This window comes from Bufo gargarizans, chromosome 1 (assembly GCF_014858855.1).
Source record: "Bufo gargarizans isolate SCDJY-AF-19 chromosome 1, ASM1485885v1, whole genome shotgun sequence".
In the NCBI taxonomy this organism is placed as follows: domain Eukaryota; kingdom Metazoa; phylum Chordata; class Amphibia; order Anura; family Bufonidae; genus Bufo; species Bufo gargarizans.
The window spans coordinates 304,603,964-305,757,396 of NC_058080.1; the positions used below are offsets into that span (position 1 = coordinate 304,603,964).

A 1,153,433-nucleotide genomic window follows, 5' to 3' on the forward strand; every position below is an offset into this window, starting at 1 on the left:
ACCCCACATAGAATATTGGGACACATTTACAAAACTGTATGAACGGAAAAAACTGTCATTGTTGCCCATTGTTGCACTGCTTGACCAATGATAGTGCAGCTTACATTTTTCAAATGCAGAACATGAAATAAAAGTTGAGACAGATTTTCTTCAATGGGAATCTGTCACCAATTTTATGGTGTCTTAACTAAGGACAGCAAAAACTAGTCACCCCCTTAACAAAAAAAAAAAAAATAGTCACTTTCTAAAATCTTGTATTGAACATCTCTAGCAAATGCCAATGAGTCCTGAATATTGATGAGCTTCCGACTCTGCCCACCCTCTGCTGCTGATTTCAGCAGCAGTGGAGACGGGACAGCCGGGAGCTCATGAATATAAGGACTCATTGATGTGCTGCAGCTGTTAGGATTTAAGTATTAGGGCAACATAAAACTGGTGACAGATTCCCTTTAACTCTCTTGTAGCTGATCATTGTTGGTTCTTGCTATTGGCTGTATAGATACTTGATTTGTAACCTTTTGCTGTGAACTATAGTCATTTGAGGCTAGCGTTGGATTACTGGAGCAGTATAGTTACTTATGAAACTAACTGCTTGCTACTGTTTGTCTGGCCCTTATTGCTGTGGCCGTGTGTTACAACACTCACTTCCTTATGACTTAATAGTGTCACAGATAATATGGGGGATTCAGCCCGCACAATCCCTAGCAGGTGCAGATTGCTATGGCGAAATACAGACACAAACGCAGAAACAAAAAATGCAATCGCACACTGCAACCAGTCTGCAGACTGCCCGATCCCCTGAAGATGCCATGGATATGGCGAAACATGTCGGGGGGCAGTAATTTGTTTTTAGACTCTAGGGCACCTAGCTATTAGTGTGAAAGTTCCTGGCAAGCTAATAGGCAGTCTAGAAAGCAACTCTGCTGTCACGATATATATCACAAACCAGTAGAAGAAGCTGTAAGCAGCTTGATCATAGACAGATAGTGTAGGTGATTTGCCGCAATTACTAGTCAGGAACAATGGTAACAATTCTATAGCAACAGTAATATTCAAGAAATCATTAGCAGGCAGCAGCAGAACAAGTAGCAGTATTACAAGACAAGTAACGGAATATATATTATCTTGGAAACTACTAAGTCATAAGGAAGTGAGTGTTGTAACACACGGCCACAGCAATAAGGGCCAGACAAACAGTAGCAAGCAGTTAGTTTCATAAGTAACTATACTGCTCCAGTAATCCAACGCTAGCCTCAAATGACTATAGTTCACAGCAAAAGGTTACAAATCAAGTATCTATACAGCCAATAGCAAGAACCAACAATAATCAGCTACAAGAGCGTGACTGCAACCCATATACTACTGCTGCATTAACAGTGCTAAAAGGGAACAAACCTATAATAGAAGCACACACATGGGTGTCCAGGAGATAGTTTTAATATAGTAGGTTAGATAACAAAACGTCCATCATTTATTATTAAGAAAGTAAAATAAAGTTACATTTTAAATAAATAAAAACACAAATGCACCTGTCAAGAGCAGGCAACCAGTAGTCTATGACTAAATGTAAATATAATAAAAGTGCCTCTACACGTGCAGGGTATATATGAATGTAATAGATTCCCTTTAAGGCACTTTCATAAATCTTCTCCATTGGCCCACATTTTAAATACTAAAAATAATGCTACATGGCGAATGGTGAACCTGTTGTGCGACATGAAGATCATGATGTTGCACTGCAACATCACATCTAATGATTATTAATGGGTTTACGATACAACATGCGACAATTGCAAAAGATTCAGCATTGTTGGATTTTTGGTCACAAGTTACATGTGCATCCACAATGCAAGTTGTGTATGATTGCTACTTGCCTGGGACTTTTCTGCGATTTGACTCTTTTCACAATCAAATCATAGATCTAGTATAGTTGTGCGACAGCGAGTTGCAGACAAGTTGCAGAAATGTTTTTGGTTGCGTGACTTTTCTGAGATTTGCTGCCATGAAACACATCACTGTGTAGCCCCAGCCTTAAACTGCACCAGATTTATCACAGTGGCTGATGGATGATAAATCTGGGACGGCTTATAACTGTCTAATCTAATATTACACACCTATTTGTTGGATTTTTTTGTACATGGCAGCACATTGAATCCACTTCCCATTACCCATGAAGTCACTCCCCTTATTATGAGATGAGAAAAAGGATTGAGAAGTGTCTAAAACTATTTCAGGCTACTTTCACATCTGCGTTTTTGCTGGATCCGTCATGGATCAGCAAAATTGCTTCCGTCATGATAATTAACCCTTTCACACATTTGGACGTTACTGTAAGTGACTTTCTGCATTTGGACGTGCAGTCACGTCCAATTTGCTTTCCGGGGCTGTGACACTACAAGGTGTCACAGCCCCGGAGTCCCCCCTCTCCCGGAGAGCAGCACACCGGAGAAGTCGGCAATGGACCAATAAGAGTGGTCCCTTGCCGGCCAGCGCTTCATTGAGAAAAGTACCGATTTCAGACTGTGATCTCCACGCTGGAGATCGCAGCCTAAAATCAGACATGACTGCCACCGTGCCCCTGATAAATTTAAGTGCCCCCCACTTGTGGCCATTATCCCCCATCACCCCCCAGATGCCCCCTGCTGCAATGTCCTCCCTGCCAACTGTGCTGGCAGCGGCTCAGGAACGTAGCCGCTGCCATCAACAGAGACTGTCTGCTGTAACTTACAGCTGAGGCTCCGCTGCTACGGAAGAAATCGGTGCTGACTGACAAATTACGGTCCCCAATGCACGGAACGTCCGCACAACGGCTGTGTGCATGAGGCCTTAGTGTAAGTGTAGCACTGACTATACAGTGCATTGCAATAGATGACTATTATAATAGATGAGTATTAATGTCCCCTAGTGTCTCCTTCACAGTAGTTATGTCCATTTCATCCCTAAAATGGTAGTTATGTCCCCAGTAACCCCATTCACAGTAGTTATGCCCTCTTAGCGTCCCCACCTAGTACAAAGCCCGCTTTGTGCCTTTTTCAAAGTAGCACTGTGACTTGCTGCTCAGAAAATATGTGATGTAGAGTTGCCATCCACAAGATGGCGCTGCACACATTAAAATATATATCAATATATAGTTTGTTATTAACCGTGATATTGACTATTGTAGAAAGCACTATCTAAATATTACAGATATATACTTTAGGAACTATTCTTACATTATATATTATATTGTATTTGGTGGGATATTTATTATATTGGGTAATAGGGTCTCTTTACGTTTTCCAGGTTTTCATTTTTCATTTTAAAGTAGTGTAAATCAAAGGCAGTACAGGGATCTGTCAAGTGATCTAGACTGTAACTACAAAGGTAAGTTATGTTCCCACAGGGTAGTTTTGTTCCAGACATTTCTGAGAATGAAAATCAATTATTTTCAATTGAATAGAGTTATTTTGTTGGCAAATCACATAGATGTAAAAAAAAGACCTATTTACGTAAATCAGATGCTTGCAGAACATTTTGTAAGAAATCTACTGTGTTTGAATTCACCCCAACAAAAGAGTATCCGCTACATCCAACCTGTCGCTCTCAAGCTGCGAAACTACAACCTACTGCCCAGGCCACTGGGAGTGATAGTTTCTAGATCTTCATAGAAAGGGATTCTTTACTGTAAGAGCAGTAGGGCTCTGTGCATGTAAAAGAGGTCTTCTGCAGTGGAGGTAAGTCATTAATCCGGGGACTTATTCTGACTGAAATACTTGAAGGTATGATAATTGATCATGTGTACCACTCAAAATTGGTCCTTTCTCTAGCATTACGAGCCATGTCCCTAGAGCAGGGGAAGCTAAAGGGGTTGTCCGGGCTTTTTCTATTGATGACCTATCCTCAGGATAGGTCATCAATATCAGATCGGCGGGGGTCAGACACCAGTGACCCGGCACCCCTGCTGATCAGCTGTTTGAGGAGACGGCGCGCGCAGTGTGCACATGTCGTCTCCATTCTCTCTTTCTATTTAGCACTGAGAACCTCTTTGATCAATATTAAAAGCCCGGAGAAACTTTGATATTTGAAAATAGTCAAATATTGGGATTAGATCATCTCCAAAAGCAACATTAGGATGTTGTTGCATGTGTTGGATCAGGGTTTCCATTGTAATTGCAAAGTACAAGTAAAAGCAATTTTACAATCTAGGGGATGCTCAACTATTACTCTGGAGCCTAGCCCACTGCCCACCCTTCAGTGTAAACACAGACCCAAATATTAATGAAAATAGCTGGCTCACAGTAATTTGCATTTACATAAAAATACCTATAAGACAAAGTAAATTTTATATAGACGGTTCCTTTAAATGCGGAGCTCACGCATGTAAAAAAAATATATATAAAAATACAAAATAGCAGCTTCCTTACAATTTCTTTGTTCTGGGCGTGTGGTTAATAGTATCAATTGATGTTATATTTTGTTAGCTATGTTTTCAGTGTTCTTAATCGATAGTAAGCTTATGATGCACTCTCCTAGTTTGCTAGAATGGGTCCGTGTTCTTAGACAGATTGCTATGCCAATTTGCGGTTAGTTGATGTTAGGTGCATTTTGTTAGTCAGACATTCGGTCAGTCCGCAACTGATTTCACCAACATTCAATGTCCCATAATACTCACGGTTGCGACCGGTCTGCCCTCTCCCTCTTCCTCTACGGCTTGTCTCCTGTGATGTTACTTCAATTATTCTGTTCATTGCTGTGCGTCTCCCAGGGCATGTGTGCTCGATCCGCTGGGATGCCAAGAGCTGGTCAAAGTCTTTCTTTGCCATGATACCAATGTGTCTCTGTCCACACCGCCTGTTCAGTAGCTGCCAACCAGACGCGTTTCAGAACTGTACAGTTCCTTCCTCAGTGGTATAGAAAAAATAATGCAAAACTGCATTTTTTTAAACATTTTCTCCATAGAGTGTGTCATAAGCTTACTATCGATTAAGAACACTGAAAACATAGCTAACAGAGTATAACATCAATTGTTACTATTAACCACACGCCCAGAACAAAGAAATTATAAGGAAGCTGCTGTTTTGTATTTTTATGCATTTTTTTTACATGCATGAGCTCCGCATTTAAAAGGACTGTGTATATAAAATTAACTTTGTCTTATAGGTATCTTTATGTGAATGCGGTCTATGTATTTGATTTTATATTATGTATCAGTAATAGGTTGAAGGACCTTTCAGCATCTGTAGAGCGTAAAGTCAGCGGTAAACCTCTAAACCAAGTATACTGGATTAGGTGCAAGATAGACTGCAGCAACTAAGGGATAAATCTTCCGGCGTTGGAGTTTTCACTGTTGGAGTTGCCATTACAGCAGGGGTTTCACTGTATAAAACAGCCAGACCTATGTACTGATCGAGTGAGCACAGCTCCTGTGCCTGATCAATGCGCCGTACATGTATGGTAAAATGTGGGAACTCACTTCCCACTGCTCCATACATGAATGTTGTAGGTGCGTAAGCTAGTAACATAGTAACATAGTACATAAGGCCGAAAAAAGACATCTGTCCATCCAGTTCGGCCTGTCATCCTGCAAGTTGATCCAGAGGAAGGCAAAAAACCCCTGTGAGGTCGAAGCCAATTTTCCTCACTTTAGGGGAATAAAAATTCCTTCCTGACTCCAATCAGGCAATCAGAATAACTCCCTGGATCAACGACCCCTCTCTAGAAGCTATAGCCTGTAATATTATTACGCTCCAGAAATACATCCAGGCCCCTCTTGAATTCCTTTATTGTACTCACCATCACCACCTCCTCCGGCAGAGAATCCCTTAGTCTCACTGCTCTTACCGTAAAGAATCCTCTGCTATGTTTGTGTACAGACCTTCTTTCCTCCAGACGCAGAGGATGTCCCCTTGTCACAGTCACAGTCCTGGGGATAAATAGATGATGGGATAGATCTCTGTACTGACCCCTGATATATTTATACATAGTTACTAGATCTCCCCTCAGTCGTCTTTTTTCTAAAGTGAATTACCCTAATTTTGATAATCTTTCAGGGTACTGTAGTTGCCCCATTCCAGTTATTACTTTAGTTGCCCTCCTCTGGACCTTCTCCAGCTCTGCTATGTCTGCCTTGTTTACAGGAGCAAAGCTGTTAATAATATTTCCTTCTCTTATCCAAAATGGTTTTATTAGATCTCTTTCCCACCATATATTGGTCTATCAGCCTATTACATCTCCAACACTGTGAAATTTCATCTGTGTAGAGAATTCAACAGAGAACTCCAAGGCCACAGGGACTCTGTTGACGGTTAAGGAGATCAAAAGCATATCGATTTTGGAGATAATTTGAAAGGAAACCTGTTACCATGAAAATGTAGTGCACTCTACCAGCTGCATATTAGAGCAGGAGAAGCTGAGCAGATTGTTATATATATCATTTCATGGACATTATTCAGTAAAAAAACTGCAGTTTATTCATTACAATCTCAGGTTTTCTGAGCTCTCTAGCTGTGTCTTATCAGTGACTTACAACGTTCCATGTATGTGTGTTTTCAGAAGTATTTGTCAATCCCTGATAGTACCACCCACTTGGCTCAGAAAGGCAGAGATTCAAATAGATAAATTACAAGTTTAGCTGAATCATTTTTTGCATAAAACTATATATCAATCTGCAATCAGCATCCCCTGTTCTATAACATGCTGCCTACAGAGTGCACTGCATTTCATAGTGACCGGTTCCCTTTGAAGAGAACCTGTTACCCAAAAAAGTGCAGTGCAATCTGCAGGCAACATGTTATAGAGCAGGGGTAGGCAACCTCCGGCACTTCAGCTGTTGTGAAACTACAACTCTCAGCATGCATACTTGCTCTGCTCTTCAAAGAACTCACATAGAAATGAATGGATCATGCTGGGAATTGTAGTTTCACAACAGCTGGAGTCCCGGAGGTTTCTGATCCTTGTTATAGAGCATGAGGAACTGAGCAGATTGATAGATAGTTCTGTAAGAAAATATTCAACAAAACATGTAATTTATACATTTAAATCTCTGCTTTTTCTGACTTCAGCTGTACACAGGGGCCGTCTTATTTGTGATTGATTGCATTGTGCATGTAAGTTTGTATACAAAGATAGCTGTCATCATCAGTATCAGGTCTGCAGGGGTGCGGGCTGCGCTCTCCTGCACTTTGCAGGCTCCATTCTAGGGATAGGTGCAGGTCCCAGAGGTGGGACCTGCACCTATCAGCCATTGGGGGCATATCCTAGAAGCTGCTATGTCCAAAATGGGCAAACCCCTTTAATTAAGAGGGTATAGGTAAGGAAAAATCCAAGCAATAATTCTTCAATATTTAGATACAATTACTGAGTAGCTTGTCTGAACCAGTCAACATTTCTAGCTCATTAAATGGCTTAATAGTAGTTTTCAATATCTGTGAGGCCTATGCCCCCTGGATTTTTAAGCCTGATTAATATAGAGTATGCAATTCTATAGCTAGTGTTGTTCCAAATATATTTTAGAGGTCTCCGTTGAAGATTAGATCCATAGGCATAGTTTGTAGCACATAAGTAATTTTGTGAATAGTCAGGATTTTAAGCAAGTTGGATCTTCCTATCCAAGATATAAAGGGAATTTTGTTTCAGATACCAATGTCAGAATAGTGTGAGTTTCTTCTCCTCTGGTGTATCTTCCTTCCTTCTTTGGAACATATACCTACCACTTGCATGATTGGCTTTAACAGCTTTCTCTGTATGTACTTCTGGACTGTGTTGTTGTTTCATAATCTTATCCCCGAATGGACTAGGGTGCCTAGGGCCGACCAGTAAAATTCATTCTGGGAGCCCGCTCTAAGGCTATATGCAAATATCTGCTCACACATGGTTAATTATGGGGGTCCCGACAAGTCATCACAGCCACTTGATACATTTATATTAATAAACTAGGTAGTTTGCTAAATAATTTACCCAGTTACAGAGGGACAGAAAATACCTGGGAAATGGTACAATACAGGGATCCAACCTTCAGTCAGCTGTGAGCACATCCCGACGCACGCTTCGCTCCGCTTCTTCAAGGGGCGTATCTGATTTGAACACTGGTACCTTGTGTGGATTTGGGATTATGAGATAGTTTCCAGGTGATTATTGGTATATAATTTGTTATTGCTCATTTGCCCTTGTGTTGAGCAAGTTTAGATATTGGGATCTTATACCTTGTCAGTCAGCAGGTGAGCTAGTTCTTGCAACACTACCTGTATTGCTGCTTTACTTGTTTTAGATATTTGTCTCGAATCATGTGTTGTTGTAATTATTTGTTATTAATTACCTAATAAAGTTTCATATTTTTTGTATGTGTGTCCCTACGTTTTTTTTTTGTGTTTTATGAGATGTCATGCATCTTACCAACATCTTGTTGGTTTAATAGGTTGTACCAGTTTCTTATATGCACGTAGGTTGGCTGAGATGCTATATGTTGCCCATCTCTATGTAGTGCAGTCAGTCTACTTTGCCATGTGCCACTAACTCCAATAGTATTTTTTGAAAAATAATAAAAAGACATTTGAATGAAAAATACTTAAGTGGCAAGATGAGGTTTAACACTGACAAATGTAAAGTTATGCACATGGGAAGGAATAATGCAAGTCAACCATACATACTAAATGGTAAAACACTCGGTAACGCTGACATGGGAAAGGATCTAAGAATTTTAATAAACAGCGAACTAAGCTGCAAAAACCAGTGTCAGGCAGCTGCTGCCAAGGCCAATAAGATAATGGGTTGCATCAGAAGGGGCATAGATGCCCGTGATAAGAACATAGTCCTACCACTTTACAAATCACTAGTCAGACCACACATGGAGTACTGTGTACAGTTCTGGGCTCCTGTAAACAAGGCAGACATAGCAGAGCTGGAGAGGGTCCAGAGGAGGGCAACTAAAGTAATAACTGGAATGGGGCAACTACAGTACCCTGAAAGATTATCAAAATTAGGGTTATTCACGTTAGAAAACAGACTACTGAGGGGAGATCTAATTACTATGTATAAATATATCAGGGGTCAGTACAAAGATCTATCCCATCATTTATTTATCCCCAGGACGGTGACTGTGACGAGGGGACATCCTCTGCGTCTGGAGGAAAGAAGGTTTGTACACAAACATAGAAGAGGATTCTTTACGGTAAGAGCAGTGTGACTATGGAACTCTCTGCCTGAGGAGGTGGTGATGGTGAGTACAATAAAGGAATTCAAGAGGGCCCTGGACGTATTTCTGGAGCGTAATAATATTACAGGCTATAGCTTCTAGAGAGGGGTCTTTGGTCCAGGGAGTTATCTGATTGCCTGATTGGAGTCGGGAAGGAATTTTTATTCCCCTAAAGTGGGGACAATTGGCTTCTACCTCACAGTTTTTTTTTGCCTTCCTCTGGATCAACTTGCAGGATAACAGGCCGAACTGGATGGACAAATGTCTTTTTTTGGCCTTATGTTACTTTATTGCAGGATGGAATTTGAGTTGGTTTCCTTGCATGATAACGGGTTGAACTGGATTTGGTTGTCAAATTTGTTAACCTTACTATACAGTACTTCTGTCTTACATTGTGCAAGACCTTAAAAACCTTTATTAAATAATGATGGTCCACAGGGAAACAAAGTTTTTTTCTTGATATTGATGTACAGTTTTCAAAGTATGTTACACTATGATGTGGGTAATTTACAGTGCTAGAAGTCAAGTTTAGACACACCTTTTCTTTCCAGGTGTTTTATTTTTATTTTCTACATTATAGATTCATATTGAAGACATAAATATTATGTGGGAACACACATGGAATTAAGCAGTAAACAAAAAAGTGTAAAATATACCAGAATATGTTTTATATTTAAAGTTCTTAAAAAAAAAAAAGGGGGCTACTTTGAAGAATCTATTAACATATGTTCCTTCATTGTTTATATCTGTACTGTGAATCTCCAATGTACAACATAAAAAACAAGAAAAAATATGGCTTGAGAAGGTGTGTCCAAGCTTTTGACTAGCGTTGAGTAAATTGAAGTTCAAGAAGTGGACTTCGACACGAATTTCAGGGAAAATGCAATTTGCCGCAAAGCCAAATTTTCTTGGGTTTCGTGGTAATGAATAAATGTACCCTAAAATGGTGGTAATGAGAAAAATTCATACTCCCCTCATTCAATTGCTCGTGAAGAGTCTGCCGTGGACATCTTGATTGAAGATTCCACACGAAAATCTCGTCAGCGGTGACATGATGTCACTACAACGGCCAGCAATCAAGATGGCCGCGACATACTCTTTGTAATCTAATGGATAAGGTGGGTATTTCTATATTTATTTTTTAACAGATTAACGCCTCACAGCGCTCAATGGTCACCTCAGATGCTGTGATCAGCGATGAACGTGGCATCTGAAGGGTTAAATGACTGGGGTGGCACAGTCACCGTTTCCCATCATTGCCCCGCTACTCACAAAGAAAAGTACTTTGTGACAAAGTAATTGGTCACAAAGCGAATTTCTTTATGAAATTCGACAAAGTAACCAAATTGAATTTTTGAGAACTTTGCTCATCTCTACTTTTGACTATTACAGTGTATTGTATGTTCATTATATGACAGTATTATGCAAGAATGTCAGGAAGTGTACTGGGTAGGCTATGGTAATACTGATGCTTGAAGGTGTATTACTGTTTCAGAAATATTATGCAGTATTGTGTAATGAAAAGACGTCTGCAGACATTCAACGGAAATTTTCACTGTATAGTCCAATGGCATATAAAAAAAATAATCTGTCCTATTCATGTGATGGACACATAGGTGCATGGCTTTAAGATACTGCTCGGATGCACATACTGTAATAGTCCATCTGCTTGTATGTCCATCATGCCTATCATACATTTTTATCCCCTGGAAGTACACAATGAGGGTTCTTATGAAATGACAACCAAATTACAGAAAGAAGACTTGAAGAATTGTAGAACAGTTCATTATACAGTAGATAAGATTTATTCTTACTTCTTTAGACATAAAAACAAAGTCGACATACTGGTGATATTTTATAAAATGTTCAAAAACTCATTATGGTTTAGATTAGAGATGAGCGAAACTCATTCCCGCTTAGTTTGGTGGTAAAAGCAGAATTGCGTTATGGATTTTGTTACCACGGACCATAACGCAATTCTATGACGGAATGCATAACGGATTGCCTTTAGAGGCATTATTACATTAAATATGAAATTTGCTCATCTCCAGTTTAGATATAAACTTGTGGCTAACGTACACAATATACGACTCTGTAACTTTTAGTGTTAACTTTACCAAGCCTCAAGGACCTGTTGTAATAACGTCTTCAAATTTTATGTACATATTTTTCAACCTCACTACAAATTGATTTTTCACATATTTCCCAGATGAGCTTCGGATTCCTTTTACAGGCACCATAATTTGGTGACCTGTTTCTGTACAAAGTTGTAGAGATGACAAGGTGCATAAATGAATGAATTTGTTCTCCTAGGCAGTGAATCATTAGCGTAAAAGTCCAGCTCTTCACTCAATGAGGTCACTGTAATCACAACTGTTCTTCAGCTGGCCACAAGGGTACAGTAGAAGCTCCTTTCCCAGTGATGTTATAGGTTCTGTCTGTAGAAAAAGTAAGTGAAGATAAAGATGTTGGTCATCTTTAAAGTGACACTGTACTTTCAGTTAACTTATGTCACATGTTATATTAAAAGTTTCAACCATTGGGGTCTGGGGTGCTGATACCATCAGCGATCTCTAGAATGAGGGGAGAGAAACACTCGCTTAGAGTTTTCTCTCTCCTCGCTGCAGGACAGGAAACCATACAGACTCAATAGAAAATCTATGGGCCTGTCTCGTTCCTGTTTCATGCAATGAGGAGAGAGTAAGTGCTAAGTGAGCGCTTCTCTCCCCTCGTTCTATAGATCAGTAGGGGCCTCAGCGCACAGACTCCACCCGAACTAAGCTTTTGATATGTCCTTATGGCATATCAAAAGTTTACTAAAGGTGTAATTACTGATATAATGGACCAAGAGTATTAATGCTCTTTTAACATCTCACATCATACATATTATATTGCGAGCATTGGAAAAGATGTGACAATGCTTTAAAAATGTAAAACCTACATACTGTCAGTATATTATTATACAACAAGGTCTACGGCTAGTATGATCTAACGTGACCGGAATACTCAATTATTCAGTATAACAACAACCGAGAGAGTATATATAATTCCTTAAATATGAAATATATGTTTATTGTTTTTTTTTTTTTAAGTGTACAAAACACTATTATGAACAAAATATAATAAGAGTTTCCAAAGTTATAATGCCACATCTATAACGCCCAATTACTTGTGCAATAAAACCACATGTATCATGGATCAGTATGGAAAGGACACACAATATGCGTGACTGGACAAACTGCAGGATATAATGATCCTTGCTGAATTAGACCGCGCCTGTGTCCATATATCTATCTGATTGAAAGTAAAGTGACTAATGCATATAAATAGACAACATGTGAAGTTTGTCTATACCTGTGTGGTGACAATATAGATGAGGGTGCCGCTCCTCAGGAGGAAATCACAGACGACGAAATGCGCGTCGAGGAGCGGCACCCTCATCTATATTGTCACCACACAGGTATAGACAAACTTCACATGTTGTCTATTTATATGCATTAGTCACTTTACTTTCAATCAGATAGATATATGGACACAGGCGCGGTCTAATTCAGCAAGGATCATTATATCCTGCAGTTTGTCCAGTCACGCATATTGTTGTGTCCTTTCCATACTGATCCATGATACATGTGGTTTTATTGCACAAGTAATTGGGCGTTATAGATGTGTCATTATAACTTTAGAAACTCTTATTATATGTTGTCGATGATAGTGTTTTGTACACTTAAAAAATAAAATAAAAATACCAATAAACATATATTTTATATTTAAGGAATCATATATACTCTCTCGGTTGTTGTTATACTGTCAGTATAGCAGATGTGTGTATGGGCACAGTAAATGCACTGTATGTTTAGGCTCCTTCCCTCCTGCATATTTTAAGCATTTATTTATTTTAATGTATATGATTATGGCTTACAGCTAATAAAACCCCAAAAGTTAGTACCTCAAAAAATTTGAGTATTCTAAACAGTTCAATGTTGTACACTTATGGCGTCACACTCTAATCAGCTGATCAACACAAAACACCTACGCATGTTTCCTAAGCCTTTAAATGGTCCCTTAGTCTAGGTTATTAGGCCACACAATCATGGGGAAGACTGCTGACTTGACAGTTGTCCAGAAGAAGTCATTGACACCATTCACAAGAAGCTGGTCTAAACATATTAATGGAAAGTTGAGTGGAACGAAAAAAGTGTGGTAGAAAAAGGTGCACAAGCAACATGGATAACCGCAGCCTTGAAAGGATTGTCAAGAAAAGGTCACTCAAGAATTTGGGGGAAAGTCACAAGAAGTGGACTGTGGCTGGTGCTTCAAGAGCCACCACACACAGACGTATTCAGAACATGGGCTACAACTGTTGCTTTCCTTGTGTCAACCCACTTATAACCCAGAGGCAACGTCAGAAGCATTTTACCTGGGCTATGGAGAAAAAGAACTGTACTGTTGCTCAGTGGTCCAAAGTCCTGTTTTCAGTTGAAAGTAAATTTTGTTTTTCATTTGAAAATCAAGGTCCCAGAGTCTGGTGGAAGAGTGGAGAGGCACACAGTCCAAGTTTCTTGAGGTCCAGTGTGAAGATTCAACAGTAAGTGATGGTATGGAAAGCCATGTCATCTGCTGGTGTTGGTCCACTGTCTTATATCAAGTCCAAAGTCAGCAAATGGTATCACTGTGCTTTATTGGCCAGCAAACTCTCTTGACCTAAACCCCATAAAGAATCTATGGGATATTGTCAAGAAGATAAGAGACACTAGAACCAGCAATGTAGATGAGTTGAAGGCTGCTATCAAAGCAACCCGGGCTTCCATAACACCTCAGCAGTGCCACAGGCTGATCGCCTCCACGCCACGCTGCACTGATGAAGTAATTAATGCAAAAGGAGCCCCAGCCAAGTATTGAGTGCATATACGGCACATACTTTCAGTAGGACAGCATTTCTGACTTAAAATTATTTTAATATAATATTCTAATTTTCTGATATATAGACTTAGGTTTTCATTAGCTGTAAACCATAATCATCAACAGTAAAATAAGTAAACTCTTGAAATAGATCACTCCATGTGTAATGTATCTATATAATATATGAGTTTCACTTTCTGAATTGAATGACTGAAATAAATGGACTTTTCGATGATATTCTAATTTATTGAGATGCACCTGTATTTTCATTTAAGAAAATATGATATTATAGCAGGAATTAAACTAGTTGCTATAGAAAGTACTTTGACTATGGGAAGGCAAAATTTATTTTCATAATTATGACCCAATTTTATTATTCTATGGCTTAAAAAATAAATAAAGTACCATAGTTGTTAACATCCATGGGCCTTTCCGGCACAACAAATTATAGATTTTTTTTCATTAAGATGAATATGTGTTTTTTCATTTGAAAAATATCATCCAATAAGTGTGCAATAAATAGTGTACATTTCCAGTGACAAGCTGAGAGGGCGCAGGGGTGCTGTGTATTAATAAAAAAGGAATTGTTCACCGCTGGGGCTCCTTCTGGTAGACCGCCTCAGCATGGCCAGACCAGCAGAGGGAATCATACTTAGCTGATCCCCATGGCTGGGTTTCAGTCTCTTTACTTCCCCACTGCATCTGCAGATTGCTGGTCTCCCCATGTCAGCATCCAGTTTGACGCAGGTCATGTGGAAGCTGCAGCTAATGACTGCCCAGCTAGTGACGTGTCCCCCATGCATCAGTGACATGATGCATGGGAGACACGTCAACACTGTGACCAGTCATTGGTGCAGCGACCATGTGACCCATGCAAACTGTGACTGAGACAAGGAGACATCATCTACGTCTAGAGGAAAGAAGATTTCTCCATTAACATAGATGGGGATTCTTTGCTGTAAGAACAATGAGACTATGGAACTCTCTGTCTGATGAGGTGGTGATGGTGAGTACAATAAAGGAATTCAAGAGGGGCCTGGATGTATTTCTGGAGTGTAATAATATTACAGGCTATAGTTATTAGATTTCTGGAGATGGGTCATTGATCCAGGGAGTTATTCTGATTGCACAACATCATGATATTTCATTAATAGGGTCATGATTAAGACTGCTTGTGGGTCAAACCACATCAGAGGACACTGAGGATGTGCGTTTTTTTTAATGCTGTTTATGCAAGAAAGGATTGAATTTAATTCTACATGCTGGATTCTTCCCCCTTTTTCAAGTTGTCCATTACTAAGGACATGAACAAGCTGTTAATCCATGCAGTGATCTCATTGATGATTTTTTTAAAATTTGGTGCTGGATTGCTTCTTCTGCATACTAAGTTATTCTGATTACCTGATTGGATTTGTGAAGGAATGTTTCTCCTAAAATGGGGAAAATTGGCTTCCAACTCATGGAGTTTTTTTTTTGCCTTCCTCTGAATAAAATTTGCATGATAACAGGTTGAACTGGATACACGTATGTATTTTTTCAGCCTCAAATTATGCTACTATGTAAACTGGATGTTGGTGTAGGGAGACCAGCAATCTGCAGAAGTAGTGGAGATGTGAAGGAGCCGAAACCCACCGGCGGGTATTAGGTAAGTATGATTCCCTCCACAGGTCTGGCCATGCTGAGGGTGGAGAAGGGTCTCCTAGAAAGGCCCCTAGAGGTGAACAACTTCTTTAAATCTCTCTGGTGAAATGCAAGTCTTTCATCATGACCCATCTGCACCCTTGTCACCGGAAACATACTCTATCTGTTGAACACTTATTGGATGATATTTTTTAAATGTGAAAAAACTGTTCATCTTAATGAAAAAAAAGAATAATTAATAGTCTGGAAACATTTTATATTAAAGCTAATTAACCTGATCTTCCCGCTTTTAAAAGGAAAATTTAAAAGATTGTGTCACAAAACAGGACTTTTGGGGGTTTCTTGACCAAAGATTTTGTGACATTTGCATTTTTACTTTGCTCACTCCATTTTTGCAAAGCGTGTGGGAAAGTAGACGTGGTTAGAAGATGTAAGATTCATCAACTGTGACTTTACATAGTTTATAAGGCTGAAAAAAAGACATCTACTTCAGACTTTAAAAAAATCTTTAGTCAACATAAAGAAGAAATTGGAGTAACATCTCCAATCATAAGTATTAGGGTACTTTTAACCTTGCGTTTTTCTTTTCCGGCATAGAGTTCCATCCTAGGTGCTCTATACCGGAGAAGAACTGATCGGGCATATCCCTATGCATTCTGAATGGAGAGTAATCCGTTCAGGATGCATCAGGATATCTTCAGTTCAGTCTTTTTGACTGATCAGGACATTCAACGGTTTATTGCCGGCAAAAAACTGAACACTTGCCTGAATACCATAGGAATGTATTCGTGCCAGATCCGGCATTCAAAATACCGGAATGCAGGATCCGTCCTTCCGGTTTGCGCATGCGCAGACCAAAAAAAATTTGGAAAATAAATAAATGCCGGATACGTTTTTTCCAGATGACACCGGAAAGACGGATCCTGCATTTCAATGCATTTGTAAGACGGATCAGTCTTACTAATGCCATCAGTTGGCATACGTTTTGACGGATCCGGCAGGCAGTTCCAGTGACGGAACTGCTTTCCGGATCACTCTGCCGCAAGTGTGAAAGTGCCATTAGGGGGTCATTTACTAAAAACTGGTGTTTTGCATGCAACCAGTTTATTAGGAAGCGCATGCCTCTAAATAAATTTGTCGTATCTGTGAGGTCTGTGTGCCAGAAACTGAAACCTACTCCAGCCAAGAGCTGGCATAGCTTTGAGTTGTAATTTACACTAGCTTCCTGGCAGAAATTATATAAAAGGGTTCTGCACTTTTTTTTCTGGATAGATCATCAGCATTTGATCGGTGGGGGTCCCGCCAATCAGCTGTTTGAGAAGGAAGCGGCGCTCAAGCAGCGCCGTGGCCTACTCACTGTTTACCGCAGGCCCAGTGACGTCACGACTAGTATCACTGGCCTGGGCACGGCTAAGCTCCGTTCCCTTGAATGGAGCTTAGCCCCGTCCAGGCCAGTTGATACAAGTCGTGACGTCACTCGGCCAGCGGTAAATGGTGAGAAGGCCGCGGCGCTGCTGGAGCGCCGCTGCCTTCTCAAACAGCTGATCGGCGGGGGTCCCGGGTGTCGGACCCCTGCCGATTAGAAGCTGATCTATCCAGAGGATAGATCATCAGTTTAAACAAAGTGCAGAACCCCTTTAAATGGGTCAGGATGAGGTGGCCCACATCTTTCCACTAAGCTCTTCCCACAAGAGCAGCGTAAAACATTAAAAGTTTCCAACATTTTTGTAGAAAATTCAATCTTTGCCAAATGTTGCCCATTTTTTATGCCAAAAACACCTTTGTATATAAACCTCAGACTTAAAAATGCTTAACATTTTTTCAAACATCCTGTGATATTTGATAAATTTGGTGCAAATGATTGTAACGCAGAGTCGCAAAAATGACTTTAGAAATTTCCCTCATAATAAATCTCTATCTATGTCTGTAATACAATTGTCTTACCTTGTGGTACTCAACAAGGTCAGCCAGAGTGCCATACTGAATCTGATCGACTCCCAATAAAAAATATGATGTGCCAGAAGCATCTATGAGAAAGTGCATGTATCCGTCTTTAGAGCGGTAGGAGAGAACGTAGCCATGGATCTTTTCACTTACGCGGAGCAGAAAGCTTCCTGGTACTTGGTTCTTTAATAAGTCCTCTGACTCAGCTCTAGATATAATACCTGTTATCAGTAAAGAAGAGCATTTTTGATTTTACAATGAAAAATAGATATATACATAGATAGATTCAGATATAATATACAGGGTGGGCCATTTATATGGATACACCTTAATACAATGGGAATGGTTGGTGATATTAGCTTCCTGTTTGTGGCACATTAGTATATGTGAGGGGGGAAACTTTTCAAGATGGGTGGTGACCATGGCGGCCATTTTGAAGTCGGCCATTTTGAATCAAACGTTTGTTTTTTCAATAGGAAAAGGGGTCATGTGACACATCAAACTTATTGGGAATTTCACAAGAAAAACAATGGTGTGCTTGGTTTTATGTAACTTTATTCTTTCGTGAGTTATTTACAAGTTTCTGACCACTTATAGAATGTGTTCAATGTGCTGCCCATTGTGTTGGATTGTCAATGCAACCCTCTTCTCCCACTCTTCAAACACTGATAGCAACACCGCAGGAGAAATGCTAGCACAGGCTTCCAGTATCCGTAGTTTCAGGTGCTGCACAGCATATGCTGTGAAGATACGAGATGTGCAGCACCTGAAACTACAGATACTGGAAGCCTGTGCTAGCATTTTTAGAGGGTTGCATTGACAATCCAACACAATGGGCAGCACAACCATTCCCATTTTATTAAGGTGTATCCATATAAATGGCCCACCCTGTAGATTCCAGCATCTGTTTACATTTGATAGAAATCCACTAGGTGTCACCATATTGTAACTGTATTGTGTGCCTACCGCTAAGACTACAACTCATCCCGCAAAAATCACAATCTTCATTGATGGAAAAATTCAAATTGGTCTTTCTTTGCCCCTTGCCTAATTTCTTCTATTTTTGCTAATTTACCACATTTAAAAATGTTTCAGATCACCCAACTAATTTTATTATAAGACAACACAAGAACAATAAGATTTCAGGTTTTAAATGATCATTCCATTTATTAAAGATAAAGTTAAAAACCTAAAGTAACCGCCCATTTAAAACTTATAACTTGTTGCCCCAGCCTTGACAGTAACAATTGCAATTAAACATTTGCGATAACATGTAAAGTCTTTTACGTTGCTGTGGGGGGATTGTGGCCCACTCTTTGCAGAATTGTTTTAACTTGGCGATATTGCAGAGTTTTTGATCATGAACTGCCTGTTTAAGGTCTTACCACAGCATCTCAATGGGATTCACTTCAGGACTTTGACTTAGCCACAGCTGTGGTTTCTGACAGATTTGTATTGCAGTTTTTTAATCAATGGCTTTTTACTTCAATACAAAACTGCATTCTCAGCTCCTGGTTTTTGGTGTGGATGCACGCCAAAAAGCATGCAAACAATGCATGAACACGTACAGAGTTGTTTTTTTTAAATGCTTTCCATTAATTTCATTGGGAGATTCAGCGTGGATTCCATCCAAAGATAGGGCATGTTGGTTCTTTTTTTCACACAAGTGCGTTTTTCCTTTTGAAATGAACGGGAAGCTGTTTTGAGGTGTTTTTTGGAGTTACTTTTGAGGCAAAAGCACCCCAAAACCAGCACCAAAACCTCAATGTGAACTGGCCTTTAAAGGGAGTCTCACCTAATCTGAGCGTTTTAGACAGCTCAGATCAGGTTATAGACTCTTTGACCCTCATTACAATCGTACCTTTCTCTTCTGTGTCCCTCGTCCACATAATGAAAATAACACTTTTTAAACTTATTTATGCAAATGATCTTCTGAAGGTGCCCAGGGGCGGCGTTACTGGGCGATGTGCCCAGAAAAACACACCTCCAGCCGGCAGACGTCACGAGCGGCACCAGAGGACAGCGGTCTGGGAACTGGCCCGCATCTGCGCAGTGCTCTGCCCATTATAAGCAGAGGAACATCCTTTCATATTGCGCATGCGCCGGCCAACTAAAGACAGCCGGCCGGCGCATGCGCAATATGAAAGGATGTTCCTCTGTCCATAACTATGCTTCAGCTTTAGGTAATGGACAGCCTCCCTAGGGATTTTCTGATAGAGAGCAGAATTCACAGTTCCATCAATTAGGACAAGACGTCCAGGTCCTGCAGAAGCAAAGCAGACCCAGACTATCACACAGCCACCGTCATGTTTGATGGTATGATATTCCTACAATACAGAGAGATTAAAGTAGTCCAACTAAACAAAGAAAACTGAAGAAAAGTCTTTTCAAGATCTTCTGTAAATGTCATTCTACAAAAATGCCTATTCTAACTGAGGAAAAAGATAGGACACCCTCACATGTATTCCCTCTTAAATTGGCTCAGATCTCACACAGGTATATCACACCAGGTGCACATAATTAGTAGATCGTTACTCTGCATGTTGAATGAGGCTTGCCCTATTTAAACCTCAGACATTTAGTTTGGTGTGCTCCTGACTGTTGAAGTGAGAGTGAGCACCATGGTGAGAGCAAAAGAGCTGTCAGAGGACTTCAGAAAAAAGATTGTAGCAGCCTATGAGTCTGGGAAGGGATTTAAAAAGATCTCAAAAGATTTTGAAATCGGCCATTCCACTGTCCGGAAGATAGTCTACAAGTGGAGGGCTTTCAAAACAACTGCCAACATGCCCAGGACTGGTCGCCCCAGCAAGTTCACCCCAAGAGCAGACCGCAAGATGCTAAAAGCGGTCTCCAAAAACCCTAAAGTGTCATCTCGAGAACTACAGCAGGCTCTGGCTACTGTTGATGTAGAAGTACATGCCTCTACAATCAGAAAGAGACTGTACAAGTTTAACTTGCATGGGAGGTGTGCAAGGAGGAAACCTTTGCTTTCCAAGAGAAACATCGAGGCCAGACTGACATTTGCCAGAGATAAAGTTGACAAAGACCAGGACTTCTGGAATAATGTTCTTTGGACAGATGAGTCCAAAATTGAATTATTTGGACACAACAGCAGAGGACATGTTTGGCGTAAACCAAACACAGCATTCCAAGAAAAGAACCTCATACCAACTGTGAAGCATGGAGGTGGAAGTGTCATGGTTTGGGGCTGCTTTGCTGCAGCAGGACCTGGTCAGCTCACCATCATAGAATCCACGATGAATTCTACTGTGTATCAGAAGGTGCTTGAAGAACATGTGAGACCATCAGTTAGAAAATTAAAGCTGAAGCGGAACTGGACCATGCAACATGACAATGACCCAAAACATACTAGTAAATCAACCAAAGATTGGCTGAAAAAGAAGAAATGGAGAGTCCTGGAATGGCCAAGTCAAAGTCCAGATTTGAATCCCATTGAGATGCTGTGGGGTGACTTGAAAAGGGCTGTACGTGCAAGAAACCCCTCAAACATCTCACAGCTGAAAAAGTTCTGCATTGAGGAGTGGGGTAAAATTTCCTCAGACCGATGTCGAAGACTGGTAGATGGCTACAAGAACCGTCTCACTGCAGTTATTTCAGCCAAAGGAGGTAACACTCGCTATTAGGGGCAAGGGTGTCCTATCTTTTTCCTCAGTTAGAATAGGCATTTTTGTAGAATGACATTTACAGAAGATCTTGAAAAGACTTTTCTTCAGTTTTCTTTGTTTAGTTGGATTACTTTAATCTCTCTGTATTGTTGAAACGGAGATGAAATAACCTTTTATTAAAAATGTTACAAAAAACCACATGCTTTCAAAGGGTGTCCTAATTTTTTCACATGACTGTAGATGATTCTTGGCAAATGTGAAGCAAGCCTTTGGGTTCTTTTTGGTTAGCAGTAGTTCCTTGCAACTGTCCTATGCGTGTCATTTTTGCTGAGTGTCTTTCTTAGGCCTCTTTCACATGACCATTTTTTTTTCTGTTTACAGCAGTTTTTTGCGTTCCGTATACGGAACAATTCATTTCAATGGTTCTGCAAAAAAAAAAAAAATGGAATGTACTCCGTATTTACGTTTTTCCGTTCTGTTGAAATGATAACACAACGGAAACAAAAAATGGAACAGCGGATCCGTGAAAAAATTACCGCAAAACACTGAAAAAGCCAAACGGTCGTGTGAAAGAGGCCTCATTGTGAAGTCATGCACATTGTCCTTAACTGAGGCATTTGAGGACTTTAGATGTTCGTTTGGGTTCTTTGTGATGTCCTGGATGAATCATTCATGTGCTCTTGGATAAATCTTGGTAGGCCAGCCTCTCTTGGGAAGGTTCACCACTGTTTTAAGTTTTGTACTTTTCTGGATAATGGCTCTCACTGTGGTTCAATGTAGTCTGAGAGCCTTAGGAATAACTAACCGCTTTCAGACTGGTAAATTCCAATTACTTTGTTTTGCTTTTGTGTTTGAATCTCTTTAGATTATGGAATTATGTGCTGCTTTTTTAGACCTTTTAGGGCCGCTTCACACGAGCGGATGCCGTGCGTGGCATCCGCTCCGTGAAAGAGTGCCAAGACCCGCTGCAGACTGCAGAGGCACGGAGCGGTAACATGACTGTTAATGCTCCGTGCCTCTCTGTGATCTCTTTACTACGAAATCACAGTTGTCACTGTGATTTCGTAGTAAAGAGATCACAGAGAGGCACGGAGCATTAACAGTCATGTTACCGCTCCGTGCCTCTGCAGTCTGCAGCGGGTCTTGGCACTCTTTCACGGAGCGGATGCCACGCACGGCATCCGCTCGTGTGAAGCGGCCCTTAGCCTGCTTCACGTTGCCAGACAAGTTCTATTTAAATGTCTTTTAGCAAGCCTGGAGGTAATTATGCCTGGGTGTGGCTAGTGAAACTGGTTCATTTAGCAGCTGAAGGACAAGTTTTTGTTCACATAGGGCCAGGTAAGTCCAAACATCATTTTTCCTTCAGCAAATTAAGTCATTATTTAGAAACAAATGTGGGGGGTTCAGCCCGCACAACCCTGTATGCAGGTGCACATTGCTATGGCGAAATACAGATACAAACGCAAAAACTCAAATGCAATCGCACTATGCAACCAGCACTCTGCCCTGCCTTTATGCTGGATGTTGAATAAAGCATTGGTGTACATTTTGGCCAAAGCGTAATAAGCCACTCACCACGTCAAGGTCGCCTCCATGAGTGGTCCCTAACACTAGTTTCTACCTGTTATGGGCCATGACAGCCACACAAAGTCCAGGGAGCACAGGTACAGCATGCACGCCAAGCACACTCTGCTTTTAACCCCGTCCGGTGCCATTACAGCTTTCATCGGATCCAGGGATGCAAGTACCAACATGCATGCTGAGCCCACTATATACTTCTCCTGGAGACAAATGTCTACTGGTAGGTGCTATATAAGCAGACTCAGTTTTATACTGACTTTAAAACCAGCCTCCAGGGCAGACTAACTGGTTAGGTGTGCATGACTGCTTGGAGATCGCCACGCCTCCAATATATACTACAAAGAGAAAAAGGTGGGGGTTCAGCCCGCACAACCCTGTATGCAGGTGCACATTGCTATGGCGAAATACAGATACAAATGCAAAAACACAAATGCAATCGCACTCTGCAACCAGCACTCTGCCCTGCCTCTATGCTGGATGTTGAATGAGGCATTGGTGTACATTTTGGCCAAAGCGTAATAAGCCACTCACCACGTCAAGGTCGCCTCCAGGAGTGGTCCCTAACACTAGTTCCTACCTGTTATGGGCCATGACAGCCACACAAAGTCCAGGGAGCGCAGGCTCAGCATGCATGTTGGTACTTGCATCCCTGGATCCGATGAAAGCTGTAATGGCACCGGACGGGGTTAAAAGCAGAGTGTGCTTGGCGTGCATGCTGTACCTGCGCTCCCTGGACTTTGTGTGGCTGTCATGGCCCTTAACAGGTATGAACTAGTCTAGGGTAGGATAAGTAGGGTAACATGATTACTAGAATTATTGATTAGAATGTAAATGAACCTAAATGTTCTTAAAGGAAAATGGAAATTGTTATAAAACTATAAAAAAGAAACCTGCAGTGACCACAAAAAAAGATCACACAAAAAGTACATTGATAGCCCAATAACTATAAAAGTTATATCCATTAAGCTAATGTGTATTATAGATGGCTGCAGCAGACAAGTGGCTTTAAAGGGGTTGTCCAAGTTTGTACAAGTGATGGCCTATAGGAGGCTGACACCTGCAGTAGCTCCAGTGCAGGAACTTGATGCTGGAACTACACAGCTTCGTCAATTGTGTGGTGGACAGAGCTGTTCACTGCAGAACTACTTCCATTCACAAAGGACATAGCTGGTTAGTCCTGTGACTGAGTTCCACCACTGGAGCTACTGCAGAACCGCTGATCGGCAGGGTGCAAGGTGCCCGCTGATCAGACAGTCACGGTGTCATGGCCTATCCTGAGGATAAGCCATCAGTTGTAAAGGGTTAGACAACCCTTCAAAGACAGTATCTGTAACCACTGCTTACCATGAAACCAAGGTGCCATGCAGGTTCCACTTCTGTCCCATCCTGCCTGCAGAGGAAGCTGCTCTTCTTTAAACCATTTGATTATATTCTCACGAGTACTGCTGGAGTTTACTCTTCTTATGCCCAGCCTCCTCTCTGATCTAAATGATATAAAAGTAGACATTATTAATATTTTACTGGATGACAGTCTACCCAAAGAGTTATTGTTTAATTGACAAAGTGGCCCATAGAATTACTATTGTCATTTCACCACTACTGTATTTTTTTGTCATACAGTCCAATGACTACAAATAACACAATACTAGTAATGTTCTTTTGTAATGACCCAGAGTAGGCATTACTACCTCCTTTGTACCCCCACTATCTTGGTTTGTGCATCCTGGGTCATTTCTGATATTTAACCCCTTAAGGACACGGCCCTTTCACCTTAAGGACCAGGCTATTTTTTGCAAATCTGACCAGTGTCACTTTAAGTTCTGATAACTTTAAAACACTTTGACTTATCCAGGCCATTCTGAGATTGTTTTTTCGTCACAAATTGTACTTCATGACACTGGTAAAATAAAGTCAAAAAAATTAATTTTTTTGCATAATAAAATACCTAATTTACCCAAAATTTGGAAAAATTTTCACATTTCAAAGTTTCAGTTTCTCTACTTCTGTAATACATAGTAATACCCCCAAAAATTTTGATGACTTAACATTCCCCATATGTCTACTTCATGTTTGAATTATTTTGGGAATGATATTTTATTTTTTGGGGATGTTACAAGGCTTAGAAGTTTAGAAGCAAATCTTGAAATTTTTCAGAAATTTACAAAAACCCACTTTTTAGGGACCACTACAGCTCTGAAGTCACTTTGCGAGGCTTACATAATAGAAACCGCCCAAAAATGACCCCATTCTATAAACTACACCCCTCGAGGTATTCAAAACTGATTTTACAAACTTCGTTAACCCTTTAGGTGTTGCACAAGAGTTATTGGCAAATGGGGATGAAATTTGAGAATTTCATTTTTTTGCCTAATTTTCCATTTTAACCAATTTTTTCCACTAACAAAGCAAGGGTTAACAGCCAAACAAGACTGTATCTTTATTGCCCTGACTCTGCTGTTTACAGAAACAATCCATATGTGGCCGTAAACTACTGTACGGCCACACAGCGGGGCGTAGAGTGAAAGGTGCGCCGTATGGTTTTTGGAAGGCAGATTTTGCTGGACAGTTTTTTTGACACCATGTCCCATTTGAAGCCCCCCTGATGCACCCCTAGAGTAGAAACTCCATAAAAGTGACCCCATCTAAGAAACTACACCCCTCAAGGTATTCAAAACTCATTTTACAATCTTTGTTAACCCTTTAGGTGTTGCACAAGATTTAATGGAAAATAGAGATACAATTTCACAATTTCACTTTTTTGGCAGATTTTCCATTTTAATATTTTTTTGCCAGTTACAAAGCAAGGGTTAACAGCCAAACAAAACTCATTATTTATGGCCCTGATTCTGTAGTTTACATAAACAACCCATATGTGGTCGTAAACTGCTGTACGGGCACACGGCAAGGTACAGAAGGAAAGGAATGCCATACGGTTTTTGGAAGGCAGATTTTGCTGGACTGTTTTTTTGACACCATGTCCCATTTGAAGCCCCCCTGATGCACCCCTAGAGTAGAAACTCCAAAAAAGTGACCCCATTTTATAAAGTACGGAATAGGGTGGCAGTATTGTTGGTACTAGTTTAGGGTACATATGATTTTTGGTTGCTCTATATTACACTTTTTGTGCGGCAAGGTAACAAGAAATAGCTTTTTTGGCACGTTTTTTTGTTATTAACAACATTCATCTGACAGGTTAGATCATGTGGTAATTTTATAGAGCAGGTTGTCACGGACGCAGCGATACCTAATATGTATAATTTTTTTTTTATTTATGTAAGTTTTATACAATAAAATTGTTTAGTGTCTCCATAGTCTAAGAGCCATAGTTTTTTCAGTTTTTGGGCGATTATCTTGAGTAGGGTCTAATTTTTTGCGGGATGAGATGACGGTTTGATTGGCACTATTTTGGGGTGCATATGACTTTTTGATCGCTTGCTATTACACTTTTTGTGACGTAAGATGGCAAAAAATTGCTTTTTTTACACCATTTTTTTTTTTTTTTCACGGTGGTCACCTGAGGGGTTAAGTCATGTGATATTTTTATAGAGCCGGTCGATACGGACGCGGCGATACCTAATATGTATACTTTATTTTTATTTATGTAAGTTTTACACAATGATTTTATTTTTGAAATAAAAAAAAATCATGTTTTAGTGTTTTCATAGTCTAAGAGCCATAGTTTTTTCAGTTTTTGTGCGATTATCTTGAGTAGGGTCTCATTTTTTGCGGGATGAGATGACGGTTTGATTGGTACAATCTTGGCGTACATGCGACTTTTTTTATCACTTTTATTACCTTTTTTGAGAAGTATGGTGGGCAAAATTTAAATTTTCTCATACTTTTTATTTTTTTTATTTTTATGGCGTTCACCGTGTGGGGAAAGTAACATGACCGTTTTATAGATCAGATCGTTACGGACGCGGCGATACCTAATATGTGTAGTGTATTTTATTTTTAAATTTTTATTCAGTGATAAATGTTTGGTTTTTTTTATCTTAACTTTTTTCACTTTTTTTTGACCCAGACCCACTTGGTTCTTGAAGATCCAGTGGGTCTGATGTCTGTAAAATACAGTCCATGTACTATATTTTACATTTACTGTATTTTACTTACACTGAACAGATCTATGCTTTTAGATCCCCCTGGCGTTGTGACAGGATGCCGGCTGAATGATTTCAGCTGGCATCTTGTTCAGATTAACCCCTGGGGCGCCGGAATCCCGATTTAAAGTTAGGACGTACCGGTACGTCCTGTGTCCTTAAGGACTCGGGAAACAGGGTATACCGGTACGTCCTATGTCCTTAAGGGGTTAATGTAATTTCCTGCAATGTTTGTATATGAATTTCCTTGCCAATGTAATGTTAATATGTAATGTGCCTTGTTCACCAGCAGGTGGCAGCAACATCAGCAGTATTAGTTTCCCTGGAGAGTAACCTTCGAGTTCCCTTCCAGCCCTCTTTAGAGAGGGAGGAGTTAGTTAGTAAGTGTGCAGTCTAGCCTACCCCCTCCTGGGGAAAGGTTGTGTGTTGGCTAGCAAAACCCTGTCTGCTCTGCTAGGCCCATAGGCCCAGCCTCTGAAGTCTACATGGTTGCTTGACCCTCTTGGGCTTGCATTGCTCTCATCCAAGCTGAAGCTAGAGCTTGAGGTACTCAAAGCCGGGACAAGAAGTTCCTAGGATTAAAGTAAGAGACAGACTACAGACAGCTAAACTAAGTTGCAGCAGAAGAGGAAAAGTTCCTATTTACTCCAGCTAGCATAGCAGGGCTGAGATTGTTGCAGATAAGCTTTTGCCTGCCATTTAAGCCAATACCTGCTGATGATCAAGATAAAGTTTGGAAACTGTTTGAATTACCGTTTATGCCAAGTAAAGCTGTGTTCAACGTTACTACAAGTCTGGACTCCATTTATTCTACTACCCTTTTTGCACTGCTTTGGATTACATCACATCTAGGATCCAAGGATATCCAGGTAGGAACACTGTGACACATGTATACAACATCTACAGAGACATTGTAGGCTACTCTACACCACTCTGGCAATCCTACCCTGGGAACCAACATTACCATCTACAAAGGGGACTCCATGTCCTCGTTGCTTAATTGCAACTGGCATCACATTTACTTGCTCTATAAGAGGGACATATTTCGTAGAAACCTCCTAAGGGGCAAGGGATACCCCAGATGCCCTTCACCGTAGGCCCGTTGCACTTTCAAAGAACGATCTTTTATCCCCGGACAATCTTTCTTTTAAAGGAAGCTTTTTTTGTCCAACTATCTCCCAATACCCAATACACTAGCACTGGTCCCTTTAGTCCAACGCCCTGGACACATTGTCAAGAGGCAGTTTTAACAATATCTATATCCATGGTACTTTTTGATTGCCTGTTATTACATTTTTCAGTGGCAATTAAGAATAAATTAGCAATTCTGACTTTTTATTAAATGTTTTTTTTTTATGCCATTCACCGTAGGGGATAATTTACGTGATATTTATGTAGTCTGGGTCATTACGAATGCAGCAAAACCAAACATATGATGGGATTTTTTTTTTATTGAAAAATGTATTATCAATAGAAAAAAAGCTTAATTTTTTTAAATGGGATTAGATATATATATATATATATATATATATATATTTTGTAACTTTTTTTTACCACTTAGTAGTCCCACAAGTGGACTATAACATACAGCTTTTTTGATTGATTTTGAAATGCAATGCATTATTCCTGTAGTGCATTGCATTTTAATGTCAGTGCTATTCTGACATTGACCAGCAGGCTGCGCCAGAGAGGCACAGCCTGCTGGAAATTACTCAAGGCTGGTCTGGGGCCTACACGAGACCCCAGACAGCCTTCACACGCATCGGCACCCGCAATCGCATTTATGGGTGCCAATGGGAGACAGAGGGAGTCCGCTCCTTCTGTCAGAACTTTACCTGCGGCGGGCGCCATGTAAAGTGTTAATCAGCCCGGATCGGAACTCCTGCCGGTCCGGGCTGTTAGAGAAGAGCTGCGTCTCTCATAGGAGAGATGGGCCCCTGCTCCCTGCTGCACGGGGGACCAGTGCAGCGCTTAGACTGGGCCGCCATAAAAAAGCAGAGGCCCAGCCTTAGTGACCGGCGTAAAAAGGCGTATGGTTGGTCACTAAGGGGTTAAAATTCCAGACATCAATGCTGATAGTTTAAAGGGGTATTCTGGTTACCATAAATATAACTTGTGTTTTAGACTAATTCATCATCAATAATTACTTAATATAATGAAAATGTCACATATTTACTATTCAGTAGTTATAAAAGTAGTTTTCTTCCTTTGCTACCCACTGTGTTTACTCTTATATTACCATGACATCGACCTGTAGTTCTCAGCCTTTGTCAGGTTGAGCATGCTCATTGTGTTGCCACCAGTTCTTTAGCTAAATGTCTTGTGAAACAAAGGGAGTGTTAGGCCCCTTTCACACGGGCGAGCTTTCCACGCGGGTGCAATGTGTGAGTTGAACGCATTGCACCCGCACTGAATCCTGACCCATTCATTTCTATGGGGCTGTGCACATGAGCGGTGATTTTCATGCATCACTTGTGCGTTGCGTGAAAATCGCAGCATGCTCTATATTCTGCGTTTTTCACGCAACGCAGGCCCCATAGAAGTGAATGGGGCCGCGTGAAAATCGCAAGCATCCTCAAGCAAGTGCGGATGCGGTGCGATTTTCACGTATGGTTGCTAGGTGACGATCGGCCTGGGGACCCGATCTGTATTATTTTCCCTTATAATATGGTTATAAGGGAAAATAATAGCATTCTGAATACAGAATGCAAAGTAAAATAGTGATGGAGGGGTTAAAATGTTTTTTTAAAAATTACTCACCGAGTCCACTTGATCGCGTAGTTGCGGATCTCTGTCTTCTTCTGTAATGTTGAGCTGCCGGCTAAGGACCTGTGGTGACGGCATGTTTGGTACCCAAACCCAAACTTCTTCACAGAAGTTCGGGTTTGGGTTAGGTGTTCTGTAGATTGTATTATTTTCTCTTATAACCATGTTATAAGGGAAAATAATACAATCTACAGAACACCTAACCCAAACCCGAACTTCTGTGAAGAAGTTTGGGTTTGGGTACCAAACATGCCGATTTTTCTAACGTGCATGCAAAACGCATTACAATGTTTTGCACTAGCGCGGAAAAATCGTGCATTTTCCCGCAACGCACCCGCATCTTATCCGGGCAAAAAACAAGATGCCCGTGTGAAAGAGGCCTCAGTGTGCTGGTGATTACTGAGTAGAGGGGGCGTGGCCGGACTGTATATCAAGCAGCCAATCAATGAACATCAACACTCACAGCAGGAAAGCTAGGGATTGTGGGGATTGTAGTTTTGTGAGGGAAGATCAGGCGCCATGATACCCTCAGTGTGTTGCAGGCTCACACAGGAGCTAGACAAATGGATTGCAAAGTAAATTAAAACTCTGGTTATATGTATAGGGATAGGTTTTGGTTGGGTCACAGCTTGCAGCCATAATGCAGTTTTTCAAAAACTAAGTTACTTTACCGGAATACCCCTTTAATAATGAATAGCACTAGCTGCATGTATGTGCTGTTCCCAGCACTGGCCAACCTCATTAAAGAGGTTGTCCAGAATTCTACAAATATGGCTGATTTTCTCAATAACCAAACCACACTTGTCTGGGGTTGTGTCTGATATTTCAGCCCAGCTCCAGCCGAGTGACCAGGGCTGACCTTCAATACCATACACAACCTGTATACAGGTGTGGTGCTGTTTTCGAAAGAAAGCAGCCATGTTTTTGTAATCCTGAACAACCTTTTAATAGGACAGACAAACTATTATCAGAGGTGGGAAAAAATAATTAGCGCCCTTAGGGTGCACCTTGTCATCTTTTTGTTGCACTGTAATGAAGATACATGAATAGTTATGATTATGAAGTGAATCCTGTCTATGTTTCTTAATTTCCTCTGGAAAATAAAAACAAGTCTGGTTGGTCTTTATGAGCCACAATGCCTGGTTTTGTTTCCATTTTCGATAAATCTAGTCTATCCTCATTTTATTCCATTCTCTGATTTTCTTCATCACCACTTAATAAATGATCAACAATATGTCACTCATTACACAACATTGCAGATTAGTTATGAAAATGAGCACATACAATTAAACGTGGACCATATAAACCAATAAGCAAGCGGCTGCGAAATCTGCATGACATTTGTGTCCCATTGTTTTCAACGGGAATCTGCCTTGCTGTTCATATGACAGATGATGTCCCTTCATGATGCTGATTCCACATGGGGACTGCGGCAGGTTAAACAAATGACATAAGACCTGTTAAATGGGGCTAATCTGCGCTAGAACCTGTGGCAGTAAACATTTTTACCTTTTTTTAAACAAATGTTACCACCCTTAGGGAGCAGGGACCTGGGATCTTTTAATCCCTTGTCCCATTCATTGCATAGATCTATTAGGGTGAATGAGATTCTGATGCGCTCCCTGCTGAGCTGTGCATTGTGCACAGTTTAGCAGGAAGCTTACCATGACAGACCTGGGAAGCTTCAGCAGCGCCCAGGCTGTCATAGTAACTGATTGGAGCCCCACACTTTCACTGCAGGGACTGCGGGAGCCGCTTCCCTCTGCCTTACCTCACAGATGCCGCGATCGCTGTTGAATGTGGCATCTTTGGGGTTAAATGAATGGTTTTGGCATCATCGCTGATCCTGTTCATTGCAGCCTGATGCCTGCTGTATTATACAACCGGCACCCACTATTTATGGAGTGGGCTTACATCAGCAGCCCGCTTCATACAAGCACTCAGCCACTGTGACCTACGGGCAGGTCACGGTGGCTGAAGGAGTTACTAGTCGCCTCAATATATTAATTGGAATAAAGATGTTCTTCACAACATAAGACTTTTTATGCAATACCTACTTAAGACTTTAAGATGAATGTTACAATCGAATAAGTATTTATTTGGTATATATTACCTGTTTATTCCGGAGTTGCTATCTATTGTTTTAGCTGGTCTTGGCTTTGGTGGTAAAGGGGGGCGTTTTATTTCACCCCCAAAATTTCTGGCTTTTTCTGCAACATTGCCTCTTTCAATGGCCTGCATTGACAATCTCTTGTAATCATCTCGAGCCTGCTTAGCCATAGATCGCCTCCTCTCGTCAGCTGCCTTTGACTTTCTCACTAAAAAGAAAAAAAGAAAACAGCATTGGTCGCGTTGTCACCACCAGTGATGCTATATGTGAAAAATCATGAAACATAATTGTGTAGATTTTCTTGTATTGCAAGAATGAAACCAAAGCAAACATTGTACATTATTTTCCAGTGAAGAATGGATCTAATAAACTACAGTATGTAGGTAGAGAATAACATCATATAACATGTCCCATGATTCCCTAAGAGGATAACGTGGTTTGGACACTAACTAAAGACATGTGCTTCCACATTTCATATATCACATTACCATACTAGTTATGGCTGCAGACATCTTTTGATCCTAGTCCTAGCTTTTTTTGGTTCAAGATGTTATCTGAAGGAGAACAAAGAAGCAAATTGACCTACTGGGTGGATTCCGTGAACCCATGCTTCACACAGCACAAACACATGGCTGGCAGCACCCAAGAATATGGTAACTATAATAGTTGTCCTTCAGTCACCCTTGGCAGATAGAGGAACTATGAGAGAACATTGGCAACACTACAATGAATATTTGCAGATTGTTCTAAGTAGATATTTGAGGAAATAATTGTAGAAAGTATTGACTAGTCAGAAGTAGGAAGGACACACATCATCCTTATAGCATGTCGGTCATCATACTGTCATATGTCTCTCCTGTTCAATTAGGGTTTCTCAGTTTTGCTTATACATTTTGGACCCCTAGTTTTATGACTGTGTTATCTCTATTAGTGCCCATAACACAGCACTGCTATTGATTTATTGGTTTATTTTTTTTACTGATAGAAAACCAAAACGGTTTAAACATTTACCATTCCATTCCAGTTATATGTCCAGTCTATGTGCCAAGAGGGAAATATGATTATGGCTATATATGTGATTCCACATTGTGGTGCACAATCCATAACTGCATTGCTGTTCCAACCTGGATGAGATACATGGCATACAATAGAGCATGCCACTTTTTGTTTATGAGATCTCCAAATAAAAAAAAAAACACTGCCATATACTGCCATAGGAAAATATGGAAGTATGCATGTCCGCACTGAAATGCATGTTGGCTGTATATTGTACAGGAATTGCATGAGGCCTAAGACTTACAGCATCACACACAAATATGGGCCTTATTTATTTTATAATTTCACCAGTATTCTGGTGTGAAAAATTCACAATCTGAGCGTTTGCAAATTTTTCAACACCACGTGTGCAAAAATGTTTACACCAGATGTGCTTCTCTGCCGCCTTCTCCGCTTTCCCTAAAATGTATCTTCTTTTACATGATCACATGGCCTATCCTGATGATAGGTGATCAAAAGTTAAATCCAGAACAATCACTTTAAAGTGTAACTGTCATTCTTATTTTTGTAATGTGTAGGGGCAGTGATACTGACCATTTTTGCAATATACTTTATTTACTGAAATTGTACATTTCTATTAGAAAAATAGCTCTAAAGTGACCCATTTTGAGCCTTAGCAACGCTCCTCTGTCTTCTGTTTACATAACACATTCAGTGTTAGCAGGTCTCCACTGTTATGTAAACAGAAGACAGAGGAGCGTTGCTAAGGCTCAAAATGAGCCACTTTAGAGTTATTTTTCTAATGCAAAATGTATGATTTCAGCAATTAAAGTACAATACAAAAATAAAAAAAATGAATGGCAGTTACACTTTAAGGACAATGCAATATCACAATATCCATGTAGATTGTAATCCCTCACGGGCAGGGCCCTCTCTCCTTCTGTACCAGTTTGTAACTCATCTTGTTTATGATTAGTACAATTGTCTGTTATGTATGTGCACCGCTTATCATATGTACAGCGCTATGGAATGAATGGCGCTTAAATAATAATAAATAATAATAATAATAATAATATGATAGGCTGCAATCCACATCACAACCACTGGGTGGCCACACAGTGAACTATAGCAGACACATCTCTGACATAGTATGGCAAAATATTTTTCAAAGCTGATCATCTTCTGCCATTGTCCATTTATGTCCACAGTATACACCCTACATTCAGTCTTTATATTTAACTTTTTATATGCATTTGTTTTCTATCCAGTAATTTTGCAAATATCATCGATGGACATTTATTTCAATTACAAACAATTAAAAAAATATATAATATTAACAAATCATACAAGTTTCTTGCCATTCAGAATCCTCCTTTTCCAGTTTTTGCTTGACTTCTTGAGCTTCTTTCCAATTCATGTAAATTTCCTGAGTCCTTTCTTCTAATTTTTCTTTTTCTTGAGGCCCCATTATAACAGTTTTTGTCTGAAATAAGGAATAATTAGAGGAACTATTAGACAGTGTAGAAGTAAAAGGAACATACATTTTAGCCTGATCCTATAGTGATGTTCTAAAAATTCTAACAGGTCCTTTTCCTTCAGTAAATAGTACACATAAAATATAATGAATGGTAATGGGTGTCATATAGGCAAGAATTAGAGGTGAGCAAATTTCTTGCAATTTGTTTTGGGTTTGACCTGAATTAATTAGTTGTCTGATTTGACCCAGGTACTGTATGAATAAATTTGACTCAAAATAAAAGTGTGGATATGCCCCATAAAGTCGTGTATGAAGCTACATGCACACGACCGCATGTGTTTTGCTGTCCGCAAATTGCGTATCCGCAAGAAAAAAATGGATTACATCCATTTTTTTGTGGATCCATTGTAACAATGCCTAAGGCATCGTGCACACGAACGCTTTGTGTTTTGAGGTCCGCAAATTGCGGATCCGCAAAACACGGATGGCGTCCGTGTGTGTTCCGCAATTTGCAGAACAGCGCGGACAGCCATTAATATAACTGCCTATTCTTCTCCGCAAAACAGACAAGAATAGGAAAGGTTATATTTTTGGGGGCGGACCACGGAACGGAGCAACGGATCCGGAAAGCACACAGGGTGCTGTTCACATCTTTTGAGGCAAATACTGCGGCTCGGATGCGGACCAAAACAACGGTCGTGTGCATGAGACCTAAAATGGACAAGAATAGGATATGTTCTATTTTTTTTAAGGGGCTACGGAACGGACATACTGATGCATTTTTTGCGCACCCATTGAAATTAATGGGTCCGCATCCTAACCGTACAAAAAAGGAATGGACACGGAAACAAAATACGTTTGTGTGCATGTAGCCTGACACTGAGGTCTCATAGGACTGTAGCCAACCTCTTTTAAGTTAACATGAAGACAACATTAGTAATGACAAAGTGACAGTGATACATATGACTACAGGCAAATAGATGGTATCAGGTGGCAACAAATAACCAGTTTAAACACACTGCACTTTGAGATTTGTTATACTGTAAAAAATAAAAAATAGTCCAAAAATAAATCCTTTTGGAGGCAAATGACTTGTGTCTATACAAGCAGTGACATTGGAAGAACAAAACTTTAGTTCTAAGTAAAGTTTTGAATAAAAGGTCCAAAAATGATCCCCTTTTGGGGAGTAACAACATCTTTGCCATCACCTTACATAATACACATCAGCAGGAGCAGCATTGCAGTATAGAACCTGAAGAACAAGACAGTTGATGTGCTGCTATGTAGGGGTAGTAGTAATGGCAGCAGGGACAGTAGTAGCTGCAGCACCAGTAGTATATTATGGATCCTAATAAACAAGGCAGGAGAGGTGCTGCTATGTAGGGGTAGTAGTAATGGCAGCAGGGACAGTAGTAGCTGCAGCAGCAGTAGTATATTATGGATCCTCATGAACAAGGCAGGAGAGGTGCTGCTATGTAGGGGTAGTAGTAGTGGCAGAAGGGGCAGCAGCAGTAGTATATTATGGATCCTAATGAACAAGGCAGGAGAGGTGCTGCTATGTAGGGGTAGTAGTAATGGCAGCAGGGACAGTAGTAGCTGCAGCAGCAGTAGTATATCATGGACCCTAATGAACAAGGCAGGAGAGGTGCTGCTATGTAGGGGTAGTAGTAATGGCAGCAGGGACAGTAGTAGCTGCAGCAGCAGTAGTATATCATGGATCCTAATGAACAAGGCAGGAGAGGTGCTGCTATGTAGGGGTAGTAGTAATGGCAGCAGGGACAGTAGTAGCTGCAGCAGCAGTAGTATATTATGGATCCTAATGAACAAGGCAGGAGAGGTGCTGCTATGTAGGGGTAGTAGTAATGGCAGCAGGGACAGTAGTAGCTGCAGCAGCAGTAGTATATCATGGATCCTAATGAACAAGGCAGGAGAGGTGCTGCTATGTAGGGATAGTAGTAGTGGCAGCAGGGACAGTAGTAGCTGCAGCAGCAGTAGTATATTATGGATCCTAATGAACAAGGCAGGAGAGGTGCTGCTATGTAGGGGTAGTAGTAATGGCAGCAGGGACAGTAGTAGGTGCAGCAGCAGTAGTATATTATGGATCCTAATGAACAAGGCAGGAGAGGTGCTGCTATGTAGGGGTAGTAGTAATGACAACAGGGACAGTAGTAGCTGCAGCAGAAGTAGTATATCATGGATCCTAATGAACAAGGCAGGAGAGGTGCTGCTATGTAGGGGTAGTAGTAATGGCAGCAGGGACAGTAGTAGCTGCAGCAGCAGTAGTATATCATGGATCCTAATGAACAAGGCAGGAGAGGTGCTGCTATGTAGGGGTAGTAGTAATGGCAGCAGGGACAGTAGTAGCTGCAGCAGCAGTAGTATATTATGGATCCTAATGAACAAGGCAGGAGAGGTGCTGCTATGTAGGGATAGTAGTAGTGGCAGCAGGGACAGTAGTAGCTGCAGCAGCAGTAGTATATTATGGATCCTAATGAACAAGGCAGGAGAGGTGCTGCTATGTAGGGGTAGTAGTAATGGCAGCAGGGACAGTAGTAGGTGCAGCAGCAGTAGTATATTATGGATCCTAATGAACAAGGCAGGAGAGGTGCTGCTATGTAGGGGTAGTAGTAATGACAACAGGGACAGTAGTAGCTGCAGCAGAAGTAGTATATCATGGATCCTAATGAACAAGGCAGGAGAGGTGCTGCTATGTAGGGGTAGTAGTAATGGCAGCAGGGACAGTAGTAGCTGCAGCAGCAGTAGTATATTATGGATCCTAATGAACAAGGCAGGAGAGGTGCTGCTATGTAGGGGTAGTAGTAATGGCAGCAGGGACAGTAGTAGCTGCAGCAGCAGTAGTATATTATGGATCCTAATAAACAAGGCAGGAGAGGTGCTGCTATGTAGGGGTAGTAGTAATGGCAGCAGGGACAGTAGTAGCTGCAGCAGCAGTAGTATATTATGGATCCTAATAAACAAGGCAGGAGAGGTGCTGCTGTGTAGGGGTAGTAGTAATGGCAGCAGGGACAGTAGTAGCTGCAGCAGCAGTAGTATATTATGGATCCTAATGAACAAGGCAGGAGAGGTGCTGCTATGTAGGGGTAGTAGTAATGGCAGCAGGGACAGTAGTAGCTGCAGCAGCAGTAGTATATTATGGATCCTCATGAACAAGGCAGGAGAGGTGCTGCTATGTAGGGGTAGTAGTAGTGGCAGAAGGGGCAGTAGTATATTATAGATCCTAATGAACAAGGCAGGAGAGGTGCTGCTATGTAGGGGTAGTAGTAATGGCAGCAGGGACAGTAGTAGCTGCAGCAGCAGTAGTATATCATGGATCCTAATGAACAAGGCAGGAGAGGTGCTGCTATGTAGGGGTAGTAGTAATGGCAGCAGGGACAGTAGTAGCTGCAGCAGCAGTAGTATATCATGGACCCTAATGAACAAGGCAGGAGAGGTGCTGCTATGTAGGGGTAGTAGTAATGGCAGCAGGGACAGTAGTAGCTGCAGCAGCAGTAGTATATCATGGATCCTAATGAACAAGGCAGGAGAGGTGCTGCTATGTAGGGGTAGTAGTAATGGCAGCAGGGACAGTAGTAGCTGCAGCAGCAGTAGTATATTATGGATCCTAATGAACAAGGCAGGAGAGGTGCTGCTATGTAGGGGTAGTAGTAGTGGCAGCAGGGACAGTAGTAGCTGCAGCAGCAGTAGTATATTATGGATCCTAATGAACAAGGCAGGAGAGGTGCTGCTATGTAGGGGTAGTAGTAATGGCAGCAGGGACAGTAGTAGCTGCAGCAGCAGTAGTATATTATGGATCCTAATGAACAAGGCAGCAGAGGTGCTGCTATGTAGGGGTAGTAGTAATGACAACAGGGACAGTAGTAGCTGCAGCAGCAGTAGTATATCATGGATCCTAATGAACAAGGCAGGAGAGGTGCTGCTATGTAGGGGTAGTAGTAATGGCAGCAGGGACAGTAGTAGCTGCAGCAGCAGTAGTATATTATGGATCCTAATGAACAAGACAGGAGAGGTGCTGCTATGTAGGGGTAGTAGTAATGGCAGCAGGGACAGTAGTAGCTGCAGCAGCAGTAGTATATTATGGATCCTAATGAACAAGGCAGGAGAGGTGCTGCTATGTAGGGGTAGTAGTAATGGCAGCAGGGACAGTAGTAGCTGCAGCAGCAGTAGTATATTATGGATCCTAATGAACAAGGCAGGAGAGGTGCTGCTATGTAGGGGTAGTAGTAATGGCAGCAGGGACAGTAGTAGCTGCAGCAGCAGTAGTATATTATGGATCCTAATGAACAAGGCAGGAGAGGTGCTGCTATGTAGGGGTAGTAGTAGTGGCAGCAGGGACAGTAGTAGCTGCAGCAGCAGTAGTATATTATGGATCCTAATGAACAAGGCAGGAGAGGTGCTGCTATGTAGGGATAGTAGTAGTGTCAGCAGGGACAGTAGTAGCTGCAGCAGCAGTTGTATATTATGGATCCTAATGAACAAGGCAGGAGAGGTGCTGCTATGTAGGGGTAGTAGTATTGGCAGCAGGGACAGTAGTAGCTGCAGCAGCAGTAGTATATTATGGATCCTAATGAACAAGGCAGGAGAGGTGCTGCTATGTAGGGGTAGTATTAGTGGCAGAAGGGGCAGCAGCAGTAGTATATTATGGATCCTAATGAACAAGGCAGGAGAGTTGACCTATAGCTGCGCATCTCTTTCATTCACAATCACATACAGAATAGAGACATGATCAAGGGGCCAGCATGGCATGGTCCTGTAACATGTTGGTAATTCTTGCATCTAATAAAGGTATTGGAACTTGGCCATCAGACATATTTATAAGTACCAGTGGAAATGTGGATATCAGACATAACTGTATATATTTTTAAGCCAGAGCAAGGAATGGAGAATAAATAGAGAAGATATGTTGAAGAAAAATTAGCACATTTTACATATTATGGAACTATTCCTGGCACATACAGATACAAACAGGGTTGGAGTGGCCCACCAGTGTACCAGATGATTCTCTGGTGGGCCTAAGCTCTGACAGTGATGGACCTGTAGTAAAACAGGGCCCTTATAGTCCTCCTATATACACAGAGGGTGGGCTCTCAGAATCAGATGACTATGAGGAACTTAGAGACAGGCTTCTCAGCCTGCCTCTTAGCTCACTATCCCAGCCCCTAACTCCCTATGTACCATCTCTGCCTATGTCCTTGTTTATCTTACTGACAAATGTCAGCTCTGTATATTTCTCTCTTCCCTCGGTTTTCTGGCAGTCCTGTTCTATGTTCTATCTACTCTGTTCCTGTAAACCTATTGTCAGCCCCAAATGCTGTCAGTCTGGTTCTCCCTCTCTCTTCTCTGATATTGAGCATAGGGAAGAGAGAGAAGAGCAGGACTGCCAGTACTTAGCACTGACAGTAGGTATACAGAAACAAGGTAGACTTACTGTCAGCGCTAAGTGCTGGCAGTTCCATACTTCTCTCTACTATGCACTCAGTAACTAACAAAGAAGGGCATTGAAAAAAGAAATGTACAGAAGGGACACAAGCAGAGTGGGTACATATAAGGAGCCAGGTGCTAGGGTAGTGAGATAAGAGGCAAGCTGAGAAGCCAGCCTCTGTATGTTCCACATAGTTATCTTCAGCATTCAGTAGAAAACCAAAGATGGACTGTTGACAACATGTCGTCTAGCAAAAACAAGCACCTTTTCCTAATAAAGTATATTACAAAAATGCTTCATGTCCCTGTCCCTACACAATATTAAAACTAAACTGAAATCCTGTTTACCTATAAACTATATTGGATGAGCTGAAGTTCTGGCCATGGGAACAACAAGAACAAAAAATAAATCCAATATAAAGTCATACAATCCAAAGGCTTTATTTCAAAATATTATTAAAATCCATCTTTACAACTGTTTTATTGGATGCAGGATACATCGTTCATAAAGAGCCCTTATAGTCCTCCTATATACGGCAGTTTTATGCTGCCCTAACTCCTAATGGTTCCAGTGTATGCCAGGGAGTCCTCATATTCATGAGCTGCCTGCTATCCCCACCCCCTACCACTTCCGTTCCTCAACATATTCTTGTCCGCAATTGCATCTTCTATGAGAGTGCCGGCGATGTGCAGTCCGCAAATTGAGAAACGCACATTGCCGGTGTCCGTGTTTTGTGGAATCTTCAATTTGCGGATCCGCAAAAACGCATACAGATGTGTGAATGGACCCTTACTGGTAGTTTTTCCCTACTGCACTTAGCATCAGGTGTGTGTGGAGTGGAGGGTGCTCATGAATATGATGACTCATTGGCATGCACTAGAGCTGCTAGAATTTAGGAATTAGGGCAGCATAAAACTTGGGATCAATTCCCTTTAAAACAATGTTATTTATAAGCTTATTTATTATGTTTCATAAGATTTTTATCTATTTTTTTCCTACACATTTCTGAATATCTCCTAAGAGTGAGGAGCATATTATATAAATGAATAAAAGTAAAATTAAATTCGAATATACATTGTATAAGACCCATAACAGAAACTAGGGGTCCTTAACTGAGACATTTTCTAAAAACATAGGGGGAAGGAGGAAATGTATACAAATTCTGTCTAATAGACATTGTAAGCTTAGGCAGGCAGTCTTAAAGGGGTTGTCCGGGATCAAATATATATATATTTTTTTAAGTGTACTCAGAGTTAAAAGGTGATTCTAGGTCCCCCCCATATGTTTTAAGGTATTTTCGCCATTTCTACACGGCTCCGACGGTCCCTCAGGCACTGTTTACATCTCTGTCTATTTTTATCTAACTTCCTGCCGCTCTGCACTGTGGGTCCCAGCGCAGCGCGGCATCACGTGCTTTCAGACAACCCTCCTCTCCGGCGTGACTTCACCCCCTCATTGTTATTCCGCCTCCTGCCACACATCGCCATGTCCTCCATGCATCCGCCCCCCTTAAATCATATTCAGCCTCCTGCCGTACAATTCCCCCCCCTTAGTAACGTCCCTAAACTCCTCCTGGCTCAGTCCTCAGAGTATTGCTTCTATCTCCAGCCTGCCGCCCCATTTGCCTGCATTGGAGGCGTTTAGCATAGTTCCCTTGCCTCCTTCATTGTGAACAACACACCCTGCCCGGTGACGTCACCGGACCGGAGGGGCGTGGCTTAGCGCAATCTGTTGCCGAGCTCTCTGCATAATGCCTGCGGCTGATAGTGACGTGACCAGGCTCCCTGCGAAGCAGAAGAAGCAGCTTCGCTCTGCAGAAGGGACCCGGTACGTCATTGAATGTGAGAAAAGACTCACCTCCAGCTGAGAATTTGTGTAATGAATACGGGGCATCAGAAAATTATGGGAAAGGTAGGACAGTCATGTAGGAGATATTTATGTCCTTGTTAAACAATTAAACCAAAGTCCCCAATCCCGGACAACCCCTTTAAAGAGCATCTGTCAATAAGATGAAGTTTATTAAACCAGGCATATAGCCTTGTAGGGTTGATCATGCCGAGTAAAATGATTTCTTTTCTTTCTAGGTTGACTAATTAGGGAGATATTTTAATTTTTAGACATATTTCTGCAAATTAACTAGTCTCTGCAAACTAATCTCTGCAACTCTAGAAAGAAAGTAAATCTATCATTTTACTCGGGATGATCAACCCTACCTTGTTGCTCCAACTAGATAATTTGCATAAAATTAAAAATTTATATATGTTTGTGACTATTCAGCCTAGAGACTAAATAAATATAGAGTTTTATTCAGTATGATCAACCCTACCAGGCAATATGTCTGGTTTAATAGGATTGATAAGGCTGACAGATGCTCTCAGATTTATCACAGTGGTTGATATTGGCTGATATATCTACTGTCTAGTCTAAATCTATACCACCTACGGTATTTGTTGGATTAGTGTACGCAAGAAAAATGCAACTAATTATTAGTTTATTGTTGTGGTGAATTTAATACAATATATTGTGTATTAAATATGGCATATTTAATGCAGAATCAGGAAATGTGAGTTTCCTACTGATTGAAAAACACTGATTTTATGTTTTTAGCTGATATACTGCAATCTGAAACCCTGTATAAACTAGAAAATACACAAATCTGTGCAACATATCTACTGGGTCAGATCTGCAATTTAACTCTTTCAGGACACAGCTGTTAAGTCCTTCCAACAGGCAGGACTTAACAGGTGTTTTGCTATGGCCCAGGCCCCTGGAACTCACACCTGTAACTCCAGAATGTGGCCCCTCTGTCCCTTTTGCTGAAGCAGCTGTCTAAGTTAGGAATAGCCATTTAAAAAGAATCATATACTCTTTAAAAAAATCTTGTAGAACAAATATTTATTGTATTGCTATGCTATTTTATGTCCTGTAAGGAAAACCAAAAATCTAAGTGGGTCATTTATTAAACAGAAGTATGCCTATATTAGGCGGATTTCTGGTGCAGATTGCGGCGCAAAGGTCCTTTGCGCCTCAATGTGCAACTTTTCCCTGCTCACGCAAGGTCTAAAAAAGTGGGTGTGGCATGGGCTGGGAAGGTGACGGCCAGCAGGCCCACCTCATTTACCATTCTCTATTCCTATTTTAGGCGTAGAAAATTGTCTAAATGTAAGACAGCATGGAAGCTGTCTTACATTTAGAAGGGGTGGTGGATCTGCGGCACCTTTACATAACTGTGGGGGATCCACTGCCAGTGTTTAAAAACCCCGGTCTTAATAAATGTACCCCTAAGTGTATGGCACAGAGGCAGCCCATGAGAATCAGGGCCTAGCTCAGGATAGCCCTATCTCTTTCCCTGTGAACTCGCATAGGGCTCCCTCAGTATACAATCATTAGAAATAAAGGTAGGGCAGAAACAGCCAGTGGGCATTGCTGCACTTATCTCCCAATTTGGAAGGCATAGGGAATGACAACAATGCTGCTCCATGTCCCGGGAGGGTTTGATGGCACGAACTAGTAACACCTCTGCCACAACTCATCCTGAAGTTTCCCACTTCCGCATGTGAGATCTTTGGCCTAAGTGTAAAACTAAATGACATGGCTTTGAATTTCATATTTGTGCACTTTTCTTAATAACATTCAGTGTTTTCCTGCAGTTGTGTGTCAGATTCCCGAAATCAGTCCTGAATACATATTTTTAGCAGCAATTAAATAGAAATTAAGGCTTTCTCTTGCCAAAAAAAAACACTTGTTTCCTTGATGGAAATATGATTAAAACACAATTAGTAACACAATCATAAGTACAATGCTATATGAATTTTAGGAGGACGGTTGGAAATACAGGTACACGTACATGTCCAATGTATTCTCTCATTTTTGTAAATTTTAGATATTTACAGTGGGTATGATGCCATAATGGAGACACCATTCTATGTCTTCATACAATGATCCCTATTGTTTTGACACACGTTACTACTATATATAGTATATGGTTGAATAATGAACAGTAGGTGAACTTGAACATGTCTAACTAAGAGATACGGTAAGTAGAAAGGAAATAATATAATGGCGGAAAAGATGGACCATGTGGTTCTTTTTCTGCTAACCTTATTCTATGTTTCCAGTGTGAAAGCAAGAATAAATTGCACTTCGCATAACAAGGCCGCTGCCAGGAGTCCCCGCGCGTGCGCACTAGGTATAACCTGATGCGCCTGTGCGATGAGGAGGCGGCTCTAATGAAAGGGAGGGCGGCGATTTCAATTCAGAGGGCGGCGCTGGACACCGAAAGGAGATGGCTGCAGCCGGGCACCCTGCACGGTGAGACGTCCCCATGGACACATTTGTGACGTGAGTGACAGGTTATATAAACCTGTTTTATATGATTATAGAGCCATTTGATACGGTCACTTTAGGATTCTGTGTATTAGTAGGGACCTCGCAATATGTTTAGCTTATAGGCCTAAATTCTGATGACAGAATCCCTTTAAGAAGATTAGTATTTCTTAAAAAGTAGTAAGAGGAAATCCTTATCCTCCACTTATTTATTTCCTAGAATCTGCATGGCTGGATAATAATGCTGCAATATTGGGGAGATTATACATTTTAGAAGTCTTAAAGGGGGAGTGAGGTAGGACAGGCCCCATGGGATTAGAATTACATAACCATTTTTATTTAGGATTATAATATGGTTTTCCCCACTATTAAAAGAGATAACTTATCCACAGGATATGGGCTAAATGTCGAGTTGGCAACCTCAGTCATATGCACAGACATCACTCCATATAACTCCTTCACAATGAAGTTGTCTATGTTAAGAGGAATGGGTTCACTTCTTCCAGTGATTGGTGGCGGTCCAAGCAGTTTGGCGCTACCACTTGAAAATGTACAATTTATCCTAGAAGATAAATATTAATAGTTGAACATCCATTTAGGCAGAATGTACAGTATATGAGCCAATATGAATTAGATTTTCCATAGCATTTGGAAAATGGTATATTTATTGCTACTGCATTATGACCACTTGTTAAATACAAATCTTTTACATGGCTACATTTTATGTTGACATGAATTTGATGAGGCTTGACAGTGAAAATGGTCTTACCTGCTGCACCTCACACTTTTTTGAGTGTCTTGTAGTAGATTCTAGCAGTATATCTTGAATAGTTCTTTTTTTTGGTGTTTCTGTGATGGACTAGAAATGTAATCAAAATCCATATATTACTTACCTTAGTATTCATTACCACACCAAACAACACATGCAAAGTAACCCGCAACCATTGAGAGAGACCAGAAAAAGCAACCCAAGAGTCCCAGATGCCACACTCCAAGTTATTAAAGTAATACTAGTTAAATGAATAATGTAATCAGACTGCGTAATGAAATTCATAATTATTTCAGTCCATACTTTTCTAAGTAAACTTTATTCTCTACTACCTTATGAAAAGCACAATTCTAGGATGTTAAAAAAGGTTAAAAGGATTTTTAAGAAACTGTTTGCAATAATATATTATTATGTAATTTGAAATAGCTGTTTATTGAAGTATTTGATATTTTTGTTTAGGTTCAACCTTTCTGAAATGAAGGACAAAGCTGGAAGAAGGGGTGTAGCTATAGGGGTGGAGAGGTTGCTATAAAGGGAGACAGTCTTATGTGATATAATAGCAATAGAACACTGTTTACATAGACATGGACTATTGTACACTGTTCCAATAAAACACAGCCCATTACTGAATATATTGTCTATTGGAACATCTTCAAAATAGAATATAGCTTAAAATGAAGACACAGGCCATTGTGACATCCTCTTAATACAACATAGCTTATAAATGAGGATATAGAACATTGTAACCTCATCACAGTAAAACATGGCTATAAATGAAGATCCAGACTTTTGCAACACAATCACACTACAACATGTATATACATAGAGGAAGATTGTCTTATGGTTCATTTATACCAACAGATTACCTGACCAATTTCTGACCAATTAGACCAATAGCTGGTGTCTATAACAAAAGGACTGTATGTGTAATTGGCCATCTGATTGGTCAGAAAATCTGTCAGATAGTCTGTTGGTAAATGCACCCTAAAAGACAAGCTGTCTTTGTTACCCATGGAAACCAACTTAGACAATTTCATAAATCTTCTGTGACATCATCAAAATTATAACTATAGTATAACTCTAGGTCATGCCTATTGTGACATCATCAACTTAGAACAGCATAATAACAAACACAACCACCTTTATGGATGGCACCATCAACATACAATACAGCTCTGTATGAAGACACAAGCCATTAGGGCATATTAGGGTAAAAATATGACTACCTCATAGGAATAAACATATACACTAATGGTATATCTCTGCAATAGAATAAAACATCAGGACAAAGACCATTGTAACTAGATCACCGTAGAACACAACCTAAAAATGAATAGACCGTCTGCTAGTAAACCATCACTAAAAACATTGAACATTAGTTATAAATGAAGCCACAGGTATCAACACACTTTTACAATATGCTAATGAGCCTCTAGGTGCTATGTGGGCGTTGATTCAGCACCTAGAGGCTCGGTCCACTGACCCTTTATTCCGCCCAGGTCCTCCGTCTAGCCCGCCCCACTCCTCTTGAGTGACGTCCGAGTTCGCCGCATCGCTGGCGAAATCCCACGCCTGCGCCATCCACTTCTGTATTCGGCGCAGGTGCAGTGAGTGAAGGACGCGTTCCTGGTGCCGGCTTTCTCACTGTGCCTGCGCAGACTACGTCACAGTGAGAAAGCCAGCACCAGGAGCGTGTCATTCAATCACTGCGCCGGCGCCTAATACAGAAGGGGACGGCGCAGGTGCAGGATTTCAGCAGCGATGCTGTGAACTCGGACGTCACTCAAGAGGAGCGCGGCGGGCTAGACGGAGGACCTAGGCGGGATAAAGGGTGATTTGACCGAGCCTCTAGGTCCTGAATCAACACCCACATAGCACCTAGAGGCTCATTAGCATATTGTAAAAGTGTGTTTTTTAGGAGAACGGCCGCAGGGACAAATGTAAAAAGAACACTGTTATGTAGTGCTGACATTAGCACATCGCTAATGTCAGTCAGCTACGTTACAGAAATTCTGATGGTAGAAAACCTTTAAAGAGCTTAAAAGTACATATTTTACACTCGTGTATATTTTTACATATTTTACATACGCAATTATATTATTGCTAAAACTAATAAACATATATAAATAAATATAATATTTTTTATTTATTTTTTTATGAATGAAAAAGGGGCGGGATGTTTATAGCCTGCTATATTATTGCTAAGGCTACTTTCACACTTGCGTTCGGGGTTCCGCTTGTGAGTTCCGTTTGAAGGCTCTCACAAGCCGCCCCGAACGGATCCGTACAGCCCCAATGCATTCTGAGTGGATGCGGATCTGCTCAGAATGCATCAGTAGGGCACCGTTTGGCCTCCGTTCCGCTCAGCAGGCGGACACCCGAATGCAGCTTGCAGCGTTTTGGTGTCCGCCTGGCCGTGCAGAGCCAAACGGATCCGTCCTGACTTACATTGCAAGTCAATGGGGACGGATCCGTTTGACGTTGACACAATATGGTGCAATTGCAAACGGATCCATCCCCCATTGACTTTCAATGTAAAGTCTGGAGTTCCTATTAATATACCATCGGATCTGAGTTTTCTCCAATCCGATGGTATATTTTAACTTGAAGCGTCCCCATCACCATGGGAATGCCTCTATGTTAGAATATAACATCGGATTTGAGTTAGATCATGAAAACTCAGATCCGACAGTATATTCTAACACAGAGGCGTTCCCATGGTGATGGAGACACTTCAAGTTAGAATACACTAAGAACTGTGTACATGACTGCCCCCTGCTGCCTGGCAACATCCGATCTCTTACAGGGGGCTGTGATCAGCACAATTAACCCCTCAGTATTAAATTCATTGGTGGCCAGTGCGGCCCCCCCCCCCCCTCCCCTGTATTAAATTCATTGGTGGCCAGTGCGGTCCCTCCTCCCTCCCTCCCCTGTGATAAATTCATAAAAATAAGATTTTTTTTCTCTTTCTCTCTCTCTCTTCTTCTATTTGGGGGTAAAATATCAGTACATATGGATGATTATTGTAATATGGACCTTTTGGACGGTCCGATATTGTATATTGTATATGTTTTTGTATAACAGATAACAAAAGATTTAAATAAAAAAAATAATAAAGAATATCCCCTTGGTGCGACCAAAATATACACTGCTGTTGACAAAGTGAAATACGCTTATTTAAGTTCTTTGTACAATTCTATATGGTAGAAAAATTGCAATAGGACGTCTCATGGTTGTGACTCACACCTATCTCCAGAACAGATGCCCCCCATCCCATCTCATGGCTGCCATAAGCAGAGAGGAGGCCATGCATGCATAGCTCTCTCTATTTATTTGTATGGGAGATGCAACGATCTCTCCATCCACAATAAATGGCGATGAATGGTGTAATTAACAAATTTCTAAATCTACCTGCATCCACCTGAAAAAAAAAGTAAAGTCATGGCAACCAAGGGTCTCACGTCCACCTAAAATGCAATCCACTGCCTGGTACAATAGATCTGTCTCTAGTAACACAGACACAGAAGATGGTTCACAAGGAATGGAGGCATCTCAGAGCTACCTGAGCTCCTTCCTGATAGAGCAACTGCTTCTACACTACTCCTGTAAAAGACATGCCCTGCTTGTGAGAGAAATGCATCTATCTGTGCAGCTTGAACGGGGAATAATATGGCTAAAGAAGACATTAGGTAAGCCCAAACAAACCTGCCCCTTCATAGTTATGATTCGACAATGAAGCAAAGCCATTATGCAAACTTTTTTTTAAAAACTCAGATGTGCTTTAAAGTTCTCCCATTTATCATCTGTAGCATTATCTATGACATTAGTTGTTCCTAGCCTATGTCCTGAGTTGCAGCCTGCAATCTGGTGAACTCAGACTTTTAAATACTAAGGGGGAGATTTATAAAAGACCATCATTTTACATCGCTATATGATATCCCCTGCTTTGCTGGAGGATGTGCCTAATTTATGACAAGGTGCATAAAGTAGCAGTAGATTTCTGTCTTCATTTGCGCCAAAATACTAGTGCGAATGTAGATAAATATGTCAGGCCCCCTTTTTGGGAAAGTGGTGAGGGTAAAAGCACCACTAAAAAGGATTCAAAAAGTGTACAGTATACCAATTAAACCAATGAAAACTACAAGTTGTCTAACAAATATCAAGCCATCACACAGCTCCATAGAAAGAAAATAAAATAAATAAAAATTATGGGTCTTGGGATGTGCAATGCAACATTTTCTTCTTTTTTTTTTTATAAAGGGGTTTTATTGTGCAAAAGCATTATTTCACATTAGCGTTTTTTGCGGATCCGTCATGGATCTGGAAAAACGCTTCCGTTACAATAATACAACCGTCATGAACGATTCCGGTTGTATTATGTCTTCTATAACCATGACGGATCCGTCATGAACACCATTGAAAGTCAATGGGGGACGGATCAGTTTTCTATTGTGTCAGCGAAAACAGATCTGTCCCCATTGACTTACATTGTGTGCCAGGATAGATCCGTTTTGCTCCTCATCACATCGCGGACAAAAAAACGCTGCTTGCAGAGTTATTTTGTCCGCAATGGGAGCGCAACCAAACAGAACAGAATGCCTTCCGGTGCACTCCGTTTCGTTCAGTTCAATTTTGTCCCCATTGACAATGAATGGGGACAAAACGGAAGCGTTTTCTTCCGCTATTGAGATCCTATGACGGATCTCAATGGTGGAATTGAAACCGCTAATGTAAAAATAGCCTTAAACATAAAAAAACTCAGTGTATCTGGTATCACTGTAATCATACTGACTAAATGAATAAAGTTATCATGTTATTTATGCTGCAAAGTGAACGTAAAAACTCAATGGTGGTATTGTTTTTTCCCATCCCCCCAAAGAAAGAGTTGTGACAAATCAGTGACTTATATGTACCTCAAAATGGTGCCATTAAAAACTACAACTTGCAAAAAACAAGCTGCAGCGATGGAAAAACAAAAAAGATAGCTCTTGGAATGCGACGATAAAAAAAGCGAAAAAGAAAAATTGGGGGTTAAGTCCCAAAACAGGCTGGTCATTGAAGGGTTAAATCAGTTCTCCAGTCTCATGATCAAATTTTTATCTGTTTAAAATACTCCAAACGCTGCATACGTTTCCCCCATATACCTGTTTTTCATGTCAGCACTTTCCTTCCCCTGTTCTCTGCATCATCTGGCCAGGATGCTTCCATGCAGACCTTCCAGTTCTCTTCAGTTTCCTGTTGGGTTTTCTGAGCAAACCCAGCATGCCTGGTTCTGTAATGTTTCACAGGACCCCGCAGTAGTCACAACCCCTACACCTCCCTTCTCATGTTAGCTAGACAGAGCAAGCCTCGGGAAACATTACAAAGTGAAAGGGAAAGAAAATTGGTGATGGGAAAAACAGGTATATGGGGAAAAATAACCATTGTTTGGGGTACTCTGGGCAGATAAAAAAGAAATTATCAATCTTGAGAAATCACTAAATATGTTAGGGGTTTGTATAAGATTACGTTTGAAGTTTTCCAAAAGAGGGTGAACAATGGGTAGAATGTATTCTCTTAAAAGTCACCTCTAAATCATGGTAAGCCACTTATTTTCTGCTGCACAATGTGCGTTTGTGTATGTAGGCTCCCCTGTAGACTGCAAGTTCCTAGTGGCCTTCTGAACTTGGCCCCACAGAATGTTACCTAAGCTGGTGAATCACTGAAAATAAATGTTTACCCAGCAGACCTGTAAGCATTTCCTCATGCGTCCCTGGGAATTTCCAGTGATGTGAGGACAATATACAGTTTCTACATGAGTTCATTAGTGTTTCTCTGCGTGGTTACGAATTTTCAACGTGGCAACATAGAACGGCAGAATAACTACAGAACAGGACAATGGATGGGCAGTGAAAATACAGGTCTAAGCAATTCGGCCTGTGGTTAAATGCTCACCCCTTAATAGCAGGCCTGAAAGAACCCTATAGACCTGCTAATTATTTTCATTTTCACCTCTCTGCAATTCAGCAGCCATGTATATATTTTTTTCCCACTGGCCTCTATAACACTTGTTTTATGCGGAAGAAATTGCATTGTTTCTCTTCGCTATTTTTCTATTTTGGGTACATTTAAAATAGAACAATTATTTTGCCATTTTGTGATATATTTGTGTGAAATAAAATGAATTTTGTGCTAAATAATTGCTTGTTTTGAAATTGTTACACTACATTTTGAATTTTTATTTTATTTAACCCATTAAGGGATTACTATTTCAAAGTTTTTTTTACTACTCATAATTTTTCATACTTATAATGTATTTGCATACTCCTGTGCCTCTATGACACTGACTGCTGTTAGGACAACTCCAGTGTTCTGCAAAAGTAGGATTGCTGAACAAACAGCCCTTGGGAAATTTTATAGCTTCACATGACAGACTGCAGAGGAGTACCCCATGAAGAGGAAGCAGAGCTCGCATGGAGTGCCGCCCCCTCTACGAACAGCTGATTATCGGGGATGCTGGGTGTCGGACCCCTGCCTATCATATTTGATGACCTATCATAAGGATAGATCATTACTATAAACAGGCTGCACAACCCCTTTAAATTGTGCAGTAATGACTTTGCTGGACTTTAAAATGGATTGTATACATCTGTTATATACTATTATAGTGAAGTGGTTTATAGAAAGATATCCCACAATTAGATTTAATGGTAAATAAAATAGTTTAATTCATAGTTCGTTCAGATAGAAGACACAGACACCTTTGTATAGATGTTATTACTGGCAGTGGCCTATGTCAAATACTGTATTTCTTCTCCTCACCTTTAAAGTATTGTACTTTCCCATAACTGCACATGGGGGTGATAGCATTGCATGACACGTTAGTGTCTCCTTTCACCATGAAACACATAGGCAAAGGAAAAGAAGATGGGTAGATACATCACTGAAATCTTTTCTTGTACAATGATTTTATTTTGCAGCTGCTTTTATGGTCTTCTACATAACTAACAGATGGTGGTCAATCACTGCTGGCCTCCATTCAGGGCTGTTTTAACACATTGAAGTCCAGTGCAAACATTTGATAAGTAGCTCTTATTTTAAGAAGATGGGTTTCTCTCTGTTCTAGATTAAAGAATCTCATTTCCTGGACAGCCTTTTGTGCATCACTTATCTTAGAAACTGCTACTGCCTGGCTCTTGACTGTAACCCTGGCCTCCAAAGGTGAGATATTCTTCTCACCCTCACTACCTGGCCAGTTCACAATGCCCAACACTTATGCTACTTTCACACTGGCGTTTTGGTTTCCGTTTGTGAGATCCATTCAGGGCTCTCACACGTGGTCCAAAACTGATCAGTTTTGCCCTAATGCATTCTGAATGGAAAAGCATCCGCTCAGAATGCATCAGTTTGCCACCGTTCTGTCTCCATTCTACTTTGGAGGCGGACACCAAAACGCTGCTTGCAGCGTTTTGCTGTCCGCTTGATGAAACTGAGCCAAATGGATCCGTCCTGGCACACAATGTAAGTCAATGGGGATGTGCTCAGCGGTAATTGCGGTAATTGTATAGTGGAAATGACCACGACACTCGTTTTATAGTTGAAATAATAACAGCCTTAGTATTGAGGGCATCTTGTTTGCCCTATGGCTTTCATCCAGCAAACAAGATGCCCTCAATACTAAGGCCGTGAACAAGGTCTTGTGATAAGACCGAAACGTTGGCCAGTATTTATTATTACTTCCTGGATGGATAATAAAGAAGCATTATTAATTCAACTATAAAACGAGTGCGGTGGTCATTTCCACTACACAATAGTTCCATGCTAACCTGAGCTGTCATTGTGGAACCACTGATTGGCTTCAGTATACGTAGTGATCCCACACAGATGGCTAAATACAAGAGTAATAGATAGTAAACATTAGTTGCACCAGTTTTCTAGGGATTAACACAATATCCTGTGTAAAAAAAAAGCCACACAAGATGACATTTCAGGGATTTACCAGTATATCTCAATTACAGGTATTGTTTTTCTTTACGAGGAATGTGCTTTACCCATAAGAAGTGAAACTTGACATGAGTTCAAAACCCACCATCAATTTTCTTATACAAAACTTTTTAGAGCCTAGTTCTTGCTTGTGATAAAGTGTTCCATTAAAGAGAAAACTTTAATTGACTGCCCCTATTTATGTTGAAATGCCCTATTAGTTAAAAAATATAAAACACTATATTTCTTTCTTAGGAGTCACCTTGTATGTGCGACTGTTTACCATATCATCATCACAATTGGCTTTAGTGTGTTATTTTATTATTTTTCATGCTACATACAAAATCCCAACTACATCATCTTTAGTACTAAAGCAGGATTTAAAGATAAACATGAATTTGATTTTAAGAGCACATTTTGATACAGTTATACATAAACATCTGTGATCTCCATGGAAAATGATATGATTAGATGATAGATGACCATATGGGCAGGAGAAGCAGCTATAGAAATGTACTTGAAGACGATATGCACATACCGCCTGGTGTCAAGTGATCATCCCTCATCTTTTATATTTTCTGATCTGAAAAATGGCTGGTGCCATGTGACAAATTCACCTGACTCACCTGACCTGAATTGTCACAAATTCGTATTTGACACAAATCTTTGGAAAATTTGTGTTGAATTTGATTTGTATCACGATCGGCGTAACTGTCACATACGTGACACGGAGGGAGGAAAAGAGGGAGGCCCTGCCCTAGTGAGAGGGAAGGTGGTGACCCCTGACTCACCTTGCGACTGGCGCCTGGCTGCCCTGTCGTCCCTAGACGGGTTCCTCACCCGTACGCCGATCACGTGCCTAAAACCCTGGCTTTCCCTAGGATGAGCCCTAGATAGTGAACAGGGCGGTGGGAACACTAGTCCGCACCACTAGCTCTAAAGGAAAACACCAAGGGGAGGACAGACAATACAAACTAAACATATAATCCCAGGAGGGCAACAACAGGGGACAACAAAAGCCCAACAGGGATCCGGAGGGTAGCACTCTGGAACAACAACCAGATTCTCAGCTCCAGTGGGTCAGCATAGATGTCCAGGCAGGAAGCTCTATAACTGGCAACAAGAGAAGTGTGAGAGGAGAATATAAGGAGTTTGGGAGTGGCAGACAAGAAACAGCTGAGGAGGAGAAGCTACGGATCCCTGAGTGAGACAAAAAGGATAGCAATGCAAACACAGAAAACAAACACTAAGAAACACCGTGATCTTTAGACATAGAGCGCGCAGCCACCCGCTGCGACTTCCTGACCCCGGGTATAACGGAGTCAGACGTGGCTCTTGACACCCTCGTGACAGTACCCCCCCTTTCACGAGGGGCCTCCGGACACTCAGGACCAGGTCTCTCCGGATGAGAGACATGGAAAGCCTGAATCAACCTGTTGGCGTTTACCTCTGACGCTGGAACCCACATTCTTTCCTCGGGACCGTAACCCCTCCAATGCACCAGATACTGAAGAGAGCGGCGGACCCGACGAGAATCAACAATTCTGGATATTTGAAACTCCAGATTACCATCCACAACAACAGGAGGAGGTGGCAGCGGTGATGGTTCTAGAGGTGGAACATACTTCTTGAGCAGCGACTTATGGAAGACGTTATGGATCTTAAAAGTCTGAGGTAGCTCCAGGCGAAAAGCCACAGGGTTAATGACGGCTACAATTTTATAAGGACCAATGAACCTAGGACCCAGTTTCCAAGAGGGAACCTTCAACTTAATATTCCTAGTAGACAACCACACATAGTCATTCACTCCTAGGTCCGGACCTGGCGACCGTTTCTTATCGGCCATGCATTTGTATTTACCACTCATATTTTTCAAGTTAGCTTGCACCTTCTGCCATACCGATGAAAGAGATGAAGAAAACCGTTCCTCTTCGGGAACCCCAGAAGACCCCCCCTCTTTGAAAGTACAAAATTGGGGATGAAAACCGTATGCACCAAGAAATGGTGACTTGCCAGTGGATTCCTGACGGCGATTATTTATGGCAAACTCGGCTAACGGTAAATATGATGACCACACCTCTTGGTTTTCAGACGCAAAACACCTTAAATATGTTTCTAGGTTTTGGTTGGTACGCTCAGTCTGTCCATTCGACTGAGGATGGAAAGCTGAGGAAAAGGATAAGTGTACCCCTAAACGGGTACAAAAAGCTTTCCAAAACTTAGAAATAAACTGGGTTCCCCGATCCGAAACCACATCGGAAGGGACCCCGTGAAGCTTCACGATTTCACTGATAAACACCTGAGCAAGAGTCTTAGCATTAGGAAGTGCGGGTAGAGCAATAAAGTGTACCATTTTGCTAAACCTGTCTACTACTACCAAGATAACTGTTTTACCCGCAGACAAAGGTAAGTCAGTGATGAAATCCATTGATAGATGTGTCCATGGTCTATTGGGGATGAAAAGTGGCAATAAAGACCCTGCTGGACGTGTATGAGAGACTTTCGCGCGTGCACAAGTAGAACAAGTAGACACGAAATCTATTACATCCTGACGCAACCTTGGCCACCAAAAACGACGAGACAATAGCTCCAAGGTTGCTTTACTACCCGGGTGCCCAGCAAGTGCCGAATTATGATGTTCCTTCAATAACTCAAGACGCAGGTTTAACGGTACAAACAATTTCTCTGAGGGGCAAGAGGCCGGGGCGTCCCCCTGGGCCTCTAACACCTTTCCCTCTAGAACAGAGTGTACAGCAGAGACAACCACTCCTCTTTGTAAAATAGGTACCGGATCACTAACATTACCCCCTCCAGGGAAACTACGAGACAATGCGTCTGCCTTGGTATTTTTTGCCCCAGGACGATAGGTGATTACAAAGTTAAATCTGGTAAAGAATAGCGACCACCTAGCTTGTCTAGGGGTGAGACGCTTAGCCGATTCTAGGTACAGAAGGTTTTTGTGATCCGTAATTACCGTGACGGGGTGGATTGCTCCCTCTAAGAAGTGACGCCACTCTTCAAACGCCAGTTTAATCGCCAACAGTTCCCTATTTCCAATATCATAGTTCTTTTCTGCTGCAGATAATTTTTTGGAAAAGAAAGCGCAAGGACGCCATTTGCCAGGAGACGGACCCTGAGACAATACAGCCCCCACTCCCACCTCCGACGCATCAACTTCAACAATAAAAGGCTGGGAGACATCAGGTTGAATTAGGACAGGTGCCGAGGTAAATCTCTCTTTTAGAGAGGAAAATGCAATTTTAGCGGCGTCAGACCATTTAGAAAAATCAGTCCCCTTCCTAGTCATGTCAGTAAGGGGTTTAACGATCACTGAATAATTTTTAATAAACTTTCTGTAGAAATTTGCGAAACCCAAAAACCGTTGTAGAGCTTTAAGGTTCTCAGGAAGATCCCAATCTAAAATTGCCTGGACCTTCCCAGGATCCATACGGAAACCTGAAGCAGATAATAGATATCCCAGGAATTGTATTTCCTGAACGGCGAAGACACATTTTTCAATTTTCGCATATAATTTATTCGTCCGTAGGACCTGCAGTACTTGCCTGACATGTACTTCATGTGTTTTCAGATCAGCCGAATAAATTAAGATATCATCTAGGTATATGACTACAAACCTGCCGATGAGATGACTAAAAATATCATTAACGAAATGTTGGAAGACAGCAGGGGCATTGGTCAGACCGAAAGGCATGACTAAATTTTCGTAATGCCCCTCAGGGGTGTTAAAAGCTGTCTTCCACTCATCCCCTTCCTTGATACGAATCAGATTGTAGGCCCCCCTAAGATCAAGTTTGGAGAACCACCTAGCACCCGCAATCTGATTAAAAAGGTCAGGAATGAGAGGAAGAGGGTATGGGTCTCGGACGGTTATCCGGTTTAGCTCACGGAAATCTAGGCAAGGACGCAGGCCCCCATCTTTCTTTTTAACAAAGAAAAACCCTGCAGCCACGGGTGAAGAAGAGGGTCTGATGTGTCCCTTGGCCAGACTCTCGGAGATATAATCTTTCATGGCTTGTCTCTCGGGACCCGAAAGATTATACAACCTGGACTTGGGTAATTTTGCACCGGGAATCAGGTTAACCGGGCAATCATAAGGACGATGAGGTGGTAGCTTCTGACAACCCTTTTCAGAAAAAACGTCCTCAAAGTCTGAAATAAATGTAGGTAGGGAAGCTATGGAGGCGATTAAGCAATTGTTATTTAAGCAATTCTCTCTGCAATGCTCACTCCACTCCAATATCTCCCTGGCCTGCCAATCCACCACTGGATTGTGCGCTACCAACCAGGGAAGACCCAATACCACAGGAGAGGGAAGGCCCTCCAGAACGTAACATGAAAGACGCTCCTTATGGTGGTCCCCTACCCGAAGATGTAAGTTATGGACAACGTGAGTGAGGTTTCTCTGAGACAGAGGAGCAGAGTCAATAGCGAATATGGGAATGGGTCTCTGCAGCGTACAGAGAGACAAACCCATAGTGCGGGCAAAATGGGCATCTATCAAATTTACCCCTGCACCACTGTCTAGAAAAAAAGAAATAGACTCCGTCTTAACACCAAAAACAATAACCGCTGGCAACACAAATTGAGATGTTCGTATGGAGGAAACGTATACCCCCCGGCTGACATCCTCCGCACAGCCTGGGGTTAGTAGTTTTCCGGCGGTCTTTTGTTTTTGGGAAAAGGAGGGACAGACATTAATGAAATGACCCTTCCCCCCACAGAAAAAACAAGCCCCCCACCTACGGCGAACCTCAGGAGGACGGACCTGACGAGAAGTTCCTCCTAGCTGCATAGGCTCATCCAAGTCAGTACAGACTAACTGCTGCTTGGGAGAGGTTACCGATTGCTCAGGAATTTTCGATCTCTCCCTAAGACGTCTATCTATCCTGATAGAGAGGGACATAACAACATCAAGGGAAAGGGGGGTCTCATACAGCGCCAGCGCATCCTTAACCCTTTCAGATAACCCAGAGCAGAACTGACTCCTGAGAGCCGGGTCGTTCCACTGAGTATCCGTAGCCCACCTGCGGAACTCTGAGCAATATTCCTCTGCTGGCCGATCTCCCTGTAGGAGTCTCCGTAACTTCGACTCAGCCAGGGCGACACGGTCAGGGTCATCATATATGAGACCCAAAGCCCCAAAAAATCCCTCCACTGACTGGAGAGCCTGGGAACCAGGGGGTAACGAGAACGCCCAGGATTGCGGGTCCCCCTGAAGCAGGGAAATAACAATCCCCACCCGCTGTTCTTCATTACCTGAGGAGTAAGGGCGCAGCTTAAAATATAATTTGCAGGCCTCACGGAACAACACAAATTTGTCCCTTCCCCCAGAGAATCTGTCAGGAAGAACAACCTTGGGTTCTGTAACAACCTGGTTACCCATAGCAACCGCTGGGCTTACGGTCTGCTGCATTTGCTGCTGCTGTTGGAGGACAGACGCCTTCAATCCCGCCACCTCCAAAGACAGGCCTTGAAGCTGTTTTGCCAAAGCAGCAATAGGATCCATATTGGATTCTAAGTAGAGAGAAAAAAAAAAAACGTATATATTTTTTTTAAAAAAAATTTTTTTTTTCTCAAAAAAAAAATAAGGGCCAGTTATAATATCACGATCGGCGTAACTGTCACATACGTGACACGGAGGGAGGAAAAGAGGGAGGCCCTGCCCTAGTGAGAGGGAAGGTGGTGACCCCTGACTCACCTTGCGACTGGCGCCTGGCTGCCCTGTCGTCCCTAGACGGGTTCCTCACCCGTACGCCGATCACGTGCCTAAAACCCTGGCTTTCCCTAGGATGAGCCCTAGATAGTGAACAGGGCGGTGGGAACACTAGTCCGCACCACTAGCTCTAAAGGAAAACACCAAGGGGAGGACAGACAATACAAACTAAACATATAATCCCAGGAGGGCAACAACAGGGGACAACAAAAGCCCAACAGGGATCCGGAGGGTAGCACTCTGGAACAACAACCAGATTCTCAGCTCCAGTGGGTCAGCATAGATGTCCAGGCAGGAAGCTCTATAACTGGCAACAAGAGAAGTGTGAGAGGAGAATATAAGGAGTTTGGGAGTGGCAGACAAGAAACAGCTGAGGAGGAGAAGCTACGGATCCCTGAGTGAGACAAAAAGGATAGCAATGCAAACACAGAAAACAAACACTAAGAAACACCGTGATCTTTAGACATAGAGCGCGCAGCCACCCGCTGCGACTTCCTGACCCCGGGTATAACGGAGTCAGACGTGGCTCTTGACACCCTCGTGACAATTTGTTTGGAATCAATTCGCTCATCTATAAGATTTTGTATATATCTATCAATATTCTTTAATAATAAATTGTAGGCTTTGGTTTTTAAAACCATAAAACCTTCAACAGAAGATTGTACTGTGTGTCACATCAGGTTCACCGCAGCCTGGCTGATACATGTTTACTCTTTACCTGATGTGCCTCATCATTTATTACCTTTTGCTCTGTGGTTGTGGTTTCTTCTTTGGCAGTTTTCTTGTTTTCAACATTTTGTTTCCATGTCTCCACTGTTTCCCTCTGTGCGAGCTTCAGGGCCTCAGACAGTTTGGATAACTCTTCCTCTTGTACTTTCCTGGGGGAGCAAAAGTTATTTATAAGCATTAATTCACAACAGAAGAGAACATATAAAAAGAACATATCAAAATATGCAAGTCATGTGTAAGGTTCACACAGATATGCCAATCTGTAGAAGAATAGGGTACTTGTTATGTAATGTTATATGGTGTTATTTAATGTACCCAGTATAGTTTTGTATGGATCTGTCAGAGTTAATAATCCTAACTCAGCCCCTGCAGGAAGCTGGTGTTGGCTCAGGTCTGCACCTAGCTCATTCTAGTGTTTTCTACAGCTTGGCATGTTCACACAGATACGTTTGGGATTCCTCTATGAACTGTTTACATTCTACAATTCATGGTAAAGCTTTAGTTGTGTTTAGAAAGCTATTAAGAAATAAGCTAGGCAAAGTCCAGCAATTTTATTCCCCACCCTATAATCATTGGTAGTGACACAGAAGCAATTTTTTTCTCTAGTATAAGCTATTTACTGTCTAATGGTAGAATACACCCATAATTTCCTATCCAGTAAATAGCCCTCATTCACTTTGACAAATATGTAAAATGTATATTTTCATAGTATGTACAAAAGTCCTGTAGTTCTTTCTATATGGTCCTCATCAGTTTGCTATAACTCAGCATAATATTCCAAGACAAAATAAATATAAACTTTAACAATACCCCATCCAAATAATAGATGCATTTCAAATAGTAATAGTCAGATTTTTTTTAATTCTAAGAACTTTGCACATTTACATGGCATACAGTATCGTACAGTGCCATTTGCTTTGTAAATATTATGCAGTGTTTACTTTGATGTAATAACTTCTGCAAACTTAAGAAGGCTATTGGTGCCTCTGGACCTTTGGCCAGGTAATGATAAAGCACAAAAATCACTGTTGAGTCACATAACTACAAGGTTTTGTAGGCAGACCTCAGCCAATAATTGAGTGAAGATAAAGGGCCTATCCTTTTTAACCCTTTAAAACTATACAGTTTTCCAGACATAGACAGGTACACCTGCACTTTTCAAAAGCTCACCCTGTGTAATTAACAATGGCAAGCAAAATACAGTTTGTTCAAAGGTCAATTAATTGAGCCTTAAGGGCGTATGAGACTGGACAATTTTCAGGGTAGTTATCGGGAACTAGGGCTCATAGGAATGTTCGCTCCTGATAACTGCTTGTTTTTGGATGACTTGCATCTTTCATCAAAGAAACACAATTATTGGTAGCACATCTCCCAGTAAAAACAGTGATGTGCTGCTAAAAATCAATACAACTTAGTTTGGGAAGAACGGTGGCTCAGTGGTTAGCACTGGTGCCTTGCAGAGCTGGGGTCCTAGGTTTGAATCAGACCAAGGACAACATGTAGTAGAATACAGTCACTGCACGGGCCCCGCTGTCATTATAAAAGCAGATGCCGGCCCCCTGCCCCTCCTCCCTCACAAAATCTATAAACTGCAGGAGAAAAAACAGTGTAGCGAACTAGGTATTCCCTTGGATATCCTTTCAGACGTGCATCTGCTTTATGATCTTGAAAGGGAATCTGAGCAACAGGAAGGTGTGGGTCCGTTTACCAATTTAAAACTTAAAAGCAATAAAATGCCACCGATTTTTGCTGAATTATCCTGTGTGGATGTTTTTCTCAATACTGTCTCACAACAGATCAAGGACCTACGTCCCCCTCATTTCTCTAATCTTGAGCAGGTCCATGCCACTGTTATCTCAGATCTTGAGAGCGATCGTTCCATAGTAATCAAACCCTCAGACAAGGGGGGGAATACAGTGGTTATGGACCATGGTCAATACAGAGAAATGTGTGAATCTCTGTTACATGATTCCTCTACATACGAAGTGCTAGCCCGGGACCCCTCTGATGATTTCAGAGTGGAACTCAAAGCTATTCTAGATAAGGCCAAATTATCACAAATCAATACCGATGATGAGTACAGATTTTTGTTACCTGTTTGACCCCGCATGTCTACATTTTACTGCCTCCCCAAATTACACAAGGGGATGCCCCCCACTCAAAGGGTGACCCAATCTAGGGATTTATGTCGATCAGATTCTTGTCCCCTTTGTGCACTTCCCTCCTACACCTGTGACACCACGGATTTGTTAAAACAGCAAGAGGGGATTCACATTGAGGAAGGTAGTTTACTAGCCAGCATTGATGGCGAGGCGCTGTACTCTAGCATTCCTCACTCCCTGGGCATCAAGACGGTCGAGTATTTTCTGAGCACGCGAGGTTGTCAGTACCGCGCCCACAGTCTCTTCGTCCTCTGTTTATTGGAATTCACCTTGACCCGAAACGTGTTCGCCTTTAGTGGTAGGGTCTACCACCAGCTCAGGGGCACAGCGATGGGGAGTCCCTGTACCCTATCGTACGCCAACTTGTTCCTGGGCTGGTGGGAGGAGACCCTGGTCTTTACGGAGGAACGATCTGTCCTAATGGACCCTGTGGGACTGTGGGTGCTGTACATCGACGACATTTTCATCATCTGGAATGGTAGTGACACTTCATTTCGGTTCTCAATGATAACACAATTGGGGTAAGATTCACGTGTGAGTCTGACAGCGAACGTATGCCTTTCCTCGATGTCCTTATCTCAAAAACTCAAGGAGATGAGCTTATTATGTCTGTATACAGAAAACCACATCCACTAACACCTTGCTTAGGTGAGACAGCAGTCATCCTCTCCCACTCAAGAGGGGTATTCCCAAGGGGCAATACCTCCGGTTAAGGAGGACTTGCTCGACTAAACGTGAATTTATAAGGCAGGCTGATGACCTACGTATTAGGTTTCGGCAGCGAGGATACCCAGACAGGGTCCTGCAGAGAGCTTTTAGGTCAGCGTTACAAGAAAACAGAACTAATCTCCATACTCCAAGATTCCATCGTGCACAGACCCAGAAGCTAATCACCACATACGATAGGGCAGCGCCTGAGATCCGTGAGGTCATTTGTAGGAACTGGGGTACTCTTCTTATGGACCCTGATCTGAGGGAGGTTGTGGGTGAATACCTACACCTCACCTATCGCCATGGACGTAGTCTCCATGACAGACTAGTTTCCAGCAAATACATCCCCCCTTCCCATTCTGGCTGCTCTTGGCTAAAAACAAATGTCAAGGGTTGTTACAGGTGCAGTGGTTGCATTGCTTGTACCCACTTGCAAACTGGTAAAATGTTCTGAAGCAACATCACTGGTAAAGAATATGCCATTCATTACTATATCAACTTCCATACGCGTGGCATGATCTATCTCTTGACTTGTGAATGTGGCAAGGAATATGTGGGTAAGACCATCCGCGAGTTCCGCAGAAGAATTGGTGAACATTTAAATGATATTTCCAAGGCCAAAGATACACCAGTGGCCAACCATATTCATAGTCACCATAATGGCAGAGCTCGCGTTTCTTGCTTGAGGGGTGTAGTTTCTAAAATGGTGATTTATGGGTGGTTTCTAATATGTAAGCCCCAGAAAGTAACTTCATAACTGAACTGGTCCTGAAAAAATTGGGGTTTGGAAAGGTTCTTAAAAAATTTAAGATTTGCTTCTAAACTTCTAAGCCTTCTAACGTCCCAAAAAAATAAAATGTCATTTTCAAAATGATCCAGACATGAAGTAGACATATGGGGAATGTAAAGTAATAACTATATTTGGAGTTATTACTATCTATTATAAAAGAAGAGAAATTGAAATTTGGAAGTCATGAAGTACAATATGTGATGAGAAAACAATCTCTGAGTGGTAAAATAATTTTAAAGTTATTACCACATAAAGTGACACATGTCAGATTTGCAAAAATCGGCCTGGGATTTAAGGTGAAAAGTGGCTCGGCAGTGAAGGGGTTAAGGCTGGGAGCATCAGCTGGTTATGTGAACGCAGGGAGAAGAGAAACACGGCGGCACTGCCTCCACTTAAGTAACTTTAAGGTATCCAAATCAGCGTGCTTGCGGTATAAAATATCCGATCGGTGGTGCTCTGCAGAAGTAGCCAACAAGTGGAAATGCACAAGAGAGAGAGAAGAAAGCAACAAAGTTGCGGCACTCACCAGGATACAAAAAATCTTCTTTATTGAAACTTCCTTGGAAGTAGATACATCAGGGGTCCAGGGGCGGACACAGTGTTTGCAGCGGCGACGGCCGTTTCGCGCGTAAGAATGCGCTTCCTCAGGCCGCTCAATACGTCACGACGCAAAGGCGTCCTTTTATGGGGGCGGGCAGAGGACGGCCGGCGCCGCTACCCACAGCTGCGCGCTCCTGAATTCAAGTGACATATTAAAAACATACGTGCAGCAAAGGTAAAGTGCAAATATAATCGACTAAAGATGCGAAAATTAAAACATACAATAGTTCATACTGTGCATGATCATAAGTAGGCGGCATAAACGTTGTTAGAGGGTAGTATATATAATATTCTATAAATGGCAATTTAATACAAAATATGGGACTACAACTGGTTCTTGAGTAAATGAGGGCACGTTCCGTTGGATCAAAAAACAATTAATCTGCCTGAATCGTGATGAGACATAGAAAGATAGATAAATAAGCCGCGACTCACGGACACGTGTCATCATACGTGCAGCGCTTCAAGTTGCACTCATCAATCACAGGAAGACAGACATGTCATTCCTGTCATTCATGCCAGGCCGGGCCCATGGCGCCTGTCTGCATGATCCACCTTGCCTCCCTCTGCAGGAGTAGGCGGTGCCGGTCACCACCGCGAGCGATGGGACCGACATGCTCCACCCCGGCAAAGGAGAGGCACCGAGGATGTGCACCGTGGGCATTACAGACATGGTCCATGAGACGCGGACTACCTCTGCCTGAGCGTATGGAGCCTACATGCTCACGAATACGCTCAAACAGAGGACGTATTGTCTTACCTATATAAAAGCGCCCACAAGGGCAGAAGACCACATACACCACATATGATGTTCGGCAGTTAATAAACTCCCGTACTGTGTGTGTCACCCCCCCCCAGGAGTAAATACTTGCTACAAGTATTGAGTGAACAAAAAGAGCAATGACCGCATCTAAAGTTGCCTTTGGGCTTCCCTAGCCAGGTCCCGCCCTTCGGTGTCGAATAGACACTCCTTACAAGTTTATTCTTAAGTGTGGGGCATCTCCTAAATGCGATCAGAGGTCTTTCGTCCGTAATACTGTTAAGAGAGGGATCTCCTCTCAGGAGGTCCCAATTTTGGTTTATCACCTGTTTAACGGTGTCTGCGGCAGTGCTGTGAAGAAAAGAGAATGCAAACCGTGATTGCACGGTGTTTGTGTCTCTCTCCCTTAATAGGGAGGTGCGGTTAAGTTTGGCGGCTTTGCGGAGAGCCGCTGAAACACCTTTCGACGGATAACCCCTATCCAAGAGCCTATTACGAAGTTCTCCAGCTTGCCTGAAGAAACCTTCATCAGTGTCATTAATTCTGCGGAGCCGGACAAACTGTCCATACGGGACCGCACGCTTCACTGAGGGTGGATGAAAACTGGTCTGGTGGAGGAGGGAGTTAGTGGCAGTAGGTTTACGGTAACCACTGGTGTGTATTCTGCCTTCTTTTACGTCGACCCGCACATCCAAGAAGTCCAGGGACCCACCACCAAAATTGATGGTGAACCTCATGTTCATCTGGTTGTGTGTATTAAGATGGTCGACGAATGCACGGCACAACTCCTCACTCCCCCGCCAGACCAGAAAAATATCATCCACATACCTCATAAATGAATGAATGTGGCATAGATAGGGGTTATCCGTCGAAAAAATGTAGGTCTCCTCAAATACCGCCAGGTACAGGTTCGCGAATGTGCACGAAACAGGAGTGCCCATTGCGGTACCTAGTACCTGGCGGTACCAGAGACCATCGAATTGGAAGACATTGTTGCTGAGTACCAAATCCAAGGCCTCAACAACAAAATCAATGTATTCAACACTTTTGTTCGTTTTGCGCAGCACCGTCTTGACAGCGTGAAGACCCAAATCATGGGGGATGCGAGTGTATAAACTCTCGACATCCAGGGATACCAGGTGTATAGCTCAGCTCCCTAGGAGGCGTGACACTAAGTAAAACTGTTAAGCCCCTCCTCCATCAGCTATACCCTCAGCCTGGAGATAGAGGCTACCAGTTGCGTGTCCAAGTAGTGAAAGGATAACAACCAATAACGGAAACAACCAGCCAGCAACCCAACGGGGCGCCAGACCATAACCCTGTAACCAAACACAGAAGGGTGGGTGCTGTGTCCCCCAAGGAAGAGTGAGAAAGAGATTTAACTGGTAAGTTATACAAAAATCTCCTTTTCTCGCCCATTTTCCTTGGGGGACACAGACCTTGGGACGTTCAAGAGCAGTCCAAGAAGGGAGGGACCACAAACCCAAGGCGGACCACCACCGGAGCATCAGGAAACCGCTGCCTGCAAAACCAGGCGGCCCAAAGCAGCATCCGCTGATGCATGCGTATGCACTCTATAGAACCTTGTGAAAGTGTGCAGAGAGGACCAAGTGGCTGCTTTGCACAACTGTTCAGCCGAGGCCCGATGCCTCTGCGCCCAGGAAGCTCCGACTGCTCTGGTGGAATGAGCAGTGACGCTGAAAGGCGGAGCTCTACCCTTGGCTCGATAAGCCTCAGACACCGCCAGTTTAATGAAACGGGCAATAGCCACCTTGGAGACCGCCAAACCCTTGCGCGAACCCTCCGGAACCACAAACAGGGAGTCCGTGCGCCGAAAGGATCCGGTGACCTCCAGATAAATCTTCAACGCCCTGACCACATCCAGACGGTGCAGTTCCCGTTTGTCGTCCAAGTAAGGGAGAAGAAAAACACTTCTTGAACGCAGAAGGGCCAAGACAGGGGCCAGGACCTTGGTGAATACTCGAGGAGCCGTCGCCAGACCAAAGGGAAGGGCGACGAATTGGAAGTGATCGTCCCCCACCGCGAAGCGCAGGAAGCGGTGATGACATGGAGCAACCGGAACGTGGAGATATGCATCCTGAACGTCGATTGCGGCCATGAAATCCCCTCTTTCCAGGGAGGCCACTGCGGACCTGAGAGACTCCATCCGGAATCTCTGCAGTCGGAGAAAACGGTTCAGGCGCTTTAGGTCCAAGATCGGTCGCACTGAGCCTTCCTTCTTGGGAACCACAAAGAGGTTCGAGTAGAACCCCCTGAACCTTTCCGTCGGAGGCACGGGGGCGACGACACCCTTGTCCATTAGAGAGCGAATGGCCGTGAAGAAGGCGGCCGCTCGTACGGGATCCCGCGGAGGACGGGACCGGAAGAAACGGTCTGGCGGAATGGACGCAAATTCGATCTTGTATCCGCAAGATACAATCTCGAGCGCCCATGCGTCTGAGATGTGGGCCCGCCATACGTTCCTGAACAGTAGAAGGCGGCCCCCCACCCGGGTGGGTGGGGGCGCACCTTCAGGCAGAGGGCTGCTGGCCTGTGGGAGCCCGTGTGGGCTGGGGCTTGCGCCAGGTAGATTGCGTCCGAAAAAACGGCTTCTTGCGTCTATCCTGGGCTGGGCCAGAGGAAGAAGAACCGGCCGCGGGTCTAGACCCGGTGGGCTTGCGAAAGGACCGAAAACGGGACGAACCAGCGCGACCACGGGGGGCGCCCCTCGGCCTGGACTGGGGGAGGTGAGTACTCTTCCCACCCGTGGCCTCAGATATAAGTTCGTCCAGACGGGTTCCGAATAAGCGGGAACCCGTGAATGGTAGGCCAGCCAAAGAGCGTTTGGAAACGGCGTCCGCCGCCCAAACCTTCAGCCAGAGTTCCCTCCTGACAGAAACTGCCAGGGCAGAGGAACGGGCAATGAGGGCACCCGCATCAAGAGAGGCCTCACAGACAAATTTTCCGGCCTGGACAATTAGTTGGGCTAAGGAACGGAGGTCCTGTAGAGGGACGTCCGACCCTAACTCCCGTTCCAGTTGCAAACCCCATTCAGAGACCGCTTTACCAGCCCAGGCGGAGGCAAAGACCGGTCTAAGGGCCGAACCAGAGGCAGTAAATATGGCCTTGGAGAGGGATTCCGTACGACGGTCCTCAGCAGACTGGAGGGAAGATCCGTCTTGTACAGGAATAGTAGTGCTTTTGGACAGGCGAGCCACGGGAGGATCAACCTTAGGCGGGGACGTCCACGTGGTCACAGAATCCGCTGGAAAGGGATAACAAATGTCCAGCTTTTTGTGGAAGTCTGGACTCCGATAGAGACCAAACGCCCTGGACGGACCGGGGAGGGAAAACCCCCCCCCACCCCCGTAAGCTGGCATCGGTGGTAATCACCAGCCAGTTCAGTGGGAGGAAGGACCTCCCCCGTAGAGGGATATGCAACCACCAGCTGAGGGAAGCCCGAGCCAGGGGAGGCAGAAGAAAGGTCCTGTCCAGACTCCTCGGTGATTTGTCCCAGGCCGACAGAATTGCCCTCTGAAAGGTGCGGGATCGGAATTGTGCGAACGGCACCGCTTCGAAACAGGCAACCATCTTCCCCAACAACCGCATGCTGGATCTGAGGGAAGGGCGGTGATGACGGAGGAGACTGCGAACAGACCCGCAAAGGGCCAGACGCTTGTCCGACGGGAGGCGGACCTCCGCCAACTCCGTATCCAGGAGCATCCCCAGGAAGATCAGCCGTCTGGAGGGGGTAAGAGAAGACTTGGGGTGGTTGATGATCCAACCGAACCGCGTCAGGGTCTCCAGAGTGAGTCCCACACTGCCGGATGCCTGAGAGAAGGAGGGTGCCTTGACCAAGAACAAAGCGGACGTTAGGCCGGGTCCAAGCCTTGGACACCACAGAAGAAAAATCTGCGTGGATGGGAAAGACCTTGGAGGCCTGTCTGGGGCGAAGAAAGGACACGCCGGCCTGTTCAGAGCTGGGGGGGTCATCGTGTATGTGAAAGGTATCACGGATGCTAGTGATAAGATGCCCCACCGCGGACGCCAATGTGGACGGAAGCTCTGAGTCCATGTCCACGTCCGAATCCGCCAGTTCTCCCTCAGAAAGCGTATCCCTTTGAGAGGATAGACTTGACTGAGCTCGCACGCATGGCGGAGAGAGCGAAGCATCTGGAGAAGATGTGCGCTCAACCCTTGAACGTTTCTGAATATGCCGGGCCCTGGAAGATTCGCTGGGAGGCAGGGAATCAGTGGGGGCGGCAGAAACGGTAGTCCCAGCGGGTGCGACAGGGATTGTGGCAGCCTGCGGGAGAGGCGGTCTATCCACGAGACGGCCCACTACGTGTGTAAGGCTTTCCACCGCCTGAGACAGAGACCTAGCCCAGTCAGGGGGTTCAGAGGCACCGGGGGGCGCAGCGGAAAGCGGGCCCTGCACCGGGGCCTGACATGCAAGGCAATGCGGCTCAGATTGCCCACACGAAAAAAGTTCCTTACAGGCGGTACAGGCATGGTACCAGGGTTCGCGCCAGGTGAAACCCCTCCTGCCACTCAAGGTCATTGAGCGCACGAAGGAAATCACCCGTATCCTTAAGATAGGTTGGAGTGCTGCGCAACAGAGGTCTGAGGAGCCAGTCTATATAGCCGGATAAAGGCTCTGTCACTGACCCGATACCTGCAATGATGGGGCGTCCTGGGGGACGGGTCAGTGATTTATGAACCTTTGGTACGAAGTACCACGTGGGAATTTTGGGAAAAGAGGGAATGAGTCGTTCTCTCATATTGTTTGGTAAGAAGCCGCTGCAAATGTAGCGGTTAATTAACACAAACAATTTGGATGCTATACCCGGTATGGGATCCCCTCTAAGCTTAGAATATACAGTGTTATCTCCCAATTGTCGATGCGCCTCTTCCACGTAGTACTCCCTGGGCATCAGGACCACGTTCCCTCCCTTGTCGGCCGGCTTAATGACCATACTGGTCTGCTTACTCAACCATGAAAGAGCTCGAGATTCTTCCAACGTTAGGTTGGAAGGTGCTGCAGGATATACCAGCGCACGAATTTCTCTTAGCACTCGTTTATGGAAGAGATCTATAGCAGATCCGGCCGGCATGGGAGGAAGGAAGGTGGACCTGATGCCCCCCGTATACCTCTTTACAGGATCAACTTCGGCCACGGGCTCCTCTGGTTCTGTATTGGATAAAAAGTGTATACATGCAATTTCTTCTTCAGTAAACCTGCCCGACAGGTGGAAATCAGCAAAGGACAGTGTGGCTGGGACCTCCCCCGGTGAAACATCATGACACCGGGTCGGAGTCTCAGCAAATGCTTTCTTCAAATTCAGCTGGTTATGTACCTGGCCAACATCCAAAAGGAGGGCTTGGGCGGCCCACTGGGAAGTTTATATGGCCCCTGTAGCAATCATTCCTCTCCATTCACTTTGGATCATTATAGGCTGGCCGATGCCATCAAGCGCCGATCAATGTACTCATCATCTATTGGCACTTGTCCTTCTTGAACATTGGGCAGTGTATTAGGGCCCTAAAATATTGTAAATGTTGTAATTGTTACAACTGTTAAAAATGCAATTAGGGCCCAACAGAGCTCCTATGTACATTCATTCCTGATAATTACCCATTCATCAGCACCTATCTGGGATGTATGGGGATGAATGATTACTATGATCATTCATTTCCATGTGGTTTCTATTTTTGTGAGCAGCAGTTCCTTGATTATTTAGATGTGGAAGATATGCTGCCAATGAATGAGGATTTTATGTGCCGCATCAAAGATGAGATCACCCAGTGAACAAGCATTTACTTGTTCAGCAGGTGTTCACGGTACCTTTACATGGGGCAATTATTGGGAATGTGCATTTGTATGAATGCTTATCCACAATAATTTTCCCTAACCTCAAAACAGGTAAAAGACTCTTAAAAGTTTGTTGACTCTTGTATAAATTGGATTGATAAGGCAGTAATATATTGAAAAAAGGTAAGCTGACTGGAGCCCAGACACCATACTGCTTTTCTGCCATCATTATTAGGTCACCCTACAGCTATAGATCTGATTACTGTGATATAGCTGTCGGCCAAGCTGACCCCCACATATGGATGGCCAAGTGTGTCTGTGCTCTCAATAAGGAGGGGGAATAGGTGGCTGAGCTAAGGAACTACGGATTGTGCAAGCTGAAATTGAATGCCCCTACCCCTAGATACAACAAAGGAGATGTGCCGTTCACCACCCCGGAGTGTAATCACGTTTCTTGAGCTGTAGAACTTCTGAGAACATTGATATAAATGGTAGCAATGTGCAATGAAACGTTAAATAAATATATGGAAGCATTACATTGGATCTCAGAACAAACACTGAGTGAGCTTTCACACAGCAGGGTTTTGGTCAGTTTCTGAATTAGTAAGACTTGGTTCACATCTGCATCATGGTATCTATTATAACAACCTTGGAAACCTCAATGCAGTGCTGAATCCTTCTCACGAAGGGGTTCGGTGAGGATTTGATGGGAAGAATAATTCTACAACCAGCATAGTTCTTAATGTGAAATAGTTTGCCAGAGCCTCTGATGTTACTATATTTTAAAGTTTAAACCAGGTTTGGAATCTATTTTACATAGAGAAATACTATAAGGAAGAAAAAAAATATACTGACTAAAGTACTGCTGTTTGAAAATGGCCATTGAAGGCAACTTCCACATAGATAAGGATTTTGTGTCCATGTTTTTAAGCCAAAATCCGTGTGAAAAAAAACAAACATCAGTCTTTCCATTGCATACTTCATACTTTGAATAATAATTAGACACAGAGCAATGACGCAATAGACATTTCTTTTACAGCTCTATTACTTTGTACAGTATGTCACATGAGTAGTGGAGATGTGGAACCTCGCGACAGTATAACACCTGAATCATGTATACTGTCCATTACATCACAGCATTCTGAATCATAAGAGTGAGCTCACCCAGAGTTTTTTCTGTGCTGAAAAGAAAAACAATATTGGCATGTTCTTTGTGGTTTTATATGGTTTTGAGCTTACCCATTTTAATGGAAAATTTGGACACAGATTTTTAAAACTATGAAAGTAAAAATGCATGCTGTGTAAACTACCGCACAGCTTTCTTATTGAAACCAATGGAACCTGTGATCTCACTTTTACACATATGTGCTTGTTGATCATAATGGCTTATTACACTGTAACAGGTCAGTTTTTGTAATTATGCTGTAGAAGACATTTATGTGCATTTTTTTTTATTTCATTTAAGGGACCATACTTTAATTGTTTCTTTGTTTCATTGTCTAAATCTAATTCAGAAGAATCACAGACTGTGAGGGATGATCAGTTTAAATTAATTAGGTTTTTGAGGAGGAAAATAAGAAAAAAAAGCAGTTTTCATCAGACCTCAGATTAGATCCCCAATGTTAATCAGACCTCAGATCAGACCCCCAGTATTAATCAGAACTCAGCTCAGACCCCCAATGTTAAATAAACCTCAGCTCAGACCCCCAATAAGACCCCCAATGTTAATCAGACCTCAGCTCAAAACCCCAATGTTAAATAGACCTCAGCTCAGACTCCCAATCAGTCCCCCACTGTTAACCGAACCTCAGCTCAGACCCCTAGTGTTAATGAGCTCTCAGCTCAGAATCCCAATATTAACTAGACCACCAAACAGACCTCCGATCAGACCCCTAATCAGACCGCAGATCAGACAAAAACAATAAATCAATTCACCCCTCCTGTTCTGGACGAATCTCCTCCTGAGATCCAGCGCTCTTCCTGCTGTGCTGTGACCCGACATCGCACAGTATGAGGTCACAGAGCGTGCCTAGGTCCTCACACTGTGTGTAGGTCACAGCATAGGATGGAGGAGCCGGCAGACAAAGACCAGGGAGCATTGAATACAGAGCCAAGCTAAGGATTCACAGCTCTCCAGTCCTACTGTACTAATGAGTGCTTCCATAATGGAAGGTTCTATTTAACGGGATAAGAAATAAAAATGAGCTGTGTTTGGCTACTTCTAGACCCAAAGGGAGATGGCCTACTTTATTTTATCTTTTTGAGTAGCACTTCGACTTTTACACCTTACTTTCCTAGCAGCAGAACTATACAACCATCCTATTTCCATTCATCTACAGATTGGCTTTTTCCGACTGAATGTTTTATGGAGATAAGCTACTAGAGTTTACCACTGAAGACATTTACTTTATCTACATGTATATAATGCATTTAGCAGCTCTCATACTATTACTTACTAGATTATTCTTATCTGCATCCAGATAATTTGTTGGTTCCTGAACATTTTTAATGATAAGATTACATGTAGTGCAAAGTCGTAATACGTGTTGTGTCAAATATTGTGTACTTTATTGGTCGTACTATTTCTAGCATTTTTTGTTGGCTATGACAAAAAAGAATAAACCCAAAAAATATTTTTTAAGAAAATCAACTAAAAACAATTCTTGCCAATAAAAAATAAATAAAATAAAATACTTGTACCTTCTTTCCTCAGCTTCTCTCTCTGCTTGCTTTCGTGCGCGTTCTTCGATAATTTCATCACAGATGACATCATACGGTTTGTCTTTTGAATGTTCGCCCATTACCCAGACCCAGACTTCCTGGTCTGAGCCAAATTTCCAATGTACAGTTTTCTGAGAATCTGGAAATTATAGAAAAACAAGTAATGGAACCAATGACACAAAACAAATGAAAATATTAATATACACTATAGAATAAATCCGGAAATATCTGATCCTGCTACAGAGATTATCCAACACAAAATATTTGTCCATCTTGCAGTGATGTGCCATTCTTGCACAAGTGACCACTAAGACCATTTATTGACTGAAACAGTCACATGACCAAGCACAGACCTCTGTCACTTATAGTACACCGGGAACCCAGAGAGCACTGGCACTAGAAAAGAGAGCATGCCACCAGTGTTTTGATTGAAATGGATCAACCCTTTAAATACAATGTTGCAGCGACCTTTCAAATGGCACAGCACAACTAAAATCATTGAAAAGCTTATCTTTCTTAAGGTTTGCTAAATCTGTGTCATTATGTTTTAAAAGGGTTGTGCTGTGTCATAATATTGATGATCTACCATCAGAATTGGTTATCAATATCAGATCGGACGGGGTCCAACTCCCGACACCCTGTCAATCAGCTGTTTAAAGAGGCTGCGGCGCTCACTCATTCAAACAGCTGATCATTGTGGATGCCAGGAGTTAAACCCCCACTGATCTAATATTGATGACTTATCCCAATTTTTTTTATAATAATGCATTAGGTTGGTCATACACATTAGATAGTTGGTCAGACTACAGCTACTCTTCCGCACTTCTCCATACACATGCATGATGAGCTCAGCATGTGCTGTATGTGTTCTGAATGGTAAGATGGAAGTAACCCACTAGAAGACACCTCTGGTAGTGGCTTATTTCTATTTGATAACAAAAGGATGGAGCAGGTTATAATCTATACATGGTGTATTGCTGGCCGAACCCAGGTAGAACGGCGGGTTCCACCAACAGTGTAAAGATTCTTTCACATTTGCATCCTGCTCTCCGGCAGAGAACAGCCTGCTGGAGCTCTCTCTGGCTGTTATCCCAAGGTCTTCCAGGTCTATTGACTATATTTGGCCGGACAAAAACCACTGCACGCAACGGTTTTTGGATGGCTGAATCCAGGAATATTTACCATGTGGTGGCCAGATCTCTGCTGGATCCCATGAAAGTGAATGGGGCCAGTGGGCATTGCGGTAACATCCGGCTATGGCTGAACCAAAGACCTCTGGCAGGCTGTTGTCTGCCGGTGCAGCCTTCCATTGACCATAGCGCTGGTTTGAAACTTGAATAAGCTGCTTCTTGTCCCCTGACAGCAGCTATCTCCTCGCTCATAACTGACAATATATAATCACTTGACAGAACCAAAAATATTTGTATGGGGGTGTTGGAAGCGATAGCTTTTCGACTTACCTACTAAAATTTTATCTTTATCTCCCTCAACATCTGCCATAGGGGAATAGACAGGGAATTCACATACAGATTAGATATTTGACCCACTGAAATCAGGTTAAACCAACATTAACATATATAGAGGCATAAAAGTGAATTTATATGGGCCTAGTTAAAGCCGATTGTCAGAATGAAGCATTTCTTCCCAACAGTCTGCTGCTTATTCAGTGGGGGTGAAGCTCGGCATTTACTTGCAGTGATCACCTCCACAGTATGAGGACGAGGGATTGCTATTATTATCGCTTGTCCTCATACAGCTGCATTATTTCCGGGCAGCAGATCGCAGTTTAGACAGGGTCTTCTTCCCAGAAATGATAATTTAGGTGCCTGCACAAACTACAGTATCACCCGATGAATGAACGACTGCACTTTTAGATGGGTAGATTGTCGGGACCAAATGTTTGCAGGAACGTTCGTTCCCGATAATCTGCTTGATTATCTGGCCGTCTAAATCCAACTTTAGTTTCAGTCAAGTAAAGTAGACAAACACTTTTTTATATTTATGTTTTATATTTATGTTTTATGTTTTATATATAAACATATTGTAAATTCTTCAAGGTTGCACACAGACTCAATAAAGTGCCTCCTAGTTAGGGACTGAGAAGAGAGAAACTAAACATTTACCAGTATAGTTTGCTTGTTTACTTTACTTATCAGTAAGTATGCAGTAACACACCAAGCGATTACACCGTGTAAGGTCATAATTTCCTGTTGTAAAACAGGAAATTTTTTACTCCTGAACTAAAAAATGGATTTAAACACAAGAAATAATCGGATTTTTTTTTAGCATATTTTAAGTTATATTGTGAATATTCTGTATAATTTGTTTTTTTTTTAATGTAAAAACAGGTGGATGGTTTTCTAGATATCCTTTTTTAAAGTCACTCCATCTGTTCTACTTCTTGTCCTGGCTCCTTAAAGTCTTCCTTTGTTTGGTTTTTTAACACAACAGTCTCCGTTGACTCTCTCAGTCAGACCATTCACTATGGCCATAGAGGGGAGCAGATAAGTGAATCAATTAGAGCAGGCATGGCCTACCTGAGGCTCTCCAGCTGTTGTAAAACTACAACTCCCACCATGCCCTGCTGTAGGCTGATAGCTGTAGGTAGCCTGGGCATGCTGGGAGTTGTAGTTTTGCAACAGCTGGAGAGCCTCAGGTTGGCCCGTCCTGAATTAGAGCATCATGTATTACACTAAAGGTGGATTAACATGGCCCGAATATCGGGCAGATTATTGGAAACGAACATTCCTGCGAATGCTTGTTCCCGACAATCTGCCCATCTAAATGTGCTGCAGCAAAATGCTCGTCGGGTGATCCTGTCTTCGTTCAGGCACACCAATTATCGTTTCTGGGCAGCAGGTCGTGCTGTCTAAACAGTGATCTGCTGCCCAGAAACAGTGCAGCTGTATGCACTGCAGTAGCGATCCCTCGTTCTCATACTGTGAAGGAGATCATTGCATGTAAATGCAGCGATCTCCTACACTGGACAAGCAGCAGTAAACCCACCTTATAGTACACTGCAGCTTGTAAACCCACCTTAAGTGTAATGCAATCTTCTGTGGGCATCTTTATCTTGGGCTATTAAGAGTAAAATGGAGCTGCCATACTGTTATCCAAATTGGTCTACAATTGTATCGGCAGATAAAATCTTTCTCTCACAGCAGCAGTAAACCAACAATTGGCTCCCTATTCGAATATAAGTTTTATTTGTCTATGCTGCCACAGACTAATACTACTTTGTATTTAATTTTTAGTAGTATATTACTGCAGACATAAAAAAGAAAAGCAAGCAAGAATAGTCTTCTATGAATATTGAAGTAAAAAAATACCCTTTTTAGATGGATGTGTCCCTTTAAAAAGTCCAGCTCCATAAAATGGAATGAGTACATATCATATAATACGTTACGTGGTAGAAGATTAATTCAAACTTTTTTTTATTGTTACAAAAACTGCACATGATACCCTAGCTAAATACCCCTCCAAATACCAAAGAAGTCTTAAAACCCCTTTACACAGGCTGGCAATCAGAGCAATCATCTGGAAGGAGTTGTTGGGAGCCCAACATTTTATTGACTCCTGAATTCAGGCCTTTACAGTAGGGTGGAATTGGTGCATAAATACCTAAGCATCTCTCCCACAAAGCAATAGCTGTCTTATCTGCTCAATAGACAATAGACACTGCTGTTTTATCTGGGAAATCAAGAATCACCATGCCTGAGAAACAATACATGACCTTGCCCCCTGAGGAGCGCACCTGTGATAATGTGATTTATGATGCTTCCAGACACCTGCTGTGACCTGTTCTGCTAGTCTGTTTGACCTTTAGAGGAAGGATAACTCTGGACTCAAGGATGCCACCTACAAGAAGGTGTTAATCTCTACAAGCATGTATACAAACTATGTCTACAAACGGGCTTTGCTGATTGGCTAACACAGTATCTGGGAGGTGGTTCAGATATGGGCAATGTATGGGCTATGTGTATGAGTAGGTATGGCTAGTATATAAGACTGCACAGAGATAGCGTTAGGCTGTTCCATTACTTCCTGACACTCTAGGCATGTGCCCTCATGTGCCGTGTTGTAAATATGGCCCTAGCAGTACAGTGTACTATACTGTCAATTGTAAACTGACAGGCACTTCCTGGCTGCGCCTCTGGCACAGCCTGATATCCATACAATGACGACAGCCCTGTGATCTCATTTGTGGTGGTTCCTGTGCCTGACAGAGGGAACCTCCTGTCTCATAAACCGCTTAGATGCTGCAGTCACTATTGACTGTGGCGTCTAAGAAGTTCATTGGCCAGGATCAGCACTTCTGGCGATTCAGGCCATTAGAGAGGAGTCCAGCTATCATGAGAGAGCCTGCCCTCCTGTGCAGCGCCCAGACTAGGCTGCCATAAAAACTGGCACAATAGCTTAAGGCCCCTTAGTGATTACTGTAAAAATATAGTAAAGTTATAAAGCAAGTTATATAGCAGTTCTTAAAGGTGATGTGGTAAAAGAAGAAACAATGGACAAGTGTAAGGATCTGAGTGACTTTGATAAGGACCAAATAGTGATGGCTACATGACTGGGTCAGAACCAAATGACTATATGGGGTGTTCCCAGTATGTAGTGGTTAGTATCTACTACACGTGCTCCACGAAAGGACCACTGGTAAACTAGCATAGGCCTTCTGGGCTTAAGATGTCGGTTGTCTCTTCCAATCCTCCTATAAACATGCATGTTCGGCTCAACCGAGTATACATATTGTGACACAGTAAGGGATTGTGTCTGGCAAGGCAGGTATTTTCCTCCCAGCATGTGCGGCTGGACTGGTTTCCAGCCAGATGAGGTCAAATACCGGACCGGAGTTTAAGTGCCAGTCTGGGTTTTGGCAGCACCTGACTGTCCTTAAATAGGCAGCTGGGCTCAGCAGAGATGTCTCTGTTTTTGGGATCTGAGGCTTTGTACCATGCTGGAGGACTGAGAGCTGCATGCTGGGAAAAAAGGCCCCCTAATGCCTACTGTGGACTACTTGTGTTATATGAACTTTACATTGTGTGTGACTCAACACCAAGACTGCAAAGTTACGTACTGTTTTGTGCAATTGCCTCAAGTTTAAATAAACACTGACGTTTTGAGTTAAGAACTAGTATTTTGCCTCTCTACTGTGCCCACTTACCCTATCTACCAGAGCGAAACCCCACAATAAGTAGTGAATATGGAGAGGGGAGAAAGCCATCGCCAGACTCCTCTGTCAGATCCAATCTGCCAGAAGAGTGACTGCAGTGCAAATTCTGGAACAAGTTAATGCTGGTTTTGATAGATGTCCAAAAACAAAGTTCATTACAGCATGCTGTGTGTGTCGAGTTGCATAGCCACAAACAGGGGAGAGTGTAAATGCCCTCCACCAAGAGTGCCTACAGTGGGTACCTGAGCCTCAAAACTAGACCATGGAGTAATTGAAAAAGGTGGCCTGATCAGATGAATAACATTTTCTTTTACATCAAGTGGTCTGTCCTCTGAGTTTGTGGGTGTCTTTTATTATGGCAATAGATGGCACCACAGTGCATTATTGGAAAGAGGCAAGCCTGCAGGGGTAGTGGGATAATGTGGGCAATGTACTGCTGAGAAACACAGTCCTGATATTCCTGTAGATGCTACTCTGTATCACTTACATAAATGTGGTTGCAGAATAAGTACACCCCTGGCAGTCTATAATGGCAGATAATGTGCCCTGTCACAATACAAAATATTGTGCAGGAATGGTTTCAGGAACATGGCAAAAGAGTTCAATGTGGTGACTTGGTCTCCAAATTCACCAGTTATTAATAAACAAAATTTATTTTATGCATTTATATAGCGCTACTATATTCTGCAGCACTTTACAGACACTAGCATCAAACTGTCCCCAATGGGGCTCACAATCTAAGTTTCCTATCAGTATGTCTTTGGAGTGTGGGAGGAAAGCGGAGTACCCTGAGGAAACCCATGCAAACACGGGGAGAACATGCAAACTCCATGCAGAGTTGGTCAGATTCAAACCTAGGACCTGTGGGGATTTGCTCTAGACAGGCTAGCAGACACAGTACAGAGGCAAGCACAAAGATTTTAACAAACAGTTCAGTTTTTTATTCACACATAGGGAAAAACAAAAAGTAACAGTTTGCAGTCTTGGTGTTTGTTCACACTATAAAAAGTCCACAGAACAAAAGCCTTCACCTGGTCAGCAGTTTTTCCACTCGCAGTCCACAGTAGGCTTTAGTGCCTGTTTCCCAGCATGAGCCTCTCAGCCCTTTAGCACGGCACAAGATCTCAGTTCCAAAACCCACAGAGACTGACAGCGCTCCACTGTCAGATGGAGGATAATCCTCACCCAGCTAAGACTGCTGGCTGGGTTTTATATAGGCCAATAAAGACCCGGCCTGGAGCGTGGGGAGAAGCCAGCCAGCCAGCACTTTGGCTACTCCCAGTAAGAGCCGGCCCCGATCGGCTTTACAACCACACTAACAACAAACAGTGTCAACCAGCACTAGCTGCCGCTAACACTTAAAACTACCGGCTCTTACCTCACCGAGGCCAGGAATCTTGGTGACACATACCTTCCATCAATGACAACCCCTTGTGACTTCTTACAGACCCCAGCGCTGCAAGGCACCAGTGCTAACCACTGAGCCACCGTGCTGCCCACGGTGTTAACTGATCAAGCATCAGTGCTCGTAAAACAAGTCCGCTCCACCTTGCAATTTATAGAAGCATGTCTTTTTCAGAAAAATAACTTTTTAGTCACCTCCTGATTTTGGGGCAAGTTTGCTGCTGTATGGTCATCTTCCCTGCATGACCAAATTTGTTCATGTACTGATCATATTTTGTCACAACAAATCATCTTTCTGTGCAATGGCAGTAAATCCTTTAGTTAAGAGATAACTGATAAAAAGACTGATAAAACAGTTCAGTAATTAAAGAAGATTTGTGTTTCATTCCAGCAATACTAGGAGTTATTTTTCTGATATGTCCTTTAATACTGTATAGCAGCAGCACCTTTTTTATTTGAACTTCTGACCAGCTGTTTTAGCTCTGTAAGATGGTTGCTTACTGGAAACTACGAGTTAGTCATTCCCATTGACTTGTATTGAAGCACAGCACAAGCCAAAGGCAGACATATGGTTTCTGTTAGGCTGTGCTTCTCTAGCTTCACCCCCTCCCACTATAAGGTTCTGGATTAGTTATAAACTGTATATAAGTAGAACAAGCAGTCTGAGCCCCTAGAGGTCTACAGATAGGGGACAATCTTTAGTAGAAGGGACTGCAAGAGTAACTAAAAAAAGACTCTGAGACGGGGTTACTCTGCCCAATGACTGGGCCGCAGACTCTAGGTCTTCCAGCCATTTGGCCAGAGTTTCAGCCTTCTGAGAAAGAGATGGACAACTAGAGAAGGCCTTTCCTGAGCACAGAACGATCTTCTGTAAGGAAGGAGACCGGTGAAGCCAGCTGAGTGCCTTGTCTGTTTTGTTTTGGACTTGAATTCCTCCAGTAAAGAAGCACACTTGTTTACTGCAAACCCTGACTCTCTGGACGTATTTCCCATTGGGGTGCACCATGCCCTATTATCCCCTTTTAGAGAGCAGCAACACAAGGGTGTCTGGGGGATCCAGCATAGTGTTGGGGCCACCTCAAATCCAGTCTCAAAAATGTCTTGGCTTCTTAATTTTTTAAAGTTTTTTCATTATTTTGATGACAGTGTGTACCATATTGTCATCTGATGAGGGTAGAGGAACATACCTAGTCTGGCAGGAAATTCCAATATTGTTATTCACAGTCCGCCACCATTAAGACTTAGGGCCAGATTTATCATTACTCTGACAGCTCACTCCACTTTCACATATGGCTAAAGTCAGTTTTAGCCAAGTCTGATTTATGATTAAGACTGTGATAAATGTGGTTTGACGGTAGCAGTTTATCCGTCAGTAAGCAGCTTTACAAAAGTCGCACATCTTTACGAAAAAGTCGCACCTTTTTTACGAAAAAGTCGCATGTTCTATTAAAAAGTCTCATAAGATAAGCATGGTCCTCACTGGAGTGAAATTGCGCATTTTTTGCAACTTTTTTGCAACTTTTTAAATAGTCCCAATAGTAAATCTGTCTAGAGATTCATTTACATAAGAAAACACGCCCACTTTCAGAAAACTGGCGAGCATAGTGCAGAGCAGAAAAAAGTTGCAAATTTGTGCGCAGTTTTAGCGTTTGTGCATTTTTTTGTGACTTTTCACTCCATTATTCTGACTTGAGCTAATTATAAATCTGGCACTCAGCCTTTATTATATACCTTAAACCATACCATAAAATGCCTTCTAAAATAGGGGTTAGAAGGAAAGAAATCTGACCCTGATGTTTCCCTAATATTTATACCCTACCTACAAAAGGAATGGCGGCCCTGATAGGGGCGATCCCTTATCAGGAACCTCCTATATACCCTAAGAAGGCCCTGACATCATGATAGAACCCATCACCGCTTATACAGGTCAATATGTGATTACAAAAAATAATAAACACGGAGACAAAGTCCCACAATTTGCCAATACCCAAAAACAATCAATATGTCTGATAGAGTAAGGATATACAGAATGACAATATATCCACTTAGTCAAGCCTTTAGACTATCCCAAGTAGTTACCCAAGGTATCAACAATTAACCTCATATAATGTAGTCGTCCTAATGCGCTTCGCCTTAAAAATCTCTAATGGCTCATCAGGGGACTATTATAATCTTACATGGATCAATGCTAAAACAGGTGTACCAATGTATCAACCTTATCCTACTCACACCATACCTCTTCAATACATATCATAAACAGTGACACCTATAGATGCTTAATACAGGCCATAATCAAATCACCAGTATTGGTAATAGCCCTCCAATAACTGTAGATAGTTGTAAATGATCCCCAATAGATATTCAGTAATGAGGGGTAAATCCTAAATAACATGGTACATGGTGCACCACTCATGTTACTCCGCTCGGTCGGCACCATTGTGCCGTAACAGAGTGGAGAGAAAAGGAGTAGAGGAGCCTCCGGTACCGGTGGAGCGAATGCCTCCTAGATAATTCGTGTCCGGTATCCAGGTATAGCTCTCGCTCTTTTTAAATGCATACCGGCGCAGTCTAGTGACATCAATAGGTCACGTGATCGGCCAGTCCCTTCCCAGACACAGTTTTTCCTGTAGAAGATTCATGAGGGCTTAGGGAGATAGTAATGCACGGCACGTGATTCGTGACACAAACAGGAACATGTGTCTTGATCTACCCAAAAGATATGGAGGGGTGGTGCCAGGATCGTTTGGCTATTGCCATGGTGTTGGTATATTCAAATATCTATGGCAGAGGTATGGATATAGATATGCTGGTACACAAACCATATAAGGATAATATTAATCAATAATTATCAATTATTAACAAAAAATGGCATATGGTGTTACTCGGGGGTGCTAATTAGAGGCAACTAAGTTCCTCATTTGCCACAGTCGATTCATTAAGTGATATATAGATATAAAAGTGTTGTGGAAATTTTATTATATGGAATTATGCGAAGTCACCCCCAGATAGCTTGCTGGCCCATTTAAATAAAGCAAGCAAATGTAATACATTCATTTAGACCTAAAGGGGTCACGGTTTTCAGTACATAAATCCACTGTGACTCCTTTTGTATAAGAAGTCTGTCCAAATCACCCCCTCTAATGGAAACTAAGATGACTTCAATCATAGAAAAGCCAATCATTTTGGTATCTCCTGAATGATGTGCCCACACATGTCTGGCCAACGGTTTATCACGTCTATTGCGGATATCCCCAATGTGTTCTCGGATCCTTTTCTTAAATTCCCTGCAGGTTTTACCCACATATTTAAGTCTGCAATGACATTGGGCAAGATTCACTACTCCCCTAGTGTTGCAATTGCCAAAATTATGGCAGGTATAGATTCTATTCCCTAAACTATTTGAAAAGGTGTTCCCAATGCTTTACTATCTTCCACATTTATAGGTGCCTGTTTTCCAATTTTGCAGCCACGTTTCCCTAGTTGGGGTATCAAAGTGGCTGTGAACAAGGGCATCCCCTATGCTTCTTCCACATCTGTAGATTATACTTGGAGTCTCAGACAGTACCCCCTCCAGATCTGGGCCCCCTTTCAATAGGGACCAATAGCATTCAAGTATGTCTCGGACCTGATGGGATCCTGAGTCCCTAGATCCCTATTACTCTAAAAATGTCCTGTGGGTCACACTTTTTCAGGCAGAATAATGAGGATCGATAATGAGATCTTGCATAACTCCATGCCTCCCGTAGATGTGAAGCAGGATATCCTCTCTGTTTGAAACGGTTATAGAGTTTATATGCTTCTACTTGAAACTCACTCTGGTCCGAGCAATTCCTACGAACCCAAAGGAATTGGCCCTTGGGTATACCCCTCTTGAGGGGTTTAGGGTGAAAGCTATCCCATCTTAGAAGACTATTTGTAGATGTTTCTTTATGGTACAGGGTTGTATTAATGGAATGGTCTTCACCCCTTTTAATATAAATATCCAAGAAGGCAATCAAGTCCCTTTTTAGCTCGTAGGTAAAATGCAGGCCAATGTGATTAGAGTTTAATTCCCCCATAATTTGTATGAAGTCGGTTTCAGTACCTGACCAGAATAGTAGAATGTCATCTATATAGCGTGCCCACAGAGAAATGTATCGAGTCCAGGAGGAGAAATATTCAGAGAAAACCACAGTATCCTCCCACCAGCTCAGGAGCAGATTAGCGTAGGTCAGTGCACAAGGGCTACCCATTGCTGTGCACCTGAGCTTGGGGAAGAATCAGGATTCAAAAACTAAATAATTGTGTGTAAGTATATAAATTTAGGAGTTGGATAATAAAGCAATTGTGTTATCTCAATTAGTTTAATCTAGTATTTATATAATATTTGGTTGCTGCCAACCCTGAGGTATCGAGGTGTATAACACCTCAACATCAATGGAGGCTAGCCATGTGTCAGGTTCAATCCAATCTCTTCAATAAATCAGTGGTGTCTTGCAATTATGATGGTAAACCCTATACAAACAGGCACAAAATGTGGTCCATATATGTTCCCACATGTTGGGTTAGACCCTATGGGTCAACATTTTAAAGGGTTTTATCCTTTAAGGACCTTAGGAAGCACATAGAATGTCGCAATTTTCGGATGTGGAGGTAGAAGGTATTCAAACTCCTTCTGATCAATAAGTCAATTATCCAGGGCTTCCCGTAACAATTGAGAAAGTTCATGTGAGAACTCAGGGTCAGATTTCTTTCCCTCTTCCCTATACTCTGACCTCTATTTTAGAAGGCACTTTATGGTATGTTTTAAGGTATCTAATAAAGGATAAGTCTTAATGGTGGCGGTCTGTGAATAATTAGATTGCTCTTCACCACTTTTATTATTTGGACCCCCTGATGGGAATTTGTCAGAACTGTGAATTCCAATATTGGAAAGACGATGATGACAATAAGCCCAAGGACAAAGAAGGTCACATACTGTCTCTCTTTATTCTCTTAGTCGTTCTAATAGACTTTTTTTATGTTTCCATTGCTAATCACCAATTTACGCAGCTAACCATTTTTGAGTTTTACCTCAACTGTGGATGAATCAATTAAAAAAGCATTGCATTATTTTATGTGGCTATATGTAACATTAGTGTGTTGCTACAACTGTTTTTTGGCAGTCCTTTATTTGGATGCCACTTTTTGGAAACATTCTGTTATGTAGCACCAATATTCATCCATGGCTAAGTGGTCTCAGATGGTAAAGTGGTATGCTTCATGTCAATGTTGTAATGGAGTCCAAAACTGTTTATCTAAATGAATGAAATGTTGGCCTACAATAGTACAAAAACAGCAACACAGCACATATTATACTATAGTATATTCCAGAGGTAACGTCACTAAGGTGCACTATAAAATGGCATTCATAGATACTATGTACTTGTAGAGGTTCTGTAAAGGCACATAGTAAACCTTTAATAGGAGGATTATATAATATGTCACATTTAATGAGACAGGTTCAAAACATACCTGATGCAATTCATGTACATTCATAATAAAGCTTACTTGCTACTAATGTCTAGCAAATGTTTTAAAGGTATACAGTATATAATTGTGGAATGTGCAGTAATCGTTTTATGTGATATCATTAACATGCTTTCCAAAGAACGCACGTTTTTATGGCTGTGTGTTTAATTGGTGTCCTTATGGGGTTGTCCAGCTTTTGGAGTTTTTTTTGGCAGACCTCCCCTCCTTTTGGCCAAAACTGCAAAGGGATGCATACTTACCTGCTCCCTGCTGCTGGGTCCTAGCTCCTTCTATTACCAAGGTGGTGGTTCTGCCCAAAAAACACTTTAATAGACACTTTGGAAAAAGTTTGGGAAATATTTGCACTAATTTCATTCATTGTTTTCAAATTCATTACCTTGTGATATCAGAGCTACTGCCTCCTGGCCTCTGCAGAGGCCACAGGGCATGTCTACAAACATCTCTGGAAAAGTCAATGGGGGTCTCCTCCTATCTATTTTAAATATGGACCATGTGGCTGTTTTAAAAGATTTTAGAATTGTAAAAAAAATCACCCCAAAAAAATGTTTAACATAAAAACTTTATTAGAGGACCTTTCATGAGTCCAGACATTATGAAATAACTAGCAGGTTATGTAGGGCATAGTGCAGGGATGTAATATCGCTTACTAGTTTGTCTGGGCGCCCCCTTGTTCACTTTTCCCGCCTGGTATGCTAATTAATAGCATCGGTACAGGGAGGAGGAGACTGCCCTGTTTCTCAATGGCTGTAGCGCGGTCCAATCACAGTGGAGAGCATCACAGCCAGGGAGAAAAAAAATACTCACCTTCTCCCTCGCTGTGACACTCTCCGCTGTGATTGGACCGCGGAGGAAAAGTGAACGGGGGGCAGAGCGGGTGAATGGAGAGGCGCCGAGACAAACTAGTAAGCGATATTACATCACTGCACTATGCACTACATAACCTGCTAGTTATTTCATAATGTCTGGACCCATGAAAGGTCCTCTGATCATTTTCTGATTACACACTCCCTTTAACAGTAGATATTAGGGTCAGCATTAAAAGAAATGTCCTATTATACATCAGTGATGATTTCCACACACATTAAATTGGTTATTGCTTTTTTACCTATAAAAATACCAGAGTTAGAGAGAGGTGGAATCTAATTGGTTGCTTTTAGCAATTAAAGGGGTTATCCCATGATTCATGTAAAAAAATGAAAATCAGACATCATACAGTACATGACAATATCTCTCTAACAAAGCTAGAACCAGCCCTGTACCTCACATGGATCCAGAGATCTCTACATTTACTGCTCCAATTATCTTCAGCTTGGTAGCTCAGGGGACATGTCCTTTCTGATGCAGCTCTCTCCCCACCCTGTAACTACCACAGCTTCTAACAGAACATATGGCTGGTGCAGTTGAAGATTTAAACTGAGCACATTCAACTCACAGATGGCCAAAAACGTAAGAAAAAGAACAAACAGCAGGTGGCGCTATACAGATACATTTTATTGAATAACTCAGTGGCTATGCTACATTTTCTATCACATGCAATTACATTAGTATTCAGATTCACATTCTGGTTTGAAAAAAATAGAATATGTTTCATGACACAACCTCTTTAAGCCAGTTTTCCTTTAAAACTGTTTTAGTAAACCTTCTCCATTGTGTCTTACCCCACAGAATCAAAATAATGCTTGTGTATCCTGTGCTTCAATAATCAGCACAGGATACAGTCACAGTCACTTATAATGTTTGACATAATCAATTCTTTGGTAAATTGTCTTTTTTGTAAATAATCTTTGATTTTCTTTGATTCTTCTTTAAAGGGGTTTTCCCATCTTAGACAATGGGAGCATATCGCTAGGATATGCCCCCATTGTCTGATAGGTGAAGGTCCCATGGAGCGGAGAAATGAACGGAGGGCGCACTGCGCATGCGCAACCGCCCTCCATTCATTTCTATGGGGCCGCCAAAAATAGCTGAGCGCTGGCTCGGCTATTGCCATCTGCCCCATAGAAATAAATGGGAGCATGGGCCGCACATGCGCGGTGCGCTCCCATTCTCTTCTATGGGAGCAGCGCTTGTATCACCATCCTGAAGACAGTGATTCAATTTAATTCAGGAGGGCATCTGGGAGCGCACCGCGCATGTGCGGCCCATGCTCCCATTCATTTCTATGGGGCCGCCAAAAATAGCTGAGCGCTGGCTTGGCTATTGCCATCTGCCCCATAGAAATAAATGGGAGCATAGGCCGCACATGCGCGGTGCGCTCCCATTCACTTCTATGGGAGCAGCGCTTGGTGGTGAATGGACCCCGGGAAAAGCTCCCCGCTTCGTTCTCGTTGTAGGTGCGGGTCCCAGCAGTGCCCCCATTGTCTAAGATGGGAATACCCCTTTAAGGTATACATAATTTATATTTTGTAGTGGATGTCTGAACAGCACATTGCAGTAGGTTCCTTGGCAATAACACCTAAGCATTTTTGGTGTCATTTATCAAACTGGTGTAAAGTAGAACTGGCATAGCTGCCCATAGCAACCAATCAGATTTCACCTTTCATTTTTGACAGCTCCTGTGGAAAATGAAAGCTGAAATCTGATTGAATGACCCCATTTATCTACAGCCTTTGTAACTACCATACTTTTGGAACGGGTTTTCTTTTAAACCCCTTAGGGACCACTAATACACCTTTTTACTGACCAGCTGGCTTCAATCAATCATTATATGTACCCAAAACTATAACTTGTCCTGCAAAAAATAAGACCTCATACAAGTACATTGATAAAGAAAAACTAAAAAGTTATAGCTCTTGGAATGCGATTTTTTTAAAAAAGTGCATGGTCACTAATCTAAAACGTCTTGTTTGTAACGTGTACCTATCTTTTTGCTTTGTCTGTGTACAAAAATATATTACCCAACCACATTGAGAGCCACTATTCCAGGAATTGCATATGGGCTAGCATGGAAGCTGCACTCATGTGGCCATCAGGCCCCCCGCTAAATGGCATGTAATCATATTTTTTAAAACACATCAGCAATGCAAGCCTATACTCAAGCGTCCTACTTTTTATTTCCTCAATTTTCATATGTAGATGAGACTGAGACGTACTGCTATTGTGTTTGAGATTTTATCAGTATAAACAATGAGAAGTGTAAAATCCACAAGGAAGTTAAAGCCAAAAACGAATGTGCGCAATAAAGCAGGAGAGCTGACATATGAAAACAAGTTGGATATACAGCGACAGTATGACAAGAAGAACGAGCAAGTGGATTGTTGAAAGTGGTCCCCGTTCACGTCTATACTTTGGGCACGTCGGATTATGTCGGCTGATACTACTTGTGATGCTGCGGATAGAGTTTGTGATGTTTTCCTTCAGTTCATCCAGGGATATGGATTGTTAGCGGACATTTTCTGTTTAGAATTTCCCAACAGATAAAAAATGGCATATGGACCAGTCTGGGGAACGTGGTGGCCATAACCCCTTGTTCACAGTTCATGAACCCATGCCAGTGAGTTCTGTGGCCCACTATTTGTGTTCCTCACACTGCACACCAAACGCTAATTTTCTGGTGAAGTGGTGTTTCGTGAGTCAAATGATGATTTTCAGCGGACCAGTACCTCGTATTCTGGGAATTGAAACCAAGCTTCACCCCTCATGAAGTACAGCAATGGGTCCAAATGTCTTTTAGCAATCATAGTCAGCAACCAAGTCCAGTGATTTTCGGTTCCTGCACACACGTTATACAGTACGGTTTTAGGTTCAGTACTCGCTGACCACTCGTTCGTAATTCACCAATTTGCTGAGACAGTCTTCGAGTTGATTTTCGGGGGCTACTAGCAATCCACTGCTGAATTTCAGCCATCCTGATCGCTGGAGGCCTCGGTTTCTTCATGTTTGCAGCAGAGCCAGTTTGATGCCATTTCTGAACCAGACTCTGAATACAACATTTAGCTGGTGGTTTTTTTCCTGGGTACTTGTCACCAAAGGTCCCTTGCGTTTCCTTAATCGATCTGCTTCGCACATAGCCTTCCACAATCAATATTCGCTGTTCCAGGGAGAACACCATCTTTCTGACACAATGGGCCACTTTTATCAAACTGAATAATAAATCAGTCTTAGTTGCCCATAGCAACCAATCAGAGCTCAGCTTTCAGTTCCTACAGGGCTCTGAAAAAATGAAAGCTGAGCTCTGATTGGTTGTTATAGACAACTTTACAGACAGATTTACTATTAGGCATTTTGATTTGGAGATATTGGAGGCGGGCTACTTTTTCATGAGTCACCGTGTATAACCTTTGTTTCCTAAACAGTAAGTTTTTATTTTGTAGCACAGGTCTTTGCTCCAATGATATATACAATATTCAGGGGTGGATTGACTATAGACCCTACGGCAGTGGCGACTCTAGGATCAATATATAGGGGGGGCACAGAAGATACACAGTCAAAAATGGGGGGGCACTAATAATTTTCGCCAGCTAATCATACTACTGAAAAATACTAAAGCAGCCGCTTCCCCTGCAGCTACGCCCCTGATGCCGGGGTAATATAATTAAGGGGTATCAGGGTACATTGGGTATAATATAACTGAGGAGGGCTATCAGACATTATAAAGAGGTAATACAGCTTACATTACCCCTGTATTACGTCCCTGATAGGATAGCACTCCTCAGTTAGGTTACCCCTGTATAATGCACCCTGCTACCCCTTAGTTATATTATATAACTAAGGGATATCAGGGTACATTACACAGGGGTAATATAACTGAGGAGGGCTATCATGGGACATTATACAGAGGTAATGTAAGCTATATTTCCACCGTATAATGCCCGATAGGCCTCCTGAGTTATATTACCCATGTATAATAACGTACCCTGATACCCCTTAGTTATATAACCCCGCTGAGATCATATAACTAAGGCCTCATGCACACGACCGTTGTGTGCATCCGTGGCCGTTGTGCCGTTTTCCGTTTTTTTTCACGGACCCATTGACTTTCAATGGGTCCGTTGAAAAATCTGAAAATGCACCGTTTGGCATCCGCATCCGTGTTTCCTGGCCGTGAAAAAAATATGACCTGTCCTATTTTTTTCACGGCCAACGGTTCACGGACCCATTCAAGTCAATGGGTCCGTGAAAAATCACGGATGCACACAAGATTGCCATCCGTGTCCGTAAACCGTGTCCGTTTTTTCCTATCATTTCTATGGCAAACTTGACTTAGATTTTTTTTTTTTTCATTTTTTCATGTCTGTGGATCCTCCAAAAAACAAGGAAGACCCACGGACGAAAAAATGGTCACGGATCACGGACCTACGGACCCCGTTTTTGCGGACCCTAAAAAAAAAACGGTCGTGTGCATGAGGCCTAAGAGGTATCCTGGTACATAATTTTACAAGGGTAATATAAGTTACTCAGGAGCCCTGTCAGGCATTATACGGTGGTAATATAAGTTATATTACCCCCCTGTATAATGTACCCTGATTACCCTCAGTTATATAACTGAGGGGTATCAGTCAGGGGACATTATGGGTTATATTATAACTAAGGGGTATCAGGGTACATTATACAGGGGTAATATAACTAAGTTATAGGGGTAACCATATCATCAAGGACAGGTTGAGGAGGGGCTGGGCACAAACCAAGCAGGAGGGAGGGCAGGCCATGAGGCGAGGTAGTGGGGGTATAGGGGTACATTTTTTTTTTTAACTTTTTAGCAGGAGCAGAGAGAACTCAGAGTCAGAACATGAAGGCAAGGCAAGGCACTCACTGGCAGCCTGGCAGGCGGCATATTACCCTTGTATAATGTACTACCAATTATACCCTAAGTTATAGGGGTAACCATATCATCAGGGATAGGTTGAGGAGGGTCTGGGCGCAAACCAAGTAGATGGGAGGGCAGGCCATGAGGCGAGGTAGTGGGGGTATAGGGGTACATTTTTTAAAAACTTTTTAGCAGGAGCAGAGAGAACGCAGAACATGAAGGGAAGGCAAGGTACTCACTGGCAGGCGGCAGCAATTTACAAAGTCCGTTTGCGCGGGTGGGCAGGCACGCAGCAGCGCAGCTTTACGTGTTGACGACCGTGACGTCAAGTCGTCAACTCGTCTCTGCGGCTGTCACACTCCCAGCCTGCGCCTTGCACGCTCTGCCTCCGCGAGTCCGCTGGGTCCAAACGCCGCCCCCACCACGGCACCACCCCATCTGTCATGTGACTCCACTCCATAGCCGACGGACTGGCACTGACTGTATGTTACGTATCTGTGTGTGTTCTCTTCTCTGTCAGTGCGGGCGGCCGGCGCAGCAAGCAGCGATTAGCGCTAGAGTCAGCGATATTCAGCGAATCAGCGGGGGGGGCACCCGGGGGGGCAAGGAATGACCTGGGGGGGGCAATTGCCCCCCCTCGCCCCCCTGTAGCGACGCCACTGCCCTACGGGGAAATAACCCAGTGGGTAAACGCCCAGGGGGCCACCTGAGCTTTCATCACTGATGCTGTCCAGGTACATAATGGTCTGATCCTCTCGTTAGTAATTAACGCTGGGTGCACTGGGTACTTATGTACCTGGCCGGCGTCCCCAGATGCCCTCCTGAATTCAATTGAATCACTGTCCTCAGGATGGTGATACAGTTGAATACTACAGAATGGCAAGGCACTCTATGAGACAGTGTACAAATTGTGCAAGGACAAGGACTCTCGGGGCATGGCTGGAAATGGACGTGGCCTGTGGCCTAGACGGCAACTTGGAACGACACTTAGGTATTTTATTATTTTTTTCTTCTTTCTTTGGCCATTTGGGGAGCAAATTGAGGCACTATATGAGCCATTACTACGGGAAGTCCAGTCAGCATACTGAAGGAAGAGCTGGCTTGGTGCTGTGGCCCACATCTTTTCTCCTAAGCCCCCTGCCCCATATCTTATGTGGAAGTTTATTGTGCTAAACTGTGGTATTTGATTTTGCTGAGATGATTTTGCTGACCCTGTCTACTTGTGTTGCCCTGCCTCTTGTCAGTTGGACCAGCCTACAACATGGGGCCACTTTAAATTCCCAGTCTGCCCGTGACAATGTTCAGGGTTATATATTATGTCCAGACCTTGATAAGGAGTGTTACATATAGTGCCTAACCCATTTATAGAAAATACTAGAAAGTCCTGTCACTGGTGTATTGATCCTATCCTATGAACAGCTTTAAAGTGTCTCATGGCCAATACCTAAATATATGAGACTGCCGAGTCTGAAATATTCTGCCTATTTGTAAGTGGCATAACTTGATTCCTTGAGAGTAAGCTGGGTGAGTGATAACACCCATGATGAGTCTTTGCAGTACAGTGTGGCTATAGAATCCACAAAACACAATATGGTAGCACAATAAAGTCTCTTTTGGGCTTCCAACCCAGTAGTAAGGCCACAGAGGATATGTATCATGTTCATGATACCAGAATATTAGGCAAGCCCTTGAGTGGAATGGAGGATGGGAGTGGTAGTGGCACTGGCTGCAATAATTATTAACAGTAGCAATCCTCACACTCATTCTGCCTAGGGCCAGGGCATTGATAGGAGAGTGCACTCTATTGTCCCTTGGGACATACCTTGATGTTGGGGCACCAACCTATTGAGGTGCCCTTGGTGTTATAAGGCAGCCAGGCAGGGGATGTAGTTTGCTGTGGCCGATGTATGTTGCTGGAATCATTAACTAGGCCAGTTGTAGAAGATAAACGTCTCTACTTAACTGCAGAATGGGAGTTGTAGTATATAAAAAAATATCAAAACAGAGACATATCCAAACAATTGACAGTGCAAATCTTCCCAGATTGCGATGTATGGGTATAGGCCAGGATGGGAATTGTAGTAATCCTCCCCTCTGTATCTTTCCAAAGTCTCTCTCTGCAGAATCTAAGGCTGGCAATACAGGGAGTGCAGAATTATTACACAACCATGTTCTCAATGAACCCCAAAAACTCATTAATATCAAAGCTGAATATTTTTGGAAGTAGTTTTTAGTTTGTTTTTAGCTTTAGCTATTTTAGGGGGATAGCTGTGTGTGCAGGTGACTATTACTGTACATAATTATTAGGCAACTTAACAAAAAACAAATATATACCCATTTCAATTATTTATTTTTACCAGTGAAACCAATATAACATCTCAACATTCACAAATATACATTTCTGACATTCAAAAACAAAACAAAAACAAATCAGTGACCAATATAGCCACCTTTCTTTGCAAGGACACTCAAAAGCCTGCCATCCATGGATTCTGTCAGTGTTTTGATCTGTTCACCATCAACATTGCGTGCAGCAGCAACCACAGCCTCCCAGACACTGTTCAGAGAGGTGTACTGTTTTCCCTCCTTGTAAATCTCACATTTGATGATGGACCACAGGTTCTCAATGGGGTTCAGATCAGGTGAACAAGGAGGCCATGTCATTAGATTTTCTTCTTTTATATTCTTTCTTGCCAGCCACGCTGTGGAGTACTTGGACGCGTGTGATGGAGCATTGTCCTGCATGAAAATCATGTTTTTCTTGAAGGATGCAGATTTCTTCCTGTACCACTGCTTGAAGAAGGTGTCTTCCAGAAACTGGCAGTAGGACTGGGAGTTGAGCTTGACTCCATCCTCAACCCGAAAAGGCCCCACAAGCTCATCTTTGATGATACCAGCCCAAACCAGTACTCCACCTCCACCTTGCTGGCGTCTGAGTCGGACTGGAGCTCTCTGCCCTTTACCAATCCAGCCACGGGCCCATCCATCTGGCCCATCAAGACTCACTCTCATTTCATCAGTCCATGAAACCTTAGAAAAATCAGTCTTGAGATATTTCTTGGCCCAGTCTTGACGTTTCAGCTTGTGTGTCTTGTTCAGTGGTGGTCGTCTTTCAGCCTTTCTTACCTTGGCCATGTCTCTGAGTATTGCACACCTTGTGCTTTTGGGCACTCCAGTGATGTTGCAGCTCTGAAATATGGCCAAACTGGTGGCAAGTGGCATCTTGGCAGCTGCACGCTTGACTTTTCTCAGTTCATGGGCAGTTATTTTGCGCCTTAGTTTTTCCACACGCTTCTTGCGACCCTGTTGACTATTTTGAATGAAACGCTTGATTGTTCGATGATCACGCTTCAGAAGCTTTGCAATTTTAAGAATGCTGCATCCCTCTGCAAGATATCTCACTATTTTTGACTTTTCTGAGCCTGTCAAGTCCTTCTTTTGACCCATTTTGCCAAAGGAAAGGAAGTTGCCTAATAATTATGCACACCTGATATAGGGTGTTGATGTCATTAGACCACACCCCTTCTCATTACAGAGATGCACATCACCTAATATGCTTAATTGGTAGTAGGCTTTCGAGCCTATACAGCTTGGAGTAAGACAACATGCATAAAGAGGATGATGTGGTCAAAATACTAATTTGCCTAATAATTCTGCACTCCCTGCATTACTCTTGCAATGGTGGCTGTAATTCCCAGCTGAGGGGTACAGGATTAAGATACAGTGGGACCAACCGTGCCCAAGAGTCAATGGTGTTTTAGCAATGTCCCACTCACTGCAGTAAAGTATCTATCAGCCATGAACAGCAAATACCGTACTGACTGACTCCAGTGCTCTGCCTTGCAGATTCTGAACCTTCTTAGTTCTTTCCCTTCTCTCTCTTTCTGAGAAGCAGAGATGGTTTACTTTATGTAGATCGCTCAGAGATAGTTTTTCTCTAAAAATGTAGACCTAGTGTAGACCTAGTGCTCTGAGGAGTGAGCACATGTAGCTCCCTCTCACTTCTTCAGCTGGAAAAACTGACTGAGCTAGGGGAGGATATAAGTCCATCTTCTAGATTCCTACAGGGGTAGAGTCAGGGTAAGTAACCCTGACTAAGGCCCCATTCCCACGTATTTTTGGTCCACATCCGATCTGCATTTTTTGCTGATCACACACAGATCCATTAGTTTTTATGGGTCCACGTGCCCATTCGTATGTATGTTCCGCAGCTCCACAAAGAAGATAGAACATATCCTATTCTTATCTGTTTTGCAGATAAGAATAGGCATTGCTACAATGGGTCCACAAAAAAATGCATGTCACACAGATGGACCACAAAATACATACCGTCACGTGAATGCACCCTAATCCATACAGAGATATACTGGTACGTTACAAGACATTAACATATTAAATAACAAGAACAATTTGCAGGTACCCTATTGTCAGGCATGGTGAGGGGGCCATCTGCAGTAATAGGAAACATATACACACAGACTCAGGACTGAGTTGGCTAATTTCTCTTGACTTGGTTGCAAAAGAATGGTTAAGGCATATGCAAAATACAATACTATTTAATCTCGGCACAAACTACCTACAGTAGACGGATAATGTGCACAACTAGTACACAATAGTCCATAGGCAGGGATATCTAACAAATTAAAAGCTATGGAGGAGCATTATAGAATGTAAGTCCTTTCCTGAGCATAGCGATATAGAAGAGGGGGCTTACTTGCATTAAAGTCCATGCCCTGGCATAAATTTAAAAAAAAACAAAATGGTAGCTTTGTGGCTAATTGTTTGAGAAATCTGGGAGATTTCCAGAATCAAAAAGATGCAGCGTATGAAGCCAACAGTGACCAGCAAGCCACAGTGTATTAGACCCTGCTGTAGATGAAGGACTATGGATCAGACACCCATCACCTAGATCACATCCAGGCCAGACTAACTCCAACCCTTTAGTACACAGTGGACAGCTATAGCCACAAGTGCCTACAAGTGCTATTTAATTGCCACATAACAAGACATCATACCTCATCATCTGGTGACAAAGACTGCACCTTGTACCGACTACAGTTGGATGTGCCACAGGTTATATTTTGCACTAGGTAAAGATCGAATTTTATACTTTTACTTCTGGCCTGCTTCTTCAAAGCACCTTTCTACTGTACTGAACCCCAGGGAGCAATGGTCTGAGGGAGTACACCAAGGCCATTTACACTCCCATCCTTAGCACTGGCTACTCAGGGGCTCGCTTCACATACCATAAAACTATTTCTTGTGCATTCCATATGAACACGTGGGAAAAATCCTTCATATTCAGACCCATACAATAATGAACCATAATATGGCAGCATGCACTGGGGATACAGCAGTAAACAGCCCAGTAATGATTGGTATTTATTCACTAGTACCCAGACAGGTTTAGTAGTGAGGAATTTGGAAGTTCCTTCAAGTTATTTTTAGAATGCTTCTTATGTGTAAAAGCTATTTATGCAGTTCCTTGTTGTCACCTTTAAGCTGCAGCTTTAGTGTAAGGAAAATACTTGACAGCATTCAGGTATGCCACTAACAATATGGGAACTTTTCGCCCTTTAGTTGTCCTTTAAAAACTGTTTTTCTCAAAATCAACAAGTTAAAGAGGTTTTTATGTCACTCACTCATATGGCATATCAATTACAGATCCTGGCTGCTTTTGCATTACACATTTATTTCAATGGAGGGTGCAAAAATAAAGAAAAAAAATCAAAACAAAATGTAAGTTAAATCAAAGAAACCAAGTGCAGAAGACAGATGATGGATTGGAATGTAACCAAAAGGAGAACTATAGGAAGGAAGCAGTAAATATCTCCACAAACACAGATTTAAAGAGGATATTGGATATCCTGTATAAACGGAATGGGAACAATTACACGGGCTTGTCCAATGACCTTCATAAGCCTTTGTACTTATGGCTACCTCTACCTGTTCTAATAACAGTAAGGCTACTTTCACACTAGCGTTTTTACTGGATCCGGCAGGGTTCCGTTACTGATAATACAAACATCTGCATCCGTTATGAACAGATCCGGTTGTATTATCTTTAACATTGCCAAGACGGATCCGTCAGAAACTCCATTGAAAGTCAATGGAGGAGCATTATAGCATGTAAGTCCTTTCCTGAGCATAGCGATATAGAAGAAGGGGCTTACTTGCATTAAGGTCCATGCTCTGGCATAAAGTTTAAATAAACAAAATGGTAGCTTTGTGGCTCAGCTTCATTAGAATCCTTGACAATGGGTTCTCTGTGCAGCAGTACAAGGTAGCTCCTTGGTCTGGTTATCCAGGAAAATATATTTATAACTTATCTTCAGGATAGGTTATCAGTATCAGATCTGTGGGGGTGCGAAACCCGGGACCCCTGCCGATCAGCTGTTAATAGGCCAGTGACATCACTGTTCATTGGTCACATGACCTACAATACCAAGTACTGCTACCATACGATGTACAGGGCTGTCTTTGGAAAGTTGCTGGTAGCCTGCATTACTCACCAGAGCTCTGGTTAACGCAGCAGCTCTTGGAAACAGGTGATTGGTGGGGATGCTAGGACTTGCCCCCCGCTTGTGTGATACTAATGACCTATCCTGGCTTTTCCAGGATAACCTCTTTAATGAAGAGGAGCTCCATATTTGGCTGTGGTACCCTGCTGTCTGACTCCAGTGCACGGCCATGCAGATTCTGAGCCTTCTTGATTCTTTCCTTTCTCTCTCTTCCTGGAGTACTGGGTAGAGATGGTTTTCTTTCTGTGGATCTCTCAGATACAGAGATGGTTTTCTTTCTGTGGATCTCTCAGATACAGAAATGGTTTTCTTTCTGTGGATCTCTCAGATACAGAGATGGTTTTCTTTCTGTGGATCTCTCAGATACAGAGATGGTTTTCTTTCTGTGGATCTCTCAGATACAGAGATGGTTTTCTTTCTGTGGACCTCTCAGATACAGAGATGGTTTTCTTTCTGTGGACCTCTCAGATACAGAGATGGTTTTCTTTCTGTGGATCTCTCAGATACAGAGATGGTTTTCTTTCTGTGGACCTCTCAGATACAGAGATGGTTTTCTTTCTGTGGACCTCTCAGATACAGAGATGGTTTTCTTTCTGTGGATCTCTCAGATACAGAGATGGTTTTCTTTCTGTGGATCTCTCAGGATACAGAGATGGTTTTCTCTCAGATACAGTGATTCTCTTGGATGCAGACCTAGTTCTCTGAGGAATGGGCACATATAGCTTCCTCTCACTTCCTCAGCTAACTATAGACAGCTAGGCTTGGGGTCAGATCTAAGTCCATCTCCTAGCTTCCTGCAGGGGCAGAGTGGGGGTAATTAACCCTAACTAATCCATACAGAGATATACTGGTACATATGGTACATAACAAGGCATTGACATATTAAAGAACATTAAATACCAAGAGAAATTTGCAAGTACCCTATTCTGGAATACTGCAAATGTTTTGTGAATCATGAGATAGATATAGTAGAAGAGAGAAGTATGTGTGGCACTTGCTCTTCTGTTAGAAGGGTTAACTAGGCCCACATTCCACTGCAAGAGAATGAAGCATAACAGGAATCAGATTTCTCAAACAATTAGTCACAAAGCTTTTTTCAGTGACTCATGGCTAACAATTAACTTCTGTGATAAGAGTAGAGACAAGGACACCACAATTTTCTTAGTACATGGCACAATGATATGTAAAGCACTGCCATCTAAAACTCTGTTATGTCCCTACTGATATAAAACTTTGTTAAACTTTAGTTGGCAGTGCAGCAAACTTTAAGATCCGGGTTATTTGTTCTAGTTTTTGGCACATTGTATACTGCAGTGTTTTATTATAACTTTGAAGCATATTAGCTGACTCCTTAATGGCCTGAGTTGCATTTGCAGTGGCCTAGAATAGGGTACTTGCAAACTGGATTAATAGAGGTTAATGATCCTACTCTTCCCCAGTAGAGGTCATTGTACACAGAAAGAATAGATAAGATTTGACAATCACCCATTGTGAATGGTGGATCCTTGTCTTGTCTATACACATAGGTGACATAATTACATAATTACTCATATGGCATATCAATTACAGAGCCTGGCTGCTTTTGCATTACACATTCATTTCAATGGAGGGTGCAAAAATAAAGAAAAAAAATCAAAACACAACATAAGTTAACTCAAAGAAACCAAGTGATGATGGATTGGAATGTAACCAAAAGGAGAACTATAGGAAGGAAGCAGTAAATATCTGCACAAACACAGACTTAAAGAGGATATTGGATATCCTGTATAAACGGAATGGGAACAATTACACGGGCTTGTCCAATGACCTTCATAAGCCTCTGTACTTATGGCTACCTCTACCTGTTCTAATAATAATAAGGCTACTTTCACACTAGTTTTTACTTGATCCGGCAGGGTTCAGCAAAACGCTTCCGTTACTGATAATACAACAATCTGCATCCTTTATGAGCGGATCCGGTTGTATTATCTTTAACATTGTCAAGACGGATCTGTCATGAACTCCATTGAAAGACAATGGAGGACGGATCCATTTTCTATTGTGGCAGATTGTGGCAGAGAAAACTGATCCGTCCCCATTGACTTGCATTGGGGGTCATGCCGGATCCATCTTGCTCCGCATCCTAGGATGGAACGCAAAGTACAACATGTTGCGGTTTGCTCTCCGGTATGAGAACGCAACTAATCAGAACAGAATGCATTTTGGAGCATTCTGTTCAGTTCAGTTCAATTTTGTCCCCATCGACAATGAATGGGGACAAAACGGAAGCGTTTTTTTTTTCCAGTATTGAGCCCCTATGATGGATCTCAATACCGTAAAACTAAAACGCTGGTGTGAAACTAGCCTTACTATGTCCATCTGATTAATGGACAGCATACATCGACGACAGGTTCCTTTCCTTATGCCCCGCTCGTTTTATGACAATGTGAGATGTAGCAGCGTTGTAAAATAGAGGGAACCTGTGCTCATGATGTAATGGTTAGAGCAGCAATAAACTGACGACAGGGTTTTTGTAAGTGCCTTGTGAGACAGAAGGGTGAGATATTTTTTTTTTTTTTTTGCAGGCTAGACATGTCTCCTTTTTACATCAGACACAGCCCTGGACACACCATTCCAGCTCCACACACAGTTAGGGCTGGTTTTCAGGAGGTGATGGGAGGTTTCCACAGCACTCAGGAGATTTGCCAACTCTCTGGAAGGTCCAGGAGCTCCTTGGGTGTTCCAGGAGAGTAGGCACGTATTGGATACATCAGTTTAAATCGTATTGCTCAAATAAAAAGTTATGTATTATGTCCATATCCTAATCAACAGTGTAAAAAATCCTTGAAATTCTGTAAATGACAATTATTAAAATACTTTCTGAGCAATTTTAGATAACTGTATCTTTCCGAACACCATTACATACCAACGGCTTCTCTACCTCACCTTACACCTCTAGTAAAACCAGTTACTCTAAAATAACTTTCGTACCTTCCTTCCAGCAATGTACTTTCACCAACAATTCAACACAGGATTATCCTTCCTTGTTCAGATGCCAAAAGTGTCTCAATATCATCCTGATAAAGTTAGGGCATGTCAGAAAAGTCTGCCAAGGGATCTGCAATTGAAATCTGAGGCTGATTTGAAGTTTGACATGCCGTGGATCTGCATGCAGTTTTAACGTTATCCAAGGTGGGTAATCTGCACGCAACCACCATTCCGCAGAAAGAATTGACATGACAATCCTTTTATATCTGTGTGATGAATTTAAAATCTGCAACTCAAGAAATCAATGGGATGTGGTTTGTCAGGGGGTTGGATCTAATCTATCTATCTACATATCCATTCATCCCCTCACTGGATTTTACGGCATTGTGCATATAGGTAAAACAGAACTTACAGCAGGAGTCCTATTGGTAAGTATATATGTAACAATTTGCAATTTCTTCAGTATAAAATCAGGATTTTAAAAGTTCCTTTAAATTAACTCATAATGCCACTTTAAAGGGGTTTTCCAGGAATATATATATATTTTTATTTAACTTCAACTGGTGATTGGCTGAGATGCCATTCCAAGCCACTTCCTGTGTGTTGAGGTGGGAACAGGAAGTGGAGAGCACTGTCAGAAAGGCAGCCATGAGTGACTGGTGAAGCGCGCAAAGCTTATTTTTATTTTTACCCCTTTCTGGCAAATATCGTATTCTATCTGTGGAAGTGGAGGGCAAGTGCTGGTGACATGTATTAAAGGGCATCTCTGGCCATTTTAGGTAATAAGTCTTATGTACTGTCCTTGGAAGGAAGATTGTTTAGTACTTACCTGTCCCTCACTCCATCGAAACCACCGCCACGCACACTAAGGCTGTGGGCTCTTCTGTCCAGGTCCCAACTTTATGTATTCACTTCATTTCTTCTATTGCATTTACTACTATGCAGGTGTCTGTGAAGGTTCTCATGATATAGTAGACGTTTCAAATAGTACTAAAAATCTCAGACTGAATAGAACATTAAAATAAAAATAAAAATTCTTTATTGATAAATACTAATCTAAAATCAGGGCCTCCAGGGCCTACTATGCAGGTGATCAGGAAAAGAAACACAGACATCTGGTCGGGACCCAAGTGAAGGAGCCTGTGTGAATGCAGAGGAGATGGCAGCATTGGTGGAGTGAGGGACAGGAAAAATGCCCAGAAAACCTCTTTAATACATACCACCTGCTCTTACTCTGAATGTGAGTGATGAAACAAAAATTCTATAGAAGGATAGATTATTGTGTCATCCCATGACATCAGACATAATAGCCACTTTTACATGGTCAATATATTGTCAGTAGTTGGAAGCCAAAACCAGAAGCGGGTCCAAAATACAAAAGAGGCTCAAATCTTTCCATTATAATTTTTCTCTGTAGGTTCCACTCCCGGCTTTGGCTTACAAATATACTGAAGTAGACTAACACCAATATCGATGATATAGTAGACGTTCCAAATACTACTAGAAATCTCAGCCTGAACAGAACGTTAAAATAAAACTAAAAATGCTTTATTGATAAATACTAATCTAAAATCAGGGCCTCCAGACCCACATATATAGTACAGGAACAGGCTCTCAGGGTGGTAATGGTGGTCAGAGGTGTTGAGATACACAATTCCCCGACACACCTTGCACCCAGAAATTGCACCTCCAAAAAGTGGTCAGTAATTAAAACTGACACACCAGCTTTGCCTAATCTCACTCACCAAGTTGTAGGACTGCTGCTGCTCAGACCGGCTATAACTAGATATATAGTAGTACAGGCTGCTGAGTGAGTAGGCTATGCTAAATAGCCGCCTGGTGCTCGTAAATCTAATGTTGCTAATAAGCCCCCACCCGATCTATGTAAAACCCAGCAGATGTATTATGTATGGTCACCTGCTCTAGTGTATGCATTTAGTTATTTCCCCATGCTATCAATTATGGACACAACTGTCAGCTCTGGTGTCCACTAATGTCTATGCCCATTCTCTCTGCTTTGTTATTTTAGGTGGCTTTACTTAGCCCCCTTTATGATATGTGGGTTTATTTTCTTCTTTATCTGCCCTCTTTAATTCTGAGCCGATATAGACACAATGGATACTATGTGGTTTTACTGCCGATAAATGATTCCCCATTACCTGCAGCTCTGCAGTGCTTCCCTGGGGCAGTCGATCCTATCTCCCGGCCGGCCATCAGTAGGGGGCGGGGTTAGATGACATGCCCAGTTACCTAATTGGTGCATTGGCCGGAGGTGCAAGGTGCACGCCATTGGGGTGCGGGTGTTTATGTATTTAGGCCCGCATCTGGAGCGGCCGTTCACAGCCATTATAGTGCCAGGCACGTGTGGTCCACACGTAATCAGTTGTGGACTGCAACCTCTGATTAAGGCATCATGCACACGACCGTATGTATTTTGGAGTCCGCAAAAAATGCATCCGCAGAAAATACAGATGGTGTCCACGTGCATTCCGTATTTTGCGGAACTGCTGGCCCCTGATAGAACAGTACCATCCTTGTCCGTAATGTGGACATTAATAGGACATGTTCTATTTTTTTGCGGAATGGAAATACGGACACAAGGAAACGGAATGCACACGGAGTACCTTCGTTTTTTTGCGGACCCATTAAAAATGAATAGTCCCGTATATGGTCTGCAAAAAAAACGGAACGGACAAGGAAAGAAAATGCGTTTGTGTGCATGAGCCCTAACTGTTCCATTGAGCTCCTGACTTCTGATGACATGTGGGGATATACCCCCTACGCAGAAACGCATTGAGTTTTGGTAGTTTTCACAGCTAGAGGAGTAGATAGATCTACTGGGGGCTTAATAGCAACATTAGATTTACGAGCACCAGGCGGCTATTACGCATAGCCTACTCACTCAGCAGCCTGTACTGCTATATATTTAGTTATAGCCGGTCTGAGCAGCAGCAGTCCTACAACTTGGTGAGTGAGATTAGGCACAGCTGGTGTGTCAGTTTTAATTACTGTCCACTTTTTGGAGGTGATGCAACAACTCCAGCGTAAATTGTAGTTAGATGGTTATTTTATTGTTTCCAGGTTACTGCGGATATGCAGTATGTACACTATGTAACGTTTCGGCCTAATGGCCTTCTTCAGACTAATGCCGCTTTAGGAGAGAAAAATAAAGTAGGCGCAGTGAGCGCTTATTACCACAGCGGCATTGCCGCAAACTACACTGCGCCTACTTTATTTTTTTCTCCTAAAGCGGCATTAGTCTGAAGAAGGCCATTAGGCTGAAACGTTACATACTGTACATACTGTATAGCCGCAGTAACCTGGAAACAATAAAATAACCATCTAACTACAATTTACACTGGAGGTTGTTGCATCACTTATAATTGGGGTGGAAACCCTACTTCACAGAGTGTGTCAAGGTTCCAAATACACTTTTTGGAGGTGCAATTTCTGGGTGCAAGGTGTGTGGGGGAATTGTGTATCTCAACACCTCTGACCACTATTAGCACCCTGAGAGCCTGTTCCTGTACTATATATGTGGGTCTGGAGACCCTGCTTTTAGTTTGGTATTTAAAATATACTGACTAAATACTGACCACATGAAAGTGGCCATTGATGGATATCCTAATGAATATATAAAACTGGATTTTTGGATTAATGAACATGTACCAGTAATGACACTGACTGTCATTCTAGCTAATTATTTCTTAAAGGGAATCTGTCACCACAATTTGGGATTATTATCGGCTGTAATAAATGAACAGTACTGCAGATAAGGAGTCCAGAGGACTATGTTTTATTTAACTTCTGCCATTTATTCTCCCACTTTCAGAGTTTAAAGCTGCATTGAAATACACAATCCGGACTGCTGTGCAATGCTAACATAATGGAGAGGACTCGTGGGTGAAATGTATTTTAGCAGAGCTTTAAATGCTGACAATGGGGGAATAGGGGGAAGAGGTTAAATAAAAAATAATGATCTGGACTCCTCATCTGCTGTACTAGTCAGTTATTGCAGCAGATAATAGTCCAAAATCGTGGTGACAGATTCCTTTAAATACCTTTGAACAACCCGTTCCTAAATACATTTACTTTTATCTGTCTTCCTGTTTTTAGAGAGTCATAATAGGTCCTTTATGAGTCACTTCCACAAATAGGACACTTTTGTTTGTAGTTATTGTTTTTTCCAGACAATATCTGTTTAGGGTTACATTTGGATTACATTTTATATCTAAAGAGTAGACAGGTGATAAAAATCACCAGGACATAAAATGGGAGGGCCATGTATTACTGGGATCAAATATTTGAGGGTTATACTTTAAGAACAGCTATACAGACAAGGGGACCGGGTGCTCAGTCTCCCTGTTAGTTCATCCCAAAGGTATTGGATTCGTGGTCATGTGTGGGCCAGTCAAGTTTTTCCACACCAAACTCATCCAACCATACCTTTACGGACCTTGCGTTGTGCACTGGGGCACAGTCATGCTGAAATAAAAAAGTGCCTTCACTAAACTGTTCCCACCAAGTTCGAAGGCATACAATTGTCCAAAATATCTTGGTATGCTGACGCATTAAGAATTCCCATCACTGGAACTTAGGGGTCTAGGCAGGGCTGGTGCAAGGATTTTTGCCAACACAAGCGAAGCTACATTTTGGCGCCCCCCCCCCCCCCCCCAGAACTCCCCCTAACACCAGCATCCCATGGATATATATACAGGGGCAAAATGGAATATATACAGAGGGGGCAAAATGGATATATATACAGGGCAAAATGGAATGTATACAGATTGGACAAATGGATATATATACAGGGGCAAAATGGAATATATACATAGGGGGCAAAATGGAAAAAACACAGAGGGGGCAAATGGATATATATACAGGGGGCAAATGGAATATATACAGAGGGGGCAAATGGAATATATACAGAGGGGGCAAATGGATATATATAAACAGGGGCAAAATTGAATATATACAGAGGGGGGGGGAATGGAGATATATACAGGGCCCCTGTATATATCCATTTTGCCCCCTTTGTATATATTCCATAATAATTTGCCCCCCCCTGTATATATTCCATGTTTTTCATTTTTTGCTTAGCTTACTTATTGCCAGTGACATATATTTTTGCCCCAGGAGCCGGGGTCCCTGTGAAGGATTTTCTCTTGCATGCCATATAGTGCCATGCCAGGTGCGGTGCCCCTCTGTGTGAGTTATGAAGCCAGGCAGCAGTGTGCACATTTAAAAAAAAAAATACTTACCTCGCTCTGAGAGTGAGACTGCTCTGCTCCCGCCGTATTGCTTTCGCTCGCAGCCTCCCACAATCCCATCTTCCAGTGTGCGTTGTGTGATCCGAGACCCGGCACGAGATCACAGCAAGAAAGCAGCGCCGGGCCCAGATGGGTGCAGGCAGGGCCGGTGGTGGTGGGACGGCATAACTGCTCACAGAGACTGGGCGGCCGGCGGCGCAAGTGATTTATTTAAAAAAAAGTTTCATTTTTCCTACCCCCTGTCTCTGCGCCCTAAGGCAGCTGCTTGCTCTGCCTTATTATGGTGCCATGTTTTAGTGACTGTGGTTTAGAAATGCTTCCACTTTGCAAGAATACCACTTTAATGTGGAAGACATGTCATCCTATTACAGGACCACACTCGAATTCCGTGAGCTGTTTAGAAAAACCTTTTCTTTCACAAATGTTTACAAAGGCAGACTGCAGGACTAGGTAATGGAATTTATACACCTGTGGCAATGAGACTGAATGAAACACCTGAATTCAATGATTAAGGGCTGTTTCACACGAGCGGATGCTGTGCGTGACATCCGCTCCGTGAATGACAGCCAAGACCCGATGCGGACAGCAGAGACACGGAGCAGTAACATGACTGATAATGCACCGTGCCTCTCTGTGACCTCTTTATTACAAAATCACGGTGACAACTTTATCTCACTGTGATTTCGTAGTAAAGAGATCAGAGAGGCACAGAACATTATCAGTCATGTTACTGCTCGATGCTTCTTCTGTCCGCAGCGGGTCTTGGCTGTCATTCATGCAGCGGATGTCACGCACGGCATCCACTCGTGTGAAACAGCCCTAAGAGGTGTGTCCAAATTTGTCTATATAGTGTATAACTGAAGGCTATATATGTGGTATACATCAGAGGTCATCTCTGTACTGAAGAGGAGGAATAAATGGTTCAACCCTGCCACTTACATAGATAAGCCTCCTAGTGTTTGTGGAACACACCTGGATTCCCCTCTGTTTCGGGATATGATGACTGAAGATGAAGCTTGATTTCCACTCACATATAACTTACTTTTAGAGATAAATAGCTTCAGGGGGTGAAGAAGCAAGCAGCTGGTGCCCTATGGGGGCGCTGAGACAGGCTATAGTGTCACTTAGGCAGTCAGTGCAGGCAGTGTGGCAGTGGAGGCACTAATGCAGACAAAGGGGCACTGCAGTTTGCAATAACATGTCTGGAGCTGGCACTGAGACCGCCATAGCTGTAACTGCACAGAAAATCTGTTCCTTTCACTATAAGGACTTGCACTGATAAGGGGTATTGACTAGCACTGCTATTAGAATACTGGAAAAGCAATATTAGGGCTCATGCACACGAATGTATTTTGTTTCCGTGTCCATTCCGTTTTTTTGCAACCTGTATGCACTTCAAAGGGCCGCAAAAAAACTGAAATTATTCTGTGTGCATTCCATTTCCGTATGTCCGTTCCGCAAAAAAATAGAACATTTCCTATTATTGTCTGCATTACGGGCAAGGATAGGACTGTTCTATTAGGGGCCAGCTATTCCGTTCTCCAAAATATGGAATGCACACGGACGTCATCCGTATTTTTTGAGGATCTGTGTTTTGCGAACGGTTGTGTGCATGAGGCCTTATATGGACACCTACGTCCTGTGTAAAAACCAAACAGAAGTTTTGCAAATGTCGTTGGCCAAAGGAGAAGAGAAAGGAATTTGACGTCACCACAGGTCCTTTATCCTATAATAAATATGTATTTCACCATATTTTACCAATCGTGAATTCAATTCAAAACCTAAAATATATACAATCAGACTTTACATATAATCCACGGCAGGTTGGACAACTAAAGCAACTACTAAATTGGTTAACTCAACAATAGTATTGCTCTGCTGTACTTTAAAAGTTAGACAAAATTATCTAATATCAAAAATACACTTATCCAACCTAATGTAAAAAGAACTGTGGGCTACGTATTGTTAACAGCCCACTATGTACGTCTAGCATTGTAATTGTTTTATAACTTACTTTTTTTAGACTTGTGACTTTGATATAATTTGTCATTCTGTTCGCATGTTGCTTCTTTTTCTTTCCATCTTCTTACTTGTTCTTCCCTCATCTTAAAGAACAAGATCTGTTTCTGTTCTTCACTGAGTTCTGCCAGGAGGTCTGGATCAATGTACATATCAGCTAATATTTGTTTGAGCATGGCTGCTGTCAAGTGTAATCACTTCTTAAATAAGAAATTGGCCTCCAAGTTTTGCTTCAAATAGTCCAGTGGATTCGATTATCAATGGAAAAGCATCGTTGCACATCAAAATATCAAAATATAAGTGGATAATATAGAATCCATGTCGTCACAGTATCAATATAATATATGCATCCCTAAAAGAACAAAAAAATGCAATCATTACATGATACAATATTTCCAATTAAAAAAAAGCTGTAACAAGCAAATTATAGGGCATATTTATATTTTTCAATCTTCAGGTATGCAGTTCAGACCCAGGTTCCAGCAACTCCACTTGCTGCGTGTGGTACTGTGTTTTCTGCATTGGCACCTGACCCCTGCTGTGAGTGAAGGGGGCTGACTGGCTGATTTTAATAGCAATGTCAGCCCCTTTGTATGCCTGTGCATCATCTGTGAGAGAGAAGGGAAGTGCCAATGTAGGAAACACTGTCCAGTGTGGAGCACAAGCAAGAAGTGGAGGTGCTGGGACTGGGATTGGATACCATGCCTGAAGCACAGTGGAGAGTTTTCTAACTTTTTTGTTACATTTAGGCTGGGTTCACACGGGCGTCACGTTTTGGCTCAGGTGGCGTCCGGGCGCATTGTGGCAAATCCGCGTGAGTAGGTACGCAATTGCAGTCAGTTTTGACTGCGATTGCACTCCGTTGTTCAATTTTTATCGCGTGGGTGCAATGCGTTTTGCACACGCGTGAAAAAAGACTGAATGTGATACCTAGACCCGAACTTCTTCACTGAAGTTCAGGTTTGGGTTCGGTGTTGTGTAGATGTAATTATTTTCCCTTATAACATGGCTATAAAGGAAAATAATAGCACTCTTTAATACAGAATGCTTAGTACAAGGTCAATTGAGGGTTAAAAAAATATATATAATTAACTCACCTCCTCCAATTGATCGCGTAGCTGACAGTCTCCTGTTCTTTCTTCAGGAACTGTGGTGACGTCATTGAGCTCATCACATGGTCCAATCACATGGTCAATCACCACGGTGATGGACCATGTGATTGGACCATGTGATGTGACATAACCACAGGTCCTTTAGCCGGCAGCTCATGATTAAAGAAGTAAGAAGAGATCAGCAACTGCGCGATCATAAGGAGGAGGTGAGTTTTAACCCTCAATTGACCTTCTACTAAGCATTCTGTATTAAAGAATGCTATTATTTTCCCTTATAACCATGCTATAAGGGAAAATAATACAGTGAATAGACTGTCATCTTAGCAACCATGCGTGAAAATCGCACCGCATCCTCACTTGCTTGCAGATGCTTGCGATTTTCATGCAGCCCCATTCACTTCTATGGGGCCTGCGTTGCGTGATAAACGCACAATATAGAGCATGCTGCAATTTTCATGCAACGCACAAGTGATGCGTGAAAATCACTGCTCATGTGCACAGCCCCATAGAAGTGAATGGGTCCGGATTCAGTGCGGGTGCAATGCATTCACCTCACGCATTGCACCCGCGTGGAAATCTCGCCCGTGTGAACCCAGCTTTAGGGTCCATTCACACGTCCGTGTGTGTTTTACGTGGATCCGCAAAACACGGACATCGGCGATGTGGGTTCCGCATTTTGCACATCGCCGGCACTTATTAGAAAATGCCTATTTTTGTCTGCAATTGCTATTTTTTCGGGAACGGAATTGCTAACCGGGAAGTGCGGATCCGCAATTCCGGATCCGGGCAGCACATTGAATGGGTCCGCAATATGCGGAACAAAATTATGGACGTGTGAATGGGGCCTAAAATAGTTTTGTTTTGTTTTTTAACTGGAAAACATAAGGCATCATCTACAGTGATATCATGTTTAGGTACATGTGTTTTTATTTGACTTTTAGACATAAATATATCATGTGCCAGATCATGTTAGAAGACAATTTCTGGAAAGCCGGCCCAACCGAGCCACTCTTTTCTAGTGTACAGTATCTGTAAGTAGTGGGAATGAAAGGTTAAAATTGAAGGCAGCATTCACGAACATATCATCTTTAAACCTGCTATTTGCAAGTGCTTTTACTCTGGATTATGGGTTGTTCATATATAATTAGTGACCATTACAGATAAATATATCACAAGATAGTTCAAAAAGTACTGCATTTTTACCCATGAATAAACCCTGACTTTTGCTAGTTATTGCTCCACCAGAGCAAAATAACTTTAATTATTGGGCAAAGAAAATCGGATATCCCAACTCATATAACGTCACCATGCTAAGTTTAGACTGTGATTTTCACTTCATTCATTCTATAATTGTTTATAGGAAGAACACAAATCTAAGTATGACTCATATGAGTGATTAATATGATTTATAATATACTGTACAACCAAGAGCGATTTTTGACAGCCTATACATGTAGTTTGTGACACCTGGCATACAAGCATGCAACCTTATTAATGGGATATATTTTCCTACCCAAGCCTGTAACCATAAGAAGTTAAAGGGGTTCTATGTGCCCATACCTAAAAAGACAGTTTCTGCTAGCCTGTGGACATTTGAGCAGTACTTACCCTTCCATCGCTTTATTGTTTCTGCAGTCCACACATGACCATATGACTGGCTTCCGACTCTTACTCTGATGATGTGACCGAATGTTCTCCTCTTACTTTTTGTTCAGCTGCATTATGTGGAGGTAGCAGAACAGGGAGAAAGTGGAGCATATCCAGTTGGAACATCAGAGGAAGTTTGCAGCCAGTTGGGCACTCATGTGAACCCAGTAGAAAGAAATGGAAGGGTAGGGTAATTACTGCTCAAAGTGTCTTATGTTCGCAGACATTTAAGGTACAGACCCAGAGAAGCCCTTTAATCCCAACAGAGATATGAAGACTTGAGCACTGTGATAAATGTTATTTGTTTTTGGACAACTCTGTCTATTGTAGGCCATACATTTCAGCTGTTAGCTGAACAAGCCCCTCTGTACACATGCACACCGGACTTCTCTAAACATGCATGTGCCTTTTATGGGGGAATGGGGAGTAAGCCACTGCCTAGTACCCCTGATGGAGGCTAATTTCCCCCAAAACAACTAAAGGAATGGAAGAGTGGAATTCAAACTGCCCGATTCATCTCTCCTGCAACATTTGTCATCAGGGAAGAATTGGGGCATCCTATACATGTTAGATGGTTAGCTGGTCCCACTGAAATCGCCAGATTCTGCTACCATTATTCTAAAGTACATGGCTAGCATAAGAACAGACTTATGTCTGTTTTTTTCTTCTAAATTAATTCACCAAATATCTTAATGTAACCATTCTTGACAGGTATTTTTGGATGATATAGAAACATTTTAGATGGTCTGGTATAAAGAGATTTTCTGAAAAGATAGCCCCTTTAAACTATCATAGCATGGAGCATGTGGTAACGTAATGAAAAAAACCATACTCACCTACTTCCAGACACTGATGAGGTCATTTATCAAACTGGTGTAAAGTAGAACTGGCGTAGTAACCAAGCAGATTCCACCTTTCATTTTCCAAAGGAGCTGATAAAAATGAAAGGTGGAATCTGATTGGTTGCTATGGGCAACTAAGTAGTTCTACCTTACACCCGTTTAATAAATGACCCCATAACTTTGTCAAACTTCCATATCCTGGCTTATTTAATTCCAGTCTGGTCACAGGTGCTGCTGCAGCCAATGACTGGCCTCAGTTGTACCATGTCCCAAGGCAATATGTCACTGCTGGGTCACATGAAGGACGTCATTGCTGAGGCCAGTCATTGGCTGCAGTGGCAAACATGATTACATCTGGAAGCAAACAGTTCAAGGATGGGAAAATTGCCAAACAGAGCCAGGGCACCAGAAAGGAGTGTCAAGGTGAATATGATTTTTTTCAACAGGCATAACACGCTCTGGGGGCTACTTAAAAATGGGCCCTTGGAAAACGTCTTTACACTAATTTAACACAACTGTAAAATATCCAACCTTTGGTTAGTCTTACAATTAGATGTTTTCCCCAAAAGTAGGTTACAATCACATAATATGGTTACACTATATGAAAGAGACAAGAATCATAGACTAAACACCACAATCTTACACTGTAAACCCAGCCAAACATTTAGTGTGTGCAAAAGACAGTATGACATTGGTGCATGATTATGGGGATCATTTATTAAGACCGGCGTTTTATACGGCGGTCTTAATAAAGCTCTATAGCTGGCGGTGGATTGGCCTCTTCGTAACTCTGGTGGAACCCCCTGCCACTTCTAAATGTGAGACAGCTCCCTAGCTGTCTTACATTTAGACCTTTTTCTATGCCTCAAAAGTCTTAGAAAATGGTAAATGAGATGGGCCTGCCAGCCCGTCCCCTTCCTCGCCCACTCCATGCCCACTAATTTATATCTGGCGTGAGAAAAGTCAGATTGCGGTGCAACTAACCTCTGCGCTGCAATCTGCGCCTGAACTACGCCTAATTTAGGCATATTTCAGCTTAATAAATGACCACCTATGTGCTCAAATACTGTATAACCCAGACATAAAAGAGATTAAAGAATTTGCTTAAAAATCTATGAGAAGGACAACAGATTCTGGAGAAATACTAAATACAACACATGGAATGCAACAAGATCCAAATGAACAAAAGAAGCTTGTTCTCATTGATTGCATCAAGTTCTGTGACCTTTCTGAGACGTATTTACTCCAATTTAGACCCATGTTCTAGCCCTAGATTAAAGGCCTCATAAGACATAACTTAATGATAGCATCTGAACATTGTAATATCATGCACTACTGAAAAGCCATGACTAAATTTGAATGCACTGTACTTATCAAATTTGTCACGTAGGATATGCAAAAAAGAGCACTGGAAATGTTGTCATGTTTTTGATGTACTTACGTTTCCAATATTTTTTTTTTCTTTAAGAAGGTCTGTATTTCCCTCTAAGTCGGGGGTGGGGAACCTCCTAGCCAGGGGCTGCTTACGGCCCCCGGGACAAATTCATGTGGCCCCCGGGCAGAACATATAGTGAAAATTCGAATGACCGCTTCCATTATGGAAGCGGTCATTAGCATGCAGGAGGCAAAGGAGGTGAGAACAGCGCTGCACAGGGTGTCCTAACCTTTCCTGGTCCTCTTTCGGCCCCGCTCTGTGTCCTGACACCTACAGCGTCCAGACATACTGCACATAAATGCGCACTATGACCTGACGCTGTCACGGTACAGCGCGGTGGGAAGAAGACCAGGGTGGGTAAGTGACGCCGTCTGCAGATGGAGAGGTAAGTTTATTTTATTTTTTTATCGTTTGATTTGAGGTCTGATTGGATGCTGGGGGGCTGATAGGGGCTGATCTGAGGCTAATTGAGGGTGGGGAAGGTCTGATCTGAGGCTGGGGGTCTGATCTGAGGTTGGGTGGTCTGATGCGCGCTGATCTGAGGCTGGAAGTTGTGATGGGGGTGTGATCTGAGGCTGGGGGGTCTGATCTAAGGCTGGGGAGGGTCTGATCTGAGGCTGGGGGGTCTGATCTGAGGCTGGGGGGTATGATCTAAGGCTGGGGAAGGTCTGATCTGAGGCTAGTTGTCTGATCTGAGGCTGGGGGGTCTCATCTGAGGCTGATCATAGGCTAGGGAGGGTCTGATGGGGGTCTGATCTGAGGCTGAGAGGTCTGATGGGAGTCTGATCTGAAGCTGATGTAGGCTGAGAATTTTGTATGGCCTCCGAACGATGTTACAAACGATGTTACAAAAATCTAAATGGCCCTCAGCAGAAAAAAAGGTTCCCCACCCCTGCTCTAAGTGCTACGCGTGAATGAAGATCCACATCTCTACTGAGTAAGGTATACTTACCCAAATTCCTGAGATTCCAAGACAAATATGTTTTATGTTAGTGTCCCAATAGAATACAGCCAAACCTTCAAGCAGAAGAAAGAATGAGCTGCATTATGGACTTTATACCTAAATTGTAACAAATACTATTACTGCTGTCTGAATGCTATATTCAGTATAATATTAATAGACTTTAGTATATTTCTATTATAACCGGCAAAATTTTATGTGTACAGTGATAAAAAATTATCTATTATCTTCCAGGTTTATATTAGATATCTTCTAAATGATAGTTTTAGGGACTTGCATAATTCTATAATATAATGTTTTATATGTTTAATGTTCTGTAGGTTGCTATACACTGCAGACTGAAAGCCAGTTTCCCATGGTACACTATGCAACTAGTTTGTTAGGCTTTTAAAAAAAAAAAAAAATACCACATGGCAGGTGCCACTGTATGCCAGCCATCTGATACCTAAGCACCAGTAAGGCTGCTTTCACTTCACCACTATGTATTTCTGTTCTTCTGCTTCTATAATGGAAGTGCCGTCACATAACTGATAGGAATAAAGCCTAATAGATCCCTGGGAGAATTTTTTTTAACGGGGGAAGTGTTAAGCGAGCACCAAAGTGCTCATGTGCAACACTTCGTAATGCTCGGGTGTTCTACCGAGCACCCAAGCACAATGGAAGAACCCCAGGCACCCCCTGCTCTGAAGAGGGGAGGGTGTCAGGACTCTAGTTCAGCTTAGGAGTCCCTGCTCTGTCTCCATATATAGCTATATCCATGTATGGAGTCAGTGCTTGGGGACACCCAGTGTATTTAAATCTAATTTCTGGATAGCTTCTGCCAGGATTTTAAGTCCCAACATTGCACATTAGAGGCAAGGACCTTATCCACTTAGCTATAAAGCTGAATGCTAAAACTGTGTCAGAAAAACCTCATAGTAGTTTCTGATTTAGTGAGTATTCCTATTAAGCAGAAGATTTATCTTATATTTCTGTACAGGTTAACATATATTCTAAATATATAATAATATATGTAACTATATTGTGGCTAAAAACGTATATATGTATAAAAAAATAATTGAAATGTTTCTGCCGGGTTTCGAATTCCCTCGCTTGTACATTAGAGCCAAGGACATTAACCACTACACTATATAGCTACATGTTAACCTGCACAGAAATATAAAATAAGTCTTCTGCTGAATAGGAATACTCACTAAATCAGAAACTACTATGAGCTTTTTCTGACACAGTTTAGCATTCAGATTTATAGCTAAGTGGATAAAGTTATGGAAGATGTGAATGTAGCCTGTGATACACTCAGACTTGCCAAAACTTTTCTTTCTGTACTGATTTTAAAGGGAGTCTGTCACCACCATATGGCCATAGCCCATATACAGTGCTTACATGGCTCTGTAGCACACCTATACAGGATTGTAACGGTACCTTTGTTCTTTTCTTTAGACTTGCACCAGCAGGAAAAATGAAGTTTAATTCATATGCAAATGAGCACTCGCAAGTGCCCAGGGGCGGCGTTCAGTGTGTAGGTGCCCAGGCTGCTCTGCCTGCTTTTCACTTTACTCCCCAGTCTCTGACTTTGCCCACCCTCCAAGTCTCTTGCCTCATCGATAGGTCCGGACTTGGAGGGCGGGCAAAGGAAGAGGCTGGGGAGGAGTAAAGTGAAAAGAAGGAAGAGCAGCCTGGGCACCTACACACTGAACGCTGCCCCTGGGCACTTGCGAGTGCTCATTTGCATATGAATTAAACTTCGTTTTTCATGCTGGTGCAAGTCTAAAGAAAAGAACAAAGGTACCATTACAATCCTGTATAGGTGTGCTACAGAGCCATGTAAGCACTGTATATGGCCATACGGAGGTGACAGACTCCCTATAATATATCTCAACAATATAGAAAACTCTCCTTTAATTCTTAAGCCCCGATACCTTAATGTACCTCTAAAAGAAAGGTGTTCACATATAGATCACATACACAATTCAGTCGGTGCTGTATTTACTTTTGTCCATATCGGAAAGACATTTGCAATAAAAAAAATAAAAAAATCAGGATCTGGAAAACTTTCAAGCCAATAATTATCTTGGTGCCTAATGCCTCACTAAACTTTGGTCCACATTTACTATGTTAAGTGCTCCAATTTCAAGGCATTGTTTGCACCAAAATTGTGTCTCGTTTTAGACACATTTACTATTATTAAAATGATAACTTTTTCTGACATCCTCAATATTTTCTGGTTTTAAACAAGAATATGGATGTCGCAAGCTCTAGTCTACCTTCAAGATACATGTATGAAGCTGCAATTTATGATTCTGATGTATAAAAGAGGTGCTAATTGGTCTAACGTCTATGGTAGGAGGAATTTTGGTCCAGAGACAAAGGGAAGATCTAATTACCGTACTATGTATAAATATATCAGGGGTCAGTACAAAGATTTCTCCCATCATCTATTTATCCCCAGATCTGTGACGAGGAGACATCCTCTGCGTCTGGAGGAAAGAAGGTTTGTACACAAACATAGAAAAGGATTCTTTACGGTAAGAGCAGTGAGACTATGGGACTCTCTGCTGGAGGAGGTGGTGATGGTGAGTTCACTAAAAGAGTTCAAGAAGGGCCTGGATGTATTTCTGGAGCGTAATAATATTACAGGCTATAGTCACTAGAGAGGGGTCGTTGATCCAGGGAGTTATTCTAATTGGAGTCGGGAAGGATTTTTTTTTACCCTAAAATGAGGAAAGTTGGCTTGCAGGATAACAGGCTGAACTGGATGGAGAGATGTCTTTTTTTCAGCCTTACAAAGTATGTTACTATACTATTATAAATGGAAAAGTTCTACATTAAGCATATCTATTACAGATATTCCTTACACTATGAGCACACATAGGGTTGATTGTAAAATCTGTATCTTGCAAAGATATACATTGACGTTATAACTAATAGTTTGGCTAAAATGAATTTAAAAGGCTGAATTTGGCTCAAGAATCCAGGACTGGTCTACGCACTGTAAATTAGTTTAACACTTTGTGCCCATTGACTAGAACGGGGCTATCAAGCTTCTTCTCACAGTTTACAGAGGAAGATCTTTGTTGACAATTTGTTTGAGGTTCCTTCAGTGCTACAATTGAAAAAAACATGGCCATCTGACATACACAGGTCCTTGATAACACATTAGGACAATACTGGGGTGCATGTTTTGGCGCACAGAGGTGCATTTAGGCCACATTCCTTTCCAGTGAAGCCATGCTGCTAAACCATGTTGGGTGAGGCTTAAAAAAAAGTGTCCATAACAGTTGATAAATGTAGTGCAAACAATTTGCACCAGTTTTGTTTGGCAGAAACTGCACCAAAACATTGGGACATTTTCAGTAGTAAATCAGCACCATTATGTCTTAGTTATTTTCCTGGAGAGCTACTGTATATAATGCTTTCTATGTACTGTAAGTGGCTACCACTAGACATCCCCTCTATTATGTACTTTGTATAAAAAATGGACTCAGTTATAGATCTTACACCTGCTGAAGATCAAAACCTATACAGGGCTGTATAGGGTCACAGTACTGAGAGAGGGCCCATCATCACCTAATGTTGTTCTCCTCAATGCCAATTTAACTCTTGCCAGCATATACATTTTTCTAATTGATCTATGAATTGTCTTGTGGCTCTTGTGTCTTACAGCCAACATTTTATAAGTACTGCTGCACAACAACATTGTGCCTATGTATGTTTCTAAGGAGACTTTTGATGTCATATAGTATTTGCACAATGGAGAGAATTTAGAGAACTTGAATCCCTTGTTGAAGTCACCTACTTTTCTGTTTGTTACGCCTCTCATTAACCTGAATCTCTAACACAAACAGAAGAATTCCAGTATTACACTGGCAAAAGTTCAGAACCTTATTTGTCAAAAGAAAGGGCGAGGTGATTAGGTTTGCCTTTCACAGAATCGCACAGACTTACCATAGAAGTCAAGATAACAAAATGCTCAAATAAAAGTAAAAAGGAACAGAGCTAAACATTATCCATACAAGGCATTTACTGAGCGGACACATGTTATGTAGAAGATACTTACAGACATGCGTTGATAGATGAAATACATCAGGTAGTAGATAACTTATCTGTGCAGTTTTAAGTAAAGAATAAAACTTCATGGACAATGCAGGAAGAGTTGCTGCATATGTCTTAGATTTAGGCATAAGTTCTTAGGTAAACCGAGAAGATAAAGATAATTGACATGTTGTACGTACCAGACCTTTCTTTGTTGTTTGAGGAAATGGTGTAACTGACAATCCAATCTCTGTACTGAAGGAAGTACACATGAATCTTGTCATTAGACTTGCTGGGCTGGGCATGAATACCTTGAATTTACATATCTCCACCCTAATACCAGGCTAGAACTGGCTAACAATACAATAGAATTCGTATGCTTTACTTTTAGTAATATGCACCACCTAGTGTATGGCCATGGTAATACAATGCTTTCTAAAGCATGGCGTCTACTCTAAATTACATGCAAATTATATAATGCAGACGCAGTAATACATTACATAAAAGAAAATTCACACTTCTAGTGCATTAACTTTGTACACCTCTAGTAGCATCAAAATTATAAACAGCACATACAAATTTGAATTAGAGAACATAAAAATCGTATAAACCACAGATTCTGTTGTAAGAGCAGAACTCTCAAACCCATTAAATATATATATATATATATATATATATATGGTGGAGTCACATTATTATGACTCATTCCTACTTTCGATGTCGACAGCGCGTAGCTCATGAAGGAAGTCACGTGTCGTGAGCTGGCTTGGTGGGTATATAATGTGTGCGATAGGCTCTCTGCACACATATCCCTTGTTGCCATCATGAGTAAAAGGGGCAATTTATCAGAGTTGCTAAAAGGGATGATAATTGGCTTGCAGGACAAGGGTGACAGTATGTCTGAAACTATGCAGTTTGTGAACTGTTCGCATGCTGCCGTGATGAAAGTGTATAGTGAGTAGACAAATGGCACCACTGCAAATAAGCGACATGGGAACTGCAGAGCACCACATGTCGATGTGAGAGGTGAACGCTGGCTACAAAGGTGCACAAGGGCAGACAGACACTATACTATTGGGCAGGTCACCACTAAAATGAACCAGGGGGCTATGAGACGTGTGTCTATGTGTAAAACAACAGTTCCATGAACTCTACTGTGTATAGGGTCTGCAGCAGACGGATGGTTACATTGGCAGACAAGGCTTTGATTTTTGTAGCAGTATAGGAATTGGACCTCAACTGATTGACAAAGAGTGGCCTTCTCTGATGAGTCACATTTTCTGCTTTATCGAACGGATGGACGTTGGTGTGTCAGGTGAGAAATATCAGAGAACAAATTCCCTGCAACCATTGCTAGAAGAACACAAGCTGGTGGTGGCAGCATTATAGTTTGGAGAATGTTTTCGTGGCATTGCCCTGTGCCCACTCATCCATGTGGAAGACACTCTCAACCTATTTTGGTATGAGTCCATCCTTGCATATCACATACATCCATACATACTGATTGTCTTCCATGGGGCGGATAGGATCTTCCAGCAAGACAATGCGGCATGTCTCACGGCTAGAAATGTCCAATATTAGTTGGAAAGGCATGACCAAGACTTCCAAGTGCTACCCTGGGCCCTCAATTCCCCAGACGTGAACCCAATTAATCTGTGGACCACCTCAATTGTCGTGTTCGATCCTACCTACGCACGCTTCAGCAGCTGTGGGATGCGTTGCAGCCAGCAGCCTACCAGAACCTTATTTAACCTACCAGTACCTACCTCACCCAGCCCAGCTCAGTACACAATCACCTCAGGAAGGGGTTAACTGGTCAACAGATTTATTTGCAGAACGGTGAACAATTGGGAAGAACATAAAGATAATGCAATAAAAGGAACAAAGCATAGATTGCAATTATGTATAAAGGTTGTATTAGATTTCCAGATTTTCTGGCAGATGATCCCTCATAAGCTTTCCTGTGAATGATCGTTAGCAATCATCTGGCAGTTTAAAACTGGTTCCAAATGCCTGATGAACGAGCAAATGTTTGTTCATCAGGCAATTGTGATTTTTAAGCATGCTTAAAAATCACAATGGTATCGCTATTGCTATTACAAAGCACAATCTGCCACCGGCACACTGCTGCCCTGCATGGGAGAGCCATGGCATAGCGATCGCTCCTCCCCATGCCACGGAGGACATTACTGCATGTAATAGCAGCGGTGTCCTCTGCTAACTATCTGATGACTGCTAGGAGGGAGCGCTTCCCTCCCGACAATCGTCTGTGGCATCAGAGTGTCTAATACACCCTTAAGGAATGCCTGGGGTGAAGGGGGTGGCTATCAATAATGGTAAACAGTGATGGTGGTCACACACACTCTCCTTTGGAAGAAAAATACAGTATGCACTTCCCAGCTATCTACTCCTAGCACCCAGCTTACTATACCCCACTGTCTAGCAATTAACCCAGTGCAAATGTTGGGGCCCGGTGGCAGAAAATGTTGTCGCGCTAATGTTGGTGCATTTACGATTGTCTTGCCAAGAAACCAGCTGGGGGCTGCAGCATTCAGAAGTTTGGATGGCAGTGGAGTTGAGGGCAAGAGCCTCTGGGAGGCTTGGCTGTAGGGGTAATGCAGCAGCTGAGCTTTCCCTTCTTACACTGGAAACAGAGGAGCTGTCTGGACTCTACAGTTCATCCATCTCCTGCCCATGCTGTTGTCTCTAAGATGGCTGCTGTTCCTTTCTTAGCCTTTCCCCCTGGTCCCCCTGCTATTGGCTGCAGGGAGGAACAAGTGGGATTTATAGTCCACTTCACCCAGGGCTGTCTTTAATATTGATTGGACCCTGGGCAAAAATTTACTTGGGCCCCCTGGATCCCGCCTTCCCACACCCTAGCAAGCAATCACGCCCTCCACCACAACACACACACAAAAAATCCACACACCTGGTAGAGTACAGTGAATGACTGTAAATACTTCCAGTTCTGAAGACTCCAGCGGCTCAGGATCAGTGCTCTGGGCTCAGGCTGGAAGTGGGCACCGCTCTGCAGGAAGGAGACCAGGGCTCGGCTCACCCTAGTGTTACAGTGCACCTCAGCACCTCACAGTATGCAGTATAGCACCCTATAGTATACAGCACCACACAGTATGCAGTATAGCACACTATACAGTACCCCACAGTATATAGTAGAGCAGTATAGCAGCCCACAGTATACAGCACCCCACAGTATACAGCACCCCACAGTATACAACACCTCACAGTATACAGTAGAGCAGTATAGCACCTCACCATATACAGTACAGACCAAAAGTTTGGACACACCTTCTCATTCAAAGAGTTTTCTTTATTTTCATGACTATGAAAATTGTAGATTCACACTGAAGGCATCAAAACTATAAATTAACCACTTCAGCCCCGCTAGGTGAAACCCCCTTCATGACCAGAGCACTTTTTACACTTCGGCACTACACTCCTTTCACCGTTTATCGCTCGGTCATGCAACTTACCACCCAAATGAATTTTACCTCCTTTTCTTCTCACTAATGGAGCTTTCATTTGGTGGTATTTTATTGCTGACATTTTTACTTTTTTTGTTATTAATCAAAATGTAACGATTTTTTTGCAAAAAAATGACATTTTTCACTTTCAGCTGTAAAATTTTGCAAAAAAAACGACATCCATATATAAATTTTTCACCAAATTTATTGTTCTACATGTCTTTGATAAAAAAAAATGTTTGGGCAAAAAAAAATGGTTTGGGTAAAAGTTATAGCATTTACAAACTATGGTACAAAAATGTGAATTTCCGCTTTTTGAAACAGCTCTGACTTTCTGAGCACCTGTCATGATTCCTGAGGTTCTACAATGCCCAAACAGTAGAAACACCCCACAAATGACCCCATTTCGGAAAGTAGACACCCTAAGGTATTCGCTGATGGGCATAGTGAGTTCATAGAACTTTTTATTTTTTGTCACAAGTTAGCGGAAAATGATGATGATTTTATTTATTTTTTCTTACAAAGTCTCATATTCCACTAACTTGCGACAAAAAATAAAAAATTCTAGGAACTCGCCATGCCCCTCACGGAATACCTTGGGGTGTCTTCTTTCCAAAATGGGGTCACTTGTGGCGTAGTTATACTGCCCTGGCAATTTAGGGGCCCAAATGTGTGAGAAGAACTTTGCAATCAAAATGTGTAAAAAATGACCGGTGAAATCCAAAAGGTGCACTTTGGAATATGTGCCCCTTTGCCCACCTAGGCTGCAAAAAAGTGTGACACATCTGGTATCGCCGTACTCAGGAGAAGTTGGGGAATGTGTTTTGGGGTGTCATTTTACATATACCCATGCTGGGTGAGAAAAATATCTTGGTCAAATGCCAACTTTGTATAAAAAAATGGGAAAAGTTGTCTTTTGCCAAGATATTTCTCTCATCCAGCATGGGTATATGTAAAATGACACCCCAAAACACATTCCCCAACTTCTCCTGAGTACGGCGATACCAGATGTGTCACACTTTTTTGCTGCCAAGGTGGGCAAAGGGGCACATATTCCAAAGTGCACCTTTTGGATTTCACCGGTCATTTTTTACACATTTTGATTGCAAAGTTCTTCTCACACATTTGGGCCCCTAAATTGCCAGGGCAGTATAACTACCCCACAAGTGACCCCATTTTGGAAAGAAGACACCCCAAGGTATTCAATGAGGGGCCTGGCGAGTTCCTAGGAATTTTTTATTTTTTGCATAAGTTAGCGGAAATTGATTTTTTTGTTTTTTTTCTCACAAAGTCTCACTTTCCGCTAACTTAGGACAAAAATTTCAATCTTTCATGGACTCAATATGCCCCTCAGCGAATACCTTGGGGTGTCTTCTTTCCGAAATGGGGTCACAAGTGGGGTATTTATACTGCCCTGGCTTTTTAGGGGCCCTAAAGCGTGAGAAGAAGTCTGGAATATAAATGTCTAAAAATGTTTACGCATTTGGATTCCGTGAGGGGTATGGTGAGTTCATGGGAGATTTTATTTTTTTACACAAGTTAGTAGAATATGAGACTTAGTAAGAAAAAACAAAAACAAAAACAAACAAAAAATTTCCGCTAACTGGGGGGTGATCAATGACAGGGGGGTGATCAATGACAGGGGGGTGATCAATGACAGGGGGGTAATCACCCATATAGACTCCCGGATCACCCCCCTGTCATTGATCACCCCCCTGGTAAGGCTCCATTCAGACGTCCGTATAATTTTTACGGATCCATGGATCGGATCCGCAAAACACATGCGGACGTCTGAATGGAGCCTTACAGGGGGGTTATCAATGACAGGGGGTGATCAGGGTGATCACCCCCCTGTCACTGATCACCCCCCCTGTAAGGCTCCATTCAGACATCCGCATGATTTTTTACGGATCCATGGATACATGGATCGGATCCACAAAACACATGCGGACGTCTGAATGGAGCCTTACAGGGGGGTTATCAATGACAGGGGGTGATCAGGGTGATCAGGGTGATCACCCCCCTGTCACTGATCACCCCCCCTGTAAGGCTCCATTCAGACATCCGCATGATTTTTTACGGATTTATGGATACATGGATCGGATCCACAAAACACATGCGGACGTCTGAATGGAGCCTTACAGGGGGGTTATCAATGACAGGGGGTGATCAGGGTGATCACCCCCCTGTCACTGATCACCCCCCCTGTAAGGCTCCATTCAGACATCCGCATGATTTTTTACGGATCCATGGATACATGGATCGGATCCACAAAACACATGCGGACGTCTGAATGGAGCCTTACAGGGGGGTTATCAATGACAGGGGGTGATCAGGGTGATCAGGGTGATCACCCCCCTGTCACTGATCACCCCCCCTGTAAGGCTCCATTCAGACATCCGCATGATTTTTTACGGATCCATGGATACATGGATCGGATCCACAAAACACATGCGGACGTCTGAATGGAGCCTTACAGGGGGGTTATCAATGACAGGGGGTGATCAGGGTGATCAGGGTGATCACCCCCCTGTCACTGATCACCCCCCCTGTAAGGCTCCATTCAGACATCCGCATGATTTTTTACGGATCCATGGATACATGGATCGGATCCACAAAACACATGCGGACGTCTGAATGGAGCCTTACACGGGGGTTATCAATGACAGGGGGTGATCAGGGTGATCACCCCCCTGTCACTGATCACCCCCCCTGTAAGGCTCCATTCAGACATCCGCATGATTTTTTACGGATCCATGGATACATGGATCGGATCCACAAAACACATGCGGACGTCTGAATGGAGCCTTACAGGGGGGTTATCAATGACAGGGGGTGATCAGGGTGATCAGGGTGATCACCCCCCTGTCACTGATCACCCCCCCTGTAAGGCTCCATTCAGACATCCGCATGATTTTTTACGGATCCATGGATACATGGATCGGATCCACAAAACACATGCGGACGTCTGAATGGAGCCTTACAGGGGGGTTATCAATGACAGGGGGTGATCAGGGTGATCAGGGTGATCACCCCCCTGTCACTGATCACCCCCCCTGTAAGGCTCCATTCAGACATCCGCATGATTTTTTACGGATCCATGGATACATGGATCGGATCCACAAAACACATGCGGACGTCTGAATGGAGCCTTACAGGGGGGTGATCAATGACAGGGGGGTGATCAGGGAGTGTATATGGGTGATCACCCGCCTGTCATTGATCACCCCCTGTAAGGCTCCATTCAGACGTCCGCATGTGTTTTGCGGATCCGATCCATGTATCCATGGATCCGTAAAAATCATGCGGACGTCTGAATGGAGCCTTACAGGGGGGTGATCAATGACAGGGGGGTGATCAATGACAGGGGGTGATCAGGGAGTGTATATGGGTGATCACCCGCCTGTCATTGATCACCCCCCTGTAAGGCTCCATTTAGACGTCCGTATGCGTTTTGCGGATCCGATCCATGTATCCGGGGATCCGTAAAAATCATACGGACGTCTGAACGGAGCCTGACAGGGGGGTGATCAATGACAGGGCGGTGATCAATGACAGGGGGGTGATCAGGGAGTTTATATGGGGTGATCATGGGTGATCAGGGGTTTATAAGGGGTTAATAAGTGACGGGGGGGTGTAGTGTAGTGTGGTGTTTGGTGCGACTGTACTGACCTACCTGAGTCCTCTGGTGGTCGATCCTAACAAAAGGGACCACCAGAGGACCAGGTAGGAGGTATATTAGACGCTGTTATGAAAACAGCGTCTAATATACCTGTTAGGGGTTAAAAAATTCGGATCTCCAGCCTGCCAGCGAGCGATCGCCGCTGGCAGGCTGGAGATCCACTCGCTTACCTTCCATTCCTGTGAGCGCGCGCCTGTGTGCGCGCGTTCACTGGAAATCCCGGCCCTCGCGAGATGACGCATATATGCGTGACTCTGCGCAGGGCCGCCACCTCCGGACCGCACATCTGCGTTAGGCGGTCCGGAGGTGGTTAACACATGTGGAATTATATACATAACAAAAAAGTGTGAAACAACTGAAAATATGTCATATTCTAGGTTCTTCAAAGTAGCCACCTTTTGCTTTGATTACTGCTTTGCACAATCTTGGCATTCTCTTGATGAGCTTCAAGAGGTAGTCACCTGAAATGGTTTTCACTTCACAGGTGTGCCCTGTCAGGTTTAATAAGTGGGATTTCTTGCCTTATAAATGGGGTTGGGACCATCAGTTGCGTTGTGGAGAAGTCAGGTGGATACACAGCTGATAGACCTACTGAATAGACTGTTAGAATTTGTATTATGGCAAGAAAAAAGCAGCTAAGTAAAGAAAAACGAGTGGCCATCATTACTTTAAGAAATTAAAGTGTCCCCAAGTGCAGTCACAAAAACCATCAAGCATTACAAAGAAACTGGCTCACCTGCGGACCGCCCCAGGAAAGGAAGACCAAGAGTCACTTCTGCTGCGGAGGATAAGTTCATCCGAGTCACCAGCCTCAGAAATCGCAGGTTAACAGCAGCTCAGATTAGAGACCAGGTCAATACCACACAGAGTTCTAGCAGCAGACACATCTCTAGAACAACTGTTAAGAGGAGACTGTGTGAATCAGGCCTTCATGGTAGAATATCTGCTAGGAAACCACTGCTAAGGACAGCCAACAAGCAGAAGAGACTTGTTTGGGCTAAAGAACACAAGGAATGGACATTAGACCAGTGGAAATCTGTGCTTTGGTCTGATGAGTCCAAATTTGAGATCTTTGGTTCCAACCACCGTGTCTTTGTGCGACGTAGAAAAGGTGAACGGATGGACTCTAAATGCCTGATTCCCACTGTGAAGCATGGAGGAGGAGGTGTGATGGTGTGGGGGTGCTTTTCTGGTGACACTGTTGGGGATTTATTCAAAATTGAAGGCATACTGAACCAGCATGAGTACCACAGCATCTTGCAGCGGCATGCTATTCCACCCGGTTTGCGTTTAGTTGGACCATCATTTATTTTTCAACAGGACAATGACCCCAAACACACCTCCAGGCTGTGTAAGGGCTATTTGACCATGAAGGCGAGTGATGGGGTGCTGCGCCAGATGACCTGGCCTCCACAGTCACCGGACCTGAACCCAATTGAGATGGTTTGGGGTGAGCTGGACCGCAGAGTGAAGGCAAAAGGGCCAACAAGTGCTAAACATCTCTGGGAACTCCTTCAAGACTGTTCGAAGACCATTTCAGGTGACTACCTCTTGAAGCTCATCAAGAGAATGCCAAGACTGTGCAAAGCAGTAATCAAAGCAAAAGGTGACTACTTTGAAGAACCTAAAATATTTTCAGTTGTTTCACATTGTTTGGTATGTATATAATTCCACATGTGTTAATTCATAGTTTTGATGCCTTTAGTGTGAATCTACAAATGTCATAGTCATGAAAATAAAGAAAACTCTTTGAATGAGAAGGTGTGTCCAAACTTTTGGTCTGTACTGTACATTAACCCAAACTATACACGATACAGACCCCCCCCCCCCCCCCACACTATACAGTACAGCAGTATAGCACTCCACACTATACAGCACCCACAGTATACAGTATACAGACCCCCACACTATACAGGCCCCCCCATACTATACAGGCCCCCACAATATACAGCCCCCCACACTGCATACAGCCCCCCACAGTATACAGGCCCCCACAGTATACAGGCCCCCCACAGTATACAGCCCCACACAGTATACAGCCCCCCACACAGTATACAGCCCCCCACAGTATACAGTCCCCCACACAGTATACAGCACCCCACTATACAGTAGTTTACAGTATATTAGCATAACAGTCCCTGTCACCTTTTTCTGATGTAATCTTCACACAAAAATACTCCACAGATAAGGCAAACTTCTCCTGCAGCAACACTTCTGCTAGGACCTGTGATGACCTCATAGCCATGTGACCAGTAATATTGCTAGGTTACTGGTCACATGGTGATGATGTCATTAAGGTCCTAGATCACAGCTCTCACAGACACAGTACGCTGGCTGGAGTGCCGGCAGGCATGGCATGGCAGCACCCCTGTGAAGCTGACAACCTTACACCCAGGGCAGTGGCTAGCAGGGCTCAAGAGGCAGCTGCCTTGGGCCCCCCAGGAGCAACTGGGCCCTTGACTTCACCTCAGAATCAGCACTAATGCCTGCTGTTGTAAGTCCCTGCTTGTAATTGACAGCCACAACATCCACTAGACCCACTGCTTTCTCTGCAGGAGTTACAATTGCATAAAAGTGTCTAACCAAAGGATGACCTAAGCAGACCATACTTTAACTTTATTCCAAAACTCTAATATTTGCAGAACACACAAACCTACTGACCATAATAGTAAAGTTGTTCATGGCAATTACAAACTGTATGATTGTTTGTAACTACAGGCTGCAACAAAATAGCATACAATTCTCATATATATATTTTTTAGACATTTAATAACAGTATTAACCATATTTATTTTTATATAAAGGTCCTATGCGGACCTATGTATTGCCATGGGTACAAACTAGAGTGAAGTTCTTGAAATTCATTTATGGTCCAATTCTAAAGAATCTCTCAAAAAATTAGTTTCAAGTCTGAATCGATTCTACCTGAATGAGATGTTTTCTGATTGGCCTGAAAATTTATGTATGACACTCTGAGGCAGGAATGTCAAACTCGTAGCCCTCCAGCTGTTGCAAAACTACAACTCCCATCATGCCTGGGCATACTACAGCTATCAGGGAATGATGGGAGTTGTAGTTTTGCAACATCTGGAGGGCCATGAGTTCGACATCCATGCTCTGAGGTCTCGTAGGTCTCCAATTGTTTTTCTCTTGTCTTTCTCTCTTCCCATTCAAGCTCTTTAATGCAAAGACAGCAATAGAAAATAATGTTAGAGTGCAGGCCGTCAGTAACTGAGCGGCATGACAGCGACGTAGCCACGTAGGCGTGCCACGTGCCCGCGCCCGGCCCCTTACCCTCGGCGCTCTGCATTCGACCGGCTCGAGACATGCAGAGTATGGAGCGCTGGAGGGACAGTCAGCCGTGAAGACATTAAGGCGCTTTAGGAGCGTGCTTGGCGGAGACTGGGTAGCGTGACACAGCAGCAGCAAGAGCTCTGCGAGGACCGAGTGAGCCAGGGAACTGAAGCACATGCACTCCATCGCAGAAGGCAGTACGCTATCGGGGAAGTGGGACCGCACAAGCCATCATACCCGGACATCCTAGGTGGCCGCTGTGCTGCTGTATCTGCACACCAGGTGAAGGCGGCTGCAGAGCAGGACCGTATAGGGACCATATCGCCCGCTGATCGACTCCGTTCACTCCTGGCCGGCTGGCCGAAGATTGGTGAGAGTGTGCCTGCCTATGGGTGATACTAATATGTTACTAATGTGAATAACTTACTAACTTCCCGCTATAAGAAACTTTACCCCATGACATGAGGGTCAGCACATTGGAATAGGAGTAGTTGGCGTATTGCGGGAGACAGAGAGTATATTAGCCAACCCGAAATTTGGTGTATGGCGCAGATATGGTGACACAATTGCACCTAATACTGCTGGACAGATTTCTAGCTGAAGCTGCAGACGCCTGGCTCCCGGTTTGGCTGGGGGAGAGGTGCCACGTGTTGCAGGGGTCTCCCCTACTCCACCTCCCGCCCCCCCAAATACATATTGATCCCCTGGATCGCACGCAGAAATGAACCCACTACCCGACTGAAATCTGCTGGGCCACATACTAGCCGCATCGTCACTATAGGTGACGTGGTGGAGACTAATATAACTAATTCAATGTACCAACTGTTCACACTGGACATTTGGGTGAACATCCACCTATATACACTACTGCAAAGTATCCACAAGAATATCGGTCTATATTGGACTATCGACTGTATGCTTTAACGTTTGGGTTTCCGGTTCAACTGGGGGAGAGGTGTTGTGTGTTGTGGGGGCTTTCTCCTATTCCAATATCAGTTTTTTCACACACATACTTACCCCCCAGATTGATTGCAGAAACGAATAGGAAATTAATATATAAACCAATTAACCCACTAACCGACTGAAATTTGTTGGATTATATACAAGCTGCATGGTCACGGTCGGTGATGTGGTGGGGACTGTTATAACCATTGTTACTGCAGCAATCATCTGTATTGGATACTTTTGTGAAAACTGCCTCTATATATTGTTGTAACTTATCTGTGGGTGGTGGTATGTTGGTCCCTTATGTCGTTATGTGTCTGCAGAACCTTGGGCTGAGTTATTGAGTGGCAGTATATTTTGGGGATGTTCCGCGGTCCCTATTAACTTTGGGACTCTGAGATACCACCTGCCACTAGGATAAAGTAGCCAACAATATGCCGCCAAAATATAACAGGAAATCAGAGGGCACTGGAACACCCAAAGTTGAGGGAGCTGCCAACCCATAAGTTGAGGGAACTCGACGCAGACAGATTAGATACTATAGACAGCAAGTTGGTGGATATATTGGGGGTAGTTCAGACTACGAACCAATCGGTGATAGATATTTCCACCACTGTGAAGACAGTACAGATGGACATCACTTTAATCAGAGAGGACATGAACAAAATCAGGGCGAGCATTAAACACGTAAAATCAGGACTGGTGGAGGTTCAAACAGAACAGAGACAAATGGCTAAGACAATAGACGACTTAGGGAAAACAAGCGGGTTAATATGAAGCTGACAGACCTGGAGGACAGAGTGCGTAGGAATAACTTGAGAATAGTGGGTTTCCCTGAAGGCGTAGAGGGGGAAAACCCCGCTGAATTTATCCAAAAATGGTTAATACAGGCATTGGGAAGTGGAGAGGACTCAACCACGGTCTGCGTAGAGCGAGCCCACAGAATTCCCTTTAAAAAGCCTCCAGCCGGTGGCCTCTCTCGCCCCTTCTTGATTAAAATACTACGCTCAAGTGATAGAGACTGGGCGCTCCGGCAAAAGAGGGAATTGCAGGAGATTGAATACAATGGGAACATGATACAGATATATCCCGATTTCTCTAGGGACACTCAAAACAAGTGCAGGGAGTACTACGATATAAAGAAAAGACTGCGAGAGGTTAACATCAAATACTCTATGATGTACCCTGCAAAATTAAGAGTGATCTACAGGGATACTGTTATGTTCTTTGACAAAGCCAGAGATGCCCTCGAGTGGTTGGATTCCGTGGAGAAATAGAAATACGATGCTGAAACAGGTTGGCGGGATGGTGGTTGGGCGGTGGGGATGTAGGTGGGGGGTGTGTGCCCATCGGCGGGTGGAGGTAATGTAAGAGGTTGACAGGATGTTTATCATTAGTGAACCAGTTAGGGGTAACAGGGTGTAGGGAGTGGGCATGGGAGGGGGTGGGAGGAGTTGTGTTCGGGCACGGTTGCCATTTAGGGGTGGCGGACGACTCAACTATAGCCTCAAAACGTAATGAATGATAAAGTCTTAACATGGAATGAACGCGGGCTCGGGGATAGAACAAAACGGGTTATAGTTTTGTATTTGATTTCTCGACATCTCCCCGCAATAGTAGCATTATTGGAAACACAAGCAGCACCATAGACCCTCGCTTACCTAACTAAAAAATGGACGGGTCATCAGTTCCACTCCAGCTTCTCGTCATATTCCCGCGGGATTAGCGTATGCGTCCACAAAAATGTTGATTATGTTCCTTTGGAACATCGGATTGACGCAGACGGGAGATACAGCTTTCTTTATGGTCGATGGAATGGACAAAATTGTATATTGGCCTTTGTGTATATCCCCCCCCCCCTCGTTCTCAATGACAGTCTTGAATCATTTGGCCACGTTTCTTTATGGTAGAGAGCGGTGTCCGGGGTGTTAGTATTCGGGGACTTTAACTGTGTGCTAGACCCAGAATTGGACAGAATATCTAATGCTGCAAAATATAATCAGGGAAAACAATTATTACTCTGCGGGTTTTGTGAGGAAACAGGGCTAACGGACATCTGGCGGGCGTTGTACGGTAACAAACAGGTGTTTACATGCTTCAGCAAGACTTACAGCGCTATGTCCAGAATTGACATTGCCCTGGCCAATAGCGAGATGTTCGCTCTAATTTCGAAAATGAAATATGAGATCCATGGAATTTCAGACCACTCACCCATATTATTAGCCATTAAGATAGGGGGACAACCTGCCATTGTTAGACCTTTCAGATTGAACGCCCACTGGTTAACCATTATAAAAGATCAAGAGAGGATAAATAAAGAGTTAGCCCAATTTTGGCGAGAAAATATTGGAACAACGCATATCCACTTTGTGTGGGATGTGATGAAGGCATACCTCCGCGGGCTATACTATGACATAATAAATCTAAAAGAACAGAGTTTTTTAAAGAGAAAAAAAGATTGGAAGAAAATGTAAAATGTTTAGAAGGTATGATCAGAACAAATAATGATGCAAATATGCGGGCTAAATGACCACTACATAAACTATATGATGAAAAAGGCACAGAATAAATTGTTCTATAGTATCTAACCAAAAGGCCCGTCCAAAGATCAGACAAATTCAAACTCGTGATGGTCGTAAATTAGATAAAGTAAGAGTAGAGTCAAATGATACAGAGATCCACATAGAATTTGCATCAAATTAGGACCCCAGCACTGTCTGAACCGGATTCAGCTCTCCTGAACTCCCCTATTCTCTTAGGGGAGTTGCAAGAGGTCATATCGGGAATTCAGGGGTCTCCGGTCCCTGGGTCAGATGGGCTTCCGTTTGGCATATATAAATGCCACTCGGAGATCCTACTACCTGGGCTACTGGAGGTACTGAATGAATCTTGTACCATTGGGAAATTGCCCTCGTCCTTAATGGAGGCAATTATTACACTTATTTTGAAGAAAGGGAGGGACGGAAATAAAGTAGAGGCCTATCAACCTATATCATTACTCAACTCAGATTATAAGATAGTCGCCAAAGTTCTCGCAAACATATTAAAAAAGGTAATAACGGTAATACACATAGATCAGACGGGATTCATCCCCGGGAGACAAATTCAGACAAATATACGGCGGACCTTCTTGAACGTGCAGACGGGAGGGGGAGAGGACCGCTCCATCCTGTCTTTGGACCCCGCCAAGGCCTTCGACAGGGTGGAGTGGTCCTTTCTCTGGCAGACCATGTACAAAATGAACTTGGGGGAAAATGTTATTGGATGGGTCAAAATGTTATTCCAAATATACGCAGAGCGAGAAAACGCCCGGTACGTGCGCTGTTCTCGAGCAATTACGTGTTTTAAACCAAAACTAGACTCAGAACAGCTTAGTTTAAATGGGTCAAAATGTTATACAATGGTCCAGTGGCTAGAATTAACATAAACGGAATGACCTCCTGCGATCTGCTTGCAGCGGGGTACTCGGCAGGGCTGCCCACTCTCCCCGTTACTCTTTGCAATCTTCATGGAACCCCTGGCTTGCAGGATTAGGGCCGATGAGGGAATTGTCAGATTCGGAGGAAGGGGGGTGGGGGACAAGATCAGTTTATACGCGGATGATGTATTGCTTTATTTAAATGACGGGTGGAGACTTGTTCCACGTGTTATGCAAATTATAGACGAGTTCAGCCGGGTGGCCGGGTATGAGATAAACTTGTCGAATTTCCTCTGAATCACCTTCCGCACACAAAATTAGCTAAAAGTAAAAGTAATATCCCCACTGGACCATTTGGAATATTTAGGGATAAAGATTGGCAGTTCAGTAAGGGACTACAATAAATTAAATATTATTCCTCTGGTAAATAAAGTAAAAGAGAGGGTTCGGGTCTGGCAGAAACTCCCTCTCTCTCAGATTAATAGAATTGCACTGATTAAAATGATTCTGTTGCCCTGGATATTGTATGTGATCGGCCCCTGCCCCATATGGATCGAGGATGGCCTCTTCAACTGGATTGATAGGCTGATCAACAATCTGATATGGGGCCGAAAAAGGGTCCGCATCAAGCTACGATATCTGGCCGAAATTGAGGGCGGTCTTGGTCTTCCATATTTTCAAGGCTACTATCTATCTTCCCAATTGCAATGGTGTATTAATGTGGGGGATGGTATGTTGATATCCTACCTCACTAAACAACAGAAGTGCCCTATACTGAATATATTTAGTATATTAGAGACTGGACTTTTAGGTCGCAGTGAATATACCTGCCCTATAAGTTCAATGCTACAGAAAGTATGGAATAAGACTAAATCTATTTTGCAGGTCACGTATGCCCAGGAGTTTACCCCGCTATGGGATAACCCTTTTCTAAACGAATTTCTAGCTTTAAATGACAATAATTTTTGGACCCGGAGAGGGATCACAATGCTGTCACATATTTGCACCTTTGGTAAACTAAAACTATAGGGGAAATTATTCATGAGACACCTATTACAGCATTAAGCCACTATAGATATGCTCAACTTAAGCATGCACTTGCATATATGCGAAATAAAATTTCTCAAACACCTGTCACACAGGCACTGTTCGGCTTTTGCTACACTTTCTATGGGAAAAAAGTTAGGGTTTCACAAATTTACTCTAGATTTAGAAAATAATTAAGCACTGTTCTTAAATTTAAGAGTAATGTTGGTAAATGGGAAGCGGATTTAGGGGTAGGTAATCCACTCCCGCCACGGGAGGTATATCAAAATATTAAAAAGGAGTCTCTCGCGCGCCAGCACCGGATGACACAATTTAAAATAGTACACCGGGCTTCCTCTCCAAAATGTACGAAAAATAAAATAAAATGTGTTGTCTGAAATGCATGTGTCCTGCAGCCGGATATGTTCATATGCTATGGAGCTCTTTGGATATAAAATTTTTCTGGCAAAGCATACTCCAGGGCATGGAATCAATAACTGAGAATAGCCCCCCTCTAACTATTGAATTCGCTATACTCGGGATAATCCCCCCGGAGTTTAAATCAAAAGCATCAAAAAATGCTGGTTGAAGGGACTCTTGGTGGCCAAGGTATTAATTCTGAGGAATTGGGTGATAGATAGGGCCCCCACTCTAGCAGAGTGGGAAAGACTAATGCACAGAGTAAAGTAATTCGAGCATATTAAATGTAAAGGGGAGAAACACAGGGCATGAGTGGAGGACGTGTGACTGGAGTGGAACTGACAACCAATAACAACCGGGGAAGCCCAGGTGGAAGCATTTCCGTACATATGGTGCGAATGATACATTTTACAGTGCACTATGTGACAGTAGGAAATAACCAGGAACGGTGGTGGGGGTCGCCCGCCGCGGTGGGAACGGGGGGGGGGGGGGGGGGGAGGTTGGGTAGGGTTTGTTTGCTATGGAAGGAGGGAGATGAGCATCCACCCCGTTTTTTTTTCTATATGCTGGTTTGACTGGCAGGCCAATGTGCCATGCCAGAACTCTATCAGTATGTATATTATCAAGATTACACACTTGAAGATGTAATATATATACGCATTATGCTCCTCCCTTTTTATATATATTTGCATATTATTTTGATTCCGAGAAAATTTATAAAGAAATTAAAAAAATATAACAATGTTAGAGTGACAACACTGACATACATAACTATGGGAAAACACATGGTTGATGGTGTTAACAAACACCCTTTTTAAAAAAACAATCCTGCCATATGCTTTTTAAAATGTGTTCCATGCCTGCGGTGTTTAAACATACACAAATGGTATCAGAAAAAAAACTGTAACTTGTGAGCAAGCCTAAAACTTATGATGGGGCAGATGCCTACCAATTTTTATTTACACACAACCGGCAGTATCAGAAGAAGCAGTGGCTTTTTATGAACAAGCAGTCAAAAAATTATGCCTTAACAGGGGAGACTCCTGCCACGTGGTAGGATTGGAAGAGGCAATGGATTGTTCTAAACAAGCATCTAAAAATTCTCTCCTTTTTTGGAAGCAGCAGCAGTATAGTGTGGATGTAAAAAATCACAGACAAAGCAGGAGATAATAGCTTTGTAGGGATAATAGTAGTGGCAGCAGCATGGAAACTGACAGACAAGGTGTAGAGGGTAGGGGGAGATTTAGATATATGTTGTAAGAGAATGTCTGGAGTCGTATTGGATGGAAGATACGTACCACCGGGGGTCGTGGCCCTGGTGGAGTAAGAGCAGGGTGGGTGTCTGTGACCCACGGACCACCACGGGTGGACGGGTTTCAGTTGTTGGTGTCAGTCTACACTGATCCTGGCAGGTTGGTTATCTCTGGCCTTAGTTGGGTAGGGAAGGAGTTAATCCTTCACTATGCTTGCTGGGTGTGGTCTGCCTGCTACACCCAGGGTTGTGAATATAGGTTTGATGCTCACTGACTGTGGGGCTGCTGATGAAGCGTGGTCTCCTGTCTCACTGCAGGAAGCTGTATGGGAGGCTGATTGCTCGGTCGGGCTGAGCGCTGTAGTCCGCTCGTCTAACAAGGACTGCCCAATTGCTGCAGGCTCAGGGAAGGACCAAAAGAAGGGATCCTGTGGCCGGAGCCAATCCCTTGTCCAGGCCGACACGTGGCCTGTCTAACTTGCATGAACTTGGACAAACCCACCCCATGACAAGGTGTAGTACTGACCACGGATGTGAGAGACTGTGTGAACAGGCACCAAGACGCCTGCAGTGTTTGGGGATCCTTTGTGGGAGGTGGGGTTTATGGACATTGCTGTTGTGTGAATTGCACCGTTTTGATGTGATGCACTGGAGTGAATAAAAGAGCACGGTTTGGACACAAAGCCTGTCTCCTGAGCCTCTATACTGCCAACGCTACCATCTGCCTACCAGAGCAAACCCCCACAATTGGTGGAGGATGCGGGCAAACGGCAGTGAGGCTGGAAATTGTGCTGTTTGGACTGTATGTCATATATTAAGCCAGCAAGTTTTGTGGCTCCAGATAAAATGGAGGCTATTAGACACTTGGTGCAAAGTAATGAGGAGGCTACTCGGAGGAAGCCCTGAGAGACCAGCGGCAGTTGAATAGTCTACTGGCCCAGCAACTGGCGACTATGCAGGACTCCATGCGGGTGTTACAACAACAAGCCGTCCCGGGGGGGACCGCAATCCTACCTTCTGCCCGGGATAAGGTGCGCTCAGCGTTAAGAAAAATGGGCCCCGAGGATGATATCGAGGCATTCCTGATGGTCTTCGAACGCACTGCGGAACAGGAAAGGTTACCGGCAGAACAGTGGGCCGAAGTAGTGGCGCCATTTTTAGTGGGTGACGCACAAAAAGCCTACTTCGACCTCAGTCAGGAGGAAGCCAAGAGCTATGAGAGGCTGAAGGGGGAGGTGTTGGCTCGTCTTGGGGTTAATACCTATATGCGTGCACATCGAGTCTACCAGTGGGCTTTCTCAGAGTCCCGGCCTGCTCGGTCCCAGGCCTATGACCTGTTACACCTCGTAAAAAAATGGCTGCAGCCTGAGACATTGAGCCCCTCGCAGATGGTGGAACGTGTGGTGGTGGATCGTTTGGTGCGTACCCTCCCAAGAGCAATACAGCGCTGGGTGGGACAAGGTGATCCAGGCACCCTGGATCAAGTTGTTGGCCTAGTCGAGAGATACATGGCAACCCAGGACTTGGTCCGAGAGTCTGCCTTCCTGCAAAAGCCACGTTCACTCTCCCTGCCACAAAGGGGACCTGCGAAGGGGGCTCAACCGCTTAAGGGGGGGAGGTGATTTCCACTCCTGGGAGGCCAAACCTGGGGAGACGAGAGGCCCCGGGGATTAGATGTTGGCACTGTCAGGGCCTGGGACACATTGCTGCCAACTGCCCGAGGGCGGCAGAGGCCATGGACTGCGGGTTCGCACGCCGGTCCTCCTTTTTCGGCCAGCCGGTGTATGTTGCTGCTTCGCTGCTATCCACTGATACACCTCCGTTGTGTGCCATCTCTATTAATGGACACCCAGTTAAGGCATTGCTAGACTCGGGGAGCTTAGTGACCCTCGTGCACGAGTCCCTGGTGGCCAGTCGCGCCCCAGGCAAGCAAACCATCAGGATTGTGTGCATTCATGGGGACCAGCTAGAATATCCTACAACCTGTGTGACCTTGTCTACCCTCAGAAGGGAGATACAGCAGGTGGTTGGGGTGGGGCGACAAATCCCTTACGCTGCCATCCTAGGTAGGGATTATCCCCTGTTTTGGGAGAGACGGGGTGCAGAGCCGGTGCCCGTTGATCCTGAAGAGGGGCTACCAGCTGTAGGGGTCACCGGGGTCACCAATAAGGAGGAAGAGTGTCAACCCGTTAGCTTGTACCTAGAAGGGTTGGTTGGTGAGCCGGTGGCATCCCCATCTGTTCCAGAACTAGAAGTATCCCGAGACACATTCGGGACCGCCCAGCTCCAGGATCCTACATTGTCACGGGCCAGAGAAGGGGTGACTGTCATCAATGGAGTTGCTCAGCACCCGGGAGCCGACTCGGAATTTCCCCACCTGGCCTGTAACCAGGATCTACTGTACCGAGTCGACAAAGTCCGGCAAGAGGTAATAGAACAGTTGGTGGTACCCCAGCCATACCGCCGCATGGTATTAGACCTAGCGCATACTCATGTGTTAGGAGGACATCTGGGGGTCCAGAAAACTCAGGAACGTATACTGCAGCGTTTCTATTGGCCGGGGATATATGAGGAAGTCAGGAGGTTTTGCCAGTCCTGTCCAGAGTGTCAGAGGACCAGCCCCCAGCCTCATTATCGTAGTCCCCTGGTGCCCATGCCCATTATTGAAGTACCTTTCGAAAGGGTCGCAATGGACCTGGTAGGCCCCATTAACAAGTCAGCCAGAGGCCACCAACATATCCTGGTCATAGTAGACTACGCTACTCGCTACCCTGAGGCGATACCCCTGCGCCACACGTCAGCCAAGCTGATAGCCAAGGAGCTGATGGGGATGTTCTCCCGGGTGGGGATCCCAAAGGAGATATTGACGGACCAAGGGACCCCTTTCATGTCCAAAGTGATGAGGGAGCTCTGCAAAATATTAAATATTAAGCACTTGCGTACTTCCGTCTATCACCCCCAAACTGACGGGCTGGTGGAACGCTTTAATAACACCCTAAAGTCCATGCTCAAGAGAGCGGTGGCAAAAGATGGAAAGGACTGGGACCTCTTGCTGCCCTATGTGTTATTTGCGGTGCGAGAAGTGCCCCAGGCGTCCACAGGGTTCTCACCGTTTGAGCTGTTATACAGGGAGTGCAGAATTATTAGGCAAGTTGTATTTTTGAGGATTAATTTTATTATTGAACAACAACCATGTTCTCAATGAACCCAAAAAACTCATTAATATCCAAGCTGAATATTTTTGGAAGTAGTTTTTAGTTTGTTTTTAGTTTTAGCTATTTTAGGGGGATATCTGTGTGTGCAGGTGACTATTACTGTGCATAATTATTAGGCAACTTAACAAAAAACAAATATATACCCATTTCAATTATTTATTTTTACCAGTGAAACCAATATAACATCTCAACATTCACAAATATACATTTCTGACATTCAAAAACAAAACTAAAACAAATCAGTGGCCAATATAGCCACCTTTCTTTGCAAGGACACTCAAAAGCCTGCCATCCATGGATTCTATCAGTGTGTCAGGGATCAAACCGGGAGACTCCAGCATCCTAGGCTGTAGCCTTGCTCACTAGACCACAGAGCTTCCTGGACAGTTTCTGTTACTTTTTTGAACCACCTCCTTGACCTGAATGTTCCTGCTTTTGGTTTGACCAATCAGATCTGTGTACGCCCTATTTAAGGAAGACCATGTCACTTCCTCCCTTGCCAGATTATTGAGCTATCTCAGCCGTAGTCTTGCTTCAGCCTCTCAGTATTTTGTCTGCTAACCTGCTCGTGTACCGAACTCTGCCTCCATCGACTACTCTCCTGCCTCATCCTGAATCCTTGCACCTGCCATCTCGTGTACCGAACTCTGCCTCCATTGACTACTCTCCTGCCTCATCCTGAATCCTTGTACCTGCCATCCCGTGTACCGACCCAGGACTGCCTGACTACACTCTTGCCTTCCTCGTTCTTCGGCACTCATCTACCACGTGCACCTTATCGGGTCCATTGAGCCACGGCCATTCCTGCATATCGGGATCATTCATCCATTCCGTTTCCACGCTCCTCTGTTCCTGTGTCGCTGCCATTGGACTCCTTCCCCTCTTCGAGTAACCTCTACAAGCAATTGTGCAGGTAACCTTAACAGAATAATCTGGCCTCAAAAATGGAGTCCGCAGTGACGCTCCTGAAAAAACAAGTTATAGAGCTACAAGAATTCGGAACCACTTATCAGGAAAAGTTTTCCTAGTTACAAAGTGTGGTACGAGATCAACAAGGGGAAATAATCGCCCTACAGAGACAACTCCTGGAGGGGCAGGCCCCAGCTGGAGATACTCGCATGCCGCTCCCAGCAAGGTTTAATGGAGATCGACGCCAATTCCGAGGTTTTTTGAACCAATGTCGAATCTATTTTTAAATGAATCCAGCCCGGTTCACTACTGGAAAGATGAAGGTATTGTTCATCATCAATATTTTGTCTGATGAGGCTCTCGCATGGGCATCTCCTTACGTGGAGACCGACAGCAGCCTTCTGCGAGATCTGGAGACCTTCATCTCTGCCATAAGTCAGATGTTTGATGATCCTAATCGTTGTGCTACTGCGGAACTAAAACTACATAATCTACGCAAGGAAACCATTCAGTGGCCGTTTACACAGCCGAATTCCGCCGCTGGGTGACCGACACCACCTGGAATCATGCCGCCCAAAAGAGTCAGTTCCGGCGGGGGTTGTCTGAGCAAATGAAAGATGAACTTGCTAGGACAGATATTCCAGAAGACTTTGAAGACTTCATTAAACTTTGTATCAGAGTCGATCAGAGACTTACTGAAAGGAGAAGGGAGAAAGAATGGGCGCAGGAAAACCGACCCACCTATTTTTTCAGACCATCAGCTCCCCGTAATCCTGAACCTGCACCGGAACCTATGCAAATCGATGCATTACGGAGATCCATAACTGTAGCGGAAAAGGAAAGACGCATCTCAGAAGATCTTTGTCTCTACTGCGGAAAACCGGGATATTATGCTATCGACTGCCCTAGAAGGGTCCGTAGAATAAACGCGGTCAGAGAGATAGAAGAACAATTGGAATCAGAAATTCCATACTCCATACACTCTGAAATAAACTCTATTTCCCCTATTGCTTGGAAGAAAGACCAAACTACTATCCCCGAGTCTCATTTCATGGTACCCATTTAGATCTTCACCTCTGAACTCAAAATCTCCTGCTCTGCTATGCTGGACTCTGGGGCCGGGGGCAATTTTATGGACTTAACATTTGCACAAAAAAACCATATCCCACTATTAAAGAGAACAACACCATTGGATATGGAGACTGTGGACGGCTCACCTCTTTCCTCAGGTCCAGTTACGCAAGAAACGGTAAAGCTCCAAATGCGCATCAACACTGATCACCTTGTTCCTGTGTCGCTGCCATTGGACTCCTTCCCCTCTTCGAGTAACCTCTACAAGCAATTGTGCAGGTAACCTTAACACAGTGTTTTGATCTGTTCACCATCAACATTGCGTGCAGCAGCAACCACAGCCTCCGAGACACTGTTCAAAGAGGTGTACTGTTTTCCCTCCTTGTAAATCTCACATTTGATGATGGACCACAGGTTCTCAATGGGGTTCAGATCAGGTGAACAAGGAGGCCATGTCATTAGATTTTCTTCTTTTTTACCCTTTCTTGCCAGCCACGCTGTGGAGTACTTGGACGCGTGTGATGGAGCATTGTCCTGCATGAAAATCATGTTTTTCTTGAAGGATGCAGACTTCTTCCTGTACCACTGCTTGAAGAAGGTGTCTTCCAGAAACTGGCAGTAGGACTGGGAGTTGAGCTTGACTCCATCCTCAACCCGAAAAGGCCCCACAAGCTCATCTTTGATACCAGCCCAAACCAGTACTCCACCTCCACCTTGCTGGCGTCTGAGTCGGACTGGAGCTCTCTGCCCTTTACCAATCCAGCCACGGGCCCATCCATCTGGCCCATCAAGACTCCCTCTCATTTCATCAGTCCATAAAACCTTAGAAAAATCAGTCTTGAGATATTTCTTGGCCCAGTCTTGACGTTTCAGCTTGTGTGTCTTGTTCAGTGGTGGTCGTCTTTCAGCCTTTCTTACCTTGGCCATGTCTCTGAGTATTGCACACCTTGTGCTTTTGGGCACTCCCGTGATGTTGCAGCTCTGAAATATGGCCAAACTGGTGGCAAGTGGCATCTTGGCAGCTGCACGCTTGACTTTTCTCAGTTCATGGGCAGTTATTTTGCGCCTTGGTTTTTCCACACGCTTCTTGCGACCCTGTTGACTATTTTGAATGAAACGCTTGATTGTTCGATGATCACGCTTCAGAAGCTTTGCAATTTTAAGAGTGCTGCATCCCTCTGCAAGATATCTCACTATTTTTGACTTTTCTGAGCCTGTCAAGTCCTTCTTTTGACCCATTTTGCCAAAGGAAAGGAAATTGCCTAATAATTATGCACACCTGATATAGGGTGTTGATGTCATTAGACCACACCCCTTCTCATTACAGAGATGCACATCACCTAATTGTCATGGAACCATGAACCAGACGTACAACAGAGATGAGTGGAAATAAGAAGGCTTTATTGGAAATCAAGCCGTAGCAAAAGTCCAAACGGATGGCTAAACCGAAGCAGGGTCTTGCGTAGACAGAGGTCAGGAACCAGGAGGGTGGTCAGACGAAGCCAGGATCAGGAACCAACGGGGTAGTCAGACGAAGCCAGGATCAGGAACCAACGGGGTAGTCAGACGAAGCCAGGATCAGGAACCAACGGGGTAGTCAGACGAGGCCAGGATCAGGAACCAGAAGCAACAGCAGTCTTAGAAGCATGTGAACACAGGAGGACCAAGCAAGGAACTGAAGCCACAGACCTTCTATATATATGAGCTAGGCATCCAGCTCCTCCCAGTGGGAAGGAGAAGCCGCAGGGTGGGAGGCTACAAGAAACCCAGAAACCAAGATGGCCGCCAGCACATGTCAAACGAAGGTAAGACCATGACAGTACCTCCCCCTCAAGGGCCCCTCCTCCGCGGAGTAAGGAACGGTTTCTGAGGGAAGCGTGCGTGGAAGGCTCGGAGCAAAGCAGGAGCATGGACATCTGCGGAGGGAACCCAGGAACGCTCCTCTGGACCATAACCACGCCAATGGACCAAAAACTGCAACCGACCGCGGACCAGGCGTGAGTCCAGGATATTGCTCACCTCATATTCCTCATGATTGCCCACTTGGACCGGACGGGGCCGAGGAACCGAGGAAGTGAAACGATTACACACCAACGGCTTCAACAGGGAGACATGAAACACGTTGGAGATCCGCATGCCAGGAGGAAGCGCAAGGGCATAGGCTACCGGGTTTACCCTGCGAAGCACTCGGAAGGGACCAACAAAGCAAGGCGCCAGCTTGGGAGTAGGCACTCGAAGGTTGAGGTTGCGGGTGGACAACCATACACGGTCTCCGACCTGGTAGGAAGGAGCGGGCGCTCGTCTGCGATCAGCCTGGAGTCTCTGGCGCTGCGCAGAGACCTCAAGGGACCTCTGGATCTGTACCCAAGAAGCACGTAGGACGGAAAGGTGATCCTCCACAGCCGGAGTATCCTGGGGAGAGAATACCTCCGGTAACACGGCAGGTTGGAACCCATAATTGGCCATGAAGGGAGACGTCCCAGAGGAAGAGTTCACCGCCGTGTTCCTGGCAAACTCAGCCCAAGGCAGGAGGTCAACCCAATTGTCTTGGTGATCGGAGACATAGCAACGAAGGAATTGCTCCAAGGCCTGATTAGATCGTTCTGCGGCCCCATTGGACTGAGGGTGGTAGGCCGAGGAGAAAGAGAGATGAATCCCCAACTGGGAGCAAAAGGCGCGCCAGAACCTGGACACAAACTGACTCCCCCGATCCGACACAATCTCCTTGGGCAAACCGTGCAACCGGAAGACCTCCCTGGCGAAAATCGTGGCCAACTCTTGTGCAGAGGGTAACTTCTTGAGAGGAACACAGTGGCACATTTTGGAAAACCGGTCCACAATCATGAGAATGACCGTATGGCCTCGGGATGCAGGGAGGTCCACAATGAAATCTATCCCCAGGTGTGACCATGGGCGCTCCCCGGTGGCTATGGGTTGCAAAAGGCCCAACGGAAGGTGCCGAGGGGACTTACTCTGGGCACAAACGGAGCATGCCGCTACATATGCGGCGATGTCGGAACGTAGAGAAGGCCACCAGAACAGACGTGAAACAGCCCAGGACAGCTGGTTCTTTCCAGGATGCCCCGCGGCCTTGGAGTTATGGTAGGTCCGCAACAACCGAGTGCGCAACTCCTCAGGCACAAAACACCTGCCGTTGGGTCTCCCAGAGGGAGCACCAGATTGAGCCGCCAAAATCTGCTCACCCAGGGGAGAGGTCAGGCTGGTGCGAATGGCGGGCAGGATCTGATTCGGAGGTATGACCGAAGTCGGAATCGACTCCTCCCCGGACAGCTCGGAGTACTGCCGTGATAAGGCATCCGCTCTGATGTTCTTGGAACCGGGTAGGTAGGAGACCACGTAATTAAAACGTGACAAGAACAGAGCCCATCTGGCCTGACGTGGTGTCAATCTCTTGGCCTCAGAAAGGTAGGTCAGATTCTTGTGGTCCGTCAGGATGAGAACCGGAACCACCGAGCCCTCGAGCAAGTGCCTCCATTCTTTAAGGGCCTGCACGATGGCCAATAACTCCCTGTCACCAATCTGATAGTTGCACTCCGCGGAAGACAGTTTCCGGGAGTAAAACCCACAGGGAAGCAGAGGACCCTCTGGTGTTCTACGCTGAGACAGAAGGGCGCCTACTCCCGTCTCAGACGCGTCCACCTCGAGGACAAAGGGAAACCCAGGGTTGGGATGCGACAGAATCGGAGCCGACACAAAGGCGGACTTTAGAGCCTCAAAAGCTCGGATGGCCTCGAGCGGCCAGACCTGGAAATTACTGCCCTTCCTGGTCAGATCCGTGAGAGGCTTGGCTAGCATGGAAAAGTCCCTGATGAACTTCCGATAATAATTGGCGAAGCCCAAAAAGCGCTGCAGGGCACGGAGACCACTGGGCTGGGGCCACTGTAAGACAGCCGAAACCTTCTCAGGATCCATGGAGAACCCCTCAGCGGAAATGATGTAACCTAAGAAGGTTACCTGGGATCGGTGAAATTCGCATTTCTCAAGCTTACCGAACAGCCTGTTCTCTCGTAACCGTTGCAACACTCGTCTGACATCCATAATGTGGGCCTCCATGGATTCAGAATATACCAAGATGTCATCCAAATAGACCACCACACACTGCTGCAACAGGTCACGGAAAACATCGTTGATGAATTCCTGGAAGACTGCGGGCGCATTGCACAACCCAAAGGGCATAACCAAGGATTCATAATGACCGGTCCTGGTGTTAAACGCGGTCTTCCACTCATCGCCCGCCTTGATCCATACCAGGTTATATGCCGCCCTCAGGTCGAGTTTGGTAAAGACCGTGGCCCCTTTGAGGCGATCGAACAGCTCGGAAATCAAGGGTATCGGGTAAGCGTTCTTAATCGTGATGCGATTGAGACCCCTGTAATCGATGCAAGGCCTCAACTCACCGCCCTTCTTTTTCACAAAGAAAAATCCAGCCCCTGCCGGGGACGAGGATTTGCGAATGTGTCCGCGTGAAAGCGCCTCCCTCACGTACTCCTCCTTGGCCTCATTCTCCGCTACCGACAGTGGATAGACTTTGCCACGAGGAGGAACGGCACCGGATTGTAACTCTATGGCACAATCGTATGGGCGGTGCGGAGGTAGGGCAACCGCGCGCACCTTATCGAATACATCCCGGTACTCTTCGTATTCAGGAGGCAACAGAGAGTCCGAGGAAGTACACAGCAACTTGACAGGCCCATGGATGCAACTAACCCCACACTGCGGTGACCACGAGAGGATCTCGACCGATCTCCAATCGAAAGTCAGATTATGCTCCTGGAGCCAGGGGTACCCCAAGACCACCGAGTAGTGTGGAGACGAAATAACCTGGAGACAGACCGACTCTCTGTGAACGGCACCAATGGCCATCCCCACTGGAAGGGTCTCATGAGTCACGTGTGGCGGCAGAAGGGGTCTGCCGTCTATCGCCTCAAGAGCCAGTGGGGAACCTCGAGGCTGCAGAGGAATGGAATTGGCGGCAACGAACACTCTATCAATGAAAAAACCACCAGCACCAGAGTCCACCAACGCCTGGGTCGTCACCGAGCCCCCGACCCAGGAGAGGACAACAGCAATCAGTGGTTTGTCAACACGGGAAACCGGGGACGAGGAGACTCCACCCAAGATCTGCCCCCGACAGGACCTCAGGTGCGAGCGTTCTCCCGGACGGTTCGGACATGCCAACCGAAAATGCCCACCGAGACCACAGTACATGCATCGGCCCTCGCGTCTCCGGAGTGCCCTCTCCCCCTCGGACAGGCGAGCAAACCCCCGCTGCATGGGTTCACCCCCAGACAAGTCATCCCCAGGAGGCGTGGGAGGAGAGGGAGGCACGGGTGGGACAGCAAACGTAGGCGCCAATCTGTTAGGAGACCTCCGCAGGCTCTCCTTAAAGGAAGGTCTCTCCCTGAGTCTGGTGTCAATCAAAATCAGGAAAGAAATAAGGGACTCGAGCTCCACTGGTAGGTCCTTAGCTGCAACCTCATCCTTCAAGGCATCCGAGAGACCATGAGAGAAAGCAGCGACCAGAGCCTCATTATTCCAGCCCACCTCTGCTGCCAGGGTACGAAACTCAATGGCGTATTCAGCTACGGATCGTGAACCCTGTCTGATGGACATAAGGAGCTTCGCAGCAGAGGCAGCACGAGCCGGCACATCGAATACCTTCCGAAGAGAAGCAACAAAACCGGAAAACTCGGCAACCACCGGATTGTTGTTCTCCCATAAAGGGCTGGCCCAGGCCAAGGCCTTGTCCGAGAGGAGCGAGATCAAGAAGCCCACCTTTGATCTCTCAGTAGGAAAGGCATGTGGCAGCAACTCGAAATAAATGCCCACCTGGTTAAGGAAACCTCGGCACTGAGTTGGCTCTCCCCCAAAGCGCTGTGGAAGGGGGGCAGAACCGGTCATACCCCGAGACACCGCAGGCGCAGCAACAGGTGTCGGGGTAGACTCTGGCGCAACAACCGGGGCGGCAGTAGGAGCGGGCCCAGGAGCGACAACCGACCCATCGGCAACGGAAGCGAAATGAGCCGTGCGTTCAAGCAGGGTTTGCAACGCCACAGCGAACCGACCCAACAGGTGATCCTGCTGATCAAGTCTGGCAACCAGCGTAGTTAGCGAGGATGGCCCTGTACCGTCAGAATTCATGGCTTGGTCCTAATGTCATGGAACCATGAACCAGACGTACAACAGAGATGAGTGGAAATAAGAAGGCTTTATTGGAAATCAAGCCGTAGCAAAAGTCCAAATGGATGGCTAAATCGAAGCAGGGTCTTGCGTAGACAGAGGTCAGGAACCAGGAGGGTGGTCAGACGAAGCCAGGATCAGGAACCAACGGGGTAGTCAGACGAAGCCAGGATCAGGAACCAACGGGGTAGTCAGACGAAGCCAGGATCAGGAACCAACGGGGTAGTCAGACGAGGCCAGGATCAGGAACCAGAAGCAACAGCAGTCTTAGAAGCATGTGAACACAGGAGGACCAAGCAAGGAACTGAAGCCACAGACCTTCTATATATATGAGCTAGGCATCCAGCTCCTCCCAGTGGGAAGGAGAAGCCGCAGGGTGGGAGGCTACAAGAAACCCAGAAACCAAGATGGCCGCCAGCACATGTCAAACGAAGGTAAGACCATGACACTAATATGCTGAATTGGTAGTAGGCTTTCGAGCCTATACAGCTTGGAGTAAGACAACATGCATAAAGAGGATGATGTGGTCAAAATACTAATTTGCCTAATAATTCTGCACTCCCTGTATGGTAGGCATCCCCGAGGCCTGTTGGATATCGCTAAAGAGGCATGGGAGCAACAGCCTACCCCTCACAAAAGCATAGTCGAGCACATCGAGAAGATGCAGGACCGGATAGGAACAGTTCTGCCCATAGTCCGTGAACATATGGAAGCGGCACAGCTGGCCCAGAGCCGCGTGTACAACCGGGCCGCCCAGGTAAGGACGTTTAACCCGGGCGACCGAGTGTTAGTACTAGTGCCCACCGTAGACAGCAAATTCCTGGCCAGGTGGCAAGGACCATATGAGATAAGAGAGAAGTTAGGCCCCGTGAATTACAGGGTATACCAGCCAGGAAGGCGGAAGCCCGAGCAGGTGTACCACGTTAATTTACTTAAAGCCTGGAAAGATAGAGAAAGTCTCCTTGGGGATGACCCGCGCTTTGTCTTGGCTGCAGAGAACGTCCCCGGCCCTACAGTGGTACCAGAGGACACCCCTGCAGTAAAGATAGGTAGCGGTTTGTCGACTAAGCAGACTCAAGAAGTGAAGGCGTTCATTAGCAGGAATAAAGACGTGTTCTCTGACCTTCCGGGACGTACCAATCTCGTCCAACATGACATTGTCACCGAGCCCCAGGAAAAGGTCCGTTTACGACCGTACCGGGTACCGGAGGCTCGGCGACAAGCCATTTCAGAGGAAGTAAAGTTTATGCTGAAGTTAGGGGTCATTGAGGAGTCTAGAAGCGAGTGGGCTAGCCCGATCGTTCTTATCCCAAAGCCCGACGGATCATTACGTTTTTGTAATGATTTCCGGAAACTGAACGAGATTTCAAAGTTTGACGCCTATCCCATGCCGCGAGTAGATGAGTTAATAGAGTGAATGGGTAAAGCCAGGTATTTCTCGGTGATAGATCTCACAAAAGGGTACTGGCAGGTACCTTCAACAGAGACAGCAAAAGAGAAGACCGCCTTTGTCACGCCGGAGGGGCTGTTCCATTATAGAGTGTTGCCCTTTGGGTTGCACGGTGCTCCAGCCACGTTTCAACGGCTGATGGATATCGTCCTCAGACCACATCTCCGGTATGCCTCAGCATATTTAGATGATATAATCATATTCAGCCAGGACTGGGAAAGTCACTTGTCGAAGGTTCAAGCAGTGATAGACTCGCTCAGGAAGGCAGGATTGACCGCCAACCCAAAAAAGTGCTCAGTGGGCCTGGAAGAAGCGTGGTATTTGGGTTATGTCATTGGACACGGAGTCATTAAGCCCCAAATAAATAAGATCGACGCAATCCGAAATTGGCCTACACCCCTTACGACCAGGCAACTGCGGTCATTTTTAGGGATGGTAGGGTATTATATGCGGTTCATTCCACATTTCGCCACTATAGCTGCCCCGTTGACAGGACTCCTGAAAGGTAGGAAGTCGGTAATGGTTCGCTGGGATGAGCAGGCGGAAGAGGCGTTCTCCCGTTTGAAGTCGGCCCTATGTGGGTTCCCAGTTCTGGTGACGCCCGACTTCGGAAGGGAGTTTATAGTCCAGACGGACGCCTCTGGAGTAGGCCTCGGGGCGGTACTCTCCCAGGAAATCAATGGTGAAGAACACCCCGTTGGTTTCCTGAGCCGCAAGCTCACCCCAGCGGAAACCCGGTACAGCGTGGTAGAAAGAGAATGCCTCGCCATCAAGTGGGCACTTGAATCTCTCAGGTACTACCTGTTGGGGAGAAGGTTCCGTATGGTGACTGACCACTCCCCTCTCCGGTGGATGAGCCAGGCTAAGGAGGGGAGCGCTCGGGTTACCAGATGGTTCTTATCCCTCCAGAATTTTAAATTCAGGGTTGAGCACAGGGCAGGTCGTCTGCAAGGGAACGCTGATGCCCTCTCCCGGGTACACTGCTATATGTGTGTTCACCCTGATAGGATTGAACAGGGTCGTCAAGCCTTCAGGGGTGAACAAAGAGGGGGGGATATGTAAGAGAATGTCTGGAGTCGTAGTGGATGGAAGATACGTACCACCGGGGGTCGTGGCCCCGGTGGAGTAAGAGCAGGGTGGGTGTCTGTTCCCCACGGACCACCACGGGTGGACGGGTTTCAGTTGTTGGTGTCAGTCTACACTGATCCTGGCAGGTTGGTTATCTCTGGCCTTAGTTGGGTAGGGAAGGAGTTAATCCTTCACTATGCTTGCTGGGTGTGGTCTGCCTGCTACACCCAGGATTGTGAATATAGGTTTGATGCTCACTGACTGTGGGGCTGCTGATGAAGCATGGTCTCCTGTCTCACTGCAGGAAGCTGTATGGGAGGCTGATCGCTCGGTCGGGCAGAGCGCTGTAGTCCGCTCGTCTAACAAGGACTGCCCAATTGCTGCAGGCTCAGGGAAGGACCAAAAGAAGGGATCCTGTGGCCGGAGCCAATCCCTTGTCCAGGCCGACACGTGGCCTGTCTAACTTGCATGAACTTGGACAAACCCACCCCATGACAAGGTGTAGTACTGACCACGGATGTGAGAGACTGTGTGAACAGGCACCAAGACGCCTGCAGTGTTTGGGGATCCTTTGTGGGAGGTGGGGTTTATGGACATTGCTGTTGTGTGAATTGCACACAACGAGGATGGCCCTGTACCGTCAGAATTCATGGCTTGGTCCTAATGTCATGGAACCATGAACCAGACGTACAACAGAGATGAGTGGAAATAAGAAGGCTTTATTGGAAATCAAGCCGTAGCAAAAGTCCAAATGGATGGCTAAACCGAAGCAGGGTCTTGCGTAGACAGAGGTCAGGAACCAGGAGGGTGGTCAGACGAAGCCAGGATCAGGAACCAACGGGGTAGTCAGACGAAGCCAGGATCAGGAACCAACGGGGTAGTCAGACGAAGCCAGGATCAGGAACCAACGGGGTAGTCAGACGAGGCCAGGATCAGGAACCAGAAGCAACAGCAGTCTTAGAAGCATGTGAACACAGGAGGACCAAGCAAGGAACTGAAGCCACAGACCTTCTATATATATGAGCTAGGCATCCAGCTCCTCCCAGTGGGAAGGAGAAGCCGCAGGGTGGGAGGCTACAAGAAACCCAGAAACCAAGATGGCCGCCAGCACATGTCAAACGAAGGTAAGACCATGACACTAATATGCTGAATTGGTAGTAGGCTTTCGAGCCTATACAGCTTGGAGTAAGACAACATGCATAAAGAGGATGATGTGGTCAAAATACTAATTTGCCTAATAATTCTGCACTCCCTGTATGGTAGGCATCCCCGAGGCCTGTTGGATATCGCTAAAGAGGCATGGGAGCAACAGCCTACCCCTCACAAAAGCATAGTCGAGCACATCGAGAAGATGCAGGACCGGATAGGAACAGTTCTGCCCATAGTCCGTGAACATATGGAAGCGGCACAGCTGGCCCAGAGCCGCGTGTACAACCGGGCCGCCCAGGTAAGGACGTTTAACCCGGGCGACCGAGTGTTAGTACTAGTGCCCACCGTAGACAGCAAATTCCTGGCCAGGTGGCAAGGACCATATGAGATAAGAGAGAAGTTAGGCCCCGTGAATTACAGGGTATACCAGCCAGGAAGGCGGAAGCCCGAGCAGGTGTACCACGTTAATTTACTTAAAGCCTGGAAAGATAGAGAAAGTCTCCTTGGGGATGACCCGCGCTTTGTCTTGGCTGCAGAGAACGTCCCCGGCCCTACAGTGGTACCAGAGGACACCCCTGCAGTAAAGATAGGTAGCGGTTTGTCGACTAAGCAGACTCAAGAAGTGAAGACGTGTTCTCTGACCTTCCGGGACGTACCAATCTCGTCCAACATGACATTGTCACCGAGCCCCAGGAAAAGGTCCGTTTACGACCGTACCGGGTACCGGAGGCTCGGCGACAAGCCATTTCAGAGGAAGTAAAGTTTATGCTGAAGTTAGGGGTCATTGAGGAGTCTAGAAGCGAGTGGGCTAGCCCGATCGTTCTTATCCCAAAGCCCGACGGATCATTACGTTTTTGTAATGATTTCCGGAAACTAAACGAGATTTCAAAGTTTGACGCCTATCCCATGCCGCGAGTAGATGAGTTAATAGAGTGAATGGGTAAAGCCAGGTATTTCTCGGTGATAGATCTCACAAAAGGGTACTGGCAGGTACCTTCAACAGAGACAGCAAAAGAGAAGACCGCCTTTGTCACGCCGGAGGGGCTGTTCCATTATAGAGTGTTGCCCTTTGGGTTGCACGGTGCTCCAGCCATGTTTCAACGGCTGATGGATATCGTCCTCAGACCACATCTCCGGTATGCCTCAGCATATTTAGATGATATAATCATATTCAGCCAGGACTGGGAAAGTCACTTGTCGAAGGTTCAAGCAGTGATAGACTCGCTCAGGAAGGCAGGATTGACCGCCAACCCAAAAAAGTGCTCAGTGGGCCTGGAAGAAGCGTGGTATTTGGGTTATGTCATTGGACACGGAGTCATTAAGCCCCAAATAAATAAGATCGACGCAATCCGAAATTGGCCTACACCCCTTACGACCAGGCAACTGCGGTCATTTTTAGGGATGGTAGGGTATTATATGCGGTTCATTCCACATTTCGCCACTATAGCTGCCCCGTTGACAGGACTCCTGAAAGGTAGGAAGTCGGTAATGGTTCGCTGGGATGAGCAGGCGGAAGAGGCGTTCTCCCGTTTGAAGTCGGCCCTATGTGGGTTCCCAGTTCTGGTGACGCCCGACTTCGGAAGGGAGTTTATAGTCCAGACGGACGCCTCTGGAGTAGGCCTCGGGGCGGTACTCTCCCAGGAAATCAATGGTGAAGAACACCCCGTTGGTTTCCTGAGCCGCAAGCTCACCCCAGCGGAAACCCGGTACAGCGTGGTAGAAAGAGAATGCCTCGCCATCAAGTGGGCACTTGAATCTCTCAGGTACTACCTGTTGGGGAGAAGGTTCCGTATGGTGACTGACCACTCCCCTCTCCGGTGGATGAGCCAGGCTAAGGAGGGGAGCGCTCGGGTTACCAGATGGTTCTTATCCCTCCAGAATTTTAAATTCAGGGTTGAGCACAGGGCAGGTCGTCTGCAAGGGAACGCTGATGCCCTCTCCCGGGTACACTGCTATATGTGTGTTCACCCTGATAGGATTGAACAGGGTCGTCAAGCCTTCAGGGGTGAACAAAGAGGGGGGGATATGTAAGAGAATGTCTGGAGTCGTAGTGGATGGAAGATACGTACCACCGGGGGTCGTGGCCCCGGTGGAGTAAGAGCAGGGTGGGTGTCTGTTCCCCACGGACCACCACGGGTGGACGGGTTTCAGTTGTTGGTGTCAGTCTACACTGATCCTGGCAGGTTGGTTATCTCTGGCCTTAGTTGGGTAGGGAAGGAGTTAATCCTTCACTATGCTTGCTGGGTGTGGTCTGCCTGCTACACCCAGGATTGTGAATATAGGTTTGATGCTCACTGACTGTGGGGCTGCTGATGAAGCATGGTCTCCTGTCTCACTGCAGGAAGCTGTATGGGAGGCTGATCGCTCGGTCGGGCAGAGCGCTGTAGTCCGCTCGTCTAACAAGGACTGCCCAATTGCTGCAGGCTCAGGGAAGGACCAAAAGAAGGGATCCTGTGGCCGGAGCCAATCCCTTGTCCAGGCCGACACGTGGCCTGTCTAACTTGCATGAACTTGGACAAACCCACCCCATGACAAGGTGTAGTACTGACCACGGATGTGAGAGACTGTGTGAACAGGCACCAAGACGCCTGCAGTGTTTGGGGATCCTTTGTGGGAGGTGGGGTTTATGGACATTGCTGTTGTGTGAATTGCACCGTTTTGATGTGATGCACTGGAGTGAATAAAAGAGCACGTTTTGTACACAAAGCCTGTCTCCTGAGCCTCTATACTGCCACCGCTACCATCTGCCTACCAGAGCAAACCCCCACAATGTATATATGTCTCCATTAAAATATGGATATATACATATATATTAGCCCTGAATGGCCAGTAGGGATATATGTTACATTATATATACATATATCCCCTGTGTATATATTTGTATGGGCCCAGATGTTTAGCATTACAAAGATAGGGAACAAAGGGCTCCCTTGCCTTTGTATGCCACGGACCTCCGGCGCTGTAAATACAGCGCCAGAGATTCTAATTTACTTCACAGGCAGGAGGATCAAAGCATTCCCCTGCCTGGAAGCATGCTTGCAGCACGGGCCACTCGTGAGCGAGCGCCGCCGGATTTAAATAGTCCGGCGGCTCTGCGCTCTGCACTTCAGGCAAGCAGCCCCGATTGAGAATTAACCCCTGCAAGACGAGCATCTACAAGCGAGGATCATCCCCTATAACGAGCAATTAACCCCTGAAGAACCCCTGGACTGGCTGAGTAACCCTTTACCCCTAGACCAAAGAGGATTAAACCCTACATTTCACTGGTAACCCCTGAACCAACAATCCCTGCATTAACCCCTGAAACACCAATCCATACCCTATACCACAACCCCTTCATTGCTTCCATACCCAGCCCACTACCACACATTAACCCCTACAATTCCCAGCATTGCATTAACCCCTGCAATATTAATGCATTGCCCTGATCATTAACCACCAACGCATTTGCCACCAACCCTGGGTTAACCTTTTTCACCAACCATGCATTAACCCTTGCAGGACCACTCCTGCAACCCCTTGTTTTCCATAGGGACACTGTGTAGCCAGGTGGGTGGGAGCTGCTAAATAATAGTGTGTGTGTAAGTGTTATGCCTCATTCACACATCAGTGTTTGGTCAGTGATTTCCATCAGTGATTTTGAGCCAAAACCAGGTGCGGCTCTAAACACAGAACAGGTGCAGATCTTTCTCTTATACCTTATGTCTGTGGAGGCTCTAATTCTGGTTTTGGCTCACAGTCACTGATGGAAATCACTGAACAAAACACTGACGTGTGAATGAGGCTTATTTAGATAGTTTGTGGGGTGGAATTGTAGTTGGGTGTGTGTTGTGTTAGCGTAGTTTAGGTGTATTGTAGTGTTGTTACTGTATAGCGGTATATGTATATATATTTATAACAATTTATATAAATATATACAGATATAGTAGAATTTAAAGACTGTAGATGTGTATTTATTAAACAAATTCCTGTATTGATTAAAATACAGTTTTTTAGTCTTTTGTAGTCGCCGCCATAACATAGCCTACGTAGTTTAGAAAGGTAGAGCAACAAGGAAGATAGTTATTAGTATTTATTGTATAAATAGGCGGAGTTATCAATAGTTACATAGTTAATACGGTTGAAAATAGACATACGTCCATCAAGTTTAACCAAGGGATAGGTGGGGACGCGAATCCCAGAAGGAAGTGAGAGTCCGTTTTCTACACGTTTTCATAAGCATTAATGTTTTTTACTTTTAAGAATTCATCTAAACCCTTTTTGAAACTGTACACTGTTCCTGCTGTGACTTAGTCATGAGGAAGTCTATTCCAAAGAATCACAGTTCTTACAGTAAAGAAGCTTTGACGCTTCTTGAGACTGAACTTTTTTTTCTTCAGTCGGAGGCAGTGCCCCCTGGCATTCACAAAATGATCCAAACATGAAGTAGACGTATGGGGAATGTAAAATAATAACTATTTTTGGAGTTATTACTATCTGTTATAAAAGTAGAGAGATTTAAATTTGCTAATTTTTCCACATTATTGGTAAATTTTTTAATTTTTTTTTTTATAAATAAAAATGAAATTTTTTTACTCAATTTTACCACTGTCATGACGTACAATATGTGATGGGAAAGCAATCTTAGAATGGCCTGGATAAGTAAAAGCATTTTAAAGTTATTACCACATAAAGTGACACATGTCAGATTTGCTCTTATTTATGAATATACAGACGTGGACAAAATTGTTGGTACCCTTTGGTCAATGAAAGAAAAAGTCACAATGGTCACAGAAATAACTTTAATCTGACAAAAGTAATAATAAATTAAAATTCTATAAATGTTAACCAATGAAAGTCAGACATTGTTTTTCAACCATGCTTCAACAGAATTATGTAAAAAAATAAACTCATGAAACAGGCATGGACAAAAATGATGGTACCCCTAGAAAACACAGAACATAATGTGACCAAAGGGACATGTTAATTCAAGGTGTGTCCACTAATTAGCATCACAGGTGTCTACAACCTTGTAATCAGCCATTGGGCCTATATATATGGCTCCAGGTAATCACTGTGTTGTTTGGTGATATGGTGTGTACCACACTCGACATGGACCAGAGGAAGCAAAGGAAAGAGCTGTCTCAAGAGATCAGAAAGAAAATTATAGACAAGCATGTTAAAGGTAAAGGCTATAAGACCATCTCCAAGCAACTAGATGTTCCTGTGAGTACAGTTGCACATATTATTCATAAGTTTAAGATCCATGGGACTGTAGCCAACCTCCCTGGACGTGGCCGCAGGAGGAAAATTGATGACAAATCTAAGAGACGGATAATCCGAATGGTAACAAAAGAGCCTAGAAAGACTTCTAAAGAGATTCAAGGTGAACTTCATGCTCAAGGAACATCAGTGTCAGATCGCACCATCCGTCGTTGTTTGAGCCAAAGTGGACTACATGGGAGACGACCAAGGAGGACACCATTGTTGAAAACGAATCATAAAAAAGCAAGACTGGAATATGCCAAACTACATGTTGACAAGCCACAAAGCTTCTGGGAGAATGTCCTGTGGACAGATGAGACAAAAATCGAAGTTTTTGCCAAGGCACATCAGCTGTATGTTCACAGACGAAAAAATGAAGCATATCAAGAAAAGAACACTGTCCCTACTGTGAAACATGGAGGAGGCTCTGTTATGTTCTGGGGCTGCTTTGCTGCGTCTGGCACAGGGTGTCTTGAATCTGTGCAGGGTACAATGAAATCTCAAGACTATCAAGGAATTCTAGAGAGAAATGTACTAGCCAGTGTCAGAAAGCTTGGTCTCAGTCGCAGGTCATGGGTCTTGCAACAGGACAATGACCCAAAACACACCGCTAAAAACACCCAAGAATGGCTAAGAGGAAAAAATTGGACTATTCTAAAGTGGCCTTCTATGAGCCCTGACCTCAATCCTATTGAGCATCTTTGGAAGGAGCTGAAACATGCAGTCTGGAAAAGGCACCCTTCAAACCGGACACAACTGGAGCAGTTTGCTCATGAGGAGTGGGCCAAAATACCTGCTGAGAGGTGCAGATGTCTCATTGACAGTTACAGGAAGCGTTTGATTGCAGTGATTGCCTCAAAAGGTTGCGCAACAAAATATTAAGTTAGGGGTACCATCATTTTTGTCCATGCCTGTTTCATGAGTTTATTTTTTTACATAATTCTGTTGAAGCATGGTTGAAAAACAATGTCTGACTTTCATTGGTTAACATTTATAGAATTTTAATTTATTATTACTTTTGTCAGATTAAAGTTATTTCTGTGACCATTGTGACTTTTTCTTTCATTGACCAAAGGGTACCAACAATTTTGTCCACGTCTGTAAATGATTAATATTAACACAAAATATTAATTATTAATATTTCCTTTTACATTGGCGAGCCAGGCCCACTGCTAGAAATTTGTGTTTGGCTTTGGTGAAGAAAATCGCTTACTCTGTGAACTAGTCAGGCAAGAGTGATGCTTTCAGTAGCGTCTGAGCATCCAGGGCCTGATAGTTCGGACAGATAACTTTTTTTTTTCAATCAGAGCAAAACACAAGGCAAGATCTACAGCAGAGGACCTAAATCTTTAGATTTTTTTTGTGTATAATATAAAAAAATTTTGTTGCCTTTCACGAACCGTTAACATGTGCAGAAGATGTCTCATACAGTCCCTTGGAAAGAACCATCGCCGTTGGAGCTGTTCAGAAGAAGTCCGGTTGGGCGGGAGAAGGCGTTCTGGGTACTAGAGGACCTCCTCCAAATAGTGAACAAAGGACAGGAAAGAACAGCTCCAAAGAAGATGGCATCTCAGCAAAAAGTAAGTATGGACTTCTCCACACTGAAACACCTAGCAAAAAACAGCACATTCAACCCCATCCTCCCCACCACTTGTAAATCTACAGAGCTGCTATCGTCCTCTTTGTTGGACCAGGCATACTGTCATGGAACCATGAACCAGACGTACAACAAGAGATGAGTGGAAATAAGAAGGCTTTATTGAAAATAAAGCTGTAAGGCAAAAGTCCAAACGGATGGCTAAACCGAAGCAGGGTCTAGTGAAACCAGAGATCAGGAACCAGAAGGGTAGTCAGATGAAGCCAGGATCAGGAACCAACAGGGTAGTCAGACGAAGCCAGGATCAGGAACCAGAAGCAGCAGCAGTCTTAGAAGCATGTGAGCACAGGAGGACCAAGCAGGGAACTGAAGCCACAGACCTCCTATATATATGAGCTAGGCATCCAGCTCCTCCCAGTGGGAAGGAGGAGCCGCAGGGTGGGAGGCTACAAGAAACCCAGAAACCAAGATGGCCGCCAGCACATGTCAAACGAAGGAGACCAGCAATGAGGTAAGACCATGACAGTACCTCCCCCTCAAGGGCCCCTCCTCCGCGGAGTAAGGAACGGTTTCTGAGGGAAGCGTGCGTGGAAGGCTCGGAGCAAGGCAGGAGCATGGACATCTGCGGAGGGAACCCAGGAACGCTCCTCTGGACCATAACCACGCCAATGGACCAAAAACTGCACCCGGCCGCGGACCAGGCGTGAGTCCAGGATATTGCTCACCTCATACTCCTCACGATTGCCCACTTGGACCGGACGAGGCCGAGGAATCGAGGAAGTGAAACGATTACACACCAGTGGCTTCAAGAGGGAGACATGAAACACGTTGGAGATCCGCATGCCAGGAGGAAGCGCAAGGGCATAGGCTACCGGGTTTACCCTGCGAAGCACTCGGAAGGGACCAACAAAGCGAGGTGCCAGCTTGGGAGTGGGCACTCGAAGGTTGAGGTTGCGGGTGGACAACCATACGCGGTCTCCGACCTGGTAGGAAGGAGCGGGCGCTCGTCTGCGATCAGCCTGGAGTCTCTGGCGCTGCGCAGAGACCTCAAGGGACCTCTGGATCTGTACCCAAGAAGCACGTAGGACGGAAAGGTGATCCTCCACAGCCGGAATATCCTGGGGAGAGAATACCTCCGGTAACACGGCAGGTTGGAACCCATAATTGGCCATGAAGGGAGACGTCCCAGAGGAAGAGTTCACCGCCGTTTTCCTGGCAAACTCAGCCCAAGGCAGGAGGTCCACCCAATTGTCTTGGTGATCGGAGACATAGCAACGAAGGAATTGCTCCAAGGCCTGATTGGATCGTTCTGCGGCCCCATTGGACTGAGGGTGGTAGGCCGATGAGAAAGAGAGATGAATCCCCAACTGGGAGCAAAAGGCGCGCCAGAACCTGGACACAAACTGACTCCCCCGATCCGACACAATCTCCTTGGGCAAACCGTGCAACCGGAAGACCTCCCTGGCAAAAATCGAGGCCAACTCTTGTGCAGAGGGTAACTTCTTGAGAGGTACACAGTGGCACATTTTGGAAAACCGATCCACTATCATGAGAATGACCGTATGGCCTCGGGATGCAGGGAGGTCCACAATGAAATCCATCCCCAGGTGTGACCATGGACGCTCCCCGGTGGCTATGGGTTGCAAAAGGCCCAACGGAAGGTGCCGAGGGGACTTACTCTGGGCACAAACGGAGCATGCCGCTACATATGCGGCGATGTCGGAACGTAGAGAAGGCCACCAGAACAGACGTGAAACAGCCCAGGACAGCTGATTCTTTCCAGGATGCCCCGCGGCCTTGGAGTTATGGTAGGTTCGCAACAACCGAGTGCGCAACTCCTCAGGCACAAAACACCTGCCGTTGGGTCTCCCAGAGGGAGCACTAGATTGAGCCGCCAAAATCTGCTCACCCAGGGGAGAGGTCAGGCTGGTGCGAATGGCGGCCAGGATCTGATTCGGAGGTATGACCGAAGTCGGAATCGACTCCTCCCCGGACAGCTCGGAGTACTGCCGTGATAAGGCATCCGCTCTGATGTTCTTGGAACCGGGTAGGTAGGAGACCACGTAATTAAAACGTGACAAGAACAGAGCCCATCTGGCCTGACGTGGTGTCAATCTCTTGGCCTCAGAGAGGTAGGTCAGATTCTTGTGGTCCGTCAGGATGAGAACCGGAACCACCGAGCCCTCGAGCAAGTGCCTCCATTCTTTAAGGGCCTGCACGATGGCCAATAACTCCCTGTCACCAATCTGATAGTTGCACTCCGCGGAACACAGTTTCCGGGAGTAAAACCCACAAGGAAGCAGAGGACCCTCTGGTGTTCTACGCTGAGACAGGAGGGCGCCTACTCCCGTCTCAGACGCGTCCACCTCGAGGACAAACGGCAACCCAGGGTTGGGATGCGGCAGAATCGGAGCCGACACAAAGGCGGACTTTAGAGCCTCAAAAGCTCGGATGGCCTCGGGCGGCCAGACCTGGGGATTACTGCCCTTCCTGGTCAGATCCGTGAGAGGCTTGGCTAGCATGGAAAAGTCTCGGATGAACTTCCGATAATAATTGGCGAAGCCCAAAAAGCGCTGCAGGGCACGAAGACCACTGGGCTGGGGCCACTGTAAGACAGCCGAAACCTTCTCAGGATCCATGGAGAACCCCTCAGCGGAAATGATGTAACCTAAGAAGGTTACCTGGGATCGGTGAAATTCGCATTTCTCAAGCTTACCGAACAGCTTGTTCTCTCGTAACCGTTGCAACACTCGTCTGACATCCTGAATGTGGGCCTCCATGGATTCAGAATATACCAAGATGTCATCCAAATAGACCACCACACACTGCTGCAACAGGTCACGGAAAACATCGTTGATGAATTCCTGGAAGACTGCGGGCGCATTGCACAACCCAAAGGGCATAACCAAGGATTCATAATGACCGGTCCTGGTGTTAAACGCGGTCTTCCACTCATCGCCCGCATTGATCCTTACCAGGTTATATGCCGCCCTCAGGTCGAGTTTGGTAAAGACCGTGGCCCCTTTGAGGCGATCGAACAGCTCGGAAATCAAGGGTATCGGGTAAGCGTTCTTGATCGTGATGCGATTGAGACCCCTGTAATCGATGCAAGGCCTCAACTCACCGCCCTTCTTTTTCACAAAGAAAAATCCAGCCCCTGCCGGGGACGAGGATTTGCGAATGTGTCCGCGTGAAAGCGCCTCCCTCACGTACTCCTCCATGGCCTCATTCTCCGCTACCGACAGTGGATAGACTTTGCCACGAGGAGGAACGGCACCAGATTGTAACTCTATGGCACAATCGTATGGGCGGTGCGGAGGTAGGGCAACCGCACGCACCTTATCGAATACATCCCGGTACTCCTCGTATTCAGGAGGCAACAGAGAGTCCGAGGAAGTACACAGCAACTTGACAGGCCCATGGATGCAACTAGCCCCACACTGCGGTGACCACGAGAGGATCTCGGCCGATTTCCAATCGAAAGTCGGATTATGCTTCTGGAGCCAGGGGTACCCCAAGACCACCAAGTAGTGTGGAGACGAAATAACCTGGAGACAGACCGACTCTCTGTGAACGGCACCAATGGCCATCCCCACTGGAAGGGTCTCATGAGTCACGTGTGGCGGCAGAAGGGGTCTGCCGTCTATCGCCTCAAGAGCCAGTGGGGAACCTCGAGGCTGCAGAGGAATGGAATTGGCGGCAGCGAACACACTATCAATGAACAAACCACCAGCACCAGAGTCCACCAATGCCTGGGTCGTCACCGAGCCCCCGACCCAGGAGAGGACAACAGTAATCAGTGGTTTGTCAACACGGGAAACCGGGGACGAGGAGACTCCACCCAAGATCTGCCCCCGACAGGATCTCAGGTGCGAGCGTTTCCCGGACGGTTCGGGCATGCCAACCGAAAATGCCCACCAAGACCACAGTACATGCATCGGCCCTTGCGTCTCCGGAGTACCCTCTCCCCCTCGGACAGGCGAGCAAACCCCAGCTGCATGGGTTCACCCCCAGACAAGTCATCCCCAGGAGGCGTGGGAGGAGAGGGAGGCACGGGTGGGACAGCAAACGTAGGCGCCAATCTGTTAGAAGGCCTCCGCAGGCTCTCCTGAAAGGAAGGTCTCTCCCTGAGTCTGGTGTCAATCAAAATAAGGAAAGAAATAAGAGACTCGAGCTCCACAGGTAGGTCCTTAGCTGCAACCTCATCCTTCAAGGCATCCGAGAGACCATGAGAGAAAGCAGCGACCAGAGCCTCATTATTCCAGCCCACCTCTGCTGCCAGGGTACGAAACTCAATGGCGTATTCAGCTACGGATCGTGAACCCTGTCTGATGGACATAAGGAGCTTCGCAGCAGAGGCAGCACGAGCCGGCACATCGAATACCTTCCGAAGAGAAGCAACAAAACCGGAAAACTCGGCAACCACCGGATTGTTGTTCTCCCATAAAGGGCTGGCCCAGGCCAAGGCCTTGTCCGAGAGCAGCGAGATCAAGAAGCCCACCTTTGATCTCTCAGTAGGAAATGCATGTGGCAGCAACTCGAAGTAAATGCCCACCTGGTTAAGGAAACCTCGGCACTGAGTTGGCTCTCCCCCAAAGCGCTGTGGAAGGGGGGCAGAACCGGTCATACCCCGAAACACCGCAGGCGCAGCAACAGGTGTCGGGGTAGACTCTGGCGCAACAACCGGAGCGGCAGTAGGAGCGGGCCCAGGAGCGACAACCGACCCATCGGCAACGGAAGCTAAATGAGCCGTGCGTTCAAGCAGGGTTTGCAACGCCACAGCGAACCGACCCAACAGGTGATCCTGCTGATCAAGTCTGGCAACCAGCGTAGGTAGCGAGGATGGCCCTGTACCGTCAGAATTCATGGCTTGGTCCTAATGTCATGGAACCATGAACCAGACGTACAACAAGAGATGAGTGGAAATAAGAAGGCTTTATTGAAAATAAAGCTGTAAGGCAAAAGTCCAAACGGATGGCTAAACCGAAGCAGGGTCTAGTGAAACCAGAGATCAGGAACCAGAAGGGTAGTCAGATGAAGCCAGGATCAGGAACCAACAGGGTAGTCAGACGAAGCCAGGATCAGGAATCAGCAGGGTAGTCAGACGAAGCCAGGATCAGGAACCAGAAGCAGCAGCAGTCTTAGAAGCATGTGAGCACAGGAGGACCAAGCAGGGAACTGAAGCCACAGACCTCCTATATATATGAGCTAGGCATCCAGCTCCTCCCAGTGGGAAGGAGGAGCCGCAGGGTGGGAGGCTACAAGAAACCCAGAAACCAAGATGGCCGCCAGCACATGTCAAACGAAGGAGACCAGCAAGGAGGTAAGACCATGACACATACGCTCACGATAAAGTATGTATCCACAAAAAGTGTCTTCAATAAAACTAACAAATGGCTCTAAATGTTAGCTAAATTGGTGCACACCTTTCAGGATACCATTTGGAAGCCAGAACATACAGAGATACTCACCAACACAAGAAAGGCAGAGGAAGTTTCCAACACAGCAAACTTTCACTGCAATTGTGTTAAAAACATCAAACAAGTACACACGTTAGAATCTCGACTTCAATAAAAGGCCCAGTGTACAGTCGAGAGGGGCAGAGAAATGTGTGTGTTAGAGTCTAGACTCTCAGAAAAGGAGAGTTTCTACTCTGACATGGACAAAGAGCTGCTCAGACTATACACTGAGATAAATCAGTACAAGAACAGTGCGGCGTCAACTGATGCACTGAACTTTGAGAGGACCTGGCTGCAAAAACACAGACCATTGCGGATTTGCAACAGGTAATCTCAAATCTGTCACGGCCTGGTGCTAACGGCATGTTGGCCACAAAACAGGTTTGCGTTTCCAGAACGGCACAGGGGGAGACAGCGGCAACGGCGCCGATGTCTCCCACGGATCAAACATCCGGTGCTCTAGACACTAGGGGACAGCAGGAACGGACACTACAGTTTACCCCAGCACCTGGGGATGTGGAAGTGGTTGGCAATATACCACTTCCAATGCGCCAACGCGTCCGGAAAGACAGGAGGGCATTTATCCTAACCACACCAGTATGGAAAGGATACATTTCCTGTTACGAATCTGCAAAGAGATCCAAAAATACGATCCCAATGTAGATCCGTTCACTTCATGCGATAACTTTGAGGGGTCATTGTAACAAATATTCAGTGGCTCCTGAATATCATATGGAGTTATTCAAACTATGGTTACCCACACACCTGAATCAAAGCTATGAGGTAACAGGGAGGACGCAACCCAAAAATGGACAGTTTCATGATAAGGAGAAACGTCTCTCCATACTCATGAGACTGGCAACGGGCCATTGGGACGTTACTCTGGTTATTCTAACTACATTCAAACCCACTATACATGATGAGACCTTGTCTCTGTGTAGTCGGTTTGAAGCTATGTACAGGAAGGTTATGAAGGATCAAGGTATCGGTATTCCACAGGGTATGATCCGTATGTTTGTGGAAAAGTTCCCATACCTTGATACTGCAATCCGGCTGAGTGCAGCTAGGGAGCCATTCCTCACGGTTGCACCATGATTATTGAGCATTGTAGACAGAATACACTGCACAATAAAAAATCTGTCAAAGTGAGGGAGCGTGTGCTTGTACACGTTAGATCTCAAGATGAACCTTGAAAAATGGCAATAATAATAATGGTTTCAAGATAAAACCCAATTATGCCAAATCAGTGGGGGAATAGGTTGAGAAAAATCTGGGACATTCACAAGGGCAGGCACCAAAGCGTGTGGCCATTGTAAATACCCCAGCCAAGACAGTAGAGGGTGTGGAATCTGTTAATTTCACACCAAGTATTCAGGGTAAAAACCCACAAGTGGCAGTATGTACCTCACAGGTACCTACTGGGAGTCTGATACAAAATGCTTACGAACCAGTGTAATGATATTAAAGTTAAACTGCAGTAACTCTGGTCAGGCCCTATAGAATGACCAGAGTGGTCCGGTAAAACTGAAAGGCTTGTATCGAGCAACAGTTTAAAAGGTACGGACTGATGCCAAGGATCTTAGGTATACTCAGTTAGAGGGATCTCCATCCATACGGTCTTTAATGATCACTATCATGAGAGACAACTGGAGGTGATGGGGTACCATTTCGTCACCTATGCCCACTGGGAGCAGGATATCCAGATGGTAATGTTGGACACTAATCCCTGGAGATGGGATTTAGTGTGCAATGGGGTGGATACCCCTACAGTGGATGTATGGATGGACGGTACCCCTATGACCGAGGAATAACAGGATAGGTATGTGTCTACTGATTTGAAAGACCCCAGAGGCAGGGATATTAACTTTGACATCAATATAGATGGGTCGTTTAAGTGGCCTTTTTGCGAGGCAGTAGACAAAGGGTTCTGGACATTTACACAGTGGGTCTATCTGTCCAAAAACTAGTGTTACAAGCTGGAGAGAGTGATCAGTGGTATCAGTTCAGAGGTAGAGGGCAAGTATGTGTAACGGTGGTGAGGATCCCCTATGAAACGGAAGGTCTCCAACCTGTGAAACCAACCATGGAAGTATACACCTGGGGAATTTCCGTGGATGACTTCAGAGTTGACCATTGGGATCACAGATGTGAGGAGTTTGTGAGGAACCAAATTGACATGAGACAAGAGGTTGGATAGAGGCAGGGCAAGAGCTATGAAAAGATGACCCCCGACACAGGAAGTACAGGGGAAGAAGAGATCTGCTAGCCATGGGACAAGGCAGAGGTGCATTGGGAGTGGGTGCCTGAACACTATGGAAATGGAAGTCCTGAGAAGTAAACTTGGGGATGTTGTGCGACACCCCGGGGAAGGATTCAAGACCCAGCTTGATGTAAACCACGTCCTTGAGGGTTTGCAGCATTCGCACATAGATGCCACTACCTCTCTATCTCCTGCTCTATGAGAAAAGTTTAAAAGATTAGTTGTGGGTCTCTTGGAGGAGCAGGACAGAGCTCAGCTTGCCCTGGCGTGTACTCAAGTTCAGAGTGAACTCTCGGACAACCTTAAACATATTGTATCATCCTTGTACAGCGGCCACTACCCATTCATCCTTTTGCAGCCAATCACCTGTATCTGTCGATCTTAGACAGGGATACAGTGCCATTAACCTGGGAATTGTGAATAACCGGACGGAACTTCATCCACATCGCCCCTCGGACGTTCTAACCTATGAGGGAGGCCCATCCTTATCTGTTTGACACAGAGAAGAAAGAGGATGCCATCCTCTGTCAAGGTAGTCAGGATCGGGTGCTTAGACCCCGGTGTTGGAACACCGAGCGGTCCTGTGAGATGAAGGCCAGGCCAATACCCTCCTCCCAACTAAAATACTTCAGACAGGGGTATTGGTGTTGGTACCAAGGGCAAAATATGTCATATAAAATTTTTGGAACTAACTGCACTGAAAGAGGAAAACTTCTCCCAGGAGCATATTGCACCCTTAGTCCTGTCCTAGGTTTAGACGTCGCAGAACAACAGGGAAGGATACCGATCACCCCAGAGAAGAGACTCGATATCCGCCCTGACACTCCCTTGAGACTTCAAAAGATTACTCTTGGCTTTGGTAAAGAACTCAAGCATCTCCTGCTAGACTTCAGCCAAGAAGACAAGAAACTTCTGAATCTTCGAAAGGCTGAGAAAGAAAGGCTGAGAATCGGGCCACCATCCAACTAACTCATGACAAGACCAAGATAACCGTGATTGCAACCGCATTAGAAAAGGACTCAAATGTGTCATGGTGGGAGAGTCTATTCGGCTACAGTCCAAAGGCTACTTCATTTTTCAATCTGTTGATACACCCAGTGATAGTTCTTCTGGTTCTGGTTATCATCATGGTACATGGGACTGTGCCTAATTTACCAGAGTGTCAAGGGACTTGTGGACCAACTAAACCAGAAACAGACAGAACTTCATAAAGTTAATCGGAGGAGGCTCAGGACATAACTCCAACAAAGTCCTGAAGCCAGGGATCTCATGGACATGCATTGTTACCTATGAGGGTTCAGGATGTAAATCCAATGCAATCCTAAAACCCCATAATATATATAATTTGTAGGTTTTTCTATGGATTATAATTGTTGGGTGGGGGTGTAAAAACATGGGATTTGTGTGAATGGGGACAAGAATAGGGCACTATAGGGACAGGACCCCTCCTTTACTGCGATTTTTGCCACTTTAACCCCAAGAACGGTGACGTTCGTAAGGGAGGGACTGAATGTTAGTAAGTGCGGTGTTCTTTCCCACAGATAGAATTTAGGTACTATGACATCACCTCTTACTCAAGAAATTCTGACCTGCCCTGTAAAGTTGAACAAACAACAAGAGAATGCCCAGTATATTAAAAAAATATGTACTTTTATTTAATTATAATAAACATATCATGATTACTAAAATAATAAAGATAGCAAGAAAAGAGTCAGCAGAAAAACCGGATGCCACAATCCACTGGCCGGTGTCGCTGCTACCCACCAGAAGACCTTGCCTTGTAAAGACCTACGTATCTGTCCATAGGAGAACCTCAACTCTTCAATTAAGATAAAAGGAGAAGTGTCGGATTGAAAGTCATGCCGTTGCTGACAGGAGGCCATTCCATAGATGACCATCCCCTAGAAAGAAGGAGGTGCTACGTGGATCGACTTGGAGACTGCGAGGGTGAAGCCATCCCAGAGTCTGACCAACAAAAGACGACAGTGGGAGCGGCTGATACCTGAAGATCGACACTGACAGCAAAAATGAAAGAGCTTCATTCTGGAGTCAAGAAAGTTCCAGAGCAAGATCCAAAGAGAAGACCAGTGGGGATATATGTTATATTATATATACATACAGTATATCCCCTGTGTATATATTTGTATGGGCCCAGTATTTGCCCATGTGTCCCTTGTTGGTGTATGTGGGCCCAGTGATATATGTATATATATATAGATATATATATAGATATGCATATGTGCCCCAGTATTATATATATTTATATAGTAGAAAAAACCACCGGCAGCACCATCCAAAAAGAAAAAAGAAAAGAAGGAGGGTGCAGAGTCCAAGTATGGCAATAGGTATTTACCAGCTTGTATAAAACAAAATTCGGACTGCACTCCAAAAGACTCTTCAATGTGTTTTATTCACCCATAGTGGCAAAGAGCGACATTTCGGCTCATACATGAGCCTTTCTCAAGCATTGGTACAAAATGAACAGCACACATATAATAGTGTATCAATCAAGGTAATCAGTGAGAAGACATAATTGGTAATTAAAAAAATACAGGTACAAAATATATGTCAAAATAACATTAAAAATCAATGATCATCCCCAAAGGATAAAGTGACATGTGCATATAATAAATCAAATACATGATATAATAGATTACATACAGTACCATCAAATGTGCATAATTGAATCCAACTGTATCGCATCAATTTGTAATCAGTGAATACAATTTAATTAATCTGATCATAAGAAGGAGGAGGAGACTAGTTACTACCTGGAAGATCGATTAAGCCTACGCATAATACCGTTGCGTCTACAGGTTACCTCTGCGCATGTTCCGGCTGCATTACGTCATCAGTATCGGGCCGAAAGGAAACACACTCTCGCCACAGGGTCGCCTGCCGATGATCCAAGCGGCGCACGTATGAATCACATGCACTGCCCATAAGCTGACAGCTGGAGAAGGCGGCGCATGCGCAACACCGTCACCTTTTTAACCACCGCCATATTCAAGAAGGGAACATTACCAGATCACTTTTTTGTAATTCATCACCGCAGCCAAAAACTTACACAATCATATAAGACAAGTCACTGTGGATAAATTCCACTGACAGGCAGGTTAGGCGAGTGACCATCTTTTCCAATGTTTTGTTTAGTTCAAGTGCTTATGTTGCCAGTCTGGTATTTATTTAGAGCTTTATATATCCAATGACCAATCGTGTCACAGCTGATAGAGGAGAACCCTCTTAGTCACGAGTTGGGGCAGGACGGGGACCCGTAATGTGGCTAACACTGACGTGCTGGCAACATTGGGGCGCCAACTGGGTTTGGGTTATCCATCTTGGAAAAGATGGTCACTCACCTAACCTGCCTATCAGTGGAATTTATCCACAGTGACTTGTCTTATATGATTGTGACAGTTTTTGGCTGCAGTGATAAATTACAAAAAAGTGATCTGGCAATGTTCCCTTCTTGAATATGGCGGTGGTTACAAAGGTGACGGTGTTGCGCATGCGCCGCCTTCTCCAGCCGTCAGCTTATGGGCAGTGCATGTGATTCATATGTGCGTCGCTTGGGTCATCGGCAGGCGACCCTGCGGCGAGCGTGTGTCTCCTTTCGGCCCGATACTGATGACGTAATGCAGCCGGAACATGCGCAGAGGTAACCTGTAGACACGCGGATCGGCGCAATGGTATGCATGGGCTTCATCGATCTTCCAGGTAGTAACCAGTCTCCTCCTCCTTCTTATGATCACATTAACTAAATTGTATTCACTGATTACAAATTGATGCGATACAGTTGGATTCAATTATGCACATTTGATGGTACTGTATGTAATCTATGATATCATGCATTTGATTTATTATATGCACATGTCACTTTATACTTTGGGGATGATCATAGATTTTTTATGGATTTTGACATATTTTGTACCTGTATTTTTTAAATTACCAATTATGTCTTTTCACTGATTACCTTGATTGATACACTTTTATATGTGTGCTGTTCATTTTGTACCAATGCCTGAGAAAGGCTCATGTATGAGCCGAAACTTCGCTCTTTGCCACTATGGGTGAATAAAACACATTGACTTATTGAAGAGTCTTTTAGAGTGCAGTCCGATTTTTGTTTTATATATATATTTATATATATATATATATATATATATATACTGTATATACACTACAGACAAAGTTTGGACACACCTTCTCATTCAAAGAGTTTTCTTTATTTTCATGACTATGAAAATTGTAGATTCACACTGAAGGCATCAAAACTATGAATTAACACATGTGGAATTATATACATAAGAAAAAAGTGTGAAACAACAGAAAATGTCATATTCTAGGTTCTTCAAAGTAGCCACCTTTTGCTTTGATTAATGCTTTGTACACTCTTGGCATTCTCTTGATGAGCTTCAAGAGGTAGTCACCTGAAATGGTCTTCCAACAGTCTTGAAGGAGTTCCCAGAGACGCTTAGCACTTGTTGGCCCTTTTGCCTTCACTCTGCGGTCCAGCTCACCCCAAACCATCTCGATTGGGTTCAGATCCGGTGACTGTGGAGGCCAGGTCATCTGGCGCAGCACCCCATCACTCTCCTTAATGGTCAAATAGCCCTTACAAAGACAAAGACACAGTGGCTAGAACCAAAGATCTCAAATTTGGACTCATCAGATCAAAGCACAGATTTTCACTGGTCTAATGTCCATTCCTTGTGTTCTTTAGCCAAAACAAGTCTCTTCTGCTTGTTGCCTGTCCTTAGCAGTGGTTTCCTAGCAGATATTCTACCATGAAGGCCTGATTCACACAGTCTCCTCTTAACAGTTGTTCGAGAGATGTGTCTGCTGCTAGAACTCTGTGTGGCATTGACCTGGTCTCTAATCTGAGCTGCTGTTAACCTGCGATTTCTGAGGCTGGTGACTCGGATGAACTTATCCTCCGCAGCAGAGGTGACTCTTGGTCTTCCTTTCCTGGGGCGGTCCGCATGTGAGCCAGTTTCTTTGTAGCGCTTGATGGTTTTTGTGACTGCACTTGGGGACACTTTCAAAGTTTTCCCAATTTTTCGGACTGACTGACCTTCATTTCTTAAAGTAATGATGGCCACTCGTTTTTCTTCTTTTTTCTTTTTTCTTGCCATAATACAAATTCTAACAGTCTATTCAGTAGGACTATCAGCTGTGTATCCACCTGACTTCTCCACAACGCAACTGATGGTCCCAACCCCATTTATAAGGCAAGAAATACCACTTATTAAACCTGACAGGGCACAATCTGTGAAGTGAAAACCATTTCAGGTGACTACCTCTTAACGCTCATCAAGAGAATGGCAAGAGTGTGCAAAGCAGTAATCAAAGCAAAGGGTGGCTACTTTGAAGAACCTAGAATATGACATATTTTCAGTTGTTTCACACTTTTTTGTTATGTATATAATTCCACATGTGTTAATTCATAGTTTTGATGCCTTCAGTGTGAATCTACAATTTTCATAGTCATGAAAATATAGAAAACTCTTTGAATAAGAAGGTGTGTCCAAACTTTTGGTCTGTACTGTATATATATAGTGCTGTCCCTGTATGCCCCATATATATATTCACTGCTTCCATACCCAGTCCACTACATTAACCCCTACTATTCCCGGCATTGCATTAACCCCTGCAATATTAATGCATTGCCCTGATCATTAACCACCAATGCATTTGCCACCAACCCTGGGTTAACCCTTTTCACCAACCCTGCATTAACCCTTGCAGGACCACGCCTGCAACCCCTAATTGCATTTAACCCCTTGTTTTCCATAGGGACACTGTGTAGCCAGGTGTGTGGGAGCTGCTAAATAATCGTGTGTGTGTGTGTAAGTGTTATTTAGTTTGTGGGGTGGAATTGTAGTTGGGTGTGTATTGTGTTAGCGTAGTTTAGGTGTATTGTAGTGTTGTTATTGTATAGCGGTGTATGTCTATATGTATATATATTTATAACCATTGATATAAATATATATAGTAGAATTTATAGACTGTAGACGTGTATTTGTTAAACAAATTCCTGTATTGATTAAAATACAGTTTTTTTGTCTTTTGTAGTCGCCGCCATAACATAGCGCATGTAGTTTAGAAAGGTAGAGCAAGAAGGAAGATAGTAATTAGTATTTATTGTATTAATAGGTGGAGTTATCAATAGACAACTTACTACTTATTTATGAATATTAATTATTAATATTGACACAAAATAATAATAATTAATATTACCCTTTTACACAAGGCAGGAGATGTGTGGCTGTGTATGGGTAACAGTATTGGCATTAGGGGTAATAGCAGCAATACAGTATGGAACATGATGGACAGGCAGTGTCATGGTTTGGCCAGTGATAATATCCACTGTCAGCAATGTTGGATCTATTTATTGGCCTCGGTCAGAGGTATGTAAAAATCCTCAGGGATCCATGCCGCATTAATTTTCACAAATATGATGATTTGCAAGACACGTGCAAGAGACAATTTTGTCTACCAGTGTGTGATGACACCACCAGCCACAGTGAATACCCTTTCTGATGGTACTGGGGGCTGGACAAATCAGTACACCGATAGCAAACTGGGCCAGTTCCAGCCACTGTTCCATGGGCTGAGGGGACAGTCTATGTGCCCGGGAAATGGCACAGTCTAGGTAGGAATAAACCTGGTTGTTTACGCGGTGCGTATATATTTGTTAATGTGTATTAACTTGTCACAGGTCTTGAAAAAAATTCTAGATCATGTTTATCAAACTGAATTGGCTGCTGGTGCGGTTTCAGCTTCTGTTACTTGCCAGTGACACAGTGGGTTGCAGAGAGGGGCTTCCTGGTTAGACATGCAAACATCTGTTCAGTAAAAGCTGTGTACAGGGCTTATCCTGATAATACTCCAATTTTGCCTCTCTTTTGGTATAAGTAAAACATTCCCCATTTTGCTTTCATAGCGAGGGTCTAAAGCATGGCTACCCAGTAGTCATCATTTTGCTTGATACCTATGATATGCTTGTCAGCACATAAGTTTGCCACCATTCCCCAGGACTTAGTTCTTTCAGGCTCCAACCCCCACTATGATGATGGTTCATGGCCAATATTGTCGTTATTATCATCAGCCTTGTCCTCCTCCACCACCACCAATTCTTCCACCTGCTCCTTCATCTTCTTCAGTGGTAGCTCATGCTCCTCCACTTCCTCCTCCATGGGACTTCGTCCATACGGATCCCCAACAGCTACAAGGTGACCAGCAAGATGTGAAAGCTACTCTTCTTCCTCCATCCCTTGCTGAATCAGCATAAGCGTTTGCTATAATATAAATATCAGGGGAATTACATAGTTGATTCCACTTTTGTACCTGGTGGCCTCTTCGAAGGGCCTGATTATGCCACACTCATCTCTGATGAACTGCCACTGCCTCACCTCAAAACAATACATGTTCCCTGTAGAGGTGGTCTGGTGCATGATGAAATCATTCACTGCTTTACGCAGCTCGTACAGACACTCATAGCATATGCAAGGTGGAATTCCAGCAAGTTGGAATGTCACGGATCAAGTGGTGCAAAGGAAGGCCGTTCTATTGCTGCAAGTTCAGGGGGACCTTTTTAGTCACATTGGAATGGTTGAAATGCACAAATATTCTTCTGGACATTGCCAGCACCTTCAGCAAGCCACAATACTTTTTAAAAAGCATTGCATCACTAAATTGATCACGTTTGCCTTGAAGTGAACATGTTATCCACTTATCTCTCCAAAATGCAGCACAGCTACAATGTTCCTGCCATTGTCAATGACCACCTTGCCCAATTGCAGTTAGCAGGAAGACATCCAGTGGGAAATATGAGGCTTGTTGCAAATTAGCAATGGATCTGCTGTGTGGTTCCTCTTGCTCAGGCTCATGTGTTCTAAGATGGCATGGCAACACTTCAGTTTATACATATGGAAGGAGGGAGGGGAAGTAAAAGCAACAATCCACCCTGTTTCTGATGGGGACAGGAGGATGTCAATTAAGGAGGATGTGGAGGAGACGGATAAGTGGTTGGTGTTGAGGTGTCAATAGGACCTGGCCTCATTGCTGTGGTGCTGCACCACTACTGCCACACAAAACATTGACCTAGTGGGCTGTAGAAAATATGTACTGTCCCTGGCTATAATTGTTGCTCCAAGTTTCGAATGTGGTGTGCACCTTGGCATACAGGAACAAATTCACTTGGCAATTCCAAGGAGCGCGATGTTCTCTGCTACATGAGAGTGGCTTTTTTGGCCACTACAGCCACCCACGTTCTCACTCACGAATGACAAGGCATGTTTTTTTTTATTTTCCACTCTCTCTTTTTTTTTTATAAAGCCTATTTAAACACTGATTATAAAAGAGGAAAAATAGTTTTGGGAAAAAATGACACAGGTGCAATAGTACACCCTCTGAATGTAACAAAAACATACAGTACACTTGATGCACTAAAATATACCTACTTAAAGGTTTTTTTTTAAAGATTTTTCTGAGGGTAGGTTATCAGTATCTGATCAGTGGGGTCCAATGCCCGGGACCCCCTCCGATCACCTGTTTTGAGAAGGCAGCGGTGCTCCTGTGAACTTGAATGGGGCTGAGCTGCTCCTATCCCTGTGAACAATAAACGTGACATCACTAGCCAAGGAAAAATCTGCGCGAAGGCTGAGGCCTTTTCAAACAGCTGATCAGAGGGAGTCATGGCTGTCAGACCCCCAGCAATCAGAAACTGATGACCTACTGTATCCTGAGGATAGGTCATCAGTAAAAAATAAACCTCGGAAAACCCCTTTAAGTTCTTTGTATGCTTATAAACTGTAGAAAAACAGTTTTTTGGTAAAAAAAATACATGTACAGTAGGACATCCTCTGGGTGTGACCAAAATATACTCTGCTGTTGACACAGTAAAATACGCTTATTTAAAGGGAACCTGTCATGTGGATATTTGATTATAATCTAATTATATACAATCATTAACTACAAAAAAATGGTAGTGACAGATGGTTACCTCATAATATACACACAAAGATGCCACATGCCGCATGCTAATGAGCTGATTTGAGTCCAGTGTGATGTCAGTGAGTCCAGCGTATATTTAATTCTGAGCTATAGCCACTCCCCTGCCCACCTGCTGCTGATTCATATGGAAAATAACTGTCAATCAGCAGCAGGTGGGCGGGGAGAGTCAGGAGCTCATGAATATTCAGGATTCATCATTATGAGCTGGAGCTTTTCAATACGAGATGTTGGCAGATTGACTGGGTCAATTAAAGAAAGTGACCCAGCATTTTGCTAAGAGAATCAGTCACTTATTTATGTTGCCCTTAGTTAGGACACCATAAAATTGGTGACAGGTTCCCTTTAAGTTCTTTGTACAGTTATGAACAGTAGAAAAATTGCAACAGGTTTTTGGGGAAAAACACAAGTGCAATCAGACACCTCCTAGGTGCAACCAAAATATAGAGTATACTGTTGTTGATGCAGTAAAATACGATTACTATAATGCTCACTTATGAATGGTAGGAAATTGTAAAATGTTTTTGGGGGGAAAAAACACGCAAGAGGGCATCCACTGGGTGCAATCAAAATATGCACTGCTGTATATATACAGCATACCAACATAAAGCCACTCCATAAAGGCAGTTGGTAGGACTTCATTGTAATACAATTGTACAAATGTATGCAGTTTTCAGTTTAGTGTAACAAATAATCAAATCAGTTAACATCTTCCCTGATTGAAGTGGCCCACTTTTCCTGTTTTCTGCATCTGGTATTGAAGGCTTCTTCCAGATACAGTTTGCAAAGTTTGCTGCATGGACATCTATGACTTCTTACTTTTCTATAACCAGTTACAGCATATCCCTTTGTCCATAACCACCCCACACTGCTAACGTGAGCAGCGCCGGCCGATCCAAGAGCAGGGCTGAACAAGCAGGAAGTGTCTCGGACTACCAAATGCATAGTCTGTAAAAGGTAGTCTGAGAAACAGTGCTGTCATCTTGGATGACAGAAGTCTGGGAATCAGTGGATCTGCAGCTGAAAAGCTAAAAAGAGGTCATCATGTAAGCATTCTGCTCATTCCTCAGCTTATGTGATTTATTTTTTCCTGAACCAAAGGGTCACTTTAAAGGGGTTTTCCTAGACATAGGCTAGGCTAGGTTATGTGATGTAACGTCCATCAGTCATATGGCCTAGTCACATGCAAGCACAGCTGCTGTACAATTTATGGAGCTGTGCACTACTAAGAGCTCTGATTTGTGAGGATCCTGGGTGTCGGACCTCCACAATCAGATGCTGATGACTTATCCGGAGGACAGGTCTTTGAAAACCTTTTTAAGAATATAATATGTACAGGGGGTTATAGCATTCTGTCTTGATGTACTTTGAAAAGGACACGTGGGTCTTGAGGAAGAGAACCCTATTAATCACAACTCTTTTGTCATTTGTGGAATGCAGTGAGCCCACCATATTTACTGTTTGTGGGCTTAATAAAGATGCCTATACTTAAATGGGTTTTCAGGGCTACTATAAGCATAGGTCAATCATTTTAATATATATATTTATATATATATATATATATATATATATATAGTGCATATATCAACGCAGGATATATGTCTTTACTATGTGTATATATATATATATATATATATATATATATATACAGTAACTGTCAGTTTGTAATGTACTGTACTTTACTTATCTGTTTGGTCTGTATTTTGAAATGGGAACTCCAATCACATGAATCCACCCACAAAACAAAATTGTCCTTCCGCCAAGATCATGTCTTCTTCTCTGTCTCTCGCTCCAGAGTATATCAATAGTTGTTGGAATCCTTCCCCCAGTCATGGCTATGTACCTTTTGTAAAAAGTGCATATGCTATAACTGGGAGCAGGATTCTGGTACCACCTACTGATTGCTTATGGTTGTAACGCATTCTGGATCTGAAAGAAAAGAAGTGAATGTGATCTTGGTGAATTTACCATTTAGTGGATGGGGTCATGGACCTGAAGTTCCAATCTTGAGATACAGAGAACACAGATAAGTAAACTATATTACAAACTGACCGTTTTATTGTTTTACACTGCACCATAATCTTGATGATTAGAAATTACTGTACAAGATAAAGCCTGAATGGTCCCTCACTCTGTTAGCGGAATATTACAGTGTTTTATAAGCAGATGAAGTAATAGCAACTTGTCGCCTCATCCATTTCATTCACGTGTAGCCCTATGAAAGCAGACTAAAATAAATTACCAGACCATGCATAATCATCCTGACAGCTTCCTCCCCACTAAAGCCCTGCATTATTATATTTGTAGCTACCAGCCACCAAACTTCCTGCACTGTGTTTTATTGGCTTTTCATCGTACTATCTGACCAATTGATCTGTGACTATTTTCATTATTTAATTTTCCTTTAAGAAGTGACAGCCCAAACAAATATAGGTTTAAAACCTAATAGGCATACAGTATAGCAGAAGCCTGGTATAGTCTCAGTTCTGTTAGGAAGGACAAGGAATAATGTCTGCCATCTAGTGGGAAAGAAGTGGGATAACCGACAGGCTCAAGGTGAGCACATTTCCTATAAATGTACTGTTCTGAATGATGGGTAATTGAAGGTGTTAAATTACATAATATTAGGTGATGATTTGAACAAAAACTACAAAAACTTTAAAATGCTATATTTATGATGAAGATGATTTCTTGAATATACAAGACAGCTGAGGTTCGAAAACTATTTTCCAATTATTTTTTTTTTTCTTGTTTCATTAGTACAATGTGAACTTATGTCAAAAGAAGCTGGTAAAAGGGAGAAAAGGGCAAAAGTTTTCTTTGCTAATTTTCTACCATATCACAATCCCTGCAATCTTCTACAGTTAGTTGCAAATCATTATTTTAGACGGAAGAAAATGTACTTTTTCTTTTGTCTACAATAACGGATCTCAGGTGGAAATGGTTAAAACGGATGCAAAATGAACCTAACAGATGCTCAAAATAAAGGATCCTTTTTTTTTGTTTGTTTTCTGTTCCTCGGATGTATCAGAAGAATGGAAAATGAAATGGTGATTAAAATTTACTCTTAGGACTCACGCACATGAACATATTTTTTTTCTGTGTCTGTTCCATTTTGGTATATGCGGAACCATTCACTTCAATGTGGCTGAAAATGTCCGTATGTCCGCATGTCCATTCCACAAAAAGATAGAATATGTCCTATTATTGTCTGCATTACAGACAAGGATAGGACTGTTCTATTAGGGGCTGGGAGTTCCCTTCTGCAAAATGCGGAATGCACACGGCCGGTATCCGTATTTTGCGGATACGCAATTTACGGACTGCAAAACATCCAACGGTCATGTGCATTAGCCCTTAGAGGGTGTGACAAGCATGCAGCTGATTAACCCAGGTGAGGCAGAGCTGCAGTCAAACAGACAAAGTATATTTTTGTTCCTGTGAAATAACTTGGCCCTTTCATGAGATACATGTGAAATAGATAGTACACTCATCTTTAATGAAATAGTTATTATGGTTTAATTGTAATATTTATGTTTTATAGTGTGTGTCCCCCTTTATGACTACGTGATCCTAAGTCTCGTGTACTCAAAGGGGTTTTCAGCTAATTGCTACCAAATACTCCAGTTACCTGTGAACATTGTTTATTTTTATTTTTTCAATTTTTTTTTGTTGCTCAAAATAAGTAAGTTTTGTTTTGCCTAAAACGGAGTAAAGCCTTTTTATACTGACACATGCACCCACATCTCAACATGTTATGGCTATGAATATTAGATTGGCCAGCGAGGGGGAAAGCGACATGGTTTGTCCTGGTATGGCGCTCTTAAATTCCTGATGCCAGCCCTGCATGCAAGTACGGAGTGGCCCACGAAAAAGTAGCCCGCCTCCAGCGATAGTATGACAAAATTAACGAGCAAGTGGATTTATTTATTTATTTTTTAATTACCCTTGAGTCACAAAAGATGCTGAAAGTAGTCCCCGTTCACCTCTATGGATCTTTGGGCCTGTCGGATTAGGTTTGCTGATACTGCCTGCAGATCTTCAACAGTGATACTGTGGATAGTGTTTGTGATGTTCATCCACGGTATATGGATTGTTAGCGGACACTTTCAGTTTTACTTTCCTCACAGATAAAACTGCATGTGGACAAGTCTGGGGAACGTGGTGCCCATAACCCCTTGCTTCATAAACAGTCTATTTTTTCTTCTGGTTTTAGTTGGTTGTAAAACTTTTCAAAGATGTCCAGCAATGGATCCAAACATCTAGCAGCAATCATAGTCAGCAACCAGTAATTTACGCCTTTAGCTTTGTTAGACTCTTTCAGTTCCTGCACACATGTTATACTGTACAGTTTCAGGTTCAGAGATGTCAAGACTCGCTGACACGTCGTTCCTGATACACCAACTTGTTGAGACAATCTATGAGTTGATTTTTGGGGGCTACTTGAAATCCGCTCCTGAAATTCATGCACAACTTTAGCTGTCCTGATAGATGGAGGCCTCGGTTTCTTCATCTTTGCAACAGAGTCAGTTTGATGCCATTTCTGAACCAGACCGAATACAACGTTTAGCTGGTGTTTTTTTACTTGGGTACTTGTCGGCAAAGGTCCCTTGCATTTTCTTAATCAATCTGCTTCGCACATAGCCTTCGACAATCACTATTTGCTAAACACCATCTTTCTGACACAATAGGGCACCTTCATCAAACAGAATAATAAATCAGTCTTAGTCGCCCATAGCAACCAATCAGAGCTCAGCTTTAAGTTCCTACAGGGCTCTGAAAAAATGAAAGCTGAGCTCTAATTGGTTGCTATGGATAACTAAGAAAGATTTACTATTATGCAGTTTGATTTGGAGATATTGGAGGTGGGCTACTTTTTCGTGGGCAACCCTGTATAACGCACATATAATGTCACAGTACAGGAATAATATAGTGATGATAGAGCTAAAAAAATTTTTTAAAAGCAATGGTTAATACAAGAGAAAATGAAAACAGCAGAAATAACCATGAAAGCAGTCAGGAGATCAGAGATAAGTGCTACAGAGTCAGCAGTCAGAGAACTGGTCTGACAAGAGTTTACTCCCAATAGGACTGAGCTGCCTGAAATGTATGTGCAAACATGCAGGCTACAGAAGACAAATGGCTGATGATTTTTAATCAAAAGCTAATTATAATAATTATGTTTATTGTGCAATAGATGGAATTCAGTGAACAAAAGTTTATGCAATGAAGCCCATAACCTTTAACTAATAGATCACATTTACATATTAAAAACTCCCAATATTTACTATCAATTCCCTTTTATGTAATCAGACTAAACATAGTGAGGCCACTGTGTACTATGAAATACTTTGCTTTTAGGTTCCAGCTGGATACTGTCTAAAATAAATCATAGCTCTGAGCTTATCTGCCTTGTGGGGTCCTTGAATCTTGGAAAGTACCCAAGAACTGCAGAAAGTCATATGAATGAAACCCTTGTAAATGTTCGAGGTGATGAAGAAGCTGAGATTCAGTCTTCTTTTCCTGTGCACACTTACAAATTTTAATGCAGCACATATTAGTGATAACACAATGTGAAAATGTTAGCTGAAGAGTGGACCTGTTACCACTAGAGATGAGCAAATCGATTTTAAACTAATGTAAAGAAAAATTGTAAGAGATGAGAGAGAATAAAATATCAGTCCACGGAGTCTTCAGAGAAATTTTCAGGCCAATTGGAACACATTCAATTCAGGTAGAATTGAATCAGAATCAAATTTTGAGTGATTCACTCATCTCTAGTTACCACCATTTCTCCCTATGCAATAAATAGGAGTGTATACAGTGCTAGTTATTGGCAGATAGCCAGTCCTCTTGAGCCCTAAAATCTTACTTGCTGCCAATATTTAGCCACTGTCTCATGCAGAGGGTCCCACTATGTTTAACATGCACAGATTTGTCGGCAATCACTTTATCATACTTCCTATAGGAGTTATTCAAAAACTAAAAGCTAGGAATTGTGTTTAAATAAAATAAAACATTCCTGGTGAGGGCCATACAGAGTTCAGCCAAGGAGGCTGGTAAGTGTCCCAAACTTTATTTGCCATTCTTTGATGTAATAGTGAGTAATATCAAGCTGCTATAGACCTTTAAGCTGAACACTCTTCAGTAGAGTAAGGCCTCTTTCACACGGGCATCATGGATTTGTGCCGGATAAGATGCGGGTGCATTGCGGGAAAATGCACGATTTTTCTGCGTGAGTGCAAAACATTTAAATGCGTTTTTCACGCGTGTGATAAAAATCGGCATGTTTGGTACCCAAACCCGTTTGGGTTAGGTATTGTGTAGATCGTATTATTTTCCCTTATAACATGGCTATAAGAGAAAATAATTGCATTCTTAATACAGAATGCTTAGTAAAATAGGGCTGGAGGGGTTAAAAAAATATATTTTTTTAACTGACCTCATCCACTTGTTCGCGCAGCCCGGCTTCTCTTCTTTCTTCTTTCTTCAGGACCTGAGTAAAGGACCTTTGATGACATCAGTGTGCTCATCACATGTGACAGACCATGTGATGAGCGCAGTGATGTTACCACAGGTCCTTTTCCTACTGCACAGTAAAGATGAAGACAGAAGAGAAGCCGGGCTGCGCAGACAAGTGGATGAGGTAAGTTAAATTATGTTTTATTTTTTTTAACCCCTCCAGCCCTATTTTACTATGCATTCTGTATTAAGAATGCTATTATTTTCCCTTATAACCATGTTATAAGGGAAAATAATAATGATCAGGTCCCCATCCCGATAGTCTCCTAGCAACCGTGCGTGAAAATCGCATCGCATCCGCACTTGCTTGCGGATGCTTGCGATTTTCACGCAGCCCCATTCACTTCTATGGGGCCTGCGTTGTGTGAAAAACGCACAAAGTAGAGCATGCTGCGATTTTCACGCAACGCACAAGTGATGCGTGAAAATCACCGCTCATGTGCACAGCCCCATAGAAATGAATGGGTCCGGATTCAGTGTGGGTGCAATGCGTTCACCTCACGCATTGCACCCGCGCGGAAATCTTGCCCGTGTGAAAGAGGCCTAACCGTGCCCATACACATCCAATGTGCATGAGGATGTCTCAACTGTCACCCAACAGCACATGTTAGGGGAAAGGTGTTGCTGGACTTTGTAAGGAACATGCTCAGTCATTTCTTACTGTGGGACATATGCTGCTGCCAGAGGAGTGACTTATTTCCCTCTCCCCACTGAAAACACATGCTGGTTTGGCTAAATCAAATGTGCATGTATATAGGGAAATAGGAAGAGTATGTCACAAAGAATGCTTAAAGTCATTAACCGACACTGTCAAATTTGCAGGCTTTATAAAACAACAAAAGAAGTTGAACTCACTACGGTGCGATTTTCACGCATGGTTGCTAAGATGAAAGTCTATTCACTGTATTATTTCCCTTATAACATGGTTATAAGGTAAAATAATAGCATTCTTTAATACAGAATGCATAGTAGAAGAAAATTCACTCCATATTGTACCTAAATAATTAGGCATACTGTGCCAAGATATTAACCCGTTATGGACATGGACCTTAAAGGGGTTCTCGGGGTATGATTAAAAATAGCTGCAAGTAAGGCTACTTTCACGCTTGCGGCAGTGTGATCCGCCGTGCAGTTCCGTCGTCAGAACTGCCTGCCGGATCCGCAGATTTTGATGTGACTGAAAGCATTTGTGAGACAGATCTGGATGCGGATCCATCTCACAAATGCATTGCAAGAACGGATCCGTCTCTCCGCTTGTCATGCGGACAGACGGATCCGTCTTGTATTTTTTTTCACCTTTTTACCAGTCTGCGCATGCAGGACAGACCCATTCAAGTCAATGGGTTCGTCAAAAAAAACGGATGCACAACTGGTATGTCATCCGTGTCCGCGTCCGTGTCCATTTTTGTACAAGACCTTGGTGCAATAAAATTACACTTTTCATTAACCTTCCTTTTTTTTCCCTTGTCAGACAAAAGGAAACACAACTGAAGCATAATCGGACACGGACCACTGAAGCCAAATCACTGACAGTGAAAAAACACTGTCGTGTGCATGAGGCCTTAGGGTCCATTCACACGTTCGCAATTCTGTTCCTTATTTTGCGGAATGGATTTGTGGACCCATTCATTTCTATGGGGCTGCACGATGTGCTGCCCGGATCCGGAAATGCGAACCCGCACAAAATTAGGCATATTCTATTATAGTGCCGGCGATGTGCAGTCCGCAAAATGCAGAACGCACATTGCCGGTGTCCGTATTTTGCGGATCCGCAAAACCCATATGGATGTGTGAATGGACTCTAACAGGTCAATGTTAGAAGCGCAGTCCTTTTACACGTCAGCTGATTCCACATAGATGTCTACAGAACCTGTTCTATTAAACGCTTATACAAGTAAAGCCCCACCGACAGAGTGGAGAGGGTGTCAGCAGTAAGTTTGTGTTGACGTCACTGATTAATTTGCCCTTCCTCTGATCTGTCAGAACAATAACCCACAAAAAACGGATCCTGTCTGTGGAGCATACGCCTTCACTCTGTCAGCATTTGCTCAATAATCCATCAGTATTGCTAATGCAAAAATAAAAACAGAGTGGATCTAAAACAGAGATGACACGTGAATGGAATATTTGCATGTCTTCTGTGTTTTGTACCCACTCCTGCTTTTGGCTACCAAATCATAGGCCAATTCTGATGGGACCATACAGGCCTTACAGCTGCTACACAGACAGGATCTGTTGTGCGTCTTATTTTATCTTCCTTCTGACAGATCAGAAGAAAGGTCAAATAAATGATGGTGTCAGCCCGGCCGAAAGCCAAAATAGTGGACCAGTCATGAAATGGGGAGGGTGGTAACAGCATGAAAAGTCCACAGAGTGGACCTATGACATAGTGGTGAGGTGGAAGCAGCATGAGGAGACCACAGAGTGGCTGAATGACAGGGTCTGGAGTTGGCAACAGTATGAGGAGGCCACCGAGTGGCACAATGACAGAGTCTTGAGGTGGCAGCAGTATGAGGAGGCCACCGAGTGGCACAATGACAGAGTCTTGAGGTGGCAGCAGTATGAGGAGGCCACCGAGTGGCACAATGACAGAGTCTGGAGGTGGCGGCAGCAGCATCAGTAGAAGGCCACAGAGTGGCACAATGACAGAGTCTGGAGTGGGCAGCATCAGGAGAAGGCCATAGAGTGGCACAATAATAGAGGCTGGAGATGGCAGCGGTATGAGGAGGCCACCGAGTGGCACAATGATAGAGCCCGGAGGCAGCAGCAGCATCAGGAGAAGGCCACCAAGTGGCACAATGACAGAATCTGGAGACCACATAGTGACCCGGTGACATAGTGGGGTGGTGGGTGGCAATACCAGGTAGGTGAAAGAAGAAGCACTTGGCATCAGATGTGTGGCATCAGGTGGGTGGCAGCATCAGAGTAGTAGCTGAGGCAGGTAGCCAGAAGAAACCGGTCTCTTTTTTCAAGATTTGGGTGAAGTGGCATGGATGATCTAAAGAGATGCATCATGCATTGGTGGGTGGAAATCACGGCTGATCCACGCCCGATTCATCTTGACAAAGGTCAAGTTCTTCTTGGGGTAACTATGGCCCCCACTGCACTAAACACCCGCTCTGATGCCACACTACTGGCTGGGCAGGACAGCTTTTCCAGGGAAAACTCTGCTAGTTGCGGCCACAAATCCAGTTTGGCTGCCCAGTAGTCCATCGGATCTTCAATGTGGGTTGGTAGGGTGCTGTCCAAGTATGCCACCACCTGCTAGTTCAGGACCTGCTGCAGGGTTACCTGCTGCTGCTGGTTAGTAGTTTCTTCATTATGCGGGTGAAGAAAGCTACTCATCAGTGACTGTAGACTCAGGCTGCTGCTGATGGAGCTGGTACTGCTCCTGCAACCCCACCCCTCCCCAGCAGCCATGGTAGTGAAACATGAGCGCAGAGGGCCCCCACGGTCAGACCTGCAAGAGGATGGACGATGGCGCAGATAGGCAGCGGCCAATTGACTACATAGGATGTCTCTGTAGTAGTTCAGTTTGTCCTCCCTCTGTGTGTGTAAAAAAGGCCCTTTATTTTGGACCGGTAACGACGGTCCAACAAGGTGGAGAGCCAGAAGTCATACCTCTGCTGAATGGTGACAATTCGGCTGTCACTACGCAAGCAAGTGAGCATGCATCGGGCCATTTGTGCAAGTGACTCGGATGGACTCCCTGCCTCCATCTCCACTGCATTACTGCCACAGTGTGTCTGGGTCCTCTGTCTCGTATTCCTCATGTAGCTCCTCTGGCTGCTCCTGCTCCTCCTCTCCTGTCAGCTGAGTAGAAAAACCACCCATTTCGCTACAAATTGCCTGTGCTCCAATGTCCTCCTCCCCCCCTTCAGTTCAGCCCCCACAGGGCTCATGTAGCCGTGACATCGAAGTCAGACAGGGGAGTACTGCTATCCGCTTGGATCATCAAGAAATCGTTGATGGCCCTTCTCTGTTCGTATAGTCGGCCCAACATATGGAGGGTGGAATTCCAAAGGGTGGAAACGTTGCATATCAGCCTATGTTGGGGATGCCGTTCTGCCGCTGCAGCTCAAGGAGGGTGTGCTTTGTGGTGTACGAGTGGCTGAAGTGCATGCAAAGTTTCCTGGCCATTTTTAGGATGTCTTGCAGATGGGTGGAAGACTTCAGTAACCGCTTGACAACCAGACTGAACACGTGTGCCATGCAGGGCGCATGGCTCAGCCCTTCTTGACACAGCGCCGACATAATGTTCTTCCCATTGTCGGTTACCATGGTTATGATTTTAAGTTGTAGTGGAGAAAGCCAGGATTCAATTCCTTGATGAAGGACACAGAGCAGTTCCTCCCCTTTGTGACTCCGTTCGCCCAGGCAAACGAGATGCAGAATAGTGTGACACCGCCGTGCCCTGCACATGTGGTATGCTGGATGTGCACTGTGACTTGTCCCTGCAGTGGATGCTGAGGACACGGTGAAGGATGAGGAGGCAGAGGCGGACATTGTCGCAGGACCAACGGCGTGACAACGTCGAGCCGGAAGCGGTGTCACCTGGCCAAGTTGCTGGTGTGGCTGTGCAGGAACCACATTCAACCAGTGGGCCGTAAAGTACATGTTTTGTCCCTGACCGTAGTTACAGCACCACAGGAGCATCTGGACTAACAGAAGATGGGAATGACAGACAGCTCCCTTCGGCTGAGGTGGTGAAGCCTTGACTGGCTGAAACCAGGTGCGTGCCACTGGGTGATGCAGCGGTTTCTGCGGCAGGCTGGATCACCACATCGGAGCCACGGTTCTCCCAGGCCACTGTATGGTGACACTGCATATGTTGACGCAGGGCCATGGTGCCAACATTTGCACCCTGGCCACACTTCACCTTCTGCCCGCATATTCTACATATGGCCGTGTTAACCTTAAACTGTCACACCGCCGAGTAGGTGATTTTCCCCCCAACAGTCCGCACTGACTGACTGCTACCACTGCTGCCTCCGTGAACACCTGCACCACTACTTCCTGGGCAGGTAGGCTGCTGCGAAGCAGGTGGTCTACCCCAGGCACGTTTGGCTCCCGACCTCCCACTGCTGCCACCCTGCTGACTCCCAGCAATGCTACCACCTTGCTGGCTCAGCCACTGCCTCACGGGCAAGCTGCCACCCTCTTCTCCTGATGATGATGAAGCTCCTTCTGCACCCGGCTCCCAAATGTGATCGGCTTCATCATCATTGAGTAGTGTCTGCACGTCACTGATGTCCTCCTCAACTGTCTCTGGGTCAGGAGCCTGACCGCTTGCAACACCACCTCCCATGCCACTCTCCTCATCATTACTTGCCCGCCTAGCGGAGGAAGTGACGGATGTCTCCCAGATCTTGGCTGGGCAGTAACTGCTGACCGCCCTCTAGTAGCTCTTCCTGTTTTTGCGGCTATAATTAGGGGGTGAGTGAATCAAGATTTGGATCCAAGATCTGAAGTCGATTCGTTCCCGGTACAGCATTAAAATGTATGTGCTTTAGCAAGGCAAAATTTGTCCGAAGTTGCGCAAGACTTCGGTGAATAACATCGGGCTTCAATTGTACGACTTTAAAAACATGAATCCGAAGTCAGCTTTGGTACCGTCTCGATTCACTCACCCATAGCTATAATACTTACTGCTGTGTTATGCTGTAGTAGGGGACACTTTATCTCTATCTGGGTGTAACCACCACTTTCCAGCTTCTAACCTGTTCCTGAACAATCGCTGGCATTAGAATTGGTACCTGATATGCTAAGAAGATTATGTACTGTTCCATCATTATGTGAGTATAGTACAATTGATCTACCATCAGACAACTGACTGCATCATAAAACACTAATATACAGTCAGTTAGGGTCAGGGGAGACGCAGTCAGCCCAGGAGATGTGGCTGACACACAGAACATATTTCCCAGGCTGATCGTGGTTGTGTGAATCAGCCCTAACATGGTCCAGTTAGAAAATGCACCTGGGGCAATGGTTGGGGGGAATTATGAGTTTTTCATAGTTTATTTGTTTTATTACAATTATTTATTGGGGTCCATTCACACATCCATAAGTGTTTTACGGATCCACAAAACACAGACACCGGCAACGTGTGATTCGCAATTTGCAGACCGCACATCGCTGACACTATAATAGAAAATGCCTTTTCTTGTCCGCAATTGTGGACAAGAATAGGACATGTTCTATTTTTTGGGGGAACGGAATTGCGGATCCCGAAAATACGGATCCTGGAAATGCAGATGCAGATTCCGGAAATGCGGATCCGCCTCCGTTCCAGCCCCATGAAAGTGACTGGGTCCGCACCCGTTCCGCAAATTGAGATGCGAACCCAAATTACGGACGTGTGAATGGACCCTTAATCTTATTTTTTTGTTTTCTCATATTTTTTAGAACTTGTCTCCCCAAAGCTTAAAACCTTAGGAAGGCATTATAATTATTATTCTTATTTTTTTCTTTACACTAGTTATTTACTTTGTAAAGGTATATTAAGAAGCAACAGATTTTTTGCACACACGTATGAGGCTGAAAATCTGTTTAACTTATTTGTATAGCATCATTGTTTTGGTGGCAAGCACATGGATTTCTTCAAGCACCATTCAGATGGATAGTACACAAAATGTTCTTCAATAAATCAGCAGCCATAGTAACAGCTGCCTCACTCTGATCTATGTTAGGACTAGTTAGACCCAGTGCAACGTCCTACTAAGGATCACGCCTGGGGTATCCCTTGCCCCTTAGGAGGTTTCTACGAAATATGTCCCTCTTATAGAGCAAGTAAACGTGATGCGAGCTGCAAATAAGAAGCGGAAGCACAAGGCTCCCTTTGTAGATGGCAATGTTGGTACCCAGAGGTAGGATTGCCAGAATGGTGCATGGTGGCCTACAGTCTCTGTAGGTGTCATGTACACGTGTCACCAGTGGCGTACCTACCATATAGGCAGACCACGCAGCTGCTATGGGGCCCGTGAGGAAGAGGGGCCCGCAGTGGAGGAGAATCCCCGCCCCCGTCTATCTTCCTAACTGTCTCCCGTCTGCTAGCCCCGCCTCCTAGCCCCACCTCCCGCCATCTAGCTCCGCCTCCCGCCTGTTAGCTCCATTATGCCTGATTCCTCTCTGGATTGCCACTGCCCCACCAGTAATGAAGTAAGTGACCACTTGTAGGTGAGGACAGTGCAGGGGGGGGGGGGGGGGACACTTAGCTTTCCCAGCCTATTCCTCTGCACATATGCCATTCAGAACAGGAGGAAAGCTGGGTGCTATTATGTAATGTGACTCGGCTTTCCTGATGTCCTGCATGGCACAAGTGCAGAGGCAGGAGAAGATATGAGGGGAGGTGGGAGCTGTGTCACTCAGCTTTCCCAGGCTATTCCTCTGCACATATGTCATTCAGAACAGGAGGAAAGCTGGGTGCTATTATGTAATGTGACTCGGCTTTCCTGATGTCCTGCATGGCACAAGTGCAGAGGCATGAGAAGATATGAGGGGAGGTGGGAGCTGTGTCACTCAGCTTTCCTAGGCTATTCCTCTGCATATATGTCATTCAGAACAGGAGGAAAGCTGGGTGCTATTATGTAATGTGACTCGGCTTTCCTGATGTCCTGCATGGCACAAGTGCAGAGGCCTGAGGAGATATGAGGGTAGGTGGGAGTTGTGTCAGCTTTCCTAGGCTATTCCTCTGCACATATGTCATTCAGAACAGGAGGAAAGCTGGGTGCTATTATGTAATGTGACTCGGCTTTCCTGATGTCCTGCATGGCACAAGTGCAGAGGCCTGAGGAGATATGAGGGTAGGTGGGAGTTGTGTCACTCAGCTTTCCCAGGCTATTCCTCTGCACATATGTCATTCAGAACAGGAGGAAAGCTGGGTGCTATTATGTAATGTGACTCGGCTTTCCTGATGTCCTGCATGGCACAAGTGCAGAGGCAGGAGAAGATATGGGGGGAGGTGGGAGCTGTGTCACTCAGCTTTCTCAGACTATTCTCATGTCTCTCCACATGTGCCATGCAGGACAGCAGAAAAGCTGGGTGCTATTACATCATGCAATGTCCCTCAGATTTCCTGCTATCCTGCAAGGCATAAATGCGGATAATAAGAACATGGAATGGCAGGGAGAGGGGTTCACCCAGCTTTCCCAGAGACTCCTGTCTCTGCACATGTGTCATGCAGGATAGCGAGTAATGTCAGTGTCTCCCAGCTGTCCTGCATGACACAGAGGATATGGGAAGGGGGGCACTCGCTTCCTCAAACTTTTCTCATGTCTATGCGCATGTGTATGTGCCATGCTGGACAGCAGGAAAGTTGGGTGGTATTACATCATGTAACGCCCCAGATTCTTGTCAATATATGCTGAACACTGCCGGGACCTATCAGATCCCATTCTCTAAGGCTACTTTCACACTTGCGGCAGGACGGATCCGACAGGCTGTTCACCATGTCGGATCCGTCCTGCGGCTATTTCGTGCGACCGCCGCTCCGTCCCCATTGACTATAACGGGGGCGGAGCTCTGGCGCAGCATGGCGGTGCACGGCGAAAGCCGCCGGACTAAAAGGTACTGCATGTCTGACTTTTTAGTCCGGCGACTTTCGCCGTGCACCATATAGTCAATAGGGACGGAGCGGCGCTCCGGCGGCGCGGCGAAATAGCCACAGGATGGATCCGACATGGTGAACAGCCTGTCGGATCCGTCCTGCCGCAAGTGTGAAAGTAGCCTAATGGGTCTGTTGGGATCCGGCATGAGTACTGCCATTTTGTAGAACAAAATACTTCTGCATGAGGTGGGGCAGGGGAGAAGTTAGGGAGGGTAGTGAGAGGAGCCAGGGCGCATAGTAGGAGGGACTAGGAACGGGCATGGGGGCCCAATCTAAATTCTTGCTATGGGGCCCAATGATTTCTGTGTACGCCCCTGCGTGTCACGGTGTTCCTACCTGGATATCCGCAAATCCCAGACGTGATGTGGTCCGAAGCAGTGCAAAAGGGGTAGGTGAACTTGGATGGTGGATGAGTAGAATAAATGGAGTCCAGACTTTGTAGTAATGTTGAACAGTTGCTTTTACTTGGCATAAATTGGTAATCCAAACAGCTTCCAAACAATATCTTGGTCATCAGCAGGTATTGGCTTAACTTTGTCAGGCAAATACTTCTCTGCAACAATCTCAGCTCTGCTATACGGTAGCTCTCTCCACTCTGCTATGCTTGGCTGGATAGATATAAAACTCTTCCTCTTCTGCTGGAGCTCAAGTTAGCTGTAGTTTGTAGTCTGTCTCTTACTTATAGTCCTAGGAACTTCCTGTCCTGGATTTAGAGTACCTCAAGCTTCGGCCCAGCTTGGAAGGAGGCAATGGAAGCCCAACTCCTCACTAACTTACTAACTAAACTTTTTCCTCTAGCTACAGAGGGCTGGAAGGAAACAGAAGGTTCCTCCCCAGGGAAGCCAATGCTGCCAATCTTGCTGCCGCCATAACAGTTTCAGGAATAAATATGCACGTTATTAGGCGATGACAAAATACATTAGATACTTTAGCACAAAGGAAATAGTAGCAAGGTGTCAAAAGATGTAGTAATGGCACTCCGGGTCATTACACCAGCTTCTCAGTAAGTTGTCCCTGCAGCAGCGCCTCTACTGTATATACAGCACTCACTGATTACTGTGAATACGGCCACTGAGAAGGCAGAAATAGTACAAAAATAGAACAAAACTTCATAGGGCATTTATACTAAGGCTTGTGTTACATATGCCAGGCTTAGTATAAAGTCCAGTAGCATACATTTTTTAAAGTGAAAGACCTTTTGGTGCATTTTTTGGCAGTTCATGCAAATTCAAATCTACGCCAGCGATGAGCTGGCAAAGATTTAAGCTATCATTTTTTTGGAGTGCATTATAGTTTTCTTGCCACTTTTATGATAAGTGGTGAGTAAGAGGAAAAAGTTCCAAACTATAAAACAATTATGGCATGTGCCACAAAGTGCATAAAACATAATATAAATCTTACACCCTGTGTCTTATTTACCGAGTTTCAGACATTCAGGCAACCTGCAGCTGCACAGTTCTCCATGTAACTGCTATTCTGTGCAATCTTGTTCTTATGGAGCTGCACAGAGGACCTACCTGCTCTCCTGACTTGTCTCTTTTCATTAATACTTGCATTTAGAATAAAATAGCAGTTTGGGGACATATGTTTTGATAACTCTGCATTGTGTAATTCCTATGTTATTCCTCTTAGACCTTTATGCATAAATTTACAACTGGATAATCCCTAGTTCTATTGTTTGCATGTATAACTGTGCTCTGCCATACGTATTCTCAGGATAGGTCATCAATATCATATCGGCGGGAGTCTGACTCCTGACACCCCTGCACTCACACAGTTGTAATTGCAGTGCACTCAGGCTACAAGATAGATGACAAGGAGTTAAACTTTGATGAAGACGCAGTGCTTGCCGGGGTCAGATCCCTGCTGATCATATATATATATATATATATATCCCCTTAACCGCCTCCGGACCGCCTAACGCAGGATCGCGTTCCGGAGGCGGCAGTGCAGCGCAGAGTCACGCATATACGCGTCATCTCGTGAGATGACGCGCTTAGCCAGCCCGCGCATCGCGGGCCAGCAAAAGTTAGAGGGGGGTCACGTCACCAGCCTGCCAGCCAATGATCGTGGCTGGCAGGCTGGCGATAAAAAATAAAAATAAAATCACAAGCCATCTAACACATCATATTAGTAAATATGATGTGTTAAATGGTTTCCCTGCTCCTCTGCTGGTCCTTTTCGTCGGTTGGTCTCAGCAGAGGAGCAGGCTTCACAGTGAGTAGCACCAAACACTACACATAGCCCCAGATCACCCCCCTGCACCCCAATTAACCCCTTGATCACCCCTTCTTGCCCCTGTCAATCACTAGTGAAAGTGAAAAAAGTGATCAGTGTAAACTGTCACTTTTTTTTTTCACTGGTATTGACTGTTAGGTTTTAGGTATAGTTTAGGCCCCTTGGTTAGGTAGTTTAGCGATCGGTTAGCGCCCAGCCCACCGCACCGCAGTCACTTATTCGCTGATTATCGTATCGCTAATCAGCTTTTGTACTTTTATAGTATCTGTAAGTGATCAAAACTGATCACAGTCAGATCTATAATTATATTAGTGTCACCTTACCTCGCCCTCCATCCAAAACGCAGTGTTTGCCCGATCGGTCGCCCACACGTGCGTTCACCCACGCCCGCCCCGCCGCAGTGACAAAAAGTATTTAAAAAATATTTAAAAAATATTTTAAAAAAATCTGTTTTGATATTTTTTATCGACCGCAGCGGCCTCCGGTACTTTGCTAGCCTCCCATTTGTAAGACATGCTTACTTTTTTTCTTGGGTAGTCTCAGGGAATACCCCTAAATTTAGTTGCCCAAATGTCAAACAGGGGGTATTCTTCTGAAGAGGCCTACAGGCTTCTGACCCAGTCGGATGAGGAATGGGAACCCTCATCTGATGAATCCAGCGGGTCAGAATATGAACCTGTAGAAAGCAGTGGCACTCTGACCCAAAGTTCGGACGAGGAGGTTGAGGTCCCTGATAGCACCAGGCGTACCCGGCCCCGTGTCGCTAGACCACAGGTTGTGCAGGATCCGCTTCAAGGGCAGCAGAGTGGGGCTGGCGCTGTCGGATTACGTGGTGAGGCATACACCAGCAGCGCAGCCCTCCCTGGACCTAGTACCAGCACTGCCGTAGAACATGGTGAAGTGGCGAGCACCAGAAGGGCAGTTGAAGCTGGTACGGTGGCACGTGCATTAGTTACCCCGTCGCAGCCACCGCACAGACGGGCCCGTAGAGCCCCTAGAATCCCAGAGGTGCTGGCAAACCCTGATTGGCAGTCCCCAACTTCAGCCGCACCAGTAGTTCCCCCTTTCACCGCCCAGTCTGGAGTTCGGGTTGAGACAGCTCAGATCGGTTCAGCCCTGGGATTGTTTGAGCTGTTCTTGACTGCGGAGCTCTTGGACTTAGTTGTGGCAGAAACAAACCGGTATGCCACACAATTTATAACCGCCAACCCGGGAAGCTATTACGCCCAGCCTTTCCGGTGGAAACCAGTCCAAGTTTCCGAAATTAAAATTTTCTGGGCCTTCTCCTCAACATGGGTCTAACCAAAAAGCATGAATTGCGGTCATATTGGTCCACGAACCCAATTCATCACATGCCCATGTTCTCTGCTGCTATGTCCAGGGCACGTTTCCTGCACTTTAACGACAACACCACCTCCCGTCCTAGAGGACACCCAGCTTTTGACCGACTCCACAAAATTCGACCCCTCATAGACCACTTCAACCAGAAATTTGCAGATTTGTATACCCCTGAGCAAAACATCTGCGTAGACGAGTCCCTAATACATTTTACCGGGCGCCTTGGCTTCAAACAATACATCCCAAGCAAGCGCGCCCGGTATGGGGTCAAATTGTTTAAGCTCTCTGAAAGGGCCACAGGCTATACCCACAAATTTCGGATCTATGAGGGAAAAGATCAGATCCTGGAGCCGGTCGGTTGCCCTGACTACCTGGGGAGCAGTGGGAAGACAGTCTGGGACTTGGTGTCACCCTTATTTGGCAAGGGGTACCATCTTTATGTGGACAATTTCTACACAAGTGTGGCCCTCTTCAGGCATTTGTTTCTAGAACAGATTGGCTGCGGGCTTCCCCCAACGGCTCGTTACCACCCGTCTTGCAAGGGGGGAGAGGGATGCCTTGTGTAACGAAGAACTGCTCGCGGTGAAATGGAGAGACAAGCATGACGTTTACATGCTCTCCTCCATTCACGCAGACACGACAATACAAATTGAGCGAGCAACCCGTGTCATTGAAAAGCCCCTCTCAGTCCACGACTATAACCTTCACATGGGAGGGGTGGACTTCAATGACCAGATGTTGTCTCCGTATTTAGTTTCCCGACGCACCAGACGCTGGTATAAGAAGGTGTCTGTATATTTAATTCAATTGGCTCTGTATAATAGTTTTGTTCTCTACAGTAAGGCTGGGAGAACAGGATCCTTCCTCAAATTTCAGGAAGAGATCATCGAGAACCTCCTCTACCCAGGAGGTTCCGTGGCCCCATCCACCAGTGTAGTTAGCCGTCTACACGAGCGACATTTCCCCAATGTCGTTCCTGGTACCTCAACCCAACCGTCACCCCGAAAAAGATGTTGTGTCTGTAGCAGGAGTGGAATAAGGCGTGACACCCGCTATGTCTGTCCTGACTGCCCTGACCACCCTGCCCTATGCTTTGGAGAGTGTTTCCGGAAGTGCCACACACAGGTACACCTAGCATAGGGATTGCATCTCAGAGGACAGGCACACAGGGCTATTAGGGCCTATTCACACACAGCTGCTGCAAACCTCTCCTTTCACCTGGCATAAAGTGCTTTGCCACATCTTTGGGCGATTTGCGCTTTGCACATTGTCCCATGGGGAAGGAGAGGTTTGTCCTATAAAGGTAAAAAAACAAAAAAAAACACCAGTAAGCAAAAAAGTTAACGTTCAGTTTCAAAAGTTAAAAAGTTTATATGTTCTGTTCTAAAGTTACTATAAAGTTAATAAAAATGTTTGCGTTGCGGCCTGGTTTTTTCTTTTTTGTTTAGTTTTTTTTACCTTCCAGGTGGACCAACCGATCGACTAACTGCAGCACTTATGTGCATTCTGACAGAAGCATTGCGCTGCTGTCAGATTACACACAAGTCGGTGTATGCGGCGCTGCAAGATGAGATTTCTCCTCTGCAGTAAAAGATACGTTTGCCGAGGCATATGAGCTGAGGAGGTGGCGGTGTTTGCTTTGGCAAACAATTTGTATATAAAAAAAAAATAAAAAAAATCCCGGCAATGATTTATTCATCCACATCGATTGATGTGAATGGAGAAATCGGGCTAAGTGGGTATGGATGTTGGGCGGAGCTCCTATGTCCTGGCAGACGCCTTTCCCCTCCTTTTTTTTTTTTGGGCAGAGATTTTTTCATCCACATTGATCGATGCGAATGAAGAAATCTGTGCTGTTCATTTTTTTCTTTCAGCCCAGAGGCTGAACGGAAAAAGAAATCTCATTACCTGTATGCTCAATATAAGGAGAATAGCAGAAACTCCTAATGCTGGCCATACATGTAATGATTGCGGAGACCCTCAAATGCCAGGGCAGTACAAACACCCCACAAATGACCCCATTTTGGAAAGAAGACACCCCAAGGTATTCGCTGAGGGGCATATTGAGTCCATGAAAGATTGAAATTTTTGTCCCAAGTTAGTGGAAAGTGAGACTTTGTGAGAAAAAAAACAAAAAAAATCAATTTCCGCTAACTTATGCCCTTATGCCCAAAAAAAAAATTTCTATGAACTCGCCAGGCCCCTCATTGAATACCTTGGGGTGTCTTTTTTCCAAAATGGGGTCACATGTGGGGTATTTATACTGCCCTGGCTTTTTTGGGGCCCTAAAGCGTGAGAAGAAGTCTGGGATCCAAATGTCTAAAAATGCCCTCCTAAAAGGAATTTGGGCACCTTTGCGCATCTAGGCTGCAAAAAAGTGTCACACATCTGGTATCGCCGTACTCAGGAGAAGTTGGGGAATGTGTTTTGGGGTGTCATTTTACATATACCCATGCTGGGTGAGAGAAATATCTGGCAAAAGACAACTTTTCAATTCTTTTTATACAAAGTTGGCATTTGACCAAGATATTTATCTCACCCAGCATGGGTATATGTAAAATGACACCCCAAAACACATTCCCCAACTTCTCCTGAGTACGGCGATACCAGATTTGTGACACTTTTTTGCAGCCTAGGTGGGCAAAGGGGCACACATTCCAAAGAGCACCTTTCGGATTTCACCGGTCATTTTTTACAGATTTTGATTTCAAACTTCTTCTCACGCATCTGGGCCCCTAAAATGCCAGGGCAGTATAACTACACCACAAGTGACCCCATTTTGGAAAGAAGACACCCCAAGGTTTTCCGTGAGGGGCATGGCGAGTTCCTAGAATTTTTTATTTTTTGTCACAAGTTAGTGGAATATGAGACTTTGTAAGAAAAAAAAAAATCATCATTTTCCGCTAACTTGTGACAAAAAATAAAAATTTCTATGAACTCACTATGCCCATCAGCGAATACCTTAGGGTGTCTACTTTCCGAAATGGGGTCATTTGTGGGGTGTTTGTACTGTCTGGGTTTGTAGAACCTCAGGAAACATGACAGGTGCTCAGAAAGTCAGAGCTGCTTCAAAAGTAAAAATACAAAGTTTATATATGGATGTCGTTTTTTTTTTTTTGCTGAACTGAAAGTGAAAAATTTAATTTTTTTGCAAAAAAATTGTTACATTTCGATTAATAACAAAAAAAGTAAAAATTTTAGCAGCAATGAAATGCCACCAAATGAAAGCTCTATTAGTGAGAAGAAAAGGAGGTAAAATTCATTTGGGTGGTAAGTTGCATGACCGAGCAATAAACGGTGAAAGTAGTGTAGTGCAGAAGTGTAAAAAGTGGCCTGGTCATTAAGGGTGTTTCAGCTAGGGGGGTTGAAGTGGTTAACTAGGCAAAAATTTAAAGTCCAGCCTTTGGAAGTGAATTTGTCCGCATCCTGTTTGCGGGCCTCAATACGGGCACGGCCGGGCAACGACCATGTGCATGAGCCCTAACAGTGTGTCAGAGAATACTCTCAATCCTCACTGTCTACTCCATATACAGGGCACAACAACAACTTCATTTAAAGTGTGTTTACTTCTTCAGATAACGTGCATAATCACTGTTTCACAGCACAAATTCATATGCATTATCTATGGCAATTGAAAAAATGCAGCATCTGAAAACAGTTCAAGACACAGGAAGGGGTGCATGACTCCCGAAACATTGCATGATTGCGTGTGTGAACACACTGCCTCTCCACCTGAAGTGAACTGGCACCTTGAATGGATAAGTACCAATCTTGGACTGTATTCTGATTCTGCAGTTTTTTTTTTCTCATGTGAGAGTAGCGCTCCTACATTAACAGTCCAGACCGGCAGGAGTGTTGATCCAGGCTGGCTAACCCCTTACATGCTTTGGGCAATTGTGAAGAGAAAGTGGACTCCCTCCCTCTCCCATCGGCACCCCACAAATGAGATTACAGGGTGCCAATGTGTGTATAGCCAGGCTGGGACCTGGTAAAGGACCCAAGCCTGCCTTGAGTGATCTCCACCAGGCTCTCTGACATTAAAATGCAATGCACTGTAGGGATAGTGCGTTATATTTTAGAAGCAATCAAAATATTTCCTGTTATAGTCCCCTTATCCAATAAAAAATATGTTTTTTTCATTGAAAAAATGCTTTTCAATGAAAAAAAATTGCAAAAATAAAATCTCCGCCAAATGTTTGGTATTGCCGCATCCATAACAACCTGCACTACATAAATATCACCTATGGTGAATGCCACAAAAAAAAGAATACCAGAATTGCCAATTTTTACTTAGTGTCCACAAAAAAAAACAAGCGATCAAAAAGTGTTATTCACCCCCAAATTATACCAATGAAAACCACAAGTAGTCTCGTAAAAATCAAGCACTCACACAGCTTCATAGAAAGAAAAATAAAAAAGTTTTGTGCAATAAAACCTCTTTTTATAAAAAAAAAAAAAGTAGTAAAATGTAAAAAAAAAAACTGACATGTATTTGGTATTGCTGTAATCCTACTGACCCGATAGAATAAAGATATCATTTTATTTATGTAAAAAAATGAACGCCACAAAATTTATAACGTAAAAACTCAGTGTCGGTATTACTGTTTTTTTTCAAATCTCCCTCCCAGGAAGAGTTAATAAAAGTTAATCAGAAAGTTATGTGTACCCCAAAATGGCACCATTAAAAACTACAACTTGTCCCACAAAAAAATCAAGCCTTGATGCAGATACATAAATGGAAAAATAGAAAAGTTATAGCTCTTGGAAGGGGACAATTAAAAAATAAAGAAAAACTGTCGGTATGGTCCAAAACAGGCTGGTAACTAAGGGGTTAAGCCTAATAAAATTCCGAAACTTTCTGTTTTGACTGTTTCAGTAGTCATCTCATTATCATCACAGGCAGGATTGCAATGAAAGGTAACAGCTACATGGCTGCTGTTAAACATATCTTTAAAGGCTGTTAACAAAAGTACAGACAAGATATTCAAATAATAGAATTAAACAAATCTACAATCAGATACTAAAAAACTATAAAAATAAAAATAAAGAAATCAACTGTTGTAGTAAGCCAAAAATCTTTTACACATAAGGCAAGTTTCATATGATCATATCATGTCTGTGGATTTCAAATGATTCACTAAATGCCTTCACCAATGAATACATCTGCTATAGTTGTACTGAAAAAGGCAGATTATTGAGACTATCAGTTCATGTGAATACCTGTCCCTGATAATCGCCCTGTGCCACTGATCACCTGATGAATGAGCAAATGTTTCTGGGCAACAGATTGTGCTGTGTGAACAGAGATCTGCTGCCCAGAAACATTGAATCTGTATGAGGCAGAGCAACTGCATGTCCCCGTACAGAGTACATGACTGCTACATGGAAATGCAGCTCTAATCGCCACTGCCAAGCAGGCAATTATCAGGAACAAAGCATTCTTGATAATTGCTTTGTCAGTTGTCTTGTGTAAAGGGGATTTATAGATTATACACATTTTATTATGTTCACGTTAGCTCACCTACACAAGGAAGAAATCTCATATTAGACATTCAACTGTTACAGATGAGTATCTAGTTTGTCTAAAATTAGATCGTTTTCTTCCTTCTGGAGGAGAGCTAATTTCCATCCTTTTTTTTCCATTAAGCATTGCCATTAGGTACGTTTCTATACACCAGCAGGATTACTTCAATGAAACTTAGTACACCCCCAGATTCCAATGTCATTAACTCCTTGAACCACCGTCCATGATGTACCATATGTCACAGTGGTTGAGGGCTTGTATGGAAAGGGCTGCTGCTGTGATGGGGAATAGCGATCACGCTGAACCCTGTCATTTAACCCCTCAGATGCCACGATCAACAGCAATCGTGACATCTGTGAGGTATAGCAAAGGGATGCGGCTGTGCTCTCACAGTGAAATGGCTTCTGAAGCTTTCCAGGCTTGCCATGGTAAGCTCCCTGTTTCTTTAGTAGTAAAGTTATAAAAATGAAGGAAAGATACCAGAAGAAAGAGAAACAGGAGCCAAGAGACTTCTTATGTTATAGAGTCAAATGAGGAGCGAGAACAAGAGAAGGTGTGGGAGGCTGATCGATGCAGGTTGGGAGCTGGAAGATTATTTCCCGCTGAATATCATCTTTAACATAAGTGGCACTGGCAAGATCTTCAGTACAAAGGTGAGTGATGGGTGTGTGAACTTTAGGGTTAAGGAGGGATTGAAAAGTACTATATCAAAGAGTCATTTGGGCTTTTGGATAGTGAGTATATGAGAGAAGTAAAGCAGGCTTGTTTGGCATGGTGAAGGGAAGAGTTATAGGTTTTAAACATGTTTCAGGCGTATGCCAAGGTTGCCATGGTTTGTATCAGAGTTTAATGGGACCTGCTTCATCCAGAGTGTCAATAAGTTGCTACGAGTTAATAACGTCTAGGTTTCTGTATGTGTGAAAGGTAGGAGTGTCATAAAGAGAATGGGAATTCTTGATAGTAACAGAAAGAAGGTTATGGTCAGAAAGCTGGAAGGAAGAGTTGATAAAGTAAGAGACTCAGCAGAGGTGGAAAAAGACCATATCAAGGGTGCTGCCACTTTTGTGTGTTACAGAGGAATTAAGCTGTGAGAGACAGAGAGAGAAGGTAATAGATAGAATTTGAGAGGCAGAAGAGGAGACTGGATTGTCAATGGGGATGTCAAAATCATTAAATAATATAAGTCTGTATTTCGCAAGATAGCAAAAGAAGAAGACAGGTAGCAAAGTGATCCAGGAACTGGTGGAGTGAACCTGGGGGATGATGGACAACAGCCATCTACAGGGAGAAAAAGTGGAAAACTTTTATGCTGTGGACAAAACAGTGGGAATAACCTAAAATGTGCTTTGTGAAAAAAGAAGTATGTCTACTCCTCCACTATGCATCAGGTCTGAGGGTATGGGAAAAGTGAACCATATAAGCTATAAAATAGACCTATAGGGAAAGCAGTGTCAGATTGTTGAAGCCGTTTCTATGAGGACCAACAAGTTAAGAGATTTAGAAAGGAAGAAGTCATGGATAGTGGGGAGTTTGTTGCACACTAACCAAGAGTTCCAGAGACCACAATTAAAACAGACGGGAAAAGACATACAGTGAATGTTAATCAGTTTCTCAGGGTTTCTTTGCATGGCAGGTAAGAAGCTGAGGTTAGCAGAGAAGAAGTTGTACCAGGGTTTGCTGAGATGTTGCCAGGAGCTTATAGGAGGAGAATTGAGAGAGACAGCAGATGGTTTAGTAATATATTAGAGTGTTATTTGTTCTGCTCTATGGAGTAAGATTGGTCAAGGTGATGTGAGAATGTAAGTGTGTGTAGACTATACATGGTTGAGGGAAGGGGAGAGGAACTGATGTGGAAAAGAGGCACAGAATGTGGAAATACAGGTTACATTTGAAGGTAAATAGCAGCAATAATGAAGACAGAATTTTGTTTGTATTGCTTACATAGCACATCTGCCTCCTGCCCTATCTAACTGCCATGAATGTAATCTTAAAGGGTAATTGAGTTTTCAACACTATCTAAAAAAAAATCATGTTTTGGCTGGAGACATGGTTTGGATTATGTTGTAGCCTCCCCAGGGACACAGTTGTGCTTTTGGCTGCTAATTATTCTTCTGTTGTGAAGCAGCATTCTGCTGTCCTCTTAGAGATGGTGAGCATGTCCATATGCAGGCAGTTTGCCAGTACTATACTGGTCTAGACAGCCCTTCACAAACTTGTAAACAGTCTGAGGAAAGCAGAGATAGACTCCAAGGCACACATGGTTCATAAATAAAGAGCATTTATTCCCTCTAGTTTATGTTCTAAGTTAACATCAGCCCAATTACTTTTCTTCTGGAATGTGTGTGTGATGCTGGGGACACAATAAAATACAGAGGGAGGCATTCAAAAAGTCATGGATCAGTTTATTTCTTCTCCTGAGTGTCTGAGATGATTAGGAATTGGCAGCCTGGATGCTCTGGATGGGCATGGTAGTATGGGGATTCCTTGGGCCCACCAGAGGAAATTATTCTCAGGACCCAAACCCCATATCATCAACATAGTAACATAGTACATAAGGCCGAAAAAAAGACATTTGTCCATCCAGTTCGGCCTGTTAACCTGCAAGTTGATCCAGAGGAAGGCAAAAAAAAAATATGAGGTAGAAGCTAATTTTCCCCACTTTAGGGGAATAAAAAATTCCTTCCCGACTCCAATCAGGCAATCAGAATAACTCCCTGGATCAACGACCCCTCTCTAGTAGCTATATCCTGTAATTTTATTTCTCTCCAGAAATACATCCAGGCCCCTCTTGAATTCCTTTATTGTACTCACCATCACCACCTCCTCAGGCAGAGAGTTCCATAGTCTCACTGCTCTTACTGTAAAGAATCCTTTTCTGTTTGTGTACAAACCTTCTTTCCTCCAGACGCAGAGGATGTCCCCTCATCACAGTCACAGTCCTGGGAATGAATAGATGATGGGATAGATCTCTGTACTGACCCCTGATATATTTATACATATTAATTAGATCTCCCCTCAGTCGTCTTTTTTCTAAAGTGAATAACCCTAATTTTGATAATCTTTCAGGGTACTGTAGTTGCCTCATTCCAGTTATTACTTTAGTTGCCCTCCTCTGGACCTTCTCCAGCTCTGCTATGTCTGCCTTGTTTACAGGATCCCAGTGTACACAGTACTCCATGTGTGGTCTGACTAGCAATTTGTAAAGTCTAATAGATTTTGATTCAGGGCCCTAGTGGCAAGTTATTGGCTCAAAAATTTTTGGGGACCTTTGGGGTCCACTGTGGTATCAGAGCCTGGACCCTCTGGACGATCCTCTGGAATTCTGTTGGCCAGTCCGATGCTGTGGATGGGGGAGGGGCCACTGCACATAAGCAGTCATTAAGTGAGCTCATGTGCAATCCAGTGAAGTAAGACACAACCACTTCAGCCCTCTAGCTCTCTCTCTCTGCTGCTAAGGATTGGATTAATTTAGTAACAGTGAGTGGACAGCAACATTGCTAGTAGGGAGACCCCTAGTGGCAGTGATTTCCAAAAAGTTTTTAGGGTGAATAACACGAACATTTTTAATTTAAAGTAATTTACAGGTTTGTTCAGTTCACCTAAAAGTGGCCACTGAGAATAGGTTGTTTAAAGAGTTAGTGACCATTTACAGCTTGACGACATCTGACGTACATGTTTGGTGGGGGTCATATCTAATGAAAAAACCCGCTATGGAGTGGAGCAAGCGCCATAGCTGCTGGGTGCATGCTGTTTCACACAGCAGACACGCTGCGCAAATGTCTGCAATTGACATCTTAGACATTTAACCATTCAGTTGCCATGGTCAAATGTGACCAAGGCATCTAAGATAGGAAAAACCAGAAGCGAGAGGAAGACATACCAGCCCTATTACAGGTATATTCCAATGCAGGCCTGCAGGTGGCAGCACTGCATTTGGAATATACAGAATTTTTAAATAATCCATTGAATCACATTACTGAATAGAGATAGCAATTTGATGATTGCATGTTGAGGTCCTCTTGGGGGCCTAAAAAAAGTAAACAAAAAAGTGTAAGAATGTTAAAAAATATAAATAAAATTCAAATCACTCCCCCTATCCCAAAATTAAAATAAACAATAGAAAATAAATATCATAGGCATCGCCATAAACAAAAAATGTTTGTATTATTAAAATATAAAAAAATATTGATCCCATACGGCAAACGATGTAACAGAAAAAAATATAAAAATGGCCAATTTGCCCTTTTACCAAGAAAATTGAATAAAAAGTTATCAAAAAATCATACACACCAAAATGGTATTAATAAAACCTAAAGATTGTCCAGCAATAAATGAGACCTCACAAAGCTCTGTCGACATGATTATAAAAAAAAGTTATGGTGAGAGAATTTTTTCCCCCCAGTATTATAACAAAGAAAAACTATATAAATGTGGTATTGTAATTGTACCAGGTTGGAGAATTAAGGTAACTAGTCAGTTTTACTGCATAGGGAACACAGTAAAAACAAAACTCATAAACTGTGGCAAAATTCTGTTTTCACCCCATTTTGAAATGTTCCCCCAATACACTGTAGGCAATATTAAATGGTGCCATTGGAAAGTGCAACTTGCCCCACAAAAACAAGACCTCATACATCTATGTGTGCAGAAAAATAAAAAAGGTTATGGCTCTGGGATGGCAGGAAGAGAAAAAATTAAATGAAAAATCGCCCGGTCCTATAAGGGTTAATTATAACTTTACCGTATGCAGTGATCTATACCATTCCAGATGGATACCAAAAGGGCACTTTTTTTTTTACAGCCGTCAGGTGTATAGGAGTATACGGACATGTTTAGCATATGCATTGGGAGTATCTCCTTGCACATACGCTGGACATGCACACTGAATATAGTGTGAAAATATCAAAAGAACAAATGAAAAGGAACCTCTTAAAAATTCCATGTCACTTTATTCATTCTTCATGTTAAAAAGATACAGTAGTAGTCCATCAGACTGATAACTGCTGTACCTTTTTAATATGAAAAATGAATAAAGTGACATGGAATTTTTAGGAATCTCCGGTTCCTTATGATTTGTTTTTGGATATGTTTGCCATTGGGCCCTGGTTTCTGGAGGCTTCAGGAGGCAATGGATTATTAGGATTTAGCAAGGGTGGTGAGCGTTGGGAGTTTCTTCTGATGAACACACCATGTATTAATCACGGAAGGGATGTGAATCTAGCCTGCAGTGCTTGGTCCAGCTGGATTTATTATGCATTGAGGATAACCTGTTGTACTGATTCCCCATGATTCCACTGCAAACAATTTTGTTTAAAGGGTCACTAACTTTTCACAAAACTTGTCATAGAGACATCTAAAAATTTTAGATGGTTGGGGGTCTGAGTGCTGAGACCCCCACTGATCCCTAGAATGAGGGGAAAGAAGCACGCGCATATCTTTCTACTTACTGACGAGGACAGAATCGAGACAGATCCATAAACTTTTATGGAGCCCATCTCACGCAACGAGGAGAGAGAGTACAATATGCGCACACTTCTCTACTGCTGTTGTAGGGATCTCTGGGGGTCAGACCCACGCCGATCGAAACTTTTGACATATCAAAAGTTTTGTGAAAAGTTAGTGACGCTTTAAATTATTGCTTAAAACTTTCAATTTCCAGAACATTATTTTTAAAATAGCTTTAAGTTTTACAACTGAATGTCATTTTTAATGCCTAAGAGTCATGTGGTAATATTGCTTCCCTAATATGAAGGAAGCCTTATAGCTGTCACATGAATGCTTTCATAATCATAAGTACTAATATAATATTGAGGCATGGTAACATGATCATATACAAGAACAGATTCATTTAAAACTGTAACATTTCATATATCATAACTGACATTGTATCAGTGTGGGGCATCAATAGAACGTGTATTAATGTCAGCATATCCCTGAAAACAGGACAGGAAGAAAGCTTGGGAGAAGGGATTCCAGACATATTCGTGCTTGTCACGCTTGTGCCTATGAAAGGATAGATTTTTTTAAACTACAAATGCTGGCCAGGTATTTTAGACCTGCTTGAACATGCCCATATGCCATATGAGTAAGTCTGCTGGCATGTCACGTGCATGTTAGATGTACAAAGCTTGATTCGTGAATTCATGATTTATATACAAATATAGCCATTACGACTACTTACCTACTGTAAGGGATCGCTCTCTCAAGCAGGGCGGTGATGACAGATTCCTTCTCAGACAATGGATTTAATGTCCAAACTGTGCTTTATTTTTCAGGCACCACAGCAAATATAGGCTATTCCTTCCCAGTTATAACTCACTGGGTGAGGTGAGGTTCCAGCACCGCCAAAACATAAACAAAACAAAATAAACCCTTGCCCGTCTGGGCTCTAACTAACAGAAAGTTCTGAGCTAGCTCACCTATTGTGTGCAGGTCACACTCAGGGAATCAGACTTCAATAGCCAGCTTACTAGGCTTTTCCAGGCATAACTCCTTCCCAGACTGACAGAATGGGATGTGCTTTTATTTCCCCCTAACGATCCCAGCTAGACTACACCTGGGGATTCCTCAGGCTAGGGGAAAACATGCCCTGGAATGGGGGTATACTGGGGTGGTCCCACTACCAAACCTACCTTCCAAATAAGATCTAGCCCTTGAACTTTAACAAAAAATAGCTCCAGCAACTATGTTTGCTGAAGCCAGTGCCATCTTCCTGGATTCTACTTATCTCACGAAGTTGAGGACCCTGGGTGGGATATACACCCCTTCCAGGACTTTACCGTACACTTTACCACACTACATACAGCAAACACAGGAAGTCATCAGTAGTCAGCTGTAGGAATACTTAGCATATGTCTCAGTGACACCAATAGGAACTTTCTCTTTCACCGATGAACAAAACAGTGACCCTCATGAGATTGGCCTATACATATAATGCAAGCCCAGGAGGAGTGGAGAGGAGAATGAGAGTGGCTCTGACAAAAAATCACACAAATGCTCCTTAGGGCCAGGCAGTGACAGAAGGATGCAGTCTTTCTTCCTTCGGTAAACACTTTGATGTTAGGGCCCCTGCCTGATATAGTTGGGGTGCCCTGGCTGTTAAGCATTTTATAAGAGTGCAAGGCAGGAGATGTAGATGCTGTGGCTGGCATCAGTAACTAGGCCATTTGTAGAAAATAAATAAGTCTCTCTTCACTAAAGTGCAGAATGGGAGTTGTAGTACATCCAGTTGCATTAAAGCACAGTTCCAAATAAATTCTAGTGCACATCTTCCCAGATAACAATGTATCTATGTATTCTGTCTTTCCAAAGTGTCTCTCTCCCTCTTCAAAATCTAAGGCTAGCTAAAAATGTTCTTGCAAACCTTTCTGTAATTCCCAGCTGAGGGGTTCAGGATTAAGATACGGCTAGCCAAAACCATGTTAAAACGTGGAAGGGTGTATTGGCAATGTTCTCCTTCACAGCGGAAAAGTCTTTATCAGTATTAAATGAGCACAATACCTTGTTGACTGATTCCAGTGCACGATCTTGTAGATTCTGGACCTTCCAGTTCTTCCTTTCCTCTCTCTGGAGTGGCTTTCTTGTTGTAAATGTCTCAGATATGATGAGGCCTAGTTTGCTGAGGAGTGAGCACACCTCCCCTCTCTTCCTCAGGCAGAAAATAATGCACACACTGACTAGGGGCAGACCTAGGTCCATCTTCAATGCAGTGAATCAGAACATTACATTATACCAAGTAACACAACAACAAACCCTTTTGCAGTTACCCTGTTCTGGGGTACTGTACATGTCGCTGGAATTCAATTCTTGGCAACCTTTTATTATTCTGGGGGAAGGGGGCGTTTAACTTATAGAAAGTTTATCATAATCAATATGTTATCAGTTATCACATGTTATCTAGCAGGTGCTTTATAAAGACCTTTGCCACTTATAAAACAACCGGGCTGCAGGAGCATGCGTAAGTGCAGGTGACAGGATGAGTGTGGTAGTTGTACTCATGGTTCTGAAGCTCCCTGAAATAGCGTGCAGTGATGGGAAGGATGCACTTGTTATTCCCTTTAGGGCATGCGCCAGTTCTGGGGTCCTCCTGTCTGAGGGTAGGTGAGGTGCCCTTGATGGTGATGGTTTGGCAGGGTCCCAGTTGTCATGATGCCAGTACTTTCCAGTGCAATAGTAGTGCAGGAAGCAATGATGAGACAGGTTTGCAGCAGAACAGTTGTTTTACTGAAGAATTCAAATGCAAACAGGACAGTTCTTATCAAGTAAGGACTGGCAATATGGTACACAAGATGCACTTTCACAGATGTTACAGGCTTCACAGGTAGTAACAGGCCAAAAGTTGTCCCTTTAAGGTGGTCTTTCTAAATCTCCACTTCACTAATTGACTCTGATATAAGCATACAGATGTGAGGTGTATATCTCAGACAATACAATGCAACCACAGTGTAGTCTCCTCAATGGCAGGAAAACTTTTCAGCACATTTTTTGAACAGGGTGCTGCACTTACAGTACACTTGTCACAGTGGGGAGTAGGGGAAACTCCCCACCATACAATGGAGAACAGAAGGGGTAGCAACTAAGCCAGCTGATAATCCCTCAAATAAAGAAAGGGCAGAGATGACCTGTTCATCCCAGACACGGATGAACAGGATTCTCTACTGGCCTAGCTGCAAGTAAAAAGAGGAGACTGTATACAGTAACTGGATAGGCAGGTAAGCACACAATCCAACACACTTACCTGCTGCAGCAACACCGACTGGAACCAGAGTATAAGTACTGGTGCCCACACACCATACGGGACACAGTACAAACAACCACACGCAGGTATCCAGCACACCAGTTACTGCCTGGAAACCCCCATGCAAACAGGACGCATGGCGGCCCCAGGCAGAGCAGCATACAGACTTGTAGTTCCCCCTCCAGGGAACCCTGACACCCCCTTCCGGAGGCACACCACACATGGAACATGTCTAGCAAACATGCTGGACTATAGACACCAACAGACCAGACATGTAACAACCACTAGACAAGACAACAACCACCCAAACATAAACAACACCAAACATATGCAAGGGTAGTGAAGGGAAGGTGAACAACGGGAACATAGGGGAGACATCATGGAGACCTTGATGTTCCACAAGGTGGCCCTCAAGCACTGGGCAGATGGAAGAGGCCAGGCAGGAGCACAGCTCCAGCACACAGCAAGGCTGGAGGACAACTGACTCCAGCCAACAGGCCACAGGCAATATAAACCTTGTGGCCAAACCCAGGACACACCAAAATCCCCACCAGTTAGATAACTAACCCCTCCGGCACCCCACAGGGAAGGCCCCAGGAGAAAGGAGGAGGCACCTACATGCTGCAACCATAACACGATGCCGCTGGCAACAGCATGCACGGCAACCGTGTCGCGGCGCACACCAAAGGCCGTGACACTTCCACCCCTCAAAGCCCTCCCAAACCAAAATGGGGAAGCTAGTCGGGCACCCCCAACAGCGGGGGGGAGGGGGAACAGAATCAGCGTCAATGCAAGCAAGTCTCCCCAAGACTGCTGCCAGCACGCCGGAACCATCAACAAGGAACTGGCCAGCCAGCCAACAAACAGCTCGGAGAGACCGCACTCATGAACAGTTCAGACTCAAGGTCGCTGCCAGCAGACATCCCCGAACCAGCATGCACCACAGCCAGCACAACAGAGATGCAACCACAAAACGGCCCAAAAGTATGGAACCACAGAGAGTGGACGAGGAGAGATTCCAACACAGGTAACGGTTCACACAACAACAGTGACACCAGTCACCGTGAACCGCACCGTAAACAGGATCTCTGCTTTCACCCTCCGTCCGGAGGATAAGCATGTGCACCAGAAAACAGCAGGCGACACATGCTGAGCCCTATTCCGAAGGCCACAAACAGAGTGGAACATACTGTCATGGTGGAAAGTAGGGGAAACTCCCCACCCTACAATGGAGAACAGAAGGGGTAGCAACTAGGCCAGCGACTGGGATAAGAGAGCAGGTCACCTCCTAAACCATCCCTAATTCTCCTCCTTACTCCTCACCGTATGACCGGCCCTGGATGGTAGGACAGCTAATACCCAGGAAACCTAGGACCCTAAGTCGCCCTGATAATCCCTCAAATAAAGAAAGGGCAGTGATGACCTGTTCATCCCAGACACGGATGAACAGGAGTCTCCACCAGCCTAGCTGCAAGTCAAAAGAGGAGACTGTATACAGTAACTGGTTCGGCAGTACTGGTGCCCACACACCATCCAGGTCCGCTCATACGGTGAGGAGTTAGGGTGAGGATTAGGGATGCTTTAGGAGATGAATTGCTCCCTTATCCCAGTCGCTGGCCTAGTTGCTACCCCTCCTGTTCTCCTTTGTACGGTGGGGAGTTTCTCCTACTCCCCACCGTGACAGCACTTCCACAATATCCACCTTTGGATGTAGAGATTCTCATAGGTGATCAAGCTGCTTAAATGTGTATCCAGACACTGGAGGCTTCTCCTGGACATACAGTGGAGGAAATAATTATTTGACCCCTCACTGATTTTGTAAGTTTGTCCAATGACAAAGAAATGAAAAGTCTCAGAACAGTATCATTTCAATGGTAGGTTTATTGTAACAGTGGCAGATAGCACATCAAAAGGAAAATCGAAAAAATAACTTTAAATAAAAGATAGCAACTGATTTGCATTTCATTGAGTGAAATAAGTATTTGAACCCCTACCAACCATTAAGAGTTCTGGCTCCCACAGAGTGGTTAGACACTTCTACTCAATTAGTCACCCTCATTAAGGACACCTGTCTTAACTAGTCACCTGTATAAAAGACACCTGTCCACAGAATCAATCAATCAAGCAGACTCCAAACTCTCCAACATGGGAAAGACCAAAGAGCTGTCCAAGGATGTCAGAGACAAAATTGTAGACCTGCACAAGGCTGGAATGGGCTACAAAACCATTAGCAAGAAGCTGGGAGAGAAGGTGACAACTGTTGGTGCGATTGTTCGAAAATGGAAGGAGCACAAAATGACCATCAATCGACCTCGCTCTGGGGCTCCACGCAAGATCTCACCTCGTGGGGTGTCAATGGTTCTGAGAAAGGTGAAAAAGCATCCTAGAACTACACGGGAGGAGTTAGTTAATGACCTCAAATTAGCAGGGACCACAGTCACCAAGAAAACCATTGGAAACACATTACACCGCAATGGATTAAAATCCTGCAGGGCTCGCAAGGTCCCCCTGCTCAGGAAGGCACATGTGCAGGCCCGTCTGAAGTTTGCCAATGAACACCTGAATGATTCAGAGAGTGACTGGGAGAAGGTGCTGTGGTCTGATGAGACCAAAATAGAGCTCTTTGGCATTAACTCAACTCGCTGTGTTTGGAGGAAGAAAAATGCTGCCTATGACCCCCAAAACACCGTCCCCACCGTCAAGCATGGGGGTGGAAACATTTTGCTTTGGGGGTGTTTTTCTGCTAAGGGCACAGGACAACTTATTCGCATAAACGGGAAAATGGACGGAGCCATGTATCGTGAAATCCTGAGCGACAACCTCCTTCCCTCTGCCAGGAAACTGAAAATGGGTCGTGGATGGGTGTTCCAGCACGACAATGACCCAAAACATACAGCAAAGGCAACAAAGGAGTGGCTCAAGAAGAAGCACATTAAGGTCATGGAGTGGCCTAGTCAGTCTCCGGACCTTAATCCAATCGAAAACCTATGGAGGGAGCTCAAGCTCAGAGTTGCACAGAGACAGCCTCGAAACCTTAGGGATTTAGAGATGATCTGCAAAGAGGAGTGGACCAACATTCCTCCTAAAATGTGCGCAAACTTGGTCATCAATTACAAGAAACGTTTGACCTCTGTGCTTGCAAACAAGGGTTTTTCCACCAAGTATTAAGTCTTTTTTTGTTAGAGGGTTCAAATACTTATTTCACTCAATGAAATGCAAATCAGTTGCTATCTTTTATTTAAAGTTATTTTTTCGATTTTCCTTTTGATGTGCTATCTGCCACTGTTACAATAAACCTACCATTGAAATGATACTGTTCTGAGACTTTTCATTTCTTTGTCATTGGACAAACTTACAAAATCAGTGAGGGGTCAAATAATTATTTCCTCCACTGTATGTGCTGCAGAGCCTATAAGTCCCTTTTAGACAGTTATCTCTACTGGACTACCTCTACTTTTATCTGCTCTGTTGTTTGTAGTTGTTCTGGCACTGTCCTGGTCAGCACACGCTTGAGTGTCAGCATTACAAATGTGCTTTCTTCTCCTAGCCCTAGCTAGGCTAGACTGCTAACTAGAATGTTCTATCTCCTCTATTTATATAGAGGGTGACACCAGCCTCATCTAATGGTGGCTATGAATACAATTACAGATGCAGGTACAGTATTACATGTTAAAGCTTATACCTTTTGTTAATCTTGGAGCAGGGTGCTGCATATGATGTCTAGTGAGTTATATAGTAGGTAGGCTTAATTTACACTGTGTTTAATGTTATTATCCTGACGGACCTTTTCTGCCTAGACATATGCAATTGTATGCATTTTCATCAACATATGTCTGCCATAGAATGCCATTTAAATTGCACTATATCCTTTTTTTTAAAAATAAAGTTGCAAGAACAGTTAACCAGCACAGTTTCATTGTAGTTTTGGCTGCAGGATTCAGTTGAATACCAACCAAGTATATCCCAAAAGAAAATCATTTGGGCATGTGTTTGACTATTAAAGACTTTGTCCACACTGGCATATATCTGGATTTTTTTCTGGCATACACTCCAACAGAAAACTACTAATGTAGCGTTTACTGAGCTTTCACATGACGTTATCATGCATACAGTACATTCCTTACAGTTGCCTTTTGATCACCTCTATTTTGCAGCTCTTTTGGTTTCTGCACATTGTGCAACCCATTTAAAACCGATGCTCTGTGGTGTGATCATATCCTCTGCAGGAATTATTTTACCATTGGATTACTATCAGATACATGTATCTCCAGCTTTCAGCAGCTAAATCTTTCTATAAAAATATAAAGAAACCACCACTTCAAATAAATCAGTTGTGCCTTGCCTGTTGTTTTATGCTGGAGCCAGACATAAGTGATATATGTGTAGTGCACAGATTTGGCGTCTATACACTGGCTGTGGCAGACAGAAACACTGAGCATGCAGTGTTTGTCTGGAGCAACTTGACATTCAGCATCACAACTGATGTATGAGAATCAGTTCTGGCTTCAGTTCCCCTCCGGCGTTTTCTGCCTCATGCCGGAGGGGAGCTGAACCGGATCGCCTGATATATCTGAAGGGGGCATTCTCAACTATAATCTTTAAAGGGCATCTGTAAGCAGATTTGTGCCTATGAAACTGGCTGACCTGTTACATGTGCGCTTGGCAGCTGTAGGCATCTGTGTTGGGCCCATGTTCATATGTACTTGCATAGCTGAGAAAAAGTTTTATATATATGCAAATGAGCCTCTAGAAGCAACGGGGGGAGGGGGGCTGTTACACCTAGAGGCTCTGCTCTCTCTGCAACTGTTGTGTAATCCGCATTTTAATTGAGCATGCGGCCCAGGCACTGTACAGAAAAGAGACTTGCAATACAGAAGATAACTGCTGACGAGCTTCTTTCCGGTACTGATACTAAAGTACACGGCACAGTGCGAGAATTTAGGAGAAGTCAGAGCCAGGCGTGATCAGGTTTTCGCTGCCTGGACCTATCAATCAAAGTACGGAGGGCGCAGCAGTGGCAGAGAGATCTGAGCCTCTAAAAGTAATGGTAATGCCCCCGTTGCTCCTAGAAGCTCATTTGCATATATTAAAACTTTATTTTTCTCAGCAATGCGGATGGGACCAACACAGATGCCTTCAGCTGCCAAGCACACATGTAACAGGTCAGCCAGTGTCATAGGTACAAATCTGCTGACAGATGCCCTTTAAGAGTTTTCTTATTACACTGCTCTTTACACAAGCGTTTGTAGTAGTCATTTCTATTTCTACTGCTATAACTTTGTTTCTGACATCATAAAGCATGTCTATGTTTTTTATTCTGTCTATAATCTTTATTTTACATACAGTTCAGTATAGGCAAACATTTACAGGGAAGCTGCTTCCAATTCCACTTTCCTTAAAATAGCATTACAGACATACTAAATCAGATCAGTCCGCTCGCCTGAAAACAGAGCTGCTATTAATATCGGGCACATAACTGATATGCTGCTTGTAGAGGTACAGAAATTTTGAGGCAGAGAAATAAACCCTCCCACTCCTCATTGAATTTCCTGGCTCGTTCCAAAGCCTAAGCTTCATTTAGTCCCCTTTCTGCTTAGTCGGTCCCTGTTGAGTTGTTTCATTCATTGTAAGGACGTGTGAAAGGAATCCTCTCTAACGAAGACCTAGCAAGTCATCTACAGTCTAGCCACGAAGAAGGGACTGTGTCAAAAGCTTCTCAATAAGTAAGTTTTTCCTTCCCTTAATTTTTAATTCCTTTGTTGCCTCTGTATGAATGTTTAAACCATTTCCATGCCTCAGGAAGTGGACCGAAGATTTTTTAACTTGTGGGGGTTTCTTTGTATTTCACTTCAATTCCAGATGTTTCCCATTATGAAAAAAGTACCTAATAACGTATAGCTGGCTCACAGCACTGAGAGCTCATTCACACAGCATGTTTATGTCAAGGAGCCAGCACGAGAATTATGGAGTATGATAATAAATGTTCAGACTGTGCCTTCATAGCGTATGGACATGTTACGAGGGATTCCAGGGGACCCCTAGCCTTGCTTGCAGTTCTTGTTTTCAAGGGATTTGAAATGTAGTTGTAGTGCTGTTTTTGTAAGAGTGCAAAAATTTTGAAATGTTGCCGCTTGTGTTGTTATGTTACTAGAAAGTACAGTATCATATGGTATTTATTGTAGTTGTTTTAACTCCTGAATTTGTAATTATTTCATTTTCATAGACCAGGTTTTATATTTAAGAAAAATGGGGCAGATTTACTAATCCTATAGGTGGTGTAAATTTAGGTGTGCCAGAAAAGTGGAGTCTTTTTTTCTTGTTTGGTTAGTGAAGTTAGCATTTGCAATACATTTATGGAGTATTTGCAACATTTTTTGTGTGGTTTATGTGCCATGCCAGGCAGTTTGCAGGGGCAGCCAGATTTTATGTGGGCAGAGGTACATTTTTAGCTAGAATTTTCAAGTGTCCTCCAGTCCCCTGGTGATGTACAAACTGATGGAAACTTTGTATGAATAAGATTAGACTTTATGACAGAGAAACTATCATGTAATTTCTGTAAATCCATTGCTAAAAAAAAGTCCCATCTTGGTACATTACTCCCTTGGACAGGCTGTCTATACAAGCACCAGATTTATCATGGCGGGTCAGGCTGGATGATAAATCTGGTGCATGGATGTTTACTTTCCTCTAACTTTATACCAATTATTGGTCGGCTTACTTTAAGACAGAATATTATGCCAGAATTGTGGTGTAATTTTGGTGTATATTAGTCACATCACTTTCGCACAAAGCCACACCCCTTTCTATTACACCAAACATATTTATCAGCTAGGCGCAGATAATTCCTCTACACCTATAGTAGGTGTGCCAACACCTTATGGTGCAATTTATCTCATTACCTACCCTAGGTGCACTCACACTGGTAAATGTGGCCCACTGTTCTTGACTACATTCATAATGAACCCTTCATATATACTTCGTAGACTATAAATCAATAAGAAACATTTAGGCATAGTCTATCTTTGTCCTCCAGGTGCTAAGAAGTGTTTGAAGTTCCACTTTAGGTATAAAATTTGAATGCTTATGATTCTACAAGAGGAATCTCCCAAGGAAGAGAACCATCTCTTGGAACTAGCTCCCTATGTGGTGCTGATGAGATGGTTCTCTTTCTTGGAAAATACCTATTTTCTTATTCGATTCCCATGGAGCAATATTTTCCATACCATGGAGTACTTCCAGTAAGTCTCCATATAGGACTGGTCTCTTTAAGGAGATTCAGCACCCTGGCTAATGCTCATGATTCAAGAGTGAAAATTTATTTAGTTACTATTGAAGATTTAGTACAAAGAATAATCGGAGGAGGCTTTTTTCAGAACTTCCAAAGAACTGAATGGAGAGAGCCGTGCATGGGCGGGCACCCCTCCATTCTCAGCAATAGAGAGATGGAGGTCAGGGTACCTACATTCTTCAGATAGGTGCATATCTCAGCTCTGGGACCCGCACCAAATCCTATAGATATGCTATATATTTCCCAGATGGGAATAACTCTAAAAATCTAATTATGATAATGATATTAATAATTCATTAAATTCTCAAGTTATCTTTAGAATATGTCCAATAGCTTGTAGGCCACACAACAGTTTCTTAATTCATAAAGCATAAATCAAACTTCTAATCATATTTCTTAATCATACATTTTAATAGGGTAGAAATTACAGAAACAGTAAAATCGTGTTCTGACACCAGCCAGATGTGCAGTATTAGGGCTCATGCACACTACCATATGTATTTTGCACTCTGCAAAACAGGGATCTGCAAAAAATATGGATGACGTCCGTGTGACATCCGTATTGCATCCGCTTTTTTGTGGATCCATTGTAACAATGCCTATCCTAGGACATGTTCTATCTTGCTTACACAACGGCCATGTGGACATACGGAAATGGAATGCACACGCAGTAATTTCTGTTTTTTTTGTGGACCCATTGAAGTGAATGGTGCAAAAAAAAAAAAAGGAACAGACACGGGATGAAAATACGGTCGTGTGCATGAGCCCTTAGTGTGTATGACTGGACTCAGTTTACTGGTAGGTTTTGAACATGCCCTGGGGGTGTCTGATCTTTTTGCCTTTTTTATTTTTGCACAGACAAGGCATGCTCAAGTCACAAGATTGTGCTATTAAAGCAGTCGCATGCTGTGTGTCAGTTGATCCATAGCTAGATTCTGAACCCAAATACCACCACACTGTCACCCTGAATGAACTCTGGTTTAGAAGGCATTCACACAACTGTTAATATTTTGTCGTCCACAGAACGCAGATCCGTAAAATATGGATGACGTTCATATTGAATCCTTTTTTTTGCGGACCCATTGGCTTCAATGGGTTTGTGGTTTGCATTTGAGGCCAGGAATAGGACTTCTATCTTTCTATCTTTTGCGGAACAGACATGATGGATGCAAAAAACACATGGTCATGTGAATGTACCCTTAAGGGTATAACAATGAGTGATTCCCTGCTTAGCTTAATGGTTATTACTATAGTCATGACAGCAAAATCCTTGATAAAAAGGATCAGAAAAAAATATATAGTTTTTTGTATTATTGAAAGAGAACCACACCTGTGCAAGGGTTGTGTCTGGTATTGCAGCTCAGCTCCAATAAAGTGAATGAGGCGGAGCTGCAATACAAGGCACAACCTGTGGACAGTTCTGGTGCTGTTTCTTGAAGAAAGCAGCAATGCTTTTCTAGTACTGGAAACTTGTTTAATGCTTCCGTTGCTATTGATAATCTAGAAGTGATTTTAAAAGGATATACACAAAATTATTCAAGTCAATGGGTCCGCACCGCAATATGGGATTCACGCGGTCGGTGTCGAGTCACATTATTATGGCCACTAACTACATGCAACATCGACAGTGCGGTAGCTCATGAAGGAAGTCATGTGTTGAGAGCTGGCTTGGTGGGTATATATGGTGTGTGATAGGCTGTCGGCACACATATCCCTCATTGCTGTCATGGGTAAAAGGAGAGGTTTATCAGAGATGATTTTTGGATTACGGGTCACGGGTGGAAGTATTTCTGAAGCTGCGCAGTATGTGAACTGTTCTCGTTCTGCTGTGGTACAAGAGTATTGTTTGTTAGTGGACAAATGGCACCATTGTGAATAAGCAACATGCAGAGCACCACATGCCATTGATTTGAGAGTTGAACATCAGTTACAAAGGTAAAAGTGGACCAACATGTTGCAGTGTAGCAGCTCACCATCAAAGTGAACCAGGGGCCTACCAGACATGTGTCTAAAAAAAATGTTAAGTGAAACCTTCTGTGTATGGGGCTCCAAAGCAGACAGATGATCACTATACCTCTGCTAACAAAGTTCCAACTGCAGAAAAGGCTTACAATTTTGCAGCAATATCAGAATTGGACCTCCGCTGATTGGTAAAGGGTTGCCTTCTCAGATGAGTCATGTTTTCTGTTTGATCAAACAAACGGACATTGGCGTGTCAGGTGAGAAACATCAAAGAAAAAATTCACTGCAACCATTGCTAGAAGAGCACAAGCTGGTGGTGGTAGCGTTATAGCCTGGAAAATGTTTCCATGGCATTCTCTTGGCCCACTCACCCATGTGGAAAGCCCTGTCAACCTATTTGGGTATGAGTTCATCCTTGCAGAGCACGTACACCCATACATGCTTACTGTCTTACCTGGGATGGATGGGATCTTCCAACAAGACAATGTGACATTTTTACATGGCTAGAAATGTCCAACAGGGAAGGGCATAACCAAGATGTCCAAGTATTACCCTGGCCCCCTAATTCCCCAGACTTGAACCCAACTGAGCATCTGTGCAACCACCTTTAGTCATGTTTGCTCTATGGATCTTCGTCCCCTACACATTCTCTAGCAGCTGTGGGATGCACTGCAGTCAGCATGGCTCCAGATAGCTTTGACATCCTACCAGGATCTTACTCTCATCCCGTCTAGCTGCTGTCCTTGCTGCACACAGCGATTACTGGTGGTCATTTTCTTTTTTTTTTTTATGTGAAATGGGCAATGATATTACACTTTTTGATACAGGAATATTTATATATATCAATTTGAACTCTTCTGACCCGTATTCACCATGTAAATAAATCACTTTGGTTTGTTTACATCCTGAATGAACGACTTCCTGTTGCTGTATCCAACCAAATCTATGATACGCTTCTTTTTCTGCCATAGCTCCAGCACTACCCGTAAAATGGGTTGGTCACTTTCTGGCTACTGTTGACCAATGTGTTTGTGAGATGATTATATGGCACTTACTAATATAAGCTTTGTTGAAATTCTGCACCATATTCTATATTTTATATATTCTCCCTTGTTTACAGAGTCTTTTGTGCTGTCCATACAGAGGTTCTGTCCGTGAGATGGAAGCTGATGGACGGTCATGTGACCAGGCAAATCACCTCCATGTGATGTCTCCTCCATTCAAATACAATGCACCTGACATCTTTACTTGTTCTGTTGGGTATTTAGTGCAGGTGCAGTGTGTTTGAATGGAGTAGTTATCACATGTAGGTGATTTGCCTGGTCACATGACCTTCCATCAGTAGCCATCTTATGGACAAGACTTCTGTGTGGACATCAAAAAGATTTTGTAAACAATGGAGAATACCTTATGAAATATAGAAAATGGTGCAGAATTTAAACAAAGGCTATATTAGTAAGGCCTCATGCACACGACCGTTGTTTAGGTCCGCATCCGAGCCGCCGTTTTGGCGGCTCGTATGCGGACCCATTCATTTCAATGGAGCCGCAAAAGATGCGGACAGCACTCCGTGTACTGTCCACATCCGTGGCTCCATTCCGCGGCCCCGCAAAAAAAATATAACATGTCCTATTCTTGTCCGCGATTTGCGGACAAGAATAGGCATTTATATTGCCGGCGCCCGTTCCGTTCCGCAAATTGCGGAAGGCAACACGAGTGTCTTCTGTTTATTGCGGATCCGTGGTTTGCGGACCGCAAAAAACGGCACGGTCATGTGCATGAGGCCTAAGTGTCATATAATCATCTCTCAAACACATTGCTAATTACCCAAACTTGACCCTGATATAAATTTTATATAAAATGTTACTTTTATTCGTGGCAAAACACTGAATGTAAAATGGCGGCCAGATCAGGTTTATTTATAAGGTAGGGGGTATGTCCATGTGCTGAAATGTCTCAATTGGCTGTCCTGTACCGCCTGATGGATGTGTCATGCGCCAAAGTTCTTCATAATGTAAAAGAATATGGTGGGCGCGAATTTCTCCATATGTTTGCATGTTCGGCGAATGGGTGGCCGTCTTTTGGCAGGTTTGCTGTTGTGCCATATTCTTTCCATTTGGTTATAATAGATTTGATGATACCCCTGGGGATCATCAAAGATTTGGATATTTTTTTATAACCTAACCCTGACTTGTACTTCTCAACAACATTGTCCCTTACTTGTTTGGAGAGTTCCTTGGTCTTCATGGCAGTGATTGGTTAGTGATGCCTCTTGCTTAGGTGTTGCAGCCTTTGGGGCCTTTCAAAAAAGGTGTGTATATGCAATGACAGATCATGTGACACTTAGATTGCACACAGGTGGACATTATTTCACTAATTATGTGACTTCTGAAGGTAATTGGTTGCACCAGAGCTTTTTATGGGCTTCCTAACAAAGGGGTGAATACATACGCACATGCCAATTTTCTGTTTTCTATTTCTAAACAATTATTTTATTTATATATTTTTCTCATTTCACTTCACCAACTTAGACTATTGTGTTCTGATCCATCACATAAAATTCAGATTAACAAAACCTTGAACTTAAGGCTGTAATGTAACAAAATACCAAAAAAGTCAAGGGGGTGAATACTTTTGCAAGGCACTGTATATATATGTTTAAATTAAGTTTAGCCTCTATTTCTGAAAAAGTTTGTGACAGGATTTTAACTCACAGCTTCTGCATCACAGTCCAGAACTTTAACTACTACACTATATAGCTGCATACAAAACAATAAAATAAAAATGAGACTTCTTCTGTATAGGTCTCAGTAGAAGTACAGTACAGTTGAAGTCTCTTTTATTTTTTTAAGTAAGTGGCTATGCAGCTATTATAGCTGAGTGGTTAACTGCATTGCATCTTAATACAGAAGGTCGTAAGTTTGAATCCTAGCAGAAACATTTATGAAATACAGGCTAAATTAGATTTAAATACACTGGGGTGTCCCCAAGCACTGACTCCATATATGGACATACGGATGTAGTAGAGTTAACACTCATGATTTATGAGACGTGTTATCTAAACTAAATGCGTTAAGCAAACACCTTCAATTGCTTTTCAATGGCTTTTGTCTCAAGATAAGCTTGAGTGCTAACCCTGCTACATCTGTAGCTATATATGGAGTCAGAGCAGAGACTCCTAAGCCAAACTAGAGTCCTGACACCCTCCCCTCTTCAGAGCAGGGGGTGCCTGGGGTTCCCCCATTAACTTCCAACTTCCAAAACCTGAGCATCGCAAAGTGTTCTACTCGAGCACCCTAGCACTTTGGTGCTCGCTCAACACTAATCCTGAGGTACACCTTCAGTGGAAACCTCAAAAAGTGACCAAATTTTGGAAACTACACTCAAATAATTTTTCAAGTGGTGTAGTGAGCACGTTGAACAGGCGTTTCATAGAATTCAGAAACACTTGGCTGTGAAAATGAAAAATTACATTTTTTCTAATAAAATGTTGCTTTAACTGCAAATTTTTCATTTTCACAAGGGGTAACAGGAGAAAAAGCACCCCAAAGTCTGTTAACATGATAATACCCTACATCTGATTATAAACAGCTATATTGACTCAATGTATGACACAGAATGGAAGGAATGCTATATGGCTTTTGGAGGGCATATTTTGCTGAAATGGTTTTCAGATGCGTGTCACATTTGGGGAGACCCTGATTTAGCCCTACAGTGGAAATCTTCAGAAACCTTTTGGAAACTTTGCGTAAAGGATGGTGAAAAATTAAAATTGCAATTTTTCCACAGATATGCCATTTCAGTGCCCAATATGTTGTGCCCAATTTATGCCATTGTGAAAAATCATCTCTTTAATCATTATGCTATGTTACCTGATTATAGAAAGGCCCTACATGTGGCCCTAAATTGTTGTCTGGATATGTTACAGGACTCAGAGTAAAAGAGCATCATGCACATTTGAGGCCTAATTTGGTGATTTACGAAGTATTGATGACAATTGCAGAAGCTGTAATGTGAAAAAAAGAAATGAACCCATTTTGGAAACCACATCCATCAAGGAATTTATTGAGAGATGTGAGCATTGTGACCCACCAGGTGATTTTCAGAAAGTGCATAGTGGATGGTGAAAAACAAATATGGTAGCTGTGCAGAGTATATCAGAGTGTAATAAGGTGGTAAAATTACAGGATACATAAAGGATAAAATGAATAGTCCATGGACGAGTGGTACACTTTGAAGCAATCCTTTATGCACAGGCCAGGCTTTTCAGGGCAGGTTTCAAAGTGATAAATGGTGTTCTTTTGTATCTTGCTTTTGGAACGTACATAGTAACATAGTTTATAAGGCTGAAAAAAGACATTTGTCCAGTTCGGCCTGTTATCCTGCAAGTTGATCCAGAGGAAGGCAAAAAAAAAAAAAACTGAGATAGAAGCCAATTTTCCACATTTTAGGGGAGGGGGAAATTTCCTTCCTAACTCCAATCAGAATAACTCCCTGAATCAACGACCCCTCTCTAGTAGCTATAACCTGTAATATTATTACACTCCAGAAATACATTCAGGCCCCTGTTGAACTCTTTTAGTAAACTCACCATCAACACCTCCTCAGGCAAAGAGTTCCATAGTCTCTCTGCTCTTACCGTAAATAATCCTCTTCTATGTTTGTGTACAAACCTTCTTTCCTCCAGACGCAGAGGATGTCCCCTCGTCACAGTCACAGTCCTGGGGATAAAAAGATGATGGGAGAGATTCTGTACTGCAAGAAAACGTATGAGAACCCTTTGGAATGATATGGATTTCTGCAGAAATGTGTCATAAAATGTGATCTGATCTTTAACTAAGACAACAATAGACAATCACAGTCTGCTGAAACTAATAACACACAAAGAATTAAATGTTACCATGTTTTTATTGAACACACCATGTAAACAGTCACAGTGCAGGTGGAAAAGGAATGTGAACCCCTAGACTAATGACATCTCCAAGAGATAATTGGAGTGAGGTGTCAGCCAACTGGAGTCCAATCAATGAGATGAGAGTGGAGGAGTTGGTTACAGCTGCCCTGCCCTATAAAAAACACACACCAGTTATGGGTTTGCTTTTCACAACAAGCATTGCCTGATTTGAATGATGCCTCACACAAAAGAGCTCTCAGAAGACCTACGATTAAGAATTGTTGACTTGCATAAAGCTGGAAAGAGTTATAAAAGTATCTCCAAAAGCCTTGCTATTCATCAGTCTACGGTAAGACAAATTGTCTATAAATTGAGAAAGTTCAGCACTGCTGCTACTATCCCTAGGAGTGGCAGTCCTGTAAAGATGACTGCAAGAGCACAGCGCAGACTGCTCAATGAGGTGAAGAAGAATCCTAGAGTGTCAGCTAAAGAATTACAAAAGTCTCTGGCATATGCTAACATCCCTGTTAGTGAATTTACAATATGTAAAACACTAAACAAGAATGGATTTCATGGGAGGATACCACAAAGGAAGCCACTGCTGTCCAAAAAAAAAAAATTGCTGCACGTTTACAGTTTGCACAAGAGCACCTGGATGTTCCACAGTAGTACTGGCAAAATATTCTGTGGACAGATGAAACCAAAGTTGAGTTGTTTGGAAGAAACACACAACACTATGTGTGGAGAAAAACAGGCACAGCACACCAACATCAAAACCTCATCCCAACTGTGAAGTATAGTGGTGGGGGCATCATGGTTTGGGGCTGCTTTGCTGCGTCAGGGCCTGGACAGATTGCTATCATTGAAGGAAGAAGGAATTCCCAAGTTTAGACATTTTGCAGGAGAACTTAAGGCCATCTGTCCACCAGCTGAAGCTCAACAGAAGATGGGTGTTGCAACAGGAAAACAACCTAAAACATAGATGTAAATCAACAACATAATAGCTTAAACAGAAGAAAATACGCTTTCTGGAGTGGCCCAGTCAGAGTCCTGACCTCAACCCGATTGAGATGCTGTGGCATGACCTCAAGAAAGCGATTCACACCAGACATCCCAAGAATATTGCTGAACTGAAACAGTTCTGTAAAGAGGAATGGTCAAGAATTACTCCTGACTGTTCTTCACGTCTGATCTGAAGTTAATGCTGCCAAAGGAGGTTCAACCAGTTATTAAATCCAAGGGTTCACATACTTTTTCCACCTGCACTGTGAATGTTTACGTGGTGTGTTCAATAAAAACATGGTAACATTTAATTATTTGCGTGTTATTAGTTTAAGCAGACTGTGATTGTCTATTGTTAGGACAGATGAAGATCAGATCACATTTTATGACCAATTTGTGCAGAAATCTATATCATTCCAAAGGGTTCCCATACTTTTTCTTGCAACTGTAGTTATTAGATCACCCATTAGTCGTCTTGTTTCTAAAGTGAATAACCCCAATTTTGATAATCTTTCTGGGTACTGTAGTCCCCCTATTCTATTTATTACTTTTAGTTGCCCTCCTTTGTACCCTCTCCAGCTCTGCAATGTCTGCCTTTTTCACAGTAGCCCAGAACTGTACACAGTACTCCATGTGTGGTCTGACTTCTAGAGTGGCAGGACTATGTTCTCATCATGGGCATCTATGCCCCTTTTGATGCAACCCATTATCTTATTGGCCTTGGCAACAGCTGCCTGACACTGGTTTCTACAGCTCTGGCCTCCTGCAGGTGTGCGTCCCGTGGCCGCCACCATGGGCCACTTGAACCACAATGTTGACGTCAGCAAACCGCTCACCCACATGACGCCACACACGATGTCTGCCACCTGCCCTGAACAGTAATAACCGGGACTCATCCGTGAATAGCACGCCATCGAATGTGAGCATTTGCCCACTCAAGTCGGTTACGCTGATGAACTGCAGTCAGGTCCAGACCCCAATGAGGAAAACGAGCATGCAGATGCAGAGACGGTTTCTGACAGTTTGTGCAGAAATTCTCTGGTTATGCAAACCTATTGTTGCTGCAGCTGTCTGGGTGGCTGGTCTCAGACGATCATGGAGGTGAACATGCTGGATATGGAGGGCCTGGGCTGGTGTGGTTACACGTGGTCTGCGGTTGTGAGGCTGGTTGGATGTACTGCCAAATTCTCTGAAACGCCTTTGGAGATGGCTTATGGTAGAAAAATTAACATTCATTGCATGAGCAACAACTCTGGAAGACATTCCTGCAGTCAGCATGCCAATTACACGCTCCCTCAAACGTTGCCACATCCTTGGCATTGTGCTGTGTGATCAAACTGCACATTTCAGAGTGGTCTTTTATTGTGGGCAATCTAAGGCACACCTGTGCAATATTCATGCTGTCTAATCAGCACCTTGATATGCAACACCTGTTTGGTAGGATGGATTATCTCAGCAAAGGAGAAGTGCTCGCTAACACAGAGTTAGACAAATTTGTGAACAATATTTGAGAGTAATGGGTCTTTTGTGTATGTAGAAAATTGTTTCAGATCTTTGAGTTCAGCTCATGCAAAATGGGAGCAAAACCAAAAGTGTTGCGTTTATATTTTTGCTCAGTGTTAGTGTCATCTGCAAAAATTAATATTTTACTGTGCAAGCCTTCTACAAGATCATTTATAAATATATTGAAGAGAATAGGGCCCAATACTGACCCCTGTGGTACCCCACTTGTGACAGTGACCCAATCAGAGTGTGTACCATTAATAACCACCCTCTGTTTTTTATCACTGAGCCAGTTACTTACCCACATACAGACATTTTATATACTAACTATTTATGTGGTACAGTGTCAAATGCTTTGGAGAAGTTCAGATATACGACATCCATTGATTCGCCGTGGTCAAGTCTAGAACTTGCCTCTTCATAGAAACTGATTAAATTAGTTTGACATGACCAATCCCTCATGAAGCCATGCTGATATGGCATTATTTGCCTATTTTCATTGAGATACTCCAAGATAGCATCTCTTTTGGGTCTTTCCCTTCCTTGCTGTTTGGGGGACTTCACCAGAGAAATGTTGCCCTGGTACAACATGGGCAACATCACTTCCAGAAGTCCTGGGACCCTGACTCTAGAACTTGATCTGAAAGATCAACCCCTCCAATGTTTGTATGGTAGTGTAGGATGAAGTCTGGCTTGGGGGGTAGTGATACATCGTACAGGACAGGGAAGCTGCTGTTACTGTGAAGTGTGGTCAATACATGTGCATCCCTTTTTTTCCCTTTGCACTTAACCACCAACATATTCCCGTTGCAGAGAGACCTACTTTTGCCTTTTCTGAGTGGTTCCCTAAGCAGGGACCTAAGGAGGTCTCTCCGATTTTTGCATACTGTGCAGCAACCCAGTAAAATTACTGCAAAGGGTTAATTATTACCAAAGAGTTAATGCAATGTTCTTAAATGTTGTGACTTATATTGTTTATGTACTCAATAGCAATGTTTAAGGCAAGCAAACGGTTAACAAATTGGCAGACTGTGTAGGTTACCAGGGTGATGAACGGCCCACTGGCTAGCTAGGAGTGTGAGTATAGAAGAGCAAGGGAGACCTACATGTGCAAGCTCTTGAGAGCTAGGCCCAAGTCCAGAGAACCTCTGTCTCTGAGAGTACAGCTGCCATAGAAGTTGCTCCATTACCAGAGGAACCCTGAGATAAAGATACCAGCCATCTTAGAAGGTCCAGAACTATCCAGGCCGTGCAAGCTTCAGACAGTATGGCTCATTGATGGCAGAAAGGCTTTACTGCCGTGGAAGGGATTTTTGCCTCCGGCACCTACCACACTTTGTGACAGACCGGTCATTCATATGTAAAGTTACTGTACTCCTCAGCCTGAGTACTGCAGAAGGAGTTTATAAGGACAGTATAGAATGTCTCAGGTTATCTTGAGAAGATAGCAAAGTGTTTGGAGTCAGTCTCAGGGAGTACTACAACTACCGTCATTTTATTGCCTCAATACTATTATTGAGAGAAAATTGGCATCCATCCACTGCATGGCCCCAAGAAACCCCAGAGGGAGGATTGCCCTGTGAACTGTGAGTACTACTACCCTCTTAGAGCCACAACCACCAATGCCATCATCTTTGCCCTGCCCTGTGCCTCCCCTTCAGGTCGCTGCACCACAAGCTGGAACTTAGGGACTTAAATAGTGGGACGTTGGTGTAATAGTTATCCACATTGAGTCCCACACTATTTTACCACTATAGGTTCATTTCCTACGGCCGTTGCTTGGCCCTGCCCGTATTGCGGCCTGCAAATAGCAGGTCCCCAATATGCGGGCACCAGCCGTGTGCTTAACGGGTCCACAATCCAGAAGGTGCGGTGTGGAACGGAGGCAAGGAAGCACTACAGAGTGATTCCACGAGGTTTCTCTCTGTGCCTAGGCACCGCCCAAAAAATAGAACATGTTCTATTTTTTTGGGGTGCGGACGGATCACAGACTCATTCAACTTGAATGGGTCTGGATCTGTCTGATGAATCCTCACGGATGTTGCCCATGCATTGCAGTCCTCAATGCACTAAACGGCTGAGCAATGGCTGTGTGCATGAGACCTAACTCGTAGAATGGGGTTGGGGGGCATTCTGGGGGTTCAATTGAGGTCTCTTTCCCTTCATAAATCCGGAACCTTTGGTTGTATATAGAAGTCCTCTCGCACAGCTTATACATTTTAATGCCATACCTTGCCCTCTTGCTGGGCAAGTATTGGCAGAATTTTACACCCTCTTTAAAATGTATAAGGGACTCATCTACAAAGGTTATTTTTTGGGCGGCGTACTTCTCAGCAAACGTGGTGCTAAAGTGGTTGAGGAATGGCCTCATTTTAAATGGTCAAATCTCAGGTCATTTTGGGGGAGCATTGTGCATTATCATTGTAAAAAAACTTTCTATATGCTTTGAATAATTTCTGGGTCATGGCCATACGGTAAATTGGTACATGTATGGCAGATGTCCAGTCTTTAAATATATCTCCCGCTCACATGCGCAGCGGACGCCAAAGCTGCAGGGTTTCTGCTGTTTTACCCAGCAGAGGCCTGAGGCTAATGTCTGTGAATGACAATAATACTGATCACAGATATTTAACCCCCCAGATTCCATGGTCAAAAAAGACCATGGCATCTGAGCAGTGAAAATGCAGGAGCTGCGTGCCCCCACACCAGTAACAGCCTCCCTGGCTGAGATCGGAGAAGCTGTTACCTTACATTAAAAGAATCAGTTACAGGTATCCACAATGTAAATCCAGTGACTTACAGGCGACAACGGATTTCAGTTGTTGACTTTACTTTTCGTTTCAATTTGGTCCAGAAGCTCATGTGCAGACTTCTTTGGCCAGGGGTGTGCAACCCCCTCTGCCACATAAAAAGAAACCAGTATTAATAAATGGCACAGGGTACTGTAGATGGAGTCTGTTGCATTAGGGACTAGGAGATTCAGGTTACACCTTTGACTTTGGCTTACTGCTTCTGCAGTCCATCCCAACCCTCTATAGCAAATAATCCCCCTATACAGCTGCCCCCTTTAAACTGCCATCCTGTAGCTTCCACCAATACTGTGCCTGCTTCTGCCCCATGTTCCCCCATTAGTTTTCTAATGAGAATATGATAAAATATAAAAAGTACTGACAATTTTATGATCCCAACACTTACTTCCCAATCAAAGGAAGTAGTTCAGCTGGATCAGAAACGTACCACTACTTTTATGATTTTATCACATTCTAATCAGTTTTCAAAAATGTGGATAAACCCTTCTTAACACAGAGCACACATCAGACCCCAAAATATATACACTTTCGCACCAGATCCCCAAATGAATACAGACCTCCAGAAAAAAAAAAAAATTAATACAGATCTCCACACCAGACCCCAAAATTAATACAGATCTCCACGCATCAAAATTAATGCAGACCTCCAGACCAGATCTTAAAATTAATCCAGATTCCAGATCAGCCCCCAAATTCATACTAACCCCAGATTAGCTCCAAATTCATTCAGACCCTTGTCGCCACATATAACCCCCACCTCACTCTTCTGTCCACTAAATGCCGACCTCAGACCAGAAAAAATTTAAACTCTCCTCTCTGCTCCTCCTCTGGGCGCCATCGCTCTTGGTTTAGCACCGTGTCCTGGCGCCAGTTACACAGCGCCAGGTCACAGTGAGTGCATACATATAACACATCCTGGAGCTGTGTGCTGCCAGGACATAGTCCAGCACTGGCACCGCCACAGTATTTCCTCTTATACACTGAACACTTCCACATTATCAGCCCCTCATAGACTGAGCACCCCATTCCCTACAGTATCTCCCTTCATACACTGAACACCCCTCCCCCCACAGTATCTCCCCTCATACACTGAGCACCCCATCCCCCACAGTATCTCCCTTCATACACTGAGCACCCACCACAGTATCTCCCCTCATACACTGAGCACCCACCACAGTATCTCCCCTCATACACTGAGCACCCACCACAGTATCTCCCCTCATACACTGAGCACCCACCACAGTATCTCCCCTCATACACTGAGCACCCACCACAATATCTCCCCTCATACACTGAGCTCCCGCATCCTCCACAGTATCTCCCCTTATACACCGAACCCCCTCCACCCCCCACAGTATCTCTCCTTATACACTGAGCACCCACCACAATATCTCCCCTCATACACTGAGCACCTTCACCCTCTACAGTATTTCCCCTCATACACTGAACACCTCCACCCCCCACAGTATCTCTCCTCATACACTGAGAACCCACCACAATATCTTCCCTCATACACTGAACACCTCCACCCCCACAGTATCTCTGTCACGGTCATATTGGTGTTTGACAGTGACGCGGTTGCCGTGCAGACTGGTTGCCAGGGGCAACGTGTAGTTTGTGGTTTGCACGTGCACTTCCCCTTTAAGGTGTGCCTCCCTGCTGTTTGGTTAGCAAGGGGTTAATCTTCTCACTAGTGAGGATAAAGGTGTTTCCTGGGTGTGGCCGTGTAACAGATCTCCTAGCACCCCGACCGGGTACCTCCGTTGATGAATGCTCCCAGTGCTTCCCGAGGACTCCAAGCACTCCGCTCGACACCAAAACCACCACAGGAGCCAGGAACAGCTCTTACAAGAGCTAGTAGTTATAGCCAGGGGAGTATAGCAAATCTTCAGCGTATAGCAATCCCCACACACATGAGACGAGGCTCTATGTTGAATGTAAAACAGTAACTCTTTAATGGGTTATTTTTCAGCCTTTTATGCAGGTCTCCTAGCTAGGGACACTCCCCCTGGGGCCCTTGTAGAAGACTGTGACAGTTTATGTTTTAGCCAATCACATGCATTTACAGTATTGAAACCTTCCCAGCAATTGTACACAAAACCCCCTTCCCTCTGCCTGTAACGCAAGGACTTTTTTTCTGGCGGAACGCCCCGGAACGGCGTTCCGCCACCTATTTTCTGCCGTCTCGCCCCGCCCCCCTTTAGTTACTGGGCCCAGCCGGCCCGCTGCTTAGGCTGCTTACTTACAGACAGTTTACATGATTGCTCTCAGTCCCTGCAGCCTCCGGCACCTCCGGCTCTCCACTGGCTCAGGCCCGCCCAGCTCCCGCCCACCACTGACAGCGGCGGAGAGAGTGAGAGAGGAGACGCCGATTCTGTGGCCCCAAACCCCGCCCCCAGGCCGACTCCATTGCTGTCTGCCGCCCCAGACTCGGGACCCCCCGCCTCCGGCTCCACTGACAGGCCCGTCCAGCAGGCAGGGCGGCTGCTGGAGGCACGGGTGGCAGTTTAGTGTCGTGGGTGTCAGCACGAGCAGGAGTCAGGAGGCAGAGCAGCACCAGGCAGGAAAAGGAAACAAAAGAAAAAAAGGTAATTTTTCATTTATTTCATTTTTTTATTAAAAAATATTGAATTGGCCAATTAGGGGAACAGGAACAGGGAAGAAAGGGGCCAGGCCAGGCTGCGCTGCCCATGTGCTGGCACTGGCAGCCTGGCTGTCACGACCGTCACTGGCAATGGCATGGTGGCACTAGGCAAGGCAGGCAGTGGCACTGGCACACTACTTGGGGCAGCGGGCCCCCCTTGTGCCACTGCCTGCCTTGCCTGCCAGTGCCGTAGTCCACATACTTACCTCATTCCCCATCCTTCCCCAAGTAGTGTGCCACTGCCTGCCAGTGCCTTAGTCCACACATGGCAGGCAGTCCACACATGGCAGGCAGGCCCCTTTGCATCCCTGTTCTCTAAAGGGGCGGTTTTAGGGGGTGGTCCTAGGGGTGGGTAGGCGCATGGCCAGGGGAGGGAGGGTGAGTTCCACCACCTTTTCTCTGAGAACGTGTAACGCAATCAACAAAATACAATAAGCATTGTCTGAGACACAATTAACTAACATACTGGCATGGTCTGAGACGCAATTAACTAACACACTGGCCTTGTCTGAGACGCAATCAACAAAATACAATTGCCAATAACACAAAGGCTACAACCCACATAGAATCCTCCCCTCTGCCTGTGATATAATCATGGTACACCATGGTTAACATAATCATCACAGGCAGGAAAATGCACAATGTCCTCTGTCCTGCAGACAACCGAGTTGTAATTCAATTATCTCTCAGGACAGAGGGCAATCGCCAATACACACAGAGAGACAATGGAACAGACCTCACTACTCAACGTATACAATGTCCCACCCTTTACAATACACATAGACATTTAACATCCCAACATAGCACGAATTAGTTGTAAAAGTCTCTTGGGCCTGGCTGTACTCATGGCTTTTCTGTCCAAAACAGTTCCACAGATTTAAGCTGTGCGGCTGGTCTGTCTTCTCCTTCAAAGTTAGTATGGGCCATAATCCTGGGGCAAGAGGCTGGCAACCAGACCCCTCCAAAACCTAGTGGCGAGGTTGGTTTCGCCACAGGCCGCAAGCTTAATATAAACCTGTGGCTTGCTGGCTGGGGGCAGTGGTTATATTGCCTTTGTTGGACTAGGGCCTTGCTCCTAGCTCTTTGTCATCTGAGGACCATCCTAGTTGTCAAACTGTCACAGTGGGGAGTGGGGGAAACTCCCCACCGTACAATGAGGAGGCAACTTGGAAGCAACAAGGCCAGGAGGAGGAATAAGGGAGCAGGTCACCTCCTACAGCGTCCCTAATTCTGGCCCTGACTCCTAAACGTATGAGCCAACCCAGATGGTAGGAGGTCTCATACTGTTAGGAGTCAGGGCCAGAATTAGGGATGCTGTAGGAGGTGACCTGATCCCTTATTCCTCCTCCTGGCCTTGTTGCTTCCAAGTTGCCTACTCATTCTACGGTGGGGAGTTTCCCCCACTCTCCACCGTGACAATCTCTCCTAATACACTGAGCACCCACCACAATATCTCCCCTCATACACTGAACACCTCCACCCCCACAGTATTTCCACTAATACTCTGAGCACCCCCCACAGTATCTCCCCTCATACTGAACACCTCCACCCCCCACAGTATCTCTCCTCATAAACTGAGCACCACCACAATATCTCCCCTCATACACTGAGCACCCTCACCCTCCATAGTATCTCCCCTCATACACTGAACACCTCCACCTCCCACAGTATCTCCCCTCATACTCTGAACACCTCCATTCCCCACAGTATCTCCCCTCATACTTTGAGCACCCACCACAATATCTCCCCTCATACACTGAGCTCCCCCATCCTCCACAGTATCTCCCCTCATACACTGAACACCTCCACCCCCCACAGTATCTCCCATCGTACTCTGAACACCTCCACCCCCACAGTATTTCTCCTCATACACACAGCACCCACCACAATATCTTCCCTCATACACTGAGCACCCCCACCCTACACAGTATCTCCCTGCAGGCACTGAACACCTCCACCCACCACAGTATCTCTCCTCATACACTGAGCACCCACCACAATATCTCCCCTCATACACTGAGCACCCCCATCCTCCACAGTATCTCCCCTCATACACTGAACACCTCTACCCCCCACAGTATCTCTCCTCATACACACAGCACCCACCAAAATATCTCCCCTCATACACTAAACACCTCCACCCCCCACAGTATCTTCCCTCACACACTGAACACCTCCACCCCCACAGTATCTCCCCTCATACACTGAGCAACACCATCCTCCACACAGCATACCTCCCAATTTTAGAAAAGAAGGAAGAGGGACACTATGTGTGGCCCGCATTAGGCCTTGCCTCTACCCCTGCCCAAAACATAAACACCTAATCCTACCCAGTCCCCTAAATGCCCCCACATAGTAATTACTCCCTCTTTATGCCACCACACAGTAGTTATGTCATCTTTGTGCCCCCTCACAGATTATGCCCAGATATCTGCCTCCTTCACAGTAGTTATGCCCAGATATGTGCCCCCTCACAGTAGTTATGCCCAGATATGTGCCCCCTCACAGTAGTTATGCCCAGATATGTGCCCCCTCAGAGTTGCAATGCCCAGATATATGCCTCCTCACAGTAATTATGCCCAGATATGTGCCCCCTCACCGTAACCATGCCAGATAGATGCCCCCTCATAGTAGTTATGCACAGATATATGCCCCCCTCACAGTAATATGCCCAGTCATTGGCCCCCTAAAAGTAATATGCCCAGCTGTGCCCCCTTACAGTAATATGCTCAGCTGTGCCCATTCACAGTAATATGCCCAGCTGTGCCCCCTCACAGTAATATGCCCAGCTGTGCCCCCTCACAGTAATATGCCCAGCTGTGCCCCCTCACAGTAATATGCCCAGCTGTGCCCCCTCACAGTAATATGCCCAGCTGTGCCCCCTCACAGTAATATGTCCAGCTGTGCCCCCTCCATCATGTAATATGCCCAGCTGTGCCCCTTACTGTAATATGCCCAGTAAAGTGCTCCCTTCACAGGTAATACAAAAAAATAAAAATAAAACGCCACATACTTACCTCATTCCCCAGCAGCAGCAACACCAACAGCAGGACACATGGAGCTCCCACCCGGCCCCGCCCTTCCCAGACCCACAGTGTGGAGCGCCAGCAGGGAGGGTGGACGGCTCTTGCTTCATCATTACAGGCAGCGGTCTCTGCGTCCTATGGAAGCAGGGACAGTTCTCAGAAAGCGGGACATACCTCTCCCGTACCAGGAACTACTGTAGAAGAGGATGCGTACATGCTGTTAATGACCATTACCACCCCCAGGTTGTCAGAATGTATCCTAACTTTCCTATTTCCGCAACCACAATAGGCAAAAGCTGCAGCAAAGCCATGGTCTGGACAAATTCTGACTCTACCCAGGAAAAAGGCCCCCCCAACGCAACACTGCCCTCTACAATAGACCTCAAAAGTCACCCCCTGCAGCATACAGGTCACAATCAAAATTATCCACCACTTCAGCCATCAGCAAAGAATAGCCATTCTAATGTTCTCCTGTTCTAAGAATGTCCCTCACACCCCCATATCCTTCTTGTGTTCCCAGTTTAAAAGAACAAAGTGGTGAGGTGGCACCACTGTAATGCCAGCTAGAATTCTACCAAAAACCTTCCTCATTGGCATTATTTTTCATGCGAAATTAAAGGAAATGTGACATTATAAAATAATCAATTGTGTAAATCATGTTTTTTTTGTTTAACATCATTTTAAAGAATTTTTGGTTTTGTTATTTTTACTTTTCCATGTCAATATTGACATTTAAAGAAAAATCATAAAATCGTGCAGTTTTGCACTAGCCACTAAGCCTAATAGGCACCACTTCTTGGTCTGTACAGACCACATTACTGCAGTTACCTGCTTATCTATACACAGAGGGAATATCATTACAGGCAGGATTAGAATGACAGATAAGACAGGATCCACCATTCACAAAAGGCGATTGTCAAAGCTTATCTATGCTTTACTTGTACAATGTCTTCTGCACAGGTCACAGAGCCGAGAAAACTTTCCCATAGAAGTCAATAGGGTCAATAGGGTCAGCTCCAAACAATTGTGTCTATGGCCTATGTGGCTGCTGTAAAGCAATTTTCCTGATGCTTTTTAAATGCTGTTAAGAATAGCTCAGACAAGATGGCTGCCCCCATAATCATGTTCAGGAAATATAATTGAAAAAAATCAGGATACGTGTTGCTATCTAGTTTTAACTGGCAGATAAACTTTTGGTGACATTTCCTTTAAAATTCTCCAAAGACTATAAATCTTGCAATAGGATTTTTTGAATATGTTTTGTATGACCAAACTTCCCAGCAACCTTGATCTATTGGTGGAATCTGAGACCAGAGAACTGGCAACATCTGCCACCACATGTCTGGATCCTGCTTCACCCAACCTCCCAGTAGGATTCCTCCCAAATTGGGACCTGTAACCAGAGGCAAAAGTCAAAAAACCCAGCCTAAAGGGTCCCCAAATGGGGTCCCTAGACCCACACCTGGTATGGGGAATCACCACAGGGCTCAGGCAGATCTGAGGCCTTGCCCTGCGAGTATGGCTCTTCAGTAGAGAAGTGAGGGAGTGTGGGAGCTAAGTTCGGCAACAGAGCAGAAACCTGATCCTTCAGCCATTTACTGCCATGGAAGTTGGCAGCAGAGCTGTTCCAGCATGGAGTCAACGGAGACCATCAATGAGGGGGATAATTGGGTCCTTGCTACCAACAGGCTGCCAGTGAGGAGCGAGATGCACAGACGTCTGCATGCACTGGTTGTCTCGTACTTAATTTCCACTTTCTTTAAAAGTCCACTGTTCCATGACCCTCCAGAAATCACTCCTACCCCTTTCCCTATACTATCCATGACCTTGCCCAACAAACCACGTTATGCATGTCCTTCCCCCACAACTTCCGACATCCTCCTTACTTGTACTAAAATTATAGATTTTGGCTGTTTAGTTCTATATGCCTTACGTACATGTGTGCGTAGAATAATTTCAGACAAAGTAAATATACTAATGAAATTACTTAAAGATCATGGCCAGTAGCCCACCAGACACAACCAGAAAACCACTGGAACCATAATGGATAATTTTTATTTCCAAGGAATCTGTTTATTATTGCTGTGCAACAAGTCATTATCATAGCCATAGTTAAAAAAAGGAAGTGTTTGTGTAACATCCCAGAGTTGTGTTACGACACTCTTATACCCCGCTACAATCTCCTAAGAGCCTTAACCTTGTCATCTCATATGATTTTACATTATGTCTTCACAACTGTGCATTATAAACCATGTTAAATATATATTGTTGCAATTTCCATGTTCACCAGCAGGTGGCAGCAATGGCGTGGTAAGAACTTAGGTTCAGTTTAGTATTCCTAAGCTGGAATAGTTCATTCCAGTTTAGCTCCCCTCTGTGAGCAGAGTGGGCTGTGCCCACATCCTGCAGCTTAGGTAGAGAAGGAAGTTAGAGGCAGTGTGCCAGCCACCCCTGTTGGGGAAGGCTGTGCATGTTAGGAGCTCCTAGATATAGGTAGGAAAGTCAGGATCTTGTCTCGGCTGAGACATTGATCAAATCCCCAGCCTGAGCCCTGCAGTCTCAGCTGGATGAAACAGCAGACAACCTCCAGTTCCAGGCAGAAAGCATACCCTGAGAATATAACTGTCACGGACGGTGTACAGGAAACAAGACAATGCAACATGCATATATGACTCACTGGATCCAAAGCTAAGGAACCAAAAGGGAGACCCCTGCACAAGACCTGGCACTTTTCCTGGCTGCTCAGCCTATGCAAAAATCCCAAAGGTGGATGGTTGCATATCCACGTACCTCGACTATGTAACACCTGAACACCCTACAATAGTGAGGGGACACGACCACCGGCTCCCTACACCAGACACGGAGGGAGTCAGGGTCACCTGGGATCCAGCAGACAGAAAATAACAGATAAATGTACAGCATTTAACTTAGTAGCAGACTGGGAAATAGGATCAGCATGCACAAACACTCCAGGAAGAAGTATAAGCCGCCCAGTAATGCATTATGGGGAGGAATTTAAAGGGATGTAATCAGTCCAACTACATGACAGCTGAGAGAGGCTAACGAGATGAGGAACTGAACACCACAACAAAGAAAACTCAAGGAGGAGGTTCTGAAAGGCCTCTGTCAGAGCTTCTCAGCTGTCTGGTTGTGACAGTACCCCTCCCTCTACGAGTGGACTCCGGACACTCAGAGCCCACCTTCTCAGGATGGGACCTATGGAAAGCCCTGATGAGACGAGAGGCCTTAATGTCAGTCACTGGGACCCTCTTCTCAGGACCATAACCCTCCCAATGAACTAGGTACTGGAGAGAACCGCGGACAAGACGAGAATCCACAATCCTAGAGACCTGAAATTCAAGATTCCCATCAACCATAATCGGAGGAGGAGGCAAAGGCGAGGGTACAATGGGATGAACATAAGGTTTCAATAAGGACTTATGAAAAACATTATGGATCTTCCAAGTCTGAGGAAGATCAAGACGGTAGGCAACAGGATTGATGACAGACAGGATTTTGTAAGGCCCAATAAACCTAGGACCCAACTTCCAGGAGGGAACCTTCAATTTGATATTCTTGGTAGACAACCACACCAGATCACCAACATTCAGGTCCGGACCAAGCACATGTCTCTTATCTGCCACACGCTTATATCTCTCACTCATGCTCTTTAGATTATCCTGAATCTTTTGCCAAATAGATGACAAAGACGAGGAAAATCTGTCCTCATCAGGTAAACCAGAAGACCCCTCTCCCGAGAAAGTCCCAAACTGCGGATGAAACCCATATGCATCAAAAAATGGTGACTTATCAGAGGACTCCTGACGACGGTTATTTAAAGCAAACTCAGCAAGGGACAAAAAAGAACACCAATCCTCTTGATTCTCCGCCACAAAACAACGCAGATATGTCTCCAGATTCTGATTGACGCGCTCTGTCTGGCCATTCGACTGCAGGTGGAAAGCAGAAGAGAATGACAACCGAACCCCCAAGCGAGAACAGAAAGCCTTCCAGAATCTGGAAACAAACTGCGTGCCCCTATCAGAGACTATGTCTGAAGGAATACCGTGCAATTTGACAATGTGATCAATAAATGCCTGCGCCAGCGTCTTAGCATTGGGAAAACCAGGAAAAGGGATGAAATGCACCATTTTGCTAAAACGGTCCACCACCACCAGAATCACAGTCTTCCCCGAGGAACGAGGCAGGTCCGTTATGAAGTCCATGGACAGATGTGTCCAAGGACGGGAAGGAATGGGTAAGGGAAGGAGAGGACCTGATGGCCGTGAATAAGGGACTTTGGCACGAGCGCAAGTCTCGCAGGCTGCCACAAAACCCTCAACCGACTTACGAAGCGCAGGCCACCAGAATCTCCGAGCGATGAGATCCAGTGTGGCTCTTGCCCCCGGGTGCCCAGCAAGGACCGTATCGTGGTGTTCCTTAAAAATCTTGTGTCTTAAAGCGAGAGGCACAAACAACCTCCCAGGAGGACAAAGATCAGGAGCCTCTGACTGGGCTGCCTGCACCTCTGCCTCCAATTCAGAAAAAAGAGCAGAGACCACCACACCTTCAGCCAAAATGGGACCCGGGTCTTCAAAATTCCCGCCTCCCGGAAAACAACGTGACAGGGCATCTGCCTTCACATTCTTAACCCCAGGGCGGAACATGACAACAAAATTAAATCTTGAAAAGAACAAAGACCATCTGGCCTGTCTCGGGTTCGGACGCTTGGCTGACTCCAAGTAGGCCAGATTTTTATGGTCAGTAAACACGGTAATAGGGTGTCTGGCTCCCTCTAGCCAATGGCGCCATTCCTCAAAAGCCAACTTGATGGCCAACAATTCCCTACCTCCCACATCGTAATTTCTCTCTGCGGAGGAGAGTTTTTTCGAGAAAAAGGCACACGGTCGCCATTTGGCAGGAGAGGAACCCTGAGACAAGACCGCACCCACACCCACCTCAGAAGCATCAACCTCAACTATGAAGGGTAAAGAAATATCAGGTTGCACCAAGATGGGAGCGGAAGCAAAACTCTCCTTGATATTAGAAAAAGCCTTACGTGCCTCTACCGACCAAGAAGAAAAATCTACCCCCTTTCTGGTCATATCAGTGAGTGGTTTAACAATAGAGGAATAATTCAAAATAAACTTCCTGTAATAATTGGCAAAGCCCAAAAACTGCATCAGCGCCTTCTGATTCTCAGGAAGCTCCCACACAAGCACAGCGCGGACCTTCTCGGGGTCCATGCGAAAACCAGAAGCGGAGAGAAGAAACCCCAGAAATTGAATTTCTGAAACCGCGAACACGCATTTTTCCAGTTTCGCATATAATTTATTCTCCCGCAGGATGAGCAAGACCTGACGTAAATGTTCCTTATGAGTTTTGAAATCAGGAGAAAAAATCAAAATGTCATCCAAATACACTAATACAAATGTTCCCATCAAATGATAAAAAATGCTGTTCACAAAATGCTGAAAAACGGCTGGGGCATTCATCAAACCAAAAGGCATAACCAAATTTTCAAAATGGCCCTCAGGGGTATTGAAGGCTGTCTTCCATTCGTCTCCTTCTCTGAGCCTCACCAGGTTGTATGCCCCTCTTAGATCTAATTTGGAAAAGACTTTAGCCCCAACAACCTGGTTAAACAGGTCTGGGATCAGAGGAAGCGGATAAGGGTCACGAATAGTGATACTGTTCAGCTCCCTGAAATCCAGACAAGGTCTTAAAGAACCATCTTTTTTCTTAACAAAGAAAAAACCAGCGGCAACAGGTGACTTCGAGGGTCGTATGTGTCCTTTTCTCAGACTCTCAGAGATATAAGCACGCATAGCGATCCTCTCAGGTTGGGAAAGATTGTATAAACGAGATTTAGGCAGTTTGGCGCCTGGGATGAGATTAATAGGGCAATCGTACTCCCTGTGCGGGGGCAAATCCTGAACTCCACTCTCAGAGAAGACATCCGAAAATTCAGAGAGAAAAGATGGTACAGTCTTAGTAGCAACCTCAGAAACAGATGTCGTGAGGCAATTCTCTCTGCAAAAGTCACTCCAACCATTTATTTGCCTCGCTTGCCAATCAATGGTGGGGTTATGTTTAGTGAGCCAGGGTAGCCCCAACACTAGAGGAGTAGGCAAACCGCTAAGGACGAAACATGACACATCCTCAACATGAGCATCACTCACAATTAAACGGATATTGTGAACTATGCCCTTTAATGATTTCTGAGAAAGTGGAGCGGAATCAATAGCAAAAACAGGAATATCCTTTCCCAAAGTGTGCACCTGGAAACCATGAGTTATTGCAAATTGATTATCAATGAGATTGACAGCTGCTCCACTATCCACAAAAATCTCACAAAAAATGTTCTTGCTCTCTAGCGCCACCCTAGCCGGCAGGACAAAACGGGAACTACAAGCAAACGGAAAACCTTCAATCTCCGCCTCAACCCCGCCAATAGTAACAGACGGAACATTTTTTAAAGATTTTTTCCTGTTTGTTTCTTTATTACTCCCAGAAAACTGCCTGAATCTCCTAGAAGGACAAACATTTGCCAAATGATTTATACCTCCACAACAAAAACAAACCCTCCCATGTGAGCTGAATCTTCTATTGTCAGAAGCAATCAACCCCACCTGCATGGGCTCCTGCTCAGCAGGGGCTGACAGCGACCGAGACCCCTGCACACAGAATAAGACCGCTGCACTGTCCTGGGACTGAGTATGACAGGAAGGAGAGATCTCTCCTCTCTCTCTAAAATGCCTGTCAATACGAACGGCCTGAGACATAGCAGAGTCCAAGGAAATAGGCCTCTCATGAAAGGCAAATGCATCTTTCAATCCCTCTGAAAGACCATGGCAAAATTGACTTCGGAGTGCAACATCATTCCAACCAGTATCAACTGCCCATCTCCGAAATTCTGAGCAGTATATCTCTGCGGATTGTTTACCCTGGCATAATAGACGTAGTCTAGACTCAGCCAGAGCAATACGATCCGGATCATCATATATCTGACCCAGGGCTAAAAAGAATTCATCCACTGAACGGAGGGGCCGTGCCCCCTCCGGCAGCGAAAAGGCCAGGACTGAGCGTTACCCCTGAGCAGCGATATAATGATCCCCACCCTCCGTTCCTCATCGCCAGAGGAATGGGGAAGAAGGCGAAAATGGAGTTTGCAAGCCTCTCTAAAACGCACAAAATTCTCATTACCCCCGGAGAACGTATCCGGGAGCGAGATCTTAGGCTCAGAACAAACTCCATGAACGCAAGCTGAACCGGTCACTTGAAGCTGAGAAAAAGTCTTACGGAGATCAGCTACCTCCAATGAAAGACCCTGGAAGCGTTCAGCCAAAAGTGAAACCGGATCCATGCTTGAGACGGTTTTGGCGGCTTATAATGTCACGGACGGTGTACAGGAAACAAGACAATGCAACATGCATATATGACTCACTGGGTCCAAAGCTAAGGAACCAAAAGGGAGACCCCTGCACAAGACCTGGCACTTTTCCTGGCTGCTCAGCCTATGCAAAAATCCCAAAGGTGGATGGTTGCATATCCACGTACCTCGACTATGTAACACCTGAACACCCTACAATAGTGAGGGGACACAACCACCGGCTCCCTACACCAGACATGGAGGGAGTCAGGGTCACCTGGGATCCAGCAGACAGAAAATAACAGATAAATGTACAGCACTTACAGACGTGGACAAAATTGTTGGTACCCTTTGGTCAATGAAAGAAAAAGTCACAATGGTCACAGAAATAACTTTAATCTGACAAAAGTAATAATAAATTAAAATTCTATAAATGTTAACCAATGAAAGTCAGACATTGTTTTTCAACCATGCTTCAACAGAATTATGTAAAAAAATAAACTCATGAAACAGGCATGGACAAAAATGATGGTACCCCTAGAAAACACAGAACATAATGTGACCAAAGGGACATGTTAATTCAAGGTGTGTCCACTAATTAGCATCACAGGTGTCTACAACCTTGTAATCAGCCATTGGGCCTATATATATGGCTCCAGGTAATCACTGTGTTGTTTGGTGATATGGTGTGTACCACACTCGACATGGACCAGAGGAAGCAAAGGAAAGAGCTGTCTCAAGAGATCAGAAAGAAAATTATAGACAAGCATGTTAAAGGTAAAGGCTATAAGACCATCTCCAAGCAACTAGATGTTCCTGTGAGTACAGTTGCACATATTATTCATAAGTTTAAGATCCATGGGACTGTAGCCAACCTCCCTGGACGTGGCCGCAGGAGGAAAATTGATGACAAATCTAAGAGACGGATAATCCGAATGGTAACAAAAGAGCCTAGAAAGACTTCTAAAGAGATTCAAGGTGAACTTCATGCTCAAGGAACATCAGTGTCAGATCGCACCATCCGTCATTGTTTGAGCCAAAGTGGACTACATGGGAGACGACCAAGGAGGACACCATTGTTGAAAACGAATCATAAAAAAGCAAGACTGGAATATGCCAAACTACATGTTGACAAGCCACAAAGCTTCTGGGAGAATGTCCTGTGGACAGATGAGACAAAAATCGAAGTTTTTGCCAAGGCACATCAGCTGTATGTTCACAGACGAAAAAATGAAGCATATCAAGAAAAGAACACTGTCCCTACTGTGAAACATGGAGGAGGCTCTGTTATGTTCTGGGGCTGCTTTGCTGCGTCTGGCACAGGGTGTCTTGAATCTGTGCAGGGTACAATGAAATCTCAAGACTATCAAGGAATTCTAGAGAGAAATGTACTAGCCAGTGTCAGAAAGCTTGGTCTCAGTCGCAGGTCATGGGTCTTGCAACAGGACAATGACCCAAAACACACCGCTAAAAACACCCAAGAATGGCTAAGAGGAAAAAATTGGACTATTCTAAAGTGGCCTTCTATGAGCCCTGACCTCAATCCTATTGAGCATCTTTGGAAGGAGCTGAAACATGCAGTCTGGAAAAGGCACCCTTCAAACCGGACACAACTGGAGCAGTTTGCTCATGAGGAGTGGGCCAAAATACCTGCTGAGAGGTGCAGATGTCTCATTGACAGTTACAGGAAGCGTTTGATTGCAGTGATTGCCTCAAAAGGTTGCGCAACAAAATATTAAGTTAGGGGTACCATCATTTTTGTCCATGCCTGTTTCATGAGTTTATTTTTTTACATAATTCTGTTGAAGCATGGTTGAAAAACAATGTCTGACTTTCATTGGTTAACATTTATAGAATTTTAATTTATTATTACTTTTGTCAGATTAAAGTTATTTCTGTGACCATTGTGACTTTTTCTTTCATTGACCAAAGGGTACCAACAATTTTGTCCACGTCTGTAACTTAGTAGCAGACTGGGAAATAGGATCAGCATGCACACACACTCCAGGAAGAAGTATAAGCCGCCCAGTAATGCATTATGGGGAGGAATTTAAAGGGATGTAATCAGTCCAACTACATGACAGCTGAGAGAGGCTAACGAGATGAGGAACTGAACACCACAACAAAGAAAACTCAAGGAGGAGGTTCTGAAAGGCCTCTGTCAGAGCTTCTCAGCTGTCTGGTTGTGACAATAACTGTGAGTAAAATCCAGAGACCCAGGAGAAGTCATATTCCTCCTCAGCTAGTCAGTCCCCATACAGCAGAAGATAGAAAGTGCAGAAGCCAAATTCCTGCCACAGTTTAGAGTTACAAAGCAGACGTCCTTTCCTGCAAGCTCCAGGTAGATAGAGCAGAAGATAAATTCCTGCCAACTATTGCTGAAAACCTGCTGGGACCTAAGACCAAAGCTGTACCTTGCTTAGATGAAAGTTACCCTCAGTAAAGACGGGTTTGAACTTTACCCAAGGTCTGGATCTCAATTTCTGCTGCAAAATCCCTCTATTACTCCTCCTATCACTACACTCATTTTATTGCAATTGAGCCAGGAGTCCAGCCGTACCCCGGTAGGAGGCACTGTTGACACAATTACCACTACTATACAGAGCCATTACACCACTCTGTCATTCCTAAACTGGGGCGTGAGTTATAACACCTCGGAGGTACCTGTGATAGTACCCTGCACACGCTGCAGTTGGCGTCACAAACAAACATAGACTATCATCAACACCTGACCCAGACATTGCATAATTTTGCGTCAGTGTGTATACCTCGCATCCTGCTCATTGCATTTGGTATTAGCAAATGTTATTTATTGAAGTATTGAAAGATACTTACATGTCACGCAGAAAGTGTTTTTTAGGTTAGTGTTTATGTTATGTTGATGTGCTGTAATGTGGTTAGATGGGGTGCCTGTCATGGTTATAAATCTGGTGTTATCCTTGGATGTGTTTCAAAAATTCAGTTCTCAACAGAGATCCTTATTCTCCTGAGGTTCTTGCAAACAGAATAGACAGGGTAGGATTATATACTGTTGATCTGTGAACACATTCAGAAAAGCTCATATGAACACTTATGAAAAGCTCATATAAAGTCTATATGAATACAGGGTTCTACAAACAGAACTTTGTGAGGCTTTTATATCACAGTTATAAAATAGTAATAAAAATATACTCTTTTACTTGAAGAACTGCAGTATACTTCAATGCATTTAAAGGGGTTTTCCGGAATTTTTTAACTGCTGTGTTTGTCCCCCTCCATTATTAAATATTTGTCTTAAGGAATGGTTTCTGGTCAATAAGCTTATTTTACGAGACTTTAATACTGATGACCTGTCCTCAGGATATGTCGTCATTATCTGATTGGTGGGGTCCAACACCCGGGAACCCCACTGATCAGCAGTTAGAAAAGGCACTTGCAGCAGTACCGTGGCCTTCTCTCAGTTTACCAAGCACAGTGCTGTACATTGTACAGCATTGTGTGCACAGTTATGTATACTGTACAGCACTGTGTGCACAGTTCTGTACATTGTACAGCACTGTGCTTGGTTTTACAACTTAGTCCTATTCACTTTAAAGGGATTCTGTCACCAGTTTTTGACCCCCACATTCAAAAATATGGTTATGTGCATGGAGCTCTTGTGATTCCTAATGTGGTCTTATAAGCTAAATCTGTAGGCTCATTTAGTGTAAAAAACGTTTTATCTAACCTGTCATTCATCTCACTAAGGTGCCCAGGGGGATGCTCATGTCTTCCAGATGCCGCCCGCACCCGCCGCCGTTCGTGCCCAGCTCCTCCTTTGCTGTCATCAGCGCCGCCTCAGAATCCTTTGCTACTCCTCCGGCTCTCCCTCACTCCCCCCTCCTTCTTCTCTAACATCCCGCGCGTGCGCACAGGCCTGTGCCTGATGCGCCCGTGCGGACTTCTCTGTTCGGCTTCAGGAGCTGGGCACGTGGAGAACATTAGTACTTCTGAGGCACATTGAGGGACATTATTACTATTGGGTGCACTGTAGGGACACTATTATTACTGGGCACTCTTGGAGTTATTACTATTGGGACCTTTGGGAGCACAATTACTGTGAAGGTACCCTAGCACACTATCAACTTAGCACAATTATTTTGAGAGGGCACTATGCGGGGAGTTTAACAGTATTAGTATTCTAGTTTAAAAAAGTTGCTAAATAGAGGCTTTGTGACTTTTTAAGGTCACTTGTGCAAATCTTTTGTGACTTTTTACATTTTGAAACTCCGGTTTTGTGAAGTAGGTGTGGTTAACTATGTTAATTAATTTCACTACAGATTTATCACTGAGACATTTTAGAAAAGGCACAAAAAGTCTCAGACTCACACCAGTGCAAAGGTTGAGTAGGAAAACTTGAGTAACATTTCTAGTCAATAGTGTTAGGTTTAAAGATGCACCAAATTTAATACACATCATGTGACATTTGATAAATTTGGTGGAAAGCACACCAACGCGGACTCAAGAAAAACTGACTTAAAATATTTCCCTAATGAAAAATTTTCCCCTAGGGTTATGGTTGTCAGGGACACTATTTGCTGGGCACAAACTATTGACACACAAGGGAACCATCTGTGTGGTACAATTTTTTTCAAGGGGACTATCTGTTTCAGCATAGTATTGAGGAGCCTATAGGGCACAGTATTAGAGATGGCAAAATGGTGAATTGATGTAGGAAAAGTAGGAACCTAAGATGTCTGTGTGACAAACGCTGTAGAGATCAGACATGGCTGAAAGAAATCATCATGGCGGTGTACTCTAAATCAGTGGCGTACATAGAGAAGTAAGAGCCCCATAGCAAGTATCAAAGCACGCCCCCACATAGGAAAGAAGGGTTTCCGCCTAAACACCTTTCATTGACCCATGGGCCATTTCTTCCACTGCCTCCTTTGCTAAAAGTTATTCCTTTAGAGGGCAGAGTCCTGACCTAACCCACCCCCCAGTGCATATGTACTGGAGCCCACACACCAAGCAGGACACAGTACAAACACAAAACATAGGAACCAGCACACCAGTAACTGCCTGGACTCCTATGCGGACAGGATGCATGAAGGCACCAGGCAGAGCTGCTCACTGATTTGTAGTCCCCCCTCCGGGGAACCCTGGGGCCCTTTCACCAAAGGCACAGATACTCAGGGAGATGTCTAGCATCCATGCAGGACTGAGCATACACCATAGACAGACCAGACATGGAAAACCAAACAAGACATCAGAACACCCAACCATACAAAAACAACACTATACCACAAAGCGGATAGTGAAGGGAGGGAGAAAACGGGAAGAGATCGGAGAGACATCGATGTCCCAATAGGTAGCCCTCAAGGACTGGTCAGATGGAACACCCAGGAAAGGAGGAAAGCTCCAGCACAAACAAAGGCTGGAGTACAACTGACTCCATCCTGAAAGCCACAGGCAATATAAACCCCTAGTGTCCACACCAAGCCAGGTAGTTAACCCCACCAGTACCAGACAGGGAAAGAACCAGGAGAAAGGAGGAAGGTAAATGCCCCTGGCAAGCAGCATGCATGGTGCACGTGTCCCGGCGAACAATACCGTGACACAGCCATGACAATACAACAACAAACCTCCCCACCAGAGGATGAAAGATGTCATTGACAAAGTGTTGAAAAACCGCTGGAGCATTGGTTGATTCCAAAAGGCATTAAAAGCCGTCTTCCATTCATCCCCCTCCTTGATCCTTACCAAATTATATGTCCCCCTCAGATCTAATTTAGATTTCACCTTGGCACCGACAATCTGATTAAGCAAATCTGGAATTAAAGGAAGGGGGTAAGGATCACCGTCGGTAATACGGCCTAAGAGTACCATCCTTTTTTTTTTTTTTTTTTTACAGAGAAAAACCCAGCAGCAACTGGGGATTTGGATGGTCTGATATGTCCCTTCGCCAAACTCTCGGTAATATACTCTCGTATGACCTTTCTTTCGGGTTCCGAAAGAAAGAGATTTGGGCAGTTTAGCTCCGGGAATAAGATTGACGGGACAATCATACCCCCAATGAGGATGTAACTCCTGGTTACTACTCTCAGAAAATACATCAGAAAATTCGGAAATGAACTAGGGTACAGTTTTAGTGGCAACAAAGTGTAACGACACCGTTTCAGCAGACAAGGGGTTAAAATCCGTTTAGGTGATATGCCCCTTTCTGAGCGACAGGCACAGCTACTGCAGAACACCAACCTCCCGAACTGGATACAACATAGCACTCCAAACTGGAACCTCGCGGATAGCTGCCAGCAGACGAACAGGAAAAGCATCCAATCAGCTTACACTCCTGGCAATCAGTCTCTAACAGCATATAGGGAATCCCCCCAATAACGAGACAAGGCTCCGTCTTGAGGGTCTAGCAGTGGTCTGACTGTACTTCAAGTACAGCCTCTTTTATTGATAAAAACCAAACATAGTACTGCCCACAGGGTTTTGAAATCCAACCAATCAGTAATTCACAACACACACAATGTAAATACAGCAACCAATCGTTCCCGCCCCCTAGAGGACCAGAAGGGAGACTGCGACACAGAACAGATACAACATATCCCCACAATGCATCATGGTTTCCTCCTCTCTGCCTGGGAGACGACCGAAGACAATCCAATTATCTCTCAGGACAAAGGGGAGATCACCAATACACATGGGGAGACAACAGGACAGACATCACCATTTAAACACACAATGGGGCAATGGGACAATAGAACCACACCCAGCATTTTCCTCTCAAGCTGACAAGTTACACTTATTATAAGTTGTTACAACTTTGTGAGGTTACATTGTCCATACATATAACTTACATCAATTTAAACAGTATAACTTGGGGGACAAACCTATCCAAAATTCCCTGGAATAGGTTCAGGGGTTTAAAAGTTACTATGGGCCATAATCCTGAGGCAAGAGGCTTTTAAACAGCCCCCTCCAAAACCCAGTGGCGAGGTTGGTTTCGCCACACAAAGGATGTATTAAGACAGTTGTCTATGCAAAAATCCACTCCAATCAAGAATCTGTCTCGCTTGTCAGTCGATGGTCGGGTTATACTTGCTTAACCATGGTAAGTCCAAAACCAACGGAGCAGGCAGACCCTCCAAAACAAAACATAAAATGGCTTCCTTATGAAAATCATCCACTCTTAAATGGATGTCATTCACCACCTGCGACAAGCATTTCTGGTTAAGAGGTGCTGAATCAATTGCAAAGACAGAAATACTTTTCTCTAATACACTAGTAGTCAACCCATGAATACGAACAAACTGTCCATCAATCAGGTTAACCCCTGCCCCACTGTCGATAAATACCTTGATTTCCACTGTTTTGGACTCTAGCGCCACCTTGACAGGCAGGAGAAATTGGATACTTCCAGTAAATGACAAAAGTAAATTTTCTTCCTCCCCACCCACACCACCAATAGTAATTTGCGGATTCAATTTATTTTTTTTTTTTGCACCTTGAAGCTGAATGTACGGACAAATATTCACAAAATGTCCCTTCTTTCCACAACAAAAACAGACTCCCTTCCAATGACCAAAGCTCTTGCCAGTAGTCCCAGGAGTAGCTCCACCCAACTGCATAGGCTCCTCACAAGGCATAACCACAGGTGTCTCTTTATCATAAGTGTCAAAGGAAGCCACCACCTTATTTGACAGTACGTCCTGAGGATGAGGACCCTTAGATCTCTCCCTCAGGCATCTATCAAGACGTACAGTAAGGGACATGGCTGCTTCCAATGACTCAGGTTTTTCATGAAAGGCTAACGCGTCCTGCAGCCTCTCAGATAGACCCTGACAGAACTGGCTACGGAGAGCAGGATCATTCCACTCCGTATCTGTAGTCCATCTCCTAAATTCAGAGCAATAGATCTACACGGAGCGCTCTCCCTGCTGTAAACCACGTAACTTGGTCTCGGCCTGAGAGATCCGATCCGGGTCATTGTAAATAAGACCCAAGGCTCAAAAAAATTAATCTACCGACTGGAGGGTCGGTGATCCGTATGCCCTCCTACATAAATATCTGTCATATATCCTCTGTAAGTGCCAGCTATTTGCCCTCATAATATACATTGGCAGATATATTCACCATAATTGTCTACCACATGCTTATATAAGTGCCAAAAACATGTCTGCATAGATGCAGGGCCCTCAATCTGGCACAGCTCAGCAGGGAGCGCATCAAAATCCCATTCACCCGAATAGATCTCCATTAGGCCTCTTGCACACAAACATATTTTCATTCCGTTTCCGTTCTGTTCCGCTACACCATGTGCATTCTGTTTCCGTATTTCCGTTCCGCAAAAAAATTGAACATGTCTTATTATTTTCCGCATTAGGGACAAGGATAATACTGTTCTATTAGGGGACAGCTGTTCCGTTCCGCAATATACAAAATGCACACAGATGTCATCCGTATTTTTTGCGGATCCGTTTTTTTTGCAGACTGCAAAATACATACGGTCATGTGCAAGAGGCCTTAGGGTGAATGGGATAACGGATTAAAAGATTCCAGGTTCTAGCCCCCTCTGGGGGCTAATAGTTATTAAGTAAAAAGAAAAAAATATATACTAAAATATTAAAAGTTTAACTCATTCCCCTTTCCCAATTTTACGTATAAAAATATATAAACAATAAAAAAATAAAAAAAAATAGGTATCACCACGTGTGAAAATGTCTGAACTGTTAAAATATTTAAAAAAAAATTCTGTGTGGTCAACGCCGTAACCGAAAAAAATAAAAAAAACATACAATTTGACATTTTTTGCCCCCCCCAAAATTTTTTTTTACAACATTGATCAATAAATTGAACATACCACATACATCAAATGACAAGACAAAGAATGTTGATTTTTTACATTTTTTAATTTTTTTTTTAAAGGGAACCTGTCACCGGGATTTTGGGTATAGAGCTGAGGACATGGGTTGCTAGAAGGCCGCTAGCACATCTGCAATACCCAGTCCCCATAGCTCTCTGTGCTTTTATTGTGTAAAAAAAACAATTTGATACATATGCAAATTAACATAAAAGAGTAATATCTCACTTTTGTGACCAGAGAAGAGTCATATTTTCAAGCTCTGACTCCTCTCAGGTTAATTTGCATATGTATCAAATTGTTTTTTTTTTACACAATAAAAGCACACAGAGCTATGGGGACTGGATATTGAGGATGTGCTAGCAGCCATCTAGCAACCCATGTCCTCAGCTCTATACCCAAAATCCTGGTGACGGATGAGGGAGCCTCATGAGGGAGAAGGCCTACAAGCCGGCACCTACGTGCCTTACGCGGCTTTGAATGGCACGCGGCATACTCCCGGGAGGGGTACATCGCAGACCCATTCTCCTGCGGCTAGCCCTACAAGGGGGTTTACTGAGGAGCCACCGACCCTGCGGAGCCCTGCTCCTTCTCAGCCACGGCCTGCCCTGGACACTCACTCTCTCAGCCAAGGCATCCCTGCCATTTTCTCCTCGCTGTCGCAGCATCCTGAGGACTCACAGGGGCTCCCCCCACCCCCATCTACCATTGATCGCACGTTAGCAGAGCTATGGGAAATGGTGAGGGCATTGCCCACAAAGTCTGATTTGGAGGCACAAGTGGCTCGCATAGAAACCAAACAGGCCCAGGCTCTCCAAGTGGTTCGTGAAGATGTCCGTCAGCTAGACGCCCGTCTGTCATCGCTAGAACACCGCTACTCGGCCACTGCATCCACGGTCGATTCTCATTCCGTGACCTTGTCTGTGCATACTTCTCAACTGCAGGACTTTTCTTTACATCTTGACGACGTGGAAAATAGAGGCCGCCGGAATAACCTTAAGCTCCGTAACATCCCGGAGTCTGTCCCCAACGATCAGTTCCATTGTGGTTGACATATTCAACTTGGTCCTTGATAATCCACCTTCGACCAAGATTGAGCTGGACAGAGTCCACAGGACCGCTGGTCCCAGAAATCGTGACCTGGAGAGGCCACGGGATGTCATTTGCCGGGTCCATTTTTACACGGTGAAAGAGCGAATTCTACGCAAAGCCTGGGAGAAGAAGGAGCTTTTCTTTGAGGATGCTCCGATTACTATCTTGCCAGATGTGTCCCGCCTAACCCTATCTATGCGAAGAATGGTTAGGCCTCTGCTTGAGGCTATTAAAGAAGCTGGAGCATCTTACTGCTGGGGGCATCCGTTCCATCTCATCGTTCGTTACTCTACCGGGCAGTCAATGCTGGTCCGCTCTCCTGACGACCTCTCGGATCTTTTCAAGTTCCTGGATATCCACCCATTCGCTGTTCCGGATTGGACATTGCCTCCACTCCTGCAGGGGCCATCACAAAGGCCAGATTTCCCTCGTCGATCAGCATCTCCGTCATCGAGACGCACATCTCCTGGCCGTTCCAGCTCCTTCCGCGGCCGATCTTCTGGACCGCAGTACCAGCTTGCAAGGCGTCTACCGCAATCTCCCCGTTGATTCACCAGTTTTGTCTTGATGGGATGATTCTTCACCTACATTCCTGAACGGGACTTTGCTGTGTAACTCTCCATGTTTCTTCAACCTCAGGGGATGATATTGGTCTTATGACTTTGTTCTTTTTCTATCCTCTGTTTTCTTTCTGTTATTTCCTGTGCTACCTCCATTTTATCTGTCCTGTAGGTATAAACCTATATATCTATCCTCACCTCTCCCTGCTGTCCATGTTGTTACTCATCCTGGGTAGGGGTCTCCCGGAAGTAAAATTGCTCTGACTCTTTTTCAGGTCACTAGGAGTTTTCTCTGAGATTAGGTTTCACTCCCTCGTCTAGTCGCTTGCCGTTCTACCTCCCCTACTAGGGTACTGTGAGTCCTTTCCTTTATACCCTTTTTGACGGTTTACTCACAGTTATTTCTGCTTTTGCAGCTCTTTCCAGCTCATAGCTAGGATCCCTCCCCCTCCCCATTTTCCTCTCTTTTCCACCTTCTCCTTCCCTACTCCCTTCCCCTCCCTTCTCCTATTGACAACACACTTCTCTCTCAAAAAGGGGTTTTATAAGCACTTGCTTCTTATCCTCTACTGTTCAATATGTCTGATATTTTGTTGGTCTCCCTTAATGTACAGGGTTTGAATTTGCCAGAAAAGAGATCTTCTCTCCTGCGTCTCCTCTGGAAAAAGAGAGCTCATGTGGCTTTTATACAGGAAACCCATTTCTGCTCCTCCTCTACTCCGAAGCTCTCCGATAGACGTTTTCCGCATGTCTACCACAGTTCTGATCCTGATTCTAAGACAAAAGGTGTCTCAATCCTTGTCTCTAACGCAATTTCCTGGGACCTGACTGATTCTCGCACTGATGGAGCCGGGAGGTACCTGTTTGTTAAAGGGAAGTTAGCAGGTACTTTAGTTACATTGGCGTCTATTTATGCCCCTAACACGGGACAGATTAGTTTCCTATCCCAGACCCTTAGAGCCTTGGAGGACTTCACAGAGGGCCTCCTGATTCTGGGAGGCGACTTTAACATTGTTCTAGACCCTCGTCTGGACTCCTCCAAGGGTCATGTTTCTTATCCTCAACTATTTCCAAGCTTAAAGAGCTCCTTTTCTCTCAGCAACTTGTGGACACTTGGCGTGTCTTAAATCCGACATCCCGAGATTACACTTTCTTCTCACAGCCACACAATTCCTACTCCAGACTGGATCTTTTCCTCCTGAACCATGCTAGACTAGACCTTCTTACAAGGGCGGAGATCGATCCAATAGCTTTCTCTGACCATTCCCTAATCTCCATATCGCTCTCGTTTTCGACCCACCAAAACAGGGCCTGGCATTGGCAGCTAAATGAATCAATCCTACACGACCTGCAGGTCTCCTCTGACATCCGGAAGGACCTGACTGAATATTTTGCGACTAACGTGACACCAGAGAGTGACCCTCTTACTATTTGGGAAGCCCATAAATGCTTTATCCGAGGCTCCTTTATAAAGCATGGGTCCCAGTTGAAAAAAGAGAGAGCCGCAAAGATAACCTCCCTTTTGTCGCGCATCCACATGTTAGATCAGCAACACAAACAGACCCTGGACTCGCAGCTGGGTGCAGAACTCGCCCAGCTCCGTGATCAGGTTCGTTCACTTTGCCTCTCAAAAGCAAAGGCAACCTTAATAAAATGCCGTAGACACTACTATGAACATGGGAATAAACCAGGCAGAACCCTGGCTCGGGCTTTACGGAAATCTAGGCTGTGCTCTTATGTTCCACACGTATCTATACTCTCCGGTTCTAAGGTCTCCCTCCCGCGGGATGTAACAGAGGCGTTCAGATCCTACTATCACACACTATATAACTTAGGGGACTCCCATCAGTCCGATGCCCACGGATCAATGCCCTCAATGAGGTCTTATCTCGAGTCTGCTGGCCTTCCGTCTCTCCCTCCTGAGGCGGTTTCATTATTGGAGTCGCCTATATCGCTATCTGAGTTACAGGCTGCTATTAAAGATTCTCAAAATGGGAAAGCTCCTGGTCCAGATGGACTCACGCTACCCTACTATAAACAATTTGGGGACATTTTATTTACCCATTTTTTAGCTGCCTTTAACTCATTTGATATGTCCCGTAATCTTCCCAATGATACCCTTAGAGCACACATTACGGTCGTCCCCGAGGAAGGGAAAGACCTTTCACAATGCCAAAGTTACCGTCCTATCTCACTGATTAACGTGGACCTAAAATTGTTCTCTAAAATTCTTGCTACTCGCCTCCTCCATCATCTCCAAAACTTAATCCATTTGGACCAAACTGGGTTCTTACCCCTGAGAGAAGCTCGAGATAATATGACAAGGGCGATAAATATGATTTACCAAGCTGTTTCCTCTAAGATCCCGACATTACTTCTGTCCACTGACGCCGAAAAGCCATTTGACAGGGTCAACTGGAAATTCATGTTTGAGACCCTTCGTTATATAGGACTGGGGGAGAAGATGATGGCTAGGATTACCAATCTCTACTCTAATCCCACTGCGGTTGTCAAAGTAAATGGCCAATTTTCCTCACCCCTATCCATCCGCAATGGAACGAGACAGGGATGCCCCTTATCCCCCCTTATATTCGTGCTCTGTCTGGAACCGCTATTATGTCACGTAAGGGGGAACCCCGATATCACTGGGTTACAGATACAGGGGACCTCACACAAAGTCGCAGCCTATGCTGATGACCTCCTATTTTTCCTTACCAACCCAAGGGTTACTCTACCTAACCTGTTGAGGGAGCTTAAAGTATATGCCCATCTTTCAAACTTTAAAATTAACTATCAGAAATCTGAAGCCTTAAACGTTACTCTCCCATCTACCACGGTCACATCCATTTCAGAGAACTTTCCCTTTAAATGGTCTCGCTCGTCTTTAAAGTACCTCGGTATATTCCTGACCCCTACACTCTCCGATCTGTATCAGGTTAACTACCCGCCTCTTCTACGGGCCATAAAAGCAGACTTAGACAGGTGGCATAAGAGCACGTTCTCATGGTTTGGGAGGATTTAGATTTTTAAAATGAATGTATTACCAAAAATCCTTTTCTTCTTTCAAGCCCTTCCGGTTCACATTCCTAGGCTCTTTTTTCACAACCTTTTAAAAATGCTGACTCACTTTAATTGGGCCGGCAAACCGTCCAGAATAGCCAGGTCGACACTTTTTCGCCCCAAACTAGAAGGGGGTCTAGGGTTGCCGGATTTCCTGTCCTACCACAGGGCTTCACATCTCCTTAGAATTGTGGATTGGTGCCGTCACAAAGCCTACAAGCAATGGATCTCAGTCGAACAATCTTTCCTGTCTACTCCTCTGCCTGCTACTCCGTGGTTGGCTGGTCACATACCGTTGGAGGCTCTCTTGCATCCGACTATAGGCCCTTCCCTGAAGGTCTTTTCTACTATTCAAAATCTCCCCAATATCTCACCATCCCCCTCTCCTATGTTCCCTCTCCTGGGTAATCCACAATTTCCCCCTGGGATGGAACACGGACCTTTTCGGGTTCTGGTGAATAGCAATAAATTCAAAGCCCATCATCTGATCGCCTCGAATTTATGGCTCACCCCTCAACAAATCTCGGAGATGGATGCTTCCCCTAACATTAATCCCTGGCAGTCGCTCCAACTTAAACATTACATGGCCACTCTTCCTCCAGCAGAATCCTTTATCCGTGACAAGACGGATTTTGAGTTTCTTTGCGATCAATCAGGGGTGTCGAGACGTACCCTTTCTCGAATGTACAACTTACTACTCACCCCTCCCGACCAACCTCCTCCCAACTATATCCCTCAGTGGAAAGCAGACCTAGATATCGCACTCTCATCAGATCAAAGATTAAGATTATATACGTGCATTCACAAAACATCTATTGCTAGTAATGTCCAAGAGGCTGGATTCAAACTTATGTCCCGTTGGTATAGGGTCCCTACTAGACTTAATTTCATTTTTCCTCAAGTCTCTCCTTTGTGTTGGCGTTGTGGCTCCGAGAGAGGCACTATCCTACACACATTCTGGAGCTGTCCACACCTGTCGGATTTCTGGGATTTGGTGTGGTTGATTACATCTAAATTCACCTCATATACCCTCCCTAAGACGCCTGCTTTGTTCCTGCTCCATCAGTGCGAGATTCCTCTCTCCGCCTATAAAAAATCTGTGGTAAGACATCTGGTGAACGCCGCAAGAGCTTGTATCCCGTGCCTCTGGAGGCAATCGACTGTTCCCTCTGTAGCCATGTGGATCAACAAAATCCAGGAGACCATGAGAATGGAAGACCTCACCTCGTCAATAAGACATACTGAGAAGGTGTTTACTAAAACTTGGAGTCATTGGTTGGAATTCTATGACTCCGCTGAATGTAGGTCTCTTTTATCCCGGTCGTGAGAGCGAGGTTTGTTGTTGATTATTCCCTTTCCTCCTTTCCCTTCCTCCCTTCCCTTCCCTCTTCCCTTCTTCCTTAATATGCCCCTTCCCTCTCTTTCTCTCCTTTTCTTTATACGGCTGGCGTCGCTCCAGTTGTTTTATGCTATCCTACATATGTCTATGTGTTATCTCATTGGATATTGAGCTTATTTGACTTAACAAATTGCCATGGCGAGGTTGTTCGCTTTACTTAATGTATCCTGTTCAATATCTGATTCAAGTCTAGTATTCTAAATTCTAAATAAAGAATTTGCAAACAAAACAGGAACTCACTTTATTTAGACATAGCACACCAACTTTAACCCCCCCCCCAACAGCCTCATTTACATACAATAGGGCACATAGAGGACTATGGTACAAGGAAGGGTGGGGCCAGACAATAGCAAGGGCTGATGGGAGACTTGAGGAGGGACAGAGCAGCTGGTTTAAACTGGTCTCCCAGTGTCCCTGAGACAACACCTTGCTGGGGAAACAATGGGACAGGAAAAAGGGGGAGGAGAAGAGGCGCAGAACAGCAATGCCTTTAACATAGTAAACATTACAGTTTACAATACATAGCAATACAATTTAACCAAACCCATAATAACATACATAATATTTAAGACAGCCTGAATGCAATCTGCTATACAGTCTTAAAGGGCATTGTTCCTAAAAGTCATAATATGTCCACGGATGGTCCTTAAAGGGCCAGTAGCAGCAATATAAAATACCACATGCCCAAATTGCATTCAAACGTACAAATTTACCAGGGGCTATAGTCAGCAGGTAGGAGGCGGGTAGCCAGTCCTCTCCAATGCCCAGTGGCGAGGCGGGTTCCACCACATTTCTCCCCTTTCCCATTGAGACTATCCAGACTCCAGACCTCCAGTCGGTCTGGGGCTCTGATAGTCAGCCGGCTTTTCTTAAAGGGTGTAGATGTCCCTATGGCCCCCTGACACTTGTGCCCAGTTGTAGATCCATGGCTTGGGGGATAGGTAACCAGGGTGCCCTCTCCCCTGGTGGAACAAAGCTGTTGCTGGGGGGAAGGGGTAACAGGCTCCTATCTCTGCGACAACCTCCCTTGTTGTAGGGGAAAACAGACTGCCTCTCCGTGCAATTCATTGTCCTGTTGTTGTGGACCAGGACAGACTGTCCATGTCTCCAGTGGTGCAGGTACAGAGACTACGGTCCCATCTGCACTGTTGTGGGGCTTACTGTCTCCCCTTGGTGTGCTAGGCTGCCGCTGGGGAGAGGGGGTAGCAAACTCCTCTCCCTTACACACTTTCAGCCACTGGGGAGAGGGGGTAACAGGCTCCTCGCCCTGAACCGTAGACTGCCAGTGGGGAGAGGAGGTAACAGGCTCCTCTCCCTGCGACACCCTCTCTTGTTGTAGGGGAAAAGCGACTGTCTCCCCTTCCAATACTTTGTTTTGCTATTGGGGACCAGGACAGACTGTCCCTATCCCCAGTGGTGTAGGTGCAGAGACTACGGTCCCATCTGCACTGTTGTGGGGCTTACTGTCTCCCCTTGGTGGGCTAGGCTGCCGCTGGGGAGGGGGAACGAGACTCTCCCCTGCCGGTGGAATATTCTGCCGCTGGGGATCTGGGCCAACTGCCCAGCATCCCTGTAGGGCCGGTAGAGAGACCGCAGTCCAATCTCCACCTGTCATCTGTGGATCTTCCCAGGACCAGTCGATAAGGTCCCTCATTTCTGGAGCTGCGGTTGGGGGCTAGGAGGTACCGAATGCAAGTCTCTTGATGACGGGCTTAGTTGTTGGGGAGGGGGAACGAAACTCACAACTCCCAATGGTGTACAGTCCATAAGCCCCATCAGGTTAGAAACAGGCGGTGTCACTTGATTATATAAGTCCGCAAAATTCTGTTCGATCTCCTACTGCTCTGGTGGTACTTGCAGGGTATAAGGTGGCTGACTGGAGCTGAACAGGTGCTGGTAATCCTGCTCCAGTTCCCATTCCTGGACAGCTAGTTCAATCAGGTCTGGCCTTAGGTCTTTGGTCATAGGGAGATCCAGCACGGCCTCTCTGTAGTCAAATAAGTCCCAAAGCCGTGACTCTGCCGCACTCCCAAATTCCGGTTCTGCAAAGGTCCCCCATAATAAGCCAGGGTCATTATAATCCTTGTCCTCGGGTTTGTCAAATTTGGCCATTCCGGGAACCCGCTGAACCGCGTACCAACGTAGCGCTTGGTATGCATCATCGAGACCCAGTTCCCTCCATGCCAGTGAATTAAGTTGCATCACCAATTCCTCCTGGGCCTGTTCTCCCAGCATAGGTATCCGTAGGGCCACTCTGGCCTGTAACCACTGCTCCTTGCTGGAAAGACGCTCACCTTGCCAACGCTGGACACCTTCTAGGGTTTCTTCCCACATCTCTTTTCGGGCGCTCTCTCTGCAGTCCAACCTGGTTGCCTCTCCTATTGGCTTGACCAGTGGTGCCAAGAGATTCTGTAACCTCCGGTTAAATTCATTTCCTACCTCGAGCGTTGTCCAGGGACTCGCTGGTTCTATGCCGCTCCATAATAATTCCTGTGTCTCCAGGGTGTTGTTCCTCTCACACCAGGACGCCATCCCACTGCTTGCCAACAATGTAAGAGAATACCTGGCACCCCGACTGAGTACCTCCGTTGCTGAATGCTCCTAACGTTTCCTGAGGTCTCCAAGCACTCTGGCAGACACCACCATCACCGAACCGAAGAAGCATATAAATCTTCTCAAGCATATGAATGCTGTAGACAGTGGAATAGGAAACCATACGAATAGGTTTACGCTCCTAGCAGTCAAACTGGAACAGCATACCATAAATCCTCCCCCAAGAATGAGACGACACTTCACTTTGAGGGTTAAAACAAGAACTCACTTTATTTAGACATAGCACACCTACTTTGAACCCCCCCAACAGCCTCATTTACATACAATAGGGCACATAGAGGACTACAGGGAGTGCAGAATTATTAGGCAAATGAGTATTTTGACCACATCATCCTCTTTATGCATGTTGTCTTACTCCAAGCTGTATAGGCTCGGAAGCCTACTACCAATTAAGCATATTAGGTGATGTGCATCTCTGTAGTGAGAAGGGGTGTGGTCTAATGACATCAACACCCTATAACAGGTGTGCATAATTATTAGGCAACTTCCTTTCCTTTGGCAAAATGGGTCAAAAGAAGGACTTGACAGGCTCAGAAAAGTCAAAAATAGTGAGATATCTTGCAGAGGGATGCAGCACTCTTAAAATTGCAAAGCTTCTTAAGCGTGATCATCGAACAATCAAGCGTTTCATTCAAAATAGTCAACAGGGTCGCAAGAAGCGTGTGGAAAAACCAAGGCGCAAAATAACTGCCCATGAACTGAGAAAAGTCAAGCGTGCAGCTGCCAAGATGCCACTTGCCACCAGTTTGGCCATATTTCAGAGCTGCAACATCACTGGAGTGCCCAAAAGCACAAGGTGTGCAATACTCAGAGACATGGCCAAGGTAAGAAAGGCTGAAAGACGACCACCACTGAACAAGACACACAAGCTAAAACGTCAAGACTGGGCCAAGAAATATCTCAAGACTGATTTTTCTAAGGTTTTATGGACTGATGAAATGAGAGTGAGTCTTGATGGGCCAGATGGATGGGCCCGTGGCTGGATTGGTAAAGGGCAGAGAGCTTCAGTCCGACTCAGACGCCAGCAAGGTGGAGGTGGAGTACTGGTTTGGGCTGGTATCATCAAAGATGAGCTTGTGGGGCCTTTTCGGGTTGAGGATGGAGTCAAGCTCAACTCCCAGTCCTACTGCCAGTTTCTGGAAGACACCTTCTTCAAGCAGTGGTACAGGAAGAAGTCTGCATCCTTCAAGAAAAACATGATTTTCATGCAGGACAATGCTCCATCACACGCGTCCAAGTACTCCACAGCGTGGCTGGCAAGAAAGGGTATAAAAGAAGAAAATCTAATGACATGGCCTCCATGTTCACCTGATCTGAACCCCATAGAGAACCTCTGGTCCATCATCAAATGTGAGATTTACAAGGAGGGAAAACAGTACACCTCTCTGAACAGTGTCTGGGAGGCTGTGGTTGCTGCTGCACGCAATGTTGATGGTGAACAGATCAAAACACTGACAGAATCCATGGATGGCAGGCTTTTGAGTGTCCTTGCAAAGAAAGGTGGCTATATTGGTCACCGATTTGTTTTTGTTCTGTTTTTGAATGTCAGTAATGTATATTTGTGAATGTTGAGATGTTATATTGGTTTCACTGGTAAAAATAAATAATTGAAATGGGTATATATTTGTTTTTTGTTAAGTTGCCTAATAATTATGCACAGTAATAGTCACCTGCACACACAGATATCCCCCTAAAATAGCTAAAACTAAAAACAAACTAAAAACTACTTCCAAAAATATTCAGCTTTGATATTAATGAGTTTTTTGGGTTCATTGAGAACATGGTTGTTGTTCAATAATAAAATTAATCCTCAAAAATACAACTTGCCTAATAATTCGGCACTCCCTGTATGGTACAAGGAAGGGTGGGGCCAGACAATAGCAATGGCTGATGGGAGATTTGAGGAGGGACAGAGCAGCTGGTTTAAACTGGTCTCCCAGTGTCCCTGAGACAACACCTTGATGGGACAGGAAAAAGGGGGAGGAGAAGAGGCACAGAACAGCAATGCCTTTAACATAGTAAACATTACAGTTTACAATACATAGCAATACAATTTAACCGAACCCATAATAACATACATAATATTTAAGACAGCCTGAATGCAATCTGCTATACATTCTTAAAGGGCATTGTTCCTAAAAGTCATAATATGTCCACCGATGGTCCTTAAAGGGCCAGTAGCAGCAATATAAAATACCACATGCCCAAATTGCATTCAAACGTGCAAATTTACCAGGGGCCATAGTCAGCATGTAGGAGGCGGGTAGCCAGTCCTCTCCAATGCCCAGTGGCGAGGCGGGTTCCGCCACATATGTCATTTAGCACAATCAGGATTCTGTGCTATCAGGGGTTAAAGTGTCCAAAACAGTTATATGACAAGTCAGGTCATCCTACATGTCTGTTCTATATGTCTGTTTCCTAAATTAGGCATCCAAGAGAATATCTACGGTATCTATTGCACCTAGGTTTGGTCTGTTCATCTGTGCAATATGCTGGTGAAGGTCAAGGGCTGTATAAGTGATCTGACCTGTACTGCCATTTTTTAACTCCAGAATAGTTTTTTCTCCAGGTTTGTCTATTTTGTAGTGTCTATAAACCCGTCATTTAGGATAGTGGAGAAGGCAAGGAAGATGATCTTTAAACCCAATTGAATGTGTTTTCTACGTATAAGGTTTTAGTGTAGGAATTCTAATAGTTGTTTGGAATGAAGCATAATAAGCAAGGTTTACATAGTTCAGCATCAACTTCATAAACACATTGCTTATGTTTACAGTTGCCTTAGGAAGGGTTTTTAATACATTTTAGGCATTTTTCCTCTTGTGAGCAGATGTTGACCTGTGACTGGCCATTGTAACCAGCAGGATCTGGATTTCGCCGCCTCCACAGAAATGAACATGTATAAAGTAAATTATGTCATAGTAGTACATTACAGAGTCTAATAATGTGACATGTTTATAAACCATCGTACAGTACCGGATAAAAAATGCAACATTTCAAGCTTTATGAGATTTTGGAAAGGTTAAAGGAGTTTTCCGGTAAAATTGATCTTTAAAGAAGCACTCTGGATTTTTTATCTTTGCCTATATAGTGCAGGATGGGCCATTATTAAAGAATAAGAAGGAGGCTCTTGTGTACAGTATGTCTGGTGTATACCTGTTTTATTTGATTTTGACATAAAAACGTAGACAAAAATACATAAATGTAGAGACCATGCAGAGTGCCTGCAGAGAGCAGTCCACAATAAACAATTGTGCAATTTGTGGGTAGTCAGCAATCTTGATTCCTTCTCCCCTCCGATATGGTTTTACTAATGAATTCCACATTTCCTATTATGCCTGGCTTTGCAGAGACAGAGGGGGGGAGTCTTGCCACACTGCTCTAATGGCAGCCATGATAGACACAGCTGCTGTCCCTCACACTGCAGGGTCTACATGTTCTTCTATGTGATGCATCTTGAGGCTGTCTGCCCTCTCAGCCCTGTCACAATCTCCCCTGTCAGTTCCCACATGCAAGAGGTCAGGAGACCAGTGTGAAGCCACATCACTTAGAACTACACTGGAGAGTCAGCACACACAGATAGTACAGACAGGCACTATGAGTCAGGGAGTTTATATAACTGCAGCTAATCACTGTATACAATTACTTACTATATATTACTTACTATATATCTGCACTCCTGGTCCTTTACATAGGGGAGACATTATATCTTCAACAGAATACAGGGATATACACTACGTGCAGAATTATTAGGCAAATGAGTATTTTGACCACATCATCCTCTTTATGCATGTTGTCTTACTCCAAGCTGTATAGGCTTGAAAGCCTACTACCAATTAAGCATATTAGGTGATGTGCATCTCTGTAATGAGAAGGGGTGTGGTCTAATGACATCAACACCCTATATCAGGTGTGTATAATTATTAGGCAACTTCCTTTCCTTTGGCAAAATGGGTCAAAAGAAGGACTTGACAGGCTCAGAAAAGTCAGAAATAGTGAGATATCTTGCAGAGGGATGCAGCACTCTTAAAATTGCAAAGCTTCTGAAGCGTGATCATCGAACAATCAAGCGTTTCATTCAAAATAGTCAACAGGGTCGCAAGAAGCGTGTGGAAAAACCAAGGCGCAAAATAACTGCCCATGAACTGAGAAAAGTCAAGCGTGCAGCTGCCAGGATGCCACTTGCCACCAGTTTGGCCATATTTCAGAGCTGCAACATCACTGGAGTGCCCAAAAGCACAAGGTGTGCAATACTCAGAGACATGGCCAAGGTAAGAAAGGCTGAAAGACGACCACCACTGAACAAGACACACAAGCTGAAACGTCAAGACTGGGCCAAGAAATATCTCAAGACTGATTTTTCTAAGGTTTTATGGACTGATGAAATGAGAGTGAGTCTTGATGGGCCAGATGGCTGGATTGGTAAAGGGCAGAGAGCTCCAGTCCGACTCAGACGCCAGCAAGGTGGAGGTGGAGTACTGGTTTGGGCTGGTATCATCAAAGATGAGCTTGTGGGGCCTTTTTGGGTTGAGGATGGAGTCAAGCTCAACTCCCAGTCCTACTGCCAGTTTCTGGAAGACACCTTCTTCAAGCAGTGGTACAGGAAGAAGTCTGCAAGGTAAGAAAAACATGATTTTCATGCAGGACAATGCTCCATCACACGCGTCCAAGTACTCCACAACGTGGCTGGCAAGAAAGGGTATAAAAGAAGAAAATCTAATGACATGGCCTCCTTGTTCACCTGATCTGAACCCCATTGAGAACCTGTGGTCCATCATCAAATGTGAGATTTACAAGGAGGGAAAACAGTGCACCTCTCTGAACAGTGTCTGGGAGGCTGTGGTTGCTGCTGCACGCAATGTTGGTGGTGAACAGATCAAAACACTGACAGAATCCATGGATGGCAGACTTCTGAGTGTCCTTGCAAAGAAAGGTGGCTATATTGGTCACTGATTTGTTTTTGTTTTGTTTTTAAATGTCAGAAATGTATATTTGTGAATGTTGAGATGTTATATTGGTTTCACTGGTAAAAATAAATAATTGAAATGGGTATATATTTGTTTTTTGTTAAGTTGCCTAATAATTATGCACAGTAATAGTCACCTGCACACACAGATATCCCCCTAAAATAGCTAAAACTAAAAACAAACTAAAAACTACTTCCAAAAATATTCAGCTTTGATATTAATGAGTTTTTTGGGTTCATTGAGAACATGGTTGTTGTTCAATAATAAAATTATTCCTCAAAAATACAACTTGCCTAATAATTCTGCACTCCCTGTACAAAGAGAGGTGGGGGGGGGGGGGGGGGGGGGGCTCAGAGCTGCCAGGAGGGATTGATTGGTGATGATGTCATCCTGTGGTTCACAGGAAGTCAGACACAGGGAGAGACTGAGTTCCTGTTTACACATTAGAGCAAGCAGTCAGACTTAAAGGGAACCTGTCACCTAAAAAACGCATATAAAACCGCCAGCAGTACCTTATAGTAGCCCCCAGTCTGTTAATAATCATATGCTTGATCGGTTAGTCTGATGCTCCGCAGGTTCAAAAAACGATGTTTTAAGCGCCATCAGCGCTATCTTGCCGGTCAGCTTGAAGTCAAGGAGGCAGTGGCTTCCTTGCTTCAAGTCAAGGTAAGCCCGCCCCCTAACCGTCCCCTCTCTTGTTGGATTGACAGCCTGCAGCGCAGCCAGGATCGCATAAATCTCGCCCATGTGCGGTGCGCTCCTTGGTAAGGTGCAATCCAGTCTACGGCTGGATTAACACTCAGCCTGCAGCGCGGCTGGGATCGCATACGTCTCGCGCATGCGCAGTGCTCCGCTGGAACTCGGCTAACAGCGACAGCCATAGACTAGATCGCACCTTACCAAGGAGCGCACCGCACATGCGCGAGATTTATGCGATCCTGGCTGCGCTGCAGGCTGTCAATCCAACAAGAGAGGGGACGGTTAGGGGGCGGGCTTACCTTGACTTGAAGCAAGGAAGCCACTGCCTCCTTGACTTCAAGCTGACCGGCAAGATAGCGCTGATGGCGCTTAAAACATTGTTTTTTGAACCTACGGAGCATCAGACTAACCGATCAAGCATATGATTATTAACAGACTGGGGGCTACTATAAGGTACTGCTGGCGGTTTTATATGCGTTTTTTAGGTGACAGGTTCCCTTTAAGATCACATGAACAGATTTACATTATGGAAAGATTCATTTTGCAGTCCACAAACTGCGGATCCACAAAACACGGAAACCGGGCTTGTGTGTTCCACTTTTTTGCTGACAAGCCCTATGATAGAGATACCTATTCTTGCCCACAAAAATGGACAAGAATAGGACATCTTCTAACTTTTTTGCAGGGCCATTGAACGTAAGTACGGATGCAGAGTAAAAACTGCTGCTTAAATGTTCAAAAAAGAAATGACAAAAAATGCTAACATATATTTATATATAAGCATAGTTGACATAAAAAGGCTGCAAATTATTGTGCATGTGCAATACCCCAGATCTGCAGTTATATATTGTAATGTCATATTACATTTTATGTATCTGCCATATGCTTCAGGAATAATAAAGGTATGGTTGGCATTAGGAATGGAACTTACTATTCCATTCCAAGGGCCTTTGGGGCTAAAGATACAGCATGTCTGTGAGGACCATTACTCTAGGGAGGCTGCCGAGACCCATGCCACCAGAAGATCGGCAAGCTACAGTGTACAAAGACAGCAAAGTAATCAGCACTACAGCTATACAGACTCTGCTGCAGGTGAGGGGATAACAAGTTAAGACAGTCATCACCACACTACCACTCCCATCCTCTGCATGGTTCCTTTGGAGCTCACTGCCCACATAATATATTTTCACCATCATTTGCAACTTTTCACCTCTCTCGCCACTTTTCAAAGGTAGTGTTAAGTGGGAGTGTCTTAGTAGTAGGGCATGTGGCCTCTCATGGCCCATCAGATTCACTATAATTTACGCCAGAAACTCGTGTCAATTATAGTTCAAATGTACAGTAGCTCATAGCTGGTATATATTTAAGTTTATGGTGCACAGACTGGCAAAAGATCCACTGACTAGCAGCAGCAAGTTCGTGAAAGTGCAAATCTGAACATGTTCCATATGGCATGTTCCATAAACCTGATTTTGAGGCATGGATGGAGGTTTTATAGATAACTTTGAGAGATTTCATGCTGTACAAAATCATCTGAAGTCTGTCTCTTTTTTGGGAGGGGACGCATTTGACTTGCCGCCTCAGGCATCATAAAGGCTGAGTGCTTATCTATCTATCTATCTATCCATATCTCTGTCTGTCTATCTATCTACAGCATATTAATGTTTTTTCATGTCTCCAGTTTTGGGAAAAGCAGGGTACAATACTGACTAAATCCTGTAAAATCCTATACACAGAAATGCATACAAGGTTAAATATATTGCAGCACAACTAGATGGCGCTGTACACCACTGACTTACTAGAGTTCTGGATTTAAAATTGGTCCTTGTCTTTTATATTTCCTATAACGGAATATTTTAATCCATAAATGATTGTACAAGTTTAGCCTAGGTGCTTGCAGCAACTTTCCAGTTTATCATCCAGTGACTTTCCTATTTTCATTTGGTTGTTAGGATAAATATGCTTACTTGGACATTCTGTGAAATGAAAAAAAAAAAAACAGGACATTCGTTTTTACCATTAGTATGAATCATATAAAAAGTGGCTGCACCTTGGTCCTTGAGCAATATAACTGAGGGCCCATTCACAAGACCTTATCCCATTTACTGTCCGTATTTTACGTATCCTTTAGGCCGGACCTAATCCTTCACGCTTATGTGAAATGCCTTTTTCCACAAAATTGTCAAATTGATTTCCGTATTGCATCCGCATCCCTTCCGGATGTGCCAAAAATACGGACATTGAATTTTTTTTTTTTAGTTTCCTTGGTTACATTTATAAAAAGGTCACATGATCTTATAGGCACCATTTTCTCTGGCTTTGATGGCATCAAGTAAGTCAGTAGGACTTTGACGCTACAATTAGGGACTCAGACAGAGGCACAGGGTGCAAACAAAATGTAACTTTACTTGGTAATGTAATGGCGGTTACTCACATTTGTGCAGTCTAATACTTACTGCTGCTCTGGACGCTCTTTTAACTCCTTCCTGACGTAATAGTACTTCACATGTCGGGTCTTTAAAGATGGCGCCTACTCTGCTCTGTTTCTTACAGCAGACAACTGCTGCTAATGTCCGTGACCAGCGGTAATGCCTATCGCAGCCATTTAACCCCTCAGATGCTGTGGTCCAATCTGACCATGGCATCTGAGCTTGCTAGAAACCTAAAGCGCGCTTCTGGTTGTGCTCAGGCTCCCCCGTGCGGCAATCGATGGAGCCGGAGCTTGTGTGCAGCAGCTCCTCTCATAGTCTATGACACGAGGCTGCTGCACAGTCTTTCTTATGGAGCCCTTGCCTGTAATAGGAAATAGGAAAGTAGTAAAATCATCATAGACTCCAATGCTAGTGCAGTCTATGATAATATCTAATGACTGATTGTTATGGCTCCCTATTAGTTTTTACAAATATTTTTTTTTTTTAAATATAAAGGTTCAAATCACCTTTCCCCAAAATGAGAATAAAAATTGTGTAAAAAGAAAGTATTAATTCCATACGGAAAAAAGCGAGAAAAAAAAAGGACAATTTGTCATTTTTTGGTCGCTTCTCCTCCCACAATAAAAAAAAAAATAAGTGATTAAGAAGTTATATACGCCCCAGAATTGTATCAATAAAAAGTACAGATCGCCCTGCAAAAAATGAGCCCTCGTACACATAACTACAAAAAAGTTATAAGGGTCAGAAAATGACAGCAAAAAAAAAAACAACATTTTTCTTTTCAGCATTAAAACACAAGGAAAAGTACAAATCCTGCAATAACACAAATGTATACAAGTACAAGTCAGTTTTACCGCATAATGAATTATGTAAAAAAAAGAAAAACCCGAAAAACGGTGGAAAAATTCCACCAGTTTTGGATTTTTCTCCCCACTTCCCAGTTGTGTTGAGTGCGAATATTCAAAAAAAAAAATCACAAAAATATTGTGCCAAATATGGGGGAGCTGCTCAAACCCCAAACACTGTAGCGTGTTTTTCATTGGGGGGAGCAGTCCCACCGCATGTGGACCGCAGCAAACGACCATCCCCAGCAAAAAAATGCATACAGTGGAGGATGTCGGCGCGGTCCACATGCACCACTAAGGCATCCTATGCACAACGAAGCATTGTGCGGATGAAAATATAATCATATAAATCACAGACAAAAATGCACCAAACGGATATGCCACTGACTATACTAGCTGGTCATACAAGCAGATATTAAAAGCTGAGACTTTGGCCAATATATTCCTGTCAGGAAGATATCGGAGCCCACATGCACCATATCACGGTCTCTCAGCATGGCAAGGGTCCTACCACTACGCTAACTATGGTGTGAACACGGTCTGAAGGTGATGAAATCCAGCTCACAGCCAAGCTTCCACACAACCGCCTAGCAGGACAACTAATGCAATGTGAATAAAGCAAGACTGTAAGCCACATCCATATCAGACCGTGTGATGGAGGTTACGAATATTCAAAAAGCTAATTTTTATCATGAATATCAGCACTTTGAGAATTTGCAAATATTTAGAATATAGTGCTATATATTCGTAATGATGAATATTCTTTTTTTTTTTTTTTTTAACACAGTACACATCAGGTGATCATCCCTCTCTTCTTCTAGCTTGTGGGCCAATAAGAAGGCTTTGTCACAGCTTAGCACCATCCCTAGCAACCAATAGGAACGTTGCCTACCCCTTACTATATAAGAACTTCCCCAGCAGCCATTTTCTACAGTTTTTTTGCAGTTCTGAGAGACAGCAGTGTTATTGCTGTGCTCTGTGCTTTCCTGTGTCATTACATTAGATCGTTAACTTATATACATAATACAGATAGTTAGGGGGAGATAGTCAGTGTAGGTTATATCCTGATATAGTGTAGGTCATAGGTTCCAGTGCAGGGTGTTAGGTAGTGTGATAGGTTCTGCTGTCCATACATACATGCTACAGACATAGTGCTGTACTGTCACAACAATACATAGTGCACCAATCAGTAATATCTACTCAGACCTGCTAAAATGTGAAGTTGCACGTATTACGCCAAAATATGCGCATCATCAATTGGCAATTAGCGTAATCGCAAATATATTGGAGCACTCTATCTGCATATAAGGCTATTGTAATGTTCTGCTGTGCCAACCATTTTCTCCAGCAGCTTGGAAAATGTAGCAACAGTGACCCACTCCTGTATTGCACGCGCTTTACGTGAATATTACATTGACGATTTTCGCAATCAAGAATATAATCTCAAATTCTCAATTACATGACAAATATTCTACAAAATATCCGCAAAATATCGCAAATTCAAATATTGCCCCTGCCGCTTATCATTACTTTCCAGTACATTCTATGCAATATTAAATGGTGGCGTTGGAAAATCAAACTTGTCCCGCAAAAAGTAAGCTCTCATACAACTATGTGAGTGGAAAAATAAAAAAGTTATGTCTCTGGGAAGGCGGGAAGCGAAAAATAAAAACGCAAAGTTGTAAAAAAAACTCCGGGGTAGAAAGGGTTAAGTCCGTTGTGGGGAGAACCTCTTTCCACCTGCAGGCATCTTCTGGGGTTCCCTAACTATTGCTCAACAGCACTACACAGAAGCTCAGCTTCTTTCTCAGTTTGGGGATAATGTAGAAGACCAGGGCCAATGAGGTTATGGTGTGCGTTCTGCTCTGAAGGTTATGTATTAGAGCTGATAGCAGAACATCTGTCTGTGTGCTGTGTCATTGGTTGCTTTTTCCCTTGGTGCATGGAGCTTGTATAATTTAGTAAAATAAAAAAATAAAATAAAAAGTGTTGATGGGTCACCCAGAAAGCCTTGTGAAATTGTAATTTTGCATGAACAAGACTATACTTTTGATGACATTAACAGAAAAATCGGAGGAAACCTAACCAAAGGAGGTACTTCACAACTTTTGAGGAGATATAAGAAGAGTCAGTCCCTATAAAACCAGACTAGTAAAGACAGTAAAAGGTGCACAGTGGCAGGTAGTGATAGAATGTGGTGGGGTAGCAGAAGAAAATCATCTCAGTCTATACAAAGTGAACTGTCTCAATGTGGTTTGAAGCTGAGTGCGAGCACTGTTCAGTGCAGATTGAAAGAATTTGATCGAAAGGCCATAAAGACTAGAATTCCAGGAAAAAAAGTCATTTATATCGCTCAAAGATTGAAAAGATTATGGAGGGCTAAACCTTGTTAGGGCTGTTTCACACGAGAGGATGTCGTGCGTGACATCCGCTGCGTGAAAGAGAGTCAAGACCCGATGCGGACTGCAGAAGCACGGAGCAGTAACATGACTGATAATGCTCCGTGCCTCTCTGTGATCTCTTTACTATGAAATCACGGTGACAACTTTATCTCACTGTGATTTTGTAGTAAAGAGATCACAGAGAGGCACGGAGCATTATCAGTCATGTTACTGCTCCGTGCTTCTGCTGTCCGCGCCGGGTCTTGGCACTCTTTCACGGAGCGGATGTCACTCACTGCATCCGCTCGTGTGAAACAGCCCTTAGGCAACTTTTACATTAGCGTTTTCAATTCCGCTATTGAGATCCGTCATAGGGTCTCAATAGCAGAAGAAAACGCTTCAGTTTCGTCCCCATTTATTGCCAATGGGACAAAACTGAACTGAACGAAACAGAGTGCTCCAAAAGGCATTCCATTCTGTTTGGTTCTGCCCCAATCACGGACAGAATAGCGCTGTAAGCATCGTTTTTATGTCCGCGATGTGATGTGGAGCAAGACTGGTCCGTCCTGACACACAATGTAAGTCAATGGAGAAGGATCCGTTTTCTCTGAAACAATAGAAAACGGATCCGCCCCCCAATGACTTTAATGGTGTTCATGACGGATCCGTCTTGGCCATATATTACATAATACAACCAGATCCATTCATGACGGATGCATGTATTATTGTAATGAAAGCATTTTTGCAGATCCATGACGGATCCGCAAAAAACTTTTATGTGAAAGTAGCCTTAACTATACAGAGGAACAATGGCGCAGAACGATCTGGAGTGATGAGACCAGAAATTGTCTATTGGGTAGCGATGGCACTAAGTACGTTAGGAGAAGAACTGGAGATTTGCATCTGCATTGCATTACAACTACCACGGAGCAGCCAGTTGGTGTTATGATCTGAGCAGGTATGACAGCATAAAGTGTGGGCAGAATGTATGATTAACGGGACTTAGAGGTAAGAGAATCGATTCTAAAAGGATCAGATTTGTTATGAATTTCACAAAAGTCCTGCTGCCAAACGAATCAGAAGTTTTGGCGATTCGCTTTGGATGAATCGTGCAAAGCGGCGCAGAGCATTTTACTGTGACAACTGGAGGGAATCAAGCAGTAAGCATGAAGATGACGAATCACATGAGCCTGGGAGGGAGAGGGCTTGCCCTGATTGGCTTGCAGCCTGGCATTCTATGAGCCAATCAGGGGGCAGGATTTTGGCAGGTCGTTCAGTCTCTGGGCTAGCTCAGAAGCACAGACGCCATTCTGCGCTTCGCTTGCCATGTGAAAGGATGTGTCTGACAGACAGCAATTGCAGACATAAGCCAGAGATCTTAGAGTGTTGTAGGGACAGTTTAGAAACATATTTAGTTAGATAGGGTAAGAAAATAGAAAAGTCAGGGTTTTATCAGAGATGGAAAGCATAGGGTCAGTCAGTTCTGTGTGGGTTGTTTTATACTGGGGGCAGCTGCTGGCAAGTAGACAACTTCATGTAATGCACTGCAATAACAAAAATCCTACAGAAGTATCGTCAGCAGGTAGCATTAACTTAAAAAAAAAAAAAAGTTTCTACAGTTAAAGAGTGCTTTAGGCCTCTTTCACACAGGCGAGATTTCCGCACGGGTGCAATGTGTGAGGTGAACCATTCATTTCTATGGGGCTGTGCACATGAGCGGTGATTTTCACACATCACTTGTGCGTTGCGTGGAAATCGCAGCATGCTCTATTTTGTGCATTTTTCACGTAACGCAGGCCCCATAGAAGTGAATGGGGCTGCATGAAAATCGCAAACATCCGCAAGCAAGTGCGGATGCAGTGTGATTTTTACACACGGTTGCTAGGAGACGATCAGGATGGGGACCCGATCTTTATTATTTTCCCTTATAACATGGTTATAAGGGAAAATAATAGTATTCTTAATACAGAATGCTTAGTACAATAGGGCTGGAGGGGTTAAAAAAATGTAAAAAAAATTTAACTCACCTTAATGCACTTGTTCGCACAGCCCGGCTTCTCTTCTGTCTTCATCTTTGCTGTGCAGTAGGTGATGGATCATGTGATGGACCATGTGATGAGCGCAGTGATGTCATCAAAGGTCCTTTACCCAGGTCCTGATGAAAGAAGAGAAGCCGGAAGTGGATTAAGGCGAGTTAATTTATTATTATTTTTTAACCCCTCGAGCCCTATAGTACTATGCATTCTGTATTAAGAATGCTATTATTTTCCCTTATAACCATGTTATAAGCAAAAATAATACAATCTACACAACACCTAACCCAAACCCGAACTTCTGTGAAGAAGTTCGGGTTTGGGTACCAAACATGCCGATTTTTCTCACGTGCATGCAAAACACATTACAATGTTTTGCACTTGCGCAGAAAAATCACGCATGTTCCTGCAACGCACCCACATCTTTACCCACAACGCCCGTGTGAAACCAGCCTTATAGGCATATTTCGAGGCAATCCAAGATCTGTGGCATATATTTCACTGGCTACACTGCGCTATTGCACTTTTGCACTTATTGCAATTTTACTACTATTTAAAATTGTGCAGTTCAACGCATTGTATTACTGTGCTAATTTACCAGTTCAATGGAAAGCTTTGTACTACTGGGTTTAAATACCAGTGATATTGAATGTATTATACTGCTGGTTTAATATAGCAGTTAGTTGTATTATACTCTTGCATTAAAATACCAGTGAAGAGGGCGCATGCGCGCGGCTCGCTGGGAGGACATGCCTGTGTGAGCTCCGCACCGACCACCGTCTTAATCCCATCATAATCGCCGTCATCGCGGCTCCACTACAAAAGTCTTCTTATGCAGGGGTCACAGAAGACATCCAGGGGCAAAGGGAAGACTAAATTGCCAGCTACACCGGCTCCGTCCCAGACAATACCGGAGATTTTTAGGTCTACGCGCCAATACATCATGGCGGACCAGGCCGCGCTCCCGGCAAGCCCTGCTTCCTCCACTGATAGTGGACAACGGCCAGCTCCTGAAGAGGTACAGCCAGATCCGACTGACCTCTATAACAACATCGCAGCGCTATTCCGCACCGAGTTGTCACAAGCGGTGGCTGAATTTACTCGGCAAATACATGACCTGGGCAACCGGGTATCGGACATGGAGACTAGAGCCGATGAATTAGCAGACGCCATTGGAGCGGACAGAGCGGACATTGATTCGCATTCGGCTCAGCTGCAGGAACTTGAGCTTAAAATCGAGGACCTAGAAAACAGGTCAAGGAGAGGTAACCTCCGGGTCCGAGGACTACCGGAACTTTTCCAAGACTTGCCTGCATCAATGGGATCCCTGTTCGTGGCATTACTGCCGGACACTGAACCTGACCAACTTAAGATGGACAGAGTCCACAGGTCCTTGGGGAAACCAAGAGTACCAGACATGCCGAGGGACGTGGTACTCCGTATGCACCACCCTGAAATGAGGGATAGAATCCTACATGCTGCACGGAACCTGCCCAACTTACCTGGATTTCCCTTCCTCGGTCCATCTCTACGCAGACTTGGCTCCGTCCACACTGAGGAAACGAAGGGAGATGAGACCTGTGACACAGGTCCTCCAAGAAGCGCAGGTGAAGTACAGATGGGGATTCCCCTTTGCCCTCTCCTTTCAGCTGAACGCACGCAGCCATACCATTCACACACCGGCTGAAGGGATGGAGGTCCTGCAGAAGGCCGGCATTGATTTCGATCGTCCGGAGGGCTCCTCAGCGCGCCCTAGGCCCCAACGTCCGGCGAGGGAATGGACAAAAGTTGTCTCAGCGTCGTCCGCAGGAGCCAGATCACCGATGGTCTGATAACCACATCTTAGATGTGCGCGGTAGCGCCGGATTAACAGAGACTCATCGAATTCAGGTAATCCGCGACCTTTCCCTTTATTCATGCCCATGCTTGGTGCTTTATTACTCCCCTTCATGACCCACTTGTTTATACGAAGGGACACTGTGGATCGGACGCACTTGTTGCCCGCCATTATGGGACATTTGTTTATTGTGGAATCAGGACTGTTTTTTCTCCTCCTGATGGCCACAATTCCCCCATCTAGACTGTGTTATGACGCACTCCTCTATAGTGCATTGGTTCATTCAACCGTTATCCTTTTTATTATTTTTGTTGGAGATCTTACTTTGTGCCATGTGAGATATACGATAATGCATACTGTGTCCTATGCTAACCATACTATGTTGTGTACTTAGACATGTGCAGGGTACTGACGCATAATGTTCGGGGGTTTAACTCCCCGAGAAAACGTAAAACGGCATTTTCTTCCTATCATAGAAACAAACCTGATGTTATATGCCTTCAGGAGACCCATTTCACCGCAACTTCCCACCCTAAATATTTCCATCCTCAATATAACAGATATTACTCATCCACTTATCAATCCAAATGCAGAGGGACCATGATTCTGCTTAGGAATAATTTTCCATTTCAGGTTACTCGTTCCATAGTAGACCAGGATGGACGTTATGTTATACTATTGGGTGATTTTTGCGGTGAGGTGTGGTGCCTTGTCAATGTGTATGCCCCTAATGTTGATTCCATTACCTTTTTCTCCCATATGCGAAATACGCTTGAGCCCCTTACTTATGACAAGTTAATTTGGTGCGGGGATTTTAACTTCACGATGGATCCTGTGCTGGACCGTTCTGCTCCTCCCACTATTGCACGTACGGCCTCGTGCAAGGTCACTATCAAGAAAGTTCTGGAGTCTCTTTCAATAGCGGATTCGTGGAGGGAGCATAACGGCGGACAGCGGGGATACACTTATTACTCCCCAGCCCACAGTGTATACTCCCGTATTGACCTTATCTTACTGTCGGTCACTATGCTTCCCTCTCTAGCGTATAGTAGGCATGTCATGTCCTCCTGGTCTGATCACGACATGGTGATGATTGAGTTGTCTCCGAATATACCCACAAGTCGCCTATTTGCTTGGAGGCTTAACGAGTCACTGTTGACGAGACCTGCTGTTCGTGATAGACTTCAGGAGGACATGAGAGGCTTTTTTGCGGAGAATGTACACCCGGATTACGTGGCTTGCCCATAAGGCTTACATGCGGGGTAAGCTAATTAAAGAAGCCTCTCAATTAAAGAGGGGGAGACAGGCGGCCCTCCTGGAGCTCGAATCAAAGCTAAGTAGATTGGTGCAAGCCACCAGAGGTCGCCTTCCCTATATTTACTTAAAGCAGTCAAAGAAACCAAAATGCAGATAAACTTGATATTGTCCAATGACACTGAAAAAGCTTTGCGTTGGACTGCTTCGTATTTTTATAGATACGCTAACAAACCCGATAAAATGCTAGCTCGCCAACTGAAGGCTAAACAGAAGATCAACCAGGTTTTCCAAATCCGGTCACGCTCAGGTCATATAACCTCCAACCCCAAAACCATTTATGATACAGACGTGGACAAAATTGTTGGTACCCTTTGGTCAATGAAAGAAAAAGTCACAATGGTCACAGAAATAACTTTAATCTGACAAAAGTAATAATAAATTAAAATTCTATAAATGTTAACCAATGAAAGTCAGACATTGTTTTTCAACCATGCTTCAACAGAATTATGTAAAAAAATAAACTCATGAAACAGGCATGGACAAAAATGATGGTACCCCTAACTTAATATTTTGTTGCGCAACCTTTTGAGGCAATCACTGCAATCAAACGCTTCCTGTAACTGTCAATGAGACATCTGCACCTCTCAGCAGGTATTTTGGCCCACTCCTCATGAGCAAACTGCTCCAGTTGTGTCCGGTTTGAAGGGTGCCTTTTCCAGACTGCATGTTTCAGCTCCTTCCAAAGATGCTCAATAGGATTGAGGTCAGGGCTCATAGAAGGCCACTTTAGAATAGTCCAATTTTTTCCTCTTAGCCATTCTTGGGTGTTTTTAGCGGTGTGTTTTGGGTCATTGTCCTGTTGCAAGACCCATGACCTGCGACTGAGACCAAGCTTTCTGACACTGGCTAGTACATTTCTCTCTAGAATTCCTTGATAGTCTTGAGATTTCATTGTACCCTGCACAGATTCAAGACACCCTGTGCCAGACGCAGCAAAGCAGCCCCAGAACATAACAGAGCCTCCTCCATGTTTCACAGTAGGGACAGTGTTCTTTTCTTGATATGCTTCATTTTTTCGTCTGTGAACATACAGCTGATGTGCCTTGGCAAAAACTTCGATTTTTGTCTCATCTGTCCACAGGACATTCTCCCAGAAGCTTTGTGGCTTGTCAACATGTAGTTTGGCATATTCCAGTCTTGCTTTTTTATGATTCGTTTTCAACAATGGTGTCCTCCTTGGTCGTCTCCCATGTAGTCCACTTTGGCTCAAACAACGACGGATGGTGCGATCTGACACTGATGTTCCTTGAGCATGAAGTTCACCTTGAATCTCTTTAGAAGTCTTTCTAGGCTCTTTTGTTACCATTCGGATTATCCGTCTCTTAGATTTGTCATCAATTTTCCTCCTGCGGCCACGTCCAGGGAGGTTGGCTACAGTCCCATGGATCTTAAACTTATGAATAATATGTGCAACTGTACTCACAGGAACATCTAGTTGCTTGGAGATGGTCTTATAGCCTTTACCTTTAACATGCTTGTCTATAATTTTCTTTCTGATCTCTTGAGACAGCTCTTTCCTTTGCTTCCTCTGGTCCATGTCGAGTGTGGTACACACCATATCACCAAACAACACAGTGATTACCTGGAGCCATATATATAGGCCCAATGGCTGATTACAAGGTTGTAGACACCTGTGATGCTAATTAGTGGACACACCTTGAATTAACATGTCCCTTTGGTCACATTATGTTCTGTGTTTTCTAGGGGTACCATCATTTTTGTCCATGCCTGTTTCATGAGTTTATTTTTTTACATAATTCTGTTGAAGCATGGTTGAAAAACAATGTCTGACTTTCATTGGTTAACATTTATAGAATTTTAATTTATTATTACTTTTGTCAGATTAAAGTTATTTCTGTGACCATTGTGACTTTTTCTTTCATTGACCAAAGGGTACCAACAATTTTGTCCACGTCTGTACGTTTCACGCTTTTTACCAACAGCTATATAAAGGCTCGGATGATGGACACGTCCCTGCTAGAGAGGATTTCTTGTCGTCACTACCACTCCCCCAGGTAACCCCCGAAGCACTACATGATCTGGGTAGAGCTATTAGTTCTGAGGAGGTAACCTATGCAATTAATTCCTTGAAATTTGGGAAGGCCCCAGGTCCGGATGGACTGTCGGCTCTGTACTATAAAAAATATGCCTCAGTCCTATCCCCACACATTGTACAATACTGCAACCATTTATTGTCGGGCCGTACTCCCCCATCCCGACTTCCTCCATGCCAACATCACCGTATTGCCCAAACCTAAAAAAGACCCCTTATCTCCCACTACTTACAGGCCGATATCCCTGTTAAATTTGGACACGAAACTATTCACATCGATTTTAGCTAGACGTCTCAATATTCTTCTCCCTGGTCTTATTCATAAAGACCAGGTAGGTTTCATTCCTGACAGAGAAGCTCCAGACAACGTTAGAAAGGTACTCAATGTCATTCAATTAGCCAACACTAGGAAAACCCCCCTGGCCATTTTGGCGTTGGATATTGAAAAGGCCTTTGATTCTGTTAGCTGGGAATACTTGTACAAAGTGTTACTCAATATGGGCATCAAAGGCCCTTTCCTACAAGCAGTACGGGCCATATACTCAGATCCTGTTGCATACCTTAAACTCCCGACAACCCACCCCTCTCCAATCCAAATTCTTAGAGGCACTAGACAAGGTTGCCCCCTCTCTCCCGCCTTATTTGCCCTCGCCATGGAACCCCTCGATATCTCCATTAGGAACGACTCCAACGTGTCGGGTGTTCAGATTGGGAACACCGACTATAAGTTGAGTTTGTTTGCTGACGACCTCTTGCTCTCCCTGACTAACCCTCTCATCTCGCTCCCAAACCTCCTACATCTGTTAAATACCTTCTCCTTAGCTTCAGGGCTTAAAATTAATCACAAGAAGTCTGAACTTCTACTATGTAATTCTCCACCATCCCTTCAAGCTTCACTTTCCCAAGATTTTCCCTTCCCCCAACTACCTACTCATATTCAATACCTAGGAACCTCAATACCAGCGAAGTTGTCCTCAGTCTACAAACTCAACTATATCCCACTGTATCGTAGGATTAGAGAGGATTACAAGACTTGGAGCTCACTACCAGTTTCATGGATAGGGAGAATACATATTGTCAGGATGGTGGTCCTACCTCGCATCCTTTATTTATTCCGAACTCTTCCGATTTGGGTTCCCCTTAATGACCTTCGAAATTTACAGGCAAACACCATGAAATTTATATGGGCTGGCAAACGGGCCAGGATCTCCAGGTCCACGATGTGTAGGCATAAATCGCAGGGAGGTCTCTCTGTTCCGGATTTCATTAAGTATTACAAGGCGGCAGACTTGGCTCAGTTGTTCTTGACCCATTTAAAGCTGGAGGCCCTCCCCCTGTGGGTATCGCTGGAACCGTCCCTTTGTGCTCCCTGGACCTGGAGATCCTTTCTCTGGAACACCACCCCCCTACCCCCGACCATACGTACAGCCTCTCCATTGTCGCACCACTCATTGATCTTATGGCGGTCTGTTAGATTTAAAGCAAGCTTTCAGTCCAAAATTACACCGCTTTTTCACTTATTTGGTAACCCACTGTTCCCCCCAGGCCTCCGGGCGGAGACGTTCCGGTGGTGGATCTTGAACAACTTCACCTCCCTTTCTAAGTTCTTGGTTAGGGGAAAACTTGTGTCCATAACTGACTTTAAAAGCAAATACAATCTACCTGACAGTGAGTCATTTAATGCCTTACAAATCTTTTCATGTCTTCAATCCCTGAAGATCAATGATGCAAGGTTGGAGTTTACAACCTTTGAGAGATTTGTCAATTATTCGCTATACAAACAGGGGTTACTGTCTAGGATTTATGGATTATTAAACGCTTTACCAGAGGGGCTTAAGTTGCCATATACAGGTCCTTCTAAAAAAATTAGCATATTGTGATAAAGTTCATTATTTTCTGTAATGTACTGATAAACATTAGACTTTCATATATTTTAGATTCATTACACACCAACTGAAGTAGTTCAAGCCTTTTATTGTTTTAATATTGATGATTTTGGCATACAGCTCATGAAAACCCAAATTTCCTATCTAAAAAAATTAGCATATTTCATCCGACCAATAAAAGCAAAGTGTTTTTAATACAAAAAAGTCAACCTTCAAATAATTATGTTCAGTTATGCACTCAATACTTGGTCGGGAATCCTTTTGCAGAAATGACTGCTTCAATGCGGCGTGGCATGGAGGCAATCAGCCTGTGGCACTGCTGAGGTGTTATGGAGGCCCAGGATGCTCCGATAGCGGCCTTAAGCTCATCCAGAGTGTTGGGTCTTGCGTCTCTCAACTTTCTCTTCCCAATATCACACAGATTCTCTATGGGGTTCAGGTCAGGAGAGTTGGCAGGCCAATTGAGCACAGTAATACCATGGTCAGTAAACCATTTACAAGTGGTTTTGGCACTGTGAGTAGGTGCCAGGTCGTGCTGAAAAATGAAATCTTCATCTCCATAAAGCTTTTCAGCAGATGGAAGCATGAAGTGCTCCAAAATCTCCTGATAGCTAGCTGCATTGACCCTGCCCTTGATAAAACACAGTGGACCAACACCAGCAGCTGACATGGCACCCCAGACCATCACTGACTGTGGGTACTTGACACTGGACTTCAGGCATTTTGGCATTTCCCTCTCCCCAGTCTTCCTCCAGACTCTGGCACCTTGATTTCCGAATGACATGCAACAGTCCAGTGCTGCTTCTCTGTAGCCCAGGTCAGGCGCTTCTGCCGCTGTTTCTGGTTCAGAAGTGGCTTGACCTGGAGAATGCGGCACCTGTAGCCCATTTCCTGCACACGCCTGTACACGGTAGCTCTGGATGTTTCTACTCCAGACTCAGTCCACTGCTTCCGCAGGTCCCCCAAGGTCTGGAATCGGTCCTTCTCCACAATCTTCCTCAGGGTCCGGTCACCTCTTCTCGTTGTGCAGCGTTTTCTGCCACACTTTTTCCTTCCCACAGACTTCCCACTGAGGTGCCTTGATACAGCACTCTGGGAACAGCCTATTCGTTCAGAAATGTATTTCTGTGTCTTACCCTCTTGCTTGAGGGTGTCAATGATGGCCTTCTGGACAGCAGTCAGGTCGGCAGTCTTACCCATGATTGCGATTTTGAGTAATGAACCAGGCTGGCAGTTTTTAAAAGCCTCAGGAATCTTTTGCAGGTGTTCATGATATGCTAATTTTTTTTAGAATTTTGGGTTTTCATGAGCTGTATGCCAAAATCATCAATATTAAAACAATAAAAGGCTTGAACTACTTCAGTTGGTGTGTAATGAATCTAAAATATATGAAAGTCTAATGTTTATCAGTACATTACAGAAAATAATGAACTTTATCACAATATGCAAATTTTTTTAGAAGGACCTGTATGTTGGAGTGGGAGGGGGACATCCAGGAGGAACTTACTGTTTCAAAATGGCATCAATGTTCACAGACCTTGACTAAGACCTCGTGGCAAATTACTCTGGCGGAAACTTCAATCAAGGTTCTTCATAGGACATATTTAGTTCCTTATAGGCTACACCGCATCTACCCAGAGGTCTCTCCTTTGTGTTTCAGGGGGTGTGGAGTGGATGGCACAGTCTACCACATTTGGTGGTCATGCCCAATGGTACAGAGTTTTTGGAGTAAGATACGCGACCTGATCTCCTCTGTGCTGGACTGTGCCTTCCCTTTGAAGCCCACTTTGTGTCTCCTTGGAGACAAACTCTCACGGATGCCATACTCCAAATTTAAGCTGTCTCAGCATATGTTATTGGCAGCCAGGATCCATATTGCGTATAAATGGCGGTCTGCAGATCTTAGCTTTCAAGCGGTAGTTGATAGAATGATAGAATTAACAAAATTTTGCTTTATGAGAGACTAAACGCCATTCGCCAAGATACATATGAGGCCTTTGAGAAGCTGTGGGAACCCTGGATGTCCTCCTCGTATTCAGTAACACCACAGCACAGTCTGGCCCGTTATTGATTGCATGTCTCAAGGCATATGTCTTGATTGTACCTGTCTGCAAGACAGTGTGTATGTCGCTATATGTTTCGGCACTAAATTGGTCTATTTTGACCCCCAGGTATGATCTCCGTCTGTTCATGTTATATTATTATTATTTTTTTTTATTATTTTTTCTATTTTTTGTTTTTCATATAATATGTACTTTATCATATTCTGTATGGATGTACTGGTACCTATTCATCTCATTTAACTCATGGTACATTTTATTTCAGTGCCATTTCATGTGTGCTATATGGTATCCGTGATGATAGTATTAATAAAATACTTTGAAACTAAAATACCAGTGAAATTGAACACATTATACAGATTTGTTAACCACTTCACATCCGGGCCATTTGCCCCCTTCCTGACCAGGCCTAATTTTGCAAATCTGACATTCAGTATGTCACTTTATGTGGTATAGCTTTGGAACGCTTTTACTTATCCAAGTCATTCAGAGATTGTTTTCTCGTGACATATTGTACTTCATGATAGTCATAAATTTGAGTCAATATATTTTATTTTATTTATGAAAAGTCCCAAAATTACGAAAAATTAGCAATTTTCAAAATGTCAATTTGAAAACTGTGAAAGGGCTGTGTACTAGCTTGTACACACTGTGATACCTTTTGGCGCAAAACCACAATAGCGAATGACGTCTTTTTAGAAATATTTATTTGTTCAGGTGACAACGCGTTTCGGAGTAAAAATACTCCTTTATCAAGTCTAAAAGAAGCAGTAATATGTGAAGTAGTAGTGCCAGGGGATAAACCATAAAAAGAAAGATAAAACATAAAGAAAAACTATATATATATATATATATATATATATATATATATGTAGATCATAATAATAGATCAATAGATATAGGATTAAAATTCGAGGTAAAAAAATATAATCCTATATAATCCTATATCTATACTGGCAGCATACCTCATCTGGATTGAACCTTTATTCCCCCCCGCCTTTGCAAGTGTTGTGCTGACACAAGCACAACACCAGAAGGTGAGTGCAACTACTGACACCGTACTCTCTCTAAAACTATTTACTAAAAATTACTACCCTATGAGCGCCTTGTTTCCCGTTTATCTCGCCAAATTTGCTTTAAAACAGAAAGTGATTCCTCATGAAATATTTATTACTTAACATCCCTCATATGTCTTGTTTATGTTGGCATTATTTTGTAAATGTAATTTTTTTTTTTTAGGACGTTAGAAGGCTTAGAACTTTAGAATCATTTCTTACATTTTTTAAGAAAATTGCCAAAACTCATTTTTTAAGGACCAGTTCAGGTCTGAAGTCACTTTGTGAGGCTTACATAGTTGATGCCCCCCATAAATGACCCCATTGTAAAAATGACACCCCTTAAGTTACTTAAAACTGATTTTACAAACTTTGTTAATCCTTTAGGTGTTGAACAAGATTTAAAGAAAAATGGAGATCACATTTTTACATTTCACTTTTTGGGCAGATTTTCCATTTTAATCCATTTTTTTTCTTTAACACATCGAGGGTTAACAGCCAAACAAAACTCAATATTACCCTGATTCTGCATTTTACAGAAATATCCCACATGTGGTAGTAAACTGATGTAAAGGCACATGGCAGGACACAGAAGAAAAGGAGCGCCATATGGTTTTTGGAAGGTAGATTTTGCTGAACTGGTTTTAAGATACCATATCCCATTTGAAGCCCCCCTTATGCACCCTTAGTGACCCCATTTTGGAAACTAGGGGATAAGGTGCCAGTTTTTTTGGTACTATTTTGGGGTACATATGATTTTTAATTGCTCTATATTACATTGTTTTCGGCACTGTTTTTAGTTTTTACAACATTCATCTGACAGGGTAAATCATGTGCTATTTTTATAGAGTAGGTTTTCACAGACGCAATGATATATAATATGTCAACTTTCTTTGTTTGTTTCAGTTTTACATAATAAAGCATTTTTGAACAAAAATTATGTTTTTGTGACTACATATTCTGAACGACATTTTTATTTATTTTATGCCGATCGTCTTGTGCAGGAGCTCGTTTTTTTTGGAGAAAGAGTTGACGTTTCTATTGGTACTATTTTTGGGTACATATGATTTTTTTATGTTTTAGTGTCTCCATAGTCTGAGAGCAATAGTTTTTGACTGATTGTCTTAGTTAGGATCTAATTTTTTGCGGGATGAGGTGACAGTTTGATTGGTACTATTTTGGGGGGTGCAGTTTATGGCTTTTTTGGCAGTTTTTATTTAATTTTTTTCACGGTGTTTATCTGAGGGGTTAGGTCATGTGATATTTTTAACTAGAAAGAAGCTATATGTTAGTTGATGACTTAATCACCTATAATTGAGAGCACACAGACAGAGTGGGGATGGTGATTCTTATTAAAACTTAACTTTTAATTCATTTGATCGAAAAGGGTCCCTAGATATTCTTATTTGATAAAAAAAAGTGTACAATAACACAAAAGATAGTGAATAACGCGGTGCACGGCGGCACCTAAGATAACCAGTATATATGTAATAGTTTTATAGAGCTGCTTGTTACGGACACGGCGATAGCTATTATGTATACTTTTTTTATTTATTTTACTTTAACACAATAATAGCACTTTTGAAAAAAAAAATATGTTTTAATGTGTCCATGTTCTGAGAGCTATAGTTTTTTTTTATTTTTTGAGTGCTTTTATTATGTAGGGGACTTATTTTTTGCGGGATGAGGTGACAGTTTTATTTTTACCATTTTGTGGGACATACGCCTTTTTGATCACTTGGAGTTGCACTTTTTGTGATGTAAGGTGACAAAAATGGCTTTTTTGACACAGTTGTTATTTTATTTTTTATGGTGTTTATCGAACGGGGTGGATCATGTGATAAATGTATAGAGCTGGTCGTTACAGACGCAGCAGTACCAAATGTGTCTATTTTATTCATTTAATTCTATTTTTAACATTTTTTTATTAATTAATTGGGGAATTTCTTTTTACATGTGAAACCTTTTTTTTTAAACCCTTTTTTTTTTTTTACACTTTGCGTCCCCCATAAGGTCTGTAGAAGACCCGACAGGTCCTGCACTCTCCCGGCATAGTGCCTCCTGATCTGTATACACAGCACTCGGTGAGCGCTGTGTATACAGCGATCTAGAAGGCAGGGACACCTGGGAACCCTTCTCTCTGGGTTGCCCTGCTGTCACTGACAGCGAGCAACCCGCTCTGCAGCTGCTAGATTAGCGTGCAGCTACCATCTCTGAATGGACATTCAGAAATGTCCATTCAGAGATAGAGATCCACCTCCCGGACGTTTATAGTCAACGGGCAGACAGGAGGTGGTTAATATATCAGTTAGTTGCATTATCTTGCTGCATTAAACTACTAGTGAAATTTAATCCTCCGTTAATATAGCAATTTAATTCAATGCATTGGACTATACCACTGTACATTGTCAATACCATTGTGCAGTGTGTTTGTAGAAGGGAAGGGATGTTTAATTGTACCACAGTCTGTTAATTACAGGAAAAAAACACTACCTCTTAATAATTAATTTATTGTCATTGGCATTGTTGAAATAGGCCTCATAATAAAATGTCTGGTAAATGACAGAGTGGAAAACAAAAGATCCATACCTCGTCATCCACAAGTGAGAATATAGGTGGACGTAGTTGTGCAAAAAGCTGTAGTAGCACCAGCTGCATGGTCAGTAGTAGTAGAAATAGCAGCATACCACAGTTCTCCATTGCTTCTGACAGGTGCCAGAATGCTATTAAAGACAAAGAGGATAACATTGTGGACTGGATGGCTCACTCTTCCTCTCAGTCACAGCATGATGATGTCGATATCACCTGTGAGACTGACACCATGCCCTTGAGCCAAGGGTAAGAGCATCCCTCCTGTTCATCCTCCTTGTGGCCCCAGAGAAGCCTTTCAGTTGAATCATGTCTGTCTTTACTGCCCCCTCCTAATGGGATGCCTTTTTTTTTCCTAAGAAGAGGAAACAAAAACCTATGGGTTGTGGAAGGTACTCAATATAGTCTTCCTGTTGATGACTTATGTGAGAAGTGTCAGCATCACCTCTGGTTGAAGCCGATGAATAGATCTGCCATTGCTAATTTGGTTTCTTCTGACATTAACATTTGTGTGTGTGTATAAACTGGGGCAGGCATCGGCCTCCATTAAGGCATAATTTTTGGATGCTTATTCAGAACAAGCAACTGCTTCTTCTCACACTACCGTGTGTGTACAAACATTAACAAGCATCTGCTGCCGTTAAAGGAGTAATTTCTGGACTGCACGTTTAGAACAAGCCACTTTTTTTTCCTAATAACACTATGTGCATTTAAAGACCATCTTCCGCCAATAAGGGATACTTTTTGGAATGTTTTTAATTTTAAAAAGCATAACAAATGCAGTGCAAGTCATGAAGTGTTAATAGGTGTCAGATAAGGAAATGTGATAGACCACCCTAAAAATGTGTTTTAGCACCCTTAAATCTGTGGATGTTGGGAATTACTGTAATGTGATTGTCCATGGTAGAACATTTCATAAAACTAATGGAGCATCAGAAACATCCTGAAAATGGGAGAAGGAGATTCGAATGATGGGGAATGTTATTTGTAGATTATTGGCAGTAGGGTAGTAGAAAGACTGTGAATAGTTTTGTGGATGAGAGTTAGAATTTAATTTTGAGTCAAATTCTAAACTGAATGGGTGGGCAACTAATGTCGTGACTGGCACAGGATAGATACATTTTAATGCTTTAGAACTGGAAGATGGGAATAGCTGCAGCATTCAGGACACTTTAGAGAAGAGATGATGATTAGTAACGGTAATCAAGACATGAAAGACTCATGACAGCATTTAGGAAAGGGCAGATTCTGGAGAAGCGTAGTTATTTTTTATTTGATACAGGATATTTTTTCTCCGAAAATGTAAGAAGTAGCCTACAATACTATTATATATAGCATGTCAACACTTACACTTGTTTCCCTATGTACATTTTCTATTTATCATGTAGTCTCAGTTTCTCTTATAGCCCACCAATTAAATTGACTAGTGTAAAACAGTGTTTGGGGGACTATTATATTTATGAGGATAAGAAGTAGTAATGAGTAATGTGATGTCCTGTTTGCTTCAGTGTTTAGTGTCCATGTTTGCAGCTTTAACCCTTTCAAGAATGCGCAATTTTCAATTTTTTCATTTTACGTTTTTCAGTCCCTGCCTACCCAGAGCCATAACTTTTATATTTTTCTATTCACATAGCTGTTTTATAGCTTGTTTTTGTTTTGTTTTTCAGGACAATTTTACTTTCCAATGGCACCATTTATGGTTGTGTACATTGTAGGGTGAAATGATTGAAAAAAAACACAAATCCACCACAGTTTTATGGGTTTTGTTACAGCATTTCCTATGTGGTAAAACTGACTTGTTACTTCTCCGGGTCAGTACGATTACAATGATATCATAATATATATTAAAAAAAACAAAAAAAACAGCAGGCACCTGGCGGCTTTGGCGCCCACTGTGCTCGCAAGCGGGTGCCATCTTTAAACCTTCTCCAACGTAAATTTCCATTAGGGCGGCAGGAAGGGGTTAAAGTAAATTTTCTATCTTTGTCTTTTGTAGCAGTGTGGTTATAAAACAGTTACAGCTGTATGAGTCATGAAGGAAATTTTCATCCAAGGATTCTGTACAGTTTAGATATGTGTTGAATGTTAATAATTACTACAGGGATTATCACTACTTCAGGTGCTTGGTGACTCCCGAGACATCATTAACAATAATTGCTGTGAAAGCCATGTAATATTGCAATTTCTAGATAATACTGTATATGTATATTTTTAGCAGTAATTTTTTTTCCCATTTTATCTGGTGTATGTAATCTAAAACTTTTGTGCAACTAATTACCGTTTACATATTAGGTTTTAGCTTGCCGTTTTTACCTTTCTACACATGCATGTCAGTCAGTGGCGTAACTAGAGTGTTATGGGCACCGGAGCAAACTTTGGATTGCCCCCCCCCCCCCCCCCCCCCAATTTATACAAAGAGGCAGCAATTTTTTTTTTACACTAAGCCCATTGCATGGTTACACTCACCCAGTCCTAACTAATAAAATCTAGTCCTACCTCATCCAGGGTGTCGCTGGCGTGTCGTCCACTGGATCCAGAACAAGGTCCCTGTGGTGAAAGAGAAAAAAAGAATAATCACATAAGGAAGGGATAGTGACTGCCCCTGTGAAATCACCAGTGGGGGCTGCTGTGCTGGCCTGTAAGACTAAGCCATGCCAATGTATAGCAGGGTAATGTAGGACATTTCGCCTAAGCTCTACCACACAGTACTAATGCCCACCTTGTGGCCCCCCACAGTAATGAAGCCCACCTTGTGGCCCCTTCACAATAGTTATGTCCTCCTTGTGGCCTCTCATAGAAGTTATGCCCACCTTTGTTCCTGTCACAGTAATTATGCCCACTTTTGTGCCCCCTCACAGTAGTTATACAAGATACCGTATGTCCCCCCCCCCCTCACAGTAGTTATGCCCAGGTATATGCCCCTCTCATGGTAGATATGCCCAGATATGTGCCCCCTCACAGTAGTAATCCCCAGATATGTGCTACCTCACAGTAGTAATGCCCAGATATGTGCTACCTCACAGTAGTAATGCTCAGATATGTGCCCCCTCACAGTAGTAATCCCCAGATATGTGCCCCCTCACAGTAGTTATGGCCAGATATGTGCCCCCTCATCAGCGGTTATGGCCATATATGTGCCCCCTCAAAGTGGTTATGGCCAGATATGTGCCCCCTCACAGTAGTAATGCCCAGATATGTGCTCCCTCTCAGTAGATATGCCAGATATGTGCCCCCTTACAGTGGTTATGGGCAGATATGTGTCCCCTCACAGTGGTTATGGACAGATATGTGCCCCCTCACAGTAGTAATGCCCATATATGTGCCCCTCACAGTAGTAATGCCCAGATATGTGCCCCCTCAAAGTAGTAATGCCCAGATATGTGCCCCCTCGCAGTTGCTATGGCCATATATGTGCCCCCTCACAGTGGTTATGGCCAGGTATGTGCCCCCTCACAATGGTTATGCCCAGTTATGTGCTTTATTATACTGTAGTAGTTATGCCAGATTAGGTGCCCCCCTCAAAGTAGTTATGGCAGATTACAGTAGCTGCCCCCTCAGAAAAAATGCCCACTTTTGTGCCCCCTCACTCTTGTTGTGGCTCCCCTTTTGCCTCCAGTCTGCAGCTTTATGGGAAAGAAAACAAAAAACACATACTTACCTTCTTCCCTGATGATGCGCTCCAACACTCATATCACGCTGCTAGCTGTGCTGGAGGCCGATTCCCGGGCTTTCAGAGCTCCTCCCACAGACAGCAGGTCATGTAGAAAAACTGTGCTACAGGCCATCAGATATGTTCCATTTAGGTTGATGTGTATGTCACATAGACTATATGGTGTAAATGATGTCTTGTGTGTACAATGATAACCAAAGATTACCATGAAATAACAAGTGTGTGTGCACAAGTACTATACGATAAAATAGTCTTAATTTTGCTAGCTATTGTATAGTACCTCCTATATATGGAATATGTAGCCCTTACAACAGTGGTGCAGGTAACACGACAATGGACCTATAATTGTGCTACCTCTGTAATTTCCAAATTACATTTATTTTTATGAAAATATATTTAAACTTACTTTTACTAGAGTAGGTATGTAGGACAGAGACATCTTGTTCTAAATGTCCAAGAGAAATAGGGCTCGCAAATGAATTCTGTTAATTGGTGTTCTAATTAGTCCATGACCTATTTGCAGAACTGGGGTAATTTTACAGAATATAATTGCTAATTCTTGTGCTGTGACCCATGCATTTCCATGGCTGTACTATTATAATCTCAAACACAAAGGAAAATGAGTATAAATTCAGCAGCTAACCAAGCATGTTCACTCCTCAAGTGTATTTGCTTGCAGTGTTTCAAAGGAAGGTGTATTGTGTCAGCTTGACCAGTTGCAGTTTGGAGAGGATTTGGCTCCCAGCACTCGCAATATTAAAATTATAATATTATTTAATTAATTTAAAAATATCTAGAACATAGCAGCATTATAACCTACACATTTCAGATGAATCCAATAGTGAATTATAATCTTTCACAATCTACAATAGGTATAAACATTGCTAAGCAATATATGACATTTCTACAATATTTTGTCAGTTACAAGAATAATAGCAAAATACAAGTTAAATCATCTACTTAAAGGAGTTGACCCACAAACATTTATCACCTGTTCTTTAAAGTGATTGGCCAGTTTCATATATATCGATGACCTCAGGATAGGTCATCAATATCAGATAAGCAGGGGTCGGACTTCCGATACCCCCTTAGATCAGCTGTTTGATGAGAAAGCAGCGTTCATGAGAATGCTGCATTCTCTTCAGTGTTTTCTTGCCATCGCAGAGGCGAGCAGGTGTAATTGCAGCTCCTCCGGCCTAATTCATCCCAATGGGAAGGAGCAGTGCCACTCTGCCTGCCCCTTCAAATTGAAATTAATGTGATAGAGTAGACTACAAAAGTGAGCAGGTAAACAGTGAACAGAATGCAATGCTCGGCGGGGGTTCTGGGAGTCGCCGATCTAATATTGATGACCTATCATCATATAGGAAACTGGTCAACCCCTTTAATGTTTATGGGTGTGACAGAGATACGGTAGTTGGAAACCTACAGTAATTTCCATTGCAATTTGTAAAGCAGACCATTCACAACCAAATTGTACATGTTCAGCCGACACATCTATCTCTGACTGCTTAATAGATGTCTGTCGAGAGACTGAATTACAAATCCGTATCTCAATAAAACTTAACATTTAATTCATAATAATTAAAAGGCCCAAATAATATATGAGTCATAATCGCAAAAAGCCACCACAGATGCTTGCTAAATACACATACAAATTGTGGTTTGTATGCATATTGAATAACATCATCAAAATTTGGGTATTTTCTCCTAATTCACATCAAGTTTGTTAAGTAAACTTTTTTCATTTTTCAGCAGTCTCTTGAGACACCTCTCATTTTTATTGGTAATCATATTTTATATACTTTTTACCATCTGATATCATGTTAGGATCTGGTCCATTATTTTGTGCATTAGAAAAGATATCCACTAATGTTTCCACATTGCTCTGGAACTCAAATTTAGCCTGTACATGCTTAAAACCCTAGCGCCTATAGCAGACAGTTACTTTCCTGTTATGCTAGGCTTTTAACTAATACACCTAATTTGGAGATGCATGAGGTAGTATAAGTTGCCCATCCAGTCCTCATGCACTCTGGTACTTTAGGTCCGCCCAACTCTGACCTCAGGGAAGGGGGCATGTCTTTATCTGTTAAACACGCTCCCTTCGTAGCGCCCGGCGATCACGTGGTGCGTCCAGGCATATGATGTATCACGTGACTGGCCATGTGACACCTTGGGGCGCACATTGGGTGTCTCAGCGCGGCTTTAAAATGTTTCATCGGTAGACGCTCGCTGCTGCTGCCACACGCAGGACTTAATGCGCCACGAGTGCGCCATGAGACCTAACTGTCAAAGTACTTCAACTACGGATAGATAAGTATTCACTGCTGGCAACTGATCGCTGCCATATATTTACTTTATGATTGTTGATTTTGGCCCTAATATTGAGGCCATATAAGCATTTGAATACTATCTTACCAAATGGTCCCCTGATGACTTGGCCTACACCATAGAAACACGTTGGGACGGTATATATTCTTTTCAAGTGGACAATAGTGTACCCAATTTTCCCTTTCTATTCTTTTAGACGAAGCTGGGCAGTCATCGCCAGCCATTGATAGGGTTAACTAGGGACACATAGATATGAGGAGGTAGACATGGGGTTAGGTAGGGTCAGAGACCCAGCACTTGTTTCCCTCCTACACTTTTTATCCTCCTCTATTCTTTCCTATCATTAACTTTGTGTGCCTGGGACATAGGCATATAAACCACAATTTGTAAGTGTATTTAGCAACATCTGTGTTTTTCTGCGATTTTGACTCATATATTATTTGGGCCTTTTAATTATTATGAATTAAATGTTAAGTTTTATTGAGATACTGATTTGTAAATCAGCCTGTGATCCCCTTGGTATCAGACTTGTATAATTAGTATTGACCATAGACACCTGGTCGTGTGGTTTATATATTTTATGTCTGTCGGGAGATGAACATCCTGAATGACCACTTGTACAAAATTTCCATACAACCATTTCATCCAATTTTTAGGTAATGCCTGGGCAGATTTAGTCCTGCTTGGTAAATACACTACACCTAGATGACCTTGAATGAAAACTACATGGCTTGTGAAAAAACAAATAGTAGCTCTTAATGGCATTTTATGCCTTGAGATTTCTTTTAAAGGCATCTTATATTTTTCTATCTCCGCTTTTAATTAGCAGAAATTAAAGATGTAGATATATCTGGACTAGTTTGTAATCTTTTCTCATATCGGTCTTGATAATAATAATACAGGAGCCAACACTGGTGAATATTTCTATATATGTAGATCCAAAAGGGTTCTCCCCAAATTTGCTTATAAAATGTTAATCAGATTTGTTCTAACTGACAAATCAATGCAGATTTGGGAGTCAAACACCATTAATATTGAGAATAACTCTAGCCACACACTAGATGTTTTTAGACAGCTGAAAATACACATTTTTGTGACATGGACTAGTATAAAAAACATTGAGTAAAGACAGATATCCATGGAAAAGTTTATCCTAAATCCTGTATTACACTGCCCGATCTTCCATAACACATCCACAGTGCCTGATAACTCATCCATAGGTAGTAGTTTGCACCGGCCTGATTATACAGACTCAAACTGAATGCCATACATTAGTGTATGGTCAACTTAACAGGGGTCTTTCAGTTTTGACAGGTGATGTGTAACCAATTAAAATATACTAAAAGGGTATTGGCATCCTGGATGAGTGAGGAACAGTAGTTTTACTCCATCTATCAATGTGATACTAAGGGTCCTCTTTCAGTTCCTTAACTGTGAAGTGTCCTGGACTCTCTGCAATAAAACCCTAACCCTCTGCTTTTGAGTGACTGCCTACCAGTCTCCTGGATGGATGCTAGAGAATCACTCAAGAGCAAAGGGTAGGGGTCAGGGAGCATTTACTGCATAGAGCCTAGGATTCTTCAGAGTTAATGAATGCCCAGTGGACACTTGGCATCGTAATGACTGACATTAAATCTTATTTTATCACTTACAGTATGCAACTATAGACCATCCTCTTACCATAGGTATTTTTGAACTGGTTTATATGTGACATCACAGCTCTAATACTAAGTGCAGGGGTCAAAACTGCTGACAGACTCTCTTCAAAGGTTTCAGTTCATAGGCCACATATTCATTAAAAACTACAAATCACAAATCTTTGTTCTTAATCTGATTTTCACACTAATGTTAAAAATATCTGGCAGGCATAGCTGGATGCTGCCTTTCCCCACCGGAGCCCATATAATGGGACCCACCGGGGATCCGACCAGTTTCCAGCATGAGTGTCGGGATTCGGCCAGACAAAAACCGGAGCAAGGCTGGATCTCCTCTGGGTCCCATTATAGTCAGTGGGGTCTGACAGTGCTCAGGCCCTATCTGACTATGCTGTCTTCTGCTGGGACAGCCTGATGGATAATTTTAACACTAGCCTTAGTCATTGCTATGCAAAATGTTTTACTTATCTCATATATTTCTTGTGAAAAAAACACTCCTAACAACTCTGCGATTTGTATGTTTAATAGCAGAATAAGGGAAAGTTCACCCGGATGGACAGAGCTTTCATGTAGTAAACAATGAAGTAAGGAGGACACTTCCTTTATGTTTCTAGTTGCCAAAAACAAGATACATTAAGTACATTGTAAAATGAACTGTTGTATGATGGCTTCCAGTCCTGTGTGATAGAGTTGTGCACATTTCCATGTATCCTGTCCTGCAAGACTATAAATTATTTAGGCAATAAAACATGGTAGCAAGCTAAAAACCAACCAATCTCAACCAGTTATGAAGTAATTATATAATTTACTTCTCTAGGTGCATTTGATTATTTGAATGAGTTTGCAATTGACTTGATGTATAGTTTCCAATTTGTATGAGTGTCTCTCTGCTTCTTGAGTGGCCTGAGTCTTGGTAGATCACACAAATTCAACCATCTGCAGATAATATATTAATTTGTTTATGGAAAATGTGGTTGACAAATTATGCTTCATGTTTTTCATATTACCACTTATCTTCATTTACACATTTACATTTTTTGCTTGGAAAATGTTTGTCCTAGGAGAGATACAGAAATTGTGTTTGGAATTAATAGGAAACATACCAAGGCAATGTCATTGGTCTGAAGCAAACGTCAGTTAATTACATCATCAGTGTCCTTAGATGCTCTTTCTGCTAATATTCTATTATTGTCACTTGCCGCTGGTAAAACGGAGAGCATTTGTATTTAAAAGGATAGTAAATGTAATTAGGAAAAAAAAAAAAAAAAAACATCAATTTCAGTGAGTGATCAGGCAACCTAAGCTTCATCCTTTGGCTACTCTTAGTCCACAGTTTATAGAGCTGTCTCGTCTGGGTATACGGGCACTGCTTCACGCTCTAATGGACCATTTCTTTTTTCCATATGCTATCCGTTTTCAACAAAGGGCAGCACACAGTCCCCTACAATTCAATGGGGTTATTGACACATTAATTTTTTAATATATCCATGTGTCTTATCTGGGAAACTCACTGTATGTCCTACTTTGGTCCATTTTATATGGATCAGAATAGCCATTTCCATTGATGAGTGAGTGAGAAAAAAATGGAATACACACAAAAGTTATGTATTTTTCACAAATCTGTTTTTTGCAGACAGAAAATCAGATATGGTCATATGAACAAGCTCGAAGCTAGAGCAGAGAGCAATTAGAAAGCTAAAGATCTCACTCTGGTGGACGGTCATTGATTTGAATACATGTTATAATTCATGATCAATGACGACAGCTTCTCCCTGCAAAATTAATATTGTTGTGATGATGCAACCCCTTTAAAACTGAGGGGATTAGAAGGGAATATATTCTTGCAAGACATATTTTACGCACTAGAACTACCTGTTAAGCCAAATCTACTCATTAATGGCTTAAAGGCGTTGTGCACGGGGTAAATATTGCTGACCTATCCTCAGGGTGGGTCATCAATATCACGTTACCTGGGGTCCGATTCTTGGAACCCCCACCAATCAGCAGTTTGAAGTGATAGGTGGTTACCTGCACTTCTTCTGGTTGTAGAGGCAGCACAGTATAATTACAACTGCCCACCCTTTTCCTAATTACCTGCACATTGTCTTGCTTGCAGAGCTAGGGCAGTGTAATTACAACCGCCTGTCCCATTCAATATCACATTGGCTGGGGTTCGACTCATGGAAACCCCACCAATCAAATGTTTGAAGAGGTAGGTGGTTACCTGCACTTCTTCTGGTTGTAGAGGCAGCACAGTGTAATTATAACTGCCCACCCTTTTCCTAATTACCTGCACATTGTCTCGCTTGCAGAGCTGGTGCAGTGTATTTACAACCGCCTGTCCCATTCAATATCACATTGGATGGGGTTCAACTCATGGAAACCCCACCAATCAAATGTTTGAAGAGGTAGGTGGTTACCTGCACTTCTTCTGGTTGTAGAGGCAGCACAGTGTAATTATAACTGCCCACCCTTTTCCTAATTACCTGCACATTGTCTCGCTTGCAGAGCTGGTGCAGTGTATTTACAACCGCCTGTCCCATTCAATATCACATTGGATGGGGTTCAACTCATGGAAACCCCACCAATTAAATGTTTGAAGAGGTAGGTGGTTAAGTAGTAGTTTTTACTCACGGTTAGCCGAGCCTCCCTGGGCCCTGCATGCAGAGATGGGGAAGATAGCAGTAAATCCTCCGAGGCACTCTCTAATACAGGGACCACCAGACAGATGGTAGTCGAAGTGTCCTTGATGGTATACAGTGGAGGAAATAATTATTTGACCCCTCACTGATTTTGTAAGTTTGTCCAATGACAAAGAAATGAAAAGTCTCAGAACAGTATCATTTCAATGGTAGGTTTATTGTAACAGTGGCAGATAGCACATCAAAAGGAAAATCGAAAAAATAACTTTAAATAAAAGATAGCAACTGATTTGCATTTCATTGAGTGAAATAAGTATTTGAACCCTCTAACAAAAAAAGACTTAATACTTGGTGGAAAAACCCTTGTTTGCAAGCACAGAGGTCAAACGTTTCTTGTAATTGATGACCAAGTTTGCGCACATTTTAGGAGGAATGTTGGTCCACTCCTCTTTGCAGATCATCTCTAAATCCCTAAGGTTTCGAGGCTGTCTCTGTGCAACTCTGAGCTTGAGCTCCCTCCATAGGTTTTCGATTGGATTAAGGTCCGGAGACTGACTAGGCCACTCCATGACCTTAATGTGCTTCTTCTTGAGCCACTCCTTTGTTGCCTTTGCTGTATGTTTTGGGTCATTGTCGTGCTGGAACACCCATCCACGACCCATTTTCAGTTTCCTGGCAGAGGGAAGGAGGTTGTCGCTCAGGATTTCACGATACATGGCTCCGTCCATTTTCCCGTTTATGCGAATAAGTTGTCCTGTGCCCTTAGCAGAAAAACACCCCCAAAGCAAAATGTTTCCACCCCCATGCTTGACGGTGGGGACGGTGTTTTGGGGGTCATAGGCAGCATTTTTCTTCCTCCAAACACAGCGAGTTGAGTTAATGCCAAAGAGCTCTATTTTGGTCTCATCAGACCACAGCACCTTCTCCCAGTCACTCTCTGAATCATTCAGGTGTTCATTGACAAACTTCAGACGGGCCTGCACATGTGCCTTCCTGAGCAGGGGGACCTTGCGAGCCCTGCAGGATTTTAATCCATTGCGGTGTAATGTGTTTCCAATGGTTTTCTTGGTGACTGTGGTCCCTGCTAATTTGAGGTCATTAACTAACTCCTCCCGTGTAGTTCTAGGATGCTTTTTCACCTTTCTCAGAACCATTGACACCCCACGAGGTGAGATCTTGCGTGGAGCCCCAGAGCGAGGTCGATTGATGGTCATTTTGTGCTCCTTCCATTTTCGAACAATCGCACCAACAGTTGTCACCTTCTCTCCCAGCTTCTTGCTAATGGTTTTGTAGCCCATTCCAGCCTTGTGCAGGTCTACAATTTTGTCTCTGACATCCTTGGACAGCTCTTTGGTCTTTCCCATGTTGGAGAGTTTGGAGTCTGCTTGATTGATTGATTCTGTGGACAGGTGTCTTTTATACAGGTGACTAGTTAAGACAGGTGTCCTTAATGAGGGTGACTAATTGAGTAGAAGTGTCTAACCACTCTGTGGGAGCCAGAACTCTTAATGGTTGGTAGGGGTTCAAATACTTATTTCACTCAATGAAATGCAAATCAGTTGCTATCTTTTATTTAAAGTTATTTTTTCGATTTTCCTTTTGATGTGCTATCTGCCACTGTTACAATAAACCTACCATTGAAATGATACTGTTCTGAGACTTTTCATTTCTTTGTCATTGGACAAACTTACAAAATCAGTGAGGGGTCAAATAATTATTTCCGCCACTGTAGGTCAGGCATCCTCAAACTGCGGCCCTCCAGCTGTTGTAAAACTACAACTCCCACAATGCCCTGCTGTAGGCTGTTCGGGCATGCTGGGAGTTGTAGTTTTGCAACAGCTGGAGGGCCGCAGTTTGAGGATGCCTGGTATAGGTGTTTAGGGTGCTTTGGTGGCAGGGTATCTGGTGTTCGTGATGCCAGCACCGTTAGGTGTAAAGGTTGGTGGTGGAAAAGATGAGGAGTCGGTTGTAGTAAAGCAGTTGAACTTTTACTTAAATCACTTGTCTCCAGGTAGTCAGTACAGTTCATTTATATAGCAGAATTTAATAATCCAAATATTAGTTCATCTGTAATCCTTGTAACAGGCTTGGCAATTGTAACTGGAGGAGTTTTTCTTCTTTCTATATCTGTCTATACTATATCCACACTCTAGAACTCAGGTACTGAATATAATAAACTCTTACTGGTCAGTAGCAATCCACAGGGTGGCTCCCTAATGGCAGGCATCTGTCTTCTGCTCTATTCTTTGGAAAGGATGCTCACTGAAATAATACGGTCCACTATGTCCATAGAGGCATGTGGTAAAGGATACTTTTGCACATTACTCATCCGGCTGTGTCCAGGTACTTTTATGCTTCTCCCGGTCGCTGGTGCTAGTGAAGTCCATTGGCTAATTTAGCTCTAAACTCCACTAGACTTTCTTTATATCCAGTGTGGGGACTCGCTCGGGTAGACAGGATTAGCGGACGCAGTATAGAGGCAACAACAAGTTCTTTTGATCAAACAGTTCAGTGTTTTATTCACACTTTAGGCAAGTGACAGAACAAGCAGTCATATTCAAACCAAAAAGTTGGTGGTAATTCACACCATGTGGCAATTCTGCCTCAAAGACTCCTTGCTGATAGCAGTACCAACCTGTTTATACGCCAAACAGGTAGCAAGCCTTCATCCAGACACTGAGCCCAGCTGCCTATTTAAGAACAGCCAGGTGCTGCCAAAACCCGGACTGGCATTTAAAATGCTATGCTATGCTGCTGTAATACTGTTCGCTATGCTCCCTTAGTTTGATCAGGGCCAAGGGGCTAAAATAGCAGCTACATTGTTCTGCTCCTCCATTAACTTCATTTCTTCTACTCTCCTGTTCTCTCTTGTTCAACCTTGTTCTACCTTGTTCTCCCTTGTTCTCCCTTGTTCTAAACTGATCAGACACACCCTCAGATATATATGTGGTGCCAGCACCACCTAGGGGCGAATAGATGTAATAACACTCTAACAGCCTGTTAATAAGAATTACAGGTATATGCAGAAACACATTTGATAAGCATATACAAAAGTTTAAAGTGTCCACAACCATCACTAAGTGGGACACTGCACAGTGCCCTCCCCTTTCACAGTGATCTCCACAGCGGCCGCCCCCTTATTAGTGACCTCCACAGTACCCCTTCACCTTAACAGTGATTTCCACAATATCCCACCCCCTTAACAGTCACCTCCACAGAGCTTCGTTCTCTTAAAATGTGACCTCCACAACACCCCGCCCCCTTAACAGTGACATCTCCAGCACCCCGCCCCTTAACACTGACCTCTATAGCGAATCGTCCCCTTAACTGTAACCTCCACCGTTCCCTGCCCCCTTAACAGAGACCCCCACAGCACCCGGCCCTTTAACAGTGACCTCCACAGCATCCTGCCCCCTTAACAGTGACCTCCACAGCTGCCATCCTCTTTAACAGTGACCTCCACAGCAGCCGCACCTTTATTAGTGACCTCCACAGCATCCCATCTCCTTAACCCTTTGGATACCGGAGGTTTTTTCGTTTTTGCGTTTTCATTTTTCTTCCCTATTATCCATGAGCCATAACTTTTTAAATTTTTTGGTCACATAGCTGTATGAGGGCTTATTTTTTGCAGGACAAGTTGTACTTTCTAATGCCACCATTAACTATGGCATAAAATGTTGTGGGAAGCGGTAGAAAAATTCCAAATGGATATTTTTTTTATATCACCATATTCTGACCCCCATAACCTTTTATACTTATGTCTACTGAGCTGTTTAAGGGCTCATTTTTTGCGGAACAATCTGTACTTTTAATTGATACCATTTTGGTGGTACCCATGATGTTTATATTTATTGTTATTTAGGAATTTATTTTTTAATTATATGGAAAGGGGGGGTGATTTAAACTTTTATATTTAACTGAGCAAGATCAGGTGTTCACAAACGGAGTGAAGTCGACCTACACTCCACCCTTGCCGGCTGGCACAGCCTTGACCTCTTTCAGAGGCAGGTTATTAAAGAAATTAACGCTTTGAGATATCCTAAAGAGGGATCCAACCTGGGGGGAAGGTGAACTCTGTGCCCTAGATTGAATTTCTAATAGGAAAGATATAATAATCAAGCCGGCCGACGAGGGTGGAAAGATAGTAGTAATGCATAAGACACAATACATGAAGGAGGCAGCACACCAGCTTAGTGATAGAAATACATACATGCCCCTTAGAACTAGTCCTATAGGTAAACATCAACAGAAATTGAGAGCCCTATTATGGAAATATGTAGATTTAGGAGTCTTATCTAAATGTACTGCAGAGAAGCTTTATCCCCTTTTTCCTATTAAGCCGGTGTGGTACTATATGCCAAAAATCCACAAGTCACTGGTAGATCCTCCAGGACGTCCCATCGTTTCGGACATCGGGTCACTGACCGAGTTCTTTCCCAGTATTTGGACTGGATGTTATGATCGCTTTTACAAGCGATTCCGTCCTATTTGGAGGACACCAGTGACTTTTTGGGAGCTCTTAAAGACATCGAGTGGCAAGAAGACTTTTTGTTAGCATCAATAGATGTGGAAAGTCTATATACAAGAATACCCCAGGGGCAAGGAGTACAAACTGTTTGTGAATCACTGACTAGGATGGGCAAGAGTCCTTCTTACACTGAGTTTACAAATGAAGCATTATCTTTTGTATTGTCTCATAACTCCTTCATGTATGATCAACAATGGCATAGTCAAATATCAGGTACAGCAATGGGGACACCTGTCTCTTGTACCTTTGCTAATTTGTTTTTGGCATCTTTTGAGGAGAGATATATTCTTACTGTCAATAATCCGTTTGTGCAACACATTAGGGTATTTTTAAGATACATCGATGATGTCTTTATTATATGGGCTAGTGATAAGAATCTGTTTCACTCCTTTGTAGAACATCTCAATAATGCGAATGATATGAATATGCGGTTCACAAGTAGAATAGAAGAAAAAGAACTAGAGTTTCTGGATGTCCAAGTGAGTGGGAAACATGGTAGTCTGGACACCACAGTACATAGGAAGCCCACCTCCACGAATGCTTTATTGCATTATAAAAGTTTACATCCTCCACATGTTCTAACAGCGGTTCCTTATGGCCAGTTTCTACGCTTAGCAAGAATAGTCAGAAGTGGAGAGAATTTTGTGGAACAATGTAGAGACCTAAAAATGTGATTATTACAAAGAGGATATCCAGCGTATATCATAGATAGGGCATATAAAAAAAGCGCATAAACAGAAACAAAATGGCCTGGTATTTCAGAAGAAAAAGAAAACAAGAGGATAGCTTCTAAAAGACATTACAGCCGTGTTCACATTCGAGTATCCCCCTATGGCTCAAGTAATTAAAAAAGCTATTCTTAATAATTGGCATATGCTACAAAGGGATGATCTCTTGAGAGATAAAACACAGCATATGCCCATTGTTAGTTTCAGTCATAGTAAAAGTAAGTAGCAACTTTGTAAGTTCCAAAACAAACTGGGTAGAGAGATCGGGAACAAGGGGAAGTTTTGGATGTGGACACTGCTCTATGTGTAACTTTGTGCATAGAGACACACTGATTCTCATGGGCGGCATGGAACATACAGTAAGACAATTTATTATTTGTAAAACAACGTATGTCGTGTATATTGTTTTCTGCCCATGCGGCTGATTTTACAAAACTTACAGACCCCTATATGTGCGTTTTAGGGAGCACAGGAGATAAATTAAAACTGGCATCGAAGCTACACGTCTCATTGAACACATACACACTATGCATCAGGGAAATCAAAAGGTTCTTAAATGTGCAGGCATAGAGGTAGGTAAATTACCTATGCGAGGAGGAGATAAAAAGCGTAAATTGTTACAAAGGGAAGCTGAGTGGATTATAAAAACCAATGCCATGGGACCACTATGTCATGGTCTTACCTCCTTGCTGTTCCCTTCGTTTGACATGTGCTGGCGGCCATCTTGGTTTCTGGGTTTTCTTGTAGCCTCCCACCCTGCGGCTCCTCCTTCCCACTGGGAGGAGCTGGATGCCTAGCTCACATATATAGGAGGTCTGTGGCTTCAGTTCCTTGCTTGGTCCTCCTGTGTTCACATGCTTCCAAGACTGCTGCTGCTTCTGGTTCCTGATCCTGGCCTCGTCTGACTACCCCGTTGGTTCCTGATTCCGGCTTCGTCTGACTACCCCGTTGGTTCCTGATTCCGGCTTCGTCTGACTACCCCGTTGGTTCCTGTTCCTGGCTTCGTCTGACTACCCTTCTGGTTCCTGACCTCTGTCTCCGCAAGACCCTGCTTCGGTTTAGCCATCCGTTTGGACTCTGCTTACGGCTCTTCAATAAAACCTTCTTATTTTCCACTTATCTCTTGTTGTACGTCTGGTTCATGGTTCCATGACACACTAGGTCTGAACGATAAGAACGACCTGGCTGTCTTTATATGATTTTTAGCATTGAATTAAGTTGAATTAGATATATGGAGATGTGATTGTCTCACCTGTCTGTCTGTGATGTGGGGGAGCGAGTGAGGTATTTACTACGCCCCTCAACCGCGTCACGGGAGGCTTGAGAAAGCACTGTTTAGTGCAAAATGGCTGTTTGCTTGTGCTTCTCTGCAGTGTTTTTACCTGGAATAAATCTACGATTAGAAAAGGACTTGAGTGCCGCTTTTCTTTTGCTCTCTATTCTGAAATTATTAAACTTTTATATATTTTTTTTATTTTTTTGTTATTATTATGTGCCTAATATATGAGCTTATTACATTTTTTATTTTTTTGGTATTTCAGAAAATTTATTATCAGCTTATTTTGCTCACTTTTGCTCATTTATTATCCTGGCCTGCCATCTGGTGGCCAAAATAAGAATTGCAGTTTGAATACTGTTAGCTTACTCAGAAAAGCTACTAGTATTCAGCGCAACTACCTATGCCCGGATTGGACACACTGGGCATAGGTAGGAAGCCCAGAAGCGCGAGCTTCCGGGTTTTTGCACATTTAGGTGCTGTGATCTCACTTGATCACGGCATCTAAAGCATTTAATTACCGCAATATTAGCCGCAGGTCCCTGCTGTATGAAACAGTAGAGATCTAACGGCCATGACGCCCGCTGTACGTGCGAGCGGGCGTCATGTTTACACATTGCATCAGCAATGTAGATGTACGGCGCTGGTAGCCTAAGGGTTAACAGTGATTTCCACAACACTCCGACCCTTAACAGTGGCCTCTACAGCAATATACCCCTTAACACTGACCTCCATAGCGGACCGTCCCCTTAACTGTGACCTCCACAGCGGCCTGCACCTGGGGTTGCCAGAGGTCCGGTTTTAGGGCGGACAGTCTGGCTTTCAGGCTCCCTGTCCTCCGTCCAGCGCAGGGCGTGGTTGTACATAGGGATGTCCTTTTGAACAGCTCACTCTCAGACAGCAGCACTGTGCTGTCTGAGCATGAGCTGCAGAGAGAAAGTCACTCTCCCTCCCACCCCTTCATTTTTTCAATCCCCGTCGGCTGCGGAGTGGGAGGGAACATGGCCTAACCGGGTCGGGGGGTGGCTTAGCGAGATCGGGAGCAGGGTTTTTAAGTCCATCTTTTGTGGGTGGCCTGAATGGCCGCCCTACCTGCCCCTGAACTGTGACCTTCACAGCACTCCACTCCCTTAACAGTGTCATCCACAGCACCATGCCCCTTTAAAGCTGACTTAAATCAGTGACGAAAAATGGCTCGGTTGTTATGGAAACCTGGTTTAAAACTGTGTTTATGTGGAGACTAAGGGCCTGCGAGCTTCTATTGGCTGATAAGGGTCATGTGACATTTTGGGAATATCTCAGGAACTGTATGTGCTAGAGAGCTGAGACACTGTCTAAAACCTTTCCGGACACCTGATGTACCTGTGTGCCAAATTTTGTGATTGTAAATGCGACGGTGCGGATTCCTTTAGCGAACATACATACACACACACATACATACACTCAGCTGTATATATTAGATGTTAATCACATATAAACTTTTGTTCTCACTTCGACATTATAGTCTTTTTCTGTGTTAAAAATGTCTAATTAAATGCTCTTTGATTCAATGTTTCCAAGTGCGAAGCAAAATAGCACACTAAAGTCCAAGAGAGTGAATATTTTTGGCACCCTATTATTATTGCTAATAAATTTATAGATAAAAACATCCACAAAATAAAGTTTGTCAAGTTGTTCCTTCAATAACTTGTATTCAATAGATGTTACTGCCCAAACTCTAAACTGACTCATCCGTCCACAGTTGGAGATTCTGGTTCAGCACAATTTATGTATATGCAATGATGTCAGCTGGCATTAAGACTCTAGAGAACAAATTAGGACAAATTGTTCTTCCTGCAGTGATTTTTTTTTTCATTAGACTATTTCCTTCCTGAGCTGGATAGCTTACTATGGAGCATTTCCTATGGAATTAAATGTGATCAATTATCAAAAAGAGAAGCAAGAAAAAAATATCTATATCAATCCATGAAAATCCCAGCATGTGCAAGCTAAGGATTTGTAAACTTTTACAGGTTTCAGACTGCTATAACGTGGGCACTTACTAACTTCCATATTATGGCCAGGGGTACAACCCAAAAATACTGGGCTTCATAGAAAACTTTTAAAAGGCCACACTTTAGATCAATTATCGAATAACAGTTGTTCTTAATAACGCTCAAATCATACAGCAGTACAAAAGAACTACATATACATGTTTGCCACATAAAAGCACACACAAATACACAGTCACTACATACAGTACTACACTAATTACCGTAAAGTAGTCATTATTTAACTTTGCACACTCAATGATTACATGTGTGCATAGTTATTACATACTACATTCCTTACTGTACAATAGTCACAACTTCCGTATGCAGACTCAATACCTACTTTCTCAAATATGTATAGTTACTAAATACTCACATAACTATCCTGCAGTGAGCACAGTTACATACACAAAACCACACATACATGCCAATACATACATTTAAAGGCCTGCTCACTGCATATAGCATATAGTTACATGAAAGATTATGTGTGCACTCAATACATTATATGTCTGCTTGTACACATTTCTATGTAGAGGCTGAAACTGTATGCAGTAAATGTTATGATCAGTAGGAATTTGCTGATGTATGTGTGGGTCAGCTCTCTGCTGCAGCCAGGTTCCTTTGAAAGAGGAGTTCCTGATTAGTTAGCCTCCCTTTAAATATTTCTGGCTTTTGCAGTGGGTTGTTGATTATAGCATACGCTCTGTGCATTTGAATTTAGCATATATTTTAGCATCTTCTTCCTTGCCTGGTTTACCTCTTGTCAATGTGGTTTCGTTTTTACGGTTATTCTGGTCGAGTCCTTGTTCCTGAGTCTTGTATCTTCTGTTTAGTTTTCTCTTTTGTATCAGTCTTGATTCCAGTTTGTTTTACTTGTCTCTATAATAACTCCTAGCGCTACTGTTGTTCATGCTAGAGGCATTACTACAGATTAGGGTTTTCCATACTGATATCTTTAGGGTATGTTAGGATCAGTGTTTTTTAGTATGAGGCTCAGTGTTGAGGGATATATCTAGGGAAAGATTCAGGGAAAGCTAGAGTCAGTGTCAGTTATTGTCTGCTTGTTCAATTATCTGATACCATATCATTCCTATCATCTTTTCATAATCTCCTAGGAGACCTCAGAGTGTCATACATGACTTTTCAGGGCAATCAGGGCACTTGTGGATCAGGTTGAATTTATCCAGACTTGTACAATTCAAACCCAAAATACATTTCAATAAATTAGCTCAACTCTACTTCTATGATATTGTACTTTGCTGAAGATTATCTGTGCAATCTGCAGAAAAACTATTTATTTTACGTTCTAGTGCGTATTTTTTTCCCCCTTTCATTTTCTCTCACAGGGTTATTTTTTGTTGTTGCAGTTTTATTTCTCTGTAAAATATTTTTATAGTAAATTATTCTCAGGAAAAACTTTCACATGTTGGCACACATATTACACAAACATTAGCCAAACCTACTAATCTCAGTAGAAACAAATTGACTATTTAAATGTGTTTTGTCCTCTCAATATTTGTGGCATATTGCTAGGAGATCTGACAAATGTCAGGTAGGTGTGGGTCCCACCTCTGGAACCACTCCTATGTTCAGGGGCCCCTGAAGTGAGGGAAAGCTGAGGGAGAACAAGCTGCAGCCACCTCTCTATTCGCCGCTATGGCTGCGCTGGAAAGAGCTGAGCGGTTAATAGAGGAACAAAACTGATCCCATAGTTTCCTATAATAGTTTTACGTCACCCAACATCAACCTGTGCCAGACAGAAATGTGCTTCATGCACAGTTTTTCTGTCTAACTATTTAGGGCTGTAGACGCTGGATCAGTGCACAGAAATGTCATCAGCTGTGACCGAATCTGGCATAGAAAACACAGGCCAGACAGTACTGAAATATGTAAACCTTCAATGCTCTTGACCCAATCTCAGGCTGATTTCAAATGTTCCACATCACTTCCAGTCTTCCCGGTATTCTTATCTTAATATACAGAAGTAACACATATTGCTATATATCGAGTCACCAGAATAAGCCACTGTCACAACCGAGCCTATTCAATAATGCCAATGTAGCACCAAACGGTCTAGTCAGTATGTTGTTTCTTTCAAATGTAAGTGCTCATACAATGAGATTGCTAGTACATAGCTGGTGTGCATGTTTCACCAGTGTGGAATTTGCTCTCTAGGGGCCCATGTTTCTACAACAATGCATTACAGTGTTATAAAATAACATGAGTGAAGAACAGTTTATGACTGATGTCATTAGGGAACCATTATCTCTGCTCCCCGAACATCTGCTAAAAGTCAGTAATTATATTAATTATGGGTTTATGCATTTCAGAATGTGATATGATTTCAACAATAAACATTTATACATTTTATTATACTACAACCAACTTTTCTAATACCCTTTTCCAGGGGTGCAGCTAGCCTTTCTGCTGCCTAAGGCAAAACCTTAAACAGCGCCCCCCCCCCCCCCCCCCCATGCCAATTTCTTAACCTAGCCCCTTTGCCACAATAAAAGCACTCATTGCCCATGGTCCTTCCGCTGCCCCCTCTTGCCTCTACCTGGTGCTGCCTGAGAAGATCACCTCACCTGGCCTTATTGGTGGTGCACCCCTGCCCTTTTCTCTTCCCTATTCATTTCACCTTCAGTATATTACACTACATTGCATTTGCACACTGAGGATTACGGTGCAGCTATCGAACTTCCCTTTACCCCCCTTTTGATGGTGAGGTACTTGATAAACATATTGATGGTGCTAAACTCACTAAGCCAGAAAACTGGTGTAATTCTGATCTACAGCTTGTCTTTCTGTTGGTGGTCTCTCTTGGTGTCCTACTACAAGTAATAATAGATAAATGTATGATGCATAGAGGAGATTTCATATGTAAATTCCTCAGCACAGTGTTTTCTTTACTGTGTTGTGTCTATGGGTAAGCCCAGTCCTGCAAAAAGCGCATTAAGTATTTTTTTTATATTTTGATGTCTAGGAAATAATGATTTTTAATAGGAAAATATGCAATCTAGCAGTGCAGTGACCTGGTGGTTCACTGCTGAAGTTGTCAAAATATCAATGGTTAATATTTGCTGAGTTTGCACTTCTGCAGTACCCCATAGGGCTACTGCTAATGGTTAATTTGCTTCTTAATGGGTTAATGTCCATTATTAATGATAATGCACTTTTTTCTGCGTGAGGTTTGTAATCCAAGACATGAAATGAGAACATCGTTTTGCTGTTTTGCCCTGTTCAGTGGGAGAAGGCAAGTCAGGAGCTTTGTAGTTGAGTTCAACAATCTAGGAGAGAAGAAGCATCTGCATGTGCAGCATCCCACTGCTGAAGCAGTGGTGCACTGGAAACGGGTTTTAAAATGTGGTTTATTGTAGGTGCATAGATTCATGCTGCAAAATATTTTATAGACCATGGCAACCAGATGCTAAATGGGTGTCCGCTACCCTCCCCGTAGACTAAGATTAAGAATAGAGCATTGAGTGTAGAAACAGTTGATGTCTAGACAGTGAAGTGGAAGTGGTGAACACATCCCTGTATAGTGAACCAGCTAGAGAAAGCTTAAAATCAACTGCAGTCGAGAAAAGAGCAAAATATATATTTGAGGAGCATTCCAGCATTGAGAGGAGGTGTGTGTAGAAGCCCTGTGGAGATAAACTGAAGCTTAAAGGCTCTTTAGCAAACCTGCTTAGGAGAGTTAAGTATTTTGGTACCTGAACAGACTTAACAAAGGTGGAACCTGAATATGTCCACTAGACCACATCCCGCCATGGAAACCTATAGCACCATTAACTGTAAGAAAAAGTAGCAGAACTTAGTCTGATGTTGGGCACCACCAAGTTTGCATAGGGAAAGAGAAATGTTGCACCCCTATTTTTGATGATTAATCCCTTAGTGACCAGTCTGTTTTGGGCATTACTGACCAAGCGTTTTTTTTTTCCTTTTTTCATCGTCACGTTCCAAGAGCTATAACTTTTTCCGTTTATATAGCTTTATGATGGCTTGTTTTTTAGCGGGACATGTCGTTTTTAATGGCGCCATTTTGGGGTACACATAACTTTCTAACAGGGGCGTCACTAGGGCTTTTTATCCGGGGCCAGGGCCCCGAATCAAACTACCACTGCCCTGAACCTCGGGACTCGGGAGACTGGTGGTGGGTGGCTGCAGTGCTGCACACTGCGATATTACATCTATTAAGGCAGCTACTCGACTTACATCAGCTGCGGCATGACATCTAATTCCTTGGCTGGCTCAGCTCAGCTGACTCACTCACATAGTCGGGTGCCGGCGGCGCCAGTGCAATACCTCTCCACTAAGTACGGCAGCGACGACTGCAGTGGATCTTCTATCCTGATTGGCTGCTGGCTCCTCCTCACTTCTTCTCTTACTAGTTATCCTGTGGGCGCACAGGAAGTCAGGCTGGCTCGAATGCTTCTCGCTCGTCTTATCAGCACTGGGCTGGCAGGAAGCGAGGCTCAACTCAGCAATAGCCTAAAACAGAGTGCAAGCTGTGCAACCTTGGCTTTTACTAAAAAGTTTTTAGGGACCCAGAAGAACAACAGCAGCAGTTGCAGTGCAGCAGGAATATAGAGGTGTGTTGTGTTGGCAAGACTCAGTAACACAGCAGAGCAGGCTCCTGGACAGGCAGTGTGACAAAAGCTCCCAGTCATAAAGAGGCAGTGTTGCCTGGGCTAGAGGGAGTGATGTTATTTACATGAGACTGTATGTTGGAGGGAGCTCTAGATAGAGAGGGATGTTATTTCCATGGGACTGTATATTGGAGGGGGATGGAGAGCCGATGTGATGTTATTTACATGGGACCGTATGGAGGAGGGAGGAATATAACTACAGGGGGCACTGCAAATCCAGGGGACATTAAAGGCATTCAAATTACTACTGGGGGCTCTATAGGTGGGACTTATAGATCCGCCCTATTTTTACTAAGCATGAAGAGAAAACTCAAGAAAAAAATCACAATGAACTGTGGTTCCATAGAAATATGCTTTGCGTTTATTGAATCTGCGGCAAATGTTGATGTTACGTTTCGGCCAATTACGGTCTTTATCAAACTAAAACAGAATATAGAAAAACAGCAGGCTTTTAGAACTTCAAAAAGTACTTCAGCACAAAAGTGCATATAGTCCCACAAGGGGACTATAAGGCCTCTTTCACACGGGCGTTACGGAATGGGGCTGGATAGGATGCGGGTGTGTGGTGGGGAAATCGTGCGAGTGAGCACACAATTTCAGTCAGTTTTGACTGCGATTGCGTTGCGTGGTTCAGTTTTTTCCGCGCCAGTGCAATGCGTTTTGCACGCGTGTGAGAAAAAACTGAATGTAGTACCCAGACCAGAACTTCTTCAATGAAGTTCGGGTTTGGGTTAGTTGTAGTGTAGATTTTATTATTTTCCCTTATCACATGGTTATAAGGGAAAATAATAGCATTCTTTAATACAGAATTCTTAGTAGAAGGTCAATTGAGGTTTACAAAATAAATTGACTCACCTCCTCCATAGCTGCCGGTCTCTGCTCTTTCTTCAGGACCTGTGGTGACGTCACTTAGCTCATCACATGGTCCAATTACATGGTCCATCACCACGGTGATGCAGCTCATGATTAAAGAAGTAAGAAGAGATCGGCAACTACGCGATCAAGAGGAGGAGGTGAGTTAATTTTTTATTTTATTTTTTAATCCCTCAATCCACATTTTACTAAGCATTCTGTATTAAGAATGCTATTATTTTCCCTTAAAACATAGTTATAAGGGAAAATATAAAGATCGGGTACCCATCCCGATCGTCACCTAGCGACCATGCATGAAAATCGCATCGCATCCGCACTTGCTTGCGGATGCTTGTGATTTTCACGCAGCCCCATTCACTTCTATAGGGCCTGCGTTGCGTGAAAAATGCACAAAATAGAGCATGCTGCGATTTTCACGCAACGCACAAGTGATGCGTGAAAATCACTGCTCATGTGCACAGCCCCATAGAAATGAATGGTAACACGTGTAAATCAAGGGACATCTATGGTCCTAGTGGCCAATTGTAAATAATGTGTGAATAAAGACCTGTGTAAATTTATTCATAATGTACTCAAACTTGACTCTTTTGTGAAGAACCATTCTGCTGTTAAGTCTTTGCATATAAAATACCCTCAATAGTGTCACCCTGTATATAAAATGCCCTCCAATAGTGCCCCCAGTATAAATAAGGCTCCCCAATAGCGGCACCAAATTAGCTGCATACGAAAAAAAAAATACATCCCTCACCCACTTGAACACGCTGACACTTTCACTGCACTAGAAGGAACTGAAAATACCTGATGTTCCCAGCATCATGAGAGTGTCAAGTCCTTCCAGTTCCCTCCAGTGCAGAGCGAGTGTCAGCGCATTCAATGGGATTTTATTTTAACCTCTGAAAGACACTTTAACACATTTTTATTGCATGTACCATCACATTGCACCACCATGCAATCATCAGCTGACAAAGGCACCCCGAACCACCATCGGACAGGAGAAACCCCAGGACCAGGGTGTGCCCCAAAGGGAAGGAAAGTACAAATCTCTTATCCATACACTTGCAGTACGCAGCCCTGCAGGGTGAGGCGAATGGTGAGGTCACAGGGGTAGTTACTAACCAAGGGTGGTTATAGTACTCAGTCTTTTATATACCCTGGGCAGACGTACAGCAGTGATGGAGAGGCTGGCACAGGGGACCTCTGGGGCACTCTGTGTATAGGGACCAGGCCTGATGGTAGATGAGGTGCCCTGGATGTTGCAGGTGTTTTTAATGTGCCGGTGGCAAGATACCTTTAAATTTGTGACGGCAGTGCCGGTAACGGTGGCACGCCGATTTATTGGAGTAATAATTGAGGAACACGATGTAGTGGTGAACCAAAACTTCTGTTTACTGAAACAGTTAACTATATACAGGGCCGGTGCAAGGATTTTTGCCAACACAAGCGAAGCTACATTTTGGCGCCCCCCTCGCAGCTCACCTGGTCTGACCCACCTCAGGTCAGACCAGCAATCAGACCCCCAATGTTAATCAGACCTCAGATCAGACCCCCATGTAAGCCATCATGCTGCCATTTCAGCCATCAGCCCCCCATGTAAGCCATCATACCCCCATGTCAGCCATCATGCCCCCATGTCACATTTCTCCCCCTCCATGTCAAAAAATCACCCCCCTATGTCACATCAGCCCTCCATGTCACATTTCTCCCCCTCCATGTGACATCAGCCCTCCATGTCACATTTCTCCCCCTTCATGTCACATCAGCCCCCCATGTCACATTTCTCCCCCTCCATGTCACATTTTTCCGCCCTCCCCCAGGGTGCGCCCTAAGGCAGCCGCTTGGTCTGCCTTATGGTAGCACCGGCCCTGACTATATACAGTCTTTGGTAAAAGTTCTATAGGTCAGAGATAGTAACATGCAGGCTTTACATCAATTGGCAGGCACAATGTTTTTGCAAGATACTCAGAGGGTTAAATACTTACAGACCAGGCTGCACTTTTCCTCAGAATCCTGTCTGTCTTTATCCCAAGGCCCGTATGCCCTATTGCTGGCTTTATCCTTGGTTAGGGAAAACTTCCTCAGGTATATGTCTCCTTACTTTAAATAGGCCCTTCTGCCCTTCAGCTCTCTGGTTCAGCTGGAAACACTTTTGCTCTGCACTGTACTTTGTAGGAACTTAGTTTCTCTCAGTAGGCAACTCTTCCCCTGGTGGCAAACTAGAAGCCTGGGCTATCTAGCTGCATGGCAGTAGTTGGCCTTCAACTCCACTCAGGCTAAAGTACACACTCTCAACTCCCAACTCTGCTGACTCTTGACTCCCTCTCCCTAAGCTGGGTCTGACTATAAATACTAGGGGTTCCCTAGCTCCCTCTACTGTCTAGGAGGAGTAACTACATCCTAACAGGCCTGATACACAGATATTACAGGGAAAATACACAATAACACATTATATAAAATACAATGACCCTGTCCCGCAGGAGGTGGAAACAACGTGACCCAATTGACCCTTGTGTAGTGCCCACATTTACCTAGTGGGACACTACACACTGCCTAGGGAAGCGTCAGAGTGAGTAAAAACTAGAACCACCATTCTTGCTACTATCACTCCTCTCTCCTGGGCTCTCTGCACATTGGCCTATGTGTGTGGAGACCTACTTTAAGGACTCCTCGTCATTGCATCTCAACAACTACCACCATCCTCTGAGAAAGAAAGAAGTACAGCATTTATAGACTGTGTGGGACCAAAGTGAAGGATTAGTGCAAAGGTCAGACAGTAAGTGCAATCACTTTTATACAGCATCAGCCTTACTGACAGTGGAAATGCTACATAACCTCACATGTCCACCATGCTTATACCATGGATTAGCTACCCACTGGAGGATCTTCCCCTCACTGTGGGAACTGTGGTAAATATTTGGATTGTGTATCCCTTCATTTGACTTGGAAAGCAGTTTGAATCTGATAGAGCAGGGGTACTCAACTGGCGGACCGCGGTCCGAATCCGGACCGTGGTTGCCAGCTGTCCGGACCCCTGCATGCACCCGGGTTCCAGCTCTCAGGGGGTGCCACAGTCCAGAAGCAATGAGCGCTTCCATCAATACAGATGGAAGGGCTCATTGCTGGAACGCTGGGAGCTGCGGTCCTGTCACTTACCACTCTGCTCCCCGCGCTCCTCCCCTCCTTCAGGCCAGCGGCTCTCTGAATGGTGAAGCAGGAAGACTTCTTCCTGCTTCCTCATTCAGCCTGCAAGCACAGATCTGGCGGCTGTGTGTGGGCGGAGCCTGCAATCCGGAAATCTGCATAAGCCCCGCCCACACCTTGCTGCAGAGTGATCTGTGTCTGCAGGGAGAGAGGACTGTGAGCTTCAGGAGTAGGTACTGTGTTTTTTTTTTTGTTTTTTGTTTTTTCAACACAGAGGGGGCAAAATAGGCATTTCTACTCTGAAGGGGGTTACAATGGGCATTGTAAATGTGAAGGGGGCACAATGGGCATTTCTACTCTGGGGGGCACAATGGGTATTTCTACTCTGGAGGGGGCACAATGGGCATTTCTACTCTGGAGGGGGCACAATGGGCATTGCTAATGTGAAGAGGGCACAATGGGCATTTTTTACTCTGGAGGGGGCACACTGGGCATTGCTAATGTGAAGGGGGCACAATGGGCATTTCTACTATGGAGGGGGCACAGTGCACAGAGGGCATTGCTACTCTAAAGGGGGCACAGTGCACAGAGGGCATTACTACTATGAAGGGGGCACAGAGGGAATTATTACTGTGAAGGGGGCACAATGGGCATTACTAGCACAGAGGGCATTACTACTATTAAGGGGCACAATGGGCATTATTACTTTGAAGGGTGTACAATGGGCGTTACTAGCACTAAGGGCATTACTACTATTAAGGGGGCACAATGGGGATTTCTACTATGGAGGGGGCACAGAGGGCATTATTACTGTGAAGGGGGCACAATGGGCTTTATTACTGTAAAGGGGGCACAGTGGGCATTACTAATATTAAGGGGCACAGTGGGCATTACTACTATTAAGGGAGCACAGTGGGCATTACTACTATTAAGGGGACACAGTGGGCATTACTACTATTAAGGGGGCACAATGGGCATTATTAATTCGAAGGGGCTACAATGGGTATTACTACTATTAAGGGGCATTATTACTGTGAAGGAGGCACAATGGGAATTATTACTATGAAGGTGGCACAAAGAGGGCATTACAACTGTGAAGGGGCATAGATAGGGCATTACTACTGTGAAAGGGGCAAAGAGAGGGCATTACTACTATGAGGGGGTACTTAGGGTATTCATACTCTGTGGGGAGGAACTAAGGAGGCATCGCAAAGTGTCAGAGGCACTAAGGAGCATCGTAATGTGTGGGGGCACCAAGGGATCACCCTGCTGTGAAGGTGCACTTAGAGGTATCACACTCTGTGGAGCACTAAAGAGATATCATACTGTCTAAGGGGCATTCAAGGGGCATAATTATTGTTAGGGGGCACTGAAAGGACATTCTTACTGTTTGGTCGGCAGAAAGAAGATTAGGTGGGCTTGGAGGTGTGGATTATTGTAAAGAAAAATTATACTAATGCAGCGCTACACGCCAATGGTGTTTTGCCTCCTTGTATTTTTTTTTTTGTTTTGCAGCTCGGACCTTCATCCTACGGCAGACTCGGCTATGTGGACCTTTACAAAAAGTACTTGAGTACCCCTGTGATAGAGAGACGTATTTTCTTACCATGTCCGTTTTTTTTATGCGGAACCATTCACTTCAATGGGTCCGCAAAAACAACGGAATGTGCATTCTGTTTCCGTATGCCCGTAGTTCCGTTCCGCAAAAAAAATGGAATATGTCCGATTATTGTCTGCATTACGGACAAGGTCAGTACTGTTCTATTAGAGCCCAGTCGTGCCTGTTCCGCAAAATATGGAATGCACATGGACATCATCCGTATTTTCTGCGGGTCCCTTTTTCGCATGTGCATGAGGCATTAGCCTACTTACTGCCAGTTGTTCCATGTTAAGCTTTAGAAGTATTGTGTATGTACTCTGGAGAGTGTAAACCGAATGCTACCATTGTCTTAAATTATGAACTACCCAAAGTACCTCAGTTACGGGATTTGTTACCCCTACACTGGTACCACCATTGCACAGCTGCCATTATAAAGCCCTTCACTTGCCCTCCTGCAATACATGCTGCCAACCCAACTACCACCAGGTAGGAGTCTGTTATCATTTCCATCCCCTACACATCCTTTGGGAAAAGCCTACCTGGGATGTGATTTTTTTTAACCTGGACACTGGTTCCAACCACTGGGGTTGTTGGTTCCTAGGCCGGACAACTCCTTTAAGAATATCATAGAAAAAAGTGATATTTATATCTCGCATTGTGGTTTTATTTACAAGGAAGTTTAGAGATGATCATATTTGTTCTGTTCCTCAAATTGTGTAGAATTCCCCTTAACTAGTACACACAGTGTATCCTTTTTGGAGCAAGTGAGTTTGCTATAAGTGCAGGCTACAGGCTATTGTCTGTGAGCTAAAATAAAAGGATCAAATGGATGAGGTAAGTACAATTAATTTTTTTTTTATTACAAAAACTAAAATGCTTTAATATGGATCTCAGATTCAGCGATGAGTGATAAATGCGGCATCTGAGACGTTCAATGATGGGGGGCGGCACAATCGCCGTGCCCTGTAATTGCACCTGCTATTTACAAAGAAATGTGCTTTGTGATGAAGTAATTATTATTATTTATTATTAAAGCGCCATTCATTCCATGGCGCTGTACATGTGATAAGGGGTGCACATACATAATACAGACAATTGTACTAATCATAAACAAGATGAGTTACAAACTGGTACAGAAGGAGAGAGGGCCCTGCCCGTGAGGGCTTACAATCTACATGGTATGGGAGAAGGACACAGTAGGTGCGGGTTAAGTTGGTCATGGCGGTATAGAGGCAGCAGGGTCACTGGTTGTAGGCTTGTCTGAAGTGGTGGGTTTTCAGGTTTCTTTTGAAGGATTCCACTGTAGGTGAGAGTCTGATATGTTGGGGTAGCGAGTTCCAGAGTATGGGGGATGCATGGGAGAAATCTTGGAGTCGATTGTGGGAAGAGGCGATAAGAGGAGAGGAGAGAAGAAGTCTTGTGAGGATCGGAGATTGCATGTGGGGATGTATCGGGAAAGTAGCTCAGAGATGTAGGGAGGGGACAGGTTATGGACGGCCTTGTATGTATTTGTTAGTACTTTGAAGTGAATTTGCTGGGCAATGGGGAGCCAGTGAAAGGATTAGCAGAGGGGAGAGGCAGAGGAGTAATAGGGTGAGAGGTGAATTAGTCAGGCAGCAGAGTTGAGGATAGATTGGAGGGGTGCTAGATGGAAGGCCACAGAGGAGAGTGTTGCAGTAGTCTAGGAGGGAGATGATGAGGGCATGTACAAGATGTTTTTGAGTTGGAGGCAGCAGGTGGTGGAAAGGGCTTGGATGTGTGGTCAGAAGGAAAGGGCAGAATCCAAGGTCACTCCAAGGCAGCGGACTTGGTTGACTGGGGAGGGTGTGCAGCCATTGATCGTGATAGATAGGTTTGTTGGGGGGGTTGAGCAAGATGGGGGAAAGATGATGAATTCTGTTTTATCCAAGTTCGTTTTAGAAATTCTAAGTTCTAAGAAATTCTAATTCTAAGAAATGTTAAGTTTTAGAAATTCATCATGAAGCAAATTTTTTTGTAAAACTCTGCGAACCTGCCAAATCGAATTTTAGAGAACTTTGCTCATTTCTAATGCAGATCCTTTCTCAGAAATCCAATGCTACACTACTTAGCGCCTTCATCAGAAGAGGCAAGTTCAGCCTTCCTCCTTTGAGTATGACACAAAGACTAAACGATGTTCCCATTTCAGCTCTTGGATAACAGACATCACATAAAGTGTTTTAGGGTGCCTTCACATGCAGCAAAATTTGTTGCAGAAAATTTCAGCGATTAAAAATCATTTCCATTGATCTGAATGGGGGTGTTTTGGTGTTAAGCACGAGGATTCCATTCAGATGAATGGAACTGATTTTCAGTTGCAGAAATTTTTTGCAGCAAATTCTACTGCGTGTAAAGGCACCCTTAATATTAACAATGGGTATTAAAATGGTTTTCCAGTATTTCTTTACAGATGACCTACTCTATAGATAAGTCATCAGTATCTGATCGATGGTGGTCCGACACCTAGGGCCCCTGCCGATCAGCTGTTTAGAGAAGGCAGCAGCGCTCCTTTGAGCGCTGCTTCCTTCTCGCAGGTTATCAAGCTCCGTACATTGTATAGCAACCATACTGAGCTGCTCCTAGGCCACTTGAACAATGAATGTGACGCAACCGGCCTAGGAAAATCTGAAAGAAAGCTGCGGCGCTACTGTAAAGGAGTTCTCCTGACTTTTTAATATTGATGACCTATTCTCAGGATAGGTCATTAGCGAGATTGGTGAGGGTCCGATATCCGGCACCCCAGCTGATCAGCTCTACGGGGAGAAGGCACATGCAGTGTGCACGTGCCATCTCCCTTCTCTCTTCCTGTTTGTTGCTGTATGTCTATGGGACAGCAGCAGCGGGAAGGAAGAGAGAGGGGAGACGGCACGTGCGCACTGCATGTGCCATCTCCCCATACAGCGGTGGGGATGCTGAGTGCTGGACACCCGCCGATCTGAAATTGATGATACTGAGGATAAGTCATCAATAATAAAAAGCCCAGACAACCTCTTTAACCTTAAAGGGTTTGTGCAAGAATAAGGGGGGCAACCTCCACCCTCCCTCCTCCACTTGCCAGGACCCGTAAAGGGAAGATTACTTAGGCTGAATTCATACTTCAGTTATTTGGTCAGTTTCTATCTGTTATTACGAGCCAAAACCAGTAGTAAGCCTACTCAGAGATACGGTATAATGTAAAGTTATCCACCTGCTCTGTGTTTTTGTCCCGCACCTAGTTTTGGCTAACAATAACTGATGGAAATAACTGACCAAATAATTGTAATGTGAACTCAACCTTTCCTGCTTCCCTGTGCTCCTTCTCCTCCAGGCCTGCGATGCTCTGCAAGAAATAGACATACATACAGTCAGATCCATAAATATTGGAACATCGACACAATTTTTACATTTTTGGCTCTATACACCACCACAATGGATTTGAAATGAAACAAACAATATGCGCTTTAACTACAGACTGTCAGCTTTAATTTGAGGGTATTTACATACAAATCAGGTGAACGGTGTAGGAATTACAACAGTTTGCATATGTGCCTCCCACTTGTTAAGGGACCAAAAGTAATGGGACAGAATAATAATCATAAATCAAACTTTCACTTTTTAATACTTAGTTGCAAATCCTTTGCCTGAAGTCTGGAACGCATAGACATCACCAGACGCTGGGTTTCATCCCTGCTGATGCTCTGCCAGGCCTCTACTAGTGTTGAGCGCGAATATTCGAATATCGAATTTTTTTCGCGAATATCGGCACTTCGCTAATTAGCGAATATTTTGAATATAGTGATATAAATTCGATATTTCGAATATTCGTTTTTTTTTGTTTTTTTTAATATTTTTTTCTTTCCCACTTCCCTAAAGTTGTTCTTACCTGTCCTTTGGATTCCTGGCTTCCTGGCTGCTCCAGTCAGTGCCCGTTGCCGCTTCTGCCGACTTCCGTGCTCATGGAGCGTCCCCATCACCAATGGGAACGTCTCCATATACTAGAATGTACTGTCGGATTTGAGAATTACGTTAAAATCGCAATTTGATTATTTCAAGTTATAATAATCGAATTTCGATTTTAACTTAAAGGCTACTCTCCTATTGAAATAGCAATGCGATTATTTCAAGTTATAATAATCGAATTTCGATTTTAACTTAGCACTGCTATATTCCATATTCGTTAATTCTAGCCTAATATGGAATATAGCAGTGCTAAGTTAAAATCGAAATTCGATTATTATAACTTGAATTAATCGAATTGCGATTTCAACTTGGTTTACTATGGTTGGCTTGGTAGAATTAGCGAATATGACGAATATATTCGTTATATTCCACAAAACGAATATGGCGAATGTATTCGTCATATTCCACAAAACGAAGATAACGAAATATTCTCCATCTTCGTTTTAGCTACCTATTCATCAACTTCGCTAATTCTAGCAATCATATAGGAAAGTTTACTATAGAGACAGCTAAGTTTAATTCGCTATGCGATTATATGACTGCTTTTAAAAAAAAAAAAATAGAATAATTATAATACCTGATAATTATTATAATTATTCTATTTATAAAAAAAAGCAAAGTAATATAATCGCATAGCGAATTAAACTTAGCTGTCTCTATAGTAAACTTTCCTATATGATTGCTAGAATTAGCGAAGTTGATGAATAGGTAGCTAAAACGAAGATGGAGAATATTTCGTTATCTTCGTTTTGTGGAATATGACGAATACATTCGCCATATTCGTTTTGTGGAATATAACGAATATATTCGTCATATTCGCTAATTCTACCAAGCCAACCATAGTAAACCAAGTTGAAATCGCAATTCGATTAATTCAAGTTATAATAATCGAATTTCGATTTTAACTTAGCACTGCTATATTCCATATTAGGCTAGAATTAACGAATATGGAATATAGCAGTGCTAAGTTAAAATCGAAATTCGATTATTATAACTTGAAATAATCGCGTTGCTATTTCAATAGGAGAGTAGCCTTCAAGTTAAAATCGAAATTCGATTATTATAACTTGAAATAATCGAATTGCGATTTCAATAGGAGAGTAGCCTTTAAGTTAAAAATCGCAATACGCAATTATTTAAATCGCATATTAATCGCGATAACAAGAATAATGACGAATATTCGATTTCGACGAATATGAAACGAATATTCTATCGAATATTCGCGAATTTCGTCGAAATCGAATATGGCACCTGCCGCTCATCACTAGCCTCTACTGCAACTGTCTTCAGTTCGGGCTTGTTCCTGGGGCATTTTCCCTTCAGTTTTGTCTTCAGCAAGTGAAATGCATGCTTAATCAGATTCAGGTCACGTGATTGACTTGGCCATTGCATAACATTCCACTTCTTTCTCTTAAAAAACTCTTTGGTTGATTTTGCAGTATGCTTTGGGTCATTGTCCCTCTGCACTGTGAAGTGCCATCCAATGATTTCTGAAGCATTTGGCTGAATATGAGCAGATAATATTGCCCGAAACACTTCAGAATTCATCCTGCTGCTTTTGTCAGCAGTCACATCATCAATAAATAGAAGCGAACCAGTTCCATTGGCAGCCATACATGCCCACGCCATGACACTACCACCACCATGCTTCACTATTGAGGTGGTATGCTTAGGATCATGAGCATTCCTTTCCTTCTCCATACTCTTCTCTTCCCATCACTCTAGTACAAGTTGATCTTGGTCTCATCTGTCCATAGGATGTTGTTCCAGAACTGTGAAGGCTTTTTTAGATGTCATTTGGAAAACTCTAATCTGGCCTTCCTGTTTTTGAGGCTCACCAATGGTTTACATCTTGTGGTGAACCCTCTGTATTCACTCTGGTGAAGTCTTCTCTTGATTGTTGACTTTGACAAACATACCCCTACCTCCTGGAGAGTGTTCTGGATCTGGCCAACTGTTGTGAAGGGTGTTTTCTTCACCAGGGAAATAATTCTTCGGTCATCCACCACAGTTGTTTTCCGTGGTCTTTTGGTGTTGCTGAGCTCACCGGTGCGTTTCTTCTTTTTAAGGATGTTCCAATAAGTTGTTTTGGCCACGCCTAATGTATTTGCTATCTCTCTGATGGGTTTGTTGTGTTTTTTTAGCCTAATGATGGCTTGCCTCATTAATAGTGACAGCTCTTTGGATCTCATCTTGAGAGTTGACAGCAACAGATTCCAAATGCAAATAGCACACTTGAAATGAACTCTGGACCTTTTATCTGCTCATTGTAATTGGGATAATGAGGGAATAACACACACCTGGCCATAGAACAGCTGAGAAGCCAATTGTCCCATTACTTTTGGTCCCTTAACAAGTGGGAGGCACATATGAAAACTGTTGTAATTCCTATACCGATCACCTGATTTGGATGTAAATACCCTCAAATTAAAGCTGACAGGTCCTGACAGGTTACCTGTCTGCAGGTAAAGCACATCTTGTTTGTTTCATTTCAAATCCATTGTGGTGGTGTATAAAGCCAAAAATGTTAGAATTGTGTCATGTCCCAATATTTATGGACCTGACTGTACATGTGCAGAAATAGTTCTGAAAATGAAAAGGTAAAAAACAGAAAGTCTAATATTTAGTGTTGTGTGGTAAGTGACTGAAGATAGAGAAGAAAGATGTACACAGTCCAATCAGATTGGATACCCAACATGTGTCAACTAAAATGACCACGTCACGTATTTATATGTCCCCTCAGTAGAAGAGGTGCGGTTGGAGGACAGCCTCCTCTGTCTTGGTTTAGCCCTGGGTGAGGCAATTCTTCATTCTGTTCACTCACGCCTCCTCATCTAACCAGCAAATATGAAATATGAACAAAGTATGTCTTCAAGCCTGCACCTACAGAGATACAGGTGCATATATGGTTCCATAATTCATGTTTCACCATACCAATCATATAGACGCCACATATGAAATATGTAGGCTTTACAGAAGAGAAGATCCTTGCTACATGGGAATGCATGCAGTAAGGTATGGGGTGTTCCTGCTAGGCCCACCATGTACCAAACGCAATTATTAAATCATTAACACATAGGTCTTAACAGGAATGATTTACAACTTTTGATATATTTACTCATATTCCTATATAGATCTACAGCCGCTAGACCACCCCCTGTGGGTAGAGACTCAATGTCTAGGCCTTCATGCATTTCCATGGGATTAAGATATTTGTGTATGAGGTTCTGTGCTTACCTAATTAAAACATACAAAAAAAGGGCCCAGTTGACTCACCACCTGGTATTAGCATCTTACTGAAACATGCTAATTGGATTACAAAGAAGATGTTCCTACCACCACAGCCTCCCAGACTCAGCAGGGCTGAAGGGCCTTCATTATTATATACACAATGCTCAGTACAATATGGGATATAACTCATACAATCACATATATAATATATGCTACAAGATAGGTCGTCTTTTTATCACAAGGTTGTCTACAATTTATGACTTTATTAACATAGCATTGTATTTCTTTGCTATCACACTAACTTGCAATAGATTAACTAATCATTCCATAAAGCATCATTCTGTCCAGTAGATCTGAAACATACATTCTACATAATTATGAGATTTATGATCCTTTTTGACAACACCTGCAGAGACTGTAGTATTTTCCATATTGAGGCAGAAGTAACAGAGAAATAACCAAATAGATTTTTATTGACTTGACAAATGAGTAAGGCCACTTTCACATGGTCAGTATTTGGTCAGTATTGTACATCAAAAGCAGTAGTGGGTCCAAAACAGAAGAAGCACAAACCTTTCCATTATAATTTTTCTCTGTAAGTACTGACCAAAATCCGGAGGGTGAAGGTGGACTTACATTTACTCAAGGACTTACATTTGAAAGTGTTTTTGATTTTATTTGCCTCTTTCACATCTGCATTAAGTGGTCTCCGGCAGAGAACAGCCAGCTGGAACTCTCTGGATCTGGCATAGCCGGATGTCACCTCATGGCCGCCGACCCCACTGACTATAATGGGATCTGGGAGAGAGCTGGCACTACCTGGCAAATAAGCCAGCATTAGGCCAGACAAAAATAGTTTCATGCCAGAGAACTCTTAACGCTAGTGTGAAACTAGCTATAGGAAATGCTCTTCAATGAGAGAATCAATAGCTGTTACTCATATCATTGTGAATATTGGACATAACAAGAGATGTTCTTTATTGCTTCAGGTATGAGATGTTTAGAAGATGAGGATTTTGGGGTGCTCTCGGGAAAGGTTCCATACTTTTCCAAGGTTGAATACACAACTATCTCTTGACAAGTTCATGCTGAGGAAATGGCAGAGCAGCAACAGATGAAAACTTCCTTCCTCTATATCCAGCTGAAGTCACCAAGCAAATGTGCTGAGCGATCACAGAAGGCGTGCTGCTTGGCAGAGAAAACTTTCTTAGCTGCAAGCAGAAAGGCATGTGACACTAGGAGGCCAAATTCTCCTGTGAGAGAAGACACACAGCCTGCCTGTAGCAAGCTGAAGACAGAGGCAGGCAGTTCTGCCCAGAACACAGTGTCATGCTTAAACATCTGCTTAGCAATGAGCAATGGCACCAAGGAAAGCACAAATACTGCCCAAGGAAGCACACTGCCACATGCCAAAGCAAGCCACACAACGTATCTCCACGATCAAGGTGCTGGATTAAGCAATAAGCAGCAAGAAAATGGAATCTTCAGATCTGATGTCCCAGTGACAAGCCATCATGTCCCCCACAGTCACAGCTATGTCTCAAGCAGCTGGAATGTGATGGATCAACGCTACAATGCAGGGGAGGAAAAGATGTGGTGGAAAGTTGAAGTATGCAACACCACGGTGACAAATACTCCAATTCTTTGTAGAAGTCCTGAGTTTAAAAGTTTCCGCGAGGCATCGGTCAAAAAATCTACCACATTAATTGGATTACATGACAGATATATTGGGCAACGATTAGAGGGAAAGAGGCTATCCACCAGGTATCCTATGTCAGTGACTACTGCCAGTCCTGTCAAACTGGAAAAGGTAAGTCATGTCACATAAATATGTGTATGTCACAAAGCTCATCAAAAATAAAAATAAAAACATATTAAATAATTTTTAGACGATCAGAGTCTTAGTGTGGTCTTATATTAGCAATAGTGCCCTGCTATAATAAAATAATGTAAATTATAATACAGTATATAAATGTAATGTCATGATTCTCTGTATGTGCCAGTAAGTAAAGGGAAACTCTTGTTCACAGCACTTAAACTATTGCATGAGAAAGTTTATTGTTATGTTATTGCTATAATTATTATCATATGTCCATGATCACACTGACACAGCCCCTAAGAAGATTCATAGATTCACAGCCTGTAGCCGGCAGGCTGGTGGGGTATTTGATTTCCTTTTTTGGTACAAGAGTTTATAATATGTCTCATATAGAAGGAGTTAATGGGGGAGATTTATCAAACTGATGTAAAGTAGGACTGGTTTAGTTGCCTGAATATAGCAATCAATTAGATTCCACCTTTCATTTTTGACAGCTCCTTTGCAAAATGAAAGGCGGAATCTGATTGGTTGCTTTGGACAACTAAGCCAGTTCTACTTCACACCAGTTTGATAAATGACCCCAATGTCTTTTTTGTAGGTTAAAACATTTCCATGATAATATCTGAATTAAAGGTCCCCATACCAGCTATTCCTGCTGACTCCCTCATACACATGAACGGCAAAAGATGAGAAAGTCACTACCAGACCCCTCTAGTGGCAGCCTATCTACTGCCAGAACAAACTAATGTGCAAGGATGGCTAAAAACTGTAGAAATGAGTGTATAAGGCTCCTTTCACACTAGCGTTCGGCTGTCTGCTCGTGAGCTCCGTTTGAAGGAGCTCACGAGCGGACCCAAACGCCTCCGTCCAGCCCTGATGCAGTCTGAATGGATGCGGATCCGCTCAGACTGCATCAGTCTGGCGGCGTTCAGCCTCCGCTCCGCTCGCCTCCGCACGGACAGGCGGACAGCTGAACGCTGCTTGCAGCGTTCAGCTGTCCGCCTGGCCGTGCGGAGGCGAGCGGATCCGTTCAGACTTACAATGTAAGTCAATGGGAACGGATCCGCTTGAAGATGTCACCCTATGGCTCAATCTTCAAGCGGATCCGTCCCCCATTGACTTTACATTGAAAGTCTGAACGGATCCGCTCAGGCTGCTTTCACACTTAGAATTTTTTCTAAGTTATTAATGCAGACGGATCCGTACTGAACGGAGCCTCCGTCTGCATTAATATGATCGGATCCGTTCAGAACGGATCCGATCAAGCGCAAGTGTGAAAGTAGCCTAAATTACATCAGGATTGCGTTATTTACTTCTATACAAGTATAATGTCAAAGAGGTAGCAATTCTGGATGTATTGACCCAATGCACAGTTACTACATATTGCTGCCTTGAATCCAGATTATACCAATGCCTGTTTCAAAATGTTGCATTAGAGATGGCAATATCATAGTACCAGCATGTAGGTTGGATATAATGTCTTTTGTTTTCTGTGGGACCTGTCACCTGATTTGCATATTAAACCCCCAGCATGTCTTTATTCTGCTAGGGAATAGTGTTCTAACTATGGCGCTATCAATATAGTCTTTATTGTAGCATTAGGTACAAAAAGAAGTTATAATGCAGTGTATGTCAATTACTGGAGTAGAGTAAGGCTACATTCACACGACAGTAAATAAAAAATAAAAAAAAATGTCAGGCCTTTTGTCCATTTTTAATGACCGTTTTAAAAACAGCCATAAAATACAGAATAATTTATTATGATTTTTTTAGCATCCCAACCCCTACAGTGCCCTCGGTATACCCCCACAGTGTCTATAATGCACCCCATAGTAGCCCGAAACAAGGCCCTCTACAGTGCCCCTGAATATAATATGCCCCTCACAATGCTGCCCATATATAAAATGGCCCCCCACAGTGCCCCCTGTATATAAAATGGCCCCCACAGTGCTCCCTGTATATAAAATACCCCCAATAGTGCCACCCTGTATAAAAATGCCCTCCGATAGTTCCCCCAGTATAAATAAGGCTCCCCAATAGCGGCACCAAATTTGCTGCATATACGAAAAAAGATACATCCCTCATCCACTTGGGCCCCTTTCACACGGGCGAGTTTTCCGCGTGGGTGCAATGCGTGAGTTGAACGCATTGCACCCGCACTGAATCCGGACCCATTCATTTCTATGGGGCTGATCACATGAGCAGTGATTTTCACATGAAAATCGCAGCAAGCTCTATTTTGTGCGTTTTTCACGCAATGCAGGCCCCATAGAAGTGAATTGGGCTGCGTGAAAATCACAAGCATCCGCAGGCAAGTGCGGATGCGGTGCGATTTTCACGCACAGTTGCTAGGAGACGATCGGGATGGGGACCCGATCTTTATTATTTAACATAGTTATAAGGGAAAATAATAGCATTCTGAATACAGAATGCATAGTACAATAGCGCTGAAGGGATTTAAAAAATAAAATAAAAATTTAACTCACCTTAATCCACTTGCTCGCGCAGCCCGGCTTCTCTTCTGTGCTGTGTACAGGAAAAGGACCTGTGGTGACGTCACTCCGGTCATCACATGGTCCATCACACGATCTTTTTTACCATGGTGATGGATCATGTGACGGACCATGTGATGACCAGAGTGACATCACCACAGGTCCTTTTCCTGTACACAGCACATAAGAGAAGCCGGGCTGCGCGAACAAGTGGATTAAGGTGAGTTAAAAAAAAAAAAAATCTAACCCCTCCAGCGCTATCTTACTATGCATTCTGTATTCAGAATGTATTATTTTCCCTTATAACATGGTTATAAGGGAAAATAATAGCAGTCTACAGAACACCGATCCCAAGCCCGAACTTCTGTGAAGAAGTTCGGGTTTGAGTACCAAACATGCCGATTTTTCTCACGCACGTGCAAAACGCATTACAATGTTTTGCACTCGCGCGGAAAAAACGTGCATGTTCCCGCAACGCACCTGCACCTTTTCCCGTGTGAAAGGGGCCTTGAACACGCTGACACTCGCGCTGCACTAGAGGGAACTGAAAATACCTGATGTTCCCAGCATAATGTCACATGAGAGCGTCAAGTCCTTCTAGTTCCCTCCAGTGCAGAGCGAGTATCAGCGCATTTAATGGGATTTTTATTTTAACCCCTGAAAGGCACTTTAACCCATTTTTATGGCCATTAGATGGATGCACTCCTGTCTATACAGCTGTGAAAACGGTTATTCACTACTAGCCGGTAAATAAAAAAAAACATGAAGTTTAATTGGTTCTAAAAAACGCTGTTACTGAAACAGCCATCACATAGCCGTTATTCACTGTCCAGCACATGTAATGGCCTGGGCTTTTATCTGAACTTTTCTCCAGTAATTCACATACAGCACACACTGTATTATATCTGCTTTTCATACATAATGCTATAGCTGACAGTTCTGACAGAGAAATGTTCAGTATCCTAAACCCAAGTAGTATATGTAGAAAAAAAAAGGCATGTGACAGGATCACTTTAAGAGTGTGTTCTACTCACAACAATGCTTTTGTTTTGCTTACATGTTGTAAATGATGTGTTCCTAATATAATCCCCATGATGGGAGTGGGAGTTAACAACTAAATATTAGCTCAGATGAACAGATGACTACATGCTATGTCCTGCATACTTAAAGGAAACCTGTCACCTCCAAAATCAGTTTCAAAGTAAGCACATCGCCATGTAGGGTAGGTGTCTTGAAAAATACTCATACCTTACTTATGAAAATCTGGACCTCTAATGATGAGAAATGCTTCTTTTCATTTTTATACAAATATAATAAAGTATTCAGTGCACCATGGACGAGGCTGCTCCATTCGGTGCACCTGTCTTCCTCTGCGTCATCTCCACTGGCTCTGAAACCCCAGGAACTGTCAACCACCCAAGAGGAGGGTGCTGGACGGTGTTATGGTGGAGCAATGGCACACAAATGTAAGCAGCTTCACCCACAGTGCAGCGAAAACCCTAGAAACATTTCACAGAATTGTGACTCACACAGCCGTAGTTTTGGTCTACGTCCGATCCACATTTTTTTGGGATCAGACACGGACTCATTCATCTCAATGGGGCCGGGCCGCAAAAGATGCGGACAGAACAGCCATGTGCTGTCCGCATGCGTAAGTCCTTGAGGACAAAGATAGAACATTTCTGTAGGAGAAAAAAATGGCTGCATGCTCGCGGTCGTGCCTCTTTCAACAACTTTACGTATTGGTGGAATTTCAGCTTCCAGTGCGTTTTCCTTGTTTTTGCTGCATTTAATTTGTGCTTTATTTATGAGATGCTACATTGTCTACAATAAGCCACAATAGGCCTGACAGTTTTCTGGATATGTTGTAATGCATTTAGCTAGTGTCTTGTACAGTGTCATGTAAAGGACATGTACAGTGTCTTCTCAAATTTAAATGTATTAGCTGACTTCAATAGATAAATCCAATAAATATATATTTTTAGTAAAAACTTACCTATTATAGTGCACGATTTCGGGCCAATTATTTGGAATATAAATATTTGTTTCCAATAATCGGCTCTTCTATTCGAGCAGTATATCACAAATGGATGCAGTAGTTAAATTATATGGGGTCATTTATTAAGACCAGCAATTTAGACGCTAGCGGATGCACCAAACTTCTGTAGAGGCGCAGGCCTCTACATAACTTTGGCACTTGGTACCGCTGGCTGTACAACACACTTTAAACTATGCCAGCTCCCTTACTGGTGTAGTTTAAGACCAATTTTCCACGCCATAAAAAAATACGCCAATAATGATAAATGACCCCTATGTGCCTATAAGTTTAAAGACCCTTTTCACTGGCAGCCACCAGTGTTGATTGAGCACCAAAGTGCTTGTGTGCTCGAGTAGACCACTTCACAATGCACGAGTGCTCCACCGAGCACAATGGAAGTCAATGGGAGAAACCGAGCATTTAACCAGGCACCCCCTGCTCTGAAGAGGGGAGGGTGTCAGGACTCTAGTTCTGCTTAGGAGTCCCTGCTCTGACTCCATATATAGCTATGGAGTCAGTGCTTGGGGACATCCCAGTGAATTTTGAAAAGTTTTTGCCGGGATTTAAACTCATGACCTTCTGTATTAGAAGCAAGACACTTAACCACTCAGCTATAATAGCTGCATAGCCAGAATAATAAATAAATAAAATAATGAGACTTCTACTGTACTGTACGTCTACTGAGACCTATACAGTAGAGATCTCAATTTTTTTTTTTTAAGTGACTGGATATGCAGCTATATAGTGTAGTGGTTGAAGTTCTGGGCTGTGATGCAGAAATCCTGTCACAATTTTTTCAGAAATAGAGGCTAAACTTAATTTAAACAATTACCCAAGGCAATAAGCAATTACCCAAAGTATAAAAGGCAAAAAAGGGCAGCACTTCAAGGTAATAAATGAAAAGCTTGGGTGAATAAAAGTTTTTTTATTTTTACCTTGGAGTGCTGCCAATACATAATGTATACATACATACTGTATATATGACAAAAAGCGGGCAGCACTCAAATTCGAAAAAAGCGAGCAGGACTCCAATTCGCAAAATAGTGAACTCAACCTTTATTCACCCATGTGGTAAGGCAACGTTTCAGCTCAATACCTGAGCCTTTCTCAAGACTTGAGAAAGGCTCAGGTATTGAGCCGAAACGTAGCCTTACCATATGGGTGAATAAAGTTTGACTTTACTATTTTACGAATTAGAGTGCTGCTCGCTTTTTGTCTTCTGTATATTGGGTAAGCTTATGGGCTTTGCACCCTCTTTTTTCATTTTTTCAGTCAGTGCTGCCCTTTTTTCTTGATAGATTATATATATATATATATATATATATATTGTGAACTGTTACACCTTCCAACGGGGTTGTTTTGGGCAGAAACAGGAACAATCGACACCTTTGTAGCTTGTGCGTCACACTGTTGCTAATTTATTTTGCAAGTTGCTCAAAACAACAAACAAAAACCAAAATAACAATAGCCGTCTGGCTCCTGCCTATCTCACTCGGCAGCCCTAGCTAAACTTATAACACAAAACACAAAGAGCATTTTCAAGGGGAAAACAGAGCAACTTATAGTTCAGTAGTTAGGTGGAGAAGCCAATCGCTCTCAGAGCTCCTAGGCTTGCAGCTTCTCAAACAGACTGCCCAGACTCCCAGAGAGAGAGCTCCTGGGTCAGGGCTGCTGACTTAATTAGTACATCTGTGTGAGCAGTCCCCCAGGCAGGTAAAACCGGGACTGGCTCCGGGTGGTCAGGGAACCCACCCAACTCTTCCCTGACCGGCTCCAGGACCCTAAACTGGCTTTCTTTTTCCCAGGAAGCTTCTGGATACAAAGAAAACCAAACCTTCCTGGAGCCTTTTAAAACATGAAGTGCCGGAAACTTGGTGCAATGTACACATCATCCAGCACTTTCTCTGCAAAACATTGTGACACCCTGTCACAATATATATATATACACACACACACACACACAAAAAGAAAAAAATAGCAGCACCAATTCACAAAAATATATACAGCGGGTGCTATGTCCAAGGGTGTAACTCCTTACCCCAGAGTAATAGTAGAAAAATGGACAGCACATCCAGTAGAAAATCGTGGTTTAATAGCCCATGTGGGACAGTGAAGCAACGTTTCAGCTCGGAGAAAGGCTCTGTGTCCAAGCCGAAACGTTGCTTCACTGTCCCACATGGGCTATTAAACCACGATTTTCTACTGGATGTGCTGTCCGTTTTTCTACTATATATATATATATATATATATATATACACACACACACACACACACATATACACACACATACAGTATATATCATTTTTTCTTCTCGTAATTATACATTTATTTTGTGCCATACATTTTTTACAATTACTAAACAAAATATAAAATATATAAATATAATTTAACCTCTATTTCTGAAAAAGTTTGCAACAGGATTTGAACTCACAGCTTTTGCATCATAGCCCAGAACTTTAACCACTACACTATATAGCTGCATAGACAGTTACGTTAAAAAATAAATAAAGAGACTTTTACTGTATAGTAGAAGTACAGTACATTACAAGTCTAAATAAGAGGCGGTCTTTCCCTCACCGCACCTGCATCGAATGCTGAACGGCGCGATATTTCACCAGAGCACAGGGCTGGCAGACAGATGCGAGTGCTGCCTGGCCCTGTCAATCAGGACTTGGAGGGAGGCGACAAAGGTGGAAGAATGAAGCCTCTAGGAGCAGGAACAACGCCCCCCCCCCCCCCTTCCTAGAGGAGGCTAATTAGCATATTATAAAAGCTTGATTTCTGGCATAACGGGGCATAGATAAAAGTAGCAATAGGCTTGTTAGGTTTAGCTGACATTAGCACATCGCTAATGTCAGTTAGCCTAATAGGGTTAAATCTAGTAACAGAAACCCTTTAATGCTTGCTACAATGCATTGAAAAAGTATTCATACCCCTTGAACTTTTCCACATTTTTCACATTAAACCCATAAACGTAAATGTATTTTGTTGGGATTGTATGTGATAGACCAAGACAAAGTAGAAAGTATGTGTGACGGGAAAAGAAAAGGTTACACAGTTTTCAAAATTTGTAATAAATAAAAATCTGGAAAGCGTGGGGTGCATTTGTATTCAGCCCCCCGAGTCAATACTTTGTAGGAAGACCTAACGCTTCAATTACAGCTGCAAGTCTTTTGGGGTATGTTTCTACCAGCTTTGCATATCTAGAGGCTGACATTTTTGCCCATTCTTCTTTGCAAAATAGCTCAAGCTTAGTCAGATTTGATGGATAGCATATGTGAACAGCAATTTTCAAGTCTTGCGACAGATTCTCAATGGGATTTAGGTCTGTACTTTGACTGGACCATTCTAACACATGAATATGCTTTGATCTAAACCATTCCATTGTCGCTCTGGCTATATGTTAAGGGTCCTTCTTCTTGCCACTCTTCCATAAAGATTTGCCAGAATTGTGGAGTACACGACTAATAGTTCTCCTGTTGACAGATTCTCCCACCTGAGCTGTGGATGTCTGCAGCTCCTCCAGAGTGACAGTGGGCCTCTTGGCTGCTTCTCTAATTAGTGTTCTCTTTGCCTGGGCTATAAATTTAGGTGGATGACCATGTCTTGGTAGGTGCCACACTTCTTCCATTTTCAGATAGTGGATTGAACAGTGCACAGTGAGAAGTTCAGAGCTTGGGATATTTTTTTATACTCTAACCCTGCTTTACACTTCTCCACAACTTTATTCCTGACCTGTCTGGTGTGTTCCTTGGTTTTCAAGATGCTGTTTGATCACTAATATTCACTAACAATCCTCTGAAGCCTACTCAGAACAGCTGTAGTTATACTGAGAATAATTACGCACAGGTCGACGCTATTTACTGATTAGGTCAGTGGTCCTCAACTCCAGTCCTCAGGGCTCAGCTGCCGGTCATGTTTTCAGGATTTCCTTAGTATTGGGCAGCTGATATAATTAGTGTCCATGCATCAGGATTTACCACAGGTATTCATTCTGTGGGATACTCCTAAATCCTGACCGGCAAGTGGGCCCTGAGGACTGGAGTTGGGGAACCCTGGATTAGGTGACTTCTGAAGGCAATTGGTCACACTGGATTTTATTTATGAGATGTATCAGAGTACAGGGGGCTGAATACAGATACACGCTACACTTTCCAGATTTCTATTTAAAAAATATTTTTCATGCATAATTTTCTTTTCACTTTACACATACTTTCTACTTTGTGTTAGTCTATCACATGAAATCCCAATAAAATACATTTTAGGCTGTGGGTCTAATGTGACAAAATTTTGAAAAGTTCAAGAGATATGAATACTTTTTTGAAGCACTGTATTAATCTTACATAGCAGAAACAGTAATTATGTACTCTGACTATCCCACCTACCTGAAGCTGCCCTGAATAACTGCATGTGGCCCCTGAGCGGCACATTCTGCACGTATTCTCTATAAGTGTATGTCTTTATTATATAAAAGATGGGTTCTACAAGGACCTTATGTTTATGAATGGTGTGAGGATTTCACTATGAGGCTTTTTAGTATTTCATTTAGCAGTTTACATTAAGTTTTATTGTAAATGTAATTACGGTACTCAGCTGTTCTGGGTAAACATATCACATATGTAGCAGCAAAACGATTTCTATATTTCTGTACTGAATAGATATATAGTGCTAATTTGCAACTGAATTAAGTCTTTTACATTGCATCAAGGAAGTCTATGTATAAAGGTAATGAAGTCCTTAGATGTGTACATGAAAGCTTTTAGGAAATGCTGCAAATTTAACATAAAACATTCAGGTTTAATGGCTGAGAAAGAAGAAATGGAGAGAACAGAAGCAGCACAATTTCATTGTATTCTGTCAAGGACAAACACTATTAAAGGATATTATGGAGGCAAGAAGGAACATCATTTCATGAAATGACATGTTTGACGTCAAAAGCTTTCCTTACCAATATGCTAACTGGATAAACCGTGCCCGTTGGTTTGACATGTGGCTGGAATAGGGCATAATTATTTTCATATTTATTTATTTATTTCACTGAATTCTTTTTGTCAACATGTTGTGAAACATTTTCTAAGTGAAGTGTAACTACACAAACTACCCCATCCCCACAGGTATCACAACATAAAGGCTGGATTCACACACATCATTGTGCAGCCTTTATATATGAAGTTTTCATTGGAGTTCATAGCTTATTTAGTTAATAACCCTGCATCTAGATGTTACCTTAAAGGGTTAATTCTGATCCAAGTCATTGTAGTCAGGTGCTAGCTGTACAACACAGACAGTACCTGCTATGTATGGAGCGAGCTTGGCTTATGAGTAGGGATGAGCGAACTCGAACTGTATAGTTCGGGTTCGTACCGAATTTTGGGGTGTCCGTGACACGGACCCGAACCCGGACATTTTCGTAAAAGTCCGGGTTCGGGTTCGGTGTTCGTCGCTTTCTTGGCGCTTTTGTGACGCTTTCTTGGCGCTTTTTGAAAGGCTGCAAAGCAGCCAATCAACAAGCGTCATACTACTTGCCCCAAGAGGCCGTCACAGCCATGCCTACTATTGGCATGGCTGTGATTGGCCAGAGCACCATGTGACCCAGCCTCTATTTAAGCTGGAGTCACATAGCGCCGCCCGTCACTCTGCTCTGATTAGCGTAGGGAGAGGTTGCGGCTGCGACAGTAGGGCGAGATTAGGCTGATTAACTCCTCCAAAGGACTTGATTAATTGATCGATCTGCAGCTGTGGATCATTGAGCTGCTGATACTCAATTGCTCACTGTTTTTAGGCTGCCCAGACCGTTTGTCAGTCACTTTTTTCTGGGGTGATCGGTGGCCATTTTGTGTCTTGTGCGGTGCTGCGACCAAGTGCATCCAAGCTGCGACCAAGTGCATTTAACCCTCAATGGTGTGGTTGTTTTTTGGCTAAAGCCTACATCAGGGTGAAGCTGTCACACCAAGTGCATTTAACCAGCAATAGTCTGTTTATTTTTTGGCCATATACTACATCAGGGGCAAGCTGCGCCCGTCACCAAGTGCATTTAACCCTCAGTAGTGTGGTTGGTCAAGCTATCACACCAAGTGCATTTAACCAGCAATAGTCTGTTCATTTTTTGGCCATATACTAAATCAGGGGCAAGCTGCGCCCGTCACCAAGTGCATTTAACCAGCAATAGTCTGTTCATTTTTTGGCCATATACTACATCAGGGGCAAGCTGCGCCCGTCACCAAGTGCATTTAACCCTCAGTAGTGTGGTTGGTCAAGCTGTCACACCAAATGCATTTAACCAGCAATAGTCTGTTCATTTTTTGGCCATATACTACATCAGGGGCAAGCTGCGCCTGTCACCAAGTGCATTTAACCCTCAATGGTGTGGTTGTTTTTTGGCTAAAGCCTACATCAGGGTGAAGCTGTCACACCAAGTGCATTTAACCAGCAATAGTCTGTTCATTTTTTGGCCATATACTAAATCAAGGGCAAGCTGCGCCCGTCACCAAGTGCATTTAACCAGCAATAGTCTGTTCATTTTTTGGCCATATACTACATCAGGGGCAAGCTGCGCCTGTCACCAAGTGCATTTAACCCTCAATGGTGTGGTTGTTTTTTGGCTAAAGCCTACATCAGGGTGAAGCTGTCACACCAAGTGCATTTAACCAGCAATTGTCTGTTCATTTTTTGGCCATATATATACTACATCAGGGGCAAGCTGCGCCCGTCACCAAGTGCATTTAACCCTCAGTAGTGTGGTTGGTCAAGCTGTCACACCAAGTGCATTTATCCCAGTCTAATTCTGTCACTAAATCCATACCGGTCACCCAGCGCCTAAATACTAGGCCTCAAATTTATATCCCGCTAAATCTCTTGTTACCGCTGTCCTGTTGTGGATGGGAAAGTTATTTAGTGTCCGTCAAAGCACATTTTTTGTTCTGGGTTGAAATACAATTCCCAATTTAGCAATTTCATAATTTAGTGGTTTCTGCTATATCAGAGCTATTTGAAATCTATCCCTAAAAGGGTATATAATATTCAAGGTGCACATAGGGTCATTCAGAATAACTTCACACACACGCTACTGTGCATTTCCAAGTCTAATTCTGTTAGTAAATCCATACCGGTCACCCAGCGCCTAAATACTAGGCCTCAAATTTATATCCCGCTAAATCTCTCGTTACCGCTGTACTGTTGTGGCTGGGAAAGTTATTTAGTGTCCGTCAAAGCACATTTTTTGTTCTGGGTTGAAATACAATTCCCAATTTAGCAATTTCATAATTTAGTGGTTTCTGCTATATCAGAGCTATTTGAAATCTATCCCTAAAAGGGTATATAATATTCAAGGTGCACATAGGGTCATTCAGAATAACTTCACACACACGCTACTGTGCATTTCCAAGTCTAATTCTGTTAGTAAATCCATACCGGTCACCCAGCGCCTAAATACTAGGCCTCAAATTTATATCCCGCTAAATCTCTCGTTACCGCTGTCCTGTTGTGGATGGGAAAGTTATTTAGTGTCCGTCAAAGCACATTTTTTGTTCTGGGTTGAAATACAATTCCCAATTTAGCAATTTCATAATTTAGTGGTTTCTGCTATATCAGAGCTATTTGAAATCCAACCCTAAAAGAGTATATAATATTCAAGGTGCACATAGGGTCATTCAGAATAACTTCACACACACGCTACTGTGCATTTCCAAGTCTAATTCTGTTAGTAAATCCATACCGGTCACCCAGCGCCTAAATACTAGACCTCAAATTTATATCCCGCTAAATCTCTCGTTACCGCTGTACTGTTGTGGCTGGGAAAGTTATTTAGTGTCCGTCAAAGCACATTTTTTGTTCTGTGTTGAAATACAATTCCCAATTTAGCAATTTCATAATTTAGTGGTTTCTGCTATATCAGAGCTATTTGAAATCTATCCCTAAAAGGGTATATAATATTCAAGGTGCACATAGGGTCATTCAGAATAACTTCACACACACGCTACTGTGCATTTCCAAGTCTAATTCTGTCACTAAATCCATACCGGTCACCCAGCGCCTAACTACTAGGCCTCAAATTTATATCCCGCTAAATCTCTCGTTACCGCTGTCCTGTTGTGGATGGGAAAGTTATTTAGTGTCCGTCAAAGCACATTTTTTGTTCTGGGTTGAAATACAATTCCCAATTTAGCAATTTCATAATTTAGTGGTTTCTGCTATATCAGAGCTATTTGAAATCTATCCCTAAAAGGGTATATAATATTCAAGGTGCACATAGGGTCATTCAGAATAACTTCACACACACGCTACTGTGCATTTCCAAGTCTAATTCTGTTAGTAAATCCATACCGGTCACCCAGCGCCTAAATACTAGGCCTCAAATTTATATCCCGCTAAATCTCTCGTTACCGCTGTACTGTTGTGGCTGGTAAAGTTATTTAGTGTCCGTCAAAGCACATTTTTTGTTCTGGGTTGAAATACAATTCCCAATTTAGCAATTTCATAATTTAGTGGTTTCTGCTATATCAGAGCTATTTGAAATCTATCCCTAAAAGGGTATATAATATTCAAGGTGCACATAGGGTCATTCAGAATAACTTCACACACACGCTACTGTGCATTTCCAAGTCTAATTCTGTTAGTAAATCCATACCGGTCACCCAGCGCCTAAATACTAGGCCTCAAATTTATATCCCGCTAAATCTCTCGTTACCGCTGTACTGTTGTGGCTGGGAAAGTTATTTAGTGTCCGTCAAAGCACATTTTTTGTTCTGGGTTGAAATACAATTCCCAATTTAGCAATTTCATAATTTAGTGGTTTCTGCTATATCAGAGCTATTTGAAATCTATCCCTAAAAGGGTATATAATATTCAAGGTGCACATAGGGTCATTCAGAATAACTTCACACACACGCTACTGTGCATTTCCAAGTCTAATTCTGTCACTAAATCCATACCGGTCACCCAGCACCTAAATACTAGGCCTCAAATTTATATCCCGCTGAATTTGAATACAATATATTGGGCCAAATAATATTTTTGTTGTTGTGGTGAACCATAACAATGAGGAAAACATCTAGTAAGGGACGCGGACGTGGACATGGTCATGGTGGTGTTAGTGGACCCTCTGGTGCTGGGAGAGGACGTGGCCGTTCTGCCACATCCACACGTCCTAGTGTACCAACTACCTCAGGTCCCAGTAGCCGCCAGAATTTACAGCGATATATGGTGGGGCCCAATGCCGTTCTAAGGATGGTAAGGCCTGAGCAGGTACAGGCATTAGTCAATTGGGTGGCCGACAGTGGATCCAGCACGTTCACATTATCTCCCACCCAGTCTTCTGCAGAAAGCGCACAGATGGCGCCTGAAAACCAACCCCATCAGTCTGTCACATCACCCCCATGCATACCAGGGAAACTGTCTCAGCCTCAAGTTATGCAGCAGTCTCTTATGCTGTTTGAAGACTCCGCTGGCAGGGTTTCCCAAGGGCATCCACCTAGCCCTTCCCCAGCGGTGAAAGACATAGAATGCACTGACGCACAACCACTTATGTTTCCTGATGATGAGGACATGGGAATACCACCTCAGCATGTCTCTGATGATGACGAAACACAGGTGCCAACTGCTGCGTCTTTCTGCAGTGTGCAGACTGAACAGGAGGTCAGGGATCAAGACTGGGTGGAAGACGATGCAGGGGACGATGAGGTCCTAGACCCCACATGGAATGAAGGTCGTGCCACTGACTTTCACAGTTCGGAGGAAGAGGCAGTGGTGAGACCGAGCCAACAGCATAGCAAAAGAGGGAGCAGTGGGCAAAAGCAGAACACCCGCCGCCAAGAGACTCCGCCTGCTACTGACCGCCGCCATCTGGGACCGAGCACCCCAAAGGCAGCTTCAAGGAGTTCCCTGGCATGGCACTTCTTCAAACAATGTGCTGACGACAAGACCCGAGTGGTTTGCACGCTGTGCCATCAGAGCCTGAAGCGAGGCATTAACGTTCTGAACCTGAGCACAACCTGCATGACCAGGCACCTGCATGCAAAGCATGAACTGCAGTGGAGTAAACACCTTAAAACCAAGGAAGTCACTCAGGCTCCCCCTGCTACCTCTTCTGCTGCTGCCGCCTCGGCCTCTTCTGCTGCTGCCGCCTCGGCCTCTTCCTCCGCCTCTGGAGGAACGTTGGCACCTGCCGCCCAGCAAACAGGGGATGTACCACCAACACCACCACCACCTCCGTCACCAAGCGTCTCAACCAAGTCACACGCCAGCGTTCAGCTCTCCATCTCACAAACATTTGAGAGAAAGCGTAAATTCCCACCTAGCCACCCTCGATCCCTGGCCCTGAATGCCAGCATTTCTAAACTACTGGCCTATGAAATGCTGTCATTTAGGCTGGTGGACACAGACAGCTTCAAACAGCTCATGTCGCTTGCTGTCCCACAGTATGTTGTTCCCAGCCGCCACTACTTCTCCAAGAGAGCCGTGCCTTCCCTGCACAACCAAGTATCCGATAAAATCAAGTGTGCACTGCGCAACGCCATCTGTAGCAAGGTCCACCTAACCACAGATACGTGGACCAGTTAGCACGGCCAGGGACGCTATATCTCCCTAACTGCACACTGGGTAAATGTAGTGGCAGCTGGGCCCCAGGCGGAGAGCTGTTTGGCGCACGTCCTTCCGCCGCCAAGGATCGCAGGGCAACATTCTTTGCCTCCTGTTGCCACCTCCTCCTTCTCGGCTTCCTCCTCCTCTTCTTCCACCTGCTCATCCAGTCAGCCACACACCTTCACTACCAACTTCAGCACAGCCCGGGGTAAACGTCAGCAGGCCATTCTGAAACTCATATGTTTGGGGTACAGGCCCCACACCGCACAGGAGTTGTGGCGGGGTATAGAACAACAGACCGACGAGTGGTTGCTGCCGGTGAGCCTTAAGCCCGGCCTGGTGGTGTGTGATAATGGGCGAAATCTCGTTGCAGCTCTGGGATTGGCCAATTTGACGCACATCCCTTGCTTGGCGCATGTGCTGAATTTGGTGGTGCAGAAGTTCATTCACAACTACCCCGACATGTCAGAGCTGCTGCATAAAGTGCGGGCCGTCTGTTCGCGCTTCCGGCGTTCACATCCTGCTGCTGCTCGCCTGTCTGCGCTACAGCGTAACTTCGGCCTTCCCGCTCACCGCCTCATATGCGACGTGCCCACCAGGTGGAACTCCACCTTGCACATGCTGGACAGACTGTGCGAGCAGCAGCAGGCCATAGTGGAGTTTCAGCTGCAGCACGCACAGGTCAGTCGCACTACAGAACAGCACCACTTCACCACCAATGACTGGGCCTCCATGCGAGACCTGTGTGCCCTGTTGCGCAGTTTCGAGTACTCCACCAACATGGCTAGTGGCGATGACGCCGTTATCAGCGTTACAATACCACTTCTATGTCTCCTTGAGAAAACACTTAGGGCGATGATGGAAGAGGAGGTGGCCCAGGAGGAGGAGGAGGAAGAGGGGTCATTTTTAGCACTTTCAGGCCAGTCTCTTCGAAGTGACTCAGAGGGCGGTTTTTGGCAACAGCAGAGGCCAGGTACAAATGTGGCCAGCCAGGGCCCACTACTGGAGGACGAGGAGGACGAGGATGAGGAGGAGGTGGAGGAGGATGAGGATGAAGCATGGTCACAGCGGGGTGGCACCCAACGCAGCTCGGGTCCATCACTGGTGCGTGGCTGGGGGGAAAGGCAGGACAATGACGATACGCCTCCCACAGAGGACAGCTTGTCCTTACCCCTGGGCAGCCTGGCACACATGAGCGACTACATGCTGCAGTGCCTGCGCAACGACAGCAGAGTTGCCCACATTTTAACCTGTGCGGACTACTGGGTTGCCACCCTGCTGGATCCACGCTACAAAGACAATGTGCCCAACTTACTTCCTGCACTGGAGCGTGATAGGAAGATGCGCGAGTACAAGCGCACGTTGGTAGACGCGCTACTGAGAGCATTCCCAAATGTCACAGGGGAACAAGTGGAAGCCCAAGGCCAAGGCAGAGGAGGAGCAAGAGGTCGCCAAGGCAGCTGTGTCACGGCCAGCTCCTCTGAGGGCAGGGTTAGCATGGCAGAGATGTGGAAAACTTTTGTCAACACGCCACAGCTAACTGCACCACCTGATACGCAACGTGTTAGCAGGAGGCAACATTTCACTAACATGGTGGAACAGTACATGTGCACACCCCTCCACGTACTGACTGATGGTTCGGCCCCATTCAACTTCTGGGTCTCTAAATTGTCCACGTGGCCAGAGCTAGCCTTTTATGCCTTGGAGGTGCTGGCCTGCCCGGCGGCCAGCGTTTTGTCTGAACGTGTATTCAGCACGGCAGGGGGCGTCATTACAGACAAACGCAGCCGCCTGTCTACAGCCAATGTGGACAAGCTGACGTTCATAAAAATGAACCAGGCATGGATCCCACAGGATCTGTCCGTCCCTTGTCCAGATTAGACATTAACTACCTCCCCATAACCATATATTATTGGACTCCAGGGCACTTCCTCATTCAATCCTATTTTTATTTTCATTTTACCATTATATTGCGAGGCTACCCAAAGTTGAATGAACCTCTCCTCTGTCTGGGTGCCGGGGCCTAAATATATGCCAATGGACTGTTCCAATGTTGGGTGACGTGAAGCCTGATTCTCTGCTATGACATGCAGACTGATTCTCTGCTGACATGAAGCCAGATCCTCTGTTACGGGACCTCTCTCCTCTGCCTGGGTGCTGGGCCCAAATTTATGACAATGGACTGTTGCAGTGGTGGGTGACGTGAAGCCTGATTCTCTGCTATGACATGAAGACTGATTCTCTGCTGACATGAAGCCAGATTGTCTGTTACGGGACCTCTCTCCTCTGCCTGGGTGCTGGGCCTAAATATATGCCAATGGACTGTTGCAGTGGTGGCTGACGTGAAGCCTCATTCTCTGCTATGACATGCAGACTAATTCTCTGCTGACATGAAGCCAGATTGTCTGTTACGGGACCTCTCTCCTCTGCCTGGGTGCTGGGCCTAAATATATGCCAATGGACTGTTGCAGTGGTGGCTGACGTGAAGCCTCATTCTCTGCTATGACATGCAGACTAATTCTCTGCTGACATGAAGCCAGATTGTCTGTTACGGGACCTCTCTCCTCTGCCTGGGTGCTGGGCCTAAATTTATGACAATGGACTCTTACAGTGGTGGGTGACGTGAAGCCTGATTCTCTGCTATGACATGAAGACTGATTCTCTGCTGACATGAAGCCAGATTGTCTGTTACGGGACCTCTCTCCTCTGCCTGGGTGCTGGGCCTAAATATATGCCAATGGACTGTTGCAGTGGTGGCTGACGTGAAGCCTCATTCTCTGCTATGACATGCAGACTTATTCTCTGCTGACATGAAGCCAGATCCTCTGTTACGGGACCTCTCTCCTCTGCCTGTGTGCTGGGCCTAAATATATGCCAATGGACTGTTGCACTGGTGGCTGACGTGAAGCCTGATTCTCTGCTATGATATGAAGACTGATTCTCTGCTGACATGAAGCCAGATTCTCTGTTACGGGACCTCTCTCCTCTGCCTGGGTGCCGGGGCCTAAATATCTGAGAATGGACTGTTCCAGTGGTGGGTGACGGGAAGCCAGATTCTCTGCTATGGGACCTCTCTCCAATTGATTTTGGTTAATTTTTATTTATTTAATTTTTATTTTAATTCATTTCCCTATCCACATTTGTTTGCAGGGGATTTACCTACATGTTGCTGCCTTTTGCAGCCCTCTAGCCCTTTCCTGGGCTGTTTTACAGCAGTTTTAGTGCCGAAAAGTTCGGGTCCCCATTGACTTCAATGGGGTTCGGGACGAAGTTCGGATCGGGTTCGGATCCCGAACCCGAACATTTCCGGGAAGTTCGGCCGAACTTCTCGAACCCGAACATCCAGGTGTTCGCTCAACTCTACTTATGAGCCCGCTCCATACACCCCTCGCACACTTTGCACATACAGTTACTGCGAGGTGCGTAAAGTGCTCAATATTTTCTCCTCTATTATGATGCACACCTGATTTTGGTTTCAAAAACTGCACCACAAAGCCTGAAAATGTGGGGCCATATCCTTAAAACCTACGTGACCTGAGATTTGCTAGTACTTTTATACAAAGAAAACTGAATACAATTCAAGTCAGACATACATGGCACATCTGAAGATCAATTGAAACTACTGTACTGTTTTTTTTCTCCAGTTTCTTATAAAGACCAGTAGGTGGCATCATAGCTATAGAAATCTATGACTCGCTGGATACCTTCTGCTAGGTATAATTTCTTTTGTTTAATGAATGACTGTATGAAGTCATTAGAAACACATTTTATCAATGCCATGACAAGATCAAGATGATTATAAATTTGCTGTAAGCTTAATATTCTTCTTACCAGTTGAATTAGCACCAAAAACCGAATTACATGATTCACCACTGGTGACTCACATTATGAACATGAGTATATTCCCTATCTAGAGCTAACCCTTAAGAATTTCTTGGTTTCCCTGGAAACTGGACACTGGCAAAGAACTCATCTCTTATGCACCCCTAGGGGTATAATACACATTTATGTAGATGTCTTTAGGTGCAAGGAACAGGTACATTGGGGAATTAATAGCACACCAAGCTACAATACAGTGGGTAAGCTAGTCTTAAAGGGGTTCTCAAGGCTTTTAATATTGATGACCCATCCTCGGGATCCTCAACCTTTTAGGGTTAATCATGGTGAATTAAATAAGCCTTCTGCAGCTGCAATTGGATGTATTGTTACAACATAATTTTTACTAGTATTTTTATGCAAATTAGGCGATTGGAGCACCAAGAGGCTGGCCTAGCCCCTTGAAATACTGCTTCACTTCCTTCCCCCTGTTGCCTCTCCCTCTCTCTCTCGGATTGACAGGGCCAGGCATCCTCACTGTTCAGATGCCTGGCCATGAAATCTCATGCTTGATTCATGTGCAGTTGATCCCAGGGGGCTCTCCCCACTGTCTACTGTGCAAGAGCCAATGATGTCATTCTGGAAAAGAAGACACCCTGCTTTGCTTCTAGATCGGTGAAGTCGAGCGTCTTCTCTCCTGGGAGGTTACAGACGTATGATACTGCTATGATCATGTTGGCCCTTTCAAATTGCTCCCCCAAGTGCCAACCAAATATAGATTACAGATTGTAAGGTGTGGAATAAAAAACTTAAAGTAGGTAAAGACAAAAGACAGTTTCAGTGTATAATGCCCAAAACATGGAGGCCCTGAAAAATTCAATAGATAAAACGAGGGGTGCTCTATAGCTTCTGGAATTCCATCTTTTTAACAGCGATCAATGAGTGTTATGTAAAAATTTCAGAATACCATATTTAATAATTATATGATAAAAAAGAATACTAAAATACACCAAAATAAGCCTTAATCCCTTTAGGTGACGTCCACTCAGTAACAGGTAGAAATGATACGGCCGACACTGGGTTTTCAGCATAATGTCGACGCAGCTGTCAACAATTCTTCTATAAAAGCCGTTGTGTGATCATCCCTTTAAGGCTACTTTCACACTAGCGTTCGGGCGGATCCGTTCTGAACGGATCCGCCCATAATAATGCAGACGGAGGCTCCGTTCAGAACGGATCCGTCTGCATTATATTAGCTAAAAAAAGCTAAGTGTGAAAATAGCCTGGGACGGATCCGTCCAGACTTTCAATGTAAAGTCAATGGGGGACGGATCCGCTTGAAGATTGAGCCACATTGTGGCATCTTCAAACGGATCCGTCCCCATTGACTTACATTGTAAGTCTGGACGGATCCGCACGCCTCCGCACGGCCAGGCGGACACCTGAACGCTGCAAGCAGCGTTCAGCTGTCCGCCTGTCCGTGCGGAGGCGAGCGGAGCGGAGGCTGAACGCCGCCAGACTGATGCAGTCTGAGCGGATCCGCCTCCATTCAGACTGCATCAGGGCTGGACGGCTGCGTTCGGGTCCGCTCGTGAGCTCCTTCAAACGGAGCTCACGAACGGAAACCCGAACGCTAGTGTGAAAGCAGCCTAACATAAGACCAATTTTGGTCTCACATACAAAGCCATTTTGTTTCATTTTTTATTGTCAGATTCCGAAAGCCATAATTTGGGGGGGGGGGGGGGGGGGTTTCATAGATTTTTGGGGTACATATAAAATATTGAATTATTAAAAAGCAGCAATTTTTGCAATATTTTTTTATGCATTTTAAATTTTGCCTTGTTCACCATGCAGCATAAATTATTTTACTACCTTTATTCTGTGGGTCACTACAATTACGGCAATTCCACACATTTTTCTTTTTGTTTTGTCGCTTTTGCACAATAAAAACACTTTTCAAAAGAAAGCATTTATTTTCTGTGTCACCAGGGCCTGAGAGACAGAACTTTTTTTTTGTTTTTCTGCCGATAGAGATGTGTAAGGATTATTTATTTATTTTGCATGGTGAGCTATACTTTTTATTGGTACTTTACTTTCTATGCAATTGTATGCAAGGTGAGGTGACGAAAACACAACAGATCTGGCATTGTGGACGTTTCACATCTACCTTCTGGTTGTGATCTGATCAGTCTCTGGTTAAATGCAATTTTCGGACACAAATTTATTCAAAAACCACTCAGAATGATGTATCATAAAAGAAACAATACTTCCATTCCAACCTGCTGCTGCCAGTGAGGTAGACCAATGCACTGCTATGAGGCCTGTGGAGAGATTTATGTAATTTGCAAGTGATATTTTTAAATTACAGTAAATCACTTAGATCCAAAGGATATCTAGATGACTGTAACTAACTTGTTACTGGCTACAATGGATGTACTATGCTTTCCGCCGCCTGTCTGCCAATAAAACAACATCACATGAAGGCCAAACACAACAAAAACCCACTTGAATTTTAAGAAGCATGGAACAATGCATATTTTATTTCAATGATGTGCCCAAGCTTCAGTATTCATGGAAACAACAGTGCCAGATTTCTATAGCCCCCTAGTGGAGAAAAGGAGAATACTACTCTTGTCGAGAATCAGAATTTATTTCTATCTTTCTTGCCATTCTCTTTCAATGTATGCACTTGTACCTTGAAATTTGAAATGTTTTATCCCTTAATGACTCGATTGGGATTTAACAGTGCGTTGTTTCTTTTGATTTCTTGATCCCTACATTTCAAATAATGTTATTTTTTATTTTTTCAGTTGATGTAGCCAAATGAGGACTTGATGTTTGCAAGATGAATTCTGTTGCTTTTAGCACCTACTTAGGGTACATATAACGGCCCAGATTTACTCATCCAGTCTAATTTATAGACAGGCTAAATTTTCACAGCCTAAAAATGCTCCAAATTTATCATGATGCTGGACAATAAATCTGGTGCAACTTTAAACTTTATTTACATCAAAATTCAGTCCATGTGTGACAAAAGTCTGCCACAATTGTGAGCAAGCAATGCCATGAAATTGATGCACTTAGCATAATAAATATGGGCCCATGCATTGAATAACTTTTTGTTCCAATTTTTTCGGGGAATAAAAAAAATGAAATAGCAATTCAATCCATGTTTTTAACTGATCACCTCTACAATACACTTCAATAATTTTACAGCCATGTATTATGTGTCTTTATACATGTCACACCCGTGGGCCTTTGCCATGCCATGGCAGTCAGCGGGCAGGTGTATGACACAGCTGGCAGGTGATGACGTGGGTGTGATCCTTTTTTCCAGTGGGGCCCACAATCTAATTTCCCTATTTCAGATACACATACTAGGGTCATTTTAATATCAGAATGTTCTGGGAAAGCAGAATAATATTATTCACTGAACCATTTTTTGGAATTTGTATCATATGGATCATAAATATGGTGGTGATTTCAGTGGGAACATGCATAATGGAAAATCAAAGCATACGCCATAGAACCTTACACAGAACCTTGCGGGTCACATTATGGAAATATGGTTCCATATTACACCAAATTACATTATTTTTCTTTGAGGTTTTTTTTGGGCTTTTCAAAAAAACACCATAAAAGTCATGCATTATTTACAAGCATTTTTGGGGTGGCATTTTTTAGTCACACAATGTTAGTATATCAGGAAATGTCTAAAAAAAATGGCACACTCAGAGCATGCTGCAATTAAAAAAAAAAAAAACACCAAAGGAGCCAGGGGCGGATTGGCCATAGACCTTACAGGGAAATTTCCCAGTTGGCTGATGCCCAGGGGGCCGTCTGAGGCCTCCTCATGGCCGGCCAGTGGAAGTTTTTGCAGACGTATTTTGTGCTGCTGGTGGCTGTGGATGGACCGTGGTATTTGACTCTGGGGTGGTATAATGTGCCACAATATGGTATTGCTGGCCCTGCCTTCTTGTGTTGGCCCTGCCTTCCATCAATTTGGACCCGACTAAGAAATGGGGCCACTTTTAGCATTTTTACAAGAGCCACTTTAAGTTCCCAGTCTGCCCCTAAAAGGAGCAAACAACTATCTTAGAATTCCAGTTCAAAAACCACAGTGTTTTATAATTTCCTATAGGCCAGCATGTAACATTAGGCCACAGTGTAGTTTGTTGTTAAAAACACTGATAAAAAATGCTACATTTTTGTAAAGAAGAAGTTGTGTGAAAAGACTTTACTGTAGGGGAAAATGTGCATCTTTATGCTCAAGTGTCCTTAAAGGGGTTTTCCAAGATATTGATGACCTGTCCTCAGGATAGGTCATCAATATCTGATTGGTAGGGTTCTGATACCTGGCACCACCAGCTGTTTGAAGAGACTGCTGCACCCCAGTGAGTGATGTGGCATCCTCACAGCATAGCTAGCACAGCTTCGTACATTGTATAGAGCAGGGATACTCAACCTGCGGCCCTCAAGCTGTTGTTAAGCTACAATTCTCACAATGCCCTTCTGTAGGATAATAGCTGTAAGTAGAGTTGAGCGAACACCTGGATGTTCGGGTTCGAGAAGTTCGGCCGAACATCCCGGAAATGTTCGGGTTCGGGATCCGAACCCGATCCGAACTTCGTCCCGAACCCGAACCCCATTGAAGTCAATGGGGACCCGAACTTTTCGGCACTAAAACGGCTGTAAAACAGCCCAGGAAAGGGCTAGAGGGCTGCAAAAGGCAGCAACATGTAGGTAAATCCCCTGCAAACAAATGTGGATAGGGAAATTAATTAAAATAAAAATTAAATAAATAAAAATTAACCAAAATCAATTGGAGAGAGGTTCCATAGCAGAGAATCTGGCTTCCCGTCACCCACCACTGGAACAGTCCATTCTCAGATATTTAGGCCCCGGCACCCAGGCAGAGGAGAGAGGTCCCGTAACAGAGAATCTGTCTTCATGTCAGCAGAGAATTAGTCTGCATGTCATAGCAGAGAATGAGGCTTCACGTCAGCCACCACTGCAACAGTCCATTGGCATATATTTAGGCCTAGCACACAGGCAGAGGAGAGAGGTCCCGTAACAGAGAATCTGGCTTCATGTCAGCAGAGAATCAGTCTGCATGTCATAGCAGAGAATGAGGCTTCACGTCAGCCACCACTGCAACAGTCCATTGGCATATATTTAGGCCCAGCACACACACAGGCAGAGGAGAGAGGTCCCGTAACAGAGAATCTGGCTTCATGTCAGCAGAGAATCAGTCTGCATGTCATAGCAGAGAATGAGGCTTCACGTCAGCCACCACTGCAACAGTCCATTGGCATATATTTAGGCCCAGCACACACACAGGCAGAGGAGAGAGGTCCCGTAACAGAGAATCTGGCTTCATGTCAGCAGAGAATCAGTCTGCATGTCATAGCAGAGAATGAGGCTTCACGTCAGCCACCACTGCAACAGTCCATTGGCATATATTTAGGCCCAGCACACACACAGGCAGAGGAGAGAGGTCCCGTAACAGAGAATCTGGCTTCATGTCAGCAGAGAATCAGTCTGCATGTCATAGCAGAGAATGAGGCTTCACGTCAGCCACCACTGCAACAGTCCATTGGCATATATTTAGGCCCAGCACACACACAGGCAGAGGAGAGAGGTCCCGTAACAGAGAATCTGTCTTCATGTCAGCAGAGAATTAGTCTGCATGTCATAGCAGAGAATGAGGCTTCACGTCACCCACCACTGCAACAGTCCATTGGCATATATTTAGGCCTAGCACACAGGCAGAGCAGAGAGGTCCCGTAACAGACAATCTGGCTTCATGACAGCAGAGAATCAGTCTGCATGTCATAGCAGAGAATGAGGCTTCACGTCACCCACCACTGCAACAGTCCATTGGCATATATTTAGGCCTAGCACACAGGCAGAGCAGAGAGGTCCCGTAACAGACAATCTGGCTTCATGTCAGCAGAGAATCAGTCTGCATGTCATAGCAGAGAATGAGGCTTCACGTCACCCACCACTGCAACAGTCCATTGGCATATATTTAGGCCTAGCACACAGGCAGAGCAGAGAGGTCCCGTAACAGACAATCTGGCTTCATGACAGCAGAGAATCAGTCTGCATGTCATAGCAGAGAATGAGGCTTCACGTCACCCACCACTGCAACAGTCCATTGGCATATATTTAGGCCTAGCACACAGGCAGAGCAGAGAGGTCCCGTAACAGACAATCTGGCTTCATGTCAGCAGAGAATCAGTCTGCATGTCATAGCAGAGAATGAGGCTTCACGTCACCCACCACTGCAACAGTCCATTGGCATATATTTAGGCCTAGCACACAGGCAGAGCAGAGAGGTCCCGTAACAGACGATCTGGCTTCATGTCAGCAGAGAATCAGTCTGCATGTCATAGCAGAGAATCAGGCTTCACGTCAGCCACCACTGCAACAGTCCATTGTCATAAATTTAGGCCCAGCACCCAGGCAGAGGAGAGAGGTCCCGTAACAGACAATCTGGCTTCATGTCAGCAGAGAATTAGTCTGCATGTCATAGCAGAGAATCAGGCTTCATGTCAGCCACCACTGCAACAGTCCATTGGCATATATTTAGGCCTAGCACACAGGCAGAGGAGAGGTTCATTCAACTTTGGGTAGCATCGCAATATAATGGTAAAATGAAAATAAAAATAGGATTGAATGAGGAAGTGCCCTGGAGTCCAATAATATATGGTTATGGGGAGGTAGTTAATGTCTAATCTGGACAAGGGACGGACAGGTCCTGTGGGATCCATGCCTGGTTCATTTTTATGAACGTCAGCTTGTCCACATTGGCTGTAGACAGGCGGCTGCGTTTGTCTGTAATGACGCCCCCTGCCGTGCTGAATACACGTTCAGACAAAACGCTGGCTGCCGGGCAGGCCAGCACCTCCAAGGCATAAAAGGCTAGCTCTGGCCACGTGGACAATTTAGAGACCCAGAAGTTGAATGGGGCCGAACCATCAGTCAGTACGTGGAGGGGTGTGCACACGTACTGTTCCACCATGTTAGTGAAATGTTGCCTCCTGCTAACACGTTGCGTATCAGGTGGTGGTGCAGTTAGCTGTGGCGTGTTGACAAAAGTTTTCCACATCTCTGCCATGCTAACCCTGCCCTCAGAGGAGCTGGCCGTGACACAGCTGCCTTGGCGACCTCTTGCTCCTCCTCTGCCTTGGCCTTGGGCTTCCACTTGTTCCCCTGTGACATTTGGGAATGCTCTCAGTAGCGCGTCTACCAACGTGCGCTTGTACTCGCGCATCTTCCTATCACGCTCCAGTGCAGGAAGTAAGGTGGGCACATTGTCTTTGTAGCGTGGATCCAGCAGGGTGGCAACCCAGTAGTCCGCACAGGTTAAAATGTGGGCAACTCTGCTGTCGTTGCGCAGGCACTGCAGCATGTAGTCGCTCATGTGTGCCAGGCTGCCCAGGGGTAAGGACAAGCTGTCCTCTGTGGGAGGCGTATCGTCATCGTCCTGCCTTTCCCCCCAGCCACGCACCAGTGATGGACCCGAGCTGCGTTGGGTGCCACCCCGCTGTGACCATGCTTCATCCTCATCCTCCTCCACCTCCTCCTCATCCTCGTCCTCCTCGTCCTCCAGTAGTGGGCCCTGGCTGGCCACATTTGTACCTGGCCTCTGCTGTTGCAAAAAACCTCCCTCTGAGTCACTTCGAAGAGACTGGCCTGAAAGTGCTAAAAATGACCCCTCTTCCTCATCCTCCTCCTCCTCCTCCTGGGCCACCGCCTGTTCCATCATCGCCCTAAGTGTTTTCTCAAGGAGACATAGAAGTGGTATTGTAACGCTGATAACGGTGTCATCGCCACTGGCCATGTTGGTGGAGTACTCGAAACAGCGCAACAGGGCACACAGGTCTCGCATGGAGGCCCAGTCATTGGTGGTGAAGTGGTGCTGTTCTGTAGTGCGACTGACCCGTGCGTGCTGCAGCTGAAACTCCACTATGGCCTGCTGCTGCTCGCACAGTCTGTCCAGCATGTGCAAGGTGGAGTTCCACCTGGTGGGCACGTCGCATATGAGGCGGTGAGCGGGAAGGCCGAAGTTACGCTGTAGCGCAGACAGGCGAGCAGCGGCAGGATGTGAACGCCGGAAGCGCGAACAGACGGCCCGCACTTTATGCAGCAGCTCTGACATGTCGGGGTAGTTGTGAATGAACTTCTGCACCACCAAATTCAGCACATGCGCCAAGCAAGGGATGTGCGTCAAATTGGCTAGTCCCAGAGCTGCAACGAGATTTCGCCCATTATCACACACCACCAGGCCGGGCTTGAGGCTCACCGGCAGCAACCACTCGTCGGTCTGTTGTTCAATACCCCGCCACAACTCCTGTGCGGTGTGGGGCCTGTCCCCCAAACATATGAGTTTCAGAATGGCCTGCTGACGTTTACCCCGGGCTGTGCTGAAGTTGGTGGTGAAGGTGTGTGGCTGACTGGATGAGCAGGTGGAAGAAGAGGAGGAGGAAGCCGAGAAGGAGGAGGTGGCAACAGGAGGCAAAGAATGTTGCCCTGCGATCCTTGGCGGCGGCAGGACGTGCGCCAAACAGCTCTCCGCCTGGGGCCCAGCTGCCACTACATTTACCCAGTGTGCAGTTAGGGAGATATAGCGTCCCTGGCCGTGCTTACTGGTCCACGTATCTGTGGTTAGGTGGACCTTGCTACAGATGGCGTTGCGCAGTGCACACTTGATTTTATCGGATACTTGGTTGTGCAGGGAAGGCACGGCTCTCTTGGAGAAGTAGTGCCGGCTGGGAACAACATACTGTGGGACAGCAAGCGACATGAGCTGTTTGAAGCTGTCTGTGTCCACCAGCCTAAATGACAGCATTTCATAGGCCAGTAGTTTAGAAATGCTGGCATTCAGGGCCAGGGATCGAGGGTGGCTAGGTGGGAATTTACGCTTTCTATCAAATGTTTGTGAGATGGAGAGCTGAACGCTGGCGTGTGACATGGTTGAGACGCTTGGTGACGGAGGTGGTGGTGGTGGTGTTGGTGGTACATCCCCTGTTTGCTGGGCGGCAGGTGCCAACGTTCCTCCAGAGGCGGAGGAAGAGGCCGAGGCGGCAGCAGCAGAATAGGCCGAGGCGGCAGCAGCAGAAGAGGTAGCAGGGGGAGCCTGAGTGACTTCCTTGGTTTTAAGGTGTTTACTCCACTGCAGTTCATGCTTTGCATGCAGGTGCCTGGTCATGCAGGTTGTGCTCAGGTTCAGAACGTTAATGCCTCGCTTCAGGCTCTGATGGCACAGCGTGCAAACCACTCGGGTCTTGTCGTCAGCACATTGTTTGAAGAAGTGCCATGCCAGGGAACTCCTTGAAGCTGCCTTTGGGGTGCTCGGTCCCAGATGGCGGCGGTCAGTAGCAGGCGGAGTCTCTTGGCGGCGGGTGTTCTGCTTTTGCCCACTGCTCCCTCTTTTGCTACGCTGTTGGCTCGGTCTCACCACTGCCTCTTCCTCCGAACTGTGAAAGTCAGTGGCACGACCTTCATTCCATGTGGGGTCTAGGACCTCATCGTCCCCTGCATCGTCTTCCACCCAGTCTTGATCCCTGACCTCCTGTTCAGTCTGCACACTGCAGAAAGACGCAGCAGTTGGCACCTGTGTTTCGTCATCATCAGAGACATGCTGAGGTGGTATTCCCATGTCCTCATCATCAGGAAACATAAGTGGTTGTGCGTCAGTGCATTCTATGTCTTTCACCGCTGGGGAAGGGCTAGGTGGATGCCCTTGGGAAACCCTGCCAGCGGAGTCTTCAAACAGCATAAGAGACTGCTGCATAACTTGAGGCTGAGACAGTTTCCCTGGTATGCATGGGGGTGATGTGACAGACTGATGGGGTTGGTTTTCAGGCGCCATCTGTGCGCTTTCTGCAGAAGACTGGGTGGGAGATAATGTGAACGTGCTGGATCCACTGTCGGCCACCCAATTGACTAATGCCTGTACCTGCTCAGGCCTTACCATCCTTAGAACGGCATTGGGCCCCACCATATATCGCTGTAAATTCTGGCGGCTACTGGGACCTGAGGTAGTTGGTACACTAGGACGTGTGGATGTGGCAGAACGGCCACGTCCTCTCCCAGCACCAGAGGGTCCACTAACACCACCACGACCATGTCCACGTCCGCGTCCCTTACTAGATGTTTTTCTCATTGTTATGGTTCACCACAACAACAAATATATTATTTGGCCCAATGTATTGTATTCAAATTCAGCGGGATATAAATTTGAGGCCTAGTATTTAGGCGCTGGGTGACCGGTATGGATTTAGTGACAGAATTAGACTTGGAAATGCACAGAAGCGTGTGTGTGAAGTTATTCTGAATGACCCAATGTGCACCTTGAATATTATATACCCTTTTTGGGATAGATTTCAAATAGCTCTGATATAGCAGGAACCACTAAATTATGAAATTGCTAAATTGGGAATTGTACTTCAACCCAGAACAAAAAATGTGCTTTGACGGGCACTAAATAACTTTCCCAGCTACAACAGTACAGCGGTAACGAGAGATTTAGAGGGATTTAAATTTGAGGCCTAGTATTTAGGCGCTGGGTGACAGGTATGGGTTTAGTGACAGAATTAGACTTGGAAATACACAGTAGCGGGTGTGTGTGAAGTTATTCTGAATGACCCAATGTGCACCTTCAATATTATATACCCTTTTTGGGATAGATTTCAAATAGCTCTGATATAGCAGGAACCACTAAATTATGAAATTGCTAAATTGGGAATTGTACTTCAACCCAGAACAAAAAATGTGCTTTGACGGACACTAAATATCTTGCCCAGCAACAACAGTACAGCGGTGGGTAACGAGAGATTTAGAGGGATTTAAATTTGAGGCCTAGTATTTAGGCGCTGGGTCACCGGTATGGATTTAGTGACAGAATTAGACTTGGAAATGCACAGAAGCGTGTGTGTGAAGTTATTCTGAATGACCCTATGTGCACCTTCAATATTATATACCCTTTTAGGGATAGATTTCAAATAGCTCTGATATAGCAGAAACCACTAAATTATGAAATTGCTAAATTGGGAATTGTACTTCAACCCAGAACAAAAAATGTGCTTTGACGGACACTAAATATCTTGCCCAGCAACAACAGTACAGCGGTGGGTAACGAGAGATTTAGAGGGATTTAAATTTGAGGCCTAGTATTTAGGCGCTGGGTGACAGGTATGGGTTTAGTGACAGAATTAGACTTGGAAATACACAGTAGCGGGTGTGTGTGAAGTTATTCTGAATGACCCAATGTGCACCTTCAATATTATATACCCTTTTTGGGATAGATTTCAAATAGCTCTGATATAGCAGGAACCACTAAATTATGAAATTGCTAAATTGGGAATTGTACTTCAACCCAGAACAAAAAATGTGCTTTGACGGACACTAAATATCTTGCCCAGCAACAACAGTACAGCGGTGGGTAACGAGAGATTTAGAGGGATTTAAATTTGAGGCCTAGTATTTAGGCGCTGGGTCACCGGTATGGATTTAGTGACAGAATTAGACTTGGAAATGCACAGAAGCGTGTGTGTGAAGTTATTCTGAATGACCCTATGTGCACCTTCAATATTATATACCCTTTTAGGGATAGATTTCAAATAGCTCTGATATAGCAGAAACCACTAAATTATGAAATTGCTAAATTGGGAATTGTACTTCAACCCAGAACAAAAAATGTGCTTTGACGGACACTAAATATCTTGCCCAGCAACAACAGTACAGCGGTGGGTAACGAGAGATTTAGAGGGATTTAAATTTGAGGCCTAGTATTTAGGCGCTGGGTCACCGGTATGGATTTAGTGACAGAATTAGACTTGGAAATGCACAGAAGCGTGTGTGTGAAGTTATTCTGAATGACCCTATGTGCACCTTCAATATTATATACCCTTTTAGGGATAGATTTCAAATAGCTCTGATATAGCAGAAACCACTAAATTATGAAATTGCTAAATTGGGAATTGTACTTCAACCCAGAACAAAAAATGTGCTTTGACGGACACTAAATATCTTGCCCAGCAACAACAGTACAGTGGTGGGTAACGAGAGATTTAGAGGGATTTAAATTTGAGGCCTAGTATTTAGGCGCTGGGTCACCGGTATGGATTTAGTGACAGAATTAGACTTGGAAATGCACAGAAGCGTGTGTGTGAAGTTATTCTGAATGACCCTATGTGCACCTTCAATATTATATACCCTTTTAGGGATAGATTTCAAATAGCTCTGATATAGCAGAAACCACTAAATTATGAAATTGCTAAATTGGGAATTGTACTTCAACCCAGAACAAAAAATGTGCTTTGACGGACACTAAATATCTTGCCCAGCAACAACAGTACAGCGGTGGGTAACGAGAGATTTAGAGGGATTTAAATTTGAGGCCTAGTATTTAGGCGCTGGGTGACAGGTATGGGTTTAGTGACAGAATTAGACTTGGAAATACACAGTAGCGGGTGTGTGTGAAGTTATTCTGAATGACCCAATGTGCACCTTCAATATTATATACCCTTTTTGGGATAGATTTCAAATAGCTCTGATATAGCAGGAACCACTAAATTATGAAATTGCTAAATTGGGAATTGTATTTCAACCCAGAACAAGAAATGTGCTTGAACGGACACTAAATAACTCGCCCAGCTACAGCACTAGGGACAGATTTAGCTGGATATAAATTTGAGGCCTAGTATTTAGGCGCTGGGTGACCGGTATGGATTTAGTGACAGAATTAGACTGGGATATGGCCAAAAAATGAACAGACTATTGCTGGTTAAATGCACTTGGTGTGACAGCTTCACCCTGATGTAGGCTTTAGCCAAAAAACAACCACACCATTGAGGGTTAAATGCACTTGGTGACAGGCGCAGCTTGCCCCTGATTTTGTATATGGCCAAAAAATGAACAGACTATTGCTGGTTAAATGCACTTGGTGTGACAGCTTCACCCTGATGTAGGCTTTAGCCAAAAAACAACCACACCATTGAGGGTTAAATGCACTTGGTGACAGGCGCAGCTTGCCCCTGATTTTGTATATGGCCAAAAAATGAACAGACTATTGCTGGTTAAATGCACTTGGTGTGACAGCTTCACCCTGATGTAGGCTTTAGCCAAAAAACAACCACACCATTGAGGGTTAAATGCACTTGGTGACAGGCGCAGCTTGCCCCTGATTTTGTATATGGCCAAAAAATGAACAGACTATTGCTGGTTAAATGCACTTGGTGTGACAGCTTCACCCTGATGTAGGCTTTAGCCAAAAAACAACCACACCATTGAGGGTTAAATGCACTTGGTCGCAGCTTGTGCTGGCGCACCACAAGACACAAAATGGCCGCCGATCACCCCAGAAAAATGAGACTGACAAACGGTCTGTGCAGCCTAAAAACAGTGAGCAATTGAGGATCAGCAGCTCAATGATCCACAGCTGCAGATCGATCAGTTAATCAAGTCCTTTGGAGGAGTTAATCTGCCTAATCTCGCCCTACTGTCGCAGCCGCAACCTCTCCCTACGCTAATCAGAGCAGAGTGACGGGCGGCGCTATGTGACTCCAGCTTAAATAGAGGCTGGGTCACATGGTGCTCTGGCCAATCACAGCCATGCCAATAGTAGGCATGGCTGTGATGGCCTCTTGGGGCAAGTAGTATGACGCTTGTTGATTGGCTGCTTTGCAGCCTTTCAAAAAGCGCCAAGAAAGCGTCACAAAAGCGCGAAGAAAGCGACGAACACCGAACCCGAACCCGGACTTTTACGAAAATGTCCGGGTTCGGGTCCGTGTCACGGACACCCCAAAATTCGGTACGAACCCGAACTATACAGTTCGAGTTCGCTCATCCCTAGCTGTAAGCTGTCAGGGAATGATGGGAGTTGTAGTTTTGCAACAGCTGGAGGGCCGCAGGTTGAGCATGCCTGGTATAGAGGATGTGCTTGGCATTGCAGCCCAGGCGCCTTTATTTGAACGGGACTGAACTGCACATAGGCCGTGTGACCAATGAGCAATAAAATCACTGGACTAGAAAGAGACCAAAACACTCACCAGACCACAATGGCCTCTTCAAACAGTAGATCTGCAGGGGTGCGAGGAATGAGACCTCCACCAATCTGTTATTGATCCTGAGGATAGCCTGTCAGAATCAAAATCCCAGAAAACCCCTTTAATTATAGTCTAGCTCCAGTTAGAAGAGGAGGCTATTTTCACACCATTTCAGTGTTTATTTGACAACGTGAAATGCCACTGAAACAATTCATCATCTGAGAACATGCTTACTGTTTATACCTACCTATACTTTCCTTATCATTTCACTGCAGGAGCATCAAAGCCTTTTTGCACAAACCAACTAGGAAAGACTTCAAATAATTCTATGCTGTAAATGATTCCATCTCCCATTAGACTTGCAATTTAATGAAACAAATGTCTTGGAACAATTTATAAGCTGCAGTTTATAAATATTCATGTTGCAGACTATAAGCCACATTTTATCATTATTACAGTGTGATTTTATGTTATTTTATAAATTGGAAAATATTACTGCCATAAAATTCCTTAACGGTTATTTATATATGATAAATACAGCATATATATTTCCTAAGAGGCAGGTGCTCAGTGACTTAAAGGGAATGTCTCATACCAGACATTGGTGGTATATACAGTGCTGTGAAAAAGTATTTGCCCCCCTGTATACCTTTGGTGGCAAAAATATTTTTTTTCAATTGGTCTTTATTAAAAATTATCAGCAGTTTTCGAGACACAGCTTTGAGTTTGTCTAATAGCAGGATCTATATTTTCTCTCTACTCCATCAGGTAGGGAGCTGATGGGCTCCCTCTGATCTCTGGCCTCATTAAAACACTCATTTACCTCCAGATTAAAAATGGAAATACACTCCCAAAAATGTCACTTTTTTATTGTAGATTTTTTATATGTATCTGCAGTCTTGTTGTTGCACAACTCAGGGGACACAATTGCATTTTTAACCCCTTAGTGACCTAATTAATTTTAGCATTAAGGTCCAATAATATTTTCCCCTTTGTGTTCCAGCAGTCATAACTTTTTAACTGTTTTCTTCTAATTTTATTTATTTTCTATTTGGCGGGATTAGTTGTAGGAACTTTTAGAAACCATTTCGGGGCAGTAAGTAGCTTTTTTTATTTTTAGGGGGAAAGATAAAAAAGCAATACAGCGCATGGCAAGGGAGAGCATTGGAGCATGAAATGCTCCAATGCTCATCTCAGATGGGCTGCCTGGGAGAAAAAGGAGATATGTCCCGATTCAGCTCTGAACCCGAACAACCCCTTAAAGCTCAACCGTACTTGGGTTCTACAGCAGAACAATGATCTAAAGCACACCAGCATGTCCACCTCTGAATGGCTGGAAAAAAATAAAAATAAAGTCCGGACTAAAATCTGATTGAGATACTGTGGTATAACCTTAAACAGGCCATTCATACTCAAAAAGCCTCCAATGTAGTTGAATTAAAACAATTTTGCAAAGAAGAGTGGGTCAAAATACCTCCACACAGCTGTGAAAGATTCATTGCTCTTGATTGTAGTTGTTGCCGCCAACAACCTGTTATTAGTTTTAGGGGGCAATTACTTTTTCACATAGGGTCAGGTTGGTTTGGATCGCTTTTTCCCTTAATAAATTAAATCATCATTTAATAACAGCATTTTTGTATTCACTCAGGTTATCTTTGTCTAATATTCACCTTTGTTTGATAATCTGAAACATTTAAAGAGGACCTTTCACCAGAAAAAAACTTCTAAACTAACTATACAGACATGTAGAGCGCCACCCAGGGATCCCCCTGCACTTACTGTTATACCTGGGTGCCGCTCCGTTCTCCCGTTATAGCCTCCGGTATCTTCATAATTAGGCTCCACCCAGGTGATCCTGCCGGCGCCTCCTTCTCCCATGCTGCAGCGCTGGCCATTCACAGCGCTCAGCTCATAGCCTGAGAGGCTTTTTTCTCTCTCAGGCTATGAGCTGAGCGCTGCGATTGGCCAGCACTACAGCATGGGAGAATGAGCCGACGGCAGGTTCCCCTGGGTGGAGCCTAACTATGAAGATACCGGAGGCTATAACGGGAGAACGGAGCGGCGCCCAGGTATAACAGTAAGTGCAGGGGGGTCCCTGGGCGCCGCTCTACATGTCTGTATAGTTAGTTTAGAAGTTTTATTCTGGTGAAAGGTCCTCTTTAAGTGACAAATGTGCAAAGAAAAAAAATTGTAAGGGGGCAAATACTTTTTCACAGCACCGTATTTGTATATTGATAGTATATTTCATCAGATCTGATGGCTATATAGCAGCTAGAGATATGAGCCAGGTTGTCACGAAATTGATCGCCAATCAATCAACAAAGAACGACTTACATTTTTTAGATTTGATATACACAAAAAAGGCTCATCAGGCTGGACCATTCCCTTCCTCCTAGTCATGTGTCAATAGGCTGGGTAATCGTATGCACACAAAGTCACCAGCTATATGAACATTTTAAATTGTACCATAACTTTGGAAAGCTGTCTTCTAGAGAGGTAATATGACCAGCAGATTTCCCATCATAATTTAACAAGTCTGGGGACACCAAACATGCTTATGAAATATGAAGAATTTGAACCAATATTTGACTCTCAGGTTTGTCCAGGCTGAGATTTTCTGGACTTGTGACCAGTGTTCCCTCTAAGCTTTGGCAGTTGCTGAGCGGGGTCGGCTTAGAGATGGGCAATGCTTAGTCAAACTTGGGCGATAGGACAATCAAACAAGAGATCATCGCCGACATATTGGCAAAACAATAAATCTAGACTACTAAGTAAGACCAGATAAAACAGTTACTGGAGTGGAAGGACAGTGTGACAGAACTGCACACAAAATGTCTCATGCGGAGTGAAAAAAGACCTTGCTAAGTGCTAACCTGACACTGACTAGGACGTCTAACTTATACATCTTCTTGTATATAGTGATATGGACCGTGCTGGTATAACCTGGGTATCTCCTGTATATAATTATATATGTACAGCTGGTATAAGTTATACATCTTCTTGTATATAGTGATATGGAACATGCTGGTATGACCTGGGCATTTTCTGTATATAATTATATATGTACAGCTGGTATAAGTTATATATCTTCCTGTATATAGTGATATGCAACATGCCGGTATAACCTGGGTATCTCCTGTATATAATTGTATATGTACAGCTGGTATAAGTTATACATCTTCTTGTATATAGTGATATGGACCATGCTGGTATAACCTGGGTATCTCCTGTATATAATTATATATGTACAGCTGGTATAAGTTATACATCTTCTTGTATACAGTGATATGGAACATGCTGGTATGACCTGGGCATTTTCTGTATATAATTATATATGTACAGCTGGTATAAGTTATATATCTTCCTGTATATAGTGATATGCAACATGCCGGTATAACCTGGGTATCTCCTGTATATAATTGTATATGTACAGCTGGTATAAGTTATACATCTTCTTGTATATAGTGATATGGACCATGCTGGTATAACCTGGGTATCTCCTGTATATAATTATATATATATATATATATATATATAGCTGGTATAAGTTATACATCTTCTTGTATACAGTGATATGGATCATGCTGGTATAACCCAGGCCTCTCCTGTTGTATATAGTTATATATGTTACTTTTTCCCCCATTTTCCTTGGCTGAGACAAGCAACATTGCCAATGCAAAACCTGAAGGGAATGCAATGCTGTTCCAGGGAGACTCTAGCCTCTCTAAGATGGCGGCGTCAACCAGCATTCCCTTGTTTTGCATTGGCTAGTCTGCTGTGATAAAACCTCCCATACAGTACATGCGGTTTTCATTGCTTTCTTAGGTAACACAGACACAGCTCCTGCTGCCCACATGAAGGACTTATCACTATCAGGCTCGGCCAGAGAGACTCATTCACTTCACTCACTCTAGCCTATAGGATTAAAAATAACTAAGATTGTTTAGTGTTCTCCCCTACTACTGACAGTCTACCGTCATTGATTGCTGAACTGGTCTCTCCTGGTATTTCTAGAGTGTTAACTCGTGACAAGAAGTGGAGAACAGCGGGGACAATAGTGGTAGTCTACTAGTGCCACTATTGTCCCCTGCTGTTCTCCACTTCTTGTCACAAGTTAACACTCTAGAAATACCAGGAGAGACCAGTTCAGCAATCAATGACGGTTTCTAGGATTTTACTTATTGTAGGTAGCCCATAAGATTAGATAAACTCAGTCTCACTCTAGCATGTGCCTCTAACCTGGCTCTAAGATGGCGGCACCGTCGCCACTACCGCACCTTACTGCCTGCTGCTGCTCAGTCCTCCTCTTCCTGCAAAAAGAAGGCGGAGGCAGAAGTAGCGCTGCAATACGTGGTAGTTGGTAGGCGGGGGCCCCGCTGTGCTGAGCCGCACAGGACTACGAGGAGGACGTCGGCGCCGTCACGCAAATGAGTCTGACGACAAGTACTGGCATTTTGCCAACAGCGATAACGAACCTTGCGGTGCGCTGTAGGCTGAGTGAGCGGGCATTATAAACTTGTGAGCGGGGCCACAATAATTGCTGCGCGGCCGCCCACCCGCGCAGCTTAGAGGGAACACTGCTTGTGACTAGAGGAGTGTATGGTAAGATCAGGCAGCACTGCGCGTTAGTCGGCGGGTGTAATCTGCTCACTTTTTGTTTGAAAAAAACACCTGTGAATGTCGAAACGCGCATCACATGAGTGACCAATAAATCCTTTTGAGCAAAGAAAATTGGAGTGCTGTTTTTTCTTCGTTGTGACTAGAGGAATTCCTGAGTCTCTTGATTCTAAATATTTAGGTGGATTATTCCAATATTGAGCATTCTTATTTCCTGTACATCTTGTAGATTGGAAAGCAGAAATGCCTATGGGACTCTCTATTAGAAGACAGGCAAAAATCAGCAATTCAGAAAGCCTTTTGTTACCGTGGCCAGAACTAATTTGATTAACTTCTGGGATGACAATGGCATTACAGGAGGAGCCATTCTGGCAATGTGATTGGCATACCTTTTTCAGGAATACGTCATAGCGTCTGTATGTATAAGGGAAGTGTGACACATACATGATACAATATGATACATAACATACACGTAAAACATACTCATATAGGGTGATTTATAACACAGGTCTCGTTTTAAAGCTAAGAATATAAGCTTTAAAACAGAACAGCTATTGCCAGATCTCACTCCCAACCCAAATTCTAAAAGTTATATCTCAGGCTGCATGACAGCACCATACCTCTGGCTGCTATAGAGCCTGAGATATTCCAGGTTGAAGCACTCCTCAACTCAGCCAACCAGTTTCTGTGTAAATCCCTGTGTAATTTGGTTGGCATAAGAAGAGATCAGCATTCTTTTCTGTTTAGTAAGAAAAGCTAATTTGAATATTTTTCTAGAAACCAAGAGTTGTGTTGCCTGACATACAATACTCATGCATATTTTTGGTATGCCTAATGATGAAGAGGACCCCAAAAAGTACCCCACAAGGCCAGTCAACCTAGCAACCTTTGCAATTCTCTTATCTCACTTTCAGTTGAATCTTGCACTGGCTCGCTCTCTCCAGCAGTTTGCTCATCCTTATATACATGCATGTATTACATGCATGTAAAATGTAAGTATGTATGCATGTATATATAGATGTGTGTATACATGTATAACATATATACAAACCAGATTCCCAAAAAGTTGGGACACTATACAAATAGTGAATAAAAACTGAATGCAATGATGTGGAGATGCCAACTTCTAATATTTTATTTAGAATAGAACATAAATCACGGAACAAAAGTTTAAACTGAGAAAATGTACCATTTTAAGGGAAAAATATGTTGAATCAGAATTTCATGGTGTCAACAAATCCCCAAAAAGTTGGGACAAGGCCATTTTCACCACTGTGTGGCCTCTCCGCTTCTTCTTACAACACTCAACAGACGTCTGGGGACCGAGGAGACCAGTTTCTCAAGTTTAGAAATAGGAATGCTCTCCCATTCTTGTCTAATACAGGCCTCTAACTGTTCAATCGTCTTGGGCCTTCTTTATTGCATCTTCCTCTTTATGATGCGCCAAATGTTCTCTATAGGTGAAAGATCTGGACTGCAGACTGGCCATATCAGTACCCGGATCCTTCTCCTACGCAGCCATGATGTTGTGATTGATGCAGAATGTGGTCTGGCATTATCTTGTTGAAAAATGCAGGGTCTTCCCTGAAAGAGATGACGTCTGGATAGGAGCATATGTTGTTCTAGAACCTGAATATATTTTTCTGCATTGATGGTGCCTTTCCAGACATGCAAGCTGCCCATGCCACACGCACTCATGCAACCCCATACCATCAGAGATGCAGGCTTCTGAACTGAGCGTTGATAACAACTTGGGTTGTCCTTGTCCTCTTTGGTCCGGATGACATGGCGTCCCAGATTTCCAAAAAGAACTTCGAATCGTGACTCATCTGACCACAGAACAGTCTTCCATTTTGCCACACTCCATTTTAAATGATCCCTGGCCCAGTAAAAACGCCTGAGCTTGTGGATCTTGCTTAGAAATGGCTTCTTCTTTGCACTGTAGAGTTTCAGCTGGCAACGGCGGATGGCACGGTGGATTGTGTTCACTGACAATGGTTTCTGGAAGTATTTCTGAGCCCATTCTGTGATTTCCTTTACAGTAGCATTCCTGTTTGTGGTGCAGTGTCGTTTAAGGGCCCGGAGATCACGGGCATCCAGTATGGTTTTACGGCCTTGACCCTTACGCACAGAGATTGTTCCAGATTCTCTGAATCTTCGGATGATGTTATGCACAGTTGATGATGATAGATGCAAAGTCTTTGCAATTTTTCGCTGGGTAACACCTTTCTGATATTGCTCCACTATCTTTCTGCGCAACTGTCACGGACGGTGTACAGGAAACAAGACAAAACAACATGCATATATGACTGAGTGGATCCAAAGCTAAGGAACCAAAAGGGAGACCCCTGCACAAGACCTGAGACTTTCCCTGGCTGCTCAGCCTATGCAAAGATCCCAGAGGTGGAAGGTTGCATATCCACGTACCTCGACTATATAACCCCTGAACACCCTACAATAGTGAGGGGACACGACCACCGGCTCCCTACACCAGACACGGAGGGAGTCAGGGTCACCTGGGATCCAGCAAACAGACAATAACAGATAAATGTTCAGCACTTAACTTTGTAGCAGACTGGAAAACAAGATCAGCATGCACATACACTCCAGGAAGTAGTATAAGCCGCCCAGTAAAGCATTCTGGGGAGGAATTTAAAGGGAAGCAATTAGTCCAACTCCATGACACCTGAGAGAGGCTAACGAGATGAGGACCTGAACAGCACAACAAAGAGAATTCAAGGAGGAGGTTCTGAAAGGCCTCTGTCAGAGCTTCTCAACTGTCTGGTTGTGACAGTACCCCTCCCTCTACAAGTGGACTCCGGACACTCAGAGCCCACCTTCTCAGGATGGGACCTATGGAAAGCCCTGATAAGACGAGAGGCCTTAATGTCCGTCACTGGGACCCACATCCTCTCCTCAGGACCATAACCCTCCCAATGAACAAGGTACTGAAGAGAACCGCGGACAAGACGAGAATCCACAATCCTAGAGACCTGAAATTCAAGATTCCCATCAACCATAATCGGAGGAGGAGGCAAAGGCGAGGGTACAATGGGTTGAACATAAGGTTTCAATGAGGACTTATGAAAAACATTATGGATCTTCCAAGTCTGAGGAAGCTCAAGACGGTAGGCAACAGGATTGATGACAGACAGGATTTTGTAAGGCCCAATAAACCTAGGACCCAACTTCCAGAAGGGAACCTTCAATTTGATATTCTTGGTAGACAACCACACCAGATCACCAACATTCAGGTCCGGACCAAGCACACGTCTCTTATCTGCCACACGTTTATATCTCTTACTCATGCTCTTTAGATTATCCTGAATCTTTTGCCAAATAGATGACAAAGATGAGGATAATCTGTCCTCATCAGGTAAACCAGAAGACCCCTCTCCCGAGAAAGTCCCAAACTATGGATGAAACCCATATGCACCAAAAAATGGGGACTTATCAGAGGACTCCTGACGACGGTTATTTAAAGCAAACTCAGCAAGGGACAAAAAAGAACACCAATCCTCTTGATTCTCCGCCACAAAACAGTGCAGATATGTCTCCAGATTCTGATTGACGCGCTCTGTCTGGCCATTCGACTGCGGGTGGAAAGCAGAAGAGAATGACAACCGAACCCCCAAGCGAGAACAGAAAGCCTTCCAGAATCTGGAAACAAACTATGTGCCCCTATCAGAGACTATGTCTGAAGGAATACCGTGCAATTCGACAATGTGATCAATAAATGCCTGCACCAGCGTCTTAGCATTGGGCAAACCAGGAAAAGGGATGAAATGCACCATTTTGCTAAAACGGTCCACCACCACCAGAATCACAGTCTTCCCCGAGGAACGAGGCAGGTCCGTTATAAAGTCCATGGACAGATGTGTCCAAGGACGGGAAGGAATGGGTAAGGGAAGGAGAGGAACTGATGGCCGTGAATGAGGGGCTTTGGCACGAGCGCAGGTCTCGCAGGCTGCCACAAAACCCTCAATCGACTTACGAAGCGCAGGCCACCAGAATCTCAGAGCGATGAGATCCAGTGTGGCTCTTGCCCCCGGGTGCCCAGCAAGGACCGTATCGTGGTGTTCCTTAAAAATCTTGTGTCTTAAAGCGAGAGGCACAAACAACCTCCCAGGAGGACAAAGATCAGGAGCCTCTGACTGGGCTGCCTGCACCTCTGCTTCCAATTCAGAAAAAAGAGCAGAGACCACCACACCTTCAGCCAAAATGGGACCCGGGTCTTCAAAATTCCCGCCTCCCGGAAAACAACGTGACAGGGTATCTGCCTTCACATTCTTAACTCCAGGGCGGAACGTGACCACAAAATTAAACCTAGAAAAGAACAAAGACCATCTGGCCTGTCTCGGGTTCAGACGCTTGGCTGACTCCAAGTAGGCCAGATTTTTATGGTCAGTAAATACGGTAATAGGGTGTCTGGCTCCCTCTAGCCAATGGCGCCATTCCTCAAAAGCCAACTTGATGGCCAACAATTCCCTATCTCCCACATCGTAATTTCTCTCTGCGGAGGAGAGTTTTTTTGAGAAAAAGGCACACAGTCGCCATTTGGCAGGAGAGGAACCCTGAGACAAGACCGCACCCACACCCACCTCAGAAGCATCAACCTCAACTATGAAGGGTAAAGAAATATCAGGTTGCACCAAGATGGGAGCGGAAGCAAAACTCTCCTTGATATTAGAAAAAGCCTTACGCGCCTCTACTGACCAAGAAGAAAAATCTACCCCCTTTCTGGTCATATCAGTGAGTGGTTTAACAATAGAGGAATAATTCAAAATAAACTTCCTGTAATAATTGGCAAAGCCCAAAAACCGCATCAGCGCCTTCTGATTCTCAGGAAGCTCCCACTCAAGCACAGTGCGGACCTTCTCGGGGTCCATGCGAAAACCAGAAGCGGAGAGAAGAAACCCCAGAAATTGAATTTCTGGAACCGCAAACACACATTTTTCCAGTTTTGCATATAATTTATTCTCCCGCAGGATGAGCAAGACCTGACGTAAATGTTCCTTATGAGTTTTGAAATCAGGAGAAAAAATCTAAATGTCATCCAAATACACTAATACAAATTTTCCCATCAAATGATAAAAAATGCTGTTCACGAAATGCTGAAAAACGGCTGGGGCATTCATCAAACCAAAAGGCATAACCAAATTCTCAAAATGGCCCTCAGGGGTATTGAAGGCCGTCTTCCATTCGTCTCCTTCTCTGACCCTGACCAGGTTGTATGCCCCTCTTAGATCTAATTTGGAAAAGACTTTAGCCCCAACAACCTGGTTAAACAGGTCCGGGATCAGAGGAAGCGGATAAGGGTCACGAATAGTGATATTGTTCAGCTCCCTGAAATCCAGACAAGGTCTTAAAGAACCATCTTTTTTCTTAACAAAGAAAAAACCAGCGGCAACAGGTGACTTCGAGGGTCGTATGTGTCCTTTTCTCAGACTCTCAGAGATATAAGCACGCATAGCGATCCTCTCAGGTTGGGAAAGATTGTATAAACGAGATTTAGGCAGTTTGGCGCCTGGGATGAGATTAATAGGGCAATCGTACTCCCTGTGCGGGGGCAAATCCTGAACTCCACTCTCAGAGAAGACATCCAAAAATTCAGAGAGAAAAGATGGTACAGTCTTAGTAGCAACCTCAGAAACAGATGTCGTGAGGCAATTCTCTCTGCAAAAGTCACTCCAACCATTTATTTGCCTCGCTTGCCAATCAATGGTGGGGTTATGTTTAGTGAGCCAGGGTAGCCCCAACACTAGAGGAGTAGGCAAACCGTTAAGGACGAAACATGACACATCCTCAACATGAGCATCACTCACAATTAAACGGATATTGTGAACTATGCCCTTTAATGATTTCTGAGAAAGTGGAGCGGAATCAATAGCAAAAACAGGAATATCCTTTCCCAAAGTGCGCATCTGGAAACTATGAGTTATCGCAAATTGATTATCAATGAGATTGACCGCTGCTCCACTATCCACAAAAATCTCACAAAAAATGTTCTTGCTCTCTAGCGCCACCCTAGCCGGCAGGACAAAACGGGAACTACAAGCAAACGGAAAACCTTCAATTTCCGCCTCAACCCTGCCAATAGTAACAGACGGAACATTTTTAAAAGATTTTTTCCTGTTTGTTTCTTTATTACTCCCAGAAAACTGCCTGAATCTCCTGCCTTATACCTCCACAACAAAAACAAACCCTCCCATGCGAGCTGAATCTTCTATTGTCAGAAGCAATCAACCCCAGCTGCATGGGCTCCTGCTCAGCAGGGGCTGACAGCGACTGAGACCCCTGCGCACAGAAAAGGACCGCTGCACTGTCCTGGGACTGAGTATGACAGGAAGGGGACATCTCTCCTCTCTCTCTAAGACGCCTGTCAATACGAACGGCCTGAGACATAGCAGAGTCCAAAGAAATAGGCCTCTCATGAAAGACAAATGCATCTTTCAATCCCTCTGAAAGACCATGACAAAATTGACTTCAGAGTGCAGCATCATTCCAACCAGTATCAACTGCCCATCTCTGAAATTCTGAGCAGTATATTTCTGCGGATTGTTTACCCTGGCATAATAGACGTAGTCTAGACTCAGCCAGAGCAATACGATCCGGATCATCATATATCTGACCCAGGGCTAAAAATAATTCATCCACTGAACGGAGAGGCCGTGCCCCCTCCGGCAGCGAAAAGGCCCAGGACTGAGCGTTACCCCTGAGCAGCGATATAATGATCCCCACCCTCCATTCCTCATCACCAGAGGAATGGGGAAGAAGGCGAAAATGGAGTTTGCAAGCCTCTCTAAAACACACAAAATTCTCACTACCGTATCCGGGAGCGAGATCTTAGGCTCAGAGCAAACTCCATGAACGCAAGCTGAACCGGTCACTTGAAGCTGAGAAAAAGTCTTACGGAGATCAGCTACCTCCAATGAAAGACCCTGGAAGCGTTCAGCCAAAAGTGAAACCGGATCCATGCTTGAGACGGTTATGGCAGCTTATAATGTCACGGACGGTGTACAGGAAACAAGACAAAGCAACATGCATATATGACTGAGTGGATCCAAAGCTAAGGAACCAAAAGGGAGACCCCTGCACAAGACCTGAGACTTTCCCTGGCTGCTCAGCCTATGCAAAGATCCCAGAGGTGGAAGGTTGCATATCCACGTACCTCGACTATATAACCCCTGAACACCCTACAATAGTGAGGGGACACGACCACCGGCTCCCTACACCAGACACGGAGGGAGTCAGGGTCACCTGGGATCCAGCAAACAGAAAATAACAGATAAATGTTCAGCACTTAACTTTGTAGCAGACTGGAAAACAAGATCAGCATGCACACACACTCCAGGATGTAGTATAAGTCGCCCAGTAAAGCATTCTGGGGAGGAATTTAAAGGGAAGCAATCAGTCCAACTCCATGACAGCTGAGAGAGGCTAACGAGATGAGGACCTGAACAGCACAACAAAGAGAACTCAAGGAGGAGGTTCTGAAAGGCCTCTGTCAGAGCTTCTCAGCTGTCTGGTTGTGACAGCAACATTGTGGGAATTGGTGATCCTCTACCCATCTTGGCTTCTGAGAGACACTTCCACTCTGAGAAGCTCTTTTTATACCCAATCATGTTGCCAATTGACCTAATTAGTGTTTATTGGTCTCCCAGCTCTTCGTTATGCTCAAATTTACTTTTTCCAGCCTCTTATTGCTACTTGTCCCAACCTTTTGGGGATTTGTTGACACCGTGAAAATTTGAATCAACGTATTTTTCCTTTAAAATAATACATTTACTCAGATTAAATGTTTGATCTCTCATCAACGTTCTATTACAAATAAAATATTGACATTTGCCATCTCCACATCATTGCATTCAGTTTTTATTCACAATTTGTTTAGTGTCCCAACTTTTTTGGAATCCGGTTTGTATACAGATGTAAATTTATATTGTAGGGTTCTGCACTCACAGTACGGTTGGACAATGACAGATTTTCAAGGAGACAGCAGATTTCAAACAGCAGAGTCCAAACTTTATTTAAGTTTTAAGATTTAAGATTTAAACTTTAAGCTTTATTTGGTCACTTCAGCATAACAGGTTAGCATCCAAGTTATAGCATCACTTAGTGAGGTGAAGTTATAGCACCAGCATAACATAACATAAAACAAAAATAAATACCTGCAGTCTGGGCTCTAGCTAAGGCTACTTTTATACTAGCGTTAAAATTTTCCGGCATTGAGATCCGTCATAGGGTCTCAATACCAGAAAAAAAACCACTTCAGTTTTGTCCCCATTCATTGTCAATGGGGCCAAACGTAACTGAACAGAACGTAATGCTCCAAAATGCATTCAGTTCCGTTCTCATACCGGAGAGCAAACTGCAGCATGCTGCATGCTGCATGCTTTCCATCCTGGGATGCGGAGGAAGACATCATGACCCACAATGCAAGTCAATTGGGACGGATCCGTTTTCTCTGACACAATCTGTCACAATAGAAAATGGATCCTTTCCCCATTGACTTTCAATGAAGTTCATGACAGATCCGTCTTGGGTATGTTAAAAATAATACAACCGGATCCATTCATAACGGATGCAGATGGTTGTATTATATACTAGTGAATTACTGTACAGCAGCGGCTGCATGAAGCGCACGGCGTCATAGCAACCAATGACGCCGTGCGCTCATGCTGTCAAGAGAAATCCCGGCCGGGTTTCCACGGTCCGCTCTCGGCCGCGGAACACGGCCGTGTGCATGAAGCCTAACACAAAGGCAATTCCTGTCTCATTTATAGAGTCCTGTTCACACTAGTGATGAGCAGCAGGGACAATATTCAAATTGGCGAATATTCATCATATATTCTCAAATTTGTGATCTCGAGTCATTGTTTTCTTGATTGCAAATATCAGCAATCAAAAAATTTGCAAAAAAAAAAACATTTTTAGCAAATCTGACATGTGTCACTTTATGTGGTGATAACTTTAAAATGCTTTTATTTATCCAGGCCATTCTGACATTGTTTTCTCGTCACATATTGTACTTCAACACAGTGGTTTTTATTTATAAAAAATTACCAAATTTACCAAATAAATCTGAAAAAATTTGCAAATTAGCTAATTTCAATTTCTCTACTTTTATAATAGATAGTAATAACTTTAAAAATAGTTATTACTTTACATTCCCTATATGTCTACTTCATGTTTGGATAATATGCCATTTTATTTTTGGGGGACGTTAGAAGACTTTTTAAGGACAAGTTCAGGTCTGAAGTCAGTTTGTGAGGCTTACATAATAGAAACCACCAAAAATGACAGCATTTTAGAAACTACACCCCTCAAGGTATTCAAAACTGATTTTAGAAACTTTATTAATCCTTTAGGTTTTCCTCAAAAATTAATAGAAAATGGAAATGAAATTTCAGAATTTCACTTTTTGGGAAGATTTTCCATTTGAATACATTTTTTTCCACTAACAAAGCAAGGGTTAACAGCCAAACAAAACTCAATATTTATTGCCCTGATCCTGTCGCTTACAGAAACACCCCATATGTGGTTGTAAACTGCTGTACGGGCACACAGCATTGTGCAGAAGGTAAGGAAAGTCATATGGTTTTTGGAAAGCAGATTTCACTGGGATAATTTTCAATGTTCATCTGATAGGTTAAATCATGTGCTAGTTTTATAGAGCAGGCAGACAATACCAAATATGACAACTTTTTTTTTTTCCAGTTTTACATAATAAAGCATTTTTAGAAAAAAATATTTTTTTTAGTATCTCCATATTCTGAAAACCATAGTTTTTATTTTTTTTGGGCGACTGTCCCACTATTTTGGGGTGAATATGACTTTTTGATTGCTTGCTATTACACTTTTTGTGATGTAAGGTGACAAAATAAAATGCTTTTTTGACACCTTTTTTTTTTTTTTTTTAAGACGTTCACCTGAGGGGTTAGGTCATGTGGTATTTTTTATAGAGCAGGTTGTTACGGACGTGGCGATACCTAATATGTCTACTTTGACTTTTTTTTACATTTAACAGAATAAAAGCATTTTTGAAACCAAAAAATAAATAAATCATGTTTTAGTGTCTTCAAAGCCTGAGCCATATTTATTTATTTTTTTGGGCAATTGTTTTAGGTAGGGGCTCATTTATTGCGGGATGAGGTGACAGATTGGTACTATTTTGGGGGGCATACGCCTTTTTGAGCGCTTGGTGTTGCACTTCTAGTGTTTTTTTAGCACAGTTTTTATTTTATTTTTCTGACGGTGTTCATCTGAGGGATTAGGTCATGTGATATTTTCATAGAGCCAATACGATACGGACGCGGCGATACTTAATATGCTTACTTTTCTTTTTTTTTCCCTATTTTATACTTTTTTTTAACTTTATTTTGGGAAAACAACGCTTTTGTTTTTACTTGAAACTTTAAATTTTTTTATTATAAAAAACTTTTTTTTCACTTTTTTACTTTTTATATTTGTCCCACTTTGGGACTTCACCTTTTCAGGGTTTGATCCCTGTTTCAATTCAGTACAATACAATACATTGCCTAGGAGACCCAGCCCTCAGTTTTCACCTCATACTGTATATCTTTTGTCAATTCATTGCCAGGAAAGGTTTAGCTGTCTGTCAAGCTATGTACCTTCACACATAAGGAGGACAGAACAGGGTGATTTGAATATCTTAGTGTTTTTTTAACTTTAAAAACATTTTTTATTTTAAAGTAATTTTTAGTCCCATATTTAGTCCCAGAATACGATAGCAGTCTATGGAATTTTTATTGGATGCATCGTTCTACAGCAAACCAAAAGGTCCCAAGCTACCGTAGCAGCCAATCAAAACCAATAGCAACAGGGGATTAAATGACCGGGATTGGAGTAATCTTTTCAAGATTGGGACCATCATTTGTTTTTCATTAGGACAATGATCCCAAACACACCTCTAGGTTTTGTAAGGACTATTTGACCAAGAAGGGGAGTCACGGAGTGCTGTGTCAGATGGCATGGCCTCAACAATCAACCGACCCTAATGGAGATGGTTTGGAATGAGTTTGACCACAGAGTGAAGGATAAGAAGCCACCTCTGGGAACTCTTTCAAGACTGTTGGAAAACCATTCCAGATGACTACCTGATTGAGAGAATGCCAAGAGTGTGCAAAGCTACCGTATCATCAAAGCAAAAGGAGGCTACTTTAAAGAGTCTAAAATATAAAGCATATTCTGTTTTTATACATTTTTTGTTTACTGCTTAATTCAGTTTATGTTCCTTCATCGTTTTCATGTGTTCAATATAAATCTACAATGTAGAAAAAAGAAAAAACATGGAATGAAAAGGTGCGCCCAAGCTTTTGACTGGTACTGTACAAATATGTGATTATGCATTATTGAGAAACACCGGTGACCACCCAAAATAATTATTCCCCTTGCTCTTATTTTTTGATATCCACTTTTCCTTTTTTTTTTTAAGTTCCTCTATCATTTATCAGGCGTGTCTCTCAGTAATCCACTCTGATTGGCTGACAGGAAGGGGGAAGGCAGTTTTGGCTCAGAGAACTGGCAGAGGAGCCATTTTCAGAAGATTTATCATAATGCAGCTTCAAAACTGCCGTAACTAATGGAAAAGCTCAAGGAAAACAGTGGTATGTGAAGAAACTAAAGATTGCTTCATGCATAATGCAGCGGCAGTAACATATGCTAAAATAGATTTTTTAATGAAAACATCACAGTTACACTTTAACCCCTTAACGCAAAATGCTGTGCATGTACGGCGGGCGAAGCTGTGCCAGAATGCATTCCGCCGTACATGCACGGCGGGCTGATCGGGCGGGTGCAGGAGCTGCACACGCCCAATCACTGCAGGGGTCCAGCAGTCCCTGGCAGCCGGCTCCCTGCTGTGTCCGCCGGCATAGCTTTTTACAGCGATGTCGGCGGATTAACCCCTTCTATGCTGCGGTCAGCACTGACCGCGACATTGAAGTGGTTTGCGGCGGGTGAAGGAGACCTGCCTTCTACGGGTGCCAGGAGATCCACCCTCAGGCTGCATCTCCTAGGCAACCTGTTAGTGTATTACACTATACACTAACAGGCAATGAAATAAAAGACAGAAATAAAGTTAAAAAAAAATAGTGTTTTCAATAAAAAAAGTAAACTGTCAAGTTAAAAAAAGAAAAAAAAACTCCCCTTTCCCCTGATTTTATAATAAAAAAAAATTTAAAAAAAGAAGAAAAAAAAGCACACATATTAAATATCGCCGCGTCCGTAACGACCGGCTCTATAAATATATGACATGATCCACGCCATCCGATAGACACCATAAAAAATATTAAAATAAAAACTATGTCAAAAAAAGCCATTTTTGTCACCTTACATCACTAAAAGTGCAAGACCAAGCGATCAAAAAGACGTATGCCACCCAAAATAGTAACAATCTAACTTTCACCTCATCCCTCAAAAAATTATCCCCTACATAGGACGATTGCCCAAAAAATAAAAAAACAATGATTTTTTTTTGTTTCAAAAATGCTTTTATTGTTTTAAATGTAAAAAAAATTTAACCTAAAATTTAAAAATTAGATATCGTCGCGTCCATAACAATCTGCTCTATAAAAATACTACATGACCTAACCCCTCAGATGAACACCGTAAGAAAAAAAGAAAAAAAACTGTGTAAAAAAAGCCATATTTTGTCACCTTACATCACAAAAAGTGTAATAGCAAGCGATCAAAAAGTCATACGCACCCCAAATTTGTACCAATCAACCCTCATCTCATCTCGCAAAAATGACACCCTACCTAAGACAATCGTCCCAAAAAATAAATAAAAATCTATGGCTCTCAGACTATAGAGACACTAAAACATGATTTTTTTTGTTTCAAAAATGATATTAGTATATAAAACTTAAATAAATAAAAAGGTATACATATTAGGTATCGCCACGTCCGTAACAACCTTCTCTATAAAACTATCACATGATTTTAAAAAAACTGTGTCAAAAAGCCATTTTGTTACCTTACATCACAAAAAGTGTAATAACAAGCGATCAAAAAGTCATATGCACCCCCAAAATTGTACCAATCAAACTGTCATCCTGCAAAAAATGAGCCCCTACCTAAGATAGTTGCCCCAAAAATATAAAAACTATGGCTCTCAGAATATGGAAACACTAAAACATGATTTTTTTGTTAAAAAAATGCTGCTATTGTGTAAAACTTAAATAAATAAAAAAAAGTATACATATTAGGTATTGCCATGTCCATAATGACCTGCTATATAAAAATATCACATGACCTAATCGCTCAGGTGAACACCGTAAAGAATAAATAAAACAGTATCAAAAAAGCCATTTTTTTTTTCATTTTACATCACAAAAAGTGTAATTTTCACCCTAAAATAGTACCAATCAAACGGTAATCTCATGCTGAAAAAAATGAGCCCCTGCTTAATACTCAAAAAAAAGAAAATATGGCTTTCAGAATATAGAGACACTAAAAAAATATTTTTTTTCAAAAATGCTTTATTATGTAAAACTGAAACAAATAACCCAAAAAACATTTGGTATTGTCGCGCCCCTAACAATCTGCTCTATAAAAAAAACTCATGATCTAACCTGTTATATGAACGTTCCCAAAAAATAAAATGGCATTCACAAAATGATCCAAACATGAAGTTGACATATGGGAAATGTAAAGTAATAACTATTATATGAGGTATCACTATCTGTTTTAAGAGCAGAGAAATTAAAATTTGGAAAGTTGCTAATTTTTCAAAATTTTTGGTAAATTTGGTATTTACTCACCCACCTTGTACTGTCATTACAGTCACTTTACTGACTCTGAACTGAACATCAATATGTTCTGGCTATGCACCGTGGTCAATGCAGCGGGACCTGCAGTCAGTGGCATTGCGTGTGTGTGGGGGAACAAAATTTTAGGGGGCGCCAGCAGGACCGCACCGCCAATTAGGCAAAGTCAGGTGATCGCTCCAGGCGGCTTGGCCCTGCTCACAAGTGGGGGGCAGCGGCAGGGCACAGGGAGATGAGCGCTTCCATTGTGGAAGTGCTCATCTCCATAGTCATCTATATCGCTGTCCTCAAGACAGCGATACAGATGGATGCTGCGGGGCAGAGGAAAGACGTCTCCCTTCATCGTTCCTCTGATAGGCTACAGGCACTAGGCCTGCAGCCTATCAGAGGCCAGTGCAGGCGGTGCAATGAAATCATCACGCCACCTGAACCGTACAGCGCGGGACACAATCCGGAAAAGGCCTGCACTGCTTCACTGAGTGTGCCATGGAGGTAAGTTTATTTATTTATAAGTGTTTCTTTTTTTATATGGTACAATACTTGTTACTGGCACATGATTGGGGGGCACTTGTTACTGGCAGATGATTCGGGGGCACTTGTTACTGCCAAATGATTGGGGGGGGCCATCTATGGGGGCACTTGTTACTGGCACATAATTGGGGTGCACTGCTTACTGGCACATGATTGGGGGGATCTATGGGGGCACTTCTTACTGGCACATGATTGAGGGTTATCTATGAGGGCACTTCTTACTGGCATCTATGGGGGCATTTCTTACTACAATTGTTTTTGGGGGACGTTATGTTTACACTATTAGTGTCAGGGGTACTATTTGCAGGGTGCAGTCATTTTAGGGCACCGTGTGCCAATAATTATTTAAGGGGGCATTATCTGCATGGAACTAGTATTTTGAGGGGGTTCATCTGTTTCTGCAGTATAATATTGGGGAGCACAGCGGCACAGTATTGGGGGTAGTAGGATGATTTCATTGATGGGAGAATGATGGAAAAGTAGTAAACTAAGATTTTTTTTGTCAAACTGCAGAAACGAGAAATGGCTTAAAAATAGCGGTCTTGTCTGAAGGTCTGAGAGGAGAAGATGAGGAAAGAGAACATCTACATCAAAGAGACGTCACTGGATGTAAGAGTTATGGGGGGCTGTATTACCCTGTATGTTCTGTAGTGATGGGAGGGCGGATATAGTATTTGGTCCACCCTGCTGCATCCTGGCCCTAGACAAGTCTCACTGTGCGTGTTCTGAATTCTGGGGGCTCACACCAATCTACTACATTATCTGTACTCAGAGAGTTATCACAGTGTTATCTGTGGTTTTACGTATGACTGCAAGTGATATCTACTACATTATCTGTAAAAAGGGGCGTGTTGACAGGTTGGGGGGGGCGCAATACTTGGCTTTCCCCAGGTGCTGGCAACCCACACTATGCCACTGCCTGCAGTTCATTGTAGTACAAGAGTCAAAGTGACCAGAGGAAATTCTGTGGGCCCATTTGTGCGAAGAGAGAAGACAGTGAGATCACGTGGTATTTTAGAGAAATTGTGGGATGATGCTGTCCTCTTTCATTGGATAATGGCAGTGCAGGGAAAGTTCATGCCCAGTTGACACTGCATATTGGGCACCAGAAGAAATGGCAGCATTAATAGAGTAATGGAGGAACTTTTGGAAACAGGGGAGAAAAGAGAATAGAGTTATATACTATTTGAAACTTTTTGTGTGGTGACAGGTAGAGTTGAGCGAACACCTGGATGTTCGGGTTCGAGAAGTTCGGCCGAACATCCCGGAAATGTTCGGGTTCGGGATCCGAACCCGATCCGAACTTCGTCCCGAACCCGAACCCCATTGAAGTCAATGGGGACCCGAACTTTTCGGCACTAAAAAGGCTGTAAAACAGCCCAGGAAAGAGCTAGAGGGCTGCAAAAGGCAGCAACATGTAGGTAAATCCCCTGCAAACAAATGTGGATAGGGAAATGAATTAAAATAAAAATTAAATAAATAAAAATTAACCAAAATCAATTGGAGAGAGGTTCCATAGCAGAGAATCTGGCTTCCCGTCACCCACCACTGGAACAGTCCATTCTCAGATATTTAGGCCCCGGCACCCAGGCAGAGGAGAGAGGTCCCGTAACAGAGAATCTGTCTTCATGTCAGCAGAGAATTAGTCTGCATGTCATAGCAGAGAATGAGGCTTCACGTCAGCCACCACTGCAACAGTCCATTGGCATATATTTAGGCCCAGCACACACACAGGCAGAGGAGAGAGGTCCCGTAACAGAGAATCTGGCTTCATGTCAGCAGAGAATCAGTCTGCATGTCATAGCAGAGAATCAGGCTTCACGTCAGCCACCACTGCAACAGTCCATTGTCATAAATTTAGGCCCAGCACCCAGGCAGAGGAGAGAGGTCCCGTAACAGAGAATCTGGCTTCATGTCAGCAGAGAATCAGTCTTCATATCATAGCAGAGAATCAGGCTTCACGTCACCCACCACTGTAAGAGTCAATTTTCATAAATTTAGGCCCAGAACCCAGGCAGAGGAGAAAGGTCCCGTAACAGACAATCTGGCTTCATGTCAGCAGAGAATCAGTCTTCATATCATAGCAGAGAATCAGGCTTCACGTCACCCACCACTGTAAGAGTCAATTTTCATAAATTTAGGCCCAGAACCCAGGCAGAGGAGAAAGGTCCCGTAACAGACAATCTGGCTTCATGTCAGCAGAGAATCAGTCTTCATATCATAGCAGAGAATCAGGCTTCACGTCACCCACCACTGTAAGAGTCAATTTTCATAAATTTAGGCCCAGAACCCAGGCAGAGGAGAAAGGTCCCGTAACAGACAATCTGGCTTCATGTCAGCAGAGAATCAGTCTTCATATCATAGCAGAGAATCAGGCTTCACGTCACCCACCACTGTAAGAGTCAATTTTCATAAATTTAGGCCCAGAACCCAGGCAGAGGAGAAAGGTCCCGTAACAGACAATCTGGCTTCATGTCAGCAGAGAATCAGTCTTCATATCATAGCAGAGAATCAGGCTTCACGTCACCCACCACTGTAAGAGTCAATTTTCATAAATTTAGGCCCAGAACCCAGGCAGAGGAGAAAGGTCCCGTAACAGACAATCTGGCTTCATGTCAGCAGAGAATCAGTCTTCATATCATAGCAGAGAATCAGGCTTCACGTCACCCACCACTGTAAGAGTCAATTTTCATAAATTTAGGCCCAGAACCCAGGTAGAGGAGAAAGGTCCCGTAACAGACAATCTGGCTTCATGACAGCAGAGAATCAGTCTGCATGTCATAGCAGAGAATCAGGCTTCACGTCAGCCACCACTGCAACAGTCCATTGTCATAAATTTAGGCCCAGCACCCAGGCAGAGGAGAGAGGTCCCGTAACAGAGGATCTGGCTTCATGTCAGCAGAGAATCAGTCTGCATGTCATAGCAGAGAATGAGGCTTCACGTCAGCCACCACTGCAACAGTCCATTGGCATATATTTAGGCCCAGCACACACACAGGCAGAGGAGAGAGGTCCCGTAACAGACAATCTGGCTTCATGTCAGCAGAGAATTAGTCTGCATGTCATAGCAGAGAATGAGGCTTCACGTCACCCACCACTGCAACAGTCCATTGGCATATATTCAGGCCCAGCACCCAGGCAGAGGAGAGAGGTCCCGTAACAGAGGATCTGGCTTCATGTCAGCAGAGAATCAGTCTGCATGTCATAGCAGAGAATGAGGCTTCACGTCAGCCACCACTGCAACAGTCCATTGTCATAAATTTAGGCCCAGCACCCAGGCAGAGGAGAGAGGTCCCGTAAAAGAGGATCTGGCTTCATGTCAGCAGAGAATCAGTCTGCATGTCATAGCAGAGAATCAGGCTTCACGTCAGCCACCACTGCAACAGTCCATTGTCATAAATTTAGGCCCAGCACCCAGGCAGAGGAGAGAGGTCCCGTAACAGAGGATCTGGCTTCATGTCAGCAGAGAATCAGTCTGCATGTCATAGCAGAGAATCAGGCTTCACGTCAGCCACCACTGCAACAGTCCATTGTCATAAATTTAGGCCCAGCACCCAGGCAGAGGAGAGAGGTCCCGTAACAGAGGATCTGGCTTCATGTCAGCAGAGAATCAGTCTGCATGTCATAGCAGAGAATCAGGCTTCACGTCAGCCACCACTGCAACAGTCCATTGTCATAAATTTAGGCCCAGCACCCAGGCAGAGGAGAGAGGTCCCGTAACAGACAATCTGGCTTCATGTCAGCAGAGAATTAGTCTGCATGTCATAGCAGAGAATCAGGCTTCATGTCAGCCACCACTGCAACAGTCCATTGGCATATATTTAGGCCTAGCACACAGGCAGAGGAGAGGTTCATTCAACTTTGGGTAGCATCGCAATATAATGGTAAAATGAAAATAAAAATAGGATTGAATGAGGAAGTGCCCTGGAGTCCAATAATATATGGTTATGGGGAGGTAGTTAATGTCTAATCTGGACAAGGGACGGACAGGTCCTGTGGGATCCATGCCTGGTTCATTTTTATGAACGTCAGCTTGTCCACATTGGCTGTAGACAGGCGGCTGCGTTTGTCTGTAATGACGCCCCCTGCCGTGCTGAATACACGTTCAGACAAAACGCTGGCTGCCGGGCAGGCCAGCACCTCCAAGGCATAAAAGGCTAGCTCTGGCCACGTGGACAATTTAGAGACCCAGAAGTTGAATGGGGCCGAACCATCAGTCAGTACGTGGAGGGGTGTGCACACGTACTGTTCCACCATGTTAGTGAAATGTTGCCTCCTGCTAACACGTTGCGTATCAGGTGGTGGTGCAGTTAGCTGTGGCGTGTTGACAAAAGTTTTCCACATCTCTGCCATGCTAACCCTGCCCTCAGAGGAGCTGGCCGTGACACAGCTGCCTTGGCGACCTCTTGCTCCTCCTCTGCCTTGGCCTTGGGCTTCCACTTGTTCCCCTGTGACATTTGGGAATGCTCTCAGTAGCGCGTCTACCAACGTGCGCTTGTACTCGCGCATCTTCCTATCACGCTCCAGTGCAGGAAGTAAGGTGGGCACATTGTCTTTGTAGCGTGGATCCAGCAGGGTGGCAACCCAGTAGTCCGCACAGGTTAAAATGTGGGCAACTCTGCTGTCGTTGCGCAGGCACTGCAGCATGTAGTCGCTCATGTGTGCCAGGCTGCCCAGGGGTAAGGACAAGCTGTCCTCTGTGGGAGGCGTATCGTCATCGTCCTGCCTTTCCCCCCAGCCACGCACCAGTGATGGACCCGAGCTGCGTTGGGTGCCACCCCGCTGTGACCATGCTTCATCCTCATCCTCCTCCACCTCCTCCTCATCCTCGTCCTCCTCGTCCTCCAGTAGTGGGCCCTGGCTGGCCACATTTGTACCTGGCCTCTGCTGTTGCAAAAAACCTCCCTCTGAGTCACTTCGAAGAGACTGGCCTGAAAGTGCTAAAAATGACCCCTCTTCCTCATCCTCCTCCTCCTCCTCCTGGGCCACCTCCTGTTCCATCATCGCCCTAAGTGTTTTCTCAAGGAGACATAGAAGTGGTATTGTAACGCTGATAACGGTGTCATCGCCACTGGCCATGTTGGTGGAGTACTCGAAACAGCGCAACAGGGCACACAGGTCTCGCATGGAGGCCCAGTCATTGGTGGTGAAGTGGTGCTGTTCTGTAGTGCGACTGACCCGTGCGTGCTGCAGCTGAAACTCCACTATGGCCTGCTGCTGCTCGCACAGTCTGTCCAGCATGTGCAAGGTGGAGTTCCACCTGGTGGGCACGTCGCATATGAGGCGGTGAGCGGGAAGGCCGAAGTTACGCTGTAGCGCAGACAGGCGAGCAGCGGCAGGATGTGAACGCCGGAAGCGCGAACAGACGGCCCGCACTTTATGCAGCAGCTCTGACATGTCGGGGTAGTTGTGAATGAACTTCTGCACCACCAAATTCAGCACATGCGCCAAGCAAGGGATGTGCGTCAAATTGGCTAGTCCCAGAGCTGCAACGAGATTTCGCCCATTATCACACACCACCAGGCCGGGCTTGAGGCTCACCGGCAGCAACCACTCGTCGGTCTGTTGTTCAATACCCCGCCACAACTCCTGTGCGGTGTGGGGCCTGTCCCCCAAACATATGAGTTTCAGAATGGCCTGCTGACGTTTACCCCGGGCTGTGCTGAAGTTGGTGGTGAAGGTGTGTGGCTGACTGGATGAGCAGGTGGAAGAAGAGGAGGAGGAAGCCGAGAAGGAGGAGGTGGCAACAGGAGGCAAAGAATGTTGCCCTGCGATCCTTGGCGGCGGCAGGACGTGCGCCAAACAGCTCTCCGCCTGGGGCCCAGCTGCCACTACATTTACCCAGTGTGCAGTTAGGGAGATATAGCGTCCCTGGCCGTGCTTACTGGTCCACGTATCTGTGGTTAGGTGGACCTTGCTACAGATGGCGTTGCGCAGTGCACACTTGATTTTATCGGATACTTGGTTGTGCAGGGAAGGCACGGCTCTCTTGGAGAAGTAGTGCCGGCTGGGAACAACATACTGTGGGACAGCAAGCGACATGAGCTGTTTGAAGCTGTCTGTGTCCACCAGCCTAAATGACAGCATTTCATAGGCCAGTAGTTTAGAAATGCTGGCATTCAGGGCCAGGGATCGAGGGTGGCTAGGTGGGAATTTACGCTTTCTATCAAATGTTTGTGAGATGGAGAGCTGAACGCTGGCGTGTGACATGGTTGAGACGCTTGGTGACGGAGGTGGTGGTGGTGGTGTTGGTGGTACATCCCCTGTTTGCTGGGCGGCAGGTGCCAACGTTCCTCCAGAGGCGGAGGAAGAGGCCGAGGCGGCAGCAGCAGAATAGGCCGAGGCGGCAGCAGCAGAAGAGGTAGCAGGGGGAGCCTGAGTGACTTCCTTGGTTTTAAGGTGTTTACTCCACTGCAGTTCATGCTTTGCATGCAGGTGCCTGGTCATGCAGGTTGTGCTCAGGTTCAGAACGTTAATGCCTCGCTTCAGGCTCTGATGGCACAGCGTGCAAACCACTCGGGTCTTGTCGTCAGCACATTGTTTGAAGAAGTGCCATGCCAGGGAACTCCTTGAAGCTGCCTTTGGGGTGCTCGGTCCCAGATGGCGGCGGTCAGTAGCAGGCGGAGTCTCTTGGCGGCGGGTGTTCTGCTTTTGCCCACTGCTCCCTCTTTTGCTACGCTGTTGGCTCGGTCTCACCACTGCCTCTTCCTCCGAACTGTGAAAGTCAGTGGCACGACCTTCATTCCATGTGGGGTCTAGGACCTCATCGTCCCCTGCATCGTCTTCCACCCAGTCTTGATCCCTGACCTCCTGTTCAGTCTGCACACTGCAGAAAGACGCAGCAGTTGGCACCTGTGTTTCGTCATCATCAGAGACATGCTGAGGTGGTATTCCCATGTCCTCATCATCAGGAAACATAAGTGGTTGTGCGTCAGTGCATTCTATGTCTTTCACCGCTGGGGAAGGGCTAGGTGGATGCCCTTGGGAAACCCTGCCAGCGGAGTCTTCAAACAGCATAAGAGACTGCTGCATAACTTGAGGCTGAGACAGTTTCCCTGGTATGCATGGGGGTGATGTGACAGACTGATGGGGTTGGTTTTCAGGCGCCATCTGTGCGCTTTCTGCAGAAGACTGGGTGGGAGATAATGTGAACGTGCTGGATCCACTGTCGGCCACCCAATTGACTAATGCCTGTACCTGCTCAGGCCTTACCATCCTTAGAACGGCATTGGGCCCCACCATATATCGCTGTAAATTCTGGCGGCTACTGGGACCTGAGGTAGTTGGTACACTAGGACGTGTGGATGTGGCAGAACGGCCACGTCCTCTCCCAGCACCAGAGGGTCCACTAACACCACCACGACCATGTCCACGTCCGCGTCCCTTACTAGATGTTTTTCTCATTGTTATGGTTCACCACAACAACAAATATATTATTTGGCCCAATGTATTGTATTCAAATTCAGCGGGATATAAATTTGAGGCCTAGTATTTAGGCGCTGGGTGACCGGTATGGATTTAGTGACAGAATTAGACTTGGAAATGCACAGAAGCGTGTGTGTGAAGTTATTCTGAATGACCCAATGTGCACCTTGAATATTATATACCCTTTTTGGGATAGATTTCAAATAGCTCTGATATAGCAGGAACCACTAAATTATGAAATTGCTAAATTGGGAATTGTACTTCAACCCAGAACAAAAAATGTGCTTTGACGGGCACTAAATAACTTTCCCAGCTACAACAGGACAGCGGTAACGAGAGATTTAGAGGGATTTAAATTTGAGGCCTAGTATTTAGGCGCTGGGTCACCGGTATGGATTTAGTGACAGAATTAGACTTGGAAATGCACAGAAGCGTGTGTGTGAAGTTATTCTGAATGACCCTATGTGCACCTTCAATATTATATACCCTTTTAGGGATAGATTTCAAATAGCTCTGATATAGCAGAAACCACTAAATTATGAAATTGCTAAATTGGGAATTGTACTTCAACCCAGAACAAAAAATGTGCTTTGACGGACACTAAATATCTTGCCCAGCAACAACAGTACAGCGGTGGGTAACGAGAGATTTAGAGGGATTTAAATTTGAGGCCTAGTATTTAGGCGCTGGGTGACCGGTATGGATTTAGTGACAGAATTAGACTTGGAAATGCACAGAAGCGTGTGTGTGAAGTTATTCTGAATGACCCAATGTGCACCTTGAATATTATATACCCTTTTTGGGATAGATTTCAAATAGCTCTGATATAGCAGGAACCACTAAATTATGAAATTGCTAAATTGGGAATTGTACTTCAACCCAGAACAAAAAATGTGCTTTGACGGGCACTAAATAACTTTCCCAGCTACAACAGGACAGCGGTAACGAGAGATTTAGAGGGATTTAAATTTGAGGCCTAGTATTTAGGCGCTGGGTCACCGGTATGGATTTAGTGACAGAATTAGACTTGGAAATGCACAGAAGCGTGTGTGTGAAGTTATTCTGAATGACCCTATGTGCACCTTCAATATTATATACCCTTTTAGGGATAGATTTCAAATAGCTCTGATATAGCAGAAACCACTAAATTATGAAATTGCTAAATTGGGAATTGTACTTCAACCCAGAACAAAAAATGTGCTTTGACGGACACTAAATATCTTGCCCAGCAACAACAGTACAGCGGTGGGTAACGAGAGATTTAGAGGGATTTAAATTTGAGGCCTAGTATTTAGGCGCTGGGTCACCGGTATGGATTTAGTGACAGAATTAGACTTGGAAATGCACAGAAGCGTGTGTGTGAAGTTATTCTGAATGACCCAATGTGCACCTTCAATATTATATACCCTTTTAGGGATAGATTTCAAATAGCTCTGATATAGCAGAAACCACTAAATTATGAAATTGCTAAATTGGGAATTGTACTTCAACCCAGAACAAAAAATGTGCTTTGACGGACACTAAATATCTTGCCCAGCAACAACAGTACAGCGGTAACGAGAGATTTAGAGGGATTTAAATTTGAGGCCTAGTATTTAGGCGCTGGGTGACAGGTATGGGTTTAGTGACAGAATTAGACTTGGAAATGCACAGAAGCGTGTGTGTGAAGTTATTCTGAATGACCCAATGTGCACCTTCAATATTATATACCCTTTTAGGGATAGATTTCAAATAGCTCTGATATAGCAGGAACCACTAAATTATGAAATTGCTAAATTGGGAATTGTACTTCAACCCAGAACAAAAAATGTGCTTTGACGGACACTAAATATCTTGCCCAGCAACAACAGTACAGCGGTAACGAGAGATTTAGCGGGATATAAATTTGAGGCCTAGTATTTAGGCGCTGGGTCACCGGTATGGATTTAGTGACAGAATTAGACTTGGAAATGCACAGAAGCGTGTGTGTGAAGTTATTCTGAATGACCCTATGTGCACCTTCAATATTATATACCCTTTTAGGGATAGATTTCAAATAGCTCTGATATAGCAGAAACCACTAAATTATGAAATTGCTAAATTGGGAATTGTACTTCAACCCAGAACAAAAAATGTGCTTTGACGGACACTAAATATCTTGCCCAGCAACAACAGTACAGCGGTGGGTAACGAGAGATTTAGAGGGATTTAAATTTGAGGCCTAGTATTTAGGCGCTGGGTCACCGGTATGGATTTAGTGACAGAATTAGACTTGGAAATGCACAGAAGCGTGTGTGTGAAGTTATTCTGAATGACCCTATGTGCACCTTCAATATTATATACCCTTTTAGGGATAGATTTCAAATAGCTCTGATATAGCAGAAACCACTAAATTATGAAATTGCTAAATTGGGAATTGTACTTCAACCCAGAACAAAAAATGTGCTTTGACGGACACTAAATATCTTGCCCAGCAACAACAGTACAGCGGTGGGTAACGAGAGATTTAGAGGGATTTAAATTTGAGGCCTAGTATTTAGGCGCTGGGTCACCGGTATGGATTTAGTGACAGAATTAGACTTGGAAATGCACAGAAGCGTGTGTGTGAAGTTATTCTGAATGACCCAATGTGCACCTTCAATATTATATACCCTTTTAGGGATAGATTTCAAATAGCTCTGATATAGCAGAAACCACTAAATTATGAAATTGCTAAATTGGGAATTGTACTTCAACCCAGAACAAAAAATGTGCTTTGACGGACACTAAATATCTTGCCCAGCAACAACAGTACAGCGGTAACGAGAGATTTAGAGGGATTTAAATTTGAGGCCTAGTATTTAGGCGCTGGGTGACAGGTATGGGTTTAGTGACAGAATTAGACTTGGAAATACACAGTAGCGGGTGTGTGTGAAGTTATTCTGAATGACCCAATGTGCACCTTGAATATTATATACCCTTTTAGGGATAGATTTCAAATAGCTCTGATATAGCAGAAACCACTAAATTATGAAATTGCTAAATTGGGAATTGTACTTCAACCCAGAACAAAAAATGTGCTTTGACGGACACTAAATATCTTGCCCAGCAACAACAGTACAGCGGTAACGAGAGATTTAGAGGGATTTAAATTTGAGGCCTAGTATTTAGGCGCTGGGTGACAGGTATGGGTTTAGTGACAGAATTAGACTTGGAAATACACAGTAGCGGGTGTGTGTGAAGTTATTCTGAATGACCCAATGTGCACCTTCAATATTATATACCCTTTTAGGGATAGATTCCAAATAGCTCTGATATAGCAGGAACCACTAAATTATGAAATTGCTAAATTGGGAATTGTACTTCAACCCAGAACAAAAAATGTGCTTTGACGGACACTAAATATCTTGCCCAGCAACAACAGTACAGCGGTAACGAGAGATTTAGAGGGATTTAAATTTGAGGCCTAGTATTTAGGCGCTGGGTGACAGGTATGGGTTTAGTGACAGAATTAGACTTGGAAATACACAGTAGCGGGTGTGTGTGAAGTTATTCTGAATGACCCAATGTGCACCTTCAATATTATATACCCTTTTTGGGATAGATTTCAAATAGCTCTGATATAGCAGGAACCACTAAATTATGAAATTGCTAAATTGGGAATTGTATTTCAACCCAGAACAAGAAATGTGCTTGAACGGACACTAAATAACTCGCCCAGCTACAGCACTAGGGACAGATTTAGCTGGATATAAATTTGAGGCCTAGTATTTAGGCGCTGGGTGACCGGTATGGATTTAGTGACAGAATTAGACTGGGATATGGCCAAAAAATAAACAGACTATTGCTGGTTAAATGCACTTGGTGTGACAGCTTCACCCTGATGTAGGCTTTAGCCAAAAAACAACCACACCATTGAGGGTTAAATGCACTTGGTGACAGGCGCAGCTTGCCCCTGATTTTGTATATGGCCAAAAAATGAACAGACTATTGCTGGTTAAATGCACTTGGTGTGACAGCTTCACCCTGATGTAGGCTTTAGCCAAAAAACAACCACACCATTGAGGGTTAAATGCACTTGGTGACAGGCGCAGCTTGCCCCTGATTTTGTATATGGCCAAAAAATGAACAGACTATTGCTGGTTAAATGCACTTGGTGTCACAGCTTCACCCTGATGTAGGCTTTAGCCAAAAAACAACCACACCATTGAGGGTTAAATGCACTTGGTGACAGGCGCAGCTTGCCCCTGATTTTGTATATGGCCAAAAAATGAACAGACTATTGCTGGTTAAATGCACTTGGTGTGACAGCTTCACCCTGATGTAGGCTTTAGCCAAAAAACAACCACACCATTGAGGGTTAAATGCACTTGGTCGCAGCTTGTGCTGGCGCACCACAAGACACAAAATGGCCGCCGATCACCCCAGAAAAATGAGACTGACAAACGGTCTGTGCAGCCTAAAAACAGTGAGCAATTGAGGATCAGCAGCTCAATGATCCACAGCTGCAGATCGATCAGTTAATCAAGTCCTTTGGAGGAGTTAATCTGCCTAATCTCGCCCTACTGTCGCAGCCGCAACCTCTCCCTACGCTAATCAGAGCAGAGTGACGGGCGGCGCTATGTGACTCCAGCTTAAATAGAGGCTGGGTCACATGGTGCTCTGGCCAATCACAGCCATGCCAATAGTAGGCATGGCTGTGATGGCCTCTTGGGGCAAGTAGTATGACGCTTGTTGATTGGCTGCTTTGCAGCCTTTCAAAAAGCGCCAAGAAAGCGTCACAAAAGCGCCAAGAAAGCGACGAACACCGAACCCGAACCCGGACTTTTACGAAAATGTCCGGGTTCGGGTCCGTGTCACGGACACCCCAAAATTCGGTACGAACCCGAACTATACAGTTCGAGTTCGCTCATCCCTAGTGACAGGTCCTCTTCAATGTCTTTCTTTCTTTTTGTAAGAATGATTTTCCAGTGTTAAAAGGAGCAATGTTATTATAGACTGTAAACACTGGGAACAAGAGCTGTCATTCATCTGGTCAGTTTTTTCCAGTTTCTTGTTGCAGAGCAGTTTTATGATCTTCATCATTCACTATAATTTGCAGGATGCCAGTAAAAAAGCACATTTTCCAGGGCACCAGAAAGCAGAGCCAGCAACGATTAATGTTTATATGGATTCATGGAGCTGCTTGCTTGCAGTGTGATGATACAACCCTTTAACCCCTCATGGGCCAAGTCAATTTAGCAGCAAAATTTTATTTTTAATCCTCGTTTTCCAAGTTCCATAACTTTTTTCATTTTTACATCAGCATAGCCATATGAGGGATTATTTTTTTGTGTGATTAGTTATATTTGTATTAGCACCATTTGTGGTTTACAATGGAAAAATTGAAATTGTTTTATGGGTTTAGTTTTGACTAAAGTTTCGTTTGTTGTGCGGTAAAAATTGTATTTTAACTTCAAGAGAGACTGATTAAAGTATTGCTACTTTTATTAAAAATAAAAAACTTTTTATTTAATAAAAATTGCTTTGTGTTGCCATATTCTGACAACCCATATTATTCTCTCAACAGGACTGTGTAAAGGCTAGTTTTTGTTTGTAGGTCAAGCTGCAGTTTATATTGCTAGCACAATGTGGTTGCTATTGCAATCAATAAGTTTGATCCTGGCTGCTGTAGATGGGTTGGACAAATTGCACTATAACATAAAAGTACAAAGGTAAGGTTTTAGTATAAATAAAACATATACCACTATAACAACACTAGCTGTGAACAAGAATGCAGAACTGGACTTAACAGATAGCAGTCGCCATTCCCAAGTACTATGGGGGACATTTATCAAGACCAGCGCTTTCTGCTATCCTTTTGACGAGGGGTGGGCCTTGTCATAAATTAGGTACATCCTCCAGTAGTCTGTGCACCTGACAGTTTAGAGCTGTCATACATTTCTGGCTTCATTTGCACCAGAAAACTGGTGTAAATGAAGACAAATTTGCCCCAGCTGCTAGCCACTCCCTTTTCCTATCCTTACCACACACCCTTTTGGAAAAGTGACAAGGGTGGCAACTTTTTAAATGTGACTTTTTAAGAAAACAAAACGTCAAAAACATACAGCTGAATTCTAAGGGTTATAGGAGGAGATGATCCAGCAATAGAGCAGATGGAAGTTGTATGGCATACAGGTTGATAGGGATGAATGACAGTGAACACAAATGAAGCAATACTGAACTAAAGCAATACTGAACCGACCCTACTCTGAATTCAACCCAGCAAGCCAGCCAAGTCAATATAGTAACCCAGCAATAGATACATTCCAAAACACAGCAAAGAAAGGAAGTAGATCCCTAGGCTAGAACAAAATATAGTGCAAACAATATCTGGAAGGAAATGCGCATAGCAAAAGCCTGGGAAAAAAAAGGCACAGCAATCAGAAACTCCATCCTAATTAACCAGGCCTGGCTATGCAATAATCAAATCCAGATACAAGGCAATTGTATAGAACATGAAGTACCAGGAAAATCCGAGGGTAACAATCAAAGGGTATATAATGACTTCAGATATAGTTCAAACAATAGTCTTTTTATTTTATCCAAAATGGATTAAAAAAATACTTGCTTGCTTCAGCATGTAAACACACAAAAAAACACAGTCCATATGAAGTGGTCTGACTCACAGTCCTCTGTAGTTCCTGGTTTTTACCACTAGCTTGAGGGGGAAAAGACTTGGCAATAGCAGCCTTCTCTGCTGAAACACTTCACACAGCGGTACTCCCAGTCTATCACACTTCCAGACTAGGAACCACACCCCCAGCTAGCTCTCCTGGGCTTCCTAGCTTATATAGGCCAGCCAAAACCTGGTCTGGATATGTGGGAGTAGCCATCCCACCTTGCTCTTTGACTACTCCAATGAAACCCAGCCTGGATCAGCTGCAGCCAGCAGCTAAACTACTACTAACAAGTGTCATTAGCCTAGGGTTACTGATAAAACGTTACCGGTTCATTTCACCGAGGCCAGGCACCTGGGTGACACGTATCTATCGTCTACTATGGCATCTTGTGCCTTCTCACATCCCCCCCCTCTGTCCAATGCCGGGGGCTTGGGCAACTTTAGCCACCAGACTGTGTACCCTTGACAGGGCATCCGTATTCCCTTACAACTTGCCTGGCCTTTGTTCTACTGGGAAGGAGAAATCTTGAAGTGCAAGGAACCAGCAGGTAACTCTAGCATTATTCCTACATCTTATTTCGCATCCACCTTAGTGGGGCATGGTCCGACACTAAACTTAACCTCCTTCCCAGTAGATAGTACCTGAGGGAGTCTAGTGCCCATTTTATGGCCAGACACTCCTTCTCAATGATGGCATAATTCCTTTCTGCTGGGGACAGTTTTCTACTAAGGTAAATCACTGGGTGCTCTTCTCCATTCACTACCTGAGACATGACTGCACCTAGACCTACATCGGAGGCATCGGTCTGGACCACAAACTCACGGGAGAAGTCAGGGGCTATCAACACGGGTTGCTCACACAGGGCCTATTTAAGCTCCTGAAAGGCCCTTTCAGCTTCTGGGAACCACCTCACCATGGCCGACTTCGTGCACTTTGTCAGGTCGGTCAGGAGAACCGCTATTTCTGCGATCCTGGGGACTAACCGCTTATAGTATCCCACAAAACCTAGAAACGCCTTGATCAGCTTCTTGGTTAGTGGGCAGGGCCAATTAATAAGGTAGAAGCCTGAATGGCTTCTACCTTATTAAGCTGGGGTTTATTCTCCCCTCTCCCCACTACGTAGCCCAAGTATCTGGTTTCCTCCATCCCTAGGGCACATTTGGCTGGGTAATCATAAACCCTGCCTTCCTTAAGGCATTAAGGACGGCCTGAACTTTTCTGAGATGACTTTCCCAATCGTGACTAAAGATGACAATGTCATCTAAGTACACCACCGCATATTCCCTATGGGGTGTAGAACTTGGTCCATGGCCCTCTGGAAGGTAACAGGGGCCCCCTGCAACCCAAACGGCATTCATACATACTGAAAAGACCCCTCAGGTGTATAGAAAGCTGTGTTTTCCTTAGCCTCTTTTGACATTGGGATCTGTAAGAAACCCTTAGTAAGGTGTAAGGTGCTAATATACCTCGCTGGGTCTAGTCGTTCGACCAGCTCATCTACCCTGGGCATAGGGTAGGCATCAACCGTGGACACCTCATTAAAGGATAACTGTCACACTTAGACCCTAATTTCAATCTTCATATATATAGTTACTAATAACATGATATTCCAGAATCAGTTACTATTAGACTGACTTACCCCATATTTAATTAGATTCAGCCCTTAGCAACCAGTCTGCATAAAACTGCAATTTCACTATTCAGTTAAGATGGTCGCCACTGCCCTCACCCTGAGGCTAATCCCACCTGCCCTCACTAGCCAGTAACAATAGCCCCAAAAAGTGTCAGTAACCAGAGCCCTCCCCCTAAAGGGTTAATCTCCTGCAGCACAAAGGGTCCTCTTACCATATGTTGCTTTCATTTATACACTGAGCAGATGGCAGATCTCCCTTCCCTGGTCTGCGCTGCTTCGACTTTGCATTGTCCCAGTCTGCTGAGTGAGGGATCGTCTGCCAATCGCAGGGACAGGGCGAAGTGCACACAGCCCAGGCACTGTTATCAGCTGCTGGGGAGGACCTGGCTTTATTCATTTACTTACAGTCCCTGACTGTCAAGAATGTGACCTTGCACGCTGCGTGCTTCTGCGTCCTCCTCCGTCCTTCAACACATAGACGGATCATGCCTAGCAACCTTATTTTAAGCAGAGGTAAAAGTAGGCAGTACAGGGAACAAAACTGTGGAATTAAGGGACAATTGAATACACAGTGAAAAGTTGAAATAGGGCCACCAAGGAGAAATTAATCACCACAATCCAATACTCCCCCCAAAAAATATATGACAGTTATACTTTAAGCTTGCGGTAGTAATTGCACAATCTCCACTCGCCGTTTGGTTTTGGCACTAGCACTATGGTGTGGACCACCCACTTTTAGACCTTTCAATCACCCCTAGCTCTATCATCCTCTAGATCTCCTTGGAAATGACCTCCCGGCGAGCTTTAGGGTTCCTATACGGTTTTAAGTACATCACTTGGGGATCCGTGAGGCTCTCATGTTCTATCACATTGGTACGCCCGTGGGTTTCCGTTAGGAGATCCTTATTCCTCTGCAGCAGTTCCCTACACTATTGTTTTTTGGAGGGGGATAGGGTCTCTGAAATTTTAACAGCTTCAATGGTGGACTCTGGTTCAGTCACCAGGCAAGAAGCTTCAGGTGTGTCTCTCTCCTTCCACGGTTTGATCAAATTGACATGGTAGATCTGGAAGGGCTTTCTATTCTCTGGCTGGTGCACCCTATAGTTGACCTCCCCAATTTTTTCCACAATCTTATAGGGAATATGCCATTTGGCTAGGAATTTGCTCTCGACAGTGGGGACTAACACTAATACACGATCTCTCGGATTAAACTGTCTCAGACGGGCGGACCTATTATAGACCCGGGCCTGTGCCTCTTGTGCCTGGAGCATATGCTCCTTTACAATTGGCATCACCCTCCACATCCTCTCCTGCATCTGGGCTACATGCTCTACTACACTTTTGTAGGGCATGGCCTCAGTTTCCCATGTTTCCTTTTCCACATCCAAGAGACCCCTGGGGTGCCTGCCATACAGTTATTTGAAGGGTGAAAACCTGTGGAGGTTTGGGGCACTTTTCTAATAGAGAACAATAGGTATGGTAGAAGACAATCCCAGTCCCGCCCATCCTTCTCTACCACCTTCCTTAGCATGGCCTTTAGGGTCTTATTAAATCGTTCCACAAGGCCATCCATCTGAGGATGGTAGACCAATGTACGCAGCAGAGAGACTTTTAAAACTTTGCACAGTTCCCTCATAACCTTTGACATAAACAGGGTTCCCTGGTCTGTAAAAATCTCCTTGGGAATTCCCATTCGGCATAAGACATAGATCAATTCCTGGGCAATATTTCTGGATGAGGGGTTCCGTAGGGGAACAGACTAGGGGTAACGGGTAGCATAATCAACAATTACAAGGATGTTCTGATGCCCCCTAGCTAACTTCACCAATGGCCCTACCAGGTCCATTGCTATCCTTTCAAAGAGGACCTTAAAGAGGACCTCTCACCGATTTTCACACTGTGAACTAAGTATACAGACATGTAGAGCGGCGCCCGGGGATCTCACTGCACTTACTATTATCCCCGGCCGCCGCTCCGTTCTCCTGCTATGCCCTCCAGTATCTCCGCTCACTAAGTTATGGTAGGCGGAGTCTGCCCTTGTTCTTCTGTAGCGCTGGGCAATCGCATTGCAGAGCTCACAGCGTGGGAGAAAATAACCTCCCAGGCTACAGCAGAACAAGGGCAGACTCCGCCTACCATAACTTTGGGACTGAAATCTCTGCCTACTATAACTTAGTGAGTGGAGATACCGGAGGGAATAACAGGAGAACGGAGCTGCGCCCGGGTATAATAGTAAGTGCAGTGAGATCCCCGGGCGCCGCTCTACATGTCTGTATACTTAGTTTACAGTGTAAAAATCGGTGAAAGGTCATGATTGGTAATGGGACTAGAAGGCTACGGAAGTGGACTACCGGGGAAGTGACCTCGCAAACTGGACAAAATCTCTTGGTAACACCATGACAAATAAAAATCGTTGTAAGACCCTCTCAAGTGTTTTGTCTGCCCCTAGGTGACCACCCAATACATGGGAGTGGGCCATATCCATAACCATACATCTATATGGTCCCGAGACGAGTAGCTGCTCTACCACTTCATCCCGTATCTTGGTCACCTGGTATAAAAGGTTCTGATTCAGGGCAAAGTGTGGAAACCGTTGGTCATCCCTGGGCTCCTGGGGAATCCCATTAAGGGCCACCACATTCTCTAGTGCCCCTTTCAAGGTCAAATCTCAGAGTTGGCCGTACCAAAATTTCCCCGGGACACCTCCAAGAACTTGGCCGGCAGAATGCATAGGGTATGCTGAAATTCTGGTCTAAATAAAGGGTGATCTTTTGAACATATTTGCTCAGTTTTTGAGATCCATATACTCACTACAGATGCATATGCTGTATTGTCTAACCAGATGTGCCCTTCTGGTACTATAGCTTTTATCTGGAGATCCCCTATATCTTAGGAAAAGCTCAAGATTTCATCATTAGCATTTTCTGATCCAAGGAACGTCTCCCTGCCACAAAAAAATATAAGGTATGTGGAGAGGATTGCTTACATTTAAGCTATCTCACCTAAGGCTTTAAGCTACAGCTATATTCCCAGAAAAGAACAAAAATGAATCTGATGATTTGTATCTGCATTATGTCTTTGTATCACCAGTATACTAATCGGCTTTGTTGACAATTGATGCCAGGTATAATCAAAAGCAAAAACATTTTCCACAGTTAAATTCTTAATAAAATTATATAGTCATCATATAACTTCAAGATGCTTATGTACCTAACTGGATGTGAACATTTTATGTTCTTGTAATATTTAATTAATAACTGATTAGCTTGGACCTCCAGCAATTCAGGGTTTAATCAAATGTTCATATTTTATGATTAAATAATGTTAATAGGTCTTAAATATTTATTACTATTTCTCTTTTAGGCAGAATTTTGTATTCACTTGTGGATAGTTGTTAAAACATTTGATATTCTAAGTGGATTTGAGTATTGGAATTCAAAGCATGATACTTAAGAAGAATGACAGAAATAATCCAATGGAATATAAAGAAAAAAGCATCAATATATTAATATTTATTCCAATGAAAAAAAATCTCTGATGATTAGTGGTTTTAATTAGCATTTTCCAAAAGTTTTGCTTTTTAGAAATCAGGAATTTTCTTTACATACAGTATATCTTGTTAACATAGATCTTAAAAATAACCCATTTCCATTGTTGTACAGTACACTCCAAATGGATGCTGTATAGACATCTGTTGGCTTACGGATATATTAACATATGCATTAGCTGCTAACTGCAGTCTCAGTGTAAAAGTAGACCATACACATTAGACAGCCTACCATCTAATGTGTGACATCTAATGTCTGACTCTCCCTCAATGGCAGATAGGGGAGATAAGCATTGGTGGTTGGATTTCTCCTGCCTCATCTTTTTTCTCTTGGGGAGATAAGGGGTGTCAGGCACTGCTTTCTCCCCTCTCCCCATTCAGGACAAATGCACACTTGGCTGAGCTGAGGGAGCATATGTATGGAGATTCACGATAGATGCCTGCCAGCATAAGGCCAACCGTTTACTAATGTTTTTGGCCAGCCTAATACTATTAAACCAGTTACTTACCATGGAGGAAAACCACACCGGTGCTTTCAGCAACGTGGTAAAGGGGGGTCCGGCGCTTGAACTTCTACTGCTTGCCAACATAAACAGCAGCATTTTACTGCAACCACTAGACGGAGCTCAGTGCACAGAGATTTTTACAGCTTCCAATAGTTCAGTGGTAACTCTATAAATTCATTTGTACTGGGATTTTTCTTGTAGTGACTAAAGGCAGTCAGTTTTATAATACACTGTGTAAGGGATAGTAAGGGGTAGTAAATGGTCCTTCACAGGTAATTATAGACCAGTTAGTTTAACGGGTCTATAAGGTCTATGGGCTTGGAAAGTATAGTTTGTAATTGGATTGAAAACTGGCTGAAGGACCGTGTCTAGAGAGTTGTGGTCAATGATTCCTATTCAGAATGGTCCCGGGTTATAAGTGGTGTACCCCAAGGTTCAGTGGTGGGTCCTCTATTATTTAATGTATTTATTAATGATATCGAGGACGGGATTAATAGCACCATTTCTATTTCTGCAGATGACACCAAGCTATGTAGTACTGTACAGTCTATGAAAGATGTCCATAAACTACAAGCTGACTTGAACACTCTGAGTGATTGGGCATCAACTTGGCAAATGAGGTTCAATGTGGATAAATGTAAAGTTATGCATTTTTGGTAGTAATCTCCGTGCTTCATATGTCCTAGGTGATGTAACACTGGGAGAGTCACTTATAGAGAATGATTTGGGTGTCCTCTTAGATGGTAGATAAAATAACAGCATACAATGTCAACCAGATGCTTCTAAGGCCACCGAGATATTGTCATACATTAAACGAGGCATGGCTATAATACCACTTTACAAAGCGTTGGTGCGGCCTCATCTGGAACATGCAGTTCAGTTCTGGGCACCAGTCCATAGAAAGGATGCACTGCAGCTGGAAAAATACAGAAGAGAGCGACTAAACTGATAAGGGGCATGGAGGGTCTTCGTTATGAAGAAAGATTAAGAAAGAAAGAATTTCATTTATTTAGTCTTGAGAAGAGACGTCTAAGGGGGGACATGATTAACCTATACAAATTTATAAATGGGCCATACAAAAAATACGGTGAAAAACTGTTCCATGTAAAATGCCCTCAAAAGACAAGGGGGCACTGCCTCTGACTGGAGAAGACAAAGTTCAGTCTCCAGAAGTGTCAAAGCTTCTTTACTGTAAAAACTGTGAATCTGTGGAATAGACTTCCTCAGGATGTGGTCGCAGGGTTTAGATGAATTCTTAAAAGTAAACAACATTAATGCTTATATTGTAATTTATTTTATTTTTTTAAAGGACAATGTACATGAAACTATAGCAGTGCTTGAGATGATAGGTCCTTTGAAATTTTTAGCATATATGTTACCTGTTAACATTTGCAAGTATCATAGAATGAATGAAACATGAATACAACGGTACTGCGGCCTGAATTAGCCATCAATATACTTGTTCCCCCTCCGCCGCACGAACAAGAAACCAGATACTAAGCGCACAGCAACTCTCTTCCGGCACGGAGAGGGAGGAAGCATTGTTATAACAAGGGTAGCAGAGAAAAATATAACATTAACCTTGTGCATGGGTGTAGTAATGGCAGCAAAGAGGTCCAGGGGTCGCCAGCAGTGTCTCTGTCGAAGTGGCTCAACGCGGAGTGTCTCGAGTAATCAGTCAGTGTTAAGGTTTCAGACAAGTGATCAAGAATTAGTGTGGAAATGAAGTCCCTCCATGGTTTCCAAATTCTGTGGAACTTAGGGTTATTGCGTAAAGCTATGTATTCAAAGCTCCTCCATGCGGGAGATTTGAGCCACTTTGGAAATCCACTGGGAGATCAATGGGGAAGTGGTGTTCCTCCAATGGAGGGGGATCAGTGCTTTTGCCGCAACTAATAATGTGCTCCAAATATGTCTGTTAAAACAGAGAGGGAATGTTGGGGAAAGGCCAAGAAAAATTCTTGGGGAAAGGTATGTCTTTCCTCCAGAATGGTTTAATAAGGTCACATTCCCACCATATGTGAGCATAGGTACCCACGTGCCAAGTACAGCGCCAACAGAGTTTGGGGATTGAGTTGTTATTCCTGTGAAGAACAACTGGGGATTTATACCAGCGAGACGTCAATTTATAGTTAATTTCCTGTAATGTGATGCATCTAGAAGGGACCAGAGCTATGTTTATAGATCTGTGTGATTTCGCTTGGATTGAAAGTTTGGCCCAACTCCTGTTACCAGGCCCTAATGTATGGCATGGGGGAGTTCCTGGGAAGCGCAACCAGCCCCTTGTATATCTTAGATATAAGTTTAGGTATTGGAGACCGAGATGCATTCAAGCGCTCCAGCCAAGTAATGTCTCAGGGCAGGGGACCCAGTTTCAGGAATGTCCTGAAGCCCAGTGTGATCTGGTTGTATGTTAACTGGGTTATAGTAATAGAAGGGAACTGATCGCGCAACACCCGAAACTCCTGAAGAGTACCGTCAACCAGTATATCCCCAATTTTCTTGACATTTAGGTTATTTTGTAGAGGGAGATACTGAGAGGTGTAGGGAGAGTTTATACCGAGAATGTCTCCTATTACAGTGATGGGAGAAGGAGACAACCAAATAGGAGCAACTTTGTGAAGAGAGTCCCATACTCGTAGGGTAGCCCTGGTAATATCGTTCAGTGAGGAGGGTAGTCGCTTGCCGGTTTGAAGAAGAAGGTCTTGGGTGAGTGCAAAGTCTGAGACTGCTTCTATGGGTACGTACAGTTTAGGGGAAGTCCCCCGGTGCAAGTCCGGCATCCTGGCCAAATGGACTGCCTGGTAGAGAACTTTTATATCAGAGAGCCCGCCCTTTAGGTCTCGTCAAGGTTCTATAGGCTATTCTTTGACTAGTTTTTCACCAAAGGAACTGCAGGAACTGTCTTAGAGTAGTCATAAAAAAGGACCGGGGAAGATGGATAGGTAATGTTTGAAATAAGTAGATGAATTTAGGAATAACCATCATTTTGAGGAGATTCGCTTGACCAATCCATGAGATGTATGGTATTTTCCAGCTATCTATGATCCATGAAACTTGAGCCTGTAATGGGGCATAGTTAAGTGTGTACCAGCTCCCCGGATTAGCCAAAATGGAAAGACCTAAAATTAAGTATTTAATAGAGGTTTGGAACCAAGGGAAGGGAGATTCATTGGAGGCTCTAGCGACTGTCTCCCCAGGGCAAGAGATGTTTAGTGCAGATGATTTAGTGGGGTTTATCTTAAAGTTGGAGAGATTTTGGAATGTGGAGAAGATGTCTTGCAACACTGGGAAAGACACTTCCTGGTTTGTTGTTAGAATCAGGAGGTCATCTGCGTAGGCTACTGTGAGGTGAATTAGATTTCTTACTTTTAAACCTCGAACGTCCGGTTGTTGCCTAATGTGCTGGATGAGGGTTTCTATTGTGAGGACGAAAAACAAGGGAGACAAAGGGCAACCCTGCCTTGTACCATTGGATATCTTAAAGGGTGTTAGAGGGTACCATTGACTCGTACCAAAGCTGAAGGATTAGAGTAAAGCGCCATTATACCGGAGATAAAGTGTGGAGGGAGCCAAAGCTTCGCCAAGGCCTGGGACATGAAGCCCCAGTCTACTCGGTCGAACGCCTTTTCGGCATCTGTGGATAGAAGAGCTAAAGGGATTTTGGTGGACCTTGCAAACTGGATCAATTGTAGGACCCGAAGCATGTTGTCCTTACCTTCCCTCCCTTTTATGGAACCTACTTGTTCGGCATTGACTAGACCTGGCAACAAGACATTTAGTCTGTTTGCTAGTGATTTTGCATATAATTTTACGTCCACATTGAGAAGGGATATAGGGCAGTAGCTGCCACAGAGAGAGGGATCTTTGACATCTTTTGGCAAGATTGTTATGTGTGCTTCTAGGGTTTGTGCTGGGAACCCCGTCCCTTCCGTGATTGAATTGAAGGTGTTCAGCATTTGGGGAAGTAATATCTCTGAGAAAGATTTGTAATATTGTATGGGAAGGCCATCAGGGCCTGGACTCTTACCCTGGGACGACGACGACGAGAGGGCCCGCTTTAGTTCTTCTAGGGTGAATGTTTTATCTAAGCCGACACGTTGAGTGTCAGATAGCGAGGGAAGGAACAATCGATCTAAGAAGGCAGAGATGTCTAATTTGCGTTGTGCCACTAGGCTTGAGAGTTTGTCTTTTCGTATATTGTATAAGTAAGAGGTAGAACCGTTGTAATTGGGATGCAATTCCTTGCATGTCTGTGACGGGGCGACCTGATTCAGGGGTTATTTGCTTGATGTGTGTTTGTTCCTGTCTGCATTTAGCCATCAAGGCCATGAATTTAGAGCCCTTGTTGACATGCTGGTAAACCCTATTCTCAACTTGAAAGCATTTGAAGCTTTCAAGTTGAGAAGCAGTCTTACCTGCTCTCTCAATTTACAAACCGGATCCCCAAAAAGTTGGGACACTATACAAATCGTGAATAAAAACTGAATGCAATGATGTGGAGGTGCCAACTTCTAATATTTTATTCAGAATAGAACATAAATCACGGAACAAAAGTTTAAACTGAGAAAATGTACCATTTTAAGGAAAAAATATGTTGAATCAGAATTTCATGGTGTCAACAAATCCCCAAAAAGTTGGGACAAGGCCATTTTTACCACTGTGTGGCATCTCCCCTTCTTCTTACAACACTCAACAGACGTCTGGGGACCGAGGAGACCAGTTTCTCAAGTTTAGAAATAGGAATGCTCTCCCATTCTTGTCTAATACAGGCCTCTAACTGTTCAATCGTCTTGGGCCTTCTTTGTTGCACCTGTCCTCTTTATGATGCGCCAAATGTTCTCTATAGGTGAAAGATCTGGACTGCAGACTGGCCATTTCAGTACCCGGATCCTTCTCCTACGCAGCCATGATGTTGTGATTGATGCAGAATGTGGTCTGGCATTATCTTGTTGAAAAATGCAGGGTCTTCCCTGAAAGAGATAACGTCTGGATGGGAGCATATGTTGTTCTAGAACCTGAATATATTTTTCTGCATTGATGGTGCCTTTCCAGACATGCAAGCTGCCCATGCCACACGCTCTCATGCAACCCCATACCATCAGAGATGCAGGCTTCTGAACTGAGCGTTGATAACAACTTGGGTTGTCCTTGTCCTCTTTGGGCCGGATGACATGGCGTCCCAGATTTCCAAAAAGAACTTCGAATCGTGACTCGTCTGACCACAGAACAGTCTTCCATTTTGCCACACTCCATCTTAAATGATCCCTGGCCCAGTGAAAACGCCTGAGCTTGTGGATCTTGCTTAGAAATGGCTTCTTCTTTGCACTGTAGAGTTTCAGCTGGCAACGCCGGATGGCACGGTGGATTGTGTTCACTGACAATGGTTTCTGGAAGTATTCCTGAGCCCATTCTGTGATTTCCTTTACAGTAGCATTCCTGTTTGTTGTGCAGTGTCGTTTAAGGACTCGGAGATCACGGGCATCCAGTATGGTTTTACGGCCTTGACCCTTACGCACAGAGATTGTTCCAGATTCTCTGAATCTTCGGATGATGTTATGCACAGTTGATGATGATAGATGCAAAGTCTTTGCAATTTTTCGCTGGGTAACACCTTTCTGATATTGCTCCACTATCTTTCTGCGCAACATTGTGGAAATTGGTGATCCTCTACCCATCTTGGCTTCTGAGAGACACGGCCACTCTGAGAAGCTCTTTTTATACCCAATCATGTTGCCAATTGACCTAATTAGTGTTAATTGGTCTTCCAGCTCTTTGTTATGCTCAAATTTACTTTTTCCAGCCTCTTATTGCTACTTGTCCCAACTTTTTGGGGATTTGTTGACACCGTGAAATTTTGAATCAACGTATTTTTCCTTTAAAATGATACATTTACTCGGATTAAACGTTTGATCTGTCATCTACGTTCTATTACAAATAAAATATTGACATTTGCCATCTCCACATCATTGCATTCAGTTTTTATTCACGATTTGTTTAGTGTCCCAACTTTTTGGGAATCCGGTTTGTAGTAAGCTCAACTAGGGTCGAGGCGGCCAAGGACTGTTTATGAGATCTCTTTAGTTTAGCAATTCCAGACATGAGAGAGTCAATTTCCTTGGTCGGGCAAGTTTTAGTATACATGCCAAGGGAAATGAATTCACCTCGGACCACAGCCTTATGCTGCAAGACCCTGAACCCTTTTTGCTAGGGAGTTCAACCCATGGACATTCCACGAGACCACGTGACCAGTAGTCATGTAAAAGGAAAATTGGTAAACAATGTGAACCGATTAGAAAACAAAAACAGAAAGGGGTAGCTCTCTAGAATCTAGATAGCAGGGCGTGTATCACGCTCTGCGGCCAGGGAGGGGAGACCCACCGGAGCGATAAACAAGGACGACCCGACAGCCGCGGGAGGGGGGTGGGCGGCAACCCCGCACCACAAGGGAGCGGGTCCGGAAGACCATACCCCATTAGTACGCATTCACAATAATAGATTGTTCCTTCTGTTCCTGTTTTCTTGATCTTCCAAGTGAGAAAGAAGGGCGTTGAGATGGGAATGACATGAGTCGAAAGCGGCTATAGTGGCCTCTCTGAATGTGAGGCCAGAGTCAGAGGCCTCATTTGCTTCTAGTTGCTCTACTCTGAGGTCAATATTGCGGATGTCATGCTTAATGTCCAAGAGGTCGTTCTTAAGTGGTTTGAGGGCTGTTTCAATAAATCGCTGCATTGCGGATTGGGATATTGATGAGATTTGATCCGCTTCTTGATAACCATCTCTGTCGGGTTCCTCTGGGGTAGGATTATCTGGGTGTTCGTTCCCCGGTAGAGGCAATGTCTTATCTTTAGAAGCAGTGGAGGAGGGAGCAACCCCTTTCTTCCAGAATTTCTCCATCTCAGGCTGTGCTTTTTTCTTATTGGGGGAGTGCAGAACCTACTTTGACCATAGCAAGGCCCAAGGCGATAAAAGTCCCAGTGAGGAGACAAAAGATTTACTTGTACACAGGGTAACACTTATTTTTGTGATGGAAACAGAGCAAGGGGGGTGGAACCACAATGAGTGCTGCAAATGGCTGGAGATCCGATGCTTGGAGCAGGGGAGGAAAACAAGACAGAGCTCTGGGCCCTGGTGGGGAGAACTCTCCAGACAGGGGCTCCCATGAGGCAGCTACCAGTGTAAAGAAGGAGGTGGTGACAGGAGTTGCGGTACGTTTAACCTCTGCAGGATGCCCTGGCAACGTGTGATGTGAAGCTGGGTTCAGAGCAGGAGGCGGATGTTTGCCCCGCTAGTATGTGCAGGCTGTCAGGCGGGAGCGGTAAGCAGAGGAGGGTACGGGGTAGCCTGCACGGGGTAAAGAGCGCCGGGATGGACCACTCGATACCTGCTACAGTGGGTACCTCTGGTGGACTTTGATACTGAGCCTACAAAGTCCATAGCTATTCGGTCAAACGGTACTTTGATAATCGGGAGAGGTACTAGGGGACTACGGAAATGTGGCTGGGGGCTAGTTATCTGGCAGGTCGGGCAAGACTTACAAAACTCTTCCACTTCTTTGAATATGCTGGGCTAGTAAAACCGCTGTAGAATACGATCATGAGTTTTCTGCAGCCCAAGGTGACCCCCGAGAACGTGTTGGTGGGCTAAATCTAACACAAGCTTGTAATAAGCCTTGGGGACCACCAACTGTTCAATAGGCTCACCCTGTAGTTGGTTTACCCGATACAACATTTTTTGATGAACCACAAAACGGGGAAACACTGACTCTGCCCCAGGTTTTTGTGGTTCACCATCTACTATTACCTCATTTTCCCAGGCGCTGGATAGGGTTGGGTCCAGACGTTGGGCGGTACCAAAATTAGCCCCAGAGACATTGAGGTCTGCCAATTCAGGACCCGACGGCAAGTCCTCCATGTCTCCCACCATCACACTTAGTGGGGTTGTCTCCCCCTCTTCCATCGAAGTGGCGATCACCCCTACCGCTGGCCCTTACTAAGGACACCAGACTCCCTGAGTCCAGCAGAGCCTCTGCTGGAGTGTCTCCTACCTCCTACCCAGAGTTTCTGGGGTACCTGCTGCACACAGCTTCCTGGCATATAGCGACTGACGGTAGCCATAGTTAGTATCCATGGGTTCCACCTGATGGGGACAGTCAGCTCTTACATGGCCCGGCTCCTGACACTGCCAGCAGACTATCGGAGCCAGGTCCGTAGAGGGTACACACCGGGTGGCTTTGGTTGGTACAAGTCGCTGGGTCTGGGATGGAGATTTATGGTGTTTGACTGCCCCCCCCTCCCAAAAGAACCCCCTGTAACAGTCTTAGTACCCTGGTAGCACTCCACCAGGTCCACCATTTTTAGGGCGTTGCCAGGAGACACCTGGCCGATCCAGTGCTGGAGAGGTGTTGGTAGAGCCCTCCAGAACATTTCAGCCAATAGTCTATCCAGCCTAGCTGTGGGACTCAGCACATGAGGCTGTAGCCACTTTTGAAAGAGGTGGAGTAAGTCATAATGCTGGGTCCTCACAGGCTCAGCCTGCTTAAACACCCACTGGGTCCGGACCAACACATTCACCCCCCAGTCTTGCCAAAATCTCACCCTTTACTTGTTGGTAGTCAGCTGCTTGATCGTCCGGCAAGTCGAAATTCACCCGCTTGGAATCGGATGCCAGGAATGGAGCAACGACCTCAGCCCACTGGTCACGGGATAGCTTTTCCCTGATGGCCACTTTCTCATACATTGCCATGTAGGTTTCGATGTTGTCTACGGGAGTCATCTTAGGAATCACGGCACGGAATCTTGAGGCAATTACACTAAACAGCACATAACTTTGCAGTCTTGGTGTTAATTCACACACAATGGAAAGTTCATATAACACAAGTCACCTTGCTGGCAATTCTGCCTCTGGTAGTCCACAGCAGGCTTTAAGGGGCCTGTTTCCCCAGCATACGGCTTTCAGCCCTCCCGCACGGCACAAAGCCTCAGATCCCCAAAAACAGAGCCTAGCTGCCTATTTAAGGACAGCCAGGCGCTGCCAAAACCCGGACCGGTACTAACACTCCAGTCCGGTATTTGATCTCACCTGGCTGGAAACCAGCCTAGCCGCAGATGTTAGGAGTAAAATACCTGCCTTGCCAGACACAATCCCTCACTGTGTCACAATATATATATATATACACAGGGGCGTAACTACCATAGAGGCAGACCATGCGACTGCTATGGGGCCCAGGGCAAGAGCCCCTCTGAATACTTGGTCAGGACTCTACCCTCTAAAGAAACAACTTCTAGCAAATTAGGTAAATGAATAATTGTGTCATGGGTCATTGAAAAGGGTTTAGGCAGAAACTCTTCTGTCCTGTGTGGGGGGGGGGGGCCTGGTTTGATCCTTGCTATGGGGCCCTTAATTCTCTATGTACGCCAATATATATATATATATATATATATATACAGGGAGTGCAGAATTATTAGGCAAATGAGTATTTTGACCACATCATCCTCTTTATGCATGTTGTCTTACTCCAAGCTGTATAGGCTAGAAAGCCTACTACCAATTAAGCATATTAGGTGATGTGCATCTCTGTAATGAGAAGGGGTGTGGTCTAATGACATCAACACCCTATATCAGGTGTGCATAATTATTAGGCAACTTCCTTTCCTTTGGCAAAATGGGTCAAAAGAAGGACTTGACAGGCTCAGAAAAGTCAAAAATAGTGAGATATCTTGCAGAGGGATGCAGCACTCTTAAAATTGCAAAGCTTCTGAAGCGTGATCATCGAACAATCAAGCGTTTCATTCAAAATAGTCAACAGGGTCGCAAGAAGCGTGTGGAAAAACCAAGGCGCAAAATAACTGCCCATGAACTGAGAAAAGTCAAGCGTGCAGCTGCAAAGATGCCACTTGCCACTAGTTTGGCCATAATTCAGAGCTGCAACATCACTGGAGTGCCCAAAAGCACAAGGTGTGCAATACTCAGAGACATGGCCAAGGTAAGAAAGGCTGAAAGACGACCACCACTGAACAAGACACACAAGCTGAAACGTCAAGACTGGGCCAAGAAATATCTCAAGACTGATTTTTATAAGGTTTTATGGACTGATGAAATGAGAGTGAGTCTTGATGGGCCAGATGGATGGGCCCGTGGCTGGATTGGTAAAGGGCAGAGAGCTCCAGTCCGACTCAGACGCCAGCAAGGTGGAGGTGGAGCACTGGTTTGGGCTGGTATCATCAAAGATGAGCTTGTGGGGCCTTTTCGGGTTGAGGATGGAGTCAAGCTCAACTCCCAGTCCTACTGCCAGTTTCTGGAAGACACCTTCTTCAAGCAGTGGTACAGGAAGAAGTCTGCATCCTTCAAGAAAAACATGATTTTCATGCAGGACACTGCTCCATCACACGCGTCCAAGTACTCCACAGCGTGGCTGGCAAGAAAGGGTATAAAAGAAGAAAATCTAATGACCTGGTCTCCTTGTTCACCTGATCTGAACCCCATTGAGAACCTGTGGTCCATCATCAAATGTGAGATTTACAAGGAGGGAAAACAGTACACCTCTCTGAACAGTGTCTGGGAGGCTGTGGTTGCTGCTGCATGCAATGTTGATGGTGAACAGATCAAAACACTGACAGAATCCATGGATGGCAGGCTTTTGAGTGTCCTTGCAAAGAAAGGTGGCTATATTGGCCACTGATTTGTTTTTGTTTTGTTTTTGAATGTCAGAAATGTATATTTGTGAATGTTGAGATGTTATATTGGTTTCACTGGTAAAAATAAATAATTAAAATGGGTATATATTTGTTTTTTGTTAAGTTGCCTAATAATTATGCACAGTAATAGTCACCTGCACACACAGATATCCCCTAAAATAGCTAAAACTAAAAACTACTTCCAAAAATATTCAGCTTTGATATTAATGAGTTTTTTGGGTTCATTGAGAACATGGTTGTTCTTCAATAATAAAATGAATCCTCAAAAATACAACTTGCCTAATAATTCTGCACTTCCTGTATAGTAAGAAGGTACAAGGAATCATCATGTCATCATGGATGATAGGTACGTGTCACTGAGGTTCCTTGCCTAGATGGAGTAAGAGCCATTTTTTATGTTTCAGCAGCAGTTGCTGTTTGACACCTTAATTCTTAGTATGGTTGTATAGCTGATCGGGGACGGCTCTTACTGGGAGTAGTCAAAGTGCTGGGTGGGAGACTACTCACCATGTTCCAGGCCGGGTTTTGCCAGGCCTAAAAAACAGCCAGCACTGCCAGGTGAGGAGGATTACCTCAGTCTGACAGTGGAGCTCAGGAGGTGTTTGTGCTGGGATCTAAGGCTTGTGCCATGCTGGAGGGCTGAGACTCATCTATAAGGGAAATGGGACCCCTAAAAAGCCTGCTATGGACTGCTGGAGGCAGAACTGCCAACAAGGTGATTTTTGCTACGTGGACTTTCCATTGTGTGTGAAATAATACCAAGACTGCAAAGTGACGTTTTGGTTTTGCTTTATGTGTGAATAAACACATAAGTTTGATTTAAGAACTGGTAATTTTCCTCTGTACTGCGTCCGCACACCCTGTCTACCAGAGCGAATCCCCACAATTGGTGGAGGATTTGGTTCAAGAGCAGGGAGGCTGGCGTGAACGTTGATATTTTTGGGTTCTGCATTTTTCAGGCACGGACATACATTAAACCAGCTGTATTACAACCAGTGCCCCACGACAAAATGGAGGCTGTTGTGAAAGCCTTCATGGAGGCTAATCTGCAGCAGCGAGAGACAACTTTGCACCAACACGAGGCTAATAAGCAGCAGCAGGAGACCAACCAGTTGCTGCTACAACATGTGATGGCTTTGCAGACAGCAGGAGCAACCCCGAAGGTCCACGATGCCCCAGAAAGCAGTCCGTGCCGCGATTCCTAAGATGACCGCCGCAGACGACATCGAAACCTACCTGGCGATGTACGAGAAAGTGGCCATCAGGGAAAAGCTTCCCGAGACCAGTGGGCTGAGGTCGTCGCTCCATTCTTGGCATCCGATTCCCAGCGATTGTATTTCGACTTGCTGTACGATCAAGTGGTCGACTACCAACAATAAAGGGGGAGATTTTTGCAAAACTTTGTATTGGTCCGGTCCCGGTGGGTACATCAGTGGGAGTTTAAGCCAGTGGAGCCTGCGAGACCCCAGTATTATGACTTATTCCACCTCTTGCAAAAGTGGCTATAGCCTGATGTGCTGAGTCCCACGGCTATGCTGGATAGACTTTATTGGCTGATATGTTCTGGAGGGCTCTGCCACCCACTCCCCAGCACAGGAGTGTCTCCTTGCAATGACCTGGAAATGGTGGACCTGGTGGAGCACTACAAAACTACAAAAAATCCAGAAAATCGTTATCCCAGACCCGGCGACTTGTACCAACCAAATGCACCCTGGATGTACCTCCTACGAATCTGGCTCCGATAGTCTGCTGGCTGTGTCAGGAGCCTGGCCATGTAAGAGCTGACTGTCCACATCAGGTGAAACCCATGGATACTAACTATGGCTACCGTCAGTCGTTATATGCCAGGAAGCTGTGTGCAGCAGGAATCCCAGAAACTCTAAACCACTTGTGCCGGGTGGAAGTGGGATACACTCCAGTGTAGGCTCTGCTGAAATCAGGGAGTCTGGTGTCCCTAGTAAGGGCTCCCCTGGTACGGTCCACGAAGTATACTGGCCGGAAAGTCTGGGTCATGTGCATCCATGGAGACTTAAAAGACTATCCCACCGCCCTGGTGTCTCTAACCACAGGGGCCGGCAGATGGACTCACGCAGTGGCAGTTGCCACAAATTTACACTACGAACTTATACTAGGGAGAGACTTCCCGGCACTGTGGCCTGGTACGAGAGTGACTGATACATATGAGACAGGGGTAACCCCATCCGAGTGCCCTGTCTCCAGGGGGAGGCCAGAACCCTGGGAACCAGAGGCCGAAGGGCCAGCGGTAGGGGTGACCGCCACTTCGGTGGAAGAGGGGGGGACAACCCCACTGAATGCAATGGTGGGAGATGTAGAGGACTTGCCACGGGGCCTGAGCTGACCGACCTTAATGTCTCTGGGGATAATTTTGGTACTGCACAACACTGAGACCCAACACTATCCCGAGCCTGGGAAAATGTATTAATAGTAGATGGTGAACCACAACAACCAGGGGAAAAGTCGGTGTTTCCCCGGTTTGTGGTTCATCAGGATATGTTGTATCTGGTAAACCAACTGCAGGGTGAACATATTGAACAGTTAGTGGTGCCCCAGTCTTATCACAAACTCGTGTTAGAGTTAGCCTACCAACATGTTCTCAGGGGACATCTGGGAATGCAGAAAACATAGGACCGAATACTACAACGGTTTTACTGACCCAGTGTGTTTAGAGAGTTTGGCGAATTCTGTAAGTCTTGCCCGACCAGCCAAGGAACTAGCCTCCAGCACCTTTTCCTTAGTCCCTTGGTACCTCTACCGATCATCGAAGTACCGTTTGAGTGAGTCGCGATGGACCTCGTAGACCCATTACCGAAGTCCTCTAGAGGACACCAACACATCCTGGTCGTCCTAGATTACGCTAAGGAGCTAATGCAAATGTTCTCCCGAGTGGGGCTACCTATAGAGGTTCTGACTGGCCAGGGAAACCCTTTTATGTCTAAGGTCACGAGGGAGCTTTGTTAGTTGCTGCATATCAAACAGTTACGGACGTCCGTTTACCATCCGCAAACGGACAGTCTGGTTGAAAGGTTAAATAAAACATTAAAAACCATGTTAAAAAGGGTGGTGTCAAAGATGGGAAGGACTGGGACCTTCTTCTGCCCTATCTCATGTTCGTTGTGCGAGGGGTGCCCCAGGCCTCTACTGGGTTCTCGCCCTTCGAATTGCTATATGGCAGACATCCTGGCGGTTTGTTGGACGTAGCCAAAGAGGTGTGGAAACAGCAACCCACTCTGCATAGAGGTGTCCTTGAGTATGTTACCAAGATGCAACAGCAGATAGAGACCATTTAACTTGTCAGGGAGCATATGGAGGCCGCTCAGTCAGATATATAATCGGGTTTTGGTTCTGGTGCCGACAGTAAGTTCCTGGCCAGGTGATAGAGGCCCTAAGAGGTACTTGAAAAAATTGGAGAGGTAAATTTCAAGGCTTATGAACATTGTGCTGCGTCCACATAGTAGGTACGCTTCGGCATACCTGGACGATATTGTACAGTACCGACTGGAAAAGTCACCTACCCAAAGTGCAGGCTGTAGTCAGTGGACTCCCTTCGGAAAGTGGGACTAACCGCTAACCCAAAAAAATGTGCGATAGGGTTAGAGGAGACTAAATACCTGGGGTATGTCATTGGGCGCGGAGTGATCAAACCCCAAGTAAACAAAATAGAGGCGATAAGAAATTGGCCCTGAACTGTCACCACTAAACAAGTAAATTCATTCCTAGGAATGATAGGCTATTACATGAGATTTATTTCCCACTTTGCTACTTTAGCCGAGCCATTGACAGGGTTATTGAAGGGACACAAGTCAGTGATGGCTCACTGGAATGACCAGGCGGAAGAGGCTTTCTCCGCTTTGAAGTCGGTCCCGTGTGGGTCTCTGGTTTTTGTGACGCCCTACTGGGAGTAGTCAAAGTGCTAGGTGGGTGACTACTCCCCATGCTCCAGGCTGGGTTTTGCCAGGCCTAAAATCCAGCCAGCACTGCCAGGTGAGGAGGATTACCTCAGTCTGACAGTGGAGTTCAGGAGGTGTGTGTGCTGGGATCTGAGGCTTGTGCCGTGCTGGATGGCGGAGACCCGTCTGTAAGGGAAACGGGCCCCCTAAAAAGCCTGCTATGGACTGCTGGAGGTAGAACTGCCAACAAGGTGATTTTTGCTATGTGGACATTCTGTGTGAACTAACACCAAGACTGCAAAGTGGCGTTTTGGTTTTTCTTTATGTGTGAATAAACACGGAAGCTTGATTTAAGAACTGGTAATTTGCCTCTGTACTGTGTCCGCACACCCTGTTTACCAGAGCGAATCCCCACAATATATATTTAGTCAAGCATGTGTGCCACCACTCTATTAATTCTCTATAATTCCAGCAGTCTAACAGCGCGCACACTCAACAGCCACTCCTTTCATTCTGAGGAACTGGGACCACCATTCTTGTAATCAAGGAGGATCCGACAACTGGGATAGGAAATACTATTTCATCTGTGTACAATTATTCATTGTTATGTATAAATTACCAATGCACAATGCACTGTATTAGACCCAGTATTAACAGATATCTGGGTAAACATTATAAATGAACCTTTTATATTGATTTATGCATACTGTTCTTAAATCCTTGGCATTGTAAACAATAAAAAATGTTTTTTGAGCCATAACTTTTTTTTTACTTTTTAAACACTTTTTATAATTTTTTTTGAAAGGCAAAGCAACCAAAGAAAGGCAATTTGATATTTTCAGTTACACTGTTCACCATACAGGATAAATCAGAAGGCCCCAGGTTGCCATAGTAACCAAACAGCCACAGCTGTTGGATAGGGCAACATAAATTACTGCTTAGATGCCATGGTTGCAATTAGTGGTTAAATGTCCATGATTGGAGTTGTCTCCAATTACAGACACTTCTGGCAGATGTTGGCTGTGTAAAATGGGAGGCATCTGCTGGCTATGGCTTTGGTTGACATCTACTATACAGCAGATGTCACAAATGGGTTAAGATTGAAGCTGATTGAAGCTGATCATCTGATCACCATGGTTTGGGCTCCAGTCACCCTTGGCAAACAGCCTTCTATACCCTATGGCAGCTATTGAGATGTACCATTTCTTTATGATTCATAAAGTAGAATCCAAAACTGGGAACCTCCCTGTTTGACATCTCTATGCCTCTTTGGACAACCTCTAGAGGTAGTCAAAATGGACAGTTAAAGCCATTTCAGAAGTTTTGAATGTCCTCTCAGTAGCCCTTTTACCTGGTAATACACAGGCACATGTTTTAAATGTAAAGAACACAGCCGATTTGTTGCAGAAATGTATGCAACTGTTCCATTCATCTGGTGAGGCCCACAGGAATCCATAATCTTTCCAACAAAACAACACCATTGAGATGAATAAAACAGTTTTCCAGTTGAGAAATTTCTGCAGCAAAATCTGCTGTGGGTGAATATTCTCCATGTGAACCTGCAAAGTATCACTTTTCTCATGCCTCATGGAGTCTTCTTGAAGTAGAATAAACTGTTAAAAATACACCACGTTTTTAACCTGTGGAATTGTCATTGCTTTTATATTGTGTCTCTAGAGAACCACCCGAAAAAACTATAAAAATATAAGACTCAATAGAGAATCTGCAGGAGTATAATAGACCTACTAAATAGTAGAAACCTTCCCAGCTTTCTCAGGCACAAATTCCTCATTCAAATCTGAAAGAGACAGGTTAATAGTATTCACTGCCCATCCTGATATTTCAATTTCTAAAGGTGACTGCTGCCATGGTGATGGCTCTTAAAGACAACTTCAGCTTTCCTAACTTCCATTTTTTTATGTATCTGAATAGATTAATGTGGAGGTCTCATTGCTATTAAACACTGATTTGTTTAAAGATTGATTTATCAGCTAGGTCATTGAGCAGGTTTCATATAGATTAAATTAGACATGAAAAATGTCTTGAGGGCCAATCAGTGCTTTTAAGGGCTCCATGTATCTGTAAAAAAATGTAATGGTTTTGGAAGGGAAGTTAATAAATGTAATTACTACTTAGAAAACATGGAGACATGAAAACATCATTATTTGTTTCAAAAATGCTATTATTGTGTTAAAGTGAAAAAAAATAAAAATAATTATACATATTAGGTATCACCACGTCCGTAACAACCAACTCTATATAAATATCACATGACCTAACTACTCAGGTGAACACCGTAAAATCTAAAAACAGTGGCAAAAAAAGCCATTTTTTGTCACCTTATATCACAAAAATTGCAACACCAAGCGATCAAAAAGATGTATGCCCCCCCAAATAGTACCAATCAAACCGTCACCTCATCCTGCAAAAATTAGACCCTACCTAAGACAATCAGTAAAAAAATTCAAAAACTATGACTCTCAGACAATGGAGACACTAAAATATGTGCCAAAAAAGCCATTATTTGGTCATCTAACATCATATAAAGTGCTATACCAAGTGATCAAAAAAGTGTATGCCACCCAAAATAGCACCAATCGAACTGTCACCTCATCTCGCAAAAAATGTGACACTAAGACAATCGGTCAAAAAATAAAAAAGCTATGGCTCTCAGACTATGGAGACACTAAAACATAATTTTTTGGTTTAAAAAATGCTATTATTGTGTAAAACTTAAATAATTGAAAAAAAGTGTACATATTAGGTATTGCCACGTTCGTAACGATCTGCTCACATGACCTAACCCCTCAGGTGAACACTGTAAAATAAATAAATAAATAAAAACTGTGCTAAAACAACCAATTTTTTGGTCACCTTGCCCCATAAAGTGTTATAATGAATGATCAAAAAAACATATGTACCCAAAAATGGTACCAATAAAAATGTCAACTCTTCCTGCAAAAATCAAGCCTCTGCACAAGACAATCGGCAGAAAAAGAAAATATGGTGTTCAGAAAATGGAGACACAAAAACATTAATTTTTTTTCAAAAATGCTTTGTTATGTAAAACTGAAACAAAGAAAGTAGACATATTTGATATCATTGCATCCATAACAACCTTCTCTATAAAAATAGCACTTGATCTACCCTGTCAGATGAATGTTGTAAAAAATAAAAATGATGCCAAAACAGCCATTTTTTGGTTACCTTGCATCTCAAAAAATGTAATATAGAGCAATTAAAAATCATATGTACCCGAAAATAGTACCAATAAAACTGGCACCTTATCCCCTAGTTTCCAAAATGGGGTCACTTTTTGGGAGAGTTTCTACTGTAAAGGTGCATTAGGGGGGCTTCAAATGGGACATGGCATCTAAAAACCAGCTCAGCAAAATCTGCCTTCCAAAAATCATATGGTGCTCCTTTTCTTCTGTGCCCTGCCATGGGCCCTTACATCAGTTTATGATCACTGTTTATGTAAACCAGGGCAATAAATATTAAGTTTTGTTTGGCTGTGAACCCTCGATGTGTTAAAGAAAGAAATTGATGAAAAAATTGAAAATCTGCCAAAAAAGTCAAATTTAGAAATGTATTCTCCATTTTCCTTCAATTCTTGTGGAACACCTAAAGGGTTAACAAAGTTTGTAAAATCAGTTTTGAGTAACTTGAGGGATGTAGTTTCTACAACAGGGTCATTTATGGGGGGTTTCCACTATGTAAGCCCCACAAAGTGATTTCAGACCTGAACTGGTCCTTAAAAAGTGGGTTTTGGAAATTTTCATAAAAAATGTAAGAACTGCTTCTAAAATTCTAAGCCTTGTAACGTACTAAAAAAATAAAATAACATTTACAAAAGGATGCCAACATAAAGTAGACATATAGGGAATGTTAAGTAATAAAATTTTTATGAGGTATCACTTTCTGTTTTAAAAGCAGTGAAATTGAAATTTTTAAAATTGTGACTTTTTATACATTTTGGTTAATTTTGGGATCTTTCCATAAATAAAGGTGAAATATACTGATTCAAATGTATAACTATCCTTAAGCACACTGTGTCACAAAAAAAAAAAAATCTCTGAATGGCTTGGATAAGTAAAAGCTTTCCAAAGTTATTACCACATAAAGTGACACATGTCAGATTTGCAAAAAATGGCTCGGTCAGGAAAAGGGTAAATGGCCCAAATGGGAAGTGGTAAATTTTTTTGCCGCTGGTGACAGCGACATTACCTGCGCTACATCTCCTGTATAATGTTTGCACATCCTAAATATCAGTGACATTCAGTTTAATTTTTTCACTGCTGGTGGCAGCGACATTACCTACGCTACATCTCCTGTATAACGTTTGCGCATCCTAAATATCAGTGACATTCAGTTACATTTTTTCACCGCTGGTGACAGCGACATTACCTGCACTACATCTCCTGTAGAACGTTTGCGCATCCTAAATATCAGTGACATTCAGTTGAATTTTTTTCGCCGCTGGTGACAAAGACATTACCTGTGCTACATTTCCTGTATAACGTTTGCGCATCCTAAATATCAGTGACATTCAGTTAAATTTTTTCGCCGCTGGTGACAGCGCATTACCTGCGCTACATCTCCTGTATAACGTTTGCACATCCTAAATATCTGTGATATTCAGTTTAATTTATTTGTGCATACACTTACAAAACCTGCGCTACCGTACGTGTGACATACTTGCGAGCAGTAAGGGACGGGAAAGTGGCCATGCTGCCTGATGTGCCTGCTGCCAGAGCACAAGAAACACACTTATCCACGATACCTAGCTTCATGTCCCAGTTTGCAGGGCAGCGCAGGACACACCAGTGCGACCAGGTGGTCGGTTGGATTGCAGCAGATAATGCTTCCAGTCGGTTAAGCACCACCCTGTCTTCCACAGAGTCCAGTCTCAGAAGCCAAGAGTCTGGTCAACAGAATCCTCACCCTGATCCTCCTTCTTCCCACCCTTCCTCCCACCATGGAGAGTCTTGGCAAACAAGTGATCCCACACTCGGATATTCTGAGGAGCTCTTTTCATTGCCATTCCTTTATTTGGCCCTCTCGCCAAGCCGCCTTAAAGAGGGACATGAGGAGATCTTGTGCACTGATTCCCAAACTCTTGAGCATCCACAGTCAAAAAAGATAACGGTAAGGAACGGCAATTAGTGTTTTATGAGGTGGATGATGATAATGAAACACAGTTGCCAATAGGTCAAACGCAATTAGTGTCTCAAGAGGTTCATGATGAGGATGAGACACAGTTGTCAATAAGTGAAGTTCTTGTTAGGTCAACAAGTCAGGAGGATGACTAGAGTGAGGAAGTGGAAGAGGAGGTGGTGGACGATAAAATCACTGACCCAACCTGGGAAGCCGAGCGAGGACAACAGTACAGAGGGGGAGGGATCCGCAGTATCACAACAGGATGGAAGATGGCAAAAGGGAGAAGGTCGGCCACACCAAACAGGTCCACAACTGTTCTTCGGAGCACCCCCTTGCGGCAATCTCCCTTGCCAAGGGGTAGGTGTTCCGCAGTCTGGCGCTTTTTTGAGGAAAGTGCGGACGATAAAAGAATTCTCATTTGCAACCTGTGCGGTAACAAAATGAGCAGGGGCATGAACACTAGCAACCTCACCACCAGCACGACTGTTGTGTGACGTGAGCACGCGCTGGAACTCCACGTTTTACATGTTGGCCAGGCTTTGTGAGCAACAGAGGGCAGTAGTACCTGAACAGTTGTACTACAATGTGAATGAAGCTCTCCTTTATATGATATACAGGTTGTATCGGAGTGCCTCTTCTTTGTAAATTTTGGCAGCACTTGCATTTTATACACAAGTAAATATACAGGAAAGAATGTTTCCTAACAATTTTTCCTCTAAAATCGATTTTATCTTTGGTTTGGTGCGTATTATTCTCAGTCTGTAAAAGTGGTGCACTACTCGGACAACATCGTTCCCAGCAGTGACCTGGGAATCCTAGATGCATCCAGACATCCTCCCCATGCTGTTCCCGAACCATTTCAGTGTTGTTTCCATCAATTTCTGACCTTTTCCTATGAGCCAAGCACCCTCCCCTCTTCAGAGCAGGGGGTGCCTGGTTTAATACGCGGGTTCTCCCATTGATTTCCATTGTGTTTGGGTGTTTGGTAGAGCACCCGAGCATCCCAAAGTGTTCTACTCGAGCACCCGAGCACTTTGGTGCTCGATCAACACTAACAGCAATATACTTAGTCGGGTGGAATCACAAAAATAAAGTGAGAACAGTATGCCCTTTAACCCCTTGTGAACCACAAAGTGTAACAGGTCCATGACTGCATTTGGTTCACACGTTTTTCATCTGTGTTACGTTTCTGCAGCTGCAAATTATATGAACTTAGATCCCTGAAAGGAAGTAAAGTTCATGGTATCTGTTAAAGGGAAAAACAAAGTAAAACACAGTGCTGATATTTTTTCGATTTAAATGAACACAGTAACTTTGACCAATTGCCCCATTCTCACACATCAAATATGGGGTTACCCTGGGCTCTGACTAAATCTGCCTATATACTGATGAAATCTGTTTTGTAAGCCACTTTTTATTTTACACTCCTTTGGCCAGATACTCATTAAAATGTATTTCCAAAATCTACCAGATGGGAACAGAGCAGTTTTCTTGTCTGAAAATAAAGTCAGTTGAATTAAATAAAGCTGTGTTCATATATTAGGAGGAAATGTGATTAAAATACTGCAATACTGCCTTCATCTAGCTTGCCAGGTTTTACTAATATTTGGGTAATGAGATGTGAAATAAAACAGACCTCTTCCTGAATATAACCAACTGCCACGTACAATTGCCAATAGAATACAATGGTCATTTATATCAGCAAAATAAGGGCCAACATCATTGGGTTAACGTGTTGTCCTGACAGTGTAACTCGATACTAACTTTAGGGGGGTATTCCCATCTTAATGATCACTGTTAAATCTGTTAATGATTTAACAGTGATAATTTTTCTAAATATATTTAATTAACAAATTCCCACCCCTTAGAAGAAAATAAACATATACTTACCTGACTGTTGTCTTCCGTCTCCCCTGGTTACGGCCACCGCTCTTCTCAGGAATGGCGGTGGCCGCGCGTGCGCATGCGACTTCTTCTCTTCTCCTGGCTGGCCGCGTGCTGTACTGAACCCGCACGCCGAGGCCGCGCATGCGCTATGGTGATTTGTTCCTGGCAAGTATAGTATACTTGCCAGGAAGAAGTCACCAGGGCGCATGTGTGGCCTCGGCGTGCGCGTTCAGTACAGTGCACGGCCCGGCCGGGAGAAGACTTCAATCAAGATGGAGCCCGCCCCCTGCCGAGTGCCGAAACTAGGAAGTGGACAGCGTGCCGGGAGCAGGTAAGTATAAAATAGAGTGTTGAGAATACCCCTTTAAGTTTTAGAAGCTTTACAAGCTTGAGTGTTAACGTGCCAAGAATTACTTTAACGCCTGCTATATAGAAACATAGAATGTGTCGGCAGATAAGAACCATTTGGCCCATCTAGTCTGCCCAATATATCTGAATCCTATGAATAGCCCCGGCCCTATCTTATATGAAGGATGGCCTTATGCCTATCCCATGCATGCTTAAACTCCTTCACTGTATTTGCAGCTACCACTTCTGCAGGAAGGCTATTCCATGCATCCACTACCCTCTCAGTAAAGTAATACTTCCTTATATTACTTTTAAACCTTTGCCCCTCTAATTTAAAACTGTGTCCTCTTGTGGTAGTTTTTCTTCTTTTAAATATGCTCTCCTCCTTTACCGAGTTGATTCCCTTTATGTATTTAAAAGTTTCTATCATATCCCCTCGGTCTCTTCTTTCTTCCAAGCTATACATATTAAGGTCTTTTAACCTTTCCTGGTAAGTTTTATCCTGCAATCCATGGACCAGTTTAGTAGCTCTTCTCTGAACTCTCTCTAGAGTATCTATATCCTTCTGGAGATATGGCCTCCAGTACTGTGCACAATACTCCAAGTGAGGTCTCACCAGTGTTCTGTACAGCGGCATAAGCACTTCACTCTTTCTACTGCTTATACCTCTCCCTATACATCCAAGCATTCTGCTTGCATTTCGTGCTGCTTTATTACATTGTCTTCCCACCTTTAAGTCTTCTGAAATAATTACTCCTAAATCCCTTTCCTCAGATACTGAGGTCAGGACTGTGTCGAATATTCTATATTCTGCCCTTGGGTTTTTACGCCCCAGGTGCATTATCTTGCACTTATCCACATTAAATTTCAGTTGCCAGAGTTCTGACCATTCTTCTAGTTTTCCTAAATCCTTTTCCATTTGGCGTTTCCCTCCAGGAACATCAACCCTGTTACATATCTTTGTGTCATCAGCAAAAAGACAAACCTTACCATCGAGGCCTTTTGCAATATCACTTATGAAGATATTAAACAAAATTGGTCCCAGTACAGATCCCTGTGGAACCCCACTGGTAACATGACCTTGTTTTGAATGTTCTCCATTGACTACAACCCTCTGTTGCCTGTCACTCAGCCACTGCCTAATCCACTCAACAATATGGGAGTCCATGCTCAATGACTGCAGTTTATTGATAAGTCTTCTATGTGGGACAGTGTCAAAAGCCTTACTAAAATCTAGATATGCGATGTCTACTGCACCTCCACCGTCTATTATTTTAGTCACCCAGTCAAAAAAATCTATAAGATTTGTTTGACATGATCTCCCTGAAGTAAACCCATGCTGTTTTTCATCTTGCAATCCATGGGATTTTAGATGTTCCACAATCCTATCCTTTAATAGGGTTTCCATTAATTTGCCTACTATTGATGTCAGACTCACTGGTCTATAGTTGCTCGATTCCTCCCTACTACCTTTCTTGTGAATGGGCACGACATTTGCCAATTTCCAATCTTCCGGGACGACTCCTGTTACTAATGATTGGTTAAATAAATCTGTTAACGGTTTTGCCAGCTCACCACTAAGCTATTTTAATAATTTTGGGTGTATCTCATCAGGCCCCTGTGATTTATTTGTCTTCACTTTAGACAGCAAACTTAGAACATCTTCCTCTGTAAAGACACATGCATCAAACGATTTATTAGTCATCCTTTCTAGTGGAGGTCCTTCTCCTTCTTTTTCTTTTGTAAAAACTGAACAGAAGTATTCATTAAGGCAGTCGGCTAGCCCTTTATTCTCTTCTACATACCTTCCGTCCTTTGTTTTTAATTTAGTTATTCCTTGTTTTAATTTCCTTTTTTCATTTATATATCTGAAGAATGTCTTATCCCCTTTTTTCATAGACTGAGCTAGTTTTTCTTCTGCCTGCGCTTTAGAAGTTCTTATAACTTGCTTGGCCTCTTTCTGCCTAATCTTGTAGATTTCCTTATCTTCATTGCTCTGGGTTTTTTTATAATTACAAAATGCTAGCTTTTTATTTTTAATGATTTGGGCCACTTCTGCCGAGTACCACAGTGGTCTCTTCCTTTTTTTGCTTTTACTGACAAGTCTAATTGAATTTTCTGTTGCCTTCAATAATGCACCTTTTAAGTAGTCCCATTTCTCCTGGACTCCATGTAATCCGTTCCAGTCTGATAAGGACTCATTTATGACTAATTTCATTTTTGAAAAGTCTGTTTTTCTAAAATCTAAAACTTTTGTTTTTGTGTGGTGGGACTCTTTCACAGTTCTTATATTAAACCACACTGACTGGTGATCACTAGATCCCAAGGTTTCGCCTACAATGACATCATATACCGAATCCCCATTTGTGAATATCAAATCCAAAATGGCCTCCCTCCGGGTTGGCTCCTCAACCATTTGTTGTAGGGATAACCCCAGTAGGGAATTTAGAATATCTGTACTCCTGGTAGAACTTGCTATTTTGGTTTTCCAGTTTATATCTGGAAGATTGAAATCTCCCATAATGATAACTTCTCCTTTCATTGTCATTTTAGCTATTTCTTCAACTAGTAGATCATCTAGTTCTTTAACTTGATCAGGTGGTCTATATATCACACCTACACGAGTTACTGCATGATTAGCAAACTGCAACGTAACCCAAACTGACTCTATGTTGGCCTCACCAACTTGTATTAGGTTAGATTTAATGCTATCTTTCACATACAGGGCCACTCCTCCTCCTTTCTTGCCTTCTCTGTCTCTTCTGTATAAAGAGTACCCTGGTATGGTTATGTCCCAGTCATTTCTTTTATTAAACCATGTCTCCGTAACAGCCACTAAATCTACATTCTCAGATGCCATTATTGACCCAAGTTCATTGATTTTTTTACCTAAACTGCGAGCATTTGTAGAGAGGACTCTGAGCTTATAATTTCTTAACCTCTGTGCATCTGACCTGTTCTGGCATTGTTTCGGGGGGCAATTGGACTCTTTTATTTTCACTCTTTTGCCCCCCCTTCCTAGTTTAAATACTCTTTCGCAAATTCTTGGAGTTGTTCACTAAGTACATTTGTTCCTTTGAGAGAAAGATGCAAACCATCTTTTTTGTACAGTTCCTTTCTGTTCCAAGTAGAGCTATTATGAGAAACAAAGCCAAATCCTTGCTCTTGACACCATTTACCAAGCCATATGTTAAACTCCTTTATGCGCCTCTGCCTATCATTCTGAACATTATGTACAGGCAGAACTTCAGAAAATGAAATGGTGGATGCAAAATCCTGTACGTCATTACCAAGTGTGATAAAAGATTTTTTCACCTCTGACACTTCATTGCAAGCCAGGTCATTTGTCCCTAGATGGACAAGAACATCCACGTCCCCTTCCTGCTTTGCTTGCTTAACAATATTAATAATACGTCTTCTATCTCTTCTAGCAGTAGCCCCAGGGAGGCATCTCACAAAACCATTTTCTTTAAGCTCCACACTTCTTATGATTGAATCACCCAGCAACAGCTGCTTCCTTTGAGACTTCACTTTATCTTTTTTGTCCTTGGCTGCAGTCTTGCCTACATTAGTCATAGGAGTCGATGGTTTCTCACCCTCTACGCTTGAGTCCATAACCATGTTGTCCTTACATTCTGAGAGTGCTGCAAATGAATTTTGGAGAATCACCGACTGTGGGACATGTCTTCTATCCACCACTCCAAGTCTTCCAGAACACCTCTCTGAACAGTGTCTGGGAGGCTGTGGTTGCTGCTGCACGCAATGTTGATGGTGAACAGATCAAAACACTGACAGAATCCATGGATGGCAGGCTTTTGAGTGTCCTTGCAAAGAAAGGTGGCTATATTGGTCACTGATTTGTTTTTGTTTTGTTTTTGAATGTCAGAAATGTATATTTGTGAATGTTGAGATGTTATATTGGTTTCACTGGTAAAAATAAATAATTGAAATGGGTATATATTAGTTTTTTGTTAAGTTGCCTAATAATTATGCCAAGTAATAGTCACCTGCACACACAGATATCCCCCTAAAATAGCTAAAACTAAAAACAAACTAAAAACTACTTCCAAAAATATTCAGCTTTGATATTAATGAGTTTTTTGGGTTCATTGAGAACATGGTTGTTGTTCAATAATAAAATTAATCCTCAAAAATACAACTTGCCTAATGATTCTGCACTCCCTGTACATAAGATTTCAGAATCTGGTTTTCTTATGTATACAACCAATCACAAAAGACAGAAGGATGAAATGCAAGTAACTGTTAGACTCTACCTCTTTGTACCTGTGAGTCTTAAGGAGGACCTTTTACTATAAAATTAAATGCAATCTGCAGCCAGCATATTATAGAGCAAGAGTGGATTAAAGGGATTCTGTCACCTCCCCTAAGCCAAAAAACGATTTTAAAGCAGCCATGAAGCACAGCTTACCTGGATTAGGCTGTGCTCTTTCATCTTGAAATCCGTCCAGCAGTTACTGCAAAAAACGACTTTGATTGATATGTAAATGTGTCCTGAAGGTGCCCAGAGGGGCGTTTTTTTCTTCTTAGAGAGCCCAGTACCGCCCCTCTTTCAGTGCCCAGCCCGCCTTCCTTGTACTGTCTAACCGCCGCCCCCAGCCTGCCACAGCCTCTCCTCCCTCTCCTCCCCCTCCCTCACGCCGAACGAACTCTCGCACAGGCGCAGTACCCACTGAGGGCTGCGCCTGTGCGATCAGCAGGAGACTGAGGGCAGCAGCTTCATCTTCGTCACTGGGCATGCGCCGAGCCCAGTGACGTCCGATGCTCGCGCTTCCCTCAGTCAGCAGGGAAGAGCGAGCATCGGACGTCACTGGGCTCGGCGCATGCCAAGTGACGAGGATGAAGCTCCTGCCCTCAGTCTCCTGCTGATCGCACAGGTGCAGCCCTCAGTGGGTACTGCGCCTGTGCGAGAGTTCGTTCGGCGTGAGGGAGGGGGAGGAGAGGGAGGAGAGGCTGTGGCAGGCTGGGGGCGGTTAGACAGTACAAGGAAGGCGGGCTGGGCACTGAAAGAGGGGCGGTACTGGGCTCTCTAAGAAGAAAAAAACGCCCCTCTGGGCACCTTCAGGACACATTTACATATCAATCAAAGTCGTTTTTTGCAGTAACTGCTGGACGGATTTCAAGATGAAAGAGCACAGCCTAATCCAGGTAAGCTGTGCTTCATGGCTGCTTTAAAATCGTTTTTTGGCTTAGGGGAGGTGACAGAATCCCTTTAATATGTCATTTTGTTTGTAAAGATTCAGTAAAACTTGGAATTCATACATTTAAATCTCAGTTATTTCTGATTTCATTGTCCACAGGGGAGGTGTTATCAGTGACTGACAGATATTAATGTATACACACTTATAGAGAGAATGCTATCAATTACTGATAACACCTCCCATGTGAACAATGAAGTAACAAAGTGTAACGCACCTAGTTGATCAGTTAGGATCTCAACTGCGGAAGCAATGGACATCCACTATTATCCCACCACCCTTGTGTTTGGCTGTGGGATTCGCGGTTACTCAGTATGTACCCCAGGCGTCACTCTCAGTCTTAGGCGGAGAGTTTGGTGTAACAAAATCATTTACCGCTATCCATCTAATTAGTTTTACTGATGGTAAGGAGGGACTCTCAGAATTACAGGAGTCACGAGTTAGTATAAGCTTGTGCAACGTTCAGAGTTAGCATCTAGTATGCAATAGCTTCAGAGTTAGTATATAGCATGTCCTCAGTTTAGTATATAGTATGCCATAGGTTCAAGGTTAGTATATAGCATGTCCTCAGTTTAGTATATAGTATGCCATAGGTTCAGAGTTAATATAGCATGTCCATAGTTTAGTATACACTATGCAGTAGGTTCAGAGTTAGTATAGCATGTCCACAGTTTGATATATACTATGCAGTAGGTTCAGAGTTTGTATAGCATGTCCACAGTTTGATATATACTATGCAGTAGGTTCAGAGTTAGTATAGCATGTCCACAGTTTGATATATATTATGCAGTAGGTTCAGAGTTTGTATAGCATGTCCACAGTTTGGTATATACTATGCAGTAGGTTCAGAGTTTGTATAGCATGTCCACAGTTTGGTATATACTATGCAGTAGGTTCAGAGTTAGTATAGCATGTCCACAGTTTGATATATACTATGCAGTAGGTTCAGAGTTTGTATAGCATGTCCACAGTTTTGGTATATACTATGCAGTAGGTTCAGAGTTTGTATAGCATGTCCACAGTTTGGTATATACTATGCAGTAGGTTCACTCTAAGTTCCAGGACATTAATCAGAGCAGGTAACAGGCATATACTTGCGGTTAGTTGGTCCTGGCTAGAAAGCCAGTGGCAAGAAGGTAGACAGTCCTTCACGATGTAGTTAGGCATCCAGGTTTGGATATGTGGACAGAGTCTTCAGATACCATGGAGCTAGCAGGGTGCGCACTCCATTAGTGGAACACCCTGCTTAGCACCTGTCTTCAATTTAAGGGCTGAATGGTAAGTTGGCGGAGTCACAGAAGGCCCGGCGGCCACTGCGTTCCACGCTGGAGCGCAAGCCAGTGTAACAACACAGGCGGTCGCTGCGTTCCACGCTGGAACGCAAGCCAGCGTATCATCGCAGATGGCCGGTGTGTTCCACGCTGGAGCGCAAGCCAGCGTATCGTCACAGGGAGCCGCTGCGGTCCAGGCTGTATTGTTACAGTACCCCCCCTTTAAGGGACCCCTCCGGGGTACCCCGCTAGGAGAGGGTCGGTTGGGAAATCTTCTATGGAACAATCTTTGGAGTCTGGGAGCATGAACGTTTTGCACATCTTCCCAAGAGTCATCCTGGGGACCATACCCCTTCCATCTAATGAGATACTGGATCTTCCCCCGTCTTCTTCTGGAATCAATGAGCTGCTCAACTTCAAACTCTTCTTCTCCTTGGACCTCTATCGGAGGCAAGGGTCGAGGGTCATTTGATGGGAACGGTCTAGGTCTAAACGGCTTCAGTAGTGACACGTGAAATGTGGGATGTACCTGTAATTGAGGAGGAAGGGTGAGTCTCACCGTGTTGGGGTTAATAATCCTTTCTATCGGAAAAGGACCCAGGAATTGTCTTCCCAATTTCTTGGAAGGTACCCCCAACCGAAGGTTTTTTGTTGATAACCAAACCGAGTCCCCGACCTGGTAGGGAGGACTTTCTCTCCTATGAAGGTCGTAGTAACGCTTCTGTCTTTCTTTTGCCTGTTGAAGGTTGTCTTTTAGCGTCTTAAGGGTAGTTTGCAAAGTGGTCAGATAATCGTCTGTGGCTGGAACGTTTGTGGGAAGGCTGGTTTGAGGAAGAGACCTAGGGTGAAATCCGTAATTACCAAAGAATGGAGTATGTAATGTGGAGGAATTCGTAGAATTATTATAGGCGAATTCAGTGAGAGGAAGTAGGCCCTCCCAGTCATCCTGGAGAAATGAGCAGTGACATCTGAGAAACTGTTCCAGACACCGATTCACCCTTTCAGTCTGCCCATTAGTTTGGGGGTGATAGGCGGTAGACATTCTGTGGTCGATTTGAAGTCTGGAACAAAGTACTCTCCAGAATTTGGATACGAATTGCGAACCCCTGTCTGATATGACCTGGCTAGGAATTCCATGTAACTTAATAATATTAAACAGGAATACCACGGCCGTGTCCTTGGAGGAGGGTAACTTCTTGAGGGGCACGAAGTGTGCCATTTTAGTCAGCAAATCCACTCCCACCATGATGGTGTTGTTTCCTCTGGAAAGGGGAAGTTCAACTATGAAATCCATCGAGACCCATTCCCAGGGTCTGTTGGCGATGGGAAGACTCATTAGGAGACCATAAGGTCGGTTCCTGTCAGTTTTACATGAGGCACAGGTCTCGCACGTGGAAACGTATTCCTCAGTTTGTTTGGTCATCTTTGGCCACCAGAAGTTCCTGCGTATCAGAGTTGTGGTTTTAGCAATGCCGGGATGTCCCGCGAGGGGTAAATCATGGCAAAGTTTAATCACCTGATTGGTGAGGGAGGGTGGTATATACAGTTGGCTGTCCTTGTAAACGAGACCCTGTTGATTCAGCGAAAGACCAGGGGGGTATTAGCATGGTCATTAATTAGAGCATCCTTGAGCTGGGTTTCCAATGTTATGGTGGCAAGGACGAGTTTCTTCGGTGGAATGATCCATGTGGGGGCCGTGTCTGAGGTGCGAATTTCAGCCAGTCGTGACAAGGCGTCGGCCTTCCCATTTTTTGAGCCTGGTCGGTATGTAATTTGGAAGTTAAACCTGTCAAAAAAAAAACTCCACCGTACTTGACGGCCTGATAATGTTTTATTGGTTTTCAGGTATTGTAGATTACGGTGATCCGTATAAATTGTGATGGGGTGTATTGATCCTTCTAGTAAATGCCTCCAATTTTCCAGGCAGCATTTTATGGCGAGGAGTTCCTTTTCGCCTATGGGGTAATTGAATTCGGCAGTATTTAGCGTCCGGGAGTAGAAGCCGATAGGATGTAACGGAGTTGAAAAAGAGCTTCGCTGGGACAGAACAGCTCCTATGGCTGCCTGGGATGCGTCTACTTCCAGCACGTAGTGATGGTTCGGATTTGGGAGAGTCAGTATCGGTGCAGTAGTGAACCTGTTCTTTAATAACTCAAACGCTGATTGGGCGTCCTTGGACCAAACGAACTTCGTGTTGACACTAGTTAAACGGGTTAGTGGCTTAGTGGTAGCGGAGAAATCCTTAATAAATTTCCTATAGAAGTTTGAGAACCCCAGGAACCGTTGAAGAGCTTTCCTGGAATCCGGAATCGGCCAATTTTGGATGCAAGTGATTTTTGAGGGATCCATCTGGATACCTTTGGGTGAAATTATGTATCCGAGAAAGGGAAGAGAGGTAGTCTCGAATACACATTTTTCCTGTTTGATGTATAAACGATGAACACTTAACCGTGCGAGAACCCAACGGACATCTTTCTTGTGATCGTGTAAGTTATCAGAATACACTAGTATATCATCAAGATAGATGATTACACATACGTCCAGTAGATCCCTAAAGATGTCGTTAATAAAATTTTGGAATGTGGCAGGGGCATTGCACAACCCGAAGGGCATCACTGTATACTCGAAGAGTCCATACCGAGTGCGGAAAGCTGTCTTCCATTCATCCCCTTTTCTGATCCTAATTAAGTTGTATGCGCCTCTCAAATCCAGCTTGGTGTAGATTGTTGCTGTTTGTAATCTTTCTATGAGTTCGGATATTAGCGGCAAGGGGTAGCAATTTTTTATTGTTACTTTGTTCAAGGCTCTGTAATCTATAATGGGCCTTAAGCTTGAATCTTTGTTTCTCACGAAGAACATCCCTGCTGCTGCCGGGGAGGTTGATGGCTGAATAAAACCTTTTAGTAAGTTCACTTCTAGGTACTGTTTGAGGTGAACAAGTTCTGGTTGTGCCAATGGATAAATTCTACCCGTGGGTATCTCACTACCCGGCAGCAAGTCTATGGGTCAATTGTAAGATCTATGGGGCGGAAGAGATTCCGCCTTCTTTGCGCTGAACACCTCAGCAAAGTCTGCGTATTGGCTGGGGACCTGGTTCACTCCCACGTGCATTTATAATCACGAAATTTGGCACACAGGTACAACAGGTGTCCGGGAAGGATTTAGACCAGGTCTCAGCTCTCTAGCACGTACCGTTCCTGAGATATTCCCCAAAAAATGCATTAGCCAATAGAAGCCTGGTCAGATGACCCTTATCAGGCAATAGAAGCTCGCAGGCCCTTAGTCTCCACATACACACAGTTTTACACCAGATTTCCATAAGAACCCAGCCATTTTTCTTCACTGCTGTAGGTCAGCTTTAAAGGGGCAGGGCGCTGTGGAGGTCACAGTTAAGGGGGCAGGTAGGGTGGTCATTCAGGCCACCCTCAAAAATTGATTAAAAAACCCTGCCCCCGAACCCGCTAAGCCACGCCACCGACCTGGTTAGGCCACGCTCCTCCCACTCCACAGCCGACGGGGATTGAAAAAATGAAAGTAAAAATCAACTTCTGTCAGCTGCAGGGGTGGAAGGGTCCCTGCAGCTCACGCTCAGACAGCACAGTGCTGTTGTCTGAGAGTGAGCTGTTCAAAAGGACATCTCTGTGTCTGTCCAGGCCCGTCGCCGGACAAAGGACAGGGAGTCTGAAAGCGGGCAAAGCGGGGAGCAGCGCTTGGTGGTGGATGGACCCCAGGAAATCCAGGGTCCTACAGCCACAGCTCTCCCCGCTCCATTTTCGTTGCAGGTGCGGGTCCCAGAGGTGGGACCCACACCTGTCAGACAATGAGGGCATATCCTAGCGATATGCCCCCATTGTATGTGATGGGAATACCCCTTTAAGGGGACGGTCTTCTATGCAGGTCAGTGTAAGGGGCAGATTGCAATAGAGGCCACTGTTAAGGGGACGGGATGTTGTGGAAATCACTGTAGATGGGGTACTGTGGAGGTCACTAATAAAGGGGGGCCGCTGTGGAGGTCCCTGATAAAGGGGCGGGCTGCTGTGGAGGTTTCTTTTAAGGGGGCAGGATGCTGTTGAGGTCTCTGTTAAGGGGGCAGGGAACGGTATAGGTCAAAGTTAAGGGGACGGTCCACTATGGAGGTCAGTGTTAAGGGGCGGGGTGCTATAGAAGTCACTGTTAAGGGGGCGGGGTGTTGTGGAGGTCACATTTTAAGGGAACGGGGCTCTGTGGATGTTACTGTTAAGGGGGCAGCCTGCTGTAGAAGTCACTGTTAAAGGGGCGGGGTACTGTAGATGTCACTGTTATAGTGGATATTGTCGATATCTTTTACTGACACACACAAACATTAAATGAAATAGATGAAATATACCAGTGCGAAGCTGGGTCCTTCTGCTAGTGAATTTATATATCAATCTGCTCAGTTCCTTCTGTTCTATAACATGCTGCCTGCAGATTACATTGAATTTTGTGGCTACAGGTTCGGTTTAAATTGTCTGTAACTTCATGTTTTCTTTGCTCAGATTTACACATAGATTTGTACCCATAGTTTTATTGCTGTACATACTGTACATAAAGGTTTTCATCATGCCTTATGTTACCATGTGTCCAACATGGCACAGAAATCCTATTCCTCACAGATGCTATACATTGTTAATATGAATGCAATCAATTTATTCTAAAAGGGAGAAATCCCTTCTGTGGTGATCTGACTTGATTTGTATTCATTTACAGTATGTATGTGCTAACAAGATATTTAGATATTCCCTTTCTTCGAACTTTAAAGGGCTTGTCTTATCAGAGGCAACCCTTTCAGAATGTGGCAGAAGTTTCCAGCAGACGGGGAATGCGGAATTTATATAAAGTGCATTTATGTAAACTGATTTTTTTTAAAGTGCGTTTTTTAAGTGCGTTTAGAGTACTTTCACACTAGTATTTAAGTTTTCCGGTATTGAGATCAGTCATAGGGGCTCAATACCAGAAAAAAATGCTTCAGTTTCGTCCCCATTCATTGTCAATGTGGACAAAACTGAACTGAACAGAACGGAGTGCTCCAAAATGCATTCTGTTCAATTTAGTTGCGCTCCCAATTTAGTTGCGCTCAGCTGTTCTGTTTAGTTGCGGGGGACGGGTCATGTGACCATCAGAAGGACCTATTTAAACAGGTAACCTGCTGGCGGCAGGTTGCCTGTGATTGGTCTACCCTCACCAGCAGTTTCCTATTGGCTCTGTTTTTGACCTCGACCTTGCGAACTCCCTGGATTTGACGTGACCTCTTAGCTTCTGACTCCGGATTGTATTTTGACCTTGTTATTGTATTGCTCCCTGTGTATCTGCTTGAGGTTGGGTGGAGTTTAGGGCAGCACTTATCCCTCCCCTCTGTCGTGATTGGTAGCAATTCATAATAATCCAAACAAACCAAATTAAAGTGCAAGTGCTATGGCAGTATACAGGACAGAATCAGTTACCCATATTGTGTCTCCTCCAGGATGGCGCCGACCCGAGGAGACATAATATGGCTAACTGATTCATGCTGTCTGGCAGTTTTTTGTAGGTACTTTGGCTTCAAAGAAGAAGAGCCCAGATGCTGAACTGGTCTGCTTGCAGTCTAGACCTTTAACCAATAGAAAACATTTGGCTCATCATGAAAAGAAAAATCCAGCAAAAAAAGACCCAGGACTTTTAACCAGCTAGAATCCTACATCAAACAAGAATGGGACACCATTCCTCTCCAAAACATCCAGCAATTGGTCTCCTGACTCCCCACATATTTACAGACTGTTGTTAAAAGAAGAGGGTATGCTACACAATGGTAGACATGGCCCTGTCCAAACATTTGAGAGATGCATTGCTGCCATGAAGTTCTAAGAGAGAGAGAGTATATAGACCGCATACATAATAAATAACAGCAATACAATGCAAATCAACATATAGACCTAGGCAGAAAATAGCACTTAGCTACAGTGGGGAGTCTAAATTCCCTTGACTGTAGACCACTTACTCTAAATTGGCATAGTCACATCTCTTATCTCATAATCTAAATCATAATAACTACTCTCACACAAGGAAACAGTTGCCACCAGCCGTATTTCTTAATTTATGAAGTATATGATGACATAAAATAAACATTATTGGCCCCATTATCAAGAACTATTAACATAAACATCATTAAATGTGTAATGTCTATTTGTGCTTTATGTTAAATGGGGAAATACCTTTTAGAAGATAATATAAAATCACTGTACAATATGACACCCGGGGATGCAAGCTTACTTTTGAAAGAAATGGAAAACATGAATGGTTTGGAGGTGTTCCTATGGATTCAGGATTTCTTTAATGTTACACAGAGTTAATTTACAGAGAGTGCTCTGCACTCGGCAATATATTTTCACCTACAATTTAGATCATGCTGTTCTATTCTGTAGAAGCACTTTACTGCCTACCGTTCCCTTTGGCAAAGAGGTTGTTTCATTTGCATCAGCTAAATGGAATGATTCACAAGGTATGAGCCAGGATAATAGGGTGAAATTACATCAGTCAAGACTGTGTCATTTCTCCTTGGCTTTTATTTTTAGGCATGGAGTTATTGTAGTGCACAGTGGTAAGATTTGGATCTGTGGGAGCCATTTAGCTGAGTCATCAAAATGAAACAAAGATAGAACTTGACGTATCTGATCATTCGGAGACAACGCCTTAACTAAAGTCAAGAATGTTTCCTTCCTCCGATAAAGAGGAGGTGGATAAAGTCCAAAGAGTTGCACGTCTGTTCACCTGAGAACAAAGCTGATGGAAAAGCTGGTTGATACCAGTCCACACAGGCACCAGGTGACCACAGGTATGCACAATCCAGACAGCCATCATGTAATCACAACTGCACACACCGTGTACACCGTTACTATGTGATCACAACTGGTTACAGTCCAGACAGCCATCATGTAATCACAACTGCGCACCGTGTACACCGTTACTATGTGATCACAACTGGTTACAGTCCAGACAGCCATCATGTAATCACAACTGCGCACCGTGTATACCGTTACTATGTGATCACAACTGGTTACAGTCCAGACAGCCATCATGTAATCACAACTGCGCACCGTGTACACCGTTACTATGTGATCACAACTGGTTACAGTCCAGACAGCCATCATGTAATCACAACTGCGCACCGTGTACACCGTTACTATGTGATCACAACTGGTTACAGTCCAGACAGCCATCATGTAATCACAACTGCGCACCGTGTACACCGTTATAATGTGATCACAACTGGTTAGAGTCCATACAGCCATCACAAATACAGTATATGCAGTCCACATAGGCATCAAGATTCTGTACACAGCCCACAAAGAACAGTATGCAGTAACAGTATGGTCTTATTATTCAGTCACTATTCAATGGTAATTATGTGGACATTGTGTGGCAGTGTTATCTGGTAACACTATTGGGGTCATTTATCAAACTGGTGTAAAGTAAAACTGGCTTAGTTGCCCATAGCAACCAATCAGATTCCACCTTTAATTTTTTTACATCTCCATTGGAAAATGAAAGGTGGAATCTGATTGGTTGCTATGAGTAACTAAGCCAGTTCTACTTTACACCAGTTTGATAAATGACCCCATAAGTTTGTATTATTGAGTCAGTATTTAGTGGTCACATGTAGTTCTGGTGTGGCAGTAATAGTTGGCCTTTGAATATTGGTATTACATGGTAACTATGGTAACTATATGACTGTATCATTTAGAGGCAGACATTGCTGTGTTCTCTCCCGGCACAGGGCACTAGGCCAGGCTGTGCAGTACAGCCGACTAAATAGGATGTGACTGCTGTAGTTCAGGGAGAAAAGAATCCCAGTCTCATCTCCAGGACAGAAGTCTAGGACATTTTCTACCAGATCACTTGCGGTCACATCCTCAGTTTAGGCTACTACAATTGGAGCCATGATATTGGGGGATCTGCAATATGTTTTTAGCCCTCACCCTTGAGAAAACCCTGGTTATCACTAATTGCACCGTATAGTACATCTGGGTGGAGATGGACCCTCTTAGTTGTTGGGCCCCATAGCAGCCGCCATGCCTGCTACCCTGGTTATATTCATAAACGCATAAAGTACTGTAAAACATTTTTTTTCTGGTCTGTTTCTTCCAATCTTTTCTAATGAATATATGACCTTAGAAGTACAGTACATTGAATTGGCGGTAGTTTATTCTGTTATGCACTGTAAATTATTTATGAGCTCAAAGCTGTGGTTTTTCAGAATCTGCAGTGTCTTATGTGCAATTTGAACTCTATTACTTTAAGTCTGTCAGTTCCTGTTTCTCTTGTCTGGTTTATTAATAAGCATCTAAAAAAGCTGTATTCACAAACTGCATCAAAAAGCAAAAGTTTGAAGTTATCTTTTTACATTGTCTTTTTACACGTAATACATTAAATGGGTTGTCCCATCTGGACATTTATGGCATATCCTCTTGCACTCGCTCCTACCTCAAAAAAGGGACCCCATGTTGCGCTCCAGTCAATGTAATTGTGCTCATCTTTTTCCTGTTCTTGAGATAGAAGCAGGTCCCATTGGAGCGATGTGCCGTAAAGGTCCAGATAGGAGTACCCCTTTAATAATAATAATCTTTATATAGTGCCAACATACTCTGCAGTATTTTTCAAATGGGGATCCAAAAAAGAAGAAAAATCAAAATCAAAAGTAAGAAACAATCAGACAAAAGGGCAGAGAACCCTGCCCTTATAACTTACAATCTAAGCACTACAATACATAGATGAATTAGCATTTATACAGCATGACACTCATTCGCTAAGTTTGAGTACAATAAATCACTTTGTCTTTTAATGTATCCAAGCAGTCTGCACTATGCTATGTACTCTTTGCATTTAGATTACTAATCGGGATATATACCTGGATTTGTGGAAGAGTGATTGCCTTGTGATACTAATCACTGCATTTAATTTGAGGGCATTTACATCCAAATCAGGTGAACGGTGTAGGAATTACAACAGTTTGCATATGTGCCTCCCACTTGTTAAGGGACCAAAAGTAATGGGACAATTGGCTTCTCGGCTGTTCCATGGTCAGGTGTGTGTTATTCCCTCCTTATCCCAATTACAATGAGCAGATAAAAGGTCCAGAGTTCATTTCAAGTGTGCTATTTGCATTTGGAATCTGTTGCTGTCAACTCTCAAGATGAGATCCAAAGAGCTGTCACTATCAGTGAAGCAAGCCATTATTAGGCTGAAAAAACAAAACAAACCCGTCAGAGAGATAGCAAAAACATTAGGCGTGGCCAAAACAACTATTTGGAACATTCTTAAAAAGAAGGAACGCATCGGTGAGCTCAGCAATACCAAAAGACCCGGAAGACCGCGGAAAACTGTGGTGGATGATCAAATAATTATTTCCCTGGTGAAGAAAACACCATTCACAACAGTTGGCCAGATCAAGAACACTCTTCAGGAGGTAGGTGTATGTGTGTCAAAGTCAACAATCAAGAGAAGACTTCACCAGAGTGAATACAGAGGGTTCACCACAAGATGTAAACCATTGGTGAGCCTCAAAAACAGGAAGGCCAGATTAGAGTTTGCCAAACGACATCTAAAAAAGCCTTCACAGTTCTGGAGCCACATCTTATGGACAGATGAGACCAAGATCAACTTGTACCAGAGTGATAGTAAGAGAAGAGTATGGAGAAGGAAAGGAACTGCTCATGATCCTAAGCATACCACCTCATCAGTGAAGCATGGTGGTGGTAGTTTCATGAAAAAAACAGCAGGATGAATTCTGAAGTGTTTCGGACAATATTATCTGCTCATATTAAGCCAAATGCTTCAGAACTCATTGGACGGCGCTTCACAGTGCAGATGGACAATGACCCAAAGCATACTGCAAGAGCAACCAAAGAGTTTTTTAAGGGAAAGAAGTGGAATGCTATGCAATGGCCAAGTCAATCACCTGACCTGAATCCGATTGAGCATGCATTTCACTTGCTGAAGACAAAACTGAAGGGAAAATGCCCCAAGAACAAGCAGGAACTGAAGACAGTTGCAGTAGAGGCCTGGCAGAGCATCACCAGGGATGAAACCCAGCGTCTGGTGATGTCTATGCGTTCCATACTTCAGGCTGTAATTGACTGCAAAGGATTTGCAACCAAGTATTAAAAAGTGAAAGTTTGATTTATGATTATTATCCTGTCCCATTATTGTGGTCCCTTAACAAGTAGGATGCACATATGCAAACTGTTGTAATTCCTACACCGTTCACCTGATTTGGATGTAAATACCGTCAAATTAAAGCTGACAGTCTGCAGTTAAAGCGCATATTGTTTGTTTCATTTCAAATCCATTGTGGTGGTGTATAGAGCCACAAATGTTAGAATTGTGTCATGTCCCAATATTTATGGACCTGACTCAGGGGTGGGATTCAAATTTTTAACAACAGGTTCCCTACTCAGCGGTGGATACGCAGCGCGTCACGAGTCATGACACATATTTACATACACCATATATATGCAACACAGTCACGACATATTTACATACACCATATATACACTACACACAAATACACTATATATACACTACACACATACCACTCAACTTTTAAAAAGCCTTAGGCCCCCTCTTTGTTATTACTGTAATGGCCCCCTCTTTATTATTATTATAATGGCCCACTCTTTATTTTTAATGTAATGGCCCCCACTTTATTATTAATATAATGACCCCCTCTTTTTTATTAATATAATGGCCCCCTCTTTATTGATAATATAATGGCCCCCTCTTTATTATTAATATAATGGCCCCCTCTTTGTTATTAATGTAACGGCCCCCTCTTTGTTATTACTGTAACGGCCCCCTCTTTATTATTATTATAATGGCCCACTCTTTATTTTTAATGTAATGGCCCCCACTTTATTATTAATATAATGGCCCCCACTTTATTATTAATATAATGGCCCCCACTTTATTATTAATATAATGGCCCCCTCTTTATTATTAATATAATGGCCCCCACTTTATTATTAATATAATGGCCCACTCTTTATTTTTAATGTAATGGCCCCCACTTTATTATTAATATAATGACCACCTCTTTTTTATTAATATAATGGCCCCCTCTTTATTATTAATATAATGGCCCCCACTTTAATAACAAAGAGGGGGCCATTACATTAATAACAAAGAGGGAGCCATTACATTAATAATAAAGAGGGGGCCATTATATTAATAATAAAGAGGGGGCCATTATATTAATAATAAAGAGGGGGCCATTACATAGTGGAGTACCGCTTAAAAAAGCTGCTCTTACTCTGTGGGCAAAATAGATGTGTTTCCCTGTGTGTGGCCACCTTAAATATTGTCATCAACCCCATCCATAACTCTTGTTTGGCTAAAAGAATCTAAACATTGGGTCAGGATGAGGGGAAGGTGGAGTAGGCACCTGCTTAGGAGAAATAATTAATACTTACCTCTCTCTCCTTCACAGCTTGTGGCATCCTGCTACAGGCGGTCACCAATGCCTCGCTCACTGTGCCTTCCCGCGCCGCGTCATCGCGTCATCTCGCGAGATCCGCCGCAGGAGGTCACAGTGAGGTACGTGACTAAGTCCTGCGTCGCACCTCAACTGAAGCCGCTCCCCCGGCCCCTCCTCACTTCGCCTGCCCAGCTGCCCTGCACAGTGCGCGTCACACAGGGCCTCTCCTCTCGGCTTCCGCTCCGCCCCCACCCCTATAGCTACGCCACTGGTGCAGGCGCAGCTGCAGGACCGGGTCGGGATCCCTGCTTCTCACCGGTCCTGCGAACCGCCTGTAATTTTAACAAACGGTTCGGCAGAACCGGAGAGAACTGGCTGGATCCCATGCCTGACCTGACTGTATGCTGAGGAGAGGCTAGTATCTGATGTCTTGGAGATTGCTGGATCGCGGGATTAACTATATAGTACCTGTGGAGATTGAAGCTAAGTGGCAGAAAGTGTTCTTCGTGTATCCATATGGTGTAAATTGAGGTCACTGCCCCCATTATTCACGTCTTATTTTGTATAAGTGGGTAAAGCTAGGTGACTCCCTCTTAATTCTAGGGGGAAATACCACTGTAATATGGCATCTAAGAGAGCTTGCAACCAATTTTTTTTAGAGAGGTATAGTAGAGCCCCATAGAAGGGTAATTATATCTGCATGGCCATGCGCATGAGGGCTTACAAAGCCCAACCATTATATGACTAGCACGTTTAAAAAGAAAGCATGGTCATATAGTAGTACATTTAACAATGTGCAGACATATCTGGTTTTTATATTGGTCATTATTCTTGAACTAGCTTCTCATCCTGTAAGTGTCAGGTTTGAAATCTGCAGCAATGAAACAGCGATATTAATACCCTTTTAAGCCAAAAAAAAAACAAAAAAACATAATTACATGATTTGCCTGCAGCATTCTGGTCTGACCTAACAGTATATGGCAATCTTTTTTCTTGAGTAGAATTCTTCTGTAAAGTTTTCTGTTGCCTGTGTACAAAGACAGAATTAACCCTCTATCTCTATGACACACATATACCTCCAGAAGGTGTGCTCTTTGTTGGAAAGTGTGTTGTGTTGTGTCCAAAACTATAGGGGAGATTTTTCAAGACCTGTTTTGATTCTGTGCCGCACGAAGATGCACTTAATTTATGACAAGGTTTATGACAATTTATGGCACGGCCACCGCTGCATCTCCCCATCGAGTGGATCAAAACATCTGTCGACGGGGGGCATCCAACATCAGGCTGTGACGGGGTCGAGCTCCCCTAGCATCGTGGGTGGCACTAGGGAGGCTTGTCCTCATCGCAGCCTGCTATTGGCTGCCACGCCCCTTGTATGTTTTGATCCGCATGACGGGAATATGCAGCGGTGGCCGTACGGGGAGCAGAAGTGAAGCTTATGCCAGGGAGCGGGGTAAGTACAACCTATCTGAGAGGGCCAGGCATTATGGGGGTTAAACCCCTTTAAAGGGAACCTGTCACCTGCAAAACGCATATTAAACCGACCACAGTACCTTACAGTATCCCCCAGTGTGTTGCTAATCATGTTTTTCTTTCCTCTTTGTGTTTCTTCATACTCGTTAAAAACGCTGTTTTAATGTCGGTTGGCGCTGTCTCCGAGTGAGGCTTGAAGTCAAGGGGGCAGCGGCCTCCTTGCTTAAAGTAAAGCTAAGCCCGCCTCTTACCCCTCCTCTCTACAATTAGATGGACATGCTGCTGTGATTGCGCTCTTCTAGCGCGTGTGCGGTACGCTGCCTGTTACAGCGTTACGGCCGGGCGCGCGCGCGATTGAACTATCCGGCGCATCCGCAGTCAGCAAAATGCAGGTGAGTGAGTGAAGATCGCGCTGTAACAGGCAGCATACCGCGCATGCGCTAGAAGAGCGCAATCCCGGCTTCACGGCAGCATGTCCATCTAATTGTAGAGAGGAGGGGTAAGGGGCGGGTTTAGCTTTACTTGAAGCAAGGAGGCCGCAGCCCCCTTGACTTCAAGCCTGACTCGGAGACAGCGCCAACCGACATTAAAACAGTGTTTTTAACAAGTATGAAGAAACACAAAGAGGAAAGAAAAACATGATTAGCAACACACTGGGGGATACTGTAAGGTACTGTGGTCGGTTTAATATGCGTTTTGCAGGTGACAGGTTCCCTTTAACTACAGCTAGGCTTGCTCTAGCAGATAAACTAATCTGTAGACATACTGTACAGTATATCTGTCAAGTGTCCATATGGGAACAGTTTTTCCATAAGTAGTATGTGTGAATGCATGAAACTTTGTAACACAGATTATTAGAAGTAAGTGGCCTCTTTCTTGCCTTCTAGCCACCTGCAGTTCCCCTTTCCTTGCCTGCAGGCTTTCTGCAAATCTTCTGCAACCTTCTCAGTCCTCATAAAATTAGAGTGAGTAAACAGTAGACAGGGAGAAGGGGGATGCAGCTGCAGCTACTGCTCTGTTTGTAAGGCTATATTTACACTACCTGAATTCGGTCGTATTTTGCGATCTCCAAAATGGGGATCTGCAAAATATGGATGATGTCTGTGTTTCATCCATTTTATTTGCAGACCCATTGACCAAGAATCAGGTTTGCTGGTAAGAATAGTACATGTTCGTTCTTTCTTTCGCATCCATATGTCAGCTTCGCAAAAGATGGGACATGTCCTTTACCTTTCCACAAAATGCAGTTGACAGACCCATTGAAGTCCTGCATGCACTTTTTATTTTCCGTCTTCAAATAAAGGATCGCAGATGGAAATTGTTAAAACGGATGCATATAATATTACAATGAATGAATAATATTATAATGAATGCTTAAAATACAGGATCCATATTTTTTTTTTTCCGTTCTTCTGACAGATCAGAACAACAGGAAAATAAATGGTGATGTGAACACGGCCTTACTTTTAGAACCAGGTTCAGGTTGGAAGTGCTGCAGATCAATAAAAGTTGAGGAACACTAAAATAGAGAATTTATTTTAAAATATGCCTGTACTTAAAAAAGAAACCTTTGACATAGTAGTGACAGATCAAACATTTTCATCAGTGGGGGTCCGAGTGTTGAGACCCCCACTGATCACTAAAATGAGGAGATAGAAACAGAGTGCTGTCTCTCCTTACTGCTGAAGACAGACTGAAGATGGGCTCATAGACTTTTTATTGAGCCTGTCTTCAGCAGCACTCTTTGTAAGCACTTCGATCTTACTGTTTGAAGGGAACATGTTGTAACATCCCAGAGTATGTTACCAAACTCTTTTTCCCCGCTACCGCATGTTAAGTGTATGTGTATTGTCATTCTGTATAATCTATTGTCATTATATGCATTTTCTAGGCCTGTTTTGTGTATTATGCTGTAATTTCCATGTGCACCAGCAGGTGGCAGCAGTATGTAGCAGGACCTTAGCCAGTTTAGTATTGCTAGACTGGAATAGTTCATTCCAGTTTAGCTCCCCCCTCTTTGAGGAGGTGTGGACTGTTCCCACATCCTGCCTCATGGGGAGGAGAGAAAGTTCTAGTTAGTGTACCAGCCACCCCAGCTAGGGGAAGGTTGTGTTAGTAGGAGCTCCCAGTTCTAGGGATCCCAAATCAGGACCCTGTCTCAGTTGAGACCAGAGAACCTTCCCAACCTGAGCCATCAGCCTCAGCTGGTTGACAAGCAAGCAGCACCTCCAGTCCTCCAGGAATAGCATTTCCTGTGAGCATAGCTGTGAGTACATATCCAGAGACCAGGAGAAGCCAAATTCCTCCTCAGCTAGTCAGGCCCACACCAAGCAGAAGATAGAGCAGAAGATAGATACCTGCCATATTCTCCAGGAATATGATAAGGAGCAGAAGAGATATTGATCCCTGCCACATATTGCCAATACCTGCTGGGACCTAAAGGACTATTGCTGTAATTAGTATAGATTTATGCTGCCATTAAGTAAAGACAAGTTGAATTATATCACAAGTCTGGATCTCATCTATTGCTACCAAGTTCCTCAATTACTCCTACTAGCAACACTCAATTTGTTGCAAGTGAGCCAGGATCCAGGAGTCTAGCCGTACCCAGTTAGGAGACACCATTGACATTACACAGAGACACTATCCCCACTCTGGCATTCCTCACCTGGTACGTGAGTTATTACAGCTTAAAGGGCCCTGCAACAGTACCCTGCACACAATGCAATTGGCGTCACGAACAAACCATAGACTTATATACATCTATCATGACCCACTGCATACTTGGCCACAGTACCACGGTCCTGCTCTTTGCACTGTCCCCATAGTGCTTTTATTGTAAAAAAAACAAACGATTTGATACATATGCAAATTAACCTGATATATGTCCTGTACATGAGATGAGTCAGGGACAGGACTCATCTCAGGTTCATTTGCATATGTATCAAATAGTTTGTTTTACACAATAAAAGCACACAGAGCTATGGGGACTGGGTATTGCGGATGTGCTAGCGGCCATCTAGCAACCCATGTCCTAAGCTCTATACCCAAAATCCCGGTGACAGGTTCCCTTTAATGATCAGTAGGGGTGTCAGCACTCGGAACCCCACTGATCGAAAACCTTTGGTGTGTCACTATCACATATCAAAAGGTATAAGTATATTTTAACCTATTGCTACTTATGCGGTGAAACCACTTTGAGCTGTTCACCCAACATTGCATTGAAAAGTGATCTGCTGAGGTGGTATGGTCTTCTCAAAGAAGATGGCTTGTAAATAGTATATGGTGGAACTGAAAATCTGTCAGAGGAAATGTGGTCTGGTTAAGCGGGTGGCCTTCTCTAAGAGGTGATCTTTGAGAGCGGTTTCAGTGTGCATGTATTTTAGCTCCACGGTATACAGCGCGATAACATACTAGCGATAAATTCAAACCATGAAAAGTCAGAAGTGAAATCAGCAGACCTGTTCAGTAGCTTACAGCTACAGGGAAATGATTTGTATTTTTTTTTTGTCCTCCCCTATGCTTCCCGTATCACCGACATTGCTTGAAGAGAATACTGTGGCACAGTGCATGCAGGTGCACCATGGACTGTACTACGAGATGACTCTGTGGACCCAGTTGCAATCTGTGCACCTCTGCATGGTGTGTATGAGGCCTTGGAACACAACGTTTTTGGACCCTGACAGCACACGTTTCCAATAGGGTTGCCACAGGTTCAAAAGCCACTTTGACATAACCTATGTGTGACCTGCATGCAATGTTTTCATCTATTTGTCATGTACAGGCAGTCACAATGCGAAACGTGTGTACAGTAGCTCAAGCCTTTGTACAGCAAGTTAACTCTACACCGTTGTAACAGAATGGAATGTCATAACTATAAAAAGATTACTGTAAAAATAATGCCGCGCAAAAGAATACAGGATGTTAGTTTAGTGAACTGTAGACTCAGCTAGTGAAACGACAGAAGTGCGGTAGGAATAGGATTTGTGTATGTGATGGTATATATCTTCATACCTGAGAAAAGTCCACAAAATCTGTCAGTATTGTCTGCACCTAATTTATTAGCACTTTTGCTTATTTTTTTCTCTCAGAATGACACATTTGCAAACAGGAAAGTAGCGTAGACAGGGGCGCAACTACCATAGTGGCAGACCAAGCGACAGCTATGGGGCCCAGGGCAAGAGGGGGTCCAGTTAGGATCATCCCCTCTTCTACTGGGGGTGAAAACTTAGTCAGGACTCTACCCTCTAAAGGAACAACTTTTAGTAAATGAGGCAGTGGGAAAATGGCCCAAGGGTCATTGAAAAGAGTTTAGGCAGAAACCCTTCTGTCCTGTCTGGGGGCCTTTTTTAATCCTTGCTATGGTGCCCTTACTTCTCTATGTACGCCACTGAGCATAGCATTATTTGTAAAACTAACATCTGTCCTTGCTTATTTTTTATTGAAGAGAAAAGCAAAAACAGGCAGTGCCTCGTGTGTAGAACCTTACAGACTGTAATAGAAAAATACACTGATTGTGCTTACCATGCAGGGTTGTGACAAGTCACAACGCCTATATATCACTTTGCTGGAATATTTCTGGAAAGATCTGCATCTGCTGCCTAGGTCTGTGCCCTTTTTCCGTGGCTCACGGTTAATGGGATAGAGAAGATTTAGTTGAGAGAAGAAATCAGACCATTTTCAAGCAGCGCTGATGCAGAAGAAGACTCCGTACTGAGATGTTACCATAGAAGGTAATCTTTTATTCAAAAGGTCAACGCGTTTCAGGGGTGAACTGCCCCCTTCATCAGGACAATAAAACTTTTACAGATAAAACGTATCGTTGTATCGTTCTTTCTTATATAAACTTAATTTGGGCGCGATGTGCAGAGGCACAGGGGGCGGGGCGGGTTCGGGGGCGTGGAAGAGTCCGGTGTTGCTGGGATACTGTTACCTCCCTCCAGAAGGGATTTGGCCAATGATCATAGTGAGAGCGGTGGGTGGGCGGGAAAGGCACAGGGGGCGGGAGTGGGGCGGGTTCGGGGGCGTGAAGGAGTCCAGTGTTGCTGGGATACTATTATCTCCCTACCGACAGGAGTTAGCCGATGCTCATGTTGTGAGAGCGGTGGGCGGGCGGGCGGGAGCATCGGCTAACTCCTGTCGGTAGGGAGGGAATAGTATCTCAGCAACACTGGACTCCTTCACGCCCCCAAACCTGGTGGATTTATATTATATATAGTTTTAAAGGTAATCCGTAGATCGTCAGCAGTTTTAACCCCTCAGAACTGCTGTCGGATTAAGATAGGTGAGGGTTAAAACTGATTAAACATACATAGGTGGGCAGTGTTGGATTGGGGTTCCTTGGGCCCAGCAGAGTAAATTAGAAGAGATAGACCTTAATTGGCAAGTGATTATCTCCTAAGGCAGCTCCAAATGGGTTTATTTCTTCTGGACCTTTGGGGCCCACTACTACATCAGAGCCTGGTCCCAATAGAGTATCCTCTGGTGGGCTAGTCCGACCCTGTCAGTGGGTGCTCATGCTTCTTGGTGTTAAAGTTGAAGACGTTTTAATGCTACCGGCTCTGCAATTGTAAGTGACATGGTGGAGGTCCCATCATGTTCAGTGCCTTCAGCTCTGCATTGAAGGCTTTTTAACTGCACCTCCTGCAGAGGTGAGTCTTTTTTTTATATTTTTTTTATGTAAGTACTAGGGGGCACTATGGAGGTGGGGGAAAGAATGGGGTCCATTATATATTATACAGAGGGGCCATTATATATTATACAGAGGAGCCATTATATATTATAATTATACAGAGGGGTCATTATTATTAATGGCCCCTCTGTATAATTATAATATATAATGGCCCCTCTGTATAACTATAATATATAATGGCCCCTCTGTATAACTATAATATACAATGGCCCCTCTGTATAACTATAATATACAATGGCCCCTCTGTATAATTATTATATATAATGGCCCCTCTGTATAACTATAATATATAATGGCCCCCCTGTATAATTATTATATATAATGGCCCCCTCTGTATTAATATAATGTCTTCAGTTCCTGCTTGTTCTTGGGGCATTTTCCCTTCAGTTTTGTCTTCAGCAAGTGAAATGCATGATCAATCGGATTCAGGTCAGGTGATTGACTTGGCCATTGCATAACATTACATTTCTTTCCCTTAAAAAACGCATTGGTTGCTTTTGCAGTATGCTTTGGGTCATTGTCCATCTGCACTGTGAAGCACCGTCCAATAAGTTCTGAAGCTGAATATGAGCAGATAATATTGCCAGAAACACTTCAGAATTCATCCTGCTGCTTTTGTCAGCAGTCACATAATCAATAAATACAAGAGAACCAGTTCCATTGGCGGCCATACATGCCCACGCCATGACACTACCACCACCATGCTTCTCTGATGAGGTGGTTTGCTTAGGATCATGAGCAGTTCCTTTCCTTCTCCATACTCTTCTCTTCCCATCACTCTGGTACAAGTTGATCTTGGTCTCATCTGTCCATAGGATGTTGTTCCAGAACTGTGAAGGCTTTTTTAGATGTCGTTTGGCAAACTCTAATCTGGCCTTCCTGTTTTTGAGGCTCACCAATGGTTCACATCTTGTGGTGAACCCTCTGTATTCACTCTGATGAAGTATTTTCTTGATTGTTGACTTTGATACACATACACCTATCTCCTGAAGAGTGTTCTTGATCTGGCTAACTGTTGTGAAGGGTGTTTTCTTCACCAGGGAAAGAATTCTTCGTCATCCACCACAGTTGTTTTCCGTGGTCTTCCGGGTCTTTTGGTGTTGCTGAGCTCACCGGTGCTTTCCTTCTTTTTAATAATGTTTCAAACAGTTGATTTGGCCACGTCTAATGTTTTTGCTATCTCTCTGATGGGTTTGTTTTGTTTTTTCAGCCTAATAATGGCTTTCTTCACTGATAGTGACAGCTCTTTGGATCTCATCTTGAGATTTGACAGCAACAGATTCGAAATGCAAATAGCACACTTGAAATGAACTCTGGACCTTTTATCTGCTCATTGTAATTGGGACCTGGCCATGGAACAGCTGAGAAGCCAATTGTACCATTACTTTTGGTCCGGTAACAAGTGGGAGGCACATATGCAAACTGTTGTGATTCCTACACCGTTCACCTTATTTGGATGTAAATACCCTCAAATTAAATCTGACAGTCTGGAGTTAAAGCACATCTTGTTTGTTTCATTTCAACTCCATTGTGGTGGTGTATAGAGCCAAAAATGTAAGAATTGTGGCAATGTCCCAATATTTATGGACCTGATTGCATATAATGGTCCCCTCTGTATTATTATTAGTATATATAATGGCCCCCTCTGTATTATTAGTATATATAATGGCATTTCTGTATAACTATAATATATAATGCCCCCCCCCCCGTATAATTATTATATATAATGGGCCCTCTGTAATATTAGGATATATAATGGACCCCTCTGTATTATTAGTATATATAATGGCCCCATCAGTATTATTATATATATATATATATATATATAATGGCCCTATCTGTATTATTAGTATATATAATGGCCCCCTCTGTATAATTATATATATAATTGCCCCTTCTGTTACTGCTGGGGGCACTACTGGTGGCCTTATTTCTACTAGGGGCCTATGGGGGCATTATTATTGAGCACAAATTAATGGGGTTGCTATTGGAGATACTGTAGGGTAGTGTGTCTCAACTCCAGTCATGCGGGCCCACCAACCAGTCATGATTTGAGAATATTCCACAGAATGAACACCTGTGATAAGTCCTGATGCACTGACACTAATTATATCACCTACTCAGTACTAAGGAAATCCTGAAAACATGACCATTAGGTGGGCCCTGAAGGACTGGAGTTGAGGAACCCTGCTGTTGGGAACGCTATTACCATGGAGGACAGTTGGGGAGCATGTTATTATAGGGGAATATCTGTCTGGCTCTACCACAGTATTGGGGGTAGTAGCAGGATGACAGTGTTGAGGCACCAGGAGAGGGAGGACGATAGTAAAGTGAGGAATAGCCGGAGGTTAGCCATTACTGTGACAGGGGGTGCACCCTTTCTTCCCTCCGGCACACTCTAATGTTGAGGCCCCTGTCTGATGGTATTTGGGGTGCCCTTGGTGTTATGAGTGTTGTACGGGTGCAAAGGTGGAGATGTAGGTGCTGTGGCCGGTGTATAGTGCAGGAGTCAGTAATCAGGTAAGTTCTAGAAAATAAACAAATCTCTCTATACTACAGTGCAGAATTGGAGTTGTAGTATATCCAACGTTATTAAGGCACAGTTCCAAGGCAATTCACAGTCCAGTCTCTTCAACAATAGCTGTATATAGGCAAATTGAAATAATGATAATAGGAGTAGTAGTCCCTGAGCTACTAATAAACACATTGCAACCTTTACCAGCTGATCACAGGCATGCAAAACTCTCAAATTTGCTTTATTTTAGTCCAAAGGCACGATGCAAATCCAACATATGGTTGGCCAATACAGTATATAAATATGTAAGGTGCCACTAACTGTTAATCCTTTCACAAGCAGAAAAATCTATAACAATAACGAGCAAATACCTTGCTAACATGCATAGAATTGTAATCCTAGACAGTCTTTGGATATTGGGTTCTCCTTCCCTCAGGGATTTTCTCCTCCGTGGGAATGATCTTTCCCCTGGAGAAATAGTCTCCTTCCTTGCCTCCAGACCAACTAGCATCTGCCCTGAGCAGCAGCCAGAGCTAAACTGTGGCAGATGCACCACTTAGTTATAAATCTCCTCCCTCAGAGAGGAAAGCTAGTTCCCTCTGCTGAGTCAGGTCACAATTAAACAGTTACATCTATATTTAGCTTTCTGCAATAGAAAGCATTAATAATTTTAGTAATGTATCAAATTAACACTTTGTAGGGCCCCAGTTCTGGGGTACTATATATGTATGTGTGAGTTGTAAGAAGTTACAAGGAATCATCGTAGATGATAGGTATGTGTCACCGAGGTTCCTGGCCTCGGTGGAGTAAGAGGCAGTTTTCTGTGTCAGTAGCAGTTGCTGTTTGACACCTTGCTAGCTAGTATGGCTGAAAATAGCTGTTCCTGGATAGCTCTTACTGGGAGTAGTCAAAGTGCTTGGTGGGTGACTACTCCCCATGGTCCAAGGCGGGTTTTGACAGCACCTGGCTGTACTTAAATAGGCAGCTGGGCTCAGCAGAGATGTCTCTGTTTTTAGGATCTGAGGCTTTGTGCCGTGCTGGAGGTCTGCGAGATGCACGCTGGGGAAACAGGCCCCCTAAAGCCTGCTGTGGACTACTGGAGGCGTAACTGCCAGCAAGGTGACTTGTGTTATATGATCTTTCCATTGTGTGTGAATTAACATCAAGACTGTAAAGTTACGTGCTGCTTCGTGCAATTGCCTCAAGTGTGAAAAAACACTGACGTTAGTTAAGAACTTGTATTTTGCCTCTGTACTGCGCCCGCTTACCCTATCTACCAGAGTGAAACTCCACAGTGTGTGTGTGTGTGTGTGTGTGTATATATATATATATATATATATATATACAGTATATATATGTATGTATATATATATATATATATATATAATTAAAGCTGGGTGTATTTGTGTATGTCCGCTAAAGGAATCCACACCGTCGCATTTACAATCACAAAATTTGGCACACAGGTACATCAGGTGTCCAGGAAGGTTTTAGACCAGGTCTCAGCTCTCTAGCATATACCGTTACTGAGATATTCCCAAAAAATGCCAATAGAATCCTGGTCACATGATAAGCCAATAGAAGCTTGCAGGCCCTTAGTCTCCACATACACAGTTTTACACCAGGTTTCCAAAACAACCATTTTTCTTCACTGCTGTAGGTCAGGGGCAGGGCACTGTGGATGACACTGTTAAGGGAGCAGAGTGCTGTGGAGGTCACAGTTCAGGGGACCGGCAGGGTGGTCATTCAGGCCACCTTCAAAAGATGGACTTAAAAACCCCACCCCCAGGTCCCGTTAACCTACGCCCATGACCCAGTTAGGCCAAGCCCCCTCCCACTCCACAGCCGAAGGGGATTGAAAAAATGAAGGTAAAAATCAACTTCTGTCAGCTGCAGGGGTGGGAGGGTGACTTTCTTCCTGGAGCTGACGCTCACACAGCATAGTGCTGCTGTCTGAGAGTGAGCTGTTCAAAAGGACATCCCTGTGTCGTTCCATGCCCTGCGCTGGACGAAGGACAGGGAGACTGAAAGCCGAACTGTCACCCTAGGGGCAGGCTGCTGTGGAGGTCACAGTTAAGGGGACGGTCCGATATGGAGGTCAGTGTTAAGGGGCAGATTGCTGTAGAGGCCACTGTTAAGGGGACGGGGTGTTGTGTAAATCACTGTTAAGGAGATGGGGTACTGTGGAGGTCACTAATAAAGGAGCGTCCGATGTGGAGGTCACTGTTAAGGGGGCGAGATGCTGTGGAGGTCACTGTTAAGGGGGCAGGGAATGGTGGAGGTCACAGTTAAGGGGCCAGTCTGCTATGGAGATCATTGTTAAAGGGCGAGGTACTGTAGAGGTCACTGTTAAGGGGTCGCGGTGTTGTGGAGGTCATATTTTAAAGGGGTTTTCTCATCATAGACAATGGGGGCATATCACCAGGATATGCTCCCATTGTCATATAGGTACAGGTCCCACCACCTATATCGAGAACAGAGCCCTGCCCGGTGGTGGCTGGAGTACTCCGGCCACCACCAAGCTGGCTTCCCATAGAAGCGAATTGGAGCGCACCGCAAATGACCAGCCACCGCTCCCATTCACTTTTATGGGCTCGATGGAAATTTTCGCTGGCCCCATAGAAAATGAATGGAGGGCGGCTGTGCATGCGCAGTGCGCCCTCCTTCACTTTCAGGTCTCCGTTCTCGTTATAGGTGCGGGTCCCAGCCATATGCCCCCATTGCCTGTCATGTGACAACCACTTTAAGGGAACAGAGCTCTGTTCAGGTCACTGTTAAGGGGGGGTTATTGTGGAAATCACTGCTAACGACGGGGTACTGGGTAATGTGGAAGTCAGTAATAAAGGGGCGGCCACTGTGGAGGTCACTGGTAAAGGGGTGGGCGCTGTAGATGTTACTGTTAAGGGGGCAGGCCACTGTGGAGGTCACTGTTAAAGGGGCGGGGTACTGTAGATGTCACTGTTATAGTGAATACTGTCGATATCTTTTATCGACACACACAAACATTAAATGAAATATACCCGTGCGAAGCCAGGTCCTTCTGCTAATATATATATATAAACTGCTAATACAGTGGGATGCGAAAGTTTGGGCAACCTTGTTAATCGTCATGATTTTCCTGTATAAATCGTTGGTTGTTACGATAAAAAATGTCAGTTAAATATATTATATAGGAGACACACACAGTGATATTTGAGAAGTAAAATTAAGTTTATTGGATTTACAGAAAGTGTGCTATAATTGTTTAAACAAAATTAGGCAGGTGCATAAATGTGGGCACTGTTGTCATTTTATTGATTCCAAAACCTTTAGAACTAATTATCAGTGACCCCTGACCTACATACACAGGTGAATCCAATTATGAGAAAGAGTATTTAAGGGGGTCAATTGTAAGTTTCCCTCCTCTTTTAATTTTCTCTGAAGAGTAGCAACATGGGGGTCTCAAAACAACTCTCAAATGACCTTAAGAGAAAGATTGTTCACCATCATGGTTTAGGGGAAGGATACAGAAAGCTGTCTCAGAGATTTCAGCTGTCTGTTTCCACAGTTAGGAACATATTGAGGAAATGGGAGACCACAAGCTTAGTTCAAGTTAAGCCTCGAAGTGGCAGACTAAGAAAAATCTCGGATAGACAGAAGCGACGAATGGTGAGAACAGTCAGAGTCAACCCACAGACCAGCACCAAAGACCTACAACATCATCTTGCTGCAGATGGAGTCACTGTGCATCGTTCAACCATTTGGCGCACTTTACACAAGGAGATGCTGTATGCGAGAGTGATGCAGAGGAAGCCTTTCTCCGCCCACAGCACAAAAAGTGCCGCTTGAGGTGGGCTCAAGCACATTTGGACAAGCCAGCTTAATTTTGGAATAAGGTGCTGTGGACTGATTAAACTAAAATTGAGTTATTTGGCCATAACAAGGGGCGTTATGCATGGAGGAAAAAGAACACAGCATTCCAAGAAAAACACCTGCTACCTACAGTAAAATATGTTGGTGGTTCCATCATGCTGTGGGGCTGTGGGGCCAGTGCAGGGACTGGGAATCTTGTCAAAGTTGAGGGACGCATGGATTCCACTCAGTATCAGCAGATTCTGGAGACCAATGTCCAGGAATCAGTGACAAAGCTGAAGCTGCACCGGGGCTGGATCTTTCAACAAGACAACGACTCTAAACACTGCTCAAAATCCACTAAGGCATTTATGCAGAGTAACAAGTACAACGTTCTGGAATGGCCATCTCCGTCCCCAGACCTGAATATAATTAAAAATCTGTGGTGTGACTAAAAGAGAGCTGTCCATGCTCGGAAGCCATCAAACCTGAATGAACTAAAGATGTTTTGTAAAGAGGACTGGTCCAAAATACCTTCAACCAGAATCCAGACTCTCATTGAAACCTACAGGAAGCGTTTAGAGGCTGTAATTTCTGCAAAAGGAGGATCTACTAAATATTGATTCAATTTCTTTTTGTGGTGCCCAAATTTATGCACCTGCCTAATTTTGTTTAAACAATTATAGCACACTTTCTGTAAATCCAATAAACTTCATTTCACTTCTCAAATATCACTGTGTGTGTCTCCTATATGATATATTTAACTGACATTTTTTATCGTAACAACCAAAGATTTATACAGGAAAATCATGACAATTAACAAGGTTGCCCAAACTTTCGCATCCCATTGTATATATATATATATATATATATATATATATATATATATATATATTAGCAGTATATACACTCACCTAAAGAATTATTAGGAACACCTGTTCTATTTCTCATTAATGCGATTATCTAGTCAACCAATCACAAGGCAGTTGCTTCAATGCATGTAGGGTTGTGGTCCTGGTCAAGACAATCTCCTGAACTCCAAACTGAATGTCAGAATGGGAAAGAAAGGTGGGCTACAACAGCAGAAGACCCCACCGGGTACCACTCATCTCCACTACAAATAGGAAAAAGAGGCTACAATTTGCACGAGCTCACCAAAATTGGACTGTTGAAGACCCGAAAAATGTTGCCTAGTCTGATAAGTCTCGATTTCTGTTGAGACATTCAAATGGTAGAGTCCGAATTTGGCGTAAACAGAATGAGAACATGTATCCATCATGCCTTGTTACCACTGTGCAGGCTGGTGGTGGTGGTGTAATGGTGTGGGGGATGTTTTCTGGGCACACTTTAGGCCCCTTAGTGCCAATTGGCCATCGTTTAAATGCCACGGGCTACCTGAGCATTGTTTCTGACCATGTCCATCCCTTCATGACCACCATGTACCCATCCTCTGATGGCTACTTCCAGCAGGATGATGCACCATGTGACAAAGCTTGAATCATTTCAAATTGGTTTCTTGAACATGACAATGAGTGTGTACTAAAATGGCCCCCACAGTCACCAGATCTCAACCCAACAGAGCATCTTTGGGATGTGGTGGAACGGGAGCTTCGTGCCCTGGATGTGCATCCCTCAAATCTCCATCAACTGCAAGATGCTATCCTATTTAATATGGGCCAACATTTTTAAAGAATGCTATCAGCACCTTGTTGAATCAATGCCACATAGAATTAAGGCAGTTCTGAAGGCAAAAGGGGGTCCAACACCGTATTAGTATGGTGTTCCTAATAATTCTTTAGGTGAGTGTATATATATTAGCATATTAGCAGAAGGACCTGGCTTCGCACTGGTATATATGTAGATACACACACATATATGATTACCATGATATCTCTGATTTAAATAATTACAAAATCGTCACATACTGTATTACAGGGTAATCCATTACCTGTATTGCCTTTTATCTGAGGATATACCAGGCAGGGTGCAGGCTTTAAAAAACAGACTTACGTTTCACCAATGCTAAGACCAGAAGTGTGGTTTGGCATCTACACACAAGACTATGTATTAGTCGAAATGTTACACAATTTTTGCACTTTGTACTTTTTGATGGACCCATTTTGAATAAAGAATCATGGAGGATATGCTGCCGTCAACTCTGTTTTTGTGCTATTTATATGGAACAGCCATTGCCACTCTGCGGCTGTTGACTGGTGTGTGCATTCCTAGTGTAGGTCTGGAGGGGTCAGCGGTGCTGCTCTCACATTTGTAATTTTTTCAGAGGCAGAGATGAGAGCTTAGTACCTGAAAAAGGTGATTTTTTATTTTCTGCTGCCTGCACTGTGCTTGGCAATATAAAAAAGGGGTTTCAGGTCTCGAAGAACCCCCTTAAAGAGAACTTTTACTAACATTACTAAAATTGTTCATGTAATAGTAAATCAGAAGTTGCAGCAGTAACCAAAGTAGAGTGATGTATGTTTGGTGTATTTGGGCTACTTCATATAAGCATCATGACTTCCATTCAAAATGAAGAATAAAAATGTAATGAGATATGGTTCTGTGCTTCTGCTAAGACAGATGCTGGCATCACTGCAAGGACAGATATTGGTATCGCATACTGTTATCTCTGTGTGAGGTAGTCTAAACAGAATGAGTATTTATTCTCCTATGAATTCCATTTGCTGTTTGGTCTCCACCCTTCATCTCTGCATTAACACTTATTATTCACAGCTCAGTCCTGATCAAAAGTTTAAAACCACTTGAAAAATGGAAATAAATCATATTTTACATTGTTGGATCTTAACAAGGTTCCAAGTAGAGCTTCAACATGCAACAAGAAGAAATGAGAGTAAGACAAAACATTTTTTGAGCATTCAATTAATTGAAAAAAACTATTAAACTGAAACAGGCTGTTTTTCAGCTGATCCAAATTTTAGGACCACATGCCTTTAAAAGGCCAAATCTGTGCAAAGATGTGGATTCATTGTCATTTTCTGTCAGGTAGTCACACGTTGTGATGGCAAAGGCAAAAAAAACTCTCCCTTTTTTAATGTGGTCGGGTTGTTGAACTGCATAAGCAGGGTCTCTCACAGCGCGCCATTGCTGCTGAGGTGGGACGCAGTAACACAGTCATTTGGAATTTCTTAAATGATCCTGAGGGTTATGAAACAAAAAAGTCAAGTGAAAGACCCAAAAAATTTGTATCAGCACTGAGCCGGAGGATCCAATTGGCTGTCCGTCAAGACACTGGACAATCCTCAACCCAAATTTAGGCCCTTACTGGTGCTGACTGCAGCCCCATAACCATCAGACGGCATCTGAGACTGAAGGGCTTCAGAAACAAAAAAACGTCTTCAAAGACCTCGTCTCCTTGAATGCCACAGAACTGCTCGTTTAGACTTTGCAAGAGAGCACCAAACATGGGACATTCAAAGGTGGAAGAAAGTTTTATTCTCTGATGAGAATTTTTTTTAACCTTGATGGTCCTGATGGTTTCCAATGTTACTGGCATGACAAGCAGATCCCACCTGAGATGTTTTCTACGCGCCACAGTGGAGGGGGCGCCATAGTGGTCTGGGGTGCATTTTCCTTCAGTGGAACAATGGAGCTTCAGGAAGTGCAGGGGCGTCAAACGGTCAGATGTTGCAGAGAGCATTCCTTATGACTGAGGGCCCTCATCTGTGTGGTAACGACTGGGTTTTTCAACAGGACAACGCTACAGTACACAATGCCCGCAGGGCAACGGACTTCTTCCAGGAGAATAACATCACTCTTTTGGCCCATCCTGCGTGTTCCCCTGATCTAAATCCAATTGAGAACCTTTGGGGATGGATGGCAAGGGAAGTTTACAAAAATGGACAACAATTCCAGACAGTAGATGGCCTTCGTGCGGCCGTCTTCACCACTTGGAGAAATGTTCCCACTCTCCTCATGGAAACGCTTGCATCAAGCACGCCGAAACAAATTTTGGAGTTGTTAAACAATAACGGCGGAGCTACTCATTACTGAGTTCATGTTTGGAAGTTGGATTTCTGTTTTGGGGGGGTTTAGTTTTTTTTTGGAGGTTTGGTCCTAAACTTTTGATCAGCTGAAAAACAGCCTGTTTCAGTTTATTCGTTGTTTTCATTAAATTGAATGCTCAAAAATTTCTTCTTGTTGTATGTTGAAGCTCTACTTGGAACCTTGTTAAGATTTTCTGCCATTTTTCAAGTGGTCTTAAACTTTTGATCAGGACTGTATGTAACCTGTATCAAGTGCTCACAGTCACTCTTCGTGATTCTGTATTTGATTTTGCCCCATTACAATAGAGATTTGTGACACTATGGGGGAGATTTATCATCTCCCTGCACTAGAAAAGTGTCATTAAAAAGTTAAAGTGTTTGTGACTTTTTTAAAAATTGTCACAAAATTGTCGCAAGTGGCTTTTTAACGCACCCCACCTCACCACATTTCCAAAAGGCAGTGCGCTAAGGGTGGGAAGAGGGCCATCAGCTAAGACAAATTTATCCTTTACACCAGTTTTCTGGCACAAATGAAGCCAGAAATCTATAGCAACTCTTTCATTTTCTGATTAGGTGCACGGACTGCCAGAGGATGCACCTAATTTATGAGAAGGCCTGTGCCTCATCATAAATTAGGAGTATCCTCCGGCAGTGCAGGGGATATCAAGAGCAGCACAGAAAGCGCTGATCTAGATAAATCTTCCCTAGTATGTCTAGAATGGAATTGCTTTGCATTTTATTGAGTACAGTGAGATTGTATTTCGGACTGCTTCTTGCAATGTGTATACTATACTGTATATATTCGTATGACCCTTGATAGAACTTCCAGTCGCCCTACCTCACCATGCCCCCAGTAATAATACACCACATTTATGCTCCGCTCTCATGCTTCACAGCTAATCATCAGTCACTGACAAGATGATTAGCTGTGAAAAAAGGAAGAGACCACTGTGGTACTCAGCAGAAGTGGCCCAAATCATTAAAAATAAAAAGGTTGCATTTTGTAATTAAAAAAAAAAACAGAGCAATGAAGATAAGGAAATCTACAAGATTAGGCAGAAAGAGGCCAAGCAAGTTATAAGAACTTCTAAAGCGCAGGCAGAAGAAAAACTAGCTCAGTCTATGAAAAAAGGGGATAAGACATTCTTCAGATATATAAATGAAAAAAGGAAATTAAAACGAGGAATAACTAAATTAAAAACAAAGGACGGGAGGTATGTAGAAGAGAATAAAGGGCTAGCCGACTGCCTTAATGAATACTTCTGTTCAGTTTTTACAAAAGAAAAAGAAGGAGAAGGACCTCCACTAGAAAGTATGACTATTAAATCGTTTGATGCATGTGTCTTTACAGAGGAAGATATTCTAAGTTTGCTGTCTAAAGTGAAGACAAATAAGTCACAGGGGCCTGATGAGATACACCCAAAATTATTAAAAGAGCTTAGTGGTGAGCTGGCAAAACCGTTAACATATTTATTTAACCAATCATTAGTAACAGGAGTCATCCCGGAAAATTGGAAATTGGCAAATGTCGTGCCCATTCACAAGAAAGGTAGTAGGGAGGAATCGAGCAACTATAGACCAGTGAGTCTGACATCAATAGTAGGCAAATTAATGGAAACCCTATTAAAGGATAGGATTGTGGAAAATCCCATGGATTGCAAGATGAAAAACAACATGGGTTTACTTCAGGGAGATCATGTCAAACAAATCTTATAGATTTTTTTGACTGGGTGACTAAAATAATCGACGGTGGAGGTGCAGTAGACATCGCATATCTTGATTTTAGTAAGGCTTTTGACACTGTCCCACACAGAAGACTTATCAATAAACTGCAGTCATTGAGCATGGACTCCCATATTGTTGAGTGGATAAGGCAGTGGCTGAGTGACAGACAACAGAGGGTTGTAGTCAATGGAGAACATTCAAAACAAGGTCATGTTACCAGTGGGGTTCCACAGGGATCTGTACTGGGACCAATTTTGTTTAATATCTTCATAAGTGATATTGCAAAAGGCCTCGATGGTAAGGTTTGTCTTTTTGCTGATGACACAAAGATATGTAACAGGGTTGATGTTCCTGGAGGGAAATGCCAAATGGAAAAGGATTTAGGAAAACTAGAAGAATGGTCAGAACTCTGGCAGCTGAAATTTAATGTGGATAAGTGCAAGATAATGCACCTGGGGCGTAAAAACCCAAAGGCAGAATATAGAATATTTGACACAGTCCTGACCTCAGTATCTGAGGAAAGGGATTTAGGAGTAATTATTTCAGAAGACTTAAAGGTGGGACGACAATGTAATAGAGCAGCACGAAATGCCAGCAGAATGCTTGGATGTATAGGGAGAGGTATAAGCAGTAGAAAGAGTCAAGTGCTTATGCCGCTGTACAGAACACTGGTGAGACCTCACTTGGAGTATTGTGCGCAGTACTGGAGGCCATATCTCCAGAAGGATATAGATACTCTAGAGAGAGTTCAGAGAAGAGCTACTAAACTAGTACATGGATTGCAGGATAAAACTTACCAGGAAAGGTTAAAGGACCTTAATATGTATAGCTTGGAAGAAAGAAGAGACAGAGGGGATATGATAGAAACTTTTAAATACATAAAGGGAATCAACTCGGTAAAGGAGGAGAGCATATTTAAAAGAAGAAAAACTACCACAAGAGGACACAGTTTTAAATTAGAGGGGCAAAGGTTTAAAAGTAATATAAGGAAGTATTACTTTACTGAGAGAGTAGTGGATGCATGGAATAGCCTTCCTGCAGAAGTGGTAGCTGCAAATACAGTGAAGGAGTTTAAGCATGCATGGGATAGGCATAAGGCTATCCTTCATATAAGATAGGGCCAGGGACTATTCATAGTATTCAGTATATTGGGCAGACTAGATGGGCCAAATGGTTCTTATCTGCCGACACATTCTATGTTTCTAAGTAACTTTTCCTTTCTGTGTCAAGTTGCACTAGATTATCTACGGTTTAATTATTTTTTATATAATTATTTACTATGATAAAGGGTTATTTCTATCTTAGGCATTTATGGAACAACTACAGGATATGTAGGCACAGGTCCAAGTACCTTTGCACAGCCACCTTTATGGTCAGTGGAGCATGTTTTGCCCTGTAACCACCAAACCAGACCTCCGTCCAGAGGTGCAATCCATATCTATCTGCCGTTTATAGTATGGTTCATCACCTTGTATGACTGAAGAACCTATGACTGAGAGATGACATTATCAACCAGTCATGGCTTTCTCCTTGTGCTATACCAGGTACTAATAAACCAGTATGTGGCTACTGCCTAGCGGCACAAGGGACCTGGATTCCAATTGCATCAAGTTTGTATGTTTGTGAGGGTTTTCTTTTAGCACTCTGGTTTCCACCCACACTCCAAAAACATATTCACTTTTACGAGAAATACACTGAGCTGCAATACCAGACACAGTTCATGGATAAGACTGGCACAGTTCCTAGAAAAAAAAAGTCGACACTTGTTCTAACCTTAGAGAACAGAAGTCATGAATTTCTGGGCACAATATTACAAGGATAATATTGAATTTTTAAGGTCATATTTTACCCTGAAACAACACACATCGAAAACTAGCTGAGCTTATACTGATTGTGAAGATACGTAGAAGTCTCTAGTGCATGCCTCCCGTGGTGAGGGATTATAATGTTTGACATGTCATGCCAAGTTTTATTTTGTTCGCTATGGCTAATAGGAAAAAGAACTGTAAACAAAAGGACAGATAAGAACTTTAAGGCTTGGCAGGATAATTATTCTGGCGCCTTTAATTTGTAGTGAAAATAAAAAGGAAATAACTGACATCTCTTATTCACATCACTGCGCTGATTTATAATTGAAAATTTTCCAGCTAGGCCTCATGCACATGGTGCACACTAATTATTCAGGTCTCAATAATCAGAATAGTTTCTATGCACAATAGTCTTAGTCTCTGGACATCCAGCACGCAGAAGTGTTTCCTCACAATCGATGTTAGATGGGCAGTAACATGTGCTTGGAAAACACCTCTAATAATACTAAAATTAAAAACAAGATAAGTCCCTTTTAAAGAGAGTCTATCAGCAGTTTTGATCATGCTAAATTGGTAAAAGTGCAGAGCAGGAGGAAATGTGACTTTTGCATACTTTTTATTATCAGGAGTAGTGTGAAGATAAACTTTTATTCTGCCAGGTTCTGAGGCAGCTTAATGTCGACGGCACTTCACGGTGAAGGATCATCTCCTGGGTACTTGCAGGAGCAGAACCTGTCACAATAAAAAATCATATTCGCAGTACTCCTCTAATAAAAGTTCCTGGGACTCTACCTAGCACTGTCAGCACTTTTGCATGGTCAAAAAGCGCTGACAGGCAGTGATGGTCAGTTCGCAGTGTTCGCCAGCGAACACATGCGGGCTGCCATCTTTAGTAAGGTAGACTCACCCGTCCGGCTTTGCACAGGGAAGCCCTTACCTCTGCCTGTGCCGGGAGCTGGTCTGAAATCAAATGCAGTCACCAGAAGCAGGCAGTTCCGAGAACAGCCGCCTTCATTGGACTGTTCTCGGAACTGCCTGCTCCCGGTGACTGCATTTGATTTCAGACCGGCTCTCGGCACAGGTAAGGGCTTACCTGTGCATTGCCGGACGGGTGAGTCTACCTTACTAAAGATGGCGAACATTGCGAACTGACCATCACTGCTGACAGGCTCCCTTTAAGTAAATAGAAAACTGTGGACAATGCAGCTGCAATCTGTACAGCATGGATCCTGAATGCACTCTTGTGCTGAAGCCCTGACATTTACTATTTTGGAGGACATGGTGTAGAAAGGTTTGTAACTGCAGATATTCAGTTTATCCAGGACTGGTATTGATGAAAACTGATCTCAGTGAGACTACTTTCACACTTGCACTTTCCGTATTGAGATCCATCATAGGATCTTAATAGTGGGGGGGGGGCGCTTCCGTTTTGTCCCCATTCATTGTCAACAGGGACAAAACTGAACTGAATGAAACGGAATGCACCAGAGTACATTCCATTCTGTTTGGTTGCAAGTAGCGTTTTTCTGTCCGCGATGTGGTGCGGAGCAAGACGGATCATGACCCACAATGTAAGTCAATGGGGACGGATCTGTTTTCTCTGACACAAAAGAAAAACGGATCCATCCGCCATTGACTTTCAATGGTGTTCATGATGGATCTGTCATGGCTATTTTAAAGATAATAGCTCCAAGATGGGACAAACCCAGACACTCAGCATATACACAGATATAATACAAAAATGTATATCCAAAAATGTATCTTTATTGAAATTGATAAAACAAATAAATAGATGCATACATTGGCAAAGACAGACAAAACCACATTGAGAGTGCACAAAATACGTCGTGACATCAAGTTATAGCATTGCAAGTAGTGGTGGGATAGAAAAACAAGTATAATTAAATACAAAATCAAACCATGTGGCTCCCCTACCTAGATAAAAACCGAGATTCACAGCATATACACAATACAGATGCCGAATGCTGAACGGCGCCAGATTTCACCAGAGGACAGATGCGAGCGCTGATTGGCCCTGTCAATCAGAACATGGAGGGAGGCGACAAAGGTGGGAGAACGGACCCTCTAGGCGCGGGAACAACGCCCTCCCCGCTACTAGAGGCTAATTAGCATATTATAAAAGTTAGATTTCTGGCGTAACGGGGGCATAGATAAAAGTAGGAATAGGCTAGCTACCTTAATAAGGTTAAATATGGTGACAGAAACCCTTTAACTGATTTTTTTAAAATGAATTGTGTTACTGTATCTTTTAGATATCTTTTAAGCTATCTGGAGAAATTCTATGTACATCTGTGTTTAGTCCCTATAGGCTACAGTAAATATTATTAGAAGCAAGAGTCATGGGAAATCCAGGAAAGTTCAGCATTCTGTTTCTGCAGATCAGTGCTGCTTTACGTGCTTACTTTGGTGCACTGTATACATTGCCCCTCTGAAAATACCGGCATATACGATTGTTTAATAGTGCTACCCATGTCTAGGGGGTATAGTAGTGTATATGATAATCAATGCCTGTAATTAGGGATGAGCGAATTTCATATTTTGAAGTTCGTGATGTGTACAGGTTCGTGTTGTGGTATTTACTTAATTGCATTATGGATTCCGCTACCATGGACCATAACGCAATTCCATGACGGAATGCATAACGGAATGCCTTTAGAGGCATTCCATTATTTATTCCATCATAATAGAAGTCTATGGGCTGCATAACAGATCCGTCCGGTTTCTGTTATGCAGGAAAGGACTCCAGCATAACGGAAACCGGGCGGATCCGTTTTGCAGGCCATAGACTTTTATTATGAAGGAATGAATAACGGAATGCCTCTAAAGGCATTCTGTTATGCATTCCGTCACGGAATCACGTTATGGTACGAGGTAACAGAATCCATAACGCGATTAGCACGAACCGAAAACGAATTTCAAAATATGAAATTCCCTCATCCCTACCTGTAATACGCATGCTTTACTCATTATCACTTTTTTTTATTTATATAGACTGTAAAGTATAAAGTAGTTGCAAAATGGTCCTGTTTTGGGGAATTTGTCACCTGTTTTATGCTGCCCAATTTGATAGCAGATACCTTGAGCAAAACACCCGGTCACTTACTTGAATTGACCCAGAAATTTTGTTTAAAACTATACTGAACAGTTGAATAGTGAGTCCGCTCTGTACAGAGAACATACCAGGGAGTCCTCACATTCATGAGCTCCTGGATCTCTCTGCCCCTGCTGTTCATTGCAGTAGGAAGAAAAGTATCAATCAGCAGTGGGGCAACAGCCAGGAGCTCATCACACTTGAGCAACTCAATACTTACTTAGCAAAACGATTGGGTCAGTTCAAGTGAGTGACCCAAGGTTTTCATCAGGTTATCTGTCAACGGTTGCTGTCCTCAGATTCATTGAGATGTGTCACAGAAGAACATCTCCCAGTCCCAGACCTTCTGCTGTGCTGGGAGGGGAGGGGGGACAGCTGGCTTACAAATATATCACTGTAAGGAAAGAATACATCATCACAAATGTCAATATTTTTGGGTGCAGTTTCTTCTTTTAAAGAAGTACCATGCAAGGATCTTGTTTATGGTGGCCTTGGTTGCACCAACTATATCGAGGCCCAGGCCTCTTAATAATTTTTGATCATCTAGGCAGGTCTGTGCATCAGAATCTGAAATCTATCCCAGCTAGGAGCAGACACAGATTTCAGGTGTAACTTGCACTAAAAAACTGGCATAATCTTAAATCTGTTGGGCCACTTAGGTTCCTTGCCTTGCCCATGCTTTACAAAATGGAGGCTCCCACTGTCCTCCTATTGGAGCCCTGACAGCAAAATCATGGGGCACCGATTGGTGGCTATGACAGCCTGGGTTGATTTGCTGTTTTATAGTCTCCTCCCCCCTCAAAGGAATTGTATAGAAAGTGATCAAAAAGTCATATGTAGGCCAAAATTGTACTAATAAAAACTACAGCTTTCACCTCAAGAAAACAAACTATAACACAGCTCTGTAGCTAGGAAAAAAAAAGGTATGTCAGAATATGGCGATGCAAAGAAAATCCCCCCTGGGCATTTTGGGGGAATGGGGGGGGGGGCATTAGGGATTGGGGCTGCTCATAGAGGACTCGGGGTGGTGGGGGGGAGGCTCATAGAGGACAGTGTGCTTTCCTCCTCCCCCATTGGGCATTTTGGGCGGCATTAGGTGTTGGGGGGACTCATAGAGGACAGAGTAGGAGGAAAGCAGACTGTCCTCTATGAACCCGCCTCCCCTCCCTCCCTCCCTATCTCCCTATGAGTTATCTTGCTGGCAATGCTGCATTATCCTTTCCCTACCCATACACAACACAACCACCAACCAACCAACCAATAGACCACAGTCTGTGTCCGGTCAGGAGCGGACGGTCCTTCAGTCTGGGCAGTGGCAGAAGACTTTTTCAGCCTGGCGGGCAGTGAGGAAGAATGAGTGCAGGTGCAGGGTGCCGTGTGCATCGCCTACTTGCCTCGCTCACGCTCAGTATGTATGAGCGGCGCCTGCTCCTGCTGCCTGCAATACACTGGCCAATCAGCAGCTGCCTCTTTGTGCTGATGCCAGGGGGGGGGGGGCAAGCGATGTTGCCGCCACCGTCGTTGATCAAAGGCAAGTGCCACTGCGCCACATATTAGCTACTTAGTGTGTGTACAGGCTCCGGGCCCCATAGCAATGGTGTGGTCTGCCTATATTGGCGGTACGCCACTTTATAGAGGATCTGTGGATGACACTGTTATGGGGGATCTGTGGAGGACACACTGTTATGGGGGCTCCCAGAGGGGGCACAGGGAGCTCACAGAGGAGGCACAGGGCGCTCACAGATCAGTGACCATCAATACTTGAGGCCAGTGCAAGGCTGTTACAATGAGAGTGATCATCAGCAGCCCTGCACCCTCCTCCACAGACACTGCTGCATGCTTTGATGGACTTACCAGGTGCTTTCATAAGACAAGGTCCTGGGATCTCCTGCAGTCCAGCAGCTGAGGTCAGAACCAGCAGAAGGCCCAATCATCCCAGTCTGATGTTTGGGCCTTGCAGCCTGGAGCAAGTGCAGGCAATGGATGGGGGTGGAGCTATGTTAGCCCCGCCCACACAGAATGTCCGATGTGTGTGGCAGCATGATTCTAATGCTATGCAGTGACCACTGTCTGGTGAGATGGGGAGTGCATGTTGGTGCCAGTCACAGTGGAAGAAAAAAAGACTCCCACCATCGGCCCATTTAGTTTAAAAAAAAAAAAACTATGATGGAATTGCAATTTTGCCCACCGCACTTCCCCAAAAATGGTATAGAAAGTGATAAAAAAATGTCTTATGTATCCAAAATTAGCACCAATTAAACCATGACCTCATTCCACAAAAAATGAGCCCCTACATAAGCCAATCATCCAAAAAATATAAAAAAAAATATGGCTTTCAGAAAATGGAGACACAAAAACAATTTTTTTTCCAAACATGCTTTTATTGAATAAAATAAAGTAAAAAAAAATGCACATATTACGTGTCGTCATGTCTGTAATGACCTGCTCTATAAAAATAGCATGTGATTCAACCCATCTGGTGAACACAATAAAAAAAGTGTCCACATTTTTTATTTTTAATCACCTTACATCACAAAAAGTGTAATACCAAGCAATCAAAAAGACATATGTGCCCCATAATGGTACCAATCAACCAGTCATCTCATCCCGCAAAAATTTGGACCCTACCTAAGACAATCACCCAAAAATATAAAAAAGTCTTTCAGAAAATGCAAAACAAAACAGGATAAAAAAATAATAATGCTTTCATTGTGTAAAATAAAAAAATACACATATTAGGCATTGCTGTGTTCGTAACAACCTGCTCTATATAAATAGTATGTGATCCAACCCATCTGGTGAACGCCGTAAAAAATGTAAATAAAAAATGTGCCAAAAAAGCCATTTTCTATTACCTTAAATCACAAAAAACTGCCACCAGTCAGTGCCAGCAGTCTCGGCCACCAGCCACAGGCACCAGTCTCAGCCACCAGTCAGTACTACTGTTCTAGCGCCCGTTATTGTAACAGGCTTAATGTCTAGTTACTTATAACCTAACTTGGTTTCTGGGTGGGCTAGCAGTCCCCCCTACATGCCAGGCAAATAAAACCTAACTCGGATCTGTGCAAAGTGCTCTGAAATCAGGTCTCTCAGTTCTCGTCTTCTTTGGGGCAGAGAGAGGATTTCTAAGACACAAGGGAACACAGATTATTGTGGGTATTCTATTTCAGTGCAGCTCCAAACAAAAGGCAAAAGACTTGAGTCGTGCTGCTGACATCAGTACATCCTTGAGAAGCTCTTTCATTGTGCAGCGCAGCTCCAGAACCATTCGGAAGAGACCGTCTCAATGCAGGACGGGGACCAGTGAAAGGCACATGCCCAGAGACTGCCGACAGGGAGCCTATGTGTTTATGGTCCATGCAAGTTCCCCATTGCTCTGATCTTCTGGTGGACGACTCCAATGGCAACATAGATCAGCAGAAGACCTCCTCATGGACTGTGAGTAGTGATTTGTCTGGACAAGGAGGCATTTTATTAATACATTGCATTTTATAGAATTGGGGCATAACCTACCATCAGTCATAGGGATGAGGATCTTAGTTTTCAAATGATACCAGGATCAAAGCTTTAGGTGCAATGTTCAGGGTGCAGCACTTGCTTGAAGTCGGGGAGCAAGATGAAGAATTTTACTTCCTGGTTCTGTGTGTGTGTAAGGGAGGGGGAGCTGAATGTGACAATGGAAAGGAAGGACAGAGTCTGTTACTGTGATCTCGCCCCCTATGCACCCTTTGTCCCAGAAATGTGAGTCCCAATCATCTGAATGTGTTTTTTACAAATCCATGCTCATGCTGCAGAAGCAGCCCTATTCAGACTTACAGAAAAGATTAGTAGTCCCAGAAATTTCTGTAAAGGCTGGAATCAAATATGCAGTTTTTGTGAACATATTAGGGCACTTTCACACTTGTGGCAGGACGGATCCGACAGGCTTTTCGCCGTGCCCGCGGACCGCCGCTCCGTCCCCATTGACTATAATGGGGACGGGGGCGGAGCTCCGGCGCAGCACGGCGGTGCACAGCGAAAGCCGCCGGACTAAAAAGTCCTGCATGGTGAACAGCCTGTCGGATCCGTCCTGCCGCAAGTGTGAAAGTACCCTAAGTCTTTCCTTCTTCTTGGATCCACTCCTGGATTTGTCACAGCTGCCACAAAAACTGAACGTGTGTAAACTGATCTGCGGTGCGGAGACTAAGGCCCCTTTTACACGGGCGAGTATTCCGCGTAGATGCGATGCGTGACGTGAACGCATAGCACCCGCACTGAATCCTGACCCATTCATTTCTATGGGGCTGTTCACATGAGCGGTGATTTTCACCCATCACTTGTGTGTTGCGTTTTTCACGTAACGCAGGCCGCATAGAAATGAATGGGGTTGCGTGAATATCGCAAGCATCCGCAAGCAAGTGCGGATGCAGTGCGATTTTCACGCATGGTTGCTAGGAGACGATCGGGATGGAGACCCGATCATTATTATTTTCCCTTATAACATGGTTATAAGGGAAAATAATAGCATTCTGAATACAGAATGCATAGTATAATAGTGCTGGAGGGGTTAAAAAAATAAATAAAATAATTTTACTCAGCTTAATCCACTTGATTGCGCAGCCGGCATCTCTTCTGTCTTCATCTTAGCTGTGTGGAGGAACAGGACCTGTGGTGACGTCACTCCGGTCATCACATGGTCCGTCACATGATCTTTTACCATGGTGATGGATCATGTGATGACCGGAGTGACGTCACCACAGGTCCTGTTCCTCCACAAAGCAAAGAAAGAAGACAGAAGAGATGCCGGCTGCGCAATCAAGTGGATTAAGGTTAAATTATTATTATTATTTTTTTTAACCCCTCCAGCACTATCTTACTATGCATGCTGTATTCAGAATGCTATTATTTTTCCTTATAACCATGTTATAAGGGAAAATAATACAATCAACAGAACACCGATCCCAAGAACGAACTTCTGTGAAGAAGTTCGGGTTTGGGTACCAAACATGCCAATTTTTCTCACGCACGTGCAAAACACACTACAATGTTTTGCACTCGCGCGAAAAAATCACGCATGTTCCCGCAACGCACCCGCACCTTTTCCCGCAACGCCCGTCTGAAAGAGGCCTAAGGCTACCTGCACACTAGTACAGATTTCAAAACAAGAACATCTTTGTTTGTTTGTGTGGATTTCCTTGTGTTTCTGCACTGGATCCACATACGTATTTGATACGGTTTTCCCCCGATCTCTCCCTTCTATTTAAAAAGGTGAAATCTGCACCAAAAATTACACAAGGAATTGACAAGCTGCGGATTTCTAAATTCACAGTTACGGTCAATTTCTGCATAGAAGAAAGAAGCAAAGTGTACATAAGATTTGTCTAATCTTTGCTGATGCTGATGCTGTATTACGCTGCAGTTTCTCTGCACATAAATTTGCAACGTGTGCTGGTAGCCTAAAATGACAGAATGCCGATTTATGCTGCAGACTATGTTGCAATGCAGAAATGCAGCACAGCCCTCAGTGGAAATTGACCCTCAGATTTTCACTTGGCAAAATATGCAGCATTTCGGTGTATATGCTTTATGTGTCATAAAATGCTGATAGAACACTGGTAATGATCTTTCCATTGTTTTCAGTGGGCAAAACGTGCCATAGCTCACATGGTCGCATATTTTTACTCTGCTGATTTGAAATACTCTTCAGGTAGAGGCATGTGACTTACACCTCTTTCACACGAGCGTGGCAGATTGGCTCCGGATGCGTTCAGTGAAACTCGCACCATTTTGCAAGCAAGTTTGGTGAGTTTTGCCTGCGATTGCGTTCAGTTGTTCAGATTTTTCTGCGCGCGTGCAATGCATTTTCATGCATTTTTCACGTGCGTGATAAAAAACTGAAGGTTTACAAAAAAAATCTCTTAACAACTGTCAGTTAAAAATGCATTACACCTGCTTGTGGAAAAACGCATAATATGGCCTCATGCACACGGCCATGCCGTTTTTTGCGGTCCACAATTTGCGGAACGGGCGCCGGCAATATAAATGCCTATTCTTGTGCGCAAAGCGCGGACAAGAATAGGACATGTTATATTTTTTTAACTGGGCCGCGGAACGGAGCCACGGATACGTACAGCACACGGAGTGCTGTCCGCATCTTTTGCTGCCCCATTGAAGTGAATGGGTCCGCATCCGAGCCGCCAAAACGGCGGCTCGGATGCGGACCCAAACAACGGTCGTGTGCATGAGGCCTATAGAACATGTTTTTCACACAACTCAGAACTGATGCGTGAAAAAAAATGCTCATGTACACAGACACATTAAAATGAATAGGTCAGGATTCAGTGCGGCTGCTATGCGTTCACGTCACGCATTGCACCCGCGCGGAAAACTCGCTCGTGTGAAAGAGGCCTTAAATGTTTGAGCACATAAAATATTCACATAAGCTACAATTCAATAAAATTTCAAATACGCTTCAAATATGAGCCGAGATGAGGAGAAAAATAAGAAAATGCCCCAAAAAACACAATTTCAGAGGCTAATTACCGTATGCTTCTGATCAGCCACTGATTTTTACCATATGCATTTTGCTGTGTGACTGTAGTCTTATGGTGTGTTCATATGGATTTATTAGCACTCCGAAAATTTAGGTGCCAAATTCTCATCAAGATTTGATGCATTTTTTGCACTTTTTGTCTATGCGGTTTCCTTTTGGAGAATCTTTTGGTGCAGATTTTGATGCAGTTTTTGGTGTGGTTTTTAGGCCCATCACTGAATTCAATGGGAATTTCCACGCAGAATCCCCAAGAATAAACGTTTCTTTTTTCTGTGAGACAGATTTTCAATCCGAAAAAAATGCTCTGTATGACAGCACAAGATGGCCTTAAGGCCCCCCATACACTTTCAGTAGCTGTTGGCCTACAGCTATTTACCCCTACTGCTCCAAACACATATGCAGTGACCAGGAACGGGTTCACTGACGCCACTTTTAGTGCAGTGGCCGGATCAGTGGCATAATATATCCTGTATTTGTCGTGACGCCAATTGCAGCGTGCGCAGGGTACTATTCCAGGGCCCTTCCAAGGTGTTATAACGCACGTCCCAGATTAGGAATGCCAGAGTGGTGTAATGGCCTATAATGTCTCTGTATGGTGGTGAAAATTGTGTCACTGTGTCTCCTACCTGGGTACGGCTGGACTCCTGGCTCCTGGCTCACTTGCAATAAATTTGAGTGTAGTGATAGAAGGAATAATAGAGGAATTTTGCAGCAGAAATGATGTGAAGACCTTTAGATTTACATTGCGTTACTTGAAATAATCTGCTTCCAAGCGGTATACAGCTTTGGTCTCTTGGTCCCAGCAGGTTTTGGCAATCATTGGCAGGAATGAATACTTCTGCTTTATATGTGGAGCTTGCAGGATAAAACGTCTGCTTGGTAGCTCTGTAACTGTGGCAGGGTTAGCTTCTGCACTTATCTGTACCTTCTGCTATGTGGGGACAGACTAGCTGAGTAGGAATTGGCTTCTCTTAGGTCTCTGGACTTATCTCACAGATGGATTCTCAGGGGATGCTTTCTTCCTGGAACTCTGGAGGTTTTCTGTAGTTTCTGCTTTTCTCCTCCAGCAGAGCTGAAGGTGCTCAGACTGGGTATATGGCCAAGTCTCAGCCGAGACTAGGTCCTTGCTGTATTCCCTATGCAGGGGGTCTCCTGGACACTATCACACAGCCTTCCTCTTGCAGGGGGGAGGCTACACTACGACTAACTTCCTTCTCCACGCATCCTGCAGAGGGGGGGAGCTAAGCTGGAATAAACCATTCCAACTCAGATACACTTTACTGTAACTTGTACCTGCCAGTGTGTTGCTGCCACCTACTGGTAACCAGGCAAATTACAGAAACATGTTGCATTTAACATGGATTTATATGCACATTTGTGGAAGACATAATGTAAATTATATCTGATGACAGTATAAAGGCTCTTAGTTGTGTAGTAACACAACTCTGGGGTGTTACACATAGACTTTTGGGTCGGACACCTCCGGCAGCAGGTTATTGCCCAGAAAAACAAAAAGTTTGTGCAAAAACATTCACTTTATCATCACACATTAGATTTAGCTCCTCATACACATTAGATTGTTGTCTAAAGCCCCCAATTTTTATAGGTTTGGCTGACATGTATGGGGGCCTATGAATGGGCATCAACCGAAAGATTTTCAACACATCTGACCTTTTTCCCGACATCTATCATTTGGACAAAGTTGGAATACAGCCATAACCTTTAGATGATTAGCCGGTCCCACCGAAATTCTTCTTAGCACTGTTCAAAATGGCTGACAGTTTTGCAAACATAAAAAATTATGCTATGCCCAATTAACCAGATTCGGGAGTTATTCTCTGATGGAAAGCAATTCTCCTAGCGTAGTATAGTAGCTCACACAGTGCCAGAGTATACGACGCCATGGAATACTTTTAATCTGAATGTATTTGTTTGCTCTACATGGTTAGCCTGTACGTGTTACGGGGATCGCTCTTTGTGTAGAAATTTCTGTATGTTTCCATTGGCCTGTGTGGCAATGAGCTAGTATTTTCTGAGGCAATTCCTAATTATGTCTGAACATGTGGAGAATGCATTTACTAACTGGATCCTGTATTTATTGAATAAACACATTACAGCGATGTCTGCCTGCATCTAATCTATGCATTTCCTGTACTGCAGCAGTAGTTTATTTGCGGTCTGGTATAGTTCAGAGGTTTACTCCATCCACGTTCACTTTGTTATCTGCTTTGCTTTGTTACTAATGAAACCGGCCAATAAAAGAATATGAGTAAGGCCTCATGCAAGACGGGGTTCCGTTGTTCTGTGATCCGTTTCCGTTTTTTGTTTCCGTGTGTCTTCCTTGATTTTTGGAGGATCACCAGACATGAAGGAAAGTGAAAAAAAGATCTAAGTCAAGTTTGCCTTGCAAATGATAGGAAAAAAACAGATCACGGACATGGATGACAATCTTGTGTGCATCCGTGTTTTTTCACTGACCCATTGACTTGAATGGGTCTGCGAACCGTTGTCCGTGAAAAAAATAGGACAGGTCATATTTTTTTGACAGACTGAAAACACGGATCACGGACGTGGATGACAAACGGTGCATTATCCGAGTTTTCAACAGACCCATTGAAAGTCAATGGATCCGCAGAACATCATGGAAAACGGAACAACGGACACGGGACACAACAACGGTCGTGTGCATGAGGCCTTAGATTGAGGAATGTTCCGTTTTTCTATTATGTTTTTATTCTACGATTTCTTATTATGTCTTGGGTCAGCAGGCACATATGTAAAATATGTCTGTTTTTTCCCCATTTTTTTCAGCAATAAAAATATTGCAAAATTTATACATGCATACCACATTGTATAAGACGACGCATTGAGATTTTGATATTCATGGCCTACCCTCATGATAGGTCAACAATATCTGATTGGCAGGTATCTGACAGAGGGGATAGGCCATCAATATCATAAAGGGGTATTCCCATCACAGATAATGGCATATCGCTAGGATATGCCCCCATTGTTTAATAGGTGTGGGTCCCTCTGGTGGCGGAGGGAGCCATCCATTCATTTCTATGGACACTGGACACATACAGCACACACTACTGACACACTGAATACATACTGCACACACACTGGGCACATACAACACACACTACTGACACACTGAATACATACTGCACACACACTGGGCACATACAACACACACTACTGACACACTGAATACATACTGCACACACTGGACACATACAGCACACACCACTGACACACTGGATACATACAACACACACTACTGACACACTGGACACATACAGCACACACCACTGACACACTGGATACATACAACACACACTACTGACACACTGGACACATACAGCACACACCACTGACACACTGGATACATACATCACACACCACTGACACATTGGACACATACGGCACACACTACTGACACACTGGACACATACAACACACACCACTGACACATACAGCACACACTACTGACACACTGGATACATACAGGACACACTACTGACACACTGGATACATACAGGACACACTACTGACACACTGGATACATACAGGACACACTACTGACACACTGGATACATACAGGACACACTACTGACAAACTGGATACATACAGGACACACTACTGACAAACTGGATACATACAGGACACACTACTGACAAACTGGATACATACAGGACACACTACTGACAAACTGGATACATACAGGACACACTACTGACAAACTGGATACATACAGGACACACTACTGACAAACTGGATACATACAGGACACACTACTGACACACTGGATACATTCTGCACACACACTGGACACATATACAACACACACCACTGACACACTGGATACATGCAACACACACCACTGACACACTGGACACACACAACACACCACTGACACACTGGACACATACAGCACACACCACTGACACACTGGACACATACAGCACACTACTGACACACTGGACACATACAGCACACACTACTGACACACTAAATATATACTGTAGGTAGGTCCTACTTCTGGGACGGCTTCATAGGTAGATTTGCTAAAGCTATGAATGCTAAATGTCTGAGATGTGCCTGTGTTTTCTGAATTCTTCTATTTGCGTGCATTTATATAAAGTCCTTTCGAGTCATAGGATGAGCTTCCACACTAATAGACAAGTAATGCAAGCAATTAAAAACTGCTCAAACAAGCTACATCAAATAACATGAAGTGTCTAGACCAGGGATACCCAATGTGTGGGCCTCCAGTTGTTGCAAAACTACAACTCCTAGCATTTCTGGACAGCCTATGGGAGTTGTAGTTTTACAACATCTGGAGGGCCGCAAGTTGAGCATCCCTGGTCTAGACTCTAGACCAGGCATTCTCAAACTGCGGCCCTCCAGCTGTTTTAAAACTACAACTCCCACAATGCCCTGCTGTAGGCTGATACCTGTAGGCTGTTTGGGCATGCTGGGAGTTGTAGTTTTGCAACAGCTGGAGGGCCGCAGTTTGAGGATGCCTGACCTAGACAGAGCAGTGCATTGGCCATTCTCACTTGACTAAGTGTATCAAAGACGTTGTATGAGATATTTCATCTGTACAGCGCCATAGAATGAATGGCGCTATAATAATAAATAATAATAATATTGATTGTGGAGATATTACATGCCCCGTCCCCTTATTGGTAGTTTGGTTTTGAGGTTTGCTGTATACGTTAAACGAGACGGTTTGTAGAGCTTGAGAATACACATTCCAGTTATCTAACCTCTTGCCTGTAGCCCAGGGAGAACACATTGTTTTCAGCCCTCCATCTGTCTCATTGCCAGCCAGTCCAACCCCCATCTGCTGCTGGGGAGGTAAAGGGCCTTGTAGTTGCTAATTTTCACAAGTGTTATGCTTGAAAATCTAAGGAGGACTTGCAACTTCTCCAGACATGTCTGTTTTAGCAACTACTTGCATTCCCGATGTAATAACAATTCTGGAGCACCTATATATGTGCTATTCTTGTATTATTCCTGCTAGAAGTTATGAATGAATTTCCAGCAGTTAACAATAAAGGTCCAGATGGGTGTTACCAGTTGGGGGTGTGCCCCTGTACAAGCTGAAAATGACAGCACAACTCCAGGTAAAGCATTCATAACTTCTAGCAGGAATAATAGATAAAATGCACAACATAGAAGCTCCAGAATTTGTATTACATTGGGGATGCAAGTAGGTCCTCTCTAAGTAGTTTGGGGAGGATGTTGTCCGTTTTCGCCATAGTGGAGTAAATGCATAAACGATAGCCTGTCAGTGTTGTCTGTGCCTAGGTAGGATTTTTAATCTCAAAGAGTGAGCAGTTGGAAAATGCTGGAATTATGGGTCACAAATGTCACGTCAAGTATGACTAGCTATGTCCGTGGAGGCTGAGAAGTGGATAGCACTGCAAAGTCATCTCCATCTCCTTATATAGCGCCAACATATTCTGCACCTCTGTACAGACATTGTTAAAACGGATTCATCTGGTTATTCTGTTGACAGGACAAAGCCTAGTCCCATGTGTTAAATTTTTTTCTTAAGGGAGTTTTTTTTATTTTTTATTAATACTGGTACACTGTGTAGGCATACAGTGACATACATTTCCAGTAAGCATGGGTGTAAGAACCCCCCAAAATCTGGGGGGGGGGGGGGGCAGCATTTTTGCTCGCCAGGTATATTCTTATTCAGTAAACTGCGAGTTGTTTATATTGTTCAATTTTAAGTGTGTGTGTGTGTGTGTGTGTGTGTGAAAAATCTCACAACAAAAAAATATGCAAAAGGAACAGTTCTTTGTTTATCAGGTCACAGAAATTAACCAAACCTTTGGCATATATTTCAGTTATTCCGGGTACTTTCTCTGCCCCCCCCCCCCCCCCCCCCTCGCTGCAACAATAATCTCCCCTTATATATAATTTACTTACAGTTCTGAAGACTCAGGGGTGCTGGCTGGCTGGCTTGGCCGGGCAGAAGGAGTGTGAGAGACTGTAAGGCCTTTTTCTCCAAGCTGCTCCGGATCAGTGCTCTGGGCAGCTGGGCTCCGGGCTGGAAGTGGGCACAATAAGAAAAAATAATTTTCATTACACCTCAGCTAAGACCAATGTTAATCAGACCCCCAATGTTAATCAGACCTCAGCTAACAGTCCCAATAAGATCCCCAATGTTAATAAGACCTCAGATCACACCTCAGCTCAGACCCCAATATGAATGACCCCCAATCAGACCTCAGATAAGAGGCCCCATGCCTCATAGTAGCCCCCAGTGCCTCTCATCAGCCCTCCCAGCACCTCTCATCAGCCAGTAATAACAGCCCCCCCAATCATGTGCCAGTAATAATAGGGCCCCCCCCAATCATGTGCCAGTAATAACAGGCCCCCCAATCATGTGCCAGTAATAACAGCCCCCCCAATCATGTGCCAGTAATAACATAAGCCCCCCAATCATGTGCCAGTAATAACAGGCCCCCCCCCCAATCATGTGCCAGTAATAACAGCCCCCCCAATCATGTGCCAGTAATAACAGCCCCCCCAATCATGTGCCAGTAATAACAGCCCCCCCAATCATGTGCCAGTAATAACAGGCCCCCCATTATGTGCCAGTAATAACAGGGCCCCCCCCAATCATGTGCCAGTAATAACAGGCCCCCCCATTCTGTGCCAGTAATAACAGGGCCCCCCCATTCTGTGCCAGTAATAACAGGGCCCCCCCCCATTATGTGCCAGTAAAAACAGGGCCCAGCCCCCCCAATCATGTTCCAGTAAAACAAAGTATTGTATATATTTTAAAAAAAATGAACACTTATACTTACCTCTTTGGAGCGATGCGATGCAGGCCTCTTCTTGCCTGTGTCCCGACTCCAGCGCTGTACGACATCATCGCGCTGCCTACGCCGGCCTCTGATAGGCTGCCGGCCTAGTAGTGCCGGCAGCCTATCAGAGGAACAGGAAAGGGACACACCTCTCCCTGCCCTGCTCCTGAGGACGGCGATACAAACAGTCACTATGGAGATGAGCGCTTCCACAATGGAAGCGCTCATCTCAGTGCCTGCCTCGCCGCCGCCGCACACATTGCCCCGCTGCCGCTGGATTTAACCATACCTGTCCCCCCCCCCGCACTATTTCCTGGGGGGGGGGGATCTGTCCCCCCAGCTTCCTACGCCCATGCCAGTAAGCTCCCACTATAAAAGCCCATACACCAGACAGTGAGGCAGATTTATCAGAACTGGCTTAGTTGCCCATAGTGGCCAATCAGATTCCACCTTTCATTTTTCAGAGCTCCTTTGGAAAATGAAATGATCGATCTGATTGGTTGCTATGGAAAACAGCCAGTTGTCCTTTGCCCCAGCTTTGATAAATCTCCCCCAGTATCTTTTTCTTTTTACTGTATGTCGCTGTATATTAAAGTACACCAGACTACGTTTTCCTATACAGTGAAAAAACATCTAGGCTGTTGCATGCTGACCATGGAGGCAAATGACACCCTTCTAATCTTAATATTTAACCCTTAATAACTAATAAATAATGACATGACACCATAGTTGGAATACAAATGGCTGCAATGCTTTATTAAGGGTAACCTTAAAATAGCACCATACTTTTAATAAATTACTTGAATTAATAAATAATTAAAAACCTGCAGTTTCATCAAATAAATAACCATTTAAAAACTCTTAGGCCCCTTTCACACGGGCGAGTTTTCCGTGCGGGTGCGATCCGTGCGGCGAACGTATGGCACCCGCACTAAATCCTGACCCATTCATTTCTATGGGGCTGTGCACATGAGCGATGTTTTTAACGCATCACTTGTGCGTTCAGTTGAAATCGCAGCATGCTCTATATTGTCCGATTTCAACGTGACGCAGGCCCCATAGAAATGAATGGGGTGTGTGAAAATCGGATGGCATCCGCAAGCAAGTACGGATGCCGTGCGATTTGCACGCATGGTTGCTAGGAGACCATCGGGATGGAGACCCGATCATTATTATTTTCCCTTATAACATGGTTATAAGGAAAAATAATAGCATTCTGAATACAGAATGCATAGTAAACCAGTGCTAGAGGGGTTAAAAAAAATATAAAAATAATTTAACTCACCTTAGTCCACTTGCTCGCGAAGCCGGCATCTCCTTGTGTCTCCGCTGCTGATGAACAGGACCTGGGGTGAGCTACTCCATTAAATAGAGCTTAAGGACCTTCGATGACGTCACTCCGGTCATCACATGATCTTTTACCATGGTGAATCACCATGGTAAAAGATCATGTGACGTACCATGTGATGACCGGAGTGACGTCATCGAAGGTCCTTAACCTGTATTTAATGGAGCAGCTCACCCCAGGTCCTGTTCATCAGCAGCGGAGACAGAAGGAGATGCCGGGCTTCGCAAGCAAGTGGACTAAGGTGAGTTAAATTATTTTTTTATTTTTTTTAACCCCTCTAGCGCTGGTTTACTATGCATTCTGTATTCAGAATGCTATTATTTTCGCTTATAACCATGTTATAAGGGAAAATAATACAATCTTCAGAACATCAATCCCAAGCCCGAACTTCTATGAAGAAGTTCGGGTTTGGGTACCAAACATGCGCGATTTTTCTCACGCGAGTGCAACGCATGACAATGTTTTGCACTTGCGCAGAAAAAATCGCGCATTTTCCCGCAACGCACCCGGCTCTTATCCGGGCAAAAAAAATGACGCCCGTGTGAAAGGGGCCTTAATTACCGATATCCACTCAGCAATAGCTGAATGATACAGCCTCTCAAAGCGACATAAGCATAATAATAGGGAGGGTTGCGGGGCGAGGATCCGGTCTTCTCAACACTGGCCCAGAAGCGCATTTTCCCGCCGCTGAATCAACAACAAATCAGTGACCAGGAAATCTCCCCTAGCAACAACGTACACCAATCAGCGATGAGCCTTTGCTGGCATACAACTCGCAGGTGAAACCAGATAAAACCAGCCGGTACTGGAATCATACTTTATCCTGAGGTAATTCTGAAATAAAAGAGCGAGAAAAACAAAAAGAAAGGGGGGGGAAGGGAGGCAAAAAACAACCTAAAATACAAAAAAAAAATAATAGTGTCATTGCCCCCATGTGTCCCCCAAGCGAAACGCTCTGGGGCGCCTATACAGGATTCTCTTTTGGGATATGCCAGGTCAATAGGGCATAAGCTCTGGCAGCCTACCCAGCACACATGCCAAACATAATAAAAAACAAACAAAGTGTGAACAGTCTAAATGAGTCGCACTGGCTACAACTCTGACGCCTCACCCACTTTTGTGATACATTTAAAGGAGTCTTTCACGGTCAAACATAAGTGGTTTGCGTCACATTAGTTAACAAATGCACAGTGGATTCATGATGGACGCTTAAAACAAAAACTAAAAATGTTTATTAATTATCACAACATCTAAAAACTGGCTGGAATAAGGTAAGAAACTGCCAAAGCTCAGACGGGACTAGATCATATAATTCTGTTACTAAGTAATAACGTCACTCTGAGTATAAGGCTCCATTCACACGTCCGCAACGTGTTTTGTGGATTCACGGATCCGCAAAACATGGACAGCGGCAATATGCGTTCCGCATTTTGCAGACTGCACATTGCCGGCGCTAATAGAATATGCCTGTTCTTGTCCGCAATTGCATCGTGCTGCCCCATAGAAATTAATGGGCCCACAATTTCGTTCCGCAAAATGCGGAACGAAAATGCGGACGTGTAAATGGACCCTTAAAGGCAGCTAAACTCAGACTCAGGTATGACTAGCTCCCATGCCTCTCTTAGGGTACTTTCACACTAGCGTTATTCTAGCGTTAAGCAGCCCAACTAGGGAAAGGAGCACTGGAAACACTTTAGCTGTTTGGTAATTTTCTACTGCTACAGAGGATTCCCACCTCACTAATACTGCCTACCTATGGCGGAGTATGGGATGGTCAGCCTTCACCATCTATCCCTTCCCTAGGTGGCTGCTGTGAATAAGGTTGCTAATGGTTGCTACTTTGCTAGCATGCTAAATCCTATGCTCAGGCTCAACGAGTTTCTTTGCTTGGCATCAGGAGCCTTCATAAGCAAAACCAGCTCAGAGTTCAAAGTAGTAGACAACCAGAACCACGCATGCCATGTCAGTCGTGCTCGCGGTATATCCGTCACTGAATAACGAAAACGGGACGGATCCATTATGCAGCCCATAGACTTCTATTATGACGGAATGAATAATGGAATGTCTCTAAAGGCATTCTATTATGCATTCCGTCATAGAATTGCGTTATGGTCCGTAGTAACGGAATCCATAACGCAATTTTCTTTTTACCAGTAAACAAATCACAAACAAATTTAATAACTGGAAATTCGCTCATGTCTACCTGTCACCATAAAATTCAGTCCTATCTGCAGGCAGCATGTTATAGAGCAGTGGTCCTCTACTCCAGCCCTCAGGGCCCACCTCTCAGTCAGGATTTGAGAATATCCCACAGGATGAATACCTGTAGTAAGTCCTGATGCATGGACACTAATTATATCACCTGCTCAATACTAAGGAAATCCTGAAAATGTGACTGGTAGGTGGGTCCTGAGGACTGGAGTTGAGGAACACTGTTATAGAGCATGTTAGAGAGGGCGCGGCAGTTGCAGAGAGAGCAGAGTCTCTAGGTGTAACAGCCACGCCCCTGTTACTCCTAGAGGCTCATTTGCATAAACAAAATTATAAGGAGACACATATGAACATGGGACCAACACAGATGTCTTCAGCTGCCAAGCGCACATGTAACAGGTCAGGCAGTGTCATAGGCACAAATCTGCTGACAGATGCCCTTTAAGTGTATAAATCATAACGTTTTACTGAATCTTTTCCCATAAAAGTATATAATCACACTTCTGCCTGGCCCTGTCAATCAGGTCTTGGAGGGAGGCGACAAAGGTGGAAGAACGGAGCCTCTAGGAGCAGGAACAATGAACCCCCCTGCATCTAGAGGAGGCTAATTAGCATATTATAAAAGTTATATTTCTGGAGTAACGGCGGCATAGATAAAAGTAGGAATAGGCTAGTTAGGTTTAGCTGACAGCACATCGCTAATGTCAGCTAGTTTAATAGGGTTAATTCTGGTGAAAGAATCCCTTTAATAAGACATAGGGGTAGAATTGCTAATACCAATTTTCTGACAGTGTTAGCTTAGACTAGACAGTTTAAAGATGGGCCAAATGTATCACAGTGAATGATAAGAAACACCTCCTTTCCTAAAAGGCCCCACCCCCATGACAAAAATGTGACGCTTAATAAATGTGTTAAAAAAAAAAAAAAAGTAGCAGCACTTAAGAATCTATAGCAAAAACTCTCTATGGTGGCAGTGCCCGCAGTGTTGGATGCAAGTCTGTAGCATCCCCAAATCATCCAGAATAAATAAAAAATAAAACTGCAGCACTCGCTGGTCTTCAATTCAAGCTGGTTTATTTACCAAAAATGACTACTACTAAATACACATAGCGTGGTTGATAAATTCCAGGTGCTGACCATCAAGGATCTTCAGGGAGAAGAGCACTTGTATAATTTCCAAAGCGATGTCTGCCATTACTCACTGCTGTATTGCTAAATGTCAATGGAAATCAGGTTAGCAAACTGCATGTTCTGTCTGATTCTACCCTCAGGCTTCACCATATGCTTTCTTTCTACCTCATTATCATATTTCCTAAACGCGTGGAATCTGTCCATTATTTAGTAGAGGTGGAAGGACTAAAGTCTTCAACGACTTGACTCACTGGGCGATGCTAGAGCAGAGCTAGACCTTTGCTGTATGCTCGCTGGAAAACATGAACACTAATGGAAAAATTCATTCAATCCATGGTGTCTATTGATTTCTTAATGCACAGATCAAATCTAAATGTAAAATTCACCATTTTTAGGATTAGTTTTCCCTGATCTAGCCTGGCAGCGTCGAGTATCCCTAGGGATCACAATGGATGCCACTTAACGCATCCTCAGAGCATCTTAGGGTCTACCAAGAATTATTTCACACCACTGTCCTCCCGATTGAATGCACACTGGGAATTGTATCTTGACAGCACTAATAGATGCATACGTTGCCAGAATGATTTTAGCATTTGGAATAGTTTTCTATTTGTATGTGACATGTGGCAGTCAAATGTAACACTATATCAAATCCATTTTCATTATATGAAAAATTAGCTTCAAGCTACTTTCCTTGAAGCTCTGGTTTCATGTGATAAGTAGCTCTGGATGATTAGCATCACGAGAGGTAGATACAATAGGCTGAGAACAGATAGAGACAGTGAAGCCACATATGAAGTCCAAAAACAGGGCTTGAAAGAATACAGGGCAGGGGAGTGCTCTTCTCATGAATAAACCAGACTCATAAGCTATGTGTCCGAATGGCACACCAAATGTTTCTGCTGATGGAACTGTAGATAGCATATGGTGCCCTTGTATAGAGCAGCAGAATAAGTGGACATATCTGCTTTTTCAGCCTAGTTCTTCTACTGGATAAGTGGCCATACACATTAGTCTAAAGTTGATGAAAATGTATGATTTCAACCAAAATGAACATTCGTTGGGTGAAATTTAACATGAAACAATCATTTTAGCTGACAGACGATTAGTGAAGTAGGCCATGTTTAAGAGATCATTTGTGAACAAAAGATTTTTCTTTAAAAGAAAATTCTCAGAAAGATCTTTTGTCCGTCACCAGGTTCCATTGAACGTGTATGAGCAGTTTTGAACAACTGTAACAGCCAATATGGACTAAAACATGTATGACCGTGTCAATGAAACGAATGTTCACCAGATGTTTGTTCAATTGCTGTTTAGCCATCAACCAACTTCTATCTAATGTGTCTAATGTCCACCTTAAGGATTGGAGAACCTTGTCTACTCTACCCCAATCAATTTTCCGAAAAGCCAAGTTAAGAAGGTCTGAACATTTCACTACAGACCAATACAGAGTCTAATATACAGGGAGTGCAGAATTATTAGGCAAGTTGTATTTTTGAGGATTAATTTTATTATTGAACAACAACCATGTTCTCAATGAACCCAAAAAACTCATTAATATCAAAGCTGAATATTTTTGGAAGTAGTTTTTAGTTTTAGCTACTTTAGGGGGATATCTGTGTGTGCAGGTGACTATTACTGTGCATAATTATTAGGCAACTTAACAAAAAACAAATATATACCCATTTCAATTATTTATTTTTACCAGTGAAACCAATATAACATCTCAACATTCACAAATATACATTTCTGACATTCAAAAACAAAACAAAAACAAATCAGTGACCAATATAGCCACCTTTCTTTGCAAGGACACTCAAAAGCCTGCCATCCATGGATTCTGTCAGTGTTTTGATCTGTTCACCATCAACATTGTGTGCAGCAGCAACCACAGCCTCCCAGACACTGTTCAGAGAGGTGTACTGTTTTCCCTCCTTGTAAATCTCACATTTGATGATGGACCACAGGTTCTCAATGGGGTTCAGATCAGGTGAACAAGGAGGCCATGTCATTAGATTTTCTTCTTTTATACCCTTTCTTGCCAGCCACGCTGTGGAGTACTTGGATGCGTGTGATGGAGCATTGTCCTGCATGAAAATCATGTTTTTCTTGAAGGATGCAGACTTCTTCCTGTACCACTGCTTGAAGGTGTCTTCCAGAAACTGACAGTAGGACTGGGAGTTGAGCTTGACTCCATCCTCAACCCGAAAAGGCCCCACAAGCTCATCTTTGATGATACTAGCCCAAACCAGTACTCCACCTCCACCTTGCTGGCGTCTGAGTCGGACTGGAGCTCTCTGCCCTTTACCAATCCAGCCACGGGCCCATCCATCTGGCCCATCAAGACTCACTCTCATTTCATCAGTCCATAAAACCTTAGAAAAATCAGTCTTGAGATATTTCTTGGCCCAGTCTTGACGTTTCAGCTTGTGTGTCTTGTTCAGTGGTGGTCGTCTTTCAGCCTTTCTTACCTTGGCCATGTCTCTGAGTATTGCACACTTTGTGCTTTTGGGCACTCCAGTGATGTTGCAGCTCTGAAATATGGCCAAACTGGTGGCAAGTGGCATCTTAGCAGCTGCACGCTTGACTTTTCTCAGTTCATGGGCAGTTATTTTGCACCTTGGTTTTTCCACACGCTTCTTGCGACCCTGTTGACTATTTTGAATGAAACGCTTGATTGTTTGATGATCACGCTTCAGAAGCTTTGCAATTTTAAGAGTGCTGCATCCCTCTGCAAGATATCTCACCATTTTTGCCTTTTCTGAGCCTGTCAAGTCCTTCTTTTGACCCATTTTGCCAAAGGAAAGGAAGTTGCCTGATAATTATGCACACCTGATATAGGGTGTTGCTGTCATTAGACCACACCCCTTCTCATTACAGAGATGCACATCACCTAATATGCTTAATTGGTAGTAGGCTTTCGAGCCTATACAGCTTGGAGTAAGACAACATGCATAAAGAGGATGATGTGGTCAAAATACTCATTTGCCTAATAATTCTGCACTCCCTGTAATAGAGTTCCGTGGGATCAGGGTCTTACTGTTTACAGTGCTGAAGAGTGAAGCATTGTGTCTCCTGTTTTCTTCTTGGTGCTAAGGTTTTATAGGTTTGCAAGTCAAGCATTTAAAATTGCACAAAGAGTTCCTTGTACTACTGTATGTCAATCTAAATTTGTTTAGCCTGATAAATAAAAGTCGAAGCTGCACCTAATTAGATGCTCCACCAATTTGTAAAGCTGTAAAAATAGATAATTAGATGTTTACTTGGACTAGGAAAAGTAGTTCAGTGAACGCCAAAAAGACTGGATTTATTGGATGTCAACTTTTGAAAACACAAGGCCAATAAGAACAGATGAAAATGTTTTCATCATATGGGTGATTCCTAAATGGGCACTTCAGGATTTTTATACTGATGGCCTACGCTAAGGATAGGCCATCAATATTTGATCGGCAGGAGTCCAACACCCCACACCCCCTCCAATAAGCTGTTCTCAAGTAGCTCCTTTCATTAACTTTGCTGCAAGCAGCACTGCAGGAACCAGCTCTATATGCACTACACATTGGACAGTATGTAGTTCTGGTGATGGGTGCTGGAGCTACTGTAGAAGAGCTGATTGGTGTGGGTATGGGGTGTCAGATCAGATAATGCTGGCTTTTCCTGAGCATAGTTCATCAATATAAAAATCTTGGACAACTGTTTTGAAACAGTAAGGCCTCTTTCACACTGGCGAGTTTTCTGCACTGAATCCGGACCCATTCACTTCTATGGGGCTGTGCACATGAGTGGTGATTTTCACGCATCCCTTGTGCGTTGCGTGAAAATCGCAGCATGCTCTATATCGTGCGTTTTTCATGCAAAGCAGGCCCTATAGAAGTGAATGGGGCTGTGTGAAAATCGCAAGCATGTCCGATTTTCACGCATGGTTGCTAGGTGACCATTGGGATGGGGAGACGATCTTTATTATTTTCCCTTATAACGTGGTTATAAGTGAAAATAATATTATTCGTCATACAGAATGCTAAGTAAATATGGAGGGATGGAGGGGTTATAAAAATAAATAAAATTAAACTCACCTAATCCACTTGTTCGCGCTGCCCGACTCTTCTTCTTTCTTCTTCTTTGATGACCTGGGCAAAAAGGACCTTTGGTGACGTCACTGCGCTCATCACATGGCCTATCACCATGGTGATGGGCCATGTGATAAGCGCGTCACCAAAGGTCCTTTTCCTCCCAGGTTCTCAAAGAAGAAGAATGAAGATGAGCCGGGCTTCGCGAACAAGTGGATGAGGAGAGTTTAATAAAAATTAAAATAAATTTAACCCCTCCATCCCTAATTTACTTAGCATTCTGTATGAAGAATGCTATTATTTTCCCTTATAACCATTTTATAAGGAAAAATAATAAAATTTACACAACACCTAACCCAAACTTCTGCAAAGAAGTTCGGTTTCGTTTCTGGGTACCAAACATGCTGATTTTTCTCGCGGGCGTGCGAAACACATTAAAACGTTTTGCATTCGTGCTGAACAATCGTGTATTTTCCCGCAATGCACTCGCATCCTATCCGACCCTCACACGCGACACCCGTGTGAAAGAAGCCTAAGACATTTATGGTGCATTTTCAAGCTCTTAGCTATTGATTTGACTAATGTTCCTTTGTGAGAAATTTCCAGCATTCCTCGTCATTGTCGCCCCTTTCCCATTGACTGGAACATCAGTATTTCTTCAGTTCTCGTTGCGGCAGGAACCAGCTTTAAGTCTCTTCTGTGTCAGGTCGTCATGAAATCATGTGATGAAATGGATTTTGAGAGTTGTTGTCACGTTCAGGTGTGGGAGGGAAACACCACACCAAACATAGGAGGGAAAGGGTTCAGGGAATAAGGCCTGGAAACTAGGCATAGGAGATGGACACCTCCTAGTAAAACCCTAATAAAAGTCCTGACTAACTACCAGTATGAACAGGCCCCAGAGGTAGGCGAGTTTATACACATGAATACCTAATGTTCTAACTCACCCTATAGGAACCTGGTACTAATATCAGGACTGAGACAACCTGTTCCTCCAAAAGGAAGGACACACAGGAGTCTCCCTCAGGCCTTAATACAAATGACAGGGAAATGCAAAACACTAAATAACTCAAACAAAATACAGAAGGGAAAGAAAACACTTAACTTCAAGTGGCTATGGCAGCACCAGGAACTCAGCCGAGATCCACACACCAGCAATCCACATCTCAAACTGAAGCTATAAACCGCATAGCATAGTGGGAGAAACAACAATAAATAGAGAAGGTTAAATGACCATAATAGCCACACCTGGGGAAAGAAGGAGTGGCAAGCACCAGAAACAACACAGACGTAATTTGATCGAAACAGAAAACATGTCAGATCAAACCACGTGTTGCCAGTCTCACCGATCTTCTGCCAGCTGTCACAGGAACGTCCGTGACAGTTGTTCCTTTGCTCCTTCCCCTTCAGCCTTATCTTACTCTTAAACATCCCCTTCGTTGTATCACCTATAATGTGACTGCAGCTATTTGAAGACTACACACCTCCAGGCAAACTACTATTACTACCCTCTAGCTGCATCACATATTCACGTAACCGATGCCCCTGGCAAACTCCATCGAACCTCTGATCGTACCGCCCGACCTGCGTCAGTGTGTTGGTCTCTCCTCTCTGCTCACCTCACATCAGCTCTCCACATTTAAAAAGGCGCACCACAATTCCACTTCTATTTCAAATATTTTCTGCAGCGTGTGGATGAGATTTGGTAAAATCTTATCCTCTTTGATAATATGATAATACACTGTACAAAGGGTCAAATGCACAGTACAATCGGCATGTAACACATTTTGCTGTGCAATCCGCATGAAATTCCACGCTGAATATTCATATAAAGTTCACTGCCATGTACATGCACTACATTTTACACTCCCTGACAAGAAATATCACACCAAGGAGGAGTTGTTGGAGAGAAACTTTCTATGTGTGATTATAATGATGATATATGTGATTACTATATTACAGCGAAAGGAGAAGGTTATTGGGGTAAACTGTACAATTGATAGGAAGCTCTAGTATCCTGTTGGGCCACCTCCAGCCTGGATACAAGATGAGATACGGTTGGGCATGGAGGCATACTGGTTCTGTACGGTATCCTGCGACACATTTGTCCACAGATGTTACAGTTGGGCATGTAGGTCCTCCACACTTGTAGGGGATTGAAGCTGGCATACCACCTGGTCCCATAAATGCTCAATTGGTGATAAATCTGTCGACTGGGCAGCTCAAGGAAGTGTGCAGACCTTGAAACTCTGCCATGACACTGCCATTTCTATCAGGGTGCGTTATTTTTTTTAGTCATATATATATATATATATATATATATATATATATATATATATATGAACTAAATATTGAGCCCTCTTTGAAAGTTTACATAGACAATTATTAAAAGTTGGACATGACTCTAGTAAATTTTAGTCTCACATTCCAAGTTTCATATGGAAATGCTACAGCACTTTTCCAGCTAGAAAGGCCCTTGAATGACTCTTTTGCACGACACATTGAAGTATCTGTTGAGTAGACCATCAGTAGAGATCGGCACAGGAGCAGTGATGTCCTATGAAAATGTCCTTTTTCTGCAATGTCTTCTCACTGTGGACTGATAATGCATAGCTGTGGTTGAGTAAGTGGTTAGACTTTTTCCGCTCTGAACCTGTGGTAACATCCCTACATTTTTCTTTAGATTTCACCCTTTTTTTCACCCTAGTGAAAAACAACTTACTGTGAGAATCCATGGCATTTCCACAACAGATTGGGCATGCTGTGGATTAGATCTACCAACAGTCTGTCAGTGGGGCAGACCCTCAGCAATGGCAACAAGGAAGCCACGTGTGATCTTCCCATATGGAGCAGGAGTAGCTGAACAGACAGATATTGATTGGTAGGAAAAGATATTTATTAATTGAAATCCCCCCCCCCCCCCCCCCCCCCCAAGTCTGGAGTAATGGCCCTATACACATTAGGCTACATTCACACGACCGTATTTTTGGCTCTGCATCCGTTCTGCAATTTTGCAGAACGGTTGCGGACCCATTCAATTTAATGGGGCTGCAAAAGATGCAGACAGCACACAATGTGCTGTCCGCATCCGTAGATCCGTTCCGCGGCCCCGCAAAAAAGATAGAGCATGTCCTATCCTTGTCCGCAATCACAAACAAGAATAGGCATTTCTATCATAGGGCCGGCTACATTCACACAGCCGGCATCTGTGTTTTGCGGATCAGCAAATTGCCGACCGCAAAACACATACGGTCGTGTGAATGTAGCCTTAGACTACTGTGAGCCTTACCTGGTATAAAATCAAATGTATATTGGGAGCTCAATGCCCGATCCCTTTTTTTCTCCCGTTAGATAATCCGCTCCCAGAGATGTCTCCTTTCTCCCCATTGACAACACATATGTAGCTGAGCCGCACGTGTATATGCATGGGAGCAGTACAGTAGCTAATTCTGGATGTTCAACTTAAATGGGTAGTCCAAGCTAAATTAATAATTTCCCAGGAGCAGTCAGGCTCCATTTACATGACCGTGGCATGCAAACTGTGGGCACCAGCCATGTGCACCCCGCATCACAGTGTGGACCTAATGACTTCAATGGATCCGTGATCCACAAGATGCGGAGGCATGGATCCAGAAGGGCTTCCATGTGTTTAGCTGTGCCTCCTCGCCGGAAAAGATAGAACACGTCCTAACTTTCACTACATCTTGCAGATTGCGGACCCATTGACGTCGATGCACAGTGCACATGGCTGGTGCCCGTGTTTTGCGCCCCATGATTGTGTGAATGGCGCCTCACTACTCTTGGGAAAGTATTCATTTCGCTTGGGCAACCCCTTTATGAACCCCCTCCAGACTCATGAGGCGAGAAGCAGAAGGGGTTTCAATCACTCAGAAGTATTTGTTTTAATAATGGCCTCTCTAACATACATAATTTAGCTGGGGTGTTTCTGTCGCCCATTCATAAGCATTAAAAAAATCCATGCACATGTTGCAGACACGACCCCGTCGTTCACACATATAGAACATATTTTACAGTCTCAGAAATGTCTACCGCTGTGCGAACTTCACCTTATCGCACCGTAAATCGGCAAGATATTTTTCTGAAACCATAGAAAACATATTTTAAAAAAAAATCTACAGAAAAGATTTGTGTAACAGAAATAAAAATAATGGTGCGTTTCACCAGAATGGGATATGTTTCCTATCCTAACCAAAATGTGCTGGGGGGGAAAAAATGGCAGAAAGCCAGAGTAAAATGCTATGTATGGACACGCTGTAATCCTTTGTCCTGTCCCCAAGAAAGGAAGGCAGCGCAGACAAAGATGCCAGTGTTTGTTCACGGATACTAACACCTCAGCTGAGCAGTCTTATTACAACCCTGTATACATTATGTGCACACTGCGCTTTTAGAAAGGGGGTCATTATCACTTTCTGCATCAATACACTTCTTACTGACAGGGTCTTTTCATCCCCTGCCTCGGCCATCTGCTGGTGAAAGGAGAGCATTACAGGGCGATGCAGCGCTTCACCAGCAGGTGGCAGAGTGGGTTATGGACAAAGCACAGTCTGGGTAGAAGAGTGGAGGGAGGGGGAGAGCTTTTCACAGCTTCAGCGTGTCCACATCACTTCTGGCCGGAGATCAAAGAGCAGGTCAGGGCACACAGTCCCCTACTCCTGTGTGACCACACCTTTGCCTCAGTAGCCGTCTCTACATTGGCTCTCCACGGCTACACTGGGAGGGGGCAGGGTGTAATGGCCCCTTCCACTTTAGGAGGCTGTCTTCATGAAAGAAATTCCGCAGATAAGGTAAGTGTGTTTCTACACATATGTGTGCGCGTCGAGCCAGTGTACAGGCGGGTACTAGGACGGTGGGGTGGGCACGACAAGACAGGACTGTGCCCCCCTGACTTGCTCTTTGATCTCCAGCCAGCAGCATTGTGGAGACACATGAGCCGTGATACACCTCTCCCTCTACTATCTGTGCCAGCCGCTCTCTGTATACTGGGGGGCCATCTGCTGGTGAAGGCTGACCACCTCCTGTGTAATGTGCGCCTCTGACCACTAGATGGCGGCCTGCACTGACAGCCGCGGGGAGGAGGCACTCACTGAGGAGGTGTGAGGGCACAAAGCAAGGCCCGAGTGTGCCCCGTCTGTGTGGCATAGCGTGTATAGGCGTTTGGGTACTCCACTGCTGACAATACTGACGTTTTCCTGCTCCCAGTAGGGGTTTAGTTACAGTATTAGAGATACTGTATCTGTACAGTATGGCTATCATATACATATATACACAGTAATGGGTTTAGTTACAGTAATATATACTGTATCTGTACAGTATGGCTATCGTATACATATATACACAGTAAGGGGTTTAGTTACAGTAATATATACTGTATCTTTACAGTATGGCTATCGTATACATATATACACAGTAATGGGGTTAGTTACAGTAATATATACTGTATCTGTACAGTATGGCTATCGTATACATATATACACAGTAAGGGGTTTAGTTACAGTAATATATACTGTATCTTTACAGTATGGCTATCGTATACATATATACACAGTAATGGGGTTAGTTACAGTATTATATACTTTATCTCTGTACAGTATGGCTATCGTATACATATATACACAGTAATGGGGTTAGTTACAGTATTATATACTTTATCTCTGTACAGTATAGCTATCGTATACATATATACACAGTAATGGGGTTAGTTACAGTATTATATACTTTATCTCTGTACAGTATAGCTATCGTATACATATATACACAGTAATGGGGTTAGTTACAGTATTATATACTTTATCTCTGTACAGTATAGCTATCGTATACATATATACACAGTAATGGGGTTAGTTACAGTATTATATACTTTATCTCTGTACAGTATGGCTATCGTATACATATATACACAGTAATGGGGTTAGTTACAGTATTATATACTTTATCTCTGTACAGTATAGCTATCGTATACATATATACACAGTAATGGGGTTAGTTACAGTATTATATACTTTATCTCTGTACAGTATGGCTATCGTATACATATATACACAGTAATGGGGTTAGTTACAGTATTATATACTTTATCTCTGTACAGTATAGCTATCGTATACATATATACACAGTAATGGGGTTAGTTACAGTATTATATACTTTATCTCTGTACAGTATGGCTATCGTATACATATATACACAGTAATGGGGTTAGTTACAGTATTATATACTTTATCTCTGTACAGTATAGCTATCGTATACATATATACACAGTAATGGGGTTAGTTACAGTATTATATACTTTATCTCTGTACAGTATGGCTATCGTATACATATATACACAGTAATGGGGTTAGTTACAGTATTATATACTTTATCTCTGTACAGTATAGCTATCGTATACATATATACACAGTAATGGGGTTAGTTACAGTATTATATACTTTATCTCTGTACAGTATGGCTATCGTATACATATATACACAGTAATGGGGTTAGTTACAGTATTATATACTTTATCTCTGTACAGTATGGCTATCGTATACATATATACACAGTAATGGGGTTAGTTACAGTATTATATACTGTATCTGTACAGTATGGCTATCGTATACATATATATACAGTAATGGGGTTAGTTACAGTATTATATACTTTATCTCTGTACAGTATAGCTATTGTATACATATATACACAGTAATGGGTTTAGTTACAGTATTATATACTTTATCTCTGTACAGTATAGCTATTGTATACATATATACACAGTAATGGGTTTAGTTACAGTTTTATATGTTGTATAGGGCAGGAATATTTACATGTTATATGACAGTACTATATTAACTATTGAGTGACAGCTGCAGTCCACAGGCGTTCGTTCAGATGCTTAAAGGTAAATGTACTTGTGGACTGTAGTGGTCACTCAGTAGTTAAAGTCATGTATTTGGGTTTCTTATCACAGGGCCTCCTGCTGTACCTGTGAGAATGTAGACGTGCTGCACCACATGTAATACCCGACCAGGGATCAGCAACCTTCGGCACTTCAGCTGTTCTGAAACTACAACTCCCGGAATCCTCTTTTCACTTCTATGGGAGTGACAAGAACAGCTGAGTAAGTGCGCTTGTTGGGAGTTGTAGTTTCACAGCAGCCGAAGGTTGCTGATCCCTGACCTAGAGGCATTGTTCCTGGGAAGCATGGCACAGCACAGAATACATCCAGGTCTGCCCTTCTCACCTGAATTGCACCTTGTATGGAGCCTTATGGGTTTCTTGCACATGGCAAAGCGGTTAGCGACATAAGGGCTGTATGCAGCATGGCAGTATGATTAATTAGGAGGTGACTGATACATTGTAGCACGTGTGTACCTGGATGTTCATGGTTGTGAAGCCCTTTACAGAATCATTTGTATGCCGATAACTATACAGCCTGAGGCCTCATGCACACGACCGTTTTTTTTTTAAGGTCCGCAAAAACGGGGTCCGTGATCCGTGACAGTTTTTTCGGCCGTGGGTCTTTCTTTGATTTTTGGAGGATCCACGGACATGAAAAATGAAAAAAAAAAAACTAAGTCAAGTTTGCCATTGAAATGATAGGAAAAAACGGACACGGATCACGGACGACAATCCTGTGTGCATCCGTGATTTTTCACGGACCCATTGACTTGAATGGGTCCGTGAACCGTTGGCCGTGAAAAAAATAGGACAGGTCTTATTTTTTTCACGGCCAGGAAACACGGATCACGGATGCGGCTGCCAAACAGTGCATTTTCCGATTTTTCCACGGACCCATTGAAAGTCAATGGGTCCGCGAAAAAAAAACGGAAAACGGCACAACGGCCACGGATGCACACAACGGTCGTGTGCATGAGGCCTTAGCCAGACACTTACCTTCTCTCTACTGGTTTCTATGGGATCCTTTATGCAATTAGTATACATATAATTGGGGGATTCAATAGGATTTTTGTGCCGGAGAATGCTATATGTGATTTGAAAAATCCACACCCACGTCCTGGCTCCCTAGTGTCATGATGCCCCTTCTGTATTGTTTGGATAAATTACATTCTATGTAATATCTCCTAGGGCAGGCATGCTCAACCTGTTGTAAAACTACAACTCCCACAATCTCCTGCTGTAGGCTCATAGCTGGGGGGCCGCAGGTTTAGCATCCCTGTCTTAGGGTACATTCTTTTCTTTTATGATTCACTCTTGATTTTGGTTTCTAAAACTGCGCGTAGAAACCCGAACATGTGAACGTACCCTTATACTAGAGGTTGAAACTTTAGTATCCTATATACTAATATAGAACATGTGTGTACGGTTATATCAGGATTGTTTGGCTAGGCCCAGCCATATCAACTATATGCTAGCAGTGGACTGGGAACTTAAAGTGGCTCTGGAAAAAATACTAAAAGTGGCCTCGCTTTGTAGTTGGGTCCAAATTCATTGAAGGCAGTACCAACAGAAGTAGGTGGGGCCAGCAATACCATATTATACCACCTCAGCAGAGCCAAATACCACAGTCCAGCACAAAATACATCCCAAAAACAGCCACTGGCCAGCCGTGAGGAGGGCTCAGGTGGCCCCCTGGGCATCGACCCACCGGGAAATGTCCCTTTATGGCCATTCCGCCCCTGACTACAGTTTTCAATAGGGATCAACCGATTGTTGGTTTTACCGATATTATCGTCTGATATTCAGGATTTTCAAAGTTATCGTTATCTCCCTCCCCCCTGCTTCCGCTGCCACCAAAGAGAAGAGGAGGGGAGGGGCTGTGGTCACTGCGCCACGAATGATGTTAACTCACTCACTCATTCATTCAAATTCAACAGGAGGCGGGAGCTGGCTGCAGAATCATATATCCGCACCCGACCTCTATGACAAGTAGCTGCCATCCGCGGCACTTAACCCCTGCTGCACCTGAGGAGTTAACTGCCGCAGATCGCAGCTACTGCTCATAGAGGTCGTGTGCAGCTATATTATTCTGCAGCCAGCTCCCGCCTCCTGTATATAAATTAATGGGCGAGTGCCCCCCCCCCAAACTCCAGTATTAAAAACATTGGTGGCGCAGTGCGCCCCCCACCCAAGCCCCCCAGTATTAATCATTGGTGGCAGTTGCCACAGGGTACCCTCCTCCTCATTGGTGGCAGTGGCAGTTCTGATTGGAGCCCCAGCAGTGTAATGCTGGGGCTCTGATCGGTTACCAAGGCAGCCAGGATGCTACTGAAGCCCTGGCTGCCATAGTCAGCTCCATGCTGCTGTGTGCACAGAGCACAGGGCAGCAGGGAGAGTGTAAAGTCCTAATCACCCTTATAGAGCTTTATTAGGGTGAATAGGACAAGGGTTCTAGCCCCAAAGGGGGCTAAAAGTTAGCAAAATATTAAGTATAAAATGAAAAAGAAAGCTTTTTCCAAAAAAAAAAAAAAAGAAGCTAAATGGTAACAATAAACATGTTCATTTTTTAGCAGCTTGGTGTAGGATTTTTTTTTTTTCAAAAATGAAATAAATCAATATCGGAATTTCAATACAGCCAATATAATGGAATTATCCAGGTTTGTAAAACCAGTTGCCTATCCTTAGCGTCATCCTATTCACTTGACTGAGACAAAACTGCAGTACAGCTGTCCCTTCAAACAGCTAACCGGTGGAACAATTGAACCCACACCAGTCTAATATCATAGGCTATCCTCAGGAAAGGTCACAATATGTGTTCGGTGGGGGCTCGATTCCCGGCACCAGTGCTGATCAGCCGTTTTAAGAGGTCGCAGGACTCTGCCTAGCCCAGTGATGTCACGTTAATCAGTCACATGACCTAGGCACTGCTCAGTCCCATTCAAGTGACCGGGCCTTGGCTGCAATTCGAAACACAATTGCTATACATTGTATGGTGCTGTGTGAGGAGGTCTCTTCAGAGAGCTGATCCTGGGGGGTTGGGTGTAAGACCCCTACTGATCAGATATTGATAACTGATCCTGAGGATAGGCCATCAATGTTAGACTAAAAATCACAGAGAAAAGGATACTAGTGCACTAATAAAATAGATGCAAGCATTATATATGGACTAAGCCCTCATTCTGATGTAATAAAGTCTGAGACTCTTAGCAAATATATTTTGATCAAAACACATCTGTGCCCGCCTACCCCTGCCAAGGTGGTCTCAGATCAGGCAGGTCCTATGCTAAACCTACCTAATAGGAAAAAATGCGTATAGCAGCACAACAAAAAATTAAAGTCTTATCTTGTGGTGGTGCCAGCCGTGTTGGGAGCCAGTCAGAAGTTCCCCCTTGGATGCGTCATATAGAAGAAACCGCAGCACTCTCCTGTCTTCAATTCAGTGGAATTTATTTGATTGTTGCTTGAGAAAGACCTTTACGGTCGAAACATCACATTTTTTTTTTTTGCTGGTGAAATAAATTCCACTGAATTGAAGACAGGAGAGTGCTGCGGTTTCTTCTATATGACTAAACCTACCTAAGCCATTGGGCTTCTATGTTCAGGAGCACAGACTCTGCACATATGGTGTGCTGCCTCTAGTCACCTCCATGTGCAGCAGCAACCGGTGGGAGGAGAAGCAAGCACACCTATATGTACCACATAATCAAGGCGATCTATGAGATAGAAAGGGCAAAAGTGCACAGGAATGCTACTCCGCAGATAAAGTAGGAGCGCATTCACACTTGAAGGTGCCACTCCCTCAAGCAAATACTACATAGACAAAAATCACAGAAAAGAGTTAAAAAACAAAGATAAAACATCCTGCACGATATGATAAATAAATATTTGGATGCCCCTGGCTACATTTATGTTTTTTTTTTTTTTTTTGCAAGCTTCCATCTATTTTATTATCTTTTTTTTTTTTTCTCAGAAATGTAGCCAGCGAAATCCACGTATTTATTTATCATATTATGCAGGATGTTTTTATCTTAGTTTTTTCTCTTTTCTGTGATTTTTGTTCATCAACGTTAGACTCCCAAAAATCCATTTATAACATGTTTAACCCCTAAAAAAAAAAAAGAACCTTCTCATATAGCACCAAATGTATGCCAGAGGACTAAAGGCAGCTTGATAGGCAGGTACACACTTCTGTCCTATAGAGCTTTGGTATACAGTAAATTACCAGAAACAAAAGGCTACACCTCCGTGTGTGCATACCCTGAGAACATTTCAAGAGGGTGTCTCAAACCTAATGTGACCAGAGCCTCACAAGCAGTAAAGTGTAGCAGGCTGTAATATTCTGTCCTTCCAAAAAGCAGGACTTGGTGTCTCATTTACTATGAAGGTTATTTTGCCAGATTTCTGATTTCTTTTTTATTCTTGATATAAATTAGTAATATAATTTATATTTTTTTCAACAGGCAGAAAGGTATGTTTGGGTTAACAACACGTCGGTACACTCCCAGAATGTTGCAAAGGCGAAGTATGAATTCTTATTTGGTGCGCCCATCTCAACAACAGATGACAAAGCACCAGGTAAACATGTGGTGTCCGTTTTCCCATCTGCTCAGCGTGGACCCTTCATAAAGAGCCTCTGTCAGTATGATCAGGCATGCAGCTTGGTAGGGTTGATCATGCTCAGTGCAATGATCCCCCATCTTGCAGCAATCCATTGTGTTGTTTTGGAGAAGTTAGTACTTATATTTGAATGCTAATGAAGTGTTCAGAGCACCGAGGAGCAGGCCTAGTCCCTAAGCGCACCACTTCATTCCTGCCTTAGTCACAGGGGCCAGACATAATCACTGTTCTGATGCCTAGCACTGAAGTCTTGTGCATGCGCAGTCAAGCTCATTTGGCTACCTCCCCCACTCCCAAAGTGCACATTCGCCGATTCATGTGTGACATTTCAGGATAAGACATCGGAACCGTGATGAGCATGTCAATCCATGCCAGAGAGGGAGTGACTAAGGCCTAAAGGCGGAGGTGAACAGCGCTCCGAGGGGCACCTCCTGATGAGCATAAAAATAAAAGAACTAATTTCTCCAAAAATACATAACAGATTGCTGCAGGACAGAGGTCATGGCACTCAGCATGATCGACCCTACCACGCTCTATGCCTGGTTTACTAGGGTCGATCATGCTGACATGCTCTTTAATTTGTTCATCAATGAGTAGAAACTTTTTGTGTCACTTTTTTGCCGTTTGCTTACATTATTTTATAGTAATATATATTTTTTGTTGGGGTACATTTGTCTAATTTCTACTAATTAAGTTAATCTGCACTAACAAAGTGTTAAAAGGGCTTCCCCATTTTTTCTCACATAGCAATGCTATGACTAATGGATAGTACTCCCTGAAACGCATCAGTGTTCCTGCCACTTGAGTTGATTTTGTACTGTGGATTTTATCGCTATTCAACAATAAAGGACCCTGCTTTTACTTCACCAAGAGTGCTGGACTTCTGCTTGCTTTCTCCGTGGCCTCAGCTGGTCCCTGGTCCAAGCACCTTGAGTGCACTTGGGTGAGCTGACTACATTGATCTTTTAATATCGTGTTTGCATTGTTCACATTTCACTGCTTGTACAAACCCCATTATTCGGAAATTTCACATGAATGAATGTCGTGCATGTTCTGTAAGTAGGTGTAACCTTTATGGGGGGAATGTATCATGATGGGACCATTTGAAGACCGTTTCACTTCGCACTGGTGAATAGTGTGCCAAATTTATCAAAAGTCACATGGTTTTTGGTGGTGAAGTTTGGTGCATTTTTTTTGTAAAGTTAACACTTGTCTAGAAATGCATCACCAACCAAAAAAAAAACTTCAAAAAAGGAGGGAAATAGCAACCTTTTTTGAATTTTTTTATTTTTTAAAGTTACAGTTCTAAATCTGGCATAAAACTCATTAACATAACTAACCACACCTACTTTCCCCACATTTTCCAAAATAGTGGTGTAAACCGCAGAAAGTTGTGAATTTTGGCACAGAACGCCACTTGCGCTAACATTTGCAAGATTTGTACACCAGAAAACACATACGAACCTGATATGTTCCGCACTATGTGTTGGCGTTACTATCTTATAGTCTTCGAAGTAGAGGATTCTGGTTGTTCATAGTTTGATCAGTACATCAGTCCGCATTCTTGAATAAATGACTAAAATGGATTGAATGTTGTCACAAGGCCTTCTTTTTTTCTGCATTTTCAAATGCTTGTAAAATGTGCTGAATATCAAGTGTTTTTAGTGGTGTTTTTTTTTTTTAATTTGTAGCATGTTTGTTGTCCTGTCATTTATGTTCAAGTCCTAGAAGCCTATGGAAAAGGAACGACATATACTGCCACTGTCCCTAAAAGCGCAACCAAAATGCCACAAACTGAGAGGGTGTATATGTTAAAGTTCAAAGCGACTTTTGCTGAACACCAACCCCCTTACACACACACAAAAATGCATTTTCTATGATACCGGCGGCCATGTGCGGTCCACCGTGCGGTATCAGTCGTGTGAATGTAGCCTAAAGGGGTATTCCCATCTTGACATTTATGGCAATATAGGTTATGCCATGAATGTCTGAAAGGTGGGGGGTTTGACTTGTGGGACCCGCTCTCATCTCAGGATTGGGGCCCCACTATGAACAGAGAGCATGGCACAGATGCACGGTGTCCTCTCCTTTCACTACTGTGGGACTTCTGAAAATAGTGCATGGCTATTATCACAAATCCCATAGTGGTGAATCAAGCGGTGGCTGCACATGTACGGCTTAGTCTCCATTCATTTTAGGGCCTTGTTCATGAGGTAGGAGGGGCTCCAGAGATGAGAACTGTCTGCATCTATATGGCATATCCTATCAACATGCCATAAAGGTCCAGGGATACGCCATTAAAAGGGAGCTGTCACCAGGAAATTCACTGTCAAACCAGGCACAATGCCTTGTAGGACTAGTTCAGCTAAATGCAAGGAGACTTTCACTTAGCAACCGGTTGCTTCATTCTGGAGAAAAAGTACTTTTCATTGATATGCAAATGAGCTGCATTGTTGCTCCTATGAGGAGCACCCTTGCTCCTCCTACTTCTTCTATCAGCCCCTCCCTTGCCTTCTTGATTGACAGGACCAGGTTCTTGCATAGTCATCTTGCCTGGGCCTGTCAATAAGAAGATGCAGGAGCTGACAGAGGAAGCAGGAGAAATAAAGGTGCACAGAGTGGCTTGGGCCTCCCTCGGTGCACTTAACTGCTCATATGGATTAAAGGGACCTTTTCTTCAGAATGAAGCTATGGATCATTAAGTGAAAGGTATCATTACAGTCAGCTGATCTAACCCTACAAGGCATTGTGCCTGGTTTAACAGCGAATTCCATAGTGACAGACTCCCTTTAAGGGGACATGCACACGTTCAGGATTCATGTGCGGAGAATCCGCATTTAAATCCGCAGGTATTCACGGGCAAATCTGTGCCGTCAATCCGCATAAATTGGTGCGGATTTGCGTACGGATTCAGTGCGGATTTTACTAAGTAAATGAAGAAAATCCGGTCAGGAAAAATAAAATAAATTGACATGCTGCGGATTTTAAAATCCACCTGGAAAGAATCTGCATCGTGTGCATTGAGAATTTCTAATTCTCATAGAATACAATGTACATGACCTACGGTGCAGATTGCATGCAATCTAGATCATGTGCATTTAGCCTAAAGAGACTTTTTGGATAGGTCATCCATACCATTTTGGCAGTGGTCCAACACCGACTCCTCGCAGCTTCCCAAGAACAGTGCTGTATATTGTACAGCGGCTGTGCGTGGCATTGCAGTTCAGGCCCAATATGCATTGCAGTTCAGGCAATATGCAAGTGCATATTGCCATTTTTTTTAACTCCTGTAGAAATGTCCTATCCTTGTCCGCAAAATGAACAAAAATAGGACATGTTGTCTTTTTTGCGGGTCGGCGGAACGGACATAGGGATGGTTGTGTCACGGATGGTGTTACAGAAAACTAGAAGACACAAATGAAGATCCGACTGACTTGATCCAAAACTAAGGATCAAAAGGGTAAGCCCTGTAACAGCCCTAGCACTCTCCCTTAGGCTGGGTTCACACCTGAGCGTTTCTCAAACGCGCGTTTTTGTCGCGCGTTTTTATGCGCGTTTTTTGTAATAGTAAACGCGCGTTTGACGCGCGTTTGTGTGATTGACTGCAGTGTCCTATGGCCACAAACGCGCGTCAAAACGCCCCAAAGAAGCTCAAGTACTTGATTATGCGTCGGGCGTTTTACAGCGCGATCGTACGCGCTGTAAAACGCCCAGATGAGAACCATTCCCATAGGGAAGCATTGGTTTTCATGTGATGAGCGTTTTACAGCGCGTTTGAACGCGCTGTAAAACGCTCAGGTGTGAACCCAGCCTTACTGCTCAGCCTATGCAAAAATCTCTATGGTAGATAATTGCATACCCTCGTTCCTCAACTGTATCACACCTGAACACCCTATAATAGTGAGGGGACACGACCACCGGCTCCCTACACTTAATATGGAGGGAGTCAGGGTCACCTAGGATCAAGCCCACAGGAAAACAGAAATAAAGAAACAGACTTATCTTGTGGATGCAGCAGTAACAGCTTCTAGCTTCAGCACAATCCAGGAAGTTGTATAAACCGCAAGGTAAGGCAGTATGGGGAGGAGATATATAGGGACCAATCACTGCTAATAGATGACAGCTGGGAGAGGGAGGAGAGCTGTCAAAACGAAAGCAAAAAACAAAAGAAGATCATGCAGGAGGTACTGAAGAATGTCTAACAGAACTTCTCAAAGATCTGGTGGTGACAGGTTGTAAATGTCATGGCTTGCATCATCCTGAAGGACAGACTATATGACATGTGCTTGGTCAGTTAGTAAGTGTGTATTATACATATCACTTAAAGTTCTAAATGGATGTCCTGTACATTGCACATACTGTAAAGGGGGGGGGGGGGGGTATGCACTTGAGCACTCCTGCAATAGTACATTGTGGAACTTTCTTTTCTCCAGTGGCAGATGTTGGAGGACACTACATGAATGAGCAGACATTAGATGGCTGTTCATAGTGGTTGGGAGAAAAAATCTAAGGCAACACTTGCCTCTCAGGACCTTGGCATAGGGTAGTTAGGGCATGCTATTTTTTTTTTATTTTAGCACCAACTTTCAGTCAAGTGCAAGGGTAAACAGGCCCATTAGTGTTCTGATGGGTCTGACAAAATAATGAGCAATAAGTGCCAGGCAGAAGACTACCTCATTTGCCACTAGGGTCTGTTTGTTATGGTATTATTCAAAATAATCTTTTAGACCGTATTGAGGAAGTGTCAATAATGGATTTTCAGCTGTTCTATATAAATAATAAGTGGGCCCTCAAATAATTACTTCTGCTGGACCCCAGTCCACTCTGTTCAGCTGACAGCTGTTTCTCCCAACTCCTCCATGCACATTGGGCTCGATTGGGCATGCATATGGCCTAAACGGGGCAAGGTGGGTAAGGACCACATTACATGGCCAAGGATTGTTCCTGATATTTGGCCTTTGTAAACAAAGGAGGAAAACACTAGCTTGTCTTTTGTCAGCAGCACTTTCATCCTTTCACCTTGAATGTTTAAGGCCTATTAAGCCTGCACTGATCAACTTCTATGTCATTGATCGGTGCTGATTTTCTGCCTGGCATTGGTTCGTGTGAGAGGAGCCTCTGGCAGCAGCTCCACAGGGAAAAAATTATTGGGCAGTTGAAATCCAATTCTTATCTCCACAACATCTGTTGTCGGGGGAGCATCGGGAGTCCCCAAACACATGAAATGGTTAGCCAGTCCTGCTGTAACTTGGATTACAAAAGCACCAGAGTACAGCTGGCAGCCAAATGCTAGAAAACAGTAGTTACTGGATATGCTTGAATTCTTTGAAATGACAGAAGGCTCTAACTCATGAACAGTGAAGCATTGATGACAGTGTATGGAGAGCGCCCCACAGGACTCTTATATGCAGCTTCAGGGTCCACTGAGACACTGTCCTGGAATGTAGCACATCTGTGATCTTTTATGCATATATAAAATCTAATACTTTCCCTATCCTGCTACTTTTTTTTTGTATATTCAGGAAAACTTCCCATAAGGAACTGATTGTAGCCATCATTTGCCATTCAGGGCATGTGTGGGTATTATGCAGACCGCTGATGAGGAGCTCCGCACACCGCCTACTGGATGCCTGTAGTGAATATAAAAACATATGGCCATCTTCGGTACATAGTATTTGTGTATATATATATATATATATACACATACACACACACTGCCTTGATACTATATCCTGCGTAGTGTTATAGAAGCACTGCATATAAACTATATCAAGTTTGGTCACAATCCAGGTAGCCATTGCTGCATGTGATGTTTTGGGCTAATTTATCAGGTACCTATTAACCTGGCCAACGGCCACAGGTATCCTCATGAATTCAACTATATTGCTTTTTTTTCGGGATGGTAATAAATATGAATACTGCAGCAGGGTCATATTTGGTTCTGCTGCGGCTGTATTTTGTGCTGCGCTAAGAAATTGTTGCCCCCCCAACTTCTAGTATCCCACCTTCTGTTAATTTGGACCAGTCTACAAAATGGGGCCCCTTTTTTTTTTTTTCAGGGCCATTTTAAGTTCCCAGTCTGCCCCTGATATCTTTCAGTTAGTGATTCAAGTTTGGTCACAATCCAGGTAGCCATTGCTGCATGTGATGTTTTGGGCTAATTTATCATTCATGCCTATATAATGTCTTCCTGTTTAATTAGACATTTGCATCTGCAATGAGTGGGTGTACAGATATACCCAATTAGAAAATTCAGTATAATTATGGTCTAAAGATTTAACAGTTTCTTAAAGGGAACCTGAGGCCAGGACGTTCACTGATAAACCAGGCATGATGCTTTGTAGGGCTAGCTTAGCTGAATGTAATGATATATTTCAGGGGTGCACTGGCCATAGACCTTACAGGGAAATTTTGAGCCCTCCTCACAGCGTCCTGCTCAATAAATAAGGATCTGGTACTCTCAGCATTAATTAATGCTAGGAGGATCAGGTACCTATTAACCTGGCCAACGGCCACAGGTATCCTCATGAATTCAACTATATTGCTTTTTTTTCGGGATGGTAATAAATATGAATACTGCAGCAGGGTCATATTTGGTTCTGCTGCGGCTGTATTTTGTGCTGCGCTAAGAAATTGTTGCCCCCCCCCACCCCCACCCAACTTCTAGTATCCCACCTTCTGTTAATTTGGACCAGTCTACAAAATGGGGCCACTTTTTTTTTTTTCAGGGCCATTTTAAGTTCCCAGTCTGCCCCTGATATCTTTCAGTTAGTGATTCGCTGTTTTAGGGCTCATACACACAACCGCGCAGTGGTTTGCAGTCCACAAATTGCGGATCCCGGCCTTGAGCAATTTATGGAATGAGCGGAGCAGGATAGAAATACTTATTCTTGTCTGCAAAACGGACAAGAACAGGACATGCTCTATTTTTTGCGGGGCCATGAAACGGAGCAACGGATGCAGACACATCTATTGTGGCCCCGTTGAAGTGAATGGGTCTGCATCCCAAGCTGCAAAAAATGCTGACCCAAAAAATTGTTGTGTGAGTGAGCCCTTATTCTGGAGAAGAAGTACTCTAGTGAGCAGTTAAGCACTCTGTGCACCTTTGCTCCTTCTTGATTGACAGTCAGGTTTCTGCATAGTCCCCTTGCCTTTGCCTGTCAAGGGAGGATTGTACATGATCCATGAGATAGGACTGAACGTGTGACCAGTGGCACTCAACACATTAGGTGGATGTTCTGAGAGGCAATCAATAGAACATCAGGGGGCGCCATAACAAGTACATAACAGGAATATCTAAAAACTTATTTTGAATTATTTCAATTAAAAACTTCTTCTCTTTTGCACAATCTAACACAGAAATCTAATACATGATGATAATCTCCATTATTCTAAATAGAAATGTCATTGCTCACTTACACGCCTTGCCTATAATGTATGCTTGTTGATGATGGCTTCTAAGGGAATAGGAAAATATCAGATTCCATTTATGCAGTACAGTTGGAGCATTTTATGTGGTTTTTTAGGAAATGTTCTAGGTGTGGCGCCTTATTTCCATTTGCCTATGTGCTTCTGTATAAAATGTAATTAGCTTTAGGAGAGTGTGGCTGTCTGAGAATCCAATACATACCCTCAAGGCATGGCACGGTGGCATGGAATTTTTGTGTCGTCATGGTGGTAGAGCGAGTTGGGATTGGGTATAGTTCTGGGCATATGTCCAGTTCTGGAAATGACGATACAATTTCAGTACTGCAATGAATGATAGTTGGAAACACCAATAGTTCTACGTGGCTTGGCCAGTCTTCTTCCTAATGGGTAGGATGTATATGTCTGTATTCAGCACACACTTCTACTGCACCGCAACCTGAAAAGAGGGTTTGGCAGAACTTGGTATACAAAAGTTATATGTGAAGGTGAAAGAAACTCATAGGTGATGAACTCATCAGATTTTATACTCAGGATAATAAGATGAGACCAGAATAAACATAGGTGGAACCGTTCTTGACAAGCATACATTAGATGCTCTGAATTTCTGGCACATCATCCTCGTCTGTTGACCTGATTTCTCAGTGCTGTGTAACATACCTTGTGCTTCATTTGGATTCATCCGATGCAGAGGTTAATGAACGAGACCTCAACGTACGTCATTATTATTGGGGAAATAAAAGTACTTTAGAAGAGACCAATGGACTAGGTCTTTCCTCCACTTAAAACATCTCAAAAGTGACCAGGTTTCAGTATGTGTTCCCTGTTTACAGCTCAGCTGTACAATTAAGAGCATCGGTCAGCAGTTTTGTACCTATGAAACTGGCTGACCTGCTGCATGTTCGCTTGGCAGCTGAAGACACCTGTGTTGGTCCCATGTTCATATGTGTCGGCATTACTGAGAAAAAAGTTTGTATATATGCAAATGAGCTTCTAGGTGCAATGGGGGAGTTTCTGTTACACCTAAAGGCTCAGCTCTCTCTGCAACTGCCATGCCCTCTGCACTTTGACTTTAGGAGAAATCAGGTCTGAGCAGGTTTACACTGCCTGGCCCCGTCAATCAAAATGTATAGGGCTTGTCAGTTGCTGAGAGAGCTGAGCTCCTAGGTGTAACGGCAACGCCCCCATTGCTCCTAGAGGCTCATTTGCATATACTAATACATCATTTTCTCAGCAATGCGGACACATATGAACATGGGACCAACATGGATGTCTTCAGCTGTCATGTGCACATGTAATAGGTCAGCCCGTCTCATAGGTACAGATCTGCTGACAGATGCTCTCTAAAAATGTTAAAGTCCTGCAGGTTTGTAAAATGGCCTGTACTTAGGAGGTTTGAGTCTCGGCTCCTGCTTGGAGGGAGCGTGACACTCCTGGGAGCAATGCAGCCTCTTCTGTGTTTCCACTGGGTTGCAGGCTGTTTTCCTAGGGACTGTTCCCTATTGCAGTCTTGTCCCAGTCACGTGAATGGAATAAAACACTCAGAACAGCCGCTGTGAAAACGTGGAAGAGGCTGCATCACAAGCGCTGCGGGTCTTTCAGAAAGCTGATCAGTGGGGCAGCCAGGAGTTAGATCCCCACTGATCGAATATTGATCAGTTTTACAAAGCAGGATAACCCCTTTAAAGCTGCTATTACACTGGGGTTCTTTCTGCACTGGTGCAATTACATGGTACAAAGATCGTTTTCCAGTGTAGACATGCCCAGTGACTGAACCATGAATAATCATTTGCCTATTTGTTGTCGATTGCATCTTTTCTGCCGAACATAAAATTTTCTGTTATTGTCATCAGCATATCCCCTCATGTAAACGAGCATCTGCTTGTGACTTGTAATGGAAGCTGTATGGAAAAAGAAAGGATACAAAAGCGTAGCACGCTGCTTTTTTTTTTTTCTTTATACAATGGAACTCCGGTGAACGGATACCACTATATGGCATTGGTCTGAGGCTTCCGTATATGTTAAATGGATGGCAAAACCAGGGTCCATTCACACGTCCGTAGTGTATTGCGAATCCGCAATACACCTGGCCGGCACCCCCATAGAACTGACTATTCTTGTCTGCAATTGCGGACAACAATAGAGACATGTTCTATTTTTTTTTGGGAGCCGCGGACCGGAAGATCGGGCCGCGCTTCCGGAAATGCAGATGCGAACAGCACACTGTGTGCTGTCTGCATCTCTTCCGAGAAACGGATCCGGACTCATTCTACGGACGTGTAAATGGACCCTTAGCCTGCCCATACAGGATGCAGCTCTGGCAGCGGGATAGTCGTACATCTCACCACTAATTGCTGGGCTGCGCTTGCACATTCTATTTGAAACAAATAGCATATACAGGTGCTCGCTGACAATTACAGTGCGGCCTGGCTATTAGCAGTAAGCTGCATGTGGAAAAAAAGAGGGAGGACATGTGCTGTCGGCATACATATGTCCGTTCCACAAATTATAGAACATTTCCTATTCTGGCCTGCATTGCGGACGAGAATAGGCATTTCTAGATGGGAGAGAGAAAAATGCAGAATGCACATGCATCGGCTAGTGGACTGAAATACAGCTAAGGTTGTGTGTATAGGGCCTTAAACTTTTTTTTTTTTTTTTTCCTTCATGGATATATTTTAGACTTGGGGAGGATCTGAACATTTGAGTGATGTAAGATGCAGACTAATTTTCTTAGAGGTTATTAAAGGACTGCTAAAGCCAAAATCCCAACACAAAAAAAGAACAACAAAACCAACAAACAGATAGTAAAAGCTTAGTAAAAGCAAAAAAAGGAAGGGACCACTGTAGTACTCAGCAGAAGTGGCCAAAATCATTAAAAACAAAAAGATAGCATTTAGTAATTATAAAAAAAAAAAAAAAAAACGAGGATGACAGGCAAATTTATAAGATTAGGCAGAGAGAGGCCAAACAAGTTATAAGAGCTTCTAAAGCACGGGCAGAAGAGAAATTAGCTCAATCAGGGAAAAAAGGCGATAAGACATTCTTCAGATACACACAGTAAATGAAAAAGGAAACTAAAACAAAGAATTACAAAATTAAAAACAAAATAAGGAAGGTATATGGAAGATGATAAAGAACTAGCTGACTGCCTCAATGAATTCTTCTGTTCAGTTTTTACAAAGGAAAATGCAGGAAAAGGACCTCAGTTAGGAAGGAAGACTAATGAATCTTTTGATGTATATGTCTTTACAGAGGAAGAGGTTCTAAGTCAGCTGTCTAAAATTAATACAAATAAGTCACAGGGGCCTGATGGGATGCACCCAAAGCTATTAAAGAGCTCACATTCTATGTTTCTATGTAACATAAGTTAAAAGAGCAGTGTCTATATCGGGGATCACGCCCCCTCACATGGAGCGAGATTTCCACACAGGACACACTCGTCTGAAAGAGACCTAAGAATCCCCATGACAAATCCTCCATGCTCTATAGCCAGACAGATTTGTCATTCAGGGTCCTGCGAAAGCTAAATAATGCCAGAGCTAGGTAGATTTGCCTTTCATGGTTATGGGAAAGCTGGATTACCTCCAAGCTGAACTGTAATAGATTGCAGAATACTAAATCTAGCAATATAAATCCGCCTTCTCACTCGTAAAAAATGTCATAGCTAGACAGATTTGCCTTTCAGGATCCCGGGAAAGCTGGGTTACAACCATGTGGAACTGTGATGTACTGGGAATACTAAATCTGGCAAGCTAAATTCACCTCCCCACTCAATTATATACCAGACAATGGTAGTCAGCGCAGTCCGTCAGGTGGCATTCATTTCCGTCATTTCATGGAAATGCTGCCTCCATTATTGTAATTATTGTCCTTCTATAATGGACGGTTTTGTGATTATTATAGTTGTATTTTGTGCAATTGCATATATATATATATATATATATATATATATATATATATATATATATATATATATATACACACACACACACACACACAGTACAGACCAAAAGTTTGGACACACCTTCTTATTCAAAGAGTTTTCTTTATTTTCATGACTATGAAAATTGTAGATTCACACTGAAGGCATCAAAACTATGAATTAACACGTGGAATTATATACATAACAAAAAAGTGTGAAACAACTGAAAATATGTCATATTCTAGGTTCTTCAAAGTAGCCACCTTTTGCTTTGATTACTGCTTTGCACACTCTTGGCATTCTCTTGATGAGCTTCAAGAGGTAGTCACCTGAAATGGTCTTCCAACAGTCTTGAAGGAGTTCCCAGAGATGCTTAGCACTTGTTGGCCCTTTTGCCTTCACTCTGCAGTCCAGCTCACCCCAAACCATCTCGATTGGGTTTAGGTCCGGTGACTGTGGAGGCCAGGTCATCTGGCGCAGCACCCCATCACTCTCCTTCGTGGTCAAATAGCCCTTACACAGCCTTGAGGTGTGTTTGGGGTCATTGTCCTGTTGAAAAATAAATGATGGTCCAACTAAACGCAAACTGGATGGAATAGCATGCCGCTGCAAGATGCTGTGGTAGCCATGCCATGCTGGTTCATTATGCCTTCAATTTTGAATAAATCCCCAACAGTGTCACCAGCAAAGCACCCCTACACCATCACACCTCCTCCTCCATGCTTCACGGTGGGAACCAGGCATGTAGAGTCCATCCGTTCACCTTTTCTGCGTCACACAGACACGGTGGTTGGAAGCAAAGATCTCAAATTTGGACTCATCAGACCAAAGCACAGATTTCCACTGGTCTAATGTCCATTCCTTGTGTTCTTTAGCCCAAACAAGTCTCTTCTACTTGTTGCCTGTCCTTAGCAGTGGTTTCCTAGCAGATATTCTACCATGAAGGCCTGATTCACACAGTCTCCTCTTAACAGTTGTTCTAGAGATGTGTCTGCTGCTAGAACTCTGTGTGGCATTGACCTGGTCTCTAATCTGAGCTGCTGTTAACCTGCGATTTCTGAGGCTGGTGACTCGGATGAACTTATCCTCCGCAGCAGAGGTGACTCTTGGTCTTCCTTTCCTGGGGCGGTCCGCATGTGAGCCAGTTTCTTTGTAGCGCTTGATGGTTTTTGTGACTGCACTTGGGGACACTTTCAAAGTTTTCCCAATTTTTCGGACTGACTGACCTTCATTTCTTAAAGTAATCATGGCAACTAATTTTTCTTTAGTTAGCTGCTTTTTTCTTGCCATAATACAAATTCTAACAGTCTATTCAGTAGGACTATCAGCTCTGTATCCACCTGACTTCTCCACAACGCAACTGATGGTCCCAACCCCATTTATAAGGCAAGAAATCCCACTTATTAAACCTGACAGGGCACACCTGTGAAGTGAAACCCATTTCAGGTGACTACTTCTTGAAGCTCATCAAGAGAATGCCAAGAGTGTGCAAAGCAGTAATCAAAGCAAAAGGTGGCTACTTTGAAGAACCTAGAATATGACATATTTTCAGTTGTTTCACACTTTTTTGTTATGTATATAATTCCACATGTGTTAATTCATAGTTTTGATGCCTTCAGTGTGAATCTACAATTTTCATAGTCATGAAAATAAAGAAAACTCTTTGAATGAGAAGGTGTGTCCAAACTTTTGGTCTGTACTGTGTGTGTGTGTGTGTGTGTGTGTGTGTGTGTGTGTGTGTGTGTGTATGTATGTATATATATATATATATATATATATATATATATATATATATATATATATAATTTATATTTTATACTTCTCCGTTTATCCTCTCAAAAAAACACCCATACAATGAACTGTTATATATAGAGAGATGTATCTGTGGATAACAGTACATGGAGAACATATTATTCAGGTATTTAGTCATAGAAAACCCTCCTATTAATAACAGTGTGCTGAGTAGTTTACTGGTTAGAGCATCAGCATTCAATACAGAAGGTTCTAAGCTCAAGACTTGGCAGTGACAATTTAAAGGGGTTTTCCAAGTGTTTTTTTTTTTTTTTTTTTTTTTACTGATGAGCTATACTCTGGATAGATCATCAATTTCTGATTGGTGGAGTCTGACACCCAGGATCCTCGCCGATCAGCTGTTTGAGAAGGCAACGGCTCTCTGTTTACATAGCACAGCGCCATACGTTGTATAGCGGCTGTGCTTGGTATCTCAGTCCAGCCTCATTCACTTCAATGGGGCGGAGCTGCACAAATGCTTTATCTGGAAGATCCTTCTTAAATTGCTTATGGCAGCAGTTTGGGGAGCGCCTTGTAGACATAGCTGTGTGTGCAACATGGATTAAATGGATTTGTGCCATTAATGTTTCTCAGGGTTTAGTGTCCCTTTATTACTCATGTACAATCCTTAAAGGGGTTGTCTCATCACAGACAATGGGGGCATATAGCTAGGATATGCCTCCATTGTTTTATAGGTGTGGGTCCCACCGTTGGGAACAGCACTTATATGGCGAACAGAGCCACAAAAATGTTTGAGGGCGCACTGTGCATGCACAGCTGCGCTACCTTCATTTTCTATGGGGCCGCCGCTGGCTCAGCTATTTACGTGAGGCCCATAGAAGTGAATGGGAGCGGTGGCCGGTCATGCGCTGTGTGCTCCTATTGACTTCTATGGGGAGAGTGCTTGGTGGTGGCCGGACCAGAGTCCTCCAGCCACCACTTTGCGGGGCTCTGTTCCTGATATAGGTGCAGGTCCCAGTGGAGGAACCCATACCTATAAGACAATGGGGACATATCCTAGCGATATGCTCCCATTGTCTGTGATGAGACTACCCCTTTAAGATGGATTTACACGGCACAATTTTCGGGCAGATTATCGGAAATGTCCATTCCTGCGAATGCTCATTCGCAACAATCTGTCCATCTAAATGTGCCGCTGATCACCCAATGTATGAGTGAAACGCCCGTTCACCAGGTGATCCTGTCGTTTGAGCAGGCACCTAAAATATTGTTTCTGGCCAGTAGATAGTGGTGTCTAAACAGCGATCTGCTGCCCAGAAACAATGATTCTGTATGGGGACGAGGGATACTGTGAAGAAGATCGCTGCATGTAAATGCAGCGCTCTCCTTCACTGAACGAGCAGCCGATTGTCAGGAGGGAACGCTTTCTTCCCAACAATCGGTTGTAACATCAGGACGTGTAAACCCGCCTTTAGGGTAGGCCATCGATATTTGATTTTGGGAGTCTTAGCTGCATGACCTCAAACAATTGGAAGAATTTAGGTTCCTTCATTGGTTAAACAGGCATAGTGCCATACATACAATTGTGGCTGTACCAGGGATTGCGGGTCCAATTCAAGTAGGCGGAGGATGGCCATTGCAGTGGACTTTGCAGGAAGAATGTAGTACTAAATGCCAACCATTCCAATTAGTGGCCTACCATTTTAAACATGGGAGAGCTGAATAGTGGAGGGACACAAGTTTGGAACATCCCTCTATCAGAGTGATAGCTAACCTCCAGCTGTGGTGAAACTACGACTCCCAGCATGCTCTATCCATTTTTATGGAGTTCTGAGAACAGCCAAGCAAGTGTGCATCTTGGGAATCATAGTTTTACCACAGCTGGAGTGCCGGAGGTTAGCCATCACAGCTCCATCACATCAATGTGCCTCTATGTAGATTTGGAAAGGAGTTGTCCTGGCGAGACAACATTTTTAAAGGTGTTATGCCATTAATGACGTAATAAAGGTAACTCGGACACAATACAGTACATGACAATCTCCTTTTAACAAAGTTAGAACCAGCCCTGTACCTCACATGGATCCGGAGAGATCCCCATACATTGCTCCACCTGCTCTGTTAGATTCTTTCTTTTCAGGCTGGAATCTTAGGGGGTATGTCCTTTAGTATCCATGTTCTCTGCCATTTTCACATCATTTTGACCACTTGGTGTCTGTTTAGCACTGGACTGTAGGGTTGAGATTTCATGATGCCTTGTCTTATGTCACTGTGTGCAAGCTGCCTCGCCAGTCATTGGGGGTCATTTATTAAGACCGTTATTTTTTTAAGGTCTTTTTACACCGGAAGATGTGCCTAATTTATGATGAGTTTGCACTTCAGCAAAAATTAGGCACGTGTTTATTAGTCCGTGTACCTACAGGAAAATATTTTTTTATACATTTTAGGCCCTTTTCCTGGCATAAAATTAGTAAATTTGCCTCCCCTATCCGCCCCCTCCACGCTTTTGTGTCGAACGCTGCATAAAATAACAATCTTTATTTATCCAGCACCAACATATTCCGCAGTGCTTTACATTCAGTAAAAAGGCCCATCCAACGTATATTGTCGCATGGGCGTTTAAAAAGTGGCAAAAAGGGGGTCCTGACACAATTTGACGTCAAAAAGAGGCATAAAACTTTCAATTCAGTAGCAGAGACTTGAAAAAAAATAAAAAATCCTACTTAGTGTAAAGTACAGTAAATAGTATGTTGTGGTAAATTAAGTTGATGCCCGTTTTTATTAGAAAGGGAAGGACCTCCGTTCTGATTAACAGTAATTGCAAGCAATGCACCAAGGAGGGAGATGAAGAATCCAGATCTTCTGGTAAAGATGTGTAGGAGGAGGGGGAGCAGTGTTGCTGCAGCTGCTATTGAGTGCCAAAAAAAAACATGTGCCATTGTAGGGAACTTTAATTATCTAAATATAGATCCTCGTGAACAACCTGCATGGTGTACAGCAGATCCAGAGATTCATTTCCTTCCAGGGAAACATGTAAGGAAAAAGGAGAAAAATGATACGGCGATAGATATCTCATGGGTGGAATGCTGCTGTGGCATCGCTAGACTATGCCATCGGTGACAGAAAAGAGCAGGTCCCAGAAGTGGGGCCCACACCTGTCTCCATAAAGGGGCCCTGGATTGAACCAGAGCGCGCCTTCACTTCTATGGGAGGTCTGAAAATAGCCAAGCGAGCACGCTCGGCTATTTCCAGCAGTCCCATAGCTGCGTATGCGTGGCCACCGCTCCATTCACCGCTATAGGACTGCTGGAAATAGCCAGCGCTCTGCCACTAAGCAGTTTGACATCAGCAGCACTGAACGGATAGTATCAGTCCGCCACATGGTGAAACCTAGTTATCAAAGGAGTAAAAGAGAGAAAAGGTTCTTCAGAACTGCTATATTATGGGGAATACGAGAATTTACTAAAACACGTGTAATTGGAGAAAATAAGTCCTCTTTAATTTAATAAGTCCATTAGGGTGCCGTCACACGTGGCACTGAAAATATTCCTTTCATTTGAATGAGGCAGCAAGCACATGGATTTCTGCAAGCCCCGTTCAGGTGAATGGAACGGATTTTCAGTTGCGTAATTTTGTGCCACAAAGTCTGCCGCGTGTGAAGGCACCTTTATATGGACATGTTCTCTTTCTAAATTAATGGATCTACATTGAGGATTATTAAGCAGGGTTACTTGTAATACTTTAAAATGTATTTAATTAATTTGGATAATTTGCGATAATTTGGATAACTCCTAGATGAATGGGCAATGGGTCCATAGCTTTTACTAAACATATTGAGGGAGATTTATCAGAACTGATGCAAAGGGTAACTGGCTTAGTTGCCCATAGCAACCAATCATATTCCACCTTTCATTTTCCAAAGGAGCTCTGAAAAATGAAAGGCGGAATCTGATTGGTTGCTATGGGCAACTAAGCCAGTTTTTATTTACACCAGTTTTGATTTGCTTCATTTTTCAAGGTACCCGTCCTGTAAGCGGTATATCATGACCTGCCCTTCCGTATCTTTATGGTCATACATACACTGTACTGGGAGCCATCTTCTTTGGGTGATACAACAAAGATACGCAAGGTGAATAAACAGCGTACTTTATATCACAGCGCTGTGTGAGAACCTGCATTCCCAGGACTGGATCCAATCCCATTTTTGTAGCTAATAAGGCATTCTGGTACTGCTATAATACCCCTGCATGAATATTGAGGAATAAGGATTGGCCATGTTGGACTTGAGCATGCCCAATCCTATGTTCTCACGGCAGGTAGTCTGTTGCCGGGAGTCTGCCCGTGACTTGTCCCACACTCACTATTGGGAACACACGCACGCGTTCATGGGGTTCAGGAGAAATAGCTGTCAGCTGAAGGCCGAACGAACATTTGCCTGGTCTTAAAGGGGTGTTCCAGTTTTATCAAGCCATCCCCTATCTACAGGATAAGGAATAACTATTAAAATCAGTGGGGGTCCAAACATTGGGACACACAGCCATCATGAGAATAGGGCCCCCACCTTGCAGGGTCCTCCAAAATGAGGAAAACTGGCTTAGTTGCCCATAGCAACCAATCAGATTCCTCCTTTCATTTTGGACAGCTCCTTTGGAAAATGAAAGGTGGAATCTGATTGGTTGCTATGGGCAACTAAGCCAGATCTTCTTTGCATCAGTTTGATAAATGACTCCAGTTGTGTCACCGCCACACAAGCTATACAGACAGCAGTCATGACATATAAGATATAAAGCCATCTAGATTCTCCCCTTGTGCTGTGGACAAACGTAGACCTGTCCCTTGGATACCACTATTACCGACGCCGCCTCAAAGTGGAGAGAGGATGTGGACCAGGAACCATCACTAAAACGGCCAATTTGACCTTCTCAGTAAATGGGATTTATCACACACTAGACTGGGCCATGAGGCAAATTAATTGTACCCATTTGCCTCATTAATAAAATCCGTTCCCGGCATCTCGTAAGACATTGCAGAGCAGCAGGCATTGTGTGGCTGTGATGTCCTCATGTTGTACATTAGAACAGCCTGCTTTAAGGCTGGACAGAATGAGTCTGCAGCTCCCTCCTCGCTCCCATAATGCTACCATTTACATCACTCTGTGCAGCGCTGGACAGGAGAGTGCCAGGAAATTTGAAACTAGTATGCATCCAGTTTTGTGGAATAGCAGAGCATGAATAAGCAGCGTCGCCTGTAGGCTAACTTTATGGAGGCAGTATACTGATGACCCCATGCCATCCAATGATCGATGGGTAACTGCTGTAGATGCCACTGCTACTGTAAGTAACCTCTTTAATCACCTTCTAGCATGGGTTCCTGGTGATCACGGGGGCTGTCGGGTTTTGGGAGAAAGCAGACATGTTGAGAGCCATGCCTTTCTACAGGATGGCGACTGGATGTGCGTGCGGGGGCTACATATGGAGTCTATGTGTGCAAGGAAATCCGTTCCATCGTTACTTCTGAAAGTCCCTGTGGAAGGAGAAGACGATGGCTGATTTCATGATGTCTCTCCCCGCATCCCTATAAAACGCAGTGTCAGCCTGATTCCCACACAAAAGCCTGTGCTGCATTCAGTAAGCAGCCGCTGACTGCATGCACTTACTTGCCATGGATGCAGCTTCCCCCTCTCGGAATCAGATCCAGCCTGACCTCTCCATAGAATCCACCACAGATTTCCAGAGAAAACACAGTCACACTGGGAGGAGTCTTTGTTAAAGGGCACTCTGCTGTATGGCTGCAGCACTGGTACCTTTGGATAGCAGCGGGCAGTGTGCTTACAGTATGCCCATGTTCCAGGGTAATCCTGCCTGCCTTCCCCAGACTTTTGTTCTTCAGGCGCACATTCCACGTGTACGTTCCTCCTGACTTCAGTCTATTTCAGGGATGCTGGTGGACGAGTTTCAGCCCTCAGTTCTTTTTTAACCTCCTGAGAACCAGTGTTTATTTAGCAGTATGTTATATCATCGCAGGCGCATATGTTTCCACTTTCTGGGACATTTCGTAGGCTTTCATTCCCTTTTGCTGCAGGCTGTATAACACAAAAAATTTAATTTTTTTGATTGTGGCAGTAGTACTGCTTATTTGTAAAGTGAAATTCAGGGCAGAATTCTATATTCTTTTGGCCTGTGTTTAGGAGCCGAACCCACCCTACTGTCTGACAACAGGCTGCTGCTGGCCCCTTTCAGCCAGTAGTCGGTACCCAGGAAATGACTCTCCCTGCAGGCAGATTCCCTCTTAGTATAGATGTCCTCAGAGTAAGTGCCTACAGGGTCGATAGTCAGCATTAGTATATATTATATTATGTATCGGCCTCTATTCATTTTCTCTTTAATGGAGATTACATTTATTGTCTGTACAGTTTTACAAGTGTTTTGTGGCAGTTCTAATGAATAGAACTTGCATTTTGGAGTCTAAAATTCTTTCCTTTTTCATTAAAGGGAACCTGTCACCAGGATTTGGGGTATAGAGCTGAGGACATGGGTTGCTAGATGTCCACTAGCACATCCGCAATACCCAGTCCCCATAGCTCTGTGTGCTTTTATTGTGTATAAAAACAGATTTGATACATATGCAAATTAACCTGAGAGGAGTCAGAGCTTGAAAATATGACTCTTCTCTGGTCACACAAGTAAGATATGACTCTTTTATGTTAATTTGCATATTTATCAAATCGTTTTTTTGACACTATAAAAGCACACAGAGCTATGGGGACTGGGTATTGCGGATGTGCTAGCGGCCATCTAGCAACCCATGTCCTCAGCTCTATACACAAAATCCTGGTGACAGGTTCCATTTAAAGGCTTAAAGGGATTTTCCAGTTTGCAGCAACATTTTAAATAACCATTTATGTTGGTAGCTGTAATTTTGTAATATATTTTCTATTATTGCCCCTATATTCTGTTGTGGGCTGTAGTCACATGATCTTATCCATGCAGCTCTTTCTTATTTCCTGTGATGTTATGTCCCTGGGCGCGTCACAGTGATAGGGGAGTGTCTATGTAACTAGCTGGGTGGGAGGAGCTATGAACTAGCTGGGTGTTATTAGGGGATAGTGACAGGGGAGTGTCTATGAAACTAGCTGGGTGGGAGGAGCTATGAACTAGCTGGCTGTTAGGAGCAGTGATAGGGGAGTATCTATGTAAATAGCTAGGTGGGAGGAGCTATACACTAGCTGGGTGTTATTAGAGGATAGTGACAGGGGAGTGTCTATGTAACTAGCTGGGTGGGAGGAGCTATAAACCAGCTGGGTGTTGGATACAGCAACAGGAGTGATTGTGTACATAGTGAAAACGGGTGAGAAAGGGAGTTTCCTGAGACTTAAATACTGGATAGGTCATCAGTATCTGTCGGTGGGGTCCACTGATCAGTTGTTTTAGAAGGCACTGACTATCCTGTTAGCACTGCGGCCTTGTCTGTATATACTAAGCACAGCTCTGGACATTGTGCTTGGTATCGTGCTCAGCTGTATTCACTTCTATGGGGCTGAGCTGAGCCTAGGCCACGTAGACTCAATTTTAAAATATGGATTTCTAAACTTACAGAGGACCTTACACCGGTCCTGACATTATCATGTAAATAGCTGGCGGGGAAGGGCAGACCTATGGCATGTGAGATCTCTTACTATTTTTCTTATTCACTGCTCCGTTCGCTCGCTGTGTCCCCCGTTCTGGTTTCCCACCTGGTATCCATACCATCAGTACAGGGAGAAGGAGACGCCCCTTAAGAAACATGGCCATCTCCTCCTCCCTGTACAGATGGTATGGATTTACATACCAGGGGGGAAACCAGAACGGGCACAGCGGGCAAATGGAGCGGCGCATTGTAAAATAATAAGCGATCTCACATGCCATCAGTATGTCCTACCCTGCCAGCTATTTACATGATAATGTCTGGACCGGTGAACAGGGCCGGACTGGGACAAAAAAAATAGGCCCAGGCATTTTTTGACTGAGCAGCCCAATCACATGACCCCCAACAGGCCCCACCCCCTTGCATTCTAGGGGCGGAGCCAAAACCGGAAGCACAATTAAGGGCCAGCCACCAGTAAGATAGGAAGGCTTCAGCCAACACACAAGCTTCTTTGGGGGTCCCCAGGTGACATTAGGGGTCTTAGAGACCCCTAATGTCTCCATAAAGAGGACCTGCCAGTGTCCCTGTGCTATCACATAGGGGGATTGTCATCCCCCTATGTGATTGCAATAACAATAAGTGTAAAAAAAAAAAGAAAAAAAAAAAGTCACATACAAAGAAATGTAAAAAAATCTTTTTTAAGACCCCCACATTTATGTACATATAAACGTAAATACGCGTCGGATGCGCCAACGCGCGAAAACGACAATTGTGGTACACGTTACATATCGCCACGAACATTGGAGTGCGAGCAATAATTTTAGGCCCATCAATCACTGACAGCACTAAACTAATGAGCGGTAAAAGCTTGTAAATAGTCTCCTATGGCCAATTTTGGGTATTGTAATTTTTTTAGTTTTCGTGGGCGCGCACGCAATTTTAAGGCTTCACATGTTTGGTGTCTTTTTACCCGACGTAACCCCGACTCTTATATTTTACCCAAAAATTGGGTAATAATAATTGTTTTATAATTTAATATGGGGAAAGTTTTTTTTTTTTTCAAAATTGACCGTAGTTTTTTCTTACTATAGTAAAAAATAAATACCACCAATAGAAAGCTCCATCTGTCCCCAAAACAGGGGCGTAGCTATAGGGGGTGCAGAGGTAGCGGTCGCTACCGGGCCCAGGAGCCTGAGGGGGCCCAAAGACCCTTGTGCCACATAAGAAGACACCAGTATTATAGAAAGTGCATGGTGGTCAAGTTACATCTTTGGCTGAAGGGAAGGGGTTAGGTAAAGATTATGGCATGGGGGGGCGTTTCAATTTTTGCATCAGGTAGCACGTAGGCAACGTGCTTCCCTGCCCCTGCAAACAAACCACTGAGGGAAGGGGGGCCCCAAGCTGAACTCTTGCACCAGGGCCCATGAGACTTTAGCTACGCCCCTGCCCCAAAAATTATATAAAATTCATGAATACTGAAAAATGGCCTAGCCAGTAAGGGGGTTTAACAGAGCAGATACCCCTACCTTGATTTGTGAAGGGATGACTCCAGCCTCAAGCTCCTCAGAGTGTCTCTCAAGCTGCTGCTTTCAGTCAGGGGCCACAGTCAGACACTGCATGCAACTCGGTCCCCTGCCGACACTGGCGCTCAAACTGGCCTGTCCGTTCTTCTCCTGCACACCAGGGGTCCTACTGGGCAGTCTGACTGAAGCTGTCTGCCAGAATTCAGCATGCAAGCCCCCCATGCCCCATCTGCCAGTGCAGGCACTTAAGAAGTCAGACCCAGCCGGGCTCCTAATGTAAATGAGCTCCCCCCTCTCATTGTGCTGCTCAGAGGCAGAGCAGACAGATGTAAATGAGCGCCGGTCTGTCAGGGTACTAGTGCAGTATGCATCAGCCTACTTAGATGACCAACGCTCGTTTACACAGGGGCGTAGCTAGAAATGACTGGGCCCCATAGAAAAAAAAAATTATGCCCCCCCCCCCATCCTGGATCTCCCATGTGTGTTTTGCGGATCCGCACAAAACACGGACACCGGCAATGTGCGTTCCGCATTTTGCGGACCGCACATCGCCGACACTATATAGAAAATGCTTTTTCTTATCCGCAATTGCGGAAAAGAATAGGAAATGTTCTATTTTTTCGGGAACGCAATTGCGGACCCGGAAGTGTGGATCCTCAATTGCGGATGCGGGCAGGACATAGTGTGTCCCCATAGAAATGAATGGGTCCGCAATTCCGTTCTGCAAAATGCGGAACAGAATTGCGGACGTGTGAATGGACCCTTACCCCTACACCATGCAGCACAGAATGCATTATAAAATCCATACCCCATGCCATACAATATACAGTATAGTTCATACACCATGCTGTACACAGTATAAACCATACACCATGCCGTACAATATACACAATAACCCCACAGTGTAGGTGTTATACTGTATAGTGTACGGCATGGTGTATAGATTATACTGTATATTGTATGGCTTGGTGTATGGATTATTCTGTATATTGTACCGCATGGTGCAGGGATTATACTGTAGTCATCTATAGTGCCAGGGGCGGACACAGAAAGCAGAGGGCCCCTGTGCAAAAAATGTGCCTGGGCCCCCCACCCCCATGCCAAATTCTCAACCTAACCTATTCTAGTCTAACATTACATACAGCAATACAAAACATACAGGGTAAGGCTATTTTCACACCTGTGGCAGTACGATCTGACCACCTAATCCGGCAGAAAATGCAAGGAATCGACTGGACACAAAGCACAGCATGCAGCGGTTTATGTCCCGCTGATTCTCTGCATATTTCCCAGATTGTGGCCTGATTTCTGCCGTACCCCATTATAGTTAATGGGGCTGGCGGGCATTCTGTCTGCATCCAGCAGTGCCGGATCCAGTGAATTCTCAGCTGGAACAGCCTGCCAGGATCACTATCGCAGATGTGACAGTAGCCTCATACAGCACCCCATACCTCTTATATCCAGTGACGTCTCCTCTGATGTAGATGTTCTCTTTCTTCATCTTCTCCATTCAGACCAGACCACCGTGATAATTTCTTTCAGCCATCTCACATCTCTGCAGAGTTTGACAGACATCTTAGTTTCCTACTTTTCCATCATCCTCCAATTAACATCCCATCATGCACCCCCAATACTGAGAAGCTGTGCTCCCCAAAACTATACTGCAAAAAAAACTGTGCTAAGCTGATGCTGTGTCCCAACAATAGTAATTATTTCTTTGCCAGAGTGCATTTAGTAGTAATGGTGCTCCTACAGTGCCCCCAACAGTAATTGTGTCCCACAAGTAATAATGCTCCCATAGTCCCCCAGTTGTAATAAAGCCCACCATAATGCCTCGATAGTAATAATTCTCTTTATAATGTATGACAGTAGAACCCCCCCCCCCTTATAATGTGCACAGTACAAAAAATGCCCCGTTGTGTGGCAGTAAAAAAAGAAATACCTCCTCTTAGTGCCCCCAGTAGAGCCAATGTCCCCAGAGTGCGCTCATGTGTTCCAATGACCCGTACTGTGTGCCACTACAAAAACACTTAGTGCCACCAGTTGAGCTTAGGTGCCCATAGTGACCTTATAATTTGTCCCAGTATAAAATACTCCTATATAGTCCCCCCAGAAGATGCCCCCATAGTGCTTCTTCCCAGTCTCCATAGTGCCCTCCATAATGTGGCATTATAAAATGCCCCTATAGACTGCCCCACATAGATACCCCCATAATGCTCCTTTCCTCCCTTACCCATAGTGGCATCAAAATTGGTGCCAGTATTAAATGCCCCTATATAATGCCCTCATAGTGCTCTTGTCCCCCACTTCTCCATAGTGCCCACCTACAATCCGTGCCAGTATTTAGGGCCCCCAGTAGATGCCCCCATAGTGCTCCTTCCCCTCTTCTCCATAGTGCCCCCCCACATAATGTGCCAGTATATAGGGCCCCCATAGTGCTTCCCCTCTTCTCCATAGTGCCCCCCATGTTGTGCCAGTATATAGGACCACAATAGTGCTTCCCCTCTTCTCCATAGTGCCCCCCCATGTTATGCCAGTATATAGGCCTCCCATATTGTGCCAGTATATATGGCCCCATAGTGCTTCCCCTCTTCTCCATGGTGCCGACCCCCCCATATTGTGCCAGTATATAGGGCCCCATAGTGCTTCCCCTCTTCTGCATAGTGTCCCTCCCATATTGTGCCAGTATATAGGGCCCCATAGTGCCCCCCCATATTGTGCCAGTATATATGGCCCCATAGTGCTTCCCCGCTTCTCCATAGTGCCGACCCCCCCCCTATATTGTGCCAGTATATAGGGCTCCCACCCCCCTTCTTGCCACAGTATTGTATAAAATTAAATAATAAAAACAATAAACTCATTCACTTACCTCTATGCTGCTGTCAGCCTCTTCTGGCCTGTGTCCCTCGCTGTACGGCTCGGGCGGCGCGATGACGTCATCGCTCCGCCTGCACCGGCCTCTGATACGCTACAGGCACTAGGTTTGTAGCCTATTAGAGGAATGGGCAAGGGAGACGCCTCTCCCCTGCTCCATTCATCTGTATCGCTGTCCTGAGGACGGCGATACAGACGAATATGGAGATGAGCGCTTCCACAATGGAAGCGCTCATTTCCACTCCTGCCCGGTTGCTGCCACATTAATAAAATAAAAAATAAAAAAACTCAGCCGGCGGCCCGGGCCCCCAGTGGCGTAGGGCCCCATAGCCATTGCCCGGCCAAACACAATCAGGCTAACGCTAAGCTGATTGTGTACGGCCCGGCCCACCGGGCAAATGCCCGTTCTGCCCTATGGCCAGTCCGGCCCTGCCGGTGAAAGGTCCTCTCACTTCAGCAAATGACATTTAGGCTACATGCACACGACCGTGCTGTTTTTTTGCGGTCCGGAAACTGCGGATCCGCAAAAAATGGAAGCCGCCCCGTGTGCCTTCCGCAATTTGCGGAACGGGCGGCCCATTGTAGACATGCTATATATTTTTTTGCGGGGCCACGGAACGGTGCAACGGATGGGGACCAAAACAACGGTCGTGTGCATGAGGCCTTATCATGTAGAGAAAGTTAATCCAGCCAGCAAAGGAGACCATATGGACAATCACAATACATTAGTAAGTGCCTTGTGTTAATTTTCTGTACATGATAAATAACACTTGCTGAAGTGAGACATCCCTTCAAAAAGGGTTATCCAAGACTGAGTTACGAATGACGTTCATCCAAGGATTTTTCATAAGGGTACTTTCACACTAGCGTTGTTTGAATCCGGCGGGCAATTTCGTCGCCGGAACTGCCAGCCGGATCCGGAAAAACGTGTGAAAACGGATTACATTTGAATCCTGATCAGGATTCTGATCACAATGAAAAAAATGCATTGGAGAAAAACGGATCCGCCATTTATGGACTTTAATTTTTTTTTGCATATTTTTCGGGTTTAACATGCAAAAGCCGGATCCATTATTAATGCAAGTCAATGGGAAAAATGCCGGATCTGGCGATCAGTCAAAGGCCTCATGCACACGACAGTATTTTTTCACGGTCCGCAAAAACGGGGTCCGTAGGCCCGTGATCCGTGTCCGTTTTTTCGTCCGTGGGTCTTCCTTGATTTTTGGAGGATCCACGGACATGAAAAAAAAGTCGTTTTGGTGTCCGCCTGGCCGTGCGGAGCCAAACGGATCCGTCCTGAATTACAATGCAAGTCAACGAGGAAGGATCCGTTTGACGTTGACACAATATGGTGCCATTTCAAACGGATCCGTCCCCATTGACTTTCAATGTAAAGTCTGGAGTCCCTTTTATACCATCTGATCAGAGTTTTCTCCAATCCGATGGTATATTTTAACTTGAAGCGTCCCCATCACCATGGGAACGCCTCTATGTTAGAATATACTGTCGGATATGAGCTAGATCATGAAAACTCATTTCCGACAGTATATTCTAACACAGAGGCGTTCCCATGGTGATGGGGACGCTTCTAGTTAGAATATACTACAAACTGTGTACATGACTGCCCCCTGCTGCCTGGCAGCACCCGATCTCTTACAGGGGGCCGTGATCAGCACAATTAACCCCTCAGGTGCCGCACCTGAAGGGGTTAATTGTACTATCATATCCCCCTGTAAGAGATCAGGGCTGCCAGGCAGCAGGGGGCAGACCCCCCCCCCCTCCCCAATTTGAATATCATTGGTGGCCAGTGCGGCCCCCCCTCCCTCCCTCCCTCTATTGTAATAATAGGTTGGTGGCACAGTGTGCCGCCTCCCCCCCGGCCCCCCCCCTTCCTCCCTCTATTGTAATAATTCGTTGGTGGCACAGTGAGCGCCCCCCCTGCCCCCCCCTTCCTCCCTCTATTGTAATAATTCGTTGGTGGCACAGTGTGCGCCCCCCATCGGCCCCCCCTCCCTCTATAGCATTAACAACATTGGTGGCCAGTGTGCGGCCTCCCATCTCCCCCCCCCCCCCCTTCCGATCATTGGTGGCAGCGGAGTTCCGATCGGAGTCCCAGTTTAATTGCTGGGGCTCCGATCGGTAACCATGGCAACCAGGAAGCTACTGCAGCCCTACTTAGCACTGAGCTACTGCAGCCCTACTTGGTTACTTAGCAATAGTACAATAGTAGAAGATTCATACTTACCTGCTGGCTGCTGCGATGTCTGTGACCGGCCGGGAGCTCCTCCTACTGTTAAGTGACAGTTCATTTAGCAATGCGCCGCACAGACCTGTCACTTACCAGTAGGTGGAGCTCCCGGCCGTACACGAACATCGCAGCTGCCAACAGGTAAGTATGAATCTTCTACTATTGCTAAGTAACCATGGCAACCAGGACTGCAGTAGCGTCCTGGTTGCCAGGGTTACCGATCGGAGCCCCAGCAATTAAACTGGGACTCCGATCGGAACTCCGCTGCCACCAATGATCGGGGGGGGGGGGAGATGGGAGGCCGCACACTGGCCACCAATGTTGTTAATGCTATAGAGGGGGGGGGGCCGATGGGGGGGCGCACACTGTGCCACCAACGAATTATTACAATAGAGGGAGGGAGGGGGGGGCGGGGGGCGCACACTGTGCCACCAACGAATTATTACAATAGAGGGAGGAAGGGGGGGCGGGCGCACACTGTGCCACCAACAAATTATTACAATAAATGGAGGGAGGGGGGGGGCCGCACTGGCCACCAATAATATTCAAACTGGGGAGGGGGGGTCTGCCCCCTGCTGCCTGGCAGCCCTGATCTCTTACAGGGGGATATGATAGTACAATTAACCCCTTCAGGTGCCGCACCTGAAGGGGTTAATTGTGCTGATCACAGCCCCCTGTAAGAGATCGGGTGCTGCCAGGCAGCAGGGGGCAGTCTTGTAAACAGTTTGTAGTGTATTCTAACTAGAAGCGTCCCAATCACCATGGGAACGCCTCTGTGTTAGAATATACAGTCGGATATGAGCTTTCACGAAGTGAAAACTTAGATCTGAAAAAGCTTTTATGCAGACGGATCTTCGGATCCGTCTGTATGAAAGTAACTTACGGACACGGATGCCAATCTTGTGTGCATCCGTGTTCTTTCACGGACCCATTGACTTGAATGGGTCAGTGAACCGTTGTCCGTCAAAAAAATAGAGGACAGGTCAGGACATAGGGGTCCGGTGGAGTGCGACGGCGAGATGACGTGAACACAGCACGTCTCGCTCTCCCGCGCCGGCCTCTTCCCCTCAGGCTCCCGACTCACCCGATCAGCTGACTAGCTGATGTTGCGCTGAAGTATTGAGCGGCGCTCCGCGCTGGACGCGGCTCCTGGATCCTGGATCATCTCACCTGCGGCTCATCGGTGGTTGCCGGACGTGCTGACCCTCCGTTGCTCTTTTTTCGCTTCCAGTCCTCCCTCCTGCTCGTGCTCGTGTCTGATTTCAGCTGCTTCACTGCCCCAGGGACCTCCTCTCTCCTTCCCTCGTCGGCTGGCTTGCTTGCTCGGCCCTTGCCTCCCGTCTGCTTCCTCCCTTTGGATCCGGAGGTTTTACCGCTTTGCCTACGGCTTCTCCTCTACTGTTTGTCTGCCTGTAACCTGGACTGTCGGCCATTCCTGGACCCCTGGACACGTGAGAACATAGCCTTGGTTGATTTTATTTTTTACATAGCGCTGGTTTCTGTGTTGCTGTGCTGCTGGGAGGACGTTTTTTTTTTTTTTGCCTTGCCTTGTTTTTTCCCGTTTTCTTTCTGCGGGATTAGATAGGGGGTGAGGAAGCGGTTAAAAGGGGGGAAAATAAGGCGATAAGGAAGCTATAAGGAGGTTTAAAGGAGAACATAAGCTGGGAAAAAGAAAGAAGCAGCGGGGTGTGAAAACAACAAACAGGAGAAAGAAAGGGAAAAAAAAAAAAGGGGGGGGAATATAAATAAACTGGAAATTAATAAAAAAGGGAGAGGGCGAACGGGGGAAAGAAGGGAAGAGAATGGCCCCAAAGCGACGATCAGTGGACTCCTCGACAACTAAATTGGGGTCAAAAACACCAGAAAATAAGATCGATAAGTTTTTGAAATCACCATTCCCTATTGAAAAAAATCCACCTAAAGTTAAAACCTCTGCTAATGTGAAGAAAAATGTTAAAACGCCCCAGTTTGAGGAACCCTCTGAAGACGGATCAATGGAGGCAGACCAGGAGGCGGTAGAGGAGGGATCTTCAGCACAAACGCGAACAGAATATGATCCATCGGTATTAGATAAGATCCTCTCCGCCGTGGAAAACAACGGCTCCCTGGTGCAGGGGATGTCCACTCAATTGGGTTCAGTACAGAGCGATATCACCCTAATCAGGGAAGACTTAGTAAAGATCCGTGATCGAGTTCTCAATGTGGAAAAAACTGCTGCTTCACTGCAAATCGAGATTGCCACATTAAAATCCCAAACTCTGCTTCTCGCCTCAGAAAACCTAGTGATACAACATAAGCTGGAGGATCTTGAGAATAAGTCAAGGCGAAATAATGTCCGTATAATTGGCTTCCCAGAAGGGGCTGAGGGCCGGCAGTTAGAGGAGCAACTCAAAGATGTTGTTATACATAATCTAGGCAGCGAGAATTTTTCTCCCATGTTTCAAATAGAAAGAGCTCATCGAATTCCAGGAGGAAAATCTATTCCAGGGAGGCCACCGCGTACAATTTTAATGAAACTTTTATTGTCCGTTGATAGAGATATGATATTAAGAAGAGCTAGAGAATGTACTCCCATTGAATATCAGGGCTCTAGGTTGCTCTTTTTTCCTGACTTTGCTCGTCAGACTCAGGAAAAGAGACGCAATTTTATAGAGATAAAGAAGCGCTTGGCGCTAAAGGATATCAAATATTCTCTACAGTATCCAGCGAAATTAAGAGTGATCTATAATGGGACTTCCTTTTTTTCGAGACTCCACAACAAGCGTTAGACTGGATTGATCAAACGGGCATCTGAAATTGCGTAATATTATGTTTGAAGGGACCCTGGGGGGTGGGGCTTGGCTGGGGGAGAGCGGCCGGAGGTTAGAGGTTCGCTGATTAGATCGGGCGGATCAATGGAGAAGGGGTTGGGGGGTGAGGGGGGGTTGGGAACTCACCTTGCAGGCTGGGGTTTTTTTTTTTTTTTTTTTTTTTTGGGTTTTTGTGTTTTTTGTTTTTCTTTATTTTTTTGATTGATGTCTATTAGAATTGTATCTTGGAATGTCAGAGGGCTCGGGGAAAGGGTTAAAAGGCAAGCTATTATGGATGCAGTAAAGAGATACCTTCCAGCAATTATATGCATAGTAGAAACTCATCTTACTAAAGAAACCCTGCGCCGTCTGACGACGGGATGGCACTCCCAGTCTTATCACTCCACTTTTAGCGGATCTTCTAGGGGCGTTTCAGTCCTGATTCATAATTCTGTAGATTTTATCCTCATAAAATCTCATATAGATGATCAGGGCAGATTCATTTTTCTACATGGTAAGCTGTATGGCCATAGTTACATTCTGGCCTTCTTCTACATTCCCCCTCCATTCTCAATGTATCCCTTGACTCAGCTATTGCTTTTTGCCGAAAATAGATCAGAATGCCGGTTAATCCTGATGGGGGACTTCAATGCGGTTATGGACCCCAATAAGGATAGACTTACGTTAGATGCAGACCGGGGGAGGAACCCCTGCAACTCCTTGCTGCCCCAGTTCTGTTTAGAGGTAGGAGTGGTAGATATATGGGAATACCTCGGCGGAGGAAAGAGAGTATACTCCTGTGTCAGCAGGGGGGGGAGAGCAATGTCTCGGATTGATTTAGCACTCACTAATGAGAGCAATTTGAGCAACATCAGCAAGATCCGATACGGAGTACGAACCGTTTCGGACCACTCACCCGTACTAATTGAGGTTCGCACTGGGGAGAATAAGGACATAAGGGGGCTAGGATTCAAGTTGAACCCATATTGGCTTGCCGTTATGGAGAATCCTCAGTCTATTACATTATTGATATCCTCCTTTTGGGAGGTAAATTTTCCCTCTGCCAACATCAATGTAGTATGGGACGCTTTGAAAGCGTATTTAAGAGGGGTCTTCATCAGTGAGATTGCTGCAGCAAGGCGAACATTTAGGGGTAAAGAGGAGGAACTGGCTAAGATCGCTATCCTTACCAATGAATGTTTTACCAGTCAACCCACGGAACACAACAGGGAAGAGATGCAGAAGGCTAGCTGTTGCTTGGAAAAGTATCTAGTAGAGAAAGCAAATCATAGAGTATTCTTTAAGGGGCTTAAATATTTCTCGGAGTCCGGACGTCCTGGTAAGCTCTTAGCAAGAATAATTTCTCAACAAGATAGGAAAAATCAATCCATCACTTTAATTCGAAATTTAGAGGGGGAAACTATAACAAATTTAGAGGGGATTAGGGATGCCTTCTTACAATATTTTGCTCAGATATATAGACCCCCTCTCGATACGACATCCGAACTGGCGATGCGACTCTTGGAGAAGATTCCACTTTCCACTTTGAATGAAGTTCAGGTGGAATTTTTGGAGGAGGATCTGTCTCTTTCTGAGTTGAAGGAGGCCTTGGGGTCTATCTCGGGGAGCTCATCGCCAGGGTTGGATGGCCTCCCATATGAAGTTTATCGTAGGTATGGTGAGACGCTCCTCCCCCAGCTACTTGAGGTGTTTTCCCAAGCGGCCCAGGGAGGGGGCTTGCCATGTTCTATGATGGAGGCTCTTATCGTTCTGGTTCCGAAAAAGGATAAAGACCCGGCAGAATTGAGCTCCTATAGACCAATTTCTTTATTAAATACCGATGTTAAGCTACTATCAAAAATTTTGGCTAGGAGGCTCTCGCGGGTTATTTCCACTATTATTCATCCAGATCAAAATGGTTTTATGCCAAGAAGGGGCACCCATCATAACTTGCATAGGTTATTTATGAATATTCAGTCCCCGGGGAGTGGCGCCCGCTCCATCCTGTCGTTGGATGCTACTAAAGCCTTCGACAGGGTGGAGTGGACCTTTCTCTGGGAGGTGATGAAAAAAATGGGCTTTGGCCCAAGATTCTTGGCGATGGTACAGCTCCTTTATAACTCCCCAGTCGCTAGGATAAGGATCAATGATATGATTACAGAGAGCTTTATATTAGGAAGAGGCACCCGTCAGGGTTGTCCTCTTTCCCCTCTGTTATTTAATATTTACATTGAACCCCTAGCGGCTAGTATTAGGCTGGATCCGAGGGTGGCCGGTTTTGGTACAATGGGGAATCAGGATCGAGTATCATTATATGCAGACGATATCTTGATTTTTATGCATCAGACAGATACGACTCTTCCTCGCATAATGGACCTGGTTGGTCTCTTTTCCGGTCCTTCCGGTCTCGAGATCAACTGGGATAAGACCGTTCTCCTCCCCATAGATGAACTGCGGGGCGAACGGTACAACCAGCTAACGATCTCAGATTCAATAAAGTACCTGGGTATAACAGTTTCTGCCAAACCACAGGAATATCTTCAACTCAATCTGCTCCCTCTGTTGATAAAGCTGAGGGTTAAAATAAAGATTTGGCAAAAAATTCTGTCGGCGAGAGCCGACAGAATTTCATTAATAAAAATGGTGGTGCTGCCCCAGGTTCTATACATCTTGCGCAACTCGCCTGTATGGATTGTAGATAAGTACTTTAGATTGATAGAGCGGATGCTTAATGACTTAATATGGGGGAGGAAGCGTGTGAGACTGAAGGTACTCTATTTTTCTATGCCCTATAATCGGGGAGGTCTTAACCTCCCCTACTTTAGGGGGTACTTTGTGGCCTCCCAACTCTGCTTGTTTAATGAATGGGAAAATAGCCAGTTCTGCAGCAGGGTGGTGAAAGACTCAGGCTTTGCAGATTTCTTTGCAGTACTTGAGTCTGACTATTTACTAAATGCAGTGAGTGGGTATACACTCTTCTGCAGAATGGCTATAAAGTCTTGGCGAATTATAAGGAACTGGTGTGGAGTTGGGGCATCACTTATTTGTACTCCATTGTGGCACAATCCAAAGCTTTTGAATTTAAATGACCTGAGTTGCAGCCAGTATTGGAGGACCAAGAATATTCAGTACCTGCATCAAGTGGTCAGTGGTGGACATATCTTGTCCCTTGCGGATTTAAAGCAAGGGGCAAATTTAGGTGAGGTGGCTTGGTATGCATATTTTCAATTAAGGTCAGCACTTTCTAGCACTGTGAATCGCTATCTTTTTATTATAGAAACTCCAGAATTTTTACACGATTTAATTTCCAAGAAAATAGTCACGAGAATTAAAGTATCTCACTGTTATAGACACTTAATGAAGAAGTTTTTTTCTGACGTTCTTTCACCAGGACAGAGAGCCTGGTCATCCTCGCTCTCAGCGACGGGCTCTCCGAACTGGGAGAATATAGGGGAAAGCTTAACATTGGTCTCGCACAATTTTAATCACATTGTGGTACAATTCAATATTTTGCACAAAATATATGTGACACCTATATGGTTATATAGGAGAGGACTTAGTACCTCCTCTGGCTGCCCACGCTGTGGTGAACCCGAGGCAGATCATCTACATCTGTTCTGGGATTGCCCAATGGTGAGCAGGTACTGGAGATCGGTTCAAACCAACCTGGCTCGTAAACTCAACATTGTGGTTCCCTTCACTCCCAGGATATGGGTTCTGGGAGATTTATCGGAGGTTAATTATCAACCCGCAAATGGTCGATTGTTGATTAAGGTGATGTTTCTGGCCAGGCTTCTCATTTCTAGAGCATGGTTTTGCCCCTCCGCTCCAGATTGTAATAACTGGTTGGGTCTGGTTGAGAAGGTGAAAAGTTACGAGAAGATCTTGCATAAACAACGAGGCTCCTACTTAAAGTGGGATAAATTGTGGAAAGACTGGGATATGATCAACTAATTTAAATATATATATATATTTTTTTTTTTTTTTTTTTTTTTTTTTTTTCTCTGCAAGGTGGGGGGAGGGGGGGGGGTATGGTAGGGGATTTGCTGGGGGAAGATCCAATTTGTCCGGCTTTTTGTTTGTATGCAATGTATTAATGCAGAATGTGAAGCTATAATGGAGCATCTTTTGAAATGCCGGGGGCTGGCAGGACTTACCGGCATTGGATATTGGTTAATTCTTGATTAATCTAAATTATGGACTAATATTCTGGTGAGGGTTCGGGGCTCAGGACCTTGGGGGGTCTGGGCATCGGGTGTGACCCGGGATGCGGCTTTTTCTCTTGGACGTGAGTTTCTACCACGGGCAGTGAGCTGACTCGGGTGTGGTTTGGGTCCCGTCATTTGTCCCTTCTTAATGAACTGGAGTTTATGCTGGGCACGGTTCTCTTAATGAGACAGTGCTGGCTGGTTACGTTTTTTTCTTGTCTTCTCAAGTGCTGGAGATTGTTGAGTGACACTTTGATTGTGTCCTCTCTTCACGAGATACCGCGGTGAACCCATGCGAGTCATGCTTAAACAGGCTATTATCATTTAATCCAACTTTATGGGGATGAGGCAGGAAATCCTGGGAGTGGGTTTTATACCACTGGGATAGAAGGACTGCTGGACCCCCTTTTGTTCTTCTCCGGTTCTATGGAAGGGTGCGATTAAAGATCGCTATGAGCCTGCCCCAGATGGGATAGGTGTGCATCAGAGGACTCGCCCCACGGGTCTTGGTCCTGTCCGTGGCGCTTGCTTACGTCTGAGAGAGGCCGTGGCAGGTGCGTGTTCGCTGCTTGGCGGGCCCCCCGGGCCTCGGGCCTATGCTCCCTCCCAGTATAGAGATAATTATAATAAATAAGATGTCTCCTTCTATCTGTAATTCTAAACCCTTCAATGCCGGGTGGGTCCTGCTTCCCCCTCAGGCAGAGAGACCTCTATCTGAGTTTGGTCAATATCTATTTAATTATGGGTATTTGCATGAAATCATATTTAACTATGCTTTATGGACTAGAACTGACGGACACTTGGATCTTATTGCATTGTAAATGGTATATTGTCATGTATCTTTTTGTATGATAACTAAAAAAAATAAAATAAAAGTTTATATAAAAAAAAAAAAAAAAAAAAAAAAAATAGAGGACAGGTCCTATTTTTTTGACGGACAGGATACACGGATCACGGTCTCGGCTGCAAAACGGGGCATTTTCCGATTTTTCCACGGACCCATTGAAAGTCAATGGGTCCGCGAAAAAAAACTGAAAACGGCACAACGGCCATGGATGCACACAACGGTTGTGTGCATGAGGCCAAAGTGTTCCGGATTTTTGGCCGGAGGTAAAAAAACAACATGCTACGGTTTTCTGAAAAGCCTGATCAGTCAAAAAGACTGAACTGAAGACATCCTGATGCATCCTGAACGGATTACTCTCCATTCAGAATGCATGGGGATAAAACTGATCAGTTCTTTTGCGGTCTTGAGCCTCTAGGACGGAACTCAGCGCCAGAAAAGAAAAACGCTAGTGTGAAAGTACCATAATTTGGTAAGTCCTGGAGTAACCCTTTAATCTTGCTGAACTAAAAGTCACTATCAATAATAAAAAAGTATTAACAGTCAAAGTTAATATACTTTTTTTTTCTTTTTTCTATTTGTGAGCTTATGTTTTCATGCACACCCAGCAAGTCTTTGTCTTCTATCTAATCCTTTCATGGTTTAGTAAACTGCGCTGATTTCTGGGGAGAGAATGCATGAATGGAATATGTAGCATTCTCAGCTGCCTGTAGCCAGTGTGTAGAATTTGTCTTCCGTGAATGCTGGTAGCTGACATGCTAACATTACAGTTTACATTCCCGAAGGATTCTCCGAGTGGTGTTGCATTCAGTGTAAATGACATGTCACATAGTAACGAGTCACATGGGTACACGCAAGCAAACTTGTCACTTCCACTACTGTAGGGCCTGGAGGCTTGAATTTAAATGCAATATATGTTGTATTTCATAGAGTTACCGGTAGGTTTTCACATGGGAGAAATGGAAAAGGGTGGGAGGGATTAAAAATAAAATAAAAAAAATCACGGATATATGGGCATAAATGGAAAGGTGTAAAACTGCAATCAGTGAGACACAAAAGCACGACGCATGCAATTATTTTAAGTGGCACTGTATACTTCTACAATGGCTGCACTGTAAGGGTAATTATACACGTTGTGGATTATGTGGGGGGTTTTTCTGCACAGATTTTCATGCAGAAAAAAACGCAGCTTAATACAACGCCAGCAGGGTAATTTGCCAAATCTCATATATGATGTAATGATTTTCTGCATGCAGAAATTGACCTGTCATGCAGCGCAGTCCAGGGCTTGCGCCGTGACTCTGAAGAGAGGCACCGGATTGTCAGGGCCGGTCAAAATGTCTAGCCCTGCAAATCAAGTGGCAAGGTGTTCCCTGTCAGAGATGCAGTTCTCTGCCTGATGATTATTCAAAAGATTAATGGCTGACCTTAGTACTTAACTTTTAATAGTTTTATAAAATATTGCCCAATAGTTAGCTATAACAAACACATAATAGTGCAAACAAAAACACACAATGGTGCCAATTTATATACAAGCCAAAGGAGTAAAGGAGTGGTATGCCTTTAAGTGGGGTGTAGACAGAAAGAGGAAGAGAAATGGTATCGGGTCTCTTCCCCTACACATCCCTACTCAAATTCCTCCCTACACACGCAGGGTACTAACTGCTCACCCTACAAAGGGCGACCCCACTGTGTACCTTCTGGCTCTTTACCTCCCTACCCTACCTTAGGGTCTCCTTTTTCCTTATTTACTGTCCTTTGACGAAGCTGGGCAGTCAACCGGCGCAGCGTAGGGACAATAAGGGACATCTAAGGAGCCAGAAGGTACACAGTGGGGTCGCCCTTTGTAGGGTGAGCAGTTAGTACCCTCCGTGTGTAGGGAGGAATTTGAGTAGGGATGTGTAGGGGAAGAGACCCGATACCATTTCTCTTCCTCTTTCTGTCTACACCGCACTCAAAGGCATACCACTCCTTTACTCCTTTGGCTTGTATATAAATTGGCACCATTGTGTGTTTTTGTTTGCACTATTATGTGTTTGTTATAGCTAACTATTGGGCAATATTTTATAAGACTATTAAAAGTTACGCATTAATGTCACCCATTAATCTTTTGAATAATTTACAATAATGGGTACCCATATAATTGTAACCATTATTGCCAATTTTTCCCCAAGGTTTTGTCTTATCTCTGCCTGATGAGACAAATTGATTTGCTCATCTCTATTGTCGAGTATTTTTAGTTTTTCAGACTTTTGATATATAGACATATCAGAAGTTTAGATCTCTGGGGGTCTAATTACCAAGACCCCCACTTATCTCTAGAACAAGAGGAGAGACATGCGCATAGCCTGCTCTCTCTCTCCTTGCTGCAGAGGACAGAATTGAGATAGGCCTATAGACTTGTAGCAAGGAGAAATCACGCTATGCACACCCTTCTATCCCCTCGTTCTAGAGATCAGTGGGGTCTCAGCACTCTATGACAGGGATGCCCAACCTGCGGCCCTCCAGCTGTTATAAAACTACAACTCCCACCATGCCCTGCTGTAGGCCGTCTGGGCATGATGGAAGTTGTAGTTTTGCAACAGCTGGAGGGCGACAGGGCATCCCTGCTCTATGACATATCAAAAGTTGTTTGAAAGGTTAGTGACCCTTTAATGAGTGCACAGTAAAATGTATTTTATACTAAAAGTGGTTTTCTGGGATTTTAATATTGATAGCCCCACCTCAGGATAGGTCATCAATATCAGATCGGTGGGAGTCCATCACCCAGCACACGTGCCGATCACCTGGTTGAGAGCGACCTTCTAAGGGACGGCTCTGTAGTATACACTTGAATAGGAAGGAGCCGTCCCATAGAAGTGAATGGGATGTCTTAGTTGTAATTACACGTGCTGACCGCTGTGGTTGTGATGGTGAGCAGGTAAACAAGGGAAGTCTGTACTGCTGATTGGTGGGCGGCCTGGTCTGATATTAATGATCTATTATGAAGATAGGTCATCAATAATCCTGGTAAAAGCCCTTTAAAATAGTGTTTGTCTTTTGTGGGGTTTTTTAGAAAGTTTTTTTTATTACATCTATTTTTAACCTTATGGGATTACTGTTTTTAACTGTATTTTTTTATTTTTATATAAATCTTTTTATTTCTACTTCATAAAAACATGTACATTTGTACCCAAAACACATCAACTCAACAATAGAAAAGTCCATATTACTGATTAATAGTTACAATGACAAATTTTTCTCTTTTCTTACCCCTTTTTTTTTTTTCTTTCCCCTTATTCTATCCCAAATACCCACCACCACCCTTAGGGAGAGGGAGGGGGACGAGAAAAAAAAACAAAAACATATCCAGCCCTAAAGTAACAATTTTTTCCATACTTCGTCAAGATTTTGTGATTTTTTTTGCTATGGCCCTCCGTCACCCGTTCTTCCTTAATCAAATTGTCAACTGCTTCTCTCCACTGTCGGAGGATCTACCTTTACCCATTTCCTAAGTATGAGGAGTCTAGCTTGAAATAGTACTTTACTCAGAACCAGTCGTATCTCTTTATTTTAAATGTAAAATGTATTACCATACTCCTGTATGCGAATACCTTAGGCTCTGTGTCACCTACTGTTGTGCCCTAACAGCAGGTTTACTGAATGGATAGTCCTGGCGTCCTTTGAAGCTACTGAGGGCTGACTGCAGATTGCTGGCGTTACAATATGTGCCAAGAACTTTAATGTTGAGATTAGCCACAGTGCCAGACCTCACTGTGGTTTGTGTCCGATATTGAACGCCAGCTCTACAGAAGTTAAAGGGGTTGTACCACGAAAAATATTTTACAGTTTTCAAACCAGCACCTGGATGTGAATACTGTTGTAATTGCAAAATAAAAAAATTTGCATAGCCACTGAGTTATTCAATAAAATGTGTCTGTGTAGCGCCACCTGCTGTTATTTTATTTCTTTGTCCTGCTCACTGAGATGGCCGCACATGCTCAGTTTCATCCTTTACCTGCCTCCTGAGCTGGGATAGGGAGAGCTGAGACACACACCCTGAGCTGCAGCAGAAAGGACACTCTCCTTGAGCTGTCAGCTTGATGTAAATGTAGCAGAGCAATGAATGAGGAGATCTCTGGACCCATTTGTAATACTACATGATGTCTGATTTTAATTTTTTACAATAATTATGGGATAACCCCTTTAATGGGTCTGCGAGCTGCAACACCACACACAAGCTGTGGACAGGGCCTGAGTAGCGGTACCTGCAGAGCTGTAGGTCAGGACTGGCATGGTGTTGCATCAGCCATACACCTTCTCTGCCATTATTCGACTTGAAAGGTGTATTATATATTCATATTTTTGACTGAAATTAAACACAGTTGTAAACATGGTTGTGTTGTTTTCTTAGTGTTGTAGTAATGTGAATATTGTGCTCGCTCTGAGGTTGCTATAGTAATGTCTACAAAGTGACTTCTTCCATGTCTTGTTCCCTTGTTTCTTATAAATGTATTAGGCTATATGCACATGACCGTTCCGTTTTTTTGCGGCCCACAAACCGCAGATCCGCAGAGAACGGAAGCCGCCCGTGTGCCTTCCGCAATTTGCGGAACGGAAAGGGCGGCCCATTGTAGACAGGTCTATTCTTGTCCGCAAAACGAACAAAAATAGGACATGCTATTTTTTTATTTTTTTTTGCGGGGCCACGGAACAGTGCAACGGATGTGTACAGCACACAGAGTGCTGTCCGCATCTTTTGCGGCCCCATTGAAGTGAATGGGTCTGAACAACGGTCGTGAGGATGAGGCCTTATTCTGTGGCAGTTACATGACAGGATGTGTATACACAGGACACAAGTAGATGACACCATGGCAAACTAAATAGATCACTGCATCGGTTAGATCAGAAACAAGGAATTTGGGCCAAATGTATTATTGCACATTGTTTGAAAGTTTGGTGCATCATCAAACAGCACTTTTGTATAGCGATGCTACTACAACGTTTTATCAGCCCCTATCTGGAGTAATATTGCACCTTTTTTGTGCGGCGTGCACCTACTTTACATAGCTAGAACGTCAACGTTTCCCATCCATCTTTCAAAAGTGGCATAAATCACAAAAAAGTTGACAATTTTTGAACAAAAAAATTGAGCCACAGTTTGCACTTTTTTTTTCCGCCAAAATTGATGCACAAAAGGAATGATAAATCCCCCCCCCCCCCCCAAAAAAAAGTCACAACAACGCTCACAAAGCTGATAACCAATTCCTGTTTAACGCTTGACCTTCTTTCATCCATAGCCCGTATATTTAAAAGTATGATTGAGGTTTTGCCATATAGTTGAAATATAAGTCACCGACCATACATTTTTTATTTTCTGTATTTATTTATTTACACATATTGAGTGCATGACTATTCCTGAGTGTATTGCAATATGGAGAAGCTGTTGTGGAGGAGAATGCGTGTGAGATATACAATCTACGTCCAACAGCCCCCTCTGGTGGCAGAATACAGTCTTGCAGTCATTATAACTACATTGAATGTTGCAGTTATTTTAGTGACTTCCACATTCATAAATTTTATATTTTTAGTTCATGAAATCAGAATTGTGGTCCGCAATCCATGGGAATTGGGCTCTGCCCCATTGACTTGAATGGGCCTGCAATATATGGCAAAAGATAGGACATGTCCTATCTTTTGCAGTGCAGATGCACATACCCAAAAGTCCATGGAAGTACTTCGTAGTGCTTCTGTGGGCTTCCGTTCTGCGCTTCCGCTCCCCACCGCGCCATATCTTGCGTGTTTCAGACCCAAGTCAATAGGTGCAGGATTCACACGACTGGTGCCCGTATATCGCAGACCCGCTGTTAACGTCTGCAACATGGGCCCAGACGGCCTACAGTTGTGTGAATAAGTCCTTATGCAGTGATAAATCCCCCATACGATAGCATAGGTAGTCAGATTTACCATTTAGAGTACTGGCAAAGCTGGGCGATAAACCATTTGGAGCTGTGCTACAGACTGACAAATATACCTTAATAAATTCCCCCAAATTATACTATAGCTAGGCAGATTTTACACTTTAGGATCCCGAGAAAGCTGGGTAACATGCGTAATCAAGCTGTAAGTTTATAATCGCACCTCGTTTTTAGTAGGTACTAACTGACCACAATGTAAATAAAAAACACTAAGAACGTTAAAAGAAGAGACCCTCGCCATTTCATCACATCCTTCTGCACGGTACTGCTAACTGAGCCATTAAAGTCAATGGGGACTAAGGCCCGTCCCTTCTTCTATGATGTCATGCACAGTCCTGAAACAGATACCAGCCGGCCTCCAGCTGAAGATGAAGGAGGCTGGGAGGAAAGTGCTCCCTCATTGTCTGCGAGATTTCTGCAAACCTGCAGTTTGCTGAAAGTCTTGCAAGTTTAGGGGACATTTTTATATATGTTTTTATTTCCTTTTTAATGCTCATATCTTCATAAAACACACAATCATACATCTCACTTTCAGGAATTTGCATGTAGTCCTGGAATACATAGCATTATCGTTCTTCACTGTCAGGTGTGAAATGTGGCAGATGGTATGATACTCCTTGCCCTAGGCTTTCTCCACAGAAAACCCTAAATCAGGAAAGATAAAAGGCAACCCAGAATAGTGTAGAATTGCAGGATTCAGTAAAACAGCAATGTTATCTTTTGTACTCACAAGCATACAGTAAATAAAAACAGGCGCATAAAATCCACAATGATTTTTCGCAGTCTCCACCGGACCATGGAAGAATGATAATGCTGTGTATTCCAGGACTACACGGAAATTCCTGCATGTGAGGTGTATCTTTATCCACATTGTGTTTTATGAAGAATTAGCAGCACAGACCTGTTTTAAAGAAAACATTTTTTTTATTGACTTTAAAGTGGTTTTCCGAGATTTTGATACCGATGACCGATCCTTAGAATAGGTCATCAGTATCTGATTGTGGGGGGGGGCGACACCCAGGCCCTGGCGATCAGCTGCTTGAGAAGGCATAGGTGCTTTTGTGAGAGCCGCGGCCCTCTCGCAGCTTACCAAGCACAGCGCTATATATTATATAGCGGCTTTGTTTGGTATTGCGCTTAGCCCCATTCACCTCAATAGAGCTGAGCGTGATACCAAGCACAGATGCTATACAAGGTACGGCGATGTGCTTGGCAAGCGCTGATGCATTCTCAGACAGCTAATCAGTGGAGGTCCTGGGTGTTGGAGCCCCACCGATCAGATACTGATGACCTATCCTAAGAATAGGTCATCAGGGCCAAAATCGCAGAAAACCCCTTTAATTTGAGACTTGACCTAGCTCATTTGTGTTCTGCAGCGCTTGATTTCAATAAACTGCCAGGGGGTTCTATTTCCTATTTCTATTTCCTTTTTAAATGTTTTTCAAGATTTAGTATCCCTTTAATACAGAAAACACAAAAGTTTAGAATAGGATAAAGTGGAGGGTCAGTATATCAGAGTATGCCTATGTGTATAATTTGTTACATACCTTCAGTGTTAATGGAGCGTTACGGTTACAGTTATATTTCTTCTTATTTTTAACAGATGACCCTGGAAATTCAAGATTGCTTCCACAGGCTGCTAGTGTCAACAATGAATTCCCAGAATATGGAACAACTGAGCACAGGGAGAATGACACATTTCGAGCTGAATATGAACATTTAGATGAACAAACACAATGCCCAGAAGATCTAAGAAGACAGGAGGAGCCCTGCCCAGATGCACAGAATGACAGTTTCATGGACAATTCTGAACAATGTTTACATGATAAATTAAAGAGCAGGTCTCAAAAGTTAGAGGGGGGTGATGGTGGAGACAAGGATTTTTCTCCAGATCCTCAGAAGAGTAACAGACACTCTCAACCAGAATGTAATTTGATTACAGACAGTGGGAATTTAGAGAACAGACATGATAATCCTAATGTCCAGAGTCCTCAGCCATTAGAGCAATTAGATGGCCTTATGGTTCCAAGTCAGGAAGAGTCATCCAGTTCTCTTACAGTGGTTCCTCCAGAAAAGAAGTCATATTTGTATGCTGAAAGAGAGCTAGCAGCCATTTCAGAGGAAGAGACTCTCTCCGAATCTTCTCTATCACAAATCACAGAGATTGCAGATTTTCCCAGATCACAAATTAATTCTTCAACTGTCATGGACCACAGTGATGGTCCAATGGAAAGAACTGTCTCAACAGGAGTTGGTGTGGAAGGGAATGGTGGTGCTACTCACTCACAATCTCCTGTTTTATCGGTATGTTTGGAAAGTGCTGCTATTAATGGTATTGATATTTCAACGGTACAAATAGAAAAGGATGGAAGATGGGAGGACCATTCCCCTTCTACAATTCATGAAAAACAAAACGATACTGCGTCCCTTATAGCTCCAGGAACGAGCAGTTACATTCCAACGCCTGAGAGGACTAGAAGTTCTGTAGGGGCAACATTTTCATCTGTAATTCAGAGGCCTAGGAGTGCTTCTGACTCATGTACTCATGATGGTGTAGACAATGAGGTCTTCATAAAAGATGGAGATGAGATTTCAGGACATGTTCAAATACCCCAAAGGTAAGTCCAAGCAGATTTCTAAGTATGTCCATAGAAAATGGCGTGTGAAAATGGGCAAAATGGTTGCCAGTGGTTAGCACTAAATTGTCTTGCAGCATTGAATCTGACCAAGTACAACATCAGCTTGGAGTTTATGTTTGTCCATGGTTCTCCAGTTTTTGTGTTCACAAACTTACTGATAGGGTGCTTAGCCTCCTATTGAAATTGGCATGTGTGTTTCTAAGAAAAATAAATCAATGACTTCTTTTGGGGACTGGTATTGATGTTACCTTTGTCTGACTGGAATAGACCGAATGTCTCTTGTAATGCTATATGCTACTGTGAAAATATGTTTCATCTACTATGGCTCAAGGGGTTTTCCAGATTAACAAAAATAGTTTGCAGTGAGCTCAGAGTGGCTTAAAAACTTACAAGAAGCAATACTCCGCCACTGCCTGGTCTTCAGTGCTCTCCGCTTCTTGATCATGTCATGAGTCGGAGGAAATGCTTCACAATACCTGCATTGTCAATCACGAGTTGTGGAGGGTTATTGCTGCAGACAGCGATTGGCTGAGAGGGAATTTCAAGGCATTTCCTGCATATCGTGATAGGAGCTAGAAGAGCAGTGGGCACCTGACAGTGGCAGATCAGTGGAGAGGAGTATTGCTTCTTTTATGCTTTTAAGCAACTCTGACCTCACGACAAACTATTTTTGTGAAGCCATGCATTAATGTGACATCACCTATATGAGATTGTGGCTTTATTGTTTACACAGAACCCCTGAGGCGGAAATTAGGCAAATTATAATAATACTGCCCAAACAGATATGGGATGGGAAATTATGGGTGCTGTCACGGAGGCTTCGAGGAAATCCAGTTACATGGTAAGTGTAATTGTACATTTCCCCGTTGTCTCCGTAAAGCACACCTGAGACATACCAACAAATTAAATTTAGGGAGGGACCTAAACTGAAGAACGTGAAAACGGCCAAAGTGGACAAGCTGAATTATCAAACTCCAGTAGTGCGTATTTCTCTTATAACAGAAGACCCCTTCTACCAGGAGATAGTCATTGCATTCAGAAAAGGACTAACTAACTTTGCTAGAACGGATTATTATTATTTTTTAGTAAAGGAAATTGCCATATGTTATAGTGTAGCTTTAAAGGGGTTATCCTATGATTAATATAAAATGATAATCGGACATCATATAGTACATGATAGTCTCTTTCTAACAAAGCTAGAACCGGCCCTGTACTTCATCTCCCCATTCATTGCTCTGCTACATTGATATCAAGCCAACAGCTCAAGGGGAGTGTCCTTTGGCAGGGAGCGTTTCTTTCTTGCGTAGCGCTCTCCATTTCACAGCTCAGTAGCTATAGTCAATTTTTAATTAAATGCAATTACAAAAGATTTCGGTCCAGGTGCTTGTTTGAAAACTGTAGAATGTTTTTCATGGGACAACGCCTTTAAGCTTCCAGACAGATTAATACTTCTTCCACCCCACAAGCATTGGGGCTGTAGTCCAAGCCTCAGAGGCAGAAGGCCAAATGTCACAGACACTGATTCTAACGTCACATGCACAGAGTTAAAACGTAATTGGCACTATGCCAGATGGGCAGTAAGCCAACTGTCAGATGCACCAAGCCAAACGCCTACAAACAGCGCAAGCCAGAGGCACACAGCAACTAAAATTAATTACATCTGCATTACATCGAAAATAATAACATATTAACCAAAGAAATGAACCATGTCAAACGAACAACCCTACAGCTAAGTAAATACTGGGAAAGTTCTGACAGATTTTCTTCAATGAACACAGAAGATACAGCCTTAGGCCTCATGTACGCGATCGTATGTATTTTGCGGTCCGCAAAAATCAAATCCACCAAAAATATGGATGACGTCTGTGTGCATTCCATATTTTGCGGAAAGGAACAGCTGGCCCACGTCTGCAAAATGGATCCGGATCCATTCACTTTCAATGGGGCTGCAAAAGATGCGGACAGCACACTTCTGTTCCGCATCTGCACTTCCGTTCCACACAAAAAATAGAACATGTCCTATTCTTGTCCGCAGACATGGACAAGAAAAGGCATTTGTATTTAAAGTGCCGGCCATGTGCGGTCCACAAAATGTGGACCGCACATGGCCAGGTTCTTTGTCTTGCGATTTGCAATTTACGGACTGCAAAACACTTGCGGACGTGTGAATGGACGCTAATAGAATAGTACTATCCTTGTCCGTAATGCGGACAATAATAGGACATGTTCTATTTTTTGGTGGAACGGAAATACGGACATACGGAAACGGAATGCACACTGAGTAACTTCCGTTTTTTTTTGTGTGGACCCATTGAAATAAATGGTTCTGTATACGGCCCGCAAAAAAAACTGAACGAACACGGAAAGAAAATAAGTTTGTGTGCATGAGGCCTTAACAACATGCAGCCATGGGTGTGGTCCCATATTCAGGACTAATCCCTCTCATATGAGTTAGGTCTCATGCATACGACCATTGTTCTGGTCCGCATCCGAGTCGTAAAAGATGCGAACAGCACTCTGTGTACTGTCCGCATCCGTTGCTCCTTTCCGTGGCCCCGCAAAAAAAAATATAACATGTCCTATTCTTGTCCGTTTTGCGGACAAGAATAGGCATTTCTACAATAAGCCGCCTGTTCAGTTCCGCAAATTGCGGAAGGCACATGGGCGGCTTCCGTGTTTTGTGGACCGCAAAAATGGACCGGTCGTGTGCATGAGGCCTAATGACGGTCAGTATTTTTGCAACAGTATTTGTAAGCCAAAACCAGGAGTGGGTCCATCTCAGGAGAGGCACAGATATTTCTATTACACCTTATCTCTGTAGGTTCCACTCCTGGTTTTGGCTTACAAATACTGACCAAATACTGATGCAAAATACTGACCAAATACTGACCATGTGAAACAGGCCTGTAGGATAACCACCTCTAGAACAAAGCATTAGCATGAGAGAGGTGATAACTATAAGGGCTCTTTCACACGAGCAAGTTTTCTATCCAAATGAGATGTTTGTAGCGAATGCAGAGTCCGGACTGAATCCTGGCCTATTAATTTCAATGGGTCTGTGTACATGAGCGTAGATTTTCACGCATCATCTTTGCGTTCAGGAAAAATCACTGCATGTTCTGTATTGTGCGTTTTTTGTGCAGCCCTGACTCCATAGAAGTGAATAGGGTTTGTGTTCTAGAAGATGTAGATTGTTATTCTTCAGACATGTGAAAAATACATGCAATGCGGATACAATCTAGGCGGAAAAGATGCACACAAAACAGATTGAACATGCATAACCATCCGTTTTTCCATGATCCTGACACAATCCATATCTCTCATGTGAAAGAAGCCTAATATAATTAAAGGGGTTATCCAAGACTAATAAAGATCTCCCAGAGTGGCTGTCCTGACTTACCTGGCCCTGCCGTTGGGTTCAGTCTCTATAGCTTTCTGGCCACTGTTCCTCTTCCTGCAGTGCTGAAAACAACAGCCGTTGTGACCACTGCAGCCGATCCAAGCCTGCAGTAGTGACCTGCTTCCCTTGCATCATGTGACCAGTTGTCGTGACGCAAGGGAGCAGGTCTCCACTGCGGCCTGCGATTGGCCTCGGTTGGTCGGATGTTAATTTTAGCGCTGCAGGGAGATGAAGAGCAGGGCCGGGAGCTACTGAGACTGAAACCACCGCGGGTCAGCCACTCTCGGAGGTCTTTATTAGTCTTGGATAAACCCTTTAAGTGCTAATCTCAAGCATCAACAGGACTGGATTAGTTAAATGCTTCCTAGATACCAAATCAATAGAAGGAGATTTAGGCTAGGGCTGCGCGACACATAGGGCACAACTACACTGCAACATGTTAGGGCTGCAGCTATTGGTTATTTTAGTAATCAAGCAATCTATCGATTAATCCAACGATTAATTGAGCACTCTAATAAGAAAAAAAAACGAATAAAAAAAGAACGTTTTACTTTATAAAATGTCATCAGACCCCCCGTGCCATCAGTTCTCTGTGCCATCAGCTCCCCCAGTGCTATCAGTCCTTTGTGCCATCAGCTCCTCCCATGCCATCAGCTCAACCCTCCCCCCCCCCGGTTGCCATCAGCAACACTGTGCCATCAGCTCCCCTCTGTGCCATCAGCTCCCCCCATGCCATCAGCCCTCCACCTCAGTACCATCAGTCCTCTGTGCCATCAGCTCCCTCCAGTGCCATCAATACTCTGGGCCATCAGCTCTATGTGCCATCAGTCCCCCATTGCCATCAGTCCTCTATGCCATCAGCTCCCCCCAGTTCCATCACCCCCCCCCAGTGCCATCAATCCTCTGTGCCATCAGCAACCCCCATGCCATCAGTCCCCTAGTGCCATCAGCTCCCCCCCAGTGCCATCAATCCTCTGTGCCATCAGCAACCCCCATGCCATCAGTCCCCTACTGCTATCAGCTCCCCCCCGTGCCATCACCCCCCATGCCATCACTCCTCTGTGCCATCAGTCCTCCAGTGCCATCATCCTCTCCGATGCCAGCATGCCCTCAGCTCCCCCAGTGCCACCATCTCCACTCCTAGTCTCCAGCAGCCCTTTACTACTTACCTCTCCTGTGGGGGCACTGCTCCACAACTCCTCTGTCTTCTTCTCTGTGCGCTGCACTGTCGTCCTGACGATGCGTATGCATGTAGGAGGTGTCAGGAGGACAGTGCAGCGCACGGGCCGGCGGATGACCACCGAGCAGCAAGTAGTAGCAAGCGCTTCACTCCTGTTCTGTGGTCACATGACACAAACGAATCCTCGATGCTCAAAAATTTGCATGGAGGATTTTTTTTGTGTTGAATTACTCGATTCAATCAAGTAATCGTTTCAGCCCTACAACATGTGTCGCGCGTCAATTTTTATAATGATCATGGTGTCGCACTGAGACGCGACAGTTGCAGAAAAATCCATCTAGTCCTGGTGCTGTCTGGACAGAAATATAGTTTTTATGGAAGGGTTGCTTAAGTTTTTGAGTTTACTTCATTGCATCAAGCGGCAGGCAAAACAGATTAAGGCTAGCGTTAGACATCCTGCTGGACGCTACCTGATACTTGCTGGCCCCATTCACTATAATGGGGACTGGCGGAGATCCAGCCTCAGCCTGGCAAACATGCCAATAATCGGCCGAAAGAAAACTGCTGCACAGTATAGTGAATGGTGCCGATCGCCAATGCTGAAATGCAGAGAGCGCTAGTGTAAAACTAGTCTTAAATCCCCTTAGTGGAGACTTGTCCATTTGACTCCATTTGAAAGAAGTAATGGCATTCTTTCTCAAATTAAAGTTAATTAGATGGTTGTAATCCTTTAATCTTCAGTAATCATTAGAATAAATGAATACTTTAGTAACTATTATCTAGAAAAGTCACTCTCTGGTCATGGTCTTAGATGTCATCTAGTCATTAAGTTATTAGTAAATGTGTCCCACTGATTCCAAACTAAATGCTCCAAATTGCTGTGAACAACTGGCGTATCTGCCTTGTACAGATTTACTTTGGTTTAGGTTGTCCGTATACATTCAGGTTTCATATTTTCTGAAGCACTTTTGAAGCTAAAACCAGTGTGGGTTGTAAATAGGGACCGATATCGGACATTTGCACGAGTACTTGTACTTGTGCAAATGTCGCCGATACCTCATGGGCGTGCAGCAGCGGGTCCCGTGTCCTAGATCAGTGTTTCCCAACCAGTGTGCCTCCAGCTGTTGCAAAACTACAACTCCCAGCATTCCTGGACAGCCTTTGGCTGTGCGGGCATGCTGGGAGTTGTAGTTTTGCAACAGCTGGAGGCACACTGGTTGGGAAACACTGTCCTAGATGATCAGCGGTGGGGACTGCGGTGACGGGTCCCATGTTGTCTTCCGGGCGGTGTCGCTGCTCCCAACTGATCGACGTAAGGACGGCAGCATGTCCCAGCTAACCGGCGTGGGGGCGGGACTTCTGTGAGGCGGCTCCCAAGTCCCATGCAGTTGCCTAGCACTGGGAGGAAGTTAAAGCCACTTACTCCCAGTACTCTGGAGCATCTGCATGGGAAGGATTACAGCAGGCCAGGTGGGTGCATGAAATGGAGGAGAAAGCCAAAGGCTGTCCGGACATGCTGGGAGTTGTAGTTTTGCAACAGCTGGAGGCACATTGGTTGGGAAACACTGTTATATGCCCATTTATTAATTTATTAACCCTTGTACAAAGGAAAAGTAAAGCAGTTGGTATAATTGGTATCGGTGAGTACTTAAATAAAAGTATCGGTACTCGGTCTTAAAAAAATGGTATCGGGACATCCCTAGTTGTAAAGGAAGAGAAAGTATAAATCCACTCCTGGTTTTAGCTTCAAATCTGCATCAGAAACTCTGACCAACACCTGAACGTGTACAGGCAATCTTAGGGTTCATTCACATCTGTGTTTAACTAATCCGGCAGGCTTTTCCTCTGCCGGAGTTCACCAAATCTGGCACCTCCGGACCCCATTGACTAGAAAAGTCCCGCATGCAAGGCTTTCTGCCGGAAAGTGGCCGGATCACCACTGGATCCCATTATAGTCGATAGGGTGTGGTTGTGCACAGCCGTGTCTGGTTATGCCGCATGCAGTGAACTACGCCAGACTGTTCCTCTGACAGAACAGCCTGATGGATCAGTTAAGTGAAGATGTGAATCAGCCCTTAGACACTTCTTTAGCCTCACAAGACAAGGGGTCTTAGCTAATTAGAGGAAATTGAAGCATGGGTTATAGAAAATGGGAATCTGGCTTAAAATGCGCCACATTGAGCAAACATTTTGGCACAAAAAATGAGAGAGAGCAAAAAGGTATATTAAAAAGTGTCCGAGAATGGGCCAGATTTATCATACAGCATTAGCTTCAGAGATAAATTTCACACATCTGGGTCTTGTTTGAAGTTGTCTAAATTTGACAGTATGGTAATAAATCTGCCCCATGTTTGCGAATCATATGATTTTGCAGCATACAGTGAACTGATCTATGTTACTCTAGTAGTGTACGAAGAAAGTCTAAGGGCCGTTTCACACGAGCGGATGCCGTGCGTGGCATCCGCTCCGTGAAAGAGTGCCAAGACCCGCTGCAGACTGCAGAGGCACGGAGCAGTAACATGACTGATAATGCTCCGTGACTCTCTGTGATCTCTTTACTACGAAATCACAGTTGATCTCTGTGATTTCGTAGTAAAGAGATTACAGAGAGGCACGGAGCATTAACAGTCATGTTACTGTTCCGTGCCTCTGCAGTCTGCAGCGGGTCTTGGCACTCTTTCACGGAGCGGATGCCACGCACGGCATCCGCTCGTGTGAAACGGCCCTAAGGGTACTGCCACACTATCCGGCATTAATTTACTTTGAAATGCATTAAAAATACCACAATGCCATATCCGTCCTTCCAGTCTGCGCATGCGCAGACCTTTAAAAATTTGAAGAATTTGAAAGTAACCTTAGACTGCTGCCACACTAGATTTTTTTTCTTGATAAGGATAAATGTATCTAAAAACACCTTCTTTGTGCTACATTTTTTGGGGCGTTTTAGTTCCATTTTTTTTTTGCTTCTTGTGTCACTTGATCTGTAGATCAATATGAGAAAAGCCATGGTAAAAAAGCGCTATTTAACAATGCCGGAAAAAATGTAACACACTGACACAAACAATGGTTGTCTATGGGACAAAGGTGCCAGAAAATTAAGGGAAAACACCACCCAAAGCATGCTGTTATTAAAAATATAACTCCACTGAAGTAAGTGCACCAGAAATGCTAAACTCCTAAAAAATGCTAAAAAAGACTGTGTGAAATCACCATAAGGGCACATGCTTAGGACCATGTTTTCACTTTAATGGCATTGCACCTGTATGTCCGTTCTGCAGGCTGCAAAAATATAGAACATGTCCTATTCTTGTCTCCATTACGGACAAGGATAGGACAGATCTACAAAGGGCAGGACGTTCTGTTCCACAAAATGTGGAATGTACAAGGCCAGTATCCATGTTTTGCGGGTCCACGAATTGGTTGTCTGCATGAGCCCTTAGGCTGCTGCATATTTACTGGGAGGAGCTTGTATTTTGACCAGTAATGTCCACTGTTGCTCAGCAGTGAATGTGAGGTTAGCCAGCAGGCCAATCAGTGCTCATCATGTAGGTTTCAAATACACCACTGGTCAGTAAGACCAAAAGAAATCCCTGTAGGGGTATACTAATTTTGAACATTAAAACAACACTTTATTAGATTAAGTTAAAAGGGGTTATAGATGCCCCAATATACCACACGTTTAAAACGATCAGGCGATAGTACTGGTTTGTATAGAGATTAATTATACTTTATTATACAAAGTATAATTAATCTCTATACAAACCAGTACTATCGCCTGATAGTTTTAAACGTGTGGTATATTGGGGCATCTATAACCCCTTTTTTAACTAAATCTAATAAAGTGTTGTTTTAATGTTCAAAATTAGTATACCCCTACAGGGATTTCTTTTGGTCTTACTGACCAGTGGTGTATTTGAGGTTTACCTCCCGAGGGTCTTTACTAGGGCCTATTTTTTGGTATCCATCATGTAGGTTGCATTATTTACTGGGAGGAGCTTGTATTGTGACCAGTAATGTCCACTGTTGCTCAGCAGTGAATGTTAAGTTAGCCAGCTGTCCAATCAGTGCTCATCATGTAGGTTGCATATTTATTGGGAGGAGCTTGTATTTTGACCAGTAATGTCCACTGTTGCTCAGCAGTGAATGTTAAGTTAGCCAGCAGTCCAATCAGTGCTCATCATGTAGACAACTCTGGGTATGTTCATGAGCACAAATGCACCTGGGCTTATGCCGCATGTAGCCATAGGCCCATTGATCCAACGGAGGCCAAAATAGTGTCCTTTTTGTCGACATATTCCACTGTATTGTGATAGTGTCATTTTTCGGAGGTATACATCAGGTAATATAGAAGAAGCACAATGTATTCCAAGGGGGCAGAACAGAGTTGGAACCACCGATGAATGTTGATTGGGCAGTCATTTGCTTAAAAAGCAGCTGTCAGCATGATCAACCCAATTAAACCAGACAGACTGCTTGGTAGGGTTGACCATGCAGAGTTAAGCCTCATTCACACATCAGTGTTTAGTCAGTGATTTCCATCAGTGATTATGAGCCAAAACCAAGTGTTGGTCCAGAACACAGAACAGGTACAGATCTTTCTCTTATACCTTATGTATGTGGAGACTCCAGTCCTGGTTTTGGCTCACAATAACTGATAGAATTTAACATTGTATATTTATGCAAATTGCCTATTTCGAGCACCGATGATGCTCTTTAAAACACATGGAGTCACAAGCTGAGAGACCTGCATATTAATTAACTCTTAATAATTCCTATGGTAATTGTTATTGTGTGACCTGTTACAGAATTCTAATTACTTGTCTTTGTTCAAGTCCTAGGATTGTTGTCGATGACCAGTATGAAAGCAGCACCTTTAGATCAAAGAGATGCTCTGAGGACTCGACAGATTTGTACAGCTCCCAGTTTGAGAACATACTGGACAATACATCTTTGTACTACAGCGTGGAGTCACTGGACACCTTATACTATGAGCCAGATAGTTTTTTCAGTTTTGAGATGCCACTGACACCAATGATTCAGCAGAGAATCAAGGAAAGCAACCAGTTTTTGGAGAGGAACGTGTCTGCCGACGTGGAACAGGAGTTTCTTAAAGTTGACTCTGGCAGTGGAATTACTATGGGATACAGCAATGATGTCACCAACGGGTTGGATGACACCACAGACATGGAATTAAGTAAAACAAGTGAGGAGTTGGATATCTCAGGAAGGTAAAGCATCATATTTACTGATGACAATCACTGTACAGTATATGATAATTCTAAAATGCTTCTAGGCTCATGAATGTAATATTAAATGTAATGCGCTATTGTTTGATGCTTTACTTCACAATTTGTATTAGATACCAGTAAAGTATCAAGGAGGATAACTTTAGAAGTCACCCAGGGTTGCATTCAGGTTTGTTAGGTTTTTCATTAATTTAAAAAGAGGTGATTATTAGTCCAGAAGGGTATTTTTTATCCCTTGTTGTTTGGTGAGACGCACACTTTGAGGGTTTCTTCATACTTAGGGTCCATTCACACGTCCGCAGTGCATTGCGGATCCGCAATACACCCGGACGGCACCCCCATAGAAATGCCTATTCTTGTCCTCAACAGCAGACAAGAATAGGACATGCTCTATTTTTTTCCTGAGCTGTGGACCGGAAGATCGGGAGCGCGCTCTGGAAATGCGGATGCGGAGAGCACATAGTGTGCTCTCCGCATCCATTCAGTCCCCATAGAAAATGAATGGGTCCGCACCCGTTCCGCACAATTGCGGAACGGGTGTGGACAACACTTGCGGACGCGTGAATGGAGCCTTAGGGGAAAAATCCGCCAGAAAATTTGCAGGGTATTGTAAATACCCCCATGTTCTCCTATGGGGTTGAAAAGTGGCAAAGCCTAAGGAATAACATGCAAATATAAATACTGTGCTTTTCGCTACATAAGAGGCACCTAGGATTTAAAAGGAAGAAAATAATATTCTTTCACCAGCCCTCAGATCAGAACCCCCCATCCTCATCAGACCCATATTCCTCAATTCCTCATTAGACCTCAGATCAGACCCCGATTCGACCTCAGATCAGACTTCCACCCTATTCCTCATTAGACCTCAGATCAGACCCCCATTGATTACTATACCTCATATCAGACCACCATCAGACATAACCGCGCTGCCACACTGCAGATCCAGCCACTATTTCTGCACTCACCGCTCCCTGGTCGTCTCCAAGCCAGTGCTGCATGGTCCCGACTGCGTACAGCATTAGGTCATGGTACTGTATGCAGTCAGGGCGGTGCAGCGGTCTGTGGCAGCAATATAAATATCACTTACAGTACTGACAGCTCTGGAATTGCTGTGGCAGAATCAAGAGATCGACACTTGTGCAGTGACTTCCTGTCATGTGACCTCTGTTGCTAAGAACACAATTAAAAGCTTGTCCGTGCACACAGCAGTTATTTTCTAGACAATAGGACTTGGCCTAAAGAAGTTTTACTGCATTTTAGGGAGTTTATCAACCATACCTTTTTATGATGAATTAACCTGGATCAAAATATACGAAGCCTGTACCAGTATGTAATGCCGCTAACTGGTAATTCACAATGCTATAAACCACCTAATAGCGAAGACTGCTTCTGTAGCTTCTTTAGGGCTCATTCAGATGACTGTATCCGTTTTGCGTTCCCTATGATAGAAATGCCTATTCTTGTCTGCAATTGCTTTTTTGCGGGGCCACAGAACGAGCAGCACCTTGTGCTGTCTACATCTTTTGTGGCCCCATTGACATGAATGAACGCACTGGCTTTGGGGCCATTGGATGTACATTACAAATGGTAAGCAGGGCTTAAAAATGACCAGTTCTCTGACAACTCTTACCGTAATGAGCAGCCATCCTTCCCATATCTAAAGTATGCCGTTCCGCCTCACCCTGTGGCTTGAGTATGTATAGTAAATGTAGGTATAACAAGACTTTGTGTCCTTTCGATTTGGATAAAAAAAAATAATATATATTCCCCTACTTCTGGGAAACTAACCATTGATTAGACAGTGGTTTAGGCTGTAGGGTTTAATAGACTGGAATAATATAAATTATAGTAGGAACACAAGAGACAGTGAAGTGTCTGGGTAAGTTCCCATTTTGTAGAATAGGACGTTTTAGTAGGACTACTACCACTTGTCCTTGTGGGCTTCATCACGTCTGCATGTCTTGCAGGGACAGTCGGTCACCCCCTTCCCCTGGGCGTCTCTTACTAGTTGGATGGGCACTGTGCTAGTGACTGCTGAGTTGTACGGTGTTATTTGTGCCGTGCATTTAGTCACTTCTCCTGTTGCATTCTGCTCTTGTTCTGCTTTCAGATTGTTAGCGCAGCTTGCCTTAATAGGTTTTCATAGCTGTTAACTGTTCACTTACCTGTGGTTCAACGGATTAAAAGGATGATGTTTTTCTTTTGTTGATCTGAGGCTCCGTTCCCAATTTATGATACTTTTTGCTGATATGCAAATTAGGCGTTTGGTGCAACGAGGGAGTCATCATTGCTCTCAAAATGCTCTCTTTTCTGTGGCCAGACACTTCCTGGCTGTTTTCATTGACAGGGCCAGACACTAAGCAGCCAGGAAAGGTCTGACCACAGAAAAGATCGTAGCTTGGGTGCAACAAGAGCAATAGTGAAGCCCTCATTTGCATATATAAAAAAAAGTATAACTCAGGGACGGAGCAAAAAAAAAAAAAAAAAACACAGCATGAACCACAGCTACGTGTCTATGCAAACAGTTGGATAGGGAGGTCACTGACACATTCCCTTTACCCTGCTTTCACACCTGAGCGTTTCTCAAACGCGCGTTTTTGTCACGCGTTTTTATGCGCGTTTTTTGTAATAGTAAACGCGCGTTTGACGCGCGTTTGTGTGATTGACTGCAGTGTCCTATGGCCACAAACGCGCGTCAAAACGCCCCAAAGAAGCTCAAGTACTTGTTTGAGCGTCGGGCGTTTTACAGCGCGTTCGTACGCGCTGTAAAACGCCCAGGTGTGAACCATTCCCATAGGGAAGCATTGCTTTTCATGTCTTGAGCGTTTTACAGCGCGTTTGAACGCGCTGTAAAACGCTCAGGTGTGAACTTAGGGTTAAGGAGTGTAAGGCCTCATGCACACGGCCGTTGTGTGGCCGTTCCGTGCATTGGGGACTGCAATTGCGGTCCCCAATGCACAGGCAACATCCGTGCAGCGGGCCGGACCCATTCAACTTGAATAGGTCCGTGGTATGTCCGCACCGCAAAAAAAATGACGTCATATTTTTTGCAGTGCAGAACCACGGAAAGAAGCACCACGGAAGCACTCCGTAGTGCTTCCGGTGTTCCGTTCTGCATCTCCGGAATTGCGGACCCATTCAAGTAAATGGGTCCGCATCCGTGATGCTAGGTGCACACGGCCATGTGCATGAGGCCTAAAGGTGGATAAGGTGAACATACATATAATGTGACCTGAAGGAGGTAGTCCAGACTTTGTGCACCTCTGCCGACCAAACACTGTACCGAATATGATGCTGAAATCACTGTGAATGTTGTTGTCATTACTGGACATGAAGCCATTGTTAGCTGCTGTTTCTGATGTATTGTCAGATCAGATATATTACCGTATGTTGTCGCTAGAATTGCCGCAAGTTCTCCTGGTTCTTTTTTCTTTTTTTTACACTATACATATATATATCACATTTGAAGTTGCACATCATACCTACAAGGTATTCATCCTTCTTGGCTACACCCACCTTGTGTGAGAGCTGGCATGGAATATATGAGAGGTCTGGTGGCCACAGTCTTTTTGGTACTGTTTTCTTAGACGGTGGGTTGTAATGAATATTCCAGAACTTGGGATATCCTTGTGTTATAGTTTGAACAATGGGACAGATTTAGAAACCTAAAAATACTAATTCCAGTGCATTTCTGAAAGTCAGCTTTGTCTTAAAGGGCTTTCTAGCTGTTTTCCATCATGACCAGATTGGTGGGGGTCAGACAAACAGTAGCTTGAGGCAAGTGCCAGTACGCCAGAAGCAGAAGGCTCCGTCCACTTTTATGTTTCTACAAGCAACAGATTGGTTGGGGTGTCAAGTTTCGGATCCCCACTGATCTGGTATTAATGACCAACCTGGAGGATGGAGCATTAATATCTAAAAGTTGGACAACCCCTTTAAGGTTGCCGTACACATGATAAAAGTGTGCTGGTGGTTAAACAACCATTGAACATACAATTGTCTGAACTTCACTTGTTTGGAGGAACAGCCATACACAAGGCTGGAGAAACTTTTTGGAAACGTTTTTTTTTTTTTTTTAAAGAAAAATTGTCTGTAGACAAAAGTTCTTTCATCTGATATGGAAATTTCAGACACCACTGACTTCTTTCCAGACAATTACGGTGTCATCACTCGGCTAACACAACCACTTGTTGTTAAATTTCAATCAACATGGCAGAAATCAACCATTTTCATCAACTTTAGTCTAATGTGTTTGGGCCCCTTTAGCACACACATTCTATTTCTGTCTTTTTCGGTATTCTAGAATGCAGTAAGCTGGGGCAGAGTAAAGGCAGGGGAGGTCGTCTTCCTCACGACTGTGCGTCTTGGTATACCGTGCCGTTTCTGTGATGACAGCTGCAATGCAGGGTGTATGACATCGGCTGTACTATCCACACAGATACAGAAGTAGCATTGTCTGGCTGGGCTGCCTGATATGGTGAAGCAACCACATGTTATATATGCTGCCTGTGGATCATAAACGGATGTTCAGTTCTGTTTGTGTGATATTTCTATGCTGTAGATTTCAGTATTATAATCAGCGAGTGACTAACCACTAATGTAATTCTATAAGATATACTTCATTAGCGCAGCTCTGGCCAAAATGTCCATCAGTGGGATGGTCCATAATCATCTGTTCATGGGTCAATTCATTGCAAAATAACTGATCTCTCTTGCACTTAAAGATTTTGCTAGGTGGACTGGAGCGAGGTCCGTAAAACCAGCGTCGATCTACCTTTCCATTTAGCTGGCAGTGCTCTCCTTCTTCACATGTCTATCGAGTTAAAGTTGTATACCTTTACTTAGGTACTGTAATTGATATTTAGCTACCATCTCCAGAACGGGGCACCTGAAGCGAAGGGAGAGCAGCTGGCAGTCCCTTAGTGGTGAACGGAGAGGTGGCCTTGCTTACGCGGGTTGCTCTCCAATCACAGCTTTAGGATTTCCGAAGATAGCCTAGTGCACTCGCTTGGCTATTTTTGGGACTCCCATGCAGTGCATGTGCAGTGTGCTCTCTTTCACTTCGGTGGCCCCATTCTAGAGATAGGAGCGGGTTCTTGAGGCTATCTGACGTTTGTGGCATATGCCACAAATGGTGAGATGGAAATACCCCTTTACGTAATGCACTCAAACATTCCTTCTTTCCATATACCATACCTTAACTCAAAAGGTGTAGTTAGCCTTTAATTAGAAGTAAAAAAATTCACCTAGAAACCATTTCATAACCCTCCTATCATTTACCCATGCTTTATTCTTCATTTTGTGACATGGGACCGATAGGCAGTAGATCTCAGCAAAACCTGCAGCAGAAATTCTGCCCCATGTGACTGTACCCTTAAGAAAGGGTTAACTAAAAGTGACACCTTTTATACATAGACACATAGGAAAGAAGAAGTGAACTGATTCAGTCATGGACTGATGGTCCTACACCTTCAGCTTTCATAGAGAAGTGACTCGACACCAGCAGGAGTTTATACTGGTAGTTGTACTTGCTGGCGGGCTTCTACAGAGATGAGCAGCATGATGGGTGGTACTTAAATATACTTCTGTATGTGGATGGAATTGTGTATATATGGCAAATGATTGTAGTGGTAACTTATTTACCTCAGTTTTCCTCTGATGGAATATGATCCCGTTTAGGCATAGAAAATATGGAACTCATCTGTGTAAGCAGTATTGTAACCATCACTGTATATCATTGTATCCAGCGTAGCTGGAGAGGGCTGGAGCACCACCAGGTTCCATTGACTATAATGGGACCTATCGGGGACCCAGCACTTATGTCAGGATTCAGCAGGACAAAAAAAAAACTGTGCTTGTACTATTTTTTTTTTTGTCTGGCTGAATCCTGGCACTCATGCTGGAAACAGCCTGATCCCCACCGGGTCTCATTATAGTCAATGGGCTCTGGTGTGGAAAGGCAGTATCTGTTTCAGATGGACTCTGGACTCTGCAGGATGGAGAAGTGGAGTGTACTGCACATTTGCATCCCCCCAATGTGGGACAAAAATGTGATGTGAAGATAACTGTCTGTGGAACAGTCCTTTGGCTGACAGGTATTTTCCGCCACCCCCACCTCATACATGTGCACGCTTGACCACAACATTGGCCTTCGAGGGAGAGTCAGGACATCCCCGTACACGTTAGATTTTCAGGCGGCAGGTTCAGCTGACATGCTAAATGTCTTGTGTAACATTTAGACACTAATGGGAAGATTTATCAAAACTGATGTAAAGGAAAACGCTCTTAATTGCCTATAGCAGGGATGGCCAACCTGCGGCTCTTCAGCTGCTGTAAAGCTGCGGGCATGCTGGGAGTTGTAGTTTTGCAACAGCTGGAGGCACACTGGTTGGGAAACACTGCTCTAAAAAATTTAAGGTGGAATATGATTGGTTGATAGGGGCAACTAACCAATTTTGATAAATCTCCCCCTGAAAACTTAGACTAGACAGTCTAACGTGCTAAGTACATTTGATAAAGATAAATTTGGTGCATCTTTAAGACACTCTTGTCTAACTTTATACCGCTTATTTACTTCATGGCAACATTTTGCACCAAAATTTTGGCACAATTATGGCGCATATTGGTGCATGTAAAGCCAAGCCTGTTTCCCGCTAAGCCACATTCTTGTCGAAAGCGTTGATAGATCATCAATATCTGATCTGCGGGGTCCGGCGCCCTGTATGAAGAGGAGGGGGCTCTCCATGGTCATCAATATAAATCGCTGCACAACCCCTGCAATTTGTATGGAAAAAAATGCTCTGCAGTACCAAAAATACATCTTCTAAATGTGTTTCACGTAATATTAACACTTTTTCTATATATTTAGATGTTTCAAATATATTACAAGGGTTATGGCAACTGTAGCTTAGTGTGAAAATGAATATCATAATAAGGTGGCCCGAACTTGAATAAGCAGTTCTTCAGAAAGCCAGCACATAGAGAGAAGGAGGACGTAAGTGCTGATTCCTCCAAAAAGGAAGTGGAACCTGTAATACAGATGTTACACATCCTACTAGAGTAGTCATTGGTCACAAATATTATTTCCTTCCCCTTTGTAAAGACATTTAAAAAAGTTTTATTTAGCTAAAACTTACTCATAATATTACGAAGAGTTCCTATATATTATATCTAATATATCAATCCCTACTAGCTGTCAGTGAATGGAAACGCTCCTCACCAACTGAGGCAGCAGCTCAAGTGAGTAACTACACTGCACCGCTGCTAAAAGGGAGACGGCAGGCAATGAAACTTTAAAAATGACTCAGAACTAATACAGTGTATATTTACCGTAACTGCTGTCCCATAGATATACAGCTGAGAGAATAGAGACAGCAGCTGATCGGCGGGGGTGCCGGGTGTCAGATCTGATATTGATGACCTATCCTGAGGATAAATCATTAGTGGTAGGTTACATGTACACGAACGTTGTTGGTTTCCGTGTCCGTTCCATTTTTTTTGCTGATAGGAAGCGCACCCATTCATTTCAATGGGTCCACAAAAAATGCGGACAGCACACTGTGTGCTATCCGCATCTGTATGTCCGTTATGTAGTTCCACAAAAAAAATAGAACATGTCCTATTCTTGTCTGTTTTGCGGACAAGGACAGGCATGGTTACATGGATCCAAAAAAAAAAAAAAAAAAAGGCCGCACGGACCGCAAAATACATAAAGTCGTGTGAATGTAGCCTTAAAAGCCCAGAAACCTCTTTAAGTTTCAAGTAAACTTTGCTTCATCATGGCTATGTGAACTAAGCAGAGGCTTGGAACGCCAACCTCCAAAAGGTTGTTGCTTTTGACATTTGCAGTCTTTGATATTTACAGCTAAGGGTCCATTCACACATTCGTATATCGGCGATGTGCGTTCCGCATTTTGCGGACCGCACATCGCCGTCACATAATAGAAAATGCCTATTCTTGTCCGCAATTGCGGACAAGAATAGGACATGTTCTATTTTTTTTTTGGGAACGGAATTGCAGACTCGGAAGTGCGGGTCCCCAATTCCGTGTCTGGGCAGCACATCGTGCTGAACCATATAAAAAATGTATGGGTCCGCAATTCCGTTCTGAAAAATGCGGAACGAAATTGCGGACGGGTGAATGGACCCTTACTCTTTCCATACTACTTTGCTGTCTTTTAGGAGGCACATCTGGCATCAAAAACTGTATCAAACTGCCCTGTGTGACCGACATGGAGACTTTGGCCGCACGGCACGTTGCACAGCCAAAGATTAGTGTCTCAGCAGCATCACAATTAATATAAGGGATTATGGACATGTTGGGACCCACAGGTTACCTTGAGCATGACATTCTCATGGGTGGTGCTTGCAACTTGTGTGGTGACGAGCAAATAGATTCTGTTTAATCAAATTTGTTACCAATTTCCCCCCAAAATTCAGAAGCCAGCATGGCAGGGCAGAGAAGATAAAGACTTAGGATCACATGACCCCAGGTGGCAACCTGGCTGACAGGCTTTCCCATAATGCCTTGCAGTCAGCCTCAGCCAATCAGGAGGGACTATATATAGTAAGGTGTGATAGGTACTACAAATTCATGTGTTGTCTGGGGCTATTCATTGCTGTGATAGGTTGTCTGGGAGAGAGAGAGAGAAGACCATTTATTAAGACCAGTGTTTCAGACGCCAGTCTTAAAGCCCCATAGCTGGCGGAGGATCTGCCGAAGTTAAGAAGGGCGCAGGCCTCTCCATAACTTCACCGCATCCAGCGCCAGTTCTAAACGTCAGACAGCTTCCGATCTGTCTTACATTTAGACCTTTTTCTATGCCTAAAACAGTTGTAGAAAATGGTAAATGAGACTGGCCTCGCGGCCTGTCCCCTTCCCCGCCCACAATTTTAGACCTGACGTGGGCAGGGCGAAATCGCAGATTGCAGCACAACTAATATACCGTAGGCGTATTTCAGCTTGATAAATTACAGAAAACCATAGCTCCCAACTTTTGAAAAGCCTAAGGAGGGAAAACAGGACAAGGTGATACTTCCCTTGATGAACGGAGCACGTCATGCTCTCCCCAGCGGCAGGTGCCATGCAGTAATGTCTCCGACCCTGCTGAACAGGAGGGCGCACAGCTGACTGCTCCCTGCTTCATCATTGCCTTCAACTGTATCTGCATCCTCAGGACACAGGTATAGTTGAAAATGGGACAAGCCACAACCGTCCCAGGACCGCAGGACAACGGTGGAAATCTGGGATGGTTTGGAGCTTTGGAATATAGCTAGTTTAGTGGGACAGTAGCTAGTTAGATTAAATTAATTCACAGACCGAGAGATAGATTTTAGCTAGGGACAGGAGTCGGTTTCGCTGCACCAGCATATTAAAGGTCCACTCAATGTTTTATTAATGTGCATCTGATAAATGACAGACATCTTTTACAGTGTTAATCCTGGTGTACTGGACTCTGACAGCTGGTATTGGTCCCGAGTGTCTCCGCATCAATGATGGCACCAGCTGCTCTCCAGACCTTCTGCAAACTAGTCTGGGACTGGATGGAGAGACTGAACATACACCCACCTTGGTTGTGTGATCATTGACCAAGCACCACTAGTGCTGGCACTGCTCTCCAGCAAACTATTATGCAGCCATTAATGGCAAGCAGTAGTGTTCAGTGATGATACCAGGTTCTGCCTTGGTACTAATGATGGCTGCATCAGAGTTCACAGGGGGCTGGAGAGTGCCGACTGCCATCATGCATAGTATGGAGGAACATTAAGGGTGGCTGCACACAATGCAGATTAATGTGCAGAAAATCTGCATGGAATTTGCACCAATAATGGCACAAAAAAAGGCACTTCAATACACACTATTTGTCACATTTTTGTGCGTTTTTATGCTGTTCTTTGAAAAAGGTCAAATCCAAAAATGCAACAACAATTAATATGCTGCAGATTTCAAAATCTGATCAGTTTTCAAACGTAAGAAAAAAGCAAGGTGTACATGAGACTTGTCTAATCTGATACACTTTGCTGTTACTGTATTAGGCCCCATGCACATGACTGTTCAGTTTTTTGCAGTCCGCAAATTGCGGGTCCGCAAAACACAGAAGCCGCCAAAAGGATTGTCTGCTTGGGTCAACCACTTTGATATACACATAAGGCCTCATGCACACGACAGTATTTTTTTCACGGTCCGCAAAACGGGGTTCCGTTGTTCCGTGATCCGTGTCCGTTTTTGTTTCCGTGTGTCTTCCTTGATTTTTGGAGGATCACCAGACATAAAGGAAAGTGAAAAAAAAATCAAAGTCAAGTCCTTGCAAATGATATGAAAAAAAACGGACACGGACGACAATCTTGTGTGCATCCGTGTTTTTTCATGGACCCATTGACTTTAATGGGTCCGCGAACCGTTGTCTGTGAAAAAATAGGACAGGTCATTTTTTTTTTTACAGACTGGAAACACGGATCAGGGACGCGGATGACAAACGGTGCATTTTCCGAATTTTCCACAGACCCATTGAAAGTCAATTGGTACGCAGAAAATCACGGAAAATGGAACAACGGACACGGGACACAACGACGGTTGTGTGCAGGAGGCCTAAGAAAATAGGGCACATTTAGTGTCTAGGGTTTAGACCAGTGGTTCCCACTTGTGGCTCTCCATAGAGGTCCTGAGTTATGACCATATGTACTGGTAATTTACATTGTTGCAGACCTATCCTAGGTTCACCAAACAAAACCACTTTGAATGGTATAATACTAGAGTGTTAGATTTCACACTGAAATATTTATCAGCAATTGTTTGAAATTTCATATTTTTTTGTTACTCCACAGTCAAAATTTCTCTCTTCTATTATCATTTGGCTGTTGCTGCCGACCATCACTGAAAGTTTAATGTGGCCCACAAAACTCAAAAGGTTGGGGCCCTCCGGTGTAGACAGTGCAAACCTAGATTAGACAGCCTAAAATGCACCACATTAGCACAGTGGCTGATGCCCATTGATAATTCTGGAGCAGTCTAAAGGTGGATTTACATGGCCCGATTTTCTGGCAGTTTATCAGGAAAGACCGTTCCTGTAATCGCTCATTTCTGACAATTTGCCCATCTAAATGTGCCGCTGATTCCTCGTCCTCATACTGTGAAGGAGGACACTGCATGTAAATGCACGGTCTCCTTCCCTAACCTACTAGCCGACTTCCCGACAATCGACTGTGACATTGCGCGGTGTAAACCCGCCTTAAGCTTACACCACATACTTTGGCAAACATTGTCATATTGTGGACCACGTAACCTGTCCTGCCAAGCGACACACGTGTAGCCCACAGCATGGGCATCAGAATTCTGCTTCAGTCTGGCTAAATTCCGTCTCTGCATTTGCAGCAGTGCAAGAACAAAAGAACTACAGTAGAGTATACATGAAAAAAAAAATCAATGAATAGTGTGTTCATTATCTTGCCATCGTGTTCTGAAGCCATTAACTTTACTGCAGTCTGTAATGCCGCAGTTTATTAGTTGTAGAGTTATCGTTATTAGCTCTGCATTTGTAGAACCGTAATCATTCCAGCTACTTTTCTGGGAACACGGTGTTATATACCAGTGAATAATCTCTACCCTCGCAGGCTTGGTTAAGTAACGTTACCAAATCCTCATATATATACCAACTCAGTAGTGGCATGTTTTGTCCCTGCATATATATTTTTTTTGCAGTAAAAAACACCAGCTCCGAGTACACAATCCTCAATGCTAGTGGTAAGGCTACTTTCACACTGGCAGTAGCCTTTTCCGGCAGGCTGTTCCGGTGGGGGAGCAGCCTGCTGGATCCGTGCTACCGCAAGTCCACCGTGCTGGCGGAAGTCTGCTCTGGCCCCATTCACTATAATGGGGGTGGGCCAGAGGTCCGGCTGCGGCACAGCATGCCGAGACGAGGCCAGACAAAAAGCGCAGCATGTTGTAGTTTTATTTTCTGGCCGCCTCTTGGCGTGTTTTCCGTGCTGCAGTTGGACCACCGGACAGCACCCATTATAATGAATGGGGCTGCAGTGGACTTCTGCCAGCACGGTGGACTTGCGGTAGCATGGATCCAGCAGGCTGTTTCCCTGCCGGAAAAGGCTACGACAAATGTGAAAGAAGCCGAAGACACACTGACACAGATGTACTAATGTATCTGTGTCAAAAACCTAAAAAGTAAAAAAAAAAAAAAAAAAAGGGGCACAATATGGTTTTCTACACTTTTTCCAACATGCTCAAAAAGTGGATGGGGCTTAGTGAAAATGGGTGGAGCCTCAGTGGAAAGGGTGGCAGGGACTGAAATGCACCATTTCGTTCCAAAATTTTGGCAAAATTCTGTTGTCTCAAAAGTAAGCTAGCCGATTGTTAGTATATAGAGAAAAGTGTCTGTCTGAACCATTACGATAAATCTGGTGCAGGTCTAGGCAGCCTGTCTGAACTTACACTAGCTTTACAAATAGTACATCTGGGCCACGTTTTACAAAAAATGCCAGGCAAAAATTCTTCAAAAGTGGCAAAAACGGCAGATGGCCCAAAAATGCAAGTAGTTAATTTGGCTTTTTTTAATGGAAAAAAAACCCTATTGCTAAATTCATGTGTGTAGGGAACCCTTGGGCTGCTTTCACATGCCCGTGTGTGGTCTGGGAAAAATGGTGCATGTGACAGCCGCATTGATCCCACCAACTGTGGCTTATCCAAGTGAACTCACTGCATCATAGTTATTAATGACGCTGTGAGCTCCAGCTCAACGGCAGGTCTACTGTCCCTTACTAACATCAGATAAGTGTGGGACAGACACACGGTTCAGCCGAAACACATATTCTCATCCGGACCATTTTCCCCAGACCACACACGGGCATGTGAAAGCACCCTAACACAATTGTATTACCTGCATTACTTCCCCCCCCCCCCCCGTCTAAAAACGGGAGCAGAGTTCAAAGTATCCGGCATGCAGCATAGTACATTCCATCGGAGCCCATTGACTATAATGGGACTTGGCGGGGATCTGGCCTGTTTCCGGCATTAGTGCAAGCAGCAGTTTTTTGTCCAGCCAAATCCCGGCAGTAAGGCCTCATGCACACGGCCGTTGTTTGGGTCCGCATCCTGCGGCACCGCAAAAAAAAAAAAAAAAAACATGTCCTATTCCTGTCTGCGATTTGCGGACAAGAATAGGCATTTATATTGTCGGCGCCCGTTCCGCAAATCTGCGGTTTGCGGATCGCAAAAAACGTCACGGTCGTGTGCATGAGGCCTTAGGCCTCTTTCACACGACCGTTTCTTTTTTTCCCCATTTACGGGCCTTTTTTTGCGTTCCTTATACGGTACCATTCATTTTAGTGGTTCCGCAAAAAAAAAAACCAGAATGTACTTCGTATGCATTCCGTTTCCGTTTTTTCCATTCCGTTGAAAGATAGAACACGTACTATTATTGCCCGCAAATCATGTTCCGTTGCTCCATTCAAGTCAATAGGTCTTCCCAAAAAACTGAACACATACGGAAATACATCCGTATGTCTTCTGTATCCGTTCTGTTTTTGAGGAACCATCTATTGAAAATTTTATGCCCAGCATAGTTTTTTCCATGTAATTACTATATACTGTATATGCCATATGGAAAAACGGAACAGAAACTTAAAAACAACGGAAACAAAAAAATGGAACAACGGATCTGTGAAAAACGGACCGCAAAATACTTAAAAAGCAATACGGTCATGTGAAAGAGGCCTAATTCTGGAAACAGGCTGGATCTTTTGGGTCCTATTATAGTCAATGGACTCCTGTGGTGAAAGGTAATATCTTCCATGCCTGATGTAAAACTAGCCTGAGAGCTCATGCACATGGCCATAGCCGGTTTTGCGCTCCACAAAATAGATACCGGCCAAGAGTCTGCAGCCATTTTTCTTTCACTTCTTCCCAAATGTCCTATCCTTGTCCCCATAGGACATGTTCTATTTTTTTGCAGGGCCGTGGAACAGACATATGCGCGCTGTCCGTATCTTTTGTGGCCACATTGAAGGGAATGGGTTGGTATCTGATTCGCAAAAAATGTCAGACAAAAACGATGGTCGTGTGCATGAGCCCTAACGTTGATACCATGCAGCACTAAATTTGTGATGATTTTGAGTCACAGCAGTCATACATAGCGAAGAAGAAATTTATGAAAACAAGAGCATTAAAAAGCTGAATATAAACAATAAAGTCAATGCCCTCATTTTCCAAAAAGTAGTAAAATATGAGGCTTGGAATCGGATTGGTGGCGGTAGCATTAGTCGCCATAACACTCCAAAAGAAACTTTCAGTTGTTGGTGTATCTGCTGTTCTACGGACCTTACACACAAGATATTTCTTAGCCGATGTTACCGGTTGACCATCTAATGTGTATGGAAGCCAACCAACACCGCACTGACATTGGGGGGGAGCTAAGTATTGGGCATGTTGGATTTCAACTACCTGCTAATTTCATTCTTGGGGAGATAAGTCGCTAGTAGAGAAGTTTGGCAGTGGCTTCTTCCTACTGAGAACACATGCATGCTCAGCCGAGTTGAGCATGCATGTGTATGGGTAGATCTTGAGTGGCAGGCATTGTTTGGCTGACAGCTTTCTTAAAGGGGTTCTTCCACAGGATAAGTGGTATTGATCTGTTCAGGGACCCCCTGTGATCCTGAGGATTATTGAGCCCCCTCTCTGAATGGAGTGGTAGTGCACATCAGTCTGATAGAAGTGAATGGAGTGCAGGACTGAGGTGCGCACTGGCACTCCGTTCAGAGAGGGGATGGCGGTTGTTTTATTATAAGTACACCACATTTCCCATCTTATCCATTTTCTCTTTGTGTTGAGGGTATGTGCCACTTTTTTTCTACAACTGTCTAAAAACGAATTTGTTAAATAGTTTCAAAAAGTCAGCCTATAGCCCACCCTAAGTGCTAAGAACAATAAGGCTTATGCGTCATGTGGCTAGTTCATTTTGAAGCCTTAAAAACAGCAGGCAGTTCCATCGCGGATCCAGCAATCTGGACGCAGGTCTGTCTGACAAATGCATTGCAATACCGGATCCGTCTTTCCGGTTGTCATCCGGAAAAACGTATCCGGTATATATTTATTTTTTCACAGATTTAAAAGTCTGCGAATGCGTGTACCGGAAGAAGGGATCCGTCAATGCGGAAATTTTAATGCCGGCACTAATAGATTTCAATGGAATGCATTCCGGCAAGCGGTCAGTATTTTTAGCTGGAAAGAAAACTGCAGCATGCTGCGGTATTTTCTCCATCCAAAAAACGTAAGAGGGACTGAAGTGATGAATCCTGAACGGATTGCATTATTTCCGGTATAGAGCTCCTAGGACGGAACTCAATACCGGAAAAGAAAACCGCTAGTGTGAAAGTACCCTAATATAAAAAAAAGTGTCTACAGAGAATGCTCTTGCAGTGAAAGGGTTAAAGGGATCCTGCGTACATAATGAAGCTTTGTTCTCCATTACCTTTTAGCGTCCTGGCAATGAAGAGGTTAGCGTTGTGACCACCAGCCTGTATCAGCCTCTGAACTATTCCAAGATGCACAATGAGGAGCCGGAGTCATGTGCTTTTCACTTTTCCTTGGATGGAGGGGGGCGATCACAGGCTGCCGGAATGAGCAGGAGGGTGGGACTCTTTGGGAGTGGACAGAGGGGAAGTTGTTCAACTTTTTTTTTTTTTTTGTTGAGTTGTGCTCCTTGCCCTGAGCACTGTAGGGGCATTCTGGGAAAATGTCAGAGTAGATACTACATCTCTTCAGACAATAGCAGCATGAAGCGCTGTCCTGCACAAGCCAGTCCGCCAAGTGAGGAGTACAGAGGGGTCTGACATGGGCTGGCCGGATGGTGCTGTGTAGGGGAGAGAGGTAACTATACAGAGGTTACTCTTCTGGCTGATCAGTTGGTGGCTTGTGTGTCTGTGGTGGTGTGGAGGCAAGGTCTGCAGTGAATGTGGGGGACAGTTAGCCTTTATTTCATCAGATACCTTAGGAAATAATTTTTCTGTTTTTTTGTTTTGTTTTGGCATTTAGATATATTTTACAATCAATTTGCGAATTTGAGTAGAAACATAGATTTTTCCCAATTCTTTTCCACACCAGTAATTGTGGGACAGCAGTATTGATCAGTCCTGCAAAGTAAAGGGTACAGCATATAGACGCCACTACACGGAGGACGTGTAACCATATCCAATGACTGTGGACTCCTAGTCCGTCGCTTGCTTGCGTTTTTACAGGCGCATTCCCTTAGTAGCTGTATTGCTGCAAATATACTTATTTAGCGATTAAGTCTCATCCACATGACCGTATCCGTATTTCAGTCCGTAAAATACCTTCTGTGTGCATTGCACAATGTTGTGTCTCTCATCAGTAGAAATGACTAGTGGTGAGCGAAATATCGGAACAATTCGATTTGCCTGCGTCACCCAATTCGCCACTAAGTGCATTTTTTTTGTAAGTAGTGGGAGCGGCGATTGCTCTGCTCCTTGTCATTGTACCCCTTAAATGCCGCATTCATAGCTGATCGCTGCATCTGACATTAATATTACAGTGTAAAATAAAATAAAAATATATAAAATCCTACTTGCCCTCCGCCGCCATCTTGATTAAAGATCTAGCGTAAAAGATGGCAGCTGCCGGCTCTTTGCGCTTAAACGGATGAGGTAAGTATGTTTTTTTTTTTTTTATTTGCCACCATTCAGGGACAATCTATTTGTTACCACAAAGGCCTCATGCACACGACCGTAACATTTTTTTTGCGGTCTGCAAACCGCAGATCCGCAAAAAATCAGAAGCCACCCGTGTGCCTTTTGCAATTTGCTCATTGTAGAAATGCCTATTCTTGTCCGCAAAACGGACAAGAATAGGACATGTTATATTTTTTGGGCGGACCACAGAATGGAGCAACAGATGCAGACAGCACACGGAGTGCTGTCCGTATCTTTTGCGGCCCCATTAAAGTGAATGGGTCCGCATCCGAGCCGCAAAAATGGCGGCTCGGATGCAGACCAAAACAACGGTCACGTGCATAAGACCAAAGCGTGAGGAAATTTGTTGAATTGAATTTTCCTGGCAATTCGGATTGAATTCCACTTCGTCCGGTTCAATTCACTCAGCACTAGTGTTGAGCGAACTTGTGTTTTAAGCTCGGTGTCTAAAGTTCAAGTTATCAAAGAATCGCGTTATAGATTCTAAATTCCATTATGGTCCGTGGTAGTGGAATCCATAACCGCGAACTTTAGACGCCAAACTTAAATCACAAGTTCGCTCAACACTACTCAGCACTATAAATGACTATTCTCGTATGCGGTGCGGACCAGAATAGGACACGTTCTATAATATGTGGAATGGGCATACGGGGTGGAGTGTACATAGATGACATCCATGTGCTGTAGTTTTTTTTTGCGGACCCATAGAAATGAATGGATCTGTGTGTTATTGGATGGAAAATATGGTCATGTGAATAAGGCCTTGTGCAGTTTACATAATTTGGTAGATGTTCTAAACCTGTGCAAAATGTAGACAGGCAGTCTAAAGCCTCATGCACACGGCCGTGTTCCGCGGCCGAAGGCGGACCGTGGAAACCCGGCCGGAATTCCTCCTGACGGCATGAGCGCACGGCGTCATTGGTTGCTATGACGCCGTGCGCTTCATGCCGTCAGGAGGAATCCCGGCCGGGTTTCCACGGTCCGCTCTCGGCCGCGGAACACACGGCCGTGTGCATGAGGCCTAAGGCTAGGTCTACGTGACGACATGTGTCGTGTGACAGATAGGGCACTGCAACATTTGTCGCGCGACAATTTTTATAACGGTAGTCTATGGTGTGGCAATGCGACATGCTGCGACTGAATGGATTTTTTTGCGACTGTCGCGTTGCAGCATGTTGCAGAGCGACACCATAGACTATCATTATAAAAATTGTCGTGTGACATTGGTGCGACAAATGTCGCCGTGTAGACCTAGCCTAAAGGTGCGCCGGATTAATCATCACCGAGGCTCATGTGGTATGAGAAATTTGGTACTTGGCTAGACACTTTGGTCTAACTTTGCACCAACTATTGGTTGACTTACTTTGAAGCCAGAATGTGGTGCATGTTGTTGCGTTTCAAGCCATGCCCATTTCTGCCACACTCGCCATCCCATTAAGCAATGCTGAACAAGCCACATCGGATTATTCTTTTTGGAGCTTTTGTTGATAAATGGGTCTGAAACTTGAAATGACTTCTAGCCTCTGATCAAACGCACGTTCAGCTGTGATCAGTTCCACATGCACGTGATGGGGAGATCCAGCATGTCCACCCCTTAATTCACCCCTGCCTCTATCATTGAAGGGTCAGGGCACCCCCTATACACATGAACTGTGACCATGGTCTTCACTGGACTAATCTCTCCTATTGTATCTTCAGGTACATACATTGGACAACTGTAGTAACTTCAGAACACTTTAAGCAATAAAAAGTGAGCTCTGATTGGTTGCTATGGGCAACAAGGCTACTTTCACATATGCGCTTTGCATTCCCGTTTTGAGATCTGGCAGAGGATCTGAAACCGGGACAAAACGTTTCCGTTTGGCCCCATTCATTGTCAGTGGGGACATAAAAGAACAAACCAGATCAGGATGTCTTCCCTTCCGGTTTGTTAAATTATTTTTTTAACCGGACACAAAAGCGCTGCAAGCTCTGGTTTTGTGTGCAGTCTGTGAAACTGAACAAACCGGATTTGGCACAAAAAACTATGTAAGTCAATGGTGCGGGATACGTTTTTTTCGGATCCTAAAAAAAGGGATCCAGCACTTATTGACTCGCATTGTTTTTAGTGCATCTGGATGTAATTAAATTGAACTGCAGCTTTTTGCTCCAGTTATGTAAAACCCATGTATGAAAGTAGCCTCAGACAGTTTTCCTGTTAGACAGTCTTGATAAATGAGGCCCATTATATGAAATATGCTATTGGGGGTCATTTACATAGACCGGCTTTTTACAACAGTCTCCTTTTGCGCTGGCTTTTCTAGGCTTTTCCAGGTGTAAATGTTGTCAAGGCTGAAGTGCCGCCCCTGGCAGGCCCTGCCACACTCTCAACACTCCTCTAAGGGCTCATGCACGCGACCATGCCGTTTTTTTTACGGTCCGCGGAACAGAACAGGAGGCCCATTATAGAAATGCCTATTCTTGTCCGCAAAACGAACAAGAAGAGGACATGCCTCATAATTTTTGCGAAGCCACGGAACGGAGCAACGGATGCGGACAGCACACAGAGTGCTGTCCGCATCTTTTAGGGACCCGTTGAAATGAATGGTTCCGTATACGGAATCAAAATATGGCCCGTATACATAACGCTAAAAAAGTTCGTGTGCATGAGCCCTATGTGTCGAACGGGGCACAAAAGTGCCTATGCGAAATAATATGGTTGCACAGGCGTTTAGAAAATTGCAAAAAGAGGGTCTTGTTTTTTACTCCAAAAAATGGCGTATAAATGTCCGTAAATGACTCCCATCATGTTCATAGAGATTTGTTGCACTAGGTTCTGCGCAGATGCACCTTTCTTTTACCAGAATCTACGTGATCACTAAGTAAATACATGTTTCCGCTCTGCAGCATAGTAGGAACATGTGGCTAGAAGGGCTCGAGTTTCTTGGGTGGGCTTAGTACATTTCTAGGTGAGGTCCATGTACCATTCAGAAATCTGTGTGTCTGCATTCCCCAGCTTCTGCTCTGGAACAATTGACAGACCTTAAAAGAAAACATATTTGCTCTGGATTTCTGGATCCGTAAAATGTGTAGGCGTGAGTATGTTGCCATAGATAAAGGAAGTACTTTTTACCGTTGTGTCCATCCCCTGTCTTTATTTTTGATTCCATCTTCAGTCTTTTGAAGATTCCCAGGCAGATTCAGAAGCTTGTAGTTTAGTAAACTGCCACTGTCCGATAAATCTAGCAGCCGCGGTCTCTCTCAAGTGGTTTCACTGCTGCATTTAAAGTCATTTGGCAGAGAGGAAAATCGAGTCCCATTTTTATTATGTTGCCATGAAGTATGAGAATCTGCCACGGGGCATAAAGAGGACCCGTCACCAGGGGCGTAGCTATAGGGGGTGCAGAGGTAGCGGTCGCTACCGGGCCCAGGAGCCTGAGGGGGCCCAAAGACCCTTGTGCCACACAAGAAGACACCAGTATTATAGAAAGTGCATGGTGGTCAAGTTACATCTCTGGCTGAAGGGAAGGGGTTAGGTCAAGATTATGGCATGGGGGGGCGTTTCAATTTTTGCATCAGGTAGCACGTAGGCAACGTGCTTCCCTGCCCCTGCAAACAAACCACTGAGGGAAGGGGGGCCCCAAGCTGAACTCTTGCACCAGGGCCCATGAGACTTTAGCTACGCCCCTGCCCGTCACCACCCCTGACATGTCTGTTTTAGTAACTACTTGCATCCCCCATGTAATGCCAGTTCTGGAGCTTCTATTCTTATGACTATGTTGTGCCATTCCTTTATTATTCCTGCTAGAAGTTCTGAATGAATCGCCAGCATCTGCAATAAAAATTCCTAAGGCAACACTGAGTGGAGGAGGAAGCTATAGATGATCCCCTAAATGGAGGCTGAAAAGACGGGATGTCAGTAGGATAGAAGTACGGGTGTTAAATGATAAACAATAGTATAAATAATAGAACATATGGATTCTTATATGAATCTGTTAGTAGAAGAAGGGAAGAGGAAGCAAAGAATTGGTAAGGGATAGACACCCCGATGCAGTAGACGATTGTCCGTCAGATAGCTAGCGGAGGACACCACTTTTGTTACATGCAGCGATGTCCTCCGTGGCATGGGGAGTAAAGATCGCTCGTGGCCATGCAGGGCAGCAGTGTGTCGGTGGCAGATTGCTATTACACAGCACAATTGCCCCATGAACAAGCGTTTGCAGTATTAAACTGCCAGATGATCGCTAACAAACATTCATAGGAACCCTCGTTAGTGGTCATCTGCCAGAAAAGCTGACAGTCTAATACACCCAGAGGCACATGAAGGATCCATGGTAAAAAGTAAAGTCATGCACCATCAGAATACCATATACAGAATGTCTAAAGACTATAAAATACTCCACCAGGGAGGGGGTTTGCAAGATAAACTCAAGACACTCGCAAACTTGCTCCTCCCCCGCCAAGGTTGCTTGCAGATGTTTAGAACAGACAACGTCCTTCAAGATACAGGAGGACTTTCTTATCATCAAATGCTCTTTGTTAGTTAAGCTCAACACGTTTCAGGGAGTCCTTGGGTACCCTTCATCAGGAGCAAAAGCAAAAGACATACCCAACACTGATAGGACACGGCCCAAATGGTAACACCCAACTGGACCTTACTGGGGTACAAAGACAAAGTACAAATAATACAGGAATAAAACAAACACAAATAATACAGGAACGGCACAACATAGTCATAAGAAGCACAACTTTTGAAAATGGCTGCATGGAGCAGCTGAAGCAAATACATGTTTTTGGATTTATTTTGGAGTGCTGCCCCTTTCTACTAAGAATAGATTGTCCAGGACTGTTATAGCATGGGGAATGCAGGTGGTTGCTAAAGCAGACAATGTCAGGTGAGGTTGACAGGACCTCTTTTAGTTAGCGAACGTAAGGGCTAAGTGCACGGCCACCTGCCATGTGCAGTCCATGCTGCGAATGCAGACCCATTGACTTGAATGGGTCCACGATCTGCAAGATATGGCCGAAGATAGGACTTGTCTGATTTATTTATTTTTTTGCAGTATGTAGGCATGGACCCATAAGCCCATGGAAGCGCTTCATAGTGCTGCCATGGGCTTCCGATCTGTTCCTCCGCTCCACAAAAGATAGGACATGTCCCATTTTCGTCTGTATCTTGTGGATCGCTGACCCATTCAAGTTGGTGGTTGCGCACCTGCAGCAGGACTGTACACGGCCAGCGCCTGTATATTGAGGACCATTTGTTGTCCGCAATATGGGAACGGAGGCCTTACATTCGTGGACATGAGCCATGTATGCACACGACAGTATGTATTTTGTGGTCCACAGAACGCGGATCTGCAAAAAATATGAGTGAGGTCCATGTGACATCCGTGTTGCATCCGTTTTCTTTATGGACCTATTGTAACAATGCCTATCCTTGTCCGCAAAACGGACAAGAATAGGACATGCGGATAGCGCACGGTGTGCTGTCCCCCTTTTTTGCGGATCCATTGAAATGAATAGGTCTACATCCTATCTGCAATATTTTTTTTATTTTTTTTTTTTTTTTTTACAATGGTACTATTGTTAGGTGTTATTAACAAAGAAGTGCTACTACTCAAGAAACATAACAGCAATGTATACATTATTATTAAGCTGGCCATGCACATGAAAGGGTCATTTCTGGGTCTTTGATATTAATGACTTTCTCTTAGTATATGTCGTCAGTATCTGATAGAGTCCAACTCCTGACACCCCCACGATCAGCTGGTATAAGGAGCCACGGCGTTCCAGGTACTGCAGCTTTCCTTAATCTTTGTAGGTGGCAAAATTTGGATGCTCAGCTCGACAAAGCATGATGTTTACTGTCACCACCTCCATATATTTCTCAATGGAACAAAAACGATTGCCATTTTTAAAAGGGTTTTCCAAGATTTTGTAACTGATGACCTATCCTCTGTATAAGGCTACATTCGCCGTGCCGCCGGACCGCCGCTCCGTCCCCATTGACTATAATAGGGACAGGGGCAAAGCTCCGGCGCAGCACGGCAGTGCATGGTGAAGTACTGCATGTCTGAAAGTACCCTAACCCTGGTTTCACACATGAGCGTTTCTATGCGCGTTTTTGTCGCGCGTTTTTATGCGCGTTTTTTTTATAGTGAACGCGCGTTTGACGCGCGTTTGGGTGATTGACAGCAGTGTTGTCCAAAGAGTTTATGGCCCAAACGCGCGTCAAACGCGCCAAAAAAAGCTCCTGTACTTGTTTGATCGTCGGGCGTTTTACAGCGCGATCGTACGCGCTGTAAAACGCCCAGGTGAGAACCATTCCCATAGGGAATCATTGGTTCTTGCCTGTTGTGCGTTTTACAGCGCGTAGGAACGCGCTGTAAAACGCTCAGGTGTGAACCCAGCCTTAAAAAGCAGAGAAAAGGCTGCAGCGCTCACAGTAGCAGCGGTGCCTTCTCAAACATCTGAACGTCAGGGGTCCCGGGTGTTGGACCACCACCAATCAGATAGTGATGACCTACAGTTGAAAGAAAAATTATATGAACCCTTTTGAATGACATGGATTTCTGCACAAATTGGTCATAAAATGTGATCTGATCTTCATCTAAGTCACAGCAATAGACAATCAGTCTGCTTAAACTAATAACACACAAATAATTAAATGTTACCATGTTTTTATTGAACACACCATGTAAACATTCACAGTGCAGGTGGAAAAAGTTTGTGAATCCTTGGATTTAATAACCGGTTGAACCTCCTTTGGCAGCAATAACTTCAACCAAACGTATCCTGTAGTTGCAGATCAGACGTGCACAACGGTCAGGAGTAATTCTTGACCATTGCTCTTTACAGAACTGTTTCAGTTCAGCAATATTCTTGGGATGTCTGGTGTGAATCGCTTTCTTGAGGTCACGCCACAGCATCTCAATTGGGTTGAGGTCAGGACTCTGGGCCACTCCAGAAGGCATATTTTCTTCTGTTTAAAGGGCTTCTGTCACCCCCCAAAAGTCAGCTAAAAAATTTTTTTAGGCTAAATAAAATCCTTATACTGCGATTTTTTTTTTTTTTTTTTTTTTTTTATTTTTTTTTTTTATTTCTCTCTCTCTGTTGGCTAGTTTCTTTAACCACTTCAACCCCTCTAGCTGAAACACCCTTAATGACCAGGCCACTTTTTACACTTCTGCACTACACTACTTTCACCGTTTATTGCTCGGTCATGCAACTTGCCACCCAAATGAATTTTACCTCCTTTTCTTCTCACTAATAGAGCTTTCATTTGGTGGTATTTCATTGCTGCTGACACTTTTACTTTTTTTGTTATTAATCAAAATGTAACGATTTTTTCGCAAAAAAATGACATTTTCACTTTCAGTTGTAAAATTTTGCAAAAAAAAACGACATCCATATATAAATTTTTCGCTAAATTTATTGTTCTACATGTCTTTGATAAAAAAAAATGTTTGGGTAAAAAAAAAATGGTTTGGGCAAAAGTTATAGCGTTTACAAACTATGGTACAAAAAATGTGAATTTCCGCTTTTTGAAGCAGCTCTGACTTTCTGAGCACCTGTCATGTTTCCTGAGGTTCTACAATGCCCAGACAGTACAAATGCCCCACAAATGACCCCATTTTGGAAAGTAGACACCCTAAAGTATTCAGTGATGGGCATAGTGAGTTCATAGAACTTTTTATTTTTTGTCACAAGTTAGCGGAAAATTATGATTTATTTTTTATTTTTCTTTCTTACAAAGTCTCATATTCCACTAACTTGTGACAAAAAATAAAAACTTCCATGAACTCACTATGTCCATCATGAAATACCTTGGGGTGTCTTCTTTCCAAAATGGGGTCACTTGTAGTTATACTGCCCTGGCATTTTAGGGGCCCAGATGCGTGAGAAGTAGTTTGAAATCAAAATGTGTAAAAAATGACCTGTGAAATCCTAAAGGTGCTCTTTGGAATGTGTTCCCCTTTGCCCACCTAGGCAGCAAAAAAGTGTCACACATCTGGTATCGCCGTACTCAGGAGAAGTTTGGGAATGTGTTTTGGGGTGTCATTTTACATATACCCATGCTGGGTGAGATAAATATCTTGGCAAAAGACAACTTTTCCCATCTTTTTTTTATACAAAGTTGGCATTTGACCAAGATATTTATCTCACCCAGCATGGGTATATGTAAGATGACACCCCAAAACACATTGCCCAACTTCTCCTGAGTACAGTGATACATGTGTGACACTTTTTTGCAGCCTAGATGCGCAAAGCGGCCCAAATTCCTTTTAGGAGGGCATTTTTAGACATTTGGATCCCAGACTTCTTCTCACGCTTTCGGGCCCCTAAAATGCCAGGGCAGTATAAATACCCCACATGTGACCCCCATTTTGGAAAGAAGACACCCCAAGGTATTCAATGAGGGGCATGGCGAGCTCATAGAATTTTTTTTTTTATTTTTTTTTGGCACAAGTTAGCGGAAATTGATTTTTTTATTTTTTTTTGTATTTTCTCACAAAGTCTCCCTTTTCACTAACTTGGGACAAAAATTTCAATCTTTCATGGACTCAATATGCACCTCAGCGAATACCTTGGGGTGTCTTCTTTCTGAAATGGGGTCACATGTGGGGTATTTATACTGCCCTGACATTTTAGGGGCCCGAAAGCGTGAGAAGAAGTCTGGAATATAAATGTCTAAAAAAATTTACGCATTTGGATTCCGTGAGGGGTATGGTGAGTTCATGTGAGATTTTATTTTTTGACACAAGTTAGTGGACTATGAGACTTTGTAAGAAAAATAAAAATAAAATATCTATTTCCGCTAACTTGTGCCCAAAAAAATGTCTAAATGGAGCCTTACAGGGGGTGATCAATGACAGGGGGGTGATCAGGGAGTCTATATGGGTGATCACCCCCCTGTCATTGATCACTCCCCTGTAAGGCTCCATTCAGATGTCCGTATGTGTTTTGCGGATCCGATCCGTGGATCCGTAAAAATCATACGGACGTCTGAATGGAGCCTTACAGGGGGGTGATCAATGACAGGGGGGTGATCAGGGGTTCATAAGGGGTTAATAAGAGACGGGAGGGGGGGTAGTGTAGTGTAGTGTTTTATGGTACTTTACTGAGCTACCTGTGTCGACCCAAACAAAAGGGACCACCAGAGGACCAGGTAGCAGGTATATTAGACGCTGTTATCAAAACAGCGTCTAATATACCTGTTAGGGGTTAAAAAAATCGCATCCCCAGCCTGCCAGCGAACGATCGCCGCTGGCAGGCTGGAGATCCTGTCTCTTACCTTCCGTTCCTGTGAACGCGCGCGCCTGTGTGCGCGCGTTCACAGGAAGTCTCGGCTCTCGCAAAATGACGCGCCGATGCATCACTCTGCGCAGAGCTGCCGCCTCCGGACCGCGGATCTGTGTTAGGCGGTCCGGAGGCGGTTAAAAACGGCACTTTTATAATATGTAAATTACCTCTCTACCAGCAAGTAGGGAATCTACTTGCTGGTAGCCGCCGCATCCTCCTTTAAAAAAAAGCCCCCTCCTCCTGCTGATTGACAGTGCCCAGGAGCGCTCTCGTCCTCCGACTGGCCCTGTCTGCAATTCAAATCCCGCGCCTGCACCTCATTCGGCGCAGGCGCTCTGAGAGAAGGACGCTCGCTTCCTCAGCACTCCCTCAGTGCGCCTGCACCGATGACGTCACCTCTAAACCCGAAAGAGAAGACGCCCTACTTGCTGGTAGAGAGGTAATTTACATATTATAAAAGTGCCGTTTTTAAAGAAACTAGCCAACAGAAAAGGGTAAGAGCCCTATATATTGAAAAATCGCTGTATAAGGATTTTAATTAGCAAAAAAAAAAAAAAAAAAAAAAAAAAAAGACTTTTGGGGGGTGACAGAAGCCCTTTAAGCCAGTCTGTTGTTGATTTTTACTTCTATGCTTTGGGTCGTTGTCCTGTTGCAACACCCATCTTCTGTTGAGCTTCAGCTGGTGGACAGATTGGCCTTAAGTTCTCCTGCAAAATGTCTTGATAAACTTGGGAATTCATTTTTCCTTCGATGATAGCAATCCGTCCAGGCCCTGACGCAGCAAAGCAGCCCCAAACCCTGATGCCCCCACCACCATACTTCACAGTTGGGATGAGGTTTTGATGTTGGTGTGTTGTGCCTCTTTTTCTCCACACATAGTGTTGTGTGTTTCTTCCAAACAACTCAACTTTGGTTCCATCTGTCCACAGAATATTTTGTCAGTACTATGGTGGAACATCCAGGTGCTCTTGTGCAAACTGTAAACTTGCAGCAATGTTTTTTTTTAGACAGCAGTGGCTTCCTCTGTGGTATCCTCCCATGAAATCCATTTTTGTTTAGTGTTTTATGTATCATAGATTTGCTAACAGGGATGTTAGCATATGCCAGAGACTTTTGTAAGTCTTTAGCTGACACTAGGATTCTTCTTTACCTCATTGAGCAGTCTGCGCTGTGCTCTTGCAGTCATCTTTACAGGACGGCCACTCCTAGGGAGAGTAGCAACAGTGCTGAACCTTCTTCATTTATAGACAATTTGTCTTACCGTGGACTGATGAACAGCAAGGCTTTTAGAGATACTTTTATAACCCTTTCCAGCTTTATGCAAGTCAGCAATTCTTAATTGTAGGTCTTCTGAGAGCTCTTTTGTGCTAAACAACATTCACATCAGGCAATGCTTCTTGTGAAAAGCAAACCCAGAACTGGTGTGTGTTTTTTATAGGGCAGGGCAGCTGTAACCAACACCTCCAATCTCATCTCATTGATTGGACTCCAGTTGGCGGACACCTCACTCCAATTAGCTCTTGGAGATGTCATTAGTCTAGGGGTTCACATACTTTTTCACCTGCACTGTGAAGGTTTGCATGGTGTGTTTAATAAAAACATGGTAACATTTAATTCTTTGTGTGTTATTAGTTTAAGCAGACTGTGATTGTCTATTGTTGTGACTTAGATGAAGATCAGATCACATTTTATGACCAGTGCAGAAATCCATATAATTCCAAAGGGTTCACATACTTTTTCTTGCAACTGTATATAGAAGATAGGTCAACAATTATAAAGTCTTTAAAGCCACTTTAATGCCAACATGTCCAATCCTTGTTTCTTAGGATGAAGACCGGGGTGGACAGTCAGGCTGTTATACAAATGACACAACCATTGTGTCCTGTGTAGAATTCCTCTGCACTTTTGGGAAGGCTGGGAGAGCTGGGTTTTCTCCCAAACTACAAAAACCTACAGATAGTTTAATTGATGGCCTAGTAAAATGCTAGTATGAGTGCTTGAGACTAGATTGTAAGGGCCATTAGTTACGGGAACTGATGTGGGATATCGTTGTAGAATAATGATTGGGAATGCTTTCCGGATAAAGCACCATCCTGTTTGCCCACCGGTAGTCATTCATGTTGACCTGTAACCTTTGCGTCCTGTGCTCGTCCTATGCATTGCACCCCTGTGCATATTGCTAATGTTACTTCCTTTATGGCTAGATAATGTCTGGTTCTCTTTGTCGATCTGCCAGCACTATGTGAGCTGATAACAGACGTGATGTGTTTTCTGTGTGTTGCACATTCAGCATCCATGCCCTTTCTGCAGCACATCTATTTATAGCTCTACCCAGGAGACTAACCATTTAGTAGTAACAGGAGGGGGGCTGAAGAAAATTCTCCCATCTTGCTTTTATTACAAATGCTATTCTTTGCAGCTAGTGTGAGTTTATTCTAGATTATCGTATCCCTCGGCATCTTTAGCTGCATGACTCCTTACTAAAGGCTTAAATATAATGTTCTTTTTTTTGCTGTAGGCTTATTTGTTGAGCCTGTGATTAAATTGTGTTCATACATAGCAGCCAATCAGAGGAGGCAGAGCTGCAGGGGGAGGGGAGCAGAAGCAGCCTGAGCCAATGATGAGGCAGGGGGTGACTACTTCACGCTCCCTGTAGACACTGTAGGCAAACTGTAGTGACAGTTCATAGTTCACAACTCTAATGGAGTTGTGCTAAAAAGCTGCCAAGCAGCACGATCTAGGTAAAATAATTAGCAAGTATCATGCACGTACATGGACGCCAATTGGCAGGAAGGGGTTAAATAGATTTGCTAACATTATTCTAACGCTTGTTCTTAAAATGTGGTGCTCACATAGGCAGATCTTTTTGGACATGCTGGGGTAGATTTACCAACCCTGTCTAGGTTTTAGACCGTGTTGAGGAGATCTTATCAAATTGGTGTAAAGTAGAACTGGCTTAGTTGCCCATAGCAACCAATCAGATTCCACCTTGCATTTTCCATAGGAGCTCTGAAAAATGAAAGGTGGAATCTGGTTGGTTGCTGTGGGCAACTAAGCCAGTTCTCCTTTACACCGGTTTGATAAATCTCCCCCTGTAAATTTATCTAAGTCTAGTCTAAGCTAAAGATGCACCACATATGTAAGGGTGTCTTCACACGTGGCAGAATTAGGTGCAGAAATTTGCCGCAACTGAAAATTAGTATCATTCAGCTAAATGGAGTTGCTTTGGCGGGAAGCACATGGATTTCTGCAAGCCTTAGGCCTCATGCACACGGACGTTGTTTTGGTCCGCATCCGAGCCGCCGTTTTGGCGGCTCGGATGCGGACCCATTCACTTTAATGGGGCCGCAAAAAATGTGGACAGCACCCCGTGTGCTGTCCGCATCTGTTGCTCCATTCCGTGGCCCCGCTAAAAAAATATAACATGTCCTTTTCTTGTCCGCGCTTTGCGGACAAGAATAGGCATTTATATTGAAGGCTGTCCGTGCCATTCCGCAAATTGCGGAACGCGCACAGACTCCATCCGTGTTTTGCGGATCCGCGATTTGTGGACTGCAAAACACACCACGGTTGTGTGCATGAGGCCTTATTTAGATGAATGGAACTGATTTTCAGTAGCAGAAAAGTTGTGCAACAAAGTCTGCCACGTTTGTCGTAACCTATACAAAGGCTGATGCTGTGAGACGTCCGGCCCAATTTTACATTATCTAGTCTATTTTAGTCTATACTTTTGGCTCCTCTTTTGGAGTGCACACATCCCCTTGTTGGACTAGTTGAAAATAGTGTCTAAGACGTTTAATAAATGTGGTGCAAAGTACCCGTGCCAATTTTGTGTGCTAACTGGAATTCTGGCAGATGTAGGTTAGTAAATCTGCCTAAGTGTCACCAGTCCTTTTGAAGAACAGTATATCACTCCTCATAGTCAATGTCAAATCATTAGGATAGATGGATAGACAGATATGAGATAGATGGTGTGGGGGTTTGCCCTGATAGGCAGGTTAGCGGACGCAGTATAGAGGCAAAGACAAGTTTATAACTCAAAAACTTTAGTGTTTATACACAGTATGACAGTTCAATTGCAGTATTTGTGTTCGTGCACACCCAGACAGTTCCAAAAGCAAAAACAGTCACCTTTTATCCTGGGTGTTAATCAACACCTGGTCTGCATAGCACAGGACAGAGCAGTACTCTCGGATTCAGGCCTACAGCCTGGCACTAGGCTCAGATCCCACAGAGATTGCCAGAGCTCCAATATCAGAGAGAGATCATCACCACCACCTGACACTGCTGGCTGTTTTTTATAGGCCGCTTAAAACCGGGCCTGGAATGTGGGGAGTAGTCACCCACCCAGCACTTTGACTACTCCCAGTAAGAGCCGTCCTGGATCAGCTATTTACAGCCATACTAGATAGCAAGGTGTTAAACAGCAACTACTGCTGACACATAAAAACTGGCTCTTACTCGACCGAGGCCAGGAACCTCGGTGACACGTACCTATCATCCACGATGATTCATTGTACCTTCTTACAATAGATAGATAGATAATAGCTAGATAGATACAGTACAGATCAAAAGTTTGGACACGCCTCATTCAAAGAGTTTTCTTTATTTTCATGACTATGAAAATTGTAGATTCACACTGAAGGCATCAAAACTATGAATTAACACATGTGGAATTATATACATAACAAAAAAGTGTGAAACAACTGAAAATATGTCATATTCTAGGTTCTTCAAAGTAGCCACCTTTTGCTTTGATTACTGCTCTGCACACTCTTGGCATTCTTTTGATGGAGCTTCAAGAGGTAGTCATCTGAAATGGTTTTCACTTCACAGGTGTGCCCTGTCAGGTTTAATAAGTGGGATGTCTTGCCTTATAAATGGGACCATCAGTTGCGTTGTGGAGAAGCCAGGTGGATACACAGCTGATAGTCCTACTGAATAGACTGTTAGAATTCGTATTATGGCAAGAAAAAAGCAGCTAAGTAAAGAAAAACGAGTGGCCATCATTACTTTAAGAAATGAAGGTCAGTCAGTCCGAAAAATTGGGAAAACTTTGAAAGTGTCCCCAAGTGCAGTCACAAAAACCATCAAGCGCTACAAAGAAACTGGCTCACATGCGGACCGCCCCAGGAAAGGAAGACCAAGAGTCACCTCTGCTGCGGAGGATAAGTTCATCCGAGTCACCAGCCTCAGAAATCGCAGGTTAACAGTAGCTCAGATTAGAGACCAGGTCAATGCCACACAGAGTTCTAGCAGCAGACACATCTCTAGAACAACTGTTAAGAGGAGACTGTGTGAATCAGGCCTTCATGGTAGAATATCTGCTAGGAAACCACTGCTAAGGACAGGCAACAAGCAGAAGAGACTTGTTTGGGCTAAAGAACACAAGGAATGGACATTAGACCAGTGGAAATCTGTGCTTTGGTCTGATGAGTCCAAATTTGAGATCTTTGCTTCCAACCACCGTGTCTTTGTGCGATGCAGAAAAGGTGAACGGATGGACTCTACATGCCTGGTTCCCACCGTGAAGTATGGAAGAGGAGGTGTGATGGTGTGGGGGTGCTTTGCTGGTGACACTGTTGGGGATTTATTCAAAATTGAAGGCATACTAAACCAGCATGGCTACCACAGCATCTTGCAGCAGCATGCTATTCCATCCGGTTTGCATTTAGTTGGACCATCATTTATTTTCCAACAGGACAATGACCCCAAACACACCTCCAGGCTGTGTAAGGGCTATTTGACCATGAAGGAGAGTGATGGGGTGCTGCGCCAGATGACCTGGCCTCCACAGTCACCGGACCTGAACCCAATCGAGATGGTTTGGGGTGAGCTGGACCGCAGAGTGAAGGCAAAAGGGCCAACAAGTGCTAAGCATCTCTGGGAACTCCTTCAAGACTGTTGGAAGACCATTTCAGGTGACTACCTCTTGAAGCTCATCAAGAGAATGCCAAGAGTGTGCAAAGCAGTAATCAAAGCAAAAGGTGGCTACTTTGAAGAACCTAGAATATGACATATTTTCAGTTGTTTCACACTTTTTTTTGTTATGTATATAATTCCACATGTGTTAATTCATAGTTTTGATGTCTTCAGTGTGAATCTACAATTTTCATAGTCATGAAAATAAAGAAAACTCTTTGAATGAGAAGGTGTGTCCAAACTTTTGGTCTGTACTGTTGATAAAAAGAAAAAAATCCATGGCACTTCCAATAAGTAAAGAAATGTGTATCCTTTATTCACCCGTGCAACGTTTCAGTCCGCTTTCTGGGGCCGTTTTCAAGGCTTGAGAACGGTCCCTGTAAGCGGACTGAAATGTTGCACGGGTGAATAAGGACTTCACATTTCTTTACTTATTGGAAGTGCCATGGATTTTTTTCTTTTTATTGACTGTTTGATGTTTGGTCACATCTTGACTACTGGCACTACTTTTTTCTTATTGTTGATTGTGCCGCCCTGAAATTTCCTTTGCTAGATAGATAGACTGTAGATGGATAGATAGACTATAGATAGATAATGGGTAGATTATTAAACTGTAGATGAATATATATCTACAAACCGGATTCCAAAAAAGTTGGGACACTATACAAATCGTGAATAAAAACTGAATGCAATGATGTGGAGGTGCCAACTTCTAATATTTTATTCAGAATAGAACATAAATCACGGAACAAAAGTTTAAACTGGGAAAATGTACCATTTTAAGGGAAAAATATGTTGAATCAGAATTTCATGGTGTCAACAAATCCCCAAAAAGTTGGGACAAGGCCATTTTCACCACTGTGTGGCATCTCCCCTTCTTACAACACTCAACAGACGTCTGGGGACCGAGGAGACCAGTTTCTCAAGTTTAGAAATAGGAATGCTCTCCCATTCTTGTCTAATACAGGCCTCTAACTGTTCAATCGTCTTGGGCCTTCTTTGTTGCACCTTCCTCTTTATGATGCACCAAATGTTCTCTATAGGTGAAAGATCTGGACTGCAGACTGGCCATTTCAGTACCTGGATCCTTCTCCTACGCAGCCATGATGTTGTGATTGATGCAGAATATGGTCTGGCATTATCTTGTTGAAAAATGCAGGGTCTTCCCTGAAAGAGATGACGTCTGGATGGGAGCATATGTTGTTCTAGAACCTGAATATATTTCTCTGCATTGATGGTGCCTTTCCAGACATGCAAGCTGCCCATGCCACACGCACTCATGCAACCCCATACCATCAGAGATGCAGGCTTCTGAACTGAGCATTGATAACAACTTGGGTTGTCCTTGTCCTCTTTGGTCCGGATGACATGGCGTCCCAGATTTCCAAAAAGAACTTCGAATCGTGACTCGTCTGACCACAGAAGAGTCTTCCATTTTGCCACACTCCATTTTAAATGATCCCTGGCCCAGTGAAAACGCCTGAGCTTGTGGATCTTGCTTAGAAATGGCTTCTTCTTTGCACTGTAGAGTTTCAGCTGGCAACGGCGGATGGCACGGTGGATTGTGTTCACTGACAATGGTTTCTGGAAGTATTCCTGAGCCCATTCTGTGATTTCCTTTACAGTAGCATTCCTGTTTGTGCTGCAGTGTCGTTTAAGGGCCCGGAGATCACGGGCATCCAGTATGGTTTTACGGCCTTGACCCTTACGCACAGAGATTGTTCCAGATTCTCTGAATCTTCGGATGATGTTATGCACAGTTGATGATAGATGCAAAGTCTTTGCAATTTTTCGCTGGGTAACACCTTTCTGATATTGCTCCACTATCTTTCTGCGCAACATTGTGGGAATTGGTGATCCTCTACCCATCTTGGCTTCTGAGAGACACTACCACTCTGAGAAGCTCTTTTTATACCCAATCATGTTGCCAATTGACCTAATTAGTGTTAATTGGTCTTCCAGCTCTTCGTTATGCTCAAATTTACTTTTTCCAGCCTCTTATTGCTACTTGTCCCAACCTTTTTGGGATTTGTTGACACCGTGAAAATTTGAATCAACGTATTTTTCCTTTTTAAAATGATACATTTACTCCGATTAAACGTTTGATCTGTCATCTACGTTCTATTACAAATAAAATATTGACATTTGCCATCTCCACATCATTGCATTCAATTTTTATTCACAATTTTAGTGTCCCAACTTTTTTGGAATCTGGTTTGTAAATATTTAGACGGTAGATAGATAGACCATAGATTGATAGACAGATAAATAGATAGATGACAGAGTGTAGGCAGATAGATAAATATATAGAGTGTAGATATTAGATAGATGTTAGACGGATATATATTCAGTATATATAATATGATCATATAGAAAAATAGAAAGTAGCAGCACCAACTAGTCCGAGACACGCAGGGTGCTAATCCTCAGGCATTCAGCTCCATTGTCATGTTTAACCAGGCAGAAGAAATGGCAGCACTCCCAAAATAGATTAAAAAATAAATTTAGTCAGCAGCAGCAACATATATGTAGGGCTCCTGGACCCTTTGTCAAGCAATTGAGATATATTATACACACACACACAGATATGAAAGTAGAGGGTGACTTCTGTCTGGGTGGTGAAATGTGTATTTTTGCTCATACCGTTCTGGGAGGATTTTGTGCCTGCACTGTCTGGCAGTACAATCTGCTGGCTTGTCTCTAGGGTAGAATATAGATTGGGGATTGTATATACTATAATTTAATGTCTTCTATATAAAATGCTTTTACACGTCTTTAGTCGCATACAGTTGGAGTGCTGTAGTGTCGAGTATTTACTTTTAGCATTTTTTGGATAAAGGCACGCATGTACTAGTGCTGGTGATGGTACTTGGTACGATGTGTGTTCTAGTCTTGGAAACTTGAAACTCCTGTTCAATTTAAGCAATGGAGGTGCCTATAACTTGTCATATGAGGGCGCATATAATCACTAAACTGTTCATATAAACTTGCCAAGATCAACATGTACTTTTTTTATTCCGCTAGTTGAAGAGATTTTATACATTTTCTTAAAATCCTAGATGATGGGATGGGTTTTAGCAAAGAATTCTTACCGAGAGTACTGAAGATGCCTGCCCAGAGTTACTTTGTTTTGAGTGGGGGCCATTGTGTGATCACTTTGGGATTTTCTCACTTCCTCTGCATTCAGGCTGGTATCATCTGGTGAACTGGTACAGCTCCCTATTGTTTTTAAAGGGGTTGTGGCAAGGATAGGGGATAACTAACTTATCACTGGGGGTTTAACCACTGGGATCCCCACAATACCAAGAAAAGGGGTTCTGTTCCACCAATCTGATGGAGCAGCAGGTCAATGTTGTTCCATTCATTCTCTATGGGACTGATGGAAATAGCCGAGCGCGGTATATGGCTGTCTCTGGCAGTTCCATAGGGAATGAATAGAGTGGTATGGCGCATGCCAAACATGCCACTTTATCAGATCAAAGGAGCGAGACGCCCTTTAATGGGATCACTGGGGATTCCAGTGGTTGGGCCCCCAGCAGTTAGTTACTTATCCCCTATCTACAGGATCATTTGCAAACTTGGCACAACCCATTTAAAGGTGTATTTACTAGGTAGAGTCTTCTTGGATTTATGTGGCCGATTTAAATGTGTACATATCACAGATTTACGAGTGGATTTAATTCCATTCAATGCGGCTAATCCGAATGTAGTCACCAAACTCTAAATCCTCCTGTATTATGCTGCTGAAATCCACATAAAAGATGCGAACATGTCCTAATGTGGTCAGCTATGGACACCGCCGGGACAAGGTATTTCAGTACTCTAGGTGGAGTAGGCAAATTGCTCCCCTCTCCCCCTGAATCAATTTAAAGTGACCTTACTTTCTAATAAAGAGATTAAAACACATTTTAAAAGAAGCAGTCAAGGGCAGATCCAGTGACTTTAAGGTGTTTACTTTCCTTTTCTTCTCCATTTGGTTCAGACCATCACGTGAAGACGTCTTTGGTCATGGATGTGCAGCTCCCTCTGCCAAATAAGAAGACACCAGTATTACAATATGGCACATGGTAGATGTGGGACTGTTACAGATTTTGCAAATCAGGCGCCAAATTTATATAGTTGTCAGATCAGCCCCCAAATTTATGCAGACCACGGTCATACTGTTTAGCATTAAAAAACAAACAAAAAAAACCATCTCACACCCATTCCCCGCCGTAATCTGTGATGCAGTCCACTGACTTGTGGCCTGAGCACGTCCCAGTGCAGGTGGTCCAGATGACATCACCGACCTGTGCAGGGTTTAGCTCAAGACGTGATCTCTTGCCTGAGGCTGAGCACCTACAGATGTGGCCCTCATTGCGCCCCCCTACGGGTAGAAAGTTGATGCTCTAGGCGGCCACTTGCCCTTAACTACTTGTCATCCTGGCCTTCCCTGTGCACAGTTGTGTCAAACAACCAGCTTGCATTGTGGCGGTCTTGAGCTGCTCCAGCACATACACTGAAATGTCAGATGCTTAGGTCCATAATACAGTATTTTGTGGTCAGTGTAGGTCACACTTTTATTTATCGTTACATGGAAAATGAAACCTATTTGTGTAGATTGAGCAATGGGAAGAGTAAATCAGGATGCCAAAGGGACACAAATGCCAAGATTCCAGTGTAGTACAGCATGAAGAATTGAATGCAAGTCTGTAGTGAGGAGGTCACATCTTGGCCAGCAATATTTCGGCTCCATCTCCTACAACTATTCCTACACACACCTGAAATGCAGTCACTAAATATCATCCAGACTATTATTACATACAGAAAAGCGACAAAGTGCATATCTGACATTATCAAGGGAATTTTGTGTATAAATTACTGTGAACATTTTTAGACCAGATGCTGCTATTTACTTTTTTTCTTCACACAGACCACTATACATAGAAAATATACAAAGAAGGAAATAAATCATTGGAATTCCAACTTTATTATAGATTCATGAGGGTAAAGATTCTTTTTTTTGGGGTTAAACTTGTAATTTATTCATTAAAATTTCTGTTCGTTCTGGGCATATGAAACCAGTGGGTGGTCCTAATCAGTGATTGATGGTTCTCTATGTATACAAAGTCATAGAGGGAAGGCTGCCAGTCACTGCTTAGGAATCCCCACTGGACTCTTTAATTTAAAGGAATATTTTCCCATACATTTTTACATCAAAATGCTCAGCTCATCCTGCTCTGTTCCATACTACTTACAGATAGGACTGTATCTACAACATGACAGGTACCCTTGAATACATTTTCTTTAGAATGTATGGCAGCCTGTACACTTACACTCAGACTTCCATTAAATGAGTTGTCCGGGTTCAGAGATGAACCCGGACATATCCCCATTTTCACCCAGCCAGCCCCCCCTGACTTGTGCATCGGAGCAGTTCATGCTCCGATGCGCTCCTTTGCCCTGCGCTAAATTGCGCAGGGCAAAGGCATTTTGTGGAGTCGGTGACGTACCGGGCTCTCCATAGGGCTGCCAGGTGGAGGCTTCTGCCCAGCAGTGAGCCCGGTGATGTGGCGGGCTTTAGCGCTGCCCTAGCTGTGAAATGGCTAAGGCAGCGCTAAAGCCCGCCCATCAGAGCCGGTGACATCACCGAGCACACTGCTGGGCGGTGTGTTATTGTAAATAAAACAGCCCTTGCCTTGCATGATCCAGCGCAATGCACAGGAGAGATTCGGAGCATGAAATGCTGCGATGCTAACATCAGGGAAGCTGCCTGGGTGAAATAATGGCTATGTACAAAGCTCTGAACCCGAACAACCCCTTTTAACTTTCTCTGTGTTCCAATTCTATCTTTAGAAATTAAGATGATAGGTTGGGACCAGAACTGTGGACTCGGTAAGCCAGAGCTCTTACTCCTTTTTTATCACACTCCAACTCCTTCATAAATGGCTATTGATTTAGTAATACATTAACTATAGTAAATTGGTAACATCAGGCTCTTTCTTACTATTTATTGGAATAGAATTTCTGAATTCTATTCCTACAATTTTCTGAGTTCCTCTAAGTAAATATATCATGCACTATGCAGTTAATAACTGGAAAGCACTGTTATACACTCAATAATTGTAAGAAATCTAGGAATATGTCGTCAGAAAAAGTTAGAAAAGCTTTATATGTATGTCCTGGAAATGCAGAGAATCGTGTGCAAGTCTAAATGGGAATAAAAGAAACATTTAAAAAGTGAAGCTGCAATATTTAATGGTTGACTGGGAATAACATTTCACAGGTGCTCGCAGCCTGTCTCCATTATGGGAATATTCATATATATCTACTAAGGTGAGAACTGATTATCTATCACCACTAGAACACACTGTTTATCACTGCTTATAGTATAAGGACAGGAGAGAACACAGGAGAAATGAGAACTGATTATATATCACCACTAGAACACCCTGCTTATCACAGTTTACAGTATAAGGACAGGAGAGGTGAGAACTGATTTTCTATCACCACTAGAACACACCGTTTATCACTGCTTATAGTATAAGGACAGGAGAGATGAGAACTGATTATCTATCACCACTAGAACACACTGTTTATCACTACTTATAGTATAAGGACAGGAGAGACACAGGAGAGATGAGAACTGATTTTCTATCACCACTAGAACACCCTGTTTATCTGTTGATTTATAGTATAAGGACAGGAGAGAACACAGGGGAGGTGAGAACTGATGTTTTCGATCACAACTAGAACACCCTGCTTATTACTTGTTGAAAAATGAGGGCTTTAAATTGATAGAACATAAAATTATATTTATAATTAACAAATCTAAACTTTTCAAAATGTATTATAAAGTTAATTAGTTAACTCCACAACAGTGGTTGGGACTGCCAAGTGTGTGGTTTTTGATGCAGGTTTTGGAGCCAAAACGAGAAATCAGTCCAACAATAGGGATTATGTTCCCCGTTTCTTTTAAAGAGGATCTGTCAACAGGATCTTTAGGGCTTCAGTAGCCAGCCCCATGGTGTACCTCTGCTCCTTTCCTTTCAAATGCCGAACATACAAACTGTGGTACATATACTCCATTACAGCACTATTCAAGAGGACAACGATGATGCCTGGCCTGTCAGTCAAGAGAGACGGGCATGGCAAATGCTGGAAATCGAAGATGCTGAGGTGCAAAAAAACATTCCCCCCCCCCACTTCTTACACAAAGCAGCAGATTTTGATCTTGCAGAGATATATATATATATATATATATATATATATATATATATATATATATTTTTTTTTTTTATTAGCACATTACGTGCAAATGTTTCAATAATACAGAGATAAAGAAGAAAAACAAAGTGATACAGCATAGTTTGTACACAGTGCACAGTGGAGCATTGAGATGTAAAAAAGGCACAGAGACCGCATACAGCAGTACAAATACCATGACTATGTCTAATAATGTATCTAAAAAAACTGAGGACACGGGATAAGACAGAACACAAAGGGAAAGGGACGGATGGGGGGAAGATAAGAACAGGAATGATGGAGGGGGGTCCTTAGGGGGATGTCGAGTAGCTATCCCATGGAAGCCAGATCGCTTGGAACTGTTCCACAGTGTTGTTAAGGAACGACAGATATAGATTTTAATGACCAGGATGAACCGTACCGGGCAGTACGCCTGGTTTAATAGGGTTGATCCACCTGTCCTTTTTTAAATTCCTTTCTCGATTTGGTTTACAAAAAAAGTCTAACTAAAATATTCAGTTCCCAGTCACATGACCACCTTCACATAGATTCACATTGCTGAGATGCTTTGGATAATCCGCTCCAGAGGCCGATTAGCTGAATATTGTTGAGATGCATATCATGTGTTTAGTTATCCAATGTAAAAGTCCCCATTATAGTTGCCATTTCAGACAGCAGTCCTAAAACGAATGATGTAATCGTATTATCTCCTTTAATTACACTTTGTTTGTTTTTTGTTTGTTTTTTGGTGGGGGTTAGAACTTTATGATCATGTGAGTATGAATTTTGGAATGCTGGGCTTAGTCTTGATATCAGCTTTTACGGGATAAAATAGTAAACCATACTGTGTAGACGAGGTATTCTGAAATGTATTGGGTTTCAGTCGTGAATTGAAGCATTACACAAAGTGATACACAGCTACAGGTACTAGGTAAAATAATAGACTGCATTCCTGTAAATGATATACCCAAAGACTTTGACAAGCCGTCTTAGCAAAATAGTCAGTTATGATTGCCTTTAATAATCATCATCATCATAGTCTTATAATATGGCCTTTGCAGAAAACCGTGGATGAAGATGTCATAAAGCAGCGGGGCAGGCGAAGTTCTAAGGATCATGTAATTGCCCATTACCATTGATTCATCCGGGAGAGCCATCAGTTGCAGTGTAAAACCAATTTGTTAAACAGCTTGAAGGTAGCATGTAGGCCTGAAAAGACTATTCCAAGGGGGAGGGGCTCTTTGGAGTTTTTTGGGGGGAAATGTGCTTCGATTTCAAATTCTGTATAAAAGAAAAGCTCAGAGGTAGTGGCTCTATGCATTTAGTCAGGTTAGTGATCTTTCTTTGTGTGATTTCTTTTAAAAGCTTTTTATTATTGGTTCTTGTATGATTTGTAGACAGTATGTAACACAGGGATCCGCAGCCTTCGGCACTCTAGCTGCTGTGAAACTACAACTCCCAACAGGGAAACTCAGCTGTTCTTTGAACTTCCATAGAGGTGAATGAAACATTCCGGTAGATTTATTATTTCACTTACTGTATGAAGAGAAGCGAGGGCCTCGGATCTGGGAGTGTGAAAAACTGGGCTGCGGTCAGATTATTCTTTTTTTTTTTTCAAAGATGAAAAATTCATGTGAAGTTCACTGTATATCTGCAGTAAAAGTGCAAAAATTTACAATTTTCTGGGTCTTTTGATATAGTGGAATCTGTCAGCTCCGAAACACCCTCCCAACTAGAGTAAGCGGTATATAAGTGACGCTGAGTCCGATGATGTCATTTTGTGTTCCGACACTGTTCACCGTCCAAACCAGCAGTAAAATGCATTGAGAGGACTCCTGTACTCCTGCACATGATGGAGGAGTCCTGACAGTGCATTTTACTGCCGCTTTGTGGGAGAACAGTGCTGGAATAGAAGTTAGTATGAAGATAAATGACATAATCGGACTTGGCGTCACTTACATTATACACCGCTTTGGGGGTCGTTTTGGAGCTGGCAGATTCCCTTTAAGTGGCAAAGAGCAGACCATTTCTGGCATAAAGAACCCCACCACTGAGCCATCCCACTTTATTTCTATGGGAAAGATCAAAACCGAAAAAGAGCTAGAGCTGCACATTCTTTTGCTGTGGGGCTCATGCTAATTTTTTCCTACACCAGAAAAGTGCCTGTACTCATTGCTGAATTCCCTGAATACATGCAGACTTGTATACATTCACTTATCTGTGTACAGTAAAAGTGCAATAATTCAGCTTTTTCTAGGCTTGTGGATTATGGGAAATTCTGATTTCTAGAATTTGTCACTTCAATAAGCAGAACCGGTTTTCAGATTCTAGACCAGGGATCAGCAACCTCTGGCACTCTAAGCTGTGGTGAAACCTCAATTACCAGCATGCTCCTTTCACTTCGATGGGAGTCCTGACAACCGTCAAGCAAGTGTGCATGCTGGAAGTAGTAGTTTCACCACGGCATGAGTGCCGGAGGTTGCTGATCCCTTCATGTAGACATAGATCAACAGTCGTGATCTTCGCTCTCATTTTCCGTCAGTTTGTTTAGAAGGCTGTCAAACATGGCAATGATCTTGGGCTTGGGGGTACTTAGGTACTTGATGTCCGATAAAGAAACTTAAGAGAATGCATGGTGTACAAAATACATTGGCTCTATATCCAGAATAATAATATTCATATGGATAAAGCCTCGGATGCCTTCTGCATGTGAATATTAATCCTCAGTAAATATGAATAGCTTCCTTCAAATGACTCTCTTCCTAAGTTGGGTGAGCAGTCGGCCCATTAGTCATTAAGCATTAGCCTTTAAATGCGCCTACTTCAGAGGTGGCAGGAATCATTGTGACTGGAGCCGTTACTAGGTACAGTAGCTGGTTGACGCTTTTTACTAGGTTTCTTGGAAAGTCAATCTGAACAAACGCGGGGTTGATTTTGGTGATGTACTGTTTGTATTGGTATGTAGAAGGATGTCTTTTAGGAAATGTTTACCTTTTTTTTATATCCTACTGTATGTACTATTATATGCAGGGCTACACAGCTATGAATCCAATATCTATATGTACATTTGTTCTGTTTTTGACATGCAGCACAGATACTTTGTTTTGCAGTGATGCCGGACCCAGCAGAAGCCCTCTAGAGGCCTCACATGACATGGGCAGCACTGAAATCCTTGAAAAGGGAAGCACTGAAAACCTCAGCAATGGGACCAATAGTAACGTACAAGCTGCTAAACGTTTGGCCAAACGCCTCTACCAGCTGGATGGATTTAAACGCTCTGATGTTGCAAAGCATTTAGGGAAAAAGTACGTATAAAAAGACGGACATGCAACGGACTGCAATATTCTTCCCTAGCTATATAGCTTAAAGGCTATGTACACCTTTGGGGGAATATTTTTTTATTCCGAAGGTGTACATAGCCTTTAACAAACTACCAACATGAATTAGTTTATACTTGGCAAGCAGCATCTGTTATGTAGATTCACATGCTGAAGCTTTAGTATCATTGAGCGGATGTCATTGTATTAATTCCTGTCTGTTCAGTGTGAGATCTCATCACAGTTCCACTCAGATTTTTAAAAAAAATATCCTTTTTTATTAGAATTAAGCCTCTGTTACACGACCGTATGTCTGTTTTAATTTTTCTGCGGCCCGTTTTTCCTGGATCAGTTTTTTTCAGTAGTGGTTCCGTTCCGTTTTTCCTTATGGCATATACAGTAATTACATAGAAAAAATTGGGCTGGGCATAACATTTTCAATAGATGGTTCCGCAAAAACGGAACGGATACAGAAGACATACGGAGTACATTCCGTATGTGTCCCGTTTTTTGGTGGACCCATTGACTTGAATGGAGCCACGGAACATGATTTGCGAGCAATAATAGGACATGTTCTAACTTTCAATGGAACGGAACATTCCCTTTTTTTTTTTTTTTTTCCCCGTAAACCATTGAAATGAATTGTTCCATATACGGAACGCAAAAAAACGTTTGTGTGAACGAGCCCTTAGACAAATAAGGTATGCTGGCATGTTGTTTGCATATTTTGATGCTTTTTCTGCTCTCAAAGGGCATCTGTCACCATGGTGAACTCCATTACAGAGGCATACTACCTGGTATACCAGTATATTTAAACTTGAAGCACCAAGGAGCTGACCTTGCTTCTCGGAGCTCCGCTTCAACTCCACCTCCCCCTGTTGCCAATCCTCCTGTGAGTGCGAGTGACAGGGAAAGGCATCCTCACTGATCACCGATCTGGTCATGAAATCTCGTGCATGCGTCAGTGGCAGTACCATTGGTGCATGTGCAGTTAACATCTCACAGCGGGGATGACTGCTCTGAGATCTTCAGTGTGAGATTTCAGGGCCATGGATCAGAGTACTGAGGATGCCTGGTGTCTACGGGTGGTCATTACTGGACAGTAGGTCAGTCATACCACTCAGATCCTCTTGTACATGTGTAGGCTGGACACCTTAGGTGCACATTCTATAAAGTGGCCTGTTTAACCAACCAAGATCAGAAGACATAAGGGGACAAATTTACTAATGTGCCTAGGCCTGGTCATAACATTTTTCTCTGGTTCATAATGTCACATAAAATTTTAGACGCATATATAAGAGGTTATATTTCACATCTGAGCCAGGAGAAATTGTACTGCTCTGAGTCAAGTTTGGCACTTAATGATGTGTGCAAACTTTTTCTCCCACTCTGCCAACACTGAAATGTTGTTGTGTGGCTTTAAGTAAATTCCCAAACTCTATTGAGCTATGTATGACCACAAGTGTTAAATACGGTACGAAAAACCTCTCCTTTCTTCTGCCTCGCAGCTGTCCATGGATTGTGTCTGGTTTTGCACAAGCTATGGCTCTGTTTGTAGAAGGAAGAAGCTATGCTTTTTTTTTCTGTACGACCCCTTTAATTGCTGCTAAATGGGCTATTTTAGGGAATATATATGTAATGAAATGTATAGAGAAAAGGATGACTGTTTTGTCATTGCTTTATTTCAGTAATGATTTCAGCCAGCTTGTGGCAGAAGAATATCTCAAATTTTTTGATTTCACGGGGTTCACCCTAGATCAGTCACTCAGGTAAGTAAAATTTGTCTCTTAAAATATTTAAATAAGGTCCAGTTTAAAAAAAAAAATAACTGCTACAATAGTTTTATTTTACATTGTTATATTTTTATAACATTAAATAAAAGAACATAACATCTAGACCTACGATAAAGTCTCAAAGTTAAAGGGGTTTTCTGGGAATTTTTATACGGATGAACTATCCTCTGGATCCTATCTTCTGGTCCCGGGTGTCTGACCCCCACTCATCAGCTGTTCGAGAAAGCAGTAGCACAGCGGCCTACTCACAGCTTTTCCTAGCTTTTCCGTTGCCTTCTCAAACAGCTGATCGGCGGGGGTCTTGGGTGTCGGACCCCCACCAATCAGATACTGATGACCTATCCAGAGGATACGTCTCAGTATTCAAATCTTGGAAAACCCTTTTAAGCAGTTTGTCACAAGAGTTATACTGGAGTTTATTCAGTAGACTCAGTGATTTAAAGGGGTTATCCAAACCCTCTAATGCCCGGGCCCCTCACACAGGTTGTATTTGCCTTGCTCCCCGGCATCGCTTTTGATGCCCGCACGGCCGCCAGTGCATCTCCCCGTTGTGCGGATCAAAACATCCAGCGACAGGGATTACTCAAATGACTTGGCTCCCTGCAGGAATTTGTTCCGGACTTCCTGGTTAGGTAGTAGCTGGCATTCTCAACAGATTCCCACAGTCCCTGACTGCAGCATATGGAGTCAAAGCACACATTTTTGAACATTTTTGTTAATGGCACATATTTAGAATGGTGGTGATAGGTCCACTTTGAATTAAAGCATAAACTAGAATTTTGGTGTGGTTATAGTCCTCTGGATCACACACATGCTGTTTCTTGACTCCAACCCCTCCCTTCCATGATTCCTACAGGAGAACCTACCTTCTTGGGTCTCCACATCTTACAAGGTAGACCACGTTTTATCGCATTTGAGATATAGGAGTTCATGAATTTAAGGCACTTGGTAATATAGGAGTATCAATGGGACATAATTGTTAGTTTATGTGAACAGAACAGCAGACAGAAATTTTAGGTGCCGCATAAAAGCAGCATTCACTCAGCAAATTATCATTTACCACTTTCATTGGGTGATCGGTGGCACCTTCACCCGGGGCAGTTATCAGGAACAAGTGTTTATATGAATGCCAATCCTTTAGGCTAGGGCTACTTGGCAAAAAAAAAAGGGAACAACTACACTGCAACATGTGTTGCGCGACAAAAGGGGAACAACTACACTGCGATGTGTCGCACAACATTTATTGTAATGATAGTCTATGGTGTGACTGTCGCACAGAAGTCCAAATTGGATGGATTTTTTGAGACTGTTGTGTTGCAGTCGCAGTATATCGCAGTGCGACACCATAGACTATCATTACAATGAATGTTGCGCGACCCATGTAGCCATAGCCTTATAGCTGTCCTGATCTTTAGCATGCATAAAAGGGCTTTTAGGCTCTATTCACGCTGTGTTTGCGCTGTATGTTCAGCATGTAAGCCATGAATATCTCCTGCCTTTTACACTGGATGTATAGCCCTGACATAAATATAAAGACTCCCATTTCTAAAGCTTTATCCTATCCAGTGTAACTTTTTTTTTTTTGCATGATCCCTGTCTTTTGAAAAGCATAGTCAACTACGTTCTTCAGTATAGTTGAACAGAAAGAAACATGCTGACACGTACTACTCTTTTGCCTATTCGGTACATAGGCGTCTCTAGACACATGCAGGGCAAATGCAGTGAGAACAGAGCCTTACTTCCTTTTGCTGTACAGATGAGTGCAGTATACTACTGTGCATACATTCTTCTCAATGCAGTTGTGGTGAGCATGGACTGGGAATCCGGTCGTCAGGTAATTTATTACCCATCCAGTGTGTAGGTAACAAATGTTATTGGCTGGGATGCCACTTTAATGGTTAATGCTCTTTCAGTAATGTGTTTAGTCTACTATACAGTATACATTTTCACAGTTACGTAGCACAGCTATTCCCCAAGTTGTTATATACCTCAAAGTGTCCATTATTGGAAAGGTCTATGAATGTTCAAAACTCTGAGTTTAAGTATTTAAAAATGTTAATATAAATCAACATTTTCCCCATTTATTTAATTCTACATTAACATATAACATTCCACTATTTAGGGTTATTTTTCCATGTCACCATGACTTGTGTCCTACAGAAAAAATTCCACCAACCACTGCAGAGTGCTGTAGTGGGAACGTCATCGTCGACGTTATGTCCCAAAAGTGGGTTCAGTTGTCTCATGATACTTTATTTGTTTCAAAGGGCACAATCTCAATTATCTTTGCGGTTAAAGGACAACACTAACAATGCTGCCATCTATTGGTTAAAATAAGAACTATAGAGAGCGCAAATATGCTGTTTGTATCCAAAGATAATTTGTAAAAAAATGAAACATTAAAGTAATATCTAACATATATCCAATGACCAATAAAGATTTGAAGGCTGTGACCCAGAAGTGTGCCTGTTGGTTGTTCGCTGTGTTTTATTTTTGTCCTCTGCTGTCATTTCATTACATTACAGTGTAATTGTGTTGTATGTACATTTATTTTTATTCTTTTGTTTTCACAGGAGTTTCTTTAAAGCCTTCTCACTCATTGGGGAAACTCAGGAAAGGGAGAGAGTATTAATCCACTTCTCCAACAGATATTTTCAATGCAATCCAAATGCCATAATTTCTCCAGGTATGCAATAACCTAATACTGTATTGGCGTGTTCCCTTTATGTCCCGCTTTGAAACCTTTTTTTTTTAACTATTCATTATCAGCGTGTTTACCCTCTTCCTCACCCGGCCAGTTTTTCAGTTTTAGCAATGGGCTAATCTAATTTCCAAGCCAACCTACATATATTTGATATTATCGTTCACAGGACACATTAGACCTTGCTTTTGTACCATTTAGATGAATGTACAGTATATTTTTTCCTTTCTTATATATAGTTAACGGTTACAAAAGATTTTTACAACCATTACCGTATGTTTATACTATGAAAATGGATACTATTTGAGCAATGTACACACTGGCTGGAATGAGTGGAGGGCATATTAGATTTTGGAGGCCTATTTTTCCATTGCTGGTTCTATGGCACCATACTGCCAGAACAGGTGTTATATAGTACACATACATTAAACACAAATACAAAGTGACTACGTTTTAAAATATTGACCCCCTAAGGTTAGGGAAAATTGGACATTTTGCGCTTTTGGCTTTTTTAGGAAAACTGAATGGAATAAGGTGGAGAAAATGAAAATACATTTTTTTCTATAATGTTTTGACTCAGGAGCATATTTTTTGATTCACCATGTGAATGAGGCTAAGCTGCGCCATGTGACCTATGATTATGATGTCACTGGCCTAGGGTAAGCATTGAGAAGACCGCAGCACTCACAGGAACGTCAGCTGAGCAGCGGGGGGTCCTGTGTATCGGACACCCACTGATCAGATACTGATAACCTATCCACAGTTACAAACAGTTGGATAACCCCCTTGAGGTATGAGATTAAGGGCGTCAGTTTATAAAGTCTGACTTGCCCAGTCGGATTGTCTCAGTGATTAAGGGAGTTATTGAAATATAGACATCTCATCAACATTTGATAATGTGAATTGGCCATCACCTGATACATCAACTACGTTTTTGGGTGATTCCCATGTTGAACATTAAGGCAAGGATTTTTTTTATTTATTTTTGGCACATTAGTTGGCTTCCAAAATTTGGGTTTTGTGTGAGATGAATTTGGATTGTTTTCAAATATTACTGGGCATATAAATTTGTACAATTTCCTCTAAAAGTTCCTCACAGTGGCGTAGCTATCGGGGAAGCAGGAGAAGCGACTGCTTTGGGGCTCGAGCTTAGTAGGGGCCCGGGAGCAGTAGTCGGGTGTGGCAAGCAGGGCCATATTTCTAATAATTTTAATGTTTTTTTTCATTCATTTTGTCTCCCTGTTTGAGGGAAGGTGGGGTCTGTAACACTGCATACTTAAACAAGAGGAGAGGGGAGAGAGGAATTCTACTATCTCCTACCTCTCCTCTGCGCTGCTGCACTGTGTTATCTGGAGCAGCAGTGAGCGGAAGCTGCTTCTCCACCAATCATTTTAAGTGACAAACAGAGCCCACTCCCAGACAACAAGAAGCACTATGTGGACCCTGGATGTGACTGACTGCCCGGCCCGCCCAACTGCTGAGTCAAATTCAGTTTTAAGAACTGCAAAAGTAAGCCAAGCATCTGTGATAATATCTTGTAGGCAGAGAAACTGCCCAATGAGGCTACTTTCACACTTGCGGCAGGACGGATCCGACAGGCTGTTCACCCTATCGGATCCGTCCTTCCGCTATTTTGCTGTGCCGCCGGACCGCCGCTCCGTCCCCATTGACTATAATGGGGACAGGGCAGAGCTCCAGCGCAGTACGGCAGTTCGTGGTGAGAGGCCGCCGGACTAAAAAGTCGGACATGCAGGACTTTTAGTCCGGCGGCCTTTCGCCGTGCACTGCCGTGCTGTGCTGGAGCTCCGCCCCGCCCCTGCCGCAAGTGTGAAAGTAGCCTCATTGGGCAGTTTCTCTGCCTACAAGATTACTTTTGCAGTTCTCAAAACTGAATTTGACTCAGCAGAGATCACATGCCTCTTCTTCACAGCAAAAATTTTATAACCTGAGCAGAGTTGAGTAAAAGACCTTAATCCTAACTTCTACAAACCTATGAATACAGAATCAACCTAATCAAACTAATATGAACAGTTGTTATTCTAAAAATCTTCATCTACTTGCATATTATAAGTTATACCAGCAAGAATAAGTCTTTATGTAGAAAACTATGATTTAAATCAAGCCTTACTGACTAGTGATTTAAATCAGTTTGATTTAAATCAAATCCACCCTGAATATGCCCCATTATAATACTGTGTAGGAAGCATATTACAGGAGTATAAGGAGATACCCCTGTACTGTGCCTACTAATCTGTACTATGTCCTCTTATACTCTGTGTTGTGCCCCCTTACCATAACCTGTACAGTGCTCCTAGTCATTCCCTGTACTGTGCCCTTTTATACGCCACACACATATGCCCCTGGTCATATATTATACTGTGCCCCCTTATACCCTGTTATTCAGTCACTGTATGGCGGTGTTATCCAGTCATTGTATGGTGGTGCTATCCAGTCATTTTATGATCATGTTATGCAGTTACTGTATGGTGGTCTTTAGTCATTGTATGGCGGTGTTATCCACTGTATGGCGGTGTTATCCAGTCATGATATGGGGCTATAACATTGCAGTGTTTGTTATCTAGTCATGGAGCTATTATCCAATATGACGGTATTTCGTATCTGTATGTTGGTAATATATAGTCACTAAATGTATTATTATTCAGGGGTGGGACTAATATATTTACAGTATATACTGTAGATTCCATTATATAATACTGTGGAGTTCCCAATGGAGTAAATGAGCCTTGTAGAACACAGTCCTCACCACTGATCATCAGGACCAGGCTTCTGTACTATAGCATCCAGTACATAGCAGTCTCCCTTCTCTGCCATGCCTCTTCGCTGTGTAATAGTGCTTGGCACCTGGCACTATTATGTCACACTAAGGCTGGGTTGACATCACGCCGCCATAGAGTCCTGTTGTAAAAAAAATAATAATATATATATAGTGTTAACATATAATTTTTTTTTTTTTTTAACTAACTGCAGGTTACAAAAGCGTGGTATGCTAATGCTTTGGTATCCTTTTTTTTTTTTTTTTTTTAACGAATATCTCAAACAAATGGCAAAAACGTAATGTGAAACCACCCTTACATATGCACATATGCTATGCCAGGATAGTCATGGAGGAAGGGGGGTGGGGGGGGGGGGGCGCATACAGAATTCTAGCTATGCCCCTGGTTACTCAGTAATAAATAGTAAAAAAAAAAAAAAAGTGGGGGAAAATTTTCAGCTTGCACATTACGGGGGTTTTCTACTTGCCCCATATTGATGACCTATTAGGATAGGTCATCAATATCAGATCAGTGGAGGTCTAATTCCCAGCACCCTCACAGATCAGCTGTATGAATAGAGTGCAGTGCTTCTGAAAGCGCTTCATTCTCTTCACTCTTTACCTGCTTGCCTTTGACATTGCAGTGATGAGCTGCATAACTGTATCTCCTCCATCCCATTCACTTGAATGGTACAGAGGAATTGTAGTTAAACTTTGTTCTCTTCAAACAGCTGATCGCAGCTTCCTGACAGATTCAGTATGATGCAGAGAGCAGTAGTTTGTAGATGAGCTAAAAGCTGTAGAGAAAACACGGTTGACATTTTTTTATAAAGACCAATTGAAAGAATAATTATTTTTTTTTGCCCAAAATTTGTAAAGTTAAATTATTTAAAAAATTGGTGTCCCTGGTCGTTAAAGGGATTCTGATATTGTTAACCTATCAATCTGATGTCTCAGTGGTTAGCACTGGTGCCTTGCACTGCTGGGGTCCTAGGTTCGAATCCGACCAAGGACAACATCTGCATGGAGTTTGTATGTTCTCCCTGTGCTTGTGTGGGTTTTCCCCGGGTACTCCTGTTTCCTCCTACACTCCAAAGACATACTGATGAGCCCCATTGGGAACCGCTTAATGATGATGTCTGAAAAGTGCGTAAAACAAATAAAATAAGTATCAGATCGGCCGACGTCTGACTCCCAGCACTTCCACTGATTAGCTGTTTGAAGAGGCGTCTTCAGTGTCCAGAGTTTGCAAAATTCAGAATTACTGTGTAGTGCATGGAATGTAAGGGTCAGAATACATGTGACCCTACTGTATATAGCAGAATAAATGCTATGGACACTTTTGGATCAGTTTTGTCATTTAATTGCATGTATTTTGGGCTAAAAATTTATTTTTTTAAAGTTTAGACATTTGAGGGGTCATTTATTATGCAGAAATGCGCTTATATTAGGCGTAATTTCTGGTGCAGATTACGGTGCAATGGTTAGTTGCACTGCTATCTGTGACTTCTCCCCGCTCGCGCCAAGTCTAAAAAAATGGGCGGGGAAGGAGACGGGCTGATGGGCTTATAAAATGGTCTAAATGTAAGCCAGCTAGCCGGTCTTAAAAAAAATATGACCCCCCCCTAGCTTCTGCATCATGGATGTATTTTAATACACAACAGCTGCAGAATGCCATTCACTAGCAAATCCATCAGACTGGCTGTCTATGACAGCTCATTCTCCATGGCCTCCCTCTCCTCTCTAGAATGATCTTCTAAGCTGATTTATAACTAAATCAAGAACCAATGTTGAATAAACATAGGCTGCAGAAGACAAATGGCCAAAATTATAATAAAAAAAAACTATTATAAAAAGATGACCGGTGGCAAATTTGATCTAAAGCTAAATCCATAGCCTTTAAATATATAAATGCCGCACATTAACAGGAATGTATAAATATAAAAGATGTGATCAATAACAAATGAGTTAAATGGGCTTTCTGAAATTCTGATATTGATGACCCCACTGAGCTGTTTGTGGAGGCCATGGCACTCCTGTCAGTATCCCCCAAAGGTTCTGTAAAAATATTTACACTTTTTTTTTGCACTTTTCTACTGTAACAAGGCCATCCATAAGAGCCCTGGTTACTGGAAAAAACAACCTCCTGTGGTGGCACGTTTCACAGGCAAAGCTGATCTGGGTCTGCTAAGACCTGTCAACTCTGCTATTCCCGGAGATAACTGGGATCATGTGATGAGCAAGGCTAGCGCTTATAAACCACTTCTGTATTTTCCTCGGAGTCCTTGGTTGTCTCTGTTGGGAACCTGTCCTGCTCCTGTTAAATTTCAAGAGCGTCATTGCAGTGGTGACCAAAGTGCTGCTGTAGACTAGGGACCTGCACTGCCCACTGTCGAAAGACATTAACGTTAAATGAGGGGTTTCCATTTTCCTTTGTTTGTTTAGAAAAGTTGTGGTTCACTATAAAAATGCCTGCTGTAATAGCGTCCATTTATTTTTCACTGTGTGGCACACTACTGGTAAAGGTAGATACATCAGTGGGGTGAAACCAAATAAAGTAAGGTTAAATGGTTTCCAGGGGCAGACATGGTAGAGGGCTCCTGCAAAAATAGAATCTGAGCCCCTTATCTGTTTAACTTATCAAGAGTGAAGGGCTAATTTTAGTGTTTATTGTCCCTTACTGTGACTTTCTAGTCTATCCTTCATCTAATGGATAAAAATCTATCAGTAGTTTAGCCACTGGAACCTTGGTCCCCATTTATATAGTGGTGGGCCCCCCCATTACCTCTTGGGCTTTTGTAAAGCACCAGTGGTACGTCTCCCCCTGTCCAGGGGTGATCTGATCTATAGTTCATAACAGGGGTCAGCAACCTCTGGCACTCCAGCTGTGGTGAAACTACAAGTCCCAACATGCTCCATTCACTTCTATAGGAGTTCTAACAGAAGCCAAGCAAGTGTGCATGCTGGGAGTCGTAGTTTCATCACAGCTAGAGTGCCAGAGGTTGCTGATCCTTGGTTTATAATAATCAGATGTGGCAGGAGATCTGAAAATCAAAAAAGCAGTCAAGTACAATAAATGTAAATGAGGTCTTTTTTATTGTGTTTTATTCACTTATGTTTAGCCTTTTTGTACAAGTGCATATTTCTACAGTAACATGTACATATTTCAATGTTTTGTAGACGACATCCACTGTCTTACCTGTGCAATTATGCTTCTCAATACTGATCTGCATGGACATGTAAGTATTTCCATGATTTATACATCACTCTCGCTTCCAGCATGAAAGTCGTAATTCTTCGGACACGAGGCAAACGCATACAGTAGTGTCAGCTGCTTGTTTAGTGTCTAAAGAATATCTGGAGGGAAAAACACATTGCACTTGGAATGTAGGACAGCAGATATGTAAATGTCTGAGCTCACTCAAACACTGGAAAACCTGTAAACTTTCCTGACATGTGGGTTTTAGTAGCTACTTGCATTCCCCATGTAATACAAATTACAGTCTGACTTTATCCACTCTGTGAGACACACTCATCTGGATCTTCATTGCAAACTGCTAGCAAATAATTAATAATTCAACTTTTAGCAGGAATAATAAACACATTATAAAACATAGATTTATAAGAATAGATGCTCCAGAAATGTTATCACGTTGGGAATGCAAGTAATTGCTAAAAACACATGTCAGGAGAGGCGACAGGTCCTCTTTAAATGAGTTGGCCATTAAACGGGTCACTAACTTTTCACAAAACTTTTGTTATGTTATAGAGACACATGTCATAGATCTCTAGAACAAGAGGAAAGAAGCACGTGCATATCACAGTCTCTCTAATTGCTGCCGAAGACCGAATCGAGACCTGCCCATAGACTATTATTGAGCCTGTCTCGTGCAGCAAGGAGAGAGAGAGTGTGATATGCACGTGCTTCTCTCCCTTCGTTTTAGGGATTATTGATGGTGGTTGCAGCACTCAGACCACCACTAATCTCAAGGAAATAGTATGCGAAGTCCAGCTCTCAGGTGGTAGTCCTTAATTAGCCTTCTCAAGCACAGACCACAGTGGATTATCATTGCCCCTTCTGTGGCCCCACTGATCTTAACCTTTGATATGTCTCTATGACATATGAAAAGTTGGTGACCCTTAAAATAATTGTTATAACAAGTCTGATGATCACTGAGACCTCCGCTTATTAAAGGAGTTGGAGTTTTAGTGTTTTATTCTCTATTTAACTGAAACTCCCACTTGTTTAGATGGTGACAATGTGTGACTACTTGTACTAAGAAAGATGAACAGTATCTCTCTGTTCCTGAAAGACTTAAATAGTTTATCTGGCTTCTAAATAATTTTTTTCCACCTCTTGGTCCCATCTCAACACACAGGAAATACCTGCTCAGCCAACCACTCGGGGGCGTAACTACCAAAGCGGCAGACCATGGGCCTGCTATGGGGCCCAGTGCAAGAGGGGGGCCTAGTCTTAGTTGGTCATTGAAAAGGGTTTAGGCAGAAACCCTTTTGTCCTGTGTGGGGGCCTGGTTTAATCCTTGCTCTGTGGTCCTTACTTCTCTATGTGCGCCACTGCAACCACTGGTTGAGACAGTTGACCACTGTGACCAGTGATTGATTGAGTGGGCATTTCCTACATGTAGAGAGGGACCAGGAAAGAAACCAGCTGGGGACCTGAAAAGCGTTGGAGCGGGAGTGTTAGGGAAATGGTGAGTATTGCTTAGGGAGAATTCACATCACTGTTATTTTTCCATTCTTCTGATCTATCAGAAAAACACAAAAATAAAGAGAGAATATGTTAAAAAAAAAAAAAGGATCCTGTGTAGGGATGAGCGAATCGACTTTGGGATGGAACATCCAAAGTTGATTCGTATAAAACTTTGTTTCAATCCTGTATGGGGCTAGCGCTCTGCACAGTATTAGAATGTATTGGCTCCAATGAGCTGAAGTTACAGACATTGCGTAATAGCTTCATAAATTGATTTCTACTGTAAAAAAAAATAGGGATGAGTGAATTTCATGTTCTGTGCATCCTATTCACAACCTGAATTTCATGTTATGACATTTATTTGCACTTCGTTTGGTGGTAAAAGCATAATTGCATTATGGATTTTGTTACCACGGATCGTAACGCAATTCTATGACTGAATGTATAACGGAATGCCTTTATTTATTCCGTCATAATAGAAGTCTATAGGCTGCAAACCGTATCAGTCCTGTTTCCGTTATGCAGGCCATACACTTCTATTATGACGGAATAAATAACGGAATGCCTCTAAAGGCATTCCGTTATACATTCCGTCAAAGAATTGCGTTACGATCCGTGGTAACGTAATCCATAACGCAATTCTACTTTTACCACCAAACGAAGCGCAAACGAATGTCATAACATGAAATTCACTGATCCCTATTTTATACAGTAGAAATCAATTTATGAAGCTATTACGTGATGTCTGCAACTTCGGCTCATTCGTCTGTATTCCATCATAGAATTGCATTATGGTCCATGGTAACGGAATCTATAATGCAATTATGCTTTTACCACCAAACGAAGTGCAAACTAATTTCAAAATATAAAAATTTGCTCATCTCTAGTAAAAAACCATTTCCCGAGCTCTGGTTCGGTTCCAAGGTACCATTAAGAACCGAACACGAGTTTTGGTTTTTTACCAAGTGGTTCCAAGTGTTTTTTTACAGTAGAAATCAATTTATGAAGTTATTAATAACTTTGGCTTATAGGTGCCAATACATTCTAATACTGTACAGAGCACTCAGGTATTGAAACAAAGTTTTATGCAAATTGACTTCGCATGTTTTGATTCGATTCACTCATCCCTAATCCTGTGCATCAATTATGCACATTTGGCATCCGTTTGAGCCTTTTCCGTCTGTGATCCATTTATTTATTTTTTACGGAAAAAAAGTATTGCGTGCGGGGCTTTTTTGTCCATCTATTTTATTATTTTTTGTAAGTATTTTCAGTGGCTTGACAACCCCTTTAAGGGTTGAATCACAATTTTAGACACATTAGAGGGACATGAATTATTTTCTGAAAAAGAAATACTACTGATGTATGATCAGTTTCATATTCATCTTTGTGTTACGATAGAATGTATTGGTGTGGGCTGTAAACGTCAGTAGGACAAAGAGTGATATATGCAGTACATCTGCACAGTCTATATAACCTTACCAATGAACATGCTTGTCAAAAATTATTAAGTAGGATGAACTACTAAATAAACTTGTGAATAAATGTCAGGAAAAACTGCAGAACATAAAGCAAACTTGTGAGACACATGGCTAGGAAACGGGCCATCAAAATAGCTCTAACTCTGGTTTTACCATAAATCCATGGGGCAGATTTACTAAGACTAGTATTTCAAGCACATGCTATGTAATACATGTATCTCATGTTCAGCACAAACTGAAATCAGGTTTCTGGCATAAATGATGATAAATGTATCAAGCAGAAGAGGCTCGGCACCATTTCTCCAATTATCACCAAGTTTTTTGCAAAAGTGTAAAATCCCCAAAAGGCACACGTTTTTTTGCTAAAAATGCCAGTTTAAAAAATGTTATACACCAAAAAGTGGTGTACAGCTTTGATAAATTCCCCTACATTGTACCATCTTCACATTTTCTTTTTCATTTTTTTCCCACAAGCTGGCTGCTGCATTTTCGATAAAGGGTAACTCCTTATCATGAGAGAAGTGGTCTCTACGTGGTGAACATGTCTTCATGCATCTCTCATAGCATTTTTAGCTTATTTCCATTTTTTTTTTTCTTCATCATTCGTATATAATACAGTGGAAAAATACAAGATACTGTAAATCAACTAATTTGGTATCTTACTTTTTTCTTTATGCTCATGGTTGTCTTTTCGGACTTCCTGTGTTACTTATAATCTCTAGGTGGTAAGTTGAATATTTTTATATCTTGTATGTATGTTTTCCATACATAACATAATTCATTATTTCATACAATAAAATGTAACCTATATCATTGACAAAAAAAATAAATAATGCACCCAGATAGAAATGTCAGGTTGCTGCAAAACTCGCCAGGCAGATATGTAAATGATTACAGGTATGGGTCTGAATGGACACTGAGGCGTAAAAGTGCTTCCCCGCTGCCTTATAAAAAGGTTCTTAGAGGCTACTTTTGGGTAGTTTTCCTGTTGGTGAGAGATTGTTGACTGCCAGACATGCTCTACGACACACTCAGACATTTTAACAGACTTTGAGATGTTGCACATCATCAAGTCGTTTGATCTACTGACAGTCAGAATCAGCTCCCACAGTTTTGTTGTCCACCATCCAAACACAGGTGGGATCTTCATTGCACACCCAGGTCTCTGCTTGGACCATTTCCATGCTCTTAGCATAAAATAAATTTGCCGCTGAAGCCCCCATTACATGTTCTGCCATTGACAGCCAGCCACTGTCATGTTTGTTTGCAGTGGTGTCACAAATGAGAGACTTGGACAACTATGGACTGGAACCATTTTGTCTTTAGCAACAAACCCAGGTCCTGTTTGGGATCCCATACTGGTCGGGTCTCGGTTTTGAGGCCTTGGGGTGAGTGCTTCTGTGGAGCAACATTGCTCCAACTCCTGGTGTGATGATCTAGGGAACCATCACATTATTATTATTATTATTATTATTATTATTATTATTATTATTATTAATTTATTTGAAAGAGCCATTAATTCTGTACGCTGTACATCAAGAAAGGTTTACACATACATAAAATAAATAATACAAATATGATAGGAATGAAATTTTTAACAGACCGGTACAGATGGGGAAGAGAGGACCATGCCCATGAGAGCTTACAATCCACAAGTGAAGGGGAAGGACACAGTAGGTGAGAGTAAAAGCTGTTCATTTGGTTGTATGGTGGCAACATGCTCATTGTAGGTGGTAGGCTTTCTTGAAGAGGTGGGTTTTCATGGTGCTTTTGAAGGTTTGGATGTTGAGGGAGAGTCTGATGTGTTGCTGTAGCGAGTTCCAGAGTATGGGAGATGCACGTAACAAATCTTGTCAACAACTTTGTGAAGAACAGACGGGAGGAGAACAAAAAAAGAAGTCCTGTGAGGTTATGGAGATAAGCTCTGGGTATCTATTGTGAAAGCAGGTGACAGATGTAAGAAGGGGGCAGGTTGTGGACGACCTTAAATGTAGTTGTTAGTGTTTGAAACTGAAATCCCTGGGCAATGGGGAGCGGCAGAGTAGAAATGAGGGGAGAGGTGGATTAGGCTTTCACACTAGCGTTTTCAATTCCGTTATTGAGATCCATCATAGGATCTCAATAGCGGAAGAAAACACTTGAGTTTTGTCCCCATTCATTGTCAATGGGGACAAAACTGAACGAAACGGAGTGCTCCAAAAGGCATTCCATTCTGTTTGGTTCCGCCCCAATCACGGACAGAATAGCGCTGTAAGCATCGTTTTTCAGTCCACGATGTGGTGCGGAGCAAGACTGGTCCGTCCTGACACAATGTAAGTCAATGGGGACGGATCCGTTTTCTCTGACACAATAGAAAATGGATCCACCCCCCCCCCCCCATTGACTTTCAATGGTGTTCATGACGGATCCGTCATGGCCATATAATACATAATATAACTGGATCCGTTCATGACGGATGCATTCAGTTGTATTATGGTAAAGGAAGCGTTTTTGCAGATCCATGACTGATCCTCAAAAAACGCTAGTGTGAAAGTAGCCTTAGCCGGTCAGCAGAGCTGAGGATAGATTGGAGGGGAGTGAGAGTGCTGGATGGGAGGCCACAAGGTAGGATGTTGCAGTAGTCTAGGTGGGAGATTATGAGGGCATGCACTAGCATTTTAGTTGACTCAGGGGTGAGGAAGGAACGAATAAGAGAGGTGTTCTTGAGTTGAAAGCGGCAGGTGGAGGTGAGGGTTTTTATGTGTGGCTTGAAGGACAGGGCAGAATCAAGTGTTATCCCAAGGCCGTGACCTGTGAGACCTGAGGAAGCATGGTGCTATTAGCGGTAATGGATACGTTGGGTAGGGAGGCTGAGTGACATGGAGGAAAGATGATTGATTCAGTTTTCTCCATGTTTAGTTTTAAGAAGCAGGCGGTTACAAATGAAGATATTGCTGATAGAGTAGCGGGGCAAGTGCAGAGGCTCTGCTTCTGCTACTGAAGCAACAACTGTGCGTGCTCTGCTACACTTCACATAATCTAAAGGTACTCATGTACATTAGTCGTGAATTGATCAAACTGGTGATTTCAACCAAAATGGTTGTTGCCAGGGTGAAATGTAACAAGGAACCACAGATGTGTTGTACAGCGCCATTGACTTGAATAGGGATCAGCTGCTACTAGGCCATGTGACCGATATGGGGACGTCACGCGGCCTAGGAAGAGACTGCAGTGCTCAAGGAGCGCCAGCCTCTTCAGGGGTGCCATGTGTTGGATCCCCACTGATCAGATATTGATGACCTATCCAGAAGATAAATTCCCGGATAACTCCTTTAACCATTATACTATTAAATAAAACTCTGTATGCCAGATTTATATTTTAAATAATAGAGCTCAAGCTTCAAGCAACGATGAATTGAGATTTTATGTTTTTTATATATTTTTTTTGTCAGCACATTGGACTGCATGGTTTATTTTTCCCTGGTGTGCACAGTAATTACAGACTCGGGCAGCTCTGTTTTCCTCTTAGGATGAAGTTGTCAGCAGTTTTTGCTATCTGAATTAATGATACTGGCGGCCCTATGGGAGAGAGCTGTACCCCCTACACAGACCGAGGCTGAAAGCGTCTGCGTATATACAAAGACAAAGAAACAGCTTGCCTTTTTCTGCATCTCAAACACTGCCATGCAGAGGTGGCTTTCTGTATCCGTGATTGAAGCGTAAGAGACGCACAGCTAATTATACACATCATATTCTGTTTCTAGGGATTGTGTCTCGTTATGATATGACTGCTGCCGGCAGATGTCACTTCTAGGCCAATTTGTTTGTTAGCTGCACGGGAGAGCTCGGAGCACGCTCATTAAGACGAATGTGCAGATGACTGGAGGAAGGTGTAAGATGATTAAGGTGGTAACCTGCTGTCAGGGACTCCAGTCACAGTCCATCAATTCATAAAAACTAAACATGTTTGGAGCTGGCTTTGTAACATTTTCCATATACAAGATATGGATGAGCATATTTCTGATGTCATGTCACCAGGAGCAGTAAATCCATGAGCTTTCTCTGCTTTATCCCAAGCTAAAGCGGTATCTCTTACTACCATCTTAAGATCCATTACTTCTCATAGCTGACCACTTGAGGGCAGCAGTGTTCTATAGCACATTACATAAATAAAAAAACAATAAAAAAGTGCTATATTTTTTTAAGGGTGCTCAAGATATTTGTAAAATGATTTTATATGTTTTCGTGGACAGTTGGCTCATAAACCTAGTGCTCCAGAATGTTCTAAGCTATATGCATCCCTAGGAAGGATAAATGATGGATATTATGATCTGCACCTGGGCTGCTTTTCTGCATTAGAGGACAATCTTACAGTACTTGCAGCTTGCTTTTGTTACAGACTTCTTTATTTTTTTTTGTCTTTTGATTCGATTATATAAGGATGACACAATGACATTAGGGATGAGCGAATTTCAGATCCATTATGCAGGCTATAGACTTCTAAAGGCATTCCGTTGCGTTATGGTCCGTGGTAATGGAATCCATAACACAATTCTGCTTTTACCACCAAACGAAGCGCAAATGTATTTCAAAATATGAAATCCGCTCCTCTCTAGATGACACCTAAATTTGTTATCCGCTTTAGTTTTTTGTGACCGCTCATGAGACTGCATTATAGTAATTGATTTAAAAATGCTAAAAGCACATCCATTACAGTATCTAGAGAAAATGGATGTATCTATTCATCATAAAATTGCCTGTCCTTTTAAAGGTCCTTTCCATTTATTAAAAAAGACTGTAAATAAAACTACTATTGTATAGTATTAATCAACACTTTAATTGTGACATTATAGGATAATCATCATGCTTGGCCTACTGCCGACCAAGCAGTATTGCTTCTATTCTTTATAATCATAGAGAGATGCCTGTTCCCTTGTAGGCACCTGCTGTTCCTCAACCTGTCCAAGAGCTATGGTAAAAATCTGTAGAGCAGTAGTTAAAAGGGTTTTCCAAGACTTTACAACTGATGGTCTATCCTCAGGATAGATCATCAATAACTGATAAGCAACTGAGCTTCTAGGAGCAATGGGGGCGTTGCCGGTACTCCTAGACTCTCTGCTCTCTCTGCAACTGCCAAGCCTCTCTACTTTGATTGACAGGGTCAGGTAGTAAAAACGTGATCACACCTGGCCCTGTCAGTCAAAGTGCAGAGGGTCTCAGCAGTTGCAAAGAGTGCAGAACCTCTAGGTGTAACGACAGCTCCTTCCCCATTGCACCTAGAGGCTCATTTGCATACATTTAAACATAGTTTTTCTCAGCAGTGCGGGCACATATGAACATGGATGGGACCAACACAGATGCCTTCAGCTGCCAGGCGCACATGTAACAGGTCAGCCAGTGTCATAGGTACAAATCTGCTGACAGATGCCCTATAAAGGGGTTATCCCCTTTATTTATTTCGATGACCTATTCTCAGGATAGGTCTTTAATATCAGATTGGTGACGGTCCGACCCCCGCCAATCAGCTGTTTTGAAGAGAAAGCAGCGCTCGCATGAGTGCTGCCTTCTCTTCACTGTACCTGCCCGCTGTCACAGTTGCAGTGGTGAGCAGGTGGAATTATAAGTAAGCCCTCTCATTCACTTCTATGGGGCAACTCTGTAGTATACACTTAAATAGAATGGAGAAGTCCCATTAAATTGAATGGGGCGGCATAGTTGTAATTATTGCAAACATAGATCTGATGTTGATGTCCTATCCTGAGGATATATTATCAATATAAATAAAGCGGACGACCCCTTTAATGTAAAAATTTTTAAACTAGACATCCTATAGTACATGGCAATCTCTTTCTAACAAAACTAGAACCAGCCCTGTACCTCACATGGGTCCAGAGATCTCCCCATTTATTTTTCCAGTTGCTCTGATAGATTTATATCAAGCAGGCAGCTCGGGGGCGTGTCCATTCTGCTGCAGCTCTCTCCCTATCACAGCTCAGGAGGTGTGTCCATGCTCTCCCTATCACAGCTCAGGAGGCAGTTGAAGGCTGGAAGTAAGCATGTGCATCCCCCTCAATGAGGTACACAGAGAAATAAGAAAAAAAAAATAGTTTATTGAATAGCTCAGCAGATGTGCAAAATTTTTAATTACATGCATGTGCAAAAGTATTCAGATCCAGGTTCTGGTTTGAGAACTGCAAAATGTTTTGTGAGATAGCCCTTTAACGAAGCACTATGGCAAAAATGAGTTTGCCTATGTGGTGTGGCATAAATAATTGTTAAAGAATAGAGAGTAGAGGCTCATATGTATGACCTATACATACCTGATCTATTTATGGTTCTCATAATCCTGGCTTTTCAGAGACATAAGAAGTGGAGTTTCATCACAATTCACTTTCTCTAGTCTTATATAAAGGCAGCCAGTGATAGATCTACAGTCCCCCAACTCCCACCACAGAGACGACTCCTATGTGATGCAGCTTCAGCCTGTATCCCCTGCCTTATGCTTGTGATGGTTTCTCCCTTTCATCTCTTGCAAGCAGAAGGCAAGGAGAGCAGAGGGTAGCAGCATGTCATAGAAACGGGCTGGATATTCTCCATACAACAGACACAGATAGTATAGGCCAAGAATCAGCAACCTTTGGCACTCCAGCTGTTGTGAAACTACAACTCCCAGCCTGCACACTTAATCAGCTGCTGTTGAAACTCCCATAGAAGTGAAAGGAGGATTCTGGGAGTTGTAGTTTTAGAACTGCTGGAGTGCCAGAGGTTGCTGATCCTTGGTATAATAATATAGGTGTAATTATGTTTTCACTGCCTGGCCCTGTCAAAGTGCAGAGTGCGCAGCAGTTGCAGAGAGAGCAGAGCCTTTAGGTGTAACGGCAACGCCCCCTTTGCTCCTAGAGGCTCATTTCTCAGCAATGTGGGCACATATGAACATGTAACCAACACAGATGCCTTCAGCTGCCGATCGCACATGTAACAGGTCAGCCCGTTTCATAGGTAGAGATCTGCTGACAGATGTCCTTTAATCGAAAAGCTCATCACAAGTATACACTTTGCATGATAAGTTCCTAGCTATGGGCTTGGCATGTTGCATGTATACTTGTGATGCACTTTTAATCTCAAATATCTAGTTATCTAGTGAATATTACAAAGAATCATTCTTGCTGAGGTGTAAATCTGTGTTGTACTATGTTATACTTCTTTTGAAAATTGGTAAATGAATTGAATCTGAGGCTTGAATCCAAGGTGTGGAACCACTAGACTCATCTTGAATGGGTTATGTTGGAGTGTGAGAATTCAATGTCATCAGGCAACATTAGAGCAGCCAATATAATATATATCTATATCCTTCATTTATTCACCTGTTTGGGTAGGGGTTTACTTGAGGTAGTATTATATGTCCAAAATATTTGCTGGGGTGTATTTATACATCCGTTATTTACTAATTATTCAAATTTTTTGACTCTACTGCTATGTATCAATCTGTAGATGGGGAACAAGTTCAACATGGAAGATCTACATTAGAAATGTAATGCATATATACCTTTACCTGTGACTCAATATATGTCATTTTTAGTCCCATTATGTATACTGACCATCTTCTTTTTAAAGAGCACCACCCTAGAAATATTGCGTGGTCTCAAACAGGTTTCACTGTCCCAGTTCTGTTAATAAGTTAAAGAAAAAAAACACTCTCCAGAAATGAAAATTGTTCTATTAGAAATAAAAATACCAACTTAGTGGTACAAATCCCAACTGTAAACTCTTGCCACAGCTAAAATTCCGTGATAGGGCTAAAGTTTAGACCTGAAAATATTAGCTTTCAATTGTTGCCAGGCTTAATTTTATAGATTTAATATTTGGGGAACAGTAATTTTTTTCAAGTCAGGTGGTCACGAGTGGCCTGGCCATAGACCCTGCAGGGAAATTTCCTGGTGGGCTGATGCTCAGAGAGCCGCCCAAGCCATCCTCTTGGCCACTAGACTAGTACATAAAGATCTGATGCTCTCAGCATTAAGTAATGTAGGAGCATCAAGCACATGGCCAGTGGCCGCAGGTGCCCTCCTGAATTCAACTGTGCTGCTCTGTGGTATCCGGTTCTGCTGGAGTGGTATTTTGTTCTGCACTATAGTATTGCTGCCTACTTTTGTTCTCCCACCTTGTGTCAATATGAACCCGCCTACACCATGGGGCCACTTTTAAGTTTCTATTCCAGGGCCACTTTACTTTTCCAGTCTGCCACTGCAGGTGGCGGCTTAAACCTTTACTGGTTCGTGTAAAGAATGAAAGCTTGTTGTTGTCTCGTCCACTGCATAGCATTCACTGGCCCTTAGTAGGAATACAAGAACTTTTCATCATCATGTTATCCCCCCTCTTAGCAATCAGACAGGATATGGACTCTCTCATTATCACATTTCGGTAAGAAATTATTTTTTTTCCTACTAAATGAGTGAGAAGATGAGCAGTTGTATAGCTAGTCACCACCACCTGCCTAGAACATGGAGATTTTTGGTTCTTTTTAATCCACAAACATGAGTTTTTGCGTCAGATAGAAAATTGCATGAAGGCACGCACCCATGATAATAAAGCGTAGGGTAGTATTTTTACAATTTGCTTCTGCTTATACCGAGCACAGACCATCCCACCACAGTTTGCAAGGACCTCACTGCATAGAAAACTGATCTGCATTACAGTAAAGATAGAACAGTTATAATCCACAAACAACTAGACGAACAGAAAAAGATGGTTTTGGACAGCTGTTTCATGTATGCACAGGTTTATGATGAGGTGGAAGCCTGAAGATGGTTTGAGGCACAACCTTGAATTTCACTATAAAAATAATAATGTCCAATCGGGTGCTCGAAAATTCTAGTAACTGCAGGGCTGATTAAAGAGGTATCACAGTTTTTTTTGTTTTTTTTTTAACTTAGTTTATACAGTATAATAGAATACCATTTTCTAATATACATGTATACACCTTTCTTATATCAGGCAGTTGACCCCTATATGCATTAAAATGGTATAGCCAATGTAGAAGTCCTATGTAATGTATTCATGGCTGAGTGAAACATGGCGTCAGTCATGTGACACTGCTCACATTACATAATCCCTGAGATTCAGTGAGCAACCATGTTGTGCTGGGTCAGCATGTAGGACACATCCATGTGATAAGTAAATAGGACTAATGTTGGAATGATTTTTTATTGTGGTTATTACAGTAACTACATTCCTAGGCCATTTTTCCTCCTTCTTTTAGAGCAGTGGTCCCCAACCTTTTTTGCACCAAGGACCAGTTTCATGCAAGGCAATTTTTCCAGGGACCGGGTGGAGGTTCTGGGGCGGGGCTTAGGGGGTGGGCGGGGTTTACGGGGTTATATTTTATTATGCACAAGGTGCATAATAAAATATATAATACTATATAATGATTACATTTATTATTTAAATGTGACTCCAAAAAAAGTATTGCAACACCAATTCGATACCATGCAAAAAATAAAAATACTCACACGCATGGGGTTAACGTGTGAGTATTATTTTTTTTTTACTTTTTGCTAAATATCAATTGCCCATTATGTGAGGAGGTACTTGATGGGGTCACTTACTATTAATGTGAATCAAATAGAGGTCTAAATTGATAAAGCCATGTGCCTCATATTAATGGTAACACCAGCAAGTACTTCCTAAGTTAATGGACATTGAGCAGCATGGGGTTAATGTGTGGGTTGGTTACTACAGTATGATAAGGTTACTATTAATGTGAGGCACATAGTCTAAATTGATAAAGCCATGTACCACATATTAATAGCAACCTCGTCAAGTACCCCGCTTAACATAATGGACAACATGGGGTTAATGGCATCAGTTACATGCTGTTAACATGAGACACATTGTTTTATCAATTTGGACCTGCATGTGCCTCACATTAATAGTAAGAAACCTCATTTATGTGTACCTCACATTGATTGTTAACCCAATGTTGTCCATTATTTGATGAGGTGCTTGGGGGCCACTTACTTTTAATCTGAGGTACATTGCGGTACTAATGTAATAGCACCATGTACCTCACATTAATAATGGGTGACCCCATCTGTGGGACAGTGTGTGGGTACCTGCGCTTTTCAGATCACTAATGGCTGGGGACTGGTCTGAGAACACAAGAGTCAGGAGGAGGCCTCCGCTGCTGCAGTTCACCAAGCACAACCTGAGACGGCGCAGCGGTAAACCCTTCCCCGTCCCTCCTCCTACTTTAATATTAGTCACATTCATTGGTGGCAGTAGTGCGGCGCCTCAGAGCCCGCTCATTGTATTGGGAACTGCAGTGGCCGTGTCATGGGAGGGAGGGATTCTCTCCCTCCGTCCCTCCCTCCTTCTCCACTGACTTTGGCAAGATGTGCGTGTCGGGCGCATGTGCCTGGCGTCTGCGCTCCTCTCTCCTCTGCGGATCGGCAAACTATCTCACAGGGCCTGGTCCTGGGCCGCAGCCTGGCGGTTGGGGACCGCTGCTTTAGAGGGTAGAGTCCTGACCAAGTTTTCACCTTAGGTAGAAGAGGAGATAATCCTAATTAAGACTGGGCCCCCTTTTGCCCTGGGCGCCATATCAGTTGCATGGTCTGCCGCTATGGTAGTTATGCCACTGTACAGTGCCTATGTGAGGTAGTCTGACACACACCTCATTCCTCATCATTGCCTCACAGTGCTACTCCTTTCCTCCTTCCTGGTGTATGGCCACCTCTGATTGGCTGCTGTGCATAAACACCAGCCTATCACATGGCCAGAGGTCATGTGTTTGTATTTTCCCTGGTCAGTCTGAATAGCACACACAGCATGCCTGAGAGACTCCTTCTAGCTGATTGACAATTTACTGCATTGACATAATACCGTAGGCTTTCTGTCCTCAAGAACACAACAGTGGTGGACTTGCTCTTAGAGGTGAAAACTTCAGAACCACGAGGTACATGATAGGACAGCCTCCCATTTAATACAAAATTTTGGAGCACATGGAAAGGATATGCTAGCACAATTCCTGGAATAAAAATAGTACATAGCATAAGAATAAACTTTTACCTTTAGCAGTAAGGTGATGAGTGATCAATAGTGTCACAATCCAGATTTAGGTATTTTATTTATAAGTCCATCCACACAATCGAGCACAGGTGTATATGTCACATGTGACCTTTAAACTTCTATTTTACTCCTTTCCTGATATTTACTTTCACCCTTTAAACTAATCTCTTCCTTAAATTATTGATATCCTTTCTACTGCCTCTACAGGCACTTGACCTTGGGTCATGCACTTTTAATTCACACTTTGTACTCTTTTTTATGTCATTTTTACATATACCTTCTTGTTTCAGTTGTAGGAGTCTGTTTATGTACGAGTTTGTATTACATTACCTCATGTTGTTTGCCATTGTGCCGTATATAATGGTCCAAAACACCTTCTCATAAATCTAAAATATACCTTTTAATAGTCATTTAAAAATAACCTCACACCGGGCTCAGATCCCAAGGATCAGGACAACAAATACATATACAATATACAAAATGTATGCTTGATATCTCAGAACCAAAGGTACTCCATGGTTACTCACGGTTAGCTGAAATAACACAATATCCTTTCTTTAAGGTTAGGAGGGGGACTCCTCCGCAGGTGTTGAGCAGGAACTTGTAGGTAGTACAATCAGTGGTAATATAAGGTTAATATCTTAAGTACATTGATGGATGAAAGCCCTAATATTTCCCTGTATGTCCCTTACTATATCTAAGCCCAGGGACACCCCTTGAAGGTATCGGTGCCCTGTCCTCTTACCTAATCTGATAACCCCTATAATCCCCTATCCTATATAAAAGGACAAAAGCTGAGTACATATAAGCATACCATAAGCGGACAAACAGAATGACAAACACAATTTCCCAGAATAGGTAAACTGTCTTAACCTGTCTTTATTGAAAGGTATAAGATTTGGGGGAGTTGTACTAATATATAAAATAAAGCACCTTTTGGACTTGAACCCTATTGTCAGAGGAGAAGTCTGTGATTGTGACCCCCTGAGAGAGAGCGATCCCTTACAATATACACTCACCTAAAGAATTATTAGGAACACCATACTAATATGGTGTTAAACCCCCTTTTGCCTTCAGAACTGCCTTAATTCTATGTGGCATTGATTCAACAAGGTGCTGATAGCATTCTTTAGAAATGTTGGCCCATATTGATAGGATAGCATCTTGCAGTTGATGGAGATTTGAGGGATGCACATCCAGGGCACGAAGCTCCCGTTCCACCACATCCCAAAGATGCTCTATTGGGTTGAGATCTGGTGACTGTGGGGGCCATTTTAGTACAGTGAACTCATTGTCATGTTCAAGAAACCATTTTTCTAGTCTTCAACAGTCCAATTTTGGTGAGCTCGTGCAAATTGTAGCCTCTTTTTCCTATTTGTAGTGGAGATGAGTGGTACCCGGTGGGGTCTTCTGCTGTTGTAGCCCATCCGCCTCAAGGTTGTGCGTGTTGTGGCTTCACAAATGCTTTGCTGCATACCTCGGTTGTAACGAGTGGTTATTTCAGTCAACGTTGCTCTTCTATCAGCTTGAATCAGTCGGCCCATCCTCCTCTGACCTCTAGCATCAACAAGGCATTTTTGTCCACAGGACTGCCGCATACTGGATTTTTTTCCCTTTTCACACCATTCTTTGTAAACCCTAGAAATGGTTGTGCGTGAAAATCCCAGTAACTGAGCAGGTTGTGAAATACTCAGACCGGCCTGTCTGGCACCAACAACCATGCCACGCTCAAAATGGCTTAAATCACCTTTCTTTCCCATTCTGACATTCAGTGTGGAGTTCAGGAGATTGTCTTGACCAGGACCACAACCCTACATGCATTGAAGCAACTGCCCTGTGATTGGTTGACTAGATATTCGCATTAATGAGAAATAGAACAGGTGTTCCTAATAATTCTTTAGGTGAGTGTATATTATTGTATCGCTAGAGATAAATAAAATGTTGTTTACCCTTAATAACTGTACTTTAATAAAAATTTGATTTGCCTACAGTCAAGTGTCAATTAAATGACCTTACTGCATCAAGTAAATTTTCTTGTGGTGAAGACTCAGCTGCTATCCAACAGGTTTAATTATAGGCATCTTGAGAACACAAGTCATGCAGCAGTAACAAAACAAATTATCAAGGTGCCTTCTATAACAACTTGATTGGCCTGTTGTCAGAGAAAATAATTAGTGATTACCGGAAAAAAATGACATCCTGGATGCTTTAAGAAGATGAGGCAGTAACCCCCCTTTGGCTTTCACCAAAATAAAAATTGCTTCATTAATAGACTATTGTAAAGAAATAAAAAGTCTAGGTCTAGAACTGTAGATCATACCACAAATACATAACATGTAACAAAAATAGACAACTTACTATATTTCTACTGCAATACAGTAGTAGGTAGAAACCATGTTAGTGTCACTACTGGAGAAGTGGGCCCACTTGGTCAATGGGTTTGTCATAAAGCTAAAGCGGGGGCAGAATGTAATGAACTGTGAGTTCTCCACCTACAACCACTGTAAGGGGGTATTTACTTTCCTACAGGAAATCCCTTGGTCTATTAGCAACCACTGTTAGCAATCCTGATCCATGGAAGCAGGCAGGAGCAAAAGTCAAGGCATGCAGAATTCAGTTGTAAGCTAAGGTCGGGCAGGCAGCAGATAGGAGAAAATATTGAGGAAAATGAGCGGTAGACAAAACAAAAGGATCTTGTTGATCAAGGATCCTTATACAGCCTTGGGTAAATTGGTTTTGGTTGGAGTCAGGGACAGTTGGCTCTCTCAGGATAAAGGCTTAGCACCACAATGCAGGGGATGAGCGTTGGCTGCAAGCAGGAAGGCGGGCACTTTTTGTAGGCAAGATGTCGTATTGTTAAAGTTAGGATCATCTTTCCAGGCTAGTGCATGTCCTTAGTATGACAACTTCCAGCTTTCCATCCAATCTGGTTTTTGCAGAAATTGCCTATTGGTAATAAAGTCTTGTATTTAAGGGAGACTGTCAGCTTTTACAGAGAGAGCAGTGTAAACATACCTGCAATAATGATAATGCAGGTTGCATGAGGGTGAAATACAAATTTTAAGTCCCCATTGTTGTGATAGAAAGTGCCCAGAAGGAGGTCTACTCCATTCATGTGCAGTGCCTTGAGTAGGACTCTGGACATGTGCTGGGGGATCGAAATCCGAACTTCTTGGTCTAGTTATAGGCCTTAGTATAGTATAAAGTACTTTCTTCAAACACAGGAACACTTGGGTCCATTTATATACATAGCAGTTGAATAGTTGGTTAGGTATGGTTTATTGAACAGGGTCACCATACAGTAATCTCCAGAGAGAATCTCTTTTTCTAATTAGTGTTGTGGTGGCTTTCATCTATAATTTTTCTGTCTATGCTGTATTGGCGATATATACTTTTTGCAATAACTTACAATGCAAGCTGCAATTTAAACCATTGGACAGCAGAACCCTGACAAAGACTTTCAGACCATCTCAGACTCCCTATGGACACTGTTGCTTTGCTGCATTCCAATCATAAATCAGACAAATAATGCAGTTAAACATCCAATAGCCGATTTAAAGGCACAAATTGCAGCATTTAATCAGTAACAACTAAGAGAAATATAGAGCAAGATCTAAATCAAGTACCAATGACAAAATTGTCGTCGTTAAGAAGTTTTAGTCTCCTAAACATAGTGGTGATTGTTACCGGTCAGATTGCTTGCTGTTATCTGTTTGTATAAGGATTTTTTTTTCTCATTATGTTAGCATTAATTTCATGGAGAGAAGGGGGTTACCTGTTGGGCACCTACCTTTGTGAGCCTGAGATACTGGTCAGTACAAGTGGCTTCCTCTCTGAAGAATCAGGGTAGTATTACACTGTCCCATGTATGCGCACTACGAGCGCCAATGGATGATAAGTAGTGTTGTTCGGGTTATGGTCCGTGGTAGTGGAATTCATAACGGAATTCTTAGATGACTAATGATAAGACATCCTTCAGCGCTTGTTTGTCCTGGACTGATTACAAAGACCGATGCAAACTGAATGCCAGAGGAATGACTGCTGCTTCAGTCATTCCTCACTCACTCTGCCGATAATCGGGTATCTTTTTATCCTGATGTAAGATGCCCATAAGCTGACAACCATCAGCTGACTGACTGCTCGATTATGCGAGCCACTTATTGGGAACGAGCGTTCCTATGAACGCTTGTCCCTGATTATTGGCTCTAAAATCATGCAGTCTAATATGGGCTTCAGGTTCATCTAGGTTTTCCCGAGGGTATCAGATGACAAACGTATGTTGATCAGCTAATTACCTTGTGGGCTTCAATTGATAGAGCGTTGGTCTTGATGAGTCAAACCTTTAACTAAGGACTAAAGCTACTATGTTCTTTTTAAGTGTCAGATTTATTTTGTTTAGTGGCTAAATGTTATTGGGATGTATTGTCAGTAGCTAGTCGTGAAAAAGACTGGTATTAAGGATTCAGGACCTCCTATTTAACTTAATGGGGTTTTCTGGGATTTTAATATTGATGACCTATCCTCAGGATAGGTCATAATTATCAGATGGGCGGGGGTCCGACACCCCCATCGATCAGCTGGTTTAAGGCAATGCCATGGTCCGTGTGAGAACAGCCTTCCCTTGTTTGTTTTCCTGCTCGTCTTCGACATCGCAGCATTGAGCAGGTGCAAATACAAGCCATCCCATTCACTTCTAAGGGACAGCTCATAACTATACACTTGAATAGGAAGGAGCCGTCCCATTAAAGTGAATGGGATGGCTTGTAATTATACCTGCTCACCGCTGCAATGTCGATGACGAGCATGTAAACAATGAAGGGAAGGCTGCGCTTGCATGGAGTGTGGCCTTCTCTTCCACCAGCTGATCGGCGGGGTGTCTGACCCCCACCGATCTGATATTGATGACCTATCCTGAGGGTATGTCATCAATTTTAAAATCCCGGAAAACCCCTTTAAGAATATTCAATACTTATGATTAACCACTGTAAAATGGTAACGGACTTCTAGTGTGTGCAGTTCTGACCACAGAATGGTGTTGAATGACTTTGGTTCTGTAGTAAATTTAACAAGATTCTGTCATTTTCAGTAAAGAGTGACACAAACCCCCAGATTCTGCAGTACAAGATGTGAAGGGTGAACGTGTCCTCATAAGTCATCTTCCTCTTTAGACGTTGATGTCTTTAGCTGCAACAACATGTTATATAGAAATTCTAACATTTATATTAAATTACATCCTGGTAGCTCATGAATGTATGGAATTGAGAAATTGTGTTTTTGTCATGTTTCATAGTCAAAATAATTTAACTGTTATTTAGGCAATATTGTAAATTATAGCTGTGCTAGGAGATTTATAAATCTATGCAGTTTATTGAACTCTGCTTTGACATACATTCTTGCGATGGCTATAAATAAGGATAATGGCTATGTGAATTAGTATTGACTGACTTCATCAAGGAGGTGTGAGCTGTTCTTTATAGCAGGGAATGTTCCCTCTGAATATGTGGTGCATCTAACATAGATAGTAGTATTACAACATCCGGAGATATCTTTTTTTAATGTGTTTATGTTGCCTGCCTCAAAATAGTATCACAATAGTAATTGTGTCCTCTCATGAACATTCATTTATTGTATCAGTGCTAATGCCAAGCAGACAGTTATAAACTCTTAGCATAGCAAATAGCGCTTAGGGGGAGATTCATCAAAATTGGCGCAAAGGAAAACTTGCCTTGGCTACTTGCACTTTCCCTTTCTGCTATTGAGATCCGTCATAGGATCTCAATAGCGGGGGGAAAACGCTTCCATATTGTCCCCATTCGTTGTCAATGGGGACAAAACTGAAGTGAACAGAACAGAATGCTTCAAAATGCATTCTGTTCCATTTGGTTGCGCTCCCATCGCAAGCAGTGTTTTTCTGTCCGCGATATGGTGCGGAGCAAGACACAATAGAAAACTGATCCGTCCCCCATTGACTTTCAATAGAGTTCATGACGGATTCATCTTGGCTATGTTTTTTTATTTTTTATTATATAAATCTTTATTACTTTTTTACATTACAAAAATTGTTCAGTATTACATTTGTATGCAAAAATCCCAACCCCCTCCCTTTGCGTGCCGCTTGCTCCCTCTCAAAAAATGAGAAGAAAAAAAAATAAATAAAGTAATTCTTCTCTTCCCCATCTCCATCTTGGCTATGTTAAAGATAATACATCCGGATACATTCAGAACGGATGCAGACGGTTGTATTATCGTGACGGAAGCGTTTATACTGATCTGTGATGGATCCAGCAAAAAACACTAGTGTGAAAGTAGCCTTAGTTGTCCATAGCAACCAATCGGATTCCACCTTTTAATTTTTCTGAGCTTCTTTGGAAAATGAAGGGATCAATCTGAATGGATGCCACGAGCAACTACGTCAGTTTTCCTTTGCAACAGTTTTGATAGGTCTCCCACTTAGAGAGTTGGTGTTGTTAGCACTAGGGTATGGTATCACACTGACACGTCAAGCAAGGAGCTCCTGAGGTTAGTTTGGAGGCTAATTCAGGAATCAGTGTTATTTTATCTCATCTCTCCGTACTTGATGAATGTTCCTTCCTGACAGATATGTTTTACCAAGCATAGCATTTTGGCACGTGTCACAGAACTGAAGTGTATCTAATGATTTATTACAGGCAAAGGTTTGATTAGTCAAGGCCAGGTCATCTGTCTTGTTCAGTGGCAAGCAACCATCTTGAAGAAGGGCGTGATAGTAATTTATAAAATTGCCATCACACAGGGACATCTCAAGGGGGGAAGAGATTGCTAAATTTTAATATTTAACAAGATGACCTACCATGTCCAAGTTTATGTATATCAGCTATGTCTTCCAGATGAGTATACCCCATCAGGGCAGCAGCTATAGCAGCAAATGACATACTTCTCTTGCACTTCTGCACACTGCATGTAAAACGCATCACATCAATGTCTTCTTACATTCGTGTCTCATTGCACAACTTCTCACTGCATAAATGACTGTAATACCATTCATGTAAAAAAACTGCAACGCTACAAAACATACTTCCCGCAATCTGTTTCATTCTATTTTTCCATATCATTGGTTCAGTCACATGGCAGGTTTATTTCTTTAATTAATTAATGTGGCTACAAGGAAATATATCATTGTAATGGTTAACCTTCCATTTTTCAGAATATCGGAAAGAAAATGAGCTGTCAGGAATTCATTGCCAATCTTCAAGGAGTGAATGAAGGCAAAGATTTCCCACGAGGGCTTCTCAAGGTCAGTCCTATTATTGAGGAAGTCCCATTTTAGCACTGTAATAGTTACAGTATGATGTTACTATGCCATCCTGTCCTCATTATGTAGCTTTTGATATCCATCCAAAATAACGTTAGACATGTTCTGCACCTATGTTTGTGTTCATTAGATTTTTGCAATAGTGACGTTGAATGTAAAGACCAGTTGTCTCAATTGTTATCAGTTATTACTCCTTTTGACTGAGGTGCTTCAGAATAGTGTATCCCCATTTTGTGAAAAACTTTCGGTGCTCCTGTGAGTGCCGCTGCCTTCTCTTTGCTCACCAAGCACAGCGCTGTACACTGTATAGCAGCTGGGATTGGTAAAGCAGCTGAGCCCCATTCACTGCTCTTAAGCCACGTGACCAACGAACGTGAGAACGCTGTGACACTACTGCCAACGCCACTGCCTTCTCGAACAGCTGATTGGCGGGGGTTCTGAGGATAGGTCATCAGTATAAAAATCTTGGAAAACCCATTTAAAGGGTTTTTCAGAGTCTTTAATACTGATGATCTATCCTCAGGATAGGTCATAACTATTTGATCGGTGAGTATCTTACTCCCTGGCACTCCCACCAATCAGCTGTCTGAAGAGGTCACAGTGCTTTGGTAAGTGCCACAGCCTCCTCCCAGCTTACCAAGCACCGCGCTGAGCTTTCACCTAGGCCTTGTGACCAATGAATGTGATGTCACTGACCTAGGAAGAGGCCACAGGTTGGTAGATGTGCTGGCAGTTGGACACCCACCAATCGGATACCAATGACCTATCCTGAAGATGAGTCATCCGTATTAAACACCCAGACAGCCACTTTAAGTTGTAATTTGATTAATTTATTACTCTGAAGAAAAGCACCCAAGTCTCTTTGACAACAATAACTTAGAACAATTAACAATAACTTCCTTTGGCATATTGAACCCCCTACTATGTTGGTGTAGACACCTTCCTTCCTCTAGATGTTGAGAACAGTCTGGATTTTAAAGAGATTTCTATATTGACCTTTGATAGATTCATACATAGTTGGGCTACTTTTACAGTCACGTTTGGTGCGGATCCAACATGGATCTGCACAAACTCATCTGTTCAAATAATACAACCGCATGCATCCGTTCAGAATGGATCCGTTTGTTTTAACTTTAGCATAGCCAAGGCGGATCCGTCTTGAACACCATTGAAAGTCAATGGGGGGCGGATACGTTTCATATTGTGTCTGTGAAAACGGATCCGTCCCCATTGACTTACATTGTGTGTCAGGACTGATCCATTTGGCTCAGTTTCGTCAGACGAACACCAAAACGCTGCAAGCGGAACGGAGCCAAACTGATGCATTCTGAGCGGATCCTTTTCCATTCAGAATGCATTAAGGGCAAAATGATCCGTTTTGGACCGCTTGTGAGAGCCCTGAACGGATCTCACAAACGGAAACCAAAACTCCAGTGTGAAAGTAGCCTTATTAGCTTATGACTAAGGCAGCATTTGTCAACAGTACATAGAAATTTTCAGAATCTTTCTGGGTACTGTGGTCCACCTAGTCCAATCATTACTTCAGTTTATATGTCTTTCCAAACAGATGACATTGTCTCAGGTTCTCTAGATGTGTATGTATATATGTGTGAATTTTCACTGCAGGCCTTCCTTGTACTTGTCATATAAATCTAGGCAATTGATTCAAGACTATCAGCTTTAACTGGCAGAGGAAAAAGGAAGGGGTAGCAGTGCGACCGAGGGACCAAGATCCAGCAAGATCTTTCAGATAGGAAGCCAGGGGAAATCTGTATCATACAGTGGATCTGAATAGTTATTGCCTATAAACACTCTGGAGCACCAGGGAGTTTTCATTTTTGACCAGAAGAACACATTCATATTAGACAACTATAAGTCATTAAGATATGATATGTAATTTAGGAAATGGCTGGCTTTGCTTGACAAGAACGGCATGTAAAGTTATAATTCCAGGGAGATTTACGGTAATTAAGTTTGTCACGTGTGTTATTATGGGTTGTAGAAATAGAAGTCCATTTTAGAAATCATTTGTGGTTGGTTTTCTAGCTCTGCTTCCATTCTCTAAACATTCTCTTATGTAAAAGAATTTATAGTTCTCATCAACAGGCAAGCTTTTATTATACAGTCATGGCATTTTATATTTCTTTTCATGGCTGCAATTTAAATCCCTTAGCTGTAACAAGCCATAAATTGCATGTTGCAAAGGCTGCGCTCCCTTCTAAATGAGCTTTCCTGCCCTATTCTGCTGCATCCAAACACTTCCACTGTTTGCCTAGTATAGCTCCTACAAAGCAGAAAGATTGGCAGTCAGGGTTGGCAGGACTGTCACATCTCATCTTCAAGGGTGCAAGCAAAATCTACAGTGTTAAATGACTCATTTCTAATCTGTTTTTTCTAATGCTTTGGGCATTTTTTATGCTTTTCTTCGATTACAATTCAAAACGACGAAGGGTAAATAGCAACCGTATGATGGCAAATCAGTTTTGATGCTGCAAGATTTGCTTCCCAGGATTGTAACTATGATAAAACTAGTCCATAGCTTTGTCAGAGGTATGCGTGAGTTTGGTTTCTGGGATTTCGTGGACATCCATTTTGATGCACTGTGAAAAAGGTGTATTACTTTTGGATCCCATGGTGTTGCAGAGTTCAGTACATAGCATTCATTCTCTTTGGTTCATTAGAAGCATATGCAGAATGGAACTTAAAGTAATGACTGTAAAAGCCAGTGGCCCTCGCTTGCCACTACCCTGCCACTGAGTGGCCATGGATGCCATTCCACTCGCCCTGTGTCTGTAGCAGGTTTGGCTCTGCGGCCCGGGAAAATGTATTCTGATACTCTTCATTGGACCTTACCTCATTCTGCAGCATTGCAAGTGTTCTGTGTGCAACTGCTTGTAATGTGTTAATCAGCTCTGCTCTATATGTTGTGCACCTTGTATCACTCATTCCCTGAGCAATAAGTTCACTAGCTTGCTAGATCCTACAAAGGTGTAGTAAATCAAAACTACCTCCCGATAATTAAAAAATAACTTTTATTGATGACCTAAAATAAAAGGGAACAAAAACCCCCATGACCATAAAGCAGCACGTATAGGGTTCTCATCGGAGGAAAACATTTTCAGAAGCTCTCAGCAAACTAAATTTGTCAGTTGGAGCCAAATCCAGCCAGCCAGATAAATGGCCATACAGGTTATAGCTGATGCCTTCCAGAGCTCTCTGTCCTGGCTCATATAGAAGATTCCTATCATGGGACCCTAAACTGTGAGGGTATGCCCTATAAAGGCGCATGAACAGGAGTTGTCTACATGAGACAACCTCTTTTGTTTCTGTTCCCCACTGAAACTCTTGCTTCGGCAGTCGAAGTAAGCTTTCTTTACAGATTGTTCTTTCTCCAGATCAGTCGCCAGATCAGTTAGCCATACATTGCTAATGTTAACAATATCCCTAAGAAAAGGCAAAACCGGTTGGGCACTATCTGTGTTTTTTTAAATCTATATACAAGTTTACCTAAAAGCAACTCATGTAAATCTAATAAAGGAAAGGGGTTGCTTCCAGCACCACTTCATAAAGTCTTCAAACTTTATTTCCTCAAATAAAATCAGAAGCATACAATAAAAGCAATAGAGCCAACACGTTTTAGACAGTTGTGTTCTGTCCTAGGTCATGGCCATGTATGCTGTTGTATGCTCCTGATTTTAACACGAAGAAGGAAAGTTTGAAAAGACGTGGTGCTGGATTTGAACATGTTTTCCGCAGCCGAGGTGGTATGTCCCATGTGGAGTCTGCATGCTGAGATATTGAACAGTGAGCCGATTTGGTTTCCTTCATAATTTTTCTATAACATCTATCCCAGGAGACATTTTTTCTGCTACCTAATCCCAGTTTAGAGATGAGTGAATAGATTCTAAATGAAGAAATGTTGCAGTCTACAAAGAAGAAGCTTTGATACAACTGACCTCAGACAGTATTTTCAGTTTGTGGTAACTGAAATACATAGGAAAAAACAGGCAAAAAAACACTCAGGCCTTTACAGCTCAAAGTACAGATGTGCAGCCCACATACATAATTATTATTATTTACTATTAAAGCGCCATTCATTCCATGGCGTTGTACATGTGATAAGGGGTGCACATACATAATACAGACAATTGTACTAATCATAAACAAGATGAGTTACAAACTGGTACAGAAGGAGAGAGGGCCCTGCCCGTGAGGGCTTACAATCTACATGGTATGGGAGAAGGACACATACATGGAACCTAAACAGTAGATCAGAGCTCACACAAGCTTGCCACACCTGCTCCTTTCCCCAGACCGCGTGAGTTGCAGCCTTTTAAAAGGACTATCACACCTCGCCTCAGGCAAGGATTCAAAGAAAAAACTATGCAGAGAAGTTACTTAAATTCTGGTAAGTGAACTCTCTGGTTGCTTCCAGGTTTGGATACGATTTTGTCTGTGATAGCTGTTGCGGGGCCAAAGTTCACAGTGCAGCAGGGCTGCCATAGGAATGACTTGGGTTGCAGGGAGACTTGCACGTTAGCTACAACTGCAACACATGAAATGCAAAAAAAACAACACTGCTGGTATTTCTAGTATTTGCATGTTACATCTGCATCAAACGTGCAAGTCACGTTACAACACCATTCCTTCCTATGGCAGCCTTGCTACACTGTGATCTTTGGTCGCATGACAGTTGTCACAAAAGTCATATAGCCACAATAAATCTTGGCGCTAATCCTCTTGATCCCCCCTATATACATGTACTTGTGGTTCAGCTGAGTGTGCATGTATTCTCAATAAACAGAGTAAACCTTGAGAACCAAACCTTAGGCATGTCTAAATTCTCTTTTTTCCAATTCGATCCCATTTTCTAGCATCTATGCAACATTAAATGGTGCCATTAGAAAGTACAACCTGTCATGCAAAAAACTCATACGACTATGTGAACGGAAAAATACAAAGGTTATGTGCTCTGGGAAGCCAGGGAGTAGAAAAAGGTCAGGAGGGATAAAACCTAAACGTAGGAGGGCAAATGAATGTGTTTACACTAGACAGTGATCGTGACCGATTGTTTATATAAGTGATCATAGAGATCTGACTGCCCGAAACAATTAACCCAGTTATGTAAACCCAGACTATTAGCTGACGGAATCCATTACATTTATACCGTGATGCAGACGTGCTGTACTCTTTTCATACCCAGATTGATTTCATCTGTTGGTATTATATATAAGTAGATATAAAATAGCATAGATACGTTACCTACGCTGATTAGCTTCAACTGTTGCAGAGGTTAAGCATTATCTTCAGGACTTGGTTATTGTCTGGTTAGATTGTTGCACTATTCCAAATGAAGCAGCCTCAGATTACTCCAAATATGTCAGATGATGTTACTGCTGTCCTGAACATAAACCAGCAACCTTGAGAATTTATGGCCTGGCATTAATATTTAAATAGTTAAAATTCACATCTCCCTGGGGATGTGCACATTGCCCACAACTCCACAATATATTCTCTTTTACATTAGGAAAAAAACAGCAGTGGGTCCAAAACACAGGATAAAAAGTACAAAGGAAAGACTTTCTTCTTCCATATTTAAGGCCCACTATTGGGAAATGATGTGTTCCTGCCTGACCACAGGTCTACTGAACTGTGCTCAGATAAAGCTTTGAGTACAGTTCAGTAGACAGGAACACACCGCATCATAAGTCATTATGATACTGTGAGTTCCCAGACTGAACACCCTCTTGTGAAATTGGCCTTGGAGATGGGGCATGAGAAGTAACCACAGCTGACAGCCTTCCTTTTGAGAAGCTAAGTAAATAATGATGCTAATCTATGCATTTTAGCCTGTCCTGTTGTTGGCTGTTAGGAGTATCTGCTTCTTTGAGATAACTACCTGACATATGATGGATATATTGTACCTTATATTGCACTGTTACTCTTTTGCATTTTATATGAGTGAATCCACTTTTATTTAAAAAAAAAAGTAAAGTATTTAAAGGGTTTATGCTATGATTGATGTAAAAAATGAAAATCAGACATCATATCGTACATGACAATACCTTCCTAACAAAGCTAGCCCTGTACCTCACGTTGGTCCATTGCTCTACTAGATGGGGGGTTTGGGGGGGGGGGGGGGGTGTCCTTTCTGCTCTAGCTCTTTCCATGTAACTGCCACCTTTTCTTACAGAATGTATGTATGGCTGCTAGCGGTTGAAAATTTAAACTGAGCACTTTCCACCAGCTCTTTGAGACAGACAAAAAAATAAGGAAAAGAACAAACAGCAGGTGGCGCTATACAGATACATTTTATTGAATAACTCACTTGTTATTCAGAATTTTTAATTACATCCAATTACAAAAGTATTCAGATCCTGGTGCTGGTTTGAAAAATGTAGAATATGTTTCCTGGTACAACCCCTTTAAAGGGTTGGTTAATATGCAGTGTAATTGGTCAAAATGCCATCTACATATATACGCATACTGTATGTTTATTGATGATGAATTTGTAGTACTGATTAATGTAAGTCCACACCACTATAAAGTGTGTAGCATATGTTAGCTATATAATGTTTATAATCTGTGTAGAAGATTAGTAATTTGCAAACGCTAAATGGCGGCTCTATTGTACAGAGTTGAGCCTCTTTCACACGAGCAATACAGATTGTGTCAGGGTCTGTTTTTTCTGCGGTTGTGTTCAGGGTGTGCATTTCTTTCTCTTCGGATTGTATCCACATAGCATGCATTTTTCGCACGCGTGAAGATAAACTGAGGAATAACAATCTAAATCTCCTAGCTACCATGAGTGAAGAACACATTGCATCCGGACGCCTTCAATTTTTCACACAAGCCCCATTCACTGGAGCCAGTGCTGCGTGAAAAACGCACAATATAGAACATGCTGTGATATTTTTTTTTCCTGAACCCAAAGATGATGCGTCAAAAACTACGCCCATGAATGGGTCAGGATTCAGTCAAGATGCTATCTGTTCACAACATGCATCACATCCAGATGGAAAACTTGCTTGTGTAAAGCCTCAATGTTCCACGTTCGTGTGCTGTACGTGTTCTCAATGCACAGCACATGTACCCATTCATTTTAATGTGTGTATTCACACATCTGTGTTTTAGCACGGTCCGTGGTTTTAGCACAGAAACATGCTCTATTTTGTCCATCATGCCCAATATAGTCTAGGGGTCCGTAAAAACCACAGATGCCATCCGAGTTTCACAGATCATTAGAAAGAGATACTTTGAAAATTATTTTTCAGCTGCCCAGTGTCCCTGACATTTGGATGACACACGGATGGCAAAAAATGGAAACGCTGATCCTTCACTGATATCTTCACGGAGGCATCACTGACACCTTTTCATGGATTTGAGCACGGACATGAGGTTTAAAAAAGACCTTAAAGGGATCACCTGTAATATCGAAAGAATTATAATAATTAGCATTCTTATTTATTATATGACTTTAATGTGCACAAATAGAATTTTATCAGCGCATACAGTGCGTGGTGACAGGACAGCATTGTTTTTCTTGTTCGTTTACATTTGATTAATTGGAGTTTTTAGTGTCAAAATATCATCATTGTCCAAGTCAAAGGCTTTAATTACCGTTTTTTGGTAGACAGATCTACAGTTAGAAGCTTGAAAGAACACAAGAAATGAATTAATAAATGGTGTCCTATAATTGAAAAGTAGAAGTCTACAACAAAAAGTGGCAAACACAATACAATAGAATTGCTCCAGTTGGTGTGTGCGCTGTAGAGTGCAGCCATATTCCTTTGCTGGTAGAAACTCGATCTTGCATGTGAGACCTTTTCTCAGTCTGTTTACAGTATATCTGTCTTTTCAGATCTTGGTCCCATTCTTGGCAGACACAATAATCTTGTTCTGAAATATCATCATTTGTCCTCCTGATCCCACACAGCAGATGGAAAGAGCTGATAATGCTGACAGTTCAGAAAGCCGCACCTTTCTAACATTTGTTCTTGAGTGAAGGCATCACCTCTTATGTTAGGTTTACTAAGAAACCATGTGTTACTTCTATTGTGCATAGACAGTAACTCTCACAAATTCTGGGGAGCGTTTGCTTCCTGCTTCAAAATAATGTGTGCTGGCAGATTCTCATTAATGTACTGCAAGCGGAAGGCTGGTGTTAGCAGAACTGCAGAACAGACAATATGTGCCTAAATCCTACAGTTCTTTAATGAAAGCTGTCAGTTAATAGTCTGCCTCAGTGGCGTTATTGATGCCCTAGAAATAACTAGCGTCTACACTATCGGGGTTTTTTTTCTACAAATTATTTTTTCAGTGTTACAAAATACACAGCTACTAGATATAAACTTGACACCAACCCAACTCCGATACCCCATGTGGTACAAAACGAAGGAAAATAATTGAAGATCGTACTGTAACATTTGCAGCATTAGACCCCATCTTTTGTAAAGGAAATTTGTTCATTAACAAATATAGATATTCCCCCCCCCCCCCAAAAAAAAAAAAAAATATAGCAGCGAGATAGTTGACCCATATTTTGCAAGATAAGTGGAACTTTAATTAGCATATACTGAGCAGTGCTATATGGATCGAATGTGATAACGCAATTATCAAGGGGTCTTTTGGGGATTACGGTTGTTACTATGGTTTTAACAGATATGCTCATTTAGTTGTTTCTCATGTACATCTTCCCTGTGCTTTTTTCCTATTCATAATCTCCTGACCCGTTTTCACCGTGTAAAAAATGAATCCATCCTGTATGTAGCACTTCCTGTTGCTGTATCCAACCAAACCCATGATACACTTTGTTCTCTGCCACAGCTCCAGCGCCGCCATTAATAACGCCCAGCTTGTTTATAGCTCCTCCCACCCAAATAGTAACATAGGCACTCCCCTATCATTGCCTCTTTTGCAGCTTTGACACGCCCCTGGACATAGCATCACAGGAAATAAGAAAGCTGCATGGTCATGTGACCACAGCCTAGAATGAGAGAGAGGAGAACTAAAAGTAAAAGTGATACATTATAAAATTACAGATAACGTCATAAATGATTATTTTGAAGGATGTTTATGCAAATGGTAAACTCCTCTAAGGTCTTTGAATAACTTGAGATTCCACAGAGTAATGAAATAGTGATGGAACCACCCAGCCACACTGATCTTTACTTTTTTGTATTTTAAAGGGGTTGTCAAGCCTTTTTTAAATGGTGGCCTATCCTCAAGATAGGCCATCAGTAGCTGATTTGACACCCCACTGATGAACTGTTCTATGTACCTAATCTGCAGGGGTGAATTGGTGTAGCTCTGTAGTTATGAGCACTGTTCACTACAATGTTGATGGTGCTTTGTAGTTCCGGTGCCAACTTCCGGAGACAGAGCTACACAGAACAGCTGACAGGTGAGGGTACAGGGTGTCAGACCTCTGCCGGTCAGCTAATTCACACTTTTATGTAATTTACGCTTTTATGTAATTCTACTAAATGTTGACAGGAGATTTAAAAAAAGACAAGTGGGGTAATTTATCAAATTGGTGTAAAGTACAACTGGTTTGGTTGACCATAGCAACTAAGGCTCATTGATTGTCAGAGCATGAAAGACACAGCCTGATCCTGTGTTTACACTGAAAGATATGTGAGAGACCTCATGTATAGTTAGCGCCCAGACAGGCAGGTGTTTTTATGTTACTGTTATGTTTATGTTGCTGTGGTTTCAACCAGTGGGCTTATGCACAGGGGGCCACCCGAGCCCTTCTCTCTTCCAGCCCGCCCCTGGGTTCAACCAAGTGAATGTTGAACTTGGATGTCACTGTATTGTTACATAGTTAATACAGTTGAAAAAAGACGTATATCAATCAGGTTCAACCAAGTGATGGGAGGGGACACCAAATAGACCTAATAAACAATATTTAAACTTTTAACCCATTTGCAGCCTGTGCACCCGTCATTGCCTGTAGATTATACCTGTATATAAACTGACAAAATTGTGTCCACACGTATATATTTATCTTATGTGAGATCAGTCATGTTACTGCTCTGGCAGCCGTTAACTCTGCACATATGCAGCAAGGCACAGAATATAACTGCAGGCAGGACATATTGCCTTATGCTCCTGTCCTTAACCATAATCTACCAGTGTTAATATATCAACGTCCTGTCCTGAAGTGCAGAGAACACTCTGTTAGTACCGGTTATACAGTACATGTGCATTGGAACTGCTTCCCCTTCATCAATTACCACACTTTGTGCATGGCTGACTCAAACTAGCTAATATCGTTGGCTGAACCAACTGATTTTGAGCCAGCCTAATATCTTGGCAGTCCCCTGGCAGGACATGTTGGTGAAAACAATGGCCATTCGCGTTGAATTTAGGTGATAATTAATCCTTGTCTATTGAAATTAACAAGCATGCCTGGCGAGATGACGGTGTATGAATAGCCATCAAAGTGAGTACATCAGATGACATCATAATCACTACTTAGTTATTGTCATTGTGCTTAGAAGAATAACAGGCTACGGGGCTCATCAAATGTTATTATTTACCCTGATGTTCTGTGATATAACACAGGTTATTGCAGTACAGGGCCTATTACAGTCACAGTGATCCCCTTTGAAAATGCTCTGTTTTATGCCTTGGTTGTTGAATCACAAAGAGTTTGTTCTTTATGGAATTAGTCTGCAGCCACCTAAACATGAGTTACTGCTAATAATACTAGAAGATGGGTGTAGAAGTATTACAGGGAAGCTTCTTTGATCACTGGAGAAACCTCTTTTATTCTTTCTTTTCTATGGGTTTCCCTTTTTAAGAGCAAGTTATCACACTTTTTAGTATTTTATTTGTTCTCATTGTATATAGTCTCTAACATCAGGGCGAGTGCTTCGCTACCTGGGTGTAAAGAGTAGCTCAGGCCAGGTAGGAGCAACTAGGGAAAGATACCTGTCTCTGTGTTTGGGACCCCTAGGTACAGTGTATCTCCAAAGTGGTAAGACCGTTCCATCGGTATCCATAGCACTATTGCTTGCTAATGTACATATTTTGAATCTTATGAGCTATATTTTACTATATGTATAATTAAAAGTTAAGTATTATTTTCATAAGGCCACCTTACTTTTGTGACTCTGTTTTGATTATTGCTCACCCATTTCTATTATCCACTATTTACCTTGGTACAGTTATTGCCAGATTTATCATCCAGCATCATGCACTGTACTAAATCTGGCGTGGTTTAAGACCAAGGCTACTTTCACACTGGTGTTTCTGGGTCCGCTTGTGAGATCCGTTTCAGGACTCTCACAAGTGGCCCAAAACGGATCAGTTCAGCCCCAATGCATTCTGAATGGCTAAGGATTCGTTCAGAATGCATCAATTTGGCTGCGTTTGGTCTCCGTTACGTTTTTTAGACGGTCACTAAAACGCTGCTTGCAGCGTTTTAGTGACCGTCTGACGATGCGGAGCCTAACGGATCCGTCCTGACTTACAATGTAAGTCAATGGGGACAGATCTGTTTTCACTCACATAATATGGTGCAATTGAAAACGGATCCGTCCCCCCATTGACTTTCAATGTAAGTCAGGACGGATCCGTTTTGACTTAGACTTTTTTTATTTTTATGAATAATGCAAACAAATCCATTATGAACGGATACAAGCGTTTGCATTATTCATGCGGATCCATATGTGCAGATACAACACGGATCCGCATAAAACCCGAGTGTGAAAGTAGCCTAAGTTTACAATGTCTAACTATTAGACACCTATTAGTAAGTCTGCCCCAATGTACTGTATGTAAAGAAGTGTAAACTCTAGGTATGCTAAGGCATAATTTAGGCAATAATATTTTAAAAAAACCTCACAAAATATCATTATTTTTGTAGTTAATTCGGCTCTAGAGATATACAAGCCGTTTTGTGTCTCTAGCTACATTACCCTTGTATTAGGGAGCCTTCCACTGCAGCAGGTTATTGCGTGATTGGCGACTTCCAGAGTATTGTCTAATTATTGATTAGTATTCCGTATAGGCCGTATGGATTCACAGGGCTGGTAATTCAGTGTTATCACTGGAATGAATTGCTGGGAAGTGCAGGGAAATTAGCCTTATTTAGGATAAATTACCAGTTAGTCTCCTGAATGCTAAAGTTGCCTGTGGTTTACCTGACAACAGACACTGTTAATCTTTATCAAATTGATTTATGACAAATTATGAAAAATAAATGGTATATAGAAGAACATAAATCTTAATCTGTGTTTTAGAGCTTGGACCTTGCCCGGTAGGCTGTTGCGTTTACTGCAGGATACATTTTGCACCTGGTTCCCTGTCTTGACGGGATACAAGGTCTGACTGTATATTGGATGCAATTTTCCATGGCAATTTATTTTTTTCATAGCTTCAGTTCTCCTGCTCATGTTAATGGCATACCTCAGCTTCTGTGTGGGAATGTTGCCTTTAAAAACATTTTATAATTGCAAATAATTTAAATTCCAAGTGTGCGCTTTTTTAATACGTCTACAACTTATTGTAATGCAAAAGAGATTTAGAGCCGGGCTCCCCGGTGAAGGTTTTTGTTGCAGGAGCAGACAAATAAACATGTCATTTTGGATCTTTTCATTTACATTGTAGATGAAAGACACTCTCGCTTGTTGCTTTAAAATCTTAAGCTTCTGGATCGTCTTGAACAGGGAAAATCTCTAATACACTGCCACATTCTCTTTAGTCCTGCTGACATATTACTCCCACTGTGTGGGCAGAGTTAAATGGTAAAAAAATATATTCTTTCATCTTCCACCCACTTAGCGGCTCAGCGTTTAAGTTCCTACATTACTGTAGTGTGAAAGGGAAATTGTACTGAAGATTAAATGCTGCTCAGTCAGTTTGAGCTTGTTCTTTGATTATAAATTAATTATTGGCAATCCTTGTCCATGGTGTACTCCAAGGTTTTTAATTTTGGCATATTCCTTAATAACCAATGCTCCACTGGCATCACCTGAATTTGACTATAGTGGTCAGATTGGGAAGTGAAGGTTCCTGCTTATTTCTCTGATAATATCGACCACAGATTCGTGGTCTGCATTATTTCCTATATATCTTTTTTATTAATAAAAAATAAATAAATATATATACACACACCCTATTCACAGCGGTATGGTCCATCTGGGTACTCATCTAGTACTTTGACTGCAGAACAGCACGCTCTATAGCACTGTCGTAATCCGGATGTGACTACCCAGATAAATTTCATTGAAGTCTTCGGGGTCTATAGCGGTTTCTAATTGAAAAAGCTGTAATAGCTTCATTATAGACAGAAGACACTAGTGTGAATAGAGCCTTAGACTCTGTTTTGTAGAGACTAAGGTCTGTTTTGTTGGGTTATTCTTGCTTTTTGAAATTAACAGCCTAATCACTAGTTAGGGGGCTTCATTAAGATCCATTACACAATTAATCTGTGAAAACTGTAATGGCTCCTGTAATAATGGAAGCCATGGTGGTAAACGGAATATGAGACCTAATATATCATGACAGATCCTGTAAAGCTTTGGACACATGTACGCTATGGCTTCATATGATTACTCTAAACAACAGACCCACATTGACTCATTATGGAGTCCATTGTGGTTGAAGGTTCACGGTTTTGGTGGCAAGAATAAATCGCTGTGTTTCGACAGAAAACCCTTACAGAACCTTTCATAATTTGTCATAAATCAATTTGATAAAGATGCTATAACCAATTGGTCACTACAGAACTGATACAAGCTAATGCAGTTTAATCCTTCATAAAATTAATACGACCTGTTGGATGATCATTCTTTTTTTTAACTGTACAATCTAGCCTAAGGATCCATTCACAGTAGCACCATGGCTTCTATTTATGGTGGAAATGTCTTTAATTTTTTTTAATGATTACTTGATTAAACAATATGTACATCTATGTGCAACAAATCGCTTCCAATAGCTTTTTCTCCAACTACTGTATCTGCAGGTTGAGCAAAAAAGGCAAGGTAGAGGTAGTGAGCAACTTCAGAATCAGACTACACATCATGCGTTTGTAGTCTGTCACCATGGAGACACTGTCTACATAGCAATTGTATGCACAATTTGGTAGCATATTTTGAATTAAGACTTTTTGTAAAGGAGCTTTATTTTTTAGATACACGAGCAATAAATGTGGTTTATTGCAAAAATAAGCTTTTATAAGTTTACATTTTGCAGCTGTCTTGAATGTGAGATAGAAGATAGCTAATTTAGGTAAGTCAAGGACAAAAACGTTACAAAGCAATATGGAATTTTGTATAAAGAAAAGTTCTCTGAGAGTGAATTGTGTGTTATAAAAGAACATATTTGCCATCAAGTATGTTAAATTATGAAAACTCCAACAGAAGTAAAAGCAGATGTCCGCTGGGCTAGGCTTTCTAATTGATATTGAATTTTTTAGTAATGTATAGAAGACAATGGCATTTTAAATGACTATGGACAAGGCAGACTCCGGTGAAATGGATAGCATTGTATATATTAAGAAAACCTTGTAGTAACAGGTTGAAAACGCGGCTCCTTTCTATTCAGTGAGGTTGGTCTCGCATTACCATGGCCCTTGATATTTGACTGAACACGTTTTTTTTTTTCCCTTGATGCGTTTAGCCTTCAACAAGGCACGACAGTATCTGTGTCTACTGCTGGTAATTAAAATTAAATGTAGAGAGCCAAAGTCCATCTGTTCTCAAGACCTTGCTATGATCTCTGCCGCTGAAAAGAGAACGGTATAATATACTTCAGTTGATGACTTAATTTTTATTACCACTTGGGTAAAAATTTAATAGATTGTAAATATAGTTTTCTATGTGGGTTGCAAACCATGTGGTTTAATGACACCTTAAAATCTGCATGCCAGCACAGGAAATATGAAGTCGTTATATATATATATATTTTTTTTTTCAAAAGTATACAATGTTCTAGAAATATTGGCTTTTTAGGCTGCAATTTTAAATAAAGGCCTAGAAACCAGATCATGCCCTTCCACATGGGTGCCACATGTATTGGTATGCTATATGCTTTCTTCATACTTTAATGTCTTTCTGTCTGTATGTAGACTTAAAGGGGTCACGTCAGCAATTATCATTTATTATGTAGAGGAAGTTAAAGGGGTTCTGCACCTCTGGACCGATCATCAGCATTTGACCGGTGGGGGTACGACACCTGGGAGCCCCGCCGATCATCTGTTTGAGAAGGCAGCGGCGCTCCAGCAGCACCGCGGCCTTCTCACTGTTTACCGCAGGCCCAGTGACGTCACGACTAGTATCACTGGCCTGGGCACGGCTAAGCTCCGTTCCCTTGAATGGAGCTTAGCCCTGTCCAGGCCAGTTGATAAAAGTCATGACGTCACTGGGCCAGCGGTAAACGGTGAGAAGGCCGCGCCGCTGCTGGAGCGCCGCTGCCTTCTCAAACAGCTGATCAGAAGCTGCTGATCTATCCAGAGGATAGATGATCAGTTTAAACAAAGTGCAGAACCCCTTTAATAGAAGGCACTTACTAATGTATTGTTGTTATCCATTTTGCGTCCTTTGCTGGCTGGATTCCTTTTTCCATCACATTTTACACTGCTCATTTCCATGGTTATGACCACCCTGCAATCCATCAGTGGGCACTTACTAATTAGTCACTTACTAATGTATTGTTATTATCCATTTTGCATCCTTTGCTGGCTGGATTCCTTTTTCCATCACATTTTACACTGCTCATTTCCATGGTTATGACCACCCGGCAATCAATCAGAGGACGTGCTTGCACACTATAGGAAAAAGCACTAGCCTATGTGTGCTCCCCTGATCCCGGCCACCAGAGAGGCCAGCGCTTTTTCCTATAGTGTGCAAGCACGGCCACCACTGATGGATTACAGGGTGGTCATAACCAATGAGAAGTGTATAATGTGATAGAAAAATGAATCAAGCCAGTAAAGGAGACAATAAGGACTGTCCCAATACCTTAGTAAATGGCTTGTATAAACTTTCTCTACATGATAAATACCACTTGCTGAAGTGACAAAACCCCTTTAAATAAGTACTGATAAAATCCAAACTCATACCTTTTTCAGGTTGCCAGTTATTTGTTGTAAAACAAACAAACAAACAAACAAACTGATTTTCAAATATTCTATTAGGATATTCCTTTTCAGGACCTTAAAGTATTTGTCCCTTTTCAGCCAAAAAATGGACAACACACAAGATGCTTCTGCAAAAATTAACTGATTGTTACTTACGCTGCTGCTCAGATTCTCCCAGTTGCAGTTGTGATGTCATGTTGACTATGTGTAACTGCTGCAGCCAGACTGTGGCTGCAGCTGTGTTCCGAAGAGGCCAATGATTGATTAAAGCAATCATATGTTGTTGATGTGACGTCACTTCTGCACCCAGGTAAACCGACCCCAGTTGGGAGAAACAACGTGATGGTGCAGTATCTGTAAGGTAAGTTTATTCTTTTTTTTTGCAGAAGCAACCCATTGGGTTGTACAGGTTCTTCCTGAAGCCAGACAGCCCCTTTAAAACTGCTCATAACTGATTATTTTGACTAATGATAGGAATGATATCTCCAGACATACTGTTTCTTTTGTTAGGTTTTCCCATTAAGGACTATTGGAATTATGTATTAAAGTGAAACTGTCACCATGAAAATGCAGTTCAATTTGCAGCAGCATGTTATAGATCAGGAGGAGCAGAGCAGATTGATGTAAACACAGTCAAGTCACATTATTATCCCCTTCTACCCCAAGCCAGTTTTCACCGTCCTGCCCAGGCCATTTTTTGCAAATTTGATGTGTCACTTTATGTGGTAATAACTTTGGAACGCTTTTACTTATCCAAGCCATTCTGAGATTGTTTTCTTGTGACACATATATGTCTACTTTATGTTTGCTTTATTTTGTAAATGCCATTTTATATTTTGGAGATGTTAGAAGGCTTAGAATTGTAGAAGCAATTCTAAAAATTAAGAACATTTCCAAAACCCACTTTTTAAGGACCAGTTTAGGTCTGAAGTCACTTTGTGGAGCTTACATAATAGAAACCCCCATAAAAGACCCCATTGTAGAAACTACACCCCTCAAGTTACTCAAAACTGATTTTACAAACTTTGTTAATCCTTTAGATATTCCACAAGAATTAAAGGAAAATGGAGATCAAATGTCTAAATTTCACTTTTTTGGCAGATTTTCCATTTTAACCAATTTTTTCTTTAACACATCGAGAGTTAACTGGAAAACAAATTTTTTTTTTTCAAAAATGCTTTGTGTCAACATTTTCTGACTGACACTCCAATAATCCGCAGCACTCGCCAGTAGTTGGTGAAAGAATGGTGATTTATTCACTCAGACAGCCAGGTTACAGCGACGGTTCGACCGATTGGTCTTTATTGCTTGATAAAGACCAATCGGTTGAAACGTCGCTGTAACCTGGCTGTCTGAGTGAATAAATCACCATTCTTCTTTCACCAACTACTGACGAGTGCTGCGGATTATTGGAGTGTCTGGAAAAATTGGAACCCTCTGTCAGGATCCCTATCTGCGTGCACCACCCGGCTTGAAGCCTATATACCGGTCTGTACCCTATTTTTTGGGGATTGTGGTGCTGCCAACCCCTGAGATTTTCTCCATTTTCTGACTGCCATATTATTTTTTTTCTGCCAATCATCTTGTGCAGGGGCTAATTTTTTTTCAGGAAGAGTTGATGTGTTTATTGGTACCATTTTTGGGTACATATGATTTTTTGATCATTCATTATTACACTTTGAGACAAGGTGACCAAATTGGTTGTTTTGGCACAGTTTTTATTTTTACAGTTCACCTGAGGGATTAGGTCATGTGTCATTTTTATAGAGCAGGTCGTTACGGATGTGGCAATACCTAATATGTATACTTTTTCTTATTTAAGTTTTACACAATAATAGCATTTGTGAAACCAAAAAAATGATGTTTTAGTGTCTCCATAGTCTGAGAGCCATAGCTTTTTGATTTTTTGACCGATTGTTTTAAGTAGATGCTAATTTTTTGTGGGATGAGATGACTGTTTGATTCGTTCCATTTTGGGGGGTATACGTCTTTTTGATCGTTTGGTGTTGCACTTTAAATGATGTTAGTTGACAATAAATGGCTTTAAAAAAAATATTTATAACAGTGTTCAGCTGAGGAGTTAGGTCATGTGATATTTTTATAGAGCAGGTTATTACGGACACAGAGATATCTAACATGTCTACTTCTTATATATTTAACTTTAACATAATAATGGCATTTTTGAAGCAAAAAAAAATCATATTTTAGTGTCTCCATTGCCTGAGAGTCAATTTTTTATTATTTTTTTGGGGCGATTGTCTTAGGTAGGGTCTTAGTTTTTGTGGGGTGAGGTGACTGCTTGATTGGTACTATTTTGGGGGGCATACGCCTTTTTAATTGCTTGGTGTTGCAATTTTTGTGATGTAAGGTGATGTAATTTTTTGGGGCATTTTATTAACTTTTTTTCTTTACTGTGTTCACCTGAGTGGTTAATTAATGTGATATTTTTTTATAGCGCTGGTTGTTACGGACACGACAATACCGAATATGTATACTTTTTTATAATTTTTTTTATTTCACTTTGACACAATAATTGCATTTTTGAAACAAAAAAAGATGTTTTAGTATCTCCATGTTCTGAAAGCTATAGTTATTTTACATTTTTGGGGCGATTGTCTTAGGTAGGGTCTCATTTTTTGCGCGATAAGGTGACGGCTTGATTGGTACAATTTTGGGCGGCATACACCTTTTTGATCGCTTGGTGTTGCACTTTTTGTGATGTAAGGTGACAAAAATGGCTTTTTTAAACAGTTTTTATTTGATTTGATTTTACAGTGTTTATCAGGCAGGGTGGATCATGTGATATATTTATAGAGTTAGTCGTTACGGACGCGGCGATACCTAATGTGTCGGTGTTCTTTTTTTTGTTCCTATTTTTTTAATATAAAATCAGGTTAAAGGGGCGTTTTCTTTTTTTACTTGAAACATTATATTATTTTTATTAAAAACTCTTCTTTTGACTTTTTTTTTTCAAACTTTATTTCTGTCCCACTCTGGGACTTTACTTTTGGGGGTCTGATCCCCTCTGCAATGCATTACAATACATCTGTTAGTGTATTACACTGAGTAATACACTAACAGGTTGCCTAGGAGACCAAGCCTGAGACTGTATCTCCTGGGCACCCATAGAAGGCAGGTCCCGATGCTGTGCAGGGCATTGGGCAGCCTCTGCACAGCATCGGGCTGCCTTCTCACCCATCGGGTCCCTGCCACAGTAGTGCGGGGACTCGATGGGCTCCCTCACCCGCCTCAAATCCCTTCTATGTCGCGGTCAGCGCTGATCGCGGCATAGAAGGGGTTAATTCGTAGGCATCTGCTTCTACAGCAATGCCGACAGATACAGCAGGGGCCCAGCTATCAGGGACTGCCCCCTGCAGTGATTGGGCGCGTATCGCTCCGGTGCCCATCCGATCACCATGACATAATAGTACGTCAAAATGCGGGAACGCACCTGCCGCCATGAAGTACTATTGCGTCATATGTCGGGAAGGGGTTATATTATTATCATTATTATCACTTTCTACTTTCTATGTAGGCAATGAGTAGCTCATGAAGGCAGTCACATGTGGCAGACACCTATTGGACACCTTGTATGCTCAAGGGTGGCAGTATATCTAAGACTGTGTAGTTTGTGAATTGTTTGTGTTCTCTTCTGGTGAAAGTGTATAGTGAGTGGACAAATGACACCACTGCGAATAAGCGATGTGCTATTTGTGAGAAGCTACAAAGGTGCGCAAGGAAGACTGAATGAAAATACAGCTAAGGTCTCATGCACAAGGCCGTATCTGTTTTTGCGGTCTGCAAAATGCATATCCACAAAACACTGATACCGGCCATGTGTGTTCCACATTTTTTGGATCGCTACATCCTGCCCTCTGTTATAACTGTTATGACTGCCTATTCGTTTTTTGCTGGGTTGCTGAATGGACGTTTGGATGTGAAGAGCACACTGTGTGCTGTCCGCATCTTTTGCGACCCCATTGAAATGAATGGGTCGGCATCTGATCCGCAAAAAATTTGGATCTGATGTGGATCAAAACAGTCATGTACAGTACAGACCAAAAGTTTGGACACACCTTCTCATTCAAAGAGTTTTCTTTATTTTCATATTAAAATTGTAGATTCACACTGAAGGCATCAAAACTATGAATTAACACATGTGGAATTATATACATAACAAAAAAGTGTGAAACAACTGAAAATATGTCATATTCTAGGTTCTTCAAAATAGCCACCTTTTGCTTTGATTACTGCTTTGCACACTCTTGGCATTCTCTTGATGAGCTTCAAGAGGTAGTCACCTGAAATGGTCTTCCAACAGTCTTGAAGGAGTTCCCAGAGATGCTTAGCACTTGTTGGCCCTTTTGCCTTCACTCTGCGGTCCAGCTCACCCAAAACCATCTCGATTGGGTTCAGGTCCGGTGACTGTGGAGGCCAGGTCATCTGGCGCAGCAACCCATCACTCTCCTTCATGGTCAAATAGCCCTTACACAGCCTGGAGGTGTATTTGGGGTCATTGTCCTGTTGAAAAATAAATGATGGTCCAACTAAACGCAAACCGGATGGAATAGCATGCCGCTGCAAGATGCTGTGGTAAGCCATGCTGATTCAGTATGCCTTCAATTTTGAATAAATCCCCAACAGTGTCACCAGCAAAGCACCCCCACACCATCACACCTCCTCCTCCATGCTTCACGGTGGGAACCAGGCATGTAGAGTCCTTCCGTTCACCTTTTCTGCGTCGCACAAAGACACGGTGGTTGGAACCAAAGATGTCAAATTTGGACTCATCAGACCAAAGCACAGATTTCCACTGGTCTAATGTCCATTCCTTGTGTTCTTTAGCCCAAACAAGTCTCTTCTGCTTGTTGCCTGTCCTTAGCAGTGGTTTCCTAGCAGATATTCTACCATGAAGGCCTGATTTACACAGTCTCCTCTTAGCAGTTGTTCTAGAGATGTGTCTGCTACTAGAACTCTGTGTGGCATTGACCTGGTCTCTAATCTGAGCTGCTGTTAACCTGTGATTTCTGAGGCTGGTGACTCAAATGAACTTATCCTCCGCAGCAGAGGTGACTCTTGGTCTTCCTTTCCTAGGGCGGTCCGCATGTGAGCCAGTTTCTTTGTAGCGCTTGATGGTTTTTGTGACTGCACTTGGGGACACTTTCAAAGTTTTCCCAATGTTTTGGACTGACTGGCCTTCATTTCTTAAAGTAATGATGGCCACTCGTTTTTCTTTACTTAGCTGCTTTTTTCTTGCCATAATACAAATTCTAACAGTCTATTCAGTAGGACTATCAGCTGTGTATCCACCTGACTTCTCCACAACGCAACAGATGGTCCCAACCCCATTTATAAGGCAAGAAATCCCACTTATTAAACCTGACAGGGCACACCTGTGAAGTGAAAACCATTTCAGGTGACTACTGCTTGAAGCTCATCAAGAGAATGCCAAGTGTGTGCAAAGCAGTAATCAAAGCAAAAGGTGGCTACTTTGAAGAACCTAGAATATGACATATATTCAGTTGTTTCACACTTTTTTGTTATGTATATAATTCCACATGTGTTAATTCATAGTTTTGATGCCTTCAGTGTGAATCTACAATTTTCATAGTCATGAAAATAAAGAAAACTCTTTGAATGAGAAGGTGTGTCCAAACTTTTGGTCTGTACTGTATATTGATTGATTTTATTCCCATAAGGATACATGCAGACAAACGTATATTTGTGTCCGTTCCTTTTTTTTTTTTTTTTTGCGGATACGATTCAGACCCATTAATTTCAATGGGTCCGCAAAAAATGCGGACAGCACACAGTGTGCTATCCGTATGTCTGTTCCGTAGCCCTGCAAAAAAAATATAACATGTCCTATTCTTGTCCGTTTTAGGCATTGTTACAATGGATCCGCAAAAAAAAAATTAAAAAAAAATGATGGCATATGGATGTCATCCTTTTTTTGGGGCGGATCCGCAATTTGCGGACCACAAAACACATGGTCGTGTGCATGTAGCCTAAAGCTATATTTAGTCTGCTCCGCTTCTCCTGTTTTATAACACATACACCATGATTAGTGTGACAGATTTCAATTTAATGGTTGTCCAGAAATGTCCAGAAATTCTCATACACCAGCACCTTAGCCCTGAAGACTCTGTAAGGCCCTAGGAGTGGTGGCAGGGAATGAGACTACTGGTGCCTCCCCAGATGAAGGAACCAACTTCTTCCTGAGGCCTAGACAACAACACACCCAAGCAAACAACAGAATGCCAAACAAAATACGCTTAGCTTAACCGCCTCCGGACCGCCTAACGCAGGATCGCGGTCCGGAGGCGCCAGCTCTGCGCAGAGTGACGCATATACGCGTCATCTCGCGTGAGCCGAGATTTCCTGTGAACGCGCGCACACAGGCGCGCGTTCACAGGATCGGAAGGTAAGCGAGTGGATCTTCAGCCTGCCAGCGGCGATCGTTCGCTGGCAGGCTGGAGATGCGATTTTTTTTTATCCCCTAACAGGTATATTAGACGCTGTTTTGATAACAGCGTCTAATATACCTGCTACCTGGTCCTCTGGTGGTCCCTTTTGTTTGGATCGACCCCCAGAGGACACAGGTAGCTCAGTAAAGTAGCACTAACACCACTACACTACACCCCCCCCCTGTCACTTATTAACCCCTGATCACCCCATATAGACTCCCTGATCACCCCCCTGTAAGGCTCCATTCAGACGTCCGTATGATTTTTACGGATACATGGATCGGATCCGCAAAACACATACGGACGTCTGAATGGAGCCTTACAGGGGGGTGATCACCCATATAGACTCCCTGATCACCCCCCTGTCATTGATCACCCCCCTGTAAGGCTCCATTCAGACGTCCGTATGATTTTTACGGATCCACGGATACATGGATCGGATCCGCAAAGCACATACGGACGTCTGAATTGAGCCTTACAGGGGGGTGATCAATGACAAGGGGGTGATCACCCCATATAGACTCCCTGATCACCCCCCTGTCATTCATCACCCCCCTGTAAGGCTCCATTCAGACATTTTTTTGGCCCAAGTTAGCGGAAATTTTTTTTTTTTTATTATTATTACTAAGTCTCATATTCCACTAACTTGTGTCAAAAAATAAAATCTCACATGAACTCACCATACCCCTCACGGAATCCAAATGTGTAAACATTTTTAGACATTTATATTCCAGACTTCTTCTCACGCTTTAGGGCCCCTAAAATGCCAGGGAAGTATAAATACCCCACATGTGACCCCATTTCGGAAAGAAGACACCCCAAGGTATTCCGTGAGGGGCATATTGAGTCCATGAAAGATTGAAATTTTTGTCCCAAGTTAGCGGAAAGGAAGACTTTGTGAGAAAATACAAAAAAAATCAATTTCCGCTAACTTGTGCCAAAAAAAAAAATTCTATGAACTCGCCATGCCCCTCATTGAATACCTTGGGGTGTCTTCTTTCCAAAATGGGGTCACATGTGGGGTATTTATACTGCCCTGGCATTTTAGGGGCCCGAAAGCGTGAGAAGAAGTCTGGGATCCAAATGTCTAAAAATGCCCTCATAAAAGGAATTTGGGCCCCTTTGCCCACCTAGGTTGCAAAAAGGTGTCACACATGTGGTATCGCCGTACTCAGTAGAAGTTGGGCAATGTGTTTTGGGGTGTCATTTTACATGTACCCCTGCTGGGTGAGATAAATATCTTGGTCAAATGCCAACTTTGTATAAAAAAAATGGGAAAAGTTGTATTTTGTCAAGATATTTCTCTCACCCAGCATGGGTATATGTAAAATGACACCCCAAAACACATTCCCCAACTTCTCCTGAGTACGGCGATACCAGATGTGTGACACTTTTTTGCAGCCTAGGTGGGCAAAGGGGCCCACATTCCAAAGCGCACCTTTCGGATTTCACAGGTCATTTTTTACAGATTTTGATTTCAAACTACTTTACACACATTTGGGCCCCTAAAATGCCAGGGCAGTATAACTACCCCACAAGTGACCCCATTTTGGAAAGAAGACACCCCAAGGTATTTTGTGATGGGCATAGTGAGTTCATGGAAGTTTCTTTTTTTTTGTCACAAGTTAGTGAAATATGAGACTTTGTAAGAAAAAAAGAAAAAAATCATCATTTTCCGCTAACTTGTGACAAAAAATAAAAAGTTCTATGAACTCACTATGCCCATCAGTGAATACCTTAGGGTGTCTACTTTCCAAAATGGGGTCATTTGTGGGGTGTTTGTACTGTCTGGCCATTGTAGAACCTCAGGAAACATGACAGGTGCTCAGAAAGTCAGAGCTGCTTCAAAAAGCGGAAATTCACATTTTTGTACCATAGTTTGTAAACTCTATAACTTACCCAAACATTTTTTTTTAACAAAGACATGTAGAACAATAAATTTTTAGAAAAATGTATATATGGATGTCGTTTTTTTTGCAAAATTTTAAAACTGAAAGTGAAAAATTTCATTTTTTTGCAAAAAAATCGCTACATTTCGATTAATAACAAAAAAAGTTAAAATGTCAGCAGCAATGAAATACCACCAAATGAAAGCTCTATTAGTGAAAAGAAAAGGAGGTAAAATTCATTTGGGTGGTAAATTTCACGATCGAGTAATAAACGGTGAAAGTAGTGTAGTGCAGAAGTGTAAAAAGTGGCCTGGTCATTAAGGGTGTTTCAGCTAGCGGGGTTGAAGTGGCTAAAGAAGAATTGGGAAGCAGGAGATCCAAAGGAACAGCACACCAGCTCAACCAACTCCAGCAGGAAATATCAACCGCATGGTAAGCAGTGTGATTCAGCACTAAATAGAGCCTCTTTAATGACTACAAGCTGCACCTGCCAAGAGGTGTGGTCATTACCCAACAACAACACTACAAGGAGTAAACGAAGACTGTCCAATACCCTCATCGGATAGTCTTTGTTTATTCCTTGTGGTGTTGTTGTTGTTCGGTAATGACCACACCTCTTGGCAGGTGCAGCTTGTAGTCATTAAAGAGGCTCTATTTAGTGCTGAATCACACTGCTTACCATGCGGTTGATATTTCCTGCTGGAGTTGGTTGAGCTGGTGTGTTGTTCCTTTGGATCTCCTGCTTCCCAATTCTTCTTTAAGCTAAGTGCATTTTGTTTAGCATTTTGTTGTTCGCTTGTGTGTGTTGTTGTCTAGGCCTCAGGAAGACGCTGGTTCCTTCATCTGGGGAGGAACCAGTAGTCTCATTCCTGCCACCACTCCTAGGGCCTTCCAGAGTCCTCTGGGCTAAGGTTCTGGTGTATGAGTATTTCCACCTTCAGTGTCGAGTCATACTCGCAGGAGACAGGGAGAGGTCTAGGGATTCCTAGGAGGTCACTCTCCCTTAGCTTTGAGGCCTAGACTCCGGTCTATTCCTTTTGTTTGTTATTTGGTGTAATCCTCTCCCCATTACCCATGACAGATACTTTGTGAAAGACGTCACAAGACAGTGTCCAATCTCATCCTCAGCACTAAATATAGTCTCTCCGATCTTCTCACTTCCGTCATACGAGGGACCGTGACACCATTCATTAGTAAAAGTTGCCGTGATCTCAATAAAATCTAAACCCATTATTGGAACTAAATAAATGTCTCCATGCTTTGAGAAAGGTTTTCCTAGTCTCACAAGGCGGGACCTAGCCATGTTCATGGCAAACAATATGCGAGTCCTGTTCTGAGCCATAATATAGATGCATGCGCAGATGCTTTGCCTATGTCCAGACATGATGTCGAATAAATGGGGGGAAAAAAATCTGTTGTGGATTTGACGAGAAATTCCGTTTCAGATGTCTCGGCAGCGCAGTGTAGTTACAAGTGCTTGTTCCTTTCACTTTAATGGGATTAGCATTTGCAATTGCACTGTGCCGCCACTTAAAGTGCGACGACGCACAGTGTAACCTTGATGAGAGAGCAGTGCTTGTACGAGTGCAGCCTCCTCTTTAAAATAGCTGATCGGCGAGGGTGTTGGGAGTAGTACCCCTGCTGATCAGATATTGATGACCTATCCTGGCAGTACAACCCTTTTAATGGAAAAAAACAACACTCATAGCTCTTGGGAAAAACAAAAAAAGGGAAAATAAAAATAGGCTATGTCCGAAAAGTGTTAAAACTAAGAGGAAAGTTTTTTTAAGTTAATGTTTGAATGTGAATAACATTAATGTCTCAGCATTTAGCACAATGAGCAGTGCTTTCCACCTACACAGAATTCACAGTGACAGCTGATATACAGTAGACCATTCACAGGGAGATGAGAACAAGGTCTTGGAAATAAATAAGGATTAAAAAGTGAGAACTAAGTCCTTTTTACAGTTTTAATTTCTGTTAGTCACAGTTGTTGGGACAGAGTTGTGCAAGTGAATTTATATATATATTTTTATATGTTTTTATTGTAGTCAAAAACATACCCTACCGTTACTTACTGAGGGTGGTGTAACACACACAGCTTTTTTCGTTTTGATGACCTTTTTTGAGCCACAACCAGAAGTGAGTCCAGCAGAAATGAGATGTAGAAGTGCTTCCTCTATTTATTTTTTTCATTCCCTTCCAACCTACTTAGGGCTTCGGCTCAAAAACCTGCACCAAATACTGCCACAAAGCTGTGTGTGACTCCACCCTTAGGTCCCTTCACATGGGCTTCTGTGTCTGTGAAGTCTGGTAGGGATGTACTGCTGATGGCAGTGCTGAATCTGCCTCCTAAACCTGTGCTGCCCTTTATGCAGATGAAGTTTATAGACGTGACTACGCTAGGTTGTTGGAATTGAATTTAAATTGGAAAACTGCAGCATAAATCACAGTGGTTTCTACTCTAAAATACACTGCAGATTTGGCTTTGTGTCTGAATTATTCCTTAGGGTGGCTTCACACGTACCAGAAAATTTCACCATGAATCTTCACAAATGCCTTACATGTGGATCTTGACACAAATTTAGATTTGGATTTTTTACTGACTTGATGTGAGTTTCACCTTTTGCATTGCATTCCCATTTCGTCAAACAGAAAATTCTGCATTACAATTTTTTTTCTGTTATAGTAATTATACATGACTATATGATGGGGAAAGTGATTTCTCCCTCACCTTCTGGCAGTCCATGCCTCCATTTCCCTGCCTGCAGAGACCTACTTAGTCCCCCTACAAAGTCTTACAAAAAATAATGCATGGTATTCAGAGAAAAGAGGGGTGAGGCACAGCTGCTTCATGCTGTGAGGGGTGCAGATTTGCTAAAAATATAAGGGAAATTGGTCACAGATTTACCAACTCATCGCAGTGGAAGGACATGTTGCATTCCAGTCCATTGTAAAATAGGAGCAATACAAACTAGATTGCCTGCCGTCTTGAAGTTTACAAGCTGCCAAGAATGAGATCTCAATAAAAATGACTGTTGACTGACATATTGTTTCCGTCACTCTGCGTAGACGTCCAAACATAGTTGCTCTGTACATCGCAATGATTGTGAGCAAGAAATAGGATCCCCGTTACCAGCATTGCTGGTTTGTGAATTTCCAATATCGGCAAAAAGAAAATTTCTACTTTATCTCCTATAATGTTTTTTCCTTCCATCTCTCTCTTTCTTTCCCTCTCTCTTTCTCTTAGTCTTTTTCTTTATCTCTCTCTCTCATTGGGTGGTTGGGTTTGGGGGCAATTTACTCTATTTGTGAACATTGGGGCGGATTTTTTATCATGTATACAGATGTATACTAGACCTGCACCAGATTTATCACTGTGGATCAGGCTGAATGATAAATGTGTAGGGGTAGATACTTTTGAGTAGCTCTGTACCGACTATTAGTTGGCGTAGTTTGTGGCTGAATTTTATACTAAAATTTTGGTGAAAAATGTTACACATTATGCCTCCTTTCCCATGAAGCCACACTGTTTTTCTGATAAGCCAGACCCCTTTACTAGCTAAACATAGATATTTTCTAAACCTAGATGTGCCAAATTGTTCCATATTTTGGCACAATTTACATCAGAATCTAGTTGCAATGTGGGCCTATGATTTGACACTTTGTGTTTTAGTTTTTTGTCATGTATTTTTTCTTGCAAAATATTAAACATTTATAATGTTCAATTTGTGGCACCTCAGTCATCCAAACAGAATTCTGTTTTCCAATGTAATTGAAGGAAAAAAAGGCATGTACAATAAAAGATTCATATTTTCAGTGCATGGTTTCCATGGATTTGTAGAAGAGCGTAGCAAGGCTTTGCAGATAGTAGGAAATTAGCGCAATATGACCTTTGTTTGCTACAGAACTCATCTAGAATGCCAGAGATTAGTATGTGTTTAACTCCTTGAATGCTCAAATGTGTAGCTGCTATCCTCTAGTCACACTGTTGCTAAGGAAATGTCCAATACTTCCCAACTTTCAAATCAAGTCATGTTATCTGATTTAAAGGAAATATTTGAAAGGCTTTGTGGTGCCATTCTCAATCCTGAAAACCAGTCAGTCTTAACTGAAAAGGTTGCTTCTTCTATTTTACAATTGTAATGCAGCATTTTATATATTTTTATTAAGGTTGTTGCGATTTTTGATAATGCTATTTTTCTTTAATATATTTTCTGTTTTGATGACTACTGCAGAAAATCTAAGTTTACAAACAATGGGGGACATTTAGCAAGACTGGCATATTGTACTCAGGTCTTGATTCCCCCTGTGCTGCTGGAGGATGGGACAAACCTATGCAGAGGTGCACTCCTCTCATATATTTGGCGCCTCTTCTGCCTGTGTTGTGTGACGCACTTAAATCTATGGCAGCTAGTAGGCTGCTGTAGATTTAAGTCTTTCTTAATGCCAGAAAACTAGAGTGAAAAAAAGAGAAATGTGGTGGGCCTGCAGCACTGCTGCTCCTCGCCCGTTATGAAAAGTGGCTTAACGGGACAAAAGTGGCATAAATAGGTTAGTTAATGTCCTGCAATGTTTTTATCCCTTTTTTTATGACTATGGTCCTATTTTTACCCCTGTCTCATATTGAACTGAACAGGTGTATCTATAATTTTCTGGTACCATTAGGGAATGTTCATACTCGGTGGATTTGCACAGATTTACCGTCACAAATTTTCATGCAGAAAAGCAAGTCTGCGCCATATAAATTTAGTCTGCAGGTCTCCACCACGCATTTCATCCTTTGCAAAGGAGAGGGTGAAATCTACAGTCATTTCTGAGGCAAAAACTGCATGTAATGCATAGTGTTTTTGCTGCGTTTTTTTGTAGTTCACATAGGATTTTCAGTCACTTCTGGATATATACACAGAAAATGCACCAAAATGATACACAACTGACAATACTAGCTAATTCCTCAAGCCGATGTTAAAAGCTGAGAACTTTGCCAATATCTTCCAGTCAGGAACATATCGGAGCCCCTCATGCACCACGTCACGGTGTCTCAGCACGCATGGGGTCCTACTACTAAACTGCCCGTGGTGTGTGAACAGGGTCTGAACAGTGCTAGAAATTAACTCACAGCCAGACTATCACATGCCTCCATAGTGGTATCACCAATGCACTGTGAGGTAGAATAGAGCTGTGAGCCGCACCCACAACAGACCATGTGACACAGAAGCCGCACCCACAACAGACCATGTGACACAGAAGCTGCACCCACAACAGACCATGTGACACAGAAGCTACCAGGTGCAAAAGAATGTTACCAGCAAAATGAAGTGGCACATTCCATACACATAAAGACAAAAACTCAAATGCTCCAAACCCAGACACTGTAGCGCATCTATGAGCAATTCCTCCTCATGCGGTCCGCAGACAACAGCAATCCCCAGCAAAAAATGCGTACAATGGAAGATGCCGGAGTGGACCACATGCACCACAAGGACATCTTACACAAAATGATACATTGTGCAGATGAAAAAATATATATACACCTAGAAAAGTGATCACTGCAGAAAATGCACCAAAATGATACGCAACTGACAATACTAGCTAATTCCTCAAGCCGATGTTAAAAGCTGAGAACTTTGCCAATATCTTCCAGTCAGGAAAATATCGGAGCCCCTCATGCACTTGTGGATATACCCTTAGGCTTGTATTAGACGTGCAGATGACGCAAACGTTACTTCCCAGCAATCGCCTGCTTGTCGGCGGAAGAGATGCTGCTATTACAATACATGCAACGATCTTCTCTACAGTATGGTGAGGAGCAATCGCTAATGACGTAGCTCGTCCCCATACTGATTCATTGTTTTCCGGCAGCAGATCGTAGTTAGACAGAGACTATTTTTAAACCAATTGATCAATGAACGAACATTTGCTTGTTCATCTGTTATTCGGCTGCAGTATTGCACTGCCAGATCATCGCTAACGAGCGTTCCTACAAATGTCTAAAATCAGCTTTAGGCCTATTGCACACGACCGTATGGCTTTTTCAGTGTTTTGCAGTCCGTTTTTCATGGATCCGTTGTTCCGTTTTTTGTTTCCGTTTCTGTTCCGTTTTTCCGTTCCATTTTTCCGTATATACAGTAATTACATAGAAAAAATTGTGCTGGGCACAGCATTTTCAATAGATGGTTCAGGAAAAAACGGAACGGAAACAGAAGACATACGGATGCATTTCCGTATGTGTTCCGTTTTTTTTGCGGATCCATTGACTTGAATGGAACCACGAACTGTGATTTGCGGGCAATAATAGGACATGTTCTATGTTAAAACGAAACGGAAATACGGAAACGGAATGCATACGGAGTACATTCCGTTTTTTTGCGGAACCATTGAAATGAATGGTTCCGTATACGGAACGCAAAAAACGGCCAGTAAACGGGGGGAAAAAAACGGCCGTGTGCAATAGGCCTTAGGCTAGGGCTTCACAACTTAGAATATTTAGTGCAACATTGATAGTGACCTTTTTCATTTTAACAAAACTCAATCAACAGTATTACAAAAGCTCTCTAGATTTATACATGCAGTTCCAGTCACATATGTCCAGGAAGCTAAGATATGGGTAATTATTTTGAATGTCCCATACACCAGAAACCTAGTGGACACTAGGAGAATAACATCTCCGCAAATGCACAAAGTTCCACCCTGTGGTACTTAAAGGAGGTTTCCAGAGGTAGGGATGGTTTTTAAAATATGCAGAATGGGTAACAAATAAAAACTGCATAACCAATACCCCACTGCTTCCATTCTGAAGCTGCTTTGGTCACTGCTTCTCTTCACTTCCTGGTCCCACCTCAACACGCAGGAAATGACTGGAGATGTCAGTCACATTGGAGGCTGTGTTTGGAGCCTCCATCTCAGATTCTGTCCAGAAAAAACGAGTGCAGCATGCAGTCCGTTGGACTCCTTTATAAGTCAGTTGGGTCCATTAGGTGTGCCTCGTATGACACATCCAGTTCTGTGTTGTCCTATGTTAGGACAGGAAACCAGAAATGATTACTGCAGATATGAAATTAGCCTTACAGTTGACTCTGTGGATGGACAGGGTGATTAACAATCAACATGGATTATTCATAAAATCAACTGTATTGGTGAATGTGTGTAACACAGCACATTCTGCCCAATCTGCACCAGCCTCCAGGATCTTGGCTTGGAAACTGAATATTTAAATAGAAGACTCTGTAATGTGACTTAAAATTTAGTTTTAAACTCTGTCTCTAAAGCATGTAAACCCACTAAAGTGAATGAATATATAATAATCTGGTGTAATAATAGAACGAGTAAGATTGTAATTTTGTTTTTCTTATTATTTATCCCGTTATTTTCCAGAAGAAATGGTTGTTCAACTTCAAACATCTAAACCAATGAAATAAACTGTATGGAAGAGATCTTGAAAGGTTAAATTATTACTGAGCGTACTTAACAGTATTGCATTTATATAAAAAAATATTAATAATACCTTTTATAGATAAAACAAATCTAGATTACTGCATAAGAAAATAGTGTTAAAGAAGTCAATTTATTTTCCATAAAGAGATCCACTTGTGTCCATGGGCTGTGTCTGTTATTGCTGCTAATCCCTCTTTAATTTCCGCCTCCCCAATATAAGACAACTGAACTGCCGTACCTTTTTCTTGGTTAGTCAAAATGATGCAACTGACCTTGACTTTATCACTAACAAAGGAGAGCAGAAATCTTTGAGCAGTTCTTTTGCCAATGTTTTTCCACTGGGACTCACAGCATAGCAAGCACACAGCAGGGCATCGTGGCTGCTGGTGTCGCATCTTGTAGTACAAAAGGGCATAATGGGAAAAGTTGAACTAATAGTATTGTAAACCTTCTAAAACACAGTTGAAATCTCTATATTGCTAAGCAACCACAGCTAGCTTGATAGCTGTCTGAATACACAAGCTATGATGACACTAGCATACAGTGAGATCCCCCTCATAGGATTGATATAATATTGGATTGTTCGATAATTTAGTCTCATGTATTATTTCCAAAATACAGATTTTGAAGTGGGAGTGTTGCGTGAAATTTGGGATATTATAAAGATTAGTTGGGAGTCCTAGCATATCTCTACAAATCTCTTTCTCTGCACTTTCAACTAAGACTGGCCATGCACATTAGAACACTCAAATCTACACACTTCTATCACTCCAAACCCCCTCATACACATGCACTAGAGAGGAGCCAATCAGTTGTAAATAAATCAATCATTCATTATCAATTACACAAAAATTTCCTCATAAAACCATCTACGAGCAACAGAGAGTTGCCATTACACTGAGAGGCACCACTTTCTCTGCTAAAGCTGTACCCTCTTCAGGCTACTTTCACACGAGCGTTCTGCTGTCCGCTCGTGAGCTCCGTTTGAAGGAGCTCACGAGCGGAGCAGAACGCCTCCGTCCAGCCCTGATGCAGTCTGAATGGATGCGGATCCGCTCAGACTGCATCAGTCTGGCGGCGTTCAGCCTCCGCTCCGCACGGCCAGGCGGACAGCTTAACGCTGCTTGCAGCGTTCAGCTGTCCGCCTGGCCGTGCGGAGGCGTGCGGATCCGTCCAGACTTACAATGTAAGTCAATGGGAACGGATCCGCTTGAAGATGACACCATATGGCTCAATCTTCAAGCGGATCCGTCCCCCATTGACTTTACATTGAAAGTCTGAACGGATCCGCTCAGGCTACTTTCGCACTTAGAAATTTTTCTAAGTTATTAATGCAGACGGATCCGTACTGAACGGAGCCTCCGTCTGCATTAATATGATCGGATCCGTTCAGAACGGATCCGATCAAGCGCAAGTGTGAAAGTAGCCTCACTTTGATTGACAGGCCCAGGTAGTGTAAACATCATCACATCTGGCCCTGTCAATCAAAGTGCAAAGGGTGCAGTAGTTGCTGAGTGTGCAGAGCCTCTAGGTGTAATGGCAATGAGAGGCTCATTTGAGTATATAAAAACATCATTTTTCTCAGCAGTGCAGGCACATATGAATATGAGAACAACACAGATGTCAAGCACACATCAAATAGGTCAGCCAGTTGCATAGGTACAAATCTGCTGACGGATGCCCTTTCAACACTTGTGGATGTATAAATATGGGCAGGCATTCTGCCCCTGTTAGTTTTTGGGTGCTTGTGCTGAACAAGCCGCTGTTTCTCATGAAATTAACATGTGTTTATAAACAGGGCCAGGGATCTGCCCCCGTTAAGGCATAATGTTTAAACACTTGGTCCCAAGAAGCCACAGTTTTTTTTTCCGATTAACACCGTGTCTGTAAACACTGTCTGCCCCTAATAAAGTAGAAGGAAGTGTGGCCGGCACACGCAGAGTTGCACGCCGCACGGGATAGGATGATTACCACATATAGTAGAAAGAAAATCCCAGCAGACGTGTCTTCAATGCTAATAGAATTTATTTTGCAAATAGCAATATGTCCATGAATAGGACGCGTTTCGGCTCAGTAGCCTTTCTCAACAGTTGAGAAAGGCTACTGAGCCGAAACGCGTCCTATTCATGGACATATTGCTATTTGCAAAATAAATTCTATTAGCATTGAAGACACGTCTGCTGGGATTTTCTTTCTGCCCCTAATAAAGGACAATTTCTGGAAGAATTTGAATATTAAAAAGCATAACACATATGGCAATGCAGTGTGTTTTTAAACAGGCTGTTTGTGAACACTGTCATCCATGTGTTTACCCAAAGCTATATATGTCAGTGTCGTGCTGACATTATTTGCTATTGCTGTCATTGCGTTAAAATGCTTAAAAGTGGGAGAGGAGAAATGGAGCAAAAATTCAAGATTTTTTTTTTTTTAAATGAGAGAATCACAAGATATAAAAATAAGTCCTGGAAGACCTCAGAGTGCCATATACAAATTTTCAGTCCAATTGGCGCACATTTGATTTGTGTAGCATACATTTTGCCACAAAGCTAATGTTATTTTTTAAATTCGATAAGTGACACAAAATGAATTTCAACAAGTTTGTTCATCTCTAACATGCACGTTTGGCTCGATCCTAAACAGGGAAATGGGGAGAAAGCTGATAGCAGACACCTCTGTTGGTTGGAGGACCCCATACACATTGGGTGGCATTGTCAGGTTCTGTATACATTTACAGATGTAGCTAGTGAGGGACAGCTCACAGCCAAGGAGAAGACACCCACTGAGAAACACTGCCTTCTCCTCCTCCTCCCTGGTATTGATTAGCTTACAGGGCGGTAAAACAGAACGGGGGGGGGCACAGCACCGCAATGGAGCAGTGTATCTGAAAAAAATTGCAATATCACATCTTCTAGACATGCCCTACAGTGCCACGTATTTATATTGTAAACTGACAACCGGTGAAAGGTCCTCTTTAATGACGTATAACTTACAAGGCTAAAGTAAATTCAGTGTCCTACAGGAAGTGGAAATGCTTAGAATGTCTTGGCCAATACTCATATGTAAAGCAGGAGCCTCAGACTCCATTAACGATGACCTGTAACCACTTCTGACATGTCTTTTTTTTTTTTTGTAAATACTTGCTTTCACCATGAAATAACGATTCTGGAGCATATTCTAATAACTTTGCCTTTTGCTGGTTCCCTGAATATTCATGAATAAATTGACAACTGGTGTTACCATTCCCCTTGTCAAAGGTGTGTCTCCCTACACCGTCTGACACTGTTGGCTCTGATTGGACAGTGTCGGTGTGTATGGACATACTTCCAATTTGTATCACCTAGTTGTTGATTTATTCATAAATTTCTTGAAGGTTAACAGAGAAACGGCACGCCACAATGTTCAAAGAAAATATGCTACAGAATAGTTATTTCTTGAAGAATAAAAGTAGTTAATGAAATGGACATGTGAACTCAGTGATGGGGATCCCGATGATTGGTGACCACTTAAGTATGGACTGTTAATTTGGCTGTGTGACTGAAACATGAGGGATTATTTAGAGGAATGTTTTTTCCCATTTGCATGCTCTCCAAGTTTAGAATGGACAGCACCTGGACAGCACCTGACACATGTCCGATTTATTTTTTTACTGACTAAAGATGCTTTAATTGTTTTTGCACTGTACTGGCCCATTTAAGTCAATGGATCATAGGGATGGCATCCCTGTGCAGTTCAGTTTTCACTGTTTGCAAGAGGTTATGGGTGTGTATCCTTCAGTTTTTTTCACGGTTGTAAAAAAAATGGATAATGTCACAAAAATGGACAACAGAATGCAGGCTTAAACAGTCCAGATTCACTGTGGATGAAAAATGGTAATTTTTTTCTGACATAACTTGCGTTTTATCTAATTCATAGAAATATGTGCTGAAGCTAATTTCACACGGACGAGAGCGGTCCTGGAAAAATGGTCTCCAAACTCACTGCATGATAGTAATCTATGAAGCAGTGAATTCCAGCCTGACCGCTGGTCTGCTGTCCTGTAGGCCAATTATGCTGCGAGTCTGGGAAATGTGTCCCTCACATGGACAGTTTTCCCTGGACCACACTCACCTATGTAAAAAAAAGAGTTACATGATCCTGATAAAAATTGCATTTATTGGGTCAAGGATAAAGCATAATAATTTAACACTGTTTGTGATACAAAAAGCCCAGCCAGTAACCCCCAGCGCCATCCTTAAACATTGTACATTGAATACATGGTCACAAGCAGTAAATAACTTAAAAATCAAACATTAACATAAAAATGAACAGGGAAAATGAACAGTTTGCAGCAGTAACTGATAACACAAAGTTCATGTCTTCTGGTAGCCAACAGTTCAATTAAATAACAAAAATGTTTGTTTCAATGGAAACTCTGTAGCTAGGACATTTAACATGTAAGCGACATGTACACACGAGAAGATTTTATTAAAGGTCTATATTGTCTAGTTATGGGTGCAAAGAGTATTTATCGTTGTCTCTTGAACATTTCAATTACGGCTGTGGCTTAGTGTGCACTCATAAAACACTGTGAGGAACATTGATAAAACCATCACAGTTTTTAGCACAGCTAAATTCAGCCTTTTTTTTTTCATTCCATAAAATTTTTCGTTTATAATTAATTAATCATAGACACAAAGGCTGTGTAGAAAAAAGACTGGTATGATATATGCAGTTTTTGCAGACCTATTTTGAACCAAACTCAGGAGTTGATTCCAAAGGAATGGGAAGTATCAAGACATGCGTTTTTTTTTTTCTACCTGTCAGATCCACTTCTGGCTTTCTCTAAATAAACAATTGCACAAAAGCTGTATTTGTGTCTCCAGTCTCAGGCTGCTTGGTTTCACTACTGGCTTTGGCTCATTAAAGAAGTTAAAACCTGCATGTCTGACTCCAGCCTAAGGGCTCGTTCACACGACCGTGTAAAGCCCGTGCTGTGGACCGCAAATTGCGGTCTGCAATGCCCGGGCACTGACCGTGGCCCAACCGCATGGGAATCGTGGACCCATTCACTTGAATGGGTCCGCGATCCCTCCGTTCTGCAAAAAGATAGAACATGTTCTATCTTTTTGCGGTGCGGAGGAACAGAATGGAACCCCAGAAACCACTTCATAGTGCTTCCGTTGTGTTCCGTGCTTCCGTTCCGCATCTCCGGATTTGCTGGCCCATTGAAGTGAATGCACATGGAATGTTGCCCGTGTATTGCGGATCCGCAAATGCGATCCACAATACGGCAACTGGCAGCACACGTGCGAACGAGCCCTAAGAGTGACTTCATGTATGCCGTTTTGATGCACTATTCAGTAAACTAGAAATGGATTAAAAAGGAAAAAAAAAACTTTATTTTTTTCTCTAATTCTAAATCCTCTACTATCCACTCCTCTCTTTGGCTTCAAAAACATCACAGGAGAACTACATCAAAATGGTATGTGTGTAACCATCCTTCAAGCATTAAAGTGGTTTTCTGGCCTTGAAGCTGACAACCACTTTGGACCTGTGCCCCTTAAGCTCCTGTAAAAAAAAAAAATACTCACATGTTGGTTTTCCTTTCTTTTAGGACACTAAGATAAGTACACATAAAGCCCAGTGAGACTGTGAGGAGGATACAGTAGGCTCAGAATTAGCATTTTGTGTGAGGCATCCATTTTTTCAGCTTTGTTTACACAACAGAATTTCACATGATTTTGGTGGTATTCATGTAAAATCTGCATCTTGGGCACGTGAATGTAGTTTCCACATTCATGTTCACATGCATAGTTACATTTCTGTGGTGATTTCTCCCTTTTTTCACACTGAAGATTTAAGTGGCAGAAAATATGGATGACAATTGAATGACAATGGGGATAATCCTTGTGTGAATTCATGAAAATGCAAACTTGAAACTGCAAGACACATCTGCAAAAGCATTGGATTCCTGTCAATGAAAAATACACATTATAGACAGAATAGAAGTTTCAGGTTCGGCACTCAACTGACAGGAATGGGGTTTGACAGATCCCATTGACTATAATGGGAACTGCTTGGTTTCCGTTCAGGAGAACATTTATTAAGTGGAGAAAAAAGTCCTGTATGCAGGACTTTTCTCTCTGCTATTTTTGACAAACTCTATTACGAAGGCCCCAATCAGAGCCTCCTGTCACCACCAGATCTTTGAGAAGTTCTGATAGACGTTCTTCAGTACCTCCTGCATGATCTTCTTTTGTTTTGCTTTCGTTTTGACATCTCTCCTCTCTCTCCCAGCTGTCATCTATTAGCAGTGATTGTCTCCCTATATATCTCCTCCCCATACTGCCTCACCTTGCGGTTTATACAACCTCCTGGAGTGTGCTCATGCTGCAAGCTGCAACTGAAGCTTCTACAGATAAATCTGTTCATTTATTTGTGTTTTCCTGTTGCCTTGATCCTAGGTGACCCTGACTCCCTCCGTATTAAGTGTAGGGAGCCGGTGGTCGTGTCCCCTCACTATTATAGGGTATTCAGGTGTCATACAGTCGAGGCACGAGGGCATGCAATTATCTATCATAGAGATCTTTGCAAGGGCTGAGAAGACAGGGAGAGCTTTAGGGCTTTAATAGGGGTTACCCTTTTGTTCCTTAGTTTCGGATCAAGCCAGTCGGATCCTTATTTGTAACTTCTTGTTTTCTGTTACACCATCCGTGACACCTCCAACGCAGATGTGAACATTTCATAACAACCATAGGGTCGTTAATCCAGGGATTTATTCTGATTGTCTTATTGGAGTCGGGAAGGAATTTTTCCCCCCTTAAATGAGGAAAATTGGTTTCTACCTCACAGGTTTTTTTTTTTTTTGCCTTCCTCTGGATCAACTTGCAGGATAACAGGCAGAACAGGATGGACAGATGTCTTTTTTCAGTCTTACTATGTTGCATTACTGTCGGTATGAGTTCCCCAACATTGTACCTGGTATAACTTGTAGTGGGAGATGAAAGAGAGGAGGACATGGTCGCCATTGGGCCTGGAAAGAGAGCTGTGGCATACTAGTAGATGGAGTGCATGCTCCAGCCACCTCCCACACCTCCCACCAATGCACATGTCTTTCTCCAGAACTGAGTGTGCGGCTATCACATACTGCACCATGGAAAGGGGAGACAGTGCATGCATGAGATTAGAAGGCAATGTTGTGCAGCATGGGCAGAGTAGTATCTCTGGTACCAGTAAGTATATATATGACTGCTAACCTAAGTCTATACATGAGATTATAAAATGTGTAAGACGACTAGGGAAAGTATCTATAAACAATTATGGCACATGAGAATACAGGAATAAGCATGTTGAATATGGGAATAATTAAGAAAATAACCTATAAGTACCAGGGATGTTGTGAGGTTCAGAAAAAAATGTGTGTGTGTGTGTGTGGGGGGGGGGCTGATATGCACTCAACTCTCAGATATTTCTATATATGTATAATCATGCCCAATCTGCCCCCACCCAGATGAAGATCCCATATCATTTAGTCTAGGAAAAAATAGAATAAATAAAATTATATATATACACGAACGTACAGTTTATTCCATGCAAGTGTGGAATTAGAAACCAGACGAAGTAAAACAATTTATAATGACCCAGCACCATGGCTTAAAGGCTATGTACACCTTCAGAGGTATTTTTCTATAATTGCATGTTACTCATTTTTGGCAAATTTTTTCAATTGCCCTTTATTAAAAATATTGAGCTGTTCTGTCACAAAGGGTAACTGTGTTTTTCTAGCTGTGTGACTGGTATTTTCACTTTGTGCCAGTAATCTAATAAACCTTATCGCTAAACTATTGAGAGGTCAAGTAAGATAAGAACTGAGCTGTAATGAGAGTTTAGGAGGTCAGGGAGCAGACATAAGGAGTCCGTCTTCTCCTGGTCTGACAGAAAATCCAAAGGATGCTACTAGAGCATGTCAGCTCTGTACAAAAAAAGGACACCATATTTTTAATAAAGACCAATTTAAAAAATATATTTTTAGCTCAAAATACAATGCAATAATAAAAATGGCCCCAAAGGTGTACATAGTCTTTTAAATTAAAAATCCCAAATTGTTATTTGCATTTCCTGGTTTCACAATATGGGTATATGACTTCGGCAGAGATAAATCCAATAATAAGATGGCACTTACAGAAAATAGAGTTTAAGAATAATCAAGTTAGGTTGGTGGAGGTATTAGAATCTGGAATATTGGGGAGAAAAAATGTTAGATAATCATGTACTTAAATTGATGGATCAAGTTTGGAGAGAGATTAAAAGTATAATGGAAATTAAAGGTTATTTGAATTTCATACCTTTATGGCGTAATATAATTTTGAGGGAAATTCATAAAATAAAGCACTATGTAAATTAAGAAAATAGAGGGATATAAATTACTATTAAAGTTTTAAACAAAAGAAGATTAAAAAAATAGCAAAAGAGAAATGGAGAAAATAAATTGAGGGGTTATCGAATGAGCAGTGGGAAGATGTATTGAGGAATATACCCTTGGTCTCAATGAAGGCTTCACATGGGTTTAAAAAATAAAATAAAAATTATTCACAGGTTATATCGTTCACCAGTAATATTGAAGAAAATGGGTTTGAAGTCCACAGATTTATGCCCCAGATGTGGTAGGGAAGGGGCAGGATTGGTTAATTTAGTTTGGAGATGTCCAAAATTGTTTAGATATTGGTTTGAGATTGCTGATACTATTAATAATATTTTGGGAGTACAGTTAATGGCCTGTATATTGGGGGTACAAGGCATCTGGGGGTCTCTAGAATGATAAAAACAGGTACGGTACTTAGTAAGTTGTTGTTCCAGGCAAGACTTCTTATCCTGAGAGGATGGATCGAAAAAGACCCACCTTCTAGGATACAATAGAGTGAGGGCTCATGCACACGGCCGTGTGCCGGCTGGGCCCGTGCTGTCCGCAATGCACGGGCACGGCCGTGGGGCAGCCGCATGCGGATTGCGGACCCATTCCCTTGAATGGTGTCCGCACCGCAAAAATGTAGTGCATGCAGTACTTTTTTGCGTTGTGTAGGCACTGTCAGAAACACCACAGAAGCACTTTGTAGTGCTTCCATGGGGTTCTGTTCCGTTCCGCATTTCCTTAATTGCGGACCCATTGAAGTGAATGGGTCTGCGATCCGTGGTGCGGGATGCACACAGCCGATGACCTGTATTGCGGACCCCCTGTATGCGGGCTACAATACACGGGGTGGTTGGGGTAATGGGGGGTTATGCTTATTATTTATTTATTTTTTGTAAGGATGTCACTTAAAAAAAATATTAATAAATAATAATACATTTTTATAAATAATAAAAATGTGTGTTCATGTTCCTTATACATGCCCAAATCTTATTTATTTATGAATTCCTGCTCTCCCTGCCCACCTGCTGATGATTGACAGTCTTCTACCTAGTTTTCTCCCTTTTCTAGGAGAGAACTGCCAATCATCAGCAGATGAGCAGGGAGAGCAGGAGCTTAAGCATAACCATGACTCTTCTCAAGTAGATTTGACTCTTTTCAAGGCCTGGGCTTCAATGATTATGAAGCTGGTTCTCAGCAACCACTTACTTTTAGCTCACGAGTGAGTAACACACCGCTGAAATCATCATTTCTGTCACTATTTTATGCTGCCCTCAGTGAGGTCAGCATAAAGTTGATGACAGTTCACTTTAAGTGTTTTCTCAGTATTTTATACTGATGACCTATCCTCAGGATAAGTCATTAATATCTGATTGGTGAGGTCCGACTCTCGGAACCCCCGCCGATCAGCTGTCTGAAGAGGCTGCAGCACTCCAGTAAGCCCTGCGGCGAGCCTCTTCGCAGCTTACCAAGGACAATGCCTTCCTCGCAGCGCTGTCCATTAGATAACAGTTGTGTTTTGTTATTGCAGCTCCATTCACTTTGGGCATGTGAACGATGAACGGGATGTCACAGGCCTAGGAAGGGGGTGCCTCTGCAAACAGCTGATTGGCGGTGGTGCCAGGAGTCAGACCTCCACCAATCTGATATTGATGACCTATCCTGAAGAAAGGCCATCAATATCAACAACTCAGTAAACCCCTTTAAAGTGAAATGGAGCAGGAATTAAATGTTTTTGCCCCCTGTTGACTTATGTTGGCAAGTCTAGTCCCATAAAGGCGGATTAGTCCTGGCCACATATACTAATACACACAGACATTTAATATGATAAATCACATACTTTGATTCCTTAATTGGGTGCTGGCAGACAGACCTATAGTGTTAAATTCTTGATCTTGATGATAGGAAAAGTGCCTCTGTGGGGATGTATGCTGCAAAAAATGCCAGACAAAAAAAAAAAAAAAAAAAAAAAAGCACCTAAAACTACAAAAGACCCAAAAACACAAAATAAAAATGTGTGACACCAGCCTTAACCCCTTGAGGACCGGGACATTTTTCACCTTATGGGCCAGGCCATTTTTTGCAAATCTGACATGTCACTTTGTGTCACTTTATGTGGTGATAACTTTAAAACGCTTTTACTTATCCAGGCTTAGAAGTTTAGAAGCAAATCTTTAAATTTTTCAGAAAATTTCTAAAACCCACTTTTTCAGGGCCAGTTCAAGTCTGCAGTCACTTTGTGAGGCTTACATAATAGAAACCGCCCAAAAATGACCCCATTTTACAAACGCCACCCCTCAAGGTATTCAAAACTAATTTTGCAAACTTTGTTAACCCTTTAGGTGTTCCACAAGAATTAATGGAAAATGGAGATAACATTTCTAAATTTAACTTTTTGGGCAAATTTTCCATTTAAATCCATTTTTTCCAGTTATAAAGCAAGGGTTAACAGCCAAACAAAACTCAATATTTATGAACCTGATTCTGTAGTTTACAGAAACACCCCATATGTGGTTGTAAACTGCTGTACGGGCACACGGCAGGGCGCAGAAGGAAAGGAACGTCATATGGTTTTTAGAAGGCAGATTTTGCTGGACTGGTTTTTTGACACCATGTCCCATTTGAAGCCCCCCTGATGCACCCCTAGAGTAGAAACTCCCAAAAGTGACTCCATTTTGGAAACTATGGAATAAGGTGGCAGTTTTGTTGGTACTATTTTAGGGTACATATGATTTTTGGTTGCTCTATATTACACTTTTTGTGAGGCAAGGTAACAAGAAATAGCTGTTTTGGCACCGTTTTTATTTTTTGTTATTTACAACATTCTTCTGACAGGTTAGATTATGTGGTATTTTTATAGAGCAGGTTGTCACAGATGCGACAATACCAAATATGCATTTTTTTTTTTTTTTTATGATTTTTTTTTTTTAGTGTCTTCACATTCTGAAAGCCGTAGTTTTATTTATTTTTTTGGGCGTTTGGGCGACTGTCTCGTGTAAGGGCAAATTTTTTTTCGGGATGAAATAACGGTTTGATTGGTACTATTTTTTTGTGGTGCATATGCCTTTTTGATCGCTTGCTATTAAACTTTTTGTGATGTAAGGTGACCAAAAAATTGCTTTTTTTTAACACAGTTTTAATTTTATTTTTTTACGGTATTCACCTGAGGGGTTAGGTCATATGATATTTTTATAGAGCGTGTACTTACAGACGGGGCGATACCTAATCTGTATACTTTTTTTTTTATTTACTTAAGTTTTACACAATACCAGCATTTGATGTTTTATTGTCTCCATATTCTGAGCCATATTTTTTTTTATTTTTGGGCGATTCTTTGGTAGGGGCTCATTTTTTTCGGGATGAGGTGATGGTTAGATTGGTACTATTTTGGGGGGCATACGCCTTTTTGATCACTTGGTGTTGCACTTTTTGTGATGTAAGGTGACAAAAATGTTTTTTTTTTTTTATGGTGTTTATCTGACCGGGTGGATAATGTGATATATTTATAGAGCCGGTCATTATGGACGCGCCAATACCTAATGTGTTTTTTCAGTTTTTTATTATAAAATAAGTGGAAAGGGCTGTTTTTTTTTCTTTCTTTTTTTACTTTATTAATTTTATTACTTTTATTAATTTTATTAACACTTATTTTTGTAACTTTTTTTTCTTAACTTTATTTCTGATGTTCACGTTTGGGGGTCTGATCCCCTCTGCAATGCATTACAATACATCTGTATTGTAATGCATTGCCTGTAAGTGTATGACACTGAGTCATACACTAACAGGTTGCCTAGGACTTGGCTCCCGTAGAAGGCAGGTCCAGATGCCGCGCAAGGCATTGGGCAGCCTCTGCATGGCATCAGGCTGCCTTTTGAGACATAGAATCCCTGCCACAGCAGTGCGGGGACTCGATGGGCTCACTCAAACACAAACCCCTTCTATGCCGCTGACTGCAGGGTTAATCCGCAGCGATCGTCGATATGGGGGAGTCACATTACCCCCCTCGGTATTGTCCCAGGGTGCCTGCGGATTAATTTCAGCGGGCACCTAGTTTCAATCACCGCTCGGCGGTGATCGGAAATACACAGGGCGTACAGGTACGCCCTGTGTCCTTAAGTATCGGGACATCAGGGCGTACCTGTAAGAGGACCTTTCACCACTCATGACATGCCTATTTAATAGCTGGAGCATCTATTCTTATGTCTCTATGTTGTTCCATTCTAACGTCCCCGAAAAATAAAATGGCATTCACAAAATGATCCGAACGTGAAGTAGACATATGGGGAATGTAAAGTAATAACTATTGGAGGTATTACTATGTATTATAAAAGTAGAGAAATTAAAATGTGCAAATTTGCTAATTGTTCAAAATTATGGGTAAATGTGTTATTTTTTTAATAAATAAAACTGAAATATTTTGACTCAATTTTACCACCATCATAAAGTACAATGTGTGAGGAGAAAATTCTCAGAATGGCCTGGATAAGTAAAAGCGTTTTAAAGTTATCACCACATAAAGTGACATGGCAGATTTGCTAAAAATGGCCTGGTCCTGAAGGTGAAAACTGGCCCGGGGTTGAAAGAGTTAAATCTGCCCCACTGTCTCGAGAGGAGGTGAGCGAATAGTTTTGGCCATTACAATGCTTCAATGGGGATATTGATTTGCCAGGTTTGAGATAAATGGTAAATTTAAGAGAAAAGTTAAATCTATTCATCTATTGTACTCCGGGGACTCTTCTATATTGAAGAGAAAACAAATACAGAGGAGAATGTGTTTTATTCTTTGTGCGTGTATGGATTTTAAATCTTTTTTGAAATGTATTTCTAATGTTTATTTAGATGTGAATAGCTATTAATTTACTTGTAGGTACCCATAATCCATCTTGTTATTGAGTTCAAAAGTGTAATACAGGTCTCCACATAGAAGACACTTACAATATGTTTGGAAAAAAAAGAACCTGGAACGACGCTGCACATTTAATTTTTTTCTCTTTTGTCTGTAATGTTGAAAGGTCTCTTCCTCCTGTACGGCTTGTCACAATTATTGCAATCTTTTCTGTTAAAAGATCTTTAAAATGAGATTTTCTTACAAGGACGAGGCAGTGAGTTGGTAATGACAAACAGAACCATACATGAAAGCATATTCAATTACAGGGAGCACTGCAGTCTGTTGTCACCAGGCAAAGGGAGGTGCCACGGCTCCTGGCAGCTCAGTCATTAGTGTTCAGCCTAGCATGCAGTTTACACGTAGGCTCCTGTAGGAAGCTGTTGGTTCAATTAATTCACTGTTATTTTGAGGTTAGGGCAAGGGAGATTAAATAAAACTGCAAGACGTCCTGTTTCACTTTCTGAAAAATGCATTTGATCATCATGTGGGTACACTAACAGCTGCTCCATCGTAGAAGCATCATTGTAGTAGCAGTATTAAAAAGTGCTGCATACTGTGCTTCTGGATCACTTTTAAAAGATATATACAGTACATTTTCTCTTATAATAGGCGTATTACAGCAGCTGAAAGTTATCAGATTTAGGCCTCATGCACACGACCGTATCCGTTTTGCAGTCTGCAAACAGCTTATCCACAAAATACTGATACCGTCCCTGTGCCATTCACATTATTGCAGAACTCTTGACTTCATTGGGTCAGTGGATTGCATTTTGTCGATCAGAATAAGACATGTTCTATATTTCGCGGAACGGGGACACGAATGGCATCTGTGTGCTGTCCACATCCGTATGTCTGTTTCGTAAATTACAGAATGCGTCCTATTCTGGTCTGCAAAATAAGATCCACTGACCCATTGAAGTCAGTGGGTGCACAAAAAATGTGGATGGCACACAGATGCTATCTGTATTTTGTGCATACATGGTTTGCGGACCACAAAACGGAAAAAGCTGTGTGCATGAGGCCTTATACTGTATAGGTGGGGGTCTGACCGCAGGGACCACCATGATCACTAAAATGGGTAATCCTGTCCTTTGAACCAAAACATCCAACCACATAACCATGAGGAATGTTGAGTTTGAATGGAGCATTGGTCAAACCTGCACGAGGCGGCTACATTAAAACTCATGGAGTGCTGTGAACCACTGTGTTCGTAGTCCTCCCTATAGGTTGTGTGGGTACCAATAAATGAACCTGACTGATGCAACATTCATCAACTTTCCAGTGCATGGGTGATAAATGTTTAAATTACTGCTCCATGAACCTTTTAAAGGGAACATGTCACCATGCAGTGTAATTTGCCAACAGCATGTTATAGAGCAGGAGGAGCTGAGCAGACTGGTATATAGATTCAGTAACCTGTATTTCATACCTTTAAATTCCTGTTCTTTTTGGGCTTTGACCTCAAGGAGGCAGTCCTATCAGTCATTGTCAGCCTTCCCTCTATGACTGTGTATACAGAGAGAGCTGTCAGTAACTGACTGAGGACAAGGAGGCGGTCCTATCAGTCATTGTCAGCCTTCCCTCTATGGCTGTGTATACACAGATAGCTGTCAGTAACTGACAGAGGACAAGGAGACGGTCCTATCAGTCATTGTCAGCCTTCCCTCTATGGCTGTGTATACACAGATAGCTGTCAGTAACTGACTGAGGACAAGGAGGCGGTCCTATCAGTCATTGTCAGCCTTCCCTCTATGACTGTGTATACAGAGAGAGCTGTCAGTAACTGACTGAGGACAAGGAGGCGGTCCTATCAGTGACTGACAGCCTTCCCTCTATGACTGTGTATACAGAGATAGCGGTAAGTCACTGACTGAAGACAAGGAGGCGGTCCTATCAGTGACTGACAGCCTTCCCTCTATGACTGTGTATACAGAGATAGCGGTAAGTCACTGACTGAAGACAAGGAGACGGTCCTATCAATGACTGACAGCCTTCCCTCTATGACTGTGTATACAGAGATAGCTGTCAGTAACTGACTGAAGACAAGGAGGCGGTCCTATCAGTGACTGAAAGCCTTCCCTCTATGACTGTGTATACAGAGATAGCTGTCAGTAACTGACTGAAGACAAGGAGACGGTCCTATCAGTGACTGAAAGCCTTCCCTCTATGACTGTGTATACAGAGATAGCTGTCAGTCACTGACTGAAGACAAGGAGACGGTCCTATCAGTGACTGAAAGCCTTCCCTCTATGACTGTGTATACAGAGATAGCTGTCAGTCACTGACTGAAGACAAGGAGACGGTCCTATCAGTGACTGACAGCCTTCCCTCTATGACTGTGTATACAGAGATAGCTGTCAGTCACTGACTGAAGACAAGGAGACGGTCCTATCAGTGACTGAAAGCCTTCCCTCTATGACTGTGTATACAGAGATAGCTGTCAATCACTGACTGAGGACAAGGAGGCGGTCCTATCAGTGACTGACAGCCTTCCCTCTATGACTGTGTATACAGAGAGAGCTGTCAGTAACTGACTGAGGACAAGGGGGAGGTCCTATCAGTGACTGACAGCCTTCCCTCTATGACTGTGTATACAGATATAGCTGTCAGTCACTGACTAAATACAAGAAGTCGGTCCTATCAGTGACTGACGGCCTTCCCTCTATGACTGTGTATACAGAGAGAGCTGTCAGTAACTGACTGAGGACAAGGAGACGGTCCTATCAGTCATTGTCAGCCTTCCCTCTATGACTGTGTATACAGAGATAGCTGTCAATCGCTGATAGGGCTCGCCTCTTGGACTTCAAAGCCCAGAATTAGCAGGCATTTGAAGGGGTTATCCGACCCCTATAATACCTCCCAAAATGCCCGGACACCTTATACAGGGGATAATTACCCTGTGTAGCTGCATCCCCCCGTTGCATTGATCAAACATCCAGCGACGGGGGTGGGGCTGGCAGCCAATAGCAGGCCGCGGTGGGAATGAGCCTCCCTAGCGTCACCCATGATGCTAGGGAGGCTTGTTCCCATCGGATAACCCCTTTAAATGAATAAAAATAATTTTACTGAATCTTTTCCAATAAAACTATAGATCAATCTGCTCATCTCCTCCTGCTAGCAGCTCAGACACCAGGTTCAGCATGACAGGTTCTCTTTAAAGCTGGATCTTCATCAAATGGAAAAAAAAGATTATACTTTTCCATGCTTATCCTTGAACTAAACCTGAATGCTCAAGTGTGAACGTAGACTAAGACAAGTAAAAGGTAGTGTGTAGAGAAGACCATCTGGAATTGCAGATTTTCAGATTCTCTATGGAGTGAAATCTGCAGAGAGATCTGACATACTGCAGGTAATTTCTCCCCTGCACATAATTCAATGTATTCCACTGTTAATCTTACACATGCAAATCTGTTTGAAAAAATCAGCATTTCCACAACCTATGAATATGCCATTTAGCTGACATCAGTGTCATGTTGGAAGATTGTTATAGATGTTTTAGCTTTGCCATAAGTTTTAGGTTGTAGCCACATTTAGCCAAAATGCTGCATATTTTCCAGAAAGGATTTCTATCTGGAAAACATGCAGCATTTCATAGGAGCAGGAAAGTGGATGATTTTTTTTATTTCTACAGCAGATTACACCCTATGCAATGCAGAAGATAAAATCTGTGGCAAATCTACCACCAAATCCATTACAAAATATATGGACATACCCTCACTGTGCCCATATCACTGCCATGTCTACCTCATTTACTCCATGGTTGCTTTGTTATATAGCAGTGTTAGAACTATGGCGTCAATGTAAACCACATTGCCCCACCAGAGCTGGCCTGCATGATAGTTACTGACTTGTGCTTTGATGTTCTGTTGTTCTTTACTTAGGAAATTGATGTAAATCATGCTGCAGTTATAGGGCTGCAGGCAACAACCATTTGAGAGCCATAGAGCGCTTAAATGATTTGTAATAAAATAAAGTGCACGTTTATGTATTCTTTTAGGAATGGTTGCTTGATGTTATCTTACCCAGCAGACAGAACAACGGAAAGTTCTATATTCTTTTATCAGTTTGTTTAGTATGTGTTAAGTTGTGGCTATTGAACTGGTATTTACATAGACTTTCATAGATCACTAATTAAAGGGAACCTGTCATCAACTTTTCGCTGACCTCACTGAGGGCAGTATAAAGTAGTGACAGAAATGCTGATGTCAGCGGTGTGTCACTCATGAGCTAAAAGTAAGTGTTGCCGAGAACCAGCATCACTATCATTGCAGCCCAGGCCTGGAAAAGAGTCCAATCTACCTGAGAAGAGTCCTGGTTAGTCATGATTTCCTGCTCTCCTGCCCACCTGCTGATGGCTGACAGGCTTCTACCTAGTTTTCTCTCTAGGAGAGAACTGCCAATCATCAGCAGATGGATGAGAGAGAAGTAGATTATGGATAACCATGACTCTTCGGTAATTTGTCTCTTTTCCAGGCCTGGGCTGCAATGATTATGATGCTGGTTCTCAGTAACACTGTCGTTGGGAACGCTATAAGACTGTTAAAACTGTTGTTTTATTAATCACAAAGGGAAGGGGGAGGGGAAACTAACCTATATTAAAATTCCAGGACACCATCCATGCAGTATAAGGTCGATGAATAGGACCAAAAGAGCCGCAGATTGCGGTAATGGCAGCTGTGGATGGGGTCACTAGAAATACCGCAGGCTAGTGCTGTACTGCTGATTGGAGCATGGGGCCATAGGGCCGTGCTATTTCAATTCCACAGGAGTAGGCACTATTGCGCGGTCACGGTGCTCTGAACCACTACCAGCTGGTGGATCCCTGGACTAAAATTAATCATGGACTAATCCAGTGATAAACATCTGCCTGCAAAAGCCGATCTCAATTGAATCCATCCGTTCAGGTTGAATCAGATGTCTAAGAATCGGCCCTGCAAGCACGAATCAGTGGATCTAAGCTAAAGCTGGGTGGATCAGAAAAAGCTGAATTGCAATTGCTCATCAATCTGCAGAGGGCTGAGAACCGCAGACCTCAACTGCAGTGTGAGCGCAATGCAGACACATATGAAATTAAATTCATCCCCACACCACACTCGACGCGTTTCGCCTTAATGGGCTCGTCAGGAGCATGATGGTGTGAATATCGGGACAATCAATCCAAGCTGCTAAGCCTCAGTTACAGAGACTGCAGCTGTAAGTACGAGGTGGCCGAACGCGGCCGCTCAGATGCACGAGATATAAGGAGAGTCCTCCTCCCCTCTGCTGAGCCACGCCTACAGGGCGGCCAATGAGGATACAGGAGGCGCGGCATCGCCGCATCATCCGTCCCGCCCCCATTGTGCCGCCCCCTCTGTGAGGCCGGCCCAGAGGAATGTCACAACACTCCTGCATTATAATTTGAGGTGATGTATATGGCGACTTGTTGATCCGGCGGCAAAGGTACAGCAGCGGTCGGGGCAAGGATCTTAAAGTGGTAAACCCTGACTTGTGTTGTATTGAGGACAAAAACCGGCATAATAACACTATGGTTGGGCGGATATACGTGATGAATATGCATGGTGATTCCTGTATGGGTAACAGAGGCAATGTTTGGTGTAGTATACTATAAACAGTCTACAACCATTGATTACACTTACATACCCCAGCTATCTAAAGATCCTGTCAGTGGCCTAGGTAATCACATTAGTGCCAACTAATGACATAGAGACACTTATGGTCATCCTACTTGGACACAGGGATCACGGGTAGTGTGTTATCACTCCTAAATTTAGGAGTGATAACACACTACCCGTGATCCCTGTGTCCAAGTAGGATGACCATAAGTGTCTCTATGTCATTAGTTGGCACTAATGTGATTACCTAGGCCACTGACAGGATCTTTAGATAGCTGGGGTATGTAAGTGTAATCAATGGTTGTAGACTGTTTATAGTATACTACACCAAACATTGCCTCTGTTACCCATACAGGAATCACCATGCATATTCATCACGTATATCCGCCCAACCATAGTGTTATTATGCCGGTTTTTGTCCTCAATACAACACAAGTCAGGGTTTACCACTTTAAGATCCTTGCCCCGACCGCTGCTGTACCTTTGCCGCCGGATCAACAAGTCGCCATATACATCACCTCAAATTATAATGCAGGAGTGTTGTGACATTCCTCTGGGCCGGCCTCACAGAGGGGGCGGCACAATGGGGGCGGGACGGATGATGCGGCGATGCCGCGCCTCCTGTATCCTCATTGGCCGCCCTGTAGGCGTGGCTCAGCAGAGGGGAGGAGGACTCTCCTTATATCTCGTGCATCTGAGCGGCCGCGTTCGGCCACCTCGTACTTACAGCTGCAGTCTCTGTAACTGAGGCTTAGCAGCTTGGATTGATTGTCCCGATATTCACACCATCATGCTCCTGACGAGCCCATTAAGGCGAAACGCGTCGAGTGTGGTGTGGGGATGAATTTAATTTCATATGTGTCTGCATTGCGCTCACACTGCAGTTGAGGTCTGCGGTTCTCAGCCCTCTGCAGATTGATGAGCAATTGCAATTCAGCTTTTTCTGATCCACCCAGCTTTAGCTTAGATCCACTGATTCGTGCTTGCAGGGCCGATTCTTAGACATCTGATTCAACCTGAACGGATGGATTCAATTGAGATCGGCTTTTGCAGGCAGATGTTTATCACTGGATTAGTCCATGATTAATTTTAGTCCAGGGATCCACCAGCTGGTAGTGGTTCAGAGCACCGTGACCACGCAATAGTGCCTACTCCTGTGGAATTGAAATAGCACGGCCCTATGGCCCCATGCTCCAATCAGCAGTACAGCACTAGCCTGCGGTATTTCTAGTGACCCCATCCACAGCTGCCATTACCGCAATCTGCGGCTCTTTTGGTCCTATTCATCGACCTTATACTGCATGGATGGTGTCCTGGAATTTTAATATAGGTTAGTTTCCCCTCCCCCTTCCCTTTGTGATTAATAAAACAACAGTTTTAACAGTCTTATAGCGTTCCCAACGACAGTGATTTAATTTTGATAGGTGGAACGTATACTCTATACCATTTATATCAGTGAAATTTTGGTTCTCAGTAACCACTTACTTTTAGCTCATGAGTGACACACCGCTGAGATCAGCATTTCTGTCACTATTTAATGCTGCCCTCAGTACGGTCAGCATAACGTTAATGACAGGTTCCCTTTAAGTGTATTTTACCTTAATACCCAAATGTACTCAAAATTTTACCTGACAAAAAAAACTCATATAAAGGGGTATATCTGTGACTTACTGTAGGGGCAATTTGTGTTATGTTGTGCTCGTGTAGAGGTGCCTTTTGTGTTTTTCTACCTTCTTACCCATGCAATAATTCTATGGATACACTACATGTTTCCAGGACTAAAATATTGATGACCTATCCTTAGTGGTGGCCCATCCCCTGATATCCCAGCTGCAGGACAAGGAACTCCCCCAGCAGTGTTTACTTCAGTACTGCCATTTGTATGTAGGTGCAGTTATGTCTTGTAGAGTATCTCAGCCCCATATTGTTGAACAGAGCTGAACTGCAGTACCAGGCACAGAAGTGTATACTGATGAGCCACCTGGGTAAGTAATGAATGGGTACTGGTATCAAACATTGATGGCTGTCAGTGTTTTAGTCCTGGAAAATGCAGCTTATCCAAGGAATCATGCCTAAATATACCAGCACGTTGCCATACTCCTGTTGTTCTTCGAGATCTTGGTTGAGGTCCAGATTAACACAAGAGTCTCTCTGACAATGACTTATTAATTGCATTTCTTGACAAGCGATTTATTTCAGGGCCAGTGGCCATATACTGTCTTGCAGGTTTCTGGAGTGATAGATTGAAGAGAAATGTAATTGAGGTTTTAATAGGATTGCCATGCTTCCTACACATAAAAAAAAAAAGAAAACAGAAAAAGGTGTTGTTTCATGTGTAATTGCCATGAGATACTCTACATTTATTAAGATTTATTAAGAGATGCTTGCCTCTTAACCACTCTAGTGCATTGGGAGGCCTTGTGGTAGGAAAATAAATCTTTGCCAGAAATATGTGCCCCAGATTTCAGATGCACATATTGCTACATTTGTCGGGTTACAGAGGTTGCCCTAGACTTCCTAGATGTTCTACAAATTCTTCTAGGAAAATGTTCCATTGACACTTGAAGTTTTGCTCTTGGGGCCTCCGATTTCTCGTGATTATCTTTAAGATGTTTCTGTACTTTGATTGAAGTCCAACTGTGGTATATTAGCCTACTTTCACACACTCATTTTGGCTTTCCGTTTGTGAGATCCGTTCAGGGCTCTTGCAAGCGGTCCAAAACGTATCAGTTTGCATTCTACTGCATTCTGAATGGATAAGGATCCGCTCAGAATGCATCAGTTTGCATCAGTTCAGTCTCCATACCTCTTGCAGCGTTCTGGTGTCCGTCTGATGAAACTGAGCCAAACGCAATCCTGGCACACAATGTAAGTCAATGGGGACGGATCCATTTTCTCTGACAATCTGGCACATGTTAAAGATAAAACAAACTGATCCGTTCTGAATGGATGCAGACGGTTGTATTATCTGAACGGATCCGTCCATGACTGATCCGCACAAAACGAGAGTGTGAAAGTAGCCTTAAGTTTATTAGATATGGTTTAGAAAGACACACGCCTGTTTTATACAAGGTCTCACAGCTGGCAGTGCATATCAGAGTAAAAACCAAGCCATGAGGAGAAAATAAATGCCTTTAGAGCTCAGAGACAGAATTGTTTGGAAGCACAGATCTGGAGAAGGGTACAGAAAAATTTCTGCTGCACTAAGTCTTCCCAAGAGCACAGTGGCCTCCATCATTTATAACTGGAAGAAGTGTGGAGCAGACAGGACTCTTCCCGCCCCCTTCCTGTCCATCAAAACTAAGTAATTGAGGGAGAAGGGCAGGGGATGCCATAGACCCTACAGTGGGCTCATGTCTAGGGTGCTGCCCAAGCCTTCCTCACGGCCGCCTGCCGGGTACATAATGATCTGATGCTCTCAGCATTAATTAATATAGGAGCAACAGGTACTGGCTTCAGGTGCTCTCTTGACCTCAACTGTATCACAGTCCTCAGGATAGTGATACAGTTGAATAATGTGCTGAAGGCAGCAGTATTTTCTGCTGCATTGTGGTATTTGGTGCTTCTGGGGCAGTATATTGTGCTGCACTTTAGTATTTGGTTCTGCTGAAGCATTATTTTGTGCTGCACTGTGATAATTGGTTCTGCTGGAGCACTACTTTGTGGGGTACTGTTTATTACAGGCACTGCCTACGTATGTTGTCCCTGTCTACTTGTGTTGCTCTGTCTTCTGTTAGTTTGAACTCACCTACAACATGGAGGCAATTTTAGTTCTTTTTCCCAGGGCCACTTTAAGTTCCCAATTCGTCCCTGGAGAAGGGCCTTGGTAAGAGAGGTGACCAGGAACCCAATGGTTACTATGGCTGAGCCCCAAAGATCCTGTGTGCATATGGGAGAAATATCCAGAAGATCAACCATCATTGCAGAACAATCTGGGCTCTATAGCATAGTGACCAGAAAGAAACCTCTCTGACACATCAAATCCCACCTGAAGTTTTTAAGAAACCCCTAAAGGACTCTGACTGTGAGAAACAAGATTCTCTGGTCCCATGAAACCAAAATTGAACTTATTGTCCTCAGTTATAAGTATCATGTCTTGAGGAAACCATATTGTTTATCACTTGCCTGATACTATACATACAGTGAAGCATGGTAGTGGCATCATCAAGCTGTGAGTGTGTTTTTTTAGGCAGATGGGGCAGGGAGTCTTGTCAGGGCTGATGGGAAACTGAATGGAGCAAAGTACCTAGATATCCTATATAATAAAATCCCTCTGTGCCTGCGCTGTGTCCGTGCGTGTGTGTCGAAGTTAAATGCGAATGCGTAGAGTTAGATGCGCATATGCGATGCACTGAGGCCAATAGAATCGCAGTGAACCACACAGCCGCCTGGACCTCCCACACCAGCGTGCCGCCGGCCAATAGAAACATGGTGCACCTCAGGCCTCTTGAACTACCCACAGTAACAGCGCGGTAACATCAAAGCCTCCCCACACGCCACAGGTACCGCCCACAATTGCGCAGGCCGCCCGGACCGCCCACATTAGCGCGTCGGCGGCCAATTAAAACACATCACACCTCAGGCCTCCTAAACCACCCACAGCTCCAGCGCTGTCCTACATGTTGCCGGTACCGCCCACAATTACGGTGGCCAATAAACACAGGGCGCACCACACTCCGCAGTTTGAGCAACGCCATTAAATGAAACAGAAGCACCGCCATTTCAGTCCTGTCAGACACAGATACAGCAGCTGCTGCTGCCATCAGTATTAGCCACCAATTGCTGCCAGTGGTCTAAGCACCACCAGTCAGTGCCAGCCATCTTAGCCACCAGTCACAGGGCCCGCAGTCTCAGCCATCAGTCAGTGCCACCAGCCACCGATCAACACTGCCCCCACACGCCATCCGCACCGACCACACCCCGAGTTCTGGCCGCTCAACGCCGCCCTCGCCGTCCATGAAATGCGGTGTGATGCTTGCTCTGCACACTGGCCAATTCTAGCTCCCATTTTTGTAATGGGCATAATGTCTAGTTCTTGATAAATCCCAAACCAGAGTGCTCTGAACCTCATACTGGGCCAAAAGTTCACCTTCAAACAAGACAATGACCCTAAGCACACAGGCTAGACCACACAGGTGTGACTTATAGACAGCTATGTTAATGTCCTTGAGTGGCGCATCCAGAGCCTTGACTTAAAGCCAGTCAAACCCCGTCTCTGTAGAGAGATGAAAATGGCTGTCCACCGATGGTCCCTATCCATCTTGACAGAGATTGAGAGCATCTGCAGAGAAGAATGGCTGGCTGAAAATCCCCATATCAAGAAGACTGGAAGCTGTAATAACTGCTAGATGTGCTTTAACTACATATTTAGTAAAGGGTCTGAATACTTATGTTGATGCATATATATAGAATTTCCAATATATTATAAATATATACTAGCTGAAGGACCCGGCTTCGCCCGGGTATATTTAATCTATTTAATTTAATGTTTGTGTGTGTCGTTAAACGATATCAACACTATCCACTATAACAGTGACATCTACAGCACCCCTCCCCCAAAACAGTGACCTCCACAGTCCCCCACCCCTTAACACTGACCCCCCCCCCCCACCGTGCCCTGTCCCTTAAAATTGGACCTCAGCAGATCACCCCCTTGACTTTGACCTTTACAGCAGCCTTCCCCTTTAAAAGTGACTTTTGAACAGCTCTCTCTAAAACATCAGCACTGTACTGAGTGTGAGCCTTAAGGGAGAAAGTCACCCTCCCTCCCACCTCCGCAGCTGACAGAAGTTAATTTTTACCTTCATTTTTTCAATCCCTATCGGCTGAGGAGATGAGGGGGTGTGGTCTAACCAGATCAGGGTGTGGCTTAGTGGGACCTTTTTAACTTCATTTTTACAATCTGTCGGCTGAGGAGTGTAAGGGGGCATGGCCTAAATGGATCAGGGTCGTGCCATTTTGAACAGCTCACTCTAAGACAGCAGCAATGTGCTATCTGAGTGTAAGCTGCAGGGAGAAAGTCACCCTCCCTCCCACCCCTGCAGCTGACAGAAGTTTATCTTTACCTTCAATTTTTCAATGCCCGTTCACTCAGGAGTGGGCGGGGCCTAACCATATCGGAGGCATGGCTTAGTGGGACCTGGGGGTGGGGATTTGAGTCTTTTGAGGGTGGACACATTGTGGCAGGGGCGTGTCTCGCCTCCTTCCTGCAAGAGTGTGTGTGTGTGTGTGTGTGTGTGTGTGTATATATGTATGTATGTATGTATGTATGTATACACATACACAGTACAGACCAAAAGTTTGGACACACCTTTTCATTCAAACAGTTTTCTTTATTTTCATGACTATGAAAATCGTAGATTCACACTGAAGGCATCAAAACTATGAATTAACACATGTGGAATTGTATACATAATAAAAAAAAGTGTGAAACAACTGAAAATATGTCATATTCTAGGTTCTTCAAAGTAGCCACCTTTTGCTTTGATTACTGCTTTGCACACTCTTGGCATTCTCTTGATGAGCTTCAAGAGGTAGTCACCTGAAATGGTCTTCCAACAGTCTTGAAGGAGTTCCCAGAGATGTTTAGCACTTGTTGGCCCTTTTGCCTTCACTCTGCGGTCCAGCTCTCCCCAAACCATCTCGATTGGGTTCAGGTCCGGTGACTGTGGAGGCCGGGTCATCTGGCGCAGCACCCCATCACTCTCCTTCATGGGCAAATAGCCCTTAGACAGCCTGGAGGTGTGTTTGGGGTCATTGTCCTGTTGAAAAATAAATGATGGTCCAGCTAAACGCAAACCGGATGGAATAGCATGCCATGCTATGCTGCAAGATGCTATGGTAGCCATGCTGGTTCAGTATGCCTTCAATTTTGAATAAATCCCCAACAGTGTCACCAGCAAAGCACCCCCACACCATCACACCTCCTCCTCAATGCTTCACGGTGGGAACCAGGCATGTAGAGTCCATCTGTTCACCTTTTCTGCATCGCACAAAGACACGGTGGTTGGAACCAAAGATCTCAAATTTGGACTCATCAGACCAAAGCACAGATTTCCACTGGTCTAATGTCCATTTCTTGTGTTCTTTAGCCCAAACAAGTCTCTTCTGCTTGTTGTTTGTCTTTAGCACTGGTTTCCTAGCAGATATTCTACCATGAAGGCCTGATTCACACAGTCTCCTCTTAACAGTTGTTCTAGAGATGTGTCTGCTGCTAGAACTCTGTGTGGCATTGACCTGGTCTCTAATCTGAGCTGCTCTTAACCTGCGATTTCTGAGGCTGGTGACTCGGATGAACTTATCCTCCGCAGCAGAGGGGGTCCGCATGTGAGCCAGTTTCTTTTTAGCGCTTGATGGTTTTTGTGACTGCACTTGGGGACACTTTCCAAGTTTTACCAATTTTTCGGACTGACTGACCTTCATTTCTTAAAGTAATGATGGCCACTCATTTTTCTTTACTTAGATGCTTTTTTTCTTGCCATAATACAAATTCTAACAGTCTATTCAGTAGGACTATCAGCTGTGTATCCACCTGACTTCTCCACAATCCAACTGATGGTCCCAACCCCATTTATAAGGCACGAAATACCAATTATTACACCTGACAGGGCACACGTGTGAAGTGAAAACCATTTCAGGTGACTACCTCTTGAAGCTTCTCAAGAGAATGCCAAGAGTGTGCAAAGCAGTAATCAAAGCAAAAGGTGGCTACTTTGAAGAACCTAGAATATGACATATTTTCAGTTGTCACTTTTTTTTATGTATATAATTCCACATGTGTTAATTCATAGTTTTGATGCCTTCAGTGTGAATCTACAATTTTCATAGTCATGAAAATAAAGAAAACTCTTTGAATGAGAAGGTGTGTCCAAACTTTTGGTCTGTACTGTATATAACATTGAAATGGGGCAGCACTCCTATGTTGCGGCGGGTGCCTGTGTTAAACCCTTGATCACAGGTATAAATATAAGTAGAAGACATCCACGGCACTCCTCTGTAAAACGTGATAAAAATGTGTCCTTTATTCACACGTCACACAACGATATTTCGGTTCTCTCACAGAACCTTTCTCAAGCCAAGTGAGAGAGGTTCTGTGAGAGAACCGAAACGTCGCTGTGTGAATAAAGGACACCGTGCCGTGGATTTCACATATATATATAATTACAGGTGAAACTCTAAAAATTAGAATATCGTGCAAAGTTCATTTATTTCAGTAATCCAACTTAAAAGGTGAAACTAACATATGAGATAGACTCATTACATGCAAAGCGAGATATTTCAAGCCTTTATTTGGTTTATAGCTTATGAAACCCCAAAGTCACAATTTTGAGGCACCCTTTGCTCAGGGGGTATGGATGAATTAGCTGACTAGAGTGTGACACTTTGAGACTAGAATATTTAACCTTTTCGCAAAATTCTAATTTTAAGCTTCATTAATGCAATTCCTTTTAATTTGCATTACTGAAATAAATGGACTTTTGCACAATATTCTAATTTTTCGAGTTTCACGTGTGTGTGTGTATATGTATATGTGTGTGTGTGTGTGTGTGTGTGTGTGTGTGTATATATATATATATATATATATATTTAAAAACCTGAACAGAAGTATTTTATTTTATTTTTTTCAAGAAATCAGCACACAGGCCATTGATGGTTAATTTCTCTTGGTTGTGTGTAGTTCATACCTCTCTAACTGGAAATTTGTAACTATGGTTACATTTTTCTGCATACTTTCCCAATGACAGGTGTTAACATGTACACCATGGAGGGATGAAACGTCACTTTTCACCTATATGAATAAATACAGTATGTGTATTCAGGACAAATTATTGTACAAAATGTATCCTTTATCAATAGATGGTAACTTCATTGTCTTATGTTCTTTCATCTTTTCCTACAAAAATGTGTAGTGAAATCCAGCTAAATAATTTTTTGCTTCATTCGCCTGTGATACATGTTGTCCGGCTACTGCTGCTAACTGGCCGGCAATCTCCACCTCACACAGGTGTCCCCCAAACATAAGAGGTAATTAGTATTATAAAGGGGAAAAAGTGGAGTAATTACTAAATAATTACTGTCCAGTGATCTGTGCTTGTCATAGGCTGTAAAAGGTTCACAACATTTGTGCTGTGAACCTTGATTTATCCTTTCATTAAATCCTGTATGTTGATTATGTTGTAATACTTTGAGCTCATTTACACGACCGTGTCCGTTTTTGTGGACTGCAAATTGTGGATCCACAAAACAAGATTTCAGCCATGTACCTTCTGCATTTTGCCTAACGGAACATCCTTCTCCATGATAGATGTGTCATTCTTTTCCGCAAATACGAGCAAAATCTTTTTTGCTGGGCCCCGCAACAGACATACAGATGCAGACCGCACACGGCGTGCTTTCCACATCTTTTGCTGCCTGATTGAAATGAATGGGTCCACATCTGACCCGCAAAATTGCAGACAGAAAATACAGTCGTGTGAATGGGCCCTTATTTAGTTTTTCTGGATAGGTCTTCAGTATCTCATTGGTGTGGATACAACTCCTAGCACCTCTGCTGATCGGCTGTTGGAAGAGGCCACAGCACTGCAGCCCCTTTCTTGACCTGTGAAGTCAGGTCCATCAGGTAAATACAGTTGTCTTTGTGCCGCTCAGGTCCAATCAAGTGAATAGGATTGAGCTGCCATACCCAGCATAGTCGCTGTACAATGTGTGACACTGTGCTTGGTATACTTTGAAGAATAATATACCATCAATGGCTGATCAGCAGGGGTTTCGGAAGTTTGATCCTCACAATCAGATATTGATATCCTATTCTGAGGATAGGTCATCAGTATTCACTTCTTGAAAACCCCATTGATGTTCATTAAATATATGTCTTCTCAGGTTCTACAATGAAATCGGGTACATATGTAAAATATGTGATTTTATTTTCTGTCCACATTTTAAAGGAAAACACTGCTAAACATGGCTGCTTTCTTCCATAAACCATGCCACACTTGTCAGTGTCAGACTGGGGTGTCTAGGGGCCCATTGTACAGCTACATGCAAATACAACAAAGAAAAAAAGGTGGGGGGGGGGTTCAGTCAGCACAACCCTGTATGCAGGTGCACATTGCTATGGCGAAATGCACATACAAACGCAAAAACACAAATGCAATGGCACTCTGCAACCAGCACTCTCCCCTGCCTCTATGCTGGATGTTGAATGAGGCATTAGTGTACATTTTGGCCAAAGTGTAATAAGCCACTCACCATGTCAAGGTCGCCTCTATGAGTGGTCCCTAACACTAGTTCCTACCTGTTATGGGCCATGACAGCCACACAAAGTCCAGGGAGCGCAGGTACAGCATGCACGCCAGGCACACTCTACTTTTAACCCTGTCCGGTGCCATAACAGCTTCCATCGGATCCAGGGATGCAAGTACCAACATGCATGCTGAGCCCACTATATACTTCTCCTGGAGCCAAATGGCTACTGGTAGGCGCTGTAAAAGTAGACTCAGTTTTATACTGACTTTAAAAGCAGCCTGGCACCGGATGGGGTTAAAAGCAGAGTGTGCCTGGCGTGCATGCTGTACTTGCGCTCCCTGGACTTTGTGTGGCTGTCATGGCCCATAACAGGTAGGAACTAGTGTTAGGGACCACTCATGGAGGCGACCTTGACGTGGTGAGTGGCTTATTACGCTTTGGCCAAAATGTACACTAATGCCTCATTCAACATCCAGCATAGAGGCAGGGCAGAGTGCTGGTTGCAGAGTGCCATTGCATTTGTGTTTTTGCGTTTGTACATGCAAATACAGTCTACATGGTGGCAGGCAGTAATAAGATGACTCATTATGGAGGTCCCTGCAACAGCTTGGAGAAGACGGATCCCTGGAAAAAGAGGATACTGGCTGGCCCACCTCATTTCATGTAGTGAAGAAAAACCGCAGCACTCCTCCAGTTCAAGCAGTTAAGTGTTGAATAACCAGCACCAAACATAGCGACGTTTCGACTTTAGCCAAGTCTTTATCAAGCCAAATGTGAGCATTACTTAAATAGACAATATACCTGTGTGGGCCAAACGCCATTACTTGACACCTTTCAAAAGTAAACACCCACCATGCTGATATAGGATATATACATTGTGTGTGGATAACATGAAAATACACACGCAATGTATATATCCTATATCAGCATGGTGGGTGTTTAATTTTTATGGGCGTCAACTAATGGTGGGTTATCAGTTTATAAATATAACCAGTTATTTAGCTGTGATGGGGTTTATGTTGACCACTTTTAATAACCTTTAATAGCTTTCTGCAAACCAGTGCAGTGCTGTTGAGTTCAATGATGCAAGCCCTATCTTCAAGTCAATTTCGTTGCAAATAAATGAAATGAAACGTGTTTCAGTCTGTTTCTTGACACAGCTTACCAGCTTGCATCTTGTTTTCAAGTGCATCTCCAATTCCTCCTTCTGTGTTTAGAAACTAAAACATTGTTTTTTTGTGTTCCTTCCTCCAACCTTCCTGGATTGCTGTAGTCAAGCAGTTCATTCTGTAGCCTCGCCTGTCCTTAGACTTAAGAGTATAGCCATGTACAGAAGCTTCCAATTAGGCGGCAGAATTATTAAGTAATGCACAGTGAATGGCCTTCTGACAACCGCTATAAATCAGACGTGTGAGGCCATTAACAGTGTCACTAGTCCGTAAAAATCATTATGTAGTAAACAAATGCCATATAGTCTGATTAAAAAAAAATGTATGATGTGGACATCTTACAGTTGTTGTTCCCTATAATTTTCATTTTGCTCTTGGTAATAATATATAATGTGATTACAGTGAACAGTGCTTATTTCTTCTATGTTTTAAGTGGCTTTTGTCTTGGGCGCTATGGTCTGTCTGTCCCCAGCGTGCAAAGGCTGGCCATAGTCAATTATACTAAAAGCAGGACTGCATCCTTGATTGAAGAAGTTGTCCACTTTTAGACAGTCTTTTACAAAATTATTTTTATTTAGTGTGGCCAACAGAGAATCATCCTATTGAAAACCTTATAACCGCTAACCCCAAGTGCTGCAAATTATTTAGGCTCTCTACATTTGTGTAGTACAGTCTATAACGATTATAAAGCTCTTTTTATCTAGGCAGACCATGAAGGAGTTTTCGGTAGCACCTGATCGTGCTATAAGGTAGACGTTTTGGGTGCCTGTACACAGTGAATGACAACAGCAAATTATTACGTAGCCAACATAGGGAAGATGTGAAATGACCAGTAAGGGACTACCATGCAAACACACAGCCAGTCTGACACAAGGTTTGAGGTATATGGTAGACCATAACCATAGAGACCACCTATGCCAATATTCTACAACTACAATCAGGATTACATTGTTCTATAATTATGGGGTAGGTTTACACTTTCTAGAAACTCCAGGGTGAAACCAGAAGATGATGGGCATTGGGCCGAAATCAAGAGACTCTCAAAAAATGTAGTCATGTTGCCACTTGAAAACCTCTAGCCTCTCATCAGAGACATCTGGGTAACATCCTGAAATACAGTAGTTCAACACGTAAAACATAGCAAAGCACAAAGCAAACTTAGAATCCATACGATTTGAGCATTTAGGGATTTTAGGCATTTAGGGCAATTAGAATCTAAAAAATGTTTCTTCTGGGATCAAAAATGTTGTATATGCGGTGTGTCATATTGTGTTAACCATGGAGCTGTGGTGACAAAAAGGACAATTGCATTTATTTGTAGTCAGTGGTCATTTTCATATGACCAGTACGATTCATATTGGGGTATACAAAAGCTGCAACCCATTTTTAAAAATTTGGACGGCCTTTTATGTGGAGAAAATACTTTCTTTTACATAAAACTTCCAGCGTTGCTAATAAGGGACATTGCAGTTATGACCTGTTTACCGTGAGCAACATGGGACAAAAAAGCCATTTTTTCTATTCAACATAACAGAATGCATAGTGGAAATTGTTCGCCATTTATGATTTAGAAAATAATGTGAATGATGTTTCATCCAATCCTTTAATAAAGAATCCCTCCAGTAAAATAAATGACTGTATCTGCAATTCCTATTGTTCCCTAACATCCAAACATAAGTTCATCTATTGAATCTTTACAAATAGAGCAGCAACATTGCTGGGAATTAACTTTTCCTCCAGACTGTTGACAGGCTACAAACTGTTATAGTAAGATGGTAGGCTTCAGGGTCAGCCAGGGGGAATTTGATGTTTTTTTTTATAGTTGCCCTTCATAGTTCAGATGCTCCGAGTACATTAGGGAATCGCAGATGATCGAAATCACAAAGCATTTTGTCACATTGGTGCCGTGGCTTCTATTTTTCCAGGATCCATGATAAATATGACAGATCTATTAGGATATACCTGATGGACCCACTATTTTGATATGGTTTTTTTTGCCCCTGTGTTACACTATTCTGATGATGACTATTTTATACCTATACAGCAGTGGTAATTGGTGCACATTTATCAATCTTCCACATACCATTTACCATACTTAAGAGCTTTGCATAGCCTAACCTGTACTAGCACATCTATGTACGAGGGTCTTTACTGCTAAGGTCGACAGACGTCACTCACGAGGATGGCAGGGGCAAAAGATTCATAACCAAATGTTTGCCGTATTCCTTAGGATGCAGGATAAGAAAAACTTGACTGCTTACCTCCAGAAAAAGTGCCACACCTTTCCATGGCTAGTTTGGTAAACCAGACTAATTTTATTTTTGGATTTACCAGAATAAACCAAATAGCTTGATAGAAGCAGACAAGAAGGACTTTATAGTGCGAAGGCTGGAGCTACACTAAAGGCTCATTTAGATGAGTAGATAATCTTTAAGGCGTTTGACGACATGAGTGACCTACTGACAACGCCAATGATGACCACAATCATGTACATGCAGGGAGTATCGTGTACAAAATTGTTCATATTATTTTGCATACTCGCTTAAATGCTGATCATTGACGGGCCTATTCGACGAATGGTCATACGATGCGCATTTACATTACTACAATTCATTAATGACCAACGATAATTCACTTGTTTGCATCAACAATTTCACAAGCGTTGAATGAGTGTTTTTAGTAAGATCATTCAGTCGCTACATACATTCACATTACACAACCATCATCCACCATGAATCGTTCGTGTTCGATTCGTAACAATTATTCACTCGTCTGAATGAGCCTTTAGACTTTTTGTAGCACTTTTGATTGATTGAGGGTCAGCTGCAGTGCACAAGATAGCTTCATCCCAAAGCAGTAGACTGACATCAATGCCGTCACTGCATATTTAAAATTAGTCAAAAATTCTGCGTGTAATTTCAGCCAAAAACATGAAACAATTCAAGTCTTGAAATTGAAGAAACCTTGTCATGAAATAGTTCATGGTTTGGCAGTATATGCTGAGCTGTAGACTCCGTGTCTAATATCGGTTGTGCAGTGGCATAAAATAAACCCTTTACTGTAAGTACTGTGGTTTTACAGCTGCTTTAGTAAATTAAATGATATATGTCTTTTCTGATTTCAGAAGAGCAACTGCTCTTAATCTTGACTGCCATAAAAAAAATTAATACAGCCAGGCCTGTTCAACATACAGTGTGTATTGACTTTTTTTCGAGCCTGCTGTAATCGGGTGTATGTTCACAGCCTTGACATTATAAATCACCGTTTCTCATTCCTCTCTGAATAACAGCCTGGTAGATGCTGCCTCTGTATTCATGTATTTTTATGATTTTGGATATGAGGATGTGAATGCTTACATGGGGACGGTTCAGAATTGTGCATAGTTGATATGCAACCTGTTTAACCACTGTGAATAACAACCAAGTCTATTGTGGAATTTTTGGGTTTCATGAAAATAAGCAGCACCTGACCCGTAAGTGCTGGGGAGATTTTGAAGAGAAAAAAAGAATTTTCTGTGAAAGGCTAAGCTGTTTAGATGCCTAGCAAACTGAGAAAGAGAGGAGATGTTGACTGAAGAAGATGATATATCACCTTGACAGTTCTACAGAGAATGGAAAAGATAGGGTGGCAGAATGGGAACATGGACATGTCCGCCATTATGCCTAGTTATATTATCAAGTAAGGCCATTACATGCATCACAGACGCTGCAGAGCCAGATACGTGCACGGTTATATACTGTAGTGTAGAATAAAACAAGAATTATGTATTGTATTTCTGGACTGTAGGAGCAAACCGGAGACGCCGGAGCAAACACATGGAGAACTCCATAGAATGGATCAATACTTTAAATGTTTTGGGTGTAGTTAAGATGTCCATAGAACTACTGTGGTTATCCAGCATTTTTGTGCTGTATACATGGTGTATACTTGTGGACTGCACATCTGTACTTCAGTGCCTGATGCCATTACAATATGTAGATGAACACTTAGGGCATAATGGGTCTCAACGTTTTTTTATTGTGGTACCATACTGTTTAATGCTCACAAGGAAGAGTATAAACTCATAGCTTAAAGCTTGCTATCACATTGAATTGAGGATGGAAAATCATTTTTGCCAGCAAATGATGTTTAGCAGTTTGGGGAACCAGCCCTTGTTCTTCTAGCTTTTTTGGCTGTTTGCTATTCTTCTATTTGCCGATTTACATTGTCCTCTGAGAGCTGAAAATGACAGGAAAACAAAGAGCTCATCGTGTAACTGTCTAGACCACCACTGAAAGGTGACAAGCTGATTGTCTATACAATTGTATTAAGTTTCTTCCCCTGCAGGTTTAATTCTGCTAACATGTTGCAATCTCACATAACATGGATAGCATTCAAAGCTTCCTTGCTTTCCATTCTGCTTTCTGATGGAGTAGAGATTGACGGACTGTTCTGGGATTTTATTTTCGGTAGCTGAATGCAGACACTGAGTTGGCATCACAAGAGTTATAGTAGTGTTATTTGGCTGGCAATTAATTACTTGCCTGGGTAACTGCCATTGCCTTCTGCATGTAGATTTAGGTGTATGTGTGTGTAAGAGACAAAAGAGGGGGAGTGGAGAGGAGGCTGGATTTCATTTTTTTTTTCTAACTTACAGCCAGTGACGTGAGATATGCCTGGAACCATCAGGCAGAATGAAAACAGTAGATTTGAAGATGCTGGCACAAGCAGCCTTGTGCATCTTAAACAAATGCTGATCATCTCTGCATTGCAAGCTGCACATGTAGAGTGCATTTAGAGGGGTCTCCAGACTAACCAATTTGCCACGGAGTAAATTGTGCCTTTCTGCATCGCTTTATTTTCCCTGCGCCTGTGCTTTCCTATTTCCAAACTGAACCTTTGGAAATGATTGGAGTTAACAGCGTCCAAAGCACAAGCAAGGTGCGGGTGAGAGCCACAGGCTCTGTGAAATATGCCCGGGAGGAACCTGTCCGGCGCCAGTCCCACAGGTCCAAATCCCTTAAAATCTCCCATTCATCTGAATTCTCATCTGGACATGTGAAAGAGAGCAAGGTATAGTAACTTGCATGTCTGCCACTTGTGAATTGTCGTCTGCATGCCTTTTATTAAATTACCAGATCAATTTAATGAATAGTTTTTTTAAATATACGCCTGGGACTTGATATAAGTGTAGATGGAGACATAAGCAATGTAAGTAACCCTGGAATATTTGTGTTAATGAGTGCAAAATGGGCTTTCATCTCGAATAACTGGCTGCATGAAGATTATAGGCACATCTTTAGCTTTCCCACCACGTTCAGTCGATTTCTGCATGCATGGTACTACAGAGCTTATATGTGTTGTCTCCACCAATCGTGGTCCGTTAGTTTTACTACCAAAATACTAATTACTGTATGTCATCGCTGGAAGCACATAATTATGGTATATTGTTAGTATCAATAGAACAATATTCCCTCACATGTGAATGTAAGTAATTAAAACAGAAGTAGTCATTGATGAAATGAATACAAGATCTGTTAATTATGTCAGTTAGACACATAGCAGTGCGGGTGGGGGTGCTGCATGTGCAGACAGAATGGTGAATCTTTTTCATGGGGATATCTGAACAGTCCTGCATCTATTACAATATCAACTGTACATCAAACACTGGGCATGTTAACAAGGCATCTAATTAGGGCGTGTGAGCAATGCATGTACATAAACCTATATCCAGAAGACGGAACATAATGAGGAGCTATATGGAAGCCTTTCAGACTGCCAATTTATGAAGACTTAGGCTATTCCTTGTAATATAAGAATTAACACAGTTAAACGAGTGAATTAAGTAAATTAATATTTGTTTAAGATAGGGTGGGACATCTAATCGAATGGAGTTGTGTAAAAGTATACCATTCAAAATGTATTTTTGTCATGGCAATTAGTTCACCCAGGGAAAGGCAGAGACATTGGCTTTTTTTATGTCAGTTAATGTGGTTATTTGTATTAACAAGATAATGCCGTTGACTCACCTACCCCTAGGTTGTTGTGCTTGTTAAAAGCTGCCTTTTGTAAAGGTCAACATCTTTCTTAATTTTTTATTTATTTTTTATCGGGCACCACGGAAGTAAAATGGCCACTGGGCACGATGCCGCTTTGGCAGTTAGTTAAAAGTATTAGTGTCATGAAAACAAAGTATTATTGTTGCTTCCTTCTGGCAACCACATGGCTATATGCATCACATGGCAAAATAAAAAGCCTCTCCAGAATGTAAGAAATGGAGAAATCCCCAGAATGTGAGCACATGACAGCGAACACCCTGCTGTCCCCATCTGGAGCGTCGACAAGACCACCTCTAAAGAACAACTTCTTAATGATGAATAAATTAACATCTTTACATTGGCTAATTATTATTAGCAGAGAGTACATGTTTAATTGATATATTTCATATTTGTGTTCCATGTAGTGCTGGAAATGGCTCCTTATCTCAGCTGTCAGTGATGTTCCATCAAATAAACAGCTTTTAGTTTCTTGGTTACCAATACCTACCTTAAGCAATGACGTTAGTGGATCCATTGTGAGCCTACAAGTGGTAATTACCTTTATTTTGAGAACAATAAAGCAAACAAGTATCTATACATTCCAACTGGAGTTTCGTACTGTGATAAAAAATTGTCAGCAAGCAGTTCATTGTAGAAAGTGTGAAATGTCAAGACAAGGAAACAACAGGTTCCATAAGAGCCTTATATTTGTTCATGTTAAAAGGTGAGGCTGAAAAGGAAGCTTTGAGTTTTTGCTATCATGCCATGATTGAATATGGATATTTTTGTAGACGGGTTAAGAGCTAACCATAAATTATGATGGTTTAGGTCACCTTGGAATGGACATGACCCTTTTCAGGCTCTTGTCACATAAATCAGTCTTCCCATGGTAAAAATAAATAATTGTGACTTCTGTTTTCCATGCATGAGGGATTGTACAGTGCCTCAGGTTCACGTGGGCAAAGTTGCCCTGTATCTTGTGTTAGGTTGTAGAGTTATAAGGCTGAATCCTTTTGGACATTTCAGCATAGGTGTAGCTCTATGACAGGATTTCTCAACTCCGGTCCTCGGGACGGTCAGGATGTGGGGATATCCCACAGAACGAATACCTGTGGCAAGTCCTGATTTATGGATACTAATTATATCACCTGCTCAATACTAAGGAAATCCTGAAAACCCTGCTCTATGAGGTTCTGAGGTGGCAGACACAACTGGGCCCTAGTGCTTGAGAGGCCTCAAATACCTCTCTGTTGCAAAAATAAATAAAAAATTCTGTCGTGTACATGAGGAAGATGAGTTGCACATTTGTTTTTCAGATGCTTTTCTCTGCAGGTGAAGATGATAGAGAAAAAAATGAATCTCATTCTTCAGGCTTGCAGCACTGAAAGTCTTTCATGTCTTTAGGTGTCAGGGTAGAGGGTCTTTGCTCTTAATGTGAGAAGAATCCAGTACTGACTATAACTTTATAATTCATCATTGAATACCAATGTACAGTTTCCATCTAGGTATGGAAATAACCGTATGGATTGATTTACTTATGTACTAATCCTGATAAATTTTCCACCAGAGTTGCAGTTACAATACTCAAACCCCCATAGCATTTCTTCTATTGTCAGTATTTTTGATCTTACCATGGAGAGTTATATGTGTAGTACTTATACCAAGCACCATAAAGTAATCCATGTAGAAAAAAAAAAAAATCTTACTTTCCCAGACACCATCACTGTAGAAATATTGCCTTATGAAAACTGGGTGTAGCTGGAAATCATAGGGCTCCTTAGAAAAAATATATAATCCCCCTAATGAAAAGCAATGTATATTCACATGGAGATTTGCAAGGATGATCAGCATGTGGTTCCTGGGGCCTAATGAAACATTCAGCATCTGGTTTCCTCTGACCATTATACTGAAGTCTTAATGGCTGAATAGAATAGTCAGTGTATACTTGTTGATTACTGCAACATTCATGAACCGAATCTGTGTCTACCTGGCATCTTCAATTTGTGTAGAGTCCAGTGACTCTAATGTGAAAAAGGACCAAAAAAGTGATCCAATCTGAATATATAGTATGTGTCCACAAAACAGTTCGGGACGGTCACATGCAGCCAGTCTGCAGCAAAATCCACAGTAGATGGAGAAAAGGTTTAGTGGTAGCATGCTCTGCAAAGGCTGAAAACTGCAGGTAAAACCCTTAGTAACAATTAGCATGCTGTGGATTGGAAACCATTTTCCAATCTGCTTGTGCTATAAATGCTGCAGACTTTCCGCACAAAATTCTGAGAACTTGCAGCATTTGCACCCTGTGCTCTTACATGTAACTTCCAAGCACCATGGTGTCATGTCTCTTATAGGATGCCATGCTTATGTGGTATGATGTCACTCTCATAGGATAACACTTTACGTGGAGACTATACAAGACACTTGATGTATTTACCATATACTGTATCAACATCAGTAGGGCTGGGCATAATAGCAGCTGTCTCTGTGCAGTTATATAGTCTTTCAAAACCAGACATCCAGATAAGGCTACTTTCACACTTGCGGCAGAGTGATCCAGCAAGCGGTTCCGTCGCCGATCCAGCAAAACGTATGCCAACTGATGGCATTTTTCAGACTGATCAGTCATAAAAATGTATTGAAATGCCAGATCTGTCTTTTTGGTGTCATCCGGAAAAACGGATCTGGCATTTATATTCTTCACCTTTTTTTTCGGTCTGCGCATGGAGGAAGGACGAATCCGGCTTTCCGGTATTTCGAATGCCGGATCCGGCACTAATACATTCCTATGGAGAAAAAAAATGACTGATCCGGCATTCAGGCAAGTCTTCCGTTTTTTTGGCCAGAGATAAAACCGTAGCATACCGCGGTTTTATCTTTTGCCTGATCAGTCAAAAAGACTGAACTGAAGACATTCTGATGCATCCTGAACGGATTACTCTCCATTCAGAATGCATTAGGATAAAACTGATCAGTTCTTTTCCAGTATAGAGCCTCTAGGACGGAACTCTATGCCGGAAAAGAAAAACCCTAGTGTGAAAGTGCCCTAATTAACATATGGGATGTTGGTTTGATCTCTGCATCACTTGTATAAATACTTTGTAAGGATTAATTCACATGCGGTAGAGTTGTTGCAGGAATTTCTTCAACTGTTCCGTTCATCTGAATGGGGCTTGAACCCCCCCCCCCCCCCCCCAAAAAAAAAAACCCATAGTTATTGGCTATAGACTTTGATAATAGCAATTATGGTGGTCAAATGAGGGCCGTTTCTATGCAGGTCACATGATTCCAGTCAGTTCTGTACAAACTGGCATAGACATGTTATTGAACAATATCTTAACCATGGGAATTATGCATTTCTGAAATTGCTGCAAGGAAAGAATTGTACACCTCTGCCTACTGAAAGGTGTTTTTTCCAGGATTTTAAAGAGGTTATCATTTATTAATTTTTGTTTTAATTGCTCTTAATTGTGGCTGAATTGCTGTACCAGACACTGCTGGTGGAGCCTATTTTCTGATAGAAGAAAACACCTTTTAAAGATAATATATATCTTTTAGAGACATTTTTATGAATCTGTTGCAGACATTGATGAAAGTAATAATCGTGCAGCGCCAGAACTTGTCTCTATGACGTTATCCAACATTATCTGTACGTCTGTAGATGTCATAAGGAACTAGATGTCCACTAAATATGCACTGATTTGTTGCACCGGAAAGTGTCCTAAGGTGCACATTCATATGATTTTTCTACCGCAGTGTTGCTTCTTTATTGATTGTGTATAGTAACCTCCAGCATATAAATAGCTTTTAAACATTAGAGTTAATTTTCCTTATAAATTCACCATATAGTGGTTTTGATAAACATAAAGTGGTTTTAAACCAATGCCACTGAGCCAACTTTTGTGGCTTAATCCACACTTCTTAGGTAGCTAGACCTTAGAGTCCTTAGACCTACAGTTTATAATCAGGTTTCGTGGACATTACCTATTCAAAAAACTAAGTAGACAAAGCTTAATTATTGATTTATTTTAGTTATTAAATGTTTGATAGAGGAAGGTCCACCTTTGGGACCCATATCTATCTGCCAAGCCTTAATCTGCCTGGTGAGGCGGCTGCTGCATCCAGAGAGAAAATGAATGGAAAGGTGGCCATGGATGTCCGTGGATCTCTTCATTCCTGCCTTCATTGGGCACTATGGAAGCAGCCAGCAAGTGTGTGGCATGAGAGTCGGGAGACCTTAAGGCTACATGCACAAAACCGTATGTGTTTTGCGGTCCGCAAATTGCATATCCGCAAAAAAAAAAAACACAAAAAAAACGGATGATATCTGTATGCCATCCGTTTTTTTTTTTTTTTGGGCAGATCCATTGTAACAATGCCTAAAACGGACAAGAATAGGACATGTTATATTTTTTTTGTGGGACTACGGAACGGACATACGGATGCGGATAGCACACGGTGTGCTGTCTGCATTTTTTGCGGACCCATTGAAATGAATGGGTCTGCATCCTATCCGCAAAAAAAAGGAATGGACACGGAAACAAAATACGTTCGTGTGCATGAGGCCTAATTCTGGAGAAAGGTGCTGGAACCAGTTGCTGGGATGGGGCACATATTAGACATTTTTGCCAAGATTTATTAGTGTATCTGCATCAAAAATCTGCCTAAAAAAGTGGGCAAGGCTTGGCTGTAAAGAGGTTGGGGCCTAAGACACGCCATTTTGCCCCAAAGTTTTGGAGCAACTCTGGTGTACAAACCCAACCAAAGTCTCAAAGCTTAGTGGAAAGGGGTGGGACCTAAGATGTACATTGTGACACTATTCTGGTGTAAAAATCTGTCTCAAAGTAAGATAACCAATAGTTGTTATATAGTAAGAGAAAACTGTCTATCCCTGCACCGCATTTATCATCCAGCCTGAGCAACTGTGCTAAATCTGGTGCAGATCTAGACAGCCTGTCTAGGCTTCCGCCATCTATAGGCTTAGTAAATCTGGGCCTTTAGGTCATATCCTGTGGATATACCATAAATATCCAAGCTGGGTCATGGCACCTGTGCCCTTGCTTTCAGGATGTGCAAATTAGCAACATACCCAAATTATCTGCCCGTGGACGTTCTGCATTTATCTATTGATATTTTGGTCATAATTAAGGAGTCTCGTTTGTCTCATTTACATGCATGTTTGGCTTGGCTACAGAAGTAAGATATGAGTCTGGCAGTCCCGACAGACAAACTGTATTTTTATTATAAATTATATTACAGATCCATTTGCAGTTAGTGTGATTATCTGCTGATCATGGCAGAAGAATCACTTGAAGTGCTGCATTTAGCCCGATCAGAAAATGACTAATTTTGCAGACTCTGGATGCAGTCAGAGTCATTTGCCATAAGATGTCACTATAGACCTTGTTTGTCAAATTCTTGATGCAAACTACCATACTTCCCCATATTCTTTATTTTATTTTTTTAAAGATATTTTACAGTTTAAGCAGCAGCAATAGCACAAATACAGTGTGAAAGTACAATAAAACCACATGAAATCGCAAAGGCAAGTAAGCTTGAACAATAAATACTATTCAATCTTCAGGGATAAAAGCACACAAATGGAAGTAGGGACATGAACACTGAGAGTTAAAAATTGTACTGGCAAGGTGTAAGGGGGGAAAGAAGGGTTCGATGAAAAAAAGAAGGGTCAAATTTTGATCCTGACGTTGATGTAGGGCTAAATATTGCAGATCTGTAAATCTACAGATTAATGTATTTGTCGCATGTAACAAAGTCAAATTTTGTTTTCTAGAAGTCAGTAAGATGAAATCCACCTAGACTGTGCTATGTTGTTCAGGCAAGTAAAATCTACCTGTGATTAATCCTTCTGCTACTTCTAGGTGAAGGGTACCATTAATATTGGCGCTATAAGACAGTAACCTTTAAGCAGTTCGCGTCAAAGGAGTATAACGTGTTGTTTTACCCGTGAAACTCCCATATACACACAACTATACAAAGCATTCTGATTAGGTCCTGGGAGATTAGTCACACGCCCCTGCACCCTCCATCATGTTCTCTTTTCCAGGTCCTCCGCAGCAGCTGGTTCTGATGCTATTAGACTTATTTGTCTTATGTTATTCATTTTTCTTCTATTTCCGTTTTATGTGCCCCAATAAGCCCATGTAATTCTTGATAAAAATGTGAACTATTGATTTGCAGCCCTGGGAACCTAGGTACGAATCTGACCAAGGGCAACATCTACAGTAGTGGCCAAAAGTTTGGAGAATGACACAAATATTAGTTTTCACAAAGTTTGCTGCTAAACTGCTTTTAGATATTTGTTTCAGTTGTTTCTGTGATGTAGTGAAATATAATTACACGCACTTCATACGTTTCATACGTTTCAAAGGCTTTTATCGACAATTGCATGACATTTTTCAGGACCTCTGAAATTTGACTGGGCGTGCTCTCAATCAACTTCTTGGCCAATTCCTGACTGATAGCAACCCATTCTTTCATAATCACTTCTTGGAGTTTGTCAGAATAAGTGGGTTTTTGTTTGTCCACCCGCCTCTTTAGGATTGACCACAAGTTCTCAATGGGATTAAGATCTGGGGAGTTTCCAGGCCATGGACCCAAAATGTCAACGTTTTGGTCCCCGAGCCACTTAGTTATCACTTTTGCCTTATGGCACGGTGGTCCATCGTGCTGGAAAATGCATTGTTCTTCACCAAACTGTTGTTGGATTGTTGGAAGAAGTTGCTGTTGGAGGGTGTTTTGGTACCATTCTTTATTCATGGCTGTGTTTTGGGGCAAAATTCTGAGTGAGCCCACTCCCTTGGATGAGAAGCAACCACACACATTAATGGTCTGAGGATGCTTTACTGTTGGCATGACACAGGACTGATGGTAGCGCTCACCTTTTCTTCTCCGGACAAGCCTTTTTCATCATGCCCCAAACAATTGGAAAGAGGCTTAGTCGGAGAATATGACTTTGCCCCAGTCCTCAGCAGTCCATTCACCATATTTTCTGCAGATGATCAATCTGTCCCTGATGTTTTTTTTTGGAGAGAAGTAGCTTCTTTGCTGCCCTTCTTGACACCAGGCCATCTTACAAAAGTCTTCGCCTCACTGTGCGTGCAGATGCACTCACACCTGCCTGCTGCCATTCCTGAGCAAGCTCTGCACTGGTGGCACTCCGATCCTGCAGCTGAATCCTCTTTAGGAGACGATCCTGGCACTTGCTGGACATTCTTGAACGCCCTGAAGCCTTCTTAACAAGAATTGAACCTCTTTCCTTGAAGTTCTTGATGATCCTATAAATTGTTGATTGAGGTGCAATCTTAGTAGCCACAATATCCTTGCCTGTGATTGAGGTGCAATCTTAGTAGCCACAATATCCTTGCCTGTGAAGCCATTTTTATGCAACGCAATGATGGCTGCACGCGTTTCTTTGCAGGTCACCATGGTTAAGAATGGAAGAACAATGATTTCAAGCATCACCCTCCTCTTAACAGGTCAATGCCATTTTAACCCAATCAGCCTGACATAATGATCTCCAGCCTTCTGCTCGTCAACATTCTCACCTGAGTTAACAAGACGATTACTGAAATGATCTCAGCAGGTCATTTAATGACGGCAATGAAGTGAAAGTTTAACATTGCATTTTATCAGACTGACAGTAGCTAATACACTGACTTGTGAATGTCAGATGAGCAAATATTCTGGATTATTCTGATATTTATGTACATACAGTGAGGAACAGAAGTATTTGAACACCCTGCGATTTTGCAAGTTCTCCCACAATCATGGAGGTGTCTGAAATTAACATTGTAGGTGCATTCCCACTCTGAGAGAATTTAAAAAAATTATAATTCAGGAAATCACATTGTATGATTTTTAAAGAATTTATTTGTCTTGCGCTGCTGAACTCCTGAGAAACAGCAAGAATTCTGGCTCTCAAAGACCTGTTACTGTGCCTTTAAAAAGTCCACCTCTACTCCACTCATTAATCTAACTTAGTAGCCCCTGTCCGAGCTCCTTAAGGACACCTGTCCACCCCACAGTCAGTCAGACACCAACTACTACCATGGGCAAGACCAAAGAGCTGTCAAGATACCAGAGACAAAATTGTGGACCTCCACAAGGCTGGAACGGGGCATTTGCCAAGCAGCTTGAAAATAGATAAACTGTTGGAGCAATTGTTAGAAAATAGAAGAGGCTAAAGACAACTGTCGGTCTCCCTCGGACTGGGGCTCCATGCAAGATCTCACCTCGTGGGGTATCACTGATAAGAAAGGTGAGGAATCAGCCCAGAACTACAAGGGAGGAGCTAGTCAATAACGTGAAGAGAGCTGGGACCACAGTTTCAAAGGTCACTGTCGGTAGAACACTACGCCGTCATGGTTTCAAATCATGCATTGCACGGAAGGTTCCCCTGCTCAAGTCATCACATGTCCAGGCCCGTCTGAAGTTTGCCAATTACCATCTGGATGATCCAGAGGAGGCATGGGAGAAAGTAATGTGGTCAGATGAGACCAAAGTAGAACTATTTGGTCTAAAATTTACTTGTGTTTAGAGGAAAAAGAAGGATGAGTTGTATCCCAAGAACATCATCCCTACTGTGAAGCATGGGGGTGGTAACATCATGCTTTGGGGGTGCTTCTCTGCAAAGGGGATGGGGCAACTGCACTGTATTAAGGAGAGGATGAATGGGGCCATTTATTGTGAGCTTTTGATCAACAGCCTCCTTCCCTCAGTCAGAGCATTGAAGAGGGGTCGTGGCTGGGTCTTCCAATATGACAACAACCCGAAACACACAACCAGGATAACCAAGGAGTGGCTCCATAAGAGGCATATTAATGTTCTGGAGTGGCCTAGCCTGTCTCCAGACCTAAGTCCAATAGAACATCTTTGGAGGGAGCTGAAACGCCCCGAAACCTGACCGATCTAGAGGAGATCTGTGTGGAGGAGTGGGCCAAAATCCCTCTTGCAGTGTGTGCAAACCTGTTCAAGAACTACAGGAAACGTTTGACCTCTGTAATTGAAAACAAAGGCTTCTGTACCAAATAGTAACACTGATGTTAGGTGTTCAAATACTTATGTTCAGCAGTGCAAGACAAATACATTCTTTAAAAATCATACAATGTGATTTCCTGAAATTTTTTATTTTATTCTGTCTCTGAGTGGGAATGCACCTACAAATTTCAGACCCCTCCATGATTTCTAAGTGCGAGAACTTGCAAAATCGCAGGGTGTTCAAATACTTGTGTTCCTCACTGTATATAATGCTTAAAAGGACACTTCCATAATTTTTTTTTTATCATATTCTAATAGGCTATATGTGAATATTTTATGCAAATACAAGAAACTGGTGAATATAATTTTTTTAAGTCACTCCATGTATTCTACTTCTGTCCTTGCTCTTTTAACTTCCTCCTTTTGTAATTTTAGCACAGCAAAAAGTTTACACCGCCCAGTTTCTGCAATCCTAGGAAGAACGTTCCTTCAAACGCTCGTTCCGGAAATTCTGTCTATGTAAAGGTGCTGCAGATCGCCCAATAAACAAGCGAAACACTCAATTAGGTGAAACAATCGTTCATGTGGACACCTAAATTATCGTATCTGGGCAGCAAATCATGCGGTCTAAACAGCACTCTACTGCCCAGAAACAATGCAGCTGTGTAAGCACTAGTGATAGCAGTAGCCGTCACTCATACTCACAATGTGCGTTTCTCTTCCAGAGAGCTGTATCAGCATAGGCTGTGTAGTCTCTTCAGTCCGTGCCGACTACGCCATTAATCCTGATGCAGTAGGCAGGTACAAAATTAAATCCTGCACAGTCAGTGTTGATATAGTGCTGCGAATGACCGCGAGAGAGTGGCATTTCGGTGACACACCAAACGCTCCGCTTCAAGGCTCTGCATTATTTCATCATCACAGCTATAGAGGTATAGCGCTATGGATCTCGGCAGGAGCCTGGAATTGACTAGTTTCTGGTGTAACAGTTGGTTCATTGGTAATTACGATACTGGCTGTTTAACTCCTTAGTAGCCATGGTCATAGCAACAGCGGCATGTAGGCAGTTTCACAGAGGCTTCCTATCACCATCGGTCCCCAAAAGATAATTGCCATGCCATGACTGTATGTCTATCCGACGGAAAAAAGTATTGCCAGTAAAAATTAGGTAAAGAAAAAAATCAAGAATAATAAATAATCATTCTTAAAGAGCAACTAAACTTTTGTTAAAATGTCCCTAATACCATAACAATTTTGTAATATACTTTATTAAGGCTTTTAGTATTTTTTTTATATACTTTACCTCCCCTAAAGTGTACCTTTTTCCTGTGCTCTTAAAAACCACTTTTCTGTTCACCCCTGACTTCTCAGCGGTGTACGGAGCGTGGAGTCTAAATTTTATGAATGGGGCCGTAGAGCAGGGAGTGCGGGAAGGAGTGCACATTGCTGCTCCTGACCATGCCCCCCGGAGGTTTACTCAATGCTGGCATAGCACATGTGTACCCTGTAACCATGTACTTATACCAGGATTAGCTGAGCAGAGTGGCTCCTGCCTGTCCCTACTTCGCTAAGCTAAACGAAGGAGCTGCTCCGCTAACTAATCCTGGCATAGCACATGGTTACAGGGTACCCATGTGCCATGACAGCATTTAGTAAACCTCTGAGAGCACAGGTAGGAACAGCAATGTGCACTTTTGCCCGTACTCCCTGCGCTGCGCCCCATTGGGAAACTGTAAACTCCGTACGCCTCTGAGAAATCGGCGTTTTACAGAAAAGTAAATTTTAAGAGCACAGTGAAAAGTGCTCTTTGGGGGAGGGGGGTGGGTATGGGTAAAGTCTATTAAAATACAAAAAAATCTTTTAATAAAGCATATTGCAAAAAGGATTATTATGGCATTATGGACATTTTAACAAAAATGTAATCAAAAGTTTCACATCTCTGTTTTTAATTCAGGTTTGGAGATACGGCAGAGGACAAGATGCAGATGGTTGTATTATCAGTAACGGAAGTGTTTTTGCTGAGCCCTGCCAGATCCAGCAAAAACGCTAGTGTGAAAGTAGCCAAATACATCCTAATGGCTTAGTTTCGGCTGGATCCCGTTGTATTAACTCAAAACTGAGCAAACCTGATTAGGCATGAACAAAAAAAATGGATCAGGCACCATTGACTTGGGTTACTTTCACACTAGCGTTTTTGCTGGATCCGGCAGGGCTCAGCAAAAAAGTTTTCGTTACTGATAATACAACCGTCTGCACCCGTTATGAATGGATCCGGTTGTATTATCTTTAACATACTCAAGACGGTTCCGTCATGAACGCCATTGAAAGTCAACGGGGGATGGATCCGTTTTCTATTGTCAGAGAAAACGGATCCGTCCCCATTGACTTGCATTGCTGCTCTGCATCCCAGGGCGGAAAGCAAACAGCAGGATTCTCTCCGGTATGATAACTGAACGGAATGCATTTTGGAGCATTCTGTTCTGTTTAGTTACGTTTTGTCTCCATTGACAATGAATGGGGACAAAACGGAAGCGTTTTATTCCGGTATTGAGACCCTATGACGGATCTCAATACCGGGAGATATTAACGCTAGTGTAAAAGTAGTCTTACATTGATTTTCATGCGTGATCAGGTTTGTTCAGTTTTGCTAACCGGACACAAAAATGCTGCTTGCAGCGGTTTTGTTTCCAGCCTCGAAACATGACTGAACAGATGCATTCTGATCAGTTTTGCCCCCATTGACAATGGGGACAAAACTGCTCTGTTTAATTCAGATTTTGACATCCTCTGCCAGATCTCAAAACTTAAATTAAAAATGTAGATGTGAAAGTAGCTGTTTCAGACTAGCGGATGCTGTGCGTGACATCCGCTGTGTGAATGAGAGCCAAGACCCGCTGCGGACAGCAGAAGCACGGAACATTAACATGATTGATAATGCTCCGTGCCTCTCTGTGACCTTTTTACTACACAGCCCTAAGACGGCTTACCCCCATTCACAGGATAAGGGGTATCCACAGGATTGAGGATCAGTCAATGGGGCGGGGGGGGGGGGGGGAACGCTTAAACTAATATTAAAATGCTTTAAAACTACATAAAGCAGAGGACCCAACAGGTTGACATTTTTTCTTTTCTTCTATATCTCCTACCTTTATATAAGAAAATAGATGTAGAAATTAGTAGCTGATAGCATTTCTGAAACTATACAGCAGGTGATTTGTTGATTTAGATTGGTATATAGCAGCCAATAGGTCATCAGATGTGCTGTATATCGCTATATGCTCACCAGCAGTGGATACATCTAAAGCCAGGCTCGTATCTGCGATCGCATTTGCACTTTTTTCTTCTATCATAGGAGAATAAAATGCTGAAAACAATAGTAGTGCCATATCTGTCACATGATGTACACCAGCGGCGCCTGATAGACCTCATTAACTTATAATGGCGCCTGTCTGAATCCGTCACTGTGTTATTTTAATGGAAGAAATACCAATGCTCGCTGCACTTCTTTTTTATTTTATTTTTGCTTCCAAGCGCAAATGCGAAAGCCGCCTATATTCATAATGTTTGTTGAGAAAGGATCAGTGACATAAAGTACAAATTATGGTAAGTAGCTCTAATTTCTAATGTAATGTTACCAAAACAATCATTTGGGTTTAAATGCTAGACCGCAGCTACCCTTGAGCCCAATTATGTTACAGGCTAACAGTGTTCATTGCCCAGAAACATGAAGACATTTAATGGTCTTAGCATGGTGCCAGCCTGTGGCAGGTTCCAGCAACTGGAAGCTCTGCCAACATTCTAATGTATATAGGGGCATACTAGACACCACTGCAGTACATTTAGTAGTTTACATTTGACATTAGACTGCTCTGTAAAAAAGCAGTAGCGTTGTACTATAAATGGAATTCAGAATAAGGCATGCGGCGTAGTTTTTCATGGGTCTCGAGGGCCTGTTTAGAGCAGCGATCAATAAATCTATCAAATACCGAGTCACCTTTCAAACTGGTTTATAAATCAAAACTTCTAATAAAATGGCTGATCTTAAAGGGGTTCTCTGGGCTTTTACTATTGATGACCTACCAATCAGAATAGGTCATCAATATCAGATCGGCAGGGTACGACACCTGGCACCCCAGCCAATCAGCTGTATAAGGAAACGGCGCGTGCAGTGCGCACATGCCATCTCCCTTCTTTCTTCCTGTCCGCTGCTGCTGTCTATGACCATGAGATGCCATGTTGAACTTCCAGTGACCTTGTAATAGTAAAAGTTTTACTATTACAAGCATATTAGGGGTTGGGAACCCATAACAGAAGCACCCAAAGATTGGACCAGAGTGCCACGCCGTTTGTCCAGAACTTCCAGTTACCAGTATGAGAGGGATAACGCCAAATTTAACACACCTGCTCCACTACTAACACTAACAAGTCAAATGACATCGAGGAGAGAAAAAAAGCTAACTGGGTAAAATTTGGCCATTTTCACTTAAGGGTGAGTACTCGGTTTAGACACTAACCCCTTAAGGACCCTGCCATTTTTAGCAAATCTGACATGTGTCACTTTATGTGGTAATAACTTTAAAACACTTTTACTTATCCAGGCCATTCTGAGATTATTTCTCGTCACATATTGTACTTCATGACAGTGGTAAAATTGAGTCAAAATATTTCCTTTTTATTTATTTAAAAAAAAAATCCAAATTTACCAAAAATGTGGAAACAGCAAATTTCCAAATTTCTCTACTTTTATAATAGATTAGTAATACCTCCAAAAATAGTTATTCATTTGCATTCCGCATATGTCTATTATTTTCTGAATGCCATTTTATTTTTTGGGGACGTTAGAAGGCTTAGAAGTTTAGAAGCAAATCTTGAAATTTGTCTGAAAATTTCCAAAACCTACTTTTTAAGGACCAGTTCAGGTCTGAAGTCACTTTGTGGGGGATTACAAAATAGAAACCACCCAAAAATGACCCCATTTTAGAAACTACACCCCTCAAGGTATTCAAAACTGATTTTACAAACTTTGTTTACCCTTTAACAAAGAGTTAATGGAAAATGGAGATGAAACTTCAGAATTTCACATTTTTTGGCAGATTTTCCATTTTAATAACATTTTTTCCAGTAGCAAAGCAAGGGTTAACAGCCAAACAAAACTCAATATTTATTGCCCTGATTCTGTAGTTTACAGAAACGTCCCATATGTGGTCGTAAACTGCTGTACAGGCACACGGCATTGCGCAGAAAGAAAGGAAGGCCATATGGTTTTTGGAGGGCAGATTTCACTGGGATAATTTTAAGCTGCCATGTCACATTTGAAGACCCCCTGATGCACCCCTAGATTAGAAACTCCCCAAAAAAGACCCCATTTTGGAAACTACGAGATAAGGTGGCAGTTTAGTTGGTACTATTTTAGGGTACATATGATTTTTGGTTGCTCTGTATTACACTTTTTGTGAGGCAAGGTAACATCTGATAGGTTAGATCATGTGGTATTTTTATAGAGCAGGTTGTTACAGACACGACAATACCAAATATTTTTGGTTGTTTGTTTGTTTTTAGTTTTACATAATAAAGCATTCTAGAAGCCATATTTCTTTATTTTTAGGGGCTCATTTTTTTCAGTATGAGATGACTGGCACTATTTTAGGGTGCGTATGACTTTTTGATCGCTTGGTATTACACTTTTTGTGATGTAAGGTGACAAAAAATGTTTTTTTTTTACACCGTTTTTATTTTATCTTTTTTACGGTGTTCATCTGAGGGGTTAGGTCATGTGGTATTTTTTTAGAGCAGGTTGTTACGAACGTGGAAATACCGAATATGTCTACTTTTTTTTATTTTTTACTTTTAACACAATAAAAGCATTTTTGAAACAAAAATAAATCATGTTTTAGTGTCTCCATAGTCCAAGAGCCATAGGTTTTTTTTTTTTGGGTGAATGTCTTAGGTAAGGGCTTATTTTTTGCGGGGTTAGGTGACTGTTAGATTGGTACTATTTTGGGGATATACACCATTTTGATCGCTTGGTGTTGTACTTTTAGTGATGTAGGGTGACAAAAATGTTATTAAACTTATAAAATTCTTACATAATCATCAACAAACAGTTAATTTTGTTTTGAACTATAAAAAAATATATAGTGACTTATAAAAGACCTACCGTATTTTTTGCCCCATAAGACACACTTTTTCTCCCCCCAAAATGGAATGCTGACAGTTTTACATCACAGCCTGCGATGTACGAGCGAGCGGGAGGGGACTGGGAGGAGGAGCTGGGGGCCGGCAATAGCGGCGGGGCGGTGCAGTCACTGTACTATAGCCCCGCCGCTCCAGTGCTGTACTATTCAAATATAAAATGTCTTATTCAATCAAAAGTGATTAAACATGCCCACCTCCACTTTTAATATTACTGTACATCCTAACACCTCCTGTAGAACGCAGGCAGGCAAGCCGGGCGGGCCGCAGCAGCGTAACTCCCTGATGTCACGTGCCTGCGCCACCTACTTTATGAATGAAGCAGGCGGCACAGGCAAGTGACGTCAGTGAGTGATGCGCCGGCCGCCCGCCCGGCCTGCCTGCCTGCGTTCTACAGAAGGTGTTAGGATGTACGGTAATATTAGGAGTGGGGGGGCATGTTTAATCACTTTTAATTGAATAAGACATTTTATATTTGTATACTGGAGCGGCGGAGGGGGGATCTGTGGATGAAGTTTTATGGGGAACGTCCTTGGATTGCACAGTTAAGGGGTGGGGGGTCTGTGGATGGCACTGTTATGGGGTGGGGGGTCTGTGGATGGCACATATATAACAGTGCCACCCACAGATCCCCCATAACAGTGCCACCCACAGATCCCCCATAACAGTGCCACCCACAGATCCCCCATAACAGTGCTACCCACAGATCCCCCCATAACAGTGCTACCCACAGATCCCCCATAACAGTGCTACCCACAGATCCCCCATAACAGTGCTACCCACAGATCCCCCATAACAGTGCTACCCACAGATCCCCCATAACAGTGCTACCCACAGATCCCCCATAACAGTGCTACCCACAGATCCCCCATAACAGTGCTACCCACAGATCCCCCATAACAGTGCCACGCACAGATCCCCATAACTGTGCCATCAACAGATCCCCCTGTAACAGTGCCAGTCACAGATCCCCCCATAACAGTGTCAGTCATCCACAGATCCCCCCATAACAGTGTCAGTCATCCACAGATCCCCCCCGTAACAGTGTCAGTCATCCACAGATCCCCCCCGTAAGTGTCAGTCATCCACAGATCCCCCCCATAACAGTGTCAGTCATCCACAGATCCCCCATAACAGTGTCAGTCATCCACAGATCCCCCACAACAGTGTCCTTCATCCACAGATCCCCCATAACAGTGTCCGTCATCCACAGATCCCCCCATAACAGTGTCCGTCATCCACAGATCCCCCCATAACAGTGTCCGTCATCCACAGATCCCCCCATAACAGTGTCCGTCATCCACAGATCCCCCCATAAAAGTGTCTGTCATCCACAGATCCCCCCATAACAGTGTCCGTCATCCACAGATCCCCCCCATAACAGTGTCCGTCATCCACAGATCCCCCCCGTAACAGTGTCAGTCATCCACAGATCCCCCCCGTAAGTGTCAGTCATCCACAGATCCCCCCCATAACAGTGTCAGTCATCCACAGATCCCCCATAACAGTGTCAGTCATCCACAGATCCCCCACAACAGTGTCCATCATCCACAGATCCCCCATAACAGTGTCCGTCATCCACAGATCCCCCCATAACAGTGTCCGTCATCCACAGATCCCCCCATAACAGTGTCCGTCATCCACAGATCCCCCCATAACAGTGTCCGTCATCCACAGATCCCCCCATAAAAGTGTCTGTCATCCACAGATCCCCCCATAACAGTGTCCGTCATCCACAGATCCCCCCATAACAGTGTCCGTCATCCACAGATCCCCCCATAACAGTGTCCGTCATCCACAGATCCCCCCCATAACAGTGTCCGTCATCCACAGATCCCCCCCATAACAGTGTCCGTCATCCACAGATCCCCCCCATAACAGTGTCCGTCATCCACAGATCCCCCCCATAACAGTGTTCGTCATCCACAGATCCCCCCTATAACAGTGCGTCATCCACAGATCCCTCATAACACTGCGTCATCCACAGATCCCCCCCATAACAGTGTCCTTCACAGATCCCCAGTAATAGTGCCATCCACAGAACTCCATTAGTTCCAAACCCATCAAAAGCACACCTTTTGGTTAAAAAAAAAAAATTTTTCTTTTTTTCCTCCCCAAAAACCTAGGTGTGTCTTATGGGCCGGTGCGTCTTATAGGGCGAAAAATACGGTAATTATTTTATCCAATGCATTTAACTTCTTCCCTACCCACCCTCCCTTTTACTTGCTGCTTGCTCCTCTCCTAGAAAGGAGAGGAGAAAAATTCCTTTCCTTTTCTTTTCCTCTTTCCTGCCCATGAAACTCTGTTTACAAAACCCCTCAACACCAAAAGCAACAACTATTTTAGCCATTTATGCCATGTCCTGGCGATTCTATGTTTTTTTCTCAATAGCTACTAAGTGGAATTCCTCTCTGGCAAGCAAAACTTTAGTGAGGTTCTCCCACTTCTTAACCGTGGGAGCAACACTATCCCCCCAATGTCCAATAATGCACTTCTTAGCCTGAAATAATAGTTTGGATGCTATATCACAATGTTTGGGGCTGTCTATTTTATCCATAACCCCCAAAATACATAGTTCAAAGTGCCTAGGGACTTTAAAAGGATGATACTTCTCTATTCTTACAATTACCTTCTCCCAAGACTCTTGAATATTTATACACGTCCAGAGTATATGAACATTATCCACTCCTACCTCCCCACATTTTTAGCAGCTAAATTCTTTTGATTTATAACATTTCATTAGGATCTTAGGGGAGTAGTATAGACTGTGTAATATATTGAATTGAGTAATTCTGTGGGAAAAGTTAGAAACCCTATTTTTGCCTGTATAGCCAATTCCTAAAACTCTTCCCTTTGGGGGGTTAAAACATCCTTCCGTTTATAAATTAAACTATTAACTGCTCTTTTTTTAGTTTTTTGGGTAACACTCATATATTTTAGAAACCAGGTTCCCCCTGCTGTTAATTTGGAAATATTAACTAGTGGTTGAGGGAGGGTAGCAATCTGTGTTCCTTTTCCTAGTGTCACTCGCAAAGCGTGTTTCAGTTGTAAATAAAAGAACCTCAGATCTTTATTTCCCAGTCTGTACACATTTTTTAGCTCTTGATATGGAATTATATCCCCCTCTTTCCATACCTGACCCAGTTTAAGAATTCCATATTTCCACCAAATTTTCTGTTCAATTGACTTTAATCCTGTACGATGAGTGTTATCCGACAATAAGGAGTCCGTTTGTACTCTGCAACTCAATTATCTGTATTTTACTAGATTGCTGTTGTGCTAGAATGCCAGCTTCAACTAATTGTAAGATACTACAGTTATACAACCTTTTATTAATGATTTATTTAGCACAGTTTTTATTTAATTTTTTTTGACAGTATTAACCTGAGGGGTTAGGTCATGTGATATTTTTATAGAGCCGGTCGATATGGACGCAACGATACCCAATATATCTACTTTTCTCTTTTTCCCTACTTTTTAAAAATTTTCTTTACTTTATTTTGGGAAAAGGACACATATTTATTTTATTTTTTACTTTTCCCCCCCCCTTTTTTAACTTTTTTGTTTGTCCCACTCTGGGACTTCAACTTTTGAGGGTCTGATCCCCTTTACAATGCATTACAGTACTACTGTATTGTAATGCTTTGGCTGTAAGTGTATTACTCAATGTAATACACTTACAGCCTGCTTCCTGTGAGATCCAGGGGGCTCTCCTGGAAGGCAGCCACGATTCCTAAGTAAGGCATTGGGCTGCCTTCCCTGCCATGGAGTCCCTGTCACAGCAGCGCGGGGACCTGATGACCACCGCACACATGTCTGAAGCCCGCACGTGTCGTGGTTAGGATTGACTGCGGCTGTGCATGTGTTATTGTGTCGGCATCGGTGAAATCACTGATGCCGGTGCATACAGCAGGGGTCCGGCTATTAGTGACTGCCAGACCCCTGCCGCCGATCGAACTGGTGTAGCTCCTGCACCCGCCCGATCACCATATCGTACATGTACTTCTCTGGTCCTTAAGTCACGTCCAGAGATTATGTACATGGTCCTTAAGGGGTGAATGGCTGTGTGTGCAGTTATTTTGAGGGCACATCAAATTTACACGGTTATACAAGCTGTACACTGACTACTTTTATAGTGTGTCAAAGTGTCATATCTTCAGTGTTGTCCCATGAGAAGATATAATAAAATGTTTACAAAAATGTGATGGGTGGACTCACTGTGTACTGATATGTGAGGTACAAGGTATAATAAATGCAGTCTGTCCAGACGTAGTATATACAGCAGTGTAGTGATATGTGAGGTATGAGGGAGAATACATGTAGTGGGTACAGAGATATATATATATAATATACAGCAGTGTACTGATATGTGAGGTACAGGATATAATAAATGCAGTCTATCCTGATATGTAGTATATACTTGTAATTTATAAATTGTACCTGTCAATACACTGCTGTGTATACTATATGCCTGTACACACTGCATCTGTTATACCTCTTTTGTGTGCCAGGGCTGTTTTGTAATGCCAGTCTAGCCCTGATGGCACACAGCAGCAGCAAGCAAAGTTCATGGATCAAAGGGAGAGGCGAGGAATGGGTATTGGGATGTGCTATAAATTAGGCACGGGGGCCTAATTTAGATTCTTGCTATGGGACCCTGTGATTTCTATGTATGCCACTCACAGTTTATTGTGGAATATCTGAGAGAGAAGAAATTTCACAAACTGACCCATTTTGTCACAAATGTTTGTAAAGTCAGACTGCATGGGAAGGTGGATTTTATACAACAGGACTGGATGAAACACCAGAATTCAATGATTATGAGGTGTGTGTGTATGTAAATAAATACACAAGCACAGTGCTTTTGGAAAGTCTTCACACCCTTTCACTTTTTTCACATTTTGTTATGTTGCAGCCTTATGCTAAAATAAAAATCAAGTAAATCTGTACTCAGTCTCCCTTAATAAAAAAAAAAAGTGAAAACAGAATTTTAGAAATGTTTGCAAAAAGAAAGAAAAATGCATGGAAATAAGTATTTAGATCCTTTGCTGTGACACTTGAAAATTATCTCTGGCGGCCTCCCATTTTTCTTGATCATTTTTGAGATGTTTCTATACCTTGACTGGAGTCCACTTGTGATAAGTTCAGTTGAATGGACATGATTTGTCAAGACACACCCCGTCTATATAACATTGACAATGCATATCAGAGGAAAAAAAGAAGTCCTGAGGGGGAAAGCACTTCCTGTTGTTTGAGCTTGAGTTGTCTAGCCAGAGCTCTGATTTGAACCCAATTGAACATCTTTGGACAGACCTGCAAATATCTCCCCAACCAACCTGATAGCCCTTAAGATGATCTGCAGAGAATTCAAACCTTGTGGCATCATACCCAAGAAGACCGGAGGCTGTAATCGCTGCCAAAGGTGCTTCAACTAAGAAATGAGTAAAGGGTCTGAATACTTATGTCAATGCAATATTTTAGTTTTTCCTTTTCAATAAATTAGCAATGATTTCAGACATTCTGTTTTCATGTAATAAAAAATGTAACTTTTTTAATTCTATCCATGGCTGTGACATACCAAAATGAGTAAAAATGGAGACATAAAATTGTCCTTAAAATAACACTAGAGCCGCAACTATCTGCAGCCACAACCAACTAGTCATATAGCTGCTTTCTTCTGGTACCATACTGTGCTGGATACTTACTGTATACTGTAGCGAGAAGAGGCGAATGCTGTGCTATTGTAGGAAATGTAAGGACTGCCAAGAGCAAGCCTCTCTAGGTGTGTGGCCTTTAGCACAGGACAGGACCTGTTAATAGGGATGTAAATGTTACAAAAGTGAAAACCCTATAGTGGCTATTGAAAATTTAAGAGTGTGCCAGGATTAGCTTGTTCTTCTGAGGCTAAAAACATGGTCATGGTTGGTTAGCGAAAGCCACTTTGCCCCTGCCCTCTGCTTCTTCAGCAGTTGGAATCACTGTAGCAGACTGATTGTCCGGACGCAATCTTGCTGCACACATTCCCATCATTTTCAGTGATGAGTGAACCAATCAGGCAAAGTATTACATGTTGTAGAATATATAGGTTATTTTCAGAGTCGCAAGCGCCATACTCAGAATAGGAACTGTTATGCTATCATCTTATGATCTTGCCAAACAAAAGTGCAAGCTATACTTTATTTAAATAAAGATGTGGGGGGTAGATGTGTCAGAACTGGTGTAAGGGTAAACTGGCTTAGTTGCGCGTAGCAACCAGATTCCAATTTTCATTTTCCAATGGAGCTATGAAAAATGAAAGGTGAAATCTGATTGGTTGCTATGGACAACTAAGCCAGTTCTACTCCCTAAGTGTTACTTTTCTGTTTCTTTTCTGTGTATTATAGCGGTGCATTTTTCTTTTCAAGTATTATAGCTTTTGCACTTTCATATATTATGACAGTAAAATCTTTAATTAGTTAGTACTAAAGCATACGATTGAAATATTCCACTTAAAATAGCCATCGACTTACAGCATACTCTATTATATATGTAAAGATTCTCTCATCTATAATTTCTCTTTTTTGCCTTTTTCCCAATCATCAGAATATGTAAATATTCTAAAAACCTCCCTATCCAATGTAATGCAGGTTGGGAAATAGCTATGTAGGGCACCTGTAAGGCGCTGCCAGCCAGTGCTCTGTTAAGTACCTTTTTTGGGGGGGAGAAAAGAGTACAAACAAGTGGGGGCATGAACTACTGGATAGTCTGAGTAGCCATACATTACTGTTGCCACTACATCCTCTGTTTACAGGCACAGATGTGCTGCCAAAAAAAGATTATATTTTTTGGCAGCATAAAAGTTCTGGCCAGACAACAGCTGAGTGGCTTGCCTTTTTACATGGGGAAAAAAGTTTTTTTGGGCTGATAAGTTCACAAACGGCTTTAAAATGTCAGTGCCTGAAGGAGACCTTGTTCTGAGGTTGAAACATGTTGTCGAATTAACTTTATTATTAAAGAGGACCTTTCACCACCCCTGACATGCCTGTTTTAATAGCTTCATGCATTCCCCGTGTAAACATTTCTGGAGCATCTATTCTTATGGCTCTATGTTGTAGGGATCGACCGATTATCGGTTTTACCGATATTATCGGCCGATATTGAGGATTTTGACCGCTATCGGCATCTATTTTGCCGATATTCCGATAGCGTATGGGGAACACAGATCGCGCTGCTGACAGCGCTCTCCGTGTTCCGCTTAGCAGCACAGGGGAGAAGGAAGCATTGTCTCCTCCCCCTGTGCCGCTGCCACCAATGAAAGGACAGGGGACAAGAGAAGGGGAGGGGTTGTGGCCACTGCGCCACTAATGAAGATTAATCTCTCATTTATTCATATACAGGAGGCGGGAGCTGGCTGCAGTATCACATAGCCGGCTCCCGACCTCTATGAGCGGTAGCTGCGATCTGCGGTAGTTAACCCCTCAGGTGCCTCGGATCGCAGCTACTGCTCATAGAGGTCGGGAGCCGGCTATGTGATTCTGCAGCCAGCTCCCGCCTCCTGTATATAAATAAATTAGAGATTAATCTTCATTGGTGGCGCAGTGCGCCCCCCCCAAGCCCAGTATTAGACATTGGTGCTGCAGTTTCCCCCCCCCCCAACCCCAGTATTAGACATTGGTGGCGCAGTGCGCAACCCCCTCCCCCCCAGGCCCCCCCAGTATTTAGCATTGGTGGCGCAGTGCGCCCCCCACCCCAGTATTAAAAACATTGGTGGCGCAGTGTGCCCCCCCACAGGATCCCCCCCTCACCTCTACCATGGCAGCCAGGACGCTATTGAAGCCCTGGCTGCCATGGTAAGCTCCATGCTGCTGTGTGCACAAAGCACAGAGCAGCAGGGACAGTGTGAGCTCCTATTCACCCTGATGGAGATCTATCAGGGTGAATAGGACAAGGGTTCTAGTCCCTAAGGGGGCTAAAAGTTAGTAAAAAAAAAAGGTACAAAAATAAAACACCAAAATATTAAGTATAAATGAAAAAGAAAGATTTACAAAAAAAAAACACTACACATTAACAATAAACATTAATTTTCAGCAGATTTGTGTAGGAATTTTATTTTATTTTTTCAAAAATGAAAATTCCCAGAATATCGGTATAAATTATTGGGTATCGGCCTGAAAGTTCACAAATTATCGGTATCGGTATCGGCCCTAAAACATCTATATTGGTTGATCCCTACTATGTTGTGCCATTCCTGTATTATCTCTACTAGAAGTTGTAAATGAATTGCTAGCAGTCTGCAGTAAGGGTACCGAGGGGTGGTAACAAGTTGGGGGGTTGTACCTGCACAGACTGACTATCCAATCAGTGCTGCTGGTGTCAGACCGTGCAGGTACACCCCCCCCCCCCCCCCAACTGGTTACCACCACTCTGCAGACTGCTAGCAATTCATTCATAACTTCTAATAGAAATAATAAATGAATGGCAGAACATAGTCATAAGAATAAATGCTCCACTATCGTTATTGCATGAGGGATGCATGAAGCTGTTAGGAGTGGCAAAAGGTCCTCTGTAAGATTGATGTCATGGTCATTGCTGTTAACGAGATGTTCTCTTCTTATACTCTGATCAGCAATATACCTTAAGTGCCAGTGGCACCGCTATGAAGGATCTAGAGATTGCAGCTGCATACAGGTTGTAAAGTCTGAGTACAGATTTTACATTATAAGATGGATCCAAGACGTGTACATTTAGTTATTTAGTATAACCAAAAGTATACTATGTAATGTCATGCTAACAAAGCAGGTGTTGTATATATCCAAAGCATTTATTACTGGAGGCGCAGGTACATGCTGTAAAATTTAAAATTGACTTACCATTGACGTACCTACAGCAGTCCCCTTGCAATGTTTCTTGCCAACATTTACATGTGTGTAAATCTTCTTCTGTTGATAAAAGTAAAATGATTACTTCTGACTTTTGTACTCCCTACTGCATGCTCAGGCTCAAGTAAAGTATATACAGTATAGTGATAAATGACATTGCACTCTTTAGCGTTAGCAGACATTTTGATTGCAGCATTACACAGGTCTGTAACACAAGGAACATGTATTTCAGTTCTGGGCTTCCCATTAAACAGAATGAAACATTAGTATACTGAAAGGGTTACAGCATTGGTTATGAAATATTAATACATGAAGTGAAGGTGTATAACAGCCTCTACTTGTCCTTGTGATGCACAGAATGAGAGCACAAAGCAAAATGATTCAATCTGTTCTGTTCTACTGTTCACAAAGACGGATGCAATTTTCTATTTTGGATTATGAAGAAAATAAGCCTTTCATTTTTTATCTGCGTATTTATCAATATTCTGTTGTGTTCAAGGCAAAGCGGATTAAGCCCTCCATGTTTTTATACCAGGTGCGCTAAACCTTGAGCATACCGGCATTACCGTGAGCTCGCTGCAGTATTTTCTTCTTGTTGTCAACAAATATGGGGCTTCAAAGTGCGTAAAAGAGTAAAAATGACTGAAGCCCAGACTTGGAGGTGTAATAAACCTAAGGGCATGAATGGCAGTTCAGTAATGTGATGTTTCCGCATCTTTTGAAAGTGGGCATGAAATATTAAAGGGGCTGTCCAGAATTAGAAAAAAAAAAGGCTGATCTCCCTCTTGCAGTTTTGATCCACTTTGAGGTGCAATTTTTTTGAACCAAAGCAAGCAAGCGGATCTAGCAGGAATGAGTAGAAGTCTTTACTTTTTATTCTCAGGGTTTTTTTTAATTGCAAAGAAAAAGGCGGTCAGTCAGCACATTCCAAAGCGCAGGAGCACATTGCTATGGCTGAGAACAACACTGTAAAACAAAACATGCAATGCAACTGCTCTCTGCAAACCAAATAAAGTACAAAAATGCATAATAATTGCTAGTGCTATACTTATAAATTAGAGATGCTTGGCAAATCATTTTGTGCAAGATTTTTTGAGCCCGTCTGCCGCACGTCAAGGCGATCTCTGTAAGACTGGTTCCTAACACTAAATTCTACCTGTTATGGCTACCATACAATTCAGGGCGTGTAGGTTCCACATGCATGCTGGGCCTGATTTCTGTCATTTTTGACCTCCATTATATTCAAGGAATGCAGGCACCATCATGCATGCCGAGCCCACTCCACACCACTCCTGGTGCATAATGGCCACCAAAGAATGCAATGAGAGTCCACTACTATGTCTCTCCTGGTGCCAAATGGCTTCCAGTGAGTGAGGGGGAGCAGGCCAAGCTATATACTCACACAAATTAAAATCAGCCTATGGGGCAGATGAGCTGGTCAGGAGTGCATGACTGAGGAGGCAGCCACACCTCCAGTACAAACGGCAAAGAAAAAGGGGGTCAGTCAGCACATCCCAATGCGTATTATGCATTTTTGTACCTTATTTGGTTTGCAGTGAGCGGTTGCATTGCATGTTTTGTTGTACAGTCTTGTTCTCAGCCATAGCAACGTGCCCCTGCGCATTGGGATGTGCTGACTGACCCCCTTTTTCTTTGCAGTTTGTACTGGAGGTGTGGCTGACACCGAAGCTTCATAGCTGTGCGCCTGGATCCCGTGGGTGTTTTACTAATGGCTGAAGCTATTGGTGCCATTCGTTTTGGTTCCTGATAGCAGTGAATTGTCAGGTGGTCGTCCCTAGTGCTAAGTCAATGCAGCCATCAAAAAGCCAAAAGATGTCATCATATCTTTCAAAAAAAGTATTTTATTTAAGGCTAACATTTTACAGAAATTAGTGATGTTTGTCTTCTGCTTTATGGCCGAATTTTTGGGACGCTATGCTGATGTCCCTTGGCTTTTTGATGGATTCTCTGTTAAAAGGTTTTCATGTTTGCTATGGTCTCGATGCAATGTCACCTCACCCATTGACACTTGGCGCTGAGGACTGCCCACCTGACAATTTACTGCCATCAGGTGCTGAAACAAATGCCACTTATAGCAGTGGAGAGGGAGAAGGTAGATGTCAAGTAAAGCCACTGCCGAAGTCGGCAATGATTCTCCTGCAAAGGTGTGCCGTTTGTTGTACTTCTGTGAAAATGTGACAAGTGCTTTTTTAATTGTCCCTGCAATAATGCTAATGTCGGTGGAATAGATGAGTATTGATTGGCAGCTGCTTTGTGTAACTAGGCCCGACCATAATTACTTTTAATAAATTCATACAGTAGTGATCACCTACTGGCTCACATCTGTAAACACGCGATCTGTCGCCTCATAAATAATTCAGAACGATATCATGTGCCCATAACATGCTTGAAAAAAAAAAAGAGCGAGAAGTCTCCGGTTCTCCCTGGGGAAGGAGCATGTTATAAATATTAGATTGTGGTCCTACCACTAAATAAAGAGTCCATGCTATAGAGAAATCGCACAATAGCGCCATCGCACCCGGGGGATCGATTTGTTACTTTGCTCTTGACAAATTGTAGGTTAGTGTGATTCTCCCGTGCAGCGCTAACCCAAGCTTTGCATTTCCAATAACAGCAGGACCAGGAAAAACAGAAAGATTGGGTATAATCCTACCTGTCACAGAGTTGTGCATCACTTCCAGATTTTCTTAACTTGTAGAAACTGTTATTAACCTTGTGATTAATATTATGCTTTAGGTAAATAGCGAGCTAGGACCATTTACAAAACCAATTAGCCTGTTTTCAAACTGCTAAGAAGACTAAGACCTCATGCACACTACCGTTCTTTTGGTCCGCATCCGAGCCGCAGTTTTTGCAACTTCGGATGCGGACCCATTCACTTCAATAGGGCCGCAAAAGATGCGGACAGCACTCCATGTGCTGCCCGCATCAGTTGTTCCGTTCCGTGGTCAGCAAAAAAAATATAACCTGTCCTATCCTTGTCCGTTTTAGGGACAAGAATAGGCAGTTATATCAATGGCTGTCCCTGCCATTCCGCAAATTGCTGAACGCACACGAACGCCATCCGTATTTTGCGGATGCGCAATTTGCGGACCTCAAAGCACACAGCGTCATGTGCATGAGGCCTAAGGGTACTTTCACACTAGCATTAGAAGAATCCGGCAAATACGTATGCAAACTGATATCTTTTTTTGGGGATCCGGATCTGTTAGACTTGTGCATTGAAATAATGGATCCGGTATTAAATTTTTTCAAAGCTAGAAAGAACTGCGCATGCGCAGACCGGAAAACTGTATCCGGTGATGCGGCATTAATACATTTCAATGGCAAGTGCAGTAGTGTTCCGTGATTTTGGCTGGAAAAAATACTGCAGCATCCTGATGCATACTGAACGGATTGCTTTCCATTCAGAATGCATTGGGACAAAACTGATGCTTTTTTTTTCCGGTATTGAGCCCCTTTACCGGATTTTAATACCAGAAAAGAAGAACGCTAGTGTGAAAGTACTCTAACGAGCGGCGTCATGTTCAGTTCATTGATGTTTCTTTCACTTACCAAGAATTACCATCAGTGTCACTACCACAGTCATTAGAACAGTCTTTTTCTGTATGTTATGAAATAGATCATGAGATCCGTAATAAGGTTGATTTCATTTTGAAGCCAAAAGATGTTACTTTCATGCCCTGCAGAAGACTGCGGCATAGTGCACAACCAATAAATTGCCAGTCTCCCCAGTATGGGAGAGATAAATCTAGTCCATATAAATGGCATTGTGATTCATGGCCGAGGTGCAGAGGTGACGCTGATAAACCGCACTCGATGTTGTTCTAAAATTTATTGGATAATTACGAGTGCCGCTGTCTTTTGACCTTCACAAATTCACCTCTCTCTTCATTGTTTTCTGATTTAGCGCACACAGCCTTTCTTTTTTAGACTTGGACAATCCACAAGCAATTACAGTTTCATTTACACAGGCTCCGCTTCTGTGGAGTGGGGTGCCGGTGTAGAAATTGGCTTTGAGAATTCAACGATTGTTTGAAAATTATTAAGCAGTTGTGTTGTGGCTCTCGCCATTATCTACCAGGCTTGCTTTACAGAGGTTTTTGTTTCCATAATAATGCTTTTTTTAGGACGGACAGAATTTTAATTATAACAACTTCAGGCAGAATCTAGAATGCTACTGTTCCAAAGTATTTTAGTCTGTTGTTTTTCAGGTTGTCCATACAGCTTTGATGGGCTTGTCAGGCCAATTAAATAAAGAGGCTCACAATGGTATAAAATGAATCCTACCTTTCCGATCCCCTGTGAATCCCATTCTAAAATGTCCTGGTGTCCCCTCTGGTTTCTACTTTCAGCTCTCTCTTGACACACTGGAACTGCCCATTCAGCCAGTCACTTCATTAGGCAGGTCACTGCTGTGTCCAGAGAAATGGCGGCGCAGTCATTTCTTGAGTGTTGAGACTGGTAAGGTTAGTATGGCGTATTCTCCTAGACAACGCTTTTAAAGGGAATTTCAGCCGGGAACCCTTGGTGCGATATAGGCATGATGATTCCCAAAGTTCAGAGCAGGTGTTAGACTATTGCAGTTAAGTTTCTTGCCTCTGCCTGCTGACCAAGCAGATAAGCCACCAGCTTTACACAATGGACAGCTAATTCTCCAAGTTGAGTACATCACTGGTTTGTTTTGTATTTGTGACATTTCTGCTTTATTCCTTAGCCTTTTCTTAAAGTAACTAGCCACTAGAAATGGCCGCCGTACAGCTAGTGAATCTGAAAAACGTGCTAGTAATGTTAAAGGGGTTGTCTCACTTCAGCAAGTGGCATTTATTATGTAGAAAAAGTTAATACAAGCCACTTACTAATATATTGGGATTGTCCATATTTCCTCCTGGATTCATTTTTCCATCATATTATACATTGCTCGTTTCCATAGTTATGACCACCCTGCAATTCATTAGTGGTGACTGTACTTGCACACTATAGGAAAAAAGTGCTGGTCTCTCTAGTGGCCCAGACCACGGGAGCTCACGTAGGCTGGTGCTTTTTTCTATATTGTGCAAGCACAGCCAGGCTGCTGGACTGCAGGGTGGTGTGGGGATTTGCTCTGGTAGACAGGCTTGCAGATGCAGTATAGAGGCAACGGACAATGTATTTAACGAAAACCGTTCGGTGTTTATTCACACATAAGGATAAGCAAAAAGCAAAACAAAAAGTCTGTTTCAAGGAAAACAGTCACCTTGAGTCTAGTGTTTGTTCACACCATGCAGCAATGCAGAAGTCCTTGGACATAGCAGGAACCACCTGCTCTCAAGGTAGCAAGCGTTTACCCAGGTCCCAAGACAGAGACTGACAGAGCTTCACTGTCAGAGAGGAGTAAATTCTCCCCATCTGACAGTGCTGCCTGTGTTTTATAGCCCAAACCAAGATCCGGCCTGGAAAGTGGGGAGCAGCCAACCACCCTGCACTTTGGCTGCTCCCAGTAAGAGCCGGCCCGGATTGGCTTTACAGCCATACTAAATGGCAAAACCATGTCAGCCAGCACTAGCTGCCGCTGACACATGGAATTACTGACTCTTACCTCACCAAGGCCAGGAATCTCGGTGACACATACCTTCCGTCAATGACGGACCCTTCTTACAGTGTTCATAACCATGGAAACGAGCAGCATATAATGTTATGATAAAATGAATCCAGACAGCAAAGGAGGCATTATGGACAATCATAATACATTAGTAAGTGACTTGTATTAACTTCCTCTACATAATAAAAGCTATTTGCTGAAGTAACACAACACCTTTAAAGGAAATGTGTTAACAAAATTGTATCTGACAGTTAAAATCAGATAGTAACACATATCCTTTTTTCTAATCTGATTTTATTTTCTGATCACAGATTTATTTCTTCCATTTCCTGAACATGATTATGGGGGCAGCCATCTTGCCTGAGTTCTTAACAGCATTTGCAAAGCATTTAGAAAATTGCTTTACGGCAGCCACATAGGCCATAGACACAATGGTCTGGAGGGGACCTCATTGACTTCTATGGGAGAGTTTTCTAGGCATGCTGTGTGACCTGTGCAGAGGACATTGTACAAGGAAAGAATAGATAAGCTTTGACAATCGCCTATTGTGAATGGATCCTGTCTTATCTGTACACAGAGGTGATATCATTACAGGCAGGAATAGAATGAGTTAACTGCAGTAAAGTGATCTGTACAAACCAAGAAGTGGTGTCAATTTTAGACATCGTGGCCAGTGCGAAAACTGCAGGATTTTATCTTTTTTGTTTAAATATATGCAATACGTGGAATATAAAAACAGAATTATCAAAAATTCTTTTAAAATATGTTAAATATAAAAAAGTGATTTTAAACAGTAGGTCATTTTCTGATGACACATTCCCTTTAAACGCTTCTGTGAAATTATACCCAAATTCATTTTCTAGTGGGAACTTGTCTAAAACATATTGTTGTTTTTTTTGTTACCTGTTCAAATTATCCATTTCCATTTTTTTTGTGGTTGAAGTTGGATGTCAGATTTTTTTAATTTTTACTTAATTTTTTAAATATTCTGAACAATAAAATCCTCTACGCTTTCAAAGTCATTAAACTTGTATGACGTAGTTATTTTTGGATTTAAAAAAAAATGTTTGGCATTGTATATATGATATAATGCTTCCTTAATTCAATAGTAAAGGGGTTGGCCCTTTTCATACATCGCTAGGATATGCCATCAATGTCTGATAGGTGTGGGTCCCACCTCTGGGACTGGGGCTTATCTAAAATGGAGCCCACAAATTGAAAATCGCATACCACGCATGGGCAGCCCCCAAAAATGTGCTGAAAAGAGCCAAGCGTCATGCAGGAAATAGCTGAGCTGCGTGCTTGACTATTTTCAAAAGTCCCATACAAATAAATGGGAAATGCACTGCACAAGGTCAACCACCACTCCGTTCGCTTCTATGGGGTTGACGGAAATAGCCAAGCCAGCAGTTGGCTATTTTTTGGCAGTCCCATAGAAATGCAGGCTCCATTCTAGAAGTATCCTAGCGATATTTCACTAATGTATTAGACAGGCCAACCCCTTTAAGCAGCTTTCTAAATTGTCTTAATTAAACATGTCCTACCATTTTGATTCTGTAGACTGTGTGCAACTCCTTTTGCATAGCTGGCTATCCTGCTGAATGACATAGATCTGACAGCACAATGTTCCTGTTTCTGGCAGCCTTCTCGGTTCTCCCCCTCTTTTCTTTCAGTGTTAGTAATAGCAACAGGAAGGGGGAGGAGCGTGTACATGGCAGGTTGCAGTGTTGACAGGGAAGAAAGCGGTCTTCAGGAAGGGTGAATCACATAGGTTGTGTATTAGTATATTAAAAGAGCAGAAAACTTATGGCAGACTAAGAATGCAGGTGTCTGTCAGTACAAGGCAGGGATAAAGCATGGTAACACGGCCTGGATTCCGGCTGCGAGCAGGAGCGCATGGCGTCACTGGTTGCTATGACGCCGTGTGCTTCATGCCGCCACTGCACATCCCCTGAACGGAATTGTGGACCCATACACGTGCGGCCCCGATCCGGAATTGCGGACTCACACTTCCGGGTCCGCAATTCCGATCCTGAAAAAAATGGAACTATTCTTGTCCGCAATAGCGGATAAGTATAGGCATATTCTCTTAGTGCCAGCAATGTGCGGATCCGCAAAACACACACGGATGTGTGAATGGACCCTAAAAGTGAATATATTAGCCTACTAGCATACACATTTCCATTTAGAAAGGTTTATTAAAAGGATTCTTTTTTTTCTACCACTTGGACTTTAAATTCATGTATTTTTCACTCCATCCATGCATATTACAGGTCCAATTCATTATATTCAAATGATGTTATAATTTAGAGTAGGGTATACCACAAGTATTGTTTTGTGTAAGGTACATAATTGAGGACATGTCAAGAGTGCCTCTTCGAAGACCACCTGTCAACAAGATCAACCCTATTAATAAGCCAGGCATACTGCCTGCTAGGGTTGATCATACTGATTAAAGTGAAACCTGTCTTGTGAAAACTGGTTGCTGTGTTGTTGAGAAAAAAAATTGAGGCAATTGAGCAGTTCAGAGCACTGAGAGGTGGGGCCTAGCCACTTGGTGCACTGCATCTTTCCAGTGCTGATCACGCCTCTAGGTGCATTGGAGCCCTTATTTTCACAAATAATAAAAGTATTTATAATTTTTTTCTTGGAGACACTGCAACAAGACTGGTTTAACCACTTCCACACCGGGCCATTTACCCCCTTCCTGGCCAGGCCTAATTTTTAAAATCTGACATGTCACTTTATGTGGTAATAACTTTGGAACAGTTACTTATCCAAGCCATTCAGAGATTGTTTTCGCGTGACACATTGTACTTTATGTTAATGGTAAATTTGAGTCAATATGTTTTACCTTTATTTATAAAGAAATATCCAAACGTTAATCAAAATGTGAAAATATTCACTGTTTTCTAAATTTGAATATCTCTGCTTTTAAGACAGATAGTGATGCCTCATAAAATATGTATTAATTAGCATTCCCTATATGTCTACTTTATGTTGGCATCATTATAGTAATGTAAGGTGTAGAATTCAGTTCTGAAGTCACTTTGTGGGGCTTATATAATAGAACCAACCAATAAATGACCCCATTTTAGAAATGACACCCCTCAAACTATTCAAAATTGATTTTATACCCTTTAGGTATACCAAATGAATTAAAGCAAAATAGAGGTGAAATTTAAAAATGTCACTTTTATTTGCAGATTTTCCATTTTAATCAATTTATTTTCCTGGAACACATCAAGGGTTGACAACAAAACAAACCTCAATATTAATTACGTTTATTCTGCATTTTGCAGAAACACCCCATATGTGGTCATATACCGCTGTTTGGGCACACAACAGGGCACAGAAGGCAAGGAGCGCCCTATGGATTTTGGAGGGGCGATTTTGCTGGAATGGTCTTTGGGCACCATGTTGCATTTGAAGAGGCACTGAAATGACCCACAGTGAAAACCCCCAAAAAGTGACCACATTTTGTAAACTACACCACCCAAGGAATTTTTTAAGGGGTGTAGCAAGCTTTTCACTCAACAGCTGTTTCATAGAATTTTTAATTCTTGGGTGTGAAAATGAAAATTTACATTTTCTTTTTACAAGAAAATGGTGCTTTAGGCCCAAACTTTCTTTTTCACAAAAGATATCAGGAGAATATCCCCCCCCCCACCCAATTTGCTACCCACATTCTCCTGAATACAGTAACACCCCAATTGTGGTTGTAAACAGTTATTTGGGGATACACCAGGCAGGGCTAGGACAAGGTCCACCACCAACAGAGGCTGAGCTGCCCAAGTGTGCCCCCGCCCGGGGCGTTCCTTGTAATTTTACCCCATCCAGAACCCCATCAGACCTCAGATCAGACGGAAAATAATATTCTCTTTATTTAAAAACTATCTTACTTCACTTCAGGGCAGACTCTCTCACACTCTATCCCTGCTGGGGCCTGGGCTGGGTCGTGACACAGTGCTGTGCTGCTGCCTGCGCTGCTCCTGGTCTCCAGAGGGCACACATGGGACCTGACTGCGTACAGCGTGTCAGGTCAAAGTGCGCGCTGTGCGCAGCCAGTCAGGCAAGCGACTGAGCAGAGACCAGAGTAGCGGAGCAGCCGAGCCAGGAGGCAGAGCGGGGAGGGAGCACGTAAGTCAGTGCCAAGTGCTCACTACTCCCTCCGTACTCCAGCGCGGCCGGCAGACGCAGCAGTGACGTGGTCAGTGGCCTGCCTGCCAACCAGAGGCTGGGGAGCTGGCCCTGACACCAGGACTCATAAGGGAAGGAGCGGCATCTGTATTTTCTAACATGGAATTTTCTGTCATGGTTTTTAAGAGCAATAACTTATTTTTTTTTTTTTGAATGAGCTGCGTGTGGGCTTATTTTGTGCGAGACCATCTGTAGTTTTTATTGGCACTATTTTGGGGTATATTTGGCTTTCTGGTTGCTTTTTATCTAATTTTTGGGAGGTAAAGTCACCAAAAAGCTGTCTGGTGTCATTTTTCTATTTTTTATTTTTTACACCATTCACTTGATGGGGTGGATCATGTGATATTTTTATAGATCCATTCATTACAGACGCAAGAATACCAAATATATCTATTTCTTTTATTTTTTAATTTTACACAATAAAAACATTTTGAGGCATAATTTTATTTGTTTTGTTTTTTACACCATTCACTTGATGGGGTAGATTATGTGATATTTGTGTACAGCCAATTATTATGGACGCGGCGATACCAAATATGTATTTTTTTAATTTTTTACCTTTTGCACAATAAGAGCATTCTTAGAAAAAAAATGTTTTTGTGTTGCAATTTCCGTAGAGCCATATATATATTTTTTTTCTGGCTATGGTCTTGTGTGGGGGCTAATTTTTTGCGGGATGAAGTAACGTTTTTATTGCTACCATTTTGGGGTACATACAACATTTTTACGTACAACACTTTATTTTAAAAAAAAAATATTTTGCACTTTGTGTCCCTTTATAGGGTCATACAAAACCTCTAGGGGACATTTAACTTAATATATATATATATATATATATTTTTTTTTTTCACTATTGATCTCTCCTGTAACTGGGGCTGACATAGTAGCCCCAGTTACAGGGGAAATACACCCCCCAGAGAGGCTGTACAGCACTATACAGCCTCAGTGCAGGGCTGATCGAGGTCTATTAAAGACCCGACAGCTCCTGCACTCACCCGACCCCGGTGATCACATGACCGCTGGGCTGGGACAAGAAGGGGCATAGTGTTGGGCACTGTGTATACAGCAATCTAGACGGCAGGGACATACAGGAATGATCAATGCCTTCTCTCTGACATAGTAGCCCCAGTTACTGGGGAAATACACCCCCCAGAGAGGCTGTACAGCACTATACAGCACTGTACAACCTCAGTGCAGGGCTGATCGAGGTCTATTAAAGACCCAACAGCTCCTGCACTCACCCGACCCCGGTGATCACATGACCGCCGGGCCGGGACAGGAAGCGGCATTGTGTTGAGCACTGTGTATACAGCGATCTAAACGGCAGGGACATACAGGAATGATCAACGCCTTCTCTCTGGGTTGCCCTGCTGTCACTGACGATTAACGTGCAGCTGCCATTTCTGAATGGATGTTCCAGAACGTTTTTAGTCAATGGGCAGTCGTGAAGTGGTTAATTTTAGTCAGCAGGATCAACCCCATCCAACTGTGTGTCTGGGTTAATAGAATTGTACCTGCTAATAGATGCTCTCGAATTCAATAAAGTCGTTTTTTTTTTTTTAGAATTTCTTATTGTATAAAATGCAAGCAACTTCTTAACTGCTTGTTTAGCTTGTAATCAATGAGAATAGATCTGTGAAAAGCATAATTATGTACAAGAGCAGAAATCTAAGTAACAGGGGGGGGCAATCTGAACTGAATGGAGAAGCCAGCACAGCATTAAGTTTGCATGAGACCAATAAAGGGAAATTAACTCAGACACTGCAGTGCTACCCCAAGTTCTTATTCCTGTTTTGGAGGCCACTTGCTTAGAAAGGTCCAAGTCATTTACTAGTTTGATGTTTTATTATGATTAATGCATTCATTCTTAATATGCACCATTTCAATCCATGCTTGGCAGATAATGGCGGATTATATTTATTATTGATGGACTTCATATCACAGTAGATTTTAAATTACTAGTGTCGTCCTCTCTACCACTACTTTTAGTTGTGTTTTTAATGTTTGTATATTATGTAAGTGGGGAAAATACAGTCCTAGTATACAGTAATATCACTCATTTTTACAAACAATAATGGGGTTATTACAATTAAAGGGATTGGCCGCTTCCAGGCTACTGTTGAGCAATGTGTTTGTGAGATGATTATATGGCACTAATTATTATAGCCTTTGTTTAAATTCTGCACTATTTTCTATATTTTATAAGGTATGTCCCATCTTTTGTGCTGTTCACACAGAGGTTTTGTCCATAAGATGATGGAGAGTCATGCGACCAGGCAAACCAACCCCATGTGATGTCTACTTCATTCAGACACACTGCACCTGCACTAAACTCCCAACTGAACAAGTGCTGGTGTCAGGTGCAGTGTATCTGAATGGAGGAGGCATCACATGGAGGTGACTTACCTGGTCACATGACCCTCCATCAGCAGCCATCTTATGGACAGACAAGAGACATCGTAAACAATGGGACATACCTTATAAAATATAGAGCATTTTGCTGAATTTAAACAAAGCCTATATTAGTAAGTGCCATATAATCATCTCACAAACAATAACTAGAACATGGCTCTTCCCAGCTTCAGAACATAATCATATGGTCCATGTTACAACCTGTTTTGCCCGAGTCCAGCTCCATCAGTGGGAAAAGTAGCTAACTGGAGGGGGGAGGCTGCTTTAGATGCTGCTATCTCCTGAATGGTAGCAGCTAGAAACAGACAATACCAGAATGACAGCATGGACTATGTGTTCACTTAGCCTGACAGGATTTTGGAAGCACGGACTGTGGCTGCAGCCCAGAGGCTGATTGTAGGACCACAGGAGAGAGTTACTGCTGTTCCACAAAATCCTGTCTGACTGAAAACAGTGCACATCCAGTCAGCCTGAACAGGAGCTATGTATTACAGCTCTCCCTCCCCGAATACAGATTTTGCAGCAGTACCCCCACACACCCACAGGTCTAGTTACATTCTAGGAAGTTACATTCTGACTGTTTACCTGCACAGTAGCCATTTTAATTTATTACAGTAATATCCCCTTAGATAAAACAAACTTGTTTTGCTAAATAAAGTTATTTATGAATGTATGTTTTATAAAAAACGTATTTAGTGGCACGCCTGCTCCTACGTGTGTTGCCATTAACAGAATTTGGCGGTCACAGTTGCTGTCCAATCCGTGGAGAGTCACAGAGAACCAGGGGCAGACTGGCCATAGACCCAACACAGAAATTTCTTGGTGGACCAATGCCCAGGGGCCACCCAAGCCCTCCTAATGGCTGTTGGCAAGGTACCTGACAATCTGATGCTCTCAGCTTCAATTAATGCTAATAGCATCAGTTGGTTATTCACCTGGCCAATGGCTGCAGGTGCCCTCCTGAACATAAAGCGCCTACCAGTGACAGCGGCTCTGTCACGCTGACAGTGAGGAGGAAAGTATTATTTTAAACTGCAGGATCACCTCTACCATGTCTGGTTTAATAGGGGTTATCTGGTGACAAAGCCACTTTAAGGGTCCATTCACACGTCCGTTGTTTCTTTCCTGATCTGTTCCGTTTTTTGCGGAACAGATCTGGACCAGATCTGTACCCATTCATTTTCAATGGGTCCTGAAAAAAAATCTGACATTGTGCTGTCCGATTTTTTCAGGACCCATTGAAAATGAATGGGTACAGATCTGGTCCAGATCTGTTCTGCAAAAAACGGAACAGATCAGGAAAGAAACAACGGACGTGTGAATGGACCCTAACTGTATCACCGTTCTCAGGACAGTGATACAGTTGTATACTGTGGTGAGGGGGGCAGTATTTTGTCCTACACTCCAATATTGTTGGCCCTGCTACTTCCGATGTTCCTGCCTACTTGTAATGCCCGGCTTCTATCAATTTCGGCCTACCTACATCATGGGACCACTTTCAGTTTTTTCCCCAGGCTGTGCATAGAAAGATAGCTGTTATTCACCATGTAGGACCGACCAGATGGCTTCTGAGCATAGAAGAGCAGAGCTTTAAAGACTAAGGGGTAGATTTATCAAAACTGGTGTAAAGTAGAACAGCAACCAATTAGATAACACCTTTCAATTTTCAGAGCATCCAAATGAAAGGTGGAATCTGATTGGTTGCTATAGGCAACTAAGCCATATTTCCTTTACACCAGTTTTGTTAAATCTCCCCCTAAAAGATATGACTGCATATATAATGGGACATGTTCCCTTTAAGTCATTAGTGCGGCAGAATATTTAGGAACAGGTATGTTACCCAGCCTCGCCCCTCTTCCTGTTGTTACGCAGCCTCATCTCACCTCATTTGTGTTGTCCGTTGTATTCTTTTGAAAATGTTTCAATCCAAACCAGTGAAACAAACTCTGTTCTTGCATATATCAGGTAATTCCCTCTCTGTTTTCTATATTTGACGATTGCCATTTTCAGCCCAATTAGGATTGTATAAAGACTATTTACCATCAGGAGTTTTTCAATGGGAGCAGCAACATTTAACAAAGAGCAGCTGGCAAGCCCATAGCAAAAACCTTTTACATTATAATGAGAGGACCGATTATAAAACAGACTGATGTGGTTATTAATCACTTAAATACATTAATTTATTAATAGCCAACAGCAAGAAAAAATAATAATTGTTCTGACTCCACTGAAAGAAAAAAAAAAGCCAGGCCCCATTATGATGAACGGGTGATCAGATTACTTGAAGGGAAAAAGACAAAAGGAAGGGAGCCCATATTTGAAACTGTAGTATCAAGTATGTTCGTTTTAAGAGAGACTTTCCAGGTATGACAGCCATGGCTGCCAGACTGAGTCAAATGTTTTTTTCGGAGAATCAGTCAGGATACTGGTTAACTTGTCGTTTGCCAGATACATTAAATAGATTAGTATTATGGTACCTCTGTGGTCATTCAAAAATGCGTGTTTAGATTTTTTGACAAGGTTTACCTCTGTGACCAAGAATATAAGGTGATAAATATGGATCCAGAATCTTTGGATTCATATAAGAATATATAATTTATTTATTTTTTTGCAATTTAAAGGTAATATGTACGGTAATTAGAAAATGTTTTTTGTAAAACGTATTTTGTAAGACTTTTTATTGATTGTCTTCTTATGTTATTCATGTCACAAAGCATCTCTAGAAATCTCTATATTATCAAATGTCTTGCTGTTTGAGTCTTTCTCTTCATCAAAAATCTTAATAAAAGGGCATTTTAAAAGAAAAGAAATCCTCTCATCTAGTTTAAGATCAGGTCATTTACCCCACCTTTCTGACCAGGCGCATTTTCCTTTTTTTATTTATTTTTAGCACATACGTCTTTGAAAGAAGTAACTTTTGTGATGTATTGGGTTTTTGTTTTTATGTCATTTTTATTTTAGTATTTTTTTATTTTATTTTTTATACCCAGAAAAATGTGAAAAAAAGGGAAAAATGTCTTTCACGTTTCTTTAAATGTTGGTTGTTAATAGCACATAATGCAACTAAAATATTTTTTTAATTATATCCCCTTTCTCTAATGGTAGTTTTGAAATATGCAATGTATAGGTTATGTACCTCTGGGGCGGGCCTAGAAGCTGTAGTGTGACATGTCTTACTTATTTTTTATTTTAGTTTATTTTTTGTGTTTATAGTTCTCAAATTTGTTTGAATTCACACTTTGTGCTCCCCATAAGGTAATGCAAGACCTTTGGGGGATGATTAACATTACTTTTTTTTTTTATTGCTGATTTCATCTGTAACTTGGGGTGACATATGAGCTCCAGTTACTGGAGAAATACAGCCCCCAGAGAGGTTGTGCAAGGTTGTACAACCTCATTGCAGAACTGATCTGGGTCTGCTAAGACCCAGCAACTCATGCCCTCAGTGATCACTGGGACAGGGGCAAGATGCAGCAAGGCTGATTTCTAATCTCTATACATATCACTCATTGAGCACTGTGTATGCAGCGATAGGAAAAACAGGAATGATATATTGCTATATATAATCCCCTTTAAAAATTAGTTCAATCTATTGAATAACATTCAAATCCATTTCACAAATAAAAAAAAATTCTAATTTGATTTTCAAATTGCACTTGCATTGCATGCCAAGAACAAAACTCTACTGATACAGGTTTACTGGGCAGGATAACCTAGGTATATTCTTAGACATGGCCTTGCGGTTCGCCCGGCGGTAATTTTGCAGCGAACTTTGCTCGTTTGCGATTCACCAAACATGCGAACATATGGCGATATTTGCATGTGCCATATTATTTTACATTGCGCCGAACTTTGACCCATAACACATCCATCAGGTTGGACAGGACAGCCAATTGAGACGTTTCATCATATGGACACACCCTCACCCTATAACCGAACCCGATCTGGCAGCCATTTTACATTCTGTGTTTTGCCAGTGTAGGGAGAGGTTGCGTTGTGGAGCAGGGACAGACTGTTAGGGACACCAAACGCTAGCTAATAGGGCCACAAAAGTCCTTTTAAGGACTGGTATAGGTGTGCTATTAATAGGTGTGATATACCGAGGGGTGTTATATAATTATAAAATACTTTCTAGCATAGAAACTATATTATAGTGCATTTGTATTGTACAGCAGTTGGCTGCGGTTCTGCTGCGATACCGCATCTATATAGAGGGTTAAATGCTATTGGAATAACTAATTGCAACTGGTGTGATATACCTGTATACCTGTTGCCCAAAAAAACTGATTGAGGTGTGTGATATACCTATAATATACTTTCTAACAAAGAAAGTATATTATAGTGCATTTGTATTGTGTAGCAGTTGTGTGCGGTTCTGCTGTGATACCGCAGGTATATAGAGGGACAAGCGTTATTGGAACAACTATTTGCAACGGGTGTGATATACCTGTTGCCCCCCAAAAAACTGATTGATGGGTGTGATATACCTGCTTCCAGAAAATACTGATTGTTTTTTTTTATATACCTGCTTCCACAAAATGCTGATTGAGGAGTGCGATATACCTGCTTCCACCAAATATTGATTGAGACCTGTGATACACCGGCTTCCACAAAATACTGATTGAGGGATGCAATATACCTGCTTCTACAAAATACCGATTAAAGGGTTCTATATACCTGCTTCCACAAAATACTGATTTAAGGGATTTGATATACCTGCTTCCACAAAATACTGATTTAAGGGATTTCATATACCAGCTTCCACAAAATACCGATTGAGGGGTGCGATATACCTGCTTCCACAAAATACTGATTGAGGGGTGAGATATACCGGCTTCCACCAAATACTGCTCTTCTCTAGGGACTTTGGCAGAGGGTCATTTTGAAAATGACAGGCAGAGGAAGAGGCAGGCCATTCCGCAGGGGTGGTAAGGGTCGGGCAGGTGCACCAGGCTGGAACCTAAGTGGGAAGTTGGAGAAGGTGCGTGCGATTGCGGATGTAGTAGAGTTAACACACATGCTTCATGAGACGTGTTATCTAAACTAATTGCATTAAAGGATAACTGTCACATTTAGACCCTAATTTAAATTTTCATATATGTAGTTACTAATAACATGATATTCCAGAATCAGTTACTATTAGACTGACTTACCCCATATTTAATAAGATTCAGCCCTTAGCAACCAGTCTGCATAAAACTGCAATTTCACTATTCAGTTAAGATAGCTGCCACTGCCCTCACCCTGGTCTAATCCCGCCTGCCCTCACTAGCCAGTAACAATAGCCCCCCAAAAGTCTCAGTAACCAGAGCCCACCCCTTAAAGGGTTAATCTCCTGCAGCACAAAGGGGTCCTCTTACCACATGTTGCTTTCATTTATACACTGAGCAGATGGCAGATCTCCCTTCCCTGTTGTGCGCTGCTTCAACTCTGCATTCTCCAGCTCTGCTGAGTGAGGGAGCATCTGCCAAGCACAGGGACAGGGAGAAGAGCACACAGCCCAGGCACTGTTATCAGCTGCTGGGGAGGACCTGGCTTTAATAATTTACATACAGTCCCTGGCTGTCAGTAATGTGACCCTGCACGCTGCGTGCTCCGTCTATCAACAGATAGACGGACCATGCCTAGGAACCCTATTTTAAGCACAGGTAAAAGTAGGCAGTACAGGGAACAAAAATGTGGAATTAAGGGGTAATTGAATACGCAGTGAAAAGTTGAAATAGGGCCACCTAGGTGATATTAATCACCACAATCCAATACTCCAAAAAAAATAAAAAATTCGACAGTTATCCTTTTAAACAAACACCTTCAATTGATTTTCAATGGATTTTGTTTCAAGATAACACGATGAGTTAAGAAATTTAAGTTAAGAGTTTGTGTGTTAACCCTGCTACATCTGTACGTCAAAGGATGCGCCAGAGTTGGTTGAGTGGCTCACTCAGCCTTCCGCTTCTGCACCCTCCTCATCCTCTGTATCTGCACCCTCCTCACGCTCTGCTGTGTGCACCCCCAAAGACACTGACACCACCACCATAGCCCCTCCACTCGAGTCAGAGGAATTATTTTCCCATCCATTCCCAGACCTTACCGATGCGCATCCATTATTGGCATTGGATGAGGAAGAGCGGTCTGACGACAGTACGCAGATCAGCCCAAGGAGTGTGGTCCCCGCTGTTGCTGCCTACGCCGAGATCTCTAATGTCAGTGGTGGTGAAGGTGACGATGATGACGTGTCGATGGACGTCACGTGGGTGCCCACAAGAGAGGAAGAGGAGGGGAGTTCAGAGGGAGAGACGGAGAAGCAGATAGGGAGGAGAAGGAGGAAAAGCAGTCAGAACTCGCAGTGCCCAGGAGGCAAAAAGCAGACTGCAAATGTATCTGGAGCGAGCCATCCATCATGCACAGTCACATCTTGCGCTCCCAGGATGCCGGCACATGGCTCCGCATTGTTGCCTTTTTTTAACGTGACAGCTGCTGACAATACTGTTACCATCTGAAGCCTGTGCTGTCAAGGCAAGTCGCGGTAAGCCCAACACCCGCCTAGGGACGGCTGCCTTAAGAAGGCACCTGGCCTCCCATCATTGAGCCCAATGGAAGCAAGGCTGTCGGAACCCACAAAGCCACACTCCCGGCTCGCCACATCCTGCCTCTTCATCTCCCATTTGTCCTTCACTCCACCTTTCCACCGTGCCGTCGTCGCATTCATCTGGCAGAAGGCAGGCTTCTGTGGCCCAGATGTTCAACTTTTTACGCTCGATGACCCCGGATAACCCTTTTGCCCAACGGCTCACCGCTGGCTTGTCGGAACTGCTAGCCCGCCAACTACTGCCATATAAACTGGTGGACTCGTAGGGCTTTAGAAAATTTGTGGCCGTTGGCACACCACAATGGAAGGTCCCCAGAAGGAAATATTTCTCCCAGAAGGGCATCCCAGAGCTATATGGCCATGTTCAGTGGCAATTGAATATATCTCTGGCACACAGTGTCAGTGCCAAGATACATCTGACCACAGACACTTGGTCTAGCAAACACTGGCAGGGAAGGTACATAACTTTCACTGCCCACTGGGTAAACCTTCTGACGGCCGTCAAGCATGTAACCCGTGGCACCCGGGTGGATTTGGTGTTACCGCCACAGATTGCATGTAGGCCTGCCTCTTCTTCTCCTCCTCCTACTCCATCCTCCGTCTCCTCCTTGGCTGACTCCTCCTTTTCCACTGCTACTGCCTCTTTCGCTGCACCCCCAAGCTCCCCAGAACCTATTCGATATGCCAGGTGAGACGTTGCCATGCTGTGCTGCGGCTGTTGTGCCTGGAAGCCAAGAGCCACACCGGTTCAGCACTGCTTTCAGCTCTGTGTTCACAGGCCGATCAGTGTCTAACCCCGCTCAATTTGACAGTTGGTAAAGTGGTGTGCGACAACGGTGCCAATCTGCTGAGCGCGCTGAAACAGGGAAAAATGATACATGTGCCGTGCATGGCACATGTCCTGAACTTTGTCATGCAGCGATTCATTGCCAAATACCCCAGGGTCCAGGAAGTCCTGCAGCAGGCCAGGAAAATCTCTGGCCATTTTAGGAAGATCTTACACGCCCATGGCTTGCCTTGCTGGTGTTTAGCAGCGACACCACCTGCCCGTCAGACGTCTGATTTGTGACAGCCCGAAGCGCTGGAACTCCACCTTGTATATGCTTGATAGGCTGCTTCAGCAGCAACGTGCCATTAACGACTACCTGTATGAACTCTGCAGCAGGACAGGTTCTGGGGAGCTTGGTTTCTTTTCTTTTCCGCTCCAGTGGCTGCTCATGTGCGACGCATGGAGACTACTGCAGCCATTTGATTAGATCACTAAACTGGTCAGTCGCAGTCAGGGCACCATCAGTGACATTGTACCTTACGCCTTCTTTCTGGAGCATCCATTGAGGAGGAGGAGCAAGAAGAGCAGGCTTTGAGGGAAACTTTAAACTTTTCGTGGATCCCTGGTGTTGTCCGTGGCTGGGGGGAGGAGACCAAGGATGACATTCTCCTGGGCGATGAGCAGGAGCCAGGGCGCTCCACCGCTTCCAATTTAGTGCAAATGGTGGCCTTCATGCTCCAGTGTTTGAAGAGGGACCCCCGTATAAAAAGCATAAAGGGCAAGGACCAGTACTGGATTGCAACGTACTTAGACCCCCAGTACAAACACAAAATGGCAGACATGTTACCAGCATCACAGAGGGCTGTCAAAATGCAGCACTTCCAGTTTGAATATGTGTTAGTAACTTCAGATATAAGATCATTCTTTCAGATAACCCATCAACAGCTGCCCTTCAGATCCAGCCTCAGGGAATGCCTAGACCGACAGGTGTCCGACTACATCGGGTTAACTGCCGATGTGGATGCTCTTAGAAGCGAGGAATCCCTGGACTACTGGGTGTGCAGGCTTGACCTGTGGCCAGAGCTGGCACAAATTGCCATGGAACTCTTGGCTTGCCCCTCGTCGAGTGTCCTGTCCGAAAGGATGTTCAGCGCATCAGGGGGAACGTGACCGATAAGCGCACTCTCCTAGTTCACCACAGTGTGAACTACGTTACATTTCTAAAATAGAATGAGGCATGGATCTCGGAGGAATTCAACACCTCTGACAACCATGTGTAATTGAATTTCTTCATGCCAGCCCACACATATCCGCCACCACCCAGAACAAAGAATGGTCCTTGTCTTATGTATATACACCGGCATAAAAGGCCTTTTCTGTCAGGTGAATGCCTAATTTTTGGGGCCTCTACTCCAGTGGAGTACAGTAAAAAATGTTATCCAGTGACCGCCCAATGTACCTCCAGACACTCAATCACTAGTTCTTTTCTGTCAGGTGAATGCCTCATTCTTTGGGCCTGTACTGGCCTACATTAACATTTTTTGCCCGTGACCGCCTAATGTACCTCCAGCCACATCATCACAAGGTCTTTTCTGTCAGGTGAATGCCTAATTTTTGGTGCCTGTACTGGCCTACAGTAAAATTGTTATTCAGTGACCGCCTAATGTACCTCCAACCACATAATCACTTGTTCTTTTCTGTCAGGTGAATGCCTAATTTTCGGGGCCCATACTCCTGTGGCCTAAAATAAAACATTTCTAGGCTCCAGAAGGGCACATTTTTGAGAGTTTCCATTTAAGATGCATAAAAATGTCCCCTGATTAAAATACATATGTTTTGTGGCAATTTTTGATATTGATCCCCCTCTGGTATGTCACTGTCCATATTGTGGGACTATTTGTGCACTTCTAGTAAGTATTTGGTGGCTGCAAATATGACCTGAAGGTTTTTCAGGTTCACCTATCATTAAAGTGAATGGGGAACGCGCATTTCGCAAACATTTGATCGTGAAATGTCTCAGCTGATGTTCATCCATCACTATATATTCTAGCTTGCTTGGTGTGAAATACTCTGCTCTGATTACATTTATATTGTGATTTCCTCCATTGTATTTGGCAGCAGTTTATCATTGTTCTTCCTTGTTGCCTCTTTTCTAGTATGGGAAAATAAATTGATTCCTGCGGTGTGGAGAACAGATTTCTCCTCTAGGAAGATATTATTTTATTTTTTATTTTTGTAGAAATTGATTTCTTCTGCTGGGTGGTGTCTTTCCAGGACTCATGGAATACATATTGAAGATCAATGAAATTCATTGATGTCTAGGACAGCCTGCACATGTACATAAGCATTAGTGTTAAATGGCAGTTTAAGAAGTGTTTTGACAGTCTTCACAATAAATATCAATGTGCACATGTTACATTGTCTTCCCACCGCAAACATGAGTGACAGGAGCTAGCAGAGACAGTGTATCTGGGTAATGAATAGAATGCATGGGTGTTACTTTTAGCAGTGAAACAAATACACATCTTGCCTATCATTGCGGTGATGGAAAAACTATCTAGCTTTTTATTCAGCAGTGAATTTGATAGGGTAGAGAAACCCTAGCCTTGACATTTGCATCATTAGAAGGTATCCCTGGTTTCAACATAGTTGCAGATGGACCTTCCACTAAACTTTGTATGATATATGTTGAATCAGCTACTGGAAAAACTGGTAACAGTACTGACATAAAGGGCCTCTCTTGGACTTCAAGGCTATGGACATCTTTGGAGCCATATTTTTTATTTATTGCATTTCTTTTAGCTCGGACTAAAAAATATTTTTCCATTTGGTATTGTAATGCCTTGGGCTCCTATGACCAGTGTTAAAGAATGGCAGGGACACAACAAAGTCACTTCAATACAGTTTATTGCTTGATCCAGCCAACTTACAGTTCAGTACAGCCGTCTCGCAGCCATGTCAGGTAATCAATCCATGACATCCAAAATAAAGTCATGCAGGCTCGGGTCTTCTCTAGAACCATCCACAGGCCAGTGTTTGCTTCACACGTGCCTTGTGGTCTGTGATCGGCAGCCTTTCACACAACAGACACCCCCTGCTTCATGCTGCTTATTTTTAAACACAATGGTGGACATGGGCAGCATATAAAACCCGGAGTAGATTGTGGGGAATAAGCACCCAACCAGCTCTTTGCTTACTCCCAGTAAAAACCAGGCCTGGATTAGCTGATATCGGCTATACTAGGTAGCAACAGCGTCCACTATCTAAGTTAGTGGACACTCTAGCTTCTGGCTTCCACTCCACCAAGGTCGGGTACCTTGGTGGCACGCCTCAGGTGAACCACAGCAAACCACAATATGCATCCCCTCTAATTAGTTTTCCTGCACCATTCTCGAAGATACATACAGTCCATATATCAGGCCTGTCACTGCCTCACAGTATTTATAAAAATAAACGTTTGAACAGTTTGTTTTTACAGCTTTCAGATTCCATTGTCTCGGTAGACTGTTCTTTCTTAAATCTACTCTGAATGCTCCATCTTTAGCCATTATCTCTATGCAGTGTGCCAAAAATTCGCTAATATTCCACAAATTCCTTCCCCAACAAATAGTCTGATTATTGGTCTTTGTAAAAGGACCTTTAGATTGCTTAAAAAGGTGTATGCGTTTATAATAGCAATTTCTTTGTAAATAGGTTAGACATCATTTCCTTATTCTACATTGTATTTACCAACTATGGATCCTTGAAGGAGGAAACTCGGCCACAGAGGAACGTGTGAATCTCCTCATGGGCGCCAGAGCCATTGTGAGCCCCCCAGTCCCCCACCACCTGCACAAGTGGCACTGTAGATTGACTGCACTACATATTGACAGCATAACTGTTCATAGAAAAAACTGGGTAAATTATTTAACAGACTACCCAGTTTAATATTATAGATGCATCTGGTGGCTGATGACTACTAGGTACAAAAGCAGGCTAGCCAGTATCATCTTTCCCCAGGGACTCACCTCCTTGAAGCCGCTGGAGGGACATCCATAATTATCTTGCAGCATCTTGCTGCTCCTGCCACTGTGTGAGCATGTGTTCCTGGCTCATGTAACTTAGAGAGCCCTTGTCCAAGGCAAGAGCCAGTCAACAGGATATTGATGTGGCTAGAGGACAAGAGCTACATAAAAATACTACCTGACCTCCATTCACAAATCCATAAAACTGTGCCAAAAAATTACAAACCGGATTCCCAAAAAGTTGGGACACTATACAAATCGTGAATAAAAACTGAATGCAATGATGTGGAGGTGCCAACTTCTAATATTTTATTCAGAATATAACATAAATCACAGAACAAAAGTTTAAACTCAGAAAATGTACCTTTTTAAGGGAAAAATATGTTGAATCAGAATTTCATGGTGTCAACAAATCCCCAAAAAGTTGGGACAAGGCCATTTTCACCACTGTGTGGCATCTCCCCTTCTTCTTACAACACTCAACAGACGTCTGGGGACCGAGGAGACCAGTTTCTTAAGTTTAGAAATAGGAATGCTCTCCTATTCTTGTCTAATACAGGCCTCTAAGTGTTCAATCGTCTTGGGCCTTCTTTGTTGCACCTTCCTCTTTATGATGTGCCAAATGTTCTCTATAGGTGAAAGATCTGGACTGCAGACTGGCCATTTCAGTACCCGGATCCTTCTTCTACGCAGCCATGATGTTGTGATTGATGCAGAATGTGGTCTGGCATTATCTTGTTGAAAAATGCAGGGTCTTCCCTGAAAGAGATGACGTCTGGATGGGAGCATATGTTGTTCTAGAACCTGAATATATTTTTCTGCATTGATGGTGCCTTTCCAGACATGCAAGCTGCCCATGCCACACACACTCATGCAACCCCATACCATCAGAGATGCAGGCTTCTGAACTGAGCGTTAATAACAACTTGGGTTGTCCTTGTCCTCTTTGGTCCGGATGACATGGCGTCCCAGATTTCCAAAAAGAACTTCGAATCGTGACTCGTCTGACCACAGAACAGTCTTCCATTTTGCCACACTCTATTTTAAATGATCCCTGGCCCAGTGAAAACGCCTGAGCTTGTGGATCTTGCTTAGAAATGGCTTCTTCTTTGCACTGTAGAGTTTCAGCTGGCAACGGCGGATGGCACGGTGGATTGTGTTCACTGACAATGGTTTCTGGAAGTATTCCTGAGCCCATTCTGTGATTTCCTTTACAGTAGCATTCCTGTTTGTGGTGCAGTGTCGTTTAAGGGCCCGGAGATCACGGGCATCCAGTATGGTTTTACGGCCTTGACCCTTACGCACAGAGATTGTTCCAGATTCTCTGAATCTTCGGATGATGTTATGCACAGTTGATGATGATAGATGCAAAGTCTTTGCATTTTTTTGCTGGGTAACACCTTTCTGATATTGCTCCACTATCTTTCTGCGCAACATTGTGGGAATTGGTGATCCTCTACCCATCTTGGCTTCTGAAAGACACTGCCACTCTGAGAAGCTCTTTTTATACCCAATCATGTTGCCAATTGACCTAATTAGTGTTAATTGGTCTTCCAGCTCTTCGTTATGCTCAAATTTTACTTTTTCCAGCCACTTGTCCCAACTTTTTGGGGATTTGTTGACACCGTGAAAATTTGAATCAACGTATTTTTCCTTTTAAAATTATAAATTTACTTGGATTAAACGTTTGATCTGTCATCTACGTTCTATTACAAATAAAATATTGACACTTGCCATCTCCACATCATTGCATTCAGTTTTTATTCACAATTTGTTTAGTGTCCCAACTTTTTTGGAATCCGGTTTGTATGTTTGGCACAGTTTTATGGATTTGTGAATTGAGGTCAGGTAGTACAGTATTTGTACGTAGCTTTAAAATGGGCCCACCAGAATCAATTTTTCTTGGTGGGCCCTTGGAACCCCAGTCCAAAAACTGCATAATTAACTCTCTTTTAGGAGCAAAATAGCATATAACCGAATAATTAATAATGATACACAAATTATTTTAAATGTTAATTGGATTTTTTCATCCATAGATATGCCACATATCTGTAATATACATAGTAATTAAAAAAATAAAATAAAAAGTCCTTTCTCTAGTCCATGGTAGAACACATTACTGCATCGTTTCAGTGTGCAGCTTTCCTATCCAGGAAAAGTCAATGAGGTGTGATTTGCATGTGATGTGTAATATTAGGAGTTTGGAATAAATGTCTTTCTTCTCAGATCATGGCTCTAACGAATGTGCCATCCGTAATGAACCTATTTGTGACATGGCTATGAAATACTGCAGTGACTCATGTTAAGGCTGACACATTGCCATTAAAATGGATCAAACACTGTGATACTGTAGCTTTACTGAAATTCAAAAGTACTGGCTGCTTTAATTAAATGTGACTGCTTCCTTCATTTTATAATTGTCTCCATAGTATAGGGTCAGTTTATCAAAGTCTATGTATGTGTGTGTGTGCAAAAGTATTCACCCCCCCCCCCCGCCCTCCCCCTTGACATTTTTCGTATTTTGGTGCCTGACAACCTAGAATTAACATAGATTGATTGAGGATTTGCATAATTTAATTTACAGAACACGTCTCTGGGCAGGTTTTCTGTTGTGCCATGTTCTTTCCATTTGGTTATGATAGATTTGATGGTGCTCCTGGGGATCATCAAAGATTTGGATATTTTTTTATAACATAACCCTGACTTGTACTTCTCAACAACATTGTCCCTTACTTGTTTGGAGAGTTCCTTGGTCTTCATGGCAGTGTTTGGTTAGTGGTGCCTCTTGCTTAGGTGTTGCAGCCTCTGGGGGCTTTCAAAAAAGGTGTGTGTATATGTAATGACAGATCATGTGACAGGTGGATATCGTTTTATGTGACTTCTGAGTTTTGTAGGGGCTTCCTAACAAAGGGGGTGAATACATACGCACATGCCAATTTTCTGTTTTCTATTTCTAAACAATAGTTTTATTTATATATTTTTCTAATTTCACTTCACCAACTTAGACTATTGTGTTCTGATCCATCACATAAAATTCAGATTAACAAAACATTGAACTTAAAGGGCTTCTGTCACCCCACTAAAGTCTTTTTTTTTTTGGGCTACTTATAATCCCTATACTGCGATATATCAATCTAGAATGCTATTACTCATTTTGGTTTAGTAGTTAATAAAAAAAACTGACTTTTATCATATGCAAATTACCTGTCTACCAGCAAGTAGGGCGGCTACTTGCTGGTAGCAGCTGCATCCTCCTTTCATAAAGACACCCCCTCCTCATGTTGATTGACAGGGCCAGCGAGCGCTCTCGTCCTCTGCTGCTCCTGTCTGCATTAAAAATCTGGCACCTGCACCGTATATGTCTTCAGTCGGCGCAGGCGCATTGAGAAGGAGGACGCTCGCTCGGCCGCGCCATCCTCAATGCGCTTGCGCCGATGACGTCACATCTACACCCAGCGCGGGTGCACTGAGGAAGGAGTGGCCGAGCGAGCGTCCTCCTCTCAGTGCGCCTGTGCTGACTGAAGCCAGGTTTTCCGCAGACACCAGATTTTGATTGCAGACAGGGCCAGCAGAGGACGAGAGCACTCGCTGGCCCTGTCAATCAACATGAGGAAGGGGTGTCTTTATGAAAGGAGGATGCATAGTCTTTATGAAAGGAGGAAGCATAGTCTCCCCATACAGCCGGGTGTCAGACCCCCGCCGATCTGATATTGATGACCTATCCTGAGCATAGGTCATCAATATTAAAAAGGCCGGACAACCTCTTTAATAGTTTATAGTGAGCTCTTGGTAATATTAGTGTCAACTTTTGACCATTGAAACAATCCTTAACAGCGCATTTGGTCACATGATACAGTAATAATACAGTACCGTGTAGTCCTCCTCTTCTCAATGGTATGACCCCTCCCCCCGGTTGACATCAGCAATGGTCTTTTGGCTACACTAAGTCAGAGCATGTATTTTCCTGCTGCCTGGGAGCCTTTAGCAAGGGAGGGAGGTGTTTCTCACAGTAATCTCTGTGAGTGCTCATCCTCCTCTCCTTTCTGCACTGATCACAAGGATCGGTACTTCTTAACAATATTTTTTCCTGTTAAAAAGTGAGTTTTATAGCCCAGAAATGCTGTATGTCATTTAGGCATGGTCGCATGTCAGATTACAATCCATTGTGTATTTCTGAGGCAGAAATCTGAGGATGTAGCAGTGGGTGGGCAGCACATTTACACATGGATTTGTGCCGTTTTCATTCAGTAGGGATAATCCTCCACAATTCCATCTGAAATAATGACAGACCAATTTTTTGTGCCAGTTTTTCTTTCCCGATGCATGTGAACAGGATTGCTGAGACCCAATTTGCATGCATAAGATGATGGTTATTAGTGGATTTCACTTGGATTTAGGTACATAATACTGTAGATAACTAATTTCTCAAGCAAAATCCATGATAAATCTTTCTCCCTGAGTTGTCCTGAATTACCAAAGTGAGGTGATTTATTAAGTAACAATGTTTTCTCTTACTTTTTGTAGGCTCTGTACAACTCTATCAAGAATGAGAAGCTGGAATGGGCTGCGTAAGTTTTTCATTTATTCATTCGAAAGTATAACATCTCTGAATATGTATAGTTAGGTTGTAGTCCGATCATAACACATTTGGGTGTATTGCATGCCTTTCATTAAGGCTACTTTCACACTTGCGGCAGGACGGATCCGGCAGGCTGTTCACCATGTTGGATCCGTCCTTCCGCTGTGCCGCCGGACCGCCGCTCTGTCCCCATTGACTATAATGGGGACGGGGTGGCGCTCCGGCGCAGTACGGCAGTTCGCTGTCAGAGGCCGCCGGACTAAAAAGTCGGACATGCAGGACTTTTAGTCCGGCGGCCTTTTGCCGTGCACTGCCGTACTGCGCCAGAGCGCCGCCCACATCCCCATTATGGTCAATAGGGACAGAGCGGCGGTCCAGCGGCACGGCGAAACAGCGGAAGGACGGATCCGACAAGGTGAACAGCCTGCCGGATCCGTCCTGCCGCAAGTGTGAAAGTACCCTAAAAGGGTTCTCGGGGGAATAAGGAAAACAAAAATAAATATTACTTTATTATAAATTTATTCCCAAATACTTTTCATTAGTTATAATGGCTCATTTTGTCCCGGGGAGCAATCGTTAGGAGAAATAAAGTGGCCGCTGTCCTATTAGTAATCACAAAACATAGAAACATAGATAGTGTCGGCAGATAAGAATCATTTGGCCCATCTAGTCTGCCCAATATACTAAATACTATGGATAGCCCCTGGCCCTATCTTATATGAAGGATGGCCTTATGCCTATCCCATGCATGCTCAAACTCCTTCACTGTATTTGCAGCTACCACTTCTGCAGGAAGGCTATTCCATGCATCCACTACTCTCTCAGTAAATTAATACTTCCTGATATTACTTTTAAACCTTTGCCCCTCTAATTTAAAACTATGTCCTCTTGTAGCAGTTTTTCTTATTTTAAATATTCTTTCCTCTTTTACCTTGTTGATTCTCTTTATGTATTTAAAAGTTTCTGTCATATCACCTCTGTCTCGTGTTTCTTCCAAGCTATACATGTTAAGGTCCTTTAATCTTTCCTGGTAAGTTTTATCCTGCAATCCATGTACCAGTTTAGTAGCTCTTCTCTGAACTCATTCCAAAGTATCAATATCCTTCTGGAGATATGGTCTCCAGTACTGCGCAGAATACTCCAAATGAGGTCTCACTAGTGCTCTGTAGAGCGGCATGAGCACCTCCCTCTTTCTATTGGTAATGCCTCTCCCTATACACCCAAGCATTCTGCTAGCATTTCCTGCTGCTCTATGACATTGTCTGCCTACCTTTAAGTCTTCTGAAATAATGACCCCTAAATCCCTTTCCTCAGATACTGAGGTTAGGACTGCATCAGTGATTTTATATTCTGCTCTTGGGTTTTTACGCCCCAGGTGCATTATCTTGCACTTATCAACATTAAATTTTAGTTGCCATATTTTTGACCATTCCTCTAGTTTTCATAAATCCTTTTCCATTTGGTGTATCCCTCCAGGAACATCAACCCTGTTACAAATATTTGTTTCATCAGCAAAAAGACACACCTTACCATCGAGGCCTTCTGCAATTTCGCTGATAAAGATATTAAACAATATGGGTCCCAGAACAGATCCTTGAGTTACCCCACTGGTAACAAGACCTTGGTCTGAATATACTCCATTGACTACAACCCTCTGTTGCCTGTCCCTAAGCCACTGCCTAATCCATTCAACAATATGGGAGTCCAAGCCCAAAGACTGCAATTTATTGATAAGCCTTCTATGTGGGACAGTATCAAAAGCCTTACTAAAGTCTAGATAGGCGATGTCTACTGCACCTCCTCCATCTATTATTTTAGTCACGCAATCAAAAAAAATCTATAAGATTAGTTTGACATGATCTCCCTGAAGTAAACCCATGCTGTTTTTCATCTTTCAATCCATGGGATTTTAGACGTTCCACAATCCTCTCCTTAAGTATGGTTTCCATTAATTTCCCCACTATTGATATCAGGCTTACTGGACTATAGTTGCCTGATTCCTTCCTACTACCTTTCTTGTGAATGGGCACAACATTTGCTAATTTCCAATCTTCTGGGACGACTCCTGTTGCCAGTGATTGGTTAAATAAATCTGTTAATGGTTTTGCTAGTTCACCACTGAGCTCTTTTAATAGCTTTGGGTGTATCCCATCAGGCCCCTGTGACTTATTTGTATTAATTTTAGACAGCTGACTTAGAACCTCTTCCTCTGTAAAGACACATGCATCAAAAGATTCATTAGTCTTCTTTCCTAACTGAGGTCCCTTTCCTTTATTTTCCTTTGTAAAAACGGAACAGAAGAATTCATTGAGGCAGTCAGTTAGTTCTTTATCTTCTTCCATATACCTTCCTTCTTTTGTTTTTAATTTGGCAATTCCTTGTTTTAGTTTCCTGTTTTCATTTATGTATCTGAAGAATGCCTTATCGCCTTTTTTCCCTGATTGAGCTAATTTCTCTTCTGCCTGTGCTTTAGAAGCTCTTATAACTTGTTTGGCCTCTCTCTGCCTAATCTTATAAATTTGCCTGTCATCCTCGTTTTTATTTATTTTTTATAATTCCTAAATGCAATCTATTTGTTTTTAATGATTTTGGCCACTTCTGCTGAGTACCACAGTGCTCTCTTCCTTTTTTTGCTTTTACTGACAAGGCTAATGCAATTTTCTGTTGCCTTCAATAGTGCCACTTTTAAGTAGTCCCATTTCTCCTGGACTCAAATGAAACTGTTCCAATCTGATAGGAACTCGTATACCACTAATCTAATTTTAGAAAAGTCAGTTTTTCTAAAATCTAAAACTTTTGTTTTTGTGTGGTGTGACTCAGTCACTGTACTTACAGTAAACCACACTGACTGGTGATCACTAGATCCCAAGCTTTCCCCTACAGTAATATACTATACCAAATTCCCATTTGTGAATACTAAATCTAATATGGCCTCCTTCCGGGTTGGCTCCTCAACTACTTGCTGTAGAGATAATCCCAGTAGGGAATTTAGAATATCTTTACTCCTGGCAGAACTAGCTATTTTGGTTTTCCAGTTTACATCAGGAAGATTGAAGTCTCCCATAATGATAACTTCCCCCTTCAATGTCATTTTAGCTATTTCCTCAACTAGTAGATCATCTAATTCTTTGACTTGGCTAGGTGGTCTATATATCACACCTTCACGAGTTACCTTATGATTATCAAGCTGCAAGGTAACCCAAACTGACTCGCTGACTTGTATCAAATTAGATTTTATGCTATCTTTCACATACAGAGCCACCCACCCCCTTCTTGCCTTCTCTGTCTTTGCTGTACAGAGAGAACCCTGGTATTGTTATATCCCAGTCATTACTCCCCTTGAACCTCGTCTCAGTAACAGCCTTTACATCTATATTCTCAGATGCCATTATAGCCTCAAGTTCATTGATCTTATTACCTAAACTGCGAGCATTTGTAGACAAGAATCTGAGCTTGTCATTTCTCAACCTTTGTGCTACTGGCATCTTCTGGCATTGTTCCGGGGGGCAGTTGGACTGCTGGATTATCACTCTTTTGCCCCCTTTCCTAGTTTAAATGCTCCTTAGCAAATACTTGGAACTGTTCACCAAGGACATTTGTTCCCTTTATAGAAAGATGCAAACCATCTTTCTTGTACAGTTCTTTTCCATTCCAACAAGAGCTAATAGGAGACACAAAGCCAAACCCTTGGTTCAGACACCATTCACAAAGCCATACATTGAATTCCTTAATGCACATCTTCCTGTCATGCTGAAGGTTATGCACAGGCAAAACTGCAGAGAATGAAACAGTTGATGCAACCTCCCATATATCCTTTCCAAGTGTGTAAAAAGCTTCTTTCGCCTTTGAAACCTACAAACCGGATTCCCAAAAAGTTGGGACACTATACAAATCGTGAATAAATACTAAATGCAATGATGTGGAGGTGCCAACTTCTAATATTTTATTCAGAATAGAACATAAATCACGGAACAAAAGTTTAAACTGAGAAAATGTACCATTTTGAGGGAAAAATATGTTGAATCAGAATTTCATGGTGTCAACAAATCCCCAAAAAGTTGGGACAAGGCCATTTTCACCACTGTGTGGCATCTCCCCTTCTTCTTACAACACTCAACAGACGTCTGGGGACCGAGGAGACCAGTTTCTAAAGTTTAGAAATAGGAATGCTCTCCCATTCTTGTCTAATACAGGCCTCTAACTGTTTAATCGTCTTGGGCCTTCTTTGTTGCACCTTTCTCTTTATGATGCGCCAAATGTTCTCTATAGGTGAAAGATCTGGACTGCAGATTGGCCATTTCAGTACCCGGATCCTTCTCCTACGCAGCCATGATGTTGTGATTGATGCAGAATGTGGTCTGGCATTATCTTGTTGAAAAATGCAGGGTCTTCCCTGAAAGAGATGACGTCTGGATGGGAGCATATGTTGTTCTAGAACCTGAATATATTTTTCTGCATTGATGGTGCCTTTCCAGACATGCAAGCTGCCCATGCCACACGCACTCATGCAAGCCCATACCATCAGAGATGCAGGCTTCTGAACTGAGCGTTGATAACAACTTGGGTTGTCCTTGTCCTCTCTGGTCCGGATGACATGGCGTCCCAGATTTCCAAAAAGAACTTCGAATCGTGACTCGTGTGACCACAGAACAGTCTTCCATTTTGCCACACTCCATTTTAAATGATCCCTGGCCCAGTGAAAAAATCTTGCTTAGAAATGGCTTCTTCTTTGCACTGTAGAGTTTCAGCTGGCAACGGCGGATGGCACGGTGGATTGTGTTCACTGACAATGGTTTCTGGAAGTATTCCTGAGCCCATTCTGTGATTTCCTTTACAGTAGCATTCCTGTTTGTGGTGCAGTGTCGTTTAAGGGCCCGGAGATCACGGGCATCCAGTATGGTTTTACGGCCTTGACCCTTACGCACAGAGATTGTTCCAGATTCTCTGAATCATCGGATGATGTTATGCACAGTTGATGATGATAGATGCAAAGTCTTTGCAATTTTTTGCTGGGTAACTCCTTTCTGATATTGCTCCACTATCTTTCTGCGCAACATTGTGGGAATTGGTGATCCTCTACCCATCTTGGCTTCCGAGAGACACTGCCACTCTGAGAAGCTCTTTTTATACCCAATCATGTTGCCAATTGACCTAATTAGTGTTAATTGGTCTTCCAGCTCTTCGTTATGCTCAAATTTACTTTTTCCAGCCTCTTATTGCTACTTGTCCCAACTTTTTTGGGATTTGTTGACACCGTGAAATTTTGAATCAATGTATTTTTCCTTTAAAATGATACATTTACTCGGATTAATCGTTGGATCTGTCATCTACGTTCTATTACAAATAAAATATTGACTATTTGCCATCTCCACATCATTGCATTCAGTTTTTATTCACGATTTGTGTAGTGTCCCAACTTTTTGGGAATCCGGTTTGTAATTGCAAGCCCGATTGTTTGTCCCAAGATGGACAATAACATCCACTTCCCTTTCCTGCTTTGCTTGCCTAACAATATTAAGGCTCCGTCGTCTATCCCTGCGAGCGGTAGCACCAGGGAGACCTCTCACAACACCATTCTCCTCAAACTTCACACCTCTTATGATGGAATCGCCCACCAACAGCTGCTTACTATCAATCCTCACCTTCTCCTTTTTGTCTTTGGCTGCAGTGTTGCATACTTTAGGCATGGGAGATGATTGTTTCTCACCTACTGTGCTTGAGCCATCCACCATCTTGCTCTTGCACTCTGAAAGTGCTGCAAATGAATTATGGAGAGCCACAGACTGTGGTACATGTCTTCTATCCACAACTCTCAGTCTACTAGAACCTACAGTAACCCATCTTCCATTTCTAGGGGGCCTATGTGGCAGTGGCATTGCAATGTTCTCAGCCTGAGTTGTTTAATGGTTAACTTACAAATCTCATATTTCAAAAAGGTGATTTCCTGCTGCATTATGTAGAGCTGTCTACAGATCAGACAGTATCCAAACCTTTGAAGAGTGGAACCTGAAATAAAAGCACAACAATTCCTGCACAGAACCACATCTGCCATTGTAAAGAGGGGAAAGATTTTAAACAAACAAATCTTACTTGTATAGATTGTATCCACCTCCAGATTACCTCCCGAGTATCTCCTGAATATCTTAAATGCACTTGTAAATCAGCACTTGGAATAGCAGCAAGTAATTTGTCCTAATCACACAGCAGGACAAATTACTTCAGAGCACTGAGCTAAATAGCTGCCTCATCCTCCTCTCTGCTCTACTTGTTGGGGATTATGATCCTGAATACAGCTGATAAGATCTTCAGCTGAATCTCTGTAGAAATGGAGTTCATGAAGAGACATGAAGTCCCGACAGGACAGATTGTCGTAATGTGTTGCTGTGGTAATGGAGACTGCATACAAGAGCTGCTGCTTATTTCCATATCCCCACCCTCCTCTCTGTACATCATGTATCCTCATGAACTCCATTCCTACAAAGATTCAGCTAAGTTCTTATCTGTATTCAGGATCATAATCCCTGACAAGCAGAGTAGAGAGGCAGATCAGGCAGCTCTTTAGCTCAGTGTGGTGAAGTAACTTGTCCTCCTGTGTGATTAGGACAGGTTTTGTGTGTACTAATTGGATGGTGGCCATTTTATTTCCCCTGATGATTGCTCTCCAGACAAAACAATCCATTATAACTGATTAAAGGTATTTGGGAATATGTTTATAATAAAGTAATATTTAAGTATTTTCAGTAATTTTATTTTCTTAATTCTTGGAGAACCCCTTTAACTTCTTAAGGACACAGGGCATACCCGTACGTCCTGTGTAGTTTTGATTACTGCTGCACAACCAGCAGTGATCGGAATGGGGTGCCTGTTGAAATCATTCAACAGGCACCCCGCGACAATGCCTAGGGGGGGTCCAGTGACCCCCGCATTGCTGATCGCTACAAACCACAGGTCAATTCAGACCTGCAGTTTGTAGCGCTTAAGCAAGTTTCTGATCCCTGCGTTCCTGTGACCGCAGTCATCAGAAACCTCAAAGTGCCTGGATTTGAAGTTAACCTCCCCTCCTGCAGCCTTCTGTGTTTTTGTGCCTGCGGGCGCAGCGGGGGAAGGGAGGATAGGAGGCGGGCGGCAGTGTGGGGGGCGCGGGTGCGATATTCCGCCCGCCCCCCGTTTATTCTCAGGATGACTGAGCGGTTGAATCAGTGTGTCAGCTCATTGTTGACATTCTGATTTAAACGGCTGACATCTGTGCAGCAGTTTTAAACTTCTAAGCCTTGTAACGTCCCCAAAAAATAAAATTGCATTCCTAAAATGATCCAAACATGAAGTAGACATATGGGGAATGTAAACTAATAACTATTTTTGGAGGTAATACTATGTATTATAGAAGTATAGAATTTGAAACTTGGAAATTTGCTAATTTTTCCAAAATTTTGGTAACATTTTGGTGACTTTTTTTTTTTACTCCATTTTCCCTTTGTGTCATTTGTTTGCCTAGTGGACCCTTGATATGTTATTATGTGATTGATTTTCACAAGTTTAAGACCAAGACATTTTCCCAGTTCATGATAGACACACTTTCAGTTTTTTTTTTCAGTACATACGGCTTTTTTCCATTTGGTCATTTAAATAATTTGTTTTAACTTTTATTTCAGGAATACATGAGGTTTTATTTTTAGGACAATATTTTTGTATTTTTTTGTTTTGTTTCATTTTGTATTCCCAGTAGGAAAGAGAGGTCAAATTTGTTCTAATTTGCTTTTTAATAGCACAATACTACTTTGTATCTTGTGGGTACCTATTCCATTACAGTTGATTTTATATAGTGGATATATTAGTAGTTTATGGTCGACAGTAGCTATAGAAGCTTGAGTGTTGAATAGCGGTGGCATTCTTTTTTTTTTTTTATTTTTTTTTTAGTCATTTTTATTTTATTTTACATAGTGTCTTCCACCATAAGATCATACAGGCTCATTTAAAGGGGTTATCAATACTATAAAAAGCTCCCCTATATGCTGGGCCCCTCACAGTGAATATACTTACCTGGCTCCCCGCTGCCTGCGCTGACATCTAGGAGCCCCGCCGATCAGCTGTTTGAGAAGGCAGTGGAACTCTTGTGAGCACAGCGGCCATCTCTCTGCTTTTCCTAGGCAGAGTGACAACGCATTCATCAATCGATGTAGCCTAGGAGCAGCTCAGCCTAATTCTAGTTAATGGCGCTGTGCTTGGTAAGCTGTGAGCTGCAGGTGTCAGACCCCCACCATTCAGATACTGATGAGCTATCAAGATCAATTTTTGGGGGAAAACCCTTGTAAGAGGGGTTTTGTTTTACTAATTTGGCACAAAATTAAGGAATCGTGGTGGAAGTATGCCCCCTTTCCCCTCTTATTACCTGGTTCTCATTTACATGGTAATATCACTTCATGCTTATGTGTCAGGGCTTTCCGTGATATTGTGTATTCATATACATACATGGTCTAAAGAGCCATAAATGGAGGAGACTGACAATTTTGTGTTTTACTATGTGAGGCTTTTGCTTTTTTCTACCAAACATTTTGTCAGCAGCAGGTACTTTGCCTTTGCCATCTGGGACATTACTATACATTAGATTTTATGCCTTATAGGAATTCACATTTGCAGATATTTAAGAACATTAAAATAGTATATCTAGGGAACCTGTGGGCACTGCCGTCTACAAATCTCTTACTTTTTATTATTATTTTTCTCTTAATATGTTCTGCTGATGTTATATTTGAAAATATAAAAAGTCAGATTCTACTATGCTAATAGATTCAAGGTCACTCATACTATGCTAGACCATGAATTTTAGTGCCCTACATACAGGGCCGGCTCCAGGTTCATGTGGGCCCTTGGGCGATAAGTCCCAGTGGGCCCCCATGAGGCATTTTTTTACATTGACATGTCCTCCTGTGGCTCCCACACGGTATAATGACCCCCAGTGGCCTCTATACAGTATAATGACTACTAGTGGCCCTTCACACAGTATAATGACTACTAGTGGCCCTTCACACAGTATAATGAACCCCCAATTCCCCCCCCCCACTGTATTATGACCACCTGTGGCCCTGCATTCAGAATAATAACCCCCAGTCGCCCCCATTCAGAATAATGACCCCCAGTAGCCCCCACACTGGGGGAATACTGTATGGAGGGGTTCTGGGGGTCATTATACTAAATGGGGGACACTGGGGGTCATTATACTATGTAAAGGGCCCTCACAGTATAATGACCCCACAGTGACCCTCCATTCAGAATAATGACCCCCAATCGCCCCCACACTGGGGGTTATACTGTATGGAGGGGGCACGAGGGGTTATTATATTTAATAGGGGCTCTGGTGGTCATTATGCTAAATGGAGGGTCAATGGGGATCATCATACTAAATGAGGGGCACTGGGGGGTCATTATACTGTGTAGGGGGCGCTCACAGTGTGATGAATGACCCCCCAGTGGCCCCCTCACATACCTATCATTGCAGGGGAGCTGGTGGTCCTGTCATTCACTAACCGCAGCTCCCTGCGCTCCTTCTCTCCGGCAGGCCCGCTGCAGCAGTGAGCCAGGCCTGGAGGAGAGAAGGAGATGTGCAGTGATGTAGCTAGAACTGACTGGGCCCCACAGCAAATTTTAGTACGCCCCCCTCCCCCCCAATGTGTGTTCACATCACGTTTTTCCTATTGGTTTGATGTATACAAATGTGCAGCACTCCACGTTTTTGTATCCTGCAGAGTCAAGTAAAAAATGCATACATTAACGTATATGTTTTTTTACAATGGAACTGTATGGTGAACGGATGCCACTGTACGGCATCAGTCTGAGGATTGTATGGTGAACGGACGCCACTGTACGGCATCAGTCTGAGGATTGTATGGTGAACGGACGCCACTGTACGGCATCAGTCTGAGGATTGTACGGTGAACGGACGCCACTGTGCGGCATCAGTCTGAGGATTGTATGGTGAACGGACGCAACTGTACGGCATCAGTCTGAGGATTGTATGGTGAACGGACGCCACTGTACGTCATCACTCTGAGGATTGTATGGTGAGCGGACACCACTGTGCGGCATCAGTCTGAGGATTGTATGGTGACCGGACGTCACTGTACGGCATCAGTCTGAGGATTGTATGGTGACCGGACGCCACTGTACGGCATCAGTCTGAGGATTGTATGGTGACCGGACGCCACTGTGCGGCATCAGTCTGAGGATTGTATGGTGACCGGATGTCACTGTACGGCATCAGTCTGAGGATTGTATGGTGAACGGACGCCACTGTACGGCATCAGTCTGGGGCATCTGTTAACGCATACATTTTTGGTATACATTAAATGGATGGCACAAATGGGATGTGAACCCAGCCCTAGTGTCAGAATAAGCACCAGTACACAGCGGAGCAGCGTGGCGGAGAGGGGAGGCCGCCATGTACTGACAGAGCGCTACTTGGTCCTGGTGGTCAGTGATGAGGACTGTGCTTCCCAAGGATCATTTTCTACTAGGAAATACAGGGCACAGTATAATAAACTAGAATCTATATAATATAGATATTAGCCCTACCCCCGAATAATAATACAATTAGGGGGTCATTTATTATATAGAAATACGTCTATGTTAGGCTACTTTCACACTAGCGTTCGGGGGTCCGCTTGGGAGTTCCGTTTGAAGGCTCTCACAAGCGGCCCCGAATGGATCCGTCCAGCCCTAATGCATTCTGAGTGGATGCGGATCCGCTCAGAATGCATCAGTCTGGCAGCGTTTGTCCTCCGCTCCGCTCAGCAGGCGGACACCCGAACGCTGCTTGCAGCGTTCGGGTGTCCGCCTGGCCGTGCGGAGGCAAACGGATCCGTCCAGACTTACAATGTAAGTCAATGGGGACGGATCCGTTTGAAGTTGACACAATATGGCTCAATTTTCAAACGGATCCGTCCCCCATTGACTTTCAATGTAAAGTCTAAACGGGTCCGTTTGCATTATCATGCAAACGGATCCGTTCTGAACAGATGTAAGCGTTTGCATTATAGGTGCGGATCCGTCTGTGCAGATACCAGACGGATCCGCACCTAAACGCAGGTGTGAAAGTAGCCTTAGGCGTATTTCTGACACAGATTGTGGCGCAAAGGTCCTTAGCACCGCAATCTGTATCTTTTCCCACTCATGCCAGGTCTAAAAAAGGATGGCGTGGGCAGGGAAGGGGATACAGTTATGGCCATGCAGTTATTGGATACCACCGCCATATAGTGATAACACCGCCATACAATGATAAAACCACCATACAGTGACCGGATAAAAGGGTATAAGAGGGCATAGTACAGGGAATGACTATGGGCACTGCACAGGGTGTGGTAAGAGGGCACAATGCAGGGTATAAGTGGGCACAGTACGGGGTGGGGGGCACAGTCACATGACCCTGTGACGTTAGAAGGTCCTTATGGTGAATACTGTTCAGATGCCACCATAATGAGAGGCAGAGGAGTGAGACAGGGGCCCTGGATGGACAGGAGGGGTGGACACAGCAAGTAGGGGGAAGGGGCTCTGAGGGGGATTCATACAAGAAGTAGGGGCAGGAGGTCTGTGCAGGGCAGCAACAGGAGATAGGAGGGTGAAACAGGAGCTCTGGATACATGAGGGAGGAAAGGAGACAGCAGGGGCCCCATGAGGATGAGATAGGACAGGATATGGGGGGGGGGGCAGGTCTCATGGAGACAAACTGCTTAATGAAACAGTAACACAACTAAATAGAATGAAGCAGCAGCAGCAGATCGGAGAGTCCCCCCCTTCTGTCCCACAGACAAGAGACAGTCACAGTGCAGACAAGAGACAGTCACAGTGCAGACTCACTCACAGCTCCAGCCCTCCGGTCTCTCTCCTCAGGCAGCATGTGTCCTGTGTAGAGGGGGCGTGTCCTGTGTAGAGGGGGCGTGTCTGAGTCTCTGCAGCTCAGAGGGCCCACCAAAGGGGTACTGCGTAAGGGAAATGACAGCAGTGAGAGCTCCCATCTGTATTGATGGAAGTGCTCATAGCAGCTCAGTGGGCCCCCCCAGGAGCATTGGGCCCCGGCACTTGCCCGGGGATGCCGGGTTATGACGCCGGCCCTGCCTACATAGAACCTTATGGATGAGTTTCCACATTTACATTTCTTATGGTTTTCGAAGACAAGGCTAGGAACAGATCGGAAATAGAGGACACATATGAAAGAAATAATATTTTATAAAGGGCATCTGTCACTAGATTTGTACGTCTACAACTGCTGTGCCCTCTTCACTTTGACAGGGCCAGACAGTGGAATCATACCTGGCCCAGTCAGAGTGGAGAGGGTGCGGCATTTGCAGAGAGAGCAGAGCTTCTAGATGTAACGGCAACTCCCCGTTGCTCCATGAAACTCATTTGCATATATTAAAACATAATTTTTCCTCAGCAATGCGAGAATATATGAACATGGGACCAACACTGATGCCTTCAGCTGCCAAGGACACATGCAGCAAGTCAGCCAGTTTCATAGGTACAAACCTGCTGACAGATGCCTTTTAACCACTTCAACCCCCCTAGCTGAAACCCCCTTAATGACCAGGCCACTTTTTACACTTCTGCACTACACTACTTTCACCGTTTATTGCTCGGTCATGCAACTTACCACCCAAATTAATTTTACCTCCTTTTCTTCTCACTAATAGAGCTTTCATTTGGTGGTATTTCATTGCTGCTGACATTTTTACTTTTTTTGTTATTAATCGAAATTTAACGTTGAACCCATTTCGGAAAGTAGACAACCTAAGGTATTCACTGATGGGCATAGTGAGTTCATAGAACTTTTTATTTTATATATATAAGTTAGCGGAAAATGATGAATTTTTTTTTTTCTTACAAAGTCTCATATTCCACTAACTTGTGACAAAAAATAAAAACTTCCATGAACTCACTATGCCCATCACAAAATACCTTGGGGTGTCTTCTTTCCAAAATGGGGTCACTTGTGGGGTAGTTATACTGCCCTGGCATTTTAGGGGCCCAGATGCGTGAGAAGTAGTTTGAAATCAAAATCTGTAAAAAAAAAATCACTGGTGAAATCCGAAAGGTGCTCTTTGGAATGTGTGCCCCTTTGCCCACCTAGGCTGCAAAAAAGTGTCACACATCTGGTATCGCCGTACTCAGGAGAAGTTGAGGAATGTGTTTTGGGGTGTCATTTTACATATACCCATGCTGGGTGAGAGAAATATCTTGGCAAAAGACAACTTTTTCCTTTTTTTTTACATATGCATGGGCATATGTAACATGACACCCCAAAACACATTGCCTAACTTCTCCTGAGTACGGCGATACCAGATGCGTGACACTTTTTTGCAGCCTAGGTGGGCAAAGGGGCCCACATTCCAAAGAGCACCTTTAGGATTTCACCGGCCATTTTTTACAGATTTTGATTTCAAACTACTTCGCACATATTAGGGCCCCTAAATTGCCAGGGCAGTATAACTACCCCACAAGTGACACCATTTTGGAAAGAAGACACCCCAAGGTATTCCGTGAGGGGCATGGCGAGTTCCTAGAATTTTTTATTTTTTGTCACAAGTTAGTGGAATATGAGACTTTGTAAGAAAAAATAAAAGAATCATCATTTTCCGCTAACTTGTGACAAAAAATAAAAAATTCTAGGAACTCGCCATGCCCCTCCCGGAATACCTTGGGGTGTCTTCTTTCCAAAATGGGGTCACTTGTGGGGTAGTTATACTGCCCTGGCATTCTAGGGGCCCTAATGTGTGGTAAGTAGTTTGAAATCAAAATGTGTAAAAAATGACCTGTGAAATCCTAAAGGTGCTCTTTGGAATGTGTGCCCCTTTGCCCACCTAGGCGGCAAAAAAGTGTCACACATCTGGTATCGCCGTACTCAGGAGAAGTTGGGGAATGTGTTTTGGGGTGTCATTTTACATATACCCATGCTGGGTGAGAGAAATATCTTGGCAAAAGACAACTTTTCCATTTTTTTATACAAAGTTGGCATTTGACCAAGATATTTCTCTCACCCAGCATGGGTATATGTAAAATGACACCCCAAAACACATTACCCAACTTCTCCTGAGTACGGCGATACCACATGTGTGATGCTTTTTTTCAGCCTAGATGCGCAAAGCGGCCCAAATTCCTTTTAGGAGGGCATTTTTAGACATTTGGATCCCAGACTTCTTCTCACGCTTTCGGGCCCCTAAAATGCCAGGGCAGTATAAATACCCCACATGTGACCCCATTTTGGAAAGAAGACACCCCAAGGTATTCAATGAGGGGCATGGCGAGTTCATAGAATTATTATTATTATTTTTTTGGCACAAGTTAGCGGAAATTGATTTTTTCTTTGTATTTTCTCACAAAGTCTCCCTTTCCGCTAACTTGGGACAAAAATTTCAATCTTTCATGGACTCGCTATGCCCCTCACGGAATACCTTGGGGTGTCTTCTTTCCGAAATGGGGTCACATGTGGGGTATTTATACTGCCCTGGCATTTTAGGGGCCCTAAAGCGTGAGAATAAGTCTGGAATATAAATGTCTAAAAAATTTTACGCATTTGGATTCCGTGAGGGGTATGGTGAGTTCATGTGAGATTTTATTTTTTGACACAAGTTAGTGGAATATGAGACTTTGTAATAAAAATAAAATAAAAATAAAATATCTATTTCCGCTAACTTGTGCCCAAAAAAATGTCTAAATGGAGCCTTACAGGGGGTAATCAATGACAGGGGGGTGATCACCCATATAGACTCCCTGATCACCCCCCTGTCATTGATCACCCCCCTGTAAGGCTCCATTCAGACGTCCGTATGTGTTTTGCGGATCCGATCCATGTATCCGTGGATCCGTAAAAATCATACGGACGTCTGAATGGAGCCTGACAGGGGGGTGATCAATGACAGGGGGGTGATCAGGGAGTCTATATGGGGTGATCAGGGGTTCATAAGGGGTTAATAAGTGACAGGGGGGGTGTAGTGTAGTGGTGTTTTGTGGTACTTTACACAGCTACCTGTGTCCTCTGGTGGTCGATCCAAACAAAAGGTACCACCAGAGGACCAGGTAGCAGGTATATTAGACGCTGTTATCAAAATAGCGTCTAATATACCTGTTAGGGGTTAAAAAAATCGCATCTCCAGCCTGCAAGCGAACGATTGCCGCTGGCAGGCTGGAGATCCTGTCTCTTACCTTCCGTTCCTGTGAACGCGCGCGCCTGTGTGCGCGCGTTCACAGGAAGTCTCGGCTCTCACGAGATGACGTGCCGGCGCGTCACTCTGCGCAGAGCTGCCGCCTCCGGACCGCGGATCTGCATTAGGCGGTCCGGAGACGGTTAAAGGGGTTATCTCATCTCAGACAATGGGGGCATATCGCTAGGATTTGCCCCAATTTTCTTATAGGTGTGGGTCCCACCGCTGGGACCTGCACCTATATCGGGAACTGAGCCCCGCAGGGTGGTGGCTGGAGGACTTCGGTCCTGCCACCACCAAGCACTCTCCCCACAGAAGTGAATGAGAGCGCATCGTGCATGACCGGTCACTGCTCCCATTCACTTCTATGGGCCTGATGGAAACGTTTCAGCGGCTCCATAGAACTGAATGGAGGGAGGCTGCACATGCTCAGTGCGCCCTCCATAACTTTCAGGGCTCTGTTCTCAGTGTAGGCGCGGGTCCCTGAGGTGGGACCCACACCTATAAGACAATGGGGCATATCCACTTTAAATCCTGGCTGTCTGTGGCTTAAAAAACTGCATTGGAAAACCTGAACATGGAAACCCAGCCTAAAAGCTTTCAGGTTACTTTATATGCCCTTATCCCAAATAGTATCAATATTGTAATTGCCTTCTTTTTTTTATTAAATGTAAATTGCTAAAAACACTCGAAGTGTATATTGAAATATATTTGGCACAAGTGGATGAATTCTGTTGCTCAGAATCTCTGACTTTCATTATAGAGGTGCTGGATTGCCCATGTGAATAAGCTGGTCTCAAAATGAAAAGTACTAAGAAGATTTGGGGATTTTACTGTACTGCAACTCCTTTGATCTAAGAATTAGTTGAGAGGGTTTCCCTTGTCAGAGAAGAAGTTTGAATTCACCCACAATACTTCCATGGGAAATCTGTATTTTTAGCTCCAAAAGAGGGACATAGTTACAAAGAATGATATCGGTAGAGGAAAATCTCTGGGCTTTGCACGACTACATACCGGTAACTATCCGACATTTTTCGGTACTGGTAGTTGGCAGAAATGAGCGATGGCACTTGTTACAGTAGGAGACTTTCATACCAGAGGTTGTCTCCGAACAATTCCATAAAGGACTTTATCAAACGTTCTTATAGTTGAGACATAAATGTTCACTCCAGGAAATGGTTCTTTGTATACTCTGGACAAATGGAGCCAGTGAATACGTTCTTAGGTACACTGAAAGAACATTTGAAACTTCATTGTGCGATGCGGAGAGGCACTATCCACTGTGTGATGGGAAGGAATGAGGCTTTCCGTCAACCGCTGTTTTTTTGTGAATATGCTGCTCAAACACTGTGTAGGTGGTCACTGTAATAATAATATACAATCACTGTCATTCATTGGATTGTGGGCGACTGTTTCCAGATGATGGTTCAAATCTAATGTTCAAATTGTGCATTGTGTTTAACCTTTTAGTCTGCTGGTGACTCAACAGCAAAATACTCAAAAATCAGACACATAGTAGAACTCTGCCTGCCATGGGGCACCCACCTTGGTGCGTTACACCCCTCCAGTGCGAATTACAAGCAAGTGCAGATGCGGTGTGACTTTCATGCATGGTTGTTAGGAGATGATAGTGATGAACAACCCCGGACCCCATTAAAGTAAATTCACTGTATTATTTTCCCTTATAAACATGGTTATAAGGGTAAATAATATCATTCTTAATACACTAAAATGTTGATTGAGGGGTTAAGTAATAAGAAAAGTGAACTCGCCTTATCCACTTGATCGCGCAGGCGGCATCGTCTGGTTAGAAGGGAAAATAATAGCGTTCTTAATACAGAATGCTTACTAAAATGTTGCTTGAGGGGTTAAAAAATAAAAAAATATTAACTCACCTCATCCACTTGGTCGCACAGCTGGCATCGTCTTCTTTGTTCTTCTTTAAGGACCTGCAAAAGGACCTTTGATGACCGACTCAAAGGTCCTTTTGCAGGTCCTCAAAGAAGAACAACGAAGACGATGCCGGCTGCGTGATCAAGTGGATGAGGTGAGTTAATTTACAGTAAAAAAATAATGCAGTAAATTAACTTTCATCAATTTACTAACATCATCTCCTAGCAACCATGTGTGAAAATCACATTCCATCCGCACTTGCTTGCGGATGCTATGCGATTTTCACGCAGCCCCATTCATTTCTATGGGGCCTGTGTTGCGTGAAATACTCTGAAAATAGAACGTGATGCGATTTTCATGCAATGCACAAGTTATACGTGAAAATCACTGCTCATCTGCAATTGAAGTGAATGGGTCTGGATTCAGTGCGGGTGCAATGTGTTCACCTCACCCGTTGCACCCGCGTGGAATTCTCGCCCGTGTAAAAGGTGCCTTAGTCTTCAGTTTTTCTTCACAGCCCTGACGGAAAAAGAACTGAATCACTGAACGAAATTGCAGTCATAACTAATACAACATGCAAAACCATGATTTTTCATTGAACAGACCCTGACACATTCCATATCGCTCATGTGAAAGGGGCCGATTCCAAGTCTAGTTGATTTTGGCTTCTTACTAACTATACTGCTTGGTTGGCCTCCCCTAAAACTTGACCCTCATTAATATCAGTGTCAGAGATTGTAGTCAATTTAATGTGTTCAATGTATTTGCATAATCACTGTCACTTGATTTTAATTGCCATTCTTTCAACCAGAGAATGTTTTAGCAATATTAATTGAGATTACAGAGCATCCCCAGAAATCCAAAGCTGAATGCACACTGTATGCGGCAGGAATCTCTTCTGATTATTGACTAAAATACAACCCTAATTTGAGAAATATTAGGCCTTTTAGAGTTTTCAGTTGAAAAACAAGAATGGCCTGTTTGACAGCAAGCAGAGATCTAGACTATGGGGAGGCAGAGAAACAGCTTTACTATATGTATATAAAATAGGAAACTCATATTTAGAGTCATATAATCTATTAAACTTAATTATATATTGCATATTACTTTAAAACTATTTACTGAAGAAGAATTCTGTTTGATGTCAGCTTTAAAATGTGTTTTCATTCCATGACCTGTTTTTATAATACATGAAGTTAAGCCTTTAGGCAGAAAACTACTGCCAGATGTGATATAGAAATAAATACTATTCTAGGACCCTAAGGAGAATAAAAAAGATAGAAAAGAGAACTGCAACATTGTGTGAAAAAGCTGTAATATCTGATAGAGCACCTTATCCAGTACAACATACAGTATTTTGGAAAAATGCTCATGTTGAGAAATCCAGTTACCTACTTTGGCTAATAGTCAATTTGTTATTGCTAATAGAACGCCATCCGCAGTGAACATTGAGGTGGCCGTGCATGCACAGTGCTTCTTATATATAGCTTGCACATAGGCAGCTACTTCTTGCCCAGCCACCTTAGCGTCAGTAGTCTGTAGCTACCCTGCTTGTTTCTGCTCAGAAAGCAAATCGGTTTCTAATACAGGTGACCAGGATGGTTTCCAGACATGCTTTTAGCCATTCAATAGATATTTTGACCTACAGTCTTATTTTACACAACCCTAAAAGTTCTGCTCTAGGGTCATGTGGGTCAGACCCACAAACTGGAAAAGCAGAACGGACAGTTCAATCTGTTGCAGTTATCACAAAGGATACATTAATTGTGTGATTAACCATGACTTAAAGGGAAACTGCCACCCAGATTTTGTACCATTATCTACAGTAATACATGCAAAGAGTCCAGAACACTATTTTTTATTTTCCCGTTCCCCGGCTGTCAGTGCTCAGAGCTACTTTGAAATACATTGTCCAGGGAAAGTCAAGTTAAAGAGGTTGTCAGAGTTATTTTTTTGTTCTTTGTATGTTTCTCACTAATCAAATGTAAAGGCTTTACCATGCACTTACTGCATCTACAGTTGCTGCTTTATCAGATTTCAATGAGGGTCACATGACCTGTGATGTCAGCTTCTCTCCCTGCTCTGATGAGGTTTCGTGGACAAGCCTGAGAGAGCAGATATGTGTCTGTACATGAGATGTCACTGGCCATGCCCCCCTGTACTGTTGTCTACTCTCTTCCTGGATCCTCCAGGAAAAACCTTAACCCCTTCAGCAGCACAGACTCAGGGCTGAAGGCTTTACTGAGTAGCTGCAGGCAGTGAGGAGAAAAATACTGGGCACGGGAGCTGACAGACTAGAGGTGTTCTGCAGAGCATTGCACAAGAACAGGTAGGGGGAAGATCCTGTATGTATCAGCAGTGTCATTGTACTGCTGGGACTTGTAGTCCTACACATACAACATACTGCTGAGTCTCCCAGCAGGCAGACATGTCACTCGGGGCAGCACTTGTATTCACTCCCTTAGCAGAGCAGGAGGAGGGGCAGATATTGTTGTTATTGCAGGTAAACAAAGGGCCAGAAGAGAACCAGGGAAATGAGGAAATTGTTATTTTTTTGCCTAAAACTTGCTTAGCTTAGTTATATATTACTGACAATCAGATTTACAGTGCTATATATTTTTTTTTCTCGGACAACTGTGTATTTAAATGGATTTACCTGGGGGTTGGATTTGATGATTTCATACAAAAAATTTAAAAGGTTGGAATGACTTGGAGGTTCTCTTCGGCTTCTTATAAAAACTGCTCTTTGTTCTAACCTGTGAATGAAAGGCAGTTTACTTAATTCTTACCTCTTTCTTGCTCCGCTAATGCCCCTTTTCCTGATCCACTCACACAGACTGTGGGGTCTACCACCCGGGTCCTGATTGGATGTGTGCGCTTCTTTTCCAGCTGCATTTGCTATTGCAGCTGAACAGCATAAGAAGTGCACACATCCAGTCAGGACCTGGGGGAAAGTCCACAGCCTGTGTGAGGGCATTGGCAGAGCAAGGGACGGGTAAGAGTTAACTGATAATAAATAAAGATCATTGCTATTGAATACTTTTGAAAGTGATGCAGATTTTTTTTTTTGTCTACTGTACAAAGTAACCAAAGCCAGTTTTATAAAAAGCCAGTAGAACTCCTTTAAAAACCCAAACAGTACCCACCGATTCCCCGCCACATGCTATCCTGCCATTGCTCCAGTCCTCCCTTCTCTCTACTTCCTATTCTTAGGCTCCACAAACAAGAAATGGCTTGGACTGCCTGCTTAGTCGATCACTGGTCACATCGGTGACCCACCTCAGAAAGTGACTTGCCGGGCAGGCATTCCAAGACAACAACAATTTTTTATCGAATGCATGTACAGAATAGATAAAGGGAATCTACAGTAAATCTCTTTTATATCTCTTATTTTCTTTACAGCCCTGCTGGATTTTTTGTGCATTACTTATACTTGTAATGTATATAGGGGTTCAGTCTAAGATTTACTTAAAAAAAAAAACATTTCAAAAGCAAATTTTCATAAATGTCGTGTTTGGGTACAGTGCACTCAGGCAAGTTTTCCCTGCAGGGGCGATGAAGTATGGCATTGTCATTCTGCCACTAGATAAAACTAGATTAAATGATCTGTAGTCTCGGTAAAGCATTCATTTTGTTGAGAATTGCGGCATAATTCTGGACTGTGACTTATGTATGCTTTGGGACCAATCTGGAAAAGTTCCTGTCTCTGTTGATTAATGCATGGGTCCTTAAAGGGCTATTCTGGTTGTTAAAAGTTGTCCCCTATCCACAGGGTAGAGGATAACTATAAGATTGGTGTACGTCTTACTGCAGGGTCCCCCACCGATTACAAGAACAAGTATCCCATACCCTTTAGAGCCCCCTGAAATAAACGGAGTGGCAGTGCAGTTCGGGTCTTATGAACCGCCACTCCATTAATCTCTGTGGAAGTTTCAGAAATTGCAGAGGGCTGTACTTTGCAGAGTCTGGGACTCCCATAGAGATGAATGCTTCATTTCAGAGGAGGGGGAATCCAATGGGGAGTGCCCATTATCGTTATCGTGGGAGTGCCATCTGTGGATAGGGGGATAAGTTATCACAATCGGAATACCCCTTTAATGCTGTACTAATATAACTTGAGGGTTTATGCACTTGGTCGTATTTGATTCTGTAATGGGACTCCCACAAAGGTGAACGGAGCCCCTACTGTACTGTATATCTCAGGGTTTTTTTTCTGACAGATTCCACACAAATGTGTACAAATCTTGTCATGATCCATACAGTCTCTGTTCACATGTTGCACATGGCTGCCAAAAGCCCTAAGGCTACACTCACATGAACGTATTTTGTTTCCGTGACTGTTCCTTTTTTCTTTTTGCGGATAGGATGCAGACCCATTAATTTCAATGGGTCTGTAATAAATGCGGACAGCACACCGTGTGCTAACCGCATCCATATGTTCGTTCCGTAGCCCGACAAAAAAAATAGAACATGTCCTATTCTTGTCCATTTTGCGGACAAGGATAGGCATTGTTGCAATGGATCCGCAAAAAAAGGATGCCATACGGACGTCATCCGTTTTTTTTGCAGACCGCAAAACACATACGGTCGTGTCAATGTAGCCTTATGGAAAACTTTTAGACTTGTATACTCAATTATTTACACTATTTTTAACTACATTTTGGCTCCACAAAATGTTTCCTTTGAAATAAATGATCCATTACAAAACCTTTTTTAAGTACTGTATGTGTAATATCTTGAGACAATATTGGTTTATTCGCAACATTTGTTTAATCAAAATCAATATTCCCCAAGCAAATTAACTGTGATATTCTGCTAGGCTGAACAGGCTTTTAATGTAGACTGTGATTGAGAAGGATGATCATATTTTTCAAAATAAATTGTTGTACATATAAAGCAATATCATGGATATTTTCTTGCCCTTCAAAAAGTAAAAAAAAAAAAAAAAGGTTGGGTGGTGGTTTCCTTTAGTTAGAAATAAAAATGGTTTTGAGAGATGTAATGAGAAGTCTTGTGTGTATGTACTATGCACAAGTTCTACAGACCATTTACAGTATGTAAAACTAATGACAAATATTAAAGACCTAGGGGACAATTTCTGTAGCCCAACGTGCTGGTTTTCTGGTGTAAAAAATTGCAAAGTTTGTGCATAGAATCAAAAGTGGGCATGGAAATCTAGGCAAGAAGGTGTACAGCAGATTTAACAAGTGCCACTTATGTATTTAAATTTTTTTGAGGGTTGTAAAAACTGTCATGGTTATTCTCCTTGCCCACCACTATTCCGGGTGGGCATGGGCTCCGCATAACTCACCTAGCTTCTGCCAGGGGCTGTCCGCCAGACCCATGTGTCCCATACAAATGGCCTGACTATAGGCCATTTGTATACCAACTTGTGCCTGTTTCCTGGATCCTGACTCTCTGCTGCCTGGCTTGACCTGTGCCTGTTCACCATACCGACCCTGAAAGCCCCACTCCCTGACTTTTGCACTATTTTACGGATTTACACATACTCTGCCCTGACCTCTGCCTGGTTCTTGACTATTTATATTTGCACCAGTGCCTCTGACCCCAGTGGGTCAGCAACCAAGCACACTGGGACTATTCGAAGAGGTAGCAGCCTGTTAGCTCCCCTGCAATGAAGGCCACATCCCTGCATAGGATGAAAACCAGATAATGTCTTTAGGTCTAGCCCAAAGTCTTAACTGGTTGGTTGGCACAGTGGGTCCACACTGCTTGTGAGAAACCAGAGTAACAGCTCTCTTCAGAAGTGTTATATTTAAAGATGCCGCAAATGTGTCAAACAGGGTGCATCGTTTGATAAAATTGGCGGTCTTTAGGGCAATGTACACTTGAGCAAAACTGATTACAAAAATTCCCTTCATGACAAATCTACTCAAAGTCTTATTATCCCTGGAGGTTAACAATATAAAAGCATGGTGTTAGTGATATTCAGTGCATGCAATACATTGTGGCTTTGTTGGCAGGTGGTATCTCGTGGTCTATTTACGTGTTATATAAAACATAATATTAGAAGTCCAATTCTGGATCACAGTAAATGAGATTAGGGTATCTCATTAAAATGTATTGGGAGTTTTCTGTTATCCACAATCACCTATGGACAACGTTGAACATGGTGTCAAAGGTCTATTGCTCCAGTTAAACTCCTCCACAGAGATGATATAGACACAGACATAATTCAGCCACTACAATGGCAACAGTACCTTTCCATGGATCAAGCCTGATCAAGCCTCATCATTGTGACCGCTGTGAAGCTTGCTGCCATACCCTTCAAGTGTGAGGATGAGATATCTTTAGTTTTCTGATGTGAAAGAGAAAATGATGGACTCTTAAGAGCAGTGAATCTGTTATTTTTTTGCATTGGTTACTATTAGAGATTAGAAAATTTCATATTTTGAAATTCGTTCACGCTTCGTTAAGGCTACTTTCACACTAGCGTTTTCATCTCCGCTATTGAGATCCATCATAGGGTCTCAATAGCGGAATAAACGCTTCAGTTTTGTCCCCATTCATTGGCAACGGGGACAAAACTGAACTGAATGAAACGGAATGCTCCAAATTGCATTCCGTTCCGTTTGGTTGCGTCCCCATCGTGGACAGGATAACGCTGCAAGCAGCGTTTTTCTGTCCGCGATGTGGTGCGGAGCAAGACGGATTTTCTCTGACTTAATAGAAAACGGATCCATCCCCCATTAACTTTAAATGGTGTTCATGACGGATCCGTCTTGGCTATATGAGACATAATACAACTAGATCCGTTCATGACGGATGCATGCGGTTGTATTATTGTAACGGAAGCGTTTTTGCAGATCCATGGCGGATCCTCAAAAAGCGCTAGTGTGAAAGTATCCTTACTGGTTAAAGGTGAATTAAGTTATGGATTTTGTTACCACAGACCATAACGCAATTCTATGACGGAATGCCTTTAGAGGCATTCCGTTATTCATTCCGTCATAATAGAAGTCTATGAGCTGCATAACGGATCCGTCCCTTTCCAGTATGCAGCCCATAGTCTTCTGATATGATGGAATGAGTAATGGAATGCCTCTAAAGGCATTCCGTCATAGAATTGCGTTATGGTCCGTGGTAACAAAATCCATAACTTAATTCACCTTTTACCAGTAAACAAATTGCAAACGGATTTCATAACCAGAAATTTGCTCGTCTCTAGTTAGTATATAATTCTCCAGCATCATGATTGCATTAGCTAAATTGTACCTAATTCTACCTTATTCATTTCTCTTATCAGAGTTTATTTTTTTATTTGAATGTTTTTAAAATCTTCCCTTTAACAGTGTAGTAGAACAACTATTTTTCTTTTTATGTAGTTCACCTGCATCACAGTACCCACAAATGATTTTAGAATAACATTAGAAATATACATCCTAAAACCAGCAAACATTTACAAATTTCTAAATTGTATAAATCTTTTTCAGACTTAGTGCTCATGCACACGGCTCATGCAATACACGTGGCACCGGCCGTGTGCACCCCGCATCACGAATGCGGACCTATTCACTTGAATGGGTTCGCAACCCCAGAGATGCCGCGCGGAAGCACGGATCGGAACCCCACGGACTCACTAAAGAGTGCTTCCGTGGTGTTTCTGGCCATGCCCCTACACGGCAAAAAAGTAGTGCATGCACTACTTTTTTGCGGTTCGGACCATCGAATGCGGATCGAAGACCCCATTCAGGTGAATGGGTCCACTATCCGCATTTGGATGCCCTGCGGTCCGTGCCAGTGCATTGCGGGCCGCATGAGCCCATAGTCATGCTCCTCGTTATAAAATAAAGAAGCCATGGCCTGGACAGCAGCTACACAGTATAGCCATGACAGGTTATGTTGTGGTTGGATAATTGTCTGATTGTTCGTGAAACTCCACATAATGATAGTTTTCATATATTGCAATTAAGGCTAATACTTTGTATTGGTCCAAGTGTATTTGGCCAATTAACAGCTTAGATATGTCAGTACTTTCAATATAAAATGTTCCAAATAAGCAGAGACTCTAAGCACTAGGCTGCAACCCTCAGTGAACGGCAGTGATTTAATTTATGTTATAAGCTGCTGCAACCTGCAACCACTGTCAAAACACCATTGTTCGAAGTGAGGATTTTGGAGGCCAAGATTCGTTCACTTAGATACATTTAGTAGACGTGAAGGTCACAACATGTTATTTCATATGAATGACATATGTAATTATCAAGCGTGAGGATCCTAGTAATAACATTACATGATGAAATGTATAGCACATAAGGTACAAAAGGCACCAGAAAATGAAGCACACACAGCACGCCTCTGCCGCATAGACATGACATTCCAGAGTACTAGGTAATTAAACAATTTGCTGACAACAACACCAGTAACCCACCTACAGCAACAGCAGGAAAAGGTTGATGCGCTTAAAGGGAACCTGTCACCAGAATTTTGTGTATGTCTAGATGGCCGCTAGAACATCCGCAATACCCAATCCCCATAGCTCTGTGTGCTTTTATTGTGTAAAGAACACGATTTAATACATATGCAAATTAACCTGAGATGAGTCCTGTCCCTGTATCTACGAGACAGGACTCATCTCAGGTTAATTTGCATATGTATCAAATTGTTTTTTTACCCAATAAAAGCACACAGAGCTATGGGGACTGGGTATTGCAGATGTGCTAGCAGCCATCTAACAACCCATGTCCTCAGCTCTATACCCAAAATCCCGGTGACAGGTTCCCTTTAACATCATGTACGTGGCTCAAATATGTGTGTGATCTATAGAGCTTTTATACAAAAAATCGGATGCCGTCTGATATTTGCTCATCCATTCTGGAGTCACTATATGTCTACTATAGAAATACATGGTGGAATTAACACTATATCTGTATGTTGGTTGTTAATCATTGGAACGGAGTTACAATATTGTAACAGTCTTATACCTACAATAGATATATTGAGAGAGAGAGAGGACTGATGGATTGATGGAGATTAAGTGGATGGATATGAGATAGATAACAAACAGGCAGCACACTCAAATAATTAAAAAAGAAAATATACTTATTCACCCATGTGGACGTGCTGTTTCGGCTCAACACTAGAGCCTTTCTCAAGCAGTGTGGGTATATCCAAATCATATGGTGTTATATATGTGGTATAGTGTTAAGCGAACTTGCGATTTGCAACTTTGCCTTTTGGGTCATCTAAGAATTCCATAATGGATTCCGTTACCACGGACCATAATGGCATGCACTAAGGAAGCCTATATTCCGTATCGCATTCCGTCATAATAGAAGTCTATGGCCAGCATGCAATACGGAATGACACTTACAGGCTTCCGTGGTGCATGCCGTCATAGAATTCTGTAATGGTCCGTGGTAACAGAATCCATTACGGAATTCTTAGATAACCCGAACGCTGAAGTTGCAAATCACAAGTTCTCTCAACACTAATCCTGTAAATATTGTCACCATCACTACCATAAAGTAAGTACACGACAATACGCAACAAATGGGAAAAGAAAATTCAAATAGATAGAAAGGAAGCTAGAGAGAGAGATGTGATGGATATTTAATGGATGGAAATTAGATAGACAGGAGTATAGATAGATTGTATTGCTGTTCTGGTATTGCAGAGAATGAATATGCATAAATAGGTCGATGGATGATAGATACATATATGATTGATGGATATGTGTTGGATATTAGATAGATAATATGATGGATGGATATTAGATCGATTAGATAGATATTATTTTAACATATATATATTTATTTCTTAACAGGGATGATGTTGATGCGATGAAGAAGTCCCCATCAGACAGCAATGATGACAAATCCAATGGCATGGGATCAAAGAGTGTTAGTCGGATTGGAAGTAGCAGCAACCCATTCCTGGACATCCCCCATGATCCTAATGCTGCAGTTTACAAGGCTGGTTTCCTTGCACGCAAAATCCATGCAGACATGGATGGGAAAAAAAGTAAGAAATTTAATGATGGTTTTAATTATGTGCTTTGACCCTGCTCCACTGTGACTTTGGGAAAGTACATATATGCATACATAATAAGGGCAGACTTGTAAATTGCACTGCAGAGCAATATGGAATGTGTTATTTGCTGGTACTGTAAATGCGTGCACTTCATCATTGCACTGGTTTTATGCTTTCTCTTAGTGTCATTACCTGGTACTGCAGTAATAAAAAAAATTCAATTTCCTGCAAAATGTAGGTAAATCGATGTAAATGACAAATATGCTAATGTCGGGAGTACATGACTTTTTAATTCGGCTCTGAAGCTTACTGAAAACACTATGTAGCTGACTGGTCTTAAAAATGACCTTTACATCTGTCAAGATGCTCATGCACCTTCAGTAGCTGTAGCCCCACAGTTATTCCTCCCATTCCCCATACACATGCGCGCACTCAACTGTGCATGCATGTGTTCTGAATGGGGAGAGGAAAGTTAAGGCAGGTTTACACGCACCGACCAGAAAGCCGATTGTCGGGAAGCATTCCTTCCAGACAATTGGCTGCACATTTACATGCAGCTATCTACTTCACAGTATGAGGACAAGGGATCACTAACACTTTTCCTCATACAGCTGCGCTGTTTAGATGGCATGTTCTGCAGCCCAGAAACGATATTTGGTATATCTGCACTAACGTTTCGCTTGAAATGACCTTTACATCTCATTTCGCTTAAAATGACCTTTACATCTGTTAAGATGCTCATGCACCTTCAGTGGCTGTAGCCCCATAGTTATTCCTCCCATTCCCCATACACATGCACACTCAACTGTGCATGCATGTGTTCTGAATGGGGAGAGGAAAGTTAAGGTGGGTTTACACGCACCGACCAGAAAGCCGATTGTCGGGAAGCATTCCTTCCAGACAATTGGCTACACATTTACATGCAGCTATCTACTTCACAGTATGAGGACAAGGGATCACTAACACTTTTCCTCATACAGCTGCGCTGTTTAGATGGCATGTTCTGCTGCCCAGAAACGATATTTGGTATATCTGCACTAACGTTTCGCTTGTTCATCGGGTGATCAGCAGCACAGTTAGATGGGTGGATTGTTAGGAATGAGTGTTCGCAGGAACGTTCGTTTCCAACAATCTGCCTGACAATCGGGCATTGTAAATCCACATTAAGACACTGACAGAAATCTCTGGGGCGGCTTATCTTCCCTGAGAACAAAGAATGCCGCGTTAAAATTCAACATGCATGATGCTTCTTTTCCCCTGATACATCTGGAAAGAGTCAGGCCACAAAACGCATAGGAAAGTTGGCTGGACATATACAGTCACTAGGACAGGAATATGACCACATTGTCTTTCCCACTAGTGCCTCCTGATTCATTGCTCTCCATATAGATCACATATGCTTTAAAGGGGTTGTCTCATCTGGTCAATGCCTTTGTAAATGCCTTATTGGAGCATAAGGATATCATAGTGGGGGTCCAACTCAGGACCTCTCACTGTGAGTCTGAATGAAGAGGCCCTAGAAAGAAACTTGAGTAGGCGCGATTTAATACTACAGCAATCACTGTAAAGAGAGTGAACACCCACACACTTCTATGGCGAGAACAGCAGCGAGAACCCAATGCAGACAGCTGTATTATGGTGGCTTATTCTGACTTGGGTTGTGTACTTGAGACAACCCATCTAAAACATGGTGATAAGATGTTTCTTCAGGACCGTTTCACAGATTGCTTGATTTGCATGGGCTCTACAGTGAGGAACAGAAGTATTAGAACACCCTGCGATTTTGCAAGTTCTCCCACTTAGAAATCATGGAGGGGTCTGAAATTCACATTGTAGGTGTATCCCAATCTGAGAGAATAAAAAAAAAACCTCAGGAAATCACATTGTATGATTTTCTTGCACTGCTGAACAGAAGTATTTGAAAACCTGACAAACAGCAAGAATTCTGGCTCTCAAAGACCTCATGGGGTATCACTGATGATAAGAAAGGCGAGGAATCGGCCCAGAACTACAAGGGGGGAGCTTTCAATGACATGAAGAAAGCTGGGACCACAGTTTCAAAGGTCACTGTCGGTAGAATACTACGCCGTCATGGTTTCAAATCGTGCATTGCACAGATGGTTCCCCTGCTCAAGTCATCACATGTCCAGGCCCATCTGAAGTTTGCCAATGACCATCTGGATGATCCAGAGGAGGCATGGAAGAAAGTCATGTGGTCAGATGAGACCAAAGTAGAACTTTTTAATCTAAACTTCACTCGTCGTATTTGGAGGAAAAAGAAGAGTTGCATCCCAAGAACACCATCCCTACTGTGAAGCATGTGGGTGGTAACATCATGCTTTGGGGGTGCTTCTCTGCGAAGGGGACAGGACGAATACACTGTATTAAGGAGAGGATGAATGGGGCCATTTATTGTGAAATTTTGAGCAACAACCTCCTTCCCTCAGTCAGAGCATTGAAGATGGGTCGTGGATGGGTCTTCCAACATGCAACGACCCGAAACACACAGCCAGAACAACCAAGGAGTGGCTCCGTAAGAAGCATATCAAGGTTCTAGAGTGGCCTAGCCTGTCTCCAGACCTAAATCCAATAGAACATCTTTGGAAGGAGCTGAAACTCTCCGTTGCTCAGCGACAGCCCCGAAACCTAAAGATCTAGAGGAGATCTGTGTGGAGGAGTGGGCCAAAATCCCTGTTGCAGTGTGTGGAAACCTGGTCAAGAACTACAGGAAACGTTTGACCTCTGTAATTGCAAACAAAGGCTTCTGTACCAAATGGTAACACTGATTTTCTCAGGTGTTCAAATACTTCTGTTCAGCAGTGCAAGACAAATACATTCTTTAAAAATCATACAATGTGATTTCCTGATTTTTATTTATTTATTCTGTCTCTGAGTGGGAATGCACGTACATTGTGAATTTCAGACTCCTCCATGATTTCTAAGTGGGAGAACTTGCAAAATTGCAGGGTGTTCAAATACTTCTGTTCCTCACTGTATGTATCCAAATTAGCAATATGTCTGTGTTAGCGGCTGATTACTCAGAACGCTGTCAAGAACAGGGCTTGTAAACTTCTCAGAATCTCAGCATGCCTGTCAATCTCTGTATAGGACCATTCTGTGTTCTCCATGTCTTCTCTGTGAGAGACAATATGTGGATGCTTTTTTAACACTTGAAGGGGACCTGTCACATTTAAAAAGGTGAATGAGCTGCAGGCAGCATGTTATAGAGCAGAAGGAACTGAGCAGATTCATATATAGTTATGTGGGAAAAGATTTAATATAACCTCTATTTTAAAGGAGTATTCCCATCTTGGACATTGTGGACATATTGTTAGAAGTTGGACCTGCACCTAGCAGACATTGGGGGCATATTCTAGCAATATGCCCCCATCTTCCAAGATAGGATTACCCCTTTAATATGCAACAAACGGGAGGCTTACTAGGATGCAACAGTCCTACTGGATATGAAAGTTCAGTGGCTCTGGGTGCCCGAACCAGCATAAATAGTAGTAGATAAATCAAAATAATGGCTGTCAAGTGTACAACTATGTAGGTTCTCAATATCTATATAATTTATTCCTGCCAAAATGCAATATGGGTGAATATATGCATAGTAAAAATCATATCAAATACAATGATCTGTGTGTTTTCTGCATCTATATGTCCATTCTGCGAAAAGTTGGAACATGTCTTATACTTGCCTGCAAAAATGCGGACCGTGAATCCATTGAAGTTAGTGGATCTGCAAAAAATTCAGATGCAACATGAATGGTGTCTGTATTTAGCGGATATGGACTGCAAAACGGATACGGTCATGTACGTGGGTCCTAAACTTGATATGAGCAGAACCCTTAGAGTGGCGAGATGTGCTTCAGAGCTGGCTGTCATATGTACACTATTCCTATTGATCCTATTTGTCTAAGTGACATCTGTGAGCAGGATGATTATTCCTAGCAGGACGAATAGTTTATAAGGCTGCATGTATCCTGAATACAGTCCACCTTGGAAAGGTTTGGTTATGAATAGTGTTCAGCGAACTTGTGTTTTAAGTTCTGTGTCCAAAGATCGGGTTCTGGTTAACGAAGAATCCAGTTATGGATTCCGCTACCACGGATCATAACAGAATTTGGAATCCATAATGGGATTCTTCGATAACCCGAACTTTGGACGCCGAACTTAAACCACAAGGTCGCTCAACACTAGTTATTAATCAATAATTCAACAAGTCATAGTGTGAAGAGTGGCATTTGATTACCACAAGGGCATCAGGACTTTTGGCTGAGCGAGATCTTATTTTGAGATTGTTTTTATTGTATGTTTTATCATTTTTATTATGTATAAATCCATCCTTATTGCATTTTGGCAGTAATAAACAATTTAGATATTTAGAACCTAGATTGCTTTATACTTGAGAGCCATGCCCATTTTTTTACATTTATAACTTTATTAATTCAGTATTTCATTCATTTAAATTCCTGCTTATTCTGGGCTTTGAAGGCAAGGAGACGGTCCTATCAGTGATTGACAGCCTTCCCTCTATGACTGTGTATACAAAGAGAGCTGTCAGTCACTGACTGAGGACAAGGAGGTGGTCCTATCAGTGACTGACAGCCTTCCCTCTATGACTGTGTATACAGAGAGAGCTGTCAGTAACTGACTGAAGACAAGGAGACGGTCCTATCAGTGATGACAGCCTTCCCTCTATGACTGTGTATACAGAGAGAGCTGTCAGTAACTGACTGAGGACAAGGAGACGGTCCTATCAGTGACTGAAAGCCTTCCCTCTATGACTGTGTATACAGAGAGAGCTGTCAGTCACTGACTGAGGACAAGGAGGTGGTCCTATCAGTGACTGACAGCCTTCCCTCTATGACTGTGTATACAGAGATAGCTGTCAGTAACTGACTGAAGACAAGGAGACGGTCCTATCAGTGACTGACAGCCTTCCCTCTATGACTGTGTATACATAGAGAGCTGTCAGTCACTGACTGAGGACAAGGAGGTGGTCCTATCAGTGACTGACAGCCTTCCCTATATGGCTGTGTATACAGAGATAGCTGTCAGTAACTGACTGAAGACAAGGAGACGGTCCTATCAGTGATGACAGCCTTCCCTCTATGACTGTGTATACAGAGATAGCTGTCAGTCACTGACTGAGGACAAGGAGACGGTCCTATCAGTGATGACAGCCTTCCCTCTATGACTGTGTATACAGAGATAGCTGTCAGTAACTGACTGAGGACAAGGAGACGGTCCTATCAGTGATGACAGCCTTCCCTCTATGACTGTGTATACAGAGATAGCTGTCAGTAACTGACTGAAGACAAGGAGACGGTCCTATCAGTGACTGAAAGCCTTCCCTCTATGACTGTGTATACAGAGAGAGCTGTCAGTAACTGACTGAAGACAAGGAGGCGGTCCTATCAGTGACTGTCAGCCTTCCCTCTATGACTGTGTATACAGAGATAGCTGTCAGTCACTGACTGAGGACAAGGAGACGGTCCTATCAGTGACTGACAGCCTTCCCTCTATGACTGTGTATACAGAGAGAGCTGTCAGTAACTGACTGAAGACAAGGAGACGGTCCTATCAGTCATTGTCAGCCTTCCCTCTATGGCTGTGTATACAGAGAGAGCTGTTAGTAACTGACTGAGGACAAGGAGGCGGTCCTATCAGTGACTGACAGCCTTCCCTCTATGACTGTGTATACAGATATAGCTGTCAGTCACTGACTGAAGACAAGGAGACGGTCCTATCAGTGACTGACAGCCTTCCCTCTATGACTGTGTATACAGAGATAGCGGTAAGTCACTGACTGAAGACAAGGAGACGGTCCTATCAGTGATGACAGCCTTCCCTCTATAACTGTGTATACAGAGAGAGCTGTCAGTAACTGACTGAAGACAAGAAGTCGGTCCTATCAGTGATGACAGCCTTCCCTCTATGACTGTGTATACAGAGATAGCGGTAAGTCACTGACTGAAGACAAGGAGGTGGTCCTATCAGTCATTGTCAGCCTTCCCTCTATGGCTGTGTATACAGAGAGAGCTGTCAGTAACTGACTGAGGACAAGGAGGCGGTCCTATCAGTCATTGTCAGCCTTCCCTCTATGGCTATGTATACAGAGAGAGCTGTCAGTAACTGACTGAAGACAAGAAGTCGGTCCTATCAGTGACTGACAGCCTTCCCCCTATGACTGTGTATACAGATATAGCTGTCAGTCACTGACTGAGGACAAGGAGACGGTCCTATCAGTCATAGTCAGCCTTCCCTCTATGACTGTGTATACAGAGAGAGCTGTCTGTAACTGACTGAAGACAAGGAGACGGTCCTATCAGTGACTGACAGCCTTCCCTCTATGGCTGTGTATACAGAGATAGCTGTCAGTAACTGACTGAAGACAAGAAGTCGGTCCTATCAGTGATTGACAGCCTTCCCTCTATGGCTGTGTATACACAGATAGCTGTCAATCACTAATACGACCGCCTCCTTGACTTCAAAGCCCAGAATGAGCAGGAATTTAAATTAAAAAAACACAAGTTATACTGAATTATTTAATAATTTTTGGTGGTGGGGTGTTTAAATTTTTCATGGCTCTATATTAAAGAAAGTTCCTGAAATCCTTCAGCTTCCACTCTGGTCACTGTGCCTCATATCAGACTGACTCTTTCTGTTCTGTAAAGATCATTTTTCAGCAGGCATGTCATTATTATCACAAGCAGGGTTACAATAACAGGTAACAAATATAATAAATGTACCCATAGAAGGCCTTGAGTTAACTCCTGTCTACACGTTCATGTGATGGTACATAAGGCTGCTGTAGAACATCTCTTTTTGCAGTTGATAGCAGTCCGTGCAGGATGATCACTTTCATACGGAAAACAGATTAGAAAAAAAAAAAAAATGAAAAGTTTATCACTCAGTATCTGACTTTAAAGGGGTTGTCAGGGTTCAGTCATATTCAGAGCATTTTTATGAATTCACTGAATTGCGCAGGGCAAAGGCTTTTTATGGAGATCCGGTTGGGATCTGCCTTGCTCCCTTGTTACATTCTGTTTGCCTGTGTATGTCTGCAAATTAGCTAATTTTTGCCAAACCAGAGAACAGGTGCCAGGATTCCCCCTGAGCTGTGTCTAAGGCATCTCATTCAGCCACCCAGTACCCTGTTATGTACTGATGAGGGGCAAGAAACCTAAATGAGATGTCTACAATTGAGTTGCTCTTCCTTTTGGAGGACTTATTGTGCTGCCTGACATGAGTTGATTTGAATACCTCTTTGCCGTGGATCAGTGCCTGATAAATAAGTGTCCATATACCCCGTTTAGTGACCTGTGCCAGCCTAATAACCCTTTACTCCAGTATGAAATAGCTCTTTACTGTACCTCAACAAGCATTGCATTCATTATCGTAGTAAACTGGCCCCAAAGTGTATAACACTTAGAACATCAGGCATCCAAGTCTAAGTTTATCCAGTGCTAGTATAATCAGTTGTATGAGATTGTGTTCTTTAGGAACTTTGCAGCCTCTAGTGCAAGCATCAAGTTCTCTAGAGCAATTTTTGGGAGGTTTGACATTATTATTATTCACCCACAACAACGCAGTGAAGCAAGAACAAGCGAAAAAGCTTTTCTTCAATGTACCACAAATGAAAAAGCTATTTCCCAGTGACAGCTCTAAAAAATTTAATTAACTGTGGGCACCTACTTGTATTCATGGCTGAATTCATCTAGATTATAATCAGTGACTGATTCCTATGTCTCTGCTTTGTAATGATCCCTGTGGATGTGGCTAGTGTATACATCTAAGGCTACTTTCACACTCGCGTTTTGGCTTTCCGTTTGTAAAATATGTTCAGATCCTCTAATACATTCTGAATGGAAAAGGATCCGCTCAGAATCCATCAGTTTGCCACCGTTCAGTCTCCATTCCGCTCTGGAGGCGGACACGAAAACGCTGCCTGCAACGTTTTGGTGTCCGTCTGACGAAACTGAGCCAATGACACAATCTGGCACAATAGAAAACTGATCCGTCCTCCATTGACTTTCAATGGTGTTCAAGAAGGATCCGTCTTGGCTATGTTAAATATAATACAAACAAATCCGTTCTGAACAGATGCAGACAGTTGTATTATCTGAATGGATCCGTCTGTGCAGATCCATGACGGATCCGCACCAAACGTGAGTGTGAAAGTAGCCTAACCTGTAGATATAGTGTTATCCTCCTTATTGTATTAGACAATTCTTCGCATCCTAGACATTAGCTTCTTGGATTGTCCTCCAAGATAACAATCTTCAGGAACAATAAGTCTTTCTGAAGATGCCATCTTAAAGGATAACTGTCGTATATATATTTTTGGGGGTATTGGATTGTGGTGATTAATATCCCCTTGGTGGCCCTATTTAAACTTTTCACTGTGTATTCAATTACCCTATTTTTGTTCCCTGTACTGCCTACTTTTACCTGTGCTTAAAATAGGGTTGCTAGACATGGTCCATCTATCTGTTGAAGGACGGAGCACGCAGAAGCAGGCAGCGTGCAAGGTCATAATTGCTGACAGCGAGGGACTGTACAGGGAGTGCAGAATTATTAGGCAAGTTGTATTTTTGAGGATAAATTTTATTATTGAACAACAACCATGTTCTCAATGAACCCAAAAAACTCATTAATATCAAAGCTGAATATTTTTGGAAGTAGTTTTTAGTTTGTTTTTAGTTTTAGCTATTTTAGGGGGATATCTGTGTGTGCCGGTGACTATTACTGTGCATAATTATTAGGCAACTTAACAAAAAACAAATATATACCCATTTCAATTATTTATTTTTACCAGTGAAACCAATATAACATCTCAACATTCACAAATATACATTTCTGACATTCAAAAACAAAACAAATCGGTGACCAATATAGCCACCTTTGTTTGCAAGGACACTCAAAAGCCTGCCATCCATGGATTCTGTCAGTGTTTTGATCTGTTCACCATCAACATTGCGTGCAGCAGCAACCACAGCCTCCCAGACACTGTTCAGAGAGGTGTACTGTTTTCCCTCCTTGTAAATCTCACATTTGATGATGGACCACAGGTTCTCAATGGGGTTCAGATCAGGTGAACAAGGAGGCCATGTCATTAGATTTTCTTCATTTATACCCTTTCTTGCCAGCCACGCTGTGGAGTACTTGGACGCGTGTGATGGAGCATTGTCCTGCATGAAAATCATGTTTTTCTTGAAGGATGCAGACTTCTTCCTGTACCACTGCTTGAAGAAGGTGTCTTCCAGAAACTGGCAGTAGGACTGGGAGTTGAGCTTGACTCCATCCTCAACCCGAAAAGGCCCCACAAGCTCATCTTTGATGATACCAGCCCAAACCAGTACTCCACCTCCACCTTGCTGGCGTCTGAGTCGGACTGGAGCTCTTTGCCCTTTACCAATCCAGCCACGGGCCCATCCATCTGGCCCATCAAGACTCACTCTCATTTCATCAGTCCATAAAACCTTAGAAAAATCAGTCTTGAGATATTTCTTGGCCCAGTCTTGACGTTTCAGCTTGTGTGTCTTGTTCAGTGGTGGTCGTCTTTCAGCCTTTCTTACCTTGGCCATGTCTCTGAGTATTGCACACCTTGTGCTTTTGGGCACTCCAGTGATGTTGCAGCTCTGAAATATGGCCAAACTGGTGGCAAGTGGCATCTTGGCAGCTGCACGCTTGACTTTTCTCAGTTCATGGGCAGTTATTTTGCGCCTTGGTTTTTCCTCACACTTCTTGCGACCCTGTTGACTATTTTGAATGAAACGCTTGATTGTTCGATGATCACGCTTCAGAAGCTTTGCAATTTTAAGAGTGCTGCATCCCTCTGCAAGATATCTCACTATTTTTGACTTTTCTGAGCCTGTCAAGTCCTTCTTTTGACCCATTTTGCCAAAGGAAAGGAAGTTGCCTAATAATTATGCACACCTGATATAGGGTGTTGATGTCATTAGACCACACCCCTTCTCATTACAGAGATGCACATCACCTAATATGCTTAATTGGTAGTAGGCTTTCGAGCCTATACAGCTTGGAGTAAGACAACATGCATAAAGAGGATGATGTGGTCAAAATACTCATTTGCCTAAAAATTCTGCACTCCCTGTAAGTAAATGATTAAAGCCAGGTCCTCCCCAGCAGCTGATAACAGTGCCTGGGCTGTGTGCACTTCTCCCTGTCCCTGCGCTTGGCAGACGCTCCCTCACTCAGCAGACTGGGACAATGCAGAGTCGAAGCAGCGCAGACCAGGGAAGGGAGATCTGCCGTCTGCTCAGTGTATAAATGAAAGCAACATGTGGTAAGAGGACCCCTTTGTGCTGCAGGAGATTAAGCCTTTAGGGGGAGGGCTGTGGTTACTGACACCTTTGGGGGGCTATTGTTACTGGCTAGTGAGGGCAGGCGGGATTAGCCTCAGGGGGAGGGCAGTGCCTGCCATCTTAACTGAATAGTGAAATTGCAGTTTTATGCAGACTGGTTGCTAAGGGCTGAATCTTATTAAATATGGGGTAAGTCAATCTAATAGTAACTGATTCTGGAATATCATGTTATTAGTAACTACATATATGAAAATTTAAATTAGGGTCTAAATGTGACAGTTATCCTTTAAAACCTCAAATGCGTGGTCAGCTTAGGACAAACTTGGTTTCCAGTTATCGGTTTCATATTTTGATTGATTTGATATAATAAAAAGGAAGTTACACTCTGGTGTTGAAACTTGTTTTTTGTTAGATTACAACAATTCTAGCAGTCCTGGAGGAAGTATTACTTTATATTATTCAGGAAACTGGGCTACAGACCTGGAGCCCAACATTAGAATTACAGCCTATAAATACAACATAGTAAAACGTAGTTGGAGTTGAGGAACGCCTCTTCTGCAAACCTTCCAACATAGAGTATGCATAGTTAGGGCCAGCCATACACTTAAGATAGAAATACAAAAGAAAGACCTAGGGTGTCCCAGGGGAGGGTGAGGAGGACAGTGTCCACACAATGCACCCCAGAGGACACACCTAAAATGTGACTTGGCAAATGCTCCCGAGTTAGACAGTAGAAACAAAGAAAATAGGAGCTCATAATGCCAAAAATATAATACATTTTATTAAAGCATGATTAAAATGGCATAAATAAATAAATCAAAGGGCATGATGCCATAAACATGATAAAACAGAAGCAGAGGACAAAAAAAAAGCAGAAGGCACCACCCTGGGAGAACAACACACAGATCAAAATGGTATAAATAGTGTATACATACAGCATGGGGATAAAAGTACTAGATGGAAAATCTAGACCCATGCAGAAATAAAATGGATGGGGTCACCTGGTGAGATTCCCGTCAGCACATATACCTCCAATAGGCAATAAATGGTATGCAAATAATAATAGTAGCAATAACAATAATGCAGACCAATCAGTAAAGACCAAGTGAGTAAATAACAAGGTCAAATAGCTCAAGGAGGGTGGTGGAGAACAGGAACTCACCGGAGACTAACGGTGTGTGAAGAGACCCAGGGTGGCACTACCCCAACGCGCGTTTCGGCGTACCTTCGTCAGGGGGTCTATCAGGGTGTGAATTAATACCCAGGAGAAAAGGTGACTTTTATTGTTTATGGACATTTCTTGTGTGTGAACAAACACCAAGCCACCTGCGTTTTGTGATACAGCTTATCTGCATTTTGTTATACACCAATGTGTGAATACACACCGCTGTTTGATTCAAGAACTGTGTACTTTGCCTCTATACTGCATCCGCTAGTCCTAACTACCAGAGCGAATCCCCACAATATACAGAACACACATACATCATTTAAATCCTCTGGCAGCCAGTATCCTTTAAAGTTACAACTGAGCATGTGCACGGTTTCGACCAAATGCTATATCTGCTGCATCAGTAATCTCTTCACCATAATCCTGACGTCTACAAAAACCTCTATATTACAGGGACATAAAGCAGAGGTGTCAGCTTAATACTGCCTGTAAGGGCAGCATATTACAGCTACAGGCTCATACTCCTAGTAGCCAAACATGGTAATGAGTCTTCTGTATTCATGAGGGGTGCACATATACACAGTACAGGTAAACTCGAAAAATTAGAATATCATGCAAAAGTTCATTTATTTCAGTAATGCAACTTAAAATTAAAATATTGTGAAAAGGTTCAATATTGTAGGCGCAAAGGGGTACCGGAGATTGTGACTTTGGGGTTTCATAAGCTGTAAGCCAAAATCACCCAAATTATACCAAATAAAGGCTTGAAATATCTCGCTTTGCATGTAATGACTATCTCATATGTTAGTTTCACCTTTTAAGTTGCCTTACTGAAATAAATGAACTTTGCATGATATTCTAATTTTTTTGAGCTTCACCTGTATATACACCTATACACAGGAGTGTGTCAGTCACCGATATCATGACTGACAGATCTGCCTTTAAAATCACTGAACAGAGAGAGTCATGGACTTTGTTGTTGGGGACAGCTCCTTTTTCAGGATGTTCTCCACTGTAATTCACAGCCTGAGACAGGGAATGTCATGGCGTAACTACTTTTAACCCCTTCAAGCGACAGCCAGTTTGGCCCAAATGCCGGAGCCTCATTTTCAACTTCATAAAACCGTTATCACTTTCATTCCCCATATGTCTACTTTATGTTGGCATCATTTTGCAAATGTCATTTTATTTTTTTAGGAAGTTAGAAGACTTTAAACTTTAGAAGCACATTTTAGAATTTTTAAGACAAGTTCCAAAACCCACTTTTTTAAGGACCATTTCAGTTATGAAATCACTTTGTGGGGCTTACACAGTAGAAACCACCCATAAATGATCACATTTTAGAAATTACACCCCTTAAGTTTTTCAAAACTGATTTTACAAACTTTATTAACCCTTTAGGTGTTCCACAAGAATTAAATCAAAATGGAGGGGAAATTTTAAAATGTAATTTTTTGGGGCAGATTATCCATTTAAATCCAATTTTCCTGTAACAGAGCAAGGGTTAACAGCCAAAGAAACCTCAATATTTATTACCCTGATTCTGCAGTTTACAGAAATAGTCCATTTGTGATTGTACACTGCTTTATAGGCACACGGCGGGGTGCAGAGGGAAAGGAGTGCCGTATTGTTAACGGAGGACAGAGGTACCCCTAGAAAGAAAACACCAAAAAGTGACCCCATTTTGGAAACTACCTCACTCAAGGAATAATCTAGTGATAAAGTGAATGCTCTTGCTTCGTCTGGGGCCTTTCAGTTTCAGACGAATAAGGATGCGAAACCCGGGTCGGGCTTTTGTAAGTATAATAAAGAAGCGTAAACTATTTTACATGCGGGTCTGTGCTATGTTGATACTCTTTTTGAAGGCGTGAGAAGCATACCCACTACCACTCGGTTCAGAGACGAAGGCTCCTTGCAGACAAGCGTGAGTGGATTAGGTCCGGATGCGTTGTGGATACGTTCAGTGAAAAATGCGCAAGCAAGTTCATTTAGTTTTCTATGCGATCGCGTTCAGTTTTTATCGTGCTGATGCAATGCGATTTTCATGCAGCCCTATTCAAGTCTATGGGGCCAGCATTGCGTGAAAAACGCAGACTATAGAACATGCTGCGATTTTCATGCAACGCACAAGTGATGCATGAAAAACATCGCTCATGTACACAGCCCCATTGAAATGAATGGGTCCGGATTCAGTTCGAGCACAATGTGTTCACATCACACATTGCACTCGCTCGTGTGTAAGGTGCCTAAGAAGCTGCGAAGGAGGAAGGATAATTTATTTCATTTTTTGAATGACAGATATGAGAAAAGACCATTTTTATTTTAATTTTTTCTTTTTTTTTTCTTACAGTTTTCACTTTTTTTGTACTTTTCTCAACCACATGGATGTCGCGGGCGGCTGCTGATCGCGGCCTCTATGAGGTTAAACGGCCGAGATCAGTGCCAGCACCGATTTCGACTGTAGCAGCAGAGTGTCAGCTGTAAGTTACAGCAGACACTCTCTGCTGATGGCAGCGGCTACTTTCCTGAGCCACTGCCATCTCAGCTGGCAGAAGGTACATGGCAGCAGGGGGCATCTGGGGGACAATGGGGGGCAATGGCCACATGTAGGGGGCACTTAAATGTATCAGAGCCACTGGAGGCAAGTTGGCAGTCATGCCTGATTTCAGGCTGTGATCTCTGGCGTGAAGATCACAGCCTGAAACCGGCATTTTTCTCAATGAAGCTCTCCGATTGGTTAGTATGCAGAGACTAACCAATCGGAGCGCTAGCCGGCAAGGGACCACTCTGATGGGTCCCTTGCCGGCTTCCCTGGTGTCTATGCTCTTGGGGAGGGCAGAGAATCCCGGGCTGTGACACTCTATAGCAAACTGGATGTGACTGTATGTCCAAATGCGGAAAGTTACTTGCAATTTGAACGTACAGTTACGTCCAAATGCGTGAAAGGGTTAAGTTGCATCGTCACCTTTCTACTGTCAGTTTTAAAGTCTCAGATACACAAGTTAATGCTCAAATGATAGCAATGAAGAAGCAATAAGGCTTCACAGAACATAAATGACCCAGATCTCCATCTGTTATCTTTGGGCTATTTTTACTTTTGTAAAAATCATACAATAATTTTTTTTCTTTTTAGGGTCTGTTTTTAGACCACTTTTTGCTCCATCAGGGCAACATCACAGAAGTGCAGTATGCAGCACTATACTTACCTAAGAGATCCAAAATAGGTATATGGAGTTTGTAAGTTTCCATTTGGATCCTTCGTACAATACTGTTGCTTAAAGGGGTTGTTTCACTTAGTCTACATTCACACCTTAGTTGTGAATTCCGGCAGGCTGTTCCGGAAGAGAGCAGCCTGCTCAAATTCACCGGATCCAGCTCCGCTGGATGCAAATGGTATGTTTGAGGGCCAGGTACAGTGGAGATCCGTACATATTCCGACAGACAAGCGGAGAACCAGCTGGACACAAACCGCTGCATGCTGCGTTTTGTGTCTGGCCAATTCTTTGCTTGTCTGTCGGAATAGCCATGCCAGAGTTTCCCACCAGAGGAATGAAACTAGCCTTAGGCAAATGGCATCTATCATGTAGAGAAAGTTAATACAAGCCACTTACTGATGTATTGTGATTGTCCATATTACCTTTTATCCATGGATCAAAAAAGGGCTGGCCTCTCTTGTAACCAGGACTGCGAGATTGCGGATAGGCACGCATGCGCAGCAGCTTGTGTCTCAACCACCTCATAAATGTGGCCATTACCCATAGAAATGAGCAATGTATAATGTGATTGAAAAATGAATCCAGGCAATATGGGCGATCACAATACATTAGTAATTGCCTTGTATTAACTTTCTCTACATAATAATGCTATTTTCCGAAGTGAGACAACCCCTTTACATTATAAACAGATGCCATGATGCCAGTGTGAAGAAAGACTTAGGCCTCATGCACACGACAGTATTTTTTCACGGTCCGCAAAAACGGGTTCCGTAGGCCCGTGATCCGTGACCGTTTTTTCGTCCGTGGGTCTTCCCTGATTTTTGGAGGATCCACGGACATGAAAAAAGTCGTTTTGGTGTCCGCCTGGCCGTGCGGAGCCAAACGGATCCGTCCTGAATTACAATGCAAGTCAATGGGGACGGATCCGTTTGACGTTGACACAGTATGGTGCAATTGCAAACGGATCCGTCCCCATTGACTTTCAATGTAAAGTCAGGAGTCCCTTTTATACCATCGGATCGGTGTGTTCTCCAATCCGATGGTATATTTTAACTTGAAGCGTCCCCATCACCATGGGAACGCCTCTATGTTAGAATATACTGTCGGATATGAGCTAGATCGTGAAACTCAGATCCGACAGTATATTCTAACACAGAGGCGTTCCCATGGTGATGGGGACGCTTCAAGTTAGAATATACTGAAAAACTGTGTACATGACTGCCCCCTGCTGTTTTTAACTCATTGGTGGCCAGTGCGGCCGCCCCCCCTCCCTCCCCTGTAGTTAACTCATTGGTGGCCAGTGCGGCCGGCCCCCCCTCCCTCCCCTGTAGTTAACTCATTGGTGGCCAGCCCCCCCTCCCTCCCCTGTAGTTAACTCATTGGTGGCCAGTGGGCCCCCCTCCCTCCCCTGTAGTAAACTTGTTGGTAGCCAGCCCCCCCTCCCTCCCCTGTAGTTAACTCATTGGTGGCCAGTGGGCCCCCCTCCCTCCCCTGTAGTTAACTTGTTGGTAGCCAGCCCCCCCTCCCTCCCCTGTAGTTAACTCGTTGGTGTCCAGTGGGCCCCCCCCTCCCTCTGCTGTAGTTAACTCGTTGGTGGCCAGTGGGCCCTCTCCCCTCCCTCCCCCTCCTAATTAAAATCTCACCCCCTATCATTGGTGGCAGTGGAGAGTACCGATCGGAGTCCCAGTTTAATCGCTGGGGCTCCGATCGGTAACCATGGCAACCGGGACGCTACTGCAGTCCCGGTTGCCATGGTTACTTAGCAATTTGTAGAAGCTTCATACTTACCTGCGAGCTGCGATGTCTGTGTCCGGCCGGGAGCTCCTCCTACTGGTAAGTGACAGATCATTAGGCAATGCACCGCACAGACCTGTCACTTACCAGTAGGAGGAGCTCCCGGCCGGACATCGCTGCTCGCAGGTAAGTATGAAGCTTCTACAAATTGCTGAGTAACCATGGCAACCGGGACTGCGGTAGCGTCCCGGTTGCCATGGTTACCGATCGGAGCCCCAGCGATTAAACTGGGACTCCGATCGGTACTCTCCACTGCCACCAATGATGGGGGGGGGGGGAGATTTTAATTAGGAGGGGGAGGGAGGGGAGAGGGCCCACTGGCCACCATCGAGTTAACTACAGCGGAGGGAGGGGGGGCCCACTGGACACCAATGAGTTAAAGGGGTTGTCCAGGTTCAGAGCTGAACCTGGACATCCCTCCATTTTCACCCCGGCAGCCCCCCTGACATGAGCATCGGAGCAGTTCATGCTCCGATGCTCTCCTTTGCCCTGCGCTAAATCGCGCAGGGCAAAGGCATTTTTCTGAGTTCCGGTGACGTACCGGGGCTCTCTATGGGGCTGACAGGAACCCCGGTGACGTCACCGGCACTGATGGGCGGGATTTGGCTCTGCCCTAGCCAGTAAAACGGCTAGGGCAGAGCTAAAGCCCGCCCCTCAGAGCCGGTGACGTCACCGAACACACTGCTGGGCGGAAGTTACCGCCCGGCAGTGTGTTATTGTAAACACAAGAGCCTGTGCCCTGCACGATCCAGCGCAGGGCACGGGAGCGCATCGGAGCATGAGATGCTCCGATGCCAGGCTCAGGAGGGCTGCCGGGGTGAAAATAAGGGTATGTCCGGGTTCAGCTCTGAACCCGGACAACCCCTTTAACTACAGGGGAGGGAGGGGGGGGCTGGCTATCAACAAGTTAACTACAGGGGAGGGAGGGGGGCCCACTGGCCACCAATGAGTTAACTACAGGGGAGGGAGGGGGGGCCCACTGGACACCAATGAGTTAACTACAGGGGAGGGAGGGGGGGCTGGCTACCAACAAGTTAACTACAGGGGAGGGAGGGGGGGCCGGCCGCACTGGCCACCAATGAGTTAAAAACAGGGGGGGGTCTGCCCCCTGCTGCCTGGCAGTACCTGCCAGGCAGCAGGGGGCAGTCATGTACACAGTTTTTCAGTATATTCTAACCTGAAGTGTCCCCATCACCATGGGAACGCCTCTGTGTTAGAATATACTGTCGGATCTGAGTTTTCACGAAGTGAAAACTCACCTCTGAAAAAGCTTTTATGCAGACGGATCTTCGGATCCGTCTGTATGAAAGTAACCTACGGCCACGGATCACGGACACGGATGCCAATCTTGTGTGCATCCGTGTTCTTTCACGGACCCATTGACTTGAATGGGTCCGTGAACCGTTGTCCGTCAAAAAAATAGGACCGGTCATATTTTTTTGACGGACAGGAAACACGGATCAAGGTCTCGGCTGCAAAACGTTGTATTTTCCGATTTTTCCACGGACGCATTGAAAGTCAATGGGTCCGCGAAAAAAACTGAAAACGGCACAACGGCCACGGATGCACACAACGGTCGTGTGCATGAGGCCTTACTTGAAAAGTAATCAGATTGTGAGGATTCGAATGCTGTACTGTAAGGGCTCATTTCCACAGGTTGATAATCGAATGGCACTCATTTAGTGCATTTAAATGGAGCAATCATTGTACTGTATGGGGATGAATGATCACCCCATACCTTCTGCATATTGTTGCCAGGGCATTGTTGCCAGTACATGCCCTATCTACACCAGGGGACAGGCTGCTTACTAATAAGGACTTTGCAAAAAAAAGATGCAGTCAACAACAGACTACCATTTTCTCATTTGCTGGTTTATTGCTGGGCATGTTTACATGGGGCAATTTGAAAAACTTGTATAGCGATGTGACTTAAGAAGTTATCAGTTACTACAGGGTATGCGCTATTTCTGCAGACCAGACTGTATGTAATCTATGGGATAATATCTGCTTTACTGTAAATGTTTTGAACAGTTGCAGTCACCAAGGAGTCTATTGACCATAAAAGCACATGGCTACAGTGCCGAGTGCAGATACACAGGTCACACAGCTTCAGGTTAATGCCAGCTCCTCAGAAGCCTGTTTGGTCTGGGAAATATGAAATGTAGGAAACGTGAGGGTGAGAGCATCTGCTGCTCATCTGACCCAAACTCATTGCATCCTAGTGATTTATATCTATGCTATGAGTTTAAGCTTGACCGTGGGTCTACTGTACTCGAATGTGCTGTTTGTACAGTATAGTAGGCCCATAGTAGGGCAGGACCTGTGATGCAGTAGGTTTGGGTCAGATGAGCAGTGCTTCCATCTCACGACCACACAGCCATCTGAAACCTGCCTTACTCATATTCTTGATAATTTAGAGTAGGGGGGTACTATATATCTTATAGTGCATCTTATAGTGCACATCTCAACTGCTACAGAACCTCTTTTTGAAGAATCATGTCAGCCTTATATCCACTATTTATTGATTGATATGAAACACCATTATCCTTTTCATAAAGAAGGCCTGTAGCAGATATATTTCGGTGTTCTTCTGCAGCAGCTGGTGCCCCGTAATATAGTATACACACTGAAGCTGCTGAAGAACCTCGGCATAAACAGAAAGGGAGCCCTACATGTCATTCAGTCAGCGGTTATCATCCACTTCTGTCAAAAAGTGTACGTCTCCCTGATTCTGAGAAACTCCAGAGAAAGTATCAGCCACGATATTGTATTTGTATGTCATTTCTGATGCAACCCACTGCCGCTCAGTTTTCATATATCTTCTGATACTCAGCACATCACTTCCGTTTTAATGCTAATGATGATACATTTTGAGATGAACATTGAAGACAAAAGTAAATTCAACACTTTCGTAACGTAATCATAATTTCCACTTTATTTTACTTCCGTCCCAGCGTTCAGCGGTGCTCTTTTCAATTCATGACTTCTGAATTATGTTTACTCCTCATAATTGGATTTGGCATTTCTGCTTAGTCTGTTTGTGTTTGATGCTTTTCGGCGCGTAAATTGTATTGCAATGAATAATGTTTGCATCAAATGCACTTTTCTTTGTCAGCGCCACATGATAGATGTGCGCAGAATGAAAGCCATGAACTTTCTTTTGTAGTTCTTCTGTACATATCCACTGCTTAACACCTGCACCACAGAAAGTCTGATAGTTAAATAGCTTAGATTTACTCTATTAACATATTCCATGTCTCATTTCTAGCAATTAAAAACCACAATGAATTTAGTGCCATTGTTACAAAACTGTTAGTTACACTGTTACAAAACTGTTAATTACACTGTGTGCGGTCGGTCAGGACTTCAGGGACCCGTAACTCCCGAACCCTTGGACCGACGGAGCCGGATTTTGGATATGTTGTTCCCCTACACCAGGACTGTCTGAGGATACCGAATGTAAAGATGTACCCCCTGGTTTTGGGGTACATCCAGAACTTGGGTAACATTGTGTGTGGGTTGATTATGTTAAAGGCTTATCTGAGGGGAGGAGACGTGGGGGCTGTCCCAGACATGTAATTGTGTATTGTGGTAATCATGTAAATGTAGCCCTTCCCAGGGCAGGATGGCATAAAAGGAGGCCCCGGGTCAATAAACATCAGTCTTGCTTAACCTTCAAATCGCAGCCTCGACTCGTTTGTGGAGGGGGGAAGGATTATCCTAGCTGAAAGATCATTACCGGGATTGTTCTACATTTACAGGATCCTTCTGGATATCGCGACAAAGCGGCTCCTCTCTCTCTCCCTAAACAGAGATCCAGACTATCCAAGCGGTCCAGCTCCCAGCTAGCCGGGGAGTAACCGTAACATTTGGATGGCAGCGGTGGGATTGTCCTGGATTTCCTAGGAGAGGTACTGAACGGATGGAGAGCGCTTACGAAAAATTGAAACGTGCGACCCTGAAGGATTTACTCGAAAGCAGAGGGGGGAACGCCAGCAACCGTCCGAGAAGGGAACTGATCGCAGAACTAACCGAACTGGATCAGGGCTTCACGATGGCAGAAACCCCGACCACGAGTAGTGACGAAAAGACCAGGATTGTTCGGGAGAGGCTCTCTCTATACGGGCCGAACCCACCTATGGAACTGGTACAGCAGTTGATGGCAGAAGCGGACGAGGATATACGGAAGGCTCGAGCCCACGAACTCAGCCTAGTGACCGCACACCGCAATGCCGAAGCACCTCAGGTAATCGTTCCTGTCGGAAACGCCGGGAGGCCAAAGATACCCTATGCGGCTTTTAGACCCTTCCTAGAAAGCGAGACAGGAATCGATGAATATTTGGCGGACTTCGAGAGGCAATGTGCCCTGCACCAGATTCCCAACAGAGAGTGGCCCACGATATTGTCTGGAAAACTATCCGGGCGAGCTCTGGAAGCATTTCGGACTCTGGGCGCTGAGGAAGTGACACAGTATGCGCTGGTCAAAGAGACACTGTTGCGGCGGTACGCTGTAACTCCTGACACGTATCGCCGACAATTTCGTAGCACGAGAAAGAAGCCTAACGACACACATATGGAATGGGCGCACCGAATGCGGAGAGCGGCAAATCACTGGATGAGCGGAAGTAAAGCTGTGACTGGTGAGGAGATTTTACAATTATTTCTCTTAGAACATTTTTATAACGGCATGGAGCAGCAGGGGAAGGAATGGCTGCGAGACAGACGACCCTCTACCTTAGAAGAAGCAGCCAAATTGGCCGATGAACATTACGACTCCCGTCTACACGAACCCACGAACTACCGAGCCCCAGCACGGGTCGAACACAAAGATGTTTACCGCACGCCACCACGTACTGAATTCCGAGCCTCGGTGCCCGCGGGCCCCGCACGTTACTCAGGACCACCGAATAACAACTCTGATCGTCCCAGACCGACCTGCTACCGATGCAATCAACCAGGCCACCGCATGGCTAGCTGCCCCCTTAATGCACACCAGACCCCCCGGAATTATAATTACCCCCCTGGGTCATCTCGTCCTGCCCGGGCGCTCTGTGTTAACCAAGAAGCCCCTATGGAGGAATATTTGGGACCACTTCACGAAGCAGATCCGGTATATGCTGCTTCGGATAACCGCCAGCACCATCGGCAGAAGGTATGGCTCGAGGGGCGATCTACTGAGGGGTTAAGAGACACGGGGGCTACCATTACACTAGTCCAGAGCCATTTGGTGCCGGAGCACAAGCGATCAGGGCAGACTGTGGCCGTTAGAGTGGCGGGAGGGGATGTGTACAAAATTCCGACCGCTAAAGTACATCTTGATTGGGGAGTGGGAAAGGGGTCCGTAAACGTGGGCATAATGGATAATTTACCTGCCGAAGTACTACTGGGCAACGATTTGGGCCCCATGACTTCTGCCTATGCTCCAGTGTACAACAACGAGGCAAACCCAGTGACTACCAGAGCCCAAGCCCGAACGGAGCAAGAACTATCACCGGTGCGGGAGACACAGGTAAGACCTACCCCGACCTCGACTGACCCGTTAGGTCCCATACCCTGGGACACCCCAGATGCTTTCGAGACAGAGTCTAAGACTGACCCGACATTACAAAAGTACCGGGAACGAGCAGAGACCGGAGGGAGCGGGTCAGATAACGAAACCTTTTTATGGGAAAAGGGAAAGCTGTATCGCTTGACGGAGAAAAGGGAGCAGCAGAGGCGACAGCTGGTAGTGCCCCACAAATACCGTCGAGAAATACTCAAGATAGGACATGACATTCCCTTGGCAGGCCACCTAGCTGTAACCCGCACACTACACCGCATTACTCACACATTCTTTTGGCCAGGGGTACACGCTGATGTTAGGACTTATTGTAAGACCTGCGATGTGTGCCAACGAGTAGGGAGGAGAGGCGATCACCCTAAAGCTCATTTAGTAAATATGCCCATTGTGGAGGAACCCTTCAGCAGGGTTGCTATTGACCTAGTGGGACCGCTGGCTACCCCTAGTCCCTCCGGTAAGCGCTACATTCTTACCGTAGTGGACTACGCTACCAGGTACCCGGAAGCTGTCGCCCTATCCAACATCCAAGCGGATACGGTAGCGAATGCGCTGGTGCAGGTGTTTTCCCGGGTAGGATTTCCGAAAGAAATCCTGTCCGACCGAGGCACCCAATTTACGGCCGAATTGACTCAGCAACTCTGGCAGGTTTGCAAAATTAAGTCCCTCCTGAGCTCTCCATACCACCCCCAGACAAACGGACTTTGTGAGAGGTTCAACGGGACCCTCAAACAAATGCTCAAAACATTTACTCAGGAATACTGAGACTGGGAGCGTTTTCTGCCACACCTCCTATTTGCTTATCGGGAGGTGCCCCAGGAAACGACCGGGTTTTCGCCCTTCGAGTTGCTCTACGGAAGAAAAGTACGGGGACCCCTAAACCTGATCCGGGAGCACTGGGAGGGAGAGATGGAGACTGACGGTGTCCCCATTGTGCCGTACGTGCTGGAACTCAGGGACCGAATGGAGCAATTAGCTAAATCAGTGCAGGCTAACCTCCAGTCGGCCCAGAGAAGACAGAAGGTGTGGTACGATCGGGGGGCCCGAAAGAGAATCTTTACCCTAGGACAAAAGGTGTTAGTGCTTAAGCCAGTTAAGACAGACAAATTACAGGCGTCCTGGCAGGGCCCCTATCAGATAGTGGAGAAAAGGGGAGACACCACCTACGTAATAGCTAGCTGCCATGACAGCAATCTTAGAAAGACATTCCATGTGAACATGCTCAAGGAATATCTTGAGCGGCCGGAGAACGTGACGGCCATATGCTGTCCCCCTCAGGAAGACCCCGACAGTCTACCCATTCCAGATCTGTTAGAAAAAAGTCCCCACGCAGATATAGTAGCTCAGGTCAAGATAGGGGACCGACTTAGCCCCACTGAAAGGGAGCAGCTTAACCAACTTCTGCAGTCCAAAAGCCCCACTTTCTCCCAGAAGCCAGGGTACACTACCTTAACCACCCACCAGGTAGATACCCCGGGACAAGCTCCTTTACGCCAGGCTTCTTACCGAATCCCCGAGGCAGTTAGGGCAGAGATGAAGAAGGAGATCGATGAGATGCTCCAACTCAAGGTAATTGAGCCCTCCGATAGTCCCTGGGCTTCTCCAGTGGTCCTGGTGCCCAAGAAAGATGGTACAACCCGGTTTTGCGTAGACTATCGGAGGCTCAATGAAAAGACAGTGACGGACGCTTACCCTATGCCCAGGGTAGACGAGCTACTCGATCGTATAGCCAGGGGAAATTATCTGACCACCATCGACCTCTGCAAGGGTTACTGGCAGATTCCCCTGGCCCAGGAGGCTGTCCCCAAGTCAGCATTCGTCACCCCGTTCGGCTTATATCATTTTAAGGTAATGCCGTTTGGGATGAAGAATGCCCCAGCTACATTCCAGCGCTTGGTTGATAGGCTCCTGGATGGCTTCCAGAGTTTTGCTTGCGCATACCTGGACGACATAGCGATCCACAGTGAGTCCTGGGGGGACCACTTAGCTCACGTAGGAATGGTTCTGGATCAGATCCGGACTGCGGGCCTGACTCTGAAGCCAGAAAAATGCCACTTTGGGATGGCCGAGGTACAGTACCTGGGTCACCGGGTGGGGTGTGGGAAACAGCGACCAGAGCCGGCCAAGATAGAAGCTGTTGCCAATTGGCCCACCCCCACCACTAAGACTCAGGTCCTAGCATTCCTGGGCACAGCAGGGTACTACAGACGGTTTGTACCAGACTACAGCACACTTGCCAAACCCCTGACTGACCTGACCAAGAAAAACTTACCTCGACAGGTCCTGTGGTCTCCCCACTGTGAAACGGCTTTCCAAGCTCTCAAACTTGCTCTTGTCAACGCTCCCGTCTTGGCGGCCCCAGCCCTTAACAAACGTTTTATCGTCCATACAGACGCTTCCATGTTCGGGCTGGGAGCTGTCCTCAGCCAAGTAGGCGAAGACGGAGGGGAGCACCCAGTTGTCTACATCAGCCGTAAGCTCCTGCCACGCGAAGTCAGCTATGCAGCGGTAGAAAAAGAGTGTTTGGCTTTGGTGTGGGCACTAAAGAAATTGACTCCCTATTTGTATGGACAAGAGTTCACTCTGGTTACTGACCATAACCCGTTGGTGTGGCTAAACCGGGTCTCGGGGGATAACGGCAGACTTTTACGTTGGAGTCTGTCATTACAACCCTTCAACTTCACCATTACCTACAGACCTGGGAAACAGAATGGCAACGCTGACGGGTTGTCCAGACAAACAGACCTCAGCCCAGCATAACCCGCGGTCTGGACAGCCTTAGTCTGCCCCGAAAAGGGGTCAGACAGTGTCTGCCAGAGTGTTCCACAAAAAGGGAGCACTGTTACAAAACTGTTAGTTACACTGTTACAAAACTGTTAATTACACTGTGTGCGGTCGGTCAGGACTTCAGGGACCCGTAACTCCCGAACCCTTGGACCGACGGAGCCGGATTTTGGATATGCTGTTCCCCTACACCAGGACTGTCTGAGGATACCGAATGTAAAGATGTACCCCCTGGTTTTGGGGTACATCCAGAACTTGGGTAACATTGTGTGTGGGTTGATTATGTTAAAGGCTTATCTGAGGGGAGGAGACGTGGGGGCTGTCCCAGACATGTAATTGTGTATTGTGGTAATCATGTAAATGTAGCCCTTCCCGGGAAGGATTATCCTAGCTGAAAGATCATTACCGGGATTGTTCTACATTTACAGGATCCTTCTGGATATCGCGACAAAGCGGCTCCTCTCTCTCTCCCTAAACAGAGATCCAGACTATCCAAGCGGTCCAGCTCCCAGCTAGCCGGGGAGTAACCGTAACAGCCATTAATACAGTATAAAGAGCCTAAGGCCCCATGGCAAAGATGTAAATTAGGCCTCTTCCAGGTGCCGCTTAGCACCACTTCACCATCTACCGCAGGGGGTTATGGTGGTACTTTCCTGCTATATTTCTTTGAACATTCTTCAAATGTTTGCTAACATTTTAGCACATGTGGAACCATATACCTGTACAGGCTCTCATTGCCCACTAAAGTGGAAGCAACACCAACCTACAACGGGCCTCTTCTCTTCAGGGGCCCCATAGGCACATGAGTTTAATTGTATTACGGTTCATCAGACAGTTCTTACTGCCATTTCTGTAGACATTAGTTCTCTACCATGGAAGATCCTGAAGTACTGTAATGTGATAATGTGAGTATAGTTATAAACTCATATGTACACTGCTAAAGAAAGTACCTCTACTTATTTTTAATACAGAGAAGATATAGTAGACATTAGTAGCCTTCTTCTTTACATTTGTGAGCTGTTCTCATAACTATTACATTCTGTAATATACCAGAAAACAACATCACATCTGGCTCTGTCAATCAAAGTGAAGAGGGTGTGGAAATTGCAGAGAGAGTAGAGCCTCTAGGTATAATGGCAATGCCCACATTACTCGAAGAGGCTCATTTGCATATATTAAAACATAATTTTTCTCAGTTGTATTGACCCCAAATTGATACAGCTTGCCCCCACTGTAAACAATATCTTATACAGCTCTGTTGGAAAAATGAAAAAAATATGACGGAATATGGTGACACACATCAAACCTTTTTAAAGCTGAAAACGTAACTAAATCAATACAAATTTGGAAACAACAGAATTGTACTGACGTGTAGAAGAAAATTAACATGTCATTTATATTGTACTGTGAACGCTGGAAATGCGAAACCCAAAAATCAAAGGTGGAGTTGCATTCTCTTTTCCATTACACCTAACAAATATTATTTTTGTACAATCTCTCAATACATGATATAGAACATTCAATGGTGGTATTCAAAAATACAACTCATCCCACAAGAAAACATGTCGATATCTATGCCTCTTTGAAGATGGTCCTTAAAGGGGTTGTCCAGGTTCAGAGCTGAACCTGGACATATCCCCATTTTCACCCCGGCAGCCCCCCTGACATGAGCATCGGAGCAGTTCATGCTCCGATGCTCTCCTTTGCCCTGCGCTAAATCGCGCAGGGCAAAGGCATTTTTCTGAGTTCCGGTGACATACCAGGCTCTCTATGGGGCTGACAGGCAGCCCGGTGACGTCACCGGCACTGATGGGCGGTATTTGGCTCTGCCCTAGCCAGTAAAACGGCTAGGGCAGAGCTAAAGCCCGCCCCTCAGAGCCGGTGACGTCACCGAACACACTGCTGGGCGGAAGTTACCGCCCGGCAGTGTGTTATTGAAAACACAAGAGCCCGTGCCCTGCGCGATCTAGCGCAGGGCACGGGAGCGCATCGGAGCATGAGATGCTCCGATGCCAGGCTCAGGAGGGCTGCCGGGGTGAAAATAAGGGTATGTCCGGGTTCAGCTCTGAACCCGGACAACCCCTTTAAGAGGTTAAAGTGTAATTATGTTATTGTTATCAACATCAGAACATAAGTTTTATCCTTACTGCAGAAACATATGGAACAATAGCAAAAAGATGATGGCTGCAAAAAGTTTCTAGACTTTTGTTATTGGAAGTCAGTGTTGTTAAAGGGCAGAGTGTTACTTTAAAGAGGACCTGTCATCACAAAATGCAGTGCAGTGTTCAGGCAGTATGCACAGCAGAAGTTGCTGAGCAGATTGCTATATAGTTTTGTGGGGGAAGGGGAGATCAATAAAAAATTTATATCTGCCCTTTTCTGAGTCCAGGATGGGTCATTCAGCTGTTATCAGTGATTTATAGCATTTTATGTGTAATGTATATACATAGCTGTCAGTCACTGATAGTTGTACATTGAGAAGGTGTTATCAGTGATTAATAGTATTCGCTCTATAAATGTGTACACAGAGATAGCTGTCAGTCACTGATAGTCGTACACAGGTGAGGTGTTATCTCGGTGATTGATAGCATTCCCTGTATAAGTGTGTATACAGAGATAGCTTTCAGTCACTGATAGTTGTACATAGGGGAAGTGTTATCGGTGATTGATGGCATTCACTGTGTAAGTGTGTATACAGAGATAGCTGTCCATCGTTAATAATGCCTCCCCTGTTTACAAATTAACTCAGAAAAAGCAGATACTTAAATGTATAAAATAGCAGGTTTTACTGATGACATTTTGTGGTGACAAGTTCATTTTAAAGGTATTGTCTAGGATTTTACTATCAATGATCTATCTTCAGGATAGTCTATCAATATCTAATCAGCAGGGTCTGACACTCCATATCTCCTCTTATCTTTTTCAGAATAGCTCCTGTGCTGTAAGTCAGTGCCGGAAATACACATCGCCATCCATTGTGTAGTGGATGGTTACCAGCACTACTCCCATTCCCTTCAATTGGAGCAGTACTGCAGTTACCAGATTTGTTCACCACACAGTGGATGGAACTGGGTATTTAATTCACTGACTTCAGCATAGGAGCTATTCCAAAACAGCATAATGATGGGCGTGTAAAGTATTGGATCCATTTGGCAATCAAATATTGATGACCTATTCCAAGGATAGACTGTCAATTGCAAACTCCATTCCTAGCCCTTTAATGTACATCTAAAGTCCTATTAGTCATACGCTGCACCCCAGATGTCTGACACCCGCTATCCGATACAAATCTCAGACAACTGCTCCTAACATAACACTTATTTCTCTGGCTCCCACTTGCCAAATGTTCTTTGATCTATGTGTGAAGAACTTCTCTTGCCTTCCATCACAAAACCTTTATTTTTTTCTTCTAAAAGAAAGTGGTCCTTTGTAATCTAACAAATGCTGCTGTACCCAATTGCACTATATAAAAAGTATATTATTGGTATATAACACCCCTCTTATATCAGTTTTTTGGGGGGGGCGACTGGTATAGCACACCAGTTATAATTATTTTTTCTAATTGCGTTTGTCACTCTGTGTAGTTGCAGTATCGCTACAGAATCGCACACAACTGCTGCACAATACAAATCAGCTATAATATGCTTTCTATGTTAGAAAGTATAAGTATATTACACCCCTCTGTACTGCACACCTATCAGTAGTACACCTATACCAGTCCTTAAAAGGACTTTTGTGGCCCTATTAGCTAGCGTTTGGTGTCCCTAACAGTCTGTCCCTGCTCCACACAGCAACCTCTCCCTACACTGGCAAAAGACTGAATGTAAAATGGCGGCCAGATCGGGTTATTTATAAGGTAGGGGGTACGTCCATGTGCTGAAATGTCTCAATTGGCTGTCCTGTACCACCTGATGGATGTGTCATGGGTCAAAGTTCTTCACAATGTAAAAGAATATGGAGGGCGCAAATATCGCCATACGTTCACATGTTCGGCTAATTGCCAGGCCATCACTATTAGTGACCCTCACACAGTAGGCTATTCCCAGTGGGAAATCAGCTCCGTCATCATCTCATCTTAAATATTTTTCTTCAAAATCTTTGTTTTCCCAGATGGACTTAAATAGCTTATACGCCTATCCACTCTACATAGAATATTCTTTATTTTTATCTGAACAAAGCCATTTACGCTTCTTTTCGAGCCTCCGCCACTTGCACAGGCTTTTCGCATCTTTTTATCTTCCTAAAAGCATAAAGTCATTGTTACAACCAATAACATCTGAACTGTGAAATGGAACATAACTGAGGAATGACTTAAATCATTTATGAGTGGATAACAAAGCCGTGAACTAACTTCAGTAATGGTTTGGAAGGTCAACCACTTATACTGAATTAAGAAAAATAACACATCTATTTGATATTGTTATTAAGACTTCAGTCTGAGGCCAAATTGTAGACATACGGTAAAACACCACACATCCTTCCTGGCATTGGGTTAGCTTAGGTTTGTGGCCATCAGCAGCCAGCATGGTATCGGCATCAACAGGCTACAGATGTCTGTTACAGGAAGACGGGATACATCCCATTTACACAATGCAGTTGAAACCTTTTTTTTCTTTTTAGGAAATACTACCATCTTTAAAAACCGCAGCATTTCTTGTTCCACTATTGCTCCATTTTAGTAAAACGTATTATGTAAGAAAAAAGGAGATGACACAGTTTTTGCATGTTTTTACTTGATGTGGTTTTGGTAAGGGGAATTCTTTTTGTCAGTTGTTTTGCTGCAGTTCTGGGGACATGCATTATTTAAAGAAATACGTAAAATGGAACTGCTAGGGTAATTTATTTCATAAAGTGACTATATTCACTATCACTTGGCTAATTTCCTATCTTATCCCAGATATTAAAACTTAACTTTTACTGACTCATTAATAGAATAAATCGAATAAAGCCAACTCTTAATGTGAATTACTATGTGAGCACAAACACACGTGGTTAAACCTAGCTGGTACCCATGGTTGTTTTTGGCGCAGAGGTGCGATATTGTTTACAAACAGCAGCTGGGAGCGCACTTTCCCAATGGTGTCTCACTTTCTATTGTACACTATCACTCTGAGTGTCTGAAATTGCGCACAAATACAATGGTGACCAGAACTTAAAACCTAACTCATGCCCCCCCCAGCTAATCTGGCTTCATCAGGGGTAACAGGCAGAGATGAGTAAAGATGCCAGAACCAGTCTTAGAAAGGCTACTGCCTCATCATTGACAGATGAATCAGCCTATGGGCACAAAGAGGACCAGGTAAGTATGTGTCACTTCAAGGTGGCCAATAAACACATTGCATGTCCAAATCGACCCTGCTCATTTACGACCTGATAGGTGATCCTGGATGACGGGCTGCATGCTGTCTAGCAGCACAAACACTTATAGTGATCCAGCGCCACTTATGCCTATTACGGCTGCGCTGGAACTTAGTACATAGCACGACCGGTGGACTCACTGTGCATGCGTCCAAACTTAGTCTTAAGCGCTCCGCTTCTCTCTCACTGCGGTTGCGCACTGATTTAGTGAAGCACACAGCTTCAACATCGCTGTGCAGGCGCTTAGGAATAAATCACTACTATAGTGAAACTGCGCCTGTGTGGACACTTTCATATTCTTACTAAGACCAAGTGATTGATACTACACTAGACCTTTATCTAGGATGAGTTTATAGTGTCTCACAGCGCCTGCATTGTCCCCCAAGGATGCTGCTACAAGGGAAATACATTATCAATTTTTTTATTATCAAATTTTATCAGTTTTGGTTTCCTTTATACTATAGGTTCCTAACAACACAGGGAATAACAGAATGGCTATATGTTACAGGGGTTGTTAATCTTTTTTTAAGTGATGACTTATTTTCAGGTCATCACTAGCTGATCGGGCACCCTGCTCCCCATTTATCAGGTGTTCATTTTAGCTTTGTCACTGGAAGCCATTGCTAGAGCTGCTAGATGGGACCCGTCACTGCAGCTCTGCTTCTTTGAAGTGAATGGAAGCAGTGCTGTAGTAGCTAGCTCCCTTCACTGTTGACAGTGCTGTGTAGCCCTTTAATGGTTGTATAGAAGAATTTGAATACAACAATTGAATGCAATTGACATTATATGGCTAAACCCTCACTCTGATATAAAAAATTAGTCTTTCGCCAATATAGTCTTATTTGAAGATCATACCGGAGCCTGTGCACCTAGTCAAGGTCTCTCATAGTGGCACGGTACCTAAAGCTAACCTACCTGCGCTGTATGGGCAATTACAGGGGCTGTATGGGCTATTACAGGAGCATAAGGTCCGACACACAGCACTGGGAGTCATTTGCTGTGTGTCGAACCTTATGCTCCTGTAATAGTCCATACACCCCCTGTAATTACCCATACGGTGCAGGTAGGTTAGCGTTAGGTCCCGTGCCACTATGAGAGACCTTGACGAGGTGCGCGGGCTCTGGTATGTTCTTGATATAAGAATATATTGGTGAAAGTCTCATTTTTAATATCAGTGAGGGTTTAGCCATATATTGTCAATTGCATTTACCATTGTAGTGCACCAAATCTTTGCAGTGTTTTGTTTTACATAATCAGATCCACACATTTGGCTATCCTGTATAGGATGTTCTTGTGGCACATCTGGTCCGTTGCGGGCATCCTCCATTTCATGCACTTATGCTGGGGATTGCTGTTAGCAACGTATCACATGGGCAAGATTTGCTCCCCTAGTTATAAATGCGCAAACGGCATTTAGGGTTTTGAGCTTTTCTCTGCCTCTTGAGACCACTTTGCTTTGTCAGTTTGTTTACAGCAGTTTTTGTCCGGCCGCCTCTTGGCATATTTACTGTGCTCCAGCCGGTCCCCATTATAGTGAATGGGGCCGGTCAGACTTGCTGGCACAGCCTGCCGGAAATAATAAACGCCAGTGTGAAACTGGCCTTAATGTGGTATATATATTTTTATTTCAGTTTTAAATCACAAGAAAAGCTATACAAATGTGGTATCACTGTAATAGTATTTACCCAGCAAAAGTTATGGTTCAGGGAAGCCCGGGAGTGAAAAATAAAAATGTAAAAAAGGAAAATTGCCGGATAATGAAGTGGTTAAGTTATTTAGGGTAGTGCTAGGCTTAGCTCTAGATATGAACTGATCTTGCCAATCTCTTGAAGGCACTGGATATTAAAGGGTGCCTCTAATAGCCAGCAACATCAAGAGATTGGCAGGATCAGTTTCTAAGATAAAAAGATGCACTTGGCTCAGGTACCACTATGATATGATGGTGATCTCAGCAAGCTGGATTAATCACTTGGCAAAACATTTTGTAACTGCAGATCCCATAACATAAAAGACATTATTTTATAGCAGGGGTGCACAACCTTTTTTGTTCTGGGGGCCACATTGTCATATCGCTCTATTTCAAGGGGCCGCAAAAAAATAAAAAGTTAATCAGCGCTTGTTTGCATCAGCCTATTACACAGGCTAATGCAAAGTGACTGGGGAGGAATGATCACTACCACACTCACTTCTATCGATTATCGGTAGAACATTCCTGATTACACGGTGAGATGTGCTGACCATAATTATACATCTTTCATCCAAGTGATTCCTTGTTTATCGGCTGATCAGCGGCACGATTATACAGGCCAGATATCAGTAATGAGCCTTCCTATGAACACTTGTTTCCAGTAATTGTCCCCAATATTGTGCAGTGTAATAGGAATGTAGAGATTTCCTGGTAAAAAAAAGATTTTTAACACGTTCCTGCAGCATGGGCCTGAAACAGAAGATTCATACTTTCCTGCTCCCGCTGTCTCCATCTTCTGGATCCGGCGCTGTTTACATCCGGTTGTATATGGGCATAGTCACTTGTACCTCTCCAGCCAATGACTGGCCTCAGTGGTGAAGTGGCCGCAAGAAGTGTTTCACCGCTAAAGTCAGTTATTCGCTGGAGAGGTGCTCCGGGATCGGAAGATGGAGATAGTGGCAGGGAGCAGCACGGAGCAGGGAAGTAGGAATCTTCTGTGTCAGGGGCCATGCTGCAGGAACTTGTTAAAAATCATTTTAACTAGGAGACTCCTTTAAGTGGCGACATTTCCTTCCTGCCTCTTATTCACAAATGAGCGCTTTACTTCACTGCAGAGGACGGCGCTCACTGGTTATTGCCGCCTCCTGCACCCCCCAGATATACTGTAGGTGCCCTGCAATAACCAGTAAGCATTTTTCCTGAGGGCTCACACACATCTATTGTTTTAGTCCGCATCTGAGCCGCATTTTTTGTGGCTTGGATGCAGACCCATTCACTTCAACAGGGCCCCAAAAGATGCGGACAGCACTCCATGTGCTGTCCGCATCCCTTACTCCATTCTGCAAAATGCAGAACACACATGGCTGGTGTCCTGCAGACCAAAAGAAAAGGTAATAACCAGGCCTGAAAGGCCTTAAAGGGGTTCTCCAGATATTAAGAAAATGAAAATACCTAAATATTACTTCATTATAAATATATTCCCAAATACCTTGCATTAGTTATAATGGCTCATTTTGTCTGGCGAGCAATGTTTAGGAGAAACAAAATTGAAGCTGTCCTATTAGTTCACACAAAACTTGTCCTAACCACACAGGAGGACAAGTTACTTCACAACACTGAGGTAAAGAGCTGACTCATCCTCTTCTCTGCTTGTCAGGGATTATGATCCTGAATACAGATGATAAAACCTTTTAACTGAATCTCTGTGAGGATTGAGTTCATGAGCAGATTTACAGAGAGGAGGTGGGGAAGTGGCTAATGAGCAGCAGCACTTGTATGCAGTCTCCATTACCACAGACCCACATTACCACAGTCTGTCCTGTCCATCCTCTTTGTACTTCATGTCTCCTTATGAACTCCATTCCAACAGAGATGCAGCTGAAGATCTTTTCATCTGTATTCAGGATCATAATCCCTGACAAGTAGCAGAGGAGGATGAAGCAGCTCTCTATCGGAGTGTTGTGAAGTAACTTGTCCTCCTTTGTGATTAGGACAGGTTTTGTGTAGACTAATAGGACAGTGGCCATTTTGTTTCTCCTTAACATTGCTCCCTAGACAAACCGAGCCATTATAACTAATCAAAGGTATTTGGGAATATATTTCGAATAAAGTAATATTTACGTATTTTCATTTTCTTAATTCCCAGAGAACCCCTTTAATGACCAGTCACTTTTTTGTGATTTAGCGCACAAGGTTCAAACACTTGTAACTTTTTTATTTTTTGGACTACCAAAATAACTTTTGCAGCTTTTTAATACATAATACAGGGTACTTTCACACTAGCATTTTTTTCTTGTCCGGTATTGAGTTCCGTCCTAGGGGCTCGATACCAGAAAAAAACTGATCAGTTTTATTGTAATGCATTCTGAATAGAGTCATTTTTAGTCACTATAACTATAGCTCATTATGTAAAGGGACACTGACAGGCCCAAAAAGCATATTTAGGTATATACAGACGTGGACAAAATTGTTGGTACCCTTTGGTCAATGAAAGAAAAAGTCACAATGGTCACAGAAATAACTTTAATCTGACAAAAGTAATAATAAATTAAAATTCTATAAATGTTAACCAATGAAAGTCAGACATTGTTTTTCAACCATGCTTCAACAGAATTATGTAAAAAAATAAACTCATGAAACAGGCATGGACAAAAATGATGGTACCCCTAGAAAACACAGAACATAATGTGACCAAAGGGACATGTTAATTCAAGGTGTGTCCACTAATTAGCATCACAGGTGTCTACAACCTTGTAATCAGCCATTGGGCCTATATATATGGCTCCAGGTAATCACTGTGTTGTTTGGTGATATGGTGTGTACCACACTCGACATGGACCAGAGGAAGCAAAGGAAAGAGCTGTCTCAAGAGATCAGAAAGAAAATTATAGACAAGCATGTTAAAGGTAAAGGCTATAAGACCATCTCCAAGCAACTAGATGTTCCTGTGAGTACAGTTGCACATATTATTCATAAGTTTAAGATCCATGGGACTGTAGCCAACCTCCCTGGACGTGGCCGCAGGAGGAAAATTGATGACAAATCTAAGAGACGGATAATCCGAATGGTAACAAAAGAGCCTAGAAAGACTTCTAAAGAGATTCAAGGTGAACTTCATGCTCAAGGAACATCAGTGTCAGATCGCACCATCCGTCGTTGTTTGAGCCAAAGTGGACTACATGGGAGACGACCAAGGAGGACACCATTGTTGAAAACGAATCATAAAAAAGCAAGACTGGAATATGCCAAACTACATGTTGACAAGCCACAAAGCTTCTGGGAGAATGTCCTGTGGACAGATGAGACAAAAATCGAAGTTTTTGCCAAGGCACATCAGCTGTATGTTCACAGACGAAAAAATGAAGCATATCAAGAAAAGAACACTGTCCCTACTGTGAAACATGGAGGAGGCTCTGTTATGTTCTGGGGCTGCTTTGCTGCGTCTGGCACAGGGTGTCTTGAATCTGTGCAGGGTACAATGAAATCTCAAGACTATCAAGGAATTCTAGAGAGAAATGTACTAGCCAGTGTCAGAAAGCTTGGTCTCAGTCGCAGGTCATGGGTCTTGCAACAGGACAATGACCCAAAACACACCGCTAAAAACACCCAAGAATGGCTAAGAGGAAAAAATTGGACTATTCTAAAGTGGCCTTCTATGAGCCCTGACCTCAATCCTATTGAGCATCTTTGGAAGGAGCTGAAACATGCAGTCTGGAAAAGGCACCCTTCAAACCGGACACAACTGGAGCAGTTTGCTCATGAGGAGTGGGCCAAAATACCTGCTGAGAGGTGCAGATGTCTCATTGACAGTTACAGGAAGCGTTTGATTGCAGTGATTGCCTCAAAAGGTTGCGCAACAAAATATTAAGTTAGGGGTACCATCATTTTTGTCCATGCCTGTTTCATGAGTTTATTTTTTTACATAATTCTGTTGAAGCATGGTTGAAAAACAATGTCTGACTTTCATTGGTTAACATTTATAGAATTTTAATTTATTATTACTTTTGTCAGATTAAAGTTATTTCTGTGACCATTGTGACTTTTTCTTTCATTGACCAAAGGGTACCAACAATTTTGTCCACGTCTGTATATGACAGTACAGGTCATATAAAGTGTATTAGAATCATCTAAGTATCCCCCCTGTCCACCTTATAAATACAGTAAAAAGAAGTTTTATAACCTGCTTTCATAGTGTTCAATCTGCCCAAGGGGCGGTGTTTCATATCAACTTGCACCCAGCCAGCCTCGCCACAACTGCCGTTTGAAGCGCCGCCCAGCTAATGAATATTCACTTCGCTGGGCGGCTACTCTGAAGCGCTGCTGTGCCCGGCACATGCGCATTAAGCAGAGGCTGCATCGGCCTCTGGGAATCAGACTGTGTGCAGGCGCGATGCGATCCCGGCCAGTAAGGGTGCCGGGCGCATGCGCTGAAGATGGCCGGGGACACTAGAAGCCGTCCAGCGAAGTGAATATTGATTAGATGGGCGGCGCTTCAAACGGCAGTTGTGGCGAGGCTGGCTGGGCGCAAGTTGATATGAAACACCGCCCCTTGTGCAGATTGAACACGACTAAAGCAGGTTATAAAACTTATTTTTACTGTATTTATAAGGTGGACAGGGGGGATACTTAGATGATTCTAATACACTTTATATGACCTGTACGGTCATATATATACCTAAATATGCTTTTTGGGCCTGTCAGTGTCCCTTTAAATATGTAAATTATTATAATTAGTTCCCTATATGTGTTGGATCGTTTTATTATACAATATGTATAGTTTCACATGAATGGGGTGATAATTGTAATGGTTTTGGTTGGTGTGGGCTTTTTTTGTTAGTTTTTTATGTCTATTACTATTTATTCTTTTTTAACTTATTTTTTTTATACATTTCTGCTACAAAAATACCTTTTTTATTTTGCACATTTTCCTTTTTTCCCTTTTATTTGTATTTTATTTTGGATTTTAAATTTTTTATCATCATTTTATTTATTTCTAAAATATATTTTTGGCACATAATATGACAGTGAACAATTTTATTTTGCACTTTTTCCCTTTTTATAGTTTTCATTTGCTTGTATTTTTTTTATTTTACATCTTTTGCATCATTTTTTTAAATATATATATATATATATATATATATATATATTTATTTATTATTTATTTTTTCAGCGCTGTATGTCCCCAAGTGGTCTTTAAAAGACCTCTGTGGGACACTGACTTAAAAAAAATTTCTTAACTTTTTTCCTTTTTATTTTTTTATTGTGCTTTCCCCAAAAATTTTTTTTACCTTTTAATATATATATTTGACACATATTTTGTCCCCAAAAGGTCCATAAAAGACCTTTGGGGACACATACATTTTTATTGCACTATTTCCACTGTAACTGGGGCATCCAAAGGAGCCCCAGTTACAGGGAAAACCAGCCTGCTGGCCAGGCTTTGTACAAGGCAGAGCTGATCAGGCTCTGCAGTCCTCTGTCCCCTAAACTGCTCAGCACGCCACTCACCTATCTGAGAAGGCAAAAGCTCTGATACACTGCTTCTGCCCTCTGCTCGGCTCCCCCACTGTCTCTGACAGCCGGGGACCCGTCCTGCTCCTTCTACAGTGCAGGAGCTATCCTGCAATTGTTCGGCTCCAGGCAGAAACACAGCTTATCGCACGATCAGCTGTGTTTCTGCCCAGCAGGATGGGGGCCACAATGCATGGCTCTGGGGGCCTCAGGTTGTGCACCGTTTTATAGTATATTTTTCCGTCGTTATGAACAATAAGACATTATTGCAGAAATATGGCAATTTTGAATAGGCTATTTCACTGTGAGGGTCAGAATTTGTTAAAATAAAAGAAACTTTACCGTCCTTGCCTCACTCTTATTGCATTGGTTACCAGACCTGGATGTCTCTCTCTCCTGGTTCCAACTTCACACACAGAAAATGTCAGTAGATGCCTGTTTAGTCTGAGAGAAGGCCGTTGGTCGTACAGGAGCACCAGTGTCTTCTCAAACAGCTGATCAGTGGGGCTCCCATGTGTCGGACCCCCATCGATCAGATACTAATGAATTATCCAGAGGATAGATAATCAGTATTAAAATCTTGGAAAACCCCTTTAAATTCCTGAAGTTGTTCCATTGCATGTCCCAGAATCCAATTGCCGTTCAGCACAGTTGAAGAGCTTGAATTTCTTGACATTGAATTTGGAATCGCTGAATTGTAACTAGTAATATATTCATAAATGTACCTTAAATAAGACATCTACATTGTAGTTAGTATTCATGTCTAATGGTCTTCACTTTCTGCACCATTGAGGGTTTGGCAATCAATGTGTGTCTTGCAGCCTTTCTAGTTCATAAAGAAATGTTCTGAAAGGGTCATATATAAATAATAATTGATAGACATCCACCTGAGATGGAAGAACAGGCATGTCTGGGGAAGACTACAGAACTAAATAGAGTGTGCTATATGCAGTGTGATGGAACAGTAATTTGCCCAGTTAGATCTGCCATCTTTTCTGTATAAATGCTGCATTTTATTATTTATTTATGGACATATCTATGAAGACTCTCTAACAAAAAACGCTGTATAGCAATGAACTGCACATTTATGTGCTGCATATTGACAAATCAGTGCATTCTAGTAATAGCCAGCTAAGGCTCCTTTCACATCACCATTTCTCCTTTCCGTTCTGCATGCAGGACTTTCGTCTCCGCTCAAGAATCATATTCTGAGCGGACACCGAATGGACCCCATTATAGTCTATGGGTTCTTTACGCTCAGTTATCTGCAGAATCCGTCCTTTCTGTTCTCCTGCTCCTCAACGGAGCCGGAGAATGGAAAGGAGAAACGGTGATGTGAAAGGAGCCTAACTGCTTTGTCAATATATTTTACTAAAAAGAATAAGATTTTACTGCTTTCATTAACAAACAAGTGGTTTGGATGTAGGAATTTTTTCTAGTTACAAATATGTACACAGGTTCCTCTAATGAACATGCATATTAATTTGTAGGAAATGCCTTTTAAATTAAATCACTTATCTTCTTATTTGAGAACTAGAGAAGCTGTGCAGACTGATATGTATGTATAGTTTTGTAGGAAATTATAAAAAAATAAACGTGCCATTTTTTTTCATTAATATCTATGCTCTTTGTATGCTTAGTATTTATTGGCAGTCCAATGATTGACAACCTTCCCTCTAATAGTAGCTGTAAGCGACTAATAAGACCTTCCACTTGGCCATTGAGCTCAGAAAGAGCAGAAATATAAATATTTTAACAAAGAAATTGCAAGTTTTGCTGAATCACTTCCTATACTACCTATCAATCTGCTTAACTCCTCTTGCCCTATCACATGCTGCCTGCAGAATACCCTTATGACAGTGGACCATGGCGGCTGCTGCACCAATGTCTATGGTGGGTGTATGTGTAATGGGGATGCTGCTCTGCCCCCCTGTTCTAGCAGCTCATACCCACCGGTCGTCTTCTCCTCTTCCCTGGCATGCCTGACTATTTATCAGATTGCGCAAACTCTTCCTGTCCTGACCTCAGCCTGTTCCTGACTACGATTTTGCCTGATCCCTCGGTGCTCCAAATCAGTGTCTTATCACCACTGTTGGTCAGCTGTCACTTGAACAGAGACCACTCCCAGAAGTAACAGCCTGGCAGTTCCCCTGCAGCACAGTCCAAATGCCTGTACAGGGGTTATAGGGTGGATACAAGGGGAGGCACTTAGATTATGCCCTTAGGAGTAGCCCTAAGCCAAATCTCGTTCAAGTGGCATTGGCGGATCCACATCCGCTTTGTAACAACACTGCATATTCATTGTGACAGGTTCTTTTTAAGGTACCCATACACATTAGTGCATTGTCAGCTAAACCCACTGGGAAAGCAGATCTACTGTGTGTGGGAAGTTCCTGACTCCCTCCGACAGATGATGTCGGGGGATGGTAAGATTGGACTAACTACATTTTTTCACCCGACCCTGTTGTTCTCCAAGGAGACAAGCCACCACTCTCTTTCACATTGAGAACATATACTCGCCTAACCGAACCAAACGTGTATGCGTAATGGGTAGTTGAAAGACATAAGCAAAATCATAAGAGCCTTAAATAATTAAAGGAAAATTCACTTTTGTTCAGTAATTCATAATGTCACTGCTAAAATCCTCTTGACAGTTCTAGTGACCACTCTAAATATTTTGTGCTGCTTATTTTGTACCAAATTAGATTTCTTAATATTTTGTTGGTATTCCCAGTGAAGCAGGCCAGGTTTTTATCTACTGGAAGTAAATAATGCAGGTCCCTACTGAACGAAAGCAAGCAGAAATCTTGAGAAAATATTGGAAAATTGTCTAACTTTTCAAACCAAAACACCCCGTTAAGAAAAATAGAGCAAAATAACATGTCTATTCTATTTTCTTTTAAAGGACAAAAAACTGCTTCCAGAAATAAGGATTATGCTGTAACTTGAAAGCTTTGGTTACAACATACAAGCAGTAGTCTCATGGTCATAGTATAAGGTTCATGCACACAATTGTACTTTTTGCGGGTCGGATGCGGACCCGTTCACTTCAGTGGGGCTGTAAATAATGCTGTCCACATCTGTATGCCTGTTCCGTGGCATCTGCAAAATATAGAACATGTCCTGTATATGACTGTTCTATTATGGGCCAGACGTTCCGTTCCACAAAATGCGGAATGCACACGGCCGGTATCCGTGTTTTGCAAATCCGTAAAATTAGCAACGGTCCTGTCCATGAGCTATTAAAAAAAGAGATTGTCTTAATCCAAATTGGAAATGGTCTTGAATTGGTATTCCATCTATAATAATTTACTACCTATCCACTGGATATGTGACAAATGCTAGACCGGTGGGAATTTCAGTACCACATGCACCTTGCTGCGCCATTCAAATTTTATAGCACTAATGGAAACGGGTGATTCTAACAATCTGGCTTGTAGCACCTGCCTGAAATACCCCTTTATGGAAAAGGGTTTTGTATCAAGTGGCTGTATTTGGAAGAGTCAACAGTATTTTCATGTGTAAATTTATATTAGAATTACTTAAAGGGGTTGTCTCATCTCGCTGTTACTAAGGTGAAATGAGACACAGTCCCTACCACCCCCCGGCCGGGAAACAGCAGAGTGCTCTGGCACTTGCTGTTTCAGTAGCTCTCATTGCCATGCATGCGCACTATGGAAACAGCATAGCATAGCAAGCTATACAGTTTCTGATTTAGGGTAACAGCATAGCTTGCTGTGCTATGCTGTTTCAGTAGCTCTCATGCACGGCAATAGGAGTGCAGGAGCATTCCGCTGTTTCCCAGTCGGGATTGTGTCTCATCTCGTCTTAGTAATGGCAAGATGAAACAACCCCTTTAACTTTACAACAGTATGAGACGCTGTGGTGCAGCACGGACAGCAGCTAGATGGGCTGGAGCGCCAGAACACAGGGCAGCAGCCTACACCCCACAAGCGTCCTCCGGGCCACAGAGCCCCCAAATTGCAGACCTTAGTCCACATTGTAACCCTAGCACAAGCGGCTCTGAAAAATGTTTTAATTTATGTGAACTGGAAAACAGCCTATGCAATAAAGTACTGCACTTAAAGCATACAAGTGGTTTTCAGGAGTCTTTCTCTACATTGCAATTTGGCCTGGGAACAGTCTCCTGACACCCGCGAATAATTCCCCACCTAAAGTGTGATCCAACCACTTACTATCTAGATTGGCTGGGAGTGACTCAGTAAGGTCCTGGTAGGTAGTCACTGGTATCTAGAGCCATCCTGAGTATAGCTGCTGGAGGGTGCATGGGATAGGATCCATACAGGTGGGCCCAGAGATGCTCAATTGAGTTCAAGTCTGTGGAATTAGGGGGCCAGGGTAGTACTTGGAAGTCTTGGTCAAGCTCTTCCAACTAATGTTGGACATTTCTGTGTGACGTGTTGCATTTTCTTGCTGGAAGATCTCATCTGCTCCAGGGAAAACAATCAGCATGTATGGGTGTACTTGATCTACAAGGATGGATTCATACCCAAATCTGTAGAGAGTGCCTTCCACATGGATGAGTGGGCCCAGAGAATGCCACAAAAATGTTCCCCAGACTGTAACGCTGCCACCACCAACTTGTGTTCTTCCAGCAGTGATTTCGCCAACATCCATCCATTTGATGAAGCAGAAAATGTGACTAATTAGAAGAGGCAACCCGTTGCCAATAATCAGAGGTGCAATTCCAATATTTCCACAAAAATTTAATTTGTTTTTGCCAATGCAACTTCATTAGCAGAAATGCAGTGACCATTCGTCTGCTTTGGAGATCCAAACGCAATAGGGTTCACTAAACTGTTGTTTTAGACACCCGTCTGGTAGCCCCCTGGTTCACTTTGGTGGTGAGTTGCTCCACTATGTTGTCAGTCCGCTCTTGTGCACCTTCATAGCCAGCGTTCACCTCTCACATCAGTGGTGTGTGGTGCTCTGTAGTTTCCATGTCACTTATTCACAATGGTGCCATTTGTCCCCTCACAATACTACAGTACCACCGCAGCACGAGAACAGTTCACAAACTGTGCAGTTTCAGAAATACTGCCACCCTTGACCCTGAATGCGAATAATTATTCATTTTTGCAACTCTGATAAGTCGCTCCTTTTACCCATGTTAGCAATGAGGGATATGGGTGTAGACAGCCTATCACACACCTTACCATCTCACCGAACCAGCTCACAAAACGTGACTTTCTTCTTCAGCTACAAACTGCCAGCATTGAAAGTAGGAAGTGGTCATAACGCACACACTCGACTGTGTAAATAATACTATAAGTGACAGTTGTTTGCATTAATATAAAAGTTTACTTTCTTTAAACACATTACAATTTTATTTTCCAGTTCTTTTATTTTCATTGTCATTCTTCATTTTACTATAACTACATTATGGCTCATACAAAACGCATTACATCTTTTAAGTGGATGACCTACTTTAACCCACTGTCAAGAATCCGGCAATGCATCTCAAAATTTTGGACCACTGTGTTGTCTATTATATATCAATCGAATTTCTAGGCGGTTTGCCATTATAAAGGTCTCTAGATGTGGCAAGAATTTTCTTTAATCTGGAGCACTGCTTTAGATGACAGCAAAGTAGGCTTGAAGCTGATGTATTGGCTGGTTATGAGTTGTGGTAGTCAGTAACCTGATACCTCACTAAACAAGTGTCAAAGTTAAGTTGAGACATTTAATAAGATGTGAAAGGTTGTCTAGCCTGTGGAGAACATGCTTTTATATATCCTACTTCAAAAGCCCTAGATGGTACAGTGGAAGCGTTTTCCTGGACTATTTTAGCTCTGTCTACAGAAACGATTAACCTCAAAATATCATACCTTATGGATGAACCGCGCCCCCCACACCACACACATACACTTGGTCGGACCTTGAAAGGAAAAATGACCTACCTGCTTTCTGGTGCCGACTCCCAGCTCCTTCTCGTTCACACCTGCGATGCTCCTCTGGGCTACCTTGATGTCAGGGTTATGCTGCAATGTAGATTCTATACACTTCCCTCAATATAATACAATAAAGGCACCATCATAACTATATCATCCAAAAAGCAAAGCAAAAGTAATATGCTCAAAAGAATCTCCAAAACAATTCAAGTTTATTAAATTATACATAAAATATCACACAATGTTAATATACAATCTGATAAAAAGAGAGAGCAAGGTCCTAAAACAGCACAGCCCAAACACGGCAGAAAACAGGCAATGCCTCTGTGATACCAATCCAGACAGAATACACATGTGCATGTATCAAGGTATAACAATAAAACAATAACTGGTCGCAATACCATCCTATCACTGACTAACTATTAACTGTAAAGATGATGAAAATTACTATATAGCTAAAATACTAAGTATATATGCAGTAAAACATAAGAGCCACTAGGTAATGCCCAATGAATAAATGTAAAAATAAATATAAACACTTAAAAAAAAAAAATTGAAAAAGAAATGCTTCAGTTAAAGGGGTCTGTCAGCAGGTTAAACTCCTCCAAACTGCTGCTAGGGCTATATAGATGTCATGGGGAGCAATGTAGGCATAACTGTAGTCATGGTCATGCAGGTTATATGATCAAGAAATCCAACTTTTAACTCCCTGTTGCTGCATTCGGCTCTAGCAGCATCCTGATTGGATTTTGCAGTTGTCGCCCAGAGCCGAGGGTAGGGGTTGAGGAATTGTTCAGTGCAGCAAGGGCAGTGAACATGAATGGTCCACCTCCTTGGCACTTGTAGGTGTGGAACTGGGAGATTAAAGTTAGGTTTCCTGGTCTACCTGCATGACCATCACACTAGGCAGTCTTACATTGCTCTCCCATCGGCTTGGGCAAAAATAATTATTACATACCTGTGTGGAAAACAGATGAGCGCACAACTGCTGTGATGGTACCCCACTGTTTTCTGCAGTGTCTGGCCTCTGTCATCTTAGTGCCTCTTTGCTATTTTATCAGGTAAACTGTATATAGTTAAACCTCTTCAAAAGACCACCCCGTATCCAGACCAGATTTCTTGTAACAGATTTCAGCTCCATTTTGTATTCTGACCATTGGCCATCTTCTTTGATGAGATCTTTGCCCTAAAAGGTCACTTTTCGATATAATTTTGTACAGTTGAGCTCAAGAGGTGTCTCTGTATTTACATTGTGCCATATTGTATGTATCGGTTACTAAATGTAAAATACTTTAGACATATACAGTATTTGGGAGTATTACCTTCACTTTGCTACTCGGTTGCTTTATGTTGCAGTGTATTCTCTTGTTGTCCAAAGCAAAACTATTTCATGTCCTCAGCATGCTAACAGATAGTATATTGCCATAGCTAGACGTATACAGCGGCCAGTAACAAGCGTCACCATGTAGGCTATAAAAAAAAATTGGTCTTAACTCTTATGCCTATAGCCCGGCACAGAGATTTTTCACACAAATATGTAGAAGAGAAACTTAACTTGTCCACTTTCCACTTGGTATAGAAATTCCTGCAACTCAACAACATCAGGCTTAACTTTTTTTTAATAACATCCATTATGTGATTTAAATGACACGTTTACAAATCATTATGCCTAATGGTCTGCTGTACTGGGAGGAACAGATCATTCCATGTATCTACTGATCTGTCATTGCGATTGTATTAATATATTGAAATAATATTTCATCAGCAATATGACGGAAAACATAAGCTTTTAACATCTGCAATTGTCCTTTTTTTGTCCTGGTTTATGCCTGTTTACCTGTATTTTTCTGGTTGGAAGGTAACTTGAATAATCCCATTGATTTATGTGATACATTGTCAGGTTTTGTGATGTCACTAATATCTGAAGATGTTTTTCATTATTTTTTGCACAGCTCCAAGAGGAAAACGGGGATGGAAAACGTTCTACGCTATTCTGAAGGGAACAGTCCTCTACTTGCAAAAGGTATACGTGTATGGTGTTTAGGATGTTCATATGGTATTTGTACTGGAGTTTATTTTTATGTAAAGTTTATGCATGGTCAATATTTTACATGTAAACATTGTATAGAACGTGCACACCAGTTCCTTGCAATTTTCAAGATTGTGTTTGCAGTCATTGAATGGGAGCCTGCATTGTGTACATTCAGAGGATGAAAGTCTGCCCTGGTAATGTGACGATCACAAAGCTGCTTGACTCTTTACAGCTCTGACAACTACAATGTAAATGTTAATTGTAAATTATTAAGGCTACTTTCACACTTGCGTTGTAAATTCCGGTATTGAGATCCAGCAATGGATCAGTTTTGATTTTGCACATCAGGATGCACCCGTTCCATTAGGATGTGGTTGTGTGAAATCAAAATGGAAAAAAAATGGATCCATCTCTAAATACATTCAAAGTCAATGGGTGACGGATCCGTTTTTTTAGGCTCAAAACAGAATGCTGCCAGAACGGAAGACATCCTGATGCATTATGAACGGATCTCTTCCCATTCAGAATGCATGAGGACTTAACAGAATTTTTTTTTTCTGGTATTGAGATCCTCATGTGTGAAAGTAGCCTAACCTTTCAATCCTATGGTTGCAATTACAGGGCAGTTGTCTAGTTCCTCAAAGGGTTTCAACATTTCCATTTGAACTTTTCTGAAAAATAAATGTTTACAAAGAATGAGATAATGGTTTAGGTGTCCATTTTAAGCTGGCCATATAAGTCTTTTGTTGGCCAAACCCGCCTAGAACAGCAGGTTCGGGTAACACATTAAGAAGTGTGGGAAGCTCCCGAATCGGAGCTCCCGAATCTCCCCCGACAGATGATGTTGGGGGAGACAGGAAATGGGTGAAATGAATATTTTCCCCCAAACCTTTTGTTCTGACAGGATATATGCCACCGCTAAGGCCCCTTTCACACGGGCGAGAATTCCACTCGGGTGTAATGCGTAATGCATTGCACCCGCACTGAATCCAGACCCATTCACTTCAATGGGGCTGTGCAGATAAGCCAGCATCATCTTCTTTCTTCTTCTTGCAGGACCTGCCAAAGGACCTTTGATGACGTAAGATTTCTATCTTCATTTATTTATTTATTATACACACTTATATAGCGCTACTAATTCCGCAGCGCTTTACAGACATTATCATCCAACTGTCCCCAATGGGGCTCACAATCTAAGTTCCCTATCAGTATGTCTTTGGAGTGTGGGAGGAAACCGGAGTACCTGGAGGAAACCCACACAAGCACAGGGAGAACATACAAACTCCATGCAGATGTTGCCCTTGGTCGGATTCGAACCTAGGACCCCAGCGCTGCAAGGCACCAGTGCCAACCAGTGAGCCACCGTGCTGCCCACGTGGTGGGCGCGATTACGTCAGCGCAGGTCCTGTTGAATGAAGATAGAAATCTTACATCATCAAAGATCTTTTGGCAGGTCCTGCAAGAAGAAGAAAGGTGATGATGCCGGCTGCGCGCACATCAACAGGAGGAGGTGAGTTAATTATTATATTTTTAACCCCTAAAGCCACATTTTACTAAGCATTCTGTATTAAGAATGCTATTATTTTCCCTTATAACCATGTTATAAGGAAAAATAATAAAATCTACAGAACACCTAACCCAAACTTCAGTGAATAAGTCCGGGTTCGGGTATCGGTACCACAGTCAGTTTTTTTATCACTCGCGTGCAAAACACATTGCACCCACGCAATAAAAACTCGGAACACAATCACAGTCAAAACTGACTGCAATTGCGTACCTACTTGCACGATTTTCCCTGATCGCAGACGCAACGCATCCGGACCTAATCCGGACACACTCGTCTGCAAGGGGCCTAAAAGTGTCTGTCGTTTGGCCGACATTTATTGGCAGCTTTAGAGTTAATCACTATGGAAATCTGCCATCTCCCAATCTCTTTGCTTAGTATGTCTAGCCATACCATGTTGTCGGGTCATTACCGGACGGATTTCAGTGGTTTATAGAAAAGAACTTTGACTTTCTGCTCCTGTGTAATGAATAGGCAATGAATGATTGTGCATTAATTGGTCTAATGTACACCATTGTCTTGAATTGCTGCGCCATCAGAATTAAATAAGGGCTCTAGAGTGAAGACTATTGATTTAATGTGAGTGTCGTGTGTTTAAACAATGTCTCTATTCATTTCCCTTGATATCCCAGATTGGAATAACACTGGTGATCTACGGAACGTCTTTTGCTTGCAGTTCTTATCGGAATTAATCATTTAATTAAAACTCCTGAATAATAGATTTTGGAATTGTTGTAAGGGCACATTTTGGTACTCGTCTTTTATCTCTTGCAGTCTGTAAGATATTAAACACTGCTGACAGCAGGAGAAAGCCCTGCCGCACCTAGATGCATTAATATTTTCTTCTGCACTCGCTGTAGGTTTGTATGGAAGGAGAGAAGTAGAATAAGAGTCAATCACTACATGAAATAACAATCTGCTTTTTAGGATACTTTCACTTTTCTTTTCCAGCATAGACTTCCGTCCTAGGGGCTCCATACCGGAAAAGAACTGATCAGCTTTATCCCCATGCATTCTGAATAGAGAGTAATCCGTTCAGGATGCATCAGGATGTCTTCAGTTCAGTCTTTTTGACTGATCAGGACAGAGATAAAACCGCAGCATGCTACGGGTTTATCTCCAGCCCCAAAAACTGAAAACTTGCCTGAATTTTTTCTATAGGAATGTATTAGTGCCGGAAATACCGGAATGCCGGATACGTCCTTCCAGTCTGCGCATGCGCAGACTGAAAAAGGGGTGGAAAAAAAAATGCTGGATCTTTTTTTCTAGATGACACCGGAAAGATGGATCTGGTATTTCAATGCATTTGTAAGACGGATCAGGATACTGATCCGTCTTACAAATGCTATCAGTTGGCATACGTTTTAGCGGATCCAGCAGGCAGGTCTGGCGACGGATCACTTTGCCACAATTGTGAAAGTAGCCTTAGCTGCAATCAGCAGTATTTGTTCTTGTAATTTCTGACCCGAACTTTCTCACAATGGTGCTAACCACTAAATAGGGAATGTTTTTTTTATACAATTGCTTAAAAATTCTAACTGAGAGTTTTTTTATTTTTTTTCCTGAGAGCTTAAAGGGAAACTGTCACCAGCGACTTCCCTGTCAGACAAATTCCATAGACACATAGGTGTGGTTCACCTGATTAAAATGCTGTTTTTGTATTGTTGGTCAGAGGCTTTGTTCCAGAGTTACGATACTTTTTCTTAATATGCAAATTATGCCTTTGGTGCAAAGAGGGTGTCAACATTGCTCTTGTTGCATCTATGCGCCACTCCTCTCTGTCACCAGCCCCTCCCTCGCTGCTTTGATTGGCAGGGCCAGGCAGTGGGAAAGCAGTGAGACCTATGAACGTGAGGTTACTGGCTTTGGAAGAGGAGTACAATGCAGCCTCTTCAAACAGCTGATCGAAGTAGGACCCCCAGTGATCAGATCTTGACGACCTACCCTGAGGACTGGCCATCAGCATTAATGGGGCTCTCTCGGCTTTTAATATTGATAACCTATCCTAAGGATAGGTCATCATCATCAGATCGGCGGGGATCCGACACCCCCACTGATCAGCTGCATGCACCGTTTCCTCATGCAGCTGAGGATAGGTCATCAATATTAAAAGCCTGAAGGGACCCCTTTAAACTCTCAGAAAAAAACTTTTAACTTGTAATGAATTTTTTTTTAAGCAACGCAATGTATACAGCAGGTGGTAAAAAGACTAGTATCACAAGGAGCAATGAGGAATTCTTTGATACATTCTTGTGCAGATACGATCTTTCCATCCAGTTGATTTTTTTTCTCCTTTCCTAATTTATCTGATCTAGAACATATTAGGGTGAAATAGGCCTCGATTCTGGCAGCGTATTGCCTTTTTCAAGACAGGTGTCCTTTATATGGGGAATAGAAACCGAGCATCAACATAAGGACAGCTCTCTCTAGGTGTTTCCTTTTCTTATTAAGGATTCTGCCTTCTCTTTTCTTCTTTGTGATACAGCTTCCAATAGAACATATGGCTGGTGTCAGTTGGAGATGATAAACTGAGCATGTTCAACTAGCGTAGTGAGATGGAGTATTCGAATCCAGATGCTGCTTTGAAAAATGTAGAATATGCTTTGTGACACAACCACTTTACGTTTTAATGGTAGTCCTCTCTGTGAATCGAATTTTTTTCATGTTTTGACCCTTATCTGGATATTCGTGATCTGACAGCTGCCAAGTCAGGACTGTGATCTTTTTATTTTCCACAGTTGCTTAGCACTCACCTACTTAAACACCTTTATTTTGAAAATGTTCATATTTAAAGTAGACTATAATATTGTACCGGTTTCTCCTTCCCTCCTTCTGTACTGCAATTACATTGCTAGATTCTAGCCCATGGCCTATGATTCTAGCCTAGTGTTAGTCCTAGCCTAACACTAGGACTACAAAGACGAACGTGTGCTCGTGGTTGATAGATACCGCAGAGACACTGGTCCGGAATTTCCTTATTTGCTGCACTGTAATATGATTGATTTGCCTTGCATCTTATACCTACTTGTGGATCCTGATGGTGTTTATAGTATTATAGGTTACATAGGACCTGTCACCCCTTTATTCACTTTGGAATAAAGACCTATACAGCTCCTTTAAACAATGCATTTTGACATAGAGGAGATCAGAAACTGTAATCGTTTCCATTGACAGTGCAGATTTTGATTGCAGTGGTCCAGGTAGAGAGGAGTCCCCCTCCATTTGCTATTTGCTGCTTTTTTAACCAAATATTTGAGGAGGTTACAACTGATCATGTTTGTTTGTATTAAAATAAAAGCTAAAATTCTTTCTACAGAAAAATCTGAAATATATATGCAATGTATACTTAAGTCTTTTAAGCTCATACAGTATTTGGATTCTGTTTCTTAAAGGTGTTTTCAAGGCTCCTGATATGGATGACCTATCCTCTGGATAGCTCATTAATATTCAATTGGTATGAGTCCAACTCCCGATACCCGCATGGATCTGCTATTCCCTGCAGCCTCCAGCACTGGAACCAGTACTCTGAATGGAACAGAAAGCACAGCTCCGTTCAAAGTGTAGTGGCCGTGTTGGGTTGCTGCAGCTCGGATACCATTGAAGTGAATGAGAACAGAGCTGCAGTAACCCAGTAAGGCCACTACACTTTGAACAAAGCTGTGCTTTCTGTTCCATTCAGAGTACTAGCGTAGGGAAGGGCTGATCGATGGGGGAACCAAGTGTTTAAAGGGAACCTGTCACCAGGATTTGGGGTATAGAGCTGAGGACATGGGTTCCTAGATGGCCGCTAGCACATCCGTAATACCCAGTCCCCATAGCTCTGTGTGCTTTTATTGTGTAAAAAAACTGATTTGATACATATGCAAATTAACCTGAGAGGAGTCCTGTACGTGAGAGGAGTCAGGGACAGGACTCATCTCAGGTTAATTTGCATATGTATCAAATCAGTTTTTTTTACACAATAAAAGCACACAGAGCTATGGGGACTGGGTATTGCGGATGTGCTAGCGGCCATCTAGCAACCCATGTCCTCAGCTCTATACACAAAATCCCGGTGACAGGGTCCCTTTAACTGTCACCTATCGGACATTAATGAGCTATTCAGAGGATAGGTAATCAATATTAGGCTCCATTCAGACGTCCATAGTGCATTGCGGATCCCCAATACACCCGGCTGGCACCCCCATTGAAATGCCTATTCTTGTGCGCAATTGCGAACAAGAATAGGACATGCTCTATTTTCTTGCGGGGCTGCGGCCTGAAAGATCGGGGCCGCTCTCAGGAAATGCGAATGCGGACAGCACACTGTGTACTGTACGCATCTCTTCCGACCCCATAGAGAATGAATGTGTCCGCACATGCAGACCTATTTTATGGACATCTGAATAAAGCCTGGAAAACCCCATTAAAGGCTAAATTCAGGAATATGTATGTACAGGCATTTTTAGCATTTTTTTGGCTTCTCTTTCTTAAAGAGGGCCTGCAGGCAGCCTGTTATAGAGCAGAAGGAGCTGAGTGTGTATATATATATATATATATATATATATATATAATGTGCAAAAAGATTCAATAAAACTTGTAATTTATACATTTATATCTGTATGCTCATATCACTTCAGTCACTGATAACAGCTAACTTGTGTACTGATATTTTAGTATACAAAAAATAGGTTTTCCAACCGCTTATTAATGTGTTTTTTTGCTGAAGAGAAAACAAATGTAAAAACCAGAGAATTTTGTCAGTTTTGAGTGTAACCTTTAAATAAATCACATTATGTAGTTTTGACAGATTTTTTGACAGAATTTTTTAAAAAGATTTGATGCTGATTAATAAGTGCATGCTTTGTAGTGGTTGCCATTTATCGTACAACATTGCTGTAATTATTTCTGTCAGGAAAAAACACTGATCTTTGATGTAATTCATATTACAATATGCAACGGTTTCTTTGTTAGAAGCAATTTTCCCTGGATTTAAAATGAATATTGACAAGTATTACAAAAGCTGAAAACTCTAGAAACTTTTCTCTGTGATCAGCCCTTAAAGGGGATGTCTATCGGGGATAAAAATTTGCCACAGGGCTCAGAGTGGGTTAACAAAATAGGAGAAGCGAGACTCTGCTCACCTCACCGATCCACCTACTAAGTCTCCGCTGGTCTCCTCTTCCTGCTCCCGTTTCAACACACAGGAAATGCACACTCAGCCAATCACTGAGTTGGTGATTGGCTGAGCAGGCATTTCCTGTATGTTATAACAGACCAGAAGGTGGAGAACAGGTATGGAAATGGTTGTGGCAGGGAGATGAGTATTGCTTCTTCTATGTTATTAACAACTCTGAGCCTGTTGGCAACATTTAAATCCTGCTGGACGACCCTTTTTAGGGCTCATGCACAGAACTGCATGTATTTTGTGGTCCGCAAAATAGACAGGAATAGGACATGTTCTATTTTTTTGCGGAGCGGCTATGCAGACATACGGACATGGAATGCACATGAAGTCATTTCCGTTTTTGTTTTTTTCAAGCCCCATTGAAGTGAATGGTTCTGCATACGAATACTAACCTGTAAAAAAAGAAACGGAAATGGGAAGAAAAAAAAAGTTTGTATGCATGAGCCCATAGGATAGGTTCAGACTTGAGCGTTTTACAGCGCGTTCCTAACAGGCAAGAACCAATGATTCCCTATGGGAATGGTTCTCACCTGAGCGTTTTACAGCGTGTACGATCGCGCTGTAAAATGCCTGACGCCCCAAGAAGTACAGGAGCTTCTTTGGGGCGTCTTGTCACGCGTTCCCGTACATAGACTTCAGCGGGAACGCGCGACAATGGGTGTTCGCTTGTTCCGGAGCCGCGATTGTAAACGCGCATACAATCGCACATAAAGAGCGCTCCATCCCGAACGCTCAGGTCTGAACCCAGCCTAAGACATTCTGCTTTGCAGTCTCCTAATGGTGGAGATACTGATAGTGATTAACCTTTGTTCTACTAATGAAACTAGTACGGAAGAAAAACTATAAGGTCAGCAAAGCTGTCGTTTGTAGCTGTACAGAGAAAATGGATTTAATTTAAGCTTCTGCTTCCTGATGTATTCTTCCCCTGTACTGGGTTCACATTACAGTGTCAGTTTCATAGAATAACCTAATAAAATACAGTTTAATGAAAGGGCACAGAGTAGTGCCCTAAGTCACTGCATCTGTGTAGACCTCTTTTGCCCCAAATAATGGAAGCCACGTATCTGTGGTTGCCATTTTATCACTGACAACATTTGACATTCAGATTGTTATTTGAAGGTGATATTAACAAAGTGCCCCAGAAATATTGTTTGCATATGTTGCATCGTAGATATTCTAGAATAATGTAGAGGCTATTGTATATACCTGGGTTAGTTGATGCGGGGTAAATGGGCTGTCCACCATCTTGGCCTCTTCTGATGTGTTTAACTAATGCAGTCACTTTGCAGCCCCACACCCTACTTTCTCCATTATGCCTCTGGCTTTTCAGAAGCTGATGGGGGTGAAGTGTCATCACACTGCATTGTTTTGTGACCGCACATGATAGAGCTCAGTGACATACAACTCTCCTAGCTTAGGGTCTATTCACACGTCCGTAGTGTATTGCAGATCCGCAAATTGCGGATCTGCAATACTCCCGGCCGGCACCTTCATAGAAATGCCTATTCTTGTCCGCAAGAACATGTTCTATTTTTTTCGGGAGCTGCGGACCGGAAGATCGGGGCCGCGCTCTGGAAATGTGGATGCGGACAGCACACTGTGTGCTGTCTGCATCTCTTCCGGTCCCATAGAGAATAAATTGGTCCGGATTCTTTCCGCAACGTTGTGGAACAGATCCAGACCCATTCTACAGACGTGTGAATGGACCCTTATATACACTGCAGAATCTCTAGCGTATTCTATCATGTATTCTATATCCATATGTATTCTTCTCCTCTGCCTCCTGCTTGTAAAAAAAAAAAACAAGAAATGAGGCAAGGAAAAACCATGTGAATTCTTGGATGATAAAGCCAACACTACTTTTAACTGTGAGTGCTGTGTGCAGATGGTCCAGTGAATTTCTATGAGAAGCATCTCCAGAAACTATTTTTGCATCTTGAATGCGATTAATGATACTTCATAGGAGCTGTTGCAGTCAGGAGGCAGGGACATTGTTTGTAACTACATCTCCTAGGATACACTAGATTCTCTGCACAAGGATCGCAGAACTTGGTAGTAATGGATGGAGAATTGCAAGGAGGGATGTCATAGATGCTAATGTACACTAGTTCTGTAGTTCACGGAAACTCTTCCACACATGGGAGGCTAATCTCCTTGTCTACAGAGAAAAAGAAGCTTTGGACTAGTGGTCAGACTGGGACCACATGACTCAACTGCTAATAATGAGAGGATTCAAAATAGATGTATTATGTAGTTTAGCTGGGATTAAAAATTTTATATATTTTTTCCATTCATATAGCCATATGAGGGCTTATTTTTTGTAGGGCACGTTGTGCTTTTTAATGGCACCATTATTGACTGTGCACAAAAATAGTAAAAATTCAAGTCACCTCCCTTTACGAATTTTACATAGAAAATATTTAAAATAAACATAACAGCTATTGCCAGTCTGAACTTTTTTTTAAAAAATATATTTTTTTCTAATGGAAAAAAAAATCTAAATGAATGATTTGCCATTTTTGATCAAAAGAAGTAAAAAAAAGCAGATCAAAAAAGCATAACTAAATTTGTGCCATTAAAAACTAGTTTTCCCCCTCAAAAAAAAGGCTTCATACAATGCTGTAGACAGAAATGTTTGTCAGAATTTGACGATGCAAAGAAAGGTTCTTATTTTTTTAAAGCAACAAAACATTATAAAAACGATATAAATTTGGTATCACCATAATGTTACTGACCCCCAGAGTAAGATCGCTTCACATTTTCCATTATTAGCTATGGTGAAAAAATAAATATAAGAGTGGGGAAGGAAAAATGAAAAAAGGGTGAAAGGGGTTAAAAGGGTGTTATTCTTTTGTTCATCTGAGGCTTTGTTCTAAAGCAGGGGTCCTCAAACTACGGGCCACATGCAGCCCCCCAAGGACATTTATCCGGCCCGCGGGGTGTTTTTGCCGCCGCTGTCTGTCCGTTACTTTTTTCCTAACATAAGAGACGAACGGTCCGCCAGCCGGCTGGATCTTGGAAATTGTAGTCCAACCGCAATCAAGCTCCTGGCGGTGGGAGGAACCGAACAGCGTAGCCGGACTACAACTCCCACCTCCCAGGACTCAGAGGCAGCCAGGGCATGTGGGAGGAGCCGGCTGGACGTGACTTATGGGCAGTGAACGTCGGGCACTGGCTCGTAGGAGAGAGAGAGGGAGACATGCAAAGTTATTGCTGGTATATTGTTTTTGTAGTGCTGTATACATATATATACACTCACCTAAATAATTATTAGGAACACCATACTAATACGGTGTTGGACCCCCTTTTGCCTTCAGAACTGCCTTAATTTTACGTGGCATTGATTCAACAAGGTGCTTATAGCATTCTTTATAAATGTTGGCCCATATTGATAGGATAGCATCTTGCAGTTGATGGAGATTTGAGGGATGCACATCCAGGGCACAAAACTCCGGTTCCACCACATCCCAAAGATGCTCTATTGGGTTGAGATCTGGTGACTGTGAGGGCCATTTTAGTACAGTGAACTCATTGTCATGTTCAGGAAACCAATTTGAAATGATTCGAGCTTTGTGACATGGTGCATTATCCTGCTGGAAGTAGCCATCAGAAGATGGGTACATGGTGGTCATGAAGGGATGGACATGGTCAGAAACAATGCTCAGGTAGCCCGTGGCCAATTGGCACTAAGAGGCCTAAAGTGTGCCCAGAAAACATCCCACACACCATTACACCACCACCACCACCAGCCTGCACAGTGGTAACAAGGCATGATGGATACATGTTCTCATTCTGTTTACGCCAAATTCGGACTCTACCATTTGAATGTCTCAACAGAAATCGAGACTCATCAGACCAGGCAACATTTTTCCAGTCTTCAACAGTCCAATTTTGGTGAGCTTGTACAAATTGTAGCCTCTTTTTCCTATTTGTAGTAGAGATGAGTGGTACCCGGTGGGGTCTTCTGCTGTTGTAGCCCATCCGCCTCAAGGTTGTGCGTGTTGTGGCTTCACAAATGCTTTGCTGCATACCTTGGTTGTAATGAGTGGTTATTTCAGTCAATGTTGCTCTTCTATCAGCTTGAATCAGTCGGCCCATTCTCCTCTGACCTCTAGCATCAACAAGGCATTTTCGCCCACAGGACTGCCGCACACTGGATGTTTTTCCCTTTTCACACCATTCTTTGTAAACCCCAGAAATGCTTGTGCGTGAAAATCCCAGTAACTGAGCAGATTGTGAAATACTCAGACCGGCCCGTCTGGCACCAACAACCATGCGACGCTCAAAATTGCTTAAATCGCCTTTCTTTCCCATTCTGACATTCAGTTTGCAGTTCAGGAGATTGTCTTGACCAGGACCACAACCCTACATGCATTGAAGCAACTGCCATGTGATTGGTTGACTAGATAATCGCATTAATGAGAAATAGAACAGGTGTTCCTAATAATTCTTTAGGTGAGTGTGTGTATATATATTGCTATTAGTAAATACCAATTATATATATATAATTGGTATTTACTAATAGCAATTTGCAATCCCTAGGAAACAATGATGTCAAGAAAAAGAAAAATTTACTCGGAGTGTAGGATATTCAAAGAACAGTGGATTTAGGATTAATTTTTCATGCAGTGCAAGGAAAGAGCTGTGTGTTTCATATGCCAGAATATAGTGTCTGTGTTCAAAGAATACAATTTAAACTATAGTCCGGCCCTCCAACGGTTTGAGGGACAGTGAACTGGCCTCCTGTTTAAAAAGTTTGAGGACCCCTGTTCTAAAGTTATGATAAGTTTCCTACTATACAAACGAGGTGTTTAGTGCTTGTGTTGCAGCTAAACTCAGCTCCTTTCTGTGGCCACCCCCAAATTGGCTGCTTTGATTAAGGGCTCTTTCACATGATTGGATGCCGTGCAGATAATCCGCTGCGTGAATGACAGCCAAGCCCCATTCCGGACAGCAGACACATAGCATTAACATGATTGATAATGCTCCGTGCCTCTCTGTGATCTTTTTACTACGAAATCACAGTGAGATAAAGTTGTCACCGTGATTTTGTAGTAAAAAGATCACAGAGAGGCACAGAGCATTATCAATCATGTTAATGCTCTGTGTCTGCTGTACGGAATGGGGCTTGGCACTCTTTCACGCAGCGGATTATCTGCACGGCATTCGCTCGTGTGAAAGAGCCCTTAATCAAAGAAGCCAATTTGGGGGTGGCCACAGAAAGGAGCTGAGTTTAGCTGCAACACAAGCACTAAACACCTCGTTTGTATAGTAGGAAACTTATCATAACTTTAGAACAGGGGTCCTCAAACTTTTTAAACAGGAGGCCAGTTCACTGTCCCTCAAACCGTTGGAGGGCCGTGGACTCCACTCAGCAGATTCCACGGACAGGATCCATTCGTGTGAAAGAGCCCTAAGGCTGCTTTCATACTTGCTTTGTTGTTTTCTGGTATTGAGATCCAGCAGAGGATCTTAATACTTGGGGGGGGAAAAAATTCAGTTTGGTCCTCATGCATTCTGAACAGAAAGAGATCCATTCAGGATGCATCAGGGTGTCTTTCGTTTTGGCAGCATTCAGTTTTGTGACCGGACACAAACCGCTGCAAGCTGCGGTAATGTGTCCGGTGATAAAAATGAAAAAAAAAAAAAAAAAGATCTGGCACTAAAAGCAATCCCTTTTTTTTTTCTATTTTGATTTCACACAACTGCATCCGAGAGGTTAGTGGGATGTTAAGTATTTGGTGATTTCTGTTTTAAAGGATGAAATGCTCATTAGAGTACTCGAAAAGCAACCAAACCCTGCATGTAGCAGCAAAGACAGATGAAACATAAGCCCCATTCACACTTACAGTGGAATCCTGACATTTTCTGGAGTTTACCCGGAGGCCTAGTACTAACCCAGAGCCCTAGTACTAACTCCGGATTATGTTCCTAATGAGCACATGTATGAAAACAGCAGTAAATGTTCCAGAAAATCACAGTGGCCATGCCTAAAGTTCCCGCCCCTTGTCTAGGCACCTGGTACATTTCCTCTGTAGTGAGAACGCACCCGACAGGGTACGTGTGTGAAAGGCCTACTCTGGTAAATCTCCGGACCTGATTATCTGGAAATATTCCGGAGTTTGGGTTTGAAAACGGCAATAGATTATCCTGAACCACATTACCGCAATACTTACTGTATATGAAACCTCTTTGTGCACTTTTGTTCAAGACCAAAAGCTATCGACAATTTACTTTCATTCAGTAATAGAATTGACAATTTATTACAATTAAGAGATAATCTAGGAAATTCTCCAAACTGGTTAATATTTCAAATTTTAGGTATCAGACATTGCTGAACATCCTCTAGAAATAAACTATCCACATATAGTGAGATCTTGCTATTAATATGCTGAGAACGAAAACCCAGATTGAGTTATCCCTACTAACTAAGGGTACTTTCATAGTTGCGTTGTGAAGATCCGGCAGGCAGTTCCGTCGCCAGAACTGCCTGCTGGATCCGGAAATCCGTGTACAAACGGATAGCATTTGTAGATGGATCTGGATGTGGATCCGTCTAACAAATGCATTGAAACACCAGATCCGTCTCTCCGGTGTCATCTGGAAAAACGGATCTGGTATTTATTTATTTTGCTTTCTTAAAGGTCTGCGCATGCGCAGACCGGAAGACCGGATCCATTTTGCCGGAACACTTGGTGCTGGATCCGGCATTAATGCATTTCAATGGAAACCGGCATTCCGGCAAGTGTTCGTGAATTTTGGACGGAGAAAATACTGTAGCATGCTGCAGTGTTTTCTCCAGCCAAATACCGTAAGGCCCCTTTCACACGGGCAAGTATTCCGCGCGGGTGCGATGCGTGAGTTGAACGCATTGCACCCGCACTGAATCCGGACCCATTCATTTCTATGGGGCTGTTCACATGAGCGGTGATTTTCACGCATCACTTATGCGTTGCGTGAAAATCGCAGCATGTTCTATATTCAGCGTTTTTCACGTAACACAGGCCCCATAGAAATGAATGGGTTTGCGTGAAAATCGCAAGCATCCGCAAGCAAGTGCGTATGCGGTGCGATTTTCACACATGGTTCCTAGGTGACAGTCTATTCACTGTATTATTTTCCCTTATAACATGGTTATAAGGGAAAATAATAGCATTCTGAATACAGAATGCATAGTATAATAGTGCTGGAGGGGTTAAAAAAAAGTAAAAAATTAACTCGCCTTCTCCTCTTGATCGCGTAGTTCCCGGTCTCTTCTTTACTTCTTGAATGATGAGCTGTGGGCTAAATGACCTTTCGTGATGTCAGATCACATGCTCCAATCACATGGTCCATCACCGTGGTGATGGAGCATGTGATCTGACATCACGAAAGGTCATTTAGCCCACAGCTCATCATTCAAGAAGTAAAGAAGAGACCGGGAACTACGCGATCAAGAGGAGAAGGTGAGTTAATTTTTTTATTTTTTTTTAACCCCTCCAGCACTATTATACTATACATTCTGTATTCAGAATGCTATTATTTTCCCTTATAACAGTGTTATAAGGGAAAATAATACAATCTTCAGAACATCAATCCCAAGCCCGAACTTCTGTGAAGAAGTTCGGGTTTGGGAACCAAACATGCGCGATTACAATGTTTTGCAACGCACCCGCCTCTTATCCGGGCCAAAAATATGACGTGTGAAAGAGGCCTAAGAATGACTGAACTGAAGACATCCTGATGCACCCTGAACGGATTGCTCTCCATTCAGTATGCATAAGGATAAAACTGATAATTTTTTTGCGGTATTGAGCCCCTGTGACGGAACTCAATACCGGAAAACTTTAACGCTAGTGTGAAAGTACCCTTAGCCTGCTAATTACTAATTGCAAACACCAAGGGAGATTGGCAGCCCTGCCTCATACCCCTCTGACCGTTTTAAACTACTCTATATTCATTCCAATTCTAGATACTTGTGCTACCGGATTAAAGTATAGAATTGGTATCCTAAAGTGTTTTTTCCAAAGATCAGTGTATACACTCAAAAGACTTTGTGACATCTAAGGATAAAATGGCTCTATGCAATGGATCTACAAAAAACAAAACATATTAAATAAATCATAGAAGAGCCCCCTGGCATAAAACTGACGTAATCATGATGTGTAACCAGTCTACTGAAGGCTTCAGACATTGCTAGATGTAGTACACAGTACTGTCAGTCCATTTCTGCTATCAGTATATTCTTGAGTTGTCAGAAGCTGGAGAAAGCTGCTGCCTTTCTGCACAGTAATTGGCATCCATGTGGAAATTCTAAAATTCCTACTTCTTTTGCACAATAACCCACATGCAGTGTCGGCTCCCAAATCATGTATGCGCATGTGTAGTGCAATGAACAGAGGCAAGGAACGAGGGCTGTTTTGCTCCGAACTTGGACCTATTGGTTCAGGCGTGATACTGCAGAGCCAGCAGTGATAATGCAAGGGATGCCTGGTACTGTCAGTCAACCACGTGGAGGTGGCATTGGGCTGCAAATCTGGTGGATCGATGGTATACTGGATAACGTGGCCTCATTTAAAGTGCAGTGGCATCATAGTTTTCATAAAAATAAAAAGCATGATTTCTCTGGATATCAGCCATATATTTTCCAGCGAAAGGTATATTTCTCATTTGGGAAATGTCCCATACAAGGCCATATGCCTATTTTGAAGCTATTTGACAGATGACAGACTCTCTTTTAAAGAGAAACTGTTACCAGGCAATGCAGTGCAATCTGGAGGCACCATGTTATAGAGCAGATTGATAGGTTTGTGGGAAAAGATTCAGTAAAATTGGTACATTTAAACGTCTGCTCTTTCTGAATTTAAAGGCTTTGTATACCTTTGGGGGCATTTTTTGTTTTATTATTGCATTGTACTTATTTTTAGCTAAAAATACAGCTATCTCTGTATACGCACTTACACAGAGAATGCTATCACTGATAACACCTCCCCCACGTACAACAGTGACTGACAGCTACCTGTGTATACACACTTACACAGAGAATAATATCCATCACTGCTAACATCTCCCCTGTGTACAACTATCAGTGACTGACAGCTACCTGTGTATACCAGCGATATCACTTTCTGACACAACATGCAACGTTCAAGACTGGACCATAATACCTATAGTGCAATAAGCTGTCAATACACTGGACGGTTGGCAAAAAATCAGGACAAAATGCATTTGGGACATAAAATAGATATAATATATCTGTCCCTATTCTTGCCCTTACCAACGCTGCTCAGCCCAGAGATACGCCTTGAAGGTAGGTGTACTCTGTCCACGTACGTAGGCTAACCTGTCCTTATACAGCCCTATCACTTTCTGACACAACGTACAATGTCCCAACGCGTTTTCCCTTATGGATAGTCAAAGGTTCATCAGGGGACCAATAGTATCAGTATGGTGTTAGGATGCCATATACAAAGATAGTCAATAAATCATAAATCACTGGAGCACTCAAGACCAGCATGCATCTGTGACGAGGTAGAGAAAACACATGGATAAAGTACTTATACAGTGTATAAACACAAACTTATAATTCATATAAATCCGATACTGGTTGGATGATTTAACATCACTGTTTTAAAAAAAGGTAAACAACTTAGCTGATTTAAGTAGAGGTGGAAATAAGTCCGGTCCTCTCACAGATGCGGGATGCAAAGCTGGGGGGCTCCAGGGGGCCAAAAAAAAAACAGCTCCTGAGATAGACAGAGTGCACCTACCTTTAAGGTAATTTTTGATAACTGTCCATTGTATTGACAGCTTATTGTACTATCAAGGTCCAGTTGGTGACCGCATTTATTATTTTTTGTATTTTAAATTGTAGATTAAAAGTTAAGTTTTAGGAAGTTGCCCTCAGTGATCTTTATCTCTGTATACACACTTACACAGAGAATGCTATCAATCACTGATAACACCTTCCCTATGTACAGCAATCAGTGACTGACAGCTATCTCTGTATACACACTTACACAGAGAATGCTATAAAATCACTGATAACACATCCCCTGTGTACAGCTATCAGTAACTGCCAGCTGTCTATGTTTACACACTTACACAGAGAATACTATCAATCACTGATCACACCTCCCCTGTGTACAACTATCAATGACTGACAGCTGTCTATGTATACACACTTACACAGAGAATACTATCAATCACTGATAACACCTTCCCTATGTACAGCAATCAGTGACTGACAGCTATCTCTGTATACACACTTATACAGGGAATGCTATCAATCACTGATAACACCTTCCCTATGTACAGCAATCAGTGACTGACAGCTATCTCTGTATACACAAATCACTGATAACACCTTCCCTATGTACAGCAATCAGTGACTGACAGCTATCTCTGTATACACACTTTCTTTACATGAAATGACAGAGCAGCAGATTGTCGGGAAGAAAGCGTATTTTGTCACATTGAGGCTAGGCTATACATTTTCTTCTTCTTATGCTATTGCTTGGTATTCTTCGATAAAATTACAAACTTGCATGGTAGCAATAAAGTATGGTTCCTGCCTTTCAGATGTAATGACATTTCACTCATAATGTCAGCTTCATCACACAAAATCCATTTTAGTCACTCCTTCACCTTTTGCACTGGTGCCAAGATTTACTGTGCTCTGGGAACACTGGCAGTTTCATTAGTATTGCATGATGGAAAAATACCTTAGACTGTAGAATATAGAAAATACTTACAAAACCTCTTAACTCAAAGCATAGATTGCGTTAAATGAAAGAACAGATAATAACATTCACACTTTGTACATTTGTGAGATCTGAGAAGAAGGAATTTATTGACTTCTTTATTGAGAGCAATGGTGAAGAGGTGTCTTATGGCTGAGGAAAGGCAGAGTGTAGTGATGTCACATTGTTACCATGATGTCACACCCAGGTGTATGAACGTTATTAATGGCACATGGAAGACGTCATTTTTTTTTGCAGTGCGGACATACCATGGACCCATTCAAGTTGAATGAGTCCAGCCCGCTGCACGGATGTTGTGCATTGGGGACCGCAATTGCCGTGTGCATGAGGCCTTATACAGTATATATGCAGCTTGTAAAACCATTGGGGAGGATGCAGCACTGGAAGCGGGAGGGGGAGAGTATACCAATTAATCTCCTCTTCCTTCCTTTCCCAATACTGCACCTCAGCAATGGTTTGTGTTTACAGACTGCATCGGTGACATAGCTATATACAGCATGTGACTGATGCAGCCAATCACTGGCATCAATGGTGTGTGGCATGAGACAGCTGAGGATAGTGATTGGCTGCTGTAGTCACATGTCATATACAGCTCCATCACCGCAGCAGCCTCTAAACACAAAACGGTGGTGAAGACAGGAGAAGCAGCCAATGAAATGGCAGGAGATTTAGTAGTAAATATATATTCTTTTAGCATTTTTTCACATTTGGGGACATTGAGTTTTTGTCAGACAACCCCTTTAAATTTACTTAATTAAAGGGAATGCATCATCAGAAAATCGCCTATTGCTAAAATCAGGTTTAAAGAATTTTGGTGATAATAGATTATACATTTCCTTTAAAATGTGTGAAGAACTGCTTCTACCGGCCTTTAAAACAAAATTTCAAATGTACATTATCAAATCTATTTTATACATTTTTTTTTTTTATATGAAGGCTTGTCCTCAGTGGAGCTTTTTACTTCTAATTCTGTTTTGGCATTCGTGAGCATGTTTTATGGAATGCCGACATGACATGACTGCATACTGTCCATTCTGTGTCCTCTCCATTCTTAATCCCCTCATACCACCCCTCTGCGCATTCTTTTCATTGCTGCTCAGTACGCATGCTCCGCTTCACATTGATTTCTGGGTGTTCCATTGAAATCAGTGGAGCGCATAGAAGTCTGTTGATGTGGCTGAGCTTGTGCAATGATAAGCAGAGTGAAAAGATGTCCTTCTTCTGAGCATGCGCAGAACACTGACGAGCACTTCTCTCGGAAGAAAAATGAAGCAGCAGTTGACGCAGATACCGCCATCTTCATCATTTTATTCCCAGTAGAACTGACGCATTGGATCACATTACATCTAAATGTCAGAAACTGTGCATTATTTTTAATACAGTACTTTACAAAGATGCTTAATATTTTAAAAGTGAATTTATGGAGGGCATTTAAATTAATGAGAAAATCTTTTAAAGGAAATATCCTTGGTGAGTACTTGTAATGGGGAGCTACCAGTGAGCCCTCTAAAAACCCTTTGGCTACAAGGACTCTGGAGAATTTCATGTAAAAGACATACATATTGATCCATCAGTGTGACAGACCAAACAAAATAACCCTTTTCTGTACAGTAGGTGAAAGGTGAGGCAGGTCAATACTGTAAAGGACAAAGTGAACAAAACCAATCAGTCATTCCCATTTCTATTGAATCTCCTCCATGTTACTTAAACCTGCTTTATCATCTGGACTGCAAGATAAGCATACTGTACATGGTTTCTTTAAACAAGCGGGGTTGACTTGAATTGCAAAGAGGACATCACAGAAGATCTGATGCTCTAAGGCAGGGTTTCTCAACTCCGCTCCTTGGGACCCACCTACCAGTTAGGATTTGAGAATATCCCACAGAATAAATACCTGTGGTAAGTCCTGAGGCATGGAAACTTATTATATCACCTGCTCAATACTAAGGAAATCCTGAAAACGTGACTGGTAGGTGGGTCCTGAGGACCAGAGTTGAGAAACCCTGCTCAATGGCCTCTGAATGAGAACAGCAAGGAACATGTTACATTTTCTATCCCTTCCCATAGAAAGACCCGAACAATATATATGAATGTGCCTATAAACTTTTGGGATACTTGCAAACCTCATAGAAAATACAGGTGAAACTTGAAACATTTTTTATATATCGTGCAAAGTTCCTTTATTTCAGTAACGCAACTTAAAAGGTGAAACTAACATATGAGATAGTCATTACATGCAAAGTGAGATATTTCAAGCCTTTATTTGTTAAAATTTGGATGATTATGGCTTACAGCTTATGAAAACCCAACATCACAATTTTGAGGTACCCTTTGCTCAGGGGGTATGGAGTAATTAGCTGACTAGAGTGTCACACTTTGAGCCCAGAATATTGAACCTTTTCACAAAATCCTAGTTTTAAGCTGCATTAATTCAACTCCTTTTAATTTGCATTACTGAAATAAATGGACTTTGCCCGATATTCAAATTTTTCGAGTTTCATCTGTATTTTTGTTAGGGCCGGTTCATACAAGCGATGTGTATGTTTATGCGTTGTCCATGTGTGGAAAGAACGGCATCGGGACAGAACCAGAACAATTAGATATATTAGTGAATGGACCAATAAACACAGGTTCGGACTGGCCTACAGGGAAACTGTTAACCCTGGGTTCTGGGCCCTGGGCCCCTAGTGTCCCACCCCCTGCACCACTGACACATAGCACAATATTGTACTATATACAGATGGGCAGCGTACAGTATCTCAACTGGTCCATGTCCATATGTAAATCTGGGTAGATTATTAAAACACTACCCAGTCTATTATAGATGCATCAGGTGGTTGAGATGACTTCTAGGCACAGAGCAGACCAGCCAGTATCCTCCTTCACCAGGGACCCACCTTCTTGATGTCACTGAAGGGGCCACCATCACCATTCATCTTGCCACTGCCTGCCTGAGTGTGTGTTCCTGGCTCAAATGACTAAGAGAGCCCTAGTCCAAGGCAGGAGCCCATCAGCAGGAAACTTCCTGAGTCTCCAGGAAATTAACAGTCTAAGGCACCATTTAGGCAGCCGGCTACTTCTGAAAAAATATGTGTTGGTGCAGTTTTAAGGTTTACAAACTGCACCAATAACCCCTATGTCATGTTGTACTTTCATATAGCTGTACAGTGGGTCCCCAGAATACATTTTACTGGTGGTCCCTAGACACTCCAGTCTGATACTGAATTTACATGTGAGATTTTTTACACTGACCATCGATCTCTGCAGAAAAGATCACAGCAGGCACTACATTCAAGTCAGTGGATCAGCATATGGATGCCATCCATGTGTGATCTATTCTTCACGGATGGTTGGGAGGAGACGTTGGAAAAAAAATTAAAAGCAGGTTTTTGACAGAAGTGAAAACCAGATGACATACTGATGCTATGCAGACGATAAAAAATGGTCAAATGGAACACAGTCCGAAACCATGCTGTTTCCACTAGAATGGAGTTGTCCATTTTTAGCAGATGCAATATGGATTAGTTTTATAATGATCACCTGAATAAGCCTTGAATGTGTTTTCCAGGATGTCCTATCCTCCGGATTATCAATATCTAATAAGTGGGGGGCCGACGTTTGGATCAGGTGTTTAGAGAGATCTCTGCCTCCTCACATCATGGCAACACGGCACCGTTCATTATATAGTTGATATTTAGGGACTGAGCTGCACCTAGGGCATGTGACCAATAAACGTGGTGTCATGTACTAAGGAGGAGCCGAACCTCTCACCAGCACACCACAGCCTCTTCAAATATCTGAATGGTGGGGGCGTCCACAGTTGGACCCTTGCTGATCTGATGTTGAGTATAGGACATCAATATTGTAGTCCCGTAAAACCCCTTTAACCATATGTTTCAATGTCCAAGGTGATTTTACTTGTTATTTTTGTGAAGGTGAATTTAGAATGATAATTGAGTTGACATTTTACAGGCATACCTTTAGGGCCCTTGCGGACGAGCGTTGGTCACGCTGTGAGTCCGCAGCGCAGCTCCCGGCCTGAGCATGCCTGCAGCATTATGCCAGTGTTATCCAATACAGTACATTCCAGAACTGTAAGGGTTACATAGCATCATAAATCAATATAATGTTATATGACTCCCGGCAGCGCTGGGAGTTCAGGCCGGGCGCTGCGCTGCGTGACCAACGCTCGTCTGCAAGTGTAATAACATCCTCCATTTGGTTTTAGATCCCATTGGCTCCCACACAATGCAGCATGGCATTGTGATTTCTGTATTTTATCATTCTATGATCTAAAATAGGAAATGATTCAGAAAGACCCCCTGGCCTGTTGTAAGCAACTTCTTTACTTGTTTTTGACATGCAGGATGAATATAAACCAGAAAAGGCTTTGTCCGAAGATGATTTAAAAAATGCTGTAAGTGTACATCATGCTCTGGCTTCAAAGGCAACAGATTATGAGAAGAGACCCAATGTCCTCAAGCTTAAAACCGCAGACTGGAGAGTTTTCCTTTTCCAAGCACAGTAAGTGTATTATCATTCAGTTACAATGTAATACATCAAACACATTGGCTTTTATGAGAAACACTGTGGAAGAATAAATTAATACTTTTTAGAAATGCATAACTAAATATTTTAGATCTCCATTTTAAGGTAGGGAATCTTGAAAAAAATCTAGGCATATGACCACTTGCCATTTTGTTTAATTAAAGGAGCACTAAACCTGTGCATGAGCTGGACTGAGGCATGGAGTGTACAAAGAAGCTTGCCAGGACAGAAACGAAGCCATTCTCCAGCTCACTATTGCATTTGCCATATTTTAGTGAAAATGAATTTAGAGACAGAATTGCTTTAAAGTAGGGCTGTTAAGTAGCCATTTTCTTTGTAGACCTAGTAAAAGTACTGTATAGTGTTTTACCTCTAACAGATGTTATCATAGTCTTTACATATTCTAGTCTAATCATACAGATATCAATTTGCACCCGAAAGCAGTCATTTGAAAAATGTGTACTGCTTTACATATATTTAAGAGACAAATAATGCTTATAGCCATGACTTTGAGAATAATATCTTAAGTATATGGACAAATGTATTTGGGCACCCTTTGTTCTCCCTTTGAAGCTAAAATAGCAATAACTTCCACTTTTTGGAATGTGTCTGTGGGAATTTCTGCCTATTCATCCAGAAGAGCATTTATCAGATCAGACACTGATGTTGAGTGAGAGGGCCGTGCTCGCAATCTCTGTTGAAGTTCATTTCACAAGTGCTGGATTGGGTTGAGGTCAGGGCTTTGTGTGGGCCAGTCAAGTTCTTCCACATCAAACTGTTCCAACCATGCTTTTATGGACTTGCTTTGGGCAGTGGGGTGCAGTCATGCTGGACCAGAAAAGAGCCTTCCCAAAGTTGGAAGAATACAATTGTCCAACTGTCATGCTGAAACATTAATAATAGACCTAGGGCACACCCTAAAAAACAACCCTAAAGAATTATCCTTACTCCACCAAACTTTACAATGCAGCCAGGCAGGTAATGTTCTGCTGACATTTGCCAAACCCATATTCAGTCATCAGGCTGCCAGATGGAGAAGAATGATTCGTCATTCCGCAGAACACTTTTTTTTTCACTGCTTCAGAGTCCAGTGGTGGGGTGCTTGATACCACCCCATCTGACGCTTGGCATTGTACTTGGTGAGTTAAGGCTCGCATGTAGCTGCTCTGCCATGGAAACCCAAACCCATGCTATGGAGCTCCCACTGCACTGTTTGCTGATGTTAATGCCAAAGGAGATTGCTGCCGTTGTTAAGTGGTGGTGGTTTATACTCTATGGGGGGACATTTATCAAAACTGGTGTAAAAGAAAACTGGCTTAGTTGTCCCTAGCAACCAATCAGAATCCACTTTTATTTATAATGCTCCTTTGGAAAAGGAACGTGGAATCTGATTGGTTGCTATGGGCAAATAAGCCAGTTTTACTTTACACCTGATTGATAAATCTATCCCCATGTACCTCAGCAGTCCACAACCCCGTTGTGGAACGTTAAGTGGTCTGCCACTTTGTGGCTGAGTTGATGTGGTTCATAAACATTTCTACTTGGCAATAATACTACTCAGTTAATGGTGGAATATCTACTAGGGAAGACATTTCACAAACTCTCTTCTTGCAACTGTGGTGTTACAGAACTATACTGAAATTCATTGAGCTCTTTAGAACGACCCATTTTTCACAAATGTCTGTATTGGTGTGGCAATAAAACTGGCTGAAATACCCGAATTCAGTGAGGTACAGTATGTTCCAAGACTTTTGTCAATATAGTGTACAAGAGTAAAAGGCAATGAATGAAACAGGGAGAAAAGATCAGAAAAGTGTCTGTGTGCAATTGTATGAACGTGAATAAAGAGAGTTCTCCATAGTTTCAGATACTGTAGCTGTTATGGATGTGTGAATCGATTTGTTCATCTGAACAAATTTTAAGTCTGTTAGGGAGTGTTCCTCTACAGACTATTAACTAATGTGCACGCAAATTAACATGGCCACACATACTGATAGGTCATCAGTAGTAAAATCTCGGAAAACCCCTTTAAGAGGGCCACACGAGATATGCCATACTAAGTTGCCATAAGAGGAAACCACTGAGCTGTGAGGACACGCCTTAAAAAGTGTAAATTCTTTCGGATGAACTTATCGATGCGCTTATCCCTTGTGCCTGGTGTAACTTCGCTATAGACAAAAACATTCACAGGCAGACACTTAATATTGTAGAAGATAACTACAGGGAGTGCAGAATTATTAGGCAAGTTGTATTTTTGAGGATTAATTTTATTATTGAACAACAACCATGTTCTCAATGAACCCAAAAAATTCATTAATATCAAAGCTGAATATTTTTGGAAGTAGTTTTTAGTTTGTTTTTAGTTTTAGCTATTTTAGGGGGATATCTGTGTGTGCAGGTGACTATTACTGTGCATAATTATTAGGCAACTTAACAAAAAACAAATATATACCCATTTCAATTATTTATTTTTACCAGTGAAACCAATATAACATCTCAACATTCACAAATATACATTTCTGACATTCAAAAACAAAACAAAAACAAATCAGTGACCAATATAGCCACCTTTCTTTGCAAGGACACTCAAAAGCCTGCCATCCATGGATTCTGTCAGTGTTTTGATCTGTTCACCATCAACATTGCGTGCAGCAGCAACCACAGCCTCCCAGACACTGTTCAGAGAGGTGTACTGTTTTCCCTCCTTGTAAATCTCACATTTGATGATGGACCACAGGTTCTCAATGGGGTTCAGATCAGGTGAACAAGGAGGCCATGTCATTAGATTTTCTTCTTTTATACCCTTTCTTGCCAGCCACGCTGTGGAGTACTTGGACGCGTGTGATGGAGCATTGTCCTGCATGAAAATCATGTTTTTCTTGAAGGATGCAGACTTCTTCCTGTACCACTGCTTGAAGAAGGTGTCTTCCAGAAACTGGCAGTAGGACTGGGAGTTGAGCTTGACTCCATCCTCAACCCGAAAAGGCCCCACAAGCTCATCTTTGATGATACCAGCCCAAACCAGTACTCCACCTCCACCTTGCTGGCGTCTGAGTCGGACTGGAGCTCTCTGCCCTTTACCAATCCAGCCACGGGCCCATCCATCTGGCCCATCAAGACTCACTCTCATTTCATCAGTCCATAAAACCTTAGAAAAATCAGTCTTGAGATATTTCTTGGCCCAGTCTTGACGTTTCAGCTTGTGTGTCTTGTTCAGTGGTGGTCGTCTTTCAGCCTTTCTTACCTTGGCCATGTCTCTGAGTATTGCACACCTTGTGCTTTTGGGCACTCCAGTGATGTTGCAGCTCTGAAATATGGCCAAACTGGTGGCAAGTGGCATCTTGGCAGCTGCACGCTTGACTTTTCTCAGTTCATGGGCAGTTATTTTGCGCCTTGGTTTTTCCACACGCTTCTTGCGACCCTGTTGACTATTTTGAATGAAACGCTTGATTGTTCGATGATCACGCTTCAGAAGCTTTGCAATTTTAAGAGTGCTGCATCCCTCTGCAAGATATCTCACTATTTTTTACTTTTCTGAGCCTGTCAAGTCCTTCTTTTGACCCATTTTCCCAAAGGTAAGGAAGTTGCCTAATAATTATGCACACCTGATATAGGGTGTTGATGTCATTAGACCACACCCCTTCTCATTACAGAGATGCACATCACCTAATATGCTTAATTGGTAGTAGGCTTTCGAGCCTATACAGCTTGGAGTAAGACAACATGCATAAAGAGGATGATGTGGTCAAAATACTCATTTGCCTAATAATTCTGCACTCCCTGTATTATGCCATAAAAATCAGATCAGAGTGGCTGTCAGCATTGTAAATGCTGATGGCCATATTCCTATCGTAGATGTTGACACAAATGTAAAAGCCACTTTCAATTAGGCTACATGCCCATGACCGTATGTGTTTTTTGCGGTCCGCAAATTGCGGATTCTCGGAAAAAAAAAAAAGACTTCCATATGCCATCTGTTTTATTTATCTTTTTGCTGATCCATTGTAACAATGCCTAAAAATGACAAGAATAGGACATACATTTTTTTTGCGGGGCTACGGAACGGACATACTGATGTAGACAGCACACGGTGTGCTGTCCGCATTTTTTGCTGACCCATTGAAATGAATGGGTCCGCATCTTATCCACAAGAAAACGGATTGGAAACAGAAACAAACAACATTCGTGTGCATGTAGCCTTAAACTGCTGTTTTCTTATCTTCTATAGAGTTCTAAGGCAGTTTCCAACCTACACAAAGAATGGTGTCTGTAAATTCAGAGGGGTTTAAAAAGTAAAGGAACATGATACACAATAATCTCCCATGTCTTCTGTTCTGACACTGCTTGGGTACAGCTGCTCTCTACTTCCTGGTCTATTCTCATCACAGGACATGCCTGCTCAGCCAATTACTGGCCGCAGAGGTGACCCACCGTAGCCAGTGGTCAGGTTCCTGTGTGCCAAGACAAGACCAGGAAGTAGGGATCAATAGGGGCCTGGGCAGTGTAACAGGAACAGCAGGGTATAGATGAAGATCAGTTTTCCCCCCAAAAAGTTTTACCTTCTCTGAGCCCGCTGCCAGCTATTTTTTTTCCACTGGAAAACCTCTTTAATGAGAGTGCTAAGCATATGCCACTAATTCTCTGATAGGAACAGGGCCCCCACAACTTTCATGAGATCCTAGTGGCTGGACCCTCGCTGATCTTTTATGGCATAGCCATTTGTCTGGCAACACTCTTCGAATGCAGACAGTTCCTAATTTTAAGTTATCTTTTCAATTTGGTTTTTCAAATCAAGGCGTCCAAAAGTGGTTGGTTCCAGTGACACTGCTCTATTTAGTTGATCCAGATCACCTACAGCGTTTATGGCTAAACTGTCTAAAATACAGTGAAACAACCAAGTCATGGACTATGCACCATGTACTGTGATGCATTTTGCACAATGCGTTCATGTGCTTATGCAAGAAGTCAAAATTGTATACATTTTAGGAAAGATTGTATGGATTCGTGCTGCTTGGTTGCCTTGTAGAACACTGTGTAGTAGGATATAGCACCATGGCATGATTCTTCACATTCCTTAATTTGCTGATTCAGATCTCTGTGTGTTGTACTAATGTCTTCCCTTATCTCAGCTGCAAGGATCTCTCCAGACTACATTTAATATGTTTATCTGATAGTTAAATTCATATTCCACTCATTGACTAAAATACACACCCAGATAGAAATGTCAATGTCATGGCAGGGCTTCCAACTGGCATTTTTCAGCAGGATAATACTCGCCCACACACTGCAAGGGTTTCCCAGGAATGTCTTCTCCAGATTGTAACACTTCCTTGGCCTCCCCGGTCGCCAGATTTTTTGACAATTGAGCATTTATGGGACCAGCTGGTGCAGGATCCACGGGCCCAGCTGTAACATCTGTAGGCAAATGTGCCTTAGGATGCCGTACAGAACCGGTATGACTTCTTGCCCAACTGTATCTGATCTTGTATCCAGGCTGGAGATGGCCGAACTTCGTACTAGTTTGTACAGTTTTACCCAATAACCTTCCCCTTTCGCTGTAATATTGTAATCACTTACATAGATCATTATTATATTCACACACAGAGTCTCAGTCTCATTTGATTCCAACAACTCCTTCCAGGTTTACTTGGTGTGTTATTTATCTTTTTTTTTTTCAATGACTGTAATTCGTTTATAACACTCTTTAATCACATGCAAGCACTAGCTTTCCTGACCACAAATGAACCTATCCTCTGTGCTCATCCAGGGATTTGTAGTTTAACAAAATGATGAATATTTAGAGAGAAGTGCTGTTGTTTCCATAGACATTGTGGAATTAACAAGGGCACCCTACCACTTTCTCTTTAACTGCAGTCGTACACAGGGCCGGTGCAAGGATTTTTGCCAACACAAGTGAAGCTACATTTTGGGCCCCCCCCCTCGCAGCTCACCTGCGAGGGGGTGCGCCCACCTCAGGTCAGACCAGCAATCAGACCCCCAATGTTAATCAGACCTCAGATCAGACCCCCATGTCAGCCATCAGCCCCCATCCATCAGCCCCCCATGTAAGCCATCATGCCGCCATGTCAGCCATCAGCCCCCATCCATCAGCCCCCCATGTAAGCCATCATGCCACCATGTCAGCCATTAGCCCCCCATGTCAGCCATCAGCCCCCCATGTAAGCCATCATGCCCCTATGTCAGCCATCATGCCCCCATGTCACATTTCTCCCCCTCCATGTCACATCACCCCCCTATGTCACATCACCCCCCTATGTCACATCAGCCCTCCGTGATACATTTCTCCCCCTCCATGATACATTTCTCCCCCTCCATGTCACATTTTTCCGCCCTCCCCCAAGGTGCGCCCTAAGGCAGCCGCTTGGTCTGCCTTATGGTAGCACCGGCCCTGGCCGTACATCCATGGTAAAAGTCATCTGTTTAAAAATGGTGCCCACTGGTGTCGCCCTGGGCCTCTGTTTCAAACAGCAGAGGCCCAGGGCCAATGTCTCCAATTGGCTCTAATGCCGATCTGGGAAATTTAACCCATCAGATGCCATGGTCAAATGTGACCATATGCATCTGAGTGCAGAAAACCGAGAAGCACTGTGCTGTCCCTAGTGGCAAATGGAGGACCTGTTCATTCGCTCTGATGTGTTGGGTCTGTGTAAAGAAACCCAAGGTATCAGAGTTGTAGTGCCTTTGGAGGCCTGCAGATGGAACGGCAAATGGAGCTTACAAAGCAGTGCTAAAAAAGTAGGGGAAAAAAAATAATGTGTGTGTATATATGTATATATGTATATATATATATATATATATATATATATAATATATATTCATATTTCCTCCTTTCGCCAGAATTAAAATGAAAACTAATAAATAATAAAAAAAAGTAAACATCATAGGCACTGTTGCATTCTAAAATGCACAAACTATAAAAGTACAAATATATTTATCCTATGTACTATGAACGCCGCAAACAGGAAAAATTATCTAAACGGCAGATTTGTGCTTTTTTCATAGCTTCACTTCACAAAAAATGAACATGTGATCAAAAAGTCATACACACTCGAATGCTATCAAAGCCACAGATCTACCTGCAAAAAAAAAGCTTTTGCGCAACTCCATAGACAACAAAAATGCAAATCGAAAAATCCTCCAGAACACAAGGGGCTAATGGTGGCATAACCTATTCACTGTATTGTACAGTACTGTACTTCAAACTCCCTGTGTAATGTCTACAGCATGGAAATGCAAGGAGCCAGTTAAGGCTTTTTTCACATATGCAGGAGACGGATCCAGCGGGCTGTTCAGGGAACAGCCTGTCACATCCGTCCCTGCCGGGCACAACCATACGCTGCGGGTATTGTTCACTATAATCTCCCCCGGCCGCATCCCAGCAAATATGTGGAGAAGCAGAAGGACATGCATGAGGTTTTTAATGCAATGAGGGCATCACCATGATGGTTGTTGTGTACCAGCTCCCTAATCAGGTGAACTTCACTATATGTCTATGGAAGCATTTAGATGGGGGGGTCTCTGGTGACAGATTCCCTTTAAATATGTCAAACCTGCTCAGTATGACATATCAGGCCTATATAAAGCACACAAACCATTTTTCTATACCTCTCACTACTACACTCTACAGCGCAGTTGCGACGCAGTTACTGCATCAACAAATATGCATTCACCATGTCGAGGGTGTGTCCGTGCTTATATCAACAGCAACTGATTGGATAGTGACAGAATGTACAGGGACAAACCCCCCCCCTTCCAACTGGTAACACCCATCTGGACCGTCTTTGCAAACTGCTAGTAATTCATTCTAGCAGGAATAAAAAGTGAATGACACATCATAGAGTTATAAGAATAGATGCTCCAGAATTTATATTACATGGGGAATGCAAGCAGTTCTCACAACCGACATGTCAGGAGAAGTGACAGGTCCTCTTTAATGTAAAAGAAACATGGAGCTTAAAAGCATATATATACGGTATATATTTTATTTTATTGAATTAGCTTTATTTGGCTGCTCCTTTGTTCCGATGTAAAGTAATGCATGTCAGACCTGTTAGAAGGCTAGATATTCTTTAGCCATACTCCCAAGCCTAATTTCCGTGATGTTGATGTATATACATTGTCAGTTCAGTTGACCCTAGTTGACTAGAATGGCTGGAAGTATTAATATTGATTTAGCATGTTCATCTGAAGGTGGCTTCAATATTCATTACAGGTAAATCAATAATGTCATAGAGGGACTATCCAGGGGTGCACCTAGCCTTTCTGCTGCCGAAAACTGAAACCCTTTGCCACAATGAGAGCGCTCATTGCTCATGGCGCTTCCGCTGCCCACCTGGCCTCATTGGTGGTGCACCCCTGGGACTATCTTTTATAAATAGTCTTGCTGAAAAGTCTACAAATCATACTGCTATCAGTTCTGGTACAATGACCAAATCCAATGCCAAGTATGTTTCTCTTATAGGAGCACAGAAGAGATGGAAGCATGGATTAACAAAATTAATTGTGTGGCCGCAGTGTTTTCTGCTCCACCGTTCCCAGCTGCTATAGGATCGCAGAAGAAATTTAGCCGCCCGTTACTTCCCGCTACCACTACCAAGCTGTCTAAGGTTTGTGATGCAGCACAGATTGCTATGTGATAATGACATGCTTCACTTTAATTAATCATTAAAAATCTTCACTTAGTGACTCATTGCAAGCCTGAATTCATCTTCTTTCTACAGCACTTTAGAAGACGTTTAAGGCACTTTCACATCAGCGTTAGTGATCTCCATTATAGGAGCAGAAGAATGAAAATAACGGAAATGATAGAAACAGAGCCTGACAGACCCCATTGACTGAAATGGGATCCGTTAGGTTTCCATTCAGGAGAATGTTTTTTCAGCAGAGAAATAAGTCCTGCATTCAGGACTGTGACGGAGGCTCCGAAAGGATATGATCGTAGCCTAAGGCCCCTTACAGGGGAGCCAGTTTTCTGCACAGGTGCAAAGCGTGATGCGAACGCATTGCGCACGCACTGAATCCCGACCCATTCATGTCAATGGGTCTGCGTACATGTGCGTTGGTTTTCACGCATCACTTGTGCGTTGCGTCAAAATCGCAGCATGTTCTATATTCTGTGTTTTTCACGCAATGGGCTGTGTGAAAATCGCATCAAATCCACAAGCAAGTGCGGATGCAATGCTTTTTTCAAGGATGGTTGCTGAGAGATGTTGTTTGTAAACCTTTAGTTTTTTATCGCAGACAAAACTGACTGAACTTGCTTGCGAAATCGCTCATTTTTAACAGAACGCATCTGGGCCTAATCCATATCGCTCGTCTGCAGTGGGCCCAAGTAGTAGTTCAGAAATTGGAGGTATAGTGTAGCGGTGGTTTCTGCTTTCTGCCTCAATTGTTCAACTATATCAGACTATTTCCAAATACAGAATATATGTATAGAAATGACATACATAGTTAATATCAGTTTTTTATTTATTTGCCCCATACCGTAATTTGCATTGTAGATGCTGAGTAGACATAGATAAACATGGGGGCCTGCCCCCCCCAAAGTAATTTTATTTATGGCCCCAAAACTGTTTAGCTTAAAGAAAAAAAAGACACTTACCTATTAAGTGATGCCTTGATCCAGCGCCGAGGGTCCCGTCTCCACTGCTTCAGGTCCCCTGTGATGTCACATGGACCACTGCAGCCATGTACTGACCTCAGGAGTGATGTGTCCCCAAGCAGCACATGACCATGGAGTCCAATGAATGGCTCCTGAGCTCACATGACAACCGATAAGACGTGCACTTCCTGCATCGGCACTGGGGTGAATAGGTACATGGCTTTTTTTTCTTTAGCACTTTCGAGGCCATAAGTAAAATTGCTGTCGGGGTCCAACGCCCTTTTAAACCTTATTTTTGAACAACTTCTTTCTAAACTGGTTTAGGTGAATTGTGAAGCTGCAAAGAATGGTGTGGCTATTTAATGCATTGATGAAGATGGCAACTGGGATTGTTTGGTTTGCTAATTCAAAACTAAAAATGCCATTGCTGTGTTTTAGACCTGCTTTAGTTTATTCTAGTCATAACATTATTCTAGGTATTATACATCCATATTATACAGTCTTGGCCTAAGATGGAGAATCTGTTGACTAATTATAAAAATATTTACTTCCATAACTAAAATTAGTAGAGGCCCCCTGCCCCACTCAGTGTCCTAAATATTTTTTAAGCAGAAAGTAGTATAGGTGCTTCATAAATATGGCACCATACTAACCACCATATTTATCCATGTCTTCAATCCAGGCCGCTGACTTTAATGCATTGTTTCTTCCCATGTATTGCAAAGATGTCTGCCTGCAGCCACCACTAGGGGAGCTCAGAGCATAGAAATTTATGTAGTTACTATTGACTGAAATGGAAGCTATAATCACCTGTTTGCACTGAGCTCCCCCTAGTGGTGGCCACATCAAAATGCAGTGTTTTCACATTGAGAGAGAGGAAAGAGTTCAGCAGTGACAGCGCAGTATGTCTTAAGCTGACAATACACAATTGATGAATATTGGCTTATCCTGACGATTTCCCAACTATTGTGTATGGAAGTCTCCTGTTGCTACTTAGAATTTAATATGCCTTTATCCTTTTGTTCTGAGGGAAGATAATCCAGAGTTGTCTGGCAGCGGACTCAGAAAATATACATGCTGAGGCAAGCTGTCAGCTAAGGCTACTTTCACACTAGCGTTCGCTGGTCCGCTCGTGAGCTCCGTTTGAAGGAGCTCACGAGCGGACCCGAACGCAGCCGTCCAGCCCTGATGCAGTCTGAATGGAGGCGGATCCGCTCAGACTGCATCAGTCTGGCGGCGTTCAGCCTCCGCTCCGCTCGCCTCCGCACGGACAGGCGGACAGCTGACCGCTGCTTGCAGCGTTCGGGTGTCCGCCTGGCCGTTCGGAGGCGTGCGGATCCGTGCGGATCCGTCCAGACTTTCAATGTAAGTCAATGGGGACGGATCCGTTTGAAGATGCCACAATGTGGCTCAATCTTCAAGCGGATCCGTCCCCCATTGACTTTACATTGAAAGTCTGGACGGATCCGTACGAGGCTATTTTCACACTTAGCTGTTCTATGCTAAAAATAATGCAGACGGATCCGTTCTGAACGGAGCCTCCGTCTGCATTATTATGAGCGGATCCGTTCAGAACGGATCCGCCCGAACGCTAGTGTGAAAGTAGCCTAAACCGGCAATTGGCCAGTAACTATCCAGTGTGCGTTGCCAGCTTTATACATGGCACCTAACACAGTGTAGTATTTTAATATGTGTTTTCTACACCAAGCTCTTAAAAGGAGACCTCACGTTTAAAAGGGGTTCTGCACTTTGTTTGAACTGACGATCTATCCTCTGGATAGATCATCAGCATCTGATCCGCGGAGGTCCGACACCCAGGACCCCTGCCGATCAGCAGTTTGAGAAGGCTCCAGCAGCGCCGCAGCCTTCTCACTGTTTACCGCTGGCTGAGTGACGTCACGACTTGTATGAACTGGCCTGGGAACGGAGCTTAGCCTCGCCCAGGCCAGTGATGCTAGTCGTGACGTCACTGGGCCTGCGGTAAACAGCCAGCGGCGCTGCCAAACAGTTGATCGGCGGGGGTGTCGGGTGTCGGACCCCTGCCGATTAGATGCTGATCTATTCAGAGGATAGAGTATCAGTTTAAACAAAGTGCAGAACCCCTTTAAGTTGCAGTCTGATCTTAGGGCAGTAGGTAATAATTTCAGCCACTGAGCAGAACCGCTTACTGGACGCCTAATCAACGAATGAATGGAGTGTTAAATTAATACAAGTTATGGTCCGTTTACACAGGCCGATAATTGGGGATGAACAATGGTAGGGAGGTTTATTTAGACGATCTGAGCAGTGCACCAAACAGCTCACTAAGGGTGCATTCACACGACCGTAAGGGTTTTTTGCGGATTTGGAAAACATTGATACCGGCCATCAGCAATATACATACTGTATGGTGAGCAGACTTGTCCTAACGGTCGGTTGCTCCCTGTGCAGTGTGCATCTGCCTGTGTAAAGGGCTTTTAAATGATTGCAGGTCAACTTGTTATATTGTTGATCTACTCTCATTATAGACCCCAAATGGGCCTTGTAAAAGCAGTAAGCATCCTTATACACAACTACCAGTCTACTCATGTACTCTAGCTGTGTACCATGATGCTTGCAGGTTACTGCATGTTCAAAGTGACAGGCACTAGTAAACACTTAACATTTAAAAGCTAGCTTTTTCTATCATCCATTTAATTAGCCTGGATGGACCACAGATTTCAAACTCTTTTTACCACAGAATGTACTTTAATCTGTTCTTATTATGTCCACCAGCTGGGTAATGTAATTTCTACGTACAACATTGTCTCCTCTTAATAAGACTACCCCTTTAATATTGGAAATGCCATAGCACGAAGATGAACCCTGTGCATTTGCCATGTTAGGGCCTATGGCCGCCATAGTGGAAGGTCCACTGCTCTGGATTCCATCTGTGACGCAGAATGGATAGCTGCTCTGTAAAAATGTCTACAGCTCTGATAGATTTAAGATATCCATTGCGTTAGCTGATCACTGTACAGACACCCCCTTTTGAAAGGGGTTGTCTATGGTGAGAAAAGAGCCATATGTCATTAGGGGAAAGGTTAGACAAGTTTCATATGAAACTGGAGTCCCATATCCATCAGTGTATATAAAACAATGGCATTCGCTCTCCAGGGCCAGAATATAAGGCTGTATAGCACCTAGAGATATGAGCTTAGTCTTGTTTTAAAGCTAAGAGTATAGGCTTTAAAACAAGACCAGATCTCACTTCCAACCCAATTTCTAAAGGTTATATTTCAGGCTCTGTGGAGCTAGCACCATAATCCTGGTCTTGTTTTAAAACTTTGATGGGCCTCTTTCACACGAGCGTGACGGATTGGCTCCGGGTGCGTTCAGTGAAACTCGCACCATTTTGCAAGCAAGTTCAGTCAGTTTTGTCTGCGATTGCGTTCAGGTGTTCAGTTTTTTCCACGTGGGTGCAATGCGTTTTGATGCGCTTTTCACACGCGTGATAAAAAACTGAAGGTTTACAAACAACATCTCTTAACCTCCTCCCGTCACACTAACGCCGAAAGGCGTCATCTCTGCGGCGCTCCCAGGTCACACTAACGCCAATAGGCGTCATCTCGCGAGACGCGAGATTTCCTGTGAGCGCGCGCACACAGGCGCGCGCGCTCACAGGAACGGAAGGTAAGCGAGTGGATCTCCAGCATGCCAGCGGCGATCGTTCGCTGGCAGGCTGGAGATCCGAATTTTTTAACCCCTAACAGGTATATTAGACGCTGTTTTCATAACAGCGTCTAATATACCTCCTACCTGGTCCTCTGGTGGTCCCTTTTGTTAGGATCGACCACCAGAGGACACAGGTAGGTCAGTAAAGTCGCACCAAACACTACACTACACTACACACACACCCCCGTCACTTATTAACCCCTTATAAACCCCTGATCACCCATGATCACCCCATATAAACTCCCTGATCACCCCCCTGTCATTGATCACCCCCCTGTCAGGCTCCGTTCAGACGTCCGTATGATTTTTACGGATCCACGGATACATGGATCGGATCCGCAAAAAGCATACGGACGTCTAAATGGAGCCTTACAGGGGGGTGATCAATGACAGGCGGGTGATCACCTATATACACTCCCTGATCACCCCCTGTCATTGATCACTCCCCTGTAAGGCTCCATTCAGACGTCCGCATGATTTTTACGGATCCATGGATACATGGATCGGATCCGCAAAACACATGCGGACGTCTGAATGGAGCCTTACAGGGGGTGATCAATGACAGGCGGGTGATCACCCATATACACTCCCTGATCACCCCCCTGTCATTGATAACCCCCCTGTAAGGCTCCATTCAGACGTCCGCATGCGTTTTGTGGATCCGATCCATGTATCCATGGATCCGTAAAAAATCATGCGGATGTCTGAATGGAGCCTTACAGGGGGGGTGATCAGTGACAGGGGGGTGATCACCCTGATTACCCTGATCACCCCCTGTCATTGATAACCCCCCTGTAAGGCTCCATTCAGACGTCAGCATGCGTTTTGTGGATCCGATCCATGGATCCGTAAAAAATCATGCGGATGTCTGAATGGAGCCTTACAGGGGGGGTGATCAGTGACAGGGGGGTGATTACCCTGATCACCCCCTGTCATTGATAACCCCCCTGTAAGGCTCCATTCAGACGTCCGCATGCGTTTTGTGGATCCGATCCATGTATCCATGGATCCGTAAAAAATCATGCGGATGTCTGAATGGAGCCTTACAGGGGGGGTGATCAGTGACAGGGGGGTGATTACCCTGATCACCCCCTGTCATTGATAACCCCCCTGTAAGGCTCCATTCAGACGTCAGCATGCGTTTTGTGGATCCGATCCATGGATCCGTAAAAAATCATGCGGATGTCTGAATGGAGCCTTACAGGGGGGGTGATCAGTGACAGGGGGGTGATTACCCTGATCACCCCCTGTCATTGATAACCCCCCTGTAAGGCTCCATTCAGACGTCCGCATGCGTTTTGTGGATCCGATCCATGTATCCATGGATCTGTAAAAAATCATGCGGATGTCTGAATGGAGCCTTACAGGGGGGGTGATCAGTGACAGGGGAGTGATCACCCTGATTACCCTGATCACCCCTGTCATTGATAACCCCCCTGTAAGGCTCCATTCAGACGTCCGCATGCGTTTTGTGGATCCGATCCATGTATCCATGGATCCGTAAAAAATCATGCGGATGTCTGAATGGAGCCTTACAGGGGGGGTGATCAGTGACAGGGGGGTGATCACCCTGATTACCCTGATCACCCCCTGTCATTGATAACCCCCCTGTAAGGCTCCATTCAGACGTCCGCATGCGTTCTGTGGATCCGATACATGTATCCATGGATCCGTAAAAAATCATGCGGATGTCTGAATGGAGCCTTACAGGGGGGGTGATCAATGACAGGGGGGTGATCAGGGAGTCTATATGGGTGATCACCCCCCTGTCATTGATCCCCCCCCTGTCATTGATCCCCCCCCTGTCATTGATCACCCCCCCTGTCATTGATCACCCCCCCCCTGGTAAGGCTCCATTCAGACATTTTTTTTTGGCACAAGTTAGCGGACATTTTTTGTTTGTTTTTGTTTTTGTTTTTTCTTACTAAGTCTCATATTCCACTAACTTGTGTCAAAAAATAAAATCTCACATGGACGCACCATACCCCTCACGGAATCCAAATGCGTAAACATTTTTAGACATTTATATTCCAGACTTCTTCTCACGCTTTAGGGCCCCTAAAAAGCCAGGGCAGTATAAATACCCCACATGTGACCCCATTTCGGAAAGAAGACACCCCAAGGTATTCCGTGAGGGGCATATTGAGCCCATGAAAGATTGAAATTTTTGTCCTAAGTTAGCGGAAAGTGAGACTTTGTGAGAAAAAAACAAAAAAAAAATCAATATCCGCTAACTTATGCAAAAAAAAAAAAATTCTAGGAACTCGCCATGCCCCTCATTGAATACCTTGGGGTGTCTTCTTTCCAAAGTGGGGTCACATGTGGGGTATTTATACTGCCCTGGCTTTTTAGGGGCCCGAAAGTGTGAGAAGAAGTCTGGGATCCAAATGTCTAAAAATGCCCTCCTAAAAGGAATTTGGGCCCCTTTGCGCATCTAGGCTGCAAAAAAGTGTCACACATGTGGTATCGCCGTACTCAGGAGAAGTTGGGAAATGTGTTTTGGGGTGTCATTTTACATATACCCATGCTGGGTGAGAAAAATATCTTGGTCAAATGCCAACTTTGTATAAAAAAATTGGAAAAGTTGTCTTTTGCCAAGATATTTCTCTCACCCAGCATGGGTATATGTAAAATGACACCCCAAAACACATTGCCCAACTTCTCCTGAGTACGGCGATACCAGATGTGTGACACTTTTTTGCAGCCAAGGTGGGCAAAGGGGCACACATTCCAAAGAGCACCTTTCGGATTTCGCAGGCCATTTTTTACACATTTTGATTGCAAGGTACTTCTTACACATTTGGGCCCCTAAATTGCCAGGGCAGTATAACTACGCCACAAGTGACCCCATTTTGGAAAGAAGACACCCCAAGGTATTCCGTGAGGGGCACGGCGAGTTCCTAGAATTTTTTATTTTTTGTCACAAGTTAGCGGAAAATGATGATTTTTCATTTTTTTTCTTTTTTCCTTACAAAGTCTCATATTCCACTAACTTGCGACAAAAAATAAAAAATTCTAGGAACTCGCCATGCCCCTCACGGAATACCTTGGGGTGTCTTCTTTCCAAAATGGGGTCACTTGTGGCGTAGTTATACTGCCCTGGCAATTTAGGGGCCCAAATGTGTGAGAAGTACCTTGCAATCAAAATGTGTAAAAAATGGCCTGCAAAATCTGAAAGGTGCCCTTTGGAATATGTGCCCCTTTGCCCACCTTGGCAGCAAAAAAGTGTGACACATCTGGTATCGCCGTACTCAGGAGAAGTTGGGGAATGTGTTTTGGGGTGTCATTTTACATATACCCATGCTGGGTGAGAGAAATATCTTGGCAAAAGACAACTTTTCCCATTTTTTTATACAAAGTTGGCATTTGACCAAGATATTTTTCTCACCCAGCATGGGTATATGTAAAATGACACCCCAAAACACATTCCCCAACTTCTCCTGAGTACGGCGATACCAGATGTGTCACACTTTTTTGCTGCCAAGGTGGGCAAAGGGGCACATATTCCAAAGTGCACCTTTTGGATTTCACCGGTCATTTTTTACACATTTTGATTGCAAAGTTCTTCTCACACATTTGGGCCCCTAAATTGCCAGGGCAGTATAACTACCCCACAAGTGACCCCATTTTGGAAAGAAGACACCCCAAGGTATTCCGTGAGGGGCATGGCAAGTTTTTAGAATTTTTTATTTTTTGTCGCAAGTTAGTGGAATATGAGACTTTGTAAGAAAAAATAAAAAAAATAAAATCATCATCATTTTCCGCTAACTTGTGACAAAAAATAAAAAGTTCTATGAACTCACTATGCCCATCAGTGAATACCTTAGGGTGTCTACTTTCCGAAATGGGGTCATTTGTGGGGTTTTTCTACTGTTTGGGCATTGTAGAACCTCAGAAAACATGACAAGTGCTCAGAAAGTCAGAGCTGCTTCAAAAAGCGGAAATTCACATTTTTGTACCATAGTTTGTAAATGCTATAACTTTTACCCAAACCATTTTTTTTTTGCCCAAACATTTTTTTTTTATCAAAGACATGTAGAACAATAAATTTGGCGAAAAATGTATATATGGATGTCGTTTTTTTTGCAAAATTTTACAGCTGAAAGTGAAAAATGTCATTTTTTTGCCAAAAAAATCGTTAAATTTCGATTAATAACAAAAAAAGTAAAAATGTCAGCGGCAATGAAATACCACCAAATGAAAGCTCTATTAGTGAGAAGAAAAGGAGGTAAAATTCATTTGGGTGGTAAGTTGCATGACCGAGCAATAAACCGCTAAAGTTGTGGAGTGCCGATTTGTAAAAAAGGGCCTGGTCACTAGGGGGGTATAAACCTGTGGTCCTTAAGTGGTTAACAACCATCAGCGAAAAAGCTTGCGGATGCAATGCGTTTTTCACTGAAGCCCCATTCACTTCTATGGAGACAGGGCTGCGTAAAGAATGCAGAATATAGAACATGCTGCATTTTTCACGCTCATGTACACAGACCCATTAAAATGAATGGGTCAGGATTCAGTGCGGGTGCTATGCGAAAACTCGCTCGTGTGAAAGGGGCCTTAGCCCGACTGTGATCTGAGCCAGCATGGAGGAGGGAAGGAAGGGTAGGGGGAACATGCTGACAAACAACAAGAACAGCAGGAGAGGTATAGAGTCTCCTTTTGCTTGGTAACTGTACATGACTGTACATGGATTCAGCAGCATTTTTATTTCAGTTGTTCCATAACAGGAGCAGGACAACGAAACGAAAATTATGGAAGCGGCCTTTCAACCAAATGTTGACAGACCTTATTGATTGGAATCAAGACCTCGTTAACTGAATCTGGTTTCCATTATAAAGCCTAGCTTTTTACCACACTAAAGAGCACAGTATGCTGCGCTATTTTGTTCCGTATTTTTTATTGAATCTGTGATGTAACCTCCTAATGGAGCTTCCAAAGCAGATGTGAACAAAACCCAACATAGACTTCTGTGCATACAATCGGTCCCCTCCTCCCATCAATCAGGACGCATACTTGCCCTCTTATTTTTGTACATACGGAATGAGAGGATGACTCTTGCTCATGCAATTACCCCTCTGTACCTAATTTGGCTATTAACGTGACATCAAGACATTTACCAGCGTCTGATCACACCAAGGTGCACCAATTACATGAACCCCACACACTCAAAAACATCAATAAAGTTTACATTTATACATGACCTTTACCATAATATTATGCTGACCACTTCTCTAGTACTACCTGTAAAATGCTAAAGTAATAGTGATAATGATTATTGCTAGAGAGGAATAATGAATACATTTGTCAAATGGAAAAAAAAAATCTTGAATAATAAAAAAAAAAATTCGGTCAAGATCTGTTGCCATAAATGGTTGTTTTCACTTGTTTTTGCAAATAAACAGTGTGACAAACTTATTCTGGTTGGTGCTGTATGCATGTTATGAGATGGGTTCTGGTACCGTATATATTTACTGAGCATTGTTATAATGACATTTTTATGTACTGAGCATGCTCCTAGTGCTATATTTATGTACTGGCCATGCTCCTAGTGCTATATTTATGTACTGAGCATGCTCCTAGTGCTATATTTATGTACTGGGCATGCTCCTAGTGCTATATTTATGTACTGAGCATGCTCCTAGTGCTATATTTATGTACTGAGCATGCTCCTAGTGCTATATTTATGTACTGAGCATGCTCATAGTGCTATATTTATGTCCTGGCCATGCTCCTAGTGCTATATTTATGTACTGAGCATGCTCCTAGTGCTATATTTATGTACTGAGCATGCTCCTAGTGCTATATTTATGTCCTGGCCATGCTCCTAGTGCTATATTTATGTACTGAGCATGCTCCTAGTGCTATATTTATGTACTGGGCATGCTCCTAGTGCTATATTTATGTACTGGGCATGCTCCTAGTGCTATATTTATGTACTGAGCATGCTCCTAGTGCTATATTTATGTACTGGGCATGCTCCTAGTGCTATATTTATGTACTGAGCATGCTCCTAGTGCTATATTTATGTACTGGGCATGCTCCTCGTGCTATATTTATGTCCTGGCCATGCTCCTAGTGCTATATTTATGTACTGAGCATGCTCCTAGTGCTATATTTATGTACTGGGCATGCTCCTAGTGCTATATTTATGTACTGAGCATGCTCCTAGTGCTATATTTATGTCCTGGCCATGCTCCTAGTGCTATATTTATGTACTGGGCATGCTCCTAGTGCTATATTTATGTACTGAGCATGCTCCTAGTGCTATATTTATGTACTGAGCATGCTCCTAGTGCTATATTTATGTACTGGGCATGCTCCTAGTGCTATATTTATGTACTGAGCATGCTCCTAGTGCTATATTTATGTCCTGGCCATGCTCCTAGTGCTATATTTATGTACTGGGCATGCTCCTAGTGCTATATTTATGTACTGAGCATGCTCCTAGTGCTATATTTATGTCCTGGCCATGCTCCTAGTGCTATATTTATGTACTGAGCTTGCTCCTAGTGCTATATTTATGTACTGAGCATGCTCCTAGTGCTATATTTATGTACTGAGCATGCTCCTAGTGCTATATTTATGTCCTGGCCATGCTCCTAGTGCTATATTTATGTACTGAGCATGCTCCTAGTGCTATATTTATGTACTGAGCATGCTCCTAGTGCTATATTTATGTACTGAGCATGCTCCTAGTGCTATATTTATGTACTGAGCATGCTCCTAGTGCTATATTTATGTCCTGGCCATGCTCCTAGTGCTATATTTATGTACTGAGCATGCTCCTAGTGCTATATTTATGTACTGAGCATGCTCCTAGTGCTATATTTATGTACTGAGCATGCTCCTAGTGCTATATTTATGTCCTGGCCATGCTCCTAGTGCTATATTTATGTACTGGGCATGCTCCTAGTGCTATATTTATGTCCTGGCCATGCTCCTAGTGCTATATTTATGTACTGAGCATGCTCCTAGTGCTATATTTATGTACTGGGCATGCTCCTAGTGCTATATTTATGTACTGAGCATGCTCCTAGTGCTATATTTATGTCCTGGCCATGCTCCTAGTGCTATATTTATGTACTGGGCATGCTCCTAGTGCTATATTTATGTCCTGGCCATGCTCCTAGTGCTATATTTATGTACTGAGCATGCTCCTAGTGCTATATTTATGTACTGAGCATGCTTCTAGTGCTATATTTATGTACTGAGCATGCTCCTAGTGCTATATTTATGTACTGAGCATGCTTCTAGTGCTATATTTATGTACTGAGCATGCTCCTAGTGCTATATTTATGTACTGGGCATGCTCCTAGTGCTATATTTATGTACTGAGCATGCTCCTAGTGCTATATTTATGTACTGGGCATGCTCCTAGTGCTATATTTATGTACTGAGCATGCTCCTAGTGCTATATTTATGTACTGAGCATGCTCCTAGTGCTATATTTATGTACTGAGCATGCTCCTAGTGCTATATTTATGTCCTGGCCATGCTCCTAGTGCTATATTTATGTACTGAGCATGCTCCTAGTGCTATATTTATGTACTGAGCATGCTCCTAGTGCTATATTTATGTCCTGGCCATGCTCCTAGTGCTATATTTATGTACTGAGCATGCTCCTAGTGCTATATTTATGTACTGGGCATGCTCCTAGTGCTATATTTATGTACTGGGCATGCTCCTAGTGCTATATTTATGTACTGAGCATGCTCCTAGTGCTATATTTATGTACTGGGCATGCTCCTAGTGCTATATTTATGTACTGAGCATGCTCCTAGTGCTATATTTATGTACTGGGCATGCTCCTAGTGCTATATTTATGTCCTGGCCATGCTCCTAGTGCTATATTTATGTACTGAGCATGCTCCTAGTGCTATATTTATGTACTGGGCATGCTCCTAGTGCTATATTTATGTACTGAGCATGCTCCTAGTGCTATATTTATGTCCTGGCCATGCTCCTAGTGCTATATTTATGTACTGGGCATGCTCCTAGTGCTATATTTATGTACTGAGCATGCTCCTAGTGCTATATTTATGTACTGAGCATGCTCCTAGTGCTATATTTATGTACTGGGCATGCTCCTAGTGCTATATTTATGTACTGAGCATGCTCCTAGTGCTATATTTATGTCCTGGCCATGCTCCTAGTGCTATATTTATGTACTGGGCATGCTCCTAGTGCTATATTTATGTACTGAGCATGCTCCTAGTGCTATATTTATGTCCTGGCCATGCTCCTAGTGCTATATTTATGTACTGAGCTTGCTCCTAGTGCTATATTTATGTACTGAGCATGCTCCTAGTGCTATATTTATGTACTGAGCATGCTCCTAGTGCTATATTTATGTCCTGGCCATGCTCCTAGTGCTATATTTATGTACTGAGCATGCTCCTAGTGCTATATTTATGTACTGAGCATGCTCCTAGTGCTATATTTATGTACTGAGCATGCTCCTAGTGCTATATTTATGTACTGAGCATGCTCCTAGTGCTATATTTATGTCCTGGCCATGCTCCTAGTGCTATATTTATGTACTGAGCATGCTCCTAGTGCTATATTTATGTACTGAGCATGCTCCTAGTGCTATATTTATGTACTGAGCATGCTCCTAGTGCTATATTTATGTCCTGGCCATGCTCCTAGTGCTATATTTATGTACTGGGCATGCTCCTAGTGCTATATTTATGTCCTGGCCATGCTCCTAGTGCTATATTTATGTACTGAGCATGCTCCTAGTGCTATATTTATGTACTGGGCATGCTCCTAGTGCTATATTTATGTACTGAGCATGCTCCTAGTGCTATATTTATGTCCTGGCCATGCTCCTAGTGCTATATTTATGTACTGGGCATGCTCCTAGTGCTATATTTATGTCCTGGCCATGCTCCTAGTGCTATATTTATGTACTGAGCATGCTCCTAGTGCTATATTTATGTACTGAGCATGCTTCTAGTGCTATATTTATGTACTGAGCATGCTCCTAGTGCTATATTTATGTACTGAGCATGCTCCTAGTGCTATATTTATGTACTGAGCATGCTTCTAGTGCTATATTTATGTACTGAGCATGCTTCTAGTGCTATATTTATGTACTGAGCATGCATCTAGTGCTATATTTATGTACTGAGCATGCTCCTAGTGCTATATTTATGTACTGAGCATGCTCCTAGTGCTATATTTATGTACTGAGCATGCTTCTAGTGCTATATTTATGTACTGAGCATGCATCTAGTGCTATATTTATGTACTGAGCATGCTCCTAGTGCTATATTTATGTACTGAGCATGCTCCTAGTGCTATATTTATGTACTGAGCATGCTTCTAGTGCTATATTGATGTACTGAGCATGCTCCTATTGCTATATTTATGTACTGAGCATGCTTCTAGTGCTATATTGATGTACTGAGCATGCTCCTATTGCTATATTTATGTACTGAGCATGCTCCTAGTGCTATATTTATGTACTGAGCATGCTTCTAGTGCTATATTTATGTACTGAGCATGCTTCTAGTGCTATATTTATGTACTGAGCATGCTTCTAGTGCTATATTTATGTACTGAGCATGCTCCTAGTGCTATATTTATGTACTGAGCATGCTCCTAGTGCTATATTTATGTACTGAGCATGCTCCTAGTGCTATATTTATGTACTGAGCATGCTTCTAGTGCTATATTTATGTACTGAGCATGCTCCTAGTGCTATATTTATGTACTGAGCATGCTTCTAGTGCTATTTTTATTTACTGAGCATGCTTCTAGTGCTATATTTATGTACTGAGCATGCTCCTAGTGCTATATTTATGTACTGAGCATGCTCCTAGTGCTATATTTATTTACTGAGCATGCTTCTAGTGCTATATTTATGTACTGAGCATGCTCCTAGTGCTATATTTATGTACTGAGCATGCTCCTAGTGCTATATTTATGTACTGAGCATGCTTCTAGTGCTATATTTATGTACTGAGCATGCTCCTAGTGCTATATTTATGTACTGAGCATGCTTCTAGTGCTATTTTTATTTACTGAGCATGCTCCTAGTGCTATATTTATGTACTGAGCATGCTCCTAGTGCTATATTTATGTTTCAAAAGCTTTATTAGAAAGTAAAATATCATCAAGTAAAAGCATCTTGACAAAACGATATGATATACTTTGTAGACACATAGAAAATATAGAAAAATAAAACAATAAGCACAATATTAAACATCAAATGGAGATCCAATAGCTATTATAGCTGGTAAATAAGGAGCAGGTCAGAAGCGTCCGACAGACGAACATACATATCAACAAGCCCGGATTATTCACATACAAAATTGCCATCCTTACAGTGAGAGACTTTGCTGCACATTGGCGGAGTAGGAGGAAGAAACCCAGGGTTCCCAAAGTTTTTCAAATGCCTCGAAAGTGTCCATGCGGATAGCTGAAAGCTTCTCATACAACAGAATCCTATTAATCCTATCCAAAACTGCCTGATAGCTTAAAATACTGGACTTCCATTTAAACGCTATATGGATTCTAGCAGCCATTAAGATGTACTGAGACAGTCTGAACTTGGCAAATGTCAACCAGGGCGGCTTATCCCCTAATAAACAGTAGGCGGGGGTTGGTTGGTAATTACAATCCAGAACTGAAGAAAGCAATCTACACACTTTGGACCATAATAGCTGGACATGAGGGCATATCCACCAGATATGATAGACTGTCCCATTCTCTGCACATCCCCTAAAGCAGAGCGGCGATACCTCTGGATAGATGTGATGTAACCTGTAAGGCACTAAATGGGTTCTATGAAGAATTTTCACAGAGGTCTCTGCCAGTGTGGTTTGCCAAGAACTTTTGGTTATGGTTTGGGAACGGAAAAACCAATCTGAAAGAGGGTATTCTACCTGTGTATCCTTCTCCCACTCCACCATATACGGGAGGCGAACCCCATCCGGCGAGGGATCTAGCATTCCATACAATCTAGACAATAGTCCTTGCCTACACAAAGAAAAGTTAGCATAACGTTCAAAGGGAGTGAAATCTAGATTCGCATTATTGATCCTTAAGGAGTGGAAGAATGAGAATATTTGATTAGCCCTGAACGATTCGCTCCTAGGGAGGGCAGATTTATCTGTAAAATCATTCAGGGTAATCAATTTCCCTCTGACCAAGAATCTGTGTAAAGTCACATACTTGTTGCCAATCCACCAGCTAAAATCGGAGGCTTTCATTCCTGGAGGGAAGGCGGGATTACCAATAAGGTGAAGAAGTGGAGAGATTCTTGATTGTAGGTCCAGCTTAAACCTGACAGATCTCCACAGTAATAGAGCTTGGTAGGACAGTGGTGAGTTAAAGCGTACCCTGAGCGGTAGGGATAGTGAGGTCCATATTAGGGCCCTCCACGACCAAGGCGAGAGGAGGGACTGTTCTATTGATACCCATATGGGGTGTGTCTCTGGCTTAGTATGTGTCAAAAAAAGCTGGGCCAGCCTAGCAGCTTTATAGTACTTTATGAAATCAGGAACAGAGAGACCCCCTTGTGTTTTATGTCGACACATAATAGTCCGAGCTATGCGAGCACGTTTACCGCCCCAGATAAACTTCAGCACATCTCTCTGCAGGTCGTGGAGATCCCCACTCGGGACCGGTAATGGTATAGTACGAAATAAGTACAGCAGCCTGGGCAGAACTACCATTCTAATAACATGAATCCGACCTATCCATGATAAGGGTAATGAACTCCAGGTCTTAAGGTCCTCTCTGATAGCCCGATATAAGGGTGCGTAGTTCAGCCTATACATCATATGGAGGTGGGTGGGGACTACCGTACCCAAGTATGGAATGTAATTAGGCAAATGATGAAACTGAAAATCTTGCTTCAGGAGTGACTGCAAAGCAGGGGGGGTGTTACATAACATGAGCTCAGACTTTTGGTGGTTAACACGAAGCCCAGAAATTTCTGTAAAGGACTTTAGCAACTTAAGGAGATTCGGCAGTGAAATGAGGGGATTAGTAAGTGAAAGGAGTAGGTCATCCGCAAACAAGCTTAGCTTATGCTCAGTGTCACCAACTTTGACTCCCGAGATATTTAGGTCGGTTCTGATGGCAATGGCCAGAGGTTCCATCGCCAGGGCAAAAAGCGCCGGAGATAGAGGACATCCTTGACGAGTACCCCTAAGGATTTGGATGGGGGCAGGGTTCATGGACGGAAGTTTAAGGTATGCAACTGGAGAGGAGTAAAGAGCCCTGATGGCCTGTACAAATGGACCCCTAATACCCATAGATTGAAGGACCAAGTGCAGATAATCCCATGTGACAGAGTCAAAAGCTTTTTCTATGTCAAGGGCTAGGACAGCTAACGGTGTGTTTTTAGTATTTGCAACCTGGATCAAATTAAGAATCTTACGTATATTGTCCGGAGCTTCCCTACCCGGGATGAACCCTACTTGATCCTTGCCTATAATGGAGGGCAGTAGAATGTTTAACCGACGCGCAAGAATGGACGTGAGAATTTTCGTATCTAGGTTCAGAAGCGAAATTGGTCTATAGTTGGATGGGGATAAATGATCCTTTTTGGGTTTGGGAATAACGGTTATGTTGGCCGCCAAAAAATCAGGGTGGGGTGTATTGCCTTGCATTATGTGATTACAAAATTTGGTGATATGAGGGATCAACAGGGGGGCAAATTTTTTATAGTACAGGGCTGTCAGGCCGTCCGGGCCCGGTGCCTTGCCCAATTTTAATGTTTTAATAGACAGCTCCACCTCCTCGGCCACGATTTCTCTACTAAGATCACACACTGCCTCATGAGAGGCCTGTGGTAAACTTAGAGAGTCCATAAAGCTATTACGTACTCGTTCCTGACTATCTGACACTGTAGTGTAAAGTTTTTGATAGAATGTATGAAAGGTCTGGTATATGGTTTCTGGATTGGAGGAAACCTGGCCTACACTAGTTCGAATCTGGAACACCTGGTTAATTTTTTGTTTAGCCTTAAGTTGACGGGCCAGCATCTTATCGGGTTTGTTAGCATACTTATAGTAATAGGACGCGGTCCAGCGCAGTGCCTTTTCCTTTTGATTCGAGAGGATCATGTTAATTTGAAGTTTGGCGGTTTTAATCTCTTTAAGTAGGTATAGCGAGGGTGATCTTTGATGAGCTTTAACTAATCTGCTAAGTTTAGATTCAAGATCTAGTAGGGCTGTATGTCTGTCTTTTTTTAAACGTGAGGCCTCTCTGATAATTTGACCTCTCATGTAGGCCTTGTGAGAGAGCCAGACTACTACCGGGTCTATATCTGGGTCGGAATTATCCAGAAAGAATTGCTTTAATTCGTCCTGAAGTCGGTCGCGAATCACAGGTCTGGTCAATAGCGACTCATTAAGCCTCCATGTAAATAGTCGGCTGGTAGGGGTGGCAGGGGTAACATCTGCAATAACCATGTCATGGTCAGACCATGGCGCAATTTGGTGTCTACAATAGGCTAGGTGTGGTAGAAGGGATGTGGAGATTAAAATCCTATCAATGCGCGAGTACAGACCATGGGCCGGGGAGTAGTAGGTATAACCTCTCTGAGTCCCATTATATTCCCTCCAAGAATCAGCTAAAGAGAGGGACTTCATAACCCTCGAAATCCGATGTCCCAAGATGGCTGGACGTGGCGTATTAGGCTGTGAGGAGCGGTCTAGAAAAGGGTTCATTACAAAATTGAAGTCTCCTGCCCAAGCTATTTCATCATACCGTAGTGCCTCAAGCCTCTGATACATATCAGTGAAGAAGACAATTGGATCTTCGGTTGGGGCATACACGTTCACTATGCACAGAACCTTCCCCTTATGTTCCCCCAGTAAAATAACATAACGTCCCTCTTGGTCAGTGATTTGGTCAGTGACCTGAAACGGGAATGAGTTCCGTAGGAGAGTAATGACCCCCCTGCATTTAGTGCGAAAGGTGGAGGAGAAGAATCTAGAATATCGGGGGTGAAAATATTTGGGGTGGGAGGAAGGTGTAAAATGTGACTCCTGAATACATATTACATCCGGGTCATGCCTAACGTAAGACGTGAATGCTGTTTTACGTTTGCCTGGGGAGTTCAGGCCCCGTACATTGTGTGATAATATCTTACACATTATCCCAACAATATAAGGTAAAGCTTAGTATGTCAGGTCGCCTGGACCACCTAGCAAAGACAGTAATGAAAGCATAGATCTCCATGAAGACAATAAAATGAAATAACATAAACAAAAACAAATCCAACAGTACTGTTAGACAGCAAAACTGGCTAGGCCTAACATGGCCCGCAGTAATTAGTGGGTCTAGTGTGGAAACCAAGAACGCAACAATCATCCCTGGATCCACAATCATTAACCCGTTAGCGAAGGGCAACAATTACATCCGATTCGCTGTATCCCTAGCGAAAGTCCTGAATTGACCCCGCACAGAAAGTCACATATAACCAGCCCCAACATCAAACTTCATCCCTGGAATAGAGAATAAACATTCCCGAGGATTTTGTAGAAAACTAATCTGAACATCACCGTCCGTGGGTGTGCAGAGCCGGCCCTCGTTTCAATGTCCCGGGGACTTGGAAGTGGTGGGTACCTGAGACCAGACTCTGGCAGGGCGCTGAGGCCTAGGAGGCGCAGCAGGTTTCTCCAGGCGGTCCACCTTTAAGCCGGCTTGTCGCAGTTTTTCAATCCCCTCGTCAGGAGTATGGATCGTATACGAACGTGAATTAAGTTGAAACGATAGGGCAAAGGGGAATCCCCATCTGTAGCGCACCTGGGCTTGCTGTAAGGCCTGAGTCACAGGCTTCATCTCCCTACGCTTCCGAAGCGTCGTGGGAGCCAAATCCGCATAGATGTGTACCTCAGGCGGAAGATCCGGCATGGCCGTCAAATTTCGCGCGGCATTAAGGATCAAGTCTCTCATCTCAGGATAGTGTAGCTTGAGAACCACATCCCTAGGAGTATCAGGGATGCGCGGCTTTCCCAGGGCCCTGTGGATTCTGTCCATCCGTAATTGAGACTGTTGGGCCTGTGGGAGCAAGGCGCTGAACAGCGCGCCGATCGTGCCTGAGAGGTCTTGGAAGGTTTCAGGTAGGCCCTTTATGCGTAGGTTCCCCCGTCGAGACCTGTTCTCCAGGTCTTCAATTTTAGTCTCAAGAGCTTGTAGCTGAAGCGAGTGGGCGTCAATGTCCGCCCTATCAGTCCCAATGGCGTCAGCCAGTTCATCTGTCCTGGTCTCCAGGTCAGACACTCTGCTCCCCAGCTCATTAATCTGGCGGGAGAATTCTGCGACCGCCTGTGACAGCTCTGACTTAAAAAGCGCTGCTATATTGGTGTATAGTTCTGCCTGACCTGCTTGCTGTGGTGTAGCTTCCACGCGGGATTCACATTCGATAGATGAGGCCGGGCTCGCCGGGGAAGCTGCCTTGTCGGCCATGATGGATTGCCTCGTGGTCCGGAAGATCTCCGGTATTGTCTGTGAAGCGGTCGGCGTTCCCGGGATTTTCATTCCCCTTTTGCCTCGGGCAGTCTTCTGTGACCCCTGCATGAGCTTTCAGTGCTTGTGGAGCCGAATGAACGGCGCTAATGAAGGGAAAATGCCAGCGGTCGGAGCGGAGCTCACAGAGACATGTCTGCCCTGCAAGCCGCGCGCATGCGCCCTCCCTAGTGCTATATTTATGTACTGAGCATGCTCCTAGTGCTATATTTATGTACTGAGCATGCTCCTAGTGCTATATTTATGTACTGAGCATGCTTCTAGTGCTATTTTTATTTACTGAGCTTGGTTCTGGTGCTGTATTTATACTGCACTGAGTGATTAGCTTAAACTCATAGTAGTAATAAACCAAGGTCAGGGCAGGCAGAGTTTGTGTGAATCTGTGAAACAGGCCAAAGGTCAGGGCAGGCAGCAAAGGATCAATACACTAAGCAGACAGAGGTTATGTCAGGCGGCAGAGAATCAGAATCTGGGAATTAGGCAGAAAACGGTACACAGGCTGACAAGCAGATTAGGGCTTGTTCACATCACCGTTATGCATTCTGTTATGGCTTTCGGTTATAACATGGTTATAACGGAATCCATAAGACGGAAATCAAAACGGAAGCCTTTAAGAGGCATTCCGGTTTGATCCGTCATAATAGAAGCTTATGGAAAAGCCTAACGGATCCGTCTGGTTTCCATTATGCTGGATGGAAAACAAAGTCCTGATTCCATTATTTTCTGTTATAACCATGTTACCACTGAAAGCCATAACGGAATGCATAACGGTGATGTGAACAAGCCCTTATAGCACCTTTGCAGGATCTAGCAAACCAGTGATACCAATTGCTAATGCAAAGGGTGGGACAAACAGCACAGCATATATAGCGGAGCTGATAAGTACATTAGCTAAGCAGCTACTGTCCACGCATAGCAAAAGGGATATTAACCCTTGCAGTAATGCAAGGTGAGATGAGGCTCAATAGTATTCCTAATACACACAGGAAACCTGCCCCTGGGACTGCTGCCAGAAGGGTGGAACTGTGACAGACGCAGGGTGAGTGGAGCGGCCATGAACCTCCGTTGTAATACTACAGGGTATCCATATACTGTACACTTCATATACTACAATCAGTAAACCTGTATTTAGGGGGTTAAAAAAAAAAAGGCTTGGAGCTTTGATGCACATGCCATTAATATCTTACGCCATGAGTGAATGGGATGTCCACACCAATGATTTCAGCATACAGTAAGTAATGGATGAATGTAATGTAGTGAGGTAGGTATGTACATAGATGTTATATACAGTGTATTCTGAGACAGTGTTCGAGTCTTCTTAAATGTCCTCCAGTGTGTGGTGGAGGAGGGTCTCAATTTAGTTGGGGCCCCCTATAAAGATGGCGCCATAATACTAGGAGCCTTAATCTTGCCCTGCCCTCTTAAATTCATGTTTTATGTAGCAATTATTCAGTACAGTGTGGCGTAATGCAATGAAATAACTGGAAGATTGCTTCATTTCAGGACGAACAGCTGAAATCACATGAAACAAAACTGAAACAAATCTCCACTGAACTGGCAGAGCATCGCTCATATCCACCTGACAAGAAGGTGAAGGCCAAGGAAATAGATGAATACAAGATGAAAGATCACTACCTGGAGTTTGAGGTATGTCTTTTGTTAAATAAAGTTCTCTGATGTCACCTTGTTCCACATTAGGAAAGGGCTTAAAGGAATATATCACCTAGATTTTTTACTAGTTGAAACCAGTTGTGAAACCTCTTTCTGTCAATCCTGTTTTTCTGTTCTGATTTGTTGATGTTATTGTACCCCCCGCATCCCCACATGATCATGGGGAAGGGGGGGGGGGGGGGCAGTTACCATGTTGCCTGAGTTGTTGTTAAGAGCTTATGTAGATAAAATTTACAGTAGCCATATGGAGTATAGGAGCCTGCAGATTGGCGGTAACTACTTGTCTACAACGGGAGAGTGTTCTAGGCATGCTCTGTGACATATGCAGAGGTCATTCTGCAGGGAGGGAGTCGATAAGCTGTGACCATTTCCTATTGGGATTGCTGGCTCCTGGGTTATCTGTATAAAGGTGTTATATTTCATTGCAATCCTGTCTGTGATGCTAATGAGATGACTGCGGTAAAGTGACCTCCCCAGAACAGGAAGTATAGACTATTGTTAGGCTTAATGGCCAGAGTGAAAAATGCTAGATTTTAGGATTGTTTAAATCTACTGGCATTTAAAAAAATTAAATAAAATGATGACTGGAAATTCTCAAAGAATATTTTTTTTACATAAAAACTTGAATAAAATATATTGATGACTCGTTCCCTTTAACCCCAGTTCTGAAATGTTCTTTCTTGTAAGTTATCTCCTATCAAGTATGAGCAGACAGAAGCATGACTTCTCTATTTGCCCATTAGTTTGACAGCCAGAGTTTGGTGCTACATGTACATAATACAGGGTGTTGTAAATGACAACGTGCATATTGGTTGGAAGAGTGGAGTAGGTTGCGATATGCAACAACAACAAAAAAAACGTTTTTCCCTCTTAAAAATTGCTGACCTGTAATACTACACACTGCCTTTAGACAGGAGTGGCACTCTTCTAAGCAAAAAAAAAAAGAGTAATTTATTCTACTTCCATACAACTCCTTCAATTTTGGTTAGAGTGCTGTATGGCTAGGTGAAGTCTCTTTAAAGAGAACCGGTTACATTTGACATACAATATGATCTGCCAGAAGCCTTTTATAGAGCAGAAGGAGCTGAGCAGATTAATATACAATTTTATTGGTCAATGGTGTATGAGTGTGCCTATAGAGATAACTGTCAATCACTGATGGGACTGCGTGTTGGACTTCTAAACATAAAAAGAGCAGAGGTTTCAATTAATAAAATTCAAGTTTTACTGAATCTTATCCCAAAACACTTTACATCAATCTGCTCCGCTCCTCTTGCTCTATAACATGCTGCCTGCAGAATTGGCTGCATTTTCGATGTGACAGGTGCTTAGATAGTTCTGTTCTTTGATGTTACTTACTGTAGATAAATAATAAGGATTTCTACAGATGCCTAGTCTGACAGTATGACGTACTCTGGTTCTTATTGAAAGCCTAATTGGTGACTTGGTATGAACATATCTAATTAGTATATAAATACTGTAAATGCTGTCTAGATCTTTCAGTGTAGTAGTCATTTTATTCATGGTGTGTCAAATGTCATTGCTGAAAGCTGGTGAATAGTAGACCTATACCTTATATACTGTACTGTATATATGTGTGTGTGTATTATATAAATATACTATTTATATATGAGAGAATAAATAAATGATAGATAAAATTGACACCTATGTTTATATATACCCACAGTGATATTGTGCATGTGTAAAAATGTTTATATACTGTGTATATACATACTGTATTTTTTGCCCTATAAGACACTTTTTTCCTATTATTGTGAATACTAATTAGCGCTTCTATTATGGAAATGCTCATTAGTACAGTAGGACCAGGGAGCAGTGAATACCACTACCTGTTCTTCGTCTACCGGCAATGCACACTGTGCTGTGACCTGCACACAGCGCAAGGACATATGCGCACACTGTAAACTCATGCAGTGCAATGTTGGGTCACAGCACAACAGGAAGAGAGCTGGGTCCAAGAAGTGGCGGCGGCGGCCGGTATAGGAGAAGCGAGTTGATTATTTTATTTTTTTTGTCTGATCTGATGTCTGACTAACATTTGGGGCTTGATCGGAGGATTGATTGGGGGTCTGAGCTGGGGTCTGATTAGTATTGGTGGTTTGATCTGAGGTCTTATTGGGGATCTTATTAACATTGGGGGTTTGGGCTGAGGGCTAATTAACGTTGGGGATCTGAGGTCTGATCTGAGGTATTTTTGGGGTGTGAGCTGAGGCCTGATTACAGGGAACCTGTCACCTCCAAAAACCATCCCAAATTGCCAGCAGTACCTGAGAGTAGCCCGAAGTGTGCTTCTAATGATCATTTTCTTTCAGCAGTCAGATGCGGCAAAAGCTCTGAAAGCATTATTTTATCCCCTGCCCGCGCTATTTTCTAGTCATGCCCCTTCGCTGTGACTGACAGAACTTATGCACGAGAGTTCGGCTGGCTTTGTCAGAGCTTTTGTCACATCTGACTGCTGAAAGAAAATGATCATTAGAAACACACTGCGGTCTGCTCTCAGGTACTGCTGGCGGTTTGGGATGGTTTTTAGAGGTGACACATTCCCTTTAACATTGGGGGTATGAGCTGAGGTCTGATTTACATTGGGGATCTGATCTGAGGTCTGATGAAATATTTTTTTCCTAATTTCCTTCTCTAAAACCTCTACAGTGTATATATAGGGCAAAAAATACAGTATGTGTGTGTGTGTATATATATATATATATATATATACACACACAGTGTGTATGTATATACAGGTCCTTCTCAAAAAATTAGCATATTGTGATAAAGTTCATTATTTTCTGTAATGTACTGATAAACATTAGACTTTCATATATTTTAGATTCATTACACACCAACTGAAGTAGTTTTAATATTGATGATTTTGGCATTACAGCTCATGAAAACCCAAAATTCCTATCTCAAAAAATTAGCATATCATGAAAAGGTTCTCTAAACGAGCTATTAACCTAATCATCTGAATCAACTAATTAACTCTAAACACCTGCAAAAGATTCCTGAGGCTTTTAAAAACTCCCAGCCTGGTTCATTACTCAAAACCGCAATCATGGGTAAGACTGCCGACCTGACTGCTGTCCAGAAGGCCATCATTGACACCCTCAAGCAAGAGGGTAAGACACAGAAATACATTTCTGAATGAATAGGCTGTTCCCAGAGTGCTGTATCAAGGCACTTCAGTGGGAAGTCTGTGGGAAGGAAAAAGTGTGGCAGAAAACGCTGCACAACGAGAAGAGGTGACTGGACCCTGAGGAAGATTGTGGAGAAGGACCGATTCCAGACCTTGGGGGACCTGCGGAAGCAGTGGACTGAGTCTGGAGTAGAAACATCCAGAGCCACCGTGTACAGGCGTGTGCAGTAAATGGGCTACAGGTGCCGCATTCCCCAGGTCAAGCCACTTTTGAACCAGAAACAGCGGCAGAAGCGCCTGACCTGGGCTACAGAGAAGCAGCACTGGACTGTTGCATGTCATTCGGAAATCAAGGTGCCAGAGTCTGGAGGAAGACTGGGGAGAGGGAAATGCCAAAATGCCTGAAGTCCAGTGTCAAGTATCCACAGTCAGTGATGGTCTGGGGTGCCATGTCAGCTGCTGGTGTTGGTCCACTGTGTTTTATCAAGGGCAGGGTCAATGCAGCTAGCTATCAGGAGATTTTGGAGCACTTCATGCTTCCATCTGCTGAAAAGCTTTATGGAGATGAAGATTTCATTTTTCAGCACGACCTGGCACCTGCTCACAGTGCCAAAACCACTGGTAAATGGTTTACTGACCATGGTATTACTGTGCTCAATTGGCCTGCCAACTCTCCTGGCCTGAACCCCATAGAGAATCTGTGGGATATTGGGAAGAGAAAGTTGAGAGACGCAAGACCCAACACTCTGGATGAGCTTAAGGCCGCTATCGAAGCATCCTGGGCCTCCATAACACCTCAGCAGTGCCACAGGCTGATTGCCTCCATGCCACGCCGCATTGAAGCAGTCATTTCTGCAAAAGGATTCCCGACCAAGTATTGAGTACATAACTGAACATAATTATTTGAAGGTTGACTTTTTTTGTATTAAAAACACTTTTCTTTTATTGGTCGGATGAAATATGCTAATTTTTTGAGATAGGAAATTTGGGTTTTCATGAGCTGTATGCCAAAATCATCAATATTAAAACAATAAAAGGCTTGAACTACTTCAGTTGGTGTGTAATGAATCTAATATATATGAAAGTCTAATGTTTATCAGTACATTACAGAAAATAATGAACTTTATCACAATATGCTAATTTTTTGAGAAGCACCTGTGTGTATATATATATATATATACACTGTCTGTATGTGTGTGTGTGTGTGTGTGTATATATATACACAGTGTGTGTGTGTGTATGTGTGTGTATATATATATATATATATATATATATATATATACATATATACACACAGTGTGTGTGTGTGTGTATGTGTGTGTGTATATATATATATATATATATATATATATATATATATACACACAGTGTGTGTGTATGTGTGTATATATATATATATATATATATATATATATATATATGTAAAAAGTTAGCAGCACTTTGAAATGCCAGGTGCAAAGTCCTTGTATAGGATTCTGGATGAACAAATCCGCCAATTGTAGTAAAAATAAGCACAGGGCAGCACTCCGGACTTGGATGAAGAAAAGTGGATCCTTTCTTACACCAAATACAACGTTTCAGCTCACCTCAATGGAGCCTTTGTAAAGCTTGACAAAGGTTCCATTTAGGTGAACTGAAACGTTGTATTTGGTGTAAGAAAGGATCCACTTTTCTTCACCCAAGTCCGGAGTGCTGCCCTTTGCTTTGCTTACTTTTACAATATATATATATGTATATATACACACATATATCTTTTATCTACCTTTTTCTTGTTAAAACAGCATTTTTACTGCTGTGTTTATGCTGAGCTGGAATGGCTATCTCAGCAAGCATGTAACTATGCTGTTGCTAAGGCTTCTAGCGCTTGAGGATTCATCTTTACAGCATTTACTGATTTACAAGTGTTAACGTGTTCCTATGTTGTTTTTTTTCCTGCTTGGAATGAAATGGATTATGCTGTGCACAGTAGCACCATGGCTTCCATTTTCAAGTGGATCCTGACAAATTCTGACAGATTTTTATATTTTATAGTGTGGTTGAAATGTTCTAGACAGCAAGAAAAGTGCTTGCAAAAAAGCAACATAAAAAAAAACGTTGATGTGAAAATGCCACTATCTAGTTTGGAAAAAAAGTTTAATCTTTTTGTCTGTTAAAATATAATGGTCATTTCACAGAATACCATATCACTGTTATCTTATCCTATAGAAGATAGGTAATCTTGATTGTAAGCCATTTCAGAAGCAAAATAACCATTGCTGGTTTTTCTTGTATTGTCTTTGTGAATGGGCAACCCTGTGGCTCAGTGGTTAGCACTGGTGCCTTGCAGCGCAGGGGTCCTAGCTTCGAATCCGACCAAGGACAACATCTGCATGGAGTTTGTATGTTCTCCCATGTTTATAAGAATTTATTAGAATATTTTATTTTCAGTTTTTGTATTTCTCTATTATATAGAATTTGAAGAAGTAGCTTGTATCACATGGGTTAGCCAGGATTAAGATAATGATTTTTCCTAAAGACAACTCCCCTCCGAAACAGCACCACTCTTCCTTAGGTTATGCCTTGTATTGCAGCTCATCTCCATTCCAGTGAATGGGCACAAGCTGTAGTACCAGAGCCTGTAGCTAATATGGACACTATTCCTAAAAGAGAAAAGATGAATGGACAACCCCTCTAACTATATGTAAGGGACAGCATGTAACTTAAAATTCAGGAATAGCGTGGCATAGGGATGTATTAAGGCGCATTTACACTGATGTGGAGACGATTGTCAGGAAGGAAGCTTTCCTTCTTGATAACTGCCTGCTCGTTAGTGGAGGTGAAGCGCTGCATTTAATTGCGATGGCACCTTCACAGTATGATGAGCAATGGCTGCCGCTATCAGTTACCCTCATACAGCTGCATTGTTTCTGGGCAGGAGATCACTGTTTTGACATCACAATCTGCTGCAGAAATCATGATTGGGATGGCTGCACCTTATTTCATGTCATCTGATGAACGAGTGTTTCGCTCGTTCATCCAGTGGTCGGCGGCACCTTTAGACGGACAGATTATTGGGAACGACCATTCGTCTGTTCCCGATAATTCGGCCCGAACTTCAGGCTGTGTAAATCCAGCTTTATGCCTCATGCACACGACAGTTGTTTTTTGCGTCCGCAAATTGTGCGTCCGCTAAAAAAAACGGATGCGGCATCTGTTTTTTTTTTTTTTTTTTTTTTTTTTTTTGAGGATCCGTTTTTTTCCACAGATCCCTTGTAATAAATGCCTATCTTTGTCCGCAAATGTGAAAAAAGTAGGACATGCACTATTTTTTTTGCTGAAGGGAAACACAGACATTTTTTTGCTGACCCATTGAAATGAATGGGTCCCCATCCTATCCGCAAAAATAATGGAACGGAGGCCGAAAAAAACAACTGTTGTGTGCATGAGGCCTTAGACTGAATTGACATGTCAAGTACAAACCACGTTTATAGGCTGCTGCTGGACAGTAAATTGTTTTCCTTTATCTAGATGTAGAAACCTTTGAAGTATTGTGTATTAGATGGGCTTTGAAGACAAAATGCAGACTCATAGATACTGATCTTTCAGCTGCTTTACCCACCATGCCTTCAGCTGTGATAATCTCTCTGTTACAGCAGAAGACAGATATGCTGTGGTTTAAATCACCATCCCCACTTAACAATTCGCATTGACATTGTAGTAAAGCTGCAATCTGCTCTGCAAGCCTAAAAACACAGTAAAATCCCAGATTCTAGTTGTGGCTTTGGATGCATGTGGAAATGCACCTGGAATTTCAGAATGGATAAATTAGCTGCTGGTCTTTAATAACTAGGTGCTAATGCAAATAAGAAATTATTACTAAGATTGTCTGAATAGATTCTTCTTTGAGGCCTCGTGCACATGACCATGTACAATTTTTGGTCTTCCCTAAATGAGTTGTCATCAGAAAATTACATATTTTTTTACCATATTTTAATTTTAAACCTATTTTTAGGTTTATTTTTGCCCAGGCCCCCACACACAATGTACTTACCTTGCTTCCTGGCACTTGCTTCTAAAGCCCGCACGGTCGCCACTGTATCTCCCCTTCTGGCGGATGAAAATATAGGGCGGGGTGGGGGGGGCAGCCAATGACGGGTGTGACAGGGATGAGCCTCTCTAGCATCACCCGGAGAGTAAGGTAAGTACAACCTGCGTGAAGGGCCTGGGCACACGGGAGGGGGGCCTTTCAGGGGTCGGATAACCCTTTTAATAATATGTAAGACTTCATCTTCTTTGTAGATCACTTGTCAGCAGTCATATTATCATCATCACTGGCAGGATTATAATGACAAGTAACATCTTTATATAGATCGCACAGGATCCACCTTTCATAATAGGTGATGTCACAGCTTAACTACACAGGCCAATATAAGTTGGTGAGCTCAGCTCATGCCCATTGTGCCTGTGGTCCAAGTGGCTGTTGTAAAACATATCTCTAACCCTGGTTTCACACCTAAGCGTTTCGCAAACGCACTTTTTTATGCGCGATTTTGTCGCGCGTTTTTATGCGCGTTTCTTGTAATAGTAAACGCGCGTTTGACGCGCGTTTGGGTGATTGACAGCAGTGTTGTCCAAAGAGTCTATGGCCCAAACGCGCGTCAAACGCGCCAAAAAAAAGCTCCTGTACTTGTTTGAGCGTCGGGCGTTTTACAGCGCGTTCAAACGCGCTGTAAAACGTGAAAATGTGAACCAGCCCCATAGGGAAGCATTGGTTTTCATGTGTTGCGCGTTTTACAGCGCGTAGGAACGCGCTGTAAAACGCTCAAGTGTGAACTTAGGGTAAATGCTGTTAACAATTCAAGCAAGAAGACAACCCCCATAATCATGTACACCAGAAAATAGAAATATAAAATATACTATCAGAAAATAAAAATGGATTGAAAAATGTTTCAATATCTGATACTATTTTGTAAAAAAAAAAAAAAAAAATGTACCGCAGGCGAGAAATTCCCATTAAAGCTATGTCTGACTGTGAAGCACTGCCTACTTTTATTTTATGTGTTGAAAAAAGTGCTGCAGGGTATTCATGAATTTGGAATTTACCCATACACCAATGGCTTGGGTGTAAATACATTGATCAGTTGACCCCATTATGTTCCAGTCAATTGCGCCAACATAAATACATACAGCATAAAGAGCTAAGTTATTTTGGAAATAAGCTAAACTAAATCAATACTGTGAAAAACATTTACAGGTACCTTTTGTTTTAATGCTGTAATGAGTCCAGCTCAAAGCATTTTAATTGTGTCCCCTTTCTAGTGACTCCCAACATTAAATATGTGTAGTAGACTTAATAGGGATGTTATCACTAAGGGTACCAGCACTGTTTTGACAAGCATTCAGGATGCAGCTTTTTATTATAGCTAACTGAAATTAATTAAATCAGTTCCACTATGCAGAACACCAGGGTTTAATGAGGCTGCTAAACTGGCTAAATTGAAAACTGCATCATGAATTTATGTCAGAACTGCTCTGTTTGCCAGCACCCTAAAACTACAACTTTTCAGATTGAAGATCCAGCTTCTCACAAACAGCTTAACTTGCCAGGGGAATCGACACACATTGAGATGTCACACTGCTGGTACCACACATGTACAAATACATTGATTGCTCAAGTTTGCCAGAGTAAAGGGTGGTTTGTTTGTGGCTATCCCATGTGGCTCATGGAGAAAGTTCCAAGCATGTACAGTACTGTGCAAAAGTTTTAGGTATGGAGAAATGGAGCAAATTATGAATAAAAAAAAAAATGCAAGGGTTAATAGTTCATTTTTTATAAGTTCACAAAATACAAAGTGAATGAACCACAGAGAAATCTAACTCCAATCAATATTTGGCATGATCCCCTTTGCCTTCAAAACAACATCAATTCTTCTAGGTGCAGTTGCACTTAGTTTTTGAAGTAACTCAGCAGAGAGGTTGTTCCAAACATCTTGGAGAACTAATCACAGATCTGTAGATGAAGGTTTTCTGAAATCTTACTGTCTCTACATGTAATCCCAGACAGACTAAATGATGTTGAGATCAGGGCTCTGTGGGGGCCATATCATTACTTCCAAGACTCCTTGCTCTTCTTTACATTGAAGATAGTTATGATGGACTTTGGTTGGATATTTGGGAGCTAATCAAACGCCTCCCTAATAGTCCTGAATGATAAGTATCTGCCTGTATTTCTCAGAATTGAGGACACCATTATTTCTGAACAAATCCCCAACTCTGTCTGGTGAAATGCAAGGAACCTTCACAATGCTTCAGTGTTGCCTGCAGACACTTATTGTACCACTCTCCAGCCCTTTGGTGAACAGACTGACTTCAGTTACAGCCAAGTATTTCAAATTTTGACCCATTAGTCGAGAGCACTTGCTGCCATTTTTCCACATCCCAGTTACTATGTTTTTGAACCTAGTTGAGTCACTGGGCCTTGTTTCCATGTCAAAGGTAGGGCTTTTTAGCTGCAAGGCTTCCATGAAGTCCACTTCTAGCCAGACTTCTCCAAACAGTAGATGGGTGTATCTGGGCCCCGCTGGTCTCTGCCAGTTCTGAGCTGATGGCATTGCTGGGCATCTTCTGATTTCAAAGTGGAAGTATGATGTATCTTTCATCTGCTGTACATATTTTTCAGCTAATGGAATTGGCGGTTTGGTCAGGTTTAATGGTGTCCTCAATGTTTAGAAATCAAGACAGATACTTATCCACCATGCAAAAACATCAGGGAGCCATCTATTGGCTCCATATTTATTCTGCAGCTGGATAACGACCCCAGACATACAGCCGATGTCATAAGGAACTATCCTTAGTGTAAAAAAATAAGGAGTCCTGAAAGTGATTATCTGGCTCCCACCGAACCCCAATCTCAACGTCATCGATTCCATCTGGGATTACATGAAAAGACAGAAGGATTTTAGGAAGCCTACATCCATAGAAGATCTGTGGTTAGTTCTCCTAAATTTCTCGAACAACCTCCCTGCCAAGTTCCTTCAAAAATTGTGTGCAAGTATACTTAGAAGAATTGATGCTTTTTTGAAGGCAAAGCTTGGTCACACCAATTATTGATGTGATTTAAATTTCGCTTTCTTTGCAGCATTTTTTCCACATTTTACTGTACTGTACTAATAGGGCAATTGTTTTTTATGAGACACAAACCGCTAACAAAGGATTAAACCTCACCTTACCAATCCCCTGTGGTTCCTTTATGGACACTTCCTTGTTCTCCTGGTGTAGCGTAGATATGTCAACACCCCTGAGGTCACCGATGTGGCCACTGATTAGCATGGCGGTAACATTCCTAGCCAATAGAATGACACTGGCTAAGCAGAGACCACCGAGGGAGCAGCGAAGCATCTGCACAGGAGTGGCAAGAAATTGGTTAGGCATTACAACATCTGTTATTTTATTCCATTTTCAGTTGTTTGTAAACAATTTAATGGGGCTAAAGCAGTTTCATAGTGGATATTTGAAGGTTTTTGTTCAAAGTTGCTAGTTAGCTCCAATATTTCCATAAGTAAACCGCTATACAGCATTGCGACCTAACCATTTCATATACAAGTGCACTTGTTCATGTGTGAATAATATTTTCCTGAAGAGAACCACAGCTCTTTAGTCTTTTACTGCGACCAGAAAGGTGACTTAGGCTACATTCACACGTCAGTATTTTTCTATATCCCGAATTTCGGTCCGTTTTTTGCGGATCCGTTGTTCCTGAAAATGTTTCTGTATGTCATCCGTATGTCATCCTTTTTTTTGCGGATCCGCAAAAAACAGAAACATGTATAAATTTCACAAAGCAAATCAAATTGTTTGTATTTCCTTGAAAAAAAATTGAAAAAAAAAAGTGAATAAGTGATTTCTGTGGGCAGGATTTAATTTCCAGGAACAGATTCCGCATAAAACGGATGACATACGTAATGACATACGAATGTCTTCTGTTTTTTGCAGAACCATTGACTTTGTATTGTACCAGGATCCGATTTTTGCAGAAAAGAATAGGACAAGTTTTATATTTAATCGGACATGCGGAACGGAACAACGGAAACGGACAGCACACATTGTGTTGTCCGATTTTTTTCCAGGACCCATTGAAAATGAATGGGTCCAGAACTGGTCCTGATCTGTTCCGCAAAAAACGGAACAGATCAGGAAAGAAAAAACGGACGTGTGAATGGACCCTTAAACTGTTGGACTTGAGGAACATTAATACGAAATGCCTTGCTTTGCAACTACTATAGATTAAAGAAGGCAATCGCCTTTAAAGGGGTTGTCTCACTTCAGCAAATGGCATTTATCATGTAGACAAAGTTAAAAGGGTTCTCCAAGATTTAAATACTGGATAGGTCCTCAGTACCTGGTAGGTGGGGGTTCAACACCAGAGTATAGGTCTTTAGTGTTTAAGTCTTGGACAACATCTAATACAAGGCCCTTACTAATGTAATGTGATTGTCCATATCACATCCTTTGCTGGCTTGATTCAGTTTTCCATCACATTATACACTTTTCATATGTAGGGGTTATGCCCACCTCACCAGTCCAGAAGCGGTGACCTCTCTGGTGGCCAGCACCATGGGAGCATACATAGGTACACATGCGCCTCAGCACTATCACGGCCTCTTCATATCTATATGCACATACACCATTAGGCTACCAATGAAAATGATACCTCACATTGTTAGTGTGCAAACCATGTACTTCAACACAGCGATCCACAGTCAAATAGCAAATGTCTCCCGCTTGAAGACTGCAACACCCTTTGATAACTACAGTGTAAAGGCAGAGTCTGCAGAACGATGGCTGACAGTGGCAGTTATCAGTAGGAAGAAGCTGCGTCTTTTGGTGCTCCAGTAGTTTCCAGTAGTAGTTTTAGGCAGAGCCACGGGTTGGGGACAGTTTATTGGCCAGCTTAGACTTGGAATTTTCCCAGAAGCTGTTCATTTGAGATTTCCTGGGCTTCTTCTCTAGTGGTGATGGGAGAGGGGCAGAAATGAGAAGATCGTTTACTATGGTTTTTACCGAAACCAACAAGGTTTTTTAGGCCATGGCAAAGCTGTTGAGTTCAGATGACATTTACCTAGTGTGTATGGGCACCTTTAGGCTATATGCACACGTTTCATATTGCACACATTTTTGTTCACACATATTTATGTGCCCAAAAACTGCAGCATAATACAGTGCCAGCAAAGTGAATGAGATTTGACAAATGCCATGTACACTTGGCGTATATTTTCCATGCAGAAATTGATCTGCCGGAAAGATTTTGAAATCTGTAGCATGTCAATTGTTTCTGAGGATTTTTAGTGCGGATTCCACTGCATCGAAATCTGCAAGTAACACATCCGGATTTTGATGCAGGTTTGGTGTAGAAAGGCAGAGAAATCCACATGAAAATCCGTGAGGCAGTTCTGTTTAGAGACAGACACCTAGGTGTAGGTAACCTCAGGGTGCTGTTCTGCATGTTACTTGCCTCAGCTATCTTTAAAGCCGCCTGTGATGTGATGGGAGCATGGTAGTCACCATTAATCTTCTTTTCCTGACTAATATAGTTCCTCGACAAGGTAAAATATATATTTTTTCCTTAATCCTGTCTTATTGGTCAGGAAAAAAATGGTCACTACTTTTTCCCTCTGTATCAACATGGGACACCTAAAGTACCAGTTCATTGCATTGAACCGCCCCCAGATCTCAGCTCCCTGGACCTTTTTTACAATTATTTCGGGGCAGAGTAGAAGATTTTGCTAATCGTCAGCTTTTTGCTGAAAGTGAGAATTACATCTGAAAATAGGATGTATTTTTCTTTAGGGGTAGCAGTAAATTGATTATATATTGTATAGTAGCTTGTTTTTTCTTCTGAGGCCTCACATTTGTCCGCAGTAAATCCTCAATATATGTACAAACAGTGACAGTTTCATACGTTAAATGTCTCCTTTAAATCTCTTAAGAAATCTAGATTACAATATTACTGCAATGGAGAGCTGCAGCTGAAAGTGTGAATCAATAAAACTCTTAGTATTCTGCAGAATATTATAACTGCCGCTCTGTTTGAGAAATGAGTAAGAAATGTTGGCTGGCAACCTCACCATTAATAGTTGGACAAAAGATTAGTTCTTACAGAAAGATTGCATCTACTCCAAGAGCTCATTTCAGAATGGTAAATTAGATTAGTATCCAGGGTACCAGAATTTGGTTCCCCACACTCACTCAGGTGACTGCATACAGTGACTCACGTGTAATTTAAAGTAATGGCATTCTCATGGGTAACTTTTTAGGTACAAGGACCTGAGTGCGACTTTAAGATTTGTTCCCTCTATAGTTACACCCCTGCCATCTATATGCTTGTATTTTATCCTCTCTTCTTTTACTTTACCATTATTTGACAAGCGGTTTTTAAATTACCAGGACCATCTGTAGGAACCAGCCCACAGCTAGGACTACAAAGTGCCTTAGTAAAGTCGTGCCATTATGGCATTATAGTACATTAGCAGGTATAGAGATGTAGAAAACATTAAAGTTGTGTCCTGGTTGGTTAAAGTTATCCCCCTATCCATAGGAAAGGGGAAAACGATCAGATAGGTGGAGGCCCAAGCAGTAGGACGAGGACTGGGGCCCCGTTCCTCCTGCAGTTCCCCTGAAAAGAACAGAGTGGCTGGACACATGTATACGGCCATCCATTAATTTCTATGGGAGCTCCGGAGATAGCCAAGTGCTGTACTCGGCTATTACCAGAACTCCCATAGAGGGGGCTGCAGAGGGACCCCCATTCTCGTGATCGGTGGGGTTCCCAGCGGTAGGACCCCCACTGATCTGATAGTTATCCCCTATCCGGTGAATAGGAGATGACGTTAACGAACTGGAATACCCCTCTAACTTCGCAAAGTGCCAAATACACAGTTGCAGCAAACATTTCAACCGCTTTTGTTGTGTTCAGTGTCAGTTTAAAGTTTGTTGCCATTGTATCACGTTAATACTTGCCACATTTGTACATGCATCCACTAATAATTCTCCAATAATCACAATAAGGAGATTAAAAAGATACACAATAGCCTTTCTTTTTATTATCTTTGTCAGTGCTGCGTAATCCTTCTATGTGTGAGCAATACTGGCACATAATGTAATGTGACTCCAATGAACAAGGAGTTGCTTTCTCTTAAAGAGTTATCCCATGATTAACATAAAAAACAAACTAATATCATATAGGACATAACAGTCTCTAACAAAGCTAGAACTAACCTTGTACACTGGCTGGTGAAAGATGAACTGAACATTTGTGTCTACCTTATCGAGGTGGATAGAGAAATAAGGAAAAGAACAGCACTTTACAGACTGATTTTATTGAATAACTTAGTGGCTATAGTAAATATTTAATTGCATACAATTGCCAAAGTATTCAGATTCCGCTTTGAAAAATGTAGAATAGTTTTTGTGGGATGACCTCTTTAAGCTCACATGTTTCACATTTTAGGGTATTACTCCCATTAGTGTGATTCATGTCATCACATTAACCCCTTGAGGACCCCTGCCGTACATGTACGTCACAGCTGGAAGTGACTTGAGGACCAGCGACGTACAGTACAGACCAAAAGTTTGGACACACCTTCTCATTCAAAGAGTTTTCTTTATTTTCATGACTATGAAAATTGTAGATTCACACTGAAGGCATCAAAACTATGAATTATCACATGTGGAATTATATACATATCAAAAAAGTGTGAAACAACTGAAAATATGTTGTATCCTAGGTTCTTCAAAGTAGCCACCTTTTGCTTTGATTACTGCTTTGCACACACTAGGCATTCTCTTGATGAGCTTCAAGAGGTAGTCACCTGAAATGGTCTTCCAACAGTCTTGAAGGAGTTCCCAGAGATGCTTAGCACTTGTTGGCCCTTTTGCCTTCACTCTGCGGTCCAGCTCACCCCAAACCATCTCGATTGGGTTCAGGTCCGGTGACTGTGGAGGCCAGGTCATCTGGCGCAGCACCCCATCACTCTCCTTCATGGTCAAATAGCCCTTACACAGCCTGGAGGTGTGTTTGGGGTCATTGTCCTGTTGAAAAATAAATGATGGTCCAACTAAACGCAAACCGGATGGAATAGCATGCCGCTGCAAGATGCTGTGGTAGCCATGCTGGTTCAGTATGCCTTCAATTTTGAATAAATCCCCAACAGTGTCACCAGCAAAGCACCCCCACACCATCACACCTCCTCCTCCATGCTTCACGGTGGGAACCAGGCATGTAGAGTCCTTCCGTTCACCTTTTCTGCGTCGCACAAAGACACGGTGGTTGGAACCAAAGATCTCAAATTTGGACTCATCAGACCAAAGCACAGATTTCCACTGGTCTAATGTCCATTCCTTGTGTTCTTTAGCCCAAACAAGTCTCTTCTGCTTGTTGCCTGTTTTTATCAGTGGTTTCCTAGCAGATATTCTACCTTAGCTTTTTTTTTTTCTTGGCATAATACAAATTCTAACAGTCTATTCAGTAGGACTATCAGTTGTTTATCCACCTGACTTCTCCACAACGCAACTGATGGTCCTAACCCCATTTATAAGGCAAGAAATCCCACTTATTAAACCTGACAGGGCACACATGTGAAGTGAAAACCATTTCAGGTGACTACCTCTTGAAGCTCATCAAGAGAATGCCAAGAGTGTGCAAAGCAGTAATCAAAGCAAAAGTTGGCTACTTTGAAGAACCTAGAATATGACATATTTTCAGTTGTTTCACACTTTTTTGTTATGTATATAATTCTACATGTGTTAATTCATAGTTTTGATGCTTTCAGTGTGAATCCACAATTTTCATAGTCATGAAAATAAAGAAAACTCTTTGAATGAGAAGGTGTGTCCAAACTTTTGGTCTGTACTGTACATGTACGGCAGGCTGATCCGGCGGGTGCAGGAGCTGTGCCTGCCCGATCAGCGGCACGGACCAGGCAGTCACTGAAAGCCGGGTCCCTGCTGCATACGCTGGCATCGGTGAAGACACCTTTGCCGACGTATTAACCCCTTGTATGCCACGGTCAAAGGTGACCGCAGCATGCAGAGGGTTTGCAGAGGGTACGGGTGCCCTCCGCATCTTCATCGGGTCCCCGCGCTGCAGTGGCGGGGACCCGATGGCAGAGAAGGAAAGCCCGATGCCTTCCATAGGGTCTCACAGATAGGCTGTCTGCATAAAAGCTGACAGCCAATGCATTACAATACAGGTTGTATTGTAATGCATTGCAGAGGGGATCAGACCCCAGAATTTGAAGTCCCATAGTGGGACAAAAATCAAAAGTAAAAAAATTGTTTTTCATAATTTAAAAAAATAAAGTTTCAAGTAAAAAAAACTAAATCCCCAAATAAAACACAAAATTGTGAAAAAAGAAAAGAAAAACAGACATATTTTATATTGCCGTGTCCTGAACGACTGGTGCTATAAAAATATCACATGATCTACCCCCTCACCTGAACTACGTACAAAAAAAATTAAAACTGTGCTAAAACAACATTTTTTTTGTCACCTTACATCACGAAAAGTGCAACACTAAGCGATCAAAAATGTGTATGCCCCCCAAAATAATGCCAATCAAACAGTTATCTCATCCCTCAAAAAATGACACGCTACTTAAGACAATCACCCAAAAAATAAAAAAGGTATGGCACTCAGAATATAGAAACACTAAAACACGATTGTTTTGTTTCAAAACTTACATTTATTGTGTAAAACTTAAATTAAAAAAGTAGACATATTAGGTATTGCACATCCGTAAGATCCTGCTCTATAAAAATAGCACATGGTAAAAAATAAAAACTGTGCCAAAACAGCTATTTTTTGTTACCTTGCCTTACAAAAAGTGTAATATAGAGCAACCAAAAATCATATGTACCAACAAAACTGCCACCTTATCCCGTAGTTTCCAAAATGAGGTCACTTTTTTGGAGTTTCTACTCTAGGGTGCATTAGGGGGTCTTCAAATGTGACATGGCAAGTTAAAATTATCCCAGTGAAATCTGCCCTCCAAAAAATATATGCCATTCCTTTCCTCCTGCGCCCTGCCGTGTGCTCGTACAGCAGTTTACGACCACATATGGGGTGTTTTTGTTAATAAAGGGTAATAAATATTGAGTTTTGTTTGTCTGTTAACCCCTGCTTTGTTACTGGAAAAAATTGATTAAATGGAAAATCTGCCCAAAAATGTGAAATTGTGAAATTTCATCTACATTTTCCTTTAATTCTTGTGGAACACCAATTTTCTTCAAAATTTTAAGATTTGCATCTAAACTTCTAAGCCTTCTAATGTCCCAAAAAAAGAAAAGGTCATTTACAAAATTATCCAAACACGAAGTAGACACATGGGAAATGTAAAGTAATAACTATTTTAGGAAATGTCACTATCTGTTTTAAAAGCAGAGAAATTGAAATTTGGAAAATTGCAAATTTTAAAAAATGTTGGTAAATTTGGTATTTTTTTAAATAGATAAAAATAATATATTTTCACTCAAATTTACCACTGTCATGAAGTATAATATGTGGGGAGAAAACAATCTCAGAATGGCTTGAATAAGTAAAAGGGTTTTAAAGTTATCACTACATTAAGTGACACATGTCAGATATGCAAATAATGGCCTGGTCCTTAAGGTGAAAAATGGAAGGGTCCTGAAGGAGTTAATGACTATGGCACACTAAAACAACCTAAATTCCTTTCTGGGTGACCAGATCTTCTATACATGTAACCACCAAAATTGCTCACAAAAAACCTCCATCTGCTGTCAGGGCTGCCATCAGGAATTTCAGAGCCCCATACAGGCAATCTGTATAGGCCCACATATCCTTCTCACATTCATAATCTTAACAGTCATAACTTGTTTTTGTTTGTGTCATGCCCCTTTTCATACACATATGGTAATTAAGATTTTGATTATGGGTTAAATGAAGGGGGAAAAAACTATTGTATAATTTTTATTTAGGTTGTTTATCAATCACCTTAAATAATATGTTCACTAAAGTATTTTTTATGAGTTATGATTGCAGGGATACCAAATACTACCATAACATTAACTGTACTTTTTACCGTTAATGAAAAATGCTGGAAAATAAAAGTAAAATGTTTCTACCATAACGTTTATTAAAAAATATTTCACAGATCTCTGCTAGGAATTGAATAGGCCTTTAGTGTGGTAGGCAGCAGGTGTACCACTAGACTATAGTCCTACTGTTTAGGCTACATTCACACCGAACGTATATGTTTTGCGGTCCGCAAATTGTGGATCTGCAAAACATGGATACCGGCCGTGTGAATGTAGCCAGCCCTATGACAGAAATGCCTATTCTTGTCTGCAAATAGGACATGCTCTATATTATTTCCAGGGCCGCGGATCGGAACTATGGATGCGGACAGCACACAGTGTGCGGTCTGCATCTTTGGCGTCCCCATTGAAATTAATGGGTCCACACCCATTCCGCAAAATTGCGGAACTGATGTGGACCCAAAAATACAGTTGTGTGAATGCACCCTTAAAAAGTTAGCAATTTTTTTTGTGCTTAAAAAACTACTAAATAGTGTTACTGCTTTTTAGCATTACTGTCTTCCATACAGAATGTCTGGGGTTCAGTTCCATGCAAAGAACTGTAAAATGATTTTAATAAAGGTTATGTAAAAAAAATAAAAATAAAAATTTATTTTCTAGCATTTTTACATTTTGGAAAAAGCTACATTGTTAATGTAAATAAAATAAAAAAAATACCAGAGCAAAAACATAACAATAAAGGAATTTTTGTAATATGCTTACTAATAAATATCACAAAGCAGTATTTGTTATCCCTGTAATCATTAGTACAATATAGGCTACTTTCACACTAGCGTTTGGGGCTCCGCTTGTGAGTTCCGTTTAAACGCTCTCACAAGCGGCCCCGAACGGATCCGTCCAGCCCTAATGCATTCTGAGTGGATGCGGATCCGCTCAGAATGCATCAGTATGGCTCCGTCTGTCCTCCACTCAGCAGGCGGACACCTGAACGCTGCTTGCAGCGTTCGGGTGTCCGCCTGGCTGTGCGGAGGCAAACGGATCCGTCTAGACTTACAATGGAAGTCAATGGGGACGGATCCGTTTGAATTTGACACTATATGGCTCAATTTTCAAACGGATCTGTCCCCCATTGACTTTCAATGTAAAGTCAAAACGGATCCGTTTACATTACCATGAAGAAAAAAAAAAAAATTTTTTTTTTTTTTTGTTCATGGTAATGCAAACGGATCCGTTCTGAACGGATCTAAGCGTTTGCATTATAGGTGCGGATCCGTCTGTGCAGATACCAGACGGATCCGCTCCGAACGCAAGTGTGAAAGTAGCCTAAGTGAACATTTTATTGATGGTGTCCTGGAAACAGCCTAAATAAAAATTGTACATTTGTTTTTCCTTTCATTTCATCAATATTCGATTTATTTAATATTATTCCTATGAAGAAAACAGTAATACCACTTGGCAGCTTTTTAAGCACAGAAAATTGTTATTCTTTCTAACATGACAAATGGTAAATCTACTACCTACGATACAGAAGGTCTGGGGTTCAAATCCCACCAAAGGCCTGTACAATAATTTATATAAAGTGCTAAGAGAGGGCTTATCCCATAACCCACATCTAAGGGAAGGGTCATTTGTTTTGGGTCCTTCCCAAATCTTTTATAAGGAACCCAAACCAGTGGAATCCCAAAACTATTTTACTAGGAGAAATTATCTGTGCAGGGTAAAGACTTGGGGAACTTTATCAAGACTAGGATGAAAATAAATAATGGAGAAGTTCTAGTTTTGATAAATCTCTCCCGTGGTTCACAAAGTAAAAATTGGTTTCAAGTTATCTTGAGTATTTAAGATGACTATATATTAACCTCTTTTGTAATCACTAGAGATGAGTGAATCGAAGCTGACGAAGTGGAATTTGTTACGAATTTCAGTAAAATTTTATTTGCACCGAATGCAAACTTCTTTGCGTTTCGTCATAACGAATTACATTTTTCCTAAAATGGCTGTGAGGACATGGAGAAAGGAAGTCTGGGAAGGCGGGATCACCCATACTGACATGCATGCAGCCAATCAGCAGCCAGACAGCCCTGTGATGTCACAGCTGTTTAAATACGGTAGCCATCTTAGATTCTGCCATTCACCAGCGTACTTAGTGCAGGGAGAGAAGTGTCTGCAGGCGCTAGGGACAGTGATAGAAAAATCGTCATTGAAGAAGACAAGAAGAAGAAAATATTTTTCATTACACCTCAGATCAGACCTGCAATCAGACCCCTAATGTTAATCAGACCTCCGCTTACAGCGCCAATCAAACCCCAATTTTAATAAGACCCTCAATCAGACCTCAGATCAGAGGTGTATCCATAGTCTGAGAGCCACAGCCTTTTACATTTTTGACTGATTCTCTTTGGTAGGGTCTCATTTTTTGTGGGATGAGGTGACTGTCTGATTGGTACTATTTTGGGGTGCTTTTGTCTTTTTGATCACTTGCTGTTGCAATTTTTGTGATGTAATGTGACAAAAATGGCAGGTGTTCTCCTGATGTGTTAGGTCATGTGAGATTTTTATAGAGCTGGTTGTTGCGAACGTGGCAATACCTAATATTTATCCTTTTTTTTTAATTTTTTTCACTTTAGCACAATAATAGCAGTTTTGAAGCCAAAAATAATTATATTTTATTGTCTCCATTGTCTGAGAGTGATAGCTTTTTTATTTTTTGACCGATTCCCTTAGATAGGGTCAAATTTTTTTTTGGCGGATTGAGGTGAAGGTCTGATTGGTACTATTTTGGGGGGCATACGCCTTTTTGATCACTTACTGTTGCAATTTCTGTGATGTAATGTGAAAAAATTTCCTTTTTATTTACGGTGTTCACCTGAGGGGTTAGGTCATGTGATATTATTATAGAGCTGGTTGTTACGGACATGGCGATACCTAATATGTATAATTTTTTAATGTATTTCACTTTAGCACAATATTAGCAGTTTTTAAACAAAAAAATGATGTTTTAGTGTCTCCATGTTGTTTTTTATTTTTGGGGTGATTGTCTGATGCCCTCTGCAATACATTACAATACATCTTGTATTGTAATGGATTGCCTGATAGTGTATGACACTGAGTCATACACTAAGAGGTTCCCTAGGAGAGCCAGCCTGAGGCTGGATCTCCTGGGCACCTGTAGAAGGCAGGCCCCGATGCCGTGCAAGGCATTGCGCAGCCTCTGCATAGCATCGGGCTGCATTGTGACGCATTGGGTCCCCGCCACAGCAGCGCGGGGACTCGATGCGATCACTCACCCAACACAAACCCCTTCTATGTTGCGGTCAGCGCGGACCGCCACATTGAAGGGGTTAATCCGCCAGCATCGAATTTTACCACGATGCCGGCGGATACAGCAGGGGCCGGGCTACCACAGACTGCCGGGCCCCTGCAGTGATCGCGCGCACACCGCCCTGGTGCCCGTGCGATCACCATGACATACTATTATGTCAAATTGCGGGAACGCAGTGGTTCCCATGACATAGAAGTACGTCATAAGTCGGGAAGAGGTTAATGGCTGTACATTTTACCATTCAAAATATCGAACAATGAAAAGGTTATATAAAATTATTTGGCAAACATTTGAAATGCGCCCCCTCACTGCTCCCTGCTGAATTCTTTTCTCATTCATTTTATGGACGAAGCTCTGAGCCCTGCACAGATGAATAGAGAGAGATTAGCTGCTGCAGAGCACCTTTGTATTAAAAATTATGATTGAATACACGTTCAGGCATTCATTGGCAGCGCGGTAAAGTGCACCAACTACAGTTATAAAGCCTCTCCAGGTATTTCTAGCTGTGATGACTGTTCTTAAACCCCATGAAACTAAGTGCATTTAAATATGATTGTTCTACTCGGTCTCTTTGTTCCTGAAAGGCAAAAAAATATATCACCGGGCCACAACTTGGAAATTACACTTATGCAGTAAAAATACTTTCACACAAAACAAACTTTGCAGGTTAACTGTTCTTGCTTCATCATGGCTTAAGAAAAAACTTTTTTTCTGTTTAGAGTTTCTCTTTTTCCTCTTTTCACAGCAGGTATCAGTACATATTGTCATATTCTATGAAGAATTATATTCTTATATAGTCATTTTACAACATACACCCAGCTATTTACATAGACACTCCCCTATCACTGTCCCTAACAACAACCATCTAGTTTATAGCTCCTTCCACCCAGCTAGTTACATAGGCACTATCACTTACCTTAACATCATCCAGCAAGTGTGAGGAATATGGATTAATTTTTACGGTCAGCCATGTTCCCACACCAACCATCTGCTGAAAGGTAGCAGAGGTAGTGAGCTCCGCGGGGGGGGGGGGGGGAGAGCCTTGAGCAGCCCACCTTTATTTACATTTCTCACCTCCATTCAGCCAGCCGGAACCCAGCTAATTGAACAGGAAAAACTTCACTGCAGGGGGTCTAGACCATTCCCCAGTTCAATGAACATCATCAGACATCATGGAACCGGCGGTTCATAAGGAATTATGAATCGCCCATCCATCACAGGCATAAACCTGATACATATTTGTGTTGCTGTGGCCACGATGAACAGGCCTGTGGTGGGAGGCCAGGGAGGGGAGATATACATATCTCCCCACAGAAACCAAATAACAGTACCATGCTTGGACTCTACTGGTATCCAGAACCCAGGCGGATACATTGGTCCCAGAACTACCTCCCTGTGACATTCTGGTCTGGAGCTATGGGCCCTAATAGGTTTTGTGGGTCCTTGGCTGCCAGCCCCAGAAGAGGAGGAGTGGACCCTTCCCAGGGGAGGGGCTGGCTACAAGTCAAAAAGCCCATGCAAGCCGGCAGCATCTTTTTCCAAAGGACTCATATTCCTGGTAAACTGACTATTTGCTCTGTTTAATCCTGTGTGTACCATACTACCTGTATTTGAAACCTCAGACCACTGTATATATTGTGTGTGTATAGTGTTATTTCTAGTGAGCCCTTAAGGCGATTAAATATATCATTTAATCTTGTGCTGTCTTGTATCTTGATCTCGAATCCCCACATCCCTGCTTCGGCCTAGTTATACGCTACCGCTGGTTGGCTTCTTACCCTATATAATCCTGTCAGCGGACCAGGCTTATATCGAACAAGAAACTGGTGGGAGTCTTCCCAGACTGAGAGCGTGCTGTTTCACTGCGGCAGTGAAAAGGCTCTCTCAACTTGTTGCCTCTCTGTGCCCGTGTGGACAGGAGGAGACTGTACCAAGACTGACCTTACCTGCTCCTCCAGGAGGGCGTAATGTCACGTCTCGGTAACCAGTGACCATACCGTATCTCGCTGGCTCTACATATTTGACATCCGACGTCAGTCGGGGTACTGTATTCGTCACAATTAGTTTATAGCTCCTCCCACCAAGCTAGTTACATAGACACTCCCCTACCACTATCCCCTAATAACACCCAGCTAGTGTATAGCTCCTCCCACCCATCTAGTTATATAGACACTCCCCATCACTGCCCCTAACACCCAGCTAGTTTATAGCTCCTCCCACCCATCTAGTTATATAGACACTCCTCTATCACTGCTCCTAACAGCCAGCTATTTTATAGCTCCTCCCACAAAGCTAGTTACATAGACACTGCCCCTAACAACACCCCGATAGTTTATAGCTCCTCTCACCCATCTAGTTATATAGACACTCCTTTATCACTGCTCCTGACAGCCAGCTAGTTTATAGCTCCTCCCACCAGCTAGTTACATAGACACTCCCCTCTCATGGCTCTTGTTGCTGCCTTGACACTCCCACAGGCATAAAATCACAGGAAATAGGAAATAACTGCACGGACATGGTCATGTTACAAAATTATAGCTACCTTAATAAATGATATGGTAAGATATGCCACCTGTGTCAAAAAGGTGTGGGTACCACCTCTGGGACCCACACCTATCTCTAATACAGGGCCCCCAAAGTAAAGAATGGTGTACCATGCAAGCACGGCCACCGTTCATTCACTTCTATCGGAGTGCTGAAAATACCCATGCACTGGCTTGGCTATTTCTGGAAATCCCATACAGGTGACTTGTGCAGTGGGCTCTCCATTCACTTCCATAGGAGTCCTGTAAATAGCCAAGCGCGTAGAAAATATTTATGTAAGGCTGCATTCACATCTCCATCAGAGATGATCAAAAATGACAAACTGGGTATTTATGCTGAAAAGCAGCTGGATCACCGCCATACCTCATTAGTCAATGGGGATCTGACTGAGAACTAGTGAAAATCACAGCTAGGACAGTAACCCGTCAAAGGGGAGATATCCTTATAGTGGTGTAATTACAAGTATCCCTATCACAGAGTACCACTATAGTATAAAACGTAACCTTTATTATACTATTAAAATAACCCCACATATAGCAGGTATTAAACAAAACAACAAATAATACACATAGTCGGGACTCGGTGGTCATCAGTCTTCCATGATGTAGGAAGGGGCAGTTTCATAGGCAGGGTAGTAGTCCTAACTTGGGGCTCTCTCCTACTATTCACCCTAAATTTGGGTCTCAGCCTACAAAACGGAATAGCCGCATTGATAGGGGCGATCCCGTATTCAGGAACCTCCTATATACCCTAGTATGGCCCTGAAACCAGGTGATACAGACCCACCCTGATTAAGTGGCCTATAGGTAATAATGTGGCCTATTCTAGATACACAAAAAAAAAATGCAGAATGTATCAAAGATATTTTTACTCAAATATGATAAGAGTTTATATACCCACAGTGAAGACTATTATGAACAAAAAAAATGTCCAAACAGACGCCAAGTAAACTTTCAACTCTATTGTATGTTATTAATATTCTTAAAGGGTACCACGATAGTTGGAAAATACCAACATATATATGTAAGGTCCCTTAATCCCAACGTGTTTCGCCCGGTATGATAGATCAGGCTCATCAGGGGACACTCAACACGTATCCCAATCGGCATCAGACAGGTATAAAATGGAGTAGTAAACATTCAATGGTAACAATATACTGATAATTAATAACTTATTCAGCCGCAAAATAATGATCAAACTCAAAGTATAGACCAAAGGTTATGTTTGGCTCGCGGCCCCACTGCTCCCCTCAACTACTTGTACAAACACTTGAGATACAGAATTGTTACATCAATCTATTGCATGCCGCGCATCGCATCTTTTCAATTGCGCGTGTCAACATCTCAGATACAACGTGTTACATCTATATGTTGCATGCCGCACATTGCATTAATAATCGCATCAGTAATACTTGCGTGCCCGGAATTCTACCCAAAATGGTCACATTGGATCACCAGTGAGTAAGGTTACTCTACTCTTAGTAGATACGGTCCGCTGATCCAGTGATCTGTATCCAGCCTCCTATTGGTGTAGGTAGAGTGACAGAGTCCGGACTATATGTATTATTTGTTGTTTTGTTTAATACGTGCTATATGTGGGGTTATTTTACAAGTATAATAAAGGTTACGTTTTATACTATAGTGGTACTCTGTGATAGTGAGAACTAGTGAATCTAGCAATGCCAGGGTGGCAGGCTGTTCTCTTCCGGATCAGCCTGCTGGAAATGTTCACCAGGGATGTGAACTTGGCCTAAACCAGAAGAACCCTTTAATGTTTGGGGCATCATCTTCTGCCAAATAAGATTTTATTTTTTTTTGTATATATGTTTCTTGCATGGCAAGACCACTTACTGTTATCTCACGTATATATTCTTATTATTATAGCCAAATTTACCACCCTAACTCCTCCCACAGTTTTTACATTACATAGACAGTAATATAGCGAAACTTGCGGATTGTTCCAGATTGCTGTGCTGTTATTTTGTGGAACGTTTTTCCGAATGGTTCACAAAATATCTAAGTTTTTGTGGCAAAATTGGTCCCATAGGAATGAATGGCAGAATGTTCAAAACTAGAGTGTGAGCTGAAAAATCAGGACATGATTTCTAAACTGCCACCACTCCCTCATTTTCAAGCCCACAAATCTTATATCAAAATGTTCAGCTTTCCCTGCTGCAACAAAAAATGTCCACGGCTAAGCCATAGTCCTGATAGTTTTCACAATATGACCATTTGTTTGCAAATCATGACGCCCATTGACATTCATTGAAACTCCACTCTAGCCACCTCAAATTTTAAGGGCAATTTCTAAACTACGACTGTGCCTTCATTTTTAATATTTCAGAGACATACTGCATCAGAATGTAGGTCTGGGTCTTGTGATTCTGACAATAAAAGGCTCTTCGCTGTAGGATTTATAATTTTTAAACTACAACCGTTTGAAGGTGGCAACCTCCAGTGAAGTGAGCAAGTTGGAGCAGTTTGTTTTTAACTGCTTTTCTCTGCCCTTGCTGTAGTTGGAGTTGCCATAGGAACCCAGGTGTGTGAGCAGCCAGCAGAGTGACAAAAGCTAGAGTGTGAGCTGAAAAATCAGGAATATGGTTTCTAAACTGTCACCACTCCCTCATTTTCAAGCCCACCTACACAAATCTGCTGCCAATGTTTTTATAAATGTATGTTTTATTGTAACTGTGAAGCACTTTGGGCAACAACATTGCAATTGAATGTGCTATATAAATAAAAGTTGAAATGCATTTGTCACTCTATCAAGCTTGCCATGTGCACTTTTTAAATTTGATCAATCAATTGGTTAGTTTAATGTTTACTATCTTTACTCACTCCAAACACTCCACACAGTTACTCTGCCCACTCCATAAAGTTACTCTTCCCAGTCCAACCTTTCCACAGTTACTTCAGCCACTCCAACCATACAACAGTTACTCAAGCCACTCCACCCAGTTACTCCGCCTACTCCAGTTGTAGACTGGCAAGAACACTTCACACAATTTCCCCAGACATTGTAGCTTTTCTAGTTCATATATATGCTTCTTACCCAAATAGATGTATCCAAAAACCACCAAACAGTGTCAAATAATACTATAATATGATGTATAAATAATATCTCCATACAGTGTCCACATTACAATACCCCACACAGTTCATATCCTACATGAGAAATTGTCATACGAAGGCTAAATAATAGCACTACATGCCTCTATTTGGTAGTGGATGATGGAATAGGAAAAAACATCACTAAAGATGAAGATACGTGGGAGAGGGAGACGTGTTTTTTTTTTTTTTTTTTCTCCTTCTTCTTCCCCCTCTGCTAGATGGTTAGGATTGTCTCGCTGAATACGAGGGGTTTACGGGAGAGAGTGAAGAGGTATGCTATCCTCGAGTGGATGAAGAGGTTTCTGCCAGCCATCATTTGCCTACAGGAGACACATTTGGATAAGGAATCTTTAAGATGGTTGCAGAAGAGATGGATTGGGGAAAGCTACCATTCCGTATACACTACTTATTGAAGAGGGGTCTCAATTTTGGTTCATAATAAAATTAAATTTGAGTGTTTGACGTGTGAGGCCGATGACTATGGCAGATACCTCTTTCTATGTTGTAATATAGAGGGGGTTAAAATGGTAATTGCAAACATCTATATCCCTCCACCGTATAAGTCAGAGATTTTATACCAACTGTATGGATTCATGCTGGACAGACAGGAATCTATAATGATTGCAATTGGAGATTATAATGCAGTAATGGATCCACTCAGGGATAGAACATCTAGCAGAGGGGGAAGAATACAAAAAGTAGATTTTTATAAACTAGCCCAGGAATTTAACTGGATCGATGTTTGGCGCCTCCAGAACCCGGATGAAAACATGTATTCCTGTTACTCCAAAACACACCAAACCTGGTCTAGAATAGATTTGGCCCTGGGAAATAAAAACCTGATGTCCTATAATAGGATTAAAATAAAGTACCTTCCCATGGCTCTATCAGACCATAATGCTGTGGTAGTGGAACTAGATTTGAACAAAAAGAAGGCTTCACTACCGTTCAAGTTTAACTCCCATTGGTTACCAATGATCCCAGATAAAGAAAGTATAATGGAAGAATTAAAAAACTTTTTTAGGGAAAATAATTATTACGCGAGTAGGCTAATTGTTTGGGATACGGCTAAAGCATATCTAAGAGGATTGCTTTGTAAAAAAGTGAACCACTGGAAAAAAAACCACCAGGGAAAAGGGGATTGTTTTGGAAAAAAAAGTTCAAGAATTGGCAATGACATGTATGAGATACCCCACTGACTACAATAAGAAAATATGGGAGGAAGAACAGGAAAAGTTAAAGGTATATCATATGGAGAGAAGCAGGAAAGAATTAAATTTTCAAGGGATCCGGCTGGCCACAGAGGGAGAAAAAGTCGGTAAAATCTTGGCAAATATAGCAAGAAATCAAAGAGAGAAATCCTGGATAGGGGCGATTAAAGATAAAACGGGTAGGACAATTAATACACCAGAAGGAGTTAAAGAGGTGTTCCTAAAATATTTCCAGGAGGTATATAAGTCTAAGGCACAATATTCAAAACAAGAATTAGATTTGTATTTAGATCAGATTCCTCTTAGGGAGATATCCCAGGCCCAAAAGATATTTTTAGAAAAATAAATATCAATTGCAGAAATAAATAAGGTCTTGGGGCAGGTAAAATCTGAAAAAGCACCAGGATGTGATGGGCTCCCATTTGACATTTATAAATCCTTCTCCCAGGTGTTAGTACCTGAATTAAAAACCACATTGGACGAGGCTAAAAAAATTGGGGACCTTCCAGACTCTATGAAAGAGGCAATTATAACACTTATTCCAAAAAAAGGCAAAGAACAACTGGATCCGGGATCATATAGGCCAATATCACTTTTAAATACTGATGTTAAAATATTGGCAAAAGTTTTGGCCGATTAGGCTCTCAAAGGTGGTTAAAGGTATAATAAACATAGATCAAACAGGTTTTATACCTGGTAGAACGATATACTCAAACATAAGAAGGCTGTATCTAAATATTGAAGCTAATAGAACAGAAGCGGGGGAGAAAGCTGTATTATCATTGGATGCCCAAAAGGCATTTGACTGTATTGAATGGGAATATTTATGGGCAGTATTAAAAAGGGTCGGTATAGGGGAAGGATTTATAAGATGGATACAGTTAATATATCAGGATCCGCGGGCTAGAGTGATGGTGGATGGGAGCTTGTCCCTGCCCCTTGCCCTATCCCGGGGCACTAGGCAGGGATGCCCTCTCTCTCCACTATTATTCGCTATCGCGATTGAACCTATGGCATGTATAATAAGAAATGATGGGGAAATTAAAGGTTTTCACTATGAGGGTGGGGAAGAAAAATTGTTAATGTACGCGGATGATATTTTGCTATTTATGCACAATACTGGAGACCAGTTTAATAGAATTATAGATATAATAGATAAGTTTGGATGCTTTTCTGGATTAAATATTAATTGGGGGAAATCACATATGCTGATGCTGGGAGATGCACAACCACAGGGGTTTTTGAAGGTTCAGGTGTTGGGAAAACAAGAAAACTTTAAATATTTAGGGATACAAATTTCCGGAAACATAGGAGAATATGAAAAATTAAATGTACTTCCCCTAATAAAAGAACTTAGGACCAAAATACATGTCTGGCGTAGATTACCAATTTCAATACAGGGTCGTGTAAATTTAATAAAAATGGTCTTCCTCCCCAAAATATTATATGTCCTTCAAAATGCCCCAATCAGACTGTCTCAGGACACTTTTAGATTACTGGATAGCTTAATGGGTGATTTCCTCTGGAAAGGTAAGATTCCCAGAATAAAGAGAGAGATACTTCAGCTCCCAGTGAAAGAAGGTGGACTAGCAGTTCCGAACTGTTTTTTTTTATTATATAATCACGCAATATGGTCAAATAAAGAGTAGCTTAGATGGTTTGGTGGGTAGGCAGGTAGTAAACAGATTGGGATGGAAAGAAGAATGGAACTTTTTAGAAGTGCTGGAATCAGGCACTTTAGGGAGAAATAGTATTGGAAATAGAGTTTTAAACTTAACGGAATACATATGGGTGGAGATTAAAAAAATACTAGAGATTAAAGGGTTTCTGCAATACACACCTTTATGGAAAAACATTAACCTTAAAGAACTGCAGGGGATTAAGATGTATATAAACTGGGAAAAAAATGGGATGAAATATTTAAACCAGATATTTGAACAGGGTAAATTGAAAGATTTTAATACAATGGTTAGAGAGTTTGGTATACCGCATAAGGACTTATATAAATATTTTCAGCTTAGGAATGCATTGAGGTCAGCTATGCAAGAGGAAAAATATAAGATGGAAAGATCTGAGCTTTTGTACAAATTCACTAATGTGGGTGAAAGAGGAGGCATAACGGCAAAAAGATATAAGATATTGATGGACGGAAAAAAGAAACGGGTTACAATATTAGCTAGGAAAAAATGGGAGAACGAACTCCAATTTTTTACGGAAGAAAAATGGAAAGACGCATTAAAGAACTATTCTCGAGTCTCAAACAGGGGTTCACATAAGATCTCACAATTCTTTGTAGTCCATGGGTTGCATAGATCCCCATGGATATTGAAAAGAATGGGTGTTAGAGCCTCGGATGATTGTGTAAAATGTGGGGGAGAGAGAGCCGATTTAATGCATTGTTTTTGGAGATGCCCCAGATTGTTTAGATATTGGACAGAAATAACAGATACTATACATCGAATTTTGAAGGTTCAAATATCAGAAGATCCCATGACTTGTATTCTGGGGGCAACCGAACACCTGGGTCTAAATAGAGACATAAGTATGGTCTTGAGTAAGGTGCTATTTCAAGCTAGACTTTTAATACTTAAGAAATGGGTAGGTGCTGACCCTCCAACAGTTCGGCAGTGGAGAAAAGCAGTGGATGATATGATTAAAGAAGAACGGGTGATGGAGGGCCATAGTAGTAAAGAAAAAACTATGGATGAAATATGGAAGAGGTGGTTACTTTAGGGCTGGATAGATACAATTTTTTTTTTTTTCTCTTTTTTTTTTTGTTTTTGTTTTTTGTTTTTTTTCACACGTCTCCCTCTCCCACTCCCCAAGGGAGGTGGGAGGGGGGGGGGTAATTGGGGAGTAAAAAATATTTGTATATGTATGGAATAGGATTGGAATGTCCTCTCTTTTTCGATGGCTTAAGAATGTAACTTGTATCTACTGATGAGGAATTTTGAGATGATGGAAATAAAGAGATATTTATAAAAAAAAAAAAAAAGATGAAGATACGCCTTGCATAAAATGTATAACCCTGTTATGAATACAACAGTTATGGATCACTGCTAAGCTAAAATCTTTTTTTAGACTTGGTGTCTGAGTTGTTGTGGTTCCTAAACACTTCCACTTTGTAATAATACCTACCACTCACAGTTGACTGTGGAATATCTGGAAGGGTTGAAATGTCATGGAACGGACTTGATGCAGTGGCGACATTCTATTAGAGTACCACGTTCAAATTCAGTGAGCTCTTTAGAATGAGCCACTCCTTCACAAATGTTTGTAACAGCAGTCTGCATGGTAGGGTGCTGGATTTTATACACCTTTTGGCAATGGGACTAAATGAAACCTCTGAATGGCATTTGCCTATTGTAGAAATTATGTACATTGGGAGGTTCATTTTGATGAAAAACTTACAACCATGAGAAAGATTTTAGATGTTTAATACATGGTTTATTTCTTTTACCTCTACAGAAAACCAGATATGAAGTTTATGTACAGCTTCTGAAAGATGGTGGAAAGGAGCTGCTGGCCAACGGGGAAAATGATAATTCTGGCCTGAAAAAATCTCATTCCAGCCCCTCCCTAACTCAAGATTCATCACCAGCCAGTGCCAAGGTCAAGCGTAACATTTCGGAAAGGAAGGATTACAGGCCAGAGACACCCAGCATCAAGCAGAAGGTTACCTAAGAGGCATAAAATGAATCAAAGCTGGAGTCAGTCAGCAAGAGCAGCAAAATATTTCCTCCGTCACAATTGTTACTATCTGTGGTTCATTCAAACAACAAAACAAGTCTGTGACTGACCGGAGCTTGATAGCTTTTTCTCTTGCACATTCCTTTTTGCTGTTGACTGCTCACTGTATCGTAGTTGTCTTTGTTCCCAATATGCAGAGTGTGGTATTTTGGCTTATGACAACTCATGAGCTGCAGGTTCACTTCAGAATTGAAAGGTATAGTTAAGAATGCACCTTTCTTCATAGGGCGGTTCCAATCCATGCGTGCCCAAGAGTCCACCATTATGCACCTTCAACGTGGTGTTAGTTTTTGCAGAGGGTAGACTGGTGTTGGTTTACTGCAGTTGAAAATATTTTTTTTTTATTATGCCAATTACACAAAGTGTTAGATCTAAATTGGGATTTCACATGTCGTTGAATAGGCAGCACAGGCCTGACCGGTTCTTCAGCGTCTTGCCTCCTCCGTTTTTACCGACATTAGTCTCTTGATATATAATTGCACGTTTGAGCTTGTGTAGTCTGGACCATTAAATTAAGATGTACGATTTTGGTCAGGGCAGTGTGCACGTTCAGTTTTCAATCTGCACATTATATATCATGTCTGCTAAGCATTATTCAAGGTCAATCAATTTATGAATGTATTGTACAGTTTCATCTCAGTGGTTAGCCAAGCCGGGGCGGGCTTTTTGCTTCTCCATACAGAGATCTATAGGTCTGCAGAGAATGGATAAATAGGAGCACATTTCCCATTCAATAGAGAAATCCGTAGGCAGGCCTTTACTAGATTTGCGGTAAGAATATTTGAACATTTCTGCGCTAATTACAGTACCGGACTGCTTCGCATTTCACCAGCTCTCCTGCATATTTCATTCTATAATAGATGCATGGTATACCTACTACAGGTTTCAAAGAAAGCTGTAATTTTCAACCACATATGATATTTTTTCACTATCTTTGAACTTTGTAGCTCATTCAACATGAGGAGATGCAGAATCCAAAGGGTATAATTTCTGACAGATCGCAAAGATGTGCTCTCATCATGTTTCATCACGACTTGTATTAGATATGTCTCCCTTAAAAATGCATTTTACTGCTGCCAATCACCCAGATCCAGCCGTCCTTTTAATTGTACGCTTCTAATGCGAGTTACTATGTGTACATATTCTGATCAAGGGGGTTCTGTATCTAATGGAACTGTCATCAGTTTTAGAATGCATCATAACACCGCTCTAAAGAGACCACAGTTGAACATCATGCTACAACGCAAAAATTAGACATTTGCTTTTTCAGCTTGGTTTATAGATCGACCGCCGCTAAGTTTTAATGAGTTGCTATTGGTTTCAACTGATTAGCATGAAGTGAGCTTTTAGCTTAATTCATACACAATTGTCTCCAAAAACTGTTTTACCGAGGTTATTAAACCTGCCAAACAAATCAATTTCTAGAATTATTGTGCTTTCCAAAATCTATCAGTTTAATATATATATATTTATCCTTCTCCCTAAGCCAAGGCGATGCCAGTTTGATTAATGAAACAACCTTTCCTTGCTCAGCAGCTTAGCTAACAGCTTTCTGTTCGGAAGGCACATTGAGAATGGACTGTGAGCACAGGAGACCTGGCACTCAAAGCTGAATTATGCATTTGCTTCCTGCATCCAAGGGAAGAAACAAGTATATTGAATTTTGGGTCCAGTACACAATATCCAATTTTTTATTTTATTTCTACATAATGCATTTTTTATTTGCAAATACAGTTACTTTGCTTATAGATAAAGGTTCGTAGCCATGCAGTTAGCTTTAGACATATGTATTCTGAAGCTAGGCATGTTGTAAATACCCATTCCATCTTGAATAAATTCCAGGGAGAAATGTCGGGGGAACATAGACAAACAAAAATGCATACATAGAAAGGGCTTCTGTATACAGGGACATTTTATAGTGTTTGAGTGTAGTTGTTAGAATTCAGCAGTACTGGAACAGAGCAGACTCGCCTTCCTACCTGTCATGGACTACAGAAGTGAATGAAATCAGCGCTCTATTAGACTGCATCTCTATGAGGACTTGGGGTTGTCCCCTGAAAAATACAGGTACTTCTATCCATGAACTATGTCTAGTCGTTACCATTTACTGGGATGAGCTTCACTACCAGGAACGGCAAACCGTTTCTTAAAACAAAACTGTATTTCTGTTCCTTGGCACACCTTTAAAGGAAAACTAAACAAAGACAATATTTTTTAAAAAAATCACATCTTTTCTTCCCTAAATTACATATATTTTCTTCAATTCTATCTTGTCTCATATTACAATTAAAATGGAGAAATATATGAAAGAATCTGATCTTGGTGTCCCAGGAGTTCATGCAGACCCACCGTCCTCACCTTTACTGTCTTATGTCTGACTGTAGGACAGCTGGCTGCAGCAGGCGCCTCCACCCTCTGTCATGCCTGCAGTAGGACAAAAAGATATTTAAAGTCATTTCTGTCCATTTTGCTAATCCCCTCACAACCTCAGTCAACCACCAGTAAAACATGGATGAGATCAGCAGGAGATTAACCCTTATGTTCGCTGATGAATTTCTACAAGACCGTTGGTGTCATGCCCATTCAGAAAATGCTGCAGGCAAACCGTGAGGGCACCTATATTTCTTGTTTGCTTTTATCATTCATTAGTAGATTTAGTGCTCCACATTTAAATGTGCAGCAAAAGAAAATGTAGCTACCTTTTACTATGCTATCTATTGGCAGCTTACATTCCCCATTGTGGCCCAGTATATTGTAAACAGCCTGGACGTTTCATTTACATTTGAAGTGAAGAGATCTTCGTTTCAAGGGCCTGTGTAACATCAGTTTCAAGGATTTAACCTCAATAGGCCAGGTCTCCTACACAACCGGTATGATTAATGCTGTTATTTATTGATGTTTTTTGTCTATTACATGGCATTATCTGAAGGTACATGAGACTGACACTTGTTAATATTCTACATGTCGGAAGACTTAGATGAAGGACTGATAGGCTCTGTATTCTGTGTACATGTGATATGTATAAAATGTATATATGGTCTTTGTGTTCATGTGAAGGAATAATTTTTATTTTCTTTTAAAAGGTACGATTCCTCAATAGTTTTTTACATTGAGGTTTATGAATCATGTTGGTTTGCACAGTGTATTTTTGCTTTTCCTATTATTTTCTAATACAGAGTATATCTGCTACCCGATTTTCATCTCCCATTAGCCTGACAGCTAATATCTTTTAGCTTTCTTTTTTATTTTGTTTTTTATACCTGTATGAATATTCCTTAAAGGGGTGTCCAAGTTGGACAAAATACTTTTGGGGGAGAGTGGGGAGTTTAATGAGATTAAATAATAAAAGGAGCATTACTTATCCATGTATTCTCCCACCATTTCTATACTGTGGCTTTGATCCTCCCTGCTGGTGTCTCTGTTCACTTGGCTGTAGCCTATTTTTGGCCTCAGCCGCTGAGACCAGTGATTGGTTGCAGTAGCTGCATGGGTATACAGATACATTTCCATTGCAGCCAAGTAACCAGAGACCAGTGGGAAAGAACGGCACTGGAATATCAGGGGAATAAAGGGGTAGGTAATGCTTCTTTTAGTATTTTATCGAATTGCCCCCCTTCCTGTGCAATTTGTTGCCCAATTCGGACAATGTGTTTAATAGACCACATCTGTTTTAAATATTCCCTGATCTAACCTGGAAAGCAATTTTTTAACCTTGCATTGAGGCCTTATTCACACAGACCAGTGAGTGACCCAAAACTAGGTGTGAACACAGAAGAGGAGGAAATCTTTCCATGATATCTTACCTCTGTGTAGGCATCACTCCTGGCTTTGGCTCAGAATCCCTGACGGAAATCAATGACTAAACATTGACTGTCTGAATAAGGCCTTATGCCCTGAGCTTTCATTCAGTCTGCTATCATTATTGATGGATGCTGTTATTAGCTAATCAAGCTGCTTTTATTTCTCAAATATCCATATTTAACTATTTCTAAGACAAATCTGCCTAAAGCATTAGTTTGCTGCCACACGTCATTGCTGTGCTGTGTTTTCAGTATGGGAAAGAAAAAGCACCAAAAAAGTCATGCAGTCTTTGCAACTACCCACCTGCATTTATGATGCGTTTTCTTCCAGCAAACGGAAAATGCAAATCACACAGCAAAACTGAATGAAATGAATTACTAAATAAAGTGACACTGATGTAATTTTTTTTGCTGTGTTTTTTTCCTTTGCTGGAAGAAAACACACCATAAACGCCAATGTGTTGTTGCAAAAAAACGCATTTGTTATTTGGTGCAGTTTTTTGCCGCACCTAAAAGGGTTGTGGCAGCACCCAAATGCTAAAGGTGGAAGCAATGTCTGTCCATATGTAATAAGATGTAGTAGCAACATTTTCTTAAAATAATTATTACTTTTGTTTTATTCTGCTTTACATAAAGTGCTTTCACTAAGGCCTTTTTCACACTGTGTCGGCAGTGTTCCTGACAGAAACCTCGGGTGCTTGTGTTTAACAGAAGGGGCATCCTTCCTGCATAGGCAGTCATGCTACAAAAATAAAAAAATATAAAACATTTGTGCTCTATTTGTTTACTGTATGGCTCTGTATGAAATAGTGCAGTATTCCATGCAGTAAAAAAAAAAAATGTACTCCCCTCAGGGATCCCCTATTGAGTCCGTACAATCGCTGCCTGGTTCCCTGCCACTCTCTGCTTTCTGGTCCAGCAGTTACATCCTGACACAGGGACATGTGACCGCTGCAGCCAGTTGCTGGCTGCAGCAGTCATATGTCCCTGTGTCAAAATGTCATGCTGGATCAGTGGGGCACTAGGTAACGGCGTTACAGGAGTGCCGTGGGATCCATGATACTGATGATACTATGTAATATAAAGAGTCAGTTGGCTCCGAGGTGAATCTCCACTTTAAGTTTAGAAAACAGAAGAAGTGGATTGCAGGCCAGTAAATGTTTGAAATATGCAAAATAGGTCTCAAAGAATTTCAGATTTTCTTCCTAGGTAAAAAACAATGTTATGCAACATCCGTGTAACTTTATATGTTTACGTTTACATTGAGTAGAAGCTATTGGTAGTCAAGTACAGTGTAAATAGTGATCATAGCATCATTTATTAATCCGAATAATGATCAAATCTGGGAATACATGTGAAAGTGACCATCTGGTTTAAGCAAAATATTCACATTAACTGGGGAATGATCAGAACACTTACATGGTGACCTCCTTTTCAGAAGATCTGCTAATCCTCTTCTTCCATCCATGATGCTTGCTATGTTTCTCACACTATGCATTGGTAGGCCTAGACACTTCCTGTTTGTCCAACCCTGATTTTTGGATTAGCCAGATGTGTTCATGAGAGCAGTGCTGACCAACCCAAGGGAAACAGGAACTATCTTGTGTTACCAAATGCAAAGTATGCATCAGGTAGTCTGAGAAGGGGTGCGGGCATCTTGGGTGACAGAAGAGGAGCCTGGGAGTTGACAGATCTACAAATGAAAAGGAGGGCACTAGGCAAGTATTGTTCATTCCCCAGTTAATATGATTTTTTTTCTAGAACCATATGGTTGCTTTAAATCACTAACTACGTAAGATAAAGTAGACCATTAACTATGTTGTCCAGTAATTACCTAGACACTCTATAAGAATGTCACCCAGCTTGCCGGGCTCATGTAAAGGCTCATTATTTACAGGATCTTTCCTTGGCTTCACTTGACTCCATTTACTAGTTGGCAAATATATTTCATCAAAATATATAGAGACACCATGTCCATTACTATACTCCAATATAATATATCCAGTGTAAAATCAACCATACGTGCTATGTACATTTATCTAGTGTAGCTCTAAATATGGTACTTTTTCAATTTTCTGTGTACATTTACTTTTTGACATTTTAATGATATTTAGCATAAAATAGGAACAGCAGCACAGGTAAAATACGATGAACTAACTTCCATAGCTATTCCCAGGAGATCTGTCAGCTCCTGTCTCCTTTAATGGCACTTTTTACAGATTTGACTTTCAAACTTGTTATATTATTTGTGGCTGCTATGCCTGGTGTTCTGCACACCTTTGTCATTTCCTTCAGTGGCATATCTGTTTTATGCCAGACTATATAACACATAGGCCCACATTAAATGTAATAGCTGTAGACTGAAAATTGAATCTAGCCGGAGTGAGGCCTGGAGAGGTTCAGTACATGGCACATTTAAGGAGATTAGTGCTGCTGGTGCCATTAACTACTCACTCCTAAGGTACTTAGACTTCTTCTCTGTGTGGTGTAATATAAAATTGTTTTAGATAGTTTTAAATTGTTTTGTTTGTTTGTTTTTTCATACGTTTCCTTCAAGTCCCCCAGAATAGTACTTCACAGAATGGACTTGGAAACATCAAGATTACTTGTGAACATTTAGACAGATTTGGGGAAGAGAAGTACCATTTCTGAATACGGTATTTATTAGGGCTCTTTAGTATGTCTACTCTACCTTGCAGAAAAGTTTATCATGTTGCGGTACATTTACCCAGGATTGGATGTTCTATTAGGTACAAGAGTCAGACAGTCAAGTAGTCCCTCTCCAGTACTGATCTACATGCAGTGTAGCTCTTTGCTGTAATAGAAAGAAACAAAAAGTTGCACTTGACCATGTAAAAAATAAATAAATCTGGTCCATGGTTGACTGGTTTAATAAGAAAGTCTTAAGTATTTTATGCCTACAGGCTCCTGCAATGTAAATTTGGCACTGCATTTACTTGCATTATTCTTGATCACCAGAACATGTCTCCATATAACTAGAAGTGTTGTTTTAATCCTTGACAATGATTTTATGTCAACGGCATCAAATTATATATTACACTCCTCAAAGGGATTGTGCAAACCTATCCCTATATAGGAAAAAAAGACTTTATCTGATGTGTTTTCGGTACTAGCCCGAGTTGTTCACCTGATAATGTCTCTGCAACTGCCATTTGTACAGATCTTGCTCCAGGCACTGCTCAGGCCCAGCGGAGCTGCACAGCAATTCAAGTACCGTTTAGCTACCTGTGAACACAGCCTTGTCTCTCTGTGGCTCTGCGGCTGAGCAGCCGATAGCCTGCTGCATATTAATATGGCATTTTATCTCTTGGCTATTTATAAACCTTCTAAACCACCACATAATGTCAACCAGGATTCGCATAAAATATGTTTTTCTTTCTTTTGATACGATATTGTCCCTACCCCCATCCCAAGTGACGCAGTCTACATTTTTCCCAAATGCTGTCTATCACCTCTGTATGTTAGCAGGGTGTTTTCTGGCCATTTGCAGCCTGACACTAATGTACAGTAGCTATAACACTACACACACAGGTCCATTTAGTAAATTCACACTTTTAAGTCCAAATGGTCAAATATTATAGTTTCCCTGTGACATGTAAGGATAGCATTCATATCTGCAACTTTTAATTGTACCATTTCAACACAATCAAAACTATGGGATTGGGGGAACCATAAAGGGGTTTTACATCTCCCTGATTATTATTATTTTCTCTATTATATCTCTATCTAGATAAACATATGTTGTTTAAGAATCAGTCGACTGTCTATTCCACTAAGCATTTCAGATCTTTGACAATTCAAAGTAAACCCCCATTAACCTTTGTATGCCTTTTGTGAGAGTAAGACTAATGAAAGGTCTTCTAATCAATTCACAAGATGTACCAATCTCTTGTAGTATACAGCCATCAGTACTAATGTCCTCGGATGTTTTCAAGTGCAGGATCAGGATAAATTTATGGGAACATCTCTTTTCAGTAGTCATTTAGGGTTTATCGGAAAACAGAATTTAAAAGGACTTTATGTGTGGTTATTGAATGTTGATATGTAGATGCTAGATAGGAACAAATAAGCAAGTTTAGGCTATTAAACAGAAAATCCAATTTATCGAGTGATATTTTTCTTCATGGATATGTTTATGGCTTTCTTCACTTTTCTAAATTTTATTAGACCATCTATTTCCAGCTTAGTGCTTCTAGGCGTACATAGTAGCAGCCTATTATTCAGCTGGCTGTTTACATGCTGCCTCATAATAACTGCTAGATAGAGGTTGTTAGGCAGTGCATAACCTAACAACCCTGTCAAATGAGAAGTCTCTACAGCATTCATTTACCATATAGGATTCACTTACATAAAGTTGAGTGACTTTATGAATACTCATACACTACTAAACTTGTACTGATCCTGCGTTACAACCTGTCATGTAGTCCAGAGCTACATTCACAGTTCTGACTCACCGGCGATAAAGAGCTTTGTCTCACCAAGCACTATACAGTACAGTAATCATATAGGTAACTATTATTGCAGGATCTTAGTTATCATGTTAGGGTTGAGTTTGACAACAAGCATGTCGACAGTTTCCAGGAACAACCAACAGAATTATGAATACAGCTCTGAGTTATAATACAGGTTGTAATTCACTATCAGTGCAAAGATAAAAAAAACTATAATTGACTCAACTGTTTATGCAGATTAATTCTATATGTAAATTGAGGTGTTCAGCTGTGAGTGTAACCTTTAAGGAATTGTCAGCCTTTGCTAAGAACAGGAAGTGTCTTTGTCGATTTTGGACAGATTCATGCTAGTGTAATGAGCCCAGTCCATTATATAGCATGTAAGGGCACTGCTGGTTTAAGGATCTTCACATGGGCAGATAATTACCTAGATGAATGGCTGCATGAATGGCCAGATCATTTATGTGACCTTTCTTTTACATTATTGTCGACGGCACATCCTCTGTTATCTGGAGAGAGGTACTGCCAACAAGCAACATCCAGTCAGCCGTCAAATGAGTGTTTGCTTTGTTGTTGACTGATTGGTAGGCCTTTTACATGGGCAAATGATCCTTAATAAAAAAATAATTGGCCCTTTGTGTGAGGTTAGCCAGCTCAGATGGCCAAATGAGGCCAAATAAAACCAATAGCCAGGACATTTTTATGTAGAATGTGATGTGAGTGAATGATGGCCATGTTTATTATGGTCATGATTCATGTTGATTTTGTTTTTTGTAGAGTTTGCCTCCCATTTCTTGTAAAACATAGAGTACTGTATGCTTTAAACATATGTAAGGATTGTAAAGCAAAACAAGTTTCCTTTGAAGATCACACAATCCATCTTTCTTCAGAGTAGTTCCACACAATGGAGCTTCTATGTATAATTGCAGTTTTAATAAAAAATTGTACTAGATTGAAGGTAGCAGTAGAAAGTGATTCTCACACCCCTTTCAATACATCACTGTTGACAGTTTTGTGGTGGCAGATTGCTTTGACTGGCCTTGTGAGACGTGAAAATGTAAACTTGAATTCTGTGTTGCAATATCGAATTCTAGTTAAGTGCGGACATGACACGAATGCAAAAAAGCTGGATGGAGCACTTTTAAACCGTAAAATAATACTAGTCATTTGCAAAAGGACAGCTGAGGAGGCATCCTATCATTTATCACGTTTACAATGGTTTTACTTCAATTTCGCATGTACATTTTTCAAGACCCTTTCTTTCCAAATTATTGTACATTGGCTAATGAGTCCCCTTATATTTATAGAAGCTGTGATATAGTACATTTCTCTATTGTGTAAATGTTACTTTGTGTTTTTATAGGTTGGGATATTGTTGCTTTACAAAAATGAAATACAAAAATTGACAGCATCAAAAATGATTTTTATGTAACTTAAATCATCCAAATTAATGAAGGATCTAAAGAAACAAAGTGTGTATATGACATGTATATGTACAAACTTTAGCAAGAAATAAAACAAATGTATTTCACCTGCAGTGCTGACTGGCTTGTACTTATTTGTCTTGTTGCTCTCATGCATACATTTTAGGGCTCGTACTGTACTTTTAGCTTATGCTTATGCCCCTCTTTACTTTTTTTTTTTTTTCCCCTAAGACAGAATTAGACCCTTGTAAGGCCATGAAAAAGTGTTTGAAGCCTCAATACTTATGTATACAAGCTCTTAAACTATGTGTGGTTATAATGGAAATCAGGGACGGACTGGGAACTTGGTGTCCCTGGAAAAAAATAAAAAAAGTAGCTCCATGTTGTATACGGGTCCAAATTGACAGAAGGTGGGGCAAGACAAGTAGGCAGGGTCAGCAAGACCAAATGCAAAATACTGTCCCAGCAGAACCATATAGTACAGTGCGGAACAATATATTGCCCCAAAATCTGTACCTCTGTGTTGGCCATCAATAGCTGCCATATAGCTGCCATATTCCATCCTCCTCCAGTTGTCTCTGATTAAGATATGGAGCAGAAGGCTTAGGAGGTGTGATGTGGGCCCCAGCAGTTGAATTCAGGAGGGTATGTGCGGTCAGTGGCCCGGAGTACATGAGTACCTGATTCTCACAGCGTTAATTACCGCTGAGAGCTCATTATGTACCTGGCCAGCAGCAGAGAGGAGAGCTTGGGTGGCCGCCTGGGCTTTGGCCCACCAGGAAATTTCCATGTAAGGTCTATGGCCAGTCCACCCCGATGGCAACGTGTCAACATTTGGTTACATCACATATACTGTATATTGCTCATTCTAGATGCAAAAAAAGAATTAAGGGGATTTTCAAGACTGTAATATTTAGTTCAGCATAGGTCATCAATATTTAATTGGAGGGGGTCAAATTCACAGCATAAGGGTCCATTCACATGACCGTATGAATGGTTCCGCAATTTTGCAGAATGGGTACAGACCAATTCATTTCAATGGGGCCGCAAACGATGCTGACAGCATCCGTAGTTCCTTTTCTGTTGTCAGAATTTGTCACATTTCTGTTGTTCCTAACTTCTTTGTGGATTTAAAATAAAGCTGAATATTTTATTTGCACTATAGGAGAGAGCGTGCAGTGGTACTTTATTTCAAGTCCGTTCCACACTGCTCCCCGCCTATCAGGACATTGAGTGCAACCCAACAGTATTCCACAGTCAGTGAGAGAAGTAGCAAAGTTACCGATGACACTTATCTGCAGAGCTGTTCAGCAAAAAAGCAGGAGGCACCAGGTGTACCAATAGCATGATTAACTAAGACATCACAGACTGTGTTGTGTGAAGAATTCAAGAAATTGTCAAAGTAGTGATGGGCCTGAGCGCTCATGTTCTAGACCTGCTCCACATCATTCTGCTCTTGCTCACCATTTTACTAAATGGTTAAACTCTAACACGTAAAAGATTCATTCAGTGATAAGTAAAGCATTGTAATTTTGCAAGTCTCATGTCTGCAATATTTCCTACGACATCCACATCACAGCTACACCAGGTTGTTGTTTAAACCTGCATAATTAGTCTTAAGACAATAAGGACCCTTGACGCAGGTTGCAAGTTTGCATATTTTGGAAAAAATGTCAACTAATACCTCAACTTACTTTATCAATTTTTATGAGGGAGAATAGATTCAGTACTTTGTGAGGGTGTATTTGGAGGTTAAAGGGCGGGTAATCATCAGTTTCTGCCGGCATGGGACACGCATGCAACGCTTGTTCTGGAACACCATAAAAACACAGCACTCTAGAATAAGATCCATTAAAAGCTTGAATGAAAATGTATATCAACAGTTGAGAAAGATTTAACATGCTTTTCCATGAGAACCTTTTCTTTCACACAGAGGAATAAAAAAGGAAAGGGTTGTGGCGTCCATGGAACAGTGGGAGGTGCTGCAAGAAGAGGGCACATGTAGCCTTGCCTTCTTCATTCCTTACTGTGACCAAGGTCCACACGAGGACCAAAACATCAGAATTTATCACATTTCTTTTGCTCCTAACTGTTTTGTGGATTGAAAGTAAAGCTGAACATTTAATCATTTTATTTGCATTATACCCAGGAGAGAGCATTGGTACTTTATTTCAAGTCTCACACTGACTGGCCGCTCCTTTCAGTTTCTGACTGACTGATCTGGGGGTGATGCAATCCACGTGCTGACTTCACTGCTCTGGAGTACACAACACACGACCCTAAAGTCTGGCACGGTCCTCTCTGGTTCCAAACTATTTTTGCTGTCTCCTGCCATTTTGGCAACTTCTAGTTTTCTTTGGTGCTCTGCACAAAGCTCTCCTCTTCTCTGCCCCTTGCTTGGTACAGCAGTACACAGGTATGTGTCTTACATTCAACTCTGCCCAGTTGCTGTGCTTCACAAATCTTCCCAAGGAATCAATTTTCCTTATATACACTGAAGAAAAATATAAACCCAACACTTTCGGTTTTGCTCCCATTTTGCATGAGCTAAACTCAAAGATCTGAAACATTTTCTACATACACAAAAGACCCATTACTCTCAAATATTGTTCACAAATCTGTCTAAATCTGTGTTACTGAGCACTTCTCCTTTGCCGTGATAATCCATCCCACCTCATAAGTGTGGCATATCAAGGTGCTGATTGCACAGCATGAATATTGCACAGGTGTGCCTTAGACTGCCCACTATAAAAGACCACTCTGGAATGTGCAGTTTGATCACACAGCGCAATGCCACAGATGTTGCAACGTTTGAGGGAGCGTGCAATTGGCATGCTGACTGTAGGAATGTCTACCAAAGCTGTTGCCCGTGCAATTAATGTTCATTTCTCTACCATAAGCCGTCTCCAAAAGAGTTTCAGAGAATTGGGCAGTACATCCAACGGGCCTCACAAACGCAGACCGCACCAGCCCAGGACCTCCACATCCAGCATGTTCACCTCCATGATCATCTGAGACCAGCCACCCGGACAGCTGCAGCAATAGTAGGTTTGCATAACCAAAGAATTTCTGCACAAACTGTCAGAAACTGTCTCAGGGAAGCTCATCTGCATGCTCATCGGGGTCTGGACCTGACTGCAGTTCGTCGTTGTAACAGACTTCAGTGGGCAAATGCTCACATTCGATGGCGTCTGGCACATTGGAGAGGCGTTCTGTTCATGGATGTGTCCCGGTTTTCACTGTTCAGGGCAGATGGCAGACAGCGTGTGTGGCATCGTGTGGGTGAGTGGTTTGCTGACGTCAACGTTGTGGATCGAATGGTCCATGGTGGCAGTGGGGTTATGGTATGGGCAGGCGTATGTTATGGACAACAAACACAGGTGCATTTTATTGATGGCATTTTGAATGCACAGAGATACCATGATGAGATCCTGAGGCCCATTGTTGTGTCATTCATCCACGACCATCACCTCATGTCGCAGCATGATAATGCACAGCCCCATATTGCAAGGATCTGTACACAATTCCTGGAAGCTGAAAACATCCCAGTTCTTGCATGGCCAGCATACTCACCGGACATGTCACCCATTGAGCATGTTTGGGATGCTCTGGATCAGCGTATATGACAGCGAGTTCCAGATCCTGCCAATATTCTGCAACTTCGCACAGCTATTGAAGAGGAGTGGACCAACATTCCACAGGTCACAATCAACAACCTGATCAACTCTATGCGACGGAGATGTGTTACACTGCGTGAGGCAAATGGTGGCCACACCAGATACTGACTGGTTTTCTGACCCCCGCCCAGTAAGGCAAAACCGTGCACATTTTAGAGTGGTCTTTTATTGTGGAAAGTCTAAGGCACACCTGTGCAATATTCATGCTGTCTAATCAGCACCTTGATATGCCACACCTGTGGGGTGGGATGGATTATCTCGGCAAAGGAGAAGTGCTCACTAACACAGATTTAGACAGATTTGTGAACAAAATTTGAGAGTAATGGGTCTTTTGTGTATGCAGAAAATGTTTCTGATTTTTGAGTTCCGCTCATGCAAAATGGGAGCAAAACCAAAAGTGTTGCGCTTATATTTTTGTTCAGTGCAGTTCCCTCTATGATAGGCTACACAGCCTCCTAAATGGTCAATGTGTAATTGACTATTAAAAGGGTTTTCCAAGATATTTTTATTGATGACCTATACTCGGGATAGGTAATCAATATCAGATCGGCGGGGATCCGGTATCTCTCATCCCGACAATCAGCTGGTTGAAGAGAAGGCTGCATGCCATGTCAGCGCAGCTTTTACATCATTGTTTACCTGCTCGCCATCAACTCTGCAGCGGTGAGAAGTGTAATTATAGAAGACGTCCTATTGATTTCAATGGGACATCTTGTTCTTATACCAGTGTATAGGAGTGAGTCATCCCATTGAAGTGAGGGACTGAGGGTAGGTCATCAATAAAAATATCCTGGAAAACCCCTTTAATCAATATTTTATATCTATGTGACCTCCGTCTCTGGAATCTCTGCACCATTCAAAGGACAGCAGATATGTAATTCTAGTTTCTTTGTGTTATGTCTTTATCTGGCAGTGCTCCATTCATCTTGAAATATAGTACCATCTGGTATAGAATAATTTGGCAATCCACTAGTATTTTGAGAATCAGATTTATTGCTCTGGCTTCATACTTTTACAACACATATTCCCAATTTGCCTGATATTCATGAATGAACCCTCTATTCCAATTCCAATAATCTGGACATCAAATTTGCAGCCATAGAGAACAATAGGGCAGATTTACTAAAACTGTCAAGCTTTGCACTATATAAGAATACGAATCCCGGTGTTAATAAAATAGAAAAATTATTCATGCACACCGACCTTTATTAATTTTTGGAATTTTTGCGACTACTATAGGGGACAGCAAGGAAGCAGATTGCTAATCTAATATATAAAGCTGAATCTATGTATGTGTGTATGTCCGTTTAAGAAATCCACACCGTTGCATTTACAATCACAAAATTTGGCACACAGGTACATCAGGTGTTCAGGAAGGTTTTAGACCGGGTATCAGCTTTCTAGCACGTACCGTGCCTGAGATATTCCCAAAAAATAAATCCAATATGGCACCATCACATGACTTACATTAGACAATAGAAGCCTGCAGGTCTTTCTCCTCATATCCCAACTGCCATACACACGGTCACATGTCCCTTATCAGCCAATATAAGCTCGCAGGCCCTTAGTCTCCACATACACACGGTTTTACACCATGTTTCCATAACAACCCAGCCAATTTTTTCACTGCTGTAGGTCAGCTTTAAAGGGGCAGGGCACTGTGGATGACACTGTTAAGGGAGCGCAGTGCTGTGAATGTCAAAATTAACGGGGCAGGCTGCTGTGGAGGTCACAGTTAAGGGGACGATCTGTTATGGAGATTAGTGTTAAGGGGCAGGGTGTGGCGGAGGGGGCGGGGTGTTGTGGATATCATTGTTAAGGAGATGGGGTACTGTGGAGGTCACTAATAAAGGGGAGGCCGCTATGGAGGTCACTGTTAAAGGGCGGGGTGGTGTGGAGATCACTGTTAAAGGGGTGGGCTGCTGTGGAAGTCTCCGTTAAGGGGGCAGGGAACGGTGGAGGTCACAGTTAAGGAAATGGTCCACTATGGAGGTCAATGTTAAGGGGGTGGGGTGTTATAGAGGTCATATTTTAAGGGAACGGAGCTCTATGGAGGTCACTGTTAAGGACGTGGGTTATTGTGGAAATCACTGCTAACAAAATGGGGTACTGTGGAGGTCACAAAAAAAAGGCTGGCCGCTGTGGAGGTCACTGTTAAAGGGGAAGCTGCTGTTGAGGTCACTGTTAAAGGGGCTGGTGCTGTGGAGGTTACTGTTAAGGGGGCGGGCGTTGTGGAGGTTACTGTTAAGGGGGCAAGGGACTGTGGAGGTTACTATTAAAGGGGCAGCTGCTGTGGAGGTCACTGTTAAAGGGGCGGGCACTGTGGAGGTTACTGTTAAGGAGGGCAGGCCGCTGTGAAGGTCACTGTTAAAGGGGCGGGCACTGTGGAGGTCACTGTTAAGGGAGAAGGGGACTGTGGAGGCCACTATTAAAGGGGCAGTGGGGTACTGTGAGATCACTGTTATGGCAGCGGGGTACAGTGGAGGTCACTGTTAAGGGAGCGGGATACTGTGGCAGTCACTATTAAAGGGGCAGTCACTGTTGAGGTCTCTGTTAAGGGGGTCGGGGGGGCGTTGCTTCAGGTGCCAAATTTAAGGGGTGTCAGGCAGCAGGAATTTCAGCAGGCATATGGCTCCCGTCCCCTCCGTTATACTTCATAGGCTTCAAGCCAGGCCTGAAGCCTAGGTAACTCCTAGAATGCATTGGCTTCTTTGAGGGCATGATGTCATGAGATCATGTGACTGCTTCCTCCAGCCCCTTACAGACTGTGCGAGATGCAGGAAAAGTGCTGTAAGGAAATGCAGAGCAGCATCTAGAGCAGGGAGAGTGCAGGCACTTATGCTGTGGTGAGGGGTCTGGGGGCTTTATTTTTCTGTACTTTGTATTGGAGTATATGAGGGGTTTGAGAGCTTCTAGAAGATTTTATAAAGTCACCCACAGTTACATTGCTCACCGTACAGTACATCCCCTAACGAGGTATTTTAACTCCATGAGGTGGTTTTGCCTCCTCTGTGCCACCTCCACACGGTGGGTTTTGTCTCCTTAGTGCCCCGTCCAGACGGTGGGTTTTGTCTCCTCTGTGCCCCCTCCACACTGTGGGTTTTGTCTCCTCTGTGCCCCCTCCACACTGTGGTTTTTTTCTCCTCTGTGACCCCCCACACTGTGGTTTTGCCTCCTCTGTGCCCCTCTACACTGTGGGTTTTGTCTCCTCTGTGCCCCCTCCACACTGTGGGTTTTTTCTCCTCTGTGACCCCTCCACACAGTGGTGTTGCCTCCTCTGTGCCCCTCCACATTGTGGGTTTTGTCTCCTATGTGCCCCCTTCACATGGTGGGTTTTTCCTCCTCTGTGCCTCCTCCACACGGATTAGGATATATAATGGCTGCCTCTGTATTATTAGTATGTATAATTACCCCCTCTGTATTATAATATATAATGGCCCCCTCGGTATTATTAGTATATATAATGCCCCCTCTGTATTATTAGTATATATAATAGCCCCTCTGTATTATTATAATATATAATGGCCCCCTCTGTATTATTAGTATAAATAATGGCCCTCTGTATTATTAGTATATATTAGTATGCCTCAACTCTGGTCCTCCTATCTGTCTGGCTCTACCACAGTATTGGGGGGGGCAGCAGAATGACAGTGTTGAGGCACCAGGAGGGGAGGATGATAGTAAAGCGAGGAATCTAAAAATATTTTCTCTGAAACTCTGTAGAGATGCGGCTGAAAGAAGGTATCATGGTGGTCTTATCTCCGAATGAAGACGTTGAGGAAAGTTTACATCACAGATGTCACTTGATGGATGAGGTATGTGGTGCTGTATTCTATTGTATGTTTTGTAGCAATGTATGTAATATCCATCCACATATCCGTTTCACAGTAGGGTTGGGGGGTGGATTGAGAATATAGCCCACCCTGCCGCATCCTGGCCCCAGACTTCAGTTCACACTGTGTGTGTTCTGAATTCTGAGGCCTCATACCCATCTACTACATCACGGGTGTCAAACACAAGGCCCGCGGGCCGAATCCGGCCAGCCAGACCTCGTCATGTGGCCCGCGTAGCCGCCGCCGGCCGCCAGCCTTCACCTTTTATTATCACTTCCTGCAGGCGGCCCCTGCAGGAAGTGATAATAAATCGCATAAGGAGCGCTGTGTATTACCGGTACTTACAACTACAAGCGCTCGCCGAGAGGAGGGAGGAGGCAGGCTGGGAGGATGGGCGCTGGCAGTGTGAGTCATACGTCACGCGCCTGCGCCGCCCACTTTATGAATGAAGCAGGCGGCGTGGCCGCATGACGTATGACTCGCGCTGCCAGCGCCTGTCCCCCCGGCCTGCCTCCTGCCTCCTCCCTCCTCTCGGCGAGCGCTTGTAGTTGTAAGTACCGGTAATACACAGCGCTCCTTATGCGATTATATACATACGGTAACCATTAACTATTAAAGATACGATTATACAGTGAGCGGGGCCCGTGTAGTAGAATAGTCACTGCACGGGCCCCGCTGTCATTATAAAAGCAGATGCCGGCCCCTAGCCCGTGTATTGAGGGTCATTCACTACTACAGGGACACTTATGGAGGGGATCTGTGGATGACACATAGCATAAGATGCTATATATGTGTCATCCACAGATCCCCCCCATAACTGTCATACACAGATCCCCCATAAGAGCCACCCACAGATCCCCCATAAGTGTCACCCACAGATCCCCCATAAGTGTCACCCACAGATCCCCCATAAGTGTCACCCACAGATCCCCCATAACAGTGCGTCACCCACAGATCCCCCATAACAGTGCGTCACCCACAGATCCCCCATAACAGTGCCATCCACAGATCCCCCATAACAGTGCCACCCACAGACCACAATTAGTTCAAAACTCACCAAAAGCACACCTTTTGGTTCAAAATATTTTTTTTCTTATTTTTCTCCTCAAAAACCTGTGCGTCTTATGGGCCGGTGCGTCTTATAGGGCGAAAAATACGGTAACCCTTACAGTTCTGGAATGTGTTGGATAACACTGACAGCATTATGTCAGTGTTATCCAACACATTCCAGAACTGCAAGGGTTACATAGCATCATAAATCAGTATAATGCTATGTGACCCCAGTCAGCGCTTGCAGGTCAAGCTTTCAGAGCTAGTTATTACTTACATTATTACAAAAAACAGTAATAATTGAATGCAGTGACAATAATTTATGATAATAAAGAGTGGACACATAGTCCTACAGATACAACCGGCCCTTTGAGGGTGACCAAACTGCTGATGCGGCCCCCGATGAATTTGAGTTTGACACCCCTGTACTACATTATCTGTACTCAGAGAGTTATCACTGTGTTATCTGTATCTACTACATTATCTGTAAAAAGGGGCATGTCCACAGATTGTGGGGGGGGGCGCAATATATGGCTTGCCACGGGTGCTGACAACCCACGCTACACCACTGGGGCCGGGAATTGTGGAGGTCACAGTTAAGGGGACTGTAACCTATGGTCAGTGTTAAGGGGCGGGTGCTGTAGAGGTCACTTAAGGGGCCGGGCCCCTGTGGAGGTCACTGTCAAGGGGGTGGGATACTGTGGAGGTCCAATTTTAAGGGGGAGGGTCAATGTTAAGGGGAGGGAGGCTCTGGAGGTCATTGTTAAGGGGGCGGGGTGCTGTATAGGGGATACTGTCGATATCTTTTAACAACCCACACAATCATTAAATGAAATAGACTTAATATATCCGTGCGAAGCCCGGTCCTTCTGCTAGTCTAATATATAAAGTGGAGTGTATGTGTGTATGTCCGCTAAAGAAATCCGCACCATCGCATTTACAATCACGAAATTTGGCACACAGGTATATCACGTTTCCGGGAAAGTTTTAGACCAGGTCTTAGCTCTCTAGCATGTATCGTTCCTGAAATATTCACAAAAAATGCATTAGCCAATAGAAGACTGGTCACATGACCCTTATCAGCCAATAGAAGCTTGCAGGCCCTTAGTCCCCACGTACACAGTTTTACACCAGGTTTCCATAACAACCCAGCCATTTTTTTTCACTGCTGTAGGTCAGCTTTAAAGGGGCAATGCGCTGTGGATGACACTGTTAAGGGAGCGGAGAGCTGCGGAGGTCACATTTAAGGGGCAGGTAGGGTTGCCATCCAGGCCACCCTCAAAAGATGGTCTGTAAACCACGCCCCCAGTTCCTGTTAAGCCCCGACCCGGTTATGCCACGCCCCCTCCCACTCCGCAGCCGACAGGGATTGAAAAAATGAAGGTAAAAATCTACTTCTGTCAGCTGCAGGGGTGGGAGGGAGGGTGACTTTCTCCCTGCTGCTCACGCGCAGACAGGACAGTGCTGCTGTCTGAGAGTGAGCTGTTCAAAAGGATATCCCTGCGCTGGACTGTCTGGCCTAAAACTGGACCTCTGGCCACCCTAGGTGCAGACTGCTGTGGAGGTCACAGTTAAGGGGGCGGTCGCTATAGAGGTCAGTGTTAAGGGGCAGATTGCTGTAGAGGCCACTGTTAAGGGGATGGGGTATTGTGGAAATCCCTGTTAATGAGATGGGGTACTGTGGAGGTCACTAATAAAGGGGCGTCCGCTGTTGAGGTCACTGTTAAAGAGGCAGGCTGGTGTGAAGGTCACTGTTAAGGGGGCTGGATGCCATGGAGGTCACTGTTAAAGGGGCAGGCTGCTATGGAGGGCACTGTTATGCTATGGAGGTCACTGTTAAAAGGGTGGGAGCTGTGGAGGTCTCTGTTAAGGGGGCAGGGAACAGTGGAGGTCACAATTAAGAGGATGATCCGCTATGGAGGTCAGTGTTATGGGACAGGGTGCTGTAAGGGTCACTGTTATGGGGGCGAGGTGTTGTGGAGGTCACATTTTAAGGGAATGGAGCTCTGTGGAGGTCACATTTTAAGGGAACGGAGCTCTGTGGAGGTCACCTTTAAGGGGGCAGGTTATTGTGTAAATCACTGTTATCGAGACGGGGTACTGTGGAGGTCACTAATTAAGGGGCGGCCGCTGTGAAGGTCACTGTTAAAGGGGAGTGCGCTGTGGTTGTGACTGTTAAGGGGGCAGCCTGCTGTGGAGGTCACTGTTTAAGGGGCGGGGTACTGTAGATGTCACTGTTATGGTGAATACTGTCGATATCTTTTAACGACACACAAACATTAAATGAAATAGATTAAATATACCCATGCGAAGCTGGGTCCTTCTGCTAGTACTTTCTAAAAGAAAGATAGTGTAAGCTTACACTGACCCAGATTTATCACAGTGGCTGATACTGGATGATAAATCAGGTGTACCTTCAGACTGTCTAGTCTAAGTTTGTGCCATCTACACATTGCTATCACTGAGACCAACTACCTAAAACATAACTTTTATTGAAAATCATGAAATCAAGGTCCCTGACAGGGGGACCAATATAGACATGGACAAACACAGAAAAGAGCTTACTGAGGACCAGGCATAGGACTAATGCTGACAGAAAGAGGTAGGGGCAACACGTATGGGTACCTGATGTCTGTCCCTAGGGTGTCCCTCGGAATATCCTCAGCCCAGAGATGCACCTGGATGGTAGGAGCACTCTGTCCACGTGCCTCAACTGCCTGTCCTTATAACGCCCTTGCTAAAGGTATATTAACCCATATGGATGCCTGGGTCCTTGTATACACTAATTGTTAAATAAGATACACATACAAAACTTGATAACACATTACTTGTCCCGACGCGTTTCCCCTTATAATTCTAAAGGTTCGTCAGGGGACACAAGTATAGAAATGTGTGTCACAGATACACAACAAATACAAAGCAAAACCAAAACCAAAAAACTGGAGAGCCCTCAAGCCAGTACTAGTCAATGAGGGAACACAGAATATACGTGTAACCACTAGGCGTAAATGAAAGAAAACCAGTATGATACTTATCTGGCGATGAACATAAGAATCCACTCACAGACCAATGGTGCCTGGCTTGAGGGGCTCCAGGGGGCAAGAAAGATGGAGCCTCATCATTCTTGCCCCCTGGAGCCCCTCAAGCTATATTGGTCCCCCTGTCAGGGACCTTGATTTAATGATTTTCAATAAAAGTTATGTTTTAGGTAGTTGGTCTCAGTGATAGCGATTTTGACCTTACAACTACCCTTTGATTATTTTTCCCTTGACGAGAATTAATTGTTTCCATCTACACATTGGCTTAGATGTACTCCAAAAATGTGCCAAAATTGTGGCACATGAAGAATCAATTAAATCATTCCCTTTTACATAAAGTCACTCTCACTTGGATAAGCCACTCCGCCTTGTTAGACAAGACATAAAAATGTCTAAAACACTTGATAAATATGGTGCAAAGCTTGTATGCCAGTTTTTGGCACAAATTGTGCCTAAAAAGTGACACTGTTTTAATATTAAATCTGTCCCAATGGTTTTACGAGTGCAATATGGTCTCATTCCATTTTACTTCTGGTATAAATATCTTTTAATTGATAATCCCTACGGTCGTGTAAACCAGCAATAGACTATGGTTATTCTAAAATGCTTGCAGAAATATCTTTCATGTCAAATTGTGCATTGATTTTACATTAGGATGAAAATAATATGATTGACAGTTTTGCAGCATAATAGTTTATAATACTTAACCCCTTAAGGACCAGGCTCATTTTCACCTTCAGGACCAGGCCATTTTTTGCAAACCTGACCAGTGTCACTTTAAGTGCTCATAACTTTAAAACGCTTCGACTTACCCAGGCCGTTCTGAGATTGTTTTTTCGTCACATATTGTACTTCATGACACTGCTAAAATTGGGTCAAAAAAGTTAATTTTTTTGCATAAAAAAATACATTTTTTACCAAAAATTTTGAAAAATTAGCAAATTTCAAAGTTTCAGTTTCTCTACTTCTGTAATACATAGTAATACCCCCCAAAATTGTGATGACTTTACATTCCCCATATGTCTACTTCATGTTTGTAGCATTTTGGGAATGATATTTTATTTTTTGGGGATGTTACAAGGCTTAGAAGTTTAGAAGCAAATTTTGAAATTTTTGAGAAATCTTCAAAATCCCACTTTTTATGGACCAGTTCAGGTTTGCAGTCATATTGTGAGGCTTAGATAATAGAAACCTCCCAAAAATGACCCCATTCTAGAAACTACACCCCTCAAGGTATTCAAAACTGTTTTTTCAAACTTTATTAACCCTTTAGGTCTTCCACAAGAGTTGATGGCAGATGGAGAAACAATTTTGAAATTTCTATTTTTTGGAAAATTTTCCAATATAATCAATTTTTTCCAGGAGTAAAACAAGGGTTAACTGCCAAACAACACTCAAAATGGGTTGCCCTGATTCTGTAGTTTGCAGAAACACCCCATATGTGGTCGTAAACTACTGTTTGGCCGAACGGTAGCACATAGAAGGAGGGGAACACCATATGGGTTTTGGAAGGCAGATTTTGCAGGACTGGTTTTGTTTATACCATGTCCCATTTGAAGCCCCCTGTTGCACCCCTAGAATAGAAATTTCAAAAAAGTGACTCCATCTAAGAAAGTACACCCCTCAAGGTATTCAAAACTGGGTTTACAAACTTTGTTAACCCTTTAGGTGTTCCACAAGAGTTAATGGCAGATGGAGAAACAATTTTGAAATTTCTATTTTTTGGAAAATTTTCCAATATAATCAATTTTTTCCAGGAGTAAAACAAGGGTTAACTGCCAAACAACACTCAAAATGGGTTGCCCTGATTCTGTAGTTTACAGAAACACCCCATATGTGGTCGTAAACTACTATTTGGCCGAACGGGAGCACATAGAAGGAGGGGAACACCATATGGGTTTTGGAAGGCAGATTTTGCTGGACTGGTTTTGTTTATACCATGTCCCATTTGAAGCCCCCTGTTGCACCCCTAGAATAGAAATTTCAAAAAAGTGACTCCATCTAAGAAAGTACACCCCTCAAGGTATTCAAAACTGGGTTTACAAACTTTGTTAACCCTTTAGGTGTTCCACAAGAGTTAATGGCAGATGGAGAAACAATTTTGAAATTTCTATTTTTTGGAAAATTTTCCAATATAATCAATTTTTTCCAGGAGTAAAACAAGGGTTAACTGCCAAACAACACTCAAAATGGGTTGCCCTGATTCTGTAGTTTGCAAAAACACCCCATATGTGGTCGTAAACTACTGTTTGGCCGAACGGTAGCACATAGAAGGAGGGGAACACCATATGGGTTTTGGAAGGCAGATTTTGCAGGACTGGTTTTGTTTATACCATGTCCCATTTGAAGCCCCCTGTTGCACCCCTAGAATAGAAATTTCAAAAAAGTGACTCCATCTAAGAAAGTACACCCCTCAAGGTATTCAAAACTGGGTTTACAAACTTTGTTAACCCTTTAGGTGTTCCACAAGAGTTAATGGCAGATGGAGACACAATTTAGAAATTTCAATTTTTTGGAAAATTTTCCAATATAATCAATTTTTTCCAGGAGTAAAACAAGGGTTAACTGCCAAACAACACTCAAAATGGGTTGCCCTGATTCTGTAGTTTGCAAAAACACCCCATATGTGGTCGTAAACTACTGTTTGGCCGAACGGTAGCACATAGAAGGAGGGGAACACCATATGAGTTTTGGAAGGCAGATTTTGCAGGACTGGTTTTGTTTATACCATGTCCCATTTGAAGCCCCCTGTTGCACCCCTAGAATAGAAATTTCAAAAAAGTGACTCCATCTAAGAAAGTACACCCCTCAAGGTATTCAAAACTGGGTTTACAAACTTTGTTAACCCTTTAGCTGTTCCACAAGAGTTAATGGCAGATGGAGAAACAATTTAGAAATTTCTATTTTTTGGAAAATTTTCCAATATAATCAGTTTTTTCCAGGAGTAAAACAAGGGTTAACTGCCAAACAAAACTCAAAATGGGTTGCCCTGATTCTGTAGTTTGCAAAAACACCCCAAATGTGGTCGTAAACTACTGTTTGGCTAAACGGCAGGACATAGAAGAAGGGGAACGCCATACGGTTTTTGGAAGGCAGATTTTGCTGGACTGGTTTATTTACACCATGTACCCTTTCAAGCCCCCTGATGCACCCCTAGAGTAGAAACTCCATAAAAGTGACCCCATCTAGGAAACTACGGGATAAGGTGGTTGTTGTTTTGGGACAATTTTTGGGGTAAATTAGATTTTTGGTTGCTCTATATTACTCTTTTTTGAGGCAATGTAACAAAAAAATTTAATTCTAAAATTGTTTCTACATTCGCTATTTAGTTTTGTGGAACACCTAAAGGGTTAACATAGTTTGTAAAGTAATTTTTGAATACCTTGAGGGGTGTAGTTTCTTAGATGGGGTCACTTTTTTGGAGTTTCTAGTCTAGGCTACATCAGGGGGGGCTTCTAATGGGACATGGTGTAAAAAAAAAAAACTGTCCATCAAAATCTGCCTTCCAGAAACCGTATGGAGTTCCCTTCGTTCTATGCCCTGCCGTGCGGCTATATAGCCATTTACGACCACATATGGGGTGTTTCTGCAAACTACAGAATTGGGGCAATAAATGTTTAGTTTTGTTTGGCTGTTAACCCTTGCTTTATTACCGGCAAAATGGATTTAAATTTAAATTTTGCCCAAAAATAGGTGTTTTGGCACCGTTTTTATTTTATATTTTTAACACCGTTCATCCGAGGCGTTTGGTAAAAAGTTATTTTTATAGCGACGACTTTTACGCACGCGACGATGCCCAATATGTATGGCTCTCAGACTTTGGAGACACTAAGCAGGCATCCTAAAACTGCGGCCCTCCAGATGTTGTAAAACTACAATTCCCACCATGCCCTGATGATGGCTGTAGGTTGTCTGGGCATGCTGGGAGTTATAGTTTTACAACATCTGGAGGGCCGCAGTTTGAGGATGCCTGCACTAAAACTAATATTTTTTGGGGAAAGAAAAATTGTTTTCGTGTCTCCAAAGTCTGAGAGCCATAGTGTTTTATGTTCTCTAGTGAACTGTTGGGGATACTCCCTGAAGCAATCGATAATGCAGAGGCCCGGATGATCGGGGCACGTGTCACATTGAGTTGTGGTGTCCTTCCGTATCCCCCTCTTGTGACACACTCTGCACTTTTTTTGGGTTCGTCCCTTCTTTCCAGTATGGGGGACCACACCTGGAAAGTGTTGGCCAGGGACGATCCGGGCGCCTCCAGTTCCCGAGGTACTCCGGCCTGCTCTTTCCCGGTCCGAAAAGATCAGGTCTTTGAGGACTGCCTCATAGAATTGGAGGAATGTCCCTGTGCTGCCAGCGCTTCGGGATAGTACAAAAGAGTTGTACATGGCAACCTGCACCATGTAGACCGCAACTTTTTTGTACCATGCCCGGGTTTTGCGCATGGCGTTATATGGCGTGAGGACTTGATCAGAGAGATCAACTCCTCCCATATACCGATTGTAGTCGACGATACAATCGGGCTTGAGGACCGTTGCCGCGGTACCTCGCACAGGGACTGGGGTGGTGCTGTTACCGTGGATTGTGGACAGCATAAGGACATCCCTCTTGTCCTTATACCTGACCAGCAACAGGTTTCCACTGGTAAGTGCACGGGTCTCACCCCTGGGGATAGGTACCTGGAGGGGGTAGGCAGGGAGGCCGCGTTGATTTTTCCGCACGGTCCCACAAGCGAACGTGGATCTGGCGGCAAGGGACCTGAACAAGGGAATGCTGGTATAAAAGTTGTCCACGTACAAGTGGTAACCCTTATCCAGCAGTGGGTACATAAGGTCCCACACGAGTTTCCCGGTAACACCCAGAGTGGGGGGACATTCTGGTGGTTGAATCCGGGAATCTCGCCCCTCGTACACACGAAATTTGTAAGTGTACCCTGAGGTACTCTCACAAATTTTGTATAGCTTCACGCCATACCTCGCCCGCTTTGTGGGAATGTATTGGCGGAAACTGAGTCTCCCCTTGAACGCAACGAGAGACTCATCAACCGCGACCTCCCTTCCAGGTACGTAGGCCTGCTGAAATGTGGCCCCAAAGTGATCGATGACCGGCCGTATCTTGTACAGCCGGTCATAGGCAGGATCACCTCGGGGTGGACATGCTGCATTATCGGAATAATGCAGACATTTCCGGATGGCCTCAAACCGGTGACGTGTCATGACCATACTGTACAGTGGGGTCTGGTACAGGACGTCCCCACTCCAGTATTGCCTGACACTGGGTTTTTGGACTAGACCCATATGCAGCACGAGGCCCCAAAATGTCCTCATCTCGGCTGCACTGACCGGCGTCCAGCCACCGGGTCTAGCCAAAACTGAGCCTGGGTTTTGAGCGACGAACTGTTGGGCGTACAGATTCGTCTGCTCCACCATCAAATTCACCAGTGGGTTACTGAAAAAAAAACTAAAAAAGTCTATTTCAGTAAACCCCACTGTGGGAATCTGGATTCCAGGATTGCCAGCGAAATCCGGAATCTCAGGCTCAAAGTCCACTGGGGGACACCAGCTAAATTCATCGGCAGGGGGCTCCGGTGAACTTATTTGGTGGGCCGGGAAACCAGTACGAACCCCAGGGCGGCTCGTACTAGGGTGGGCCACAGGATCCCTAGCATGTGTGGCCCCTGGCTCCGCCTGGCGGCGTCTCCGCTGCCTTGGTGGCTCATCGTCATCCGATGATGATGAGGAGGATGCGGATGACAAAAGGAACGTGGGGTCATCCTCATCCTCACTGGGGCTCTCAGAGTCGGAGGCAATCTGGGCATATGCCTCCTCGGCCGAGAACACCCGGCGGGCCATGGGTGTGTGTGTGTGCGTGTGTATGTGCGTGCGTGTAAACCTTTATTCTATGTGCGTGTGTGTGGGGGCACGGGTGTTCACGTACTAAAAAGTCCAGGCAAAAAAAATGGGCAAGTGTTAGGAAAAAAAAAAAAAAAAAAAAAAAAAAAAAAAGTTCAAACTTGCTGATCAGCGGTTCAACGCTGATCAGCGGTCGGTGGGGTGGTGGGGCGGGCGATGCGCTAACAGTGGACGGACGCTAAAAAGTGCCGGCCAGTCAGCGCACGCAGAAAAAAAAAAAAAGTGGTGGTGGGGGAAGGGTCTGGTGGTGGGGGGAGGGGGTTGGTGGGTGGGGGGGGGGGGGCTGGTGGTGGGGGGGATGCGGGGGGGGCAAGTGGCAGGGGGGGTCTGGGGTCTGAAAGTTGAAAAAAAAAAGTTTGGAATAAATGTGCTTTTTTTTTTTTTTTTTTTTCTAACTTTTCCCTTCTATCCCTGCCTAAAGGTGCCTCTCCCTCACTGACCCTAACCTACCTGGGTGGCGATGGGTGCAGGAGGGTGATGGATGCCGATTTAGGGGGACACAGGAGCTGGTGCTGGACGATGCTGCACGGTCAGGGTGCTGGACAGGAAGAGGAGGGGAGAGAGGAGCGCAGGAAGTTTGAATCTCGCGCCTCTCTCCCCTGCACCAATCAGCACCCTGGACAGCGGCATTCAGCACCAGGGCCAGCTCCGCCTCTGCAAATCCTCGGACTGCGATTGGTGGTGTAAAATTACGCCACCGATCGCAGTCTTTTTCCGGTTCATCGGGTCACAGGACACCCGAATGGACCGGAAACGCAGAAAACCGCAGGTCTGAATTGACCTGCGGTTTTCTGCGATCACCGATACGGGGGGGTCCAATGACCCCCCCCTGCGTTGTTACGGGATGCCGGCTGAATGATTTCAGCCGAAATCCCGTTTCGATTAACCCCCGCGGCGCCGGAATTCAGATTTTAAGTCAGGACGTACCGGTACGTCCTCGGTCCTTAAGGACTCGGGAAATAGGGCGTACCGGTACGTCCTCGGTCCTTAAGGGGTTAATAGGCCATCTCTCCTATATTGTTTGAATAAAACTAACCTCAGACATTACTGAATGTATGATACATGTTTTATGTGAGTGCAAATTTGATTTCCAATATTTATGCAGTACAAACATAAACATATTTAATTAATGGCTGGCTTCATACAGAAAAAGAAACAGCATATAAAAGACATACAGTCATGTGAAAAAATTAGGACACCCTTTGAAAGCATGTGGTTTTTTGTAACATTTTTAATAAAAGGTTATTTCATCTCCGTTTCAACAATACAGAGAGATTAAAGTAATCCAACTAAACAAAGAAAACTGAAGAAAAGTCTTTTCAAGATCTTCTGTAAATGTCATTCTACAAAAATGCCTATTCTAACTGAGGAAAAAGATAGGACACCCTCACATGTATTCCCTCTTAAATTGGCTCAGATCTCACACAGGTATATCACACCAGGTGCACATAATTAGTAGATCGTTACTCTGCATGTTGAATGAGGCTTGCCCTATTTAAACCTCAGACATTTAGTTTGGTGTGCTCCTGACTGTTGAAGTGAGAGTGAGCACCATGGTGAGAGCAAAAGAGCTGTCAGAGGACTTCAGAAAAAAGATTGTAGCAGCCTATGAGTCTGGGAAGGGATTTAAAAAGATCTCAAAAGATTTTGAAATCAGCCATTCCACTGTCCGGAAGATAGTCTACAAGTGGAGGGCTTTCAAAACAACTGCCAACATGCCCAGGACTGGTCGCCCCAGCAAGTTCACCCCAAGAGCAGACCGCAAGATGCTAAAAGAGGTCTCCAAAAACCCTAAAGTGTCATCTCGAGAACTACAGCAGGCTCTGGCTACTGTTGATGTAGAAGTACATGCCTCTACAATCAGAAAGAGACTGTACAAGTTTAACTTGCATGGGAGGTGTGCAAGGAGGAAACCTTTGCTTTCCAAGAGAAACATCGAGGCCAGACTGACATTTGCCAGAGATAAAGTTGACAAAGACCAGGACTTCTGGAATAATGTTCTTTGGACAGATGAGTCCAAAATTGAATTATTTGGACACAACAGCAGAGGACATGTTTGGCGTAAACCAAACACAGCATTCCAAGAAAAGAACCTCATACCAACTGTGAAGCATGGAGGTGGAAGTGTCATGGTTTGGGGCTGCTTTGCTGCAGCAGGACCTGGTCAGCTCACCATCATAGAATCCACGATGAATTCTACTGTGTATCAGAAGGTGCTTGAAGAACATGTGAGACCATCAGTTAGAAAATTAAAGCTGAAGCGGAACTGGACCATGCAACATGACAATGACCCAAAACATACTAGTAAATCAACCAAAGATTGGCTGAAAAAGAAGAAATGGAGAGTCCTGGAATGGCCAAGTCAAAGTCCAGATTTGAATCCCATTGAGATGCTGTGGGGTGACTTGAAAAGGGCTGTACGTGCAAGAAACCCCTCAAACATCTCACAGCTGAAAAAGTTCTGCATTGAGGAGTGGGGTAAAATTTCCTCAGACCGATGTCGAAGACTGGTAGATGGCTACAAGAACCGTCTCACTGCAGTTATTTCAGCCAAAGGAGGTAACACTCGCTATTAGGGGCAAGGGTGTCCTATCTTTTTCCTCAGTTAGAATAGGCATTTTTGTAGAATGACATTTACAGAAGATCTTGAAAAGACTTTTCTTCAGTTTTCTTTGTTTAGTTGGATTACTTTAATCTCTCTGTATTGTTGAAACGGAGATGAAATAACCTTTTATTAAAAATGTTACAAAAAACCACATGCTTTCAAAGGGTGTCCTAATTTTTTCACATGACTGTATACCTATTTATTCCTATCGTTGTCTTAAAGGGATTCTGTCACCTGGATTTCACTTACTGAGCTGTTAACATGACCACATTAGTCTCCATGATTTATATTACAATATACCAGTATTACTGCCCTGTGTCTTGTAATTTTTATATAAAATAGCTTTTATTAATATGCAAATGACCTAAATAAGGAGCCCAAGGGGCTGTCCCTCTGTTCGTTGGAGCCCAGCCGCACGGCCCCTCTCTTAGTTCCTTGTGTGGAGCTCATGCACTATTTGGAACAATTTTGTATTCCACAGTGATATTACAAATCTTTACAAGATATCCTGTTGTTATTATCTTGTAATATATTGATTCTCAAGCAGTAGTCTCGTTATTGCCACTTTGTGTGTTATAATTATCTCTTCACAAGACAGTTCAATACGTAGTATTTTCATTCAATATTTCAGTCAGCATATAAAAGAGACATGAAATGTAGTGCTTCTCCGCTTACCAGACTCCCAACATATGGTTTGGTATAACTGGTAGCCAAGATACATACGTGTTTGTTTCTCTCCTGTACAGCTGCAAATCTCTTGCACTGCTGATTCCCACAGTTAGTCTGCGCGTTAGTGCCGGCACTTACTTTACCTTGCATGCGGGTTGAGAGTTCCAAGACGCTGTGTTGAAGCCTTTAAAGCGCCGATTGTATTTCGTGGCTGTGTGATTTTTCCTACTGCTGTAAGTTCTTTATATCGCTGTGTTTAGATGTCTACCAGACGCGTTTCAAAACCTTACTGGTTTCTTCCTCAGTGGTCAAAAAGTCATATGAAAAGCGAGGGACAAAATCAATCCTTATATTGGCTTGCCATGATCTATAGAAAGCTTGTATCTGACCAGATCGGGCTAATACATTAATATAAAATCTGGACCAGACTGTGTGTTCTCAACCATCTTTCATGTACTATTCAGACGTGGCAGTATATGTATTAAAAACGTATTGAATAAATTTTATCCGATATTCAAATAAAATTATGCTCTGGCTCTTATACCGCTACTTAACCATGAATAATTTCTCTTCATATGATAATCTTTTGCATAATCATAATATTTATATTTAAAAATATATCCTGCATTGAGCTTTTCTACACTATATTTATACTCCACATTTCCGCAGGACCTATACCTTCTACATATAACATTACTGTACTTCCCTATATAAAAAAATTTGAAATAATAAAAACTGAAAAATAAAATCAAGCATAGCAAGCAATCAGTGCAATTCTTAGATCTTAATATAGAAATCAAGGGACTGAAATTTGTATGCAGTACCTACCAAAAATCAGTAGCGAAGAACTGCTTCATAATAAATACTAGCTGTCATCTACCACGTTGGTTATTAAACATACCATTCAGCTAGTTTTGTAGGCTGAAAAGAAATTGCACACAAGATGACCAGTTTGAGGCTGGGTTCAGACCTGAGCGTACTGAACGTACGCTCTGTATGCGCGATTGTACTGGCGTTTGCAATCGCGCATACAGAGACAAGCGAACGCCCATTGTCGCGCGTTCCCGCTGAAGTTTATGTACGGGAACGCGTGACAAGACGCCCCAAAGAAGCTCCTGTACTTCTTGGGGCGTCGGGCGTTTTACATCGCGATCGTACGCGCTGTAAAACGCTCAGGTGAGAACCATTTCCATAGGGAATCATTGGTTCTTGCCTGTTGAGCGTTTTACAGCGCGTAGGAACGCGCTGTAAAACGCTCAGGTCTGAACCCAGCCTGAAAGGCAGACTCTATGAAAGCTCAATTTTTAGAAAAAAAATATCCCGCTGCTACATAAGTCCTTAAATAAAGTAAGATTATTAAACAGGGAAACATTTTTTCAAACAAAAGAAAAAACTAAAAAAGAAATAGAGGAGTCTTCTTAAATAATATTACCCTTCAATATACAATATAAAAAATATCCACCATTATCAGTAAACAATGGCATTTATTACAAGAAGATAAGATACTGGCAGCAACCCTCCCAAAGAGACCACCCATAGTATATACAAGAGCCCTCAATTTAGGATTACAAATGGCCCCAACTATAAAAAGACAGAAAGAGAGATCTATAAGGACACGGTGTAAAAATCGTGAAGGCTTCTATAGGTGCGGCCTATGTAGTAACTGTAAGGTCACAAATTGACAGAAAAACTAATACCAATACCTATAAATGGGAAATCAATGAAACATTAACATGTAATAGCACAGCAGTTATATATATCATAGAATGTCAGTGCTCAAAACAATATATAGGTCGTACAGGGAGAACACTAAAAGCCAGAATATCAGAACACATAAATAATATTAGAAGAGGGTATGAAAAACATACACTATCACAACATTTCAAACAATATCATGCAAATAATCCAGCAGGTCTAAAATACACAGCAATTCAATCAGCAAAAGAAAGATTAGAGGGGAGAGGACTTTACATAAAAAATGTCAAGGTATGAATCGAGATTGATTTATGAATTTGGATCGCTAGCACCTTCGGGACTCAATTCAGAAATGGAAATGTTTGGTTTTCTATAAGAGGACCGGTGGAGGGATTACACAACATGTCGATGCCAGGCTGTTTTACTAGCGCACAGACTGCATCCCTCCACTGGCCCTATAACGTCAATACTTTTTCTATTTTTTTTATTTTTATTATTATTTCTTATTTTTTATGTTTCATTTTGTTTTTCAGTTTTTAGTATTTCTAATTTTTTATTAAATATTTTTATAATATAGGGAAGTACAGTAATGTTATTTGTAGACGGTATAGGTCCTGCGGAAATGTGGAGTATAAATATAATTTAGAAAAGCTCCACGCAGGATATATTTTTAAATATAAATATTATGATTATGCGAAAGATTATCATATGAAGACAAATTATTCATGGTTAAGTAGCGGTATAAGAGCCAGAGCATAATTTTATCTGAATATCTGATAAACTTAATCCAATACGTTTTGAATACATATACCGCAACGTCTGAATAGTGCATGAAAGATGGTTGAGAACACATAGTCCGGTCAAGATTTTATATTAATGTGTTAGCCCTATCTAGTCCGATACAGGTTTTCTATAGATCAAGGGAAGCAAATATAAGGATTGATTTTGTCCCTAGCTTTTCATATGACTTTTTGACCACTACGCGTCTGGTAGACATCTAAACACAGCGATATAAAAAACTTGAGGAAAAATCTCACAGCCACGAAATACAATCGGCAATTTAAAGACTTCAGCACAGTCAGCGTCTCAACCCGCATGCACGGTAAAGTAAGTGCCGGCACTAACGCGCAGACCAACTGTGGGAATCAGCAGCGCAAGAGATTCGCAGCTGTACAGGAGAGAAACAAACACGTATGTATCTTGGCTACCAGTTATACCAAACCATATGTCGGGAGTCTGGTAAGCGGAGAAGCACTACATTTCATCTATTTTAAATGCTAAATGAAATATTAAATGAAAATACTACGTATTGAACTGTCTTGTAAAGAGATAATTTTAACACACAAAGTGGCAATAACGAGACTACTGCTTGAGAATCAATATATTTCAAGATAATAACAACAGGATATCTTGTAAAGATTTGTAATATCGCTGTGGAATACAATATTGTTGTTCCAAATAGTGCGTGAGCTCCACACAAGGAACTAAGAGAGGGGCCGTGACTGTATATAATTTTGACTCGAGTACTGTCTGAGCAGTTTATCAAACTAGCCATTTTTATTTCATATTTTAAGGTTTTATACAGTACAGACCAAAAGTTTGGACACACCTTCTCATTCAAACAGTTTTCTTTATTTTCATGACTGAAAATTGTAGATTCACATTGAAGGCATCAAAACTATGAATTAACACATGTGGAATTATATACATAACAAAAAAAGTGTGAAACAACTGAAAATATGTCATATTCTAGGTTCTTCAAAGTAGCCACCTTTTGCTTTGATTACTGCTTTGCACACTCTTGGCATTCTCTTGATGAGCTTCAAAAGGTAGTCACCTGAAATGGTTTTCACTTAACAGGTGTGCCCTGTTAGGTTTAATAAGTGGGATTTCTTGCCTTATAAATGGGGTTGGGACCATCAGTTGCGTTGTGGAGAAGTCAGGTGGATACACAGCTGATAGTCCTACTGAATAGACTGTTAGAATTTGTATTATGGCAAGAAAAAAGCAGCTAAGTAAAGAAAAACGAGTGGCCATCATTACTTTAAGAAATGAAGGTCAGTCAGTCCAAAAAATTGTGAAAACTTTGAAAGTGTCCCCAAGTGCAGTCACAAAAACCATCAAGCGCTACAGAAACTGACTCACATGCGGACCACCCCAGGAAAGGAAGACCAAGAGTCACCTCTGCTGCAGAGGATAAGTTCATCCGAGTCACCAGCCTCAGAAATCGCAGGTTAGCAGCAGCTCAGATTAGAGACCAGGTCAATGCCACACAGAGTTCTAGCAGCAGACACATCTCTAGAACAACTGTTAAGAGGAGACTGTGTGAATCAGGCCTTCATGGTAGAATATCTGCTAGGAAACCACTGCTAAGGACAGGCAACAAGCAGAAGAGACTTGTTTGGGCTAAAGAACACAAGGAATGGACATTAGACCAGTGGAAATCTGTGCTTTGGTCTGATGAGTCCAAATTTGAGATCTTTGGTTCCAACCACCGTGTCTTTGTGCGACGCAGAAAAGGTGAACAGATGGACTCTACATGCCTGGTTCCCACCGTGAAGCATGGAGGAGGTGTGATGGTGTGGGGGTGCTTTGCTGGGGACACTGTTGGAGATTTATTAAAAATTGAAGGCATACTGAACCAGCATGGCTACCACAGCATCTTGCAGCGGCATGCTATTCCATCCGGTTTGCGTTTAGTTGGACCATCATTTATTTTTCAACAGGACAATGACCCCAAACACACCTCCAGGCTGTGTAAGGGCTATTTGACCATGAAGGAGAGTGAGTGATGGGGTGCTGCGCCAGATAACCTGGCCTCCACAGTCACCGGACCTGAACCCAATCGAGATGGTTTGGGGTGAGCTGGACCGCAGAGTGAAGGCAAAAGGGCCAACAAGTGCTAAGCATCTCTGGGAACTCCTTCAAAACTGTTGGAAGACCATTTCAGGTGACTACCTCTTGAAGCTCATCAAGAGAATGCCAAGAGTGTGCAAAGCAGTAATCAAAGCAAAAGGTGGACACTTTGAAGAACCTAGAATATGACATATTTTCAGTTGTTTCACACTTTTTTGTTATGTATATAATTCCACATGTGTTAATTTATAGTTTTGATATACAGTATGTCTTTTATATGCTGTTTCTTTTTCGGTATGAAGCCAGCCATTAATTAAATATTTTCAGTACATTAGCTAGGTGATATAGCAGGCTGAGCTGTATTCCAGTGAGCTCCCTCAATAGCACTGTTTTTAATATTGTCACAAACATAAACATGTTTTATAGTGAATTATAGTTTTCTTATGCGGTTCTGAAAGGATATTGTACAATATCTAATGTCATCTTTTCAGCAGTTTACAGGAAAATTTGTAAATAAATGGATGTTTTGACACAACTCCGTATGCACGGATGTGATTTTTCAGTATCCATTGATCTATGGGGAAAACAGGTGTACATACTCTAAGCATCCAAGGTGTGAGGTTATTGATGGCAAGTATGTGTCATTGAGGTTGCTGCTCTCAGTGATGTAAATCCCGGATGTAAATGGCAACCATTGATGTTAGATTGCTGAGTTTGTGGTAGCTGGAATTTTGGGTCTGGGATTTCGGAGTGACTGAAGAGTTTGGGTGGGAAGGTCACTCCCATACTCCATTTCGCGTGTTACCACCTCACCCAGCTGGAAGCTAATTTAAAATACTGTTGATCACGAATATTCGAATTGCGAATTTTTATTGCCAATATCGGCACATCGAGAATTTGCGAGTATTTAGAATATAGTGATATATATTTTTAATTTCGAATATTCAAGATATTTTTTCAATCATTACGCATTACGGAAATTTGCAATCAACACTGCTCCTAAAGCCAAAGATATTGCAGCCTTCTCATTGGCCCACAAGCTAGAAGCAGGGAGGGATCATGTGTACTGATTAAAAAAAAAATCTTGAATATTCGCTATATTGCTATATAATCTTGTTTTAGAATATTATGAATATTCAAAAAAACTAATATATAGCACTATATTGAATATATAAGTTTTTTAGAATATTCATCTTTTTTCCATCTGAAGTCATGATTCCTCCCTGCTTAAGTTCAGCGAATATTAAAGATGTATCAGTTGTAAGGGATTGCTGTACTTGGGGGGTCATTATCACAAGAATCGTCCACCGCAGCTTTCGGGGCCAAACATTGCATTTATTGGGACATTTTTCATACACTGAACAGTCCAGTTAATAATCACTGGGTGTGATGAGGTTCCCACATACATCAAAGCAAAACAAATACCTGCCCGGCTGGGCTCTCACTACACCTGTTAATGTGGCCCTGACTCAGCTACAGAACCCTGTTCGCACACGGAACCCATATGCGGCTTTTTCTCAGCCCGTAGTTCCCCAGCCTCTCCGGCTGTAATCAGTCCCGTACCTGTATGGGGAAGTGTGGCCCAACAGTCCTCACGACTCTGGCCTTATGACCCTTGAATCCCGGCTTCACGGCATTCCCCAAACTTCGGGCTGTCACAATGCCCTGGTCTCTCAGCCTGGCAAGCTGAGACCACACACAGACCCTCTGCTCTGGGTCTCTGTATCTCACAGCATATCTCTTTCCAGACTGACCTACTCTGAGGCGCTTTATGCCAGCCTGATTACAGCAGGCTTTACCTGCGATCACCTCAGGTAGAAAGGAAAACCCGTACTGGAAGGGTGTGGACTGGCAACTCCCTCTACCAAGCCTAGCCACCAGTCCAAGTAAAATCCAGCCCAGCAAATGTATACAAAAATGTCTCAGCTGAGACTATGAGCTCAACTATACTTTGCTGAGACTACTGCCACTCTCTGGATTTTATCTGTCTCACCCATCTGAGGTACCTGAAGTTGGACATCACACCTTCCAGCACTGTTCATATTACCACACAGTACACATGAATCGCTCTGCTTCTAGCTTGTGGGCCAATGAGAAGGCTGCAATATCTTTGACTTTAGGAGTAGTGTTGATTGCAAATTTTTGTAATGCGAATTTTCGTAATATAATAATTCGCTATATATTCTTGTTTTAGAATATTACGAATATTCTAAAAAACTAATATATAGCGATATAGCGAATATTCGAAAAAAAACACAAATATAGAGCACTTTAGCTAATATAGTGCTATAATCTTCTTTGCCTAACAGTTGTAATTTTTTTCTTATCTGAAGTTCAGATTGGAAAAAAATTACAACTATAAAAAAAAGATTATAGCTAGAGTTGAGCGGACACCTGTATGTTCGGGTTCGAGAAGTTCGGCCGAACTTCCCGGAAATGTTCGGGTTCGGGATCCGAACCCGATCCGAACTTCGTCCCGAACCCGAACCCCATTGAAGTCAATGGGGACCCGAACTTTTCGGCACTAAAAAGGCTGTAAAACAGCCCAGGAAAGAGCTAGAAGGCTGCAAAAGGCAGCAACATGTAGGTAAATCCCCTGCAAACAAATGTGGATAGGGAAATGAATAGAAATAAAAATAAAATAAATAAAAATTAACCAATATCAATTGGAGAGAGGTCCCATAGCAGAGAATCAGGCTTCACGTCAGCCACCACGGCAACAGTCCATTGGCATATATTTAGGCCCAGCAACCAGGCAGAGGAGAGAGGTCCCGTAACAGAGAATCTGGCTTCATGTCAGCAGAGAATCAGTCTGCATGTCATAGCAGAGAATCAGGCTTCACGTCAGCCACCACTGCAACAGTCCAATGTCATATATTTAGGCCCAGCACCCAGGCAGAGGAGAGAGGTCCCGTAACAGAGAATCTGGCTTCATGTCAGCAGAGAATCAGTCTGCATGTCATAGCAGAGAATCAGGCTTCACGTCACCCAACATTGGAACAGTCCATTGGCATATATTTAGGCCCAGGCACCCAGGCAGAGGAGAGAGGTCCCGTAACAGAGAATCTGGCTTCATGTCAGCAGAGAATCAGTCTGCATGTCATAGCAGAGAATCAGGCTTCACGTCAGCCACCACTGTAACAGTCCATTGTCATATATTTAGGCCCAGGCACCCAGCCAGAGGAGAGAGGTCCCGTAACAGAGAATCTGGCTTCATGTCAGCAGAGAATCAGTCTGCATGTCATAGAAGAGAATCAGGCTTCACGTCAGCCACCACTGCAACAGTCCATTGGCATATATTTAGGCCCAGGCACCCAGGCAGAAGAGAGAGGTCCCGTAACAGAGAATCTGGCTTCATGTCAGCAGAGAATCAGTCTGCATGTCATAGCAGAGAATCAGGCTTCACGTCAGCCACCACTGCAACAGTCCATTGTCATATATTTAGGCCCAGCACCCAGGCAGAGGAGAGAGGTCCCGTAACAGAGAATCTGGCTTCATGTCAGCAGAGAATCAGTCTGCATGTCATAGCAGAGAATCAGGCTTTACGTCAGCCACCACTGCAACAGTCCATTGTCATATATTTAGGCCCAGCACCCAGGCAGAGGAGAGAGGTCCCGTAACAGAGAATCTGGCTTCATGTCAGAAGAGAATCAGTCTGCATGTCATAGCAGAAAATCAGGCTTCACGTCAGCCACCACTGCAACAGTCCATTGTCATATATTTAGGCCCAGCACCCAGGCAGAGGAGAGAGGTCCCGTAACAGAGAATCTGGCTTCATGTCAGCAGAGAATCAGTCTGCATGTCATAGCAGAGAATCAGGCTTCACGTCAGCCACCACTGTAACAGTCCATTGTCATATATTTAGGCCCAGGCACCCAGGCAGAGGAGAGAGGTCCCGTAACAGAGAATCTGGCTTCATGTCAGCAGAGAATCAGTCTGCATGTCATAGCAGAGAATCAGGCTTCATGTCAGCCACCACTGTAACAGTCCATTGTCATATATTTAGGCCCAGCACCCAGGCAGAGGAGAGAGGTCCCGTAACAGAGAATCTGGCTTCATGTCAGCAGAGAATCAATCTGCATGTCATAGCAGAGAATCAGGCTTCACGTCACCCAACATTGGAACAGTCCATTGGCATATATTTAGGCCCAGGCACCCAGGCAGAGGAGATGTTCATTAAACTTTGGGTTGCCCCGCAATATAATGGTAAAATGAAAATAAAAAGAGGATTGAATGAGGAAGTGCCCTGGAGTACAATAATATATGTTTAAGGGGAGGTAGTAAATGTCTAATCTGCACAAGGGATGGACAGGTCCTGTGGGATCCATGCCTGGTTCATTTTTATGAACGTCAGCTTGTCCACATTGGCTGTAGACAGGCGGCTGCGTTTGTCTGTAATGACGCCTCCTGCCGTGCTGAATATACGTTCAGACAAAACGCATAAAAGGCTAGCTCTGGCCACGTGGACAATTTAGAGACCCAGAAGTTGAATGGGGCCGAACCATCAGTCAGTACGTGGAGGGGTGTGCACACGTACTGTTCCACCATGTTAGTGAAATGTTGCCTCCTGCTAACACGTTGCGTATCAGGTGGTGGTGCAGTTAGCTGTGGCGTGTTGACAAAACTTTTCCACATCTCTGCCATGCTAACCCTGCCCTCAGAGGAGATGGCCGTGACACAGCTGCCTTGGCGACCTCTTGCTCCTCCTCTGCCTTGGCCTTGGGCTTCCACTTGTTCCCCTGTGACATTTGGGAATGCTCTCAGTAGTGCGTCTACCAACGTGCGCTTGTACTCGCGCATCTTCCTATCACGCTCCAGTGAAGGAAGTAAGGTGGGCACATTGTCTTTGTAGCGTGGATACAGCAGGGTGGCAACCCAGTAGTCCGCACACGTTAAAATGTGGGCAACTCTGCTGTCGTTGCGCAGGCACTGCAGCATGTAGTCGCTCATGTGTGCCAGGCTGCCCAGAGGTAAGGACAAGCTGTCCTCTGTGGGAGGCGTATCGTCATCGTCCTGCCTTTCCCCCCAGCCACGCACCAGTGATGGGCCCGAGCTGCGTTGGGTGCCACCCCGCTGTGACCATGCTTCATCCTCATCCTCCTCCACCTCCTCCTCATCCTCGTCCTCCTAGTCCTCCAGTAGTGGGCCCTGGCTGGCCACATTTGTACCTGGCCTCTGCTGTTGCAAAAAAACTCTCTCTGAGTCACTTCGAAGAGACTGGCGTGAAAGTGCTAAAAATGACCCCTCTTCCTCCTCCTCCTCCTCCTGGGCCACCTCCTCTTCCATCATCACCCTAAGTCTTTTCTCAAGGAGACATAGAAGTGGTATTGTAACGCTGATAACGGCGTCATCGCCACTGGCCATGTTGGTGGAGTACTCGAAACAGCGCAACAGGGCACACAGGTCTCGCATGGAGGCCCAGTCATTGGTGGTGAAGTGGTGCTGTTCCGTAGTGCGACTGACCCGTGCGTGCTGCAGCTGAAACTCCATTATGGCCTGCTGCTGCTCGCACAGTCTGTCCAGCATGTGCAAGGTGGAGTTCCACCTGGTGGGCACGTCGCATATGAGGCGGTGAGCGGGAAGGCCGAAGTTACGCTGTAGCGCAGACAGGCGAGCAGCGGCAGGATGTGAACGCCGGAAGCGCGAACAGACGGCCCGCACTTTATGCAGCAGCTCTGACATGTCGGGGTAGTTGTGAATGAACTTCTGCACCACCAAATTCAGCACATGCGCCAAGCCGGCTAGTCCCAGAGCTGCAACGAGATTTCGCCCATTATCGAACACCACCAGGCCGGGCTTGAGGCTCACCGGCAGCAACCACTTGTCGGTCTGTTGTTCTATACCCCGCCACAACTCCTGTGCGGTGTGGGGCCTGTCCCCCAAACATATGAGTTTCAGAATGGCCTGCTGACGTTTACCCCGGGCTGTGCTGAAGTTGGTGGTGAAGGTGTGTGGCTGACTGGATGAGCAGGTGGAAGAAGAGGAGGAGAATGTTGCCCTGCGATCCTTGGCGGCGGAAGGACGTGCGCCAAACAGCTCTCCGCCTGGGGCCCAGCTGCCACTACATTTACCCAGTGTGCAGTTAGGAAGATATAGCGTCCCTGGCCGTGCTTACTGGTCCACGTATCTGTGGTTAGGTGGACCTTGCCACAGATGGCGTTGCGCAGTGCACACTTGATTTTATCGGATACTTGGTTGTGCAGGGAAGGCACGGCTCTCTTGGAGAAGTAGTGCCGGCTAGGAACAACATACTGTGGGACAGCAAGCGACATGAGCTGTTTGAAGCTGTCTGTGTCCACCAGCCTAAATGACAGCATTTCATAGGCCAGTAGTTTAGAAATGCTGGCATTCAGGGCCAGGGATCGAGGGTGGCTAGGTGGGAATTTATGCTTTCTCTCAAATGTTTGTGAGATGGAGAGCTGAACGCTGCCATGTGACATGGTTGAGATGCTTGGTGACGGAGGTGGTGGTGTTGGTGGTACATCCCCTGTTTGCTGGGCGGCAGGTGCCAACGTTCCTCCAGAGGCGGAGGAAGAGGCCGAGGCGGCAGCAGCAGAAGAGGCCGAGGCGGCAGCAGCAGAAGAGGTAGCAGGGGGAGCCTTAGTGACTTCCTTGTTTTTAAGGTGTTTACTCCACTGCAGTTCATGCTTTGCATGCAGGTGCCTGGTCATGCAGGTTGTGCTAAGTTTCAGAACGTTAATGCCTCGCTTCAGGCTCTGATGGCACAGCGTGCAAACCACTCGGGTCTTGTCGTCAGCACATTGTTTGAAGAAGTGCCATGCCAGGGAACTCCTTGAAGCTGCCTTTGGGGTGCTCGGTCCCAGATGGCGGCGGTCAGTAGCAGGCGGAGTCTCTTGGCGGCGGATGTTCTGCTTTTGCCCACTGCTCCCTCTTTTGCTACGCTGTTGGCTCGGTCTCACCACTGCCTCTTCCTCCGAACTGTGAAAGTCAGTGGCACGACCTTCATTCCATGTGGGGTCTAGGACCTCATCGTCCCCTGCATCGTCTTCCACCCAGTCTTGATCCCTGACCTCCTGTTCAGTCTGCACACTGCAGAAAGACGCAGCAGTTGGCACCTGTGTTTCGTCATCATCAGAGACATGCTGAGGTGGTATTCCCATGTCCTCATCATCAGGAAACATAAGTGGTTGTGCGTCAGTGCATTCTATGTCTTCCACCGCTGGGGAAGGGCTGGGTGGATGCCCTTGGGAAACCCTGCCAGCGGAGTCTTCAAACAGCATAAGAGACTGCTGCATAACTTGAGGCTCAGACAGTTTCCCTGGTATGCATGGGGGTGATGTGACAGACTGATGGGCTTGGTTTTCAGGCGCCATCTGTGCGCTTTCTGCAGAAGACTGGGTGGGAGATAATGTGAACGTGCTGGATCCACTGTCGGCCACCCAATTGACTAATACCTGTACCTGCTCAGGCCTTACCATCCTTAGAATGGCATTGGGCCCCACCAAATATCGCTGTAAATTATGGCGGCTACTGGGACCTGAGGTAGTTGGTACACTAGGACGTGTGGCTGTGGCAGAACGGCCACGTCCTCTCCCAGCACCAGAGGGTCCACTAACACCACCACGACCATGTCCGCGTCCGCGTCCTTTACTAGATGTTTTCCTCATTGTTATCGTTCACCACAACAACAAAAATATTATTTGACCCAATGTATTGAATTCAAATTCAGGCCTTTTTTTAAAGACAACTAACACTATCTGGCTATCTATTTAGGTACCGTATTACACTAATACAGGCACAGCAGTAACCACAGATTTAGCTGACTATAAATTTGAGGCCTATTATTTAGGCGCTGGGTGACAGGTATAGGTTTACTGACAGAATTAGACTTGGAAATGCACAGTAGCGTGTGTGTGAAGTTATTCAGAATGACCCTATGTGCACCTTGAATCTGATATACCCTTTTAGGGATAGATTTAAAATAGCTCTGATACAGCAGAAACCACTAAATTAAGAAATTGCTAAATTGGGACATGTATTTCAACCCAGAACAAAAAATGTGCTTTGACGGACACTAAAAAACTTGACCAGCCACAGCAGTAACGACAGATTTAGCTGGATATAAATTTGAGGCCTAGTATTTAGGCGCTGGGTGACAGGTATAGGTTTACTGACAGAATTAGACTTGGAAATGCACAGTAGCGTGTGTGTGAAGTTATTCAGAATGACCCTATGTGCACCTTGAATCTGATATACCCTTTTAGGGATAGATTTAAAATAGCTCTGATACAGCAGAAACCACTAAATTAAGAAATTGCTAAATTGGGAATTGTATTTCAACCCAGAACAAAAAATTTGCTTTGACGGACACTAAATAACTTGTTCAGCCACAGCAGTAACGACAGATTTAGCTGGATATAAATTTGAGGCCTAGTATTTAGGCGCTGGGTGACAGGTATAGGTTTACTGACAGAATTAGACTTGGAAATGCACAGTAGCGTGTGTGTGATGTTATTCAGAATGACCCTATCTGCACCTTGAATCTAATATACCCTTTTAGGGATAAATTTAAAGTAGGCCTGATACAGCAGAAACCACTAAATTAGGAAATTGCTAAATTGGGAATTGTATTTCAACCCAGAACAAAAAATGTGCTTTGACGGACACTAAATAACTTGACCAGCCACAGCAGTAACGACAGATTTAGCTGGATATAAATTTGAGGCCTAGTATTTAGGCGCTGGGTGACAGGTATACGTTTACTCACAGAATTAGACTGGGATATGGCCAAAAAATAACCACACTATTGATGGTTAAATGCACTTGGTGTGACAGCTTGACCAAACACACTATTGAGGGTTAAATGCACTTGGTGACAGGCTCAGCTTGCCCCTGATGTAGTATATGGCCAAAAAATAACCACACTATTGCTGGTTAAATGCACTTGGTGTGACAGCTTGACCCTGATGTAGGATTTAGCCAAAAAACAACCACACCATTGAGGGTTAAATGCACTTGGTGACAGGCTCAGCTTGCCCCTGATGTAGTATATGGCCAAAAAATAACCACACTATTGCTGGTTAAATTCACTTGGTGTGAACGCTTGACCCTGATGTAGGATATAGCCAAAAAACAACCACACTATTGAGGGTTAAATGCACTTGGTGACAGGCTCAGCTTGCCCCTGATGTAGTATATGGCCAAAAAATAACCACACTATTGATGGTTAAATGCATTTGGTGTGACAGCTCGACCCTGATGTAGGATATAGCCAAAAAATAACCACACTATTGATGGTTAAATGTAGTTGGTGGCAGCTTGTGCTGGCACACCACAAGACACAAAATGGCCGCCGATCACCCCAGAAAAAAGTGAATGAAAAACGCTCTGGGCAGCCTAAAAACAGTGAGCAATTGAATAGCAGCAGTTCAATGATCCACAGCTGCAGATCAATCACTGAATGAAGTCTTTTGGAGGAGTTATTCACTGCCTAATCTCGCCCTAACGTCGCAGCTGCAACCTCTCCCTACACTGATCAGAGCAGAGTGACGTGCGGCGCTACGTGACTCCAGCTTAAATAGAGGCTGGGTCACATGCTGCACTGGCCAATCACAGCCATGCCAATAGTAGGCATGGCTGTGACGGCCTCTTGGGGCAAGTAGTATGACGCTTGTTGATTGGCTGCTTTGCAGCCTTTCAAAAAGCGCCAAGAAAGCGACGAACACCGAACCCGAACCCGAACCCGGACTTTTACGAAAATGTCCGGGTTCGGGTCCGTGTCACGGACACCCCAAAATTCGGTACGAACCCGAACTATACAGTTCGGGTTCGCTCATCCCTAATTATAGCACTATATTAGCTAAATTGTTCTACATTATTTTTTTTCGAATATTCGCTATATTGCTATATATTCTTGTTTTAGAATATTACGAATATTCTAAAAAACTAATATATATGTTTTTTAGAATATACGTCTTTTTTATTTTTAATCTGTACAGTTGTTCCTCTTTGGCATACTCCTCCCCGACAAGAATATGCCATCGGATCTGAGTTTTCACGATCTCATTGATTCTCATTATGAAAATTCGCATTACGAAAATTGTCATTACAAAAATTCGCATTACGAAAATTCGCAATCAACACTACTCCTTACGAATATTCGAATTCGCGAACATTTGATTCTACAAAATATTCGCGAAATATTGCAAATTTGAATATTACACTTGCCGCTCATCACTAATTTAAAAGACACACTGTCAGTGTGTGTGTGGTGTTGGTCTGCAGAGGACTTGGGAGCATTCCTCTCCACAGTGTTCCAGAGAAGGAAAGAGACAAGACTCTGCACAAAGGTGACTCCTGCATTTCTGCCTGTTTAAAAATTGAACTGTTATGACACATGAGGGCTGAAGATAAGTGCTTTATGTGACGGAACTTTGATAGGCTGAAGCCAAGCCATCCTGTTGGAACAATTTTTGTTGTGTTTTTTTCTCCAATATTTTCCAATATTTTTTGACTCGGTAACCTGCTTATGTCCTGGATAAAGGCTGCTACATTGCTGCCCAGCGAGACTCCTGCCATGGAGGAGGTGTTTAAGCAGTTGGTGCAGGTCAGTGCTGCCCAGCAGGAAACCAACCGTCTGTTGCTGGAACAGGTCACAGTCCTGAGAGAGAGAGGGTGTCGGCTCAGTCAAGGAATATGGAGGAGTTATCTGGGACTGTGAATGTAAAAAAGGCAGTGCACCGCGCCTTGCAAAAAATTACCCCAGATCAGTGGCGTAGCCAAGGGGGGGCCAGAGGGGGCCACGGCCCCCCCTACATCACGCTGTGCCCCCCCAACTGAGCAGCTCGGGGGGGGGGGGGGGGCGGCGGCCGCAGGGCACAGGGAGATGAGCGCTTCCATTGCGCTCATCTCCTTAGTCATCTGTACAGATGCCTGGGCTAGTGCAGCGGGGCAGGGGAGGGAGAGGCGTGTCCCTTCCCCTTCCTCTCATAGGCTGCAGGCACTAGAGCCGTACAGCGCGGTACACAGGCCAAAAGAGGCCTGCATCGCATCGATGACATGGAGGTAAGTATAAGTGTTTTTTGGAGGCACATGATGGGGGGCTCTTATTACTGGCACATGACATGGGGGGCTCTTGTTACTGGCACGTGGTGGGGGATCTTATTACTGGCACATTATTGGTGGGCACTATAGGGGCATCTACTGCGGCCACAAAGAAGGGGCATTTTATATGGGGGGCTGTGTACAGTAGCATTTTATACTGGGACACATTATGGTGGGTACTATGGGGAAGGGCGGAGAGGAGTACTATGGGGTCATCTACGGGGGGCACTAAGAAGGGGTATTTTATGCTTGAAAATTATGGGGGACACTGAGGGCATCTACTGGGGCACTATATATGGGGCATTTTATACTAGTACATTATGGGGGCACTAGGAGGAAGGGGGGAGAGGAGCACTATGGGGGCATTTACTGGGGGCACTGTACAGGGGTATTTTATGCTGGCACATTATGGTGGCACTATGGGGACATTAGCTCAGCTGGGGACATTACAAGGGGGTATTTTTTGAACTGTCACATAAAGAGAATTATTTCTACTGGGGGGGGGGGGGGGGGGGCATTATGGTGGGCTTTATTACACCGCCATGGTACGACCGCCTAGAAGCAGAACCAGCCTCTCTCTGCTCTGCTATCCCTCTGCCCCTTCTTAAAATCCTTATTATGAAATCTTTCTCATTAGGATAAAACACAACATCAGCTCCACCGAGCCCCCCAGCCAAAGTGAATTGTATGTTTTCATGTGAAATATGTTTGTTATACACATATAGCATACACTGTACCACACAATATACAGTATACCTCTACACTGTGTAGTCTGTTCTATAAGCACCATTGTTTTGTGGCGCCAGACAGAAAATAATCTGGAAGTGCCCCTCCCGAAACCAGGCCCTGGATCCGCCACTGGTCTGGACCGCTCACAGAACTGTACATTTATTCTAAACTGTAACCTCTACCTCTGACCTGCAGAAATCAGCGCTCGCTCGGTAACAACTAACAGGCAGTGCCTGTAGACTGTAGCCTGGCCCTGTTACTGAAGCTAGCTGAGTGGTGTAAGGTTAAGGTACTAGTAGAGATGAGCGGCCTCTGAATCCTGATTTAAAGTTAAAGTTACTGCAGGATATGGATTACAGTTTAGAAATGTCAAATGTACACTCCTGTGAGCAGCGGGGAGGGAGATCTGTGGATTACACTGTTATAGGGAGGGGGACCTGTGGATGACACTGTTATAGGGAGGGGGATCTGTGGATGACACATAAAGCATAAGATGCTATATACGGTATATGTCATCCACAGATCCCCCTCCATAACAGTGTCATCCACAGATCCCCCTACATAAAAGTGTCATCCACAGATCCTCCCCTATAGCAGTCATAGAAAAAAATGTTTATAGCAGCACAACGAAAAAATGAAACCTTTCTTGTGGTGGTGCCAGCCGTGTTGGGAGCCAGTCTGTAGATCCCCCTTCAATGCGTCGTATTACTCATACAGCCAATGCATTCCAATACAGAAGTATTGGAATGCATTATAAAGGAGATCAGACCCCCAAAAGTTGAAGTCCCAAAGTGGGACAAAAAATAAAGTGAAAAAAAAGTTGAAAAAATAAAACTCCCCCCCCCCCCCAAAATTAAACGTTTTAAGTAAAAAACAACAACAAAAAACGTAATTTTCCACAAATAAAGAAAAAAAAAATTGTAGACAAGTAGACATATTAGGTATCGCCGCGTCCGTATTGACCGGCTCTATAAACATATTACATGACTTATCCGCTCAGATGAACACTGCAAAAAATAAAAAATAAAAACTGTGCTAAATAAACTAGTTTTTTGTCACCCTACATCACTAAAAGTACAACATCAAGCGATCAAAATGGCGTATGCACTCCAAAATAGTACCAATCTAACCGTAACCTCATCCCACAAAAAATTTGCCCCTCATCGCTAAAAAAAAATTATATATGGCTATGGAGACACTAAAAAAAATTCTGTTATTGTGGAAAACTTAAGTAAATAAAAAAAGGATACATATTAGGTATCGCCGCATCTGTAAGAACCTGCTCTATAAAAATATCACATGACCTAACCCCTCAGGTTAACACCATTAAAAAAGCAAGCAATCAAAAAGTCATACGCACTCAAAATAGTGCCAATCAAACCGTCATCTCATCCCACAAATATCATACCCTACTTAAGAAAATCGCTTAAAAACTGAAAAAACTATGGCTCTAAGACTATGGAGACACAGAAACACACAGAGAGTTTAAATTCCCCCCCACGCCTCCACCCCCTCAGTGTTTTCCTGCCCCTACGGAGGTTAACACATAGAGAGAGCCCTCCTTGTGGAGGGAGGAAAAGAAAGAAGAATCCATATTGTTACCGGATCTTCAGCGCATCCTCCCACGGCACGGGCTGAGGCTGGGCAGCAGGAGCATCGAGGACCCTCGTTCTGGCTTATGCTGGAGCCTGCAGTCCTTCACATACAGCAGACCTCCTTCCTCTGAGGGAAGCAGTTAGCTGTGCCGGACTCACCGAGAGGTATGCGTGCGAATCCGGTGTCCTCTTGTGCTAACAGGTGACTGGCAGGGGAAGTAGGTGCGGTGCATGAAGCGCAGATGTTAGGGGACTGTGCGGTGCATGATTAAGCCGACAGCCCGGGGCGCAGCTTGATGACATAAGACCTTTTTTTTCAGAGATGAAATCCTTTATTCAGGATGAAATAAAGTCCTCCTTAGCATCTATATCCACTCCCAGTGGTCCCCTTTATCCTCCAGAAAAATTGAAACTTTCTGTTCAGTCCTCCTCTGATGCTGACGAGGCTGAAGAAATTTCAATCTCCTCTAAACAAGTGATTGAGGAAGATCCTCTATCTGAGGGAGAGATCATAGAAGAGGATAAGAAGTATTTTTTCTCATCCGAACAGATGGAAGAACTATTAAGATCCGTCAAATCCACTATGGGCATTAAGGACACACCTAAACCACACACAGTCCAGGACGAGATGTTCCGAGGACTTAGATCCCAAAAATCTATTGTTTTCCCGATAAATGAAAACATAAGAGAAATGATTATGGACGATTGGTTAGACCCGGAGAGGAGACTGGGTGTCTCTAAGGAATTTAGAAACAGACTTTGTTTTGACCAGTTTGAGTGTAAAATCTTTAATGAGACACCCAAGGAGAAACATTCAGGTGGCGAAGGTAGTTAAAAGAACAGCGCTACCATTTGAGGACTCCTCCCAACTAGGTGACCCCATGGACCGTAAAGCTGACGGTTTATTAAAAAAAGGCCTGGGAATCGTCTATGTTCAGCGTAAAGGCTAACATAGCAGCAACATCCGTAGCTAGGTCCATGCACATCTGGTTGGGAGAACTGGATGATCATCTTAAGTTCAAAACCCCAAGAGTAGAGATCAGAGATTCCTTCCCTTTACTTAGATCCACTACGGCCTTCTTAGCTGATGCCTCTGCGGAAACTATTAGTTCTCCGCTAAAGAAGAGGCTCTATCTAATGCCGCCCGTAGGGCCTTATGGATGAAAGCCTGGTTTGCTGACAAGACTTCAAATGCTAAGTTATGTTCTATCCCCTTCTCAGTAGAGTTAATTTTTGGCCCTACACTAGACAAAATATTGGAAAGGGGTGCAGATAATAAAAAAGGTTTTCCGGAGGATAGGGATCAAAAGAAGAAACCCTTTCGGCAGTTTCAACCCCCTCAGAGATCATATAGGGGAAAAGGTAAAGCGGGAAGGTGGAACTACCCCAAAGGGGGGGAGATGAAGGGGTTTCACCCTTAACCCTCAAAACAGACAGTCTAGTAAACAATGACGCCAAAGTATGACGGCAGACTGTTAAGGTTTTCTATCTTCATGGAAGCAGATCCCAACAAATCCCTGGGCACTAAACATTGTTGCTCAGGGGTACAGGATAGAATTCTCAGGTTAGAATTACCCAAGTTATGGAAGGGGGTTCAGGAACTTTTAACCTCAGGTGTAATCCAAAGAGTGCCAAATCCAGAAGAAGGGGACGGTTTCTACTCAAACCTTTTCCTAGTAAAAAAGCCAGACCAGTCCTTTCTTACCATTATAAATCTTAAACCGCTAAACAGATACATTCTGTACAGAAGATTTAAGATTGAATCCATCAGATCCACAATCCCGCTCATACCGAAAGGGGCATTCATGTCCTCAATAGACCTCAAAGACACCTATTATCACATTCCCATCCACCAACTCTCACAGGAATTTCTACGTTTTACAATAAAAGATCCGAGAGGTACCCTACACCACTTCCAGTACGTTACACTTCCATTCGGCATCTCTTCCGCACGCAGAATTTTCACAAAATTTGTGGTAGAAATGGTCGCTTACCTTCGCAAGGAAGGATTAATCATTATCCCCTACCTCGACGACTTCCTTATTATCGCCAGGTCAAATATAGAAGCAACCCGAAGATTCTTAAACGTCCTTTCAGAGTTAGGCTGGATTATAAACATAAAGAAGTCTTCCCTCACTCCATCAAAAAGGATAAGATTCCTAGGAGTAGAAATAGATTGGGACTCTCAAAAGATCTTCCTACCACAGGACAAAGCAGGTGAAGACCGATCTCGGTTGGTGGAAGTTCAGAAGAAACCTTCTTCAGGGAATGAGTTGGTTAAACCAGCCAGAGATTCAAATGATAACAGATGCCAGCACCTCGGGCTGGGGCGCAAAAATCGGAGATAATTTTTTTCAGGGTACCAGGCCAGAAAACATAAAAATAAGATCGTCCAACTTCAGAGAATTAAACACTGTCCTCATGTCTCTAAGAGAGGGAGGATGGCTTCTAAAAGGACAACATCTAAAAGTTCTGTCCGACAACATAACAACAGTAGCATATGTAAAACACCAAGGGGGAACAAGATCCAACCCTCTAGGAGAGATAACAAGGAAGATTTTCTCTTGGGCAGAACAAAATTCCCTATCGTTATCTGCAATCCACTTGAAGGGTTCCGAAAACATAGAGGCAGACTACCTCAGCAGAAGAAGAATAGAGGCAGTAGAATGTTCTCTAAACAGGGACATCTTCCGGGAAATCGTCTTCAGATGGGGTCGCCCAGAAATAGATCTATTTTTTCTGAAAGAAAATGCTCAGGTAGTTCTCTTTTGTTCCCTAGATCCAAGGGACAAGCCTTGGGCGGTAGACGCCTTTTCAATAAGCTGGAATTGGAGGCTGGTATATGCATTCACTCCAATACCCCTTATACCTTGGGTCATTCAGAAAATACAATTTGTTAAACACTGAGGGGCTGGAGGGGTGGGGGGGATTTAAACTCTCTCTGTGTGTTCCTGCCCCTACAGAGGTCAAGGGTCAATCTCGTCATGGTGGATTCAAGGAAACGGAATTACCGGTAAGACCAATTAATTATTATTTTTTGTTTCAAAAAAGAAATCAATGTGTAAAACTTACCTAATATGTCTACTTTTTTTTATTTATGTATCGCCGCGTCCGTAATAACCTGCTCTATAAAAATATCATATGTAAATTTGTAAAAAAAGCAATTTTTTTGTCACCTTACATCACAAATAGTGTAATAGCAAGCGATCAAAAAGTCATACGCACCCTATAATAGTACCAATCAAACCGTCATCTCATCCTCAAAAAAATGAGCCCCTACACAAGACAGTCGCCCAAAAAATAAATAAAACTACTGCTTTCAAAATGTGGAGACAGTAAAAAAAAAATTCAATAATGCTTTGTTATGTAAAACTGAAACAACCAAAAAAAGGTGTCATATTAGGTATTGTCGCATCCGCGACAATCTGCTCTATAAAAATACCACATGATATAACCTGTCAGATGAATGTTGTAAATAACAAAAAATAAAAACTGTGCCAAAACAGCTATTTCTTGTTACCTTGCCTCACAAAAAGTGTAATATAGAGCAACCAAAAATCATATGTACCCTAAAATAGTACCAATAAGACTGCCACCTTATCCTGTAGTTTTCAAAATGGGGTAACTTTTTTGGAGTTTCCACTCTAGGGGTGCATCTGGGGGGCTTCAAATGGGACATGGTGTCAAAAAAACAGTCCAGCAAAATCTGCCTTCAAAAAAAGTATGGCATTCCTTTCCTTCTGCGCCCTGCCGTGTGCCCATACAGCAGTTTACGACCACATATGGGGTGTTTCTGTAAACTACAGAATCAGGGCTATAAATATTGAGTTTTGTTTGGCTGTTAACCCTTGCTTTGTAACTGTAAAAAATGGATTAAAATGTAAAATCTGCCAATAAAGTGAAATTCAGAAAATTCATCTTTATTTTCCATTAATTCTTGTGGAACATCTAAAGGGTTAACAAAGTTTGTAAAATCAGTTTTGTATACCTTGAGGGGTGTAGTTTCTAAAATGGGGTCCATTGTTGGAGTTTCTACTCTAGAATTGCATCAGGGGGGCTTCAAATGGGACATGGTGTCAAAAAACAAGTCCAGCAAAATCTGCCTTCCAAAAACCGTATGGCATTCCTTTCCTTCTTCTCCCTGCCGTGTGCACATACAGCGGTTTAAGACCACATATGGGGTGATTCTGTAAACTACAGAACCAGGGCCATAAATATTGAGTTTTGTTTGGCTGTTAACCCTTGCTTTGTAACTGGAAAAAATGGATTCAAATGGAAAATCTGCCAAAAATTTAGAAATGTTATCTCTATTTTCCATTAATTCTTGTGGAACACCTAAAGGGTTAACAAAGTTTGTAAAATCAGTTTTGAATACCTTGAGGGATGTAGTTTGTAAAATGGGGTCATTTTTGGGTGGTTTCTATTATGTAAGCCTCACAAAGTGACTTCAGACCTGAACTGGTCCTGAAAAAGTGTTTTTTAGAAGTTTTCTGAAAAATTTCACGATTTGCTTCTAACGTCCCCAAAAAATAAAATGGCATTCACAAATGATCCAAACATGAAGTAGACATATGGGGAATGTAAAGTAATAACTATTTCTGGAGGTATTACTATTTATTTTAAAAGTTGAGAAATTTACATTTGGAAATTTGCAAATTTTTCTAAAGTTTTTGTAAATTTTGAATTTTTTATAAATAAAAATGATATTTTTTTTACTCAAATTTACCACTGTCATGAAGTACAATGTGTGACGAGAAAACAATCTCAGAATGGCCTGGATAAGTAAAAGCGTTTTAAAGTTAGCACTACATAAAGTGACACATGTCAGATTTGCAAAAAATGGCCAGGTCCTTAAGGTGAAAAATGGCAGGGTCCTTAAGGGGTTAAAATGATTTGTGCCAATTTACCATGGCCAAGTGACCTCTTTTAGATGGGAACATACTCTATAATGATGCCTCTCCTTGTGCCAGTAGGTCTCAAATAAATTCAGGGATCCAGTTATATACTGTTCTAATTAACCACTTCCCAACGCACGCCACATATTTAAGGCACAATGGGAAGCGAGATCCCATATTTTGTTGTACTGTACATGTATGGTGCAACAGAAAACAGTCACGATGTGTAATTGCGCATTGACCTGGCTGAGATGGCTGCTGTCTCCGACAGACAGCCATCTTAGCTAATGGCCCAGGGGGTTGTACCTCCCCCCTACAGCTCTGTTCGCTACGATTGGCTGGTCAATGATGACCAGCTAATGGCAGTTTCCTCACTGTAAAATCCACAGAGAGGACTTCAGGTGGGCTCAGATGGGGATATTTAGTGCTCTACAGACTATCACCAATCATCTACATGTTGATGAAGGGGGGATGCTGTTTGAAGTCTCCTGTAAGTAATGCAATTGGCTGTTATAGCATATAGCCAATCATAGCACAAGAGACAAAAGGAGCGTTTTCGATGCAGACCAGACTTTTTTTTTTTGCTGTTGGAAAGACTACTTTTTCCTTTTATTTTGTTACTAAATGTCTTTCTCCTAAATTATACTTCTGATTTATTACAAGCCCCTTAGTGTATAAAAGCACAACATATGCACCCCTGTGAATAAATAAAATTACACACTTTACATGTATTAAATCACACACTTTACACACCACAATAAAAATAAAATGGCCCAATCATCCCAAAGACGAAATTTAGCTGAGGAGGCATATGCCATCATATACCATCATTGCTTCTGATACAGCCAGCAAGGTTGAAGAGAATGCTGCAATACTCTTGTCCTCTTCTTCCTCATCATCCAGGGATGAGGGATTCTCAAGAAGACAACTGAGGCAGACCCCCTCTCCCCCCAGAGTAATCCTGTATGGACCTCAACTGATTATCTGCCTCCAGTTCTGATGAATCCAGGTTGACACTGTGTCATTCACAGAAATAGTTTTTTTTCTAACTCTTTTTCTCTGAGGATTTTGTAAATTTAATAACAACAATAAATTTAATAAAACAATAAATTTAATAAAACAATATACCGAGCCATTTATTGCCCAAAATCCCACATTTTCATTTGCCTCAGTAAATGCAGCAGAGATGATGATATTTTGGCGTCTTTTACTGCATATTGGCCTTGTAAAGAAGCCAGGAATTAGACACTATTGGAGTGCGCATGACCTGGCCAAAATTCGAAGCTATTTTAAAATTTTTGCATTGCAACGATAATGTACAATGCCTGCCCCAAAAATTGACTTGAAATTTGACCGTCTGTTTAAAATAAGGCCAGTCCTTGATCGCTTTAGCACCAAGTTTCCTGGGGTGTACACCCCCAGAAAATATAGATGAGCGACTTTTACATTTTAAAGAGCGGGGAAAATTCTGCCAATACCTGCCAAACAAGAGGGCAAGGTATGGCATTAAAATGTGTAAGCTGTGCAAGAGTACATCTGGGCACACCCATAGGTTCCAGATTTATTAAGGGAAGGACACCTGGATTGAGTCCCCAGAATGCCCCCCCAAATATTATGGGACTTACTACACCTGTGGCAATATTAGATTATCCAGCTCACCTTTGTACACATGTGAAATAGCATTATCCCATGAAGGTCAGTGCACGGACTGGTGAGATGAGATCCCAGGCATATCCAAGACAATAAACACGTCCAGCACTTTTCAGTTAGAAAATGTTTCTTTGGTTCCTTTATTGAATATGGTACAAAAAATTTGTTTGTGCAGCAAGTGAATCCCAACCTCCTAACGTGGGTCTGCAGAGGATCTTCTACGCACACCTGCTCTTAATCATGACTCCATGTTGGACCCTGACTCGCTCAGTTTTAAATGCTCCCAGAGTTCAGACTCCACCCTCAAAGGAGTAGAATAATTAGGTAGTACTACTGGGCTCAGCCAAGGACCAGCATATTATCTGCAGTGTTCAATGAATAGTGCGCCACCCAAGTGACCAATATATTATAAATATATACAAAAGACTAACAAATGTCTTATTGGTAACATTTTTGACATATACAAAAACATTCTAATAATAAAAGAAAAAACACAATGTGTGAACACACAGTTGTTTCAATGCCAAACGTAGCCAAATGCACTACCTTCAGGAGAGTGTGGAGAGGCCTACAGGAGAAAAAAGATAAAAAAAACACACCGCTTTATATTTTCAGTTGACATGAATCCCGCTAATAAAAATACATGAGCTCTTTTTTGTAATTGATCCCTTTTGGGAAACGTGTTTTTAGGCAAAAGGTCCAATACGCTTCCCTTTGTCGGACTTTGCGTTCTGTATCTCCCTCTCTGGGTGGAGTTTTCACCCTTTCAATGCCAAAAGCTTGAAACATACTGACATTCCTATTGTGCTTTTCTATTAAATGTTTAGCCGCTCCTGACACGTTTATGCTGGATTCATTGCTGACATAGTTGAGATGTTCTAAAATTCTATTTTTCAGTTTTCTAGTTATGCTTCCTACGTATAGTAAATCACATTGTGTGCATTTGATAATATATACAACATATGTGCTATTGCAATTAATATAAGATTTGACAGCATAACTAGAACTATGGTCAGTGTCCTGAAAAACCTTAGTGGGAGTGACATACCTGCATGTCTTGCATGGATGTCCTCCACAGCGGATAAAGCCCACATGGTTTAACCATGTGCGGCTATTGTTCGCTGGTTTTGAACTAAACAGGGAGGGGGACATAATAGACGACAACGTAGATGCTTTCCTTGGAACTATTCTTATACCTCCTTTCAATATCTTATACATCTGTTCATTCTCATATAAGGTAGGAATACTCTGCATTATAATATGTTTCATTATATCATATTGCCGACTGTACGTCAAAACCATAGTGGGAATGTTTTCAACCTTATTGGACTCTTTCTTTTTCCAGAGCAAATCTTAGCGATTTTTTCTAGTAGCTATATTTTTGCCGCGTGAGATCATCCACCTAGGGTAACTCCGATCCCATAATCTAGAGGAAATAATATCACATTCTTGGGCAAAGGTACTTTCAGAATTACAGTTCCTTCTTGCCCTGATGAATTCTCCAACTGGAATAGATTTAATTACATGGGCTGGGTGATGACTGTTCGCCCTTAAGATCGTGTTACCTGAGATGGGTTTACGGTAGGTGGACGTCTCAATAATTTGACATGCAATTCCCGTTAGGGTTAGATCCAAGAAATTCACAGTACTGGGCTCTGAGTAATAGGTAAATTTCAAATTATATGGATTACTGTTCAGATACTCCATGAAAGAGGGTATGGCAGGCACATCGCCGCTCCAAATAAGGAGCAGATCAGCGATGTACCATCCATACCACTCAATCTGTGCAGCAAAGGGGATCGAGGGGGCGAAAATATAATGTTCCTCCCAGTATGCCATGACTAAATTGGCGAAGGAGGGGGAGAATTTCGCCCCCATTGACACCACTTGCACCTGCAAATAATAACTACCATCAAAGGAAAAATAATTATGTGACAGTAGGTATTGCGTGACCTTCAAGATGAGTTAAATCTTCTCCCCCTTATGCTTGCTATATTCATGTAAATGATATTCTAATGAAAGCAGCACCACCATATGCGGGATGGAGGGGTAAAGAGAGATGATATCTGTGGAAACACGGACAAAACCCGGTTGCCATTTTTTCTGGATTATTTTTTTTTAATACCGCATTGGTGTCCTTCAAATATCCTGGTATTCTAACTACCAAAGGTTGTAAAACTCAGTCCAGCCACTCCCCCAATCTTTCCAGGAGTGACCCTATTCCAGACACTATGGGGCGCAGTGGTGGTGGCACCACTCCTTTATGGACTTTCGGCAGTGCATGCATTATTGGGGTGACTGGATTGCTGATCGACAAATAAACCCATTCTTTCTGGCTGAATACACCTAGATCTCTGCCTCTGTTAACAATTAGTGAATACTGTTTTTGATAGCCTTCCAAAGGATTTTTGTCTAATTTAGCATAGGTGGACCTGTCAGTGAGCATATCCAGCACCTGTTCTTTATACACTGCGGAGTCCATTACCACCACTGCGCCCCCCTTATCTGCCATTTTGACGACTATGTCCTCCCTATTGTTCAGAGAATCAATTGCCATTTTTGGGGATTTTGTGACATTAAATTTTTTACTGACATTTTTTTGTGCGGCATGTAACTCTAACAGTTGCCTCTCCACAATCTCCTGAAATGTGTCCATACCTGCCGTACGGGACTTGATCGGATAGAACCGTGGGTTCCGAACTGCGAACTTGTTCGCATCGGAAACCATAGTCCGACCCGATGGAGTCATGATTAAGAGCAGGTGTACTCGAAACGCGAAGACGATCCTCTGCAGACCCACGTTAGGAGGTTAGGATTCACTTGCTGCACAAACTGTATTCAATAAAGGAACCACAATTTTCTAACTGAAAAGTGCTGGACGTGTTTATTGTCTTGGACTTACTACACCCACTGCTGGACCATGATTACCAACTCTATGTGGATAACTATTACACCTGCATATCACTGTTTAAGTTCCTAGATTCCAGAGGTACTGTAGTTTACTGCACAGTACACAAAAATCGTAGAGGTCTCCCTAGGTTCCTTTTTGGGCAACAGCAGGGCTCCATACAATGCAACATGTTGGTTAAGTAAAAGGACAAGAGGGATGCCCTTGTACTGACCAAAGTTCATAGTAACAGCAGCTCCCCTTCCTTGTACGAGATACCACTACCACCAAACCAAACTGCATTCTGGATTACAATAGGCACACAGGAGGGGTTGATCTTTCTGATTAAGGTTTGAAGCTATATAGCGCCATGCAGAAAAAGATGTAGCACAAAAATCTGATCATGTACATAGTACAGATGGCACTGCACAATGCTTACATGTTATTTCGATGTGCATAAATGGAAATTAATATTATTTTTTGGTCTGGAAGGGGAGAGCCCCAGTACATCTGGAAGTGATGGTGCCTGTATAAGAAGGGAATGCCCCAAAAAAGATGCAGAGTGTGTTCCAAAAGGAGGATATGAAAGGACGTTATTTATCACTGCGTAACCTACCCTGGAAAGCATGGCCTGTGCATAAAGGATTGCTTCAAAGTGTACCACTTATCCATGGACTATTCATTTTATCCTTTATGTACCGTATAATTTTACCACCTTATTACACTCTGATATACACTGCTCAGCTTACATATTCACTTTTCACCATCCACTACACATTCATTTCTGGGAAAACACATGTGGGATCAAAATTCTCACTACACCCCTTGATAAATTCATTGCGGGAGTGGTTTCCAAAATGGACAATGGCACTTTTTGGTGGCTCTTTTTCTCTTTCACAATCAGAGCTTCAATTTTCAGCCTACACTCTGTAAATCACCAATTAGACCTTAAGTGTGCATGGTGCGCATTTACTTCAGAGCCCTGTCGTGTCTAAAAGTTGCACATTCATGTCAAAATGCTTACTACATCCCTCAAAAAAATAATTGATGGGTATATTTTCCAAAATAGGGTCACTTTTTGGGGGTTTGGACTGTGGTCGAACCTCAGGGGCTCTTCAAATATGACATGGCGCCCAAAAACCATTCCACGTAAATCTGCCATCCAAAATCATGATGACACTATTTCCCTTCTGAGCCCTGCGGTGTGAATATACAGCAGTTTATGACCACATACGTTGTTTTGCTGCATTCAGAAGAAAATAGGTAAGGCATTGTGGTCTGCTTTTTCTCCTGTTAACCCTTGTGAAAATAAAAAATGTGGGGCTAAATCAGCATTTTGATGGTGCCTCAAGACCATTCCAGTGAAATCTGCCCTTCAACAACCATGTGGCACTCTCTGTGGAACACCTAAAGGGTTAACAAAGTTTCTAAAATCAGTTTGGAATAATTTGAAGGTTGCAGTTTCTAAAATCTGGTAATTAAGTGTTTTCTATTATGTAAGCCCTTCAAGGAACTTCAAAAATAAATTGGTCCTTAAAAATTTTGTTTTGGAAATTATCTAGAAAATTTGAAAAATTGCTCTCAACATTCTAGTACTTATAACGTCCTAAAAAAGGAAAAATGACATTTACAAAATGATGCCAACCTAAAGCAAGTGAATTTTGATAACTAATTTGTGAGGTATCACTATATCACGACCGGTGTGCCTATCACATACGTGACACAAAGGGAGGGAAAAGGGAAGGCTCTGTCCAAGGGAGAGGGAAAGGTGGTGACCCCTATCTCACCTTGAGGCTGGCACCTGACTGCCCTGACGTCCCTAGACGGGTTCCTCACCCGTACGCCGATCGCGTGCCTAAAACCCTGGCTTTCCCTAAGATGAGCCCTAGAAAGTGAATAGGGCGGTGGGAACACTAGTCCGCACCACTAGCTCTAAAGGAAAACACCAAGGGGAGGACAGACAATACAGACAACATATAATCCCAGGTGGGCGACAACAGAAGACAACAAAAAGCCCAACAGGGATCCGGAGGGTAACACTCTGGAACAACAACCAGGATTCACAGCTCCAGTGGGTCAGTATAGAAGTCCAGGCAGGAAGATCTATATCTGGCAACCAGAGAAGTGAGAGAGGAGTATATAAGGAGATTGGGAGTGACAGACAAGAAACAGCTGAGAAGGAGAAGCTACGGATCCCTGAGTGAGACAAAAAGGATAGTAAGGCAAACACAGAAAACTATCATTAAGAAACAGCGTGATCTTTAGACATAGAGCGCGCAGCCACCCGCTGCGACTTCCTGACCCCGGGTATAACGGAGTCAGACGTGGCTCTTGACACCCTCGTGACAGTACCCCCCTTTCTACGAGGGGCCTCCGGACACTCAGGACCAGGTCTCTCAGGATGAGAGGCATGGAAAGCCTGAGCTAACCTGTTGGCGTTTACCTCTGACGCTGGAACCCACATTCTTTCCTCGGGGCCGTAACCCCTCCAATGCACCAGATACTGAAGAGAGCGGCGGACCAGATGAGAATCAACAATTTTGGATATTTAAAACTCCAGATTACCATCCACAATAACAGGAGGGGGTGGCAGTGGTGACGGTTCTAGAGGTGGAACATACTTCTTGAGTAACGACTTATGGAAGACGTTATGGATCTTAAAAGTCTGAGGTAGCTCCAGGCGAAAAGCCACGGGGTTAACGACGGCTACTATTTTGTAAGGACCAATGAACCTAGGACCCAGTTTCCAAGAGGGAACCTTCAACTTAATATTCCTAGTAGATAACCACACATAGTCATTCACTCCTAGGTCCGGACCTGGCGACCGTTTCTTATCAGCCATGCATTTATATTTACCTCCCATATTTTTCAAGTTAGCCTGCACCTTCTGCCATACAGATGAAAGAGATGAAGAAAACCGTTCCTCTTCGGGAACCCCAGAAGACCCCCCCTCTTTGAAAGTACAGAATTGGGGATGAAAACCATATGCACCAAGAAATGGTGACTTGCCAGTGGATTCCTGACGGCGATTATTTATGGCAAACTCGGCTAACGGTAAATATGATGACCACACCTCTTGATTTTCAGACACAAAACACCTTAGATATGTCTCAAGGTTTTGGTTGGTACGCTCAGTCTGTCCATTCGACTGAGGATGGAAAGCTGAGGAAAAAGATAAGTGTACCCCCAAACGGGAACAAAAAGCTTTCCAAAACTTAGAAATAAATTGGGTTCCCCGATCCGAAACCACATCGGAAGGGACCCCGTGAAGCTTCACGATTTCACTGATGAACACCTGAGCAAGAGTCTTAGCATTAGGAAGTGCGGGTAACGCAATGAAGTGTACCATTTTGCTAAACCTGTCTACTACAACCAAGATAACTGTTTTACCTGCAGACAAAGGTAAGTCAGTGATGAAATCCATTGACAGATGTGTCCATGGCCTATTGGGAATGACAAGTGGCAATAAAGACCCTGCAGGACGTGTATGAGAGACTTTCACGCGTGCACAAGTAGAACAAGTAGACACAAAATCCATTACATCCTGACGCAACCTTGGCCACCAAAAACGACGAGACAATAGCTCCAAGGGTGCTTTACTACCCGGGTGCCCAGCAAGTGCCGAATTATGATGTTCCTTTAATAATTCGAGACGCAGGTTTAATGGTACAAACAATTTCTCTGAGGGGCAAGAGACCAGGGCGTCCCCCTGGGCCTCTAACACCTTCCCCTCCAGAACAGAGTGTACAGCAGAGACAACCACTCCTCTTTGTAAAATGGGTACCGGATCACTAACATTACCCCCTCCAGGGAAACTACGAGATAATGCGTCTGCCTTGGTATTTTTTGCCCCAGGACGATAGGTGATGACAAAGTTAAACCTGGTAAAAAATAGCGACCACCTAGCTTGTCTAGGGGTGAGACGCTTAGCCGATTCGAGGTACAGAAGGTTTTTGTGATCCGTAATCACCGTGACGGGGTGGATTGCTCCCTCTAAGAAGTGACGCCATTCTTCAAACGCTAGTTTAATCGCTAATAGTTTCCTATTTCCAATATCATAGTTTTTCTCAGCTGTAGATAATTTTTGGGAAAAGAAAGCGCAAGGACGCCATTTGCCAGGAGACGGACCCTGAGACAGTACAGCCCCCACTCCCACCTCTGACGCATCTACTTCAACAATAAAAGGCTGGGAGACATCGGGTTGAATTAGAACAGGTGGCAAAGTAAATCTCCCTTTTAGAGAGGAAAATGCAATTTTAGCGGCGTCAGACCATTTAGAAAAATCAGTCCCCTTCCTAGTCATGTCAGTAAGGGGTTTGACGATCACTGAATATTTTTTAATGAACTTTCTATAGAAATTTGCGAAACCAAAAAACCGTTGTAGAGCTTTAAGGTTCTCAGGAAGATCCCAATCTAAAATTGCCTGGACCTTCCTAGAATCCATACGGAAACCTGAAGCAGATAATAGATATCTTAGGAACTGTATTTCCTGAACCGCGAAGACACACTTTAAAATTTTCGCATATAATTTATTAGTTCGTAGGACCTGCAGTACCTGTCTGCAGGGCCGTTTCTAGGGGTGGGCGGGACGGGCGGCCGCCCGGGGCGCTGTCAGAAGGGGGGCGTCGGCAGGGGCGCCCTCTTGTCGTTTCTCGGCCGTGCGCCCTGGCTCCCTCCCTCTGACATCTCGCCTGACCTGCGCCCGAGTGCCGAGTCCTCTCACTCTTCAGACAGTGCTGGCGGCACTTACTGACGTCACGCGCCTGCTCCTCCCACTAGGCGGCGCAGGCACGTGACATACAGTGAGTGAGTGAGCGCCGCACTGCCTGCCTGTTACCGCCCGCCCTGAGCCCCTGAGCAGTGCTGATGCCTGCTGTGAGGCGAGTGATGGTCTGGGGGGGCATTAATTACAATGATGGGGGGGGGCATTAATTACAATGGGGGGAATTAATTACAATGGGGGGGGGGGGGCCACTGTGGGAGACATGAAAATGGGGGCCACTGTCACTGTGGGGGACATTAAGTTTAATAAGGATCACTATGGACATTATTTAGAATGGAGGCTGCTGTTGGTGTCATTACTCATTATAACTGTATAATGTCTGATAGGCCTAGTCCTGAGCTGAGTTATATTACCCTGCCCATGCCCTGTATAATAATGTACCCATCCCTGATACCCCTTAGTTATATTACCCCGCTGGAGTAATATAACTAAGGGGTATCAGGGTACATTATTATACAGGGCAGGGTAATATAACTCAGGACTAGGCCTATCAGACATTATACAGTTATAATGACATCCACAGCAGCCTCCATTCTAAATAATGTCCATAGTGATCCTTATTAAAAATAATGTCCCCCCACAGGCAGGCAGTGCGGGCGGCGGCGCTCACTCACTGTACCTCACGCACTGCGTGACGTACAGTGAGTGAGGTGAGCACCGCCGCCCACACTGCCTGCCTGTTACCGCCCGCTCGGAGCAGTGCTGAGAAAGAAGCCTGCTGTGAGTGAGAGCCTGAGTCTATGGGACAGTGGGTCACTGGGTGCGTCACTGTGACCGTCCGTGCAATGTGGTTCCACATTTTTTACAATGGGGAGACAGTTTTCTTGACACTCGCCCTGAGAGAAATTTTACCTAGAAACTGCACTGCCTGTCTGACATGTACTTCATGTGTTTTCAGATCAGCCGAATAAATTAAGATATCATCTAGGTATATCACCACAAACCTGCCGATAAGATGACTAAAAATATCATTAACGAAATGTTGGAAGACAGCAGAAGCATTGGTCAGACCGAAAGGCATGACTAAATTTTCATAATGCCCCTCAGGGGTGTTAAAAGCTGTCTTCCACTCATCCCCTTCCTTGATACGAATCAGATTGTAGGCCCCCCTAAGATCAAGTTTGGAGAACCACTTAGCACCCGCAATCTGATTAAAAAGGTCAGGAATGAGAGGAAGAGGGTATGGGTCTCGGATGGTTATCCGGTTTAGCTCGCGGAAATCTAGGCAAGGACGCAGGCCCCATCTTTCTTTTTAACAAAGAAAAACCCTGCAGCCACGGGTGAAGAAGAGGGTCTGATGTGTCCCTTAGCCAGACTCTCGGAGATATAATCTTTCATGGCTTGTCTCTCGGGACCCGAAAGATTATACAACCTGGTCTTGGGTAATTTTGCACCGGGAATCAGGTTAACCGGGCAATCATAAGGACGGTGAGGTGGTAACTTCTGACAACCCTTTTCAGAAAAAACTTCCTCAAAGTCCGAAATAAATGTAGGTAGGGTAGCTATGGAGGCGACTAAGCAATTGCTATATAAGCAATTTTCTCTGCAATGCTCACTCCACTCCAATATCTCCCTGGCCTGCCAATCCACCACAGGATTGTGCGCTACCAACCAGGGAAGACCCAATACCACAGGAGAGGGAAGGCCCTCCAGAACGTAACATGAAAGACACTCATTATGGTGGTCCCCTACCCGAAGGTGTAAGTTATGGACAATGTGAGTGAGGTTTCTCTGAGACAGAGGAGCAGAATCAATAGCGAATATGGGAATAGGTCTCTGCAGCGTACAGAGAGACAAACCTATAGTGCGGGCAAAATGGGCATCAATCAAATTTACCCCTGCTCCACTGTCTAAAAATAAAGAAATAGTCTCCGTCTTAACACCAAAAACAATAACCGCTGGCAACACAAATTGAGATGTTCAAATGGAGGAAACGTATACCCCCCGGCTGACATCCACCGCACAGCCTGGGGTTAGTGGTTCCGACAGTCTTTTGTTTTTGAGAAAGGAAGGACAGAAATGAATGAAATGACCCCTTTCCCCACAGAAAAAACAAGCCCCACGCCTACGGCGAGTCTCAAGAGGATGGACTTGACGAGTAGTTCCTCCTAGCTGCATTGGCTCGTCTAGGTCAGTACAGACTAACTGCTGCTTGGGAGAGGTTACCAATTGCTCAGGAATTTTCAATCTCTCCCTAAGACGTCTATCTATTCTGATAGAGAGGGACATAACAGCATCAAGGGAAAGGGGAGTCTCATACAGCGCAAGCGCATCCTTAACCCTTTCGGATAACCCAGAGCAGAACTGACTCCTGAGAGCCGGGTCGTTCCACTGAGTATCCGTAGCCCACCTACGGAACTCTGAGCAATATTCCTCTGCTGGCTGATCTCCCTGTAGGAGTCTCCGTAACTTCGACTCAGCCAGGGCGACTCGGTCAGCGTCATCATATATGAGACCCAAGGCCCCAAAAAATTCATCCACTGACCGGAGAGCCTGGGAACCAGGGGGTAAAGAGAACGCCCAGGATTGCGGGTCCCCCTGAAGCAGGGAAATAACAATCCCCACCCGCTGTTCTTCATTACCAGAGGAGTAAGGGCGCAGCTTAAAATATAATTTACAGGCCTCACGGAACGTCACAAACTTGTCCCTTCCCCCAGAAAATCTGTCAGGAAGAACAACCTTGGGTTCTGCAACAACCTGGTTACCCATAGCAACTGCTGGGCTTGCGGTCTGCTGCATTTGCTGCTGTTGCTGGAGGACCAACGCCTTCAATCCTGCCACCTCCAAAGACAGGCCTTGAAGTTGTTTTGCCAAAGCAGCAATAGGATCCATACTGGATTCTAAATAGAGAGAGAAAAAAAAATAAAAAGAAAATGTTTTTTTTTCTCTTCCCAAAAAATAAGGGCCAGATATAATATCACGACCGGCGTGCCTATCACATACGTGACACAAAGGGAGGGAAAAGGGAAGGCTCTGTCCAAGGGAGAGGGAAAGGTGGTGACCCCTATCTCACCTTGAGGCTGGCACCTGACTGCCCTGACGTCCCTAGACGGGTTCCTCACCCGTACGCCGATCGCGTGCCTAAAACCCTGGCTTTCCCTAAGATGAGCCCTAGATAGTTAAGGGGCCGGTGGGATCACTAGTCCGCACCACTAACTCTAAAGGAAAACACCAAGGTGAGGACAGACAATACAGACAACATATAATCCCAGGTGGGCGATAACAGAAGACAACAAAAAGCCCAACAGGGATCCGGACGGTAACACTATGGAACAACAACCAGGATTCACAGCTCCAGTGGGTCAGTATAGAAGTCCAGGCAGGAAGCTCTATATCTGGCAACCAGAGAAGTGAGAGAGGAGAATATAAGGAGATTGGGAGTGACAGACAAGAAACAGCTGAGGAGGAGAAGCTACGGATCCCTGAGTGAGACAAAAAGGATAGTAAGGCAAACACAGAAAACTATCATTAAGAAACAGCGTGATCTTTAGACAGAGCGCGCAGCCACCCGCTGCGACTTCCTGACCTCGGGTATAACTGAGTCAGACGCGGCTCTTGACACCCTCGTGACACACTATCTGTCTTAAAGTATTACACGGGCGTAGTAATTGCGTTATTGCAATGCTATAGCACTGAACGGTATAGTGCAGGCATGGCCAACCTGCGGCTCTCCAGCTGTTGTAAAACTATAACTCCCACCATGCCCTGCTGTAGACTGATAGCTGTAGGTAGTCTGGGCATGCTGGGAGTTGTAGTTTTGCAACAGCTGGAGAGCCTCAGGTTTGCCATCCATTGTATAGTGCAAAACAATGCTTTCAATAACAAGGGTATAACGCACTGAAATGACTACTAACAACTACTTTTTTTTTTTTAAAGGGGCAATTCCTCAGTGTTTTCAGCAGAATATATGCTAATGGGGTGCTGGCAATAAACCTGTGAACTCTAAAGCCTTTTTACAAAAAAAAAAAAAAGCTAGCTGGTTGTTTATACAGAAAAATATTATTTTCTTGCGAAATCCTGTAATGCAAACTTGCTAGCAAGCTGCATGAAACAACTGAGACAGGGAATAATCTCACATTCTCTATGCTGTGCTTTCCCTGATACAACTATTAAATATCCCTTAAGATACTGGAGGTTTTTTCGTTTTTGCGTGAGCCATAACTTTTTTATATTTCCAGTCACATAGCTGTATGAGAGCTTATTTTTTTGCGGGACAGGTTGTAATTTCTAATGCCACCATTAATTATGGCATAACATGTAGTGGGAAGCAGTAAAAAAAAAATCTAAATGGGGTGGTATTGGGAAAAAAAAAATGTTTTGTTTATGGCAAAACTGACCCATGCTTTTCATTCTCTGGGTCAGTACAATTACAATGATACCCCATATGTGTAGGTTTTTAAATTTACTATAAGTTTTATTATTTTCACAGAGTGACAAAAACATCAAGACAAGCTCTTTGAAAATTAACAAATCTATAGGATTACGCAAGGATCCCAACTACTTAAATTTCTGCAATTGAAACCACTAAAAAATTGCTGCAAACTTCGAACTGTAATAAACTCTCCTTTCTGAGTCAACTTAGCCTGTCATATTATTGAAGCATTTTCACATATACTAATATAAAAGGACAAAAGTCTCACCGAATGAGCCACAGGTAAGACAGAATGTACGAGGGGATTGGAAGAGAGTGGGAAGGGGAAAGATGAAGGGGGCAATCTGAAAGAACGTTCTATGTTTCATCTGAGTCATCTCAAGTGTCAAAGCACCAACCATCAGCCAGAGCAAGAGAAGGTCCAGCGAGCTATGTGTCAGCATCTGCCTCATCGTCAAGTGCTACAGAGAATTCAGAGGAGTAAAAGTATTCAGAAAGAGGGCGCCACCTACGATCAAATCTATCACCCTGTTCGTGCGAAAGTGCGATCAGCTCATCCATTCTCAGTAAATACCTAAGTTCCTTGGCCCATTCACGGAGAGAGGGTACTCTGACAGATTTCCAGTGTCTCGGGATCGTCATGCGAGCCGCTGTGTATGTTTTTTTTTATGTCTAAATAGTGTAAAAATAAATTAAAACTTTGATTAAAAAAAAAATAATTCAATCACCATATTCTGACCCCCATGACTTTTTTATACTGTCTACTGAGATGTTTAGGGGGCTAATATTTTGCGGAACAACCTGTAGTTTGTATTGATACCATTTTGGTGTGTGCATGACTTTTTGATCACATTTTATTACATTCACCGTATTGGTATAGTTTATATTTATTGTTTATTGTTATTTAGGTATTGAAATTTATTTTTTTTAGCATTTTTAAGCTCATATATGAGCCTATAAATAACTTTTTTTTAATTTATGATTTTGTTCTACAGGGATTTTTAAATTGACCTTTAAACTCTAATTGGCTAATTTCATATCCTGGTCTGCCATATGGTGGCCAAAATAGGAATTGCAGCATGAATACTATCAGCCTCGTTAGCGAGGCTGAAAGTATTCAGTGCAACTACCGATGCCCGAATTGGCCACACAGGGCATCGGTAGCAAGCCTGGAAGAGCAAGCTTCCTGGTTTTTGCACATTAAGATGCCATGATCTTGCGTGATCACGGCATCTAAAGCCTTTAATTTCCACGATCGGCATTATTGCCAGTCAAGGTAATTAGCCGCAAATCTCTGCTATGAAACAGCAGAGATCTGACGGCTATGACGCTAGCTGCACGTGCGAGTGAACGCCATGTTTGCACATCGCTCCAGCGCCATACATGTATGGCACTGGTAGCGAAGGGGATATACCCAATTATATCCCTATAGTGTCCCTAGTAACTGGCTTGTTTTTTTTTACATACACAGCCAAAACACCTCCACAAATGAGAACATAATGGCACCTGGATCATTCTCTGCAGAAGGACCTGGCTGAATACTGCCCCTGATCAGGCTGTTTGTCAGTCTTTGAACCAATCAGCGCAAGCCCTCCTCTCTCCCTCCCTATATATCTTCTTCCTTTATGTCGATTTCCCCACCAATTCTCCCAGTAAAATGGAGCTGGGCACCATTTTTATGTGACTCATCCCAATCAGCGCAAGCCCTTCTCTCTCCCTCCCTATATATCTTCTTCCTTTATGTCGATTTCCCCACCAATTCTCCCAGTAAAATGGAGCTGGGCACCATTTTTATGTGACTCATCCAAAACATCGCAAATAGTTTGGATTTGTTTGACAGACACATTTTTGTACAATTCATAACAAATCCAATTAGTTTAGAATTGATTCGCTCATCTCTACAACATGGTGTAGTGGAAGTATTCTGTCAGTCCTGTGATGGATCTCAGTAGTTTTAGAGTACTCACTTGCCAAGATCCACAGAGTGTGCCAGCCCTGCAATAGAGTTGTCTGTTGCCGCACGCTACCCCTGCCTCTGGACGAATATTCACAGTGCTTTGTGTGCCTTACCAGGTCAGTACTCTAAAACTATTGAATGCCATCACAGGAGTGACAGACCACTGAAATCAGCCAGTCTATCACTTCAGTATTCTACCCTCAGGCAGCATATGGAAGCTGAAAGGTTTTCTTAAAAAATCTGCCATATGTTGCAGTTGTAATACTGGTGATGATTTTTATTATGAATATGTGAATCAGCTCTAAATTTCAGTCTAGCCATGTATGCGGGCATATGAAGGCATTCAAACCTCTACAAGGTAACTTTACTGTCATAATTAAGGTTCCCACAAGTGTACTGAGATTTTGTCATGACTGCACGCATGGAGGTGATTTTTCAGAAAATAAGTGTCCATAGATACTTTTTTTTTTTAATAGTGGCACTGAAGTGCAAAGATCACGTACACCACATTCCACATTATTATGCAAATTATATTTTTCAAATGTTCAAGGCAAATGACAGTCAGTATCATTTTCAAGTCATCAACCGTATAAATCAAATGTTATTATTAAACAAACCTCCGAATGATAAAAAAAATTCACAAATGAAAAAACCTCAAAATGCACTTTTCACAATTATTATGCACAATGGAGTTTCAAAACATTTTATAGGTTCTAAAGAACTGAAAATGGTCATTTGTTGAACTTGCAGCAATTAAGAGGTCACATTTACTTCAATCAAAAACATCTTAACAGTCCAAGTTACATGTCAGTAGTAATGGAACAACATCGTCCAGGTTGGTTTGCGAACGCAAACGCGAGTTCGCAATCAAATGTTCGCAAACTGCGCGTTTTAAGCGGGCCCCATTGACTTTAATGGCAGGCGAACCTGAAAAACCTTCAGGTCATATTTGCAGCCACCAAATACTTACTAGAAGTGCACAAATAGTCTCACAACATGGACAGTGATATACCAGAGGGGGATCATTGGCAAAAATTCTCACGAAAAATATGTATTTTAATCAGGGGCCATTTTTATGCGTCTTAAAGGGAAACTCTCAAAAATGTGCCCTGCTGGAGCCTGGAAAGATTTTATTTTAGGCCACAGGAGTACAGGCCTCAAAAATTTGGCATTCACCCGAGAGAAAAGAACTTGTGATGATGTGGCTGGAGGTACATTAGGCGGTCACCGGATAAACTTTTTACCGTTGGCCGCTGGAGTACAGGCCCCAAAAATTTGGCATTTACCTGACAGAAAAGAACTTGTGATGATGTTGCTGGAGGTACATTAGGCGGTCACCGGATAAAAATTTTACTGTAGGCCAGTACAGGCCCCAAAATTAGCCAGTACAGAACTTGTGATGTTAATCAGGGGCCATTTTTATGCGTCTTAAAGGGAAACTCTCAAAAATGTGCCCTGCTGGAGCCTAGAAAAAGATTATTTTAGGCCACGGGAGTACAGGCCCAAAAAATTAGGCATTCACTTGACAGAAAATAACTTGTGATTATGTGGCTGGAGATACATTTGGCGGTCACCGGATAACATTTTTACTGTAGGCCAGTACAGGTACATTAGGCGGTCACTGGATACAAATTTTACTGTAGGCCACTGGAGTAGAGGTCTCAAAAAATTTGGCATTCGCCTGACAGAAAAGGCCTTTTATGCCGCTGTATAAACATAAGACAAGCACCATTATTTGTTCTGGGTGGCGGATATGAGTTGACTGGCAATTATACGTGGTCGTCACAGGTTTTGAATTCCTCACAGATCCATGCCTCATTCATTTTTATGTATTCACAGTTTGAACATAGTCCTGTTCAAGGATTCTATAGTGGAATATGGTCATGAAAAATGAGGATTCACAGTATTACCATCATTCTAAAATATAACTTTTAATATATATATATATATATATATATATATATATAAAACAGTTATTACACCCTTCTAGTAAATAGTAAATAATATGAAGAAAAAGAAAAAGAAAAAGAAAAATCAGAATCTAGAGGCAGATTTAATTTGCACGATGTTTGCAATCTGGTCAGTTGATGTAGATGAAACCTCCTGGGGGCAGTGTCCCTAATACTGGCCCTAGTGTAGCAGCCCTGCCTAATTACGGAATAGCCGCCCCGATAGGGGCGATCCCGTCTCTCGTGCCTCCTGGTATCCCTGGTGAACACTGATGTGGGTTAGATGCCTATATAACAGGGAACCCTATTGAAGACACCTTGGCTAATCTACACCACAAAAAATAAAAAAATGAAAAAAATAAAGAGAATATATAAATGAATACCCGAAGTAGGTAACAAACAACACCCCAATATCAAGTGTATATAAATCAATCAATTGTCCAATAACGTCCCTACGCGTTTCGCCTGGTTGGTGTCAGGCTCATCAGGGGACATATTTGACAGAAAATATCTATCACCATAAAGAATTGTAGAAAATTATAAAGGTTATTAATTATCTATATATGAATTTATTCTCTTATTGATAATTAAGTTTCTTATTCACAGATAATTAGAGATAAATTGGAACATATAATGTATTAAAATGGGCCAAAGACATTGATTAATCCATTTGATAGAAAGATACAATCAATTAGCGAGACAATAAATGAGTAGATGAAAAAGATAATAAGGAAGAAAGGTCCCGATATTAATGAAGAGGAACTAACATCATTCACATATCTCATGCTACAGACTATGGCCGGATTGGGGTATACCAAATCATATATCCAGGTATATAAACCCAATCTTGTAATAGGATAGTGCTTATATATTTAGACCAGACCGAAAATATACAGATAAATCGGACATCAATGGCGTGACAGTATTAACTGATAGCAACTACCGATCCACATCAAAGTATATAGAGTCATTATTCAATATGTAGCATTAAATGATATCACATATGCAGCAGATAGTTAGGATCGATAGTACTTGCATGCCCATGTATTGGCTGGATAGATAGGCCGGTAGGTGATGTCCGCAGGTCAGGGTAATAGTGACAGTGATGGCATCATTATGACCCGGTCGTGTCCGTGGATAGGCGGCAACGTTTTACCGGCGTCCCTGCCTTTTAAACTGTTACTTCCAGGTACATGTCGCGTGGATGACCCACGTGGTGTCGGTATCTGATGACGTCTGGCGCTAGTGCGTAGTACTCTGTAGGAGATGGGACAGATGGCATCTGACGTCAGACGCACCCACGTGACTACAGCGCCGATCATGTGATCTATCTTGCCGAGCCGATCATGTATGGGTCAAGCCGGTGATATACAATACTGGCCATTAAGGGAATGCTCGCTGGAAGGCACTAGTATAGAAAGTCCTATTGTGTTAAGTTAAGCAGCCACATATATATGGATTTACATCATAGTAACCACTTTAGATAAGTATCTATTTAGATATAGCGGGCTGACAGCTAGGTGTATATGTAACCAATTTAGACGATTGAAGGGTGAATGGCTGAGATATATAATCGGGGTTATTAATACCAAAATTAACCCTCCGATATTGATTAGTAAGATATAAGGGATATGATGATCCCCAAAGATACCCAGGACGACTTAAATGAAGCACGCAAAATCTATGGACTCATTTAATCCAGCTGGTGTAGCAGTATTTAATCTAAAAATCCATCTTGATTCTTTTTGTTTCAACAGTTTATCCAAGTCCCCGCCTCTTTTAGACGTTTTTATTACCTCAATCATCGAGCAATTTATGGTTTTGATGGATCCTGCATGTCTACTCCATACATGTCTAGAGATGGGTTTATCCCGTTTGTTGCGTATATCCCCAATATGTTCAAGGATACGTTTTTTAAAAATCCTTTTAGTTTTACCTATATATTTTAGTCCACAGTCACATTGAGCCATATATATAACCCCAGACGTGTTACAGTTGGCAAAATTACGAGCATGAAAAATTCGATCTCCCGTGCTGTTGGAGAAGGTTTTCCCTAGCATTATGAATGTGCACGCTTTGCATTTACCACACTTATATGTGCCAACCTGTCTATTGAGTAACCATGTTTTTTTCTGGGGACTCAAAGTGACTGTGGACTAATGTGTCGCCCACATTGCGCCCGCGTCTATAGGTTATAGCCGGACTTTCGGATAGCACTCGTGTTAGATCGGGGTCTGTCTTTAGTAGAGACCAATATCGGTTTAAGATGTCTCGAACCTGCTGGGACTCTGAGTCAAAAGTCCCAACAATTCTTATTAGGTCTTGAGAATTAGTTGTCTTAATTTGTGGATGTAACAAAGCGGTGCGATCCTTTAATTTGGCCCAATCCCATGCTTTGTATAGGCAGGGGCTGGGGTATCCCCTCTGTTTGAACCGATCAAAAAGTTTCGATGCTTCATATGTAAAGTTCTTATTGTCTGAGCAGTTTCTGCGAACTCTTAAAAATTGTCCCTTTGGAATGCCTCTTTTAAGAGGGGCGGGGTGAAAACTCTCCCAATGTAAAAGACTGTTGGTCGAGGTCTTTTTCCTAAACAGGGTCATCTTAATGTTATTGTGTTCGTCTCTCTCTAGACATACATCCAAAAAATGTATGGTGTTACGATGTATTTCAAACGTAAAAAATAATCCAATGTGATTGGAATTTAGAATATCCATAAATTGCTGAAAATCACCAGCTGTCCCAGACCATATAAGAAAAATATCATCTATGAATCTGGACCAGAGTGTGATGAACCTGGTCCAAGATATCATAGATTCAGAGAACACGACTGTATCCTCCCACCAGCCCAGGAGTAGGTTAGCGTACGTAGGTGCACAGGGGCTACCCATCGCAGTACCCCTGAGCTGGTGGTAGAAGCGGTCATCAAAAATAAAGTAATTATGTGTCAGGATAAAATTAAGGAGTTGGAGGATAAATTGATTATGTTGATGTAAGTCCACAGATCTGGAGTCCAGGAAATATTTCACTGCTGATAAACCTTTGTTGTGAGGGATAGACGTGTAGAGGGCTTCTACGTCTATGGAGGCAAACCAACTATCAGACTCTATAGTGACACCCTCAACTCTTTGCAGTAAATCAGTCGTATCCCGTAGATACGAAGGAAGTGTGGATACAAAGGGACGTAGAACTTTATCTATATATACACCGGCATGATGAGTAAGACTCTCAATACCAGATACTATGGGCTGTCCTTTTAGGGGACTAGTGCCCTTATGTATTTTTGGAAGCCCATAGAATGTTGCTGTTCTTGGGGTGGCGGGTAGTAAATATTCAAATTCTTTCCGATCAATACATCTACTCTCCAAACCCTCTTGTAGTATCTGGGATTGTTCTCTCTGAAAGCTCTCAGTCGGGTCCCCCCTCAGGGTCGTGTAATTATTTTTATCTAGGACCAGGGAGAGGCACATGTCTCTATACTGTTGTAGTTAGAGGATGACAATATTCCCCCCCTTATCTGATGATTTAATGATGATGTCCCTATTTGAACTCAAATTTTGTAGTGCAGTCATTTCTGCCGGAGTATAGTTTTTTGCAGAGGTGGTGTAACAAATTTTTTCTAGATCCCGTGTAACGGACTTTAAAAAGATTTCTATATTTGCGTAGTTTAATGTTTTTGGTGGCATCTTGACACTTTTATTTCTTAGAGTAGTGAAAGGACCCTGACCCACGGGTCGTTCACCTTCCTCTAAAAGATGTACCAGGGTGTCGATACCCTCTAGATCCCCCATTTCTACACCTAGATCTTGGCATCTCTGTTTGTCTGATGATACAAAGATCTTATGCCAGCGTAACTTTCTGGCAAACAGTTGTATGTCCTTGATCCAGTCAAAGCAGTTAAATCTCGTAGTTGGTACATAAGTGAGTCCCTTCCTTAATATAGACATCTCGTCTTCCGACAGAGTCTTCCCGGATAGATTTATAATCAGGGTGTCATCTGTGGGTAGCCGTTCTATTTTTTGTTGGCATGTGACTGGGTGGGTACACGGTCCCTTAGCAAATAGGTGTTTGATTGGGTTTGATCTAAAAAAGCTACAGTTGTAGTCGTGGGGGGAGGTACCGTAGTTGATGTGGCATAGGAAGAGGATGGCCCAGATGTATAACCTTTCTGTTCTGATTGTTCCTGATTTGTCTTCTCCCTGTCCCCTTGTCCTCCTCTGTTTCGGGGTCCCCATGATTTAAAGGGGTAACCACCTGTTGAGGGTTCGTTCCTCCAATTAGATCTGGGGGCTGAATATCTATTACGTCCCCTGTAGCGACCTCTACCTCTCCAATTAGATCTAGGATGGGGGTATTGTGGTCGATAGGTGGAGGACTCTGGATCTGAACTTTCTGGTTCGGAAGCTGATGTATCAGTAATTGAGCCCCTTTGGCCTACCCCTGTAGTGATATAAGCTGTGTTATTTCTAAATTCCGTTAGATCATTTGTAAATTGTCTGTGTTTTCTTTCCACTAGACTCGTTCTGAACTTTTCAATATTATTCTGTAGTTCAAGTTCTTTCTTAGAGAACTCAGTGTGATCCTTGAATTTTAAAGCTGTCTCTGTTAATGCAATTTTTTTCCTTTCTAACTGTTCGATGTTTATTTTTTCTTGATCCAGCAGTAATCTCATAAATCTAATTGAGCTTGCTGTCGCTTCAGTTTCCCATTTAATCAATAGGTCTGGAGTACTAATCCGTGCTGCTGGTCGTATATAAATTCTAAGGCCACTTGGAACAATTGAGTTTTTAATATAATTATCTAAAGATTGGATTTCCCACCATGTTTTAATATATTCCTTATGCGTGTCATAGAGATCTTTAAAAATAGTTTTGATTGAGGGACTTGTTATACTGGATAGAGTTAGTTCTTTGTCTGAGAATATCTCACTGGCCTCTGTTAGCCACCTGTCTTCGTTAGTTTGTGTACTCAAAAAGCCGGCCATTACCTGGATATTAAAGTACATAAATATGTGATGAAAATTATAATTTTTAAAGTGTTTATTACAATAATAATGTATTCACAGTTTGAACATAGTCCTGTTCAAGGATTCTATAGTGGAATATGGTCATGAAAAATGAGGATTCACAGTATTACCATCATTCTAAAATATAACTTTTAATATATATATATATATATATATATATATATATATATAAAACAGTAATTACACCCTTCTAGTAAATAGTAAATAATATGAAGAAAAAGAAAAAGAAAAATCAGAATCTAGGGGCAGATTTAATTTGCACGATGTTCGCAATCTGGTCAGTTGATGTAGATGAAACCTCCTGGGGGCAGTGTCCCTAATACTGGCCCTAGTGTAGCAGCCCTGCCTAATTACGGAATAGCCGCCCCGATAGGGGCGATCCCGTCTCTCGTGCCTCCTGGTATCCCTGGTGAACCCTGATGTGGGTTAGATGCCTATATAACAGGGAACCCTATTGAAGACACCTTGGCTAATCTACACCACAAAAAAGAAAAAAATGAAAAAAATAAAGAGAATATATAAATGAATACCCGAAGTAGGTAACAAACAACACCCCATAGTCTATAGCATGAGATATGTGAATGATGTTAGTTCCTCTTCATTAATATCGGGACCTTTCTTCCTTATTATCTTTTTCATCTACTCATTTATTGTCTCGCTAATTGATTGTATCTTTCTATCAAACGGATTAATCAATGTCTTTGGCCCATTTTAATACATTATATGTTCCAATTTATCTCTAATTATCTGTGAATAAGAAACTTAATTATCAATAAGAGAATAAATTCATATATAGATAATTAATAACCTTTATAATTTTCTACAATTCTTTATGGTGATAGATATTTTCTGTCAAATATGTCCCCTGATGAGCCTGACACCAACCAGGCGAAACGCGTAGGGACGTTATTGGACAATTGATTGATTTATATACACTTGATATTGGGGTGTTGTTTGTTACCTACTTCGGGTATTCATTTATATATTCTCTTTATTTTTTTATTTTTTTTATTTTTTGTGGTGTAGATTAGCCAAGGTGTCTTCAATAGGGTTCCCTGTTATATAGGCATCTAACCCACATCAGGGTTCACCAGGGATACCAGGAGGCACGAGAGACGGGATCGCCCCTATCGGGGCGGCAATTCCGTAATTAGGCAGGGCTGCTACACTAGGGCCAGTATTAGGGACACTGCCCCCAGGAGGTTTCATCTACATCAACTGACCAGATTGCAAACATCGTGCAAATTAAATCTGCCCCTAGATTCAGATTTTTCTTTTTCTTCATATTATTTACTATTTACTAGAAGGGTGTAATAACTGTTTTATATATATATATATATATATATATATATTAAAAGTTATATTTTAGAATGATGGTAATACTGTGAATCCTCATTCATTTTTAGAAATGTGAGGTAGTCCACACTATCGTGAGCTAGGCGAGTGCGCTTATCGGTCACGATCCTCCCTGCTGCGCTCAACGTCTTTTCGGACAGGACACTCGACGAGGGGCATGCCAAGAGTTCCATGGAAAATTGTGCCAGCTCTGGCCACAGGTCAAGCCTGCACACCCAGTAGTCTAGGGGTTCCTCGCTTCTCAGAACGTCCACATCAGCTGTTAACCCAATGCAGTCAGACACCTGTCGGTCTAGGCGTTCCCTGACGCTGGATCCGGAGGGCAGCTATCGATGGGTTGGCTGCAAGAATGATCCCATATCCAAAGTGACCAACACATCTTCAAACCACCCTCTTCTTGTAGGCGCGGCAGGATTGGTACCCGCACCTGTTTCGCTGAGGGTGGAAATTCCTCTGCCAGCGCCCGCTACAGCAGAATGCAGAATCTCTCTCAGCCAGGCATGGAAATGCTGCATTCTGCCAGCCCTCTGTGATGCTGGTAACATGTTCACCATTTTGTGTTTGGACCGGGAGTCTAAGTACATTGCCACCCAGTACTGGTCCTTGCCCTTTATGCTTTTATATGGTGGTCCCTCATCAAACACTGGAGCATGAAGGCCCCCATTTGCACTAAATTGGAAGCAGTGGAGCGCTATGGCTCCTGCTCATCACCCAGGAGAATGTCGTCCTCGTTCTCCTCCCCCCAGCCACGGACAACACCAGGGATCCTCGAAAAGTTTAAAGTCCCCTTAAAGCCTGCCCTTCTTTCTCCTCCTCCTCCCCCCAGCCACCATCCTCCTCTGACTCCTCTTCAGACTCCTGCTGACTTGTCTCAGATGGAGTAGCCCCCCGTGTGAATTCATTCAGCATTGAGACTTCATCACAGTCCTCAATATATATTTGGTGGAAACAGGTAAATCGAACCCTTTAATGGGTATTTTGTGGAAGTAGGTATATCTCAGGCCTCAATCAATATTTGGTGGAAACAGGTATATCAAACCCCTTAATCAGTATGTTGTGGAAGCAGGTATATTGCAGGCCTCAATCATTATTTGGTGGAAACAGGTATATCGAACCCCTTAATCAGTATTTTGTGGAAGTAGGTATATCTCAGACCTCAATCAATATTTGGTGGAAGCAGGAATATCAATCCCCTTAATCAGTATTTTGTGGAAGCAGGTATATCATAGGTCTCAATCAATATTTGGTGGAAACAGGTATAGCGAACCCCATAATCAGTATTTTGTGGAATCAAGTATATCGCAGGCCTGTCACAGACGGTGTACAGGAAACAAGACAAAGCAACATGCATATATGACTCACTGGATCCAAAGATAAGGAACCAAAAGGGTGACCCCTGCACAAGACCTGAGACTTTCCCTGGCTGCTCAGCCTATGCAAAGATCCCAGAGGTGGATGGTTGCATATCCACGTACCTCGACTATATAACCCCTGAACACCCTACAATAGTGAGGGGACACGACCACCGGCTCCCTACACCAGACACGGAGGGAGTCAGGGTCACCTGGGATCCAGCAAACAGAAAATAACAGATAAATGTTCAGCACTTAACTTTGTAGCAGACTGGAAAACAAGATCAGCATGCACACACACTCCAGGAAGTAGTATAAGCCGCCCAGTAATGCATTATGGGGCGGAATTTAAAGGGATGCAATTAGTCCAACTACATGACAGCTGAGAGAGGCTAACGAGATGAGGAACTGAACATCACAACAAAGAAACTCAAGGAGGAGGTTCTGAAAGGCTTCTGTCAGAGCTTCTCAGCTGTCTGGTTGTGACAGTACCCCTCCCTCTACGAGTGGACTCCGGACACTCAGAGCCCACCTTCTCAAGATGGGACCTATGGAAAGCCCTGATGAGACGAGAGGCCTTAATATCCGTTACTGGGACCCACATCCTCTCCTCAGGACCATAACCCTCCCAATGAACAAGGTACTGGAGAGAACCGCGGAAAAGCCGAGAATCCACAATCCTAGAGACCTGAAATTCAAGATTCCCATCAACCATAATCGGAGGAGGAGGCAAAGGCGAGGGTACAATGGGTTGAACATAAGGTTTCAATAAGAACTTATGAAAAACATTATGGATCTTCCAAGTCTGAGGAAGATCAAGACGGTAGGCAACAGGATTGACGACAGACAGGATTTTGTAAGGCCCAATAAACCTAGGACCCAACTTCCAGGAGGGAACCTTCAATTTGATATTCTTGGTAGACAACCACACCAGATCACCAACATTCAGGTCCGGACCAAGCACACGTCTCTTATCTGCCACACGCTTATATCTCTCACTCATGCTCTTTAGATTATCCTGAATCTTTTGCCAAATAGATGACAAAGACGAGGAGAATCTGTCCTCATCAGGTAAACCAGAAGACCCCTCTCCCGAGAAAGTCCCAAACTGCGGATGAAACCCATATGCACCAAAAAATGGTGACTTATCAGAGGACTCCTGACGACGGTTATTTAAAGCAAACTCAGCAAGGGACAAAAAAGAACACCAATCCTTTTGATTCTCCGCCACAAAACAGCGCAGATATGTCTCCAGATTCTGATTGACGCGCTCTGTCTGGCCATTCGACTGCGGGTGGAAAGCAGAAGAGAATGACAACCGTACCCCCAAGCGAGAACAGAAAGCCTTCCAGAATCTGGAAACAAACTGCGTGCCCCTATCAGAGACTATGTCTGAAGGAATACCGTGATCAATAAATGCCTGCGCCAGCGTCTTAGCATTGTGCAAACCAGGAAAAGGGATGAAATGCACCATTTTGCTAAAACGGTCCACCACCACCAGAATCACAGTCTTCCCTGAGGAACGAGGCAGGTCCGTTATGAAGTCCATGGACAGATGTGTCCAAGGACGGGAAGGAATGGGTTACGGAAGGAGAGGACCTGATGGCCGTGAATGAGGGACTTTGGCACGAGCACAAGTCTCGCAGGCTGCCACAAAACCCTCAACCGACTTACGAAGCGCAGGCCACCAGAATCTCCGAGCGATGAGATCCAGTGTGGCTCTTACCCCCGGGTGCCCAGCAAGGACCGTATCGCGGTGTTCCTTAAAAATCTTGTGTCTTAAAGTGATAGGCACAAACAACCTCCCAGGAGGACAAAGATCAGGAGCCTCTGACTGGGCTGCCTGCACCTCTGCCTCCAATTCAGAAAAAAGAGCAGAGACCACCACACCTTCAGCCAAAATGGAACCCAGGTCTTCAAAATTCCTGCCTCCCGGAAAACAACGTGACAGGGCATCTGCCTTCACATACTTAACTCCAGGGCGGAACGTGACAACAAAATTAAACCTAGAAAAGAACAAAGACCATCTGGCCTGTCTCGGGTTCAGACGCTTGGCTGACTCCAAGTAGGCCAGATTTTTATGGTCAGTAAATACGGTAATAGGGTGTCTGGCTCCCTCTAGCCAATGGCGCCATTCCTCAAAAGCCAACTTGATGGCCAACAATTCCCTATCTCCCACATCGTAATTTCTCTCTGCGGAGGAGAGTTTTTTTGAGAAAAAGGCACACGGTCGCCATTTGGCAGGAGAGGAACCCTGAGACAAGACCGCCCCCACACCCACCTCAGAAGCATCAACCTCAACTATGAAGGGTAAAGAAATATCAGGTTGCACCAAGATGGGAGCGGAAGCAAAGCTCTCCTTGATATTAGAAAAAGCCTTACGCGCCTCTACCGACCAAGAAGAAAAATCTACCCCCTTTCTGGTCATATCAGTGAGTGGTTTAACAATAGAGGAATAATTCAAAATAAACTTCCTGTAATAATTGGCAAAGCCCAAAAACCGCATCAGCGCCTTCTGATTCTCAGGAAGCTCCCACTCAAGCACAGCGCGGACCTTCTCAGGGTCCATGCGAAAACCAGAAGCGGAGAGAAGAAACCCCAGAAATTGAATTTCTGGAACCGCAAACACACATTTCTCCAGTTTCGCATATAATTTACTCTCCCACAGGATGAGCAAGACCTGACGTAAATGTTCCTTATGAGTTTTGAAATCAGGAGAAAAAATCAAAATGTCATCCAAATACACTAATGCAAATTTTCCCATCAAATGATAAAAAATGCTGTTCACGAAATGCTGAAAAACGGCTGGGGCATTCATCAAACCAAAAGGCATAACCAAATTCTCAAAATGGCCCTCAGGGGGTATTGAAGGCCGTCTTCGTCTCCTTCTCTGACCCTGATCAGGTTGTATGCCCCTCTTAGATCTAATTTGGAAAAGACTTTAGCCCTAACAACCTGGTTAAACAGTTCCGGGATCAGAGGAAGCGGATAAGGGTCACGAATAGTGATACTGTTCAGCTCCCTGAAATCCAGACAAGGTCTTAAAGAACCATCTTTTTCTTAACAAAGAAAAAACCAGCGGCAACAGGTGACTTTGAGGGTCGTATGTGTCCTTTTCTCAGACTCTCAGAAATATAAGCACGCATAGCGATCCTCTCAGGTTGGGAAAGATTGTATAAATGAGATTTAGGCAGTTTGGCGCCTGGGATGAGATTAATAGGGCAATCGTACTCCCTGTGCGGGGGCAAATCCTGAACTCCACTCTCAGAGAAGACATAAAAAAATTCAGAGAGAAAAGATGGTACAGTCTTAGTAGCAACCTCAGAAACAGATGTCGTAAGGCAATTCTCTCTGCAAAAGTCACTCCAACCATTTATTTGCCTCGCTTGCCAATCAATGGTGGGGTTATGTCTAGTGAGCCAGGGTATCCCCAACACTAGAGGAGTAGGCAAACCGCTAAGGACGAAACATGACACATCCTCAACATGAGCATCACTCACAATTAAACGGATATTGTAAACTATGCCCTTTAATGATTTCTGAGAAAGTGGAGCGGAATCAATAGCAAAAACAGGAATATCCTTTCCCAAAGTGCACACCTGGAAACCATGAGTTATTGCAAATTGATTATCAATGAGATTAACAGCTGCTCCACTATCCGCAAAAATCTCATAAAAAATGTTCTTGCTCTCTAGCGCCACCCTAGCCGACAGGACAAAACGGGAACTACAAGCAAACGGAAAACCTTCAATCTCCGCCTCAACCCTGCCAATAGTAACAGACGGAACATTTTTAAAAGATTTTTTTCCTGTTTGTTTCTTTATTACTCCCAGAAAACTGCCTGAATCTCCTAGAAGGACAAACATTTGCCAAATGATTTATACCTCCACAACAAAAACAAACCCTCCCATGCGAGCTGAAACTTCTATTGTCAGAAGCAATCAACCCCAGCTGCATGGGCTCCTGCTCAGCAGGGGCTGACAGCGACCGAGACCCCTGCGCACAGAATGAGACCGCTGCACTGTCCTGGGACTGAGTATGACAGGAAGGGGACATCTCTCCTCTCTCTCTAAGACGCCTGTCAATACGAACGGCCTGAGACATAGCAGAGTCCAAAGAAATAGGCCTCTCATGAAAGGCAAATGCATCTTTCAATCCTTCTGAAAGACCATGACAAAATTGACTTCGGAGTGCAGCATCATTTTAACCAGTATCAGCTGCCCATCTCCGAAATTCTGAGCAGTATATCTCTGCGGATTGTTTACCCTGGCATAACAGACGTAGACTAGACTCAGCCAAAGCAACACGATCCGGATCATCATATATCTGACCCAGGGCTAAAAAGAATTCATCCACTGAACGGAGAGGCCGTGCCCCCTCCGGCAGCGAAAAGGCCCAAGACTGAGCGTTACCCCTGAGCAGCGATATAATGATCCCCACCCTCCGTTCCTCATCACCAGAGAAATGGGGAAGAAGGCGAAAATGGAGTTTGCAAGCCTCTCTAAAACGCACAAAATTCTCACTACCCCCGGAGAACATATCCGGGAGCGAGATCTTAGGCTCAGAACAATCTCCATGAACGAAAGCTGAACCGGTCACTTGAAGCTGAGAAAAAGTCTTACGGAGATCAGCTACCTCCAATGAAAGACCCTGGAAGCGTTCAGCCAAAAGTGAAACCAGATCCATGCTTGAGATGGTTTTGGCGGCTTATAATGTCACGGACGGTGTACAGGAAACAAGACAAAGCAACATGCATATATGACTCAGTGGATCCAAAGCTAAGGAACCAAAAGGGAGACCCCTGCACAAGACCTGAGACTTTCCCTGGCTGCTCAGCCTATGCAAAGATCCCAGAGGTGGATGGTTGCATATCCACGTACCTCGACTATATAACCCCTGAACACCCTACAATAGTGAGGGGACACGACCACCGGCTCCCTACACCAAACACGGAGGGAGTCAGGGTCACCTGGTATCCAGCAAACAGAAAATAACAGATAAATGTTCAGCACTTAACTTTGTAGCAGACTGGAAAACAAGATCAACATGCACACACACTCCAGGAAGTAGTATAAGCCGCCCAGTAATGCATTATGGGGCGGAATTTAAAGGGATGCAATTAGTCCAACTACATGACAGCTGAGAGAGGCTAACGAGATGAGGAACTGAACATCACAACAAAGAAACTCAAGGAGGAGGTTCTGAAAGGCTTCTGTCAGAGCTTCTCAGTTGTCTGGTTGTGACAAGGCCTCAATCAATATTTGGTGGAATCAGGAATATTAATCCCCTTAATCAGTATTTTGTGGAAGCAGGTATATCAAACCCCTTAATCAGTATTTTGTGGAAGCTGGTATATCACACCCCTCAATATTTTTTTTTGCCACAACAGTTATATCACACCACCCTGTTTATTTAGGGCAACAGGTATATCGCAGCAGTCAATCAATATTTTGTGTAAGCAGGTATATCACACCCCTTAATCATTTTTTGGGGGGGGCAACAGGTATATCACACCCGTTGCAAATAGTTGTTCCAGTAGCACTTGTCACTCTATGTAGATGAGGTATCAGCGCAGAACCACACACAACTGCTGCACAATACAAATGCACTATAATATACTTTCTGTTAGAAAGTATATTATAATTATATCACACCCCTCAGTATATCACACCTATTGATAGCACACCTATACCAGTCCTTAAAAGGACTTGTGGCCCTATTAGGTAGCGTTTGGTATCCCTAACAGCCTATCCCTGCTCCACAAAGCAACCTCTCCCTACACTGGCAAAGCACAGAATGTAAAATGGCTGCCAGATCGGGTTCTGTTACAGGGTGGGGGTGTGTCCATGTGCTGAAACATCTCAATTGGCCTGTCACCATATGTTCGCATATTCGGCGAATCGCGAACACGCAAAGTTCGCCGTGCAATGGCTGCCGGGCTAACCGCAAGGCCATCTCTACATGTCAGCATGGGACCCCTTCTTTGATATTACCTTCACAATTCTTGCATCCATTGAACTTGTAAAAAATAAAATAAAAAAATAGACATATTTTCTATCACCGCATCCATAATGACCGGCTCTATAAATATTACACATTATCTATCCGATCTGGTGAACAGTGTAAAAAAATAAATAAAAATTATACTAAAACAGCTATTTTTTAGTCACCTCCCAAAAAACGTAGAGGCACATTTATTAAGATTGGCGTTTTAGATGCTAGGTAAAGTTGTAGCTGTTTTGCCATAATTTTTTTTATATTTTCTTTTTTTACGGGGTTCATTTGATGGGCCACAAGTGTCAATAAATCTTGCCTTAACGGGGCAGATGTCTGCCTGTATTTATACGTGTATAATACGTGTTAATTGTCAGAAGAAACAGTGGTTTGTTATGAACAAGACTTCATAAATTCTCCATCATGTTCATAATACTGAACTGGCTGCTGCAGCTTCTGCTACTTGTGGTTGGCTGCTCGTTCAGTGAACAAATGTTTGCTATTGCAATTGCTTATTCTCATACAGCTACATTGTTATAGGACAGCAGATAGCTGTTTAGACCGCACAATCTGCTGCCAGAAACAATATTTTACATGCCTGCCGAAAGAATGATAGGATTACCCAATGAACAAGCATTTTGCTCATTCATGGGGTGATCGCCAGCCCCTTTAGATGGGAAGATTGCCCAAATATCAGGCCATGTAAAACCACTTTAAGCCAGATTTTTATCAGTAAGATAAGAACTGAGCTATAATGAGTGTTTATAATGTCAGAGAGCAAAGATAAGCAGCCCGTCAAGTGAGTCTGAGTTCACACTTCTGTTATTTGATCAGTTATTTTCATCGGATATTGTGAGCCAAAACCAAGTTTGGGTCAAAAACTAAGAACAGGTACAGATCTTTTCAGTATATCTTATCTCTGAGTAGGCTTTACTACAGGTTTTGGCTCACAATAACTGATAGAAATAACTGACCAAGCAACTGAAGTGTGAATTCAGCCTGAGCTGGCTGACAGTGCAGAGAGAACATTCAGATCCTGCTACTAGAGCATCTCAGCCCTGTACAGAAAAAAGGTACCCATATTTTTAATAAAGACCAATTTTTTTTAATGATTTTTAGCTCAAAGTGAGTACAATATAATAATAATAATAAAAAAATAAAAATGCCCCCAAAGTTGTACATAGCCTTTTTAGCTGCTTACTGCTGCAGCAATTCAGCCTAGCAGTTTTACGGCGCAGTGTATTTTCAAACTTTTAACTTTGGGAGGTGAGGCGAAAAATTGTAAATTGGCCATGTTGATTTTTTTTCACTTTATAAGATGCACCTGATGATAAAATGCACCCCAGGGTTTATAGGAGGAAAATAAGAAAATAGGCTTTTTAATCACACATCATGTTAGATCCTCAGATCAGACCCACCCATATCGGATTCTCAGATCAGACACCCATATCAGATCAGACCCCCAACAGACCTGCATGTCAGACCCTCATCAGACCTCAGATCAGACATCCATGCCAGGCCCCCATCACAACTCACATCAGACCTTAAATAACTTTACTTACCTCTCCCGCTCCTCACCACGTCTGGCAGTTTCTGCAGTAGTCGTGCTCCATTGTCTTCTCCAGGTCCACACTGCACCCGAATGCTGTCGCCTGAGTTAGTGCAGCATCAGGTCTTAGTGTGCACACTAAGTCCTGAGGCTGTACACAGTGCAGCGCAGCCTCAGGGAACAAGATCAGGGAGTGTGAATTACAGCAGCACTCCCAGCACTTCACTGTCCGCACCTATTGCCTACTAGTAAGAGCTTCCATAATGGAAATGCTCATTAGTATCTGGGTGGTCAGTGCTATAAAATGAAAAAAATAATAATATATATATATATATATATATATTTATTTATTTTTATCTCCAGATCGCTTTTAGCCTACATTGCAATGCATTTGCACTGCATTGTAAGCTCAATTTGTTGCTATCCTGAGGATCCCTGCCAACTGCAAAGGAACTATAGCTCTGAGTTTGGGATGGGTTTCTTCAGAGAGACCATGTGTATCACAGCAAAGGAGCGGAATGCACCAGGTATTCAGTACTCATTTGCCCACGCCATCTGAGTAGTTCCGTTTCTGCAATCGCTATTATCACTGATCTTTTTTTTGAGAAATGATGGTGGCTAGGTGTCTTTCAGCGAACTAAAGCACACACCGTCAGTTCCCAAAAGACAGCAACTGCACTACCAGCACCTTTGCCAGGTGGGAATTAAGCTTGCATGCCATCCGATTCCAGGGCACATACAATTGTTTTCACACCACACATTTCATTATCAATTGCTGTCTATAGAGCAGAGTAGGAGGAAAAGTAGTCCAAGTGGGAGAACCAGTAACTGATTATTACAAGGACATTGCTCTGCATGTGGATGTGGCCTTGCTACTGCAAATGAGACTGGGGGAAGGAGGACACTATTGTTCCAATAGCTGGTGGCTAGTTCTATTTTTCCACAGGCTTTGGTGATGCTGCAATAGAGCTGTAGTGTCTATGGTACGTTTTTGTCTCAATGTCCACAGCTTATTGTCATCCTGCAGATTTTGCACATGGCAATGCTTCTGTCTGCAGGCATTATCAAGAAAAACTACCAGGTGAGTTTGGCTTAGGTTTTGCATTTTTTGAGCCTGCACCCACAGTATCAGTGGCATGCCCAGTTCCCGAGTTGACCACAAAAGAAGCAGATCTGGCCTTGGCAGTTTTTTTTTCTGGAGGTTTTGCCCGTATGTTTCCTCTGCTCTTAATTGCTGCCCCAGCCAACCATCCTGCTCTGATGTTTCTCCTACTCAGCACCCTGATCCAGCTTCCAGGTCCTGTCCAACACACAATCATCATTATCACCCCTTTTTATCATACTGTGATCTGTCATCATGGGCTCTTTGGTCCCTCTCCCAATTTCTTCCTTTGCATTTGCCCCAAGTGCCATTGTTGCCACAGCTACCACTGCCCCTACCACCACCACCACAGTGGCTATACGTTCCACTAGTACTACTACCATTATCACCAATACAACTATACATGGGGTCCTCCATCTCTCCCTGAACCTCCTGTTCATGGCAGTCCAAACGCTGCCTGTTTCGACACAACTCATCAACAGGGAGATTCTCTTGTGTCTTCCATAGCGCATGGGGTTTTGTTGGCTATTCTTAGGAAAAAATTATTTGCTCCACTAAGAAGGAGCAGTGAAGGTAGAAATGATGCAACTGAAAAAAGGCTTCTCTGGGAGTGCAGGAAGAGGAGGAGCAGGATTCATGCTGTGATGGTTGGCTCCAAGGTACAGTGTCAGACTCAGAGGTGACCTTGATATTATCATGCTGTGACTGAGGAGTGATCCATCCAGTCCACAATGTCATCCTAGTCAGTATTTTGTAGGACCACCTTTCGCTGGAAATACAGCTGCAAGTCTTTTGGGGTATGTCTCTAGCAGCATTGTACATCTAGAAGCTGAAATTTTTGCTCATTCTTCTTTGCACAATAGCTCAAACTCAGGCAGATTGGATGCAGAGTGTCTGTGAAGAGTAATTTTCTAATCTTGCCACAGATTCTCAATGGGATTTACATCTGGATTTCGACTGGACCACTCATGAATATGTTTTCATCTAAACCATTCCATTGCATCTCTGGCTGTATGTTTAGGGTTGTTATTCTGCTGGAAGGTGAACCTCTGCCCCAGTCTCAGTCTCACATCTTTTTCCTCCAGGATTGCTCTGTATTTAGCTCCATCCATCTGCCCATCCACTCTGACCAGCTTCCCTGTCCCTGCTGAAGAAAAGCATGCCCACAGAATGATTCTGCCACCGCCATGTTTCATGGTGGGGATGGGGTGTTCAGTGTGATGTGTAGTGTTTTCTGCCACACATAGCATTTAGGCCAAAAAGTTCAACTTTGGTCTCATCTGACCAGATCAACTTCTTCTTCTTTTGTTTGCTGTGTCCCCTACATGGCTTGTGGCAAACTGCAAACAAGACTGTTTATGGCTTGCTTTCAAAAATGCTTTCTTCTTACCACCCTTCCATAAAAAATTGCAAGATTTGTGGAGTACACGAGTAATAGTTGTTCTGTGGACAACCTAAGCTGTGGATCTCTGCAGCTCCTCCAGGGCCTCTTGGCTGCTTTTCTAATTACTACTCTCGTTGTCTGGGCTGTCAGTTTAGGTGGACAGCCATGTCTTGGTAGGTTTGCAGTTGTGCCATACTTCAGAGCTTGGGAGCCTGTTCAGAGCTTGGGATATTTTTTTTTTTTTTTTATAACCTAACCCTGCTTTACACTTCTCTACAACTTTATTCCTGACCTGTCTGGTGTTCCTTGGTTTTCATGATGCTGTACCTGAAGGCAGCTGTAGTTATACTGCGAACACACAGCTGGACTTTATATACTGATTAGGTGACTTCTGGAGGCAATTGGTCACACTGGATTTTATTTAAGGGTATCAGGGAACAGGGGGCCGAATACAAATGCATGCCATGCTTTTTAGATTTTTATTTATTAAAAATGTTTGAAAATAATGTATCATTTTCTTCTACTTGCTACGTTGTGTTGGTCTATTACATAAAGCCCCACTAAAAATACATTTAAGTTTGTGGGTGTAGTGTGAAAAAATGTAGAAAAGTTCAAGGAGTATGCATACTTTTTCAAGGCACTGTATAGAAGCTAAATTAGTTAATCAGTACCTCCTGTAACATTAAATAAATGTGCTGGTATGTATACACCATGACTACAGTACAAAAGCAGACACAAAATGCGCACTCTAAACACTGAGTGTATGAATTGCAAGCTTTATTAATACTTTATTTGCCATATCATTGCATACAATCTGCTTAGCAAATATACATGTATGATCAAATACTTTAGCCCATCAACCCTGGCAAGGCAAATCCTTATAGATCGGACTCTGCTTTAAAATAACTCACTTTTCCTTGGGCCTGGTTCCCCAAATTAATTCAGGAAAATCAGGAACTGGCTATATTCTATATGTCTATATTGTACCTCTGCAAGCCTCACATTTCTTTTATAGGCATACAAAGGTTTTTCTTGTCAGTGGGGAACTAACTCTCCTTAGGGAGAGAGCACCTTAATCAGTGTGAGAAGACTTATAGGCCATACATGCTCCTCTGGAATTCTGGGAGGAAAGGGATGCAAATGAGCTCTTAACAAGCTCTGCCTCTAATACCACCAGATGTAAGGCAGCTATCCTATAAGTCAATGTTCAGCTCTTAAAATAAGCCTTGAGACATGACTTGGATATTAAATAAGCCAGCACCTCATCTGCACACTGTCTGCAGATGAGGTGCTGGCTAATTTCTTATCCAAGTCATGTCTCAAGGCTTATTTTAAGAGCTGAACATTGACTTATAGGATAGATGTCAGTAGTCAAAAATGAAAGTTTATCCAGCTCACCATAAGCGTTCGATGCACGGAGAGGACCAGACCCGTCCCTTGTAGAATCAGAGAAATAAAGGAAAATTCTCCAGCATCCGTCAGTTTTTTTCGTCTTTATTGTAGATCGGCATAACAGTACATGCTTCAATCTTCACCACCCTTCACCACAGGTTAACATGTTTCAAACTTGGAAGTTCTTAATCATAATCATAGGATAGGATAGATGCCTTACATGTGGTGGCATTAGAGGCAGAGTTTGTTAAGAGCTCATTTGCATCCCTTCCCTCTTAAGGTTTTAAAGAGTTTGTATAATGAGCATACAATATTATCTGTTAGAATCATGTTTTCTAGCGAGTAATAGGCAATAAAATATTGTACCAAGGCACCATAGTGCAGACGTAATGATCCAGAACAAAACATTGGTTCCTTGTGATGGTGCCTGATGCTGCTATATGACTGTGAAGGACACAGGACTTAAAAGGGGTTGTCCGCATTCAGAGCTGAACACGGGCATATCCCTGTTTTTACCCAGGCAGCCCCTCTGACATGAGCATTGGAGCATTTCATGCTCCAATGCTCTCCTTTCTCCTGCTTTGAACCGCGCAAGGAAAAGGCTTTTTTTGGAGATCCGGAGACATACTGGGCTCTCCATGGGTAAAGCTAGGCAAAAACTTCCACCTAGCAGTGAGCCCGGAGCGCTAAAGTCAGCCCACCAGTTTCGGTGATGTCACTGGAAATGCTGCTACGTAGAAACCTCCTCCTAGCAGTGTTAAAAATATAAACAAACAGCCATTGCCCTGCACGATTCAGTACAGGGCAAGGGAGAGCATCAGAGCATAAAATGTTCCGATGCTCATGTCAGAAGGCCTGCCTGGGTGAATAAGGGGATATGTCCAGGTTGGGCTCTGAACCTGGACAACCCCTTTAATGTATTGCTTCATTTCCAACGTGGTAATGCTCTGTTCAGATCCCCTTAGAAGGACACCCTGTGATCAGCTTGTCATCAGGGGAACCTTTTCACAGTAGAAAACTGTCCAAAGCAGACAATCTCTTTAAGCAACTTTGCCATATAACCCATAATCAATGGTATGGGTGCTATAAAGGTTGTGAAATAGTTTGTGTTTCAGTCTTATAAAGAGAAGTGGCAGACATTTTGCTTTTGCTTGTAATAACTTTAGAGAGATAGCTCTTGCTAAATTGGAATAACTGTGTATGTAAAAGAAAACTACTTTGAATGGGCAATATTTTTTACAAAATGAGGCTTTGTACTCCTGAATTGCAGAGTACTTGAATTCCCTCAGCATTTAGCGGTAAAGAGATCTATTTCAATAAGCATCAACTGTCAAATACAGTACAAGTGATTAATGTTTCCTGACAATTTGTACTCAATCAATTGTTCATGAACAAAAATGAAACATCTAGTTGATAAAAAAAAAAAGATTGCTCCAATAGAAATATGTGTTGGGAAAGTAATGTCCTTTACATCATATTGAATATATAAATCTGCACACTGATGTGTCGGAAAGATGACTGATTAAATGGAAAGAAGTCAATGCTCAATATTATTGACGGATTCAGGATGGTTATTAAGATTTTATGTCCGTTAAGTGGACAGTTAAATCTAGGAATTTTCAGATAGCAATTTCAAATTAATTGAAGCATGTGTTTTCCCACTGATATATATCATATATTTTCTATAACACTTAGCAAGTCATATATAACTAAGGCTGTTCCATGGCAACAGTGAAAACCCATTCATTCAAGACTGTAGAAAACTAGATAACGTGGCTAAATGTGAAATGTTAGCTATGTCCAGTTGTCGAGGAGACAGACAGGATTTCTTGGTTGATGACGAGGGGCAGTTCCTCCCAGGTGTAACTCCGTTCACTCAGGCTGACCAGATGTAGAAACGCGTGACAACATCGTGTTTTGCATAGGTGGTATGCTGGAGAACCACTCTGAACTGTGCCCACAGTGGAGGCTGAGGAGCCAGAGGAGGACATTGGCGCAGAAATCCAATGATTACAAAATGGAGGCAGCAGTGCCATTACTTGGCCAAGTTGCTGGTGTGCCTGGGCCAGAACCACAAATAGCCAGTGGGCTGTAAAGGACATATATTGTCTTTGACCATAGTTACAGCTCCACACGCCAGTGCTGGCACGAACTGTACCAGGCACTGAAAGGCTCAAGGACTGGCCCACCTTCTGCTCAACAGCTTGTGACTCTCCACCTTGGCTGATCACAAGACATAAGTTCTTTGAAATGTTGAGACTCCACGATATAGACAGGGAGGGACTGTAGTACCAACAACTTGTCCTAGTGCATGTTCAGTTTCTGAGCCATTGGATGAGTGCACACATACTGTTGTCTCTTTGTAATTGCCTCAGTGATCGATTGCTGGCAAAACACATGATGAAGAGGAGGAGGAGGAGGAGCCCTGACTGCTGGAGAAGGCATGCTGGCTGCTTGGAGATGCAGCAGTTACTGCATCAGGCTGCACCATGACATTAGTGCCATGGTTTTACCAGGCCACTTTATGGTGACGCACCATGTGTTTGTGCAGGACTGTGGTACCAACATTTGAACTCTGACCATGCTTTACCTTCTGCCCACATAACCGAATCGTCTGGTTCATCGAATAAAAAATAAAAAATTGGTTCGATCTGAATTTCTTTGTGGCGAATCACGTAAAGAAACCCTGCTATTTCCTGGCTGCAGAGAGCCTTTATAGTGGTGTAGAACACTGTGCCTTGCAGTAAAACGCATAGGGAGTCTGCTGTGGTAGTGAAATAATACTGTGAGTCAGTATGACATGCGTCGCTCTTAGAATCACTGCACACTTTACTTATTTGGGCAGTGACGGGGCCAAAACTGACCAAATAACTCAAGTATGAACTCAGCCTTACAGATCGATGTTAACACCAAGAAAAGTCGTCAGCTGATTCCACATAGATGTCTACAGAACCTGTTCTTTTATACGCTTATACAAGTAAAGCCCCCTGACAAAGTGTAGAGGGGGTCAGCAGTAAGTATGTGATGATGTTACTGATTATTTTGCCCTCCCTCTGATCCGTCAGAACATTAACCCCCCAAAAACGGATCCTGTCTGTTAAGCATCCGCCTTCACTCGGTCTGCATTTGGTGAGTAATCCATCAGTATTGATAATGCCAAAAAGGAGTGGATCCAATAAAGAGATGACACGTGAATGGAATATTTGCATGTCTTCTGTGTTTTGTTCCCACTCCTGCTTTTGGCTACCAAGCAGGAAGCCAATTCTGATGGGACTGTACAGACCTTACAGCTGATACACAGACAGGATCCGTTGTGTGTCTAATTTTTCCTTCCTTCTGACAGATCAGAAGAAGGGTCAAATAAATAATAATGTCAGCCAGGCCGAAAGGCAAAATTGTGGCTGAGTCAGCCCACATCATAGACCCATTCACTTCAGCATGCGCTACTTTTTTGCCGTGCGGAGGCACAGCCAGAAGCACCACGGAAGCACTCTGTAGCACTCATATCCTGGACCCATTGAAGTGAATGGGTCCATGATGCGGGCTGCACACGGGCTGGACCCATTCACTTCAGCATGCGCTTCCTTCCTATATATTTTAGATTTTAAAAATGTGGCTCTCAAAAGAAATTTCACTCGTGGTTTTGGCGATATTTGGCTCAGTTGACAAAAAAGTTTGCCCACCACTGCACTAAGTGAAAGGGCTGCCAGAAAATTACAAGGAACTGGCACTCTAATACACCCTTTATTACACATAAAGGAGGGAATCATACACACCCTTGAAAAATTATGATTGATGACCTGCTGGTGACCCTCAAAAACATTTGGATCAAGGGCCTGCTGATCTGACCATCTAAAACATTATGGGTGTGCGGGCCTGCTGCCGCTTTGGTGACTGTAGTTAACCTGGTGAGCTGACCCTGTAAAATATTTGAAGTGCGGACCTGCAGGTGAGCTGACCCTCTAAAACATTTAATGTGAGGGCCTTCAGGCGAGCTGACCCTGTAAACGATTTGACTTGCGGGCCTGCTGGTGAGCTGACCCTGTAAAAGATTTTATGTGCGGGGCTGCTGGTGAGCTGACCCAGTAAAAGATTGTAGGTGAAGGCCTGCTGGTGAGCTGACCTTAAAAATTTTAATGCGAGGGCTTTCAGGTGAGCTGACCCTTTAAAAGATTTGAGGTGTGGGCCTGCTATTGAGCTCACCCTGTAAAAGATTTGAGGTGCGGGTCAGCTGGTGAGCTGACCCAGTAAAAGATTTGAGGTGTGGGCCTGCTGGTGAGCTGACCCAGTGAAAGATTGTAGATAAAAGCCTGCTGTTGAGGTAGCCTTCTAAAAAAGTATATGTGAGGGCCTGCAGCTGAGCTGACTCTCTAAAAAATTATATGCGAGGGCCTGCAACTGAACTGATCCTCTAAAAAATTATATGCGAGGGCCTGCAGGTGAGCTGACCCTGTAAAACATTATATTTGAAGGGCATATATGCGAGGGCATTATATGTGATAAATAAGCATGTTGATATGATGGAAGAGGAGGAGGATGATGAGAAAAGGAAGAATCAAACATATACCCTTGTTTGTGGTGGAAGGAGTGCATGGAAATACAGTGTATTCAGTACATTATAAGTAACACATTTAAAGTGCCTTTATGTTCAGCCTCTTTCCTCTGGTGGAGTTGAGAAGTCATGGTCAATCCAGGCCTTGTTCATTTTTATAAGAGTCAACCTGTCAGCATTTTCGGTTGACAGGTCGATACGCTTACAGTATCTGTTATAATGCCACCAGCAGCACTAAATACCCACTCAGACAAAACGCTGGCGGCAGGGCAGGCCAGCACCTCCAAAGTGTAGAGCGCCAGTTCGTGCCACGTGTCCAGCTTGAACACGCTGTAGTTGTAAGGCACTGAAGGATCATTAAGGACGCTAACACGGTCTGCTATGTACTCCTTCACCAGCTTCCCAAAATTTTCTCTCTTTGTGACAGTAGGCCACGCATCAGGGTGAGGGTGCTGGCTGGGTGTCATGAAACTGTCCCAAGCTTTGGAGAGTGTTGCCCTGCCTCTGTTGGGACTGGTGTGTGTTCCCCTTGTCTCCCCTCCTCGGTTGGCCAAGGAACTACGGACTCTGCTGCCAGCGTTGTCAGATGGAAATTTTTGGAGCAATTTTTCAACAAGGATCTTCTGGTATTGCACTGTTTTGCCGTCCTCTCCACCAGAGGAATGAGAGCTGAGAAGTTCTCTTTGTAGCGGGAGTCAAGAAGGATGAACAACCAGTAATCCTTGTTGTCTAAAATGCGTATAACGCCTGGGTCCCGGGAAAGGCAGCCTAACACGAAGTCAGCCATGTGTGCCAGAGTACCAACAGGCAAGACTTTGCTATCATCATCAGGAGGATCACTTTCAATGTCCTCATCCTCTTCCTCCTCTTCTGCCCCCCCACGCTGAACAGATGGAATTAAACTTCCACGAGTACTACCCTCTGTAGCGGAGGCAACTGTCTCCTGCTTCTCCTCCTCCTCTTCATCGTCCAATTCACACTGAGAAGATAAACTGAGGGTGGTCTGGCTATCACCCAGTGTAATGTCTTCCCCCATTTCCACCTCTTCCACATGCAAAGCGTCGTCCTTAATTGTGAGCAGCGAGCATTTAAGTAGACACAGAAGTGGTATGGTTATGCTCATAATAGCGTTATCGCCACTCAAAGTTTCTTAAAACCTCATAGAGGTCAGACATCCATGCCCACTCCTCGCTTTTGAATAGCGGAAGCTGACTGGAAAGACGACGACCTTGTTGCAGCTGGTATTCTACTGCTGCCCTCTGCTGCTCACAAAGCCTGGCCAACATGTCGCACAACAGCCAGGTGAGCTGGCAATTTCAAACGCTGCTGCAGCATTGACAGACCAGCTGAAGCTGTTGGTGACTTGCGGAATTGTGCATACATGCAACGCACCTTCACCAGTAGCTCAGGCAAATTGGGGTAGGTTTTGAGAAACCGCTGAACCACTAATTTTAAGACATGGGCTAGGCACTGGATGTTTGTGAGCTTGCCGAGCTCCATAGCCACCACATAGTTACGGCCATTATCAGACACAACCATGCCTGGTTCTAGGTTGAGTGGTGAGAGCCACAGCTCAGTCTGGTCCCTTATACCCTGCCACAGGTCTGCGGCAGTGTGCTGTTTGTCATCTAAGAAAATTACTTTCAGCACGGCCTGTTTCCGCTTCCCCACTGCAGTCCTACACTGCTTCCAGCTACTGACTGATGGCTGACTGGTGCTGCAAGATGAGAAATCGGAGGTGTAAGGGGAGTAGGAGAACGGGGAGGTTGCAGCCACTAATGTAGGTGGTTGCGGAAATCCTGATGGAAGTAGGGCCCACAATCCTTGGCATCGGTAGCACCTGTGCCATCCCAGGGTATGACTTACTCCCGGCCTCCACAACGTTCACCCATTGTGCCCTCAGTGAAATGTAGCGTCCCTTGTCAAAAGCACTTGTCCATGTGTCCGTGGTTAAGTGGACCTTCTGCATTGGTCAGGGCACGGGTGATGTTATGGGACACATGCTAGTGTAAGGCGGGGACAGCACACTGGGAAAAATAGTGGCGGCTGGGGACTGAGTAACGAGGCACGGCCACCGCCATCAGGCTGCGTAAAGCCTCAGTGTCCACAAGCCTAATTGGCAACATTTTCAGGGCCAGCAATTTGGAAGGGTGCACATTTAGTCCTATGGCCTGTGGGTGGGTGGCTGGGTATTGGCACTTTCGTTCAAAGGCCTGGGGTATGGACATCTGCACCCTGCCTTGGGACATAGAAGTGGATGTGCTAGATGATGGGCCTTGTGAAGGTCCAGGTGCAGGGCGGGAGGCATCCGGGCCTGCATCTTGGACAGGAGATTGACCAGAACATAACACAGGGGAAGAGGAGGCAGTGGTGTTATCCGCAGGCACTGTGTCACGGACGGTGTACAGGAAACAAGACAAAGCAACATGCATATATGACTCACTGGATCCAAAGCTAAGGAACCAAGGGGAGACCCCTGCACAAGACCTAGCACTTTCCCTGGCTGCTCAGCCTATGCAAAGATCCCAGAGGTGGATGGTTGCATATCCACGTACCTCGACTATATAACCCCTGAACACCCTACAATAGTGAGGGGACACGACCACCGGCTCCCTACACCAGACACGGAGGGAGTCAAGGTCACCTGGGATCCAGCAAACAGAAAATAACAGATGAAAGTACAGCACTGAACTTTAGTAGCAGACTGGGAAATGGGATCAGCATGCACACACACTCCAGGAAGAAATATAAGCCGCCCAGTAATGCATCATGGGGAGGAATTTAAAGGGAAGCAATCAGTCTAACTACATGACAGCTGAGAGAGGCTAACGAGATGAGGAACTGAACAGCACAACAAAGAAAACTCAAGGAGGAGGTTCTGAAAGGATTCTGTCAGAGCTTCTCAGCTGTCTGGTTGTGACAGTACCCCTCCCTCTACGAGTGGACTCCGGACACTCAGAGCCCACCTTCTCAGGATGGGACCTATGGAAAGCCCTGATGAGACGAGAGGCCTTAATGTCCGTCACTGGGACCCACATCCTCTCCTCAGGACCATAACCCTCCCAATGAACAAGGTACTGAAGAGAACCGCGGACAAGACGAGAATCCACAATCCTAGAGACCTGAAATTCAAGATTCCAATCAACCATAATCGGAGGAGGAGGCAAAGGCGAGGGTACAATGGGTTGAACATAAGGTTTCAATAAGGACTTATGAAAAACATTATGGATCTTCCAAGTCTGAGGAAGATCAAGACGGTAGGCAACAGGATTGATGACAGACAGGATTTTGTAAGGCCCAATAAACCTAGGACCCAACTTCCAGGAGGGAACCTTCAATTTGATATTCTTGGTAGACAACCACACCAGATCACCAACATTCAGGTCTGGACCAAGCACACGTCTCTTATCTGCCACACGATTCTATCTCTCACTCATGCTCTTTAGATTATCCTGAATCTTTTGCAAAATAGATGACAAAGACGAGGAGAATCTGTCCTCATCAGGTAAACCAGAAGACCCCTCTCCCGAGAAAGTCCCAAACTGCGGATGAAACCCATATGCACCAAAAAATGGTGACTTATCAGAGGACTCCTGACGACGATTATTTAAAGCAAACTCAGCAAGGGACAAATAAGAACACCAATCCTCTTGATTCTCCGCCACAAAACAGCGCAGATATGTCTCCAGATTCTGATTGACGCGCTCTGTCTGGCCATTCGACTGCGGGTGGAAAGCAGAAGAGAATGACAACCGAACCCCCAAGCGAGAACAGAAAGCCTTCCAGAATCTGGAAACAAACTGCGTGCCCCTATCAGAGACTATGTCTGAAGGAATACCGTGCAATTTGACAATGTGATCAATAAATGCCTGCGCCAGCGTCTTAGCATTGGGCAAACCAGGAAAAGGGATGAAATGCACCATTTTGCTAAAACGGTCCACTACCACCAGAATCACAGTCTTCCCCGAGGAACGAGGCAGGTCCGTTATAAAGTCCATGGACAGATGTGTCCAAGGACGGGAAGGAATGGGTAAGGGAAGGAGAGGACCTGATGGCCGTGAATGAGGGACTTTGGCACGAGCGCAAGTCTCGCAGGCTGCCACAAAACCCTCCACCGACTTATGAAGCGCAGGCCACCAGAATCTCTGAGCGATGAGATCCAGTGTGGCTCCGGGTGCCCAGCAAGGACCGTATCGTGGTGTTCCTTAAAAATCTTGTGTCTTAAAGCGAGAGGCACAAACAACCTCCCAGGAGGACAAAGATCAGGAGCCTCTGACTGGGCTGCCTGCACCTCTGCCTCCAATTCAGGATAAAGAGCAGAGACCACCACACCTTCAGCCAAAATGGGAACCGGGTCTTCAAAATTCCTGCCTCCCGGAAAACAACGTGACAGGGCATCTGCCTTCACATTCTTAACTCCAGGGCGGAACGTGACAACAAAATTAAATCTTGAAAAGAGCAAAGACCATCTGGCCTGTCTCGGGTTCAGACGCTTGGCTGACTCCAAGTAGGCCAGATTTTTATGGTCAGTAAACACGGTATTAGGGTGTCTGGCTCCCTCCAGCCAATGGCGCCATTCCTCAAAAGCTAATTTGATGGCCAACAATTCCCTATCTCCCACATCGTAATTTCTCTCTGCGGAGGAGAGTTTTTTCGAGAAAAAGGCACACGGTCGCCATTTGGCAGGAGAGGAACCCTGAGACAAGACCGCACCCACACCGACCTCAGAAGCATCAACCTCAACTATGAAGGGTAAAGAAATATCAGGTTGCACCAAGATGGGAGCGGAAGCAAAACTCTCCTTGATATTAGAAAAAGCCTTACGCGCCTCTACCGACCAAGAAGAAAAATCTACCCCCTTTCTGGTCATATCAGTGAGTGGTTTAACAATAGAGGAATAATTCAAAATAAACTTCCTGTAATAATTGGCAAAGCCCAAAAAACGCATCAGCGCCTTCTGATTCTCAGGAAGCTCCCACTCAAGCACAGCGCGGACCTTCTCGGGGTCCATGCGAAAACCAGAAGCGGAGAGAAGAAACCCCAGAAATTGAATTTCTGGAACCGCAAACACACATTTTTCCAGTTTCGCATATAATTTATTCTCCCGCAGAATGAGCAAGACCTGACGAAAATGTTCCGTATGAGTTTTGAAATCAGGAGAAAAAATCTAAATATCTTCCAAATACACTAATACAAATTTTCCCATCAAATGATAAAAAATGCTGTTCACGAAATGCTGAAAAACGGCTGGGGCATTCATCAAACCAAAAGGCATAACCAAATTTTCAAAATGGCCCTCAGGGGTATTGAAGGCCGTCTTCCATTCGTCCCCTTCTCTGACCCTGACCAGGTTGTATGCCCCTCTTAGATCTAATTTGGAAAAGACTTTAGCCCCAACAACCTGATTAAACAGGTCCGGGATTAGAGGAAGCGGATAAGGGTCACGAATAGTGATACTGTTCAGCTCCCTGAAATCCAGACAAGGTCTTAAAGAACCATCTTTTTTCTTAACAAAGAAAAAAACAGCGGCAACAGGTGACTTCGAGGGTCGTATTTGTCCTTTTCTCAGACTCTCAGAGATATAAGCACGCATAGCGATCCTCTCAGGTTGGGAAAGATTGTATAAACGAGATTTAGGCAGCTTGGCCTGTGCGGGGGCAAATCCTGAACTTGGCCTGTGCGGGGGCAAATCCTGAACTCCACTCTCAGAGAAGACATCCGAAAATTCTGAGAGAAAAGATGGTACAGTCTTAGTAGCAACCTGTAAGGTACCTGTAAAAGGTAGTGTCCGAAGTGGAAATAGCGTGCTTGAGATCCAGGCAAAGCGTCGTCAGGCGAATAGTTCAGAATCAAAATCCGGAGAAGAGTCAGGCAGGCTAAGGTCATTCACGATCTGGCGGCAAGGTACAAAATCAGCAGGCTGTAGAATAGTCGGGATATCAGGCAGGAGTTCAATACAAGGAAGATCACTGAAGTCAAAACACCCAGGGAAGAAATCCAAATAAACAGGCACTGAGTGATGACCTCACTTCCTATTTAAAGGCTGTCCAGATTGAGAATTGTCCACAGCTGGCAGCAGGTGGAGCTAGAGAGTATGATGTAGTGTTGAACACAGTAAGGACATTCCCAAAGTCTAGATCTCTTCTGTAGCACAACAGGTAAGGCTATGGTTTAAGAGACCAGGAAGATCCCGGTTCAAATACAACCCGGGTCATGACAGGGCCCCCTCCCCAATGGACCCCTCCAGGGGCCTAGCGGGGCTTAGTGGGAAACGAGGTATGGAAGTCTCGTATAAGAGAAGGGGCATGCAGATCTTTGGCTGGAACCCAGGAGCGGTCTGTGACAGGATACCCCTTCCAATGAACCAGATACCGAAGGCCACGGCCCTGTCTTCTGGAATCAAGAATCTTGGAGACTTCAAACTCATTTTGTCCATCAACAAGAACAGGAGGAGGTAGTTGTTGTGATCTGGAGTAGCGGTTGAAAATAGCTTTTTTGAGGAGTGAAACGTGGAAGACGGGATGTATCCGAAGAGAAGAAGGTAATCTTAAGCGATAGGAAACTGGTCCAACTCGAGCAATGATCCTGTAAGGACCGATGAATCGAGGGCCCAATTTGGTAGAAGGTTGTTTCAGTCTCACATATTTGGTTGATAGCCAAACTCTGTCCCCCACCACATATGGAAGTATATGGCGTCTTCGTCTGTTGGAAAAAAGCCTGTACTTGCCTGCTGACTTCCGTAGTAATAAACGAATCTTCTTCCAATGTAGTAGAATATTTTTCACCCGCTGATCTGCTGCTGGTACACCAGAAGAAGGCTGGAGTAGGGGAAAAGTCTGAGGGTGATAGCCTAGGGCTGCGTAGAATGGTGTGTGTGGCGAAACCAACCTCACCACTGGGTTTTGGAGAGGCCTGTTTAAAAGCCTCTTGCCTCAGGATTATGGCCCATACTAACTTTAAAGAAGACAGGCCGGCCGCACAGCTTAAATCTGTCTTTGGAATTGTATTTTGTTATGTGAGGGTACCCAGATGGCTAGTTTAATTGTATTCGTGTGGTCTGAGTGTCATTCGCCTAACGATATGCACTCCGACTTGAGCTATCTGGGAATATGTTAAATGTCTGTGGTTGCTGGGATTGTGTGACATTGTGTGTTTAAATGGTGATTTCTGTCCTGTTGTCCCCACGTGTGTATTGGCGATCTCCCCTTTGTCCTGAGAGATAATTGGATTATCCCCCGGTTGTCTCTGGGGTAGGGAGGAGGAAACCATGATGCATTGTGGGGATGTTTTGTATCTGTTCGGTGTGTCGCAGTCTCCATTCTGGTCCCCTGGGGGCGTGTCCACCAGATATGGACCTGCATAAATACGGGCGAGTAGCCCTCAATAAAAGGTTCCTGTTTTATCCTTCATCATGCTGAGACTGGTGTTTGGATAACTGATCAAACTGGGGGATTGCTATACGCTGAAGATTTGCTATACTCCCCTGGCATAACTACTAGCTCTTGTAAGAGCTGTTCCTGCTCTCTGGCTGTAGGAGAGGTTCACCCACTGGAGCCTGGAGCCTTGTCGTAGGTCCAGCGTGGGTGGAGGACGGTGAGACCCCAACCAAGCTGTGGCGGTTCGTGGGGTCTGCAGGGCGTACGGTGTCAAGTGGAGTGCTTGGAGTCCTCGGAAAGCACTAGGAGCATCTATCGACGGAGGTACCCGGTCGGGGTGCTAGGAGATCCGTTACAGTGTGGTATGAAGAGCACTGTGCCAACGGGAATTTAGGGCGAACTCAGCTAAAGGCAAATACTCAGACCAGTTGGAGTGTAAGGCATTGACATAATGTCGAAGGTAGGTTTCTAGGGTCTGGTTCATGCGTTCGGATTGACCATCAGTTTGAGGGTGATGTGAGGTAGAGAGTGAGAGCGTTACTCCCAGTTTCTTGCAGAACGCTCTCCAGAATCGGGAAACGAACTGGGATCCGCGGTCTGAGATGATATTGGTAGGTATGCCATGATGTCTTACAATATGGGAAAGGAAAAGAGTGGACAGTGCTTTCGCTGTAGGTAATCCCGGAATCGGCACAAAATGAGACATTTTGGAAAAGCGATCCACGGTGACCCATATAGCAGTCATGCCCTCGGACTTGGGTAAGTCTACAATGAAGTCCAAGGTCAAATGGGTCCAAGGCTGGCGAGGTGCCGGAAGTGGATGTAACAGTCCAGCAGGTAATGTGCGGGGTACTTTATTAGCAGCACAAGTTGGGCAGGCAGCCACATAGTCAGTAACATCCTTTTTCATACGAGGCCACCAGACATGACGCTGCAAGGTCTTAAGAGTGATGGTGACACCAGGATGACCGGATAACACGCCATCATGTGCCCAGAGGAGTATAGGTTTTCTACGTACAGGCGACCTGGTGGTATCTTCAAGCCCTGGGGAACACGATTCTGGGTTTCTTGTAGTTGTTGGGAAAGGGCCGTAGAGATCTGTGCGACAATTTTGTGAGGTGGGATTATATACTGCTCGGCTAGTTGATCTTCTTCAGAGGAAGCAAACTGTCTGGAAAGAGCATCGGCTTTTTTGTTTCTATGCCCTGGAACGTAAGAAAGGACAAAATTAAAACGGGAGAAAAACAGAGCCCATCGAGCCTGACGTGAGTTCAGACGTCTAGCAGTCTGAAGATACAGTAGGTTTTTATGGTCAGTGAGGATAGTAAAAGGTTTGGAAGCCCCTTCCAGAAGATGTCGCCATTCAGACAATGCCAATTTGATGGCCAGTAGTTCTCGATTCCCAACATCATAATTCATCTCTGCCGGAGAAAACTTTCTAGAGAAAAAAGCTACTGGATGGATTCTACCAGACTTTGGCTGTCTCTGGGAGAGTACGGCACCTGCTCCAACCTCAGAGGCATCAACCTCAACAGTGTACTGGAGGTCAGGATTTGGATGCAGAAGAATTGGAGCTTTACTGAACATGTCCTTTAATCGCTGGAAAGCTGATTTTGCTTCTGAAGACCACGCCTTGCAATTTGTACCCTTCTTAGTCATGGCAGTAAGGGGTGCCGCAATGGAGGCAAAACTCTTAATGAAGCGTCTGTAGTAATTTGCAAATCCTAAAAAGCTTTGGAGTCCTCTTAGAGTGGTCGGTTGGGGCCATTGCAAGACAGCGGAAAGTTTTTGAGGGTCCATTTGGAAACCGTCAGCACTTATGATGTACCCAAGGAAAGGAATACAGCTTTGATGGAAACTGCACTTCTCGATTTTTGCATAAAGATGGTTTTCTCTAAGCCGTTGTAATACCTGTTTCACATGCGAGATGTGCTCTGGAAGAGTCTTGGAAAAGATTAAAATGTCGTCCAAGTAGATGATCACAAAACGGTTGCTGACATCATGAAAAATTTCATTCATGAAACGTTGAAAGACAGCAGGTGCGTTACACAAGCCAAATGGCATGACCAAATATTCAAAGTGTCCATTACGAGTGTTGAATGCTGTCTTCCACTCGTCCCCCTCATTAATTCGAATCAAGTTATAAGCCCCTCGTAGGTCTAGCTTGGAGAATATAACAGCCCCCTTAAGTAGATCAAATAGTTCAAGAATGAGTGGCAAAGGGTAGGAGTCCTTTACGGTGATTTGATTTAACCCCCGATAGTCTATGCATGGTCGAAGGCCCCCATCTTTCTTTTCAACGAAGAAGAAACCTGCTCCTACAGGAGAAGAAGAGGGTCGGATAAAACCTCTTTCCAAGTTGTCTCTTACGTATTCCTCCATAGAGTTTTGTTCGGGCAGAGACAGGGGGTAGGTCTTTCCTTTGGGAAGAGGTGCTCCGGGAATCAATTTAATTGTACAGTCAAAAGGACGATGTGGGGGTAACACCTCTGCCTTTTGTTTGCAAAATACGTCTGCAAAGTCATGGTATTCACGAGGCAAGGTAGGTGGGATAGTCACAGGAGCCAACATGCAAGCAGAAAGTCTTTTGGGTTGAGACAAACAGCGAAGGCGACAGGACGATCCCCAGGAGGTTAGTTCTCCATTTTCCCAATCAAAAGAGGGGTTGTGAAGTTGTAACCATGGGTAACCAAGGATGATAGGCAGAAGCGGAGAATCAATAAGAGACAAGACAACTTCCTCTTTGTGGAGGAGGCCTACCTGCAGGGTGATTGTCGTAGTCTCGAATTTCACAATACCATCTCCCAAGGGCTGTCCATTCAGGGTGGTAATGTTCAGGGGTCTAGACTTAGGAACAAACGGGATGTTGTTCTTTCTTGCAAAAGTGTAGTCCAAGAATATACCCGCCGCTCCGGAATCCACAAAAGCCTCACAGAAAACAAGCTTAGAAGATAAATGGATAGTAGCCGGAACAGTAATCTTGGTCTTGGAGGATCTACCTGTAAGGTCTAAGCCAGCTCCTCCAACACTGGTTAGACCCTGCCTTTTACTGGACGGGAGGGGCAGACAGATACTAAATGTCCTTTAAGTCCGCAGTACAGGCACAGGCCCAATGAACGCCTCCTTTGTTTCTCTGACTCAGTTAGGTGGAGACGGCTCACCTCCATGGGTTCCACAGGTGTCTGGGGTTCAACAGAGGATTCAGGTTCTGGCTGAGGTGGTGCTTGGAAGTTAGGGGCCAAACGGTAAGCTGGCCTAGGAAACTTGCGGGTTCTAAGTCTCTCTTGGCACCTTTCATGGTACCGGACATCCAGACGAACACACAGCTCTATGAATTTCTCAAGGTCTTCTGGGAGATCCTTATAGACTAATTCGTCCTTGATGCGATCCGTAAGACCTTTTCGGAAGGCTGCACGTAATGCCCTTGAGTCCCAATTTGTTTCAGCAGCAAGGGTACGGAACTCAATAGCATACTGTGCCATAGATCTGGTGTCTTGTTGTATGTCCAAGAGGGAGTACTCAGCTGCAGAAACTCTACCTGGCTTGTCAAATACAATCTGGAGAGAGGCCAGAAATTTTTCTGCATCTTGGAGTACAGGATCATTGCGTTCCAAATAAGGAGAGACCCAGGCCAGGGCCCTCCCCTTTAACAAGGAAATTACAAAAGTCACTTTGGCAGACGAAGTGCTAAAAGTTGCAGGGTTGTTGCGGAAATGCAAACGGCAAATATTTAACCCCTTAAGGACACAGGGCGTACAGGTACGCCCTTGTGCCCTGGTACTTAAGGACACAGGGCGTACATGTACGCCCTGTGTATTTCTGATCACTGCCGTGCGGCTGGCAGTGATCGGAACCCGGTGCCTGCTCAAATCATTAAGCAGGCACCTAGGCTAAATGCGCCGGGGGGTCCCGTGACCCCCCCATGTCGGCGATCGCGGCAAACCGCAGGTCAATTCAGACCTGCGGTTTGCTGCGATTTCTGCAGTTTCTGATCGCGGGGATCAGAAACTTTAGTATGCCGAAAATATATCTGTATCCCCCCCCCTGCACCCCTTAGTGATTTTTGCCGGGTGGGAGGTGCAGGGGGAGAGTTGCGGGCGGTGCGGGCGGTGCGGGAGGCGGGCGGTGCGGCAGGCGGGATCGCGATCCCCCGCCCGCCTCCCATTGCGTAATCGTTGGCGTCTAGTGGGTATACCAGGGTGCCAGCACATTGCTGGCACCCTGGTATAAACGGCTGACATCGGTGATGCGTACGGACCGCTGTATGGAAAAGGTTAACAGCGCAGGGAGCTCCCTCCCTCTCCCATCGGGGGGCTGCTGTGCCTTTGCAGCCCCTCCGAATGGAGAGGGAGAGAGCTCCCAGGCAGCCCCCCAAGCCCTGTCCTTACCCTTCCCCGTCTGTGCAGTTCTGACCATAACTGAGCAGACGGGGAAGGTTCCCATGGCAACAGGACGCCTTCTCAGGCGTCCTGCTGTCCATGGTGCTGAACAGATCTGTGCTGAAAGGCATAGATCTGTTCAGACAAAGTGTAAAATACAGTACAGTACTATATATTGTACTAAACTGTATTATACAGACATCAGACCCACTGGATCTTCAAGAACCAAGTGGGTCTGGGTCAAAAAGAAAGTGAAAATAAAGTAAAAATCAAAAAACACATTTATCACTGATTAAAAATAAAAAAAATGAAATTCCCTACACATGTTTGGTATCGTCGCGTCCGTAACGACCTGATCTATAAAACGGTCATGTTACTTTACCCAAACGGTGAACGACATAAAAATAAAAAATTAAAAACTATGATGAAATTGAAATTTTGCCCACCTTACTTCCCCAAAAAGTTAATAAAAGTGATCAAAAAAGTTGTATGTACTCCAAAATTGTAACAATCAAACCGTCATCTCATCCCGCAAAAATCATACCCTACCCAAGATAATCGCCCCAAAACTGAAAAAACTATGGCTCTTAGACTATGGAAACACTAAAACATTATTTTTTTTGTTTCAAAAATGAAATCATTGTGTAAAACTTACATAAATAAAAAAAAGTATACATATTGGGTATCGCCGCGTCCGTATCGACCGGCTCTATAAAAATATCACATGACCTAACCCCTCAGGTGACCACCGTAAAAAAAAAAAAAAGAAACGGTGTAAAAAAAGCAATTTTTTGTCATCTTACTTCACAAAAAGTGTAACAGCAAGCGATCAAAAAGTCTTATGCACCCCAAAATAGTGCCAATAAAACCATAATCTCATCCCGCAAAAAATGAGACCCTACTTGAGATAATCGCCCAAAAACTAAAAAAAACTATGGCTCTTAGACTATGGAGACACTAAAACTTTTTTTTTTTTTTTAATTAATTCATTGTGTAAAACTTACATAAATAAAAAAAATTGTATACATATTAGGTATCGCCGCGTCCGTGACAACCTGCTCTATAAAATTACCACATGATCTAACCTGTCAGATGAATGTTGTAAATAAAAATAAAAAAAACGGTGCCAAAAAAGCTATTTCTTGTTACCTTCCCGCACAAAAAGTGTAATATAGAGCAACCAAAAATCATACGTACCCTAAACTAGTACCAACAAAACTGCCACCTTATCCCGTAGTTTCTAAAATGGGGTCACTTTTTTGGAGTTTCTACTCTAGGGGTGCATCAGGGGGGCTTCAAATGGGACATGGTGTCAATAAAACCAGTCCAGCAAAATCTGCCTTCCAAAAACCGTATGGCATTCCTTTCCTTCTGCGCCCTGTCGTGTGCCCGTACAGCAGTTTACGACCACATATGGGGTGTTTCTGTAAACTACAGAATCAGGGCCATAAATAATGAGTTTTGTTTGGCTGTTAACCCTTGCTTTGTAACTGGAAAAAAAAAAATTAAAATGGAAAATCTGCCAAAAAAGTGAAATTTTGAAATTGTATCTCTATTTTCCATTAAATCTTGTGCAACACCTAAAGGGTTAACAAACTTTGTAAAATCCGTTTTGAATACCTTGAGGGGTGTAGTTTCTTAGATGGGGTCACTTTTATGGAGTTTCTACTCTAGGGGTGCATCAGGGGGGCTTCAAATGGGACATGGTGTCAATAAAACCAGTCCAGCAAAACATGCCTTCCAAAAACCGTATGGCAAAACCGTATGGCATTCCTTTCCTTCTGCGCCCTGTCGTGTGCCCGTACAGCAGTTTACGACCACATATGGGGTGTTTCTGTAAACTACAGAATCAGGGCCATAAATAATGAGTTTTGTTTGGCTGTTAACCCTTGCTTTGTAACTGGAAAAAAAATATAAAAATGGAAAATCTGCCAAAAAAGTGAAATTTTGAAATTGTATCTCTATTTTCCATTAAATCTTGTGCAACACCTAAAGGGTTAACAAACTTTGTAAAATCAGTTTTGAATACCTTGAGGGGTGTAGTTTCTTAGATGGGGTCACTTTTTTAGAGTTTCTACTCTAGGGGTGCATCAGGGGGGCTTCAAATGGGACATGGTGTCAAAAAAACTGTCCAGCAAAACCTGCCTTCCAAAAACCATACGGCGCACCTTTCACTCTACGCCCCGCTGTGTGGCCGTACAGTAGTTTACGGCCACATATGGGGTGTTTCTGTAAATGGCAGAGTCAGGGCAATAAATATACAGTCTTGTTTGGCTGTTAACCCTTGCTTTGTTAGTGGAAAAAATGGGTTAAAATGGAAAATTAGGCAAAAAAATGAAATTCTCAAATTTCATCCCCATTTGCCAATAACTCTTGTGCAACACCTAAAGGGTTAATGAAGTTAGTAAAATCAGTTTTGAATACCTTGAGGGGTGTAGTTTCTTAGATGGGGTCACTTTTATGGAGTTTCTACTCTAGGGGTGCATCAGGGGGGCTTCAAATGGGACATGGTGTCAAAAAAACAGTCCAGCAAAACCTGCCTTCCAAAAACCATATGGCGCACCTTTCACTCTACGCCCCGCTGTGTGGCCGTACAGTAGTTTACGGCCACATATGGGGTGTTTCTGTAAACGGCAGAGTCAGGGCAATAAAGATACAGTCTTGTTTGGCTGTTAACCCTTGCTTTGTTAGTGGAAAAAATGGGTTAAAATGGAAAATTAGCCAAAAAAATGAAATTCTCAAATTTCATCCCCATTTGCCAATAACTCTTGTGCAACACCTAAAGGGTTAACGAAGTTTGTAAAATCAGTTTTGAATACCTTGAGGGGTGTAGTTTATAGAATGGGGTCATTTTTGGGTGGTTTCTATTATGTAAGCCTCGCAAAGTGACTTCAGAGCTGTAGTGGTCCCTAAAAATTGGGTTTTTGTAAATTTCTGAAAAATTTCAAGATTTGCTTCTAAACTTCTAAGCCTTGTAACATCCCCAAAAAATAAAATATCATTCCCAAAATAATTCAAACATGAAGTAGACATATGGGGAATGTAAAGGCATCACAATTTTTAGTGGTATTACTATGTATTACAGAAGTAGAGAAACTGAAACTTTGAAATTTGCTAATTTTTCCAAATTTTTGTTAAATTAGGTATTTTTTGGTGCAAAAAAAATATTTTTTTTAACTTCATTTTACCAGTGTCATGAAGTACAATATGTGACGAAAAAACAAACTCAGAACGGCCTGGATAAGTCAAAGCGTTTTAAAGTTATCAGCACTTATAGTGACACTGGTCAGATTTGCAAAAAATGGCCTGGTCCTAAGGTGTAAAAAGGCTGTGTCCTTAAGGGGTTAAAAAGCCTCTGCAGTCCTCAGTATCACCACCAAACTTGTCAGGCAAGGGAAGTTTTGGTGGTACAGAAGAGGCGGGTTGGACCGTAGTAGGAGTAGGATCCGGAGTCTGAACCGTTGCAGAGGAACCAGGCAAACAAGATTTGAGCATGGTGCAAAGTTCATCTAACTTGGCGTCCAGGGAAGCAAGATGCTGTTCATGAGCTCCGATCAATTATCCCTGACGTGTAATCGCCTTAACAATCTCAGCAGGGTCCACTGCCATTGTGGCCCGTTTATTATGTAAGGTACCTGTAAAAGGTAGTGTCCGAAGTGGAAATAGCGTGCTTGAGATCCAGGCAAAGCGTCGTCAGGCGAATAGTTCAGAATCAAAATCCGGAGAAGAGTCAGGCAGGCTAAGGTCATTCACGATCTGGCGGCAAGGTACAAAATCAGCAGGCTGTAGAATAGTCGGGATATCAGGCAGGAGTTCAATACAAGGAAAATCACTGAAGTCAAAACACCCAGGGAAGAAATCCAAATAAACGGGCACTGAGTGATGACCTCACTTCCTATTTAAAGGCTGTCCAGATTGAGAATTGTCCACAGTTGGCAGCAGGTGGAGCTAGAGAGTATGATGTAGTGTTGAACACAGTAAGGACATTCCCAAAGTCTAGATCTCTTCTGTAGCACAACAGGTAAGGCTATGGTTTAAGAGACCAGGAAGATCCCGGTTCGAATACAACCCGGGTCATGACACAACCTCAGAAACAGATGTCGTGAGGCTATTCTCTCTGCAAAAGTCACTCCAACCATTTATTTGCCTTGCTTGCCAATCAATGGTGGGATTATGTTTAGTGAGCCAGGGTAGCCCCAACACTAGAGGAGTAGGCAAACAGCTAAGGACGAAACATGACACATCCTCAACATGAGCATCACTCACAATTAAACGGATATTGTGAACTATGCCCTTTAATGATTTCTGAGAAAGTGGAGCGGAATCAATAGCAAAAACAGGAATATCCTTTCCCAAAGTGCACACCTGGAAACCATGAGTTATTGCAAATTGACTATCAATGAGATTGACCGCTGCTCCACTATCCACAAAAATCTCGCAAAAAATGCTCTTGCTCTCTAGCGCCACCCTAGCAGGCAGGACAAAACGGGAACTAGAAGCAAACGGAAAACCTTCAATTTCCGCCTCAACCCTGCCAATAGTAACAGACGGAACATTTTTAAAAGATTTTTTCCTGTTTGTTTCTTTATTACTCCCAGAAAACTGCCTGAATCTCCTAGAGGGACAAACATTTGCCAAATGATTTATACCTCCACAACAAAAACAAACCCTCCCATGCGAGCTGAATCTTCTATTGCCAGAAGCAATCAACCCCAGCTGCATGGGCTCCTGCTCAGAAGGGGCTGACAGCGACCGAGAGCCCTGCGCACAGAAAGAGACCGCTGCACTGTCCTGGGACTGAGTATGACAGGAGGGAGATATCTCTCCTCTCTCTCTAAGACGCCTGTCAATACCAACGGCCTGAGACATAGCAGAGTCCAAGGAAATTGGTCTCTCATGAAAGGCAAATGCATCTTTCAATCCCTCTGAAAGACCATGGCAAAATTGACTTCGGAGTGCAGCATCATTCCAACCAGTATCAGCTGCCCATCTCCGAAATTCTGAGCAGTATATCTCTGCGGATTGTTTACCCTGGCATAATAGACGTAGTCTAGACTCAGCCAGAGCAATACGATCCGGATCATCATATATCTGACCCAGGGCTAAAAAGAATTCATCCACTGAACGGAGAGGCCGTGCCCCCTCCGGCAGCTAAAAGGCCCAAGACTGAGTGTTACCCCTGAGCAGCGATATAATGATCCCCACCCTCCGTTCCTCATCACCAGAGAAATGGGGAAGAAGGCGAATATGGAGTTTGCAAGCCTCTCTAAAACGCACAAAATTCTCACTACCCCCGGAGAACGTATCCGGGAGCGAGATCTTAGGCTCAGAACAAACTCCATGAACGCAAGCTGAACTGGTCACTTGAAGCTGAAAAAAAGTCTTACGGAGATCAGCTACCTCCAATGAAAGACCCTGGAAGCGTTCAGCCAAAAGTGAAACCGGATCCATGCTTGAGACGGTTTTGGCGGCTTATAATGTCACAGACGGTGTACAGGAAACAAGACAAAGCAACATGCATATATGACTCACTGGATCCAAAGCTAAGGAACCAAGGGGAGACCCCTGCACAAGACCTAGCACTTTCCCTGGCTGCTCAGCCTATGCAAAGATCCCAGAGGTGGATGGTTGCATATCCACGTACCTCGACTATATAACCCCTGAACACCCTACAATAGTGAGGGGACACGACCACCGGCTCCCTACACCAGACACGGAGGGAGTCAGGGTCACCTGGGATCCAGCAAACAGAAAATAACAGATGAAAGTACAGCACTGAACTTTAGTAGCAGACTGGGAAATGGGATCAGCATGCACACACACTCCAGGAAGAAATATAAGCCGCCCAGTAATGCATCATGGGGAGGAGTTTAAAGGGAAGCAATCAGTCCAACTACATGACAGCTGAGAGAGGCTAACGAGATGAGGAACTGAACAGCACAACAAAGAAAACTCAAGGAGGAGGTTCTGAAAGGCTTCTGTCAGAGCTTCTCAGCTGTCTGGTTGTGACACACTGATTGTGGACCTAGCCGTGGCCCACTTATTAGGATGTTTTGATGCCATGTGGCAGATCATGCTGGTGGTGCTGAGGTTGCTAGTGTTCACACCCCTACTCATTTTGGTACTGCACAGGTTGCAAATGACAATTACTTTATCGTCCGCACTTTCCTCAAAAAAGCGCCAGACTGCGGAACACCTACCCCTTGGCAAGAGAGATTGCCGCAAGGGGGTGCTCAGGGGAACAGTTGTGGGCCTGTTTGGTGTAGCCCTCCTTCTCCCTTTTGCCACCCCACTGCCTCTTCCAGCCTTTTGCGCTGTTGCAGATCCCTCCCTCTCTGTACTGCTATCCTCGCTTGGCTTGCCACCTTTCCAGGTTCGGTCAGTGATTTCATCGTCCACCACCTCCTCTTCTACTTCCTCACTCTGGTCATTCTCCTGACTTGTTGACCTAACAATAACCTCACTTATTAACAACTGTGTCTCATCCTCATCATGAACCTCTTGAGACACTAATTGACTTATTGGCAACTGTGTCTCATCACCATCATCCACCTCGTGAAACACTAATTGCCGTTCCCCACCGTCATCTTCTTGTGACTGTGGATGCTCAAGAGTTTGGGAATCAGTTCACAAGATCTCCTCATGTCCCTCTTCAAGCGGGCTTGGCGAGAGGCCCAAATCAAGGAATGGCGAGGAAAAGAGCTCCTCAGAATATCCGAGTGTGGGATCACTTGTTTGCCAAGACTCTCCATGGTGGGAGGAAGGAGTATCAGGGTGAGGATTCTGTTGACCAGACTCTTTGCTACTGAGACTGGACTTTGTGGAAGACAGGGTGGTGCTTAACCGACTGGAAGCTAGGTATCGTGGATGAGTGTGTTTCTTGTGCTCTGGCAGCTGCCAGGGCCACGGGCTCTGCGTGCACCATCAGCAGCATGGCCACATCCCCGTCCCTTACTGCTCGCCTTGAGCATATTAAATAGTATATATGCTTGCCAGTATGTCACATGTACAGAAGCGCACGTTTTATAAGTGTATGCGCAAATAAATTACACTGTATTTCACAGATATTTAGGATGCACAAACGTTATACAGGAGATGTAGCGCAGGTAATGTCGCTGTCACCAGCGGTGAAAATATTAAACTGAATGTCACAGATATTTAGGATGCGCATATGTTATACAGGAGATGTACCACAGGTAATGTCGCTGTCACCAGCGGCAAAAAAATGACACAATGTCACAGATATTTAGGATGCGCAAACGTTATACAGGAGATGTAGCCCAGGTAATGTCGCTGTCACCAGCAGCGAAAAAATGACACTGAATGTCACAGATATTTAGGATGCGCAAATGTTACACAGGAGATGTAGTGCAGGTTATGTCACTGTCAGCAGCAGTGAAAAAATTTAACTGAATGTCACAGATAATTAGGATGCGCAAACGTTAAACAGGAGATGTAGTGCAGGTAATGTTGTTGTCACCAGCGGCGAAAAAATTGCACTGAATGTCACAGATATTTAGGATGCGCAAACGTTATACAGGAGATGTAGTGCAGGTAATGTCGCTATCAGCAGCAGCCAAATAATTGCGCTGAATGTCACAGATATTTAGGATGCGCAAATGTTACACAGGAGATGTAGCGCAGGTAATGTAACTGTCACCAGCGGCTAAAAAAATGACACTGAATGCCCAAGATATTTAGGATTTTCAAACATTATACAGGAGATGTAGCGCAGGTAATGTCGCTGTCACCAGCGGCAAAAAAATTACACTAAATGTCACAGATAATTAGGATGTGCAAACTTTATACAGGACATGTAGTGGAGGTAAGGTCGCTGTCACGAGCGGTGAAAAAATTACACTGAATGTCACAGATATTTAGGATGCGCAAACATACACAGGAGATGTAGCGCAGGTAATGTTGCTGTCACCAGCGGCTAAGAAAAAATTACACTGAATGTCACAGATATTTAGGATGCGCAAACGTTATACAGGAGATGTAGCGCAGGTAAAGTTGCTGTCAGCAGCGGCCAAACAATTGCAATGAATGTCACAGATATTTAGGATGCGCAAATGTTACATAGGAGATGTAGCGCAGGTAATATCACTGTCACTAGCATCAAGAAAATTACACTGAATGTCACAGATATTTAGGATGCGCAAATGTTACACAGAAGATGTAGCGCAGGTAATGTCGCTGTCAGCAGCGGCCAAACAATGACAAAAAAATGACACAATGTCACAGATATTTAGGATGCGCAAACGTTATACAGGAGATGTAGCCCAGGTAATGTCGCTGTCACCAGCAGCGAAAAAATGACACTGAATGTCACAGATATTTAGGATGCGCAAATGTTACACAGGAGATGTAGTGCAGGTTATGTCACTGTCAGCAGCAGTGAAAAAATTTAACTGAATGTCACAGATAATTAGGATGCGCAAACGTTAAACAGGAGATGTAGTGCAGGTAATGTTGTTGTCACCAGCGGCGAAAAAATTGCACTGAATGTCACAGATATTTAGGATGCGCAAACGTTATACAGGAGATGTAGTGCAGGTAATGTCGCTATCAGCAGCAGCCAAATAATTGCGCTGAATGTCACAGATATTTAGGATGCGCAAATGTTACACAGGAGATGTAGCGCAGGTAATGTAACTGTCACCAGCGGCTAAAAAAATGACACTGAATGCCCAAGATATTTAGGATTTTCAAACATTATACAGGAGATGTAGCGCAGGTAATGTCGCTGTCACCAGCGGCGAAAAAAATTACACTAAATGTCACAGATAATTAGGATGTGCAAACTTTATACAGGACATGTAGTGGAGGTAAGGTCGCTGTCACGAGCGGTGAAAAAATTACACTGAATGTCACAGATATTTAGGATGCGCAAACATACACAGGAGATGTAGCGCAGGTAATGTTGCTGTCACCAGCGGCTAAGAAAAAATTACACTGAATGTCACAGATATTTAGGATGCGCAAACGTTATACAGGAGATGTAGCGCAGGTAAAGTTGCTGTCAGCAGCGGCCAAACAATTGCAATGAATGTCACAGATATTTAGGATGCGCAAATGTTACATAGGAGATGTAGCGCAGGTAATATCACTGTCACTAGCATCAAGAAAATTACACTGAATGTCACAGATATTTAGGATGCGCAAATGTTACACAGAAGATGTAGCGCAGGTAATGTCGCTGTCAGCAGCGGCCAAACAATTGCGCTGAATGTCATAGATATTTAGGATGCGCAAATGTTACACAGGAGATGTAGCACAGATAATGTTGCTGTCAGCAGCGGCCAAACAATTGCGCTGAATGTCATAGATATTTAGGATGTGCAACGTTATAAAGGAGATGTAGCGCAGGTAATTTTGCTATCAGCAGCAGCAAAATAATTGCGCTGAATGTCACAGATATTTAGGATGCGCAAATGTTACACAGGAGATCTAGCTCAGGCAATGTCGCTGTCACCAGCGGCCAAACAATTGCGCTGAATGTCACAGATATTTAGGATGCGCAAATGTTATACAGGAGATGTAGCGCAGGTAATGTTGCTGTCAGCAGCGGCCAAACAATTGCAATGAATGTCACAGATATTTAGGATGCGCAAATGTTACACAGGAGATGTAGCACAGGTAATGTCGCTGTCACTAGCGTAAAAAAAATTGCACTGAATGTCACAGACATTTAGGATGCGTTAATGTTATAAAGGAGATGTAGCGCAGGTAATGTTGCTGTCAGCAGCAGCCAAACAATTGCGCTGAATGTCATAGATATTTAGGATGCGCAAATGTAACACAACAGATGTAGCAGAGGTCGTGTCACTGTCAGCAGCAGCCAAACAATTGAATGCAATTTAGCGCAGGTTGCGCTAATAATATATATTACAATGAAATAAAACAATAGTCCTTAGAAGGACCTTTGGGTCTCTAACACCTTTCAAGACTAAACCCTCCCTAAATAAAAAAAATAAAAAAAGAACAATTCCTGTCCCTCCTAGTGTTGAGCAAGCATGCTCGGTTGAATACCTGTTCGGCTTGAGCATCGCTATGCTCGGGTCTCCTTCCCGCATGTTTTGCCAATAAACGTGCAGGTACTGCCATCACTGTAATGCCAGTAGCCATGTTGGCTACTGGCATTACAGTGATTAGCTGTCCGGAACGTGTCATGACGTGGGTTCGGCTCATTGCGAGTCAGGGAGAGCTGTGCTTAGGAAGGGACAGATAGTGTAGGGCGTTTGTGATTACAATTTATTCAATTTTAAAACGTTTCAAGGACTATTGTGTGTGGTGACAACAATTTAAACTTTCAAAGTAGTCTTCGATTTTTAAAAAGGTCCCTGCATTAAATTGTCACATCTGCGCTGCAATGGCATCTGTGTGTCAGGCCCAGATATTGGGAAAAATGTTAGTGACAACAAATATATTTTTCCCATAAGCTATCCATAATTTTCCTATAAACGGTCCCTGCAGTCAATTGTCTCATCTGTGCTGCAATAGCGTGTGTGTGTCTGGCCCAGATATTGTGAAAAATATTAGCGAAAACAATTATATTTTTTCCATAATTTATCCACATTTTTCCTATAAACGGTGTCTGCATCGAATTGTCACATCTGCGCTGCAATATGACAAGAGATAGTAGAAATATAAGTGAAATCTATTTTCCTTTTTCCATATACTGTGCTTGCTGTGAACTGTGACATCCGTGCCACATCTTGTGTGTCAAGCGCGCATATAACATTTAATATGAAGAAGGCAAGCATTAAGGTACAGGGAAGTGGCCGTGATGCTGATGGTGTACGCAGAGGCTGTGGCCCTGGGCGCGTTGAAACTGTGCCTGCTGCCAGAGCACAAGAAAAACATTCATCCAAGATACCCAGCTTCATGTCCCATTTTGCAGGGCGGCGCAGGTGGTCGGTTGGATTGCAGCAGATAGTGCTTCCATTTGGTTAAAGAGAACCTGCCACCGGATTTTGTGTATAGAGCTGAGGACATGGGTTGCTAGATTGCCGCTAGCACATCCGCAATACCCAGTCCCCATAGCTCTGTGTGCTTTTATTGTGGAAAAACAACGATTTAATACATATGCAAATTAACCTGAGATGAGTCCTGTCCCTGAGATGAGTCAGGGACAGGACTCATCTCAGGTTAATTTGCATATGTATCAAATATTTATTTTTTTTCACAATAAAAGCACACAGAGCTATAAGAACTGGGTATTGCGGATGTGCTAGCGCCCATCTAGCAACCCATGTCCTCAGCTCTATACACAAAATCCCGGTGACAGGTTCCCTTTAAGCACCACCCTGTCTTCCACCAAGTCCAGTCTCAGTAGCCAGGATTCTGATCCACACAATCCTCACCTTGATCCTCCTTTCTCCCACCATTTACAGTCTGGCCAAACAAGTGATCCCACACTTGGATATTCTGAGGACCTCTTTTCATCACCATTAAATGATTTGGCCCTCTTGCCAAGCACGCTTGAAGAGGGACCTGAGATCTTGTGCCCCAATTCCCAACCTCTTGAGCATCCAGAGTCACAAGAACATGACGCTGGGTAACGGCAATTAGTGTTTAATGAGGTGGATGATGATGAGACACAGTTGCCAATGACTCAATCACAATTACTGGAATCAAGTGCAGGAACAGCACTCAATGGTCCGTCCTTCTTACAGGAAGATGCAGCACCCCCGCACCAGCCACGGATCCAATCAGTCAGAGAATATGTAAAAATCAAACAGCGGTGGCAGCATCTCCCATCATTTCATCTTTATTGAGGACTTCACAGCATACACAAAATTAGCAACGTTTCGGCTGTGCAACAGCCTTTGTCAAGCATAAAAACAGTATGACCCAAATGCATATAAATACTCAAACCAAGGTCCACCCACTATTGTCAGTACCAATCAAGGCTCACCATAAACCAACCCATATATCTCACACCCTATCTTTGCACAGACTTCCACACTGCTCATTTAACATACTTTAATTGGTCATCACCTGTAGTTATTCCTCACATTGTCGGCAACATGTTTTTCATTGTGGTCCGCGTCCTCTATTCCGTACTGCGCATGTCCCTGCATCGACCGGCCCCGCTCCACGTCACACACGAACGTCAGAAGCAAGATCCCGCGATAGCTGACGTCAGCGAGCAGCTGACCACAGCGTCACAGAGATCCCGACCCGCTCGTCCGCGCAGTCACGGAGCTAGGCGTCGCGTTACCTAGGAGATTCCAAAGCGTCAGTATATCGGAACCGCATATGGATCAAACCATGATTCCAGGTCACATCTGAAGAACATTATTGTTGCATGTATAATCTACATCTATATCATAACATAGTGAATATTGACTGGATCGTATATAAAGTTTAAGTCAACTGGCATTCTGTCCTATCATAACTTAGACTATGTACCATACAGAACATATTGTATTGCACCAGGCAACCATGTAAACAAGTATAGCATATATGTGTATGGAGATGTTAAATGGTGACATATGATATACCCAAATCTGACCATTTGTAGTTAATCACGTAGGTAGGACCTCAACCCCCTATGGAATATGTTAAAAACAATTACTATGCAATTACTATGCAACCCTAATCTATACTGGCTACATTGAATTCTAAATTCAGCCCATGAGGCTGTAACGATCTCAAAGTGTGGATCCATTTTAATTCCTTCCTTCTGAGCAGTTTATATTTGTCCCCGTCTCTCCTCAGTGACCCCACAGAGTCTATAGCATGAAAACGGAGTTGATCAATAGAGTGTCCGTATTCGATGAAATGTTTCGCTACCGTTTTTTCTATTATGGCCTTCCTAATGGTACTCTTGTGTTTATTGATTCGCTCCCTGAGCTCCATGGTGGTTTCTCCCACGTAAATGTAGCTACAGGGGCACTGTATCATATAGACTACGTCCCTAGATCTGCAGGTATAGTATTCCCTAATTTTAAAGGTTTTCCCACTATATGGATGGGTGAAAACATCACCCTTCATAATCCCACTGCAGTTGCAGCATGATAGACATGGAAAATTACCTGATTTTCTGTTGTAGCTCCGCCCACATCGGACTTGACTTGTCTGTCCCGTATACAGACACTCCTTCTGTATGCCATCATCGGGGGTGATGCAAACTCCCTCATGTTTGGCATTCCTCGTGGAGGATATGCCAATCCTTCCTGAAGATATTAGATATTGCACCACTATCCCCACCGAAGATGGACACAAAAGGAATTCTGTTCTCTGTCCCTGTCCATGTAGATCTGCCCAAAACTGTGTAACGTTTGACCGCTAAAGCTTTACTCCTAGTCTTCTGTAATAAAGTACGTGGATATCCCCTTCTCATAAACTTCCTACACATCTCATCTGTTCTAGTTAGAAATATGTAGGCTCCCTCTCCGGAATCAAACACTGATTCCCCGTTACCTGTAGTTACAATGATTTTGAGCTGACTGCTACATCGAAAGTTGATAGGGAAGATATCCAAATAGATCGTGAACGTCATGGGGACATGCGATCAGGTAGAAGTTATCTAGAGTCAACAAAGCGGCAGCAGGGCCTCTCCTGTATAACGTTTTCTCATCCAAAATACTGCAGGGACATTCCCTGTAATTTTGTATTACTCATTCCAATAAAAGGGAATCTTAATAGTCCTGTATTGTTATTTATCATCACTACCTCCATGAGTCGGGAGTGTGTGATTTGTGCGCCACCTGCTTGCCTTCCTTGGATGTGTTAGCTGTTTCTCAGGCTCCCTCTCCGGAATCAAACCCATTACCTGTAGTTTATAATGGTTTTGAGCTGACAATTACATCGAAAGTTGATAGGCCAGATATCCGAATGGATCGTCGCCATCACAGGGACGTGCCATCAGCCCCAGGTTACCAAAGCGGCAGCAGGCCACCGCCTATAATGTTTTAGATGGTCAGATCAGCATTTCCTTGCTCCTAATGTTTTTGAGGGTCACCAGCAATCATAATTTTTAAAGGGTGTGTATGATGCTCTCCTTTATGTGTAACTAAGGGTGTATCGGAGTGCCTCTTCCTTGTAATTTTTGGCAGCACTTGCACTTTATATACAAGTATATATTCAGGAAAGAATGTTTTCTATAATTTTTTCCTCTAAAATCGAAAGAAAAATTTGTTCTTGGTTTTGTGTGTATTATTGTCATTATGTAACAGTGGTGTACTATTCGGACAACATAGTTCCCAGCAGCGACCAGCGAGTCCAAGATGCACCCATACATCCTCCCCATTCTGTTACAAAACCATTTTGGTGGTGTTATCAACAATTTCTGACATTTTCTTATGAACCAGGCACCCTCCCCTCTTCAGAGCAGGGGGTACCTGGTTTAATGCTCAGGATCTCCCATTGACTTCTATTATACTCGGGTGCTCGAGCACCAGAATATCACGATGTGTATGGCCCAAGCACTACGGTGCTCGATCAACACTAGTCCCTACACTATCTGTCCCTTCTGCTGCAGCTCGCCCTGACTAAGACTGAGCGAACCACGTGTCATCAGGTGCTATATAGCACCTGATGACGTGTTTCGGCTAGCCAATCACTGGTATGCCAGTAACCACCATGGCTAAGGCATTACAGTGAGTGCTTCCCCGTACTTCCCCGCACGTTTATTGGCTGCGTAGCCGCCAGCAAACATGCGGGTAGGAGATTCAAAATGGTGTTCGGCCGAGCATGCCGAACAGATAAATTAGTCTTATTATGAAAAAGCACTGATTGACAGTTTGAGGCTACCAACAAAGTAGATAACTGGGTAATTCTTTCTGTTGCCAGCTGATGTTAGACATACTAATTTATATGTAATTTTCAAATAAACCACTATTACATAAGTGGTTCCATAACAGAAATAGTACCCACCCAGAGGTTCCCTCGAGGCCTCTCAGCTAGAAAAAGTAAAGTCGGTCTGCTTTGCTGTGTTAAAAGACTTTTGTTCTGGAAGAGCTATTTACAGATGTTAGGCTGGCTAAGCTATTACCTTAGTTATACTAGGAAGCCTATTTAAAAGGCTAAACAGTGACTGGAAGGCTATGCTATATTTGTGAAATACTCAGCTTTTTAAAATCCGTTTGGAAAGAAAGCTGGATTGCACATGTTTTTCATATGTGGTTCTCACTCCTGATTTGCCTGGAATGAGTTTCTGAATCTTTGGGCTTGTTAGAATTATAATTTTTTTTGAAAATTCAGGATGAATTCCAAATAGATTTATTCATCTCTAGTGCCATATATAATGTATGTCATGTCACTGTATATACTGTCACTGCATGTATAATACTGTTGTAGGGCCCTGACAATGAAATCTTTTAGCTCTCCTCCTTTGCAACCCCCACTCCTATGGCTAGTCAAGATATTTCTTTCTACAGAGCTTTATGCTTTTTATTGGTATCATTTTTGGTGGTGTACGTATAACTTTTGATCACTGTTAATCAATTTTTTTCAGGGAACAAAATATGGCGAATCACATGTTTTTATTGTTTTTAGTTAGGGCATACACAGCACAAGAAAAATATGTTTATACTTTAATAGTCTAGACATGTTTAGACAGAGATTTTTTTAGTTTATTTATCTTTATGTCAAAAATTGGGAAAGGGGGGTGCTTATTACGGCACTCTTACATACTCATGCACCTGAGGCCAGTCCAGAAACATCCAGGCATTGCATGTATGCGTATGGAAGTCTAAAAAAATAAGCACTAGTACATGGCAGAACAGCGGACAAAGAATGGAGGCTGCCATGTACTGCATGCTATTGTACAGAAGGCTGACAGAGGAAGGAGTGGGCTGAGGTCGGGATGGCTGCCTGGCAACTGTATGCTGAAGCCTTCAGCATCCAGCTGCTAGATAGCTATCCCAGCCTCTGTCCACTCTTTCCTCTGCCAGCCTCCTGTACTATAGCATGTATGCTACAGTTCAGGAGGCTGGCATGGCTGTCAGGCACACTCACACTCACAGTCCCCTGTACCTGGCCCCACTATCTGTCCTCACCTCTCCTTTCCCAGTCCCAGCTGCCCTGCTCTCCCTCATGCCCAGAACTTTCAGGAAGAGGCCAGACCAAGGCACATACCTGACAAATTCGAAACAATATACCACTGCCATTGGACGTGTTTCCTGACAGTGTTGCCTGCATGTAGTAACCGTCCTCCACTCCTTCCTTTTTATACATAGTGCACTGCTGGCATGTATTGTTCCCTGGGCTGGCAGTGCAGTATGCAAGGCAGAGTAGACTGTATGCAGAATGATGGGTGGGTGGATGTATAAAAGTGGATGAGCACGGAACCCAATGTAACTGCATGTGAAGGGGGCATGGGCTGCCATGAAATGTTGTAGTTAAGACACTGCTTCCGGGCCCCTGCTTGTGTTCCCACATAATGCTTCTCTGGAAAAGAGACATGCAAGCTAGTCTCCTATTCTAAAAGGAATGGAAAACCTGGGTCTCAATAGTGGAAAGGAAAGCGCTGATGTGAAAGTAGCCTGTTGATTGAGCACCAAAGTGCTTGGGTGTTCTGGCCGAACACATCGGGATGCTCGGATGCTCTACCGAGCACCTGAGCACAATGAAAGTCAATGGGAGAACCCAAGCATTTAACCAGGCACCCCCTGCTCTGAAGAAGAGAGGGTGTCTGGTTTACAGAAAAAGGTTAGAAATAGAGTTCAGCGGACACCTGGATGTTCGGGTTTGGCAGGATCGAACGAACTTGAAAAAAAAGTTCGGGTTCGGGACCCGAACTTGAACCCGAACCCCATTGAAGTCAATGGGGACCCGAACTTTTAGCCACTAAAATGGCTCTAAAATAGCCCTGGAAAGAGCTAGAGGGCTGCAAAAGGCAGCAAAATGTACTTAAGAGCATGACAAATGCTCTGCAAACAAATGTGGATAGGGAAATGAATTTAAAAAACATAAGACCTTAAAAAAAAAAATTAGGAATGATGTAGGAGGAAGAGGTTGAGGAGGCAGTGAATGGGTGGATGTGGCCGTGTAGGCTCACGTGGCGGTCTAGGTGGAAGCAGCGGCGAAGGAGGAATAGGTAGCCAACACAGATGTGTGTTATTTAGCATTTTAACAAAGGGGTATCCCCCAATATATTGGGACATATAAAAAAATTATAAAAAGGAATAAGTACACTTGAGTACAAGGATGGATGGTTGAGGCTGTTAGAACTGTCTATTCTGCACAAGGTACAGACAAGTCTTGTGGGATCCAGGCCTGGTTCATTTTAATGAACGTGAGATTGTCCAGGTTGGCTGTGAACAGGCGGCTGCGTCTATCTGTAATGACGCCTCCTGTCATACTAAATACACGTTCAGAGAGTACACTGGCTGCAGGGCAGGCCAGCACCTCTGAGGCATACAGGGCAAGCTCTGGCCATGTGGACAATTTGGAGACCCAAAAGTCGAATGGGGCAGAACCATCAGTCAGTACGTGTAGGCGTGTGCATAGGTACTGTTCCACCATGTTGTTCAAATGCTGCCTCCAGCTAACACGCTCCATATCAGCAGTTGGGGCCGGTTGTTGTGGCGAGGTGACAAAGCTTTTCCACATGTAGGCCATGCTAACCCTGCCTTCTAAGGTGCTGGCGCTGACACAGCTGCGTTCGTTGGCGATCTCTTCCTCCTCCCCTGCCTTCGCCTTGTGTTTCCACTTGTCCCCTGGCGTCAGTCGGGAATGCTCTCAGGAGCGCGTCTACCAGCGCGTGCCTGTAGTCGCGCATCTTCCGATCACGCTCCAGTGAGGAAATTAAGGACGGCACATTGTCTATAAAACGGGGATCCAACAGGGTGACCAGCCAGTAGTCAGCACACGTTAAAATGTGGGCAACTCTGCTGTCGTTGCGCAGTCACTGCACTGTCTTCTGTGGGAGGCGTATCGTCTACGTCCTCTGTATCCCCCCAGCCACGCACCAGTAATGGGCCCGAGCTGCGTTGGATGCCACCCCACTGTGAACATGCTTCATCCCCATCCTCCTCCTCATCCTCCTCCTCCTCCAGTAGTGGGCCCTGGCTGGCCAAATTTGTACCTGGCCTCTGCTGTTGCAAAAATCCTCTTTCTGAGTCACTTCTAAAAGATTGGCCTGAAAGTGTTAGAGATGACCCCTCTTCCTCCTCCTCGTCCGTGGCCACATTCTCTTCCATCATCGCCCTAAGTGTTTTCCTTCTGGCGACTACTGGGACCTGAGGTAGTAGGTTCAGTAGGACGTGTAGCTGTGGAAGAATGGCCACGTCCTCTCCCTGCACTAAAGGCTCCACCAACACCAACACCAACACCACCACCACCACCACGACCATGACAGCGTCCCTTATTAGATGTTTGCCTCATAGTTAGCGTTCACCAAGCAAAGTAAAAAGTGGTATTTGTGGCCTAAATTTCACAGTAACTTATGCACGTCTAATCCCAGATGTGCAGTATATCAGTTTTTTTAACCCCAGTAAGCAAAAAGCCGTATTTATGGCCTAAATTTTACAGTAACTTATGCATGTCTAATCCCAGATGTGCAGTATATCAGAGGGTTTTTTAACCCCAGTAAGCAAAAAGCCGTATTCGTGGCCTAAATTTCACAGTAACCTATGCACCTCTAATCCCAGATGTGCAGTATATCAGAGGGTTTTTTAACCCCAGTAAGCAAAAGCCATATTTGTGGCCTAAAATGAACAGTCCCTTATACACCTATAATCCTAGATGTGCACTATATGAAACAGAGGTTTTTTTTTCCCCCAGTATGCCCCAGTATGCCAAAGCCGTATTTCTGGCCTAAATGTGACACTCAGTTATGCACCTATAATCCTAGATGTGCACTATATGAAACAAATGTTTTTTTTTCACCCCAGTATGCCCCAGTATGAGAAAGACGTATTTCTGGCCTAAATTTCACTTATGCCGTGAGTACTTTTTTTTTTTTAACCCCAGTGTCTCAAAGCAGTATTTCTGGACTTGCAGACATGCAGATATCCTGTGCTGGTGCACTATCGTTGCATAAAATGGCTGCCGATTATGTATTGATATTGACTAACTGAAGGAAAAAAAGTTTGTTTTCAGTAGTAGTTGGCTCAGGGCAGGCTTAAAACAATTGTGCACTGCACCCACAAAACACATTTGCTGTAGATCGCTGAGTAAGGAAGCAGTTCTTTATAAGATTCCTCCCTGATCTCTCCCTCACAGCAGCTGCAGCCTATCCCTACACTAATCCGAGCAGAGTGATGGGCGGTGCTACTTGACTCCAGCTTAAATAGAGGCTGGGTCACATGCTGAAGTTGGCCAATCACAGCCATGCCAATAGTAGGCATGGCTGTGATAGCCTTTTGGGGCAAGTAGTATGATGCTTGTTGATTGGCTGCTTTGCAGCCTTTCAAAAAGCACCCTAAAAATTGCAGAACACCGAACCTGAACCCGAACCTTTACATAAGTGCCGAAAAACCTAAAGTTCGGTACGAACCCGAACTTTACAGTTCGGGTTCGCTCAACTCTAGTTAGAAATGTATGGAAACACCACCAAAATGGTTTGGAAACAACATGGGCAGGACATCTGGATGCATCTTGGACTCCTATTACCTATGACATACAATAGACAACCACACAAAGGCTATATGCCAAAAGCTGGGTATGTGCAAGCCAACAATCTATCCATGAGACAGATACAGTCAGCACACCTTACAATGGCAGTCTTGTGCACTATGAAACATTCAAAACCAGCTCTCATCTGATTGAGAGCCAGTAAGCCTCAAAGTTGCTTCATATATGTTGGATGGCTTGGGTGGACCTGCACACCTAGATCATTATCATTAGGGTAACAAAAAGTTTTCTGATTGTCCTAACATAATATTCAATAACCTTTCTGTACAGTTATTGCTTCTCGGCCTTTTGGCTAAGATCAAGTGTAGTATCGAGAGGTATTGCACTGGTCTTGGCCAGAGGTGCCCCGGGTACCCGGACCCTCGGCCTCTGGCGGAAGCTGTAGTTCATAGCTGCAGTGGAAGCCAGTGCTGCTATTGGGGGGACGGCTTAGTCCCGGGGCAACGAGAGGCGATCACCCCCCTGCCACCGCACATAGCTGCGGGGGGCAGTTCAGAGGATTGGCAATAAAGATCCTGAAATCGAGGTCCAGTGGAAGGCTTGAAAATGGATTTTGCAAAGAAAAAGAATTGCTTGAGGTTCATATGCAAAGAAGATCCTGTGAGAGCCTGGGATGAAAGCTACATTTTGGAACTATTGGAAGAATATGGAGGCATTGGAAAGGACGCAATTTTCTGCATGCAAAGAAACAGTAAGAGGAAAACGTTTGATGTGACTTTAGTATCTGAAAAGTATTGTTTGGATTTCTTTACTGCCTGGAATAGAGTGTCTAGCTTGGTTCCAGAGGTTGAAGTCATGGTTTCCGGTATTGGTATGGCACAGAAGTTGGTGGTTGAAATGGAGGATCCATTCATGGAGATAGATGAGATCAAAGAATTTCTAGAGAGTGTGGGATTTATTGTAAAGTATGAGAAGAAGTTTTTGAATGATGTAGGAATCTGGAATGGAAAAATAAGATTTTTTGTTTGGTTAAAAGAAGGAAGAGAAGAGTTTTGTGCAGGAAGAATAAGTATAAACAAGAAAAGTGTTTTTTGTTATTGGGATTTTGAAAAAAAGTCAGAACGGAAAAAAGATGAAGTGAAATGTATCGATAAAGTATGTGAAAAGAAAGAAGATGTGAAAATGATAGGAAATGTTAAAGGAAAGAAAGAAGAAGTGAAAATGATAGAAATTGTTAAAGAAAAAAAAAGATATTGGTTATATTGAAAGGAAAGAAAAGTCTGAGAAAGGTTTTGTGAAGCAACAAAAGTCAAGAGAGGAAAGTGTTAAAGTAAATCAAGAAAAAGTAGATCTTTGGGAGGTCTGGAGCCCTGAAGCTTCAGGAGCAGATGATATATGGCATGTTGCACCTGTGAAAAAGCTGGGAAGACTAAATTATGATGGAAAGAAAAAAGTAAAGCTGAAAAGTATAGAAGACTAAGTAGTTTTATGTTATGTTTGGGTAAAAATAAAGTTCTTTATGTTATGTTTGTCATTTATGTTTTGTTTGTTATTATTTAAAAAAAAAGAAAAATAAGAAATATAAATAAAAAGAAAAAAATATATGGTTGATATGGATGATGAGACGTAGGACATAAATTGTCTAATTCAATTATGCCGCGTCTTCTGACGCATCAACTTAAAAAAAATCTGTTCTTATCAGTCTGCCTTGACTTGCCGGCCCAGGTCCTTTAGGTACCCCCTGCACTCTGCCTTTGAGCATCGTTCAATAAATTCAGCTTAAGCTCACTGCTGCTATTGGGTGTAGGGCTATTCCCTTAGGAACATGAGTGTTCTGGTCTCTGACCTCCTTTTGGCCTGTGGCTTACCGTATTTTTCGCCCTATAATATGCACTTCCCACCCAAAAGTGGGGGAAAAATAGCAGTGCGTCTTATGGGGCGAATGCTGCGACCGTCCGGTGAATATGCTGAGAGGGAGAAGGGGCTGTGGGCCGGCATCTGTTTCTGTAATGGCAGCGGGGCCCGGTGCAGTCACTGTATTTTACTACACCGGGCCCCGCTCTCTGTAGTATACAGTAATCATATCTAACTTGTGGCTATTGTTTAAAGTATTCCAATCATCTTAAATCTAGCGCTGTACTACTTACAACTAACTTCTTGGCAGTCAGAATGAAGCAGGCGGCGCAGGCGCAGTGAGCGTAGTGAACTACGCTACGAGCGCCCGCCCGGCCTCCTGACTGCCAAGAAGTTAGTTGTAAGTAGTACAACGGTAGATTTAAGATGATTGGAATACTTTAAACAATAGCCACAAGTTAGATATTATTACCGTATACTACAGAGAGCGGGGCCCGGTGTAGTAGAATACAGTGACTGCACCGGGCCCTGCTGCCATTACAGAAACAGATGCCGGCCCCCATTCACTACACAGGGACACTGTTATGGGGGATCTGTGGATGACACATAAGATGCTATATATGTGTCATCCACAGATGCCCACATAACAGTGCCATCCACCGATGCCCCCAGAATAATCTCCCATACCAGTGCCATCCACATATGCCCCCATAACAGTGCCATCCACAGATGCCCCCACAATGATCCCCCATAACAGTGCCATCCACATATGCCCCATAACAGTGCCATCCACAGATGCCCCCATAACAGTGCCATCCACAGATTCCCCATAATAGCGTCATCCACAGACCACCATTACGGTAGTTCAAAACCCACCAAAAGCACACCTTTTGGTTCAAAATCATTTTTTTCTTATTTTCCTCCTCAAAAACCCAGGTGCATCTTATGGGCGAAAAATACGGTAATAGTCTTGGTGTATGACGTTAGACAGTGCTGGATCTTTACAGCTGAAGACAACGACAAATGGAAGATTTTCTCCAACTGTGATCAAGGAGAAGATCTTTGCGAAGACTCGACAAAGAACCCCGACGACAAGGACTAAAGACTCCGTCCTGAAGGTCTTCGATTTCAGGGAACCCAGGCGAGGAAAAAAAGCTTGGCAAAGACCTTCTCTGGAAGGATGAGAAGATTTGCATATCTCCCACAACTTGGGATGCTTTGTAAAGATTCTCCAGGAAGAAGGCAAGAAGGAAGAAGCCATGGCCTCAACTTTCAAGCCGACCAAGACTAACAAGAAGAATGCCAGACAACCAAGGAAATCCATTGAAGAAACCCACCAGGGCCCTTCAGCCTCCACTTCATCGGCTACTGACCCGGCGGCACCCGTTCCCCCGAAGCAACAGGAAGGCAAGAAGCCCTACCCCTGGAGCCATGGTGCCATGGTGTAACGGCAAGTGTGCATAAGAGGAACACCAAGTAATCAAACAACAGTAATTAAACAAACTAGGCCCCAAAGCTAGGAAGGAGGGAATGGTAACCTCCTAACAATCCCTGAGCCTCTCATTGACTTAAGCCCTGCTGACACTGTAGCAAACCCTAACTTAAGGAGAGGGGAATGAGACAGCTGGTACCTTCCACCGTGAAGGGATTATCATCTCCCTGAAACCTAGCAGCAACACACGTGCAAAGGAGAAAACAGGAGGACTTGGCTTGAGACGAGCGGGAAGTAGAGGATCCACAAACAACCAGTAAAGAACTCCAGAAGGAAAATATCAACCGCAAAGTCAGCAGTAAGAGGCAGACTTAAATATAGCCTCTTAACCAGCTAACGAGCAGAACCTGTAGAGTTTTGGGATCCAGCCCACAACAACAAACAGAAAGGAAAAACAGAAAGACCTGTCAGATAGACTCACGTGCTGCAAGTCTATCCGATCTTCTCAGATCTCTCACACGGCAGGCAGTAACAGTACCTCCCCTTCTACAGGTGACCTCCGGGCACCCAGGGCCGACTTTATCCAGGTGAGCCCTGTAAAAAGCCTTCAGTAGGCGACTAGCACTGACGTCAGTCGCCGGAACCCACATTCTTTCTTCCGGCCTGTAAGACTTTCAATGTACGAGGTACTGAAGGGAACCACGAAGAATACACAAGTTAATTATTCTGGAGATCTGAAACTCCAGATTACCATCTACCAAGACAGGAGGAGGTGGTAAGCGAGATGGTTTAGCAGGTTCCACATAGTTTTTCAACAAAGACCTGTGAAACACATTATGGATCTTCCAAGCCTGCGGAAGTTCGAGACGAAACGTAACTAGATTAATAATAGCAGAGATCTTGTAAGGACCAACACATTTTGGGCCCAACTTCCAAGAGGGTATCTTCAACTTAATGTTCTTAGTGGACAACCACACTAAATCACCGACACACAGGTCCGGACCAGCCATAGGTCTCTTGTCAGCAATACGTTTATATCTTTCGCCCATTTTTTTCAAATTGATTTGAATCTTCCGCCAGATAGATGACAATGAGGAAGAGAATCTTTCCTCTTTAGGTATACCAGAGGACTCAGTCCCAGAAAAAGTACCAAACTGAGGGTGACTTATCAGTGGACTCCTGTCTACGTTTATTTAAGGCAAACTCGGCCAAAGACAAAAATGAAGACCACTCTTCCTGATTCTCAGAGACAAAACACCTGAAATAAGTTTCCAGATTCTGGTTAGTGCACTCAGTTTCTCAGTTCGACTGAGGGTGGAAAGCCGAAGAGAAGGACAACTGAACCCCCCAGACGAGTACAGAATGCCCTCCAGAACCTGGAAACAAATTGCGTCCTCCTATCAGACACCACATCAGAGGGAATGCTATGTAATTTCACAATATTATCAATAAACACTTGAGAGGGAGTTTTGGCAAACCTGATAAATCTTACTGAAGCGGTCCAGCACCTCCAAAATCACAGTCTCCCCAGAGGAACTAGGCAAATCAGTGATGAAGTCCATGGACAAATGCATCTAGGGACGGGATGGGATGGCCAAAGGAAGAAGAGATCCCGAAGGCGGAGTATGAGTCACTTTGGCACGTGGACAGTTCTCACAGGCTGCCACATAACCCTCCACACCTTTACCAGAATCTCCAGGAAATAAGATACACAGTAGACCTGCTCCCAGGGTGTCCCACAAGAACAGTATTGTGATGTTCCTTGAACACTTTGTGCCGAAGCCCAGAAGGAACAAACAACCTCCCTGGAGGACAGGAATCTGATTCCTCACCTTGAGCTTCCAACACCTCCGCCTCAAGTTCGGGATAAAGGGCGAAAACCACCACCCCATCAGCCAAAATCGGTGCAGGATCCTCCGAACCCCCCCCCCCCCCCAGGAAAGCTACGCGACAAATCATCCGCCTTGACGTTTTTGGGCCCAGGGCGATAAGTGACCACAAAATTAAATCTGGTAAAAAACAATGACCATCTGGCCTGCCTTGGGTTCAGACTCTTTGCCAATTGCAGGTAAGCCAGATTCTTATGATCAATAATTACCGTAATGGGATGAATCGCTCCTTCTAACCAACGACACCATTATTCAAAGGCCAATTTAATGACCAGCAACTCTCTATTACCAACATAATAATTTTTTTCGCCAGAAGAGAGTTTTTTGGGAAAAAAAAAAGCACGAGGGTGCCATTTGCCAGGAGAAGGACCCTGCGACAAAACTGCTCTGACTCCCACTTCTGGCGCGTCAACCTCCACAATGAAAGGCTGAGACACATCAAGTTGCACCAGAATGGGAGCAGAAGCAAAACGTTTATTTATTGCAGAAAAATCATGTAATGCCTCATTAGACCAGACTGAGAAATCCACACCTTCCTTGGTTAAATCGGTCAAAGGCTTGACAACAGTAGAATAATTCAGGATAAACTTTCTGTAGTAATTAGTAAACAAAAAACTCACTGAAAAAAGTGGCCTAAATGGGTGGAAATGCTCCAAACCCAGACACTGTAGGGTGTCTATAACCAGGGGAGCAATTCCTCCGCATGCGGTCCGCAGAAAACGACACTCCCCAGAAGAAAATGCGTACAATGGAGGATGCCGGGGCGGACCGCATGCACCACAAAGACATCTTACACAAAATGAAACATTGTGCAGATAAAAAATATATATATACACAAATCACTGAAAAAAATGCACCAAAATCATACACAGCTGACAATACTAGCTAATTCCCTATGCTGATGTTAAAAGCTGAGAACTTTGCCAATATCTTCCAGTCCGTATCCCCTCATGCACCACATCACGGTGTCTCAGCATGCATGGGGTCCTACCACTCAACTGCCCGTGGTGTGTAAACAGGGTCTGAAAAGTTCTAGTACTCATACGCTGGAACCTAAGCCCTGCTGACACTGTAGCAAACCCTAACTTAGGTAGAGGGGAATAAGACAGCCGATACCGTATTTTTCACCCTATAAGACGCACCGGCCCATAAGACGCACCTAGGTTTTTGGGGAGGAAAATAAGAAAAAAAATATTTTTAACCAAAAGGTGTGCTTTTGGTGGGTTTGGAACTAATGGTGGTCTGTGGATGACGGACACTGTTATGGGGGATCTGTGGATGACGGACACTGTTATGGGGGATCTGTGGATGACGGACACTGTTATGGGGGGATCTGTGGATGACGGACACTGTTATGGGGGGGATCTGTGGATGACGGACACTGTTATGGGGGGGATCTGTGGATGACGGACACTGTTATGGGGGGATCTGTGGATGACGGACACTGTTATGGGGGGATCTGTGGATGACGGACACTGTTATGGTGGGATCTGTGGATGACGGACACTGTTATGGGGGGATCTCTGGATGACGGACACTGTTATGGGGGGATCTGTGGATGACGGACACTGTTATGGGGGGATCTGTGGATGACGGACACTGTTATGGGGGGATCTGTGGATGACGGACACTGTTATGGGGGGATCTGTGGATGACGGACACTGTTATGGGGGGATCTGTGGATGACGGACACTGTTATGGGGGATCTGTGGATGATGGACACTGTTACAGGGGGGATCTGTGGCTGGCACTGTTACAGGGGGATCTGTGGCTGGCACTGTTACAGGGCAGATCTGTGGATGGCACTGTTACAGGGGGGGATCTGTGGATGGCACTGTTATATATGTGCCATCCACAGACCCCCCCACCCCATAACCGTGCCATCCACAGACCCCCCAGCCCATAACAGTGCCATCCACAGACCCCCCCCCCCCTTAACTGTGCCATCCACGGATTCTGGATCGCTTTTGCCTCTGTGGCCATCTGCAAAAGGTACTGGCAGATAGTCAAAGCAGCGAGACCAGAATCCCCTTTCAGGTGCTTTGTGGGCAGCTGCCCCGTACAGAGGGAAAAAAGGTGAGTGATCATCTCTATGCGGAATCCACACTTCCCAGGCAAAGACATCGTCACCTTCCTGAAGCGATTCTGCACCATGGTGAGGGATCCCACCCACATCTTGGACGGAAACGGATTCTGGACCGGCAAGTGGTCAGTCATCGTCCTCCTCAACAAAGACCCTTCAAACCTAGATGGCATACAGAACCTGCCACAGTAATTCTCCTTGGGCAACTCTACGGCCCTCATCTACTACCCCGATATGCTGCAGGTATGCAGGAAATTCAGCAAGAAGGGCCACCAGATGAAGGACTGCAAGGAGGACACCTGCAGGATTTATTATGTGGCAGGGCATGACTTCAAAGACTGCCCCAAGAAGACAGTATGCAATCTGTGCAGTCTGTGTATATATAAAAAATAAAATAAAATAAATGAATCACACATCCAGCTGCTAAGCTTTGATCTCATCCTTGCTACTTTTGCGGAAAACATCACTAAATAGCGCATGTGTACTGCCTCATATGCTACATGCTAAATGAGGCATTAGTGTACATTTTGATCAAAAGGTATAAGCCCACTCACCACGCCAAGGTTGCCTCTACGAGTGGGTCCTACTCTAAAATTGGCGCGGCGCTGCATGGCGACCACTAACGGTGTGGCGCCAATCCGGCAGGCGGCGGGACCCAGCAGCCAAACAGCATCCCTGCTGCCTGACTATGCCATACCTAGCACTGGGCCCCACCAACCCGCCAGAAAAACCACACAGTGGCCCCCGTGCAGCACCGCACCATGTGAACAATTGTCAAAGCTCATCTTACCTGAAGCTCTCAGGAACTCCAACTGAGAGCATGGTAGGTTAATTTAACCCTTTCTGCAAAATACCTTGCTAATTAAAATCACCTGGCTGAATGGAAGGAGTGCTGATCCAGGGACAGAATCTCTATGTATATATAAAAAAGAACAGAAAATAAATAAATCGCACATCCAGCTGCTATGCTTTGATCTCATCCCTGCTTCTTTTGCAAAAAAAAAAAGCGCTAAATAGAACATGTGTACCGCCTCCTGTGCTGCATGCTAAATGAGACATTAGTGTACATTTTGATCAAAAGGCATAAGCCCACTCACCACACCATGATTGCCTCTACGAGTGGGTCCTACTCTAAAATAATCTGTGCAGTCTGGCCTCCCACATCTACAAGGACTGCCCAAGGAGGGAACGCACCTAGGCAGCCGTTGCAGCCATAGCTCCAACCAGTGGGAACACAACCCAAGCCTCAATGATGGTGGTGACCAAACCCAAGATGAAAGAAGAAGAAATGGAGCAGTAGGTGGAGGAACAGGCGGCCGCTGACGAGGCGTGTGCTTTGCCCCCCTCTAGGTCTCACAACCATCTGGCCAGGTGGTGGTCCCATGGCCCATCCTACTGGTCTGGTGGTGATGACTGTAAGTCGGATGGGGTGGCCGTCCTCAGGGGAAGCACTTGTACACTTGACTCCATCCAGGAGCTCGTCTGCGGCAGGCTATTTGTCGTAGATGATTCCTTGGTGGGAGAGCCAGTTAGGCTCATCAATGTGTATGCTTCCCCTGACAAGGGTGAGCGACTGGAGCTTTTACAGGCCCTACAACTGCAGCTCGCTAACAATAGGGCTGTAGTCATGGCCGGGGACTTCAACTGCCCGATCGAGGAGGACGAACATAGCTCCAACACTTCGAGCAAGTTAGATGTCACTTCCAAACTGCCTATTGAGATGCTAACCGATGCGTCCTTGCAGGGCGTTTTGGGCTCCATGGGGAAAGGCTCCATTAATTATGTGTGGAGCCAACCCGATGACTCACTCCGTTCTCGGATAGACTTTGTGTTTACCTCTTGGGCAGTCAGGTGGTGTAGACACTCTATGATCCCTTGCTTCTTCTCCGATCACAGAGCCATTCAGGTCCAGTGCGATTTCAATGCCTGCAAACTTTAGCATGTCACTATTTCTATTGCTTGAGTATATACACCATCTGCAACAAGTGACAAACGCCAGTATTAAAAAGGCAGAGGAAAGTAGATGTAGTGCCACTTGGACTAATTTCTCACACGCACCGTTTTAACGCTGAGGGAAGGAATGATCACAATCTTGTATAAGCGGACAGGGGACAGATGTGACTTGAAAAACTGGTATCCCATATCTCTCCTGAATGTGGACTGAAGGTTGTCATCGGCAGAATCATCCACCCGGATAAGACCTGCAGCATTCTTGGCCGCAGGATCGCAGTCAGCCTTGCTCTCATGAGAGACACGGTACAATACATCAAAGACCGCCATGTACACGCGGCCCTGGTCGAGCCTTGATCAGGAGAAGGCCTTTGACCGAGTGTATCATGAATTCATGGGCAAGGCTTTGCGCAAGCTAGGTCTGGGCAGGAGGTTCTGTTTGTTTGTTAACCTGATGTACCTTGATATTTGCAGCACGGCGCTGGTGAATGGCTGGAAGACTGACCACTTTCCTGTTCTCTCTGGGGTCAGACAAGGCGGCCCTCTTTCACCTCTCCTTTTTGTTTGTGTTAAAGAAGTCTTCACAGAGTCTATCCGGCAGAATGGAAAGATCAGAGGGACCACCGCACCAGGATCTGGACACTATGAGGTAAAGTGCTCACTGTACATGGACGACGTGACCGTCTTCTGTGCTGATCAGTGTTCGGTGACTGCACTTGTCCAGACCTGCGAGGAGTTCGGACAAGCTTCAGGGGCCAAAGTCAACTGCAGGAAGTCGGAAGCCATGCTCTTCGGGGACTGGCTTCTTCTGCCCCCTTCTCATTTACCATCAAATCAGACTTCATCAAGATCTTGGGAGTCTGGTTCGGGAAGGAAGACGCAGCCCTCAAGTCTTGGGAAGAATGCTTGGCCAAAGTCAACGAAAGAATTGGACTTTGGAGCCTCAGACAACTCAGGATTGAGGACAAAGCACTCATCCTGCATAACGAAGTTCTGCCTATGCTACAGTACGCCGCACAGGCATGGCCCCCTCATGCCACCATTTCCAGGACCCTCACCAGGACAGTGTTTTGCTTTGTTTGGGGATCCAAGATCGACAGAGTGAATCGAGCCATCATGCAAAAAGAGACCCGCAAGGGCGGAAAATGCATTCCGGACCTGCCCACTTTGCTGCGGATAGCCTTTGTTTGTGACAGCGTTCGTTGGACTCTGAGAACAGCTAGCGACTCTGCGAGAAAGGCTATGTCTCACTTTTTCCTCCTACCCCTCTGGAGAGATCTGGGCTGGAACTTGTGGGACAGCTCCATCACTTACAACTGGCATGCTCCCTGGTATTACGGAGTTGTTGTCAAGTTCGTGAGGGAACACCAACTGGAGGGCCTCAAGCCCGAATTGTGGAAACCAAAGACTATCCACAAGCTCATCAGAGCAAAGGATGCAGTGGAGTCAATTCCAGGGATCAATGATGACACCGTAGAGACAGTTTGGACTAATGTGTCGTCAGACAGGTTAATCAACTGGCACAAGGACTTGTCATGGATGGCCATTCAGGGAACACTGCCAATTCAGTCATTCATGCACGCCCACAACCTGTGCAAAACCTGCTACTGCCTCAGGTACCCTTTCGTGGAGGAAACATCATATCACCTGTTTTGGGACGGCCTGTTGGATGCCCTGGAAAATTAACTCACAGACTTTGTCCCCAGGAACAGCCTGCAATACACTTTGGTGTTGTACTGACTATTTCCTGGGAATCATACTGTTGAGGCCATCCAGGAGGCCTTGCGCCTTTATGAACTGTTTTAAGAATGCTATATGGCTTGCCAAGAACCGACTTATTCTCAGAAGGGAGAACATGTCTGTCCTGGACTGCCACAGACTTATCCATAGTCTGCTGTGGGATTATAACATTTTGGACGTCGACGACAGAGAAGAGGACTAAACCCCTCTCCTTCCCCCTCTCCCCCCTTTTGTTCCTGTCTCAATAAAGCTGAAGGCATATGATTTCCCCTCACTACCCCCTCGCTACCCACCCCCTCCCCTCATCACTGTCTAAATGCTTTGTTGGAAGATTTTGTGATTGAATAGGTATGCTAGTGTAGCATGCATTGTGATGTATAGTGTAGGTTAGCCTATGCTTTACATAACAATGCCATTCTGGCAAAGAAGACTAAGTAATTTAAGTAAGTGCTGCCTCGTGGCTGGGGCTGCGTCACAGTACTAAAGTATGCATGTATAACGAAAATAAAAAAAATACTGACGATATTATATACACGCTACATTAAGAGACAGGCCCAACGGTGTATTTTAACTACCTATTAACTATAGATGTTAAGTCTTCTTATTTGAAGCAACAATCCATAGAATATGAGTAGGGATGAGCGAACTCGAACTGTATAGTTCGGGTTCGTACCGAATTTTGGGGTGTCCGTGACACGGACCCGAACCCGGACATTTTCGTAAAAGTCCGGGTTCGGGTTCGGTGTTCGTCGCTTTCTTGGCGCTTTTGTGACGCTTTCTTGGCGCTTTTTGAAAGGCTGCAAAGCAGCCAATCAACAAGCGTCATACTACTTGCCCCAAGAGGCCGTCACAGCCATGCCTACTATTGGCATGGCTGTGATTGGCCAGAGCACCATGTGACCCAGCCTCTATTTAAGCTGGAGTCACATAGCGCCGCCCGTCACTCTGCTCTGATTAGCGTAGGGAGAGGTTGCGGCTGCGACAGTAGGGCGAGATTAGGCAGATTAACTCCTCCAAAGGACTTCACTTGATTAATCGATCGATCTGCAGCTGTGCATCATTGAGCTGCTGAAATTCAAATGCTCACTCACTGTTTTTAGGCTGCCCAGACCGTTTGTCAGTCACTTTTTTCTGGGGTGATCGGCGGCCATTTTGTGTCTTGTGCGGTGCTGCGACCAAGTGCATCCAAGCTGCGACCAAGTGCATTTAACCCTCAATGGTGTGGTTGTTTTTTGGCTAAAGCCTACATCAGGGTGAAGCTGTCACACCAAGTGCATTTAACCAGCAATAGTCTGTTCATTTTTTGGCCATATACTAAATCAGGGGCAAGCTGCGCCTGTCACCAAGTGCATTTAACCCTCAATGGTGTGGTTGTTTTTTGGCTAAAGCCTACATCAGGGTGAAGCTGTCACACCAAGTGCATTTAACCAGCAATAGTCTGTTTATTTTTTGGCCATATACTACATCAGGGGCAAGCTGCGCCCGTCACCAAGTGCATTTAACCCTCAGTAGTGTGGTTCGTCAAGCTGTGACACCAAGTGCATTTAACCAGCAATAGTCTGTTCATTTTTTGGCCATATACTACATCAGGGGCAAGCTGCGCCCGTCACCAAGTGCATTTAACCCTCAGTAGTGTGGTTGGTCAAGCTATCACACCAAGTGCATTTAACCAGCAATAGTCTGTTCATTTTTTGGCCATATACTAAATCAGGGGAAAGCTGCGCCCGTCACCAAGTGCATTTAACCAGCAATAGTCTGTTCATTTTTTGGCCATATACTACATCAGGGGCAAGCTGCGCCCGTCACCAAGTGCATTTAACCCTCAGTAGTGTGGTTGGTCAAGCTATCACACCAAGTGCATTTAACCAGCAATAGTCTGTTCATTTTTTGGCCATATACTAAATCAGGGGCAAGCTGCGCCCGTCACCAAGTGCATTTAACCAGCAATAGTCTGTTCATTTTTTGGCCATATACTACATCAGGGGCAAGCTGCGCCCGTCACCAAGTGCATTTAACCCTCAGTAGTGTGGTTCGTCAAGCTGTGACACCAAGTGCATTTAACCAGCAATAGTCTGTTCATTTTTTGGCCATATACTACATCAGGGGCAAGCTGCGCCCGTCACCAAGTGCATTTAACCAGCAATAGTGTGGTTATTTTTTGGCCATATCCCAGTCTAATTCTGTCACTAAATCCATACCGGTCACCCAGCACCTAAATACTAGGCCTCAAATTTATATCCCGCTAAATCTCTCGTTACCGCTGTCCTGTTGTGGCTGGGAAAGTTATTTAGTGTCCGTCAAAGCACATTTTTTGTTCTGGGTTGAAATACAATTCCCAATTTAGCAATTTCATAATTTAGTGGTTTCTGCTATATCAGAGCTATTTGAAATCTATCCCTAAAAGGGTATATAATATTCAAGGTGCACATAGGGTCATTCAGAATAACTTCACACACACGCTACTGTGCATTTCCAAGTCTAATTCTGTCGCTAAATCCATACCGGTCACCCAGCGCCTAAATACTAGGCCTCAAATTTATATCCCGCTAAATCTCTCGTTACCGCTGCCCTGTTGTGGCTGGGAAAGTTATTTAGTGTCCGTCAAAGCACATTTTTTGTTCTGGGCTGAAGTACAATTCCCAATTTAGCAATTTCATAATTTAGTGGTTCCTGCTATATCAGAGCTATTTGAAATCTATCCCTAAAAGGGTATATAATATTCAAGGTGCACATAGGGTCATTCAGAATAACTTCACACACACGCTACTGTGCATTTCCAAGTCTAATTCTGTCACTAAATCCATACCGGTCACCCAGCGCCTAAATACTAGGCCTCAAATTTATATCCCGCTAAATCTCTCGTTACCGCTGTACTGTTGTGGCTGGGAAAGTTATTTAGTGTCCGTCAAAGCACATTTTTTGTTCTGGGTTGAAGTACAATTCCCAATTTAGCAATTTCATAATTTAGTGGTTCCTGCTATATCAGAGCTATTTGAAATCTATCCCTAAAAGGGTATATAATATTCAAGGTGCACATAGGGTCATTCAGAATAACTTCACACACACGCTACTGTGCATTTCCAAGTCTAATTCTGTCGCTAAATCCATACCGGTCACCCAGCGCCTAAATACTAGGCCTCAAATTTATATCCCGCTAAATCTCTCGTTACCGCTGTCCTGTTGTGGCTGGGAAAGTTATTTAGTGTCCGTCAAAGCACATTTTTTGTTCTGGGTTGAAATACAATTCCCAATTTAGCAATTTCATAATTTAGTGGTTTCTGCTATATCAGAGCTATTTGAAATCTATCCCTAAAAGGGTATATAATATTCAAGGTGCACATAGGGTCATTCAGAATAACTTCACACACACGCTACTGTGCATTTCCAAGTCTAATTCTGTCGCTAAATCCATACCGGTCACCCAGCGCCTAAATACTAGGCCTCAAATTTATATCCCGCTAAATCTCTCGTTACCGCTGTCCTGTTGTGGCTGGGAAAGTTATTTAGTGTCCGTCAAAGCACATTTTTTGTTCTGGGTTGAAGTACAATTCCCAATTTAGCAATTTCATAATTTAGTGGTTCCTGCTATATCAGAGCTATTTGAAATCTATCCCTAAAAGGGTATATAATATTCAAGGTGCACATAGGGTCATTCAGAATAACTTCACACACACGCTACTGTGCATTTCCAAGTCTAATTCTGTCACTAAATCCATACCGGTCACCCAGCGCCTAAATACTAGGCCTCAAATTTATATCCCGCTAAATCTCTCGTTACCGCTGTACTGTTGTGGCTGGGAAAGTTATTTAGTGTCCGTCAAAGCACATTTTTTGTTCTGGGTTGAAGTACAATTCCCAATTTAGCAATTTCATAATTTAGTGGTTCCTGCTATATCAGAGCTATTTGAAATCTATCCCTAAAAGGGTATATAATATTCAAGGTGCACATAGGGTCATTCAGAATAACTTCACACACACGCTACTGTGCATTTCCAAGTCTAATTCTGTCGCTAAATCCATACCGGTCACCCAGCGCCTAAATACTAGGCCTCAAATTTATATCCCGCTAAATCTCTCGTTACCGCTGTCCTGTTGTGGCTGGGAAAGTTATTTAGTGTCCGTCAAAGCACATTTTTTGTTCTGGGTTGAAGTACAATTCCCAATTTAGCAATTTCATAATTTAGTGGTTCCTGCTATATCAGAGCTATTTGAAATCTATCCCTAAAAGGGTATATAATATTCAAGGTGCACATAGGGTCATTCAGAATAACTTCACACACACGCTACTGTGCATTTCCAAGTCTAATTCTGTCAGCTAAATCCATACCGGTCACCCAGCGCCTAAATACTAGGCCTCAAATTTATATCCCGCTAAATCTCTCGTTACCGCTGTCCTGTTGTGGCTGGGAAAGTTATTTAGTGTCCGTCAAAGCACATTTTTTGTTCTGGGTTGAAATACAATTCCCAATTTAGCAATTTCATAATTTAGTGGTTTCTGCTATATCAGAGCTATTTGAAATCTATCCCTAAAAGGGTATATAATATTCAAGGTGCACATAGGGTCATTCAGAATAACTTCACACACACGCTACTGTGCATTTCCAAGTCTAATTCTGTCACTAAATCCATACCGGTCACCCAGCGCCTAAATACTAGGCCTCAAATTTATATCCCGCTAAATCTCTCGTTACCGCTGTACTGTTGTGGCTGGGAAAGTTATTTAGTGTCCGTCAAAGCACATTTTTTGTTCTGGGTTGAAGTACAATTCCCAATTTAGCAATTTCATAATTTAGTGGTTCCTGCTATATCAGAGCTATTTGAAATCTATCCCTAAAAGGGTATATAATATTCAAGGTGCACATAGGGTCATTCAGAATAACTTCACACACACGCTACTGTGCATTTCCAAGTCTAATTCTGTCGCTAAATCCATACCGGTCACCCAGCGCCTAAATACTAGGCCTCAAATTTATATCCCGCTAAATCTCTCGTTACCGCTGTCCTGTTGTGGCTGGGAAAGTTATTTAGTGTCCGTCAAAGCACATTTTTTGTTCTGGGTTGAAATACAATTCCCAATTTAGCAATTTCATAATTTAGTGGTTTCTGCTATATCAGAGCTATTTGAAATCTATCCCTAAAAGGGTATATAATATTCAAGGTGCACATAGGGTCATTCAGAATAACTTCACACACACGCTACTGTGCATTTCCAAGTCTAATTCTGTCGCTAAATCCATACCGGTCACCCAGCGCCTAAATACTAGGCCTCAAATTTATATCCCGCTAAATCTCTCGTTACCGCTGTCCTGTTGTGGCTGGGAAAGTTATTTAGTGTCCGTCAAAGCACATTTTTTGTTCTGGGTTGAAGTACAATTCCCAATTTAGCAATTTCATAATTTAGTGGTTCCTGCTATATCAGAGCTATTTGAAATCTATCCCTAAAAGGGTATATAATATTCAAGGTGCACATAGGGTCATTCAGAATAACTTCACACACACGCTACTGTGCATTTCCAAGTCTAATTCTGTCACTAAATCCATACCGGTCACCCAGCGCCTAAATACTAGGCCTCAAATTTATATCCCGCTAAATCTCTCGTTACCGCTGTACTGTTGTGGCTGGGAAAGTTATTTAGTGTCCGTCAAAGCACATTTTTTGTTCTGGGTTGAAGTACAATTCCCAATTTAGCAATTTCATAATTTAGTGGTTCCTGCTATATCAGAGCTATTTGAAATCTATCCCTAAAAGGGTATATAATATTCAAGGTGCACATAGGGTCATTCAGAATAACTTCACACACACGCTACTGTGCATTTCCAAGTCTAATTCTGTCGCTAAATCCATACCGGTCACCCAGCGCCTAAATACTAGGCCTCAAATTTATATCCCGCTAAATCTCTCGTTACCGCTGTCCTGTTGTGGCTGGGAAAGTTATTTAGTGTCCGTCAAAGCACATTTTTTGTTCTGGGTTGAAGTACAATTCCCAATTTAGCAATTTCATAATTTAGTGGTTCCTGCTATATCAGAGCTATTTGAAATCTATCCCTAAAAGGGTATATAATATTCAAGGTGCACATAGGGTCATTCAGAATAACTTCACACACACGCTACTGTGCATTTCCAAGTCTAATTCTGTCACTAAATCCATACCGGTCACCCAGCGCCTAAATACTAGGCCTCAAATTTATATCCCGCTAAATCTCTCGTTACCGCTGTCCTGTTGTGGCTGGGAAAGTTATTTAGTGTCCGTCAAAGCACATTTTTTGTTCTGGGTTGAAATACAATTCCTAATTTAGCAATTTCATAATTTAGTGGTTTCTGCTATATCAGAGCTATTTGAAATCTATCCATAAAAGGGTATATAATATTCAAGGTGCACATAGGGTCATTCAGAATAACTTCACACACACGCTACTGTGCATTTCCAAGTCTAATTCTGTCGCTAAATCCATACCGGTCACCCAGCGCCTAAATACTAGGCCTCAAATTTATATCCCGCTAAATCTCTCGTTACCGCTGTACTGTTGTGGCTGGGAAAGTTATTTAGTGTCCGTCAAAGCACATTTTTTGTTCTGGGTTGAAATACAATTCCCAATTTAGCAATTTCATAATTTAGTGGTTTCTGCTATATCAGAGCTATTTGAAATCTATCCCTAAAAGGGTATATAATATTCAAGGTGCACATAGGGTCATTCAGAATAACTTCACACACACGCTACTGTGCATTTCCAAGTCTAATTCTGTTAGTAAATCCATACCGGTCACCCAGCGCCTAAATACTAGGCCTCAAATTTATATCCCGCTGAATTTGAATACAATACATTGGGCCAAATAATATTTTTGTTGTTGTGGTGAACCATAACAATGAGAAAAACATCTAGTAAGGGACGCGGACGTGGACATGGTCGTGGTGGTGTTAGTGGACCCTCTGGTGCTGGGAGAGGACGTGGCCGTTCTGCCACATCCACACGTCCTAGTGTACCAACTACCTCAGGTCCCAGTAGCCGCCAGAATTTACAGCGATATATGGTGGGGCCCAATGCCGTTCTAAGGATGGTAAGGCCTGAGCAGGTACAGGCATTAGTCAATTGGGTGGCCGACAGTGGATCCAGCACGTTCACATTATCTCCCACCCAGTCTTCTGCAGAAAGCGCACAGATGGCGCCTGAAAACCAACCCCATCAGTCTGTCACATCACCCCCATGCATACCAGGGAAACTGTCTCAGCCTCAAGTTATGCAGCAGTCTCTTATGCTGTTTGAAGACTCCGCTGGCAGGGTTTCCCAAGGGCATCCACCTAGCCCTTCCCCAGCGGTGAAAGACATAGAATGCACTGACGCACAACCACTTATGTTTCCTGATGATGAGGACATGGGAATACCACCTCAGCATGTCTCTGATGATGACGAAACACAGGTGCCAACTGCTGCGTCTTTCTGCAGTGTGCAGACTGAACAGGAGGTCAGGGATCAAGACTGGGTGGAAGACGATGCAGGGGACGATGAGGTCCTAGACCCCACATGGAATGAAGGTCGTGCCACTGACTTTCACAGTTCGGAGGAAGAGGCAGTGGTGAGACCGAGCCAACAGCGTAGCAAAAGAGGGAGCAGTGGGCAAAAGCAGAACACCCGCCGCCAAGAGACTCCGCCTGCTATTGACCGCCGCCATCTGGGACCGAGCACCCCAAAGGCAGCTTCAAGGAGTTCCCTGGCATGGCACTTCTTCAAACAATGTGCTGACGACAAGACCCGAGTGGTTTGCACGCTGTGCCATCAGAGCCTGAAGCGAGGCATTAACGTTCTGAACCTGAGCACAACCTGCATGACCAGGCACCTGCATGCAAAGCATGAACTGCAGTGGAGTAAACACCTTAAAACCAAGGAAGTCACTCAGGCTCCCCCTGCTACCTCTTCTGCTGCTGCCGCCTCGGCCTCTTCTGCTGCTGCCGCCTCGGCCTCTTCCTCCGCCTCTGGAGGAACGTTGGCACCTGCCGCCCAGCAAACAGGGGATGTACCACCAACACCACCACCACCACCTCCGTCACCAAGCGTCTCAACCATGTCACACGCCAGCGTTCAGCTCTCCATCTCACAAACATTTGAGAGAAAGCGTAAATTCCCACCTAGCCACCCTCGATCCCTGGCCCTGAATGCCAGCATTTCTAAACTACTGGCCTATGAAATGCTGTCATTTAGGCTGGTGGACACAGACAGCTTCAAACAGCTCATGTCGCTTGCTGTCCCACAGTATGTTGTTCCCAGCCGCCACTACTTCTCCAAGAGAGCCGTGCCTTCCCTGCACAACCAAGTATCCGATAAAATCAAGTGTGCACTGCGCAACGCCATCTGTGGCAAGGTCCACCTAACCACAGATACGTGGACCAGTAAGCACGGCCAGGGACGCTATATCTCCCTAACTGCACACTGGGTAAATGTAGTGGCAGCTGGGCCCCAGGCGGAGAGCTGTTTGGCGCACGTCCTTCCGCCGCCAAGGATCGCAGGGCAACATTCTTTGCCTCCTGTTGCCACCTCCTCCTTCTCGGCTTCCTCCTCCTCTTCTTCCACCTGCTCATCCAGTCAGCCACACACCTTCACCACCAACTTCAGCACAGCCCGGGGTAAACGTCAGCAGGCCATTCTGAAACTCATATGTTTGGGGGACAGGCCCCACACCGCACAGGAGTTGTGGCGGGGTATAGAACAACAGACCGACGAGTGGTTGCTGCCGGTGAGCCTCAAGCCCGGCCTGGTGGTGTGCGATAATGGGCGAAATCTCGTTGCAGCTCTGGGACTAGCCAATTTGACGCACATCCCTTGCTTGGCGCATGTGCTGAATTTGGTGGTGCAGAAGTTCATTCACAACTACCCCGACATGTCAGAGCTGCTGCATAAAGTGCAGGCCGTCTGTTCGCGCTTCCGGCGTTCACATCCTGCTGCTGCTCGCCTGTCTGCGCTACAGCGTAACTTCGGCCTTCCCGCTCACCGCCTCATATGCGACGTGCCCACCAGGTGGAACTCCACCTTGCACATGCTGGACACACTGTGCGAGCAGCAGCAGGCCATAGTGGAGTTTCAGCTGCAGCAAGCACGGGTCAGTCGCACTACAGAACAGCACCACTTCACCACCAATGACTGGGCCTCCATGCGAGACCTGTGTGCCCTGTTGCGCTGTTTCGAGTACTCCACCAACATGGCCAGTGGCGATGACGCCGTTATCAGCGTTACAATACCACTTCTATGTCTCCTTGAGAAAACACTTAGGGCGATGATGGAAGAGGAGGTGGCCCAGGAGGAGGAGGAGGAGGAGGAGGAGGAAGAGGGGTCATTTTTAGCACTTTCAGGCCAGTCTCTTCGAAGTGACTCAGAGGGAGGTTTTTGGCAACAGCAGAGGCCAGGTACAAATGTGGCCAGCCAGGGCCCACTACTGGAGGACGAGGAGGACGAGGATGAGGAGGAGGTGGAGGAGGATGAGGATGAAGCATGGTCACAGCGGGGTGGCACCCAACGCAGCTCGGGTCCATCACTGGTGCGTGGCTGGGGGGAAAGGCAGGACGATGACGATACGCCTCCCACAGAGGACAGCTTGTCCTTACCCCTGGGCAGCCTGGCACACATGAGCGACTACATGCTGCAGTGCCTGCGCAACGACAGCAGAGTTGCCCACATTTTAACCTGTGCGGACTACTGGGTTGCCACCCTGCTGGATCCACGCTACAAAGACAATGTGCCCACCTTACTTCCTGCACTGGAGCATGATAGGAAGATGCGCGAGTACAAGCGCACGTTGGTAGACGCGCTACTGAGAGCATTCCCAAATGTCACAGGGGAACAAGTGGAAGCCCAAGGCCAAGGCAGAGGAGGAGCAAGAGGTCGCCAAGGCAGCTGTGTCAATGCCAGCTCCTTTGAGGGCAGGGTTAGCATGGCAGAGATGTGGAAAACTTTTGTCAACACGCCACAGCTAACTGCACCACCACCTGATACGCAACGTGTTAGCAGGAGGCAACATTTCACTAACATGGTGGAACAGTACGTGTGCACACCCCTCCACGTACTGACTGATGGTTCGGCCCCATTCAACTTCTGGGTCTCTAAATTGTCCACGTGGCCAGAGCTAGCCTTTTATGCCTTGGAGGTGCTGGCCTGCCCGGCGGCCAGCGTTTTGTCTGAACGTGTATTCAGCACGGCAGGGGGCGTCATTACAGACAAACGCAGCCGCCTGTCTACAGCCAATGTGGACAAGCTGACGTTCATAAAAATGAACCAGGCATGGATCCCACAGGATCTGTCCGTCCCTTGTCCAGATTAGACATTAACTACCTCCCCTTAACCATATATTATTGGACTCCAGGGCACTTCCTCATTCAATCCTATTTTTATTTTCATTTTACCATTATATTGCGAGGCTACCCAAAGTTGAATGAACCTCTCCTGTGTCTGGGTGCCGGGGCCTAAATATATGCCAATGGACTGTTCCAATGTTGGGTGACGTGAAGCCTGATTCTCTGCTATGACATGCAGAATGATTCTCTGCTGACATGAAGCCAGATTGTCTGTTACGGGACCTCTCTCCTCTGCCTGTGTGCTGGGCCTAAATATATGCCAATGGACTGTTGCAGTGGTGGCTGACGTGAAGCCTCATTCTCTGCTATGACATGCAGACTGATTCTCTGCTGACATGAAGCCAGATTCTCTGTTACGGGACCTCTCTCCTCTGCCTGTGTGTGTGCTGGGCCTAAATATATGCCAATGGACTGTTGCAGTGGTGGCTGACGTGAAGCCTCATTCTCTGCTATGACATGCAGACTGATTCTCTGCTGACATGAAGCCAGATTCTCTGTTACGGGACCTCCCTCCTCTGCCTGGGTGCTGGGCCTAAATATATGCCAATGGACTGTTGCAGTGGTGGCTGACGTGAAGCCTCATTCTCTGCTATGACATGCAGTCTAATTCTCTGCTGACATGAAGACAGATTCTCTGTTACGGGACCTCTCTCCTCTGCCTGTGTGTGTGCTGGGCCTAAATATATGCCAATGGACTGTTGCAGTGGTGGCTGACGTGAAGCCTCATTCTCTGCTATGACATGCAGACTAATTCTCTGCTGACATGAAGACAGATTCTCTGTTATGGGACCTCTCTCCTCTGCCTGTGTGCTGGGCCTAAATATATGCCAATGGACTGTTGCAGTGGTGGCTGACGTGAAGCCTCATTCTCTGCTATGACATGCAGACTGATTCTCTGCTGACATGAAGCCAGATTCTCTGTTACGGGACCTCTCTCCTCTGCCTGTGTGTGTGCTGGGCCTAAATATATGCCAATGGACTGTTGCAGTGGTGGCTGACGTGAAGCCTCATTCTCTGCTATGACATGCAGACTAATTCTCTGCTGACATGAAGACAGATTCTCTGTTACGGGACCTCTCTCCTCTGCCTGTGTGCTGGGCCTAAATATATGCCAATGGACTGTTGCAGTGGTGGCTGACGTGAAGCCTCATTCTCTGCTATGACATGCAGACTGATTCTCTGCTGACATGAAGCCAGATTCTCTGTTACGGGACCTCTCTCCTCTGCCTGTGTGTGTGCTGGGCCTAAATAGATGCCAATGGACTGTTGCAGTGGTGGCTGACGTGAAGCCTCATTCTCTGCTATGACATGCAGACTGATTCTCTGCTGACATGAAGCCAGATTCTCTGGTACGGGACCTCCCTCCTCTGCCTGGGTGCTGGGCCTAAATATATGCCAATGGACTGTTGCAGTGGTGGCTGACGTGAAGCCTCATTCTCTGCTATGACATGCAGACTAATTCTCTGCTGACATGAAGACAGATTCTCTGTTACGGGACCTCCCTCCTCTGCCTGGGTGCTGGGCCTAAATATATGCCAATGGACTGTTGCAGTGGTGGCTGACGTGAAGCCTCATTCTCTGCTATGACATGCAGAATGATTCTCTGCTGACATGAAGCCAGATTCTCTGTTACGGGACCTCCCTCCTCTGCCTGGGTGCTGGGCCTAAATATATGCCAATGGACTGTTGCAGTGGTGGCTGACGTGAAGCCTCATTCTCTGCTATGACATGCAGACTAATTCTCTGCTGACATGAAGACAGATTCTCTGTTACGGGACCTCTCTCCTCTGCCTGTGTGTGTGCTGGGCCTAAATATATGCCAATGGACTGTTGCAGTGGTGGCTGACGTGAAGCCTCATTCTCTGCTATGACATGCAGACTAATTCTCTGCTGACATGAAGCCAGATTCTCTGTTACGGGACCTCCCTCCTCTGCCTTGGTGCTGGGCCTAAATATATGCCAATGGACTGTTGCAGTGGTGGCTGACGTGAAGCCTCATTCTCTGCTATGACATGCAGACTAATTCTCTGCTGACATGAAGACAGATTCTCTGTTACGGGACCTCTCTCCTCTGCCTGTGTGCTGGGCCTAAATATATGCCAATGGACTGTTGCAGTGGTGGCTGACGTGAAGCCTCATTCTCTGCTATGACATGCAGAATGATTCTCTGCTGACATGAAGCCAGATTCTCTGTTACGGGACCTCCCTCCTCTGCCTGGGTGCTGGGCCTAAATATATGCCAATGGACTGTTGCAGTGGTGGCTGACGTGAAGCCTCATTCTCTGCTATGACATGCAGACTAATTCTCTGCTGACATGAAGACAGATTCTCTGTTACGGGACCTCTCTCCTCTGCCTGTGTGTGTGCTGGGCCTAAATATATGCCAATGGACTGTTGCAGTGGTGGCTGACGTGAAGCCTCATTCTCTGCTATGACATGCAGACTAATTCTCTGCTGACATGAAGCCAGATTCTCTGTTACGGGACCTCTCTCCTCTGCCTGGGTGCTGGGCCTAAATATATGCCAATGGACTGTTGCAGTGGTGGCTGACGTGAAGCCTCATTCTCTGCTATGACATGCAGACTGATTCTCTGCTGACATGAAGCCAGATTCTCTGTTACGGGACCTCCCTCCTCTGCCTGGGTGCTGGGCCTAAATATATGCCAATGGACTGTTGCAGTGGTGGCTGACGTGAAGCCTCATTCTCTGCTATGACATGCAGACTAATTCTCTGCTGACATGAAGACAGATTCTCTGTTACGGGACCTCTCTCCTCTGCCTGTGTGTGTGCTGGGCCTAAATATATGCCAATGGACTGTTGCAGTGGTGGCTGACGTGAAGCCTCATTCTCTGCTATGACATGCAGACTAATTCTCTGCTGACATGAAGACAGATTCTCTGTTACGGGACCTCTCTCCTCTGCCTGTGTGTGTGCTGGGCCTAAATATATGCCAATGGACTGTTGCAGTGGTGGCTGACGTGAAGCCTCATTCTCTGCTATGACATGCAGACTAATTCTCTGCTGACATGAAGACAGATTCTCTGTTACGGGACCTCTCTCCTCTGCCTGTGTGTGTGCGGGGCCTAAATATATGCCAATGGACTGTTGCAGTGGTGGCTGACGTGAAGCCTCATTCTCTGCTATGACATGCAGACTGATTCTCTGCTGACATGAAGCCAGATTCTCTGTTACGGGACCTCTCTCCTCTGCCTGTGTGTGTGCTGGGCCTAAATATATGCCAATGGACTGTTGCAGTGGTGGCTGACGTGAAGCCTCATTCTCTGCTATGACATGCAGACTAATTCTCTGCTGACATGAAGACAGATTCTCTGTTACGGGACCTCTCTCCTCTGCCTGTGTGTGTGCTGGGCCTAAATATATGCCAATGGACTGTTGCAGTGGTGGCTGACGTGAAGCCTCATTCTCTGCTATGACATGCAGACTGATTCTCTGCTGACATGAAGCCAGATTCTCTGTTACGGGACCTCCCTCCTCTGCCTGGGTGCTGGGCCTAAATTTATGACAATGGACTGTTGCAGTGGTGGCTGACGTGAAGCCTGATTCTCTGCTATGACATGCAGACTGATTCTCTGCTGACATGAAGCCAGATTGTCTGTTACGGGACCTCTCTCCTCTGCCTGGGTGCTGGGCCTAAATATATGCCAATGGACTGTTGCAGTGGTGGCTGACGTGAAGCCTCATTCTCTGCTATGACATGCAGACTGATTCTCTGCTGACATGAAGACAGATTCTCTGTTACGGGACCTCCCTCCTCTGCCTGGGTGCTGGGCCTAAATATATGCCAATGGACTGTTGCAGTGGTGGCTGACGTGAAGCCTCATTCTCTGCTATGACATGCAGACTAATTCTCTGCTGACATGAAGCCAGATTGTCTGTTACGGGACCTCTCTCCTCTGCCTGGGTGCTGGGCCTAAATTTATGAAAATGGACTCTTACAGTGGTGGGTGACGTGAAGCCAGATTCTCTGCTATGGGACCTCTCTCCAATTGATTTTGGTTAATTTTTATTTATTTAATTTTTATTTTAATTAATTTCCCTATCCACATTTGTTTGCAGGGGATTTACCTACATGTTGCTGCCTTTTGCAGCCCTCTAGCTCTTTCCTGGGCTGTTTTACAGCCTTTTTAGTGCCGAAAAGTTCGGGTCCCCATTGACTTCAATGGGGTTCGGGTTCGGGACGAAGTTCGGATCGGGTTCGGATCCCGAACCCGAACATTTCCGGGATGTTCGGCCGAACTTCTCGAACCTGAACATCCAGGTGTTCGCTCAACTCTAAATATGAGTTTTATAATCGGAAAACTCACCCATTTCTAAACCTCTCTTTTACCCATTCCTACTACCATAGCCACATTTTGTAAAGGTTACTTTGGGAAATAGTTTCCATGAAGCATTCATCTAATAGAGTGAAAGCACAAGAGAGAATGTTATGAGAGAAAAGCCTCCCTTTCTACCACTTTTTCAACCACCATCTTGCAAAACACATAGTGCTGCCCTCACACAGCAAGATTGACTGGCTGCAAACAACCTTGCTAATTATAGACTGTCCGACATAAAATGCCAATCCATAGAAATAGAAAGCAAGCAAAAAAGGTATGGCAGCACAACATTACTCATACAAACAATAAAACTGGGGAATAGGGATTATACTGAATTAAAGTGGTATTATACCTACAGGTGAAACTCAAAAAATTAGAATATTGTGCAAATTTAATTGATTTCAGTAATGCAACTTAGAAGGTTAAAATATTATAAGAGATAGACTCATTACATGCAAACTGAGATATTTCAAACCTTTATTTGTTATAATTTGGATGATTATGGCTTACAGTTTATGAAAACCTCAAAGTCACAATCTCAGGTACCTTTTGCTCAGGGGGAATGGATTAATTAGCTGACTAGAGTGTGACACTTTGAGCTTAGAATATTGAACCTTTTCACAATATTCAAATTTTAAGTTGCATTAATGCAACTCCTTTTAAGTTGCATTACTGAAATAAATGAACTTTTGCACAATATTCACATTTTTTGAGTTTCGCCTGTACTATACAGGAAAAAAAAATAGAAGCTCTTTGCACACATTTTTGATCAAAAATGTGTCGGGCCCATCTACCAGGCATCAAGGTGGTTTTTGCAGATGGGTACCTGACACTAACAGAACTGCCTCTCCTGGTCCTAACCTAAGCCTACAATGTTCAGGGTGGTGTTGGAACCAGCTACATTTATACTCTGCTCAGAAACCCTGGGCAGATGGACGGGGAGTGCTCAATCTAAAAGTAGCAACTACCCTCAATATATACTACAAGAAAATTTAGACAAGCACATTCATAGTCGCAGGTGAGCATCCATAAAGCTAGCATGCACAAAGTAAACAAAAACGTTGTGGCAGCACATTACTCATGCAAACACCCCCCTGCAAAAGCCACCTTAACGCCTGGTAGATGGGTCTGACACGTTTGATCAAAATCGTGCTCAAAGAGCTTCTATTCTTTTCATGTATAGTAGGTATAATACCACTTTAATTCAGTATAATTCCTATTCCCCAGTTGTATTGTTTGTATAAGTAATGTTGTGCTGCCATACTTTTTTTGGTTTGCTTTCTGCATGTTAGCTTTATGGAGGTGCAACTGCGACTATGAATGTGCTTGTCTAAATTTTCTTGTAGTAATCTGTAGAAAACATGGATCACATATCCACATGCCATGCATTGATCTATTGCTTCTCAACATAATTTATAAACATTTTCATTGAAGCATTTAGTACACGTTTTGATCAAGATGCATAGGCCCATTCACCATATCAAAGTAGCCTCCTATTAGTGGGTCCCTACTCTATTTTGGCATGGTGCCACATGGTTTTGCATGGTTTCGCCATGCTGCACTGTGGCAAATTAGAGATGGAGATTGGCAGTGGCCCGTCAGCAGCCAGAGAGAGGAATGGGAGTGCTAGTGGCTGTCCTCTCATTTTGGCTCCCTAGGCAGTGCAGCGCAAGGACGGGGCATCCTTTTTACCCCTAGGGCTGACCCTGGTTCTGAGGCTCCTGTGTGTTGGTAGCTGGTGTGACCTTGATGTTAGGTGTTTGGATGGGGGCAAGGCAGGAAGTGTAGAGTGCAAATTGCAATGGCCGGTGTATAGTCAAAGAGTCAGGAACCAGGCAAGAGTAATCAGAATAATGTCTCTCTTTACTGTACTGCAAAATAGGAGTAGTAGTACATCCAACTAAAGCAAAACAAAGTTTGAACTGTTCACAGTGCAATTCTCTCGAAGATAGCAGTGTATTGATTCAGACAAGATTGGAATTATGGCCCTCTTGGTACACTTTTTTGCTAAAATCTTTCTTTCAGTAGAATCTATGGCAGGCAACTATACTTTTGCAATTATACCTTTAATGTGAACTGCAGAGTACAGGTTGAATGATATGACCAGCTGGGTCATTGTGTAGGGTCTTAAAAGTAATTGATCCATGGCAGTAAAGTCTTTTTGCCCTCAAAAGGCGTGGCATATCAAGGTGCTGATTAGACAGTATGAATATTGCACAGGTGTGCCTTAGATTGCCCACAATTAAAGACCAATTGAGAATGACTCTTGTCACTTAGTGTAACGGACCGTTTCAGCAGACAAGGGGTTAAAATCCGTTTAGGCGATATGCCCCTTTCTGAGAGACAGGCACAGCTACTGCAGAACACTAACCTCCCGAACTGGATACAAAATAGCACTCCAAACTGGAACCTCGCAAATAGCTGTCAGCAGACGAACAGGAAAAGCGTATCAGTCAGCTTACACTCCTGGCAATCAGTCTCTAACAGCATACATGGAATCCCCCCAATAACGAGACAAGGCTCCGTCTTGAGGGTCAGCAGTGCTCCAACAAAAATACTTGCAGCACCTCTTCCCCAGTTACCGCTTGGCACCCTGCCATCCAGTGGGCTGCTGTGCGGTGTACCCTGCATGCCCACTCCACATAAGAATCGCCAGCCTGCTTGTTAGTGTCCCGGAATTGCCGCCGATACGCCTCAGGGGTGACAGCGTATCTGGCCAAAAGGGCATCTTTTACTGCCCGGTAACTTGTAAGGTCCTCCTCTGGGATGGCCCGAAAAGCCTCACTGGCCCGGCCGGATAATTTCCCAGAGAGGATAGTGACCCATTCCTCTGCGGGTACCTGGTGTAAGGCACACTGCCTTTCAAAATCGGCCAGGAACCCGTCAATCTCTCCCTCCGCTTCCACAAAATGTCTAAATGCAGCAAAAGGTACCTTTCTCCTTCCATTGTTATTATGGGGTACCTCTGCTGCTGCTGCAGCTCCTCTTCCCTGGAGCGTCTGTTGTGCTGCTACTGCTGCTTGCACCTGGACCACAATATCTGCTGCAGGGTTGGGGCCAAAGTGTGCCAGCCTTATCTGGACTGCCCGGTTAAATTGTACCTCCTCGGGTGTTAAATCCAGTATGCCAGGCACATTAGCTCTCTCCGTTCCCTGTGCTGCATCCATCTCCAATAATATAGAAATAATCTCTCTCTTCTTGAGATTACTCGCTGATCGTCCTCTGCGTTCCAATATATCTTTAAGGGTAGCACGCCTTAATTCCTCATACTGCATTTCCACCCTGGGATTTGTAGCTGGCCTTCTGGGCGGTAGGATTCATCCCGTTGCTTGCCACCAATTGTTACGACACTCACCGCCAGGTAGATGACGCCGCTGGTTAGTGAATAAGCCCCTTTCTCCAGGAATGCAGTTTTTAATCCAGCCGATCATCAAACCCCCGAATGGAGCATATGAACGTGGCAACTCCCGATCAGCAATTCAGTCGAACTCCTTCCACAGCTAGCAATATACGAAAGCGCTGTCCCAATAATAAATCCCTCCATAAACGAGACCAAGCTCCGTCTTGAAAGTCAAACAGGGAATGCTTTATTGAGGGCTACTCGCCCGTATTTATGCAGGTCCCCATCTGGTGGACACGCCCCTAGGGGCCCAGAATGGAGACTGTGACACAGGACAGACATGCAGCACTACAGAGACAATACATCCCCACAATGCATTATGGTTTTCTCCTCTCTGCCCTGGAGACACCCGAGGAATAATCCAATTATCTCTCAAGACAGAGGGAAATCACCAATACACATGTGGGGACAACAGACCAGACAACACCATTTAAACATACAATGTCACAACCCTTTTCAATACACAGACATTTAGCATCCCACAATGGCACGAATTAGACCAGGAGTTCAAGTTGGTTCAAGTCCTTTGTGAACAATGAGGCCATTTAGGTTAACTAGCAGCACACTCCTCTCCTGGGTGGCCATCCGTTCAGTAGTTCCAATCGGTATGTGGGGAAACACACGAACAGGGGCATATGGACAGGAAATCCAGCAAAATGAAGGCAAACAGCAATATAGGTCTATACAGATGGATCTGTCACACTTAGCAATGCAGATTTCTAAACCTTCTTCTTTCTCTAATCTCCCTCTGTCTTTCTCTTGCTGCAGTACTTAAAGAGATCTGTTAGTCTGTGGAACTTGAGGCCCAAGATGAAGGAGAAAATGGCACAGATTCCTTCCTCTCTGACATCTTACAATACTCTCCTAAAGGTTAGGACATCCGGACAGCTGCAGCAACAATCGTTTTGCATAACCAAAGAATCTCTGCACAAACTGTCAGAAACCGTCTCAGGGAAGCTCATCTGCATGCTCGTCGTCCTCATCGGGGTCTGGACCTGACTGCAGTTTGTCGTCGTAACCGACTTGAGTGGACAAATGCTCACATTCAATGGCGTCTGGCACGTTGGAGAGGCGTTCTATTCACGGATGAGTCCCGCTTTTCACTGTTCAGGGCAGATGGCAGACAGCGTGTATGGCGTCGTGTGGGTGAGCGGTTTGCCCATGGTGGCGGTAGAGTTATGGTATGGGCAGGCATATGTTATGGACAACGAACACAGGTGCATTTTATTGATGGCATTTTGAATGCACAGAGATACCGCGACGAGATCCTGAGGCCCATTGTTGTGTCATTCATCCACGACCATCACCTCATGTTGCAGCATGATAATGCACAGCCCCAAATTGCAAGGATCTGTACACAATTCCTGGAATCTGAAAACATCCCAGTTTTGCATGGCCAGCATACTCACCGGACATGTCACCCATTGAGCATGTTTGGGATGCTCTGGATCGGCGTATATGACAGCGAGTTCCAGTTCCTGCCAATATTCTGCAACATCGCACAGCTATTGAAGAGGAGTGGACCAACATTCCACAGGCCTCAATCAGCAACCTGATCAACTCTATGCGACGGAGATGTGTTACACTGCGTGAGGCAAATGGTGGCCACATCAGATGCTGACTGGTTTTCTGACCCCCGCCCAGTAAGGCAAAACTGTGCATATTTCAGATTGGTCCTTAATTGTGGGCATTCTAAGGCACACCTGTGCAATATTCATGCTGTCTAATCACCACCTTGATATGCCACACCTGTGAGGTGGAATGGATTATCTCTGCAAAGGAGAAGTGCTCAGTAACACAGATTTAGACAGATTTGTGAACAATATTTGAGAGTAATGGGTCTTTTGTGTATGCAGAAAATGTTTCAGATCTTTGAGTTAAGCTCATGCAAAATGGGATTATATTTTTGTTCAGTGTATATATCCAAGAATTACACACATGCTAGATATTTGTGTGTAGATCCTGAGACTTTGAATAGGATACACCCGCCATACAATATGTAAGGGGAATGCCTAATTGGCCAATTTGGATTAGAATAATTTTCCTTTTTTCCCTGGTAAGTAGCTAGTTATCTCATCCCCACCTCATTTCACAAATAAGCCCTTGTGTCCTTGCTGAACAGCCACATCCATGTGGGTATTAACAATTAATTAGCTGACATCAATCTTTATTAAATATAAAGTCTAGTCTAAGGTTTAATGTACAAAGGGATAATGTGCCTAACTTGTATTCCAATACAAATGATAGATGATTTGCACAGAAAATGTCCCCTGATAAGAATTCTAGTTTGTTGGATAAGCAATAATTTAAACTGGGAATCATCTAAGAAAGATGAACTAGAAAGATTTAATTCATAAGTGAATATAAAAATAATGTATAATACACAGTTATTGTCTTTGACTGAAACAGATACGGATTCCCTTTGTTAGAAAATTGCCTTAACAGGAGAGAATAGACAGTAATAGAAAAAAGCCTTAACTAAAAAAGATTCTTAAGAAATGAATGCAGCTGCAAAATATACAGGGAACAAGGGAAATATGATTTTTGTGGCTTTCAATTTTATAGGAGAAATTTAGTAAAAGCATAATGTAATATGAATTGCTATGGCTATAAGCCAACAGGGAAATGCAAATCAAACGATATTCAAATGCCTCATATATCCAAATGTGGATACAAATATGCTACAGTTCTATTTGTTATTTTCACATATGTAAAAAAAAGGAACACAAAAGATTTGGTGGCTCCACAGGCATATATTCATTTAAAGGCTATGTATACCTTCAGAGACAATTTTTTTTACTATTGCATTTTACTCATTTTGGGCAAAACATTTTTTTTTTCAATTGGTCTTTATTAAAAAATGTTTAGCTGTTCTGTCACAAATGGTTAACTCTTTGTCTAGCTGTGTGAATCATACTTTTTACTTTCACTTTGTGCAGTCACCTAATAACCCTTTTACCCCTAATTTATTAGGAGGTCATAAACACTTACTTAAGCCACATTCTTATCAATAAGATAAGAATTGAGCTATTATGAGTGTTTGTAATGTCAGAGAGCAGAGGTCAGGAGCCCAGATTAGATGGCTGACAGAGCAGAGAGAAAATTCAGTGCCCTCTATTAGAGCATCTCAGCTCTGTACAGAAAAAGGGTTACATATTTGTAATAAAGACCTATTATCATCAATTAGTAAAGGTCTGTAAACTCCCTGACATTAACTCCCACCGGGTATCCTATTGCATACAGTTGATGGGTACCTGAGAAGAACTGTATCAAAAGGAAATATAGGATTTTTTTGCTAGGAGCATACAATCTATTTAGTGGGTCCATGGAGGAGGGAAGGGCAACTGTGCATTTACATTTATGTGAAATAAAATGTAATAAGGTCTGCAAAACATAACCTATAAAATGAGCATTAAGCTAAAGTATATATCTCCCATATAGAAATTGGGTAGCAGGTAGGTTAGACTTGGGCCCTTTATTTTATGGGTCCCGGAGAGCAGTACTTTCTGTACTTCCCTGTAGCAGATTTGAAGATGGTCTCTGCACAGTAAGAGAGTATGGAGAGGTATTAAACCATGATTTATAGCCAAGGATAACTGAGAGGAGGAAGAGAGAGACTCCTCAGGGTAACCAGGTGACAGAAATCAATCTGATAAAGACTATATGGTTGACAAGTAGAGCTGTTAGGAGAACATATTTTAGCTTAAAGTGTCCTAATGATTGCGAGATTATAAAAATGAGCATTTAAAGTGAACATGTCACATGAAAATACAATGTAAGGCAGTAGCCAGGCAGCATGCTATATACAGTTTGTATGGGAGAATATTCAGAATAACTTGTATTTTATTCATTTAAATTTCTGCTGATTCTGGGCTCTGAAGTCAAGGACATGGTTCTATCATGGATTGACAGTTTTTCCTTCTATGACTGTGAATAGATAGCTGTCAAATACAAATTTTACTGAATCTTTCCCACAAAAGGATATATCAATCTGCTCAGCTCATCCTCCTCTATAGCTTGACATCTGCAGCTCAGATACCATGTTCAACATGGAAGGTTCCCTTTAACCCCTTAAGGACACATGACGTATCGGTACGGCATGTTTCCCGAGTCCTTAAGGACACATGACGTACCGGTACGTCATGTGTTGTTCCGATCACTGCCGTGCGGCCGGCTGTGATCGGAACAAGGTGCCTGCTCAAATCATTGAGCAGGCACCTCGGCTAAATGCGCGGGGGGGTCCCGTGACCCCCCCATGTCCGCGATCGCAACAAACCGCAGGTCAATTCAGACCTGCGGTTTGTTGCGCTTTCTGCAGTTTCTGATCGCTGCGGTCCCTGACCGCGGCGATCAGAAACTTTAGTGTGGCGAAAATATATATTTATTACCCCCCCTGCACCTCTGAATGATTTTAGCCCGGTGGGAGGTGCAGGGGGGGTGTTGCGGGCGGTGGGGGCGGTGCGGGAGGCGGGCGGTGCGGCAGGCGGGATCGCGATCCCCCGCCCGCCTCCTATTGCGTAATCGTTGGTGTACAGTGGGTATACCAGGGTGCCAGCACATTGCTGGCACCCTGGTATAAACGGCTGACATCGGTGATGCGATGTCAGCCGTTTAACCCTTTCCATACAGCGGTCCGTACGGACCGCTGTATGGAAAAAGTTAACAGTAAGAGGGAGCTCCCTCCCTCTCCGATCGGGGGGCTGCAGTGCCTTTGCAGCCCCTCAATGGAGAGGGAGAGAGCCCCCAGACAGCCCCCCCAGAGCCCCGTCCTTACCCTTCCCCGTCTGCGCAGTTCTGACCATAACTGAGCAGACGGGGAAGGTTCCCATGGCAACAGGACGCCTCTCAGGCGTCCTGCTGTCCATGGTGCTGAACAGATCTGTGCTGAAAGCATAGATCTGTTCAGTGTAAGTAAAATATAGTACAGTGCAATATATATTGTACTGTACTGTATTATACAGACATCAGACCCACTGGATCTTCAAGAACCAAGTGGGTCTGGGTCAAAAAAAAGTGAAAAAAAGGTAAAAATCAAAAAACACATTTATCACTGATTAAAAATTAAAAAAATAAAATTCCCTACACATGTTTGGTATCGCCGCGTCCGTAACGACCTGATCTATAAAACGGTCATGTTACTTTACCCGAACGGTGAACGCCATAAAAATAAAAAATAAAAAACTATGATGAAATTGAAATTTTGTCCACCTTACTTCCCAAAAAAAGGTAATAAAAGTGATCAAAAAAGTCGCATGTACGCCAAAATTGTAACAATCAAACCGTCATCTCATCCCGCAAAAAATGAGACCCTACTTAAGATAATCGCCCAAAAACTGAAAAAACTATGGCTCTTAGACTATGGAAACACTAAAACATCATTTTTTTTGTTTCAAAAATGAAATCATTGTGTAAAACTTACATAAATAAAAAAAAAGTATACATATTAGGTATCGCCACGTCCGTATCGACCGGCTCTATAAAAATATCACATGACCTAACCCCTCAGGTGACCACCGTAAAAAAATAAAAATAAAAACGGTGTAAAAAAAGCCATTTTTTGTCATCTTACGTCACAAAAAGTGTAATAGCAAGCGATCAAAAAGTCATATGCACCCCAAAATAGTGCCAATCAAACCGTCATCTCATCCCGCAAAAAATGAGACCCTACTTAAGATAATCACCCAAAAACTGAAAAAACAATGGCTCTTAGACTATGGAGACACTAAAACATTTTTTTTGTTTTAAAAATGAAATCATTGTGTAAAACGTACATAAATAAAAAAAATTGTATACATATTAGGTATCGCCGCGTCCGTGACAACCTGCTCTATAAAATTACCACATGATCTAACCTGTCAGATGAATGTTGTAAATAAAAAAATAAAAAACGCTGCCAAAAAAGCTATTTCTTGTTACCTTGCCGCACAAAAAGTGTAATATAGAGCAACCAAAAATCATATGTACCCTAAACTAGTACCAACAATACTGCCACCCTATCCCGTAGTTTCTAAAATGGGGTCACTTTTTTGGAGTTTCTACTCTAGGGGTGCATCAGGGGGGCTTCAAATGGGACATGGTGTAAAAAAAAAACAGTCCAGCAAAACCTGCCTTCCAAAAACCGTATGGCATTCCTTTCCTTCTGCGCCCTGCCGTGTGCCCGTACAGCGGTTTACGACCACATATGGGGTGTTTCTGTAAACTACAGAATCAGGGCCATAAATAATGAGTTTTGTTTGGCTGTTAACCCTTGCTTTGTAACTGGAAAAAAAAAAATTAAAATGGAAAATCTGCCAAAAAAGTGAAATTTTGAAATTGTATCTCTATTTTCCATTAAATCTTGTGCAACACCTAAAGGGTTAACAAAGTTTGTAAAATCCGTTTTGAATACCTTGATGGGTGTAGTTTCTTAGATGGGGTCACTTTTATGGAGTTTATAATCTGGGGGTGCATCAGGGGGGCTTCAAATGGGACTTGGTGTCAAAAAACCGGTCCATAAAAATCAGCCCTCCAAAAAACAAACGGCGCACCTTTCCCTCTACGCCCCGCTGTGTGGCCGTACAGTAGTTTACGGCCACATATGGGGTGTTTCTGTAAACAGCAGAGTCAGGGCAATAAAGATACAGTCTTGTTTGGCTGTTAACCCTTGCTTTGTTAGTGGAAAAAATGGGTTAAAATGGAAAATTAGGCAAAAAAATGAAATTCTCAAATTTCATCGCCATTTGCCAATAACTCTTGTGCAACACCTAAAGGGTTAACGACGTATGTAAAATCAGTTTTGAATACCTTGAGGGGTGTAGTTTCTTAGATGGGGTCACTTTTATGGAGTTTCTACTCTAGGGGTGCATCAGGGGGCTTCAAATGGGACATGGTGTAAATAAACCAGTCCATAAAAATCAGCCTTCCAAAAACCAAACGGCGCACCTTTCACTCTACGCCCCGCTGTGTGGCCGTACAGTAGTTTACGGCCACATATTGGGTGTTTCTGTAAACGGCAGAGTCAGGGCAATAAAGATACCGTCTTGTTTGGCTGTTAACCCTTGCTTTGTTAGTGGAAAAAATGGGTTAAAATGAAAAATTAGACAAAAAAATAAAATTCTCAAATTTCCTCCCCATTTGCCAATAACTCTTGTGCAACACCTAAAGGGTTAACAACGTATTCAAAATCAGTTTTGAATACCTTGAGGGGTGTAGTTTCTTAGATGGGGTCATTTTTGGGTGGTTTCTATTATGTAAGCCTCGCAAAGTGACTTGAGACCTGAACTGGTCCCTAAAAATTGAGTTTTTGTAAATTTCTGAAAAATTTCAAGATTTGCTTCTAAACTTCTAAGCCTTATAACATCCCCAAAAAATAAAATATCATTCCCAAAATAATTCAAACATGAAGTAGACATATGGGGAATGTAAAGTCATCCAAATTTTTGGGGGTATTACTATGTATTACAGAAGTAGAAAAACTGGAACTTTGAAATTTGCTAATTTTTCCAAATTTTTGTTAAATTTGGTATTTTTTGGTGCAAAAAAAATAATTTTTTTGACTTCATTTTACCAGTGTCATGAAGTACAATATGTGACGAAAAAACAATCTCAGAATGGCCTGGATAAGTCAAAGCGTTTTAAAGTTATCAGCACTTAAAGTGACTCTGGTCAGATTTGCAAAAAATGGCCTGGTCCTTAAGGTGAAATAGGGCTGTGTCCTTAAGGGGTTAAAGGGGTTCTCCTGGTTTTTAATATTGATGACCTTTCCTCAGGATAGGTCATCAATATCAGATCGTCAGGGCTCCGACACCCAGCACCCCTGCCGATCAGCTGTATGAAGGAAAGATGTGTGCAGAGTGTCCTGTCTCTCTTCCTGCTCTGCTTCTGCTGTCTAGTGATGGACGAACATCGACCAGGATGATTCATGAACGCAATCAAATGTTCGCGAACCACAAGTTCGCAGCGGGTCCTATTCACTTTAATGGCAGGCAAACCTTAAAAACCTTCAGGTCATATTTGCAGCCACTAAATACTTACTAGAAGTGCACAAATCGTCCCACAACATGGACAGTGACATAGCAGAGGGGGGGTCAATGGCAAAAATTCCCACAAAAAATATGTATTTTAATCAGGGGCCATTTTTATGCGTATTAAAGGGAAACTCTCAAAAATGGGCCCTGCTGGAGCCTAGAAAATTGTTATTTTAGGCCACAGGAGTACAGGCCCCAAACATTAGGCATTCACCGGACAGAAAACATCAAGTGATTATGTGGCTGGAGGTATATTACACGGTCATTGGATAACAATTTTACCGTAGGCCAGTGGAGTACAGGCCCGAAACATTAGGCATTCACTGGACAGAAAACATAGAGTGATTATGTGGCTGGAGGTATATTAGACGGTCATTGGATGTCAATTTTACTGCAGGCCAGTACAAATACATGTCAAATATATATGTTTAAAAGAACTAAAAATATAAAATTGGATTAAAAACATGGCTAACGAAATCCCCCCTCTTGAATAAACCCCAAATGATAATAGGTGAAATTCGATAACGTGTGGTCATCACAGGTGTTGAAGTCCTCCGAGGCTCCAACAATTAGGCATTCACCGTACAGAAAAGATCAAGTGATTATGTAGCTGGAGGTATATTAGACAGTCAATGGATATCAATTTTACTGCAGGCCAGTGAAGCACAGGCCCCAAAGATTATTCATTCACCGTACAGAAAAGAACAATTGATAATGTGGCTGGCGGTATATTAGACGGTCATTGGATGTCAATTTTACTGCAGGCCAGTACAAATACATGTCAAATATATATGTTTAAAAGAACTAAAAATATAAAATTGGATTAAAAACATAGCTAACGAAATCCCCCCACTTGAATAAACCCCAAATGATAATAGGTGAAATTCGATAACGCGTGGTCAAGTACAGGCCCCAAAAATTATTCGTTCACCGTACAGAAAAGAACAATTGATAATGTGGCTGGAGGTACATTGGGCTGTCACCGTATAACAATTTTACTGTTGGCCAGTTACAGTAAAGGCTCCCAAAAATATGCATTTCAACGTTCAGAAAAGATCAAGTAATTATGTGGCTGGAGGTACATTAGGCGGTCAAGAAAAAAAAAGGAAAATGAAGACGCTGCACAGTCGGGTGCAAAATCAGAACAATACGAACCAGAGAAAATTCAAAAAGCCTGTAGCACTCCAGTAAAGTAAAAAAATCAACGTTGTTTATTCACCCAGTGTCAAATAGCAGCGACGTTTCAACCGCTTGTTGCGGTCTTTCTCAAGCTATGTGAACATGTGTTACAACAGCAGTATATAAAAGTGTACCAATTAATTACATAAAATATCCAATTGAAATAAAAACAATCACAATTCATAGGAGCTATGTTTAAATGAATACATACTGATCAGCATCAATGTGAAATTGCATATAACACAGATAAAGTGACAGTGCTTCGTGCAAAAATACATAGTACATGACAAAAGTGCATGATCAAGTATAATTGATAATTAAAAATACAAATGTTCCCAATGTGTGGTGTTCATTAAAAACTTACAAAACCAGTTGGTAAACTCTGTCAGCCGAGCATCACGGTCTCGAAAGCGCCAACATTCAGTTAGTGCGCATGCGCAAGATCGCTAGGATCCCGCGATATCCCAGGTGCAAAGGAACTCTATGGAAAAACTCATCAAAGATTGCCAAATCTGAGGATACCTACAGATGTAGCAACGCTTCAGCTCCTATCAGAATCGCAAAAGCGAAGAGAATGATAACGCAAGCAAAAAAAGAAACTAAAAAATCAGAATGCAATTTACCTCTGTAACCAGCAGATGGCACATAGAACTATTACATTCTAAGATTTTAACATAAATACAGACATTTTACAATGACCGTACTAGTACCTCAACTATTTTTAAATCTATCATTAATTTATTTTATAAACTATTAATCAAATTTCATAGTTTTTATTTATCCTACCATTTATAATTATTTTATTAGTTATTTTTATTTAAATACCTATTTATAACACAACACAAATAAACACACAGGCTATATGCCAAAATCTGGGTATAATGCAAGAACCTATTCACAAAACAGGTAACCAGGATACCAGACAACAGCTGCATGGCGCATTTTAGAAATCATTAATCTAACAGAGTCAGTTGCTTGAGAGCTCTTAGATAGCTTGGGGGACCATGCACCTAAATCTTTATCATTAGGGTGACAAAATTATAATTAATTTTTTATTTTTTTATTGCTAGCTAATTCTTCTCTAACTGCTTAGGAAGGCTGCATAAAAATGTACGGCTTTCTAATTGTTCTAATATATATTTAATAACACATCTATGCTGTTTTGTTATGTAAACTAATTTGCATAAATATGCATATTAGCCTACTTTCCATCATGAACAGGCCATTTATTGGATACATAGTCTTATGTTCGGTAGAGATGGGAAGTTCAGATCTTTCACATGAATATTATGCAGGATAGCCTACTTTCCATCATGAACAGCGCCATCTATTGGAGACATAGTCTTATGTCCTACAGTCTGCAGACGTTATCATTTTCCTCATGAACAGCGCCATCTATTGGATACATAGTTTTATGTCCTACAGTCTGCAGACTATTATCATTTTCCTCATGGACAGCGCCATCTATTGAATACATAGTCTTATGTCCTACAGTCTGCAGACTATTATCATTTTCCTCATGGACAACGCCATCTATTGGATTCATAGTCTTATGCCCTACAGTCTGCAGACTATTATCATTTTCCTCATGGACAGCGTCATCTATTGGATACATAGTCTTATGCCCTACAGTCTTTAGACTATTATCATTTTCCTCATGGACAGCGCCATCTATTGGATTCATAGTCTTATGTCCTACAGTCTGCAGACTATTATCATTTTCCTCATGAACAGCGCCATCTATTGGATTCACAGTCTTATGTCCTACAGTCTGCAGACTATTATCATTTTCCTCATGGACAGCGCCATCTATTGGATACATAGTCTTATGCCCTACAGTCTGCAGACTATTATCATTTTCCTCATGGACAGCGCCATCTATTGGATACATAGTCTTATGTCCTACAGTCTGCAGACTATTATCATTTTCCTCATGGACAGCGCCATCTATTGGATACATAGTCTTATGCCCTACAGTCTGCAGACTATTATCATTTTCCTCATGGACAGCGCCATCTATTGGATAAATAGTCTTATGTCCTACAGTCTGCAGACTATTATCATTTTCCTCATGGACAGCGCCATCTATTGGATTCATAGTCTTATGTCCTACAGTCTGCAGACTATTATTATTTTCCTCATGGACAGCGCCATCTATTGGATACATAGTCTTATGTCCTACAGTCTGCAGACTATTATCATTTTCCTCATGGACAGCGCCATCTATTGGAAAAATAGTCTTATGTCCTACAGTCTGCAGACTATTATCATTTTCCTCATGGACAGCGTCATCTATTGGATACATAGTCTTATGTCCTACAGTCTGCAGACTATTATCATTTTCCTCATGGACAGCGCCATCTATTGGATACATAGTCTTATGTCCTACAGTCTGCAGACCATTATCATTTTCCTCATGCACAGCGCCATATATTGGATTCATAGTTTTATGTCCTACAGTCTGCAGACTATTATCATTTTCCTCATGGACAGCGCCATCTATTGGATACATAGTCTTATGTCCTACAGTCTGCAGACTATTATCATTTTCCTCATGGACAGCGCCATCTATTGGATACATAGTCTTATGTCCTACAGTCTGCAGACCATTATCATTTTCCTCATGCACAGCGCCATATATTGGATTCATAGTTTTATGTCCTACAGTCTGCAGACTATTATCATTTTCCTCATGGACAGCGCCATCTATTGGATACATAGTCTTATGTCCTACAGTCTGCAGACTATTATCATTTTCCTCATGGACAGCGTCATCTATTGGATACATAGTCTTATGTCCTACAGTCTGCAGACTATTATCATTTTCCTCATGAACAGCACCATCTATTGGATTCATAGTTTTATGTCCTACAGTCTGCAGACTATTATCATTTTCCTCATGAACAACACCATCTATTGGATTCATAGTCTTATGTCCTACAGTCTGCAGGCTATTATCATTTTCCTCATGGACAGCGCTATCTATTGGATTCATAGTCTTATACCCTACAGTCTGCAGACTATTATCATTTTCCTCATGGATAGCGCCATCTATTGGATTCATAGTCTTATGCCCTACAGTCTGCAGACTATTATCATTTTCCTCATGGACAGCGTCATCTATTGGATACATAGTCTTATGTCCTACAGTCTGCAGACTATTATCATTTTCCTCATGGACAGCGTCATCTATTGGATTCACAGTCTTATGTCCTACAGTCTGCAGACTATTATCATTTTCCTCATGAACAGCGCCATCTATTGGATTCACAGTCTTATGTCCTACAGTCTGCAGACTATTATCATTTTCCTCATGGACAGCGCCATCTATTGGATACATAGTCTTATGCCCTACAGTCTGCAGACTATTATCATTTTCCTCATGGACAGCGCCATCTATTGGATACATAGTCTTATGTCCTACAGTCTGCAGACTATTATCATTTTCCTCATGGACAGCGCCATCTATTGGATACATAGTCTTATGCCCTACAGTCTGCAGACTATTATCATTTTCCTCATGGACAGCGCCATCTATTGGATAAATAGTCTTATGTCCTACAGTCTGCAGACTATTATCTTTTTCCTCATGGACAGCGCCATCTATTGGATACATAGTCTTATGTCCTACAGTCTGCAGACTATTATCATTTTCCTCATGGACAGCGCCATATATTGGATTCATAGTCTTATGCCCTACAGTCTGCAGACTATTATCATTTTCCTCATGAACCGCACCATCTATTGGATACATACTCTTATGTCCTACAGTCTGCAGACTATTATAATTTTCCTCATGAACAGCGCCATCTATTGGATTCATAGTCTTATGCCCTACAGTCTGCAGACTATTATCATTTTCCTCATGGACAGCGCCATCTTTTGGATTCATAGTCTTATGCCATACAGTCTGCAGACTATTATCATTTTCCTCATGAACAGCGCCATCTATTGGATTCATAGTCTTATGCCCTACAGTCTGCAGACTATTATCATTTTCCTCATGGACAGCGCCATCTATTGGATACATAGTCTTATGTCCTACAGACTGCAGACTATTATCATTTTCCTCATGGACAGCGTCATCTATTGGATACATAGTCTTATGTCCTACAGTCTGCAGACTATTATCATTTTCCTCATGGACAGCGTCATCTATTGGATACATAGTCTTATGCCCTACAGTCTGCAGACTATTATCATTTTCCTCATGAACAGCACCATCTATTGGATTCATAGTTTTATGTCCTACAGACTGCAGACTATTATCATTTTCCTCATGAACAGCGCCATATATTGGATAAATAGTCTTATGTCCTACAGTCTGCAGACTATTATCATTTTCCTCATGGACAGCGCCATCTATTGGATAAATAGTCTTATGTCCTACAGTCTGCAGACTATTATCATTTTCCTCATGAACAGCGCCATCTATTGGATTCACAGTCTTATACCTTACATGATGTGCATAAAGTTCTTCTCATGCACAGCACTGTCTATTGGATTCACAGTATTATGCCTTACATTCTGCAGACTATTATCATTTTCCTCATGGATAGCGCCATCTATTGGATTCATAGTCTTATGCCCTACAGTCTGCAGACTATTATCATTTTCCTCATGGACAGCGTCATCTATTGGATACATAGTCTTATGTCCTACAGTCTGCAGACTATTATCATTTTCCTCATGGACAGCGTCATCTATTGGATACATAGTCTTATGCCCTACAGTCTGCAGACTATTATCATTTTCCTCATGGACAGCGCCATCTATTGGATTCATAGTCTTATGTCCTACAGTCTGCAGACTATTATCATTTTCCTCATGAACAGCGCCATCTATTGGATTCACAGTCTTATGTCCTACAGTCTGCAGACTATTATCATTTTCCTCATGGACAGCGCCATCTATTGGATACATAGTCTTATGCCCTACAGTCTGCAGACTATTATCATTTTCCTCATGAACAGCGCCATCTATTGGATACATAGTCTTATGTCCTACAGTCTGCAGACTATTATCATTTTCCTCATGGACAGCGCCATCTATTGGATACATAGTCTTATGCCCTACAGTCTGCAGACTATTATCATTTTCCTCATGGACAGCGCCATCTATTGGATAAATAGTCTTATGTCCTACAGTCTGCAGACTATTATCTTTTTCCTCATGGACAGCGCCATCTATTGGATACATAGTCTTATGTCCTACTGTCTGCAGACTATTATCATTTTCCTCATGGACAGCGCCATATATTGGATTCATAGTCTTATGCCCTACAGTCTGCAGACTATTATCATTTTCCTCATGAACCGCACCATCTATTGGATACATACTCTTATGTCCTACAGTCTGCAGACTATTATAATTTTCCTCATGAACAGCGCCATCTATTGGATTCATAGTCTTATGCCCTACAGTCTGCAGACTATTATCATTTTCCTCATGGACAGCGCCATCTATTGGATTCATAGTCTTATGCCATACAGTCTGCAGACTATTATCATTTTCCTCATGAACAGCGCCATCTATTGGATACATAGTCTTATGTCCTACAGTCTGCAGACTATTATCATTTTCCTCATGGACAGCGCCATCTATTGGATAAATAGTCTTATGTCCTACAGTCTGCAGACTATTATCATTTTCCTCATGAACAGCGCCAACTATTGGATTCACAGTCTTATACCTTACATGATGTGCATAAAGTTCTTCTCATGCACAGCACTGTCTATTGGATTCACAGTATTATGCCTTACATTCTGCAGACTATTATCATTTTCCTCATGGATAGCGCCATCTATTGGATTCATAGTCTTATGCCCTACAGTCTGCAGACTATTATCATTTTCCTCATGGACAGCGTCATCTATTGGATACATAGTCTTATGTCCTACAGTCTGCAGACTATTATCATTTTCCTCATGGACAGCGTCATCTATTGGATACATAGTCTTATGCCCTACAGTCTGCAGACTATTATCATTTTCCTCATGGACAGCGCCATCTATTGGATTCATAGTCTTATGTCCTACAGTCTGCAGACTATTATCATTTTCCTCATGAACAGCGCCATCTATTGGATTCACAGTCTTATGTCCTACAGTCTGCAGACTATTATCATTTTCCTCATGGACAGCGCCATCTATTGGATACATAGTCTTATGTCCTACAGTCTGCAGACTATTATCATTTTCCTCATGGACAGCGCCATCTATTGGATACATAGTCTTATGCCCTACAGTCTGCAGACTATTATCATTTTCCTCATGGACAGCGCCATCTATTGGATAAATAGTCTTATGTCCTACAGTCTGCAGACTATTATCTTTTTCCTCATGGACAGCGCCATCTATTGGATACATAGTCTTATGTCCTACAGTCTGCAGACTATTATCATTTTCCTCATGGACAGCGCCATATATTGGATTCATAGTCTTATGCCCTACAGTCTGCAGACTATTATCATTTTCCTCATGAACCGCACCATCTATTGGATACATACTCTTATGTCCTACAGTCTGCAGACTATTATCATTTTCCTCATGAACAGCGCCATCTATTGGATTCATAGTTTTATGCCCTACAGTCTGCAGACTATTATCATTTTCCTCATGGACAGCGCCATCTATTGGATACATAGTCTTATGTCCTACAGACTGCAGACTATTATCATTTTCCTCATGGACAGCGTCATCTATTGGATACATAGTCTTATGTCCTACAGTCTGCAGACTATTATCATTTTCCTCATGGACAGCGCCATCTATTGGATACATAGTCTTATGTCCTACAGTCTGCAGACTATTATCATTTTCCTCATGGACAGCGTCATCTATTGGATACATAGTCTTATGTCCTACAGTCTGCAGACTATTATCATTTTCCTCATGGACAGCGTCATCTATTGGATACATAGTCTTATGCCCTACAGTCTGCAGACTATTATCATTTTCCTCATGAACAGCACCATCTATTGGATTCATAGTTTTATGTCCTACAGACTGCAGACTATTATCATTTTCCTCATGAACAGCGCCATATATTGGATAAATAGTCTTATGTCCTACAGTCTGCAGACTATTATCATTTTCCTCATGGACAGCGCCATCTATTGGATAAATAGTCTTATGCCCTACAGTCTGCAGACTATTATCATTTTCCTCATGAACAGCGCCATCTATTGGATTCACAGTCTTATGTCCTACAGTCTGCAGACTATTATCATTTTCCTCATGAACAGCGCCATCTATTGGATTCACAGTCTTATACCTTACATGATGTGCATAAAGTTCTTCTCATGCACAGCACTGTCTATTGGATTCACAGTATTATGCCTTACATTCTGCATAGCGCCATCTATTGGATTCATAGTCTTATGCCCTACAGTCTGCAGACTATTATCATTTTCCTCATGGACAGCGTCATCTATTGGATACATAGTCTTATGTCCTACAGTCTGCAGACTATTATCATTTTCCTCATGAACAGCGCCATCTATTGGATACATAGTCTTATGCCCTACAGTCTGCAGACTATTATCATTTTCCTCATGAACAGCGCCATCTATTGGATACATAGTCTTATGCCCTACAGTCTGCAGACTATTATCATTTTCCTCATGAACAGCGCCATCTATTGGATTCACAGTCTTATACCTTACATGATGTGCATAAAGTTCTTCTCATGCACAGCACTGTCTATTGGATTCACAGTATTATGCCTTACATTCTGCAGACTAGCATAATTTTCCCCCAACTTCCTTCACGTATATAGACCCAAAAGTGATCAAAGTAAACTAATATAAAATACAGAAGTGTCTCACAGTCAAAACTGACCGGGTCAGCAGACAGGTTATCACTGTTATAGGGAGCCGAAGGTGTTGGCACGGGTCACCGTGTCAAACCGTCAGCGGCGCCCAAAAGACTTTAAACAAATCCAGACGCATGGCAAATGTAAATAGAGAACGGCCATAGTGTAACCCCTGGATCTAGGGGAACACAATCTCAATATTTCCAGAGAATATCATAGATAGTCATATGTACAGGTGGACAAAAATTGCAATTTACAGCATGACACATGTAAAGTACTATATAAATGTAGTCATCCTATAATTATTAGCAAGGTTTAAAAAAAACGGAATGTGGATAGCTGGTATAAGGCCACGATGCTCAAATCATTACACCGGATGCCCTCTGGAGTTGTAACTCGTAGCTGTAAGTCTAGTTATTAACACACATGTCCAAAAGGACTACACCAGGGAAGGAGAACAACACGACACACGGGGAGAGACACCACTAGTTCACCCTAAAATCAACATTCAGGCCGTTTGGTTTGAGTGTCTTCAAAGTGAATATCCAAAATAATTCTCGCTTTTTAAGGAGAGCTTTGCTATCACCACCACGTCTGCCCATCTATACCTGCTCCAATACACGGAACCTAAGGTCTTTTTCAAATGTTTGGAGACTGGCAAATCCATTTTCTCCTTCTAATGGAATATCTACTGTATGTTGGTTTAAACATATTTTGACATCCCACATGGTCTCCCCAACATACCAAGCCTCACATGGACATGACAGTAGGTAGACCACGTGGGGCGAGTCACACGTCAAGTATTGAGCAATCTTGATTGTTTTATGTGTCACTGGATTAAGGAAGGAGTCCCCCTTGAGCATGAGGCAGCAATTCACACAGTGGTAGCATGGATAGCAACCAGTCCGTGTGGAGCCACAGAGTGACCTCACAGTGGTCCTGTTGCTGCCCACATCAGACCTGACTAATCTATCACCCAAATTACGCCCCCTACGGTAGAAAGAAAAAGTGGGGGTGTCTGAAACTCCTCAATCTGAGGGAAACTGTTCCCAATAATCTTCCAATGTTTTCTGATGACAGACGCAATTTGCGGACTTTCGGCAGAATACTGTGAGATAAAAGGAATACGTCGGGCTACTGTAGTTTCATTGCAGGGAGTCTGCACCTGGTTATTATCAACCCGCACCCTGCTCTCTGCAATGAGTTTCTTGGGATACCCTTGAACTGCAAATTTCTTGCTCATTTCCATAAAACGTAAGTCCCTGGTGGATTTAGCCCTTACAATCCTCTTAACACGAAGGAATTGGCTGTAGGGTAACGACTACACCATGGAACATGGGTGGTGGCTTTCAAAGCGTAACAGAGTATTCTTGTCAGTATTTTTCACATACAAATCAGTAGTTAAACTCTGTCCAATGACCTGAACCTCTGTGTCCAGAAATTGTAGTTTCTGAGTCGAATAGACAACAGTAAACTTTACAGTGGGGTCGATTTCATTGAGGTAAGCGTGGAACGCAAGGAGGCCCAACGTGTCGCCCGTCCACACCAAGAAGATGTCATCAATATAGCCCCACCACCCCAGAACATGTCTGAAGTGGTGGCTGCCATAGACAAACGACTCCTCGAGGTGGGACGTGTACATGTTGGCTTAAGTGGGCGCCACGTTGGACCCTATCGCAGTCCCACGCAACTGTACAAAGAAATCGTCTTAAATAAAAAATAATTCTTGGTTAACACAAATTTCAATAATGTCAAAATAAAATGTTGAAAAGTCTCAGTATAGTCAGATTGCATCAGACACTTTTGTACAGCCTGAAGGCCCAACTCATGGTCAATCGATGTGTACAAACTGCACACATCGAATAAAACCAGGGTGGCCCCCACAGGCACACAAAGGTTGACAAAAAATCCCCAGTATCCTCGATGTAAGATTTAGAAGAGATAGCATAATTGCGCAAAAGCTTATCTAGGAAAATGGCCACATTGCAAAATAGGGAGCCCCTCCCCGACACAATAGGTCGCCCAGGAGGGCACTCCAACTTCTTGTGGATCTTAGGTAAGGTGTACAGTATAGGTGTGCAAGGTTTGTCACAATATAAATATGTGAAAAGTTTAGCATCAATAGTACCAGCCTCCAAGGCCTGGTTCAGAATATCTCATAATTCCTGTAAAAGACCAAATTTGGGATCTTGTGTGACTCTCCTGTACACCTGTGTATCACTCAATTGACTATGGATCTCCTGTATGTAGTCTCTGGTGTCCATGACCACAACCCCACCACCCTTGTTCGCAGACTTGATGGTGAGGCTGTAGCCAGAGACTCCAGCGCAGTGATCTCATTTGATGTAATATTACAATGTCTCAAACAGTTGTTATCAGAATCATGCTTCAATGTGTTAATATCTCTCCTCACAGCCAAGAAAAAAGTATCAACTGCGGATGATCTATCACGGGATTAAAGTTGCTCTTTAAATATAACCCCGTATTATGTAAAGACAATTCAGATTGTCTTTCATCATTAATTGTTCCGCCTGATGTTGCGTGGAAAACCAAATCTTTAACTTAATGGTCCGCAAAAATGTATGTAGATCTAATTCGGTATTGAACCAGTCTGTTTTGGAGACTGGGCAAAAGGAGAGCCCCTTATCCAAAACAGACCGTTGTGCATTATTCAATGTAGTAGAAGAAATATTTACCACAGTGTCCTCTCTTTGTTTACTACTTTCTGGCATTGGGGTCTGTGGATTTTGGTCTTTTCTTCTCCACTTGGTTCTAACTGATCGGGACTGAGTCCTAAAAAAGGCGCAGTCAGTATACCCTGAGAGGCATCATCCCGTCCATGATTCGTGTTCTCATAAGTCCGATTACGTGGTCCCTTTTTTTCGGATAGGTTCATGTATCTCTTGTCACCACCTCTAAGGTTCTTTTTGGGATCCCGTTGCCACATATAAATGTATCCCTGTGTATAATCCTCCATATCGCAAATCCATTTATGTATTTTCTTGTCTTGTAACTCAGATTTCAGTTTCTCAAAATGTCTAGTGCATGAGGTTAGATAAGCAGCAAAGTCATCAGCAGACAGCAATTCCTGAAGTAAATCTGTATTTTTGTGAATATTCTCCTGCACCACAGCCATTTCTTTTTGTAAAAACTCCACATTGAGGAGAATCATATCAAAAGCTAATTTGTTGCAAATTTGAGTAAACCTGGTGCAAAATTCCACATTGTTAGGAAATAAGTGCGGTCTAAGTTATGACCTCATGCCACGCGGTATCCTGTATACATACTGTATGTAGCTCATCAAGTTAATCAATCGTTTCGACTCATATTCATATTGCTTTTTAACCTCCAAAAGTGACGGGGCAAACATTAGGCGGTCACCGTATAACAATTTTACTGTTGGCCAGTTAGATTAAAGGCCCCAAAAATGATGCATTCACCGTACAAAAAATATCAAGTCATTTTGTGGCTGGAGATATATAGATGGTCATTGTATATCAATTTTACTGTAGGCCAGTGGAGTACATGCCCCAAACATTAGGCATTCACCGGACAGAAAACATCAAGTGATTATGTGGCTGGAAGTATATTAGATGGTCATTGGATCTCAATTTTACTGCAGGCCAGTACAAATACAGTGGATATAAAAAGTCCACACACCCCTATTAAGATGTCAGGTTTCTGTGATGTAAAAAAATGAGAAAAAGATAAATTATTTCTGAACTTTTTCCACTTTTAATGTGACCTATAAACTGTACAACTCAATTGAAAAACAAACTGAAATCTTTTAGGTAGAGGGAAGAAAATATATAAAAATAAATAATATGGTTGCATAAATGTGCACGCCCTTAAACTAATACTTTGTTGAAGCACCTTTTGATTTTATTACAGAACTCAGTCTTTTTGGGTATGAGTCTATCAGCATGGTACATTTTGACTTGCCAAGATTTTCCCACTCTTCTTTTCAAAAACACTCCAAATCTGTCAGATTGCAAGAGCATCTCCTGTGCACAGCCCTCTTCAGATCACCCCACAGATTTTCAATTGGATTCAGGTCTGGGCTCTGGCTAGGCCATTCCAAAACTTTAATCTTTTTCTGGTGAAGCCATTCCTTTGTTGATTTGGATGTATGCTTTGGGTCGTTGTCATGCTGAAAGATGAAGTTCCTCTTCATGTTCAGCTTTCTAGCAGAAGCCTGAAGGTTTTGTGCCAATATTGACTGGTATTTGGAACTGTTCATAATTCCCTCTAGCTTAACTAAGGCCCCGGTTCCAGCTAAAGAAAAACAGCCCCAAAGCATGATGCTGCTACCACCATGCTTCACTGTGGGTACATATCTTTTGGAATTATGGCCAAAAAGTTCAACCTTGGTTTCATCAGACCATAACACCTTTTCCCACATGCTTTTGGGAGACTTCAGATGTGTTTTTGCAATATGTAGCCTGGCTTCGATGTTTTTCTTCAAAAGAAAAAGCTTTTGTCTTGCCACTCTACCCCATAGCCCAGACATATGAAGAATACGGGAGATTGTTGTCACATGTACCACACAGCCAGTACTTGCCAGATATTTGTCACGAGGGTATCGAGAACCACGCCTGACTCCGTTATACCCGGGGTCAGGAAGTCGCAGCGGTTGGCTGCACGCTCTATTTAAGATAGGGCTGTTTTCCTTATGGTAGCTTTCTGGGTTTGCTTTGCAAACCCTTTTGGCTCACTCAGGGATCCGTAGCTCCTTCTCCTCAGCTGTTCCTTGTCCAGCACTCCCAAACCTCCTTATATTCCTCTCTCACACTTCTCTGGTTGCCAGAGATAGAGCTTCCTGCCTGGACATCTATTCTGACCCACTGGAGCTGTGTTGCTGCGTTCTCGGATGGTTGTTTCAGAACGCTACCCTCCGGATCCCTGTTGGACCTTTGTGGACTGCTGTGGTCGCCCACCTGGGTGTTTGTGTTTGTCTGTCCTCTCCCTGGTGTTTCCCTCTTAGTGCAGTGGTGCGGACTAGTGATCCCACCGGCCCGTTCACTATCTAGGGCTCATTTCAGGGAAAGCCAGGGTTTAGGCACGTGATCGCCGCACGGGTGAGGAACCCGTCTAGGGACGTCAGGGCAGTCAGGTGCCAGCCGCAAGGTGAGTTAGGGGTCACCACCTTTCCCTCTCCCTTGGGCAGGGCTTTCCCTGTTTTCCTCCCTGTGTGTGACGCCGGTCATTACAATATTCCTGCAGGTCCTTTAATGTTGCTGTAGACCTCTTGCTAGCCTCCCAGACCAGTTTTCTTCTCGTCTTTTCATCAATTTTGGAGGGACGTCCAGTTCTTGATAATGTCACCGTTGTGCCATATTTTCTCCACTTGATGATGACTGTCTTCACTGTGTTCCATGGCATATCTAATGCCTTGGAAATTCTTTTGCACCCTTCTCCTGACTGATACCTTTTAACAATGAGATCCCTCTGATGCTTTGGAAACTCTCTGTGGATCATGGCTTTTGCTGTGGGATGCGACTAAGAAAATTTCAGGAAAGACCAACTAGAGCAGCTGAACTTTATTTGGGGTTAATCAGAGGTAATTTAAATGATGGCAGGTGTATGCTGACTCCTATTTAACATGATTTTGAATGTGATTGCTTTATTCTGGACACAGCTACATCTCCAGTTATAATGCACACTTATGTAACCACATTATTTTTTTCTTTTGTTTTCTTCTCTCCACCTAAAAGATTTCAGTATTTTTTTTAATTGAGTGGTACAGTTTACAGGTCACATTAAAGGTGAAAAAAGTTCTGAAATGATTTATCTTTGTTTTTTTTTTCTGTTTTTTTACAGGATAGAAACCTGACATTTTAAGAGGGGTGTGTAGACTTTTTATATCCACTGTACATGTCAAATACATATGTTTAAAAGAACTGAATCCCCCTCTTGAAAGCCCCCTAATGGTAATAGGTGAAATTAAATTAAACGTGGTCGTCACAGGTGTTGAATTACTCCGAGATCCATGCCTCATTCATTTTTAGAAATGTGAGGTAGTCCACACTGTTGTGAGCTAGGCGAGTGCGCTTATCGGTCACGATCCCCCCTGCTGCGCTCAACGTCCTTTCGGACAGGACACTCAACGAGGGCCAAGCCAAGAGTTCCATGGCAAATTGTGCCAGGTCTGGCCACAGGACAAGCCTGCACACCCAGTAGTCAAGGGGTTCCTCGCTTCCAAGAGCATCCACATTGGCCGTTAACCCGATGTAGTCGGACACGTGTCAGTCTAGGCGTTTCCTGAGGCTGGATCCGTAGGGCAGCTGTTGATGGGTTGGCTGCAAGAATTATCTCATATCCGAAGTAACCAACACATCTTCAAACTGCCCTCTTCTTGCATGCACGGTAGGATTGGTACCCGCAACTGTTTCTCTGTGGGTGGAAATCCCTCTGCCAGCGCCCGCAACAGCAGAATGCAGCATCTCTCGAAGCAAGGCCTGGAAATGCTACATTCTGACAGCCCTCTGTGATGCTGGTAACATGTTCGAAAGAAGGCGTAAGGTACGATGTCATCTTCCCTGCCCGTGTTTGCTAGACCATATGTCTGTGTGCCAGAGATACATTCACTTGCCGTTGAACATGGCCATATAGCTCTGGGATGCCTTTCTGGGAGAAATATTTCATTCCAGGGACCTTCCATTGCGGTGTGCCAATGGCCACAAATTTTATAAAGGCCTCTTAGTCCACCAGTTTATATGGCAGTAGTTGGGGGGCTAGCAGTTCTGACAAGCCTGCGGGCATCTATTGGGCCAGAGGGTTATCCAGCATCATCAATTTTTTACGTTCAAACATTTGGGCCACGGAAGCCTGCCTTTTTCCAGATGAACGCAACGACGGCACGGTGGAAGTTGGAGTGGAGGACAAATGGGAGGAGAGAGGAGAAGAGGCAGGACATGGAGCACTGGGAGTGCGGCTTTGTGGGTTCTGACGGTGTTGCCCCAATTGGGCTCGGTGATGGGAGGCCAGGCACCTTCTTAAGGCGGTCGTCCCTAGGTGAGTGTTGGGATTACAGTGATTTATGCGTTGACAGCACAGGCTGCAGATGGCAACACTATTGTCAGCAGTGGACATGTTAAAAAAAAACACACAGCGGAGCCATGTGCCGGCGTCCTGTGAGCGCAAGATGTGACTGTGCATGGTGGATGGCTTGCTCCAGATACATTTGCAGTCTGCTTTTTGCCTCCTGAGTTCTGCCTGCTTCTCCTACTTCCACCTATCTGCTGCTCTGTCTCTCCCTCTAAACTCCCCTCCTCTTCCTCTCTTGTGGGCACCTGTCACCGCCAGACATCTGAGAAGCTCTGACAGACGTTCTTCAGAACCTCCTGCTTGAGGTTCTTTTGTTTTGCTTTCATTTTGTCATCTCGTTTCCCTCTCTCAGCTGTCATCTAGTTGCACTGATTGCATCCCTTTAAATCCCCTCCCATACTGCATCACTTTGCAGTTTATACAACTTCCTGGAGTGTGTGCATGCTGGATGCTACAACTGACGCTTCTACAGATAAGTCTGTTCATTTATTTGTGTTTTCCTGTTTGCTTGATCCTAGGTGACCCTGACTCCCTCCGTATTAAGTGTAGGGAGCCGGTGGTCGTGTCCCCTCACTATTATAGGGTGTTCAGGTGTCATACAGTCGAGGAACGAGGGTATGCAATTATCTACCATAGAGATTTTTGCATAGGCTGAGCAGTAAGGGAGAGAGCTAGGGCTGTTACAGGGCTTACCCTTTGGTTCCTTAGTTTTGGATCAAGTCAGTCGGATCTTCATTTGTATATATAAAGAATCCCAGCAGTCGTGTCTTTGGTGCAAATCAGATGTCTTTTATTCCATAAATGAAAAGACCAGGACCAGGTTTCGGCAATGTGCCTTCATCAACAGGATCTTCATTTGTGTCTTCTAGTTTTCTGTAACACCTTCCGTGACATTATAAACCGCCAAAACCGTCTCAAGCATGGATCCGGTTTCACTTTTGACTGAACACATGCAGGGTCTTTCATTGGAGGTAGCAGATCTCTGTAAAACTGTATCTCAGTTTCAGGTGACCAATTCAGCTTGCATTCATGGAGTTTGTTCTGAGCCTAAGATCTCGCTCCCGGATACGTTCTCCGGGGGTAGTGAACATTTTGTTCGTTTTAGAGAGGCTTGCAAACTCCATTTTCGCCTACTTCCCCATTCCTCTGGTGATGAGGAGCAGAGGGTGGGGATCATCATCTCGCTGCTCAGGGATAACGCTCAGTCTTGGGCCTTTTTGCTGCCGGTGGGGGCACGGCCCCTCCGTTCAGTGGATTATTATTTTTTAGCCCTGGGTCAGATATATGATGATCCGGATCGTATTGCTCTGGCTGAGTCTAGACTACGTCTTTTATGCCAGGGTAAACAGTCCGCAGAGATATACTGTTCAGAATTTCGGAGATGGGCAGCTGATACTGGTTGGAATGATGCTGCACTCCGAAGTCAATTTTGCCATGGTCTTTCAGAGGGATTGAAAGATGCATTTGCCTTTCATGAGAGACCTACCTCCTTGGACTCTACCATTTCTCGGGCCTGTTGTATTGACAGGCGTCTTAGAGAGAGAGGAGAGATCACTCCTTCCTGTCATACTCAGTCCAAGGACAGTGCGGCGGTCTCATTCAGTGCGCAGGGGTCTCAGTCTCTCTCAATCCCCTCTGAGCAGTTTGATGAATGCTCCAGCCATCTTTCAGCATTTTGTGAACAGCATTTTTTATAATTTAATGGGGAAATTTTTACTAGTGTATCTAGATGACATTTTGATTTTTTCTCCTGATTTCAAAACTCATAAGGACCACCTACGTCAGGTCTTGCTTATCCTGCAGGAGAATAAATTGTGGAAAACTGGAAAAATGTGTGTTTGCGGTTCCAGAAATTCAATTTATGGGGTTTCTTCTCTCCGCTTCTGGTTTTCGCATGGACCCCGAGAAGGTCCGCGCTGTGCTTGAGTGAGAGCTTCCTGAGAATCAGAAGGCACTGATGCGTTTTTGTGGTTTTGCCAATTATTACAGGAAGTTTATTTTGAATTTTTCCTCTGTTGTTAAACCACTCACTTATATGACTAGAAAGGGGGTAGATTTTTCCTCCTAGTCGGTAGAGGTGCGTAAGGCCTTTTCTAGTATCAAGGAGAGTTTTGCTTCCGCTCCCATCTTGGTACAACCTGATATCTCTCTGCCCTTCATAGTTGAGGTGGATGCTTCTCAGGTGGGTGTGGGTGCGGTCTTGTCTCAAGGTCCCTCTCCTGCCAAATGGCGACCGTGTGCCTTTTTCTCGAAGAAACTCTCCTCTGCAGAGAGAAATTACAATGCGGGAGATAGGGAGTTGTTGGCCATCAAGTTAGCTTTTGAGGAATGGCGCCATTGGCTAGAGGGAGCCAGACACCCTATTACCGTGTTTACCGACCATAAGAATCTGGCCTACTTGGAGTCAGCCAAGCGTCTGAACCCGAGACAGGCCAGATGGTCTTTGTTCTTTTCAAGGTTTAATTTTGTTGTCACGTTCCGCCCTGGGGTTAAGAATGTGAAGGCGGCCTTGTCACGTTGTTTTCCGGGAGGTGGGAATTTTGAAGACCCGGGTCCCATTTTGGCTGAAGGTGTGGTGGTCTCTGTTCTTTATCCTGAATTGGAGGCAGAGGTTCAGGCAGCCCAGGCAGAGGCTCCTGATCTTTGTCCTCCTGGGAGGTTGTTTGTGCCTCTCGCTTTAAGACACAAGGTTTTTAAGGAGCACCACTATACTGTCCTTGCTGGGCACCCGGGGGGTAGAGCCACAGTGGATCTCATTGCTCGGAGATTCTGGTGGCCGGCGCTTTCTAAGTCGGTTGAGGGTTTTGTGGCAGCCTGCGAGACCTGCGTTCATGCCAAAGTCCCTCATTCACGGCCATCAGGTCCTCTCCTTCCGTAACCCATTCCTTCCCGTCCTTGGACACATCTGTCCATGGACTTCATTACGGACCTGCATCGTTCCTCGGGGAAGACTGTGATTCTGGTGGTGGTGGACCGTTTTAGAAAAATGGCGCATTTCATTCCTTTTCCTGGGTTGCCCAATGCTAAGACTCTGGCGCAGGCATTTATTGATCACATTGTCAAATTGCATGGTATTCCTTCAGACATAGTCTCTGATAAGGGCACGCAGTTTGTTTCAAGATTCTGGAAGGCTTTCTGTTCTCGCTTGGGGGTTCGGTTGTCATTCTCTTCTGCTTTCCACCCGCAGTCGAATGGCCAAACAGAGCGCGTCAATCAGAATCTGGAGACATATCTGTGCTGTTTTGTGGCGGAGAATCAGGAGGATTGGTGTTCTTTTTTGTCCCTTGTTGAGTTTCCTTTAAATAACCGTCATCAGGAGTCCTCTGATAAGTCACCATTTTTGGTGCATATGGGTTTCATCCGCAGTTTGGGACATTCTCTGGAGAGGGGGCTTCTGGTTTACCTGATGAGGAGAGATTCTCCTCGTCTTTGTCATCTATTTGGCAAAAGATTCAGGATAATCTAAAGAGCATGAGTGAGAGATATAAGCGTGTGGCGGATAAGAGACGTGTGCCTGGTCCGGACCTGAATGTTGGCGATCTGGTGCGGTTGTCTACTAAGAATATCAAATTGAAGGTTCCCTCCTGGAAGTTGGGTCCTAAGTTCATTGGGCCTTACACAATCTTGTCTGTCATCAATCCTGTTGCCTACCGTCTTGATCTTCCTCAGACTTGGAAGATCCATAATGTTTTTCATAAGTCCCTATTAAAACCTTATGTCCAACTCATTGTACCCTCCTCTTTGCCTCCTCCTCCGATTGTGGTTGATGGTAATCTAGAATTTCAGGTCTCTAGGATTGTGGATTCTCGTGTTGTCCGCAGTTCTCTCCAGTACCTTGTTCATTGGGAGCGTTATGGTCCTGAGGAGAGGATGTGGGTCCCAGTGACGGACATTAAGGCCACTTGTCTCATCAGGGCTTTCCATAGGTCCTATCCTGAGAAGGTGAGCTCTGAGTGTCCGGAGTTCACTCGTAGAAAGAGGGGTACTGTCACCGCCAGAGAAGCTCTGACAGACGTTCTTCAGAACCTCCTGCTTGAGGTTCTTTTGTTTTGCTTTCGTTTTGTCATCTCGTTTCCCTCTCTCAGCTGTCATCTAGTTGCACTGATTGCATCCCTTTAAATCCCCTCCCATACTGCATTACTTTGCGGTTTATACAACTTCCTGGAGTATGTGCATGCTGGATGCTACAACTGATGCTTCTACAGATAAGTCTGTTCATTTATTTGTGTTTTCCTGTTTGCTTGATCCTAGGTGACCCTGACTCCCTCCGTATTAAGTGTAGGGATCCGTGGGCGTGTCCCCTCACTATTATAGGGTGTGCAGGTGTCATACAGTCGAGGAACGAGGGTATGCAATTATCTACCATAGAGATTTTTGCATAGGCTGAGCAGTAAGGGAGAGAGCTAGGGCTGTTACAGAGCTTACCCTTTGGTTCCTTAGTTTTGGATCAAGTCAGTCGGATCTTCATTTGTGTCTTCTAGTTTTCTGTAACACCTTCCGTAACAGCACCCAAGTGACATCCATTGATGCGTCATAATCGTTGCCTTCACCACCACTGACATTCGACTGTCCTTGGGCTGATCTGGGTACTGTCGTCAGACCTCTTGGTGGCGGCCGTTGCTACTGCCTCTTCCTTATCCGATGCCAAGAATGGATGCGCATCGGTAAGGTCTGGGAATGGATGGGAAAATAACTCTGCTGACTTGAATGGAGGGGCTATGGTGTTGGTGTCTTTGGGGTTGCACACAGCAGAGAGTGAGGGGGGTGCAGATACAGAGGATGAGGAGGGTGCAGAAGCGGAAGGCTGAGTGAGCTACTCAACCAACTCTGGTGCGTACTTTGACATAATCACACGCACCTTCTCAAAACTTCCCACTTAGGCTCCAGCCTAGTGCACCTGCCCGACCCCTACCACCCCTGCGGAATGGCCTGCCTCTTCCTCTGCCTGTAATTTTCAAAATGACCCTTTGACAAAGTCCCTATAGAAGAGCAGTATTTGTGGAAGCAGGTATATAGAACCCCTTAATGATTATTTGGTGGAAGCAGGTATATCAAACCCCTTAATCAGTTTTTTGGGGAGCAACAGGTATATCACACCAGTTGCAATTAGTTGTTCCAATAGTATTTGTCCCACTGTATAGATGCTGTATTGCAGCAGAACCGCACACAACTCCTCCACAATACAAATGCACTATATAGAAAGTATATTATAGGTATATCTCACCCCTGCCTCAATCAGTTTTTTGGGGGGGCAATTCGTATATCACACCAGTTGCAATTAGGTGTTCCAGTAGCGTTTGTCCCTCTGTATAGTTGATGTATCTCAGCAGAACCGCACACAACTACTGCACAATACAAATGCACTATATAGAAAGTATGTTATAGGTATATCACACCCCTGCCTCAGACAGTTTTTTTGGGGGGCAACTGGTATATCACACCAGTTGCAATTAGTTGTTCCTATAGCGTTTGTCCCTCTGTATAGCTGCGGTATCGCAGCAGAACTGCACACAACTGCTGCACAATACAAATGCACTATATAGAAAGTATATTATAGGTATATCACACCCTTTCCTGAATTAGTTTTTTTGGGGGGCAACTGGTATATCACACCAGTTGCAACTAGTTATTCCAATAGCGTTTGTCCCTCTGTATAGCTGCAGTATCGCAGAAGAACCGTACACAATTGCTGCATAATACAAATGCACTATAATATACTTTCTATGTTAGAAAGTATATTATATGTATATCACACCCCTCTGTATGTGACACCTACCGATATCACATCTATACCAGTCCTTAAAAGGACTTTTGTGGCCCTATTAGCTAGCGTTTGGTGTCCCTAACAGTCTGTTCCTGCTCCACACAGCAACCTCTCACTACACTGGCAAAAGACTGAATGTAAAATGGTGAGAAAATTTCACTGCAAAATGACCGCCGGGCGAACCGCAAGGCCATCTCTACTACTGTCTATGGCAAAGTAGCGCTGACCAGAAAGAGAAACAAGAGACGGCATGTGCGCACTGTGTGCCCCGTCTCCTCATACAGCTGATTGGCGGGGTCATCAATATTGAAAGCCCAGAGAACCCTTAATCTTTATGTTTGGACATAAGCATTTGCTAATTTTCTAAAACCTTTATATGTCATATACATTATTAGACATACTACTAAGAGGACATATCATTGTGTTCCGCTAATCCTGTAGGGTTTTTGTAGAATACACAGGAAATACAATGCTTATTATAGCGTTTTTTGCTTGTTACAAGATTTATAGTTATTTTTCTAATGCACTGTAGTTACTTTTTAGGTTTTACAAATATAGAATATAAGTCTTATTATCTGTGTAGGACACAATAATGTCCTGGCATGGGGAGTTGAGGTACCTTAAAAGACCAGTTTAGTGTTAAAAACATAGAAACATAGATGATTGGTGGCAGTAAAAGTCTACCTAGTCCATATAGCCTACCCTTATATTATTTCCTATTTATTTGGATCTTGGATATACATTTATCCCATACATGTTTTCATTCACTTACTGTAAATTTTCCAAACACATCTGGGGAAGTGTGTTCCAAGCATCGACTACTCTTTTAGTAAAATGGTATTTTCTGACATTGCTTCTGATCCCCACCCCCCAAGCGTGCCCGCTTGTTCTTCTGTTCAATTTCCTATAAAAAAAATTCCCTCCTGAACCTTCTTTCCTCAGATTAAATGAATTGTCTATCAAGAAAAACGTGTTTTTCAAATGTCAGTTGTTAGCAAACTATGCATTTTCCTCAATACCTAAAAACAAAAAACAAAAACACAATACTTACTTACCTTTTCCCATTCCTGAAGCTCAGATCCAACTCTCCCCTGCAGACACAGATCTCTCTTCAGTACTGTGTTCCCTTTTGGACCTCCACACAGTAGTTAGTAACATGCCCCATTGAATAATAATAATTTCCCTCCTTGTGCCTCCCTACTTTAGTATTGTATAATGCTCCCCTTTTTCCCCCATTCTCTCTTTGCAGCAATTAAAATATAAAAAAGAAACTCATCTTACTCCATTCTCATGATGAAAGGCAGAAGTCGGTCCTTTTCCTCCTTCCTGCTGTTCACGCCCTGGTGAAGGCCCTGATATTCTCTGGCTTCCAATAGGCTTAAACAGCCTTTGACTCTCTGATCTGCCATAGTTTTTTATTTAATACTTTTTTATTGATTTTAGACATACGTGGTAATCAGCAATAAGCAGCAACACAGTCAGCGCTTTACATAGCCACATTGGCAGCGCCAACTCAACCGCATATAAGTACAGCAGTAAATAATCAACAGACAGTATAGTAAACTAAAGAAAAGACAGTACATTCATGGGATAGGCACATATACAGATATCTTCTTATATGGCAGGCACTCATTATGCATTTAGGACCGAATTAATCAGGAGATGGTAATGCAAGCGGGGAAGACCTCCAGGAACTCCATTCCCTCTCAAACGTTGCAGATGAGTGTCCAGCTCTTGCCACAGTTTTCTCATGTATGTAAGTGGAGTTGAGCTTACGGCTAATTTCCGTTAAGCTGGGGACATTCTGGGATTTCCAATTTTTTGTGATAGCCAATTTGGTTGAGAGGAAAAAAATGCCCCAGCACCACCCTCACATCGAGAGGTATCCTATCTAAGTCAATGTAAAGAAGGGCCAATGAGGGAGAAGGCAAGAGCTGGACACCCAACAGGTCCGATGCAAGAGAAAATGTGGCGTTCCATATACCTTGTAGCAGAGGACAGGACCATAGAATGTGATATAGTGTGCCTCTCTGACTGCACCCCCTCCAGCATAGATGTGAGGAACCTTGGAAAATGTGGCTTAAGCGGTCAGGAGTGTAGTACCACCTTAATGTAGTTTTCATCAGGGACTCATAATGCAAAGCACATCTAAGGTTTTTTGAGATGAAGGTGAAAGCTGAGGACCACTGTTCGTCAGAGAACGTTAATCCAAGATCCTTTTCCCAGGTGAGCAGTGGGGTCGCTTTAGAAAAAGATCCTTTGTTCCTGAGCATCATGTACAGAGGGCGCAGTCGTGTGCAATTGACCAGAATTTGAACACTTTCTGGTTGCACACAAGCTTAAGCGGGGAGTTAGCAGTAAGGAAGTGTCTAATGCACAGATACTTATAGAAATCTATGTTTGGTATCAGAAATTTCTTATGCAGGTACTCAAAGAAGCAGAGGGAGCAGTCTGAAGAGAACAGCTTTGAGAAGAGGTCTAATCCGCTTACCACCCAGGGCGAGACCGAGATATTGGGGATAAGATGATTAAGCACCGTTATGGGGGTAAAGGGCGGAAAGGGTCCGGACACCTGAGGGCACAATTTGTGAAAATGGGACCAATTCTCTAATGCCATGGATACTAGTGTTGGGGCAGGTGGTCGATTGAATGCTGGATGGAGAGCCGCCAATAAAAGGGATTTGAGGCTGCTTACAGAGGATAGTGTCGTTTCCATATGGACCCACTGTTTGGAGTGGTTGTCCATCCACCATTCCCTTAGCTGGGATATCTGCGAGGCCAGAAAGTACTTGTAAATATGCGGGAGACGCCTTCTTGGCATCCAAGGTGACCAGCAGAGCAGGGATTTTTCGATCTCTGGACATAGTCTAATATATTTAGTGGAGTTGTCCTGTAGTTGTCTGCCTCTCACAAATCCCACTTGGTCTGCATGGGTGAGGGTTGAGATGTAGGGGGCTAGATGGCTCGCCAGGATTTGTGAGATCGGGCGGTACTTCTTTACGTCGTCCGAGGGGGGGGTCAGTTTTAGGTATGGTGACTATTTTTGCCTCTAACATCTCTTTCGGGGGGCAGCTGGTGCTCACCATTTGTCAGAAAATTTGGCATAAATATGGGGAAAGTTCCTTTTGGAATACCTTGTAGTATGCATTTGAAAACCCATCAGGGCCGGGGGCCTTGTTATTAGGTAGTTTCGCAATGACCCCAAGGATTTCTTGCTCCGTCACAGGGGAGTTTAATTTCTCCAATTGGGCCTCAGTGAGATTCGGGAGATCAAGGGGGGCTAAAAACTGATCTATGGCTGCCGCTGTTAGAGAAGATTGATCTGACTGCGGCTTCAGGTTATAGAGGGCTCCATAGAAGCTTTGAAAGGAATTCGCAATTCCTTGTGGGTCCATAATCTTTTTATCCGACGGTTTTGACGTAATGAAGGGGATCTTAGCTTTGGCAGTTCTCTCCTTCAGTCTGTGGGCTAGTAACTTCCATGACTTATTGTCCTGCGCATAATAGGACGCACAAATTGTTTTTAGATGTTTCTCATACTTATAGAGGAGACACTCTTTTAATTGGAGGCGCAGGTTTTGCAATTGGGTTCATACGGTAGCGGAGGGGTTAGTTTTGTTGCTAGATTCTAAGGACCTGATCTGTGTAGTCAGAGCAGTTATGCGCTCCTCTCTATCCTTTGCTCTATATCCAGATTTAATAAACAAACCTGTCATAAATGCTTTGTGTTTGTGAGCATTCCAAAGGGAGAAGGGGTTAGACACAGATCCATCATTCGTACGGAAGAATTCCATTAAACCCTCTTGCAGTGTTAGTTTGTGTTTGGGTTGTTCCAGCAGGAACGTGTTATTGCGCCATGGGGATTAGGGGGGTCTGTTGATAGTTTCTCTAATTGTGAAAGTGATAGGCGCGTGGTCAGACCATGTGATTAATTCTATGGAGGAATGTGTGGCATTACACAAAAGATGTCGGTCAACCAGAAAAATATAAATCCTAGAATAGGTTTGATGGGCATTTGAAAAGAACGAGTAGTCTTTTTCCCTGTCATGAGGCAGCCTCCAGACATCATAGAGGTCTTCTCTCTATAAAAGGGGGTTGAGACTCTGGGGGTGAACTCTAGCTTTGGACGACGAATCCATAGTAGGATCTGGTATAGAGTTAAAATCTCCCCCCCAAGAGGACCAAGCCTTTTTTAACAGCATTCACCTTGTTCATTAACTTACGTATAAAGTTTAGTTGGTGCTTATTTGGGACATATACAAAGACCATAGTGTAAGTCACATTATTTATGGACGCTATCAGGATAATATATCGGCCATTTTGATCTACTATAGATCTGGACAACTGAAACACAACCGAGTCTTTGATTGCAACCATCACACCCCTCAGTTTTTTCGTATAAAGGGAGTGGAAAATATGGGGGAAATGGACATTTTTAAGTCTATGGGCATCCTCTTTCAGCAGATGTGTCTCAGTTGCGCAGATCCCCTCCCAGAGATCTTGCTTCCCTCCACAGCATGGACCGCTTGAATGGGCTGTTTAGGCCCTTAGTGTTTACAGCGACAACTTTAAAGACCATAGAAAGAAGGATCCATGCTGTGGAGGCCTAACTCACCATTAAGGCCTAAAGCATTCCGGGTAAAGGTTCTCCTTAACATTAAAGCCTGCTGACGACCTATCTTGTAAGTGTACTGAATAACAGAAAATACAAAGAAAACAAATCTGCATAAATCAGATGAAAAAACTAACATAGGACAAACAATAGATCGGCATGTAATGCCGATGATCATTTGGTAGGGCAAATACCACGGCTCTTGGCCGGGAAGGACTGCACAGCGCTACCATGACAAATATTACACCTGTGAATCCCATAACCCCTTGTCAACGATGGGTCTTCCTCTTCTGGGACACTAGTTGCCAACCAGAGTCCAGGAGAGTAGGTGAGCCTGGGCCTTGATCCGGGACCTCCATCGTGATGTTCCAAGAGTCCAGAAGCCTTTTCCCGGATTCTAAGGAGGTTATAACATGTACGGCACCCTGGTGATGAATCAGGACTTTGGTCGGGAATCCCCATCTGTAAGGGATACTATTGCGTCGCAAAGCAGTAGTAAATGCACAGAGTGAACGGCGCTGTTGAAGGGTAATAGCTGACAGGTCCACAAAAACCTTAATCTGGCAGTACGGGAAGGGCAGAGTGCCTAGCTTCCTGGACGCCGCCAAAAGCGCTTCTTTGATGTGGAAAAAATGGACGTTCACCAGGACGTCTCTGGGTGACGAACTAGGAAGATGCTTTGGTCTCATCACCCTGTGTGCTCTATCCAGGGTTAGATCATGGGGAGAGAGTTCTGGAATCAGGGCTGTCATGAGGCTCTGTAGATAAGGGGTCAAATCATTAGGTGCAATTTCCTCAGGGACCCCCCAGAATTTGAGATTGTTCCGGCGTGATCTGTCCTCTAGATCAACCACCTTTGCCTTAAGCTGGTCTATTTCTTCTGGCAAATCATTGTGGGCACCTATGAGCTGGTTATGTGAGGTAGCAAAGTCCCCCATCTTAGATTCAATATGATCCACCCTGTTCTCCACTGCCACCACCGCTGTTTGGAGTGGACGGACCAAGGAAGTTAAGTCCTTATGAATGGACTTGCTAAAGAGGACCAGCATGTCCTTCAGTAAATTACTTGATGCAGGCTGATCGTTAGTTGGGATCGCTTGAATAGTTAGGGTAGTATGGTCGCTCACCTCACTTGTCGGAGTCTCCTCACCCTGCTGCAGTCGCGGCCCCGCCTGTCCTGCTGTAGGCGAATTTGAAGATGACGCTGTAGGATTGGCACGCTTCTGTGGACTCCCCACCTGAGATCCGCGGGCTTCTCTGGGCCTTGTGTGCACGGTCGGGGATCCTGAAATGTGGGTGGGAGCTTGCCAGACGTGGCGTCCGGTGAGTCTACAGCCATATCACCCAGGGGGCTGTTCCGGGCCTCTGTAGTATCGAGGCCTTGCTTGTGGGGTGGCGGAGGTGGTGAAGTATCCCCGAGAGGGCCGCCTTTCCCCAGGTAAAAGTCCAGCTTCCTCTGTTTTTTCATGGACCGCTTGCCTCTGGTCATCATCCGGGCTGACCACATTCTCTCAGCCGTAATAGAGAGCTTGGTTATGGGGTGTATAATCCCGCTGTCGCTGAGGTAGTGCTGGAGATTTTAACTCACGGAGCCATCTTGCTCGGCCGGCAAACCACGTCCCCCAATCTGCCATAGTTTTCAACTGGGTCCATAAGGACTGATAGCAGGACAAAGAAAGTAATACATTTTTCACTCCTCAATACTTCTACATTCCCTGAGTTCTCCCTACTTTGTTTCACATGTCTTTGCTTTTACCAAGGTGCAAAGAGGTATCTCCCAAGAAAAATAAACATCTTGCCAGTGCTACCTCTTGGAAGTGGCCACCTATGAGTCAAAATCTGACTTTCCTGTCAGCCTACGGATTTGACAAATGAATATAGTCAAGCCAGATATCTAGCCATAGACAGCTGCCTTGAGGTGCCTACCTGTCACGAGAAGGGAAGGTTGAAGGAAGTGCACCCCCTAGACTGCCACCCTCAACCCTGTCCCTGCCTACTTGCACCACCCGCCCTAGGTGACGGGGCGCAACTGGGCGACGGTCCCTAACCTCTGTAAGTGCCGGGTAGGGGAGGAAGGAACAGAGAGTGTACCGGACAGCTAGGCAGAGAACAGTACGCGGGATGCAGGCAGACAAATGGACAAGGAAGTGGACAAGAAAGAGGTACCCTGTGAAGGAGAAGGCAAAGGCGGGTCAGCTAGCCGAGGTCAGTCTGGGAGGTCACGTCAATACAAAGGGAAGAGGCAGGTGGCAAATCCGAGACCGAGCAGAGGTGAGAATCCGAGATATAGCGTCAAAACCAAGGCAGAAGGCAAAGGGAGGTCAGGAAACGGTCAAGGTCAAATTCCAGAGGCCAATCAATAGAGTAGCTAACAATACACACAGCCTAAGAGACTAAAATCACAGGCAACCTGTAGCCAGCAGGCTGCCTGTATTTATAGTGGGGAGTGAGGGTCATGTGACGTGGCCAGCGTCACATGACCGACAGACAGACAAGTCTAGCACCGAGTGATCATCTCGGCGCTCAAGGCAGACCTAGGAGCAGGGAGCCTCCCAGCTAGCAAAGCCACCCTGGGAACGAGGCCAAACACATTCTCGCTCCCGAAGCTAAGCAGCAGGTCTGCGGCTGATGGGAGACCGAGTGTGCCTTCGGCACCCCGTTACAGTGCATCCCCTTCCACGAGGGGCCTCTGGACCCAAAAATCGTGTAGATCGCTTCTCAGGGTGTTCCTGGTGAAATTTAGCAATTAACTTGGAGGCATGCATCCTAGACACAGGAACCCAGGACCTCTCTTCAGGTCCAAAACCTTTCCAGTGGACCAGGTATTGAAAGGAGTTCCTAGCCTTTCTAACATCAATAATTCTAGAGATGATTAATTCCTCCTGACCTTCAACCTCCACAGGTGGGGGAGTTTTTTTTTGGAAGGAGCCACTGGTGACACATATTTCTTGAGTAACGATTTATGGAACACATTATGTATATGAAGGGAGTCGGGTAGTTTCACTCTAAAAGACACTGGATTAATAACCTCAATAATATTATATGGTCCTATGAAACGCGGAGAGAATTTACTAGAACAATGTTTCAAAGAAAGATTTTTAGTCGACAACCACACTTTATCGCTGAGTACAAAATGTACTCCCTTAGAGCGTTTCTTATTGGCCTGTCTACGCCGAATCTCCTGGGCCTTTCCAGGTGCGCTTGAACCTGTGCCCAGACTATTCACAGTCTAGAGGTAAAAGAATCTGCCTGCGGGTTGAGTGAGAACACAGAAGAATTAGAGCAAAAACAAGGATGAAAACCACCATTAGAAAAAAAAGGAGATACCCCCGTGGATGAATTAACCCAATTGTTGATGGCAAACTCTGCCAATGGGAGGTATCTCACCCACAAGAGCTGATTGTGCGATACACAACACCTTAAAAAAAGCTCCACTGCCTGGTTTAACCATTCCATCTGCCCATTAGTCTCTGAATGGAAGGCGTACGAAAAGGATAAAGTGATGTTGCATCTTTGGCAAAAGGCTCTCCAAAATCCATAGACAAACTGAATGCCCCTATCAGAGACGATATTTTCAGGAACACCATGCAGGCGTACCATCTGTTCAATAAACAAGGATGCTAAAGTATTCACATCAGGGAGCTTACTTAAGGGAACAAAGTGCACCATCTTGCTAAAACGGTCAAACACCACCCAAACCACTGACCTCCTCTCAGAGGGGGGTAGGTCAGAGATAAAATCAATGGAAATGTGTGACCATGGCCTGCAGGGAATGGGTAGTGGTTGTAGTTCACCAGCGGGATGTGACCTCAGGGTTTTAGACCTGGCACATACCTCACAAGCCAAAACATAAGATCGCACATCTTTAGATAAAGTGGGCCACCAGAAAGACCTCAACAGTAATTCTTTAGTGGCAGCGATGCCTGGATGACCACACAGAATGGAGTCATGACACTCACCCAATAGTCGAAAACGAAAATGCTCGGGAACGAACAACTTATCTGAAGGTGTTTTTGGAGGAGCAAGTTGCTCAGCCCGTTGAATCTCTGAGGAAAGATCCGAAGAAATCGATGCCACAAAGATGCTTGCCGGCAAGATGGGTTCAGGAGGGGTGTCAGGAGGTTGGACGGCATTAAAACTTCGGGACAAAGCATCTGCTTTAATATTTTTACTTCCTGGTCTGAAAATAACAGAGAAGTTAAAACGAGTAAAAAACAGGGCCCACCTAGATTGTCTAGGATTAAGGCGTTTGGCCGCCTCAAGAAACACTAAATTCCTATGATCTGTGAGAACAGTAACACAGTGTTTAGCCCCTTCTAAAAAATGTCTCCATTCCTCGAATGCCCACTTAATGGCCAGTAACTCACGGTTTCTAATATCGTAATTTCTCTCCGAGGGAGAGAACTTGCGAGAAAAGAAGGCACACGGTCTTAAATTTGTGAAGTTGGAAGAGTCCTGGGAGAGGATGGCCCCCACGCTATCCTCCGAGGCATCCACCTCCACCACAAAAGATTCCTCTGGATTAGGCTGAACCAAGACTGGGGTCTTTTGAAAACAAATTTTTACAGTCTCAAAGGTCTGGCAGGCCTCCATCGACCAGTTGACAAGGTCAGACCCTTTCTTAGTCAAATCATTAAAGGGTTTGGCAATGACCAAATTTATTTTAATGAATTTACGATAAAAGTTGGAGAATCCTAAAAAGCGTTGAAGTGCCTTTAAGGAGGATGGTCTTACCCAGTCTTGGATAGCCTGATCCTTACTGGGATCCATTTTAAATGAATGAGGAGTAAGAATATACCCGAGATAGGGAATCTCTTGAACTCCAAATACACATTTTTCCAATTTAACAGATAGATGATTCTCTCTGAGGATTTTAGGAACCAATCTGACGTGTGAAACATGTGTCTTCCAATCCGATGAAAAGACAAGAATATCATCAAGATAAACAATCAAAACCTTGCCGATAAGCTCTCTGAAAATGTTGTTCATAAAGCTCTGAAACACAGCTGGGGCATTGCAGAAACCAAATGGCATAACAAGATACTCAAAGTGTCCCTCTGGAGTGTTAAAGGCAGTCTTCCATTCATCACCCTCCTTAATACAAATCAGGTTATAAGCCCCCCTCAGATCGAGTTTAGAATACCAAGAAGCACCCAAGACCTGCTTGAATAAATCAGGAATCAACAGGATGGAATATTGATTCCTAATAGTGATTTTATTCAAGTTTCTATAATCAATGCAGGGTCTGAGACCACCGTCCTTCTTCTTAACGAAAAAGAACCCTGCTGCCAGAGGAGACATGGAGGGCCTAATATTCCCCTTTTTAAGACTTTCCTGGATATAATCTCTCATGGCACTGCGTTCAGGGCCAGAAAGATTGTAAATCCGCCCTATAGGAAATTTAGACTCAGGAACCAACTCAATGGCGCAGTCATAAGACCTATGGGAGGGTCTCATCAGTGGAAAAAACATCATGAAACTCAGCAATAAAGTGAGTAATAACATCTAAAGAAACCCCAGCTTGAATTACAGTTAAGCAAGAACTACAGTTGGAACTCCAGTTCTCTAACTCGCCCAAACTCTAGTTGATGACCGGGTTATGTTGCTGATGCCAGGGCATGCCTAGTACTACCTGAACAGGAAGATTCTCTAGAACAAAAAAAGGAACATTTCTCTGAGTGGCAGACCCCAACAGACAGGATTATCTCGGGAGTACGGAGCTTTACCGTGCCCCCCAGCAGGCGGTAGAGTCGATGGCGACCACCTGAATCGGGGTGGACAATTTTGGTATTGGAATCCCTACCCGTTCAACAAATTTGAGATTAATAAAACTAAATGCTGACCCTGAATCCAAAAAAGCACTTACTGACCCCTTTAAGACCCCAAAGGCAATTGAGACAGGCAGCAATAGTTTGCTTCTTACCACCTCCGGGAGTACCTTGTCCTTGGATCCCTCTGACTTGAAAGATCTTCCAGAAGGAGAAGCCTTGGGACACCGACCCAGTGGTCGGAATCTCCACAATAAAAGCAAGAGCCCCGGCGATAGCATTGTTCTCTTCATGTCATCCTGAGCTGCATTGGTTCATCCATCTGAGTCTCCACCTTGGGTTAGATAGGAGAAACCTCAGACCTTGGAAGGCTATGAGGAAAAAACAAATGCTCCCGCTGTCTCTCTCTAATTCGTCTGTCTAGTTTGATGGCTAACGTCATGGTTTACTCTAAGGAGTCAGGACTAGGGTAACAGACCAGCATATCCTTTAACCTCTCTGTCAACCCTGCCCTAAACTGGCATTTAAGGGCTAGTTCGTTCCAACCCGAAGGAACGCACCACTTGCAGAACTGGGTACAATAATCCTCTATGGGACGATCCCCCTGGGTAAGGGCCTTTAGATTAGACTCACCCACAGACGCTTGGTCAGGCTCATCGTAAAGGACCCCTAGGGCCTGGAAAAAGAGGTCAACAGAATTAAGACAAGTGGAATCTGGCGGCAAGGAAGAGGCCCATTCCTAGGGGTCCCTTTGAAGTAGAGAGATGATTATCCCAACCCTTTGTTGGTCAGGACCAGAGGAGTGAGGTCGTAGTCGGCAAAAGAGCTTGCAACTTTCTTTGAAAGCTAAAAAACTCCTCCGGTCACTTGAGAACCGATCGGGTAATTTAATATACGGTTCCACCTGAATGGCAGCAGGAGCGAGAACGGGGGGTGTACGGGCGGTCTCCTGTGCCTGTAACCTTTCCCCTAATTCTTGCACAATTTGAGCAAGATCCTGCACATGCTCGGTAAGACTCTGTAGAGGGTCTATGCTAATTAGGCCTATGATTCTGTCATGAGAAGGGAAGGTAGAAGGAAGTGCACCCCCTAGACTGCCATCCTCAACCCTGTCCCAGCCTACTTGCACCACCCGCCCTAGATGACGGGGCACAACTGGGCGACAGTCCCTAACCTCTGTAAGTGCCGGGTAGGGGAGGAAGGACCAGAGAGGGTACCGGACAGCTAGGCAGAGAACGGTACGCAAGATGCAGGCAGACAAATGGACAAGGAAGTGGACAAGAGAGAGCTACCCTGTGAAGGAGAAGGCAAAGGTGGGTTAGCTAGCTGAGGTCAGTCCGGGAGGTCACGTCACTACAAAGGGAAGAGGCAGGTGGCAAATCCGAGACCGAGCTGAGGTCAGAATCCGAGATGTAGCGTCAAAACCAAGGGATCAGGCAAAGGGAGGTCAAGAAATGGTCAAGGTCAAATTCCAGAGGTTAATCAATAGAGTAGCTAACAATACACACAGCCTAAGAGACTAAAATCACAGGCAACCTGTAGCCAGCAGGCCACCTGTATTTATAGTGGGGAGTGAGAGTCATGTGACGTGGCCAGCGTCACATGACCGACAGACAGACAAGTCGAGCACCGAGTGATCAGCGCGGCGCTCAAGGCAGACCTAGGAGCAGGGAGCCTCCCAGCTAGCAAAGCCACCCTGGAAACGAGGCCAAACACAGATCCTCACTCCCGAAGCTAAGCAGCAGGTCTGTGGCTGATGGGAGACCGAGTGCGCCTTCGGCGCCCCGCTATACCTACTCCTCACCAGCACAGAGTAGGACTGGTGAGATGGTTGTCTTGCTTGTGAGATACCTCTTTGCATATTTGTTTCCCGTGGAGCATTGTCAATAAGTCTCCATACAATGGATTACTTCCAGTAAGCCTCCATACGGGACTGGTCTACTGTCTAAAGGTGGATTTAGGTGCATCAATAATCGTGCAGATTACATGAGTACTTTATTGGAAAACTCACCCATTTCTAAACCTCTCTTTTACCCATTCCTACAAGCCACATTTTGTATAGCTTAGTTTGGGAAATAATTCCCATTAAATATTCATCTAATAGAGTGAAATCACAACAGAGAATGCTGAGAGAAAAGCCTCCTTTCTACCACTTCTTCAACCACCATCTTACAAAACACATAGTGCTGCCCTCACACAGCAAGGTTGACTGGCTCCAAACAACCTTGCTAATTATAGACTGTCCCACAAAAAAAATGCCAATCTGTAGAAAAAGACATGGATTATATATCCACATGCCATGCATTGATCTATTGTTTCTCAACATAATTTATAAACATTTCCATTTAAGCATTTAGTACACGTTTTGATCAAGATGCATCGGCCCATTCACCATGTCAAAGTAGCCTCCTATTAGTGGGTCCCTACTCTATTTTGGCATGTTGCCACATGGTTTCGCTCTGCAGGTACTGTGCTGCCGTGGCCGTGGTTGCCATGCTGCACTGTGCCAAATTAGAGATGGAGATTTACAGTGGCTCGTCAGCAGCCAGAGAGAGGAATGGGAGTGCTAGTGGCTGTCCTCTCATTTTGGCTCCCTAGGCAGTGCAGCGCAAGGACGGGGAATCCTTTCTACCCCTAGGGCCGACCCTGGTTCTGAGGCTCCTGTGTGATGGTAGCTGGTGTGACCTTGATGTTAGGTGTTTGGATGGGGGCAAGGCAGGAAGTGTAGTGTGCAAATTGCAATGGCCGCTGTATAGCCAAAGAGTCAGTAACCAGGCCAGATTAATCAGAATAACTGTACTGCAAAATAGGAGTAGTAGTACATCCAACTAAAGCAAAACATAGTTCGAACTGTTCACAGTGCAATTCTCTCCCAGATAGCAGTGTATTGATTCAGACAAGATTGGAATTATGGCCCTCTTGGTACACTTTTTTGCTAAAATCTCTCTCTCAGTAGAATCTATGGCAGGCAACTGTACTTTTGCAATTATACCTGTAATGTCAACTGCAGAGTACAGGTTGAATGATATGACTGGCTGGGTCATTGTGTAGGGTCTTAAAAGTAATCGCTCCACGGCAGTAAAGTCGCTTTGCCTTGAATGTTGATTACTGACCAACACTTCATACAGAAGGAGGGGGAGCCGAGGCTTCAGTGTCACACCTGCTGTCCAGAAAGAAGAGGTCTAGAGGAGAACGTTGCAATTTTCAATAAAGATACTTTAGAAAAATTTATAGTTTCCTAAGAACTATACTTTGCAAAACATTAGTTCTTTAAAGGTTTTTTTTCAGAGATTTTAATACTAATGACCTATCCTATGAATAGATCATCAGTATCTGATCAGTGGTGGTCTGACATCGAGGATCCCTGCAGATCAGCAGTTAAAGAAGGCAGCAGCACTCCTGCGAGTGCTCCAGTCTTCTTGCAGCTCTTCCTAGGCCATGTGACATCACATTCATTGGTCACATGGCATAAGCATAGCTCAGCCCCATAGAAGTGAATGCGGCTGAGCTGCAATACCAAGCACAACCACTATACAATATACCACACTGTGCTTGGTGAACTGAGAAAAAGCAGCAGCACTCACAGAAGCACCAGTGCCTTCTGAAACTGCAAAATCCACGTGGTCACCGATGTCCAATCCCCACCGATTAGACACTGATGACCCATTAGAGGATAGGTCATCAGTATTAAAATCTTGGAAAACTTGGAAATAGCACCCTAGGGCAATATCAGGGACAGTTCTTTGCCCACCCTGTTCTTCAATACCACATCATCATCTAGCCCAGGGATGGATGTTTTTTGCTTTCCCTCCGGGATTGATGGATGTGCACTGGAACCCCCCGGATTGTGTCTGCCTGACGATGCGGAGCCAAACGGATCCATCCAGTGTAAGTCAAAACTGATCCGTTTGCATTATCATGAACAAAAAAACAAACAAAAAAACCCATTCATTTTTTATTTTATTTTTTGTTCATGGTAATGCAAACGGATCTGTTCTGAACAGATACAAACGTTTGCATTATAGGTGCGGATCCATCTGTGCAGATACCAGACGGATCCGCATCTAACGCAGGTGTGAAAGTAGCCTACCATTTTTGTTTCCTGTCTTTAGACCTTTTCTATGTTTGCAATGTCTTTTTGTGGTCCATTCTTCAGAAATGAATGCAATATTCCAGATGTTTTCTCACTACAGCTTTATAAAGTAGGATCAAGATCCATCTCCTTCCTATTGATCATGAGAAAGAAAAGGGAAAATTCCTATAAAGTCATTTTACTATTTGAGCGCATGCTGATTATGCTTCCTTTATAACACTTATGCCATATGCTTAGGGCATCTGTTCTATAATAGATTTTAGTACAGCTTATCAATTCAAGCCAAATATTGGAAAGGATGCTTTTAGGTACTGCATGTCTGTGCCAGATCCTGGTTGTTGCTGTCCAAAGCATAGAAGTTCTAAAGTGCAGCAGAATGGCAGTCTGCAGACTTGACATTTTAAGGCTTGTTTTTGGAAGTGGCAGGAGAAAAGATTTAATTTACTTAGTTTCTAATTGTCTAATTAAAAAAATGTATGCTATATTTTACTGCCAGAATGAGATGCAGTCACAGAGAGCCTAGAATGCCTTCACACATGGCAGTTTTTGTTACAGAAATCTCTGCGACTGAAAACCATTTTCATTCATGTGAATGGGATTGTTTTGGCAGCAAACCTCTTGGATTTCTGCAAGAATCTTTCAAATAAATGAAACTGATTTTTGTCTGCCATATATTAAGGCACCTAGAGTTAATGATAGAGAAAAAATAAAAAGATCCTAATCTGCCCTTCAAGTATCTACCAGATAATGTTAATAAGCATGATCCTTTCCTTCTTTTAGCACCTTCTCATGTTTGTCTTCTGCTCCCATAATCCTACAATGTACCCGTTCCCTACATAAAAACAATAAAGTAGGTGTCCCAGCTGCTGGAAGAATGGAGGGCTTGGGAAAGCCATTCTAGAGCTAGGTGGGGGGTCGCCACTAATCTGGCATTTTTCATCTATCCTGGGATATATGATTAATATACATTTTGGCACAACCACTTAAGGACCATTATGCAACGTGCCGGAAAACAGAGGATAATGAGTGTAGTGGTGGTGAGCCGGACAGTTAAGCTGTCCTCTGGGCCAGAGTGCAGTGGATGGGAAGACAGCACTAAATTCGGGGCACTCTCGGTTGCAGGGAACACCAGCCAGATGGATGTTGAGGTGCCCTTGATGTTAGTGTGTAAGCTTAGGGTGCTTTGGTGGCTGGGCCCCTGTGTTGGAGTTCATGACGTCAGCACCGTAAGGTGCAATTAAGAGATGGAGCAGAAGAATGAAGAATGAGGCAGTAGTTAAAGCAAACAGGAATTTTACTTGTCAGATGTAGTAAGGCATCCAATATCATCAGTTTGTCTTGCATAAAGATAACAAAAGGGGTAAAGCCGCAAATCCATATTAGCAGGCTCCTTGAGGTGAAGTGTAGAGGTTAGCTACAGCTCACTTTAGTAGAGGTGATGTTCTTACTTGTACTTGGTTCCTGTTCTTGCTTTTGTCAGCCTTTCAATGGTAGTTTAGATACTCTGTAAGTAAATATTCTAACAGATGGCCTTTCTGTCCTTGGTTACGGTGGGCAGCATGCAGCTTAGAAACTCTCTACCTAATGCAAAGGTGACTAAAACCGGATAAACGGCAGTTATCTTCCTTTGCCAATAGTCTATAGTTCAGTAATCCAGCAACCCAAGGTCGATCTCCATCATGACAGGCAAACTCTCTGCTTCATTATTTTAAACGGTTGCGGTCCTCAAAGTGATAATCCACTTTATACCCCGGAAGGGTAATCTACAGTGTAGTATCAGATAGTCCTAATCTTAGACTCAAAGGTCGAGGTAAATTGGTTCTCCGGGCTAGGCCCGGGAGACCAGAGACAGGCCTGTCTCCTCTCCTTCCTCCTAAATTCCCTCCAACTTCCTGTGGCTGCACTATATATATATATATATATATATCAATGAAAAACAGAGCAGCACTCCAGTAAGGTGAAAAATAGAAAGCTGTTTATTCACCCAGTGGTGACGCAACGTTTCGGCTCCAACATGAAGCCTTTCTGAAGCTTGAGAAAGGCTTCATGTTAGAGCCGAAATGTCGCGTCACCACTGGGTGAATAAACAGCTTTCTTTTTTTCACCTTACTGGAGTGCTGCTGTTTTTCATTGATATTATCCTGGGACGCTATTCCCACTGGACCTTGCACCCAATCTACAATATATTCCAAGGTTGGTGCTGCCATTTATTTTATATATATGTATATATATATAGTTAAGGCTGCATGCAGCCTGTAATTGTGGGAGGGGCCAGGTCCCCTTCTTAAACCCCCTGCTCCCTGACCTCGATGCCGCGTTCGCTCCTCCGTTGGTTTCGTCACTTCCGGTAGGTGTCACTCTCTGGTAAGTATGCCGGCCGCCTCGCACCGCGTCTCCCTGGTCATCCGCTCCCCCCCTCCTCAGGCTCGCCGTCTCGGGTCGTCGGCGCCCAGCCACGCACACCGCCCCGTTCCCGCGGGCTCCCGGCCGACCGCATCCTCGCGAGAGGTCGGGCCTGCCGCGGTCGGGTCCCGAGCACAGCGGCCAGCGCCGTTCCCTGCGCCGGCGGCGGGGAGGTGGAGAGGGGGGGCGGGGAGAGCGGAGGAGGAGCCCCGACCGCTGCATGGCTACCATGACTCCCGTACACAGTGGGCGGCACGCCAGCCGCCCACGCCGCCCCAGAGACAGCGTGCAGCCTGCACCAGGCCTTCATCCCCATGCGGCACCACCTGCTCTCTCAAATTCCATTGTAGGAACACCTCCTACTCCCATGCTGGCATGTTCATCGCCACACTACACTCCCACTCACCTCATTGTCCTGGTCCATGGCATCACCCGCCATGCCATTCGGACGAGGGCATCCTGCGGGCTGGCGCCATGCCACATGCCGTCGGGGTGGTATGTTGGGGGCCAGTTCACTTCTCACCCGCAGGCCACCCCGTGCATGCCATCTCATTCCCCTCATCACATCCGCACACGTGCCAGTTGCATGGGCCCATTCGTTCCCCATGTCCAACATCCCCAAACCTTGGTTCCCAGCACCGTCCGTGCACGGCGCTGGCCGAGTCTCCATAGTGGCACTTGCCCGCGCGCGCGGTGGCCAGCATAGCCAGCGGTCCTCGGCTGGTCCCTGCGAGCCTGCGACCGGCCATGCTGCCGTGCACGGACGCGCGGGGTACTCGATGGAGGCAGGACGGCACTCTCCACGTGCCTCGGCTACACCGTCCACTCATCCATGCCCCCCGCACCGGCCAGGCAAGCGGCACACACCCACCGCCACGCCTCCCAGGTCCGGCCTTGGCCTCCCAGGCCTTCCACGCCCCAGCCGGCCTCGCTCCTTCCCTGCACCCCACGACCTTACGGCCGGGCCTCACGGGACCCCCGGTCATCGCCGCCCCCATCCTCACATCTTCTTTCTTTTTAGGTACCAGTAGCGTGCGTGGTTCCCGCCGTGTCTTGTCGCAGCATTCTGACAGCAGGTTTAGGTATTAGGCGGGGGTATTGCGGTCACAAAAAAAAAAAAGGAAAGTGTTTATCTTTCAACAGGTTGCAGAAGATTGCTACCAACCACTCGCGGGAGTTCGTTAGTTCAAAGGTTCCGGTAAGTTATTACGGCTGTACCGTCCACCATAGCCTGAAACGTTCAGGTGTCTTCTCTGTCCTCCTTAGCCTGAAGCGTTCAGGTGTCTTCTCTGTCCACCTCAGCCTGAAGCGTTCAGGTGTCTTCTCTGTCCACCTTAGCCTGAAGCATTCAGGCGTCCTCTCTGTCCACCTTAGCCTGAAGCGTTCAGGTGTCTTCTCTGTCCACCTTAGCCTGAAGCGTCAGGTGTCTTCCCTGTCCACCTTAGCCTGAAGCGTTCAGGTGTCTTCTCTGTCCACCTTAGCCTGAAGCGTTCAGGTGTCTTCTCTGTCCGCCTTAGCCTGAAGCGTTCAGGTGTCTTCTCTGTCCGCCTTAGCCTGAAGCGTTCAGGTGTCTTCTCTGTCCGCCTTAGCCTGAAGCGTTCAGGCGTCTTCTCCGGCCACCTTAGCCTGAAGCGTGCAGGTGTCTTCTCTGTCCATTAGCCTGAGGCGTTCAGGTGTCTTCTCTGTCCACCTCAGCCTGAAGCGTTCAGGTGTCTTCTCTGTCCTGTAGCCTGAGGCGTTCAGGTGTCTTCTCTGTCCGCCTTAGCCTGAAGCGTTCAGGTGTCTTCTCTGTCCACCTCAGCCTGAAGCGTTCAGGTGTCTTCTCTGTCCTGTAGCCTGAGGCGTTCAGGTGTCTTCTGTGTCCAGGTTCCGGCAGCTGCAGGTGTCTTCTCTGTCCTTCCACCCTGAAACATTCAGGGATCTTCTTTGGCCAGGTGCCCCGGGGCCCAAGGGTCCCCTCCGTCCCCCGTTGCCAACACCGTCGGGGTCTCGTCTTGGTTGCTTCTGCCTACTGCTCACAACCCCCATGACGGTCGCAACCAAGACGTCAGGTATCCTCCGGGTCCACGTTCCTGGCAGCTCCCAGGCTACCCTGCTTACGCTCCCGTCCCGGAACATCCAGGTCACTCCTCACCACCAACCCCGGTACCTTCAGGCCGCCTCCTTTCCGCTGTCATCAATTCAGTCTCCGGGCTAACCCGTCATTCCTCCATTCCTTCAGTGTTCTTTCTCACCCCACTGTGTCCAGCCTTGAGCTGGCACAGTGGCGGGTCCGTCCGCATATGCTTTGCTTTCGTGTCCACTCCGCTACTTTTCTCACGTCGCTCCTAACTTTTCCAGTCCTCAGGGCCAGCCGGGTCGTTCTCGTGGTTCCTTAGACGGTAAGGCAAGGGTCTCGAATCCCAAGCTTTCAGGTACGTCATCCATACGTTCACCCTCGTCCGCAGCAGCCACGGTACTCGGTCCCCTTATCCGTTCCAGCGGCCATATTGTTGTCTCTAATTCCAGGTCTCGCTTAAGTCTCGTCCGGCGGCGGAACCATGTCTCAAGTCTCAGATATGGACGACGCGTTGTCCCTCCCGGGTACTTCGGTCTCTGGCCAAGGTGGGCCCGAATCCCTCCGAAGATGGACCGTACCGAGGCTGGTGGCAGAATTAAGCAGAAGGGGCATCAGGCACCCAGCCTCAGCCAGAAAGGCGGAGCTGTACAGGTTGTTGATGACGGAATCCGGTCCTCCTGAGAGAGAAGATCCGACCCGGTCCATCCAGCAAGCCTCGGTGCAATTGCAGGCCTCAATGGATTCTCTGGTCTCGTCCGTGGCCGACATCAGGTCCAGGGTGGTGGCTCCATCTCAGGCGGTGGTCCCTCTCAGCAATCCCCCGCTGTACCAGCTACCAGCTCCAGGTACGACCCCTGCCGCTCCCGTGGTGGCTCCGGCACACTTCGTGCCGGACAACATCAGGAAGGACATTTTGGCGGGCAAGGACGTGAACCTCGCGTCCATCCTGATCGCGTCCCACGATGCGGCGGACAACAAGACCTTCGACTGCGGTGAGATCTCGGTGGTCCTCCGGGCTAAAGATGGCCGCCTCAACCGCAAACTCACGGTGCCTGTGTTTGTCTTGGCCTTCAGCCTGTATAGGGATGTGATCTGCTCTGCGTACCCAGCTCGCCGGGAGGAGCTGGACACATACCTATACAGGGTCACCGATCTGGGGCACAAGTACGGCGGCACGGCTTTCTACGATTATCATCGCTCCTTCTCAGCCAAAGCCGCCGCCGCACTGACCCAGTTTCAGTTTACTGTCAGCTGGGCCACCTTGGACATGGAATTGTTCTGCCGGCACTTCGCCGGTCTCCGGGCCCCCGCGTGCTCAACATGCCAGTCAATATTCCATGCCACCGAGTGGTGTCCCCAAACGGTCACGACCCAGCCTGACAGGGCCATCCCAGGCCCCTCCGGGGCTTCCCGCAGCCCCTCCGCCACCGATAAACTGGGCAGACCCATCGTATACCTTGGCAACAGTCAAGTATGCAATAACTTCAACTACGGGTCATGTCTGTTCAGCGGGTGCAGGGCCCTGCACATCTGCTCCATTTGCTTCAGGGCTCACCCCAGGTCCACTTGTCCCAAGAAGGCATCAAAGCGCCTATGACTGGCCGACTGCAACATCGACCTCCTGGCCCTCCTGTTACGGGAGCATCCGGTGCTGGGTTTTGCGGATTTCCTGATCGCGGGCCTCTGCTTTGGTTTCGACACAGGGTTGGTGGCGCTCCCCCATTCCAACTGGGAGTGCGACAATCAGCAGTCGGCCAGAGCAGATCCTGCCTCGGTTCAGGAACTCCTGAACTCGGAGGTAGAGAAGGGGTTCCTCCTGGGCCCTTTCAGCCAAATTCCCTTCTCTCGCTGGCGGATCAGCCCCATAGGCATTGTGTCCAAGAAGGACTCAAATAAAAAACGTTTGATTTATGACCTCTCCGCCCCCCATGGTTCTGTCATCCCCAGCATCAACTCGCTGATTCCTTCTGAGGAGTTCTCAATGTCTTATGCCTCCATTGACGAGGCCATCGCCCTCATCCTCAGCGCTGGGAGGGGCGCCTGGCTGTCCAAAGCTGACATAGCGGACGCTTTCAAACTGCTGCCTATCGCCCCGCACCTATGGCAGTTTTATGGTATCCAGTGGGAGGGCAGGTTCTACTTCGCCAACCGGTTGACCTTTGGCTCCAAAAGCAGCCCGTGGCTGTTTGACCGGTTGGCGCAGGCCTTACATTGGATCCTGCTTCACCACGGCAGCACCCCGGCGGTCATCCACTACCTGGACGACTTCCTCCTCATAGAACCTCCGCTATGTCAGCCAGCCGGGCTGCGCTCCCTCCTGGACCTGTTTTCCGGCCTTTGCATTCCCATCTCGCAGGGGAAAACCGCGGGGCCTGTCACGTCCATCACCTTCCTGGGCATCGTCCTGGACTCCGACCGGATGGAGGCCAGGCTGCCAGAGGCAAAGCTGTCCCAGATCTGGGAAGTCGTGGCAGGGGCCATCACCTCGTCCCAGGTAACAAAGGTCGAGCTCCAGTCCATCCTGGGCCGGCTGAACTTTGCCTTAAGGGTGATGCCCCAGGGCAGGGCCTTCATCTCCCGCCTGCTCTCTCTTCTTCCGGCGGCCTCCGAGCCCAGCAGCATCATCCACCTGGACAGAGCTGCCTTGGCTGACTTGCGCATGTGGGACAGCTTTCTCTCCACCTGGAACGGGATCAGCCTGTTTGTGTCCCCGTGGTCCCAGTCGTCCACCAGGGTGTTCTCTGATGCCGCGGCGTCGCGGGGTTTCGCGGCCATCTGCGAATCCCGATGGTTGGCTGGGCCATGGCCGCCTCAGGTCAGTGCTGATCCTCAGTCCCTCAGGTCATCCCCGTTCCTGGAATGTTACCCCATCGTGGCTGCCGCATCGGTTTGGGGTCATCTCTGGGCCAATACCAGCGTAATGTTTGTCACCGACAGTCAGGACTTGGTGGACATCGTTTCCAAAGGCCGAGCCAAATCCGCCAGGGTCATGTCCTTGCTGCGAAAACTAGTCTGGCTGGCCATGTTCAATAATTTCCATTTTACTTGTGCCCATATTCCAGGTGTCAGCAACACGGCGGCCGATGCTTTGTCCAGGTTCAACTTTCAAACCTTCTTTCAGGTATGTCCCGATGCAGACCAGACCGGGGCCCGGATTCCCGGTTTCCACGACCTGATGTTGGATTGAGGTCCCTGCTGGCTACCGCCAGGGTACTCATGCACCGATCCCTCTCGGTCAACACGGCCCGGAATTACAACACGGGTTGGAACCTGTACCAAAAGTTTTCAAAAGAGCATCCGCAGCAAGATACCACCTTCGTGTCATATATCATGGCTTTCATGGCCCATTGCCATGTCAATCTCAAACTGGCACCCAGCACCATTCGTTTGTATCTGGCCGGGGCTCAACATTTCTTGGTTCTACGGAATCCTGAAGTTCGCACAGCTTTCACTTCCCAAGCCGTCAAGGCCACTCTCAGGGGTATCGAAAAGAGCAGCAAGGAATCAGGTCCTTCCCGTCGACCGGTCTCAGGCGAACTTTTCAGGCAACTATCCGCATCCCTAGATGGTAACCCTTTTGGCCCTTCCGTTAGCCTTGTCATCAAGGCCGCGATGTACCTGAGCTTCTACAGATTCCTGCGCCCAGGTGAATTCTCCGTCTCTTCCCAGAAGTCGACCTTCCTGAAGAGAAAACAGCTGTCCTGGAACCAGGACCATCTGGTGTTAAGTCTTCCATCCACCAAGACGTCGCAAACTGGTCCTCCCACTCGGATCCGCTTCTTCAAATCCGGTAACGCCTGGTGCCCTGTGGTAGTACTCCAGGGTCTCATCGATTCCACGCCTTCTCCAAACCCAGAGGCTCCGTTGCTCCCGTGCCAAGGGAAACCCCTATCCACGCCACAGTTTCTGTCTTACATCCGGTCCCTGGTCGCTGGGTTAGGGGTGGACCCCAAAACCATATCAGGTCATTCCTTCCGCATTGGGGCGGCCTCCGCAGCCTCCAAGCACGGGACACCTCCGCACGTCATTCGCCACATGGGTAGGTGGAGATCTGCCTGTTTTTCCCGGTACATTCCGGATCCGCTGACTGAAACCCGCCAGGTATTCCGTTCCTTGGTTTTGTAATCTGTGTTGCACGCATTAAACAGCACCTTCCCTACCCTGTGTCTTTTGGCCCTCTTTTAGGCAGGCCCACGTCCCGTGGCTCCAGGCACACACCAGCCACCGTTAGGACCCCCTCCTGTCACACCTCTGACCGTGGCCGTGGCCACAAATAGTTAAGGCTGCATGCAGCCTGTAATTGTGGGAGGGGCCAGGTCCCCTTCTTAAACCCCCTGCTCCCTGACCTCGATGCCGCGTTCGCTCCTCCGTTGTCCCCCCCCTTGTTCCCTCCCTTTTCTTCTACTCTCCCTAGGGTTGGCCCTCTTTTAGGCAGGCCCACGTCCCGTGGCTCCAGGCACACACCAGCCACCGTTAGGACCCCCTCCTGTCACACCTCTGACCGTGGCCGCGGCCACAAATATATATATATATATATATATATAGTGCGATCGTGACCTCTAGTGGTGGAAGTATGTCATGCATGTTACCAGCCTGTAATATGGATTCAGCAGCATGTACAAAGAAATGGTGCAAACTGACATCATACTGTACATGACAGTTTAGAGTGGACCATACACACATATGTGGGACACTACACTTACCGTACATGTACGTCACTTAAGGACTAGTGACGTACATGTATGGCAGGCTGATCGGGTGGGTGCAGGGACCCGATGGCAGAAAAGGCAAGCCCGATGCCTTCGATAGGCATTGGAGCTTGCCTTCTACGGAAGCCTGTGAGATCTAGCCCTTAGGCTGGGTCTCACAGGCAGGTTGTCAGCATAAAAGCTGGTTGCATTGTAATGCATTGCAGAGAGGATCAGACCCCAGAAGTTGAAGTCCCAGAGTGGGACAAAAATAAAACATTAAAAAAAAAGTTTAAAAAAAGTGTTTTTCATAATAAAAAAAATAAACTTTCAAGTAAAAAAAAAATTAAAAGTCACAAAATAAAAAACATAAAATTGTAAAAAATATTGAAAAAAAAGAAAACCAGACATATTGGGTATTGGCGCATAACAATAATTTGTCACCTCACATCACAAAGTGCAACACCACTGGCGTACCACCCATATAGGCAGACTAGGCAGTTGCTATGGGGCCCGTGAATGTGAATGGCCCCGTCCCCTTTCCGACCTAACTGCACAGCTCCCTTCCTCCTGGCCCCCGCAGCTGCTGCCATCTGCCCAAGATACCGATCTGGTCAATGGAGATGCTGTGTTCCCTGCTCTGCTTATTGACCAGCTGAATTTTCGGGGCCATGACCTTACCTGTCCTCTAGTCTTCACTCTGCTGCTTCACTGCCTGATGCGTCCAGCATCATTATAGCAGCAGAGCTCCGTTACAGAGAGGGGCCGACAACTTCAGCAGAGCTTCACTGCTCTAACATCCTCCTGACCTCCTGACCAGTGATCTGCAGAGGTAGGGATTAACTCTTCAAGGGACCAAACTGAGCCAGTACAGACCCAGCAGACTCATTACAATAATCATAGGTGACTGCTGTGTCTGCTGGCTGAGGCTAGGTGTGTCATATATGTCTAGCAGGGACAGGGTTGGTAGGAGTGCTGGTGTGTGTTTATATACCGTGCATGAATAAAACCGCAGCATGAGGATAAAACTGATCAGTTCTTTTCCGGTATTGAGCCCCTAGGATGGAACTCAATGCCGTAAAAGAATAACGCACGTGTGAAAGTACGCTTAGATATGTTAACCAAACTAAGCTCAGCAATAACATATGCTCAGATATGGTAACAGAAATAAGCTTTAAATGTAGGTATGGCAGGAGAGCCAAGTACTTTGACCCAGTAATAGAACCAATCTCAGTACTAACATACAATAACTGAACCAAGCTTTGCACTAAGAAATGCTAACAGAACCATGGTCAGAACTATCATACACTAACAGATGGCATTATAACTAAGCTTTGTACTTGGATAAGTCAACAGAACCAAGCTCTGTGCATAGATACGATAACAGAACCAAGCTCTGTGCATAGATACGATAACAGAACCAAGCTCTGTGCCTAGATACGTTAAAAAAACCAAACTCTGTACATAGATACAATAACAGAACCAAGCTCTGTGCATAGAGATGATAACAGAAACAAGCTCTGTGCATAGATACGATAACAGAACCAAGCTCTGTGCCTAGATACGTTAAAAAAACCAAACTCTGTACATAGATACAATAACAGAACCAAGCTCTGTGCATAGAGATGATAACAGAAACAAGCTCTGTGCATAGATACGTTAAAAGAACCAAGCTCTGTGCATAGATATGTAGTGTCCCACTAGGTAGGAGTGGGCACTACACAAGGGTCAATTGGGTAACGTGTTACTTCTGCTCACAAGGGACAGTGATATTGTATTTATCCATGCATTGTAATGTAATTTACTGTGTGTATTACATATGTTGGTTCCCCCTGTTATATGCTTATCAGGCCTAGTTGGGTGTAATTAGACATTCCAGACACTAGAGGGAGATAGGGAGCCCCTAGTATAAATGTCCAGGCCCAGACAGGGAGGGGTTAGTTCATAGTCAGGAGTCTGTGGAGACAGAAGTGAGAAGGCACCAGCCCAGGATATGCTGAGGGCCTCCTCCTGACATGCAGCTTGATAGCCCCGGCTGCTAGCTACAACCAGGAGGCTAGTGAAGAACCCTAACCTGCCTGTGGATCAAGAGAGCCTCAGTTAGCTCAGAAGATTACCCCAGTAGTAGGGATGGACCTCCTGGGAGCAACCTGCAGTTTCCCTACCAAGCGAGGATAATACAACCAAGTACAGATAAGTAACCTGATGGGCAGAAGTACTATAAAGTGAAGAGCAAGGGTCTATACTGGAGGAAGGAATTTATACCAAGGATTTAAGCCAGCACTTAGGCATCCGGGCCTTGGGATCCAGCCAGCTAGAATAGCTGAGGGGATAGAGCAGCATTGTACTGCAAAGCATTAAATGTTTGCCCTCCAAGTATCTTGCATGAATAATACCTGCCATCATTGAAAGTAAGCCTGCTTGTGAAGTATTGTTCAAGGGACTGCATCATCATTAACAACTGTAATTGACTGTACAAAGTTGGACTGTTTTCCAAGTAAAGCAACGTTTGGTTCACCATACAATCTGTGTACCTCAACATCCAGGGCACCTCACCCAACATCAGGCCAGGTCTCTACATCCAGAGTGTGCCCCAGAGGAACTAGTGTCTGCCTCTCATTCACTGTTGCATGCCTGCCCAGGGTCCTCCAAAAAGTGAGTAACCCTCGATTGCCCATACCGTGACCTCACTGTCGCTATACCCTGCAGGTCTGGCGTGTTGCAGATACAATAACAGAACCAAGCTCTGTGCATAGAGATGATAACAGAACCAAGCTCTGTGCATAGATACGATAACAGGACCAAGCTCTGTGCATAGATACGATAACAGAACCGAGCTCTGTGCCTAGATACAGTAACAGAACCAAGCTCTGTGCATAGATACGATAACAGAACCAAGCTCTGTGCATAGATACAATAACAGAACCAAGCTCTGTGCATAGGTACGATAACAGGACCAAGCTGTGTGCATAGATACGATAACAGAACCAAGCTGTGTGCATAGATACAGTAACAGAACCAAGCTCTGTGCATAGATACAGTGAGAGAACCAAGCTCTGTACATAGAGAACGTAACAGAACCAAGCTCTGTGCATAGAGATGATAACAGAAACAAGCTCTGTGCAAAGATACGATAACAGGACCAAGCTGTGTGCATAGATACGATAACAGAACCAAGCTGTGTGCATGTCACTACCAGAGCTTTGAGACGTTCTCACAGCTCTGTGTCTCCACCCCTGTGATGATGTCACTTAGAGTTTGGAGGTGTTCTCACTGTTCTGTTTCTCCGCCCCTGTGATGAGGTCTTTACTCCCAGCTGTTCCTCCTGCGTTTGATTTCCCTGCCTTTAAATCACCCCTCCTCCTATTGCAGGGGGCGTGGATTATATTTCTCTTTTCAGTTGTAGCTCTGCCTTGAGTATCTTCACTTGTTAAGCTATTAGTTCTCTGGACCTGTGTTCTGTTGCTGCAAGCACTCCGGATATTGCCAGCGGCCCTTGGATCCGTCTTCTCTGCGGCTGCAGCTCCATCAGATAAGTGTGCAGACATTGTTGTGTACCTGGTGATTTTCTGACTGGATCTGAGGTGGCCACGGTTCCCTCCATATTCTGAGCAGGGCATCGGTGGCCGTGCCCCTTCCACTATTGTAGGGGTTACAGGGCTCATCAGTCTTAGGCACGCGGGCATGCCTCGTTCCACCACATGGATCCGGGCATGTACTTTAGCAGCATAGGGAGAGTGTTGAGGGTCTGACAGGGGTCACCCTTTCTCTTCCCTAGTTTGGGTCCGGTCAGTAGCTCTTTTTACTGTGTATGCTCTTGTTACCCTTAAACAGCCGTGACATTATAATCCACCATTATAATCCATTATGACATGGATCCGCTTTCTGGCTTGGTTGACCGCATGCAGGGTCTTTCTTTGGAAGTAGCGGATCTCCGTCAATCTGTGACTCAGCTACAAGCATTGGGCTCTGCTCCGGCTCATGGAGTCTGTTGCGAGCCAAAGGTCTCACTTCCGGAAACGTTCTCCGGGGGCAGTGAGAATTTTGTTTGCTTCAGAGAGGCATGTAAACTCCATTTTTGTTTGTGTCCCCACTCCTCTGGTAATGAGGAACAGAGGGTGAGGATTGTCATCTCCCTGCTCAGGGGTAATGCTCAGACTTGGGCTTTTTCGCTGCCATCAGGGGATCCTTCCCTTCGATCCGTGGAAAGATTTTTTGTGGCCCTGGGGCAGATATATGATGACCCGGATCGTGTTGCTCAGGCAGAATTGAACTTACGTGTTTTATGCCAGAACAAACTGTCTGCGGTGCTTTATTGTTCTGAATTTCGGAGATGATTCAGGCTGGAATGATGCTGCACTCCGAAGTCAGTTCTGTCATGGTCTCTCAGAGGGTTTGAAAGATGCCTTTGCTTTCCATGAGAGACCAACGTCCTTAGAGTCTGCCATGTCATTGGCGGTACGCCTTGACAGGTGTCTAAGGGAAAGAAACAAGACTTCTCCGTCCAGCCATTGTCAGTCTAGGGGCAATGGTGCGGACTCATTCAGTATGCAGGGGTCTCATCCTGTCTCGCTCCCCTCTGAGGAGGAGCCCATGCAGCTAGGCCGACTTGCCCCTGATAAAAGAGGATTTAGTCCTCAGAATATGGTGTGTTTTTGTTGTGGGGGCATAGGTCATTTGGCAAATGTTTGTCCGTCTAGGAGATTCCTGAACTGTACTAAGAGCGATAATAAGAGAAAAACCTCAAGAGGTAGATCATCAAGTTCTGCTTCATCTGCTACTTTGGGCAAAGTTGATGTGGGAATTGATGCTATTCCTCTGACCTGCAGTTCCCGTTTTCTCCTGTCTGCCAGGGTGGCGCTAGAGAGCAAAGTCATTCCTTGTGAGATTTTTGTCGATAGTGGTTTTGTAGCCTTGCATGGTTTTCAGGTTTGTACATTAGAAAAGGATATACCTGTTTTTGCTATTGACTCTGCCCCACTCTTGCAGAGATCTCTGAAAGGCATTGTTCACAATATCCGGCTAGCTGTAGGTGACACTCATGTGGAGGAGATATCTTGTTTTGTCCTTAACGGATTGCCTTCTCCTCTAGTTTTGGGGCTACCCTGGCTCACTAGACATAACCCCACTATTGATTGGCAAGGAAGGCAAATAAATGAGTGGAGTGACTTTTGTAGAGAGAATTGTCTAACAGCGACTTTTGCAGAGGTGTCTACTAAAACTGTGCCATCATTTCTCTCTGATTTCTCGGATGTGTTTTCCGAGAGCGGTGTTCAGGAGCTACCTCCTCACCGGGAGTTTGACTGTCCCATTAACCTCATTCCCGGCGCCAAGCTGCCAAAAGCACGCCTCTACAATCTCTCACAACCGGAAAGACTCGCAATGCGAACCTATATCTCCGAGAGTCTCGAGAAGGGGCATATTCGTCCCTCAAAGTCACCTGTTGCCGCGGGGTTTTTTTTTGTTAAAAAAACAAGATGGCTCTCTGAGACCTTGCTTAGATTTTAGGGAGCTGAACCGTATCACGATTCGCGATCCCTATCCCCTTCCTCTGATCCCGGACCTCTTCAACCAAATTGTTGGGGCCAAGGTGTTTTCCAAATTGGATCTGAGAGGAGCGTACAACCTGGTCAGGGTCAGAGAGGGGGATGAATGGAAAACGGCCTTTAATACCCCTAACGGGCATTTCGAGAATCTCGTTATGCCTTTTGGCCTGATGAATGCTCCGGCCGTCTTTCAGCATTTTGTTAATAGTATTTTCTATCATTTAATGGGGAAATTTGTATTGGTGTATCTTGATGATATTTTGATTTTTTCCCCTGATGTTCAGACCCATCAGGATCATCTTTTTCAGGTCCTGCAGATACTGCGGGAAAATAAACTGTATGCCAAGCTGGAGAAATGTCTTTTTATGGTATCGGAGATTCAATTTCTGGGTTTTCTCCTCTCTGCTTCTGGTTTTCGCATGGATCCGGAGAAGGTCTGTGCTGTGCTGGAGTGGGAGCTTCCTGAAAATCAGAAGGCATTGATGCGCTTTCTGGGTTTTGCTAACTACTACAGAAAGTTCATTTTGAATTATTCCTCTATTGTCAAACCCCTTACTGACATGACAAAAAAGGGGACGGATTTTTCCTCTTGGTCGGAGGAGGCGCTTGCAGCCTTTTCTAAGATTAAAGAGAGTTTTGCGTCTGCTCCCATCTTGGTGCATCCCGATGTTTCCTTACCTTTTATTGTTGAGGTGGATGCTTCCGAGGTGGGTGTGGGTGCAGTTTTGTCCCAGGGCCCCTCTCCTGCCAAATGGCGACCTTGTGCCTTTTTCTCTAGAAAACTCTCCCCGGCAGAGAGAAACTATGATGTGGGAGATAGGGAGTTGTTGGCCATCAAGTTGGCTTTCGAGGAATGGTGCCATTGGTTGGAGGGGGCCAGGCACCCTATCACCGTTTTTACCTACCATAAGAATCTGGCGTACTTGGAGTCGGCCAGGCGTATGAATCCGAGACAGGCCAGATGGTCTCTGTTCTTCTCCAGATTCAATTTTGTTGTTACTTTCTGCCCTGGGATCAAGAATGTGAAGGCTGATGCTTTCTCTCGCTGTTTTCCGGGAGGAGGAAACTCCGAGGACCCGGGTCCCATTTTGGCGGAGGGGGTAGTTGTTTCTGCTCTATATTCCGATTTAGAGGCCGAGGTCCAGGCTGCCCAGTCTGAGGCACCTGCCCGTTGTCCCTCCGGGAAGTTGTTCGTGCCTCCTGAGCTACGTCACAAACTCTTTAAGGAACATCATGATACGGTTCTTGCTGGTCACCCCGGGAGTAGAGCCACGGTAGATCTCATTGCTCTGAGATTTTGGTGGCCGGCTCTTCGTAAGTCTGTGGAGGGTTTTGTGGTGGCTTGTGAGACGTGCGCTAAGGTCCCTCGTTCACGACCTTCAGGTTCCCTTCTCCCGTTACCCATACCTTTTCCGTCCTTGGACACACCTGTCCATGGACTTTATCACGGATCTTCCTCGTTCCTCGGGAAGTCTGTGATCCTGGTGGTCGTGGACCGTTTTAGCAAGAAGGCTCATTTCGTTCCTTTCCCTGGTTTACCCAATGCTAAAACGTTGGCGCAAGCTTTTGTCGACCATATTGTTAAATTGCACGGCATTCCCTCTGATATTGCTTCCGATAGAGGCACGCAGTTTGTGTCCAGGTTCTGGAAGGCTTTCTGTTCTTGCCTGGGGGTTCGACTGTCCTTCTCTTCTGCTTTTCACCCGCAGTCGAATGGTCAGACTGAGCGCCTCAATCAGAATCTGGAGACATATTTGCGCTGTTTTGTGGCAGAGAACCAGAAGGATTGGTGTTCATTTCTCCCTCTTGCTGAGTTTGCTTTGAACAACCGTCGTCAGGAATCTTCTGATAAGTCACCATTTTTTGGTGCATATGGGTTCCATCCGCAGTTTGGGACTTTCTCGGGAGGGGCTCTTTCTGGTTTACCTGAGGAGGAGAGATTTTCCTCGTCTTTGTCTACCATTTGGCAAAAGATTCAGAGTAATCTCAGAAAGATGAGTGAGAATTATAAGCGTGTGGCTGATAAGAGACGTGTGCCTGGTCCAGACCTGAATGTGGGTGATCTGGTGTGGTTGTCTACAAGAAATATTAAACTGAAGGTTCCCTCCTGGAAATTGGGTCCCAAGTTTATTGGGCCTTATAAAATTTTGTCAGTCATCAATCCTGTTGCCTTCCGCCTTGATCTTCCACGGGTTTGGAAGATACATAATGTTTTTCACAGATCTCTCTTAAAACCATATGTCCAGCCCACGGTACCCTCCTCTTTGCCTCCTCCTCCGATTTTGGTTGATGGCAATCTGGAGTTTGAGGTTTCCAGAATTGTGGACTCTCGCATTGTCCGCGGTTCTCTTCAGTACCTCGTTCATTGGAAGGGTTATGGTCCTGAGGAGAGGATGTGGGTTCCGATGTCGGACATTAAAGCCACTCGCCTTATCAGGGCATTTCATAGGGCTCATCCTGGGAAGGTGGGTCCTGGGTGTCCGGAGTCCACCCGTAGAGGGGGGGGTACTGTCACTACCAGAGCTTTGAGACGTTCTCACAGCTCTGTGTCTCCACCCCTGTGATGATGTCACTTAGAGTTTGGAGGTGTTCTCACTGTTCTGTTTCTCCGCCCCTGTGATGAGGTCTTTACTCCCAGCTGTTCCTCCTGCGTTTGATTTCCCTGCCTTTAAATCACCCCTCCTCCTATTGCAGGGCGTGGATTATATTTCTCTTTTCAGTTGTAGCTCTGCCTTGAGTATCTTCACTTGTTAAGCTATTAGTTCTCTGGACCTGTGTTCTGTTGCTGCAAGCACTCCGGATATTGCCAGCGGCCCTTGGATCCGTCTTCTCTGCGGCTGCAGCTCCATCAGCTAAGTGTGCAGACATTGTTGTGTACCTGGTGATTTTCTGACTGGATCTGAGGTGGCCATGGTTCCCTCCATATTCTGAGCAGGGCATCGGTGGCCGTGCCCCTTCCACTATTGTAGGGGTTACAGGGCTCATCAGTCTTAGGCACGCGGGCATGCCTCGTTCCACCACATGGATCCGGGCATCTGCTTTAGCAGCATAGGGAGAGTGTTGAGCGTCTGACAGGGGTCACCCTTTCTCTTCCCTAGTTTGGGTCCGGTCAGTAGCTCTTTTTACTGTGTATGCTCTTGTTACCCTTAAACAGCCGTGACAGTGCATAGATACAGTAACAGAACCAAGCTCTGTGCATAGATACGATAACAGAACCAAGCTATGTGCATAGATACGATAACAGAACCAAGCTCTGTGCATAGATACGATAACAGAACCAAGCTCTGTGCATAGATACGATAACGGAACCAAGCTCTGTGCATAGATACGATAACAGTACCAAGCTCTGTGCATAGATACGATAACAGAACCAAGCTCTGTGCATAGATACAGTGACAGAACCAAGCTCTGTACATAGAGACCGTATCAGAACCAAGCTCTGTGCATAGATACAGTAACAGAACCAAGCTCTGTGCATAGATACAGTGACAGAACCAAGCTCTGTGCATAGAGACCGTAACAGAACCAAGCTCTGTGCATAGATACAGTAACAGAACCAAGCTCTGTGCATAGATACAGTAACAGAACCAAGCTCTGTGCATAGATACAGTAACAGAACCAAGTTCTGTGCATAGATACAGTGACAGAACCAAGCTCTGTGCATAGAGATGGTAACAGAACCAAGCTCTGTGAATAGAGACGGTAACAGTAGCAAGCTCTGTGCATAGAAACGGTAGCAGAACCAAGCTCTGTGCATAGATACAGTGACAGAACCAAGCTCTGTGCCTAGATACGGTAACAGAACCAAGCTCTGTGCCTAGATACACAGTGACAGAACCAAGCTCTGTGCATAGATACAGTGACATAACCAAGCTCTGTGCATAGATACAGTAACAGAACCAAGCTCTGGGCATAGAGATGATAACAGAACCAAGCTCTGTGCCTAGATACGATAACAGAACCAAGCTCTGTGCATAGATACAGTAACAGAACCAAGCTCTGTGCATAGAGACGGTAACAGAACCAAGCTCTGTGCATAGATACAGTAACAGAACCAAGCTCTGTGCATAGATATAATAACAGAACCAAGCTCTGTGCATAGATATAATAACAGAACCAAGCTCTGTGCATAGATACAGTAACAGAACCAAGCTCTGTGTATAGAGACGGTAACAGAACCAAGCTCTGTGCATGGATACAGTGACAGAACCAAGCTCTGTGCATAGTTACAGTAACAGAACCATGCTCTGTGCATAGTTACAGTAACAGAACCAAGCTCTGTGCATAGATATAATAACAGAACCAAGCTCTGTGCATAGAGACGGTAACAGAACCAAGCTCTGTGCATAGATACAGTAACAGAACCAAGCTCTGTGTATAGAGACGGTAACAGAACCAAGCTCTGTGCATGGATACAGTGACAGAACCAAGCTCTGTGCATAGTTACAGTAACAGAACCAAGCTCTGTGCATAGTTACAGTAACAGAACCAAGCTCTGTGCATAGAGACGGCAACAGAACCGAGCTCTGTGCCTAGATATGATAACAGAACCAAGCTCTGTACATAGATACAGTAACAGAACCAAGCTCTGTGCATAGATACGATAACAGAACCAATCTCTATGCATAGATACAGTAACAGAACTAAGCTCTGTACATAGATACGATAACAGAACCAAGCTCTATGCATAGATACAGTAACAGAACCAAGCTCTGTGCATAGATACAATAACAGAACCAAGCTCTGTACATAGATACAGTAACAGAACCAAGCTCTGTGCATAGAGACAGTAACAGTTCCAAGCTCTGTGTATAGAGACGGTAACAGAACCAAGCTCTGTGCATAGATACAATAATAGAACCAAGCTCTGTGCATAGATACAGTAACAAAACCGAGCTCTGTGCATAGATACCGTAACAGAACCAAGCTCTGTGCCTAGATACAGTAACAGAACCAAGCTCTGTGCATAGATACAATAACAGAACCAAGCTCTGGGCATAGATACAGTGACAGAACCAAGCTCTGTGCATAGAGACGGCAACAGAACCGAGCTCTGTGTATAGATACGATAACAGAACCAAGCTATGTGCATAGATACAGTAACAGAACCAAGCTCTGTGCATAGATACGATAACAGAACCGAGCTCTGTGCATATAGACGGTAACAGAACTGAGCTCTGTGCATAGAGATGGTAACCGAACCATGCTCTGTGCCTAGATACAATCACAGAACCAAGCTCTGTGTATAGAGACGGTAACAGAACCAAACTCTGTGCATAGATACAGTAACAGAACCAAGCTCTGTGCATAGATACAATCACAGAACCAAGCTCTGTGCATAGAGACAGTAACAGAACCAAGCTCTGTGCATAGATACAGTAGCAGAACCAAGCTCTGTGCATAGAGACTGTAACAGAACCAATCTCTGTGCATAGAGACAGTAACAGAACCAAGCTCTGTGTATAGAGACGGTAACAGAACCAAGCTCTGTGCATAGATACAGTAACAGAACCAAGCTCTGTGCATAGATACAATCACAGAACCAAGCTCTGTGCATAGAGACGGTAACAGAACCAAGCTCTGTGTATTTAGACAGTAACAGAACCAAGCTCTGTGTATAGAGACGGTAACAGAACCAAGCTCTGTGTATATAGGCAGTAACAGAACCAAGCTCTGTGCATAGATACAATTACAGAACCAAGCTCTGTGCATAGATACAATTACAGAACCAAGCTCTGTGCATAGATACAATCACAGAACCAAGCTCTGTGCCTAGATACAGTGACAGAACCAAGATCTGTGTATAGATACGATCACAGAACCAAGCTCTGTGCCTAGATACAGTGACAGAACCAAGCTCTGTGCATAGATACAGTAACAGAACCAAGCTCTGTGCATAGAGACGGTAACAGAACCGAGCTCTGTGCATAGATACAGTGACAGAACCAAGCTCTGTGCATAGATACAGTAACAGAACCAAGCTCTGTGCATAGAGACGGTAACAGGACCAAGTTCTGTGCATAGATACAATAACAGAACCAAGCTCTGTGCACAGAGACGGTAACAGGACCAAGTTCTGTGCATAGATACAGTAACAGAACCGAGCTCTGTGCATAGATACGATAACAGGACCAAGTTCTGTGCATAGATACAATAACAGAACCAAGCTCTGTGCATAGAGACGGTAACAGTACCAAGCTCTGTGCACAGAGACGGTAACAGAACCAAGATCTGTGCATAGATACAATGACAGAACCAAGCTCTGTGCATAGATACAGTAACAGAACCAAGCTCTGTGCATAGATACAATAATTGAACCAAGCTCTGTGCATAGATACAATCACAGAACCAAGCTCTGTGCATTGAGACGGTAACAGTACCAAGCTCTGTGCACAGAGACGGTAACAGAACCAAGATCTGTGCATAGATACAATGACAGAACCGAGCTCTGTGCATAGATACAGTAACAGAACCAAGATCTGTGCCTAGATGCGATAACAGAACCAAGCTCTTTGCTTAGATACAATAAGGCCTCTGTCACACGGGCGTCACAGATTTGGGCCGGATGCGTTTAGGGAAAATTGTGCAATTTTGCTTGCGAGATCCATACACTTCATTCACCTGTGACTGCAAAAAAACGGATCCATCCACTACATTCACCTGTGACTGCAAAAACATATAAATACCCCCATCATGCATAGTTTTGTTGGACATCTCCATTTTTTTGTGGAGTGGTTGTCGTGTGGTTGGTGTGTGTGTGTGTCTGGTATTGGATTTGCCAGAAATGATTGAGGAGGAACCACGGAGGAAGCGTATGTGGGTGCATCCTATAATTTCGCAGCGGTCCAGCAAAGGTCTCTTTGTTGCCTTGTAGTCAGAGCTCCGTGCGCACCCTCAGAAGTTCTTAAATTTTTGCCACATGTCGATGGCTACCTTTGATCGGCTGTTGGGGGAGTTGAGGACTTCCTTGACTTTCCAGGACACCAACATGCAGCGGAGTGTGTCACCTGAAGAACGTCTCATTATTACTTTAAAGTAAGACTATATATTATCAGACTCATACATGAATGACCCACTGTTTGGCAATACTTAGCTGTTTGGTCTATGGCCTGTGTCTTCAGAACTTTACCTGTTCTATGTATAGGTACTTAATAGTAGTCAAAAAGTATTGTATATAGTTTTTTTTTAATCATCGTGTGTGCTTTTGGGGCAGCCACTTTGTATGAAGTCACTTGGTGTACCAACAAGTAAGGCTACTTTCAGACTGGTGTTTCTGGGTCCGCCTGTGAGATCCGTTTCAGGGCTCTCACAAGCGGCCCAAAACAGTTCAGTTCAGCCCCAATGCATTCTGAATGGATAAGGATCCATTCAGAATGCATCAAATTTGCTGCATTTGGGTCTCCGTTGCGTTTTTTAGACGGTCACTGAAATGCAGCTTGCAGCGTTTTGGTGACCGTCTGACTATGCGGAGCCAAACGAATCCGTCCTGACTTAAAATGTAAGTCAATGGGGACGGATCAGTTTTCAGTGACACAATATGGTGCAATTGAAAACAGATCCATTCCCCACTGACTTTCAATGTAAGTCAGGACAGATCCGTTTTGACTTAGACTTTTTTATTTTTAAGAATAATGCAAACAGATCCGTTCTGAACAGATACAAGCATTTGCATTATCGATGCGGATCCGTCTGTGCAGATACAAGATGGATCCGCACCGAACGCAGGTGTGAAAGTAGCCTAATTGATTAGTCACACCAGATTCCAGTTCCGCGGGGGTTAATTATTCAAATCTTGACTGTAATGATGAGGATTCTTCACCTCTTCACCTGTGTGTATCTGATAATGGTTTGGAAGTTGTTTTTGCTAAATGCTCTTACTTTCTTTAAAGTATGTATGAAAATAAAGTATTGAGTTCCAATCTTGGAGTATGGGCTATTTAAATTTCAACTTGCCCGACACATGAAATAATGTAAAGTAATGTACTAGATTTTGAAAGTTGTGCTAAGTAGTGTATTAATTTGTTTTTGTTTTGTTTCATTTCAGATATCTTGCGACAGGAACTTCATTTTCGTTGTTACATTTTGTTTTTAGAATGGGGACCTCTATAATTGCTGGCGTGGTATGGGCTACATGTGCCGCCATTTGGTTGACACTGAAGGTTTCAGGCAGCAGTGGTGCGATGCCAGAAGATGGATGGTCAGTGCAAGGCCAGGACAGGAATCAGGTCACCTCCTATCAATCCCTAAATCTGACCCTATCTCCTAGCCGTATGAGCCGACCCTGAAGGTAGGAACCTGATATTCCTGCTAGCCCTCAGGGTGGCCCTGGACTAGGAGCTGGGTAAGACTACCTGTTCCTCCTAGATACAGATGAACAGGAGTCTCACTGGCCAAGCTATAAAGAAAGGGGAACAGAAACAGTCATATGGCAATGGCAGGTAAGTGCAACTAGTACCACACCTACCTGCCACAGACACAGAGCCTGGAACCCAAGTATAAGTGCTGCTGTCCACAACACAACACAAGAGACAGAGCACACACCACACAGGAACCCAGGAAACCATACGCTGCAATAAATAAGCATAACACAAACACATCCTCATAACATCAGGTATCACATTTTATGACCACAAGGGTGGCCCTCACTGGCAGATGGTATATGGGACCAGGCGAGTGCCTCCAGCTTACTACAAGGCTGGAGTACCCCTCAGACATCAGGTCTTAACTGAGGCTTTATAGCCCATGTAGTCACACCCATAATCAGACACACCCAGTGCACACACACTAGGAAGGAAGTTAACCCTTCCAACACCAGGGAAGGGAAGACATCAACTTAAAGGGGAAGTGCACACAGCTCAAACCCTGTGCACACCAAACAGGGAAAGTGCACACATATAAAGGCAGGTTGCCAGGTGCAACCGCATGCACATTGCAGCAAGCTGCCCAGCACCAGCTCAGGCTGCCAAACTGCAAAACAACCACATGTTGCCAGCGGCAACCACAAGTGAGGCAACAAACTAGCGGCCCTCACCTGTGGCTGAACAACCACACCAGACCGCAGGCAACAGCATGTGGACACAGGAGTCACGACCATGACCATAGTCGTGACACCAAGGCTTCCTGGAGAGGGCTCAATTCCCAAATTGTATTGGTGTCCTTGATGGGAAGCACATATGGGTTAAGAAGCCACCGAACTCAGGGTCCCTATACAATAATTATAAGCAGTTTTTCTCTGTAGTTTTGTTGGCCTTGGCCTCTGTATATAGTGATATGTGACCCTCACCACCACTATTGTACACTGTATGTAAAGATGTGTGACCCTCTGTATACTGTATGCAGTGATATGTGACCCCCACCACTTTATACAAAGATATGTGACCCTCTGTATACTGTATGCAGTGATATATGACCCCCCACCACTGTATACTGTATATAGAGATGTGTGACCCTCTGTATACAGTGATATGTGACCCCCACCACCACTATTGTACACTGTATGTAGAGATGTGTGACCCTCTGTATACTGTAAGCAGTGATATGTGACCCCCACCACCACCATTGTACACTGTATGTAGAGATGTGTGACCCTCTGTATACTGTATGCAGTGATATGTGACCCTCACCATCACCATTGTACACTGTATGTAGAGATGTGTGACCCTCTGTATACTGTATGCAGTGATATGTGACCCCCACCACTGTATGCAAAGATATGTGACCATCTGTATACTGTATGCAGTGATATATGACCCCCACCACTGTATATAGAGATGTGTGACCCTCTGTATACAGTGATATGTGACCCTCACCACCACTATTGTACACTGTATGTAGAGATGTGTGGCCCTCTGTATACTGTATGCAGTGATATGTGACCCCCACCACTGTATACAGAGATATGTGACCCTCTGTATACTGTATGCCGTGATATATGACCCCCACCACTGTATACTGTATATAGAGATGTGTGACCCTCTGTATACAGTGATATGTGACCCCCACCACCACTATTGTACACTGTATGCAGAGATGTGTGACCCTCTGTATACTGTATGCAGTGATATGTGACCTCCACCACCACCATTGTACACTGTATATAGAGATGTGTGACCCTCTGTATACTGTATGCAGTGATATGTGACCCCCACCACTGTATACAAAGATATATGACCCTCTGTATACTGTATGCAGTGATATATGACCCCCCACCACTGTATACTGTATATAGTGATGTGTGAACCTCTGTATACAGTGATATGTGACCCTCACCACCACTATTGTACACTGTATGTAGAGATGTGTGGCCCTCTGTATACTGTATGCAGTGATATGTGACTCCCACCACTGTATACAGAGATATGTGACCCTCTGTATACTGTATGCAGTGATATATGACCCCCCACCACTGTATACTGTATATAGAGATGTGTGACCCTCTGTATACAGTGATATGTGACCCCCACCACCACTATTGTACACTGTATGTAGAGATGTGTGACCCTCTGTATACTGTATGCAGTGATATGTGACCCTCACCACCACCATTGTACACTGTATATAGAGATGTGTGACCCTCTGTATGCAGTGATATGTGACCCCCACCACCACCATTGTACACTGTATGTAGAGATGTGTGACCCTCTGTATACTGTATGCAGTGATATGTGACCCCCACCACCACCACCATTGTACACTGTATGTAGAGATGTGTGACCCTCTGTATACTGTATGCATTGATATGTGACCCCCACCACCACCATTGTACACTGTATGTAGAGATGTGTGACCCTCTGTATACTGTATGCAGTGATATGTGACCCCCACCATCACCATTGTACACTGTATGTAGAGATGTGTGACCCTCTGTATACTGCTTGCAGTGATATGTGACCCCCACCACTGTATACTGTATATATAGATGTGTGACCCTCTGTATACTGTATGCAGTGATATGTGACCTCCACCACTGTATACAAAGATATGTGACCCTCTGTATACTGTATGCAGTGATATATGACCCCCCACCACTGTATACTGTATATAAAGATGTGTGACCCCCACCACCACCATTGTACACTGTATGTAGAGATGTGTGACCCTCTGTATACTGTATGTAGTGATATGTGACCCCCACCACCACCATTGTACACTGTATGTAGAGATGTGTGACCCTCTGTATACTGTATGCAGTGATATGTGACCCCCACCATCACCATTGTACACTGTATGCAGAGATGTGTGACCCTCTGTATACTGTATGCAGTGATATGTGACCCCCACCACCACCATTGTACACTGTATGTAGAGATGTGTGACCCTCTGTATACTGCTTGCAGTGATATGTGACCCCCCATACATTGATATTTGACCCCCACCACTGTATACTGTATATATAGATGTGTGACCCTCAGTATACTGTATGCAGTGATATGTGACCTCCACCACTGTATACAAAGATATGTGACCCTCTGTATACTGTATGCAGTGATATATGACCCCCCACCACTGTATACTGTATATAGAGATGTGTGACCCTCTGTATACAGTGATATGTGACCCCCACCACCACCATTGTACACTGTATGTAGAGATGTGTGACCCTCTGTATACTTAATGCAGTGATATGTGACCCTCTGTATACTGTATGCAGTGATATATGACCCCCACCACTGTATATAGAGATGTGTGAACCTCTGTATACAGTGTTATGTGACCCTCACCACCACTATTGTACACTGTATGTAGAGATATGTGACCCTCTGTATACTGTATGCAGTGATATATGACCCCCACCACTGTATAGAGAGATATGTGACCCTCTGTATACTGTATGCAGTGATATATGACCCCCCACCACTGTATACTGTATATAGAGATGTGTGACCCTCTGTATGCAGTGATATGTGACCCCCACCACCACCATTGTACACTGTATGTAGAGATATGTGACCCTCTGTATACTGTATGCAGTGATATGTGACCCCCACCACTTTATACAAAGATATGTGACCCTCTGTATACTGTATGCAGTGATATATGACCCCCCACCACTGTATACTGTATATAGAGATGTGTGACCCTCTGTATACAGTGATATGTGACCCCCACCACCACTATTGTACACTGTATGTAGAGATGTGTGACCCTCTGTATACTGTAAGCAGTGATATGTGACCCCCACCACCACCATTGTACACTGTATGTAGAGATGTGTGACCCTCTGTATACTGTATGCAGTGATATGTGACGCCCACCACCACCATTGTACACTGTATGTAGAGATGTGTGACCCTCTGTATACTGTATGCAGTGATATGTGACTCCCACCACTGTATACAGAGATATGTGACCCTCTGTATACTGTATGCAGTGATATATGACCCCCCACCACTGTATACTGTATATAGAGATGTGTGACCCTCTGTATACAGTGATATGTGACTCCACCACCACTATTGTACACTGTATGTAGAGATGTGTGACCCTCTGTATACTGTATGCAGTGATATGTGACCCTCACCACCACCACCATTGTACACTGTATGTAGAGATGTGTGACCCTCTGTATACTGTATGCATTGATATGTGACCCCCACCACCACCATTGTACACTGTATGTAGAGATGTGTGACCCTCTGTATACTGTATGCAGTGATATGTGACCCCCACCATCACCATTGTACACTGTATGTAGAGATGTGTGACCCTCTGTATACTGCTTGCAGTGATATGTGACCCCCACCACTGTATACTGTATATATAGATGTGTGACCCTCTGTATACTGTATGCAGTGATATGTGACCTCCACCACTGTATACAAAGATATGTGACCCTCTGTATACTGTATGCAGTGATATATGACCCCCCACCACTGTATACTGTATATAAAGATGTGTGACCCCCACCACCACCATTGTACACTGTATGTAGAGATGTGTGACCCTCTGTACACTTAATGCAGTGATATGTGACCCTCTGTATACTGTATGCAGTGATATATGACCCCCACCACTGTATATAGAGATGTGTGAACCTCTGTATACAGTGTTATGTGACCCTCACCACCACTATTGTACACTGTATGTAGAGATGTGTGACCCTCTGTATACTGTATGTAGTGATATGTGACCACCACCATTGTACACTGTATGTAGAGATGTGTGACCCTCTGTATACTGTATGCAGTGATATGTGACCCCCACAATCACCATTGTACACTGTATGCAGAGATGTGTGACCCTCTGTATACTGTATGCAGTGATATGTGACCCCCACCACCACCATTGTACACTGTATGTAGAGATGTGTGACCCTCTGTATACTGCTTGCAGTGATATGTGACCCCCACCACTGTATGCAAAGATATGTGACCATCTGTATACTGTATGCAGTGATATATGACGCCCCATTACTGTATATAGAGATGTGTGACCCTCTGTATACAGTGATATGTGACCCTCACCACCACCATTGTACACTGTATGTAGAGATGTGTGGCCCTCTGTATACTGTATGCAGTGATATGTGACTCCCACCACTGTATACAGAGATATGTGACCCTCTGTATACTGTATGCAGTGATATATGACCCCCCACCACTGTATACTGTATATAGAGATGTGTGACCCTCTGTATACAGTGATATGTGACCCCCACCACCACTATTGTACACTGTATGTAGAGATGTGTGACCCTCTGTATACTGTATGCAGTGATATGTGACCCTCACCACCACCATTGTACACTGTATATAGAGATGTGTGACCCTCTGTATGCAGTGATATGTGACCCCCACCACCACCATTGTACACTGTATGTAGAGATGTGTGACCCTCTGTATACTGTATGCAGTGATATGTGACCCCCACCACCACCACCATTGTACACTGTATGTAGAGATGTGTGACCCTCTGTATACTGTATGCATTGATATGTGACCCCCACCACCACCATTGTACACTGTATGTAGAGATGTGTGACCCTCTGTATACTGTATGCAGTGATATGTGACCCCCACCATCACCATTGTACACTGTATGTAGAGATGTGTGACCCTCTGTATACTGCTTGCAGTGATATTTGACCCCCACCACTGTATACTGTATATATAGATGTGTGACCCTCTGTATACTGTATGCAGTGATATGTGACCTCCACCACTGTATACAAAGATATGTGACCCTCTGTATACTGTATGCAGTGATATGTGACCCCCCACCACTGTATACTGTATATAAAGATGTGTGACCCCCACCACCACCATTGTACACTGTATGTAGAGATGTGTGACCCTCTGTACACTTAATGCAGTGATATGTGACCCTCTGTATACTGTATGCAGTGATATATGACCCCCACCACTGTATATAGAGATGTGTGAACCTCTGTATACAGTGTTATGTAACCCTCACCACCACTATTGTACACTGTATGTAGAGATGTGTGACCCTCTGTATACTGTATGTAGTGATATGTGACCCCCACCACCACCATTGTACACTGTATGTAGAGATGTGTGACCCTCTGTATACTGTATGCAGTGATATGTGACCCCCACCATCACCATTGTACACTGTATGCAGAGATGTGTGACCCTCTGTATACTGTATGCAGTGATATGTGACCCCCACCACCACCATTGTACACTGTATGTAGAGATGTGTGACCCTCTGTATACTGCTTGCAGTGATATGTGACCCCCCATACATTGATATTTGACCCCCACCACTGTATACTGTATATATAGATGTGTGACCCTCTGTATACTGTATGCAGTGATATGTGACCTCCACCACTGTATACAAAGATATGTGACCCTCTGTTCCTGTATGCAGTGATATATGACCCCCCACCACTGTATACTGTATATAGAGATGTGTGACCCTCTGTATACAGTGATATGTGACCCCCACCACCACCATTGTACACTGTATGTAGAGATGTGTGACCCTCTGTATACTTAATGCAGTGATATGTGACCCTCTGTATACTGTATGCAGTGATATATGACCCCCACCACTGTATATACAGATGTGTGAACCTCTGTATACAGTGTTATGTGACCCTCACCACCACTATTGTACACTGTATGTAGAGATGTGTGACCCTCTGTATACTGTATGCAGTGATATGTGACCCCCACCACTGTATAGAGAGATATGTGACCCTCTGTATACTGTATGCAGTGATATATGACCCCCCACCACTGTATACTGTATATAGAGACGTGTGACCCTCTTTATACAGTGATATGTGACCCCCACCACCACCATTGTACACTGTATGTAGAGATGTGTGACCCTCTGTATACTGTATGCAGTGATATGTGACCCCCACCACCACCATTGTACACTGTATATAGAGATATGTGACCCTCTGTATACTGTATGCAGTGATATGTGACCCCCACCACCACCATTGTACACTGTATATAGAGATGTGTGACCCTCTGTATGAAGTGATATGTGACCCCCACCACCACCATTGTACACTGTATGTAGAGATGTGTGACCCTCTGTATACTGTATGCAGTGATTTGTGACCCTCACCACCACCATTGTACACTGTATATAGAGATGTGTGACCCTCTGTATACTGTATGCAGTGATATGTGACCCTCACCACCACCATTGTACACTGTATGTAGAGATGTGTGACCCTCTGTATACTGTATGCAGTGATATGTGACCCCCACCACTGTATACTGTATATATAGATGTGTGACCCTCTGTATACTGTATGCAGTGATATGTGACCCCCACCACCACCATTGTACACTGTATGTAGAGATGTGTGACCCTCTGTATACTGTATGCAGTGATATGTGACCCCCACCACCACCATTGTACACTGTATGTAGAGATGTGTGACCCTCTGTATACTGTATGCAGTGATATGTGACCCCCACCACCACCATTGTACACTGTATGTAGAGATGTGTGACCCTCTGTATACTGTATGCAGTGATATGTGACCCCCACCACCACCATTGTACACTGTATGTAGAGATGTGTGACCCTCTGTATACTGTATGCAGTGATATGTGACCCCCACCACCACCATTGTACACTGTATGTAGAGATGTGTGACCCTCTGTATACTGTATGCAGTGATATGTGACCCCCACCACCATTGTACACTGTATGTAGAGATGTGTGACCCTCTGTATACTGTATGCAGTGATATGTGACCCCCACCACCACCATCATTGTACACTGTATGTAGAGATGTGTGACCCTCTGTATACTGTATGCAGTGATATGTGACCCTCACCACCACCATTGTACACTGTATGTAGAGATGTGTGACCCTCTGTATACTGTATGCAGTGATATGTGACCCCCACCACTATTGTACACTGTATGTAGAGATGTGTGACCCTCTGTATACTGTATGCAGTGATATGTGACCCTCACCACCACCATTGTACACTGTATGTAGAGATGTGTGACCCTCTGTATACTGTATGCAGTGATATGTGACCCCCACCTCCACCATCATTGTACACTGTATATAGAGATGTGTGACCCCCTGCACCGGAGGATCTCATTATTATCATAATACACAGTGTACAGGGAAGGGGGTGTCTCTATATACAGTGTACAGGTAGGACACATACAATTATATACTGTTTATAAGGTACCAGTGTACACTGATAATTTGTTACCCCCTTTATACTGTATATACAGATGTGTGACCCCCAGTAAAATTTATTTTGAGGGTACGCCATACGGATATGTAACGGCACCGTTTCAGCAGACAAGGGGTTAAAATCCGTTTAGGCGATATGCCCCTTTCCGGGAGACAGGCACAGCTACTGCAGAACACCAACCTCCCGAACTGGATACAAAATAGCACTCCAAACTGGAACCTCGCAAATAGCTGTCAGTCAGACGAACAGGAAAAGCGTATCAGTCAGCTTACACTCCTGGCAATCAGTCTCCAACAGCATACAGGGAATCCCCCCAATAACGAGACAAGGCTCCGTCTTGAGGGTCAGCAGTGATCTGACTGTACTTCAAGTACAGCCTCTTTTATTGATAAAAAAACAAACATAGTACTGCCCACAGGGTTTTGAAATCCAACCAATCAGTAATTCACAACACACACAATGCAAATACAGCAACCAATCGTTCCCGCCCCCTAGAGGACCAGAAGGGAGATTGCGACACAGAACAGATACAACATATCCCCACAATGCATCATGGTTTCCTCCTCTCTGCCTGGGAGACGACCGAAGACAATCCAATTATCTCTCAGGACAAAGGGGGGATCACCAATACACATGTGGAGACAACAGGACAGGAATCACCACCCAAACACACAATGGCACACCCCCACAGCAAACACAGACATTTAACATATCCCCAGATAGCTCAAGTCTGAGTGCATATCATTAGGTGAATGGCACTCAGAATACATGAATACAATAATATTAGCTATCTGGGTGCCCTCACATAACATACAATTTAACCGAACGCATAATAACATAAAATACAATTCTACAGACAGATTTAAGCTGTGCGGCCGGTCTGTTTTCTCCTTTAAAGTTACTATGGGCCATAATCCTGAGGCAAGAGGCTTTTAAACAGCCCTCTCCAAAACCCAGTGGCGAGGTTGGTTTCGCCACAGGATACATTCAAATATAATAAATAATCTAACAAGTTATTTATCTGAACATAGGCTGGCTGAGGTGCTGTACATTGAATATATGTATAAAGTGTAGTAAGTCTACTGTGTTATGTGCCACTTGTGCAGTGGGTGGGAGACTAGGGGCCCACTTTGCTCAGAGGCCCACCGGGGGATTCCCCTGTACCCCTGTGGGCCAGTCCGAGCCTGGTGACCCCCCTGTACACTGTATACAGAGATGTAGGACTACAATCATTTCTCTTTTTCTCCAGGTGAAGGGTAGTCATATAGTCATAGATGATTTCTAAGCTATCAGCTGGGAGAAAGTCGTGTGATGATAGACAGGATGCTCCTCGCTATGTGAGCAGATCAATTTGTACTTCTGGCTTCATTTGAGTCAGAAAACTGGCAAAATTGAACATAAATTTGTTGAGGTGACTGGTCACGCCCCCTCCTGGCCATTGTCATGCCCCCCCACCCTTTTTTTTTTAAAGGCACAGTTGAAAAGTCGCAAACACATAGTTTGCAACTTTTTAACGCCACATTTCAGAAACAAGGCAAATGATGAAACTTCTCTTCATTCTGTTCATGGCTTACATCCAGTGGCACAACTAGAAATTACTAGGCCCTACAGCAAGTTTATGAACAGGGTAACTCCCCCAACAACAAATGTGTGATACATGGTAGTGACTGTGTGGGACGGGTAGTGACCTCTCTTTATTTGTGGGACTGGGGTGTTCTTCCTATTACTATGTCTGCAGTTATTCAATGAGTGAATTATTTATAATGTCGGAGGGGCTCTTGTCTCCATGGGAACACAGGTGGGCGGGGATGTCATGTGACTTCTCCTCTGAAGATACTTGCAGCAGTGCATGCTGGGATTTTTACTTTCACTTTCACAGGCTGTCTGAGGAAGCTCCTCCAGGCAAGTGTGCCATGGTGAACAGGTTAGAAAAATGACATATAGCCAGTACATTTCACATGATATAAATACTTCATGGTTTTGGCTATTGTTTTTTTTTTTGGGGATTTTTGATACTTAGGGTGGCCAACCCCTTTAACCTATATAACATTAAAAGGGTTTTCTCATCTCAGACAATGGGGGCATATCGCTAGGACACCTATATTGAGAACGGAGCCCCGAAAGTGAAGGAGAGTGCACTGCGCATGTGCAGCCGCCCTCCAATTATTTCTATGGGAGAGGCGGGGATTAGCGCTTGGTGGTGGACGGACCCTGGGAAATCTAGGGTCCTCCAGCCATAGCGCTCCCCGCTCTGTTCTCGATATAGGTGTGGGTCCCAGTGGTGGTTGCCTGCACGCCATCCCCTGAAGAAGCCGTTTGTACGGCGAAACATGTAGGGATGCAGGAGTAACATTGATTTTTAGTTCAGAATTGGAGAGAAGGGAACCCCAACAGGGGAGAAAGTACATACAGCAAAATAATAGCTGGGATACAAAATAGACTGACAGATAGGAGTAGGACACATGAAAAGAAGGGGGACAGCCCTGAGAAGATATCAGGCACCCCAATAGGGAACAAGTCCATATGTCAGCATTATACACAATTCCCATCTCTCCAACTCTTGAGGAATTTTAAATTTAGAGTGGAAATAAATAAATATTTTAAAATTAACCATTAAAATGTATGTTTTATGAAAATAATTAGTCAGTGAGGTGATAAAAAGCCACACTTCGGTCCTAGTGACCATTGAATTGCATATATGGTCCCAGTGGTGGGACCCATACCTATCAGACAATGGGGGATATGCCCCCATTGTGTAAGATGGGAATACCCCTTTAACTACATAATCTACAAACAGTGTATGTGGATAAACATGTAGTAGCCATTGTGTTTAATTAACTTACGGACACAGCTCCATGACATCACAGAGGAACATCAGTTGGTCCAGAAACATATATGGCCTTTTATTGGTGGCCCCGGAACCACTCTTTGCCTGGTGTTGCATTTACTTGCGGAACTGGTCCCTGCAGCTCCACCAACAATTCTTTACCTATTCTACTTGTAATAAAAAGAAAAGAAAGGAAAATTAACCAAAATATACAATCCTACATATGACATGTGCTATCCTAGGGAAGATAACATATGACGTGCTATGCTATGGAAGATAACGTATTACATGTGCTATGCTAGGGAAGATAACATATGACATGTGCTATGTTAGAGAATATAACATATGACATGTGCTATGCTAGGGAAGATAACATATGGCGTGCTATGCTAGGGAAGATAACATATGGCATGTGCTATGTTAGAGAATATAACATATGACATGTGCTATGCTAGGGAAGATAACATATGGCGTGCTATGCTAGGGAAGATAACATATGGCATGTGCTATGTTAGAGAATATAACATATGACATGTGCTATGCTAGGGAAGATAACATATGGCGTGCTATGCTAGGGAAGATAACATATGGCATGTGCTATGCTAGGGAAGATAACGTATGACATGTGCTGTGCTAGAGAATATAACATATGACGTGCAATGCTAGGGAAGATAACATATGGCGTGCTATGCTAGGGAAGATAACATATGGCATGTGCTATGCTAGGGAAGATAACATATGGCATGTGCTATGCTAGGGAAGATAACATATGGCATGTGCTATGCTAGGGAAGATAACATATGACGTGCTATGCTAGGGAAGATAACTTATGGCATGTGCTATGCTAGGGAAGATAACTTATGGCATGTGCTATGCTAGGGAAGATAACATATGGCATGTGCTATGCTAGGGAAGATAACGTATGACATGTGCTATGCTAGGGAAGATAATGTATGACATGTGCTATGCTAGGGAAGATAACATATGACTTGTGCTATGCTAGGGAGGACAGCAAGGATCACACATGTATACATTGGCTACTTACCCAAACTCTGGCGACTTTTCCCATGTGTTTTATCCCAGATGGTTGAAAAAAGCCTCTTGATTATTTCCACCCAGGCCTCATCTTTTTTGTAACGATCGTAATAGTCCCCACTCCACGTATCCCAGACGCAGGGCCTCTCTTGGACGAGGACTATCAGCCTCTCTACACCCATAGGCCGTGGTGTCCTCGGCATGGCTTTTTTGATAAAGCAATGGTCTGGAAGGGCTGGAAAAGTGTGCTGCAAATAAACTCCTGCCTCATGTGCTGCTTGGAACCAGACACTGAGAAACTCAACTTCCTGTCTTAAATCCATTCTGTGTTGCTAAGTTACTTGCGTTAAAAACGCAATGCATGCCATCCGGATGCAATGCGATTTTCACGCAGCAGAAAATAGAGCATGCCGTGATTTTTAGGCAACGCACAAGTGATGCGTAAAAAACAACGCTCATGTACACAGCCTCATAGAAATGAATGGGTCTGGATTCAGTGCAGGTGCAATGCGTTCACCTCACGCATTGCACCCGCGCGGAAATCTCACCTGTGTGAAAGAGGCCTAACAGAACCAAGCTCTGCTCCTAGATACAATAACATAACCAAGCTTTGTGCCTAGATATAATAACAGAACCAACACCAAGCTCTGTGCATAGATACAGTAACAGAACCAAGCTCTGTGCATAGAGACGGTAACAGAACAAAGCTCTGTGCATAGAGACGGTAACAGAACCAAGCTCCGTGCATATAGACGATAACAGAACCTAGCTCTGGTCCTAGATACAATAATAGAACCAAGCTCTGTGCATAGATACAGTGACAGAACCAAGCTCTGTGCATAGAGACGGTAACAGAACCAAGCTCTGGGCATAGATACAATAACAGAACCAACTTCTGTGCATAGATACGATAACAGAACCAAGCTCTGGTCCTAGATACAATAATAGAACCAAGCTCTGTGCATAGATACAGTGACAGAACCAAGCTCTGTGCATAGATACAGTAACAGAACCAAGCTCTGTGCATAGATACAATAACAGAACCAACTTCTGTGCATAGATACAATAACAGAACCAAGCTCTGTGCATAGATACGATAACAGAACCAAGCTCTGTGCATAGATACAATAACAGAACCAAGCTCTGTGCATAGATACGATAACAGAACCAAGCTCTGTGCATAGAGACAGTAACAAAACCAAGCTGTGTGTATAGATACAATAACAGAACCAAGCTCTATGCATAGATACAATAACAGAACCAAGCTCTGTGCATAGATACAATAACAGAACCAAGCTGTGTGTATAGATACAATAACAGAACCAAGCTATGTGCATAGATACAATAACAGAACCAAGCTCTGTGCATAGATACAATAACAGAACCAAGCTCTGTGCATAGAGAGCGTGCCCATGACGTAATCCACAAACACAATGGATATTGCCTGTGATACATTTAGCAAACACAATGGTCTGGGTCATCGACCGCATGGAACTATGTCCGGCCCCTTTATCCAATTATCTCCAGGATAGAGAGGAGAGATTTTATTGTTCATGTGGGAGTGTGTTATATCTTACTGTATATTGATTGGTCACTGTATTTTGTGTGGCCACAGCTCAGGGCCCCGTGGGAGTAACCCTTGATGGAGGACTTGATAAAAGGCTGAGCTGTGGCCATCAATAAAGTTGATAGTTTTTACTCCCTTCCTGAAGTCCTGGATCCTGTTTGTGGGGGATTGGGAGCTATATATTCACAACACCTTCGGATTTACTTGGTTTTCGGAAGACGCTTTACTCAGCTGGAGTGTAAGATATCTGTAACAAGAACCAAGCTCTGTGCATAGAGACGACAACAAGACCAAGGTTTGTGCATAGAGACGGTAAGAACCAAGCTCTGTGCATGCATACGGTAATGGAACCAAGCTCTGTGCATAGATACAGTAACAGAACAAAGCTCATTTAGATAAAGCAACAGAAGTCAATCTTATATATGTACACAATCACACCAACCAGCACATAGAAAAATAGTGAAACTGCCGTGATTACATGTGTTCTATTACATTGCATGCAACTGCCACAGAAATGTCTTATTTTGATGGGAAATTTGTCTAGCTGTTCCATGCAACTCATATGCAGTTTTGTTTCTTATGAAATCACTAAGTTGCATGCAGCTTCTGTCTATCCCCAAAATACATTCCCTTTGACTTCACATTTAGGATATTGTTTTCCCTTACACGTTTCTAGATCAAAAGGAGGACTGGAGTGCATTTTTAAGAAAATGAGAAACCATTCCTAAGAAAATATTAGTGAACATTTCCTTTCCCCTTTGAGTCACACTTAGATGCTTTTTGTATTTAAAGTGATGTAGGGAAGAACGGATCTCTCAGGGTCCTAATAGGATCTTCTCCATCCAGGCATACAGACAATAGCACACACAGCCTCATACACATGACTGTATAAATATTTCATCCTGCAAACTACAGAACTGCAAAATACAGATAACCTTCAGTGTGTGCTCCACATTCTTCTCACTCCAACTAAAAATAACTATTCTTGTCTGCAATATGTAGCAGAATAGGACATGTTCTATAAATTGCAGAATGGACATAGGGATGCAGACAGCACATAGATGACATCTGTGTAGATGAAAGGGTCTGTGTACTGTCTGCATGAAATGTGGCTAGCAAACAAATGTGTGCATGAGGCCTAAGATGCATGTTTACACACACACACACACAAGCAACTTTCATGCTCTCTTACACACAAGCATACTTTTATATGCAATAATTTGTGTTTTTCCCCAGGCTGCAATAGTGACATATTGTTGTGGCTGCAGCCGTCAAATGGCATACACCACTGAGACCAGTGATTTGCTGCAGCAGTATATTGGACATCACCACTGCAACCACAACAGTATATCAGTGTTGTAGCCTGGGAAGTGGTAGTACTGGATTGGAGAGTAGTGGGAAGGTGAGTTTTATTATTTTATCCATGTTCCTGCCATTGCCCCAAAAAGAAATATAACTTGGAAAACCCCCTTTCCTGCCCCCTAGCGTTTGATTGATAGGAATTAAGATTCTGTCACCACTGGCCGCTCAAACGTAGTCTTGCGCGCGCGCTGTGTCCCTGCAGTGCTGCTGCCTGCGCACTGTTTCACGTCGCTGTGAGGTAGGCTCAATGATGAGCCACTCGCACATGAGAGCCTGTGCATGTGCGAGACTATGCTCAAGCACCCAGCAGTGAAGGAATTGGACATTGGACATCCTATCAATCAAATACTAAGGGGTGACTTCAGGCCTTGCGGTTCACCCGGCGGTTGATTTGCTGAACATGCGAACAAATGGCGATATTCGCACGCGCCATATTTTTTTGCATAGTGCCGAACTTTGACCCATGACACATCCATCAGGTGGGACAGGACAGCCAATTGAGACATTTCAGCAAATGGACACACTCCCTACCCTATAAATAAACCTGATCTGGCCGCCATTTTACATTCAGTCTTTTGCCAGTGTAGGGAGAGGCTGCTGTTTGGAGCAGGAACAGACTGTTAGGGACACCAAATGCTAGCTAATAGGGCCACAAAAGTCCTTTTAAGGAATGGTATAGGTGTGCTATTGATGGGTGTGATATACTTATAATACACTTTCTAACATAGAAAGTATATTATAGTGCATTTGTATTGTGCAGTAGTTGTGTGCGGTTTTGCCTTGATACTGTAGCTATACAGAGGGAAAAACGCTATTGGAATAGCTAATTGCAACTGGTGTGATATACCAGTTGCCCGCCAGAAAAACTGATTGAGGCAGGGGTGTGATATACCTATAATATACTTTCTATATAGTGCATTTGTATTGTGCAGCAGTTATGTGCCGTTCTGCTGCGATACCGCAGCTATACAGAGGAACAAACGCTATTGGAACCATACCAGTTGCCCCCCCCCAAAAAAACTGATTGAGCGATTGAGGCAGGAGTGTGATATACCTATATGCACATGACAATGGAAGGTCCCCGGAAGGAAATATTTCTCCCAGAAGGGCATCCCAGAGCTATATGGCCATGTTCAGCGGCAAGTGAATGTTTCTCTGCCACACAGTGTCTAGCAAACACGGGCAGGGAAGCTACATAACTTTTACTGCCCACTAGGTGAACCTTCTGATGGCTGTCAAGCATGCAACCCGTGGCACCCATGTGGATTTGGTGTTACCGCCACGGATTACACGCTCTTTCATTCTCGACACATCACATTTTCTATCCATCATTCTAAATACCACCAACATCACTCCTGAGGATCTTCTGATAACACTCGATGTCAACAGTCTTTATACTTCCATCTCACATGACAAAGGCATTCAGGCCGTCGAAGCACTCTTAACCACCTCCGATTACTCCCCAGATACACAAAGGTTCTGCACGGATCTACTCAGATTTGTACTGGAGAACAATTATTTTATGTTTGGCGATGACTTCTATGTACAACAGCGGGGTACGGCTATGGGGGCCAACGTGGCGCCACCGTATGCCAATGCTTTTATGGCCAAATTTGAAGAAGATTTGGTCTACACCAATCCCCTTTTCTTGACCTATGCCAAAACTTGGCACCGATACATCGATGACATTTTCTGCATCTGGCATGGCGATGTAAATTCATTTACGGAATTCACCAAGTATATCAATAGCCAGGATCCTGACCTAACATTCACCTCCCACACAGATACGCTATCCATCAGCTTCTTAGACACAGTAGTCCTGAAAACCGAGGTAGGTACTCTCACAACAGATTTATATACTAAACCCACTGACCGAAATACATTACTACACTTTTCCAGCTGTCACCCAAAAAACACCAAAAAATCCCTACCACGCTCACAATTTAAAAGAGTAACCAGGATCGTAGGAAATCCCACTATGAAAGAACAGCGACTCACCGAAATGTCCAATAAATTCAAAGACAGGGGTTACCCCACTTCCCTACTCACTAAAGAACTGGTTCTGGCCACATCCGCAGCTTCCACACCACCTAAAACTATTTCCCCACCACGAGTCCCCTTGGTAGTGACGTACCATCCGTTCATTCCAAAGATTCAGTCTATTGTCAAAAAACACTGGCCTCTTCTCCAACAATCCTACCCCGAAGTCGCCGAATTCAAACATCCCTTCCGAATGTGCTACAAGAGACCAAACAATTTGAGAGACAAATTAGTACATGCCGACATCGGTCCCCTCAAAGCCACACTACAACAAACTACCCTAGCCCCGAAAAAAACAGGTACATACCCATGCCTCCATTGTGCACAGTGCACCAATGTTATCAAAGGGAATCGCATAACACATCCCCGTTCGGGCAAAATTTACCATTCAAAAAACTTCTTTACATGCAGCTCCTCATTTGTAGTGTACCTAATCAAATGCCCATGCGGCCTGGCCTACGTGGGGGAGACTACACAAAACATACGCGACCGAATTTCCAAACATAAATCCGATATCCGATATAACAGAACTGAACAACCCATCCCACATCACTTCTCCCTTGCAAAACACCAAATTAGCCAACTCCGATTCCAAATACTGGAACAAATACCGGCAGGACGAAGAGGCGGTAACCGGATCGCGCGCCTAAAAGAACGCGAATCATTTTGGATATTTGAACTTAATACCCTCTTTCCAAACGGTATGAATCGGGACTTTGATTTCTGTACATCATGATAAACTTTTTTCAGATTGACACTACTATATGTGTGGCAAGCTTAATACAACTGGACATTCAATATCCCATACTCATCTTCTCCTTTTCATATCTGATATAAATGACCTTTGGTTGTAATGTGACATTTATTAATGACATTTACTAATACCTATTTTTCTTTACCTCCCACAGACAAAATGACTCTTAAAGTCCATCCCAACCAGGTAGTATACGATACAATATAGTCATATAGTATTATTTCCATATAGCTGTATAGAACATAAGATGCAATCCATAGCAAACTATACTATACTTATATTGCACAAAGTCTATATTATACTGGTTATAGAATTTTATTTAGAATGACCGTTCCTTTCTTTGGCCATTATTAATAGCCATTATTAATAGCCACTATTATTATCTTAATACCCTGGTTTGATATATTTATCTCTGCCTGCATTGCTATATTCTAAATGGGCCTCTGCCGCAAGCCCTGATGCCTCCGTGATTGTACGAACCCCTATACATCCCATGCCAGCACTATTTTGCCAGCACAGGTCTCGGCGGGCCTACTGCGCACGCAGTGACGTCATCTGCCTGCGCGCGGCGGCGTCATGCGTGCGACGGAGCCGGGGGCGTGCGCAGGACGCCAGCCCACACCGGCGGCACACTTAAATATGGCATCAGCGCTGCCTACACCAGCGCATCCCCCAGCAGGCAACATGCAACACGGACAAAGGTAATGGACACTCCATCTATTCTACTCTCCTGTGGCAAACTCCGACAATATGTCCCTATGGGATGTGACCCTGACCCTTACCTAGCACTATATCGGAGGCTCTATTTATATATATCTACATGTCTGTATACTATTACTTTACCTATTGGAAATTATAACCTCTGCAATACCCTACAGGTCTTGTCACCCCAGAGAAGCTCTGCCATACTGCCATATTGTCGGCCCAACCTTGCCATTGTCAACTATGAATTTCGCATGATATACTACCGTTTTATTGCTTGTGGACTCCAGCTCCTTCATGTTTTTTGCCTTGCCTTTTCTTGCTTTCTCTTCCTTTTTTCTTATTTTCAATTTTGCCGCCCAATGTTGTACTTAACTGTACTCAACTGCATGTAGCTCTATTATACTACTGTACCCAACTGTATGTAGCTCTACTATAGACGATATCTATATAATACGACAGTATACTTACCTGTCATCCTCTGTGCTCCTAAGTGATCTGAGAGCTGACTTTTTTTGACATACATGTAATATATACCATGAACAATGATGTAATATATACTATTTTATTATATATAATGTCTCCTGACACATTACATTGTATCTTACTCCAGGCCGTGATCAAGGTCCCATACAAGGACCGAAACGTTAAACGTTGGCCAAGTCTTTTGCATTCCTGGATGCTTAAAAACAATGAAATTTTGGAATAATATCATGAAATGAAAATTATATCATGAAATGAAAATATAAAAATAATTTTCCTACATACGAAAAAACGAGTGCCGTGGTCTCCTTTACTATACATCATCTCACATTACCACTGAGCACCGTGCAAAAAAGATTTTTTCAGGAGTGCCGTCCAACTCAAGTGTATCACGGATTGCATGCAGGCCTGCCTTTTCTTATCCTCCTCCTACTTCATCCTTCATCTCCTTCTCGGTTGACTCCTCCATTTCCACTGCTACCGTCTCTTCCCTTGCACCCCCCCCCCCCAGCTCCCCAGAACCTATTCGATGTGCCAGGTGAGACATTGCCATGCTGTGCTACAGCAATTGTGCCTAGAAGCCAAGAGCCACACCGGTCCTGCACTACTTTCAGCTCTGCGGTCACAGGCCGATCAGTGGCTAACCCCGCAAAATTTGACAGTTGGTAAAGTGGTGTGCAACAACGGTGCCAATCTGCTGAGTGCGCTGAAACAAGGCTAAATGACACAGGTCCTGAACCTAATCGTGCAGCGATTCGTTGCCAAATACCCCGGGGTCCGGGACATCTTGCGGCAGGCCAGGAAAATCTCTGGCCAGCCATGGTTTGCCTTGCTGACGTTCAGTGGTAACACCACTTTCCCATCAAACGTCTGATTTGTGACTGCCCGACTTGCTGAAACTCCACCTTGTATATGCTTCATAGGCTGCTCCAGCAGAAACGTGCCGTTAACGACTATCTGTACGAACTCGGGGTAGAATCGGTTCTGGGGAGCTTGTTTTTTTTTTCACCACGCCAGTGGCTGCTCATGCGCAACGCATGCAGACTTCTGAGGCCATTTGATGAGATCAACTGGTCAATGTCAGCTAGGCCGCCATCAGTGCTATCGTACCTTACGCCTTCTTTCTGGAGCGTGCATTGCATTGTGTCATTGATCAAGCCGTCGAGGAGCAGGAGCAGATAGATGAGGAAGTCGCAATGCTGAATGAATTCCCAGGGGGGCTACTCCATCTGAGACAAGTCAGCAGGAGTGCGAAGAGGAGTCAGAGGAGGATGGTGCCTGGGCGGAGGAGGAGGAGGAGCAAGAAGAGCAGGCTTTAAACTTTTCTGGGATCCCTGGTGTTGTCCGTGGATGGGGGGAGGAGACCTTGGACGACATTCTCCTGGGCGATGAGCAGGAGCCAGACCACTCCACCGCTTGCAACTTAGAGCAAATAGTGGCCTTCATGCTCCAGTGTTTGAAGAGGGACCCCCATATAAAAAGCATAAAGAGCAAGGACCAGTACTGGGTGGCAACGTACTTAGACCCCCAATACAAACACAAAATAGCGGACATGTTACCAGCATCACAGAGGGCTGTCAGAATGCAGCATTTCCAGGCATTGCTTCGAGAGATGCTGCATTCTGCTGTTGCGTGCCCTGGCAGAGGAATTTCCACCCACAGAGAAACAGTTGCGGGTGTCATGGTCTTACCTCCTTGCTGTTCTCCTTCGTTTGACATGTGCTGGCGGCCATCTTGGTTTCTGGGTTTCTTGTAGCCTCCCACCCTGCGGCTCCTCCTTCCCACTGGGAGGAGCTGGATGCCTAGCTCATATATATAGGAGGTCTGTGGCTTCAGTTCCCTGCTTGGTCCTCCTGTGCTCACATGCTTCTAAGACTGCTGCTGCTTCTGGTTCCTGATCCTGGCTTCGTCTGACTACCCTGCTGATTCCTGATCCTGGCTTCGTCTGACTACCCTGTTGGTTCCTGATCCTGGCTTCATCTGACTACCCTTCTGGTTCCTGATCTCTGGTTTCGCAAGACCCTGCTTCGGTTTAGCCATCCGTTTGGACTTTTGCCTTACAGCTTTATCTCCCTTTATGGGAGAACAACAAACCGGTGGTTGCCGAGTTTTCCGGTTTTGTTGCTTCTCTTCGGAAGGTATTCGATGTGCCGGCTCGTGCTGCCTCTGCTGCGAAGCTCCTTATGTCCATCAGACAGGGTTCACGATCCGTAGCTGAATACGCCATTGAGTTTCGTACCCTGGCAGCAGAGGTGGGCTGGAATAATGAGGCTCTGGTCGCTGCTTTCTCTCATGGTCTCTCGGATGCCTTGAAGGATGAGGTTGCAGCTAAGGACCTACCTGTGGAGCTCGAGTCTCTTATTTCTTTCCTGATTTTGATTGACACCAGACTCAGGGAGAGACCTTCCTTTCAGGAGAGCCTGCGGAGGCCTTCTAACAGATTGGCGCCTACGTTTGCTGTCCCACCCGTGCCTCCCTCTCCTCCCACGCCTCCTGGGGATGACTTGTCTGGGGGTGAACCCATGCAGCTGGGGTTTGCTCGCCTGTCCGAGGGGGAGAGGGTACTTCGGAGACGCGAGGGCCGATGCATGTACTGTGGTCTCGGTGGGCATTTTCGGTTGGCATGCCCGAACCGTCCGGGAAACGCTCGCACCTGAGATCCTGTCGGGGGCAGATCTTGGGTGGAGTCTCCTCGTCCCCGGTTTCCCGTGTTGACAAACCACTGATTACTGTTGTCCTCTCCTGGGTCGGGGGCTCGGTGACGACCCAGGCATTGGTGGACTCTGGTGCTGGTGGTTTGTTCATTGATAGTGTGTTCGCTGCCGCCAATTCCATTCCTCTGCAGCCTCGAGGTTCCCCACTGGCTCTTGAGGCGATAGACGGCAGACCCCTTCTGCCGCCACACGTGACTCATGAGACCCTTCCAGTGGGGATGGCCATTGGTGCCGTTCACAGAGAGTCGGTCTGTCTCCAGGTTATTTCGTCTCCACACTACTCGGTGGTCTTGGGGTACCCCTGGCTCCAGAAGCATAATCCGACTTTCGATTGGAAATCGGCCGAGATCCTCTCGTGGTCACCGCAGTGTGGGGCTAGTTGCATCCATGGGCCTGTCAAGTTGCTGTGTACTTCCTCGGACTCTCTGTTGCCTCCTGAATACGAGGAGTACCGGGATGTATTCGATAAGGTGCGTGCGGTTGCCCTACCTCCGCACCGCCCATACGATTGTGCCATAGAGTTACAATCTGGTGCCGTTCCTCCTCGTGGCAAAGTCTATCCACTGTCGGTAGCGGAGAATGAGGCCATGGAGGAGTACGTGAGGGAGGCGCTTTCACGCGGACACATTCGCAAATCCTCGTCCCCGGCAGGGGCTGGATTTTTCTTTGTGAAAAAGAGGGGCGGTGAGTTGAGGCCTTGCATCGATTACAGGGGTCTCAATCGCATCACGATCAAGAACGCTTACCCGATACCCTTGATTTCCGAGCTGTTCGATCGCCTCAAAGGGGCCACGGTCTTTACCAAACTCGACCTGAGGGCGGCATATAACCTGGTAAGGATCAAGGCGGGCGATGAGTGGAAGACCGCGTTTAACACCAGGACCGGTCATTATGAATCCTTGGTTATGCCCTTTGGGTTGTGCAATGCGCCCGCAGTCTTCCAGGAATTCATCAACAATGTTTTCCGTGACCTGTTGCAGCAGTGTGTGGTGGTCTATTTGGATGACATCTTGGTATATTCTGAATCCATGGAGGCCCACATTCTGGATGTCAGACGAGTGTTGCAACGGTTACGAGAGAACAAGCTGTTCGGTAAGCTTGAGAAATGCGAATTTCACCGATCCCAGGTAACCTTCTTAGGTTACATCATTTCCGCTGAGGGGTTCTCCATGGATCCTGAGAAGGTTTCGGCTGTCTTACAGTGGCCCCAGCCCAGTGGTCTTCGTGCCCTGCAGCGCTTTTTGGGCTTCGCCAATTATTATCGGAAGTTCATCAGGGACTTTTCCATGCTAGCCAAGCCTCTCACGGATCTGACCAGGAAGGGCAGTAATCCCCAGGTCTGGCCGCCCGAGGCCATCCAAGCTTTTGAGGCTCTAAAGTCCGCCTTTGTGTCGGCTCCGATTCTGTCGCATCCCAACCCTGGGTTGCCGTTTGTCCTCGAGGTGGACGCGTCTGAGACGGGAGTAGGCGCCCTCCTGTCTCAGCGTAGAACACCAGAGGGTCCTCTGCTTCCTTGTGGGTTTTACTCCCGGAAACTGTCTTCCGCGGAGTGCAACTATCAGATTGGTGACAGGGAGTTATTGGCCATCGTGCAGGCCCTTAAAGAATGGAGGCACTTGCTCGAGGGCTCGGTGGTTCCGGTTCTCATCCTGACGGACCACAAGAATCTGACCTACCTCTCTGAGGCCAAGAGATTGACACCACGTCAGGCCAGATGGGCTCTGTTCTTGTCACGTTTTAATTACGTGGTCTCCTACCTACCCGGTTCCAAGAACATCAGAGCGGATGCCTTATCACGGCAGTACTCCGAGCTGTCCGGGGAGGAGTCGATTCCGACTTCGGTCATACCTCCGAATCAGATCCTGGCCGCCATTCGCACCAGCCTGACCTCTCCCCTGGGTGAGCAGATTTTGGCGGCTCAATCTGGTGCTCCCTCTGGGAGACCCAACGGCAGGTGTTTTGTGCCTGAGGAGTTGCGCACTCGGTTGTTGCGAACCTACCATAACTCCAAGGCCGCGGGGCATCCTGGAAAGAATCAGCTGTCCTGGGCTGTTTCACGTCTGTTCTGGTGGCCTTCTCTACGTTCCGACATCGCCGCATATGTAGCGGCATGCTCCGTTTGTGCCCAGAGTAAGTCCCCTCGGCACCTTCCGTTGGGCCTTTTGCAACCCATAGCCACCGGGGAGCGTCCATGGTCACACCTGGGGATGGATTTCATTGTGGACCTCCCTGCATCCCGAGGCCATACGGTCATTCTCATGATAGTGGATCGGTTTTCCAAAATGTGCCACTGTGTACCTCTCAAGAAGTTACCCTCTGCACAAGAGTTGGCCTCGATTTTTGCCAGGGAGGTCTTCCGGTTGCACGGTTTGCCCAAGGAGATTGTGTCGGATCGGGGGAGTCAGTTTGTGTCCAGGTTCTGGCGCGCCTTTTGCTCCCAGTTGGGGATTCATCTCTCTTTCTCATCGGCCTACCACCCTCAGTCCAATGGGGCCGCAGAACGATCCAATCAGGCCTTGGAGCAATTCCTTCGTTGCTATGTCTCCGATCACCAAGACAATTGGGTTGACCTCCTGCCTTGGGCTGAGTTTGCCAGGAACACGGCGGTGAACTCTTCCTCTGGGACGTCTCCCTTCATGGCCAATTATGGGTTCCAACCTGCCGTGTTACCGGAGGTATTCTCTCCCCAGGATATTCCGGCTGTGGAGGATCACCTTTCCGTCCTACGTGCTTCTTGGGTACAGATCCAGAGGTCCCTTGAGGTCTCTGCGCAGCGCCAGAGACTCCAGGCTGATCGCAGACGAGCGCCCGCTCCTTCCTACCAGGTCGGAGACCGCGTATGGTTGTCCACCCGCAACCTCAACCTTCGAGTGCCCACTCCCAAGCTGGCGCCTCGCTTTGTTGGTCCCTTCCGAGTGCTTCGCAGGGTAAACCCGGTAGCCTATGCCCTTGCGCTTCCTCCTGGCATGCGGATCTCCAACGTGTTTCATGTCTCCCTCTTGAAGCCACTGGTGTGTAATCGTTTCACTTCCTCGATTCCTCGGCCTCGTCCGGTCCAAGTGGGCAATCGTGAGGAGTATGAGGTGAGCAATATCCTGGACTCACGCCTGGTCCGCGGCCGGGTGCAGTTTTTGGTCCATTGGCGTGGTTATGGTCCAGAGGAGCGTTCCTGGGTTCCCTCCGCAGATGTCCATGCTCCTGCCTTGCTCCGAGCCTTCCACGCACGCTTCCCTCAGAAACCGTTCCTTACTCCGCGGAGGAGGGGCCCTTGAGGGGGAGGTACTGTCATGGTCTTACCTCCTTGCTGTTCTCCTTCGTTTGACATGTGCTGGCGGCCATCTTGGTTTCTGGGTTTCTTGTAGCCTCCCACCCTGCGGCTCCTCCTTCCCACTGGGAGGAGCTGGATGCCTAGCTCATATATATAGGAGGTCTGTGGCTTCAGTTCCCTGCTTGGCCCTCCTGTGCTCACATGCTTCTAAGACTGCTGCTGCTTCTGGTTCCTGATCCTGGCTTCGTCTGAGGCTTCGTCTGACTACCCTGCTGATTCCTGATCCTGGCTTCGTCTGACTACCCTGTTGGTTCCTGATCCTGGCTTCATCTGACTACCCTTCTGGTTCCTGATCTCTGGTTTCGCAAGACCCTGCTTCGGTTTAGCCATCCGTTTGGACTTTTGCCTTACAGCTTTATTTTCAATAAAGCCTTCTTATTTCCACTCATCTCTTGTTGTACGTCTGGTTCATGGTTCCATGACAGCGGGGTACCAATCCTACAGCCCATGCAAGAAGAGAGCGGTTTGAAGATGTGTTGGTCACTTCAGATATGAGATCATTCATGTAGCCAACCCATCGACAGCCGCCCTCCTGATCCAGCCTCAGGGAACTCCTAGACAGACAGGTGTCCGACTACATCGGGTTAACAGCTGATGTGGAAGCTCTAAGAAGCGAGGAACCCCTTGACTAATGGGTGCGCAGGCTTGACCTGTGGCCAGAGCTGGCACAATTTGCCATGAAACTCTTGGCATGCCCCTAGTCGAGTGTCCTGTCCAAAAGGATGTTCAGCGCAGCAGAGGGATCGTGACCGATAAGCGCACTCGCCTAGCTCACGACAATGTGGACTACCTCACATTTCTAAAAATGAATGATCTCGAAGGAATTCAACACCTGTGATGACCACGTGACCATGTTTAATTTAATTTCACCTATTACCATTGTTGGTTTTTTCAACGGGGGATTTTGTTAGCCGTGTTTTTAATCCAATTGTTGGATTTTTAGCCTTTTTAAACATATGTATTTGATATATATATATATATATATATATATAAAAAGGAAAAGACAATGGCAGCACCGTCCTTGGTGTAAGCTGATGGGTGCAGCTGGCCCAATATGGATCAAAGCCAATCCAGAAATATAAAAATAGAAACAATGGGCAGCACTCCAGAAAGTAAAAAGTACAAAAAGTCTTTATTTACCCCAGTGGGACATGCGCATTTTCTATATATATATATATATATATATATATATATACAGTACAGACCAAAAGTTTGGACACACCTTCTCATTCAAAGAGTTTTATTTATTTTCATGACTATGAAAATTGTAGATTCACACTGAAGGCATCAAAACTATGAATTAACACATGTGGAATTATATACATAACAAAAAAGTGTGAAACTACTGAAAATATGTCATATTCTAGGTTCTTCAAAGTAGCCACCTTTTGCTTTGATTACTGCTTTGCACACTCTTGGCATTCTCTTGATGAGCTTCAAGAGGTAGTCACCTGAAATGGTCTTCCAACAGTCTTGAAGGAGTTCCCAGAGATGCTTAACACTTGTTGACCCTTTTGCCTTCACTCTGCGGTCCAGCTCACCCTAAACCATCTTGATTGGGTTCAGGTCTGGTGACTGTGGAGGCCAGGTCATCTGGCGCAGCACCCCATCACTCTCCTTCATGGTCAAATAGCCCTTACACAGCCTGGAGGTGTGTTTGGGGTCATTGTCCTGTTGAAAAATAAATTATGGTCCAACTAAACGCAAACCGGATAGAATAGCATGCCGCTGCAAGATGCTGTGGTAGCCATGCTGGTTCAGTATGCCTTCAATTTTGAATAAATCCCCAACAGTGTCACCAGCAAAGCACCGTCACACCATCACACCTCCTCCTCCATGCTTCATGGTGGGAACCAGGCATGTAAAGTCCATCCGTTTACCTTTTCTGCGTCACACAAAGACACGGTGGTTATAACCAAAGATCTCAAATTTGGACTCATCAGACCGAAGCACAGATTTCCACTGGTCTAATGTCCATTCTTTGTGTTTTTTAGCCCAAAGCCTAAGTTTCCTAGCAGATATTCTACCATGAAGGCCTGATTCACACAGTCTCCTCTTAACAGTTGTTCTAGAGATGTGTCTGCTGCTAGAACTCTGTGTGGCATTGACCTGGTCTCTAATCTGAGCTGCTGTTAACCTGCGATTTCTGAGGCTGGTGACTCGGATGAACTTATCCTCCACAGCAGAGGTGACTCTTGGTCTTCCTTTCCTGGGGCGGTCCGCATGTGAGCCAGTTTCTTTGTAGCGCTTGATGGTTTTTGTGACTGCACTTGGGGACACTTTCAAAGTTTTCCCAATTTTTTCAGACTGACTGACCTTCATTTCTTAAAGTAATGATGGCCACTTGTTTTTCTTTACTTAGCTGCTTTTTTCTTGCCATAATACTAATTCTAACAGTCTATTCAGTAGGACTATCAGCTGTGTATCCACCTGACTTCTCCACGACGCAACTGATGGTCCCAACCCCATTTATAAGGCAAGAAATCCCACTTATTAAACCTGACAGGGTACACCTGTGAAGTGAAAACCATTTCAGGTGACTACCTCTTGAAGCTCATCAAGAGAATGCCAAGAGTGTGCAAAGCAGTAATCAAAGCAAAAGGTGGCTACTTTGAAGAACCTAGAATATGACATATTTTCAGTTGTTTCACACTTTTTTGTTATGTATATAATTCCACATGTGTTAATTCATAGTGTTGATGCCTTCAGTGTGAATCTACAATTTTCATAGTCATGAAAATAAAGAAAACTCTTTGAATGAGAAGGTGTGTCCAAACCTTTGGTCTGTACTGTATATTTACACACGTGTGTGTGTATACATTGCAATGCATGGGCGCCGACAGTGTGTCCACTGTCTGCAGACATAAACCCATTCATTTAAATGGGGTCTGCAATCTGCATCCGACAGTACTTTTTCGCAGTGCAGAGGCATGGACAGAAAACCCATGGATGCACCCCATAGGTTTCCGATCTGTGCTTCCATTCCACACCATATCTTTCGGATTTCAGACCCATCACTTGATACTGTGTGTACATGGCTGGTGCCTGTATATAGCAGACCTCCTGTTTGCTGGCCACAATACAGGCACAGGCAGGTTATGGTCATGTGCATGAGGCCTAAAGCCATACCTCCTTCCAGTATCCGGCAGGACAGTCCCGGATTTCAGTGGCGGTCCTGGTACAGGGGAGGTATGTCGAAAATGGATCAGTTTTGCCTTAATGCATTCTGAATGGAAAAGGATCCACTCAGAATGCATCAGTTTGCCTCGATCAGTCACCATTCCGCTTTGGAGGCAGACACCAAAACTCTGTCCGTCTGATGAAACTGAGAAAACTGATCCGTCCCCATTGACTTACATTGTGTGCCAGGACGGCTCTGTTTTCTCTGGCACAATAGAAAACGGATCCGTCCCCCATTCACTTTCAATGGTGTTCAAGATGGATCCGTTATGGTTATAGAAGACCTATTACAAATGGATCCGTTTATGACGGATACATGCCGTTATATTATATTAACAGAACAGTTTTTGCAGATCCATGATGGATCTGCAAAAAAACACAAGTGTGAAAGTAGCCTTGGGCACGTAGTGTCCCTCTTCCTTCTATTCTAAAGTTGGGAGGTATGCTAAAGCACTGATGAAATGACACCTAATGTGCTGTTGTCACTATGGCATCACAAGTAGGCAGAGATGTCATCTGACTGCTCCCCTGGAGACGCTTTGCTGTGATGAATGCTGGGATTTTTACTTTCACTTTGCAGCTGCTCCGCCCACACAGCCTCTCGTTAATGGGAGCATGCTATGCCGAATGCAGTAGAAAAATTATATATATACAGTATATCTGTCATGATACAAATTCCTCTTGGCTTTAGTTATTGTCTGGGGCACTTTATTGTTTTTTATACTTATGGTGGACAACCCCTTCAACCTCAGATATCCCTCAGAGAGATCATAAAGTGCTTAAATAACTTAACGTGAGAGTACAGATACTCTAGAGAGAAATGTATTCTCCATTTTATGTTGAATGACAAGATTGAACAATTGAACCACCATCTTATGCATACTGCCATCTTGTGATATATTTTCAACATGTGTTATGTACTTGGACTATCTGCTGCAGAGGCGTCAGTGTTATATATGAAGAAAAGTTGAAGTTAATAAAGAAGTTATTTCAAGCATTTGGTGTGCTCTTTAAACCGGTTTCCATAGAACTGCACTAGAGGAATTACAGAGTAATAGACAGTCTGGTTAGTCTAAAAGTCAGAGATATCAGAATTCTTTTAATGCCACAGCACAAAAGGCACTTCATAGTGCTGCACCTGCCACACTCCCTGTGTATAATCCTAGGGGGGTATGGGAAGGCCAATGGTGATAGTACCTTACCAGTGTTGTACACAGATAGGCTTAACACTAGGAATCAGAAAGTATTGTCATGCTGGGGGAAAGGACCAGGCTGCTGAGCTGGACGCTGGGCACTACAGGAGGTACAGGACCTGTGGTGATGATGATGATGTCATTACAGGTCCTGGCCGATGCTCCTATGTAACCTGGGAACTACACCATTCTTTATGTAACTCCTTTACTAGATGTACAGGACCTGTGAAGACATCATCACAGATCCCTTAGCTTTCTCCACTGATGATAGGGATACTATACTGGAGCTGGACAGTAATAAGTGTAATTAGGAGGCGGGGCCTTTGGTTCACTGCAGGCCCCTTTTCTCCACGGCCCCATAGCAGCTATGTAGTTTACCTCTATTGGAGATACACCACAGGGTGAATGCTATCTATCTATCTATCTTGGGATATGAATGAAACCATACCTTTCTACTATATATATGTATATATATATATATATATATATATATATACTGTATATAATGTATATACATTAAGACATGCTACTTTTAGTTAGCACACAAAGTGCTGCTTACCACCCTGCAGGGGCAGCTCTCGTTTCCAAGGATGTTGTCCCTGTTTCCATGGTAATTGAACAAGATCAAAGCAAGGTTCACCCACTCCGGTGTGCGGGGGCAGAAGCCGACTGTAGAGCTAACAAATGTAAAGTAGCAAAGAATTATGTGTGGGCAGTAAAGTACTAGAGAGGTGGCTCATTTTACATATTTGTGTGTTCATAAAAATTGCTATGCTGAAAAGACATGAATCATTCCTATTGTCTTTCCAGTCACTGTAATTATTTTATTGTAAAAATGGTAATTCTGAAACATTTTAAGACATGAGGATCATAAACGTTCCTCAAAGCTTCTATAATGAACAATGGGGGTAGAGTCCCAAATATATGACTTTCACAAGGAATCAAAAGTAAGGCAGAGAGATGAAAAAGTGTACTACTCATTGCTTAAAAATAATTAATGGTGGAAATCACATGATTATGATTATTCCTCACCCATATATATTTGTATACAGTGTAATGGCATCATTTTACACCTACTGAACACTATCTTAGCATTTTCTCATTATGTCTAGCTATATCTTTTCCACTATATCAGAAAGCCCTATGATACTGTATAGGACTAAATTGCTTGTGGTTTAACATTTAATTAATGTGACTTGCTGTAATCAAAATTTACAAGTGACAATGTTATTCTCCTTTGTTCTGTTATTTATACAGTATTGTGCAAAAGTTTTAGGTGTGGGAAAAATGCTGCAAAGTAAGAATGCTAGTTTTTCTTAATTGTGGTTCATTTGTTACTACTGTATGACCCTCCCTACAATATACCTTGATGATGTAACACACTATATTATCTTTACTCATGACTAGAGATGAGAGATAAATTTGATTTGCCGCAAAGCCAAATTTACTCATGAAGATCTCATCCGAAATCCTGTGTGTGTCGACATATGACGATGTCATCTTGGGCCGCGCCAGATCTTCAAGCAAGAGGGTGGCCGCCGGCCCGTCGTGAGAAAAAGGAGGAGGTAAGTATGATTTTTTGTTTCTTACACTATTTCAAGTTTAACCGATTTGTTACCACGAAGCACAAGTAAATTTGGGTAAATGTGGGTAAATTTCAAATAAGTACGATTTAATTTTTTAACCAAAATGAGCTTTTCTAGTATTTTACTCTGCCTTCACTCCACAACAGTGTTGTAACATGCTTTATCACCTCTACTTATGATTAAAGACTCAATATTCAACATTTATTTGGATGGCATATTTTGCAATGGCTACCTACAGATCTCTGCCCTTTTGAGTAGGGTGTCTTGTTTCCCTCTCGCTATAACCAGAGAACCAAAAGACTGCACCAAGAGATCATTCCTGACTTTCTTTTGTGTGTACTGGGCCCTAGTACCAAAGAAAGCATGGGGTTGTCCACTCTGCAATACCACCACTATGCAATGAAAGCCCTCAAATAGAAGGGTGGCTTAGAAACATAGAAACATAGAATGTGTCGGCAGATAAGAACCTTTTGGCCCATCTAGTCTGCCCAATATACTGAATACTATGAATAGCCCCTGGCCCTATCTTATAAGAAGGATGGCCTTATGCTTATCCCTTGCATGCTTAAACTCCTTCACTATATTTGCAGCTACCACTTCTGCAGGAAGGCTATTCCATGCATCCACTACTCTCTCAGTAAAGTAATACTTCCTGATATTACTTTTAAACCTTTGCCCCTCTAATTTAAAACTATGTCCTCTTGTAGCAGTTTTTCTTCTTTTAAATATTCTCTCTCTTTTACCTTGTTGATTCCCTTTATGTATTTAAAAGTTTCTATCATATCCCCTCTGTCTCGTCTTTCTTCCAAGCTATACATGCTAAGGTCCTTTAACCTTTCCTTGTAAATTTTATCCTGCAATCCATGTACTAGTTTAGTAGCTCATCTCTGAACTCTCTCCAAAGTATCAATATCCTTCTGGAGATATGGTCTCCAGTACTGCACACAATACTCCAAATGAGGTCTCACTAGTGCTCTGTAGAGCGGCATGAGCACCTCCCTCTTTCTACTGGTAATGCCTCTCCCTATACACCCAAGCATTTTACTAGCATTCCCTGCTGCTCTATGACATTGTCTGCCTACCTTTAAGTCTTCTGAAATAATGACCCCTAAATCCCTTTCCTCAGATACTGAGGTTAGGACTGTATCACAGATTTTATATTCTGCTCTTGGGTTTTTACGCCCCAGGTGCATTATCTTGCATTTATCAACATTACATTTTAGTTGCCATATTTTTGACCATTCCTCTAGTTTTCCTAAATCCTTTTCCATTTGGTGTATCCCTCCAGGAACATCAACTCTGTTACAAATCTTTGTTCATCGGCAAAAAGACACACCTTACCATCGAGGCCTTCTGCAAGTTTGGCTGCTTTGTCACCTTGATGCCAAAAATGGTAGCTTTTCACATATTTTTAAGTCAGTGCACAGTGCTTAAGGCACATAAGAACATATTTTTAGCAACAGGGTTACCCTTAAAGATGTTGGGACTGCTTATTACTTTACCACTTGGTCCTCCCTGTGTAGCAACAGCATATGAACACAAAGACACAGGATATGGACTGGCTCTTTCCCCTCCCAAGTCTGCAAATTCAGTACAATACCTAGGCTTTCTGAACTAACACAAGGCAATCCATATGAGCAAAGAAACAAAGGTGCTAATTATTAGTGATGAGCAGTAGGGGTCATATTAGAATTCGTGATATTTCGCAAATATTTTGTAGAATATTTGTAGAATATTTGCAAATTCGAATATTCGTTATATTCTACATTCTTTTTTTTCACTCGAAAATCGGCAAGTGGATGACCGCGTAATATGCGAATATAATGGAATCAATACAGGAGTGGGTCAAAAACAAATATATAGCACTATAGAATATAGTGCTATATATTCGTTTTTAGAATATTCGTAATTTTTTCCATCTGAACACATGATTCCTCCCTGCTTCTTGCTTGTGGGCCAATGAGTCATAGGCTCACAAGGAACTTAAGCAGGGAGGAATCATGACTAGAGTTGAGCGGACACCTGGATGTTCGGGTTCAACAGGTTCGGCCGAACTTCACAAAAAAGTTCGAGTTCGGGAACTGAACTTGACCCCGAACCTGAACCCCTTTGAAGTCAAAGGGGACCCAAACTTTTAAGCACTAAAATGGCTGTAAAAATGTCATGGAAAGGGCTAGAGGACTGCATTATGCAGTTAGCAGTAACTATTTGCAGATTGGTTGAGTACGATCATGTATGGTTGTATGCAATAACGTTGTAGTTTGCAATTGGTGGAACTGTAAGTAAACCTACATATAACCAGTTCATTATACAGTTTTAATCACTATATTAACAGTAAGAACATTATATAACTGTTTTAAATACCTATTTTGCACCTTTCTGCTTCCATAAAACACAGCTCTTAGTGGAGTGAATGTCTGTTCAGCTCCTCTCTCTGGTGAAAAATGATTTTTAGCAGCTCCTGCTAGGGAATTTCCCACACAGGCTGTGTGTGAGGCTGGCTGTGATTGGCCAATACTCCTGCTGTGTGTGAGGCTGGCTGTGATTGGTCTAGACACCTGCCCAGCAACAACAGTTTAACTCTATGTTTTCTGTTGTTTCTGCTTTGTCATTGAGTTTAACTCACATCCATATAATGAATCTTAAAGGCATATTATCTTTTCCGCTTCTGTGAACACAATATATAATGGTTATATGTAGAGTTACACCTGGATGTTCGGGTTCGGCTGAACTTCACAAAAAAGTTCGAGTTCGGGACCCGAACTTGACCTTGAACCCGAACCCAATTGAAGTCAATGGGGACCCGAACTTTTGAGCACTAAGTATTTCTGGTGAGGGTTTTGTATACCATGTAAAAATAGGGCACCTAATAAGAGAATGAGGACAGTTGATGTAGTGTACTCCAATAGTAAAAATCAATAGTTCAAAATAAAAGGTAATCTTTTGTGCAACCATACTGATGTCGTATATGTACTAGAGAGTCTGTGTGGCCTCCAGTACGTTGGGAGAACCACCCGTAGTATAAAAACTAGGATACAAGAACACATCCGCAACATAAGAAAAGGTCTAGAGACGCATAGTGTGTCTTTGCACTTTAAAAAGTTACACCAGAAGAACACTAGAGGATTGCGATTTATGGGGGTGGAGAGTGTGAAAGGTCCAATGCGGTGACCCTGTGGCTAGAATTAATAGACGAGAAGTCGAATGGATGTATAGGTTAGGGACTCTTCAACCGAGTGGGCTGAATAAAGAGTGCGATATTAGACAGTGTATTGCTTGATTTTACTGGTTTTCTGACTTTTTAGGTATCATATAGGTAGGTTGGATATAGGACTAGAGTTGAGCGGACACCTGGAAGTTCGGGTTCGGCCGAACTTTGCAAAAAAGTTCGAGTTCGGGACCCAAACTTGACCCGAACTTGACCCGAACTTGACCCCGAACCCCATTGAAGTCAATGGGGACCTGAACTTTGGAGCACTAAAATGGCTGTAAAAATGTCATGGAAAGAGCTAGAGGGCTGCAAATGGCATCAAAATGTGGTTAAGAGCATAGCAAGTGCTCTGCAAATAAATAGGGATAGGGAAATGATTTTAAATACGTATAAAATATGTAGAAAAATAAAATAAAAATCTTGATCTCGGAGGACTAGGTCCATATGGAGTAGAAGATTGAGGTGGTGGATGTGGCGGTGTAGGTGGAAGCGGCAGTGGAGAAGGAGGTAGCCTACACTGCTTTTTGGTTTTACATTTATTTTAATTTTTTTAAATTAGGGTACACCCAAAAACATTGGGAAATATAACCTGTGATAACCCCCTCCAGTCGTGCTAAACACATGTTCAGACAATACACTGGCAAGCTAAGGCCATGTGCCCAATTTGGAGACCCAGAAGTTGCAGGGGGCAGACCCATCAGTCAGTTCGGGTAGGCGTGTGCAAACATACTGCCCCACCATTTCGCACGTCCCTGTGATGTTCACGATCCAATTGGATATCTGCTCCATCAACTTTCGATGTTCTTTTCTGTGCCTACCATGTTGATCACGGTTAGCGGCGAATCAGGGTTCCACACCAGAGAGGGAGCGTGAGAAAGGGATACCACATCTAAGGGAGGTCAATGGCTGCAATGTGATCGAGCTGAAATGTAGGAGAAGCTATTAAAATGGAAGTATTGAAGGAAAGGAGGGGGCTCGCGGCAATTACCCAATCCCTACTCAGGAGGTAGTGATGATAAATAACAATAGAGGAATCTTAAGATGCCCTGTTATTGGAATGATTAATAAAATATAATAGGGAATTTTACTGGGGTATTTTCGATTTGGAAACGTTAGACAGGAGAGGCCCTGCTGCCGCTTTGTTGACTCTAGATAACTTCTGCCTGATCGCACGTCCCCGTGACGTCCACGATCCATTTGGATATCTTCTCTATCAACTTTCGATGTTCTTTTCTGGGC

At 43.5% G+C, this 1,153,433-nt stretch overlaps 2 protein-coding genes and 1 pseudogene across 8 annotated transcripts; 2 read left to right on the forward strand and 1 right to left on the reverse strand.

The window, feature by feature from the left end:
- Positions 1 to 10,946: 10,946 nt before the first annotated feature.
- On the reverse strand, positions 10,947 to 117,766 carry SH2D4A (SH2 domain containing 4A). Of its 4 annotated transcripts, none has more exons than XM_044305091.1 (10): positions 117,666 to 117,766; positions 107,432 to 107,788; positions 72,805 to 72,964; positions 59,283 to 59,418; positions 44,845 to 44,934; positions 34,180 to 34,315; positions 31,840 to 32,044; positions 24,205 to 24,344; positions 17,654 to 17,874; positions 10,947 to 11,607 (listed from the first exon to the last, which is right to left on the reverse strand). In XM_044305091.1, exons 2-10 carry the CDS (start codon positions 107,610 to 107,612, stop codon positions 11,515 to 11,517), a joined length of 1,362 nt encoding a protein of 453 aa, XP_044161026.1. In that variant the 5' UTR covers positions 107,613 to 107,788; positions 117,666 to 117,766; the 3' UTR covers positions 10,947 to 11,514. The 4 variants fall into 4 exon arrangements, with proteins under 4 accessions (XP_044161026.1, XP_044161020.1, XP_044161034.1 ...); XM_044305085.1 differs by lacking the exon at positions 117,666 to 117,766 and adding an exon at positions 117,491 to 117,613; XM_044305099.1 differs by lacking the exon at positions 117,666 to 117,766 and adding an exon at positions 113,425 to 113,443.
- A 94,442-nt stretch (positions 117,767 to 212,208) lies between these two features.
- Positions 212,209 to 905,464, forward strand: PSD3 (pleckstrin and Sec7 domain containing 3). 4 transcript variants are annotated; one of them, XM_044305119.1, is made up of 17 exons: positions 212,209 to 212,312; positions 320,096 to 320,916; positions 490,167 to 490,281; positions 533,092 to 534,106; positions 543,540 to 543,935; positions 586,208 to 586,402; positions 588,103 to 588,183; positions 590,781 to 590,893; positions 596,862 to 596,920; positions 618,103 to 618,192; positions 738,552 to 738,595; positions 765,478 to 765,674; positions 810,959 to 811,029; positions 832,878 to 833,035; positions 841,542 to 841,686; positions 863,367 to 863,510; positions 895,374 to 905,464. In XM_044305119.1, the coding sequence occupies exons 2-17, from the start codon at positions 320,203 to 320,205 to the stop codon at positions 895,587 to 895,589; spliced, it is 3,753 nt and encodes a 1,250-aa protein (XP_044161054.1). In that variant the 5' UTR covers positions 212,209 to 212,312; positions 320,096 to 320,202; the 3' UTR covers positions 895,590 to 905,464. The 4 variants fall into 4 exon arrangements, with proteins under 4 accessions (XP_044161054.1, XP_044161062.1, XP_044161072.1 ...); XM_044305127.1 differs by lacking the exons at positions 212,209 to 212,312; positions 320,096 to 320,916 and adding an exon at positions 483,377 to 483,617; XM_044305137.1 differs by lacking the exons at positions 212,209 to 212,312; positions 320,096 to 320,916 and adding an exon at positions 483,377 to 483,617 and having other exon boundaries at positions 490,167 to 490,174.
- A 116,422-nt stretch (positions 905,465 to 1,021,886) lies between these two features.
- On the forward strand, positions 1,021,887 to 1,022,029 carry LOC122925220 (annotated as a pseudogene).
- The last annotated feature ends 131,404 nt before the right edge of the window (positions 1,022,030 to 1,153,433 follow it).

Excerpts from the sequence above, each read along its gene's own strand:
- PSD3 (XM_044305119.1), top strand. The coding sequence starts at position 320,203 with ATGGCAGAGCAGCAACAGATGAAAACTTCCTTCCTCTATATCCAGCTG. Across the intron at positions 588,184-590,780 it reads ACCCTAGATCAGTCACTCAG|GAGTTTCTTTAAAGCCTTCT; the intron begins GTAAGTAAAATT and ends TTGTTTTCACAG. Across the intron at positions 765,675-810,958 it reads AGACATGGATGGGAAAAAAA|CTCCAAGAGGAAAACGGGGA; the intron begins GTAAGAAATTTA and ends TTTTTTGCACAG.
- SH2D4A (XM_044305091.1), bottom strand. The coding sequence starts at position 107,612 with ATGCTCAAACAAATATTAGCTGATATGTACATTGATCCAGACCTCCTG. Across the intron at positions 24,345-31,839 it reads AGCAACTCCGGAATAAACAG|ATCAGAGAGGAGGCTGGGCA; the intron begins GTAATATATACC and ends TATATCATTTAG. Across the intron at positions 17,875-24,204 it reads CATGGCACCTTGGTTTCATG|GTATTATATCTAGAGCTGAG; the intron begins GTAAGCAGTGGT and ends TACTGATAACAG.